At 37.3% G+C, this 1097616-nt stretch overlaps 3 protein-coding genes and 1 long non-coding RNA gene across 6 annotated transcripts; 2 read left to right on the forward strand and 2 right to left on the reverse strand.

The window, feature by feature from the left end:
* The first annotated feature begins 18115 nt into the window (after positions 1-18115).
* SPAG16 (sperm associated antigen 16) lies at positions 18116-733344 on the forward strand. Its single transcript, XM_024564300.4, has 16 exons — positions 18116-18337; positions 27622-27671; positions 28845-28940; positions 37837-37955; positions 44794-44928; positions 57033-57140; positions 60020-60137; positions 65895-65964; positions 74432-74544; positions 130815-130942; positions 340068-340211; positions 379908-380093; positions 433911-434037; positions 498527-498592; positions 516015-516141; positions 733098-733344. The coding sequence occupies exons 1-16, from the start codon at positions 18211-18213 to the stop codon at positions 733271-733273; spliced, it is 1890 nt and encodes a 629-aa protein (XP_024420068.2). The 5' UTR covers positions 18116-18210; the 3' UTR covers positions 733274-733344.
* On the reverse strand, positions 504319-508659 carry LOC123480168 (uncharacterized). Its single transcript, XR_006656068.3, has 3 exons — positions 508463-508659; positions 506876-506973; positions 504319-504715 (listed from the first exon to the last, which is right to left on the reverse strand). It is a non-coding gene; the product is annotated as an uncharacterized lncRNA (long non-coding RNA).
* A 1331-nt stretch (positions 733345-734675) lies between the features above and the next one.
* On the forward strand, positions 734676-884287 carry VWC2L (von Willebrand factor C domain containing 2 like). Its single transcript, XM_024564214.2, has 4 exons — positions 734676-734742; positions 737017-737486; positions 758828-758957; positions 884024-884287. Exons 2-4 carry the CDS (start codon positions 737097-737099, stop codon positions 884170-884172), a joined length of 669 nt encoding a protein of 222 aa, XP_024419982.1. The 5' UTR covers positions 734676-734742; positions 737017-737096; the 3' UTR covers positions 884173-884287.
* Positions 884288-980622: 96335 nt separating this feature from the next.
* BARD1 (BRCA1 associated RING domain 1) lies at positions 980623-1045005 on the reverse strand. Of its 3 annotated transcripts, XM_024564135.3 has the most exons (11): positions 1044726-1045005; positions 1033991-1034047; positions 1028433-1028581; positions 1016920-1017881; positions 1008187-1008267; positions 1006405-1006577; positions 999107-999215; positions 992473-992605; positions 991853-991945; positions 983902-983999; positions 980623-982909 (listed from the first exon to the last, which is right to left on the reverse strand). In XM_024564135.3, the coding sequence occupies exons 1-11, from the start codon at positions 1044866-1044868 to the stop codon at positions 982577-982579; spliced, it is 2331 nt and encodes a 776-aa protein (XP_024419903.2). In that variant the 5' UTR covers positions 1044869-1045005; the 3' UTR covers positions 980623-982576. The 3 variants fall into 3 exon arrangements, with proteins under 3 accessions (XP_024419903.2, XP_053775028.1, XP_071076806.1); XM_053919053.1 differs by lacking the exons at positions 1028433-1028581; positions 1033991-1034047 and having other exon boundaries at positions 1044726-1044863; XM_071220705.1 differs by lacking the exons at positions 1028433-1028581; positions 1044726-1045005 and having other exon boundaries at positions 1033991-1034020.
* Between the last annotated feature and the right edge of the window lie 52611 nt (positions 1045006-1097616).

Below are 1097616 nucleotides of genomic sequence, written 5' to 3' on the forward strand. Positions count from 1 at the left end.
TTATTGGCTTCCAGTTTTGTTTTTTTTTTCCTCCACCATTAACTTACACATTGATCTGTACATCAGGGTGACATCTGTAAAAGGAAGGAAAAGAATCACTTTTAATATTCTATGTCTAAATTTCTGAGATTAAACACACTTACATGAAAATTACTGGAACAATTTTTTTTGTGTGTTCATTCTTGATCTCTCTTACAAGGAAGTATACAAATTATAATTTAAATATAATTAATCTATGGTTCTTATGTATAATAAGTGTCTTTTAAAACACTAGTATAATTTATCCTTTAAATTAGAGGGGTTTTTGTTATAGATATTTTGTTATAGGTATAAAATTTTTTGTTATAGGTATACTATTTAGTCAGGGTACTGACCTGTTTTCCCTTAGATTGTCAAATAAAAAAAAATGACAACAGCCAACAAACAGTAGCTGCTTGGTGTGTGTGAATCAAAATTATACCTAATTTTTTGTCAGATTGGCAAAACATGTATTTTTTAGCATGCCACAGAATTTTAGTAATTAGTTTATATGTGCCATGAGATGAAAAAGATTGAAAATCATTGCTTTACGTATTAGGGGGAAAAAAACCCCAAAACGAACTCTAGAGCAATGCTATATTTAGGCATGTTAACAGCATGTAGAAGAAGCGAGAGGATTTTGTCTGCAAAGGAAAAAACCACATAATTATTCAAAGCAGCTATATGACTATAAAGTACAAAATCTACCGACATTTAAAATGGGTCAAACAGTTTTGCATACCTTTGATTTATGGATAGTGAAATAGCAGATGTTCATAATAATGGTGCTCCATCATCTGGAAGCCAACTTAGAGGTTCAGCAAAATTATTTAAGGATTCAGAGAAATGCATAATACCTTTTAAATAATACCTGCATAAATCATACTAAAATTTTGCTTTTTAACCTTCAAAGAAAATATAATGTGCCTGTACAACCTGACCACTCATATTGACAACTTATTCAAAGAGTTCCTGATAGCTGGGACTTTACAATACTTTGCTTTTAGAAATGTTATCTCATATTTCCTGGTTTTCTGCCTCTAAGTCTTATACCAATCTCATTGATTCAAAATTTTATTTATGGTATATAACCCTTTAAAACTCATTATTTCAAATATATCAGGAGGATCTTATGTGATTTACTGAGCAAAGGTTACCTCTAAACAGGAAACATTACACTTTTGATTTAATCTGTTTTTGCTGTGGAGGTAAATTCAATTGACAGAGATTTTTTCTTCTAAATCTAAACCTTTCATTTCTTATGAGTGAGATACAGATTAATTATACTTTATGCTTCAGCTGGAATGATTTCATACCTTCAGCAGCACAGAGTCTAGCCTCTGGGTGTGGGGGGTCACTTTAGAAAGACACTTTCAAGTCAGGTGTTGCCTGCTGGCAATATTTTTGTCAGCTTAACTACAGTCTCATTCATATGTGAAACAATTAGGGTGTTTATACAGCTCATCAGAGGCTTAAAGGGTGAGCATTGGCATTTTTTACTGCTTAACTTGGCACCAAGAAGATGGATATAGAAATGAATGAAAGAATAAGTAAAGGAAAAATTGATACTTTCAAACAGAAGTATGATAGTTGAGATGAATGAGAAAAAAGTTGTACTTCAGAATTTACAAATGGAAATTTCCTACCATAGTAATAATAGCTATGTCAAAAGGAAAAATCCATCAATCAAAAAAGCATTGATATATCATGACCTAATGTTGATTTTTTTAACTTATTTCAATTGACAATGGTTTGGGCAATTGATTTAGTTTTTGAATTCTCTACAGTTCAATTTTTGACAGGTTGAATAATAACCTTGTAAGCCCCAGTTCTGTAGCTCTACAGGTATGTTGTTAAATTAGAGCGAATGTATTTTAAAATATGTAAAACAGTATACTAACTTCTACAAAATCAACTACTGATGCCCATTTCTAGAGGGTGCCATACTATATATTTTCCTTATATAAATATATTTTGTTCTTTTTATACAAAATATTGTTTGAGTGTACATGTTTATTTACATATCAGATGGAGATGAAGTTGAACTAATTCTGTTTTTAGAATTTGACTATGAGAAAGAAAAGTGGATGCTTCCTGTGGTCTGAGAAAACGAAGACTATGACTTGGCCAATCACAACATTCCAATTCCAATTTCTAATTTTGTGAGAAGATAATCAAGTGTTTTCACATATGAATATAATGAAAACCATATTAAACTCAGCATATTTGCTATTTCACTGTCCATTTCACTAAATGTTGAGATGTTTATATGAGAAGTGCTAGGACTCTCACTTCCCTGGATGACTTACTGTTAGAATATTTTCTCACTAAGATTTTAGCTCTATTGGGGAGAACTATCTTCTACTTTAAAATAGATATAAATAGAAATTAAAAATCCTTTCAGTGAAATTTACTTTATTGGTGGCTGAAACACACTTTGAGAATCGGTGCCCTTGGGCTTCCTGTTCTTGCTCGCTCACAACCCGAAAGGGGTGAAAGAGAAGCACTAGGACAACGACGTCCAGAGAGCGGCATCCAGAAGTGCTTCAGCGGCAACTGGGCCACCCTCGTTATCACACCAGCAGTCGAAATGTGGAACATCTGCTGAGCCCCAGTGGGCATCCTGGTCTTGGATTAGTAGTTAAGATTGATTGTACTCTTATGATGTTCCACGAACTTTGCTACCGCTATGTAGATGTTATTTTATAGCTCCATGGTATGAATGCGTAATTGAGGCCCACAGGGTTAAGTAACTTTTAATATCACCCTGCTGATAAATGGTTTTTCCAGACTTGCACTATTTATGACTATGCTGTATTGCCTCTAGTCACTAATATTCTCTTCTTGCTCTTGGATTTTTTCCTCACTTTCTTGTGCATCATGACTCTGACGGGCATCGAATGACTGCTCAAAAGTTGTTTCTACGGTTCTACTGTATATCATGTGTATATCGTGTTGGGTGTTCACCACCCCAAGTCAAGTCTCTTTCCATCACCATTGATTCCCTCTTTATCCTCTTCTACCTCCCCCAGCCCCCTTTCCTTCTGGTAATCATCCTACTGTTGTCTCTACACCTGAAACCTATATAGTTTTATTAACTCATGTCACCCCAAAAATTTTAATAAAAATTTTTTAAAAAGTTGTTTCTGGATCTTCATCTGCTTTTGTCCCACTTCACTTCACCTGACAGGTGATGACTATGAGGCTCTAGCACAGATGATGAAGCTATAGTTTGGTTAAGAGGAGTGTTGTGGCCCCGGCCAGAGGGGCTCAGTTGGTTGGGCATCACCCCGCAAACTGAAAGGTAGCAGGTTCAGTTCCAGGTCAGGGTATGTGCCCAGGCTGTGGGTTCAGACCCTGTCAGGGCATGTGCAGGAGGCACCCAATCAGTGTTTCTCTCTCACACTGATGTTTCTCTTCCTCTCTTTCTCCCTCCCTTCCCCTCTCTCTGGAATCAATACAAAGAAAAAAAATTAAAAAGGAGGCATATTGCGACCATGATATTTTATTAAGAATCAGTAAAACTACATATAAAATTTATTATTCATTTATTTATTAGCCTAAAGGTTTTATTTCTTTACTTAATATATCTACAAACTTCACCTGGATGAAATCCATTCAAATAACTCACTATGCACTCCTGTGTGTCCTTCTTTCAGTGGCAAAAGCATGGTTTGAATTTCTTTAGTTCTCTTCTTTGTCTTGCTGTGGTTCCCAGCTTTAGGATGTGATATGAGGCTGTTGAAATGCATTTTGTATGTGTAGTTTGTGTGTGTATGTGTGTTTCTTTTGGACTATTCATTCTTATTTGTCTCTTTTACAGATACACCCCCAGGGCACTATAAATAATAACCATTTTGGAGGTGGAATTAATGTCATTGTCTCACCGTAGGCATTGTCATCTGACCCTTTTTGAGTGGTAATTAGAGTAACAATGGGCATAGTTATGTACTGCAAAAAGCTTTTGTGATTAGGAAATAAAGATGGGGTGGACTATCCAGAGATCAAATTTAGCTAAGGAGCGAACTGGCACATGCTGGCGACTCCACCAATTATTTAATGAGTGACCAGAGACAACACCAAAGCACACTACCAAACATCTGCTTAGGTGCACTTTATTTATCTTTTTACACAGGTACACCTGTTGGAGACTAGGAAGGAAAAGGTGTTCAGACAATGGTTCTTAAACTTGCGTATATCAGAATCACCAGGACCATTAAAATATAGATTACCGTGCTAGAGATTCTGACTTAATAAGTCTTAGTTGGACGTTAATATACATTTCTAATGAGTGTCCCAGTGCTAGGCTGCTGCGGGATTGAGTGCTACACTTTGAGAACGACTTGGGAGAAAGGTGTTTGTTTTGTCCCTTGAAATTGTAAGATCAGTTAACAGTTTTAAATAGAAAATTAATGATGATATAAAAAAATTTAAACTTGCTTTCCAAATGTATTCTGTATGGTTACACATCACCATATATTATGGAATCCTCTTTTCCTCTTGATTTTTTGAATGTTTTTTCTTCTAGGTAGAAAAACCCAAGCTGTGTGTTTTCTTCTCTCTCATTGTTTGGGTAAGATTTTAAAATATTACAGTAGTATATATTGCTGGAATGGTTATTATTTCTTGAATAATTTTTCAAATTAGAATTATCTATTAGGTTATAAGCTTCTTGGAACAAGGAACCATGTGTTAATTTATTTTCAAATATCTATTCCCATGTTAGTACTGAGCATTGTACATAGAAATCAATAAATATATATTGTATTGAATATTTCTGAATTGGCCAAAAAGTTCTTTTTTGTGTGTGTGTAAGATGGCTCTAGTAGCACTTAGTTGTCTTTGAAACAATTTTGTTAGATTGTATTGTGACAGTTGTCATATCAGCATGCATTAAAAAACTTATTAAAACTGGTGAATTTTGTGTAGCTATTTTAATATTGAAGGTGGAAGAAAATAAACAACATTTTTGGCATATTATGATGTATTATTTCAAAAAAGGTAAAAATAGAACTGAAACATAAAAAAATGATTCGTGTAGTATATGCTGTGATTGATCAAACATGTGAAAAGCAGTTTGTGAAATTTTGTGCTGGAGATTTCTCACTGGACGATGCTCCACAATTGGGTAGACCATTTGAAGTTGATAGCCCTCAAATCAAGACATTAATTGAGAACAATCAGTCATATGACCCAGGAGATAGCCAACATGCTCAAAATATCCAAATCAATACAGGTATTGGTGAGAATGAAAATTGTTTTTTTATTTAATGCAAAAAACTAAATGGACTTTTTGGCCAACCCAATACATTCTTTTACTCTTCTTTCTCCTGAAGACCAAAAAAAGTCATGTATACAGTTTTTGATATTCTGAAATTTTCATGGGAATAAAGCAAAAAAAAAAAGGAGAAAGGGAAGACTAAAAGGCCAATAGTGTTAGCATAGTTAGCTAGTTATTACTAAAAGAAGGGAACAAGCGGAATCAGACATTAAGCCTAATGAACTAGGGAGCTAAATTGGACATTAAGCTTGATTTACTAGGAAGCTATAGCATTCACAGGCGCCCCAGGGGACTGCCTTATCCTCCTGCCAAAGGAACCTAATCTACCAATCCCCCAGTGGGCAGGGAGAATCTCCCGGAGGTATAACCAGCTGGGTAGTGGGATTACTTGAGAAAGAGCAGAGAAAATTCCTTTCCTAGGGGCATGCAAAGTAGAAACCAAGACGGTGCAGTGGGAGGTAAGTATATGTGCTCCAGAAACCGATGACACAACAGAACTTTGGGGCATGCTCGGTAAGAGCCCAAATGGTAACATAGAGGGACAGAATTTAGCCTGGGAAAAGAATCAGATTGGATAAGATGCAGAACCCTGAATTTCAGGAAATGGATTGGTTAAGGGGAGGGCCTAGCCCCTGAAAAACCAGGAAGTAGGTTGGATAGTTCAAAAGAAAACCTGCTGGTTCTGAAAACCAAGAAAATGTATGGAGGATTATCAGAAATCTCTGAGCACTTGGTGCTAGAGTCTGCCCACCCTCTATTTCCTCAAGGGTGTATTAGTTCCTTCGCCCCAGTAAATCTTGCCACTACTTTTAAACTTCTCCCCCTTGTGTGCCATTTGAAATTTTGCTTACAACACCACAAAAACCCATTTTTACCAGTAACAGTAGAAGTCTGTAGGAAGAGAAAGTAGTATGCAATAATTAAAACTGAATCAATTCAGATCTTAACTTATTAAATCCTTTATTTGAATGTACCATGTTTCTTTATTATTTACTTGGTGTTTTATAGTGCAATAAACCAAGAGGAAGCAATCAATGCAGATATATTGATCAAAAATGAGTTACAGTAAAACACAAAACTAAATAGTATTTCACCTGAAAATAGTTTTTAGAGGACACTGATTAAATTCAATAACTATTAAATAAGTCAAATGAAATGCAGTCATAGAGAATACTTCACAAGACAAAATGAAGGGCTTTAATTCAAGGAAGTCATCACAATGGGGAGTTGTTATATGTAAAATATTTTCTCAAGTGCAAGAATCTAATCTCTGTAAAAGGTACAGAGTAAATGATTTGCCATACTTTTATGTATGTTTGAAATATTTCATGATATAAAAAATAAAATGTAATTGAAAGACATAAAACAAAATTGAACAAGTGGAAAGGCCTACTATGTCCTTGGACAGGAAAACTTATTAGGAAGTTGATTCTTCTAAAAATATGTGTGTGTGTGTGTGTATTTAACCCAATGCTAGCTAGAATTCCCGTGTTATTTTTTAGGAGGAGAGGACTGACTTAAAATAATATTGATATTTATTGCCTAAAATGATTTAAAAATAAAAGAGGAAAAGGGTCTTGATATTTCAGATATCAGAACATCAAAACTGAAAATCCAATTAGCACAAATCAATATTGTATTGGTATAGAAGTAGACAAAAAAGTTATAGGAATATAGTATTTCATAATATTTTTTGGCAAAATATTCTTAATCAAGACTGCAAACCTAGAAAACATAAAAGAAAATGTAGTCATATTTACTGTAGAAAAATTAGATTTAAACAATTTTAAAATATGGTATAAATTGTGCAAATAATACAGTGAAAAATGTAAACAAATATTTGTGACAGAATTGATTTGCTAAGGCCTAGTATCAGTTATATACAGACAACCTCACAAATTGGCAAAAAATGTTAAAAGAGGAAAAAGATAATGGACACTATAGTATTGCAAATGGAAATGGCAGCAAACGTAAAAAGACACTATAGCTCACTAGTTGTCAGGGAATAAACATTCACGTGATATTGAGATGCCATATTGCCCCCAGCAGAGTCTGAATTTAAAGAGAAAGCTATACATGCATGCGTTGCAGATGTGTGAGGGTTCCCAGTTTCTTGGAGAACGCAATCTGACAACAACTATTGAAATTAACAACAAATGTATCCTTCAATTCAGATCTTCTTTCATGCTACAGAATCTATAGAAATCAAAGCCCCATTAACTATGTTTATATGTACATGGATTTATTCTATTATTGCTTATGGTAGAAAGGTAAGTAAATAGCACTATATATACATTAAAGAATAAAATGCAGACACTAAAAACAATGAACTTTCTTTATACAAATAAGCCAGTCTCCCTCCCCCTGGTGAGCAAGTTACTGCCAGGTAGGTAGTCCAGTTTTAGGAGGTAGTTAAGTTGTAGTCTCCTTTACCTTTTTCCTTGATCTACTTAGTTCCATACGCAACCAGAGTCTGCTCAGTATCAGGAGAATGACAAACCATGTAACCTGGCACATTCAACAAGAACATGAAGTGATGCTTAGAGGCTATGGTGAGCTACAAATGAGCATGGAGAAAATCTAGAAGGACATTACATTTTAAATATGGATAACATTGCCAGGAGTGAGCTGATGTGGAAAAAAGTGTTAGGAGAAAGGAAAGAGTGAGGCAAACAGAAATGAGTGCATTTAGTAAACACACAGGTGGTCATGTGTGTGTGTGTGTGTATATGTACATATATACATTTATTTATAATTATATATGTTACTAAAGTGTAAGTTACAAATAGTTTTTTTTAAAAGTTAAGAGCCTAACAATTTGGCCATTTTACTCTCTTATTTAAGTCCTTTAGTGGTCTCTGATGAATTTTAGGATGAGGTCCAAATACCTCTAGAAGGCCTCTAGTTGCTTCTGTGTCGAATTCCTGCTTGACTCTTCATCCTCATCTTTGGTTGCCTCCATTGATCTACTCCAGGCATTTTGCATATTGTGGCTTTTCCAAGGATCATGAAGCAAGAAAAGTCACATGTCTATTTATTGATTTGCTAACCTTTAGTGATATTATAGTTGATTTAGAAAGATGTGATTTTGAGAAGATATACATCTTCCCTTATGATAATTTTGGAGTTTCATATTGTTCTAAAGAATGGTACAAAAAGAGCTCTGGTGAATATGCAAATATTTTAGCACTTCTGTTTATTAAAATTGACCAATAACCATAACCTAAGCGTTAGCTTTAAAAAGGTAATGGTTCTTTTTTACTTTGAGGAAGTAGATCTGTGAATATGAGTATAAGGACTGTCCAGTAGATCTGTGAATATGAGTATACTGTCCAGAAAGTATCTACCATGTAATATGAAATATAAAGATATTTCCTGAAGAAGATACAAGATACAGACACAACTGGGACTTTGTTTCTGGATCACAGCCATAGACCCACATTAATTTCTGGATGTTCTTAAGGAAATCTGGTTCATTGGTAGCAGTTTGAATCAAGTCAATAGCAACTGCAGCACGATGTTCCTTCTGCTCTGGTAGCAGAAGCTGTGGAACGAATTTTGCCATGACACGTTTCATGCCAAGATCCTGCATCAAAATCTCAGACACAGTAGTTTTTGGAATCCCCAGATCAGCTTCTAGTCCTCACACTGTTTGTCTCCGATCTTTGTAGATTGCAGCCTGTACACATTCAACATTCTCAGGTGTTCTGCTTGTTGCAGGCCTTCCAGAATGTGGACCACTTTCAACAGATTCTTGACCATCTTTGAAGAGTTTGTGCCACACTGTCATTTGTGCTGCATTCATTGCATTGTCCCCAAAAGCCTTTTGAATCATCTGAATAGTTTCCGTGGAGGAATGTTCAAGCTTAATGCAAAATTTGATGCAGATCTGTTGCTCTACTCACTCAGTGTTTTGCATACAACTGCCATGCAATACACATGCTCACTCAGCGGTGTCTACCGCCACCAGTGGCTAGTACGGTGAGGTCATCATTGCTCACACATGCACATTCCAGTCCACACTCCTTGGCTGCCAGGTTGCATCGATGTTGTACAAACCATTCTTGTTATGTTAACAAGAGTGGACTTTTTCCAGACAGACCTCATACTATCTACTAGTAAGAAAACCATCGGGAAATTTCGCCAGAATGATTTTAGAATTCTACCTGAACCTTTAATTGGTTGCATTTATTTTAAAAAATAAACATTTTAATATATAAACTAATTACAAAAACTTTAAATGTTATACGTTTTATTATATGTAGAAAAAATTTCCATACAATACTTCAGTAATGAATTGGCTAAAGGCATTCCAGAGATAGAAATGAGAGGAGGAACATTTCCCAAAGAGTATATGGTACATTCCTGTGCCTTCTTCCACTGTGGTCAGATTTGCTTAGAAAGAGGGGAAGATAATTGTTCTCATTCCTGGTTCGGTAAAGTGCCGAGGCTTGATATAAAACCGGGACACTGGCCTGCAGTCTGCTTAGACAAATTATGATATAGTAACACAGAGGATTACTAGGTAGCCACCAAAAAGAACGCACTACAACTCTACAAACTGACATGGATTGATGTCTGAAGTACCCTATTCAGGAAATCTGCATTATTTGTTTAGAATTTAGTAAAATTTGCTGTATATCCTGACTCTGAATGAGCATGTTAACTCCCAGGGAAGGGTTTTCATTACTGCTGCTCCAAGTTGGAAAGAGGGGACATTGGTGAGCCTCATCTCCAGGCTAATCCTCCCCTATCAGGGACAACGGGTGCCTTAGGGATGAAGCTTTCATTCAGCAAGCACTGCCTAGATGAGAGAGTTTGTGCAAGTTCCTGATTGTCTCTGCATCACAGTTCCCTCATCGCTCCCGCCCCCAACTGTTCAAAAGGATCGTCGTGGGGTCCAGTGAAGTATTCCAGATAGAGCATTTAGCCACTCGGGAAGTGTTTGCTATCACTATTCTCATTTTTACCACTGGAAAGCCAGCAACAATCATTTAAGGCTCTGTACTGTGCCAGCTCTCTACTTCAAGAAGTAGACACTGTTATGTGGGTGGTGTCACGTGGCCTCAGAGATCAGGGTGTGGTGGCTGAGAGGGCTTCAGTGGCAGTGGGCAGTAAGCTCAGTGGTTTTCACAGTCATAAAGCCATGTGGAAAGACATAGTTTTAGAAATATTTTTCAGATTACTTCTTACCCCCGGAAGCCCAAACTGTGAATCATATTGAAAAGAGTCTGTTTTTCATGACTGAAGCTCTCTTAGAACAAAATATATTTCTTTCTTCCTAAATTAAAGTATACAATCCAGTAGCCATGGACATTCTGGTATGTTATTTAAACATTCTTGATCATCCAGCAATAATTCTCCCCCTCCTCATTCTCTGAGAATGATGGTCCCTATTCAAATGTTTTCTGGCTGCTAAGTTCATTCATATGAATATTTTATGTTCTGTTTTTTTAGTATGTCAAGTGTTTCTATGTAAAACAAATTATTCAAAGCATTGGCTGTTTAAAGTATGTAAATATAAAAATAGCAAAGAAAGAGTACATTTACATAAGTAAACTTTGTCTGGATTTGGGGGTTATTAAAAATTTAAAAATAATATTCTGCCAGAAATGCAAGACTAATGTTAGAAAATATTGGTAAGATGTCAGTTTTCATAGATTTCTGCTAAAGTAGAAAAAATCAGAGCCGTTGTTACTGTTAGTTTAGTGTGCCATCCTTGCCCCTGGTCCCCTTTCTTCTGCTCTAGTTTGTCATCACCAAAGTCCCTCTGAAATTCTCATAAATCACAGATTATTTTTCTCCCTGAACATTTTATCAAAGCTTTAGAAGCATCTGCTTTTGTCCAATTAATTCATAAAAGTATCGATAAATGCAAAATGTGTTAAGTCCTCAAAATCAGAGTGTGTCTATGTCAGGTTGGAAGAAGATGCCTCTGGAACTTAAGTAAATTTATTAACATCAAAAGATCTAATCAAAGTAGGTTATAAAGCAAGATTGGATATTGAACTGAAGAATTTGCTTATAACAAATACAAGGTTTTTTAAATTGCAATAATTGAATATGACTAACTTTTTAAATTCACATGTATCTTGGGTTTTTACTTACTATTTAATCCATTGACTCATTTTTCCTGAATATGTGACTTTTGTGGCTCTGTGCTTTGCCTCTGGATGCTCAGTTTATACTCAGCCCTCTTTCTTGGATCTCAACATTAAATTCCAACATTACCAGGAAGTGATCACTCTGGATACAATGTGCTAGCTGATATATCTCCTACCTATTTTCCCACTGAAAGAACAGAAGAAAAAAGATTATCTTTTTTAAAAAAGGAAAAATTTGAACTTGTTTTTCTAACATCTCCAAAGAATTGAGCATTGCAGGTATATGTTTTAGAGCAGGGGTGTTAAACTCATTTTTACTGGGGGCCACATCAGCCTCGTGGTTGCCTTCAAAGGGCTGAAGGTAATTTTAGGACTGTATACATGTAACTAGTCCTAACAGTTAAGCGAGAACCCAGTGCTATTGCCTGGTAGAAACAAGGTACCAGGCCAGATGAAACAAGGTAGAGGGCTGGATTTAGCCTGCGGGCCTTGTGTTTACCACCTGTGTCTTAGAGGAAAGGAGGAACTATTTTCTTTTCTCCTTTTCTTTCTTTTCGCTTTTCTTTCCTTTTCTTCCCTTGCTTTCTTTGTCCTCTTTTATTTCTAGTGGTATAAGTAACTGTAGACATGCTAAGAAACATTATAGTCAATCAGGGATTATAAAATGCTTTAGATAAATCTGGTCTGCTGCTTCTAGTTATGGGAATGGAGCAATTGAACCTGCAACCCTGGAAGAAAGCTCCATCTAAAAATGGCTAAAAGGCTGTGTTGGAAATTGCTGTACACCCCACTGAACATGAACAGTGGAATTTCCATAGCAAGCCTCCACTGTTTAAAGTGATCACTAGATGTGCATTAGATGTTCATTGCCAGGGACTGTTGTGACGGTCTTCCAAGTCTACTGCCTTTTCTACTTACCCCTACCCCAACTCCTGCCTCCAATCTGTCACTGGTCTCTGCACAGTTCCTCTCTCCTTCCAATTGCTGCCCTTGCCGTGCCTTCACCAATCTTTATCTTTCTCTTTTCAAGTTGAATGGGCCAACGTTGACATGTTATTATCAGCTAAAGTCCCTAATTTATTAGATATCCTGAATTTTTACCTAATGCCCATTGTTTTTCTGTTCCAGGATCCCGTATTACATTTCGGCATCATGTCTCCTCAGGTGCCTCTTGACTGTGGTGAGGCTCACTGTTTTGAGGTGTACCAGTAAGGTGTGTTGTAGAATGTCCCTCACTTAAGATTCGTCTCATGTTTTTCTCGTGATCACTCCGGGGATGGGTTTTTAAGGTAGTGTTCATCAGGTCTCTCTACTGCAAAGTTACTCTCCGCCCCGCCCCAGCCCGCTGCTTCCCATGCTGTGCTCTTCAGAAGGAAGTCGTCACGTACCGTCCACACTTAAGGAGTGGAGCATGATGCTCTACTCCCACATTGTGGGGCATCTGCATATATTATTTGAAATACATAACAGAAGATGTGTCCACTCTCCTTATTTATGTATTTATATGATCATTTATTTATATCAGCATGGACTTAGAGATCTTTGTTTTATATTTTGGGTTATGCTTCAATGCTACTTTATTAATTTTGTTGCTTACACACATTTTAGCTTTATACATTTTTTGGAGCTTTTTCACTTGGCTCCAGTGTATTTTCGATACATCACCATATTTGTGAGTTTTTAAAATGTGGGGTATTTTTTAATTTTCTGGCACTATAAGGATCTCCATGCTCATCTTGTATATTTTTGTCTCAGCCCTAGATTTGGCCATTTTCCCAATGGCTTTTCTTGGAAAATGGCCTGAGAGACCAAGATATGGGTGCTAGGTGTGCTCATTGCTATGAGAGTATTGTTACTTCTGGGCTCTCTCAGCTGACAGAGCAAGGAAATACATGTATATACACATACACTCACACATAAAAACTAGAAGTTCAAGTGGTTTTTTTCTGGACTGAGGTTTTCTCTTTCTTTCATCCAGGTCCTGCATATTCATTCAATTCTTGGACAGAAATTTTCTTCATACTTGCAAGGTAGCTATGGCAACTCCAGAAGTTAAGTTGGAAGGAACAGAATAAGAGCCCCTTGTGGAGAGCAAGACCAATGAAATGGCATTGGTCTGGTCAAGACAGCATAAAGTATATAAAAGAAAGTGGAGTCACTCCTGTCAACCAAGATGGCTGCCAGTCAGCCATGACACTTTGGTTCAAGAAGAAAACTACCTAAGTAATGCTAGATACATCTGGCAAGGAGACACACCTAAGATATCTCTGCACATGTAACCAGAAGAGCCCTGTCTGCAGAGCGGGACCACTCATAGATAGGTTTCTGGGGAAATTCCCCGTTTGCCATCAGGGGTGCCAAGACTCTTACCAAGAGACCCAGAAGGATGGAGTACACCTCTTTCAAGGCCTAAGTGAGGCAGGCTCCAGGCCATTGCTGAGATGGCCGAGCTCCACACACCAAGAAGCTGCTCCACACCACGCTGATCTCCCTTGGCATTGGCTGCAGGAGGCTCTGTCCTGCTGGACTGAGGACTTCATCTGTTCTGCTGTCCACCTGGCTCCAGAAATTGTTCCTTGCAGGACACTGATGGCTCCCCTGCTCACATGCTGTCTCCAGGACCTGCAGACTGAGACTCTGGGACTTGAGTTAGTTAGCCCCCAGTGCCTTCATGTGATGTTATTAATGATTGTTTCTAAGCAATTAGTATTGTTCTAGGTTAGTATGGATTTAGATTAAGCCTGCATTAATAAAACCTGAGTGAACCTTCATTAATAAAATCTGAGTGAATAGCACAGTCACCTGTGTTGGCTCCCTGTTATTTCTCCGTGCCAGTGTCACCTATAGGATGGGTGGTCATACAGGTGACTTGGTGCTTTCAGTTCTTAAGGCCTGGATCAGATGACCTGAGCAGGGACCAATGTCTGGCTAATTTAGCAATTCACGCTCACGACACCTCTTTTCCAGAATTCCCAACAAATTCCCATCGAGTCTAATTGGCTCCTTTTACATCACATGCCATCTTAGGAACTGGTCACTGTAGCCAAGCAAAATGAGATATTTATGTTAGCTCGTACAATACTCACAGTCAGAGTAATGAGAGTGTGTGACCTACATGGGCTAAAAACATAGCAGACGTGGGTTTTCAAGTTGGTTAGTACTAAAAAAAAGGGAAAATATAGCTGTATGTTTGAAAATGATCATTTCCACCACAGTCAATTACCACTACTTATATGAATTCAGAAATTTTAAAACTGGCTACCACTTACTGTGAGGTTTTGAGAGAAAATAAGGTAGTTACTTTTTAAAAAATAAGGCATCAGTAAATGGTTTGGGCTCTATTGAAAGCAAATGAACACTCCTAACTTCTAAAAATTGGATGGTACTTTACTATAGTTTTGCATATGAGTATTCCCTGCTTTGAAACTACAAATGTGAAGAATAAATCTATTGTCAGATTACTTTCTGGTTTTGCATTCAAAAATAACTTCACTTTTACAAAAGTGGAACATTTAGGTTGGAGGAAATAAAAATCTGTTGTCCTTTGTTATTATTGCTTCATTTTGTCTGTCTCCATCAGTTTTCTTTATTTACTTCTTTCAGGAATATATTCAAAGGTAAATAGGTAGCTTGCTTTTCATTCATCAAAATGTTAAGACTCTTTTTATCCACTTCAAGGATGTTTGTAAAATATTTTTATTTTTATTTTTAAAGATTTTATTTATTTTTAGACAGAGGGGAAGGGAGGGAGAAAGAGTGGGAGAGAAACATCAATATGTAGTTGCCTCTTGCATGCCCCCTACTGGGGACCAGGCCCACAACCCAGGAATGTGCCTTGACTGGGAATTGAACTGGCGATCCTTTGGTTTGCAGGTCCGCACTCAGTCCACTGAGCTACACCAGCCAGGGCAACAATGGGAAAGGATTATTTTTAGATTCATCTCTTGCAAAGATTTACTAGATATAAGATACTAGCAGTCACCACACAAGATCGCATTGTTTTTTTTCTTTTTTTTATGTGAAGGCAATTTATTGGTTCTGTTTATATTTAAGATTAGTTTTGTTTTTATTTTATTGTTTTAAAACTATCACCCACCCTTTGTAGCAGTCTAACGGTTTACAAAATATAATAATAAAGATGCTCTTAATTTGAATTTTTAAATGCACCGCTGCTTAGGTTCCTGTGATGTGTTCAAACTGTAGATGAGCCACAAATATCTTAGGTGACTTCTAAATTTAAAATCCATGAAATGACATTAAATTGAAAACTGTGAATTTAAACTTTGGTTATTTGAAGCCCTTAGAGAAAAAGACTTCCAGAATTTAAAAAAATTTTTTTTTTGAGGAGAGCAGTAATGATACATATTAGAGTTAGCAAACTCTTTATCTTATTTTTTAAGACAAGAATCTTTCCCATCTCTTCTCCACTTTAAGTAGTAGATACTTGCCATCATTTGTTCGTATTTTCTTATGACTCTATTAACATCTTTTCCTTTTTTGAGTGCTGGAAATGTCTAAAAATATTTGAGTTTTGTCTTAAAATATTCTTATATATGTAAGTTCCTGACAAGTATAATATCCAATTTTGAACCAGCTCATCACTTAATATTTTAAGTCCATTTTATTAACAATTATTTATTGAAAGTATTTTAGATACGAAACATGATAATAGGTGCTTTTTACATATTTTATTTACCCTTTATAGTTCAGTAAGGTATGTATTAAAATCTCAGTTTTAGAGAAGAGGAAACTAAGGCTCAGAGAGCTTAAGTTGATTGAGGTCATACAGAAGAGCCAGGATTTAAACCTATTGGTAGAACATTACACACTATTGGGTCACCCAAAAAGGTTTTCATATGATGTCTCTAGTAGTACTTACTTGTCTTCTATTTCATTTGAAACAATTTTGTTAGATTGTATTGTGATAGCTATAATATCAGAATGCATTAAAAAATCAAAATTGGTAAATTTTTATGCAGCAATTTTAATATTGAAATGGAAAAAAGCAACATTTTCAAGATATTATGCTTTATTATTTTTAGAAAGGTAAAAATGCAACCAAAATGCAAAAAATAAAAAAATTTGTGTAGGTTGTGGAGAAGGTGACTAGTTGAACATATCAAAAGCGGTTTGTGAAGTTTTGTGTTGGACATTTCTCACTGGACGATGCTCCACAGTTGTGTAGACCAGTAGAAACTGACAGTGATCAAATTTAGATACTAATTGATAACAATCCATATTATACCACCCGGAAGATAGCCAACATACTCAAAACACCCAAATCAATAAAGTTATTGGTGAAAATGAAAAATGTCTTTTATTTTATGGAAAAAAACACATGAACTTTTTGGCCAACCCAACGCATTTGAAAATTGAGACATTGTAACAGACAAAAGAAAACATTAACTGTTCAGAGAGACTTCCTCCATGGTTTCTCATACACCCACATTCTTTACTCTGCAGGCAAGGCCCTGACCACTCCTTACCCAGGCCATTTCTCCGCCTTGTGTTCACAGAAAACAATCTGGCAGGATGGGGTATGTCTCCCTTTGGAACAAAGAGCAGGCTTTCCATGAAAGCAGTGGATCACCCAATTTTAGAGTTCCTTTCCTGTTTTTGCAGCCTCTTATAATTGTTCCTTGCATTTAATGCACATTCAGGATGCGTTTGATGTAAGGAGTAAAGGACAAAGAGCAGATGATTAAAAAAATACCTACCAGGAATGATTTCTCCAAATATTATATCTGTGACCCTTGATTATTAAAAAACAATTAACTTTAATAGAAATAACATTCATTTCTCAGTGTCTACTATGTGCTTGGCGAATTCTTTATTCCTTATGTTGTTTTACCACTTGCAACAACGCTTTAAGATATGTAATCATTTTTCATCAAGAAATGTAGAATAAAAAAGAATCTTCAAAGGAAAGGGCCCAGCAGATGCTTGCTTCTGATATATACACAATGTAAATCTCAGGAGGATTCTGTCATAGCAAAAGGACTGCACAGGATTGGGCAAATATCATTTATTATACATTATGCTAGGGCTATTTGTACCTCATAATTCTTGTGCAAGTGGCTTTACCTTGGAAAGAATCAACGCTCCAAATACTATTCCAAGTCCCAGTGTATGAAATCAAAGTCAAGACAGATGTCCAGATAAAAGTTTTAAAGTAGCACAAGCATGGATTTGACTAAGCTAAGCACCCTATTTCTTTATTGCTAAGCGTCTGAAGAAGGTAGTTCCCCGGTGTCAGGCTCTCAATCATGACTTCTAGCACTTTTTCCCCTCCAGGCATCTAGAAACTTCCTCTTTTCCAGTTTTTCCTGGGGATCATTGGGACTCTACATACATCTGAAATCTGAGGACTGCTGATCAGCCTGTAAAAACCAAGGGAGGAAGGCAATGTAGGGAAGACAATGAAGTGAGAAAAAAAATGCTAGGGTCAAAACTAAAGAAAACCAAGCTGTCTCGGTAAGAAAATCAAGCTGTCTCGGTAAGAAAATGTGTGTAATCCAAGCCTACAGTTTCTTGCATTTTACCTTGTCCACTCCAGGAGCTGCGTCCCAACGAACTCCCAGGGTAACTAGGCAACGACGTTGCCGTGGTAACCCAAGAACCTCAGAGGGCGCCGGCCAGTATCCTGGGGCAGCCTTTCCTGGTCTCGAGCTGGACTGGAGGGTGGGGGAGAGGGAGTGTCAGGCTCTCGCGAGAGCTGCGTGGGGGTGGGGGTCCTTGGCAGGCGTCTTCGACGTTGCTCCTAAGGACGCCTTGGACCTGCCCGGGGCGGGGGCCCAGAGCGCCTCGATGGCTACTCAGCGAGAGGGGACCACCCCTCCCCTGCGGGTTCTGGAAGAAGCACTGGGCTTGGGCTCGACGGCTGCCGGGGACGTCGAGGACGCGGTGGCCGCCGAGGGCACCTACTACCTGGAGCGTATCCTTCCCGTGTGGGCGCGGCCGCCGGTGTCCGCCGCGGTAACGGGTGTTAGCGGCGAGGGCCGGGGCTTCCCGCTGGGGGGACGCCTTCTGAGGCTGGGGACCGCCGAGCGGCCGAGGCACCTGTTGCACCGCAGGGTGGCGTCTCTGCCACCGCAGCCCCCCAGTTTTCGACCGACTGTTAGATGGTTAGGCTGCCGCGTGGCTGTTGGAAGTGAAGTTATAAGTCCTTCAGGAGTTTCGTGCTTAGTAAACAATCAGTACACTTTGGATAAAAGTTTCGTGTGAAGTCACACAAGTGGATCCAACCCTCCTTTTGGCTTAGTGGTTTTCCTAAATAAGTCCCCAAACTTTCAGATATTCTGAACAAATGCAGTCGAGAAAGTTAGCAGATTAGGGAAGGACCTCTGCCTTTGGGCTTTTAACGAGCCGAGGCTCAGAATATCCAACCCGTGTCCAATGCTTCAGTGATTTATTTTGGTAGCATTAACTTCCTGGGTAGTATCACTTTTGGCTATTTAATAATAATGATTACTTTTTTCCCCCTTTAGCAACTAAATGATAGCCTGGTGAGCTGACAGGGCTCAGGCAGACGTATCGGCGAAAAGCCAGAAAGTGATGAGCAATTATCAGTGGAAATAGCAGAAAAAAATCAAATAGCCATATGTGGACAATTAAATTCATTATTGTGTAAAACTTTGGAGCTCCCCTCTTCCAGGCAGAGAGGGGGACGGTTCATGAGAAAAAGATACCTATTCCTTTCTTCAGGCAGGAAGGAAGGAGAGGTGGTTTCTGTGTTTTATTCTTAAAGTAACAAGGAAACTCCAAATCTACCTTGTTATTTGTTAATCTATTTATTGAGTCCCGCTGCAGTCGCTGCAGCTCTGATTCCAGACTCCCGGACCCAGGGGTGTCCGTTTGGTGAACTTTGGCAGGCTGATTGACCTGCGTTGCCTCCCTTTCAGTACACGCCTCTGCTGCAGGGCGCTTTGAGGAGCCGCGTTGAAGAGATCAAAGAAAATGTGTAGTATTTCACTCCAGGTGAACATGGTTTTTCCAGGAAGTTGGAATCGTTAGAAATTGATTAGAATGGAATATATGGGTGCTCTAGTGTCTTAAATGAAGTTCTATGCTCTGTTTTTAGAGCTCTAACAAGTTTTTTTTTTTAAATTTTAGTAATAGTCCTTTTTAAATTAAATAAAAACCAACATTTCTTTCAGAGCTATCTATATCAACTATGAAGTTACCCAGTGTCCTTGCTAGTGAATGACAACCAGATATCTTAACATTTTTGCGTGTATTAAAATGATTTCTAGAACACGTAGTATAGTTGTAGTAGTATAGTATAACACAAGACAAACACAATGAGGTAACTCATCGCAAACATTTTTGTGAGATAAATGGTGGGATTCAATGTAGCACAGCTGTCAGCAATGAAAATCATGTTCACTTGATTGACAGGGAGCTCGCTGAGTCACAAGTGCCAACACATGGCATTTTGCACAAAACCCTTCTTATGAAGGCTTCTCTTGAAAACCACGTTTGCGAATATAAGCAGCTTCCACTTTTCAGAATTTTGTTGTCTAGTTTGTGAATTATTTAGGCCCTTTGCTTTTCTTTCATCCCTCTTTGCCTGACTGACTGACTACTGTTTTGGGTTTCAACCAGAGTAGTCAGGGAATAACAAAGCTAAACATTTAACCAGTCAATTTTCTTATATTCAATGCAAGTAAGAGCTATAGTCATGGGAGAGACTTTAACTCTTAGTTAAAATGAGGTTGGAGGATTACTACTGAATGCCAATTATCCCTGTATCCCTGGGCTCTCTTAACATGCGTAATTAAGAGTTGACTGTATAATGTTATTTGACATTGTTTCCTAAGGCAATTATGATAGTTGCTGAAGTGAGACTTTCTTGGGTTTAAAGTCCTTAGCTCTCAGGTAATTTAATTGAGCTATTGCAGCGGATAAAGAAAAGTTATAATATGCACAGTGAATTAGAAATCTGATGTTCTCTACCTTGCGCATACACCTTATCACTTCTAATCTCCTGCATTTGGTGTTGGACTTCCATATTTATGACTGAACAGATGCTGCTGGAACACTAGACAACAAGCTATCAATATTGAGCAAAGCTTTGAAAGATGTTGACTCAAATTCCCCAGGAACTCACCCTTTTTGCTTTTAAACATTTAGACATAAAGAACATGTACAGACTAATGTGGCCCAAACCAGAAACATGGGCAGGATCCATCATGGGGGGAATGTAGTACTGAAGTCCCCACATTCTTTACAGCAGTTTAGAGAATGTGTTCACGGAGAAGATTTCTTACCGCTGCAACACCACTCCCTTTCTACCTCGTAGCTGTGATGGGGCCACTTGTTTCTCTTCTGACACACTTCACAAAAGCATTGCTTTTATGTTGTAAACTTCCAAAAGATGAGGTACAACCTTGTATGAAGTAGTCCTTATTTCATTATCACCAAAGCTTTAAGAAATCTGGTCATGGAGTGCGTAAGTCCTCTGCAGAGCCCTTCATAAGAAAGACATTGGCAGCATGTGGAATGTAAGGCTGGATTTTAACTAAGCGATCTGTAAGGGGCCAAATAGGTGTCTAGAATTTGTAAAGAAGGTTGGTGGTTGTCTTTTGTGAATGAATCCTCAGGTAGGAATCAGTACAGTCTGGGTGATGTTTTCAATTGTAGTTGTGGCCATGGGCTGCCTATTAATGTGTGGCTGTCGACCTTTGGGAGACGCAGGCTGGAATGAATGTACTAAAAAAGCTAACGCTTCATTGATTTTGTCGCTCCCCGTCTAGAGGAAGACCTTGGTCAAAGAAAAGCCATGGAGTACGTGACTCTAAGACGCAGTGGAGGCCGCAGTGTCGTTTTTGTTATCTCGTCCTTTCGCTCCGATTCTCTGCTCCCCCAACTAGATTTTGATTATTATATCACCTTTCTTGTCATTCTAACTCTAAAAATTTGGCTCTTTAGCTTATGGACATACGTTTTCTGGCCCCTGAAGAGGTGTCCTCTGGCCCCAAGACAAATCTCTGAACAGCACTGGCTGAGAATTGAGTGAGTTAAGCCAGTCCTTTGAGTGAGCTCCAAAATTAGATTTTTCTGAAAATTCAAAATTAAGGTTTCCAGACCCTGAAACATGGTGATCACGTTAAACTGATGCCCATCTAAAAGGCCTGGTTGTTTTTTTTAAGTGACATCCTAGCCAATCTTTCCTTGCAGTAGTATAATATTCACCAATAACTTTGTTTAATTAAAATTGAACTTTCATCATTTAAGAATATTTTATTCCTTTTAACATTAAAAAATATTCCCTCTGTTATGTTATTTCCCTGGAATATTTACAGGAGTAAGTGAGAAGATATTCATAAAGTCCTTAATAATCTCATGTATTCAAGCTATGCATTTCTTATCATCATGGAAAACTGAATTTGCCCATGGGGGCTTAGGTGCACCCTACACATAGTCAAATAAAATGATAGGCCACCTGAATGTGAAATCTAGACCAAGAGGTATGTTACTAAACTCATGGGCTGAATTTTACATGCAGGAAAATCATAGGCTATTTGGAGAGAAAAAGTGGGTTTGTTCTGTGTCCTCTAGTTCAGGCAGACTTTAATGGGCATATGAATCAAAGATACAGATTTTTTCTTTTTATTGTTTTTATTGGGGTGGCACTGGTTAATAAAACTATACATTTCAGGCACACAATTCTGCAGAACCTCATCTGTACACTGTATTGTGTTCCCCACACTTAGTCTCTGTCCTTCGCCATTTATCTCCTCTGTACCCTCCTCCGCCACCCTCCGCGCCACCCCCCAGTAATCACCACACTGATGTTGACGTCTGTGAGTTCGTTCTCTCTCGTTCTCTCTCGTTCTCTCTCTTTCTCTCTCTTTTTCCTTTTTGCAACAGAATGGATGGACCTAAAGATATGATCTTTAAATGAAGGTTCTAATTCAATGAGTCTTGGTCAGGGCTGAGATTCTGCATTGCTAACAAGCTCCCAGGTGCAGCTGGCAAAAACTGAAATAGGAATAGCAAGCCTGCATATAAATATTTTAACCTTTAGCCTTTATATTTTCAGATAGAGGTTACAGTGTGTGGAGTTGATATCTTTGGCTCTCCTGGATTACAAGTTGGAAAATGTACACCACTACCTACTGTGAGAACTGCGAGTCTTATATGTTGAAAGAAACTTATTTTCCAGTTTCTGAGGCCGAAAATGTGCAGGAGCTGTCTGGGGCAAGGGTGGCCACTACGTTTCCATTCTTGGCAATGCTATTAAAATGCTAGTGGCCTCCTGGTATGTGGCGCTAATAAGAATTCTGAGACCCAACGAAGTCGTGGTGAGAAAGACTGCAGGAAGCAAACACCGGGGAAATTGGCAGCAAACGTGCCAGTTACTTCCTGTCTTTGGTTTATATTATTCAGTTAACTTACTCTATCTAAACTGGAATTCCTGAGAAAGAGAACATGACTGTGGTGTTTGCTATTTACAGTGCTTTTTTACAAATTTCAATTTAGTGAGTAAAATGTTGATTATAGAGGATCCAGCCTGGATTTTAGATTGCCTCTGTATACATTGGCTCTGCAGTGATGGCAAAGATTACAAAGCAATTTCTGGCTATAGCAGCTTTGGGAAATCATGTAAAATATAATTAGCTATATGTTTCACTTCAGTTCTTTATGAAGATGCCTGCTGGCAGGGATCACTACCTATAAATGCAATAGTGGAAGAGAGAGTGTGTGAGGGACTGTGTATGCTGCTTATATCTGAAAATTGTTGCTTTGTGGCCATAGTCCATTTCCTGAACGTCGTGACAGCGTCATACCAACTGGCACCTCCAGCTCAGCTGAAACACTTCTCTGAGGCTTCTTGCAGTTGTGCGTCCTGCAGTACTGTGATGGGTTTAGGGCTCCCTGACACTTTCTGTGGGCGTGTATATTGGCCTGCTTTCTGATTGTATCTAGGAGGTCAGGATCTGGTGAAGATTCGGCTAGTACAAAAGGTCCCAATCAGTTCACCCGTGGCGACTGAGTACCGGGATGCTGATTCGTACTGTGCAAACTCACAAATACTATTAAATTCCTTCCAGGGCAAGTGGAGATGTGGAGGAGTGGGACCCTCGGTCTGAGTCCGGACTGTGACTCTAGGGCACAGAACCTGGCTAGGAAGTAGGTGGCCTTGTGCACTGTGGCTGCAGACCGGGGAGGAAAGGGGAGCCCCAGGCAGCGCCTGGGTGAAAGCAGACTATGGAACCAGGCACGGTATTAAGTGTCAAGTTAAGGTCCAATAGGCAGAAAGGGAAGAACCAGATCTGAGGGGAACAGAGTGGGAAAAAGTGAATTTCAATAGTGGAGTTCTGTGATGTTCTCTGAAGGAATACTAGGTAGATAAAGGGAAGGGAGTTTTGTAAGGGCTCAGAGTCAGTCTGGCATTAAGAAACTGATTTTAAGCCAGATGCCAGTTTATTATTCTGCAGTGGAAAAAGAACTGGGCTAGAATTGTGACCAGTTTATATGTAGGGACATTTCCTGGAGAATAGGATCACCTAAGAGATTAGATTACAGATGAGAAAGTTTCCTAGTAAAAGTATTATAGAACCACAGTAAAGGTTTCAGCTTTCAAGCAATTCTGATGAATTATCTATTTCCACTCTGGCAATTCTGCTTCTAAAGTAGTGCTTTTCACACACGGTATTCTGTCAGATTCTGTTTCCTGCTGTTGTTCTGGCTGTCCCAAGGGCCAAGGGGATCAATATCTGTACAATCCCCAATGTTCTCTTCATGAGAAACTGGAGGTGTAATTTATTCATGCTTTGAAACCAGAATTTGCTATGTATCTGCTGAGTAACTCATCTGTTTTCATTGGATGGATGTTGAATTGGTGTCTGATTACATCTCCCTTTTCACCCTGGCTGCTGGGAAGCTTAGAGTCAAATCTGTGGCTCAGGTTTAACAACATTTATGAGACCTATGGCATGTACTACATCTTTACCTTTATCCTATTTCTGCTATTTCCCTTTTTCTTCTAATTTATATATTCATTTATTTTTACATTTTGTAGTGCATACATATTTGTAAACTACCAGGGAATCATTTTGGGATTTGTTCATGCATTTGTCCATGTATCTCAGCATCTCACCATCTACTCAGATAGACAGGTGCATACCAACATACAAAGTGCTTTTATTTCTTCAGTAACACTGCAGCATCACCTTTCAACTGAGTTGCTTCTGGGAAAATTTTCTGTGCAAGTCCTATTGTGGATACGAAAAATACCCATTAGGAGGATACCAGTTCCTATTTTGGGTATTTGTCCTTTTCCTGGTCTTTTGTATCATTAATCTCTAGCCCTTGGTTAATTTAATTTTGGGGTCTGCAGCCTTTTTACACTTCTCCTTCCTTTAAGGTCTTCACATTGATCTATTTAAGTGATTTGATTTAGCTGTTGATATTATAATTCTTAAGAGTTTGGAAAACAAATAGGTGAGAGTTTATATTACTTAGGATATTGGCAAAAATTGCATATTCCTGTTGTTCCACTGTAGAAATAGTATGGTGTACTAGAAAATTCTTGGCATTTATATTGAAGAAGCTTGTCTTTGTTACTCATAGCTGTGTGATTTTAGGCTAATCTTTTTGATTCTATTTTTTTTCATTTTAGAGATGACTGTATCTGCGCCATTCAATCTCACAAGGTTGTTATGAGAATAAATATGGCAATGTTCCACATGACAGTACTTGTTAAGCTTTACAAAATGGTAGTTATTTTTTCTTATTCTCCTTTGTGTGGAAACAGAATCTCTTACCAGTGATAAAATCCCTTGCTTAGAATATTTTGTGGTAGAGTATACAGGTGGTGTTAGATATTTCCAAAGCTTTCCGAACAGTTCACTTTTCCCCTCGACATATCGCTATGTTTAGTAACCTTCACTTTCATGTTCCCTCTTCACAATCTGGTCAGCAGTTGGTTAGTTTACAATTATAAATCTATCCAGATCATTACAGAATATTTACTTTTTTGTGGCATTTTTTATGGTATGAACAGTGATGAAGGATGACCTTGCTCTTCTGAGATCCAATGACAGATAATTGCTTACAAAATCAGTTTCTGGTAGTTGCCTCTCAGAAGGAAACATACTTTTCCATACAAAGAGAGGCTGGCTTCCTGTATCTGATAATCAGGCACTTTTATCTCATTAAGTGAAAATGTGTCAGATAAACATAAATGTAGAAAAGGAGGAAAATTGAGACTTATCTTTTATCCATTCAGCTTAACCTACGGGGGAACTGAGCCACGGGAGACTTCTGAGACTTTTCCCACAGATACTCCTCTCTTTCCAGAACATGGAAAATATAGCCAACACTGCATAGCCTTTTCTGTAAGCCATGCACTTTTCTAAATAATTTACATACATTAACTCTTTTAAAACTCTTGGAACCCTATAAGGTAGTGTGGGAGCCAGCCTGCAAAATGACGCCCAGGGAGCCCCGCCTCCTGGTGTAAATGCTCCTGTAGAGCCCCCCCCACAGTGAGCAGCGTCGGCCCGGGTGACCGATGAGTGATGGCCTGTGGCCTGTGAGGCTGTTGATAAAATAAATTGAGGCTTCCACGTCGTTGTCTTGGATTACTCATGCTGCAGGCGGCTAGCCGCCATGGCTAGAGGAGGCTTCAGAAGCCTGTGGGGAGGATCTGAGCTTTCGGGAAGTGGATCCTGTTGTCTCAGTTAAGCCTTCAGGTGACTATAGCCCTTCCTGTCATCTCGACTGAGACCTCCTGCGGGATCACATCAAAATCCGCCACTTAAGCCACTACTGAAGTCTTGATCACAGAAGCTATGAGATAATGGATGCTTATTGTTGTTTTTTTTTAATCCCAAAGATTTGGGGAGTTGGTTATGCAGCAGCCATAAGTAAACAACATACCGATTTTGGTACCTAGAAAGGTTCCAACATAGAAAGTACCTTAAAGTTTCAGAGTGGTTTTGCGGTAGTGCATTGGGTAGATTTGGAAGTACTTTAAGTAGGATGTCAGTAAAAGGTAGGTCCTCCGTAAGGGTGAGTTTACAGTTACGGGATGTACTGCAGGCATGCAACTATTTTTGTGGTTGTTTACTTTACTTTTAATGTTATTTTATAGCCTAAATTACTTTTCACCATATTTTTGGGAGAGACGCTCATGTTTGACAATAAAATACTGGCCATTTGACCAGTAGCTGGTTCCCAAGAGTTGGTCATAACTGAATTAGGCTTAAGTGTCTGTCTCCTTAAATAATAAGGCAAACACTGAAGAGTTATTGCTTATGGTGCGGCTTGGCAACAAGAATGTATCGCCTGTCTTCAGAGGTATAGAACTATGTGGAAAATAATTGGCAAACACCTCAAGTATTTACATGCACAGAAAACACGTAGAAAACAATAAGAGAGGTAGTGTAGCATAGCGAAACCTGCACTTCTGGGGTGTATTCCCAGCTTTGTTAGGGCCTAGCTGTGCAGTCTTGTGCCTTTGAGTCCTGTTCTGTAAAATGGAGATAATGGTGGTTCCAGCCTCATACACAGGATGAGGATGAAATGAGTTGATACACGTAGAACCCTTAGGACAGCATCTGGCTTCTATTAAATACTATGTATTATCAGTTCATATTACAAACAACATAAGTTGTTAAATACACTTTCAGCTAACTCTTGGAAGGCAGAATCACAGAAACAATTTCTTATAACCAGCAGCAAAATGCAAACTAGGCTAATCTCATCTTTGATTTTCATAACCATTACTGTGTATTAAAGTGTTTAATTTCATGCTTTTTAAACTTGGCACAACCAAGTCTGTACATTTGAAGAAAAAAGTAAACCTACCACCCAACAAAATAACTGTTGAAGTTTTCGCTTATAACTAGAACAACTTTTATAATTTTAGAAGTCTTACAGTAATATTGTAGAATTTTTATTAGAATCACTTCTGATATTTAAATGCTTTTTCTTGATAATTTATGAACTACTGCATTAGGACTACTATATAGTTTGTATTTGCTTAAAAAATAGGCTGCCTTTCTTGAGGAGCATTACAATTTAGAAATACAGATAAGAAAAAAGTGGAGATTAAAGTAACTTTCATTGATGAAAACTTTGAAATGTATTAGCCCACCAAGTTGGTAAGATAATGGGAGCTAATACTGTATTTTGATATCAAATTGATTTTAAATAGACTCATTTTATTCCATATATTTTGAGATTAAGACTTGACAAGATGTTCAGAGGTTACCATAACCGAAGCATCTGAAGATGATGATTTCGACTATGAAGAGGTAATTTGTTCATTTTGGGTATTCTGTAAATTCATTATGGTTGTTCTTAAGAAATATTTATTTATTTATTCCTTAAGAATTGCTAGGTTTTCAACTGATTTTAGCTAATCTCAGCTGGTTAAGAGTGAGGTGTGAAAATTCTATTCATGATTTAAAAATTTAGATTGGTTAATGTATGTGGCTTTTGGGGGTTTCCTGTTAACTGTCCTTCAGAGTCAGCCCCTTGTCCCCTGCCTTGGGGATCCACACTGCTGCCTGTCATGGCCGTCTAACAGGCGTTGGCCATCGCCCAGCCTGCTCTTGGCTGCGTCTCCCAAACGGCTACTGCACAGCTGGAGCGCAGGTCCTGTGCTTCTGCCAGCTTAACTACACTTCCGTGAGAGTGTGGTTACTGTCCCAGACCTTCCATTTACTGGACCATTCCAGTGGAACTTAGCATTACTTCTGAGACTTGGAGGATAGAGAGACTTCTAAGAGGCAGGGGCTGTGAATGAAACTGTGTGGATGCAAGCCTGGCAATTCCTGGCCTGGGCAAGCCAGAGACAGGACAAGCACAGAACATGGGCTTTTTATTACTGCTGGAACAATAGAGATGGTATGGATACGTACCGTGTGAAATTACTGAATGAGTTAAATAATTGCAAAGGGCTTAAAACTGTGATCAGCATGTAAGAAGCGTGCAATAAGTGTTAACTATTATTAACACTTATAATTGAAATTGATTACATTCTTCCAAGGGCTTAACATTCAGGCAGGGAGTTTTGTTTATTTATTTTTTAATAAACCAGAGATTTGCAGTTGCTAGTAGTAGTTATGAAGAAGTAATGGGCAAGAAAAATCTGGGATGAGGAGGGAATGGTGGCATTTACATTGCCTGACGTTTTTTTCAGCACAGATGTTGGTCTACATTTGTCATTATAGATAAAAGCAGTTAGTTGCCCATAAGCCAATACTGAGTTTACTAAAAGTGACACTGAATAATGTTTAAGAGAAAATCAGAAAGCTTCCCGCTTCTTATTTATTCATTTTCATAGATCTTCAAAATGATATGGTGTTTGACATAAAATATATTTCTCTGATCCTTTGTTTTGTGAGAAAAAAACTGAAGTGAAATAATGTATGTTTACATTCTTGCTAATCCTTCTTCCTGTCCTCTCTTTCTCTGTGATTTAGATTCCAGATGACAATTTTAGCATTCCAGAAGGTGAAGAAGATCTGATGAAAGCAATGCATATGTTTCAGGAACAGGTTACAGATAGTCAAATTTTGGTGAGAGTTTTGAACACAATGTAGCCTATAGTTTAGCAGTGATAACTTTTTACGGGAAGTTTTGAAAGTTGTTTATATTTCAAATACTTCACTTTACTTAACTAAATGCAGCCCTATCACCTGTCAGGTGTTTTTCATTTCTATTTCTCTATCATCAAACCTCCACCTGAAGTAAGTAGTTGTATTCACTCTTTTTTGTTTTGTCATTTTCTACATGGTGGTCACTTTGGTGTGACTTTGCAATAAATGACACTTTCCAGTAGAACTCTACCTGCTTACTATCACTGGAGATTTAACCAAGGATTAGCAACACTCATGTACAGAATTTGATATTTTATATATACTCTATAATCTGTTTTGTAAGCATTCTCTGTTTTTTGTTTTTTTTTTATGGAAGCATTTAGCTCACAGGGAATGTTTAATATATCACGGTATGTTTTTCTTATGAGGTTTATGCACTAATTTTACTAAAGAATATAGTGGGGGATGCTTTCTGATTAAAATACCACCTGTTAAAAGTATATAAAATGATGGCTTTCCTATAAAATTGAATATTCATTTAAAAGTTGGGAATAATTTAATGATGATAGCAGAAATATTTTTAAAGTGCTTAATATTTCATACCAACACTAATTGAGCAGGATATTTTTTAAAAATGATCTAACCTTTTTCTACTGAGAAATGTGAAGGAAATTGTGATACTCTTATTTAGTTGCAGGTTTGACAGCTTTAGTGCAAAATGGTACGTATAGACTTCTCTCCATATGCTGACCTGTGTCAGTCTTCTCATATTTTGTAGACTTTCTCTGTCTAGAAATCTAGTAACTCCTTTCCAAAATATCTGTCCCCTCAAAAAACCAAAAAACAAAAAACACCTCAAGAGGAGGAGTTCTTGAATCTGGAATTGATTATATTCTGTTATAAATGGAGGGCTCTAGTTCACAGTATTCTCTAATGTATCTTATAGACATAGTCCCTTCTAGGTAGACATAAAGTGAAGTCTACTATATAGACTTATTAGTCTTTTGGATATCTCAATGCAATAAATTATAGGAATAGTTTTAAATACAGCATTTTGAATGATATGCAACTATATAAACATATCAGTTGCATGATTGTTTATTTGCTGCTCATCATCTTCCCTCTTGCTTTACATCATTAGGTAAAGGAAGATTTAAAAAAATACACTATGTACCACTCGCTTGTACTGGTTCTTGGTAAGGTAGATACGCCTAACACAGTGCTTGTTACGCAGGAGGTACTAGACGAACAGCAGCTGAGTAAGTGAATAGATAAATGAATCCTTGAATGAAGTTATTATGACCCAAATGTAACTGATTTTTAGTGTTTGATATCATGCTGGAATGTGTTTGTAAACCCAAGGCTGAGTCCAAGGAGCACAGTTGGAGAAGAAATACAATGGAGTAGCTGTCATATCTATTGAACCAAATATCAATAATTCTTTTGTCAATTTCTCAGAAGCCTTCTTTTATCAAAACCTTGCAAGAGTTAACTTTCTAGATTTCTGGCACGTTTATAGCTGGTTGACTTTCATTTAAGTTCAGTGTACTAGCTTTTTGAGTACTTTGGAGGAACAGTGCTCTGCAGAAAATTCACAGAAATTGCCCTTCAGCTTTAAAAATTAAATATGGGTTCATTTTATGATAATACTCAATTATATATTTCTTATTTGTTATTTATATAGTATTTTATCTTCAAAAACTAACTTTGAGCTGTGCCATGGGCTTTCTATTTCAAAGAGTATCCATTGCCTGTGAAACCAACTTCCTTTTTTTGTGATCTAGTTACATCCGTTTATAAATAGGGTATATTGTCTTCTACATTAGAGGATGCAGTGTCCCTTATTCAATGAGGACTTTTAACATTTTCATTAAAGATTGAAAGGTCACTATGTTAGGAAAGTTTAAATATAGTTTGTTGGGAACTGCCCTGCCTGGTTTCAGAGACCGTAACCCCCTGTGGCTAATGCTGAGTGAGAGATCTTGAGACTGTAAGCCACTAAGGAGACAAAGCTTATCTCCCTGGCAGAAGCACCACCTCTGACCACTTTACTTCACCCTGCCTGGCCCCCAGTGCATGAGCGGGTAAGATTCCTCAAGGGAGGGATGACCTAAGACAGGCACAGTCATGAGGGGCCCCTCAGGGAAGGACTTGGAGGGCTATGGAGAAAGGGAGTGATGGATCCTCTTCCCTCGGCTTTGACATGGCCTGAGTCCTCATTCTGTCCGCAAGAAGTGTCCTAATTTCCTGGCTGCCTTACTTCCTCTGCTCAACCTAAGCCTGAAACAATGCCGGAGGTGGGTGCGGCCCTGTGCTGGAAAGGGCAGGGTCCCTGGGGTGACTAGGCCTAAGAAAGAATGCATGAAATCCTGTGAAACCTGCTTTGCTAATATCCTCAATTTAGGTGATAAGGGTCCAAGCATGAAATGAGTTTGTTTCCCCCAAATTTTATGGTCCTTAGCTATCTGACCCAGACTCAAAATAAGCCCTTAGAGTTCTTTGAATGTTTCTATTTGATTATTACTGCCTGACAATGATTGATCAGCTTTCCATATACGCCCTGTATTCCACTGGAGATTAAGCCAATAAAAGCCTGTCAAGGCAAGGGTTAGGGTGCTCTCCGCTTGAGAGAGTGGCCATGCCGTCCCTTTTCCTCCACAGGACTCGGTAGTCCATGTGAATTTGTCTCGTCTCAGCCACAACACTGCTTGCCGGCGACTGCATCAATAGTTAAAATAGTGAAAAAGAATTGAAGTCATTGGAATAATTGAAAGTTGGAAACAATTAAATAGTCTTTTGTTAAATAAATTTACACAGCTGTTTATTGAATAGTTGATATTTAAATAAATTGTTATGATTATCTTAATACATTGTTAATATAGATGAAAAATTTGAGGATTGCATGTTTTATTTCATAAACTTTAAATTGTGTGTGATACAACATCATTTTCCTTAATAGGTGCAATGTTTCTGAACTCTGAAATAAAATATACTTAAAGTGATTATTGAAAAAAATTAAGGTGGTAGGAAATGTTATTAATTTGTAAGAAATGTGTGGTTTGGTTATACTGCCAGGTATTTCTTGAAACTAAAGTCTTTTTTCTAAGCATGAATGTAAGTAGAGATAGAATACACACATTTATATGCCTTGGAGATATTTGTATGTATTTATGAAAAAGAATCTAGTTACATTCACGCTGGGTTTTCCCCTCTAAACTGTGATCCTTCTTATTAATACTATTATTGCCATTTTGGGAGTTATAATCTTTAATCCCTTTGGTTCTTGGTTTTTTGTTTTGGTAACGTTGGAGGTGCATTCTGGAAGGTACTTTGTATTGCTATACTTCTTTAATAACTTAAACTTTTTATAAAGTTTGAACTTTGATCTGTAAAGATCACAGTAGCAAGGCACACAATTCTTAAGTTTCTTGACATCTCCTCTCCTCCTTCTCAGTCTGCCTCATCTTCCTCTGTGAATAGAAGGCGTTTCATTGAAATGTCAAGTGTTTTTGTAGAAGACAAGTTGGTGACTGAACAAAACCATTACGTTGTTTTACATGTTATCAGTAGTTCTGAAAGTATAGTTGGCATCCTGCTGAGGGTTTGTGTTTTCCCCCGTTGTCTAACTACGTATGTCTATGTTGACTTTTCTTCACATGGCTCAACCAAGGTAACATTACAGTACATTGATGCAGAAGCAAATATTGGGATCCAGCTATCTCCTCTACATATTAAAGAGATTTGCAAAACTTTGTAACAGTGCTACTCTTCATACTAATTTATTTTGTTTTTGCAAAATATAGTTCTGTTTTATAAAACTATGTTAATTTATGTTACTGGGTAAAAGATTTCTTTTTTTTTTCTTTTTTTTAAATATATTTATTGATTATGCTATTACAGTTGTCCCATTCCCCCCCCCAACTCCACTCCATCCTGCCCACCCCCTCCCTCCCACATTCCCCCCCTATAGTTCATGTCCATGGGTCATGTATATAAGTTCTTTGGCTTCTACATTTCCTACACTATTCTTACCCTCCCCCTGTCTATTTTCCACCTACCATTTATGCTACTTATTCTCTGTACCTTTCCCCCCTCTCCCCCTCCCACTCCCCTATTGACAACCCTCCATGTGATCTCCATTTCTGTGGTTCTGTTCCTGTTCTAGTTGTTTGCTTAGTTTTCTTTTGTTTTGGTTTTAGGTGTGGTCGTTAATAACTGTGAGTTTGCTGTCATTTTTACTGTTCCTATTTTTTATCTTCTTTTTCTTAGGTAACTCCCTTTAACATTTCATATAATAAGGGCTTGGTGATGATGAACTTCTTTAACTTGACCTGATCTGAGAAGCACTTTATGTTCCCTTCCATTCTAAATGATAGCTTTCCTGGATACAGTAATCTTGGATGTAGGTCCTTGTGTTTAATCTTGGGTGATGTAATTATGATGTGCCTTGGTGTGTTCCTCCTTGGGTCCAGCTTCTTTGGGACTCTCTGAGCTTCCTGGACTTCCTGGAAGTCTGTTTCCTTTGCCAGATTAGGGAAGTTCTCCTTCATTATTTGTTCAAATAAGTTTTCAATTTTTTGTTCTTCCTCTTCTCCTGGCACCCCTATAATTCGGATGTTGGAACGTTTCAAGATGTCCTGGAGGTTCCTAAGCCTCTCCTCATTTTTCCAAATTCTTGTTTCTTCATTCTTTTCTGGTTGGATGTTTGTTTCTTCCTTCTGGTCCTCACCATTGATTTGAGTCCCAGTTTCCTTCACATCACTATTGGTTCCCTGTACATTTTCCTTTGTTTCTCTTAGCATAGGCTTCATTTTTTCATCTACTTTTCGAACAAATTCAACCAACTCTGTGAGCATATTGATAACCAGTGCTTTGAACTGTGCATCCGATAGGTTAGCTATCTCTTCCTCGCTTAGTTGTATTTTTTCTGGAGCATTGGAGTGTTCTGTGATTTGGGCCATTTTTTTTTTCTTTTTTTTTTTTTGTCTTGGCGCGTCTGTTACTGTAAGGGGCGGAGTTTTAGGTGTTCACAGGGCGGGGTAACGCTGGTTGCTGTGCTGTGACGCTGTACGTGGGGGAGGGGCCCAGAGGGAGCAATGGCGCCTGCCTCACTCTCCTCCGGATTTCAATCTTTCACTCCGATACCCACAATCAAACTGGGCCCCTCTGGTGCTGGTTCCCCAGTGGGTGGGCTTGTGCACACTCTAGGCCCCTGTGGGTCTCTCCAAAGACCTCTCCTGTGAGGCTGGGAGTCTCTCCTGCTGCCGCCCCAACCCCCAGGGGCATTTTCAATCAAAGGTTTGAGGCTTTATTTCCCCCGAGCTGTAGCCCTGGGTTGCGTGGTCTGCTTCGCTCCCCGCTGTTCGTCCGGTTTATCTATGTTCGAATGTGGGGCTGCGGTGTGCTACCCGCACTCTGCCTGCCCCGCTCTCCGCCACTCTGAGTCCGGCCCTCTCGGTTTATCTGCGCGAATGTGTGGCCGCAGGGTCTGCCAGTGCTCGGACTGCCTGCCCCGTTCGTCCCACACTCCGCCAGTCTCCGTCCTGCCACAGTTACGCGAGTCCTCTCCACCCCGGTGCCCGTCTCTGCCCCTCCTACCGGTCTGGATGAATGTTTATTTTGTATTTCCTTGGTGTTGGACCCCCTTGCCGTTGATTCTCTGTCAGTTCTGGTTGTGCAAGGAGGCGCAGTGTGTCTACCTACGCCGCCATCTTGGTTCTCCGAGGAGGCAATCGTAAAAGATTTCTTATAGTTACTTAAAAATAAAAATTTAAAAGTTTAATTTCTAATACAGTAACTATTGATAGATACAATCCATTTAAACAAAAGCCCTCTGTAGTCCTTGAGTATAAAAATCTACTGAGAACATAGAGTTTGAGAAGTTTTATAGGATTTTATGCTAAAATTTTCTGATATATTTATTAAGATTTTTTTATCAAATTTTTTTTTGCTAAGAATTATGTTATAACAAAAGAGTCTAGGCTTAGCAAATTTGTATTCCTTTTATTTAGGCCCTCTTCATCCACTGAACTTCCTATTTATTTATTTGTTTATTTATTGTTGTTTCTGAAAGCTTATTTTTTCCATTACCATTTAGTTCCCTTATGCCCCCTCTGAACTCCAACCCAAGAGGCTCCCTAACAAAGCCTTTATTCACCTACTCCTTTATCGTTTTACAGAGCAGCTCTCTATTGTTGCCCTCATTACACTATCTAGAAACCTCTCCAGTTAGGAAAATTCAAATTTATAACTCTAATAGATAAAACTTAGCTATATGCTAGAGTCACCTGTGTCACCAACAGACTATTGGGTCACATGTGGGTGGAATATATTTTTGTAATTCAGCAATCTTCAAAGAGGGGCATATTTGCTAAATAGTACCCCGAGTACTTGCTCTTTTTGTGCTTATTCTGAGGTACTTTATTAACATCATCATCAAATTAGTTATAAAGCCATAGGAGAATTGTGTAGAATGTGTAATTGAGATAAAAGTGCAGTGGAAGCCTGTGTAGAATTGTTAGTATGTGTATCAGATGTGTTTAGGAAGGGAGAGAAAGAAAACATCTATTGAGGACCACAGGGACCTACCAGCTGTGTTGCAAGCACACATGCCAACATGTATACAAACAGCAGCAGCCCACAGGCCTGGTGAGAAACTGAAGTAGCTGCATTCTCTCTGTTTTATCCTCCTGTGTTCCTGATTCTTTCAACTGTCATTCATCTCATCCTATGAAATATCATATTCAAATTTAGTGTCCCCAAATTCCAAGGTAGTACTTACTACCATATAACGAATGTTTGCATCCTACTGTGTTAGGCCCGCCCCAAACAGTTCTGTGTAATCATCCACTGGAATGCGAGGACTTGAGGACGAGCATGAGAAACTGTATTTTGCGCTGTATAATGTGCACCCATGTTTTTGGCCCAAACTTTCAGGAAGAAATCTTCCATTTTAATTCAATTTTTTAAATTTATTTATATTTAGAAACAAAACTGATGATCGTATTTCAGGTTATTATTTTGCATGCGGATATCATTATTTCTTTCTAGAGTTACACTTTTAATGCATAAGCATAAATAAAAGAAAAGCATTTTTATAGATGTGGAATTAGTACTACCCATGTATAATGTACATCCTTATTTTTTCCTCAACTATTTGGGCAGAAAATTGTGCATTATACGAGGCAAAAAATGGTACTCTGCTACCGTGGCATCGCTCATGGTGTTTTATATAGGGTCCTGAATGTAATCAACATGCTATATACCACCTTTTAACAGTCATTTTAGAAAAGGGATTCTAAGTTATTCTGCTCAAGTTTTCTTAAAAAATATTTAAAACCCCTAGTCATTTTAGGAATTTTCTGTAACCCCCAAGTTTGCTTCAACTCTCTACCATTTTGAATGTTATAGCACCTACAAGTAATTCACATCAGCATCAAATTGTGTAGTACTTTTTTTTTTCAAATATTTTATTTATTTATTTTTAGAGAGAGGGGAAGGGAAGGAGAAAGAGAGGGAGAGATATATCAATGTGTGGTTGCCTCTTGAGCATCCCCTACTGGGGATCTGGCCTGCAACCCAGGCATGTGCCCTAGAGTGGGAATTGAACCGGCTGGCAACCCTTTGGTTCACAGGCTGGCGTTCAATCCACTGAACTATACCAGCCAGGGCTGTATTTATTACTTTTGAAAAGAACTCTTTAGGGCAACAGAGATTATTTTTCCTCACTATATTTCTATGTAATCATGCTGTGTATTCTGTATAACCTGGTCTGTAACCACTAGCAGGGTGGGGAGGAGAAGAAGGAAGGGAAAGTCCGCTGCTGAGTTTCTGTGTGAGCAACTAGATCTGTCTATCCAAATGACTGACAGTTAAATTAGGAAGTTCCTGCTAATGAAAAGAAAATGAACGCAGGCTAACGACAATGATGCTGTTGATATTTTCCAAGAATCTACTGATTATTTGATTTATTTTAGACAGTGAATTATGTGATATATAGTAGTTTGTATGGCTGTCTTAATTTTATATCTCACTTGCTGAAATATCACCGTTTTTCTAATTGAGGGCCATAGGGTAGATCTCTGTTGCAGCTACTCAGCCCTATCACACAGAGTAACAGCAGCTGTAAACAAATAGGGGTGGCTGTGTTCTAATTAGCTTTATTTCCAAGAAGAGTTAGCTGACCTCTCCTCTAGTTGATAGAATTTACTTACTCTCATCGTGCAATAGTAGTGCAAGCCTCTTTCATTGCACATTATTTCTTCCTTATTTTTTCTATAATAAAAATCAAGGCACCAAAATCATTATGCAGTATTTCTTTTTATACTGATAAAAATTAAAATAATTTAAAGGTCCATAGATTTCTTTTTTTGAATGTATTTTGTGATATTGAAAGGACAAGCTGACTGTATTTGTCTTCAGACAATCCAGTTGAGCTCTCGCCTCAGGGCCTTTGTGCTTGCTAGTGCTATGTCTGGAACCTCTTCTGTAGATTTCTGCCCAGATGCTGGATACCAATGAAATCTTCCTTCATCGGGTTACGTACAGAGCAGCCAGACTTCACACACAGTTTTGCCCTTCTCTTGACTCCCTCTCGTTTTAATCCTCTGCTTTTTTAATGTAGACACACTACCATCTTCCATACTGTGTATTTTTAAAGTAGTTATTTACTTTCTCTCTCCGTCTACTTGGTTGTTAGCTATGAGGACTGAGTCTTGCCTGTTTTTATCACTGCTTTATCCCTAGTGATTATCCTTCAGTTATCATCCATCTCGACAAATATAGATGAAAAAATGAACAAATGAGTGAGTGAATCAATGCCATTAATCAAAGATTTGATGTTTTCAAAATAATTAATTGCACATTTAAATTTCAGGAGCAGAAAACAGTCCTTCCTTCAAAGCGTGAAGTCCCTGAAGTAATAGAAGACTTTCTCTGCAACTTCCTGATCAAGATGGGAATGACCAGAACCCTTGATTGCTTTCAGTCTGAATGGTAAATAATTATTTAAATAAAGAGTTCTCTAGAAATGCTAACAGTGTTTCATATGTACACTTTTAACCCTCTTAAAAACCGAAGTCACTCCGTGTATGCAAAATGGATGGAAACCTTTCGCATCCCCACAACTGAAACCATAGCACCCCCCCCCCCCGCCCAAACACATCCGTGTAAACGCACAAATGCACATAATCAGGATATCAGTTTCAAATAAATTTATATTAAGCATCTTTGTGAAATACAGTTATATGATATAATACAAAGCGACTTTATGAAATGCTTTTCCTAATATTTTCTGCAAAATTGGTAAGGATGGTATTTCCTGCATTAAGAAATCCTACTAACAGTACTGCTTTGCTTGTTTTATGTGTAGTGTAGTGGCTTGCCTTTCTCTGCTCACACAAATGATTGATTCTCTTTTTCTATAAATTTTTCTTCGTGTCAAGGAACACGTATAAAGGACCCATGGACAAAGCCAAAGGAGGGTAGGATTGAGGGTGGGGCAGGGGCGAGTGGTGGGGGAGAAATGGAGACAACTGTACTGGAACAACAATAAAAATAAATATATAAATTAAAATTTCTTTTCTTCATGTAGAAGTAGAAGTGGAAACATTTCAAATGATAACTAAAGACAAGATTTTTTTGTTATAATTGAAAAATTTACGAACTCATTGGCTATAAGCTTCAGCAGATATGCTGTTTATTCCTTTGCTACAGCAGCGATGTCACCAGGCATGTTTTCAGAGTCCTAATATTCTTTAATATTGTTAAGTAATCAGATATGAAAATATGTTTGGTCTTTAAAAACCATTGCATATTATAGTATATGAAGATGTTTATAATGTTTTTTGGATAATCCTTATTTTAAATATAGGGGCAAGTTTTAATTTTTACTAATCCATCTATGGTGTGATTTTTATCTTTTGCTTTTTTTTGGTTCTCATCTACTTGCACCACGCACATAGAAGAGATATGTTTTAATACTTTAAATTACATATCTAATGTTAATACATTAAAGGAAGAGAACCATTTTTTATTATAGTTTAGGAAAAAGAGTAAGTTTGATGGCAGTAAAATAATACTGTTCCTACTAAATCTGGAAATTGTGTAAATGATTTTTATGAAAATGCCCCTAAAATATTTACAAGTGCATTATAAGTGTGTTTTTGTAAAAGTAGATGATTAACTTGTAGTACTAATGAGATGAAAGATTAATATGGTTCAGTTACCTTTTCTTCTGAGAATATGTGTTGGGACATACAGTGCTCACGTGATTGGTCAGTGTAAATTGTTAAATGATTCCCTTGGAGAAATGTGGAACCAGTATACTCTTAACAAATATCGTCATATTATCTTTTCACATTTAGCAATTTGAATTGAGAGGAAATTTTCAGAACTACAATTGTGGTAGGAATTTTAGAACACTAAGTAAGCATGCCACTTAGCATAATATTATAATCATAAAGTAAAATTTGTACAAAATATCTTAATATATGGGTTTAATAATACTGTGGTTCAAATAATTTTATCCTTATCCCTGGCAGCCAGTTTGTAGTGAGATTGCAAATTGTTTGCACTGTGATTACACTGTATCAGCTACTGTACTCACAAAGAACATTTTGCCTTTGATCAGAGACCTTTATGTATTCTGCATAGTAGGATTATAGGAATATTAAATACATTACTTATATCACTTTTATTGTGGAGGAAAAGACATGTCATTGCTATGAATTCTTTAAAACAAGGTTTTTCCATTGTTAAATTGTAAAACAAACAAACAAACAAAAACCCAAACCAAAAAACCTGGGTACTGAAATTTGACTTATGTCCTTTCAATCCTCAAACAGTAATTGAAGTAAATCCTTTATATCTGGGGTCAACAAACCAAGACCCCTGGGCCTACTGTGGCCTGCCTTTTGTTTTGTAAATGAAATTTTCTTAGAGCCATGACATTTTTTTAAGTTATTGTCCGTGGTTGCTTTCATGCTATAACAGCAAAGTTAAGTAGTCACAGCAGAGACTGTATGGCCAAGAAAGCTTTTTTTTTTTCATTTGCTGTTTACAAAAAAAAAAAAGATTTTTTATATATGTATGCATATGTAATCTATATCTCTTTAAAAGAACTCTGTGGACAATGATAATTTCCCTGGAGGCAAAATAAAGACGGGGTTAAAATGGACAAATGTTCAGTGTGCTTTAAGCGCCCTCCCCTGAGCATACGTTAGTCAGCACTGGACTCCACTGGACCGTTTTGCTGTTTGTTAATGCAGTCAGAAGTCATTCACCAGAAACATACGTTCTTGCTCTTCTTGGCCTTTCCCTCTTATTATTCCTCCCATCCTCTCTAACTCTTCTTCCCTGTATAGCCAAATGTTTTGAAAACAAGGTCTTTTTCTTTCTTTACTCTTTCACTTCCTATTTAATCCTTGCTTATCTCCAATTTGGCTTCTGCTGAAGGTTGGGTGGTAATAAAAATGCCATCACAGGTACTAGTAAAGTTATTTATGATATTTTATTGCTAATTTAAAATTTTTTATTAATTATAGAAGAAATTATAAATTTTGTAGTAGTATAGTCCTGTAATTTTCTAAAAAGATAAATATTGCTGCTTTTAGCTGATAAAATTTGGCATAATTTATAGAATTACTCAAACGTGGGCAGTATAGTTAAAACTTTCTGGGAATGGTTAGGTTTAAAGCCAGAGCCTAGAACTGAAATTACACCTCATGTTGCACTGTGTATGTGGGAAGTATACGTCGTGCTGTGTGTACATTACTGTCTCTTAGCGAGTACCACACAACTACTTTCCGTTCCGTCATCACAGACCTGTTGCTGTTTTTTCAGTTGATTACGATTTGACTTCTGGTTATGGGTAATGTTGTAATAATTATTTTCTCCAGCCTGGATTAAGTTAAACACAGGGATGTTGTGACTCTTCTATCCTGCTAACTTTTACTGTGCTACAATATGTGAAATTTGAGCCCTGTAAATATATGTGCAGAGATTTATTTATGTACTGTATTTTTAACAAGGCAGGCTTGTAAGTGAACATGTTAGCGTAGTTAACATGTGCTTTGTAACCAAAATTAATATAGTCTTCATTAAATATGAGACATTTAAAAATATTTAAGAAGATGAAGCCTAAGGTTTATCACTCAGGAATGCACTTTGTTGTCATTTTCCTTAGTTCAGTATGTATTCATGCCATTTAAAAAATTTTTTTTTCATTATTTTTTGTTGTTCAAGTACAGTTGTCTCCATTTTTCATGCTTTTTCTCATTTACTTCTCCCAACAACTGTATATAGCAGGGAGCTACTATCATATCTCCATTATATGGATAAGGAAGCTGAGAGAGGTTGGGAAATTGGGGTACGTGGTAGCCAGTCACAGCCAATCAGCGGCAGTCAACACCTCTCCTACCCACCATGCTGAATTGTGGAATTGTACAGGGGATCTTGAAAAAATAAAGGAATATTTTGATTTAGAGTCCAAATTTGTACCTGTTTTCCATATTGGCTTGAAGAATCATAGGACCAGTACTAAACTTGTTCAGCCGTTCTCTATCTTTCTCGTGAAGGGCTCTTGCTTCTCAGTGATGTCGTGACAGTGCTGGGGATTCCAACATCCTTAGTTTGGCCAGTAGCGAAAGGAATTTTGTCTTCACCGGTGAAATATTTCCATAATTCTCTCTGTAAATATGGAGGAACAATTTTTATTTGATGCTTATTACCTAGTTGATTGTTTTTATGGCTTTTACATCCTATGCCTTAAGTTCCATCTTGAAGGAAAAATAATGCTTCCTCTTATTGCATCATTTATATGTTCACCAAAATTCTATCATAGTAGTCATCATTCGTGGCAGTGCGTGTTAAACTCTTGGTGTGTGCACACGTCTTATGAAAGCCTAAGCATTTTCTCCATGAAATATGTGTATTTCTTTCTGTGTCGTTGTCATTAATTTATGGACCTTGTGGTGAATATGAAGAACATTAATGTAAATTCATTGGCGGTAATTCCCTGGCGGTTCTATTGGTAGTGCTTTATTTTCAGTTCCTAATGCGTAGATGACCATCTTTTCCCCCATATGAACAGTTTCATTCCTACTTTAAGGGTAAGTGACTAAGGAGGAAGGAGTAGAGACCAGGGTATTTCTTTAAAATTCACACACACACACACCTGAGACAAAACTAAAAAATCTTACATAGGAAAATGTAGATTTGACTGAGAATATATTTCCAGAGTTTGTATATTGAAATTTCTAATTCACCGATAGTATTATAATAGTTTTAGTGAGTTTAAAGTCATGTTTGGTATTTTTACATACATGGCATAATTTTGGCTTGGTAAGTGACTTCTGAATATTCTAAGATATATATGTTGTAATGTGTTATTTGTGTTATGTTTTATTTTTATTTTACCACATGTTTATTTGCATAGCATTTAATTTAGAGAAGGACTCTGTATCACTATTTTTCTTATTGAAATAATTTCTATAGTGATTTTTTTCCTGCATTAAATAAAGCAAGTTGCTGCAAACCAATTTTATGCTCAGAAAAACTTTATGGTCCAGTTCTTCTGTCAATCCGTATGTCTTTTCTTCTGACATAAGTATAAATTACATTTCAAATATGGATAAAATAGTGAATTTATGATTAAATGGTTATCTGTTTGCTGTTTTAGAAATTGTGGCAAATATTACTTAATATTGATTCAATTATCTTAACCTTGTGGATATTCTACAGGGCTTCTCTTGATTTTTTCTTAATTTCAAATAACATGTATAACAAAAACATATGACTATGAATGTGCAATAAAAATAAAAATTTGTAATATGAAAATATGGATAATTAAACATTTTAAAACTAATGTTTAGTCCATCCATAGAAGATTTGTTTATTTGTAACAAAATAGAGATTTGTTTACTAATAACTTTATTACTTGAAATGATTTTATGCTATTTTATATTCAGCTTTGTTAATTTCTACATACAATGATTCAAATTATAATATTTACAAATGTAAATGATTCTCTGATGTTCCTTCTTATTTCACTGAGACAGTAGAAGTGCCACAACTCCTGCCTGCCCCTCTACGAGCCTGCTGCCTCTGTCCTCAGAGTTACCCTTTGACATGTCACAGGGGCTGCTCCATACACCTTGTCATCGAAGGCCACGCCTACTGTTCCCTGCTGGATCCCAGCTCCTCCGGCCTACTCAAGGACATTGCTCGTGCACCTGTCCCCCTTCTATCCTGCACTGTAAACTTTCCCCCTTTCTGCTAGATCATTCTCATGAACATACAGATGTGCAGTAATATGTCATATATTAAATGAAAGAAGAAATCAAAAAATACCCTGAACTCTATATCCTTTTCTAGGTTCATCTTGATTTCTTGGCTCTGCTTAAAGCATATCTCCTTGGAAAAGTTTGTTACCACGAATCCTTTTCAATTCTCTGATACCTCTAGGTACACTTTCTTTTCCATGACTCTCCTGAAACCTTTTCCGGTGACTTCACCTTGCCCACCCTCCATGCAGCGTTTATCACTGTCACTCATTTCTTCTCACCGTGCGTTTTTCACCTGGCCCCTGAGGCACTGCTCTCATATTTGCCCAGTACCTCACTGCTTCCTCTGTTTTCAGTCTCTGTTCAGCGGCATTCCTTTTCTCCTCATTCTTAAAACAGTCCCTGGACTCTTCCCTTCTCTCTTTACATACTGCAGTGAACATGAATAGGAAAAATTCCTTGATTTCTTTAACCACCCAATGTCTACCGTGTTTGTCCTCCTGTCAGTAAATGGCTCTGTTGCTCACCCAAAAAACTCGGAGTCATCCTTGACTTTTCTTTTTAATCAACACCTGACAGCTGATATATAATAAAATCCTGTTGGCTCCACCTTTATAAGTATATCCAGAAGGGACCCATTTTTCATAATCTCTACTGCTGCCGGTTTTGTTCATGCCACCGTTCTCTCTCTCCTGGACTATCGCAGCAGCCTCCAAACTAGTCTCTCTGATTCTATTCTCACTACTCTAGAGTTAGTTTCTTTAAACAGATGCCAGACAAGTCTTTTAAAAGCATAAATCAGATCAGTGTCACTTATCTCTCACAACTTGCCCGTGACTTCAGTCCTTTTCGGAGTCTAATGACATCCCTCCCTCTGGCTCCCTGCAGTTTTCTTGACCCATCTCTCACCGCTCTCCCTCTTGCTCAGTTAGTTGGCTCCATCTCTGGATACTCTAGATATACTGGCCTTTAGCTCTTTATTTTACATGCCAAGCACTTCCTTGTCTCAGGACCTTTACATTTGCTTTTCTATCAGCTGAGAACACTCCTCTCCCACATATCCACATGGCTTATTCCCTCGTTTCCTTCAGTTCTCTGCTCAAACGTCACTTTGTTGGTCATACTTTCTCTGGACACCCTATACAGAATAGTGCCAACAACCCCATCACTCTCCACTTCAGTGTCTCTGTCTCTCTTACCCTGCTTTATTTTATTCATATAGAGCATGGCACTGTCCACACTAGAGTGAAAACTCCATAAACTCCATGAGACAGAGACTGGAACCATTTTGTTCATTTCACCAGTGTCTAGATGAGTGCATGAAACCTAGCAGATGTTCAGTTATATTGTATACACCATGATGATACTAGTACCTAACAATTCATTAATTCTTTACAAAGAATTCATGAATGTTGACATTTTAATTTATACAAGTAATATTGCAAACTAATTTCTGTAAACATTCCCTAAGACTTAAGTTTTTGAGTTGTACATAAGTTCAGCAAATTAAGAAGAAACAACATAAAGCTTTTTGTTTCATTTTATTCTAGGTACGAATTAATACAGAAGGGTGTAACTGAAGTTCGTGTTGGGAATGTCCCGGATGTGTATACCCAGAATATGCTTCTAGAAAATGAAAACAAAAATTTGAAGAAAGACTTGAAGCACTACAAACAGGCAGCTGAGTATGTTAGTTTTTAATTGATTTTTTTCTTTATTTTTGGACTAAGTAAAAATAAAGAGTTAAATGAGGCTAATATGTGGGTGGTGGTTAATGTACCAGAACTTTAATTCTGGGGAACTGAATTATATTTAAGTTCTAGTTGGAAAGAATGTGAAAGGCTTCACTAGCAAGTTAATTGGACATAGGACCAGAACATCCACAATTGTAACTCATCAACTAGAGTGGAATGCAGGGGGTGGTGTAAGAGAGGGTTAGTTTGTTGTATAACTTTCACCTCCATATGCATTTTGACAATCTTTTCATGGTTTGTCAAATCTTCCCCTGTGAGGATAAGCTGACTGCTGAAATAATAATAAAATTACAGAAATCAGAGAGGACCGAAGAAGCTGGTGTATTTCTGGTAGAAGAATTTCAGTATCTGAAAATTTCCCAAAGGAAACTGTTATTTAGGAATTTTCTAGAATAAATTTATACATAGAGGAGAAACTTAACAAAAGTCAAATCTCTCCGCATCTTTCTTTTTTCTAAAATTAGTGGAAGGCATGCAGTTTTGGGTGCATAAACTTAAATAAACAGCGTTATTCTGGAAAGACAAATACGTGACTGTGTCGATCTGTGTAAATCTACCCATTTAAGACAGTGCTAGATGGAAACTCAGTTCTTACATATTGAGTAAAGACGGTTCAAGGTTTGTTCATTAATTTTTATTAAACATTTAAACAAGATCTTTCTTTGTTAAAGAATCTATATTAAAACAAAAATAAATAAAAATACCATATAGGAACATAATATTTTTAAGATCTTTGTAAAAACGTTTACCTTAATTAAATAAGACTTTGTATTGCATACTGACAGAAACATTTAACATAAGCTACTTTTAGAAGGTGGTGGTAAATAAAAGATAATTTGTAGGGTTGTTTATTCAGTTACAGAAATATTTTCAAGGTACGTGAATTTCACATTACTGTGGATGTGCTGTCTGGCGGTTTCCGTGTTAGGTAGAGGCGTGTGATGATCCACCGAACAGTGGGCTGCGAGGACCAGCGCTCTGTCCGTTCTAGGCTCCAGTTCTCAGAAGTGGCTCGTGCTCTTGGCCCTGATGCTCACTGGGGTCTTGTACAGACACCTGATGGCAGCACTGGGCATTTGACACAGCAGACTTTTCAGAGTGCTGCCTGGCATACTGTTTCTGTTCCAGAATCCTTTGAATTATTGCTTGAGTTGGCTCATTTTCTGTTGAATAAAGCCTCTTTGTGAAATGAGTTTTGCCCCAGTGGTATTAAATAATCCCTGTTGATTATTGGTTGTTGTTAATGATTATAATCAACACCATATAAACTATTAGCAAATGAAATTGTTAATGTAGTGTTAAAAGAAACCATGATTAAAACAGGTATCACTCAAATCGGTCCCTTGTTTATGTTTACTAAAATGTTAGATTACTAAATGTTTATGAAATATACTATATTTACTAAAATGTAGTGTTAGTTTCAATGACTTATGGTAATCTGTCAAGTCTATCTTATTTGATATAATTAAACTTGAACAAATTAGAAAAGGCAAATGTTTATTTGCTCTAATCAACCTGACATAGAAAATTTGAAGGAAAGGTGACCGGCCCTTGGTAGATGCTTACTATTTATATCGTGAGCGAGTGTTAAGCTCATCACCCTTCCACAGCACACTTTGGTGAGGTGTGTCCCTGCAGCCTAATTCTGCAGGGGACCTTCTCAGAAGATGGAGAGTGAAATTTTATAAAGAAAGTCCTTAAACTGTATCTGTTATGTCACAAGTTTGCCCAAGTAGTTATATTTCATCACACGGGTTTTTAAATTTGACTTGCAAGGCTATTTTCCAGTAGGAATCAGTGATAAACATGGGATTTCCATTATGGAATTTGCCCTAAAGGTTTTCTTTTTAGGATTAAGGCCATTTATTTCTTAAAGCAAGATTTGTTTTCTATTGTCTTGATTATACTGGTAGTATTCAATGATATATCTAGAAAAAGAGAGATCATAAAGCTATATGCTTAATATTTATCTAGGGGAGAGTTGGCTTGGAAAGAGTATAGAACTTAAAGTTCAAATACCTAGCTGCTAATATTCTGCTACTTATTAACAGCTTCCTTATTGTTAAACTGGGGGTAATTATACATAACATTATTAACTCCTAGGGAGCGATGCGATAATTGAAAGAGGCAGTCTGTATTAGAGAGCTGTGCAGATCACAGAGTGCTTTGAGAACGGCAGCCATTACTATCAGTATCTGTAAAGGCTGTCATCCCTGGACTTCTTTTAGTCCTCGCATTGTCCACATTTAAAAAATTCAGCAGCAATGAATCATGAAGGAAGAAATGAAAAGGGAAAATATTTCACTCTGAAATATCATTTGACTTGCTATAACTAAAAATGAAATTGGTTTTCTGTTGTAAGCAATGCTAATTTCGGAACAGAGGATTTTCCTATACTTGCTACAAATGTAGACTATGTCCTAAAATAAAAAAAATTGGTGTATGGTATATATGTATATATGGTGACAGATGTTAATTACACTTATTTAATAAACATAAAGTCATTATGTTTACACCTGAAACTAACACATTATTTGTGTCAATTATACCTGGATATAAAAAATTGGGGAAATAACTTTCTGGAAGTTTTCCTTATAGATGTTTTTAAGGTGAAAATATATTACTAAAAAAGACTTATACTTACATTGAAGGTAAAAGTGTATTAGTACTGGTTACCGGAGAGGAATGATACATGTAGCAGTCTGACATTCTTTTTTTGGAAAAGGAGAATACAACTGTACTTTTATTTTGAAATGTATATCAATTATTATTTTAAATGCAGAGGTGTAAAATCTAAGAGGCTTGCCATACTTTTGTGAAGAATTGGTTTGTTTAATAAAGAGTAGAAAGCATCACTGGAGTTATAAAATCTTCCACAGTTAAGACACCATTCTATAAACCTTGTTTTATTTGGTAGCTTGCATGACACAGTATTCACCTCAGTTTAAGGCCTAAAAAACTATTGCAAGTTTTGTTAATTAGGAATCTGTTTGTTTGATGATGTTTCTTATCTTGGCTAGCTTTTTTCCGTCTCATTTTCATAATGTGGATTTTGTACGTCATAGTCTCCATTTGATGGTTTACTCCTGAAAACATCACCGTACTTGAACTTTCACACCCTGTAGTCTGGCTTTCACCCCTCCTCTTCTCCTAGTTTCTGTTGTTCCTCTCCCTCAGCTCTGTGACAGCATTCTCTTCTGCCTTTCCCTCTGCCTCGTCGGCAGGCTTCCTTTTCTCTTCTCACCGCCATCCTGTTTACTCCCTGAGACGCTGCTGTCCGACAAGAGAGCTGTTGACTACACGTGGATGGCGGCAGATACAGCATATGTCGGGTGGTGGTAAGTGTGGGGAAGGAACGTAATGTGGGCAAAGGACACAGAGATAAATGGGGTGTCATTGTAGGTAGGCTGGGGAGAGAAGTCCTCTCACTATTTGAAGATACTCAGAGAGAAGGAAGCGTGTGAACTTGGGAAAGGGAATTCCAGGCCGAGGGAAAAGGAAATACAGAGTTTATGGTGGGGACAGCTTGGCTTGTTCGGGGCTTAGCAAAGGAGAACATAGAGACTGGAACCAGGGGCTAAGTGGTAGAGTCCTTTTTAAGAATTTTTCTTTTTTCCACTGAGTGGAATGTGAGGCTAATGGACAGTTTTGAGGAGTTGGCTCTTATGTAGGAAATGACTGGATGGAGGGACGATAGAAACAGGGAGAACATTATTATATTCTGCATAACCTTCTTATAGATGGACTTAGCTGGCTATGACACAGTGATAATGAAGTCAGACCAGCTCCTTATGGGTCAGTTAAGTCCCCGCATCTGCTGTTCTCAAACTCTTCATTACTGATCCCACTCAAGCTTTGGTTCAGAACAGATCAGGTGTTAACGATAGAGCAACACAAATGCATGATGCTCTGCCATACATCAGATGGGAGAATATAATTTTCACTCACTTCCCTCATGTGTAAGTGGGGTAATATTACTTGTCCTTGATGGGATCATTTAGAAGTGTTTAGCGCAGTATCTGGCACATGGTAAGTGCCAAATCAGTATTCTGTATTACAAAACCTTTTTAAAATAACGGTCACTACAGTTTACAGTTATATAACATATTCTATTTCCTTACTCATTTTTCTCTATACTTCTGCAACATGATGGAGGCAAAGAATGTGCTTGTCTCATCCATCACAGCGTAATGAGCACAGTATCTAATGTACAGTGTATGTTAAGTGGGTAAAATAGCATCATCATCATCTTCATCAACCTTATTGTTAGCATCAGCAGCAACACTTGAATAAACAACCAAGAGTGGTATTTCTTCTAGAAGGCAGGTAGATAGCAATTTATTTGTCTACTTTTGTTACCTTTTTAATTCTTAAAAAATAATGATGGGACTGGAAAGCATTATGCTAAGTGAAACAAGCCAGGTGGTGAAAGAGAAATACCATATGATCTCACCTATAAGTGGAACCTAATCAGCAAAACAGACAAGCAAGCAGAGTATAGCCAGAAACATTGAAATAAAGAACAATCTGACAGTAACCAGAGAGGAGGGGGGAGAGGGATAATAGGGAATAACATGGGGTGCCATCAGAGAACATGTATAACGGACACATGGACAAAGCCAAAGGGGGTGGGTTTGAGGGCAGGAAGTGGGGATGGGTGGGGCAGGGGAGCGTGGTGGGGTGAAAATGGAGACAATTGTACCTGAACAACAATAAAAAAAAAGCACATAGAAAGTAAACAAAATAGAATAATAAACCTCGTGGGCCTATTAACACATCAGTTTACTGCCAATATTTAATTGCTACCCCCAGTTATGTTCTACCCCACAAATAATGTACTTTTAGAGTTGTTTTTACAGTTAATATGCGTGAGTTGAAATGTACAAGTTAGAGCTATATAATTTGGGTGAACAGATGATGTCTTGTAACTTCATAACCATCTTGATGCCTAGAATATTTCTGTTTGTTCAGACGCCGCCCTTGCCTGCTTTCTTAGGCATTTCCTGCCCTAGCAGTTGGTGCTTTGATTTTTCACCTTAGATTAGTTTTACCTGTTTGAGAACTTTATAAATAGAATCACGAAATGTTTAGTCTTTGTGTTTGGCATCTAACACTCAGCGTCAAGTCTGTAAAATTTATGTATAATTTTTGCATTTATCACAAATTTATTCTCCTTTAGTGCTATGTACTGTTCTGTTGTATGGTATATACCACAGTTTGTTAATCCCTTTTCTGTTGGTTTGTTTCTAACTGTGGTTATTATGAATAATACTGTTATGAACATTTGTGTACATGTATTTTTGTGGGAATATGTTTTCTTTATTCTGTATAAAAAGTTAGGAGTGGGATTCCTGGATCGAAGGGTAGATGTATGTTTAACTGTGTAAGAAATTGCCAGTCTATTTTCAACATAAAAGTTGGGCCATTTTTCACTCGCAATAGCAGCGTACGTGCGAGGTCCTCTTGCTTCACATCGTCACCACGGTGCTGGTAGTCTTTTTAATTTTAGCGTTTAGAGTGGCAGCTTGTCGTGGCTTAAATATGCATTTTCCTGATAGTTCATGATATTTAACCCATTTTTGAGTGCTTATTTGCTGTCCATTTCACCTGCTTTTGTGTAAATCTTTTGCCCATTTTTATTTGGATTGTAGTGTTTGTTATATTGTTGAGTTGTAAGAGTTTTTATATATTCTGGATACATGTTTTTTTCAGAATGCACCATTCTTCTTTGTTTGTATTGTTCAATTGTACTTGTCCCCATTTCCCCCCATTACTCTCCCAGCACCATTTTTGAAAAGAATTTTCATTTGTCATTGAATACCTTTGGCATTTTTTTGAAAATCAGTTTATGCTGTAGTTGTGAGGGTATTTCTAGACTCTATTCTGTTTCCATTCATATGTTTGTTTATCCTCATGCTAATACCATACTCTTGATTGTTATACTTTAAATTCTTTTTTAAAAGCTTAATTTATTGGGGTGACATTGGTTAATGACATATGAGTTCCAAGTGTTTAATTCTAAAATACATCATCCATCTATTGCATTGTGTGCTCACCACCCAAAGTTGAGTCTCCCTCCCTCCCCATATGTTTGACCCTCTTTACCCTCCCTCTACCTGTAAATTCCTTTTAAAAATTAATTAATTAATTAATTTTTAGAGAGAAGTGAAGGGAGGGAGAAAGAGAGGGAAATATCAGTGTGTGGTTGCCTCTCACGCACCTTCCACTGGGGATGGCCTGCAACCCAGGCGTGTGCCCTGACCGGGAATTGAACCAGCGACCCTTTGTTTCACAGGCCAGTGTGCAATCCACTGAGTCACAGCAGCCAGGGCATACTTAAGTAAGTTCTTAAAGTCAGATGGTATTAGTTATTCAGTTTTGTTCTTTTTAAAGGAAATTTTGATGATTATAAGTCCTTTGTATTTGCATATAAATTTTAGAGTCACTTCATCTATTTTTATAGGAAGGCAGGTGTGTGATTAGCATAGGAATTTACTTGAATTTATAACTTAATTTGGGAAGAGTGTGTGTGTGTGTATGTGTATTTACACATACACTTTGGGGGAGAAAGGATTGATGTATTTATAAGTTTTAGTATTCTATTCATGTAGTATATCTCTTTTTTCCTACAGAACACAGGTAGGAAACTCTGCTTTAATATTTTCAATGGAAATAGAAAATACGTAGATGTGCATACACTATACATGTACAGCTGGAGGAATTCTTGTGAAGTATGTAACCAGCACCTAGATCAAGAAATAGCATTATCACCATTCCAGCCACCCCTTTGTAGCTCCTTCCACTCACTACTCCCCTATAAGGATAGTTTTTCTTCAGACCGACATAGATTTGTTTTGTGTTTTTGAGCTTTTTAGAAACAGACTCTTTTTGTGTCTGTTTTCCTTTACTCGGTGTTATGTTTGTGAGATTTATATGTATTCGGCATGTACCTTTAGTTTTTATTCTCCTTGCTGAAATCCCTTGTATATGTTTCTAGTTTTTTATTATTATGATCAGTTGTAAGTGATTGTAATTTTTTACAAACTGCGTTTTGGTCTCTTTGCACAGCCAACTCTTTATTGGAGTATTCCTTCCAACTCTAATTGGAAATCTGAGGTAGAGTTTTTTTATGTTACCTCTCTTTGTTGTTCTTTATTCCTTTCTTTTATTTGTTTACCTACCCCTCCAGCCCTCTAGTTCTCTAAAAGGAACACACCAGTTCCATATCTGCTCTCTTTCTTCCACTCCAACTTGCAAGTCTAAAGCCAAAGAGACAGTTTCTTGAGTCTCACGAGAAGCCTGATGCAAAAATACCTTCCAGACTATCCTATGGCCCCTGAGGTTGTCTATAAATAACTGATTTGAAAATGCAACATGTGTGCTTTATATTTTCCCAAAATTTCACTCTGGGATTTCACTTCTACCTTTTGAAGGTCTTAATTTCACTTGCTATGTCACAGATAGATGAGGCTCTGCTTAGTTTGGTTCCGGAGCTGGTACTTAACCCAGGGTCTCTTATACCCAGTAATACTGATAAATGGTGTGGCATGTCTAGGAATGAGCATCTGACTGTGGGCCCCCCATCCTTTCCCAGTGAGCTCAAAAACTCACTTACTTCTTGTTTGCACTTGGCCTGTGTATAGATTGGATTCCTGCACGTCTCAATGTTTCTTCTGTCAGTCTCAAGCTCCCAGGTTTTAACATTGGGTATCTTTTCTTTTTTGTGTGTATTTTTAATTGACATTTTTTAAATTGTTGTTCTAGTACAGTTGTCTCCATTTCCGCCCCCCACTTCTCCCCACCCCAGCCATCCCCACCGTCCCACTCTCTATCCTACCCCCTTTTGGCTTTGTCCATGTGTCCTTTATACATGTTCCTTGACAACCTTTCCCCCTAGTCCCCCAATCCCCTCCACTCTCCCCTCTGGTTACTCTCAGTTTGTTCTTAATTTCAATGTCTCTGGTTATATTTTGCTTGTTTGTTTGTTTTGTTGATTAGTTTCCACTTATAGGTGAGTTCATATGGTATTTGTCATTCACCACCTGGCTTATTTCACTAAGCATAATGCTCTCCAGATCCATCCAAACTTTAGAGAGGGTAGGAGCTACTTATCTTTAATGAGCTTGAAATTTATGCCTTTTACATCTGATTATCCAGTGTGAGCTCCATGTAATAGGGATTGTGTCTTGTGGTCAGCATATCCCCAGGACCTGTCTATAGCTGTTTCCGGCAAACAGGTGGGGGGGGCATAAATGAACGCGTGCTTTTAACATGTTAGCTCTTTAGTTAGGCAGTTAAGCTTTTAATAATTTTCAGAGTAGTTAATTTATGATTTTGGCCCCTGTCATGGAGTTCTTTTGGAATAAGAATCATTTCCCCTTCGTGGTGGAAATTGGAACAATTTCTATAAAGTTAAGTCTTGCCCCATTTATAGTACTATCTTCCTTTGCTAGACTGTTGTGTTAAGGAAATACAATGCAGACCAGAAAAAGTTTTATTGAGAGGCCAGAAGATTGGGCAGAAAAATGATACTGATTGGTATTATTAATTAAATAAAATGTATCATTAAAATACTGAAATAGTTTCTTTTACCTTCTCCCAGAAAATATAAAGAAATTATAATTAAATTGCAATTAATTCTGAGGAAAAATTAAGTGCTTTCCTATGGGGTCCTAATTGCACTTACAAAATTCACTTCTATAAAAGGTCAAAGAGTACCCAGCTTTTCCAAAGACCCATTTAATGAAATGACTTTCAGAAACAAACACTGTGGAAATAAAGATAATGATGAGGCCCATAAAATTTTATGCTCTAGTGTTTAGGTAATTGCTTGTTAAATTAAGACAGTATTTTTTCCGGACATGGGTATAGCCCTTTCTTTTTTGGTTAAGAATATAATGAAAGTTTTCTTGTAGTCTGGTTGAATTCAATTTTGTCTATTTAAAAATTACTCCAATATTAATTTTACTGGGTTAAACTAACTCATTTATAACCGATTCTAGACAATAATATAATCGGTTATCATATAGTATTGCTATCAGAAAATACATCGATTCATGTTTGCACATACGAAAAAACTGAAGGTTTGCTTTGACTAGTGCAGGTGAACAAGAACATGTTTATAGACTCCCTTTCGCCAATTATTATAACAATAGCTCAATAAACCTATTATTAAATACTAACTCTAATATACTTAGATAAAACTATTCAGCTAATAAAATCATTTTACTGGGCATCCACTTAAAAATAATTTTCAGAGCACAATATTAAATCACATTCATGTATGGAAACATGGAGTTTTGGGGAGAATGTTTTTATAATGTGATAAAAATATGAGTATCATGATATTTTATACTTTAACTGTATATTTTGATATGCTGGTTTCCTGAAATGGGGATGTTATATAATGATGTGATCCTGCCATTTCCTTAAGAGAAAAAGCATGTAAAAGTGTGTTCTTTATGATTTGCAAATCTAAATACATTGTTTCACAGCATAACTCTCAATTCATTATACTTGAAATAGAATCTCTATGGTTTCTGTCTTAATAAAAGTTTATTCTTTAACACAACATGCTTTGCCAATATAATGAGAAAACACCCTATAGCTTAAATATTAATTGCTTATGAATATTTTAAACTTTATTTTTTAGTACTTCTTTTATGTTCCTTTTATTAAGCAGATGGGCAGCTGGAAGGTCATAATAGGAAAAGCATCACCATGAAATGAATTTAAATTGTTCTACTGAGCAGACTTCATTTGTGCAAACAGAAAGCAAGTCCCAGAAAACCAATTTAATGGTCAGAAAAACTTTAAGGTCTAATACTTCAATCAATTCCTATGCTTTCTTTTCTTGGATGAGTACAAATGGGCCTTTAAATGTGTACTTAAAAAGTGAGTTGATGCAATGCTGCGCATTTGCGGTTCTGCTTAAGAAGCTTTCCTGCATCATTTTTCTACGTGCAGGGTGAGGCAAAAGTAGCATACAGTTGTGAGTATGTGAAACTCATTTTTGTGTTGTTATTTATTCATCATTTCATTATTTTCCATATGAACAACTGTAAACCTGGTTTTGCCCAACCCTGTATTTTTTAACCTATTTTGGCTTTACATTTCAGATAAGATAAATGAGACATAAGTTTATTTATATAATTCAAGTTGTTTAAAGTAAGCAGTCTTATTAGATGTAAAATAGATGTTCATAAAAGTTTGAATTATTTATAAATGTAGTTTTAGTAGTGATTGTGAATTTTGATATTTTTGGTTCATTCCAGGATACCTATCTATTGGCATGCCCCCTATTGTAGGTAGATAAATTTAGTTGTTAGAGAACTTAAATATATCTTTCCTACTGTACGAAATAGTAATAGTAATATGATGATGATGACGATTACATTAACATTTACTGAATGTTTTCTATGTACCAGACAGTATATAAACCAATTTACGTGGTTTCTTCTAAGTGAATGAGAATTCAGGTGTTCTTGCGTTTTCACAACTAAATGTCAACTCAGCCATTTGCTTTCTCCATTCACTCTACTTAAATTCTCTCCTCTTCATGTACTACTCATTAGCCACATGGTGGTGGCCGGCAGGGGGAGGGGTCTCTATTAGTCCCTCTTCCTTCACACACACAGAGGGTTAAAAATGGAAAGAATGAATTATTTGTTTGTCTGGTAATTGACACATTTAACAGATGATTTTTCCAGACAGTATTTTAATGAGCATTTTCCTGCACCTTCAATATGTTAGCATGGAAATGAAGTTGAGGGTTAGATGGTGGGAGTAGACCATGAGTATTGTGACAAGTCGTTTATTTCCATGTAATAAACACTGCAACAGTGGTAGTCAAATAAAGAGTGATACAGGTCATCCTCACTAAAAAGGGGAGGGATGGGGGAAAAAAGAAGGAAACTTGGAAAAATAGACAGGCCCCTGTCATCGTATGCCACATGTGACTTGATCTTGCAGCAAGAAAGCTCACTGATCATAATATACTCCATCAGGAGCCTGAACACTTCACCTTGTCCCACTTTTTGGCTGCATGCCAGGCACTGCTCCTCAGTGACTACTCTGATGCAGCTCCTAGAGCAGAAATCCTTAATCTTTCTGCCTGCATTTGTTTTATGTGAGTCTGAATTTTGAAATACTGTGAAACGGAGGAGCAGATTTACTCCATTCTGATCATCTGGTGAGTGATGTCAGCACTCTGATTCAGTCCCTCCGTTTCCAGAATGGGGGAGTGTGCGTGCAGCGGTACTTTGTCATTTAACTACCACTGTTGGATAACCACTTTTTCATTTTAAATTACATTTTACATTTTTATATTGAAACTAACATGGGGTGAGCGAAATATTTCCATTAATTTTTCACATACAGCTTGGACTTAAAATTAATATTCTTGCTTTAAACCAGGCATTTGTGGAAGATATATCTACTTGAAGAATGCTTCTGTATTTCAATACTGAATTTGGAGACCTTTCTCATCAAATAACCAACTATTTTAGTAATATGATCTGCTGGTGGTGTGTGTTTCTCATATGCATTAACAGAACAAAATCTTGGTTTTTCAGAACTTATATGCTTACTTTTTCACAGTTATCAGAACCAAGTAACTCAGTGCATTCTCTTTTAATTATGTATTCAAGCAAGTTCAGAATTAACTTTTGTAAAGTCTTTTCCTTGTAGTTGTTTTGAATTATCCTATTTTATATGTATTTCAATTTTGTAAACAAATTCTTTTTGTAAGTAGATGGATTATAAGTTATTTTGGCAGCATATATTTAATTTTTCTTTACTTAAATAAAATGTGAGTGAATGCTATTCTTGAAATTGCAGGTAGGTTTAGGCCCACTCACCTCACCACATCCTAATATACATTAGGTTCGTTGGGATCCTTCGATGAGAATTTTAATGGAATCTTGTTTTTTGATTTTCTTTTGAATTGCTCAATACTGGATTTTAACTGATGAGTAAATAATTATTTTAGAAATGAATTAGCAGTGATGTTTAAAGTTGTTATTTTTACTTTTCAGCAAGGCTAGAGAAGATCTTCTGAAAACTCAGAAAGAACGAGATTTTCATCGAATGCATCACAAGCGAATAGTTCAAGAAAAAAACAAACTAATTAATGACCTTAAAGGGTAAGCTGCTAATATTTGTTGGCATATTTGCTTGCTTGGTTATTTATTTATTTATTTATTTATTTATTTATTTTATTCCCTTCCAGTTGTCCTGCCTTTTTCCCAATTGCTCTCCCCTACCCTGTCCCCTCCAACTCCCACATTTGTTAAAAAACTATTTAGTTAGTGTTTTAGCAACTTGGTTATGGCAGAAGGTTTCAGGTAAATTTCCTTATTCAATATTTATTGAGCATATACCATGTGCCAAAGTCTACACTATACATCTGACATACAAAGATGAGTTAGTTTAGGCTCTTGCTGTCCTATACTCTCCTCTCTTCCAAGGCAGCTCGGGCATTTCCACCTTGCCGAGGGTTGACTCTCACTCTTTCTAAGTTTCTAAGAGGCACTCCAGGAGTGAGTTCACCTCGTTCACTGGAGTTCTTGCTCCAAGACATGTAAAATTCAGTGTTTTAAGGAAGCAGTTCAAGGTCAATTAATTATTATTTATCCAGTCTTAGTATACAGCCCTCTTTATCAAGTACCTCAAAATTCATTTTTGGGTTACTCTGCTGGTTCCTGTTAGTGTATGCTGATTACTTCTTGGAGCAGTTTGGATATATAGTCTCTTTCTCCCCTTGTCAGACCATTAGCTTGGCAGTCAGGAGAAGAGGAAGCAGGAGTAACTCCAGGAGTAGATCTGCCATCTTGTGGTAAAGAGATCTCTAAAACAGCATTTTCTAGGGAAGGAGGGCCACCCTGGCAAGCCCACAGGGCCTCAGGAGAGAGGCTACAGAACTAATATCCTCAGAAGCATCCTGAGAACCAGAGAAAAAGGGGTATTTTCCTATTGATAAAAGAGTCAGTTGATCAGGAAGACAAATGCATGAATCTCATACAGGTATAGGAGTTTCAAAATATATGGAGCAAATCCTGATAAAATGGAAAGAAAAAAATAAATATTTCCACATTTACAACTGGAGATTTTAACACTCCCTTTTTAGCAATTGGTAGAAAAATAGGCAAAAAATTCTCTAAGCCTATAGGACAAGATGTACTAATTGGGCATAATTGACCTTTCTTGAATTCTACTTTGGACTTTGCAAGTGCACATGGAACGTCCACCAAAATAGGTCTGATGCTGAGCCATAAAATAAGTCTATTAATTTCAAAGAATTCATGTCATGTAAAATATGTTCTCTGATTAAACATAATTAAATTAAAATTTAATGATACAGAGATCTCTGGAAAATTTCCAGTTACCTGGACATTTAAGTAGCACATTTCTGAGTAACCTGTGAGTCAAAAGGAAGACATAAGAAAATATTTTGAACTGCCTGATTGAAAATGCAGCATTTTAAAATTTGTCAGATGAAGCCAAAGCAGTACTTAAAGTGAAATTGATAACTTTAAATGCTGATATTAGAAATGAAGAAAATTTTAAACCAGCAATTTAATCTTGTACCTTAGAAGCTCAAAAAAAAAAAACCCAGAAAACAAATTAAATACAAAGAAAGAGAAAGAAGTGAAATTATAAAAATAATATCTGTAACAAATAAACTAACAAAGGGACAAGCATAAGAAAAAAGTTAACAAACTCTTATATTAGTTGTTTTACAATATAATAAAACTGAAAAAAATTGATAATGGAATTGAGAAACTTTCAATAGACTAACCATTAAAAAATGTTGGCAAGTTGTAGTATAAATTACAACCCAGGAATTCATCTATGTATTTTTTTCTAAAAGAAATGAAGATCTATAACCAAACATATCTTATGTGACTGGTATAAGAATGTTCGTATAAATTTTAATAGCCCCAAACTGAAAACAGTCTGTTCTTCATCAGCAGAATATTGCATTAACACATTTTGGATTATACATACAAGGAAATACTACTCAAAATAAAAATATGAATGAATCAATGATATACACAACAATATGGAAGAATCTGAAAAACATTATACTGAGTGAAAGAAGCCAGTTTCAAAAGAGAACATGTTCTATGATTCCATAATATAATATATGAAGTTCTAGAATCTCCTGAGATATATTAGAAATGCTCTATATTTTAGTAACAATGTGGACTATCTGGGCATGCATATTTTAAAAAAGATTTTATTTTTAGGGAGGGGAGAAGGGAAGGAAAATGAGAGGGAGAGAAACATTAATGTGTGGTTGCCTCCTGTATGCCCCTTATTGGGGACCTGGTCCACAACCCAGGCTTATGCCCTGACTGGGAATGGAACCTGTGACCCTTTGCTTCACCAGCCCACATTCAACCCACTGAGCTATATCAACCAGGGCTCTGGGCATGCATATTTATGCCAACTCTAAACTGTGACATTTAAGGTCTATACATTTTATTCCATGTAAATTACACTTCAATAAAAAAGTAAAAACTATTTTAAAACATTTGAAATAAAACACATTCTAAAAGGTGTTTATATCATAAGTTTAGTCAATTATTTCTTCTATGAGATGACAAAATATTTTTTTACCTTATTTTCTTAATATGAGGTTAATCAAACTTGCTTTCAAGAACATCCTGTAGTTTATTTTGATGTGAATGACACTTTTGGTTTAATCATCTTTTGTTTGTAATCCTTGTCTATTTAAAAGTTATTTCTGAATTGATTAAAGGATTCAATTTTTCCTCTTTCAGTGATCTTTTGAGTGCATATTTAAATACAGAGCAATATGACTTTTTAACTCCCACCTAGGTTGCAGGGAAGTTGTATACCGGATAATACTTCTTGGCTCTGTTGGGTTGACCTTTATATGGTTATTATTTTTTATTCTAATGCAAAAAAAAGCCAAAAGAAATAAAATGTTCAGATGTTAAATAGAAATCACTGATTTAACTGAATTACCCTTTAAGGTGCCCTTTATTTTTCATAGGTTGAAGTTACATTATGCGTCTTATGAACCAACTATAAGGGTGTTACTTGAGAAGCACCAAACTTTACTGAAGCAGAAAATGATGACCTCCTTGGAAAGAGACAAAGCCGCCAAGAAGGTAAAAAATCAGATACCTCACAATTATTTTTAACCTTTTTTAGAAATACTGGTTTTGTTCCTGAGATAAATTTAAAAAGTTTTCACCACTTTTCATGTTGTAAAAAATATGTATTTGGAAACATGCAGGAAAATGGTTTTATCAGTTTTAAATATTTTATCCATTTTATTTTATTAAGACATGCTTTAACCAAGTGTATTTGGTCTTTTATTGAATGTGAGCTTTAGCTAACTAAAATGGAAAACACCATTTGTGAGTCTTTGTGCTTGAATTTTAATTTTGTACTCTTGAGTGTTTGAATTGTATTAGTAATATTGCATAAAATGAGTTTAACAATAATTTACATTTTTATGGCATTTTAGGTCACACCTTCAGAGATTCATCTCCTTTCTCCTTTTTATCTAACCTGTTCCCCAGCCTTCCAGTAAGAGCCACCACTCTACATCTTGGCTTCCTGCGAGCTAGATTCAGTTTGTTCCTGCTTCTTGCCCTGTGGCCAGCTGAAAGTTTTGCTGCCCATCTTATTCTCCTTCTCCTCCTGGTCTCATGCTTCTTTTCCTGCTGTCCTTCTGCAAGAAGGAATCCATCAGTGACCTGGCTGTACATTCCCAAATGACCATGTGTACTTTGGCATCTCTGACAGACCACTTGGACTGAGTTTCACAATTCAAGACTATCAGGGCCTCCCAGGCATCCATGCTGGCAAGTGCCTGCAATCCCCTGCAGATTGTTGATTTCCACACCTGCAACCTGTCCAACTCTGGATCTGCCGCTCGGTTCTCCTGTCTCCAGTGGGAGGGGAATTTCTGTGGTTAGATCAAAGGCCATATTGAGAACACATTTAGGGCACATACAGTCTTTGCATCTCAAATTGCTCCTCACTGGTCTAGGTAAAGGAGCTAAGGACTGGGAGTGGAAGGTAGCCATGTGAACCTTCAGGTCAATTTACACGTAAGTCTGTTTTCTCACCTATTAAACAGACAAATAACTTGCCTTGTAGTTGACATTTATCTAAAATGAAAACGTTTAAAAAATTAACATCACTGTATGAGGCAGGGTTGAATTTTACACACTGCCATTAAGATGTTCAAAGAATTTTGTTTTTAGTATCTGCAACGTATTTTGTCCTTGAAGCACTACCTCTGCTGAAGGCAGAAGAAAACACAGCCTGTTATTAAAGACTGTTCAGATCTTTCTGGGTTACAACAGTCTCCGAGTGTAACGATGCAGCATGTTATAATAACTGACTGTTTAGCTATCAGTGTTAATTTTCTATTTTCAAGTAGCATCCTCTTCTCCACATCCTTTCCAAGATGAGTCCTAATACAAGGGGCACTTATGTGTCCATGTGACTTGAAGTTTACATGCTGTCCTTTCAGCCTTCCCTTTCTTTCTAGAGATGTGTGACTGGTTTGGCCATATTCCTGGTGTTAAGGTACATGGCTCTGGGTAGTTATTTTGACTGTGAACTTAATGTACCTTGTGAAATCCAAGACCTCTCTGCTGCAGCACCTGTGAGGTCCTTAACATCTGTGGCCTCATTGTCCTGACTCTCATTCTTGTTCTGGTTCAGTGCTTCAGATGTTAACATTTTCCTGTACACTATTGAGACATTGTGTGACTTCCGATTTCCCTACACTGCAAATATAATCATGGGCAATTTAGAAACCACCTAACATATATCTACATAGATACCTCCTTTAGTCAATTTTCACATTCCACCTGGAGATTATTATGTTTATCCAACACAGTGCAAAATATGAAGGTCTCTTTAAGGAGATGTCAATTTTCCTAGACGATTCCATGAAAAGCTAAGAGCAAGTATTGTCTTCCTGAACTACCTGGCTTTATGTGCCCTTTGCTTCCAGCTAGCCCCATTTAGATTTTTAGCTTGAGAGGTGAATCAGATCACTCATATCTGACCTCATGCTTTTTCTCCCTCTCAGGCTCAGAACCCTGTGTATTTCTTTGTTCTGTTGAATTGGATATCTTCCTGTCCTCTTCTACATCATTGGTCATCGCTCGACATCCTCACTTGTCCCAGACAGTTGTGATTTATACCTGTTATCTCAGGGCCATTATTAAATCTTCCATTTTTATCCTAAAAAATCTATTTGGAAAATCCTATTGAGGAAAATTTAAGAGTTTATTATCTAAAAAGGTGCTGTTAGGATTTATAAATATCTTTTCTCTCTTTATCAATTCTGCTGTTCAAGATGGTAGATTCATTATAATTCTACAAAGTCAGATTTGAGTGGAGATGCCATTTCTGCCACCACAGGTTTCACTGTGGACAATGCTAAGACTAGGCGCTTGGGTGCTCTTCTAGATCTGCTTTATGGCTGTTGATGGAGACTGGATGTAGCTGCTGCCATTCTCAGGGTGAATTCTGTCTTGTGTATAGTTCCTCACATCACCAGATTTTTTGTTGACTATGCAAAATGTATACACATTATCGATGGAGCCTATGGAATATTCGTAGAATCCTAGTTACAAGAAGGGATTGTAGCGTCTTAACGTATACAGTGAAAGATGGAAGACTCACAATTCACTAAATCCAGGGTTCTGAGTGGCCAAAGTGACTGTTAGATATTCCGTACACCAGTCTAACCCTAGGATCAGTTAGCATATTCTCCAAATTAGGACAGAGAATATAGCCTCAGGCGTATCAGGTCCATCTTTGGAGAACACGCTGAAGCTACCATATAATAAGCTGAACAAACCCAATCCTATTTTTTTTCTGTTGAGTCATTTTTATCAGGTACACCCTAGGTATGCAGCCATGGATTAGCCTCTTAACTTGACTCTATTAGTGTGTTGTAAATTTGTGGAATAAATTTACCATGAAAATATATTGAAATGTAAATGAAAATATATTAAAGTATTTGAAAAGTTTCTCTATGATTGAAAATGGAAGATACCAATTTTTATGCTTATTTTTTATTATGTCTCAGTGTTTTGATGTAGTTATGCTCTGAGAATTCATTCACTTCTAACAAAACTTTTATGATATGAATTAAAACAGTATGAAGTACATTGTGTTTTCTATCTGAATCCTCAGCATTGCTTCCTTAAAAACCTTATTTTAATGAACATTGAGTTTATTATGTTTTTCTTTAAACATATACACCTCTCAAATATCTTGCATGAAGAAGGATTAGAATTTTTAAATTTTAAATGCTATTTAGTTTGTATATAAAAGACTGAAAGTATGCTGTGAGATCACAGAAATCTGTGTTTTCAGATTATTTTGATAGATAATAAACAGTGTAGCAACTTTGAAATATATTTAAATCTTTTAGGAAAATCTGTAATTTATTTATTTTAAGTTTGACAGATGTCCAACATTCTGATTTAGAGCCCCATATTTGAAATAAACATTTTTATTTGTTAACATGTATGTTTAATAAATTGTATTTTACCATTTTGGGGCCACAGGCCTCTAATTCAGGAGATACTCTAAAATATACATAAATATATATTCTTAGGTGTGTTTTCTGAGAAGATGTAGAAGCAATTACACTCCAACAACAAGTAAACCCTATTATCAGGTATTGGTTTCCAACAACCTTCTTTAATAAAATGAAATAGGGCTTCTTTCAGAAGTGGCTGATTGTAGACTGGGCAGGAAAAAACAAGATAAGTCTGGAGCATTTAGAGCATCTAGTTATGCTAGGAAGTTGGGAAATGTTCACATTGTAAGAAAAAGAAGAAAGAAGGGGTGGGGGTAGGGAGGAAAAAAGAAAAGAAAACAAAAAGTGAGGCATGTGAAGGGTTTGTTTTGGGCGACTACAGAGTTAGATGGAACCAACCAAATTTGTTTTGAGTGTGGAGCCTGACGATGCCATAGACACACCAAGAGGGTGAGAATACAGCTTTTACTTAGAAATTTGGGTTCTCTGGGGAAAACAGCACACACCTATCATGCAGGTCTGAAATGGCTGAGAGACCGAGGAAAGGAGACTGGCTTGGGGGTTTTATCGTGGTTAGGATTTGAGGCCGGGGTGAGAGTTCTCCTGTGCAAAGAGGGGCTTGTGAGGTTTAAATTGTCCACCAGCACTGAAGGAGGGAGCACTGAGGCCTTCTTACCAGCTTGCCCAGTTGTGGGACACACAGGGAAGTGGGAGTGTGAGCTCTAAAAGCTGGTAGCAGTCAGACATAAACAAATGGAGTCAGATAGGAATCAGCCTGAAAGAGCTTGCCATGGTCAAATTTGGAACAATTTGAGCAAGAAAACAAATAATACAGTATTGAATTATAACTCACAGTATAAAATAAATGTTCATAATGATATAAATAAATAGGGGATAAAAGAATAAAAGGGAGATGGAAATATCTCCTCAAAGAATTCCGGTAACGTATGTAGATAATCATTCTCTTGAGGAGGTGGAGCTTAATCCTTAAACTGTTAAATGTGGCTACACTTACTAACTTGCTTCCAAATACAGTGGAAATGGGGAAAAAAGTAACTACACTGGTGAAACCTGGCAAATAGTACTGCAGTAAGGTGATCAAAGTTAGTACCATCAGTGCTTAGTCACGTTGATAGCATGTGCCCTTGATGTGATGTGCTAATAATAATGGCACCTCTCCTCTGGGGAGTTCCTCCCCCAAACCCACAACTGCAGTCGAACTGTGAGAAAGCATTAGAGAAACCCAAATTCATGGACATCCTTTGAAATATTACCTGGCCAGTATTCATGGGATCCTGGAACAGAAAAAAGGATATTGGAAAACATTAATGAAATTAGAATAAAATATGGACTTATGTTAATAATAATGTTCCAATATCATTTCATTACTGGTGACAGAAGCCACGGTAATGCACGATGTGAGTGAGGGAACAGGGTGCAGAGTATACAGGAACTCTGTACTCTGTTTTTACCTTTCATGTAAATTTTATACTACTTTAAATGAGGTGTATTTAAAATTTTTATAATGCATTTGGCATCCAAGAATAGATATGAATTTTTCACTCTTTTTTTAAACCCAAACATTTCATGAGCACCAATCTATACATTTCAATTTATTATCTGCTCTTTTCTGTTAATAAAGAAATGCTGCTGCTCGGTGAAAGAAAGATTTGTGTATCTGCACATAATTAAACACATGGTATTTCTGTTGCATAATCAGATGCAGTGAGGGATGAGACAACTTTTAAGGCTGAATTGTAAATTTAAATCTATTGTTCAGAAAATACAGGGAATGATATGCTACCAAACTAACAAGTGTTCTTAATTACAATATGTGTTTAATAAAACAAGGAGTCTCTGTGGGTGGGAAATGAGCTAACAGTTTTAGGAATAACAGTAGTCTCTTCATATTTTACTTCCTAACTAATAACTACCTCATCTTTTATGGACATAAAGATCAATTAAGTTGTGAAGCAATTTGAACAGAGGAGAAACCTCTCTCAAAGTAAAGATCTGAATAATTATCATTCAAAATGTGCAGTGAGTATTCTTGATTTGGGAAACAATGCTGTGAAATAAATGTTTCAAATGCTTGCCCATATTAGGTAATACTTGCCTGTGGAATTTAGTTTAAAGCTAATAGTTACCCTTTTTTTGCCATTTATGTTTAAAATTTTTAAATACATAGGACTTAAAGAGATATTAATATTTTTTATATTTTGCAATCAATACTTAAAATACTGCATTTTAAAACTTTTTTGAGTCACTTAAAAAAGTTTGTAGCTTATAAACTTTTATAAAAGTTATAGTTTATAACTTTGTATCTTTGGATTTTATTTTTTAGGGTTCTGGACCTGGAACAAAATTAAAGCATATGGAACCAGGGCATAGTTACCAAGCTTCTAAAATTAGAGGTAAAAGAAATTGTGATAAAACTATAATTTAATACTGGCTGGTGATTTCACAACCTTGTCAGAGCTCAAACTTCTAGAGCTATTTAAAAGGGAATAAATGGTGTAGCTATTTTACAAATTAAAATGTTAATGAAAAGATCAAGGGGAAGTATAGATGTGATACTATATAGGTTAATTTTAGCGAAAAATCTAAGTAAATCATAACGGGAAGATTTCTGGCTGGGTAGAGTACCTGGTGTCAGACTAGTCTTCTCCCCACAAAAAAAAACCCCTCTAAAACTAGACTATATATATGTATATATATATGATGCAATGGAATATATGTATATGTGTGTGGGTATGTTAGTGTGTGTGCGTGTGTGTATAATGTTGGACAGTGGAAAATAGCACAAGTCACAGGAGGCAAGTGACAAGAAAAATGTATAAGTTGAGCTCCATCATCCCCATGACTTTGTGCCTTGGGAATTTTCCAATCTAAGCTTCACAGAGGTGAAGATTAAGAAGATTGTGGCACTCCTGCAAGAACTGAAAAGGCAAGCTGTGGAAGCAATTAGAATGTCGGAAAGAGCACCAGATGAGAGTCCTTCAAAGAGCAATGGTCCAGTTTGTGAAGGAGTTTACTGTGAGTCCTTAATTGATGGCTGGGCTACATATGCAAGACTACCTGAGACCTATCAGAGAGAAGAGATTCTATAGGAGTAAGAGGACACCAGAGATTCTAGAGGTCAAGTGGTGATGGAAGCCATTGGAGTTCTAGCCCCGCCTGGATGGAGAGACCTCTTTAACACCCCGGTAACAGTGTATTGACATTCAGTATCCTGTGTCCACCCTGTAAAGCCAAAAACAAAGCTTATTCCAAATTCCTAGAAGAAATAGAGTTTAGAGTTTGAATCTTGGCAAGTTAGAGAGCTTTGGGAAATACTTAGAGATTTCCATGGATTCACCATAACAAAGCATAAAATTAAGCCTTGAAATTCAGGGTGATCAAACACTTAAACTGCATGATACAAAAAGGCAGGCTGCCATGTGGAATGGGATCAATGGGGGTCAATGGGGCCATGCGAGAAGAAATGGGGTAAAAGGACTCTTGCCGGCCAGTTCTGAGGAAGTGCCATGCAGTTTTGGATTAAGAACTGGAGATCGTGGTGACACAGCTGACGGTGCTGGGAACTGCAGGAGACCTGCCAGCCGAGCACGGAGGACTGGGATTACTGGGAGGAGACAGAAGTGAGCTGTGGACTCCTGTTTTTTCCTTCCGGAGAGCAGTACTTCGGACTGGCATGCTCTGAGGCTGGCCTGACTGGGTGTGGGACTGGGGGGGTGGTGGGGGTGGCAGGCCTGTGTGTTTGTGGGTGTATCTTCGTGTCTAAAGGGAGTGAGATTTAACAATAGAATTCTATCATTTTTCTAAACCTGTATAACTTCTAATTAAATACTTCCTTTCCTTTTTACAAAAAAATTAAACTATGTGCTAGAACAAACATTAATACACTTCAGAGGAAGAGAGTTGTCTGTATGCTTTATCAGCTCTCAACTATATTGTCTTGTAAGTAATTAAAATTTTCTAGATATGTTATAGAAATGTGAAAATATGACCAACAATGAAGACAAAAAGCAATAAATGGAAACCTACACTGATATGGCTCAGATGTTAGATTTAGCAAATAAAAATATTAGGAAGGCTATTTTTAATATGATCAAGGACTTACAGGAAAAAATGACATCAGTAAGTGAAGAGATAGGGAATCATGGCAGACAAATGGAAACAAAAAGGAAATAGAAATTCTAGTACTGAAAAATACAGTGACTACAACAAAAGTTTATACTTCTCAACAGATTGCATGTGACAAAAATATCAGTGAATTTTATGAGATTAATAAAAATAATGTCATAAAGAGAAATAGGAGAAAACAAAGTAACATATATGTAATGAGAGTCCCAAAGGAGAAAAGAATGAGAATGGGACATAAAAATACTTAAATAAAAGATGACCGAAAATTCTCCAAGCTTGATGTACAACATCAACTTACATATAAGGAGAAAAAGCATCTAACTATAAACATAAAGAAAATCACACCTGGATGTGTCATATTTAAACTGCTGAAAATTTAAATGAGAAAATCTTTTTTTGTTTTGAATTCTATCTTATTTATTCATTTACTTATTGCTCTTCACTTAGAGTTGTCCTGCCTTTTTCCCATTGCTCTCCCGAGAAAATCTTGAAAGCAGCAAGGGAGAAAAGAAGTTACCTAAGGGGAACAATACAAACCCAAGGCTGATCTCACATGAGAAATAGTGAAAACTAGGAACAATGGAATGATAGCTTTAAAATGTGGCAAAATTTTAAATCGGAAATTTATATACAGTAAAAATATTCTTCAAATATTAGGGTGCAATGCAAATGTTAGGGCTGAGAGATTTTGTTGCAAGCTATTGTGACGTGCAGAAAATACTAGAGGGTTTTCTTTGCTCTGAAAGAAAAGAACGCCAGAAGGGAACTCAGACTTACAGAATGGAATACAGAGATTAGAAATGCTAAGTTCTAGTTAATATAAAGATTAAGTTTTTCGCTTCTTAATATCCTTAAAAGAAAATGACTGACCTCTACACTTTAAAAGTATGCCTTTTGTTGTTTGTAAATTATACCTTAATAAAATTGATTTAAAAAAAAAGAGTGATGGAAAATTCTAAATGATAGAAAGACTTTGAAATGGTAAATTTTCTTAATAAACATACTCTTGTGTTATTTCCAGATGACTATTCACTGTTTCTCTAATTAATTAAGGCTTACAAGAAATATGTAGCATTGTTATATTTAAAATGTTTTCCTTAGCTTTGGTTCAGTAGTTTCTTTCCTAACATTTTATGTTAAAGAAACATCAGTTATGCTCAGTGATGCCTAAAGAGACTATGCACATGGATGTTTACTGCAGTTATATCTATAGTAACAAATGATACAAGCAATATTAACCTCTAACCACAAGTGTTTAAATATAATTGATCATACAGTACTAGAAAGTCTTTAAAAGTCATGTGTAAGAAAGTACTCATCTTACTATGTTAATATAATTTTAAGGAATAAAAACATTTATGTAGTATGAGGGTTGTCTGTTAAATATGTGTGTGGAAGAATGATTGGAGGATGAACAAAATGTTTACATAATTTTCTTTGTGCGATGTGATTATTTTCTACATTTTTTGCTTACTGCATTTGCTTATATGTCTGTTTACATTAAAAATTATGTTTCATATGGTATTTGTCCCTCACCGCATGGCTTATTTCACTTAGCATAATGCTCTCCAGTTCCATCCATGCCATTGCAAAGGGTATAAGCTCCTTTCTCTCTGCTGCGTAGAATTCCATTGTGTAAATGTACCATAGTTTTTGGATCTACTCATTTGCTGATGGGCACTTAGGTTGCTTCCAGTACTTGGCTATTGTAAATTATGCTGCTATGAACATTGGGGTGTATAGGTTCTTTTGGATTGGCAGACAATTGTAACTGAATAAAAAAAATTGTTTCATATGTAGATAACCTTTAAGTATATAATCAGATATAAATAATGAGAAGATAATATGAAATTATCATAATCTTAGAAACTCTAGCTTCCAAAGTGACTAAAGATTGTGAGTGAAAAATAATATAAAAAGGCCTAAAGCTGGAGTGTCATTCATTTTCAGCAGGGGCCACATCAGCCTTGAGGTTGCCTTCAAAGGGCCAAATGTAACTTTAGGACTGTGTAAATGTAACTACTCCTTAACTAGGGGCAAAGAGCTCAGCACTGCCGCCGGGTAGAAACAAGGTGGAGGGCCAGATTCGGCCCCTGGGCTTTGTGTTTGCCACTTGTGGCTTAAAGGTTGAGGAACTTTGTACATTTGGTTGATGCTCCATCAGTTAATTTCTAATGCTACATTTTACTCTAATAGTTTGATTATATACATTTATTCTTGACATCTCTATTAATATAAACTAATGGTTTAGATGACTCCTTTGTGAAATCATCTCCTGGTATTTAATGTAATTAAAAAATGAACACATTACATGTTTTTCTAAGATGACATTTATAAGTTACTTTGAATATCAAGTTTGTAATTATATTTTGATTGATGATATTTTGAAGTGGCTTTTGATCAAAGGGAATACATTCCTATCCAACATGAAGAAATAGCTTCTTTTAGTTGAACAATTCTAGTGATGTGAATAAAATTAATTTCTTAAATCCTGTACTGAATAATTTTTGTGCTCCTCATGGAACGCACTCCAGTGCTAGATGTAGGACTTGCAGTACCTTTTCCTGTGCTTCTGGTGTCAGCATTTGACTGTGTGATCTCAGTGTCTGTCGTCACTCTGTCTGCCGGATCAGCCTGGGTCCTTGCTTCGCCAGGGATTGTAATTTGAGAAGCAGTTGGCTTTATTGGTTAAGTGGTCATCCCTCATGAAGACTGCGGTCCTTCACAATAATTTTCATATATTTAACACCTCCCCTCTTCCTTTGCTCATTTTAGTTTAATTTTTAAAATATTTTATCTATTTTCTTTCTGTCACTCATCTATCCATTTACTTCCAGCAGTAGAAATTTTTAAGATTAAAATTGTGTTCCCTCTGTAGTTAGGGGAAAATGAATTGATTGTCAACTGAACTTTGTGAAAAGGAAAGGTTAATTGTTATTTAATTCAAATTTAAGGAATAAGACAAATATTGGACTCATTTGGAGTACAATTATTAAAGAAACTTAAACATGTCATATTTTTGGACTAATCAGAGTGGGATACTAATTTTAAAATGGTGAAATATACTCAAAATGTTATCCATTTAATTGCTACCACCAGAAAGAATATTACTAATACTTTAGCACTTAACTATCTCACCTGAAAGCATTTTCAATTCTATATTTATTATATGGCATGTAGAATAATAGAAAAATTCCTAGGAGAAATAGTGAATTATCATTTACTAGATATTTGAAGTCACAATTTTATACTATTTTTTATTGTTATGAAAAATAAAATGTATCAAATATTTACAAGAAACCACACAAAAAGCACTTAAGTATGCATATTATAAAATAAAACTTTTTGTGCAGATTATTACTTTCAAAAAGTTTATGAATATGCTGGTTTTGATTGCTATATTTGTGTTAGTTAATTTATATGACTTTGATTTCCTATAAGGTTGCAATTTGAATGCAATTTTTCCTATTTCAAAAGCAGGTTGTAAAGATACATATCATTGTATTTTAATATAACCTGTAATTTATGATGGGGAATTGTGAATTCAAAATAAACAGCTAGCAACTGGAAATGTTTGGCGAGGTTTAAAGCTGGAAGTGCACTTCAGAGCTTCACAGAGGAAATAGGTGTCATGCGTGGAGAAGTATTCCTGAAGGTTTTTAGTTTAATTTTGAAGTTGGGTATCTTGCTGCTGCTCAAAATTGAATTACTAGATGCTAATTTTGAATAACTATATAGAGTTTATGGTCTACTTTAGAAAGATTTACTAATATTTCAAATATAACCTCTTCTGCTTTACCTTTATTACAGTTTTGAATTCCAGTTAGATTTCCTCATGCTAGCTTACATCTGTCCTAATCTTAGATATTTTCTAGTTATCTTTCTGGGCTGGTTATGGATAATTGCTTTAAAACCCCTTTTTCAGTAAAATAATTCTCCTTTCAGCTGTGTATAATCTACAGGGAAGTTAGGGAATGGCATATTGGAGATACTTAAGTATTTATGTGTTACATGAACATATGAGGTCTGTCCAGAAGGTATCCGGCCATGTAATATGTAAAATTGTGACATTTATTGAAGAAAGATATAAGAAACATTGTACATAGGACAATGGCGCCTCAGTCCCCTTCAAAGTAGGCACCTTGGGACCTCACACAGTTTTTCCAGTCACCATCAGCTGCCTTGTCTTATTTTCCAGAATCTCATCAATGATCTGAAATCTCTTCCCATTCAAAGGTGATTTTGGTTTTGGGAAAAGCCAGAAGTCACATGGCACCAAATCTGGGATGTAAGGGGGTCGAGTCGCCTGGGTGATTTGATGTTTTGCCAAAAATCTCTGCATAGGACGTCAAGCATTAGTGGGCACATTGTGGTGATAAAGCTGCCAGTCACCAGTTGCCCACAGCTGTGGCCTTCTGAATTATCTGAACAGTTTCTGCAGAAGAATGTTCAAGCTTAATGCAAAATCTGATGCAGCTCTACTCAGTCATTTTGAATGTGACGGTCACACAGACCACGTGCTCACTCAACCGTGCCTATCACCCCCGCAGACTAGTACAGTGAAGTGGTCACTGTTCACAGGTGCACATTTCCAGTTTCCTTGGCTAGGGGGTTACATTGATGTCACTCAAACCTTTCTTGTTATATTAACAATGGCCGGTCTTTTTCTGGACAGACTTTATATTCATATATTTTTCATATTTAACTAGGGACCTGAACGTGTTTGGTTAATGTTGGTTGAATATGTGTATCCATGAAGGAATAGTCGAATGGGTGAAATTTATCACTGGAGTTACAATAAATAAAATTTTGGTAAGCAAAAATGTGTGTATTTGTCTATTAAACATTTGCTTTATTTCTCTTAAGGATTCGTACCTTCCTTAAGATGTTGATTGTGTCCAAGTAGCTTAGGAAATTGCGTAGCCCCAGTTAATACTATAGGCCTTGTTATTAATAAGCATTAGATGATTAACATGAGGCTTTCATGATGGAGACATGAGCTTTGCTAGTATATTACTAAACAGGAGGAGGTGCTGTCTGGACTATGAAATTTATATGCAGTTAACTATGAATGTGACACAGACTTTAATGTCTGAGACTTTCATTTTTTCTACAAACCTTTGTGTAAAAGTAATGTTTACCTGATGGAGAGTGGAAATTATGTTTATTCTTGCTACACTGATAAATAAGAAATGTTATTTTTCTGCCAATTCCACATACATTCTGCAGTTGATTCTTATTTTTTGGTTCCAAATGTTGACATTTCCCCTAAAATATTATTAAAGTATGAATCTTTGTAATTTGCATGTGGAACAACTTCATATAATCATGAACCAAATTCTTGGGTTTTGACTTTCATTTTTTATCCTTACCATTTTTTGTTTGTTTGTTACTTTTTATTTTATTTTGCTTATGAAGTGGTGCTTAGTAATATTTTGCATACTACCTGAGATCTGCTTGTACTCCTAGAATTATCTGCTGAAATCTTGAGTTTCTCTTCCCTGTAGTTATTACTGTACAAATTCTCCTAGTTTCTAACGGAAATAAAAGTAGTAAACATCACAGGACTGTTGACAGGATTTCAAAACACACGGAGGGTGTATTCTGGTGGCTGTGATAAAGGTCAATTAGGCATAAATGGTAATTATTATCATTATTAGGTTGTCACCCTTGGTCATTGAGGAGGAAAACAATATTTTTTTAACCTCAACAGCTGTAGTTGCCTTTTCCCCGCATTTGGACTTCCCTGATGCTGAGGGGCTGTAACTAGCAGCACCATTGAGGGAGGACAGGCTATTTGGATGGATAGCCAAGTGTTTGAAGTCTTTCAGGAACTTTCCTGTAAAGCTAAGTTATACAATACTCTGTTTGTATTTACTGTGGGGGGTATTTTGAGGATTTTCTCCTTTTTTGTCTGGAACAGGTAGTGAGTAGGAAAAATTAATTGGGTAAAGAGAGAAACTAAATACCATCCGTGTGTCCCCCTGCCCTTGTAGCCTCTGGGCTCTTTGAGAGCTTTCACAGTGAAACCATCCCAGTATTTTTGTGTTCATTGTCTTTTCTTTATTATAAATCTAGAATTAGAACATTGAGTTATTTCTTTTATTTACTAAGGGTTATGACCTTATTTTTTAATTTGAAATCAGCTTCCTGTTTAGACATACAGGAGAAAATTATGTATATTAAAACATGTATATGTATATGGAAGATGGAAAAAAGGAAATATTTTTCCTATCACTTTTATTTTTCCCTCAGATGATTCCATTAGGACTGTTCTTTATGTCCAAGAGAGTGTGGAGACCAATTTTACAACTACATTGCAATATTACCCTGTGTTTCTCTTTTTGTTTTCCTCAATGTTTCAAAGCATAGAGAATAATATTTTATTAATGCAATATTCTTTTAAAAATCTCGTATTTCTTATCCAGCTCCACTTGGGAGATTTCGTTATTGCTTACCATGCTGTCCTTTGACTCTCTTCTACTTTGTTTATAAATACAAGTAACTTCATGATAACGCGAATTTGGATATAATGTAATTGCAGATTGGCTTCTGTGCCTTCTAACTGCCTTGCCAAGCTATTTCACTAACCTTGCAGTAATGCCACCTGCATTTTTGGGTAATGAATTTGAGACTTCACTCATGACATTTTGGTATGGCTTTAATATTATTAGGTAAAAATAAAGGTATCGTGACTTTGGCTCCCATAATAAGAATAAATGTATTATCTTGTAGTTGTTTCTGACTCTGAAACTGACTATGAACCAGAAGATCCTACTCAGAAAGGCCTTGTTCGTGAAGCCAGGGAACAAATCAAATGTAAGACAAGGATGAAGGATAATACAAAGGTATGATATTTGTTTTCGCTGCCATTAATTTATACTTAACTCTCAGATCTTCAGATCCATGGACACACAGGGTGTCATTATTTTACTGTGAAAGTTGTTGAGGGCTTATATGCTTCGAGCCCCTTGCTGTAGAGGTAGAAAGTGGATGTCCTCAGATGTTACATAGCTACTGGAGGGACGCACACTGTGTGGTGGTGGAGACAGCTCTATGAATCCCTCCGCCATGTGGCCCAACTTAAACGTGGCTATGTCTGCTCGCCTGCTTGCTTTTCTGCTTCAGATACCTCTGTCCAAAAGAAACAACTCCCAGATGATTTCTTACTTATTCATTTGTTTTTTATTTTTATTTTTTATTGACTTTCAAGTGCAGTTGTCTGCATTTTCCTCCCACCACTCCCTCCACCCCAGCTGTCCCCTCCTCTCTCCCTCTCCCATGATCCCACCCCCTCTTGGTTTTGTCCACGTGTCCTTTATAGTTGTTCCTGAAAGCACTTTTTATTTATTTTTTCATAGTATAATTTCACACTATTTTTAGTCTTCTTTAAAAGTAGAATGGAAAGAATTAAGTCCCATTTAAGAATCTCCTTACATCTGATCTGAGTGCCTTTGCTTTGCAATCAAGCTGATAGTTAAAATCTTCTATAATGATTAAAGAAAATTTTGGATTACAAATGACTGGCCAGGCCCTGGCTGTTGTGGCTCAGTTGGTTGGCGCGTTGTCCAGGATACCAAAAATAGAGGTGGGGTAGGGAGGGAAAGACATCGATGTGAGGGAGACACATTCATTCATTGTCTCCTGTCTGGGGGCGGATCCCGCAACCTTTTGGTGAACAGGATGATGCTCCAGCCAACTGAGCCACCAGGCCCGGGCTGGTAATTCTTTTTTTTTTTTTTTTTTTTTTTTTGTGGTATTCGGATTAATATTTTACTGTTACTTCATTATCACTATCAATTTATGGATTTATGGTATTTGTGGTAGACCCACTTTTCTAGTCAGACTGCTTCCAGCTTCCCCCCATGCCGGCAATCCCCTATCAGGGCAGACCTGCTCCTTTTGCCACCATAACGCTTCCCCACTCCTTTACCTGCCTTCAGTCTGAGTCTCCGCCAAATAAACGGTGGTGGTGGGTGACTGTGGCTGTCAGTACGTAGTGCTTGTTCTGATTTGGGTAATGCTTGTTTATCTGCACAGAGGTTACCAGCTCGGGGAGCAAAGAAAGCATTCCGAACAGTAAAGGAAATAATAAGAGTGAAGGATACGGGTGTGATGATGGTGATTGTCATCAGGGACGTTTTCATCTTCTAATGGCCTAGGCATTCTCTTTCAGGTGGAAAGTCATTCTTAGAAATGGGTTTTTGATTCACTCCCTAAGTGCTTATGACTTGTGAGACTTTATGTTAGTAAGGCAATGTGATAAAAAGCTACTAAAATATAGGCCAAGTATATTATATATTTCTGCACAGAATATTATTTTTGGTGTTGCATTAAAATATTTAATATAATAATAACTGCAACATGATAGAGAAATTCAGGCCTTACAAAAGAAATAAAGTGAAGAAATAGGGAACTCTTCCTCTTTACACTGATTAATCATTGTTACTAGTACTTTAAAACGATTTTTTCTTTTCCAGCAAGTTTGTACATTTTGACCAGTACCTCCCCAATTTCCCCACACCTGTGCCCCTGGGAACCACCACTCTCCTCTCTCTTTATAAGTGTGGTATTTTTAGGCTCCTCATATAAGTGATGTCATACACTATTCTTTATCTGTCTGACTTCACTTCACTTAGCAGAATGCCGTACAGGCCCATTTGTGTTGTCTCAAATGGCAGGATGTCTTTTCTCATGGCTGACTAGTATTCCATCCCACTGGGTGTGTGCGTCCCACATCCTGTTTATGCACGCAGTGAGCATCCATTGACAGATACTTAGGTTGTTTCCAGAGCTTGGATACTGTGACTAATCTTGCAGTGAAACTTAAGAGTGCAGATATTTCTTCAAGATCCTGTTTTTCTTTCCTTTTGAAATATATCTGGAAGTGGGATTGCTGGGTCATATAGTAGCTTATGTGGAGCATTCTTTCATGCACCTGTTGGCCATTCATGTGTCTTATTTTTGGGGGCAAATATTCAGTTTCTCTGCCTGTATTTTACTTAGATTGTTTATTTTTTGTTATTGAGCTTATGAGGATATATATATATTCAGATATTTACCCCTTATCAAATATGTGGTTTGCAAATATTTTCTCCCATTCCATTCATTTTGTTGACTCTTTTGCTATGCAGATTTTTAGTTTAATGTAGTCCCAATTGTTGATTTTTTTTCTTTTGTTATGCTTTTGGAGTCATATTAAAAAATATCATTGATAAGACCAGTGATATGGGGCTTTTCCCCTATTTTCTCTAGAGGTTTTATAGTTTCAGGTCTTATGTTTAAGACTTTAATCCATTTCTAGTTTATTTTTTGAAGATGGTATGAGATAGGGATTCAATTTCACTTTCCTGCATGTGGTCATACAATTTCTCCATTATCATTTATTGACCCATAGAGTATTCTTGACTCTTGTCAAATATCTGTTCACTGTTTATGTGGAAGTTTATTTCCAGTTTGTCTGTTCTGTTTGTCTGTGTGCCTATTTTTATGTTCCTACTGTTTTGGTTACTATAGCTCTGTAGTATAGTTTGAAACCAGTAAAGTGGTGCCTCCACCTTTATTCTTCTTTCTCAGGATGGCTTAGGCTATTTAGAGTGTTTTGTGGTTCAGTATAGATTTTAGGATTTTTTGCTTTTTCTGTGAAAAATGTCATTGGAATTTTCATAGGGATTGCACTGAGTCTGTGTATGGTGTTGTGTAACATTTCACTGGGCCAGGAGACTATAGAAAGGGGCTGACAACTCCATCATTATGTTAAGAGCGTATTAAGGGAACTTATGGGGTGTGTCTCGGGCAGCAGCAAGATGGCACGGATCTCCTCCTCCGTGCTTCATGGTGGGTGCGAAGGTGTTACACAGGACAGGGTGGGACGGATAGAGGTACTGGGGCACGGCCTGCCTCAGAGAAGGGGAAGATGCCTTTCCTGCTTTCCCAGGGAAGGGCAACAGCCCGTTCCAGGAACCAGCACACCGCGTGCTGTGGGGCGTAAGGGAGGGGTGGACCAGACAATCTCTGAGGGGCTTTCAGGGAAGCAGTCTCTGGTCCGGCCAGAATCTAGCTGGCAAGGCTTGCAGAGGTCAGGCAGTGGTCACATCATGGAATAGTTTCTCCTCCACACAGCTTTTGGCCGTATGGACATTTTAACAGAATTAATTCTTCTGATTCATGAGAATGGGAATATCTTTCCATTTGTGTCTTCTTCACTGTCTTTCATCAATGTCTTGTCGTTCTCATTATACAGATTTTTCACTTTTGGTTAAATTTATTTCTAACTAATTTATTGTTTTTGATGCTGTTGTGAATAGGATTGCCTTTTACTTTTTCAGATATTTTGTTGTTAGTGCATAGAAACAACTGATTTCTTTATGTTGATTTCTTATCCTGCAAATTTACTGGATTAGTTGATTAAGTCCCAACAGGTTTTTCATTGAATCGTTAGCATTTTCTATATGTAAGATTATAAAGCCTGTGGATAAAGACAGTTTTACTTTTTCCTTTCTGATTTAGATGCCTCTTATTTCTCATCTTGCCTGCGTTCTCTGGCGGGACTTCAGTGCTGTCCTGCACAAGTGCTGTGAACTTGTCTTGTTCCTGAGCTGAGAGGAAAAGTTACCAACCTCTTACTGTTTATAGTATAATGTTATCTGTGGGCATCTTGTATATGGCCTTTATTATATTAGGATTTGTTTCTTAAATATGCAATTTGTTGAAGGTTTTTATCATGAAAGGATGATGAAATTTGTTGAATCATTTCTTGCATTTATTGAGATGGTCATATGACTTATATTTCACTTTATTACTGTGATACCACATTTACTGATTAGCTTACGTTGAACCATCCTTACAACCCAGGGGTAAATCCCATTTGATCATGGTACGTGATTTTAGTGTATTGTTGAATTCAGTTTGCTAATATTTTGTTGAGAATATTTGAATTTATGTACGTCAGGGATCTATCGGTCCATAGTTTTTTTGTAGTGCCCCATTATGATTTTTGTATTAGGGTGATGCTGGGCTTGTAAAATGAATTTGGGAGTGTTCCATCCTCTTCAATTTTTTGGAAGATTTTGAGACGGATTGGTGTTAAATGTATAAATATAAGATAGAAATCACCAGTGAAACCATCTGGTCCTGACCTTTTCTGTATTGGGAAGTTTCTGATTACTTATTTATTCTGCTTCTGTTAGTTTGTTCAGATTTTCTGTTTCTTCATGATTCTTGGAATCTACCCATTACTTCCATATTATCCAAGTTGCTGGCATGTAATCAATCATTCATAGTAGTCTCCTGTGACCCTGTGGATTTCTGTACTGTAAGTTGTAATATCTATATCTTCTCTTTCATGTTAGATTACCATATTTTGCTGTGTATAATGTGCACTTTCTTGCCCAAATTTTTGAGGAAAAAGTAAGGATGTGCATTATATATGGGTAGTACTAATTCCATATCTATATAAATGTTTTTAATTCTTTTATTTATGCTTATGCATTAAAAGTATAACTCTAGAAAGCTATAACAATATCTGTATGCAAAATAATACCCTGGAATATGATAATTGGTTTTGTTTCTAAATAAAATAAATAAAAAATTGAATTAAAAAATTAAAAAGATTTTTTTTCCTGAAAGTTTGGGCCAAAAACATGCACAGTTTACATGGGACATGGCAAAATATGATATATTTATTTGAGTCTTTTATATTTAGTCTTGCTAAAGGTTTGTCAATTTTATTTATCTTTAAAAACATTGCTTAGTTTTGATCTTTTTTATTGCTTTTCTGGGCTTCTAAGGCCATGAGGAACTCGTCTTGAAGTTTCATTTGCAGAACATACTTACTTAAGCTAAATATTATTTCGGTTGTATTTAGGAAATCTGGTGGAGGTTATGGGGGTTTTCTAAAACTCATTTCCACGGACTACTTTAGGAGCATTCTAGACTGTCTTTAATGGTCCACCTGCGTGGCATTGAATATGTCTTCCTGAAACGCGCCCCTACAAACTGGTCTTCTTTAGACAGCTGTGTATCTTTACTTCTCAAGTCTGTGAGCCATCTGGCTTTCTGATATGTAACAGTAATTCCTCTATGTATTTCTGTAACGTTGTAAATCCCTTCTATAAGGTTGAGTCAATGTGAGACTATACTTTAAAGTTAATTCTTGTGTTTTAAATTATTTTATCTTGAATTAAGGTAAACAATTTGTGTAAACCCTGGGAAAGCAGTTTTCTTCTGTCTTTAAGCTAATCATTAGGTTACTAGTCAGTATTATTAGTTTTGTAAAGATAACTCTGTATTATAACACAACTTCCTCTACCTGTGAAATATATTTTACTCTAAGGGAAGTAATTGCACAATTAACTGACTACTTTTATAATCACATTAGTCACAGTTAGGAGAAAAAAAATTGTTGCTTTAGTGAGACACTGAATGGTGATTATACATATGAAACTTTCAATGTGCCAGTGTATTAAAGAGAGACAGAATGGAAGAATTCAACATATCGTGAATCTGAATAGTTTTAAAAGGTAATATTTATGTGTAGAATTTATTTTTCACTATAGAGGGGGAAATCATCAGCATTAACTATAGTTCAAAGCTGTTGTTTTAATGACTCCTTCAAGACTTAAATTTGGAGCTTATAGCAATCATAGTTCCTATGTATTCCAACTTACATATATTAAAAATCTACCCCTCACCTTGTGTCCTGACCTGTGTACTCAGTAATTATGCAGGAAAAGTGAAAAATGGACCACTATTGAAAGTAAGTCAAGAAAGTGAGGAGAAAATTAAGAAAGATAAGGGATTGCTAACTTGTTCTTTCCAGCCTTTCACTACTAAATTTAATTCTTAGCATCTGTCTGGTTAGAGTATAGACATGCCCTTCTAAATGAAACTCCCTATCTAGGCTGTTATGCTTCTGCACGCAACAGATTTATGTTCTTACTACCCCTTTCATACTTCTGCTAGAAGGCATGTTTTAAAGCATTGTAGAGATATTATCAATGAGGCATAGGTATGTCTTCTCCAAAAGGGTGGTAACAGAGGACACATGGGCAAGGCTATATAAACATTACAATGCACACAATGAAGCTGTAACAACAGCTCATAACTTAAATATTTAAATGTTGTTAAAGGATAAAAGAACAAATACCTGTTATATTTTGGGAAATATTTATATTTTCATACTTAAATAAAATTAAAAAATCTTACTAAAAGAATAGTTACAAAGCTTATGCATACTAAAATGTTTAGATTGCTTACCTAGGCTTAACCTGATTTAGCAACAATTATTCGGAACCTATTTTAAGAAAAAAATTTAGCTGAAGTTGAAATGTTTTCCTTAAAGCAGCTTTTAAGTTCAATGAATAATTTAAGTTACATTATTTTTAGTGAATTACTTCTGTTTATTAATCAATAACACATGTTATCTAAGAATGGCCTTTCAAAATTTATAGCTTATACTACCAATATACAATAGCTATTAAAATAACTGCTTTCTAATAAGCTATGAATGAGTTTTCATATATTTTCCCATTTATCTTAACGTCTTTTAGGCCTTTAGAAATTATATAATTATCTTTTGATAAGTGAGGAAGAGAATATTTTTTAGCTTCGATGTAGAGTTTTCATAATATATCTTTGCATAAGTTAACTATCATAACCGTTTTCCCTTCAACATAGCACCTGTTAACTACTGTGGCATGTTCTTTGGTTGAAGCTGTTTATTAGAGTATGAATTACTTTGAACCCTAATCTGTATTTGAAACCCAAGTCTGCCACTTATTACTTGTACAAACCTGGGCAAATACTAAACTTCTATGCTTCCAACAGTATAAGCTGGGAAGAATAGTACGTGCATGTAAGGGCTTTTGTCACAATTTAATGAAATAATATATGTAATATATTTAGCATAGTGCCTATTTAGAACTGATACTGATGAGATGATTGAGATGATGGTGTTTCTATGGGAGAGATTATTTACCTGAATATAAATAATACTTAGTTGTTAATACTATTTCATTTTTGTGTGTGAAATATGATATAGGTGACTCTTGATAGAAGTCTATTAAAACTTCTAGACTCATTCCTTTTAACCATCTTTGTCACTTTATTACATATTCTATGACTTGAATAATTAGGCAGTGGCTTTCTGTGATTGTAGGTGTGGTTTCCCTAATTCAGACTGCATGCAAACTGAGATAAGGAAAGTAGAGCATAAGGGAGGCTAGTTTGATGTTCTAACATCTGCATTTTTCTGTATTGTGTTAGAAAATGCTGTTAGGTTTATAAACATGGTATATACCTCTCAACTTCTTTAGGAGCTATTCTATACTTTGAGTCACTTCACAATTTACATCTTATTTAATATCTATGCTATGACATCCATCAGTGATTATATAAAACAGATTACAGTTTACATATAATGGAAATAGGATGTGCAGATAAAGGGTTTCTTCAGCTCTGACACGACAGTGTGCAACATCGTGACGGGTGTCCACACTGGTGATGGTAACGGTACCCTTCAAGAGCAGCTACACGCTCTTACTTGCTGATACTTTGCATTTATTAGAGGAAGTTTAGTTACATTTTTGCATAGTATTCTTGAATATTGCTGTGTATTTATTTATTTCTTTGCCTTAAGTACCACTGTGAGTTTGGCATCCAACTCTAGATCTGGCTGATATTTTGCCAGTAATTGTGAATATTACATTAGGATGTTAAGTCATTCTATTTATCAGATACAAAGTTGCTAAAATGGAGATTAGTTTTCTATTTGTTCAGAGTTTAGAAATGTGGGAGGCATTAAAAAGTCTGTAACCATGTGCAAATGGGAGTTTTAGTGCCTATAATTTGGTGATAATGTTGAATGTCTTCCACAGTTGAAATAATTCATTAAAAATCCCTGAGGGGACATATTAATAAAAATACTTATTAATAAAATCCTGCCATACTAAATACATAAGGATTAGCCAATGTGTTTATAAGTCTGTTCTGAGTAGAAAATCAAATATATAGAAATATGTTATTATACTAAATATAAAGAATAAGTAAATGTGAATCAGAATAAATGCAATTAAGAAATACAAATTATTCTCAGGTTTATAATTCTATTTATTTTGAATTATGCATATGCATAGATTATTTAGAAAATACAAAAATGAGATTATGATAAAAATGCTCAGGGTTTTAAAAATTAAAGTTAATATTAGTTTCTACATGACATTTCAGAATAACAACTTTATGGAATATGGATTTGTCCATTAAATATACAAAAATTTAAAAAGTAAATATTTTCAAGTAAATCTTAATTTAAATATATATAATTATAATATATATTATATATAAATAACAAAGTAATATATAATGTATGGAGTTTTCTGTGGCTTGCTTTTTTCATTTGGTGTTTTGTTTCTGTGATTGTTCATGTTACTACCTATGGCTATAGAGTTTGTTTCAAAATACTTCCCGATTCTGTGCTAATACATGCTCGGGTTGTTTTCAAAGTCGTGGTCTAATAAACAATGCTGGCATGAGCGATCTTCTGTGTGTCCGCGTGTACACATACAAGGTTTTCTGTAGGACACTAATCTGGGAGTGCAATGGCTGGATCACTGCGGATGAGGATTTGACGAGATAGTGGCATATGCTTTTCCAAATTAATTAAACATGCTTACAAATCCACAGTTTCTATTACTCTAAACCCATCTAGCAGTTAGTATTACCAGGGCTCTTGATTTCTGCCAATCTAGTAAGTAAAATATGTTACCTATTGTGTCTTAATTTTCATTTTTCTGATTAATAATTAAATGAAACGTGTTCTTTGTTTATAGGGAATTCATATGTTAGCTTCAATGAAATATCAGTTAATAAATTTTGCCCATTTTTCTATTAGGTTATTGATCTTTTATTTGCAGTGCATCTTAGATACTAATTTTTGATCAATTAAATGAATGTAGATATATTGCCCCAGATGGTGACTTATATTTTCTGTTTTTACAATGTCTTTTAATGAATAGAAGTTTTTTATTTTGTCATGTTTTACTACCAAAATAAAGTTTTTATTTTTAAAAAAATAATTCAGAAAAAAGTTTTTCATTTTAATGTAGACAAATTTGTCAATACTTTTTTATATAGTAAAATTTATTGATACTTCCTTGAGATTCTATCCTATCCCAAGGCCAGAATGCTTTGCTTGTATATTTTCTTTTAGTGTTTTTGTTTATGATTTATTTTTCCCATCATCAAATATTGCAGTATGTAATTCCTAAAAAGATAGACATTACCTTACATAATAACAATACATATAATTATTTAAATCAAGAAATAAACATTTTTACTACTATATTCAATCTACAGAATTTACTAAATTTTGCTCTGTTCTGCTATTGTCTGCAATTTTTAAAAAAAATTTGTATTTTGAGACTTCCAATAAAGATGGACGCGTAGGTAGACACACTTCACCTCCTCATGCAACCATAGAATTGCAACCAGATCTCCAAACTAACACCCATAACTGTCAGAAAATCGAGCTGAATGGAAGTCCAACAACCAAGGGTTTGTAGAAGACACATTCATCTAGATGTGCAGGAGGGGTGAAGTCACCGAGATAGGTGGAGAGGCAGTGTGGTGGAGAGGCGACAGCAGAACAGATGGGAGGGATACATTCGGTGCAGGTGATCCCAGCCTCAGGCCTCACAGCCCAGGGTGCCAGCACTGGGAAGATAGATCCCCGTTACTTCTGACACTAAAAACCGGTGGGGGTTAGGGTGGCAGAAGAAACTGCTGGATTTTCGCCACTAAAAGGACCAGCACAGTCTTAGGTATGCAAACCCACCCACTCCAGGATTCCCCACTGGGGCAGCAGCTGGAAGGGTACCTGTTGTATATGGGAAGGGGGTGAAAAGACTGGAAACAGAATGAGCACCAGGTGAACTGCCAGAAACCAGGTGGTGGCATCGTTCCTCTCTAGCCCCTCCCCACACAGACACAAAGCAAGTGGTGAAGCGGGTGCCCTACCCTAGCAATTACTTAAGGCTCCGCCCCACACAATTTACAGGTGCTTTTTTTTGAGATAGGCCATGCTACTAAGATAGGGAATAGAAGCAGCTCTACCTAATACACAGAACCAAACACAGGGAGGCTGCTAAAATGAGGAGACAAAGAAAGATGGCCCATGTGAAAGAACAGAACAAAACCCCACAAAAAGAACTAAGAGAAATGGAGATAGTCAATCTATCAGGTGCAGAGTTCAAAACACTGGTTGTCAGGATGCCCAGAGCACTCCTTGAGTATGGCAAAAAAATAAAGGAAGAAATGAAGGTCACACTAAGTGATGTAAAGAATAATCCACAGGAAACCAACAGAGAAGGGAGGGAAGCTGGGATTCAAACCAACGATTTGGAACATAAGGAAGAGATAAATGTTCAACCAGAATAAAAAGAAGAAACAATTAAAAAAAAATGAGGATAGGCTTAGGAACCTCTGGGACATCTCCAAATGAGCCATATCTGAATCATAGGGATGCTAGAAGGAGAAGAGGAAGAGCAAGAGCAAGAAATTGAAAACTTATTTGAAAAAATAATGAAATAAAACTTCCCTAATGTGGTGAAAGAAATAGACATACAAGTCCAGGAAGCACAGAGAGTCTCAAACAAATTGGACCCAAAGAGGAACATACCAAGATACATCATTATTAAAATGCCAAAGGTTAAAGATAAGAGAGAATCTTAAAAGCAGAGAGTTACCTACAAAGGAGTTCCCATAAGACTATCAGCAGATTTATCAAAAGAAACTTTGCAGGCAAGAAGTATTCAAAGTCATGAAAAACAAGGACCTACAACCTAGATTACTCTATCCAGCAAAGCTATCAATTAGAATGGAAGGGCAGATAAAGTGCTTCCCAGATAAGGTCAAGTTAAAGGAGTTCATCATCACTAAACCATTATTATATAAAATGTTAAAGGGAATTATTTTTTTAAAAAAGAAGATCAAAACCATGAACATTACAAAGGCAACAAATTCACAACTGTCAACAACTGAATCTAAAACAAACAAACAAAGCAAACAAGCAGAACAGGAACAGAATCATAGGTATGGAGATCATTTGGAGGGTTATCAGCTGGGAGGGGGAAGTGAGAGAATGAGGAAATGGTGAAGGGATTAAGACGCATAAATTTTAGGTACAAAAGAGCCAGAGGGATATTAAGAATAGTATAGGAAATGGAGAAGCCAAAGAACTTACACATGTGACTCACGGACATGAACTAAGTTGGAGATTGCTGGAGGGAATGGGGGTACCAAGCACAGGAGGGCAAAGGAGGAAAAATTGGGAAAACTGTAATAGCATAATAAATAAAATACAATAAAAAATACCTTTGTGTTTTGAAGTAGTTGCAGATTCACATGCGGTTATAAGAAATACTACAGAGAGATGTTACATACTTTTTATCTGTTTTCCTCCAATGGTAGCATCTTGAAAAACTGCAATACAATATCACAATCCAGAAATTGACATTGATGCAATCGAGGTATGGGATAGTTTCATCACCCCAGCTCTAGGCTCCCAGCTCTAGCCCTTTTATACTCATACCTACTTGCTTCCACCCCACGCTGCCAATTCCTAGTCTTAGACAACTACTAACCTGTTCTACATCTTCATAATTTGTCATTTTAATATTGCTATATAAATGGAAATCATTGGTATTTAACACTTGAGTGTTTACTTTCACACTCATCATAATTTGTTGAGATTCATCTAAACTATTGCACGGATCAATAGTTTTTTCTTGTTGAGTAGTTGCTAATTCCTTTAAAAATATTTGGTAGAATTCTCAAATGAAACCATCTGGGCCTGAAGATTTCTTTTTTGGGAACTTTTTAGTTACAAATTTAATTTCTTTAATGGTTTAGGGCTACTCAGACTATATCTTTTTAATTGAGTTTCAGTAGTTTGTGGCTTTTGAGGAATTGGTCTTTTCTAAATTGTTAAATTTGTGAGCATGAAGTTGTTTATAATATTTCTTTATTATACCTTTAATGACTGCAGAATCTGCAGTGATATTTTCTGTCCCATTCATGACATGTGTGTCTGCCTCCCTTTTCTTTTGGCGGTATTACTTTATAGAGTTTTATCAGTTTTGCAGACATTTTTTGAAGAAGAGCATTTTGTTTCATGATTTTCTGAATTGCTTTTCTATTTTCAATTTTCTTGATTTCTGCTTTTATCCTTATTATTTACTTTTTTCATCTTGTAGTTTTGGGTTTCTTGTGTTATCTTTCTACTTTGTTGAGGTAGAAACTTAGATCAGTGATTCAACACATTTTCTCTTTTGTAATGTAAGCATATAGTGCTATAAAATATCCTCTCGACACTGCCTTAGCTGCATCTCACACATTTTAATATGTTGTATTTTCATTTTTAATTTATTTCTATACTTTTAAACTTTTTTGAGAATTTCTCTTTTATCCATGGATTATTTAGAAGTGTGTTGTTTAATTTTAATATATTTAAGAAATTGTCCTGTTGTCCTTTTGTTTTCTCTAGTTTGATTTGCTTATGTTTAGAGCACATTGCCTTTTTTACTAGATTAGGGGTCAGACCTGAGTCACCTTCTTCCATTGGATAGGGGGAGGCAAAATATTTGTCTCTATGCTATTCTTCAGTTCTGGCATCTCTAAGCAGTTTGCCTTCCTATTTCCACTTTTCAGAGTTCTGCTTTGGTTGTGTCTTGCAGTATTTCTAGGGTTTATAGGGGTATTTATCAAGCAAGAATAGGAAGAGGTATAGTCCCCATCTTGTCTGGACTGGATCTCTCTTCATAAAATTTGCTTTCCAATTTTAAATATTTAATGACATTGGAAATTTTGTTTTTTTAATGTGGATTATAGTAGGAATCCAATTTCACTTGGTTTCATTCAGATAATTGCTGTCTCAGATAATTTATTTTTATGGTTCTTTTTTTTACCCCCAAAGGTCTGTAGTGGCAGCTCTGTCATTTAATAACTAGTTTCCATGGGTTTGCTTCTGGGCTTTTAAAATGTTCCATCAGTGGGGGTTTTTTTCCCTCTCGTGGCACTGTGATACTTTTTAATTATTATAGTTTTAAATAAAGTTTGTATAATAGGACAATTTCCTCAACCTTATTCTTGTTCTTCAGAAGTATTTTAGCTATTTTGTAATTGTTTACATATTTTAAAATAGGGTTGCTGAAATCTTAAAGAATGTATTTCTTGATCCTTTTATTGGAATAGCTTTGGTTTTATGGGCCATTGTCGAGATAAGTGGCATCTTTGTGATAGTGCAGGTTTCAGTGCATGGATGAGCATACATTCTCTTCCCATATATTTAGATTTGTAAAATATATTTCAATACCATTTTTATACTTTTTTCCATACAGATCTTCTACATGCTTTTGTTAAGTGTAATTCTGAATACCTGATAAGTTTTGCTATTATAAATGATATTTACAAGTAGTTAAAATAAATACTTTGTCCTTTTGTCGGCTTTGAGGCCTCCAACAGAAGTCGCGAGGAAGCCCATGAGCTCAGTGCAAGATCGACCCTCTGTCCAACTCGATGCCTCCATCAGCAGTTCAGAGGGAACTCTCAAACTTGGAATAAGACCACACCTCTGCAGGACACCACTGGCAGTAGACAACAGAGTGCCCGAACACTCAGAGAAAGGCCGCCCATATACAGCAGGAACCAAACGGGAGATTCTGAGCAACACATGTCCCTGGCCGGTCTTCCCCCGATTCCCTCTTCAACATCTGTACCCTCTATCCATGTTCTTTTTACTCTTCAGAAGGAGTCTAGGCCTGCCAGTTCATCATGTGCTGCAGAATCCTAATTCCCTCTAAGGCTCCTTATATCAGTTTTTCTGACCCAGTTTCTCCTTCCCCTTTTCTGACTCCCGAAACATTTTCTCTGTCCTCTCTGGAACTCAAGATTTTTGATCAGAAAAAGCCTCTATATTTTCCACTTATGTGAATGTTCCCTTCAGCTTATGTGCTAGTGGAAATCTAGCTTTTCCTTACTTACAGTTTTTCCAGTAGCCAGTATAATTCTGGTAAATGTTCAGCAATCAGCCTTTTGGGAGGAAAAGCCTTAATTTTTCGTGTTTTCCAGTTTCTGTGCAATGAATACTCATATCAGAGCTTTTGAGTTACCATCTTACTTCAAAAAAAAGTGGAATTGGGAAGGATGTCCACAGCCAGCTCTCCTAAGACAGTTCCAGCTCACCGTGTGGTACAGTACTGTTGAAGCTATCTGCTCCCTACGCAGCCCAGCTTTGGACCTGGGCAGGAGATAACTGTGCCCTTGGCTGCTCATTGCTGACTTCAGTGTCCTCTCCTGCTCTCTCTGCTCTGAACACATCCTGCCTTGAATCTCCTATAATCAGATTATCCCACTGACTAATTTTTTATTACAGGAACTTTTTTCAGGTTACTTTTCTTGGTAAATGAAAAAAATTGAGGCCTATGACATTGTCACTTTCTTAAACACCAGTCCTTCATAATTCTTTGTTATTTAAGTATTCACGTGCACGATCCTTGTAACAGGCTGGACTTCCAGTCCCTCAACAGCCTATTTTTTTTGTGCCTGTTCTCCATCCACTCATTGAGAAATGACCAGCCGCTCACTCTCTGGTTATTTACCAGGGCTTGTTATTGACAATAAATGCCACAATTTTCCGCTTTCTTTACTGCTTGCTTCTCATCTCCCCAACCTCAGCACGTTGAGATGTTGTGGAGCTTAGTTTGGGGACCTGTTTTTGCTGCCATCTCTATGTGGGTGTTTCAACAAGCCTCATTACTTTAAATTACGTACATTAATGACTCCTTTTACATCTTCAACTGAGGTCTCTTTCCTGAACTCTCGTTTTATATGTTTAACTGCATACTTGCTCCTTCAATTAGATGTCGATTCCTCACTAAAGCTCTGTCTCCTGGAATTTTCTCCATCTTAATTAATGGAAACTCCACCCTTCCAGTTACCTAGCCAAAAAGCTAGAGTTGTCCTTGAGTCATTTCTCAACATTTCACATCAGATATGAAAAACAAATCCTTTGTCTATCTTTATAAAATATTCACATTTCTGTATTTTGTTACCTGTTTGTTTTTCCCATTATCTGTAGCTTGCATTTTTGCAATAGCCTCCTCACTGGTCTCTTTGACTTTTCTTTGTTTTCCTTCTGGCACCTTTGAACGCGGAACCAGAGTGATTCTCTTATAACATACATCTGTCCATAATATTCCTCTGTCGAAAACTTTGTTTGGCTTCTTATCTTTCTCAGTTACAAGTAAAGTCATTATAGCCTCTGAGACCTGACGTGATCTTGTCCATTTTTACCTCTCTGACCTTATATGTGGTTAGTCTCCCATCTTTTATTCAATTGCAGCCACTGTAGCTGCCTACCTGTTTGTAGAAGTCTCTAGATGTGCTCCTGCCTACAGGCTTTCACACTTGAGGTTTCCTCTGCCTGGTATTCTTCCCTCATGTCTCCTAATGGCTTGTCCCCTCACTTCCTTCAGATTTACTTGAATGTCCTCTTTTAGATATACCTTCCATAGCCAACCAGTCTTAATTTTCATGTGGCCTCTCACTCCCCAAGCCTTCCTAGGCCTCCTTGCTGTCTTGCTTTTTCTTCTTACATGTCTACATGTATTTCTCTTACACATCTCTGTTGTACTTAATGATTTGTTTATTGTGTCTCTTCCCCAGTAGGATGTAAGCTCCAGGAGAGGAGGATGCTTATCTGTTTTATTCACTGATGCATTTTCCATGACTAAAATATGACTGGCAAATTGTAATTATGCCATAAATATTTATATTTGAATGAATGTGAAAATGAAAAAATATGTTTTGTTTGTTGTTGTTATGTAGATATGAATTTGATTACTCTAAGTTGATCTTATATAGATATATAAATTCTAAACTATTTCAATAGTTTGTAGTTTTTAAAAAATTTTTTGTGAATGCTGTCATCCATGAACAATGATAGTTGTGATTTTCCTTTTCCAGTTCTGGAAGATTTTATGTATATTTCATATCTGTGCATTGTCTGAGACCTCTAAAAAGTGATTCAAAGGAATTGGTTGGAGTAAGCCTTCTTACATTGTTTTTCATTTTAAAGGAAATGCTTCTCATGCTTCAGCATAAGAAATGATATTTATTGTCTTTGGTAGATATTCTTTTTTTTAAGTAAAGAAAGTTCTTTATGCTTCCACATTTGCTTGGTCTATTTGTTTGTGTTTTATCATGAGTTAGTTTTAATTTTTTAAATCACAAATGAATGGGATTTTTTCTCATGAATGAATACTGAACTTTTGCTTCTGGGATAATTTTCTCCATTATTATTTTAGTGTAGTAAATGACAAAATCAATTTTCTAATGTAAACATTCTCTTTTTTTATTGAGCTAAATTTACCATATTTATGTGTTATCTGATTTATATATCACTGGATCTAGCTTAGTATTTTTTCTTACAATGGTTACTTCTAATTTATGAAGAAAATTGGCCTATACCTTTCTTTTTTAGTAACTGTCTTTTTCTAATTTTGGTATCATTGTCTCTTCTTTGAAAGAGCTTTTATATTATGGAAGACTTATTCCATAAATATATGGTAGAAATCTTAAAACTAATAGGAGCTGTTATATATTTATGGGAATATTTTATTCTATGGATTCAGACTTTTTAATGCAATACAACTATAGAGGTTTTTCTTCTTGAATCAATTTTTATAAGTTAAGTAATATTTACATGAATATGACCATTTTGTTTTAAGTTTCAAATTTAATAGCATAAAGGTATTTGTCTTTTTTATCTTTTAAATCTCTAATGGATCCATAGTTGTATTTTCTTTTTATTTTAATGTCTATTTCTCTCCCTCTCTTTTTACAGTTTCCCCCTCTTCCCATTCTTATATGTCTTCCTGGAGACACATGAATTTATAGGTATTTTTGAAGATTCAACTTAAGAGTTTTATGATTCTCTATTATGTCTATTTTTCTTACATTACTTATATGTAACATTCAAAATTTTGTTCAGTTTCAAGTATTTTAAGATTTCTATTATGATTTCTTCTTTGTCCCATGGTTTATTTAGAAGGCATTTTTAATTTTAATGTGTGCATGGGTTTGGGGGTATTTTTCATTGCTTATTATATATTTCTATTTGAAATAAATCATGCAGCACCTGATCCATATGAAATAAATTCTTGAAAAATGTTGGGAGTTACTGTGGCAGAGATTGCTAGTTCACTAGTAAAACACATACTTTTATTCCATAGTTTTCTTGATATAATTAGGCACATAGTTAGTACTATATTTCTCAGTCTCCTTTATATTTAGATACAACCATGATACTAAATTTTACCAGTGTGATATGCACTTAGTTGGTGATGTCTATGGAAGTATTTTTCAGAAATGTTTACTCTTTCCCCTCATTTCCAAAGAAAGATACTGCTTCCCTGATCATTGATACAGAGCTTTGTCATGTGCTTATTTTGGCCAGTGATAACTTAAGAAACCAGACACAACAGAGGATTGAGATGTGCTTGTACACTTGGGTTTGCTCTCTTGTACCTTTGCCATTGACATAAGAAGAATATGTCTCCTACCCTCTGGTCCAGGGAAAGCCATGAGCCTCAGTGCTGCTTGGGGCCCACTCCACATCAATGACCTTTAGCTGACGCCCAGTGCATAAGCCAAATGAATGCTTCTGTTGTACAACACTGAGATACACGATGGCTTGCTATATGATAGTAACTGCTACAATGCCACTTCCATATTCTGGTCCTTAAAGGGGCATTGGGCTAGAACTCTTTTATACTCATTCCCTCCACTTTGCACGGAACAATGATGTACCTGTAACCCACTTTGGAGCATCAGACCATGTATTACCTTAATACAATAATAAGATAAATTATATCTATTATAAGACAAATTATATCTATTATAAAATAAATTATGTCTTAGTAGCATATTACATAAGTAAAACACCAAATTTAATGTTAAGGTGACATCTGCTCAGAAGATAGAAAATTAAGTTATAAATTAGCATATTAACTAAGAAAACTTGGCATTTAATGGTTCTGAGGCAGTTTTTCAATACTAAATATTTGTTTAAGACTTTGTAGAGCCATTTTAGATTCACAGCAAAGTCGAGAGGAAGGTGCATAGATTTCCCACATGACCCCGGACCCCAGTGATTTCATTGCTTTCCTCATTATAATCATCCCCTGCCTGAGTGGTACATTTGTTATAGTTAAAGAATCTACATTGTCAGATCGTAATCACCAAAGTCCACAGTTCACATAACAGTTCACTCTTGGTCCTGTATATTAATAGGTTGCACAAATGTATAATGACATATATCCATCATTATAGTACCCTACCAAGTATTTTCACTGCCCTAAAAGTACTCTTGTGTTCCACCCATTCTTCTTTCCCCACCCCCAACCTCTGGCAACCACTGATCTTTTTATTGTCTCTATAGTTTTGCCTTGTTCAGAATGTAATCATATCATATGTTGTAATCATCATATGTAGCCTTTTCAGATGGGATTTTTTGACTTAATAATGTACATTTAAGGTTCTTCCATGTGTTTTAATGGCTTGATAACTCATTTCTTTTTATTACTGTATATTATTCCATTATCTGGGTGTACTACAGTTTATTCATTCACCTATTGAAGAACATTTTGCTTGCTTCCAAGTTTGGGCAATTATCAATAAAGTGGCTATAAATATTCATGTGCAGCTTTTGTGTGAACATAAGTGTTCATCTCCTTTAGGTAAATACCAAAGAGCATGATTACTGGATTGAATGGTAAGAGTACATTATGTTAGTTAAGAAGCTGCCAAAATATCTTGCAAGGCAGCTATGCCATATTGTATCTCCACCAGCAGTGATGAGGGTTTCTGTTGTTCCACATCCCTGCCAACATTTAGTGTTGTCATTATACTGAATTTTGGCCATCCTAATTGGTATTATTTTGATAGCTCATTGATGTTTTTGTTTGCATTTCCCTGATGACATATGATTGGAGCATCTTTTCATATGCATACTTGCCTTTTGTGAGGGGTCTGTTTATTCCTTTGGTTTATTTGGTCCATTTTTAACTTTTTTGTTCCTTATTGCTTAGATTTAAGAGTTTTTAAAAAGATTTTTTAGAACAGTCTTTATCAGATGTTTGTTTTGCAAATGTTTTCCAGCCCATGACTCCCATGCTCTTCACATTGTCTTTTGCAGAGCAGAGTGTTTTCCATTTTAATGAGCTCTAGCTTATCAATTATTTTTTCCATGGGCCATGTCTTTGATGTTGTATGTAAAAAGGCATTACCGTTCCCAGGGTTTCTCCTATGTTACCACTGGGAGTTTTATGGTTTTGCATCTTCCTTTGGAGTCTCTGATCCATTTTTATATTAACTTTTATGTAGAATGTAATGTGCCTACATTCATTTTTTTTTTGCATGTGGATATTTAGTTGTCCTAGCACCATTATTGAAAAGACTATTATTGCTCCATGGTATTGACTTTGCAATGGGATCATATTATGCAATATTTGGAAACTTACATTTTTTTACTTACGCATATTCATAAATATTTACTTGATTCATCATTTCAATCAAAGATTATTATCTCCTATTTTTCTTTTCTTTAAAAAACATTTTATTTATTTATTTTTAGAGAGCAGGGAAGGGAAGGAGAACGAGAGGGAGAGAAACATCAATGTGTGGTTGCCTCTCATGTGCCCCCTACTGGGAACCTGGCCTGCAACCCAGGTGTGTGCTGACTGGGAATCAAACTGGTGATCCTTTGGTTCACAGGCTGGCACTCGGTCCACTGAGCCACACCAGCCAGGGCCTATTTTTCTTTTTAACAAAGACAGAACATTGTAATTTATTGCCTTTTAACTTTTAAGTAGTTAGGAATTAGTAAAAGCAATGTAAATGCAGTGAAAATTCCTTTTACTTATTAAAATTTTTTATTGATTTTAGAGAGAGAGGAAGAAAACCAGAGAGAGAGAGAGAGACCAGTTTGTTACCCCACTTATTTGTGCATTCATTGGTTGATTCTTGTGTGTGCCCTGACCATGAATTAAGCCCTCAACCCTGGCATATCAGGAGGATGCTCTTACCAGCTGAGCTACCTGGCCAGGGCCAAAATTTTTATTTATTAAAGAATGCAGAAAGCATTTTAATTCTGATTTTTAGTGCTTGATTTGACTGTTTTGGAAAGACGCATTGATAAATCAGACATGATATCATTCTTCAACTTAAAATTTAATTTCTTGGATTTCCTATAGTGGTCATCTCTATCCTAAATTATTAAAATAATTGGAGTAAATAATTAGAGTGGGAATTTAAATTCTTACAGACATTGTGTTATGAAATCTACGTTCAAATAACATTTTTGTGGTAATATTAACAGAAGGATATAGTACAGTAACCTACAGGTGGTACATTATGTTTTTACTATAAAATAAAGCTGTTTGGTAACGCAGGGCTGTTCTGTGGACTGCTACCAAGCACAAATAAGAAGAAAGTAACTGAAATGTTAGTAGTGTGTACTGTGTTCCAGGAACTGAATTGCATGCTTAACTTACATTGTCTCATTTTAATATTGCCAACAATTTATGCTTTAGAAATAAGTTCCTTTATAAGGAATATATACTTAGTTGGAAATACACACTTACATAAGTAATAGCCCCATAAGTATGTGATTATTTTATCTAACTATATACTGTATTCTGTAATACACATATCATAAGTGCATATTTAGTTGCCTTCATAGGCACAATAAATATAAATATTGCATAATTATACTGTAAAATATGTATTTATACATTGTAATACCCTATTAAACATGCATACACATATATTTATACATGTAATTTTTATCTGTAGATATATATTTTGTTTTCTCTGTGCCTCTTTACATACACCACACGTACACACACACTCTTACTAAGACAAGAGCATCCTCTTTGCTTGCCAAAACTGGGGTCCCCACAGTGCATTCCCAACTCACTCTAGGGGACTTCCAGAGTGTGGCCTGAAGGGTTTTCAGAGAGGCCCAGTCAATTTTTCTAAATTCTTTTATTACGCCTGTTCTTTCATGTTTGCTGTTCTGATGCACATAGTGATCATCAGCTGTTAAAGATTTTTAAATTGAATTTATTGGAGTGACATTGGTTCACAAAACCATATAGGTTTCAAGTGTACAACTCAATAAAAAACATCACCCAGCCCTGACTAGTGTGGCTCAGCAGACTGACTGCCTGTCTGTGAACCAAAGAGTCACTGATTCAATTCGCAGTCTGGGCGCATGCCTGGGTTGTGAGCCAGGTCCCCAGTGAGGAGTGGGTGAGAGGCGACCACACACTGATGTTTCTCTTCCTCTCTCCCTCTCTTCATTTCTGTAAAAAAATAAATAAAATCCTTAAAAACAAAACCATCATCTTCACACTGTTCTGTACCCATAGCCGCAAGCCAAGTCTCTTCCCGTCCCCATTACCCACCCACCTCGTGCCCACCTGCTGTTAAATATTTCTGAATGTTGTGCTTGCTCGTGGATTTAAAAAAATCAAATCGTACAGAGCAGCTTACAACAGTCCTACGCCGCTCTTAGCTACCTCAAATTATCCTTGAAGAGACACCTATCTTTAAAAGATTTGTATTTGTAGTAAACTTTTTGTAGTAACTTCCATACTCTGTCTATAGGTTGTTCGTAAAAAGTGAATACTAGTAAACTCTTTTTCATTACTACAATGGTGAAAACATTGTTCCTATAGAGCCACATAATGTTCTGTGAATATGTATACTTTTCTTAATGTGAAAGCTTTGGGGCCACTCGAAAGAGAGTGTCCACGCATAGTGTCCTGTTTTCACACCCCCATCGAATACTCAAATTTGGGCCAGATAATAGTTTTCTTTATTTGGAGCATGTTTTTTGTGTGTACAGAGTTTTCACTTAAACTCGTAATTTCCAGTAGGAAGAAGAAATGCGTGTTTATTTCTGTACCTGTAATAGTTATTAAGTCTATTGTCTGGCATCTGTAACACTCTTCTTTTGAAGCCCACTGATTACCTGCTCTAATAAAGGTTGGCTGCTGATGCTGACTTTTCTATGCAGATTTAATTTTCTCTACCTTTCCCTCTGCCATTGTGTTTCCTCGAGTTCTGTTCCTCTAGCATGTCCGAAAGCTCTTTCAAACTCCGAATCATATCGTATTACCCATTTAATGAATCCTACCCGCTGCCTTGCTTCTGACTGTCCCATTTTCCTGGAGATCAGCTTCCCTTTATCTGTGTTAGGGAGTGGTGAATCTCTAGGTCTGCTCCCCAAATATCATCCTGACACTTCCATTTGCTGCCCCCCAGGTGGGTATTTTGTTTGCTTTTTAGTGGGTTTCACTTTCATTTTGCTAATGTATTTTCTTAAGTAACTTCCTAAGAAAATGTGCAATCCGTACTAACTTTTGGTTCCTGATCATTCCCTGCTGTAGGAGCAGTGTGGTGAGAGAGGGGATAGCGAGGAGAAGCGGGACACAAGCGGAGGCAGCTGTCCTGTGTAGATCGCTGAGCCCTCCACTTTTAACGCCTGTTTCTTATTGCTGTTCTAAACCTGTGTTTTTGTGAGTCCCTTCTCTCTGTGAATGTGTAAATCAAATTTGTTGTCCCTGAAATGTACCCCCTCCATCAAAATTCTGGGCTACAGTTCCCTCTTCTTGCTTTCTCAGTATTTTCCAGTCACTTTTTCTCCCTTATTAATACCCCATTTTGGTATTTTTAACCTTGTGGGATTATATCTTTCTATTTTCCTTCATATTAAAGGTGTTAGCCATTACCGTTTCCACTTGCCTTCTCATTCTACCACCATTTTCTCCTTCATATGCTTACAGAGAAGATTCTTTTAGTAGCATTAACTGAGGTCAAATAAAAATTTGGGTGAGAAGGAACATCATTTATAAGAAAGGAGCATATTCTAGCCTATGTAATACTTGTATGGGACTATGACCTGGTAGGCCTTTAAGAAATAATGAAGTCCAATAACATTTAAAGGGTGCACATGTTAAAAAATGAATATTTTTTCTCTTTAAAAATAATGTGCATTAAAAATACGCACTATTTTCTTCCTCAAAAAGAACTATTAATGTTACACACATGCCACTTATTGTTTTATGAACTACATTGTGGTTTGGCATATTAGATTATAGGCTTTGAATTGAAAGCATGATTTAAAAGAACATGAATATGAGCATGCGGATGGTTTAACAATATAAGATATCACTGTGAGTGGGTCATTGTAAGGACACAGCCTGTTGCAATATTGCAGTAGCTTGGTCTCTGGGTCAGACTTTTCCACGCGAACACCTGACATAAGGGACCTAGTTATACGTAGTTTTCTTCCTGCTGTGAAAGCAGATGAACAAATGACAGGTTGCACTTATTGTAATTTCTGTGAACAATATTGCTTTCTCAGTTAACACAAGATAAAATGAAATTATACATTTATTTTATCAAACATTGAACAATAGGAAAAGCAAGATACATCGGTTTACCATTTTCATTCATACTGTATTTCAGTTGCATTGCTGCCTGCCATACGACATATCTCCCACTGATATTCGCAAGGCGTGTCAAAGTGGCAGCGATGTTTATTGCTTTTTTTTGGAACTTAACGGTCATGGAGAATAAACCCTGGATAAATGATACATTTGATCTGATGAAGGATAAGAACAGTGATATGTATTTTTTGGGATAATCTGTCATAAGACACAGTTAGATGATCCCTAGAGTGTGTGCTCATGCTTTATAAGCCTTATTTTTCTTCAGAGACTGATATTACCCATTTTTGAGATGACAAAAAGAGAACAGAAGAAAATGGGTTGCTCTACGAAGCAAAAATGAGCGCATTATCACTCACAAAATGTGTTACTGTAAACTGGAAGGCATATCTACACATTTTTATTTTAAAAGACAAAGTCCAAGAAGGCATTTTACAATTTACACAGCAGTGAAGATGTGAAAATAGGAATCATGTGCGTTGCCGTAATACTTTTGATGAAATTAAATGTTTCCCAAGGTGATTTTTTGCAGCCATATATTGGATTATTCTGTGTTACATAAGGTTCTTGCAGTTCTTTTATTAACCTAATATATTTACAGAGTTTCTAGAAACATTACATGTTGGATATAGAATGGCTTCTGGGTTAATTTTCAAAACTCTTTTTTTAGCTTAATAATTTTTTTGAAAGGTTTATCATGGTTTTCCATAGACAATTAAGAAAATAAAACAACACCCCTACGCATGCATGTTGACTCACATAAATACAGAACCGCCGGGCTGTGCATTTGTACATGCATGGGAAAGCCAGAAATGGTACCAGATACCATGGAGCTGCTTCACAGTTACGTCATTTTCCAATTTCTGGCCCCCAAATAGAAGATTCCTGTAGGCAGTGCATTTTACTCTTTGGTTGTCATAACTTTAATGATTCCTCTAGGTTAAAGCTCAACCCTCTGGGTACCATCTTTTCCACCTTGGTGCATGCCTGAGGGGTAGCACAAGATTTCAGAGCCTTAGCCTCCAGAGGTAGATACAATATCAACAACAGAAGCCTGTCTGTGACGGCAGTTCAAGCTTCTGTGTACTTCTCCTGGACCCAGCTCTGATCTCTTAGAGCAAGGCTCTCTTCTTACCAGTACTTCCTCGCCCTGATGCTGCTTCCAACACTGGAGGCTTGTATTTACTGACTGACCTTCTGAGGCAGAGGAATAATGGTTTGGCTGTTACTGGTTTAATGTCTTTATCTCATTTAGGGGGATAGAACCTTCCTCTCTCAGGGTTGTGTTGACCAGAACAAAAATTATCTCTTACTTTATGCTACATTTAAGCCAAAAAAACCCTCTTGCTACCTAAAATCTGAATGTTTATCTGGCCTTACCATTTCTTTCTCCAGGGGTAGAATCAAATATGCTGGAGAAAATACCCATTCACAGATCATAACTTACCTCTTTATGTTCAACTCCCAGTATTAGACATAAATAAATGAATATTTAAGAAGTGTTTCAATGCAGGGTTAGGTTACCTTAAAATGAATGGCATAGTATCACAGAGTTGCGAAGAAGAGACACTCAGGAGCGAGGGACAGTGACTGTGCTCAGCTGCTAGGTCGGTCACTTCCTACGTGTGCGGCCTTGATGCAGTTAGGTGGATTGTCTGTTTCAGTGTCTCCATCTGTGAAAAGGGTGGGGCTAGCTACCACATTTGGTGGTTTTGAAGTTTGCAGTGTTTAAAACAGTTCCTGTCTCACCTGGTAGCTACCGTCACTAGTATTTTAATGACAATATGGCACTATTAAATCTGTACACTTTAAATATGTTATTTCATTTTTTATTATTTCAACAATCCTGAAAGAGGAGATGTTATTCCCATTTTATAGGTAAGAATACTAAAGGCCAGGGAATTTTATTTATTTGTACCAGATTATATAATCAATATGGGGCAAAAATAAGCTTATATTCAAAGACTGCTTTCTCCTTCATTACAGTCTTTTTTCATTTGCTTTGTTAAAATGAAGGTCCTTAGTGAGAACAAATACTATCAAAGATGCTTTATTTTCAGAGGGAATTTCAGCAGTGCGCGTATTCTATATTCTGAGCTGGTCTTAAACGTCCTGGGACTCTCAGATACGATGTGGGAACCCACAGGGCACTTTCCATGGAAAACTTAATTTACCTATTCTAGAGGGAGAGAAAAGGGTTCAGAGAGAAGGATTATTTTACAGGAAATTCAATCCAGTCAGCATGCTGTAGTGGATGCTGTGAGCCTTAAAGGGGCAGCTTGAGAAAGGGGTTTGGAAGAAAGAAACAAAGGGTGGGCAGGAACATAAGAAGGGAAGAGTTCTCACACTTCACTGTTTCACGATGCAGTTTAGGCCAGATCCTTGTTATCAGCATGGACAGCAGAAGATGAAATGACTTTTAGAAATGAAATAATGTCTGTGCAAGTATTTTATTTTGCCCATTACAGACCCAACAATTTCAATCTACATTTAATCATACTCATTTTTAAAGCCTGACTTTATGACCTAATATGAAAAGATGGGCACAATTGTTCTTTGCATTACCAGAGTCATATTAAAATACATTACCGAAACTCTATTAGGAAGATGAGTGGCCTTCTCATTATAACTGATTTATTGAAGGAGTTATCTTTTTTAGATACTACTTTTAAGTGTACTCATTTATTCTTTACTTAAAAACCCATCTTTAACTTTGAAAATGTTGATTTCCTGATACCTAAATGATGCCACTGACATGAGAAAACATGCTACATTTATGTTCCAGTATGAGCTGGGTGGTGTCTGTTTCATACAGGTGGGGACCCATGTCAGGGTTGCCACATTCCCCCCACTCTTTCAAAGCTGTCCTTAGAGAATTTGGGATGTTAAATCTCCTGTTCAGGAGTTTATTCTCCTCCTTGGCTCTGGGCATAGGAGGGAAACTTTGGTGGGCTGAAAATTCTGCCTCTGAGTTTCATTTATTTCCTTGCCATGGGCTGGGGGGAGCCTTTACAGTTCGGAGAGTTTTAGAAAACAAGAAAGATGCGTGTCCTTCAATGTCAGTGATGTATCTAGTGTTGTTTTTTTTTTTTTTTGTCAAGATTGAGGGATGTACCGAAACGTGAAGGAGAATCTGTGGTTGATATGTAACCTTGTTGCAGCAAAAGTTCTGCATCTCCACTTCCTCTGTAATGACCTTTTATATACTACTCTGTTAACATTCTATGTGCTGTTCTATTAACATCCTGTACAATTTCTCAGTAATTAGTGAATTTTACAAATCCAAAATCTTATTTTCTATGCTGATATGGTATTTTACTGTGTTAATATGGTGGTATTCATTCTCCAATTAAAGGAAACAGGGCTCTCTGGTGAGATAGTTGATGGTAGGGCTGGAGCAGGGAACATATATGATGAGCCTGGAGTATGTTGCAGTGTCAGGAAGCAGAGGACAAAAACATGCGAGCATACCAAAGGGGCATAGGACATAGGAGTTCACCTGAAGAAGCTGCCAATGCCCAGAGCTGTAACAATTAGAAAAAAATAACATGGTATTGTATTATGACTCTGAGTGTAAAATATATAGACACAAATTAATACTGACATAAATTTAAACAAATGAAATAACTAAAGGAGAAGGAACAAATCTTCATTATAGAAGGATTCCAAAATACGAACATTTTCCATGTCATTCAATGTTGTTCCACAATATCATTTTTCGTAATTATCGGGCACAGCGTTATTTGGCTGTAGCACAATTTACTTAGAACATATATTTTGGCATTTGTGCTTTCTTTTCCCATAATGTAGTAAACAAGCGTCACTCAAACCCTTGCATATATACCCTTAGTCAGTTACCGTGTTCTGTCTTCAGGTATTTGTGAGAGTAGCAGTAGAAACTTTGGCAACTTTGAAAGTGTGACTTTATTGGAAGGTAATGAGAAAATTCACACAAATAAGGAAAATGTTAAGCTCTAGGTCTTGGAGAGGAGAGAAGCCACACTATTTTACTCTTGGGATGAATAAGTTGTGTTGTTCCTCAGTATTTAGGTCAATTGGCTCAATGTTAAATTGTTGCTAGCTTCTCTTGGGTTATCCGTTGGAGGTCAAGGTACCATGGACGACTCCAACGAAGACGGCATGCTGATGCAGGAGTAATTCCTCCAAGCACAATATGACTGCTGAAACCAGAATAAGGGAGAAGCGACTTGAATTGCAAAAATGAAAGCCCTTGCTTCTTTACCACAATGTAACCTCCTCTACGTGAAATTTTTATGTGCAGCAGGAGATACATGTAAAACTTTTATATTCACTGTACATTTAACCTCAGGAAAAGATAAAGCAATTATACTTCCAACCATATGATTTCATTCATGTGTGATATAAAACTGAGAGCAACAAATGAACAAACAAGAAAAATGAAAAAAAACCCACGTAGACAAAAGACCATACAAAAGTATGGTGGTCACTGGAAGGAAGTGGGGTGGGGTAGAAAAGGGTGAACAAGGCCAAGTATATGGTGAGGGAAGATTTGCCTTTGGGTGGTAGGCACACAATACAACATACAGATGATGTATCATAGAATTGTACATTTGAAACCTATATAATCTTATTAGCCAATGTTAGTTAATTAACCCCAAAATTAATTAAAAATAAAATTAAAATGAGGTACTCATTTTCTCATATTCTGACCAATGTGTTTAGCATATTTGCCAATAGGACAAAAGGAAAACATTTTCTATTACTATTTATTAGCATTTTTGGTTATTAGTCAATTAAACATTGTATTATGTTTATTGGACATTTGCAGTTCTCATTTAATGAAATAAATGAACATGTCCTTTATTTATTTTCTACCTTTGTGATTTATACATGTTTAAATAAGGATACTAACCCCCTATCTTACATTTACATTGCAAATTATTTTGGTACTTTTCTACTATTGTTTTAAATTGGTTTATGATAATGTTCACCAAAGAAATTTTTTAAATTTTCTTATATCAAAATCACCACTTTTCTTATTGTACTGGGTCTTTTTTATTTTTCAATCACTGTTGACAGTCAAAATTATATCACCTAGTGATTATGCATTATATAATTTATGAAGAAATCCCCCTGATAAGTCTAGTACCCACCTGGCACCATACATAGTTACTACAGTATTGTTGACTATATTCCCTGTTCTGTGCTTCGCATCCCCATGACTGTTTTGTAACTACCAATTTGTAATCCCTTCACCTTTTCCACCCAGCCCCCAACCTACCTACCCTGCTGGCAACCGTCAGCGTGTTCTCTGTTCCTATGAGTGTCTGTTTCAGTTTTGTTTATTTGTTCATTTTGTTCTTTAGATTCCACAGATATCTGTTTTTCTCTGACTTATTTTACTTAGCATAATACCCTCTAGGTCTCTGTGTACTGTCACATATGGTAAGATTTTATTCTTTTTTATGGCCAAAAGATATTCCAGTATATATGTGAACTCTTTAGGTTCGGTGTTGTATATCTTTCTTAATATTTTCATAAAAATTATTCTTCACCCCAAAGGTTATAAAAACAACCAAAGTTTTCTTCTAGTACTTTTATATCTTTATATTTTGCATTTATACATAATTTATCTGGAGTTTATTTGGGCATAGCTGGTGTGAGGATAAAATCCAGCTCTCATTTTCCTATAGCTGGCAATGGTTAATTTTTCTTTAATCTGCACAGACCAAAAATGTTCTCAAGATATGTATATATGTATAAAATATAAATACTACTATTTTCTATAATTATTTTGTTTTTATCCATACATTGACTTCTTTGGTGGGAAGGCAGATTATAACCTTCTCTTTTAATACCATCATCCCTATAATTTTTTTCCCTGAATTGTTCTTCAAAAGGTTAGAACTGGCATATATACATCCTACTTTAAAAGGCCACATTCATGCCCTGCCCGGTAGCTCAGTTGGTGAGAGCGTTGTCCAGATATGCTAAGGTTACAGGTTTGACTTCTGGTCAGGGCACATGCAGGAAGCAACCAATGAATGCATAAATAAGTGGAACAATAAATCAATGTTTCTCTCCCTCTCTCTCTCTCTCTCTCTCTCTCTCAAAAATCAATTAAAATAATAATAAAAAAGGCCACACTCATTGAGATCATTCTTTTGAGATTTTGCTCCTTGAATGAATAGCCATTTTTCTAATGTAAATGGAGTTAAAGAATGAATTTCAAATAGTTCTTTTTGGATTTGTGTCCCTAATGCAATGGAAGCAAGGGCAATGTTGGTACTCTCTAGAAATAATTGCTGTATTAAATTATAGGGATATAGTTCATGGTATCTCAACTCTAGTTGTTATAACTGAACATCTTGTCTGCTTTATAATGATTGTTTAGGAAAGATTGCTCTGGCAAATGGCTGTCACTAAAATATACAGTGCAAATTTAATTTCCTTTACTGAATACAAAATTCACCTAAGAAATAGTACATCTTATTTTCTTCATAGTGATTTTAAGGGAAATTGTGTTGAATGGAGAATAACAAGTTTGTCTCTTATTATGTAGTTAAATCAAACAAATAATTAAATGCTGATAGGGAAAAGCAATAAGGTAAAATGAATTGAAGGATAACATTTATTTCATTTAGCAATTTGGGCATTTTTCATTCATATGGAGCTCAATTATACCACATTGCACCAAATGTTCAGGACAGAAAACAAATCTAAACTCACTTGACTGCATCAGATTATCTGTTTTAATATGTTTCATCAAGTAACAAGGTCATACAGTGTATATTTAGGCCAGAGCTGGCAGTCGAGACGTGTATCCAGGCTCTCTTTACAATGCTACTACCTGCTAACTATATAAACTTGGACAAATCATTTAACCTTTGTCTTTTTAAATCAGCTCATCTTTCACTTAGTTATCCTCTCTCCTCTTTAGAAAAGGCAGGTATGCCCTTCATTCCCTTTACCCTCTATATCTTTTAATTCACATGTGCTGGTAAACTTAGATGTGTGAGAACTAACTTAATCATTATCAAATTTCCAGTCAGATGTAGCTGCTATTTACCAGCTGTTTAGTGTTAAGTACATTCCTTAATCATGTTTGCTGTGGCTTTTTTATCAGTAACACGTAGGATGTGAATAGGACTAACTTGGATAATTGAAAACAATTTTAAGGGTTTTTCAAACTTGAGGGTGTAAGAAGAAATGTCTGTGGCTAGTGGAATATTGGATGGGGAGGGAGATAGCACAAAAATAAACATCATTTTCTTCTGAAAGCATTCATATCTATTTCAGACCTATATATAAAGAAATATAGATATTGGGCATTTAGAAAAGTGCATGGTGCTATAAACTTCTGATGCTGTATACGCAATCTATAGTTAACAAATAAAATTGTTCTTAATATAATTGTAATATTGGATTATTTTATTCTTATCATGCCATTCAACTTGAGTTAATGTCTTATCCATCAGATAGCTTATAAGTTATTTGAGGGTCAGAAATACTGATTGTATTGAATTATGTATTGTATTTTTTCACATTACCACAGCTAGCAAAGCTTTATCTAAAATGATGTTTCTTTCCTCACACCATTTAATTCCTTTTCAAATACCATTCAGTTCCTTTCTTTTTCTGGGAACATTTGCATTGCCTCTCACTAGTGGTACCCCTGAGCTAAATCTTCTTTATTCCTAGGTTTGTAGTCTTTCCATTCTCAGTACAGTGTGTAATACTACGCAAAAATGAAAACCCTCTTACTTTAAACATTTTGATGGAAAGTATGAGGCTTAGAGTTACATATCCCATGCCTTGTCTCTTACTAACTTCGAGACCTTGGGCAAATTAATTTCTCTGACCTTCAATTTTATCATCTGTAAAATCAGAATTATAACATCCCCCCTTTCAACAACTCTCGTTCGAGTTAAATAATAAAATGCCTAGCATTTAGTCAGGTGCCAGCACACAGCAAGCCTTCATACTGTTACTATTAATAAGAATCTTTCTATATTTTTAAATTGTTTCTTAAAAATATTGTTTAAGCTTTCTGTTCTTACTGCCACCTAATTTGTTCCACCACAAATTCTGACAAAATAAAGGCGACTTCAATATTCCCATAAATGCCTCAGTATTATGGGTGTTGACTTTTTCTGCTTCAGTGAGCTTTCCTTTTTGTACCCCGATCTCGCAATAATACCCCAGTATTTTATTTTACATGTTCTGTGAAATTGGAGTGCTTGAGTTAGGGAAATCCTCATTAAATCTTGATTTACCTTGGATATCAAAATGCCGTCCTTGCCTATTACTTTATCGTATTCCTCATGCTGTCTCTCTGTCCACTTTGGGATTAAGCAGAATATGTAAGTAGCTGTCATTAGTTAATGCAGTAAGAAGCTTGGGCCCCTCTGTCACTTGTCAGTTGAGATTCTTTTGCTTGCTAGTGACAGAAGCCCATCTCAAACTGCATTAAGTCAACACTCATCTCAAAGTAGCTTAATTTTCCCTAAAAGAGGTGAACTCATAGGCTGGTATAATTAAGAAGCCCAGGTGCCAGTCTGAATTTAGGAATGTCTCGACCCGAAAGGTTGAAGCAGCACTCTCCTATTTTCTCTTGTCTCTCTTCAATTCTTTATGTTTCTCTCTCTGTGTCTCCCTTTCTCTCTTTGCCTTTCAATCTACCTCAGCCCTTTGGCTCTTTGACTCAGTTAGGTTTTTTTGTAGACACGTGCTAGTAACAAGTTCTGTCCTCTGCCATTGCTCACTAAATCTTGCATCAAATTCGCGTTGGCTTTCTGGGGCGTTCTTTTGGGTGCTCTGCTGCATCATTACACCTCCAGTGACTGGGCCTTTGCCGTGGGCCAACTTAAAATCGCCTGCCTTTGAAACACAGGTACTGTATCAATTACACTAGTAGAAGTCATTCTTCAGTTAATGATTTTTCTATTATTAACATAACATAAAAAATACAAAGAAGGCATATGTGTTCTAGACTTATCAGGACGGTAGTTTTGTAAAGTATGTAAATATCTAATCACTATGTTGGACGCCTAAAACTGTTGTGATGTTGCATGTCATCTGTAATTGAAATACAAATGTAAAGCATACACCACAGAGGCTTCCGGGTTGGTGGACTAGAAGGCATCCATGTGCCAGGCCTCAAACGCTGTGGGCACCCAAGCTCCTATGTTCGGGACCTCGCCCTGTGTATCTCCTCATCTGGCAGTCTGTTCATATCCTTTACTGTCCTTTGTAATAAACCAGTACTCTAGTTAGTTAAAAAAAAAGAAGAAGAAGAACAAGAATAAGAAGAAAGGAAGGAAGGAAAGAAGAAAGAAAAGGGAAAATACACCATATAAAATACTGGAATTTTCATTTCTTTTGGGGAGGTCTTTCTATATTAACATCTTTTAAGGCTCTATCTAATTCCTGTTTCCTTTGGACATAAGCACAAGCATCGTTTCCCCAGGAACATTTTTCCAGGTTCTTTGTGATTCTCTACCTTATAGTGCCCAGACCCTTGTCTTTTTTCTTCTTAGAACATTACCTCAGTTTATAATTCTACACTGATCAGTACCATTCTTGATTAACATCCCTTTCATTGCCAGCTTTGAGAGAGCAGGGGCACTATCTCTTTATGTACCTCCAACCTATCATGGTGTCTGGCTCATAATAACAACTGATGTTTGAGTGTATGGATATAAACAGCCATTAACCGAGAGAGCTGGGATTTAAAAATCAGGTCTGACTCTAAAACCACTATTCTGCAATGGCAGAATATATATAGCATATTGTAATAATAAATTGCCATACTGGATGTTCAGTACTTGTCCTGGACGTTCTCAAAAGCAATATATGAATCCTTAGCTTTTCCAGCTTAATCAGGCTATTTACATAATTTGTAATATTAATGAATGGGGAGCCTTTGTGAGTGAGATGATGGGTGCACATGAAGCATTTGGGAGGATGAGATCCTTAAGGGCAGAAGCAGTGCATGTCTGCCTGTCAGGGCCATCATTGGGAAGCTAGAGGGCAGAAAAAGGCCCCTGACTCTGGTACCACTATGAGGGACTCAGGTCCTAGGCAAGGAGTGTGGCACTGAGAGCTCACCTGGCTTCTCTCCTGGCTAAGAATCATAGTGGAGTGAGCAGTGAGTCAGTGACAGTAAAGCGGTTCCAGGGGAAGAGTAAAGCCTATCAGGGAAAACCCGCAAGTGGATTGAATGTGGTTTGAAGTTGCGTCCAAAAACATCTTTGATGGAAACAGAGATTCTACATTAAGAAGGGAGTTGATTGTAGACAGTTTAAAAGTTGTCCTCATTCTTTCTTTACCTGTTTCTCTTTCTTTCTCTTTCTGTGCCTTCATTCTTCCTCTTACTCTCCCTGTTGCTATTGTGTCTTTTAATACTTTATTAATACTTTAATGATCTCTGGCCTGTATACCTTTTCCTAATGGCATGGGGAGAATGGGTAACCACAGCCCTCCAGTGAAATTGAGGTCATGGCTGTATTATCTGCTGCTTTCTCTCTCTTTGCCATGTAGATAATTGTTTTAGGTAACAGTAAATACAAGAGAGTTTTGCTTTATTAATTTCAATGCTTCATTCTTCATGTTAACAAAATTTTGATCTATTTTTTAAGAAAGCAGTGAATATTTAATTCTAAAAGTCTAACACTTAAACATTTTTAATTGTTTTTCAGTTACAGTTGTCCCTCCCCCGCCATTGCCCTCCCTGCCCTGCCCTGCCCCCTGCTCCCACAGTGAATTCCCACCCCACTGTCCATGTCCATGAATCCTCTATTCATTTTCCCTAACTCATCCCTCCCTCTTCTTTCTCCTGTTATTTCCCTTTCCCCTCCCCTCTGATCACTGTCAGTTTGTTCTTTTATTTCCAAGTCTCTGGTTCTATTTTGCTCATTTGTTTGTTTTGTTGATGAGGATCCACTTATAGTTGAGATCATATGGCAATTGTCTTTTACCACCTGGCTTATTTCACTCAGCATAATCTCTCCAGTTCCATCCATGCTGTTGTGAAGGGCAGGAGCTCCTTCTTTCGCTCTGCTGTATAGAATTCCATTGTGTAAATGTACCACAGTTTTTTAATCCACTCATTTACTGATTGGTACTTAGGCTGTTTCCAGCACTTGGCTATTGTAAATAACGGTGCTATACTTAAACATTTTAATATTATATATTTCCCTCAGTTATTACTATACTTATATTTTAGTCTATAGAATAATATTAAGATTATGTTTTCTCTATATTTATCTTGAAATTTATAACTTTGTTATTTTATGTGTTTAAAACATAGTTAATAGGATTGAAGTTGGCACTTTATTAGTATTCTAGATCCACTGTCTTCAGAATTGCTTTGGAAATATGATCCCAAATTCATATTGTAGGTTAGATTTACTTCTTAATCTCTGGACTTACTCAGAAGTTTCCCACAATTAAAAATATTTGGTTGCCAAGGTGGATAAGTGTATTGCTTAGGAGTGACCTCCTGAGTAGCCTGAGGTTGATTATTAACTAGAGATATGGGCTAGGCCAAAAGATCTTTTGCTGCCAACATGTAAGGTAGTTTTTTTCATAAGCATGAGTATAGGGCTGAGTAATGCACGCACAAACCTAAAACTGGAGGGGTCAGATTCTGTGGGCCCCTGGGTTTAAATCATGTATCTTAACTTTTTTCTTTCTTGTCTGATTAAGATGGATGAAATTTATAACCCAGGCATGTGTTGCTACACAAGATTTCCTTCAACTAATCAAGTTATAGTTTTACTCAATTATGAAATCTACATATTTTTCCCATCTGTTGGGCACACCTCTTTTAGAGGTTTAATTATATTCAGTCGATCTCCAATGGTTTTGTCTGATTCTGTGCTGTAAATTTATAAAGTCAGTTTCTAAATACTTTGAAAACATCTAGATTAATTCTAATTTAGTGGGGAAAAAACACTTTAATATCTTTTTTGAAATCTAGATTTCAAAACCACCTATTTAGAAATGCCAGATAATAAAATCTGTCCAAAATAGGAACTCTTATTCATTTTTCTTATCTGATGAACTAGAGAGAGCCTAAGAGTTCTCTCATCAGTAATTACATTTATTAAAGATGTGATAAAATTTATTATTGTAATCTACAGTTTTAACTGAGGAAAAATAAAAGCTCAAATGTTTTTATTTTTGCTTAAGACACATATAAATGTTGTATATATTCATTTAAAAAATTTATTGTATTTTTCCATTACCATTTTAAATGGTATATGTTATATTATTATTCATAATAAATTATTGTTAAGTAAGATTTTTCATGTTAGTATTTCTAGCAGTAAGTTTAGAACAGTTTGATTTATATAATTATATACTTTCTTAATCATGCTCTTCTTGTAAATTCAAGTGCTCCCAAGAGTCTCCACCTCATCCCTCATTTGTGATGTACAACCTGGAAGACCACACATAATTAGTGGCATACACTTTAACCCGCAGCTCTACTGGGAGGGGGCTCCTTTCAGTTTGTATGGCTGGGGAAACAGTATTAATAACTAGGGAGTGGACTTAGTACAGGTGAAAGCATTGCTTTTGTCTGAACGCTTGCGGTTGAGGCAGGGAGGGAGTGTGGGTTCCCAAATTAAAATCAGATATAAGATGAAACCAAGTAATTATTTTAAAAGTGTATAATGCTTCAGTCACACCCCACAATGTCTGAAATAGCATGTGGGTTCAATACCATAAAGAAAGATTAAAATCACACCACTATTAGTAGATTAAGATTATTTCCAGAAAATTGTAGATTAAAAAATTTTTTCTCTTCAAACTCAGCGATACTGATTAAGCCTGAAATGGAAAACAGGAAGTCCTTCTTTGGTGTCTCTTCCAACCTGCAACACACACACACACACACACACACACAGACCAAGGTCTTGGTTGGTAGGACCATGGGAGACCATTCTTATAATCAGTATGGGTGGGTTTAAAGTCTTAGATTCTTTGAGTACAAAATTTTATGTCACTAACATTGTATTTTTAACTCTAAGCAAATTTTCCATGGGTAGTTTTGTAATCAAAGTCTCTGACATTTTAGCTAAGACCCTATGTAAAAGCAGAAAACTACTCTCTGCTTTAGAAACTAAAGGAGACATGTTGTGAAAAGACAATTGTGGCTGTATATGCAGATAAGCAACTTTAGAGAAAAGTCTCAATTGAAGAAGCAGGAAAGAATGAGTTTAAAAGATTCCATGGGTTAGAAAGGGGAATAATTAATTTCCAAAAGTAGGAGACTGAGCAAATGCAAGTGTTTCTACTACTACTTATCCACTCTTAAACATTTCAGTCACTGGATTTTTTTAAACATACTTTTTCCTTTAGAATAGTAGAACACAAAGTTATAGCTAATCTCTCATTGTCCCTCCTCATTTCTCTCCTTTCCTTCCTCCCTAACAACTAACAAGTATCCTTCCAACAAACACTAGTCATGTTTGCCTGTGTTTGAAATGAAAGTAAGTGCATCCACTATGCATGCCTTGTGCCTGGCTCCTGTAACTCAAAAATACGTTTGAAAGTTTCCTCTATGTTGTATGCAATTACAGTATGTCTATTTCTATTGTTGCTTAGTATTTTAATATAGGAACATATAAGAGTTTGTTTTTTATTCCACTACTAACGGACATTTTAAGGTATTTTATTTGGGGGGCTGTAACATAATGCTGCTACAAGCATTAAATATGCCTTTTGATTCTATCTCTGTCTCCTTGTATGTTCTAGAGTTTTTCTACATAAAAGTAGTTGCTATGTTAATTTGTGCATCAGTAGTAATCTTTGTTGTGAATTATGGGTTTTAGCATTAACAAGTTCCTTTCTTTGTCACATATAATTCTTTTTGATTATATTTTACTTTGATAACAGGGTCATTGTCCCTGGTCTCTTGCTTTTTCATTTGCCTATTAATCTTTTGTACATCTCTTTATTTTTAGTTTTCCTAAAACACCTTGTGGTAGATGTGTTAATTGAATATAGAATGTAGTCGCATCTGCATTGTGATCCAGAAAGAAAAATATATTCTTAAACATGGAAACATGGGAGTTAAGCCCATTTATATTTATTGAAATGTGTGTTGTGTTTGGTCTCAACCCTTTCATGATATGTTAAAATCATGTGTATTCTGTTATATATACTATGCTTTCTTTAGGAGATGTGATTTTTTTTTGGTCTTTCATGAAAAATATTCTACCCACCTCACCCCAGCAATCTCCACACCATTGTCCATGTTCATAAGTCTTTTTTTTCCCATTTTGCTCAATCCCTCCACCGCCTAACTTTCCCCTGCCACTAGCTGTCATCCTGCTCTCCATCTATGAGCCTGTCCCTGTTTTCCCTGTTAGCTCAGTTTGTTCATTGGATTCCACGTATGAGTGATCATATGGTACTTGTCTTTCTCTGACTGGCTTATTTCACTTTGCATAATGTTCTCCAGGTCCAGCCATACTGTTGCAAGGGGTAAAATTTTCTTTTTATGTCTAAGTAGAATTCCATTGTGTGAATGCCCCATAGTGGTTTTATCCACTCATCTATTGATTGACACTTGGGCTGCTTCCATATCTTGTTGATTATAAATAACGTTGCAATGAACATAAAGGTGCTTGTGTTCTTTAAAATTAGTGTTTTGGGTTCCTTCAGATATATTCCCAGAAGTGGGATCACTGGGTCAAAAGGCAGATCCATTTTTACTTTTTGGAGCTATCTTCATACTGCTTTCCACAGAGGCTGCACCAATCTGCATTCCCACCAACAGTGTGGAAGGGTTCCCTTTTCCCACATCCTTGCCAGCCCTTCTTGTTTGTCGATTTATTGATTTTAGCCATTCTGACAAGTGTGAGATGGTATCTCATTGTGGTTTTAATTTGCAATTCTGCGATGATTAGTGACATTGAGCATCTTTTTGTAAGTCTATTGGCCCTCTGTATGTCCTCTTTGGAGAAGTGTCTATTCAGGTCCTTTGCCCATTTTTTATTGGGTTGTTTGGTTTTTTGGTGTTGAGTTGTGTAAGTACTTTATAAATTTTGGATATTAACCCTCATTGGATGTATCAGTGAATATGTTCTCTCATTCTGTGGGTTGTCTTCTATTTGATGATTTCCTTTCCTGTGCAAAAGCTTTTTAATTTGATGTAGTCCCATTTGTTTATTTTTTCTTTTGTTTCCCTTGCCAGGGGAGATATATCCAATAAAAAATTTCTGTGGACAGTATCTGAGATTTCGCTGTCTATGTTTTCTTTTAGGATTTTAATGGTTTTGGATCTAACATTTAAGTCTTTGACCAATTTTGAATTTGTTCTTGTGTGTAGTGTGAAGAGGTGGTTTAGTTTCATTTTTTTCATGTATCTGTTCAATTTTCCCAACACCTTTTTTTTCTATCCATGTTGTCACAAATGGCAATATTTATTTCATTTTTTATGACTGAGTAGTATCCCATTGTATATATGTATCACATCTGTTTTTATTTCTAATTTTTATTGTATTTTTCCCATTACAATTTAAGTCCTCTAATACTCCCCCCCCCAAATTACCCCACTGTTGTCCATGTCCATGAGTCCTTTTTCTTTTTTGCTTAATTCCTCCATCCCCAATCTTAGCTGTCTCTTCCCCTTAGCTGTCATCCTGCTCTCTATATATGAATCTGCCTCTATTTCACCTGTTAGTTCAGTTTGCTCATTAGATTCCTAATTGCTTAATAAACAAACTTTAAGTTACTTCTTCTAGCCTACGGCTGCCTGGAAAAAATATTGAGACACTAAGGGAGACATGAACTGAGAAACTTTGGGAACCTCTGGCCTATTGAACAACCAGTGTACTTACTCCGTTATCCTCTTTCTTTCCCTTTCCTCCATTTTGTGGTGGTGGTTGTTTCTACTTCGTCACCACACATTCTGTTTATGCATCAATCATCTTCTCTTGACCCACTTTTATTTTAGTCTTAGATTTATAATTACAATCCATATATCAGTGTGATCACCCTCAGTCCTTTTGCTGAAGCATTTCTAATCACTGTTGGTTGAATGACTGACCCTCGAATAGATTGCTCAGCAAAGGCATACTGGTGTAGACTTCCCTAAATCCTTCTCCGTGTTTAAAATTGTTTTTCCAAAGCCATAATATTTTTGGAGGGTAGTTTAGCCACATCTTAAATTCTTAGTTTATACTTAACTTTTATTGAATTTATCATTATATTTCAACATGCTGCTTCACTGATACCTGTCTTTTAATTATTTTTAAAGGGTAATGCTATATAATTTTTCCCTTGTAAGTTATTTGATCTTTTTCCTAGAGATCTTAAAGATTTTATTTTATTTTTTAAAGTCTAATAGTTTTACTGGGATATGTCTCAGAGTTGATATTCTACGTTAATATTTCCCAATTTTCATGGACTTCTTTTAATATGTAGTTTTAAGTCTTTTTAATTTAATTTAATTTTTAAAAATTATTTTATTGTTGTTCAATTACAATTGTATGCATTTACCCCCACAGTCCTCCCCCAGCCATCCCCACATCCCTCCCCTGATCCCACCCCCCCCCCTTGGTTTTGTCCATGTGTCCTTTATAGTTGTTCCCAAAAACCCTTCCCCCTTCCCCCCATTCCCCCTCCTAGTTACTGTCAGATTATTCTTAATTTCAATGTCTCTGGTTATATTTTACTTGCTTGTTTGTTTTGTTGATTAGGTTTCACTTAAAGGTGAGATGGTTTAAGTCTTGCAAATTTATGGAAAGTTATCATGAATTTTAGTTTTACATATTATTTCTGTTCCATTGTTTCATTTTACTTCTCTAGAGACTATTATGCAGATGCTATTTTTTATATCTGTCTTCCATTTCTCTAACATTGTTTCAAAATTTTTACCATAGATGACCCTTGAACACAGGTATAAACTGTGTGAGTCCATTTATGTGAGCATTTTAAAAATAAATACTGTGAATGTATTTTGTTTTCCTCGTGATTTTCTTAATAACATTTTCTTTTCTCTACTTTATTGAAACAGTATAGCATATAATACATATAACATACGAAATGTATGTTAATCCACTATTTATGTTATTAGTAAGTCAACAGTGGGCTATTAAGTTTTTGTGGAGTCAAAAGTTATACTGGGATTCACGATGGTTGGCATTCTTATTCCCCTCGTTATTCAAGGGTCAACTGTACTTTCTCACTTTCATTACCTTGATTGTTTTTACCTGTCTTCAGGGCTCCATAATATATTTTAATTTGAATGTTTCCCTTAGGTATTTTGAGATTTATTTTTTATTTCTCAGATAATTTTGTCTTTTCTTTCATTTCTGTCTTGAGTTCACAAGTCTTTCTGTTTCTTCCTGTTTTTTGTCTATTCTATTTTTAATTTTTGAATTTCCAATCCAATATGTTTTTCCCTCAAATGCTTCTTTGAGTGTATTTAGTTTAGTATTGACTTATATTTATAGTTTTCTTCTTCTTGACTCTTTTTGCTGGGAAATTTTTATCAGTTCAGATGAGACCAATGTTTTTCTTTCTTTTTTCTTTTTTGTAATAGCCCTGGGTGGAGTTTTTCTTCTATTCATTTTTATTGATTTGTGGTTGTTTCCAAGATTTTAATTCACAAATGTCCTTTTATGTCTATATATCAAATCTGGTTTCTTTAGAATTTTTTTTTCCTGATTGTGGGTAGGTTTGTACATTGTTTGATATTTTAGTTCTCTTCATTTGTAGGACCCTAAATTTTGCACCTTGCATTTTTTTTTCCTTTACACTGTTTGTCTGCCAGAGGCCACAGCTCCCTCTCTTTTTGGCTCTTTTTTTTCCCAACCCTCCCTCCCTCCTCTCAGAAACTGTGCCTTTTGAAAACTACCACTTAAAGTTTCACATTTTTCTAATACCCTTCTCTGGAATCCCAATCCTCTTCCAGGAAACAATTTTCTTATAGAGGATGGACTTTTCACTCTTTCTGTAGATGGTTGGTCTTGCCTTACCAGCACTCCTTCCCTCTCCGATGTTTTTATCTTGCTCTTGCTCTCTATGAAGGCTTGCAGCAGGGGGGAAGCTTGAGCGATTGTTGGTTGGAATTTGGCATTTTCGATGCTATTATAAGTATTTTTAAGCTTGGGCAGATGATGTTGAAGGTTTGACTTCTGTGGTTTCTTATTTTTTGTGCCCTTCTCTATTATTTTTGGAGGAAATATTGTGAGATGCTGTCATGAGCATCATTGTTCTTTAAACTTTTGAGTTTAATATTTTGAAGCAATGTGCAGAAATCTTAGAATTGTATTCCCCCAATGGATTAAATTTATTAATACCATTGATATTTCTTTAACAGGCTTTAGACTTTTTTTTATTAAAGTCTTCTTATATTATTCTCACCAGATCAGATTTCTTTTAGGTGCTTGCTTGGTAAAATTTTTTTTTTTACTATCACCGTTTTTGTTTCTAAATGTTTTAGTTTTGTATTTTAAACAGCATATGCTTGACTTCTGCTTTTGCTTTCTGACAGTCCGTTTATTTTGAATATGGCATTTAGTCTATTGATAGTCAATGTAATTAGATAATATATTGAGATAAATTTTACTCTCTGATTTTATTTCTATTTTTCTTCTTGTTTTATATTCCTTTTTTCTTCTTTATGCCCCCCCCTTTTACTAATCTATAATTATTGTTCAAGGTTTTCCTCTCTGTTTGCTTGGTAATGTTTGCCAGACATGCTAGAGATTGCTACCTGCACCCTTTGCTCATCAGATGTCAGTGCATATTCAGATTTTTCCCATGATGTTACAATTTCATTGATTCCCTTTACATTTTACTGTTCTACTGTTGGCAGATATCTTCACTTGCATATATTCTAATCTATGTAAAACTTTATTTTATTGGTAATCCGGTCACTTTCTTTAGATATACTAAATATTTACCTACTACATTTCTAATCATTACTTCATATATCACTGAGCTTCCATCTGAGATCAATTGCCTTCGAACTAAAGAGGGCAACATTTTTTTTAAATGTTGGCCACTCGTGAGAATTTCTCTCAGTTGATTTATTCTAAAAAGGCTTTTATTTCACCCCCAGTTTTGAAAGATTATTTCACTGGGCAGACAATTCCAGGGTGACAAATATTTTTTCATCACTTTGAGATACTGTTCAATCATCACCTACCTTCCCTTGTTTTTTTGGAAGTTGGCTGTAATTCTTATTCTTCCTCCTTTGAATATAATATGACTCTATTTTCTTCTGGCTTCTTTAAAGATTGTATCTTATTCTTTGATTTTCATCCACTATACCATGAAATGATTATGGTTTCATTTTTATTTATGTTGCATGTTGTTTGTCATGCTTTTTGAATTTGTGGCTTGATATCATTTATCAGTTTGGGAAATTCTCAGCCATGGTCTGCCCGAATATTGATCCTTCACCACTTTCTATTCCCATTTGGGACTCCAATTTACATTTTTATAGATTTCCCCCCTTTTATTACATCTATACCTATCTATCTATCTATCTATCTGTCTATCTATCTATCTATCTATCATCTATCCATACATCTGTCTATCATCTTTCTAGTCTTTTTACTCTTCCTATGTCGGCCAGGTTGTCTGCCAGGGTGTTGTTTCCTTTGGGTCAGTCTTCCAGTTCATGGATTAACATCTGTGACTCATCCCTTCATCATCTCCATTCCATGTGGCTAAGTTTCTAGTGCTCATCATTTCTCTTGGGTTTTGATGACATTGTCTTGAATTTCATATGCTTGCTTTTGTTTATTTGTTTTGTTTTTGTTTTTTGAGTACTAATTTTTAAATAGAAGTCTAATTTGAGGCCCAAGAATGATATATATTATCTTCTTCCAAAGGGGGTTTATGCTGACCTTCTGCAGGTAGCTGCACTAGAAGCATTATCCATTGCATATCATTTTATTGTCTTTGGAAGGTCAAGTCTATTTCTAGTTCCCGCGTATTTTTCAATCCAGAGGCTGGCGTGTTTACCAGACCCCATACTTTGGCTGGGCCCTGTGCTCTAATTTAAGTCCTTCTGTTGTTCAGTGTCCTAGCCTCCTCTATCAGGATTTCTGACCGCTGCCAAAGCTGCAGGAGAATGACTCCAAATCAGGTGTGCCTCCGTGTGTGTCTCTTTTCAATTGGACCTTGACCCATTATTACCCACTACGTTGTTAAGTTCTCTGACACTTTCAAACACGTTTTTAAAATATATATCTTGACTATATTTTTCCAATTGTTTTCAGCTGAAGGCTTGTTTCACATAATCTCATTCATCATTACTGAAACTCTCTTTTCTTTGAAGATAAATATATATGTTTATATTTTTATGTATATTTAGCATGTATCACCTATTGAATAATTTAAAATAGTATATTTTGTTGAAATGTGATATATTACTTTAAATCCCATTTTGCCAGAAACTTCAGTGCCTCCATTGTCTTAAAAAGTCCAGTTGTTTTGTCTGGTCTTCCTGTTCCTTCCTGGCCTTCTACCGTTCACCTTTCCAGCGTACCCAGCCTCACCTGCTACTTATGCCCTCTGTTATCTGTTTTCACTTGCGTTTGGGTTTCTCATTCACATACTCTGTCTGCCTCTAAAAATACCTGCAATACCAGGTTTTGATTTTCCTAGAGTCCAAATTCTTATTTTAGATTAATGCATGTTATTTGTTTCTATCTTGTTCAAATGTCCTTATCTGTCTACAAGGCTGTGGTTCCCTAGATCTGGAGATTAGTTGGTCTCTATTCCTAGAACAAGCCTAATTGTTATGTCATGACAGATCCCTACCGGGGAACCTGCTCCTTCCCAGTTGTCACACTCTGCCCCAAATTATCTGCCTGTAGATAAAATGTGCTTTACTCCCTCATCTGTGCTTGCTGATGTTGCAGGGACACTCAAGCAGGAATGAAGCAAATTTTGGCAAAGTGATTAAGCTAATTTTGACCAGAAGACCAATGTTTGAACCTGAAACACAGATTATTTTGAATTATTGCTGCATAATCTTTGATTTTGTTACAAATGCACAGTAAGTTTGGCATATGTGTACATAACTGGAAGTCAAAAGACAGAATTGGAATCAGAATCTCTGAAAGCTTTTTACTAAAATATAAATGTATAATGGCTTAAAATTCACATTTACATAGTGTTACTGTTAGTCATTGTAAATCAGTAGTTGCATTTTTAGAGTCACTAAATCTTTAACACTCATTATCATTCCATAGTGCACAATAAATAGTGCTTCCTGCCAGTCTCATGTAGGATTTACCACCTAGGGATTGAATTAGTGAAATAAAATTCCTAGGTAAGTCCATGTACAACAATATATTTATAGTTATTTTTAGACCATTTCTACCTCAGAAGAATTTATCAGCTCTGTTCCATGGATAAGATATGGAGAACACACTGACTTTGGGGAAGGCTATTTGTTTACTAACTAGGCATTTATAGAGTGTCTATTATGTGTGAGACGCTATGCTAGAGAGACAAAAGTGATTAGCATGCTATATTTGTCTTCTAGCTTATATAAGAATGGAAGGACTATGCAATGACACTGCTGTGATATTCTGTAATATGTACAGTTCTCATTAATAGCAGGGGTTGCTCAACAAAAGGGATAATGTGGCATGGCTTTGTATTTAGAGAAGCAGTGGAAGGTGAAGTTAGAGGGGGAGGCTGGGGTCAACCCCATGAGTGATCTAGTATCATAGGAGTTTAAACTTGACCTTGTGAAAACTAGGGAGTCATTTGACGGCAATACATAAAGGAATGACATATGAATATAAATACAGATATCTATTTATCTGTATCTATATCATCTATCTATATCCATATCTATATCTATATCTTAGTAATGTCATATTGTGTGTGGGATTCCTTAAGCAAGGAGACATGCTGGCGGCTACAGCAACCTTTTATGGAAAATGATGGAAACCTGTATTAAGAGATGAACAAGTAAATACACAGGGAAAATGAACTTTTTAAAATGTGGTTCAACAAATATTAGAGTGATGCCAAATTTCAGGCTTGTAAGCAAAAAGTAGTGCCATTAAGATTATGAATTCAAAAAGTGAAATTGATTTGGGTGAAAGATAAGAAAGAGATGTTTAGAATTAGATAGTGAGGCACTTTAGAAATGGAACATCTAAGTAGAGTTAGACAAAGACAGCATGAGACCTGTACGGAAAAAAGTCCAGCTGTTGTTAATATAATGAGAACAATTTGTGCCATCGACGTAACCTGGCAGCCAAGGAGAGTGGACTGGAATGCACACGTGTGAACAATGATGACTTCACTGTACTAGTCAGTGGGCATGGTAGACACCGTTGAGTCAGTGAGTGTACCGTGTGGCTGTTGCATTTAAAATGACTGAGCGAGTAGAACAGCGAATCTGCATCAAATTTTGTGTTAAGCTTGAACATTCCTCTGCAGAAACTTTTCATATGATTCAGAAGGCCAAAACTATGGGCAACTGGTGATTAGTGGCTTCAGCACGACAATGCACCTGGTCATGCATCACATCTCTTGCATAGTTTTTTGGTGAAACATCAAATCACCTAGGTGCCTCTGCCCCCATATAGCCCCAAGTCAGCACCTTGCAACTTCTGACATTTCCCAAAACTAAAATCACATTTGAAAGGGAAGAGATTTCAGACTGTTGATGAGATTCAGGAAAATACAATGGAGCACCTGATGGTGATTGGGAGAACTGTGTGAAGTCTCCAGGTGCCTACTTTGAAGGGGACTGAGGTGTCATTGTTTTACATACAGTGTTTCTTATATCTTGTATCTTCTTCAGTAAATGTCTCTATTTTTCATATTACGTGGCTGGATACCTTCTCAAGAGACTTCATATACTTGCAGGGGTATCCAACCTTTTGGCATCTCTGTGCCACATTGGGAGGAAAAGAGTTGTCTTGGGCCACACATTCAATACATTGTAACATGTAATCACACACAAAAAAATCTCATCATGTTTTAAGTAAATTTATGATTTTGTGTTGGGCCACATTCACAGCCATCCTGGGCTGCATGTGGCCCACAGACCACGAGTTGGACAGCCCTTTAGGGTAAACCTTAGACATGGACAAAAAATGCTACAGGCTTAGGTGTGGAACAGTGAAAAGAAGGGTGATTATAGACTCTGGATAAGTTCAATTTTTAAGGGGCAAGTCTGTGTATGTAGACTTCTGATGACTAAATTCAATTCAGCGACAATGCCCAGAAAGGCCAGAGAAATTGATGGCTAACATAAGATCATCTTGTTATAAATTAGACTTGGTAAATGCTGAAAAAGTATTAAAAACTTTGGATTCTTATTCATACATAAAGTTGATAGTGAAATCTACAACAAATGAATAAGAGGCAAAAGCATCCTGTTGTGCAGACTTGAAGATATTGACCTGTTATCCCCCCCCCCATGCTGCTCAGGGCCACTTTTAAAGAATCGATAGACTTTTGGGATGGGTTGTGACAACATTTTACATTAAATAGAGTGCACGTAGCTGTGCGGATAATATACGATATAAAATGTAGTTCAGCTGGACAGGTTGTATTCAGTCGTTGCTCATTGACACCCACACCCACCTGCACTGGAACTCATCTTCATATGTCCTCTCTCGTTTTTCTTACAGTAGAGTTAAGGTAAAAGTTCATTATATATTGTACTCACATCTTTACCAAAAGGGGAAACATGGAATGAAGAGGGAGCAAAAAAGTTACATGCTTAATAAAAAAAAGAGATAAGCTGATTTCTATGTATCTGTGAAGTGATGAATTTATCTATATATTAAATGTATAAATATATATATACCTTTCAGTGCCACCTAATTGATTCATTTGTGTTATATTCTTGATACTTTGCTTTTGAATGTCTGACCCTGCTGCACGTAGTTGCAACTGCCTCCTTTAAAATTCCAAGATAAGAAGGATCACTGAAGCATGTATTAACAAGAAGATAAATATTGCAGAAGATAGTATTAATAGCAAGTACCTTGAGTAACTCAAAGTAGAAGTTAGTTATTTTATTGTGAATCTTCATGACATCATAAGTCACCAAGCCACAAACGGATCATCCTCGTGAATATCCACAGACAGGGAACTTCAGTTAGCTAAGATGTTATCACTTTAGGCCCAAGCTTGCATTTGTATCTGGACATGTAAAGCAAGCAGATGCCAATCGGATGGGGCAGAACTATTAGGCCTGACCCCTTAGCCACTAATGCAAATAACGTATCCTTACTACCACAAAGTTTTGTATTGTCATTGAGGAATGGGTGCAGATAAAACCAGTGAGGACAGGTATCAATAATGACCCATACTGTCTACCCACAAGACCAATTAGAAAATCTTTGACATTTCCTGAGTAATGCCATAATTCAAGTTGATGAAAGTAGGAATTGCTGATTTAGTAAATCTGTTGAAAACAGGGCCACCAGTTGGAAAAGCTGCTCCATTATCGACTCTCACATAAAGCATTGTCTAGCGCTGCCTCAGCACCTGCCCCCGACAGAAGTGGTCCCTTGTGTCATCATTATAGTGTGATTTTCAGAGCTTTCACGTGCCTGCAGCTCTCAGTCTTGTCATTGCATCCACCCTCTCTTTGAATATTTTTGAGTTTGCCACACTTTTATGTGATTATAATAGTGTTAAACAAAAGTTGTAATTTATTGTATAGCATTATTTTATATGTAATATATAATTGATACTTTTTAGATATTTTTATTATTACATAACAAGCTTTATCAAAATGAGTAATTGGATGACTTAAGTTTTTATTAAATTATACTTATTAATTTAACAGCATTAAACTCAGGATAAATAGCTGAGCTAAATGTTGCAATTGCAATTACAAAAATGCATGCTTTTTCTTAATTTTGGAAGCTCACCAGCCAGAGAATATATTAGGCAGGGAGTACAACCAGACAAGTTATCAATTCAGCAATTTCCAGCCAGTCAGATATATCCGCAGGCAAATTTAAACTTTGTAAGATTTACTCTTGGTTTCTACTTCATAGAGTTTACACGATTGTCTATTCTAAGTAAAAGCCATTGTGTAAGAGATAATAATCCAAAAGTCATTGAAATTCCCATGTCTATCAATTTTAGTTTATATATTGCTAAGTGAAATTAATTAATACAGACTAGAAAGCAGTCATTTTTAAATAAAACTGCTAGTGGAGAAATGCCTTACTTAACAAACCTAGATTGATTTTACTGGCAAATGTCCCATTCTTGGACATTTGTCATATTTCAATTAATTGTTTATATTTTTGCATCCAATAGAATTTAAAAAGATGTTATAACCATTTCCTGCCAATAGTCAGCTGACCTGTTTTAAAACCGTTAGGGAAATAAGCAGCAGTATTTTAACAGCTACACATACAATAGCTAGATGCTGTGTGAGTGATCCCACGACCTCCCTTCTTCCTGCTTGGGTTCTGATTAGCATCTGTTTAGGCTCCTGGGTACCGTGGGAGCCACCAGAGGATGGCCTCCAGAGAAACTGGAGGGTACGCAACCCAGCTGTGTTTGAAAATGCAGAAACAAATACAAAATAAGATAAAAAGCATACAGTGAGTTATTGTTAGTATTCTCACACTTCCTTCTAGTTGCACATTTATATGTGTGTTTGTGTGTAGATATGTCACACATGTGAACTCTATATTATGTGTATACATTTGTCTGTGAGTATTCTTTGTGAATATAATAATTATCAGCCAAACAGTGTCTCATCGCCTGGATGCCTGGTGTTCTAAAATTAAATTAATCCTTTTTTATTGGAATTTAGGAGTTTTAAGTACCTCACTATAATAAGTAATTGTCCACAGATATATCCTATCTGATATAGTGATACATCCTAACACATTGGTCTGAGTGTTTTCTTAGAACACATTTTTAGAAATAGACTTGCTAATAGAAGGTATTTACTCATTTTTTAATATGAGTGGTACATAAGACCAAATTTATTTAAAGTTTGTATCAATTCATATTACCACTCACAGCGTATGAGAGTACCTGTATTAATGCCCTTCACCAATTTCCTCATTGAAAAATGTAGTTTACCAATTTTCAAATAAATAACATGTCAGCTGTTATTTTTGTATTCATTAATTACTAGTGAGATTGTATGTTTTTACCTGTTTACTGACTATTTTATGGGTAAATTATGTATCCATAACCTCTGTACCTTTTCTTCTGAAGAGTTGATTTTTTATGATTTATTTTAAAATCTCTTTATATATAATTATATTATTATTTTAACATTTTCCTTGAAAATTTTTATTTTATAAGTTTAAAAGTATATAATCAAATATTACTTTCTTTTACTTATATGTATTTTCTGTTTATTTTATGATTTCCTTTTTTTTTGTAAAACATGGAATTCAACTCTATTTGGAATCAAATTAGGAGCAGAATAAGATGCAATAGTCTACTTTTCCTCCCAAGTAGTTAAACCACTTTTCACAGCTTTCACTGAATAATCCATGTTGAGTCTTCTGGAGACTTCAGTCATCAAAAATGTGGATGGAAACCTCCAAAGAGGCTGACAACATGGGGCTGGCAGCAGAGACAGAGGCAGGCATTAGAAATCTACTGAGAGAGGTTATAAATCTATTTTTCATTCCCTATGTTTTTAAATCAAGCAAATTTTATGTCTGTTCTATTAGTTTGTGGAACAAATAAGCAGATTAGTCTAGAAATGTACTTTAAAAATATAATGAACTAGAGGATTTCCCAGTGATAGTTTATGGAGTGTACATTTTATTTTGTTAGTCTTTTTGCTTTAGCCTAATATGATATAGGTCAAAGAATCACTCAGCGATACCTTAAAATGCATTAAAACTCCTTTGCTTGATATAATCATATAGAGTAGAAACTTTAAAGAATAATTAGATACTTTAGGTGTATTATATCAAAAACTTTTTGTCTCTTTTTAACATTTTTTAAAATTTATTTTTATTGTATCTTTCCATTAATACAAGTGAAAATAACATTTTCAGGTACAATTCTTCTCATGGCAATCCAAGGCCACGATGATGTAAACAAACATAAGGTCAAGAAATTGAACAGAAACATAAGGAAGACTTTCCGTGACTCACTCTCATGTTCATACTTAGACTATAAATGTCAGTTAGCACAATCAAGTCTTGTTGATAATGTCAGCTGTCTGTCATTCCTACGTAGTGATTGATGCATGCCGTTTGTCAGTAGGCAGTGGCCCACTGGAGTGAGGAATGAGGTAATGAGGGTACAGAAGGCCAAACAAAACTTTTCCGTTTCTGGTGATTTCCTCTTCACATGGGGACTTAAGACAAGGAGAGAACAACCGCATTAAAATTTGTTTTAATGTAGCCATTTAATTCAATGTCTATCTGAAAACATTTATCTTTACCCTCGTATTTTTTAAAGAAAGGGCCAATGATTAATCATCGTCATTTCCCAACTGTACTGGTCAGTATAAACAGTATTAGCTGCTGCAAGAGATAAGCCCCCAAACCTCAAGTGCTTTTGCAGCAAAGGTTCATTCTTAACTTGGTGGTGGTGTGACTCCTCTGTGTGGCTCTTCTCCATTGAGTGGCTCAGGAATATGGGCAGCCACTTTATAGTGACACCATCCAGGACAGAGCTCTTTAAAGTCACTGTGGCGGAGGAAGAGAGATGGTGAACAATGTTGGGGCATTTAATGGTTAAGACTGGAGGTGGCTTACATTATTTCTATTCACATTCTGCTTTTAGAACCCAATCACTTTAACTTAGTTTAACTGCAAGGAAGGCTGGGAAATGTAGAAGAGGTCTTATCAGTCTCTGTTACACATACCAAACTTGTTTTATTTTGAATTGTCATTTGAATCTAGCTTTTAACTATATCATATCTAATTAAACCATGGTTTGAAAATATTAGCTCTATAAAAATTGATGGCATTTAATATGTGCAGGGTTAGTTTCCTTACATACATTACTTTACTTGAAAACAAGTAAAAATAATGCATACATATAGTAAAATATTCAGATGGTAAAGGAAGGTATAATATAAAAAGTAATTAATTCTCTTTCATTTGGTCAGATAATTTACTACATCCATTGGTGACCACTGTAAAGATCTTCTGTCTTTTTCTAAAAATGTTTTTTAAAAGTATATACACATAAAATGCAGACAACTGTAATAACAATTTTTATTGAATAACAATAAAAATTTTAAAAAGTATATACATATATATAAACATTTACATGTGTAGATCCTTTTTATTTTATAAAAATGGAATAATTTTTTATATGCTATTCTGTATATTTCTTTTTAAAGTTAATAATATTTATAGAGGTAATTCTCTATAAGTAAATATACATTCAGAGTGATACTCAAAATATTTAACAACCATTACAGTATGGTCACTGACCAATACGTGACGGATGTAATCAGAGTGTGTGCTGAATATATGGAGGGAGAAAGGCCCTGGAGGCCCAGGTGTGCCAGGAACTCCCTTAATTATGGCACAGTGGTGAACAAATCAGGGCCAGGGGTGGATGCCCAAAGAAAGGACTGAGTAGTGGGAGTCAGTGGGGCACAGAGAGTGTGCTCAGGATATTGGCTGTTTTCCGAGTAGTATGAATATCTTTTGTATTTTAGTAACAAAAAGAGCATGCTGGTACACTAGGGTTATGTCAGCCCTGCATACATCTCATTCTATTTAATGTAGTGTATAAGAATAGTATTATAATTTAAAAAATCAACATATGGCTGCACTGTTAGATTGTTTTTAATATCTAATATTATAAAATGCTGCAGATTTGGAAATTATTGGTACTTTTATCTACTCCATTTTAATAGTTTTATTGCTCATTAAAATAAAATATCTACCTTAATATCTTCTACATATTTCTACTCCAGCATTTATCACTGATGTGTTTTTTTATTTATGCTATTTCTTTCACAAGACTGAGTCCTTGGAATGGAAGGGGGGTATTCTAATTAGACTCGTGGTCTGTGGTCCAGTACTAACATCATGCCTGACACAGAGTAGACATACAAGTGTTCAGTGAATGCTTCGGTGAATAATTTTGAACTTCAGGTTCTAAATTGGTCTGGGTAATTCCCACGAATGTTAGCTCAATGGAAAGCAAGGAACAAGATAGAGAAGCAGACATGAGTTGAATGGCATGGATAGAGGGTCTGGGAGAAACCTGGTTACCCGAGAAACTTAGGGGGAAGGAGGCCAAATAGATAGTTTCTCAATCAGGATAACACAGGAGATGCCTACGTGGTGTATCCCTGAAGTGGAGAGAAAGGTACCCCTCAGGCCTTTCATTCTTTTAATATAAACGTCAAGACTATATTTAATCCCAACTGGCCAGTGAAGCCAGAGTTCTTTTCATTACTGATCCTGGGACAAACAGAGATGGCTATCAGTTAACTAGATTTAGGACTTCTGACCTGTGAGACCATACTCAGGTCTGCTTTAATCAAGATCCCAGGAGAATATGAAGTCTGGAATTTGATGAAGATAGAATATGTTATAATAAATAAATAAGGTATAAAATAACAATAAATTTACTAAGTGTTTGAAATTAACATGTGTCACTAATTGAAGCGATAATAAAGATATCCTTAGAAATAGCTAATGTTTATTAAAGGTTTATTAGGTGCCAAGCACGAGATGAGGGCTTTACAGAGATTATCTCACTTCATTCTCCACAACCACCTATGGATCAGGTATGATTTGGGTCATAATTTATAGATAGGAAAATACAGCTCAGAAAGTTTGTTAAAACGGCTTGAGTAAATTTGCATACTGGGATGCAGTAGAGCTGAGTCACTGGGGAAAGCCAGGATTTTCAGTCTTGACTTTTATTTCACATGTGAAGCTATAAAATAAATGTCAGTGCCTCACCCTCATAAATTATTACTTAATTGGTCTGTGGGTAGGAACCGAGTGATACTGGTATTTTTTTAAAAAACTGCCCAGTGATTTCAATGTGTAGTCATAGTTGCAAAACACTGACCTATCACAGCATATTATTGAGAGCTTAGCTTTGTGCTGATTGTACCTTGTCAGCACAAAGAAATGGTAATGATTATGTAGTCTGGAAGAATTGTTTAAGACTCGCTGCACTCCCTCTATTCACTATGCATTTCCTTACTTATGCACACCGTGTTTACCTTACTGATGCTGCCTGCCCAGTTACTGGCTTTTGTCTCCTGGAATGTTTCAGTACAGAGGCTGGGTGATGTAAGAGGTCTTCTGTTTTCCCTCTGCCAGTACATTTATGTTTAGATAGGATTGCTATTAGTAGGCCTTTGCTGATCTTGTATATCATCTTTTAAATAGTTGTTCAGTTATTATTATATTTCCTATATTTTATCACCTATACTATAATAAGTTTAGTTGATTAGGTTTTATCAAACCTGGTTGATTAGATTTTATTAAATGCCTATTGTATTCATTATATATAATGATTAGTTTAATGGTGCTTGTAGAAGTTGCTGTAGAAAGTAAGTTTATGGTTCTAGGTATTTTCATTAGTCAAAAATTGTATGCTAGATTCTGATCCACCTTGCTATATTTATCAACATTATAATTTAGCATCCCTCCATTTCCAACCCAAACCACATTATTAAAATGAAGTATCATCACAACAATAAAAATTGGGCAAAAGGCATACATATGCAGAAAAATGAAGCACAAAAAGAAAAGAAATACAGAAAAAGTTTAACTTAAGAAACATAAATGCATATAGTTTTATATATGAATTAGCAACAATTTTGCCACTGAGCTCTTACCTTATAGATGCAATTTATGTGTATTAAATTTATTGTCTATGGTATTTTCAAACTAATATGCAAGGTCCACAGGGAGGGAATTTTATCTGTATTTTTTTTTCCAGTGGTATTTTGTAAGAGCTGAAACCAGTTCCTGGTGTGAAATAGGCACTCAATAATAAATATTAGTCAAATAATTACTGAATGGATGATTTTAAATATGAGTGTGTGTGCGTGCATGCCCATGTGCACACTTAACAAAGATGTGGTGAAATGCACACAGTAATAAATGACTGGCAGGAGTCTAAATTTGTGAAATATTTCTGAAGAGCAATCTGTGTTTGTTAAATATTTATTTATTTGAATTATTTATTTATATTTCTAGAACTATGCTCTTAGGGTATAATCAGTGAAGTGCAGATTTATAGAGAGAAAATTGTTTGTAGCATTGATATAAGGGAATTATAAGGGAAACAAAAATACTGACTGTCAAATAAAGTATGACATTTAGCATTTTCTCAGAGCAGAGTAAGTAGTGTGAAAATGCAGTAGTACAATGCGATGTGACAACTGGAGGTTGGTTAAGAGCATGATCTCAATTTGGTAAAAATTGAGAAAAAGGGGCAGATAAATTATTAAACCAAAGTGTTATTAATAATTACATCTGGGTGGTGAGAATAAGATTGCTTTTAATTTTTTCTTTGTAATGTTATGAAAAGCATGAAATTTATATATGAATATCTATTACTTTGTTAATTGGAAAAATAATTTATTTATACATTTTTCCAGCTCTGAGGATTTATTAAAGAATCTATTGCAATTCAGTCTCCATGAGGGCAAGACTTTTTATCTGCTTGGTTGATTGGTAGATTTCCCATGCCTAGAGCAATGTTTGGATAAAGTACCACTTATAAATCTTTTTTTTATTGTTGTTCAACTACAGTTGTTCCAATATTTCCCCCATTGCTCTCCCCTGCCCAATGCTCCCCGGTTTTTGGATGTGCCTCACTCTCTAAAAGTGATTTTAAAGCATTAAATGTAAGAGGATTGAGTACTTCCTTTTTTTGTAGAGTTGAGCAATTAAGTCATCCATCGTTAAGTGTTAATTAAGTGCCCGTTTATAGTATATCATCTTTCCACTGAGGAGAAATTACTTTCTCATGGACTGAACATGATCTTTGTTCCCTACAGTTAGAGTTTGCTTGGTGGTGAGGGAGGCGGCCAGCACACAGCACACACAGATACTAATGAATGTGAGATTTAAAATGATTATGACAGAAATCTTTTACTTTCAGTAAATGCCTTTAAGGTAGCCCTGTGTCCTCAGATTTAAAAGAAGAAAATCATAATTAACCAGTTAGCAATTGCCATTATCTGGTTAACCAATGAAAGTGGTTTTTGTTTGCCATTTGTGGAGTACAAATGGAGTATAAGAATAATCACAGGTGTTGTCACCATTACTGTCGGTGTCAGAAACATATTGTAAAAGGACAGTTGCATAGTGAGACAGCACCGTGGTGTGCCTCATTGTAATTTACTATGGGAATGTTCTCAAATAACTTTTATCATGTAGTGTTCAGTTTACACTTGTGCAAATAAATGTGCGCCTTATTTAAAATGTTATCTCTTCTGCATATTTTCTCGAAAATAAACTAGGAAATGAAGGACCTAAGGTAAGTCCTGAAGTAATATAATAATAATGTTTATGTTGTAATGTAATATTAAATAAGATACTATTAATGTATACAGTGATATGGCCGTTTTACATGGAGCTCTTGTTTGCTTTATTTTTTTTCTCTAGGACTCAGAATTTCCTACAGACATGCAACCAAATCCAAATATGTATTCACGTAAAGAAAATAATTTTCCAGAAAAACTTGGCTACAGGCTGAAGACCATATTTAAACTTCATGAACTTCCAGTGAGCTGGTAGGATTCTTGATGCTTTATTAATGCCTTTGAGACTTCATTGCCACGTCTAAATTGCGGAGCTGCTACAGCCATTTATGGTTGAAGTGGTTAGCTCTTAGCCTGTTTCCAAATTGCTTATCAGAACAGTGAAAGAATCTGATTATAGCTGTTGCAAACTCTTAAGACTAATTGGTTTAGGTACTTGGTGGCTGTACACACTTAAGTACCCTGTTGTGCATATTTATTGTAGAGGTTGCAGTTCTGGCGTAAAGCGCAAATTGTTTTTAGAGAGACTTGTAGGATTTATTTTAAAGATAAGATCTCAGCAACTATGCAACTCATTTGTTTATTTTACTTACATTTTAGCAATATGTGTATATTTTTATCTTTAACAAATCATTAGTTTTATTCGTTTTGAGGACCATAGTTTCATAACCCATAATTGCATTGGCTTAAAGACAAAACTTAATACTTGGTATTTATTACAAAGCATTATTTTATGAACCTGCATATTTATATTCATAGAAAACATTTTAAATTTTGTAAAATCCTTACTATTATCCAGAATTTTTGAGAAAATGTTTTTGTGGAGAATCTATAAATATACATTGTATCATATAGGTCTGTGGTACATTGAAATATTAGTAAGTAGTCAGGTTTCTTAGATTATCAAGGATATATAATTTTGATTATGGTTTAGGTAAGTAATATGATTTTCTTACATTCGTTCATATAATCCCAAGTTTATGTCATTAATTTTCATTAGTGTAAGATTTGTACAAAAATGCATGCAAACATTATGTAATTGCTTCTGTTATGCTTAATGAGGACAAATATCTCAGGATAAGATGTTAACCAACTCTAATACCTAACATATATTAATTTACCTATGGTAGTTTTTTTCATTTCCAAAGATTTATCTGTGCTTGATGACTATGTATAATCTACTTTCTGTTTCATGCATCAAGAATATTGTCTATGATACTTTACTTCAGAGCATGGTAGATATAATGGTAACTGCCATGATCAAAACTGGTAGGTTAATGAATTGAAAATTCTGTCAGTAAAGGGAACCACAAAAATGGATACATTCACGCCTTCAGTATTCTATTGCGACTTCGTACATTCGCATTCACATGCCAGTCTTTTGATATAAGGCCATGGCATTTTCAGTAAGTGTTGATTGGAATTCTACACCATATTACTTGCACAAACTATACCAGTAATGCATCACCTACAATTTCAACTTTGTGGATTTTTTAATCAGAAACAAGAACCTCAAGTAACTTGGCAGATGATCTCCCTACCTTTCCATAGCATTAATTTTTACGGACATAATTTTACACTTCACACTAATATTACATCTCCTTGATCAATCTTTGATTACCTTACAACAGCAAACACATCTGCCTTTAAGGAGATTTAGGAACAAACTCCTTTGATTCTTTGTGTTCCTGGACTCTGGCTGGATTGGGGAGCAGCCAGTGCTGGTCTGCTTGGTGTCTGCTGAGAGCTCAGGGCCGTGAGCTCAGCTAGTGTGTCTTACAGACAGAATGAGAAAAGTTGGTCAGCCCAACAATTAAGTTATGGGAAAAGCTCATATTAAATGAAAGTGTGGAGGACAGAAGAAGGAACCATGTAACTGTTAGTTAAAGACAAAATCTGGATTTTAGATCAGTTTATTTACAGCCTTTGAAAAGACAGCCACCCTGATAACCTCTGCTGCAACCCAGGGAGGCATCTCTCTGCCCCAGTCTTTATTAGTGAGGCCATTAGGAGAGAAGACTCTATTATTATGAGTTAGGCAGAAAAAAAATCACTACCAGGAAGAGTAAACACTAATCTTCTAGAGTAATGTACCTTCGAGGAAGATTAAGCTGTGACTTTGGGACAAATCATTTACTTTGTCCTTTTTTTTTTAACCTGTGTTTATTTCCAGTTGTTCTATGTTTCTACTTTCTTACTATACTGCTATTTTTTTTGGGGGGGGGAAGGGCTGTTTTTGTTTTTCCTTAACTTAGTTTATCCTATTTCTTTCTCTTATCTCTTGTTCTATACTACCAACCATTAAGTAGTCATTATATAAAATTTAATTGTAAATTTTTAGTGTTTTTCAAATAATTTAAAAAAATTATTGTTGTTCAGTTAGTTATCATGCCTTTTTCCCCATTACTCACCCCTACCCCACCCCCACTCCACAGTCAGCCCCCGCTATTGTCCCTCCCTGTGAGTCCTTTATTCATGTTCCTTTGCTTGCCCCTTCTCCTTCATTCCCCCGTTATATCCTTCACCCCTCCTCTCTGGTCACTGTCAGTTTGTTCTTTATTTCCAAGTCTCTGGGTCTATTTTGCTCATTTGTTTGTTTTGTTAATTAGGTACCACTTACAGGTGAGATCACATGGTATTTGTCTTTCACCACCTGGCTTATTTCACTCAACATAATGCTCTCCAGTTCCATCCATGCTGTCATGAAGGCTAGGAGCTCCTTCTTTCTTTCTGCTGCACAGTATTCCATTATGAAGATGTACCACAGTTTTTTGATGCACTCATTTACTGATGGGCACTTAGGCTGTTTCTTGCACTTGGCTATTGTAAATTGTGCTGCTATAAACGTTGGGGTGTATAGGTTCTTTTGAATTGATGATTCAGGATTCTTAGGGTATAGTCCCAGCAGTGGGATTACTAGATCAAAAGGTAGTTCCGTCTTTTGTTTTTTGAGGAAATTCCACACTGTTTTCCACAGTGGCTGCACCAGTCTGCATTCCCACCAACAATGTACTAGGGTTCCCTTTTCTCCACGACCTTGCCAGCACTTGTTATTTGTTGTTTTATTAATGATGGCCATTCTGACTGGTATGAAGTGGTATCTCATTGTGGTTTTAATTTGTATCTCTCTGATGGCTAGTGATGCTGAGCACTTTTTCATGTGTCTGTGGGCCCTCTGTATGTCCTATTTGGAGAAGTGTCTGTTCAGGTCCTTTGACCATTTTTAAAATGGATTGCTTATCTTCCTGGTGAGGAGTTGTGTGAGTTCTTTATATATTTTGGAGATCAAACCCTTGCCCAAAGTATCATTGGCAAATATGCTTTCCCATGTGGTTTGTTTCCTTTCCATTTTGTTGATGTTTTCTTTAGCCATGCAGAAGCTTTTTATTTTGATGTAGTCCCATTTGTTTATTCCTTTTTTTATATCCCTTACCCTAGGGGATGTATCGGTGAAAATATTGCTGTGTGGGATATCTGAAATTTTCCTGCCTGTGTTTTCCTCTAGGACTTTTATGGTATCATTCTCTATTCTTTTCTTTTTTCCAAACCAATTATTTGCCTTTACTACATTATATATATTTTTTCTTTTTGTTTTTCTCCATTTTTTAAAAAAAATTATTGTTGTTCAAGTACAGTTGTCTGCCTTTCCCCCATACCACTCCCCCTGGCCCCAGTCATCCTCACCTCCCTCCCCTGATTCCATGCCCCCCTTGGTGTTGTCCATGTGTCCTTTATAGTTGTTCTTAAAAACAGAAACATAGTTGTTCCTTTTCCCCTAATTCTTTATTCTTAATTAAAAACCCAAATCACTCACTTCCCCCATCCCACATACATGCACAGAAGCTTGGTTGTTTATAGGTCTTTAATATAATGCTTATGGACTCGATTATGCTTCTTTAAGGATATTTTTTTAAGTTTTTGTTTTATAATGACTTGAATTTATTGGTTTATTTTTGTTTCTCTTACCATCAGTAGACATAAAGTTCTTCTCCTATGCTATATAGGTTCATTAATTTTGTCAATGCAACAGTAATACTAATGACAATGATAATGAAAGAATGTCAGCAATAATAATGAACTATGTTTTACTAAGTGTCTATACATTTTAGGGTTTAGCCGCTTTGACACTATCTTTGACCTTTGTATTTCTGTTAAGCAATTATTATTTTCCCCATTCTCTCTCTCTCTCTCTCTCTCTCTCTCTCTCTCTCTCTCTCCCACACACACACACACACACAGGCCCTCTCACACACACAAAAAGCTCAGAATTATAGAGAAAGAATTTGCATCAGGTCCGGTTAACTCAAAAGCAAACTATAAGACAATTACTAACCCACACAATATTTTTTTAAAAATACCAAATAATTTCTATTTTTACATTGAGTATATAATTTAACCAGTAATGTACAACTATATGACCTATGCATTTGGCTAAATTACTTTTTTCCCCCCTGATAAACATGGCCTAGAAAAATTGCTTTAAACTTAAATATTAAAGTAATTAATTATATTTGTTTAAGTGCAGAATTTATGAATTATATGAACATAAATTTTCCCTGGAAAACCCAATTTATTAAAATTTATTTTTGCTATGTTTTTCTAACATGTTTATAATAAAATATATGAATATTAAATATCAGATAATTAAACAATTTCTAATGTCTTACTAATTTACATTTTTATAATGTACAAGTTTATAGGTCAAACAACCAGAAGAATTTTAAATGAAATTAGTTAAAGATAGGCTTAAGTTCTGCTTCCTGTAGATGGTCTCCTAATTTTACAGGATTGTTCCCCTCAGCCTAGAAAATGTTCTCCAGTAACTCCCATTACTTAAAAAAAAAGAGTCTTTCTTAACCAGACAACCCCCACCAAACCTCTGCTGGTTCCTCAGAAGCTGCTCTGCTCATTTTCGCTAAAAGCGTTGCCAGACATGCTGAGTTGGCAGCTTCCACTCTTCCTTCCCATTCCCCTCTCCAGTGGAGTCACCTCTCTTCCTCTGCCCTGAAACTAGTCTTCTCTATCAGTTGCCACTTCTGTGCCTGCCACCCACTGGGATAAAGAAAAAGTGGCTACGTAGATTTTATTTTTATTTTCTAAATATTTTATTTATTTATTTTTAGAGAGGGGAAGGGAGGGAGAAAGAAAGGGAGAGGACCATCAGTGTGTGGTTGCCTCTTGCATGTCCCCTACTGGGGACCCGGCCTGCAAACTAGGCATGTGCCCTGACTGAGAATCCAACTAGCAACCCTTTGGTTTGCAGGCTGGTGTTCAATCCACTGAGCCACACCAGCCAGGCCTAAGTAGATTTAAATGTAAAACAAATTAAACATTATTGAAGTGTATTTTTTTTACTATAGGTGAATGTAATGATACTTTTTTGGCTGTGAATTTTATATTTTCAAGAAACCAGTAGTTACATTTTAAAATGTGAGTTTTCAAATTAAATACTTAATTCTTTCCATGTAATTTATAAAATTCAACTGGTATTTTACAGTGAATATTTGTAGTCAGCTTGAGTTATATTGTAATATTATGATATTTATGTGCCCCAAATAAATAAGCAACTACGGGCAAAGTATACATTTAACTTTTGAATTATCAAAGGTAAAGGACTTATACTTTCTTGAATGAAGCTTTCAGAAAATTCTCTATAGGATGATAATAATTTCATGCAGATAAAAATATTTGTAATAATTATTTATCAGTGGTGAACAGAATAATTTAAAACATATTCTACAACATAAAGATATTAGTTTTATTTTTTAATTTACTATCTACTTATTTGGTTGTTTACTATCAAAGTACTAATGTATATAATTAGCTTCCATTAAATAATGATAATATTTATAGCATTAACTTTTAAAAAGGAAGATGTACATGAATTTACAGTAAATGTAATCATACATATTAATGACCTGTTTATCATTTTGGGAGTATTTCATGGGTAAATAGATCATCTAATTAGGAGAGTATATCTTTAATATATTTCAGATTGTCTTTAGTGCCCTTGCATGTATCTGTCTTGAGCTTTAAATTAAATTTGTTTAGACTTTTTGGGTTTGTTAAGCAGCTCTCATCCTCTAGGTGTTCTGATTTGTTTTTTGGGTCAACTTACAGCTAAAATTATGGAAAGGTCTCTTCATTGGGCACAGATAATGCAGAGAACGTTTTCAATTCCAGTATTTCATAGACCCAGAGAGAGACCTATAGTTGCCCTTCCGGGTTATAACGGTTTTTCATTCTGTTTTAATTATCTAGATCCATAGTAATAACTGCAGTGACCTACAAGAAGGCATGTTGGACATATTAAAATTATATATAGAATTATGTGCAGTGCCAACAAAAGGAAACTATACTTGTCTCTCTTAGGACATAGTTTCAATTTTTGAAAAAAACAAGTCTTTCAGTTTTTGCATAAAACTTTTTCTGGAGTATATTATTATGATAAGGCAAGTCAAATTTCCATGGAATGGCAATACAATAATAATATTCCAGTAAATATAGAAGGCATCTCTCACTCTACCTTGTTGCTAAGCTACATATTATTTCCTATTACCTACTGTGTAATAGAAAAGGAGATGCAAGTTAAAGGCACAGGTTAAACTTTATAATGCAGAATGTCAATGAGGATGGATTAGGACCATTACCAACCTACCTCTTTTTGCTCTTTAACAATTTATTTAGTATTTCAGGCTACATTATATTCGCACATGTACTTACAATTCAGTTTAAATACATAGAGACAAAGACTTGAAAGACTTGATGAAGTACTAGTAATCAGTGGTTCTAGCAATTTTTGCCATTACTTGGGCATCTGGCTCACCTAATTTTGCTGAGACCTTGTCTTTAAACCATGGTAAAGTTGATGCATGTAGAATTGTATCTCATAATTTTTTTCCCTGTTGTTCACTATTATATGGTGAATGGGTTGTAAACATCAGTACTTGTGCTCATACATTGAGATCTTAAAACAATTTTTGCATTTTTTTTCATATGGCCATGACTAAGATGATGTTATCATGTTTATTTTATATCAATAGTGTTTTACAATCAAAGAGTAAGTAATACAATTTTTATTAAACTTACACACCCAACATACATAACAATATGCTTCAAATTCAACTTTAATTTAAAACTACTGACATTATTTTAAAGTAATGACTATACACTCAGCGTACCTCATAAGACAGGACATTTTAACGTGCATGTCTTGTGACCCCTCAAACTTAGCAGATCTCAAAGCCAATTAATTCCCTCTTTCCATCATCCCTTTCTTCTCCACCCTCACCTTCTCCCATTTTTTTTAGTGTTATTATCATACAGATAGTCACCTAAGATGATCTGTGAATCTTAAGTCCTCCTTATGGCCTACTCTCACATTTAGCCAATCACTTAAGTCTGTATATTCTACATCCAAAATGAGTTGTACAGCCATTTGTTTGGTCAAAGTTGATCATTTGCCATTGAGGCTTCCCCAACAACTCCCCAACTGGTCTCTCTGCCTCCAGTTTCTCCAACTCAAATGTATCTTCTCTCCTACCATTGTAGTAATCTTGTTAGAATGCCCTATCTTTTCTTTCACTTTAAAATTTTTAATTATACATCAAACCCTCAAGACATACTTGGATCTTCCCAATCTACCTTGAACCTCTTTCTAGCTCTGTTGCATGCCCTTGCCTCTATATTGCTATGTTCTAGACTCAGGGAAATCTTTTCCCATGTTCACTTCTCGCCTCTTATTCTTTTGGCTTGAATGCATTTACCTCCATTTTCTATTTGCAAATACTCAAGTAACCTATACAAATCCCATCTATAAACCGAACCTCCTTTCTGTTCTCTTGGTACTAGGTGTAAGTACCAAGATATACATAAAATGGGGGCACATAAATAAATTGAATCCCAATTTATTTATATGTTGATGACTCCCAACCCTCAAGGACTCTTGAGGGCATATATCATGTCTCATTATGAATAGCCCCTGACATACAGGAAGTGCCTGTTGTGTGCTGAAGGGATGAGTGCACAGAGTGAAAATATTGTGTGCAGTTGCACTTCTATAGGTATCTTTTAATCTAGGATAAAATTCAAATTTAAATTTTAATTTAAAAATATATTATCCACTTCAAATCTAGGTATTGCCTGATGCTACCCTGTTCTTAAAATTTAGTTTAGCTGAAATGTCCAATGAGTTCTGTGAATATCTGTGATCTGATTTTTCTGCTCACAGTCATAATCATATGTAGCATACTCTGTGCAAATACGGTAGCGGTAAACCCTACACTAATAGTAACTAGAGTTACCTCTGGCATACAGTCAAGGCCAAGTTCTCTCATATTTGGCAACAAGTATAAAATAAGCCACTTATATGCCTAAATTTTTGGCATGTAAGTCATTTTATGACTCTTGCTTGTCTTCCCTTCTATAGGGATTTTCTCCCCCCAGTTCCTAGTCATAGGAATTTTTTAAAGCATTCCTAGGACTGTCACTGGATTCCTGATTTTTCTTTTTTCTCTCACCCATTTAGTCTCCCTTTGTTTTTGAATTCTGACAGCTGAGTAACTTGTAACCCTGACCTTCATGCCCCAGATCCTGGGTTTTTGTGCAGTCATCTCCCAGATCCATTCCTATCCCTGTGTTATCCCATTTTCTTGGGATATCTTGGCTATCTTCTCTATGTACATCACCATCTAATCTTTACAGTCCTTCCTTTTAGTCCTCTCCATTCCAATATAAAAATGTTGTCCTGGCTGGTGTGGCTCAGTGGATTGAGTGCTGGCCTGTGAACCAAAGGGTCCCTGGTTCTATTCCCAGTCAGGGCACATGCCTGAGTTTTGGGCCAGGTTCCCAGTCGGGGGGCACACAAGAGGCAACCACGCATTGATGTTTCTCTCACTCTCTTTCTCCCTCCCTTCCCCTCTTTCTCCATTGTCCTCTGTCTAAAAATAAAATAAATAAAATCTTTTAAAAAATAGTAAAAAAAATGTCATGTTAACATTACCTTAAAGTGTTCTGAAAGACCAGGTGGAAGAATGTTTGACAATGAAGCAACCATTCCCATTGCTCCTTGTCATCCCTCATCCCCTTCAGGTACGATTCAGGCGATAATGCTGCCTAATATTCTGGGATGAGATTGCATTTTTCATTTGGGAGAAGGCTTGCGAAAAAACTGAGAACCCATTTATGGAAGCCAGGGGAATGTTGCAGGGAAGTTGAGGGAAAAAGGCTCCAATATCCCTTGTTTAGAGGAGATTTTCCAGTAGCTTAGTGCTGCTCTTAAAAATCAATCATGAACTAAGAATACTTTTGTGACAAAAAATAAAAGGAAAATTTTAAATGCAAGTGAATTAGTAAATTCTTTAGGTTTAAGAGTTTAAAAAAGTAAAATGTGGTAATAGAACATAAAACATCTTTAAGTTCCAGTCAAGGAAAATTTTTAAGAAATAAAATTGAGAGATATTAAATAAAATAAATCAATAGATTAAACAGTTAAAAGAAGAAACCAGAAAATAGAAAAGTTAATCTAGAAGGTTAAAAATAAGAGTGGATTTTAGTGTAAAAAATGATGACAGTTAGAGGTGTTTTCTTCCTGTACCTTATAAACAAATATATTTGTTAGAAAAAGATAGGACAGGTGGAAATAGGGAGACTAAAGATAAGAGATACAGTGAACTAGTTGAAGTTGAAAAAGGAGTAATTTACAACCACCAGCTCAAATCAAAGCAATCGAAAATACCCTCTTGCCCCCCCAAAAAGATAAGGTGCTGCTGGGTGATAAAATAGTACATTCTACAAAGATGTAAGAAAACAAGTTAGAAAAATGGGCAGGGGCATGCAATAGAGTGTATGAAAACTGGAAGTATAGGTGAGGTGGAATCCTGGCTAAATGCCCCTACGGAGGTGTCCAAGATGCGCATCCTCATAAAAGCCTGTGAGCAAACCATGCTTCTCTTTCACCCTGGCCTGTCACTGACACATAGACTTGCCCCTGCCAGCCCTCTGTAGACAGGAATGTGCTCATCGTCCCACAATCTTTCATCTCAGGCTCGCTCCACAAGTAAACGCTTATTTTCATGCAGGGAAGAGCATTCAAGGACTGGAATGCATTCCAAATATCATTTGTATCACGGACATTTTAGAAATCCTTACTATATATAGAAACAAATGTTTTGTATAATCATATCTTTCTATTTGACAGCTGTGACCTTTAATTTTACCTGGATTGTGCAGGTTATATATAATATCAATTTAGATTTAAAGAGTGATGTTATAGAAATAAATGGAAGGGAGGTATCAGTTTCAAATGTACAATGTCCTGACTACTAAGTGCAGTGGAAATGAGATTGACATGTCGTCAACATACTTTCTTTTTATAGTTATACACTTGTATAGCCTTTTATTTTTGCAATTATTTGGAGATATGGAGTAAAATTTTGCTGTACTATGTTCTGATCATATCACTCTGCAAGACTTACTCCACCACACAGATATATTTTATTAGCCTTTCTTGTATTTCAAAAGGTTGTATGGTTAGAATGTTGGTATTGACAATATAGATTTATCAACAACATTGTATCTGTTATGTAAAACATAATGTCTTGCTTGTTTGGATAGGGTGAAGGACTTAAGGATAATGAGGACAGTTTTGAATTGCAGGAGAAATAACTAAATATTACATAATCATGTACAACTTTTGGCAACTTTGTAAGTTTAGGGATGACTTTTAATTAGGCATATTATTATTATTTTTGACTTTTTTATTGTTGTTCAAGTGCACTTATCTCCATTTCCCCTCCCCCCCGCCACTCCCTGCCACCTCACCCATCCCCACCTCATACCCTCCATCCCTTTGGCTCTGTCTATAAGTCATTTACCCATGTTCCTTCACGGCCCTTTCCCTTTCCCCCATTATCCCCCCTCCCCTCTGGTTACTGTCAGTTTGTTCTTTATTCAGTGTCTCTGGTTATATTATTTTCTCAAAAATGGAAATACTTTTATTCTTTTGTTTTCTTATTATAAGAAAGAAATGCCCCTTCTTGTTCCCCCCTCAAATACCAAAACAGATAAACACTGTCACCACTTTAGGTAACTATTTTCCTTTCAGAAAGTTTTTGAAAGTCCCATCCCCTACCCACTCTCCCCAAACCTATTTAGAATCATATTATAATGACTTTTTAAAATTTGCTTTATGCAGCTAACACATTGTAGATATCCCTATATGTAAACTATTCCATCCTTTTTCAAACATCTGACTAGTATTAACATAACTTTATCATTATATAAATAGCACAGCTGTAATTACATTTTACATAGTACTATGTGTACTTATTTGTTTAATTTGAATTCCTTTATTATTGCCACCTTGCATTTTCTCTGTTTGTATTAGATATTTATGAATACAATATATTTCTGGGGTTAGATTAACATATAAAGCTAACTACAACCTATTACTATGAATTTTACTTTACCACTCATGCTTAATTTAAGCCAATAAGAACACTAGACAAGAAATTATTTATTGATGCAATAATAAATGTTTTTATCCCAAATGTATGAAGATTACATTTTCATGATCTTAATGTGAATATATATTACTTCCTACCTAATTTTCTCCTCTGCCTTTTCCACATATGGCCCCCCTGGATCTCCCTGCAAGGCCACTCAAACTGATGGTGACTGGAACTCTCCCCGTGTTACCTCCTGCCCTTATCTCAGATCTCCCTGCACTCTGGCTCATTTTGTAACTTTCTTGATGGCCATTTTAGAGACTATTTATCTCCTGGGCCATGCTGAGATCCCATCTGCTACCAGCATAAGATGGGACACTTTATATTGAGAATGGCTGGAAATACAACATAAATTGGTTAAAAAGTGAAAGGGAATTATTGGATCAATTAACTGAAAAGATCAGAAGCAGGAGTTGCTTCAGATCCAGCTTGACTTCACTATTTTTCTGTTACGCCATTTGTATAAGCATGGTCCGCAGGCTCCAGGCTCTCCTGTCACAGTAGCAAAGTGATGGAAACAGTTCTAGGTGTTCCAGTCTTTCCCAGAGCCGTCCAGTGATCAGAGAGGGTCTCTGTCCCTGGATCCTCACAGGAACAGGAAAGATGCTCTCTTTCCTGCAAGCTTAGGCAAATGCCTGCCCGTGTTTCATTGTCTGATTGCGTGGACAGCCATCCCTGAGTTGAAAACCGTGACCTTGGAGAATGACTGCTGTCTTGACAGAAAAGAGTCAAGACTTACCCTTAAGGTGGGGATGGTGTCAGTCCGCATGGCTGAGAATAGAAAGGGGTATCTCCTTTAAAAAAAAAAAAGGCCTGGCTGTTGTTTCCAGAGAGAAAAGGAATGGATGCCAAACAAGTATCAGCCTTACTATGCAGGTTTCTGTCTCTGCCAGGCTTCCCTGATAATCGGCAGCAGCCGCTTCCTGTTCCCCAAGTTGTGTGTTCCCAGGTGTCCTAACTGGTGTCTCTGGGTGTTGGCTCTGTTATTTGTTTTAAAGGTTCTGTTTATGGAATATATATCATCGTGTAATAAAAAGAAAATTACCACAGGCTGTTAGCCATTTGTCTGGCAGCATTTATCCAGTGCACTCCAGACATTGTGCTATGTGCTGGACAGAGCAGCCGAGAAAACACTGCAGACCGGTTGTAAGGGTTAGTGAAATGGTCTGCGTATCAGTACCTGCCAGGATTCCTGGAGCATGTGTGTTAGGCAGCTGCTAGTCTTTCACTTCGGCCTGTGTGCTGTCTTCATCCTCTTCCTCTGACAGGTCTCCTGCTCCTCCTGCTGGTCCTCCTCTCATTGAAGTAGTGACCTGAGATGGGGCTTTTATTACCTGTGAACATATCTTCAAGACGTTTATTTTGCCTACTGAGCTGCACCTGTATTACTACCTCTGTTGACACCTTTGATTTCTGGTGCATAAACTTTGCAGAACTGTATGTGGATTAAGTGATAAGCATATATGTCATATAGAAAGTGTTTAATACAATATGCTTATGTCTAGATATAGTTAATATATAATGTTATTTATATTCCTAATGGTTGAATATATTTCTGATACAAAGAGCTCATGTATTGTTCATTTTATTGAAGCTAATGATTAAATATTTGATGTATCATTTGGTGATGTTAGGTTGCCATTCAAATAATTCTGGTTTACAAGAATTTCATAGTGATAATAATAGAATTTTAACTTTAATTATGGAAGTCTTGAAAAAATTACTTTTGATTATTAAGTATAAAAATACTAAATGGTGTATTGGGTATAGGAACATGTGAGTGTAAGGACTGATATAAGAAGCTCAACTTTATTCCCAATTCCTACCCATCACTCAAGGTTAACATTAAGAGTCACGACCTCAGAGAGAGCTTCCCGGATCCACGGGGGAATAATTCACATTATTCCCTTTACCACACTGTTTCTTTTCTTCATCGTTTAAACCTCAAAGCTCAAGTTACTTTTAACAATTTGTCTCCTTCACACGAAACAGTCCTATTTGGAATTCAGATGTTTCCACATTGACTTACATTCAGAATGACAGGAGAGAACATTTTTAGATGATGCTATTAGCTTTTTATATCAACTAAACAAAGGTAGACAGCTCAGGTGGGGGCCAGACTTCTTCAGCAGGAATGAATTTCAAATGCCACCACTTTTGAAATATCAGTGGAAAAGATAACACGGTTTGAAGGCCAGTGTGACACTAAATACCATTGTTTCCAGATCTGGAAAATATATATATAGTTAATTAAATCACAAAGCATCTTCTTGAACTGTAATTCTGCATTTTTGGTAGTATTGTTTTAAATTAAATTGGTTATAAAACAAAATTTGATTAAAAAATGTTAAATTATCCTACTACATAATTATTTTTTACTTTATTTATTTTTCTTTAACCCCAAAGCATATTGGAAGGAATTGTTGCTACTTAGAAACAGCCTTTGTATCAGATTAGTTTTCCTCTGGAAATTTTAATCTTGATAAAATGAAGCCATTGTAGCATTATATTTTAAATTAAAAATTTTCTACTATCAAGTTTAAATTATTCTGGTGATGCCTTTTTCACTTTCGAAGAGTACAAATTATGTTTCCTTTAGGGTCTCATGTTCATTCCAGTCGCATGTGTAATAGACATAGAGTAGGAGATTAGGGTTATGTAAACCCGAGGGACTAATCTATAAATAATAAAATATAAAATTATATATTTCCTAAATTGTTATTTTTAATTAAAGTATTTATAGTCACAATAATTTGATTCTAAGCTGCGTATTATTTATGAAACACAGCAAAACGTTATGGATGTGTAATATTTCCCCTTTGGAAGAAAAGGGAAGTAAAATATCACATTATAGTTATAGATAAGTGCAGATTCTATTAGCTAGATTAGGGAAAACTGCAAGAATCATGGTTGTTAATGTGCAAACCTCATACTGAAGACTCTGTTACTGCACCGATGAAACAATTTTTGGTGGCACTGCAAAGCCAATGATCGTAGACATGCACATAAGAGGGCGGTAAACAACAAACTAACTTTTAGACAATGTGGTATATAAACTTACTGATTCTACTCCAGATATGTAGCATGTCATGTGATAAATAAAATTAGAGAGAGAGAGACTTGAAACACAGTAAACCTCAGTTACTAAATTATATTGAAGAATAAGTTGTTCTCTGCACTCAAGCTTCAGAGCTCTAAACCTATCAGAGAATTGCTTTCTATATAATTACTGAAGAAAAATAGATAGAAGACGGAGAGCTGTTGAATAACACCACCTGGCATGAAGTTAATCTGTATGCACTGACATTTAAATCTGTAGTCTAGCAATTCGGGGGGAAGGAGGAGCTGCCCTTGGGTGTGAGTACAGGAAGGATGGGGCCTGGACGCATGAGCCGCGGGGAAACAGCCCCGTGTTGTGCAGGCCAGGCTGACTCCAACCTGCTATCCCTGGCTGCTCTACCAAACACTATGATAATTACCCAGAAGTTCAGCATCCTCCATCACGTATCAATCCCTCATGCCGAACAAAACATAAACGTGGCTTATGGTGGAGTTCATGGTTGCTGAGAAATGTGCCCACGGTGTCATTCATAATGTTGCCTTCCTTGCAGTTGGCTTTCTTCCCAAATGAATATTTTAGTGAAAGTGTAGGCTCAATACAATGAACACTGAACTGTAAAGATAATATAAAAATACTATGATACTCACAGTTTACTTCATTAAAAAGTCAGTTCTATTTATATTTAGCCTAATGTCAGTATGTTATTTATAGTTTTTAACTTTTTAAATTCTCATAAATCTAAAGTGAAATATGTAATTTATAAAACTGAAATTACTTATGATAGTGCAGATACAAGCCTATGCTAATTGCTCTAATAACCCAGATAATTAATTAGTATGCATTCCTAAAATGGAATGCCATTAAGTTATTTTACTATGATGGATATAATTATTTTGATAATGTAAGTAATCTACTCATTTTTCTAGATTAATTACAGATGCTGTTCTAAAGCTGTTTTAAAATGATGAGTTATATTAGTTTACTTATCAGCATCAAGAGTCTTTAAATGCTCTTAATCATATTCAAATTTTATAACTTAGGAGTAAATTTATTTTTTATTCAAAATAACATATCTGATTTATTTTCTACAAAACAGATAACTTGTATGTAATCATGAGATGAACTAAATAAATATTCAAATTATTAAGTAAATTGTTTATATTTATAAAAACCCATGCTATCTTTGTAAAAGTTTAGGTCTTCTTGATTTCCTAATTAGATTCACAGCCTCCTACTAATTTCTCCTAACTCCAATTCATCTTCCAAAGTCACTGGATTCCTCTTTCAAAAGTGGAAAACCTGCCGTGAGACATCCCTGTTTTTAACATAACGTTCATGGCTTCTTATTACCAAGTGATGAAAATCAAATTCCTCTATACTTTAACCCCGGCTTCATGTCCCACTGTTCTCAAATGGAGTGTTTCCCGAGCCTTGCTTGTGCATCTGCCGTGTCCCCTGAAACAACCAAAATGCGAATCAAAAGTATTCTTGAAATATTAACTGATTGTTTTTACCATGGCAATTCCTTTTTCCTGTTACCTTTATACCAGTTGAAGTAGTGTGGTTCTGTGCTTCTGCCGAGGGGGAAAATGTGACAGAACAAATACGTAGAAGAGAAATGAGAATCTTTCTCACTGAGGAGAGCTTGGGCTCTCAGAGGGATGGAAAAGGCTCACAGCCTAGTTAAGACAGACTGGAAACGTGGTGAGTTAAGAGCAGAGACCCGCCCTTTGCCTGTGCATCCAGACAGCTTCGCGGTGTCCAAGAACACAAGACATCTGGCCCTGTTTCCTGGGGACAGCCCTAGGCTAGGACTAGGACAGACCACGGAAGAGAAATGGCTGCCTGGTGTCCCTAGACAGGCAGCAGTGGGGTTTGAGAGGTTATCACTGTCACAGTAGGGGAGTGACGGGGGAAGGTAGGCCCCGCAGCAAACGGACCTTAGAAGGACGGACAGGAGGTATGGCAGTTAGTGACGAAGTTTGCCTGGGCGTGGTGCTGACTGCTAGTCTCCCTTGCTGCGAGGAGTCATGAGTCGATCTGTGATGAGACTCCTGGGGAGGGGATTTATGACAACCGAGTTCCTTTTGGAGAATCGGGCTTAGTCAGATAAGGGGAGTTCAGAGAAAGCCCCTCCATGCTTTTGTTGTTGTTCAAGTGCCAACAGCTCAAAATAATCCTAATCTAAAGAGGTATAGTTTAAGGTGGCAAGTATTGCCACCTTCCAACATTGGCTTTATGAGAATATAGCCACAGAAGAAGGTTTGAGAACGTGAAACTCTGAAAGTGGCTTTATTCTTTATATTTGATTGAACAAATTCCTACATCAAAAATAACTTCCTCACAATGTTGAAGTATTATTAGTACAATGTCTTGAAGTTTAGGAATGTGTGTGGGTCTTGTCAAAAAGAGCTCATTTTAAGGGTGGGGAACCTCAAAAGGTCAGAATCCACATGTGTTTTCTCTAGGCTGATTTGTATTTTCTAGAGAAGTGTCCAGTGCCCTGCTTTGGCTGCAGGGGAGACTAACTTATCTTATTATTCAAAATTTAATTTCAGTTAATCCGTCTGTTGTGAGTGTAGCCTCTTCCCCTTCCTCAGCTGTGCCGGGGGTCCTGGAGGCCATGCCCACCATGGTTCACTGTCTTCCAAGGGTCAGTGTTTGCCTTCTGCCAAGGAGGTGGCATCGGCGGGGGCGGGCATCAGGGAGTCTGATGTTGGTGTGAAGTTTCAACAACTCTGCCAGTTCCCAGCTTTACCCAGTGCCTCGTATCCGCATGTTGTTGAGGTCTGGGAGAAGAACTGGCTTGCTTCTTGTGTGTGTTACCCCGGCAAGCTCTTTGCTTTCGGCCTTCTCTGGACTGCTGGTTTGATTAACATTCATACGCTTTGCAGTTTCCAAAAGTTCACCTTTTCTCCACTGCCATTGCTCTTATGTTTTCTATGACTTTGTGAGATTTTTAATCAATTTATTCCCTGTTGTCATTTTAGTTGAGTTTTATGGGGAGGAATTAAACATGTACAGTCAATATGTCATTTAAATTTCAATTTCTATTCAACTTCAGTGCTGTTTCTGCCTTTTTGTCTCTCTATTAAAATATTTCTCTTCTTGATATTGTGAATATCAATAATAGTACAAAAATTCTGATCACATATGGTAGAGTCAATGTTTTGATTTCATTTTCTATTCTAAAAGCAGTTTTAAAAATTAGAAATGAGACACCCAAAAACCATAAACAGAGAAAATAAGACACCGATTTGAGTGAAATTGAAATCAGCCCCAACCCCCAAAAGAATACTGTAAAGCCTATCTCAGGAAAGAATACAGGAAAAATGTAACAGATTGGGAAAGTAAGCATGCTAAGAGCATGAATTTACTGCAGTCTGCAGAATTTTTCAAAAGTAAACCCAGTACAGAAGAAAAGTCAAACTAGATGCAGCAAAATGTATCATAAACTCTGTTGAAATAAATTCATATATATGGGTGAAAGGCTTGAAAAAACCCAATAAAATGCAGAATAAATGAAGCTGGTTAGACAAATGAAAGAAGAGCCACGATATAAATAGCAGCGAAGGCGGGCACTGATAGACTGTAGACATTCAAAATATAACGAAAGACGTGCAGTCTATATGACAGTTTAATTCCTAACAAACCCAAGCTTTTAATGAGCCGAACACCATTTAATCTCCTTCACAGTCAGAGGGTATTCTATATTGTCAGCCAGTAATTTTCAGTTGGAGCGAAGCTCCAATATTATCTAGGATATTCAGAGGAAAATAAGATTTGTTTTCTAAAATATTAATACCTAGAAAGCTCATTGTTTGGAGGGAAAGGTAAGGTTTGCGTCACATTTAATGTTCCAGATAAAACTATAAAGTATTTTAAAGTATCATACTTCAGAGTGGAAAAACTGTTTTGATTTTACAAGAGTAATAAGCATTAAGTTTTTAATTTATATATGTATGTATAATTTATACAAGATGATAGCATGTATGTTTAATTTGCATACGTAACTACACTTGAGTTCATACTTTTTCCATTTAATTACTTTCTCTATACAAAAAAAATTTCTGCTTTCATTTCCCCAGAAAGGTTTGAAATCTCTCATCCACCAAGATTCATTCTTGTATTCTCATTTTTATGGATTTATTTCATTTTTTTCTGCAAATAATATGAGTATGCATTGGAACTTGGAATGAAAACTTCATCATCACTGGGTTTATTGAACAATAAGCCCATTTGGAGTCTTGGCATTGAGGAACTATCTCAATGCCCTCCTTGGCTGCTATCGACGTTCTGTGTGGTATAGGTATATAGTTATAATGTTTTGATTTTAAATTTTTTTAAAGATTTTATTCATTTATTTTTAGAGAGAGAGAAAGGGAAGGAGAGAGAGAAACATCAATGTGTGGTTGCCTCTAGCGCCCCCTACTGGGGACCTGGCCTGAAAGCCAGACATGTGCCCTGACTGGGAATCAAACTGGTGACCTTTTGTTTTGCAGCCTGTGCTCAATCCACTGAGCTACATCAGCCAGGGCTAATGTTTTGATTTTGATCTGAGCTTTAGCTAAATAGTGAGCAATATCATTAGGTTTTGTTTTATTTTATTTAGGAAAATATCAATTTTAGAAAATGATTTTCCTCTAAAAGTATATGTATTTGTAAAATCCTTGTTCCAAATTCTGCTTTATAAAATTATAAGCATTATATTTAAAGTTTGGAATACATTTAGGAAGATCCCTTCAATTGGAAGAACAAAATAAAATCTTATAAATTATTAAAATGTTGTATCCATAGATCTCATTTCTATTTTTATCACTATCAGAATATAAATTTGTATTCCTTAATGCTTCCTTTAGTAAATAATTTTAGAAAACATTTATAGTCAATTGAGCCTTAACTATAAAAATTTATTTTTTTATTCCCTAATTTAATTACTATGTATTCTTATTTCAAAAAATAATTTGATTTGTTGAGAGGATTGGAGACCCAAGAAAATCAACATTATGAAGATGGATTCAATTTATTGACTAAAAATTTCACTTTATATGGGCTCAATTGATTTTATGAAACTTGAATATTATTTCATACTAAGCTATAATTTTATTTTCTAAATATTTTAAATCTGATAATGCAACTCTTACTTTACTGTCTTCTAACAATCCATAGTTATTTGATTGGAACATTATTCAAACAATAAACCTATGTTTTAATATTAAGTAATTTATATACAAAATATGTGTTCATATTTTCCCACAAATTATAGAACTAATACAACTGGAGAAGGATATAAATACCATTTGTCTCATTCATTTCCATGTGTATTGCTATGAATGTAAGTAATTATTCTTAGAAATTTGATTTTCTGTGTCATGTAATAAATACCCATATGTATGAATATAGCTTTAATATATGTGTACATAGTACTAAATATGAAAATATATACATGAGTTCCTGTCTGGTGTGGCTCAGTGGATTGAGCACCAGCCTATGAACCAAAGGGTCGCTAGCTCGATTCCCAGTCAGAGCGCATGCCTGGGTTACAGGCCAGGTCCCCAGTGGGGAGTGCATGAGAGGCAACAACACATTGATGTTTCTCTCCCTCTCCTCTCCCTCCTTCCCCTCTGTCTAAAAATAAATAAATAAAATCTTTTTTAAGAAAGAAAATATATACATGAGTTTTAAGTCAAATATAGTCACCTATGTTTTGTATGTACACAGAACATAACTCATATATGGGTGTCGGTAATGTGTCCACACACTCTCTCTGTGTATATATATAGAATAGATGTGTGTTTTCAAGGCCAGAGTAAGCAGAATGCTTCAAGTCCTGCCCTTCCTCCCATGCCTTGTTCTTCTGCAGAGCACATTCACTGTTATTATTGAGTGGTTAGGGTTAGGCTGACACTTCTCAGGCTGAAAGGCAGAAGCATTTATCTTTACTGACAAACAATTTGGAAGTATTTTCCTTGGGTTTCAAGACACTTGCTCTAACACAATTCTCATTCTTTTCTAATATTAGGAAGCACCAGCAACATTTGGCATCTTCTTACTGGATTTGCATATAATGAACCAAAAGACACTACAGGTTTATTGCAATATATGTTTAAAAGTTCATGCAACAAATTATTTTTGAAATTCAAAAAATAAAGTGAGGATTGTTTTACATACAGTTAAAAGGAAGAAATATGATTACATTTATCTTGAGTATAAATGTAATATATGCTTCTATTAGAAACTATGAAAACATAAGAAAATGCCAATAAAAATAATATATGTAATCTAAGATAATTCTTATTAATATTTTACATATGTCCTTTAATCATATTTGTGCCTAACATGCATTGCATATATTTGGTGATTATGTTTAGAATCCTGTAGTTTATATTTGTAGGCTTTTTGCTTAATTATGAATGGCATTTTATGTCATTAAAATACACTAAATATCTTGATAGCTTGGTGTTTAATAGATGCATAGTATTCTTTTCTATGTGCATTCTAACATGTAATCACCCTCTGCTGTTGGATACAGATGTTATTTTTATTTTTCTATTATAAATTACGCCATTATTAACATCCATTCTCAGCATTCCCTGGTACTCCTCAGCTTCAGAACTTGTCAAAAACTGTACTTGTATCATTTCGATGAGAAGAAAATGCTTCAGCACTCAGCGCTTGCTCAGGGCTCGTTGCACTTGCTAGAACTTGTGTGAGTCATGACGTCACCCAACAAGACAAAGTGCCTCATTGTTTGCTACTTGTTGGTTTTGACACGGTTCACAAGAACCAATGGACAACGAGTACCGAGGTACCATTAGATACATTTTCATTCACATATACAATGGCCAGGACTATTTTATTCTTTGTGTGCAATGTAATCATGTCTTTTGTCTTTAACAAACTTTTGATATCTCAATATGTGTGTTTTCTTTCTACTGATTCAGAAGAGTAATTGTTTCTATTTTGGAAGAGTAAACTTTTCTCCTAGGAATTTACCCCAAATAATATAGAATATATGCCCAAAAATACTTGTGCAAAAGTGTCATTGTAACACTCAGCATAATAACAATTAACTGGAAGCAACTTAAATTTACACCAAAAAATAGATTAAAAAATGGTGAGTGTTTATAACATTATAAATGTTCATAATGATGAATATTGTAAAATGTCATCATTAAAGTAAATGACCTACAGACTTGCACCTAACATAGAAGAATCCTAAAACCATGCTCATTACAGGAAGTAAGACACTTGTATTATAACTGCATTCCATATGTTCAGGAACCTAAAAGTTTAAGCATATTAAGTAGAGACAAAACACATAAAAAAGGCACAAATGCAACTTCCGGTGGTGACAATTACAATGCCTGAGATGAAAAATGTCAATTATGTCTATTTTTTCTTTGCATTTTTGCTAAATTCATGTCCCATTCTGACATAAAATATTCACCCAACTTTCTTGTAATTTCTTTGAATTTTCAATTCTATATTGAAATATCACCTGGTGTGTATTTTACATGGTGTAAAGTAGGATCTAATTTATTTTTCTATATTATTAATAACATTCAGAACATTAATTATATTGTCCAACATTGTAGCATTTATTTGAAATGTCAGTTTTTAACATTCATGAGGGCAAATATATACTAGTGTCAGTTTTTTTCTTATACTTCTAGTTGGCAGAGCCACGTTTGTTCAAGACATTTTTCTGTATCTTGATTTCATTTTTGCTTAGGTTACAATCTGTATGCTCACTGTGCTTATACTTGTTCACTTCTCGGTGTTACAATTTATTCCATCAAAGAAAAGACTGTCAGCATCATAATGTCTAAGTGTCTGCTGCTCTGATACTTGGTTTGGTTGTATCCGTGGGAGGCTCTCAGGGCAGCTGTTTCGTTGCCTAGTTCCCGTACATGGCAGCAGGTTTTTTTCAGCTCATTCTGTTACCCAACCATCCCTTCTTTAGTGCAGGACGTATCAGTGGGATTTATCCACTCAGCCTTTTCTCTTTCATTCACTCATGAATTAGTTCAGTACTGAACTAAGTTAGTTAGTGCTGACCTAGGTACTGGTGATATCAAAGAGATGCTATCTCTAGGTTTTTGTATGTGAAATTAGGCTAATAATCACAAAATAAAATGATATTTAATTACAGTTGATGATGAGTGGGAAATCTCACAAATGTAATCCGTCTTTCACAGAAATGGTTACCTCACAAGGAGTCCAAGTTCCCCTTCAGTGTGGCCCACTGCCCTTCATACAGCATATACATAGTTCAACACACTCTTCAGTGGCGGTAAAATCATGTCTTGAGATTTGTTGGTTTAAGTAATAGCTGTGAATATAAAATCTATTAACTATTTTTTTCTTGTGGAGCTGGGATAAGGACCCTTAAGGCCACCTTCCAAATCTCCAATATGCATTTTATCTGAAATTACAGCATGTGACTACAATGATAGAATGCTTATTAAACACACTGGCTGAACATCACAAAGCTCAAAGTAAAATTTAGCTGGTTTAAAACATCGCACTTGAGTCACCTTTCAACTTGTACTGCTGTCACTAGATGTTTATGGAAAAGTCCAAACGAGTTTTCACTATAGAAATATTTGTTTCTCTGAACCTCACAGGCCTATTTGGGTGTGTAGCAAACATAGTAAGCGATTGTAATTTTCTGACTTAAAAATGCATAAACGAATGACTTCCCACTATGAGAATAATTTAGTGCTTCACTGAGTTGTAACCTAAGCCAAAATGAAATCAAGATACAGAAAAATGTCTTGAATAAACGTGGCTCTGCCAACTAGAAGTATAAGAAAAAAACTGACACTAGTATACACTTGCCCTCATGAATGTTAAAAACTGACATTTCAAATAAATGCTACAATGTTGGACAATATAATTAATGTTCTGAATGTTATTAATAATATAGAAAAATAAATTAGATCCTACTTTACACCATGTAAAATACACACCAGGTGATATTTCAATATAGAATTGAAAATTCAAAGAAATTACAAGAAAGTTGGGTGAATATTTTATGTCAGAATGGGACATGAATTTAGCAAAAATGCAAAGAAAAAATAGACATAATTGACATTTTTCATCTCAGGCATTGTAATTGTCACCACTGGAAGTTGCATTTGTGCCTTTTTTATGTGTTTTGTCTCTACTTAATATGCTTAAGCTTTTAGGTTCTTGAACATATGGACTATGTTCAACATAAACTTCCATGTAACACAGATGGATGATGCATTTTTGTGCTCACCAGAGGGTTTCAGAGTATCTGTGTTTCAGATTTCTTTGGTCATTTCAATTAGGAATGGTAGGATGTAGCGGGTGTCATATCAAATTTCTTATATGTATCCTTAAGAAATTAGGGTACAGTTTAATGAAAATCTTCCTGTGCCCCAGGAATGAGTAAATTTTATGACTTCCTATGAGTAGCTTTCTCTGTATCTTAAAAGGTTAAAAATTTATTCGTAATGACCCATTTTTTAATACAATAAAATTGACCAATTCATAGATCACCTGGAGAATGTCAGCCATTGTACATGGTTACTAAGGGACTATATTAAAATAATCACTTTTTTAATGAAGAAAACTTTGGCATCAAAAGATTCTGTAAAATGTATAGATGATGTATTAGAATTATACACTTGAAACTATATAATTTTATTAACCAAGGTCACCTCAATAAATTTAATAATAAAAATATTTTTAAAGGATTCTACAATAAGTTTTTTGTAGAATTCATCTTTTTCCATCCTATCTTGGTTTTTTCCCTTTCAACAAATAGTTTTAACATTGATTTCTTTAGTATAAGGCATTTTACACTTTTTGTGTTCAATTCCTTCACAAAGCCTACTATTTACTCCTCACAAGGTCAGAAATGTGTTGTGACAGCAAACCTCTGTTTAAAGCCTATCTATCATCTATCCACAAACATGCACGCACAGCAGTCGTTAATGTTTAGGAGAGACCATTTCCTTTTTGTAGCCTTCTTTAGTTAGCGCTACCCTCTTAACATTTTATCAACTGAACTATTTGGTACAAATGTGACAGTGATCTATGAAATCTGTTTACTTCATTCAAACTTAAAAGTATATGTGTATACTGGGTATCTTCTTAGAGAGCTGATTCGCTTCTTTTGATAAGGCCTGACTTCTGGTACTTTCAGGCAGGGTTTGGACAATGAGAGTTACCTGACTGAATTTGCAGTGAGGAGGCAGAAGTGCTCTTAAACGCTGAAATTTCACAAATGCATAGTTCAACATACTCTTCAGTGGTGGTAAAATCGTGTCTTGAGAGTTGCTGGTTTTAGTAATAGCTGTGAATATAAAATCTATTAAGTATTTTTTCTTGTGGAGTTGGGATAAGGTCCCTGATGGCCACCTTCTAAATCCCCAATATGCATTTTATCTGAAATTACAGCATGTGACTACAATGTTAAAATGCTTATTAAACACACTGACTGAACATTGCAAAGCTCAAAGTAAAATTTGGCTGGTTTAAAACATCGCACTTGAGTCACCTTTCAACTTGTACTGCTGTCACTAGATGTTTATGAAAAAGTCCAAACGAGTTTTCACTATAGAAATATTTGTTTCTCTGAACCTCACAGGCCTATTTTGGTGTCTAGCAAACACAGTAAGCAATTGTAATTTTCTGACTTAAAAATGCATAAACGAATGACTTCCCACTATGAGAATAATTTAGTGCTTCACTGAGTTGTAACCTAACAAAAGTGTGAGCCAGCGTAGTCTTTGTTGACAAACCATACTCTTTAACTAATTTTGTTAAAAGCGTGATTAAACAAATAATAATAATGTACACCATTAATTAACCTTATTATTAGATCACCGCTGATTTTCAAAACTTAAAGAGATTGTAATTCTAAACAATTTGTCAGAGGACAAAAGTTAAAATACTAAGTTTGGCATCATGGGTTTTTAAAATTTTATCTTCGTCACCATTACTTTAACGCTCTGCCGTGTTTTGCATGCCACAGTCACCGTCACATGACTCAGAGAATGAAGTGCAGTAAGCAGAACTTTCCGCTGGCACAGCGGTACTGTAGTGTTGAAAGCCTAATGACGTGAGTCATTAATGGAGTTCAAATCACAGCCATCAAGCAACTTTAGGCCATTTCTTTTTTTTATTTGCTCTTTTAGTTTCTATTACCTAAACAATAGCTACATTAAAAACTTATTCTATTTTTAACTGAATTCTTATGTTGCACAAAGTCTGCAGTGATCCAAAAGACACTATATTTCTTTAGTTTGGGAATACATGTGTGTGTATATATGTAAGTATATGTACATGTACACATATGTACATATACACATATATACATAAATATATTATATAAATGTATATATATTTAGTTCTATATAGTACAAATTATATTGTATATTTAATTATATATTAACATATTATATTAATTTTCAGAAATGTGAACACTAACCCCCCTGAAATGGTTGAGTAGATGCACTTTTTATAAATCAATGAACATTTTACATTTTCTTCTATTATGTTTGCTGTTGATATCGAAGCCTTAAATTAGTAGAGTTTTCTTGGCCTTGAGTTAATTGCTCTGTTAATGATTCTTTAATAAAACAAAGACATTGGAGGACCCTAATAGTTAAAAGAATATTTATGGATGAAATATAATACTTTATGTCTTAAATTGTTATATTTATAGTTTTTCACAATTTTGAAAAGTTGTAGAATGTCCAATGAGCTGACATATTTTTGTATTGACTAGAGTATTTAATTCTGCAATTTAAAAAAATGGAATATTATCTCATTTCTTTTATTATTACAAAATTAACTTTCTGAAACCAACTTCCCAAAATAAAATATATTCATCATTTAAACTCAGAAATACCTTTTCAAAATTTATATATGCATGTATATCAACAACTTAATAACATATTTTTATTTATTACTTTCATTGACAAAGACTGAAGTCATATTAATCTAAACCTGGCTGACCCAGTTAAAAATCAATTTAAAATGTTAATTACCCCAAATTAATACTCAAATGGTCATGTGGATAAGTATTTGATATTTTGAAGTTTGTGGTTGTTCGTACATGCTGGGTGCTGGTGGCGTTAAACATTATTTATCCATTCATGTTTACTCCTTAAATAGAAGTCATGTTCCAGAACCTCCCCCCAAACTTCCAGCCTAGTATGACTGAGGGCAATGGTCACATTTGTAGTGATGTTATCAGTGGGAGAGAAGTTTCTGCAGTATCACAAGGAAATGAATTTCCCGAGAGGTGCACGGTGCGGAGGATTGGGGTCGGTGGTGAACTTTACTAATGATGTAAAATGCAGGGGTTTCCGCTCTTGACTTTCCAACGTCCCACCTTTGCTCCGTCTGCCATGGAAAAAGTCCAATCTTGTCTTCAGTAGGGCCAGAATAAGGGCCACTACCGAGAGTTTCAACTCCGTATTAAAGTCCAGTCCCATCGAGCTTCTGGCTAGCTTGGCGTGCAGTCCATTGTTGTGTTGTGGTATTGAGGATCCTTTCTGAAGCCTGCATGTACAGTCCGCATCACCGGGAACATGACAGCTAGGGCCACATGGCCGTGGAGAGAACAAGCGCGTGCACTGGGCGAGTATTCGTTATTGGGCGAGAAAGAGCTTTGTTCCCCTGGGTTTGGGACACACTGGGTGCATTTTCAAATTGACCAATCAACTTCCCGGACTTTGGTGGGCTTTGGGTGGGTTCACACCCCCTAGTTGGTTGGGCATGTTCCCCCGTGCCTCCCACGATCCAGTAGGGGAGGGTGGGTAAGGGAAGAGAGTTAATGTCCTGCGCTGTGATCCCCTGGCGTGGCGTGTGAAGCTGTCGCTTCCTGGCTAAGCAGGCTTATGCTCACCAGTTTATTAAGCTCAATGTCTAGGTCCCTTTGCTCCCCTTTTAAAGTTAATAATCAGTTAAATACTGATGTTAACAGAGATAGCGATATTTGATTTTGGAAAGTCACTTTTATAATTAGAATAAAAAATTATCAAGAAAGCCTAAGATTTATAGTGTGAGGACCTATAATCACTTATATTGTCTTCTCTGTGGGACCAAAGTAATTGAAGTGTTTAAATCACAGATGTTAATCTCTTACAGTCATCCTTTCTTTTAGCTCAACTTGACAACTCTGTATTCTCTCACCTGCAAATGTCTTCTGGTGTGCTAAAAAAAAAGGCATGAGTCTCCTGTTTGCATGCTGGTTTTCCCAGCACTACCCAGGAATCAAGAGGCTGAGGGAGACAGCAGTCCTAAAATGAAAATGAAATCAGACTTCACCACTTATTACAACCATTTGATGACCCAACATGTATGCAAATGAATATAGTGTTACCTATAATATTTTTTCCTATTAAGTATGGAAGTGCAAAGTAGAAAATTGGAAGACCAAAATTGAAGGGGTAGATTCTGGGACTTTAATTTGAAATAGTGTGAAATGCGTCAGCAAATAACTTCCATATCCCTCCCTAACTCTGTATACTCATTTTTTTGGCACATGTGTTTTTATAGAGTTTACAAGTAAAGACTGGAGGTTCTTACCTCTGTTGTTAATTTGTTACATGCTAACATTTGTTATGTGCAGTATTAGCCAATATTGTTACGTGCTGTTCCTGCTACTGATTAGTTTAGTGCTCTAGGTTCCACAGTCTTTCTCTTCTCCTGACATTCTGTGGTTGTTTCATTTCCAGTGAAAAGTAAAGGCCAGGATTGGGGGACACCAGAAACAGAATTCTGAGTAGTGACAGGCAGAGGGCTGTTTGAAGTTGTTTCTTGGGGAGACAGTTCCCAATCTTCAGAGAAAAAAAATCTCTCAAAAACTTACATGTACTCAGGTGTAGGGAAAGCACATGAACATATGAAAACATAAATAACAAAAAATATAGCATGCAAAGGCTTTCTTACAAATTGCACAGTTAATTGCCAGATATGTGGTAGAGATCAACAATTTTCAACCTTTTCCAACTTGTAGCACACCTAATTAATTACTAAAATTCCATGGCACACCAAAAATATATTTTTCCAATATGACAAAAGTGGTTAAAAATTTTAAATGATTTTCAACAAAAATAGTAATTACCTACACTTTTTTTTTTGATCCAAAGTGACTTTTTTAAAATTCAGGTGCCTGTACTTGTATATAAGGAATTCTGGTACCAAGAATTAACCAATCAGATACAACCTTATTATGCATCACTGATTAGAGAAATGCAAATTAAAACCACAATGAGATATCACCTCACACCTGTCACAATGGCAATTACCAATAAACCAACCAGCAGTGTGGTTCGGTTGGTTGGAGCGTCATCCTGTATACTGGAAGGTGGAGGGTTTGATTCCTGGTCAGGGCAAATGTCTAGGTTGTAGGTCTGGTCCCTGGTTGTGGCACGGACATGAGGCAACCTATCAATGTTTCTCTCTTGCATCGATGTTTCTCTCCCTCTCTCTCTCCCTCCCTTCCCTGCTCTCTCAAATCATTAAGCATGTCCTTGGATGAGGATAAAAAATATAAATAAAAATAACTAAATCAACAAACGAGTTGTTGGCGAGGATGTGGGGAAAAGGGAACACTTACTTGTGCACTGTTTGTGGAAATGCAGATTGATGTAGTCACTGTCGTAAGCAGTATGGATTGCCTCCAAAATATTAAAAATGGAACTACCTTATGACTCAGCAAACCCACTTCTGGGAATACATCTGAAGAAACCTGAAGTACTGATTCAAAAAATATATATGTACCCCTATGTTCATTGCAGCACTATTTACAATAGCCAAAATTTGGAAGCAGCCCAAGTGTCCTTCAGTAGATGAGTGGATAAAAAGTGGTGGTGCATTTACACAATGGAATACTACTTGACCATAAAGAAAGAAGGAAATTTTACCTTTTGTGACAGCATGGATGGACCTGGAGAGTAACATGCTAAGTGAAATAAGCCAGAGAAAGCCAAGTACAATATTATTTTACTTATACGTGGAATGTAATGAACAAAACAAACAAAGTGGAGACAGACTCATGGATACAGAGAACAGACTGACCCCTATCAAAAGGGTGGGGGTTGGGCGATGGGTGAGAAGAGCGAGGGTATTAGCAAAGGAAAAAAAGAAAGACTCATGGACACAGACGACAGTATGGTGATTGCCAGGAGGAAAGCAGGGGGAGGTAGAAGAGGGTGAGGGAGGGTAAATGGCGATGGAAGGACACTTGACTTGGAAGTGGTAAATGCACAATATACCGACGATATATTGTAGAACTATATAACTGAACCCTATATAGTTTTATCAACTGATATCCCCCCAATAAATTCAAATTTTTTTTTAAAAGAATGGATATTAGTCAAATGTTAAACCTATTGAACTGGCTTTCTGAATTTTTTCCTATTTAATCATTTGCCCCATATTTTTCCACTCAATAATTTCTTTGACTTTATTCTGAGTCGCTTTTTATTTGTTCATTTGTTCTGGTCCCTGTTTTTCCTATCCTTCGATGTCTGATGGTGACCAATTATATTTAAGAAAGAGGTACTTCATGGGACGAGGCATTTAGTAGTCAACCACCACCATTTTAACTGAGGCTTCCCAAATGTTAATATCTCTAGGTCTTTTATCTCTGCAGAGAGTGAGCTTCCTTATATAAATTTCCAGGGATATAGGCCTGATTTCTGTTGTCCCAGAGCTGATTTGAAGTAAACAGCTTGTGGGGCCCATGCTGTATAATTTGTAGAGATCACTCAGTTCCTTTGTTTATAGTCCCTGAGCTTAGAGCCTTTACTGTGGAATTTCTTTAGGCATTATATCTTGCAACTTTTCTATGCATGAACAGAGGGTGAGGCCAAGACTGTCAGAACTAACTGCTCCATAAACAGCCTGAGTCAGCTCCTCTGCATAGAGGCTCCCGCCTTTACTTGAATCTTCCTTCTTTTTGTTTTCTTCCGTGATCACTGTCATCACTAGGTTTGATCTCTTCTCTGCTGAGTCATTGCCATGTCTCCATGTTTCCTGGTTCTTACCTTACAGTTTAGAAGTGCGGATGCTTCCTGCTTTGATCAAGCGTAGCGAGTGTGTTATTGCTGCGCTTGTTTTTGCTCTATCGCTACCTTGCTGTGCTGAAACCAGGAGTCAGAAACATACATATTTTATCATCCATTTGTTCATAGTGGTCATAGTAGTCTCTGCATTTGAAAAGAATTCCACAAATGTGGATCTATGATAACATATATAAAGGTTTAGTAAAATATAATTTAACAAATATTTTACCAAGTATGCTAGGCAGCAGGGAACAACTTTCTTGTGGGTAAGAAATAATAAATAAAAACTGTACAACAACTGAAGATAATGTTCAGTTCCATGAAAAAAAACAACACAGCAGATAAGGGCATAGTAACAGATCAGAAGGATAAGTAAGTTCAAGGAAGTCTCTTTCTATTACTTAACATTTCCCTTTTTGAATAACATTTCTTAACACAAGGATCACATGAATCACTCAAAAATTCATTTAGAAATAAAAATTATACTTGTACTGGTTAGTAAGGGTTATAATTACTTTACAAGAAGTATACCTATCCTTTTTATTTTCCTTGCCTTTGGAGAATTGGAAAAATAAAGCTATTTAATGAATGTATGATTTAAATACCCTTTGGAAATCTAAGTTGCTATTGAAAAAGATGTATAATGGAGTTAGATTCCTTTGTTTATGGAGCTGGAGGAGAGAGAGAAAGAAACCTGAGGCTAATAGAAATAGATTGCATCTCACTTATGGGGCATAGATTAAAATAATGTATTTCATTGTGGATCTCCCTTCAGAATTCAAACTAAATATCATTTACTTTTTCCATTTAAGTAATAGCCTCAGGGCTTTAAAAAATCATTATCAGAAGATAACCTAATATATCACTGATACAGTTTCTTCCTATAGCAGTATCATTGATTGACAAAGCATCATGTTAGCAATATCACCTTTTATAGTCTTGAAGTGATAAAATAGAAAAAGGCTCTCCAAATGCAACTTTTGCAGTAAAATAATCCTGGAATATTCTCTATTGCCCTGCTTTGTTTTGTTGAAAGAGAAATAATTTCTAATACTTTCCCATGCATTGCTTCAAAAATAATGATTTATTTGGTATATTTAAATTTATAATTTATTATCTTTTGAAGATTTTGCAGATATTTATTATATAATATTCATTTAATTTAAAAGTTGTTCAATATCAGTACTTTACTAAAAATCACTAAAAATATTTAAAATATTTTAACCTCATTTGTAATACTTATTATTAAAGAATTGTATTTGACATACAGGAATGTTCTTAAAGTTTTAAAGCTTTTTTCCTATCTTTTACTACTATAATCAATGACATATACTTATGATGTTTTGCATATATAAATATGTAAGAAATAGTCCCAGAAGTGGAATTACAGAATACAAAGGCCCAGCCTTTTGTAATTAAATCATGTGGTTTCATAATTGACTATATAAAACTAAGTACCAGTGACATTATCCCTCCTACCAGGGTCCTGCCTCTCCTCCCAGTCTCCTTCCACATTTGGAAGTAAACGTTTACTGTGTCTTGTGTATCAAAGCAACCCACAGATGATGCATTCCCTACCTTTTCTCGGTGTCAGGCGGTCCCCAGACTTACCGTTGGTCACTTCGTTAGATTTGTAAGTGTTGGGTAACTATGCTCTACACCCGAAACTAATGTTACGTGGTACATTGACTATATTTTAATAAAAATGTAAAATATATTTTTCTCCTCAAGAGGTTTAAAAATCTACTTAAGAATATTAACAAGACGATATGGTTCTGTCATAAAAATATATGTCATAGGTATAATACCATTAGTTCTTTGAGCTATTTGTAAATGTTCAGAATTTCTCTTTTAGTGAGTTTGCTACATTTTTTATTACAGAAAATGTCCACCACCCATTAAAGTAAAACGGTGCACTGTACCTCCATGTACCATTACTTAGCTTCAAAAAACATCACCTTTATATCACATAAATTTTTTGTCCTTTCTCTTCTTCCTTCCTGAAACCTTTTAAAGAAAATCTTGACATTGTGTAACTTCACTTATAAATACTCAATATGTACCTCTAATAGATAAAAACTTTAGAAACATAATTCTATTAGCATTATTAAATTAACAATATTGACAGTAATTCCTTAATAACATCTAAGAGGTCGTCCTCATTCAATTGATTACCTTCAGTTTTATAGAGTTCATTTTATCCATACAAACAGTGAACAAAGTATTTAAGAAATAAGACTATTAATTTTAACCTTTCATAAAAATAATAAGAAAATTACGGAACTAGTTTACTGTGCCTTTATTTTCTAAAGCAAAATAACTGATGTCCTAAAGAGGTCACCTCTCAATTGCCCACACAATATCGAAATGGAATGGCTCTGTTTATTCTGGTTTCCACTTAGAAGGTCAGCAAGGACATAAACTCCTTGATTTGTCATGGCGATGTGATGACGCCACACGTTTGCAGGGAAGGGATGTAATTAGCGTCAGGTGCGGCAAAGCGCTGCAGGTAACTGCAATCGTTTCTGAGGACAAACAACAGCACCGGGAAATCTCACAGACCAAAACAAAGACTTACCAGGTGTGTGACACATGTGGTCTCTGTTACTCAGCAACCAAATTACAGTGGAAATAAGGATCCAGATAAACACAAATTACATTGCAGATCTAAAAAACACATTTCAATTTTCTAAGAAATGTTTGTTCGCCCGAATACGTACATATTTAAATAACAAATTACATGTGAGGCTTTGAGTGTTGGTATATTTTTTTAAAGTTTTCTGAGTATATTTGTAAAGTTATAGTGCACTTTTTAATTTTTATTATTCTCAGTGAGACATGTGGAATATGATGAAAAATGCCCAAAACCTTGTAAAAATTTTAATGGCTTTTTCTTACCTAAAAATATAATTTCTTAGTGGACTATAACTTAAAGATTCATACAGATGATCATTTTCCAATTATAAGTATATAAACACATATTTAGTTAATGTGAACACCAAAAACTGGCTAGTGACCAACAAGGGAACACTTAGAATTATTCTTACCTTGCTTTATGAGTGATAATTAGTATTTTAAAGACATTATTCTGCTAGATGTTTATAATTTATATAGGTATTTTCTTGCATTTTTATTAGGCCATAAATCCTCCATACATGAACAGCAACCATAAAAGTCAAGTGAGACTCAGAGGTGAAAATGCAGCTGTTACTGCTCCACACGGCCTGAATGTAGACACATACTGCTCATGCCTCTTGTGTATTTATTATAAATGTTGGATTGTGCACCCAGTGTTCACATAGGAAATGCAAATATGAGAAATTATATTATCACATCTGCTCTAATTACCCTCTTGTTCACCTTTTCTTATGAAACCTCCGTGGAATAAAAGGAACGCTTAGTAGGTTTCTGGATCACAGGAGAAGAGTCTAGAACATAGAGACGTGTTAGGATATGGAGGGTCACAAACAATAGTGGCACGTTTATTATTTAAAAATAAAGCTAGAAACCATAGTTAGAAAGTTTCTAACTGCTTAGTCTACCAAAACCAATAATGTACGTACAGACTTTCCTTCATAGGAAAAAACTACACATATTTCAAGCAATTTTAGCATGAGGAAGAGAATCTACATAGGTATACAAATAATATTAGTGGAATAAATTTCAGCAAACCTCAAAAACATAATTTTATAATTTTAATATATGACATGGAAATAAAAATGTGAACAGCATTGAGGAAGAAAAATAATTGTAAAAGACTCCCTCTTAATCCATGTTCTCTGTGCCTTGTCTTAAATATATAGTTGTTACAGCTCTCTTTACTCCTTGTACTTCCTATGGCTTAAAAATTTAGGTTTTGCTTTTGTTTTATCAGTTGGATATCTTTGTAAATTTAATTAATACAAGTTAACCTTTATTTCTGTATTCATATATTTTAAGTTATCTTTCACTTCACATGATAAATTATGAGCAATTTAGTATGTATTAACTTTCTTCCAATTTCCGTCACATCTCAAATTATGTCAGATGCTCTAGTACTCTAATAATTTCAGATATTGAAATATATATCAACTATAATTGTCTTCAATATTTTTATAGTAGATTCATTCTGAAATAGATTTTAATAAATATAATGTAGAGTATTGTGATTATGTAGTTAACATTAACTAGGTGATGTGTTGGGCTTCTGCATAAAATAAGTATAATTTTTTACCTCTAACAAAACTTATGTCTGCGGAGTATATGTATACATGTGGAACAATAGATTCTCTTTTATTTTAAAAACTTTCTGTATTTTTCAATTACAGTTGGCATATAATATATTAGTTTCAGGTGTACAACCCAATGATTAGACATTTATATAACTTACGAAGTGATTGCCCTGATAAATCTGGTACCCATCAACACCAGCATAGTTATTACAGTATTATTGACTATCTTTCCTATGCTGTATTTTACATCCCATGACTATTCTGTAACTACCAATTAGTGCTTCTCGATGTCTTTCTTTTTTCACCCAGTCCCCAAACCACTACCATCTGGCAACTGTCAAAATGTTTTCGGTATCTCTGAGTCTGTTTCTATTCTGCTTGCTCATTTATTTTGTTTTTTAGATTCCACATAAAGTGAAACCATTTGGCATTTGTCTTTGTCTGACTTATTTCACCCAGCACAATACCCTCTAAGTCCACCCATGTTATTTTAGATGGCAAGATTTTATTCTTTTTTTATGGCTGAGTCATATTCTGTTGTGTATATGCACCATTTCCTCTTTATTCATTCATCTATTGATGGACATTTAGGTTGCTTCCATATCTTGGCTACTGTAAATAATGCTGCAATAAAAATATGAATTGTCTTTTTAATTTATTGTTTTGGGTTTCTTTGTATAAATACCCAGAAGTGGAATTGTTGGGTGCTACTTTGTCTCTTGTTTATAGCTTTTGCTTTAAAGTTTCTTTTGTCTGTTATCAGTATTGCTATCCTAGCTTTTGTTGTTTTATTTTGTTTCCATTTTCATGAAATATCTTTTTTCATCCCTTTACTTTCAATCTGTGTGTGTCCTTCAATCTGAAGGGAGTCTCTTGTAGACAGCAGAGTAAGGAAGTCTTGTTTTGTTATCCAGCCACTGTATATCTTTTGATTGGAGCAAGTAATCTATTTGCATTTAAAGAAATTATTGATAAATATGTATTTATTAACATTTTATTGTTCATATTTTAAATTGGTTTCTTCCTCTTAAAGAAGACCCTTTAATATTTTTTGTTACATTGCTTTAGTGGTGATGAACTCTAGTGTTTTCTTGTCTGGGATGCTCTTTATCAATTATAAATGATAGTTTTGCTTGGTAGAGTAATCTTGGTTATAGGCCCTTGCTTTTCTTTTCTTTTTTTTTTAATTTTCTTTTTAATTTTCTTTTATTTTATTTTTATTGTTGTTCAATTACAGTTGTCTGCATTTTCTCTCCACCCCTCCACCCCACCCCAGCCAAACCCACCTCCCTTCCCCACCTCCACCCTCCCCCTTGGTTTTTGTCCATGTGTCCTTTATAGTAGTTCCTGAAAACCCCTCTCCCCACTATCCCCTCCCCACTCCTCTCTGGCTATTGTCAGATTGCTCTTAACTTCAATGTCTCTGGTTATATTTTGTTTGCTTTTTTCTTTTGTTGATTATGTTCCAGTTAAAGGTGAGATCATATGGTATTTGTCCCTTTTCATCACTTTGAAAATTTCACTCCAATCTCTTATGGCCTGCAAAGTTTCTGTTGAGAAATCAGCTGTCAGTATTATTAGAACTGGAATCTGTTTTCATATATATATATATATATATATATATGAAACAGTTGTCTTCGTTTTCCCACCACTTCTCCCCACCCCACTCTCAATCCTATCTACCTTTAGCTTTGTCCATGGGTCTTTTATACATGTTCCTTGATGTCCTTTCCCTGTCTTTACCCCATTATACCCTGCCCACCTCCTCTTTGGTTACTTTAGTCTTCATTTCAATGTCTCTGATTATATTTAGTCTTTAGTCTTTATTTCAATGTCTCTGATTATATTTTGCTTGCTTGTCTGTTTGTTGATTAGGTTCCATTTATAGGTGAGATCATATGGTATTTGTCTTTCACCACCTGGCTTATTTCACTTAGCATAATGTTCTTCAGTTCCATCCATGGTGTCACGAAGGGTAGGAGTTCCTTCTTTCTTTCTGCTATGTAGTATTGCAGTGTGTAAATGTACCATGGTTTCTTGATCCACTTATTTACTGATGGACACAAGTGCTTCCAGCACTTGGCTATTATAAATTGTGCTGCTATGAACATTGGGTGCACAGGTTCTTTTGAATTGGTGTTTCAGGTTTCTTAGGGTATAACCCCAGCAGTGGAACTGCCGGGTCAAAAGGCAGTTCCATTTTTAGTTTTCTGAGGAAATCCCATACTGTTTTCCACAGTGGCTGCACCAGTCTGCATTCCCACCAACAGTATACTAGGGTTCCCTTTTCTCCACAACCTTGTCAGCGCTTGTTGTTTGTTGATTTGTTTATGACGGCCATTCTGACTGGTGTGAGGTTCTATCCCATTGTGGTTTTAATTTGCATCTGTCTGATGGTTTGTGATGCTGAACATCCTTTCATATGTCTCTGGGCCCTCTGTATGTCCTCCTTGGAGAAGTGTCTGTTCAGGTCCTTTGCCCATTTTTTAGATGGATTGTTTGTCTTCCTGGAGTGGAGTCATGTGAGTTCTTTATATATTTTGGAGATCAAACCCTTGTCCAAGGTATCATTAGCAAAAATATTTTCCCATATGTTTGGTTCCCTTTTCATTTCACTGATGTTTTCTTTAGCCTTTTAGAAGCTCTTTAGTTTGATGAAGTCCCATTTGTTTATTCTTTCCTTGCTCTAGGAAAGAATAACTTATGATTCTTGCTCTAGGGAACCATAGTTAGGCCCCCTGATATCTGCTTCATCCTTCCTGTATTTGCTCCAGTCTCCTAGAAGAGGAAGGGGCTTCCTCTGCTTATATTAGAGTCTTTTCTTTGCAATAACTAAAACTCTTATGTAATATTGATTATCATAGCACAACTCTGTAACAAATTATAGAAATGATCCCTGAAAGTCCAGTCTTCATAATACAATTCTGTATGGTCAAATATTCATTTCCACTCCAACTGTGATAAAAAATAAAAGATGCATGACATACACAATTCAAGGAGCCAATGAACAATTCATACATAAGAGGCTGCTTGTCGACAAGTTTCCCAAACATGACCACCACTGTAACCTGCTGTTGATCTATGTCTTAGCAGTGTAGTAGTTATTCACAAGTAATGTTTTCTTTAATGAAGACCATAGGATCTTAAAGGTCCTGTGTAATTTCAATGTTGATGATTTAAATTTTAGGCATAATAGCAATTATCAGTAAAAGGCATTCGGCAGGAAATTATTAAAACTGTGAGACAACTACTTTGTAAATTAATATCAAATGACAAAAGATAAGGTGTTGTTTTAGTTCAGGCTGCTATAACAAAATGCCATGGGCTGGGTAGCTTAAAATTAAAGGAAATTTATTTCTCACAGTTCTGGAGGCTGGAAGTCTGAGATCAGGGTCCCAGCATGGTCAAGTCCTGTGAAGTCCCACTTGAGTTGCAGACTTGTCAGCTTCTCATTTTATCCTCAGATGACAAAGAACAGAGAGAGGAGGCAAGCTGTCTAGTGACACTTATAAGGGCACTAATCTTACTCATGAAGGCTCCACCCTTAGGAACTCTTTAATCAGAATTATGTCCCAGAGGTTCCACTTCCTGACACCATCACGTTGGGTAATAGGGTTCCAACATATCAATTTTGGGGGGACACAAACATTCAGTCCATAATAGGTGCTGAGCTATTTGTACTTAGCTGCTGAAATTATGTGAGCTATGTGAAAATAGGTTTTATAATATTATTTCTTATTTTTCTTATATTTTACATATTCTTTATAGAGTTTAAAACATAAATTCTTAAAAGTTTTAAAATGCCCCAAACACCTTATGAAAAATATGCATAGTAAGCCCTTATTTTATGGTGCTACAAATAAAACCTAGGTTTTCTTACACTATTTTAGGGGAAAATTGCCACTTCAATGAAATGAGAGTAGCTCTTATGTCAAGAAAAAAAAACAACTAGTTTTAATTTTTAATATGGAGACAGAACAAAAAGATATTTTATCTGGTGATATTTTTATAGAGACTTTATTATTTGAAAACAATTTACAATACTATTTATCAGCTTTTGTTTTCCTGGAAAATTTGTTCTTTTTTCATAGATGACCAGAGATCCGTCCCATTTCTTTAATATGTACTATTAACATAGCTCAGGAAAATCTAACAATAGTTGCCTAGGTGACTTGTGTGTGGTATTGTAAAAATTTATTGAAATGTTCCCCAGTGTAAATATAATATTAGGAACCTGCATTGTTGTACATTAAAAAAACAACTGAGTTCGCTCTCTGTTGTGCCCATTTTAGAGGACTGTCTTCAAAGAGTTTCACTGTCTGTATTGCGTTCTCTATTTGCCATTGTAGTTCTTTCTTCTACAATACCTTCTCTAGATCATTTTCATCTGAGCAAAGATTGTGTTTACTTTATAGTACCAATTCATTTTTTATTATTATTGTTCCATAAGAAGAAATTTTGGGGTTCTATGAGAAACTCTTCCAAATAAGAACAGGGCCAGGGCAGGGTGCAGGGTTCTGTTCCAGAGAGTGATGGAGGCCAAGCTGCTTCCCCCAGGTTACACTAGGTACCCAGAGACTTGTATGTGCATCTCTCAGTCTCAACATCTTGCTCGCATGACATTTTCTATTCTGTCATATAACAATTATTTCTAATCCATACTTTGGTTTTGGCTTTATTAATTTTTTAAAAAGAAAACCTATCTAAATAGTGGTGATTCTCATTAATTTGCATGCCATCAGGAATAAATGTACTCTTTTGTTATTTTATGCTGAAAAAGCAAAATAACTTACAGGTAAAAAAACTATAAAAGTATTCTCTCTATATAGCTATCTAGATAAAGAAGGAGTAATTTTATTGTGTTTTCCTTTAGAAATGATTTCTCTTTACTGTTCTTTCTTATGATCAATTTCTATGTGTATTTAATTGATTTGACTATATTACATTGAATGCACTTGAATTGATCAAATCTATAACTTTATGTGCAACTTTTCAATAACATGTCTATATTGTTAGTCAAAGTAGTAAGATTAGTGGTAAAGTCATTGCTTTCCATCCTTCTGGCTCTCCTTATCAACAACTTTTTATCTGTGACCTAATGTTAATTGACATTGGTCATGTGTGATATGAAGATAAAAAGCACAGTTGTGCTGATGATGGTTGTACATAAATATAGGGAAATTGATGTTGTATATCTGAATATCATTATCTATCTCATGAAATGACTCCATGGGAAAGTGTATCTAAGATCTAATTGCACTTTTTGTTGCTAGGTTATTTCCCCAAAGATTGGAGTGATTCAGACCCACCAACAATGCATAGAGTGCCCTTTTTTACTCCTTGCCAGCATCCACATTATTGTTCTTTATAACCTTTTCCACTTAAAATGAAAAAGTTACCCATTGCTGTTTTACCTGCTTTTCCTCTGATAGCAGTGAGCTAGGCCATCTTTTGACAAGTGTATCGATGATGTACATTTCCTTTTCTGTGAAAGTCCTATTTGTATTCTTGCTTAATTTTTTATTAGTTTTCTGTTTTCATATAAATTATGGGTACTTATTGCCACTCCATTATTTATATGCAGAGGTTTTACATCTGTATCTCCCAGCTTATCATTGTTCTGTTTTTGTCTTTTAAACAATAAGCTTTATATAATAGTTTATTTTTCCTTTATGGATATCTTCCTGTTCAGCTTAAGAATATTCCTTCTAATTCAAGCTAACTTTTTTCCATTTTTTACATTTAAATAAGGGTATCATCCAGTTTTACAAATGAAGACATAGGGATTAAAAAAGTTCAACATTTTCGTTGAGTAACTATAGCTCTTTTCAATTCCTAAACACCTTTACTATATTGTAACTATTGTCATAATGTATGGCATCTGCTCTATTGAACATCTGTTATCAGTTGCCTGGCAACCTTTTTCCCCTCTTGCAATTTAAAGATGCTAAATATTGTTTATAACAAACCACACTTTTCAACTATGTACTGTTTGATCTTGCTCCCAATTTCAAGTTGATCTTGATTGGAAAAGCTAATTACATCTCATTCTAGTTCAGTTAGAGCCAGTGATCTCTATGTGATGTTGGGGTAGGAGTGGGGGGAGGGGATAGCAAAAAAAAATCCAAAACACAGAAAACAACTTTCACTCTTCCTCTTAATTTAGTGCTGTTAATATGTAAAACGTAGAATATTTGCAGTCATCTTGCTACAGTAATGAAAGCCAGCTAAAGAACTAATTTAGGCATTAGAACTAATGCCTAAAAGGAGCAAAATTCAAGTATAGATACTGTGCTATGTGAAGTATGAACCAAGCCCCACCTGAAGCTAGCCCTATCAATGGAACTTTCATTAAAAAAGCCACAAAGTTCCTCTGTACATGAAGCCACACTCAGACGGGTCCTCTCCCCTCCCATGTACATCATAATGAGTCATCAAAGACATTCCCTAATTATGAAATGTGAACTATGGAGTTGGGGGGGAGAATCTCAAACCTTTTGAGCTTTTTTAATCTAAATATTATTATATTTAATATATAATATAAAACTGTACCTTTTATTCTTAAAATACTCTTTTGTTTTATAAAAATTGAGTACTTTTTAGAGAAGTTTGGGGTTCACAGCAAAATTACGCAGAAGATACAGAGATTTCTCGATTTCCCCAGCCCCCACACATGCACAGCTTCTCCCCCATCACCAACATCTCACACCAGAGTGGTACATTTGTCATAGCTGCTCTACCCACATGGACACGTCATTGTCACCCGGAGTCCACAGTTTACACTAATGTTCACGCTTGGTTTTACACATCCTGTGGGTGTAGGCAAATGTGTAATGACACATACCTCCTTTTGTAGAGTCACATAGAGCTGTTTCACTGCCCTGAAACCCTCTGTGCTCCTCCTAGTCCTCCCACCCTTTCTCCTCTAACCCCTGCCAACCAACCACTCATCTTTTCACTGTCTCCATACTTGTGCCTTTCCAGGACGTCATGTAGCAGACTCATACAATATGTAGCCTTTTCCGATTGGCCTCTTGCACATAGTAATATGCATTTACGTTTCCTCCATATCTCTTCATGGGTAAATTGCTTATTTCTTTTCAGCGCTGACTGATATTCCACTGTCAGGACGGACCGCAGCTTGGCTACCCATTCACCTACTGAAACATGACTTGGTTAGGATGGACTTCGATGCGTGCATCGTGTTGACTGTATAGCTAAGGCTCTACTACTCCTGCTCTTTCTCCTGGGAAGAGAGGTCATGGAGATGAGAGTGACAAGGGGCATGTTCCCGTGTCGAGTCCCTACCATCTGAGTGTTGGAAGTCGGTGGTGCAGCTGCGGCAGCAGCAGCAGCATCACTGTGGTGTCACAGTCACTGGGCTGGCTCCTCTGTATGTCCTGTGGGGGCCCTTGATGTCCACTCCACCAGTCTAACCAACAGTCCTCCAGGCCCTTAATTTTAGTCATTAAACCCCTTCTTGCTTAAAATATCTAAAGTGGTTTCTGTTTCCTATGTTGAATTCTGAATGATACAGTTTATTATTAAACAAAATAATTGTCTTATTTTAGTTTGGAGATGTTTTTCTCTGCATCTTTGTTTTCATCTTCTTTCCTTATTGTTACTCTATTACAGTTGTCCCAATTTTTCCCCCTTTGCCCTCTCTGCCCAGCCCGCCCAGCCCTCCGCTCCCACAGGCAATCTCCACACCATTGTCCATATCCACGGGCTATTCATATATGTTGTTTGACTAGTCCTTTCTTCTTCCTTCTGCCATTACCCCCCCACCCCCCGTCTCCTCTGGCCGCTGTCATTGTGTTTCATGTTTTGAAATACTTTAAAAGAGAGAATAGCTACTGTGTAGACCATGGTACCTTCTATACTATTCAGAACCTTCTCTAAGTGTCTCACCTTTATAATTAGATGAATTTTCACCCTATATTGTATCCTACTTAAATTATTTTTAACATCACCATAGATCAGATATCTTTTAGCATAGCCTTTCATTTTTAACAGCCAAGTATGCTAGGGAGAAAAAAAATAGTTATTTTTAACATTTGGCCCCCAATTTTTTTATACAAAAGCATTCTCTAATTGGAAGGTACCTGAGTGTACGATGTCAGTCATGAAACACCAGACCCTGAGGTCAGGATGAAAGGGACAGAGAAACATGGTTGAAACGGTGCTGTATCAGAAGTTAACAGGGATTAGAGATTAGGGTAAGAACTAAGAGTGGAGTAGAAAATAGGGCTTTACAAAAACGGAAGTTTTGATCTTCACTTTTAAGTTGTGTTCTGTGCTAGAGAAATTTGTTTTAGAAAGGTCATTGTGTACATGGGCTGACATGCTGCTTGATGTATTCAAGCAAATTCAGCTGCAAGAGGTTATAGTTGGTTTCTCATGATCACTAGAAGTATTTTATTATTGCTATTATTAACTTGTGGAAGAGCAGGAACTTAGCTTTACTCTTTTGGTTCAATCTGTTTACATTTTGGTATAAAGCAAATCACAAAAGAACAGATGTTGTTTTTTGGGGGGGTGGTAAATAACATTAAAAAACACACCATCTTGTCTGAGGTTTCAGTAACTAAATATTAAAACACCTTATCACACTATTTTTTGTAGTATTTTCTGTCCAAGATAAAGTATCAGAAACCAGACTGAAAAAGAGAGACAGAGACAGAGAGAAAAGGAAAGAAGGAGAGAGAAGGAAAGAAGGAAAGAAAGAAAAGAAAAAGAAAAAATACCAGATGTGTTCAGGGTAGGCCTCGGAAGGGAGGATTGGGACAATCTAGGTGGTATATTCCTGGACGAAAGGAATTTAGCCATTTCAACAAGTCATTCATCAGCATTGTTCACTGATGTCTTCACATTAAGGATTACTGGCAGCTAAAAAATAATGTTTTAATAGTAATGGGTCCAACGAGCATGTGTTCTGGTGTGTTGGAGGAAGTATGGATAAAGGAAGCTCTTTTCTCTCTCTGTTTTTAAAATTAACAATAGCCTTTAAAGGGCTCTTAAAATAAAATATCCTGACTCTTATTTGTGAATGATGAAAGATTTTTTAGAAGTATAAAAACTTGTTTCAAGACAACCAAATATTTTCATATACTTCTTGCTAAACATATTAATTTTATCTCTGCAATTTATAGCAAGTTTTTTTCCTTTAATTTCACTTTTTAAAAATATAGCAATGTTTTTCCTTCTTGGAGAGCTAAAATACAGGCTGTGTCAAATAAAAAAATTAATTTGTAAACATTTATATTTGCATAAGTTTAACCTTAACAAATGACTTTTGGAAGTGAAAAAATTGCCAGAAACAGTTTAAGTTATGACTGTTGCTCGTGACAAAAAAGTAGTGTCAAAGAAGATTAAAAGGGACTGCTTTTAAAACATTTATTACCTGCCTGCCTTTTTTTTTCAAATGAAAGCATTGAACACAATCATTTCCATAACATATTATGGTATATATAGTAATGAATGCACTGAAGTATACCATGCATTTAGGTTCCTCTTTTCAGGGTTTACATAGGAGTCTTTCAAGAAGTAAAGACAACTCAGATGCTTCTTAGAGCAATCTCTGTTATTTGAAAGCTTTTAAGATAATTTTAGTAGACATTTGGCCGATATTTGAAATAAGTTTATATTTTAAACAGCCAACATGCGATCACAGTCCTGCAGCACATAGTAAAGTCTGTGGCAATGCCGGTGTGCACAAGTCCACTCTGCAGCCAGTTGTGTAAAAGTGCAGCACGCAGAATTGCAAACGTAGTCCGTACCATCTAGGCTTGTGTAAGTACCGCGTAGTGTTTGCACAATGACAGAACCACCTACCTGCACGTTTCTCAGAGTGTCTCCCCATCACATGGCTGTAAGTCTAATGTTTTTGGATAAAATTCTCTATTGAATAAACTCATATGCTTCTTAAAAATCTTTAGAGGGTTATGCAGGGTTAACCCTTTAGAGGGTTATGGAAAGGTTAGAAAACTGACTGATGAAGAGGACCCTCGATCACCGTAAGATAAATGCAAATTATTTCACTAACGATATTGTAAAATTTATTCAGTTTTATTAATGACTTGTTGCTCAAGCTCAAAATGATCTTTTGAAAAATGTTGATATGTAAAGTGAAGTGTAGCATTCAGTTTGAGTCTTGTGTAACCTATAATCAACAGTTATCTGAGAGTTTTTGTTTCTGATTAAAAAATCCTCGCCCACTCAAGATCTGAATAGTCCCCTTTTGTGGTTGAAGAAGGTGAGTCTTGCAGGTTATCTGCCCAGCTAGTGTGAAGTCACTCTAGTTCATGAAGTGTGCTCGAACTGGTGACCTTCACAGTGGCACTCTGTCTGTGCAGAACTGCTACAGCACGCATACGTAGAATTACAAAGAGTAATCAGACTTTGTACAAAAATACAAATATAGTAAATTGCTTATTAGATGCAATTATACTATTTTGTGAACAACAGAAAAAAAGAATACCATAGAATACTTACTCAATGATGGTCATGTATAAAGTCTCCTCAGTTCTGTTGGGCTAATGTAGGTTGTCTATATTCTTCAAATTAACAGAAAATTAGATCACAATGTGGATAAGCAGACAGAAATATCTTTGCATTATGACTTTATATGACCTTTATGTACCCACATAAATATATCCTCACATTTGAAATATTTTGTCTACAACTTACTTTGCTGTATCTCAATCTCAATATATATATATATATATATATATTGATGAATAAATGGATAGGGCTAATTTTTCAAGTCAGTTAAAAGATTTCTCAATCTTAACGAACTATCAGAGTTGACTCCTAATTCTTCTCAATATTGCACCTTGGAAACTGTTCCAGATTTTATAACAGAAAGTGGAGCAGGTGAGACTGCAGCTATGACTGGTAGGTTGGATTTCTTTAGGCACTTCCTTTGGCAAGGTAGCCCCACTTCGCCTCTCTCCTCCCCCAAACCACCACAGCTTCACTTTCCTTGAGAATAATTTTCCTTTAATATTAGGGACTCTGGGTGCTCTGTTGGGTTTAAAAATTTGTCATCTATACTTCAGGAATGGTAGCATTCCCTGCCATTCTCTTTAAGATTTGCCTAGTGATGAAACTTTGAAAGAAATAATATTGCTATACAACTTGATGTTCCTCAACCAACTGATAGTGAAAAAAGACACATTAACCTGTAGAAGTTCACAGCATTTGCCATGAAAAACATGCTAGAAAATGGCTGTCCTACAAACACTGTAACACCTAAATTTCAACAGTTTTTACATAGGACTATATTATGTTTTTGTTCCACAGTCTTGCCATCTTTATCTTCCAGGCTGTAGGAAGCACTGAGATCTGTCACTTAAGCTGTATTGCATTCTGAAGTACATGTTTCATTTATTTACTTTTGTGTGTGTGTGTAATTTTATTTAATTTTTTTATCGGAGTACATCTTCTAGACGAGATCAGGCGCAATTGGGTGGTATGGCCATAGGCTGGAGTTTTACATTCAAGTCATTATCTGCTTATGCTGAGGAAAGATCATTTAATTCTGGTCTTTAAAAATAATACCATTTTGAAAAATTTCAGTCATTCATACTCCTGGGAAGACTTCTGCAAAGCTCTAATATCTGTATTTGCCCATATCAATGAATACTAACTTTTAGCAATGTGTTTCCAGGGAAGACAGTGCCTCATATAGATAGGCCATGAGCCTGTAATTCAGGGAAGATATTCCAGTATACATTACAAAATTGAATAGTAGTTCAATTATAGTAGTTTCACATCTACTATGACATTTCATAGGATCACTACATTTAAAGTCCATTGACTTACATATATCATTTGTGTTTGAAATGTTATTTATATTATAAAGTATGCAAACTAGAAGCTTTCACCATTGCAAATTTAGGATTTAAGCATATTAAATAATTTTAAACAGATCTCTACTTCCAGACATATAAAAGTAAAACTGCTTTTCTCTGGGTAGTAAAGTATGACTGTAAAATCTGTAAAGAATGGCATTCACACACGTACACATATGCAAAAGTGGGTCTACCTGCTTTACTCATGTTTGAAATTAATCATTTTAACAGGGGCCTCTGATTGAATTTCTCTAGTGTTTTATCTGTTATTCAGCCTGATATTTTAGTTTTCTATTAGAAAATTAAATCAAGGATTTACAATTATATATTAATATTTTTTCTAAAGTGTTTGCTTAAAAAGTTAAAACTTTATAAAAGTTACAGAGTCAAGAGGTCAAACTACTGGTTGAAAATGCAAATACACTTAACAAATTAAATATCTATGCCCTACATCCTGTACCCCACTCCTGAGGTTCAGTGTTCTGTGAAGGACCTGTCAATCTTAACAATCAGGGTAGGAGACTAGATGACTCTTTTAAAGTCCTGGTGGGACCCATGGGAAGACCTTCATAAGGCAGATCTTACAGCTGCGGATAAGAACTCTTTTCCATGTCTGTTCTTCACTAAAGGGAGAAAGGTCAGCACCACTGAATGGTGCTAATGAAGCTTCTTGCTGTGCAACACAGAGCAAGCAGTTCGAGCAGGTTGATGTGAATGAATCTCTAAAGTGGAATAACCGCTTTGTCAAGCTGCATGTACTGTTCTTATAGAAGGTTGCACTCACAGAGGCCATTTCTGCCTTTTCTTTTTCTATTTGAAGGTAACACTTCTAACAGACAAGCATAATATATGGTAATGTATTTTAATAGTTTTTAAAACTACATCAGTCTCCACTTGAACAGATATAACCCTCGCCCAATCACCACCACCGAGTTTTCCTTATTCCTGCTTTTATCTGATTAGGGTAAACAGCATAAATCCATTTTTTTCCCTTCTTGGAGGAAAGCACTGAATTTATCTATTTCCTATTCAAAGATTAGCCAATGTCTTTTCCTGGAAGCTACTTTAGAAGTTAAAAAACAAAAACAGAAAATCTGACATAGTTCATTGGTAGTTCTGCTCCATGGTATGCATGCTTCCTTCTGTGTTCACATGTCACTTGTGATACTCCCGCAGATCCAACACTGAGTTTTCCCATGGGTCCACGCCCTGTCCTGCCACCTGACCAGATGCTGCATACTACAGTGCTCTACTGACCTTGGTCAAATTCGAGGAATGATAATCACAATTTTGAACATCTGGAAAATGCCTTTTTTTCCTTCCCCACTTATTTCCCATCACATCATTTATGTCTCGTTCATGCTCATGACTCTTAATATGACAATATACTTTTAAAGGTATTTCTACTTGTGAAATTTAAGATATTTTTACTTTTGAAATTGAAATAATCTGAAGTTTGTACTATTTATATTTGGATATTTTGTGAAGATTTGCTTCAATATTGTAAGCTGTCTCGTTTGCTAGTTTAATTATTAATATTTTCTCTGGAATTCTTCAAAATGATTTCCCTCTTTCTAGATCAGATTCTTATTCTATAACCCTACTTGTTAATGACTGTACCCCACCCAGAGAATCAAGTTAGACTCCTCCGACTCCATGTCTTTCCCCATACCCTATCAAACACTAATTCTTGTGGCTTCGACTCACAAACATTTTTAATGTCTCTCATTCTTTCCATCTCTACGGGCCCTGCCGTAGGTCAGATCCACATCATGTCTCACGCACATTACTCCAGGAACCTTTTATCTCTCCGACTTCAACCCTTCTCCTTCCTCCTCCGTGTAATCTCTGCTCTCCACCCAGTAACATTGCTCTCAAAGATCTTTCTTCTAAATCTCTTGGAGCTCCCCATCATCTACAGGTTTCAGTCCAAACTGCTCAGGATCACACATGACACCCTCTGTGACGTGCAGTTGGGCTGATAGGAGATAGCTTCTCCCCATACTTTGTGTCTCTTTACATATCTCATGCTTTGTTACAAGAAAATTCCTGGTCTTTCCTATGACTGTGTTGTTTCATGCTTCTGTGCCTTTTTTCTTTCTTTCTTCTCTGCCTATGCCACTCTTTCCCCCTCCTTCTGTCCCTGAAAAGTCCATATCCATCTTGAATATCTCAAGTATCATTGTTACCTGAAAAATTTGCCATTTCTTCTTTGGGTTCACTGAATGTTCCCTCTTCTTGGCTCACAATACATATTATTTCAACTAATCATTTTACATTTATTTCTAACTCCTTCAGTCTTTGAAGAACAGCCTTGGAATATGTATATCTGGGACCTGATAGAGGGTCAAACACATAAGATACAATCAACAAATGGGTATTGAACTGAACCAAACTAAACTTTTCCATCTATTTAAAACTTTCTCTTTTTTTAATTTTTAAAATTTATTTTATTTTTTTATTCAGTTACAATTGTCTGCATTTTTCCCCATCCCTCCCATATTTAAAACTTTTATCTTAAACATATATACTGTTTTAAAAATATCTCTAATGTTTTATTGTAGTTTTTAATAACTGAATAACAGAAAGATTATAATGATTTTGGAATTCACTTAATATTATAATATACATATCCATGTGTGTCTTTCTGTCTGTCTGTCTATCTATCTATCTATACTAAATTAACCCAAGGTTTAAGAGGGCTTCTTTGACTTTTGACTGTCAATGTTAGCTACATTACAAATGTAACTGTACTGTTAAGGAATTATACTAGATGAGTTTCCTAGGGGGGAGAAATTATACTTATATTTTAGATTACAATTTAGAAGCATGATAGAATTTAATTTTTGAAGTGTGCAAATTATAGGTTGCTATCCCATCAAAAATAAGAGTAACAAACTCAAAAGAATTCACATCCTCACCTATGAATTCTTCTTACCTCCAACATAATGCTTATGCAATTAATTACAACTCATTTGGATACTGTGGTGAAAAATTTAACATCACGTGTTTACTTTCATTAATAATATCATTGATTTTGTCAAGCTACTGAACAACTGAATTTATCCAGCTGGAAAAAGTTAGACAAAGACAGATTGACAGTAACTCTTTATTGTCAAGTAGTTTAGGAAGAAATGCACTTTTTCGTTTAATATATATCAACCTTGACACATTTTGCACTTTGTAGGATTACTTTAAGATGTTTTATGGAGTTAACTATCAGCAGTTTAGGTAATTTATGTTTAAGATAGTTATAGAGCTAATAGTTTTAGAATTTTCTTGTTATACCACATAAAGATTTTTGTACCACCTACAAAGACATCTAACACTAGAGCAGAAATATTTATTTCTAGACAGTGAAAAAATTATATTGCTATTTTAAGTAACATACTGAAATTTCAACTTCAACTTGGTCCCAAGCCAACAAATATTAGAATTTAAACACTCTGAGGCTTGTTTTACTATATGCCTTGAAAATATTAATCAACTAATCTTTGTATGTAAATGACAGAAATCACTGTTGAATCAATTAGATGGCAGTTTTTATTAAATTTGAATGTATTCTACAAGTTATTACATTAATTATCAATAATATATTAAAATATATTACAATCAACACTATGTACTACATCAATGTGCTTCTGTGCTTTATTAATTACTAACTGGAAGTTAATATTCATCTTGTGTCTCCTCAAGATAGATCAGTTTGCTCTTCAATGCTGAGTCACAAATGCTGAATTACCGGCAGCATCTTTGTTTTTCTTCTTATTTTAGGAAACTCAAAGATCATACTGATAATATATCAGATAATTAGAATAATACATTTTAATTTAATAAACAAAAGGCCAGACACATTTGTCTGTGGGGAATAATAAGTCCTTGAGTGAAAGCAGAAGGAGGTTGTAAGCTGTTGGGTAATGGTACAGAGCTTCTATATTCTGATTTGAACCCTGAATAATTGTGTAGTACCCTTGTTTCTCTTAAAATATGATTTATTTTAAATGTTTGGTTTCCTTAGGACACTTAACAGTTAAGTCTTATTAAAATAACATTTTAGATGTGCATTTAAACCACCTTGAGTTGCTTGTAACCTTCACTTTAGATCACACTAGCATCATTTCAGAACATAACTTACTTTTGAGTGTACAGCCTGAAAGCATGAGACCGAAATCCTCCCAGTCTGAGGACTTTCTCCGACACAAAAGTGTGTGGTATTGGAGGCCAAGGAAAAGGAGATTTTTAAAAGTCAAAGGCACGGAGTGCTGAGGTCTCGGGTTGTGTGTGCCCACCATGAACACAGTGCAGCTGGCCCTCCTACTTGTTAATGTTACTAGAATTTGGGAATTAAACACACCTTTGTAAATCCAGCTCCACGGGCACCAACGCAGACCTCTGATTGTTTGATCTCCCCTCTGTTTCCGTCCTTGCAGAGCCGACGTCTGGTCAGTTGAACAATAGTCAGCCAGTCACTCCCCTATTTACGACAGGGCTGGAGGTGACAAAGACATTTTGCTGAGACTTGTCCAAATAGAATGGCCAGAATGCAAATATAAGATATTCTACTTCCAGATACTAAAAACTGACTTTCTAGAGCAGGCACAAACTGAAATAAAACTGATGTGAGAATCTGCCTCAGTCAGTGATGTTGCCCAAGGTTTTCCAAATGGGAGATAGCAATTCAGTCAAGCCTTACGTGCTGTAGAAAAGTTTGGCGCTTGCACTCTGATTTATTGAGAAAGATATTCATTTATTTATTCATTCATTTATGTCTTTCTTTATTTGTTAATTCAGTACATAATTACTGCCTGCATTTTTGATCAAAGCACTTTGCTGGTCCCTGGAGACACAGTGTCAGCCCTACATTCCAGGTGTCTGCCCTCCTGGAGCTTCTAGTCTTCCTACTGCGTATGTGACATATATGAGTGTATATTTTTATGACTTTCTCTCCACTCTTGATTTACGTGGTAGAGCCACAGTTCTACAAATATCAGACTTTTTAAATAACTTTTTCATACGGTAATTAACAGTATACTGAATCACATGTACTAAAATCACACATGCAGTAATTTCAAAATTTTAGAAATTTGCTAGAAGTTAGCATTTCAATTAAAATTTTATTTTGTTCTTGTTATTTGATAGAATTAATTTTTTTCTAAGGTTAATTTATTTTGGTATCACTTTTGGCTAATTATACATAGTAACTAAAGTCCATGAACTTTGTTTTCCCAAAATCTTGACAAATGCTACTATTGTATTTAATAAACAGAAAGATACCACTACACATTATGCAATTATTTTCCTCAAGTAGTATGCACATTACAGAATTAATAACAATATTTTATGTATGTATTGAGTGGTTTAAGTGTCTTTTGAGGTAATCAATTAATCTTAATGAATAATGTGTCAAGCAATACGGAATTGTTTACAGAGGCAGGACTGCCAGGTGCCAGCTTCACTGGGATGTAGAATTCAGAGTACTCAGCACTGGTGTCATGTGATCCCTGGAAGAACTCCAGATGATTGAAGACTGGGGGCCCAGTTGACTGTTGAGACTTAAATGAGGTGTTATAAGAACAATCTGAATTATTCTTATAAATTGCTTCTGATATGTTCTATATTGTAATTTCTGTTCAAAGGGAAATTTTCAGACTAAAGTTAGTCAAGATCCCCCATGAAATAAGAAAATCAGAATTACACATGTTATTTTTGTTGTGGGAGAATAGACACGTTTCGGTAACGGGCTCTAAAGAGGAATCAGCTACATTTTAGGACAAGTCACCCTGGTACCTAAACTTTGGTGGGAAACGAACTGTAGACAACCTAGTTACTTTTGGCTTTTGCATGTGAAAAATTTGACACAGAAAGTTGACCTTTAGGAAGTATTAGCTTTATGTCATCCAAATTGAGCAAATGTGTATTAGAAAAGGTTATATTTCTTCAGTGTCATTGTGTTATATTGTCAAATGCTTATCATCTGCTTGTTTTCTAAGAAGAGTCATTCAGGTATGCCTGTACTTATATTTTTCTCTGGAGAAAGTTGGTAATTTGTCAGTGTTCCTGCCTTTGGTTTCAGGAAGTTATTTAAATAATTTTTGTTCCATTAAGTCCAATAAGCATGTTTCACATTTGTTCAATTTTGTACTTTCTATTACAATCCATTTTTTATATTTTCCAAATTACCAAACTGAACTATAGTCCTGAATATATATATATATATATGCATATGTATCTATATATATGTACACACACACACATATACTGTGAAGTATAATACTTTTTCTTTTAATGAGAAGTTGTCTCTACTAATTCTTGAGACCACAGATTCAAATCTATGCCCATCAACTCTAATTTTGTTTTCCCTTCATGTGTGTGACAGGAGGTGAGCAAAGAAGTATAGTTTGCAATTGTGGTAGATATTATACTTTCAGGAAGAAAACAAATCTACCAGTGAATAAAAAGCAGGCAAATTTTTTAAAGAGCTCCTTTTTAAAAAATTACATATTGTGACATTTTGTAGAACTGATTAAAAAAAACATTGGTTCATTGGTCTCAGAGGCTTGACTTTATAGCAAAAGTCAAGTAAGGGCCTGAACATTATCCAGTGAATTTGGCCAATTTTGAAAAGAAAAGTCAAAAACCCCAGACCCACATCCTTTTTTGCAGCTATCAGCTCAATTCCCTACATTTGTTCTAAATTACTGGAACAGTAGTTTATATTGACCATTTGAACACATTCCCTTACTTTTGACTAAATTCACTTTACTTTAGAGAAATAGTAACCTGTTTCTCTCAAAACTTATAAATTTTGTATGTACCATTTCTTTTGTCCCACTGTGGCCATCTTAGTTTTCCAGGCGTTTGCTCTCTTCCCTGGATGTTTTTAGTACAGCCCTCTCTGTTCTCCTATGTGTAAGTGTATTCAGTTGCTAGGTTCGCGCTCTCACACAGTGTAGTGACCTAGTTCTCCTTTAGGACTCATCTCATCCATGGCTCTCTATTTCCCTATATCACTAAACATGCTTCCAAGTTCTGTTCCAATCAAATTTGGTTACATGGCCTCTCCTATTATTTTGGACCCTGTCTTCTCAGGCCAGATTCTCCTGCCTATTCTCCCATCATTTCCTTTCCAGTCCAATTGTCCTTACAAGATTCTCATTGTGTAAAGTGCAGATCAATCCTATGTGCTCTCAGACTTTCTGGACTAAAAGCTTTTAAAGATAGTAGTGATGGTTGTGTTCTGGTGGCGTGTGTGCATGCGTGTTTTTATTCATAGTCTTTACAGATTCCAGTCCTCTAAACAAAATTTAATATGCCTATTCAAAGTGCATTTCAATGTCAGCACCAAAGTTGTAGGCCGGGTCCCAGTCGGCTGAGCGTCCTGGCTGGAGCTCCTCCCAGCCCCTCTCTCCTTGATACAGTGTTGTGTTTCCGGGAACTTTCATTTCACTACTCCTGCCACTTTTATTTCAGAGTTTATGGGCTGACCTGTTTTGTCCTTATTTTCCTATGTTAATCGTAACATTCTTGAATATTTTACTATTAAGTATATTTTTGGTTGGAATAAAAAATTTGAGGACTTTTATTGCTCAATGAGTATATATTAATATCATATCTTTTACTGTATGATTTTATAATTAGGAACCTGTACTAATGCTCTACTACTGAAAAATAAATCTAGTGGTTAGCTTACTGAAGAATAAAAAAAATCTTGAATATTTTGAGTAGCTTTTTAGATGCAGTGTGAAGGAAGATTCAGTCCATTCTTATTGGTTTTAACTGTAGTGCTCAGTTAATATTATGAATTACACCTTCTATTTTATTTACTTCACGGATATAACATGAACCACCCACTTTTTAGGAGATTTGCTATGTAGATTAGTAATAGAATTCCCACAAGAAATAGAATTTTTCACTAAGAAACATAATTTGCATTCACAGATATCTTATTATTACATTTGGTGATGACATGGGATAACATATGCAAGTGTGTGCATGGGGAAACACTGAGATTCATTTTAGAGATGGAGAGAGAGATTTTATTTCATATTCTTAACATTTTACAGTTCAAACCAGGGATTTCTTTAATTATTTTTTTAACATTTAAAAACAAGGCTTCCTACTTTGGTTCACAGAAAGCTTCCCATTTTTAATACTGCTCTTCAGGATGTTTTCCACAAGCTATATTTTGTATGAATGGAACTCTGAAGGCAAAGAGGCGATAGCTTGATGATGTAATAACAATGACAGCAGTCATGGAAGCTGCCGTACTATATATAAGTATAGTGGAATATGTTTTTAACCTCAAAGTTTGTGTGTGTAGGTTATAATTTTGGCTGATTCATCCATATTTAATAACTATAGCAAAATAGAGTGAAGATTTCAAGCAATTGATGAGTATTTCTGAAATGTTATAGCTCTCATCTTGAGTTTAGATATGGATACTTTGCTTTTATTTTTATTACTTAACACACATATTAACTAACTAAGTAACATATGTTTGAATAATGTTCAGAAGTGGATTATCAAGATTATATATTTTGTACATAAGATATAAACAGGTAACATTTTAGATATCTTAAGATCAGTCATTGAAATTTTTCTTTTTTCCCCTCTTAGAATTATATCTAGTCCTAATTTATTGATTTCCAAATACTTATCTTCAACCAGGACAACTCCTCTGAACTCCAACTGCCACTTTCCATCATCCCTCAGATATTTAAAAGGCATCTCAAACTCGGTATGACAGATATAACCCTCCAAACCTGCTTCTTTCTTATTTCAGTAAGTTTACTAACTCCATTTTCTCATTTACTTCATTCACAATCTTGGAATCATTCTTGAATGTCTTCTTTCTCCTATACCAAATATTTCTTTAGGAAACCTGTTGGTTTCCTACAGATTACATCCACCATCTGACCACTATTCACCATCCCCATGTTAATGGCTTACAGTTCAAACTACCATTTGATATCACCTAGAAAAGATTATTGCTACAGCCTACACACTGGTCTCTCTGTTTATGCGTTTGATGCCCGTTCAACCCCAGCCAGGTCTATTCTCAAAACAGTGGCCAGAGTGATTCATTAAATGTTACCCTTCTGCTAACAAAACCCATTGGCCCTTTATTTAACTTAAAACAAAAGTCAAAGTCTTAATGACCAACAAGACCTTACTTGTTACTCTCTGACCTCATCTCCTGACCTCATCTGCTGAAACTCTACCCCTTGCTCACTCTACCGCAGTCATACAGGGCTCCTTAACTTGCTTTGACTACACCAGGGAATTCCTTTCTCAGGGCCTTTGCACATTGCTATTTCTGCTGCCTGGAACCATCTTCCTTCAAATGTCTACATGGCTTTTTCTATCACTTCCTTTAGGCCCTAAGCATATGACATCTTCTCAATGAGGCCTTTTCTCTATAAATAGTATAAACATCCTCTGACACTCTCCAGTTATCTTTTCCACTTTTGTTTTCTCAACATGTATTTCAATTTAGGTATTTATTCTCTGCCTCTCCTCTAGAATACACCTCCTATGAAGGCAGTAATTTTTACCTTTTTATTTTCATTGCTTTATCTCCAGTGTTTCATATATAACAGATGCTCAGTAACATCTGCATGACTAGTTCTTCCTGTTCTTCCTCTTATAGGGAGCAACGTTGGGATCAGGCAAGAGAGCTTCACTTAGTATAAACGAAGAATTCAAGTATTCAGCTCAAAGTTTCCAAATAGAAACTTAGAAGTATGATGAGTCCCACCTCTCAATCTCTTCCTCATATGGTGTGGTCAGGGACTAAGAACTCCTCGAGCTTTGCGAACAGGATAGCAACCCGCTGTACAATCCCATCCTCAGGTTTTGTTGAAAGAATATTCTGAATTGAAGGTATGGGTAATAATGTTTGCAAAACAACTTAGATATTGAAATCTTGTTGTCTGAGATATACCTATGGGGTAGGAGAATGGGGGTTATGGAATTGTACAAAGTTGGGTATGTTTTGCTAATATAAAATGACAGTTCTCAGCATTCAATAGAATTTTAATGCCTTGCAAGAGGTTGATTAAATTAACCTCTCATGAATTTCCATTTTTATAACAAATTTCATTTAGAAGCAATGGAAAATTCATAATAAGATACGGGACGTCTGTCTTTCTTTCCCATCTTACCCCGCACTTCTCAGTGCTAGCGCCAGAAGACAATCGCTGATGGGAATCAATAGGCCCCAGGCAATCTGGAGCAGAAAGAGTGGATGTGAGCTACTTTACATTCTTCTCAATTCACCCTTCGATGCCCGGCCTGTTGTGGATAGCTTGCCCTTTCTGCCCTCCGTCCTCTAGAGGTATTTGGGGGCAAAAAGCCATCACAACAGCCCTGTTATTTTCCCTGGAAACTGGACGCCCGTTGCTTGATCACAAAGGCTGGGAATAGTCCCAGGCAGGTCTTCATATAAATTTGTAATTTATGTTGTTAAAAGCTTAACTGTTCTTCCAGTTTGCCCATGGAACTCCCTCATTGTGCTTTCATAAGACATTTTAGGACATTAAAATAGGAAGATTTGTTAATATGGCACTATCAGTATGTAATTATGCTTATAGCAAAGAGAATTTATGATTGAAATTATGTGTGAAAACACCGATACAGAATTATGGGCAGCGAGTTTCATAACATTTTACCCCATGGTGGTGCAGGTGATGAGGGCTCAATCTTTCCTTTCAACATCTTGTTGCAAAGGACTATGTTCAGTGCTTTTATAAATTTAATTTAATTCTTAAAATAATTCTTCAACATTGATATTATTAGAACCATTTACTGATGAATAACCTGAGACTCAGAGTCATTAAGTGAATTCCCCAAGTTCAAGTTGATAGACTCAATCTGCAAATATGTACTGAACACTTACTATGGGCAGTTATTCCAGTGAGACAGTACAGGTAATAAACATAGTTGCAATCCTTGTGGATGACCAGGTAAGAAAAACCCAACAATGAAAATATCAAAATTGTTGTCAGGAGTAAATAGTGCATTTGGATTCTGCAGATTTTGGAGCACTTATTGGAGCTATGTTTTAAAACAAACTTTATTTTGCAAGTATAGAGATGATACTCCACTAAAACATAAAATAATCTTACAATTTTAGCCAAGAGATTTATTGTATTCTTATTTAACATTACAGAATATTTGTTTGGGTTGTGTAAATAGCTGCAGTTATGCACTAACGGGTACACAATTAGAATAGAACCGTAGACAATAAACAGTGTATTGTGTTATATGGTATACAAAATGACAGTTACTGTGTGCAGTTATCACAATAACTATGAACTTACAGTATTCCCATTTGTCCATGGTTTCATCTTCCACAGTTTTGGTTACCCATGGTCAACCTTTGTCCATAAATATTAAATGGAAGATTCAAGAAATAAATAATTCCTAAGGTATACTGTGCGCTGTTCTAAGTAGTGTGATGAAATCTCACATCACCCTGCTCTGTTCCACCCAGGACGTGAATCATGGCCGTGTCAGGGTATCCAGATATGTCCACTACCAGGAGCCATCTTGCTATCAGATCAACTGTGGCAGTATCTAACTAACCTTTACTTTACAATGGCCCCAAAGCACAAGAGTAGTGATGCTAGCCATTCAGCTTTGCCAAAGAGAAGTCATAAAATGCTTCCTTTAAGTGAAAACATATGTATGGGGGGAAAATATAGTGTTTGGTGCTGTCCGCGGTTTCAGGCATCTATGGGGGCTCTTGAACTATCCCTAACAGATAAGGGCAGACTGCTGCAGTCCCTTTTGCCTGTGAGGAAACCTGAGAACAACCTGGGTTAATGGATGCTCAGATGCAGGAGTAGTAGTGGCAGAGGATCCCAACCCACTTCTATAGTGCCATTTTCAGAGCTCTTTCAAGACACCCAGAAAGTATATAAACTCACTTCCTGCTTCTCTGCTTGTGGAAAGAAATATCCTCCAGCAAATTGTTCTGTCTAATTTAATTGCATAATGATGCAGATTATGGTATAAATTAATGTGTTGGCACAGTTAACTATTTCTTATTTACTTTTGTTTCCTTATGGAATCTGCTATCTGCAGGAGGCTTTTTAAGTGGAAACATCCCATTAAGTTTCCTAACAGCAGAGGTGGGCAAACAAACCTAGCAGTGAGTATAGCCCTGAGGCACCCTGAAAAGATGTCACCTCAAACGTAGGAGAGCAGTAATCATACAAGGAGCGTGACAGAAGGGGGGAAATAGAAGATAGTCTTATTTACTTGTCCTCAAAACGTGCTCTGCTTCAGAATTATTGAACATGCAAATTACGGGGTTTCAGCCCAAATTACTAATCTGGGAGTCACATGTGCCATTTTTGTGTGTGGTTTTGTTTTTCATTCAGCCACATTAATATTAGGACTCTGAGAATCTAGTTCATTCTGAATCAATATACTTTTGTTAGGGTACTTTGTCTGCACTAACATGCTCTTGGTAAATCAAACAAATTGGATTTTACTGAGAGCTCTCGAAATTTCATTGCGGTAGAAAAAGCAGCATTGGGAACAGGAAGGGACCCAATTGATCCTCGGAGTCTAGGAAGCCCAAACTACATGAACAATTTGTCCAGGACATTGTAGCTCAAACTGGATGGACCTCAACCACCTTTAGTGTCTTTGCTTCCCTAAGTGTAGCACACGTCAGGACTGGCCTCTGGTCCAAAGGGTAGCTGGGCCTCTGTGGAGCAGGCAGGTCCAATAGGGAAAAGGTAATTCAAGTATGGAATCTGGATACCATTAGAAAAGGGACTCGATGCTGAGCAGTTCAAAGGCAACTGTGCTCTCTACAGTACATAGGAGTTTAGTTTCATTATTGACAGAAGCATAATATTGCATTCCGGAGGCAACCCTGATAAGATCTAGCCTGGAAGGGGCCTCCACAGATAGAAATACACAACAAGCATTGTGAAGCCATCAAGTGACAGTGGGTACCAGAGCTTTGAAAGGCCCAGGTCAGCTTACCTGAGCCCTTGTGGTACTTCGTGTCACCCAAGTTTCCCTTGTGGACACCTGATTATTTCCCTACCTCAACCACAAGAGAGCCTGCCAAGTGTTAAGCTGTAGCCCCCTAGCTTGATTAATTCAGTAATGTTTTGTTGTAAAAAGATAGCAGAGATAAATTACTTGTTTTATGGAATAGTGCCCCACTGTAGTTATTGATTGCAGTTTAATGATTCATGTAGCTATCGTCTCTCTGCTACTAGGTTTCCATTGTCCGCCGTCTGCCTTTACATTCCTTCTACCTAGAACACTCCTCCAGATCATCACATTTTGGGCTCTTTATTGTCATTAGTAGCTCGGCGCAAATGAGATTTTCTCAAAGAGCCATTTCCAATAATCAGATCGTCATAATCTTTCTCATCCCGGCCCCTGCCTTTCACCCTCCCCTCGCTCCTGATCACTGCCTGGTTTATTACCATGTTTCCTTCGGAGCAGTCTTCATTATCTGAGATCATTTCCTGGTGCATAGGTTTCCTTGTCTAATATGTTCACCTATTAATCCTCTGCCCCCTCCACACACACCCAAATAAACTGGAAAGGGTAGGATTTCTTCAACTTGGTATGCCTAAGACTCACCTGTTTAGAGGGGGACTTAGTGAATTTATATTTGTCTGGAACACATAGACCTCATAATGCCACTCCTTGGCAGGGCCATAGAAGACCCTTCTTCTCCATCCTGTCTTCAACCACATCTCATCATTCACCCCACGTCTTAAACACCCATGCTGCTATAGACTGTGCTGAATGTGCTATGTATGCTCTTCTGTTCTCTATGAGGAGCTCTGTTTTCTTTGCCTCCACAAAAAATTAAGAGAGAGAGAGAGAGAGAGAGAGATAGAGACCTAGAGAGAAAAAGTTCACAGGGTGGACTGAGTTATTAGACCTTTTTACGTCCCATAATTTCTTTGTCTCTTTGGTTAATTTTTATTTTATTTGTTGTTAAGTTTCTTCTTCAGATTTCTTTGCCTTTAACAGTGCCTTGTACAAATTGGTAATTTAAAGACAATTATTTTCTTAGTTACTAGTTCTAATAATGATAGTGGGCTCACATAACAGTTAAGCATTTTATTTTAAAACAAGCATTTTGTTTCTGAATGTAACCATCTTAAAATAACTTAAATTTACCTTTAAACTATAAGTGGAAAATTATTACAACTTTAATCAAAGTGTAAGTTACTTTTACCACAATTCAAGAGTGTTTAAATTTTAGCCAATGATTAGAAAAGATGAGAGATGTTATCCTGGAAGCATTATAAGTCGTGTTGATTAGGGTATTACTTACACTTCTATTGTCAAATATAATTACATAACTATACACACATATGTAATATTAAATTCTTATGTAAAAGTTATTCAAATAACTACATTATATATTTAATTAAATATTATTTTATTTTATTTTTGCTTACGGTAGTACCATTAGACCCTGCAGATAAATTCCAGTGCCTACGAAATTCAAACACAACAAGGCTTATACATTTAAAGCTTGGGTCTCCTTCAGAGACTCTGTAGACCCGTTTTAGCCATTTGGATGATTGAAAAATGTCAGTTTCTATTGATTTATACCAAGTTTGATTTGTCTTTTTTTTAATTAAAAGCTGGTTTAATTATTTACTTTTAGTTTTATAAGGGAAGCTAGTGAGCTTGTTATGGCTAACTTTACTAAAGTATAATTTGATATATAATTAGGATATTGATAACAAAAGTGGAGGAACTTAGATTTCATTATTTAATTTAAAAAATTAAATTAATGATAAATATTTAAATTGGTCTTCATTTGTGAGTGTATGAACTCTAACCATGCATAATCATGGTTTTCCAGTGGAGATACTATGAAAATTTTAGTGGGATTTTTAAAAGATTTATGCTACAATTCTTTTATCACTCTTTGCATTTATAGAATTTGGGAGAGAGATCAATGAGAACATAGTCTGAATAGGTTAAGTTTAGATTTCTGGTTATTAACAGTATATTTAAACTCAATTTATCAAATTTGAAAGATAATCTCATCAAATGTTTAGTATAATTAGTGCTTTTCTCAAAGAAAAATACATAGTACATATCATTTATCTTCTAAATATATTAATGTAAAATTCTTGGAAATGAAACAATTAGTGTAGAAATTTCACACTTCAGTTCACGGATTTGAAATTCTATGGTGAAAATAAGTACTGTGATGTATCCTACTATTTTAAAGATTATGCATATTAAAATTCAGGTAATTACTATAACCAGGAAAAATAAGGTTGAGGACATTTTTGGCTAATTATGAGTCAGAAAATAACCAAATGTGTTAACTTTATTATTTAAAACACAAGTTTTATTACTCAGGTATAATATATGAGTGTGTATATTAGTGTATTTGACTTATTATACTGTGTTAATTAGTACTCCAGTATTTGAAGAAGAGCTTTATTTTAATGCTGAAGTCATTCAGGTTACAGAAGGACACTGTGTGAACATAAGCCCTCAGAGTTGACTATCTGTTTGGGGAACCGCAATGCCTGCTTGAAAGATAAATAACAATGCAAGCAATGTCCTTCATTAGTAAGGCAAATATTGCATAATATATAAATACCGGTCTATTTTTAGAAGGGAAAGGCTGTGTTATTAGAAAAGGCTACTGTGAGTTTGGCTATTGTGAAAAACTTCATAACAGATGGAAGATTTTTAAGGGGCATAGAAGATTGTTCAATATCAGAAGGCAGAACACTGATAGAGGAGATGAAAGAGGAAATGGGAACAGTCCAGGAGACAGAGGGGTGTGAGTACGTACGACCAGAGAGAGCCACCTGTGTATGGAATAGTGAGATGTATTTGAAAGGCAGTTTAGAATGTATCAGAGGGAATTCTGAAGCATTTAAGTGTTATAATTGTGTAATTTAGCAACGGTAGGTCATTTAAAGTGTTTTGAATCTTTGGAAGACTTTTTTGGAGAGAAGACTGGATATGTTTATTTTCAAAGTGTGTCCACAGATGGACCTCCTCATAAACTTATCTGGGGAGTTGCTAAAAAAATGCACATTGAAGGTTGCTAAACCCTGGCCCTCTGATTCAGTAAGTTTCGGAAGGACCCAGGAGTCAGCCTTGTAGCAAGGTCTCCTATTTCTTGGTGTACAGTGAAGTCCCAGAGCCGCTGGCAGAGAGACCAGAGCCAGTGGAGCTTTCCTTTGGGGTCGCTGGAGCCCCAGGATCTCAGGCCCCACTCCAGGGCTTATCTTCAAATGTGGAGCCTCTCAAACGTGTGACTTAGTGACACACCGGGACCACTGAAGATTTCATTTCTGTAAGCTAAATTTGCAATTGGAAACTGTGATTCTCTCCTAACCTGTGTTCAGAGCCTAGGCCCTCAAAGAACATCACTGGCCACCTTCATGTAATTGTCATTGTATTAATCGGGAACACCGGTAGCATGAAATATAATCCATGGAATATACAAACTCAGCATTTCCATTTCTGTACTACAGAAGAAATGTTACATTTTTTTTATGAACAAGTGAGGAGTTTTACCTGGGATTTTGTTCTCAGGGTATTTTTATTTTTTTAATTTTCATTTTACTAAAGCATAGGTCCAAAACAAAACAAAACAACACTTAAGAAATGAAATATGACCCCCATATTTTTAACTATTGATGCGTCAGTTTGAATCATTTATATAATGTCATGTGTTAATTAGTCAGGCACATGTGGAATGCATGTGACAAATGATGAAGGCCTTAATTTGTTGTTCAAGAATCTGTAAATGTTTCTCCTTTAATATTTGCCCTTTGTAAAATCAAATCAGTGATCCTTGGTAGTTACCCAAAGGCGCTGAATACTTATGTCCACACAAAAACCAACACGTGGATGTTTTCATAACTGCCACCACATGGAAGAAAACAAGATGTCCTTCTTGGGGTGAATGGACTGATGAAATGTGGTCCATCCAGACGATGGAATATTATTCAGTATTAAGTGAGCTATCAGACATGAAAAGTCATGGAAGTCTTAAATGTATATTGCTGAAAAGGCTACATACAGTATGATTTCAACTTTATGGCATTCTAGAAAAGGCTCATCTGTGGAGACAGTAAAAAGATCAGTGGTTGCTAGGGCTTGCGTGAAGGATGGATAACCACAGAGGGTGTTTAGGGCAATGAAAACACTCTGTATGATACCATAATGATGGTATATGTCATTATACATTTATCTAAATCCATAGAATATACACCACCAACCGTAATGGTGATTATGCTGTGTCACTGTAGGTTAATCAACAGCAACAAATGTACCACTCCGATGGGGGTGTTGGCCATGGGGAAGGCTATGCAAATGGGAGGGGAGCAGGGGACCTATGGGAAATCTCTGTACTCTTAATTGCAGTGTGAACCTAAAGCTGGTCTAAAAAACAGTCTTAAACAAACAAATCATTTTGTTTTTCACTAGCTCAGCGTTGATATTCAATATGCAGAGTCTGTACCATTTGACTGTTGAGTGTAAGGCTGTCATGAAGATGCCACGTAAAATTAAAGGCTGAATTGGTTTTCCCCATGAATGGATCGCTCCTATAAAATAGTTCTAATGCTGCTGATGTTTAAGATAGAAACCTATCTGAACTGTTTTTACTCACAATGCTTCTGACACCAAACACGTGAGGGGTTTTTTTGTTTTTGTTTTTTTATACCAACCAGTTTTTAAACTCTCTGGACACCACTGATTGGCCTACAAATCAATTCAGTTCCAGCACTGACTACCCAGAGTGAGCACAAGGGCTAAGTCTCAAGACAGCCCACACTTCAGGTGCCAGGCACACGCTCCATGGTTCCACCTATAGTTCAGACCAACAGGCTATAAATTCAGAGGGTTCCTACAATTCCCTTCTCGGGTTTCATGATTTGCTGGAGCAACTCACAGAATTCATGAAGGTACTTTACTTGCTATCACTGTTGTGGTTTATTGTAAAGGATAATAAAAGAGACACGTAAGGCATGGTATGGGGAAAGGGATATGACTTTCCAAACCCTTTTCAGGCTTGCCACCCTCCTACAACCTTGATGTGTTATGAACCAAGAAGCTCTCTGAACCACATCGTTTAGAGGTTTTTATGAAGGTTTCATTATGTGGGCATAACTGATTAAATCATTAGGCAGTGGTGATTAATTCAATCTCCAAGCTCCCCCACCCCCCGCAGAGATCAGGTGTGGAGCTCTAAGTTCCAATCCTCTAATCGTGCCTCGGTCTGTCTGGTGACCAGCACCTACGTAGGGCGCCCCAGCCACCAGTCATCTCATTGGTGAGCAAAGAACACTCCGCAGTCTGGAGATGGCCAGGTGATTTAGGGGCGTGAGCCGGCTCGCTGGGACAAAGACCAAATCTATATTTCTTATTGCATCACTACCCAGCACTCACTTTTCTTTTAAAAAATGGAACAATTACTGGTATATCCTGTATATAAAGCTTTTTTCACTATGCTGTCACTAAATTGAAGGTAAAATTTTGTGATTTTGCCTCAACTATGAATTCTAGCTTCTGTTGTAATAGATAAAAAACAGACAAGTAACGTATTAGAGGACTACGGGAAATATTCATGAAGCATCCACTTTAGTGAATGTGAAGTAGGCAAGGTTTTCTTATTAGTATTCTGCTTTTATGCCGCATGCTCGTTTTATAGCATGCTCTTTTGTTCCACCGTCTAAATCTAAAGAAATAGTAGCTTTCTACCCAGCGATTAAACTAGTCTCCCTTTTTATGGAGAATGTGCATATTTTTTATCTACTTTGATAAATAATTTAAATGGATGAAAAGGCAGATTGTTCTGGTAATAAATTTTTAACCAGGTGTAGGCTAGGTACTTTGAAAACCTACAGTAATACATATAAGCCATATTGGTTAACATTTAACAATTGACATAAAAATCATACAAGATGTGTTAATCACAATCTAAGACATACCAGAGTAAACACCTACCCTTCTTTCAACCCTAACTCTCTCAATGTGCAACTTCTGCAACAAAAAATATGCTCTCAAGTGTGACTCTTAGACATGTATCAGCCTATTACCAGTAGATTATCTAGCTTCATGCTTTCATGGTACATATTGAGCAATGAAATAAAATTAAAAGACATTTTATTAGCTTAATTACATGAGGCTTAATTAGTAGTTAAGTGAACTATGATATAACATATTTACACCAATTTAAGGAAAATGCTTTTTCTGATCTTTGAATATTTTATAATATCTGTAAACCTTGTAGAAGTTAAGATAGAGGAAAAATATCTGCATTCTGGGTTTTGATTATCAGTATTCTAAATTACAAATGCTTGTACTTGAACAAATTATATTATGGTAATTTTTTCCTTTAAAGGGAGAATATCAATGGTGGAAGAATAATGCCGGCTATTTATCATCATCTTTGAAAAAGTAGAATAACAATAAAGCCCATTTAGGAGATGCATTAATCTCCCATGTGACTCCAGAAGCAAGCTGAATTTTTAAAAGCATCTTCAAGAATTATTTGAGACATACCTCCTCTGTTCTCCAAGAATATATCTCTAACCTTCCTTTAAAAAGTTAAGACGTTTTGGCTAAGGTGATGCTGGATGTTTATGTGCTAGGGAGGGAGGGACAAAGCAGAAAAGTTTGGAGGAAGTTTCCTTCCTGGGGCCTTGAAAAAAAAAGACTGAAAAATATCAGTGGGGGGCAGTGGTAAAAACACCTTATTTTCCTTTTGCACGTTGTTGTGTTAGAACACTGACTGCTAAGTGACAGAGCTGGGATTTGAACCCAGGTGTGTCTGAATCAAGCCCCCACACATTTGACAACTATACCTTGATGTAGTGTTTAAGAAGGTATCTTGTTGAGTCAGATACCCAGAGTTTAACCCCCCACTCTATAGTTACCAGCTGCATGATCCTGGACAAGCTACTTAAACCCTGGGTCTCAGTTTTTCAGCTCTACATTGAGGTGATAATAATAACAATCGTACTTTCCTCATAAGGTTGTCATGAGGATTAAAAGGATTAGGACATTTAAAGCTCTCAGAATGATTGATGGGACATAGTAAGCATCCAAGTAATTTAGCAAGTAGACTAAAGTAGTTACCTAGGGGTATGTTTCTCATGAATCTTAAAAGTGTTTTATGGGAATTTATATTGTTGATGGTTACATATTCCTTTTTTTAATGAATCTATTGCCACTTGAGTATAGATTCAAGTGTTTTGTGGGGAGGTTTTTTTGTATTTTTTTTCTGCCTGTGTTGCCACTTGAGAAACTAGTACATACAAATTTCCGATTCAGAAATAAGGATGTCCTTCTAGTTCTCAACAGAGACCAGATTTGTTCCACATTGAGCCTTGGCACTTGCTCTTGCTTTGCCAAGAATATTCTGCCTGGATTTTCACACGGTCTTCATTCAGGTCTCCCCTTCCTGGCGCCTCTGCAGAGAGCAGCCTTTCCTGACTGTGCAAACTAACGTTTCCCACCACCACAGCGACCCCTCTCATCATTCTCTGCCCCATCGCTGTGTATTACTTTCTTCTTTCATTTACGCTAAATGTCATTCTCATTCATAATAAATGAATGTCTATTACTTGTTTATTATCGAATTTCCCTGCTTGAAAGTAAGCTACTTGAGGGCAGAGGGAATTCCCTGAGTAAGCCATTCATTGCTCATTTTACCTCCAATTTAGCTGACTCTTGAGGAGTAGGATGGTGATGCTCATGGTGATCTAGGCGCAGGTTAGAAACATGTGCTCCTCTGTGCCTTATTACTTACCTAAAACTTAGTTATGGGGGAAAATATAGTTATTGGAGGTCTCTGAATCATTTGTAGTTCCACTTTTTCTTGTAGATATTCTTTGTTTTACTCCAAATTTTTAACCAGCCATTATCAAGATAGGTATCTGGCATCATCTTGCTTCTCAGAAAATTGTAGAGTTACTTCTATAGGACCGTGTTTTCACAGTATGCCCTAGCCCACACCGAGGAACATTATAAGAAACAGACTTGTAAAACTTACTGTTATTACTTCAGAATCTACGTAATTGAGGATTTGACTCGGGTCCTCAATATAAGTAGTCTGCGGAAACAGAAACAACTTTAAGTAGTTAGAGGGGAAGGCATTTAAGGCAGGGCAGTGGTTATATGGGAGATGAAAACACTGAGAAGACAAACAAGACAGGCAAATGAGAAAATAGTGGCAGACTGGCTACTGTTGTCAGGCTGCAGGGACACAGTGAGTAGGTGAGATTCCTAAATCCAGAAGGTCAGTGCCCCTGGAAGGAGGGAAGCGTATCTGTGCAATGTCATCCAGAACAGGGCCCTGCAGGCAGCACAGCAGCCTTTAGAGACTTCATGTTATAAGTTGGGAAGGAAATATCCTGGCTGCTCCCTTTCTGTCCCCCTCCAGTCTCTGGCCAGTGCTTGCCATTGGCTGAAGCCCGTTGCAGTCAGCTGGTAGGGGGCGCTGGGGAAAAGTGACTTTCACGTCATGTAGCATTGGGCAGAGGCGGAGAGGACTGAGGGATAGGTCTAAAGGCAACCTGGCTCGGGACTGGCACAGCCCTCCATGAGGTATCGTAGTTCAAATTGCCCTCAGTCCTCAGCATGAGAAATAGGGGTGGTCCTTCATGGTAATTGAGTTGTTGGTATATAATAGGCACTAAAATATGCCACCCATCATGATTCTCTCCATGTGCTGGTTTCTGAAGAACATAAAGTCAAATTTATGGCTCTCTTTTGACATCGTGCACAGGAGTCTTCTGGAATATATTTTGAGTCCCATACTTATTCCCAGATTTATTCCCTGAATGTTGTCAGTCACTTGGCTAGGTCCTGCAGCTGCAACTGTGGGTTAGCAACACATACAGTCCTTGTTGGCAGTGGCTCTGAGAGAGGCGCTGTGGTTCTTGCTGCTAACCATCCCGGCCAGTCTGTCCATTGCCTTTATAGGTAAGGCTGATGAAAGGACAAGGTCAGCAATTATGACATACTGAGTTTCTCCTAGAAGCCTGGGCCTCTGACTCCAAAACTAATGCTCTTTCAATTATGATGATATTTTAATATTTCTTTCTAATTCTTCTCCAATCCTTAGCTTATGTGTTACTTCCTCCGAGAAGGTTATTCCCTCATTGCCTCTGTCCCAGAACTTAGAATGCTCTACGGATGTGCACCTTGCTCTTTCTCTTAGATTCTTCAAGGGGAAGGGCTTTTTGTTGTTTTAAACCATAAACAGTATTTATTTCCGTGTTTACGTACTAAGGAACTAGCTTTGAGAACACGGAGTCACGTTGGCCGATTTTAATTTAATCCCCTTTGGTTCCATCGCAACCATCTCTCCAGCCACGTGAAGAAGATCCGTCAGGCGTGACCTAGCATCACTTGCGATCCCCTCAATAGTGCAGCTCTCATAGCTTGTGTCACAGTTACTTCTGTGCTGGCGTTCTATTGCACAGCGCCCAGTACGTGGTAGTTGGCGGAGTAAGACGGTTTGGCTGTAACTTCATAGGAAGTGTGGGAGTGTGGGAGAATTGGAAAACAGAAACTAGTGTAATATTTGTGTCATTATCTATGGTACTTCAGTCTGAAGGGAAAAAATGAGTCTAATAATATATGTACCTAGTATTTGATACAGTTTTATAGTTGTCAAAGCACATAGATTAACACAGCAATAATTCTATAGCAAGATTGTCTAAATTTAAATTTGTAAACATTTATCAATTTCAACTTGAACATAAAAGAAAACTATATTTCCTTAGAAGATACAGAACTTATATTAGTATTCAGATATATGCAGTTTTTAATGCCTCTTTACTTATATACTTGCTTAAAAGAGACACCATTAGTTCAATGATATCAATTATGACACTGAAATATTTTGTAAGTAGATTAACCCATTTCACCTTTGCAACATTTTATTGAGAAAGGAAGAAATACAGATATGTATATTTTAATTTCTAGTATTATTATTTCTGGAATAGAGAATAGCTAAGTTTTTTATTTTTGATACACCTACCTTCTGGGGAAGAATATCATAAAATAAGTGTATTCTGTTAATTCTAGTAGTTATTCTAGTAGTAAAATTATATTAGGACAAAACGTTTTATATTTGCTCAGAATTTCAATATTAAATAATAATGTTGATAGTTATCTCCATAAGCTTCCTGATTTTAATTGAAGTGATTTAAAAATTTTGTTGTTTATGATATTTTGTTTATTATGGTAATAATTATTTATGATATTTAAGTGATTTTTGCCTATTCCTATTTTTATAATATTTATACAATGAATGCATCTATTAACATGAGTGTTAATATTTTCTTGGGTGTTTAAATTTTTTTTTGCTTGACTTTCCTCTTATCTGTTCTGTGGAAAGCTTCTGAATTTTTCTTTATTTTAGATTTTTGTTTTTGGTAACACTTGAACTTCAGGAATTTGGTAAGAATATACCTGATGTTAAAATTTTTTCTCATTCTTTACACCTCCACTGCTGATCATTTCGATCTAGAAACCTCATTTTTTAAAAACAAGTTAAATGCTTTTTTGTTTTTTAATAATTGCCTTTCCTGCAACAATTCTTCTTCCTTTTTTTCTGCAAATGCAGTTATTCAGTTTAGTCTCTCTGGATTTAACCCTTGAGCCTCATATTTTCTTCTCTCACAGTCTCCATCTCTTAGTGTCTTAGCTTTACGCTTTCAGGTATTCTTTCCATATAGTCTCCCAGATACCTAATATGGTTCTTGCTTATGATCAGCTTGCTGAACTGATCATTTTCTGAACCTTTTTGCTTCTGATTATTTTTTTTAGTTCCACAAACACTTCTCTTTTGTATGGGACACTGTCTCCCTAGTAGAGACTCAGACATGGTTATCCACATGGACAATGACAACAAAAGATAAAACTTGACTTCTGCCTACTCCATTCACACAGACCAGTTCCAAGTAGTCCTCAGAATAAAATGTCAAATAAAATTTTAAAACCTTTTGTAGAGTTTTAAAGGCAAATTATATTTTAAAATGAGAGGGGTGTAGGAATTTCTTAAATTAGACATGAAAACAACTATAAAAATAGATTTGTAAATTTGATTATGTTGAGATTAGGAACTTTTGATCTACAAAAGACACTTTAAAGAAATTAAAATATAAATTATAGACTGAGAGAAGGCATTGTGTTACAGACAACTAACAGAGTATTAAATATCAAGTATATATAAATAAATCCTACAAGTCAATAAAAAATCACAAATAATCCAATTTAAAAATGGGCATAAATCATGAAGGAATGGCACTTTATGGAAGAGGAAATATCTTACCAGTAAACATATGAAGACATTTTTGGGCTCCATAGTGATCAAAGAACTATATACTCTACCATAATGAGCTCTTTTTTACATCCATTTGATTGGGGGAAAAATAAAAAGCTCAATTATACCAAGTGATTAAGAGGATGTGAGTCCTCAGGGTCTCTTATACTTTGTTTCTCTAAGTATAAATTGGTACAAATGGTTTGGAAAGCAGTTTTGTATAGTTTTTCTTATCAAATATAGTTTTTCTTACCTAATGGTGAGGGAATTCGGGCCATAAATCCAGGAGAAGATCTTCCCTGTGTACACTGGCAGCATGCACAAGGGTGTTCAGGGCAGCCGTCTTCACAAGAGCAAAGGTGTGGAAGCAAATCAAATGCTTCTACAGCAGGAGGGTTGCTGAATATAGTGGAATAGACTGTTATAAAGTAGTAAAATAAGTAAACTGCAATGGCTGGATGGTTAATTTCATGTATCAGTTTGATGGAGCTAAAGGATGCCCAGATAGCTAGTAAAACATTATTTCTGGATTGATTGTGAGGGTGTTTCAGAAAGAGATTAGCACTGAATCAGTAGACTGAGTAAAGAAAATTGCCTTAACCTATGCAGGTGGACATCATCCAATCCACTGAGGGCCTGAATAGAACAAAAAGGTGAAAGAAGGGTGAATCCATCTCTCTGCTTGATCTGGAACATCAGTCTCCTGCCTTCTGACATCAGTGATCCTAGGTCTCCAGCCTTCAGAATCAGACAGGGACTTAACCATCATCCCCCACCCCCTTATCCCTGTTCTCAGGCCTTTGAACTTGGACTGACTTGCACCATCAGATAGATCCCTTGGTCCTCAGGCCTTTGTACTCAGACTGAATTACACACCGAGCTTTTCTGGTTCTCCAACTTACAGATGACAGACTGTTGGGACCCCATGGCCTCCCTAATTGCATGAGCCAATTCCTATAATAAATCTCTACATTTATTGGCTCTGTTCTCTGGAGGACCCTGGCTAATATAACTGGTATGCAACAGTGTGTCTGAATCCTAGCAACATAAACTGGACAATTTCAACATAATGCAATTTAAGTGAAAATAAATTTTTATTAAGAAGTGTAGATGAGGTAAAACTATATGGAAAGAAATGAAAGAGAATGACAAACACAAGCCTCCAAAGGGTTATTCTCTTGGAGGAGTTGAGGGGGAATGGGATGATGTGAGACAACATAAATAGCTATGAATGGTTGGTAACATCCTACATTTTCATTGCATATGGTGGACTCTCAGTTGCGTCCAACTATTCAAAAAACAAATAAAAGATGGCCATGCAGGAACCATTTATGAAATGTCACACACCAAGACTTACGATTGATTGAATTCTACATACCTTGGTGTAGAACAAAGTTACTATTTGTTTACTCCAGAGTATTATTTTTCTAGAGATCAGCTCTTTTTCCTTTGTTTTGAGCCCTTGTTAGCAGTATGCTATCACTTCATCCATTTACTTGGGACTCAGGTAGAGATGCTGGTGTACCTTTTATGGCGCTGATCCCTAGAGTGGTGAGTGGTTTATTTGCTCTGCTCCTTTGGGTCTTTGATTTAGCAACAGGCAGATTGGGAGTTCCTTGTTGAGGCCCCAGAGAGAAAGCTTCTGGGCCCATGAGTCACCTTGTGGTCTCCTAGCCTCAGTCATGTAGAGAACCTTGGAGCTCCTCTTCAAGCTCTGAAGGTCAGCCAGACTAGACACACTAATGGCACACTGAGCATCTCTGGAGACAAAGCTCTTGCCAGGATCTGTCTTAGCCCATTCTAAACCATGTGGCTCTGTCTACCCTGAGGGGTCAAGTCATGCCCCAAGTATCAGGACCAAGGGAGGCTCATTTGCCTCCTCTAATTTGTTCCTCCCTTCTATCCATAGCAGCTTGGCTCTTAGGAAGTAGACGAGTTAGACTTGAGAGTAAAGGGGACCAGGAAATTAAAAAATTACTTTCCCAGAAATGTCTACTTTCTGAAAAAATTCCTTTAGTTTAGCTACAGTTTTCATTTTCATAGGATTATCAGCTCAAAATTACAGAAATTTACTATTTTCCCCATCTATTTATCTGTCTACTCTTCAATCATTTGTTAATAGTCTTTATTATACTTCTGTTGCCAGTCTTGAATAGTTTTCAATTTAAACTTTGTGAAGTAAAGGGAAAAAAAAGTTCCAGGAATAGCAAGCAACATTTTAACATCTATAGCTGGCGGAGCAGATTTAAGAATAATCTAAGTTTGTGAATGACTACAAAGGGTGTTAATTAAGCAGCAGGTGTTTCATCACCTATATCTATTTGAAAAAAAAAAACGCAGCTCAGATGTAGATATCTATAGTTTGTATAACAAAACTCTATATTTATTGGGTTCCATCTGCCACAATAACCTCAAACCACATTTAGTGCCAGCCAATTAACACCTTGATTAATTTATACACCACCTGCAGCTTCAGCGATGTAGTGAATTCACTAACTTGTATATAAAAACTCATTGTGATTCCTGGAGTAGCAGCGCATAGTGACACGGGAAAAGAATTCACCCATCGGCCTTAGCGTGTCCACAAACACACACATACACTAAGGCATGCGCACTACTTGTCTCATCTCTGCTTCTCTATTTCTTCACTATCTTGTGTCCGAGATATTTAGTGAAAGGTCTTCCGGGCCCATAAAGCCACAGGCTACAAGTGCAGAGGAACTCTATTCTAGTCCCTTAAATGAGATTTGAAAAATCCCAGGCAAGTATTTTGATTTGCTGAGCTCATGTCACAAGCTCTTCTGAATAGGATTAGGTACCCGGTTGGCCCGGTTTAGATTAGCTACCTAATCCTCTTGCCACAGTGACAGGGGCCACTGGGCAGAATCTAGGGACCAAATACTTTGGGTTGGAAAAATAACCTGCATGAACAAACGAACCCCGTAGGACAATTGATGTGCATGTGTAATGTTAAATGTACAGTATAAATTCCTATTTTGTGTTTAAAATAAAATCTTCATTGTTCACTTATAAATTTTGAAGTGGATTTTATTTTTATACCGGGAAAAAAAACAGTGATTTGCCATCACAGAAAACAGAAATACCAGTTAAAATATTTTTAAGCAGAAAAACAACATTTCGATTAGTGAATTTCATGGCACCTTACCTACTAGCAGCCTGCAGGATTTATTGGGGGAGAGCTGGAAAAATAAGAGACTGTTATGATCATCCAGATGTAACGATGTAAAGGGAGGAGAGTTAGAATTGAAGGATAGGTCTGTGTTTCCCAAGGGAAGTTCACAATGAGGGGGTAGGTGGGTGACTAATGCGGGAACGAGTCCATTCATTCTGTCTTAATGATTGCAATAGCTGTGGATGAATTTTTTTCTCAACTGATCAAGGAAATCATGCCCCATTGCGATTTAAAAAATCAAGTAGAATACTGGAAGATAGGAAATGCAAGAATAGCAAAATAAACTAGAGTAAAAATAGATTTTATTTTGCACAACTCATTTTATTAAGAAGCTCATTGCAAAGTTAGCTATTCAGGACTCCAAGAAGAGATTCATCCACTTATTCAGGACTCACTATCAGAGTGCATTCTTAATAACAGGGCCCAGAGACTGCTATGACCTTAAGCATTATCATTTCATACCGATCCTTCTGTAAAAAGAAAGAAAAAGAAGTTCCTGCATTTCATTCTATTCTACTCTCAAGAAGGAGAAAAGCAGTTTTTAGTTTAATTTATTTAATGTCTACTAAAACTTAATTTAAAAGACCTTTACTTATGCTGAAATTGAATGTGGATAAATGTAAAAGCCCAATAAACAGTCCCTGAAATGTAATGAAATAAAGGATTTGTAGCAGGGATTTGACCATATGTAATTTGTGGCACTGGTTAAGTAATCTCCATAAGTCTGTTGTCTTAGTATCTGATGCTGGAAATTGAAGTTTTCAGAGAAGACATTTGAGAGAGGAGGAGGGATGTAAATTTAGAGAGAGCAATGACAAGATGCAACCCACAGGCAGGAGCTGGAACCCGTAAGGATGGACTGGGCATGTGTCAGTTCTCATTGCTCCCGGCCTTGAGGATGTGGATGTCCTGCAAGAAAAGCTAGCACCCTTTGCGTCAGAGCTAAACGCACACCTGACCCAGACACTGCAGCAGGATCCAAGGGGGGGTGCAGCCATAGTTTGCCTGGCTGCCACCTGTGTCAAAGAGATGAGCAGGCAGATTGATGGCTATGCACATGACCTACAAGAGCACCTGCTAACCCTGCCTTGACATTCTGGGATTAACAATTACTATGACTACTGCTTTACTTCTGTATTCAAAATGTAATGGGAAAATATACATCTTTTGGTCTACCCCGATGAAAAGATACAGAGAAGGGAATTCTGGCAGGCAGTCCCACTGAGCCCAGCTGACACATTATACAACCACTACAGTTTACAGATTTTAGCCTATAAACTCCACATGTATTTTTAAGCCATAGTTAATCTACAAGTAAACCAAGTCTTGCTTCTGTCTAATGTGAAAATATGACACAAATACCCTTCCTTATTACTGAACATATGTTCATTCTTTTCCCCTAAATGGTATACAAAGTTTCATTAAAGAATGTAGTATTCTTTTAGCTGATTCACACTCTCCATTTGATATCCTATAATTTAAATAGTGAGATATATTTTTAAGCTAATATTTACACATTGCATGTGATATAATTGGGGAATGGGAAGAAATAATATTTATTTTATATACACACACTCACATATTTGCACACTTGCATGTGTACACACAACATTCATTCAGATGCAAATAACAAAAAAACTCAATAATTATAGCCTTGCAGTTACAGTTTCTGCTGTTGGTCCTGTGGTTGTAGCGAGATATTTCTATCTACCTTCTTCTCCATTTCCATTTTCTCAGCTCTCCCTTATAAGGTAACTACCACAGGTAAGACAATTATAGGTTTTTAAGGCAAGGGGAGACCAGCTTCCTCAGGCAGGAATGGAAAGGATGCCTCTTCTGGGCAAGAAGGCTTGAGAATGTTCCCTTGTCTGTAAAATGGGGGATACAGTACTGTCCACTCTGCGGGTCTTAAATGAGGTAATGCATTTGAAATCTTTGCACAATGCTTGGTACATAGTAAGTACTCATTGGCATTAACTATATTCTTATTTTGTGAAGATATTATACATTTGAATGTATATGATAGCTTTTAAAATATTTTTAATAAACAGAAAATTACAATTATCACAATTGTTGTAAGTAAATTACAATAGTTGCCCTGTTCAATTTTTATGACTTTATGAACGTGTTGGGTACTTTCAGCAACTCCCTTAGTCCCCTCAGCAATGTGTTTCTACGGAGTCGCTGGTTTCAGGGTGTGAAATCGCTTCCCTGGAAAAAGTCATTACAGAAAGGAAGACAAATGATCATAGGAAATTTGCAGTCCTAACTCTAACTTTTTTCTTAAAATCAAAGTTCCCCTTGTTACTAGTTTGCTGTCATAATCCAACCCTTGCAAAGAATCTTTGTAATCATACCAGCTCCTCTTTAAATATTTTAGAAGGAGAAAGAAACAGAGGAAGAGTTATTAAAGTTTCAGTATTGTATTGATGAAGATCAAGAATGAGTTTTCACCTGGCATTTCTCCTATGATTTTTAAGTAAACAATAATGTGGTATACTGTGTGAATTAGCTACTCAGAATTCATTCACAATTCTTTTATCAGTCATCCTCCATTGCTTAAATTGTTCTCCAGATTGCTTACATTCAGGGTTACTCATGTAGCAAGATTCTGGTCATGAGGAGCGTTTCTTCCTGGTGAAAAAGGCCCCCATTCACCAGGAGAAAATCTTTTGCCTTTTCTCCTTCCCCTGATGTAAGACCTTACGAGACTGCTTTTCCCATCCCATCTTGAGCCATCTCTTCTCTCTGGTCACATGCTGCTATTTCCACTTTCTTAAGGTGCACCCTGGGCCCAGAGCGCCCTGCTCAGTCATCGCCTTTTGGTATCAATTTACTAGTTTCTTCTTCATGAAGCACCCTCTCTCCAAAATTCCTCCAGAATGGGTCGGGCTCCCTCTTTCCTGTATTTCTATATAGCCCTCATCACACCTTTACAGATGTGATGGAATTAGCTGGCTAGAAGCCACAAGCAGCAGGCACACCTGTCTTGTTTATCCGTGTGCCATGAAGAGCCAGGCATCATGGGACAAGCCCTGTTCTAACCACTGTGTGTTTACTAACATGCTACGCTCATTGCCATACTCTATTTCTCAGGTGGGGCGACTGCGGTAGGATAAAGTTAAGTAGTGGATGAGTGGCAGAGCCGGCTCCAGAGCCTCTGTACTTACCCTTTCTAGAAACGTGCTAAAGAATGAGAGTGCCGCACCTCTTTGTATGAAAAGCCACACCAAGAGCCATTATGTTGTGTAATTAGAACACATTTTAAATGTTTAAAGTATTTTCTGTATTCTATTCAGTATAACTAATGTCTAAATATATATTGATTTTTAAAAGTTCTTTTGCTTTGTTTTGAGCATTTTCTTTGTTGTGTTTGAAATTAATTCCCAAGTATTAAAGTGGATGAGGAATACTACCAAAAACTTTAGAAAGAACATGTTCTCAGGCCTTCCTCTCAGATATTCTGATTCAGCAGTATTAAGGAAGGAGCCCTAGAGTCTTAAAAAATATTCCTAGTGACGGACTGTTAGAGTGGGCTTCCTGATAAAAATTTAGATAAGACAATTGTAACTGAATAAAAATAAATTAAAAAAAGAAATATTGCCTTAATGAACATGCAAAAGGTAAAACAGATTTTGTGTTAAAATTCTGTAATTAAAAAGTTATTGTAAGATACTCACACGATAAAAATTTCAAAATATAGAGCCCTCTTTTAAAACATCCCAGTGGGTGGGGTTATTGTTTTTACTTTTAGATTCCCTCTGGATCATGTAACTAAAAATGATACTGTGAGTGCTAGTCAGGGCTCCAAGGAAGTGATTTTTGATTTACAAAACAACCTGCTGGGCTGTTTATGCACAGTTAAGTACAGTAAACAATGCCATCTCAAAATGGGTCAGATGGACGTTTTTCTATTTTAATAGTATGTTACAGCTGTTTGCATCCATTATGTATATATTGCACTTATTTTCTCGAGGTACTGTTAATTACATTTAATTTTAAAGCAAAATTGAACAAAACTACTTTTTCTTGCTATTTATGTGTGCATGCATTCATGCGTGTACATAGGTCTGGATGTATGTAAGGCAGCATGTGTTCACTTACATATGTGTGTATGTATTTAAGTGGTCTTAGTCCACCCAGTGCCCGGTCACTGGTTGATGAGGCACCATTGTGTCTGTGTGCTATACACCACTTCCTATTTTAAACATGCTTGGTGTTCATAGATGTTAATAAACACTTCCCTTGATTCTCAATGGTAGATTACGTTCTCAGTGAATAGAAGTTTTTTTCAGAGTGGGTAAAAACTGAAAAGAAATCTATCTATCTATATATAGATATATATATATACACACACATATATATACACATACACACATACATATTCTAATAATTATTGTAATGTACATATTTTAATTAAGACCAACATTTAATTTGATAATCAGATTGTATTCAGTATTTATCTTTCTTTAGAATAAATGTAATTATAGAAATAAACTCATTCGGCTTCTCTATCATATCTTAATTTATTCTCAATTTTAAATAGATGGATCAATATTTATGTGCCTTGATATGTGAAAATAGGATATTTTGACTTGTTCTTTTGGATTAAAAAAAAGGATTTTGAAGACCTAATGCCTAATGTAGGCGTAAGGTTATACTGCCACTTTAATCCAAAAATATCCTTTATCACTCAATTTTGTCTTTTGTTTAAAAGATCATTTTGAAAAGCAATGACATGTTAATGACAATGTAATTATTTTTCCTTGAAAGATAATTCCGACTAATTGAAATCTTTAAAATAGTTTGTGTTATTTATGTTTAGTTGTCAGTGAATAAAATGTATACAATAATTTCTGAATTAATCCATATTGTAATTATTCAGGAGACCTTTGTTTCCGTACAAGGAATATATATAAAATTATTTTCCCCTAGCAGCTGTTTCAGCCTGTAACCTGCAATAACAATAAACCTTATTTTAAAACTTTTTCTGGTGGGAGACACTAGTGTAGGTGCTAAGATTCAACAGTGAACCAGTCAAAGAGTCGGTTACTCTTTGGCCTTACAGAATCACAGGGCAGGCGTGGGAGGATAGACACCAATCATTAAAAGAGTAAATATAGAACTAAAATCTGAAGCATGAGTAGCAACTACTAGTTCGGGGAAGGTGTAATATTTCCCAAACAAAAGGATTAGCCTGTGACAGACCCGAAAGATCTTTGGAGAGCGAGCAGAGATTATTCTAGGATCTGAAACAAAGCCGGCATGAAAAGAGTCAAATACCAAGAGGGAAGGGGTGAGAGCTGAGGCTGGAGTGGTTGGCGGAGGCCACACTGTGTGGTTTCAAGTACACTGCATTAAGGATTTGGGTTGCTGTCTCAGCAGCAAAAGAAAGCCAGTAGTGTTAGGTGGAAGACTAAAGTCTTTTCAGTATCAAATAGGAGGTTAATGATTGCAGATGTATTTACCTGCATATCAAATGCTAAATAAGGAGGCTTCATGTAAAGTATAAAGACAACAATTAGGGCAAATAATTAATAATTTAATCATTTTATCTTCTTTTCATGGCACTTAATAATATTCCTTTTCTTAAGGATCTTACAGTTTTGTTAAGTTGCATAAACAACATACAATTAAATCTTACTTAATTTCAGAATATTTTAAATATTAAAAATTAGCATCAAATAATTGTGGCAGATTATGAGTCCTCTCAGCAAAGTTTGGAGATAAAGAATAAAGTAATATAATTGAATATTTCAAGAGGTTATACAACCTCCATTATTGATTTATTATTGGTTCAAGCTTGAATAAGACAGGATGATTCTGGGAAGGCAGTGGAACAGGAAACCTCAGGAATCTGTCTCCCCATTCAGACAACAATTACTCTGGCAGAAACTGTCTGATGTAAGTATTTGGGAACTCTAAAGTCTATTGAAGACTTGTCACTTGGCGGGGAGTGCTTGGAAGATAAATGGTCGTTAATTTAGGTGGATTTCAGCTCTTAGCGTCATAGAGGATGCCCATCCCTGACTCCCCAGCCCACGGCAGACAGGACTGCAGAAATTATTTTTATAATGGATTAAAAAAAAAGAAAGGGTAGTTTATAGTGAGCTCTTAAACCCTCCTGAGTACTATGGCTCTGGCTCCTGTAATTTTTAAAAAATCAACTGTGGTCTTAAATATGTATTCATTGTTTCAATTTAGCTACATAAAACATATAAAAATTTTGTTAATATGATAGCATTCAGCAGTGTATGTTTTCCAAATGATTTAAACAGTAAGTGATCTTTAAAGATACCAAATAAAGTCAATGAAATCGATGCATTTCATATATAAAATTAGCCAACATTTAAAAAATGAGATCAAGGCTTTTTATCATTTTAAACCAGTGTAATGGTTGCTCTCAAACACACTCAGGTATATTGTGATTGCTAAAGCTTTTCTGGAAAGCAATTTGGTAATGTATAGCAAAGACCGTAAAAACGTCCATTCCATTGACCCAATACTGTGAAATTGTGACAATATTTCACAAGAAACAGTGAAACATTCCTATAAGAATGTTTCAATGAAAATGTATTATGAATTATTTTTATTTCTCAAAGTAAATCTAAAAACAACCTAAATGTCTAAAAGTACAGAGTGGGGTAAGACAATAATGGTTCATACATTGATGAGCTGTTACTGAAGCCATAAAAACAGTGTATACAAAGACTTTAGTGGCATTAAAAGAGGTTCATGATGTTATGTTAATTGAAGAAAGTAAGATGTTAAACTCTATGGTATACAGAGTGTATCAGTTTTCTATTGTTACTGTAAGAAATCGACTCAAATGTAGTAGCGTAAAACAAAACAAATGTATACTTTTGTATTTCTAGAAGTAAGCAGTCTAAAGTCAATCCCGGTGGACTAGTAACATCAAGAGGTTGGCAGGGTCAGCTTCTTCTGCAGGCTCTAAATGAGAGTGTTTTCTTTCCTGCCAGTTGTTAGAGCCTGTCCTCACTTCTTTACTCATCTGCCTCTTCACAGCCTTTCTCCCTCCGCTGCCACTTCGCATCCTCTATCGCTGACTCTTCACCTCATTTTTTATAGGACCCTCGTGATGACAATTGGGCTCACCCAGATAATTCGGGATTAAAATACTCTTAATCTGATCACATTTGTAAATTGCTTTTGCCAGGTAGGGTAATGTATTTACAACTTCTTCAAATTAGAATGTGGACATCTTTGAGGGGGTTTAATTCTGCCCACCACAGATAGGATGTCCATGCTTATCGCTGAAACTGGGGTACTCCTAAAAGTGAAAGAAGACACTATGAATAATTGCTCCAGGGCAACAGAAGTACCACAGGAGCTGTTCTTGAAAAACCTGGGTAAGGGTTCAGCTAAGCATACACCTGGAGTGATAAGAAATGACAGGCTGGCTGAGTTCAGTCAGAGTTCCAGTTTTGAAAGGGACCCCTGCTTTTGTTATTTTGGGAAAGTTTAAATTTCCCCCATTTCCTTATAGCGTAACCTGTCTAGATGTAGACCTTTTTATTCATTATACTCAAGAATTTTGGGGGGGGCTTTAATCTCAAGATAAATACTTTTCTTAGATACAGGAAAATTACCTTTTATTATTACTCTGATTTTTACCTTCAATATTTTTTCTCTTTCCTCTTTATGGAACCATGTCTCTTAAACTCTTCCATATTTTCCACTCTGTCTTTTTGAAACTCCAATATTTATTTCATTTTCTCTTCTTATTTACTAACTTACTCAGGTCACCTTGGCCGCCATCTCAATCTGTGGACTCCAATTTTGCAGCATCTCACCTGTTTCAAATAGTACTTCCTCTGCTCTGTCTTCCCATTCAGTGTTTCAGGGTTTCCCTTTCCACAGTTCAGCTTCCTAAAATTTGTAAAAGTCGCTGGTTCCTTAATGATACCATTTCTATTTTTAATGCTGATATGAATTAAATTTCAAACCTTTCTACTGTGATTTAAATGGCCTTTGAAGAGCATATGTTATATTTCCATTAGCTTCTAATTTGAAGCTAAATTATGGCAGCTTATATTTCACTGCATGAGGAGATATGGTTAATTTACCCATGCACTATTTATAAACTATTGCTACTTTCTTAGCTGTTATAAGTATTCCATGTTGGATCATGGATATATATTGGGTACTCTTATTTTAAGAGTCAAAGACATATTGACTTCGGTCCTTTCTTTTCACAAGAAAGGTTGTACATTTTCAGTTTCTATTAGCTTGGTATGAGAATGCCTATAGAATCAATTCTCCTTATTCCTGGTGGTTATGTTCCATAAAGTTGCTTCGGATACTGAATACTGAACCACTGTTTTTAGAGGAAATACAGGGTTATGTCCCTGAGAGCTCTGGTCACCTCATTTTCATAAACTGATCAACACCTAACCTTGTTTATATGTATTGCTGTGTAACGATATTTAATATATATGTTCACTCACTTTTGAACTCATCAGCAGCAGCACTATAACTCATGCCTGAACAAAATTTATAGAACACACATATTTTCCCCATAAGGCTCATCGCAGACTTTTTTTGCACTCAGGAACACTAGCCAGTCCGTCATCACTATGCCGGGGGCTGACACCAAACTATTTTAAACAGAGACATCATCAGCGAAAAACAAAACAATGCAAACAGTGCCACTAAAAACACTATGGGAGGAACACTGTTCACAGTATTATAACTGAACGAAAAGGCAGACCGTTTACTTGTTAAACTTTACCTAGGAACGTGGGGGCTGGTGACTCTAATTTTTCCTGCTTTGAGAATTCCCGTGATTACCCATGAATTCTAAGAGACTGTAGATTTAGAGGTTACAAAAACAATTTAGTGAATAATCAAATTTGCACATATAGAATCACTCATAATAAGGGTAGATTGTGCTTCATTTCTACATATTCCATAACTCGACAAAATAAACGAACCCCCAAATTCCTACCTTTTTCAGGAGGTATATTACTTTGTTTATTTCAGGGAGATCTCGAGTTTCTTGCTGCTAAATTCACCAAATATTGAATATCCTTTTCTTTTGTTCAACCCCATAAAATTTGGAGTTCATATGACACTATCGTCTTCCTATTTGTAATAAAATTGTGTAATACTTTTTTCCAGGAAGCATATTTAGTTAGGTACAAAACACTATTTTCTACCTATTTTTATCAGTAAATATAATGTTACTGTTTGATGAGTGCTTTCTACAGTTCTCATATGTATATCAGAAGAGGAAATTAATTCCTTTTTCGGATGTGGAAACTGAGGACTAGATGTACTAACCACTTGTTCAGCTCACCCAGTTGGTATGTCGTGAACTGGAAACCTAATCCAAGTAGTTCAATTCCACAGTACAGTCTTCTTGAAGTGCTGCTGTTCTCCTCCCATCTGGATCCAATTGAATGATTATTTTGTGTTTAAAAGGTGTCTATGTTTTTGTCTTGCTTTTCAGAGGAAAACTTTATCTTTTAAGTAATCAGGTTCCTTTGTTGTCTTGCTGAATATTTTAAAGCATATATTAAAAAAAACCCATAAATACCTGCTTCATAGTCTTATTAAGACATCTACTTGTTTTTTCTATTTACTATTTATTCTTATAGTAAAGGCAGCCTGGGCACTAAAAAGACAATGGGAAGAAAAGGGAGTATGAGAACAAAATTACTCACATTTTATTTTGTAGTAGACACCTTGGATGAGGACTTCATGGTGTTATTTCACTTAATCCTCATGATAAATTTGTGAGATTGATACAGTGATTCCCAACTCTGAAGGAAGATACTGAGGCCCTGGGAAAGATGATGAGACCTCAGTTCACTCAGAGAAAAAGTGCAGGTTCCCATTTGCGCTCAGCTTCCTCTGGGTGAAGAACCCAGGAGTTTATGTGCACACTCATTGTTACTTGCCCAGGCCCCTCAGGATTCAGCCACTGTAAAGTACAAAGGAAATATCAGGAAAGGCTCATTTGTTTAGTAGCTGTTTGAAAGCCAAATTAACTTTTGAGCTGGAAGGGATTTTAGAAGCAGGTTCGATTCCTTTATTTTGCAGATGACTTGATTGTGCCAGAGAGGTTAAGTGTTTTGTCCAAGTTCACACAACAGAGGAGTGTCAGAGGCAGGCCTCGAATTAAAGCTTCTTTTTTCTTTTACTATTTCATTGCTCCTCTCTATACCTTATTGCCATATATAAAAACTGGAGTACTTTAATTAGCAAAATCCTAAAAACCCAATCTAATGAAGGAGAGTAATTTGTGAAAAAGTTATACAAAATGACTCTTACTCAGATTTTAATTCTTCCTCCCCTCCCCTCCTTTCCCTTCCTCTCACTCTCTCTCCCTCTCCTTTCCATGCTTTCTCTAATCTTACAAGGGGACATCGGGGAGGTTAAATGCAGTTCTGCTTATTGACAGTGATAGGGAAAGAGGGAATTCTTGACACAGAGGATAAAAGAATAACAGAGTATTGCATGGACACTTCATGGGATGGAAAAGCAATCTCTCAGATTGAGATGAAGCTCAGAATCAGAGACTCTGAAAATTAAGATACTTATTTTGCGGGTGCAAAAGTAGCACTTACTCTGCTCAAAGCACCAACAATTTTCTTTCTGTGATAACTGCTCTGTAATTTACATTTCTTCCCACACATACAATTTAATTTTATTAAAATAAAAATAAATATATTGTATTAAAAATAAGAATTTGTATTGGAAGAAGATAAGAATTTATTGATGTGGTTGAATTTATCTAAACTTGTAAACTTTACCTTTTCTATCGTATAAAAATAGTTGGGTGATTAGGATTCTTCCACTAATTACTTTTAGCTGTAGTTTCAAATATTATAGAAACTTTTAGTACAATTACTCAAACTGATACCAAATTGGAGAATCTGATTATTCTCAAAAAATAAAAAGACGCAGACACATCGTCATTGTGATTTAAAAGAGAGTGCAGACAGTGGCATTGGTTGCTGATTAGGAGACTGCGTGCCCTGTTAGGTGGGGCTGTTAGGTGGGGCCTGGAGCTCCGAGGGGGGCAGAACGAGTGGACAGTAACTCCTCCAGGGGAGGCGGCTGGAGGCAGGACCTACATGAACCAAGGTTCCAAGCATCTTACACATACTTTGTCCCACCAGACTTCGCTACAAAATAAAAACTGAAAGATAGCATTGTAGAGGATTTCAGAAGGCAACCACAGAGCATTAATCCCAGTATTAGGCTCTCCTGACTTCAGGATGCCATGGGGTGTGCTAGTGTGATGCTTTTGAAGCCAGCCCTGAGTAATAGGTGCTGCCTTTTTTGACTTCTCTTAACTGGAAGAAATTTTTTTAAATTATATTTTTATTGATTATGTTACTATAGTTGTCCCAATTTTTCCCCTTTGCCCCCTCCACCCAGCAACCCCCACTCCCTCAGGCAATCCCCACACCATTCTTTATGTCCATTGGTTGTGCATGTAAGTTCTTTGGCTACTCCATTTCCTATACTGTACTTTACATCCCCCTGGCTATTCCATAACTACCTATTTATACTTCTTAATCCCCTCACCACTTAACCCATTCCCCTACATCCCCAAGTGGTGTATTAAGTGCTCGGTATACAACCATAAGAAAAGACAAATTCTGTAATATATTGACTTTGAAAAACATTAATAAAACAAATATATAGTTGGCCCTTGAATAATACAGGTTTGAACTGCCTGGGTTCACTTAGACATGGATTATTTTAAATACATACTGTAAATATATTTTTCTCTTTCTTATGATTATCTTAGTATTTTTTCTCTAGCTTACTGTATTATAAGAATACTGTATATGATACATACAATCCATAAAATATGTGTTATGTTACTGCTAGGCTTCTGGTCAACAGTAGGCTTTTAGTAGCTCAGTTTGGGGAGCGTCAAGAGGAATACGTGAATATTCTATTACACGGGGGCTGTTGCCCCTGACCCCCACGTTGTTCGTGGGTCAACTGCACAGATAAATGTGCACTCTAACCTCACATTGCTCTGGAAGAGAAAACAGTTGCTGCATATAATGAAATATGGGATAATGACTTGAGTTTTGTTGGTAGGAGGACTCTTTGAGAAAATAGTATTTTAGTAGAAAGAGTAAGAAGTCTCTAGCCAAAGCAAGAGTTAAGGTGGGGGGAAGGTATACCAGTCACAAAACAGATAGTGGTAAAATCCTGAGATGAAAAGGAACTCCAGTTTGTTCAAGACATTGACAGACAAGCCAAGTTTAGATGGCCCATAATGACCAATGGGGAAAGAGTGGACAAATGTTGCAAAGTAGAGATGGGTCTGCACAGCTGGCCCGTGTTAGGGAAATGCGATTCATTCAGAGTTAAATAGAATGGTGAGTGTCATATTGTTTGATTTTCACTTCTTGATGCTGGTCTGGACAGTGTGTGTAGATTAGATAAAAAGAGGCCAATGGGGGAAGCAGGGAGACGGATTTTAAGCCTAAGTAAGGACAGTGAGAGGTGCGTGGATAGATTTGTTTTAAGAAGTAGAATAATGGGATTAATGAAATTTAGCAGTGCTGATTTTTGTTTCTGAAGAAGGGAGGTTCTAACTTGCCCAACCTGGGGAGTGCCATTTACTGATATCATGACAAGCAGTTTCAGGGAAGGATGTGTTATATGCGAGAGCGAGATCTCTTGTTCCAGGAACTGACGGACTCAGACTCTTAAGAGATTTATAGATGGTTTATTGGCCAAACAAAGTTTTTACCTGCACAGGGGCGAACTCTCCGATGAGAGCCGCCCCAAACGCTCACAGGCTAGCTCTTTTATAGGGTGAGAAGCAAGCAAGAAAGTTACAAAAGCGGGAGTTGCTGTTACCTCTGCATAGCTCTTGGCTCGGGAGGAACATTAACCAGATGTTAAAATTTTCTTTTGAAACCCTGTCTCCTGTCGATAAGAACCACCTGTCCCACTTAATTTGTACCCTCAGTTTAAAGATAAGGGTCCAGACCCGAGATGAGTCTGGCACCCAAAGTTTTATGGCCCTCTAACTAATTGGCTGTAACTCAGAATGAGCCCTCTGCAAATCACATATTGTTTACCTTTACTTTGGCCGACAATGTTGTTTCTCTCCCCTATCTATTCTGGTGACCATCAAGAGGTTTTCTGCTTAGCAATGCCTATAATTGCCTAGCTCTCTTGCCTAGCTCTCAACAGATGCAGAAAACCAAGGACTCAGGCTGGGCGAGTGCAATTTAAAATTACTGTAGCCTTTGAGTTGGCTAGTATCGCCTCCGCTCCCCTGCTCTCTGAAATTCCTTCCATCCCGACAAGCCCCCACTTCATCCCCATCCAGTGCGGACTGCACTTTTCCTCCCTGGGAGTGCTCGTGCACATACATTCTTTTACCCCAATTAATTGTTTTTTTGAGTCGTGTTTTATAGGGAGCTGCTTACAAACCTGGGTTAACCATGACGGAGAACTTTGAACGTAGGAATACATTTTTATATGTCCCGAGGACTTGCATTGTCTTTGCAGATAGGAATTTTTATTGCTTTTATTTATTTATTTATACTATTTATTTATTATTTTTAATTAATTAGATTTATTGTGGTGGCATTGGTTAATAAGATTATATAGAGTTCAAGTGCGCATTTCAGGATACGTGATCTTTGTACTGCATTGTGTGCCCACCACCCAAAGTCAAATCATCTTCTCTCGCCATATATTTGGCCCCCTCTACTCTTCACTACCCCCTTCACTCTTCACTCTGCTCCCCTCTGGTAACCACCACACTGTTGTCTGTGCCTATGAGCTTCTGTTTTATATTCCACGTATGAATGAACTCATACGGTTCTTAGCTTTTTCTGACTGACTTATTTTATTTAATACTCACAAGGTCCATCCATGTTGTCAAGAATGGCAGTACTTGATCTTTTCTTACGTGTAAGTAGTATCCCATTGTATACATGCACCATATCTTCTTTATCCAGTCATCTATCAGAGGACACTTTGGTTGTTTCTATGTTTTGGCCACCCATGAATAATGCTGTAATGGACATAAGGGTGCATAAACCTTTACAAATAAATGTTTTCAAAATTTTCAGGTAGATACCAAGGAAAGGGATTGTTGGGTCATATGGTAACTCTCTTCTTAATTTTTCAAGGAACCTCCATGCTGTTTTCCATAGTGGCTGTACCAGTTTATATTCCCACCAGCAGTGAACGAGGGTTCCTTTTCCTCCACAACCTCTCCGACCCTTGATTTTATGTGTCTCCCTGAAAATAGCCCTTCTGACAGGTATGTGGTGGTCTCACTGTAGTTTTGATTTGCACTTCCCTAATGGCTAGTGACGTTGAGCATCTTTTCATGTATCTGTGGTCATTTGTATATCTTACTGTGGGAAGTAGCTGTTCAGATCCTCTGCCCATTTTTAAATTAGATTGTTCGTTGTTGAGTTGTGTGAGTTCTTTACATATTTTGTATACTAACCCCTCATGGGAGCTGTTGTTTGCAAATGTCTTTTCCTGTCTGATTAGTTGACTTTTAATTTGTTGGAAGCTTCCTTCATTGTGAAGAAGTTTTTCAGTTTGATATAGTCCTATTTTTTTGTTTTTGCCTTTACTTCCCTTGCCTTTGGAATCAAGTTCATAAAATGTTCTTTAATACCAAGGCCCATAAGTTTAGTACCTATGTTTTCTTCTATATAATTTATTGTCTCAGATCTTATATTTAGGTCTTTGATCCATTTTGAATTAATTTTTGTACATGGGGACAAACTGTGGTCTAGTTTCATTCTTTTGCATGTGGCTTTCCAATTTCCCCAGCACCATTTATTGAAAAGGCTTTCTTTCCTGCATTGTATGTTTTTGGCTCCTTTTTCAAAAATCATTTGCCCATATACATGTGGTTGTAATTCCGGGTTCTTAGTTCTGTTTCATGGATGTGTGGCTGTTACTCTGCCAGTACCATGCTGTTTTGATTATGTAGTGTAATGTGAAGTCAGGGAGTGCGATACCTCCGCCACCTTCTTTTTTCTCAGGGTTGCTTTGGCTATTCAGGGTCCTTCGTGGTTCCGTTCAAATCTGTTGATTTTTTGTTTTATTTCTTTAAAAAGTGGCATTGGAATTTTGATGGGGATTGCATTAAATCTGTGTGCTGCTTTGAGTAATATGGCCATTTTTAACTATTTTTATGTTTTTCAATCCATGAACATGCAGCATCCATTTCACTGGAGGAAGTGGCTGGGTTTGTTTTTGTTTTTTGTTTTTGATACAGTCTGCTACTCTGCCTTTTTATTGGTGAAATCAGTCCATTTACATTTAGGGTAATTATTGATGTATGAGGATTCCGTATAGCCATTTTATCTTTTGTTTTCTGATAGTTCTTTGCCTCCATTGTTTTTTTTTTCCTTTTGTGTTTCTGTGTGTTGTTTTTGTTTGATAGAATTCCATACATTTTTTCCTTTGTTTTCTCTTTTTTTAAGTTAATGAGTTTCAGTTTCGAGTTTTATATGTGTGGTTACCCTTAGGTTTATGAAAAAAAAGTTTCTTATATACAGTAGTCTTTTTTTCTTTTGAATGCATTGAATCTCTCTCTTTTTTGCAAACTTAGACCTTTACCCTCTCCTCTTCTATGTTTTTGCTGTCACAAATTATCCTTGTTAATCCTGTGTTCTTGGTGATCTTATCCATAGTTTCATGACCTCTTGTTCTTTGTTTCAGATAGAATAACTCCCTTGAGTGTTTCCTGCAATGGAGGTTTTTTGGTGATAAATTCCCTCAGCTTCTGGAAAAGTCTTTATTTCTCCCTTATAGCTAAAGGATAACTTTGCTGAACATATTATTCTTGGATGGTTATTTTTCTCAGTAGTTTGAATATTTGGTTCCACTCTCTTCTTGCTTGTAGGGTTTCTGCTGAGAAGTTCGATGATAGCCTAATTGAATTTTCTTTGTGGGCTACTTTCTTTTTTTCCCTGGCTGCCTTGAGAATTCTTCATTTTCAATTTTTTGGATAGTTTTATTACAATGTGCCTTGGAGAAGGATTGAGGTAATTAGGTATTCTGTTTGTTTCTTGGATTCAAGGATCTAGCTCTTCCCATAGGTTTTTGGAAGTTCTCATCAACTATTTGAATAGACTCTCTGTTACCTTCTCCTCTTCTTTTGCTGTGCTTATTTTTCTTATATTGTTCTCTCTGAGGGAACCAGATAATTCTTATAGAATTCTGTCATTTTTTTATGCTCAAGTCTCTCTTTTTGCCTCTGCATTATTTCTAGATTTTTAGCTTCAATATCACTAATTTCTTTCTCCATCTGGTCTGCTGTATTTTCTAGACTAGCTAGTTTATTCTTGATCTCTTTTACTGAATTCTTCATCTCCAGAATTCCTATTTGGTTTTTTTTTTTTAGAGTTTCAGTCTCTTTGTTAAAGTACTAATTTTGTTCATTGATTTTGTTTCTGAGGTCATTAAACTACCTGTGTTTTCTTGCATCTTGTTTTTTCAGAGTTGTAATCTTGAATTCTCTGTCATTTAAATCACATATTTTCATGTCTAAGTTTATTTTCTGGAAATTTTACATTTTCTTTCTTTGCTGCCATGTTACCTTGGTTATTAATGGTGTTTGACAGGCTCCATTTTTGTCTAGAAATCTGTGTATGAGTGGCACTTTTCTAGTAGATTGATAAGAAGTCTTTCTATGGTTTTCTAGTAAATGGCACAAACTCACATGTTTTTAGCTCTCTTGCACGCCTTCAGCTTTCTAGATCTCTGCGGGGTGGTAGAAAATGGCCTGTTTTCCCTAGGAAGGTGGGTGCCTCTCCTGTGACCCTGCCATTCTGGTCCCAGGGGACCCGCCCTGCAGGGGCACTTGGAGGGCAATGGGGCTCCAAATCCATAAAATCCCAGTGATGCCCCCATAGCCAGACACCACCAGCAGTGCAGCTGGGATATGCAGTGAGTTGGGGGAACCCGCCACCTTCTTTGTTGCCTTGCCCTCCCAGTAGTGGTGACCTCAGGCCTTGGCAGAGTGACCCTGCATCTACACAGGGCTCAGGGATTGGTTACAAGTGTTCTAGAAATGCATGGATTGTGTTTGTAAAGATATTTCAATCTTTGACTAACATCAGTATCCCAATTGGGAGTCTATTTTTATTTTTACATTTACTTAACCCTTATCAATGTCTAGTTGATTAGTTTAATAATCAACTTTGAGCTTTTTCCACACCGACTTTAAACTATACACTTAATTCAGAAGGGAGAAAACAAGGCCCACTGCCATTCATTTCATGGAAATTCAAGTATTCTGTATTTATAAATATAACAGAAGGTTTGATGTAGTTAGTGGAACAGGAAGAAAGGACTTTAGGAGTCACAGTGAGGCTTGGCTGCATGGATCTGTAGCTGGGGAAATAAAATGAGGGAAAAGTGAAATGCAGGAGTCTAGATGTGAAGAGACACATCCATGGCCTAGTAGAGCTGACGATCCTGATGGAGTAGAAAACTGGATACAGCGGGGCACCGTAATCTTGTTGCCTAATGCTTTTCTGTGTAAAGCGCAAAGATGCATTCACACACCACAGAGGCCTTGCCTGTTCGGATGAGGCTGGTGATTGAGAGAGTTGATGGAGAAGGGTTTATTGCTCTCTCATGGTCATACTCTTCTCATTTGTCAGCATCTAGTTTTGAAGTTCTTATAAAAACAATATTTAAAAATAATAATAAAGCATAGCCCTGTCTGGTGTGGCTCAGTTGGCTGGACATCATCCCACAAAGTGAAGGATTGCTGGTTCAATTCCAGGTCAGGGCACATGCTTGGGTAGCCGGCCAGGTCCCCAGCTGGGGTCGTGCAAGAGGCAACTGATCGATATTTCTCTCACATTGATGTTTTCTTCCCCCTCTTTCTCCCTCCTCTTCCCTCTCTGTAAGAATAAACAAATAAATCTTTTTAAAAAAGAATAAAATGTAGACATGAATCTGGATAGAGAGTAATATTTTTGTGTCAGTGACAGAGATGAACCATAGGGACCCGTGATGTAAGCCAGATGCTGGGGATAAACTTTTTTTTCTCCCCAGAGAGTGATGAGGTACATAGATTGGGCAGGATACTTAATTAATTTTATATAATTATAATTGATCATAATTAAAAAATTCTATTTTAAAAAAGTACATCTTATCTGTATTTAGATAATGTTTCATGTTTTAGTATTGATATGGGTCCTTTTAAAAAAATCCATATACTATTAGCCTTAAAGATATAAGGACACACAATAAATTCTATTACAATAATTCAGGAACTCATCCATGCATGCAATAATTATGATTATGAGCAACTGAGGAAAATTAGTGTGTAATGTCTTAATTAAAGCTGGGCAACACAATTTTATTTATAGATTGAATTCTATTAAATTTTCAGAGTGGTATATATTTTTTACTTTCATGTAATTAATATTTAGCATAACTCTTTGGGTAACACATTGCATTATTAATGCACATTTTGTGAGAAATATAACTGTGTAAAAAAAGTCTTTTTGGAAAATAGCCCATAAATTTTGCTATTATATTAAAATGCAAATTTTGCCTCTGGCTTAACAATTTAAAATACTTATGAGTTGCATTTTTGCTTGTTTAGAGATATTAGCTGAGAAAAAATTGTTAAAATCTGTTTGATTTTTGCATGGTGTTCTGTTTTCACATTTTTAAACCTGTGTTGGTAATCTTTCCCAGCGGCATTCTTAACTCATAGATATTATGTGACTATTGTTTTTGCTTTAATCCTGCTCTTGTTTCCTTTAGAAAAACTGTGACTTGTATCAGTAGCATATTACCAAAGCTACATGGCTATTAAAGTTTGAGCCTTGGGATAAAAGAGTAAAAATTTCGAATTCTTATCATTGGTTTTGTCAAAGGACATTGTTATTTTGGGTTGTGGCATCCCCTCTAAAGCAGCCTCTAAGAAAAACACCATTTATCTCAGTTTAGCTATAAGAAGTCCACAGAAATCCTTTCTTCATTTTTTAAAATAAGCTTTCAAAATATCCCACAAGTAGAAAACTGTAGTTAAGCACAAAACTGTGTAATGTTTGGTAACACCAAATAAATCTTCTGAGCCTTTTGTATTGACAAAATTAATGAAGAAGGAGTGAATAAAAACTCCCCAAACTTTTTATTCCTTAATGCTAAAATAGGGCTACATAGTATGTCTCAGATCAGAAGTGAAAATCCCCTGAATACAATAAGGGGTATTCTGTGGGGTTGAAAAGAAAGTGGATTTCCTAACTCTAGGTTGTAGCCTATTAACACACTATTGTTCCCCATGAAACGCCATTGCTCCCATCTCTCATTTGCTTCCACTCACGCATTCTCACTCCCTGCAACAGAAGCTGTGCCTCTCAGTGGCTGTGTGTTCCTGAGCATACCCAGAGAAAACCAGCCTTTACTGAGCAACCCCTCACTTGTACTGCGTCCCTCCTGGAGGGTTAGATTTAGAAATATGTGAATATAGGACTCTACTATTTTTTATTTGGCAAACATGTTATATCCAATTCTTAAAATTCATGGGAAAATTATTGTTGAACAGGTAATCATATTTTGCATAGCATTATTTCATTTTTATTAAGCACTTTTTAAAAACTGATACTAGTAATTAGCTTCATATCACAAAATGAATGCTTTCGTAAACTTGTGTTACTCTTATAGAATTTGAGGAGAGGGTTATTTTATTTTGTTTTCAAAGGATAATTTTCCAATGAGTTTTAGCTCTTTCAAAATCAATGTTTTTCTCCTTGAGTTTAAATATTTAGTAATGCCTTATGTGTCCTAGGAAATAGGAGAGACTTTTTCACATTCTGATAATATACACATTAATATTCCAAAGCTAACTAACCACTGCAGACCATTCATGTGTTCACCCCATGCATACAAATACTAAACTTCTCTGTTGTGTGTTACTTCTAGTTTTTAAATGTTTGTAATATCTTGGAATTTGAGGTTAATTTTGGAATGTCTCAAATCAACAAACAAAATATAGTCCATTAGAAAATTAAAACAACATTGGAATTTCAAGACAGAAAGATAGGTAATTCTCACATGATAAGCTAAACAACATCAGTTGTTTCTCCAATTATTTTTTAAAGCCTCCCCTACAAACCAAGAACCACCACGTGTTTACTACAAAGTGTCCTTTGCTGTGGCAGCAACTATGAAAAGAATTCACTATTGTCATTCATGATTAACTCCTAGATTATTTTCAAATTGAAAGAAGCCTAAAATTATACAAGTTAATTTTAAGAGGGTATATGGAATAGTCTTCATTTTTATTATTGTATTTTAATACTAAAAATATGACTGCTATATTAAAATAGAACTTTGAGTAATATTGTTTAATATACAGCTAACACTGTTTATAAGTGAAAAGGCAAATCACAGTAAAGAAAACATTAAGGAGAACATAGGGCAGTTAGAGCTTGGCTACGGCAGCCATTCTGAAGGTGGGACCTGACTCTCGGGGGTCCAGGACATGGCAGTCCAATGCAGTCCTTTTGTATCCATAGGTATTAATTATTTGCAGAGATCCAAGATTTCTCGAAGGCTTCTTGGATCCAGAGGCCTTGTGATGGGGAAGAAACACATTACTGGGGTGTCAATTTTAACAGTAACCAGGACAGCACTTTGGAGCTGCTGTTTTCACCCCCTCCCTCCTGGAGACCTGGTTTCTTCCCTCTGGTGCAGCTGCTGCCTCCCATTTATTTTTGTCTCTTCCACAAGACTCTTTCTTTATCCACCGTTCATGAATGTGATGAGAGATTGGCTAATGTGATTCTGGAGGCCGAGAGTCCCATCACCTTCTCTCTGGAAGCTGGAGACTCAGGGAACCCGGTAGTATAGTTCAGTCCAAGTTTTGAGGCCTGCAAACCAGGGAAGCTAATGGTTGAAGTCTCGATCTGAGGGTGGGAGACCGATGTCCCAGCTCAAGTACTCGGGCAAAAGAAGTGAATTCTCTCTTTCTGTGCTTTTTGATCTCTTCACCTGTCAGTGGATTTAGATGATGTCCACCCACAATGGGGACAATGCTCTGTTTGGTTGAGTCAGTTGATTTAAATGTTAATCTTGTCCAGGATCACCCACATACACACAAGGCAAAATAGTGTTTAGACTGATCTGGACACCCAGTGAGCCACTCAAGTGGACACATACAATTAACCATCACAACCTCTAAGTTTGAGTGTCCTTGGCTTAGGAGCCCATTCTTGTTATACTCAGATACGGCCAGAGCACTGCAGAGATTCCAGATCCAAAAGGGCTATGAGCAGGGCACATTCATTTAGACAGCCTCTGAGCTGAAAATAAGGCCATCATTCGTGTCAGTGGTGGGGACATTGAAGCCTAAGAGTAATCGTACAGCAAGTGAGGACAGATTCAAGACTAGAGCCCAGCTTGGTTAGACTAATTGCTAATCAAGTATTATCACCATTTATCCAAAAGTATTTACTATAGACCAGTGGCACATAAGATATTATTATGTGACTAAAAATGATTTAGACATATGAGGTTTTTTTCCTTTAGGAAACTAATATATAAAATAGACCAAAGTAATGTGGTGGGGCAGTTAAAGGGCTGTGAGAAGGAGTGGCATATTAGAGAGTTGTGAGATGTTCAAGATCAATTTCTGAATCTGCTAAGTCACTTTGACTCTTTTTCATTTTTCTTTGTGGTTTTCCTTTCCATTCTAGGAGCCTATTAATGCCATGCTTTGCTTTGGCCTAGAATCCCCTTCTTTCCCCACTCAGTCCTTATCAGAATTTTAAATATATTTATTCCTAATAGAACAAATACTTCTCTCATTTCTCTCCCTCTTTTTTTTGACATTTTTTAACATTACTGTTTGACACAACTCTTTCTGGTTAGGACTTATTTTTTCTTAAACTCTCATAGGGGTGTGCAACCTGCGTGTGGCCCAGGATGGCTATGAATGCGGCCCAACACAAAATCGTAAATTTACTTAAAACCTTTGTTTTGCTCACCAGTTTTTGTCAGTGTTTGTGTATTTAATCCATGGCCCAGGACAACCCTTCTTCTTCCAGTATGGCCCAGAGACGCCGGAAGCTCGGACACCCCTGCCTAGCACTATGTTTACTTTGATTACATTATCGCTGTAGGCGGGGAGGCTGTTACGGCCAATTTCAACTTTAGTTTTCTTGTTCATTTCAACATGCAGTTGTTTTGATTTAGATATTATAATAGAATGGAAATCCAAGTGTCCATTAAAAAAGTGACTGGAAAAATAAATTATGAGACTTCTGTGTAGTGAAATATTACATAGTTTTGAAGATGAAAGATGTACCCATACTGACATATGTCTTGCAATACTGCTCAGTGGGCAAAAAAAGCACATAACAGAAGAGGCAGTACAATTTAACAAAGCTGTGCTCATACACAGATTAGCACACACATTTTATATAGATATATATGTGTATATGTGTGTATATATATACACACACACAGAGACACACATACATACACAGAGAAGATCTTAAAAATTATGCCAAAAAAATTGTCAACAGTGCTTCCTACCAAGGAGTATAATAGTTACTTTTGAAATTTTGCAATAAGCCTGATTTTATATTATAATAAAATTAATTTATTACAAAACAATAAAATAAGAAAAGAACAGTTGAAAAATACCTATAATTTTAAAGGAAATACTCATTCCACCCCTAGTTTTTGAATTACTGTGATGAAAAAATGTCTCATATGTTATAGTGCATTGCATATAAAATGTCAACAATTTAATATGTAACAGTTACCAGTGTCATTTGTAAATAGATACATTTTTTAATTATTTTATTATCTAAGCTTTGTTTTTTAATGTTTCTAAAGTTTTTCATACTAATTGAGAAGAATATATTACATATCTTTACCTGGGAATTAACAATTTTAAACAAATTTAATTTACTATATGTATTTTAGTTGAATAGAGAACTAAGCAATAATAATAACTCTACCAGTCAAAATGACAAGCTATTATAACTTTGTAGTTATAATATTTTATAGTTTGAAATTTCATCGCATTCTCTAATACAACATACTTTATTATTTGTGATTAGGTTTTGGAGCAAATAAGATGTGATAATTAGATAATTACTCTTTTAAGACACTGTAATCTAAAATTGCCCGGGCCCCACGAATCTTGCTGCTTGTAGCTTCTACCCTCGTTCCTTCAGATTGACTGTCTCTCGTTTCACGCTGGAGACTCTCCCTTGTTTAAGGCTGTGGTTCCCTTTGTTGTCTCACCTTCGCCCGTCATCAGTTCTTTCTGGCTTTTCTCTCCTCGCCTCCAGCTGCCCAGTCACTGCTCCCAAAGCCACTCTGGGAGAATGCTCTTTCTGCCCAAGTTGCTCTCTTCTGAGATTCCAAAGCTGCAAAACAAGGATTGTAAATGAGCAACGTTTCCTTGCAGTTTTATCTCACCAGAGCCCTGCTGTTCCTAACACAGAAATGGGCTTAATTGAGTTCATTAAGTTTAATAAGCAATAAACTTAGCTCTGTAATCCAGATAGACTTGGAAGGGTAAGGAAAATATGGAACTCAGTGAACTGCAGCGAGAGCGTGAAGATTATAGAACATTCCAAGCAGATGAGGGTGAAGGAGTGCTGTCCTGAGCTACAGAGGGAATGGTCTGCTGGTTAAGATAAAACACAAGTCTAATTTATGAGAATGTCTGCAGTCGGCAGTGGTGATCTTGCTGGTCTTGCCATTCCTGGACCCACAGCGCTTCGTGGCTGTCACAACATCCAGGCCATCTTTCACCTGGCGGAAGACCGCGTGCTTGCCATCCAGCCACTCGGTCTTGGCCGTGCAGATGAAAGCCTGGGAACCGTCTGTGTTGGGCCCATTTGCCGTGGACAAGATGCCAGGACCCTTTTGCTTCAGGATGAAACTCTCATCATCAAATTTCTCCCTATAGATGGACTTGTGTCTTGTGCCATTATGGTGTGTGAAGTCACCAGCCTGCAATAAATCTCGGAATAATTCTGTGAGAGCAAGAACATTTGTAACCGAATCCTTTCTCCCCACTGCACAGAGCATGAGAGTTTTCTTCTGTCTTCGGAACTTTGTCTGCAAACAGCTCCAAGGAGATGTGACTCAAGGGCTCACTGTCTACAGCAATACTGAAGAACACAGAGCGGTTGACCACTACTGGGCCTGGGTATCTCCGGACCGGTTGCGTCTGCAAGGCCTTTACTGGAAACTTTAGAGGAAACATTATTTACTTACAATTTTTCTTTTGTTTTGTCTCATAATTTGAATAGCTATTTCCAAGAACCAGATAATTAAAAATGTCTATTCTTTTTCAGTCTTGCAAATCTGATACACCCAGAAAGTAGATCTAGCCAAATAAGTAGTGTAATTTGATTTAAAATTGCACTGCTGGTGCTGATACTAAGGACAATTGTTAATTTTTCTTTAAGTCCTTTTTTTTTATACTTGCCAGACAGCATGGAAACTGCAAATATATTTTAAAAGCATCTGTGGATAACCTTTCTTTTTTTCTCTTTCTAAATCATTCTCCTAACTGTATTTCACAATTCACTGTTGTTCCAACTGTTAGAGCAGGCAGTTAGTTAGATAATTAACAAAAGAGGAGGGAGCAAAAGGAGCAGAAACCCTGGAGAGTAACTGGTGTTGTTCAGCTAAGTGAAGCATACCCTCCTGCTTACTCAACTAGGCAGAAAAGATGGATTTACAGCCACCTTCAGGGTAACTGGCATCCTCTTGCCTGATTAACGGGGGAGGAGGAAAACACGAAGGGAATTCCTTTTACTAAGTGCATTCTCAATAAAAGCCAAATGATGAAGCAGAACTATGAAGCATGCATAGTTGGAACCAAAATGGTGACCATAAAAGGGGGAGGAGACTAGCCTGGGAAAGTCTGGGGGTAAAGATCAGATTAGCAGAAGGGCACAGGCCCCAGGAAAACCAGGAAAGGGATTGGATAGTTTGAAAGAAAGATTGCACTTTCCCAAACACAAGGAAATATTTTAAAAAACTGAAAACCTGACAAAGAACCAGTGCACGCCCTCCTTAGAGCACACCTGTGCCCTTCCTTCTCTTGGACAGGTAGGTTTTGCCTTCTCCTCCTAAACTCTAAGGGTCCCCACAAGACTTGCCACCAGGGCAGCAATGAGCAGCAGTGGAGGACTCCTGTTTTTGCCTCTGCAACTCCCTTCCCTGAGTCCACACAGCCCCTGCCCTATAGCCTGGCCGCTCTCTGCCTCTCCAAGAGTGTACTGTTTCTTTACACTCTAGTAAGTCTTGCCCCTATCTCTTAAAACTCCTCCTATGTGAGTATCCCTGAGGATTCTTTTCCTGTGTGGGATACCACTGAAGAACCTGATTCCTTTGATTTATGTATTGGCCATTTTATGATAAAAATATTGGTAAAGTTACATTGGGTAAGAGGTATCCATTGATTTTATGGTTGCATGATATTTAGGACTGACATTTTAAAGTAAATGTGAAAAGGATATTATTTTAGAGACATACAGACTATTTAAAAAAATGTTTTGTTTGTTTTTCCACAAGCAAGTGAGATACTGAGGATGGGGTGTCTGGAATAGGAGTCTAGACAGTAGTGCGCTCACAGAAAGCACCCGTGGTCTTCTCATACACAAATAAAAGGGGTTAATCACCTGCTGTTCACACCACTGGAGAGGAAGGGATTTTTATTAGGATTATGAGGATGACCAAATACATGGCATCCACCAGACACCAGAGAGGTGAGTTCCACAGATTCTCACATGAACCCCAGCCACAGCGAGCAGGACACAGTTCACGCTCTGGGCCACGTGGGGGTTGAATTCAGGAACAGGGTGAACAAGGACAGGCTGGGGAAGGTAGGCTTTGTAGTATTAAGACCCTTGACTCCCAAGAGATGATGTGGGTGACTTCTTTCAACAATACCAATGCTAGCAGGGAATTAGACCTGCACCTCAAGAATAAGCAGGAACTACACACAGTCTTTTTGCTAAGGAGACCTGTTTGGCTAGGGGAGCTTATTCGTGGGAGCAGCTTTAGGAGGGGAGCTTGCGATTAGGCCATTCAAGGCCTTCCCTCTTCCACCAGATGTTGAGGCAGCACAGAATATCAGGCCTGAGGTTCAGGCCTTTCAACACAACATGACTTCTATGTTGTTTTTGGTTTATAAGGAACAAATGTCATTTCTGATAGTTTTAAAAATATGCTTAATTATAAAGGCAAAACAAAGACTCTTAAGGAAATTCCAAGCCCAGAATTACGAGAAGACATCAGGAACCAAACCTGTGTTCTGTGGCTTCTTGAAGTGGGGTCTGTCTTTCCCCCTTCATGGATGATCTGCTCAGCTATGTGTTTCTGATCCTTGTTCTGTGTATTGACTCTCCTGCTACCGATAACCTTGAATGCCTCTCATAAACACCACTTTCCTAAGCTGCAGTGGTACTTCATTTTGTAGCTCTGGTGCCTGTTAACAGCTGGCAACCATTCTATGCATATAAGTTCAAATTCTCAAGACAAAATCTGATTATCTTAGACTTTTGCATTCTCATGGATGCAGCAATGCCAGGCCAAGTTATGTGCTTATGGCAAGCTTACTACTGAGAAAGACGTCCACTCTTACATAGTTGATATTAGCTGATGTGGGGGTTATGTCAAAACATGGCTAAATAATGGAGCAAATAATGGGGGCATTGTCTTCCTCAGGGAGGAAAGGTGTGGGACGCAAGGCCTTCTGAAAGGTCCGTAGCAGAATACCTCAGCGCATCAAATCAGTCTCTCCCTCAGCAGTTTCTCTTTCAGAAATTAAAACTATAATTTCTCAGCCACCAAGTCAAATGAGGGAATTAGCCTGTCTTCGTGTTCTTTTTGCTGCCCACCTCTTCATCTTCTCTAATTTTGATGCACTAATATGTTGTTTCTTTCTTTCTTGTTTCTCTCTTACTTTGAAATATACAGCCATTACCTTGACCCAGGCCCCTTTTCCTCCAACTTGGGGCTGTTAAAGTTGTCCCCTGGCACCTCCAGACTTTCTCTCTGCCAGCCCCACGTTACACCCAGCCCAGCAGGTTCTAATCAAACACTACTTGCAATAAGTTACTTTCCATGTCTCTTTGTCCCTCCAGAATTGTCTTCAAAGCAATACCTTGAATTCATTTCTGTGTTTTTATGTATCTGCTCTACTTCTTGTCAAAAGGAGAGTGTTTTTTCCGGAAGTTTACATCTATATAAAAGACTGGAATTATTGGGAAGGAAATAAAGATAAAAAAATTATTATAACCCTCCATATTTTTATAGGTTTTGTTTTATTTGTCTATTTCCCAAACCAGATTATAAGCCCCTAGTGGAGAGGAATTAATCTCGTGGTTCTTTCTGCCCCAGTACCCAGTTAATGATATATGCTTCTGATGATGGTGACACTGTTGATAACCTTATGCTTTGAAAGAATTCATAGTGAGTTATTTGCAGTATGTATTGTTTATCTGATACAACTGTTTATAAGAAATTAAGTACGGCTATTGCGTCTTATTTAGTGAGATGACAGAGTGGGAAATAAACTGGCTTAAATATGACATATATCATCTTAAAAGCCACAAACTTAATGGTGAATCCCAATAAGGAATTTGTGATCTTACAAAAAACTTAGTGATATTACAGAAAACTCCCTTGTTGATTAAAAGACAGGCAAAACTTTTTATTATGGTGGAAACATAGCTTTTGATCCTTTTAAAAAATAGGTAAAAGTCATAGAATTAAAACAATGAAGTATGAGTATTTTCTTAGCAGAAAAATCATGTAATAATGAGATGAGATCTGCTATAAATACAAGTTTGAATTAAATAAGAATTACTATTTCAAATGCAAAGTATGCACTAAAAGATACATATATACCATTAACCACGTAATTTATTGAAATCAATGATTTATTATTGTTTACTTTTTACTTTGAAATGTATTTTATTCTTGTATCACCCTATTTTCAATTCAAGGGGAAAGGCCACACATATGGAAATCAAATCTCAGCTGTAGGATCTAGTGCATTTTAGCATTTTTATGCCATATTACTGATTCTCTATGTGTATGTGTATGTGATATGATGGATATTTAGAAATGATACATTTTGAGAAACTAGGGCAATGCATTATGATCAGCTGTGGAAAAGTTTTCATTTAAAATTTCTCTTGAAATTTGAACAAACGATCCTTAAATACTTTACTTATCTTCTATTTATATAAGAATTCACATTTTGCTTATCAAAGTTTTGGAGTATTCTGATCTTAAGCCTACGGAAGGACTCTTCCTCCATTTCCTGGCTGTGTAAGTGCCCACAAAGGGTTCACCCTGACTCTGCACGGAGGACGTTGACGGACAGCTGATAAAGTTATCAGAAGCGCCCGTCATACTGAAGCTAAGTAGTGCAAAAAGGCTCGAAAAAGCTTCAAGTCAGCCTGTCAATATCGGCATTTCATTAAGGATTAATTGGGCCAAATTTCTTGTTAATAAATCTCAAAATATCTGTCTGTCACTAAAATGTGTGACTCGCACGTTATATTGTAGGTGTGCATATCCATGGTAAAGAAATGAGGTATTTTATCTTTGTTTGTTTTTAGTTTATACTTAATGCATGCAATGTCAAACATTTTTAATTAAGATCAGATCAGAGCATACACAGAGCCAAGATTAATTTTAATATTTTCCATAATCAGAAAAATAGGAGACAATATTTTTTTTCTTTGGAGACCATTCCAGAATTGATTTTACACTTATTCATAAATCAGAACAAAATTACTTTCATTTACAAAGTGAAAATAGATCACTTTGCATGTCCAATTTAGTATGACAGTGAAAAGCTTGTTAAAGTTTTACTTAACTAATTAATTAACCAGACCCTCATGACTCCTCCCTGTATTTGCTAGTAATAATAAAAATATCATTTGTGTATAGTAAATATAAAAATATCTGTGTTACTTGCAGTCATTAATAAGCATCTTATTTAGGTAAAAATAAGCTTATTCATTACATAACAAATATTTATTGATAATGTACTTGGTTCAAAGTACTGGGGGAAAATGCTCAGCAAAGCAGACAGAGTGCCTACACCCATGGAGCTAACAGTTTATTGAAGAGAAATAGTGGACATACAATTTGAATTGTTTTACCATGCAGCATTACAGCTCTGGCAACACTGTGAAGGGGAGGTTGACAGGACTGTGCGAGTCTGCGATGAGGAGGTCTGACGTAATGGAGCAGCAGCTCAAGGAAGTGTTAAAGAGGTGACATGAGGTAGGACCTGGAAATTGATAGGAATTATTGATGGGAAGAGTCAGTGAAGGGTCTGCTCAGGCAAAACGGCTGCATAAACACCCATTGGCTAGATGCAGTTCAACAAATTCAGGACCTGTTGTGTGTTAAATTGTGTCACCCCAACAAAGATATGCAGGTTCAGTCCCCGGTCAGGGCACTCAAGAATGAACCAACGAACGCATAGATAAGTGGAACAACAAATTGATGTTTCTCTCTCTTTCTAAAATCAATATTTAAAAAAAAAAATTAATGATATCTTCCTCACTGCCAGGTTTTCTGTCTTAGTGTCTATATTTGCTTTTATTTTGTCATTATTATTTATAGTAAGTATGGGAAGGGAATGGCCAGAAGCAGGCCTGTAGGCCTCCGTTAACTGAGGACATTCTTGGAAAAGAAGTTTTCTTGAACTATGTTGGTGACGGCCGCGTGGCCAACACAACGGTGTGTGCTAGCGGGAGAGTCGTTGTCCAGGGACTGCTGCAGCCGTCCAGGGTGCTTGTGGAAGAAAAACCTCGAATCTGTGGGTTTACGTGGCACGGCCCCCCGGGAACATCGTGTACACAATGTCACACTCCTAGTATGAAAAGGAAACGTCCCAGGCCCAAACAGCTCCCTTTGTTTAAGCCATGTAACTATACATATACTTCACTTGTCAATCTGGGCCAGTGTGTCCTGATTCATAGTAAAGGCAAGTTGTGTTAATAATTCTGGACATTTCCCTGCTCTGTATGTACACCATTTGATTGCATGAATCCTTAAAATCATTAGTAAGGCTTGATACTGGGTAAGTCTTATTTTTGAGTCTCATTTGACAACTGAAACCTTTGTGTTTTATCGGCGGATGTGGTGGCATTCCAGATGACTGAAGTTGCCAGCAATCTCTGTAGATATGAGTCAATACTGGACTGTGGTCCCAGCACAATTATCTGTGACATCTCTGTTCCCTTCGAGGCAACGCATCATCATATACAGTGCAGGGAAGAAACGTGTGTCCGTGCGTAAAATGCAGCAGCGCTTCATTAGCACCTGCATCCCTGGGTTTGCGCAGTGACATGAGAACGAGCCGGTCTGGGCAGTTTGCTATTATAGAGCCTCTAGAAACTTAACAGTTAACAAATAAATAATTTATTCATTTGGAGTTGAACTGTTTTTAAAATTTTGGAAATACATACATTTCTTTACTGAATTCCATATGAACCAAATTTACAAATGGGAAATAATGTTAGCTCATTTTCAAACATTCTGTCTTCTTTTGAAATTTGTAGCCTAGAAAATGTAGGTATTATTTATGAGAAGTAGAAATATAACATACTATATTTGTGTCTTTCTTTTGTTTTTGCTGCTACAATGAATATTACATATTTCTTGAGCATGTTATTTTCCAGATAAATGTGTATTCCATCATATTGTAATTAGGACCATAACATTTCCTAGGATGTTGCTTACATCTTAAAGAAAGAATAATCATGCTACAAAGCTTTATATTTTGGACCTTATATTTACTTCTTAGTGTTTTTTTTCACTTTGTAGAAACAATTTTCATTGTTGTGAATTTCTAATGCATCATGTACAAAATGGAAAACAGAGATATTCTTAGAGAATGGGAATGAGTATTGCCTGATGATAAGAATTCAAATATCTACCTGGATCCCCTTTTCGCCCTACCTGTTACAGATTTTTAAAATCCTTTGTTCCTTCTTATTAAGGGCTCTTTTGATATTTCTTAACATTGCTTTTGTTTCTGCCTCTTTTCAAAGACCATCTATATGTAGAGAGGATTCTGGCTTACAGGGACTTGGGAATCTAAAATGCCATCTGGATTCAAGAGAAATGGAGTCAATATCAATTGCAGTGTAATAAAAATATAACCAGAGACATTGAAATTAAGAACATTGTAACAATAGCCAGAGGGGAGTGGGGAGGGGAGAGTGGGGAGAGGGGTCTATAGGAGCTACTATAAAGGACACAAGGACAAAATCAAGGGGGAGGGTAGAGGTGGGGGAGGGAGGTGGGACTGGCTGGGGTGGGGTGGAGGGATGGGGAGAAAATGCAGACAATTGTAACTTAATAAAAATAAATAAATAAATCAAAAAAATTGAAACTACAAGAAAAAAAATAAAAATAAAAATAATAGTCCCCCTTTGTGTAGTCCCTTTAACTTTTCAAAATTTTTGTATCATATAATGATATTTCTAGTATATAAATATTATCATCTATAGCACACAGAAGTGGAGATTTCAACTTGTTTTTGTTGACTGGATTATAATTGACAAATGTAAAATCTCAAAGTGGATTTTCTTTTGACTTTTCCTTGGAAGGGGCTGTTTCCTTAGTTGATGTAAATCAATATGATTTAAGCTTGGCCCCAAACCAACCATCTCCTTGTGGGCAGTGAAGCCCGACAGTAGTGCTGGCACCTCAGACCCACTGTGGTGGGCTCTTCCCTGGGATTTGTCATCTGTGTTCTTGTTCGCCTCTGGGCTCTGCCCTTCTCTGGAAGGATTATAACTGTCCACAAGGTGAACTGAGGTATACGCATTGGATGTGCTTTAGTCAATGCAATGTGAACAGACGTGAAGGAGGTTACTTCCGGGCAGAAACTTTAAGACTTGGTACACTCTTTGCCAATCTCTTTTTTCCCTCTCTTATGATGATAGATATATCTGACATGACAAAACTGCAGTCAGCCAGAAATGGACACGCATGACAAATGAGAAACAAACCTTTGTGTTCTGAGCGACTGATATTTTGGAGTTGTTTGTTACTGAAGCACAACGTAGATTGGCTTGCCTGAGGCAGGTTTGTTGAAATTATTACGGACTTTAAAATCCTGTTCTCTAATACTGCTACTCAATTTTTAATATTCTGGCCTAAATGTGGTCAAGACATTTCCTTGATTCTCCATTGCTAAGAGAGCACTATTTAAAGGACTACCAGAACCAGATGTCAGGAAACTGAAACAAACCCAGAATCTAGCCTATGTTTACTGATTCCCCGATTCTGTATGGAACCCAGGGTAAAACATCAGGAAAGGAGTGTGGTCTTTTGTTCCTGCTCTTGGATAGCCATCGAGTGGCTCTCACCACTTGTGGCAGACACTACAGAGCTGCACAGATCAGCTCTCCCTTCAGTGAAGGACTCATGGCCCAGCTGTGAAGACCATCTGTTAACTCCTTCAGGTCCACCTCAGCTTAGTCAACGACTGAGGCAGAAGGTGGGGAAAACACCTCGCCATTCCCTTTCCGCAGGGACGTCTCTGGTGGTAATCTGTACTCCGCAGCTCTCCGTCAGGCTGGCACAGTCTGTCAGGTCTGCAGTGTCACCTGCCAGTTCCTCCTGCTCAATCCTGTTTCTTCAAAGGTTCTACTTTCCAAGATTTATAATCTTGACTTCAGTTTGATTGGCATCTGTTGCCCGGAGGAAGAAATCCACATAATATTTAGCTTCTCTTTGGGAGTACCTTCTTAGATAAAGGAAAAAATGAATGAATGGATGGATGAATGAATGAACGAATTGAAGGCTTGCCCTGTTCTCATCTTCCTATGGCTATTTTTCTCAGTGCCTGTCTCCTGTCTGTGTTTGTTCACTGGGCAGCTTTACCATCAGCAGGATAATTATACCTTGTCATAGAACAGTCATTTATAACAGCTATATAACAATATATCTAAGTGTGTATTCTTGGTTCTGTTGAAATTTTGAAATAAAATATTTTTGATAATTTTCTCAAGTGTAAAGTCAAGATATTAAAAGTAACTTCCCCGCAGAGTTGTAGGAAGAATCAAGAGCTAATGTTCTTTGAGGGCTCAGCTTTGCTCAGGTTTTGCATAAACTAAGTTGTTTCCCTCCCTCAGCAGGTGAGGGTAGGTACCAGGACATAGAGAAGATAACTAACATACGGCTAGTAGTAATAGGCTGAGCTGAGACTGGAGCCAGACAGAGTGATTCACGGCTCATTCACTTAACAGGCTGCTCTATCCCCTCTCTCAGTCAGCTCTGTAAACAACTTAGCAACATGTTTACCATCGATTTAAGCTCACTGTTTGTTGGAGTAGGTGTTCAATACACGTTAACCACTAGGACTATCTATTGATTGTCAAAGTTAAAGAAAACACTGAGTATTTTCGATATAAAGAAATTTTTTAAGTCAATTTAATGAATTTGGACTTGACTCTGAGGGCAGTGAGGATTATTGAAGAGTATTAAGAAGGGACTGACATTCACACACATTAAAAAGGAGGCTCTATTTGTAGTACAATCAGTGAATTGGACTTTGCCATGAATGCAGGTAAGGAAATGGTGGAAAATATCCTGAAAAATGATGAGGGCTGCCTGAACTATGGTAGTAGCAACAAGCATTGGAATAACAAGATTTGAAAAAAAAAATAGGAAACGCTAATTATAGACTTAGCCTTGCAGCTAATTTGTGTCACATTAGTCTGGGCATTTAATCCATGTGGACTTCAGTTTACTCACTTGTGGACAGGAGTCCTTTGAATGAGGAAGCTGCTGAAGGTTTTTCAGGTGCATGGAATCTATTCAGACACAGTGAGAAGAGGAAGAAAGGGGAGGGGGAGGGGAGGGGGGAAATAGGGGAGGTGGATTTGTAGGTACAAATATAATAGAAAAGATTTGGAATAACTTTAGAAGCTTTGTGCATTTGTAACATTAGTAAGAAAGTGGGGGGTTTTTTTCAGGCAGAAATCTAAATGAAGTGCATTGTGCTCTTGTTGTTGTATGTGTCTGTGGGTTTTTTGTTTTTGGTTTTTGTTTTTGCCTCATCCCTTCACCTTTTTCACCCGGCCCTGCAACCCTCCTCCCCTCTGACAGCTGTCTGTCTGTTTTCGGAGTCTGTTTCTATTTTATTTTGTTCATTCAATTCCATATATGAATGAAATCATATGGTACTTGTCTTTGTCTGACTGGCTTAACATCCTGCTTTCTGTTGTAGCCCTCTCAATTTACTTTTAAACTCCCTTACCCAATAAACCTGTATTTATGTAGTCCCTTGAAAGAGAATTTATGACATCTTAGAACTGTCCCTTAAATTTGAATAGAGAGCATCAATCATAGTTGGGGTGTTTTGTAAGTTCGTGAAAAACATTAAGCAAGTTCCCAATAAAAACCAATTTTCCTTTAAGAGAACTCTAGGATTCATGCAAATCCCATTGACTTTAGCAGTCAGGGAAAATAGATATTTGCCATAAAGAGTAGTGACTGGAATCTATATCTCAAGCAATGCAGATAATTGTAGGGAAAGTAAGGAAACATGCTCCACTTTATTCTCTTGTGCTTTGGCAAATTGTGTTGCATCTGCCACAGGCCTGGCAAAGTAAAGTGTATCATTCTGAAAATTGCTGCTGAGCGTGGTTATTGCGCACTGCCACAGCAGAGATTCCCAGTCACTGCAGAGCTGAGCTGGCAGGGTCACTAAGTGTGAGCGCTTTCATGGCTCCTTGTCAGTCTGCTGAATAGCTGACATCAATTTCAGGAGACAGGAAAGTGCCAGACTATTTGCACTTGGCAAAGCTTCCAGAGATAATGGTTGAATGAATAAAACTTCTACTAACTTACTTGTACTTCAAGAACTCCACGATGTTTCTTGAATTGTTGAAGTAACTGGGGAGGCTAAATGTTCACTCGCTATCTATCATTCTAAAAATGTTTCAGAAAGGATCTGTATTTTATTTTAAAATATCAGTAAATGTAAATTTATCAATGGAAATTAATACAATACTAAATATCCTAGTTTGGGTAAATATGAAACAGTCTTCATTTTGCCTTTCTGAAGTCTTTCTACACAATGTAGCCAAAGAGATTTTTCTGAAACGAGAATCTTATTATGGCATGCCCTGTTTGAATATTTCATTGTCTTACCTCCTATTTCAACAACTTTAGTAGGTTAATTCATTAACTAATGTTATATAAGAAATTATACCAAACATATTTGCTTTAAACATCAAAAATTACTTTCTTTTCCTCAATTTCTGTGAGTCCATGATCAGGAGTACTTTGGATGGCTGGTTCTGGCCTGAGGTCTCCCCACTTTGTGGTGACTTGTCCCCTGACACTGGTTGTATGAAGGCTTGTCCTCACGATTCGGTGGCTCATTTATCCCAGACTGTGTGATTCAAGGAAGCAAGGCAGAACTCTTCACTGATTTTTATGAGCTAATCTCAGAATTTATCTGCTTGCCTCTGCCATATTGTATTGGTCACATGGCCGGCCAGCACCGATTCATTATGGGAAGAGTCTACCCAGGATGTAAACAATAGAAGGCAGAGATGATTGGGTACCGTCTTGGAGGCCAGCTATCATAGCTGGTGTTCATTTGTTCACTTCGGAATAAAGTCCCAGCTCTAAGACGTTGCTTATAAAACCTCGCATGATATAACCATTTTTATCTTTAATTCCATCCTGCCACTCCCTGGATCATGCTGAAGCCATAAGAAAATTCTTACCAGTTCTTCTAGTTCATTATACTGTCCTTACTTCCCTCTGAGTTTTCATATTCCTACTCATTTAATTGACTCACACCTACTCTCTTTAAAGTTAAGTTATTAGATATTACTCTTCTCTGAAAGTTTCCCTTGACTTTCCTTACCCATCATGGATTGGTGGCATGACTCTGTGCTCCATAATATCTTGCCTTTTAAAAATAATAATACCTATCGCCTATTATTTTGTATGATTACTTGTTCATATTGTCTATATATTAGTAGACTTTGAGATTTATAAAGGAAGGGGCATTTCATATTGTGTTCATCATTCTGCCTCCTTGCCTTTCCTGTGCCTAAGATGCAGAAATATTTGCTGAGCGAATGAATGATTATACAAATGAACATAATAATGATTATGCAAATGAATATATAAGGATATCTTGATCTCAGTAAGTGACATTTAATTTACTTTTGATACTCTAAGAAAACGGACATGATCTAATAGTTGAACTCACCTACTCATCGTTTTTATTTAACTTATCTCTTTTCAACATTATAAACAGAAAAGAAAACTCTAGTGCAACATGTCGAGATGAAGGTTTAGTTTTCTATAGAATAACCCTGCTAGTTTGTTGGCTCCATAAATATACACCCCATATTTTTCTTTCAATCATCAGTAATAAACTAATGAACATTATTTTGTCTTTCTAAGTTATACATCAATACTCTTATATCTGAGAATTAGTGGAAATCAATTAAGATTTTCTACCAAATTAAAAAATATATTTTTTTAAAGCTGTGAAATTACAATGTTGTGGTTAAACAGACTAAGTCAAATTGTTCATATCTTTAAATTTATTGTCACCCTTATATAATTTATAAAACTTTTGTTAGTATTGTTTTATTGTATTTTTTCCATTGCTATTTATTTCCCTTTGCTCCCCTCCCCCCTGCAATCACCACACTGTTGTCTATGTCCATGGGTCCTTTTTCCTCAATCTCTTCACCCCCTAACCACCACACTTAGCGGTTATCCTGCTCTCTATCTATGAGTCTGTCTCTATTTTGCTTGTTAGTTCAGTTGGTTCATTATATTCCACATATAAGTGAAATGATATGGTATTTGTCTTTCACTGCCTGGCTTATTTCACTTAGCATAATGTTCTCCAGGTCCATCCATGCTGCCTCAAAGGGTAAAATTTTCTTTTTTTTTTTCTCCAGTCAAGTAATAAAACAAAACTTCCATTGTGTTAATGTCCCATAGTTTTATCCACTCATCTACGGATGGACCCTCGGGCTGCTTTCATATATTAGCGATTGTAAATAATGCTGCAATGAACATAGGGGTGCTTATGTCCTTTTGAATTAGTGTTTTGGGGTTCTTTGGATAAATTCCCATAAGTGGAATCACTGGATAATAAGGCAGTTCTATTTTTAATTTTTGAGGTATAAATTCATAAGCAATAATTTTATATTTTTAATTTAGTTTTCTGTACTTAAACCTAAGATCTCTTAGGTATGTAGCACCAAAATGTAAATATATGCATATATGTATTAAGTAATAATTGACATTTGTCATAAAAGTTATAGTACAGTATTCAGAAAGGTACTTTGGGAAGTGGGTCCCATCATATGGATGTGTTGTGTTCAGGTGCTGTAGTGAGGAGCCTGAAGAACTGCTATTGTAGCCCCGGCTTGTATGGCTCAGTTGGTTGGGCATTTTCCCACAAAGCAAAAGGCTGCCGGTGCAGTTCCCTGCCAGGCACATTGCTTTTTTCTCTCCCTCCCTCTCTCCCTCCCTTCTCCTCTCTTTAAAAATAAATAAATAAATAAAACATGGTTTTTTTAAAGAAAAATTGCTACTGCAGTTTTCATTACGAAATTCATGCATGTTTATGTAAGGAAAAATTTAACAGCACACATAAAATTGAAAACCCATTTCCAGTTAACCTAGCAAAACAATTATTAGCATTTAAATATAATTCTAATCACTTTTTACATTTATATTTAGACATTTTTGCATACAATCACATTTTTGTTTTCTATTTCTCTATTTTGTTTTATTTTCTTCTGTAGACATCTAACACCAGCTGTAACGTCTAACATCATGCCTAATGCATGGTAGACTTTTAATAAATGTAATAAGTTGACTACATGAAATATATCCAGATTCCAGAGGAGTGCCTTGCACATTCCTGTAGAAGTCCAAGGATTTTCATAATTTCACGACACACCATTCTCAGCATTCTCTATTTCAATAACATTCTCAAGAGTATAACTCTACGTATGTAGACTTCAAGGTGAGAGGTGTCTCTCAGAGACGTGCAACACTGTGGCCATGTACATGTATTTAGGTGTAAAACGTGCACTTACATATAAATAATGCGCAAGCACGCAAACGGACAAATGTAGAATGCTTGGCAGCTCCGCGACCGCAGACGTAGTGCGGAAGTATCCTTACATTGCGAACCGGGTCTGCGCTACTGATGCCGTGATTGTAAAATGTGGCCAGAAACCTGGTTCTGCTGGTATCTCCCGTCCTCCACACTTCATAGGAAAAGGCTGAGAATTCATTTCAACCTGAAGCTCAGAAGGGAGGACTTTTTGGGAAAAGTCAGTCCTGTGCATGTTACCTCTTTTCCCTCTGGGTAAGGAGAAGGCCTCTTCCCCCTTCCTTCTAGGTCAAGTGAGAGTGTTTCCAAGAAAACCACTCTGAAAATTGGCTCGAGTCCCCTGGAGTGGAGGAATATCAAAACTGGTTCATGATTAACTAAAAAATTACAAATAAAATAAAATAAAAGTGTCTTAAGGCAAGAGACTAACTAGCTGCCTGTTTCCCTGATGGTAAGGCAAGGAGATCCTGTCCTAATCATGCGGGGCACTTATACTGGCAGGGGAAGCATCAGTGTCCTTGCAGATTGGATGTGGGTACCAGACAGGAGAGACTACTGTGAGAAGCCTTGACAATGTTTGGTCCAAGATGGCCTTGAAGGTTGTATAGTGACCACAGCACAAAGAGCCTGAAGGCAGAGTGCTAAGGGACATTATAAGTCACTTCCATGGGGAGGAATCACAGTCTTAGGAATAACAAATGGCAGTCACCAGTGGAGGACTCTCTGAAGAAGGCACAAGTACCAGAAAGAAGAAAAAAACCCTAGGTTTCAGACCAGCCACTACAGAGGAGGTCAGTGCACGTAATTTATCGTATTTAGCCATTCCAGTTGTTGAAGCTCTCCTCTGCTCCTCATCACTCCTCCACAGCACCTGAGGAGTGAGAGGCGGTATGCAGTACAACCTCAAGGTGGGGACAAGCCCGAACTCCCCTCCCTGGCCACTTCAGTCCAAGCTGAAAGAGAAAAGATTTAATGTGGATGACGTATCATGGTTTTTATACTAGACTAGGTTCGACTAGGCATGGTGTTTTTAATATTTAATACCATATAGTAACTTGAAAAGCAATGAAACTTGACTGAAATTTCATCCATTATAAGGAAAAATGTATTTAAAGTGGAAATTGTGAAAAAGTAGCCATGTTATTCTTGTACCTTATCCAACCTAGTTCATTCTAGTAAATGGTCACAAAAATCAATGACAACAAAGTATCACAAGTTCAATAATATAGGAAATAAAGAATGTTATGGGGGGACAGAAACAGCTGTGCTTCTTGAACTCCAGTACTAACAAGTGTCCATGACAGTAGATGTGGAGAGAGAGTGCCCTTGGATACACGGAAAGCCTTTGACGGTAGAGGTCAGGTTCTCCAAGTGGTGGGTAGAAATGCAGAAAGCAGGGGTTGAGTGGAGTCAAAAAACCCCCACAAACCTAGAAGAAAATCTATTTCTTGTACTTCAGGGTGGCTGTGGAATATTTTCAATGTGCTCAACTTTCTCTTATGGTGTCAAGAACTCACAAAAGCATCCCATAAAGGGGAAGAAAGCTCTAAAAACCTGTCAGGTTCAAAAATTGCTAAGCCATTTTGCAGTAATTCCGGTCAAGTAAGAACTTTTATGCTCTTCTTACGTTTCCACCCTCTGTTTGATCCTGGAGGGGGATAGAAACAACAGCTAGCCAGTGATAGGGAAGGGCGGTAAAAGATCTTACAGTTGAACAAAATCTGAAGCCTAGAATAATCACATGGGGTAGGTCTTTCAAAATCACTAAATTGAATTGTGTTTTTGACTTTAAAGTTACATGGAGTTTCCTATTCCCTAGTAATAGGACTAAGACATACAGTCTTATCTGTACCTATTATGTGCCAAGCGTAGTTCTAAGAGCTTTGACCTCTATCTACTCTTTAATTTCCAGAACAACCCCAGCATGTGGGAATTGATAATATTCTGCATTTTATAGGGGATAAGACTGAGGCACAGTTAAATGACTACCAAAGTTACAATTCATAAGTGATACGTACGTTTGGGATTTAAACTGGGCATTTCGGTTCCAGAGCACATGATCCTAACCACCACTTTATGTACTAAAAGTAGAGATAAGTATCATGGATCTGCTCTGGTTTTCATCAAGTACCAGATATAGGGAATCCACCCTCCATTAGGCACATTTGAGTATGGAGGGAAACAATAACAAAGTTACTTCTATCTCAGTCCCCCTTATCCACAGCTTCAATTTTTACAGTTTCAGTACCCACGGTCAACTGCGGTCAGAAAATGTTAAATGGAGAATTCCATAAATATACAGTTCCATAAATATACATGTTTTAACGTGTGCACCTTCCTGAATAGAGTAGTGAAATCTTGCGCCCTCCCGCGTTATCCACCCGGGATGTGAATCATCCCTTTGTCCAGTATCTCCACGCTGAACAAACTACCTGCCTGCTAGTCACTCAGCGGCTGTCTGTTATCAGATGGACTGTCACAGTACACAGCACTCGTGTCCACGTAATCTTTATTTTACCCAATAACGTCTTCCTCATCCCACTTCATCTCATCACAGAGGCATGTCTTCATCTCGCACCGTCACAGGAAGGGTGAGTCCTGTACAATAAGATCTTTTGAGAGAGAGAGAGAGAGACAGACAGACAGACAGAGAGACAGAGAAGAGAGAGAGAGAGCATATTCACATTACTTTTAGTACACTACAGTGCTATAATTTTTCTGCTTCATTATTAGGCATTGTGAATCTCTTGCTGTGCCTAATGTATAAATTACACTTTATCACAGATATGTATGTGTAGGAAAAAGCAATATGTAGAGTTCAGTCTTGGAAAGTGTCCCTGATAAGGAAGAGGGGCTATCGCGCAACTTCAATCCCTTGTCCGATGTACTGATTGCTTACATGTGCTTCAGCTTAATACCTCCGCTACCTTGACTGTGAGGCACCTCTGCCTTCCTTATGGCGTGTAGAGGGGATTGCCTGAAAGTGTCCTTGGGAAGGAGATTGACACAGTTCCCGGCACACAGAAGTTCTCAGTTAACACCACCTATCTTTGACCCTTTCATTTTCTTGTCCTGCACCTGAGTGCCGGACACGGCTCCTTGACGTCACTAAGGACACACGGTTGCTCTCAGAAGAAAATGAAGTTTCGTGAAGACAGCTCATTGCTCTGGTGTAAATAGTGAAAGTCCTTTTGACCTTGTTACCTTCTGACAAAACAACTCTGTTTTAGCATGATTCAAGTACAGAGGGTACTGGGATGTCATCCACTCCACATACGTAATCGATGAGACAGTTTGGTAGGAGGGAAAATAATTGCAGACCAGCTACAAAGGGCCATGTTTTGTCAAGCAGGAGGTGATAAAGCCCTGCCAAGGGTTAAAATTTCCCTCGTCTATCTGTTTAGGCCTCTGACAAAGCTGTCACACTCTGGGATGTTTTGATTTTTTATTTTCTGTATTCCACATACGTTCTCTGATTTGATTCTCTTTCCTTTATATTTAAATGTACAGTAAATCTGCTGAAGCCAAATCAACTATTTTAGTTCTGTTTCATTTTCTGTCAAATGCATTACATTTTGGGGACATACTTATTATTGACAAAACTTTTATTTTTTTCTAATTATATAAAGACATAAGATGCAATAAAATATTCACTTTATCGCAGATCTGCTATGTATGTCAACATGGTGGCAAAGATAAAGTGATTTATAATTTTATATGTAGCGGCTGCATGTCATGGCTTGAAATGTTAATTAGCCAAATGTTAAATTTAGCATTTAATTTAGTTAATTAAATGTTAATATACAACATAATTTGGGGTATCAGTGAATACTATACAGAAGTGTAGCCTGTAACCAAGTCAAACAGGTCTAAGTTGAAATGTGTTTACATCTAAAAGCAAATGCAAGTGCTGGATTCAAGGAAAAATTGTGAGGAGGAAGAGAGTGACAAAGATGTTTTCTTTAACCAAGTGGGGAATAAGAATCTGCCCAACGCGGAAGTTGATATCTTAAATTGCTATTGTTTTGGCATTATTTATAATAATTTACCAACTGGCTTTTGAGGGTAATCAGATTATCTTTTGTTTATAATGCTTTTGAGGGCAATTTAATGTCTTGTCTTTAATCTATCATTTCTAATTATCTTCAACATTAACTCTGTACAAGTTAAATCACATTTTGCTACACTTTAGGGATCCTGGGATTGTCTCGTCACTACTTTGTCATCAGTTTAATTCTAAAAGTTCTATTTACAATCTGTAGAACCTGGAGTGGCAAACACAGCCAGAATCAAAAATATATCGGCAGGTGAAAATACTGAAGGAACGTTCTTTGATCTCAGTGGCACAAAGAGAAATGTAGTCATACAGCCCTGACTTCCACCGCCTTCATATTCTAAGCCTTTGAAGTTTTTCTTTCCTTGGCTGTACATCCTTTGGCTCATAGTTTGAGCTTTATTTTTTTATTGGTAGTGTTAATCAATATGCCTGGAGTTGAAAGGACAGGGGCATTATTTAATTAATGTAGAGCAATAAAGGTAAATAAGTGTTCAATTGTTTCTATTAGGCTGAATGCAAAGGCCATGCAGAGCTCCATCTGTTCTACCCACTGTCCACGCGCTCCCACTGTACAGAGAAGCATTTTCGGAACTTCCATGTGCATAACAACCACCTGACAATCTTCCGAATAGGCAGAATCTGACACCGTAGGTCTGGGGAGACCTTCAGTTCTGCACTTCTGACACGATTCCAGGTGGTGCTCTGCGGACCACACTTTGAGCTGTAAAGATAAATAAGACAAAGGGATGGGAAGGATATCCTAAATATTTTACTTTAATGCTTTCACTGTGTTAGACGTATAACATCCATTCTTTGCTATTAACACCCAAAATAGCTCCAGAAAGTAATATTATTCCTAAAATGTGGGAAAATAAACAGACTGACACAGCCACAGCAAATCAGAGTAACAAACTTCTCTCCACTCAATAAGCACCATATGCACTGTGAAATTACCTACCTTCTGAGGGTCTTAGTTTCCATTTTGTAAAAAGTAGAAGATCTACCTCCCAGGGAGGTTAGAAGGGTTTGAGATGTAGGTAAAAACATCTACACAGGGCCTGACCCAAGTAATCTCATAGCAAGTTATCTGTTGTTGTTATTATAACTCCAATTTTAAAGTATAATTTGCCAATCAACCAAGAAGGAAACGGAAGTGCTGATATTTAGTATTGGCCATTAAGAGAAGATATAATTTGAATTATTGATGTAATTGACAGATTTGTACTTCCATTGACCTAATTGGTTAAGGTACTTAATCATATAAGTATGATTTAAATAATTAATCTTGGTAATAACCATTCACTGCAAATTATGAATGTACTGAACTTCTTGTAGTTTTCATTAGTCAGCACGGAGGCATACCGCGTGTGTGTTTTTTTCTCAGCATGGAAAAGAAGAAGTCAAGTAGTGAACCCTAGTATGCCAATCATTTAGTAATTTCAACATTGCTAATTAGCATCATGTTGAAGTGTTAAGATTATCAGGGCATAATGCATTCATTTATGCTAATGACTACTTATTTTATCTTCTACAAGAATCACACATTTCCCCTAGAAGGAAAAAGAATTAAAGAACCAACTGGAAGTTTTTAATCAAATGTTTATGCATTTAAATGTGTGATTAAATTATAACCACATCAAAATCTTTTATTTTCAAGGAAATAATACAATAAAATGAAAAGGCACATTATTATATAAAAGGAAATGGTTTTATTTTTAAACGTAATTGATATTTCAGTAACTGAAAGGGGCATAACTATTAGAAATAGTATAGGAAATGTCCTTCGCCTTCAAGGAGAAAAAGATGTTACACACAAATAATTAGAGACAAGCTATAGTCTAAATGCTGTGAAAGTAGCTATATACAAAGTAAGAACTAAAAAACAGGGTAAGGTGAGTAATTATAGATGTGATGAGTGAGATGTGCTTAAGTGTGAATAACAGACAGATGGATGGTGGAGAGAAATGAAAAACTACAACCTAAGAGGTAGCATCTCCTCTTTTTTTTTTGGAAAAGCAGGGGAATAAAGATCAGAAAACCCGAATTTAAAGTTGGTACTAGTTTGAGCAAGTGACTACATTTCTTGAACTATGTTCTCTCATTTGTGAGAGATTTACTAAACATATTTCCCTAACTATAGTTCTTGAATTCTAAAATTCTATGCCTAGCTATCCAGGACTAGAAAGAGAAGGGAGTGTGCAGGCCATGTATGTTAGGAGCTAGTAAGAAATGAGATTTTGCATAGAGCAAGGGCCTACCTATGGCAGCCTTCACCACTTAGTACTGGAGTCACTACCAGCTGCTGAGATAGCATGTGAGAAGACCTCTCAAAAAGGTCACGATTAAGATGTAATTTCGAACAAGGGAGCCCATGAATATCAAAAGACAAGGAGGGAATTCAAATACAAGGCAATACTGAAAGAGCTATGTGAGTAACATGCAGGCTGACTCAGACAGTCAGGTCAAAATCATGTGTCATGAACATTCAAACAGTTGAACTGGGCTCTCAGTGTACAGGAGTCAGAAATTTACAGGAAAAATTAGATGTCTAGAGTTCAGTCCAAGAAACTCAACACAAGTTAGTACTAATGAGGAAGGGAGCATAAACTAAGGGCTTAAGTTAAACAATGGGGTTGAGAAATGTGGGAATCCAGGCATCAGACCAATGACCAAGGTGCTGAAGCAGTGTTAATCTACTAAAAAACTGGTGACAGGACCAGCAGTAAAACTAACCTCAATTTGGACTAAATTCTTCTGCCTTAGCATACCTTCTTTTTTTAATTATATTTTATTGATTATGATATTACAGTTGTCCCAAGTTTTCCCCTTCCACTCAGCACCACCCACTCTCTGAGGCAATCCCCACATCTTTGTTTGCCCATGGGTCACGAATATAAGTTCTTTGGTTTCTCCATTTCCTATACTGTACATCCCCATAACTATTCTGTAACTGACAATTTGTGCTTCAGCTTCTCAGCTTCTCCCCTCATCTCCGCTCCCACCTGGTTGCCATCAAACCATTCTCCATACCTGTGATTCTGTTTCTATTCTGCTTCTTTGTTTAGTTTGTTTTTTAGCTTCAATTGTTGATAAGTATACATTTGTTGCTATTTTATTGTTCATAGTTTTGATTTTTTTTAAAAAATATGTCCCTGTAATATTTCATGATGATGAACTCCTTTTGCTTTTTCTTGTCTGGGAAGCTCTTTTTCTGCCCTTTGATTCCAAATGATAGCTTTGCTGGATAGAGTAATCCTGGTTGTTGGTTCTCACTTTTCATAACTTTAATATTCCTTGCCAAGCCCTTCTAGCCAGCAAGCTTTATTTTAAGAAATCACCTGAAAGTTTTATGGGAATGCCCTTCTAGGTAACTACCTGTTTTTCTCTTGCTGCTTTTAAGGTTCTCTCTTTATTTTTAATGGCATTCAATTATGATGTGTCTTGAAGTTGGTCTCTTTGTGTCCATCTTGTCTGGGATTCTCTGTTTCCTGGGCTTGCATGCCTATTTCCTTCACCAAATTAGAGAAGGTTTTTTCATTATTTTTTTCAAACAGATTTCCTATTTCTTGCCCTTTCTCTTCTCCTCTGGCATCCCTATGATGTAAATGTTGGTATACTTGACGTTGTCCCAGAGTCTCCTTATACAATCCTCATTTCTTTGGGCTCTTTTTTCTTCTTGCTGTTCTGGTTGGTGGTTTTTTGCTTCCTTATGTTCCAAATCACTGATTTGATTCTTGGCTTCATCCACTCTACTGTTGATTTCCTATAATTGGTTCTTTATTTCAATTAGAGTATCCTTCATTTCTGACTGGATCTTTTTTATTCTGCTGAGGTACTCACTAAGTTCCTTGAGCATCCTTATAACCAGTGCTTTGAACTCCAGATCTGAAAGATTGCTTATCTCCATTTAGTGTAGTTCTTTTTCTGGAGTTTTGTTCTCTTCTTTCATTTGGGCCATATTTCTTTTTCCCTTATTATCGCAGCCTTCTTGTTTTTGTTTCTATGTATCAGGTAGAGCTTCTATGACTCCTTATCTTGGTAGCATGGCCTAATGTAGTAAGTGTCCTGTGAGGTCCAGTAGCACTGTCTCTCCTATCACCCAGTCTGGGTACTTGAGGTGCACTGTCCCTGTGGGCTAACTACATCCTCCTCTTGTAGTTGAGCCTTGATTGCTATTGGCAGATCAATGGGAGGGATTTACCCAGGCCTATCAGCTGCAAGGATTGGCTCTGACCACTGACCACCAACCTCCACCCTCCATGGAAAATCAGCTCTTCAGGGGCCCACTCCGCAGACAAGGGCCTACATCAGCAGGGCTCTGGTATCCCCTTGTGTTCTGTCTGAGGCCACTTGGCGTAAGCTATAAAGCAAAAAGTAGCTGGATGCTTCTTGTGCTGGGCTTGGAGGTGCTCTAGTGAGGCCAGGCTGTGAACCAAGGCCAGCTGCTATTCGTGCCTTTCCTGAGGCCACTTAGCAAGGTATGGGGGGCGGGAGGCTCACTGAAGCCAGCTGCTGCTTGTTTGAGAAGACTTAGATCAGAAGCACATGCCAAGGCAAGTCATTTGTTTGTAAAAACCACTGTTAATCACTTGGGAGAGCTGCTTGGGTGGGGCAGAGTCTCAGGGAATCACCAGGGCAGGGTAAACAGTATGAGCCAAGTTGATGGAGTCTCAGGTATAGTGTCCACTGTGCTCTGTGGCTCTGTGTGTATGTGTGTGGGGGGCGGTGCGGGGAGTGGAGCTCAGAAGAGGAGCAATGGCCTCTGCCAGAAGTTCTGTCTTGGAGGAAGCTGTCCTCCAGCTCTTGCCCTGATGCCAGACACTTCAGTTCCTCCCTGTGTACCAGTGGTGCCTTTCAAGCTGCTGCCCCAGTGCTGGAGCTCAGCAGGAGTGAGTCTGGTAAGTCCAAATGTTGTCCTGTTAACAGGAACTGCCTAGAAACCCAGCATTTTCTTCCACTGACTCAATCTCCACTAGTTTTTACAGCCAGAAGCCCCTGGGACCTATATTCCTGGTACTAGAAACCTGGACTGGGGGGCCTGGTGTGGGGCTGGGACCCCTCACTCCTGAGATATCCCTCTTGATTTTTATGTGCTGCACTTGGGTGTGGGACCAGCCCATTCAGTGCCTTCGAGTCTCCTACCAGTCTGAATGGATGTGGTTTCTTCTTTAATTCCATGGTTGCAGGACCTTCATTCAACTCAGTTTCTGCCAGTTCTGAGTGATGGTTGTTCTATATTTTAGTTGAAATTTTGATGTTGTTGTGTGAGGATGTGAGCTGTGTTTACCTAGGCCACAATCTTGGAGATCTCTTATGTCATTCTTTATTAACTTCAATTTGGAGAAATTTCACACTATGGTAGTAGCATCCAAGCTTCCATAACTAGTAGATTATGACACTAAGATTTAAACCTCTATCTGCAGTCTGGTTCCAGGGTACCAGCAGTTAAAAATGAGCAGAGCAAGGGCAATGGGCCAGGTATAGAAGGTCATCAGGGTGGAAAGCCCCACGCACCTAGCAATGAGCAAAAATGGGGAAACAAGCACCTCACCCCTTGTGTAACCTTTCCTCCCCTAACAAATCCACTCAGGGTGCCTTCTGTAAGCTTTTCTCAGGTCTTGAACTTGGTGTGGGGAGTTTTCAAATTAACCAATATAGCCAACTCTTTTGGGAAGGTGTCAGTCACCATTTGATGAGATTTTCAAAAGACTAAATTCTTGGTCTTTTCACTTTTTCTTATTTTATGGACTAAAAGTGACTTACCTGATTGGTAAGTTGAGCTCCTTTCTTGCCTTTCATTTTATAATCAGATAAGCTTTCTGGACTCCTCTCCCTCATCCAGCAAGGATCCTGCCTCTGTGGGATGGATGGCCTATGGCTGTCCAGCTTAGCCATTCAGTGAGATTTAGATACAGACTCCAAGGTAAGGTTCCAGGAAGTCCTGTTTCTGCATATCAAAGTCATGTTCTACAACCCAGGCTTCTTTTTCTATCATATTCTTCTGTCCATATCTCATTTGCTTCAAAAATCTGAGGGAAATGGGTGTGATTATTGCACCTGAACTAGCACAAAGAATCAGATTGTCAAATTAGATGCATAAAATCAGACAGCTACCTAGTGTCAAATTTTACCAATCATTTCAAGGGTATAAGCAACAACATAGACAAAAAAGGGAGAAGTCTAGGACCTTCTATGTGACTCCTTAGGTCTTTCTTTGCTTTATCAGATACCCATTCCAACCAGTAACAGATGAGGTTTGTGGACAGGTTTGCAAATCACCTCATCTAGCAGACAGTTTTAGGTTATGAATCATCTGTATTTTATAGCCAGATTGTTATAGGGCTTCTGTACATGTTAAAGGGATCTGTGCTTCAAAAATCCAAGACTTTTGGTTTGTCTACTATAAACAAACCAAACCAGGGTCATCCTGCTAAAATAATTCTATAGATAAGAACTGTGCTTAAGTCATCAGTTTATTTGCCAGGAAGTACTTTATTAGCATGTTTACTAGAAGGAAAATCCAGGTCTCATCCCTAGGCATGCCTTCTAATTTTAATTAATTAATTAATTTATTTTAGCGAGAGAGAAAGAAGAAGGGAGAAAGTGAGAGAGAAACATCAGTCTGTTGTTCTACTTATTTATGCATCCATTGGTTGCTTCTTATATGCTCTGACCAGGGATCAAACCCACAGCATTGGCATATTGGGGTGATGCTCTAACTGATTGAGCTACCCAGTGGGGGCTGGGTTGTACGTGACTCTTAATAATCAAGGAGAGAGTGAGAGATAGATGAATGAAAGGAAGGAAGGAAGGGAGGAAAGAAGGAAGGGAGGAAGGAAGGAAGGAAAAGAAAGACAAGCCACTACTTCAATACCTTCTTCCACAAAACCACTAAATTACTCAGATTGAGATAAAGAATATAGGAGGGGAGATAGATATAGTGCACTTCTGGCATTAAGCCCAACGACTATTTTTGCTTGTTATTAGCAGAAGTATTATTTTTAAAAAAACAAAAACAAAAACTTCTTGTCAGGGGTAGGACTGCCTAGCCAGACATTGTACAAGAGCTTAGCAGTGAGTACATGGAGGTAGATTGACCTGGCAGGAAATGCGAGATGGTGAGTTTGAGCATTACAATAATAACAATACCAATGGGGAGGAAGGAGTGAAACCCAAAGGTTTTTCAAGAAAGAAATGGCAGAAACTGGTAACTTTAACATTAAGGATAGAATAACATAAGAGCAAAAGGTTTACATACAACTTCCAGTGAAGGAGGTAAAACTGAAAGTGGTAAAATTAAAATAAAGGACAATTTGCAGAACAGTTCAAAGTCATGAAAGAAAAAGTAAATCTGAATATAATTGATGAGTGAGAACATATGGCAGTCATTTAAAAGGAAGTAAGCCAGACATATTGGAAAAAAGCAAGAGTAGGGAATATGTGAGAATTTGGGAATTAGAAAAATCTAATAGTTGATATATTCAGTTAGCAAATATATATTGAATATAATACTGGGTTATTTCTAGATATGGGGAATGTAGATGTAAATAAAAGAATTATAAAACAAACAAAAACAAACACAAATCCCTGCCCTTCATTATTTAATTCCTGTTGCCTCTCCGGTCTAATCTCCTACCACCCTCAGACTCTGACCGAAGTGGCGCAACCACGTTCTGAATTTATCTTAGAGTGCACCTCCGTCCTCCTCCCGCACCAAGAGAAATCATGGCAAGTGACATCTCTCCTTGAATGCTTTCATGCTCTATAGCACGTAGGTCAGAGCTCTGCCCATATTCCCTGTCTCACCCGACCAGTGCATACCAGTCTGATTGCCACTGCCAGCGTAATGGACAAAGAAATCCCCAGGGCCTTCTCTTCATGGGGGAAGTTCATTTTTCCTGCCCCTGTGGCAGTGAAGAAGTGATGGGGCATTAAGGCCTGCTGGGAGAAATGCTTAATCAGTGCTGGCAGTAGTCAGTGTATAAATACTCCACTCCGCTTACCCTTGACGTTAGATATCTCTGAGGAATGTCTCCTATCCTAAAGAAGTTCCCCAGCAGGGTTTAGGATCCAGCCCCCACAGTGGTATATGGCTTACTAAGTATCCTTCATTAGCCACCTTTTCTTTCTTAGTTAGAATTATTATAGGCAAGGCTAACTGTATACACCCTTTCCTATCCCTTATTGAATGTGTTTAGCTGTGGGACTAGAGTTAAAAGTTGCCCATTTTTGCTTTGAAAAGAAAAAGCTAAGAATTGAAGCTGCTAAAAAGCTATGGCCATCAATTATTGGGCAATATGCAAATAGGCTGAGAAATCTTGGCAGTTTCTACTAGAGATATGGCCCTGTAGGCACATCACTACCCTGGTTACTAATTGGCATTTGGCTTTCACTTTGAAAATTTCAGGGCTAGAGCAGCAACGGCAGCGATGTCAAGGGGGTCAAGCAGACATGGTACGACGCGGCTCATGTCAAGATGAGTAGTGAAACTCCTTGCTTCCTCTAGTGCGATCACACTCATCTGGGTTGTGTGAAGACATCAAATGCTGCTGGAGGAGCGAGGAGTCTGACAGGGGTAGAGCTTCTTACGGGGAAATTAGGTGTGTGAGTGTCACAGGCAAATGTCAGGTTGTTTTGTTCTGATCCACTCCTTTTAATTTAAAGGTTCTCAAAAGGTGGTTAACAATGTATACACGCTCTAGACATTTTGTTCTGCAAGTTTAATTTTGAGCATATAATCAAGATAGAGTTTTATCTCTGGAATAGCTTATGGGCATTTTTATGCATTCCATCTTGCTATGAATGATAGTCTTTATGGTTGTTTTGGTGTGACTTTAACATTATCAAATCACGATCTAAACTTTTCAGGACATAACAAACATACACTAAAATTGAAAATAAATTTGCTTGCCTGATATGCCTAGAGGAAATACGTTATTAGATTTTATACTGTGTAGAAATATCCGTTTTCTAGCCAATTTTATTCACTGACTCATTCAGTCAGTCATTTACACTGGGCACTAGAAATTGAGCAGTGACTGAAATATACAGTAGAAAAACACCTGCCTTCACAGAGAATAATTCTAGAGGAGAAATTGGCAGTTAAAACGATGTTAAAGAAAATAATATACATGGTGATAAGTGCAATGGAAAAAATATATATAAATCAAGGGAATATAATGGGACATGGTAAGGTAGGTTTGGGGAGGACTTGAATAGCATTTTAAAGAAGGTGGTCAGGGAAACACTCACTGAGAAGGTGATTGAGCAAAAGCAGGAAGCAGTGAGAGTGAGTCAAGCCAATATTTGCTGCAAGATCATATCTAGCAGATGTACTGAGAAGCAGTATATACAGTATTGTTTTCAATAGCCAGAACTCGATCACATGGCTGAGCCCAACAGCAACGGAGGCAAGGAAATGGTGTCTAAATCTGTGTGTGGGCGGGTGGGGAGGGGGAAAAGTGATTTTTTGAGAACAAATTATAGTCTCTGCCAAAGGGAACAAAGGAGAAACAAAGACATGAGTTAGGAAGTTGTTGCTTTTGACTAGTAGAGAGATGATGATCGCCGAACCGCAGTGGTGGCAATGCATGTAGTGAGGATGGTGCACCAAAGAATATCCCCAGCTCTTCTTCTTTCTCTTGGCAGAGGGGAGTCAACACTAATAGATACCATATGAAATTAACATCCATCCCCTTCCCCAAACTGGGTGCTTGAGACTTTTCCTTTAGCTGAGCCACTAACAAAACATAGGTAGGATAAAGATAAATTGTAGAAATTAAATAGTTTCCTTCAAAAAATAAATGGAAACTAATATAAAATAGTATAAAATATGCACATTTTTTTGAAAAAATAGTAATCATATGCTTGCAATATAAATCTTTAACTTTAGAGATTGTATAGTATCATAAATTTTCAGGGTTACAAGGGATCTTAAAGGTCAATTTCTTTTCTAAATTTAAACCATTGGTTTTATCCAAGTTGTAAGGAAGGGTTTATTTTATTTTTAAATAATCATTGTTACTACATAGAAGAATCATTCTTCTTTTCCACTCTTGCACTTTGAGGATTTAGACATGCCTTTATAATGTGAATATGCATTTCTTCAGTTTTCAATGTCACTATGAGCCAGACAATGTGCTATTGATTTGTTCAAGTACTTTTAAATCTCTGGAAAAGTAGCCTTTAATCCAATAAATTCTATGGTGATTAAATTAGATCAGATAAAGTGATTGACTTGTGTAACATATGATGTTAAAATTGTGAATCTCCATACTCTATTTCAGCACGTCTTAACCTTTTTTTTCATTATTCTCCCAGGTCACACCTCTCAAGGTATTTTTTCCTTATCGCTACATGTCCCATGATGTTTATTACTACTACAGGGTATACTCTGTACCTCCCTATGCATTGCAGTGCTTGGGAGATCAAAAACCATTGTGATATCTAAGAGTTTTGCTGCCTCCCCACGACCCCATTTTTATCTCCTATCCTAGGAGATCATGCGCTGTTGATCTAGTTGAGGGTGCATCCGTGCCCTCTTTGACTAATTGTAACAGTTTTCTGATCAAGCACCGAACAACATGTGTGAGTGCGGAATCCAGAGTCGGGATGTTTGGGTCAGTATCCTAGCTCAGTGATTTGGCAGATGTGTGATCATGAAAGATTAACTCAATATTCCTGTTTTCTCAATTTAAAACAAAATTAATAGCACCTAAAATTTGTTAAAGTAACACTGACTGCTGTAACAAAACCTCTGAATGCATGATGTTTCAAATGTGAAAGAGTGTATTTCTCACTAAAGTGAATCCCAAAAGGAGTTTTTCCTGGGTGTCAGGTTAGCTTTGTGCCAGGTATTGACTCCTTCCATAATGGCCCCACGAACTTTAAGCCCAGACATAGCTTTCAAGATTACATTGAGGTTGATCTCCAGCTATTCATTAAGACAAGATAATTTAGAATTGCCCCCAAAGTCTTTATGGGCCAGTGTGGAAATGGTACCTGTTACTTCTGTCCACATTCTGTGGGTGAGAAATCGGTCTTATAACCACACCTAACTGCAACGGAGTGGGCGATATGCCCCGCCTCTGTTTTCAAGGAAGAGACGAAGTTGATTAACGCTTTGCCACGGCAGCTATTTTACAGCATTGTGGGAATTGTTAAGCTATTTGAATGATATACAATTTTTTAGAAGAGTCTAACACTGCAACTAGATTTTTATAGGAATGTTTTAAGGGTGGGGTACAGAAAATAAGTTTAAATGCTATCTTATGCAGATGAAGGAATTGAAACTTATAGAAATTAAGTAACTTGCTCAGTGTTACTAAAGTGGAATTGGAATGATGGTCAATCAAAATGTAAAATCTATTTTTTTTACCTCATTACACTGTGCTTTCTTCAGTAAATTTAATGTCACTTTTGTTTTCTAAAAGACACTCATTCTTTTATTTTCACTGGCAAATCAAGGATTACTCAATAAAGTGACATAGTTAGACCATTTTCTGAAGTGCTTTGGATTATTATAAAGATAATGCTATGACTCTAATTCTTGAGTTTGTAATTGCTGTGGGTAGAGTTTTTAATAATATGACAGTTATAGAATTTTTCAGAGAGATGATAAATAAAAATTAGTCATTTTTTAAAACGGAGATCTTAATACCAAAATGAGAAATAAATTTCTCTGAGAATATAGAAAATACTCTAAGTGAATAAACAGATCTTTAAAAATTCTTTGATCTTTTTAATAGCTGGAACTATATAGAACTCTATAAAAATAGCCAACATTTTATCACTTTCCAATTTATTGCTGTCATCGAGATGATGTCTTTGTATACATTTGTTTTTATTCATTATTTGTCTATAGACATTCTCTGAGGTGTAACAACAATTTCATAGCTGGTGACTTTTTAGAAAGACTATTACATAATAAAACTTAAAAAACACATGAAAGTACCAAAAAATTCTGTACCTCTGCCCCTAACACTAATCTATTCATGTTCGCTTTTTCTTCTACTAGTTTTCCTCATGTATGTTTTTCGTGCCAGTGATTATAGTATACTTGCCAGTTTATAGTCTTTGCTGTTTCCTAATACAATTTTGTATTTCTGTGGAGTCTTTAAAATGGTCATTTTAAAAATAATGATTTTGTTTAATAATAGCTTTATATTTTTTAAAGATTATTTATTTACTTTTTAAAGAGAGGAGAAGGGAGGGAAAAAGAGGAGAGAAATATCAATGTGTGGTTGCCTCTTGCACGCCCCTAACTGGGGACCTGGCCCACAACCCAGGCATGTGCCCTGACTGGGAATCAAACCAGCAACCCTTTGGTTCACAGGCCAGTGCTCAATACACTGAGCCACACCAGCCAGGGCTTGTTTAAGAACTTTTTAAAAATATCACATTATTTAATTTTTGAAATTAATTTTTATTATATTTCTTCCATTATCATTTATCCCCCTTGTACTTCCCTCCTTCCCTCAATCACCACACTGTTGTCCATCTCTGAGTCCTTTCTCCTTCTTGCTCCATCCCCGCACCCCCTAATCACTACACCCCCAGAGCTGTCATCTGCTCTCTATCTATGAGTCTGTCTCTATTTTTCTGTTCATTCAGTTGGTTCATTAGATTCCACATAGGAGTGAAATCATACGGTATTTGTCTTTCCCTGACTGGCCTATTTCACTCAGCTTAGTGCTCTCTAGGTCCATCCATGCTTTTGCAAAGGGTAAAATTATCTTCTTTATTACAGTTGAGTAATATTCCATTGTGTAAATGTCCCATAGTTGTTTTACCAACTCATCTACTGATCGACACTTGGGCTGCTTCCATAGCTTGGTGACTGTAAGCAATGCTGCAATTAACATAGGGGTGCTTATGTTCTCTCAAGTTAGTGTTTTGGGTTTCTTCAGTTAAATTCCCAGAATTGGAATTGCTGGGTCAAAAGGCGGGTCCATTTTTAATTTTTGGAGGTATCTCCATACTGCTTTCCACAGGGCTGTACCAGTCTTCATTCCCACAAACAGTACAAAAGGGTTCCCCTTTCTCCACATCCTGGCCGGGACTTGTTTGTTGATTTATCGATGACAGCCATTCTGACAGGTGTGAGGTGATAGCTCACTGTGATTTTTTTTTTTTTTTTTTTTTTTTTGGCCATCTGTATGTCCACCTTGGAGAAGTGTCTATTTAGGTTCTTTGCCCATTTTTGAGTTTGATTGTTTGTTTTTTTGGTGTTTCAACATTTTTATCAGAACATTCTCTTATGCTGTTGTATCATTGGTCACATTTAACCAATGTCATTTTTTTCTTCTCATTACTAATTCTCATATGTAGACTTTCTTTTTAGCATTACTAGTAAACATAGGTTGAGAAGTTACTTTTTCTTTGCATTAGCATGAAATTTTGGCTTAATTCCAGCTCTATTCCTCCTCGGATTTCTTCCTATCTTTTTAAAATTTTAATTTCTGCTTCTGTCTCTTTCTAGCTACAGTTTTCACTCATTCACTTTCTTGAGTGATCTTCATTGTAGTTTTAAGTAAGTCTGTTCTCTTTCTAGAAATCCTCCATCAACTTTAGCATTCTAATGAAATCCTGTTTTTATCCATATAGTACAAGATCATCTGGATTGCACTATTTATGATTTCTTTGCTTATAAATTGATTATATTCCAGAATTCCAGAATTCAATATTTTGTGGAGCTCTATAGGTATAATGTGCTGGATTACTGATAAAAGTCATCCAGAAGATAAATGATGAATAATGATAACTGATACAACTATAAAAGATTTTTCACATTCCTTCAAATACAATGCATATAGAGACAAAATTAATTCACTTTACATTTAATTATATTTAAAACAGTGTTGGAATTAATATTCTTGGGATGAGAAAATCTAATTTTAGGAATTACCACTATAGAGTTTTAAAAATTAAAAGCATGGGACATATATCAGAAGTTTAGTTCTTATTTCAACATAAAGATCTTGTAAAACATTGATCTTAAAGCTTTCAAAGTTTTATCATTACTTTCTGATATTGGTTTACTATTATTGTTGTTATTATTAGTTTGACACAGTTAAAAATTTACTCTATGAAAAATATGATAGTTATAATGCCATTCACCAATTATATCCAAGTCTTCATTTTCTGGGCACATGAGAGGATTATGCTTTTGTCCTTCTTGTTGCTGTGTTAGAGCTATACGATTGAGTTAACCAGTACATTTTGGACAGAAGTCGCATATGCCACTTCCAGGCAGATTTCACTGGCAGTGAAAGACTGGAATTCATTTTCTCCCTGATACCACACCTAGCCATTCTGACAGAGAGCAACTGCTCACTCAACAACGTTGGTCTCAGTGCACATATAGGACGAGCGAGAAGTAAACCGTTTCTATTTAAATCAACACTGTGATTTTGGGATTGTTTGTTATTGCAGCATAACCAATCATATTCTGTTCATTACAGGAAATTCAGTTTTTGCTTGATTTGACTATATACCATTTGCTGATCTAATTAGTCCTAGCTGGAATTTATGCCAAATGATAAATGAAGAATTCTGATTTCAAATTATTTTTTTTCAGTTGTAATCTCAGTGGGAAAAGGTGGTTTGGTTAATTTGCCCCTATGATTGATTCTCTGACAAGTTAATTTTATAGCTTCTTATTTTGTAATGTAGATTACATTGCTTTCATACATTTCAGAATTAATATGTGTCTTCTGCATAGCAATATTTCATTTGCAGAATAAATGTTGGTTGGATAAATTAATGACTGCACACCTGTTACTTTTATTTTTTAGTTTATTTGTGTAGATATCCACACATTTATCAGGAATTCTCTATAAACAATTCTCTAATTGATTCCTGTATGAGAATATCCCTGGCATGTATTATTTTAGGGAGGATATGCTGACATAATATTTATAGGAAAACTTGTTTTGACACCGTGTTGCAGCGTGTACTCATTTGATATATCTACATATTCCTTAAAACATTAAATATAATTGGAATATATACTAGTATATTTTTATTTCAAACCCATTGGGAGGAACTTTCTTAAAAAAAAGATTTTATTTATTTATTTTTAGAGAGAAGGGAAAGGAGAGAGAAAGAGGGCAAGAAACATCAATGTGTGGCTGCCTCTCAGGCACCCTTCAATGGGGACCTGGCCTGCAACCCAGGCATGTGCCCTGACTAAGAATCAAACTGGCGACTCTTTGGTTCACAGGCTGGCACTCAATCCACTGAGCCACACCAGCCAGGGCTGGAAGATCATAGTAATCTTTCACATTACTATGAATTCTTTTGGAGGGTCAAGATTAATTTTATCCTTATTAAGAATTAAGATTTTTTAAAATACTTAGAGTAAAAAATCAGCATCATATTTATACCAGAATTAAACTTATGATTGCATTGAATGTAATATATTGTTGAACCAGAGTTGTTGCTCTAATATAATTTATCATTACAAAATATTTCCAATAATTTTTACTGAATAAGGGTTCAGAGTGGTAAAATAATACAATCTTTATTTTGAGATTTAAACACTCGATTCCGGGAACATAAAACCTAAGGTAGAGGCCATATTAGTTGAGTGAAGGTTCTGTAACAAAGAACCTATAAACAGAGATTAATATCTTGTGAAGTTTGAAGACTCTGTCCTGGAAAAAAATAAGTGAAAGAAATAGCCTCTGCCAAAAAGAGGCAAGTCAGGGCTGTACCTGTGGATAGGGCCAAGTTTCTTTCAAGAAGTTCATGTTAAGTCTTTTGGAAAAGTTGGTGTAAGAATAAGGCTTCAGTATATGTGTCCTTCTCATCATACTGGCTGAAATGATAAAATGAAAATTAATGAGGACAAGGGGAAAAACCCATATCAGCCTGGACTAATATGCCACAGTCTTTTATTGTATATAGAACACATAGACTTTTTGAAATAAAGTAATAAGAGTAACTTACTAATCTCCTCAATGAGAAAGCTCTCATTCAGTTAGTAAGCCAAAAGAAAGAATACTGTTGGCCGAATACCATAGAGTGTGGAATGAGAGGTGGGACCTAAAGGTGAGAATGGGCTGTGGTCTAAATGAGGACCAATCCTTTGGAACCCATTTTACTATCATGTATTTGCAACATTTTAATCATAACCACAATTTGCGGAGGGAATAAAAAACATTTTCAAAAAAAAGTGAGACAGAAGTACCTGCTCTTTTGTTTGCCTACAGAAAAGTTCCTCAAATGTTTACCATACCATAATATGAGGTTAAAAAGGTTGGAAAAGTTTACATGTAAAACAGCAAGTACTGAGTGTTAAGCCATTTAAACATTCATTTAATATCCCATCGCATTAATTAATATAGTCAAAAGAAGTGAAAATAGAATACATTAAGGAAAAAGTTTATTAATGGTTATTAAAGATGAGGAAGTCATAAGAATACAGTAAAAATCTGAACAAAATAAATATAAGTGCTTATCTACAGTATTATTGTAAACATTTTATATGTATAAGCTTATTTAATCATCAGAATGTTTCTATTTGTTATAATTTCCATTTTGAAAACCAAGAAAAATGTCTACCAGAAACCCACTTTAAATATAAAGATATGTGTATGTTAAAAGTAAGTAGATGTACATTAAAAACACGCTATTCTAATACTAATCAAATGAAAGCAGGAGTAGCTATATTAATTTCAGGCAGAGCGGACTTCAAAGTATAGAAACTTGTAAAGGATAAAATAGGATCTTGCATATTATAAAGGAGTCAATTCTCCAAGAAGACATACAATCCTTAACATGTATTTGCCTAATAATAAAGCATCAAACTAGATGAGGAAAAATTAATAGAACTTCAAGGATAATTACATGAATTCACTATAATGATGGGAAATATTGGTACCCCTCTATCAGAAATGGAAATATTCAACAGCAGTGTATCAGTAAGGATGTGGCTGAACTCAACAACACAATCAATAAACAGAATATAATTCACATCTATAGACTATTTTATCCAATAACAGCAAAACTCACATTTTTCTCCAGCTCACATGAAACATGCACCAAGATAGACCACATTTGGGGTTATTAAACACATTTTAAATTTAAAAGAATAGAAATTATACAATGTCTGCTCTTAGACTGTGATGGAATTAAACTGGAAATCAATAACAGAAAGACTGTTTGAAAATTAAAAAAATATATGGCTATTAAATAATTCACTTCTAAATAACTCATGAATCAAAGAAGAAATCTCAAGAAAAATTTAAAAATAGTTTGAACTGCCCTGGCTGGTGTGGCTCAGTGGATTAAGCACTGGCCTGCGAACCAAAGGGTCGCTGGTTGATTCCCAGTCATGCCACATGCCTGGTTGTGGACCAGGTTCCCAGTAGGGGGTGCACGAGAGGCAACCGCACATTGATGTTTCTCTCCCTCCTTTTCTTGCCCTTCTGCTCTCTCTAAAAATAAATAAATAAAAATCTTTTAAAAAAATAGTTTAAACGAAAATAATATGACATCAACTATTGTGATGGCAAGTGTGTATTGCTAAGTTTAAAAAGCTAATGTGAAAAGACTACATACTGCATGATTACAACAATGCGGCACCCCACAAGGGCAAACCTATGGAGACACACACAAAAAATCAGTGGTTGAAATGAACCAATCAACATTTAAGTGACTCAGTTGCTCATAATATATGCTGCTTTGACCTGTGAATGTTGGACTTGGAGAAACAAATCTCCTGAAGTTCAAAGACTGGTAATTTCCCTCATATACTTACAGGCATTACTTGAAAGAAAATATGCATTTTTCATTGCAATGTATCCATTAACTTACTGATGTCTTCCCAGTATTACTGCTGTTATGTAAATGCCATATATATAAATCCATTTCAAATTGAGGATAATACTACCTCCTAGCTATCTTATTAATTTTGTAATAAGGATCTTTCATCTATAGTATTTGAGTCATCTTATTTGATGTTCTAAATTCTTACCACAATAAAACACTATCGTTCAGGATTATACTATCCTTGAAATGGCTGTATTTTGAATTTGCTGTTTATATAAATCTCAACTCTATATAGCAGCTAACTTATGCAAGTTAGCAAATTATTCTTAGTAATTACCAATGGATTTTTTAGAAAGTTTTAAAAATTATTTTAGATCATTTTAAAATTTATCAAATTATTATGTTTTCTTCCAGTACCCATCATAAATTTATAACATGGTGCATAAACATCAGGTTACAAAAAAAAAAGACATATGAGGACTACATGTTTTACCCAAAGATATTTTATAAATATACATAAAAAAGAGAACATATTGCTAAATAAAAAACACTTTCTGTTGCATGTTTCAGAAGCACTTTTATTCAAGTCTCCTTAATGAGTAAAACTTGAGTGAACATCTGCTTAAGACTCATTTAAAACACAAATGGGTTTTACTTCCTTGGGAACATAACCATGTCTTTAAAATAATCTAAATACAATTGCATTGTAATGAGTTTATAGTTCTTTTCCTTCTTAAACTTTTTTTATTTTTAAATCGAATTTGAAAAAATATGAGGTAATCATTAACATGGTTATTGGCTATTTTATATTTTTAAATACAGCCAGGAGGTATAAAATATGCTTCATGCCGCTGAAAGTTAGTTACTGCTTGGTTTTTACCAGTATTCTCTATTAACGCATAACACATTAAAATGTAATCTATAAGTAATTATAAATCTTGTTATACACAATTTTGTTTCATTTTCCATATCCAGATGTCCACATAGATGCAAAAATTACAGACTGATACATAGATAATTTATTTTCTTTTATTTTTAGATTTATAATATATATATTGCAAATATCTTTCTCAGGGTTTAAGAAAACAGAATTCTAGTATCTTTTGTGTGTAAAATTCATTTATTTGATTTATTCTGTGTTTGTTAAAAATATAACCAGAGACATTGAAATTAAGAACATTGTAACAATAGCCACAGGGGAGTAGGGAGGGGATAGTGGGGAGAGGGGTCTATAGGAGCTACTATAAAGGACACAAGGACAAAATCAAAGGGAAGGGTAGAGGTGGGGGAGGGAGGTGGGACTGGCTGGGGTGGGGTGGAGGGAAGGGGAGAAAATGCAGACAATTGTTACTGAATAAAAATAAATTAATTAATTTTTAAAAATCTATTCAAAAAAACTTGAATTACAGCCGCTTACTTTTGACTTTGTCTCTTTGTCTTTCCCTTATACCATGTTACTTGATATTTTTTGTATGTTTTCAGTTAGTGTACTCTGGCAGCATAAGTGGAGGTTGATCGTCTCCTTGTAGGTTATACCCAAATTTTCCTATCCTCACCATATGAGTCTGTGCTTGGCATGGTAAAGGCTATTGGATCCAGGTTAGGGTTGGTTGATGAGGGTGGGAAAATGATAGCGCCCAAGTAAAAGCAGCATTAAAAAGGAGTTCTAGTTTTAATCTTTTTCTTAAATAAGAGAGCATTTCTTAAAACAGAGAGCATTTCGATGATTGTCAGATAGGAGGGGCTGTGGGGCAATGGGCGAAGAGGTGAGGGGATTAAGAAGTACAAATAGGTAGTTACACAATAGCCATGGGGATGTAAAGTACAGTATAGGAAAGGGAGTAGCCAAAGAACTTATACACTTGACTCATGGACATGAGCAAATGTGGAGATTGCCTAAGGGAGTGGGTGGTGCTGTGTGGAGGGGGCACAGGAGGAAAATCAGGACAACTGCAACAGCATAATCAATAAAATGCAATTTTAAAAAGCTCTAGAATTATCATAGGGATCATTGTGTAATATTTTTCAAATCACTATGAAATATACCGGAAACTAAAATATTATATGTCAATTTAAAAAATGAAGTTCTCTCTATATATCTAAGCTAGTTTCCAGTTATCAGTTTATGATTATTTTTTCTTAAAATAAAAATAAAATGATTGTTTTACATTTTATTATTTAAGTAGAACAACTTAGTAGATTTAAGCTGCTTAATTTTAACATCTTGGCTGCTAACATCTTAGCCTGTGAAAACATTATAATTTATTGAATATTAAATGGATGTTGTTTTACAAATTCTATTTAATTTTGTTCTCCTGCTTTCCATTTTTACAATCTCTTTACTTAGCCTACAAGGATTATTTCTTTTTCCATCAACCTGTTTTTTTTTTTTACTACAGTTTACACTCAATATTACTTTATATTAGTTTCGGGTATACAACAGAGTGGTTGGATGATCATATACTTTACAAAGTGTCCCCCCGATATTTCCAGTACCCACTGGCACCGTACATAATTATTACATATTATTGACTCTATTGCCTATGCTGTACTTCACATCCCTGTGACTGTCTTGTGACTACCAATGAGTCCTTCTTAATCTCTTCACCTTTCCCCCCAGTCCTCCAACCCTCCTCCCCTCCGGCAACCACCAGTCTGTCCTCTGTATCTGTGAGTCTGTTACAGTTTACAAGGGTTATTTTAAACCTGAGTTTTCTCTTGGTCAAGTCACATCCTGACTAATTTTACTGATTTTTCTATATATTGAGATATGGAAATCTATGCAGATATTCAATGAAAGTGTTATTCTGCAGCATAATACAGCACTTATCATCAGTGGAACCCTGGCTACGATACTTTTAGTCTTATTTTATAGTCATCAACCTTTCAGACCCTCTTGGATTGCATCCTGAGACCTGGCATTCTTCTATATTCTGTAATGTTCACAGTGAGTCAAGGAGATACTCTATTGTATCCTAGAAACAGTAATTATGTTGACTAACAGGGAAAAAGAATTATTAATTTGTACTTTGTTGTATATTGGCAGGAAAGTTACACCAACAAGTCTGAGTGAGCACAGAAAGTGCGCTAACACAAAGATTTTGTAGAGGCTGACATTGCTACAGTTACTTAAGCACACTTTCCCTGACTTTAGAGTTGCCAGCTCTCTGAATTCAAAGTGACATTTTAACTTCAATTTCAATGCTATATGAAACACTGACTGAAACGACAATAATAGGTAAAATTGAAAAATGAATCATAATTAAAAATGAAATTTAAGCATACTTTCATGGTATCTGCTGTGATTGTTATAAATGAACAAAATGGAATATTTGAATTTCTGGTTTGTAGAGTTATTTGAAAAAACTTAAAATATACTTTATCATAATGTAAAGTTTTAAAAGATATAGTTATTTTAACCTGTTTTTGGTATTTTCTCTTGTAAATCCCAAGAGACTAAAAATTCATGTTTCTATGTTTAAGTGGTGGCTATAGTGGATTGACACTCACCTCCCATTATCCAAGCTTTTCATGTACCTCAGAGGTGTGGAAGTTAAACAACTACATTTCCCAGAACCTCTTGAAGCTTGAGTTCTGTGTGTAATTTGGGCTCTGCCAATTGGATCTGCTTAAGTGAATCTTGGAAGGTGGGAGGGTTCTTAGGCTCTGTATCTGAGGTTTTTCCTACAATGACTACCTGGTGGAATTACCTAATATCTCTAGGGGAACATTCCAGAAGCACTGTTTCCTTGATCAGAGCTGTATCCTCATCACAACATGCTCACCCCCCTCATCATGGCTATCTTCTAGATTCCAGAAGATGCATTGACTCCTTGGGTTGTCTGGTTCTGTGGCAAAGCATTCATCATTTTTCTCTTAGATGCAGAAGGCAGCAAATGAACAAACGAGAAAAACAAAAACTCATAGACACAGACTAGAGTATGGGGGTTAGCTTAGGGAAGGGAGGAGGTTGGGAGAGATAGAAAAGCAAAAAGGGGGACAAATATAAGGTGATGAAAGATTTCACTTTGGGGAGTGGGCACACAATGTAATATACAGATGATACATTATAGATTTGTACACCTGAAACCTATATAATTTTATTAACCAATGTCACCCCAATAAATTTAATTAAAAAATAAACATGTGCAATCTATCATTTTTTTTCAGACTTCATATGATTCTGACAGTCATTTAAGGTTTCATAATGTATTTTTTCTACTTATATAGTAACAGAGTATGTCCTCTGCACTTGAACCAATCGACATTTTTAACAATATTTTAAATTTTATTATTTCAATTGTTAAATATTTCATGAGAGAAACATACTCATGTGCTAATATAAACTAAACATAGAGGTGATCCTATAGCAAACAGTAGAACTTCCCTGGCTCCAGCACCCCTACCACTAATCCTATAGCTAGAGACGATCACTTGTAAATATTTTGAAGTTTGATTCTTTGGCTGGTTACTTCATTCTCTGAAAAATGTGAGAATTGTAACAATCTTGATTTGCTCATGCCCCACATGTTCTATTGATTTTCTCCTAGACTGTATTTATACTCCTCCCTATGTCCCCATGACCAGCCAATATAGTTATATCACTGTTTTTATTCTGTTATTATGTTTGAAACTTAAATAATACATCTATACTTTTATCCCCTGCCCATAAACTCTAGAAATGATATTTTGACTCTTCTTTTTGTAAAATTAACATACCATCTCTACTCTCATCACTTATCACCACCCCAGCCCAGCTCTTCCCTGATCCCTTTCTGCTCTATTACTCTGCTCTCCCTTCTGTACTTTTTCTGTAGTAATAAGTATAATGACTGTAGTAAATAGCACATTTTATTTCTCTTAAAACTTTCTATTGAACTCCAAAGTGTTTTAAGCTTTCTTTAAACATCTATTGATTTGATAATGATGGTTTTTTTCCTCCTATCAGATTGTTGCTGATTTTGTTAGCTCTGCTCAGGGTCATTTAGTGCCTGATCTTTCAAATCAGAAGTTCCATTTTAGTTTGTTCTCGTGCTGAAATTCCTCTCCCGCCTCGGTGTGGTATTTGCTGTTCTCTTAATCTTTTCCTCTGCTTTGTATTTTGTGAAGCACCGGGAACTACAAAGTACACTACAACATAACTAATTATATTTGGCAAAAAAAGAGAAAAAAGAGTAAGGAAATGCTTTATTTTGGGTTTCTAAATCCTAGGAAGTCACTACTTTGTTAACTTTATTTAATTTTCAGTAGGATAACTTCAGGGAAAAATTCACAGAAACATCTTGTTCCCTGTTGTGTCCAATAATCGAAAGTTTACAAGCCATAATTTTATGTTCACAGATCACTTCTTCAAAATACTTTCCTGTGTACTTGTTTGAAGCTTATCGGCCAATTCTATGCTAACTTGCAAAGTTATGTTTTCCCCATCTTACATCATTTAGTTTAGCATTCTCTTTCTCTTAAGTGCTTAAGGCAGTTTGACACTTGGTATTTCACTGGATTTTTTTCATCATTCCTCCAGATCATTTATAATCATACATGCTGTTTCCCAGATAATATTTATATATTTGTACATGAATTATATACATATTAGTATAACAAATATTAGAGTATAAAATTAAATAAAGGGTATTAGTTTCTTGCAGTATGAGCTTTCATGCATGCTGAAGTCCCAGCAAGTTCAGGTATGGAGGGAACAGAAAACTAGGTGCAGATGGATCCAGAGTCAGGTACTTCCCCTCACGCTGGAACTAGCTCTATAGGTAGTGACAGCAATACAGATGACAGTGTTCAGCGTGGATGTAATGTGGCAGCAGGTTTCTCTAGGGCAAGTGAGGATACTTGTAGATGGAGCGGTGCTGTCATTGTCATCGTAGATGGTGTGAGTGATTTGCACTTGACTAAGACAGAAAGATGCATGTGGTCTTAGGGAGAAAGGGATGTCAAGATATGGTCAGACAATTGGGAATCAGGAAGATGTTTCACCTTTTAAGGGGAGATAGACTACAGTCAAGAAACAAAGGGAACAACTATTCTAGTTGCACATTCTAGCCATAGTGTAGTTAAGAAAAGATGCAGCACAGAGGTATCTTGGGAGTTTATCTAACCTAATATTTATCAGAATGTAACCTATCATGTTTCCCTGGAGTTCTAACTAAAGATTCAGATCCTTAGTTCTATTCCAGTTGTTAAGCCACACATAGGATTCAGTAATCTATATTGAACTCCCTGTGAGATTCTTACGAATCTTAAAATTTGGGAACTTTCATCTCTAAGCAAACAAGATACTGAGTTTAGGACAGGACAATGAATTCCCCTTGATGCAAGGATTAAGGCCAGTCTTCGTAATCCACTGTCAGCCTTTCAGGTATGGGCAAGGAGTGAAATGGTGGTGCCTGTGGTTTGAAAGCATTCACACTGTCTGTGGAGGGAGCTGGAACGGGGTGGGGCTGAGAAGGGATTACACGGTTGCTTTGTTTTCTGCACTAGGTGAAGATGTAAACAGAATATGAAAATACGTGTTAGCTCCACCATATTCTACTTTGCTTTCCATAACAAGTACTTAAAATTATATCAACAGGCGTAGCTTCATAATCAATGCAAGACAATGTGTGTATGAACATATTAAACATATTACAGTTTATGAGGCCTAACGTCCCTTTGTAAACTATACGGACATGAACATTTATTTTTCATTAATAAATATGAGCACTAGACTAGTCTTCAATTAGTCAAAAATAAGTTTTAAATAGAATGTTGAGATAAAATAAGGTTTCACAGCTAAATCACTATCTGGTGAGTAAAAGCAAGCACGCCAGCTGGATTAAATCACCTGGAGTATGCTCAGCTGCATTGAACTGCAGGGGCCGAGGAGATGTGAAGACATGGGGTTCTGAGTTCACCTGCAGACTTTCTGAAGGCAACTCATAAACAGTTGATAGTGATATCATGCTGGCGGCACTTGAGCTTTCTGCTGGAGGTTGTAATCCAGTCTTGCAAACCTGCAATTACTATTTCAGATTCCAGGTTTTCATTCTCGACTCTGGATATGGCTAAAAGGCACTGAGAAATAATACACAAACCAGACATAGCAATGCAATGATAATAGCAAGTTTTATTTCAATAGTATTAAATTTTGATCTTTCTAATGATATCATGATATGGTATAAGAACACGTAGTATGATTGGCAGTTTGTTTTGTTTGTTGATGTTCTTGTTTTTATTGTTTTTATAGTTATAATATCTGCTAATCTTTCAAGTAGAAAAATGTTTTATTCCATTATTATGAATTATATATCACAGCTTGATTAAGAAGTGAAAAATAGTGGAATTTTTAAATTAAAATGTAAATATCTGTATCTAGTTATTCAAGGTAAATATTTTAACATAGTTTTCTATTAATATTACATTGCATAAAAATGTGAATTGCACAGGTATTTGTATAATGGAATGTAAAAATACAATTTTGATTGTTAATTTTGAAAATAAAGCCTGGTGGAGCCATCATTTCTACTCTGAAATACATAGATAACAAAGTTCAGTTTGGCACGTGAGAATATATTGTACCTAGTGCCATTTTTGGTGAAAGAAATGAAACTTTTCCTTTTTTTAATCATTTCATTTTTTTAAAGATTTTATTTATGTATTTTAGACAGAGGGGAAGGGAGGGAGGAAGAGAGGGAGGGAAACATCAATGTGTGCTTGCCTCTCACGTGCCCCCTACTGGGGACCTGACCTGGCCCTCAACCCTTACTGGGAATTGATCCTGTGACCCTTCGGTTCGCAGGTCACTGCTCAATCCACTGAGTCACTCCAGCCAAGACCTGATTATTTCATCTTAATGTGTCCCAGGAACTGTCCTAGGCATAGGGAACAGAGTTGTGAAGAAGACAAAGGGTTCGCTCTTGTAGACTGTGCATTCAGATGGAGGAGATAAAATAAACAAGTCAGTAACAATCCCAGACTGATCGGATGGTGATTCAGATGACAGTTGTCACAGTGGCGATAATGATGGTGGGCTTTCATAGATGTAAGGACACGTTCAATGTCATTGAATAGACAGGGACTTATAATAACTGAATCCAAATGTTAAGGCTGTGAATTCATTTCTCTCCAAGGTCTCAAGTACATCTCTATAATACCGTGAAAGACGCAGTGCTGGTGCTCTTATGTGTCACGGAAATGTTAGGTAGCCTGTGAGTTAATGAAGTCAATCAGTAGGATGATATGTTTACAAAACGCTGACTTTATTAAATGAGAAAATACTAACAGATTTTAAAATAGAGACAAGGATGTCTTTCCCCCTTTTACCTCATTTCTCCACCCCTTTGCCAATAAGGGGTATTTTTTCTATTTTGGTTTTGAGACAGGTGATTGCTTGGAATAGTCTCTCTTTACTGTTTTGTTGCCTCACACTACTTTGCAGTGCTTATTATAACACTATGTGTAACACTGCGCACATTCAGGGAAGGAAAAAGAACTGAATAAATTCAAGTTGTCAGTTACTGGATGTGAGAATAATCTGCAAAAGACAATAAATTGACAGCGAGCTATAATGTAGCCTTAGTTTACGTCTTGTAACCTGGTAGATTACATACTGTATTCCAAATACTGTTTTCAAACTCTCTGAAGAATAGAAAAACTAGGGTAGAAGTAACTTCTAGGAACTTCTTTTATTTAGGTAGCAAAATTGTTTCATTTTTACGGTTGGCCTCTCTCTGAATTCAGGTCTGGTGTTATAACCTTGAAAAAAAGCAAAATATTTGAAACTGCTGGGAGGAAATTGGATTACTCCCCCAAAAGCCAACATCTACCAAAAGAATATAGACACAATTGTAAAATTATAAAATATAGAATTATAAATGATATTTAAAATCATAGACATTACATATGAGTTAATAGTTTAATAAATTTACTGCCATCTGAAACATTTCTTTATAACTTGAAACTTAATGTTTCATTTCTAAAAGAATACTCATTGTGGGAAGAAGAAATATTTTCAGAATGGAAGTCTGGGTGGCCATCGTGACAGTTATAAATGCTCACCGTGGGCAAAGGTCCCTGCTCCCTCACTGTGTTTGAAATGCCCCTTTCTTACCTTTCCCAGGCCTTTTCTTTTACTGTCATTGAAGCAGATGGAAAGCAAACAACAAAGAGCAAGCCAACAAAATACAAAAATCAAAAAGCGAACCAGAACAGTCAGTGGCTCTTTGATCAGGTTTAGGAGAATGGAGGTAGAGAACGTAAGCAGATTTGCAGTTGGAGAATGCCCTCATGTCCTCTAGAGATTTTCTATACCGAGGGTATATGGGCATTATTTTTTACTTGGCTGAGCCTTCTCGAGTCTCTCCAGTACACAGGCATACCTCTTTGTATTGTGCTTCGCTTTATTGCACTTCACAGGTGTTGTGGGTTGGTTTTCTTTTTAATATACTGAAGGCAAGACCTTCCTCCAATAAAAAGATTATGACTCGCTGTATTGCGATATTTGCTTCATTCTGGTGATCTGGAACTGAACTTGCAATATCTCTGAGGTATGCCTGTACACTCCTTTTTTCCCTTCCTCCAAAAGTCTTATCTCAAAAATGCAAGCCTCTTTGAAACTAAGACTAAGAGAGTCATGATAGCTTTCAGTTGATTCAGAAGGATTGCTCCATTTCTAACAGGGAAGGGTAGCGCGGTTCTAATTTTGGTGGTGACGGAGGTCTGATGGTCTTGATGTTAAGGCTTTTGTGATTGGAAGTGTTATGGAGAAAGAAGAAACTTGAATGAGGAGCTATATAGGTATAGCTTTAGGACAGAGAGGTCAGGGACAGAGAGATGCCAAGAAATGGGGAAGTGTTGTTCAGTAAATGTGAATGACTCAAAGTCAAATGAGAGGGATTATAACATGTGCCTTGAACTGACCTTGGACTGAAATTCTTTGGCCTTAACGCTACATTTAAGCTCCCTTAGGGATCACGTGCGCGGAGGTCTGTGATCAGGGCTCTGAAAAACAAAATGACTCACACATGGACTTTTACACTAGGCCGCTTATCACATGATTCCATTTACAAAAAATGTCTAGCACTGGCAGATTCACAGATACAGAAAGTAGTTTGGCGGGTGGCAGTAGTAGATTGTTGGGCATGCTTGGGGAGGGGGCAGAGGGCATGGGGAATGGGGACTGACTGCTAACATCAAGGGTTTTTCTTTTTTGAGTGATAAAAAGTTCTAGAATTAGATAGTGGTGATATTTGCAACCTTGTGAATGTACTGAAAACAACTGCATGCACTTTAAATGGTAAGTTTAATTATATATCAATAAAAAAGAAATCAAGTCATTGGTTGGAAACTGTCAGTGGCTCAGCTGAGCTGCAGAGAGCACTCTGAGCTGTCAGGTCCAGGCTATTAAAGCAATAAACCAAACTGAAAGAGTTAAGCCTTTAATCTCTTACTATGATAGTATAAGCAAGAGGCTAAACGAGAGAAAGTGTGAACTATCCCTGTTCCATTTGCCCCATGGTTGAAGGCTAGGTGGATCAGGGCAGACTTGGGGTGTCATCTCACTGTTGAAGGAGCCCCAAACAAAAGCTTCACCAATGTTTTGAACCTTGGGATGGGGTTATAGAGGGCAAGGGGGAAGCGCTAAGAGTAGAAAAGTTCAAGTACAAGATACTGAGTCACTTGGGGAAGTATGTCCTTAAGGTTCCCTTCCTTATCCGCCCCCTCTCCTTCCACCCAATAAGGAGGCGTCATCAGAGAGGCTTGAAGAAGACCTCAGACTAAGGACTCAGATAGAGACACCTAGGAATGAAGATACCTGGCTAGAAATGCAAGTATGCAAAAAACATTGCCCACCAGGCCAGGGGTCCCTGACTCCTAGACTGCAGCTGTCTTCAGAGACAGCAGTGCACTGACCCTGCTCCAAGTCTGGTGTGCGGAGGGCAGCTTTTCTCTCCGAGGGCTCCCAGGTAAAGCCTTGGTAATTCTCTGAAAAGTCACCCACAGGTTTTTAATTGGGAGCCAGACTTCTTAATCTCCGTATCACCAGTTGTTTTGTGGATGTAGGCAAACCTATTTCTATCATCCATTACATTCTTTGCATTAGAATGCCAAGTAGTAGGTTATTGTTGCATTTTACTTAAAAAGAAAAAAAACCCTTCATTATCTTCTAGGTGTTAAATTAATTCATACATTGTCAGGCTTTGCTTAACCAATAATTTAAGTTGTTTGAGCATGCATTATATGTTCTATAATCATATAATAAACAACTGATGTTTAAGCCACACCCATATGGTGCACTAGGGCATTAGGTAGTAAGTGGTCTCCTCTTTAGAATGAGAGACAAAAATCAGTAGTATAGATGGGTGTGTTAAAAAGAAATTTAATAAAAAACCTGTGCAAAAATTCAGACGAGAGATAAGGATTTATGAATCTTTCAGTTAAGGGAGAACTTTGTGAATATAGACATTTGCCTACTTTTTTCCATTGGAATAACTAAAATTACTGTAAATCAAGTTGATGCAATCTATTAATATATTGAGTGATTTACTGTGATCATACAGTAAGATGGCTAAGAGAAAATGGTGAAGAAGTAAACAAAATCTCTGCCAGCTCCAAGCTTATAGACTATTAGGGGCTACATACAAATAGAGATTTACTATTGGATTGGCCAAAAAGTGTGTTTAGTTTTTCCGTAAAGTAAAAGACATTTTTCATTTTCACCAATAACTTCATTGATTGGGATATTTTGAGTATGTCAGCTAATTCTCTTGTGATATGATGATTGTTCTCCACCTCGTCACTATCAACTTCAACTGGTCTACCCAACTATGGAGCATCGTCCAGCGAGAAATGTCCAGCAAAACCTTCGCAGACCGCTTTTGACACATTTCATTGGTCACAGCACCTTCTCCACACAGTGCACAAATCTTTTTTGTGTTTCAGTTGGTGTTTTTAAGCTTTCTTGAAATAATAAAAAGCGTTCTGGCTGTTGAGGCTCAGAGGAGTGAGTGTCAGCCTGTGAACCAAAGGGTCACCATTTTGATTCCTGGTTGGGGCACATGCTGGGGTTGTGGGCCAGGTCCCCAGTGGGGGATGTGGGAGAGGCAATCACACATTGATGTTTCTTTCCCTCTCTCCTTCCCTTCTCTCTCTAAAAATAAGTGAATAAAATCTTTAATAAAAAAGAAATAAAAAGCATAATATGCCAAAAATGTTGTTTATTTTCTCCTATCTTCGATATTAAAATGGCTACCCCAAAATTCACCATATTTGATAAGTTCTTAAATGCACATTGATATGACAGCTGTCAAAATACAATCTAACAAAATTGTTTCTAATGAAGTTAAGGACAACTAAGAGCTACTAGAGCCATCTTATGGAAAACACACACACACACACTTTTTGGCCTACCTGATGTATAGTGTAAGAAATGCTCTGACAAGGGAAATTCAATGTGCTCAAGGGCTGCATTGAAATAGCCCTTAACTCGATTTTGCAAGGGCAGGGGAGTTGGGCTGGCTTTTAAGGGATGGCTACCTGGGTAAAGTAAGATCTTATCCTGGGCTTAAATAATGAAAATAAAAAAGAAAGCAAAACAAAAGGAGAGAATATGTACCAATAGCAACAGGTTAAGGTGCCGTCAGGGACCCGAGTGGAGTGTAATGTGGCCTCAACATGGAGTACTCGGTTAAACACTGTGAGAGCCGAAGCTGGAAAAAGAGGTGAGGACTGAATAAGGAAGACTCTCTAAAACAGATTAGAGGGGACCATTGAATGTCATTAAGCAAGGTGATGACATAATCAGATTTACAGAGTCTTCCTGATGTCATTGCCAAGAATGGATTAGAAATGGGCAAACTGCAAAGACAGGAAAGTTCTTCTGAAAGCTTTGGAATTAATCCAGGCAATATTATGATGTTCTAATTTAGGACAGTAGCCATCACAATAGAGAATGGTATATGGTACAAAAAAATAATCTTTAGGATTTAAAATGCATAGGTGTTAGTGATTAGATATGAAAAGCATGGGAATGAATCTAAATTTCTACTTGTGGACAGAGGCACAATTTACTCAAAAAGGAACAAAGAAAGAGAAATAGGTCTGAGAAGATGGCAATAAATTTTAGATATGTTGAATTTATAATGTCTATGAGCAAATAAGTGGAAATGTCCAGCAACCAATCATATATATGCTGGGTGTGTGGCTCATAAAAAAGATCTGAATTGTGGATATCTGAATTGTGGATATATGATACATTTAGAAATTGTCAAACTCTTGCATGTTAATGTTAATGGTAAGAGATGTACAACGATGGATGTGGTTATTCAGGATAAGTATGCATTGGATAGAAACGCCTGGAAGAGCAACCAAATGAACAGAAACATTAACAAAAGGCAAGTGAAGAGGAGGCAATAAAGGAGAGAGTGAGTAAGAAAAGGTCAGAGAGGTATGAAGAAAACCAGAAAATGGGTGTAATGAAATCCAGGAAAGAGATTGTTATGAGAAGGAAATAGTTAATGATATTACAATCAGGTCAGAGGAAAGGAGTGGGAAAAGAACCAGTTTGCTTAGCATCAAGGTTGTTGGTGGCTTGGCAAGAGCACTTTGAGTGAAGTACTAGGACTAAATCCAAACATCAGTGAATTGAAGGAGGAGTTAGAGTGAATAAAGTCAACTCTTAAGAAGTTAAATAGTAAAAGGTTTGGGGCTACATTTGTCAAGCTTGTATGGCCAATTCTACCTAGAGAAATTGTGCCACCTTTTACATTTCAGTGGGATGTGCAGTTTTTCCCCGCTGTAGTGAAGATGTCTACAGAAGCCGAAAGTGTCCTCTTCTTTGTTCATTTGCAATGTGCAATGACATAGGCTCTCGTAGACCTTTTTCATTGATTGCTGCTAATAAAAGAAGCAAGACCAACAGAGTATCTTTTCAGGCAGTGGCCTTGGCAGCAGCATTTCAGATTGGGGGTGCACCAGAGAGAGGACTGGAAGCTGCGGCACCCCTTCTCTGCACCAGTTGCAGAGATTATGGCATTAGAGCCTTCATCTGAGTTACCTGGTGTGATTTTAAATACAGTTTTGAATTCATAACCTCTCTTGGTTTCTTCTGATTTCCTTACCTGGCACTCTAGGCTTTTTAGAAATTACTAACCATCCAATATCTTTTAAATATATCTTTATCTGCTTAACTGAGTCAGTTTCTGTTTCTTCCACTTAAAGAATTCTTACTGATAGGCAATTTTTCTTGAGACATAATTTAGATAAAGTAAAGTGCACAGTATTCTGTCTTTTTATTGGTGAGTTTTATTTCAATATATGAAAATAGCACAGTTTATTAATTCATGAATACCTAATACCATATCCATATTTGATTGTTTTGTTGTTTTAATTTTTATAGATGTATCATTTCCACTGGCTACATATGGAATAGAAGATGCATTTCTGGTATCAGGGTAGATGTATTTTAAATTTCTTAACAAACGGAGAAGCATTTTTTAAATAAACCATCCAAAAGGATTTTTATCTCCATTATCATATTTTGTTTCTAACATTTCCTTTTAGTTTGTATAGTTCCCACTGCTCTATTATTATAAAATCATCTACCCATTCATTCTTATTCACTTTTTCTACTGACATACACTTTAAATAGCATCATATATTTTTATAGTTATTTTAATGCCTTTGTCAGGTAATTCTGAAACCTGGGGTTTCTTTTGGCTTCCTTCTCTTTATTTTCTATTTGGTCATTGGTTACCCTGTTAGCTGCCTAAAGCTGCTGTAACAAACTATGATAAACTAGGTGGCTTAAAACAACAGAAAGGTAGTGTTTTTGCAGCTCTGGAGGATAGAAGGCTGAAAACAAGGTGTCAGCAGGGTGATAACTTATCAATACTTTGAGGCTGATAGAGGATTTCTCTGCCTGATGCATCACTCCCACTCTCTGTCTTCACATGGCACTTCCTGTTTCCTTGTCTTCATGTGGCCATCTTCATTCATATAAGGACACCAGTCATACTGAGTTAGGGGACTGTCTTAACCAATGACGGTTGTGTTTTCTTGTTTCTTCTCCTGCACCATCATTTTAAAATCAAATACCAGATATTTGTTTAAAAGAGCAGTAGATACTGAAGTAAATAAAATGTATGTCCAGGACAGAACATGGCCCATCTTCTCTGAGGCCACGAGAGTGGTAGGCTGAGTCCATCGGTCTGTATTTGGTGGGGGTCTGGTTTTGTTGAGACGTTAAATTCTCTCCTCCTCAGACTTCACATTATTTGAGAGAAGAATTCCAGGGGCATTTGTCATGTCCCCTGCTCATCTCCCAATCCTCAGCAGTATGCCTCTCGGTACTCCTGTCTTGTCTCCAGATTTCTGCATGAAGGCTTGTAGAAAAGAATTTGAGGGTTCAGATTCTCTTTGTTCAACTCTTTCACTCTTGTCCACATTTTTAACATTTTCTTCTTTGTGCTGTTCTGCCAAAGATGAAAACATCTTGTCCCTTCTCTTCTAGATTGGGCTTCTTACATTTTAGACTCCAGGTTCTTTTTTTCTTTCTTTGCATCCTCATTTCTCTGGTGGGTGTTATAAATCCTGAGTTGTACATTATCTTGTATTTTTTATTATCAGTAGGGTAGAATTGGAGTGTTCTTGCAGCCTTCCACAATCTTGGATGTAGAAGTTACTGATACTCTTTGTAAAGACCCTTTGAAAATTTCTCTTTTGCCTGAAATTATTAAGGAGAAACTACAATTTTTTGTTCATATCTGGGCACACCATCATAACTAGGAAACACCAACTACAAACCCTCATTCAGATTTCCCTAGCTGAAGATTATTAGTAAACCTCCAATAAATTAACCCAAAATATCTGTGATGAGTGCTTTCTTCCCAGGAACTGTGCATTTACCACTTTGGCATAAATGTAAGCTAGATAAGCAAAGTATTATAAATAACATAGATAAAGTTACATGCAACTCAAGGCCTGTTGTAGGTAGAAAAATCCCTTCCCCTACAACAAAGATGTAGCTGTCCTAATTCCTAGAACCTGTGAATATGTTACATAGCAAGAGAGTCTTCACTAATGTGATGAAACTTAAGGTCCTTAAGTTGAAGAGATCAGTCTGATGGGCCCAATCTTATCATATGAGTCTCCATTAAAAGTGGAGAAATTTTCCTGGCTGTTGTTAGAGAAAACTGGTGCTAAACCAGAATGATCAGAGAGATGCAATACTGCTTGCTTTGAACATGGAGGTCACTAGCTGAGGAATGGAGTAACTGATAGAAGCTGGAAAAGGCAAGAAAATGGATTCTACTCTAGACCCTCCAGAAAGAAATGCAGCTCTCCTGGGCCCCTTGACTTCAGTCCATGAGACTCAGGTGAGATTTCTAATGTACAGAAGTATAAGGTAATTAACTTATGTTGTTTTAAACCACTAGGTTTGTGGTAATATGCTATAGCAGCAATACAAAAACTAATACAAGGCCAGAACAAAAGTATATATGTATTTCTGCATATCTAGTTTTGAAAATTTTGCAAGCAAAATGACAAAAAGAATTTTTTTTCTCTTATTCTCCTCAATCTTTGGTTTGCCAGAAGAGTAATATAAGAAAGAAATTAGAACACTGGAAAAAATATGAACATTTTTATAAACAAAACTTGAAGACTAAGAAATCTGTATGTTTTAAATCCAAAGACCCCCAAGGAAAGGAGATCTCATAACAAATTCACTCTCTCTCCGACGTTCCATACCCCAGTATCCGAGCATTGTTCCTCATATGATATTTACAAGTGTTCCCAATAGCATCTTTAACATATACTTAGTGAATCATAAGCATTTCATAATGAGATCTTTTTAATGGATCTATAATAGTGAAAACCAGATAAATTTGCAATTGAGGATGATTTGGAGAAAGAGCCAAACAAAAGCAACTGGTTTATTTGTAGAAAGACATTGAACTTAATAAAACTTCATAGGTTTGTTAGTTGCTTCACAGTTGAGAACATCATACCATATTTTTCTGTTTTCATTGATACTATTTGAAAAATATTTCCCGAAGACAGTGCTACTGTTCCTCCTGAAATACAACTTTTCTAACCCTGTGCTAATGCCCAAAATTCCCATGGCTCTCTAGCGAGTGGCCAGTTTTGAAGTACAATTTAATTGCGCTCCAGTTTCCCTAATCCAGTTGCACTCCAGGGTTTCTAAAACCAGCCCCATTGTACTCTAAAAAGCCATCTTCCCCAAGAGCAAAGCATAAGACTCCTGGAAAATCTGGCATTTTAGTTTTGCTCTTGAGATTATGTATTTTCTGGCAAAGGGACTGGCTACATTCTTTCTGGCGATATCTAAACACTCTATCTATGAACTCTACAGTTCATTATAAATGAGTGTGAGAAAAAATCTCAATAAATAAGATGGTTGTTGTAATCTTTGATATTAAAGTTTTGTACTCTTTTAAATACCCTGCTATTAGATGAGAATTATATAAATACATGTATTATCAACTTAATGATCACAGCCATTTCCAGAGAGTGTTTAATGTTTTGAACCTGAGTCTATCAGATTTTGTAGCTTATAGTATTGGTTTGGCCAAAAAGTTTGTTTAGTTTTTTTCTGTACGATGGCTGTAGTAGCACTTAGTTGTCTTTAACTTCACTTGAACCAATTTTGTTAGATTGTACTGTGACAGCTGTCATATCAGTGTGCACTTAAAAACAACTTATCAAAATTGGTGAATTTTTTGTAGCTATTTTAATATTGAAAATGGAAGAAGATATGCAACATATTTGGCATATATGCTTTATTATTTCAAGGAAGATAAAAACACAGTTGAAATGATTTGTACAGTATATGGAGAAGGTGCTGTGACTGATTGAAAGTGTCAAAAGTGGTTTGCCAAGTTTCTTGGTACTATTGACATTTTGGCCAAATAATTCTTTGCTGTGGGGCTATCTCATGCATTGGAATATGTTTAGCAGCACCCCTGGTCTCTACTCAGTAGAAGCCAATAGCAGGAGATAGACAACATGCTCAAAATAGCCAAGTCAATAATGTTATTGGTGAAACTGAAAAATGTGTCTTATTTTATGGGGGGGGGACACATGGAATCATTGGCCAACCCAATATGTAATCAGCTACAGTTAAAATAAGAAAGTCATTGCTAGATTTTTTTTGAGACTTACTATTTTGAGAAGTGATGAATGGAATCCTGACAGTGAGAATAGATTAACAGAGAAATAACTTTTAAAATATACTCAACACAGTCAAATGATCTTCAATTCTTTATGATGGAAGCTATCTTTATACCCTTCACTTCCCAAGGGCAGTGTGCAGTATGCTTTGTTACTGATTGCCCCAGCCTTAGTCCCTAGTCCTTACATCTGTATTGTATCTTTATCCAAACACTGACTATACGCTAGGATTTGTCATACTGTTAATACCCAACCGTCTGATCATAGACCAAGAGCTTTCTAACTCTGATTAGTATGCACTTTTCCCTCTCAATTTTTTTTATCTTTCCCTACCTTTTCTACCTGAATCCATGGCTCATCATTGCAACCACCCTCAGACTCTGTCCTTAGTGTCTGCCCCCATGGATCCAACTGCATTAACCTAGCTGTCTACCAAGTAACTTTCTTATGAAACTGGAAAGGTGAGAATTAATATTAATTAGTGGTCTCCAGTGTCATATCTACAGTGTTTCTCAGCAAGCCTTTTAAGTCCTCTTAGTCACTGCCTTTCTTCTCTGTCCAATAACATTAAAATTTGTCATCTCTTCAAAACTAATTACGTAGTCACCACATGTCATTTTCCTCACAACCCATCAATTCACCTACTTTCCAAATAACATAAAAATCACTGACTAAATGTAATCAACTGTCCACCAGACCTGCAGTAAATGTCTTCATCCACTTCCACTGTTCCAACTTCTCTTTTTTTTTTTCAGAATAATGTTTCTCAAGGACTTTGCTCATCATTTTTTTTCTTTTTAAAGTTGTATCTCTAACTTCTCTTTCTCCATGAGGTCTTTTACTGAATTCTTAAATATGTTTTCATTTCTTCCATATTATTAGTCAATAATATACAAGTAAACCAAATCTTTCCTCAGCTCCACATTTCATACGCAGGTCTGTTGCATTTAGTATAGTTTAAGCTGCAAATTATAGTAACCCTGATGTAAAATTGACTGAACAATAAGAAAAGCTTAGCTTTCATAAGAAAATTTCTAGGCAATCAGGATTTCATTCCATTCTTCTGGGATTTGTTCAGTTCTGCCTTTTTTATATGTTGGTTTTGTTCTTTGTGGTCAAAAGACGGTAACTATCCATGAGTAAGGCAACATACTGTATAGCTCGTTGATATGCAAAGAGAGAAGAGGAAATATCTCCTGCAATTAAGAAATAAAAATTATTCCCTGACTGGATCATCTGTCTTATGCCCGGATAAGTGAACCAACCATTCAGTGTCAAAGGGTGATGTGGATCCCGGCCAGCGGGATCCCTGTGCTGTGGCAGCTATAGATAAATTCACACAGACTACAAAAATCCTGTGGAGAAAAAGGGACAGCATGGCCACTCTCTAAGTGAGAGACAGTGAGAAGTCTAGAGAGAGCCCAAGAGAGCCCAACCCCTGCTGGACAGGCTTTTATTGCTTTTCTGGGCACATTATGTCTAGGATGGCCCTCATTTACTATGCACAGGTTCACTGTAGGTGATTACCTTTTATAGACAACAAAGGACAGAATGCTGCTAATTACGTCAAAGAGAAGGATGTTACAGATCAAGGGGGAAAGTGGTTGAACTAGTTACACTCCATACTTGGGAGGTTTAGCAGGGATTTTAGGAAGTGAAAGATACTCAGTAAACATTTGCTGCCTCAATTCAGGGTGAGGGAGTTTTAGCAAGAACAAGCCTCATAGCAGTCTAGGTACAATGAAGGCCTGATTCCCCACGGGAGAACCTATCCATGGGCGTGGGTCCTGCATGCTGGACCTTACTCCCCACAGGCTGTTCCAAGTGGGGGCTGGGCTACATTTCCCACACATGGAACGGTTCCCTATAAAAGGGAATGGGTTTGCCATGATTGGCTTAGTCTAGTCAGGTTCCTTGTCTGGAGCTCAAAGGTTAACATCTTGGGTCCTAAGAACTAAGGAAGCTTTATGGGGTTTTTTTTGTTTTTTTTTTTCTCCCTCTCAAGGAAAGGGTGGTACTGGATAAGCCACTAATAGTGTCTATTACACAATGAAACAGAAAGAATACAGTGGATCCAAACGCATAAAAGTGATTGCACAGAAAGGTGCAGACCTAGGATCCTATGAATATTCAAATTAAATTCCTAATTTAATGTTTGAAGCTGTATTCTAGAAGTGATGGCTCCGGTTCTTGTCCTCACCCTGTCTCAGGAATGCTGCCTGTGGTGGCTTTGGGTCCCTGATCCTGGGAGTTAATGCTGAACCTCCTGCCCTGAGAGCAATGTCTAGCTGTGGAACTGCTTTGGCTGCTTTTCAGCCAGCACGGGGGCCTTTCCCCACCCAGACCCCAACTAACACAAACTTTGATGAGAGGTTCTTTTATATGTGTCACATGATCTCCCTAAAAAATCCAAATTATCCTACCCTTAGGGATATCCTTTCAACTCTCTTTGGTCTTTCTAGTTCCAAACTCTGACTTTTATAACATATATATTCTTCTTTGGTATTTAGTGTGTCCTCTCAAGCAATTATACCTTTTTCTTTTACTATCCTTGATTATTTTCTAGACCTAATAGTTATTCAACCATGTGAAGTCAGATGTCTGGTTCAAATAGGACCTTCCCACATCTGCTCCTTTGCCAAAGCTGACACAAACTATTTTCTTGTTCTTTGGAAAATCCCAAATGTCTTGGGAAATTCCTATTGACTTTGGATTTCAGAACTGGAAGAAATCATTTACTTCTTTATACGTTTGCAAAGTAGAATAATTTATTACTTCATTTCTTTTCTAACATATTCTCAAGGCTGAGAACTCTATTTAGTTCCCCTAAAAATGAACATATTATTTTTCTCTCAGAGAAAATGTCTTATGAATACCTAACCATTTACAGTTTGGCAGTTGTGGAGCCTCAAACATAACAATTACACACATAAAACTAAGGGTGGTTTGTCTATAGTCAGTGCCTCCTACCTAGTACACACTACTAAAAGTTACACCTCATGTACAAGCGGATACTTGCTGTAATCCACACAAAGGTAGGCCTTTTGGCTCTTAGCAGAAAAGCCATCTCAGGACATCATCATGCTAAAAAGTCCCCCAAAATGATGTAGGCTTCTACAGAATTCCTTCCTGAGGGGGTGGCAACAAGAGTGAGATTCTATGTAGTGCATAACACTAGGCAAAACCTAAAGACCTCTTTTGGATACAACTTCCCTTTGATTCTTTCATTCCTGAAGCCCTCTATCCTCAGAGTTCATATTTTTCTTCTTTAGTGACTCCCATTTTCTTAGTCTTTGTTTAAGACGTCCCTCTCCTGGAGTGAGAAAAGAAATAGTGAGGACTTACATGTTTTGTTCTTGTCACTCATTAAGAAATAATCTGTTTCAAATAAATGGAATTAATGCTTATAAAACATTGCCTTACTTTAATTTTTAAAAAGTAACAAAAACGTTGATGCTACAGAACCTTCAGCACTCTTCTGCCCATTTCTATAATCTAGAGCTTTCATTTTCCTAGCTCCTCCCCTGTCCATACTTTCTTCCCATGGGAGAAACCAGTCCATACCTTTATACCTTATAAATGACTAAACATCTCAACTTGACTTCTGTGCACAGATGTATTTGAATCCAATCAGAAGCAATATTTGAAATTCAGGGGGAAAATTCTTTACTTTTGGAGTTTCAGGCATCAGCCTTGTAAGTGGGGTGGGTTTCTCTGAGCTAAAAAAAAATTCCTGGAAGTTCTGAAATCATATCATGTGTTTAGTTTTCTATTTGCAGTTTGCTCATGAAGAAAATTATTCTTGAATTTTGTTATCGAAGAGTTTTTCCTCCTGTGATTTTCTCTTGTAGTATTAAGGTCAAAATATACCAAAGAATAATAAAATTTAGTAAAAATTTAGATTATAGTTTAAAATGTACAAAACCCTTTTGGTAAATAATTCCATAGTGAATTTTATAACTAGAGAAAAAGAGAGCTAAGAGGAATATTTTCTATAGCAATAACTACCTCCTCTCTGTTTCACCTCTTCAGAAGCTAATAAGACTGTCCAATTGATGGAAAGCTTCCTGCTTTACTAAATTATAGCACCTTGATTTACATTAGTGTAACATGTGCCAGAAATGAAATACTATCTCATTTCAAAGTTTGTGTATTTATTTTCTTACTTGTAGTTGATTTTCCTAGTACTCTAAGCTATGATAGTCCCTTATAGGTCCTTGTTTTTTAACAAACAAAAGAAGGAAGGAAAGAAGGAAAGAAGGAAGGGTAGGAGGGAGGGAGGGAGGGGACCTAGAGAGGGAAGATGGGAAGAGGCATGAGGAAGGGGAAAGAAGACAGAGGGAAGGAGATAGAGAGGGAAATCAAAGATACAAAGAAGAAACTGAATATTAGTGTTTTCCTCTCTCACTATGTTACAGGACTATCAAGTACGATTTTTTTTTCTAACCTTACCTTAATTTGGTTTGAGTTATCTCTCTTCTTTTATTTTTGCTTTGTTTGTGATGTTGTAGTGGTTATCTTGACAAAAACATTAATGCTTATCTTACCTCCCAAATAATCTCATTTCTTTGAGAGGGTCTGTTGTGTGCTGTGATTTAATTTTGATAAGTGAAAGTGTCTGAGTAATAAATAAAATTTACTGTGGATGGCAAACATTAAGAAGTAGAGAGACCTTATTCAAAACAGAGGCTCTCATCTAAGAGCATAGAGAAATGTCCTCAAAGGAAACTGAGCATTTTATACAGTGAAATATGATACCTAATAGCAGAGCACCTAAGAGAAATCGTATAGATTCAAATGTAACAGCTCAAATGTGATTCCATCACTGACTTTAGAAGAACTCTTTGTATTATGCTGATCTGTAATCCTTGTCAAAAAGAAATTGCAAAGTATTTCATCAATAAAAAGATAATGAAGTTAGGTAGAATTAAAGGTTGAAAATATGAATATTTATACTGGTTGTAATACAGAACTTTTGAAAGCCTCACAACACTAAGAAAGAGGTAGAATGGATTACTCTATTTTACAGATGAGGAAACTGAAGCTCAGGGTTGATTCAAGGATAAAAGTAAGTTTGAGAGAATTGGCAGTGGGACATTGAAGCTAATATTCTAAATTTAGTGAAATTTTCACAACAACATACTAGTTTTACATTTTCCTAGTGGATCATCTTCTAGTAAGAATTAAATTCATTTATGATCATGGGGTTTTTTTGTTTTTTTTTTTTTATAAAGGGGCTTTTCATTTTCTCATTTAACCCAGCAGTGTCTCTGCCATAACAGAGTGCTGAGCATGCAGGAGCTCTGTGATGGAATGTAATATGTGATCCCTGATCCCAGAGAGATTCCAATTCAATGTAAAGAGAAAGGAAGCAAATAGCCTAAAGTTCTTACACTTCCTTTTTACTGGAAGCTTGGGCTGGTATTTTTTTTGACAATTCTTTAATATTTAATATGTAAGAGCTCATTTCCCTACTTCGGTGTTCTCCCCAAATTCTGTGTGTAATGCTATTCATGGTGTCTACATGTATTGTAATTATTTGTAAATATATTTCACAATTTTTTAAATTATATCTTTGTCTTGTTGAGTATAACGATGAGGTTCTACTCATCCTAATTTTACAAGACCAAGCCCAGTGCTGGGTATACAGTAAGTGCTCAGTAGATGCATGGATTTATTATATGTTTATTATTAGAAGGGTACACACACCTTGTATAAAATTCAAGCCATACAGAAGGGCATAATGTAAAAGTATAATGTAAAATGCTAACATGTAATGTAAAAAGGGCTAACATATATATAAACAGGTACTGAAACAGATGAGGATTATTTGCAAGTAAAAGTGACTATCCTTTTTCGGTGGAAGATACAAGTTTTCCATCTCTTTCACTGCTTCTCCTGCTCTCTACTAATCACTCAGCATTTTGACTCAGAACCTCCTAGGCATTTTTTACATGTATAAGTGTAATGTGACTTTTAATAAATAAGTTAAATACATAAGATACTTCCATAATATGAAAATGGCCCTTTAAAATATAGAAACTTTATGTGTGATTAATGACAATATTATTTATATTAAACTATTTTCTTACCTCTTGTAAAAAGTAAACAATTGGATTTGATGATGACCTTGAAACTTTGAGGTTGTACAGACTATTAATAGTGTGTTACATGTCACACCAGCAACATTAATTTCAGGTTAACATTTTAATTTCTCAGGACAAGAGGTTGAATATTTGCTTTTCTCATCGATCATTATTATATTTTTATTTGCATTGTAATATTATTGGTCAAACTCTTAGTTTAATAAAAGCTGATTTATTTCTATTTGTTAGGTTCTAAACAAGCAATTTAAAAGGAATTTCTACTTTGCAGTTCTCATTTAGTAACAGGAATTATTTCTAATACCTTGAGTAGATATCTGGATAGTACATATTTAATGAATGAATATTAAGAACTTTACACTATGTTTCCTATTGTTCAAAAATATTTTTCTTTACAGACATTAGTTTAAATATCTTTCCTAGTTTCCTTTTGTCTTACTGATTCATGACTATTGCTTGTCTTGACTGCTGATGTATATTTGTACTTTTTTGCTGACTTAAAGATGGAGCAAATGTATGCTCTTTAGACTCCATGCTACCTATAATACAGCTTCTCAGTATTTTCATAGTTGAACTACTGCCCTTGACATAAAGGCTGTGTGCGTGGAAATTATAAAATGTTTCAGTGAGATTTAAATTAAATAAATAATAGTTCATTATAAAGAATAAACAATTTATGCTTAAACTAAACAGATATTTAGCTAGCCATATAGAAACTGGTTGACTAAATAAATCATAATTTTCTGTTTTCTAAAACAAGTTATAGTTAATTAGTTGATATTTTTTATTTTGGAATATAAATAAGTAAATTATATAACAGATTACTATGTAATTGAATTATACTTGGTATGGAACAAACATTATGTAACCTCAGATGGGGAAAATTTACTAGGCAAAGAGTATATCAAAATAAGATATTGCAGAAAAGCTCTAAGAATCATAACAGACTAAAAGCTTGATATGTGTCCAATAACATGGTTCAACATAGATGAACAGAAAACAAACAACAGAGTAAATTATATCCTGAAAATTGACTTGATTTAGGTCTTAATCATCTCAGTGTGCATTAATTTAATGGTGTATAAAAACTTGGAATAACTGAAATTTAAATTGAGAGAGGGATTTGAGATTTGAAATAGTTAAGATAGTTAAAATAATTCTGATTAATTTCATGTGGGAAGGGCTAAAATATATATAAACTTGTATGAAACAGATAAGGCATATTCATAAGTAAAATTGATTACTCTCTTTTTTTGGGTGAAACATCTAAGGAAAGTTATAGAACCAATATTAAATGTGATGTTTGTTCTATGCAAATTGAGTATAACTAGATAAATTAGAAAGTTAAAAAATCTATTAGAAGTTTCCACACTCTTTCTAGGATGTGATGAGTGATAATATTGACACTTCTTGTTTGCTATTGGGAATATGAAATAGAAATGAATCAAGAGCTATTCTTTCCTGAATTTTCATCTCATTCTAGGTCATTCTAGTACATTGTTTTCTTTTAGGCCTTGAGTTGAAGAGTGCGTGAGGAACCGAATGAAGTGTAATTCAAGTGTAACACAGGGTTCCAGGGAAACACGATGAGGCGACCCTGGAGATAGGAAGGCTGTACTTTTCGGACAGCCATGTAAGTCATGTGCCCTTTATCCTGTGGGCAGTGGGAAAGCACTGAGAGTGACAAGCTGTCAAATTATAGTACAGGATGAAGATATGATCACATGTGATTTTCCACCACGTTCCAAAATAAAATATAGGTTTATTTCATGTTTATATTGGAAGACATCTGCAAGTTTTAGTATAAACTCGTGTTAGTGAGGTGGTAAAGAAATACATACTCATTGTTTTTAGCAGTACAAGTTGATAAGCCATTTTAGGGTTGTGACGCTATGTTATGAAATGGAATTTAATAACCACCTACACTTTGACTCAGGAGCACGCGGGTAGAATTTACACTGTAGATTCTCCTCACATAAACCCAATGATACAGCCCTGCCTGGTGTGGCTCAGCTGGTACGAGTAGCACCCTGTAACCTGAAAGGTCACTGGTTCGATTTCTGGTGAGGACACATGCCTGGGTTGCAGGTTCAGTCCCTGTTGGGGCCTGCACCAGAGGCAACCAATGGATGTTTCTCTCTCACATCGATGTTTCTCTCCATTTCTCTTTCCCTCCCTTCCCCTCTCTCTAAAATCAATAAGCACATCCTTGGGTGAGAATAAAAAAAATTCAATGATTCATATAAATTTGAGGATATCCATATATCCTAGAAGATCCTGCCACTACTTGAGAAAGGCAGACCTGTCATATGACCAAATAATGAGAAAGAACCGTAACAGCTAGTACTGTTGATAGGGAAATCGGCATGCTTACACACCGATGCATGTAACCATCATGTTCCTGCAGGGTAATTTGACGTTTCAGAGGGATTAAGACAGACTTAGAAATTAAACTTTTAGTTACCTACCCTAATGAATGTATTGGATTTATATTCAAAGATTTAAGTACAAATGTGCCATTATAATATCATTTATAATAGTTAGAATCTAAAACCCCAAAAAAGACAGTTACATGAATTATGATAGATTACACAGACTTTATGTAGTCATTAATAATAAATACTCATAGAAATGAAAAGAAAGTGATAATTCTTTGTAAAAAGGGGAAAATGTTACAGAATCATGTCTATACAAATCCCATATAAAATCCTATGTTCATATATGGTAAAGCATATATATAGGGTACAGATATAGAAATATATATTGAAAATGTATTTATAGATATAGTTAACACCTATACCAAGTTCTTGATAGTAGTAAACACATGATGATGAATTTTAGGTGGTGTTTGTTTCCGTGGTAGTGTTTATCTACACTTCCTCATTTTTCTACAGGAATTATCTGTTATTTATTGAGTCAAAAACACACAAAATAATGTTTTGTGTGAATTCTAGATCTCATCACCAACATCCAAAAAGCCTTTGTCCTGTCAGGGCTCTCACAAATGCTTCACCTGGGGGACTTACCTGTATGTCATATTCCGCAGGAGGGCCTCGGAATAGGCTCGGTCACTGGGGCCCTCGGTGTCATTCTTCCCATGCGTTGGACTTAATCTGTTTGTCTAGAAATCGCTTCATATGTTACCTAGAATCTATTCGATTATCCAGAAATGCTGAAAGAATGAGACAAACTTCTAAACCAACCTTTCGGCTTGTGTTACTGGTTTGGGTCCTCGCTTAGTAGGTGTGACAGACTGACCGTTTACTTGTGTGGCTTCTCCATGATAGGGTGTTGCATGTGACTCTGGCACGCGGCATAACTCTGTCCAGGGTGACGTCACTGTCAAACCTTACTTTGCTTTAATATTTAAAAAAAAAACCTTGCATGCAACATTGAAATTTATCAAAAATTTTAACAATAATTTGAAGTGTGACAGACTTACATTTACCAGCCCCATTGGCCATCAGACTCTCTTGCTGCTTAACTGATATTCAGTTTGTTCTGGGTTTTCATAGATATAACTTGTATCTGTAAGCTTTATAAAGGATGTATAAAAAGTTGCTTTTATATTACAAAATTACAACAAATCCTTGATCACCACGCCAGGTATCAATATTATTGATTTTGTAGATGAATACTAACATAATAGCTCTCAAATCATTTCTCAGTTTCCGTAGATAGAATCTTTCCATTTACATTAATTCTAAGTAATATAATTTCTTCTCTCTCCTCTTTTAGTATCATGTTTGTTTAATAAAGATAGATGGAAAACAGAGGTCTGAATATTTGTCCTGTCCTGTCACTGAAAGAAAAATATTGGTGTACTTAATGATAAGCAATTGAATGCTAATACTTTGGAAGGGCCATTTTAATCATTATGCTTGTAGATAAGCACTTAAAAATGCATGTAATGGAATTTAAAAATAGATAAAAAATTACTTCAAGAAACGCACTCACTCATTTGATTACTTTGTAGTTGGAAATAAAACCATTCTTTCTGTAGACTATGGTACTTCATTTTAGGTTAATCGCTGAATAAGATGAATTCAGTTTTTGACATTTAGTGTGAGTCTTAATGCTTTATCAAGCATTTTGATAAATTTGACTTCAGTGCTTTATATGATTTCTCACTGAGATCTTCCCATGGTCTTATTCATCAATAAGAGTAACTAAGCAGTAGCTATGCTTTTTTAATAAGTAAAACCACAACGCTAAGAACTATCATTGTGCCCTAGCTGGTGTGGCTCAGTGGATTGAGTGCCAGCCTGCAAATCAGAGGGTCACCTGTTCAGTTCCCAGTCAGGGCACACGCCTGGGTTGCGGGCCAGGGTCCCAGTGGGGGGGGGGGGCGGTGAGAGGCAACTGCCCATTGATGTTTCTCTCCCTCTCTTTCTCCCTCCCTTCCCCTCTCTAAAATAAATAAATAAAATCTTTCTTTTAAAAAAGAGCTATCATTGTTTCTATGTTGTGTCTGAGACATTGTTTAACACCTTTCCTGATAAATACACGTGAGATACTATTGTTATTTTGTTTGAAACACTGTTCGCAGAACTTCAATTTGTTGGTCATTCTATCTTTTGTTTCACTAGCATCTTTAAAAAGGCATCCTGTTTTATTTATTTAGTAAACTGCATTCAGCACTTGACAGTTCTGCTGGGCGATAGCCTTATTTATCACAGGGTGTACTGATGGCTGTTGTTCCTAAAGGACTTCCCCTGGTCTTCTCGTGTTACCACTGTATTACACCCGTAGGCTCGATGGTTCTTGAAATTCCACTACGTTCATTTTTCTACAAAACTGAACCTAGCATATCTACCTACCACTTTTAACCCCCAAATATACTAATCTATTTTCCTTTAAAGTTAAAAATAATGCAAATCCTTTAAGTTCCCAGTTTTTGAAAATGACATTGTAACCATCCACTCTATTTTGCATCAGAATCTTGCTTTTATCTTTGCTCTTTACTTTTGTGGATCTTTGTTAACCATTCATATTTAAATCTGCCCTCCGCAAATGACCTTTAGCCTTGCCTGACTCCTGTGCTCCACCACTTGTTGCTGCCTCTCAATGTCATTTAATTTGATTTTTGCTTTTGCACTTAACTTCCAACCCCCAGACTCCATTCGCTCCTGTGTTCTTTCTCAGAACAGTTATTTTTCCTTATGGCCAAGATGGTGCTCAAAAATTATGCGTTTAATTATTTTAATTTAATTCTTAAACACCATTGATGACACATTACTGCCTATAAAACAAGATACCTTTTTTCTTTTGGTATCCAAGACTCGAATATAATTCCCCAAACTATCTTTTGAGCTCTATAATTCACTTCTATTACTTTTCAACTTGCCAACTCTCGGTTCTCAATATTTCATCTTGGGCTCAACCCCAGGGGATCATTTACCATTCTCTGAACATTTCCTTTTCAAAGCCCTCTTGTCACCAGCTAAAATGCTCTCCACAGCTCTGATCATTATAATCAACAGTATATTTTTTTCGTTTTTTAATTTTAATCCTATTTTTTCCATGAAGGTTTTATGGGTTATTTCTGAAATGTGTGTTAATTTGTATGTCTTTTATACTTGTATTTTATTAATTTATTCATAAATTAATGTTCTGTAGTGTATAGTATTTGTATAACTCTGTTTTATGTTATAGGTGAAAAAACACCTCACTGCATGCCATGCATACAGACTAGGCATGTGTGTATATGTGCTCTTGCACCCACAGGCGTGTGTGTTTGCGTGTGTTCACTGAGGTGGAAGAATGAAGGGTCCCTACCTTAGAAAAGGTAACCTTTGTCTATGTCACATTTTGTCACGGTCCAGTGCTGGCTACTCCGCCTCACTGCAAGTTGCACATTAAGATATCTTAAATAACTTTCTCTGACTATTCTGACCTTTATTGTCTTACTTTAACACATCATCCAGCAGCTGCCTGAGTATTTTGCTTTAATCTATTCACTACTCATCTAATTTAGAAATACTATTTTAGATGAAAATAGCGTATAAGTATCCACTGAGAAATCGCTGGAGGTTTAATTATCACTGATTTTTTTAGAAGCATCTTAAAATGCTCTACCATTGTGGTTAATTTAGCAATAAGTTTTCACTAGTGTGGACATGGCACTAAGTGTTAAAATATTAAACAAGCCTCCTTGGGCTCAGGGCGGTTTGGATTGTCAAGTTCCCTCCACAGCAAAGCTGCTGTAGGAGTCCCTATAGTCAAGGCTTCTTTACAAACCCAAGCCTTCATTGAGTGTGTGTGTGTTTGTTTAAGCTCAGGATGGAAACATAAAAGTCTCTTTGGGGAAAAGCAAAGTTTGAAAACAACTTAAATCCTTTCTCTGTACCCTTCACTTTTGAATCATGAGACACGTTCAGTGAAAGTGCTAAGCAAATACTATTGGTGATCTTTAATACAACTCCCGTTTGTTTAGACAAAGAGAGCAGATCTGTGGAATAAACTGACTGGTACATTGAGTTCAGCTGCTGAGCAGATAATCATAATTTCTGTGGAAGACTATTTGACGACAGCTTAAGGGATACACAGAGTAAGAGCATTAAACCATATAAAAAGATTAGGCGGTGTTCTCTCAGTAACGGGGCGAGTTGCATAAATCTAGAACTTGAATGGGAAACAAAATGTGTGCATTTTAATCCCAAACATGAAAACCATGTCCATTCTTTAGTATGCATTCAATATTTTAAATACTACACATTTTTGTAATAGCCATATAGATGTTCTGAACTCCATTATTTTGAAATATAAGTCAAGCATGGTAACACAAGTCCTTATCACTTAATGGAAGGGATTAGGCAAACATTTGTTTTATGGAAAAGAAGTCCTGTAAGATGTTTAATGACAAATACATGTTTGTGAATGAATGTTTTAAAAATATTGTGCATGTTATATCATACTATATTGAAGCTGGGTCACTCACCAACATAATGAAGACTGTGGGCATTTTGCAACACATTGGAAGCCAACTTTCCTCAAAATTATTTCAGTACAAGATACTTTCCTAAGCCACACATATTTTTTTTCCCTCAAACCACCATATGAGTATTCATCAAGACAAATGCTCTGGTGTATTGTTTTAAAATGTTATCCATTTAAAAATTGAGGTAAGAATTGCTTGCAATAGCTCAGAGTCTTTGGCACATAAAGTGGGACTGTGGAGGCATCTCGTGGCTGGTGTTAGGCGGAAGCTAGGGGCACCTTTCACGGCACTGACTGTGGTATGTTACATTTGACCTCACGGGATTTTCCTTTTATCATCCATAAAAAAGCAGCAATTGAAACTCCTCCTGTGTTGTTGTGAGGATTGTATACAGAGGTTTATTTTATCAGCCTTAAATTGCTACAAAAATCCCCATGCTTTGCAGCTTAATTTTGTCGGGCAACCTCAATTTTTCAAGTCAGCCAGGATTCACGTCCAACTGCAGTGACTGTTTTGGACACGTTCCACTCCCCTCCCCATCGCCGAGGACACTCCTCCAGCTGCGGTGCTCATTAAATGAGTATGCTTCTTACTCCTCAGTGAAAATGTAAATCTTAGGAGATGTCCTCGGTGTCCTGCTGCAGACCTATAAACTGACCTGCTTTTGCCAGTGCTTTCCTTCCTGTTAACATAGTGGTGCGCTTCCCTCCCTCACAGGATGTCTGACTCCAACCTTCCTTTTCTCAGAGCGCCAGGTAAATTTTCCTCCTTTATCTCAAATTCTTGCTGAGTTTGTCTCCTTTAGATTTTTCTCATTAATATTTTAAAACAGGTTTTGTTCCTATCAAAGAAAGAATAACAGCACCCAAAACATACAAAAGAAAATAAAACAACAGCAAAACATGCAAACCTTCATTCTATATATGCCCTTCAACTATATTCATTATTTTTCCTCCCCTCTGGAGTCAATTTTTTTGAAAGAATTGTCTATACTGGGCCCTTTCTGGTCACCTTGAATAAATAAGCCATCAGTCCGCCTCCTGCACATATACATTTCTCTCAAATTTACTTTAAATAACTAGCAACTAGTTGTGTCTAACAACTTTACTATTCTTTTAAAAATACTTCAAAAGGAATGATTTCAAATTTCTAAATTTCTGTGATTTACATAAGAGTTATAGTTTACCTGCACAAACCATCACTGTCTTACTGATAATTCAAGAAGGAAACCTCTAAAACATGTTAAATAGATAAAGCAAGATTTTATATCCAAAATCAGAAATAAAGAGATAAGATGATGTTCGTGTTGCTTTTTTAAAATGCTAGTTTCTTCTCCCTCTGGTACCATTTGAATATCCCAGAAATCAAAAAGCATCACAACTTAACACCTTCAAGTATCTCTTCTATACCTACATTATTTATTGATGGGCCATAAATAAATTAGGCATTGCTCAGTAGTTATGAATATGCATTACTTCTCAAATGGCTTAGGTTGTTTTCTTCTTTAAATGACTAATACCTTTGAATTTAAGTCTTTTGTTTATAAATATCATTCATTAAATTCTTAGCCCCTGTGGCCATGTCCAAATTTAAGAAATTCTTTAACCTTTACAAAGTATAATTAAGACTTCTCAGAATATCAGCGAGGTGTGCTTAAAAGGCCTGAATGTTTTGAATTATGGTTCAAACTTTATTCTTACCCGTTCATTTTATTCCTATTCAGAACATTCTTAATATCAGGAAATTACTTTGATAATTTTCCTATTGTATGTTAAAATGGCTCATGAATTTGAAATGAAAATTATTTTAATTACAGTGACAGCAAAGTTAATACAACATTCCTTTCTGGCAGTTTGTTCCATATGAGTTCATTCAGGAAGTGAAAATGGATTGGATGTAACTAATACACACATTAGGTAATTTGGGTATATAAATGGTAGCTCAAATCATAATGGTAGCCCATTTTTATAAGCAGTATTTTAAAACAAAGTACCTAGGTTCTCTGCTAATAGATAGGCTACTAAAAATGGAGTATTGGTTTTCTTCATGTTCTCTTTTCTATTCTTTTTGCTATTTCTCTTTGTCTTTTTCCATTTCCTTATGCTGATTATATCATTTCCTTTCAAAGTTTTCTTTCCAAAATACTTATCTCTAAGAACAGTTGTTGAGATAGGGGCAAAACTTTTATTTTAAGAATATACCTGATATCTCACAAGTTAAATGGGTAAATTTTATTTTGTACCATTTAAAAAAAATTTATTGTTGTTCAGTTACAATTGTCCCTCCTTTTCCCCTATTGCTCACACCTACTCCCGCCCCTCTGCCCCCCTGTTGTCAGTGCCCATGAGTCCTCTATTTGAGTTCCTTGGCTTGCACCTTCCCCTTCTTCCCCTGTTACCCCCCTGACCCCACCCTGGTCACTGTCATTTTGTTCTTTATTTCCAAGTCTTTGGTTCTATCTTGCTTGCTTGCTTGTTTTGTTGATAAGGTTCCACTTATAGGTGAGATCACATGGTATTTGTCTTTCACCACCTGGCTTATTTCACTTAGCATAATGCCCCTCAGCTCCATCCACGCTGTCACAAAGGCTAGGAGCTCCTTTCTTTCTGCTGCGTAGTATTCCACCGTGTAAATGTACCAGTTTTTTGATCCATGCATTTGCTGATGGGCACTTAGGATGTTTCTTGTACTTGGCTATTATAAATTGTGCTGCTAGGAACATTGGGGTACATAGGTTCTTTTAAATTGGTGATTGAGGATTCTTAGGGTATAATCCCTGCAGGGTGATCACTGGATTGAAAGGCAGTTCCATCTTTTGTTTTCTGAGGAAATTCCATACTGTTTTCCACAGTGGCTGCAGCAGTCTGCATTCCCACCAACAGTGCACTCGGGTTCCCTTTTCTCCACAACCTCGACAGCACTTGTTCTTTGTTGATTTGTTTATGATGGCCATTCTAACGAGTGTAAAGTGGTATCTCATGGTGGTTTTAATTTGCATCTCTCTAATGGCTAGTGATGTTGAGCATTTTTTCATGTGTCTATGGGCCCTTTGTATGTCCTCCTTGGAGATGTGTCTATTCAGGTACCTTGCCCATTTTTTAAGTGGACTGCTTGTCTTCCTGGTGTGGAGTTGTGTGATTTCTTTGTATATTTGGGAGATCAAGCCCTTGTTTCAGATATCATTGACAAGTATGTTTCCCATATAGTTGGTTCCCTTTTCATTTTGTTGATGTTTTCTGTAGCAGTGCAGAAGCTTTTTAGTTTGGTGAAGTCCCATTTGTTTATTCTTTCCTTTATGTCCTTTGCCCCAGGGGATGTATCAGGGAAAATATTGCTGCATGGAATATCTGAGATTTTCCTGCCTATGTTTTTCTCTAGGACTTTTATGGTATTATTTTGTATCTTTCAAAGTATTTTCTCATTTAATCCTAACAGCATCCCTTTGAAACATGCAATAAAATTATGCCATGAATTTGGCAAATGAAGAAACTGGAAAGCTCTTTCCAAAGTGCCTACCCACAATTTTTGAATGTTCCAATTTCTCTTATCATCACCATCATTTGTTATTTTCTGTCTTTTGATTATGTCCTGGTGAATGTGAAATCATATATTATTGTAATCTTTATTTACACTTCCCTAATGACTAATACTCTTGAGAAAAAGTATTGGCCATTTTTTATCCTCTTTGAAAAAAATGGCTACTCAATTTCTTTGCCCATTTTTAAAATTTATCCTTTATTATTGAGTCATATTTTTTATAAATTCTGGCTATAAATCCCTTAGCAGATATATGACTTGCAAATTCTTTCACCCATTACGTGGTATCTTTTGAAGCATAAAAGTTTTTAATTTTCATGATGTGCAATTTATCAATTTTTTAATCATTTGTTCTTTGGTACAATCTAAGAACTCACTAATTAACCCAAGATCTTGAAGATTTTTACTCCTAGGTGTTTTTTTCTAAGAGTGTTACAGTTTTAACTCTTACAATTAGCTGTATAATCCAGTACTAGTTAATTTTTGTGTATGATGTAGGGATCAAAATTCATATTTTTGCATTCAGATGTCTATACCATTTGTTTAGAAGACTGTTTTTCTCCATTTAATCTTACAGGCATCCTTGTTACAAACCAAATGACTGTAAATGTAAGGGTTTATTTCGGGGTTCTCAGTCATACTACCTTCAGACACATCACACAGCCCATGGTAGGTTCTTCACATGCATGCACTTACACGCTCTTCTATATACTGTACTAGAGACCTTCTCCATAGCTTTCATTTCTTCCATTAGACCAGAAGTCAGAAATCCCTTCCTTAAAGGGCCAGACAGAAAATATTTTAAACTTGTGGCCCTTCAGTCTCTGATGCAGCCACTCCGCTCTGATGCTGTAGCACAAAAGCATTCATTGACAATGTATGAAAGAATGAGTCTGGCTGATCCAATAGAGCCTTATTACTAAGACAGGAAGGGAGCCCATGGCTCATGATTTTCTGAACCCTTTACTAGATTCAATCTTCTAAGCAGCCATGGGGACTTAAACTTTTATGGAATTAATGACAAAATATTCTTTATATCCCACACCATTTATGTTATATCCTCTCTTAGAAACTCTTTAGTTCATCTATGGCTCTCTTAAATTATGATGTGGACGGAATGCTTTGGCGTATCCAAAGTGTGGTGTGCTTGCTGACCCCTTCCTTCTGGATGGCCATTATTTCCGTTAATGCCCCTTAGTTTTTAGGCAGCAATATTGCACTTTTGGCTTATACCAGTGTGTGATCACCTAGTCTCCCAGTTCTTTCTGATCATTAAATTTTGTTGAATTATGCTTCTTTCAAGTTACTCTTGTACATTTATTTATTCTTTCTATATGGCATCATATTGGTTTTATCCGCTAGTATTACAGTGTTAAACCAGATCTTCTGACTTTATCTAGAACTAGAACTAAATTGTGAAAAGTTTTTGTTTTTGTTTTTGAAGCCAAGCCAGGCTTCCAGATATATTCCATCCCTATAATTCCAAACAGCCCTGGCTGGTATGGCTCGGTGAATTAAGGGCCAGCCTGTGAACCAAAGGGTCACTGGTTCAATTCCTAGTCAGAGCACATGCCTGGGTTGCAGGCCAGGTCCCCAGTGAGGAGCGTGCTAGAAGCAACCACACACTGATGTTTCTCTCTCTCTAAGTTAAAAAGAAAAAAGATTAAAAATGTCCAAACCTTATGTCAAATTTGCAGTGATGCTTTATATAAGTGTAACACCCTAATCCTGCTTGAACTGACCTTACTCTACCACATAACACAGCAAGTGAGCTCTGACAGTGTCTATCTATGATTTCAATCAAATATAAGTTTTGCAACTCAAGAAGACATTTTAGTCAATTCAGGAAGCAGTGAACCTCAAGAATTTTACCATTATATTTCTAATCCTAGTTTTCCACTGACTCTATATATTTAGAGTTTTTATGTCCCACCATTATTATCCGTAGTATAAAAGCCATAAAGCCAACTGTTGTGAATGCTAAATTAGGCACTTCAGATTTTCTGTGATTTGTGAGAAAAACTTCCTAAGTATAGAATAGCCCATTGCGGGGCTAAAAGGCCAAAGCTCCCCAGCTGGTAAATTGAATGCATATGGATTAAAGTAGGCAGGCGATACTTAAAAGTCCTTGTGTATGTGTTTTCAGATCTGGTCTGGCATACTTTGGAAACAGTTATTGTCAAGACAACTATAAAAGAATATTGAACTATAAAATAGAGGAGTGAGGAAGAATTTGTGCTTGGTTTTCTTTTCTTTTTTTGTAAGGTAATAACTTTCTATGGTTTCTAATTTACGATTCTAGGAATTAGCTGTCTTCAAGATGATAATGCATTTCTGGGCAACACAAATATGAAAGCTGTCAGTAAACTCTGTCACTTGTTTCCATTGTTTCCACCCTGCAGTAAAAGATAAGAAGTACAAAGCTGTATTGTAGAGGAATGACAGATTGCCCAACCATATGCCATATTAGCTCCACAGTCAAATATATGTTTTGCAGAACACAGTATGTTTCAAAGCTACCAATTGAGATGCAAATCTTTCCACACTATCCAAACAACCTTATTATAAGCCAGTAAGACAGAAAAACTAAGGATATATCCCACGAGAGTATAGGAAATGAGGCCAGGTATGAGATGCCAGGAGAAAATGGGAATTGAAAGGTAGGGGGAGTTGGTAGGCACAGAGAGTCTGAAATAGAACCTTGAGAATGGTGAATTGCCAATCTTAGACTCATTTCCTTATGGTCATTGTCTCCGAATTTAGGAAGAAATTTGGGAGGAGATGAAAGTATACTAATCTTGGGAATAATTGAGGGGCTGACAGTATTGTAGGAACCATATCTTTAATGTGAATAATAATTAGTTTATTTGAAAGATTTGATTTGGCTTATTCATTTATTTATTTACTCTATTTCATTTATAAGAATGAAATATTTTATAAATTACAAGTCACATTGTTATAAATTCCATGTAAAGTATAAGCATTTACTTAAACATTGTGTCATGTGTAGTGAATTACCTCTAATCTTTTCAAGTTATCAACGCACAGATAATGATTGAAAAGAACATGAGAAGAGGCCATATATTTTGGTTTGCATTGTTCTTGTAGTGTAAGGGAATGCTTGCAGTATCTCCCCACTCCTTTTCTCACACACTTGCATTTATCTTGCAATGGTTTTGAGGAAATGGACTCGTTGATGAGAGGTGATAAAGGTGGAATGATTTAGACCTGGACGTACCTCTGATTGGTTCCTCAGTAATGAGTAGACACAGATGGGAAGAATAAGAGGTCAGTCAGGCACCATGGGCGGAGCAAAGGCATTAGAGACTCATCAGCATTCATAACCATTTGCCTATGACCATCCCTCATCTGAGTTGCAGAATTTCTAAGAAGCCAAAAGTTCTACTGAAAATACTCTTAAATGATTCATGTCTTCTTAAGTATATGAGCTTGGACTTCAAGCTAGTATCATAACTTTATCTTACAATTCAGTAGTTTTCTGAGTTAGCCAAGTATTGTATTTTTTCCAAGCACAGTGTGAAAAAGAAACAAAACTTTTTGTTTAACTTTTATTTTGCGAAAAGTTAAAACAAAACCTACCTTGATTTTGGAGACAAAGACAGTAGTAAGTACTTTTAATATTGGGTAAAAGAACCAACATCTAATATCTGATTCTCAAAGAGAAATAATCTTGATAATACTAATGATTTTACAAAAATAGCAAAGGTGTTAAGAGGAATAAAATATGTAAACTGTCTGTGATTATTCAGAGTTTAATTTGTATGCTTTTCATTTGGCAAATTACTCAGACTCACTCTCTCTCTCTCTCTCCCTCTCTCTTCCCTCTCTTTTACTGAACACTTTCTTTCACCACTTATCACTTCCAGAAAAAAAAAATGGACTACACAGAAAGAAGCCCTGAAATCATAGCTATTTCCATTTTCTCTCTACTATTCAGAATGTTTTTTTAGAACTGCAACTTTTTAAAAACTAGTACAATGGAAACTGAATCTGAAATTACTGTACAAGAAGATGAAAGAGTTCTGAGCAGCTATTTTAAAAGAATCGGTAGTCTTTTGTATCAAATGGATCATACTCCAGTGTACTAATACATAGGAATATTTTTCTGTATTCAACATATGTCTATAAAGTAGTTATATCTGTGCAATGTCTATGTTAGCAGAAATAAGTAACAGAAAATTTGAGTAAGCCAGATAATTACAGAAAAGTAGGTACCCTACAAGTAAGAAAATAGATCACAATTAATAGTTACCTATAGTAATAACGCCAGAGAAATGAGGTCTCCTAGAATATGACAAGATGATGGATTGAAAAGAATGGTAAATCCCAGGCAGAGTAGCTCCTCCCTCTCCTGAGAGTCAATCATTTAAAACGATCCTACTATAACGTGATGAGATATGAACAAATGGACAAGTGCAACAAGATGCCTTAAGAAAAAGACTTGATGGTCTTGTGTACTAAGGGGGAAGGTGCAGAGGTGAGAGAGGAGCAGAGAAGCAGATTTTACCTTTAGATTGTGTTATAAGCCAGACTTTTCATTCTTTCAGTCTCCTCCAAGAGATGGGAACGAGCTTCAAGAGGCAAAACCTCCAGAGAGACAGGAAAAGCCCTAATTCCGGAGGTCCCAGCTGATAGCCTTGATGCTCACTAGGTTGCTATCTCCAACTCTTTGTCCCAGCACCACAGGACTTACTAAAAATCCTCGTCTGTTTTTCAGTGGCTCTCCGGAACTCCTGACCATCTTAGAATCAGAAAATTCCTTGAGAGAAAAACCACTGCCAAAGACTGAGCTCTCATGCCTGCACCTTTCTTCTTTCCAGAATCTCCGCCTCTCCATTTTTGGTTGCTTTGGCAGTCCTGAACTCCAATTTACTCTATATAAATATTTATCGATTACCTATTGTAGACCAAGTAGAGAGCTAAGAACTAAGGGAAAAATGAGTACAAAAACAGATGTGGTCTTGCCCTCATACAATTTAAAATCTATTCTATGACTTAGAAATAATCAAGTAATTACACACACACAAGCCAACCTGAAATTGAGATGAGTGGAAGGAAGAACAAAGTGCTGCAAAACCGTGTGACAGGTGAACTTACTGCGGAGGTTGGGAGATGGTGCTTCATCTCTGATTAGGGGACCATAAGGGGCAATTAAGGGAGATGGAGAGTGAAGAGCATTCCTGAAACACGGAGCACAAAGGTGACAGTCTGTGCAGCCTTGTGAGCATAGAAGATGCAAAGACTGATGTGCCTGAATGAGAGAGTGACTCATGAAAAGACCATGTATGATGCTGGAGGACCGTTCATGCAGTGTCCTTTAGGACAAGCCTTATCTTTATTCTCAGAGCAATGATAGGTCATTGAACGATTTTAAGCAAGGGAATATCACAGTGGGAAGTGCTTATTGGAAGTATTAGCTGGCTGCATTGTAGCTAATGGCTCATGCTTCATTAAATATTACAATAACAATTTTACCGTTGAGGAGACTAAAATGCAAAGAGATGATCAGACATATTCATGGCCTTAGGGATAATAAGTGATGCAGATGAGACTGAAGCTCAGAATTATTTCCTGGCCTGGCGCTCCTCCCTCTAATCAGGCTGCCTTATGTGAAAAGGCAGGAGCACGCGTAGACCTGACGGCACACAAACGCCCAGTGTGGTTTGGCTGCCGACGGCACCTGGAGAGGAGACATCCAGCCTGGGCATTTTTTTCCACTGCTGTAGCTGTGTCCCACAAAGTTCAGTGCACAGTGTTTTCATTACCCCTTAGTCCTAAATACGTTCTAACATCAATTAGGAATTATTCTTTGACTCATAGGCAGTCTAGAAGTGATTTTTAAACTTCTAAACATGAAATTTAACAATTAACTCTTAAAAGTTTAAATTAAGTTATGCTGTGGCTGGATAACATACTTTAAATAGAATGCTGACTCTCTGACTAGACTAGTAAGCGGTCAGTTTTCACCACCGTTCCCTATGCGCTGGAAGACCGTGTGCATTGTTTCCTCCGTCCACTAGCTCGAACTTGCAAACTCTCCCGTCCAGATCTTGCACATCCACCTGACGTGGCCTGCCTGCTGCATCGATTCCTAACAGATATTAAGTATCTCCCTTTTTGTTGTGAATTATTGATCTCTCCTTGTAGCTATGTCAGTTTTTGAAGCTGTGTCGCTGGAGTGCATATTAGAACTGTTCTATCTTCTGGGTCAACTGAGCCCCTTTTCAATCCGTGGTGGTAATCTCTATCGTTAGCAGTGCTTTTTATATTAAAGTCTATGTTGTCTAATAACACAGCCATACCAGCTTCCTGTTGGTTATAATTGCTGTCTTTAAACTGGAATTCAGTCCAAATAATTTTTATTAATGCTTAATTAAAATACAACTCACATACCATGAAATTCATCTGAGTTTTGTCAATTTGTATTCATTTTGATTGCCTATATTTTCAAGTTGGATGAGAAAAGAGGGGGAAAAAAAAGAGAATTTCTTTCCAGGCTGGTAGAGAAATTGATGTTATATGAGGAATATCTGAAGTAACTAGGTATGTTTATCCTAAAGTAGACCAAAGGTGGATAATGGGAGCGTGTTACTGTATTTTTTGGACTGTAAGACGCACCAGCCCATAAGAGGCACCTAGATTTTAGAGGAAAATAGGAAAAAAAAAAACCCGCTCCACCACCGCTCCCCCCACCCAGCAAGCCAGATAAGCTGCATTTGGACTATAAGATGCACCCCCATTTTCCTCCCAAATTTGGAGCGGGGGAAAGTGCATCTTATAGTCCAAAAAATACAGTAACTGTCTTCAAATATTGCAAAGTATGACTTTCTTCTGCAGGATTCTGGAGAGCTAACCAAGGCCAATGGGGTTAATATACAAGGAAACACACCTGAGGTGCTTAGAATTCTCTGGGGATGGGTGTTGCCACAACTGCCGTGGAGTTTTCCTAGCACTGAAAGTACATAAGCAGAGCTGAAGAGCTACATGTTAATGATACTGTAGAAAACGTTTTTGGGTGGATAGATGGACCTGACAATGTCTCAGAGTTCTTCCTACTCTTTAAGTCTATGATTACCTGATACAGAATTACATGTAACACTTCACATTTATTAAATGATAGAAGAATCCAAATATAAAAGTAAATTTAAAGTACCTACAATGCAAATAAACTTGCTCCTAGTTCAAACTATTTTTTAATTTTAAAAATATCCTTATAATACAATGGTTGTAATGTCTAAGACACAGTTAGAAGCCAGGTTCTAGGTAGTGTGGCAAGTTAGAAATGCCCAGTTATATAATAAAACATCAATCCCTTTAAAAGCTTTCTTCAGATGTATTGATCATTAATAAAAAAGAAATTTAGACGGGCTATAAATTTCTGTATATATAAAATAAATGGAGAATTATGATCAGGTTTTCTATCTAACTTGATTGTTAATACAAAATTGATGGTGCCTTTGTTAGCCTGAGGCATTATTAATGTGCTCAGCTTGCAGCTAGCAATGTTCCCAGCAACCACGGAGAGCGTTTTCCTATTAACAAACAAAAACAAAAGCAAAGCTGTAAATGTTGTAGTTTTTTCAAGTAAAGGATGATACCTGTACTCTGGGAGATTAATTTATGATTGCTCAGTGAGGCCTGTGCAATAGCAGCCTTGCTACCAATGGTGAATATGCCTTTTGCTTTGCCACCAGATGGCAGAAGTAGGCATTACTTAAATAGAGGTTATGGTGAAAGTGCTTTAACTTTTGGGTTTTTTTACCTAATTAGATTAAATCAGGACAGACTATTCGAATATTTTTAATAGCTCTTATAACAAGTTCAGTCATGGTAAAGATGGGGAATATTAGCTATAATTAAATTTTTGATTTAAATTCCCTACAATTTTTAAAGTATTTCCGTAGAACAATATTTTTCTTTATTTAAAAAAAAGTCTCACAAAGAATTCCCACTGACATGTTTTAATTCATGAGATAAATATTTCCATTATTTCTTTATAGATTAATAATAGCTGTATCTTCCTAAAATTGATTGGTGAACACAACATCAGTAAGGGATAAAATACAAACCAAAGAAGAAATGTATAACATAGTTACTAAGTTAAGACAGATGATTTTAAATAGAATTAGAAGTGTTAAAAATAGAATATGAATGATCACATACACATTTATATAAAATAGTCTGGCTGTCTTTAAAAAAGTTAAAAAATAATAGAAATTCATTCAGATAGATCATAGGCATTTAAAAAAAAGTCATTCCAAAGGAATACATATGTTTCTTTATTAAATAGTAAATGCTAATGCTAACCAATAAATGTTTTAAAGAACAAAAATTCATTAGCGGTTTTTCCTATGAATTAACATTTTTGTTTAGTCCTTTAAAAATTTCACTTTCTTGTATCCTATTTAATCTTTTTTTTTTTGCCTGTTTAACTTTATTTATTTTTTTGATTCAGTTTCAGGGTTTTTTTTTTCCTTTTTTTATTGATGTTCAAATACAGTTGTCTCCATTTTCCCACCACCACTTTCCCCTGCCCCACCCACCCCCACCTCCTACTGACTCTTCAACCCTCTACGTCTCACTTTTGGCAGAGGGAATATCCACATTTGCTAAGGTTGTCTAGTAAGCATTCGGATGGACACCCTCTTTGCCAAACCAACAGACTATTTTGATGATAATTGCTCAGTAGCATCTGACAAAGCTGCTTTCCTTCTTAAAACATGAGCTTCCCTTGATGTCTGTGATACCACACTCCTCCACATTGCCCTTTGTGTTCCCTTTTAGTCTATTTGTGGGTGGGGTTCTTGTCTTCTAACCCACCTGCAGATGTCAGAGGTCATAGGGCCATTTGTTTTCCCCCTTGACAACATTCCCCCATGCTATGTCATTCATTCTCTTACTTCAAGTGTTATCCATAAGAAGAAGTCCCCTGATGCCCATCCCAGCCCATTTCTGTTCATTGGCCTCCAGATTGTTTCTCCAATGCCTATATCCACCTGCCTTCTTGAACTAAATTTATTTTATTCTAGCATATTCTCTTTTTTGGTGGCACTGGCTTTATGAGTGGGCTAAGCTGGTTTTCCTGCATAATGTTCCACCTTCCAGTAAAAATGTCAAAAACATGCCAAAGTAAAAACCACATGACCTGCATACTTAACATAAGAAAGTCTCACTGTACAACAGAGGGTGGTAATAGGTATACAATGCAGTATGATTTAATTTACAGAATACACATCTAAATATAAACTAAGTATAAACGAGTCAGTGTGTATTATTTCATAAATGTGTTAATTTATAAATTTGTTTGAGTTAAGATTCTTGGTTTGTATAGTTTGTCTGATATTGCAAGGTCTGTGAACTCGAATATGCCTATGATGTACATTTTATTTTTAGTGTTTGCACCTGGCTTGGAGTGTGAAACTGCCCAAGAGCCAGTCTCCCACAAGGCCAGCTACTGGCCTATGACATATCTTGGTGCCAAATACTCTGTGCAAATGAAAACAAGCTACGGCACACATTCACTTTGCATTTGAATCAAGAAGCATGGGAAGAATGAGATATTGGGCACTGGGATCTGCAGTTGTAAAGTCAAGGATTAATTTGCTGAATAGGCCGTGACTGAGGCCAGGCATGAATGAGGTTGACCTTATGAATAAGAATAGTGCTAAAGTGAGCCCCCACTATGTGCTAAGCACTGTCCTGAGCTCTTGAATTATAGCAGGAAACAAGACAGACAAATGGAAGGAGGGCAGCCTAGTGAGAAACCAGGGTGACTGAGAGATTTTTGTTTGAAGTGCCCAAATAGGGCAAAGAAGAGAGCTTAAAAGTAACTAGAGGGCACGGCAGGGCCCAAGTAATGCTGTTTTGCCTTTGGTTTTATATTTTTAGGAAATCTTATGTATATATACATAGGCTTGAATAAAGGAGAATGAAAAGTAGGAGAGGTTAAAGAAACAGGTCGAGAAAAGTGAGTAACGGTGTAAGTCCTAGCTGAGGTTGGGAGTCTTAATTCAAAAAGAGTCGGCTCTTATTGTGCCAGATGGATCCCATCAGAGTTCTTTCAAGTTATGCAAGAAATCAGGAAAAGTTTCACAACACCAGGAGTTAATGGAACAACCTGTACTGGAGAAAGGAAGATCTTACACGCTGGAGTTGGCAAGACTGAGGTGTAAAAGTGCCCCGACTCTCATTATCACCCCACGGAGAGGCACAGCCGCAGTGCAGCATCTGTCAGACGTGCAATAGTTTCATTTTAGTGGAAGAGCCGCTCAATTCCGTGTGTCTCGCCGTTACTACAGCAAGCATGAGAAATGCCCTTGTAGGCAGGAGCATACATTGGTTTGGGGCACCAGGCAATCTGGACTGGGTGCCAGCCAATTATGAGGAATTCTCTGGGAAAGCACATGTTTGACTCCTTGGGAAACAGGGATGTAGGGGCCTAAGAAATTCTTTAGTCCAGTCTGGTCTGAGGAGGAAGGCATCGGTTCTGTTGGTTCATTGGCTCTATGGGAGCTGCCCTTGGGGGTGTACCTTGAGCTGGAGAAAGTAGAGCCCATCCAGGTCCTGGCAAGCTGCCTGTCCCTGCAACCCAGAGTAAGCATTTGAGGTCATTTGTGAATCTTTCTGCTAATAGTTTAACAGTCTTGATAAAGAGAAGAGATGCTCCACCCAAAACTAGAGAAAAGAAGTGATTGGTGGAGGTATTTGAGGTCAGAAGAGGACAAAGAAACAGGAATTTAAGCAACTGATGCTCCCAATTTTCTCAGTGAGCTATGTTGGGGAACCTGAGGGGCACAGAAAGAGTTTAAATATGGAAATGAGAGAAGCTAAGAAAAAGTGAAAAGACTGATAACAGTGCTAAGGGCCCAGGTGATTTGTTGTTTTGGGGGGAGGGGCTATGAATCTTAATGCTACTGACATGCATGTGTTTGTGTGAGCATGTGCTGGTGTGTATGATAGAATGATGGCCATTGAAGAAGCCGGCGAGACATTAGTCCATAGGGTAAACCACACGTCAAGCCATCCACATGGGATGGAGAAAGGATTCAGCAGAAGACCAATATTCTCTCTATTTCAGAAGCCCCATGTATTATAAGAGTGAACATATGAGAGACTAGGATAATTAGAGGCTCTTTGCAGACTGCGGAGTGCTCGTGTTTACCTAGCTTTAGTAGAGCCATTTGAAGTGAAAGCTAGAATGTAACACTAGGATTTTGTTGCCAGTGTGGACTGAGAATAGCACTGGAATTAAGCAGATCCAAAATTTTTGAGTTCAGGAGTATTAAATAGCTCATATACGTGAATTCCGAAGTCTTTTGGTATTATAATGGGGATTCTTAGGAAAGAAAGAATCTGAGACCTCCCAATTTTTGGCAAATTGGAAGAATTTATTGGAAATTCAGTTGATGTAAGTGACAAGGAAAAAGTACAGCCTTGCTTAGTTTGGTGGTTAAAGATTGCTGGGATAGGGGCATAGCTAACTATATTTATTTTTTATTTTTATTTATTTTATTTGTGTTCAAGTACAGTTGTCTCCATTTTCCTGCCACCACTTCCCCCACCCCACTCACCCCAGCCTCCCATCCTCAATCCTCCCCCACTTTGGCTTTGTCCATGGGTCCTTTATACATGATCCTTGACAGCCCTTTCCCTGCTTTCCCCTGTTATTGCCCTCCCCACCCTCTGGTTACTGTCAGTTTGTTCTTTATTCCAAGTCTTTGGTTCTATTTTGCTTGATTGTTTTGTTGATTAGGTTCCACTCATAGGTGAGATCATGTGGTATTCATCTTTCACCGCCTGGCTTATTTCACTTAGCATAATGTTCTCCAGTTCCATCCATGCTGTCACGAAGGGTAGGAGCTCCTTCCTTCTTTCTTTCTGCTGTGTACTATTCCATTGTGTAAATATACCACAGTTTATTGATCTACACATTTACTGATGGGCACTTAGGTTGCTTCCAGCACTTAACTATTGTAAATTGTGCTGCTAAGAACATTGGGGTGCATAGGTTCTTTTAAATTGGTGATTCAGGATTCTGAGGGTATAATTCCAGCAGTGGAATTGCTGGGTCAAAATGCAGTTCCATTTTTAGTTTTCTGAGGAATTAATCCCATACTGTTTTCCACAGTGGCTGCACCAGTCTGCATTCCCACCAACAGTGCACTAGGGTTCCCTTTTCTCCACAACCTTGTCAGCGTTTGTTGTTTGTTGATTTGTTTATGACGGCCATTCTGACTGGTGTGAAGTGGTATCCCATTGTGGTTTTAATATGCATCTCTCTGATGGCTTGTGATGCTGAACATCCTTTCATGTGCCTCTGGGCCCTCTGTATATCCTCCTTGGAGAAGTGTCTGTTCAGGTCCTTTGCCCATTTTTTAATTGGGTTGTTTGTCTTCCTGGAGTGGAGTTGTATGAGTTCTTTATATATTTTGGAGATCAAACCCTTTTCCAAGGTATCATTGGCAAATACGATTTTCCATACAGTTGGTTCCCTTTTCATTTTGCTGATGCTTTCTTTAGCCATGCAGAAGCTTTTTAATTAGATGAAGTCCATTTTTTTATTATTTTCTTTATGGCCCTTGCTCTAGGGACATATCAGTGAAAACATTGTTATGTGTAATATTCTGATATTAATTTTAGATGTTTGGGTTGCAGAACTGGCTAGGGGTCCAAGGTGATGATGATATTTCTAAGTCACAGACAGAGATCTGTCTTGCAGAGGGACAATTCTGATCTGGAGCAGTGACCAGGACCCTGGTGAAGCAGAGACCAGTGTGAGGATTGGGGAGCAATTGTTCGGTTCTCCTTCTGGGCCTAGCAAATGTTTAATGTGGACAACAAGGGAGAATTAGGGATGAAGCTAGGCCATGCTAGAAATCTTGTTTTCATATTTATTTTATTAGATGTGAAAGATAAGCAATTGTTAATATATACACTTTTAAGAATAAAGAAAGCATGTGTTAATATTCAATTATTACAGTTCTGCTTACTTTTAAACAAAAACTTGTTTCCTGGTTTAATAGAGTAAATGTTAAAGCTTGTCACTCAGCATATATCTCGGAAATGCAAAAATCTCTTTTATTTATTAATGACTATTATTAAGGCACACGTTGTCTAAAAGACCTATAACTAGGTTCCTTAACAAACATACTGTAGTAACCGTTGGCTTTGACAGAGAAACCATGGCAAGACAAGGGTTTGCTTCCATTTTTCTTCCCCTCTAGTTTATACTCCCTCTGACAAACCCTTCAATACCACTTGTGTGAGCATGTGTGTGCCTGTGTGCTCTCTGCACATAATATGGTCATGGCAGCAAGAGAGCCTTGGGCTTTCAGGATGGTGAGGAGCAGGGCAATAGTCTGTTTGACAACATGCTGGGAGATTTCCTCTTCCTATGTCACTCGTCTCCTTTCTCTCCCATCCTTCTTCTCTGCCCCTGCACTCTTCTCTGCCAGCAGGCAAGGGGATGAGATGGAAAGTGTGAAAGAGAGCAAGGGGCAGATGTCCCAATGGTCTGCTGAGGAGGAAAGGCAGCCTCCCCAGCTATGGCATTTAGTCAGGCGGGTAGTTGAGAACCGAGATGATTTTACACTGATCATTTGTACAGTTTCTTTACTATCCTAACAAAATCAGCTGCAACTATCAACATGACTACTGAGCCATAGCTTTCATGCAGTAGGCCATGGAGAAAATCAAGCAGTAAGGGGCCAATCTCGGAAACTGTACGGTAGCTGGACATCATGGGTTGACTGGACTGCAGGCTACTAGAAGAATTTTGGGCAAGCAGAGAGTGTGGAAATCTAGCGTACATAATCATTTTTGCAGGGTTAGGGGAAGTCAACAAGAGCTATGAAGTGGGCATAACAGCAAGAGTCAGCAGCACAGTGAAGGGGAGTGGGAATCGAGATGAGGAGATTAAGGGTAATAGAGTAAGAGGAACTAGGGTCCTTGGTACTTAATCAAGGCCAAGCACAGGGAAGAGGAGGGGAACCGAGTTACTGGAACGGGGGGTGCAGTAACTTGAGAGGATGCCACTTGGGTAGAACTGCAAAGCTGTGAGGTCAGTGCTACACTGAGTTGTCTGTTCCGATGGAACCAGGGCTTGGCTAGGGACACTGTTTGTCTCTGACCTGATATAGAACTGAGTCTGCCCCTGGGAGCTGAGACCCAGCTTTAGGTGATGGATAAAAATACGGACAGGCAGTCTAGTAGGTTGTTATGACCAGAGGATCTTTTAAAAATAATTGAGTAAGAGAGGAAAGTGATTCTTTCAGCTATTGAATAACTACCTGGTAGCAGAAGGGTGTTTTTGTTTTTTTCAGGGAAGGGGTGCCGAACAGTGCAGAGAATTGTTTCTGGGAAGAAGAGACTTGCATTTTTATCTCAGAACATGTTAGGAGATTTTTTGTGTCCTGACATCTGTAATATCTAATGCTGCTTAACCTAGTAGAGAACTTTTGGTTTGTTCCTTCCTGCCTTCATTCATTCACTCATTCATTCATTCATATAGCAGCTATTTATTGTGTTGCCTTTAAACTATATATAGCAAGGCAAGTACTATATAATCTCAGGAAACTGGGATGGGTATTTAAAAGGAAAATATGTTTTTTCTCTTTGCTCTGATACATTATTTCTTATGTTGTAAATTCTTGTACATTTCAAAATACATGAAAGAAGGTCATGAGATTAATTTAAAGAACAAGATTAGGATTTTTAAATTTTGAAAAACTACCTTCAAATTATAGTTTCAGATTTGATAAGCAAAAAAAATCAAAGGTTGTAAAAATTTACTCCATTTCATGACAAAATTTATTTTGAGAAGTTCCGATTCATCTTAAAAATTGCAGTTAAGTGGGTGGTGTGAATTTGTCAAAACTCATTAAACTGTACATCTGTAAAGTATGAATTTTATTACAGGTAAATTATACCTAAATAACCTGATTTTAAAAATATTCCCATGAGTCAAAATTTTTCAATTTTGGAAATTTTATACAGGCTGGCTCCCATGAGATTTTCAAAAAAGAGAAACAGCAATGGGTTATCTGGTACCTCGCTGGTTCCAAGGACCAGAAAGCTTCCCTTTAGGCTCCTTTTTTTGAGAACCTTGTTCTTCTCTTCTTCATACAACTGCCTACATGCATAAATGAGCACATATGAATGAATGAATGAATGAATGTGTGTATCCATCCTTCCATGTATTTATGTTTTTAAAAATACTGGTTATGTTTTATGTTTTAGTAAAGTTAGTTTGTAGTGAATGTGGTAAATTTATTAATAAAATTGAGTTCCAAGATGTACAGAGACATTAAATAGCATTGTTTTTTACTCTCATGGTCTTTAGTAAAGTCGACCCTATAGTGGAATAGTATCTGAACTCTCTATATGGTAGTTTTGCATTTCTTTCTATTTTTATGAGGAAGTCTATTCAGAGTATATCATGAAAAAATGTTTGTTTGGAAGTTAGAAAGACTTCCCTGATAAACTGCCTCGACTTTAACCATAATGTGGAACCACTTACTAGCCAATATTTTATTATATATCGATTTGTTTGTTTATTGTCTGTTTTCCTTCTCAGAAGGTAAATGGAGACTGTTCCCTGTGTACCTTTGTATTCTCAGTTACTGGCACAGGTGTTCAATTAATATTTCTAATATGAACAAATAAAGGAATGAATGAGTAAGCCATTTTTTGAAACTAATTTTGAAAATGAAAACTGACCTATTTAGGTTTCTACTTATTCTTTGTTGTTTTTGGTAACATATTTTTTTCAGGAAATATTTTTATTTCAACAAAGTTTACAAATTCCTTTGGTGATAGAGCAGACATATGAATTGGCACCTAGGTGACTTTTTAACAGTTTTCATAAGAATGTGTGTTCGAAAGATCATCATTTTAGTGTCCATAGTCATTTGAAAAAAAGTGTAATCTTGTTTACTGAGTATATAGTATGAGAAACTTCTTTAGGCTATTACATTATCTAGATTATTTTATGTATCTCTTTTCTGTCTAATCTGTTAATGACTGAGAGAGATATAATAAAGTCCCCTAAATAGTTGACATACATATAGGTGATATCCTGACAGATCTATATATGTTTATGTCTTTATATCATCATTATGGATTATATCTTTTATCAATATTAAATGACCTATGTTACCAATCCTATTTTCTTAATGTAATTGCTAATTATGTAAAATTAGTGCTACCAACTTTATTTTGTTTGATTTTCATATGTATAATGTTTTTGTTTATATTTCATATATAAGTAATTATTAAATATGTCCTAAGCCTGTCTGCTGTGCAAGAATCTGGGCATAGAGCAGTAAACAAATACAGGAATTTCTTTCTGAATTCTGATAAATATTTACCCATCTTTTTTATTCTTAACATCTCTCTACTGAGTTTCTTAAAAATAGAAAATGCATAATTTTCTTGTGTGCCGGCTTTCTTTAACCCAGTCTGTAAAGTCTTGTTTCTGAATAAGCTGTTCAAATCCCTTAAGTCCATTCTTCTGTGGTACTGGTTTCTCTTTTTACACAGTCATACAAAGTGTTGACTTTAGTTTCTAACTTCTGCTTTTTGAAGTGTTTTCTTGCTTATTTTATTCTCTGATAAATTGGGGAGCTTACAGCTTCTTTCTCATTCTACTGGGAGTTACCCTGATAGCTGTAAAACATTATTTAACCTATTTTTTCGTCAAATAAAAATGATATAGTTTATGCATTCCATCTTTCATTATAAAAGATATTGTACTTTATTAGTAGTAAATTGCTCTTTTATCAGTAAATTCATATCCATTGTAAAATATGCATCCTCATTTTCAAAAATTGTAATTTAATTATTGTATTTCACTGCAAATGCACATTTACAGCAATTATTTGATTTTATCTTATATTTAATTTTATTCAGTACTCAACTGTAATCTGTTTTACTTTTACCAAAGCTCACTGCCTTGAAATTCTCCAAATCTGGGTTCTTAATTTTGATTCATATTTTGTTGAGACTGCCAAATATTTTTCAATATATCTTTTCAAGACATTTACTATAAATGCTGAGTTTTCTGAGATGTTGAGTAGCTTTGACTGTCTTTTTTTGACCTTTATATGTGAATGATATTTGGCAGAATAAGGGTCTAATGTATAAGTCTTTCCTCTCACAGTGCTTTAGTTGGTACTTCACTTTATTCAAATTTATTATTGGAAAAGAAGGCATGGCCTCTTGTCTTTGATTACAACTGATATTTTCCCCTGCCAAAGTTTTTTTTTAGATTGTTGGTTTAGCTTAGCTCTGTTGTGTTTGAAACTTACTTTCAGAGAATCCCTTTGTTGCACATTTCCATTGAATTAGATACCGCCCGTTAGCCAACTTGCAGTCCATGTAGAGTTTGTAGTTGTCTTTGTTGTGGTGATAATTTTTGCTGTACTTTATATTTGTTTATTTGCTTGTTTGTTTTTGGTTCAGAAAAAAGTTCCTTAATCTGTGTCTTTGATTTTTATTTTACTTCACCTATACATTTCTTCTATGGGACTAATAATCTTTACGTCTGATTACCGCCACGCCTCCATTTTCTTGACCTTGCTCTGCATTCTGGGAGTGCTCATGCATGCCACATGCCACGTCACCAGTTTGGTTTTATTGATAGTTAACATTTATTGGTTTAAAACTTTACAACTATTAATTATTGAATCCTCCTAATAATTCTATACTGAGGGTATTATTATTATTTCTCCATTGTATAGATGAGGAAACAGAGACTAAATGTCTTTTATAATCTGTCCAATACCACACAACTAGTAAGAGTTGAGAGAAGCTCCCAAGTCCATGTTCTTGGACCCGGCCTGTATTACGTCTGAAGTGCAAGTCTGGCTTTTCACCATCTACAATGCAAAGTTTAATTCTGCTACGAAAGTTGATTGTATAAGTTTTATATGATCCTTTCTTTGTCCAAGTCTCTCTGAATTTCAGTCTTTACATCATTAGGCTGCCTTATTTTTTCCCCCATCTTGATATATTCTTTCTCCATAGCATTTTAATTCTTCTTCCTGGAAATCACATTTCAACCTTCTTGTATCCTGATTATTACTTTACTTCCTATAACATATCCTCCCTCTCTGTCCCCCAGAGATGGCCTTTCTCACCTCAGATAGTTTCCTTTCTGTTGTAGTATTTCTGAGCAACCTTAGGCTAGTGTTTCTCTTATTGCAATTGATGTTTCCTGTTTATTTTCTGAAGGTGAGAGATCCACCAGATTACTTTCTAACATACCGAGTATGTGAATTGTATGAACTAAATTCTCCTGCTCCCTGTGCACTGGTATAACCTGATTTTCACACTTACTGTTGGAGGGCAGGGGTGTGTGTGTAAACAGTTCCTGGACCTGCTTCCTTCAGACGTCATTTAATGTGTCTGCTGGACCAATATGGGATCTTCTACCCACATGGCTTCTTTCTGAGAAATTCAAACCAATAGATGACAAGAAAAACTATAGACTTTTCTCTTGTCTCCTAATCTAAATGTCCTTACCCCCCCCTCTCTCTCTATATATATATATAATCTCCAGTGATAAACCTATCACAGGTATTTTACTTTCTCCCCCTTCTTGTATTTCAGACTTATTAGTTACAGAATCTAAACTAATGTAGAAGAGACTTATATTTATACAAAGAATTCATCATATTCTATTTGCCTTCAGAAACTGTGCTTTTCAGAAAGGAACACAGATAAGTTTTGCAGTTTATTTATATTCTTTTGTCTGATTCAGGGGGCAAATGTTCAGGTAGACTGCAATGTACTCCCCGCTTCTTTTGGTCCTGGATTCTCTTCCTGGCTACAGTTTCACATTGCAGAAGTCATTTGAACCACCCCCCGCCTCCAATCCAGACTCTCCCAGTTATAGGTTGTTGTTAGATTTATACTACAATGTTTTGGGGCAGTTTCTATTTCTCTGATTTTATAGACTCAAATTTAGGGGGAGCTTTAGAAAACCGAGCTCAAAGAAATTTTATCTAGACACAAAAACAAAGCTTAGAGATATTAAATAAATTGTAGGTCTGAGTGTTGAGCCAGGGTTGGAACCCAGAAATGTCTGATTCCAGTGCCAGGTTGTGTCCATGTCTGTTTTTGCATTTATAGTATGAAAATGATTTTTTCTCTATGAAAGACAAAGATCCAAGTAATTCACATAAAATTATTTCTTATAATCCAATAATGTTAAATTACAGCCGCACACTGCTGGCTTGTCTCATAGTTGTTCTGAGTAGGATAGATGTTAGAGAACCCCATGAACTACTCAAACCATTGCTTCTCATTCTAAAGATTATTGTAAAATTTACCTCTCAAATATGTTTTCTAGGATCTATGCTGCCATGTTATGGTGTCCACAAGTTGGGTATCCCAACTTTTATCTTATTTTTTCAAAGATTTTATTGCACACTGAAAATGTTTTTTCTTTACAATTGTGATTGCATAAGGAGACATATTATAATGGGAGCTCTAGCCCCTAAAATTTTAACCTCTGAAGATTATACAACGTGCTAATTTGGCATGTCAATATTTTACACTCTAATTGGAAGAACACTGATCAATTTGGAGTTTTTAGAATAGCAACTGCAACCAGGTGAATCCACCCATTTTGTACTTTATTTTAATATTAGAAGGTTACAATTTCTCATTTGAAGCAGAGTGAAAATGGGTGGGTGGAAGTGTTCCACAGCATCCTGGCAGATTCCATTTATTCCGTGGTGTAAATAAAGCAACATTGAACCTATAGCCATTTTTACTACATGCTCTGAAAATAATTGTTTGTGTATTTTGATAAATAGATTTTTCTATGAGGACTGAGTTCAGTGGAAATGGAGTTACTAATGATAACATTATCTGTTAGTTATCTGAGACCAACAACATCTAAAAGTTTAAGTGGATGCGATGAATTAGTAGTACTTGTTTTATCTCTAAGAGCAAATGCAAACTAAATACTTAATGTGTTTTTCCTTTTCCCACGTCTGAGAGAATAAAAAACTGCCGTGAAGCCATTGGGTATTATAATTACTTCTTGCATTTTCTTCTTTTTAGAAACATATCCAAGGAATATATTAGCCAAAGGGAAAACTAATTTTCCCAAAATTGTCTTAACTAAACATGAGACGTATGGGTTAGTGGAAATCCTTGGTCTGTCTAAATTAGAAAATTATTACTGAATTTTTAATGAATATATTTTTATCTAACTTGACAATTATAATAGAAAATGTAAAAGCTTGCTGTTATTATTTTGCATTTATATTAGGTATTGTATTGCTTCAGAATTACATTTTATTAGTCCTTTATGATGGCAAACAGCTCTTTTTAAAATTTCTCTGTGCCTTCCAGCAACTCTGGTTTTATTATAAGGCTTTGTCTGAATATTAATATTTTTATTTCCTCACAGTGCTTTGTCTCTGTGAAATGAAGAAGTTGATATTAACTCCCCCTAGAAAAATTATTTATTTTCTGCGAATCAGCCACAGGATCTCCCCAATCCTTTTATCTTTATCACAGGCTCCTCATTTTCCTTTGTCTTGCTCTTCTTGCCACCATCAATTCCTCTCTTTTGTCATCTTGTCGATTCTTAGTGGCTTGCCTGCTTTGTGAATACCGTATTAAAGGGATGTACCATGAAATATATTTATGTGCTCATACAATGTTCTTTATTATCTACCCGGAGGATCACTGTTGTAGGTAATAATTTAGTATTGTGCTAGGGAACTAAACTAGAGAAAATTTGAATATATTTACTATAGAAGCCTCAGATCAAGAATAAAAAGAGTTATTTTTGTTATGTTCTAATACATGTAAAAATAAATTTCATTTCTATAGCCTGACAACTTCTGTGCTGTTCCTAAATGAAAATCGCAGCTGAGTCCCCGTTATGCCAAACTGTATCTGTTTCGTTCAAGGGTCACTTCTAAACATGCAAAAGTCACCTCTATCTCTTAGCATGTTTTATAGATTTTAAAATGTACTTTCCCTTACAGTGCCCATATAATGCCACTACTTGCATCTAAGAACATTGGGTTATTTTCATGGCAATGTTTAAGTCACCAGCATTCTCATCTTTGTTTTTGCTGCACATAAAAAAGAATAGAGGTAAACAGAATGATGTCCCCTTAAAGATGTTCCTGTGCACCTCTTGTTGGTGTGGTTCAGTGGATTGAGCACTGGCCTGTGAACCAAAAGTTCATCTGTTCTATTCCCAGTCAGGGCACACGCCTGTGTTGCAGTCCAGGTCCCCAGTTGGGAGCATGCGAGTGGCAACCAATCTATGTTTCTCTCACACATAAATGTTTCTCTCCCTCTCTTTCTCCCTTTCTCCCTTATTTATTTGATAAATAAATCAAATCTTAGGGAAAAAGAAAAGATGCTCATGTGCTAGTCACTGGGACTTGGGAAGTTTATTCATATGGCAAAAGGGATTTTGCAGATATGATTAAGGATCTTGAGATGGGGAGATTATTCTGGATTATCTGAGCAAGCCCAAGTGAGAAAGAGGGAGGCAGGAGGGTCTCAGGAGATGTGATGATATAAAGCCTCAGAGTCAGAGAGAAGTTTGAAGGTGCCGTGCTGCTGGCCTTGGAGGTGGAGGAAGAGGTCATGAACCAAGGAATACAGGCGGCCTCTAAAGCCGGAAAGGGCAAGGAAATAGAATCCCCTGCACCCTCCAGAAGGAGCCAGTCCTGGGAACACTTTAAGTTTAGCTCAGTGAAACCGTTTCAAATTTCTGACCTCCAGAACCATGAGAATATTTGTTAAGTCACGGAGTTCGTGGCAATTTGTTACACCAGCAATAGGAAATAACACAGATATCTACAACCCTTGAATAGTAACTGTAGTCTGAGCCCCCGTTAGTGATTGGTTGTGAGCAGTTTTTGCTTCTCTGAAAGGAGCTCTGTCCAAGGGCACTGAAGAAGCCTCAGCTCCTAGAAGAAGGAAGAACGCCAGTGGCCCAAAGGCTAAGTCCATTTAATTGGCTGGTTTGAGAATATATGGCAACCTGGAAGTAGCATCTTCCATCCTCCTTACCTGATAGGGTTAACTGTCTGTATAAAGGTGGTGGAAATGTGAATACTGAGTATCCAACCACTCTGGACTTGAAAGTTAGTAATTTTAAAAAATATAACAGGGACACAAGTATGTACCCATTGATGTGTTCTGTTGACAAGCATGTGGTCTGCGTATAGCCTATTTTTCAGCTTGAACAAATGTTTTGCCAACATATTACCAAAATTTAAAATTATTGTGTCATTAAATTGTGTCTTATTCACTAGGGCAGTTCCACATTTCAGGTTTTGACGCTATAGCAATGCAGTTTTCAGGTGGCAAATTGAACTTAGGATGTGTTCAGCTGACAGAAGACACAATAACTACCATTCATTTAAAAACATAGGAATTTCGGTGCCATTGGTTAGCATGTGGTACTTATAAAAACACAGGAATTTCTTTACGTCATGCAGTGTAGGGTTAGCGGACTCTCTTAACAAAATCATTATACAATCTGACTTCTTTTTCTCTCCTTACCTGATCTGTTATCCTTCATGTGTTGCTGTATTTTCAGGCGTCATATCCATAACAGGTAAGAAAATAAAAAGGCAAAGGGCAAAGAGCTTCGGCCTTGTCCCTGCCTTTAGGAAAATTGTCATTCCCAACAACTTCACCCTATTTCTGAGTGAGCATCAGAACTATGTCACACGGTTACTGTTACTATCAATATCGTGTAGGAAAGATTGTAGCTTTCTAGGACAAATAGTGGAAAAGGAAAGAGAAATGACATTGGGAATGATTAGGGGAGCCAATCCTCAGAAATAGAGAAGTACGAATTTTAGTAATGATATCTGTAAGACGGATTGGTTAAATCCACTCTAGGGAACAGGATTCTTCAACTGCCATCCTACTTAAAACACTGAGCTGCCTAGTGCTTCTGTAGGAAGACTTGGAGAATGGTTACCAGACTCACTATTAGTTTAGTCTTTTGCTCTTATTCTTCATTTCAAAAAAGAAAATACTTGCCATGTAGAATTTTAATGGTTATTAATGTATTCTTTTCCTTTCCATATATATATGATGAAACATTTTTCACGATCTTTCTTTTTCCCACTCATAATTCCTAAAGAAATGTCCACTGTCTTAATAGAATTTCCTCACCAAGATCTTAGACATAAAAATGGTTTAAAATAAATGATCCTTAACACTTATTGTTGCAAAATCCTAAAACATTCTGCGAGTTCTCTCACATATAGGATCTAGCCAAAACCAACAATTCTAAAATGAGATCTTTTTTTTTGTTATGTATTGCAAGTTTCCTTAAGAGAGAACATATTTCACAACCTAGAATGTAACATTATTGTTGCTGAGCAGTAAAGTTGATGTGTACAGTATGTGGCGTGCATCCAACCATTATCATCCATCACCAAAATTTCAGGGATTGATTATATTACAGTACAATCCCATAGTAGAAAATTACCCACTTTCTCATGAGCTACCATTTAAAACATCTTTTTCGAAATGAAATTTGTGACTCCTTGCTAACAGCTATAGAAAGGAGAAGAGGAGGGGGGCTTGGGGGAGGCTCTTCCTATAATTAAAAGGAAGAGAGAAAGAGAAAATGTAGGGGGAAGAAACACTTAAATTGGCTATGTCTCTAAAGAGAAATCCGCATGCTCCACAAGCCTCCAATATTATAATGGCTCTGGGGTTTCCTGAGAGCTTCTAAACAAGCCATTTATGGGAGACCACATATTTTCGTTGTTTTGAATTTGGATAATCTTAACATTTAGAAATTATAAATGTAGATTAAAATATTGATAGGAAATTTAGTAGAGAAGGAATTTATATTTTAATCAATAACCATTAATAACAACCATATTAGACAGACATCTATCACTCAGTGAAGAAAAGAATTGAAGCAATTACCTTGACCATTGAGACAAAACCATCCGGAGGATGTCCAGTTTAGATAGCTGAACACTGGACAAGAGGCCCGAAAATGATAGTGCTTGTTAAGGAGGCACTGGGCTACTCAAATTGAAATGGAAATTTTTTTTCCAGTCTGTGACAAACTCTTGGATTGTCTTTCTTTTGGGGAAGAAGTCATTTAAAAGGTAAATGAGAAATAAAACCGTGACTGTTTGACTTTGGAATAGTACCTCAATTTTTAGAAAGTTTGGTTAGTGTTCCCTAATTTGGGAATGTAAACTCATCAACTTAAGGCAGAGTAAGATAAATTCCACCCATGTCTACAATAAACACCCTGGAGGTTCCAATGAGGAAGAGGAAAACCAGTCAGAGGAAAGCAAGAACATAATCTTTGGGAAGGGTATCTAAGTCTCAAACAGAGCTGCGATTGGTCAGTGGGACATGGGACACAGTGTTGTGTGTCTTAAGGCTTCGTGAGAGCAGAAGCAAAACAATAAGGTTGAAAGGTACACTGTCTATATTACTGAGCATGTTAGTAAGTCAGAGAATAGTGAAGTTCCATAGAAAAACCCTGGAAACTAAGACCAGACACTGTGTAATAGTCATTACAAATGAATAAAGATGTGCTGAGGCCCAAGCACATAGTAGGTCCTCAAAAGTTTCTCAGTCTGAAAGCATACTCTTTGCTAAGGTATCAAATAGACTTTATGGCTCCAGTGAAATTCATTTACCGCCAACTAATTTGCCTACGTATGGAACATTTCTATTCATTCCTTCAGTGAAAAGAGTTTTCTCATTCACGTGCTGGGTTTTGTTTTTTTTTTGATTGATTGTCCTAAAAAAGATGAGAGAGAGAAAGACAGAGAGACAAAGAGAGAGAGAGACACTTTTTGTTGTGTTCCACCCCGCCCTAAAAAATTGCTTGAGTGTGACAGTTGTGCGTAAGAGGGTAAGAGCAATGGGCAGGTGACGGCGGGCTTGGGTTGGCAAGACTGTCTGTTCTCTTCTCTTAGTGGGAAGCTGATGGGCATAAGACCATTCTAGATCTTTGGTCTGCTTGACTGCTTTCTATTTGCCTTATGAATATATGAATGCCATTTTTTCCTGAAGAAATTTCTGTAATAAAATGAGTGAAATAATCACTTTAATGGAAATAGACTTAAAATTTTTAAATCATTTAATTGTAATAATAATTTGCATGGTGTAACATTAGTCTTCTCATGCCTGCAGCTTTGACTTAATTCTTGATGTGTTTTTAAGGTTTCATTACTTCTCAAGTTTAAAGTAAAGTTACATTTTTAAGTTAATGAAATATAATGCAGCTTATTTGGTAATTGAAGACTACTTTTTTACGTACAGAAAATACCCTTTCTTGGGGACTGTAATTAGCTATGTTCATTGTATCACATTAAACAGGCATTATTAGTCCTTCAAACCCTATAATAAATTCTGTACATTACTGTTTGGGGGCTTTTGCTTAGTGTCACAAATATTTATATAACCAAAATCTAAAGTATAAGAAAATCACTTCTCTCAATCTTTACATTCTTTAAGATATACTTTTTCATAACAAAAGAAACAATGAATATTTTAATCGAGAAAATGGGATGAGATACTCTTAGTAAATGATTTTTAAATTTATAATGAAGCACTGATGTTCATGTTTATAATCTTGTAAAATAGGTCTATATCATATAACCTTTTTGTTAAGGCTAATGAAATATGAAAGCATCATAGTACTCCATATAATACATGAATTAATCATTCCAGATTTTGAATAATTTTGTTCTGAAGATTCTAAATGTATTTCTTTTCTGAATTTATAAAGTTTTAGAATATTATGAAATATAACTCTTTCATATGGAGAAGTATCTGCTGGGTTTAGTAATACAGGCAAGAGACTAAGAACTTAATAACATTATTATTGTGGTACATGTATTTTGTATAATTTGAAAGTATTTTCTTGGCAATAGTCTCAGAACTTTTTGTGTTGATTGGTCTTTTGTTTTCTTGCTTTTTGTTTTGCTTTTTTTTCATGATTCATTTAATAGTAAGAAACAAAATGTCTGTATTTTTTAACCAAAAGAAATCATGTATACAATTTGTATATAAGCATTCAATTCCATTTCATATATCTTACCACCTAGATAAGTTTACTAAGAAGTAAATTGTTAAAAATAAGAGGTGAGTATATTAGGTATATGGCATTGTTTGCCAAAAATTTATTTTGTTAACACATATTGCTAGATATTGTGGAACTTCAGTGCATTAAAAAATGAGTTGTTAGTGTAGTATGTTATCTCCTTTTATATTGAATTTTCATTGAATAAGTAGACATTACCCTGATTTTAACATAATCATTTTCTGTGTTTCCAGAGAAAGTTGAAAGGCAAACTAATTTCCTGAAAAATAGTTCTTAAGCAACTTTAATATTACTAGAAATGACTATATAGAAGAACATCACCAATTTTGACCATCGTCCTGCTCAAATCAGTAATCCTATGATTAGCTGTGACAGAGATAGATGATATATTATTGTTGGGATAAGGAGTAGAAAACCAACAATTCTGTGTTACATGCAGAAAGAAAAGTACTGATAAATTGTTTTGGGTCTTTTATAGCCTTTGCCTATAACCCAACTTAGGAAATCCATAGAGATAGTTCTTTCAGTAGTTTAGTGTGAAGAAAGGGTCCATCAATCACTTCTTTCCATTAGAGTTTATATTTCCAATGATACAAAGAGACTGAACACCAGGAGATAACCACCTGAGGTTTGGGGTTTTTTTTAGTCCCTGTTAAACAGTGTATCTAGAATAACACCGTTTAATGATTTTAAAGGATTTGGATATTAAAGAAATCAAAGAGATGTTTAAACCCAGTTATGTGGTTTAAAAGTAGAAAGATAATTTTTTCCTAAAATTTAAAATTTTCAAATTGATTTATAAATGTAGAAATAATGATAAAATAATAACTGACATTTAATTGAGCACCTAATAAGTGACAGGTGCTTTCCTAAGTGCTTGTTATGTGATTTAATTTAAATTAGATTTCATTTCCCAACATCGATTTTCTATAAATGAGGAAATAAGGTACTTATCGGTAACCCAGGTGATTTGTTCAAAGTAGGAGATATTATTTTAAAGTCTTAAGAAAATTATGAAAGGAAAAGCATTGTTTCTTATATATCTAACGAAACCTTATGTTTGTAAGCAATTTCTAGGGGAAATATGATTTTAGAGTTTAATGTTGTACATTGTTTGAGAAATTGATTCAGGAAGCTCGTCACTTAGAACCCCGCGATCTGGGCTTACCAGTCCATGCCCTTGGCCCACATGAGACCATCCACAGGTCTGCAAAACTGCAGTAAACCTCAAAGTTCAAGGAATATTAGGAGCTCACCAAAGCTGCTAGGATCAAATTCAGAATGCCCCAACATCATGTAAACCACGGTATTTTAGTCTTCCAAACACTACTGCTTGTCGCTTTCTCAAGACCTGGAATCCAGAGAGCTTAAATAAATACTTTCGTTCCTTGATCAAGTCAAGTATCCATTGGGAGCTAAACATTGAACTCGGAAAGATGGAGATGAACTATTAGCTTTTACTGATAACAGCTGTATTAGTAGGATATTTTTAAATATGTTGCCACAAGGGGCTTTCCACTAGTCCAGTCTTGCACATATTCTAACATTGTAGAGCACGGATTCGCTAAATAATCGTCAGCCTGTCACACCGGAGCTGATCGCTGCAATGCACAACACAGAAAACCGGAAAATGTGCTCACTGCAGGCAGGCTGAACCAGAGAGGAGATAGAAGGCAGAAGTAGCTGAGCATTGAGAGTCCCTGGCTTTACTCCAAAGATGAAGTACAGCCATGCAGATAAGTTTTTTCCTGCATCCTCAGGAGTGAGTGATGGGGTGGAAGGAGGCCAGGGTTGCAACCTTTAAAGGAAATTCCTCAGTAAAAAAACACAAGGCCTTGTGAGAGGCTCTCCTCTAACAGTCTTTTATAATCATAATCATTATAATATATGAAAATTACAATAATTTTAATTATTTTAGAGCCATTTGTTAAAGTTGTAGATTGTTCATAGTTCAGAACAGCAGGTTGTGTATGTGGCAGTGATATTGGATCTAAGAAAGCTAAAACCTAAAGGTCAAGGAGCTAGTTGCCTTCTAATTGCTGTCAGAGAACAGAGGATCAGAACAGGGAACACTCACTTTGCATAAAGATTTCCTACTTCTCTTGACATTTCCAACAACTCAATAGCATGACCCAATGAACCTGAATTAATGGATGGGAAAAGTTAGGTGAGAGGACTGTCTAATGCAAGAGGTCTGTCTCAGCTTAATTAATCTTGAAGGAGCTGATGGAAAAGTTGAAGTCAAAGAGAAAAAACAAAATTAGAGAGAAGTTATTATCATTGATAAAGAGGAACTATACTTGATAGAAGGAATAAAACTAGTGATTTTAGTCATCTTTCTAACCCTGTCAGGACTTACAGCAAAATGTTTTGAAATTTCTAACAGGTAAAATATTATTAGGTCTGAGAAAATAAAATTTTAAAAATGTATCATTTTATATGATATTCATAGTATTTATCTGTTTTCAGAAGACAAAATTAAAAGCCTCTGCTTAGAAGTTCAATAACACGGACAAGATTTTATAGTATCCTTGTTTTATGATTAGTGAAATCTTAATATTAAATAGTCAAAAAATACTAAATGATTATGGATCAAATTGAGGTTTTAAGAAACATAGTTTTAAAAAATTATTTTTAACTATTCAAAGCTATAGCAGGTTTTTTTATTATCTTTACTAATGAAAGGATACTAATGTAATGTCATAAATAGTGAATATTTTTGAAAAGATTAAGGTTACCATAGGATAATAAAATAATTTCACCTACAAAGCAACGAAGCTCCAAAATATAAAGTAGCATTGGAAAGTGAATCTGGAGATAAATGTTTTTCACAGTGCATGTGTAACATGGTACATAGCCCATGGTACATGCATGGGCAGTCCCTCCGGTTGCAAACAATGAGTGTGCCTCAAATGCTGAGTTATACAATAGCCTATAAACACTTTCTCTTGTGCAAATCATCTTAAAAACAAGTGCATGTGGAAAAATGTTTTAAAATTCGTAATATTTTATTTTATTCTTGGTACCTAATAGATTCCAAACATAGGGGCATAAAATTTAATGATAATTTCAAAGTAATATATAACAAGAGCATTTTATTTAAATAGCGGTAAATGGGGAAAATGTGAACAGAACATTTTCCTGATTCTGAAAAAGGAATATCTCAAAGGATACAAAGTGTTATAAAATAATGTGTGTGTGTCAGTTAGCTTTTTAAAATCTTTCTTATGTGTAAAAATCTACAAGCCCTTACTACTACGTAACAATAAGTATTTAATGCTCAGCCACCGGAGGTAGTTACATAGGCAAGTCTGCTGTTTGAAGCTGGGCTGGAGGGGGGTTCCTCTGGTCTTGACTGAACTCACACTGTGTGTGTGAGCTCATTTTGGTGTGTGGCGAAACTCAGGACAGCGCTGGCACTGGTCCATGCGTCTCTCCTGTCCCGCCAGGATAGGGAAGGCACATCCATCTCGTGACGATGACAGAGGTCAAAAGAGAGGGAAAACCTAAACAAGAAAACACTCGTCCAGCCTCTGAAGTGTGCCATATTTCCTAGCATCTCCTGGCTGATGCAATTCACAGGGCACGTTCAGAGCTGGGAAAGCTGCTACAAAGTTACCCTGCATAGGGGCTGAAACGGCAGTGGTCTCAGAAGCTGACATTTTTCTACTATACAGAATTAAACACATTTCAGAAGGGAAATAAATGAAAAATTGGCGAAAGGGGTGAAGGATTAGGAAATACAAATTGGTAATTACAAAATACTAATAGGGCTAGTGACAGAATACCGATTGGGGATGTAAAGTACAGCCTAAGGAACACAGTCAATAATATTGCAATAACTCTGTATGGTGCCGGGTTAGTACTAGAAATGCGGGGGAGAACACGTGGTAAGTGTTAGCATGTGTGTATGTGTGTACGTGTGTGTGTATGATCATGACATCTGAAATCTTTTCTATTTTTGTCAGACTAACAACGTATTTATGTTATAACAAAATAATTTCCTTTTGGCAAAAGATGTTCTAGAATAAGAGTGATTTTTATTCACACATCTGCAACATTGTGTTCAGAATTGTCAGTGCTTAAGTTTACCCAAAATGAACTAAAGAAGTAGTTCCCACGATTATCGGCGGTATCACTCTTTTTTCCCCAGTTTGAACGTTGCCGTAATGCACCAGCAATATTGATAAAGGTGTGGGTGAGGGCCCCGGGGGGAGCAGCTGATCTGTTGAATAAGAAGGTGGGAAAATACCAAGTAGAGTTTAAATGAAGTAAATGAAGTTATTAAATCAGATGAAGGTGTACAGGTCATTGGAACCGTATATTGACAAGAGATAAAACCGAATACACGAGCTCCGAGAACCAGAGATTCCTGCACGTTCCCACCCCTACACCAGCGGAGTGAACGGAGGACAACAGCGCATGGCGGTGTTTGAACGAACAGGGGGAGACGCTGGTAAACACTGCAGTTCACACCGCCTCCTGGTCGCCCTTGCAGGGAAACGGCCTCTGCGTGCCAAGGACAACAAAATGTTAAATCATGAATGCACATGCACGTACTGCAAAGAGTAACTGGAGGCAGAGCCATGTGGTACAGCGGAAGCCTTGAGTGATTTCCGGAGGGGTGTGCGCTGCAGGTATTAAACGCTGCCACACAGGAGAGTAATGTGAGTTATTTATAAAAGGACGGTTGATTAAGCTCTGTGCTTGAAAGTGTTGGGAATGGTGCTTTTATTTCTCCCACTGAACTTCGCAGAACTCAGGGTAGATAATAAAGCACCAAATTAAATGTATGTGCTCCTGTTGTGACTGTATTGTACAACTGGGGCGCGGTGATGTGAACTCATCGTCTTAGCACATTTTAATGTAGAAATTGAGACTCGAAATGACTTCGATAACATGGTGATTTCAATATGCTTCTCTTAGATTCCAAAACTTCGTTTTTAAGAAGGAAATCTTACCTTTTATGACAGCATGGAGAGAACATTAGGCTAAGTGAAATAAGCCTGTCAGAGAAAGACAAGTAACATGATTTCACTAATATGTGGAATCTAATGAACAAAATGAACTAACGAACAAAACAGAGACAGACTCGCAGATAAAGAACAGGCTGACAGCTCCCTGGTGGGGGAGGGGGCTGGGTGTGTGGAGGGATGGAGCAAAAAATAAAAAAGAGAACAAACTCAAGGACACAGACAACAGTGTGGGGGTGGAGGGAGGGTATAATGGGGGGATAAATGGTGATGGAGGGGGACTTGACTTTGGGTGGTGAACACACAACAGAGAGGACAGATGATGTGTTGTAGAATTGTGCACCCAAACCTGTATAATTTGGTTAATCAGTATCACACCAATAAGTTCAATAAAAAGGACAAAGCTGCCTTTTACAAAGTGTTGAACTTATAATTAATTTTGGTTTTCCAATTGATCTATCAAATAGGTACCAAAAATAGTTGTCGGAAGTTAAACGTTATCACAGTCATTGCATTGGCTTAGCGGCTCTCTCAGACCGAATTCTGTACTGCGCCATGCCAGTGGACCTCAATGCCATGTCTTAAATGTCAGCCCTTGCAGCTATCCCAAGATTCTGTCTTGGTTATATTTCTAAATACCCTCCTGGAAAGAGGTTTTTGCGATGGAGTTCTTACCGGGGGTGGTTGGACTTAAGCCTAAAACAGTGCCCACTCTGGGTGGGTCACAGATACACAGAGGGGATGTGAAATGGAGCATTTTTATATGCATAACTACACAGAATTCCTGTAAATTGCTGAAACATGAAATAACCAAATAAACTTTTTTATTGAAGTGGGTTTCTTAAGAATATAAATGTGTAATGTAACTTTCCAAACTTGTTAAACCGTAAAGAACTACAGCAATTTCCTAACATGAAGCTCAATCTGTGTAAAACTATGTAGCACAAAACGTTCAGCTGCTAAGGAAGCAGGAAAGTTCCAGGAGATATTTTCATAAATCCGAAAGTAGTTAACCTGTTTGGTTGATCTTCCTCATTCCACTTACCGCAATAGTGGGGCTTGCCTTGTCCAGTCTTTGGAGTTTAAAATTTTATTATAATACCATAATAAAATTACAGTAATAAAATTACAAACTGAATCTGTATCTTGAATAGTCTTTCACATGTTAGAAAGTTCAACAACTTCAGGAGAGATGATGATAATGTTCAGACTAGGAATATCCTTTTCTAATTGTTTTAATTTAGTAAATAACACAAGAATGAAGTAAAGGATACAAAATAAGTGATGTCACACTTTTTTTAATGTGAGGAAACAGAAATGTAATAGTTAAATGGCTTTTACTCAAGGCGACTGGTCCCCCACTCTTAAGAATTGTCATTTAAAGATAACTGGGAAGTGTCCTGGCTTGCGCTTTCACAGAGGTGGAACTTTCCCCGCCTCATGAAACAGATACCCAGCTATGTAGCTGAGGTGATGCTGCATTTGGGAGATTATTAGGCTGCATATTTGCATATGTGTTAATGTCTCATCACTGACATTTGAGTTGAGTGTTGGTAGACAATCTCTATGTTTGTATGTGTAGTTGAGGATTTTTCTATATTAAAAACACAAATTTCAATGGAGCATTTACACTAGTATATAGAAGAGGTAAAAATAAATGCCATTACCCTTACTTATAAATAGCTGACTTAATTAACAATAGCTAAAATTTGACTTTATCCAACCTGAAGACTTTTCCTAGAGAACTGGTTACCTTTGGAATTAAGCTAAAACTTTAGTTTAAAAGTGTAAGTTTGTGCTACCTACTTCGAGAAGAAATCATAGATTTTTGGAAAGTTGTGTGGATCCGCTTCTTTACATGGTGCAAGAAAGACCAAACAATTTATATCTTGTTAAGAAGGATTTGGTTGGAGTCTGTAAAATGATAATATGGATGATTGTGGTGATGTTACCTAGTGTGTGTGAATTTGCTCTTTTAATAAATGGTCATTTTCGATTCACAGTACCTAATATCTAAGTCACCGCTTGAGGCCTCTCCCCACGGAAGAGCTGGAGCAGGGACCCAGTTTTGGCTGCTTCCTGCCTCACTGATCACTGGGATTAGCACCACCAGGGAGGTAGAAAGGCGGGGGGGGTGGTTATTATACATCCAAGGTTGGAAGAACATTAGTTTGGACCAGAAAAATGAGGAGAAATTAGCCTTTCTGACTACACTCCAGGGTATTATTAATAAATACACCACAAAGGGGTGAAAATATCCTACCTATTCAGTCAAAATGAAAGGAAGGCTCCATTTTTTCAGATCTGGACAATATAAATCCTACTTAAAATCTACAGTATCACAGTTTTTTAACTAAGAGTACCAGGAAGTATTAAAATGTCATATTTTCACATTTTCTTAGCTGACTTCTGAAAACAAATGAAACCCGATATCTTATTTTGATGATTTCTAATTATTTAATTTTGTGCACACACTTGCTTCTGACTTTTATCCCAGTTGTGTACTTCTATTTTTTAAAGCACACTTAATTATTCAATATTTTTTATTGGAGAGAACAACTGTGAGTTGACTCTTCCTGAAAGTAATGGTGAAAATGCTAATAAGCTAAAATGATCTGTTATACCTAATGAGGAGCTATATGTTAAATGGATCTGAAAACCATTATTCTTAGCTAAGTAAGTACTGTTTACTCCTAATTAATGTCCTTTTTTTTTCTCTTGCCTCCAATTTTCTCATTTTCCACACAGCAGCTAGAGAGAGCTTTTAAATAATTATCAATCGTATAGCATTCTCCTACGTAAAACCATCCAGTGGTCTCAGGATAAATTCCAGTCTTCTTTTCTCAGCCTAGGAGGCTCTACGTGGTCTGGTCCTTGGCTTCCTTTGGCTCCTCATTCATCCTAAAAGCAGCCCTCCCTGCCTGCTCTCTGCAGGCACCCTGGCCTCTTCTGCCCCTTGACTACACCAAGTCCTCTCAGCCTTAGCACTTTGGCAAGCGCAGTCATGTGCACTTGACCATCCATCCTTAAATCGTCCTCAAGATGCTTCTTTCTTCTTGCCGTTCTGATCTCAGCTAGAAAGCCACATCCTCAGTGAGGACTCCCCTGGCTCTTCACTGAATATAACACTCTCCTCAAAGCATTGTCATATCACCTTATGGTTTTCATACAGCTGGGTTATTTTGTTTATTTTAATGTTACTGGTTGTTTCTGCCATTTACATGGAAGCTTCCTGAGAGGGACGCCTCTGTCCATTTTGCAAAGTGCATCCCAGGCTCCATATACGCATTTGTTGAAACAAATCCTGACGCGTATCCAAATATAACACGGAATTATTAGCTGAGCAACGACATGAGTGTATTTGTCCTGGTAAACCGGAGATGTACAGGGCACACATTTTGATAGTGATATATTCTCAGCTCACTGTGCATCTTCTGTGCTGGAAATAACTAGAGCCTGTGAAGCGAAGTGAAGGAAACAGTCACAATGCCGAATAACCTGAAGTGAAGGCAGGAGTATCTAATTAGTCTTTCTTGTGACAATCTTTTTTTGGATTAATATTCTTCTCTTTGAAAAGTCTAACGGTGGTGCTTATGTCTTCGACTTTACTGATAATTAATAGTGTTCTCCACACACCTACACACCTTCTCTCCAGAATCTCCTCGTGTAATGCCACCACTGGAAAGAACGACTTCAAGTACAGAGGAGCTTCTGAAGCATAGATCAGGTGGTCTGGGGCAGGGGATGTGCCTAATTATAAAGGAGAGAAAACCTCTGCTGGGACATAATACTTTATGTAACACACCTGGTATATTGTTTAACACAACATTTTATGGATACTTCATCAGGATATGACTTGATTAAGAAGCAGAACTAGCGTTCACCCACATTTTCTTTCTTTGAATCCTTAAGATGTTTTCTGTACTATTTTCACCCTAGTCACAAGCTTATTAACTTGGGAACAAGGTGACAGGGCCTTTGTCTCTGAACCTTGTAATTATAATTAATAGTAAGTTAAAGGGAAGCGGAAAGCTTATATTCAAAGTTTAAAAGAAAATGACTCTGTGGCACTTAGGGCAGGTGCCAGGGAGATATTAAGTAAGAGCTCATTATTCTGATTAATTAAAACTTCAGGGAGACATCTCTGAGAGTGAAAGTCATTCTGTGGTTACAAGAGATGTAACCACAGAAAGTCACTCTGTGGAAAGTCATCCTGTGGCCTGTTTGAGGACCAAGCTTGAGGAGAGGCACTGTGCTGTCTTCATTTCAGCGGCCCGGGGCCTGCCGAGCAGTGGCCTTGCCCGTGGCTGGCAGCTCCTTCGGACCAGCTGTGTATGTGAAGGCAGGGGTAGGGGTCAGTGTGCACACACTGTCCCCTGTCCCTCCAAATGCATTCCTGAACACTCTATCATGAAAAAAAACCCACACAAATTCTTTATGTTAACTTGTGAAAGTATTATACCTGAGGGCAACAATTTAGTCAAAGGATTTAACATCAAATCAAGGCTGGCAGTCTGGGATTTATCAAAACCACATGGGAACGTAATTTACCTCTAAGTATCTACAGTTTTAAGTGCTGAACTTAATGCCCATGATCTCTAAAAGAGGCATGTGTGGATTATAGAGGTTAACTATTTGAAGGGCCAGTTACAATGAAGTACAATAATGCTGATTAATGTTAATAGCTACTACCTTTTATGGAGAGCTCACCACGTTCAGATATTGCTCTAACTACTTAATGTACATTAACTTATTTTATCCTTACCACAACCCAATGGGTCAGTTTTATTATTCCCTCCTTTTCACAAATAAGGAAACTGAGGCTGCAAGGTTGTGTAATGTAATCAGCTAATAAGTCTAAGTGGGAAGCTAGGATTCAAATCTCGGCAGGCTAGCGTCGGAGGCCTTGTCTCTCTGTACGATGCCAACGTGCGTTGAGTTTTCACTATGCGTACAACTCTGTTCCAAGTCCTTTTATGTATTAAGGCATTTAATTCTCGGAACAAATCTATGAGATCAATACTTATAGTCTTCCCATTTTTCAGATGAGGACCTCTGGCAAAGGATGCCCAGCAAGTAAACACTCGAGCCCACACTCTTAAAATACTAGCCTATTCCATGTGGTGCACAGGATTTAAAACAAGCTGTAGGAAAAGTAGAACCCAAAAGCCAAACCTGGCCCACCACCTGCTTTTGTAAATGAAGTCGCACCAGAAGTCTCGTGCATTTCAGTTCTGTTTTGTCTATTGCTGCTTTCAGGATATGATGGCAGATTCGAGTTGTCACAACAGAGACCACATGACCCATAATTTTACTGTCCAGCCCTTTACAGAAAATATTTGCCAACCTCTGCTTTAGAACATAATACTCCTTTCTTAGTCATCTTTGATCCATCCCTCCAGCACTCTGAAACTAGCCAGTGCCTACCTAATCGAAACCAACAAGTGACAATAGTTATAACCTTTCATACATCATTAGAAAATGATAGAAGAAAAAGTTCAGTTTTTTTAGAATCCTCAAGATGCATCTCAGTAAATCCCCTAGACAGAAATAAGACAATATTTGGCTTAGCTTTTGCTCCTCATGTCATCTTGAAAAGATAAGACATCTGAGGGTCTGAACTCACTCTACAGAGAGACATGGACCCTAGGCTCAGTCCACTGGAACTTAGCCCTGGGTCTGCCACTTCCTAAATTCATGACCTTGAGCTGATCACTTAACCTCTATGTGCCCCAGTTCTACCATCTGCTAAGTGGGGATAACAATAGACTTAACTCATAGGGTGTTATGGCCATTAAATACACAATTTATTTGTGCAATTATATATGTAGTTTTAGGAGTTAATGTATGCAATTTTAGGATAAAGAACTGACTCCTATGGAGTGGTGGTTATTTCTCTTTTTCTTCAGCTTATTCAAAAGACTGATTCAGAAATAAATAGAATAGTAAGAGTTGAGAACTCAGTTTTCTAGGAAAATTATGACTCCTTATTAAATATTCTCCACAACTATTATTTATAGCATGCTCTATAAAATAGATGGATAAAAAGGCAATGCTCTCTGACAACTTGAAGTACAAAGCAAGGCTCATAATTTTAGCACAAGAAAACAAATTAAACACCTTATCAGGTGCAGAATGTCGTTCATCCGCACAGAAGCCTGACGCAGACAGGAACGTGGGAGGGTGCTGTTACCCAGTTTCTCCCACAACCCTAAGAGCTCCTGCCAGGGAAGGGCAGGGTCCTCTAATCTCTCGGAGACTATTACGTCAGGTGGTGCACAGCTCCAGTCTGTACACTGACAATTCCCAGATGGCTTCTTTAACTTGGGGTTTAAGTTAAAGAGGAATCTAACCCATGGCCCATGGGCCACCTGTGGCCCAGGACGGCTATCAGTGTGGCCCAACACAAAATCATAAATTTACTTAAAACCTTTTGTTTGTTCATCAGATTTTGTTAGTGTTTGTGTATTTAGTGTGTGGCTCAAGACAACTCTTCTTCTTCCAGTGTGGCCCAGAGACACCAAAAGGTTGGACACCTCTAAATGACATAAGCAGTTACTGGCAATGATGATAATGATCTCTATAATAATCTCTATAATAATAATTACTGATGTTTATAATACACATATAAATAACAAACGGTGAAAGATTGATACTAAGTAGAAGTAACTAAAATCAAGAGCCTCAAAATCAAACTGTCCTGAATTCAGTCAGCCTCTATCCATTACCAAGTGTGAACTCGAGCAATTTGCATATCTCAACCTCTGTTCACTTTTTCGTAACATCACAAAACTAATAGTACCAAAGACCATCCCTCGATCAGATATTGGATGAGCATTTGTTGAGTAGCTCTGTGCCAGCATAGTTGGGGGTGAGTATACAGAAAGTACACAGCAAACGAAACAGCCATAAGCCCTCCTCTCACAAGCTTTCATTCACTTGTGAAAATTAAAAGAACTTAGGACAGGTTCTGGTGCACATTAAGTTTTCAAACAATATTAGATATCATCACCATGAATTGCCGATGATGGAGGACGAAGACTTCAGACACCAGTACCACATTATGAGTTGATAATGATGTTGAACTTCTGTATCTGGGGAACCATTTCTGGCCCCTGTTCCCTCCTCCCTCCGTCTTGATCATCTCCCACAGGGACTGATCTGAGTTGGGAGTTTAATCTTGATGGAGGGTCTTCATCACTGTGACCCAGCCTCTGCCAACACACTTATTTAGTGAACAAGCCAATAACAAGAGTGTGTCAGCTGATTGTTGTGAAGCATTAAGCACCTTCTGATACATGCTGGAAATATTTCTGTTCACTTAAAGACCATTTGGTGGATGAAGTAAAACACATTCTTTAAAAAATAGAGTATCAGCATTTGGCTGAAATTTGTGCAGAATGATTAGAAAAAAACATTTATGAGAGACATGTATAAAGTGAATCCACGTTAGAAGAGGAAGGTGTGGGCAAAGACACAAGAGAGTGTGATCAGTGTGCGGAGTGGAAGTAGGAGGTACATTTGGGGTAGAGGAGGCTCCAGAGCAGAAGAGATAAGGAGAGTCTGGAAAAACACTTCCAAAATTGATTAGCCACCAATGGGTTTATATTTTTATTTTTCCTTAACTTCTACAAGTAGCTCCCCTCACAAGAGTCATTTGGGAAACTTATCTTTCAAAGTTCGTAAAGACATCAATGATTTAGTTATCTCACTTAAAGAGGGTAATTTATCATCTACTCAAGTGTGCATGTGTCTGCCAGGAAAGCTGTGAGCCCATATACATCATATTCAGTAGCTTCAAGGATTTGGTCTGCCTTCTTATGTGTATTTGAATGTAGAATTCATTTCAGCCTGACATTTTGTTTACCTCTCATCATATTTTTCTTCTAATTAAGTTCTATAAATGTAACCTCTACCTGGTTTGAGCTGTAATAAATTCCTTTCCTGAACTGGCCTTCTGAAAGTCACAAACCAACATTATGATGAATTGCAAAATGAAAAATTTCCCTTCTACAGTGTTTATTTTGAGCATGGAAGTGCTGGAGAAAAATGAAACATTGTTTCACTAGAAAGAAGGCCCCGCTCACAGTGGTACATGCCTGCGAGTTGAATGTTTGCAACACTGATCGACCTCAGCAGATTTCCAAAATTGTACAGGTCTAATGCAAGGAAAGGAAGTTTCCGTTCCAGACATTGAGGTTAAATGGTATTCATGGGAGAGACCCATGGTAAAAAGTTTTAATCTCATGTAAACCCTGGAGCTACCCATGCAGGGGTGGACTAAGACCACTATTTCTTTGGGAATTGAATTTCCTCAAGTCTATATTGAGGAAGAAAGGAACAAGGTCATTCAGAGAAAGTACTTTGAGAGAAATGAATGTATAGTTTTTATTTTTAAGTCATTGTTTCACTTCACTGTTTGGGCAAGTAAAAGCATTATGCCTTGGCTTTGAGATGGCTGTGTTGAAATCAATTTGTTGCTCATATTTAGACTGATATTTTGATAGGTGCTTAACATTGGGTTCCATTACATTGTAAGGCATAGCTGAAACTCTGTATAAATAAGATTAAAACACTGCCATAGATAAAATATCGGGCATGAACCTTCTAGACTCTTGATTTTGGAATGAGTTAGCTTCAATATTTAAATAGCCCCAATGATCATAGCCCAGTTCAAATAATACTGCTTAATGCATTAATCGTTAATTTTGCATACTTCTCTCTGATTTCCCTCTATGTCTTTATAGAGTGGGAATTGCCTTGTGCATCCTGAATTCATTACTGTAATTTGTGTACTGTGCATTGACTGAAGCCAATTTAAGTGGCATATTAGCACCGAATTTGTTTTGTGTAGATAGTAGGCCATGGAGTTAATCTTTCATTTATAGTATTTGTTAAAGGACTATGATAGTGGCTATGATTCATGATCTTTTCCTTGATAATGCCTGATTTAAGATATACTATAATCTGAAAAGAATTTTGCTCTTCTTACTAATAAACATGGTTATTGGTCCAACTATCCTAATGCCAAATTATCATTGGCATCGCTTTTTCCTCCTAAAAAAAAAAAAAAAAGACTTACTGTTTTCAAATTAGAATTAAATACAAGCAGTTACCTAAACCAAATGTCTCACTTGACACATAGGGAACCTGCAATCCAATGAAGTTAATTAGATTGACAGTGATTAGGGTTGGAGCCGTAGCCAGGACAGACAGTCCGCTCCCTCTGAGCTCCAGCACCCTGTGAATGGCCCTGCCTTGCCAAAGTGGGATAGCCACTGCCATTTCATCTATCCAAAGTGTGGAAGCATTCTCTATTGTCCCCCATCACTCCCTCTCTTCTCTCTCTCTGTGCAGCATCCTCATGCACCCCCACAAAGACATCCTAGTCTCCTGTAGTGAGGACCGCCTCTGGAAGGCCATGGGACTCTCCCGAGGCAAAGTGCTTGTCACAGGAACTGGCCATACTGACTGGCTTTCCAACTGCTGCTTGCATCCCAGGTGAGTGCTCATGAACCCCTGAACCAGCCTATTCTCTCTAAGGAATGCACTTGTGAATTCTGCTTCTTCACTGTCCTGCCCTTTTAAAATTGAAATAGGAATAATGGACAAAAACTGTGCATTTTTAATATATGCGACTCGATGAGTTGGGAGATAAGTATACATCTTTGAAAACACCAGCACCATCTATGCTATAAATGTTTCTATCATCTTCAATGGTTCCCTGCCATCCACTTTATTTGTTATTATTATCACCATCACTAAAATACTTAACATAAGATCTACCCTCTTAGCAAATTTTCAAACACACAATCCAATAGAGCTCTAGTACTTAACTTTATATGTTAAACTTTGTGCTTTGCTGGTTTTGATGACACTTTTTTTTTTCTCTGCAACATCACACCCTTACTGAATTCAGAAAAGTGTACATTAATGCTCCTTTGGCTTTCATTATATTGAATTTAGATTGATTGCTTTTGATATTTGGGGCCTGTAAAACTTAGTCCACATGCTGATGCATTTAACAAGAGTAAAAGGCTTCCCAGAAGAAGTGTTATTAATGCTTCTTGTACTCACAAACTCTGACAAGACATCCGGATTTCTAGCCCATAATGTATGCTAGTGTTTACTTTGCCTCAGCTACTCTCGTAGGTTTTTCATTTAGAATTAAGTTATTTGGCAAAAAAGGATCAGAAGGCATTGATCAATTTTGTTACAGATTCAGTGACACTCAAAATATTAAAGAGAACAAAGTACAACTGAAAGCATAGAGTTCTGTAATTTTCAGAATTCATTGAATTTTTGTACCACAAAAGCCAAGGACACAAAAGGAAAAATATTGCTAAACACACAGATGCACTGAAAAGTTCTGCCCACAGTTGCTTGTAGTCAATTCCTACCCAATCCCATGCCTTCTCTTGTCCATCGTTACACTCAGCGTTTGTAAACACGCTTGCATCTGGCTCTTTCCAGCATTCTCTGGTCTCACTACTCCTGGAGACTCACAGTTCTGGTGCAATTTCTAAACCAGTCCATTAGGAAATTTTATTCTGAGAAAGACCCTCAATTTATTTTTGTGTTTCCACCAAACTCTTTTTCAAAAACATTTTTTCTTGGTATGATGTCAATGAAATTAGATATATATGAAGAAGCTAAGATTTTCCATAAATTTGTAAGTGAACTCATTTTTTGAAAATTGTCTCAAAGTGTAATTTACCTTTAGTGCTAGATGTTTGAATTTGATTTTTGAATACATAGTGCATTCCATATCAGGTATATAGAGAAACAGAGCCACACCACCTGTCATCTTTTAGGAACATAAAGCCCATCTTGCAAGCAGAGACAACACAATTAGAAGTATAGCCTATCACTTATGTAGCTGCTGGGCATGCTAATCAGATTTCCATAATGTGTGGTTACCATGGCAGCCAGCGACTCAGATATTTCCTCATTAGTGCTTGACCAGCACAGGGTTCTTTTAATAGGTCTTCCTGTTTCCCCACTCAATTACTGAGGTGAAATATATCATTATTCACTTATAGTATAGATTTACATTCAGTACTGTCTTTGGCAGAATTTTAGTAAAATGAAGTTACACTGCTGTCTTCTCGTACATGAGAGAAAATACGCTTAACCATAAGTGTTTTTGAGTAAGTAGTATTCAACAGCAAATATTCTTTTGTAGAATTAATGAGTAAGAATGATTATCAAAATAATAAAAAACTCTTTTTTAAAAATTTTAGGTAGAGATCATCTCTTTAAATTTTTATTTTTTAAATTACAGTTTACATTCATTATTATTTTGTTTGGTTTCAGTTGTATAGCATAGTGTTTAGACAATCATATACGAGGTCTGGCCAGAGGTGTCTAGCCATGTGATATGAAAAACAGAGACATCTATTGAAAAAGATACCAGATACAAGAAACATTGTACATGGGACAAGGACACCTCAGTCTCCTTCAAAGTAGCCACCTTGGGATCTCACACAGTTCTCCCAATTGCCATCAGTGGCCCCTTTGTATTTTCCTGAATCTCACTGATGGTGTGATATCTCTTCCCTTTCAAAGGTTATTTTAGTTTTGGGAAGAGCCAGAAGTCACTGGGCACCAAACACGGACTTTAGGGGGTGGAGTCCCCTGTGTGATTTGATGTTTCACCAAAAAACTCTGTATGAGATGTGATGCATGAGTGGGCATATTGTCGTGATGAAGCTGCCAATCACCAGCTGTCCATAGCTGTGGCCATATTCATCATATCGCATCTCTCAACCAGTGAAGAACATTGAGGTAGTACTCCTTAATAATCGTTTGGCCTGGAGGGGTGTACTCGTGATGGATCACACTTTCCCATTCAAAAAACACAGTTAATATGGTCTTGATCTTGCTAGAACTTTGCTGCACCTTCTTTGGGCATGGAGAACTAGGTGACTTTCATTGGGACAACTGGGCCTTCATTCCTGCATTATAACTGTAGACTCACCGTTCACCTCTAGTTATGACCTTCTTGAGGAAATCTGGTTCATTGGTAGTAGTCTGAATGAAGTCATTAGCAACTGCAGCACAATGTTCCTTCTGCTCTAGTGGCAGAAACAGTGGAACAAATTTTGCCACAACACGTTTCATGCCAAAACCTAGCATCAAAATCTTGGACACAGTATTTTTTGGAATCCCCAGATCAGCTTCTCGTTCTTGCACTGTCAGTCTCTGATCTTGGTTGATTGGAGTCCATACATGTTCAACATTCTCAGGTGTTCTGCTTGTTGAGAAGGATCACTTTCAACAGATTCTTGACCATCTTTGAAGCATTTGTGCCACACTCTTCCTTGTGCTGCACTCATTGCTTCATCCCCAAATACCTACTGAGTCATCTGAATAGATTCTGCAGAGGCATGTTCAAGCTTAACACAAAATTTGATGCAGATTCATTGCTCTTCTCACTCAGTCATTTTTTTAGATCATTTCTTTTTTTTTAATTTTAAAAATTTTTATTCAGTTACAATTGTCTGCATTTTCTCCCCTTCCCTCCGCCCCACCCGAGCCAGTCCCACCTCCCTCCCCCACTTCTACCTTCCCCATTGATTTTTGTCCTTGAGTCCTTTATAGTAGCTCCTATAGATCTCTCTCCCCACTGTCCCCTCCCCACTCCCCTCTGGCTATTGTTACATTGTTTGTAATTTCAATGTCTCTGGTTATATTTTGCTTGCTTTTTTCTTTTGTTGATTATGTTCCAATTAAAGGTGAGATCATATGGTATTTGTCCCTCACCACTTGGCTTATTTCACTTAGCATAATGCTCTCCAGTTCCATCCATGCCATTGCAAAAGGTATAAGCTCCTTCTTTCTCTCTGTCATTTTGAAAGTGACAGCCACACAGTACACATGCTCACTCAATGGCATCTAGGGCCCCCATTGACTAGTACAGTGAAGTTGTCATTGTTCACGAATGCACATTCCAGTCCACTTTCCTTGCCTGACAGGTTATGCTAATGTTGAGCAAACCACTCTTGTTATGCTAACAATGGCTGGACTTTTTCCAGACAGACCTTGTATTTACAAGGTTACCCCCCTGATATTTCCAGTACCCACCTGATACCATACAGAATTAATACAGTATTATTGACATATTCCCTATGTTGTAACTTTACATCCCTGTAACCTTTTTGTACTACCATTTTTTACTTCTTTAATCCCTTAGCCTTTTAACCCAGTCCCCTAACCCCTTCCCCTCTGACAACCATCAGTCTGAGATCAATTCTGAAAAAGTTTAAAAATCAGACCTGATTTTATATTTAATGTATGCAGATCAACACTGAAGACCATATACATGCAACATAATTTATATAATATATGCATATAGTATTTATTTATATAATGCTTATGTCTTAAAACTTCTTGAAATTCTTGCTTTCTTAAGCTTGAAATTATGTAATTTGATTTTTATTTTGGCTTACATAATTAAGTCAGTAAAAAATAGTTTATTTTTGAAGATTATTTTTTTCCGATTTCTCTATGTGCTTTACCTATGGTATAATTTTTAAAATCAAACAAAATAGATTTGATTCAAATATTATCATTTCATATGTAGTTGTTTCTTTAGTTAATGAATGCAATGATAGTCCTCCTCAGAGTCCATCTTTGTGATCTGCTTGATTCTGCTCCCTTGGAAGCAGAATGGATACACTACATACTAACGTACAGGACCTGGCACAAATAACGCCCCTATTTTATTACAAAATCTCTTATTACAAAATCATAAGCATATAACTTAGTAACATAACACTATTGCACTCAAGCATACCATATGACATTTTAAGTGAAATGTTCAAATTAAAACTATAAATTATTACACCTACGTTATTACCCTACCAACCACACTCAAGCAGGCCTTACTTCTGCTGGATCCTGTCTGTGATGCTCTTCACACAGAAAAATAAATTTGTACATTTTCTTTATTTTATTTTTAATTGTAATTGTTCCCAGTTGAATGTTTTCTGTAACTTTCAATTAGAATAATTCTTAATCACTACGACATTTGAGACACTGTCTCTTCTGCCACAGTGATATAGCCCATACTTCTATCTGGGGTCAGTTGTACTTCATATGACAGTGGTCCACCTTGACTGACCAACTCTATCTCCATGGTCCTGTTTCCCTTGCCATGCTGGTTTTGTCAGGGCACAAACAAATACAGCACTCATAGCAATTTAATATGGGCAAAGGAGGGCCAACATGTAAAAACTAAATGATAGGATAACTATCACCTGAAGATTCAAACAACATGACCTTAAAATATGTAGAATAACAGGTCTGATAAATATATGTATTATACAAGAAGATTCTGACAAAGCCACCATGTTCATCAAAGATTTCAAAGTGTCCTTCCCAGTTTTTAATCTCTCAAGTGAATAAAATTATAATGGAATTAGAGGAATTAATAAACTAGTAGGTGTATTTAATAGTAAATATGTTGAATTTTGTACTTTAAGAAGAGAGAATACAGATTCTTTGAATTCATTCATTGTTCGATTTTTAAAATATATAAATCTTACACCAAAAATTCAGCATAAGTGAATTCTTCAGAATAGTAATTATAATACCAGTATTTGTGAGCAATATTAATAATAAAAGAAAATGATAATATATAATTATTAAAATATAATAAGTCCTGAACTATTAAAAAACAACTAAATAAATATTGGTCAAAGAGAAACTACACACTGTCATTACCTAGTTGGTAAACAATTGAAACCACAATATTAATCAAACTTGAGATGTAACCAAAGCTGTACTCAGAGTAAAATTGAAAGCTTTAAATGCTGTATTATTAAGCAAAAAAATAAAAATAATTGAATCATGAATTCAAATTAAAAAGTACAACTGTTCAATGAAGTACAGAAAAGCAAAAGAATGAATAAATAAAAACTAGCAATTAACAAATTAGAATGAAAATATTAAATATAGATTAATTCAAGTTTGTTTTTGAAAGAAAAAATGATAAAATGAATAATTACAATAAAATAAGTAGATACTGCAGAAGTAAAAGTAAGAAATGTTAATATAAACTTAGCAGTTTGGAATGAGTTAAAGCCAAATATGCAGAGACTAAAATATATATGTGTATATATGTGTATGTGTGTGTGTATACATATATATTATATATAATATATATATATATTTGGATTTCTTCATAAAACAATAGATGTATATTAAAATAAACATTACCAATATTGAATTAAGATGAAACAGAAACCCAGAAAAGATTATTATTTTTCAGAATAACTGAATTTTGGAACTTCTACCTTGTAGTCCCATCTTGAACAGTTTTATGACTGAGTTTTAAAATTTTTATTAAAAATATAAATCAGTTAATTTTTAACCTATTGAATTTTGAGGGAGAAGGGAAATAAAAAGGAAATTTTAGTACTGGTTTTACAAATATAGGGTAAACATAATTCTAAACTAAACAAATGTAGTACCTCCCTCCACAGCTGTAGGCTCATCTCACAATCATAGATTCAGAGCCTTTTAAAACAATATAGAAAATGTAATTTACTTGTATGTTTAAAGGCAACTTGCAATGATCAAGTAAAATTTATATTTGAAAAGCATGGAGTACATAAGTGATCTAATTATGAGAATATCATATTATAAATTATATCAATAGACAGATAGTGAAAGTTACCTTAAGGTAGGGTGGTTAAGCCCCATGTTTTGAAGTTTACAAGAAGAATGGATTTTGTAGAGCTGGGAACCAAGAAGACTCGGGAGGTAAATGTAGAATCTGGATGTCGTGGATTAAGATGGGTCAGAAGAGAAATACACGGTTAAAGGTAATAGGGTAAAGTGGGGAACACAAAACCAAACAGGCAAAAATACCTCCAATACCTAAAGCCAAAATAGCAGGAGGGCCCATTGTCCAAACTCTCACATACCTATTCGAGCCTAGTTACTTGTCTAATTGGCGGATATTCTCAATAAATGTTAGCCACATTTTTTACTTTCCTTAATGATAATGATTAGTTTTTATTAAAATATTTTCAACACTTACATTTCAAACATATTTATACTCCAAATATAAAATGAATGTGGAAAACTTTTAACTATAAAAATTATGGAAATATACAGCCTACACATACTAAAGGCATTTAAAAACTCTTATTACAAAGGGTGTATTGTTCCAGAATCACATTATACACATGACTGATCATCACCATGTATTGTTTACAATATAATTGGTTTTGTTTATACCTAAGTTTGTAGGGTCCTTCGTAGGATTTGTGTATAAGGACTCTTCTTAGGAATGACATGGGTAACCCAATCACTGTAGAACTGGCTGTTACTACGTAGTTACCCAGAGAGGGCAATCACACATTGGTAAGGTAGAACACCCTGTGCATGTATGTACTTGGTAGACTGATGAACTAGCTGTTGAGAGTTATTCGCGGTCACTGAATGATGGCTGAGTGGAGCAGAGCAGAGGATGTGCGTTGGCACTGTCTTTGCACAGTTTAAAGAGCAAATGTACTAAGTGCCAAAAAGAGCACACTCCAGTGGAAGGGAGAGGTGCACGAGCGTGCTCCAGTGCAAGCTAGATCAAAACACGTAGCACACGGAGTCTGAGTTTCAGGTTCCCTTGATGGAATCCCAGCTTTAAGTTTGCTAGTCCTGTCAGTTTTCTCACCTGCGAAATTGGTATAATATAATAATACCTACTTTGTAGGGCGATTATGAAGGCTATAATATATGAAAAATAAAAATAGTATTATTGCCTGGCACATGTAGGCTCAATACATGTCACCCATTATTATTTTGTATTCATTCATAGGAATTTAGAGAACTTAGAGAACTCATAGCTCAAAAATTGCTATAAAACAGGTAACCTTAAATACAAGGGGCTAAGAAGGAAAAGAGGCTTTTGCGATGTCAGGGTTACACCAAGCTCCATTAAAAGAACACTACTCATGAAATATTAACTGGGAACATCACGCCTCAAGGTCTGACCAAGTTAAACATGGAAACAGGTATACACTAAAAAAGAAATATCATTACTGGGAAAATACTTGCTATCTGTTGGTTTTTAGCCCTTAAAATATATATTTAAAAACCATGCCAATGAAGTCTTTGTATTCTGTTTTTACAGAAGAGAGAAAGAATTCTGTACATTTCATATGTATATGATTTAGATTATGTTTTAGAAGAAAAACATTTTTGGCCAGAAAACCAAAAGTACTTTTTAAAATAGTTTTTTTTTTTCATTTGGTTTCTTTTTTTGAATAATGTAAAGCATATAGTATTTGACCTCATATGACCGCGGGCGTGTTTTATTATTGGTGGTCCATTTAGATGAGCTCTGAGCTCCTGAAATAGAGTTGCATATCAGTCTACAGGTCAATATTAATAGATCAATAAAATACATACTACACTAACTTAATAACATGTTATTTGATCTTTACCTCTACCAAGTAAATGACAATAGCGTGGTTTGAATGTAAACACAATGTCCACTTTTCTGATGCTTATGGCTGCATTTTCTTATGTATGACCGCAGCTTATTATGCGCAACAGCATATATCTTCCCAGATATCTCTACAAAATAAAAGCAGTTGGGATTAGTGGTTTAAACAATTTCACAGTGCTGCATGTTTTACTGAGTTCACTGCCTGAGGCAGAAAAAGAACTGATAGTATCCTGTTAAACATAACTTCTCCCCTGATAAGGTGATTTGTGAATTGTGAATAAATGACCCTCTCCAAAATCCCTCATACTTTCTCTTCCCTGTACAAGCTACCTGTTCATGTATTTATATTGTGCCTAAAACCTGTTCATATGAAAGGTCCTTGACAAGTATGTCATTTAGTTATGTAAAAGAACTGAAATATGGATGATCTTTGTATTTGCTAGAAACAAGGTCAAGAGTTCAAATTTCAAAGCACGATAAAGAGATTGATGTACCATTTCCCTAAGATTGTGATGTTCTGTGCCTTCCTGAGTTTCAGAGGTAGATGCTTTCATAATCAAAAACCTCATTAGATTTTTACCAAGATGGTTTTTTAAAATTTATTCATTTTACAGAGAGAGAGATGCAGAAAGAGAGAGAGAGAGAGAAACACCAATTTGTTGTTCCATTTATTCATGCATTCATTGGTTGATTCTTATAGATGCCCTGACTGGAAATCAAACCCACAACTTTGGCATATTGGGACAATGCTCTAAACAACTGAGCTCCCTGGCCAGAGCTTTAGCAAGATAGTTTTTAGACATACCTGTTAAATAAAAATATTCTACTTCCTATTTTCTGAAGAGGTGTGTGTTGTGCTTCTGTCCTTAGCATAGTTTGTCACTTTTCCGTGAAGGACATGAAGAGGCTGAGCATTGAGAGTAACAGCATACTTCTTTGAATGCATCTCTTGTCTCACTCTAAGAGTGATACCTGATCACCATAGAGAAGCGTGTTAAGAATGTATTTTGCCTGGTCTCACAGCTCAGTGAAAACTTGGAGTGACTGCCCAAGGGCCCTCCTCAGGCAAGTGGCAGGATCTCATTGTACATTAGAAGCACCTTCTAAAGTCAGAATTCTTTTCAAGTGTGGAAATGATGAAGCAGCAGCTCTGTCATTTTATGTAACCTCTGACAGCCTCAGTTGGTCATTTTAAAATGGGGATAACACACTTCATAAGGTTTGCATGACAACCGCATGAGGAAAATCTATTCACTACACAGTAACCATTTGCTAAGAGAACCATTATTGGTACTTTTTTTTTTTTTGGCAGATTCCAGCCTAGATGCATTTTGCTTTGAAACCAATATTGTCTCCAGATCTATTGGCTTAGCCCCTTCTTTCTAGGAAAACAAACAAACAAAACCGAGGAATACTGTAAGTGCATTAAAGGCAGCATCTGTGTCTTACTCATCTTTGTGTTCTTGTGACACAGCAGATCAGTTGAAATATTGTAGGGAATCAATAAATATTTCTTTAATGGAAATCAACAGAATTGAAGATGCTAGACCAGGAATTTGGCCACCTCCTCTAATACTCCTGGTAGCTGTCGTGTGATCATAGAACTATCCTCACATATGTACATATACATGCTTGTTCGGGCACGCCACATGTTACTACTGAGATCACTGTATGAGGAACCCAAAACTAATGGAAGCCTTTCATTTGTCATAAAAACCCTAAAATATAAAATTTTCTCTGAATAATATTATAATGAGACTAAATTTCAGTGAAAACCTATCATAAAGAGAAGTAGTTCCAGAATTACAGAATAAAGACCTTCAAAAATCTCCTCCATAAAAGCAAAAATTGCCAAAATTTTTTCAGAACTCTAGATCTTAACCAACAGTCGGCATCAATCCAGAGAGCATTTATTCAAGAAAAGCTGCAGAATTCGTATAAGAAGTGGTTTTTCATGTTCTGACTGGTCTCATTCCCAAGCCCCTCTTCTCCACTCTGCGGTAACCTTGTAAACCACGGCCTCGCAGCATGGCAGCCGTGCACACCAGTGCCAGCGAGCAGAGCGGCCCCGCAAAGACCCGTGCTCTGAGAAATGCGACTGTGTGAACTTTCTGGAAGCCCCCTGGAAGTTTACATTTGCAGGGCTTGTTTTTATTTGACCTGAGTCAGGGCTTATTCGGTTTAAATGGACTATTTGCTAGAACATTTGTAGAAAACAATCATGTAAGAGCAAGTGTTTAAAATCGCAACTGCCTGAAGACAAATTCCATATGATCTCACTTATATGTGGAATTTAATGAACAAAATAAACCGATGAACAAAATAGACACAGAAGCATGGATATGTGAAGCAGACTGACAGCTGTCAGAGGTGAGGCAGGAAGGGGGCTGGATGAGAGAAAGTAAAGGGATTAAGCAAAAAAGAAAAAATACACACACACACACATACATATGTATAACACATAGACACAGACAACAGTGTGGTGATAGCCAGAGGGAAAGGGAGGTGGGGGAAAGGTAGAGGTGGGCAAACAGGTGAAAAAGGGGATGGAAAGAGACTGCCTGGGGCGATGGGCACACCAAACAGTGTGCAGATGATGTTTTGTTGAGTTGTATACTTGAAATATGATTTTTGCGAACCAATGCCACCCCAATAAATTCAATTTAAAAATTGCACCTGCCTGAGGCAGCAACCAACAGTTGAGTAAACAAGTGGTTGACCAAATTCTTAAGCAGAAAAACTGGAGAATTAAATGTCCATAGGGGGTTTTAAAACACTCTGCCATATGCCACTGAATAACCAATACATTTAGAGAACTGTGTGAATATCCAATAAAAAATTAAGAAGGGTCTAATCCCTTACCTCTTGGCTGACCTGGAGGGATTCTGCAAGTAAAAAGGAAAAGCTGAGGCAGAGTTGTAAACTCCCAGAGCGTTGAAAGTGTGCCCCGTTATGCACACAGAGCCACTGGCCAAAGACCATGGATGACTTATTTGTTCAAGGCATTTAATCCTTACGTGTTCAGTTTTCAGTTGACCACTGAGCTAAACAAGCTGATTTCTGTGGCTACACACAACAAAGGATACAGACTTTACTGAATTACTTCAAGAAAGATACTAAAAAATAATTAAAAAATTCAAAAACTAACAGCAGCAAGAAACCCTGGAGAGAAGGAAATCTGATTTCTAGAGTTTCTACATAATATTTTTTTAAATATCAGGTTTTCAACAATAACAAAACATAGAAAACATTAAAATAAGCAGAACAATGTACAGAACTTGTAAATATGTTGTGTTATATAATATAACAGGATATATTAGAATTGCAAATGTTTAAGATTCTAATCAGCTGACCTGAAAATAAGGTTATCCTGGACTATCCAAGTGGGCCCGATGCAATCACAAAGCTGCTTTCAATGTGGAGGAAGACAAAGGGGTCAGAGTAAGAGCCACATGATGTGCCAAAGAGATTCTCCCTTAGAGACACAGGCAGGACCCGTTCTTTTGACATCATGCCTTCAGCCCAGTGACACTTACTTCAGAGTTGTGGCCTCCAGAATTGGAAAAAAATAAATGTGTGTCATTTTAACTCTGCTAAATTTGTAGTAATGTGTTACCACAGCAACATAAAACTAACATATGTCTTGCACTTCTATTGCTGTATTTATTCTAAGCATTCTATTCTTTTTGATGCTAATATAAATGAAATATTCTCAATTTAATTTTCCCTATTCAATATTAGGGTATAGAAAGGAACTGATGTTTGTGTCTTAATCTGATATCAATATATAACCTCATCTATTAATTTTAATATTTGTAATACATTTTTTAGAAATTCCACATACAAGATCATATTATCTGTGAAGATAATTTTCCTTTTCTCATATCAATGCCTTTCATTCATTCATTCATTTTTTCCTAAAAAATTTGGCTAAAACCTCCAGAACAATGTTGAATGGATGTGGCATGGACAGACACCCTTAGGGGAAAACATTCAGTCTTTCATTACTAAGGACGATGATAGCTGTCAGTTTTTTGTAGATGGCTTTGTCAGAGTGAGGAAGCTCCCTTCTATCCCCAGTTTGAGTGTGTTTATCATGAGAAGGTATTGAATATTGTTAAATGTTGTTTCTGCAACTATTAAAGTGATCCTGTAGTTTTAATTCTTTATTCTATCAATATGGTGATTTTCTTTTTTACATTAAACATCTTTGCATTCCTGGCATACATGTTAGTTGGTAATGATCTATAACTCTTTTTATTGAGGATGTTTGCATGTATATTCATAAGAGATATAGGTCTATAATCTCCTTGTGATGTCTTCGTCTGATCTGGGCATCAGAGCAACACTGTCCCCAAGGGGTGAATTGGGAAGCGCTCCCTTCTCTTGTCAGTTTGGGAATATTTTGTGAGGGATTAGTGTTAATTCTCCTATAAAGGTTTGGCAAGATTCATCAGTGAAACAATAAATGTTTGAATACTATCTCCCCAAAATAGATATTCAGTTTAATTTCTATAGTAGAAAATAAAAAGTAAAAAATAAATTAAAAATATTATAAAGTTCTACTTTAAGTGTGTGCGAATCCATGCTCCCTCTCATAACAAGAATGCCTATTCTTGCCAACTCTGAATTTCAGTATTTTTTGTCCAAAGTCTTGAATGTGTAATGAGTATGCCATTGGCATTTAAAGCTGCAATTATTAGTGAAACTGATCTTTTCTTATATGTTAGCTATTTGCATTTTTCCTTGGTGAATCAACTACTCAACATTTTTTCTATTTTTTCAAATTTATTTATTTGTAAATGTCCTTTATTTGTTAAATAAAACCATTTCATATTATGTTATTTATAAAGATCTTCAGGACTTACATTCAAATAACTTTTTTGATAAAGATCTTTGATTATGATTTTTGTAGCTGTCATTCTGTAGTTTGATATTAAATCTTTTGAAAAGTTTATATAGTATTATCTAACATACAATTATTTTTATGGTTCTTTCTTTGCCCTAATACAAATAAAAGTTTTACCTAACCTTTTATTTTTCTCTTTTATGGTTCAGTATTTTTAAAATTTTATTATTTAATCAATTTATTTTGTTTTGAATGTAATAAAGGAATATAACTATCTTTCTGTTAAATACAACATTAAATTTAGGTTTAAATTAAACTTTTAATCATTTATATTTATTTTCAGTATTTATTTTGATATTAGATGCTTAAATAACTCTAAGGTTAGCTGGTGATATCATTTACCAGTGGTGTTTTTATAGCAATATCTTCCTTTTCTTAAGTACTTTTTTGTTGTTTCCTTCAAGCATAGATCCATAATATTTCTTAATGCAATGATTCTTGATAACTCATTTTCTCATTTATGAATGAAAAATACTGAATCTAAACATTGTATCTAATTAAAACCATTTAAATTCATATTTTAATAATTAATGTTTTGATTCATCTTTTTGTTCTTTCTTCCTGCATTATTCAACATGAATTTGATTTCCCAAGTCTATAATCTATTTATATCAATCTCTTATTATGTCTAATTCATCTCTTTATCCTCTCCCAGGGGCCAAGTTAAAAAATTAAATTTTGTTTTACTAATTACCATTTATAAAATAACTTATTTATGTTTACAGCTCCCTTGCAGATTTACTTTGATAATTATGTTTTCTTCAATTAATTGGAGAGAGATAGGGAGAGAGAAAGACAGAAGGCATTGATTTGTTGTTCCACTTATTTATGTATTCATTGGTTGATTTTTGTCTGTGCCCTGACTGGGGATCAAACCTGCAACTTGGCATATCAGGATGATGCTCTAACCAACTGAGCTACCCACTCAGAGTAATACTTATTATTATTTTTCCTTTCTTTTTAATTTTCTTTTTATTGTATTTTTCCAGTACCAGTTAGTCCCTCCCCCATGCAGTCACCACACTGTTATCCATGTCCATGAGTCCTTTTTCCTTTTTGTTCAATCCCTCTGACCCCTACTCCCTCCCACCCCCTTGGCTGTCATCCTGCTATCTATAAGTCTGTCTCTATTTCACTTGTTACTTCACCTTCTTCATTAGAGTCCACATAGGAGTGAAATCATATGGTATTTGTCTTTCTCTGACTGGCTTATTTCACTTAGCATAGTGTCCTCCAGGTCCATCCATACTGTCACAAAGGGTAGAATTTTCTTCTTTTTTACATCTGAGTAATATTCCATTGTGTAAATGTCCCATAGTTGTTTTGTCCACTCATCTACTGATGGACACTTGGGCTGCTTCCACATCTTGGCAATTGTACACAATGCTGCAATGAATGTAGGGATGCTTATGTTCTTTCAAATTAGTGTTTTGGGATCCAGAAGTAGGATCACTAGGTCAAAAGGCAGGTCCATTTTTAATTTTTGGAGGTATTCCCATACTACTTCAACACTGGCTACAACCAATCTGCATTCCCACCAACAGGGCAAAAGGGTTCCCCTTTCTCCACATCCTCACCAACACTTGCTTGTTGATTTATTGATGATAGCCATTCTAACAGGTATGAGATGATCTCTCATTGTAGTTTCATTTGTATTTTTCTGATTAGTGACATTGAACATCTTTTCATACATCTATTGGCTATCTGTATGTGCTGTTTGGAGAAGTGTCTGTTCAGGTCCTTTGTCCATTTTTTAATCATGTTGCTTGTTTTTTTGGTGGTGAGTTTTGTAAGTTCATTATAAATTTTGGATATTAACTCCTTATCAGATGTATCGCCATTCTGTGGGTTGTCTTTTTATTTTCTTTTCCTTTGTTGTGCAAAAAAGTTTTAGTTTGATGTAGTCCCATTTGTTTATTTTTTTTCTTTTGTTTCCCTTGTCTGGGGAGATATATCTGAAAAAATACTGCTATGAGCAATATTCAAGATTTTGCTGCCTATGTTTTCTTCTATGATTTTTTTTAGTTTGGAGTCTAAATTTAAGTCTTTAATCCATTTGAATCCATTCTTGTGTGTGGTGTAAGAAAGTGGTCTAGTTTCATTTTTCTACATGTATCTGTCCAATATTCCCCAAACCATTTATTGAATAGACTATATTTAGCCCATTGTATGTGCTTGCTTCTTCTGTCAAATATTAATTGACTATAAAGGTGTGGGTTTATTTTCTGGGCTTTCTATTACGTTCCATTGATCTATGTATCTGTCTTTATGCCAGTACTATACTGTTTTGATTACTATAGCCTTATAGTATAATTTGACATTAGGTAATGTGATTCCACCATTTTTGTCTCCTTTCTTAAGATAACTGTTGCTATGTGTGTCCTTTTGTGGTTCCATGTGAATTTTTGAAATATTTGTTCTAGTTCTGTTCAATACATCATTGGAGTGTTGATAGGAATTGCATTGAATCTATAGATTGCTTTGGGTAGTATGGACATTACTGTCCATACATTAATGATGTTAATTCTTCCTATCCATGAATATGTTAGGTGCTTCCACTTATTTGTATCTTCTTCACCTTCTTTGTACAATGTCTTATAATTTTCTGCATACAGGTCTTTTACATCCTTGATTAGGTATTCCTAATCAAGTATTAGGAAGTAAGTATTTTATTCTTTTTGAAGCAATCATGAATGGGATTGTTTTCTTAATTTCCCTTTCTGTTAGTTCTTTATTGGTATATAAAAATGCAATTGATTTCTAGATATTAATTTTGTGTCCTACTACTCTGGTGAATTCATTTATCAGTTCTAGTAGTTTCTTGGGGTTTCTAGCAATCTTTGGGGCTGTCTATGTACAGTATCATGTCACCTACAAATAAAGAAAGTTTTTCTTCTCCCTTCTAATTTGGATGCCTTTTATTTCTTCATCTTATCTGATTGCTGAGGCTAGGACTTCCACTACTAGAGGTGAAAGTAGACATAAAAGAGGTGAAAGTCGACATCCCTATCTTGTCACCAATCTTAAGGGGAATGCTTGTAAATTTTGCCCTTTAAGCATGATGCTGGCAGTGGGTTTGTCAAACATTCTGGGGAGAACTAACGCCTCTCCTTCTCAAACTATTTCAAAAAGCTCAAGAGGAGGGAAGGCTCTCAAGCTCATTTTATGATGCCAGCATTATTTTAATTCCAAAACCAGATAAAGACACTACCAAAAAAGAAAATTACAGGCCAATATCCCTGATGAACTTAGATGCTAAAATCCTCAACACAATATTAGCAAACCAAATATAGCAATACATCAAATAAGATCATACACTATGACCAAGTGGGGTTTATTCTGGGAATGCAAGGTTGTTACAACATTCACAAATTGATAAATGTGATTCACCACATAAACAAAATGAAGGACAAAAATCACATGATCATATCAATAGATGCAGAAAAAACATTTGATAAAATCAATCACCTACTTATGATAAAAACTCCCAGCAAAGTGGAAATAGAAGAAACATACCCAAACATAATAAAGGCCATCTTTGATAATTATCTTTTTTATTGCTACAAGAGACCTGTACTTAGGATTCTTTTAATTGTCTGTAAACACTTAAGCAACCACATATGTTTCTGGGTTTGGCATTGCTCTTCCATTTCCCCTGGAAAGTTGGGAAGCAGTATCCTCTCTTCTCTCTTTCTTCAGTTCCCTAATTCACACTCATGTCCGCCATCTGTCCCAGCCAGTGTTGGGCCCACCCTCAGGAGCTCTAATTGGACCTGTATAAAACAGCTTATTTCACTTCCTTAGGAATGTCTTTGTATGCAGTCCTGTTGTTCTGCCAAATAATCAAGGTTTGATTTCAGTCTGAGTTACTGGCAGGGCAGGCAGCTCTTTAGTTTCTGCTTACATAACATATCTATGTCATGGATTCATACTCGACAGACTTGACAGAATACAATAGTTCACATCACATTTTTCTTTTGGAAGGGATGCTCTTGGTGCAGCCATCTGGAGCATCCTGAGGCTTCAGCTTCTGCTGATGCATGTTTAGGAACTGTGACATTCTCCTTACCTGACCAACTAAGAAGCTCCCCATGGCCTCCCTTTACAAAATACTTCTGCAAGGGTGAGCCACCTGTGGTACTTGTTGAATTAGCAGAAAACATCTGAACACAAATGAAATTGCTTCTTTCAACTTAACAAAATACGTATTCAACATATACAGAAACTATTTATAGTCTTCAGTGCCTTCTCTGAGTGGGGTTTATCATCTGGTATTCCATCTTTATAACCCCCTCCCCAATGTAACACATTATCTTCATCTCGTATTCTTCTTACCTCACCATTGCTTACTGTAACTTCATACATACTAAATTGTTTGATGCTGAGTTGTCTTGACCTTTTGGATATGATTCAGCAGTTTTCTTTTTCTTTTTTTCTCCTTCCTTTGTTCGTGAAGACTTCAAAGAAAGATATTTTCTCTGGTTCTTTGAAACTGTCCCCTTTTTCTGACCTTCAGTATTATTTCAAAGATCTTATAGTTTAAGGGAAATTCAAGATGAAGAAGAAACAGTGCAATTGGGAACTGGTCAGTATGCTGACTTTCCACTTACTTTATCTGCCCTTTCAGAAAGAAGCCTGACTTCGTGCACCTTCTGATTCTTTTTATCCTTTACCCAAAAGAAAGATCTGCTTCTGAGGTTTTGTGACCCATTCAAATCTAGAATGATCTTCCCCTGGGTATTCTGCTTATATCTTAGACACTTGTTTCAGAAATACACCCCTTGCTGCTATGTCCCCTTGTGTATTATACCGACTCATCTCATAAATTTCCTCCCTTCTCTGAGAAGGAATTAGTGGGGTTTCCAGGCTCTTTCCTGAATTGTTCTTAGTGCTTTTATGGAAGGGAGGCTGCAAATAAGACCTGTGTGCTTCCTTAGAACTGATTTGATGTACAGTCTATTTGGCAGACTTTCCTTGAAATCTTTGGCTGAGAGCATGTTGTTCCTTGTTTTCATCTTTTCCTGGTCATTCTTATAAACTCCGGGTAGGGGAAGTTAGAAGTCTGGGTCCATGTTATCATCTTACTCAGAAGCCCATATTTATTTTTAATAGATGATTAAACTGACCTTTAAGGTCATTTTTATTCTTGAGTTTTCACATAAGCAAATTTTGCCCTACAGCTATTTCTGTAGGCAAGAAGTTTCTCAGGTCAAATAGATGCTGTCAAAATAATGACTCCTGGAACTGTTAAATGTCATGAGGAACTAACATTTTGCCTCTAGTTCAACCAAAAATCACTCAACTGTATCTAAGCTCTAAAGAAATATTAGCTTGTATGACCTAACCTTGCTGATTGATGGCCTGATTAAATTACAGAGTTACTTGGCAAGTTACTGCAGTTTTTAGAAAATTTTATTGCTGCACAAATAGCGGGAGAGCTCACAGTTCTCATCTTGGAAAGACATTGTAATATATGCACAAGCATTGTAATTGAGAGGATGTAAAACCCTGAAAGACAGCATCAAGCCCTCAGGTCAAGTGTTGTCATTCTGGACCCACCATGTGCTTTGATGGAAAAGTACACCAGGGCCACAGCCATTGGGCCAGCTAGTTCATGGCCTGGCTCTTCCATTTGTTTTCAGCTCTCTCCAAAGTCTTTATCATATGCTCAGCACAGTCCATCAAGGAGAGATAAAGGCAGAGACATGGCAGCAGCAAGTTTTCATACTTAAGTATTGTTACTGATGCATAGCCAGGTAAGCAATGTAACGGTATTAGTGATATATTAAATATACCATCGTTTACATTTTGTTAGCACCCTTGTCAGAGAGGATCTTTTTCTTTGTATGCAGTTCATTCACAGATGAGAAACAATGGCAAAGGCTAGAGCACATCATAACTTGTGGAGGAGCAATCAGAGGTGAGGCTTTCTAGGTAGAGCAACCATGTAGACCATTGCAACGGTGCCCTAACAAATGAGCAAAGCCTCCTTAAATCTGGATTCTTCAAGGGAATTAAACCCTAGAGAAAATGATTTGAGTGAACACCTTTTCAATTCTCCAATTGTGAATGTATAGGAGATAAATAAAGGTGTTCGTTCAATGGGTGCATTAGAACATTAGGGATTCTCTTGCAAGAACCCTGACTGAGAAGGCTGAATCAAGGCCTTCTCAAGGAAACAATGTTTATAAGGAAACATAAAAGATAGACTCTGTAGGAATAGCTCTCCTGTTGAAGTTGGGAGTGAGAATTTAATATGATCCCAGATTTTCCACTTGGAAAACTGGATTCTGAGATTAAGGCATATAGGTAAAGGGACATATTTGTGGAAAATTCTATAACTTTATTTTCAGTTCCTTGAATTTGGACTGTCTGTGGGTGATTCAGGTAAAGATATTTAGTATGTGATTCTGCAACTCTGGGAGAGATTGGAACTAGTGTATGGGTTATCTACTGCCACACTATCATTGCATAATAAACCACCTCAAATATTTTTAGCTTAATATAGGAATTCAACTCTGAAATTTGTGAGATAGCAGTAAAAAATCAGGCCTGTCTGGGAAGATCTGATCTCAGCTGGGCTCCTTCATATATCCATTTTCAAGCTAAGTCAGCTGGATAGCCCAGGTTCTGGTGGTATCAGCTGGCATGCCTTCAAAATCTTCCACAGGTTTGATGCTCTGCATGCTTCTTGCATCCCTCCCACAGGCTAGGCTGGTGTGTTCTCCCAGAGAAGCTTAGGGGCAAACACAAGCAAGCCCAACTATGCAAGACAACCAACAGAAGGGTGGACATTCTCTTGATGACTAGGCTTGAACTAGAATGACCTAATGTCCTTTTCATTCTATTGGGCAAAATCCAGAGTGAGAGAGGGTGGGGACAACAAAGTGGCAGGGTCAGGGGCTTGCACAGAGGAAGAGGTAGAAATTAAAATTATTTTTGCATTCGATCATTTCATATGGGTGGATGACCATGCATCCAGGTTAATCCAGAAAAGTCTCAGCTTATTCCTGCTGCCCTTATAGAACTACTGACGACATCCCCTTCTTACTGTAAAAATTGTTCCAGTTTGAGTGTCAAATTATACAGGAGCCCTATATGCAGGAGGGTGTGACTAGGAATCGATGAACTCATTGAAACAATATGTGAAGTGAGTAAAAGAGTTAAAGATTAGAGTCCATGAAGGCAGTGCCTCAGAGATGACCCAGGATGGAATGAGTATTAGGAAACCAGTAGGAGAGACATGCATAAAGGGGGAATAAATGACAAGGTTAACACCACCAACATGTGAAATAAAATGTGGAATGAATATGTCTAATGCATTTAACAACGAGAAGTCTTTGATGAACACAGTGAGAAGTTTCAGAAGAGTGGTGGCAGTGAATTAAAGAGTTGACCCCAGTTCTTGCTCTCAGACTGATTTAACATTGGAATTTTCATTTGACTATTCTTGGTTTCATATTTAAAACAAAAAGGACTGTACTTTGAGGAATGAGGTCCTTCAAGTCTAACAACATTCTCAGGGTTTGAACACTAAATACCAACTCCAGACTGAACCCAAATGTACAAGAACCCAAGCCTATAGCTCCCACTTCTTCCCTTTTCTTGATTTTTAGCACTAAAGGAAAATGGTCTGTTGTGTATTCATTGGGAATTATTCTAACTTTATTTTATTATGTCTGTAAGTTCCTTTTTCTCTGTGTAGTGATGCCTTTGATTGACACAAATCTCAGTAAGATCAACTGTAGTTATGTTAAATATTAATTAGGACATTATTTGAAACATTTGGGAAGCTGTGAAAGCTCAGTTCAATTTGAAACCTTACTGAACATATTAAATATGACATTTTTAAGGCTTGCCGAGATATTTTTGACAATTGTCCTAAGAGACGATGAAGCAAATAAGATCAACTACACCATTAGAGAGTTTACTTTAAAAGCTTTCTAGATTTCACATATTGTAACAGTTTCCAACTATAAGCAGATACAGCCTTAATGGCAGTAAATGACATTAATTTTTTTAAATAACAAAACCTGCATTTGAATTAGGAACATAGCTTTTGTAATTTGAAACTTCAAGGGTAACTAAATGGGCTAATACATAAAAGGACGGAAAATGTGACTAGTATTGACTTTGCAACAAACAAGAAAAAAAATGGAAGAGAAGAAACCCACAACCCTCATGTAGTTAAATCCTTTCCTTGGCTGCTACTTACACTTTACAAACCTGTTTTGTGTGAGTGGACATCAAATTCCCTTTGGGATTCTCAATTTTATTTATTTTATCAATATAAAAGCATTCTTGTAGAGAAAGGAATAAATCACATGTAAGTGAAATATAAGAGATTACACCAGGAGCTGAGCTTTTACCTTGACTAATCCGATAGCTGTAGCCAAATACCTCAACGTCAAAAGCATTATAAGTATTCTGGAAGGTGTGTCTGGCAAAGAGAAATCAATAACAGAGTATTAGATTTGATTAAAATGTTTACTTCTTCCCTCCACCTTTCCACTTCCCAAGCTATATAGCTCTTTCCCTTGCTTACCTGATCTTTGTTACTGTTATTGTCTGGTTTTGTTTCTTGTCATAATGCCATATGCTTTAGGACTCATTTCTGAATCATATACTGCTCTGCTTCTCCATAATTTCAATATCAGTGTTTCTGCTCTGACGTCATGCTATGTGCCTCTGAACTTGTTAACACCTTCAAAGAAATAACAGAAACGCATTTATACAAATTATTTTTATTCCAACGACTTCATAAATTCAAATGACTTTATAATTTGTACAGAAGAGAAAAACATGCTTAGCAAGATAATTCTGCCCAAGTTTGCTCAGCTCAGCTCCGCTCCGCTATGAATCCTTTCAATTATTTTGCTCATCAGAGGTTCTTGAACATCATAGAAAAGTCCAAAAAACTGCTTATGATACTTATCTAGTACCTCAGGACCTTTACATATACTAGTTTCTGCTTAGAATTATTTTCAAACTCTCCCCTCCTTTTGTCCCTTACATAGCTCCCACCTGATGTGTCTTCAGGGCTAAGTGTTTTGGTCAGCTTCGTTCTCAGTTTGGTTCTGCTATAACAGGTTATCATAGATTGGGTGGCTTTTTTACAGTTCTGAAGGCTTGGAAGGGCCAGATTAGGGTGCATGGTGGGGGCTCTCTTCCTGGTTGGCAGGTGGCCATGTTTTCATTGCATCCTCAGCATCCTCATGGTGGAGAGAGGTCTCTGTGTCTCTTCTTGCAAAGGTGCTCTTCACAGCAAGACAGTTCCAACTTCACGAGCTAGTTACCTCCCAAAGGCCTCATCTCAAATGTATTCACACAGTGGTTTCATTTATTTACTCTTGTACAGAAAGGAGAAAAAGAGAGGGAAAGAAACGTCAGTGTGTGGTTGCACTTGTGTGACCCTTACTGGGGACCTGGCCCACAACCAAGGCATGTGCCCTGACTGGGATTTGAACCGGTGACCCTTTGGTTCTCAGACCTGCGCTCAGTCCATTGAGCCACACCAACCCAGGGCTAAAGTGCTGAGCTTTTAAAGTCACCTTTCAAGGACATTTTCCCTTGATCCTCTAAGAATAAAAAAACTCCCCAGATATACTTTTATATCTTACCAGCATTTATCACAGAAGAAATGATTTTTTAAAGAATATTTTCTCAACTGATGTGAGAACTCTGGGATAACAGGACTGGGAACCATAATGTTTGCTTCTATATTCCCAACATCTTGTGGCACTGAAAATATTTGTCAACATACTAATGGTCTATTTGCCATTTTAAGACTTTGTGGTCTCATCGATGAATTATGGCACAAACTGCCTTACTTTTCCGCTTGCCTCTCTCAAGTCCATATTGTCCAGCCCTGACTGATTTGTTTTCCTAAAACACTTTTTTATCATGTTACATTCCAGTGCAACCACTCTATCACCATGTTATTTATGGAGGAAAAAGAGATGCTCCTTAGAGTAACATTCAAGACCCTCTGCAATATTTTTGATCTTTTTCTTGTTCTGGAGAAATAAATTAGATCTACTACTGTTCTCATGGACTGCAAACCTGAATCCCCAGATGGCAGCCAGTACTCTCACGTGACAGGCTTCCGTTGCTTAGCAGATTGTTGGTTTCTTCCCTATATGGTGATATTCTTGAGAGAAAGGGAAGTTGGTATCCTATTTACATTGAGCTTTAGGTGGCTAGCACAGTATAGGTGTTATTAAATATTGATGGAATTGAATTGATAGCCTGTGATAAACTCTGTACTTTGAAGGACCCACCGTGGCTTCATTTAGTCACACATAAATAATATCTTTTTCTTTTAGGAGATTTTGATGTTCACATGTAAAATGTAAGGCCTTAAAACCTCTTATTTCAGTATATCCCATATTTGAGAATTGCTGTGAAATGTCTTGATATGTAAACAGAATTATCTTGTTAAAAAAACCAACTACCACAAACTGGGCCAACACATCATTTTAGACCAAAACATAGGGCTTTTAACTTAAATAAATCTATTAGTTTGAATCTGCTGATGCAGATTTGAGAAAGGTTTGTCTGGAAAGTGATTAATGTAAAAAAGTGTCTCTAAAACAGGTGTATCAAGTTCATTGTAACTTGTCTGGAGAAAGTATATGTTAGCAGGAAAAAAACATCTTCTTCGTGGAAACAGTGGAACCAAAGGTGAGAGTTTGTCAGGCACCTTTGTGTAGGGAGGGCGATTGCTTCCGCATCATAGACGTTAAAACAACCCAGTGCTTTTTGTCTAATTTTATGATCGACAAATGATCGTTTAACCACCAATTGGCGTCCATTTCAGACTCTTAAGGTTCGGTGAGAGAATATAAAGATTTGAGTATTCTACTATAGAACTACTAGCTATATTTCATACTAAGAATCACCATTATGCTTTCTTTACATTTATCTGTGCTTTGTGAATTTGTACAGAACGAATAAGACTTTTCTGCCTGTTCCGCCCTTGGTCCACCACAGCATTTTCCCTGTCCAGTCTCTAAGCCCAAGAGATGCTGGGTGGACAAGCTCTTGAGTAGCCTATCAGGCTGGCTCCCACTTTACATGTTTTCCTTTTTAGTAGATACAACAGATTTGTGCTTGTCAGAGTCAGCCTGTGCCTGAACTTTAACCTTCAGAGCAGGCTGACAGCTCCGCAGGGCAGGGGGGGGGACGGGGGGGGGGGGTTGGCCGGTGGAGGGATTGTGGAAAAAGGAAAAACAACTCATGGACGTGGTCAGTGGGGTGGTGATTGTGGAGTTGTGGGGCACATGAGGGGGATTAATAGCAATGGAAGAAATTTTTTTAAAAAAACCCTTTAACCTATCACACAACCATTGCCTTTTAATATCTAACTTCTGAAGCATCTATTTTTCTGTCTTATATAAAATTTTCTAGTTAATTGATACCAAAGCCGGAAGCAAGGTTCTTTTGTGTATCTTCAGGTATGTCTCTCTGACCCACGAATAAAACGTGGGGATTCTCCAGTCATTTTCAGCTCATCGAAATGCAAACTGAGAAGAACATCATGTTCTTCTTCAAGTCCTACCATTCTGTCCACAACATCTCCCCCTGGGGAAACTCAGCATAATCTGTGGCTTTATAAAGATTTTTCCATGGGGGTCATTTTAACAGCACTTTTATTTTCTGTCAAAGCTCCTGTTGAGAATGCTGTTTTAAAACAAATTCTTTCCCATGAATTTAGATGTCTTCAGGGCACTTACTTAAATTTTAGTGATTTAAGTAATTAAATATATATTGCAATTATGTATTTATTTAATTGTGAGATATTAATGGTAATATTTTATTCTTTTACCTCAGGAACTATATTAGGTACTATATTATTGATTTGTTTCTAGTTATATGTTAGAGCTTTCTGATATTCGGTTAGGACTATCCCTAACTTAGCCATTTCTTTATGCTTTTCAGAAATGTTATGCATGTGATTGTCACAATAGGAAAAATTAAATTAGATTTTCAGGGGGAAAAGGGGACAACTGTAATTGTACAACAATAAAAACAAATTAGATTAAAAAGTAGTTTTAAAATTGTACTCTGTTGGGGCTATTTTTTGATGACTGGCTGTACAGGAGAATTGTCTTAATCTTAGTTGTTAGTTCTTTAGACAAATAAATCAATAAATATTTAATGCCTATTATATATTATGTACAGTATGTATTTTTTAATTTTTACTCAGTTATTAGTTAACATATATTCACAAGAAATATAAATTAAACAATAAATTTATGAATGTATATATGTATATATAAATTATTAATGATATTTATGTTAAATTATATAAAGAGAAGGTTTACTCTGAATTCTATATTAGAGAAATAGTTCATTTCAGATAAACAATTTAAGATGTATTCAAATAATCTATAAACCATAAAAAAATCTAAAAGTTAAATACATTACTTTTAATGGAAGTCATGATACATTATGGATAGACAAGAGAGAAGATTGCTATGACTGGGTCCAATTCATTCTTTATTCTTTATTAATTTATTTTCATTGTGTTTTTTCCTTTACCATTTACCCCCTTATACCCTCCACCCTCACCCCCACAATCTCCAAACTATTGTCCATGTCCACGAGTCCTTTTTCCTTTTCCCTCTATCCCTCTACCCCCTAACCAGTACACCCCACCAGAGCTGTCAGCCTGCTCTTCATCTATGAGCCTGTGTCTATTTGGCTTGTTGGTTCAGTTTGTTCATTAGATTCCACATAGGAGTGAAATCATATGGTATTTGTCTTTCTCTGACTGGCTTATTTCACTTAGCATAATGTTCTCCAGGTCCATCCCGACTGTCATAAAGGGTAAAATTGTCTTCTTTTTTATGGTTGAGTAATATTCCATTGTGTAAATAGCCCATAGTTGTTTTATCTACTCATCTATTGATGGACACTTGGGCTGCTTGCATATCTTGTCCTTTATAAATAATGCTGCAATGGACATAGGGGTGTTTATGCTCTTTTGCATTAGTGTTTCAGGTTTCCTTGGATAAATTCCCAGAAGTGGAATTGCTGGGTCTTAAGGCAGTTCCATTTTTACCTTTTTGAGGTATCTCCAACTGCTTTCCACAGTACCTGCACCAACCTGCATTCCCACCAACAGTGCAAAAATGGTCCCCTTTCTTCACATCCTCACCAGCACTTGTTGTTTGTTGACTTACTGATGATAGCCATTCCAACCAGTGTGTAAACTTGAACACCACAAAAACAATCCAATTAAAACATGGGCAAAGGAGCTGAACAGACACTTCTCCAAAGAAGACATACAGATGGCCAATAGACATGTGAGAAGACGTTTGACATCACTAATCACCAGGGAAATGCAAATTAAAACCACAATGAGATATCATGAACTCATTCTTAATGATTCTAGTGAGATGCTCACTAGATTGATTATATTATGAAAAAAGATTTGAAGGAAAATGTTTTCTTCCTTCACTCTTACAAGGGGAAAACCTTTATTGAATGTACAGAACAAAATTAAATCTGCTTTGTAGTATTGAAAGACTGTTAACATGAATAACCTATGATAATATACACTATATTTCTGCTTTAACATTTGTTCTTAACTAAAATTAAAGTATCATAAAATAGAAAGGACTACAAGGGATTTAAAGAAGACCACACCTTAACTGTATTTAAATTATAAATTTCCCAAGCAATATTTCCAATTCTTGAACAGTTTTGCAGTTTTATTACAATGTCAATACATTGCAGTGTGCACAGATAAACCATTTGCATCCAAAATATAAATTAAAATTACCTCTGAAAATAAACAAACCATTTTAACTTTATGTATAAAGCAACAACTTAAATCATCTCTGTATAGAATGTATCATCTAAAAGATATCTACCTTCCATGTAAACTGTTTACTCTGCACATTTTATCACTCTGAGGAAACCTCAGAAGTATTATTCAGATATGTAGTTATTACATTAAACTACCAAGGAAAACTTATATTTATGGTTATGGTATTTCCTTGAGCAGTGAAATAGATATTTTTCTGAAATAAGTATCATTCAGGGTAGGGAAAAGAGTAGTGCTGAGAAAAAATGTTGTCTCTTGAAACATAACTTATTTTTTTTGAACATTTAACATTTACTTATGTAAAGTACTCCACCAAATCTGAAAGTTGGAGAAAAATTAGGAACCTTTTCATGGCAAGCTTCTGATCTGTGAAATGTTGGGTTTTGTATTCAAATATTTAGACTTTGTACCCAAATATAAAACTTCATGGTTGTAAATTATTTCATATTCTCTGAATGTAAAAACCCATATGCTATTATTTGAATAATGGAGTTGTCATGGAGTAATGTGATAGTATGATAGGTAGTATATGCAAATGAAATAATTGCAATATGAAAACACTGAGATCAGTAGGTAATTTTCTTTGTAATTATCTTCCTGAAATTAGTATAATTTGGTTTTGAATTCAGCAGACCAACATCAGCCATAAATTGGCAACCTTCAAGCCACTTACACAGTTTCAAGCCTTATAAATATTGGCAATTTTAGCGAGAGGGACACTTTTTAGAAAATTTCTAAGCTAATGACTTCAGTGGCATTGTTAAAAATTCACAGGTTATGTGAAGGAAACCCTAAATATAGAAATGTGAAAATTAAATAGAAAAACTACCACATTAAATATGGAAGATCATAGTAGTAAATGATAATCTCCTTTCAGTAATCTTGTATTTCTCAATGACCTCAATTATGTATTTGCACCAAGAACATGAGTAAATGTGTAGGAGCTAAAAAAAAAACCATTTAATTATTAGAAATCAGTCTATTGTAATACTGAGAAATCTCTAAAGTAGATAGTGAAGAAAAAGTATTTCCATTGTTTTCTTTCCAAATTTCAATATCTTCACAAAAATGTAACAATTTAATCATGAATAATATTTAAACTGACTTTCATTTGTTATTTTGGCAGACAGAAAAGATTGTTTTACTTTTATCTATATTTCTTTAATTACTTCTTTGACCATTATTTTGTATGTAAACAAGTTATATTTTCTCCTTTGCTAATTACCTGTTTGTTAATTTTTCATGTGGAATTATTTTTAATTTGAATCAACCATTTATAATTCCAATATGTTTCACTTTTTATGAAGTTTTTGTAACCTTTTGTTTTACTTGTCTACTTTTTCCCCTTTGGATAAATTTTAGAATATTTAACTTTAGAGTTTGCAGTGTTTGTCAACATTTAGAGGTATTTTTTTTTCTGTGAACATATAGCTCAAAATGTCATCCTTCACAGTTGGTTAATATTTGCTTGCATTTCTTCTAGTTTCCTGGTAACTTTATTTCTTTATAGCTGTTTTGAGTTTACAATATTGAGAGGGATGTACAGAGATTTCCAATATGCCCTGTGCCCCTACACATGCATACCCTCTCCCATTATTACTGACCAGAATGTTACAATTGTTTTTATTAGGGATTAACCTACACTGGCCTATCGTAACTTTCAAAGTCCACAGTGGACAAACTTCAATGACTTATCCACCATTGCAGTGTCATACAGCGTATTTTCACTGCCCTAAACAAGCTCTGCTCTGTCTATTAATATCTCACCACCTCCCAACCCCTGGCAGCCTCTGAACAAAATTGCCTCCATATTTTTCCTTTTGCAGAATATCATATAGTTGGGGTAATACAGTATATAGCTTTTCAGACCGGCTTCTTCCAGTTAGCAATGTACATTTAAGATCCTCCAAGTCTTTTCATGACAGATCATTTATTTTAACATTGAATAATATTTTACTGTCTGGATGCAACAGAGTTGATTTCTCCATTCACTACTGAAGACCATCTTGGTTGCTTCTACGTTTTGGCAAATATGAATAAAGCTGCTAGAAATATTCATGTGCCAGTTCTTGTGTGGATGTATGTTTTCAACTCCCTTGAGTAAATGATACCAAGGAGCTCAACTGCTGAATTGTACGGTAACAGTGTGTATAGCTTTGTAAGAATCCACTACACTGTCCTCCGAAGTGGCCGTACCATTTTGCATTTCTGCCGTCAACGTGGGAGAGTCCCTGCTGCGTGTGCATCTTTGCCAGGATTTGTTGTTTTCAGTGTTCTGGATTTGGATCATTCTGACTAGATGCGGAGTGATAGCTCATCGTTGTTATAATGTATGTTTGCCTAATGACATACGATGTGGATCATTTTTTCATATGCTTATTTGACATCTTTATAAAGTTGTTTTCTTCTTGAGTTTTAAGAGTTCTTTGTATATTTCAGATCACAGTCTTTTGTCAGATGCATTTTTTGCCAATGTTTTCCCCCTCTGCATCTTCACTCAACATTATCTTTTGCAGGGCAGAAGTGTTTAATTTTAATGATATGTAGGTTATCTCTGATTTCTTTCATGGATCTTTCTGGTGTTTTCTCTACAAAGGCATCACCATGCCCAAGGCCATCTAGGTTTTCTTCTATATGCTATTTTCTAGGAGTTTTATTGTTTTGCATTTTCATTTAGGTCTATAGTCCATTTTGAGTTATTTGTGAAGGGTAGAAAATCTGTAGCTAGATCCATTTTTGGTACATGGATGTCCACTTCATCTAGCGGCATTCCTTGAAGAGACTGGGTGTTTAAAAAAATCTATCTATCTATGTATTTATTTAAAGCAGCATGCTTCATGCAAGTGGCAACCCTTTAAAGACCATTATTATAAATATACACAAATTTCACTTCTATTGTCCACAGCTGCTTTGTGGATTCTGTTTTGGCAAACATCCTTAGTTTGATAACACACTAAGGAGTCACAGTAGAGAGCTGTCTTTTCTTTTTTTTTTTATGCCTGAGAACACTAATCTCCAAAAAGACTGTTCCACAAGCCACAAAGTTTTTAAGTGGCCATGATATTACTAGAACCTCAGTTCTACCTTCTGCTAGTATTCTAGTTTACCTTGTTTCCAGAGCAATTCAGAGCTATCGAGTACTAAATCTGGCACACATGAAGGATCCAATTTAGTTACACTTGCAAAGCTTGAGGTGTAGAATTCACATTTGTTAGAAATACATGAATACTCACCTGGGCTTCTATCAATTCCTTGGTGAATGGCACAGCCTGGTAAAGGATATCTAGTCTAGGAAGACTTAGAAAATTAAGTGAAATCTGTGTTGTTTTTCTAGAGTTTATTAGAAATGTGATGAGAATCTGCTGAGATTACATTTATTATTACCCTCTCCACTCCACTGATTTAGGGTGAGACAGATGACACTCTCAGAAGGACCAACAAACATTTTAGTGATTAGGGAATCTTTGACAGGAAATTAGAAGGCTTGGGGGTACACGTGCTGTTACCATTACTCCTTCCTCTTATCTACACTTGGCAGGGGTGGAGGAAGAGGAAAGGTAAACAGCTGACTTTAAACATTATTTAAACTAAAAGAGTTTAGATTTCTGAAAAGTGACTTCATACACTGAAATGCTCATTTGGGTTCCTGGGTAGAAATACAATGTAGCTCAGCATATTAGAAACAGCTTTGTTTGTCCTGAAACAAGCTGATCTTATCAAAAGAACTTCAACCTGACGGTCCTTGGAATAAGTAGGTCTGCTTTGGAAAGGAAAATAACAATGTGAAAATGAAACACCAGAAAGTAATTACTGGAAGAATACAAAAGACTACTGCCTCAGAGAATGGAAATTAAGCAAAGTGAATCTCATTTTAATATTAGAAGTACATGTGCTTTTATATTTATTACCAAGATTTGAAAATAATAGGATAAAAAATTGGAATATACTAATGGAAATATATACCCTGTTCAATAGAAATAGACCAGTTATGAGTCAAGGTAGAGGGGATGTACAGATTCTTAGATCTCTGTAAACCGCAAAAGCGGAAGTAGCGTGGAGAATACTTGGGTGATAACGGAGATGAACAGATGTCATTTGTAGGACATGATGGTGTTCCTCCTCTACTCTAAAGGCTACTGGACAAGAGGGATAACTTGAACTCTGAGTGATGCCAAGGATTGTAACTAACTTTAATGAGGGGAAGTTTTGTATACAAGAAAATCAACTCAATAAAAAGAAGGCTTTCAAACAGAGCTACTCAAAACCAAAACTGGGTTTTCTGTTACTAGAAGTTTTAAATAGAGGAATGGGCAATGAAATAACAGAGTATCAGTAGAAATAATTAAAGTGGGGGATGTATGATTAGATTAGATGAATTTAAGGGCCCTTCTATCCTATAGATTCTAGAATTCTGATACATGAATTTACTTTTACCAAGCTAGTTTCAAATGTATCCTTATTGTCATTATGATACTTCCAGTTATTTAAAAAAAAAAAAAAAACCCACCAACCTCTTGTTTTACCAGAATCAGAAACACTGCTTGCTATGGAACCATAGAAATATTCTGCTAAGTCCATTCTGAGGCCTGCGGACAGTGCTGGTTTAGCAGGTGTGGACGATGAAAAATATGAGCCTAAGACTGAATGTTCCTTCCCAGACACACAAGGAGAAAATTTTCTAATTGCACTTTCCAGACTGAATGGAGAGAATAATCATTTGGAAAATATTGTCCCAAGTGCCCTTAGAAGTTTCACAAGTCTGTGAAAAGCAGTCCTCTTCACGACACTTCTGGTTTTTTTGAAACTTTGCCCAACAACCCTTAGTGCCAAAGAAGCAGCTGCTAAAAAGGTATTCCATTCTACTTAGTCACTGGCTACAGGCGATAAAATATGTATCCTGCCTCTATCGATCTTGAGTATTTTGTCAAATCAGTCCTGCTAGGACTTGAACTCTGCATCACACTTGTGTATTTTGGTTACCATGTACTCCCGGAAGTCAGAATACAGTACACTGAAAAATTCTGAAATTCAGGATTTTTACCAAGTCACATCAGAGATTGAAAGAAGGTAAAAAGGCAGCAAGCCTAACAGTTGGGGGGTTGGATTTCTTCCAGAATAACGGCATTTCCCCACACTTTGTAATTTAGACTAGGAAAGATTCTTTAGCTAAGTGAAAAAGACAAATGCTAGAATGAGATTTAGACTTGAGAATCATTCACCAAAATCTGGGAATGAGTGTGATTGTACAAAGCATAGATCTCAAAATAATTAGGTTCAATTATTAAGCACAAGCCTACAACAGACATCGCTCTCAGTTCCCTAACATTCTGCCTGCTCTTTCTCTAACAGTCTGGCCTTTGTGATGTTCCCAGAGTTATCACCCTAAAATTAATAGGTGATTGCTTTTCCAGCTCCTCCTAAAACTCTTCAATCTCTCCTCCTAGCCTATAGATTGGAAGTCTTTAGTACTATAGGAAAGCCTGTTAGCATTTGACTGGTGTTTATCTGTGTAGACTAATTTTCCGTTATTTTATCATTTTGAATGTAAAATGCTTAAATATCTCTGAATATGCCACAATATCCGCATGTTGAACACTCATCCTTTTCCTTTCCTGTTTTCACATTGCAGACATCTGCTTATACACGTAGATTTTGGTCAGATATTTCTACCCTTGTAAAGCCTTCATAACTGCCTTCCAAGCTTGGAACATTGATTACACCCTTCTCTGTCCTCTCACCACATCCCGTGTGCCATCTATTAAAACACTTAGGAAAACATCGTTATTAATTGGTTATATATCTGTGAAACCTGTTAGACAGTGGGATCCTTGAGGACGGAGTTTATATCCCCAGCACATGGTGCCTTTCAAGGGTTGTAAACTATGTTTTATATCATTTATTTTCTAAAGGAATTTAGATAACTTAGATATAAGTGTGTTTAGATATAAGAGGACAAATTTTTGAGAAGTAATTAAGGTGAAGGATAACTTTTCTTATTATAGGAAAGTGGAACAATACCACGGGTAACTCAGTAAAAGCAATTCAAAAGTAAGAGTAAGAGGAAATGGAAAAGTGATCTTGGAATATACAAACTTCTAAATCTCATAGTGTAATCCAAAGAGAAATGTAAAGAGTTTGAGCAATATGCGTACTTTAGATCCTGTAGGTCCTTTGTATCCCTGGTAAATAGTGGATACACAGGAGGAATTGAATAAATAAAAATTGGGCTTAAAAAACACAATAATCTAATTATAGCATAGAACCGATTGGAAGATACCCAAAGCACTAGAGAAGAAGTTGGGATGTATAAATGTCCTCAGTATGTAAACAGACTCGGTGACGTGTAAGACCAAGTTGAAACTGTACGTGAGAAAAATGTCATTCTCAATAAAGAGTGGCTTCACTGTCCAGTGGACCACGTGGCCAAGAGCACAGGTTTGGAAGTGGAGAGGTCCTGTGTCTGGTGCCGTGAGAAGAGGCCTGGGTCCTGTTCTGAAGGAAAATGAAGAACTTTGTGAGAAAAGGGGCAAAAGCCGGGTCCTCACATTCTACACACAGAGATGATCATTTTAAACTTTGCAAGATGGTGAGATTGAGGCTGTTCGTAAATAATGTTTCTGTAAGAACTAGATTAAGGTAAGGTATGGAATCTACCTAAAAAGCATTCCTTATCTATATACCAAAGATTAAAGAACTGGGTAAAGCAGAGGCCCACAAACCTGTGAGAGCTTGAGAACAGATAGTAAGCAAGAGAATTCAGTAATGTATATAGTAAGTTAATAGTGGTAAACGCTACCAAAAAAAAAAAATGTATAGGACAGGAGCCTCATGTGTCTCCAGTGACACGGCATGAGTGGGTTCTGGGAAGGCCTCCCTGATGTGTCTTCCTGTAAAGTGCTGAAGAAAGGGAGCAAACCAGTCGTTCGTTACTTTTCTGGGAAGAGCATTCTCAGGAGAAAGGAGGGCAAGTTCAAAGGCTTTGTATAGCTAGAGTAGAGAGGAGGTAGGGGTAGGAGTAGGAGGACAAGTCCAAGTAATGATGAGATAGGTTGTGGGAAGACCATGAAGGTCCTCGTTTCATCGTCAGGATTTTACTTTTTCCTCTGGGAAATGAGAAACCATTGGAGGGTTTTGAGCAGAGGAACAGCATGAACAGGAATCTTCAAGCTTCTGTATTGGAAAAGAGACTATAGCATGATTAGGACAGAAGCAGTTAGGAGGCTACGGGTATAATTCAGGGAGAACATTGTGGCTGATAAGCCTTTTATAAATTCAGATAGTCCTGTTGAGTATTTAGGCACAGACAGATGGGCCTACAATCTAATGGGAGTAATGATTCTGTTCCACTATTTAGAGAAATATGGATATAATCAATTCCATATAAAAACTGAACTAGAGATCACAAGATAATCTTTCTTAAAAATAAACTTAAATTTGAGTAGTACCTAGAACTAAAATGTGCTGGTATGTGAATTCTCATATTTGATCTTCAGAACAACACTTTAAGTGATACTGAGCATAACTATTTTCAAATAAAGACCATGAATGTCAGAGATGTTAAATATAAATGTTAAATGGTCTGTCCAAGGTCACGTGGGTTGTCTAACACAGCAGAAGAAGGCAAGCAGGTCTCCTTGCTTTTGCCCTCTCCACTTCCTATTTTGTGACACAAGAGGCTCTGAGCCTTCCTGTCCTGCCCCTCTGTCCTGAAACACGTTTAGCACGTCTCCTTAAAAACAAGTAATTAGAGTCAATCTGAAACCTGTATTATATTTAGTTCTCAAACTGGAGTCATTTCAAAAGGAACAAGCTCAAAGACTTCTGGAGTTATGTGCTAAAGTCTGAAAAAGGTCAATTTGCATAAAAACATGAAAAATATGAAATTAAGCAATTACAGGATATATAAAGTATTTCTAAATATAATCGATACTTACTGCTTACTGTTCGTAAAGTATAAATTACTCAACCCAAATTTGCTATGATTTACTTGTAGATTGTTCATAATCTGCAAAAAACCTCATGTTAATATAAATAACATTTTTATGAAAATAAATGTAATTCTCAAACAAAAAAATTATAAAGAATGACACTATACTTTTGTAAAATCTCTTTAGTATCTGGCTTAATAGATTGCCATTTGAAAGGACCTTTTTATTTTTCTTGTTTTTCCAGCCTTGCAAAGATTTATTTATTTTGTAAGTGTCTTCATTCACCTTTGGTCTTTATTGATCTTCCATTTTATTATTTTATAGTATATGTTTTTAAACCTAAAGTCTTGTGTTTAGCAAAAGAAAAGTTTACAGCTGTCTTTTTTCATTATAAAGAGATTAAAAAATTAATTTGCCTTCAAAATATTATTTTGATATTAGTTCATAGTTTTGATGTGTGTGTTTTTAGTCAGTTCTAGTTATGTGAAAATATCTAGTAATATTTCTTTTTTAATATATAGGTTATTTAAAACTTTTATAGTTAACACAGGTTTTAAAAATATAGAATTTAGTTATTCATTCATGCCAATTGAATCGCGATGAGAAAATATAATCTTTAAAGCAATTATGTTAAATTTGTTAAGACTTGTTTTGTGGCTTATTATATTATCTGTTTTTATAAATGTTCCATATATGTTTCAGTTAACTGTATAGTCACTAGTTATTTGGTGAAGGATTTTATCAGTGGCCTTTAAAATTTGTAATTTTAATTCCTTAAATGTTCTATATCTTTATATTTTGAATTGGAAAACTGAATTGAGAGAGGTGTGTAAATCATTCTGTGAATAGATTGGTCATTTTTATTTTTGTGGTTCTAATTTTTACTTTTTATCAGCTAAGATACATTTAGCATTTCTGTGAAATTAGTTTTTCATGAAAATCATTCCTATTTTTACAAATGAAACATTTTATCATTACATAGGAATTCTCTTTATCTCTAATAACACACTTTTGCCCTATGGTCTATTTTGTCTGATATTAATATGTCTATTTCATCTTTATTTTCATTTCCTTTACCTAGGTATCTTTTAAAAAATCTTTTCTTACTTTCAATCTTTGTATATCTTTAAAAGTTTAGTGTGCTTCATGTAAACAAGATATAGCTGAATTGTTTTCTTTTTAGTCAAACTGAAAAATATTTGTCTTTTACCTTCCAGTTTAGCCCATCTTTTTGTTTATTGGTATTATTATGTTCAAATTTATTTCTGCTGTATTTTTTGTTTGTTTTCTATTTGTACCACTCATCCTAATGCTTCCCCCCTTCCTTTCTTGCTTTATGTTGGACATATGTTTGTAATTTGGATGGATATTTATAATTGTTAGCTTTCCTTACCCATTTCTTTTTTTCTTATACAAGGCTAGAAGGTATGCACTTCATTTCTGTTATTATAAGTTACCTTGACATTTTGCTGTCCAGTCATAACTTCAAAAAATCTAAAGAGTATCAGTGTATTACCTTCCCCTGTAAACAACACAGGACCATCATTGTCCATATTACTGTTGTTGTTTTACTTTTATTTTTTCAGGGACTATTTGTAGACACAAATCTTTGGATATACTGACATGTTTACCACATTCGCTGCTCACCGTGACTTCATTTCCGATCTTCCTTCTAGGTTTCAGATCTTCCTGCTAGGATATTTTCTCCCCTGAAACATGTGTTCTTAGTATTAAGAGTTCCTGCAAGGGAGGACTGCTTTGTTTAGCTGAAGATATTTTTATTTGCCTTTGTTTTGAGAGGAAGTTTTGATAGTTTTAGAGTAACATTATTTTCTCTTAGGTCTTTGAAGAAATTCTAGATCTGCCACTTACTATCTCTGTGATGTTGTTCAAGTGTTTTGAAGATAATATTGGTGCCCATCCTATATAGGATGCTTGTGAAGATCCAATGTATAAAATGTGCTAAGTAGGATTCTATCACATATTATGCATTATAATATACCTTTACTATTGTTTCCTCTTCTCCTTATTCTTCTAATTATTATTGCTGCCTGTGGTGCTTGAACTTGACTAAAATTTACCTAAGTGAACATTTCTTTCTGTTTACACTGTTTATCCTGATTGGCACACACTTTTCTCCCTGAATATATAATTCTATTCTTAAATTTTCTAGTTTTTGTAAATTTTCAACCTTTCATTCTTTGAGTGTTGCACCTATCCTTTTACATTCTCTTTTGAGATTTTAATTAGGAAAATATATATTTTTTATTTCATCATCCTTATTCCTTAACTTATACACTGTTATCACCTGGATGTCTGCGTCCTCCCTAAATTCAGTTGTTGAAGCCATAACCCCTGATGTGCTGGTATAAGGAGGTGGCAGCTTTGTGAGGTAATTATATTTTGATGAGGTCATCAGGATGGAGCCCCTTGAGGAGATTAATGTCCCTATAAAAAGAGGAAGAGGTACCAGAGTGTCCTCTCTCTCTGCCACATAAAGATATAGAAAGAGCACAGTTATGTGTGAGCCAGGAAGGGAGCCCTTACTATGAACTATGGACTAAATTATCCAGCACCTTGATCTTTGACTCTCCAGCCTCCAGAACTGTAAAAAATAAATTTCTGTTGTTTAAGACTTCTAGCCTATGGTATTTTGTTATATCAGCCCAGACCGACTCAGACACTTTCATTCTCTGGTCTATCTATACTCTAGTGGGGGTAATTTATTTTTCAGATTTATATTCCAATTCATTTATTATGTCTTTTGCTATTTCTAAAATGCTATTAACCCACCCATGAGTTTGTTAATTTCCATAAATTTATTTTTGTTGCTAAATGCTATTTTTGTTTCAGATCTGATCATTTTTATAATATTTTGTTGCTTGATAATCTTTATTTCCCCTTTATTTTAGCTTTATACACTTCATGTATAGTTATATTCTCTACCCTGTAATTAAAACAACTAGGGTCCTTTAGGGTGTATGTCTGTTAGTTTTATCTCTTCACCCTCATTTGTGGCTTTTTTTTTCTCATTGTTTGGTGATTTTTTTTTTGTAAACTTGTATTTGTTTGACTTTTATCTATGCAATGCTGGGAGCCTAAAATCAGAGTGATCAAGTCTATACGCTAATAATCTGGATTAGCTTTTGCTCTTTTTGAGGGTTTGGTGTCTCCTATTTGTGTGGAAAGGAGAGAAACCCTGACCCTTGCACGGCTTAAAGCAACTTTTGAATTTTAGTTCACCATTTTTCCCCTCTCTCAGCCCTCAGATATGCCTTTGTTTTCTTATGAATCCAAAGCATATAGTTTTCCATATTTCAAATCATGCCTTTTGAAAATAACATTTTAGAAATTCATATTCTATATATTTTGCATTTGGTTGAGTTCATACACATAAACCATAATCACAGTATATTATGAGAATATTGTTTATATCTATTGTTGGCTAAAATCCGTTTATGGCACTTATAAAAGGTAATTGCAATGGCTATATTCCACTTGTAATTTTTTTTTATTGTGATTTTTGTTTCACACATAGTTTAAAACAGGAGAGAAGTATATAAAACTTATCTGAAAGGATTTTCAGCCACAGGCAGAAATATACCATAGCAATTTTTATTCTGGGGCAAGATTTATGTCCATAATAGCTTGCTAGGCCACCAGAAAGATTTGAGAAAGAGGCATGGTTAAATTACTTTTTATTTCTATATTTGTTGTGATATTTTTGCAAAAATGTATGTTTAGTCTTTAATACTAAAACATAAAATTTTGAATGGGAAATACACGTACAAATAAAACAAAACAGCTACAAAGCAAAGGACAGTTTTTAATTTCTATCTATTAGTAAAAACTACCTGTAATACAGCATTTTTTTCAACTCTACTAATTTGAAAAATAAAATATTGTCTGATAACTTTACTGAGAACTTCTTCACTCTGTAATTCACCTTTTCCTGATACCTTTATTAAGCTCCCTCTCCAGTGGCTGTTTCTCTTCTGCACATAAACATTTAATTCTCTCAGCACAAAAATAAGCATCCCCTTAAAAAAAAAAAAGGAAGCAAGCAAAACCCTTCTCTTGATCCTGCCATTTCTTCTCTTAGGAAGACCTGGCATTTTTTCTTCTTTACTCATGGTATAACTGCATTCATTCATCCATTCATTCATTCAATTTTTTTTCTGGAAACATTTACTTAGCACTTCAGTTGGTCAGTCATAATGCTTGATACTGTAGAAACAGGGAGAAAAACAGTTCTGCATCAAAAGCACAGGGAAGGAGAGAAAATAAGCATTTTATTATGTTCAGTGAGAGAGAAGTTACTAAGAGAACACATAGATAATGCAATGCTGGACAATATGGAGGAGATAATGGAATAGAAATCTTCTTGCATCTGATATTTTACCAAAAAAACACATATTTCCACTTATGTTATTGACACCCACTCATTTCTTAAATTAGCTTCTGTGTCCAGCACTTGAAAGGCGCAACTTTTTTTTTTAATGTCTGCTAATGATCTAAATGGAAAACCCAGTGACTCATCCCAACTACCCAACACTTCAAATCTTTCATCTCTCAAGATCTAGCTCAAACGCCCCTCATTCCTGATTCACTTCTTCCTCTTCATCATCCGAACTGTACTCCTTATGTTAATTAATATAAACATAAGTGACGCTGACCTACTGTTTTGTATTATGTTTTTGAAACTGTCTTAGCCTATGTCTAAACTTTCATCATTCTGAGGCTACATCATCCACAGAGCCTAACACATAACCCTGAACCTGACACATGCTAAAAAAATTACAGGATTAGTGAATTAATCTAGAGAATATAGAAGAATTAAACTAGAAAATGTGCAATGGTGGTTTCATCAACTTGAATTACTAAGCAATACAAGCAAGCATCTAATTTATGTAAACTTAAGATAATAAGATTTAGGCATTTAGATATGCCATTATGAGTAAAATTAACAAACACACCCAAATAACTCACAGAATAAAACCATTTATAAAAGTAAATCAACTGTCAATCGATTTTTTAACAAATCACTTTTTTATGTCTTTGTAAATAGTGGCAACAAGTTGGCTACATCCAGTGGTGACACTACAGTTAAATTATGGGACCTGTCCAAAGGCAATTGCATTTTGACCTTCGAAGGACACAAACACGCAGTGTGGTCCTGCACGTGGCATTCCTGTGGTGACTTTGTGGCTTCTTCTTCACTGGACACCACCAGTAAAATCTGGGATGTTAATAGGTAAGAAGTACTTTAAACATTATTAATCCTGTACTTGGAAAAATATACATTGGTAATGTTTTTTGTTTCTCCTCAATGCTACCATGGGAAAGCATTTTTTGAAAAAATCTGTTAGCTGATAAAATTATAGAGAGCTACTCAAAATCTCTGTGAAACCCACTTTTAACTCCATTAGTCTATACTGATAATGAGTCCTTTCCAAATGTAGGTATTGAGATCAAGCCTATGTAATAAGATTAGAATTGCTTCATTGGACAGCTGTTTGTTTTAAGCAATGTAGAAACAAATAAATTTATTTTAAAGAGTTAGCTTGTGTTAGTTCTCCCATTTACAAGATTATTATCTCTGTATCATCAAACTAACAACTTAATAGACATAGATATGACAGAAATAATTACTTGCTTTGTGCTTAATTTTAGTGTAAGATTTTCCCAAATTAAGTGCTTGACAATTCACAAATTATAAGAACTTATACAATTCATTGTATACAAAGTCCTATACAATATCTCATGAAAAAAGAGGTTTTTCATTTTGTTCATCATTCAAGAGAGACAAATCTGTTATGTTTGCAGTGTCAGAATACATGTGATTCATGTATATTTGGATGACTGTTACTTCCTGTTAAGTATACACATAGGATATAAAGAGTTACTCTTAAATATCATGATTGCTTCAGCTAGCTAAGGTGTTCTAACTCATCAGTCAGACTTTTGATCACTTTAATTATTGAACAGTACCCAGATTCTAAATATAGCTTATAACAATCCTAAAAATGTAGGTAAACAGTTGTCACTGAACCATTGTAATTTTTTTTTTGTAAGAGGAAAATGGGCTCATTTTATAGGTGGACACTGTTGCTTTGAAGTCATGTGTACAGCCTTGAACAAACTTTCTCCATTCTTCCTTGAACCGTGGGTAACCTATCTAGAAGAAGGACAAGTAAGGTAGTTGCAAGAAGCCTGAAGATTTTCTGGGAGGATTCATTGAGAGTATGGGCTCTCTCCTACATGTAACTTGATTACCTCCTAATGCCATGTGCCAAGTATTATGCTAGTTCTTTTCTTAGTACCAAACTCACCCTTCTACATATGTTTTAGTGATGCGGGGAATTGGATATTTGCAAACCACATTCTTGCTTTGCCAGGAGACTGTCTGTTAGGCTTTAGCAATAGGGGTTACTTGTAAGACTGCAAGGCTGGAGAAGGAAGAGGGGGCTTGCTTTTTCCTGTCTCCTTTCTATGGGCTTCTTCTGGGCTTACAGTTCCAGTGAGCATCAACCTAGCACTGCTTCACCTCAACCAGAGCAGGTCATCCTCATCAGAGCAGCTGAATCCAGTTGGAGATTTGTTTAGCACTTGCACATACAAGTGCATTGTGCCATCATCAAAGACATTAGCCTTAGCACATAGGTGCCCTCTTTTTTTATTGTTGTTCAATTACAGTTGTCCCCATTTCCCCCTGTTACTCTTCTCTGCCCTACCCACCCTCACCTCCCACATTCAATCTTCCCCCCTACGTTGTCCTTGTCCATGGGTCTTTTATACGTGTTCCTTGACGACCTTTCCCCTTCCTTCCCCCGTTACCCCTCTCCTGCCTCCCCTCTGGTCACTGTCAATTTGTTCATTATTTCCATGTCTCTGGTTCTATTTTCCTCCCTTGTTTGTTTTGTTGATTATGTTCCACTTATAGGTGAGATCATATAGTATTTGTCTTTTACCACCAGGCTTATTTCACTTAGCATAGTGCTTTCCAATTCTGCCCATGCTGAAGGGTAGGAATTCCTTCTTTTTTTCTGCTGTGCAGTATTCCATCGCATAAATGTACCACAGTTTTTTGATCCATCCACTTACTGATGGGCATTTAGACTGTTTCCAGCACTTGGCTATTGTAAATTGTTCTTCTATGAACATTGGGGAACAAAGGTTCTTTTGAATTGGTGTTTCAGGATTCTTAGGGTATAATCCCAGCAGTGGAATTGCTGGGTCAAAAGGCAGTTCCATTTTTAGTTTTCTGAGGAAATCCCATACTGATTTCCACAGTGGCGGCACCAGTCTGCATTCCCACCAACAGTGCACTACGGTTCCCTTTTCTCCACATCCTCTCCAGCACTTGCTGTTTGCTGATTTGTTTATGATGGCCATTCTGACTGGTGTGAAGGTGCCCTCTTTGCAGAAGTATGTGTTCCCAGCTCTGCACGATCCCTCCTCGGGGTTGCAGAACACCCACATTAGCACAAAAGTAAGTGCCCACACACAGGGCTGAGTTTCAGCTCCATGGAACCTTTTCAAGGTTCTAAGTTTTAATAATTCCACTCTATCCCCTCTGTCCGCTCAGTCCTACAAGGTAGGACTGCAATTGATTTTCCATGATACCTTAATGTTTTATTTTTCTCTTTTGGGTTACCTAGTTAAAAACTTATACATAGTTAACAATCTCATGTATTAATATTAAATCCTTACTGTTAAAATGATAGAGGAAAGTTCTGTATCCTGACTAGATCTTGACAGATAAAGGGCATTAATTAATGGACAAATGACATAATCCACCTGAGTTATAAAGATACAATAAGTAATGTTGGAATATACTTTATGAGGAAACATGGCTATGAATAATCAGTTTTAGACCTTTTGTATTTAAAATAGTGACAGTTTAAGATATGTTTTAATTTTCAAATGGGTACATTTGATTATTTGGAATAATTACTCATATATAATTCTTAATGTTATATTTTTAATTATGTGACCAGGTTTAATAAATATTTCTTATAATAGATTACTGGAACTTTTAAAAACCACTTTACTGAGGTATGATTGACATGTAAAAAGCTGTATTTCATGTAGACAACTTATAAGTATAATCATGAAATCATCACTAATCTATGTCATATATATATATACATATATATCACCTCCAAAAGTTTCCTCCAGCCCTCTTTATTTATTATTTTTAAGATAAAAAATACTTAGTATGAGATTTAGCCTCTTAGAAAAATTTTAAATATACAATTCAGTATTATTAACTATAGATACTATGTTGTATGTAAATCTTTAGGATTTAATCATCTTATATAACTGAAACTAACAGTAGTATATAATTTTAATTTTTATTGCCTTTGGCTTAGCTGAAGACCATAATTGAAGATTGTGGTCCATTCTAAAATACAACATACCTTTAAGTGTCTTATACAGTCAGTGTTTAAAGCAAACTATGGCTAAAAATGAATTCCCAATATACTCAGCCCTTCTTAGTATGATTTCAAACACTTTAACTTGACAGCTTTCCTCCATGACCCTGATATCCAAATACTGTCTTTCAACTGATACTCAGTAGATATTGATGTAACAGATTAAAATTTCTTCTGACTGATGCCAAAAATTCTTTACATTTCAAAATTCCCATCAATGTCAAGAGCTCACTTTCATCATCAAAGACTAGAAACTTACACTAATTTTGAAGCTGAGGGAATAGAAAAATTTTGACAGGAAAGGGAGAAATTGATTATTTATATAGTGGTTATGGATATATCTTTCAGATATATTATAAGCACTGAACTGTAAGTTATGATTCCTCATGAATCATGCTGTATAGATATGTCTGAAACCAGTGTCTGACTTCAAAATATCAAAGGTTATTGGCACCAGCTTAGTGACTTAAGGGGGGAGGTGGTTTGCCTTGGCCAGTCTGTGGTGGTCGCAGCTGTACGGTGCTGGGCCATATCGTCTTATCCTGATGCTACATCGTTCTTGATAAGAAAAATTATACTGACAGACTCTACTGTTCGTAACAGTGGGAAGAGTTTAGAGTGTGTTTTTCTTACTCACACTCACTCTGCCCTTCCCCTGGAGCCCGTGGCCCTTGCGCTGCAACTGGACATTGTCTACTAAGACCATCTAATTAGCTCCTCACCACAAAGTTGGGTAATTGCTAATTAGAATTAATGTAAGAAATCCAGATCAAAAGCCACTTTTACTAAGTGCTAATAAGAACAATATTTGTGGCACCCTTAGTCTGGATGCATCAACACTCTACAAGGTTCCTACAAATAATTAACAATGGTATTGTACTTTGAGGATCTTCTGAATGATTATTTATATAAAGTGGAAATTTGTATATGTTTCAATTTGTAATAATTTATTTTACCCTAATTTTCAAATATATTCATTAAAAATCCATCTTAAAACACACCTGCACACATTATTGTATCCTGAGCACAGTGCTTGGCAAATGGTATTTTGGTTGCATTAATGATAAACAAAAAAAATCAGCATTTGTATTAAAGGGAATGTTCTCCTTGCTCCCATCAACATTCAGACTATAATTTAATTGTTTTTCTTTTTCTTTCTTATTAACTGCATTGGGGTGATATTGGTTAATACAATTATGTAGGATTCAGATGCACAGTTCTCTAAGACATCACCTGTGTATTGTATTGTGTTTCACCACCCCAAGTCCAATCCACTTCCTATCACCATTTATCCCCCCTTTACCCTCTTCTGCCTCTCGCCATCCTCCTTTCCCTCTGGTAATCACCATGCTGTGGTCTACACCTGAGTTTTTTTCCCCTTAATCCCTTCACCTTTCTCACCCAGCCCCACAATCCCCCTCCCCTCTGACTGATGTCATTTTGTCTGTTTGTGGGTCTGTTTCTATTTGGTTATTTTATTTTGTTGCCTTATTCTATATGAATCTACAAAGTGATGAAAATGGGATAGGAAAATCAGAAAATATGTCAGCCAGCTACCGAAATAATTTGTGTTTCTTTAACTCATAAGATTATCAATAAGTATTCATGAAGTGAATTACTAGTGTCTGGCTATATTATAGATATCAGAAAATTCAAAGACTCCGTTATTTCCCTCAATGAGATTAAAGGAATTTTAATATGGAGCAATTTGGAAGAAGTGGAGAATACGCATTGCATGTACAATTTATAATTCAGACAGGGTGTTCTGATTGACTTCTGGCTGCTTTCCTTTCAAGGTATCTGGATACTTAGCTGAGTAACTACGCTGCACAGTCGCTGCGATATTTGGAAGGCAGGCCACGTGCCTGCTCTGTAGCTGGAGTGGAAGGGACTGGAGCCAGAGCTACTGAGCGCAGCTGCCCTCACTTCTCTTAACGAGACACTGCGCGGGCACAAGCTGCTGTGGTTGTCACTGAGGATGGGAGGGAAAGGGAGTTTTGTAAAATTCAACAGCTCTGTGCTCCCAATGGTGGGAAATAAATCTGTTGCCCTTATACCCAAATGTTTATTTTCAGATGACTTCAAGATTAAGTAGAGAGAGAAAAATGAAGCAGGTTTAAAAACTTTGCTTAGAAAAGTAATTTGTGATTATTGCTGTATTGCATTGACTGTAAGCAAATATATCAGAAACCTATTAAGTCTTTGAGAGAATTATATTGGCAAAGAAACCATGAATCTATCCTTTGTATCCACATGACTCTTCAAAAAATCACCCTCAGGGCCCTTAACTTACATCCAAAAAAAGGGAACTTCAGTGTTTTATGATCCACAAAGAAGGCCCAGACCAGAGCGCCCTCCCCCAGCATGGCCGTACAAGATAATGGACAAGGAGACGTGTGGCTGTGGGACAAAGCCAGAGGCCACAGAGACCTATGCACAAAGGATCTCCTCTTAGGGAGAGAAGCATGATCCAATCAAAGAACTTACTTCAGTGCCGTGGCCAAGTTCCTCACGACGCCTGCCCAGGGTCCCACCACTGTTGGGACTAGTGACTCTCGTGTGTTCCCCTTTTTCTATATCCTGTACTGGAGCGTGCTTTGCAGTTATTCTGTCTTTGCTTCACCCTCTACACTGTGTTTGTGGTGGCGGGGGTGGGGGGCGGCAGAAAGCTCAGCCTTTATTTTGTGGGACACCAGAGCCCAAGCGACACCTCTGAACCCAGCAGAGCAGAATGTGCATCATGCAGGATCACGGACTGTGAAAGCCATGCAGTAAATCAGTGGCACTTTGTGTCGTCTCCTTTTGGGGGGATGGAGGGTTTCGGTGACTACTGTCCAAGTGGAAGGAAGGGTGGCACAGATATTTGGTGAGCAAAAGGGCCAACTGTGGCAGATATTATTAGCTATTTGTCAGAATCCACTCTCTCCTTCTTCCATGTTAGTCGGGCACCTGGCCGTCTTGTCCATCTAACTGTACTTCTCAGCCTCCCGTGCAGTTAAGTGTGGTTACGTCACTTCATTATCTACAATAGAATATCAGTTGAAGTGACATATACCATTTGTATGTTTCCCCCCCTTATGGTGGGCTGCAATATCGAGGACAATGACCAGAGTAATCTTAGAAGCCAGTTATAGAAAATGACAGAGCGATCGTCAGCCCGTTTAAAGTAAGGCTGCTCCACATCCCCCATTCCTTACCTCCAATTAGCCTGTAACATCCTCTAGTCCAGATTCCTTAGCAATAAGAAAATAAATTTTATTTTTTATTTAAGAAACTATATTTCTAGTCTATTTGTCATAGCACTCAAGCCTGTCCAGTCCAATATAGGAAGCTGGTGAATATTTTTAGGTGATGTTTTCCCCTCATGACATGTTAATACAGCAACAAAGACAAGCCCTGCAATATTCTCACAATTATTTGGATAGGTAGTAATAGACGTTCTGCGCTGATAACAGGTAGCTATACAACTCCCTCTAACTTTTTCCTTTCCCCTTCTGATTTTCCTTGATGTTGGCTTGCAATGCTCTTGGAGCCTCTGAAGTCCTACTTGCTAGTAATAGAGCCTTTAAGTTGAGTAACTGGCTTACATGCAAGTTAATGTCTATAAAAGTAGCTATAAATTATAAGAAAATATTCAACGATAATATATTACTATCTCCATTAGTGGAAATCTGATTTGGAATAATTATTTCATTTAAACAATAAAAAGCTCTAAGAATCTCAGTTTTATAGTAGCTTCGACTATATTTACCGATGAGAATCAGTTTTGCAGATTGCAGTCAAGCTGATGGAATACAAGTAGTGCCTTCCATGTGGCTGCCCTAACAAGTTTTTAACATTTATCCATAGATCCACTAAATCTACATTTACTACTTACTCTGTTATGTACATTGTTTTAGTCACTAACTTATTATAGCAATGAACAAAATAGGAAAAAAAAAACAATAAAAACTACTGCCCTCATGCAGACAGCATTCTATTGAGAGTCAGGAAATAAGCCAAATGAAAAATAATAACTACATGTTCAGTAATTATATGGGTGATAAGCTTTGTAGAGAAAAAATATATGGAAGGGTAGAAAGGAATGGTGAGCACCGGAAAGATTTCCAATTTTAAACAGGATAGTCAGGCTTGTTTTCTCTCACGCGCTCTCTCTCTCTCCTTGCTCCAAGGGCCCTTCTTTTGCTCTGTAACTCATTTCCTGAGACCACGCAGCCCAGCCGAGTCACTTCTTTCTGCCTCTGGGACTTTCTAAATTAGAAATGAGATAACAGAAGGAAGGGAGGGAGAAAGGAAAAGGAAGGAAGGGGGATAGAGAGAGGGTGGGGGAAGAAAGAGAGAGAGAAAGAGAAAGAAAGAAAGAGAGAGAAAGAAAGAGAGAGAGAGAGAGAGAGGAAGAGACAAAGGAAGGAAGGAAGGAAGGAAGGAAGGAAGGAAGGAAGGAAGGAAGGAAGGAAGGAAGGAAGGAAGGAAGGAAGAAAAAAAGAAAGAAAAGAAAGGATGGTCAAGGAAATTCTCAGTATAAACTGACATTCGGACAATTGGAAGTAGGTGTGACAAGACAAGAACACGTCCAGGAGAGAACATTACAAGCTCCTTTGAGTAGGGAACTCCCTCATGGTGGTAGCAGGACTTAAGTGACTTGGAAACAGCAAGGAGGTCAGTGAGCCTGGAATAGAATGAGCAGAGGAGTGAATGGTAGAGGTAAGCCAGTTAGTTACCTGGATATGCACATATAACACAGAGCCTCATAGCACATGTGAGTGACTTTGACCGTAATTCCCAATGAGGTGGGGAATCACTGGAGGTTTTGAACAGTAGAGTCAGTTTTTATTTTCTGGTTTAACAGACTGACTCTAGTTACTGAGTTGAGCCTAGACTGTGCAGAAAAGGGGTGGGGGCACAAGGGTAAAGGCAGGAAGACCAGCTGGGAAGCACTGCAATAAGCCAGGCAAAAGGACAGTGAAGGCTTGAGGCATAATGGGAACAGAAAAGGTAATAAGAATTTGTTTGAATTCTGGATAGATTTGGTAGGTAAAGCCACTAGGAATTGCTGACTTATTGTGGGTTGTGAGAAAAAGAAAAAACAAATCACCTGTTACATTTTGAGACACCTGAAAAGCAAAAGGTTTGTTCGCTTTATGCTGGAACACTAATGTAAACTTTCTAAAAGGCTTTTCCAACCAGACTCATCAATCGGAATGTCAGAAACAGCTGTGAATGAGGAATGCTTTCACACTGTTCATCTAACGCGTGATTTCCACTGAAGATATTTCAGTGTTCCTGCCTGCCCAATAGCATTGCTTTCTTTGTAATTTAATAACTCATTTTTCTAATTATAACTTCTGGGCTGAGATGAAGGAAACAGAAGGCTATGATAACAAACAGTTCAAATGTAGAAAAAAAATGTAAAATATTAATATTCTCTTATGCCATTATCTTCTTTTAATAATATATTCTATAAATTTCTTTTGGGCAAATAATGCACCAAGTGGACTCTAAAATGGAAGTAATTTATATTTTTATTATAAAATTAGTAATCATAAGATAACACCAAATAAGCTATAAAATAGAGTTTAGTATTTATAAAATGAAGTGTTTCATCAATAATACATTTCATGTTCTTCCTGATTCATTTGCAAAGTTGGATATTTTAGAGATGAAGAACATATTGTACAATATTAATGGTTTTGAAACAATGTAAGAAGTATGAAGACTCAAGGGCATAGATTATTAGTACATTAATACCTGTCTTGTAAAGACCCCCCAGTTTCCCTTTTTATACTTAAAAAGGCACCTCAGGTATATATTAATGCACTGCCGCGCAGTTCTTGAAACATAATTATGTCACATTAAAAGAAATGGTAACGTTCTGAAATTGACCTCTTGTGATTAATTTATCCTCTTCTAAGAATAATAAATCAGTTCTTACATCTTCTTGGATTTTCATTTATATTCAAGTTAATAGTTTCCCCTTGAAATATAGACTTTAAATTATATGTAAGTATTCTTGAGTATAAATATATAGATAAGCACAAAAATGAATAAAAACAAAATATGATATACATTTTTACTGCCATCTTTCCCCCCAAACAATGCATAATTAATAAGCACTATTCAAGGAGTGCTTATTTTAAGGAGGAAATATATACTAAACCTAAGTTCAGATTTCACTTAGCAATTATGCTATGATTAAAAAATTGAGAAGCTCTCTCAAAACCAATATGACTTTGTGTGTTTGTGAAAAATGCTTTGAACAACAGTGTCCACCACAATAATTTGATGTGAACATCCTTTTATATCAGTGTGCATGGATTGATCAATATGAGATACACGTCTTTAAGATTTTAAATTCAGCTCTATACATTTTATTTTATGTAAATGAGTTATATAATTTGTATCTAACTTACATAAAATAAGTTACACTCTTACATCACAAAACAGCAAAACTGTATATTAGAAAGATTTTGGATAGTATTGTTGGAGCTAAAGATATTCCAAAAAGACTTAATATAGCTGATTTGTAACATGTTATATCATTACTCTATTACATCCAATTAAACAAGCAATTTAACATAAATATGCAACACCCCCTTTCCACCCCAATGTGGAAATCTGGTCCTCAGATGCCTTAGTCTACCCCAGGGGTGGCAAACTCATTTTCCCCGGGGCCACATCAGCCTTGCAGTTGCCTTCAAAGGGCCGAATGTAACTTAGGGCTGTGTACATGTAGCTACTCCTTCACAGTTAAGTGAGATCTTGGTGTTGCCACCGGGTAGAAACAAGGTGCCAGGCTGGATAAAACAAGGCGGAGGGCCAGACTCAGCCCGTGGGCCTTGTGTTTGCCACCTGTGGTCTACCTTATTGTTAGTAACTAAAAAGGTTTAGTGCATTTCTTCATTAATATATGTTAAAAATAATATATGGCATAGTCCATATGAGGTAAACAACTAAAATGTATAATGTATTTTTATATTTAAGGTTTAATCAGATATGGGTGTGCACACGTGCATATACTAACTTGGTATTGTAAATGTTAGTATTAATGCAGTGAGTTTAAATATTCAGATCTAATTTTAGAGTGATGTAAATATTTGACTGTCAAGTATGTTAAATATTGTTTAATCAAAAGGATATTTTATGTATTTATTTATGCTTTATGTATGACTTTCAAAACCCAACTTGTTTTAAACCATTTACATGAGACAGCAAAATCCAAGTATTGTCATGCCCCTGAAACATGGTTTTGGAATTACCGAAATGGTTTTCATGTAAAGAAGACTCTAAGATTTGATTTAATTGTTTTTTAAATGGTTTGAATATCCAAGTGCATCCAAACAAAATAGAAGATGTAAACTAGTTGATATAAAAATAGCAAGTAATAAAGTTTTAGGTGGAATGAAACTACTTTCTTATATAAAACCATGTTGTTAAATACAAAATACTTCTACTTAGAGAGTAAAGGTGAATTTGTTCTGCTCCGTAAACCACTGCAGGGGTGTCCAACCTTTTGTTCTTTGGGCCTCAGTGGAAGAAGAGTTGTCTTGGGCCATATGTTAAATCCACAAACACTAATGAAAACTAATGAAAAAAAAAAGGTTTTACGTAAATTTATAATTTTGTGTTGGGCCGCATTCATAGCCGTCCTGGGCCGCATGCAGCTGTGGGCCACGGGTTGGACACTCCTGCAACAAGGGAATAAAATTTCCATAGAAATTTTAAATACCGTTTCATACTGTCTGACGTGTTTGTGCAGAATCCTAACATGTATCACTAAGAGCAGAACTTGTTAACGTGTCCTGGGTAGGAAGTGAAACGGACTGTCTTCGTCGAGGAGTGTGGAGTGAGCAATCCGTGGCTCTGGCCTTTGGTCACCTCACAACCTAGAACATGTCCCGCGGGCGGAAATGCCTCCTGCAGGATCTCACCTTCTAGAAACGCCATGCCTTCTGGTTTGGTCTATAATTTCCTGAATCACTTACCAGGTCTGACCATAGAATTACTGAAATGGCTTTTTACTTAGAAATTGATTATTCATGTCCTCAGTGTATATCAACTACACACCATGTCAGCCGCTGGTCATCCACCCCTTTTAAGTTATGTAAAATACAAATTTTATGAGTTATCCAAACCACTCAGTTAAGATATTTTAATGCAGTTTTCACATGAAGAGTGAGATTTCCTGTGATGATTCTACTTTAGTTTGGTTTGGGGTTATGTCAGTTTGTTTTTGTTTTGAGTAAGAAAGAAAATGAAGAATTTATAATAATATACATTAGCAAAAAAATCTAAAGTGCTATTCAGTAGTTACAATTAGAAACAATTACACGAGGAGGTGTTATATCCCACCCTGCTTCTGTTTAAGTTCTCTGCCACCGGCTAGTAAGAATGCATGCCTAAACTATGTGTTTCCCAAATGCGTAGGCGCATGCAGAGGGGCCTACAAATTGTTTTTTCTTACTTAAACTAAGTAATGCAGACATTTAAAAATTGTTCTTGAAGATGTAGAATGCATTAATTATAGTCATTTTATGAATTATTGTATGAATACATGTTTAACTACAACTTCTTAACCATGAATTTAAGATTTAAAGTTGCTGTTGGAAATTTATGGGGATTATCTCAATTGGCATTGTAAGAGGTGAAATGTTTTAGCCTAGAAACACAAAATATGTATTTTATGAAAGCCATAACTACTATAAAAAGAGGTAGGTATTTAATATTTTTCTTGATTATCTTTGTCCAGATTTTTGACAAGTTTATAAAAGCTCTTTTTAGAGAATATTAATGTATCTCCAGAATAAATGTAACTTTACTATTTTACACATAAATATTAGTATAGTATAAGTATATGCAAAACTATAATAATAAATTATATGTCTGCACCCAAAGGTATTGCCTACTTGCTTAATACTCATTACAAATATAAATCTCTTATACAAATAACATTTACTAATAAATATGTGGCAATTATCTATGCAGTCACCTCTACTTCTTGCTCTCATTTCCTGCTACTCATTTCTAAGCAGGCTATTGCTTCCTAGACTTGAGGTTTTGATGATGTATCTAACAGTGAATTCATTCCTAATTATCTAAATTGTCAGGGCTCTTATTATCTACGTTCATGTTCTACCTAAGAACTCAGTGCCCAAACTGGGACTGATTGTTTGCCATCCCTTAAGAGGTCATTGCTATTAATACCATAAGACTGCCAGTTGTTGTGTTTATTTGGAGAACCACAGTAAAACCAATCATTGCGTTCTAGATATTGTCTATATATCCACCAATCAGAATTGTTCCCCCACTCTCCTCTGATAGCCTTTCCATTGTATGCATTGGAATTCAGTGCCTGTCATCAGCTAAATATTCCATATCCTCCGTCTCTTCAATGTGCACTTTTATCTTCTTGCTTAAACTAGCTGTCCCTTGAGGAAATTGAGTCCCCTTTCTAATGGAGCTTGAAATTTCCTCCCCTTAATTCTTTCTGAATTAACAGCTCACAGTGAATACTAAGCATGGAGACCCTGTCCTGGAGGTGCACACATAACATTTATTTTCAAGTTTCGTGCACATCTGTCATATATTCATTCATACCTATGAAATGGAAAAGTCAAGTTTGTTTGGGGTTACTGACATAAACTCCACCTGCCCCTGGGCCTGGAGGTTGTTTTCATTAATGTGTTCCCAGTGCCCAAAAGACCTTGAAAACATACATGGGGTGTAGTAAATATTTGTTTAGTTAATATATAAATTAATGACGTCTATTTCCTCTATGTTCTTTATCACTTCTCGACCACATTTCCTTCCTCCTAGTTTCCTCCAAACCACAGCTTCTTAGAAGCAAATGCTTTGAAATGTACCAGTAGCCACTCTTCCCGTAGTCATATGCTAACCTCCCAGTTAGCAAACAATAAAAGACAGTGTATGTGAAAGCCCGTCAGAATTGGGATTTTTTCCATGAACCCCCCCTTAGATACTATTCTTTTTATGTATACTTTGGAATATACAATTATTTTTAAAATCCTTCCATTTTTTTTTTCTTTTTACTGTTACCCTTCTCCCAGTTTGGTGCAGCTGCTTCTCTGGTGCCCTAGGCACATGCTTCATCTTTCCATTGGATGATCCAACACAGGCTTTTGTGAATTTGTTCTGTGTCATGAAGCATGTTTCTGCTCTAGTTCTCTATGTCTTGGTTGACCTTGTGCTGCATCACAATCTCCTGTTTTTGTTTACCTTTTAAAATACCCTGTGTGGCCCCCTAATAGTGAACCAGTGTCAGGCAAGCTCATGTTCTGTCCTACATTTCACTTGGGATTTTTTCTTAAGTCTTTACCCTTTTAGAAAATAAACTTACTTTTATATTCTCATATATATTTGTTAGAGTTGTTTCATAGATTGTAAATAGGTAAATTGCCCCCCCCACGACTCCTCTCTCTTTAGAAAGATGTAGATACATAGATAGATAGATAGATAGATAGATAGATAGATAGATAGATAGATAGATAGACAGACATATCCTGCAGTGTCTGGGCTTGAATAAATAGCTCCATATAGCCTTTCATCCATTGTCTTTTGCAGTAGGGTCTCTTTGGCCTTGTCTTCACATAGCCATTATTGAATGTGAACTAAGGAGTCTTAACACCTGTTGAAACTTTCTTCAGATGCATTACTAACATTGCAAGATAAAGTGATGAGAGAAAACGAAGTAGAAGGAAATCGTGCATATATGACTGTATATATACATGTATGTGCATATATATATATATAAACATACACTCACACACATATATATTCTCCTCTGGAGGCTGCATCACCACTCAGCTATAATACTTCTTTTTAACCTTTACTCATCCGACACTGAAAAACTAAATTCTCTAATGAATCAAAAGCATTTTGCCAAAATGACTCACATTTCTTACTTTTAAATATGTATTTATTTGCACTATGTGGCATTTGGTATTCAGTCTTTCTCATTAAAGTAAATAATTTTTAACTTTAGGTTTGAAAGAATATTCTCACTGAATATTTAACTCCAAAAATTATTTCCCTTCTCTACATGTGCCCATTTTTTTATTGTATAATCAAGCATATGAAAAAGCAGGTTTGAATCAAACAAAATTAAAGGCACACAAAACAACTATGTAGAATTTATTTTCTAAAACTAATATTAATATTAAGTAAATGATTTTGTTCTTTCTTCCTCTTTCTTTTGCAAACCTGTGCTCTATAACTCTACTTCACTGAGTACAAGCCTTACATGCGTGAACAAAATGTAGCCCTTATTCGGATGACACAAAATATATAATATCTATCGTATCAGAAGTAACTGAAGCTTCTCTCACTGCATATATCTGTAGTTAGGTGACATGCACGGGCACATATTTCTTATTCATGAGTTCTACTGCATGAGAAGGAAGACTCACCTGAATCTTAAAACCGTTATCAGCCACTAGTATATTCTAGCTTGGAGTTAAATAAGCTGATCATATTACATCAAAAGAAAAGGTTCACGCAATGGCTGCTTCACACACCAGTGCTTCTCATTGGAATTCCAGTTCCTGTGACCTATGACAATCTTTGCAAACCATCTTTGTTTCCCTTTCCTCTTCTAAAAATTAAGATAAAAAATGAGATTTGGAAAAAATAATTCTCACCCTCCAGTGACAGTTTTCTGTTCTTGTGGCCGTAGTCATTTTTTTGTCCTGGCACGTGTGTGGACAAAAGGATGGGCACACACGTGTGAGCACACACTCATCTCACCCTGAAGCTCTGCCCCTCATCTCTGGTCTGTTTTCGTTTGATACAAACACAGGTCACACACCCTTCAACAGGGGCTTCTCCTGTTCACACGGTTTCCAGAGCACCGCAGTCACATCCACAGGTTCTAAATTGCCTTTGTATCCTCTCAAGGCATTTAAAAACTATTATTCTGGATGCCTCTCTTTTGCTTGAGAAATAAGTTGTTTCTTTCTTCCCCTTTCACATAGTTTCTTTATAATATGGTTGGCACAAGTTGATTAATATTTTTTCTCAGGAATACTTTTAGTTTGATAACTAAAATTCTTAGAGTCCCCATATTCAAACATGCAAGGTATGTAGCACAAATCCTGCTTGAAATTCAAGAATTCATAATTTGGGGATGACAAACTCTCAATAAGTAAGAAAATTGAATATTTCAGAAAATATAAAATTTACTTTCCTTTATATGTACAGACACCTGTAGTATTTAAATTTGGGCTGCTATGATGACACAGAACAAACATTTGAATAGCAATGTTAGTTACAATAAACTAAATTTAAAAATTATTCTAAATAGAGAGTGTGCATGGCTTAAAGGCCACAATAGTAACGTGTTCCTTTAAGGAAGAGAAATGGTCAGAATCAAGGCAGCAACACAGCGGGCCTGCCGTGACTTCTCTAGTTCTGAGTGTGCGTAGGTGTCCGACACACAAAAGACCTGAGTTCCTAAATCAGAGAAAAATGAACATGAAGCAAAAGCATGCTGGAGCCAGGTTCAATTTCCACACTTGGTTTGATTTATTTACATTGTTATTTTTCCAGAAAATACTTAAACCACTGTATAAGGATAAACAAAATAAGACAGGAGAAGAGTACAAATTAAACTTGAAAGAAAGGACAGGATAAACACTGAGGAGTGAAAATGGAAGCAGGAATATACCAAACGCATGCTATCACGATTCCCTTCCTAATGCTGAGTAACGCTTTTGCTTTAAGCTTTCATATAGCCATGCAAGGACATTTTATTTGTGTAATTGAAAGTATTTGAGATGCATTCAGACCTGGTAGTTGAGAAAAAAATTTGTAGTTAGTGGTAGTAAGGGGAAATTTTCATCAGAGGATGTAGGCAGCTGTGTGAAGTAATCTCAACAACATCTGACTCACGCTACAACACAGCCGAGATTGCAGATGTGCGTCCCATATTCAGACGCAGCACACAGAATCAGCCGTCACCCCTTATTCCTGGAAGCTTTAACCCCGTGACTCTTTTTGTAATTTGGTAAAACAAAGTGCATTTTAACAATTACCTGACAAAATAAGACACGAGACAAATGACAAGAAGAACTCCATCATGGAAAGTAATAGAGTAGAAATTGACACATTACATATTCAATATACAATGTACTGAGCATATAAAAATGTATATAAAGCTATTATCATTAAAATAGCATCTTAGACAATTAGTGAATATTTGGGGAAAACCCTCAAATTTAAATCCTAATTTTCTTCTATAAACCAAGAACTTCAATGAACTAAATAGATAAAATATATATCACTTTGTGATATACATGAGTTCTGTCCAGAAAAAGTCCAGCCATTGTTAATATAACAAGAACATTTTGAGTGACATTGATATAACCTGGCAACCAAGGAGAGTGGACTGGAATGCGCACGTGTGAACAATGAGGACTTCACTGTACCAGTCAGTGGGGGCAGCAGATGCCGCTGAGTGAGCATGTGTGCTGTGTGGTTGTCACATTCAAAATGACTGAGTGAGCAGAGCAGTGAATCTGCATCAACGTTTGCATAAGGCTTGAACATTCTTTTGGGGAAACTATTCAGCTGATTCAAAAGGTCACAGATACGGGCAGCTGGGGACTGGCAGCTTCAACACAACAGTGGGCCCAGCCCACTGTCTCATGCATCAATGTCTCATGCAGAGTGTTTTGGAGAAACATCAAATCACCCAGGTGACTCAAACCCCTAAAGTCCAGATTTTGCACCCTGCAACTTCTGGCTTTTCCCAAAACTAAAATGCCCTTTGAAAGGGAAAGGATTTCAAACCATCACTGAGATTCAGGAAAATATGATGGGGCAGCTGATGGTGATTGGGAGAACTGTGTGAGGTCCCAATGTTGAAGGGGACCGAGGCTTTGTTGTCCTGTGTACAATGTTTCTTGTATCTTGTATCTTCTTCAATAAATGTCTCTATTTTTCATGTGACATGGCTGGATACCTTCTTGGGCAGATCTCATATGTATAACAAAACTATTTTTAACAAGTGCCCCAATATTATATTAGGTATAAAAGCAGAAACACAACATTATATACTATGAGCCTTTCAATATTGATATAAACATAGCTGAGAGTAAAAGAAATAATTTTCTTAAATATACCAAAATGTTACAAATAATTTTTTTTCTCAGCTATGTGATTAAGTCATTTTCTTTGACACACCTTTACATATTTCCAATTCTTCTACAATATATTTATTTAGTTAATAATTAGAAAGAAAAGCGTTACTAAAAGTAATAATGCTTTTCTTAGACCCTGGACAATGTTTGAACGAATTTCATTAAGGGCTTCTTGGCTCCTGCCTTCATCATTCTTCCCGGCTTCTGACTGCACTCTGTGTACTCCGTCTCAGCATTGTGTCTTGACTGATACGGTATGCACCCTACGATGGCCACCTCTGTTCCCATACTCACTAAAGGAAGCAGGAGGCGAAGATGAAGTTCACACCCGACAGTCGTTCCCTTTGCTTTCCTCCGGCTCCAAGCTGCTTAGGTCACCTGCAGCTCTGGGAGACTCGGAGAGCTCACCTTTTGAGCTGGAGGCTGAAGTGTACTCAGCAGGAGGTTCTCAGACGGTTTCAACTTTGAATAGCTTAGTTCAATCCAGTTCTATTTTTTCTACCTACAAATTCAAGTAGTCATCACTATTCTTGTGATGTTTTTATTAGAACCTGTTATATCATTCTATTGTAGCTATTCTCTTTCACTTGGTCGTCATTATTCTTGTTATTTTTACATCAGAGCCTGCTATGTCGTTCAACATGCGTAATGAAGCTGTTCTTTCTTATAGTCCACTGCTAAGGACATAAATACCGTCCTAAATCCCGCCACGTTTTTCTCTTTTTAACCTCAGACAGTGTTCTGACGAAGTCCCCCTCATCAGCACCTTCTTTATGTGGGGCTCATAAAATATGGCAGTCACCAGATCTATTTATCTCACCTTTGGTTTTCATTAGGGAATTGGTTTTGTCTCGTTTTGCATTTTACCCAATGAAACCCCTTAAGTCTAACAAAGCCAAATCTCAAAGGTGAATAAAAACATTAAAAGAGAGAATGAGAGACATAGTAACATCATGGATGAAATAATTTATAATATTTTTAAATATTCAGATATTACCATAGCTATTTGGGGGGGATCATGTTCATTTGTGATCATAAGGTCAATTTTAAATGTATATTTTAATCCAAAACATGTAAATACACAATGAAATACTTAAACTAAGCTTTTTTGAAAAGACTGAATATGTAAATGTACTCTAACCTCTGCTATGATTGCTAAAAAGTAAAGTAAGATAATTATAAATTAAATTGTCATACTTTATGTTGATTATAGCTAGCATCTTAGTTTTAAGTTAAGTATATATTGTAGGATTGTACTGTTTTATGGGCTTTATGCACATTTTATTATACTCTGAAGACTGCATAATCTCTATGCATACTACATTTAGGCCAATTTTATGGGACTTGAAGGACCATAGATTACTTTAAATGAAGAGAGGGGTTTACAGTAGCTGTGCTTCCTTTTATGACATATCTGATTGGTTTATTGAATGGCCAATTATTAATGTATTTCTATGTGTAAAGGTAGTCTACTTCTATAATGCACAACGTATTATATGAAGCTGTCTCCATAGCTGCCTCAATCCACTGATTTATCTACAATTTCAAAATATCAGCTGCTTTCTTTAACTATAGCGTTAGGCTTCTGCTGATAGAATGGGAAATTTACTGGGCTTAGAGTCAGAGCTGAATTCAAATCCTATATCCTTGGGCAATAATTTAACTCTCTTTTTTATTTCACTTCTCTTCTCTAAGTTATATAAAACTACCAATTTGAAATTGATGGTCTCTGCTTAAATCCTGGCTCCATCAAGTGCTACTAGATATTTGACATTGGATGTATTTCCTGATTTCTGTGAACATTAGATCCATTTTGTAAAATGGAAATCGTCTATCACCGTAGGAGAAACAAATGAAATAATAAACATAAGAATGTTTTGCAAATTGCGAAGCGTCACTCTAACTTTTGCATGTAGCACGTATATATTTAGTACCTATATTTAGGCTGAGTTCCCTTTCACTGGAAGGGGGCAAATACAAGTGACATTCACTCAGAGTCATAATAAGCAGATGTGCAGAGCGACAGGAGGCTGGCAGAGGAGCAACTCTAAATAAGCACGGGACACTTGACCGAAGTGGTGGTAGGTGAGGTGGGCTTAAAAAGAGAAGGAAACAAAGCTGCAGAAAGAGGTGAAAGCATGATTTTTGAACAGGACCAAGAACTACCTATGTCGTGAGTGGTACAGTGTAGGCTAGAGAGCAGGATGTAGGACCTAGGAGGAAATGTGGTGGGAACTGAGGTTTGCAATGCATTTTCATACAAGAGGGCAGAGTCATGGAGGCCAAGGGAGGAGTATGGACCTTCTTGTTGGTTCAGTGTGGAGCCATAGGAGCTTTTTAATGATTCTTCCTGTGGGTTATGGCCAACTGATTCCTATGCCTTATACATTTTTAACTTAAAATCTGCTGGCAGAAGGTGCCAGGTGATAAATTCCTAACACCTGAAACCCTGAACTCAAGGGACATAGTTTAATGAACTGAGTGTGGGTAACATTTGGAAGGAAAAAACACAATGTAATCAGTTTGCTTATAATCATTTAACAGCAAAAACAATGGCACAGTAGTAAACTGTTGACAGTCAGGTAATGCTCAATTTGTATAAAAGCACACACTGCTGATGAAAGTGCTGGGTAACTTCTGGTCAATGGGATCTGCACGCAGAGTGCCCTAGAAAAAATGCATGCTGGCCTCAGACATATTTGATAGATGCCCTTCTTCCAGGCATATACACAAACCTAGGTAGTTTACATAGTGCGTGCATACATATGTTTATCATACATGGCAAATGCTTAAAAGGATGTGTGCTGAGTGAATATGTGGTAGCTACTATATTTCCCCATTCAGTTTACATAATTACCCCATTTGCTCCTAACACTGACAGAACTGGTCTAATTTTCATTAAGCATGACTACAGTTTTCCTACACTAATCATATTAATGCCATACTTGTTTTGATACCCAAGAAAGTAATTAGGTTGTTTTGATGAGAGTGAATATAATATGTATATTAACAAATCGATATGTTTCATTTCATTTTTCATTTCAATTAAATATAATCAACAGACAATAATCCCAGGCTGATAGTGAACAATGAAAATAAACATTCTTTTCCCAAAACTTTTTTAGTTTATTGTTTGAAAATGTGATTTTAGTAAATTTTCAAAGATTACTTAAAAATTTTTAAGAAAAAAGTTAGGTTGGTGGTATCATAAATCTCAGTACATTAAGAAGTACCTTTTTCATCATAACTATTGCATCATTACAAAACTTTCTATTACTAATTGAATTAAGTACTTTCTTTATCTTCACATTGAATAAATATGTTAAAACCCTTTTTAAAAATACTGATGATTAGATTCAATATGGCAGAGGAGTAAATGGAAGCTACACTAACCTTCTCCCAGGACCAAACTGGAATTACAACTAAACTGTAGAGAAATCATCCTGAATAACTCACTGAACACTAGCTGGAGAGAAGCCTTGCAACCAGAGACAGACAAAAGAAACCACCCCACCACAAAGCGACTGGTAGGGAGTGCAGAGGAGGTGCGAGAGGGCTGCCTGAGCTCCCACAGGTGGCAGCTGAAGTGCAGGAGGGATATTCAGAAGCCAGAGTCTCCCCCCAAGACATGTGGGGTCTAAACCCCAAGCTGGGCTCCCCAGGCTAGAACACCAGGGCCAGGAAAGGAACCCAGATAACCTTCAGCTGTGTAAAGCAGCAGGGTTTCTGTCTACCAGAGAGATACTCCTGGAGATGCACAACCACTTAAAGGGCTAACACACAAAACTTAATTTGCAGCCACCTACCCTGGGCTCTGTCAGAAGAGGGGAAGAGTGAACTGAGGGGAGAGACCTGAAGAAACAGCCACCAGGATCCATGTGCTGAGTCATTCCCCATACTGCAGAGGTCATCTTTCTCAGACAGAGCACTTCCCTCCAAGTGGCATCAGCCTGAGTGGGAGCAATAGCCCCACCTGCAGGAATTATACACACACACACACGCACGCACACACACATGTACATATTTATTCATATATGTGTATATATATTTATGTGTGTATATATTTATTTATATATAAAATGACATTGCCATATCAATTATATTTAAGTGTGCAGTTTGCAGTGGCATGAACTCCTGTGATGCACAACTGTCCTCACACTCTATTTCAAAATTTGTTGTCATCCCAAACAAAAAATATACCTCAAACTATTAAAACATAGATTTACTAGATGATCCAAAAAACATACTTCTAGATACGTATCCAAAAGAATCGAGAGCAGGAACTCAGAGAGATACTGGTACATGTTATTATGTTTAACTTTTTGAGAAGCTACCAAACTGTTTTCCACAATGCCTACACTGTTTTATATCTCTGCCAACAGGGCACAAGGACTCCGTTTCTCACATCCTTACTATCATGTGTAATTTTCCTGTTTCTTTGTTTACGGCCAATCTAGTAGGTATATCTCCTGGCTTTGATTTTTATTTTTCCTAATGACTAATAATGTTAATCACTTTTTTATGTGCTATTTGGCCATTTATATCCTTTGACGAGATATCTATTTAAGACCTTTTCCCATTTATAAATTGAGTTGTCTTTTTGTTGTTGCATTTTGAAAGTTCTTAATTAGTGTACTCAGTCCTTTGGGTAGTTCCCAGGCAGGTTAGAACAAACACAGACATGTGGTCACGAGGCCCACGCTGCTGGGCTCCCTCTGAAACTGGGGATGACGGCCCCACACTGGGAACGGAGGCTTCTGTCCACAGCCAAGCTCAGGTGGAGTTGGATGTAAGATTGCTACAACTTATTCCTACCATTTTTAAGTTGCCTTTTTCTTGATTCAGCATTTGCTTAGTTGCTGTATTCCTTTGATTATTTATTACAGCATTCTGAACAGTTGGATCTGACAGTTTCTGCTGGTTTTTCAGTGTTTTTGTGAAGAGACAGTCTTTTGAAGCTGCCTGTTCTACCATTTTGCTGATATCACACTCCTGTACTAAAGTTTTATATTCTAACTAGAGCCAGTGGAATTAATAAGTAACCTGAGAATTAGAAGACAGGCATAGTGCTAAGTACTACAGGAGATGTACAGGTGAAAGACTGGCCCTCAAGGAATGTAGAGACTCCTGTCCTGCATATAAATTTCTGTAACGCGAGGTCGTTTATGACCTGCTATAAACCAAAGGAGATGGGAAAGGATTAATAATGGTAACTTTTAAGGTGGACTTGAGGGTTAAGTAGGATTTTTATAGTTGGTGATAATGGGGAGAAAAGGTTCAGCTGTGACAGCGTAAGTATAATACAAGGAATGAGAAATAAAACAGAAGAGTCCGGTTTTGTAGGTAGGCTATCTGCAGGGTTTCGGTGGAAGACAGAGAGATGATCATTCTTTCCAAATTCAGAAGGCGATGAAGATAAAAATGTCTAAGCAAAGAAATTCTGTGATTAAAGCTCTTGCTTCCGAAGTTCAGTTTGTCAGTGATGTATAAAGTGAACGAGAACACAAAAGTATGTGTTAGTTTGAGATGGGTGTATTTTTCTTGGTAGCTTAATTCTTATATTACATCTAATTTGAAAAATTTAAATAAATTAATAGCTTAAAAGTATACCATATTTTATAAAACAAATGAAAGCCATTCTGCAGTGTTTTTATCAATTTATCATAAATTTTGTATTTACATTTAACACAATACAATATATAAAGATTATATTTTGCAAAGAAATGTAGACTATCTATTAATCAATAAAGATTGTCCATAAGAGCTGATATTTTTTATTATGGAATCATCTTTCACCTAGTAAGCGTCCGTTATACTGACTTTAAAGGCCAACACTGAAGTTTGTACAGAATCTTCAGTGCCTCCTACTTATACTATTTTGGCTCCCTATTTAGAAATAGCTAGTATTTTCTATTAAAAATATTTTCATATATTAACTAATCCTATTACATCAGTCTATGTCATTAACAACATGCTTTATTTATCAAATGACTTCTAATTTGTAACGCCCTGTCATGTTTTACCTACGTTATACACTTAATAAATGTTGTTTTCTGACAATAAAATATTAAGCCACTTTGTTACAAAAAAATGCCCCATAGTTGCAGTAAAAATAATTTTCTGTGCTTTGATTCTTTAATATTAATTAATCCAAACTACTCTCTAAATCATCTCTGCCTCTGTCCTTCATGCACCAGAGTACAACTACAATGACAAAAATACTAAGTATCTCTTTCATGACCAGGGTATTTTTTTTGTCTGTATTCTGTGGCCGCCTCCTATCTGCAGTAGTTTGATGTAATACCTAATGAAGATTAAAATAGATTAATCTGTTCTAGAACCTATTTAAAGATAATTTTCCAGTAGTAGAGAGAGTCAGCAAGGCCCACTTTAGACATTCGAAACTGGAAGAAGGCCGGTCTGCTGTTGTACATCCCCCACAGTTCATACAACTGAAATGCCTTCTGCGGAGTGACACTTAGCCCTGACTGGAGACAACAATTATCAGTGTGTGGCAACAAGGTATCAGGATCTTACCTAGTAGAACCTCAGAAATTACATGTTTGTTACTTCCAGTCCAAGATAGTGATCAGGCCTGTGAATTTTACTCTCGCTTAAAATTTATCAATACAATATCAAAGGAAGAGGAAAATAGAAAATACATATGCCCAGCAAAAGCCAGGAAAATGCATCATTCAAATGCTAGAAACATTGAGGATTATGTAAAACATAGCTCACCTAAAACAAAAGTGGAAGAGACATGACTAAATGAGGCCATACAACATTATATACATACATGCATATACACATTCATTCATACATATACACATACACACATACACATACATGTACATACATACAATGACAACGAAAGAAAGAGATTGGGTCTCAGAAATTCCACACCCAGTCTGCCAGTGACTAAAAGTTACCTATTCTTCCTGCAAACATCTCTAAAAATATTCCCGCCCCCTTAGTAATTAATTAAAATTAAGAATTCAAGAAACATGTGAGTGAAGCAGTGAGTGATAGAAACAAGATAATATAGTAGTAAGTTCATATTAATTATTAATATGGATATTAACTTTTAAGGAAATAGTAAGTACTTTATAAGAAAATAAAAAATTAAAATAATAATATAGACAAAATATCCAAGATTATTGCCATAAAAACCTGTAAGAGTTTAAGGGGCTTGGAGATAAAAATGTAAAACAGAAAGTTATCACATTCCATAAAGAGAAATCAATATATACCACTTTATTCTTTACCACTAGTCAAAGAAAAGTATAATTTAGAAATTTTAATTATTGAAGAAAAATAAACAAAAATAGAATCAATAGAGTAAAAGAAAGAAATGTTTTTAAAGAGATAAAGGATGATAATAAAAGTAAAATTACAAAATGAAATGATAGCATTAGCTATTATAGTAAATGTGGTTATTTTAAGCCTTTTTAAAATTGAGAGACTCTCAGTTTATATCAATAAATAACTAAATTTGCTTATTTTAAAACCCAACTTAAACATCATGACACCTAGGATTTCAAAATAATAGTCAAATGTGATTAAAAATCAAATTATGTTTAAATATCAGTATCAATCAATATATATATCAAGGAAAAATAATAAATAGTATAAGAAAGATACTTATATAAATACCATTTAAAATGTATGATACAGATGATACTACTATGAGCCAGTGTTTATTGGGTGCATCGCGTATGTCCAGCATTATTCTAAATGCTCAAGTAACACAGTAGCCTATCAGTTAGGGACCATTTTCGCCATCATACTCACTTTATGAATGACAGACCTGAGACAGATAAGTGAAGAAACTTGCCTTGCCACATAAACAACAATTGGGAGAGGTGGGATTTGAATCAATTCACTCAGGCTCTTAAGACTTTAATGGCTTCCTGACATTGTCTTTGTTGTAACAGACATCAAGCATCAGGAATCTGAGTAAAATATTATTAAAGCAAAAAAGTATCTGTACAAAGAGACATTGAGAAAACTATCATCATCATAATGATGTTCAAATAACAATGTTCTGTTTTCTAAACCTTTACCAGATCAAAAAGATAAATAAAAATCCAGACATTAAATATGATACAAAATAACAAATATGTGTGTGTGTGTATATATATGTATATATATACACATACATATGTGTATACACATATATATGTATATACACATACATATATAGAGACAGATAAATATATAGACATATGGAGAGACATATATGCATATATATCTCTATGTTTAGATAGATACATATATGTATAGATATGTATATCTCTATAGATAGATATACAAATAGAGATAGATAAAAATAACACTTTCTAAAATCTAATAGTTTCTAAAATCAAATAGTTTCTATACAACAGTTACAAAGGTGATAAAGTGATAATGTCCTAGGGTAAAAAGTTAATATCAAAATTTTTCAAACATTAGAAATATGCATGCCACATTCTCAGGTCCTGCTGATACAAAATTTAAAATTAATAATAATATTAACCAAAATATTTAATCATATGTCAATTTAATAACATATTTCTAAAATAGATCTAAGAGAATTTAAAATATAATTATAGAATTATTGATTAATGCAGGGAAATGACAGTATTATATACCAAATGATGATAAAAAAACAGGTCAGAGAAAAACCTAAAGACAGAATAAAGTAAGATAGAATACAAACAAACAAATAAAACTATCATAGTCAACAATCTAGAGGAGGAAAAACCCACAAAAGTTACCTATTAATTCATTAGAAAAGAAAATTTGATAAATCCCAGGATGGAATTTTTCTGGGGAGAGGAAAAATTCCACCACAGCAGGCTAGGAAGAAATTGGAATGTCTAATAAAGAAGGAGAAAGAGAGAGCTTACCAGTGGGATGGTGGTCGGGGCAGAGGGTGGAGGCAGAAAAAAACTAAAGATGGCAACTTTAGTATCTTTTCTAAAAAATATTATTTTTCAATTACAGCTTTCATTCATTTTGTGTTGTTTCAGGTGTTAACACAATGGTTAGACAATTGTACTTTGTAAAGTGTTTCCCTGATATTTTCAATACCCACCTGGCACCATATGTAATTGTTACATATTATTGTTACAGTATTATTATATTATATTACTATACATATGTAAAATATATAATATACTACAATATATAATATATTATTATATTATGTTACAATATTATGTAATTGCTACATATTATTGTTACAATATTATTGACTGTATTCCTTACACTGTATTTTACATCCCTATGACTATTTTGTAACCTCCAACTTGTACTTCTCAATCTATTTACCGTTTTCACCCAGTCCTCCAACTCCCCTCCCCTTGGGCAACCATCAGTCTGTTCTCTGCATGAGTCTTTTATAAATTAATCTCAGAAGTGACATACCACCACTTTTCACATGCTCTGTGGTCATAGGTACCAACTGTGGTACAATGTGAGAGGGGAACACCAGGAGATCATCGGGGGCCTCTTAGAGGTTGGCTACCACAACGCACCCTCTGTTACCCAATGAATCATGTCTCTTTTTTTGTTTTTAGTTTTGTAAGGGATTATATTTTACACTGTAAGAAAGTTTGTCTCAGAGAAGCTAGAAATCTCATCCAAGATAGTACTTCAAGACAATTGAAATTTAACCCAGGCCTCTGACCTAAAACCTCTAGGATTTTCTCCTGCAATAAACATAGGATGCCCTCGAGGTCTACTGTTGTATTTAGCACGGCTTCCCAGTGTCCATTATGTTTCTACACCCCTGAGTTTTTTAAATTCTCGTGGCTATCTTCTCCTTTCTCCTCTAGCCTTCAGTTCACCCTCTGCCATAGCTCACTCATAAGACTACTCCGGACTGACAAAGTCTTTCTCTGCTTTCCCAGGTGTTCCTGTTTGCAATAGGCATGTGCTATACATGATCAAGCAGACTTGCTAGAATTGTATAACATGTTAAGTATTAATACATTCGAAGTGAAAATAGGTGGATATTTCCACGTTAGTCTGCTCGGGCTGCCATAACAAAATACCATAGCGTGGAGGGGCTTAAACACCATAGTGTATTTCCCACAGACCTGTAGGGAGACGGTCCAAGGTACAGGTTCCAACACATCTTTGGTGATGGCTGTCTTCTTTGCTCGCAGAAGGCTACCCTCTCTCTCTATTCTCACATAGTGGGGAGAGCAACCAAGATCTTTCTCGTATCATATAAAAAACTAATCCTCTTAATCGTAGACCCACCCTTATGACCTCATTTTACCTCCACCACTTCCTCACTCCAAAGGGTCACATTGTGGGTTAGGGCTGCAGCATGCAGATTTTCAGGACACACAATTCATCAAGTCAAGTCCTCCGCATTCCCTATGAGGAGAAAATGTTGTGCTTGGTTTTTGTGATATTATAGCTTTCAAGGCCCTTTTATCTTGTCCCTAGAGGGACTTGTCTTTATTTACATTATTTTTCTCATTAGTAGTCCAGACAGTAAGCTTTCACTACATCTGTGTTCCCAATCAGTAAGTTGCTCACAATATATGAAGTTCCATTATTACTGTTATTTTAGAAAAAAAATATTATCTGCTGAATTTCAAGTTCTAAAACATTTCTTGTTGAAGTTGAATATTGTAAATTGTAGTTTAAAACACTTATTTTTTTTTAGAAGATTTTATTTATTTATTTTTAGAGAGGGAAGGGAAGAAGAGAGGGAGAGAAACATCAGTGTGTGGTTGCCTCTGGTACACCCCCTACTGGGAACCTGGCCTGCAACCCAGGCATGTGCTCTAGACTAGGAATCGAACTGGTGACCCTTTGGTTCACAGGCCAGCACTCAGTCCACTGAGCCACACCACCCAGGGCTAAAACACTTTTCTAAAAAAAAAGAGAGAAAATTGTCAAAATTTGCCTGCATAAGTAACTAGTAGTAAGAAAGTAAAATTTTTAAAAATAAAAATAGCATTACCTGAAGGTGGACTTGAATTTGTTTTGCTCACCTAAGTTTCTCCTTATTAGAAGGTCATATTGAACTTATATTAATATAAAGAGTATAATAATTCCATTATATACAGTAATCTCATTTTTATACAAAGCCTGTGATAACTGCAGTAGATTGTTTTAAGTTTTTCTCAGCATTCCCCTTCCAAACATACATGCAAACATGTTCACGAAAATAGTTATTTGACAACCATTTTTAAGTAAACCAGTTTAATTTGTGGAAGAATACATTTTTTGAATTACTGTATTTTTTCGGATCATAAGACACACCTAGGTTTTAGAGGAGGAAAACAGGAAAAAAATTTTTGAAGCAAAAAATGTGGTAAAATATTTAATAACATCCTTTAAAGCAGAAATCCTATAGCAAGCCAGGTAAGCTACATTCAGACTATAAGACACACCCCTATTCCCTTCAAATTTGGGAGGAAAATGGGGGTGCATCTTATAGTCCAAAAATACAGTAATATTTGAGTTTCCAATTATATTACATTTTAAAGATACTTTATATTTTTACTATTTTAAGGAAAATGTGAAGCTTACAAGAGACACAAACTATTGAATACATTAAAATTAGTAACTCATATGCTGTATTTTAAGTATAAGAAACAAATTCTTAGTAAAATATAAAATGTTATTATAGTGACATAAGAGCTCAAGCTAGTATTATATTCAGTTTCTACCAACTTATGTTAAATTAAAAAAAAAATTATTGTTGTTCAAGTACAATTGTCTCCATTTTCCTGCCACCACTTCCCCCACCCCACCCACCCCCACTTCCCACCCTCAATCCTTCCCCACTTTGGCTTCGTCCGTGGGACCTTTATACATGTTCCTTGACAACCCTTTCCCTTCTTTCCCCCATTATCCGCCCCCCTCCCCTTTGGTTACTGTCAGTTTGTTCTTTATTTATCAACCTGTCTTTCTGAAGTCAGCAAAAGAAGAAATTACTTTAAAGGTGATTTTAAGAATGGCCAAACGCTAACTTCAAATGCAAACGTGAAGTCAGCATTTGGCCATGTTTTCATCCATTAGTCTGCCCTCATTTTTTATTACAATTAAAAACTGCATAAATTCTCTTTGTCAAAACAACTCCGAGAAGTCAATTGTTCAAGTATCTTAATTACATTTCAATTTTATCATTTTCATTAATGAATTAAAATATCATGATATATTGTCTTAGCAATTGCAACAAGTTGGAAGATGCTTTTGTATTTCAGACTTATTTACAACAAAGTTTTGAAGCACTATTTAGCCCTGGACAGGAATTTATAAAAATGACTGGGAATAAAATAAAATATATCTTTAATTTAATAAAACAAACACAAATAAACAAGTGAATCCTATCAAGAAGACATAGTTTCTGGAGTGTGTGTGTGTGTGTGTGTGTGTGAGAGAGAGAGAGACAGAGACAGAGAGAGGGGGGAGGGAGTGTGTGCATGGTGATGTTCATTTGAGATTTCAAAATAAAGTAGTTGCTCAACACTCGTGACAATATAAGAGGACAAGATGATTGAGCGAATGACCTTGTGAAGTTTGGAAGAATCGCAAATGCTTTGTTTTGCTTTTAATTGTTAATTAAAGCCAATAATAATTCTTCTATGAGTCAGTCATAGAAAATTTGTAAAAATGTATTTTAATAGTATTATTATTTTAATAATTTCTATTTCTTACTATACTTTTAAATAGTTATCTGGAATTCTTATAGTCCAAAATACAACTCCCAAAAAATTTGCTATCTTAAACATTTTAAATTATATTGTTCTCTATAAATTATTTCTGTGAGCAATGCTGTAGAATGTTTAATGAATATTAGTTGTTGTAATTGAAAATTTTGAACATACAAAAATAATTTTCAATAAAGGCTTAAGCTTATAATTTTTGCCTGTGATTTTAAAGTAAGAGCTGTAATATTTGCTTTGTGGACTTAGGGTTGGTAAAATTAGTTAGAAATGTTAATATATCAATCATTTAAAGGTTACTTGAAGGTTTGACATTTTGCCTTGAAGATCAAGTAACAAGTCTAGAATAAGCCAGTTCAGGCTCCATTACAGCAAAGTTCGAGGTAGTTTGTTTTCCCTTAATAACAATAATAATGTAATAGTAACCCATTACAGTTCCAGGTGCTACTTTATGTGAACTGTTGTTAGTTCTCCTTGGTTTCTAGGTAATATTTTACGTATGACTTAGGTGGCCTGTTTCAAAGGACCTGCTTAGCATCCTAAAAATCTAATGACACCTCTTATAGACTGTATCTTAGAATTAAATTTTAGTTGAAAAGGTACTTTGAAAGGCCTGTGATATTCCATGACAGAAGAATCTGTGGGTGCCATTTATCCCACCATGTAGAAACAGAATGAGTTTTGAATCAATATTTTCAAACATTCCCCAAAGAAAATGCATTTGGCTTGAGTACCAACAAAGCTTTATTATATCATTCATTCAGCTTATTTGTCATTAGGAGACAGTATTTATTGTGTGCCAGGACAATAGAGGGAGTTAAGGAAGTCCTTGACAAACAGTAGTTCCCCCTTATTTGTGGTTTTGCTTTCCATGGATTCAGTTAAGATATTAAAAATGGAAAATTACAGAAATAAAAACTCCTAAGTTTGAAATAGCACACCATCTTGAGTAGTGTGGTGGATATCTCACCATCCTGCTCCATCTTGGCCAGATGTGAGTCACCCTTTTGTCCAGTGTCTCCACACAGTATGTGCTCCCTGCCCATTGTCTCTTAGTAGCCCCTCAGCCATCACATTGCCCATGTGATATATCACAGTGCGTGTATCCAAGGAGTCCTTAGTTCACATAATAATGGCCCCAAAGCACAGGGGTGGTGGTGCTGGCAGTTTGGATATGCCAACAAGAAGCTCTGAGGTGCTTCCTTTATGTATGAGCCTGTGTATGTATGCAGAGGAAAAATGTATTGTATCAAGGTGCAGGGTTTGTTATTAGGTGCAATTTTAAGCATCCACTGGGGGTCTTGGAATGTTTCCCTCAGATTAGAGGGGACTTACCCTCCAGTGTTTAGAACATACTATAGAATAAATATGTACAAAGATATGACCTTAGTTTCCTAAGCATAAGAATCAGTAATATCATTGTAGTGGCGTTGGAACAAATATAAAACTTGTTATAAACTCCTGCCCATATTACATCAAAATATAAGAGGATGTGAAGTAAAAGGAATAAGTGGAACTGAGTGAGACTGACCTCACTCAGGACTGGGAGAATTTTGGGACTGGCATAGCACTCTCTTCCTCTTCCAGCCGGAATCCCCAATGGTGAAGTGAATGAGGCTTATATCATTGTACACATGAATGAATATGATTGAAATAATGGATGTGTTATTCTATCAAATCCAATTACAAGAATATTATCAACTGACTAAAAAATCTAATTGCTGATTGCACAACCATTATTGAAACTCTCATGTCTCCAATTCACATCGTATATAGGACTGTACCTCAGTTATGATTTATGAGAACAAAATGTTTGGCTATATATATGTGTTATGTATATATATATATACATGTATGTATATACATACATGTATATATATATATTTATAATTTATATATATAGAACTTTGCAAGACAGTTCACATAAACCTTAATCTTGATGTGAATCACTTTCTCCCAATAATCACCCCCACCCCCCACGGAGCTGTGCACGAAAGCACCAGAAGGAAGTGTACAGACTCTAGAAGCTGGGAGGGTGCAGAGTTCTGGCTGGATAGCATCTGGAACAAGAAGCAGCCCTCTCTTTGGTGTGTAAGCAAAGAGGGAGTGCATAAAAGGGCAGAGTACCCAAACAATACTCTCAGTAGAAACCGTTCTACTAATCAGTGTTAACATTGCGAAGGAGCCCAGAGAACCAGGCAGGGAAATGGCCGAGACTGCCGAGGGTAGGCCATATCTTCCCCTCTTCAAGGGCTCAGGACTTAGGGAAAGAGGAGAGGTACACACGGCTGTGACCCTCCAGCAGGCAGTGGCCTACCCACCAGTGAATTTGCTGTGCTTGAGGTCACGAATGCTGAAAAGTCAAATTGGTAACTTCTCTTTCTATGAGGAGAAGTGAGGGAAAGGAATTGCCTTTCTTCACTGAAAGAAATGAGAGCACAATATGTTAATAAACTGTGACAATACAAGGCAGGAAGTAGTAAGCACTAAAAGAAAATAGTGAGGCTTTATAGACCTGTGGGAATACAGAGAAAAGGACCTTACCTTTTCTGGGCTGATAAGAGAAGACTTCACAGAGAAGGTAGGACTAGAGGTGGGCCTTGAAGGTTGGGTGGAATTTGGCTTGCCCAGGAGCTAGAGAAGCACTGTAAGATGAGCAAATATTATGAGCTCTGGAGCATAAATATGCAAAGAATTAAGGAGTAGATGAAGCCAGCTGGATTATATTGTTCTCACTATTTATTTTAGGGTTTTCTCTGACATGTTTTATATTAATTCATTTAACAATAAATGACTCAATTCCATCTTGAATATTGTCAAGGGAAATACTTATTTAACAAACATTTAAATTAATGCTTTTAAAAGGCCATATTTTAAATTTTGTTTATCTTTATATCTTAGCTTGGAAGTAAACTGAAATCTGTGGAAAAAAGCTATAATATATTTTAGGTGAAGAATGAAATTAAAATTTTATAAAGTGCCTTATTTTTAGATCTATAAAACACTAGAGTGGTTACAAAAGAAACAACATGATTTGTTAGAATGCCTCATAGAAATAATTCACACAGTTGGAGAGAAACCCTGCATCCAAACAGCTATTTTCAATACTCTTAAATTAAAAAAATGCTCAGGTTTTCATATTTCTTTAGGACATAGAACAGATTTTAAACCATGCCTTATTACAACTTGTGAAATTGGGAAAAAAGAAATTGGAGTATGTATAAAACTATAGCAGTTTAATAAAACATAGTATAAGCTTTTTTTCTTTTTTAATAATGCCAGTTAAATGAAAACAGTTTCTAGTCAATTTTCTCCCCCTAGATTTTACCAAAAAAATCTAAGGAAGCCTCAAAAGTATTTAAGTTTATTTTAAGATAAAAGGGTAAGAAAACAAAATGCCACAATGTATGTTTTAAATTACTCCTGAGATCTTATCATGCCTACCCTGGATAGAAATCCCAGTGGGAGGAAATAGAAGAACACCTAAAGTTCATTTGTTCAAGGTCATGATGATCTTGTCAATTGGTCATAGATTATAATCCTTCTATCTAATTACAATCTAATCCTCCTATAACCCTTCTATCCTTCTTTCCTTCCTTCCTTTCCTTCCTTCTTCTCCTACCATATGCTAGGTAGACATTTCAGCTAGATACTGACTCCTTTCACCCCGCCCTGGACCCTGACCTTATTTCTATGGAGGAGGCACTGATACTTTCAAACTTCTCTACCACGCCCACTGCCTGCCTACTTCATCCTTAACTGAACAGGATCTGTATTAGGACCTCAGGGGCTCACCAGCCTGCAGGAGAAGGAGAGGCTACATTTTGGATCCTGTAGTATATTTAATGGTTCATGTTGTTTTCAGTCTTATCCTAATTTTTGGATAAATCAAGTTAACTTTAAAGCAAATATGTTTGATAAGTCAAGTTTGGCTGTGACTTCCACTTCTGGTTTGAGTTCTCTAAATACTCATTCATAGACTAATATATCATATCTCCATATTTAACTCTCTGGCTTCTGTCTGAGGCTACAACAGTAATTCTGGACAATTCTAGTTACACCCACTTGGCTTATATTTAATTTCCTAATTAAGCCTATATTTGACACTGTGAAAAAGGAAAAAATATTGAGCTATGTGCCTATTAGAAATATATGTACATTCTTTAATAACAAACCCCTTAAATTCTGATAAATTATGTTAACAACAATGCACAAGCAAGGAAGACTATGCTCATGCTGTAAGAGAGGAACTGCTTCTACTTTGAGCAGACCACAAAGTTTTCTAGGGTAAGAGGAACACTTTTAAGTAAATACATTTACACTGTCAAGAAATAGCCAACTGAAATGGGAGAAGGAAGGGATTCTAAACCTAGGGAGTCGCGATGGTTATATAAGGTACAAATAGATAATTCACTCTTTAAGTGCCTAAACTTTTCCAAAAGTATGTTCTAACCCATTTATATAAGTCAAGATCATCCATACAAATACATGCTAGGAGTACCTGACAGAACAAATACACAGAAAATCAGTAAAGATACAGAAAACTTGAACATCATCAACCATATGTTCCTAATTGAGATTCATAGGCACTCCACCCAACAAAGGCAAAACACATCCTTTTTTAATGTGCATGGAATATCACCAAGATAGACTGTATGTTGGGCCATAAAACAAGATCAATACATTTTAAATGATTTAAATCATACAGAGCATTTCCTGTACAAAGCTGAATTAAATTAAAAATCAATAACAGAAAGATATCTGGAATATCTCCAAGTATTTTGAAAATTTTAAAAAAACACATTTTAAGCAACTCAAAGGTCAAAGAAAAAAATCACAAGGAAATTAGAAACAGTCTGACCACATAAAAGCACAGCATATTAAAATTGGTGGGATGAAGTCTAGTGAGGTTGAAGAATACAAGGTCAATGAACAAAAACAATCTTATTTCTTCTATACACTAAAATGTGCAATTGTACCAAAATTATATATATATATATATATATATATATATATCTCCACAGTAGTTACAAAAATGGAAAAACTTAGGCATGAGTAAAAAAGTATAAAATCTGTATGCTAAAATGATGAAATACTACAGAAAGAAATCTGAGAAGACTTTGATAAGTAAGAAACATACTGTTTATGGTTTAGAGGACTCAGTATAGTAAAGATAGCAATTCTCCATAAATATATGTACAATTTAATGCAATTCCTATCAAAACCCCAGATATACTTTTTTGTAAATGTAGACAAATAATTCAGTTGTGTAAAATGTGTGGTCCTATGATTGCAGTTATTGGAATAGCTAGGGCAAGGCTGTGCAGCTTATGTGCTAGAAATTGCAGGAGTTTGAATGTTGTGTTCAAATTTGTTCTGGGTACAAAGATGATTCTGGATTTTATAATGGGCTGAAACTACTAGGGCAGTGAGAGTAATTGTCCAGTCAGTTCTTGTTTTGTGGGTCCAACATCCTCTATAGATTGGGCCTGGGAAAACTGAGGACACAGTAACCCTCCGGTTATCTTCTCATTTCCCAAGACAGAGTTTCCTAATATTGACTTACCTATCTTCACCCTTTCCTCTATATCCTCTCAGGCCACCATACCAAAGATAGGACCTTTATCCAACCCAGTTTTCAGGAAGCAAGAGCAAATGCCAATTGCATTATATCCATATTTGCTTTTCACATGGTGTGTTACCATGTGTTTTTTTTTTTATTTTTAAAAAATTAACTCTAATTTCCAAAGTTCCAATTAAATAAGTTTATTTGAGCATGCCTTTAGTAGAAGTACCTACTCCACATGACCCAACTCATTCTCCTGTCTTCATAGTTGACCACAGCCAAGAGGAGTTACACTTGGGTCCCTTTGACCAAGTAAGATATGACTTCTGGCAGAAATCCTTTCTGACGGAAATAATCACAAGTCATATCGTGTTAACAGACCGATAAGGGGTGTTAATGATATTGCTTAACATTTAGCCAGCCTTTTATAATTTTCAAATTGTTCCGGCATTTTTTACTTTACACTGATTATATGGAAATATAGAGAGTCTATGTGATTTGCCTACTGTTGTGCATGGCAGAACTGATTCATAATCCCAAACCCACAGTCTAGTAAATACTTTTTCTATGAAACCTGTAGGAATCGGTTTTATTAAACAGTCCTGTGAGCATTATATTATGTCAGTAAATTTAAAAATACCTTGGATTTTAGAAGAGCCATTTATTTTGCATGGTTCTTCTTTATTCCAATGGTTAATAAGTGGTTTTTTGCCTTATTTAAAAAATGATTTGATGTAATGTAATCTTTATGTTTACTAGAAAAGTGTCAGATCTAAACTCAGTTTTTTCCCCATTTACATTTCTATATCTTCATCTCTTGCTTTGTCATAAGGGTAATTAGAAATATATATGGCCCCAAATTGAAGATTGCATAAAAATAATATACCTAGCAATGTGATTTGTATTTGAATATTATTATATCTGAATATGGGTGATAAATTGTCTGTAGCCAAAACATTAGAACTATACTCTGGGGAAAGACCATATCAGAAGCTATGAGGTTATTCATATTTTGTACTCTATCCATTAATAAATTGTCTGGAAAGCCACTCAAAAAGACACTCTATGGAATTTTAAAACCAGCTGTGGAGTTTTGTCAGATGACCCATTTTCTTCAAAATGAGTTTGAATGATGGAAAGAACAGAAGTAGTACCTTAAGGTTGGCAGCAGGTGGGGAGTTTTCCTGGCTTCATTCTTCTCTCAATCCTCCTGCTCCCACCTGTCTTTGGTTTGGCATCTTCACATTCCATTTCTTCTTCTGACGCCACGTATTTCCAACATCCTGGGCCTCCTCATCCTCCTCACTTATGTTACTTCACCCACTTCTTCTCCTGGCACTCCAACTGCTGGAGGGAGCCAGGATAGCCACAGGTCACACACCCAACTGCATCCAGGTCATATTTTAGATGGGTTTAAAGAAGAGGAGTAATAAATACAAAACTTGCTTTCCTGGAACCTTCAATGGGCGAGTTTCAAAGTCTTCTTTTTGGAGCAATGCATTGATTGGTAAGAATAAATAGCTAAGTCATGTAATCAGTAAGTCAGCGGTTCCCCAGAACAGTGGGCAGTACCACTCCCAAAGGGAGGTTTGAATACTTCAGAAAGTGTTTTTATTGTTTCAATGATTCATGAGCCCTGCTGGCATGAAGTGGTGGGGGCTAGGCATGCCATACATCTTGCTGAGTAGGGTGGTCCTGTGTGAAGGAAACATTTTTTGTATACCACGTGACTCCCAAGTACCCCTATGTATATTCGTGAAATTGAAAGAACAATCCTGTTGATAATTCTTTTAAATGTTTTTATTGGCTAGAACTCCACTCTACAATAAAAATAAACACAAAGCATTGTTTACTAAGTTTTAGTTATATACTGTTTTTCAGGAATGCAAATGCTGTGTAAATTTTTATCAGAACTTTACCAAGAGTTGTTTACTGTTGCAGAAAATTACCTCAGTGGCAGGAAGACAACTTGAATTTGAGTCTCTGAGACAGCACACCTTAACAGATTGCGTTTATGGCATCGCAACCCCATCTGTCCTATACGTGTGAGCCTCTGGCTCCATCACTATGTCTCCTAGTGATGGGCCTGATCGGTTATATATTGAAAGACGCATTATTTTGTTACAAAGTACTTTATTTCTATTTCTTTTTATAGTACCGTCAGGCCAATATATTGATTTTTCTAGATTATTATTTACTACTAGTTTCATTTTTATATATAGAGCTACACATATATGTAATTATACATGTATGTATTTGTTTTTCAGAGGGACCATTTGAGCTCATAGAATTAAGAATTACTGTCTGCAGTAATTAAGCAGACTAGTAACAACTAATAGGTGCAAAAATTGTGTAAGTTATTTAGGTGAACCTATGAAGTGCTAATTATATAAGCCTGAAAAAAAATGTGTTGGGAGTCATGGACATATGCATTGATTGATGCTCCCATTGTGTATAAGTGTTGCTGTACACAAATGATAGGACAAAGTCATATGAAAGTTGGCCTTATAATACAGATGTCGAATCGGCATATGAGTCATCCTCATCAACTCTCAGCCACGCTGACCAGTCATGTAATGAAAATGGATGGCACCTGAATGAGAAAACAATTATGTGACTACCTGAAGGAGGCTGGCCATACCCAAAGGATAAACGGAATACTTCAAGCAAAACTAACAGCAACATAATGAGCTAAGAAGTGACAGGCACAAGCACAAGCAGATCGTGTTGGCTTGAAGCAAGCAGAGTTTGAGCTGCTTCACTGCCTCGTTTAAACAGAAGAGTCTGCTCAGCATGGGGCTGCGAGACAGCTTAGGAGAATGACGCCCTGCAGGTAACAGCTGCTCCTCACACTCAAAGGACAGAATATGGAGACGGTGTATTTATTTATTTTTGCAATTTGTGAGAAGCAATTGCCTGACATGAATCCGTCCTTTCAAACCCACTCCTATGAACAAGCAACCTCAAGGTCAATAGCCCAATCACACAGTGCAGAAGATATTGCCATATTTATGTGATTCAGCAGAATGGCTGAAGTCGTTTTAACAGGACTATTGAGAATGTGTCATTTGCATAAATATAAATAATGTGCTGATTATTGTTTCTTAAGAAAAATAATCATTCAAAACTAAGCACCCTGAAGCATAATTCAACGGCACTGCCATATACTGTATTAGGTCTCTGTTCTGGAAATCATACTCACATTGCGTACAGTTCCGGGTCCAGGCCAGAAAGCAGGAGAAATCCAACTTTAAGTGGAGGAAATACTCTAGAAATATCTACTGCTTCTCAAGAAAGATATGCTTAATAGGAAAACAGTGTTTTCACACATAAAATCTCAGTTTTGTTTAAGAAAATATTGAATCAAAGTTACAATATAGTAAACAAAAGATGTCTTTCTTTATTGAAATGCTGGTAGTTTTCTTGACATGAGTAATTGGGTATGTCTTATGAGCATCTACCAAGGAATAAAATAGAGGTCATAAAACGTAAAGACATGATGGGACATATTTATAACCTCATAAAACAAACTGGCATGTTAATGTCTTAATCTGGCCACTTTACTGTGTTTGCGTATGGGTGCTCACTACAAAGTCCTGTCCCCGCTTTGAACACATCACATGTGAAAGATAAAAAGCACATGGTAGACGGGCAATACAAACGTAATTTTCTTTATGATCTTTATCTTTAGGTTGGTAACAACCTGCCAACATGACCAAGGTAATAATATATCTTTATAATAATTTGTAAGATCCTGCATAACTTTTCTAACAATATATTCAGATCCTAACAAATCAATTTGTGAAGCAAACACAGCAGGTGGAAGCTAAGAAAAGTTAGTGCAATATGATGTTATAAATATAAAGAAAAGCCTGTGTGTCTTTTTCAAACTTGTTTTAATATATTTTTTTACAGATGGCGGTTTCCTTTAAAAGATTAATTAGTTCAGTGTTTGTGTGATTTTATGGAAAGGAGGTGTGAGTAGCCGGCACGACAGCAGTAAAATGCAGTGAGCCCTAATACATAATTCATTGTAATAACGGTGAGGGACACACACTAGGTGACATATTTTAATGGACTGGTAAATGAGTGACCAAGAAAATAGAGAACGTCAGTTTCCATATAGAAAGTAGAGGTCATTGAGCAAATAAAATGGAGACATGAAAGCACATTCTTAAGCAAATGTGTCTTTAAAAGGTGCGATATCCAATTATTCCTTTCTGATCAACAGAATGATAAAAGTTTTTATTAGTTGCAGATCAAAAATAAGATTCTTTAAGAAGTCGTCTCTTATAGTCCAGCTATTATTTAGATAGATAGTTCAAAGAGAGAAAATAATTTTCCTTAAGTTGTTTAGAGCAGCGGCCCCTAACTTTTGGCACCAGGGACCAGTTTGTACATGGATGGGGCCAGGGGCTGGGGGTGGGGGAAGGGGTGGGGAGGCAGGGGGTACCCGGAGGGCAGAGACAGGAGGTGAAGCTCAGGTGAGCTTCCCTTGCAGCCTGGTTGTGACCCATACAGGTCCACGGCCTGGGGGCTGGGGACCTCTGGTTTAGAAAACTAAGATGCAGGTAGAAAATAATTACTATTATTATTACTAAAGTGTCTGCTTCCATTCACTGAATCTGAGACAGATCTGGCTGATTTGCCTACACATTCATGGCTGCTTTTGTTAAGCAACCTCTATTTTAAGTTTTGTTCTCCACATTACAGTTACAATTTAAAGGAGATAAAGTGGATATACTTTGTTTAAAGATATCAGTGGAGCAAAATTATTTCCATACTCAAGAACAGATCCGAACACAGACAATTGACTCACTCATGCAATTTAAGGGTTATTACAAGGTCCTTTGTGACCCAAAATATCTATTTTCCTACCAGCATACTACTTTGTTTGTTTCTTTTCTTATATGAAGTATCATTATTGCAATTAGAATGACTTTTCTTGGAAGAAGAATCAATAAATAGGTTTATTATGATTTTTACACAGTATTTATTATGATATTCAGAAGGTAACTATTAAAAATATTCTCTGGTGGCACTGACCCGAGAGAAAAGGGAGGGTGGCTGACAGATTAAAGCAAGCCTTCCCATGCACCCTTTTCATTTCATTAGCATTAGGATTAATTTATTAAATTAGCTAGAGCTCACCAAAGCCTGACATGAGAATTATGAGGTGGGAAAGCTACTAAGTGTAAATACGTGTTAGAAACAGCAGCAAAAACCCTTAGGGAATTGGTGAGCTGCTACAGGGGTATCCGAACCATGGCCCGTGGGCCACTAGTGGCTCAGGATGGCTATGAATGCGGCCCAACACAATATCATAAATTTACAACATTAGGAGATCTTTTTGTGACTACGTGTCACAATGTATTTAATGTGTGGCCCAAGACAAGTCTTTGTCTTCCAGTGTGGCCCAGAGATACCAAGAGATTGGACACCCCTGGACACTTCAACATGGGGGAAGAGCTCAGGGTCTGAGAGGAATCCAGCGTTTGAGAGGACCGTGGCAGTGCTCAAGCGGTAGCACAGAAAAGACTGGTTTCACCCCTCCCAACTTTTCTGTGTCCCTGCCATGAATAACATACACGGACTTACTTTAATTGTGTGATGGATATATTTATAACCACTGAGTATGTGTCTCCGCTACAAATCAGTGTGGAAGAAATACCTTATTTCCTTAATTTCCAGAAGTCAAGATGATTTAGACTGAGTCTCTTTCTCATAAGCCTAGCTGGAAATTCTAACTTAGGCATTCTTAGTATGTCCGTTCCCTAAACTTGTGCCAATGATCTAGGACCTTATTCACCATCAATAATCAGGAACCGTCTCTAGTCATTTGTTTTCAACTTACTGCTCAGTGTCCCAGCTTCATGGTGGTGTCTGATACTTTGGTGTCATGCACAGAGTATTTCTGAACAAACGCTGAGCCTTGGGTCTGGGACTCCACCCCTCACAAGCACCACGTGGCCTTTCTCTCCAAGATCCATCTTCTTCTCTGGGCATTGCCATGAGTGATAACACAATTCCTTCTCACCAAATCTGACAAGCATCCATTCACCCTTCCCACTTTGAAGAAATCCCTCCCACTCTCTCCTCCCCTATAAAAGGTTCCCAGCAACTTTCCCTTCCTTCAGAGATAACTTGCTTGAGATTACAGTTTTAGAAAAGATGAGAAATACATTTGCCTCCACATAGTTTCTGCTATTTGTCCATCCAACATTCCAGAGGCAAACAATTACAAAGGCTCTCTCCCTGCTTCAGCTGAGGGATTGGGGGAAAACACCAGGAAAATAATGCAGGTTAATATTTCAATAGATTATATTATCATAGAGGAATAGCTTCACCCATTGATGTCACTAAGAAAACTGATTATTAAAGAAACTCACTCCAAAATACAAATTTAAAACAAATACATAATGGGTAAATTATGACAAGGAGTTTAGTCCTGTGTATCATTCATGGAATATTTTGGAGACATAGAAATTAAATCATATTTAAGGCATATTTCATGTAACACACTTATTGAAAATAATGAAATTTTACAAAATAAAATGGTCAGGAAAATCTGGAATGTATGGTTACTCTACTCAGTATAAAGAGATATTGAATAAAGACAGACATAAAGCCACTGAATCTGTAACTTAAAATGATTGAAAGTAATGAGAAAGCTCTTCTACCAAAGCTATTAGCAAGCTATTTGCCCTCTCTGTTTCTGTCTTTTTAAAAATGTTTTTATGTATTTTATATTCAGGTTTGGTGGGCAGAAAGCTCTGGGCTCTGGGAAGAAGGAGAGCATCCTTCGGGTAAACAGTAACATTGAACTTATTGAGAAAGATATGTATCTAAATTGTGTTTACCATTTCCAGTATTTTCATTTCTAGGGAGGGCATTCACAAAGAAATGTATCCTGACTTAGGAAGTTCAAGCAGGGTTTAATTATATTTCATCTAGTTGCATGTAACCTCTGCCAAAGATCCTCATCTTTTATTCTTGTTTTCAGGTGTTATAGGATTTATTAAAGAGTAAGCAGAGAAGGAAATAGTAAGACACCCCAGGAACAGACAAATGAGAGGCTAAGGACAGTTCCATATAATTTGTCTTCAGATGATAAAAATGACTCTATCTGAAGTATTACTATAAGACTGTTTTTTTCCCCTCAACTCAGAAGGGTATTAGATGCATATAGCAGAAGGAGAAAGAAAATGAGGAGCTAAGATTCCAAATAGAAATTTTTCATTTCACCATTTTGCATCAAGTGACTGTTGGCAGATGATGGCAGCAACCATGGGATAATTAAGATGCAAGGACCATTGTACACTAGACATGCTGTGACAAAACCGGAGGTCCCCTGAAAGGCTCATAATATTTCCTAACATTTTCCTCACCAGTGTTTCTCTTTCCATTCTAACATTTTAAAGTGTTCATTTTTATTCACATTTTAAAGTAGAAGTAGAAAAATGGGACCGCCTATTGATACCATCAAGGATGATGACATAGGATTTATCAATTTAATACTTTTAGGAAGATTTTAGTCCTAAAGCTAAGCTTGTGAATTACTATATGAAGAAATTAGTTCTTGGATCATTTGTGTGAATCATGCAATTCTTTCTTTTTTAAGCTAATTGAAATCCACATAAGACTCAGTTTATTTTTAAACAACACTTTCAGTATTTCAATATAAAATGCAAAGGGAAGGAGATCCGATTGAGGGTTAATTTAAGTATTGGGAATAATGGTCTCCTACTGGAGCATATAATGCTAAGCAGGGCTGATGGTTGGGAGAGGTCACAAGGACAAAGATAATCAAGCTGCTTTCACCTGGTGATTGGTGAAATGAAGGAAACAAACAGGATGATGTGACAGATGGGTGTTGTGGGTCCATTCCGTTTTCCATCTCTTTATGGTCAGAAAACGCCACACTGAGCTTTGAATGAAAACTCTGAGCTGAGGAAAACCCAGATTGAAATCCTTTTCTCTCCCAACAGTCCAGTCCCCGAATATCTAAGGATTTCCCCCATCATTTTAGCCCTGCTTCCTCTCCTTCCTGCTATGCTGGCCGGGTTCCCTACTCACCTAGAGACTGGCCACTATGGCTCGATATCTTGCCTCTTTTCATTAAACTTGGCCCCATTCCTCATATTTGGTTTCTAACTAAAACTCTCTTTCAAGGGGTTGACATGGAAAGGAAAAGAGGTATAATATTCAAATGTATTAATTTGTCTATTTTGAGCATATTATATTAAAATATTTTGTAAAAAAAATTGAATAGAAGATTTTAGAAGAGTATTTTGGATTTAAACTACTTGTCACAGCTATTGATCAATTTACAGTTTACAATGAAGTTGATTATAATTATCTTTAAAGCTAATTTAGTTCCTGTTTTGTTTAAAGCTTTATTTTTTGAGAAAGATGTTTCAAAACAACCCTGTTGATCTGTTGTGTATGTAAAAAACAAGATATTAAATGATTGGCTGATAGCTTTAAATCATAGAATTTTTAGAATCAAAAGTTCTTTAAAAACTCATCTAACTGCAGAACATAAAAAGCAGCCATGTATGACTGAGGCATATGAGCATTCACTCTTTCTTACTCAGGTCTGAGGTTCAGGCATATGAAGGATTGGCTTTCACAGTTCCACATCATAAGACACAGGTTCTAAAGCATAAGTAACCATTTTATTTAGTCTATTAACTTTAGACACCCAGACCATGAGTCAACTCAGCAATGTGACATTTCACTTCTAGCTCTTTCTGTCCTTTATAATAATATTCAGGGAAAATCATATTTTACATTTGTTTAGTAGGTACAAAATTACCCAGAAGATATAAATGGGAGATAATGAACCTATGCTCTGAAATTAAAGGATGGGTTAGGAAATTACTAAAGAAATAGTTTGGTGTTGTGTTCTTAAGAACCGAGGTGCTTACATTTATTCTCACCATATCAGATAGGCTGAATTAAAAAATAAAATAAAGAAAGAAAATAAAAGAAATGCTTCTCAATACATGCAAGGTGTAATCAGATAATAAATGGTATTTTAAAAGAAATCTTTAATTAATTTAACCAAGGATGTAAAAGACCTGTACTTGGAAAATTATAAGACACTGAAGAAAGAAATCGAAGAAGATGCAAATAATGAAAGCAAATACCAGGTGCATATGTAGGAAGAATTAACATCATTAAAATGCCCATTCTACCCAAAGCAATGTATAGATTCATTGCAATTCCTATCAAGATACCAATGACATATTTCACAGAACTAGGATAAATATCCCCCAAAAATTGTATGGAAGCACAAAAGATCCCAAATAGCAACAGCATCCTTGAGAAAGCAGAGCAAAGTTGGAGGAATCACACTACCTGATATCAAACTATACAACAAGGACATAGTAATCAAAATAGCATGATATGGGCCTAAAAACATATATAGATCAATGGAACAGAATAGAGATCCCAGAAATAAACCCACAGGTTTAGACAATTAGGCAAAAACATACAATGGAGTAAGGATAGTCTATTCAATAAGTGGTGTTGGGAATATTGGACAGATATATGCAAAAAATGAAAGTAGACCATCTTCTTCCAGCACACACAAGAGTAAATTCAAAGTGGATTAAAGACTTAAATGTTGCCCTGACCAGTGTGGCTCAGTTGGTTGGGCATTATATCCTGCAAAGCCAAATGCCACAGATTCGATTGCTAGTCAGGGCACATGCCTGGGTTGTAGATTTGGTCCTTGGTTGAGTGCAAATGAGAAGCAACCGATCTATGGTTCTTTCTCTCATTGATGTTTCTCTCCCCCTCTTTCTCCCTTCCTTCCCTTCTCTCTAAAAATAAATAAATAAAATCTTTTTTAAAAAAGACTTAAATGTTAGTCTTGAAACCATAAAAGTCCTAGAAGAAAACATAGGCAGTAAAATCTTGGACATTTCTCATATCAATATTTTTTCTGATATGCTTCCTCAGATGAGGGGAAAAAAGAAAAAGTAAACAAATGGGATTGCATCAAACTAAAAACTTTTTGCACAGCAAAGGAAACTAACAAAATGAAAAGATTACCCACTCAATGGGAGAACATATTTGCCAATCATGCAGCTGATAATGCATTAATATCCAAAATTTATGAACAACTTATATCTCAACACCAAAAACAAACAGTCCCATTAAAAATTGGCAAAGGACATGAATAGATGTCATACAGATGGCCAGTAGATATAGGACAAGATGGTCAACATCACCAATCATCAGAGAAATACAAATTAAGACCACATTGAGATGTCACATCATACCCGTCAGGGTATCTATCATCAATAAATCAACAAACAAGTGTTGGTGAAGATGTGGAGAAAGGGGATCCCTTCTGCGCTGTTGGTGGGAATGCAGACTAGTGCAGCCACCATGGAAAGTAGTATGAAGTTACCTCAAAAAATTAAAAATGGAACTGATTTATGACCCAGTAATGCCACTTCTGGGAATTTATCTGAAGAAATTTAAAAGATGCATGCACCCCTATGTTCATTGCAGCATTATTTACAATAGTCAAGATTTGCAAGCAGCCTGAGTATGTGTCCAGATGGGTGGAATAAAAAAGCTGCGGTACATTTACACTACGCAGCCATAAAAAAGAAGGAAATGTTACCCTATGTGACATCATGGATGGAACTGGAGAACATTATGCTAAGTGAAATGAGCCAGTCACAGAAAGACAAGTACCATATGATTTCACTCCTAGGTGGAATCTAATGAATGAAATGAGCTAAAAACAAAATAGAGATAGACTCATAGATTGAGAGCTGGCTGACAGCTCTCAGCAGTAGGGGGTGGGAGCCAGGTGATGTGGTGGAGGAATTGCGCAAAAAAGAATGAAAAAGAGAACTCATGGGCACTGACAACAACAGTGTGGTGCTTGCTGGGGGTCACTGGTGGGGAAGTTGGGGGACTAGAAGGGGGTAAACGGTGATGGAAGGAGTCTTGACCTGGGATGACGGACACACAACACAGTGTACAGATGATGCATCATGGAACTGTGCACCTGAAACCCATATAATTTTGTCAACCAGTGTCACCCCAATAAATTCAATAAAAAGGAAAAAAAGGAAATCTTTAATTAAAATAAATTTGCAACATAAATAACTTCTGGCTAAGCTAAGGGTATTAGGATCAGGCAGAGGTATGCTTGTAAACCCACTCTCAGGAAAAGAAAACCCTGGCGTGCAGCACTTGTCAGTTTCCATGGTCTAAATACCCCACCATGACAAACTGCATGCCGCCCGGGTAAACTTCCTAAGTGTGGAGTTGGGGAGAGATGGGTACCGCTGTCCTGTAAACCAGTACAAATTGACCGTAGGGCACCACTGTGTCAGACTGGATGACGGTCATTACCTAAATTGAAAAATGTTTCTAACTCATAAAAGTTGATCTGTCTGGCATTGTGGAAGGATAGCCTAACAGAAATTAATGTTCTAGATAATGAATACTTCATTTTGAGCACTGAAATATTTCAAATAGTAACTATTTCTTTTAAAAAAGTCTATGAAATGTATGGTATATTGTTCTGCTTGCAGAGCTTAATTTTCTCAGGGGCTGATGACCCAAGGTCCACAGTTGACGTTGTGTTGTGCTGTGCAATGAGGAAGGTGGTATAGAGAGTGGTTAAAAGTACATGGTCTTAAGACAACTGTTTGGGGGGAAGAGGTGCCTCCATCACTAACCACCTGTGTAATACCAGTTACCTAGATTGTATACATTTTAGCTTTCTTATCTGTAAACTGGAAAACTTATCAGCACAGTTGGTTCTTGTTATTTAAGGTAGTTATGTTTTATAGAGTTATCACAGACACACTGAATTGGTAAATACAAAACCATTGCTCCTAAGAGAAACACAGGGTTACTTTCCTGCGAGCTGGTTCATCAATCAATCAATATATAAACTTGTTTTATGAGTGTTTCTGCTTAAAGACACCTTATTTAAAATATATTGTTGACTCACTAACCTTGAACTCACAGCCAACAGCACTATATAGCTCATACATGAACAAAGCTTACCTGACACACATTTTCTCCCTCAGTCACACCATGGCCTCCTTGCTCTTAGGAACACGGGATAACACTGCACTTGAGGGTCATTTTAAGCAGCAAAATCACCAAAACTACCATAAAAAGCACAAAAATGTGAAAATGGTGGCACTAAATAGACTGCAAAAGGACTGGCTGATAGTATGAGACCTGAAGCAAGAAAGTGGAGCTTCACCTAGTTTGAACTCACCAGGGAATATGTGCATCATGCGAGTAATTTTTTGCCATTCTGTGCATGCCCAAATGTAGGAATGCCTGCAAAAGCATCGCTCTGGGGGCTGAAATGACTATTAGCAATTAGGCAACTCACAAATACGAAATCTGCCAGTAATGATGCCAACTGTACTATAGGGTGTTACCATACATAAATTACAACAGTAGGCACACAATATATAACAGCTTAAACTACAGTGTTAAGTGTAGGAACTGTTATAGTATACAGTTATTCTCTTTTGCCTGGGGCATTAATTTGCTCCAGCTTGCCATTCCAGTATTTGGTCTTTTTATTTTATTTTGTCCATTTCCCAGTTTACTGACATTTACAGCTGAGCTTCCACTTTTTCTCACTGTCACTGGTGTGCACGGCTGCAGCCTTCGAGCCCCTCCCTGCAAGCACACCCTTGGCAAAAACAGTTCAGTTGACTATTTAACAAGTCTGAGTGAGGACTTGGTACTTGAGTCTTCAGCTCTGTTACAGTTATTTTATTTATTCACCTTTTGCTTTTATTCTCAACATGCTGGCTGCATTCCAGGTGTTTGAGGTTTCCCCAAATCTCCTTGTTAAATATGTGGAGTTTTAGTACCCCTTCACAGTGATGCTCAGACTGTATGTTTATTAAGGGTTTTGGACAGGAACTTTCTTTTGTCCGGGAGCTGTGACCTATTCGTGAGCTTTCCTAGGGGAGACACTCAAACACAGCACAGATTATTATTTCATGATGGATTATAGTGATCTTAAAGGTAGAGCTTGTGGCGCACTCCGTGGCAGATTGTATTTAAATATCACTTCCTCCACTCAGTGTTTAACGGAATTCCATGGTCACAGAAAAAGGAACTATTGCATAATGAAGGATTTTATATTTTTGTGATAACAGAAAACACACAAAAGACTCCCATTGTTTACCTTTTATTAACTTCTGAAGGCAAAACTTGGATGTCACCTGAGGACTTTGCCTTGCTGAGATGAAAATTTGGGTGGGCTTTAACACTAGCACACACACATATATATATATATATATATATATATATATATATATATATATATATACACACACACACACATATATATATATACACATATATATATATATATAAACTTTAAAAAAATAGATCAGGGGATGGGAGGAATCCCTCACTGAACTTGGATATTATGAATCGCAGTAGAAGGTTTTAAATAACTTTCACTTGTGTTTATTTTAGATTCTTAGATTTAGGTATTTCATAAGGAATTTTTATTTCAGATAAACCCCACAATAAATCTTATCATTTTATGTTGGCTCAATTATATAAATACTATTTAAAATCCAGGTCTTACAAAGGGTTAATAAAAATGAATTCCAATTCACTTTTTCAAAAAAAAGGATAGCTATATCAGGCCATTTTCTTCATGTTTACTAAAAATATATTCCTGCTGCCTTTTCATAAATGCTCCATAATTCCATTAGCCACATTTTGTTGATCTCTCAATTCACACAAGCCTGAAGTTTAAAGGTATAATTTCATATTCAATATTAATAGTGTTAAAACAACCACACCAAAAAATAAAGTAAAATAAAATAAAATAAAATAAAACACCTCACAAAGGAAAACTATGTGTTAAAATTGGTGTCCTTTTATGAGTTAACATAGGTATGGGAAATACATTGTAAATGAAAATGTAACTGCTGTAGAAGAATAGATAGCTTTGCTTTTGCTTTGTTTTACAATGAGTTGGAAGTTCAGAAAACTATCCATCATTCAGTTACTAGAAGGGTAAATTAAATCAGGGGGCAGGAAAGAGAATAGAGGAGACAAAAGGAAATAAAGGAAAAGCAGGAGGTGAGTTAAGAATGAGCTGTTGCTTGTGAACTACCTTCTGCCTACAGAAATGATAGGAAAACAGCAGACAGGGCAACAGAGAGAAAATTGCATCAGGCTTCAGTGTTTATGTTTTTGATGGAAACGTACAAATGATTGCCATCCCTTACAGTGCTGTCATGCTCCATCACTTCAGTCCATTTTCACCTTGCAAAGGAAGTCGGAGTGGGACTTCCTTCTCTGGCAGCTAATTAATCTCTCACAGGCCTGCTCTTGTAGTGCCCCTCACCTGAAGCTAGTGGCTCCTGAGCAGAGTTCTTTCCCCCTGGAGCAGTCCTTTCTTCCCTTGAGGAATAGGAAGACCCATCTTTTCCTTTTCATTTGGGAAGCTATGTGAGCTTTAATATAGCATCGAGAAATAGCTCCCTCTTACCCACCACTGTAAAAGAATATAAACTCCCAAATAATGGAATTGGGTTTTAATGACAACAGACAAAGCCTGAATGTAAATTTTTAATGTGCACCATTTTTCCCATAGTGCATATAATAGATAAGGACACATGTAACTTAAATTATACACTTTCTGTGTATATGTATTTCTTAGATCTTTACTGTGATGAAACAAATTCACTCATAATACTGATGCATTTGCTTTAAAACTACTACCAAATTTTGCAAGTAGGAGAACGCTTTTAGTTTAACTATGTTTTAGCTAACTATGTATGTAAAAAAATTAAGAGCATAATTTCATATATGTTGAAATGCTCCAATTAAAAATAATAAAAATCCTACTCAGTTTTATTCTATTAAATCACTACGGTCTTTTACTAAGTTACCACAAACCGAACACTTACAAAGTATATTTCCTAATTTTGTCACAGGTGGAAATTTTATTTCAATAATGGCTCATAGAAGGTTAGAAACATGAACCATACATTAATATTTTTCTGATGCTGTCCACATATGTCTTTCTTTTTATTGAAGTTATCTTTTATATTCTCTTGCTTGTTTTTGTTAAATTTTTGTGCAATTTTATGTTCCCTTTACTTTTTATTTCCCTTTAATTAAACACAAAATGCCTCTGGTCAGACATATAATTTGTGCCTTTAGAAAGCAGAAGACATATATTAATGGAATAGCTATTCCAAATATTAAAGATTCTTTGTCCATCTGTGAAGATATAATTTGACCCATGCATGTATGGAAAACATACTGGACAAGAGAATAGGATTATTATAAATATTCAATTAGTTACAGAAATAAATATGGTTCACATTTTCAACATCTTCACATGTGTAGTGTTAACACCGAACAAGGTCCATTGTGTGTCAAAGCCCAATAAATGGGAACAGGAGACTTCAGCAAAGAAAGTAGAGGTTTATTAGTTGAGGAAATGGTGCCACACCTGGAGTCAAAAATGACCTAATGCTCAGAGGCCAAGCTCCCCAATAGCTTCTAGGAGATAGGTTATACTAGGGAAAATTATAATCATCGTGACTAAGGGAGTTAGGCTTGTGGTCAAGGTTGTGGTTTCTACTGACTGGTCAACACGAGGATAGAGGGTAGTAGATGAGTTCATCTGTTCCTGATGTCAGCCAGGGTGTGTGTGGCTTTGTCTGCTTTCACAAGTATGTGGTCAGTGGGGTGGTTCTGGAGCTGAAACACAATTGAAGCCTAAATGTTATGTCTAGTTTTACTAAAATTCTGGCTCTGTGGTCAACAGACCCAAGGCTCTGTTCCTAAGATTATTCGATACTAATCAGAATCTCATTATCCTGAGAGCTTGATAAGTGAGGGAGTGGATGCACAAGGGAGAAGGAGGCAGATGAGTCAGGGTGCTAGATGAGACCACTTTTAATCAAAAGGGAAGAAAGGAGAAAATTCACATGAAACAAATGAAGTTTCAGAGCAGTTACAGTAGTAGTTATTTAAAAATGATACGCAGGGTGTTGTTAATGGCACATTGTAGGGAGTCTGTATTAGGCAGTCTTTCTGTAAAAGGGTAGTGAATTCTGTTTTAGCAACAGTTTAATTTGAGGCAAATTATTTTTGCCCTTTAGGCTTTGTTTTCTTCTTTGGTAAGACAAGTCTACTTTGGTCTTGAACTTAATTCATAAATTTAACCCTTACTTCCATGGTGGAACCTTTCTGCAGTCTCAGCTGAAAGTCTGAGGTGCCCAGTAAGTTCTCTCTTCTCTGGCTGGCATCAACGTCCAGTGCCTGGCCTCTGGTATCACTGTTCAGCTCTCAGCCACAGAGCAGGAGATCTCTTCTAGGCCTTCTGGAATATTACTCTGTAGAAATGCCATCTAGACCTAAGCCAAGAATTCATAATAAACCCTCACACAGACTACTGCCCTTCCCAGTGTAGCTCCCTTTTCTCCGGGGCCCTACACTGTAAATTCAGGCATATTAGCAACCCAGACTGTCCTCCCTGCCCCTCGGCTCAGTGAGATTTTAATTCTCCTGGGGTTCTACCATTGTAGTTGAGAGCAGGGTAATGCTTCCAAGCAGAAAGACACAGCAGTTAAGAAGCTTGTGTGGAGTTTTCCCCTTCATTCAGGGACTTCCAAACTGCACTGTGTTTAGTTCAATGCCAGCAACAGTTGCCTGATACAATTTGTGTAATTTTATAGCTGTTTATGGTGATAGGAGAAGCACAGTACTGGTTACTGTGTTATGGTTAGAAATGTAAATCCTAGCAAGACATTTTTATTGTTAGATAAAGGAGATAAAGAGGCTTTCTGTAGGTGAGGCAAGTGGAGGGTGGTAGGGGGGTCAGGGGCATTCACAATTGATATAGAGCCTGTGATTCAGGGGCTTTGCAACAGCTATCTCTATACTTAAAAATATACTTGAAAATGGAGGAGAGATTAACTTCAGAGAATAAGTCAGTAACACACTTGGTGCTATGTCTGTGGAAGACAATAAGTATGTTTAGAAATTAGTGATAACCTAAGTTCAATTTCCCTTCCTCTGCCATTAATCTTTAGCAGATAGCTGTCCCCGTACAAAGATAAGTCATAATAAAAAGGAACCAGAACTTATGAAGAATTGCAAAAATTGAAGAGTAAATAAATAAGTATAAACCAAAATTCCACTGAAGGACATACATTGCATAAGAAATAATCTAATTAAAGTTATCAATAATTCAAACAAAAACTACTGATCAGAGCTTAACTGACTGATTATGATATTAAAAATATACTGAATCGTCTGTTGACAGCATTATTAACTACCTTCCACTCTTTATTTTTAAAGTAGATTTATAAATAAAGTTAATTAAAAGCAATCAAACATTACAAATGAAGAGTGATACTACCGTACGCGTATGTGCTGTTTCATTAAGAAACAGTCCTTTTGTAAAATGGAGAAAAGGCAAAACTGCAGTTGTCTTTTCAGTTATTTCCTATTTGTTTGCATCAGCCATTCGCACACTGTAGCCTATATCAGAATCACCTGAGAGTTTTTTAAAGCACAGGTTGCTGAGTCCCAACCCCAGAGGATGAGTCTCGAGAATTTGCATTTTAATATGCTCCCAAGTGATGCTGATGCTGCTGGTCCGGGTAAAACCCTTTGAAAATCACTGGTTTAGATTCTCATCCCTAAAGGCAAATTATAATCACCATGAGGAGATGTTAATTCGCACTAATACTCAGGCTCCATTCCAGACCAATTGAAATAGAATGTCTGGGGCTTGAGGCTAAGTATCTTAGGCGATTTTAATATACAGCCAAGCTGGGAGGAAAAAAAAAAGAAGTGGAATGACTTAAAGTTTATCTGGTCTTAACCCATTAGTGGGATGTTTTCTTTTCTCGGCACATTCCTTTATTAAATGGGTACAAATTTATGTTGCCATTCACCATAAGGAATGGGTGGGATAGTATTAAGATGGCTTTATCGATGCCTTTATAAATTAAAGGCAATTTATACTTAGCCTCATGCTATTAATTTATATAGTGCTTAGAACCTAAAGTAATTTTAGAATTTTTCACAATTGTTGTTCTGGTACACTTTGCCATTTATAAAACTATGCCTTAGATAGTTAAATTATCTTTATTAGCATTGTTCTATACAGTTAGACCCCGAAAGAAGCACAGAGGTGCTAACTCCTGAGACTTTAGCTCTGGGCTTCTCTCTCCACAGTGAAAGATGCAGATGCACTCTGTATGGACACACGGACTCTGTGAACAGCATCGAGTTCTTCCTTTGCTCCAACACTCTCCTCACGGGCTCGGCGGATAAGTCCCTGTCTGTGTGGGATGCAAGAACAGTAAGCAAACCCATAACAGTTTTTCCACGTTTCAATAAGTTTAGTCACTCTTAGTCACTCTTTAGGTAATGCGTACGACTTCTAAAGTAATTGTGCAAGTGCGGGTGAAGTGAAAGAACCGCAGTATGTTTCTATTTAAAGGTCCTGTCAATGCACTCTTATCTACCCTGCCTCTTAAATGTAGGGACTATACAAACAATGTCATTAGTTCATTAAACACTGTTTCAGTTATTTATTGAAATAGAAACTCTGCTGGGTCAGCACGTAGGAGAAACAGGTAGTGCCTCTCCTTAACTGCAATTAGGTAAGGAAGGAGGAACAAGGAGATCGTGAGTCATGTGTTAAAGTGGAAGAGTGTACACAGTGTGGCAGAAAAGCAAGAACGAGATCCCTCATTTGCTCGGAAGAGTGTGGATGGCTTCCAAGGGGAGGCTGTGCCATCGTGAGCTCAGATTTGGAGGGGAAGTACAATAATACATTAGGTAGTTTCGAGAAAGGTGGATTCCGGGAAAGGGCAGTGTATGTACAAAGCCATGAAGGGTGAGGCGACAACGGCATATTTTGGGAGCAATAATATGTTTGAATAGAGCTGAGAGAGAAAAAAAGAAATGATAGGCAAGAGATACAGATGGCCAAGGACAGGATAATAAGTATCTGATTGAAGTTTTATACTGCTTTGGAGGATAAGATAATCGGATTTGCCTTTTCCAAAGATCGACGGTAAGATGAAGGAAGGAATCAGTCTCACTGAGGAGGCTAATACATCAGGCTAGGGGCAGAAGAGAATTTGAACTAGGAGTTTGTGAAAATAGGGAGGATTGATGGATGAGAGACAGGAGGTTTCACTATCAGAACTTAAAGTGACTGTAGATGGAGACTGGTAGAGGAGGAGGAGGGATTCAGGGCAGGGCGAACAGCTGTCGAGTTTGTCTAGGATTGCGCATTTTCCTGGGTCATGGGATTTTCAGTGCTAAAACTGGACAGCCCGCCACTGGGGCTTCTAGAGTGATTTAGAAGTGAAGAAATGGCGATAAAATCTTGGGACTACATACTGAAACAGTTTAGCTGTGAAGATGAAGACATGAAAAGGCTCAAGCTTTAGAGTCAGATAAACGCTCCTCTTTTGTTTAGAGAGGAGACAACATGTTTGTCTGATTATGGGTAAGAGCAGGGGAAAAGGAAGGGGTTGAAGATGCAGAAAAGAGAAAAGATAATAGAGAGGCTTATTGAACACTGATTTTAGCAATTCGAAGAAGGCCTAGATGTGCAAAACAAGATCTCCATATTCATTCTTAGCAACATTTGATGAAGATAACGAAGAAAACTAAGACCCCAGGAGACTCTATGAAAAGGAATGAAATATCCATAGTATCTGGTTCCTGGGTCAGTAAAGAAATACAACTATAATTTCTCCCATTTACCTGCCCTTATGTAACACATGATCAAAAGGGAATATGAAAATGACATGCAGGTGGTGTGCACAGTGACTCAAGTTTGGTATGAGGAGGCTCTATTTAGTCCTGTAAGGCAAATTTATTTAAGCTAAGAACAGGACGTCCTCAGGTGCAGCTGAAAAGTGCCTCAGAGACCAACTTCACACGTTGCAGAGAGTTAGACTTCTGAGCAGGCTAAGCCAAGGGGCACGGTGGGGAAAGTGACTAAAGAATAAAATCTCAGTGATTTGCTGTGGGGTACCAAGGTCCCACAACCTGCACCTTGCTTTACGATGGCTTAGACCCTGATGCAGTGGAGTTCGCTTTTGCTCACAGAACATCAGTGGAAAAGCAAGGTTTTCAATGAATTTAGTCCAAATACTTAGATGTGAAGTGTGTATAAAAGCAATCAGGAAAGGAAAACCCATAGAGAAAATATTCATTTAGCAGTGACCTAAATTTTATGTTCATTTTCTCTTGCTATCAGTTTTTTTTTTCTTTTCTGTCTCTCAAAGTGCTTTAACTGAATGTTCTCAGAAATTGGGTCTCTCATTTACTTTCTCTCATGTGAGGAACTGAAGCACTAATGCCTGGAAGTACAACTGTTCTTATTATGAGGAGTTGCCTCTCATAAATCTGCCTTAAATGCATGGAGTTGTTTATTGGCGGTGACCTCCCTACCTGATGCCGCAAGCTGCCCGTACTGTTTCCGTCCCCGCAGTAGCTCTGAAAGCAGGAGAGGGCGGAGTCGGCGCAGCGCAGGGCCGGGAGCGTGAGCAGCATGCGCGTTGAATGTATGTGCGTAGAAAGGTGGTGAATCCCAAGAACATTACTTTAATCAATATAAATATGTACATTTTAATTGGTTTAATCACTAATTAAAATGTATATTATTAAGATTATTTTTGTAATTTTATTATCAAATGCATGCTAGCCCTTTTATTCATTAATACTAGGAAAAGGGCTATTTGGTATAAATGAAGTGTTACAAATAATTGTAAATGCATCAATGATTAGAAAGAAAATCCACTGAATGTGTGTATTTTCTGAAAATATTTTCAAACCATATAGTGAAAAATACACATTTAAACTGATACCTGCAATGTAGACTTATCATGTAAAACAAAGGGAAAAATCACTCTATTTAGGTTACTAGTAACTTAGCCAATGAAAGGTGATAGCTAAAATATTGATACACAAATCTACAGATAAGGTATGAAAACAAGTCTAGAATTAAACAGCCTCATCTCACTAAAATTGCATGCACTGCTAGGGATTTTGTCTCAAATGTACCTCATTTTTTTAAAGCACAAAACAGAAAACCTTGAAATAACCAGATTTTTAAAAATTCATTTTGTAGCCATAGTATTAAAAAGCTACATGTTATATGTTGTTTATAAAATATGTAATTATTATATAAACAATAAAGTCCTTAAATGTAAATTAACTTTTATACTTGAATATTGTGAGATATTGAAAGGATAACCAGGATAGTTATCTTTCCTTCTGTGTAATAATAAAAACTGCAAAACACAGTAATATAGATGATGTTATTTGACTTGTAACTTCAGCTGAATACATAGTATGCTAATCTTTTTGATAACTTTCAGATTATGTTAATTCTCTGAGAAATGATAAACTCTCAGGTTATACTAAAAGTCTGAACCTAAAAGGAGATGGATGACTTTCTTCTCGGTAAAGGAAAAACAGTACATTTTGTCACCTTAATGTGATCAACTGGTATTGAGACATCCTCTAAAATATTTTTGATTAAACATGAAAATGACCAGTGGGTTATATTCCTATAAATTAGTTTTAAACCTCTTTCTCTCATTTCCAAATACATACTAGTCTTAAATCATTAACCTAACCTAACAGCTTATTGTCAAAGATGATGTATGTGCTGACCTCTAAGTCAGTCTCTAAGTCAGCTGGACAGATCAGCTCTGAACGTTGGGGGAGATGAGAACAGGGATATAAATCTCTGTAATTACCAAAGAGCAGCTATTAAATAGCTTGCAGGTTGGAAACTCATGAAACTGCTCTGTTTTACAGGACTACACACAGAGTATTTTTCCTCAAAGTTAGGAAACAATAAAATTATGTTATTAAAATTGAAAAATAAGAATAAGATTTAAAATGGCCAGAATATGATGTGTGATATAGTGCATTTAATGAAAACTTGCAATGCCCTCTCAAAAAGCAATGTGAAAGATCCCAACATACACCAGTGACTTGGAAGCCATTTTAAAATAAATGCAATGAGATTATTAGCCATTCACACGTTCAATTAAAATATCAAGGCTTTTGCCCTGGCTGGTGTGACTCAGTGGATTGAGCACTGGCCTGCAAACCAAAGGGTCACCGGTTCGATTCCCAGTCAGGGCACATGCCTGGGTTGTGGGCTAGGTTCCCAGTCAGGGCACATGCCTGGGGTGTGAAAGAGGCAAACACACATTGATGTTTCTCTCCCTCTCTTTCTCCCACCCTTCCCCTCCGTCTAAAATTAAATAAATAAAATCTTTAAAAAAAAAGAAAATATCAAGGTATTTGATATTTTTTTTTAAAGGATGTTCTCATAATATAGCAAAAAATAGACTAGGATGAGTAATACACCTGCGAGTTATTCAGAGCTGGTTTGGCAATGGTCAGAGTTGCTGACATTTCATCTCTTACGATGAATCAGACAGAGTTCATGGTCTGGACTGCCTTTGGTGGCCATGCCTTGCTCCCTGGACTAACTGCAGGCTCTTGTCCAATAGATGGTGTTGTTCTGACTTAACTTTAGCCCAAAGATCCAGTAACTGATCGCTGTGAGTTTCTGTAAAGCGGAACTAAGAACTCACCAATGAAGTTAAAACTCTTGAGTCCTGTCTGGTACCTCGAGCACTGTCGATGCCATAGTTCAACCTGCACCCTATGTAGGCCTGTGGGTTTCCTGAGAGTGATCTGCTGAACTCTCAGAGGAGCCTAGCGTTATTCATAAGCCAGAATGTGGAAACAAAGGCAAAGTGTGTGCTTTCTCCCTCTAGGTTTTATTCCTAAACCACATTTAATTGAGTAATATTTATTGAAGATCTTTGTGTCAGGCAACATTCTGGCTTCTGCATTGTTGACTCTGATAGAGCCCCTGCCCTCAATGAACACATAGTCTATCAATGAGCAGACATAAAGGTGAGTTATCCTGAAATAATGTAGTGATTGTTACATACTCAACATAACTATATCTTTGGCTTCTTTTGCCAATGCTCACTGTTACAAGAGGTGATCTTATGATTAACACTTATTTAATGCCTACTATGTGCCGTCACTTTACCTATAACATCTATTTAATGCTTACTGGTATTACCATTACCTGTGTTAGGAATTGGAAAAACAAAGGCTTAGAAGAGTAAAATAAGTCGCCCATAATCAGCCAACTGGCAGATAGCAAAGGCAGGAAGCAGGCTGACTCTCCAATCTCAATTTTATATTGTTATTTTTTGACCCCCAGTTTTTTGTTGGTCCTTCACTGAAAAACTAGAAGTATTAAAATGGCATTTCAGTGAAAAAAGATGATGTGCTTATATTTACAAAAATAGTGTTTTAACACTACAATTAAATGTTTCACAAGTCAGATCTCTGCTTGTCTGTAGCAACTATTAGAGCTACAAATGACTCCTGGCAAAGACATAAAACTCTAAGGGGAAAAAGACCATCACGGTCTGTAACTATCAATTAGATACCAGATTGTCAGATTCATCCACCAATTATGCAAAGGCATTTTTGTTAAAGTTTTCCTAGGCATTTTCCTTATTCTGAAGTCAATCAGTTGGTTTTATAAACCAATCAGAAGTTTTCAAATATTTTAAAACAAAGTAGAAAATTCTGTTCCTATATTGTTAAAAGAGTTTGATTCAAAAGCTTTCAACAGTGATTGCCCTTACATAGATCTGGCAGAGGCAACACTTTCAAACAACTGTTATCAAATGTTCTGCAGAGCAAGCTTCTTTTGAAAATGGTTCTTTTTTTGTTCACTGTCAAAATGCTACCTTTACTTTGATTATTGGTTTCAAAAATATCTGCTCATAGCACATGGTTGACAAATGTTTGTGATCACATAAAATGTGAACAAATTATGTATGTTTTGTGGAAAAAAGCATAACTCATCTTTAAGGTCAACTTTTTTTTAATGTTTTGCTGAAACATTACATGAAATTCTGTGGGAATGTGAAACATTTTCTTGGTTATTCCCTGATTCATTACAAAAGATTGTGAAGGGTATAATCATCAAAAGACTAGTTTGAATAAAATTAAACTGCTTAAAAATATTCAAAGTGCTCCAAATTGCAATAATACATTGCAGTACTTGAAGAGTGCCTCACTGCATTGTTATCCATATATTGTGATGCAGCTTGCTTTGGGGACCTTGGTTCAATGACCTTGACGTTGTGCAAATCTTAGGCGAAAACTTACTCCTCCTGCGCTAAATAAATGTCAGCCACCATCAGTCATTAAACACCTTATGCCCTATGTGAAATTAACCAATATATACAAAAATCTTTTTTAAAGGCTTTCCCTTTGTTAGTTCCTTTGCCTAACATACCTTTTTACCCTTCAACTGGTGAGTTTAGTTTACTTTTATTCTTAAAGTCCTACTTCACCTTTTCTAAAAAGCTCTCCCAAATTTGCCATTCTGGATTAGATGTCCCAAGGGGCCACGAAGAAAATAGGTGCTACACAGAATTTACTAATGTTTTAGTAAAATACTTAAAATATTGAACTTTACAAATGAGGCTTTTTTTTTCACAAAAAAAGAAGGCTTACCAATTTGCTTGCTTTTTGGGTATTAACTAATAGCTTCAGTAATGTGGTACAAGCAGATATGTTTGAAAGATAAATGTGCTTAATTGTTTCTATAGAATCCTGGGCTTACATCTTATATTATTTTGCATTTTTGTCAGATTACAGCACAGTAATAGTACACAGCCATTCTGTCTAAATTCAGACTCAAAATCTGGTGCATATTAAGCAGTGTGGCATTGGCATTCATTGTCTGAAATCTTTCTGTTCCCATTTCCTCATTTGTAAGATGTGGATAGTAGTATATTACATAGGGGTGCAGTGGGCTTAAATGATTAACCATGTAAATTGCTGTCAAGATTGATGGATAGATATAAGAACTTGATGTATGTTAGATATTCCATGGCAGCCGGTACATCATACCATAGTTGTTTGCTGCTAATGTTTGTCTATTCTGAAACTCTCACCTTTCTTCTCTGATTTCTCAATGATTGGCATAACAGGCATTCAACAGATGTAGAAGAAAGAAAGGGAAAATTAGGAGGGACCATAAATCAGATTTTTGGTTTTTATGAAGGATAATCTTTTATATGAAAAATTTGCTGTTCTTCAGAATTGAAAATGAGTATTTTAATACATATTAAAATGATCATGAATTGAATGAATTTCATGTAAGGGCTCAAACAATTATTTTTTAACTCAAAATGCATTTTTATATATCTCACATACTACATAAAATGTATGCTTGGTAGTCTAGCAAAGTGGTTTGTCATTATATTAATACTTTCAAAAAACAGATCTTGTATTAATTTATATCATCTTTTTGTTGTCTGTTTCATCAATTTTGCTCTAACTTTTATTATTTTCTTTTTTATGATATATTTGGGCTACTTTTGTTCTTCTTTGTCTAGTTCTTTAAGATATAATGTTCTGTTGTTTATTTCAGATTTTTCTTGTTTCTTGAGACAGGCCTGTAATAATATAAACTTCCCTTTTATTACTACATACTGTCTCTATTTTTAATTTTATTTATTTATTATCAGAGAGAGGGGAAGGGAGGGAGAAGCAGAGAGGGAGACATGGATGTACAAGAGAAATATCAGTTGGTTGCCTCTCACATGCCCTCAATCAGGGGCCCAGCCATCAACCAAAGCATCTGCCCTGACCTGGAATTGAACCAATGAACCTTCGATTCAAAGGCCAGCATTCAATCCTCTGAGCCACATCAGCCAGGGTGTACTGTGTGATAGGTTACCATGCTGATAGGTTAATTCTATTAGATTATTTAAAATTTTAAGAGTTAAAAATAATGTATTCATACTTCATGCAGTTCAATCAAATCTCACAAATCAAGATGTAAAGATGTGTTTTGTTTTAAAGATTTTATTTATTTACTTTTTAGAGAGGGAAAGGGAGGGAGAAAGAGAAGGAGAAAAACATCAGTGTGCGGTGGCCTCTCATGCACCCCTACTGGGGACCTGACCCACACCCCAGCCATGTGCCCTGGACTAGGAATTGAACCGGCAACCCTTTGGTTTGCAGGCCAGCACTCAATCCACTGAGCCACACCAGCCAGGGCAAGATGCAGTTTTAAGAGGGCATAATAATAAATGAAATTCCTAACCAATTGTTTAGATTAACAAACATTTTTAATGTAATCTTTATTGTACTTTTTCCATTACCATTCAGTCCCCTTATTCTCCCCCTGCAATCACCGCACTGTTGTCCATGCCCATGAGTCCTTTTACATTGTTGTTCAATCCCTCCACCCTCTAAACTCCCCCCACCAACTAGCTGTCATCTGTTCTCCATCCATGAGTCTGTCTTGGTTTTGCTTGTTAGTTCAGTTTGTTCAGTAGACTCCACATATGAGTGAGATCATATCGTATTTGTCTTTCTCTGACTGCCTTTAAACTTAGCATAATGTTCCCCAGGTCCAGCCATACAGTTGCAAAGGGTAAAATTTTCTTCTTGTTTAGTAATATTCCATTGTGTAAATGTCCCATAGTTGTTTTATCTGCTCATCTATTGATGGACACTTGGGCTGCTTCCATATCCTGGCGATTGTAAATAACACTGAAATGAACATAGGGCTGCGTATGTTCTTTCGAATTTTGAGTTCCTTTGGATATAATCCTGGAAGTGGGATAGCTGGGTCAAATGGCAGATCCATTTTTAATGTTTTGAGGTATCTCCATACCGCTTTCCACAGTGGCTGCACCAGTCTGCATTCCCACCAACAGTGCAAAAGGGTTCCCCTTTCTCTACATCCTCACCAGCACTTGATGTTTTTTAATATATTAATGACAGCCATTCTGGCAGGTATGAGGGGGTTATCTCATTGTGGTTTTTGTTTGCATTTCTCTCATGATTAGTGGTGTTGAGCATCTTTTCATACGCCTATTGGCCATCTGTACGTCCTCTTTGAAGAAGTGTCTATTCAGGTCCTTTGCCTTTTTTTTAATTGGTTTGTTTTTTTGGTGTTGAATTTTGTAAGTACTTTATACATTTTGGATATTAACTCCTTTGTCAGACGTATCAGTGAATATGTTCTCCCATTCTGTGGGTTAGAATAGCAAACATTTTTGACAACACTTTATTCTTATCTTAAATAAGATACTCCATTGCACTATCTTTTATACTGAATTGTATGGATTGAATTGAATTTTAGGATTGAAGGGAACAATCCAAAATAAAGTATTAGGATTAAAACTTTGTTTTTTGAATAAAAATAACATGGGCTAAATATTCTCAAAAACTTTCCCCATATGCATACCCAATTTTCATTTCCTTGGTGAAATGGGTTATTTGTATCATCTTGAGAGTATTTGTATTATTAGGAAATAAATGCTGATCTAAAAGGGTATTAAATCTAGATGCAGTAGATATAGACATTTCAGTTCTCTTATGGCGTATACTGCTAGTTGTAATAAAAAAGCTAGTATTTACTCTGTCAAGCACTTTAGACACATGATTATATTTAATTATCACAAACAGCATTTTAAGTTAGAGAATATTTTCACCATTTTTTAGAAAATGCTATACATGTTCACCATAACATTTCTGAAAAGATGATGAATGACTGTCTTAAAGGCCTATAGCTATAAGAAGTGGTCTTGAGACTACAATCCTGTTCCTTCCACCCTCAGAGTCCAAGTCCCTTTACTGCTCCATGCTGTCTCTATTTTTTTTTATTGTTGTTCAGTTACAGTTGTCTGCATTTTCTCCCCACCCCTCCGTCCCACCCCAGCTAAACCCACCTCCCTCCCCCACCTCCACCCTCCCCCTTGGTTTTGTCCATGTGTCCTTTATAGTAGTACCTGAAAACCCCTCTCCCCACTCTCCCCTCCCCACTCCCCTCTGGCTATTGTCAGATTGTTCTTAACTTCAGTGTCTCTGGTTATATTTTGTTTGCTTTTTTTCTTCTGTTGACTATGTTCCAGTTAAAGGTGAGATCATATGGTATTTGTCCCTCACCACCTGGCTTATTTCACTTAGCATAATGCTCTCCAGTTCCATCCATGCTGTTGCAAAGGGTATAAGCTCCTTCTTTCTCCCTGCTGCGTAGAATTCCATTGTGTAAATGTACCATCGTTTTCTGATCCACTCAATTGCTGATGGGCACTTAGGTTGCTCCCAGTACTTGGCTATTGTAAATTGTGCTGCTATGAACATTGGGGTGCATAGGAACCCTAGTACATTGTTGGTGGGAATGCAGACTGGTGCGGCCACTGTGGAAAACAGAATGGGATTTCCTCAAAAACCTAAAAATGGAACTGCCCTTTGACCCAGCAATTCCACTGCTGGGATTATACCCTAAGAACCCAGAAACACCAGTCCAAAAAAACCTATGCATGCTTTCTCTATTTTAACATGACATTAGATAAATCTGATTCTCAAAAGGCATTTGTACACATCTGTTTATGTCACTGGGTCTGATAGTATTTCAAATAAAATAAAAACCCTCCATGTCTAGCTCAACTTCATCACCTTGCCTTCTTTGTCGGATGTTCTTAGGGAAAACTAAAGATTATTGTATGGTTAAACATAATTATTAAGTTTAATATCTACAGATATCACCTTTGTAGATGTGGTTGGCCCTTAGTCTGGTCTCTTGGCAAAAATATATTTTTGGACCTATTTGAATTGAACATAGTATAAGATTATTGCATAAGAATATTGAGTCTGCCTTATCATAGAATGCTTTTGACCCAAAGGAAACCTTAGCACATTGCTTCCAGCCCTTTCTGCCTTGAGTATAATGTAGATTATAGACTTTGAAATTAGATAGAATGATTTTGAATACAGGTTTTGTGATTTCCTGATTGTGTGTAATAAGGCATGATATTTAATATCTGTGAAGTTCAGCATTTTCTTTTAAAATGGAAACAATAATTAAACCACAGTGTTAACAATGGGAGTATGTATTTGGAAGTCAAAAAAGAAGTTATTTTTACCTTAACTGGTAGCTGAGAATGCTAGCGTCAAGTCTTTTAATGATTTATAGTTCTTTTTCTTTTGTTGATGGGTTAAATATGTAATAAAATTGAACAATTCCATAGCAGATTGCTTCACCCAGTGTTTTGGCTGTTGCTGTCACTTTCAAGAACTCACTTACTATAAATCATTGCATCAATTTGCAATTCTACTGCCCATATAAGTGTTTATTTGACCTATTTTGCTTGTAGTCCCCTAATTTCAGTCTAACATATAGAAATTACTGTGGAATAATCTTGTCACTTGTTATTTATTCTTTTATGCATTCAACTCATTAATGCTTCAATTGTGATAACTTGGCTATGCTTCAAGATAGTCTTCACTTTGAGTCCATTGTAGCACTATGTATTAATTATAATTTTTAGGTACCGTTGTTGAAACTGGAAATTAAGCGCAGCATTTTTAGCAAGGGTTTCTGGTATCCTATGGTGGTTTTTATCAGTGTAAGATAAAAAGCCACCTCTTTTTATGTAGATCCCCAGCACCAGAAAATTATTAACAATTAATCAAAGTGCATTTCTGATGGATAATCATGAATGCTCCGTAGGCTCACTTTTGAGGTTTTCTGTTATTTGTTTGTTTGTTTACTTATTGTACTCAAACCTTCATTCAGTAAATGAAACCAGACAAGCTGCCTTGTCTGTACTCCTCTACTTGTGACAACAGATTCCCTGATTTTTAAGTAAACTGAGTAAAATGAGACACATCAGTTTGTGGCAGTTTGTTTGCAGTTTTGCAAAACTGCAAATGTAAATACAGTTTTACATTTAAAGGCAAAAATTTCAAATTCAGTCATACAACAAAATGAAATTACAAGCTGCTATAAAAGATATAAGGAAATGGCCATTTGTTGTCTGACTACCAAACATTTAAGAAATATTCTTATTGGGGGGAAAACCAACATGTACACATGAAACTTGGAGGAAGGTGGGGCTACGAGAGTCCGACGCTTTTCATTTGCTTGTTTTTGTTAAGTTTGTTTGGTTACGTGTGTTTGTTTGGTTAAGTTTGTCTGTTTTTGTGGTTTCCGGGAAGATAGCACACAGGCCTGTCCACGTAAAACTAAGCATCTGGGGGGGAGTAATGCAAACCCGGAAGATAAGGTAGTAAGTTATTTGAAGTTAAAGTCTTATTGACCCAAATTTACCAAAGTCATTTTCCTGGACAGATTCTTCCTAGTGGGAATGTGACATCATTTAGTTAGTTTGCTTCAGTTCTTGCATTTTCCCCAAACCTTCTAAAATTCGTCTCTATTTTTTGAGGGGGTGGTAGTTATCAAATATATTATTATATGACGATTCTCATTTCATCATCAGTGGATACATTAGAATTAATTACATAGCTGAATCACTGTTTGCTTGCACAGTCTCTTACTAATGGATATTCAGATCGCTGTGTATACTCTACTCTAAACTAGACGGCGCAAACACCCTGGCCGGAGCTTTTCCACACCTATCAACTCATTTCACTGAGATACGTGTATAAATGGTTGTAACCGACATTTTTAAAAAGCACTTTAATCACATTGACAATGGCTCTGTAAAATGTTGGTCATAGTACATAGTACTCACGTACGGCCTCGAGCAATACAGTAGTGTGCCCGCTTCCCCACAGTCTTGTCACTTTAATTTTGGCATTGTATTAAATTTATCTTAATGTTTTAATTTATAATGATTAAGATTTTCAGAATGTTTTGTATAGTCATTAAGCATATGTTTGATATGCAAGCTGCAATTAACAATTTCTATGTAACTTGTAACTGATGTTTAAGTTATTTAATGTAGAATTTTGGACAGTTTTTAAAAATTTAGTTTGGTTAATGGTTTCTTTACTTTAAATTTAAACTAGTTGATTATTATATTATTTTTTCTCTCTTTGTCTTGGGTAATGAGTTTTTCTTGAAATATATTGTGCTTCTCTTAATGGCACAATTCGTGACTGGCCTCTCTTAGTTCTCTCTCTCTCTCTCTCTATCTATACCTACATATAACTGTGTATGTAGATATATATATAGATAGATAGATATATAACCCCAAGTTTTTATTACTTGATGTAATTAATCAATCAACATGTAAGTATTGAATGCCTAATATGCAGAAGGCACAATTCTAAATTCTATAGATTCAATAATAATTTTTTTAAAAATAGACAAAAACCAAAAATCTCTGCCTTGGGAAGATTCTTGTGCAGAGAGGCAGATAAAGAAATAAGAATAGTATTTGAGATGGTGATATATGTTATAGAGAAAACAATTAGGGAAAGAAGATAAAAAGGGTCCTTGGCTGGTGGGAAAGAAGGATTATTGCAATTATAATTAAGATACAATATGAACAAAAAGGCTTAAAGAGGATTTGGCAGGGAATGCTGTGGATATTTTGTGGGGAAGTATTGCAGAGAATAAAAGACAACTATAAGATTCATAGGGTGGCAGCGTGACTAGTGTGTGTTTGAGAAAGAAGCGAGGAGTAACTAGTGAGTGAAGAGAAGAGTGGCTGGAAAATATAAAAAGAGGTTAGATGTGTTGGTGGAGTATAGGGGTATTTTTCATAGTCTGTAGGTCATTTGATGACTTTGGTCTTTACTTGTGGTGATAATGGAAAATAATGGAGAGTTTTGAACAAAACAATGACTTCACCTTTTACCATATAAACTGGGTCTGCCACCAAAGCAAAGTTAGCAGACCGTAGCGGATGCTGTCGATGCCTTGTCCCGCAACCTTGCATCCGCCTGCAGCTGTGCCAGACAGGTCCTGGTGCCATTTTCAACGTTCTACCTCAAGAGCTCACATCTGCCTCTCTCTGAGGGCTTCTCTCCCTGAGGGCTTTTCTCAGATGCCACAGTTTACTAGGCTCAACTGGAGAAAGTTAATGCCCTTGGGGACAGATGAAAGTCAGTGGATGAGAAGCTCTGCATCCCTGTGCCCCAGTGGATCAATTGTGAAATGTATTTTTTATCGTACCTCACAGGGTCCTTGGTGGGTCCTAGTCCTAGCTGCTCATAGTGTGTCATGGCACACCCTTTGTCCGTATTCTACCTTCTTTGTTTCACCTCCCGCTCCCTTGCATGGACTTCCCCGGTTTATCTCAAAAAAAATGCCCTTCAAATGATTCATTTACACTGTATTTAGGGGTGTCTCACTCAAAGCCAGGTGAAAACCCTTGAATCAAGTTGCTCATGTCTAGTTCACAGAGCAAAAAATCCAGGAATGTTCCACAGGAATTAAGCAAAGATGATGAGTGGCTTTTTGGCTCTACCCTTCTGTGCCCTTACTGCCCCCACTTTATACAGCATTACAGAAACAAAGGATCTTAGAAAGCTGTGGAGTTCTTTATGTTGCCCTACCAAATGCACTGTTAGTGTAAGCATGGTGAATCTGGTGCTACTTCTGCAATTAATCATTTTTGTCAATAGCCACAAACACAGCCATGAAATGAGGAATGACTGATAGGGAGCTGAAAATTTATGAGCATACTGAAGAGATACAATGATCACTTGTATCTGTAATGGAGAAACAGGAATACAGCTGCTTGGAGCTTGCGCCAGTTTAGAGGAAAAGGGGAGACTGTGCCAGAGGACTCTGTGTTTCTACCATCTAGAGTCAAGCCAGGGAGAATTTAAGTGCCACAGTCACCTGGAAGGCACCAGGAAATTCACAGTTTGAATAAATTCTCGGGAAATTACATGCCGTAAGCCCTTGGTAAAGATGAGCTTCTGAGACGATAAGAAAATGAAGAATTTAGAAATGCAAAAATAAAATAAATCCCCTAATTCTATATTTATTTTTATGGTAATGTCCTTTGTGGGTATAACAAGGGTTTCTGGTTTGAAAGTTGGTTATAAGGACTGAGAATGAGTAAATAGTCAACAGTCCCTTTCTTTACCTCTCCAGCTACAATTGAAGGCTCAGTAACAGAAATACCCAGGCTGCAGGACACTTTGTTATTGTCGTTACATGAAGAATCAGAAAGGCACCAGCTGTTTAGAGATCTGAAAAAGTCTTAACAGAGAGCACATTCTTGTGCCGCAAAAACGTTTTCAGATAAACTAGGCAGCAGAGAAAGACAGGAAATAGGAATTCAAGTCCGAGGCCCTGTATCATTTTCCTGCAATGATAGAAAAAGTGAAATGTTTTTAATCAAAATAGCATGAACCACATTAAGGTATTATTATGTAACAACTAGTGAACTTATATAATAGGTGAAAATACAGGAAGTGTACGATCATATGTTTTCCCCATGATTGGTGCTAAATAGGTTAATTTCACAAAATGAACATTTATAGAACGTCAGCACTCTAAAGGGTGTATAGGTGTCGGCCAGAGGAAATGAGGCAAGACACATAAATAAAGTGCAGTTTTTTTCCTCGAGGAATTTACAGGCTAGTGGTTGAAAGCATATGTAAAGAAGTCATCTCAACATGGTGTGAAAAAGGCGTGGGCCCTCCCCAGAGTTGGATGCAAAGCACAGACATCATCTGGTTTGCAGTTCCAAGCACTTAGCCTGGCTGTCTGAGAGGAGGCAGGATGACACAGTCCAGGGAGAGGACTTTGGGGGGCTTGGAGCAGGAGGGAGCCTGGAGGGGACAGAAAGTTGATAAGAAATGGTTTATTTGTGTATTCATTTGTTTACGTATTCAGTCATCTGTTTATTTAGGCATAGGTTCAGTCCTCCTGAAAAGTGATAAGAATAACACAATATACACTTTATCAAGGTTCTCCAAGTGTTGCATTTTACTGTATTTGCTTTATCCTTTTCTCTTTCTGAATATATGCATGCATATATGTTTTTGCAAAACATTTGAGAGTACATTGTAGGCACATGTCTTAACCCATGTAGTTCATTGTGTAATATCTAAAAACAAGTACATGCTTTTAAACAACCACAGGAAAAATTACCCACATCAGTAAATTGACATTGATGCAATTATCTAATTTACAGACCTTATTCAATTGTGTCCAACTGTCTCAATAATGCCTTTTAACAAAAGAAAATTGAGGATCATGTATTACATTCAGTTGTTCCTTTTTTAATGCTATTTTTCAATTAAGGTTTACACTCAACATTCGTTTGTATTAGTTTCAGGTGTACAGAATAGCTGAGAGACAATCATGTACTTTATAAAGTGGCCCCCCACCTGGCACCATACAGAGTTATTACAATATTGTCGACTACATTTTTTATACTGTCCTTTATGTCCCCGTGACTATTTTGTAACTGCCAGTTGGTACTTCTTCATCCGTTCAATTGTTTCTTTAGTTCCCTTTAATCTGGAAGAGTTCTCCAGTCTTTCTTTGTGTTTTGTTCCGTTGACTTTTGGAAGAGTACAGGCCAGTTATTTATAGAATGTCTCTCATTTGGGTTTGTCTGATGTTTGCTTTTGATTGGATTCAGCTTAGGCAACAGAATACCTCAGAAGTGATGATCGTTTCCGGGAATTATGTCAGGAGACACATGTTGATCTATCTCATTACTGGCGATAACTTTGATCACTTGGTAGATTCTGCTAAGTGTTTCCACTGTGGAGCTGACTATTTCACTTTAATTAATAAATATCTTGTTGCTTTGAGACTATTAAACATCATGTCTCTTCTCTAAATGTCACCCACTCATTTTAGCATCCATTGATCATTCACACCTGTATTGGCATTGCTGTTGTCCACTGTGATTTTTTACTTCCTTCATTTCTTCTTCATTTATTGGTTGGTTTTCTACTGAAAAGAAGGGCTTTCCCATCTCTCTCATTTGGTATTGATATCAAAATGGATTAATGCATTTCTATTCAGTTGGTTATAATGCATTATGTTATTATTTTAATACTCAAACTGTTCCTTTCTTGGCCATGGTGTCCTTTTGACATGTTCTCATAATTCTGTGAGTACTTTTCTTCTAACACAAGGTGTTTCAGATGCACCTTACGTTTTCCCGACCTGACACTGACGTCAGCCATTTCTCCAAGAAGCCCGTGTTCATGTTAGTGGAGAATGTTCTTAAAGGTCAAGATCCAGGTTCAACATGTCCTCATCAACTGCAGGGAAGTCACTGCTTCTAGATCTCCATAAACACAGCTAGAAACATGTATAAAGATAAATATATTCACACACACATTCACTTCTATACCTATCCTTACAGATAACTAGCTATAATAAAAACTGGATTCACACTGATACTTCTAATTCTCTTCCAGTGAGAGAATTCATTCTATTTTCTTCCTTTCCATCCTTAAAACTCTCTTCTCTGCCAATGACAATCATAGCTCCTATTACCCACAATATATTTACTTATATGTTCAATCTTATAATGCACAGAAAGTAGTTTCACTATTACTCACTAGGCCTCTAAGAAAGGAAGTCTACGAATTAGCATTTAATATCTGTTTGGAGATTTTTGTCTTTTTAGCCTGAAGGCATAGGCCAACCGTACTGTGTTCAACAGTTACTTGGGTAAGATCTCTCCTGTCTCTTTGTTAGTTAATGTTATTTATTCAAATGTTATTTATTTGAAATATGTTGGGTCTTTTGTTTCCATTTTTGTTCAATTTTAGGATTTGCCATCCTTCCTTTTTTTGTTTTATTTATTTCTGTTTCCTTTTTTATTGAGGCTATGAAACATTAGCATTCTAAAAATCAGAACTACAATGGATTCTACTTACATCTATATTATTTCCTTCCTTGTGTTTACTTTTGATTTAGTTTCTTTTTTATAGTTCTAGATTTTTAAGTATATAATTTAATTCATTTAAATAATTATTTATTTTAAATTTTAAAACTATAGAATTTCCTGCAATCACTGCTTTGTGTCCCACAAATTCTGATATATATATATATATACATACTATATATGTGTATAATTTTGATACATATATATGTTGTTTTCATCTTTATTCTTTTTAAATGTTCTTAATTTTTTTGTGTTTCCATATTCACTCAAGAATTATTTAACAAAAGCCTTTTTGATATGTTATTTCTAGTCAAATTTCCCTTTTATCTACCTTCTTAATTTTTAATAATTTCTGTTTTTATGTTATTAGAACTTTAATTGTAATATGTATAGTTATGAAACATTTTTGTGACTTAACATGATTAAATTTTATGACTGTCCCATGAGTGCCTGAGAATATATATTCATTATTATCAGGGTATATTATATATATATAATATCTACTTTATTAATTAGGTTTTTAGGACTTCTATATCCTGCCCTTGAGTCCACTTGATTTATCTCCTACTAATTCTAATGCATTAAATCCCTGTGGTCATTACCACTCTCTGTCCCCGTGCATACCTTATAGCTTTTGCTTACAAAGGTGTTCGCTGTATTATTTTGATGCATCAATATTCACACTTGTTATATCTTTATTGAGAATTGAAGTTTTTAGCGTTAAAAAGAGTAATTCTTTCCCTATTTAATGCATCTTAGTTTGAAGTTTATTTATTTTTATCTATTTTTAGAATAATAAATACCTTTAGTACATGAGCTGAGATAGGCGGGAAGATGGTTTATTTGCCTTTTGAGCCTTGACTTTCCTCAGCCAGCGCTCCAGCTCCCGGCCCTGTGGCACATCGCCATCCATCTGCTCGGCCACATTGGCCTGGTCTCGGGGTGATGCGTGCAAGTGTCTTACCTGTTGAAACTGCTCCTCTAGAAGACTGCTGAGTTTGGTATTCTTTTTCCTATCCTCATATTTCTTCTGAGTTTTCTTTTGTTATTTTTTGTTTAAAAGCTCTTCCTCCTCAAGAGTCAGCTTGGCCTCAGTCTTGCAGCCCAGAGACAGTGCCCAGTGGGACTCCTACTGTCCCTTTGATGCCATGTCAATGGTACGGTGCAGTTATTTACCAGGCTCTTAGTGTGGAACAGTTTGATGCTGGGTGCATTGTAGACAACATCAATAATCCTTGTTTTGCGTGTACAACACACGGAGCCCCAGGAGAAGTTGTTCACACTGAACCTCAAGGCTCAGGGCTTTTTGCTGCCTCCCCTAGCGCGGACTATGTGTGTGCGCGGCAGGACCAATCTTAGTGTTGGCTGTAAGGCATCCCAGCCCCCATTTTTGCGTTTTGCAGTGGGCTTCCTCTTCCCCCAAGTCGTGCAGCACTTCTTCCAGTGTCCCACGAGATACTCACGGCTCAGCACCAACTGGAAAGAGTTGAGGTTTGTTGTTTTTTGATATCAGGGTTGCTTGGTATGTCTTTGCCCATCTCTTTATATCATCTGAACCATTTTCTGAGCCAATTTGTCAGTCAAATTAAAAATTATTTTCTCTTAACAGATGAGTTAAATCATTCATTCACATTTATTGATAAGTGTGAAATGTTTGATTGCAACTCTGTCAGTATTTTATGTAATAATTGCCATATATTTGTTATAATGACTTTATTTTTCTATATGACATGGGTTTTGGCTCCTTTAAAAATTTATCTTTTGGTGTTTAGGAAAGACTAGTTTTGTTCTACGTACTATTTTTTTATTTATTTCTTTTTTAATTATCTTATTTTCCTGATTTCTTTTTTTAACCCATTACTACATGGTTTGCAGTTTTAAATTGTAACTTTTAATTTGAACCTCCTGCCTACAAAACAATAACTTCCCTTTTTCCTCTCCCTCCTCCAAATTTTAGTTGCATTATTTCTATTTTGTAGAACATGTAACAAATACTATATAGAGGATATCATAAAACATGTTCCACACTTAACCTCATTTTTGTTTGAGTCTTAAACCTACAATTAAATGTATTAAAAGCTCACCATCAGTCTTATTGCTGAACTTTCCCAGTTCACCTCTTGGTTGGGTTCTGTGGCACTTAACACTGTTTTCCAATAGCAGTGATCCCTGACTGACAGAGCAGCCAACGATGAAATCCTTAGTTAAATGTTTTATCCTTAACTTATTTTAAAATGCTGTTTCACTGGTATGCTATTTTGTATGTTGTTTTTTAGAAGTCTGAGGCCAATTAATTATCTAACCCTCATTATCTATCTATTCACTGGAGACTACATAATCTTCTTTTGGGGGCAGTTTAGTAATTTTAGCATGATATCACTTTAATTGACCATTACTGGTCAATTTTCTCTGTTCGGCAGTAAGCCCTTTCACTATGTAGATTTAGAACTTCTTTTAGTGCTGGAAGGTTATCTTGGATTATCCTTTAAAAATTAGTTCTTTTTAATTGCCTTAATTATCTTTTTTAGGGACTCCAATTGTACTAAATCGAATCTCATTTGCCTATCTTCCATTTTAACTACTTTGTGTCAGACCCTGTTTATATCTTTCCTTATTTCATTTTCATTTTCTTAGTTGTCTTCCTCTTATTTTTAAATGAACTTTATTATGTGTTCATTTGAATCCATTCTTCCTTGGGTATCTTGTCTTTCATTTCCACATTTTTTATGATTTTTATCTTTAAAAAAACTTCCTGTTATCTTTCTCAGTTTTCTAATTTATAGCCCAAGCTTTTTTTTTTTTCTCTGCGCATCCCAAAAGCTCATCATCGGTCTTGCTTGATAGAAGATCATTTTGTTTAGAGTGTTATGGTTTTCTTCTTTTTCAGTTGGTTTCGTTTGGTTATAGAGCAGCAGAGTTGTATTCTTATTTTCTAATTTATTTTATAGCAGTTTTTAATAAATAAAGACTGTACTTCTGCAATTTTGTTTTCTTGGACTGGTGATTAATTATCAATGTGAAAAAAGAAACACAGCGTTGGCAAAGCTAGAGTGCTTTAAAGAAATTATTGATAGGAATGTGGGTGTGGAAGGTGAGGCTGATGAGGCCTCAGACAAAACGAAGAACACGTTTTTGCAAACTGAAGGAAAGTTAATTCTGCTGTAAAGCAGCAAATAGCTTGACTGAGTTGTTTTCTAGTGTTTTGTTAAAATTAATAAGTGAGGGCTGGATATTCAGCCGAGGAGATATCTAAGCACAGTGTTGAGGGCATATAGTCAGTGTTTCTCCGTGCTGCTTATAGTAAATTGTAAGGGAGAGATGAATTGATGGAATTACACCACAACCTGAAGATTTATAAAGTTCTCAGCCTTTCCATATTGTAAAAAAAAAAGTGAGAAAATATATGTGAGGACACCAAGGGTGGGGCTAGACAGTAAACAGAAGGAATTCTGGGTGCCACTCCCGCATCTGTCTCAGCCACCACAGCAGAATCCTGGAGCGGACACAGGGTTATCCCAGCGTTATCATTGCTGGCTTGGACTAAAGGGGACAGAGATGGAGCAAAACCATAAAAGGCTGTTGGACATCTGGGATTCCTCATGATGGGACAATAGAGCTATCTGGCAGGGCTATTTCCTCCTCAGTTCCAGAGGGTGGGGCCAGCTCCTAAGTTATTACTGCAATAATGCCTTGATTAATTTATTCATACATAGTGTAATCAATACCCATCTTTTCTTTTTGTTGTGGCCATAGTTATTTTCCAAACTGTACTCTGATCTGTGTATTCATACTTCCCTCTAGTCCCATCTCTGCCACTTTGAGAACCATAAGTTGCTTTCCTTTGCTCCTAGGAAAAATCAAAACCTCTTAATAGGACCTTTCCCATTTCAAATGACCTGGCCTCTACCTGCCTGGCCTCTCCAACCTATTACCCTCTTCCTCGCTCTCTGGCCCAATCCAACTGATTTTCCATGGTCCTCGTACTTACCACATACATACTCTGCAGGGCCTTCGTATAAGTTGTTCTCTCTACTTTTAATGGTCTTCCTACCTTTCTTTGCCCAGTTAACACCTACCAATCCTTTGGATCTCAGCACTAAAATTATTGCCTTAGAAGAGTCCATGTAAAATTTCACTGTTATGGCCACTCATAGAACTGCAAATTCTTCTTCACATAATACTGTAAGCTACACAAAGGGAGGGAACAAATGTGTGCTCACATTTGTATCTTCACTGCTGGTCACTTAACTCCAAGTAGAAACCTGAAAAATATCTTTGAACTTATGCAAGCATGCATGAACGAATGAATGAAATTTGAATCTCAAAGAGAATCTCGCTTCATTATTGTCTGCTTTAATTCTATCTAGCTTCGTTTAATAATAGTTATTAAAAACCTATATAAATGTTATGAGTGAATTGGTTAATTTTAAATGTTTTATCATCATAATAAATCTGTAAAAATACACTTATTTATCTAAAATAAATCAACTAATATCAAAGTCATTTCCTAGAAATGCAAGAGGCCCCGTCAGCCCTCGATACTCAAAGTGTGAGGGTCCGCGCTGCCAAACATCTTTTCCCCTCTCCTCCCATCGTTTTTTTCTCTCTCTGAGCCACATTATTTCTTCTCCAAGTTATTCAACAAAATTCATCCACAGAAAAATTATCATGGGCTTTAAAAACAATCTAACCTACAAAAGAGATTGTAAGGTGTGAACCAAACTGTGACAGTCACTGGTAGAACACTATTACTCATTTTTACTCTGAAACATTCTTGTTCAGCACGCAGAGTGCAGAAGGGTGAGCCACGCCAGAGAAGTGGGGTCGCTTGGTTTTCTGAGGACCAGTTATGACTGCGCTTTTGGAAAACATGATCACAGCACTTCAATGTGGATGATACAATGGTGTGTGATGGTTTAATTTAGCTGTAAGAAGGGCTCTGGCCTGGAGCATTACTTCTTCTGTGGCCTCCACCCAGAAGGGCCCCTTTCAAGGACAGTGTGCAATACTGTTTTGCTAATGCTAGTGTTTTATATGCCAGTCTCTTAGCTCATTGTGTTTCTTTTCTCTCTGAAAATAGTTTATAGCAAAGGAATACTATCTCAAAAAGAAAAGACATTTATTAAACTAAGGTAAAAAAAATAAAAAAGGCGACCAGGAAGAATTGCCGAGAAAGAAAACCTCTTACTGATGCTCCTTGTAGGAGTAGCTGTGGGAGCATGTTCCCAGAATGCTGAGATGGCCAGACTTGGAGAGCTCTGCACCCTTTAGAGGGTAAAGTTAGATCAAGGTCATTTGCTTTTTATGTGCTATTTTCTTCCTCACCTCATTCCCTTTAAAGTTTGTATTTCCTCTTCCCTCATGGCTGCTACCTTCCCTTTTCTTTTCCTAAGTGATCACTATATCTGTTGCAACATTCCAACTAGGTCCTTTCCAGTTGCCTATAAAATAGTGTAAAATCTCAGCATAAACTATTCTTGCACCTAAAGAGTAGATGACCCATGATAGGGAAGTTCAGGTAGATGTAGTTTAGCAGAGTCAGCAAGAATACCACATAGCCGCTCCCAGGGCTCTGCCTTCCAGGGTCTGACAGATGACTTTCCTGCAGACCATCAGCCTGCAGGGCTGGTGCACATCGCTGTCACTTTCCTTGGTAATCTGTTTTCGGGCTCTAAGCAGCTGCATATCATAGGGTTTTTATCCTGTCGTTAGCAGTACTTGATAAATATTGCCCAAGAGGCAGACTTAGTTTTTACATATTCATATTTAATGAATAATAGGTTTCCTTTGTTTTCCTATAAGATTTGTAATACGTGCCATATGGATATTGGATGGAATACTTGTATACTGTTTTCAAAAATGTGAATGTGGTACATATGCCCTATTCGTGCCCATTGAAATAATAATTTTCAATTATTTTATTATTGTGACATGATTTTATTGGTGGAACCATTTTTACATGGAGTAGAAAGCCAATTTACAAAGCTCCTTAAAGTGTAAACGTTAGCATCATTCCCTACCTAGTACCTTCTGTAGTCCTTCATAAATATTTGGTTGACTACATTGAAATAGCTGGTCCAGCTCACTAGACTGACTGGACAAGGAGCTTCGTGACCAGTGTCAACCACCAGGTAACCTTCTTTGAAGCAGAGTGGACCCTCCAGAAGGCTTGTGACCTTTGTTGTTATTACACTGCTTTCGACTTTTTCTGGCTTAACTCAGTGTGTGGCAGAGAATTATGAAGCTAAAAAGATACCTTGCCCCTGGGGCACAGCCAATTCATTTCCATCTAATTCATGTCTGGTACACTCTGACCTGCCGGGACAGCCCCGGCCTCCGACGCGGACTGCGGATCGCGCTGCTGCTCACAAACTACCGGGGGTTGAGGGCCAGTGCGTTTCCTCCAGACTTCGTTTGGGAGAAGATTTTCCTCTTTGCATCATACATTATAATACCAAGAGTATGGATTCAATTCAGAAGAGTTGTTATTTTTTGAACAGTAAACTAAACAATCTTCTCTGCCAAGTTTAGTTATACTTCCACGCAAGACTGATTTCTTTTTCTTGTACCTCCCCTCTCCTTACAGCAGAGTTCCACTAAAACACAAAATCAAAACCCCACACACATGCACACGCAAATACAAAATGAACTAAAAAAGGAATGGAAAGGGAGAATGTCATAACGTAGTTGATTTTCCATAATTTGATCATGGGTAGGGTTACCACAGTAAATTTGGAAGACAGCTATTCCATTTATGCCAGGGATTCAAATTTCATTTGATCGGAACTAAAATTAAATTTAGTTTTAATTAATGCCAGGAAGAATTTGCAATTCATATTAAATCTTCTTAATGGACCACAACAAAGCAAAGTGAAAAGTAAATATTCTTTAGTTGTAAGTAAGAACTGACCAAAATGATCTCAGATTAATGCCGCTTTAAAGCCAAGGTGTGTTGTGCATGAGAACAGTTATACTACGTGTTCCGCACTTGCTGCATGTCAGACCCTGTGAAGCAAGAGTGGGTCTTCCAGAAGCACTTGACCTCTGAGTAGTCACATTGTTTTCTGACTTTCTATTGATATGAGCCAGGGGATGGTGGAGAAGCACAAACAAGAAACCTTATCCCTGGGACTTAGTGGGCTTACTTCTAGATAGCTCATTCCTGGAAAACCGACTTGGGGCACCAGCCATAGACCACAGTGCTGATTGCAGTATTGCACATAAATTATCAGACGTCACAGTCCATACAGAGACAGGTTTGCTTTTGTAATGATCACAACGGCACAAGCGATGAAACAGAAACCCAGGGATGTAACTTACCAGACGTACACAGTTAGAAACAGCAAGCTTAGTGAGAATCTCAGTCGATCAGTGCCAAAACTTATGTTTTCCTCATCATTCCGCACTGTGTACCTAGGTGAAGTTTAGACAACATTTTTAAACTTTGGATTGTATTAGTGTATGTCACTAGAGATAAAGCTGAATCTTTTATATTAAGATGCTAAATGGAATTCAAAGCTTAATAAAAAAATAATGAAAAAACTTCTCTTTCCTTCCCCTTATTTGATTCTAAAACCCTTTATCTCTTTGTTGCAAAATACAAGCTATTAATTAGAAAATCCATAGGAAATTCTTAGCTCAAGGATTTATTTACATAATTGTCTCTGTCAGAAATGTTACAAGTGTTTCATAGAGGGTTAAAGAGCATAAGAGGGAAAAAAGTAAAAATAACAGATTTCCTTTGGAAAGCTTATTATATAATGATGTCTGTCCAGGAGGTATCCAGCCACATAATATAAAAAATAGAGGCATTTATGGAAGAAGATATAAGATACAAGAAACAAGAAACATTGTACATAGGACAGTCACACCTCAGTCCCCTTCAAAGTAGACACCTTGGGACCTCACACAGTTCTCCCAATCACCATCAGCTGCCCCGTCATATTTTCCTGAATCTCACTGATGGTCTGAAATCTCTTCCCTTTCAAAGATGATTTAGTTTTGGGAAAAGCCAGAAGTCACATGGCGCCTAATCTGGGCTGTAGTGAGTCTGCGTCACTTGGGTGATTTGATGTTTCCCCAAAGAACTCTGAAGGAGACGTGATGCATGAGCAGGCACATTGTGGTGATGAAGCCACCAATCACCAGTTGCCCATAGCTGTGGCCTTCTGAATCAACTGAATAGGTTCCCCAAAGGAATGTGCAAGCTTAACGCAAAATCTGATGCAGATTTACTGCTCTACTCGCTCAGTCATTTTGAATGTGACAACCACACAGTACACACGCTCACTCAACGCATCTACTGCCCCAAAGACTAGTGAAGTCGTCATTGTTCACGCATGCACCACTCTCTCTAGCTGCCAGGTTACCTCAGTGTTGTGCAAACCGTTCTTGTTATGTTAACAATGGCTAGGCTTTTTCTGGACAGACCTCATATTTTTAAAGTCTAATGGATCCTATCATTAATTATTTAATTAATTAACCATCAACTAAAACCATGGTTGTGAAAGCTGAAGAGTCTACTCCAGTATTTCAATAACTTTGAGCTGGATGTGACCTGCTTTGATGAACAGTAGCCTTGGACACCACACGAACAATCCTTGTCTCTAATCAGAATGCATCTGTGCTCCTCTCTGCTCATCTATAGCTACGCATGTCATTTCAGGCCAGAGAGATTTTTTGTTGTTGCAAATTTAAGGTGATTAAAATGTTTTTTAATGGTAGTAATTTTGCAATTCTAATTACAGTGTTTATTGTCATGAAGAATTTAATATAAATATATGGCAATTAGCAGTGTTCTATTGGGGAAGGCTGAAAATAATTTGTCCTAATCTAGAGAGTTTTCTGAGTTCCATAATATGTGTACAGGAGCCCCTCTGCCCCAACAATACCACTGTATAAAATAACTCTAGGGATTTATGAAGGTTAAAAAGATATTCGCAGCAGGAGAGTGACAGAGCGTACACAGCAAACTTAAATTCTGCAGCCATTTAGCAGGATTTCCCCCCATTAAATCACGATAGCATAAAATTAAATATATAAAGTCACTTCATTACATTTATTTTTCAACTAGAGTTTATATTTATAAATTATAGAGTAATTTTCAAAGTGCCAGGGAAAACTCCCTAAATTTCTCTTCTTGTATTTTACAATACAAAGTCCTATGAGAATTTCCAATTACATTTTGGTGATTTCCATTTTGATGGATACAGAATTTTAAAAAACATCACTCCTATAAAGTAATTCTACTGAATGACCAGGGCTACTCTATCCATTAGCCATCCTGTATTACTAAATGGATTACTCTTCTTAATTAACTTGGCACTTCTCAGTATATAAAGAAGCAAAAAATAATGATTTTTTAAAAATGTTTCTGATTTTCAAGACTTTATTTCACTCTCTTAATTTTAACCTGCCAAAAATGAAACAAATGCTTATGGAAGGTAATTACTTTTCCCCTTCTTTAACTTATTTTTAATTAACTTTTAATCTATGCTGTTACACAGTGAGCATCTCTTAATACAAAATGTGTCTAAAATGTAGGAGACAGATTTCAATGATTTAGACAAACATCTGCCTAGCACAGAGGCATAAAAATTACAAAATTAGGAGATGGGTGGCTAAGTGCCAATTGTAGCTGCCAATGAAAGAAAGATATTGCCTTCATTTTTAAAATCTTTTACTTATAAACAAACCAACTTAATAAATGGCTTCTAACCATGCATACTTATTATAGGGCATATTTTTGGTTTATCCTACATAAAATTCTAAAAAGTCTCTTGGATGCAATATTGCAGAAAAACAACAATGCAATCATTTATGAAATACATGTTTTAATAGAGAAAAATCAATAAATTTTAAAGTTTAACCATGAAGGGAAGCACTATATTGTTTAGTTGGAGTGCATTCTGTCAACAGTAATTTAAAATAATCAGTTCAGTGATATGGCTCCTGGTTGGTGTTCAGATAATTACTATACTTATGTCTAGCAATTTTCATCTATTAAATGGATCACAGAGGGGCAAGTAAAGACAGTAAGCTTTGACTCTGAACACCTCCTTTACTATACATGTATAATTTGTCTTCTAGTAACTAAAAGAATATGACAATAAACTCCTTATGTACAAAATAGAAGCCATCCTACATTCTTTATGCATGCCCAGTTAACCAAAATGTCTTGAATGCTTTTGTACAACATAAACATGATAGAAACACATGCATGTACATATACATGTACAGCACAGGAGGCTGGGTGGGGGGGGGGGGGGAGAGGTGCAAACATTTATCTTCCCTTTGCGTACAAGTCCCATTCAAGTAAAGAAAGAAAAATAAACACATGAATACAATTATGGAAACACTGAGAAGAGTGGATGGGAACATCACAGATCAGAGATTTCCATGAAATCTCATAGCTCTGGATCAAATTTCCACTATTTTTTTTTCCCTTATGATTGTCATTTTCTTGTACTTCTTCTCTCTCTTCTAAGTTATTTCTTGCACTTCATCTTATCATTACAAATAGCATTTTGTGCTGTATATGGCCTTTGATTTCCTTCACTCCTTACCAATTTCACTTTGGGGAAATATTTATAGAATTTTCACTCTCTCGCCAGAATAACCTTTAAGTATTTTTTTTCTTTGCCTGTAGGTTCTTGTACATGCTCTTGGCCTTCAGACACATGGGGATATTCTGGGGTTTTGAGCAGTGGCTTACTTTTAGTGGGGTGGGAGATGGAATAGAATGAAAGGTACAAGCATTTTGCTCTTGCAGTTAGGCTGCATTATCTGTCAAATGGGCTGTATTCTCATAAAGCGTGAAGTACAGCTTCCTAATTCTCATTTTACCCAGAAACCTGTGACAGTGGGTTTTCTCCAAGTCTAAGAGAGTGACTTGGATCAGGAAGACCTTCAAACAATCACATGTGGCAAGTATATACACTTATCAAGGGAATTTGTAGGATTTGCAGGCTTCTTTTAATTGATTTTTCTTAAGGGGAATTCCTCAACCACCCCCACCCCCTCCTGTCTCCAGAATATCAGAGGCATCCTTCAAGATCTCCCAGCTTGTATGCCCTGGCTTCTCAATTACTCCAGGCCAAGTTGGGAGGGAGAAGATGCCAGGAATGGGAGATTAAGGTTCCATTCTTTATTTTGAAAAGAAGGAGGCAAAAATATTGTTAAATGTGAAAAAGTGTGATTGTATATTTCTAAAACTCAAGAGAATAAACTGAAATGCATTTTGAAAGTAATAAGAGAATTCAATAAGATGACAGGTTACTGCATGTCCAAAAATCAAACAGAAAACAATAAGAAAAGTATAACAAAAGAAAAAGAGCCATTTATAATTATAACAAAACCATAAAACTCTTGGAATGGAGTCATTAAGCAATGTTAACAAAACTGTAACATTTTCTTGAAGAACAAAACACCACTTGTGTTAAAAGATAGGTCATCCTTTTTCTGGATTGAAATATTTGTATTGCAAAAAGTTCAGATCTCCCCAAATATCTATATGAAATCAGAAAAACTGTTCAAAATCCCAACAAGATTCATTTTTTGAGGGATGGGGGTGGGACAGAGAGTTAGAATAGTATAATGCAAAATGCATCTCATGTATGTCATAATTCCATATGAGAAGAATCAGAACATTCTTTCCAAATATTAAATATACTACAAAACTATCAATTAAAATGTGATATAAGTAAAATAATATGTGACAAAAACAATGGTTTTCAAGTCACTGGGCCTCATGCAGTGAAGTACTGTGATACCTGAATGATGGGAAGGAAGCCCTGCTTAGCTTGCTTTCTTGGGAAAGTTTTCAGGCAGTGACACGAGGCAAACATCGTGAACTAAAAAAGAATTGAAAGGCAAAAAAAAGGGAAACCACGGTGGCTGGAGTTTGCAGGACCAGAGTACTGGAGAGATGAGTGTCTCACAGAAAACTTTGAAGATTTCAAAGGGATCCCCTCAAGCATTTAGCAGAATACTAATCGGCACTTCTGTGTGAGGAAAGTACCTAAGCTGGGGGAGCTGTACAGAAATATTAGAGGAAGCAGTATCTAAAAAGCACGTGTGGTCCTAGGAATTGTGCCTTCTCCAACCAGAAAAATTGGGAAAACTCATAATTCATGGAGCACTGAGCTGAGTGGTCAGGAAGGTCTTACTATTTTATTCAGTATAGTAATCAGGATTCTCCAGAGGAATGGAACTAATACTGGAAAGAAATATGATTCAGTACAAAGGCATAAAGAGCATTGGAAATGATAACTACAAGGGTAAGTATACAAGGAGGGGCAAAAGTAGGTTTACAGTTGTGAGTATGCAAAACACAGTTTATTCTTGTATTATGACTTGTTATTATATCATTTTCCATGTGAGCATCTGTAAACCTACTTTTGCTCACTCTGTATATTTTAACTGACAAATATTTTTAAAAGGATAATTGTTTAAACAAAAACAAGACAACATGTTGTGAGGTTCATGACATGAGTAGGAACTCAATGTATAGCACCAATAGCAGAAGGGCAAAGAAGAGAGAAAGGAGAGTACACTACTATAAAGTTTTTTAGTACATCAGAAGTGTATAATATCATTAAATGATCACCTGTAAAAAGATGCACACTATACATCCCTAAGCGAACATTAAAAAATAGTTATAGTTAATAGGTCAAAAAAGATTAAGTGGAATCATAAGCCCTACTTAATCTAAATGAAGAGTAAAGGGGAGGAAAAAACTGAACAAAGCAAAGATAGGGGAAGTAGAAAACAAATAGCAAGATGACAGATGTAAGATAACCACCTCAATAGGCACATTTCATGCAAGTAGTCTACATACCCCAATTAGCAGGCAGGGATTTGCAGACTGGATAGAAATCAAGACCCAACTATAGGCTGTCTTCATAAAACTCAATTGAAATATAAAGACACAAATGAGTTAAAAATAAAAGAATGAAAAAGGAAGCATTTGAAAACGAACTTAAAGAAATCTAGAGTCACCATGTTCATATCAAAGTAGATTTTATATCAAAGAACCATACTAAGAATAGTGTTCATAATGATAAAATGGTCAATTAAATAAGAAAACATAATCCCAAATACGCCTACACCTAATAACAAAGTTCAAGTAAGCACCTACTATCTTCCTTTGAAAAGTAATCCAGTGTGCTAAGATTCTTTTCTTCGGGGTCACCATTGCACACCCCTGCAGGTATTTCTCCAGAAATATTCCAGGACTTTCATGTCATACAGATATTATGTTGCCACCCTGTTGATGGTATATGCAGAGCCAGCAGAGCTTTATTATTTAATTCATAGGAGTGATTTGATAAGCCATTACCCAGATCATAGTCTTTGCAAGTAAATTGTAAGTCGATGCACTAACTGAATTACAGCAATCAGATACAAACACATGAACACATTTCTGCTGTCCATTTGCTATGATGATTTGAATTAGTTTAAATGGGCCCCATGGCAATTTTCTAGCCCGCAACTTCTATTAAACAGGATTCGGTAAATTCACTGAAGATATTTAAATACTCCATACAGTAATACAACAAATTAGGGTTTCACACAAATAATAGGGTTTGAATTAAAAAGAATAAATGCCCCAAAGAAAAGAGGGGGTATTTAATGCCATTATTATTCTATTACTTTGGAAGGTGTACATTTCAAATTTTCTTTAGAAAAAATATGAAAATAGTATTAGTATTCTTGTAGTACCTATACTTGCCACTATGCTGAGTTTTAAATATTTCATATGATTCTTACCATAAGCCTATAAATTTTTACCAGTATTATTTATATTTTTATAGATGAGAAAGTTGAGGTTTAAAGAGTTGAGGTAACTTGCCCATGTCCACACAGCCAGTAAGATTAGAATCAACATCTAAATATCATATTTGATTTTATTCCAAAACCATGTTTTAGGTCCTATGTCAACTCTGATTATCTGTAAATAATTATATTTACAAGGGTAAAATAATTCCAAAATTCTAAAATTAAAAATAATTTTAATTCCAAAATTACAAGGGTACTTTCATCTACAATATTATAAGTCAATATTATAAACTGAAGTATAATGTTGTATCATAGCACTTAGAACTAAAAGATAGTAGATACTCAATGATATTGAACTAATGAAAATCAGGGAGAATTTTGTCATTCTGCATCTTAATAATGATGAAAAATAACTTATAAAGAGGAAAAGACAGATTGGCATGGATAACTGTTAACACTTAAGAAGAAAATTAATTAAAATTTACTAGACTGATTGGAGAGGAACAACTGGTGAAAAAGGAAGGTAGATGGTGCCCAAATTATCCACAATATGCCTATTTGAGGTGTCACTATATAGAGATATGTTTTTGAATACTTTACATATATAATAATACAGCTATTATTTAAAAAATAGACCTTTGAAGTTTATATAACTGATAGAAAATCTTTATTTTCTCAGGTAATTTTATGCATCTTGAAGTATTTGAGGGCCTAGTTAAAATACGAAATCCTCTCTGAAGACCATATATAATGAGTCACTGATTCTTCTCCATTAACTTAGGAGACTTTGTCTTAGCCTTTGAAATATCATCACTCTGGCCTAGTCCAGCAAGTTCTCTCTCTTTGCCCCGCTTCTCCCTCCAGACCTTGTCACCCACTCACAAAATACCGTGTCATGTAGGATTCTATGTACATAGGATATACATAGTTAAGAAAATGTTCATAGATTTGTCTAGTAAAGGCATTGGGCATTTTAAGGAGAATAAAGCAAACACTGAATTTTGTTTAGTCCAATTAAAAAAAATTAACCATAAAGGGAAAAAATGACATAATATTAACCTATAGTAGAAAGATAATATGCAGCTTCTGAAAATGGTTATTTTTTGAAAATAATTTTTTATTACTTATTATTAAGAATAAATAATACCTTTATTATTTCATAAATGAAATAATCCAGTTTGCATATATTACTCTAGTTGACCTCATCTACTTATTCTTTCTACCACTTTTAGTTCATCATCTGTTGAACTAATGAAATTTCTTTCAAAACACTCTCCCTGTGCTAGAGGTCCATTTTACTGCTCCCCTCTTCCCAGGGTCACCAGATTTATCATCCTGGAACCAGGATCTGTTCTTGTCTGGTTAATTCCATGTCACTGAAGTTCAAAGCTTCCTCATGAAAATAAAAATTCCCAGAATCTTACTGCAGCAACCCTTCCTGGCTCACCTTCTCCACAGCCCTATAATATACCTGAACTACAATCATAAAGACCAAAACACAACAAAAACAACTTATGACTGCCCTACATTATTACCAAGCACCATCTGACACTAAATCCTGTTTCTAAAACATTGTAGCTCTTTGGTCGTCAAAATCCTCAAGCGTCAAGGCCCAGAAAAAAAAAGCCATGTTCTTCATGATGCTGTCCCCAGTCTCCCCCATTCACTCCCCATTTATAATCAGTCATTCCCATCCACCTTTACTCATACCTCTATTTGCTGCACAGCAACTCCCCGTCATTATTATACTGGGTCCCGCATAAATAGCACCCCTTTTTATTTCATGAAAATCTTTTATTACAAAATCATAAGCATGTAATTCTGTAACATAACATTATCACACTCAAGCACACCATATGACATTTTAAGTGACATGTTCAAATTGCTGTCCATCTCATATGGGACTTTCACGTGCCCTCCAACCACACTCAAAGGCATTACTTCTGCTGGACCCTGTTGTTTTCATCATGTATTTGCTTATTGAGCTTGAACTCTGTAGTCAACTACATTGCATTACTTAAGTGCTTCTCCTTTAGCACCTATGATAAGGCAGTATTTACTGAAAAAACTCCAACGCAAAAAAATATATGTTGTTTCCTGAAATATCAAATAAACTCAAAACCTACAATAAAATATTTTTAAATCTTTAGAATTAAATCTTTTAGAATAAAAAATAGCCCAGGGGAGAAAATGCAATCTCTATATTATAGAAATGGAACATGATAAAACTTGCATTGATAACTGGGTACATTTAGATGGATGTCTTATTGGAAATGAGAAATAGAAAAGCTGAAAGGAAAATAAGTCAGAATTATTCTTTGATTTCAAGTTTTCACAGAGAAATTATTTCCAGGCACTAAGTTTGTCTGCTTTGGGAAGGAGTGATTTTTGTCATTTCCAGAACTGTCATCCTTTGTTAGTGTTGTCCTTCACCGACTATGCTCTCTGGGGGGTTTTCAGCACATCTTACACCAGAAGCTTTGGACGCAATGGTGCGGAAGTCTTGCAGCATAGCAAGGCTTGGTAATCAATTCCCCACTTCCAGGGGTGCTGTTTGGCTCCATTCACACTAAGTTCTCAGTGCTTTGTGCGAAGAAAGCCTCCAGATAGTGGAGAGGAAGGAAGAGCAATAAGACCAATGCTTACACATCAATCACATTTATTGCTGCCAGAGCCAGCAGCAGAACACAGATGACAGACAAAGCAATGGTTTTGTTCAATAATTGAGTTGTTTCTTAGGGGAGAAAAGGAAGGCTTTCAATATTGCACTCTTTTAGAAAATATGTATATTGTTTCAAACGTTAGGTGGCACACGATAGAAATATAAGTTTTAGTAGTGGGTCTTAAAGTGAACATTGAATGCTGTAAGGCAGATTCGATTAGATTTGAGAGAGCAGCTCTGCCACAGGTGTACCACCAAAAAAAATCCGTAACACCTGTACACATGAAAAAAAAACACGCATTTCCTAAGTGGGGGGTGATTCAGGTAAGACAATAATATTGGGTAAATTTAGAAAATACACTCAAAACTTGGGCAATGATAAGAAAGTGGAATTTTGTGCATAGGCCTGTGTGTATATTTACTTCTGTAAAAAAACTAAAGTTATAGCAGTACTATCATAATAATATGAGTCATATATCTATTTGGATTTAAATGTAGCAGAGTCTCTTCAAGATGGGCCTTGCCAGGACTTTGTTGAAATAACTTTTTAAATTATCAGACGTTTTAATTAAGTGCCATTCTGGTGTTTTTGTTTCTTTCATGTGCCCCCGAGTTTCTTTCTCATTCTCTTACATCATTACCGCCAAGTGTAAACCGCATTACCTGTAAGTGGGACAAAGAAAGAGCATAAAATATGCCCTAGTGGCTAGACAGTACTTGGTTGAAGAGGATGCACGACTATAAAAATAAAGTAATTTTTGTAAATGGAATTCTAATTACAGGCTACCTGTCACTTTGTGCGGGAGCGGGGAAGTAATGAGGGAATATTCAATCTGTACAGAAGCCGTGTGGTAGAACAGAAAACGTCCTATCGCACAACACTGGAGTTTATTCCCACAGCCACCCTTGGCTTCTGCAATCTGACAGTAAAGCCAGTCACTTAATTCCTGGAGTCTCCCAATCATATTGTTAAAGGCAGAAACAATGGCAGGTTTTTAGTAAGAGAACATGAAAATATGGGGATACCATGTGACTATACTTTAGTTGCTCAATATGCCATGTTTGTTAGTTTCCTGAAAAGATCCACTCCCAGAAGGAAATTACAGAAAATGAACACTATTGGTGTGCACCGTGCTCTTAGGTATTTTCACACAAACCATTACGCTGAACTCTCAGAAAGAGCATATTTAACCAGATGTAGAGCCTTTATTTGTTCTAATAAAACCCTAATTTGTCCAAGTTCTACCAGTAACCATGGTTTCCACACAGAGCTCAGGGAGGCGGCCTTAGTTTTTGTTTCCTAATCAGACTCACTGCGACACAAGGCCTGACTCAGAGCTTTTCCTAGGGATACAAGAAGAATAAATAAAAACATAGAAGAAAAATTACTCAACTATCCCTTGATAACTAAATGGTTCATCATAAACTGGAGTGTCTATGCAAATGAAGTAAATAATTAAAAACTCCAAGAACAGCACGGACTAGGTGGTTGATGACTGGCAATGATAAAAGCTGCATTTTTAATACGCATACATCTAAGGAGCCAGTAAAAATTAGCTCCCAGACTAATGGACTTGCCTTTCTTCTGAGGCAGAATTTTAATGAGAGCATTATTTATAACAGAGAGCCCAAGAATCAGGGTATTCTTGCTCTATATCATTTCTTTTACTCCCTGACACCTTATCCATTAAACTATGAATTTCTTTACAGAAGAATAATACTTTATGCACTAGAAAGTAAAGGTCAAAATTACATCGGAATTTAGTTACACTATATATACTCTAAAGAAGTGCCACTTAGGAGAAAAGTAGTTACAAAGTTTTTGTTTCTAAATACCCAAGTAGTAGGTATGTATGTGTGTATGCATGTGTATGTGTGTATATATATATATCACATTAAATTGCATTTCATGTAATTTTATTGTTGATGATATATACATTGTTATTCTTCCACAAACTTTCTGTGTGATGAAATTATTTCCTCTAAAGAAGACTGGCGATTAAAAATCCTTGATACTAGTACATCATTTAACTGTTGAATTCTTTAAGACCACTGAAAGTGTTACATTTTCCCTTTGACACAGCATTTTATTACTGGCAGCCTGTATTATAAGAGTCACAGAATCATTCAGTGCTCTTAACGTTAGATTACCCTTTCTAGTCCTAGGATTTTCATCAGCGATATCTCCGGTCTTGCTTATGTGATCCCTTCCCACATAGTTGTGACTAAGCAAGCAATGTTCGGCATACAGCATCCTTGGGGATTTTATTGGCTGTGTGACATCCCACCCAAAAGTATGAGTCAGGCAAAAGCCAAGTCCAAAGATGAGTCAGAAGAATGGTTTATTCAGAGCGACTTTAAACAGAAATTCACCAGGCTCCTTCCACTCCTCTCCCTTCACCCTCGGGCCAGCACTAACCTAAAACCAGATGACCCCGGGCCAGGGACAGAGGAAGCACACCAGGGAAGTACGATAAACTGGCTCTCATTTGTCCAACTGTTTCCCCTTCTATGTTCTTTTTTAAGCCCTTTAGCATTTTATAAACATTTGAATATTCTCACAAATACTGAAGAATTTGGGCTTTCTAAAAAAATCTCCAGTTTTATTAAAATTCTCAGGATTGTAGGTCCCTCCCTCTCTAATGTTCAACATCATCAGCAGGCAAATGCCTGGGATAGCCTAGGTTCTTTGTATCAGCTAGAGCAAAGCCAGGATGTTCTCACTGGGAATTTCTGTTTAATAAGCTGGATTGGTAGCACTGGTTAATACTATTGGATTGTGAATGCAGTTAAGTTCTCTTATATATGTTTTGGCAATTTTTAAAAAATTGTTTTTTCCTTTGCACGTTTTCCTACTGGAAATTTTTCAAATTGATTTAAAACTATTCTTCATATATTGAGACTATTACTCTTTCCTTTCTGAAAATATTTTTCAGCTTATCATTTGCCTTTAATTTTTAAATTCTTAATGCATAGGTGGTTTGTTCTCCTGTATGATGAAATATATCCATATTTTCCTTAATGTTTTCTTTCTTATTTTTATATTTAGAAAATCTATGACTATTCTAATATCAGACAAATATTTACTTATATTTTTCTATAGTTCTGGTTTGTGTTTTTTTAAAACAAAGGTAATTCATTTGGTATATAGTATGGAGATTTGTATTTATTATTCATTATTTGCCAAATACTTAACCACTTGTCCAAAGACCATTTATTAAATAAAATTAATATTCTAATGCTTTGATAGTAATATATAATATACTAATATATTATAAATATATACTATACTTACATGTTATAAATAAATGTATCTTATTTATAACCTAGTAAAATAAGTAAAATACACTATATATGAATTTATTACTAGGCTTCTTAGTCTGTTCAAGTCATTTATTTTCAGTCTAACATTAGGAAATCTTTTATTCTCAGAATGCTATAAAATTTATCAGAGAGTAAGTATCCTATTTTTTCAATTGTCTTTTTAGCATCAATTGAGCTAATAGTATTGTTTCTCTCTTTTAACATATTACTATAATGATGTGATTTTTATTAATAGGATTTCTAGTATTTATTCTTGCTTTACTAAAATAAATCCTACCTGTTATGGTTTTATTATATTAACATACTATTAACATTCTTTGGGTTTCTACATACATAGTATAACTGAGAATATTCTATAATGTTTAATCTGTCACTGCCCAGGGTTTTATAAGTTTTTTCTTCTTAATTTATGAAATAAATTGGAAAATAGAGTAGAAAAAGTTCTGAGGATGTGGCTGAGTCACTGAAGGCATTTGGTGCTTCCCTTTTGTCTTCCCTACTCAGAATCTGCAGAAATAACCAAGGAATTATAAAGATAGGGAGATGCTAAAAGCCTGCGCCAGTACTGGAAGGAAGACAAGGAGCCTATCCACATAGCAGAGAATGTTGAGTAATTTCGGCCATAAGCGGTGCGAATAGGAACACATGAAAGTATATCGTGACAGGTGACTCACAACTCTATGTCGGGACAAAAGTAAGGAAAACCTAGGCAGATCTCTGATGAACCCCCTCATCTGAATGGCTGTGGCCTGAAAGCAAGAACAGGGCTGTAATAGATGACATTGGAAATTCCAACCACCACTGCAAAAGTGTGTCTGTGCCTAGCACATTAAATAGGAATGTAGCCACATTAGACCAAAGCCTTCAGACAGCTGAACTCACCCCAGGTGTGGCATTAAAAGCTATAAAGAATAAATCAATACAGTAAATGATATAAGGGATGTGGAGGAGAAGCTGTAGATGATCATTGGGGATGCAGGGGTGAAAGGAAATGTAATGAGAACCACCAAAGGAAAACCATACGCCTGGGTAACGAACCATGGAAAGCTAAGACATTGATTCTTCTATAATGTCCAAATGGGACACCAACAGGAAGTGGGCAGATGTCAAGGGGTGTCTCCATGTTTACTGTACTTACTACACAAGACATGGAGCTGCCAGTCAGTTGTCCCTATTTCCCTTTAATTGCCAATATGGATTGTAAAAATTCCGTAAGATTTTTGTAAGTAAATGGTACCTCACCCTCACTGTCAGCTCCCCTTTTTATATGTAAGATGGAGAACCCAATCGCTGCATTTGCACATAATATTCTGTTATTTATATTTGCCTATATTTTAAGGCAGGAACACTGCCATTTTGTTAAAATTCAACTCCTTAACTTAAAGAGAAATTATAATTAACAGTACAATCCTTTAGCGTGGGCTTTAAAAGTTAGTGAGATTTTTTTCTTTCCTGTTTGGTTTGACAGTCAATTTATCCTACAATTGTGTGAAAAAAAATTTTGAGGAACAAATTCTTAACCACAGTTACAAACTGAGTTTTCAGAAAAGTAGTATGAGCAAGATGCTACTTTTTATCCGTACTGTACTTTTCTAAACAGACATATATTATTTTTAACATTTCTAGATTTCCAGTTGTCACACCTCCTCAAAATGGCAAGTGCAAAATAGGCAACTTTTCTGTGAGAGAAGTAAGTGTCCCTTGAAATACTTGACTGACAGATAATTATAACTAAGTGAAGAGCAAAAGTTCTCATCTTATGTAAAAAAGACAATAGAAATATCTAATGAAGGATATGAAGAAAGTTGTTGGCTATTTCTGATCTTATAGAAATAATGTTCCATTGTCTCCAAGTCTCAAATTCTATTAACAAAAACTACTGGAAAATACGTCATTGTGAACCATCTCCCATCTCCCCACAGATGCACCCACAGCAGTCCCACTCCCCTCCCTGCAAGTCTGCCTCAGAATATTCTTTGTCAGGACTTGTTCCCTCAGTTCCATGCCATTTACGACTGACATTAAAGAGAGACCAGGGAATCTGTTTAGTGAAATCTGCCATTCAACAAAATTGCCCTAATTTAGTAACATTGGTAACTGAAGATAGGAAAGTGGGTGTTTGATAGAAATAGGTGACTGAAATAAAAATATTTGAACATCGACATTTAAGGTATTTAAAAATGGAATCCAAGATGTTTTGGTAAAAATCGTCATGCTCAGAAACAGTTTTTTTAAGTATTTTAATTAGGAAAGCAAGGAGTCTTTTTAATTTTTTAAAAATTCAAAGATAATGCATTCCAACAATAAGAGAGGGGAAAGCCAATTTTTAGTAATCAATAAATTTGGATTTAGTTCCTATAGCATTTTAATATTTATATTTCGAATACAGTCATTATATATAACCTTTCAGCATATATGTAAATATGAACATATACAAATATTTGACCATTCTTATTTTTTATCACAAAGTTAAAAATTATAGTGATAATCATTGCCCCTTTTATACACTTTACAAAAGTTACTAAATATATAAGGTCAATGTGTAAAATTAAATATTAGTCTATAAACGTGCAACAAATTATATTAAAATTAAATTTAAAGTAAGCTATCTCTAAATGTAATGCTACTTTAAATTTAAAGTAGCATTAAAATACACCCAAGTGCCTAACAACTATTTTAATGAAGGATGTAAATGTCCTATACACCAAAACTACAATATCATAACCAAATGATATCCTATACCAAAACTACAATATATTGGAAGACATTTTAAAACAACTAAATATAGGTAGGGACTTGCCATGTATATGCAGTGGAAGAACTCAATATCATAAAGATATGAATTCTTCCCAAACTGATTTATAAATTCAGTGCAATAGCAATAAAATAAATTCATCAGTTTCCTTTATGGAAAGAAGCTGGTTCTAAAATTCATATGGAAATTCAGTGGGCACAGACATTCAGTTATATGATGAAGAATTGGGGGATCTAAGGTAGAGCATGGTGACTATAGTTAGTAGCACGGTATTTATACTTGAAATTTGTTAAGAGATTGGATCTTAGTATTATCACCAAAAAATAGTAACTGAGCTGATGGATGTGTTAATTAGCTGATTTGTGATCATCATTTCACAGTACGTATGCATATCAAATCATCACATTGTACAACTTAAATATACGCAGTTTTGTTTATTGATTATATCTTAATAAACTGGGAGAATAAGTGACATTGAAATACAGTGGGAGAAAGAGTGTTTTTATAAGAGGTGCAGGGCCAATTTTATATCTGCATAGAAAATAATGAATTATTACTCCAAACTTTACAATATACAGAAATTAATTACAGGAAAATTATAGACCTGAAATAAAATGTACGGCAATACATTTTCTAGGTTTAAACAAAAGGATATTCTAATCATCTTTGACTTTTTGCTGAGTGAGGATTTCGTAAACAGACCACAAAATATACTACTAACAGAAAAGATTGATAAATTGGATATTATAAGAAACAAGAAATTCCGTTCATTAAACTCACCACTATGAAGACAAGACAACCAGACTATGAGGGAATATCTGAAAAGAAAAAAACCTAGCATACAGAAAAATAAAGTACTATAGATTATAAGAAGAAGACAATTTCCAATTTAAAGAAGATATTTACAAAAGAAGGTATTTGTGAATGTATATTTAAAGTACTTAACATCTTTAGTCAGGAGGAAATGCAAATTACAAGCACAATGAGATACATATCACTGTACAACCTCTACAGTGCCTGAAACTAAAAAGATGGAAAATAACCACCTTTGGCAAGAATGCAGACTAAGTGGAAAAATATTCATAGAGCATTATTTGTTTTAGCCATTACTGAAAAAACTTCTACTGTCCATACACAGTAGAATCTATAAATAAATGGGGTAGCTTCATACACTGGAATACCATAAAACCTTGAAAAATAATGAAATACTGCTATCTACAAATTTAAAACCAAAAAAATAAGCACACTAATCTGCATTGATAAAAAATCAAAATAGTAGTGACATTGCAGGGAGACGGTGATGAGGAGGGGCAAGCAAAAGGCTTTGGGCGCCAGAAATAATCCATAAGTTTATCCACATGTTTCCACTTGGCATAAACTCACCAATTTAAACACTTATAATTCAGTACCTTTATGTATGTATGTTATACTTCAATAAAAATGTTTTCTTACAAAATAAAATAGAAATATTTTGTGTGCAGAAACTGCACATCCTCAACAGAAAAATAAAGCATACATCCTTAGGACAGAAGCAAAATTCAAATGCATCTCCACTCATTAAGTCCAAAACAAGAAAATACAAACCTATGATAACTAAGTGAAACTGATTTATTTTTATCTCAATATACATTATCATAACTCTTTATTTCTTTATGTGTGATGCTAAGGAAAAATGCATTCTGATGTCTGCAGTGAGAAAGAACATATTGTAAATGCAAGATCGGTGCTTGAGTCAAGACTTTTCAAAAGTAATCGTTCATTTTCTTAGGTACAGATTTGTGCCTTGATTGCAACTGATTAGTCAAATTTCTTTCAGTTGCATTTCCTTATATGGAATCAAAACTTATTAAAATAAGTTAAGTATACCCTATATTTTTATATATATTAAATATATATTTTTTATATAGGAACGTATATATTTAAATACAGAGTCACACAAAAACATATATATTCAGTCTTAACTGAATGCAAAAGAGTGGTATGAATAATCTAAGAATCATATCAATATTTGAATGTAGAATATCTTACATGCTCTTAAGGCATATTTATCATTTTGTTTAAAATTTGTTTAGCCCAATATTAAAATTAGTCTGCACTAATTGAAGACACAACACCTGGTCTTGAAGAATGATATATACAGCATATTGGTGAACAGAAATAAGCTACCTGGGGATTAAGTATTTTATACTAATATATATCCAAAAATACCAGCAACATACTAATAAATGAGAATTTGCTGTAAATTAAAATCTATCACTAAAATAAGGACATGCCTAAAGTTAAATGCAATTAAGAAATTAGCCTAAGGTGCAAATTAGGATATCTCAATTACTTTTAATTCTTCTTAGTTCTATTTGTGTGTGTGTATATGTATATTGAGAAAGAGAGTATGCTATAAAAAAAAAGATCAGAGGCTTCAGATTCTGGCAAACAAAGGGTTTTAACACTGAGTGTGTTACTTTTAAGATGTGTTAGCAAGTTACTAGGCTTCCAGGTTTTGTAATAGCACATGCCTTGGACTGCAATTGTGGGGATTTAACCACAGTGGCATGTAAATTAATAGTTTGCTTTTGGTGGGGCACACTTAGTAAGTGAGCAGCGGTCAGGTCATGAGTTGGAAAGGGATGTGCTGGAAGGTGAGGAATTCAGTGTTTGATGTAGTCAGTGAAGTGGCGCCGCGTGATTGTACTGTAATCAATAGCAAGTTGAATTTGGAGAGCTCTGGCTGGAACTGTAAGTTAAAGTGTTATCATACCTACATGGTGGAGGAAGTTATGGGCCTGAGCCAAGGCCGCCAGGGTGAGGGTGTATTGTGAGCAAAGAGGAGAGCCTAGAATCTAGAAATCTAATAGCATTTAAGGGAGGCCAAGATGAGAGTTCTTTTGGGTCTTATAATCTGATGGTATGGATATCCCATCTCTACCACTTGGTTCCACATGCAAATAAACAAAAACAAATTTGAACAAGTAGAGGAAAATTATGTAATAAAAATAACAAGACCCAAAAGTTTCTGGTACCTAAAGTCTGGGTACCTAACTAAAGGCAAGAGTAGCACTGTACTTTGTCAGGAACTGGAATAAGGAAGCCTCCAGGGATCCTGAGAGTATGAGATCTTACTCTTTTCTCTGCCTCTTCCTTTTTGTTAAATTTAACTTTTCAAGTACAGTTTACATTTCATATAATTTTGTATTAGTTTCAGGTATACAGTGCAGTGCAGTGGTTAGGCAATCATAGCATCCCCCTGATATTTCTGATACCCACCTGGCTCCATGCATAGTTACTACAGTACTATTGACTGTAGCCCCAATGCTGTTCTTTACATCCCCGTGACTATTTCGTAACCACCAATCTGTACTTCTCAATCCCGTCACATTTGCACCCATCCCTCTTAATGTCTGATTTATTCTTCTACATACAGACTTTATTTTTCTCTCTGAACATGTGTTGAAAAATGTTACGCCACAGATTCTGGGTTTTATCTGTCACCCATCCAAGAAGCCAATTTAACATGGAAGTAGAATTTAAGTTCTTGTTGTGAGTTTTGTAAAAATAGTATTATTTCAGATATGTCTTACGCAGTCTCCCTGATTGCCCCAGCCACCCTGCACTCCTGCGCCAGAGCCATTTAATCCCTTGTCTTGGCAAAGCGGAGCTCTCCCCTCTTCCTGGCCGCCCCATGCAGGCAGGCGGACCAGCCACGTGCCAAGAAGTCTGGCTCCACTGAGCGCTTTCAGTCTTCAATGAAAAACCCGCGCTGGAGGGCGTGGAATCCGGCCTGCAGCACAGCTCCCAGAGTACGCAGATGATGCTCCCCTGAAGTGGAGGCCGCTTTGATTTCCAAGAAGCAAACTTGAGCTGGATCCCACTCCTTCCTCCGTCCCATGAATTATTCGGAGTCCTAGTTTTGCCTTGATCCGGTCCACAGAAATCCTGAATGCCAAAGGGTTCGACTGCTGCGCAGCCTGCTGTTTGCTTTCCTGTAGTCGCCGATGCAGTAAATGCCTAATTTCTACCGGTCCCTGCCTCACTTCTCTTTTCTCACCTTAGCTGCCTGACGGTTGCGCCTTCCGAATAAAGCATGACCGCATTAATCCTTGCTTCAAGCTTTGGTTTCTAGGGAACTCAAACTGAGAGAGGCAGCTTATTGCTTAGATGTGCTCCAGTAATCCCACGACTCCATCTCCATGGGGAAGAAAGGCAAAGTACTCCCAACAGGTCTGCTAGGGACCCACGCATGCGATTCTGTGGCTTACACTGTACGGGCAGCTTGTTCCCAGAGGAGAAAGAACCACTGCCGTCAAGTCAGGCACCCCACAAGGTATCTGACAGAGGATAAAGGTGTCATCACCGAAGATTATCCTGTTACTTCTTCCCTGTGGGTCTGATCATTGCAAATGCTTCCAATTTACCTTTTCCCCTTTTAAACAGTTAAAGGAATCTACAACAGAAGTGTTACTTGAAATATGGTATAATTCTATGAAAAAATTATTATAATTGGAAAATGTATTATAACTGATATTTTTGTAGATTGAGGTAATGACATTATATATATAAGGATATTTCTCTATGAAATAAAAAATGTAATTATTTTCAATGTGCTTTTAGTGTACACATAAGTACTTTCAGATGTATTATATGCCCTTATCAAATTTTTTTTTTTTTGCAAAGCTTATCTTTTGGATTTCCAGAAACCATACAATCACTGATTCAGTTCAGTCTGCGGAGGTAAGGCCGGACGACGCTGGTGTGATTGCTCTTTCTACCATGGAGGAGAGCAGTAGCAACCAGTGAGGATCTGGGTCAGGGCTTGAGGATCGATCTTTGTGTGACCTGTGACATCGGTGTTCAGATGTTGCAGGGCCCCTCAAATCTTCGCCCTTCCAGCGATTCTTACCGACGCTAAGACAGATCTAAGCATTGTCAAGAATAAAGATAGTCATTCGAGAGGAAGCAATATTAAATAATAAAACAAGGATATGCTTCAAAATTAGATCTTTCAACCAGTGGGAAAAATAAATAAATCACTAACTTTTCTTCACATGTCACCTCAACATCAGCAGGCACTATTAACTTTGTTCCTTTCCCTTTAATGTGCTCAGTGAATTGTATGTAGCGTGTGATAGGCAGAGCACCATAGAAGGGCATAAATATTAACCAAATTATATATCGCTGCTCTTGGCAACAATCACCTCACAATCTGGTGGGGAAATCTTTTTGTTTAAATAATTTCTTACATTCTGTATTCATGGCATTTAAAATGCTAAATCTTACTATGGTTATCATGCTCTCTTACTCATAGTAATGCTTAAATGAACAAGTTAAAAAGAATTCCAGAGAAAGCATTAATGCAAAAACGTAATCATTGGGTTTAAATATTAAATAAAATTCAAGCAATACCTAGAATCGGGCAATCCCTGTTGAAAGGGAATGCTTAGGCAAATGGGAAAAATAGCTACGAAGTTTCCTGCTAACAAGATGAAAGGCAATATGGGGTCTCAGGTAAATCACAGGCTTTTGTCACCTGTTTCCTTACTGCACTCCTTCAGCAGTCATACTTCAGACGGAAGGATCCAGGAGCTGGAAACCAAAGGGAGGGTGCTCATTCTTCCAGCCCCAACCAGAGAGTCTGAACGTTTGTTTTGTTTCAGAATAGAAAAGAGAGTTTAGAAAAGCAAACTAATTCTTAGTTCAAGCAGTTATTTAGGTCTCTAAATTGAAGCAAAGTAGTGTAGTTGCAGGGAGATGGGCTTTGCAGGCAGTCAAATTGGATTTGAAATCTATTTTTTTGTTACTCCTTGCTGTGTAAATGTGGGCAATTTACTTAACCTCTTGGTGTCCCTGCTTTTTCATTCCTAAAAGGCTGATAATATATATCTATGACAAGGTTTTTTTGTAAGAAATCAAATATATCAGCTAATATATGACACAGGTAGGGCACCTGGCACATGGTAAACAAATGTGAGGCCAGGGACTTATTGGCAACAGAAGCATCTGAAGACTTGGAGCATTAGAACCACCAGCAGGCTTTAGTAAGAGATCCTAGCCCGAGAACTTTATAAAATAGCTTCTATAGAACTAATGTAACCTTTAAAAGAATGCTAACCACATAAAAGATTTAAAATATTTATGAATAACAGTAGCATCATTTTGCCGATCCTATTTATTAATCAAACTCTGCAAGACACAAGTTCTTCAGGTCAAAATACTGCAGCTAAAACTCATGCAACCCTCACCAAACAGCTATGTTCCCTAATTGCAGGCAGGTTTCTCTAAGTAGAATCACTCAGTTCTAGAACCAGACTCTCCAGGGAAGGCTTAGAAAACCACACATGACTGGCCACGCTCCCCGGAGTTGTAACACAATGGGTTTGGAGGTTTCAAATAAATTTCCAGGCAATGCTGCTGCACCTGGTCTGTGGACCACACTTTGAGAACTACTATATAAGTACTTGTGAATGATCCTGGGTAATAGTCCTTGCAGATGTAATTAGTTAAGATGAGGTCATACGGGGGTAGGGTGGGCCCTCATTCAACATGGCTGGTGTCCGTGTAAGAAGAGGAGACTGAGACACAGAGCGAGAATTGCACGTGAAGGTGGAGGAGGGGACTGGAAAGTTGCATCTACAAACCGGTATCAGTGGAAGTGGAGTCATTTTGGTGTCATGAGGAAACGAATTTCCTGAGATACACAAGGGAGGATGGGGTTTTGTGGTAAACTTCATTGAAAATGTAAAATTTAGAGGATTCCTTTCCCAACTTTCCAATATCCCATCTCTGTCTGTCTCAGCACGGAAAAGGCCCAATCCTGTCTTCAGTAGGGCCAGAATAAAGGCCGCTACCCGGAATTTCTGCTCCATGTTAAAGTCCAGTCCAGTCTAGCATCCAACTCACTTAGCGTGTGTTTCCAGCTGCAGTGCATCACTGTGCTGGGGTGTTCAGACTTCCTCCCAGAGCCTGTGCGTGGAGTCTGCACGGCCATGAACCATACAGTTGCTAGGACCACATGGCTATGGAGAAAGGACACACAAGTACACAGCGAGAGCGAGGGTCACCAGAGAGACAGGGATGTGGCGTTGGGGGCGGGGAGAGAGAATGAGAGAGAGAGAGAGAGAGAGAGAATATGCTTCTTTGTTTCCCTGGGATTAGCTCGAGTTTGGAAAAGACCAAAAGTTTTTTCAAAAGTACCAATCAACTTCCCAAGCCTTCGTGAGTTTTGGATAGGCTCATCTCCTCAGTCAACAGACAGGCCTCTTTGGTCAGCACCTCCCCCTGTGCCTCTGCCCAACCCCAGCCATCTCGTACCAGAGGGGAGAAGAGAGGAGCGCAAATCCCCTTGGAGCAATGCTGTAATCCCCTGGGGAATGATGCTGTAGCTTCCTCACTAAGCAAGCAGGCTCCTGTTCCCATTTTATTAAGCTCAATGTCTAAGGCCCTTTGTTCCCCTTCCTTTCATTAATAATTAGCTAAACACTGATGCTAACCAGACCCAGTAATGTCAGTGATTGCCAGCCATCATCATAAGCATTGTGACATGAAACGGATTCTCCGTCCAAGCTGTGGAAGAGCGCCAACACTGCTGACATCTCGATTTCAGACTTCTAGACCCCAGGAGTGTGAGAGGGAATTTCTGTGGGTTGACGCCACCCAGTTTGTGGTACCCCAGTACCTACAGGACTCTCAGCCTACCTCTCAAATTCACTTCACATCTCAAACATTTTAGTGAATTTTCTCCCCCACTAATGTAGTTTCTCATCAGTATGAGAGCAGCATTAAGGGGGTGGGCAAGTGCCACCATCTCGTCCTGCAAAGACTAGAGATCAAGGAAGATGTACCACCCTGGAAATGCTCTTCTGACCCTTTCCCTCAGGCTCCACATCAGGCTTCTCAATCTCTGGGCCCTTTTTATTTGTCCTCCACCCTTAGCTTCAAGACCCAGGCTCCATTATGTAATTCTGGCTCTGATCCTTCTCATTCCCCCCTGCTCTTCTTGCCCCTGGCTCTTGACTATGACAACCCTGAAGTGTCCTGCAACTGGACTGGTAAAACCTTCCACTTGCCCTTCGGTTTTGGCTCTTGCTGCTTGAATTTATTTAGTTCTTCCTTGCCTCTCCCTGAGGCTACTCGTAACAATACAACCATCTCCTCCTCTAACAGGTCCACTTGACCTTTTTTTCCTACATATAAATTTCTCTTCATCAATCTTTCATTAAAGAAATGTGTCTGTACCCTGAAGATACCAGACCTTTTATATCCTTCTCTACTACTTTTTCCCTTCTCCATGTCCCCTAACTTTGGGGACTCTGATAGGGTGACTCCTCTCCTTCAGTTCTTCCATTTTCAAGCTGTTGTCCACTGTCTCCACTCAGGCATCTCTCCTACGTTTGTTTCTGTTTTTGCCCTTTTCTCTTCCTTATGGCCTTTGCTCTTTCTCGTCCTGTCGTCTGTCTTTAGGACACCACCCCACATTTATCACTGCCTTCAATACCTGACTTTTCATGTTCTTCCTGTTCTTATTTTCTGATATAATGGTTCTCAGCCCTGATTTCACATTAAAATCACCTGAGAAGCTTCAGACACCTGAGTCTCTAACAGCTTTTCCCCAGAGATTCTAATTTAATTGAAGAGTGCCCAAGCATTATATTTCTTAAATTTGCTTCCCAGGTATATTCAGCTGTTCATCCGCAGTTGAAAACCAGTGGCTCAGCAGTTTCAGCATCTATGATGAAGTTCTTTCTCACGTCCTAGCCTCACAGTGCCCCAGTCCCAATTCTAAGCGTTGTCACTTCGTTTCACCTACCCCGTCACTCAGACATGCCTTACCACTCAGCGTAACTTAAAATAACTCTGCCATCATGCAGCATAGTCTCAAAATTCTTACATTGAACTAATGGCAACCTTTCTCTCAACCTTTTTCACTTCCAGTGAATAAACTTTAAATTCTTGTTATGACCCTATATGATCCTTGACTTGTTCCAATTTATCCTACCTAAAGACTTTACTTTCAAATCTACACAACCAGAAATTCAGGCAGCCACTTTAATAGTGCTACCAACTATTGGGAAGAGATACCTTTTCTGTATTCATCACTTCTCCACAGAAGGAAGGGAACTTCTGTTCCCTAGGAGAAACGTATTGGAAGAATACTTGAGTTCTTTTCTCCAGAGCCCTTCATAGACACACCCCAGAGGAAAATGTGATGCATAAGCATCTCTTTGGTAAACATGGACAAAGAACCTGTGCATGTATAGCTCAGTCTCTGCATCCCTCTATCGAGTTGAGGATGCAATTTTTTCTTCTCTACGAAGCATTAAGTTTAGTTTTGCAGCTCCTTCTTGTGACTATCTGAATAAGTTTGATTCAGTGGAGGAAATATTTAGATATGGGTCTCCAATCTGTATTCTTCAATTCAGCTATAACAGTAACAAATCTTGTGTTCAGATCCCTATAAACAGACTCAACTAATTAAATCCCTTTCATTCTCCTTTTGTTGAGGAGCTGGTCTGGGAACTCAAACAATATGATTTGTGTTCCTTAAACCCTCTTGTTGCTGCTTACTTAGAGAAACGCACAAAATCATACTTACTGGGTCCGCTGTAATTCCTTACTTCTAACCTTAGCCAGAGCTCACTGGTGCATTATTTTTTAAAATTATTTTAAATTACAGTTTACATTCAATATTATTTTGTATTAGTTTCAGGTATAAAGCATAGTAGTTAGATAATCATGTCTTTGAAAGATAGCCATTGCTATCTTTCCTATCCTACTGAAGCTCTGATACTAAATCCATGCCCTCCCATTTTTCAGTGAATAAACTCAGCATACAGTTTTGAGACCATACAGCTGTTACAGACTTCCCTCGCTTCGTCTTCACTTTAAATTTTTTCCAATCTATCATTGATTCCTTTGTGCTTCTCAACAATCTCAAAATCTCCCCTCTCTGAAACATTCCATAATATCCTACCATTGGTTTATATCTTTAACTTCCCCTCCCTCCAAATAATTTCTCTCCGCCTGCCAACATGGACACAGCCAACAATGTAGCTGAAAACGAACTCCTCAACCCTGTCACCCCTGGAAATGACTTTTTTGTTTCCTCCCTTCAGCTCATAATTCTTGAAAGAATCATCCAGATTTGCTGATTCCATTCTTTAATTTCTTTTTCATACTTTACAACAATATTCAGCCCCCCTTAAATTAATAGAAATGTCTCATTTGTAATTCATTAATAAAATGATAAGCATCATATTGAAAATTTGTTTTCAGTTCTTCCATTGTCTCTCTCCTCTGTTTCCCTTCTTCCAATCCATGCAAATCCCGGGATCCAGCTCCTCATGTTAGGTAATGATATAAAGTGGCTGTCACTGCCCCCACTGCATATTCATGTTTACATTTATTCACTCGGGCCTGAACTCAACAGGATTTTACCCCAATTTCTCCAGTTACTGTTCATTTCAATAAATTGCAATTTTATTTGCTAATGAGTCAGTGTCATTTTCTACATTTTATTTATTAATTTCTCCATTATTCACTGTGAACCTGCTCCTTGCCAAGGACTATATATATGTCCTAAAGATTAAAAGGAGAATAAAACGATATCTCTTCTCCGTGATTTTATGCTGTTTTGGGGGAAAAGACTGATAAGTAAACAAAGTATGTGCTTGGTGCTATTGTAGAGGTACCGCTGACAGTTTGTCTTAACATGGAGTCACTGTTCACGTCGTGTGGGGGAGTCGGGAGGAATGCTTCACATGAGGTGGGTAGTTCAGTTGAGTCTAATAAAAACTAGGCATTAAAAAGTAAATACACTTCCAAGAGGATACTAGGGCAGCATTTATAAAGTCAATGATGCATAAAGCCATATGCAATTTGGTTGGACTAGAGCATAGAATTTTTAAAGAAGGATAGGACAAAGAGGAGTGAGTTTGAAGAGTTATTGTGAAGGTCTGCATATAGTGGTCTACCAAACCCACGACCCCATTTGTTTTTAGGGCAATTGTCCTTCAACTAGGAGGAGTGGGGAAAATAGTCACCTTTGCTTTTACTTCTCCAGGTTCCCAAGCATTTAATCGTTTGTTAAATCTGCAACTGTGCTCTTTACATTGCCCTTTAGATTTTCCCTAATGTCTCCCTCCCACTGCCCCACCCCAGGGCAGGAGCTCAGTGCATATCCGCTGGCTGTCCAGACTACTGACCCTTGCCTCCAGTCTCTACTTTCCCTATAAAATGGGACTTGACGAGATCTTCAAAGAGAAAAATTCTAAGCACATCATTCACACAATCACAGACTTTTTAGGAAATCCCACTACCACCCATTGAAAGCAACTTTTTCATCCTAACATCTAAAACTCCCCTCAATGACCTGTCCATTTAATTATCTGCTAGTATGAAGTGGACATGTCAGTGTCACCGCCAAGCACCCTGTTGCCTGACTTCTGTACGGACAGCAGCTTTCTCTCCCTGTGCCTTTGCTTTTCTGTTCCTTTTACACCTCTGCCTTTGAAATTCTGTCCACCCTTAAACATTTATCTTAAAACGAACCTTCTTCCAAGATCAAAGTTTTAAACTATTCTAAACATACGATAGTATTTTTTTGTCTTTATGACATTCTACCTTTTTTAAATGTGACTTAAAGATGTAAATGATTCAGCCATTCCCCATTCATTACCATCGAAGGTAAACTTTGCCGAGTGACACTAGCTTACCATTTCCCATGTTATTTCATGTCAACACATGGCTCTACTCAAATGGATGTTAGTTAGGGTCGTTACTTTCGACATAATTTAAGAGGTCATATTTTTTTCTTTCATTAACCTTCATAGTTCAAGATGGCTAGGTGTTCCGTCATGATAATTTCTTGTATGCTAAACAGGAAGTAATGGCATAAAAACTAGCTTTACTTACCTCTAGTTCTGATGTCTCTTTCCTACTCTACTAGAGGGTGAAAACCAACCAACCAACAAAAAAACAACAAGTGGCTTCAGTCATGTTTTCATGTTTCAAACTGAATGGTCAGAAAATGCCTTCAAGCAATATTGTAGAAGAATAAAGAAAAATTAAAATTTGCAATGTCAAGTAAATAATATTACAGAATAACAATATTGCTTCTTAGTAGGAAATATATTAATGTGCCCTATACCCTTTCTATTCCCATCTTCTCAAACACTTCCACTGTAAATTCCTTATGGCAGAGCGGGGCAGGGTCACCTCCGTACCCCTATGTCCATCCCAATACCTTGCCAAAATGATAGATAGATCTCTCCCAATATGTAGAAAATGGATTGGAGAGGTTGTCGGAAAGTGACAGGAGACATTAGCAATATGTACAAATAAAATTTGATGGCTAAAACCAAATGAGTCCATTATTAACCGGGAGGAGGGAAACATAAGAAAATAAACCTAACTTTGATATATCATGCAGTGGCCACTATGTACATAATCCTAGTAATGTAAATACAGAGTATTAATTTAACTACAAATGTTATAGTAGGAGCATGTGGTGAGGGGAAATGGCATGCTATTTTAAGAGTTTAATAATTATCCATAATAAATAGGAAATCAAAGCATAGCATCTAATATGTATGCATCAGTTAATAGCAGTTTAACATTTCGTTCCGGATATGGAAGTGAATACTAAGAGTATGCAAACTAAACCAAGTAGAGGAGCGCCAGTTTGATTGTCTCTGGAGAGTGAAATCACTGACGATTGGTCAGGTGACTACTGGTTTCAGCATTGTCATCATCCTTTGGCATTATAAATACAATCCCAGATGCTTAAATGACTTTAAAAGTATTGCTAGAAATTTTTAAACTTCGATCATGTATTTGACAATATGAGAACTTATGAATAAATTAAATCTGGGTGTAACGACATCCATTTAAAAATGATAACATCTAGTTGAGACGGGGTAGAAGACTGGCCTTTAAATAAACTTGCTGTGGGCTTCCACCTGATGAATTTGATCAACAGGGCGTTCTTACATTATGCATTAAAAGCATTAGGAGTCTATCATTTCTAATCTAATATCTTCTACTCTTAGAATTTATTTTCAAGAAATGGCCAAGATTATATACAACCATTTTTATCATTTGCCTTATTTGTGGTTTCTTTTGCCATTGAAAAGATTTTCTTTTTCAGTTTTGGTAATTAGCTTATTCCCACTCTATACTTATGCCAATTACTAACTTGTCACTTCTCAGCTCCAAACCCACTCTTCTCAGTTCACGTTTTGATCTTGGAGCTGAAGCCCACATACCACGTTTTTGTCTGCCAGCTGCCTGCATGTTGAGCTCTGCCCACGGTGGGAGCAAAGACTGTGAGGCTGGAGAGGCCTGTGGGAACGTGGCCTCCCCTGCATACTGCCTGAGGGGTTCCTGTGGCCCTCGCCGCTGGCCTCTTCCTCCCAGCAGCTTCCGGCCCCTCCTGAGACAGCAGCAGCTGAATACAGTTGTCAGTTTTTCAGGAACTCCTAGAATCAGCCTCATTGCACCATCTTCAGAGACACTAACCCCAGCCAAGCAGCCCCCTCTCAGAGGTCTGAAAGGAAACCCTTAAGACTGGATAATGCAAACCTTTTCTCATGGTCCCTTAGCCCTAGGGATTATAGCTGCTTTCTATAGTTACTCTCTCTAGGATTCTTTAGGGTTGTTTTCTAACCTGGTTAGCAAATATATACTTAAAACATTTTTCCTCTTAAATTCTTTTTTTGGAATAAATGATATGCTTTCTCTCTCCTGGCTTTATCTTGATAAATACAATAAAGATAAATCTCATATGTGTTTCTTTGTATTTTTACCACAATAACATATATATATATTTTATAGATGTAGATATGGCTATGACTGTAGATAAAGATATATAGACACCTCCTCTCAGAAACTTTGATTAAAGCACCAGTTTTTTGCTGGAAAAATTCTTTATTACAAATAACAGTAAACCCTTATCGGTAAAAAATCAAAAATAAAGCAAGTCAATTTTGTGAACTTTGGAAACTTGAATTGTGCAATGGGTACAATGGTGAGACAAATAACACAAAGAAATTTGTGAAAATTTAAAATCTATTGGCCCTCAAATGTGATTTCTTTTTCCCTTTTTTGCTTATCAGGAAAGAGCCAGTGAGATTGACTCAACTTTAATAGCTGTGTTTCCCCCCTGACCCTTACACTAGATTTCCTTTGCATTGTTTCCAATAACTATGTTTCGTGTAAATGCCTCACTTAATATTTTCCACATGAACTCCATGAGAAGTTAGATGTTTTGTCAATTCAAAGCATTTCCCTGGACGAGTTTGTGGTGCATTCGATGCTGCCTGCTCCACCCAGTGTGCGCGTCCGACCTCATCCCTGTGCGGGACGCACTGAGACAAAATGCTCGCCTTCAAACCTCGTTCCCAGAGGTGTTGCCACTTTGATGAAATTGAATTAATTAGAAATAATCGAAAGGAAGGTAGTAGAAAATATATATAACAATTTAGTGAGTTTTTATGTTCCCGGGAGCATTTATTAAAACCCTTCTTTCTAAATGACACCCAGATGCCATGTAAAAGTTTTTCTCCACCTGAAGAAAAAAAGGCTTGTTTCTTTGGCACTTCGGACTAGAACAAAGAAATAAAAAATTCCACGTGCTGAAAAAATTCACAGCAGAAATTTTGTAAAGGCAAGGCAAACTAACATTAATAAATGAAGCTAATTAGGCTTGATTTGCATATTTAACTCATCTTAATTACATATGAATTCAGCAAACATTTCAAAAAGCTGCAATCAATCTTTCACAGACATGGTTAGTTATTTACATGAAATTAAAAAAAGCCAGGAGGCTTGTTAATGAGTATGTTTTCAATTTATATGGCATTGGAATTATTTCAGTAAGAGCAGCAGAGTATATTTTTCTTAAACAATATGTAAAAAAATGTTAGATTAAAATTCTTTGGTCTCTCAAAGTTATTTTTTTAAAAGATTTGCATCAACTATAAATGTTACATAAATTATTATGTTAAATATTTGACCCTGGTCAATGAAAAAATGATCTTCATAAAGTTCTTTGACATTAACATTTAAACTTGCTAACTGAGATAATGTCAATAATAGAAATAAGCTACAGATAGCTGGTAATAAGTAGGAGAATGTTTTTCTCATGGCTGGTGTAAACTTTAATTCTGCTCACCCTTGGGCATGGTTTGCTTTTTTCCTTCAAGAAAAGAATTCTTTTCTTTTGCTTTCTTTTCATTGATCATAAATTTTGAAGTAAAAATGCATAGGGCACAATTTCACAATATAATCGTCTCTAATAAGCTTTATTTAGAGATACTTTAAGAAGTTTTTAAAATAAGTAATTATTTTATTTTTACTAGAAACAGTTATTTTCTGGGAACGTACACAGGAACAATGCTGTGTGCTGCCGTGTGAGCAGCGGGCAGGGTTCCTGAGGCGGGAAGTGCAGGGGAGCTGGGCACAGGGAAAAACAGGGCAACTTTTTCTTTATTCTGTGCCACTGTCAAGTAGGTGTGAAATTCAATTATTAGGGTTCCATTTCTTAGAGTTCATCTTCTTGAGGATTCTTTTATGAAATAAAAAATCCTGAAAGGTTAAGGCATTTGCCTGAATTGCCTTGAAGAAGCAGAGATCACATGGTGGGAAAAAAAAAAGTTGGTGAAGGGCAAACTTATAAACCTTACATAGTAACTTTCCTAGGAAGGCCCTAGGAGGGCGTGTGTGTGTGTGTGTGTGTGTATTTACTACTTTAAAACTATTTATAAAATACCTCTCATGAGCCAGCTCATCTCTGCTATTATAATTATGAAGTGATGGAGATAATAGAAGTCACCCCTCCTATGCGGAGCTTGCAATCTACATGTTACTAATAACTACACTTCTTGGGCACTTGCTATGACCCAGGCCCCACCCTGGGGGCTTTCTGTGAATTACTTAGATCCTCACAATGACGCCATCATGTAGATACTCTGTTGTCCCTATTTTAGAGATGATAAAACTGAGCTCAGAGTGTTCCAAGGATGAGGCAAAGTCCAAATTCAAATGCAAGCAGTATTACTTCAGACCCTGTGCTCTTAATCTGTCTATTTAAGCATAGGATTAAATATGCCATAAAAATGAACTTTTTATTGGGTTGGCAAAAAAAATTTGTTTAGTTTTTTCCATACAATGTCTCTAGTAGTGCTTAGTTGTCTTTAAATTCATTTGAAACAACTTGGTTAGATTGTATATCAGCTGTCATATCAGCATATATTTTTTAAAAACTTATCAAAATTGGTGAATTTTTGTACAGCCATTTTAATATTGAAAATGGAAGAAAATATGCAACATTTTCAGTGTATTATGCTTTATTATTTTGAGACAGGTAAAAACTCTGCTGAAAGACAAAAAAAGATTTGTGCAATTATAGAGAAGGTGCTGTGACTGATCAAATGTATCAAAAGTGATTTGTGAAGTGTCTGGGTACTATTGACATTTTGGCCAAATAATTCTTTGCTGTGGGGCTGTCTTATGCATTGGAAGATGTTTAGCAGCACCTCTGGCTTCTACACACTAGAAGCCAATAGCAGGAGATAGCCGACATGCTCAAAGTATCCAAATCAATGAAGTTATTGGTGAAAATAAAAATGTATCTTTTATTTTTATGAAAAAAAAGTAAACGGACTTTTTAACCAATCCAATATTTTGAGATCGCATATTAGCTCAAAGTGTATTAATGTAATATATGTAAATTCTATGTATAATACAATGAATACTGTAAGATAATAGCACAGTTTAACTCTTACAACTAGCTAATGGCTATTGCACTCTCAGATATTTTATGAGCAGTGGAATAAAGGTCCCTCCAGCCCTTTGTTAGGGGCTGAATTTTGTCCTCTCAATTCATGTGTTGAAGACTTAACCCCCAGTACCCCAGAATGTGACTATATTTGGAGGTAGGGTCTTTAAGGAGGTAATTAATGTTAAAAGAGGTCCTTGGAATGGGCCCTATCCAATCTGACCAGTAAGTGTCCTTACAAGAAGAGGACGCTAGAACACAGATACACAGAGAGGAAGGACCATGTGAAGATATAGGAAGAACATCGCCTAACAAACCAAGGAGAGGGCTCAGAATGAAACCAACCCTGCCAATATCTCGGTCTTGGACTTGTAGCCTCCAGAACAGTGAGAAACTAAATTTCTGTTGCGTAAGCCTGTGGTACTTTGTTATGGTTACGGCAGCCCCAAACTGACACACCCTTAATCCTCTCTGCAGTGTCAAAAGGATGAGACCACCACTCAGTATCTGAAACAAACAAAAAGCCCTGTGTTTGTCACACACTTAAGTGAGGAAGAGTTACACTACTCAGAGTTGTACTCGTTGAGCAAACCCAATCGCTGCTGTTCTATTCAGTTTCTATGAAGAGTTACTTTGGGTGGTGATGGTTATCGAGGCAGGAGTGGGTTAGGTCAGGCTTGGAAGAGCAGTTGCCGTGGGTCACTGAGGCTTGTTGTTCGTCTCTTACAGAAGTGGGAGAAGGTTGATATCAGACTTAGAAACATGTTCACTATATTGAATCTTCTGCCAATTGGCTGACTTTCAAATCCTGAGTCTGATGCCATTTGACTTTTCAAGGAGTGTTCACTAAAATTAGTTGTCATTGATTAATTATATAGGTTTAAAATAAGTTCTGGTTGTTTACTTCTAAGCAGGGCTATGGAATTGTTACTAATGGATTTGACAAATTAAAACTAGTTCTAGTATTTGTTACCATGGCTATAGAACAAGGAGTCTTTCTGGGAGTGTGGTTATTTTTTATTCTCAGTAGCCAGCAAAAATTGAAAAGTAGAACAAGTAATAGAAAAGAAGACTACCAATTAATCTATAAATGGTAATATCTTTTACTGGTGTAGGCACTATGCTAATTACTTTTCACAAAGTTCTCCAGCTCTGAGTAAGGACTTAAAATATTACCAATTTTGTATGGTACAAATTAAGAGTTACTTACTGTATGTAAAGTCCTTAGCATAGTATTTATACAAATGAGGAATATTACTAATAACTTTCCAGGGAGCTGGGTTCTAAACCCTGTCATTCCACTACAGTATCACATTTTTCATCACCACAATACACTGCCTCTCATAATAAAACCCACACAGAGTATGGCTTAATTTACGTGACACTAGGTGAACGGCAGGGCACAGTGAAGGAAAGCTGGTGTGTGCGCACAGGCTGTACCATGAAATGCACAAAAGACACCGTTCACCGCAGCTGTGTTTAGGGACGACCTCGACTGGGTGACTAGCTGTTTACCGGATAGTCTTCTGTGATATTTGCTGTTTCAACCACATACCTATATTTCTTTTCTCTAATAAAATATAGTTAATAAAAAATATGTGGGGATATTTTTACTGAGAAAGTCACAAAGAAACTTTCTGGAGTAATGGAAATGTTCTATATCTTAATAGCAGTTATATAGATAATAGGTAGATAAAAATTCATTAAGATAAGTCCCCAAGATTTGGGCATTTTACTGTAAATTATATGTTATACGTCGCTAAAGGTACTTTAGCATATCACAAAGGCATTTTGAAAAATAACCTTACTCAAAAAAAAAAAAAAAACGCCTGAGTTGGGGAGTCTCACTTTCTATTTTGAAGTCTTTACATTTTTTCCAAAAGAATATTGAATCCGTTGGTTAAATAAATAAGTCATTACAACGAAAGTGAACCTTGTGAACATTAGCTCTATAGTGGTTTCGATGATGGCATGTTTGGTTATGTGTTTCATGATTATTTATAATTTTGTATTTTATGATTATTTTACGGTTTTATATTAGGCTTAATGTTAAGAGTTTTTAAATTTTTGTCTTGAGTATTAGTTAGGCTTATGATACATACTATTTTACTATTTTTCAACCTTCCACATTGGACTACTGGTAGTAGAAAAGCTTTTAATATTTGACAGTATTGATCTTCCCGCACAGGGTTTATGTCAACCAGGCCAGGTTGTGGTATGGCAGCACACCACCTCCAAATCTCAGAAACGTTTGCATCGTGCTCCTCTCTCCGTTGGAGGGGAGGGCTCTGCTCATCATACTCACCTAGGATCCAGGGTGGTCCAGCAGCCATCTTGCGTGCTGCTGGTCTTTGCCAAGCAGCAGGGGTATTCCTGGGGGCGTGCCGGGGGCGGGGGGTATTGCACTTCTGATTAAATGCTAGAAAGGTGGGTTTGCAAAGAGCATGTGTGGATATCGCTGTGCACAAGGCTTAGTGGCATGGTAAACACTCAGGGCCTGTAAAGCTGCCTTCTCCACCCAGGGTCATCAGTTGTCTCCATGAAGTTGTCTCCATGTACTTATTTAGGAGGCAATGACAACGTCAATGGTTAAATATGCTACTGGTTACAATCAAGTCATAGTAAAGGAGCTGAGAGAATATGACGGTGTACATTGCATGTCCGCACTGATTAAGGTGGAAATAAACATTGGGAAGAAGACCAAGCTATTTTTCAAAAATTAACATATCCAAGGGTGGATTTTTAATAATTTTTAGTTGTGGTCTCCATGTACCTGTTTAGATTTTTGCTCAACTGTTTATCACATCCCATTAGACCTGTCTTGGGTTTGGGCTATGACAGAGTGGTGGACGAGACCAAAGTTTTCAACGAACTTCCTCTGGTGGGACTTAATTCTAGCAGAAGGAAACTAACAATAAACCAGAAAACAAATCCATTAAATAAATTTCACTGATGAGGAATGATATGAAAGAGACAAAACAGGGTGACCTGTTTGTTGGGCGTCAACCCCTGTTGAAATAGTGAGACCCTGATTCTCAGGGGTTTGACACAGTGACGGCTTAGTTCTGGTTCATGGAACGCCCAGCCGGAAGGTCCTGATTGGTGGCTCTTCCCCTTCTGGAACAAACTCAGGCTTGTTCCAGGGCTACTTTGCCGACAGCCTGAATAGAGGCAAAAATAAAGAGCTCAGAGGATTGTGTGGGATGTTTTAAGGGCCAGGCCTACATGGGACTTATTTCACTGGGCAGAGCTCAGCCACCTGGGTACACCTGACCTCAAGTCTGGCTGAGTGCCCAAGAGGAAAAGGAAAGGGCTTGAGTGCAAAGCAGAATAAGAAGGACAAGGACATGTCTATAGTTACAGGAAAAATTTGCAAAGTAGAGAAAACAGAAATATAAAGGCAGGAATATGCTCGGCCTGTTATAAGAAGAGGGAGACCAATATGATAGTGTTATGTTTTTATGTTTATATTTACTTATTTATCCTGACAGGAAAATCAGGAGGTGGCTGGCTCAAAGGTCAGGCAGTTTATTTACTCTCCGAGCAGTTTGTGTTAATTTGTCGCCCCCCACTTTCTCACGGGGAGAAGCAGTAAGAGCCAGGTGCACCCTGTGGGTGCAGTGGAGCTGTGCACAAAAGGAAACCCCCGAATTAGGAAAGTCAGGGTCTGTCTGCCGTTTCTCTGATGGGGTGTGAGTGTGTGGGGGAGAGAGAGAGAGAGAGGTCATTTGTTTTGAAATAAAAATAAAAATAAATCCTTTTTGGAAGGAGGAGAGGAAGGCTTCTAGGCTTGTAACTTCTGGAAGGTAAACAACAACAAAAAAATGCCTCAGAGAGAGTTGCCCCTAAATCTCTCCAAAGTTCTCTATCCTTACGGTCGGTATTTAATCATCCTTCAAACCAGGTATAGCACTCTCTGCTCAGAAAGCCCTGACCACGTAGAAATATGAAAATCCTTGTGGAACACTGTGCATGAGAAGTGAGAATGGAGAAGGGTGAGGTCTGAGAGCCAGACAGGTGACAAGCAACATAGAGCCTTTGGACCTGAGTAAAGTGTTTCGAATTTACCCTGAGTACAGTGGTAATTGTTGGAATGGCTGTACCCTGGAGCATGACATGATCTGATTCAAGTTGTATTGATCATTCTGGTGGCCTGAGAGAAATGGATGGGGAGAGGAGCGAGGCGGGGAGCAAGCAGATCAATAAGGCTGCTCCTGCTGTCATCGTGCTCCATATGATGGTGTCCGGTGTTAGAGTGGCCACGATGGACAGTGACCGAGCAAGGCGCAGTAGAGCTGATATACTGGATGATGTGTGGGGTGGGGGTGGGGGAAGAGGAGAGATATTCTAATTTTCAGGTGTTGGATGGCCTAGGCTTTTGGTTTGAACCATCATGATGCCATTTACTCAGAGGGAACAGTTTGGCAAGAACCAAGATAGGTGATTGGGAAGTAGCAAGTTAAAAAGGCTGCTTGAGCATTTTATGTCGGACATGCTATATCAGACAAGTCACCAGCAGGAAACAGATGACACATGAGGAAAACTCCAGTTGAATATTTATAGAAATGTGAACAGGGTTAATGGACCAAACCCTGCACTCAAGGACTAGCGACAATGGGAGGCCAGCACTGCCCCTAGGTCTGAAGGGTGGGTGAAGGAGAGCATTACTGGAGACACGTGAGCTGTAGCTACGGGAGAGGATCCGCACCATGGGAGGTGTGGGATTAGGCAGAGGACAGAGTCACTGACAAAATCACAGCTGAACAAGAAGTTGTTTATCTGTCCTCTCCATGATTCTGCTCTTCCATGTCCTGCTGGTGCTGTCCTGTGGCAGAGGACAGAGGCCTGAGAGCCCAAGGTCAAGTGCTTAGTAGACAGCAGGGCACAAAGCAGGGCAGTGCCACAAGGGGAATGGCCAAGGGACAAACGGAAGAAACAGCCCTGATGTGTCTAAGACTCCTTCCTTCCTTTAGAGGGGCAGAAAGATGGCTAAGGGTAGAGAAGGCGATTTGGAAGTCTTCACACTTTCAATGGTTTATGTCTCAAGTTGAGAGCTAGTAGTTGTCAAGCTCTACTTTGCCTAAGCACTCCACCAACATTTCACACACATGACCTCATTTACTTTGCAAGACAAAACCATGGGTTAACTGTCACCTCATTGGACACGGGTAATGCTGCTTAACTTTAGGGATTTTTTTTTTGAGAATTAAATGAGACAACTGAAGCGCAGTGGAGTGAAGGAATTTGTTTCACATGTAACATGGCTGTTAGGAAGGGGTTCCGAGGATTAAGTCCCAGACGTTTCTATCCCCAGGGCCAATGATAGAAACCCTTACAGCATTATCGCACACAGATCCTCTGAGAGAATCAAATGCTGGAGCCCTGCCATGTTAGGTCACATGATTACTTTTATTAAGAGTCTTCCCCCTTTTTCATTTTTTTCACTTTTTTGAAGTACAACCATTCTGACAAGATTTCATCAAAGAAGTTATTTCAAATTTCAACGTCCCGGTTTGGGTATTGCTTTTGATTAAAGTTGTTTGCAGACTAGCATATTAGTAACCCACATATTCCCTATACTCCTAAAAGAGTAGATTCACTTTTATCTTGGGAACAAAGCTGGATAGAAAAAGCTTTTTTAACTTTTCTTAATTCATGAAACATTTATCTTCCAGTCAGGTTTTGTTATAGCAGCACAAATGTGGTCCGTCAGCATTTCCATTATTTTCCCATATTTCCAGGGCTTTTCAAGAGCGCCTTAGAGATTCTACTTTAAATTAAAACTTGGCATTCAGGATTTGAATCAGAAAACTCCATTTTCCTTACTAATTAATCAAATAGGTTAGAGACTTGCAATTTAGAAAAGGACCAAATGTAAAACTTTTATTAATACATGAAATATTTTGAGGCAAATTTGCTCATTTAAATATTTAAAAAATATTAACACTCATTATACAAGCATAATGTTATATAACTTTTATACATGATACTAGTTCTGAAATAAAATTAACCATTCAAGTTCCTACAATAATAATATGTGAAAACCAAGTATAACATTTTATACTTCACCTTTTTGGCCTTCTAAGTAATTTATTTCCACTTTAAAGAATTTGGATGATTTGAAGTTCTCAGCAAAATTGACGATGCCATAAAAGTATCAAGTTACTGAACCAGGATAACGTGGGCAAGGGGGCTTCTGAGAGCATGCCAAAGTGTTTCTACATATTTTTTATGGAGTTTAAATTCATGTGGGTAAATCCTTGAGAAAAGGGAGTAATAGCATGCGTTAATTCTGTAAATAGCCTTTTGGAATTTAATTTGCTGAATGCAATGGTGAGTGCCAATTACAGCCTAGTAGTAAAGCCTTCCCAAGTTTGCGTAATTCCAGAATATTCCATGAATGTCGTATAGCATTAAGGGACACAATGAGGACACTCTATCTTGAGTGTCTCTTTTTAGTAGTCTTTTCTGTAATTTGTCTTCCAGTCTTAACTGTTTCAGGACTAAGCAAATACCAGGTAGTGAATGAGAGTAGATGAAGCCTTTTGAGTAAACCTACTCTTTTTCGGACTGACTTCTCACCAGCCATATTGGCTCCTTGCTCTTCTAGATACATGCCTGGCAAACTCCCACCTTGAGGCATTTGTTTTCGTTTTTCCTTCTTTCTGGAATGCTTGTTCTCCAGATGTCTGGTTGATTAACTCCCTTACTGACGTCAGTCATTGTTCAAAACATACTCTCTGAATGGGATCAAACTACATCACTCCACTTGATTTGCCCTTAGCGCCTCAGTCCCAAAACTCAGGATACCCCTTACTCTGTCTGACTTTCCTCATTTTCACCATGCTTATTATCTTCTAACGTCCTGTGTACCTTTTTGAAATGTGTTTCCTCCCTTCCTCCCTACAATGTAAGGTTAGTGGGGACAAGGTTCTTTGTTTTATTCATTGACATATCCTAAGCCCCTAGGATTGTGCCTGACATATGTTAATTGCTCAGAAGTAACTTGTTGGATGAATACATTGTCTAATTAAATCTGAATTTCAGACCACAACAAGAATCTATCAACAATATCCCAGATATATTTGCCCCTGGTTCTTCCATAGAATTTGAACAATTTTTCTCAGATAGTAAAGAATGCCCTTTCAACACTGGTGTTAAAATGAAAACTACCCCCCCCCCCGCCTCCCCAATTTAAATTCACTCTGTAATGTGTTAAGGGCCATTTTTCCTGGAATCATACAAACTGAAGCTTGGAAATTTTTGTAGTTAATTTTAGCTTTGTTTAGAAGAGGCGAACTGAATAGGTAGATGTGAAGTATAGTTTTCACAAAACAAATGCTTATTTTGTGTTAAAAATACTACTCTACGTGTTTTATAATGTGTTTTATACTGTAATGATTTTAATGCCAAACTCTGAAAATTCAGGAATTAAAAAATGATCTTAAAGCTAAAAAAAAAGAAAAGAAAAAAGGACCCCACACCCCCAACAGTAGCAGAAATCACGGGGCTTCCCTACTTGGCCCCTGGGCCAAACAAAACTAGCCAAACTAGCCGCAACCAAACTAGCCGCAAAATGAAGTCCCCTGGCGAGACCAGCCGGGGCTGCAAGAGCAGGGGCACAGGAATTTCAGCGCGGCCGCCAGCCCGGGTGGCACGCTCACTAGCACGGTCCTGTCTGCTTCTGAATGTAGCTGACATCAAAAGCTAACATTTTCTATCATGAGAATGTATTAATTTTATTATTGGACTGAAGCATAAAATTAATTATCCTTCAATTGCTTTACACACGTGGAATGGAATTTATTTGGCTTCATTTCTCCTTTGTCTTCCCAGGGTCAATGTGAGCAGTCACTTTATGGTCACATACATTCCATCAATGATGCCACCTTCAATCCTAGGGTGAGTTCAGTTCTCTCAACAATTTTTTTTAACTCTTCATATGCACAAGTTCATTTTAATGAAATAAAATCCCAGGGGGAAAGGTAAGTTAACAGATTGAGTAAGAGAATAAATCTGGGAATTAATTATGACAGTGGAAAAAACACAGAGATAGTATAGGGTTGCAGAAGTCTAAAACACAAACGCATACAACACACAGTGGTAGAAACAATGAAGAATTCACCTATTGTACTTAACTCCACTGAAGCACATTTTTTAAAGCTTCTTGTCTAGTTTGGGCTTCAGGAAAGTAAGTGTGGTATAGAATGGTAAATATTAGTACAGAAGCATGAAAATAACAAAAGTGCTTGAAAGGAAACCCAAGAATAAAAACCGTTAAAGAAATAGGGACTTTTTCTGGTTAGAGCACAGCAAGCTTGAACGGACAGCTTTTCAATTCCTCATGGAAAGGTTTGAAGTATTTCTTTCTTCATCTAAACTGATGGCATACCAAAAGTGCTTTCCCACAGCTGGAGACATTGAGATATCAGGACTATTTCTCAAACGATGCAAATTGTCAAAACATTGCTTTGTGTGGCTGAGCTAATTGGGGTTATCTTTAAAAGGGTTCAGATAGTAATCACGGAAGGATGATTTAAGTTTGTTTCTTTTCAGATGAAAGTGATTTGACAGGATAGATGACCTCTCAAGTCCTTTCAAACTCTATGATTTAATTATATCTAACATTTTAATTTGTCTCTAAGTTCCCAATAGAGTGTGGATCTTAATTCCATATCCCTCTTCCAATTAGCTAAAGAAGAAATCTGATAGATTCCCTTTACTTAATTTCAAAATGAGAGCATAGTCAAAATTCTATTACTCTCATGCTATTATTATTTTTTAAGAAAGAGGGAAAACACTCACATTTTTTTCTACTAAGGGAAGGTCGTTGGTTCCACCTGAAATTATGCCGGCGTCTCTGTCAACCCTGAAATGTTAATGATGAGCTCACCCACAATTCTCTTCTAACAAAGACATCTTAGGGGATTTCCGTGTGACTGACTCTACTGAGCCAATATATTATGGGTTAGCTCTAGATACCAAGCAAGATTATAAAGCCATTTAAGCACTATAGACCCATATAATTTGGACATTTATGCAAAAAATCTGTTCAGTGGCTTACAACTTTAAGTACCCTAGGAAAACTAAATGGGAGCTAAAATGAAGTAAACTAATTTTTTTAAGTTAGGCATTTGAGTTGGGTAAGCAATATCATAGCTGAAAGACACACCATTTAACATCCCAAATAGTAAAATTTAATAAATATGGAAATAGCCAAATTAGATTGATTGAATCAGCAATCAAGGGAGACTTACATTAATTATACATACTTCAAAGGCAAGATGATGAGTATGAGGTCCAGGTGTCCAGCATCAAAGTGGCTAAAATGCTTTCATTTACACACTTCGTTCCCACCAAAATGACGATTGCAGCACAATTCTAAATCAACCGAGCAGGGCGGCTCTGCATTTCCCACCAGTGTCTCTCTTCTGTGCTGTAAATATTTAATAACTATCAAGGAAATGATATTTCGTTATGTAACTGGCACTCCTAACTGAAATTTACGCTCACTGTGTCTGTTGATTTGAAAACATTTATTTCACAAACCTGCTGAGGAATTATCAAGAGATTGGGAGGCAGCAGTTACTGAAAGAACAAAAAGACTTCCAGGGATTTCTTGAGGACACAGCATTGTGACACTTTTCACATTCAAACAAAGTTTTGATAATGAATGCGTTATAAGGTACATATATAGCAGGCAGCAATTTGAATTACTTAGCATTAGACTTGCTAATTTTTAGATGTCTTTGGGTTTTACATTTAGGTTACATTATATAAAAATGCATTTAACTATATAAACACAATTTCAGGAAAATTCTACAATTTTAGATTTGTAATCAGAAATCACAAATGTCAAATTCAGTGTTATCTAGCTAGCAACCAAGAATCACAGATACACATGTACAATATACAACATTTTATGGATGGTCCTGAAAAGCTATGTAAATTTAATTTAATTTTTATGTTATATAGTATCTGAGCTCTGATGTCTTTATTTCTTACTGATATTTCTAATAGAAGTAGATAACTATTTAAAACCTCTTTTTAAAGTAATCTGTTAATGAAACAGTGTTTAGTTATTTTAAATTGTTATTGTTGTTCCACTGCAGTTGTCCCCATTGTCCCCCCATTACTCTCCCCTGCCCTGCCCAGCCCCACCTCCCACACTCAATCCTCCCCCCAATGTCTTTTTCTGTGGGTCCTTTATACATGTTCCTTGACCTGGCCCTTCTTTTTCTTTCCCCCATTTCCCCCCTCCCCCTCCCCTTTTTAAGGAACCATGCATGCTTTTTACTAAGTCCATTTTGTAAAGCAAAACAAAAAATAAGGTCGACAATAACTGATGGAAATATGTTTACAGATATAGACAATTTAATGTAAGTTAAAAGAAAAAAAACTGTAAAAATGCATGGCATGAAAATGAGCAGGGTATACCTATCAGAGAGAGCCTCCCCATTTTCAGTTTCCCAGGAAGCTGACCCTTAGTCCGACCAGGGTGGAGATTCCATTAGACCTTCTGGGAGCTGTTGTTGGGTTTCTCCTAGGGGGGTGGCATGGTGGGGTGGGTGTTCTTATCTCTCTGCGGACATTCACAACCGTGCTAAGAGTCGCATAGCCAGAATGGCTCTGCTGTGCATGCCTGGTGGAATCGGGTGCAAACTGTCAATCAGCTCTTAGAGTGTCACTTGACCTATTCGTGAGGTTATTTACTTCTGTCACACATATTTCAGCTAGGAATTTATTCTCAACTCATTAATTGTTGAATAAAATTAGAAGATTGTGTAAGATAATTCTGGAAGTTCTAGGGTTCTGATCAGCTCATGAACAAGGATGCTTTAGAATTACCTCAAGTCCTAGTCTCACTTCATCTAGTTGACCTGTTATATTAATTCAAATATTGCCATATTAATTTTTAAATGTAGAGGTATGTATATCTTTATTGCAACTAGTCATATAAAATATGGATATTCTGATTCTAAAATGGATAACCAATCTATATTCTCTGGCCTGTGCCAGAAGAGATTAAAAAATGCTAGAATAAAGTATACAATCAAATTGTTATTTAATTTAATTGACTTTAAATTTATGATTCTGAAATACAAATGGCAGTCACTACTATTACTTGAGATTTAAACTGTATTTCTCTAGTGTATTCATTTTTCTATTCACTCACATTGGTTTAATACCTTCTCCTCAAATACTCTAACTTCCCTTTCATCCACAAACTCTCATCCTACATCTTCCATTTAGTCTTTAAGGAGAAACCTGAAGCCATCAGAGGAGAAATCTCATCTCTTTCTGCAACATATCTAAATGCCCAGGCATCTCCAAGGTCTTCTGTGTGACCCTCCAGTCATCACCAGAGCAGTGTTACCAGCTCCTAAGGGGCTGGAGCATTTCAGGTTGCACTGTAAATCCCATTTTTCTTTCACAGTCTTCATTGCATTTGCAGTTACTCCTTGTTCTTACCCTTCTACAGGATTATTTCCATCTGTCTATAAACATGCTCCAAAGTTCTCTGTATTTGAATGTTTGACATTCCATCTCTCAATCAAAGGTGAAGGGTCAGGGGAAAGGCCTGGGGCAGTCCTGAGAGAGAGTGCATGCCTAATTTACTAAATTTTATTTGGCTATATCTGGTTTCCTACTTAATCTTTCTAATAAGTTTTATATTTCTAGTACTACATCCATTATTTATAGCATTTCTATTGACTCTTTTTAAGTTTGCCTGCCCTTGTTTTATTATGTTTTGTTTGAGTTCAGATACATATTATTTTTTTTTTCATTTATTGACTGGTGACTTCTTTTTTTAAAATTAATTAATTTATTTTTATTCAGTTATAATTGTCTGCATTTTCTCCCCATCCCTCCACCCCACCCCAGCCAGTCCCACCTCCCTCCCCCACCTCTACCCTCCGCCTTGATTTTGTCCTTGTGTCTTTTATAGTAGCTCCTATAGACCCCTCTCCCCACTATCCCCTCCCCACTCCCCTGTGGCTATTGTTACAATGTTCTTAATTTCAATGTTTCTGGTTATATTTTGTTTGCTTTTTTCTTCATATTAATTTTTTTAAACTTTTAATCTATACTCTGAGTTTTGAGGGGTAGTGTTATTTCTGTAGTATCTTATTCTAGAAATCTCCAATATCACTTTCTTCTCAACCATTCCTATGGAACTCCAAGTCAACACCACCACTGAAATTGCTCTGGGTTTTCAGGTTGTGGCAGTCAGTGACCCTTCCTCCATTACTATTACACTTTATATTCATAATCACTTAAAACAACCTTCTTGAATGCTGAGAAGTAAAATCTCCACGGCCACTGTTTCTCGAACTACCGTGCTGGATTCTTCTGTACCACTTGACAGCTAAATATTAACCAGTATCAAGACTCAGTCTGAAATCCTGTTCTCTAGCAGACTTTCTTCTTATGTCATCTCATTCAACCTGTCACTTTTAACTCCGTCTGCACGTGATGATGTCAAAGTAAACCCCGCTCTGACCTTCAGATGCCCGTTAGCTATTTTGCATCTTAGCCTAAATTTGTATATCTCATTTTAATATGCTGAATATAGAACTCTGGCTTTTCTTTCATGCTAACGGGTTATTTTCTCCACCTTGTCATCTTAGTCAGTGTTGCCCACTTTACTGCAATGCAGAACTAGGTTGATGATTGTTTTGTGACTTCTTGTTTGCTTAGTTTACTAAAAAATATCTCCTCACATTGGAATGCTGAGAAAAATAATGAGAAAAGGGATATTTTAAGTCTTGGGTACTCAATACCTTCAGCATGCACTATAGTCTGATTTATATATTGACTGTTCAGAAAAGGTGATGGATGAATGCAAAGTTCTGAACAAATGAAAACATACAGATTTCATTACACTCTTGTATCATCACATCTTATAACACCTTGACTGACCTTCCAAATTCCGTGCATATTGAACTGCAAGCTAGCATCATTTACTTCCCCGGATACATTAGTTGCTCCTTAGAAAGCTTTATAGCATCAGAGTGTGCCCTGACTTTGGAGCACTGGAAAATTACCCAGTTTCAGTTATACTTGTCTCCTCCCAGCACCCTTTGGATCCTGTCTTTGCCATTTACAAGATGTGTTTTCTCGAGGAAATCATTCAGTCCTTCTGTAACAGTGAGTGAGAAACAGGCAGCGAGCACTAGATAACACCTGTCCTGTGTTTAACTTCCTGCCTGGCAGCTAGATAATACTACTCCCACCATGGCTAGGACTCCCATTCCTATTGCTGTTGTTATCAGTATCACTATTATTAGGAGGCTTTAAAAAAAGGACATTTGTATTCTAACAAGTAGAAGTTAATAAAATAACACACACACAAATGAATGCTTTATTCCCATGTCATTTCGTGTAATATCAATTTTATAAACAGTTGCAGAACATACTTTGCACTGTCACAAAGATTAGAAAATGAAATTCTAAAACTATATTAAATTAGAAATTATGTAATTGCATTAAACTTGAGCTAAATCCTACGAAAAATGGATATAAGTGCCACAGTTGGAGTGTTTTGTCCTTTTTACATTAGAATATACCATTTAATAATTAGGTAATTTAGAGTTTTAAATTTGATCGGGATAGGTTAATTGCTTTTTCTAGGTTGCTAGTATATGAACATGAATTAATACATGTTATCTTTTCTTAAAATCACAAATAAACAAGTACCTACGATTGCCTACCTAGAAAATTCATCCTTAGTCTATTTTATCAAAGGAAGCCAAATTTCTGATTGTTTTGAATTTTGTTTGTGAGTCAGTCTCAAACAGGAAGTACTTAATATTACTGTCTGGCCACTTTGTGCAGAGCAATACGAACGACACTGAGGTCACACAGCCATTGATCCTCCGAAGGACAAATGATGTCAGGCGGTGCTTATACGCCGAAAAAATTTCAATTTTGTTGACTTCTTCATCAATCCCACTGGATGTCAGCTACCATTCTGCTGGGCCAGTATTGATATTTGATGTCAGTTCTTATTCATTATTGCACCTAGGTAATGCGTAAGTCAAAACTTTTAAGTACATGGAAAAAAAAAAACGCCAAAGCAGGTTCTATTTGAGGAAATTGGAAATGACAGCAGAATAAAAAAATTAAGGGGCATGTAGCATGCTGATTTTACTTTACATACTTTTTGAATTATCTCAATACTCCTACATATCTAAAAATCAATTACAGCTTTTAAACTAATCTAATACTACAATACCATTAACCTAATCTTTTATGAAATAACCTTGCCTTAACATAACAAAACAATTCCTGAGAGAAAAATTAAAGAGAAGTAAAAGAAAAAAGAATTTGTACAAACAAAAAATAAATGATTAATTAGAAATTTTTTAGATGTAATAAATTGATAAAGCCTTTTCCCTTTGTTTCTACTTTGTTTCATTCTTGTAAATTCAACACTGTAAATGAAAAGGAATAGTACATTTAAGATTTTATCACTCTGTCCCCAAAGTTTCACCTTCAGTCATTTCTACTGTTACATAAAGATAAATTCAATCATTTGTAATTTTCTTGATAGTTCCAGGAAAAATGAGAAGCAACATGATTATGTCATATTTCTTGATACTCCCTCTTTGACTATAAAACTAATCATTTGTTTTTGTATATATATACCCTTTGAATGACAATCTTTTGGTCATACATGAAAAATTCAGTAATGGCCTTTAACTTAGAAATTTTTTAAAGATTCTATTTCTTCATTTCTAGATAGAGGGAAAGGGAACGAGAAAGAGAGGGAGAGAAATACTGATTTGATCAATTAGTTGCCTCTCTCACCCGCCCCCCAACAGGGACTGTGGCTGCAACCCAGGCGTGTGCCCCGACAGGGAATCGACTGGTGATCTTTCAGTTCCCAGACGGCACTCAACTCAACACCAGCCAGGGATAATTTAGCAAATCTTTCCTGAGCCCTACTATGTCTCAGGACCTGTTCTAAATCTTGAGAGTACAGCAATGCATAATATCAAGTCCTGTCCATAAGGACTTTATATTCTGATAAGAACCAGAGACGATAAACAAGTAAATAAAAGAATAGTCTCAAGAATAAATATCATATAACCAGATAAATTAAGGTAAAAAGAGTAATGAGGTAAAAACTGGGGCTTATAATAGAATGGTCAGGGAGGAACTTTGAGAGAAAGATATTCAAAAACACCATGCAATGATCTTAAGGAAAAATTCAAGTGGAGGCAGTGGCAAAGACCAAGTTCCTGGGGTGGTAGAAGTGATGGAGTGACAGGATCGGGTTTAGATTAAGCAGGTGAAATACTTTCCACGTAGAGATAACTGTTAACCTAGATTGTTAGTGGTTAAAACGTGGGATGGTAGGGATCAGGTTAGAGTAACTCCATAGCATTATCTGTGGCTTCACAAATGTTTATTTGTTAAAAAAAATAAATGCCCCACTATGAGCAGTATAATAGATTCTTTTGGCTGACTAATACCTTAATTTTTTTTAATCCCATAGCTCTTGGCATAGTTCTTGGTACCGAAAGTAATCGATTGATTAGGAAATATCAGGAAGTCACTGTAGATCAGAATGCAAGGGCAACTTAAAAGAAGACATAATTAAAATTAAGACAATGTTTGCTGTGACAGGATTACATTTATTTTATACTATTGATCTTAGAATATTATTTTAAAGTTTAGTACACTTTGCAGACTTCCCATGTTTATTCTGAGCATATAGCTGCCAAAAATAGTTCAAAATATATTTACTAATTTTATGGAAAACAACGTTACTGTTACAATTATTTAGCCATTTAGGCAAGTGGTCCAATACAACTGTCTCATTCGAACAGTTTACATAGGACAGAACATGTTCTAAATATCATAACATCAGTATAAAATTACACATTTTCCTCCAGTCCTGATTAGTTGTGGTCAGCCTAGACTTGCACATGCTTTAAAAAGTTTGGAAAACCACATGTATGATAACAGCACGAGTTTGTAAGAGATTGTTTTACACGTAGGTAATAAGTATAACGTACCATCCATTATCCCAGAGCCACATAATTAGAGCACAAAGAATCGTCACACCAATTTACTCAAAAGCATAATTACAAGGTAACTTGATTATCCCCTTTAATGTAATTTTCCCCACTTAATTGCGTGTTCCTGGGTGAATGTGACCCTGTGAATCCTTACCTCAAGAAGTGACTGCTCATTAACATGCAAAACTACAGGCGGGGCCAAAGAACCTGCCCTTCCTCTTCAGAAGTTTAATTTGTATACGCAGAGCGGCCCTGCAGGGAAAATGTTTGAGAAGTTACGTCTCCCCACAGATAGTGGGGGATTTCCTGTGGCAGATTTAACAATGGTCTTGGGGCCCAGTATGTCCATCACCACCATGCTCCGCCTCTCATCCCACCCCAATTTAATAGCAATTATCAAAAAACTCAAGTTTTCTAAGAAAGGAAATTTAAGCTGCTATATTTAGATTGCATTCAGAAAACCTTATTCATTTTTCTTAAAGTATTCAAGTTTTCATGTTATTTATTTTAAGAATTTCAGATATCCCTTGACTTGACTTGGGTGGTAGGGAAGCAAAAGAACCTTTTGCTTCTAACTTTAAACACTGGTCGCATCTACATCTGCTGCTGCGCATGCGCTAGGGAACATTCAGACCACAAAGATGGGGATCGGTATCAGCATTGAACAAAGATGTTCACAATTTGTCTCTTTAGGCTGAGGGGTAGAATTTTTTCTTAGAAGTAGATGGTTATCAATTTACATACCCAAATACAATATTACAAAAGAAACCAAATCATTAAATTATGGAAGGCTTCCCTATTTTGTTATGTTTACCGTAGCTAAAACTGGCAAAAATAGACTGTGCCCTTTGGGGATTGTAACTTTTCGTTCTCCACAGAGATTTCTGTGGCTACAATTAATGTCTTCAAGAAAATATGATTGTTTCTCTATTGAAAAAAATCGTTTTTTAAAAATTCTGTGCCAATAGAAGCACAGCCTAGTAAAGCAGTAGTTCTTTAAAAAGCTATGAATTTTAGTTAAATATATATAGCTTAATCCTTTAATCTATTCTTATGAATCAAACTATAAATTGAGAACATTTCATCTAATCACTTCAATATAGCTACAGCCAAATAGAGCCTGTCGTCATAAACTTGTCCCTCAGTCATGTAAACACTGGGATGATACAGCCTATGCATGAATTACCAATGTTATGTATATCAGACTGCCCTGGCTTTATGCAACTGCCCTTATGGACATATTAAAAGAAAATAAATTTATTGCAGGTTATCCCAGCAAAGTTATTCCAGTGAACACTATATTAATCAATAATAATTGGCCGCTTTAAAAAAGACTTCCGTCAAATAGAGCAATACCTTAGGTTGCTATCATAATAAATAAAATAGATTTAACAGAATCTGTGTGGGTCTACATGTAAGATCTTCTGCAAAGACTGGAGAGCAGAAAGACAAAGAAAAACAGGACTGTAATTAAAAATAGTCATTAAGGTGTTGTTGCTATCTTTGCTAGATGATTTGGTTTATTTCACCCTAAAACGTAAAAATAGATACATATTTTTAAAGCTCTAGCTAAGCACTATAGAAATGATTATTTTGAAATTACTAGCAATATGAATTTATACCTTGTTCATAATGAGCACCCCATAAATATTTGTGGAACTGATTTAGATAATTTTTTTTTAATCATAACTTTTTCAACCAGGAAAGAAACAGATTTGACTGGATATTTTGGGACACATACCTGTGTCAGCTGCTAAGGTGGACTTTCAGGTTCCAAGCCCCTCACTGACCTCTAGTCACTGGCTCAGAAGACTAGTGCTTCTGGAATTTTCATTCCCTGCCCTGTCCCCTTCATGGCTCTGGGAATACAGAAGGGCTGATTCTCTCCCCTGGTAAAGGACGACAGATTAGTGAATGTCACTGTCTGCGTCATTAAAATCTTCACCCTGGTGTACCGTCTAAAGTGCGTAGCAACTGTGGCTAGCTTCTCCTCTTCAGGGAGTCTTGTGATCTCCAGGTCTTTAATGTAAATGAATGCAAAAGCTGCTCCAACAGTATCACAAGCTGTTTACTTCAAACACCAAACAGAATGTTCTGTTCCTTGATTTGGTAAATGGAAAGAGCAGAGCAGCCGTGTGCTGGGTTCCAAGTTACCAAACAGAATATTGGTCCAGCCAGGGGAAGAAAATGCTCTGTGTATTTATTTTCAAGTGTGTTGAAAAGGAGATTCACCTATATCTGTTTTATTCTCATTTATAAATATTTCCAAAATGTAAAGTTACAGGACAATTCCTTTCATTTCACGTAGATTTACAAATTAGTTTGAACAAGGTGATGCTATCGTGCATCAAGGTCTAGGATCATATCTTATTCATTTCCGAATTGCATCTTTCCTGTCCTCTCTACCCCTCCCCACATCCCAGGCAGTAGGCCATTCTAACAGGGAATGCTTGTCTGGTCAGTATTTAATGAATGACAAATAATTTTATAGAGTCCCTAAAAAACGCAGTTTCATCACCTTTTAAAATCACGTACAAATGTTTTTGTTCCTCTCACCATAACGAAAGGAAGTAGACCAGTGGAGGGATAGAGATGTCCTATTCTGGAAGACAGATGAGTTACAGCAGCTTCATGAAATGGACCAAAGAGAAGTTTAGCAGTAGAAAAACTAGTTTTTAAAGAATTTGAATGTCCTTTAATTCTCAAGTTGGATTGTCCATTATTGTGGGTTGTTTTAGGAAGTGAGATCATCAGTGCAGACCGGCTGATGTGGCTCAGTGGATTGAGTGCCAGCCTGCAAATCAAAGGGTTGCCAGTTCAATTCCCAGTCAGGGCACATGCCTGGTTTTCGGGCCAGGTCTCCGGTGGGGGGACACAAGAGGCAACTACCCATTGATGTTTCTCTCTCTCTCTCTCTCCCTTCTTTCCCCTCTCTCTAAAAATAAATAAATCAATAAAAACCTTTTAAAAATATCATCATTTCAGGTTTCACTCAAATGTAAATACATAAAACTTGCATGCTTTATTTAAAAGTGACTGTTTAGGAAAAATAAGTTGATGTGCAGAGGCAAAGGTCTCAAGTGATAAACATTTTAGGAAAATACCTGCTCTGTGTGTCTGTGTGTGTGTGTGTGTATGAATTATTCAGTTGGGTGACTACTTTAATTGTGTACTTGTGTCATTATAATTGCTTGAAGACTGGTGGGAAGTCTCTTGGCATGTTTTACTTAAATCTGGTATTTCCCAGTTTAACAGGGAAAGTGACAAAAACATTACAAAACTGCAAGCTGTACTTAGATTGTTGTCTGGCCATGCTCACTAACGAGCTGCATCTCCCCCTCCCTCTCCCTACCATCCATTACATTCACCCTCAACTTCTGCTAGTTCCAAGGTCACTATGCCAACATCAAATAATAATGTGCACAGAAATTAAATCTGAAAACCTTGACTGAAAACCTTCCACTTTATTTACGCGTGAGTTTATTTGTATCTCTTTTTTCATCTGATGGATTTGAAGCCAGGTTGAGTTCCAGGCGCCTTTGATCTTGGCCTTCCTCTTCCTCACCCGGCTTCTTCCCCTGCAGGACAGTGGTCCCCACAAACCTGGCGGCTCTTAACTCAAAGGCCGTCTGCCTAGTGAGACCCTCCCTGGCCAGGCTGTCTGCATTTCAGCGTTCCTCCTGCCAGATATTCCTTCTCTACACTTCATTTATTCTTTGTACCCGATGTCACATGTTTTACCGATTTACTTTATTTATTGTATGATTCGTCCCACCGGTGCACAGGTTCCATGTTGCCAGGACTTCCGTTTTGTTCATGCCCATATCCTCACCCCTTAAATCAGTGCCTACTACTAGGTAGTAGTCTCAATCAGTATTTCTTGGGGGAATGAAGGAAAAGATTTTCTATTGGTCCAATTTGACTGGTTTCTAACTCTTGGTTAGTCTCATGGCACTAAGTAGAAAACCACAGGAAAGGAACGTTCACTTGTTTTTCAGGGCCTCAGACACAATTTTGCGCTCAACAGTACCTGCTTAACTCACTGAGATGACTGGCCTTCAAACATTCTTTTTAATATATCAATATTTACGTTCAAGATGCGTACAAGTGTTTATATCATATATAAAATTCACATTTCTCAGTGTGAGCTCCAGAAACTCCAAATCTTTACACATTGTTAACCTCATCATGAATTCACCATATTCCCCACAGTGAGATATGTTAGTTTCTACTTTTGTGCTCTACCATCATGCCATTTTTTAAATTCTCACCAGAGGGCATGTGTTTTTTATTGCTTTTAGAGAGGGAGGAAGGAGAGAGAGACAGAGAGAAACATTGATGTGAGAGAGAAACATTGATTGGTTGCTGCCCCTATGCACCCCAACTGGGGGATCAAACCCACAACCTAGGTATGTGCCTTGACCAGGAATTGAACCCGCAACCATTTGGTGTATGGAACTATGCTCCAACCAAGTGAGCCACCCAGCCAGGGCTCATTGTGCCATTTTTTAATACCAATGATGCCTTCCTGCCTTCTTTTCACTGATATCTGTTTATAATCTTAATCTATTTAAAGGTTATTTCTAGAAAGCTGCTTACCTTTGATGGACATATCCTAGGGCTGCATTCCTAAAAAAAACCTCTGATCTCCAGACTTAAGTTAGGTGTTCCACTTTTAATGTGAACAATGCTGTATCTACTTCCAGCATTTAACTTTGTAGTAATTGCTTGATTATGGCTCTGTCTTGAGTTTATGTCCATTATATCTCTTGCATTTGGTCCCAAGCCAGGGACATAGTACAGCCCAGTAAATATTTGTTCCTTTATACACATTAATTTTCTTCATCTATTTCTAATTATTCTTCGGCCTTATGAATTTAAATACCTGCTTGTTCAAATCGTTCGTTGCTAATACATATTTGTTGATATTTTGTTAAAATACTATTAGTTCTTTCAGGGTGTTCTGCCTCGATAACAGAGCATGCCACTCAAGCACTTAAGTGCTCCTTCATTGGCTTCCACTCTCCAAAGCATCTAAGTCAGGGCATGTAAAATATTTTCCTTGTTAAGAGCTTAAGGGCTTGGATGCTTAATTCTGTTCGACTGGGTTTGGATCCTGGATCTGTTTGCCTAACAAAATGACTTTGGGCAAGCTTTATAACATTACAAGTCTTGTTTTTCTCATCTGAATAGTAATGCACTATAATGTAGCCATAAGATGAGGGTTAAATGAGATAATAAATATAAATCACTGTGAACAAGTTACTGTGACTATGTAGTATAGTGTTGTATTCTACGGAAGATAAGTAATTATTTTTGAGATGTCCAGCTTCCACATACTTGGGGCGTGACTCGGATATAAATTGTTAATGCCTAACAGATTGGCAATGGCATCCGGAAGAAGTGTGTGCTGACATTAGCAATTTGATCTGCAACTTTCCAATGCTTGGTGTTCCCTTCTTCTTTAGCCCTGAGCACTCCCAAATTTTACCTTCTATTTCCACTCTAATTCCATAATTTCTTTGCCTTGTTTGTGCCATTAGAGTACTGAGGAAATGGTGTAATGAGCTCATGCTTAATGCTGCACAGGCCTGTCCTAAGAGACACACTAATGTATCAGTGTACTAAAAATGTTTGAAATACTAATTTTTTTCCTAATGAGCCTAAACATTTTTATTATAGTTATACCTTAATACCAAGTTGCAGGTCATTACCTTCACATATTGAAAGCAGCTGATATTTTAGGGCTTAATGTTTCTGCCATTTTCTTGATGAACCCTCTTCCTTGCCCATTTTACACAGTAGAATTTTAAGTTATGAAAATTAGATCACTTGACAGGTAGTGTGTATGATGTTTTGATTTCATTATTTATTTATTAAAATGTCTTTGCTGATTATATAACAATTAATATGTGCTAATCCCATTAAATTTGAATTTTGAAAATGCTAAATGGGGCAAATGAAAAAAAAAAAAGATTTATCCTACCTCCTAAAGATAATCATTCTGATTTAGTTCCTACCACTCTTATTTTCAACATGTTTTCTGTGTGTGCATCAGACAGTATAAACAATCGTTTGCTCCTTCTTTCATTGGACCACGTGTGTGTGGTTACCCTTGTATTACCAATTTTTGGAAATGCCATTATAATAGTTAAAATAGTAGTTTAGTTACATGTCTATTTATCCATTCATTGAGAATTATTTTCTTATATTTCTATTGCTCCATCTTTAAAATAATATTGTGAGAACCATCTTTGTGACAAATATTGATCTGAGTTACTGACTTACTTAAATGTATCCTAATGGGGAAATATATTTAATATAGTTAAACATTTGTGATATATCATACTATATGTTTCTAAAATAGAATATGTTTGTTAAAATCCCAGACTATGAAGTCAGCCAGGCTTATGCATTAATTCTTATTCCAAATCGACCTGCCCAGGTAACTTTAGGAAAGTCCCTTGACCTCCTTAAATCTCATTTTCCTCATCAGTGAAATGGGATGATTGCACATAAAGAAATATCTCTAAAAAACCATTTTCTTTAAAATCTATCTTTCTTCATTTAGGTTTAGCACCTAATTATCACTAACCAGTGTTTTTCTTAACAAGTTTTAGACAAATAATTTGTTTTCCCCAGGTGGTCAGGGAATGCCTTTCCCACACCTCTCCATCTCCGGATTCCTCCCAACTCACACAATGCTGTTCACACGAGCAGGATTCTAACATCTTCTCATGCCCTGTGGGAGGAAATCCACAGGCAGACGGGCTTCCATTTTGCATGAGGAGGGAGGAGGAGGGATATTGGGTCCTGAGGATATTCCAGGTTTTTGGTCTTGTATTCTCTGCACCTTCTATCTCTTCCTTTTTATTCTAAATGATTCAGAAACCATCAGGGTTAGAACTAATATTTACCTCAAGACTGCTATGGAAAGACATGGACTAAAGTAAAATTTCTAGGTAAGCTCCATCAAGGCTTTCCTCCTGTGTTGGTTTAACAAGTGTTTTTGAAGTCTCCTCTGGTCCAGACACTGCCGTAGGCACTGCATGGGCCTCGTGGGCTAACTGGAGGTGGAGCGAAGTTGTTCTTTCGCTACCAGAAAGTCTCTTGGTTATCAAATCTGAACACAAACATTTCGGTATCACTTACTAAGTTATTATATTTATTTTATCTAATTCATACTTTGCCACAGCTTCTAACTATCTTGGGAAATGGAAAAAAATTCTGGCTGAATGATGCTATTCAAAATTATTCAAAATAATATCTACTTTTACTAATAAGACATTTAGCATAGTAGTTGGTTCATTGAAAGTACTTCATAAATATTGACTATTATTTTAGTATTACTAAACAGTTATACATTGGTCATTTGACAGCAGTAAAAGTTAAATATAAAAATATTAAAAGTATTTAAATATATTTTTATACCCTGAAAGTGATTGAACTATTTTTATTTTAAGTATATTTCCTAAAATTTTAATATTCAGTGGTATAAAATATGCTTTAAGGTTACATTTAGTTTTTATTATTCAGACAACAAAAGTACATCAAGTTCACAAACTGCCTTTGGTATAAAGTGCATCCAAATTAAATTCTGATTATATTTATTCTGTTCTCAGAACAGACAAAAAATTCTTTTTTTTTTACTTTTGAAAGATGTTTGAAAGCCCTTATATCTGTAAAGACTTCTAATTTCTAACATTAATATTTCCTGCTAATCCTGAGAACTTTTCTTTTCTGAAATTTAAATTCACTGATTCTTCCCAATTCTTACAATGCATGTTTACATATTTGAAAACATTCCAAGTTCTCCGTGTTCCTTTTAAGTCATAAAGAAGATTAAACATCCCATTTATCAAATTGGGGACAAGGGTGTTGTATTTCTTTGCCTGTGGCTAAGTTACAGAATTTTACTACTAATGGCATTTGTTGCATTACTGGTGTGTTTAGGGAAAAACAAAGTCCACTAGGAGTGCAATACAAGATGCACATTTTTGAAAGAAGGGGTAGAAATCAAGGAGTCAATGAGAAAATATGCATGACCTAGTTGAAAATGATAAGAAGGAAAATTGTACAATAATCAAGTTATTATCTTTAACATTTTAGAATATTTAAGAATACAAGTATGATTTTTAATTTGACATTAAAAAGTTAAGCTAGCACTGAAAGAGATACTATATATTGAGTAGAAGCAGTATAATGACTTATCATAAACTTTATTTATGGGCTTGATGTGGCCAATACTCATATTTGATTGGTTAGTGGACTCAGAAATTAAGTGACAGAATGAGTATAGCTTATGAGTTGCTGGAGAACAGAAACCCATCTGGCTCATCACTACATCCCGGTCCCAGATGTGAAGTGGATGCTCACTGCCCATACGAGAAGCCAGCCCGAGGGGTGTAGACAGACCTTGAGCTAGGAACTGATGCTCCAGTGCTGATACTTCCATATTGGGAAAATAGCCATTCCTGTTTCCCTAACACTTGAGTCCACTCACTCTTCCTTTCATTTTCCATCTCCTGTATTCAGTCCCCTTTGTCCTTATCCTATTACAGATGACCCAAAAGCCCCAAAGACTCCCAGTGATTTTTGTCTCACAGACCACAGGAGACACTGTTTCCTTGCCATCGGTGTCACCTGGCCCAAGAAATTCTATCTTCTGTGATTAAAAACTCTTCTTGCCTTATGTTCATTTGTTTTCCAGCCTGTGTTTTTGTGTTTAAATGATCAGTATTCACTAATTAGAGCATGTAAAGTGAGATGCCCCCTTAGTGCAATGTTTCCCTGTATATAGTTCTTCTGCGTAGATGACTTTCATCATACGGAGTAGGGCACAAGTAGGTTTTCAGCTGTGAGTATGTGAAACATAGAGTTTATTCTTGTATTATTATTTATTAACTATTGTGTTATTTCTCACATGGACAACTGTGAACCTACTTTTGCCCCATCCTGTGCACATGATACATGTATGTGTACATAAATAAGTTACAACGGTGTATGAATTTTAGTTTTATTACATCTTCCAATATAATTAATCAAAAGGATGATTTTCTGAAAAATAATTATTCCAAAATTTACCATAGACTTTCATATATTTAAATTATCATTTTGTAACAACTTTATGTTTAAAACAAAGGTATAATAAATAACTTTTAGTTTAGAGAAGAGTATTCCCATGGATTTAATAAAACTGTAACACAAATCTCTGTTGTGTGTGAGTTACTACATATTGTTGTATATATGTAATGTATATGTACACACATTTCTTTTTTTTATACACTTTAAAGGATCACATAATAGCGTCCTGTGATTCCTGTGGAGTTACAAAGCTGTGGGACTTCCGCAAACTCTTACCGATCGTGTCCATTGATGTAGGTCCAAGTCCTGGCAATGAAGTGAACTTTGATTCATCAGGTAGGATTTTGTTGAATATTTGTGACCAGTCGAACAACTTTAATATTTGTTCTGAAACTATTTTCTGTCTCCACTTTAGTTTACTGGTGTTTTCTCCTATGTAAATTTCTGTTCATACTATTATATTAGAAAATATTACATTATATTTTATTATATTTTGTATCATATGTTATATTATGAAAGCATTATATTCATTATACAAGTAAAGGAAGAAGAATAGAGGAGGTAAGTGTGTGTTAATGTATTTAACACAAGTTCCCAGCAGCACCATGAAAACCTTGGAGCCTATATTCCTTTGAATCATCATCCAAGGTAAGTAAATTATTTTTTCTGAGGGCAAAAGGGCTGAGAGTAAAGAACAAAAGTTTGGCAAAATCAAATTAAAACATTTTTAATGGAATAATTTAGTCTTATAAAAATTTCCTAAACTACCACAGATTTTCTAGATTTTATAATTTATTTGAAATGTATTCATCATATTGTTGCAATTATGTACTCTGCCTTCTATATTATTGATTGTGTTTAGCGTTTTTACAAAATAATGTAAACATTATCAATCTGATAAAATAGTTCATTCTTGTTGATGATAAATAGTATAACAATTGATATTAACAACTACACAACAATTCTAATCATCTATTTAGAAAGTTAAAATTAGTTACATCTTTATTTTTAATGATAGTCTTTTCTAAGTTAAAAATATGTCTGTTATGGGATGATATAACTGTCCTTTGCTAGCATGACATATGTTCTAAACTTTAAAATTTGAGAATTTTTAAATTCTTTGATAATAGTTCGTGGTAGATAGATCAAGTTATAGAAATATCTAGTTTAGGTGAGGAAATATATATAATGTCTTATTTAAAAAATAGTCCATATTAATTCTGCAGCCTAGAAAGTTCATAGTAGTTATAGAGACATAGGACAAGTGTGTGTTTTGTGAGACTGGTTTCATGATATTTCCATCATGTAACTGAAATGTAGAATACGGTCAGTCTGTTCCTGTGATAGATTACTATATGAACCAAACCAATAACAATGGCTTCTTTTAAAATGCTTTAGTAATGTTGTTGACATGAAGACACTTATGGTTCAATAGAATTCAAAAATATTTTTTTTAATTCTGTACAGAATAAAAGATCCCAACTATAAGAATTTCATTTTATAATGTGAGAGCCTATTAATTTCAATTTGTACTTTTTAATGTAGAAAATTTGCCTTGACATCATACTGCTAAAGGTATTTCATTTTGGTTTTCATAAATATTTTCACATCCTTAAGTCACTTTTTATGTTCAAGAACTAGCATCTAAATATTTATGTCCTTGAATTTCAAAATACTGTATACCTAATAAGTGATATATATTTTATTGTCATTATTAAATATGCTGCCACTTGCTTTTTATTGTCTTTGTCATATAGCCCAAAATGTCTTCTCTCTGCTTAGTCAGGCAAACCTGATTTTAAATAAACATACTAGCTATCTTATTGTCATACAAGTCAATATCATCTTAAAGCCCTTGCTACATCAGGTCTATTTTTCTTTCCATGACTGTTATAGTCTTGGTAACCCACTAATATTAAAGCGTGAGACTCAAGGGCGGAAGAATAGGAAACATAAAAGACAAAGAGTATAAACCAGAGGCCCTGTTAATGAAACCACTTTATCAATTTGAGGGCATATAATTCTTTGTGTTTATTTAAATCAAATTTATTGGGATGACATTGGTTAGTAAGATTATTTAGGTTTATTCATTCATTCATTCATTTGATTAAATTTATTGGGGGGACATGGGTCAGTAAGATCACATAGGGTTCAAGTGCACATACTGTGACACGGGACCTGCTATTGCATGTGTGCCACCACCCAAGTCAAATCCTCTTCCATCACCACATATTGACCCCCTTCCTCTTTGGTAACTCCTGTACTGTTTTCTGTCTGTGCCTCTGGGTTTCAGTTTTATATCCCATATATATGTGAAATCATGTGGTTCTTTGCTTTTTCTGACTGATTTATTTCATGTAGCGTAATATTCTCAAGGTCCACCCGTGTTGTCGCAAATGGCAGTATTTCATCTTTTCTTACAGTTGCGTAGTATTCCACAGTATACAGGGACCACATCTTCTTCATCCAGTCCTCTATTGAAGGACAGTTTGGTTGTCTCGTGTCTTGGCCACCATGAACACTGCTACAATGGACATAGGGGTGCACATTCGAAACATTGAAAACTTGAGGGAATATAGTTCCAACCTGACCTTTCCCTCCTTGTGATCATTTCTTTAAAAAACATACTATAATTAATTTTCATTTTATCTGTTTGAGAAATTAATGTCATAAGCCTTTTTCTCATTTAATAATGAGAAATTTGTGCCTCTGTAGAAGAGAAGTGATTTAAATGAAGAGTCATTTAAAGGGGTTGAACTATATCAAAAGTTGAAGGGATGAGGGAGAGCAAACACAAGGTCCAGTGAGAGCAGGAACAGAGCTGTGAAAATCACAAAGGCAAACGCCAGAAATTACGTTCGTCTTAACCCAGTAAAGAAGTTCAAGTCTAGAGCAAAACAAAATCAAAATAAGAATAGAGATGCATAAATCTCTTTTAATCTGTATTTATTCAGGAAAAGATTCTTTAAAAGTACAATAAAATTATATCGTGAAAAGATTTAGACTATGAGGGTAAAATCAAATCTAACTTAATAAGCTCAACGTATACATTAATTTGACATACTTTTATTTATTCCCAGTAGCAAGCCAATATAAGCATTTTCAAAAAAACAGGAGTGTATGGACACTATTAACAATAATTAAGATTTATGGAGGGCTCACATTAGTTCAGTAGTGCCACCTCATGTTTCCAGGTTGAAATTCTACAACAGAATTAAACTGTGCAGTTATGTATATCTAGGAATTATTTGCTCAACTTAACTGTGAGACAAGTTCTGTTCTGCTGCTCAGCTATGTCCTTGGACCTGAGCAAAAGTTATTGAAAACATTTGTGTAATATCCCCATAATATTATAAAGTACAAATGTAAATACTATCAGCATTTTGAAATATTTAATATCAGGAGTATTGTTCAATATTCTAAATTAACATTCAAACAAAAATTATAATCATATTTTATGTTTCTGGATCAATTTAATTGAAGAGCCTCTTGAGATTATGAGGTGTTTTGTTTAAAAGAACGTTTTCCATATACCATGATTTATCTTTGTAAGTAAGGGATTTATTGTCACTGCAAATTCAACACAGTATAGAAATAAATTGGGGTGGGGCTTATTAAGAGTCTGAAACTGTTGTCCATAACATTTGATTCAAATGTGTACGTATATCAGAATTGCCTCATTGTTTATTAACCTCATAAGTAAATATTTTCATTTTGAAATTATAAAAGTAAATATGTCCTAATAAAAATACTACTTTACCTGTTTTAAAATTGCAATTTCTTATAGTATATCATTTTAAAAGTGTATCTTTGATAAAAATATTTGAAAACCAGTGGTGTGGTAAAAGAATATACATTATAATCCAGAACCTTAGGTATTCAGCATCTTTTACACTTTAAGCAAATCATTTAATTTCCCCAAACTAAGGTTCTTCATGGAAGAGATCATTTCGTATGGTGTTCTAATATGTTTCAAAGGGGTAATGTATATCCCGTAATATGGAAATCCTAGTATAGTAACCTACTATGTTATATTCTAGCTAGAAGGGGTCTTAGAAAACACTCTACTCATTTCAGGGATGAGAGAAAAATGTATGTATACTTTGGTGTGCAAATAAGATGCCTAAGATTGTGTGCTAGTGTATGTTTCTAGTGAAAATGTAAACATCAATGAATAATAAGCAATAGAAGGAAAAAGCAAACAAAATATAACCAGAGACATTGAAGTTAAGAACAATCTAACAATAGCCAGGGCAGGGGTGGGGGGTGGGGGCGGGGACAGTGGGTAGAGGGGATTACAGGAACTACTATAAAGGACACATGGACAAAACAAAGGGGGAGGGTGGAGAGGGGGGAGGGAGGTGGGTTCACCTGGGGTGGGGTGGAGGGATGGGGAGAAAAGGCATACAACTGTAATTGAATAACAATAAAAAAAAATTCTATAAAAAAAAAAAAAAAAAAACCATCAATGAATAAATACAATTCAAACAAGAGTCAAACCTCACTTTCATGAAATATTAGAAATAATTTAAATGGTTAACTAAGAAGTAAAGTTGTATACAACATTATATGTAGAATGTAATTGAAATTAAAAGATTTAAAGATGTATGGATCACCATCTAGAGTTCAGTTTTTCGGTTGCTGTAAGAAACCTGCTTTTCACACATTTAAAAGAGGAGATGCACATGGCATAGTGTTATTTACACAATGTTTTATTTGCAAATACATTGCTTGTAACAAACATATTATCAGTGTTTACAGATATATACATATATTAGTATACATTTGTAACTCGTGTATTTGTAAAAGGATAAGTGTTCCTTTCTCATTAAACAGACAGCCTCCTGGTAATATAATGCTACACATTTCGGCAAATATTTACTATCTAAATAATATCTCTCACTTGGAATACTCAGATGCCATATGTTTTATCATTCAATAATTTATTACAATTTCAGAGAATGTGAAACAGAATTGCATAAAGTAATAAAAATGAAATGTGAGAATTTATACTTATACGTCCACATGCCTCACTTCCTCGGGTGCATGTAGTCTAGCAGTGCATGCACGTCTCTCCTTTGTCAAACGGTAATTCCAGGACGCTGGCGCAGTCACATTCCTAGATAAGTGAAGAGCTAAGGCTTGAGCCAGATGAGGACTTTCCAGTAGAGAACTGAACAGCCTCAGATCATCAAAATGGGCAAGGTTTCCCTCTATTTGAAGAAAAAAACTAAACGTTCTCCACAAGTAGAACCACAGTGAAGATGCTAAAATTGGGGTGGGGGGCATCATCTCATTGGAAAATATGAAAAGTATAAGATCCCTCCAAAATTTTTCAAAATACAGTGAAATACCCACAGAAATCTTTTGTTCAAATTAGATTTATTGTTTTTTGTTAGTAAAGGCTTCAGTTCATTGTTTCGTGTTTAAAAGACAGACTATAATTAATTCTTTCTTATAGAAGCAGTGTGCCATAAGGGGGAAGCACTCATTACAAAGTTAGAGAAGCCCTGGTTTTGATTTGTGTCTCCAATACTTACTAGCCGAATGGTCTTGGTGAAATTTCTAAATATTTCTGAGCCTTGTATATGAAATAATAAAAACCTATTGGGATTTCCACTTCCAAGATAACGAAACAGGGGCCAGATTTACCTTACTACCTGAAACAACTAAAAATAATTTTTTTAAAAAGACAAAATATATAAGACTGTTTCTTCAAACATCAAATATTGGGCAATAAAAGACAGTTATACCTGAGAGAGGGACAGCAAATAAGACAAACCCTATGAGAGCCCCAGAATACTGCTTGGAGAAGTTTCTAGGTCACAATTCAGGATGCACAGAAACCAAAGGGATACCGGGCAGTCCCCTGGAGTTGAGGAGACAGAGTGGGCAGTCCAGAGAGGCCAAGGCAGCTGGAATTTACAGGGCAGACTACAGGACGGGAGAAAGCCGCAGAGAGAGTGAGCTCTAGAGATGTGTGGAAGATCCCCGCGGGTCTGTAGCTGAATAGGAATCAGTATCTGCTAACCTAAGGCCAGGGAGAAATCTGTCTGCACAGCTAAAAGGAAAATTCCCCCAGGGCTCGTCCAAATCTAGGAACAGTTTGTGTCCCCACCAACCAGGGTGAAGAAAGTCTTGCAATTCAAGGACAGCTGCTAGAGCAAGGATTGCCACACTACTGCCCGTGGGCCAGCTTGACCTGTGTTCAGACATAGTTTTAAGGGAGCACGGCTACCCCCATTCACTTACATATTGTCTGAGGCTGCTTTCACAGGACAGCAGCAGAACTGAGCATTTGCAACAGGGACCATATGGCCTGTGAAGCCTAAAATATTTAATATCTTACTCTTTACAGGAGAAAAAAAATATTGCTGAAGTAGAGACTCAGAAGGGTATTAACTATCTCGGTGGTATGACAACCTCCACCCACACTCCGGATCTGGTCCCTTGGATAGGGCCTACTGAACCACCTGAGTTGGCTCATGTGAAAACCTATTTATTCTTTACTCCAGCTCAATGAGGTTTTTAGTTTGTCCCCTTTCCATAGATGAGGAAACTGGGACAAAAAGTTAACAAGCCCAGTGACAGCTAGCTGATCAAATGTGATGACATCAGAATTAAAAGCCAGGTCGTCTAATTCCAGAGACTAGACTTTAAACTTTATGTTATACTGCCTCTTATTTCACAAATAGTATTCAGTTTCATACTGATATATGATCTGTTAGGAGAAATGATTCATTTTCTATGAATATTTAAATAACCCCTTTAATGGCCACTTGACAGTGTTTGACTCGAAGCTCACTAAGACGCAGGGTCCTGTCATTAGTTGTCAATTTGTTGTCTCTGGGAGAAGGAAGGAAAAGAGGATGACCCTACTGTTGTATTACCTGCCAGGTTTTGGGGTTGTTTTGTGTACAAGGGGGTATCCTAAGTGCCTAACGGGATCTGGAACTCCAACCCTACACCTTGATATAAATTCTTATCAGAGTAATCAGGGCTGGGTTACAAGAGGACTTACAGGGTCCCTCTCTGCCATTTGTTTTAAGTCCCAGACTGATTAGAAACTGAAATAAGAATAGAAGAAAGAAAGCTCGCCTAACCTCTTTTATCATCTAAGGAGTATAGTGAAGACAATCTAAGTTGCTTCTGCTAAAAACAAGCCCTTCCTATCACATCAATTTCCTAAAAAAGAAAGCCACAAAGAAAGAAGATAAAATGTAAGAGAGAAAAAGTGACCAGATAACCCTACTCAAGTATTTATAATCCCATTATTTATTCCCTTTTTGAGAGGCTGTATTGTGGTTGCAAAGCTATTTTGTTCTAGAGTAGGATGTGGGCTCCTCTGCAACTGGAGAAAGGAACTGGAGGAGGGAAGGAAATCAGACGATGTGTCTCCCTTGCAGACCTGAGTCTATGACCGATACCTGGAACAAAGCCCCAGGTATATTATACTCTAGAAACCGGGCAAGGTGCTTTCCTTTTCAGTCATCACAGAAGTGAGTTTGGTTCCATTTTTTCCATTCTAAAGAGTTTTGAGAGCTTCAATTATATATATATAAATGTACACATTCATACACACATATATTAAATGTATATATAATTTATATATTTTATATATTTAATTTCTACATATATATATATAATTTCTCCCCCACCTTTGGTTTTATCCTGCTATCCCTGGTGTTAGAAACAATTTTGTTTACCTGATGACAAGTATGAAAAATAACATTCAAATAATAGCAGGGACACCTTGAAAACTTTAATTAAAAGTATATTGACCAAAGATATTTTAATTCAAGGATAATATTCATAATTGTACAAAGTGTTATGGCTATAAATCAGTTTTGATTATTCATTCCAATTTGTTGATGAAAATGCATTATCTGTTGTTAAATATTTAGACCATTATTTCAACAATGGATCATCAATTCTGAGAACCGAAATGCATTTGAATTGCATAAATTGACAGGTTAATATAAATAAAAGCTACCGACTTTCAAAAACAGTAGAGTGTATACGTGTAACAAAGTGTTGTTCCCTTCAGCTATTGTTTGAAAGGTCGTGTATACTTAGAGTAACGACAACATCCCTGCACAAACTCTGAAGCCTCCCTTCTGGAACTGTCTTTGCAGTTTGAAGGATAATTATTTACTACCCCTGCTACTTACAAACACCTTACCTGGCTCTGGCCTGAAGCAGCAGAGACATCATAAATTCCTCTCGTTTCATGAGTCAGCAAAGGACGTCTGAGTTGATCACGAAGTGAGGCTCCGAACGGCAGAGACTGCTGTTCATTCCTGATTTGTAACAAGAACTTGAGCGGGACGCTTCATCACCATCGACTTCAACGTCATCATCTCTAAAACGAGAGGTTTGAATCAGGTGACTTCATCCACTCAGTTTACAACCTAAATCGTCCATTTTATCTTTTTGTGACCGTTAGGACATGGTATTCTGAGAAAAAAAACTAAAATAAAACTTAAATGCTTTTTATACTAGTTAGAAGTGGAAAATAAAATGTCAAAATGTAAGTAAAACATTTAACTTTGACCCAAAAGGAAATAAAATTTGATATAAAAATCAAGGCTATTAAAAAAATGAGCCTCAAATTTAAACAAGAGCTGTATTGCTCAGCCACACGTAACATTTATTCTTGCATTCAGTTTGTTTCAACAGGAGTTTGACCAAAAAAGGCACACGTTCCAACATTTTAATAAATTAATGACCTGATCAAACTCTTCTCATAGCAGTGTAAGAGATAGTAAGAATTTGACCCATTCTGGTTAAATCAGAGTGGGAAACAACTTTTAATGTACAAAGTACAGCATCACGCAGCTGCAATCCACTGCACAGCTGCGGTTACCTGGATGGTAGGAAGAGGCTGCACTTGTGGCGTTAATTTCTCAACTTTGTGTAGCATTTTTTTAAACAAGGGTAGTTTTAATGTTGCTTAGCTCTCTAATGTAGTACTATGTAGAATAATATTTGTAACATAGGCATAGATGAGCAAAAGGTGCTTAAAAGTACTTTTGTATATAAGTAAATATCTCCTTGGAAGTCCATTCAAAGTTAATGCCATCATATTTAATGAAAATTTACTTTAGAGTATTAATGAAATAAATGTTTTTCAAATGCATTTACATTAGTCATATGCATATAACAACATGCTAATACCAAATTCTTTTTTAACATTAAAAAATTCAAAAAAATGTATCTATATATCAAGTGTGAGAAATAAATTGCATGACTATCTATATCTTAATATTATCTAGGCAATAAAATATTCCAGTGCACACAATCAGCTGAAAACATACCTGCATGTTTTCAGAAACCACAAAAATTACATGTACATGTTATCATAGCTCATTTTGAAATATGACAAATGATATTTTTATACATTTATTAATCAAGAAAAACTGAATTTATATAAAGAAATAAGAGATAATCAGATCTTTGCATTTTTCTAAGGTACATAAAGTAATGGTATGAAGAGGAATGCATTATTTTAACCTAGTACCATATAATAGTTTATTAGATTTAAATTTAATATGGTTAAAATTGGCAGTCCACACACACTTCATTGTCCAAAGACAAGTAGCCCAAGCATTTGTCTTCATTTTAGTAGACAGTTATATACAAAAGTAAATAGATTATCATCCCTAATCTGCCAAACTGATACTTTCTAATGGAATGATCCTTTAAGGGGAATTGCTGTTTAACACATGTACAAATCAACCCAGAAAAATAGCATGCCGCCGTCGGAGACGCAGCCTGAGCAGCCAGCACTTACGATAACTTGCAGTTGTACTGGTCTAAAACCAATGTCAAACAATATTCAAACATGATTTACTCAAATATGAGTGAACCCAGATGTCTTTTCACGCTTGTAAGATTATAAATAAAAATAGTTGAAAATCGTCTTCACACAAGATCCCTTATATGCACTCCACTACCAAAAGAGAAAAAAACTGAAAGAAGAAATAATGTGGTATTGGTATAATAAAAATGAACACTCCGTAAATGTTTTCAAATACTGAGTTTGATAAACATCTCTAAATAATAGGCATGAACTTCAGGCCGTGCCTTCTATCCAAGAATTTTATCATTCTTTCTTTTGTCTTTTTGTTTGTCTGATGGTGGAAATTATGTTAATTCAGTTGACAAGTATTTCATGTAACAATACTATCTTCTGAGTACAGTTCTAGATTCTGGGATTTAATGATGAAGGATAGAAAAAAATTATTTACAAAGTAAATTGAAGCGATAGACATGAACCTGCAGATAATACCTGGGAAAACTGTAAATTAAACTGTTCCGCATGTAATATGTTCTCTGTGCCATCAAAAACTAATTTGTGAGGAGCACCTTGTAGTGTATAAGGAGGGGGAGGAAGAAGGCTGCACCCCTATGTTAGCTGTATATTCCACCCACGCCTGTCCTCATGTACTCAGTGTTATTCGAAGTTTTGATGGCTCTGCTTCACTCTATTATCCTTTCACAATGCCTTTCATAGTGTTGCATTAGGAACCACTTACCCTTATCAAAATTTAATTGTAACAATGACGTTTCTTGTGCTTCTGTTCTTTCCCTTTGTCTGCTTCTTTCCACATCTTCTCACTTAGCTCCCTTCCTCTTCACCTTATTCTTTTCCTTCTTTTTGCTCGTCTTCCTAAGGTATGAAGAACTCAGTCAATCGTACTTCTCAGCATATAATAGACAGTAATCATCAGATTTTTCCTATTATTCGCCTTTCATGTTCCATCCCTACACTTATTTCTTCCCATCCTCCATAAATGTTTTTAAAATGCTTTTGATATGTTTCCTTAGGTTTGCAGATATCTTTGAAGAATGTCTAGAATTATTTTGTGTATGCATGTATCTAAGACTTCTAAAAACTGTATTTTGTTATACATTCCATTCAGTTTCTTACTTTTTATTCTATACTATGTTCTTAAGTTTTACCCATATCAATATTTATGTCTATCATGTTTATCAGTTCTGTCTTCTGGGTAGTATTCCATTTTGCTCATCTTAGCATTTTATTTATCCACTGTACCTAGTGATGGGCACCTAAGTCCCTTGCGAGCTCCTGCTATTCCCGAAAGGCTGCACTCAGCACCTTCATACATGGCATCTGTGAGAGTTTCCCTGTGCTGTGTAACCAGCCGTAGACTGGCTATGCCGTAGAGTGTACGTTATTTGATCTCACTAAGCATTGTCACATTGCCCTTCAGAATCACTCTACTAGTTTGCAGTCCTTGTAGAAATCCCATTCTCAACATTTAATTGTGCTATGCATTTAACTGTGCCCCCTCCAAATTCGGATACTTATACAGAGACATTTGACATGGATAATAGCTATGTCCTATGATTGAATTAGTTTGATTTTTTTCTAAGAATTTCCCTGGTGATATTTGCATCCGTATTAGCTTACACGAGGACAGTGTTGTCATGTTAGGGGGGAAACGTATCAGTGGGAATTTGGGAGTGTTTGCTAAGCATCCAGGGGTGGGGCAGCAGTGGAGAAGAGTGCTCAGAGATCTCCTCTCAGCATGGGAGGCCTGTTGTGATAACACCCTTTATCTGTGTAATAATGTATTGATTTTAATATAATTTATTTCACCAGCATATTTTCTAATGCTCATTCCTGCAGGGTTTTCATGATCAAAACCGACTTTTCTTTTAAAATGTTTTACACTATCATTTAGCTGGCATTCAATTTTGAGGTGGTTGAACTAGGTCACAGTTCTACATTTGTTACCTCCAGTCTTCTGCTTAGACCCAGAGTAAAAATTGTATTTTCCCCGCTTCCTGAATCTGTAGGCTCGATGAAACATTCTCCTGCTAAGAAAGCCTTGATGCAACACTGGAGTTTGAAGCAGTCAGCTGATTATAACGCAGTGAATATTGTGTTGGTGCTAGTACTCCAGAGCCCCATCATATCTCAGTCCACTGGATTAAAACACCTCTCCACTCTGGTCAGTAGTGAAGGGAGAGCTTGTGTTAACGAAGCCATGTTTGCTTCAATTCAAAGTCGATTAGCTTTCTCGTGTGACAAAATCATTGGAGATTCTCATGTTGTGTTGAATGATAGTATAAAGAGAGCATTATTTGTACTAACTATAAAATCATCCTCAAAAATAATTCAAAAGGGCATCTTTGACGATCAGTCATGAGCAGGTAATAACTGAAAACAATGTGAAAATAAATTAGCTGTGTAAGCATAAGGCTTGCTCAGGTATCTCCTATCCTGGAATACCACGTGGCCATAAAAATGCCATAAATGTGTATGTAATTAAGTACAAAGATTCTGTATGATACCTTGTGAAGATAATGGTAGTGACCAATATAAGACATTGTTTTAAAATGAATAGATAGATGATAGACAGACAGATAGATGGACAAATTGACAGATCAGCAGATACGTGTTTCTCCACTGGCTCTATCACTCCACTCATCCATTTCTGTTCTTCTCTGCCCTCCCCCCTTCCCTGGACAAGCTGACAGACAGGTCCATTCACTTATGTTTGTAACCGACCAGTACGAGGCACTGACAGGAGAGGAGAGGACAGGAGAAGAGGTGGGAGCATTTATTCCTCGGCTCCCACCTTGGATGCGTTTGCGGTGACGGCTGCATAGCTGACAGCGCTGGCTCCTGTGGGCAGCCCCACCGCTGGGCTCCAGTTCTCAGCCAGGATCCACTCGGGTCATTTCCACTCTTTGCCTGTGTAAGCCTAGTATTGGTTAGCTTCCCACTGCTCCTGATTAATGTTTTTTTTTTTAATTTTCCCTCTCCTTTTCCCCCTCTGTAAATAGTCCCTTCATTAATAAGTTCTTTAAAGTGTCCCCCTGGGTGTATGCTCCTTGCTTCCTGCAGGACCCTGGCTGATAGCTGCACATAAAAAGTCGGGCATTACAGCCGCCCAAATGTGTGTTCACAGGCATTCTCCGTGAGGTGTTTTCCCTGTGTTCTGAATTTTCCATAGTAAATATATAATTTTAACTGTAAATAAAATAAAAACAATCCTATACATGAAGGAGAAAAAATGACATGAAAATCAGTCACGCTGCTACAAAACAATGAAATGGTAGAAAATTTAAACTTCTTATTTCAGTTGGCTAAAGTAATCCTAATGATTGCCTACATCCAACCTAAAGTCCTACCCATCACCTCCCAAAATGATCTGTAAAGGAAGGAGGAGAAGGACAGATAAAGATTAATGTGAAGCCAAGTGAAAGGTGGTGTTTACATGTATGAGAGGTTAACACTTAATCCCTCTATTTTTCACTTTTGCATGGAGGAACGGGACCTGGAATATTTCTAGCCCCTCCCTCCTCCCTCTCTCTGTGAAAGGAGTATTTTGCTTAATTGAAGAGTTCAGAAAGAACCAAGCAAGTCCCACTGAGTAAGTTCTGCAGCAACACTCTCCTTGGGAAAATCTGTCCTCTGATCACGTAGGTTCTCTCATCCATTGCTTTCAGCACACACACTACCTCATTTTTTTAACTCTGCCAGTACTCGGCAGGGCAGGGTTAATTAATTATGGCAACATTAGGACACTGAGGAGGCTGCATATTCTCATCATCTTTTTTAATTCACCCTTATAACATCACAGGTGGCAATCTGATCTCTATCCCGGTGGTTCCTGTGTCTACTTCTTGGGATGTTCCCAACTGGAGCAGGAACATTTGACTGATGCTGTCAAAGCACAGTGACGTTCAGTTTCCTTGCTATGCCCATAGGAGGCGTTATTTTTAATATGTGCATTTTTTGTTATTCTAAATGTTTTGTGTGATTATTCATGACATTTTCTAAAAAAGCAATATGGAACATGTATAAAAGAAAAATAAATCATATGAAGTCACACAAAGTAGAAATTAAAAATCTTATATTTATTATGAAACTATAAAATTATAATATAGAATTATATATAATTTAAATATTGTATGTTATTATAATAAAATACTAAGATATTCCTAAAAAAGTAAATATGTATAAATAGTGTTTTACACTTTATATTTATATCCTAATGATCTTCCACATCCAACCTTATATCCTATAGTATTCTAATAATATATTATTTTGTACTTTCTATTGGACTTTCTTTTCATGTTAATTAATTTCAGAGGCAAAAGAGCAGTTAAGAGATACAGCCTCCGGAATGACAGTGTGGTTGGTTTTGCACCCAGATTCTACTCCTTGTTAGTTGTCTAGCTCTGGGCATGCGTCTCAGTGTCTCTGTGCCTAAATGTCCGCCTCCACGATGTGATGATAGCGAGAGGGTGCCTGTTCCGTTTTCCGTATAGACATGGTGAAAAGGATTAAGTCTCTGACCTCCTGTGTTTACATTCTAATTAAATACTTTTCCCAATTTTTTATTATTTTAATTTTAAATATTAAAAATGTTTCTGTTACAGTTGACACACAATATTTTATTAGTTTCAGGTGTATAACCCAATGATTGGATATTGGGTTATAACTTACTTACTAAGTGATCACCCTGATAAATCCAGTACCCATCTGACACCATATAGAGTGCTCACAGTATTATTCACTGTATTCCTATCTCTCTGTCTCTGCCTGTTTCTCTCTCTCTTTTTCTCTCTCTTTCTCTTCATTTCTCTCTCTCTGTGTCTCTCATACATGCACTCACGCACACAAATGGATTAGATAAATAAAGCCATAATAGGTGTGATAGAGTGAAAGGGTGAGGAGTTGATATTTGGGATAAAAACTTCCCTGTTCAGGGAAGACCTCTGAAAAAAGAGCAGCCTGCCTGCATGCAGTGAGGATGTTAAGTCATGCCTAGGTCTTGGAAAAGGACACTCTAGGAAGATGGCTCAAGTAGACAAAACTTGACTCAGAATAGGTTGAGAGATGCCTGGGACAAGAGCAGAGTGAAGAAGGCAGAGACTGGCATGGTGTGACTCTGACGGGGGAAGCAGGAGCTACTCTATGAATGGCCTCAGTAAACATGGTAGAGAGATCGAATTTTATCTGAGTATGACATGGGGACATTGGACAGTTTTAGGCAGTGAGGGAATAAAGTTTTATTGATATTAGATCAACCCAAACGAGTTGACAACTCTGTCGACCAACACTTCCCAGGGCAAGAGCAGAAGCAGACAGAACCGTGAGGATGTCCCTGTCACAACCCAGAAATAAAGAGCTCGGGCCGAGGAAGTGACATGCCAAGGGTGGGCTTTCAGAGATCCATAGAGGGTACACTCTCTGCAGCAAATTTAAAGCAATAATAAAGCCATCGTAAAGAAAGTCTGCTTTTTATTATCCCCATACTTTCCGCAGTTTTAAACTTCAGCCATCAAATACTTGTCCCCAGAGGCGTCAGTTGTGCCTCCCCACCCTGTTTATGCCAGTGCACAGAGTTGACGGCTGAGGACCTGTTAAAATGCCGTCAAATATTTGAAGACAGTCAGCAGAATTTGCTGATGAATGGGGCCTAATATGTGGGAAAATGCAATCTCACACGTACTTCCTGCAGCATTTAGGTGAAATATGACACTGTGATAAGCTCTTCATGCTCTCTAATGTGTATATAACAAACTTCACATATGGTCTAGGATTTGTTAGTGGATTATGTACCTCACTCCACTGATTTTTCTTTCCACTAGTTTGCCGGTTCTACACCACGTGAATTGTGTTTCTTTGTCATATGCTTCACTGTTAGGTAAATTAAGTTCCATTTAATTAATATTATTTCCCCAAGAGTTCTTGAGTATTCCTGTTTATTGACTAATGTATTGGTGAAGATGCTTTTGGCTACACGTATCAGGAACCCTGACTGGAACTGAAGGAAGGAACCTTTTTATCTCACATAAGAGAAAGTGTACAGGTAGGGCCAACTTCATATTTGGTTGGTTCCGCAAATGTAAGATGTTTTCAAGGTGTCAGGTTCTTTTCTATTTCTCCCTGTTCTGCCCTCCTCAGTGATGGCACCCCCGCAGACTACACTGCAACAAGGCACCATCCAGGGCAGAGATGAGACTGCCTCTCGCCGTGGCTCCCCGAAGAGAGGAGTTCAGTCACATGCACATTTCAGAATGGGGCCCAGAGAGGGGAATGGTTGCTTTCATACCCAGTAGCAGTAGCAGCTTCCCCTTGGGTATTTGTGTGTTTGGGGGGGGAGGAGATAGGGGAGAAAAAGGAAGGCACAGAGAAGGGAAGGGAACTAGGCAGTCAGAAAAGGTTTAACTGCAAGAGCAGTATAAATTACTCAGAAGTCAGAGGGAATCTACCTCTGAAATTATTTTGAAGGAGACTAGAGGAACATTGCTTTGGATAGGAAAGAGAACCAAAACATCAGAAAAAAAACTGAACTAAAGCAAGGACTTTAGAATTTTATTACAGGACAACCCATAGTAGGAGATTCATTTTATATCATAACCCTAAAACAATCTTATGCATTATGAGTGTGGGTATGTGTGGGTCTCTGTGTATACTTACACACACAGTATATATACAATTATATGTAACATATATAAATATACACATTTGTATTCAAAGGAGGTAAACTAAATTTTTTAAGTGTTGAGCTTAGATGTGAGTCGGTGAATGTTTATTGTAACTCTCTTCTGAGAATTTCTGTCTCAAAGCTAGGCAGCGTTTTGCATTTCGGTCCTTTTTCTTTTGTGGAGATAATGAGGGTGGGGACTCTACAACTGCAGGCAATTGCTTTGAGCTCTGAGCACTTTGAAGAGATTAGCCCCATTGATATTCTCCTCGTTTTTGGAGAGAAAGGCTGCCTTCCCCAGGGTCTAAGAAGATGGGCAGCTATTGAATAGAAACTGTTTTTGTCTAGCAGAGAGTATGGTATTAAATATTCTCTTCTCAAAGATGTATATGCAACATTAGGAAGTTCTGTAAGATGACCCGGAACCTCATTACACTGCCTTGTTAATTTCATCTGAATGTGCAAAGTTAAGTTTAGTATCATTTGCCTGGAAAATATCCTTAAAGGAGTTGGAGCCTGGATTGTATTGTTGTTAACCCAGGCAACTGGTGATGAACAAGTTAATTATCCTGGGGATAAGAACAGGAAATGATAGTATGATTTCTGCCAGCAAAACAATGAAAAATATACAAATGAACTATTTGGAGGTCTGTCCACACAGTAGGACTTTACTAGATGGTGACCTATCTCTCCTGTGTTAGTTCAATCCAAGAAGACTTTTTTAAAAATTTATTTAATAATGTTACACTTTGCTAGGATTCAGATAAAGCCACGTAAATATAAGTTTTATGCCAGGTGATTTCACATGCATTATATTATTGTTGTTTCAGAGATGTTCAATTAGCAAAAATCTCAATTCAAAAGACTTTCTGTCCTTAAAAAAGTCTTCCATGTGAGAAGGATATAAATATATACAAGAATATGACAAAGATGATAGATAGATTAGATAGATAGATAGATAGATAGATAGATAGATAGATAGATAGATAGATGATAGATAGATAGATTTTTTCCTTAGTGCTGCATTTCTATCCAGTGTCTGGCTTAAATACAAGAGCTTCATCTACTGATTAGCTTGCTCTGTCAAGCAATCAGTTAGATACTGAAACCTTTTGAAGGTCATCATATCCTTCCCTTTCTGAAAGCATCCCTTGAAGTTTAATTGCGTAGCTCATTTCTGTTGCCTTTGTGTTCCTTGCTCTGCTATACATACATTAAAGGGAATATTACTTTTATTCAAAGAAGGTAATAAAAATCTGTGATTTAGGAAACAAGGTTATCATCAAATAAGCCTTTTATTTATGCTATTCACACTATCTTCAGGATATCACAACTATTGACCAATTTAGGGTCAACTGAACACGTGAAGTAGAAGTGGCATGTTGTCAGTTTGTGGTTGTATGCTATGATTTGCAACAGAATATGATGACATATTGCTGTATGCTCTTTGGTCTTACTGCCAGTGCATTTGAGAGACTCTCCCTGTGCCAATGTCAAGAGCCAACTTACCAGGACAGCGCCTGTGATACAATTTTATACATTCCTTCAGGGTGTTAGACATTAAAAACTTCTATCATCTCCACCCCTACAATGTCATAATTCCAGTCCCAATATCATGATCGGAGACCCTTGGCATGCACCGTGTGGCCCTGGGCTGGAGTAATGTGAATGGATGTGGGATTTCCCGAAGGACGTCTAGGGTCAGAAAATTGCGATTCTGCCTTTATCTCCAAGAAACTTCACAGGATCCTAAAAGTCTGTGATTCCTTAGACCTTGACACTAGAGTCAATGAGATTTTTCCAAGATCAATATAACTTTCAAGGAAATAAGATAAATTAAGACAATTCTAATCCATAAGTCTCATCACTTTTGCCTTAGTTATGTTGGACCTTACTTATGATGATAAAAACTTGGAAGACCAGCTTCTGGCTCCTTCACGTTGAGACTGATTGTTGATGGGCACTTCGAATGTTAAAGCGCTTCTTTGCCAGTGTGTTTTTCTCTAATTTACAAAATGTTTTGTTCTTTTGTTGCACTTTGCTGAGTTATTTGCATTCCCCTTCTCCTATTATTTAAATAAACATGTGTTGATTGATAAGTACAAAGAAAATACTTATTGAAGGTCTTTAATCCTAGTCATTATCAGTGACTGGAATTTTTCCCTGAGCTTTTTAGGTGATTTTAAAAAAGGATCCATTTAAACTCTTTTATGTTTAAATTCGAGCATATTTTCAGTAATTCTGCCTGGCTTTGAAAGGAGAACGTTGACTCCTTGCACCAGTAAAGTGTACCAGGACATTTCCTCTGCTTCTATATGGTAACAAGATTTTATCTTGTTCCCTAGATTTAGTGGGTCCATAAATTACTAGTGGAAGAATCGCATTTGAAAATATTGATTTGTAACTCACTTCAGTGTTACTGAAGTTTTTAAGAACAATAAATAGATATTGTATATTATAAGCGAAAACTTAATATTGAAAAGGTTCAGTTTTTGTTACCTGTGTGGATTAATTAGTATAATAATAGGTGATGAAAAAAAATCAATCCAAGAGTGCTAACTTCTCCCTCTCATTAGTCCAATGTGAGGAGAGTTCAGCCTGGGCGGGAGTGACAAAGCCTCTTCTGTTTTCAGCATCCAGTTTCAAAGGTCACTCTGGGTCAACAGCTAGCCAGTAGGTAAGAAAAGGAAGGGAAAAACAAAAAGCTCGCTCCGTATCCACCTTGCACAGATGCACAAATAAATCTTTCCTACTACCAGAGACAGTTGCTATAGATAGTTATTCTTTAAACACGAATGCAAGGTTGAAAATTATAGGATAGCCCTGTGGGAAATTGTAAAAATTACAATGGAAAAATTCTCCAAGCAGATCTTAACATGCCCCTCTTATCAGTTCACTCCGTCCTGCAGTTGCGGTTTTTCCAGCAGGCTACCGAGTTGTCTTTCAGAGGTTTACTTTACCTAACGGCTGGTCTGTCTACACATAAAGAAAGTGAAATAGCCCTATAATTTTGTGGAGTTTTAAAAGTAAGCTAAGAAAAAGACTGTTCTCCTTTTCCTTTGATTCCAAAGAATGTACAGTTGTACATACTTTTCCTTTGGGAGCTCAATAAAACAATCTTCCCCCGAATCTTTCGAGTGTCTCATACAACAATAGAAGTATAGTAATGGTCATTTTTTTTAAAAAAAGCTTCCCAGGCTTGCTTGCCCAAGAGAGACTTTAATGGATTTATTGTGTGCATGCATTTGCGTGTGTTTATACACATTTTTAAAAACTAGTTCCTTAAAAAAAAACCACATCTTTTTCTTTGAAGTTACAGGGACTTTTCTAGACATTATTAGCTGAGATCTGGGGTTAAAATTGTATGCTAGATTATTTTTAACTTCTATTTTTAGAATGTCTCATTTATGTATAATTAGTGTGAAACCATAACTCCAGGAATGCTCATAAATATGGAATGCTTATTAAAAAATTAATTAAGATCTAATTTTAAGGGTAATGTTCAGAATACCAGTCTGTTAATGACAACTCTCAGTATGTATTACATTTATATAAAAACTAAAACCACTTTTCTTGTTAAGAGATACAAAATTGTGGTTCTGTTGGTCATGTGTACCCTCCTTTTATTTAAGCTCAAAGACCCTGAATTTTCTTTAACTTATTTTTCTTAACGTATGAACTATCATCAAGTGCTGTTTTGTCTGAGAAATAGCTGCAAAATCTGCCCCCTCTCCCCAGAACTGTCTTTAAAGAGACTGACCAGGTCATGGCAGTTCCCTTCTGTAAGATCCTTGGTAGGAGCTACTGTTCTACCGGCCACTCCTTCAGCGCCGTCAGGGTTCTGCATCTCTGCTCTTTGGATTCCTATCTTCTCCTTCGCTGAGTGAAAAAATCCTTCTTCATTCTTTAATGTTATATTCACATAGCACTTTTTCTAATATCACTCTCTCCCTTCTACTCAACTCCATTCCCTGGAGCAGAATAAATTCCTTTCTCATCTATGCTCTTATTGCACTTTGAACGGATCTCTATTACTTATCAAACTGCATTAGCATTAATTTGAGTTTCATGTGTCATCTCCCTTGCAGGATTGAATCCCTGGAGAAAGGCACAGTTATTCACTCTTCTGTTCCACATCTTTGCCATTGCATGTGGCTTAGTGTCAGTGATCACTGCTTATGGAATTACATTGAAGTTAATTTTATGCTGCAGTAGATGAGGTTAAGGCAGAAAAAAATCTGGAAATATCTTTGGCCCAAGACACTTGTGTATAACAGTTAAGTTTACATATCATAATCAGATTATAAAATTTATAATCAGAATTACAGAATATAACACATGAAGACACTGATCCTTCAATTTTAGAACTTCTTACTTAGCCTTTCCTTAAAAAGAAATGGAAGTTTTGGGATCTGAGAAAATCAGATTATTGGGAACGCAGTAAGAATTATACCAAAGGCATTTTATTAGGAAGGAAGGAAGGAAGGAAGGAAGGAAGGAAGGAAGGAAGGAAGGAAGGAAGGAAGGAAGGAAGGAAAGAAGAGAAAAAATGGGCCTTTTGTGATAGTCATTGAATTTACTTTCCATCTCAAGTTAATGTGTTTATAATATGACTCAATATCAGTATTAGGGTTTATTGAGTATTGATAATACTTCTGGTAGAGTCAAATGAAGTTTCATAATAGTTGATAAAAACCATGAGCTTCTTCCTATAAGCAGAAATTTAATGTGATTTAACAGTAATTTCCTAATTGTAGAGAAGTGTTCCAGATGTATTTTTAAATGAAGAAACAGGATATCTATCCCTATATATATGTCTATCTATATATCTATATATATCCCAATTTTGTAAAATATATGTGTGTGTTTATATATAACCTAATATATATGAAGCATATATATATAAAATATATACTTAGGTATGTATATCTAAGTATGTATATTTGCTTATACACACATAGAGAAGAAACAGAGAAAACATAGCTAGTTATCTTTTTTAAATTTCCTACAATGGTCACATTTAATTTGTATTACCAAAAGTCTTATTTAAAAAAATTATTAAATCTAATATAATTAGATGTAATTAGGATATTTTTGGAATAAAAAAGACTTGTTTAACTGAATTATCTATCTTTAGACAGGAGATGCTAAATTTCTGAAAACACTGTGGTATATTTTTATAGTAAACTAATCTAGGAAATTGGAATGTAGGAGTCTTGAGGCTGCTACATTATGTAGTTTGTAAAAAATAATGAAAGTGATGGTAATCAATGTAGAAAACTGCATATATAAAATTGAAAACAGATGCTAATACACAGGTGGTTGAACAAAAAATAATATAGCCTTGGTTCAGCAGTCTTGTGCTAAAGGAACATCTGGATGTGGGTTTTATCCTAAGCTAGAACTAGCTACCAAGAAATAAAATCAAGAAAATTCTTCAGCGCATAGAGTTGAAACAGAAAGTGAATTTTGCAGCAACTTTAAGTCTGTATTTCTTTTGAATGCCTATAAGGTAATGAGGCTGATTCATCTGAGCCATGCATGAAGATATGTTGATAACAGATATCTCATAGATATGTCACATGTGTGCATAAAACTAAGTTTGTTTTATAGCACACAGTTTTTTAATATTAAAGTAAAATCAGCATCATTAAATATGAACATGCTAACAAATATCTCATATATATATATCATGTGTACATATAACTAAGTTTATCTTATAGCACATAGTTTGTTTTTTTTTTAATTTTTATTGTTATTCAATTACAGTTGTCTGCATTTTCTCCCCATCCCTCCACCCCACCCCAGCCAATCTCACCTCCCTCTCCCACCTCTACCCTCCCCCTTGATTTTATCCATGTGTCCTTTATAGTAGCTGCTATAGACCCCTCTCCCCACTATCCCCTCCCCACTCCCCTCTGGCTATTATTACATTGCTCTTAATTTCAATGTCTCTGGTTATATTTTGTTTGCTTTTTTCTTTTGTTGATTATGTTCCAGTTAAAGGTGAGATCATATGGTATTTGTCCCTCACTGCCTGGCTTATTTCACTTAGCATAATGCTCTCCAGTTCCATCCATGCTGTTGCAAAGGGTATAAGCTCCTTCTTTCTCTCTGCTGCATAGAATTCCATTGTGTAAATGTACCATAGTTTTTGGATCCACTCATTTGCTGCTGGGCACTTAGGTTGCTTCCAGTACTTGACTATCACACTGGTCAGAGTGGCCAAAATAAACAAATCAACAAACAAATGTTGGAGAGGATGCAGAGAAAAGGGAACCCTAGTGCACTGTTGGTGGGAATACAGACTGGTGAGGCCACTGTGGAAAACAGTATGGAATTTCCTCAGAAAACTAAAAATGGAACTGCCCTTTGACCCAGCAATTCCACTGCTGGGATTATGCCCTAAGAACCCTGAAACACCAATCCAAAAGAACCTATGCATCCCAATGTTCATAGCAGCACAATTTACAATAGCACATAGTTTTTTAATATTAAAGCAAAATCAGCTTCACTAAATATGAGCATATGCATTATAAAAGCACCAGAGACTACAGTACCCACATTGCCTGCAGTTGGAGAGTAATTTGGGAGAACTTTAGAAATTTACCCAGCAGTCTGTGCTCAAGTTTACGTTTTGTACACATATCGGGGGAAGAATAATACAGGGTTGATATTTCTGCATATTTCTTGTCATTTATGAGACTTTTCCAGAGCAGAGTGTGTATTTTTTTTTTTGTTCTAATCCTCTTTTCTCGTATGATGCTGGACTGGTCTGCTCTGAGTGAACAGGTAATGGCTGCAGTATTTCAGTATAAAAGGACAGTTGACTGTGAAAATTATCCAGAGTTTGGAATTAGTATGGAGTTTCATTATACTCTCTGGAATAGCACTCAGAGTTCAGGTATTTCCAAAATAAATTTTAACTAACTTAAATAGATTATAATATCCATCCAATTTAATTACCCACAAACTTTGTCTAAGAAGTCAGCATTCGTCCTCCCTCTCAATGACCAGTTAGGTCAGTAAGAACAAGTTAGCACTCAGGCAACCAACATACACTGTAGTATTATAGAATCTGCACAAAGGGAAGGGGAAAAGTGTCTGGATACTCAGAAGCCGGCCAAACAACCACCACCTGCTACTGTAACAAGGTACAAATGGTGAAGAGCGTCTTTGTAGTGTAGGCTCTGATGATGGTCTAGGCTTCAATTTTTCTTTACTTAAAGAAATTTTCTGGAATAATTAATAACTCAGGCTGAATGTGAAAGGTCTAATATTAGACTGGTGCAAAATGACCTTTGATCTTTGCCTAGTCTATAAGTCAAGCCAAACCTACCTGGGGCCACTTTTGGTTTTGAATGGATTGCATTTAAAATCTGTGTTCTCTCCATCACCTCTCATTGGTTTCATTATCAGTTTTTTTGAAGATACAAGTATCCTGTGCTATCCAAAGTAAAGAAGATTTCTTGATAATTTTTCTTACTTAGTTTGTTTTCCAACTAAATTTAGAAATAATTTTATAAAACATGACAGAAATGTTGTTTGAGAGGCATTAAATCAACACTAATCAGAATGTAGATTTACAGAGAGCATCTGGGAAGGAGGAAAAGCAATAAATGTGAGCAGATATAACAAAGGACTATCCACAATGAGAAATCTGATTTTGTATTTGAAATTGTTGTTTTTATAACACATCTCTCTCCTTAATACTAAGCTGACAGAGCATGTCAGCCTAACATGATATAATAAGCAGAGAAAAGGGAAGCCATACTTCTTGGTTAAATGCAATGGCACAAAGTAGAGACCTCTGTCTTTACAGGGCAGAAAATACCACGTGCTTGTCTCTATCGAGGGGATTCAGTGTCGTGGGGCGGGTGGGGAGAGGGTTAATATAGCTTCCTGTTTTTCAACCAGTTTTTCTCCTTGCCCAACTCTGCTGGCTACCAGCACTGCTATATGAACACAGTGATGAAGCACAAAGGAGGGGCGTGTAAAACTCTCTGGTCGGGACATTCTCTGTAAAGGGCGCACAGGTTGCAGAAGCATAGCTCTAGCTCCACATGCTTTTGCATCTTTCCTTCCCTTCACTTTTTCTTCCTTCTGTACACACCTAGGTTTAAATCTTATCAAACAAAAAATGTTATAATTCTTTGCCGTTGTCACTTTAATAAGATGTAAAATTGTCTGTTTCATCCAGGCAAGTATCCAGTAGTCAGGCAGATGGATTTAATATTTGTATTACTATATAAACAATAGGAAATGTCTAAAAGAGGGTTCAGATCTAGTGAAGGCTGTGATTGGCAGCTTCTCTAACTGCTGTCCCTCTTGCATCACAGTGATTGAAGTACATTTTAGATAGTCCCTAAAATCACAACTACACGCTATTAAATTGCATCCGCCACCAGCACACCCTCCTCGTACACACGCACAGTCATTGAGAACAGGAAATGCAACGATGACTTAAAACCCTATGTTATCTGAAAAGTTTTGTGGTCTTTAAATTTCTATGTGTTTTTCACTAGATTGAGCATGGAGTAAAATGAACTGACAGTTTATCTCTTTCTCTCTTGCACCTTTTGCTGGAATGAAAAAACCTACAACAAAAGAAAGAGGAAAAACAAACTTAAGAATCTAGACAAATTTTACACTGGTCAATGTCTTACAATTCTTCTGTTCAATGCCAGTGCTACAAGATGACAAATGTGCATCTTAGGGAGATATATTTCATCATATGGATGAAAAAGGCTATTTTTTCTACTTTCAATCTTTTCACTGCTACCACATAATTGTGTAAGCTATTCAGGTGCAAATTTATAAGATATAAGTGTTAATGTGATCCAGGGGGGCCAAGACTGATTCAAGTGCTCCAGTTGATTCTGGAATTTTCCCACTTGCCTTACATTTTACCCATTTTAAGGAACTGATCTCTTTATAACGTGCCATTCCAATTTATTGTGCATAAATATCACATCCATTAACCAGATCCGTTCCAAACTTCCTGACAAAAATTTTGAAAAATGAATAAAATATATACTTTAAAAATTATTTTATCACTGTGGTCATTGGTTGTATATTTCTTATATCCCATATTACCAGAACCTGAATAAGAAACCATAGCAAAGAAGTGCTTTGCATGTAGTAAATATGCAAATACTTAGAGAAATGAATGACTCTAACCTTTGGGTATTTTTTCTAATAGAGCTGGTTGGTGGTAATCTTCAATTTCATTATTTTTTGTCTTTCAAAAACACTACTTGGGGTTTCAGGATGGCCCATCCTGTTTGAATTGTTGCCTGTTTCTCTCGATTTGAAAATGTAAACATCTACTACACATTTTTCAAGGGTGGTTCTCTGAGCTCAGGTTTAATCATAAACAGATCCATTTCTGTCTTGATATGTTGCCTAAATTTTCTTCTTGAGATTACTGTGCCCTATTATCAGAAAGAAATTCACTCAGGAGTAAATAGTAGACTGTCTGGTGAGGGAAAGTATAAACAAATAGGAGCTATTTTTCTCCAGTAGCAGGAATTATGGAGACAAATAGTTGCCAGTGGTGGTGTAGAGGCTCTCCGTCGGCAGAGCGTGCACTTCTACAAGGCCTTTCTTCCCTTGCTTCCCTTCCCCTTCTTCCCTCTGCAAGGCCTTTCTCTCTTGCCCGTGTAGGGGAGGAAAGTGATTCCCTTCTTCTTTTCTAGGTTCTTTGGCTGGTCCTATAATTAAATTGACACAAAACAGATTAACAGGAGAAAAACAAATTTAACTTCATACTTATGGGAGCCCATAAAAATATGAAACTCAGGGAAATGACCAAAGAAGGCAGCTTTTATACCTTTTAGACAAGGAAAGAATACATTTGTGAAAAATTGACAAGACAAAGGAAGTGGGCTTGGGGTAGCAAATTAGCAAAGAAGAACAAAAGTTTCCTGATTCGGCCTTCCTAGCCCTAAATTCCCTGTCTCTGGCGATAAGGATGCCTCTACCCTTCTGGTACAGGAAGGGTAACTTGGGATCGGAGATTTATTTTCTGCTTTCAGGGGACAAAGCCAGGTCAGAGTGTTCTTCTTGTGCTGGCTATTTCTTAAGTAAATTTAATTTAAAATAATATGCCAAAGTGCCTTATTTTGTTCCCCTTCAGCAAAAGGGGGCCACTGCAGCTCTTGTCTTGGTCAAGTCACAAAGAAGGCAAAGGGGAGGCATGAGCAGCAACTTTCCCTCAATAAAGAAAACAGTAACCTAACAGACTTCTGATGATTCTTTATTGGCTTGAGCCTTGTTGCACAGAAAGCCCTTGCTGAAAGGAAAGCAGAGAAAGGGCTGAAGGGCTAGGTCAGTCCTTCCCTCTTTCCATGTTCCTGCTCGGAGCTGGCCTGGCTCTTTGTATTCTCTCCTTCCATGCAGTCAGAGGTAATAGTGTCAGCGCTTAACACCCAACTGATTTTTATTCTCAGGAATAGAGCCTCCTTGTCATTTTCCCAAATGTACTTTCTTGAAGCCCAAGAGTTTCATTGACCCTCCGTGGATCAGATATGCCACCTGAGATTATAAAGAAACAATCACAAGGGGCCGAGGTGTGTTTAAACCACGTGAGAAGTACATCTCTTCAAACGCTTGAGGGTTTCAACAAGAAAGCGACCACGTTATCTCAATATAGTCTCAGTCTAATTTCCTATTCTAATTTCCTATTTACTGTACATTTATTTATTGGACAAATTTTTAAATGCTTACTTTCAATTTCTTATCTTATATGGACCAGTAATAACAACAATAACAAAAACATATCAGCACCAGTTTTCCAAGCACACATCACCTGAAATGAATATACTTGTACTGCAGGCCCTTTTGTTTGTGGGGGATATGGTCCAAGACCCCCAGTGGATTCCTGAGATGTCAGATATTACCAAACCCAATATATACGAGGTCATTTCCTATACATATATACCTCTGATAAAGTTCAATCTATAAATCAGGCACAGTTAAGAGAATAACAATAATAATAAAACAACAATTAAAACAATATGCTGTAATGATAGTTTGATGAATGTGGTATTATTAAGTAAAATAAGGGCTACTTAAACTCAACCAATGCCGCTGCATGAGATGCTGTGAGAGCCGGTCTATTAACTGGGCCAGCTTAGTGACTAATGGGAGAGTGGTGTATACAGCAGGGACACACTGGACATCCAGTGATTCATGCCCCAGGGAGGATGAAGCTGGATGGAGTGAGATTTTTATCATGCTACTCAAAACTATGTGCAACTTCAGAGTTATAAATTGTTTAGTTCTCGAATTTTCCATTTAATATTGTCAGACTGCAATTGATGGTAAGTAGCTGAAAGTGCAGATGAGGAAGACTACTGTACTCTGATATTTTGCTCCTCACTTTACTTTCACATATAAATATCTCTTTCCGTTTCTCCCATCTCGATGACAAAATACATGATTCCTGATATACCATTTAAATATGATTTGATCATAATCATCTAATATTAAAAGCCATAAGACTTATTTATGTTACATAAATATACAGTTACTTAAACCTTTTAAGCTTATTAATAATTATAACAAACACTCATCTCAAAATATTCTCTCTGTAATTGCTAATCTTCACGAGCTTACGGTGAACAGAATTGGGATAGCTGGGCTAACCCATAACAGATTAATGTTTAGACTTCTTTTGCCTTCCATAACAGCAAAAATGAAAGCATTTCTTTTTAACCTACAATGTGCTCTGGAAAAACTGCAGTGTATTATAAATAAGCTATCGGTGACTATTACCTTACATTTCTTAAAGGTGAATTTGCAAACAGTTTCAAAGGCAAAAAACAAAAGGGCATTATTTGATAAAAAATCTTATTGCCAGATAGCTCACAGAAATCTGTCAGCAGTTTTGGTTTCTTTTAAAGGGCAGCACATGGCTGACTAATCTCATAGAAGAATTTATATGTGTGATTATTGCCATATAATTCAATAAATCACTTTTATCACTTAAAACCTAAAGTTTTCAAATTTTTGCATTTTAGTCATTGAGGTCTTAGAGAGATGGGCTTCTATAAAATGAATTTTAATTCCCTTAGAAAGCCTTCATTAAAACTTAAGTGACAAATTTAATGACAAAAATTTTAATGACAAAATAGATATAATTATTTCAAGCCTTTAAGAGATATCTAGCTTTTGCTTTAGAATTTAGAATATTTTTATGGATATTTTTAAAAAGGCAGCCAGACCTTTCAGGATCAAATTACTTATTAACATCAAGAATTAGTTGTATTGACTTCCAGTCAAGATGATGGTATAGGAAGACATGGCTCACCTCTTCACACAACCACATCAAAATTACAACTAAAATATAGAACAACCATCACTCAGAACCATCAGAAATCAAGTTGCATGGAAGTCTAACAACTATGGAATTAAAGAAACCACAGCCATCTGGACTGGTAAGAGGGGCACGGACATCGAACAGGCTAGTCCCAACACACATGCGGTGGATAAAAATCTGGGAGGGATACCTCAGGAGCAAGGAATCCCAGCCCCACACCAGGCCCCCAACCCCAGGATTCCAGTGCCAGGAAGATAAGTCCCCACAACTTCTGGCTGCAAAAACCAGCTGGGATTGAGCCAATGGAGGAAACCTCTGAAGCCCCAAGCAATTCCTCTTGGATAACCCACACATCGGCTCACCTACTCAGACTCACTCCCTCTGAGCTCCAGTGCCAGGGTGGTGCTTGAAGGGCACCAGTGGCATATTGGGAGAGGCTGACCTGTCTGGAATCAAGGTAAGCAGACGCCATTGTCTCTTTTCTGAACCCTCCCCATGCAGAGCCACGGGCATGGCAGACTGGTGCCATATCTGAGACCCATCAATCTAGCTAACACTGTTTGACCCACCTTGGAGATCCCCAGAGACTCTGCTCCACATGACTTACAGAGCCACACAAGCTGCTTTTCCATATGAATTGCTGGTCTTGGGTTATACTGCACAACTTCTTAAATTCTCTCAAACAAGCAACAGCTGGCCTCAGTGAGCCCCACGCCTAGCACTAGCAGCAGCCAGCCTATGTTCACAGCTTGGCTTTGCTTGGGAATCTCCAAGCCCAGCACAAGTAGCAGCCATCTCAGATTGCTTTATAGCTCAGACAGGGTGGCCTGAAGAAAAACACAAGTGGGGGTGATCTTGCCCTGCACCACTTGGGAAATCCCAGGGCATGTGCACCCAGTGGACAGGTACAGATCATGTTGGAGTACCACCACCCTGCCCCTGCACAGCTCATCCTCCATGGAGGGCGGAGGTTGGTGGTAACTGGTCACATCCAGTCTTTGCAGCTGTCTGGCCTGGGTAAATCCCTCCCATTGATCTGCCAACAGCAACCAAGGCTCAACTACAAGAGGAGAGTGTACTCAACCCACATAAAGGGCACACCTCTAGTACCCACCTTGGGTGATAGGGGAGGCTGTGCCACTGAACCCTACAGGACACCTACTATATTAGGCCACACTACCTAGACACAGAGTCAAAGCAGCTCTACCTAATACATAGAAACAAACACAGGGAGGCTGCCAAAACAAGGAGACAAAGAAACATGGCACAACTGAAAGACCAGATCAAAATTCCAGAAAAATAACTAAACAAAATGGGGATAAGCAATCCATCAGATGCAGAGGTCAAAACATTGGTTATAAGAATGCTCAAGGAAATTAGTGAAGACCTCAACAGTATATAAAAGATCCAGTCAGAAATGAAAGATACACTAATTGAAATAAAGAACAACTTATAGGGAAACAACAGTAGAGTGGATGAAGCTGAGAATCAGATCAATGATTTGGAACATAAGGAAGCAAAAAACAACCAATCAAAACAAGAAGAAGAGAAAATTAAAAAAAAAAAAAAAAAAACAAGGATACTGTAAGGAGCCTCTGAGACAACTTCAAGCATTCCAACATTTACATCATAGGGGTGCTAGAAGGAAAAGAGAAAAAACAAGATATTGGAGATCTATTTGAAAAAAAAAATGAAAGAAAACTTCCCTAATTTGGTGAACGAAATAGACATGCAGGTCCAAGAAGCACAGAGAGACCCAAATAAGATGGATGCAAAGAGGCCTGGTCCAAGACATAATTAAAATGCCAAAGGTTAAAGATAAAGAGAGGATCTTAAAAGCACCAAGAGAGAAGTTAGTTATCTACAGGGGAGTTCCCTTAAGTCTGTCAGCTGATTTCTCAAAAGAAACTTTGCAGGCTAGAAGGGATTGGCAAGAAATATATAAAGTCATGAAAAAGAGGATTTCCTAAGGGAGTGGGAGCTGCTGGATGGAGGGGGCAAAGGAGGAAAAATCAGGACAACCATAATAGCATAATCGATAATATAAAATTTAAAAAAAAAGAAATCAAATCAAATCACAACTTAACCACTCAGTAGTTCTACGTATGGCCTTTGGTGAATCACATAAGCATTTTAAACCTCTGTTTCTGATTTGTAAAGTGGGATGATGCTTCTTCATCTGTAAAATATGAATTTAAAGTATGTCCACCACGTAGGATTGTTTTGTGAATTAATAAATTAATTACTGGTGCTTTGTGCAATAAAAGAATGATTATTATAGATTTAATAGCACTTTGCAAATTAGAAAACCCTCTGAGTAATTTATTTTCTCTAAATGAAATAATAAGCAGGAGCTATTGCTTTGTTAGGAAGACAGAGGTTACTTCATCTCACCAGAAAAAGCAGAGGACTTATTTATGGTGGTGTTTCTATTTTATTAGCACAGGACATGATTTTAGACAATAAACTCTTATGGTTCCTGAAAAAAGAAAAAGTTATTAGTTGTGCTTATTAACATCAAAAAATTAACATGCATGCTGATTGACAATTAAGGGGGATTTACACACAAAATAATTGACACGAAGAGGTTGAAAAATGCTTCAAAAAGTGCTCATTTTAGAGGCAAGACTGCTTTCTAAGCACATTACATTGTAATCCAGTATGTACAGACAGTTCAAGGAAGTAACCTTCTGAGCCTGGGTCTGCCTCTCTTATAAGGTTATTATATGCATAAAATGAGACGCTTTATGTAAATTAGTGAGTACAATTCCTGCCACATAATGTGCACCTAATAACTTCTGGTTATTGTAGAGAAGCTTATTTCTTAGTTACTGGGTGGAAGCATTTTATGTGTAAAAATGTGAATGCTAACTCAGAGCAAAATAACAAAAAGAACAAAGCATACTAGCATAAATAGATATACTTGTATTAAAGGTCCCCTAATTAATTCCTATCTAATAAGAGTTGTTTACAGAATGATAATGATATGAATTACATATGGAGACAAGAACAAGAGAAATTACTAAGAGGTATTTCCTTAAACATGAAACATATATAAAAAGCACGTGTATTATCTTATTCCAAAGAATGAAGAGCTGTACATGAACTGGATTTGCTTGAGAAGTTTTCAAGGAGCAGGGAAACGCTCAGAATGAGGGGAAAGCAAATTGGTGGAGACCTGACTCTGTGTCTATGTACTCCAGGACAAAGAGGCAAAAGGCTGAATGGGCCACATGTAGAGTTATATGGACATCAGAGCACAGAGCGACCTGACCACTACCTGTAGAGTGGCCCTACAACACACACAACATCACCCCTTTATCTCCTCATTCTGTTTATCCCTTCATGTCATCTTCCACAGTCTGTGACTCTGTTTTCTGCACTTCCTCGATTTACAACCTCTCTCCCCCACAGCAGTGTAAATTCTATTAAGGTAGAGTCTTTCTGTCTTCTTCAGCACTCATATTGACATACCTAGCACCAAACTGGGCATGAAATAAAATAGTCACTATTCTAAAAATAAATTAATAAATTCACCAACATGAGCTTAAAATGAAAGGATTAATTTTTTTGGTGGACTGTATCGGGTAAATTGTGGATGATGTCGTCAGGTAGGAATCACAGAATCCCATGCCTGCTTTGCCCCACCACGCTGCCTTTCACCGCAGAACTGTTCTCAGTGAGCTCCCATGGCCCCAGGAAGGAGATTCCATAACCCATAGAGAAGCCAGAGTATAAGCGTTAAATTCTGACCATTCAAGTTTAAATTCATGTGCTGAGGATAAGAAAGAAATATTTGTAAGAATCTAATTATTTGGAGTTTTTCCCTCTTCTAAGCTAAATAAAAAAATCTCTGGGCTGGGGTGGAGAGGAAGGAGTTAAAAAAGAAAGAAAAGTCACTGGGGGTTGAGATCAATAGGGAATGATGATGATTAAATGATTTCATTGACTCTGTTGCAAAGCATATGGCAAGGAATGAAGGGATTTACAGGTGCATCAGTAGATGTTAGGATGGAGGAATGACAGTGACCTAGAACTGTACAGTTTCCATTCCCCCCATTGGCAAACCTTAGGTTAGCGCTCTGGAACATATGGGGCACATGGAACAGAAGGGATGAATGGAAGGAACAAATACGAAGCTCATTATTATACTAGGCATTGTCAAAAGGAAGTTCTCCCTTATGGAATGGGGAAGAGCTCAATACGGAAACTTACATGCAACACATGCAAATAGTTTCAGAGGAGGAGCCAGTGGAAGTATTTCAAAGTTTATTCTTTCAGGAGGAACTCTGTATAGCCATAAAATAGTTATATCTTAAATATACATGCATTCACCAATGTACACAGCCCCTCCCCCCAAAATTTCATTATATTTATGTTGTAATTCATAAAATTCTTCTCTTGTTTTAAATGCCTGTCAATTATCCCTTAACCTTGATCAAGCCGTTTAGCAGGTGAGAGACATCAAGGTGTTATCTATCAGTATTTCATAGTAGTATGTTAATGATTTAAATCACTACAAAGTGGCAAAATGAAGTTTTGGCAACCCAATTTTATCATTTCTTCTCATTCAGAAAAATAAGCACTCATCCATCTACCCATCATTTACTCAATAAATATTGGTCACTTTTTATCAGAAAGTAAGAGCTTTTCCAGGAAATACCAGCAATTTAAGTTTACCTCTCACGGTTCAGATGGGACCAATACGCCTTCCCCGGCAGCAAGGGAAACTGGGAACAAGGGTCTTTCATGGTCTGTGGGAGAAGGCAGCCCTCCCTTTAGGAGGGTTGGAGATTGTCATGTAAACAACATCTACTATAATAAATAATGGAAAGAACCTCAGGTTAAGATAAATCTGCCTGACCAAATACTAGCTTTCTAGGTCTTTGTGATTACTCTTAAGATACTGTATTTCTTAGCCCCTCCAATTTCCTCCTGGACAGAGGAAAAAAAGTAAAGAGAAAATAAAATGAGGAGAACGATATGGTTTCCAAATTTTTGTACAGTCATGCATTGAGCTATTTCCTCTACCCTCAACTCCTCTAATTTATTATCAAAGTGCATTGTTCTCTAAGAGAGTTTCAGGTTGGAGAGACCTTTAGGATATATGACTTTTAAAAACAAGGGCTCCACTCCAGTAACTGCATCTGCAACCACGAGAACCCCACGTTTTGAGGAACCGAATAGGTCAGAATGTATGCTTCACCGCCTCTGCACAGATCACGCCCTTCTATTGTGTCTCCACTTCTCCCTGAATGTCTGCTTCTCACAGGGCTCAATCTCTGACCCGACCGTGTGCAACTGGTTCACTGAAGCTAGGGAATAAAAGTTTGCAATTGAAATTTGAGGGACACTGCCATTAAAGCATTAATTAGACATGCCATTAACTATATTTGAAAGTATAATGAGGATCTATAAGGAGACTTACTTTTGTCCTACACTATCTTTCAGAAACCTTGTGTATTCAGTCGTTCGACACATGCTTACAAAGCAAGTACTGTTTGTCAAGTACTACACGACAAAGTGTGTGTCCCCTGCACTTGGTCTTTGTTTCAGCACAACCACAATGTGTATGAAAATTACGTCTAGATGCAGTTGTTTTTAATTGCATGTGTTTCTTCAAGTCATAAATTAAAACAATTGAAGTTCCAAATTTTAGAATGAATCGGGCTCATTAAACTAGATATATGTATTTTATTTTCTTTATATTTCAAAAACAAAACATTCTTTGGTACCTAATCCACATAGAATATTTCTTCACACTCATAAAAATGCAAACTCTTTGCAAATGTAACTACTTCATCGTCAGAGGCAAGAAAGCTTTACTTCTAAGCCTCTCCTTGGCCTTACGTTTACCTGCCGTGGCCCTGAATAGTAATCTTAGGAGTACTGAACTCTTGTTAGTTAACAACGTCCCAATATGAAAATCTGTTAATGCGATGAACTCCAGACTTCTTAAATAGCATATCTGTCTCCGTAGCCTGTCTTTTACCTATTTCAGAGTCATAAAATAATTTCATGATAATCACCCATTGATTCAACTGTGGGATTCCTCAATTCTCTCTGTGCTTCGTTCACAGCAGGCTGTGCAAGTCCAAGTGTGATTTAGGGAAAAATGAGTAGGATTTTATACTCAGCAGCATCACTTGACCAGGAAAGAGCTCAAGTTTTTACACAAGAATCATGGTTATTTTAATTTTAGTCATATAAATTTTCACTTTCAGAACTAACAAGTCAATGCATATAATTACCTTCTATCGCTCAGATTTGTGCAGTGCCTCTCACAATGAGTTCCCCGACCCCTCTGAGCTTTTGGCTGGGAAATGACAGACTCACAGATATTCTGCTTGTTAGATTAACACGAGAAAACAGAATTTGCATCTGGCTACTAGGCTTTTACTCATCAAATCAGCAAATGGAACTAATGTGGAATAATAATGGGAGAGCTGGCTTTTGAGAACAGAAGACTAAAAGGGATATTTATAAAAAACATGCAGTTCACATTTTAAAAAATCACAAAAGCCATTAAACACCGAGCACATCTTATTTTTCATGTCAGCTAAGGTTGTCACTGTCTCTTCTAGGACATACGTGATTTTCATGCTGCAAATAATGCTGCTGAGATTTTTTTGTTAACTGTTTCAGATGCCAGTCTTGTAAACAGTGTTCCTTGTCTTTGGGTAAAACCCTATACTATACCTGTGTGTTTTGCACATTTTAAAACATGGGCTTAAATTGAAGAATTTTCTAAGACTACAGTAAAACGTGATCCTAGGAGACTATCACAACACCAGCAAATGCTAAATATAATTTTTCTCTATTGAGTACATAAACACCTTTTCTATATTTTTCTCCATGACATTTTGATGGAGTGATTGAAAATACTCCAGGGAAGTGAGAGGTTTTTAAGAGGTTCTTTTAAAAAATCAACTTAATTATAGAGCTAGCTCCTTTACATGAAAATTAACTTATGTGGCTATTAAAAGTAGACTCGTACCCTCCTCTTCCTATCAAAAACTGAGCTAACTTATGCTCCAAAGTATCAAAACTACCAGCAATCCTCTTTAAAAACTGGCTAACGCCTCTTAAAATTTCCGCATAAATTTTGATTTTATAGTTGGAATAATAAAATGATTGAGAATTTTAGTTGAGTGAACTTATCTTCAAAATGATCCTCATAGCCTAAAATTGTCTTCCATTTCCCTGTCCCATGCATGCAGACGCATGTTACCAGGCGTTCTCCAAACACTCGTACTACAATGTCCCTGGGTTTTCTCCAGGTCTTTCCTCTGTGTTTTTCTCAATCCCAACACTCTGACACTCCTCTTGGACTAAATGGCAGGTGACAAAAATTAAAAGGGCATATAAGCGGGCCCTTTGTGGGCTTCCTCTCTTCCTCGCTTGCCAGATTGCATTGTTTGCTTTGGAATTTATCTGAGAGTTGGTTTGAAAATTTTAGAGCGGGGTGCTTCTTTTCCCTCATGTATTCCTGAAAAATTTTGTAAAAAAGCATGGTTTCTCATACAAAGTTGATGCCTAAAATTATTTTATAAATTTAAATGATCACACAGGATGTTATCGCCAGAATTTTATGTGTTATATAAGTGCTATCAATGTACTTTTTTTAAAAGCTTGTAACTAGAGATTTAAATTAATTATTTTATGATAAATGATAAAAGGCTAGTCCTTATTATCAAACCAATCAGCCAAATCAGGCTTACTCCATTATCAACTCAAATAAAAACATTTACATATGTTCTCAAAATGGCCATCTTTTTGGAATTCTAGATAGATGATTAAACAGTAGAATAATAGATAAGATAGATAGACAGACAGACAGACAGGTATATAGATAAGAAAGCGATGGTCTCACAGAATCATCGGCCTTGCCCTGATTTGCTGGGGGAGAAGCACAGCCACCTCTAATATCTGTTGTCAAAGCTCTTTTTGCTTCCTGTGTGAGACTCTTCCATTAGGACCCAAGCATTTTTCTCATTGCCCCTTGGTTTAGCAGGGCTCACCTGGTTCTACCCAGGGTAGGAATATACTTCTCTTTAACAAAGTAGGAAAAGATGAGAAAAGGAATTTTGAAAGGAAAAGCCAGAATGTGCTGTGAACCAGAATGATGTGAAACAGTTTTAGGAAAAGATTCCTGTATAAACTGAGGTTCTAGAACATGGTTACCCTATAGCTCTGCGGTCTTGTACCCATACGACATTCTTTGTGACTCCCCAGGGTGCCTTACACTGATTTAAAGGCCATTGATACCAACTCAGGAAAGATATAATTGATATATAACATTGTGCAAGGCAAAGGGTTTAAAATGCTTTTAATGTGCAGTGCAGATTCCTGAGCTTCCATTCCAATAGGTTCTTATTCAAACACTCTGAATGAATCCCTGGATTTGACTTTGAGAAAACAGGACAAGGGCAAAAGAATGAACAGGTGAGGGAGAAAATAAATACTACTCCAAGAGAAACTAAAGTGAAAAATTGACAACAGAGGTTGAAACTGTGTGAAGGCATGGGAGTCCATGATTTTTTTTTTCTAAGCAGAAATTTATGGAAATTTGGATAAAAAATTAGAGGCCTTCAAAAAACCTAGCAATTCTACCTTCCCAGTGGTGATGTTCATTTGGTGATAAATTCACAAAATATTATAAAGGACACATATAAATGATTGATGTGGAACCAAATGGTCACTTTTCCCCTCATGCTCTACTTTCCTTAATGTTTTTTCCTGGTGCTTAAAGAAAATGCCTGTGTGAAATAATTAATGAATATGTTCAATTTGCTACTGAATAACTTTACAATCTGGTAAAGCACTCTATTTCCTAGCTTGCAAGGAGAAAAAGAGATTTGTTTTCTCTATTAAAGAAGCTCTCACCATCTCCAGAAGTGAAAAACAAGGGGAAAATGGTATTGTGTTTACAGTTTATTTAGCTATATTTTAATGGTATTATACAGTCCTTTTTATCTTTATTATTTTAATTTTCTGGTATTTTATGCCATTTTAGAAAGATTTTATTTATTTTTAGAGAGAGAGGAAGGTAGGGAGAAAGAGAAGGAGAGAGACATTGATGTGATGTGAGAGAGAAACATTTATAGGTTGCCTCTTGCACACCCCCAGCTGGAGACCTGGCCCCCAACCCAGGCATGTACCCTGACTGGGAATCGAACTGGGCAACATTTCACTCCGCGGGATGACGCCCAACCCACTGAGCCAAGGCAGTTGGGGCTATTTTATGCCATTTTAGCTGATTATGTTTTCCTTAAGTGTTTTTTCATGTAAAATTTCTCTGGTTAACAAGGACCATTGGTAAGCAAAATATTCCATTTGCCAAATTATACCTAAATAAAATGGTTGCTCTATTGCCAAAATACATTTTTAAAAATAAGTAGTAAAACTGCAGTAAACCTCTGTCTTCTATCAGATTCCTCTAGAAGAAGGGCTTGACCCCTTGAGACAGGAAATCTTGTGCGGGGGAAGCGCCATTAGGCAAAACTGATAGTGGCGTGACAAAAGAGGACGGGGAACAGGCAGAAGCCACACAGGGACGAGGCTTCTGCTCGAGTCCAGCATCAGCCTGACACCGGGGAGCCCTGCAACGGGATTAACAATGTGGAGTTGTTCCACCTTCAGGCAAAATCACCACGCTTTGTGTCCCTCTATCAGCCAGTGAGTGGCTGTAGAGGGCCACCTGGGGGTAGGGAGAGAGAGCCATAATTTCACAGACATTTCCAGGCAATATGACATTTAGCAAAAGATTATTTTTTTAAAAAGAAAATTGTACCTATGACCATTTAACAGCTAGCACTCCCAGCAGCTGGAGATGGATACTTCACTGGCTACAGACAGGGGTCCTGGCTGAAGCCCCAGCAGCCCGCTAAGCCAGTCAAATGTATTTGTGTAATTAAAATGTTAAGAGCTCTCATTAAAATTCATTAACATTCAATCCAAAGTCATCCTTCTTCTGTGGGCCTGCAGAGGGGCAGGGTATCATTGGGTTGATTTGGTAAAAGCTCAGGATGACTACTGCCAAGGTTTAAGGCAGAGTGGCTCAGTTAAAAAATAAAGTTCTCTGGCAGTAATAGATTTTTTTTTATGATTTATTTGCTCTGTGACCTTGAGTAGTGGCTTAGCTCTTCTGGATCCAGTTCATTATCTCTGCATTCTCAGTCCTAATACCTGTCTGAGGATTATTATGAGAATAGGTGAGCAAAGTTGCTGACCAGGGGGCGATACTTCACGGCCTCAGACACTTCCTTTGAAAACCAAAAATATACCCGGTGAGAAAGGGTTGCTGTGTCAGTACACATGGCATCTTACTGGGGGAAAAATCTACTCAACACTGGGTATCACTTCTAGGTAAAAATTCAAATCATTTAGTTTTATGTTTTTATTTTAAATAATAAATTTTTCGACACTACTGAGGTGAAAAGTAATGCACTGTTCAAATTCATTGGTGCGTCAGCAAAATTGGTTGGCATTCCATAGAGATTTCTAAAGAAAGTTGCTCTTTACATAATACTCAAATATTATAGTCAGCAGAGAGTAAATACAGCTTGGGCAGGCAAGCTATTTAAGACAGGCACTGAAATTAAGAACACTCTAACAAGAGCCAGAGGGGACGGGGGAGGGGACAGTGGGGGGAAGGGTTTTCAGGAAATACTATAAAGGACAGATGGACAAAACCAAGGGGGAGCGTAGAATTTAAAATTTTTTTTAAAAAAAGACAGGCACCAATACACTCGACAGGGGTGTTATATAACCCACGGATACAAATGGGCTTTTGCTTTTTCTGCTGGTCACCACTAGATGGGGGTATGTGAAACGTTCACTTCAGTCTTGTTTAAAGAGAAAAGTACTGACTTGGATCTCGAAAATCAGCTACACAGGCAAATCTGACCACCTGGATCACAAGTGGTTGCCAAGCACGTGCACTAGTGCACATGTACTTACTCCTATGTTACTGGAACACTTCATAGACCCCCTTCCTCATTGTCTTTCACGACTCCATACTCCTACTTTGCATATGGTCATAGTAACCTTTGCATATTTGGTGTCTGAAACTACAGGTGCATTAGAAGCAGGAAAGTGAGAAAGGGAACCAACAATAAACCTACACACTCTTTTTCAAATTGACATCTAGCAGCGCCGGGGCCGTAATTCTTCAAATTTGTGTACATTTTACTAGCACCAAATACATTTCTGCACATTATCACTCTAGATACTTACACTACACTACAGGGTTTGCTGGTCAAGTAAGTGTTCCCATTTTGCATGTGGAGAATGACCTAGCATGTTTTTGACTTTTGTAAAGTCAAAAATGAGTAAACGGCAATAATTTGAGACCCATATATTAAGATCCACAAGCTTACAATACCGTATTACGAGATTTTAACAGAGAAGTTTTGTTTTTTTTCATAACTCAGCCATCTTTGGAATTCACTGGATAAAGGGAAGAAAGTTCTACACATTTGCTGCAAGGACTGAAATACAAGACCATCTATTTTCCTCAATACGTATTGATTGACACAGCATCTCCATGTGGTAGCCACTGTACTAGACTGTGGGGATTGAGTGCTGAGTGAAGCAAACATACCCCGATCCTCATAAAACTTACAGTCTAATGTAGCAGGCAGATATAAAGCAAGTAGATACAAAAACAAGTACAACATATTTTGATTGCCGTAAAACAAAAGGACAGAGAATAGAAGAGAATAGCTGGCAGAACCTACAGGGATGGCTTCTTGAAGGAATAGCATTTAAGATGTGACCTAAAATATGAGGAAGAGTAACCCAGATCCACAGGTAACATTCCCATCCAATGAATGACTTGCAGAAAGGCACTGAGACCAGAACATACTTTGCAAGTTTGAAGAAGAGTCTGAAATGAAGTGTAAAAGGAGAGTGACCAGTGATGGATGCTAATTTGGAGAGATGAAATATGAATATAGAAAGGTGTTGCATTAAACAGTTTGAATTGTATTCCGCATTCAAATGAATGCTTGATAGATTTCCAGCAAAGGGGAATGTTATGATCTAATTTGCATTTTTTTTAAAGATGACTCTACCAGCTGTGCAGGAAAAAAATTGGAGGGGGCTAGGCGTGAAGTGGAGAGACCCCTGATAGGGCTACTATAGAAGAGTTCAAGACTGGGCTACAAAGGAGGCAGTAGAGGTGGAGAGAAGTGAATAATTTATATTGGAACAAAATGTGAGGTAAAATAGACAGAACGTGGTTATTGATTGCAGATGGGAATGTGGGATGGGAGTGAGTAAGGAATATGACTGGAGCCCAAGGTTTCTGTCTTTTCCCAGTCACTGAAGGGTGTGCTGTGCCATCCCCAAGGTGAAGAAGATGAGGGGAAGGCAGAAGACAGGTTCAAGAGAGAAATCAGCAGTTCATGTCCACATTTGATAAGTCTGAGATTCTTACAAGCACAAATGAAGATTCAAAATGAAGTAGAAAAGTAACTATGTACGTCAATTCTGAAGGGCAGTTTCATGCTGTGGTTATGAATTTGAAGTCACCAACATTACCATTTTATTGCAAATCAAGTAAACAGTATCTACTGTGGGGGAAAGAGAGAGAGAGAGAGGAATTAACAAAAATGCCCAGGATGGAGGCTGAAGAACAACACCTAATGGTCTTCCGCTATTCATCTCTCATACTGCTTTTCTACAAATATTTTAGAAGTATAAAATGTTACCAGGGCCAGAATCACCCCCAATTTAGTAACGATGATACCAGTAGGCTCCGAAAGAAAGACTTCCACTGTTTTCCTGATTTTAATTCCTAATTGCATGTCATGATCGAGCATTATACACCCAGGGGAGGTCCAGTTGTGGGACAGAGGGAAGGAACTGTATTCAAGGAGGCAAATGACACACCCCTGCACTTTCCCTTTCCCCTTTGTCCTTCAAACTCCTCCACCCTTTCTCCTTGTGAGACCCTGCCATCTTAACAATCTTTAGCATCAAAACTTAAGCACGAAAGGATTTGACATCTTGATGCCGTTTTTCTGCCCCATTTAGATAAGCTTTGTGATGGTTTGGAGACTAGTTTAGTGGGATAAAGAAAATAACTTTCCTGAGATAGTAGGCAAAACATCTACTGCTAGGTGACAATTTAATAGTTAAGGAAATACAGAATAGAGACAAATGTCATTGCCTAATTCAGAATGGTAGGGTGCTAAAATATCACCTAGCACCAGAATATTCTAATTTCAACTGAAGGGACCCTACACACCAAAGCAAATGCAGAAGATGCTCAGAAATTGTATATCAAACCTTTGGAGAAGAAAGATGAAAACACAAAACCAATTTACAATGCCTGCTACATTATTAAGAGTTGAATAAAAACAAAACACTTATTCAAACTAGGTAAATTCCTTAGTTTAATTGAATTTAAGATTTAAGTATCAAAACCAGACACTAATTTAGGCTTCAGCTAAAAATAATGTAAGGGAGAGCTGAAGGATAGTATAATGCAGTGAATCATATAGCATAACATAATCCATCAAAACCACAGGGCCTGCAATTTTCTTCCCTTATATTAGATTGAAAAATGACTTCAGAGTATATGCTTACAAGGATAAGTGATGAGAAACCTAAGTTGAGGGAAAACGACTTGATACCAGCTTCATATGGCAATGTATAACTCGAACAGCTACAATTAATAATAGAAGCTTAAATGGCCCTGGGAAATATAGTTAACAGAAGACAGGTACACCTGTCAATATGAAGCCTTGGAACATTACTCACACAAACTTAAGGCAATTAACCTGACAGCACATTCCACTGAATTGCGGAGCACAAATAGATGTTATAAAAATAATGTATGTCAGAAATTGGCTTACGAGAGTTCGGACACATATTTAAATTAATCATTATTCAATCATAACAGAAATCAATGACTAAATCTGAATGTGGAATTTATGTGGACAAAATAAATGGGAACAGTCCTTACTGAATTTGTAATTTTATTTTGACATAAATATTACTTTAAAAGGCTGTTAATTCTATCTAGAAATTGGAAAATTTCTGAATCAATAATGTTCAATTTAAATAAACCATCATTCTCCTGGGCACATTCTACAATATAAATAAACTAAACAGTAAATACCTATAATGAATAATCCCAAATCTCCTACATGTTTTACTGAAAAGTTAAAATACTGTCACTGCAAATAAAACGTCGATGGCATTGATGATAAAATTGTTCTAGCGCTCTACATAACATAGTTCACAAAACCGTTTTCAGATTTTTATGCCCCTAGAACTCTGCCTCTGTTTACACTCCAGTCCTTTCCATTTACATTCACGTGGCAGCTATGTGAGGCAACACCAGTATGTGACAGTCATCTGCTCTTTGTGCATTTTTCTTCTGTTGATTCAACCCATGAATTCACAAACTGTTTTGAAAATATTAAAAACCCCAATTAAAAAATAATAATAATATTATGAAATAAGCATTATCATATTTATTTTCACTTATTTGGTCAGTAAAATATTTGGGCCACTTTTGCTTTTGAGTTTTACCTGGTCATTAGTTGAAATGGCCAAGGTTTTTAATATTTTGTGATTCCATGTGTAAATCACATGTGATCTAATACATAACTCACTTCCATTTCATTTCTAATTTGATACCAAATTGACATATTATTTAATTACTTAAAGTGTAGAATATGACGATAAGCCAATTGTACAAGTGAAAATCTAGACAAATATGATAGCTAAAAACTTTTTAAACGAAAATCAATTTCTAATTCATTCAAATCTTTTATTTTTCTAATTCATTCAAATCTTTTATTTTCAAAGTATGAAATTTTTGTGTTGTTTTGGTTTAAGGCACAAGTGGAATAAAAATTAAATGGATTGAAAGAGAGTTAATTATGTATTTCTTCCATAATGGGATTCATTCTGAGAAATGTGTCATAAGGCGGTTCCACGCTTGTGTCAGTTTCATTTACACGACTTTAGATGGCACACTCCACCACACACCTCGACACCGTGCATATCATTGGGACCACCATCGTGGCAGTCTGTCATTATCCGGAATGTCACCATGGGCACATAGCTGTAGTTCTTTGAAAGATCTCATAAGAATATAAATTTAAAGGGTGTAAAGGGAAGAAAAAAATAGGACAATTGTAAGAGCATAATCAATAAAATATCCTTAAAAAACCAATTGCTAAAACATGCTCATTACCCTATTCTGTGGTTTCTACTTTCACTCATTAATAAACATTTACCAAATATTTACTAAAAATATAATCTTACAGAGACATGCAGTTTCTTCAAGTTTTTTGAGAAGAACGAATTCCTAAGTTTCTAAAAACAAATATAGAACATGGGTCCACAGTCAATATTATTTGACTCCAATGCCTTTCCTTCTATCCACCAGCCCTTTAGCATTTCTAATCATTTATTGTGATAAAATACCCATAATAAAATTTACTATCTTAATCATTTTAAGTGTACATTTTAGCGATATTAATTACACTCACACTGTTGTGCAACAGACACCACCATCCATCTCAAAAACTTTTTTCATCTTGAAAAATTGAAACTTTATACTGAAAATATTACATCTCCTTTCCTCTCGCCCCTGACTCCCAGAGACCACCATTCTACCTTCTGTGTCTATGAGCTTGACCACTTTAGATATTTCAGTAAGTGGAATTATACAGTATTTATATTTTTATGATTGGTTTATTTCACTTGGCATTATGTTCCTAAGGTTCATCCATGCTATAGTATAATAACAGAATTTCCTTCATTTTTAAAGGTGAGTAATATTTGATTGTATATGAGTATTCTATTTTGTTTATCCATTCATCTGTCCAGGGACAATTGGGCTGCTTCCATATTTTAGCTCTTATAAATAATGCTGCTATGAATGTGGGTGTGTAAATACCTCTTTGAGACCCTGCTTTCAATTATTTCGGATTTACTGGACCATATGGTAACTCTATTTTTAATTTTTTTGAGGAAAAGCCATATCATTTTCCAAAGTAACTGCACCATTTTAATTTTCCATTCCCACCAAAAATGCACAGGTTTCCAATTTCTCCTCATCCTGGGCAACATTTGCTATTTTATTTTTTATATTAGTCATCCTAACAGGTGTGAAGTGGTTTATCATGAGGGTTTTGATTTATATTTCCCTAGTGATTAATGATGTTGAGCATCTTTTCATAGGCTTATTGGTCATTCAAATACCTTCAAAATGTCTATTCAGGTCCTTTGCTCATTTTGGAATTAGGTCATTGGCTCTTTGTAGTTGAGTTTTAGGAGTTTGGTATATTTTGTATACTAATCCTTTATCAAACATATGATTTGCAAACACTTCCACCATTCTGTAGGTTGTCTTTATTTTTGTCACCCTTGTCTTTGGTGTCAATCCAACAAATCATTACCAAATCCAGTGTCATAAAGATTTAGACCTAGGTTCTTATCTCAGGATTTTACACGTTGCTCTTATATTTAGGTCTTTGATTCATTTGAGTTAATTATTATATATACAGTGCTAGGTAAGGGTCCACCTTCATTCTTTCATATGTAGATATCCAGTTTTCTAAGTGCCTTTTGTTGAAAAGTCTGGCCTTTCCCACTGAGTGGTCATGGCACCCTTGTTAAAAATACTTGGCCATAAATACAAGGGTTAATATTTTGGCTTTTTATTCTAGTCCATTGGTGAATGTGCCCATCCTTATGCCAGTGCCACACTGATTACTACAGCTTTCTAGCAGTTTTGAAAGTATGGTTTTCAACTTTGTTTTTTTTCCAAAATCATTTTGGTTACTAGGGATTTCTTGAGATTCCTTATGAATTTTAGGATGCATTTTTCTATTTCTGTGAAAAATGTCATTGAGTTTCCATAAGTGATTCATTGAATGTGTAGATTGTTTGGGTTGTTTTGATATCTTAAAAGTATTAAATCTTTCAGCTAATGAACATGGGGTGTCTTTTCATTTCTCTATCATTTTCTTAATTTCTTTCGTCAATATATTGTAGTTTTCATTATACATTTCTTTAACTTCCTTGGTTAAGTTAATTCCTAAATATTTTATTCATTTTGATGCCATTGTAAATGGTTTTACCTTAATTTCTTTCTCAGGTTATTCATTGTTAGTGTATAGAGATGGAGCAGACATTTGTGTTGACTTTGTGTACTGCTACTCTGATGAATGTATTAGTTCTAATCATGTTTTTTGGTCAAATCTTTATCTCTTACCAGGGATAATTTTGTTCTTCCTTTTAAATGTGGATATCTTTTATCTCTTTTTCTAACCTTATTGTTTCAATGCTGTGTTGAATAGATGTGGTAGTAGTCAGTAACAATTATTTTAGAGAAAATGCTTTCAGTCTCATACCACTGAGTGTGATGAGTGCTGTGGGTATTGCATATATGGCTTCTATTATGTGGAGAAAATTTCCTTCTATTCCTACTTTGTTGAGTGTTTTTGTCATAAAGGGGTGTTGGATTTTTCAAAATGTATTTTTCCCTATCAATTGAGGTAATCATTTGGATTCATTTTATCCTGTGAAAGGGATATATTTCCTTGATCTAGTTTTATTTATTGAACTATCCTTGTATTCCAGGAATAAAACTCACTTGGTCATAATAATCATGTATTTTTTTTTAAATACTGTTGACATCAGTTTGCTAGTATTTTGTTGCATATTTTGTGTTAATGTTCATAAGAGATATTGGTCTAGAGTTTTGGGGGTTTTTTTCGCTAGTAATGTGTTTGTCTGTTTTTTGTATTATGGCAAATCTGTCCTCATAGAATGAGTTAGTATATGTTCCCTCTTCTTTAATTTTTTTGAAAAAGTTTGAGGATTGGTGTTAGTTCTTTTTTAAATGTTTGTGAGAACTCACCAGTGAAAACATAAGCTACAGGACTTTGTTTTCAGAACTTTTTGATTATTGATGTACTCTCTCTAATAGTTTAAAACTTTTCAGATTTTCTCTTTCTTCATGATTTCATTTTAGTAGGTTTTATAGTTCTAGGAATTTTTACACTTCACCACATCATGCAATGTGATAACATCCAGTTGTTCACAATACTTCTTTACAATTCTTTTATTTCTGTTTCTGATTTTTGAAATTTGAGTCTTCCCTCTCTTTTCATATCAGTCTAGCTCTCTGTGAATTTTATTGATATATTTTTAAAAACCTCTTTTTCTATATTTTTATTATTTATCTATATCTGATCTTTATTATTTTCTTCTTTCCTCTGGCATTGGGTTTAGTTCTTGTTTTTCTATTCTAGTTTCTTAAATTAAAAAAGTTTTTAATTTGATCACTCTTATTTTTAATGTAAACATTCATAATTATAAATTTTTCTCTTAACCCTACTTTCACTGCATTCCATAAATTTTGGAAGGTTGTGCTTTCAATTTCATTTGTCTCTTAAGTATTTTGTGATTTTTCTTGTGATTTCATTTTTGATCCATTGTTTTTTTAATATGCTTTTTAGTTTCTAAAAATTTGTGAATTCTCCAGTTTTTTCCCCTCATTGATTTCTCACTTCATCTTGTTGTGATCAGAAAGATTTTTTATGTAATACCTGTTTTTAAATAATCTACTAGGACAATTTGGTGACTAACATGTGGTCTGTTTTAGGAAATATTCCATGTATATTTGAAAAAATATATATTTTTGTTGGCTAAAATATTCTATATATGTCTGTTTGACCTAATTAGTTTATTTTGTTATTCAAGACCTCTGTTTTCTCACTTACCTTTTCTCATTGTTCTGTCCACTATTGAAAGTGGGCATTGAAGTTTCCCACTATTACTATAGAATTTTCCATTCCTCCCTTAAATTCTGGCAAGTTTTGCTTCATGTATTTTAATGGTCTCTTATTAGGTGCATAAATATTTCTCATTCTGTTATCTTCTTGTTGTATTGAACCTTTTATTAATATGTCTTTTCTGAGTCCCTTAATCTTTTTTAAGTCTACTTTGTCTGATATTAGTCTGATTTCTTTTTGTTCCTGTTTGCATAAAATGTATTTTCTGTTCTCTTGCTTTTATTTGTAACTTTGGACCTAATATGAGTCTCTTGTAATTGGATTATGTTTTTAACCTATTACACCAATCTCTGTCTTGATTTTAGAGCTAAATCAATTTTTATTTAAATTTACATTACATTTATGTTACATATAAGGAGTAAATGTCATTTTGCTCTTTGTTTTCTATATGACTGACACCTATTTATCTCTCATCTTATGCATCATTATCTCTTTAATTTATTTTTGTATAGAAACATTTTAATTTCCTTCTTATTTATTTTTGTATATTATATTACTATTTTCTTTGTGGTTGCCATAGAAATTACATAGAACATCCCAAAGTTGTAACTTCTAATTTGAGTATACTAACTTTCAATTGCTACACAAAAACTGCTCACTTACAGTTCCATTCCCACTCCTTTCAATTGTCTCAAAATTATAATTTGTATATGTCTAAAAACATACAGTAATAATGGCTTTTTAATGCATTAGTCTCTTTTTCTTTAAGTTTAATTCAAGACACAGATTTTTTTTAATTGTTGTTCAAGCACAGTTTCCACTTTTCCCCCTCACTCTTCCCCCCACCACCCACCCTCAATCCTACCCTCCTTTGGCTTTGTCAATGGGTCCTTTATGCATGTTGCTTGATGATCCTTCCCCTTCTTTCCCCCTTTATCACCCTCCACCCCTCCCCTCTGGTTACTGTCAGTTTGTTCTTTATTTCAGTGTCTCTGGATATATTTTGCTTGCTTGGTTGTTTTGTTGATTAGGTTCCACTTATAGGTGAGATCATATGGTATGTGTCTTTCACTGCATGACTTATTTCACTTAGCATAATACTCTCCGGTTCCATCTGTGCTGTCAAGAAGGGTAGGAGCTCCTTCTTTCTTTCTGCTGCATAGCATTCCATTGTGTAAATGTACCACAGTTTCTTGACCCACTCATTTACTTATAGGTGCTTAGTTTACTTTCAATACTTGGCTATTGTAAATTGTGGTGCTATGAACATTGGGGTGCATAGGTTCTTTTGAATTGGTATTTCAGGATTCTTAGGGTATAATCCTAGCAGTGGAATTGCCAGGTGAAAATGCAGTTCCATTTTTAGTTTTTTGAGGAAATTCCATACTGTTTTCCACAGTGGCTGCACCAGTCTGCATTCTGACCAACAGTGTACAAGGGTTCCCTTTTCTCCAACCTCACCAGCACTTGTTGTTTGTTGACTTGTTTATGATGGCCATTCTTGACAAGTATGAAGTGTTATCTCCTTGTGGTTTTAATTTGCATCTCTCTGATGGCTAGTGATGCTGAGCATCCTTTCATATGTCACCGGGTCCTCTGTATGTCCTCCTTGGAGAAGTGTCTGTTCAGGTCCTTTGCCCATTTTTTAATAGGACTGTTTGTCTTACTGGAGCAGAATCATGTGAGTTCTTTACATATTTTGAAGATCAAACCCTTGTCTGGGGTATCATTGACAAATATATTTTCCCATACGATTGGTTCCCTTTTCATTTTGCTGATGTTTTCTCTAGCTGTGCAGAAGCTTTTTATTTTGATGAAGTCCATTTGTTTATTCTTTCTTTTGTGTCCCTTGCTCTAGGGGACATTTCAGTGAAAACATTGCTTCATGAAATATCTGAGATTTTCCTGCCTATGTTCTCTTCTCCTATAAGACTTTTATGGTATCATGAGTTATATTTAAGACTTTTATGTTATCTTGAGTTATATTTAAGTCTTTTATCCATCTTGAGTTTATTTTTTTGTATGGTGTAAGTTGGTGGTCAAGTTTCTTTTGTGTGTGTGTGTGTGTGTGTGTGTGTAGCTGTACAGATCTCCCAATACCATTTGTTGAAGAGGCTAATTTTTACTCCATTTTATGTTTCTGCCACTGCTGTTGAATATTAATTGACTATAGAGATTGGGTTTATTTCTGGGGTCTCTATTCTGTTCCATTGATCTATGTGTTTGTTCTTATGCCAGTACCAGACTGTTTTGATGACTGTGGTCTTGTAATATAGTTTGATGTCAGGTATTGTGATCTCTGCTACTTTGTTCTTCTTTCTCAAAATTGCTGAGGCTATTTGGGGTCATTTATGGTTCCATATAAATTTTTGAAATGTTTGTTCTATATCTGTGAAGTATGTTTTTGGTATTTTAATAGGGATTGTGTTGAATCTATAAATTGCTTTAGCTAGTATGGACGTTTTGATGATGGTTAATTCTTCCAATCCATGAACACAGTATATGCTTCCATTTATTTGTGTCTTCCTTAATTTCTTTCTTCAGTGTTGTGTAGTTTTCTTAGTACAGGTCTTTTACCTCCTTGGTTAGGTTTATTCCTAAGTACTTTATTTTTCTTGTTGCTGTATCAAATGGGATTTTTTTCCTGATTTCTGTTTCTGATATTTCATTCTTGGTATACAAAAAATGCCTTCAATTTCTGCATATTGACTTTGTATCCCACTGTTTTGCCAGTCACTGATTAGGTTGAGTGGTTTTTTGATGGAGTCTGTAGGGTTTTCTATGCACACTATCATGTCATCTGCAAACAATGACAGATTAGTCTCTTAACTTATGTATAAAAACAAAAGTGGTGTTACAGACCATCGTTACAATAATAGTAGTTTTTATAAGTGCCTGTATATTTGCTTTTATGGGATTTCTTTTGTTTTTAAGTTACTGCCTAGTATTCCTTCATTTTACCCTGTAGGACTCCTTACGCATTTCTTGCAGTGTTAGTCTAGCGGTAATAAATTCCTTCAGTTTTCTTTATCTGTGAAATCATAATTTTCCCCTCACTTTGCAAAGATAGTTTTGCTGGATATAGAATTCTTGGTTGACAGGTTTTCCTTTTTCCTTTTAGTACATTTGAAAGTCTAAGCTCACTACTTTTTGGTCTATAAATTTTCTGATGAAATATCTGCCAGTAATCTTATTGATGATCCTTTATGTGTAATAAGTCATATGTCTCTTGCTGCTTTTGTTTCTTTCTTTGTCTCTGTCTTTTAACAGTTTAATTATAATGCTTTCTCAATGGTTCATCCAAATTGAAGTCTGTCAATTTTCTTGGATGTTTATATTCATATCTTTCAAAAAATTTAGAAGTTTTCAACAAATTTGATTTAAATAATCTCTCTGCCCTGTTTCTCTCTCTTCTTATTCTGGGATTTTCACAAGGTGTATGTTGGCACACTTGATGGTTTCTCACAGGTTCCTTAGGGTTTGTTCACTTTTCTTCAATCTTTTTTCCTTCTGTTTCTCAGACTTGATGATATTATTTGCCTCATCTTTAAATTTGCTGATTCATCCTAAATCCTTGTTCAAATCTGACTTTGAATCTCTCTAGTGAATTTTTCATTCTAGTTATTGTACTTTTCAGCTTCTGGAATTTATTTTTGTTTTATATTTTGGATTTTTATCTTTTGATATTTTCATTGTGTTTGTACATTTCTTACTTTCTCTATGTATCTTTTTTTTAACAGCATTTCACCTTTTCTGGCAGTGACACACTCCTAAAGATGCTCAACTAAATATTCTTCCATCATCACAGAAATATAAACAGGATAAATGAAACCTTTCCTCTCTGCCTCCTCCCCTTTTCTTCTCTCCTCTCCATGCCTTTATTTTTTTTATGGCAGTTGTGTTAAAGTCTTTGTCCTTTATGTCTGCCTTCTGATCTTTCTATTCATTTTTTTTTCATTTGAAGAGACCATATATCCCTATCTCTTTTATGTGTTATGATATTTTTATTGAAAATTGTTAATGTGAATCTAACAATGTGTTAAATCTGGAAATTAGATTATCCTTGTTTCCAAGGATTTGTCACTCTTTGTTTTTTGTTTAGTTTTGATTTAATTGTTGTAGGCTTTTTCCATAGCTGAGGTGGAAATCTTAGGCATTTTCAGATCTTTTCTGAGCTTGTACCTTTCCCAGGGAATACATAATAACTCCCTAATTTTCTCGTATATGCAGTTATTTTTAATGTTCTAGTCTTTAGTATTCATCTCCCAAAATGGGAAAGAAGAAAAAGTAAAGGGAAAAGGGAAACAGGACTAACTTTTTAAATCCCCTGGAAGTCCCTTCATCTGGATGGGGAGGGACTTTCAACAATCGAGGGTAACTGCATCAGTTACATCAGTTACTGCCTCTGTGTCTGTACCTCCATGATATGAAGCACCAATTAGTTGTTAGAAATCAGATTCTCAATATTTGTCTTCTCCGGCTCTTTCGAGCTCTGTGCAGGCTGCTCCAGGATCACATGCATGGCTGCCTTACATGGGGCTAGAGAGTTGGTGATGGATAGCTACTGCTGAGCAACATGCTTAACTAAAGTTAAACTTTAATTTACCTGACCAAGACTTTTGCTGGAAGTTGCAAGCCTTCCAAAAATGTTACATCTTATAAATTCTGCCTGTGCTACCATTGTTTCGGAGAGACGCCATTTTCCTGGTGGTTCCTAGTGCAGCATCTTCTCAGAATATTTCCTATTAGCTGTTTATTTAAGAAAGTAAATCAAGTTAAAAATAGTTGAATCAAATGATAGAGCACAAGGAAAGACATTGCCTGAAACACAGAGTAACCCTGAGATATTTGCTTCTTTCAGCCAATTAGTAATCCATTCAATTAAGTCATCTTTTGTTTTTGAGCAGAAACTAGAAAAAATATATAGACATTTTTATAATGGTGTCAATATCACAAGATTAGAGATTGGCACTTTTTTGAAAATTAATTAGAACAGTAACTGAAAAAATATTTTTCTAAAGATGAAGCTAAATTTATCTATAGGCAATAATTAAGTGCAACAAATTGCTGTTTCAGAGATTGTTGCTTCAGCATCAGTATATTAGTAAAATCTGAAAAAAATGCTTCTGATACAGCTATGCCTCATTTTTAATTACTTTTGGAAAAATTTAGCTTTGAACTAAAAATTCTTAAATAAAAAATTGTTTTTCTCTTAATTGGAAAATTTATGTGCTTTATTCCAACTTGTCACATCCTAAATATTGATGCTTGCATCCACCTCTGGGCTTTTATATAAATAAATTCAGATGCCATTCATTCATAGTATGTAACAAGGGGATCATACTTATGGTTTAGAATTGGTGTTTATTTAAAAATCCATTGGATAGAGTAGATTAATACTATAAAGAGAATGTTTAAAGCTCCTAAAATAGCAAACTTTTCATATTTTTTAGAAATATCTATTCCCATACAATTAGCCAACAAGCTACTTAGGTCATGTACTAGTCAGTCACTTTAGCATGTCCTCTACAATGTCTAATAGACTGAGTGTTACTGACGTAATACCAATCAAAACTCTACAATAGTTCATATAATATTCTCTGACAAGCAACTTCGGGGTAAAGTAAATGGAAGAACATGCTGTTGCTTGAACTGTCATGTCAAAACGCCTCATTTGTTTAGAACATATTTATTAAGTCAGAGTTTTTTTGGGGGGGAGGTCATACCCACAAAAGCAGTCATTTAGAAAGAAGTTTAACTTTTTATTAGGACCAAAAAATGTTAACTTGACATTGCTGGAGGGTATGTCTATACATAGAGAGAAGATGAAATTATCTGGGGAAGGTGAGATGGGAACGGAAAGACAGTTAAACAGCATGATAGGGTGCTAAATAATTTTTAAGAACATAAATTACTAATATTTAATTTCAATTTTTCTGCATTCTTACAATAACATTATTAAAACCTTCAGTAAGGGAAGATTTGTTAGTGTCTAAAAAGGCCTTGGATAAGTGTTTAACAAAAATCATAGAGATGGGATGAATTCTCACTCTGGTCAATATCAGGGCAGAAGTAAAGAAACTCTGACGGAGAACGACTGAAGCACAAGAGTGCTGTAGAGGCAGAGAGGAGGAGCCATACGCACCAGTGGAAATTTGAATGAGTTTTTTTTTTTAAGACATTGTAGTGTACTCAAAACATGAAAGTTGGGTTTGAGCTAATCTTGTCTACATCATTAAGGACCAAGAGACAGAATGGCATCTGGGATACACAAATATATTTAAAGCACCAATATCCAAACATATTCAAATGGAAAAGCAAACATTTTTTTTTAATTTTTGTCTTTGTATCATCACAGAAACCATCACAAGTGTACTTTTTTTTTCCTGCTACCTGCTAAGCTCTTACAGAATATGATCTTGAGAAACAAACTTAAGAGAATTACCTTTTCTTTTGGTACTAAAAATATCTTCCTGAAGTTCTATTTTTTGAAATATCCCACCAGGTAAATTCTGTGTAGAAATTCAAAACTTGAGATTTTTAGCTGTAGCAATTTAAATTATTCTTTTTTATGCTGGCCCCCCAAAAATGACTTAAACTAAATGAAAAAGCCATTATTTTATATGAGATTTATTATATGAGATTTATTATTGATGAGATTTATTATTTAGTATATATGAGATTTATTATTGATGATGGAGTATATCATGACGAAGACAAGTAAATAATGTCCAATTTTAAAATAGATTCCAATATTATTGTTAATGATGTGTTTTATTTAATTTGCTTATTCTGGGATATTTCTAAGAGTTCTTTTAACAGTCTAAGTTGATAACATATTACTTTGGATGGCTAGTTTTTTAATTAATGGAAGGATGAAAAACCATAAGTTTCTTACAAATATAATGATCTCATCTTTTTATCTTAGGATTTATAAATTACAAATTTTAAGTGTAATTTTTATTCATGAAATATTTCTTTACATAGCTAGTACAGAAGCACCCACTGCAAATCAACCTGGCTGTATTAAAAAACACTTCTGAAGCACATCTTACCTAAAAGACTTTTACCTTAGTGGAGGATACAAAACGTACAGTCATCTAATAACTCGTTATACCTAAAAATAAAAATCATACATTAAGCTATGCACAGGATTTAAAATATGCTAAATATGTTATCATTTTTAGGGGACATTGAGAGACTGCCCTTATAAAACTGAGTCTCAGAAAATGTCTAGAGGTCTAAGTCTGAGAAGCCATTCCCAAAGGCTTACTCTCAGTCTCATTGAAGTTGATTCAAATAATAGAATGTGAGAGTCTTAAAGAGGTACCTTCTTTAGAACTGCTGGAAAACTTAAACTCGTGAGAACTCAATCCTGCCTGAAGGACTTGTATCATTACCCTGTACACCCTCGCGTTCTGAAAAGATGGCTCTTAACCTATGACATTTGAAGATTAGAACAGTTTTATTAGCCCTTGTTCTTCAAAATTGAGATATCTTTGTTTCTTAGCATGCTGATTAAAAAAAAAACCTTAATTGCTTTAGAGCCTTATCAGAAAAAGATGATTTTCCTTGAAATGTTTCTTATTAACTTCTATGACATTTGAAGTTCAGCCTGTCTAGAGAGATGAGTCATTCTGCTTCTTAGATCTATTCTGTAGTGTGATGTGTCCACAGGCCAAATATTACCTTGGAATTAGAATTTTGTAAGGGTATTATTTTGTCTATTTCTGCCCGCAGTGGCTGTTAGAATTCTGATTCTGAACCTCAGATAGGGTCCACGTAACCCACATGCTTGTTCTTAAACAATTTCTGACCAGAGTGTTCTTGTGGACTCACCAAAGCAGCAAAGGGCATTTTGTAATTGCCTCTCCCCTCCTTCCTGTCTGTCCTATTTCTCTTCCCATATAAATACATCCTCTACCAATAAAGATGATACTTTACTCGATTATGTATTCACTGAAGATATACAGTGATTTCTGATTCCAAGTTTCAGCACTTTCTAATTAAGAAATGGGCTTTATCCTTTCATCAGTGGGTCTGATCAGCATATGTTTCTAGTTGCTCTTATCAAATACCAGCTCCCAAAAGGTGGCTTTATTTTTCCTCAAGATCCTAGCTTTTCTTTATAAACATTCTCAAAGTAAGGTTTTAAGTGCTGAGTTTTTTAAAACTATTTCAGTTGACGGCTTTATTTTATATAATGGACCCGTCAAAATATTGGTTATATTGGAATAATATAATGGTTAAGAACTTCGGTTCCAGAGCCAAAAAGCCTAAATCTGAATTTCAACTTCTTCAGTTATTAGCTGGATTGAGAGCTATGTGCTCACGGACAAGGTACTTAATCTTCTTGTACCTCAGTGTCTTATTTTATAAAATGGGAATTATAATGGTACCTACTTCATAAGTTTGTAGATAGGAAGAAATATGACAAGCGATTACATTGCCTGACACATAGTAAACGTTCTGTAAGTCAGTATTGGTTGTTTATGTTTTATGGTTATGGAATAATGTTTTCTATGTGTTGAACCCAACTGCTTTGCTTTTTTTTATCATTTTTATTCTGGTTTTTTGGCTGCTACAATACCTATATAGAATGTTCTTTTTCCAAAAGCTATGATAAAATTTTAAATCCCATTAGTTGAGAGGATGGTTTCCTACCTAGCGTCCAGACTCAGAATAGATGTCCATGCTGGATACAGTCTTCTATAGCCACACTGTAACTTAGGTTGTTGCTCTTTCACCTGTTTATGCCAAATATTCTGGGGACACAACTCTGAAGAAGGTCAAAGAGCAGAAACTTTCAGCCTAACTGTAGAGAAACCCACAGCAACTTATCAGAAATAGGGATTTCATTTGTGCTTTATACCCTACCTCGTCTGTCTCCTGTCAATAAAATAACAGTATACAAGGCTCTGATTTATTTGAAATTTTGAAAATGTGCATTACCCAAGAGCTGTTTAAATAATCTCATAAAACTGTACAAACAACACACCCACCGGTGAAATAAGTCACGGAGAGATGTTCTCTATTTTCTCTCTTTCATTTCAACAACTTGTAAGAGGATTATGAGCCGTAGAAACAGGTATGTTTTTATAGCTAGCTGACCTAGATTTGCCACAATAGGAGGGAATCCTGACCCTTGATTTCAGGTATCATCAATATGATCAGTGCCCCCAGTTGATTCATTACTGGTACTAATGCCCATAGCAAAAATGTCTTGGCTTTCCCCGGAAATGTTAGCACTTCCACCTTGTATTAAGCCTAATTGAGGTTATTAACCTGCAGCCTTCCACAGTCAATAATGTTATATGATATTAATTTGACATCAAGAGCCATGCACCAGTAAAGTACTTGTATTGTTGTTTAAATGGATATAACCTCAAGGAAGTTCCTAAAATCCATCTACTGTGTTTGCCACTTCACTTTTATAAACTCCACTATTTCACTATTCTCCTTGTCCAGGAAAATGGAGAATTTAATGTTTGCAATGAATACCAGATGTCAAACAAGTTCCCCATATGCAATCAATGCTTCCTCCTACCTTTTCCTTGACCTGTTTGATCAGCTTAAGTGAGTGTGATTTGTAAAACCTGAAACTCAGGATCGGGCTAGAAGGCAAAGAAGGAGAGAGAAGGGCCACGTCTCCAGTCACCATTGTAAAGTATTCATTAATGACCGTGTTTTCAGGTCCTCATGGTAATGTTTAATATTGCTGCATAAAATACTGGTCCTGTTTTAACCTGGCCTAACATTGTTTCTAGGCTCTAATTAGAACACTACATAACCATATGTTTAAATAGAGGTTAACATATTCATGTTACCCTGAAACAATATATCTCCTAAGCATCATAAATAATTGGGAAAAGAAAGAATTATTCAATAAATGATTTGGAGACATTCGGTTACCCCACTAGGATGGAAATGATGTTGGTGGTAGTAGCAATGAATTCCTACCTTATGCCATTTACCAGTAGAATTACAAATGGAATACAGACCTAAAGTTAAATAAAGTCTTCAGAGATTTAAAAGAAATAAGGGTGAATACTCATATTGCCTTTGGTTGGTTATTCTAAAAAAAATAAAATTAAAATTAAAAAGTAGCAGATATATCTACATAAATTAAAATAAATGGGCCTCAAACAAAATAATATAAATAAAATTGAAAACAAAATATACTTTGATTTTAAAAAGTATATATTTGTAACATAACAGAAAAGTAACAAACCTTAATATATAAAGAAGTGAATATTCTTAACCTATAAAGTGTCTTATGAGCCCTGGCTGGTGTGGCTGAGGGGATTGAGCACCAGCCTGTGAACCAAAGGGTCGCCACTTTGATTCCCAGTCAGGACACATGCCTGGGTTGTGGTCCAGGTCCTCGGTAGGAGGTGCATGAGAGGCAACCACACAGTAATGTTTCTCTCCCTCTCACTCTCCCTCCCTTCCCTTCTGTCTAAAAATAAGCAAATAAAATCTTTTAAAAAAAGAATCTTTATGATTCAATAAGAAAGAAATACATAATAGAAAAACAGGGCAATAGACAAATACATCACAGAGAACATAATTGAGCAGCGTATACACATGTAAAAATTCAACTTTGGTATTAAAAAGTTGTCCCAATTAAAAGTTTTTTGAAGAGTAATGACCCTCTATTCCTATGAAAAAAAAAAAAGCACTTTTGTCCACTACTACTGAGTATTTTCAGAGAATCTTTCATTGGTGGGTGCAAACAAGTATATATCAAAAATCTTAGAAATATGTATGCTTTTGACCCCGAAATTCTATTCCTAGAATTTTTTCCAAAGATTATAATTAAGCTTAATACAAAGTTATATGTAAGATGGCCACTATTTGTAATAAGGAAATAACAGAAAGAGCCACAATTTGGAATTTGTAAATATATTTGTATGTGTCTGTATACATAAATGTAGATATGACAGTCGAATGACTACGTGACTGTCTAAAATCACCTCAATGTAGTATATTTGACAAAAAAGGGACGATGTCACAATACATTTAAGTGATTAACAAAGGCACTGTATGTTCTAGCATAATGACCTTAAAGTTGATGATGACTGTATGGATGATCCTGTTGCAAGATATTTTTAAAACTTTGTTTTTTGATTCTCATGTATACTCCATTTCCCCATAATTATCATTTAATCAGGAAAAAAATATTTCCAGTGAGGAGGGAGTACACCTACATTACAAGTTATCAGCCTAGATCATTTTGTATATTAGAATCACCAAGGGAACTTTTTAAAAAAATCCTGACACTTACCTTGACTTGCTGAAATAAAATGTGTTTTTGTGTTTGGTTCTGTTGTTGATGTTTTTAACATGGTTTTGAAGGGATTCTTAAGTGGCCAGGCCAGTATCAATCCACAATGGCATTTGAGTACTTCTCAGGATTTTGTGCGAACTAAGTGAAACGATGTCAGTGATCCAAGGATGATAGGTGAGACTACCATAGCTATAGCCTGTCTCCCAGGAAACGTACCTCTGTAAGGCTTTACCTCTTTTGGAAGAATCTCCTGTAGGCTGTGTGGTAGCAACAGTTATATCCCTCCTACACCTCCCTTCCTTCTTGTGCTAACAAACCCCAGCTCTCTAAACAAGCACTGAATTAAATCCCCACTGCGTGGAGAACGTCAGGCTGCTGGGGGACAGACTGCAGTCTGCAAGCCGAGGGTGTAGCACAGAGTGAGAACTGGTAGTTTTACTTCCAGAATCATCCCAGCTAGAACTACCCTTGCCCTTTTCCATCCTTTGCTTAGGTGAACCAAAAAAAAAAAAAGTCCTCCTATTCTTTTTAACTTGATTATCATATCTTTCACCTGAAACTGAAAGATTTCTAACTAATAGCCAATTGAACATTCAATTTCAGGACGCCAGGCATTTTGGGGGGAAATAATAAAACACAACAATTCTGTGCATGGAACATTGTAATGCAGAACTCCACACAGACAAACTTTCCGTTTCCCAGGTTAACCTCTGGATGCACTACGGGCTGCAAATACTGTCCACGTAGTCAAAGCCTTTTCCCTTCCCCATTGCGTACTTTGTAATTTGTGTGATTGTGTATTCCCTTCATCTACTGCCTGACCAACTCAGCCTGAGCTGCTTCTTACCCTTACTAACCTTTCCTTTATTCTTCCAAATTTGAAGATAATTTCGGAGTTGGTAAGGAAATGTATAATCTTTCAAAATTGGGTCCACCTGGCTTCTAGTTACCTCCTATGGACTCAGCCAATAATACATGAGCCATATTCTGTAATACTTTCCACCATATCCAATTTTAAAGCAGACTGGTCATCATCTATCCACACCCCTGGTTTCGTTTATACAAAAGCTGCCACTTATTCCTGCATTTCAGACAGAGGATGTCACAGAACTCCATGTACCTTGAGCAAACTGACACCACCCCTGGAGCAGTCTTGATAGGCAGGGAGTCATGTCAAAGCAGAGCCAGAGCCCAGCTGCCAGAATTCTGCCTCCATCCCAAGGGAGCAAGTGCACGTGTATGGCAGGTTTCTCAACCATAGCACTGTTATTGGCACTTGGGGCTGGATATTAAATGTGGAGGAGCTGTACAACCAGTGGCACCACTTTTGTGACAACCAAAAGTGTCTCCAGCCTTTGACAACTGTCCCCTGCTGTATGTGTGTGTGTTGGGGGAAGGATTGTGCCCAGTAGCAAATGACTTCTATACAAAGAACTGGCCTGGTAACTAAAAGTGATCAGTTCCATCCATTGAATGTAATATTATCTCCTCAAAATAATAGGTGAGGGCCTCCCTCGTCTTCAGAGAGCTGAACCAGTCTTAACAGGTGCTGACCTGACCTTCATAACCCAGTAAGAATCTATTAGAAGTGAAGCTGGTAGGTTACTGTGATCTATTTATAGGTTTGAATTTTTAAAAGGGTCTTATTTTCTTCAGAGCCCTATTATTTTCATAGTCAGCGTTAAAACCTTTTCCACTTATGATGTCTTTGATGAGAAAGCGCAGGTTCACTTTTCAAGCCTAAATCCCTGCTATTGCCTTGCATGTGTCCTCTGCCTGGACATGTCATGTTTTTAATTGTATGGAAATAAACGCTTTCTAATATTTCCATACATGCTGGTGCCTCTGCTGAAAATACCATTCCAAGTCTTACACATTTTCTCTGGCATATTAATTCCTGTAACATTAAAAAACTTCCTTCAACTACTGTTCCTTGCTGATTCTTCCCCTGATAGGCCTGTAGGCTTCTCTCCTTTCTGATTGGAGGCGTAGTGGTTATTCTGTCTTGTAAATGCCAGTTGGTTCTTTTAACCTATCTCCCATGGGACACTTGCGAGCTATATCTTATCTACATGCATATTTATTTGGAATTAAAAAAGAAATTATAATACATGACTGGAATTTTAAAGATTCAGAATCCTTCTTCCCTAAGATTTCTTCTGTCAATTAACCAGAAAGACTTCCATGGAAGTAGCAACCTGGCTTTCCCTGCCATTTAGAATGCTCTGCAGCTCACAGCATCTCACAAAATTTCCTTGTAATTGAGGGACCCAGAGCTTAAGATTTATTACCTTTATGGTAAATCTATCACTTCAAAACTAACCTTCGTGTCTCTAATGCCCAATACAATAGTTGGACCATAGGTGGCATTTAATAAATGTTTGTGGTAACAATATTGAACTTTATTTGAATGTTCAGAAATTGCCTCACCATTTTGGTGTTCTAGAAAAATAGAGGTCCTTCAAAGAATCGCCTTCCCAACATTACTTGGTGAAGACAAATGGGCGCCCTGCGTGCTTACGTAAGATAAAGCCAGAGGCAGATCCTCTAGTTTCATTCCTGGCCTCAGAAAGGATCGGCTGAACTTGTCTCCACTGACCAGTTAGAACAAAATGATTGTTAACCAAACTTTGGTTAAGTTTATGTCCTTCCTCCAAGACCCATAACTTTGGGTCGTTTTCAGCCTCAGCCACCATATTGCCTTTCCTAAGAGAAGAGTGGCCCCGGGGTAGAACATTCTTTGACCTACTATTGTACCATGCCAGCCTTTTGTCCCTCTTGCCCATATCTGGTTCTTTCTAGCTTTGTTTCCTCCTCTATAGAGAAGAATCTCTTTGTCTAACTCTTGAGAAGCTTGCAGTTCTGTCTTTTTTTTAATTTTATTTTTCAAACAAAGTTGTCATTCAACATTATTTTGATTAGTTTCAGGTGTATAGCATAGTGATTGGACAATTATATAATTTACATCCCCCTGCTAATTAAAGCATCTACCTGGCACCATACATAGTTTCACAGTATTATTCTCTATATTTCCTATGCTGAATTTTACATCCCCATGACGATTTTATGAATACCAATTTGTATTTCTTAATCCCTTCACCTTTTTCACCCAGTCTTCCCATCCCCCCTCCCCTCTGGTGACCATCAGTCCATTCTTTGTATCTATTTGTCTGTTTCTGTTTTATTTGTTCATTCATTTTGTTCATTACATGAGGTCTTTCCAGAATAAGTCTAGCCATTGTTAATATGATGAGAATGGTTTGTTCCACGTGGATGTATCCTGGCATCTGAGGGGAGTGGACTGGCATGAGCATGCACAATGATGACTCCACTGTACTAGTCAGTGGGGGCAGTAGACGCCCTTGAGTGAGCATGTGTGCTCTGTGGCCATCACATTCAAAATGAGTAAGTAGAGCAACAGATTTGCATCAAATTTTGTGTTAAGCTTGAACATTCCTCCATGGAAACTGTTCAGATGAATCAAAAGGCCGCAGCTATGGGCAACTGGTGATTGGTGGCTTCATCATGACAACACTCCTGCTCATGCATCATGTCTCATGCAGAGTTTTTTGACAAAACATCAAATCACCCAGGTGACTCAGCCTCCCTACAGCCCAGATTTGGCACTCCATGACTTCTGGCTTTTCCCAAAACTAAAATAACCTTTTAAAGGGAAGAGACTTCAGACCATCCATGAGTCAGAAAAATACAATGGGTCGGCTGATGGCTATTAGGAGAACTGTGTGAGGTCCCAAGGTGCCTACTTTGAAGGGGACTGAGGCGTCCTTGCCCTATGTACAATGTTTCTTGTATCTTGTATCTTCTTCAATAAATGCCTTCATTTTTCATATTACATGTCTGGATACCTTTTGGACAGACCTCATATTCCACATGTAAGAAAAATCATATGGTATTTTTCTTTCTCCAACTGATTTATTTCACTTAGCATGATAAACTCTAAGTCCATCCATGTTGCTACAAATGGTAAGATTTCATCTTTTTATGGCTGAGGAATATTCCATTATATTTGTGTGCCCCCACTTTTTTATTGACTCATCTATTGATGGGCTTTTGAGTTGAAGGAACGTATAGTTCTTAAGGTCACGAAGGTCCCCCAATTTCATTAGTCCCTTTCCTGAGCCTTAGAGGAAATTGCTTTCCCCTAGATTTTGCACAGTCTCTCCCTACTAAGTCTGGATTTGCTTTTTATTTGACAGTCGAATTACTAAAAAAATTAAAATAAAAAAGAATGAATAAAGGTGAAATTCTATCAAAGTGACCAGCTTCCTTTGTAACTCTTTCCTGTGTGGGTGCAATGATAGCTTTGCCACTTGCCTCCTGATCCCATGTGACAACTGTTCTATCTGTTACCATCTGCTTCTCTGTCACCCATAACTATAACTTAATTTGTCACTATTTTCAAAGAGTTCTAACCTCTACCTTTATTTTGTCTTAAATCTCACCTTTGACACCACTCAGTGTAGATCCTAATCCATTCAGACTTTTTCCTGGCTTAGTTCCCAAAGGGACCTGACCTTTTTCAGCAATTTTGAGGAGATGAGTTTGGTTTGAAAGGCCTAATAGGTACTAATTCCAAAAAGTTAGGCAAAGATCATTCCAGATGCAAACAATGATATGTAAAATTTTGGAGGTTGGAATTGTGAATTCATGCCTGAGGATGGTAAAATTAAAAAATAATTTTTAAAAGATCTTTTACTTATTTATTTCTAGACAGAGGGGAAGGGAGAGAGAAAGAGAGGGAGAGAAGCATCAATGTGTGGTTGCCTTTTGTGCGCCCCCTTCTAGGGACCTGGCCCGCAGCCCAGGCATGTGCCCTGAGTGGGAATTGAGCCAGCGACCCTTTGGTTTGCAGGCCGGCACTCACTTCACTGAGCCACACCAACCGGGGCAACTTAATTTTAATTAATTTGGTAGAATAATGAGAGAAGTTTCGTGGTATTCAGGTGATGGCCTTAATTGCTAGAGAGAAGTGATTGAACTTGATACAAAAGACCAAACTAGTGAATGCTTGACTATGATGGGGACATGATAAAACTGTTCCTGAACAGTTTTAAATGGATATTAGTTTTAGTGGAGGTAGGAAGAAATTGGAAAGCAGGAAAAATCGATCAATAAATAAAAGACTGAAGAAATAATGCACCGGGAGGTGATCAGGATTCTGACTGAGAGGGCTGCTGTAAAGAAAGAAGCATGTTCAGAATAGATATTGATTGGGGTCAAGATTGTGAGCTGTTTTTTATGTGTGAAATTTCAGATACTTGCAAAATACACACATGGTCCTATTCTATAGTGAATGCAAAAGTGCTGGAACTGTAATTTGGGAGACATTAGAATTCTATCACTTAAATATTTTGAAAGAATCTATGATTGTTAAAAAAAATTCTAGAGCACAAAACACCTTTGCAGCACTAATGTATTTCTCAAATTTGGGGTAAAATTTTAGTATTTGTTTCATCTTTAACAAAATATGTTAACTGAATTCTTAACTGATTTTACAACTTCATGTTAATTATAAGATTTAGAAAGGCTTATTTAGTACCGAATGTTTTGAACATTTAAGTACAGTTAACATTTGAGTAAGCTTCAGAACTTTAGGTACAGTTTTGAAATTATTGTTTCATTGGTTGAAGTTATTGTGATGAAGAGATATGGATAATAAAACTCTACAAAGGCACCCTGCACAGACACAGGTGTATAAAAATGTGATTAAGATAGTGTTAAATTATAGGGTCATTTTAATAATCATTATTTTATAGATTAAAAAATACAAACTTCCTCAGACATTAAAATCCATTATTTCATATAAGGAACAATGTTCCATAAGAGCCTAGTGGCAGATTTAATACAACCTCACATTTTAATAAAAGTGTTACCAAGTTTTAGTTATTAAAAATTCAAAAAGATTAACATTTTAGATATAAAAAGAGCAAAGTACCAATCGATTTAATGGGAGATAAAGGGTAAAACATGCGATGCTCAGGCTGTAAAAATCCAATTATTCCTATTACTTACTCTGCATACATTAGGCCATCATATTTTAGTGCTATCCCGTGCCTCACTTGTCTTGCTGCCTCTTATCAGACCTCCTGTTTGCATTTTAATTGACTTGGGGAAAAGCAAAGGAAAAGAGAAAAAGAAGTTGTAAAATTAAAGAAGAGGCTCTCCATGTTTGCCCCTCTCTGACTATATTACTCTGATGCTTTAAGTACTGTTGTGCTCCCTATCAGACTGTTTTTAAATGATCCCTTCCAAGCCTAAATACATTTTATGAAAGCTTATGTCGTCGCTCTTAAGACTGCTCAATACATATAAGAACCTTATGAGACTTAATTGAATCAACTCCCTCTAGGCTATATACATTTTTCACATGGTAAAATAATGGACCACTGATTTGTTGGGTTATATTTTGCAATAATTGAATGTCTGTATACTTCAGTTTTCTCATCTGAAACTGGGAATGATGAGGGCTACTTTGTAAGACAGTCATGAGAATAAAGAGGTTAATGTCTGGACATGCCTAAGGAAGGGCCCTGTGGGCTCTCTGGAGTTGATTCATGGTGTTTCCTTATCATTCCGAAGTGGTTTTGAAGTTACTTCAGGGGCAGTGGTGCTCGAACATCTTGATCTTAAAACCACTCTTAAAAATTGTCAAGGATCTTAAGAACTCTTTACTTATTTAGATATTTTAAATAATATATTTAAGTTAAAATTTAAATGTATGCATATTTTTAAAATAACTTTATTAATTAAAATAACTATAGTAAACTCCATCCTAACATTTAAAAATTTACAAAAATCTGTATTTTCCAAAACAAATAAACAAACATGAAGATTGGCATTATTTTACAGTTTTCAAATCTTTTTTAATGTCTAGTATAAGAGACACAGATTCTAATATCTGCTTCTGCAATCAGTCTTTTGTGACATGTTGTTTTGGTTGAAGCATAGAATGAAAATCAGGTCTCCCACAGATCTTTGCTTGTAAAAGGGGAGACCTCAAGGACCTGGGGACCCCAGAAGTCTTGAAACCACACTTTGAGAATTACCCACTGCCCTAAGGAATAGAAGAAAAGGAGGAGGGAAGACCGTTTTCAACGTTAGGTTCAAACCTGGGGAAATTGGATGAGAGAATACTGGAGACCCAGCGACCGAACTTTTGCCTTCAAGCTGCCTTTCACCCAGTTATCTGTCCATGGTTCACTGCCCACCCAACCTGGCTTCTGCCGAGATGATCACAGCTCCATTCGTATGAGCTGCACTCATATGACCAAAAAGACTGGGAAGACAAGAGCTACTTGTGTAAAAACACATTCACATCAAGGAAGTTTTACTAAAGTTTTGCTTAAATGTGGTTAGATTTTTTATTAAATACTGTGTATTATTGATCAAGGGAGATTTAACATTTGCTGTTTCACAAGCGGTCATGGAGTTGCATGGCACTTACTCACTTGTAACTTTGCTGAGGCGTGAGTTGGGAACAGTCCTCAAGAATGATATGCAAGGGTGAGCGAGTTGTGGAGTCGTGTGACAAGTGTGCTTAGTGGATTGAATTTACTGATGGCCACTCCTTCTGGGGGAACTGCTCCTAGAATATTTAAAGTAATTGTGGGACGTCTTGAGATTTGGGAGAATATTGCCGTTTTGTGAAAAATGACTTTGGGAAATTCAAAAGCCAACTACCAGTCTTGGTAATAGAAACAAAGAGAAAGTAAAACTATCTAGTGTACGGTACTTGTTAAAAAATTATGCCACATTTCACTTTGGTTGAATATTTATAAAATAATTAATTACCTAAAGATATAACTAAATTTAAGCTTTATAATATTCTATTACGATAATTAGATATAATTTTGGTATTCAGAAATTTGGGCATTTGACACTGTCAGAAGTCTACTATATTAAATCAATTTTTAAATTTAGAATGTTAGAATAATAAGTGTTGTGTTTTTTTTCTCAATTTGGTGTGGTTTGGAAATCTTTGATTAAAATCTAATTTTTAAGAGAAGCTGGAAAGTTTTTGTTATTAGTTATATTGGACCTTATCTATAAAAACATTTATAAAGTAAGACAAACAATTTTTCAAGTGGAGATATTACCAGCTTAAATATATAATGTTTTGCTCATATTAAATTTTCTGTACTATCTCTAATTTAAAGTAATCTATTAAGGACTAAATTTAAAAGGCTTGGAACAATTGCTTGGCATAGTATAAAGTGCTACATAAAATTTGCTATTTTTGTACTTTCATACAAATACCAATAAAAAATGACAAGAAAAAAAAAACAATCTAATTTATTGAGTGCCTGTTCTTGTGCCAGTTACTATTTCAGGCATTGGGGATGGAGAGCCCAGAATAGAACTCGATGGCATATGTTACACGGCACTAAATTGTGTTCCATACATAAAATTTCCCAAATTCTTAGAAAAAATTCTTACTAGTTTCCCTCTCGCTGTGTGTTTAATATAATATACATGAATTTACTCTCACTAAAAGTAACTGTGTTATATGGCAAGTTGACAGATGATTTCTTCCATCTCAGATAGGCCAACTCTTCCTTTCGATGCCATTAGCTGATGATACAGCTTAAAGAGTATAACCTTGCTAATAAACTTAATAGGTTTGAAAAGCCTATTGATAGAGTCATCCTCCAGAGAAACACATTTTAGTCATTACATTCGTTTATACTCCATTTCTGATTGTTTATTTTATAAGGAAATTTTACATCTAGGTGAAGACACTTAATACATTAACATAATTCACTTGAAAAGAACACAAGAATGAGATATTTAAAAATAGAATACTTTAATGATTTTATATCAAGTTGAGTTTAAATGCTATTACCAGTAACTATTTAAACTTCATAATGAGAAAGTTTACATATTTTTTAAAAGCCTTAAGTCCTTGATCCAGATGGTCTTTTACCTAATAGTCTAGAACCTTCACCAAAAAATCAGCCTTTCTCTCAGCCTGCCAACATCCATAGAAAACTTGCTTGATTCTTCTGACTGGTTCAAAATTGTTTCAGATGTTGGAGATTACCTAAGTACTGTCTGCTTGACGTGTGAAAACAATGTTTGACTGATTTCAATTGCATTTGAGCTTGTTAATCTTTAAGCAATAATATTCTTTGCATCCTCAATCTGGAAAGACTCGTTACATGACCTGAATGTTCGACACTACCATCCTCACCCTCACCAAAGCCCTCTCAGACCCTCCCCTTACACCTCTCACATCCAAGCAGATTTCAACACTCCTTCTTTGTTATGCCTACTATGATTAGGGAATTTGTATCACAGCTAAATATGCTAGGTTGTAAATTCCAGAGGTAATCAAAGGCTTCTGTTGGGGTTCTCTAATGCTCAGGTGAGTGCCAGGGAAATAATAACCCCTCAACAAGTGTTTATAGGAATTAACTGATTAATTAATTAAGGTTTGTTTTTTAACTTAAAAGCAAAACAAAATTCACATGGTAAAAAGGGTTCTGCCATGTGGTGGATGTATTTTATTTCCTAGCTATTTCTTATTTTATCTCTGTGTTTGGGGAATACACCTACCACATTTTTTCCCCATGTGGTTGAAAAAGAATGACACCATTTCCATACCACAGGGTGGTCATATGATCAGGGCTTTTGGAGCTGCTTCTGCATCTCAATTCCTTAATTATGAGAACCAATGTATTCCTTTATTTTGCTTTAGATCGTTCCAGTTGGAGGTCAAACACACTCAACAGCGTACTGGTTAAAACACTGCATTTTAGAACTCCCCCATCAGAAATATTCGTCAAGTTCACATGCTTCAGCTCTTTCGTGCTTTCTTAACTACAGCTTATATGCAGATGCAATGCTTTGTTTTCCTGCCTCATCCTACAAAAACTTTGCAACTCCCACAGCTAGTTTTTATTTATTTTTCCTTTCACAATGTTTCAAGTATTTTGAGCAAAGCCAAACTACTTTTAAACACAGATTTACAGAATGGTATTTTCTTCGTAGCTTGTCTGGTTTCTTTCTTGAGTGTCTAATCTCTGAGGATATTTTCCCCTCCATTTCTCTTTCTCACACTTGACATTTGTCTCTATTTTCTCCAGTGATTTACTTTTCAGCCCAATTTCCTCACTCCAGATAAAGACAAAAGTATCAGGCTTCAGCAATATTCACCTTTAAAGGAAGCCCACACTATGGTCAAAGTAAAATGTCTCACTGTACGTCGTGGATAGTGATAATGGCTTATTTTTTAACTCTGTTTATTAAAAGAGGGAAACTGCTACAGAACATATATTTGTTCCTTTTGAATATATTTATTTTGCTCCTGATTCCTGCCCACTTATACCTCAAAAATAAGATAAAATAATATTTTTGCATTTCAAAGTCTATGTACACCCCAACCTGGCTTTAGAACTCTATGCAGCAGAGTAATGATAAAGAAAGCAAGAAAAATCCCATCCTATCTTTACTATTTTCACTTTAGAATTTCAATTACATGCTTATTAGTATACATGCATCTGATGTTTGGAGTTTTGTTTTTAGAACTGTCATAGGTTCAGAGAAACACTGAGAAGAAGGCACAGATATTTCCATACACCCACTGCTCCCACACATGCACAGCTCCCTTCATTATCATCATCCCCCACCAGAGTGGTACATTTGTTACAATAGATGGACCTACATTAAATCATCATTGTCACCCACAGTCCAGTTTACCTTGGACTTTAGTCCATTCTGTGGGTTTGAACAAATACATAGTAACACACATCCATCATTGTAAAACAACACAGCATTTTCACTAACCAAAAAATACTGTGTGCTCAGTGGCCCCCTAACCACAACCCTGGGTAATCCTGCTTTCTAAAATTGTCTCTATAGTTTTCCCTCTTTCAGGCTGTTATATGTTTGGAATCATATGATATGAAGCCTATTCACATCAGCTTCTTTCACTAACTAATATGCATTTAAGCTTCCTCCATGTATTTGCATGGCTTGATAGCTCATTTCCTTTTAGTGATGAATAATATTCCAGTGTCTGGATGCACCACAGTTTACCAATTTGTTCTCCTATGGAAGGAAATCTTGCTTGCTTTCAAGTTTTTGCAATTTTTAATAAAGCTGCTATAAACAACTGTGTGCAAATTTTTGTATGGACATAAGTTTTTCTACTTTGAGTAAATACCGAAGAGTATGACTACTGGATTGTATGGTAAGAGTATATTGGATTTTTTAAGAAACCCTAAAGTATCTTCCAAAGTGGTTGTACCATTTCCCATTCCCACCAGCATAGAATGAGAGTTCCCACTGCTCCATGTCCTCGCCAGCCTGTGATGTTGTCGGTGTTCCTTACGTTGGCCCTTCTAATAGATGTGTAGTGTATCTTGTTTTGATTTTCATTTCCTTAATGACACATGGCATGAGCAATCTTTCATATGATTTTTTGCTGTCTCTGTATTTTCTTTGGTGAGGAGTCTGTTAAAGTCTCTGGCCCATTTTTAAAATGAGATTATTTGTTTTCTTATAGCTGAGTTTTAAGTCCTTGTATATTTTGGGTAATAGTCCTTTATTAAATCTGTGTTTTGCAAATATTTTCTCTCAATCTGTGACTGTCTTCTCATTCACTTGACATTGTCTTTTGCAAAGAAGTATTTTATTTTTAATGACGCCCAGCTTATTATTTCTTTCATGGATTGTGCCTTTGGTGTTTTATCTAAAAATTCATTGCTTTGTTTCATTTTTAATGAGTGTAGCACTATTTTTAGAGTGTTAGTTTGATTAAACAATCAGCCAACACTAAGAATTATTTTAGAATTAGTCAAGTGTCAGTTGCCATACATATGATATATATCTTTAAAAAATTGGAAAAGACTGAATATTCATTTAAATAAAAATATTTGTGCTTTTTTTTTTTTAATCCTCACCTGAAGACATTTTTTTATTGCTTTTAAGAAAGAGAGGAAAGGGGAGAGGCAGGGGCTGGAGAGAGAGAGAGAGACATTGACGTGAGAGAGGAACTACGGTTGCCTTCTCATATGCACCCTGACCAGGGATCAAACCCGCAACCTGGGTATGTGTCCTGACTGGAAATTAAATCTGTGACCTTTCCATTTACGGGACAGCACTCCAACTGGACCCTACTAGCCAGGGACGTTTGTGCTTTTTGACATTTAGTGTGCTATTCAGTGATACTGAATGTGACATTCATCTCTCATAGCTAATAGCTTTGATTATTTACCAAATAACTAAGATTAACACATATTAAGAATTTAGCCTTCTTTCTGTAATGAACTGAATGTTTATGTCCCCCCCTAAATTCATATGGTGAAATTCTGACCCCCAATGTGATGCTATTAGGATTGGCCTTTTGAAGGAAATTAGGTCATGAGAGTGGAGCTCTCATGAATGGAATCAGTGTCCTTGCAAAAGAGACCCCAGCGAGCACCTTACCCTCTTATGTCATGTGAGGTTACAGAAAGAAAGACATCTGTGAGCAAGGAGATGGGTTTTCATAGGACACTGAATTTTCCAGTGTGTTGATCTTGGAGTCCCCAGCTCCAACCCTACGAGAAGTAAAGTTCTGTGGTTTACAAGCCACTCAGTGTATGGTATTCGATTACGGAAGCATGAACTAAGACACTTGGTGTTATTACGTGATATGGAAGATGACTTATGTTCAGCCAAAAATAATCTTGCCACCCATACAAACTCATTAACTCTTTTTTGGTCAAATTATAATTTGACCTTTTGCCCTGGAAGGTGTGGCTCAGTTGGTTGGGCATCATCCTGCAAACCAAAAGGTCTCGGGTTTGATTCTCTGTCAGGGCACATGCCTGGGTTGCGGGTTTGGTCCTTGGTTGGTGCACATGCAAGAGGCAATCAATCAATGTTTCTCTCTCACATTGATAGTTCTTTCCCTCTCTTTCTACCCCCCTTCTCCTCTCTCTAAAATCAACAAAAGAAAAATAATTAAAATTTATAATTTTACATTTTTCTCTCAGAAGAAAATTTTTATCATTCAGTCAATGAAAGAAATACAGAACCCAAGTAAATGCTTTTTGTTTAAAATAAGTATTTATTTTGTTTCACATGTCATGACATAGTTGTTTACCATGTAGGATACTCACTGCTATTCATATAATTATCAGAAACAGTGTCAGAAACATCTACTTTCAAGGCAGTACTGTGACTAACCCAGCTATAACATGTATTTTCAAGATATTCACCTCAGGAAGCATCTATACTGGGATTTCCTAACTTACTGCACTTGAAAGTGACCCAGAACTTCTACAAAATGCCCACTGGACAGGTTAAATAACAATTAAATAACAGTCTTTGTAGATGGGCCTTGGATTACACTTCTGAAAACTCCCCAGAATCAAGGTGAAACACCATTTATTAGGGTCAAATGGATGTTCATAATCTTATTGTTAAATTTTTGGTCATTTGTTGAGAAATATTTTTTTTATAAAAAGACATTCACTTAGTATTGATGGAAATGACAGATTTTTTCTTTTATTTTAAAACATGAAATATGTTATAGAAACCCTTGACAATCACAAATATGTACATTTTAAGATTTCCATTGTTCTGAACTATTTTTGCTCATTTAGATTTTCCTTGGCAGACTTTGTTTCATTCGGAGATAATCTATGTTTAGCCTTAACTCAAAAAAAAATGAAAGCTTTTTTTCAGAAAGGCTTGTGGCATACAGGTCATTACCAAAGAGCTGAAATTGAAGCATTCACCAATGTACCCCTTATAATAATGAATAGTACATTATTATGAGAATTATTTTCCTAAAATAGTAATTCTGCCATGTAGGTACTCTGCAATATTTTATTTTATAGTAGGTTCACTTTTAAACTTATTACTGAATACATATAGTATATAAATGAAATCAAATAGGTAATAATGGACATAGAACAAGAAAGGAATTTAAAAAAAAAAAAAAACAAAAAGAAACAGGCTTTGCTTCAGAACAAAAAAAAAAGCAAACTAATGGAATAGAATGTTCTATTAATTTAAGAGGCAGTTTGTCAGTAGTAAAAATCAAAGTAATAAAAATAATTTTGGTACTATTTAAAAATAATTTTAAGTTATCTGTACAGAATATAGTATACATTTTATAACCCCCCCCATAGAAAACATAATAAAACAGCTATTCCAAATTATAAATTTTGAAGTATTTGCTAATGCCAAGTTAATGCTCCCACTGTACAGCAGACACAAACATGAGACAGAGGTGACTTCTGCCTTGAGGTAATGAAGTATCTCGTGGATGACGTAGATATATGCACACGAATTGCACACAGCCAGCGCTGAGGCACTGAGCAAGGCTGCCCGAAGAAAGAGGCATTTGAAATGGGTTTAAAATGACGGGGAAAATTCTTCCACAAGGAGAAGAATGAGTAAATTGAAATCAATAAAAATTTGCAGAAAGGCAAGCTGTTGAGCGAGTCCAGGACTAAAGAGTCCAAGCGCAGAGCACAGCTGTCAGTGGGGCTGGGGTCACTTTGGTGCCCGATCATGAAAACCCCTAGCCGTCCTGCTAAGGACTCTGACCTCCTTCCCAGGGACAATGAAATGCCATCCACAAAATGTAATTTTGAGCTGTTTAAGGCTTCTGATTTTTTAGCTACTTGCCTTGGCCTAACACCACGCTGTCTCCCTATCGCCATACTTGAGCTTTTTCTTTCATCAGTCAACTTGCTAAATTACTAGTTATTTTTACAAAAAAATAAATCTATTTCTCTAAAATTAAAACAAAACCATGAATTTCCCACAGAGAGATATGTATAGTAGAACATATTTGTTATTCATATGAAGGATAAGTCAGTATGACCCAGGTCTATGTTTCATCCATATGTTTAAGTACTTTAATTTGCTGTGTCTAAAATGTAATTGTTTTTCAAACATGATGTTATTTTATAATAACAGAGACTTTCAAAAAGCCTTGTGAGTTACTAACCAATAAAGAACACATACATCGTATGAAAAGCTTGAGAGTTTATTCGGAGGAAGTACCAGTATTTGTAAAACTAAGGATTTGGGGAGGAGAGGCTGCACAAATCATCACCCTGAGAACAGAGCTCTGTTCATTTCTTGTTTGCCAGAGAGAAAAAGCAGCTTTAGTCTTAAGGTTTATTTTACAATCCTGGGAAATTTTAAGTTTTTAAGTGTTCTAATTGTTGAAAATGAACAAATACATATTAAACACAAACATTCATTCATTTAACCAATATTTATAAAGCAGCCAACATCACCAGGCACCTAACACGCAGCAGGGGATCAGGGTAGAAGGGCCCCTGGCCTCGTGGGGCTCACATGCTGATGGCAGTTGTCATCGTACGGGCAGAGAGACAGTCAAACAGCAATTAATGACCGCGTGCTTGTAGTGTAATATCTGATGTTTAAAAAAAAACAGTGAGGATAAATGTGTGATGTTTATTTTGTTCTAATCATTTAAATTGACTATATTACTGAAAGCAAATTTGCCAACTAAATGCCTATGTAGATACTCAGAAGCCATTACACATAAGCTGATAACATCATTCCTCACATTCTGGCCCTTCGCAGCCTAGACATTGTAGGCTTTGTGCCCGGAGAGGTAGTGATCGTGAACCGAGGAGTCTGACTGACTGCTTGTGGAAGAAAGCCAACCGTGAGACTTCAGTCCTCACCTAAATGTAGGCTGGACACAGAATCTGGAAGGGATTTTATTTGCAAATCACTGAGTAAGAAATCATGTTAAATTAATTGGCTTAAATGTGTTTATTATTTCCCACAAGACTCAGTGGGTCTCAGCTGTCCTTACTTGTGCAGTTTGCTGGTGGGGTAGCAGGGGCCAGCTGGTCTAAGACAGCCTTAGCTGCGATGTTCAGCTCTGCCTTGCGGTCTCTCATCTTATGAAAAGTCTGCCTAGGATTCTTCCATGGTGATGGTAGCTAAGTTCAGGAGAAAAGTGAAAAATGTGCAAGTACTTTTTGAAGCCTCTGTTTGGATCAAGTTTCATAACATTCTATTGGCTTTGGTCAAGCAAGTCGCAGAGCCAAGCCCAGATAAGGCTTAGGAAGCAAGGCTCTGACCATTTAGAAAGAACTAGTAGAACAGCTTAAAGTCATAGGTAAAGAACAAACAAAACAAATGACACTAACCATAAACACAGAAAGCATTATAGCAACAATTTCTTTTTCAAGTGTCAGGTCTAGAAGACAAGCAACTTTCATTAAGGCCTTATTCCCAAAATTGACCCTGCGCTGCTCACTGAAATTTGATTGCTATGCCCAGAGCAGCCAAATAATTTGCAGGCTATTTAATGCACACATTCTCTCTGAATCTTACCCTGGTCAACGCATTAGGAGAATCACATAAGGTCATATTTTTAGCACTTAGTTGAAAAAGAAGAGATCAAAACATGAAATGCAAGGAGTATTCACATAGCAGTTCCATCTTTGAGAAATGAAAGGTGCTTTCCGGCTGAGACTGATTTCCTGGCTTTCAAAATGTACTTGGTTTCTTAAATTTCAATAATCAGATCATTGAAAGTTTTATTTTGTGCATTTGTGTATCTTAGGCTTTTATACTTATCTATTATTGATATCAGGCAATAGCTAAATTGGCAATAAAGTATGAATAAAAAAAATGCAAAGATAATGAAAATCTTAAGGGCACCTCAAAGGCACAACAATGCACCAGTCCAGAGAACGAACCCAGAAAATGTAAATAAATCCAATAAAGTGTTTTTCAGAAAGAGATTTTAACACAAATTATTATTTTTAATTGAGCAATAAAACCATGTAAACTTCATGTCTAAAACATGTTAAACTCTGTCTTTCTCCTGATAATTATTTTATTAATTTGTGGTCAGATGGTAATCATTGGCATTTTAGAGATTCTGCATCTTCTTTGTAACTTATTCGCTGTGAACCGTAATCTGAGTAAGTTGCTTTCTCAATAATGTCAAAATTAATAAGCTGAAGTCAGTATTGGGAGCTGCTTCAACATCTGCTGCCAAATAGCCATGAAATACTGTTCAAAACAAGATAGGACTAAACAAATAAAAGCCAATGATATTAATATTTTATTTCATTATTCCGAATCACCACATATATTTCATCTACTGTCGCTCTTACTTAAACTCCTGTCCCAGTCAGGGCTGCGATGTGCACTCACCCGCCTCCCAGAGACAAGCATGTTGACTTTGCATCGTCCCACCTTTTCTATAACATGATACATCTTCCTCTTCGGTCCCTGGTTAATTCTAATAGTTGGTGTAGCTGCTATCTGTAATAGTTCTCTTCTTTCTGCCATACATGGCAGCCGTTTTGAAGATTCCAACTTCCCAACGGGTAGCTAAAAGTTTGTGTTATTACTAAGATTTTTCTTTCTGGAAACTAATTGTATCGGTCTGCATGCATGTAGGTATGTGTATACCCTAAAACCTTTACTTTCCCTACCTTACTCTCTTTTTCCCCTTACAGATCAGTTGTGGGCTGTCATTATTTAATCCAGGTCAGGAACTAAGAAGAGCAACTAGCTGAGAGATGAAAGTCTGGCAAATTCCTTTATTTAAGCAGATAACCTGGAATATTTTTTTCCTACGTGCCTTTTGCTGAGATTCTGTGCTGTGTCTGTTTGTACATATAAAAGCTGCTCCTGGAGACAGATGATTATTTACAGTGTTTTCTCTATTATGCAGGATAAATTATTAACAAGAAAATAATTGAATATTGAATATGCCCTGGAAAAGAAATAATCTTTCACCGAGTCTGTCACATAGTACACTGCAAGCATGCATTCCAATTAGTAGAGTGGGCCAACTAGATTAATGTACCAAATTGTTTAAATTCATTATGCAAACTTACATTTCCTAAGAACTTAATACAATTGAGAAAGATCTTGCGAGCCTGGCCGCGAGCGGAGTTCGGAACCCGGATGGCAAATAAAGTCTTAGCCTCTCATCTGGGTGCCTCCTCTGAAAAAAAAAAAAAAAAAAAAAAAAAAGAACTTAATACAATTGTGAGTTAATTGTTATTCAAGTATGTTACCTTTCTGCAAGTTGAACTATATTTTATGACCCATGAATTTAAATGATAATTCAATATACATACCATTGAAAAGTTTTCTTGAAAGCATTTTTTTCATTTTGATAGCATTATATCACAGCTGATCAAATAATTTGTCATTTTCATATATAAAAATATATGGGTAAAAAATATATTACCTCATTTTTTAATAAGTAAGTTTCCAAACTGCTAAGAATTGACATAGAAAAAGATTATGATCAGCCAGGACAGTAGTATAACTAGAATAGTTGAATGTTGAAGGATTTTAATATCAATACAGGAGCAAACAAAACTGTTTAATCATTATATAATAACAATCCACTATATCAGTGGTTCTCAAAGTGTGGTCCTTGCCTTGGCAGCATCCGCAGTACCTGGGAACTTGTGAGAAATAAAAACTTCAAATCCCCAAATTTCTTTATCGGAAACTCTGGGGGCAGGGCCCTTACATCAGCTATTTACAGTGACCTCAACGTGGGACTGATGACCGCGGAAGTTGGACAGCCGCTCTTCCCTGGGCTCATGTATTCTTTCCAAGCACCCTGACAATCGCTATGTTATTTAATCTGTATTTAGAAAGTCAGGGTATTATTATCCACCTTCAACAGTTGAGGAAACTGAAACTCATCGAGGCTAGAATTAACTTCTTCAGAGTCCTATGGCTGAACTGATGAAATAACAGCACCTGATTTGACTTTCACTAACACTTGTCTCCGTGAACAAACTCATAACTCTCACCTTAATAGACAAAAATAAATAAATAAATAAAGGAAAAGGAAAGTCTAAGTCAGGCAAGGCATTGACTTTGGCATGTTGTTGAATTAGGGGGACAACAATCAATACACTAATACTTATTAAATATTATATACACTGCAGGGAAAGAATTCCCTGGTTGAATGAAGACTACAAAGAATTATGTTGTTCCTGCTATGAAACATTTCTTTTTTAAAATTTTTTATTGTTATTCAATTATGGTTATCCGCATTTTCTCCCCATCCCTCCACCCCACCCCATGAAACATTTCTTTTTATATATTTTTTAAACAAATCATTTCATAGTAACTCTATTAGGCATAGAGAGTACAGCCAGCAGCAAGACTCAGTATTTGCCCTCAAGGGTCTTGCAGTCTGCTGGGAGAAACACGCCAAAAAATCAGTAATTTCAATGTAGAACAAAATACGCTACAGTATATAAAGAATGTCACAGTGAGCACATAGGAAAAACACTTCTCTCTCTGAGATTGAGGGGATTGGCAAGGGACTCAAAGACTGCTTCCCGAAATATTATAAAGTCTTAGAGTAGAGGAGAAAAGATCTTAACCCATAAAAATAGCAAACAGTATGAGAAAGAACAGATGGGCATTAATTCTTATTGTCTCACCAATTTTTATCTAAAGAAGAATGCACACATTCTCAAGTGTCATCATTCTGAAGGACTTTTGTCCACAGATACATTTAAAATCCAGAGAAAAGTTTGGAATTGAGTTTCTTTATTGGAATACATTTAACAAAACTTATAGCATAAAAAATAAGTAAACATTCTGCTAGAAATACTTTATAATTTCAAATTTTAAACACAAAATTAACAGTACTTAGCTCATATTTTGGTGGAGTCAGATACAAAAAATGGAGTAATGACATTAGACAATATTTACCTAGAGCAAAAGTGGGAGTAGCATTGAACATATTGTGGAAGAGTAATAAAAGAGCTATAATCTATATAACCTTCTGCTCCGCTACAGAGTTCTTATACTGTTAATCAATGCATTTCCTTTTCATAACAGTATCAGCTAACTTCAGCACAGTAATGATGAACCATTCCATTTTTTTCCTGATTTAACCTTATCATGAATTTTCTCCTATCTTCCAATATTATACATGATAAATATAGAAAAAACAAGTGAATACTTCATATATTGGTGAAGATGCAGTAAAATGTAGATAGCTAAATCAAAATAATTTCTCTACATTTCCAGTGTGTGAGACAGTTGAAATGAAGATTGAGTATGCAACAGTCTTTTCATTTCAATTATTCTACAACAATGAACTCATGGTGATTAGAATATTTCATGTATTAAATTATACTGTTTGGCATTATTACTACCTGATTCTGGATGATATTTGTATCAGCTAGCTAATTGCTACATTAACCAAAATGAGAAACTAATAGACCAAAACATGTGACAAAAGAAAGGAGGTGACCTTAACCCTTCGTTAGCCCACAAAAATACTGAGTTCTAGAATATCTGAAGAATACAGTAACTTCACTATCAGTAAGGTAATGTCAATATACTGCTCTGACTACGCGCAAATTCTTTTTGCGGCATGAGATACAAATGTGTCGATATTAAATATTTTTTACATTGAACTTTTAAGTGTTGAAAACAACAGTTTATCTCAGGAAGAAATATAATGATAGTTTAAAAATTAGTTCATAAATAATTGTACATTTATAAATTCAGTAATGTGCTCCAGCAGGGAATTAAAATTCACCTCTATGCACATGCTGGTTTGGATGGAATGTAGATTAGGAATTCTCCAGAGAACACCAGAATTCTGAGAGTAGGTCCTGACAGAGGCTGGAAAATACAGTCCAGTTCTAATCTGGTGTCTGACATCCACGGGGAAGTCCACTGTTGTGATGTTGGATGAGAGGCATTGCAGGGGCATATCTCAGAAACAGGATTTGGCAATTGTTGTGGGTACAGTATTACAAAGAATGTTTTGAAAGCAAGATGGGTCAAGCAAACCCAAACCCTCTCACTACCATCCTGTGAATCAATGCCATTAGGGGAGAGATAGTTATTGAGAAACTCTTCACCCAAGAGGCCTTAACAGGAAGTATAGTCACAGGGTTCTAATACCATCTTTGACTGGCTGGCTCTAAGTCCTCTCAGCCTATTAAATCTTCTGGGCTCTCTGTAATAATTCTTGATGTCCTGCCTCATTGGCTCTAGACAAGGTTGAAACAGCCAGCCATGTCCTAGAGCTGTGGTCAATGGAAACAATGGAGATGAGTGCAGGATTAGGCCAAGACTCAATATAGTTTATGTTATATATAGATAGATGGATTTCAGATGTAATCTAACCAACAATGAAAAAGTGGGCAAATCAATCTAGAATAGATGTTAAAAATATCACAATTAACTTTATAAGTGAATATTTCACATGCAACACTATGTTAGAACATTTGATTTCTATATATCTTAGATATGAAGTCATTATTTATTGAACTTCAGAATGGACTAAGGAAACTCATGATTTAGAAATAAGACAAAAATAGTATCGACTGAGAAAAGAGTGTGGTCAAATAAACATTTATGTCTTTAAGTTTACAAACAGTATAAAAAGACATAGTATTCTTTCATTTATAATTCTAAAATTTCTATTAAAATAAGACTATTGGTATTATTTAATTCTGATTTCTTCTATTGAAATAAAAAATACATGACGTAGGACAACACGTAGCCAGGGGCATTACTGAAATATGGAGCCTCGAAAGGAAAAAGAGAGGTAATGAGAAGGGAGAAAGGGAACAAAGTGACCCACGCCCATGTGGCACTTCCAGTGATGTCACAAATTTTTAAACTCATCGTCAGCTTTCATCAGGGCATGTGACAATGTGCTCGTGTATTTTGATTGCTAAACTAAAAGTTAATAATTCAATGTGCTCTTTATTTTTTTCATTGAGTGAGAGTAAAATTTAAAAATGGTTTATGTTGTAAAAGAAATCTGGATACTTTCACTCAAATAATTTTTACATCCGTTTATTATTGTGTAACTGACTAGACACGTCACATAATTCATTTTTGTGCATTAGTACTATATATATTTTTGAAAATAAAACTGATATAGTTTTGCATGAATAGAAGGGACATGTAATATCGCATAAGACTGACCTTAGAGTATACTCATCTGCAGTAACACCTACTTTCTGTTACATACATTCTTAAATACACTCGCTCGTTCTCACAGTCATAACTAAGAAGCTGTAGGGAAAAGCAAACATATGGTAGATGCTATTTATTCTTTCTGGAAATAAGGAAAGTCAAATTTAGAATTTTAATCTAAAATTACCTCAGATTGTAATATCTTTACCTCAACTGTATTCTAAACTGGTATGGAATATTTTCCTATTTCATCTAAAATTGAAATAAATTTCACTTTTATTATTTTCATTTTCCTGTTTAATATTTTCTTTTGATAACTGCAACATTGGTGGTAAATTTGATTTAGAGTTTCAGTGGCTGTGGAAAGTCCAGTTAGTCATGGGATTGATAGCTATAGAAGAAATTTTAAGAATATTTTAGGTCCTTAAACTATATTAAGAAGCATAAATTAGAGGAGGGATTGCACTCAAATATTAACTAAATCACCCTTGACCTATTAATTTAGAGAAGGAGTTATTTCTTACTATATTACATTTCCTCAATATATTTTTAAAGTGCTAAATGAAGATTTGAACCATAATTCTTCTTAAACTGTAAATATAATTATTGTCATATATAAAATAAATAAAATGTACATTCAATAATACTTTGTAATATATCCTGCATTTTCTTCTTTGGTAATTTTAAAAGATCACCTCAAATACGAATGACATCACTAAATTCTGAAGTGCTATGTTTTTCTCTATTGAATAGATATATGAGAAGCCAAGGTCATTAGTTAAGAACAGAACTAAGAAAACAACCCAAACATCAATCAATAGTAGAATGAATTAATAAAATATAATATATTCTTTCAACGGAATACATGCAATGATGCAAATGAGCATGCAGGAGAATATAATTTTGAGGAGAGAAATCAAGCAAGAAGAATACATAATCTACGATTCATTTTATAAAAAATTCAACATCAGGCAAAACTATTCTTCGTCATTTAAAGAGGGATACTTTACAGAACTCCACAGCAAGACGAGAAAAAGATGACCCTAAATTAGCACAAAGGTCAGAGAAGGGAGAGCGGGGGTTGGGAACAGAAGGCGGCACAAGCGGGGGAGCGGTGCTGCAGTTCTGGCAAGGTTCTCTTTCCTGACCTGGGGAGCAGTGACGCGGGTGTATGCTTTACAACAGTTCCTGAATCTATATTACTTTATTAGCCTCTGTGTATGAATAGATCAGGTGATCGATTGATGTAAAAAAAGAGAATGAATTAAAATTAAAATCAAGAAAGCCAGAATGTTTGGCCCTGACTTGTGTAATCTGCAAAGCGAAAGGCCCCTGGTTTGATTCCCTGCCAGGGCACATGCCTGGATTGCAGGTTAGGTCTCCAGCCAGGGCGTGTGCGAGAGGCAACCAATGGGTGTTTCTCTCTCACATCAGTGTTTCTCGCCTCTCTTTCTCCCTCCCTCCCCCTCTCTCTAAAAATACATACAACATTAACGACAACAGAAAAACAGGGTATCTGGTGTGCTGTCTGCTTCATCCAAGGTGCACTGTTGGGCCGCCTTAGAAGGCATGTCACAAAGGGTAGTGGGCGATACTCTGCAGAGAAGACTAAGAATGAGACGGAGAATTTGGGTTCAGAATCCGGATCCATACTCACACTTACATTCTGTTCATCATGCAAATCCACTTCAATTCTCTGAGGCTTGGAGTTCTTATCTGTCGATGGGGAGTACAGAAAGCGCGAGATCATTTCAATGAGATTATGCAAATCGTTTACATAATTAACTCCTCATCTCAGCACAAACCCTCAGTCCTCTGCTTAAAGGTGTGAAACAGTGTCGGAGTTGTACTCGCCAAAAGGTCTGAAGTACTTTCATATGATTCAGACATTCACTCAGTTTTTTGTTTAACAAAACTTTATTAAACAGACGTTGTGGTCATGAATAGAAAAAGGAAGTTGTTGTTTTTATTACACACACACACACACACACTGCCTCTGCCCTTCGTCAGAGCTAAGCATACTGGAGAAAAAAGCCATCAAGGAGTCAGAGAGCAAAGTGGTTCTTAACAGGGATGCATCTAAGGTCACCCTGTTCATAGGACATAGAAAAGGAATACCTGATCATAAGCATGAACCTGACTGAAACACGCATGTTAGAGTGAGGAAAAAGGAGTAATATTTATTGAGCATCTCTTCCTCTTTCATGCCAGGTACTTTACTGGCCATGTTTTCTTATAACACTACATTTAACCTCACAGAAATATTGCAGATAAAATCAAATTCCAACAGGTCAAGTGATATTCCCAGGACTCATAGAAACAAATGCCAGAGTCAAGATTTCACCTGAGATTTGCCTGATTCTATCTATTGTATGGTAGGACATCTCCCCCCACTCATCTCCCACTCTCAAACAAACTCCCATATGCACACAGAGGCAATTTTTATATTCTTTTTTACTTTTTTTTATTGGTGGTTATCTTTAACATGCCAAGGGGAGAAAAGAACCAGCTAATGACTCAACCAGGTTTCAGAAATTATTTAGGCCATAGTCCCAAAAATTATAAAAATTCTTTCAGATAATGATTCTTTAGAGTAATTTAGAAATAAATTTATTTTACATTTTAATGACATTGATGGACTAATAAATTATTATACACCTGGATACTGTGATATTGGTAAAAAGCCTGCACCTGAATGTTTATGCGGCATTGACTGCACGCATGGCTTCAATTGATGGCCAGCTAAGAGTTGAACAGCACATGTGTTCGAAAGCAACTTCCTACAGCTAGCAAAAATGTACACTAATTTGATTAAGTGAAAGTCTACATTTAACATTTCTCTGATATAAAAATGTTTGTCAAGTAAATATTGCACTGTACTTTTCTCAAACACACATTCTTCAAGTAGTTACTGCAGCGTACCTTTCTCAAATAAATACTGACACGTGCCTGTCCTTTGAGAATTCAAATATCTTGCATCAAATACCTAAAGCTCTAAAGACCTCACCCCATGCCCTGAATAGAAACAATTCAATAAATATACATTGAATGAAATTGAAAAATGGGTATCTACCTCTCTTTTTAAATAATTGTTAGGAATTCACTTTTCTTTCATACTTGTGCCCATTGACAAAGTGATACAAATTGCAATATTTCACCTCTTAAGGTTTTGTTTAGTTTTCTTGTGATTATACTAGTAATACTAGTGATTCATTAAATTGTTTATTTGTTATCTTAATGTATTATAGCTATCATAGCAGCACAATATATACCCAAATCTATCATTACATTCTATAAATACTAGTATAATTTAGAATGTTTGTCTATTTTTAGCATTTTTATTTTGCATTAATTTTAAGGACATAGCAGTACAATGTGTTGAGTGAAGTGGGATGAATCATTTGTTGTTTTGAAGAAGAAAATGCACATGTTCTACTAAAGGAATATTGTGGGAGTATAAATATACTTATTTCATCCCAACTTTGATAAACAGAGTCTAACCATCTTCTAGATTATATTATTGAGTAAATAATCACCATAAGGTGCCCTACTAGCTGACTCAGATCAATTAGTGCTTGTAACTGAAGCTCAGTAATAATTCCAACCACATCCAGTGAGCATTTATTTCCTGTGTGCCAATCATGGTGATAGATTCCATTTAAGCTGTTCAAGTTTAATACAATGATACTTACATTAATATTGTAGGTGATTATAACAAGTTACTACTAAAAAAACTAAATATTAATAAAGTCTTCAAAGATATACTTTCAATCACTTCCTATATTTTGATCACCCAAGCACTTATCATCGTGACTTGCCAAGTAAGGGCGAGAGATTTTGCAAGAGATCTCTATGCAAAAACTCATGCATAGAGATTTTTGGAACAAAGCTCCAGGTGTCCTCTGATTCACCTGAGTCCCCTGAATATGTTCTGCATCCTAAAACTGACTGTGGAATAAGAATTAACCACAAGGCTTATGGCTACGCTGAGAGTGACACAGAGTTCATACCACCTTCCTTAGAAACAGGGCACGATTTCCATTTTAAACCCTATACATGGCATTTCCCCATTTTATTCCGGGACTTTATTCTCCTCATAGCGACTCCTTCTTTCCATATCCATAATGTGTGCTTTCAATCCTTGAACCTCATCATGAAAGGACAGGTAGGGCTTTATTTTAAGAACTAGAATATTTTTTAATGAATATCAAGATTTAGAATATTGTGAGTCCTTATGTTATCAGCATTAACATAGCAACAGGGAAGCGCAATTTCATCACTTTGCAACCAAATCATTACTCTTCTCTTTATAGAGGGTCTGTTCTGACGTGAGGAAGTGTCTCTAAACAATACACTTCTTAAGAGCACTTTTTGAGTTAATAGTTTTTGATGAGCTTGCTATCAAACATTAACAAAACATGGATTTTACTTCATGAATTGCCGTTAGTATTTTATTCATAAGATAAATAGCATCGTGTAATCACTAATGATCTACTCTCATGAGGAATGTCTACAGGATGGTATGTCTAAGATGTTTTCACACTGCATTTCTAGGTTTCTGAAAACAACTCTGAATTTCATATGTTTATTAACCCTAATATTTAAATTATTGTTTATCTGGGCATAGAACATAGAATTTCATTTAAAATGTTAAGAATAGGTTTACTAAAATATATAACACATACAATTCCCCTGGAAAACTGGAAAAAATAAATCGCATTTTGTACTTATCTCTTACATCATTGTAAAATGTGGTACCAACCTGGGGACCAACATTTTGTTGATTCATCTTTTGTCACTTACCAAATCAAATATAGTGTGCATAATATAATTCTGTTTCTATGACTTTATATTTTCCTTCCTGGAAGTAATTTTTTCTTTACTTCATCTAATTTTTCTTATAAAAAGTCATCTGGGATTAAAAAACATATAAAAGTTTTTGAATGAATATGGAGAAAGAAAAAATGTAATACAGGTTCTATATATACAGATTAAAAGTAACAGTTACAGTAGTTTTAATTGCTGTTTTTCACATTTAGAAACTATAGCATCATCCTTCTAAATCTACAAGCTTGTTGCTATACATTTAGAGACTAGAGCATTATATCTAATTCTAAAACAAACATTTAAGTGATGAACAAGATCTTATGCTGCAGAAATCTATTCTAATTTAGATTGTCAATAACATGAAGATTTCTTATTGCATTGTAACAACTTTTAATTTAGTGAATCACATAATTTATTTTGATAAAATGCAACATTTCCATATGCATTAGCAACTGAAATATACTATTTCTAGCTTTTTCAATGTTACCTCAAGTTCAAGTCGTCCGTGGTAGGACTCTGTCATCTGGACAGATATAACATAAAATACTTTACGTCTAACTTTCCACCTGCTTGAGTTAGCCCTCTTTCACCAGTCCTCATTTCATGCTGTCCAGTTTCCTTGACTTTGCCCCTCTAAGCTTGTCAATCCCTTGAAATCAAACTATCTTTTATTTAGAATTATCTTTATGCCCAGGATCATCTCGTGAATTATTTTATATCAGCATAAATAGTCCTACTGTTACTTTTTCAGTTACATAAAAATTTGATTTTCCTGTGCTAATACGTTCCATCAGGAAGAGTGCCAAGTTCAGATGGCAAAACCGTAATTACATTTTAATCAGAAAACTTAATTTAATGTATACTGCAGATATTTTGTTAAATTAACATTATAGCTGTTATTAACGAAGCACTGTTAACTGAGTGTTGTATGAATTGAATTAACTACTAGATCACTTGAATAGGTTAGGATTTCACATGCTGCTACCTGTAACCACAAATTCATGGCCTTATGTGTTTGACTTGCAAAAACTTAACTCAGGAGGTTTATAGCCATTTTATATGATTACTTTCTCTGATGAAAATACCTTGGTTCCTAAAAAGAAACATATCTGCAGCTAACATTTATCTAGTGTAAATGGCATTTGTTACTTGAAAACTGGCATTCAGCCCTGGCTGGTGTGGCTCAGTGGATTGAGTGCTGACCTCCCAAATGAAAGGTGGCCAGTTTGATTCCCTATCAGGGCACATGCCTGGGTTATAGGCCAGGCCCCCCTGCTGGGGCCTGCAAAAGGCAACTTATTGATGTCTCTTTCCCTTCTTTCTCCCTCCCTTTCCCTCTCTCTAAAAATATATATAATCTTTAAAAAAAAAGAAAAAATTGGCATTCAATTGCTGTACCTGACTGTTCATCATAAACATTATTTAGAAATTTGATTTTGAGGTGTTTGAAGCTACTAACATCATAGTTCTGATGTAGTTACTCATTAAAGTGCCTTTTGCTTATTAATTTACTTACTTAATTATTTTAAAAAACATAAAGTTTTCCACCTTAGCTACTTATAAATGTACAGTGTAGCACTGTTAACTATATTCACACCACTGTCCAGCTCCCTGGCACTTTTCCATCTTGCAAAACTGAAACTCCACACCCACTGAATAATGAACCACCATTTTTAAAAGCTAGGTAGCCTTTCTAGCTTTGGAAAAGCTCTTTGCTCATTCATTATTTCCCTTTTCCTCCATGAAGGTGGGCTTTCAATTGAAACAATTCTGTAAGCACTCATTTTAATGGCCGTGCATTAAGACTAGTTTAATAATGAAAGCAAACCTGAATTTATCTAGCTGTTTTCAGTTTTCACAGCAGCTTGACAGACATTATTTCATTGTTTGTCCCTGCAATTGCTGTGGTACAGACGGAGCAGTATGAGTGTCAACCTGGAGATTCGGGTAGAAGACACTCAGGTTGCCCTATCCCAGCTCAGAATCCATGATTGAGGAAAGTCATTATTGTTAGAAACATAATGGATATAATTATGACTAAATACCTTAAATCACCTACAGAAACCGGGAGGTATAGGCACACTTCTGTTTTACTGTGTCAGTTTAAAACATTTTAAAATTCATAAAATTCTCACTGAGAGAAAATTAAAAAACAAAAAATAGTAAGAACTGCTACCCATCGGTGTACTCTTTACCACCCAGACTGAGTAGCTGATACCCGGCCCAGAGAAGTACGGTATGCCCATGTTGGGGGTGGGGGTAATTAAAGAAAGATGAGGAAACTGAACCCCTGGAATCAATTAGTGTTGTCCCAAACTCACGTGACACTGAGGGACACACCTGGGGCTAATATTCAGCTCTCGTCCCTCGATGCTCTTTCCACCTCGAGATTTGGGGAGGCTTTTCCTTCTCACCCGGTCCAGGGATCTGAAAGCAAAATCGCCCTCAGGTGACTGAATTATTGTTTCTGATTTCCCTCATATTAATTCCATGGGAAAAAAATACAAAGTCAACTAACCCAAATGCTCAGTTGCATTTGACTATGTCATTTCATTTGTTTTTATGCACATTCCTGACCTATTTATCATTATATCCTTCCGGCTTTCTCAGTACATGGCTTATTGAAGATATATAAAAAAGCTTGATAAATGAATGAATGATCAGCTTCCAGGTGAAATACCTGAAAAACTCTCTGATTTCTGTTCCAACCACACAAATTCCATGCCTCACACACACCACCCCCAGAGCAATGTTTAGTAAGGGTGTCTCAGAATGGAAAGGCAAACTAGAAGTCTTACAGTAAGAAATATGAACTTTTTCTTTTTTGTTTTGCCTGCAAATTCTCTAAGGATTTATAACATTTACCTTACAGTCTATCTCAGGTAATGACTTCTAGACACTATTTAGAAATTAGCCAGTTGTGCCAGATGAAAATCATCTCAGATTATAATGCAAATCAGACATCATCAAAGATGTATAATAGAGACCTAGAATTTATACAAATTCTACTAAGCTTTTATTTTATGTGAAAGAGGAATACATTCCACAGCACATACATAATTAAATGTAAATGCATGCTGAAAAAGCTCATAATCATGAAAAATACATATCCTGATGGACTACTTTTATTTGGCAACCTTTTCCTTCCAATATCTGTCTTAATATTCAACTGTAGATTAGAAATGATATCTACAGCCAACTCTTTCTATGAAATATGTATAAGAGTAGGTATAGATAATTTATTTTCCTTCAGCTGTACAGAGAGATGGATAATTACATCTTTCTGAAAACTTAGTGAAGCCATTAGAGTTCTTCTAACCTTTTATTTTGTCTTTATAGACTTTAATATTGTCAGCTAGTATTATTTAGTTATGCACTATTATTTGAAGGTGACCATCCATTTTTCTAGCTTATTTTATGTAGTTGTAACATTTATACACAGTATCAGTGTATATGGTTTGACTGTGTGACTTAAAGTAAAATTCTTTAGTGACAACATTTCCAAGAGTAAGTTTTTACTGTGTAGTTAAATCAAAATAAATTGGTGGAAACTCTTTATACCCTCTTAGAAGTATGGAGAGTTCTAAAACTGCTCTATAAATCTAAAACCTCCCTAAGAAATAAATTAATTAAAAATAAATTGATATCAAAAAGTTTTTGAAAGTATTACTTCTTTTTCAATAATAAACAATGTTAAAGTTTTACTTAAACTGGAAGAGAAGAGGGAGGAGAATAGTTTGATAATCTTGCAGTTGATTATTTTACAGGGCATGCTAACTCCCCTTCATCCTCCATTAAGTAGAGGACAAGGAAACAGACTTAAACTGTCATAACAGAGATGTAAGTTGTATAAAAGAAACACGCTAATGATTAGCATTTATTCATAGTACTGAAACAGATTCTTAGCTGAAACTTCCAGAATTTCCTGTCCTAAAAAGTTGAAGAAACATACACGTGTTCAATTGTCTGATGTGGCTTAACTTTCTCTTGCCCAGAAGCAAGAAGATAAATTAGTCAAAACTAGGAAAACAAACAACCTCTTGTGGCTATGAACCTTTATTCCTGGACTAGATTGCTCAGCCCATTAAAAAATGTGGGCTTTATGAATTTAAGGTCACAGGTCTATTGCCTATTCCAACCTTTTAACTTCCCCTTCTTCTGAGGTCATAGACTCTACTCCTGAACTTGGGAAATTATCCTGTAACTATCCATTCACAAGTCAAGATACTTTAAGTGGCCAGGAACCCAATTATCCCCACAAGTTTCTGGAAGATCCTGGACTCTCAACACTGTAGGAAAATACACACAAAAGGAGAGGTGGCTCATTAAAGATTTTGCTTGTTGAAAACATATAAAGGCTAGCAAATTGTGGGTCACTTATCTATCGAGAAAAGGTGGAACTTCAGGGAGTTGTTCTATATTCTCCTTCAGAAACTTATATTTAATGATTTTGAATTTTGCTTCTCCTTAAATTTCTTCATTCCTGATGAGTAACCTCTCAACTGTATTCAATGAATCCAAAATGTTTCATTTTGAGAAATAAAGTCAAGAAAAAAAGAAGGCATTTCCTATATATTTGAATAATAAAATCTCCTTAATCACTGGCTATAAGAGATTTGAAAACAACTCATGGACTAGATAATATTATAAACATAGAATAAAGCCCTATTGTGTAAAATAATACAAAATCCATATTTCACAAAGTCACCATATAAAATATTATATGTAAATATTTTGTCCTGTAAATACAAAAGTATTTTATAGTTAAAAAGAAATTGTAAAATGTATGATGACTTCTGTCAACACATATTGGGCATTTTCTGCTTAAATGCTAAATGTGACCTATTAACTATTATCTGGGTAGATGTGGCCATACACCAATTGTTTCATCCTTTTTATAAAATAAAAATGTACCGCAGGAATGACTTGCTGACTTGGAAAACTGAATTTTTTTAAGCTTAGGACTTGGGAAATCAATAATTGGGAAGATAAGTGTTTGGGCACCTAATGAAAAGCAAGTATAATGAAATCCTCTCCAAGATCCTGGGCATGATCCACATTTACTGGAGTGGCAACTAAGTGTTCAGAGCCTGAGGAGCCTGGAGAAAGAGCCTGAAACCTGGTTCCACATCTTGAAATATTTGTCGCTTTGTAGTGATTAATGAGTTTTAATCAACTTGACTGTAGAAATAGAACCAGAAGGATCATTTTTCTAAGTGGCACCAATAATTATGGAAACAAATCCAGATACTGTGTTCGCCATCTTTTTCAGTATTCCCTTGACAAGAATTTAAGATAACATACAAATTTTGCCATACTTATTTACAAAATAGTCTCAAAGTATAATTTCTTAATAAACTTGTATCCTTTGTGTAAGGGTTCCTAAAATTCATCTACAAAAACTGGCCTAATGTTTTATGAAACTGTATGTTCATTATGTTAATGTGAACAACTAATTAATTAGTCTCGTGTTATGAGTATAACAAATCATCTTTTTATGATATCTTTCATATGCAGATAATAACATAAAGGGCTGTAATGTATTATAAACCATGAATTTCAGTCTATAGTTTATATGCCACCAGCCCTAATTTCACAATATATATTTATACCTATCACTTCTTGTTTGAGAGTTTAAATTTAATTGTTTATATTTAGTTTCAAGTGATCGCCAATCACATATAATCGATGTTTATGGGCAAATAATTTCCTGAGAATTTAGATTAAAAAGGTATTTTGAATTGTGCCATGAAATACTGCACCATGTGGAGTTTGGACTGGCACCAGTAAATAGTGCAGAGGACGTTGCTGTTCCAACAGCCTTTCCCCGCAGCTCTTCTCATCAGACTCCCAGTCTCAGGCCAGATATGCCGCATACTGACTGCGTTTGGGCAGTGCGTGAGTAAGAATGGAGAAAATCTCAAATCTGCACGCAGGCCCTGAGTTAAGGTTTGCCCCCAAGTCACATATCAGATAGAAACAAAAATATAACGTAATTATCAGTTGTGTTTCTGAAGTTCAAATTTAGCTCTTTTACATCCATGTACAAATTCTTTCGTAAGTATGACTTTAATCATAATGCACTGTGTATCACATGAGCTCGTTGTATGATGGCTTTCTTAGGAAGCCACTCCATCGGTTACATGTATAAGAAATTTTTAACAAGACTTCAGACTCTAAGTATTGAAATAAATAAATATTGAAAATAAACATTTAATTTGAACATATTTGAAATAATTACTTTTTTATATATATTTCCATGGGTCAGAATCCATATGAAAATTGGAGACATGCCCTATAGTAATCAGCTTACAATGCAATTATGAAAACATTTAATTGACATTGGGATTTAAAGCTTACTTACTAGTGTGTAACAAATTAATAGAATTTTCAGCTCACTCAGCATGTGACTTCTTCAATGATAAGCTGAAATTATGAAAATAAAGACAAACTGACTATGCATATGATTTTTAAATTACCCTCCACATTCTTTGAGAAATTAGGAGAGTAAGTATAGTACCTGATTATAGGTTAAAATATTGGTAGAAAAAACAATTGTTACAAGTAAATTTTTATACTACTAAAACTTTTTAGAATGCAACTAAAAATTAATTTTGAGAAAGCTTTTCAAAATAGTTACATACAAATCTATTGCTATTTTATAGTTTATCATGACTATCAGGCTCTGTTGTTTTTTTATGAATAATGACATTGAAATTCTGTTTTTATCATAATGCTCTTTTCTTCTGACTAATATAGGTAATTTGTATCATTATACTTTAATCAATTTCCATTTTCAGCATAAGTTTGTGTTACTTGTGCTCTATACAAGAAGTTGGTTATACTTAGAAATTTCTGTAGTCTTCTCAACCTCCTCTAAAAAAATGACTTTATTACAAATATCTCTTTCTAACTAAACTTTCTTATCTACCTTCACAAACTGTAAACTATACCTAGACATCGTTCAGTTTCCTCACACCACTGGTTAATTCACTTGTGTTTCAATGTCCTTAAACTGCTATTGCCTAAATTATCCTTTCTGACTATAATTGTCCATGTTCCTCAGACACCACCTATAAAGCCCTACTTCTCCACGCTGTTCCAAACTGCCAAATTACTGCACAAGGATATTATTGCAACTATATAGCAACATTCCAAAACCATCGATAGAGGATTAACGTAGATTTGTTTAATACCTACCTTATCCTCAGCACAGTTGTCCTACCTATCACCCTACAGTTCCCTGATTACCTTGCCTTTCTCCACCAACAGCTCTTCCAGATAACTCAGTTATCTTCAGCAAAAATGACTTGGGCACCCCTTTTTCCATGGCCTAATATAGCTTCATGATCCATTTTTATATTTTTAATACTTTGATGTTTAAAAGAGGCATTAAAGAAAGTAGAAGTCATTGAGCATTTTCCCTCTTAATAATAATAATAATAATAATAATAATAATAATGTTGGCTGAAATCTTTACAGAGAAATTTGGGCCATAGTCTGAAGCATTCCTTTTGTCATTAAAAATAAAACCATTTAGGATTTAAAAAGAACTTATGTCTCACAAAGAGGATATCCTTTTGTTTTATAGATTATACTGAATATAAGTTCTAGTGTGTATGTGTATAAAGCATCACCTGAACATCTACCGGTAAAATATAAGGATATTTCAGGTCAACTCAAGCACAGTTTTTAGTTTTTCAAATGATGGATTCATGTCAAAATTATATTATATTTGACATTTGCACTTTTTTATTGGATTAGACTTCTAAGGAGAGAAAATTTCTCTAATGTACTTGACATGTGTTAAAATATCCCCCAGCACACTTCAAAGGGCCTAAAATGACTTTCGAATGAGTGTGTAATGAAATGCATGCATTTGCAGTGTAGAATTGATAAGTTCATTTAAGACATTACATGTGTAGACAGATTTCCAGTATATGTTCCTATTGCATGTGCATTTTAGTTCTTTTTCTGCTCAGTAGTCATTTGGTATGCTTTAGAAATTCCCAAGGAAGTCACATCAACTATGTGTTCCTAGGTCCTGATTTTCCTTTTGCTGCCCTCTAAGAAGCACTGTGCTGAAAAAAAGAAAAAAAATGAGACTGGAGGTCAGGAGGTATATGTTCTATTTCTGGCTCTCTCACTAACAGAGGGACTTTGGACAAATCATCGGACTCCATAGTCTACAAACATGTAAATTAAGAGGAAAAAATGCTCTTTAGCTCTTATTGGCTGTAGCAGATTGTTTTCCAGAAATAGTTCCAACAATCTTTGTCATCAACCTACTTTTCTACAATGTGATTTTCACACTCCTCCCAGTGGTGAGATACAGGATTCCTCCTATTTAATTGGGTGGACTTGAGATTCACTTGTTACAGAAGGTGACAACAGGTTGCCTATTCAAACACTGGGTGACCTTTGAGGCTTGGTCAGAAAAGGCAGTGTAACTTGGGACTGGCTCCCTGAAACTCTTGCACTGGAGCCCTGTGCTATCCTATAAGCCCTGGGCTATCCTACAAGCCTTGCCTGCCCTGGGTCCACCGTGCTTTGAAGAAGCCCAAACTAGATCACACAGAAAGATCACTAGAGACAACCAGGCAAGCTCTAGCTGCTCCAGACTCTTTCAGCTTTCACCAGTCTCTGATTGCAGCCACAGGAGAGACAGTGAGCTAAAACCATCCAGCGAAGACCTTCCTGAATTCCAGAGCCACAGAAAATGTGAAATATGGTAGAATAATTTTGTTTTTAAGCAGCTATCTTTTGGAGTGGTTTCTTATGCAGCATACAGTGACAGTTGTGAGGTACAGAAAGCTATTTCATGCCACAAACTGCTTCTTCATTTTATGAAAAAAATAAAACAAAATCCTGCCTTTTTAGTTGACTACATAAAAATTTTTTGGCACAGATATATTAGCTAAGTGCCTTGAATTGTTTCAGGGTAACATGCTGTAACAATAATTTTATTTATTAGATCATGGGCTTATTAAGAAATCGATTTTTCTTTTAGTTGAATTAGGTACAATTCCCAATACATGCCAGAGTAGAACCACAGGTAAACTATTACTGAAAATGGCATTTCCAAAATCCACTCACTGGATGCCTGCAATCTGCTTCCCACTTCTTTGTTGCTTTCAGTCCTGGCCTCCCCACATCTCCACAGGTGAACTCTGTTAAGAATATCATCATATATGTCAGAAGAGTTATGTGTTGAGTGTAACTAAGATGATATATTCCATCATGCCACCATCCAACCTTCACTCCCCCCCCCTGCAAAATACTTAAGATTCATTAGAGTCCTCTGAGGTCCAGTAGTTTTGGGGGTTTTTTTCCTGTTTTTATACATTGAATTAGTGTGGCTCTCTCATACATGGTCTCTTGAGGGATATAACTGTCACATTTACCAAATACCTTCCCAATATATTTGATGATTGAATAAAAACTTGTAAGAAACAACATTTAACTAGAGTATTACTTTGACAATTAATCACACAGAGTATATAGTTATTACCCTTTGGTCAAGAGAATACAGTATGTTTATAATTTGAGACACCCCTACTGCAACTAATGTCAACATACTGACTGCAGCTGGAGCTTTATGCCAATCCCTGGACTAGGAAGGATGGACACGTTTCACAAATGAGGAGTGAAAGAAGACAGCATCTATAAAAGACAATATTATCTCAGGTCAACTGTTCCATAATGCCACTTAAAGGCCTAGCTTCAGGGAGGGCTCCGAGGACCAGGCAACTGCAAACAACTAGAATGGAAGAAAAAGAGAAAGGGTGGGTGAGGGAATCCTATTTAAAATAAATCTAAAAACCAAAATTCCAGAATATTTTAGCATGCTAGTATTAAAGAAGATAGCCAGCAACAACATAAAATATTAAATAAGAACAGGCTGGTATAAAAAAGATCAGTAATAAATTATAGAATTAAAATTCATAGTCATCAAAATAAAAAAAATTAAACAGAATAAGTGCTGAACTAGGCTTAAGATGGCATTGAGGAATTTATTCAGCACACAGGAAAAAGGGTAACAAGATATAAAGATATCAATAGGAATAATATGAATCTACCAGTAGTGCCAGAACTAAGAAGTAAGAGAAAATTTCATTGACTCTGAAAATATTTATTGAGTATCTATTACCTACTATGTGCCAGGAACTATTTTAAATACTTGATATTGCAATGAACAAGCAAACTAAAAAAAACCTGATTGGATTTAAAATTTAGAAGGATGATATGACAAATACACAAATAAATATATAAGGTATAGAAGTGATTAATACTACAAAGAAAATTAAAGAAGAGTGAGAGAATAGAAAGTGTTGGAGAAGAGAGTAATATCTGAGATAAGATGGTCAGGGAAGGACTCTAATTCAGCAAAATTTATGGAAACACTGGAGCAACTTGATGATGTAAGCCTTATAAATATCTGGGACAAGACTGTTTCCAAAACAGAGGACCACAAAAGGTCAAAACTTTGAGGCAAGGCTAGTTTTGTTATGCTTAAAGAACAATAAAAGAACCAGTGTGGCAGAGAAACAACATATGAAGAAATGACAGGTAAGAATTTCCAAAACTGAAGAAAAACCATGAGACTGCAGCTTTCCTTGCCCTCTCAATGCAAGGAAATATAAATTTAGATCTAGACACATTCTGTGAAACTGAAGAACTTGACCAATAAAAATGAACAGTCCTCAAAGTTACCAGAGTGAAAATTCAGACTGATTATCCTCAACGAAATATTCAATAAAGGCCAGGACACAGAGCAGACTTATTTTGAAAGTGATGATGGAAAAACTGTAACCTAGATTTTTTATAAAAGTAAAAATAGATTTTTATTCAATGGTGAGGACAAATTAAAGACATTTTTCAGCATAAAAGTTAGGATTATTTACCATTGCAGCTGTACAATAAAAGAAAGAAAGAGGAGGAGTGGGGGTGGAGGCAGGATATCAAAAACAACAATACATGCAAAATTGATAATGTGTCAGTAAATTCAATTAACTAATTACTGAAAAATAGGTTTATATGGAAAAAGATTAACATCTTGACTATAAGTTCTGGCCAAGATGGAGGCATAGGTAGATATGCTCTGCTTCCTTGCACAATCAAAAGAAGGATAACAACCAACATAAAAACAAAAACCAACCAGAACTTTCAGAAAATCAAACTGTATGGAAGTCCAAAAACCAAGGAGTTAAAGAAATACTCATCCAGACTGATGGGAGGGGCAGAGATGGGCAGCCATAGTGGAGAGAATGTTTGACAAGGTGATGGTTGTCATACCGGGGGTTGGAGGGTGAGGTGGCAGCTGGTGGGGACCAGGTGGTCCCACATTCACATCTAGATAAGCCCAGAGGAACAACTGGAGAGCAAGACAGACTATACAACCCAGAGTTCTGGTGTAGGGAAACTAAAGCCTCAAAACCTCTGGCTGTAAAAATCTGTGGGGGTTGTGGCTGCGGGAGAAACTCCCAGTCTCACAGGAGAGCCCATTGGAGAGACCCACAAGATCCTGGAACATACCCAAGCCCACCCACCCAGGAATCAGTACATGAAAGGGCACAACCCACTGGTAGGAAATGAAGGAAGTGACAGAAAGTGGGGCGAGAGCCACTAGCAAGCCTAGCAAGCAACCTAGCAAGCCGGATCCCTCTTGTTCCCTCTCTGATCCCTCCCCCACATACAGCTGCACAATACAGCAATGTGGGTTGCCCTACCCTGGCATATGCCTAAAGCTCTGCCCCTCACAATGTAACAGGTGCACCATGACAAAGAAATATATGGCCCAAATGAAAGAACAGATCAAAACTCCAAAAAAAGAACTTAGCAGCAAGGAGATAGCCAACGTATCAGATGCACAATTCAAAACACCGGTAAGCAGGATGCTCACACAAATGACTGAGTACAGATGCAAAATACAGGAAGAAGTGAAATGTATGGGGAAGCAACAGTGAAAGGAAGGAAACTGGGACTCAAATCAAAAATTTGGAACAGAAGGAAGAAAACATTCAACCAGAACAGAATGAAGAAACAAGAACCCCAAAAAATGAGTAGAGGTTTAGGAAACTCTGGGACAACTTTAAATGTTCTAACATCCAAATCATAGGGATTCCAGAAGGAGAACAGGAAGAGCAAGAAATTGAAAACTTATTTGAAAAATAATGAAGGAAAACTTCCCCAATCTGGCAAAGGAAATACACATGCAAGTCCAGGAAGCTCCAAGAGTCCCAAGGAAGCTGGATCCAAGAAAACACACACCAAGGCACATCATAATAAAATTACCCAAGATTAAAGTTAAGGAGAGAATCTTAAAAGCAGCAAGAAAAAAGGAGAGAGTTACCTACAAAGGTATTACCATAAGACTATCAGCTGATTTCTCAAAGAAATCTTATAGGCAAGAAGGGGCAGGAAAGAAGTATTCAAAGTTATGAAAGGTAAGGACCTACATCCAAGATCACTCTATCCAGCAAAGCTATCATTTAGAATGGATGGGCAGATAAAATGCTTCCCAGATAAGGTAAAATTAAAAGAGTTCATCATCACCAAGCCCTTATTATATGAAATGTTAAAGGGACTTATCTAAGAAATAGAAGATCAAAAACTATGAAGAGTAAAATGATAACAAAATCACAACTATCAACAACTGAACCTAAAAAACAAAAACTAAGCAAGCAACTAGAACAGGAACAGAATCACAGAAATGAAGATCACATGGAGGGTTATCAGTAGGGAGGGAGAGGGGGAGAATGGGGGAAAGGTACAGGGATTAAGAAACATAATTGGTACATACAAAATAAACAGGGGGAGGCTAAGAATAGTATAGGAAATGGAGAAGCCAAAGAACTTACAAGTACAACCCATGACAATGAACTAAGGGGGGAGAATGCTGAGGGAGGAGTGGTGCAGGGCAGAGGGGGAGAAAGGGGAGAAAAAAATGGGACAACTATAATAGCATAATCAATAAAATATACTTTAAAAAGCCTCTTGACTAAAACATGATGGAAAGTTAAATCGCATTCTGATTTGCATTATATTTAGCATGAAAATAAAGATGGTGAAAAAAGTGCTTAAACATATTTTAAAAGTTTGAACTGATACACATGAAGTATATGAGTACTTTCTAGTAGTAGTAGTAAAAATTCTGATTAAAATATTTAAATTATTATGAATATTGTTTCGAAGCCTCCTAAATACACTTTTATTCAAATTATATATACTCATTTCAATTTTTTAATTTTTATTGTTATTCAATTACAGTTGTCTGCATTTTCTCCCCATCCCTCCACCCCACCCCAGCCAAACCCACCTCCCTCCCCCGCCTTCACCCTCCTCCTTGATTTTGTCCATGTGTCCTTTATAGTAGCTCCTGTAAACCCCTCTCCCCACTATCCCCTCCCTACTCCCCTCTGGATATTGTTAGATTGTTCTTAACTACAATGTCTCTGGTTAAATTTTGTTTGCTTTTTTCTTTTGTTGATTATGTCCCAGTTAAAGGTGAGATCAAATGGTATTTGTCCCTCACCGCCTGGCTTATTTCACTTAGCATAATGCTCTCCAGTTCCATCCATGCTGTTGCAAAGGGTATAAGCTCCTTCTTTCTTTCTGCTGCATAGAATTCCACTAAATATACATTTTATATAGGGAGAGGTAGCTTTAGGTAATAAATTATTTGGGAAACAAACTAGCTTTGTTACAGTAACAACTAAACTCTAATTTCTGTGGTTTAGCCCAATGAAAGTTTATTTTTCACTCATGAAATGTGTCATGTGATTAAGTGGCTCTTCTGGATGGTTTTCCTTCCATGATGATCGATTTAGTCTACATTCATTTTGCAACTCAGTCATCTTGAAATTTGCTTCCAGCCACAGGTTAGGAGAGTTCGAGGTCAAGAAAAGTCAACCCTCCCTTTAGTATTTCAGAACAACAATCATATATCACTTCCACTCACATTCTCATTGACAAGAATTATTTACATGGGCATAACATAAATATTTGGTAAGCACTAACTCTGCCACATTTATTGACAGTCATTTATCATTTTACATAAAAAGTTGTATATGTTTTTAACAAATAAGTTTCAAAACAAGTTAAAAGGAAATAAGTATCTTCAATGTAGAACAAGGTAGAAAACATTCAGAGGAGGAATATTGTTCATTACTAGAACCTGAAAGTACCAAGGATGACCTATGTGACTTTCTAAGTCTAATTATGTCCAATAACAATAGATATCAAGTTTTATTTACACTAAAGTAAACAGAAATTCCATTTTTAATGTATTTTATGTTAGATATTTACATAAAAATAGTAAAATGATTGAGTTTACAAAGTCTTTGGTTAATTGCTTAGTTTTCTAATCTTAATAACATTGAAATAAATTTAGCATTTTAATATCTGTAAAAGGAAGAAATTAAAAGCTATATTATTATTCACACCAGCCTTGTATAAATTTTAAAAATGTCATTTCATTTTACAATATAACCAATATTTAAAGTTCCTTTGAAAATAATTGTATCTAAATGGCTAAATATTAAAGTTTATAGAGATGAACAGATTTTAAACCAAAGGAATTTTTGCCATATTTTCTTTCAAATAGACTGATTCTCCCAGATGTTTTTCATAATTTTTCATGGTATACTCCAGTTTATTGGGTTGAAAAAAGAGTTATTAAAATACTTACTTTTAATTTTTATTAAAAATTAGAAGTTTGTCTTCAAACTATTTTTACCATTAAAAAATAAAGTTTTTTTTGTCCAGTGAGTACAGAAAACAGTATTATTTTAACACACCAAATGCATACAATTTAAGAGAAATATTTAAATATCTCATCCCTAAACTGGAACATGTTTTATTTTAAATGCATATTCATATGACAAGTTGCAATGTACAAGGGGGGACCCAAAAAACCAGAATTTATCTATAAAAAATATGCCTTTGTGCTTACATGTTTAAACTTCTGTCACCTTCATAGACTCTCCTTTTGATGCAATGCACCTATTGAGATTTTTTTCCACTTCTCAAAACAGTTTTTGAACTCATCCATTTTGATGCCTTCAGCACTTCTGCCATTTTTGGTTTCACCTCTTCCATATCAGCAAAACATTGCCTTATGAGGACCCCCATTTTTTCTTCTGGGAAAACAAAAAATCACTCAGGGTGAGATCAGGTGAATAGGGAGGTTGGGGCATGGGGGTCATGGTATTTTTGGTTGAAAACTGCTGAACACTCAGTGCGGAGTGGGCAGGTGCGCTCTAAATCACCCATCATGAAATGGGCAAATGCATTGAGTCTTCAAAAAAAAATTCACTGAAGCCGAACACAACCTCTCACAACAATGCCAGCTGGTACGCTGATACAGATGGATTCCTAGAACACTCAGCCTAGTGGGGGAAGCCTACACTCTGCCCCCTGAAAGAAAAAAAGATATGTAAAACTCAATTTCAGCAGTTAAAAGAAATAATAAGCAAAAGGGAACAAAGACTAGGAGAATTTAGTTATTTTACTTTCACTTTTATTTCCACAGTATAAAAAGTAAATTTATCCTGAAAATCTTAGGCAACCATAAGACTAAGTACTAATCATGACTACAGAAGAAATACACAACCTGAACAGACACAATGAAGATACTGGAATTGTTAAAAGTTTTACTTACCTCAATTCAGTCATCAATTCAAATGAAAACTGCAGCCAAGAAGTTAAAGGAAGGCTGAGACTTGGAAAGGGAGTGATGAAAGAATTAGGGAAGATCACTAAGAACAAAGGTATGTCCTTAGAGACCAAGGCTCAGACCATCCAGACCCTCATATTCCCAATTCTGCTTGAACATTGCCAGAGGTAAAAATGACAAAATAGTCCTGCTTCGAGAGCATCATGAGAAGGCAGGGGTCTTTGGAAAAGACCGTAATGCTGAGAAAAGTAGAAGGCAGCATGAAAGGAGGAAAAGACCATGAATCTACAGATGCTGAGTGGGGCTGCTGAGGACAGGACACTGTGGACGTCACTCATTCACAAATATGAAACAGATGCACTATTGGTAAAGGATATTGATAAATGTGTGGTTTTATTCTATTGTGTCAAAAGTTTACATATGTAAAAATTAACTTACAAAATTACTAATCAACAAATTCATTTCGCATAGTTTGTCTGCAGATGCACATTACTGAATGTTGCGGCTTTCCAATCGGATATAACAGTGTCATCCCATGAGCTCGTTCACCTTCCAACAGATGTACTTCCTAATCTTCGTGCTTGCTTCGCTTGACTCATTGCTCTGGCATATTCCAGTGTTTCTGTTTGGATGTGTTTTTCAGTTCAAGGTTAAACTATTCATTCCTGAAAGACAGCACAGATTGATAAAAAGTAGGGACTAAGTAGCCAAAGAGATGTTTATTTCTGCCTGATAAAATTTTAGGAGTGAAACACTGGAAAATAGCATAGTACCTTCAGTTTGTGTATTGTTTCCCTTTAAATTCTGAGGAATTACATCCAAATAACAATAATCTAAATTATTTGATGTTTTAAATCTTATCATTTTTATTTACATGGGTGATTTTAAAGGATTTCTACTCTGTAAGTGAAATTTTACTATGCCAAGTTATAAAAATATTCTCAGAGGAATGTTTTCCATTTTATAGGCAAAGTCTATTAAAAATTAAATTTTTTATAACTTTCAGAACCCCATCTATTTCTAAAGGGCAGTGTGGGAAGATAATACAAAGAGCGCTGGATTTATAGCTGAAAACCTAACTCAATGCAGGTTTTGACACTTGTGAGCCTGGAGAATAATCACTTAGTCTTCCATATCTATTAAATAAGAGGAAAATACATTGTAACACATTTAATAACTGAGTATATTCTTTCATTACCAGTATTATTATTGCTTTAACATGAGGTAGTATTTATTACATGAAAGTTGCTAGTGTGAAATAAATAATCAGTGAATCACTTCAATATGATCAATGACTGTCTGGCATTTTTGTCTCTTCCACATGTCCATTTCCTTCTTTTAGAAATAATGCTAGCCTAGTCACTCTGGCCCCAGTGTATTTCCAAGAGAAGGATACTTAGAGATTTAACCCTGAATACCCATAAATCCATAACATTCATTTCATAATTAACATTTTATTATTTTATCCACCCATCTATCCTACCTATCCTTGCAGCAATGCATCTTATTTTTGATGCACTTAAAATCAAGCTGCACATATCAATAGAGTTTCTCCAAATACTTCAACATGTATATTATTTGAACTATGGTTCAGTGTTTGTTTTGCACAAATCTTAAATTTGCCATCTATGCCGACCTCTATGCTGACCTCTATGACATGTGAAATGTTATCTCAGAAAATTGTTCTCTCATGCACCTTCCCACTCCATCTCCACCCACATTCTTCAGCAGCGTCCACTGCCTGGGTACTTTTCAACCACAGATTAGATTTTGACTATTGTAGAACTGCAAATAAATGAACTATTTCATGTAAGTTTCTTTCACTCAGCATAATATTTAGGAAATTCATTTCTGTTATTTTGTGTATCAGTGATCCATTCCATTTTTTTCAGAATAACATTTTATTGTATAAGTATATCAGTTCATTTATCATTTCCCCTACTGATGGGCATGAGCTTCTCTGACTTTTTGGATATTATGAATAAAGCTGCAGTCAACATTCTCATACATAGTGTCTGTAGGACGTGTTTTTATTTCATATTCTACAGTACTTAGAAGTGGAATAGCTAACTCACAGAGCTGGTATAGGCTTAAAAAATCCCACTTCTTCCATGAGAATATAAGTTTATACTCTTGCTAGTAGTATGTGAAAGTCCACACCCTCACCATCATTTGATGCTGTGAATCTTTAAATTTAGCTACTCTGAAGCTGTATACTACTTTCAAATAGTAGTTTAGTTTGCATCTCCCTGATGTCTAATGATGTTGAGTATCTTTTCATGTGCTTATTAACATTTGTATATCTTCTTTAGTAACATATTGTTCAAAAAGATTCCCTATTTTTGATTGGGTTGGTTGTCTTTTTATTGCTAAATTGTAGAATTATATTATATATTCTAGATATCAGTTCTTTGCCAGGTGCATGCTTTGAAAATATTTATTTCCAGCATATGGCTTGCTCATTCATTTTCTAAACATATTTTATAAGCTGAAGTTTTTACTTGATATGAAGCCTAAATTATCATTTATATCTTTTATGGTTAGTGCCTTCTAAGACCTGTCCTAAAAACTTCTGTTTACACCTAATTTATAAAAGTATTTTTCTTTGATTTCGTCTAAACACTTTGTGGTTTTAATGTATAAATCTAGTAGTATCCATCTCAAATAAAGTTTTCAGTACAAAATGCATGTGGGTGAAAGAATTTTTTGTCATTAAAAACCTTTCTTTTTGCCATTTATTTCTTGGTGCTTTTATACAAAAAAAATAGTTGTAATAGTGTGTTCCTATTTTTTTATCTCTCTACTTCATTATAATACTTTGATCTATTTGTCAATTCTTATGGCAGTACTACACTGTGTACTCATTAATCTAGTATTAGGAAGTCTTGAAGTCAGGTAGGATAAACACTCCAAAGCTGATATTCTTTTTAAGAATGTTTTGACTATTCCGAGTTTTTTACATTTCTATACAAATTTCATTTTCATTTTTATTTTGGAAATGCAAAAGACACCTCTAATTGGTTAAAAAACAGAAAGGCATAGATATTTATGAAAATATTCTCATTCAAATTTATGATTTTAATTACATATTTACTTTTTTTGGTTTTTAAATTGGAAAAAAGTAAAGAGGCATATAGGGACAATTAAGATATGCATTTCGATATATATCAGAAAACTTTCCCCACAAATTCTCATTATAAACTTTTACATATGCTATATTCAGTTTTTCTTCCCTAGAAGATTAGAATTTCTATTTTGTTCCCTGTTAAAATCTCTTCTTTTACAAAATTTCTGTTTCTGCTGATACATTAAAAAATCTTGAGGGAACTTATTTTATCCACATAAAATATTCATATTGTGGCTTCACAGTTACTCGCCTGGAGTTCCGTTCTGGGGGGCTGTATAGACGAAACACCTTATGAAGACAGCAGTGTGGTGGCTACCAGGGGAGGGGAGTCTAAGGGGACTAAATGGTAGGGAAAATACAGTAAAGATTAAATAAATAAATGATCAAATGAAACAAAAAGAAATATTTAAAAAGAAGTTCTTTAAAATCACATTGCCATTACAATTAAGTGAAATATCCATTGTTCAATGACCTAGAAATACTCTGCTGTAGAATTCAGTCGGAACTGACCCCATCTTGAACACACAAGGAGAGTTCACTTACTAAAATGCCTAATCCATATAAATTTTAAAATGATCTTGTTAATTTTTACCAAAAAATGTTTCAGACAACTGATTGCTATGTGATGAATCTTTAATTAATTTGAAGATAATTGACAAATTAACTATATTGGATTTTGCAATCCATGGGCATAGTACATCTCATAATTTATTTGTGTTCATTAATTTGTTTCGCCAGTTTTGTATTTTCACTGCAGAGGTCTAATGCTTATTTTTTTGTAATGTATTCTTTAGCATGTACTTTCATAGTTTTGTAAAGAGATTTTTCTTAATTATACCTTTTTTACTACTTGCTGCTAGTATAGAAAATACACCTGATTTTTGCACATTTAGCTTATTCCTGTGACATTTGTAATATAATATTCCTTATTAGTTGTAATGGTTGTTTTGTAGAGTTCTTAGGATTTTCTATATAAATAATCATGGTATCTCTAAAGAGAATTTTACTTTTCCCCCCAATCTTTATGCCCTTATTTTTCTTGCCTTACTCCACTGAGAAAATCTTCCAGTAACATATAAAATAAAAGTAATGTGAATATTCTTGCTCTGTCCCCAATGTTATATTAATACATTCAATGTTTCACTATAAAATGTGACATTAGTTATAGTATTTTAATAGATTCTGTAGTTTGCATCATGACTCGGCATTAAATTTTATGAAAAGTTTTTCTGTATCCATTGAAATACTCACAATTTTTCTTATTTAGTCTCTTCATATGATGAATGATAATGATTAACTTATAAATGTTAAACCAATCTTGAATTTGTGTAAATGAGGCAACAAAACAACATGATCATAATGTATTGTTCTTTTTATGTATTACAGGATAATTTTAATAACATGTTTAAAGAATGTGGAGGACACTAATTTATAGCTTTATGTTTTGCTCATTCTGTACTGTGGTTATGCTGCCATCATCAAATCAGCCAGGAGTGTTCTCTCCTCTTCTGTTTAATGAAAGACTTTGCATAGGATTGATATTATTCCTTCCCTACATGTTTACTAGCATTCACTGCTGAGATCATATGGTCCTACAGTTTTCTTTGTGGAAAAGTTTTTAATAACAAATGTATACATGATAGATGTAGAGCTACTCAGATATTATGATTCATTTTGTGTCGACTTTTGTTAAGTTTTCTTTTTCAAGGAATTTGTCCATTTCATCAATGTTGTAGAATTTGTTGTCATATTTTGTATCTTTTAATGTTGTACCACAGGTTCTTGTGACCTGGTTTATTATTTTTTAATCTTTTTAGTATTTGTTCTTTAGATTGGGTTATTTATATTGGTCTATCTTCATCACCTTCCTTCTTTTGGTTTTCTTTTGCTTTGATCATCGCCATTTTGATATTTACTTCGATTTAGTGAATTTTATACTTCGAGTATTATATTTTTCCATTAAACAATTTCCATTGGGTCTTTTTAAATAGTTTCTATCTCTTTACTGAGCTTTAAAATGGTCATTTTATATGAGCATATTCTTAATGTCTTCGAGCACAATTTTCAAAGCTATTTTAGATTCCTTTGCCAATTCGGACATCTGTATCATCTTGAGGTTATAGTCTATTGATGAATTTTTATCTTAAAAATAGGTCACATGTTTCTTTTTCTTTGTATGTTATTTTGGATGTATCTTGTTATTGCTTAGTAATAGGATATAGCTACTCTAAATTATGTTAATTTTTTTCCCTCAAGAGTGTTGATTGCTCGTCATAGGCATTTTACTTGGATGGACTGAAACTACAAAGTCTCTCTGTCCTGAAAGTGGTCAGCAACTCAAATCTCAGTTCACTTGTTTCACTGTAGCTCAATTGCTTGGTGTCGGCCTTCCGCACGCTTGATCCAGGGGTCAGCCAGATATGTGAGCGGCATTTATATACATGACGTCTTCTCTTCCACTTTCTGGTTCTATTCTTTCCTGGATCAACACACACACTTTTCAGTAGATATATTTCCACCCCAATGCTACACTTCGGTTCTTTGACAACACTGCAGGATTTTTGTATTAGTGTTTTACCCATCCCTGTCTTGCAGACTGGGGTCCCCTCTTGCCAAAAGCCAAAAAATGCCGATAATAACAGGAGCCATGTCTTTCTTCCCAGTTCGCCACCCTTCATTGTCTGACTGCTTGTTTGTTTTGTTTTGCTTTTTGCACTTGCCGGTCTTTGAGTAATTTTGTGTGTGTGTGTGTTTAAAATTTGGCTTTTTAATAGGAAAAATCACAATTACAAATCCCATACTGTGTGTTTGGATTTATTTTCTAAGTGAACTTCTTAATTACCCAGATGAGTTATCTGCACAGAGAACCAGAGAGTGTGTCTGCAGCAGTTCTTGTTTGGACCAAAACTTTCTTCTAAAGGTCAGGGACAATATGGTGGTTTTAAAATCCCATCGTTGAAGAATTCTGCCATTTTAAAAAGATTACATAATTTTTAATGTTTTCACACGAAGGATTAAAACAAATTATTTGGTAAAAGTTTCAACCACAGTAAGTTCTCATTAAACCGGGATAAATTCTACAACTTTAAGTGAAATCACTTATTAATGAAACCAATTTCACCAGAGGCTAGTTGATATAAACAAGAGCTAAGTTCCTGTGGCATCTCATCAACTTTTTAATGAAATATCATTGAACAAAATGATGTTATTCAAGGATCTGCTATACTCTGTTATGATTTAGTAACTAACAAAGCAAACAAATAAATACTCATGATAAAAATTTTATTCTTATCATCGAACAGTTATTTTTTATATAAAACACAGATAAAATCTCAGCTCATAACCCCAGGAGTGAAGGAATATAATTTTGAAAAAAATTTAAAATCTACTCAGTTTCTATTATAAGCCTCTGCCACCAGGTGGGAAAGCTAATTTCAGTCATTCAGCAACTTCTCCACACTTTTCCAAGGCTAATTTTTACATTATAAGTGCTTACAGGTACCAAAAGAGAAAGAAAATTATTTAGTCCTTGGACTAATGGGAGAAGCAAGACCTAGTCTGTATGATTGTAGGATGGATATAAATTAGAGGTAAATAGGTAGAATATACCAGTTAATATTTTGGAACACTACCTCACCACATATATTTGGTATTTCTATATTTACTATATTGTTTTCATTTAGGTGCTTACTAATTAACATTTTTCCTAATGACTTATAAATGAAAATCAGAGTACAAATGTATATGTATACATATGTATAATTACAGGCAAGAATTTAACAGATTATGTTCTAGCTATCTCATTTCTAAAAAGTTATGCCAAATAATGTTCTATGCAATTTTGATATAAATTTCAAACAAAAAATGTTGGTAACATAGTCCATCTTTCTAATTCAAGACATAATGCTGAATTGTGAGACAGGCATCTCCAGAAGTAGGAAATTGATTTTTTTTCCATCACGAAGAAATAAACATTTTCAAATACTTTTATCATACTATTTCTTAGGTTCTATATGTTAAGAGCTAAATATTAGACACATATACTAGATATCCAATTACTTTACACATGTAATATTTATTAGACAGCCTAATGAATTTATTATTATACTTTTGTAAATTTTCTTATTTCTAACTATTTTCTGTTTTTAAAATTTGCCTTTCTTTATTTCAGTATCCTATTATTTTATTCAATAAAGACTTCTCCAAACTGCCCTTCATGAGAAAATGGTAGCGGAGGGAATTTTTGGAATGGGGATAGATAAATAGAAAATTTTGAATCAACTTCTTGCATGAATTATTATTTTTAAAAATGTGCAATATCTGGAAAGTCTCTGAATTACTTAACTTTTATAATGCAATTGATTTCAACTTGATGTGCAGTTGTTACTATTTTGGGGTGCAATCAGAAACTATCCCCTTCATATGGAGCACAGGGAGAAACCAAAGAAAAGGGCAGACCACTCCAGACTGGTGGGTGGCAGGTTAATAAGCAAGGGAACTTACCAGGTTTATCTTGAGTGACCTCAAAGACCTCAAATGGGTAGTTTTCTGCACCCACTTGCTAGAACCCTAACAGCTTATATAGAAGCCCCAAATCAGACATGTATACAAGACGGTCTACAAGGTATACAAGGGTTCTGTTATATACCCAACGCAGGCTGTCTCAACCCCACATTTCTGTCTCAAGATTGTACCCTGGAGAAGTTTCTGGGAGCAGGAAAGGCAATCTAAACACACAGTGTAAGTGTGAGGAGGCAGTGAGGAGCAGAGGCGCCTCCGTTATCAGGGCCCAGCTCGCAAGTCAACTGGCAGGCCTGTTTTTGATGACCTCCTCCAACAATACAGTATTCCCATTTCCATGACCATGCAACAGCAGCCAGAACAGACTAAGGTCCATTGTTCATGGCTTCTGTGCTGTATACAAATGAGTCATTAAAACTTCGCTTAGAGGGATGAAATTTTGGAAGAGCTTTGTTGAATTAACTAAAATTTTAACACTGTATATTGTCAGAGTAGCTGTTTTATTTTTCTTTGCTCTCAGTCCCCTTACCTACAAAATGGGGGCCAAGTTAACTATGTCATCCCAACATCTTCTCCGGCTGCAAAGTATTTGATTCTAACAAATAATTAAATAATAACAGTATTAAGTGCAGTTAATAAATATCAAATGACATGCTGTGTGTATTGCACTATCCAAAGAATCTTTGTTTGTAGCAGTCATGTCTGACTTGCCATTGTGAATCATCTGCGTTTTGATGTTAAACTGTGCTTGTTCGCTGAATGATTCATTGAGGGCGCAGGTGCAATGGCCCCATACGTGCGTGAATTTCACATTTGCATTTCGGATCCTTGACTCAGCATAAGCCTCCTATCCGTCCTCTCCAGTGAATTATTAATTACTGATTATTTATGTCTTTACCTGCTTTGTATTGTTTGCAAGGTTTGCAATAAATTCTGCATATCCTTATAACTCATATATGAGTAAATGGGTGGGAATGTAGTAATGAAATCATTTATGTTCCAAACACTGGATAGAACATCTGTTTTTATATCAGCCTCACAATTCCAGGGCACTTTTGCATACATGGGAGACCCTGCTTTACTTTGTTGCATCACATTGCACAATAACCTTAGCTGTTATCCTTCAAGGACTCAGGTGCTGAGTCATTAGCAGCTATGCAATAGATCAGAATTGCATTACAGCTGCACAGCTACAAACCAAGGGTAATCCAAGATCTTTCAGGCTTAACATCAGCATATGGACAATTCCTCAGCACTTGCCTGAAAAGAGAGTTAATTTGAGAATTTTGAGCTAAATTCCCTCAGGATGACTTCTCCAGATGATTTTTGACTTTTATAATGCAAATAGAAAGGCATGTGAAAATAAGCAGTGTTCAATTAAAACAGAGAACAAACATTTGTGCCTACGTCTTCCAAAATTGGCCATTTTATAACGAAATGCACTTAGGGAATATTTAGGTCACTGACAACCTGGATATAATTACAATAGTAATAGCAACTGTTCTATAAAAATTAAACACAAAGCAGCATCTATCAGAATTAGAAACAAGAAACTGAGTTGCATAACATTTAAACTACAAAAGTGTGCCTGGCTGTCCAGACTCTTGAAACCACCTCCTAACTGTCCTGCCTGCTTACTATTCACCCTCTCCCTGATGGTACCCCTAGCCATATCCCTGAAACCCATGTCCATCCTAGTAGTCCAGTGGATTTGGGGGAAATCAGATCAAGTACGTCATAGAAACCCCAGAATGGTTTCCCATTGCATTTTGAATGAGTTAAAAAATGTCTTCATGGCCTGTGAGAACGACCCTGTCTCCATCCATTCCTCTCTCCTCCACATTTCAACCTCGCTGGCTTGCACATGCCACATGTATTTCTTCTGTGCTTGCTAACCTTTTTGCCTAGGGTGCCCTGCCCCTGACCATGGATCTTCTACTGACTTTTCCTTTAAATTAATACTTTATTTTACAGCAGTATTTGGTTTACATGAGCAGACCCAACCAATCAGCAGAGCACAGGACCCCAAATCCATTAGTTACCATGACTAATGATTTTCCCCTACACACCTCATCCCCTAGGAGCCATCAGGGAGATGGGTCTTGGAATGCTAGCTCACCTGTGTCTTCAGGCTTGGCACCATTCCTAAACTTTAAAAAGACAATGAGAAGAAAGCTTAGAGAGTTCTCATATACCCCCTCTCCCTCCACTCTTGCCTGGCACCTCCATACTTCTTACCCAATTTCCCCTATTATTAACTGAAGTCTATAGTTTGCATTGGAATTCATTCTAGTGTTGTACCGTTCTATGCTTTTTTTATGACAGATACATGATGTCAGGTATTTGTCATTACAGTGTTATACAGAATAGCTTCATTGCTCTAAAATTCCCCTGTGTTCCACCTACTCAGTTCTCCCTTCTTCCTTCTCAAACCCATGGCAACTACTGATTTTTTTACTGTCTCCATAGTTTTAACTTTTCTATAGTGTCATCTAGTTAGAATCATACAGTATATGGCTTTTCAGAGTAGCTTCTTTCATTTAGTAACATGCATTTAAGGTTTCTCCATATCTTTTCATGGTTTGATGGTTCATTTCTTTTTATTGCTGAATAACATTTCATTGTCTGGGTGTACAACAGTTCTTTCATCCATTCACCTATTGAAGGACATCTTGGCAGCTTCCATGTTTTGGCAATTATGAGTAAAGATGCTATAAACACCTGTGTGCAGGATTTTATATAGACATAAATTTTCATCTCACTTGGGTAAATACCAGGGAAAATGGTTGCTGGATCATATGGTAAGGGTAGGTTTAGTTTTGTAAGAAATGCCAACACATCTCCTAAAGTGTCTGTACCCTTCTGCATTTTCACGAGCATGGAATGAGAATTCCTTTTGCTCCACAGCCTCACCAGCATTATCTGTTGTCAGTGTAATAAATTTTCACCATTTTAGTAGGTATGTAACAGTATTTCTTTTTTGCTTTAGTTTACAACACCATTATGACATATTATAATGAACATTTTTATATAGTACTTATTTCCCATCTGTATATCTTCTTTGAGTGTCTGTGTAGACCTTTTGCATGTTTTTAAAATCAGGTTTTGTGCTCTTACTGTTGAGGTTCCAGAGTTCTTTGTATATTTTAGATACAAGTTCTTTATCTGATATATAGTTTGCAAATATTTTCTCTTGGTGGCTTATCTTCTTATTCTCTTTTTTAAAATTTAATCTTTATTGCCTTTGTACTCTCTTAAAATGTCATTCACAAAGCAGAAGTTTTTTTTATTTTAATAAAGTCCAACCTGTCAATTTTTCCTTTCATGTACAGCACTTTTGATGTCATCGCCAAACTCAAAGTCAGCTAGATTGTCTCCTATGTTATATTATAGAAATTTTACACTTTCTCATTTTACATTTAGGTCTATGACCCATTTTGAGTTAACTTTTGTGCAAGTTCTAGTGGCTTTTTATAGCTCCTTCTCCTCATTTGTATTCTCATTTTAATGTCACCCCCTCACGGAGGCCTTTCCTAAAACATTTCCTCAGAACCCATCGCTGACTGACCCATCATCCTGCTTTTCGCCTAACATAATCACTGTCCAAAATCATAGTGTCCTTTACTTACTGGCGTGTTTACTTTCTCTTTGTCTAGGATCCAAGTTGCATGGGTACCGAGACTCAGTCCTTCTGTCCCTAGTGCCTAACGTAATGCTTGGTACATAGTGAGGACTTGGCAAATATTAGGTGACTAAATAAAAGATCAAGAAATACACTTAACCAGACTCTTAATTACATCATGAAATATGAAAGACCTTGGCGGTCTCTACAGTGAACAATAGTAGGAAATTTCCAATGAAAACAGAAGAGTACAGAAGAGGAATCAAGATGAGGAGAAAAGCACAGCCATTTTGGGTTTTTTCTGCCTGTAACATAAATTAAACCCAGGAGAATCTAGAATATGGTGCTCAATGAAGAATGTGACTCTTAGGGAAGTTAGATGTTTGCATGGAAGTATTTAGAGTCCCTGGTCAATTGCCAATGGATTTTATTTTTAGAGCAGTTCTATTTAATCACTGAACAGTCAATAGAAGACTCAGATAGATTGCTCTTCCTTTCCACAAAATGTGCATTAGCTCTGACTAATTTCAGCTAACTTTCTATTAAGAAAATAAAGGAAAAGAATGTATGTATAATCTGGATTAGATTAAATGATAAAGTATATTTTTCTCCTATATAGGAAAATAATTATGTGATCCAATCTTCTTATAGTCCCTACTGAATCTCACATCAAGCCAAAAGCCAAAGAAGATTTGTAATTGTTTCCTTGGCTGCTGGTGGGCCACTATGAAGAGATTTCTTGAGTTTTAAAAGTATCATAGTTAGGTTTGCCTGCCATAGACCAGAGATAAGTGCTTGGTTTATACTCTAGTCATTATAACCAAGGTATTAATGTATCTGTTGGGACCAGTTAGTCATAAGCCACTTGAATATTTCTGGTTATTTTTTATAGTACATGACCTATAAAAATTGAATTTATTTTTGTCTTCCCTACTGAGCTAATAATCCATCTTTCTGCACATGTTTATGAAGGAAGTGAGGGAGAAATATTTACCTTTCTATTGTTTAATAAAGAACATTAATTCAACAATACTTATAGGGCAAACTACTACGTGACTAAAATGGCTCAAAGCACCGTGTGAGATACCAACAAATATGTGATATATTTTCTCCATTTAAGAAGTTACTGTCTTTCAGGAGAAATAAGATTCAGTTAATTAGAAATTAGAAAAAAAATGATCATCAAAAATGATACAAAATACCTGCTAATTTTTTAGCCCTTCAAAATGGACTAGTTTTATGTCCATTATTTTATTTAATTTTCATAGTAAATTTTGAAGATGTTATTAATGTGATTTTTAAATGGGCAAAAATATTATTTACTAGAATTTCAAGTAGGTTTTCTACTGGAACAAAAAATACTGTAATGGAGCTTTAGGGAGTGGATGGGGGATGGCAAAGTGGGGAAGGAGATTCTGGTGGAAAATAATGTAGAAATAATCATATCATTCCAAGAAGAAAGAAGAACCAATGTGACTAAAAATAAATGAATGGCATTTGCATTTATTCTAAGAGTAACCAATGGAGAAGTTATGGCTTAAGAAATAGTCTGGAGACACACACACACAGAGTAAGAGAGAGAGAAAGAGAATATTCATTGTATATTTATGTGCCATTATATATATACCATTAGCTTCTGGACTTCTTTACTGACACATGCCATGCATGGCAGAACAGTAAGGAACATTTCTTATTCTATTCAGCAGTCATATTTTTTTAAAAAACAAGAGAGCACTATGTGAAAATATTACTGATTGCTTTGGTTGAAATATGCGACTCAACAAACTATCTACTCTGATTATCTTTCAAGGGTGTCCAACCCATGGCCCGTGGGCCACATGCAGCCCAGGATGTCTGTGAATGTGGCCCAACACAAAATCATAAATTTACTTAAAACATGATGAGATTTTTTGTGTGTGTGATTACGTGTTGCAATGTATTTAATATGTGGCCCAAGACAACTCTTCTTCCAGTGTGGTGCAGAGATGCCAAAAATTTGGACACCCTGGCATCCCTAAAGTTTGGTGTACTGGCATTAAAATGATAAAACCAATTCCTCAAAGTTAGTGACATTTTTCCAGAGTTTTAATTTATAGAAAAGAGTGATTTACAAACACAGCCATTAAGCATGTGCCTGTTCAATAATTTTTTTGCTGAGAACAACTTGGAAATACTTAAAACTCACTTTAAATTTGAATTATAAAGGTGGACATTCATGTTTTTATGGTTTCCATTCAATATACAAAGAGTAAAATGTATATGTTTTCTGTTTAAGCATGAAAATTCTGAGTAAGCTAGCATGCCATTATAAAAGGAACTGCCTAATATGGTCTTCCTGAAGAGAAATGACATATTAAAACATGTTTATTATAAAATATTATAGCATTAAGATTTTGTAGAGAAGAAAAGAAACCATGCTGTCTCATTCCACTACCCATATATGGTAACTGATTTCTGTTTTAGGTATTTCCTTCTGCTATTTAGATATGTGTCTGTTCTTTGCATGGTTATACCGGCTGGAATTAGTGAACATAGAATTGTGTGTTTTTTCACTAACACATGTATGTGTGTTGCTTAAATAAATTACATTACTATTGAATTAGTTAAATGTCTATATTTTCTTAATCTTGCATTTTTATTTACTGCAGTAAGTTTCATATACATTTGTGTTTGCCAAACTACTTCAACTCACTCTACACCAAACTATGAATTGTAACGCCATAGGAATTATATGGCATGCACTTTATTGATCTGACCTATTTATTGGAGTGGGAGGGGTGGTAAAACATAGGTGATACAACCATTAGAGGAGATTTTCTACAGGTTCTTCAAAAGGTGTTCATTCAGGAAAAAGTAATTGCAGCAAAGAGAGTCTGTGAGAAGAATCTGCCTCAAGCCCTTAAGCTGAAACCAGAAGTCCAAATATTGACCTCAGAATCATGAGGGGATCTCTTCTCCACTGGTGACTTTAAAATTAACATTTGGTCAAGAAGCTTATCCTGATATGTTTGTTTAAGGGCAAATGTCATTTTCCGATCTAGCTCCTCTGATAAATTAGTGCTAGAGACAGAACTTGGAAAAGAGAGATAAAATGTCATTTGACATTCAGGGCCACTATACCGGTATGTTTAGTCTCATAGCTTTTTCCTCATGTTGAGCTTGAAGGATCTTTAAGGTGAGAACTCTGTTATGTTTATTGTAGTGTCCCTCAGAGCAGCAGGTACAATGTCATGCATTGAAAAATGTATTGAATTGAATAACGTTCCAGTGGCGTTTACTTACCAACATAAATATTCAATTGGCAAATTAGACTTGCAATGATAGTGTTATTGAACGTCGGCTGCATCTTAACAACTGCTCTGTTAATTCATTTGCACAGTCTTTGTTCAAGTGTTTTACAGTTCATAGCTTCCTTTTCAACCATAATCCAGACATATTTAAAAAGTAAGAAATGAAGTCCTTCATGGGCATTTTTACTCTCATAAAAACTGAGATATTAAATTTGTTGGTTGATAACATGGAAGAAGTGTCTTCAGATATGAGTTATCCATCTGGATGAGGACCCTGTCACTCTCTGCTTCCAACATATGACACTTATTATAAAACCAAACTCCTCAAAATGACACACAGGAGCCGCTGTGATATGGCACCAGACTCCCTGTCTTGGTTTTAATCTCCAATCTACCTACCTCTTTCAACAATATCAGCTGTCTTTCTAATCCTAGAATCTCTCAACTCTGTGACATCCTAGAACTTCTCATTTGCTTTCCTATCTGCCAAAAAACGCTCATCCTTTGATTCGTCCTGGGGCTGACTCCCTGGTCCTGCAGTAAGTATCTCCATCTTATCTAAAGTAGCTCCTCACCAGAACTGTTTACTGTCTGAGAACTGTCACAGCACCGTTTTATATCTTTTATAGGACTTATCATGATGATAATCATCTTCGTCAGCTATCTTCTCCAACAAAATCTAAATTCATGGGTACAGGAACTTTTTTTACCATTTTCTCTGATGTAACACTGCCTGGTAGAACTTAATCTACCATTTCCTCTGACATAATAGTGCCCGAATAAACAAGTAAAATGCAGAAATGTAACATTTAATAACTTAATATAAGCAACAAATTAACTTGAAGAAGAGACATGATTCTGAAGCTCTTTCACATTTTTTTGTTTGTCTTGAACCAATTACTAGTGTTTTCCATGCTGTGAGCCAGCCAAGCTGTATTATTATTAACAATTGAGACTCTGAGATATATGAAATTAGATTTTCGAAAGCTAATGATAGAGATAAAAAAGATTGTTGCACTTTGTTTTTATTAAGAGAAAAAACCTAAATTTATTTTTAAATTTTTTGAATGTAGTTGGTGCCTTATAATATCAAGTATTTTAAATTTCACATTTACATCAATTTTACCAATTAGCTTGGGAAGTATTTCATAAATTTGGAAGGTTTTTGAGAAGCTATTACTTCTAATGAGTCAAAAGAAAACAATAACTCCAAACAATATATTAAAACCTTATTAAAATAAATCCTAGGAGACCAAAACAGTAACAGCCACATTTAGTTTCATATGAATTTTGGTGAGCTTAACAAGTCTAATGGTTGAACCTCGAAAAGCTTTTGCTGCCTACATGATTCTAATAGCATCTACCACACTTCAAAGGAAATCAGTGAACATAATTTTGAATTAAATAAGGAAATCTGTGATTTTAATACACAATTCTATAGTGTTGACAATATATCATAGACATGCTGAATTTTTCTTGCTTTTCTTTGAAAATTTTATGTCATACTGTATCGTTGCTATCTGTATACATTGTTAAATCATAATTAATATTTATCAATTTGCTTTTTTAAACATGGTACAGGGTAAGGAATAGTGTTAGCCTTCCTTGGCTTGATACAAGCTCAGAATCCAAGTTTTAGAGCTGCAAAGGATCACAGAAATCTTGAAGTCTAACCCTTTGTTATATAAAGGCCACCTCTGAGGCCAATTTAAATAACTAGCTTAGGATCTGGAGAATAATTAGTGGCAGAGCTAAACCAAAATTCAAGTCTCATAATATCCACTCCAAAACTCTGAGACATTACATGGGTCACTTCAACTTGGTACATGCGTGGTAGCATAATGGATTCTCTACATAGGTTGAGCAAGCCTTTACTTTGCACTGACAGATTGGTTGAGAGAAGACAAAAAGGATCACACAGGTGCAGATAAAAAATTGATAGGAGCCACCATCTAAATCTGATTCTGACTCAGAATGAGATGAATAGATGACAGCAACCAATAAATACTCTAAGATATTTGTATGTGGGGGGAAAAGATACAGCCTAGCAAAAGCATAGAAGTATAGAAAGGGTAATTGTTAAAAAGTATTAAATATTCCAGTGTGCACTAGTCTTCTGTCAGTAAATTGATTTTACTCTGCTTTCCTGGCTGGATAATTTGTTTGTCTTGCCTACATCAGTTCTTTTGTTGAATTATTATCATAATTAAATGTGTGAAGCCGTTTTCTTGAGAGTCTAAGGACTTGAGTTAATTCTTGTTAACTTTTGGCTTAATAATAATAGTAAAACAACAAATATAGCAAATAGCTCTAGGATGCTAAATATAGCCTGCTACAAATTAGCACTATATAACATTTTATATATTTTCACTCCTTTAAATGCTTTAGATATCTCTAAATACATTACATATTTGAATTCCTTTATTTGCCATGAAATTTACAAATTTGGTGCTTTTATTATCTCCATTTTACAGATGAGAAAACCGAGGAAGGTATACTAAGTTGTCAGAGCAGGATAAACTCGGGAGATAATATTCTCGACCATTTTTAAAATGTGTAAACTTAGCTTTTTAAGAAGGGGTTTGACACGTTAGCCAAAACTGAAAGGAAAGGTTGCTTTCCAAACTGATCCTTTCTGCTGATATTGGCAGGATTTTTGCTGCTCTAATAGTTTCCACTTAATGAACAAATTCCTTTAAGTACACATATACCGCTATGGCAATAAGGATAAAGATATTTAGCCAATTTATTTCTCATCTGCATAATTCCAACGCTGCCTATTTGCACAAAAGCATTCTGAATTTAACCTGAAAAAATATAGCACTTAAGAAATTAACATTATAAACTTTGAAAATTACTAATGCATAAAGGGGAACAATAAAATCAGTAATTTATTAAATAAAGCACAGTGGAAGCATTCATTATAATGTTGTTATAAAAACAATGAATAATCAAAATGTGTCCTATTGATTTGAGAGCTCTTCAGTAAGGATACTACCACTTTCAGCAATAAATACCATGCACACATACATACTTATATATGGATTTTAATGAATGGTCTATAGCTTCATACAGCACTCCCCCTTTTTCAAGGGGGGTTATACCTAGTAGTGAATGTTCTGTAAAAGAATCTGCTCCATAAGAAAAAACACAAAATAAAGATGCCCTTCTAAGATATTAAAAAGCCTCATTATTTTATGTCATGTTGCTTTTTCTTCAACCCTTTGACTTGATAAATTTCATCAGCCCTCCAAAGCCAGTTTAATTATCTCATCTCTGAAATTCTCTTTTAGTTCGATCTCTTTCTCCTTTGACTTTTCCAAGTCCTGAACTCTATGCACCACATCGAGCACTCAGTTTTGTGGTATTTGTGCTGCTAATTATTGATTCCAGCTACTATTCTGTGTGTATTAAATAATACACACCTTGCAGGTGGCGTCTGTCTTAGGTTTATTTAACTCGACAGCACTTACTGCAGATCCATACGTGAGAGACTCCCAGGAGCACTCCAGTCTCTTTGTCCAATCAAAAGTAGTGCAAACTGAGTTTGATCCACAATAGCAACATAGGAGGCTCCCGAACTCACTAACTCCCACAGACACACCGAATCTACTGCTACACACAGAACAATTCTCTGTGAAAGACATTCAGAAACCAACTGGGCAACTCCTGAATGAGAAAATACCCACATCCGAACAGGTAGGGAAAGGCTGAAATGTCTCTCCCCATAAACCTCATCCCCAGGACAGAAACATAAAATAAGGAGGGAACTCACAACTCCAGCTTCTTCCTAAGAAGCAAAAGATGTGGGTCCTATATTTAGCACCTCAACTTTTAAGACTTGGCACCCTTTCCTCTCAAAGCCAACAGGACTTGTGTCCACGAAACCCACAAGGCAATAGCGTCTGGCTCACCAGGACTTTCTGTTCTCCCTCAGACCCTCTCCAGATAATCAGTGTCTCCCTGAAGGAGCTTGTAAACATGTCTAGCTAGACATACTAAGGAAAAAGGAGCAAGTACTCAAACAAATAAAATTAGCAATAAAAGAGGAGACATTACAACTGATACTACACAAATAAAAAAATCATGAGGCTACTGTGAAATATTATATTCCAATAAATTGTACAACCCAGAAGAGAATCATTTCCTAGAAACTTCCCGTTCCCAAGACTGGATCATGAAGAAGTAGAAAATCAAAGCATAATAAAGATCATGTGTGACAAGCCCACAGCTAACATTATATTTAATGGTGAAAAGCTGATCACTTTAGGGAGAAGTGACATCTTAACAAATATTGAGTCTTCTCAGCCATGGAAACATCATGTCACTGCATCTGTGTAGATCATCTTTAGTTTCTCACGGTAATATTCTGTAGTTTTTAATGTACAGTTCCTGTGCATCTTCCATAATTGTTTTGGATGCTATTTTAAAGGCATCATCTTGAATTTTAAATTCTGATTGATTGATGCTAATATATAAAAATACAACTGATATTTTAATATGACAATTTTGTATTCCATGACTTTGCTAAACATACTTGTTTGTACTAGTAGCTGTTTTATACATTCCATCAGATTTTCTATGTAGATGATCATGTCATCTGCAACAGTAGTTTTACTTCCTTTTTTTAAAAAAAAATTAAAGCTAAAAGCTTTTTCTCTAAGATGAAGAACAAGGCAAACAAGGATGCCCACTCTCACCACCTTATTCCAACATAGTACAGGTAGTCCTAGCCAGAGCAACTAGGCAAGATAAAGAAATAAGAGCACCCAAACTGAAAGGAGGAAGTAAAAATATCTCCAGGTACAGATTAAATGATATAACATAGAGAATAGAGAATATATGGAAAACTCTAACATCTCCACCAAAAAACACTATTAGAAGTAACAAACAAATTCAGTAAAGTTGCAGGATACAAAATCAATATAAAAAATGAGCTGTATTTTATCACTATTAGAAAGATAAATTAAGAAAATACCTCATTTACAGATGTATCAAAAATAATTAAATACCTAGGAATACATTTAACCAAGAAGGTGAAAGGTTTCTGAAACAGTAAGACATTGCTGAAAAAGAATTGAAGAAGACACAAGTACATGGAAAGATACTCCTTGTTCATGGATTGGAAAAATTAGTGTTGTTAAAATATCCATACTACTCAAAGCATTCTACAGATTTAATACAATCCCTATTAAAATTGTAATGATATTTTTACAGAAATGGAGAAAACAATACTAAAATCTGTACAGAACCACCAAGAACCCTGAATACGCAAAACAATTTTGAAAAAAACTAAACTGAAGACATCATGCTTCCTGATTTCAAACTACATTACAAAGCTATAGCCATCAGAACAATATGGCATTGTCATAAAATTACACACATAGATCAATGGAACAGAATAGAGAACCCAGAAAGAGCCCAGAAATAACCTCACATGTATATAGTCAATTTATTTATGGCAAAGGAATCAAGAATATACAACGGAGAAAGTACAGTCTCTTCCATAAATAATGTTGTAAAAATTGGACAGCCACATGCAAAAGCATGAAACTGGACCCCTATCTTACACTTTACATAAAAATCAACTCAAAATAGATTAAAGGCTTAAACAAAAGTCCTGAAACAATAAAACTCCTAGAAAAATATAAAAACATGGGGAGTAATTTCCTTGGCATTAGACTTGATGATGATTTTTTTGTATTAGAGACCAAAAACAAGTATAAACAAGTGAAACAATACCAAACTAAAAGCTACTTCACAAAAAAGAAGCACCCTACAGAATGGAAGAAAATATTTGCAAATTATATATCACATATATCCAAAATATATAAACAACTCATACAACTCAATAGCATAAAATAAACAACCTAACTTAAAACTGAGCAGAAAAGCAGAATAGTCATTTTTCCAAAGAAGATATACAATTGGCAAATAGGCATATGAAATGGTGCTAAATTTCATTAATCTTCAGGGAAATACAAATCAAAACCATAATGAGATTTCATCTAATACCTGGTAGAATGGCAGTCATCAAAACGACAAGAGACAGTGTTCAGGAGGATGTGGAAAAAAGGGACCCCTTGTGTACTCTTGTTAGTGGCAGTGTCAATTGGTGAGGCCATTATAGAAAACATTGTGGAGGTTCCTCAGAAATTAAAAACAGAACCACCATATGATCCAGAAGCCCCCTGTCGGTATAAATCTAAAGGAGATGGAAATAGTATCTTTAAGGGTACATGCAATCCCATGTTCAGTGCAGCATTATTCACAATATCCAAGGCATGGAAACAACCTAAGTATTTATCAATACATGAATGGAAAAAAACATTATAGATATACATGTACAGAGATATTTATACACAAACATGGAATATTCAATAATGAGGAAGAAGGAAATTCTGCCATTTGCAACAGCATGGATGGCCCTTGATAGCATTATGCTAAGTGAAATAAGCCAGAGAAAATCAAATACTGCATGGTATCACTTATTTGTGGAATCCAAAAAAAAAAAAAGTCAAACTCATAGAAACAGAGTAGAAAAGTGTTTGCCATAGCCAGGGATTGGGACAAATAGGGAGAGGTTGGCAAAAGAGGACAAATTTTTCAGCTATAAAATGAATTATGCCCAAGTATCTAATGTAAAACTGGTAACTATAGTTGACGACACTGTATTGTGTAAGGAAAATTTGCTAAGGGAGTAAAACTTACATGTTCTCACCAAAAACAAACAAGCAAAAAGGATAAAGATGTGAGGTGCTAATTAACTAGGTGGGGAAATCCCTTCACAGTGTGTACATATCAAATCACCATAATGTACAATTTAAATATCTTACAATTTCATCAGTTATTCCTTAATAATGCTGAATTTTTTAATGTGCATTTTTATTTGGAGGTGTGCATGGTACTAATTCACATAAGGAAGAATCAACTAATGATTTTCCCTCTTTGAAGGGATTTGGTTAGTGTTCTGTTGAGATATATAGAAACAGAAAGTTAAAAATCCAGTCAAATATTTACCAGATTAAACATAATTGATGCCGTCACTGTAAGAAAGTGTGTTGGTTCTTGCAACAACTCATCCAACTTCATCACCGAAGTATGCCTTGTCAAAAAATATCTAGTGATTTCCAAATCACTATCAATGCTTATAAATTTATTTTTTCAAAGTCCATGTGAAACCTCAAATAACACTATAGAACTAAGTAATATTTTTTTTAAATAATTATGGTAACTTGTTCTAATGTTCCTTGATGTAGTGCTTTAGAATTATTAAAAATGATTGATAGATCCATGAAAGTATCAATACTCCTCATAATAAGCTAATGGTGGACCATCTTAAATCCCATCTTCCTTGTTTCTTAAATTGAATTATAACTTCTTTGAATTATTGTGTTTTTTAATTATTTTAGAATTACTGAATTACCTGGGAATTAAGGCTAGAAAGATGAACCTAGTGATTAATAAATAAAGTGTTTTGGAAAGGATGTTCTAAATCACATATTCATTTTGATATAAGATTTCCTACATCTCCTGATTATATCCACAAAAATCCAAATCTTAGTTATCCTACTCATCTTTTCTCCTTACATGTCTAGTAATGCCAGTACCTTGCATGATCTGCTGTTACTTTTTTAAGTATATTTTGTTGATTATGCTATTACAGTTGTCCCAATTTTTTTCTCCCTTTTATCCCCCCTCCACCCTCCACCCCCTCTCCCACCCTCCAGTATTCCCCCTCACCCTTAGTTCATGTCCATAGGTTATACATACAAATTCTTTGGCTTCTCTGTTTTCTACACTATTCATAAGCTTCCCCTGTCTATTTTATGCCTACCAGTAATGCTTCTTATTTCCTGTACATTTCCCCCTTTCTTCTCCTGCCCCTTCCCACTGAAAACCCTCCATGTGATTTGCATTTCTCTGATTCTATTCCTGTTCTAGTTGTTTGCTTGGTTTTTGTTTTTGTTTTTTAGGTTCATTTGTTGATAGTTATAAGTTTGTTGTCATTTTATTGTTCATAGTTTTTGATCTTCTATTTCTTAGATAAGTCCCTTTAACATTTCATATAATAAGGGCTTGGTGATAATGGATTCCTTTAACTTTACCTTATGTGGGAAGCACTTTATCTGCCCTTCAATTCTAAATGATAGCTTTGCTGGATAGAGTAATTTTGGATGTAGGTCCTTGCCTTTTATGACTTCAAATACTTATTTCTGGTCCCTTCTTGCCTGCAAGCTTTCTTTTGAGAAATCAGCTGATAGTTTTATGGGCACTTCTTTTTAGATAACTCTCTCTTTTCCTCTTGCTGCTTTTAAGATTTTGTCTTTATCTTTAATCTTGGGTAGCTTAATGATGATTTGCCTTGGTGTGTTCCTCCTTGGGTACAATTTCTTTGGGACTCTCTGAGCTTTCTGGACTTCCTGGAAGTCTATTACTTTGCCAGATTGGGAAAGGTTTCCTTCATTTTTTGTTCAAATAAGTTTTTAATTTCTTGCTCTTGCTCTTCCTCCTCTCCTTCTGGTACCCCTATGATTTGGATGTTAGAACATTTAAAGTTGTCCCATAGTTTCCTAAGTCTCTCCTCAGTTTTTTTAATTCTTGTTTCTTCATTCTGTTCCAGTTGGATGTTTATTTCTTCCTTTTGCTCCAAATCATTGATTTGAGTCCCAGTTTCCTTCCCTTCATTGTTAGTTCCCTGTATATTTTGCTTTAATTCACTTTGGGTAGCCTTCATTTCTTCCTTCATTTTGCAACCAAGCTCAGTCACTTCTGTGAGCATCCTGATTTTGAGCTCTGCATCAGATAGGTTGTCTATCCCTTGTGGCTTACCTCTTTTTTTTTTTTGAGTTTTGATCTGTTCTTTCATTTGGGCCATATTTCTTTGTCTTGGTGCACCTGTTATGTTGTAAGGGGGCAGGGCCTTAGGTATTTGCCAGAGCAAGGCATCCACGTTCTGTTGTGATGCTATCTGCGGGGGAGGGGTCAGAGTGGGAACAATGCTGCTGGCTCACTCCACTCTAGCCCACCTTTCCAATGAACTCTCCTGTGAAACTGGGAGTTTTTCCCACTGTCGCAACCCCCACAGTATTTTACAGCTAGCTTTCACTTTTTAGTTTCCCAATCAGCCAGCCCCACCTTGCCTGCACGATCTGCTGTCTCGCCACTCATCCTTCTGCTTAGCTGCCCAGCTCCCTTCTCTACCCCTCCTACAGGTCTGGGTGAATGCTTCGTTTACTCCTCGGTTGTCAGAGTTCCATGCAGTTTGATTTTCTGGCACTTCTGGTTGTTTATTGTTTTAAAATTGATTGTTATCCTTTTGGGTTCTGCAAGGAAGAGAAGCATTTCTACCTACACCCTGGCTGGAACCCCTGCTGTTACATTTTAAACCTCTTTCTACTAATTGTATTAATCAAAATGTTGACTTTGAATGATTGCTAAGCTCTACCCATATAGGCACTCTGAACACCTAAAATTAGAAATAGCTCTACTCTTCACTTTTTGTTTCTTTTAACTTTTCACTATTATCAAACTTATCATTGACTTTTTTCAGTATTTCATTATAGGGGAAGCATCATGAAATAAAATATATGCTGACAGTTCTAAGATTTATTATTGTATTTCATATATTCACATTTTGAAGAGTGATGTTCCACAGTTAAATGAATACAAAGAGATTAAATCTCCTTACAAGGAATTAATCCTTTCAGAGTGGTATCTTTTTTCCAGCACAGCTTGATTGGACCATAATTGGGTGTGGACTCTCAGAAATTGTAACACTTTTCATCTACTTTAGGTAGAATTCTTTTGGTCTTAATATCTTAAAATATTGATTTTCTATCTAATCATTACAATTGAATGCATTCACATTACAGCATTTCAATAAAAGTATCAACATCAATAGAAAATTACATTTTGGAAGTCAATTTGATTCATGTACTTGGAAAATCAGTGTGTGTGAAAATGTAAAAGTCAAATTTTCATGCATATTAGCTTCAAGTGTTTCAACTCACATGCCAACTGAAGTTCTGGGAGAACCTGGCTCTATTTCTATCAGCGAGCATCTGTCCGCTCGAGTTCATAACTTGCCATTCATCAGCCATGACTACAGGTGCTCTCCAGCCTGAGTCAAGAGCAAATCATGGACTTAGTCACAGAGACTCCATTGAAGACCCAAAATTTGACTGTATATATTCCATTGTTATCTAGCTATATACAGCCTACTTTATATGTATATATGTCTCTCCTTTCTCCAAAGAAAGGGAATTTTATCAAACAAGGCATATAACGCCAATGTCTGATCTTACGGGCTTTTCCAAGGTGCTTGTCTGACACCAAATTACAAATATAATTGTATTGGATTCCTGAGTATGTAACCAGCATCAACTGCTCTAACACACATGTAATTATACTACCTCACAGAATAGAGAACACTTGGTTTATTTCAGAATAATGGTTGTGCCCACATTGCTGTGTGGGCAGTGGATCTAGTCATGGGCACAGCACTATTTGCACAGGTTTTGGTGAAATCAGGCCCATCAACTATGGTGAGGTTGAGGGTAGAAGAGGTGGCACCCGACTCAGCATTAGGAGTCCGTTCATGTGCATGATAGACAGGGTTCAAGTCCACCACTTCACTGCATTTGTGAAACCAGATCTCTGCATCCGTCACTGCTTTCTAACAAGCCATGCAGTGGACAGCCAGGGAAAGAAAGTGGGCAGGGCATTTTATGGCCCATGAATCTGAGTGGTAACTACTGACCAATGCATGCTTTATGACAAATTTTCTGTGCATATCCATGTGATGGGGAAATAAGTTTAATTTTAAACTTATTCCATACTCTAATGAAACACCTTTGTTTCTAACTAGCCTTTCTTAAGTATACGTATTTTTTGCACCTTACCCATAAAAAAAGATCCTAAGGGATTCTGAATACTCTCCCTTCTTTATCTCTCCTTAAATGGAAAATAAGGTACATGAAATCAGACCAAGCTGACCAATCTGTTACACATTCTCAAAGCATTTTCTTGCCCATGTTCAGTTAATTTATGTTTTTAAAGTTTCCCTTTAATTCAGCAACATTTTCCCCCCAGTTTGGCCACATTTGATTTTTTTAAATTTTGTATTGTTGTTCAACTACAGTTGTCCCCATTTTTTCTCCATTCCTCTCCTCTGCCCTGCCCACCCCCTACCTCCCACATCCAAATGCCCCCCCATGTTGTCTTTGTCCTTGGATCCTTTATACATGTCCCCTGACCCTTCCCCTCCTTCCCCCCATTATCCCTCCCCTGCCTCCCCCCTGGTCACTGCCAGTTTGTTCTTTATTTCCACGCCTCTGGTTCTATTTTGCTCACTTATTTGTTTTGTTGATTAGTTTCCACTTATAGGTGAGATCATAGGACATCTGTTTTTCACTGCCTGGCTTATTTCACTTAACATAATGCCCTCCAGCTCCATCCACGCTGTTGCAAAGGGTAGGGGCTCCTCCTTTCTTTCTGCTGCGTAGTATTCCATTGTGTAAAATTAGTCAACTTTAAAACGTGATGTTGTCCAAGAAATAATATACTCACTCTTTTTTGGTCATAATGCACAACCAAGCTTCTCAGTCTACACAGTATACTTAGTGACAATGTGACACCTATCCTCATGCCCCTCTCACTTTTTTAAATAGAAAGAATGAAAAAGAAATTGTTATTAGATGGAAGAGATTAATACTGTGTGCATTTAAAAATGAAGAATTGTAAACTTTCAAAGATGAAAGTGTTTCCACACTAATAAGTTGAATTATTCAAAGAAAAAACACAATATCTTATATGGGTTTTAGTGTGTGAATTATTTCCTTTGTGATGAAAATGATCATGTTTAATGATGTGAATCATAATTTTTAACAGTTATGATAAATCTCTTAAACCCAAACCGAAAATTATGTGTCAGAGCCTCTCAAATTAAAAACAAAAGAAATACCCTCCCAGGATGAGTTAGTAATTTTTAGAAATGCATTACCTCTCAGTGTATGCACTTGAATGCCACTTGGTAAATTCACCTGCTGCAATAATGTGGACTTTGGTTTCATGCAGAGGTAAACATAGCTCATTATATCCTTTTAATAATTTGAATCCAAATGGCTATGGAGGGAATAATTTTTATCCTGGATGAATTTGGTCGTTTCTCCATGGTGTGCCCGGGCCTGACTTTTAGCCCTTTGCCTAGGGCTCTCAGTACCACATTTATTTCATGTAGGGTTAGGACACACCAGATCAGATCAATCCTTCTGTACGTGCTCATGGATGGAAACCTATACATTGGCCTCTCTCCACGTGTTCTAACCTGCTAAGCTGCACTGATTCCTAGAATTTGACCACCCACATTAATGTTGTTTTATCACTTTATGTATATGGAGCCGAAGGCATTGTGTTATTATTTTACTTGAATAGCAATCTATGCTTAAAATATGAGTGATTTAGACTTATTTTTTAGGAGTATCATTCAGTTACTGTAACCAAAATGTATAATACAGTGTAATATAATTAGCATCCTCATTTCCGTGTGAACTTTCCATGTCTTGCTTTGAGGCAGATACCGAAGTTCATTTCTGTGGCAACAGATCCCGCTGACAAAGCATTCAAGTCAGGTGATCACTGTCAAAACGGAGTGGAAAATGAAAGCAACTCCTTTTTAAAGAAATTATAAGCCAAATAAATAACTTAGTTTAAAAAATATGACTACAAAATAAATAAATAAATAAAACTACTTGGACATATCTCACTACATCATTTTAAATGAACAAACTAGTTAAAATTATTTCAAGTTAAGAAAATACATAAATTTTTAAAAATCAGGTAACTCAAACCCAACATCCACTTTAATGAAATTTAATTTGTGATCTATGTACGTGCCATCTTCAAGAAAATAAAAATCACCACTAATATTGTAAATACACATTTATTGTGCCATATACACTTGTTGGTTTAGCTAACAGTAATATGTGCATTCCTGAAAGGGCCACTGTGAATTTAAAATCACTTCTTACTTAACTCGAAGGAAATTTTTCCTAAATCTTTCTTTTATCCTCTGCCAAACAATTCCCAAGGATTCAATTACATTTTACTTACTTAGATATTTTCATAAGGTATATTTTAGCAAATCTCTCTAAAATCTCTCTTTTTTGTGTGTAAACTTGAGATATGCTTCACCAATCATAAGCCCATTGTAAGACCTAAATATGCCTAATGTACACAGCATATTGGAGTTCCATAAATTAGCTATTGTAAAAAGTTTTTTTATTATTCTATTGATTATCTGTAATATTCACTAGTTTAAAAGATCCTTCAAAATTAAATCTTATTTTTTCTCTTTTATATTGTTTCTTTTTTGCTTTTTTTTATATTATTAGACCATGGCCTGTATCTTTATTAAGATACCTATCATTATTCTTAATTTAAATAGATTATTACTAATTCAAATATTTCTACGCACTAATAATTATTCAAATTGCATCTACTCCATGGTGGAACTATTGACTTATTTACTTGAGGCATTATGTTTGTATCTGGGCCTGATAACTCTTCATTTATAACAACGTTTCTGTAGTCTAGAGACTAACATTCTATTGTTACTGTGTCCTACACTTGGAATTTGAAATTTCCAAGTGTCTTACCTCACTTTTGAAAATAAGTACATAACTCTATTTTGCCTTGGATTATGCTTTCTTTGAAATGGAATCATTGCTATCCCATTAGTAACCTTTCACACATTTAAAGTACTTTTCTTCTTAAGTTAGTTCCATTTGTGTAATCATGGTTTAGTAGCATGATGTTAAAACTTATGGAGGACAGTTAATGTTAATATTTAGTTATACCTATTCATGTACAATTTTAAAAGTCATTTCAGGAAGCCTAAAATTTACACTAAGTGCTCACTGTATTGTCTCCAAATTCTAAAACATAAATAAAATCCCAAAGTTCCACTTTGAATTTCAGTTTTAATACTTCTAACAGTTAGGAGCACAGACTTTGCAGTCTGTCTGTCTCTCTCTGTCTCTGTCTCTCTCTCTTTCTCTCTCTCTCTCCCTTTGTCTCCTCTCTTGGATTTGAATCTCAGCTCTGCCACTTACCAGAGAAAACCTGAGAAAGTTACTTAATATCTTCTTGAATAAATTTTTGACTTTGGAAGGATGACTGCTTTTAGGATAAGTGGAGGTGGGAAGAGAGGAAATTTCAATAAAAGTGAAACAGCATAATGAAAGCATGAGCAAGAATTGGTCAGGAGACCCAGAGAAGTATTGAGCAAACCAGAGGGCGCACATGTGTGATGGGTTAGGTGATGTTAGGAATCAGTAGTTCGATTGGGTGGGTTCACATGACAAAAATCCTTGAACATCGAGAAAAAAGTAACAGTTGAGCAGAGGATGGGAGCTGTTTTCAGAGGTAATTCATTGATGTAGAAAGAAGAATAAACTGTGCTGTTAAAGCAACAAAATAGCTACTATTTTATCCTGATATGTAGTAAAGGTTTAACTATATACATATTTAGTTATATATATAAACTTGTATATGTGTGTGTATATATATATTTATACAAACTATATATATATATATATATATATATATATATATATATGGTTTGTTTATATATATATAAACAAACTGGAACATTGTGAGTGGCTTTGGATGGAAGAATTGCCAGAATGGAGGCTCCTGAGTCCATCGCTTCCCAGTGACCTCCTAGTTCCAGCTACTTTTTTTTTCCGTGTTTTGAGAGCAGGAAAGGGTTGACATCTCAGTGAGAGGAGCATCCATAAATGAGCAGGAGGCGTTAGGGGAGGAACAGTCAGTACTAGCTGTGCCATCCTGGGTGGCCTTTTTTGTGCAGGCACAAAAGAATAGAGGCCTATACCAACTATTTTCTTTTATACCTCTTAACAACATATCTGAAAAACCACACCTGCTGTTGAATTTACGATCAGGCAGTATTTATTATTAAACCCAGTAAGCTGATGAGGGGCTATTACTTCTTATTCTTGGTTCAGTTGTCACACCCTCAGTTTGAAAAAATTAAAAATGTTCTATTTCCCTCCAAACAGAACTAAAACCCTGAGTGATTTCATCTCAACTATGAGGTCATCTAGGGAGACAATGTGGCTACCTTGAGGTGAAGACATTTTTTTTCTTTGTATCAAATCATACACAAATATTTCTCTCATGGCTTTGGCCATGCATACTTAGTTTAATATGGAAATGCACTTTTCAAGGCAGTACAGACCTCTGGTCTCTAATCCAATGATAACGGCGAATGAAATGAGATTAGAATACATCTTGTCATTTATCTGCACTCGCTTGTTTTGTTCATGGAGCATTAATAATGGAAGAGGATATTGTACTGATATTTTAGTCTTCTGTGTGACCAGCTTCTTTATTATACAAGCCGCGGTCACCTTGGTGACCATGTTCCCGTCTGACCTTTCTTTTTAAAGGTTTTCTTTCCAGCTTATGAATCCCAGATGCCTTAATGAGTGCCTCTGTAGGTAGCCTATCATGCAACATTGTAATAAAGTAAAACGGTGCTCCAGAATGCAACAAAGCAGTAATCCTATTGAGAAAGGCATCCTCTATCAGAGATAACACAAAGAACAGTTTCAGTGGGGTGGGACAACATTGTGGCTCATCCATGGGATACTGAGCAAAAGACTCTCTTAACCCCATCAGCAGGTAGCGGACTATGGATTTCTAGTTTTCCTGTGTTTATCGTGCTACTGTTCAATGGCAAGCAGGTGCTCTTGCCTGTTTTGTTGCTAGCGCCTTTGGGGGGGGCTCTTTTAACAAGGACCCGTAATGAAAGTTGTAGTTAGTAACTGCGAAGAAATTTTCCGTCCTTCCCCTACCTCTGTAGGTCCTGAGGTTTGAATAAAATGTGTTTCTGTTTTTTAAGAAAATACTTCCTCCATTAACTTCTGTAACTCTAAACAAGATTTCTAGATTCTTCACCACATATAGTTTAATTTAATTTTTTTAACTTGTATATTTTGTCTCAAGAGTCTATTAGGGTTACATGGTATAAGTCCTCTTATGCTGACCCTCGTCCAATAACTTCAAAAGCACCTGATATATTGCCCACATCTTGGCCATTGTCGTGTTCTTACTTCATGCTTAAATCTGCTGTACTCAGCACTTCACCAAAGGGTCAGTAAGCCAGATACCGCCAGACCCTGCACAAAGAGCCCTGTGATCCAAACTAGTTAATTAAAAAGTTCTGTTATGAATCCAATAATAACAAAACTTTATGCCATAGTCAGTAATACATAATGAAACAGAAAGTATGTAAAGTACCCCCCCTTTGTTAGAAACACCCCAGGTTGTAGTGCCTGCCCCTAATTCCTGGATGCAAAGTGTGGGTATGTTTGCACTCCAGAAAATTAGAGCCAGAACCCCATTACAGATAGTAGGGTGCAGCCTCCTGACTTAGTGATTTAAAAGGTGCATCCCAGAGGAAATGTTCTACTCTCTGACCAAGGTCCCACAGAAATCGTGGGTCAACATAAAGATACGAATCCAAGTTTTCTGACTTCCAGCCCGATGTTCTTTCCACTTCATTTTACTGCCACAATGTACAAATCATTAACATTAGCATAAAAAGTAATTTGAGCACATGGTCCATTGAAAACAGTCTATGTTATAATATCAAAGATGATCCAAGTCCAGGAACATAACCATTATGATGTGAACTGAATGATAGGTCTCCCAAATGAAATGAGCGTAACTCTTAACTCAGTCTGCCTTTTGAGACATGCCTGTCATCCCCAAGATTCCCAAACCTCCATTAGTACCTTTTTAGAACAGTTTAGATTCTTTACATGCAGTCATCCCAAAGGTTACTTCTAAAAGTGATGTAGCCAACAAGGGGTTAATTAATTCACAAAACAAGCACACTAAAGTCAGGGAAGTTCTAGAATAAATTCATCAGTTCCACTATGTTTCCCAGCATTATATGTAGCCACAGGAAGGGGGGAAAAAAAGTGACTAATGTCTGTCTGTGACCCTTTTTCAGAGTAGAGGAAAACTTTTCCAGTCACTCTCCCCAGTAGATTTCCTCTTATGGCTTATTAGTCAGAATTACATCACATGTCCTTGTCTAAACCAATCACTGTCAAGAAAATGGAATTACCACAATTGGTTTAGAGTAACCAACCTTTATTTCCCCTGAAGCAAAAAGCCTCCAAGTATCTGGACAAAATCAGAGGTCTGTTGGAGGAAAAGAATTAGGAAATATTTGAGGGAGGATGACGATCAATTTGCATAATTTGGGTATAATTTTTTAATTACTAAGCATGTGTTTCTTATAGAAGATATTTAGGACATAAGGCATTGTCAGAACCCAGGGTTCATCAGCATCTGACAGGTTATACCACTTGCCACAAGTCTGGAAATATCTGTTGCATGCAATAACGCGGCACCTGGGAATATGTATTTCTGTGCCAATTATGACTGCATACCATATTGGAGGAATCATTATTCTACTCACAGGAAAGGCAAACTCAGCAAATGTTTGAGAACAAGACTTTTAACCTAAGCAATAATGGAAGTTTTCATTCATTTTCCCGCCCCTGCCCCTGAATAATCTCATTGACTCTCCCAGAAACTGTACTTGATGAAGGATGTTAAATTCTTTAACAGTCAGAAGCTAGGCCAGACCGAATGCAGCAGGATGGTATTTTAAAGTCTGCAAGTTGGGGGGGCAAAGGTGAGAACCAGCATCATGTCTTGAAAGCACCTTTGGCTCTCGCAGAGAGTTCCTGAGGAACCTAACCTGACGGCGAGCAAGCCAGGGGGGAGGAACTAGGCCAATTACGAGCAACTAAAAGGATGCCACTGCTTTTCGGCTTTCTCCATATTGCTTTCGTTTTCATTGCCTCTCCCAAAGCACTCTCCTTTTGTTGCTAGGAACCTGTAAGTGGCTATGGTACCTTAAATGCACTTTGGAAACAATGCCAGTCTTGAGCAATTTGTCCAGGAAGAGTAATCTTTTCTCCCCTTCTCCCAGTTATGCTTCAAAGTAGAGAAAAGATCACAATGGTTGTGCTGAGTTTGGTTCTGAAGGTCTCCTTAATGTTAGGCTAGATTATGTGGATTTTATACCAATGTGCTAAGAGATTCAGAGGCGGTGTTAAGCAGAGCAGTGAAAGAGTGAAACCAGGGCTTTAGGGAGACTAATGTGGTTTGGACTATAGAAGATAGGAGAATGAAACAGGCGTAGAGACTAAAGGCAGGGAGTCAGTGGGTGAAATACTGCACAATTCAAAAGGATAAAATCCCAAACCAAGGCAATGGTTCAGGCAGAAGGAGCCATGGCAAAAGAATAATAATAGCAATTAATGGAGGAGTGTATGTGGAAAACTGGGTGGAAGTGGGAAGTAGTATAGGTTGATCTAGTGACCAAGGCTGAGTGACAGAAACAATGATAGAAATTGATATTTTTTAGAAGAATCCATGGTTTTGTTTTTTGTAACCTCGATAAGTCCTCGAAGGAAGAGATAGCATTCTTCTCTCCCCATCTTTGTTGACATCAGAGTATCTAAAACAATGCCTGGAATATAGTAGGTGTCCATTAATATTACAGAATACATGGAAGGCTTAGTCATCAATAAACTGCCGTTAATATATCTCAGAAACTATCATATGACAATGATAAATTAACGGTGAAACTTAATTTTGTAAACCGTTTTTCAGAATAAACTTTTTAAAAAAGATATCTTTACATATAACATAGAACAGTAATTTCAACCCTTTTCATCTCATGGAGCACATAAACCAATCACTAAAATTCTATGGCACACCAAAAAATGTATTTTTTGCCAATTTGAGAAAAAATAGGTATATTTTTTATTCATTTACACCGGATGGCTATTGTTGTATTGGCCGTTGTCATTTCTTTTTTTAATCTGACAATGTAAGGGAAAAGAAGCCAGTGTCCCTGTCTAAATAGTCAGGTACTGCATGTTTTAAAAATTCTTGCGGCACATGGGTTGAAAATCGCTGACATAGAGTATAGTCTGTTGGCATACTCCTTAAAATATTTAACTAGTGCCGGAAAGTTGCACACAGATGCCAAGCCCAGGGGAGGCTGGCCTATCTATATTAATCGTCCAGGTCAACATTGCTTTAGAGACCTCGTACAACCCAGCCCCTCCAAACTCTCCAGCCTCCTCTCTGATATTTCATCCTGGTCCAAACCCCAACTGCCTCCGTCCAGCTGCAGTGACGCTTCTCATTTCACACCACCGTGCTCTTTCCTTTGGGTCTTTAGCCTGAACGTTTTTATTCCACTTCCACCTTCACCCAGTCCAGTCCTGCTCATGTTTACACTTCAGCTTAGTTACTTCCCTCCAGAACTCCGTGTACTCTCAGTCTGGGTTAGGGCCTTTACCTGGTCCCATGACACGCCAGCCTTTCTTCACACAGCGCGCATCACACTGTTTAATTGCCTGGTTGCTTGTCTACACTCCTTTCGTGTTAACCACACTCTTACAAGCCCATGGTACATAGCCTGGTACTTAGCTATTGCTCAGTAAACATTGCTAAATTAATCGATGCATTAATTAATGAAAAGACGTAATTTGAAGTGCCATGGTTGGCAAACTTCGAAATGTTTGCTAGAGAGGACATAATCCTCTTACAGAATCGCATAAGCCTGTCGATATGTTAGTGAATAAGTGTATTGTCTATAGATTGGAATACAACGAAAGTACTACAGTAAATAATATTTCGTCTAGTTTGTGCTTCAGCATTTCCTTAGCAGGACTAAAGAAAGAACAAGACAATGGCTGTTAGAGAAAGAATAATTGCAATGTCTTCATCAGAGATGGGTTTGTGGGACAAGAGTGTGATTGAAAGAATGCCACACATGGGGTTTAATAAAGCAACGACAAAGGAAGAATACGTGTCTTCATGTAGCCAAGGGGAAGAAGAAGTTTGCAAAAATCATGAATGGACACACTCATGGTTACAGTAGGCTTACACTTCTCTTCAAAAGGTCATGTTTCCTTTCTCTTCTTTTGCTGGTGCTGCCAGATCAGATACAATGGTGAACCCCACATAAATATAAACTTGAAATCTCTCGTCTTACACAAGTTTCTTTCCTTTTTTTAAATTCAAGTACAGTTGTCTCCATTTTCACCCCTCCACACCCCACCCTGTCCCACACATCCCCCCCGCCAGCCTCCCACCCTTGAACCTACCCCCTCTGGCAAGTTTTATAATCAAGCCAAATACTTCCTAAAAACCTAATATGTGGGAAATATAGCCCCTTATCTCAAGGAAATTAGGCGGGGGGGGGGGGGGGGGGGAGATAATACTAATAGCACTAGGAATAATCCTGAGTGCTGAAGATAAGCCTAATTAGTGCTGGTTTATAGCATATACAATATGTACGCGGTAGAACTCTAGATCATTAAAGGCTAAATTAGTCAGGGAAGGCCATCTGTGCACAGGATCATTTACTCCACTGCAAAGTTTTCATGGATTAAACATTTAACCATTTTGACCACTGGCAATAGTAGTTGACTTCTGGGAAGAGAGACACAAGCATACTTTGTTGATGTTAATGTTTGTATTTTCAAGTAATTATTCTTGGTACAATTCTATCTAGGGATACCACATACGGCTGCTCAAACCTACACAGTCCCAGGTGCTGACCCTGGTTCTACCCTATTCAGGAGGTTAAATTGCCTGATTGCTCAAATAGTTTTAACTTACTTAATCACTGTATATTGGAAATGTGAATGCATGAATTATAACTTTTATGCTAATTATTTTAGGTCATTTTTTAATTTACAAAAGTACCAGCAGATTCCAATAATAAAACTGGAACACAATTTTCTTTATTAAAATATAGTTGCTTACTACACTGGAATATATTAGAAACTCAATAAATGCTACAGATCTCTCTATGTTTACATAAATAATATTTTATTGATAAGAAAATTCAAAATAGTTTTCAAATTAATTAATAGATAAAGGGTCTAAATAGCTCCACTTCTCCTGAAGCTTAAACTTGTGTTTTTTGAGAAAGCCCTCTAGGGTCCCAGCCTGGATTAGCCTTTTAATTTTTTGGTGCTTCTATAATACTTTGTGCATACATTGTTGTTATTTCAACCTCCCTAATGTATTTCTGGATTATAAATTTAAAAAGTAACCTTTGTGCTTTTGAAGAAAATGAATCTATAGAGTTACACTGGGTTGGCCAAATAGCCCCTTTAGTTTTTCTCCTAAAATAAAAGACACATTTTTTCATTTTCACCAACTTTATTGATTTGGATATTGTGAGTGCATTGGCTATCTTCCACTATTGGCTTCTAGTGTGTGGAGGCCAGAGGGTCCCCTAAACATCTTCCAATGCATAAGACAGCCCCACAGCTGAGAATTATTTGTCCGAAATGTCAGTAGTACCAAAAAACTTCGCAAATCACTTTTGGCACTTTTGGTCAGTTATAGCACCTTCTCTGTACAATGCACAAAGAGTGTGTGTGTGTGTGTGTGTGTGTGTTTCAGTTGCATTTTTACCTTTCTTGAAATAATAAAAAGCATAAATATGCAAAAAATATTGCATAGCTTCTTTCATCTCCAATATTAAAGTGGCTGCACAAAATTTCACCAATTTTGATAAGTTTTTATTAAATACACGCTGATATGACAGCTGTTGCAATACAATCTAACAAAATTGTTTCAAATGAAGTTAAAGGCAACTAAGCACTACTAGACCCATCTATGGAAAACACTAAAGCTTTTCAGCCAACCCAATATAAAGAAAGACCTAGCAACCTCCTGCTTCCCTCTTCCAAACCCAGCTATCCTGAGTTAGAGGAAAAATTCTGTAGGTTTTCTTCCACATGTTCCCCTTTCTTATATATATTTTTATTAATGCTGTTACCACAGTGATTCATAATTATTTGATTTTGTTCTGTCTCTTATAGTCTTCCAATGATCCTCAGTTCTTGATACACATTAGAATTGCCTAGGGAAAGTTTTTAAGAAATTCAAATATACCTACATTCCCTCCCCCAAACCTGATTTTGTTGGTCGGACTCACTGAGGTGAAAACCAGGTGTGACTTTTTAGAAGCCATCCCAAGTGTTAATGACATCTAATATATCTGTGTAGCTCCCATCCCTTCTTCTTCCTAATCTTGAAGTTTCATTAAGGAAATGGGACCCAGAGTTGTTGAATAAATTGATTACTTTGTTTTTAAAGAGACGAGAGTGCCTTGATTAGCTGTAATGGAGAAAACAGAAATCTCACGTTTCTAATTTGCAGGCAGAAATGCCTCACTTTGTGGAAAAAATACATCTCAGAAAAATTGATGCCAAAGTGTATTTCCATAAAAGAAATTACATTTCCTGTAGTTGTATAGAAAGTTAGAATATATCTTGGAAAGAGGAACAGCTGGCTCTAAAAGTGTTTAACTTCTAAATTTTAGTGAACATTTCAGATATAATTATGGTAAAAATAGTCAAGCTCCCACTTCACCTACCATGAGAAAAGTGCTAGCCATTATTTGTAAAAATTAAAATTACAGAGTGATAGTTCCTTCTTCAGGGGAAGAAGGTGGGCTGGCGATCAGCCATACCTGACAGTAACCGTCTTATGCTACCGTCTTATGCTCGCGATCACACTGCAGATCCAGAGCCTGGAACCAGACTACTTCCTGGGACCCCTGGGTGATCCAGGTAGGGGCCAAGACCACAGCTCTAGATTTGTTTCCAACTGAAACATAGAGGGTCTCAACAAATCCAGCTACTGAGTGGGGGCAGAATCTCTTCTTCAAATAACTAAAAGCTGTGGAGTCTTTTGGGGGCATTCACTTCATTATTTTTAGTTCTTTCATCCAGAGGAATTTATTGTGTGCTTTGTTGCTTATTCCCGACCGCTAGTTCTTGATTATTGGTTGAAGTGTATCTGTCCTGTTGTGGGCAGCTGTTGACATTGTTTATTTAGAGTCCGTCCTATGGTTTTTATCCTAACATAAAAAGCCCGTTCTTTCTGCTGTGCCTTCCTCCTCTCCCCACCCCACTGAGTTTCAGATTGCTTTTACAGGGCGATCTGGCAACCTCGGTGGGTACTGGCATTACAAAATGTCCTTTCTTCATTTACTTGTGAACTGTTTTTAAAGAATATTACTTAAATGGTTACACTTGTATTTCAAAAAAGAAACCATCTATGTGAAAGGATAAGGGGATATCCAGACCAAGTATTAGGCCATATTTATCTCAGACAGGGAATTGGGGCGTATTTCAACAACTTGGATAAGCAGAGAAATAAGGAGATCAAACTACTGTTTTTTGAGCTCCCACCTGGCACCTTTAAATGTATTAAATCAAGGATTTTTCTCCCCGTGATAAGTTAAATAGCAGGTGTGGTACTTAATGAACTGCAGCAATTTGGGCTTATTGGTGTGGCAAATTGATTGTGATATTCATTTTCAATTAAAGTTCTTTTTCAGAGATCAATGAAGCACATTTTCACAAATTGAATTACACTAAACTAATAAACAAAATTCTCCCATCTCCATTGATGGCAAATTATTATTTCCTTAACATTTAAAAACCCATCACACTTAATTATAAGATGCAAGTGCTGGGAAAGATCAAATATTTATTTACCCATATGTTTGTGTTTCACCCCCAATTTTATAAGAAAGGTAAGGAACATTAAATATTTGTAAGGAAGCTGTGTGGGAATAATTTTTCAAACCTGAATTATTTTGGTCTTTGATCCATAAGCATTTTTTTCAATTTAGTAAATCACATGCTTGTCTTAATGATTAAAAGGTCTGCTATTTGGTAACTTAGAAAAGAATCTGTTATAGAGCAACCTTTAATTAATGAATGCACAGTATACATTCAAATCAGAAACAATGGGATTTATGCAAAAAGCAAAACAGTTTAGGACTTTGCCTTTAGAACCACTGAGTTGCTTCAGAAATATTAAAATGTTAATTTAGCAATCTTAAATGTCACTGGTTTGTTCAAAGAATGCATAAATGCTGTGACACTCGTTCTCAAGGACCTTCTCACCTTTCACCTCCCCTTAATATTTGTTTCAAAGTATACTTCTAAGGAAACCTTATACACTTGCATAGTTTTCATTTTAAAGCCGTTAATGTCTTGATATTAATGCAGGAGAACAGAAATGGAGCTACCTCTGAAGCCAAGGGTGGGGTTCGAACGTGCACTTCTATTTTCAAACAACAAAAAGGGATATTTGGTGGGTATACACATGCCGGGTTCCCCCTGAGAAAATCCTAGAACTTAAGAATACTTTCCACACCATGGTCTGCTACTTCTCAAGATGTTTTCCAGTAGCTCATGGGATAAACTGTATTTTGTGACATTACCGAAATGAGGAATGGCTCATTGGATAATACTTGCAAGCTGAGTGGTATTAAGGCAATTTGCCAAGCCTGTTCAGTGTGGCCTCTCCAAAGAAACCCACCCTAAAGGGAAAAATCGAGGCAAATGTTAAGAAAAAATGAAAAATGAAAAATATCTTTGATATTCCACTTCACTCCCTTCTTTTTCCTCTTCTACTAACTCCACCCTTCTCTGCAGTGAATCATCTTCTGGTGACACCACTTTTACATTTTATGGGTCAATAATTTAAAAGGAAAGAATACAGTGGGTGTTTGTCCAAAGCTTTTGCTAGAAGATTAAACACACATACACATGCGTGTTGCACATTACCACCTGCTATCATCATCATCATCATTTCGTAAAAGAAATGAAGAAATAGTAGGGAAGTCCCACTATCAGAATCAAAGGCATGTCTTTAAATTGAGTAAGTTCATCTTCACAAAACTCACGAAATAAACATATTTTCCTTATTTTGTCACATACTGGTGACCCATTTGAGAACTATTATACCAAATACCTTGTTTCAACTTGTTGTACTAGTTGGGGAAAATTTAGTTAACTTTTCAAAATGTAATACTCCTTCTAATTACTAGGAATCTTGTTAAAATGGACACGCCTGTTGGGTAGGTTGTGGTGTGGCCTGGGATTCTGCGTTTCTAACAAGCTAGCAGGTGCTGCTGCTCCTGCTAATTCGTGGGCCGCACTTGGAGTACCAAGGAACCAATCTGTTTTCTCCCAAAGTGTAGCGCATTATTCTTTCTGCAACTTTTAAGGTAGGGGAGGGGTGTGTATTATAATGAAAATTATTAAAGACTCAAAGAAATTAACCTGTAATGATGGTGTCACTGGGGCATCGTTGTGAAGAAATGTTAACCTAATCAAACTTAATTCACTCACAACTTGTTTTATCCTGGGGTCAAATGATGCCACATTAAATATTATTACTCTCATTTCATTTGGAAAACATCCTCATCTACATGTATTTCTGATTGATGCTTTTTTCAATTATTTGCAGGAAACTCCCTATTATCAATCAGACTCCTTTGACATGTAGTCTAGTCACAAATGAAAAGTTGCACTGGTGGGACATTTCATTCTTTTTCTCTGATTAGCACACTGAGGCAAAAAAGCAGGAAGAGAAATGAAGATATTAATTTTAAATGGATAATGATAACTGACAGTTTTACAGTACATTGATTTCCAAAGTTCTGTAACAATTAAACTTCCCCCCATAAAGTTGAAATTATGCCAGTTTCTCCAAAAGTTGTCCTGGCATCCAATCCTAATGCCTGGTAAATAATAATTCAGTGGGTTGGATGGTGGCCCCCTGAAAAACGTTACCTCCTGGAACCTGTGAATGTAACCTTCTTGGATAAAAGGGTCTTTGCCTGTGTAATTAAGTTAGAGATCTTGAGTTGAGATTATCCAAAGTTACACAGGTGGGCCCTAAATCCAATAACAAGAGTGTTTATAAGAGAAAGAGGAGCCAACCCTGGCAGGGGAGGAAGCAGCGGGAGGACAGGGGCAGAGACCAGAGTAGTACAGCCACCAGCAGTGGAAGGGGTCGGGACTATGGTCTCCCCTAGAGCATCGGGAGGAGGAACGGCTGCTGACACACACCTGCTTTCAAACTTCAGGCCTTCAGAACTGTAAGAGAATCGATCTCTGTTGTTTTAAGTCACTAGGTTCGTGGTAGTTTGCTATGGCAGCCACAGGTACTGTTACAGAACAGACCGGGTGGGCAGGGTGGGTAGTGAACGATATACAATTACCAAAAGGAACCCCCACTTTTTCCCTGGGGGTTCCCCCCCCACCTACTAGGTTCACTTTGCCCGCCGCCAGAGGGAAGACTTCTCTCAATGCCAGAGATTGGTGAAAAGGAAAGAAAGATTTAAGTTATACAGACTTAAGAGTAATGACTTAATGTCTTCATTAAAATACTAAAGTTCTTTACAATACCCACAAATGCACACAGTCCTTCCTTCTCCCCTTTGCCTAGTCCGGGGTACTATATCTCAGGAAAGAAGTAGAAGTCCGTGGTTCAGGCAGCCCCCCAGTTCCGACACTATCTGCTGTGTCACCCCTGAGATCTCCACTTAATCCAGAGCTATGTGGCACCTTCTCATGGCCCACCAGTAAGAGTCCTTTCTCCCCTTTTCTTCCAGTCAAAGTCTCTCCTGCTGCCTAAGCCATGTGGCAAAACGGAGCACCCCAAAGCCACATGGTCCTCCGTGGTATGGCTGCCACACCTGGGTTTAAATCCCAGTGCCCCTCTTCCTCTGCAGCCCCATTTCCGACTCCTCCCACAATCAGTTACACCTGCCAGCATTCCCGTGTTCTTCCAGCTTTACTGGGCTGCCCTAGTAAGTCCAGGCTGTCCTGGCCCCATGGCATGGAGCCAATTATCTCCAAGCTCTCACGCAGGTGCTGTAACCAGGGAGAGTTGCTTCCCAGTGACATCCTGGGTTGAAGCTACTCCCATCCCCCTGGCTCAAAGCTTGGCCACAGCTATTTAACATATCTATGAAACCAGTCAAATGTTATAGATATGTTAAATACCATGCCAGAGGTTAGCTGCACAGCAGTTGCTATACAAAACAGCTCTGAATGGCCCTGCTCCATGTGTCCCCTCCCCCAGCTCAGACTGGTGGGGGTGAGGACATCATATATATACTTTTTTCTCTAATATTTCCTGAACACCCTGAGTCTGGAACCCATTACAAATCCCTATTTGGGGACCCCCCCTTGGCTGCACGCTGTTACAGTACCAAATACAGTAAGCCCAACAAGCCAACATGCATGCCATGCCTGAATAACTGAAGGACAGGTATTAGAAAGGTAATCTTTAAGGAAAGAGAAGTCTAGAGTGGTGAAGTAACTTACCTAAGTTTGCTCAGCCCAGCCTGGTAGATGTGAACGTCAAATACCACATCACTGAATTTACTAGTGGTGTTGGTTTACTAAGCTTGTCATATTTGGCAACTCAAACTGTTACAAGCTGTCTGTAGAAGACAAAATTGTAGGTGAAAATATTGAATATTTTTGCAGCAATGACTTGATGAGCATGTTTCTCTGGAACAAGATTAAGTATTTTTATTAGTATCTTTGTGACATCTACTTTTTAAAAGTTTAAGAATTATAAAATGGCCATATTAGAATCAAACGAGACTGTGTTTGTGAGATATCAGTGCTCCGGGTCAATTCAATTAAACAACTGGTTACTCCGGTTACTTGTAAAAAGTGGATGCAATTAAGAATAACAGTTAAGCAGACAGTTTCCTTCTAAAGATAGACTAAGGTGTGAGTTGTGGTTCTACCTTCTAGGGCAGGAGTGTCAAACTCATTTTCACCGGGGGCCACATCAGCCTTGTGGTTGCCTTCAAAGGGCCGAAATGATTTTAGGACTGTATAAATGTAACTACTCCTTAACTGTTAAGGAGTTGAAATTACATTCAGCCCTTTGAAGGCAACCTCGAGGCTGATATGGCTCCCAGTGAAAATGAGTTTGACACCCCTGCTCTAGGGAGAGTGAAACTTTGGCCAATTTATTTAATCTGTCTGTGCCTTAGTTTTTCAAGGACAAAAATATTGTACTTTCCTTATGAAATGTGAGTGTTAAGTGAAAATACTTTAAGATCTAGAGCCCAGCTCCGGACACCTTGTGGTCACAGCTCTCTAGTGTCCAGCACACAGTAGGATTTCAGTGAGGATTTGTTGAATACATTCATTCAGGGCTGCATCTGTACTACATAAGATATTTTAAGTATATTTTATTAATTATGTTATTAGGGATGTCCCATTTTTTTCTCCCCTTTATTCCCCCCTGCCCTGCACCTCCCCTCCTACCAGCATTCCAGCCCCCTTAGTTCATGTCCATGGGTCATACATATAAGTTCGTTGGCTTCTCCATTTCCTATACTATTTATTCTTGACCTCCCCCTGTCTATTCTGTACCTACCATTTATGCTTATTTCCTGTACCTTTTCCCCACATAAGATATTTTAACTGTCTTAATTGTTCAAATAGTCCTATAGTCGTCATATACTTTTTAAGGTGCAGTTCAAGCTATGAACTTAGCTACTTGGTCATATAAAATACAGATTCTAGATATCGAAGAAACTCTTCCTTCTTTTATTCTCATGGGTTTAGAGACTTTCAAAGATCTGCTGTTGGGTGAGCTTGCATTTCCTTGAGAGTAAGACAGTAAGATGTGGTACAGACTCTTCTTCTTTTCTTTCCCCCCCCCCCCCAATGTTCATTTCTCTGAAATTGATTTCTCCTTCCTGATTGAGAAGCCTGGAATGTGTTGGCCTGCAGGGAACTTTGCAAAAGGCCCATCTGGCTCATCAGTCACTTGTCTGATTGATACTACGGCATCTGCAGGGTGAGCGATAGATCACGGAAGGAGTGAGCCGACAGTCAGTTAATTCAGTGTCATCTGTTTGTATGTTCCTGGAGACTCGCGGGTAGGAGCGGGCTTATAAATAAAAGATAAAAGGAAGCTATTTGTCTAGATTAAATGAGCTTTCCTTCTCAACTATGCCTTGCTCCCATAGTCCATGTGCAAGGCATAGTTGAGAGTGTATATACAGGATCCTTAAGACAAATTTGGTGGGAGGACAGTATTTTAGATCCCAGTGTACTTTGGAAACCCAGTTCCCACGATTCTCTTATATGAACTTACTAAAAGGTGAAAATTACACATTTGGGCTGTTCAGTTGGACACATATGTATTTAAGTCTGATATTTCAAGTGATGTGTTCAAATCTATTTCCTAAAATTCAGAAGTTCAAGTTTCACATGCTAAGTATCTATATTGATGGGAATTTTTAATTTCTCTTGATGGTGTCATAATTGTTCTGTTCTACTTTTGGTTGGTATTTTCTTCTATACCTTTTTACTTTATGAAAGTTTCAATTCATGTGGTTTTAACAATAGTAAATGCTAACATTCATTGACTATTTACTATGTTCCAAGTGCTTTTTAGGTAATAGCACTCTATATACATTCTCCTATGTACTGACTGTATGTGTGTGTATTAAACTTGAAGTGACTATTCAGGAAAGTAGCCTCATTCTTCATTACGTACACAAGAAAACTGAGGCACAGAGAAGCCAAATTACTTGCCCAACCGAGGGCACCATGGTGGTTAGAAAGTCATCACTGTAGCATCGTGTCTCTGTGACAAAAAGAACAATAGCAATTCTGTGATTCCAAAACAAAGGCTTCTCACTCCACACTGTGAGAAGCAGGGCTGCTGGGAGAACAAAGCTGCCCTTGAAGCAGAGGATCATTCCATCTCAAGTACACTCTGTGGGGGACAGAGTGTGACATGATGGGGCCAACACAGCAGAAAATAAAGTTCAGACACTCCAAAGTTATTTCCAGCCCTTTGGTGTCAGTCTTTAAAAGAATCATTATTTTATTTTATGTATGTTTTTAACTTCTCTTCTTTAGCTTCTCTTTATTTTTAGCAAATCAGTTCAACCTTCAATATTCACTTACTCTACTTGATTAAATCAAACAACCAAATAGATAAGATAAAAACAAATAGCAGTATTTTCTGTGCTGAGAAAGTGGCAAACTAAAAGGGTAAAAAAATGCAAATTGAGGTTAGTGGATGCTTATACAGGGTGGGGAAATAGTAGGTTTACAGTTCATATGGAGAATAACAATAATAAATAATAACACAGAATAAACTGTGTTTTGTGTACTTACAACTGCAAACCTATTTTTGCCCTACCTTGTATGTATTACTTTATAGAATTTCTAAAATCTTAGATGTGGATAGTGAGGGGAGAGATAAAATAGTTTCTAGAATAGACAGTCAAATATTTGACCAGCTGTGCATAGAAGGTTAAAAAAAATAACTACTTGGAAAAAGAATGAAAAGGAGGTTTTAGATTGTGGCACTTTTGTCTTGTTAGTTCCTGCTAAGAATCCCTTTAGGTAAGATTTTCTTCCAAATACTATCCCTAGAGTATATAAACCAATGCAACACTCCTCCGTAATGGCATCCTAACTGGTGAAATATAACAGGGCTATAAAAGACTGCTCTTAGCAAGTTCCCAACTTTATACCTACAAAATCAATGAGACGTCAGCTTGAAAGCCCAGGTATGTTGGGACCATTACAGAGAAAAGAAAGAGAAGATAGATTAAAGAGGACAGAAAGTGGACAATTTAAATGAAAAGTTTATGGGACAAACACAACTAGGTCTTTTAGCTCCATGGGAATAGGATTGAAGATAAATTAGGAAAATGGAAATGTTATGAGAAAATGAAAGGGCACTGCCTTATGTCAGGTTCCCCAAGAAATTGTGAGATGCAGGGTTATTGGAAAGGGCCCTTGGGAACACCTGTAAAAGAGTGAGAGGAGAAGCTGCAATGCATTGGCAAAGATGCCCTAGTCAGTCCTCCAAGAAGCTCTGGAGCTGAGATGGTCCTTCTGAGTTGTCCCAAATCAAAGCAAGTGGGTACGGCCTTTGACCCCTGCACCATTCAGTCATTCTGTACTGACTAGCCTTAGGAAGGGGGCAAAATCTTGGGCAAGACAGGTTGTTTAGCTAAGGGCTATGCCTGGAGCTGGACCCAACTGTGGGTCATAAGGAGCCAACACTCTCGACAACTAGGGGAATAAGTGTGTTAGCCCTGAATGGAGGATGGAGGATGGAGGGTTGGGGTGAGTTATCATGGATCTACTAGAGCTCAGCTCTGTGCTGATCAGATCTACTTGCTTCATACAGTTAATTGACTCCCTTGAGAACAGAACATCAAAGATTCTGGTTGGTCTGTTTCAGGGAGAAGCTTACAAGAGGAAGGTTCTTTGATATACAGGGCAACTTACACCAGTGTGGTTTTCCTGAAGCTGCAGCTGATACTCATTGATTCTCCTCTTTCCTACCATTCCAAATTTCCACCATCCTTGGTTAACATCTCTGTAGGTCTGGTAGGGTGATCCAGACCCTCATTCCTAACAGGTCTGAGCACCTGGTTGCCATGCCCTTTTCAAGCTGCGGTAGCTTTGCTTTGCCATTTTTAGTTCATATGGATTGAGGAAAAACTATGGAATACAGAAGTAGATCACCTGAGTCCCAAACTTACTCTTTGTTGATCTTCTTACATAACAGACCCCTACCTCTTCTGAATGATCAGGGCTTAGTTACTCCAGCTGCGATTGTGATTCCTCTAATTACCTGCTGGGCTTTTGGCACAAGGAGCATGAAGTGACTGGGTAGCAGTCAGAGCTTAAGATGTAATGGAACACTGACTGTGCCCCCTAATTGAAGGGGTTTCCTGTGGGAACTACAATGGCATTGCTTAAAGTTGCAGGGACAGTAAGCAAAAATTCTGCAATGGGTCCATGGGAGCAATGAGCTCCACCCTGCCCCCCGTTCATGTAGTGCATCTATGCTCTCCAAGCTGGCCTCTCTGCTGCAGTTTCAAAAGGGCATTCCAGAACTCTCAGGCTGACAGCTTTGGCATGGCAGACTTTATGATAGGTCCTATGGATCCTATTATCCTGTGCCCATTTTCACACCTGTCTTTCTGTGAAGAAAATCCCTGGGTCTGAACAATTTTTGTGTTCGACCATATCATTTGAACAAATACTCTATAAGTCCTCTCATAGTGGAGCTGGTCAAAGCCTTGTGGTCAGAAAAGGCAAACCCATACCCGGAAAAGGTATACATTCTAATCAAAAAGAAAGGCTACCTCTCCAGAGTACAAAGTGTCTGATGAAGACATCTGTCACTGTGTAACTTTGTGGGACTCTTTGAGGGATTTTGCTGTATAAATGACTTAAGATTGGATTCTTTCAATGGTGCAGTGTACATTCAGAATGATAGCAGCTCGATCAGCATGTGGGAATGGAATCCCAGGATGTTTGGTCCCCATGCGCCCCATCCCTGACACCACAGCTGCTGGGGTGTTGGATGACAGATACTGGCTGACATCAAATGGCCAAGTCAATCTGTTTACTTCATTTCTTTCTGTCTCTTAGGGTAGATGCTCTCTTGGGGGTGTTACTGTGCGATTTAAAGATGATGTTTTGTGCTTACCCTGATAGGTCTATCAACAGTGTATCTTCTCCATTCTGCTTGTCCTCAACCCCCCAGTCTTTCTCCTTCCAAGCACCTGAACAACCAAGTAAATCACATGCCACTGCCAAAGTTGTTGTGAATTCTTGCCTCAGGCTACTCTCCCTCTCTTTGTGAAACAGGTAATCAGGTACCCTGCCTGAATCTCTGCCCATCGGGAGGATTCCCCACACTGTTGACTTGCAGGACCACTTCTGGGTGGGACTGAAGCAGAGTCTATTTGGCTTGCACACACACACACTGAGTCATCTGACTGACTTCTGCACTTTTCCTATTTCTGCCATATGCTCACATGTGGCCACACGTGTAAGCTGAGGGAGAGTTGCTGGGATAAGAATGGACAATAGCATGATGATCTGGGCCACTCATGCAACTTACTTGTGTTTACTTGTGTCTTCTTCTGATCCCACTGACCACTGATCCCAGATGTATCGCTTCCATCTTATTACATACTGCTGCTGGGCACATCCAACCTTAGGGTCTAGTGGTTATGACAGAGACCAGCTTGCAATGGGCAGTTGGGGCCACCTGGTGACTTGATCTCCCACAGTCAGTGGTCTGTTTCCACCAGGGACGCAAGCATGTCAGCAGTTGTTTTGGAGTCGTATAGAGTTCTTTGAGGCAGATGGCATGATGTTGCTTCAGAAACCCAGCTAGCTGTCTATGTGGTGACTCTCCTATACAGGCTTGCCCTAAGTCCAAAAGGAGTTATTTTCCAACCACAGGTACCTGTTATTAGAAGGTCTTTCAGATGTGTGGACCTGCTACACAGCTCTTTCTTGCTCTGGAACCCACTGCAAGCTGTCAGCTTTCACATCACTCAGTAAATCTGTTCAAGTAGTTTTTATAAGCATAGAATATGCTATGTCTGGAGCCTAAAGTGGCTTACCGGGCATTATTTTCTTCCTCTTTGTGGTGGAAATTAGGAGATGCAATCATTTGTCCTTTATTTTGGGAGGGGATGCCCTGCCATGCCCCAGACCAATGGATCTCTAAAAACCTCACTAACATGGCAGACTCCTAAATATTCACAGGATTTCTCTCCCATTCTCTGGAATGTTTGTGTTTACCGAGGCCTCTAACATTCCTGCCACTTGTTTCTCAATTAGACAAACTAAATGAGTCATAAGTAGACCAAGTGTGTCCAAGTAGTCCCAGTCCCTGCAGACTATATCATGGCAAGGGCAGAAGAATTAATATAGCCTTGGGACAAGGCTGTAAGTGTGTAGTCTTTAAATCTTTAAGAGTGGCCCGAATCCCTGCAGATTTCCCCCATTATGATAGCTGTTACTCCACAGGCCAAGAAACCAATGTGAGATTCTGTCAACTACCACGGAAGTGCATTCTAATCATACATTCAGTGACCAGGGGAATGACCACCCACTGGGTTTGAGGACAAACCATGACCGAGGACTGGAGGAGGATTCCCTTAATTATCTACCTCTATCAGTTCATGTGTTTCACCAGCTCTAACGAGAGAGTCGTGCTGTGACGCTTTAGTCTGCAGGTATCAATGTCAACAGTCCTCAAATTGTCTAGCTATTTTCCTTTCTGATGTCATCTTAGGAAATGGCCACAGGTCCCTTTGGAGAAGGACCACATGAGGTTTACCATATACCCTTTCCATGATGTTGCAAGATATTTCTTCAATCTGATTATTTCTTTCCTTCAGTCAGCAGGTCCTAGGTCTGAACAGATCTCATAACTCAGATCAAGCAATTTGACTTTTTATTGCAACAGCCAAGTTCAGCTTCTTGATCATGCTCACATGATTTCTTCAGATTATATAGATTGATCAATACTCTAGTTGGCCGCCTATTTATCCTACACCTAGGAACTCATGTTCCCGTAATTAGCTCCATAGTTCTCTGCATGTCAGACCACCCTGGTCGCCACTCTAATTTTCTCTCTTTAGCCTTTTACTGTAATATTTTACTTGAAGAAATGTACTGTAATAGTTACCAGTCAGATTAGAAGCAAGAGGAAATGTTTATGAATAACCTAAAAAGATCAATATTGAATTTCAATTTGCCGACAGTAAAGATTTTGGGACATAGGAATTCTTCTCTACTGCTGAATGAATCTCCTAGGCTACCTCACTTCTTTCGATACAACTGAACACGGACAAATCTAGAGAGACAGAAATTCAGGCAGTTCAGACACCTGCCTGTAAGTTCGTGACCCTAGTTCCCATTCATGAAAGAAAGTCATAGTGTTGGGACCCCACTGGGACTTCTAAGAAATTGTGGTATTGATCTAATCTATACAAGTCCTTTGGGGTTGCTGGGGTTATTCCTGTGTCTAAATCAATGTTTTCTTTTTTATAGTAAATTTTCCTCACTCCAAATGGGTAAAAAGTATATAACAAAGCAAAACAATGTTTAGAAAGCATGTAATAAAAATACTGAACTTATTGACTTATTAAGAAATCCATTTCTACAATCTTAGCCCTGAGCAGGGAGCTCAGTTGGTTAGTGTTGTCCAGATACACCGAGGCTGCAGGTTGGATCCCCGGTCAGGGCACATACAAGATGCAACCAAGGAATGCATAAATAAAATCGATATTTCTCTCTCTCTCATAAATAAATACATACATGCATACATACATACATACATACATACACAGTCTTAAACCTGAGTAAGTGATTTGACCCATCTTGGATACAGTTTTCTTATCTGTCACAAGGAAATCACAAAGTATATATGACTTTGAAGACCTCCACAACTAAGTGTTATTATTTTCCTGTGCAGATACCAGGCTCATTCATGGCTTTCCATCTCTGATTCGCACTGCAGGAGAGTAGCCAGGCCATGGTGACAGTCAAGCCCTATTACATCTAAAATTAACGTAGGAGTACCTTTAGGAAATAGTGTTGCCTGGCTCTTCTTACACTAGCTCTACTGTTCTGATATTCTAGGAAAAACAAGACAAAAGAAAAGAGATCTCCTGTGGGTATTTTTAACAAAGAAATGCAGAGCTCTGGAGAATGATCTAGTTGTGGTTCTGACCGTCTCGTGAGTCAACTGTGTGCATCTCCCCCAAATTCTGCATTCATCGATGTTACATTGTAGCATGATTTGGGGGCCATGGTGGAACTCTTTTACACTTTGGAGTCAATAAACACTATAATCCCGGGGTTATTTTATTTTATTTATTTCATTTTTAAGCTGAATGCTAAACTTGATACAAGAGGTAAAATTAGGTAATTAAAGAATTATTTGAGGCCTTAAGATACTTTTTTATTCAAACTAAGAACTTTGATGTCTTCTAGAAATTAAAAGGTTATTTTTTTAAGAACAAGACTAGTGCTAGGGATTGTGAGAGTTTTATCTAAACTGGTGCAAAGAGGATATCCATATATTGATTTTATACTATAAAGGTACCATCCACTTAAGAACCATATGCATATGTAGGTGAAACCCAAAGTTACATTATTCTCTCTGCAAGTTTCACTTCAGCTTGTGCACTAAAGAAATAGCAGCAACAGAGTTGAGAATTATCTATAAAATTAACTGAACCTGCTTGGACCAATAATACATCGATTTCCTGCAACCCCCAAGGGGGGAAATATCCTCCACTGGAATCCCCATAGTTAAGAGATCAGGTCGCTCCTTCTATCTTTCTTTTAAATTTTTTATTGTTATTCAATTACAGTTGTATGCCTTTTCTATCTTTTGATTCTCTCTCTCCTTCTGTTGCTTGTCTTTATTATCAACTTAGCTTCTAATAAGGATAGACAGGGAAAGAACGAAAAGGCAACCCTCAATTCTATCAGCTTTTTCTATTTTTAAAGGGCTTCTAAAATGGTTTGGTAAAAATAAAGGAAAATTTTGAATTTTGTCTGTAGTTATTAGAAATACCAACTGTTTATGATCCTCCTCTGCCCCCAGTCCCAGTATACAAAACTGCCACAAAAGAGTAGTCGGTGTTGTTAATGATTTCCTTGGGCAACTATTAAATATAACAGTTGTGTGGACCGTACATTTTGACATATTATAATATCTAATCCAGTGCTTTATTAATAGCATGGGTTTAGCATGGGTTTCATTTTTTTGATGAGCATAAATGATGTTTTTGCCAACAGAATTTTTTTAAGTGTAACGTACAGTATTGCGCCCTGTGGGCACCATGCTGTGTGATGGATCTCCAGGACTGACTTCTCTTGCCTACCTGAAACTGTGTACCTTTGACTAATGCCTCCCTGCGCCCGCCCCACCCCAGCCCTTCGCAACCACCATGCTACTCTCTGCTTGTATCACTATTTTGGTACACCTCTCTTCAAAAATTTTAATGTACTCTCAAAGCATCAGGATAATAAGAAAGGGTATTGTAAGAAAAATAATCCTTCTTTTGCAATATGGAGGAATTAATAGATATTGACTCAAGAAATAGGGTTATATGCTATTAACTAGAATTGCCAAACTAAGTGTAAAACTAAAAAACTAAGTGTAAAATCTTCATCAGGTATCTGGAGGCGAGGTGTCAGGAGACATACTTTTTATCATAGATTATCCTATATTATTTGATTTTTTTCATAAGCATGAGTGACTTTGGTAAAGCATATTAAGCTTCATTGTATTGGGCCATTAGGGACTAATAGAAAATTAAATTTAAAAGCCAAAGTATAAAATGCTTGGTCAAACTCTACCAAGCATGACATGTTTGTACATGTTTTTATAAATAAAACTTTGTGAAATGTACTTTATTTCCAGCTTTATTGAGATATTATTGACATAACATGTAAGGTTAATGTGTACAATATGATGATTTGATATATGTATATATTATGAAATGATTACCAAAATAAGGTTAATTCGTACCTCCATCCCCTCACATAATTACCGTATGTCTGTTGGTGATGGAAATTGTTAAGGGGGTAGATCTTAAATGGCAACATATAATACAGTTCTGTTCATTATAGTGACTATGCTTTCCATTAGATACTCATAACTGATGCGTCTTATAGCTGCAAGACTGTGATCCCCCATTTCCCCACTTCCCCAGATCTTGGAAACCAATATATGTGGGTTTTTTTTTTAAATCTATCACTGGATACTTAAGTTGTTTCCATGTCTTGGCTATTGCAAATAACACTGCAATGAACTTGGGGATGTAATTATCTCTTTGAGAGAGTGATTTCACTTCCTGTGGATATGTACCCAGAAGTGAGATTGTTGGATCGTATGGTAGTTCTGTTCTTAATTTTTTGAGGCAACTTTGTACTGTTTTCCACAGCAGCTGTATCAATTTGCATTCCCACCCGGAGTGCACAAGCTTTCCCTTCTCTCCACAGCCTCCCCAACACTCCTTGTCCGTTATCTTTTTGGTAACAGCCATTGTAACTGGAGTGAGGTCATAGCCCACTGTGGTTCTGGTTTTTATTTCTGTAGTAATCAGCTATGTTGACCACCTTCTCGCGTATCTGTTGGCCATTTGGATGTCTTCTTGGGGTTACGTTTTCGCTATTGAGTATATTCGGTCCTTATCAGATAGACGACTTGCTGATACTCTCCCACTTCATTCTATAGGTTGCTCTTTTATTTTTTTATTTGTTTTTGTGCAGAATCTTCTTAGTTTGACCTAGTCCCACTTGTTGACATTTATGTTTGTTCCTTGCATTTAGGTGTGATATCCAAAAAACGTTATCGCCAGTACTCAGGTCAAGGAGCTTTCTTTCCCCTTATGTTTTCTTTTATTAGTTTTACAGTTTGGGGTCTTTAAGTCTTTAATCCATTTTGCGTTACTTTTTGTGAGTGGTATAGGATAGTTCATTTCGTTCTTTTTCATGTGAATATCCATTTTTCCCAACACTATTTGGTAAAGAGGCTCTCCTTTCCCCGTTGAGTAGTCTTAGACCTTTTGTCAGATATTAACTGATCATATACGTGTGGGTTTATTTCTGTTCCCTTTTCCATGTGTCAATTTTTATTCCAGTACCACAGTTTTGAAAATCATAGATTTATAATAAACTTTGAAATTGGGAAATGTGGTGTCTCCAGGTTTGTTCTTTTTCAGGTTTGCTTTGGTTCTTCAGAATTTTGTGGTTCCATATAAATTTCAGGATTTTTTTTCTATTTCTGTGAAAAATGCCACTGGGATTTTGACTAGGATTGCATTGTATCTATTGATGGCTTTGAGTACTATAAGCATTTTAACAGTATTATTACTTCTAATTTATGGTCATGTGGTATCTTTCCACATGACCATAAATTAGAAGTAATAATATTCTATTTTTTTCATCAATGTCATCTCACCTTTAGTATACAGATATGTTACCTCCTTGCTTATATTTGTTCCTAAGTATTTTATTGTTTTTGATGCTATTGTAAGATTTTTAATTTCTTTTTCTGATAGTTTTGTAAGAGTATAGAAATGTAATTGATTTTTGTATATTGATTATGTAGGCAATGTTTTAATATTAAGTGTTGTATGTCAGTAATTTATACAGTTATTCCTAGTAGGTTATGGAACTGACACACATTTAAACCAACCCAATGAACTTAAGATACAATTGGGTATTAAAATTTAAATAATTAAAAGCTCTTGCTATTAATTTGATCTAGTTTCTACTTCAGAATGCCCTGTAAGTTAACTTCTAAATTTCAAATAAGCCATAACTGACCTGACTAACTCTCAATATAGTAAATAATCTTACTGAGCATAATTCATAAAATTGGCTCTCTGGCTTACTGGGCATAAACACAGGAGAACGAACAATGAGACAGAACCCAGCGACGTCAGGAGGTGACAGTATTCAGAACGCAGTTCTGTCTCAAGTTCAACCATATGCAAACGACTCGTGAAGAACCAGTGGGTTTTTAGTCACTTACCTTAATAATTGTGGATCTCCCTTCCCACCATAGAAGTTTTTCCTCAACACATATACTTTCAGTAAAACCACATTTATCATCAAGTACCATTTATTGAAAATACTCCTCTACATTCCGGAGAGTATCAGTATATTGAAAAAAAGGAGATAAGTGTAGATGCTATGCATTTGAATGACCTTTCAAAACCTGGCTTTTCCTGCGTAGAGGTGATAACACTTAATAAACTCAAAGTCTTCTCAATTGTTTAACTTTTAAAAATCAGAATGTCATAGCTTTGAGGTTCTTGAAATAAAAATGGGCTTTGCTAGTATTATGGAAATTTCACCATGACTCTGCTTTTAAAGCTTTAAACAAACCGAAAGATTTAGTTTCAGTACAGAATTTCTTGCTTTTTACAGATATAAATTACTTGAAGAAATTATTATTTTTACTGCTATAATAAGAACTTTGGACAGGTTCTTTTGAAGATCTGCTTTAACCAACATGATTCTATGCCTTTCTTTAATGTTAGCCAGAAGCAAGTTCAATATTTTTCAAATGTAATGTTTCCCTTATTTTTAATAAATAACAGAAGTCAAAGTAAAACTTAAATCTTTTTTTGACATCATATGTAAAGTGTCATGCAAATTACAGGTCACGTATGGTTGGTAACATGGGAATTTAATTCAAGCCACTTCTGTATGCATGACTCTGTTCTTGAAGCCGAACTACAGCTGGAACTATTGAAAATTTTCTTGCAGTTTCACCCCTGACTGTCCTCTAATATCATCCCTCTCAACAAAGAGAGAGACACAATCCTGAACTACCAGCCCCAGATGTTCTTGTTCCTCATCTGATATAAATTGCTTCCTTTCCTTCTCATAACTGGGATGTTAATTTATGCACATTCAACTAAGGCCTTCCCTTAAAGCTCGAGTCAAGTGAAAGAGGTTTGACTAGTGAACTGAGTATCCCAGTTCCGCTTCCAGTTACTGGCTTTTTAGTGTATTCTTCTGGGACTGGAGTCCTAGAAGCCCCATTCTCTCACAGCTGGATTTCCACAGTTTTCCAGCAGACTTTGTTGAAGTTGACTTGCCGTTTTCATGGGTCACAGGTTGTTATCTGCTATTGGTTCCTGTCTTGACTGCAGATATAGACCCTATAAGTATTTCTGATTTCTTGGATATGATCATTCCCATTCTGTCTTAGTGATAAACAATTAAAGCAGTTTCCCTCAGACTCTCATCTCTGCCTTTGCCTCCTTTCCTACTTCTATTTGCCTTAACTCATACCATTTGTATCTCTGGCCAGGACAAAATTTCTCCTACACAATCTTGTTGTCTTTTCTTACATTCCAATCTATAACCTGTTATATTTAAGAATTAATATAAATGCATCAAAAATGCAAAAATCATAAGTGTGATGTACTATGAATTATTATAAGGTGGACATACCCCTGAAACCACTACTCAGGTCCAAGAATGGAACAATAACAGCACCTCAAAAGCAACCCATAAGCCCTTTTCTGATCACTTTTTGCTCCCTCATCCCCAGTGGTAATCATTATTTTGATCGCTAAGCCTCTTAGGGCTCCGAAAGAAGTAGAATTTTCAAACTTCCCTGGGATCTATAGATTTCCTGAACACCAACGTCCTCCATCAGATTTGTTGTCCTTGAGCTTCCCTGTTGGGCCCCAATGCCCTCTCCAGTAGATGGCTCCTCTCATGGCAAAGGAATGTGCTTTCACTCTCTCCCAAGATAACGCAATAGTGACTTCAGACTCATCTGCGACCAGGCCCTCCTATAACACCCTATTATTGAACTGCAAACAAATACAAGCACATAGAATGTATCTGTACTCAGCTTCTCATGCTCAACTTCACATCTGAGAAGTTTATCCTTTTTTCTTTTTTTTTTTTTTTTTTTTTTACAGTTAGCCATAGGTAATTCAGTGCCTTATTATGACAGGATTTCATTTTATGAATATAACACAAAGTATCTATTTATTGTATCATTGATTAACATTTGAATTGTTTCCAGCTCAGTCTTTTACACATAATGGCTGCTATAAACGTCCATGTAGAAATTGTCAGTATTCATGTGTATACATCTCTGGTAGGTTATGCTTAGGTGTGAAAGATTTTGTCATGGCATGTATGTGTTCCACTATGACAATTGACACCAAACAATTGCACAAATGGTTGTGCCGAATGTACCCCCACAGGAAGTATATGAGAATTACCATGTGCTCTCAAACACTTGGTCTTGTCAGTCTTTTAAGTTTTAGCCATTATAGTGGGCATAGAGTAGTAGTGTTTCGTTATGATTTTAATTTTCATTTCTCTGTTGACTAGTGAGGCTGAGTAGTTTTTAAAATGTTAATTGGTCATCTTCATTGGAATCTTCTTTTATGAAGAAAATCTGGCTTAAGTCTCTTGTTTATTTTTCTTTTGGGTCTTGTAACAGTTTTAAATCATGGCCACAGATTCTTTGGTAATCCTCCTATTGGAAGATGTCCTCTCTTGAATCTGTACAGGCTGGTAATTTCTTAATAATAGAATAGTGAAGGAGTAATGCTATGTGGTTTCTGAAGCTCGATCATAAAAGGTCCTTCACCTCCCACATCATTCACTGGAAAACCTGCTTTCGGCATCCTAAGCCACAAAGTATGCTGTTACCAGACTAAAGGGCTGCGTCAAAGCCCAATATGACATGAACAAGAACTTGCAGCAAAGAAAGGGTTTATTTCAAGAAGTGGCCCCCACCCAAAGACAGGTGAGCTAATAACACTCAAAGACCAGGCTCCGCTATAGCTCCGAGGGGATGAGCTATGTAGGGGAAAAGTCATTAATCGTGGTGACTAAGGGAGTTGGGGCCGTGGTCTCTACTGACTGCTCGGTGCTGGGGTAGGGGTAGTTGATCGGTGCATCTGGTCCTGATGTCAGCCATGGTTTGGCTTCGTCTGGTCGCTGAAGTCATTTTGGAGCTGAAACACAACTGAGGCCTCGATGTTAATACTTCTAGTTTAACTAAAACTCTCTTTCTGTGGTAACAGACCCAAGGCTTGGTTCCTAAAATGATTTGATGCTCACCAGAACCTCATTGTCCTTAGAGCTTAATGATTAAGATAAGTGGTCCTATAAGAGAAGAAGGTAAACCCGGGTGCTAGATGAAGCCCTTCTGAATCAAAAGGAAAGAAAGGAGAAAAGGTGATGTTAAAGAAATGCTGTTTCTATGCAGTTACAGCAATGCCTAACGACCCTGAGATGACAGTTCTAAGGAGGCCACATGTAAACACTGCGGTCAACCACTAAGCCCACTCTTGCAGTCATTCCCAGCAAGGCACCAGAAGTGCCAGTGAAGCTGTTCTCAAGACCCCACCCCCTTCTCCAGCTGACACCATTGAATGCCTTCCATTGACACCACTTGAAACAGAGGAATCATCTAGCCAAGGCCTGCCTAAATTCCTGATTCATGAAAGCATGATGTGTAATAAAGTGGTTATTATTTTAGTCCATTAAGTTTAATGTTCATTTTTCATGCAGCAATAGAAAACTGAAACAGAATTTGTCACGTGAATGTGGGATGCTGTCAGAATAAAACCAAACATGTGGCTTTGGATTTGGAAATAGCCAGCTGCCTGAACAGGCTATTGGTAAAGCCTTAAAAGAAAATGAGGAAACTGTTATTGGAGGTAAAAGAAGGGGGACCCTGGTTCTGTGCAAAGTGTGGCAATACTGTTGCTTGTGATGACATGAAAAATAGGAAAAGCACCTAATCAACTAAATGATCAAGCTGAGGAGCCTTCTGGGCAGAGTGTTGAACATGCTGCCTGGCTTCTTGCCTCTTGTAACAAAAAGAATGATGAGACAGATATAGATGAACAAACTAAAGAATGAACTGTTACATTTTTTTAGTAGAATTTGAAGGAAATATAAAAGCCAGAATAGTCTTTACATTCAGCAAAATAACTAAAAAGACAGCTTCCACACAAAGATCAAATCCTGGGCGTGGCCAATGAACCATTGCCTCAGGGGAATCCAGGTGTTACTTGTCTTTGTTAAAGCCTCCGCAAGGTTTAAGCTAGAGCCTCAAATACCTTCTCATTTAAACAAACAAAAAAGCCTGTCAGAATATTCAGGGTGTGCTTAAAACCCTCCCTGCTGGACTATAGTGCTTCTACAGGTATTGTTCTAAAGATACTGTCACAATAAGCCCTGGGTAAAAAGGGTTTCATTGTGAGCAAAACTTCTGTCTAAAAATGAGTTTATAAATTGATGTGTTAGCAACTCAAAGGAAATGTAATAGCTTGGACTGGAGGGGATTGACACAGTACACAATAAAAGAGGAATTTGAACCCCAAACTTTTCGGACTGGGAGCAGGCTGAGAACTACTCAGCTGAGATACTCTCTATAGAAAAAGGATGGCTCAGAATGAAGAATCCAGAGCCCAGAGGACAGAGCCAAAAGCTGTGGAGAATCCTTCTCAGGGGGGGACTCTGGGCCCTGAGCAAGAAACTGGCAATGGCGATATATGGGGTGGGAAAAAGTAGCTTTACTGTTGTTCATATGGAAAATAGTACAATAATTAATCAATAATACACGAATAAACTCTGCTTTGCGCACTCACAACTGTACATACATCGATTAGAGAGAGGTTGGCAGTAGTGTTAGACAGATCTCAGACTCCCTCAGACTCTTTCTCACCTGCCTGCAGACCCCCTAGTACTTTATATTGTTTCTGCTACCTACATGGGGACAGGCTTCCAGGATGTCAAATCTGAGGACCACTGGGCAAATGCCTAGAATTTCTGGGTTCTCCTACTGTTTCCCGACAAGAAAAATGAACAACTTGTAGGAGAATTGGAATGGAAGAAATAAAACTGTCATTGTGTGCGATAAACATGATTAGGTATCTGTGGAAAATCTACAGATTCATTTCACCTAACACGGAATTTTGTAGAAATGGCATCATGCAGTGTGTAAACGCTTGTGTAGGATTTTTACCCACAATGATGGTTTTGAGATTAATTCATGTTGTTGCATGTACCAGTGGTTTATTTCTTCTTGTTTCTCAGTTTGTTGTATGAATATATATTATGGTCTGTTTATCATTTTGCTATTGATGAACATCAGGGCTGTTTCTAACTTCCGGCCGTTATGAATAAAGTTGTTGTGGACATTGTCACAGAACACTTTGTGTGAGCAAATAGTTTTATTTAATTGAAGTAAATGGCACAGAAGTGGAATTCTGGGCAATAGTATAGATATAGTTTAGTTTTATAAGCCAGACCTTTTTTGAAATTGTATATATCATCTGATATTCCCACAAGCAGTGTATGAAGTTTCAGTTGATGTCAATATTTAATGCCGGTCTGCCTACTTTAGCAATTCTAATGGGCATGTATAACATCTCGTTGTGACTTCAACTTGCATTTATTTTATGATTAATGCTGATAGCACTCTTCATATGTTTTCATATATCCAGTGAGAATTTGTGTTTCTTTGTAAAATGTCTGTATCTTATTGTCTTCTTTGTCTTACTATTACATTGTAGGGGTGCTTTATTATAATCTGAAAATCAATTCTTTGTCAGAGTCTTTGGCTTGCTTATTCATTTCTTAGCAAGTCTAATTTGTCAATGTTTTCATTTATGATTATTGTCTAAGAAAACTTTGCCTGTCCCAAATACATGATGGTCTCCTTGTTTTCCTCTAAAAACGTTGTGGAATTATTTCCCTATATGTAATTTATTATTGTTTTTCCTGGCTACTTTCAGGATTTCTGTCACTAAATTTGGGTGTCCATATTTTGACTATAATGTCACTGAGGTTTCCTTTTTATGTGTCCTGCTTGGTGCTTACTAGGTTCCTTGATTTTATAACTTACAATTTACAATAGAGAAAATTTCAAACATTATTTATTCGAATACTTTTTTCTTCTCCTTTCTCATTTTCCTCTCTTCTTAGACTCTGATTACTCATATAATAGACCCTTTGATGTTGTTCTGTAGGTCTCTACAGCTCTGATATTATGTTCTGGTATCTTTTCTCTATCTTTGTGCTTCAGATTGGATAGTTTCTGTTTTCTCTTCACATCTCCCACCTCTTTCCTCTGTTATCTCCATTCCGCTGTTACGTGCATCCCATGAATTTATATTCCAGATATTGCACCTTTCAGTTCTATAATTTTCCTCCCTACTAAAGCTTTGTAGGCAGGTTTCAGAGAACCTCCCTGAGGGGATATGTCCTTTGCCATGTGAGAAAGCCAAGAACTATCTGACTCTCACTCGGAGAAATCTGAAGCTGAGAAGTTATATGCAGACAGCCACACTGGGAGCACACTCCAGTCCCGTAAACAGAGAGGCTGTGGCACATTATTTCCCTTGGTCTAGGTAATGTCTCCCTGTAAGGCTCAGATTCACCTTAAGAAAGATTCTAAGAGAATCTTACTGAAGCCATGTAATCCCAATTCAGTAACAAACGCATGGGAGCCCAGAGGGTAACGGGGAAGTTGTTGACAGCCAGCAGGAGTGAAGGCAATGTCAGGTCAATGGAACTGGGGTGGGCCTCTGACCTCAGCAGGGAATCTCTAAGAAATCTCCAAAGGGGACCCATGAAAGACAGAGATCTACCTCTGAGCTCAGTCTGGAATCGCCCCAAACATCTGCTCAAACCAGAATTGGAATAAGAAAAGAAATAGAATTAAACCGGATCCTCCTCCTCCGTAAGCATCCAGCAGGGTGTCAGTCAGAGCTGGAAGGAAGGAGAGCATCATTGGATCAGAGTGGGGATTTTCGTACTGTATGGGAATGGGGACATGTGATGAATAGACAGGAAGAGACTTCATTGGAATCTAACAATGATCGGAAGTGCTCATCTAGTATTTCTTTCATCTAATAGGGTTCATTTAATATTTCATTTAAGAGCTGGGGAAAGAAAAATGAATGGCACGAAGCAGATATAAAAATACAAAAATAGAAAGACTATGGTTGGTGTCAGCCTGCATATATACTTATACACATGCATGCATGCATTCCATAGCATTGTAGGGTTACTTCTACCATTTCAATCAAATTGTGTCCATATATAGTTACCTATCAATTACGTATCTTCATGTTATGTTTCTGCACACATGCATAGAATATAATTTATATACTATAGAACACTGACATATTGGCAGTGACACATAAGATAATTTTTTTTGTTTTTCTAATATTCTACAATTTAAATGTTTTCTTTACATCAGGACAAAAGCAATAGAAAAAAATTAAATGGTATATTGCTAGTATTTTTTTGTTAATCAAGTATCCTAGATATTCTAATTGGACCCCCAGAGATATCATCATTTTCAAAGTTTTAATTTTCATGATTTGAGACTTTGGAGAGACCAAGTATTTTATCATTTGATGTTTGAAACAAATCACAGTTTAGTTCCCTTCATTAAGTAACGTACTTGAGAACTGACAGATGCTTTCACAGAATTCTCCTTAGAGACTTCATCTTCATTCCCGCTTTCTGGTCTTCAGATCCTGTCCTGAGGTTCAGACCTCAGAGCTGTAACATTTGTCACACAAGAGAAGCAATGCTTTTTTTCCTGACGCCCTCTGCGTGCGAGCTTGTCCCTGGGTCGTGTGCAGCGCTTTTTTCTTCTCTCCTCCTCTCTGGATATCGCTTACAGCACGTTAGTGCTCTTTTAAATTCTTACTGTTTTGAAATTGACACTTTGAAGTATACTTTTCAAATCCCGGTAAACCCATGTGCTTTGTTTCTTCCTCTTTATTTGTCTTTTGGCCTTTTCCTGCTGGCTATGTGGGCTGTTTTTTTCCCTTAGATTTTATGCTGCCTTCAAGATAATTATTTAACTTGAACATGTATGTTATTTTGTCACTGAATTTTCTTTCAAGTATTTTCTCATACCTTTTACAGAAAACCTTTAAAGATACAAGTAGTTACTGTACTACCTCACTCATGGTAATAGCTCTCGCATGATTCTAGATCTAAATCTAAATGGCGGCATGGGGATCTTCCACTTTTTTTTCCCTTACAAATTCTTTAATACACTTAATATGTGCGTCACTGCCCTTTTCTACTTGTATCTTTCCTGGATTTTTGTTTGTTATGATTGACATTCAAGAAGCTATAATATTTAATGCACAGGTGGCAAACACAAGGCCCGTGGGCCGAATCTGGCCCTCCACCTTGTTTTATCTGGCCCGGGACCTTGTTTCTACCCAGTGGCAGCGCCAAGCTCCTTGCCCCTAGTGAAGGAGTAGTTAGATTTATACAGTCCTGCAATTACATTCAGCCCTTTGAAGGCAACTCGAGGCTGATGTGGCCCCCTGTGAAAATGAGTTTGACACCCCCGATTTAATGTATACAACTTGACGAGTTTGGAGATAATTATACAGGAGTGGAGCCATCACCAGAATCTATGCTATAAACATATCCATTTCCTGCAAAAGTTTCCACTCACGCTTCGTGCTGCTACTATTACTGTTCATTCTTTTCTTTTTCCTCCTCTACCTCCCCTTCCTCCTCCCTATTATTATTACTATTAGAACACTAAATATAAGAATTATCATCTTAGAACAATTTTAAGCACATGACACAAAATTATTAGCCACAGTCTCTGTGCTGTACAAGAGATCTCTGGGACACACTCATCTTGCACAACTGAAACTTTGGCCAATGCCTCCCTATTCTCCCTCACTCCAGCCCCTGGGAACCGTCGCTCTGCTCTCTTCTTCCATGACTTTGAATATTTCATGTTCTCCATAAAAATGGTGTCACATAATGTTTGTCTTTTTTGTCTGGTTTGTTACACTTAGCATAATGTCCTATAGGTTCATTCATGTTGTCACAAATGCTAAGACGTCTGGTTCTTTATTTGAAGTGTGCTGTAGAATTCTTTTATATTATACTATTACAAACTGGGCTTAATGTAAATATTGACTTGATCCAACCACCCTTGTTGCTTTGTTACATAAAATTCATACTAAACCCTAGAAAACTGCAGGCAAAAAAGAGGGAAGTATCTTTACCAAAACAATAAAAATCAAGCTGGTTGCTCTGGCTGGTGTAGCTCAGTTGGCTCAGTGTCATCCTGCAAATCTAAAGGTCTTTGGTTCGATTCCCCATCAGGGTACATGCCTGGGTTGTTGGTGCGGTCCCTGGTCAGGGCACGTACGAGAGACAACCAATTGATGTTTCTCTCTCACACTGATGTTTCTTTCCCTTTCTTCTTCCCTTCTCCTCCGTCTAAGAATAAATAAATAAATCCAGTCGGTCAATTTGACATGACTTAAATTTAGTACTGATTAGACATGAAATGCTGAGGGGGAAAGTTCAACTCTTGATTTCTTTTTCTAAATCCTGTGGTGACACTGTGAAGAGAGATCTGTATAGTAAATGTCCTAGCCCTACCCACCATACTCGAAAAATAATTAAGGATTTTTTTTTAAAGTCACATTTCAGACCTACGATTTAGGGCTTAACTTGTAGAATATTCCAGTTCCCAGTATCTATCTGCAAGAGAGATGGGGATTCCTTGATGAAGGTTTCGGTTAATTTATTCCTTCCTTCTGGAGAGAGGTCCAGAGATCAGATACTCTCTTTACAAATTAAGTCCTGCGCTTCGTTGATAAAATACCCAGTCAGTCAAGGATCAAATGCTAATCGGCAGAGCCGGATCACCCAGGAATGAAAGATTTACACGCATAAAGACACAACACCTCCCTTAGAATGCTCAGATATTTAAACTACCCCTGAATCTCAATTCCCCTTTAGCTATGTGAAAATCAATGTTATTTATAGAATTAGAGATAACCTGTAATTGCAGTTATTATCATATAAAACATAGGAAAGCCACTAATTTGTAATCGGCTTCTATTATGTTTTAAGCATAATAACATGTCTTTTATCTGATTGACTTATATTAGTGAGGAAATTTACATCTGGAAGTATAGGATAGATAAAATAATCATTTCCATTGATGTCAGTCTCTTGCTGTTCATGTTATTCAAAAAAGATATACATTTCTCCCCTGGATAAACAGATGCAGTAAACATATCTCCTGTCCTTTCAAACAGAGTCAAAAACTAGGGGAAAACTGCTCTGCAGGTAGGACTGCATATATGAGTTCCCGAAACATATAAAGTGGAAGAAAGTATATAAATAACTAAGACTTCCATAATTTGTCAACCTTTTCCATAAAAGGCATTTAGTGTATATCAGAGAACAGAACAGTTCTTTTTAAAAATGCAGTGTTTTCAAATGCATTTTTAAGGTCTTTTCCTGTCCTTTTGGATGTACTAAAAGGCCCTTCCTTTTAGTACATCCTCACCTCAGTAATTTCTGTTCCATTTTCAGAAGTTGAAGACTTTATCTCTGTTCTTTTAGTGTTTACTCCAGAATTCTCAACGTAAATACTTTCCATAAAGGTAATCTGTTAACCCTCCTCCAGAACAATGCAAGGACCTTGAAACAATTGCACACAAGCCACAGTGTCCTTTCTCACCTAATCTTTTATAAGGTAGTACTTTAATTGTATCTTAATTTGTTAACACTAAGTGTTAAAATTTTAAGAATTTAATATTATCAACATGATTAGTTTCTCCTTAGCTCAAGTTTTCTTCTTCCATCTCATACCTTCTTTTGTGGTCATTTTCCTCATGGAAATGAGTTGGTGCTCATTTAGCCTAAGTGTGCTCAGTGGTTGTCTGTAACGCTCTCATTGGTTTACGGTCTTGAAAGCTCGTTGGTGTAGATGCTTAGATCAACCACTTTCTTTCAGCACTTTGAAGCCCGTCTTCTCTTCTGGTTCTCACTGCTGTTACAGAGATAACTCTTCCAGTCCAATCGTCCTCCCTTGAAAAGTGTCCGTCTTTTTCCTGGCTGCCCTAGAATCGCCTTTGTGTTTTGGTCCCTGTCTTTTCACTATGATGTGCCTGCGTGAATTTCTTCCATTTATTATCCTTAGGGTTGATGCTTTTCATCAAATTATGGTTGTCTTTTATAATACTGTCTTCCCATCCTCTCTACTATCTCTTACTGGCATAGTAAGAGATACATGTCATATCTTTTCACTCTATTTTTCTTTTCTTACCACTTCTCTTTTGTATTTCCATCTGGTTTTCTCTCTATGCTGCATTCTGCTTAATTTTTGTTTGATCTTTCTACTAGTTCATTTAGTTTCCTTTTGGCTGTGTCTAATCTGTTCTTTATCCTACCTACTGAGTTTCAAATTTCAGTTATTCACCTTTTTTATTTATGAAAATTTTCTTTGGTCTTTTAAAAATATGCTTAGCTATTTATACTGTCTCTTGTTTCTTTATCATGTTTAGATACTGTCTTTTAGTTTCTTAAATATATTTAATATGCTTAGTTTATATCCTCTTTAATATCATTATCTGCAATCTTTGTGGGTCTGATTTGCTGTCTGTTATTTTTGCTAACTCTCCCTACTGTGGCTTGTTACCTGGCTTACTCTGTGATTTTTCTTTACGGTGATTCTGTTTCACAGGAATTCTTTGAAGATTGGATTTAACAGATTCTGGTAGGGAGGATCTAGTTGTGCTTCTGGCAACTGTCTGAAGATGCTACTTTCCAGGAAAACATCAAAGAATTGAGTTCAGGAATTTTCAGGTCATACGGATAATGTGAATTTGGGGCCCAAATTCTCAGAAGTGTGAGTTTATGATTAGCAATTTTCAGGGAATTTAAAAAATTCTTTTCTTCTGTACTGAGAGCCATGACTGGACATGCACAATCCTTGATGTCCTTGTGAAGAACAGGTTTTTCTCTAACTCACTCAGTGTTGGTGCTCCCCAGACAGCCACGGATAGCTTCAGAGGGCCACCTCACGTCATGCCCACGCAGAGAGCCTTCCCCAGGGCTGTGCAGTGCACAGTGTTTGCAGTCGTGTGTGACGGTCCTGGCACCACCATTTGTCTGTCTCAACTTTAAATGAGTCTGTGACCTGACAACAGCTCACCTTGCTTGAGCCAAGCTTGGTTTTCTTTCTTTGTTTATATTTTTCCTCCGATCATTTGGTCTATTAAAGAACAAGTTCTACTAAGTCACCAGGAATGACCAGATAGTTCTCTATAACAAACTGTAGCTTTAGTTTTAGTAGTGATCTGTATTTCAGAACTTTTGCTTATTATTGTTTTTTAACTATAGCCCACTCTCCCCTGCAAGCCAAGCAGTACGTTGTAAAAGATTTTTAAGAATAGTCTATATGGGCCCTGCCTGGGGTGGGTCAGTGCATTGAGTGCTGGCCTGCAAACCAATAGGTCACCAGTTCAATTCCTAGTTAGGGCACATGCCTGGATTGTGTGCCAGGTCCCCAGTAGGGGGCGCACAAGAGGCAACCCACACATTGATGTTTCTCTACCTCTCTCACCCCTTCCCCTCTCTAAAAATCATAGGACACCAGACTTGATGTCCTTTCTCTGTGAGGCAAATAAGCTACTCTCCTAAAATCATATTGGACATTGGGGGAGCTACCATCTTGTTTAATAAAACAACAAGCAAGCATCTCAGTGATGCTAACTAGTTAATACAACTTAAGAGAACAAGATAGAATGTTTTTAACAACTGAAAAAAATCTAAAGCTTTGGACTTTCACAGAGCATTTAATTCCAGTGGCCTTGCCTGTCCTGTATTTCTACATCAATTGCAGATGAACTAATAACTTTCAAATTAGTCGCTCCAGGGTTCTATTTACATTTTTAATAGAGAAAATATCAGAAGATCATAAGGCCTAAGTTAAATTCAAAAGAATTTTCTGGAGAAATAAGTGATCAGAGCAACAGAATATATCCCAATGCCCTATCATTAAAGAGTTAATTAAATGTATTAAGCAGAATGTCGTGTCAATTTGCTCTAATTAAGAAAAATTTTTGAGAGAAATTATTAAGACCAGACTTAAATGAAGAAGGCTTGGTTGGCATAATCTGCAGGATACTTGTTTGGCCACCAAGGACTCCTTGCTAATAAACTCTGACTTGTTTAAAGTCCCTCTGAGAGGGAGTATTTAGTCTACAATTGACTTGCTAATGAGCACTGTCGAAATGTAGATTGGTCTCAGGTGCTGTACTCTAAAACAAGCAGAAAGTTTTCCTCCCAAGTCAACTTCTTGAACAGAACTTGGTATGAAATGGTACCCTGTTACCTTCCTTCAGCCAAAACTCACAACATTTCTGTCATTTCTCAGGGCAAGGCACAAAGAATATTTATCGTGAGATGGGATGATGTGTGATCCTGAGGGCATCAGCCATTTCCCCTTAATGGCTCTCCCTATCAAATGGATTATAAATTGTTAAAAATTAATATGATATTTTAATAGAGTTAAAGTATATGGGAATATTCTTTTGGACAAGAGAAACAAATATTTTAGACATTCAACCATGTGTGTTTAACTCTTAAACTGCTACAGACAGAAAAAGTCACAGAATAAACTCGCTCTAGGATGTCATACAGTCATTCTAACCATACAAACAAATTGAAAAGCCTGGGTGCTCTATAGTTGTTCACCAACATCCTCTTTATAAACAAGTTCTGAGAGAATTTAGAACAATTTTTGAAAGCTCTAACACTTTCATAGAAGCATAACTCTATAGCCACTTTATTATATTGTTAAACAAAATTTCTATTGTCATTTACAGGATATTCCAAGGTAGATGCAAATCAATTTATCCTGAAAGACCATCTCCACAGTGTTATATCCTTAGGTTAGGCTGCTAGGGCCTGAGTTTTTTCAAACTGAATGACACCCTTTAGTATAATAGAGTTGTCAACAATTTAAAATTGTGTTTTGCCTTGTGCTAATCAGAAGCTGCTTAAAATCCTTTATCTCTGTAGGGTGCTTTCTTGATTTGCTGAAACCTTACTATTTGTTCAAGTGTTTGGGGCACCAATAATATTTTTAAAAACAGGTACAAGTAAATTAGAATACTTAGACTATACACCCACATATACATGCACACACATATACTAATTTATGTTTTGGCTTCTATTATTATGGAGTCACATTGGATGTGAATTCCTGGTTGACTATAACATCATTCCTTAATCTGATCTTTAGTATTTTTGTTTTGTTTAAGTAGAGAACCAGTTTGAAAGATTATCTTAGTCGAGATGATTGGATGTGCAAAACTAGAAAATTTAGAGGCTCTGGAGATGAATTTCGGTATGTCTGAGCAATGTCCTCATTCTTCTCTTTAGCTCCTGCCCATTGTCTTTTAACTCAACTCCAGATTCGCTTTTTTCTGTTAGGTCTTTACTTATTTATCCCACCTGCTTCCAATCTCCACACACAGCTCTCACAAATCCACTATATTATATTCTACTTAGAGATAATTACTTTATATTATTTGTAAATTATTCATTTGTGGATATCTTCTCTGCAGCAAGGTTGAATGTGTACCGGACAATAGATCCCTTATCTTCATGATTCAGGCTATCTCCGATGACTTCTCAAGAAGAGGTCCTGAGTAGGAGAATATATAAGGCTGGATTATTTCCTGTGGTGACAAATGGTCCCAAAATTTCAGGCACTTACTGGAACAGTTTTATTTCTCAGTCACATAATGTCCATGGCGGGGGCAGCACTAGGTGCAGGGTGAGGAATAGCCACCAACCCGTGATATTGCCAGTCTCATGGCAGAGGAAGAAAAATAACCTTGTCAAAACATATCACTTCTACACTTTATCGGTCAAAGCAAGTTATACAGCCATTCCTGAGTTCACCTGAATGTGGACATCTGCTTTCCCCACATGGAAGAGCCAAAGCAAGTCTTAGGGCCAGCCCAAATTCGGTGGGGAGGGGCGTATAACCCTTTCTCAGGGAGAGGTAACAGCTCCTTTGAAAAACAATGCAGCCTGTCATATGGAAAGAGAATCAAACATATCGGCATAACTTCCACTGGTTGTGCTGTATGGATGTATCTACTTAATACCCCATTTTCACAATTTTTTTCCGAATGTGGAGTCCTAACAACCTCTCCCCCTTCTCAGCCTCATAGCCTAGTGTTACTTCCATGGTTTCTTCTTCACTGGGACTAGTCAGAAAAGGATTGTATAATGAATACATGTTTAACTATTATTATTTAATAAGATAGCTACAAAAATATGCTCCATCAGCTCCCCCTAAATTGAAATTTACCAAGCACCACCCTAAGTTCATGGAGGAAACACAAGAAAACTGGACTTGGTACCTGACCTTAGCAGCTTATAATCTTATAGGGAAGTTAAAATGCAAATAACTATAATTTGGAACAGAATATGGCTCCTGCTTTAAAAGAAATACAAAATGCCATAATGGGGAGGAATCACTCATGCACACACATAAAACTGGAACCTTGAATTTCACCAATGTTCTTAATTGCCAGCTCTAAAGTCAATTGAACTGCCATCCATCTTTATTTGTTCTCCTGCTATCCTAGGCCACTCTTTCCACCAAGACTCTTCATGCCATTCCTTCCTTCCTCTCCAGAGTCAAACCCATAAATTTTCCCTTCACTTGTCCACTACTGTGTTTTCTTGAACTTACCACTTTTACCTGTTTTCTCCCCCATCAAAAATAACCTCTTTGTCTGAACATATCTATATTTTCCTTTTAGTTCTAAAGCTTTTGGAGATGGAAATCTCAACTTACTACCCGTGCTTTCTCGTTTCCCATTCACGTCTCAAACCACTGCAGTCTGCCTCTGCCACCAGCCTTCCATGGCTGTGCCTCTCAATAGCTGAACCTGATGATTTACATGACCCCTCTTCACCATCTAAAGCTCCTGACCACTCCCTGTATCCTTAGGCAATCTTTTCTCTTAGTTTCTGAGACATTTCCTCTAGCTGCAGTGAACATCTTCTCTTTAAAAAATTCCTATGCCTTCAAATATTATTTTCATATTGATGAGTCTTATGGACCCATATTTCTATTCAACACACAGACATCTTGTACAGAAGTAAAACATAACAGGTTGAAAAATTACCCAAACATATTCCTTCTCTGGTATTGTCTAATTTGACCAATGGGCTTATCATGCCTTCCAATCAAGAAACCCAAAAGTCTTAGCAGACTTTTCTAACTTCCTGCCCTCATATAACTAAAGAGCAATCATTCTCTTTTTGTTTTACTTAAACATGGCTCTTAGTTCTTCCTGGTCTTCTTGGTTCCTTCCACTATAACATCCATAGTAATTAGTAACAGCTGACATATAGTAGATCCTATATAAATATTTGTTGACTAGCTTTTAGATGTGGTTTCCTTCACATGGAATGTTTTTTCTTTGTTCTTGTAGAAATGGCTCAAATCACACTACCTTATAAAATGTTCCTTGCCTCTCTGACGAGATGGTCCTCTGTGTTCCCCCAGTGCTTTGTTAATAGCTGTATTATAGGGAAGAATGGAAAACCATTTATGTTCTATTGGTGGTGTTCTCAGTTTTAATATTTTTTTCTCCAGTAGACATTTCACATCTTGAGGATAGGCATCAAGTGCTATTTATTGTGGGTACCCTCGCCATCTTTACAACACTTAGATGAATCAGTGCATGGTTGGATGTCTGAAATAGGTGTGAGTTTACTAAAAGCTTCACATGGAAAACAGCATTTAAACAGGGACTTAGGAGTGAATTCTATTTGGGTACGATGAGAATAGCATTCTGATTAAACTGAAGGTACAGCTTATTCTCTAAGATTACCCAGTAGGTCAACTCAGCTAAAATACAATGGCATTTTGGAGGAAGGAGTCATAGCATGTATTTTGGAGGGCAGATCAGAGATGAATATGGGGAACCTTGATAACAGAAGTATATTTATCCTATTTTTTTCTCTCTGGGCCAAGGAGACAGTTATTCAACTTTATAACTTAGGAAGATTATTCTGATGTCAGTATATATTATGGAATGGAATGTAGGGTACAAAAACTATTAGAAAGATACTGTAACAGTCCAGAAAGAATAAATGTGTAAATGAGAACTATAAATAAAACAGAAAATGGAAGCAGACACATTGTAAAGTTACCATCCAAATGTGGCTACTAGAGTTGAAGGAAAAGAGAAGAACTGAGGTTTCAAGCCTCAGTGACAGAAGGGACCCTCTGGCTTTCAACGAGAAGTAGGAAATACAAGAGGAAGCAGAAGTTTGTAGGGGAAGGTTATGAGTTCAATTTTAGACATTGTAAGTTTAAAGAGCAAATATGAATTTGAAATGGAATGTCAGCACTTACTTAAACTCTTCATAAAAGAATTGCTTTCCTTTTCCTATTAAGTGACTTAGGGAACTGCCACTTAGTAAGATGTTCAGGACCAAATTCTCCCCTTAGCAGCAGCCTTCAATGAATGACTGCCATTTTGACTGGCTGCATGTTGTCATCCAAATGTAACCTAACAGTTGAATCGCTGCCAATGAAGGGAATAGCAAACTTAAAACAAGACATAAAAAAATGTAACCTTAAGAATTTTAAATAGAAGAAAATCCATGCTTCAGGAGTATTCCTTATATAACAGGCAGTAATGTTAAGGAGTGAGTAAATTTTAAAAACTTAATTCCAAAAAATAGATTAAAATTGTGATCTTTTTCATGGTGTTTCCTTTAAAAACATGAAGTTGACTGATGCCCATTTCTTACATTTTATATATTTTGAAATATCTTATTTTTCCCTTCTGTGAAAAATGAAATGCAAAAATAAAGGATTGTAGAGAAAATGACATCTTTATTATTCTGGCATATAAAACTAGTTCTTCTCTCCCTTCAAGATCTGTTTCTTCCTAAAAGTGACAGTCTGAAACACTCTATTATCAAATTCTAAGTAACCTTGATAAAGCAACCATACATTTATCCTTATAAGTGAAAATAAAAAGAAATTCTATAAATATGTACTTAGGAAAAATGTGAGAGGCTGGTCACCAGAACAACTACATTTGTGGGATACCTCCAAAAAAGACTTTATTCTGTGTCTCCTGTGAATTACTGAAATTGTGACTATGGTCAGATGGTAGGCAGTTAGCTTCTAAATTATGCAGCCTAACAAAAATGTTAAGTGTATGTGTATTACATGTGTACCTAGTACATATATATCTAGTATGTGTATATGTACACGTATACATATATGTAGTGATTTCTTATATTCCTATGACAAAATTCAAGTCACTTTTGAAACTAATTCATGCGACCATACCAGGAACTTTTGTTTTAGCTAAAGTCCTGATAACTCTTAGAAATTCTGAAATTCCCATCCCTGCCTATAATATCCCAGCTTTCCAATTCTCCATCACCCTACTGTCCATAACCTGTTCTTCATCAGAAATTTTACCAGAAGTCCTCAGTGCTCACACAGTTCACCTTCTTCTTTTTTGTATCTTCTACAGCAGAACCTGTGGTCAATTATTCCATCTACTGTTGCCAAGACCATGAATCCTGATGTTTTCCTTTCCTTTCTGTCGCCCCTCTTGTCAACCTCCAACCCTGTGTCATCCTAAGAAGTGTCTGGAGTTAAGGACTGTATGGAAAGAAAAAGAACAGGTTTTGTGACATAACTTGGACCAGAATCTTGTTCAACTAACTACCCACTAGAGGAGTGATGTTGAAAGCTTCAGTTTTCTCATCCATAAAATGAAGACAACTCTTATTATCATATTATGGGGTTTTTATGAAAGCTACGTGATACAAATATGCTGGCTCAGAGCCAACCATAGGTGGTAATTCTGCCCCCTTCCCACTGAGAGAGACTATGACCTCTTCACTGTTCAACAATATTGATCCTTGCTTAAATCTTTTATTTCATTTTTCCCCTAAGACATATGATCCATGTTGGTTCCTGCTTCTCAACAGATGACATAATTTTTTTAAATCCTTCAAATATAAATCATGAGGTTGTGAACTCCCTCAATTTTTCTTCCAAACATATCTAAAATTTCACTATGCTGTCTCAGGGGAAGGAAGAGCTCCTTTTCAAGGTCAACCTCTGTGGCAGCAGCATTGATCTCACCATTTGTGCCTCTTCTGAGATGATATTCTCTCAATTATTTCTCCTCTGGTCTCATTAATCTCTCATCTCTGGGTGTTTTTCCCACTCTGCTCATCCATTTCACTCTTTAAAAAATTTCAAATAAATTTCCACTCTCACCTCAGTATTGAAATTCTTTTTCCAAAGGTCAAAAATGACCTGGTGGCTGGCAAGCCATAACAATTTACTTGGTTTTTACAGCTGCAGCTCTTGACATTATTGCCTAGAACCTGCTTTTTGATAATATACTACCTTCCTGTGATGTCTACAGTTCTTCCCCTCTAATTTTTTTTCCTCCTAGTTTTCTGACTAATCATGCATATCCATCTTTGTCAGTGGCTCTTCTAAAAATTCCGCCATAAAAATCTCTCCAAATTGACTGACATTATGTAAAGATATGATAGGGTTCTGTTCATTTTAAGTAGAGTGGGTTTTTTTTTTAAAAAAAGAAGTCACAGCAGAATTTGTAGGCTATCTCTATTTGACTACTTCCATCTGTGCTTGAACCACAGTCTGCAACATGGCTCTCACACCAACTGCTGTGCTTCATATTACAAAGGCTGTGTCACTCAGCCTAATGTGCACTGACCTTTACTGAAGGGTTCTTCAGTTTTACTGCTAAGTCTGACCTGCTGCATTTCTCAAGAACATGTGTAAGAACAGACAGCTATAACAAGGCTATGTGGTGGGGATGAGTAAATGAAGTCACACTTCAACCAAGGTTTCTACACAAGTCCCAAACTCCTTGACACCCCCAGCCCTCTTCGTAGCTGAAGGCTTAATTTCCAGGACTTTAGTGCCCATCCACTATGGTTGTTCCAGGACATTTTAGAGCTCTGAAGGGATCTTCATGCCAGTTGAGTCATTGTCAGGTTCACAGATGAAGGTGGACTGTGAGTGGGGTAATTTGCTATATCTGACTGGAGACCTCCCAAATGTAGGATACCTCTAAGGATATTCTTTAATGAGATTGTGCTAATGTAAGTACTCTGTGGGGAAAATCTGTTGCGCTATATAACAGCAGCCTACTCAGTTATTCAACAAGTGTACGTTGACATTGGCACTTATGCTTCTGTACCAGGGTCCGTGCTAGAGGTTGTCTATAAAGCCAGTCAAACTTGAAAACATAGAAATTAATAGTGTTGGCTTGTGTGAATATATTTTCCTGCAGATATTAGAAGATTCTGATATGTGTATGTATGTGTATATCTTGCATAGTTTTTTTAATTTTTATTGTTATTCAATTATAGGTGTTTGCCTTTTCTCCCCATCCCTCCACCCCACCTTGCATATAGTTTATTACTAGACCTTCCACTGTCTTCTCCGAGCTTTGAGATATACCATGGTCTCATGTCTCTTCTATCAGGTCTTTTCTATTTTGAATAAAATTGAAATACCATGTAGCTGATTTCTTCAGAAGTCAGTGAAGGAATTAGTGATTCTTCACAAACTGGGTTTGAAGTTAGAAAATCATATATAAAGCTCATTAGGGACCCAAATTCCATGCTGTTTGATGCTTCATCTCTATAATAGAATTTGGATAAATTGCCTGTAGCATGTTCTGTTTTCTTTTCATGGCCAAATGGGACAAATAGTGATCTCAGCTTTCCTTGAAGCATCATAACAGCTAACTAGTCTCTATCAGTTAAGTTTCAAAATTAAACAAAATCAGACTCCCTTTCCTAAAACAAACAAAAAATCAAACTGCATGTAGTCAAGGATACCACAAGTGTTTGAAGGAAAAAGAGAAAAAATTCAAGTAACTTTTCTGTTTGATGTCATTTGAAATCTATCTTGGGAATTGTTTCAAACAGAAGAAAGGAAGCGGTATTTTGGTGAGGGTGAAAGGTGGGCATCAGAGCTTGCATACAAACTCTTTCTCTGTCTTGTTTATTCATTGTCCGGGGAGGGTTTTGTGGATTTCAGAGACTTGGTCTCAAGAAGACTTGGTCCCAATTTAAGGCATAAGAATATGTCACTCTATTTGTAATCTCTTTGAATGACAAATTCCTAGGCCAAAAAAGTAAGGGAAATAAAATTTTTCGCCAGCCTCTAGCAAAAAAATCTCATCCCTTTCTCTGTTAATCACTGTGCCCCCTCCAAAAAAAAATAAGTGCCATGAAATTCTATTACCTATCTTGCCATTTTTTAAGATTAGAAGTGAAATTTGTATTTAAGTTGACTCTTCAAATATGTGTTACCACCGAATGGGGCTACATACATTTACTGATGCTCTGGAGTGACAAGGCAATATTCAAGAGGGAAGAAAGATCATGATGAATATTTTAAGTAACTCCAAATCTATGAGGCAGAGAGTATATCAAAGAATGTAGTCGAATTCTATGCTTTTCTTATTTATGAAATCCTGGTGAGTTTAAATATGCCTGCAGAGTGGCACTTTCTTAATAAAGAGAAATAATTGCTTCAGAAAAATTGCTTTCAGAATCAACTAATAATACTGAGGAATTTTTGCGTGCAATTTTACAATACCTTTAATAAAATGTCACTTTCATACCACCAACAGATACTATGAAGAGGGTAGGTAGGTGCTATATGCCAAAGCCAAGGTAAAGGATTACATTTTCCTCTCCTGATACCATTGATTTCATGAGACATGGCTATAAAATAGTGAAACTGATTATGGGAGCCCACATTGTACGTGGTTAAACCTTGGGATGCAGTACATCCTCTCAGAACAATAGCAAGTCAAGTACATTAGTATGGGGTAAAAGTGAATAAGTTATATATTCATTTTCAAAATTGAAATAAAGTATACAGGCGATTTGTGATTTTTCAATGCTCAACTCACTACCAATGAATGGAACACAGAAATGTCAAAGCTCCCCTCCACAGGAACAGTGGCCCTAACTTTCCAACCCAGAAGTTCTGGTAGTTCATCCAAAAAGAGAGATCACTTGGCTTATGTAAGTGCAAACTTTAAGGGAGGGGCCTTCTTTCATAAAGAGGCAGAGGTCAAGAAAGTAATTTACTTTTGATGCACAGTTTTTTTAATCTCATGCCAATAATACCCAACTAAAAGTAATTCAGATTTCACTTTATCATAGCAATCGTTTCATAAATCATAGTAGTAATCAAAATAAGTTCAACCTGTTCCTTCATTTAGCAAATAATCCTTGAACACCAACTATGTGACCAAAATTTACTGTGTTCCAGGGATTTGGAAGCAAGTAAAACAGATATGGTTTTTACCCTTGGGTGTGTCAGTTTAGCAAGAGCCCAAAACAAGTAAGATTCGAATATAGTAGGATAAAATGCTAAAACTGAACTATGCAAAGTCAGGAAGAAGCAGTGGCTGCGAATGGGGCTAGAGACTTGGAGGCCAGTTTACAAAAACCCCACCTGAAACCATAAGTGCTTTGTATTTTATCTTATGGGCAACTTGCAAACACTGCCTTTATGCTAATTATTTTAAATGAACATCCAAAAGCGTCTGCTTGGCAGCGAATGATAAGCCAGAAAGGGAATCTGGAAATGACTCTAAAAATATCCAGAAAGATTTTCTTCAGGTCAAATTCCCATGCAAGCAAATTTGTCCCAAATCTACTTGGCAGATGTTAAAGTTAATCTGTACAATGAAATATATTTGCGTATACATTAAACAGGACAGGAAATCTGAGGGGCTACCAGTGTCAGAACATCAACCCCTCTGGATATTTAGCAGATCTAAAATAAATGTCTGCTCACATTTAAATCCCTTACTGGCTTATTTCTCTAGCTCCTGTTGCCTGAAAAACTTTCTCCTTTAAAATATTTGGTATCATAAACTCTTTTATCAAATAGAATGGAGCCAAGCAGAACATCAAAATCTCCAAATTTCTCAAAATATACAAAACGCTGGAGAGGCAGGCTGCACCTGCAGCCCCAAAAGCAAATGTGTTGAATAATCAGGGATCCCAAACAGAGCTGCACTAGAGTAATTTACTCAGCTAATCATTATATGAAATAGAACATTTGATTTCTGCACCAGAGTTACATCAAAGTAGATGCATACTTCATTTGATTAAATAAAGCACCACAAACAAAATCATTTAGCGCAGTGCATGGTTCTTCATAAGCACTCAATAAATCTAAGTTCCCTCCGCAGGGAGGGCGCTGTGTGCTTCACTCTTGGGTGTGTGCACCCCCTGGCCCAGGAAGACAAGATATGCATGATGCAGAACCCTATGAGATGACTGCTGGGTGCCACCTAAGTCCTTAGTATGTTGCGAAAGGGTACACTGTGCTTTAAGATATTTAATGTCAAAATGCCCTTAAGATAGCATGGTGTCTTGGGGCTCACATAGCAGAATGGAGCTTCTCACCTTTAATCGGCCATAGAACTAACATCTACAGCCACTGAGTGCTAAAGATTGGGAGGAAGAGGAGAGAAGCCTCAGTTTGCTCCCTTTCTCTAGCACTTGCTCTTCTAGACCTCAGCTAACTTTGAAACTGAACTTTAATTTAAATGTTTTCCAGTGTAAATGAAGGGTTTGTGGTTCCAAGAAGAAATGGGGAATTATTAGAAATTGTAAAAGTTGAAGTAGCTCAAAGTTATTTTGGTTTTCGAGAAACTTGTTAGGGGACAGTTGCAAAACTCCAGTTTACGAAGTGGGGCAGAGAGATTTCTATTTGATTCCTTTGTTTTCTTACCTTGTCTTTCGTATTCTCTATTCAGCACTGAAGAGTAGAATGTAGCTTTTCATGACATATTACCTCTAACACTGAGTAGACTCTATACCAGCCTATGAATGCAGGCCGGCACTTAGATCCTCCCTCAGTTAACACACACACACACACACACACACACACCACACCGCTCACTTTGCACTCACAGCACACTACACACAGCATACTGCACACGGTGCACAGACAGAGCACGTTGCACTCGCAGCACACTGTGCACCACACACCAGACGGCACACCTCACACACAATGCATACGTACAACACGTGCACTGCACACTGCGCAGAGCACACACTTTGCACTCACAGCACACTACGCACCACTTCCCATACACCATGTACCCATCACATGCACACACCAGATACACTCCACACACATACACTGCACACACCACAGTCGTACACTCATACAATGCACACATTGCACATATGACAGGGGTTGTGCACCACACACACTGCGAAGACCGCACACACTACATGCTGCACGCACACTGCACACAGGAAAAACACTGTTCTACAGCATCATTCCTGAAACGTTGCAGATACGTATGTGGAAACGGTGAGGAAAGGAAAGGTTTGCAGAATCTTAACCACGGATGACTGGGAACTATACCACGTCATACCTGCTGTGGGTCTCTTCCACGTGTCTGTAGTTGGTATTGAACTATGCACAGTGGTTACCTCTGAAATCAGAGATAGGAGAGGGAAGATTTTCCTAATTTCACAAGTTAACGTCTCTACAATTGGAAATCGTTTTAAAATTGATAGTGTGTTGGCTTAATTGGAAGTGTGTGTTTCTTTCCAGTGGCATAGAAATAGCAGTGCATGTTACAATCTGTGTGCCTTAGATTCTGTAAGATACGTTCCTGTTAAAGCAGCAGCATCACGGCTGATTGTTGCTTTTCAGTGACCTTCGGTGTTTTCAAATTTTTAAATAACAAAGAGGAAGGAATAAAAAATAAAAATAAATGAGAGCAAATGCACAAAAACAAAATAGAAGCTGATAATGACATAATTTGTGGCTAATTAAATGCTCTAAGATATAGTAAATGTGTTGTAGTTATTAAATGTATACCTGTCCGATCTCTAATTGGAGCACAAGAGACCGTGGTACCTCAATCACCTGTGAACTCCCTCTGGGATGCAGTGTACTTCTGGGAACTTAGTAACTCAGCAAACACTGTTTAAGTAAATAGATTACGAAGTGAATTAGCCTTTAAACATGTTGTCCAAAATCATCTGGACCACATGTGTCACACTCCTTAGGCATTTTCTGCTTGACTGATGAAAACCTGACCTGTAGAAATCTAAAAAAACATAATTCAAAATAACAGGCTCAGAATGGAAATTGATTAGCTTAAGACTATTTTTCTTGATGATAATCTTGTGGTGTAGTGATATTATAATCTATAGCTGTGATTAAAAAGACCTTATTATCACCAAATGGCCTAAACTGGCAATTAGAGTGAGGGTTCTTCTCTGCGCACAGAGCTTCCACTAAAGCACTAAACACTTGCTAATAAGGCCTCTTGACTGCTTGCCTATCTTTCCCTTTTAGAAAGGGACAAGGACCTATTCACCTTTGCAAATGAGATGCTTAGTGCAATGTCTAGCAGGCAGTGTTCTATCAATGTTGATTAAATGACATGACTAAATTATAAATTTTTAAAATGTAAAACTTAATATTAGTAATGTCTGTGGGTAGAAGACCGCCAAGATCCCTGTCAGGAATGTAGCCACATGGCTCTGTTGAGCACAGGTGCCAAGCAGAAGGCTGGGCCCCAGAAGGTATCACATCCTAATCCCCAACGAGATTTTGGGCAAACAAGATTTTGTGCAGATGTGCTTAACTTAGGGCTCATCTGCACAAAATGAGATAGGGGACCATCATGGGCTTATCCAGTGGGCCCAATATGATCATAAAGGTCCTGGTCCTCGGGGGGCAGGAGAATCGGTGTCAGAGGAGATGTGACGACAGAAGTTGAGGTACAAGTGATGAGAGCCACAGCCGAGGAATGGGAGCAGCCTCTGGGAGCTGGCAGAGGCAAGACCAGGGAGTCTTCCCAAGAGCTCCAGAAAGGATAGAGACATTTCCAACTTCTGACCTCTAGAACCGTGAAACAGCCACTTTGTGTATTTGAAGCTGCTAAGCTTGTGGGCATGTGTAATAGGAAACTAATGCCATAGGTCAGTCTGTTAGGGATCATTTGTGTTCAAGTAGTAGTAGGCTCCACCCAAACTCGCTTAAACGGTAAGAAAGTGCGTGGGTTTACGTACTTGGAAGTCTGACACGAGGCAGAGTGGGTCACTTCGTTGTCTCTGTGATATCATCAGCAAGCTATTTAATTCCTTTCTCTACCTCTCCTCTGTATTCTGTTCTATTGGCTTTATTGTAAGACCAGTTCCCTTGCAAGTTTGGAAAGGTTGCCAGTAACAATTGAAGTTAAATGCTTCCTTGTTCATTGTTAGCAGGAAAGAGCCAGGCTTCTCATAATTATCAACTTTGATAGAGTTGGACAAATCAGGGCCCATCCCTGGAGCTTTCCTCAAAGACTACCCTCAGGGCAGATGCCCAAACAAATAAGAGCTCTGCTAGGAGGGAAAGAGGAGAACGCACCCAGACGGGTCACTAGCCATGCTGGACCAAGTACAACACAAAATCCCGTGACTGGGAGCGTGTGGGGATCAAAGTGATTCAACAAGTTCCAGGGCCACTGCGCCCTGGTTCCCAGGTCTAGGGAACAAGTTCCAGCTTCTACTTGGCCATGTTGCCCTTGCTCTGTAAGGACAGTTGTGTAATAGAAGGAGCAGCAGCAGTTATTAAAAACTCACATCTCGTTCTGCCAGGCTGAGCCTGGCAGTTACTCTGGACTTTTTTCCACCTGAGAAATGGCAACAAGCCCAGCACCTGGGCTCATCAGACCACCGTCTGGCATGCCTGCTGCAGGTTGCTGAACTCTGGGCTAGATTGACACCGGATAGCCCCTTGTGAATCATCCCCCAAATGGTGCCTTCCCTTCCAAAGCTGACATGTTCTTTTGTGTACATTATTGTATCAAAATCTGCTTTGTTATATGTTTTACAAGTGTCTGATGAGATAGGATAGTCTGATGAGATGGGATTTCCTACCCCCCCCACCCACTCTGTAGCCAGACAAAGTAATACAAGGAGGAAAAAAGGAGGACAGAGGGGAGACTCAGTAGATAGTTACAAGGTATGGTATATATTTTATTTATAAAATATTTAATCTCTAACTTTCAATGCATTATGTTCTTTAACTTCACAGAGGATGAAATTTGAGAACTAATTTGTAAAACATAACATGTGAGAGCTGTTATTATCCTCCAGGCAGCATGGTTCCCAAGCCCAGATTCTTCCTTTTGAACTTGTAGGGACCACTCACAGTTGGGTATCTGAATAGACTTGACATGTGAGAGTTGCCCTATCCCAACACTACCTCTGTGATTTAAGGCTCATCCCAGAACTGGTCCTGATGTTCTGTGGGGAGACTGAGAAAATCCAAGGAGTACTAAACCTTCCCCACGTTTGTTAGAATCAGAGATACAGGGGAAGAGAGGTTCCTCTAGACAAGTTTCAGAAGAAAACTAGAATGGAACTAGTGGCTCAGCGCCCCCCTTAGGTCTGCTCTCCCCCCAGCTCACTTGAAGGTGAACTGCGAGTGCAGTGACATGGATCATCAGCTCTGGTGTATAATTCGACTTGCCAGGTGGGCCTATCCTTCCTCCATCACAGTCCTAAGTATTTGCAGAGGATTAACATCAAAGAGAAGAAGTATCCCTTCATTTCCTGGTTTCCAGGGACCCTTTTAGAAACAGCACACAATTGCCCCAGCCCTATCTACAGCTCAGGGGAGCCCAGGCTTCCAGGAGACAGGGAGGAATGGGCCAGGCCAGCTCCACGAGGGCAGAGAGTGCTTGTTACAAGTGCTGCCTCTCCCGTCCCAAGCACAACACCTAGCCCCCGGTAAATCACTACTGTTATATGAAGGACTAAATGAATGAAAAAATGGACACCTTAGTAAACACTTTGTCCGCAAAGAGGAAGGCAAGGATAGAGCAAGATGGGAAGCTGGTGGCGAACAGGGATAGATTTGTGTCATTATCCAACAAAATTTATGGGACATCATGCCCTAAGGCAGATCCTTAAATCCTAATCCTATAGTGATGACCTTTGAACTAGTGCAAATTCCACCAATGGCATTCATGGGGTAGAAATCAAAGATCTTTTTACCCAGTGAGCATCACATGAGTTTTCAGGCTTTGCAAAATGATAGTGTTTGAAAAGCCTTTCTAGTTACTGGAAATCTTCAAAAAAAAAAATGCCTAAGATGACTTCCAGAAACGCTTTTATGGGACTCTACTGAAATTATATTTTATATTGTCCTATGTGATTGCTTCTGCTTTATTGTTCAAGAACTGTTAATAATGAGTGAGGATTTTAATATGCAGAAAACGAGCAACAGAACAGGACCTAAGTTTCTTGTATTGTATTTTTTTAATAAAAAAGTAAAGATCCTGTTAGAGTGAGTTTCCAGAGATAATTTACTGGCATATAATTGTTTAATTGGTTTCTAATTTAGAGATAAACCAATGTATGTATTAAGAAGTTAAAACATAGCACACCTTCAGAGTAAAATGGCTCAGAGATGCTCAGGATCCACCACATATTTTTTTCAAGGCAGCTGTGACTTGAAATCATAGGATGGAAGCAGCACAGCATCCATCAGGTCCCAGCGGTGAGGCGAACGTGGTCGCCACTTTCCCATCACCATTTCCAGGGGATGTTTTCCACAATGGGAAGTCAATTACTGCTTCCACTCCCACATTAGTGTAATTGGTTCTTGCTCTCCAGAGGAGAATTTATTAAGGCAATTTCAGTAAATAAGGGAAAAGGGGTCCCGATTTGCTACTGAATCCACTGGGTGTGGATAATCACTCTTATCTTCCTCCAGATCCTAACGGAATTCTTGTATCTGTAAAGCCTTTTTCTCCATGCAAGAGCAAGCAGAAGACACTATTTTTTTTCCCGAGAAAATCGGTATACTTAGTGACAGCAATTCTAAGAAGCAGTACCTTTCAAAGTATTGGTGATGGCATGTCTGAAAGGACACTCAGAATGTGTGCAAAGGTAGTTCAAAGGAATATATGTACAGGTATATGCCACTTCTAAAGCTTTAAATTTCCAGTTGCTATTAAGAAAATGGCTGCCAAAGCCAAGTTTCCAACACTTCCTGCCTGAAAACAGATTTTTGTTAACTTAGCAAAATCAGGGGGAGTTTTACTTTGGGGAAAGTTATTCCACGTGTGAAAGAGCAATGGTGTCTTCTCATGTGGGCAAGTTCTTGCTGCATAGACTGTGAGAGATGGGGAGGCACATCCCCAAGACGGTTGCCTCTTTTCTGCCAACGTTTTTCATTTTTAGTAGAATATTTTCAGAATGCCCAAGAGATTTCATTATTTGAATAGGGAGCTGGAATATCACATGTACAGCATCTTTGGCAAACTTCGTAATGCAATGTCAACATCAGAACCATCTACAAAATTGTTAATGTATTCTCCCCATGCTGGAGTGTTGAGAGCAGCCAGATTCTAGGGGGAATCTACAATAGGGGTCTCAGTGAGGGAGAGCATTAGCCTGTGTGCCATCTCTGGGGAGATGGAGGTGACTGTAGATTTCCTGGCCTTGGAGAACCCCAATTCAAAGCAGTAGACAATTTGTTGCTTTATACAAGCTAAACAGAGCAAAGCAAACAAACAGAAACATTTTATTAGATGTCTACATAAATATTCTAGTGACTGAAACAATCATTTAATTCAGGGGAGGACAAGCAGTTCTGCCTCTGTTAACTAGATTGTTGCCTTAATCCTCAGCTTTGCTTTGAAAACCAGACCTCGGTTCACATCCTCAGAGTGATATTAACCCAGCACTGCCTTGGATTTGTTCCCTGGGCAAAAGGTTAAGTGATCCATAAATTTATTTCCCTGTAGATTTGGAAAAAGTAAATATCACAGCGATTTGTTAGCCAGCTTTTTTGCAACAACAGAATCATCAAATGCCCCTCTTGTCACCAGAGTCAATGCCATGTCGTGAGCAGAAAAATATTTTTTAAATGTTTGGCTTATTCACACGAATGATGCCAATAAACAGAAAGATGAAGTCCTCAGAGAAATCTGATTAATAAGGAATCGCTCTAACCTGCTGCACGTTTGACTAAGAACTAAATTCCATTACAAATGTGCAAAAAAGCATAATCTATCCCTGCAAAATAGCTTTTGTTAACACAACCTCACTGTGAAGAAATGCTCGATACCTCTAAACCACAACATATTTGTTGCAAAACAGATCCTACATCTGTTAGGATGAATCTTAGGTTTTCATGGTTCCCTATCCAGAGACTCAACATTGGTGTAATATACGAGGTATGTCCAGAAAATATCCAGCCACACAGTATGAGAAATACAGACATTTATTGAAAAAGATACAACATACAAGAAACATTATACACAGGACAATGATGCCTCAGTCCCCTTCAAAGTAAGCACCTTGGGACCTCACACAGTTCTCCTAGTGCCTCCTCCACTATTCAAAAACACTCAGAAAAATCAGTTGGAATTGCCGTCAGCTGCCTGACTGTATTTTCCTGAATCTCACTGATGGTCTAAAATCTCTTCCCTTTCAAAAGTGATTTTAGTTTGGGGAAAAGCCAGAAATTTCAGGGCACCAAATCTGGGCTGTAGGGGGGTGGATTCACCTGGTTATTTGATGTTTCACCAAAAAATTCTACATGAGACAGGATGCTTGAGCAGGCACATTGTTGTGATAAAGCTGCCAATCACTCATTGCATCATCCTGAAAGCCTTCTGAATCATTCTAATAATTTCTTCAGGGGAATGTTCAAGATGAACGCAAAATTTGATGCAGATTTGTTGCAGTCATTTTGAATGCAACAACCACACAGTACACATGCTCAGTCAATGGTGTCTATTGCCCCTACTGACTAGTGCAGTGAAATCATCATTGTTCACCCATGCACATTCTAGGCCACTCTCCTTGGCTGCCAGGTTACACTGATGCCACACAAACTGTTCTAGTTATATTAAAAACACCAGACAGACACTATATACCTTTATAACGCATGACAGGTGCTGCTCTGGGCTGTGGACTTTGTGATTGCAGCTAATAGCCTTCAGACATGAACACTCTCATGGAGGAGCGTGTGCTTGAAAAGATAATAGTGGTGGAGAGATGGCACTATCCTCTCTCAGCAACAATAGCTCAGTTACTGAGCACCAGGCAAATGGCATTGGCCTATGCTCAGTGCAAGTTTCCACATTGAATCTGAGCCTCTTTTTCTGAATGATGAGCATCACCATCATGGCCCTTTGTGTCTCCAAATAATTGTTCAGTACACAGCCAGAGACAAGGCTTTTCTCCTCAGAGAGTTGTTTACAGATGTGCCAGATACGGAAAATCGTACAGTAGAAAGGATCCCATGAGATCAGCTTGCTTGGCCCTTTGCCTCTCCAAGCATGACTTGCTAAGGCTTTCCATAAAGAAGCCCCAAACGCCACGAGCGCGAAGGCTTGCCATGGGTTGCACCTCTGTGCCTGTGCTCATGGTGGAGCCCCACCCTCCCTCAGTGCCCTTTCCCAAGCTCCTGTCCCATAAGAACCAATTTCATTCAGTCAGCAAACTTCTGACTGAGCATAACACACAGTGCTTGTCCCTGGCCTAGAAAGGTGAACCAAGCAGACATGTTCCCAGCCTGCACCGAACTTACAATCTAGTGGGGAAGACAGGCGTCAGGTAAGATTATCACAAATAATCATTTAGGTAACTACATGCCACATAGTCTGAAAACAGGTTTAGGTGCCTTGGTGGCATAAAATAAGGGGTCCTAGTTTAGTCTGAGAGATTGAAGGTAGTTTCCCAAAAGGAAGGATATGCAGACTAGAACTTGAAAGTGCTCGGAGGGAAGAACATTCCAGCCAGAAAGAATGTGACTTGTCAAGACCCAGAGGAGGAAGTGGGTGGGGCAAGTGGTGTAAAAGTAAGTGCAAGGGAGATTCTATAAACCATACAGCAAGTGGGAAGCCACCCAAGGACAGGCATTGACATAATCAGATTCAGAGGTCTTAAAACTCACTATTGTGTGGGTATTCATCTACGCAGAGATAAGAGAAGATGCTGGGAGATCCAAAGGGAGGTTGTAACAATTCATGCCCGTGGCAACCCTTGATAAATCTCTGCTGATAAAACAACTTTGCCCATTAGCCTGTTATCACTGACACATTTCTTCTATCCTCCAGGTAATTAATGCCCATTTACTGCAGAGCGTCTAGAACTCCTAACATAGCCTTATTGCTCTCAGTAAGAGCTTCCAACTTGCCCAGGACCATGTGAAAACATTTCAGTTTAAAACCAAGTCTCTGCTCTTTAATGAATATGTCAAGTGGAACACAATTAAAAGCATTATTAAAACGTACTAGATTTTGCCTCCTTTTGATCTCAGACAGATATTTGAGTTGTCTGGAAAGACTTGTTCTTCACCAAGGCCTGACAGCTACTACGTGAACTGTATTTGTTACTATTTTCCCCCCCAATAATTTTCATTTTATATATGGGATTCCTTTTTCTACTTAAATAATAGCGATACTTGTTAGCACTCATACTTTCTCTAGAGATAATCCTGTGACACAGCAAGTTAGGAAGTTACATAGGGCCACTGATATGAATCTGTATCTAATTATGCCTCTGTTTCTCCAATGTGACTGTCACTCGGGAAACTGCAGAGTTTCAGAGTGGTGCCGTATTTCACATAAAGAAGGAAGATTTAACTAATTTTTCTCCTCACAAGTACTGTCTCTGCATTCCACCTCCCTGGCCCACTTCTAATATATATAAATGTCTTAAGTATCTTGGATGCCCTCCTGATAAACACTGCATCCCTCTCCAGGTGGAAGATTAGATACTTACATGCCAATGGCAGAACATGTTTTCCAGGCAGGAAAACTTTTTCAAATTTCTTCAATTTATGCAATAGGTCGCCAAACATGCCATCTGCTGACCTGGTTTCCAAAGCATATGGCTGCTTCTTCAGTCAGCAGTGCAGGAGACAAACTAAAACAAGTCCTATTTAGGAGAGTGTGACTGAAGCACATACAGTTGAGTCACTCTTCTAAGTATTTAGAGTCTATCCCTGGGTCAAGCTGGAATTCCTAAAATCCTTACACTTGCAACAGAATCGCTGACAATGAGCTCCATTTTCATATCATACTTTTAACAGAGACACTAATAGTCATTAGATGTAAAGCCCTCACAACGTTCCAGGCACATGGCTTTTATTGTTTCCAGTGGGCAGCAGAGCCCCTAGTTCCAAGCCAGGCTCTGGAGCCCAGATTGTGGGTCAATCACTCACTATTATATACTCTTGAGTGACTTAACTTCTCGATGCCTCATTTGTAAACTGGGGCAGGAGATAAGAGCTCCCACCTTTGGAGTTATTATGATGATTAAATGGCTTAATATACAAAAAGTACTTAGATCAGTTCTCAACATACAAGGTTTGTCCAGAAAAAGTCCAGCCATTGTTAATATAACAAGAATGGTTTGCACGACATTGATATAACGTGGCAGCCAAGGAGAGTGGGATGGAATGTGCATGGTGAACAAGGACAACTTCACTGTACCAGTCAGTGAGGGTGGTGGTGTGTGCCGTGTGGCCACTGCATTCAAAATGACTGAGCGAGTAGAGCAACAAATCTGAATCCAATTTTGTGTAAAGCTTGAACATTCCTCCACGGAAACTATTGGGATGAGTCAGAAGGCTCCTGGGGATGATGTAATGAGTGCAGCACAAATAAAAATGTGGCACAAATGCTTCAAAGATGGTAGAGAATCTGTTGGGTGATCTATGTTCTGGAAGGCCTGCGACAAGCAGAACACCAGAGAATGTCGGACATGGACCGGCTGCAATCAACAAAGATCAACAACTGACAGTGTGAGAACCAGAAGCTGATCTGGGGATTCCAAAAACTATTGTGTCCGAGATTTTGACACAGGATCTTGGCATGAAACATGTTGTGGCAAAATTTGTACCAGAGCAGAAGGAACATTGTGCTGCAGTTGCTGATGGCTTAATTCAAAACATCACCAATGAACCAGATTTCCTCAAGAAGGTCATAACTTTGAAGGGGGCTGAGATGTCATTGTCCTATGTACAATGTTTCTTGTATCTTCTTCAATACATGCCTTTTCAGTGCGTGGCTGGATATTTTCTGGACAGACTCAACACTAGGCAAATCTTACTTATTAGCATCTCAGTTAAGCCACACATAATCTCCATTTTATGTATGAAGAAAAAGAGAGCTTAAATAATTACCACTAAAACATTCTGACTCTAGAGTCCATGATCTCAACACTTTCTTTTATATATATATTTATATATACACACACATGCACACATTTTAATTTAGAGGGAGAGAGGGAGATAAAAAGAGAGGCAAATAAACATTGATTTTGTTGTCCCTCTATCCATGCACTCATTGGTTGCTTCTTGTGTGTGCCCTGACTGGGGATTGAACCTCTAACCTTGGTGTATTGGAATGATGCACTAACCAACTGAGCTCCCTGGCCAGGGCTAACACCTTTTTCTTTAAGTAAAAACTCAAGAAAGGACATTTTTAGTTTTAGAGTGATATGTCTTTATTAAAATTATGAACACATTTTTTGACTCAGCTACCAGCAAACACATATCAAATCTGAAGCTCAGTAATGAGGGCATCATGTTGAATTTGCTGGTTGCCATTTTTGTGTTCTATTTTTCATGATCCTGATTTTCTATTAATGTTTCAATTTGACTCCTGCACTGTATATACCTTTGGTAATAACCACCTCATAAAATGCTCCATAAAGGAAAAAGATATGAATGTTGTTTTTTTTAAAGAACATTGCAGTCTATAGAGGGAAAACTCAGCTAAATATGAATAACGAAGTTCATCCAATAGGGAAAATTTGTTCTACCAGGGACTACTGAGGAATGAAAATAAGGACACAGTATAAGAGCATAAAAATGGGGAGGATTACTTGCCTTTGGCAGCTGCCTAACTTTTCATTCCCAGCACTAATCAGTCATCTGCACAAACCCTGCACTCCAAACCCAATCAATTTAACTTCTCTGAACGAGTCAAATCCTTCACACATCTATATCTTTTTATATACTACTTCCTTCTACCCCAAATGTTCTCCGGTTCACTCTATTTTTCATTCAACCTTTTTTTATCTTTAAAGATAAAGCTCAAACATCATATCCTCTGTGAAGCAAGCATTGTCTGACACCTTTAGGCAATTAATATCTTCCCCTGTTTGAGCTCTTACAATGCTAGATACATAATACTATTATGGCATTTTATTGATTCACTTGCTCACTCTTTGAACAAATATTCATTAAGGGCCTGCTGTCCACACTCCACATTAACATGGGATTATGATGCAAATGTTATTTCCACTTTTTAAAATGGGGCACTGCTTTATCCATCAGGGTACCTGAAACAAAGTGGGTTCTTAATGCATGCCTACTGAAGGAAGAAGTTGGCCAAATAAAATAATCCCACGACTCTGCAATCACAGCTTGGTTTTTACCCAAAGGTAATACTATTCCAATCGCTCCTCGCCTTTCCACCAGACTTTGAATATCTTTTGATGTCTTCCAAAAGTCAATTTCATCCTAAGAAACCAACAGTTTACCATCACTTAGAAAATGCAAAAACAAAGACAAATGCCATATGATCTCACCTTTAAATGGAACCTAATCAACAAAATAAACAAGCAAGCAAAATATAACCAGAGACATGGAAATTAAGAACAATCTGATAGTAACCAGAGGGGAGATGGGGGGGCTAAATGGGGGGGTAAAGGGTGAAGGGTTTTTAGGAACAACTATAAAGGACACATGGACAAAACCAAGGAGGGGGTGGAATCAGGGAAGTGTGGTAGGGATGCCTGGGGTCGGGGGGAGAGGCAGGGGGAAAAGATAGACAACTGTATTTGAACAACAACAAAATTTTTTTAAATGGGGGAAAAAAAAAAGAAACTGCAAAAACATATGCTATCTTCCAAAGTGTGGTTGGACCATAAATGTAACTTCTCCCAAGCAATGAAGTCAAGTTGTTGTCATGCATTTAATATCTTAAAATTGCTACAATAACCCTTGCATATATTTATTAGTATATTTGGCAATTCTTTCCTGTTGGAGGTTCACATCTGTGAGAATGCTAGAACAAAAAGGACATGAATATTCCAGACCTGCTGGCCATGAACAGTCAGGAGCCCTCTTTCAGAAAAAAAAAACAGAATTATGAATAAAAAATTGCCAGAACCCCCGCCAGGGTCCTGAAAAGTGCCTGTTCAAGGGAGGCTCCCTGCAGTTTGGGGGCCATTCATTTCATGGCAAACATTGTCCGTGTCCATGATACATCATCCAGGGGAAAAGAACAAATTAAAGAATATGTATGATCTGCACAGTCTTCTAAAACATGAAAGCCACTATACATGTGTATGTGTTTTCATGAGGAGATGAAAACTATGCAGTTATATAAAACAAGTTATAAAAATCAGCCTCATCAAGGAGACGTTTAGCCAGAGGTTAAGGGAAGGTGTGTGGGGAGAGTTGTCACCATTTTCATTTTAGACATCTTTGTGTATTTGCATTACTACAGTGATGATGAGCAACTGCTTAATTTTAAAAAGGAAAATCCACTTTACTGAGGATACAACATGAGCTACTGTACACTCTGAAGGCATTACGAAGTAGGGATTCTGCCCTTGTTTCGGGGATACATCGACATCTTCCCAAGGCAACCACAGGAAGGTAGCACGTATACTGGTTTCAGACGTTCTGTTGTACAATCTCTGTTACAAAATCAGCCACGTTCTTTTATGACAACATGCCTTATATTAGTAGACTGCTCCCCAGGCCTCCCATAAAAACATGTCATGGAAGAACCAGAGAAGAAGAGAGAGCACAAGAACTGAATGACCTACAAATGGGGTGCCAGAAAAGCCATCTTTAGTAAATAAAAGACTTTCCAGTATATCTACGTGAAACCACTTAAACCCATCACCATTTGAAACCAAGAGGCACGTTCCTGCTTGAAGACAAACTTGGGATGAATGCAGCCACATATACAGCCCACGAGAGCAGACTATAATCAAAACAAGTCAGGGTGCCATTGATGGTGGTAAAGAAACATCCAATACACATTTCAAAACAACTTATCATAAAAAGACATTAAAGGAGATTCACACCTGGAAAAAAAATGTTTTCCAAAACAGCTAGTTCCACCAATATACGTACAATCTAGCTTGCATGACATATTTAAGCCGACAGTATTTCCCCCGCAAGAGACTCTACGGTTCCAAACGGCAGAATTTCATAGCAGGGCAAGGCCGGTGATTACAGCGTGTGTGATGGTCACCCCAGCCTCAGCTCCACGCGTGAAAGCAGGTGCCTCTCTCTCAGGGGTTCTGACAGGCTGACATTAAACAGCAGCATGTGTCAGAGGATGTAGGAAGCCAAGTGGCCCCTCTGACAGATTTTACAGTGGAATGTTTGTACTGTCAGGGCAGTGGGTATTTCAGACCTGAGAGATGACAGTAATAGGCGTGTTTAGGTAAAAGAACAAGCTTAATAGAGACGCCACTCTTGACAATAACATGCTTATGTTAAAAGAAGAATCCTTGCTTTCATTTTCTACGGGAAATCCCAAAGCCCATTTTTTAATCTATTTTTTACTAAATCTTACAAAACTACCTTTTAGTTCTTTGCACAGGCAGGAGACTAAACTGCCAGTCATGTTTTCTCATCTGTTTTTAAAGATACCTCGGTCCATCGTGTCATTGACATTTTTCAGTCAGGGCATTCGTCAGGGCCGAAGCCGAACTTCTGTGGAATTCTGAAGTGACCGTGAAATGACTGCTCGTTTTTCTGCGACGCACTTCAGATTCACCTCGGAGCCTAAGCTCGGGGAAGGTTACTACCCAGCATTCATGCTGAAGTCCAACACTGTGTGCAGGGGACCGTGCAATCATTCTAAATCAACTATCTCATCATTCTGCACCACAAATAATGTGTATGAAACAATATAATCTTCCTCTCCACAAACTCATATACATTTTATATTTCTTACATTTCTATGGGTATTCAAGTAATTACAGTGTCTATGTCGCATCTCCAGCAATAACCTACTTCCAAGTTATTTGAACTCCTCCGGAAATATTTTACTCTAACCCCGTGTGCATGCTGAGTGATAGAGCATTTGGGAGAATGAACTGCCAGTTGTGAATGATGCTAAATGAATTGGTATGCTGTAGAAAAGGGTCCTTTTCACTTGTGGGCTTTAATACTCATCTAATTATAATGATTTCAAATTCTCTCAAGGCTAAAATTAAACTTGGCTTCCTGCACAGCCAAACAACCGACTATTCTTCTACACCACCCAGCTCCCATTTTATCTCAGGCTCCCTTTGAGTACAAATTGGTTAAAAACAGTCATATTCTGAATGCTGAGTTAAATATCACTAAAAATATAATTTGAAGGGGCAGTTAAAATGTGACACCACCCAGTTAGAATGAGAGTGCTGTCGTCCCCTCTCCATGAAAGGGGAGAGGCAGGTGGTGGCCAAGGACCAAAACACTGGTTCTAGAGGAGAGTGTTGGTCACGGTGCTCGTGTCCAACTGGATGGAATATGTGGAGCCAAGGGGAACGTTTCCGGAAGCACAGTTCTGGTGAGAGCCAGATCAGACTGAGAACAAGGATCTAAAACTGAGCTGCCAGTCTATAGGAGGCTTGACGGAAAAGACAAGCCCACACGTGACACTACTTGGCATGGACGAAGAACGCCTCACGAGAAAGGAGACACGAAACAAGGGCAGAGCGAAGCCCAGAGATATTTCTGAGGCAGTGATCGGTCAGCTGAGGAAGGTACTTGATGAGATATCTGTGGCTTTAGACATGGGGGCTCTTGAGAGCTCTGAAGACCTGTACAAGACACCAACATCACAGCAACAAAAGCATGACCTGAGCATAGATAAACAGGCAGTGAGCATATGGTTAGAAGCAGAGATTTCAGACCAAAATACTTTTTGTCTGACCCAGGAATTTCTGTTTTATTTATTTAAATTGTATTTTCCCCCAGTTTTATGGAGAGTCCATTGATGTATAACATTGCGTTAGTTGAAGTTATACAACATAATGATTCGATATATGTATGGATTTCTAAATGATTACCACATAATTTTAGTAAACATCTATCACCTCACATAATTACACATTTTTATGTGTCATGAGAACTTTTCAGAACTATTCTCTTAGCAACTTTCCAATATACAATGTAGTGTTGTAAACTGTAATCACCATGCTGCACATTACATCCCCCCAAATTTATTACACCTGTAACTAGAAATGTATACCTTTGAATACCTTTACCCATTGTCCCCAAGCCCCACCTATGGCAATCACCAAGGTATTCTCTCTGTTTTGTTGTTGTTGTTGTTTTAAGGTTCTACATGTAAGTGAGATCATACTGTATTTGTTTTTCTCTTATTTCACCCAGCATAATATCTTCAAGGCCTGCTCATTTTGTCACAAGTGACAAGATTTCATTCTTTTTCATGACTGCATAATTCCATTGTATATATATGCCACACCTTTATCCATTCATCTGTCGGTAGACACGTAGTTTGCTTCTAGGTCTTGTCTATTGTAACTAATGCCACAGCAAACGTGGGCGTACGGAAATCTTTTTGAACTAGTGTTTCCATTTCCTTTGATCAGATACACAGAAGTGGAAATGCTGGATTATATGGTAGTTCTATTTTTAATTTTTTGAGGAGCCTCAATACTGTTTTCCATAGTGACCACACAAATTTACATACCTACCAACAGTGCCCAAGCATTCCCTTTTCTCCACATCCTTGTCCACACTTGTTTTTTTGTTGGTAGCCATTCTAACAGGTGAGAGGTGGTATCTGATTGTGGTTTTGATTTGCATTTCCCTGATGATCAGTGATGTTGAGCATCTTTTCATATACCAGCTGGCCATGTCTATGTCTTTGTTGGCAAAATATCTATTCAGATCATCTGCTCATTTTTAAATTGGATTGTCTGTTTTTTAGTTTTTGAATTATATGAGTTCTTTAAATATTTTGGTTATTAACCCCTTATCAGATATGTAATTTGCAAATATTTGTCTTCCACTCTAAAGGCTGCATTTTCGTTGTGTTGATGGTTTCCTTTGTGGTGCCCTTGTAGTTTGATGTGGACCCACTGGTTTATTTACTTTTGTTGCCTTGGCTTTTGGTATCAAATCTAAAAAATCCTTGCCAAGACTGATTTCAAGGAGCTTACTTCTATGCTTTGCTTTGCTAAAGCTATGCTTTCTTCTAGGAGTTTTAGGGTTACAGGTCTTATGTTCAAGTCTTTAATTAATTTTTAGTCAATTTTTGTCTTTGGGGAAAAATAATGATCCAGTCTCATTCTTTTGCATGTGGATGTCCAGTTTGCACAACACCATTTATTAGAGACATTCCTTTTCCCATTGTATATTCTTAGCTTCTTTGTCATATATTAATTGACCACATATGTATGGTCTTATTTCTGCATTCTCTATTCTGTTCCATTGATTTACGTGTCTCTATATGCCAATGTCATAATGCTTTGATTATTATAGTTTTGTAATGTAGTTTAAAATCAGGAAGCGTGATGCCTCCAGCTTTGTTCATCTTTCTTCATTGCTTTGGCTATCTAGGGTATTTTATGGTTTCTTACAAGGATACAGTCAGGATTAATTGTTGGAGAAATTAAATAGGAACCCAAAATGACTACATATACTGGTACTTGATGATCACACAATGAAAATATCAGTTTGCCTCCCACTCCCAGAAAATTATCACCATACACACCCTTTCTCAGGAACCCCAGAGGATGTAGTTTTTCTCTGAGACCTACAGAACTTGTTGATTTTTTAACTACATTATATGTTTCCTCAATAAAAAGTCGAAGTACATGTATGAAAGACCCATGGACATGGACAGCAGTGTAGGGTTTGACTGTGGGTGTGGGGGCTGGGCTGGGTGAAGGAGGGCAATGGGGGAAAATTTGGGACAACTGTAATAGAGTAACAATAACAATTAAAATTAGTTTTAAATGCAAATATCTCACATGGACACAGTCTTCTAATCTCTCGTAAAATTAGATTAAGGACATTGTCATGAATGTCAGATGGCTTGTAGCTTGCTTATCACTGTCTTGAATGAATGTTATAAATGCAGTTTTTCTACAATTACGCCCTACTCTTTAGTGGCAGCCACTGAAGGAAATATGCAAGATTTGGCTTTTGTCTTGCCTTGTCCTTTCTATCACAGGGTGGAAAATCCTGGTTCAAGAATATCCAAAATTGGGTTAAAAATGTTATTTTTTTCATTTTTACTAGTTCATTGAATAATCAAAGGTAAGCTATTGATTGGATTAAATATGTGATAGATGAGAATTAGTATACTCAGGTCTAGCAGAAGGATGAAATATTTGTATAAATATCTTGCCAAAATTAATTATAGAATAGTTCTCCATTAAAATAAGTTGTCATTCATATCAATTAGGATCATTTAAGTCCATTATATGCAGAATTAAACAAGACTCTATATATGTTCAGAGGGATGTTTGCACTTGATTGAAACTAAGAATATTTTAGACCCCTCATGTTTTACAAAACTTTTAACATGAAGCTAAAACAAAGAACAGCAACATATTATAGATGAAAAATATTTACTATATTGACTAAGTCCCAGAAAAGGAAACAAATCAAGTGTTTATATTTACACTTAAAAAAAGTTTTAAAGGGCTCATAGTGTGCTATATCAAAGAGATTTCTACTTTAGAAAGACCAAATTATGTTTAATTTTTTAATGTAATGTCTCCTCAGTCAGAGGAAATGTGCCACTAGGACTATGTAATCAATGTGAAGCAGATGGTGGAACAATTATCCGGTGTATTTGGACACTAATATTGGCCAATTCATAGAGTGTGGGCCAGGAAATTCATTCTGTGTTTTCAATCTGTTTTCTGGTTATGATGGATAATGTTCCTTCAATAAAAAGCTTCGTATTATTTTAGTTTCTATAGTACAAGCTACATGTACATAGGCAACTGTTCCTTTTTCCTTTTCCCCTTTCCCTTTCTCCTTTTCTTTCCCGTCCTGTCCTGTCCTGTCCAGTCCAGTCCAGTGGAGCTCTACAGTGATAATTCTAGGAATCTAATTTTGAGTTTGAACTGTCATTATTTTTTAGTATCAGCACGGCTTATTATTGTCAATTCTTTGGGTAAATAACTGCTCCCTATACCAGTGTACAAATTTTAGTATGTTATTTGAGTTAAATATTAAAAAATCATATGGTGTCGTTCACACAGAATTCTGTACAAGAGTTAAAGACTTTAAGAAGAGATTTAAGGTGCCTGCTTCTTAGCACTTACTAACCTCATCTTAAATGATACATATTTTATTTTTTAATTATAATTGAAAATGTTCCACTAACCTTATCTAAGTTTCAAGTCTTTTTTTCTAACACATTATTCTCTTTAGCATCTTTATTTATTACTACTGACTCTATGGCTGCTAACACAATTACTTAGACACATTTTATATATACCTAGTTCTAAAACAAATCATACATCTCCTTAACAATAATCAAATATTTTAGTTCTAAAAATAAGAAATGACTGCATAGTGATGACGCAGATTTTATTATATGAATAATATTTTTACAACTTTTAATATAATTTTATAAACACATGTAATAGTAGAGAAAGTAGTATAATGAACCCCATATACCTATCACCCAGGTCCAACAACTATCAAGATGTTGTCAATTTTGTTTCATCAATACCCTCCCATCATGTTTTCACATATTTTATTCTGGGGCAATTTTGAAAGAATATTTTTAAAGTTTAAACACTGTCTACAGCAAAAATAGTATGGTTTTTTTCAAGATAATGACTTCATAAAATAGCCTTTATCTATTAGATTGTGTTTTATATCTTATTTCTGAAAAAAATGGTCCCTTTATTTCAGAAATAACTGGAATAATGTTATTTTAGTATGCAGAACTATTTTCAGAACCACATCAAGGGTGTCACTGAAACTTAAAATATATTGACCTGATAGAAGAGCCCTTAAAAACCAGTTTTCTTAACTAACTTTTTCTGAAAATACTGAGATAATTAAGAAGACTTATAAAAACTATGATATGTTTCTAACTTTAGAGATTATAACCATTTTATTCTCTAACAAAGGAAAGTCAATGTGACTTGCTGGAATGGTGTTCCTTTTGGGGACACATATGAATGCCATTCGGATATGAATGATCGTGGTATCTAGTTAATGCAAAATAGGCCTGATTTTATGGAATATTTTTTATTTCCTAATATAGATTGCTTAGGAATCTGGTGCTTTCAGTTTCTCTGCAACTGTGACTCCCTCCCTGAAGTTTCCCTTGAAATTTTTCTGCATTTTTTAGTCTCACTGTAAATCAAGAGACCCACACTGGCTTCTATTTACTAAGAAATCAGCACAATCACTTTGTTAAAGCCAAATGAAGTTTATTTGCATAGGAGTCTTTTAGGAGGCAAGAGTACACAATAAAATGAATTGTAAAATGGAAAAAAACAGGAAAGTAAAGCATTGTTTCAATGGTCTAGAATGTGGCTTATTTCAAAAATCGGCTCTGGTTTTGCACACCAGCAATGACTATCTGAAGGAGAGTTGGTTTGTTTTCATGCAAAGTGTCTGTTCCTCTTCAGTAACAGCATCTTGATCTCCCTCTGGGTCTCTGTGTACTCCCAGTTGTTGTAGTGGGTACTCAGCCCTGGCCTGGGCCATCATACCCTTCCACATACCAACCATAGTAATTGGTTCAGGGAAAAGCACGTGATTCAAGATAGCCAGTGAGGGACAATTTTTACCCAATATAAAACTGCTGGGCCATAGAGGTAATCTCTCATAGATGCTGAATTTTGGAGGCTATGAACCTGAACCTGCTATGACCACCATATGAAGAGAAACCACCTGAGAGTGAATTCACACTGCAGAAAGCAGAGCTGAGGGACAAGGAGATGGTGCTCTTGTAATATCATTCCAACTCATTGGTCCAACTATTTCTGGTTTCAGTGTACATGGATTTCTGGGTTATAAACATATATTCTTAAGCTATTTTTTCTCTTTGCCATTTTGAGTTGATTTTTCTTTCTTTTGCAACTGAAAAATGTCCTCCTATTTCATCTATTCAGATAAAACTGTGTTCCTTAAAAAAATTAATTGTAATGTCAGCTTTGCCATTTTTATGTCTCATGTACAAGTCAAAATAATTTGTGTCTCATCTTAACCCCAATCATCAGTGTCCTTAATCTCAAACTGTCTCCTAGCTTTTAGCAAGTGCCCATTCGATACAAGTGGAATATCGAAGTAAGAGGGTAAGAGCAAGAAAATGTGATGGAGGGAGACTGAGTAAAGCACAAACTAATCGCATCTTGCTTTACATTTTCTGTGAGGTACAAAGCCAGGTCATCAGAATACAATATAGTAGAATATTACTTTAGATTTCATAAAGATGCTTCCACAGAACTATGAGTTGATATAAATTTATTTAGCACTTCATGTAGCAGCCAAATTAGCTTAGCCTTCTGGCATAACTTCTTTACTTTGTCCCCAGGCTGTAGGATAGAAGGGGATTAGAGGCAGTCTTGGGTTGGCATTCTTGCTCTAACTAGGTCTGTTATCTTGAAGAAGTTACCTAACTTCTCTGATTCAATAGCTCATCTATAAAATGAAAATAATGTTTTCTTCATTGAAAGGATGACATAATGTAATAGAAAATATTCAGGAAAAAAGGTAGGTACTCAATAAATGGAAACTAGTGCTTTTCTCTTTTATCAACCACTCGAAATCATTCTCAAGATAAAGTATCAAGAAAGTATTAGGTCTTTGTATTTCCTCAGGTAAAAGATTTATAATTTAGGCTAATTTCTCTATAATTTCAGAGAATTTGATGATTTTCTAAACATCAGCACATAATATCCTTTGAACTAATTTAATTAGCTACTTCAAACTCATATAAGACTTTTACAGTTGATATTCCAGCCATTCTTTTCCTCTTTGGGTGAGTGGTCGGTATTACCTCGGCTATAATTCTTTTCTCACATGTTTTCATCTTTCTTACTATAACTATTAATGGTTTAGTTGTGCTGATTTATCATTTAACCATCCTTATCCAATGGTCTGTGTTGCCCTGGAGTGGGAAAGAATGAAGTTCTAAAAATAAGGATACAATTATAATAATTCACCACCTCAACATTAACAAAAGCTGACACTATTTTATTCTCCACTGACAAAACTCCACACTCAGGAAGGGGGATTCCTCTATAATGAAGTTAGTGTTGATATGACTGTTCCCGAAGCAAAAAACTCCTAACATTTTAGAATTCTAAGTCTTTAAGTCTTAAAATGTAGTAAATGTTATGGTTTAAAAAGTGAAAAATGAGAAGTGCTAAATAAAGATGGTTTTATTACTTTATAATAAGGTTAAAAAATTAAAGTCCTGATAAAATTTTTGGTTTAAAATAGAAGCCTTCAGGGCTTCTCTACTCAGGAATAATGGGGAAGAAGACATCACAGTCTCTGAAGTGCACTTTACCTCAGCCTATCTGATCCCCAGAACTGAACGGAAACTAAATTTTCCTCCAGGAGCAGCAAAAGCTTTTCCGCAATGTTTGTGAAGCTCCAGGTGCATGGGGTCCCTGAATAAATATTATTTCAACACTGATCAGCTGCATAGGTGAGGACCAAGAAGCATGTGTACAAGGATTTTTTTTTTTTAATGAAAGCAGGTGGCTTTTGATATTCTAAATAGATTTGATAATTAGAACATTTTTAGGACTTTAGGTGCATCTCACAAGGGATTTCTATAATATTCAGAAAGCAGCTCATGGAGGAAAGGACCTGCTTAAGGAAATATTCATTCATGCTCTCCAAGTGGGAGGAAAATATTTTCAAAACTACATATGGTAAGACCAAAAATTATGTTCCTAGCAAGGAAAGAAAATATTTGGATGTATATTTACCTGCTGAATTTTAGGAATTTCTGCAGTACCAAAAGACTGCCTTTCTAAACCAGAGTGGACTTCCTGTGAAAGACAAAAGACAATGAATGTATTTGAAAAACCTTAATTTAGGGCAAACATATAAAACAGTGGCTAACTCAATAAATAACATTTCATATCAACTTTAAGTAATGGTAGATTTTTATATTCAAGCTCTGTTTGTTGTACCCATTAAACAGATTATCTATTCTATGTAATGTAAACATATCTGCTTGACTCCAATCCTAGATTAAGACACTGATGCTCACTCTATGGTCATATTTATGACATGAGTTTTCTACCCACATCGATTTGAGTGCATTTATCTTTTAACCTATATTTATACTTTGACACCATTAATCTTTGTTCAAGCAGTACTACCTACAATAGAAAAGACCCTTTAGCAAGTGTATACATAGTAAAAATACTGAAAAAGTTTATAAATTGTTACTAGCACTTATGCCCTTAAGCAAGTGAAATTCCCAAGTAATGTATTTCTTTTTTCTGAAATGTATTGATCTGTAATAGGATGCAAAATAAACTAAATCAAATTTCACATCTCTTTCAGTGGTATTTTTGAAACTCTGAGTAATGATTCAGGTTGAGCCATTAATGCAAATCCTCAAAACTTAAATAGTTTGATACTTTTCATTTTGAGGCATCTTTTAAAGAAACAACAGATGCCTCTCCACTTGCATTCTAAAAATCAATACAACTAATCGATAATGCTCTCCACAGGTAATAAATGCTGAGAAGCATTTCTGCCTATCTATATTGATCGAGAGAATTGCTTCAAATTGCTTCTGATGTGTATAAAAATCATTTCCTTATTGATCAAAGACTCTTCCTCTCTGATATGTTATTTCATATAGGGCACAAAATTGTTCTAGACCTTATTCTCGTATATATGTGATAAAAATTTTCCTGTGATCTGTATATAAGACTAATTTGAATGAAACGTAAAATGGGTGGTTTTGCTTTGTTGGAGGCATGCACTGCTTAAGACAAATACCATATGATCTCACCCATAAGTGGAACCTAATGAACAAATCAAACAAATGAGCAAAACAGAACCAAAGACATGGAAATAAGGAACAAACTAAGAATGACCATAGAGAAGAGGGGAGGAGATAATGGGGGAAGAAAGGGGAAGGGTCTAGTCAAGAAACTGTATAAAGGGCCCCTGGTAATGAACAACAGGGTGAGGATTGACTGAGGGAGTGGGGGTGGGGCAACGGGGGAAAAATTGGGACAGCTGTAACTGAACAATAATAAAAAAATCAAAGCATGCATAATCATAAAAATTACTGAAGTTATTTTAATGAGAAATGCCAGATTATTTCATTCACATTTTCATTTAGAATTAAGCTTATTTAGAATAAGCTTAAGTTTTGAGTCTGCTTCTATTTCTTATGAAAATCCCATTTAATCCAGAATGATGCTATTCCTGAAAGTATGAATGGTAAAAAAAAAACCAACATAGTTTTAGTCAAGTGTTGTTTCATAATGTTGCTGGAAAATTATATTTTTGAAACACGAGCTAACATGTAAGTGAATTTTGTGACCTTTTTGTTAATGTATTATATATGTTGTGTATAGACATAGAGTAGTAAGAAAAGTATATCTTCCTAAATAATTTTCTAAACAATAAGTTTGCAATCTCATTCCATACAGCATTTAATGAGTCTGATTAAATAGGACTTCATTCATCTTTGGCACAATCAATATATGTATCTACAGTTGCTTGGTAAGCGGTGATAGTAACTGATGGCTCATTGGATGAATGTTACTAGACCAATTAAGAAGCTTTCCAAGAAAGCTCGACTTCTAACTCTTGACACATTAATTAACATTGTGAATTATCCCTCCAATAACAAAAAAAGTCAAAGATCCATATCAACATGATTTAACAAATTTCATAACCTACACTACCTATTTTGCTTCTCTAACTGTGCCATTACAAAATGACATTATTTTGTCCACTGAATACACTACCATGGAATGTGTTGCTGAACCAGTATTTTCTTAAAACTTGACTGCCAGTTTTCTTTCTTAAAAGGTTTCATTCATCTCATAATTTTTATTTTGAATATCAAGGAATATAAATTGTCATACTGACAACTGAAATCCCAATATCTCTATCTTAGATCATTGATTTTACTTTATCAATCTAACAATTTAATTTTGTTCTTTTTTAAATTCTGAAGGAATCTTTAATGCGATACAAATTAAGTTGAAATCTTTTAACCAAACGAGAACTATTTCTTTTTTTTTTCATTAACAATTAGAGCATTCCCAGAGGGCTAATCGCACAGTAAGATTCTCAGAATCAATAAGTGCTATCAGGGTAAGCACAGAAGTGAAATTTTTGAAATATTTCTTGTACTTAAGTAGGAATTAATTTTAAAGTATTCCAAGGAGCAAGCAAAGATTCAGCTGGTAACTGGAGCTGCACACGCAAGAGGTGTTTGCTCTGACTCATGCTGTATTTTAAGTAAGGGCAGCTTAATCATAGTGGGAGAAACGACACCGAGCCAATCAATAACAATTCATCCAGAGGTACTGAGAGATGACACAGAGGATAAGAGCATGACTTTTTGGAGTCATACAGGCTCCAATCCAGACTCGGCTACTTAAAAGCTGGGTGGCCTTACCGAAGTTGCTTTTTCTCTCTCTAAGCCTCATCTTCCTCCTCTATGAAGCGGGATGTGTGCTAGCACTGCCCAGCTGAAATATAACTGAACTATGTATTTAATCTCAAATGTTTATTAGGTATGTTTTCAAAGAACAGGGACATTAATTCTAAAATACATATTACTTAGTAAAACATATCCAAAATAGTATCACACGTGTGATCAATGTAAAAATTACTACTGAATTTTTTCATATCAAGTCTTTGAAATCTGGTGAGCATTTTACAACTATAACACATTTCAGTTTGCACTAGCTGCATCTCAAGTTCTCAAGAGCCACAAGTGGGTTGTGACTGCTATAATGGGCCGTGCAGGTACTCATTACATAGCTACCCCATAAGAATGTTGAAGGAATAAAGTGAGACAATGTGTGTAGAGGGCTTATGATAGTATTTGGCAAATAACAATCACTAAAAAAGATAATTGAGTATTGACTTCAGCAGCATGAGTGCTAAGCTGGGGGCAAAGCAACAATATGACGCGACCCCTGGGGTTCCTGAGTAATTACCAATTTAAGAAGGTGGGACTAATACATAGTTAAGTATTATTTATGGCATCGTATTATCACAGGAATGGTATGAATAAAATGCAAATAAATGTTCAAAAGAGGAAGATCATGTGGGAGGCTTTGTAATGACTTGGTGAAGAAAGTCATTTTGAACTGGGGTTTAATAAATAGGTAAAATTTTATTATGAAGATATATGATCAGGGACCATGGAGACAGCTAAGGAAAATATTCCAAAAGAAATAATAGAAGTAACAGCCCAAACCTGGGGAAGTGAGAAATGCATTCAGAGGAAGTAATGGCAAATCATTTGATGAACACAGGGTTCATGTAAGAGTGTACTTGGGTGAGTAAATGCAGACTTGGTTTAGAGTGTAGAGATCTGAAAAGCTGTACTGAGACACTGGGACTGTTATTCAGTGTCAGAGGGAAATAGTGAAAAGAGCACTGATTTGGGAGTCAAAGATCCCATTCACCCAGGTTCTACCACTGTCATTAGTATGTTTTCTCACCTTAAGCACTTCAGTTTATCACACCGCTTTTGTTTGGGTCTGAAAACGTTTGTTGTCATCACTGCTGCTTTTGGTTTTCTATTCATATTTATGGTGTTTCAGGATGGGAGTGACATAATTGAATAAACACCTTAGGAATTAACGTAGGTAGATTTGAAAGTAAAGACATTGTAACAGAAAGATCATTTGGGTTATCATTTCAATGGTGCTGACATTTAAATTTAAGGTCTTTAAGCCCTGGCTGGGTAGCTAAGTTGGTTAGTTTGTAGGTTCGATCTCTGGTCAGGGCACATACAAGAAGCAGCCAATGAATACATAAAAGTAGAACAACAAATTGATGTCTCTCTTTCTTTCTCTCAAATCATTTTTTAAAAAGGTGATATTAATATTAAAATTTAATATTGTACACCTAACAGTTGGAAATGGGAAAATTATAGAAAATTAGTAAAGACAAATGGGACAGTACTTGGGCTAAGGATGGAGAGGAGAAAAGGTGAGAAATGAACACTACTGCCCTTTGAATCTGGGAAAAAGAAAATATAGTAGTTGAAATAGAAATGGAAGAACTAGTGAAACAATTTTGCAGGTAGGGGAAGTGATGTAACATGAGTTTTTTAAGTTATCAGTTAGGTATGATTTTTAGTATGTACAATACACTAAAAAGTGTGTATTCAAGGATTAATGGCTATATATGAAGAATGACACTTGCAAGAACATGAATGTTTTAGGTTCATAGTTTCACAAAGTAGTAAAATCAACATGGAATAAAAGAATTATGTAATTAACATGAACATTCAATTAGAAGTCCTATTTACCTAATAAATGTAGTTGCATTCATAGAAAAGCTCCAAAGTGTCACACTTATCTGAGTCTTAATTTGTGAAAAAGCTTTCAACCCAATAAATGAAGACTTTTGAATATAAAAGATTTTCATACAAATCCCAGCATAACCTTCTTCATTAGCCAAAAAGAAGGATATCTGTCTCTTGGGGTTGGGTGCAGAACATCTGAGGTAACATGTGAAGCGTTAACACTCAGAAAATGATGGTTACTATAAATATAAACTTATTCTGGTAGACTTAAAGACAAAGGCATGCGTTCATATTCTTATTGTTTTTAAAAAATCATAAGAGTCTCTGTGCTCCTGTTTGTATCTCACTACAACTCCTCGTGCAACAAGCGTGAGGACACTCACGAGGCCGAGCTCTATGATTGGTGTAAAAATATTGCATGTTAAGCAGATGCGGAATCCCTAAATTTAAGAAGAAAAATTGTCTAGGTTAGAAAGCTAGTAAGTGTTGAAAAGTTTGAGATGACTCTCAGCTATTCTAGTTATATACTCTCAAAATCAAATTGAATTATCACATATGTGTATATTTAAAATTAATTTAAAATTCTGTAACTTGAAAAAGTGCCAATATTTTTTACCTTTGATTTTATGAAATAACAGCTTCCAGTTTACATTGGTTTGTCCAAAGTAATTACATGCACCCAGATAAAATTTTACCACTTGATTTTCATGGGCTAACTTATTCTATAAACTTCTTTAATAGTTCTGTTGCTAATGATGCTTAAATTAGTAAGTACATTGAAATATTTGAGTTTTCATATCAAATCTCATTAAGTCTGTTTTACTAAAGATATTACAAGATTTTTTTTCAAAAAATTGCCTTTTAAAGCAAACTATAAAGGAACTATATCATCTTAAGAAATTTATAGGTTTATTTGGAATTAAAATTTGAAAGAACTACTAATTTTTAAATGTTGATTGGTTCATTTAGTGGCAGAGCAATACTTTGAGGGTAGGTGAAATTTAGTGCTTTTTGTAACCAAAGTTAGCAAATTTAGCCAATAGATTAAAATGGATAGCAACACATTATCCTTAAGAAAACCCAATTGGTCAACAAAAGAAGATACTAATTTGACCAACAAGAAAATATTCTGAAGTCTTGGTAAATAAAAGTAAGCATTAGGTTTTTCAGAGATGTGAGAATGGGGAGATAGTCATAAATACTTACTATTGATATATACTAAGTTATTTATACAAAATAATACCAATTATAAATATTATCATGTAAAAAAACTATGTCAAATTTCTCCCCTGACTGCTTATTTTTTCCCGTTCTGTAAAAAGTTTGGGCATGCTAATAAATATTAACTAAAGAAAAGAACCAAGTCATTTTTCTATATAATTGATGTTCAAATGTTTATTTACATCTTATTTTAAAATACTTTTATGAATCAACTTGGCTATCTTTATTTTTAATCAATGTTGATAAACTATCCTACCCTTTGTTTTTTAATCATATACTCTCACTGGATGTGATATTTGTGGAAAATGTATAGTCATAATTTGGTATAACTATTCTCATTAAAATACTATGCTAAATGATATTTTTAACTTATCTATTCAGGAATTGCAAGTTATCAGACAATTATTTTGGTTAATCTTTGTTTTATAACTTTTTAATAAAATTAATGTAACTTATTATATATTTCTAGTTTACATTTTAATAGGCATATTTATTTTAGCATTATTGATGCAATATTTCATACATTTTATGGTACTATTACAAATTTTCTTTACATTATATTTAATTCTATTGACCAAGTTTTGATGTTGCTAAATCTATGGTACTCCCTAAAATTGTCATTAAGGCTCTGACACTGGGAAGACAAATAATTTGTATTGTGTTTTATTTTTCATTGACAATCATTAGGATATTTAAAAAAATACCCACGTAGATATTTGTAAACACTCTACTTTCTAGAAATGTACCAATAATCAGACCATGATATTTTTTGAGAGTGCCATCTCTCTCACACACCAACTAGATACTATTGTAGTAATTGGCACATCCTGGTATACTATTTTGAAAATCTTCAAACTTTGAAAAAACATAGGCAGAAAAATTTCAGATATCCCATGCAGCAATATTTTTACCAATGTAGCTCCTAGGGCAAGGGAAATAAAGGAAAAAATAAACAAATTGGACTATATCAAAATAAAATGCTCCTGCACAACTAAAGAAACCATCGCCAAAATGACAAGGGAACTGTATGGGAGAACATAGTTGCCAATGACATATTGGACACGGGTTTGATCTCCCAAGTATATAAAGAACTCATAAGACTCAACACCAGGAAGACCAACAATGCATTTAAAAAATGGGCAAAGGACCTGAACAGACACTTCTCCAACGGGGGCATACAGATGGCCCATAAACATATGAAACGATGCTCAACATCACTAGTCATCAGAGAAATGCAATTAAAACCACAGTGACATACCACCTCACACCTGTCAGAATGCCATCATAACCAAATCAACTAACAACAAGTGCTGATGAGGTTGTGGAGAAAAGGGAACCCTTCTAGACTGTTGGTCAGAACAGACTGGTTCAGCCACTGTGGAAAACAGTATGGAATTTCCTCAAAAAACTAAACATGGAACTGCATTTTTACCTGGTAATTCCACTGCTGGGATTATACCCTAAGAATCCTGAAACACCAATTCAAAAGAACCTATGCATCCCAATGTTCATAACAGCACAATTTACAATAGCAAAGTGATGGAAGCAACCAAGTGCCCATCAGTAAATGCATGGATCAAGAAACTGTGGTACATTTACATAATGGAATGCTATGCAGCAGAGAGAAAGAAGGAGCTCCTGCCCTCCATGACAGCATGGATGGAACTGGAGAGCAATATGCTAAGTGAAGTAAGCCAGGCAGTGAAAGGCAAATACCATATGATCTTACTTATAAGTGGAACCTACTCAACAAAACAAACAAGCAAGCAAAATGTAATCAGAGACATTGAAATTAAGAACAAATGGACAGTAACCAGAAGGGAGTGGGGAGAGGGATAATAGGGGGAAAAAAGGGGAAGGGCCATCCAAGAACATGTATAAAGGACATATGGTCAATTATTCTTAGTAAATTTTTATTAAAGTATACTTGGCATATATTATACTAGTTTCAAGGGTACAACATAGTGATTTTACATTTACATACCTTACTGTGTGATTAGACCACAAGTCTAATAACCATCTGTCAAGATATGAAGTTATTACATATTTATTGGCTATATCCCCTGTGCCTTACCATAGCCAGGAGTTACTTATTTTATAACTGGGAATTTATGCCTAATTGTTTGCCTTCAGTTTTTTCTCCCATCCTCCCACATCCCTCCTCTTTGGCAATCTGATCAAATACTATATGACTCCATTTTTACTAAGTGTCTTTCTCTGTCGTTTAGTAATACCCTCTAGGCCTATTTATGTTGTTGCAAATGGCAAGATTATATTCTTTTTTATTGCTGAATCCTATTCCATTATATACACCACATCTTTATTTGTTGATACACTGTTAGACACTTGGGTTGCTTCCATATCTTGGCTACTGTAAATAATGCTGCAGTTAACATAGGAATGCATATATCTTTTTGAATTAGTGTTTTCATTGTCTTCAGATAAGTATGCAGACATGGAATTCTTGCATCATGTGATAGTTCTATATTTTATTTTACTTTTTTATGGGGAGCCTCCATACTGTTTTCTATAGTGACTGTACCAATTTAGAATCCTATCAACAGTACATGAGGGTTCCTATTCCTCTACATCCTTTCCAGCACTTGTTATTTGTTGAGATTTTGATCTAAGCTGTGTGAGGTGATATTTCACTGTGATTTTAATTTGATTTCCCTGATGATTAGTGATGTTGAACATCTTTTCATATGTCTCTTGCCCACCTGTATGTCCCCTTTGGAGAAATAACTATTTAGGTCCTCTGCTCATTTTTTAATTAGATATATTTTTGATGTTGATTGCCTAAGTTTTTTATATATAAGGTATGGCAAAAGTAGGTTTATAGTTGTCCATGTGGAAAATAATATAATAAATAATAAATAAGAATATAAGAATAAATGCTATGTTCCTTGTACTCACAACTACAAACCTACTTTTCCACACCCCGTATTTTGGTTATTAACCCCTTTTTGGGCATGTCATTTGAAAATATATTCTCCCTATCAGTGGGTTGTCTTTTCATTTTGATGATGGTTTCCTTTACTGTGCAAAAGTTTTCAGCTCCATCTAGTCCATTTTTGTTTATGTTTTTTAGTTGCCCATGCACAAGGAGATATATCCAAAAAGATATCACTGAAATGGAAGTCAGCATTTACTGCCTATGTTTTCTTTTAGTTTTATGGCTTCAGGTGTTGAATTTAAGCCTTTAATCCAGTTTGAGTTTATTTTTGTATATGGTGTATAATGAACAAACTGAACTAACAAGCAAAATAGAGATAGACTCATAGATGGAGAGTAGATGACAGCTAAGGGTGGGGGAAGTTAAGGGGTGAAGGGATTGAGCAAAAAGGGAAAAGGACTCACGGACATGGACAACAGTGTGGTGATTGTTGGGGGATAGGGAATAAGGGGACTAAATGGTAATGAGAAGAAAAAATACAGTAAAGTTTTTTTTTAATTTTAAAAAATAAAGTGGTACAAATTCATTTTAATTTGCATGTATCTGTCCTTTTATTCCAACACCATTTATTGAAGACATTTTATGTTCTTACCTGTCGTCATAGTAGACTAACTGACCTTAGAAGCAAGGGTTTACTTCTGGGCTTTCAATTCTGTTCCATTGATCTATGCGTCTGCTTTTGTGATGACTTTATACTGTTTTAGTTACTGTAGCTTTGCAATATGGTTTGAAATCAGAAAACATGATTCCTTCAGTTTTGTTCTTTTCACTCCAAATTGCTTTGGCCTGTAATTGTTTTTGTAGTGTCCATATCAAGGTAATTCTGGCATCATGGAATAATTTTGGAAGGTTACCTTCTCCTTGAAATTTTTGGAATAGTTCAAGGAATACAGGTGTTAGTTCTTCTTTAAATGTTTAGTAGAATTCATCTGTGAAGCTGCCTGATTCTGAACTTTTGACTTTTTGGAGTTTCTTGATTACTGATTCAGTTTAATTACTAGTAATCAATATGTACAGATTTTGTTTATTCCTGGGTCATTCTTGGAAGAGTGTATGTTTCTAGAAATTTATCCATTTATTTCTTGATTGTCCAATTTGTTGGTATATGATTTTAAAATATATTTCTGTGGTGTTAGTTGTCACTTCACCACTTTCATTTCTGATTTTATTTACTTGGGCCCTCTCTCTTATTTCCTTGAGTATGGCTAAAGTTTTATTGGGTTGACCAAAAAGTTTGTTTAGTTTTTTTCTGTACAGTGGCTCTAGTTGTGCTTAGTTGTCTTTAACTTCGTTTGCAACAATTTTGTTAGATTTTCTCATGACAGCTGTCACAGTGTGCATTTAAAAAAATCAAAATTGGTGAATTTTTGTGCAGCCATTTTTAAAACTGAAGATGGGAGAGGATATACAATATTTTTGGCATATTATGCTTTATTATTTCAAGAAAGGTAAAAATGCAACTGAAACAAAAAAGATTTGTGCAGCATATGGAGAAGGTTCTATGACTGACTGAATGTGTCAAAAGTGGTTTGCAAAGTTTCTTGGTACTTTTGACATTTTGGCCAAATAATTTTTTGCTGTGGGGCTGTCTTATGCATTGGAAGATGTTTAGAAGCACCCCTGGCCTCTACCCACTAGAAGCCAATATCAGGACATGGCTGACATACTTATACTATCCAAATCAATAAAGTTATTGGTGAAAATGAAAATATATGCTTTTATTTTAGAGAAAAAACTAAATGTACTTTTTGGCCAAACAATATTAATTTTGTTTATGTTTTCAAATGACCAGCTCTTAGTTTTATTGATCTTTTCTATTGTTGTTGGTCTCTATTTCATTTGTTTATTCTGACCTATATTATTTACCTCCTTCTACTAACTTTGGGTTTCTTCATTCTTCTTATTCTAGTTCCTTTAGATATATGTGTAGATTGTTTATTTCAACTTCAGTTTTGAGGAAGGCCTGTAATGTTATAAACTGCTCTCTTAGAACTGCTTTTGCTGCATCCCCTTAGTTTTATAGAGTTGTGTTTCCATTTTCATTTGTCTCGAGACATGCTTTGAGTTCCTCTCTGATTTTTACTTCGACCTTCTGGTTGTTTAGTAGTATGTTCTTAAGTGTACATGTGTCTGTGCTTTTCCATGTTTTTTCTTGTAATTAATTTCAACTTTCATTTTGCTGTGACTGGAAAAGATACTTGCTATGATTTTACTTTGTTAAATTTATTGAGACTTGTTTTATAACCTAATAAGTGATCTGTCCTGCAGAATGTTCCATGTGCACTTAAAAAGAAAGTGTATTCTGCAGTTTTAGGAAAAAATGTTCTGTACATATGTATTAAGTCCATGTGATCTAATGTGTTATGGCCAATGTTTCCTTTTTGATTTTTTTTCTATTATTATCTACACTTTGATGTAAATGGGGTATTGTCCCCTACTATTATTGCATTATTCTCAAGTTCTATATGTTTGTTAATATCTTCTTAATATATTTAGCTGCATCCATATTGGGTCCATAAATATTTACAAATGTTCTTTACATTTAAAGTAATTATTTATAGATATGTATTTATTGCAATTTTCTTAATTTTTTGTACTTTTTCTGTTTCTTTTTCAGTTTTTTATTGTGGTATGCTGGTTTTATTTAGTTACATTTCAGTTTCTTTCTCTTTATTGTGTATGTTTTGTAGGTTTGGGTTTATGGTTACCATGAGGATGGTATATGGAGAGAAATGTGTATTTATATCTATCTAGATATCTATTTATATTTAGAGAGATATCTAGATATATGCACACACACACATATAGCAGTCTATTTTAGGCTAATGGCATTTAATGTTGGAAAGCATTCTGAGAATGCTATATTTTTACTCCCTCTTCCACACTTTCTTTTATCATCTTTTTGTTCATTTTGTTTTGAGTTCCCCCTATCTACTTATTGTACTTGTATAGATTTTGTGAATTTGTATTTTAACCTCTATAGTGGCTTTTTAAGTGACTGATTCACTGCTTTACAAATTTCCATTTACTCGTGAGATTATTTTTTCATGTATATGTTTTTCTATATTTCTGGTTATTGCCCCTTTTCCCACTTAAAGAAAATTCTTTAACATTTATTGTAAGGTAGGTTCAATAGTGATGAACTTTGGTTTGTGCTTTTCTGGAAAACATTCTTTCTCCTTAGTTTCAGAATAATAACTTATCAGGTACTGTACTTGAGATTATGGATTTTTTTTTTAATTTCAGCAATTTAAATATATCCTGCCATTCCTTTCTGGCTTGCAAAGTCTCTACTGAGAAATCAACTTATAGCCTTATGGGGTTACCCTTGTATGTGACTAGTTTTTCTCTTGCTGCCTTCAAGATTCTCTCTTTAATCACAATATGTCTTGGTGTGTATCTCTTTGTTTCATGTTGCTTGTAACTCTCTGTACCTCCCAAACCTGGAGCCTGCTTCCTTCCCCAGTTTAGAAAAGTTTTCAGTCATTATTTCTTCAAGTAAGTTTTCTTCCCTTTTTTTTATCTTCTCCTCTGGAATCTCTAGAATGTGAATGTTAGTGTACTTGATGTTGTCCCAGAGGTCCCTTAAATGACCCTCATATTTTAAATTCCTTTCTTCTTTTTACTTTTATGATTGAGTGATTTCCACTATTCTGTCATCCAGGTCACAAATCTATTCTTCTGTACTATCTAATCTGCTGTTGGTTCCCTCTAGTGATTGTATTCTTCAACTCTGATTGGCTCTGTATTATATATTCTAACTCTATTGATGTTCTCACTGAGTTTCTCTATTCTTCCCCCAAGTTTAGTGACCAGCCTTGAGACAATTACTTCATATTCTTTATCTGGCAAATAACATATCTCCATTTCGTTAAGGGTTTTTATTCTGAGTTTTTTCTTATTCTTTAATTTGGAACATATTGCTTTGTCTTTTCATTTCATTCTACTTTCTGTGTTTGTGCCTATGTAGTAAATAAAACAGCTATCTCTTCCAATCTTGAAAAAGTGGACTTGAGTAGGAACAACCATTTTGTAGACAGTGTATGCCAAGCGGTTTTGGCTGCCAACTGGAGATTAAATGGGTTATGTGGTGCACCAGCTGGCTGGGACACAGCAGCACTGGCTGAGGTGGCCAGCAAATGTTGTGAGGGCCTCATAGGGTGGCGAGAGTGCTTGGTCCAAGCTCCTGCCCACACTATCAAGATGTATGGGGAATGTAAACAATGGTGCTCATAAATACCTCTGATCCCAGACAGTTTCCCACACACTCTGAAAGTTCCTGAAGTTCTCCACTCATTTGACAGGCCCCTGAGGTCAGTAAATGAATTTTGTTCATGTAGAGTCTAGGAGCCCTTTAAATTGCTGTTTTATTGTTATGCCCCAGAACAGGTGAGTTTGTCTGCAAAGGCCCCTCAGTAATATTACTCCCTACTACTGAGTACAAGGCACATGTCGGGGTTTGGCTCCTCAAGATTACCATGTCTCCATCTCCTTAGGTGGCTCCTTTCTTGTTTCTTGTACATAAGCTGTTAAATCAGCCCTCATTTCTTCAGGAATGTTTTGTTTTATATGTAGGTGTATATTTGGTGTGTTCCTGGGAGAAGGTGAGTTCTGGATCTTCTTATACCTTAAATTCTGGGCCATCTTCATCTTAATCCAATATAGTTTTAATAAGCTTAAATATTATTATAAATTTATGCCCCAGAGTTCAAGTAAACCTAAAAAACCTTACCATAAACTTGGTGACTCAAGTCTCTTCTGGCAAAGACAATGTTTTTTAGAACATCTGAGGCGTGATGCTGCTGAATTATATAATTATATCATTAAGTTTGTCAATGTAAGAAATATCCAAACCTGTAGAGAATTTTTGTGAGTTTATTTGAGCTGAAATGACAATTGCCAGGAAGCAAAAATCTCAATGGATTGAGAAATGTTTTCAGAGAATAGCAGTTTAACACCTTATCTTATACATTACAATCAAAAGAGGAGGCATTGAGGATTACAAGAAATCCACTGGTGATAGGATAGGGAGATGGGAGAAAGCAAAGTGGGGAAACCTCTGGGATTGGATAAACAGTGAAATGATACACTTTTACACAGGTGGGTAGAGGAGAGTTAATAGGCAACAATTAACGTATAACAATAACAATGAGTGTATTTGTGGTCTCCCCCTGGTGTGGTACCTGTGCTTCAGGGGTCCAGATAAAGGAAATTAGACATTCCAAAGGTATGTTATTACAGGTGCAATAAGACAACAGATAGGCTCAGTTAAGGTAAGAATTGACCTTTGTTAGGAAAAAATACCGGCCTATCGCATGACTACTGGCCACGAACTGCTTTCAGTTAGTAAGTTTTAAATTCCAACATTCCTTTGTCTCTGAAGTTGTAAGGCAGCCACACATGCCTCCCCTGAGGGGTCAGATTTTGCATGTGTCTCCTTTTCTTCCACAAGTTCCAATATTATTATTTTCTCCATTTTATTAAACAAACTTTCAGAAATTACCAAGAACCTGTATAATTATTTGTAATAGTAATTTTTACAGATTCAACTTTAATAAAAGATGATGATTTAATGCTAATACTTTCATTTTCCTTATAGGCTTTGATGTTTGGTTTCAAAAATAGTAAATAATATTGACCCCCTTCCTAGCTATTATGTGAAGACTATAAGAAAAAAGTTATCTGTTTGATTCTTAGAAAAGTCATGAGTAGCAATTGCCTGTAGGGGCAGGAAGTGAGATCCGTATGTAATGCCTCTGTCAGCAAAGACTTTGTAGAAGAAGGTTTGTAATAAATATTCACATCTGCTGCTTTGGACACTTTAATCCATCCTAAGGATCTTTGCTGTGTCAGGCTTTGTTCTGGATGAAGAAGCCCAGTAGTTATAAAGGTTTGCAAATAAGCTATATTTATCATGGTTAACTTTACTTTGATAACTTTCCTGTGTTTTAGAGATTTTTCAGAACTATTTTTAGTATAATTTGTGATTAAATATTTGACTGTGACTTTTACGGTGATACACAGAATTTTCATGATGGAATGGACGAATTCTAATTTCACAATGTATCACTTACTTAAAATGTGTCAAGACGTCATTGTTGATAACAATTCTATCTGGATGTGGAAAACAACTCAAAGTGCTTCTGATTAGATGCTAGCTCCCTCTATATGTATGTTGTCATCTTAAGCAAGTTTCTTAGTTTTTCCAAGTCTCTCTGCACCAATATAATGAACATACTATTATTTCCTTTATTAGATTATTATAAGGATTATATGAAATTACCCATGTTATATAACTAAATCTAGTATCTAGCATGTTAAGAGTTTAATGAATTTTAAATGTTGTTGCTAAAATGATACTATATGCCTTCTAAATTGTATTAGATAATCTCATGAGTAGTATTAATGCTATATTTATTTACCTCACATACTGAATTTATGTAAACATAAGCTATTGTTTTTACTTACTGTATTTTTCAGACTATATAAGATACACTCCACCCCCCAAATTTGGGAGGAAAATGGGGGTGTGTCTTATAGTCCAAGTGTAGCTTACCTGGCTCATGGGTTTGGGGGGAGTGGCAATGGAGCAGGGGGGTTTTCCCCTACTTTCCTCCTCTAAAACCTAGGTGCATCTTATGGTCTGGTGCATCTTATAGTCTGAAAAATATGGTACCTCCAAATTTCCTGATAGTTTGCTATTGAACTTTTAAATAAATAAAAAATATTGGTTAGGATTGGATTGCTGATATGTTTTTCACTTTAACAAAACTATTCACTCAAAAGTATATGGAAAATTATGAGAACACTCAGTGTTGCATTCAGTTCTCTTATATAAAAAAATTTAACAGAATTTTGACTTTTAAATTAGAGTAAAAACACCTTAGTCATCTTTAAAATGGAGGTATTTTTCACCACAACTCCAAAGAAATTTGCTGAGTTAATGAATGTCACAACTTTTAAAGCATCAATCTGTTATTATACTTGTAAGTAACAATTTGGGATAATCATGATTAAAATTTTAAACATAATACAAATTGGAAAATATAAAGTATATCCTATATGTGTGCATGTTTTTGCCATATGTACATCTGAAGCCTGTGTTTTGAAACAGTTTTTCACAGATAACTCACTTGAAAAAGAAAGCAGCATTGCTTACTGCTTTCAATCTCATCTCCTCAAAATTATTTATTAATCCTGAATATAAGGAGGCTAGCAGAGCGCTTGATGACCTCTGCATATAAAGTAGGTAAATCATTAGGTTTTACTTTGTCATTTTAAACTTTTATAATCTAATCAATGACATGCCTTAATTTTGACTGGAGTTATTTTCTATTCAGACAGGAGTTAGTTCATATTTAATGACTGATATCTAATATAAAATGAGCCTGTTGAATTAAAATGGAAACAAAACTATATATTTCATTGCTGAGAACTTGAAATTAAATTTTGATATTTCCCTCCTGCCCCCCCTCCTCTCTCTTCCTCTCTCTCTCCCTCTCAGGTCAATTATTAGCTCAGGCGAGTGGCAGTGGGGTCATTCATTTGCTGGACCTTAAATCAGGGCAGATTCACAAGTTGATGGGCCATGAGGATGAAGTTCATGCAGTCGTGTTTTCTCAGGATGCAGAGAGCCTGTTCTCTGGAGGCTCTGAGGGCACTGTTCGAATGTGGTCTTGATGGCCCCCATGTCCCACTGCAGAGGGCACTCCCCTAAGGCTTGAATATGCTTCATATAGTCCCAAACCAGTGGCAACCAGGTTAAGTATGCCAGCAGGTAACATTTACCACTTGCTTTAAAACATCCTTTGAACATGTATTTTAATGCTCATACTGTTAACAATAAAAAAAAAAAACTTTCTGCTCATTTGTTTGTGCCTGGGTGTTTTTTGTTATTTTAGTAAGATTTTTAGAGACAGAGCATTTTTTGCTAGGAGTTTGGAAGAAACAGCTTAACAATGACGCCTAATGACAGACTAGATGAATTACAGGAGATTGATTTTGAATGTTAGAGAACAAACTGCAGGAGAATAAGGCTACTTTTTTAAAAAATCAAATTCAAGCTGCAGGACGACTTAAAGTTTAACCATGTAGCACAGGGAAAGTGTTTCTTCAACCAGAATCAATTAGAATGGCAGAGCATACATTTTACAGATTATCTGACAGCGATTATGCTTTATCTATAAATAATAATCAGAGACTGCAGCTGGTTTAAATCTAAATGCAAGGCTCTTCCGGAACTTTCACCTCTGCAGCCCATCCAAGAATGCATTAAGTATAATTGCAATGCGTTTTTTGAAAAAAAGGTTTAATTGTAAAATTTCAATGCAAATAAGTATCTCGCACGTAAAATGCGCCCCCCACGCCCGCCCCATGCATGCATCAGCTGTATAAAGTGCGACTGCTTGGAGAACACTAGCCTGGTCTAAAGCAAGCAGCTCGGGATTTCGGCCGAGATGGGCTCAGAAGCCAGTTGGCGCTGTCCGTGGTGCTGAGGAATTCCCGGCTGCCGGCAGAATGAGCTCCAAATCAGCAGTCTGCAAACTGCTCTCAGTGATGCAGAAACCCAGCTAAAGTTGCTCCTTTCCTTCACGTCCACAGTTAGTATTTTCTGGTGTGTGAGAGGGGATTCAAGCAACATATTGTGGATGATGCTGATGTTATTGCCAGCAGAGCGGGCTTTAAGCTACAGCATGCTGTTGCTGTTTGTGATCCACAGAGCCTAGCCAAATCACCTCTGCTGCCGTAGCAAACACTGTGTAAGTGAACTCATGTGTGGAAGAGGCGTAATCAGCCGGGAAATTTCATAGAAGGATCTGAGAAAACGCTAAAAATAAGTTCAACATGATTCTGCTACCGGGGTCTGGATTTCTACAGGACCAGCATTGCTTCTTGCATTGAATTTTGAAGACAGGTCCAAAGCATATTTCTTATGTGTGTCTGCTGTATTTCTCTCTGGAAGGGCGGGAGACTGCTTCTTGACTGTGGTTTGAAATGGGAGGTAGAGAGAATGGATTGCCTTTAATTCAAGCCTGAAAATGTATTCTTTGGATAATTAAAGAGGAACTGCTTTCCTAAAACATTCCTAATCTTTTAGTTCATATTGGTCTATGACCCCTATCACCACCATTAACCTCCAGAGTGATTAGGTAAGTGTGTCTTATGACATGAGTTATGTTTGTTTTCTCAAAGAAAAAGATGCAGTCATTTTAAATCATATGTAGCAGTGTGGGAGGGGGGAAAGTTTGGCTCGAAAGTGGTCTTCCATTTAGTAATGTTTACTTATTAAAAATCTTCATATAAACATTATATTGGATTTCTCTAATGTTTTTTTTCTCTTAAATAGTGTCTCAAACTGCACTAGAGCAGCACAATTATAAACTGGAATTTTCAAAAATAGCCTAAGAACTTTATTATATTAAACAGAAAACCTTGTTTTCTTCATGCAGATTTTAAATGTATTTCATATGAGTATGTTTAATGTTTAAATAAAGTGGGTATTACACCCCTTTTTACCTTTTCAGTTTACATTTACCATAACCTGATATTAATGCCTACCTGTAGCTTGCAGAGAGATCATCTCTGTCTATGTCCTTTTGAAGCAGAATGATATGGGTATTTTATGTGGCTTATCTTGCATGTATTGACCGGTGCTACTGAAATACTATAAGGAAGCACACTAGCTTTTTTTTCCTTTCAAATAAACTTTCTTAATATGTGAGAGATGTATAAAATGCATGCCTTAATTAGTAAAAAATACATATGCTTTTTTGGAAGCTTCTGTTATGTTTGCAGCCTCTGTAGTAATTTAAGAGAAAAAAAATGCTTTGTCAAAGGGAGCTTCCAGCTTCTCAAGTAGAATTATAGGTTTGCATTTTTTTGTTCTGTCATGACTCATTATTTTTGACATATTTCAAAAGAAATCCATCTCAGTTATCATTACCTACCAAAAAGGGATTCTAATATCAGAGAGCAGTTTTCTCCTGAAGGGAGGGCATGGATATACTACCTTATATTTTACTATTACTAGAATTTGCATATCTAACTTAAAATGCAAATATTATAGTTCATAAAGTTTCCTAATGCCATCTTTATCTTATTTAAAAGTGTCATCTCTATGTTAGGCTGAAAACACATAATTTATCATTGCTCTTATTATAATCTGAAAATAAACCAATAAATTTCAGATCATAAATGATCTGAAAATGTCCTATATACAATTTTAGTGATATTTGGCATAAAGCCAAAACATTTAACTAGACAAATGAATTATTTGACAATACTTCTGTTTATCTATGACTCCCTAAAGTCAGTTTCCTCAGAGTTTTCATATGAGTTAGTCATTCTAAACATTTGTATGAGAACCCACTAGCAACACTCCACACCAAGCACTATGTGAAGTATACAAGAGTCAATGCCACCACACTAACAAGGCGTGCTTTCCATGAATGGCAACGCCTCATTACTATTCTATGAAACCAATAAATAGTTCGACACTGGCATTTTTGTGGAAAATATCTTTGGCATGTCAAAAGAGATGTATATTTTCAAGACTGTTGAATGGCATTTATTATATATTGAAGTAATTCATTCTAGTAGTATTACATGAATACTAGATTTGATTTGTTGAAAACAAATTCTCAGATACCTCTTTCCTGCCCACCAGAAGCTTACTCTCTGAGTAAAATAAAGGTGTGGACAATAATACAATAGAAATCAATTTAAGTACTGAGAGTTCTCTTGTATTATTTATTATTTTAAATGTTTTATCTTATTCACTGTGGAACAGTTATGCTATTTTTCTTCTTAGCTAAATTTCAAAATCCAGATTTATGTTGACTGAAACAAGCAACCCACAGTGAGACCTTTGTTGTTCTTCAATTATAAGCATAAAAAAGTAGGAAGGCCTTTGTACTAGCTCCATTCCAATTACAATGCACATTCAATTATTGGTTTCTTCCCTTTCTCTTAGAAGTAGAATTTTACTCACTAATCTCTTGAATTTCCTTACAGATTATTGTAACATACATTCATTCTATCACTAGTATGGTTTAAAGAATAATAGAAAATGTAAATTCAATTATTCTTGGGTTATTTGTAAGTAACCACTTGTAACATCACCTTTTGAGGGTCAGTAACATCATTTCCTACAATTTAGACAAAGTCATACCTTTGAAATTCAGAAGGTAAATTCAAGCTAAAGATTCCTATGTGAGATAACTCCATAAAAGACAAATTTTAATGTATATGTTACCAAGGACCAACTCTCCAGACTTCACAATAAAGTGTAGATAGTTGCATGGACCTCTATTTGAAGTCCATCTTCCAAGCAGATCCCAAGTAAACAGGTTAAGAGCATAGGCTTAAATAAATCTACATTTTCTTTATATATGTCAAATTATTTTTTTAATATTTATTTTCAGCCTACCCCTCTTATGTTCCCATGGAAGGAGCTGAGTATATTTAATATTAGGAGCACATCCAGAAGCCTTTGAGGAGGGGGATGGCTCTTCATATTCATGAAGCTTGCATACTTCTGTTGGTCATCCCTGGATTGGTCACCTCTGCTGCCATCAGTCATGAAGACTACCCTGCTGATGAAGGTGACCAGACCTCCAGTAATGACAATTTGATCTTTGATGATTATCGAGGGAAAGGGTGTGTGGATGACAGCGGCTTTGTATACAAGCTGGGAGAACGATTTTTCCCAGGGCATTCCAACTGTCCGTGCGTCTGTGCTCTGGATGGGCCTGTTTGCGACCAGCCAGAATGCCCTAAAATTCACCCAAAGTGTACTAAAGTGGAACACAATGGATGCTGTCCTGAGTGCAAAGAAGTGAAAAACTTTTGTGAATATCATGGGAAAAATTACAAAATCTTGGAGGAATTTAAGGTATGAGTTACCATCCATATTTATTGAATACTAACTTTTCACACCACATACTTAGTAGATTACTACATTAAAATAAAGCTAGAAAAACATTTTAATTTCTCTTTAATTTACAATGCCGTTCCAATTAGCGTAAGAACCACTGTAGTCAACAAAGGCCATTGGCTTATGGATCAATACCTAAAGGGTTTCACAACAGTCCTTTGCTTCAGAAGTTTTTGTGGTATGCTAACATCTATTTTTTGCCCTTAATCATTTTTATGTGTTATTACAAAATATGTTTTCTGATAGGAACACTTTAAACTGTATGAGATTTTTTCGTGTGTCTTAGTAGCCTGTATTTAGTTCAATCTATTGCCTAGAACTATCTGTTCAGTGTGTGGAAATGCAAGTGCTATAGAGACACAGTTCTGAGCTGTGGTCTTCATATTAAGAACATGCATTGGACCTACTTGTTGTAGAGCTTGGTTCCCATTCTCTTCTCTGATCATTAGCTTTTTTATTTTTTATTTTATTTTTTTACTTATGAGACCCCAGAAAGAACTGAAATTTTATCATAGTCCATTGTAAAAGCAGTAAAAAATATTTTTTTCAGCTCTATGCTATTTCTTGACCTTTATTTTATGCTTGTATCTTATTTTCAAGTAACTTGGAGCTCATTTTTATCTCTTTTTAGCGTCTCTTTTCTCCAATGGCCAGTTTTAATTAGTTTTTTTATAAGCCAGATCTGAGCCCTGAGGTGTAGATTAATATATCAAATTAACCCCCTTAAATGTAATGGCAGTTTGTGCCTTGGAGTGTCTGTCATACTGATGACTTGATATAGAAGATTTTAATTTCATCCAACCAAGTTCAGTGACAAAGCATTCAGAACCTTATAGGCAAAAGAAGATATAGCTATTTTTCAGTGTGACTGTTCATGTTTGAGAGAAGAATGTTCAGTTATTAGCACTGACCAAACGCCTCCACAAGAGCCAAATGGTGGAAGAAGTCAATGTGTGGAAAAAAGATTTTAATTGATAATAATCAGAGCATTCTGTATATCAGCATTTTATTGCATTCACTCCATTCCAGATTATGGGTACAAACCAGTTTTAATCTACCCAAGGATACCCAGTCATTCTACCTAGATCCCCAAAGACCTGAGGGGAGTTTTAAGGATGATTATCATATTTAACTATCTTACACATAAGTGTTATTCTAGACTTTTGTCTTTTATGTATTATAATACTTTGTTGCACAATGTTTAGAAGAGGCCTGAAAGTCTAGTAAAATTACAATTATTGACATCCAATAGTTTAGGGTGTAGTACATTTATTAATGACTTAATTGTCTCTAAAATAATGGATACACTTTAACATTGGCAAAAGTAGGTTTACAATTGTGTATATGAGAAAGTTTATTCCTGTATTATTAATTAATTAATGTATTATTATTAACCCACTTTTGCCCACTCTGTATGTTCCTGCTATAGTCATTATATAACTAACTAATGTGCCCTTTTCCACCTGACTCTCTATGCCATGAAATTTTCAACTGTAATTTAAAAATAAATGCCACTTTTCCACAACAACTTGAAGATTATCTAGGGCAAACTCTTAAGAATGAGGATCTGAGACCAAGAAAGTTTGTTAGTTGTCAAAAATCATCAAGTTATTTAACCTATTTCTAAATACTGCCATTCTAACAATACAGTCTACATAACCTCTCAAAGTACTTTGGCTCGAGAGCCAGATAGACCTGGATTCCAGTCCCAAATACATCACTCAGAAGTAAGACTTTGGAAAGAATACTTAAACTTCTTTTTAAGCCAGAGTGGCATTGGCTATAAAAATGATCATCATAATAATTACTTCTCTTGGGAGGAGATATTGGAAAGATTTAGTGAGATAATTTATGTGAAGTTAGCAGACTTGTGATGACCAGTACAAAATAGATATTGAATAAACGATGTTCCCAGTCTTCTACACTCTAATATCCAGGGACTTACTCTGAAGTTGTAAATTCCTCTGTCTTCACCTATGTTTTATCAAGGAAGATGAACTTTAAAAGTCATTCAACTGGAAGAATTCCAATACTTTTTAAAAATTTTTTCTACTTATCAATGTGAAGTATATACACCTAAGTAAATAACAGCCATAATCTGTCATCTTGATTTTCTTTCAATTCAACTTGTAAGAGGCAAGTAACTAATTTTTAAACATGTATGGAACTTTCACATAATGATCTTGGCATCTTATTAAAGAGGTCATATTATGAGATATGTTCACATATAATATATTCATCTAACAAGCATTTACTGGACTGTTTAGTATATAGGATACTGTAGATGGGCTTACACTGGAAAGTAAGATATCTAGGAGACAAAGTCTGCACTCACTGGGAAAGCTTGGACAATGTGAAGACAGATGGAGTGGGGGTGGGGTGTAGGGAGAAGTAGCCTAAAGTACATGAGTGTGAAGCTCAGCACCAAGAAATGTGGTGTCAGAAGCTTATCAACATGCTGTGAGGTTTGGTCAGCAAACTTTCTTTTTCTTCAGGATGGTCAAATTTCAGCCTGTTTTTAAAGAAGTAATTGAAATTGATCTGGGAGATTAAAATTCCAAAGAGGAAAATACTTGAGCAAAATCAGACTGGGGTGAATAAAACCTACAAAGAGAGGAAGGAGATAGGGATAACAAGCAGCTGGATCTTACAAAAATCCTACTATAACAAGAGAGGTAAATTTGTACATGTTTTGGACAGTGGAAAGACAAACCTGAATACTGGGCCAAAATGTTTAGCTTCAGTCTAAACAATACCAAGGAATAAAATACACGTTTGTGTGCATAGAAATGACCTAGTTAAATATGTTTTTCTAAACAAGATTACCTTGTAGCCAAAAATAGAACTGAGTAAGGAGTGAAGATAAATTAAGGGCTGGGGAGGTAAGGCCGTTGCATAAAACAAAGAATGAGCTGACCAGCATGCATAAGGACACAAACATTCATGAGAGTGTTTAGGATAAGAATCTAAATTCCCTAGTATCGTCTAGATTCAACTCATCAACCTCTCCAAGTATCTCTATTTCTCGGTGACTTCTCTTCCCTGTTTGCTTGCACATGCTGTCCCACACTTTTTTCACCATTGCACCCTTGCATAAACCCTACCAGACTACTTCAAAACTCCATTTAAATCTCATCTCCCTGGTTGGTGTGGCTCAGTGGATTGAATACTGGCTTGCAAAGCAAAGGGTCACTGGTTCAATTCCCAGTCAGGGCACATGCCTGGGAGCCAGGCAATGTCTCCAGTAGGGGGTGCACAAGAGGCAACCATACATTGATGTTTCTCTCCCTCTCTCCCTCCCTGCCCCTCTCTCTGAAAATAAATAAATAAAATCTTAAAGAAAAAAATCTCAACTGGAAAGCCCTCTCTGATTGTCCTACTGCAGTACCTTGTGCTGGGTCTCACTCTTCTATATCATCTCACTGCAAGCTGTGCACACCAAGAACTACATTCATAGCTAGGCACTGTTAAGACCTTTATATGTATTAAAATGCATTTCATTTCATAATATCAGTATGAGGATTATACTTTCATTAGCACTGTTTTACAGATAAAACTGAAGCATCAAAGTGTAAGTAGCTTGCCCAACACCATAGAGCTCCAAAATACATGAACTAGGATCCAAACCCAAGCAGCTGGACTGCAGAATCGAGGCTCTTCACCACCTCTGCTGCCTTTATCACACTACAGTAATATAATCTGACACCATCTGTCTTTCCTGCTAGACAGTGAACCCATTAAGCCTAGGGACAGTATTTTCTTTCTTCTCACAACCCCGGCACTACATGGATTCAATACATTTTTGGTGAACGTCATAATGATTCAGATGATAAGTGAACCCACTGAATAAAGCAGTTAATTAGAGTCTCTTTAAAATGTGTTAACACAACACATAAACAGAAATAAACTATTTTAATTAGCTAAAAAAGCACTCAAAGTTCAGATAATCAGTACTCTTTGGGCCCCTAAAGATGACACACCCTTTTCACGGAGCACCTGTTTCTGTCCTGTGACTTTCTACTCATGTCCCCACCCCTTCCTAACCAAGGCTCGTCTTGGATTCTGCCCCCTCCCAGTGCTATCTTGACCACCCAGTGTTTTAGTTGGGCTGTCTGCTGTCTCACTCTATACAGTTGCATAGCATATGTCCGTCCTTCAATCTCTTCTGATCGCCAAACTCAAATGTGAATTGAGCCACATGTCTCACTTGATAAGAAGAATAATGCTATGTATAAAGGCTGAATTTTTTTCAATGTGACTGATGCAAGCTTTGAAAATGAATTTCTCTCTACTCTTTTTGAAAACTCTAAATTTCCCAGTGTTCTAGTGACGTTGTATTAAGATAAAGGTCATTGTATAGTAGGTTCTCTCATCTTTCTTTAATGTGTGCCCAGGTAAAAAGACACTGGCTCTACCTTTGAAGAAAGAAGGAGTATAAACAATAACTTACAATAGCATTTTCTACAAAATGTTGATTGGAAATGTAGGCTCTTTCAGCTTTGGCTCTGTGCTTAACTATCTTCTGCTGAGTTTCCCAAAGGCAGAAATAATTGCTTATTTTGCTCAGTATTTTTATAACTCTCACTCAGCTAGAATTAGCCATTTTGGATGTTTTTTATACTTTAAAACTTGTACTGATTCAGCTTTAGGTCAGACACTGAAGGTTATACTATATGCAGCTGGAAGAGAGAGTTCAGGTTTGCACATCCTGCCTCAGTTCAATGTGATTTTCTCAAGTCAAAACCTTGTGCTTGTAATTCAGGATTTGGATTTGCCAAAGATCTTTCTTTTTCTCCAGGCATTGACCTTTGCCCTTTTCCCAATGCAGGCCAAAGACAGTAAATCAGGTTTTTGATTTTTATTTTTAAAAGGTTCAGTGTGATTTTCTTTTCTCTTTCCTCACACTATATGTACATGTTTTGTTTGAAGTAAACGTATTTTCATGTTGTAGTAAACTGACTAGTTTGGGCCCTGAATTTTGCATTTAATATTTACATTTTGAGGAATGAAGAGAAGAGGACAGAATTAATCACTTGGAGTATTGTCCCGAGTCATCACGCCCATAAAACTCTTGATGTCCATTAAGGTTTAGAACTGGCTTGCTCTTGGATGGGTACTTTTGCAGGAAGACAGGTTCTCCAGCTTTCTCATTAATCTGTGCTCCATCATTAATGTCCAGTATTTTAACATTAAATCTGTAAAAGTATTTAAGCAGAAAGGATTTGTGCATTTTGGTTTGAGAAATTTGATGTCTCTTTTAGTGTTATTATGGTGAAAGAATGGAAGGCAACATGTTCTGGTAGCTAAGGACCAAATATGTGAAAGAACAGAGGAAAACGAAGGCTGTAAAGAAATCTCAGTTGAGGATACAAACAGTTAACACCTCACAGAAACACAATTTACTGCACCCCACCTACCCACCCACCCATCACTGTGCTAGCCTATGAAAGGCGCAGAAAGTACGGTATCTGCACTAGGTAAAGGGGTACAGTGCATCTTTCTAGAGGCGTGAAGGTTGTATTTATTTTAATAACAAAAGAAATGGGTGGATCCTGAGTACATAGGTGATATTTTTAAATTTTTTAAATATTTTTTCCTAAGAGGGGGTTCACAAGTTATGGACAAATGGTTAATGGAGTTACCAGAGACATCTGTAAGATTACATCTACAGAAAGTCCTGAAAACATCATAGTTTTTTACGATAAGAATCATTTAGGATCTTTGCTGAGCGATTGAGGAAACTAAATCTAGAGTTGCTGACTCTGCAAAATAGGTTTCTGAATTGCAGAGCCTGTTGTGGTTGTCAACATTTAAATTGCCTTGAGGAAATTCAGGATGGATTCTCCTTTCAAATTTCTACAAAATAGCGTAGATTAAGTAATTTTAATCAGTGATGACTGCTGCTCACCTGAGGCTTAGCCCCAGCATGCAAAATAAACAGGCTCAGGGTCAATATTCTCAATGGGACATTCCCATCTTTGTAAATAACTAGGGAAGTTCTACTTAATATGTATACTCTCTAACCAATAGCAGAGATAAGAAGTCAATTTTGTTAAAACTTAAATTTAGAAAGTTCCTTGAGCCCTTTCTCAATGTTTTTATATTGTGCTCACTTGGCATTTTTAATTCCATAAAATGACCCTAAATCTAGGAAACAGATCAGATTTTTACAATAATTTTTTTTTCAAACACTCCAGTGACAATTTAGGTTTTCTTCATCTAACACTTTTTCAAATGAGGGAGTAAGTGTAAGTGGCTTCCAAGATAATCCTGGAAGTGGTGAAATTGTCTGTTTCCAGTTTAAAAAAAAGGTCTCTTGCTGTAAATTTTAGGAGAATTGATGGTCAGCCAGCCCTTTGGTTAGTTACACATAGAAAGAGTTTTTCATTCTCACCCACTGATATTTATTGCTGTCCTCAGTCCTGCAAACTGCTGCTGCTAATGATGGCAACTGTGTGATAAGAATGACGACAAGGATTTGTGACTGGGCTTCTGTGCCCTGTGCACATGGGGCAAATCGGTGTTTGATTTGCAGCCACAGCTGAGATTTGTGGGGCTTGTCACTGTTAGTGACTATCTCAGACTTGATGCCAGCCTTCAGCCATTCACAGACTCTGCTGCCCATCCCGTACTGACTTCCAATGGTATAAGACAGTGAAACCGGAAATGGAAGGACCCAGTAGTCCGCCTTCCAAACTTTAACTCCACTTGTACAAGGCTTTGCATATTTTAGAAATTTGCCTATTTTTATTTGTGGCTTTAATCTCCAAAATACATAATTGGTCAATAGTATGATATTAACAAACATAATTGTTTCTATTCCCTATTTATTATTTCATAAACCTGGTCTACATATTTTATGCAAATTTTGTAGATAAATCTATATCATCTAAATTGAGATTGTTGTATACATGCATTGAAGCATGTGTGTGTATTAAATTTGAGGAAACTGGAATGTTTTTATTTCACAAAAATCTTACTTTAAGATTAGATGAATCTTTTGTGTCTACTTCTCCTTATCTGCCCTGATCGTATTTTTGTTTTGTTTTGTTTTCCTACAGCTTGATTTATACATCAGGCAGTGTTTTATAAAGGACAGCACAGGAAAAACTTACTGGTTTATTTTTAGTTGTACTCTGCCAAGCTTTTGAGGAAGAGCTTGAAAGAAATTACTAAGAGGCGATTTGAAGTGATCAATGAGTTTGCTTATCCAGGAGATCTTTCTCAAACAATAGCCATTGTTAATTGGGAACTGGCTTATTTTACAGCCTATAATTTGTACTTTTATCATCACTATTGATTAACATCAGTAATTTCAGCCTAACACACCTCCATTGTTGATTTCCTTGCCTCCAGCCTGCTGTGTAGCACGTCACTATAAAGCCATCTTTGCAAGGACTTAATGACACCATGAAAAGAGTGAATGAAGTACTAAAGTGACAAGCAAAATCATTTATCTCCTGAAAAAGTTTCCAGATGATATTTTATGGCTGTATAAATTTTTCTAAAGTGGATAAAAGTCCACTGAACACAACTCTTATCTTTTCCCCTATTATGTCACATGATCATGAACAAAAGTTTAATCTCTCTAGCTATAGGATAGACACTACAATGTCATCATATATGGTGATGAAGAATAAGTATATTGGGAATTTTTAAATGATAGTATTGCACCTTGATTTATAATGAAATTCTAACTGCTTAAAGAGTTTTAATTAAACATTACACAGATGGGTTTTTAAAATCCTTTTGTCATAATACTGATGTTTGACTACCATTGTTAGTTCTTAGAACAGGATGGGGTTTCTAGTGTCGAGTTTATAAAAATTCTATATATAAAAGGCAAGTATCATGGTCTGTTTTTCATAGTCTAGGTCCTTCATATTTGTAAAAGTAGACTACAGGATTTTAGGTATGGAAAGGAACTTTAAAATTATTTTGTCTAATTCCCTTGTTTTACAAATGAAAAAGACAAGGCCAAGAGAAACAGTGAATGCACTACCATGATACAGCTCATAATTGGCAAAGGTAATGCTAATACATTGCTTTCCTGTGGCCTTTTTTTCTACATCTACTACCTTTAGGTATAACAGAAAAATGGTACTTTTTTGCATCTTTCTTTCTAATAAGTATGTTGGAGGCAAAGATTTATTTCAGCCAATTGTCTATAGAAATGTGATATCAGGACCTGTCACCATGACAACGCAGTTACAAGTACACAAGAACAATAAAATATTGGCATGTCTAAAATCGATCTGACACAGTCTCCTTTTGCAAACTCTACTCGAAGTTTGCAAAGGCTCTGATAAAAAGGGAGTTTTGTCTAAAAATTAAAAATTCTGTAATTAAACAAACAGTATAGGCCAAAACAAAACAAAAATAGATTAGATTAAACACTACCTATTTGTTTTCACTGAGGCTGTACTAGGAAGTAACAAAGGAACTAAATTAGCTATACATCTGTAAGGAACTAAATTGCCATGCGTTGGGTGATTTTTAGGAGCAGAGGACTGAAATCTCCCACCCCTCACTTCATGGCAAGAATGGAGTATGCAAAATGGATGGGGTAGGCGAAAACGTCTAGTTACAAGGCATTGGAACAGAGGCATATGCTTAAATTGGCATATTGTCAGTATCAACTGAGGCAGGAATATTGCAAAAACTCATAGGCCTTGATCTCTCCCTTTTTAATTGCAATCAAAATGATTTAAATGTGTACTTTCCTAAAATTTCCCAAATTAGCCTAATGGTCAGCTGGGTTTGGGAATGGCTGCTGAAATGTAACCTTTTTCAGACTGTCTTCTAGGGAGCACCAGCACCCTGTGAGATTCTTAGGAAGGATTTTGATTTTTTTTTTTGTCATGGTCAAGTAAATTTGAGAAATGATGATCCCTTTAACATCTATTGGAAATGTGCAGAGTACATTAGTATGCTGACGGTGCTTGAATGATTTTAAAAGGTTTGTCTGAGAGTCAGTATGTATAGTTCAACAGCAAAGGGCTCAACTGTGTGATTGAAACTGGAGTACAGAGTGGGCTCTACCACTTACTTACCAGCCAAGTGACCGAGGCAAATGTTACTTTTCCTCTAAAATAGAGATAATAGGAAAACTTGGCATGCAAAAAGAGATTCATAAAAGCTAAGTGACATTTTTACTATTATTACTACTAAACTGAATTTAATCCAGTATTTCACAAATTTAGTAAAATACTTTTTTTTGCAGAATTTCTATTAACATTTTTAAATTAATAATATTTCAATGAAACACAGTTTATCTTAAATCATTAGCAAGATATTTCTTAATCTTTTATTTCCTTTACTCTTCTGGGCAGTTAATAAAAAATCTTTATGTCTCAGTTTATCCTCTATTGTCTGATTATTTTTAAAGTTCTCAAAATTGCATTTAATATGATTATTTATGGTAATTTATTAGTTTTTGTTACATAAAACAATTGGAAAATTACTTACTTAAAATTATAATGACAATGATGCCAGTCACATATAATCAAAATGCTAAGACAGGGGTCAGCATATTATGAGCCATTAGCCAAATCCACCTCACTGTCTGTTTTGGTAGGTAGAGTTTTACTGGAAAACAGTGATGCTTATTCATTTCTGTCTATGGTGTCTTTTAGGGTAGAATGCAGAATTCAGGAGTTGCTCAAGTGACTATATGACCCACATGGGTCAAAAATATTTACTATCTGACCCTCTATAGAAAAAGGTAGTTGACTTCCGATCTGTGATCCAATTCTTCTTCCCTTCAGCATCCCTCAAATTGTTCTGTCATCAGATCTTTCTAACCTGCATTCTTGAAGGTTACAAAGTCTTTGTGTATTGACAAATACAGGACTGACTTCACTCATGGAAGGGATCTCCTTTCAGACATGTAAATTTTAAAAGGCGTCTAGATTTCCCTATTTTAAATGTGTTCTGCACATACTTAACAGCTCATGTGCTTAGTCATATCTCTTTACATGCTTGTTTCCAAGGAGTACAATTTTACTCTTGGATATATAATAATTGGCATAGATATATAATAATTCATATATTTAGGAAATTATAAGTATACTTCATTATATATAAATTATTATATAATAATAACTTTCTACTTACTGAGAATCCTCAAATGATATAGATAAGCAAAGATTAGTAAATTTCTATTATTTTGATATCCCTTGTGCTCTCTTTTAATGGTGTGACAAGTTGAGTAGGTATTTTTAATATCACATAGTAGATTTCCTAATTACATCAGTGAGTGAAAATATATACACTATCTGCTGACTTAGATACTCAGTCCATTACTACATCTTTTAAAGTCACCTTACCTAATTCATAGTCCAATTTTATTGCATCTCATTTTACTAAATATCTCTTATGTGTGGAGAAGTGGTAGGTCTTGTGGGGGTGCACCAAAATACGCGACAAAAATCTGAGCCTCCAGATGCTCCCAGTCTATCAAAAGGAGTAACACAAATACCACCAATAACAGGTGTCCTGTAATGACTGCTGTAGGAACTCCTCCGAAGAAAGGAGTAATTCAGTCTGAAGGATGGTCTCTTAAGAGCGAATTTGAGTGCACTGAAAGCATTTTGCACAAAAATAGGAAATTTTGCAAAAGTAAATGCAAAGCACATGCAGAGAAAAGTGAATTCACCTGAGTGGCCAGAACATAGGGTATAGACTAGACAAAAAGTGGAAGATAAGAGTGAGCATGTGAATGCCCGACTGAGGAGCTTAGGCCAAAGTCTGGAATGAGTAGAGAGTCAACGAAGGGCTTGGACCACGGAAGTAACACAAGATCAAAACAAGCCATTGCTGACAAGTTTATAATATATTTTGCGCCAGTGTTTATTCATTGAATTATTTAGTTCTAAGACATATTTATTCTCATTTTATAAGTGAGAAGGAAGGGCTTCTTACTCTAACTCTAGTACTCTCTCCATTACACCTGCTTAGCTTCCATAAGTTCACTGGATATTATGTAAGATGTGGGAAAGATGACTTATTTTCCATTTCAGCATGTACATGTCCTATATTCTGGAATACCTGTTCGACTATAACTCGTCTTTTACATTAAGTGCCAGATCTTTCTGATGGAATTATAGTACATTGCTAACATGAGGAAAATTCTTTCCCTGCTCCACATTTTACAGGGCTCAACTTGTCTCATTTAAAAAACTCCCATGGCCATAAAGAAGTAAGCCCCTAAAGAAGCACAATCAATCAGAACAAACAAAACCCGCCTTCTGAAGGCAGTGAGAATTGACTAGGAATATTTTCTGTGATTTTAGATTTTTTTCAATTCCTATATTAGTGAAATACAAATTTAAAACAACAAGCATGTACCTTCATAATAATTTTTGAGACTTGGAAATTCCATACTCAACTGTAAAATCTTCCAGTAGTTAAAAATTAAGTCATTTTTCTTTATAATGGTACCCAATGTCATTTTCAGTCTGTGATCTGGTGCAAACAATGCTCCATTTTAGAGATGAAACCCAGATTGTTTTCAAAACTCGAACAACATATTCTTTACAAATTCAATACTTCAAATTATCCATAAGAAAATGATTAGGCCATTCATTTAATAAAAATGCCATCTTTTCCCATGTGTAATGCACACTTTTTTGCCCAAATTTTTGAGGGAAAAATAAGGATGCGCATTATACCTGGATAGTACTAGTGTGAATTATATACAAGAATTAGTACTAAAATGTGGGTGTGCATTATACATGGCGAAATATGGTAATTTATGACAAATCTAAAACTTCCTTGAGAAATACATGACCATTGATAATATACAAAGAGAAATAAAAGAAACCCTGGTCAAGTTGAAAGCTATGACAAAGATAATAGTCATTTAACCAATGGGACATAGTTTAAAAATTCCTTTTAGTCTCATAAGAATCAAGTGAGAAAATGAGTGCCCTATTACTATCGTGTTATGCTTACCTCCATTGAACAAATGACAAAACCCAGGTTCCAAGTGCTCTGTCCAAGGTAAAACAACAGTGTCTGACAGCAGGACTGGAGATGTGAATGCACTTACTCCCCATAGCCACATGCTGCTGGGCAACAGCACCACCAACTCTCCTACGTGGTTTGAACGTTGTGATTGATCTGCTGTACCTCGCGTACCAGTGCCCACTAAAGTTGAAAGGTCTACCAAGAAATTATTCAGTCAAGATTTTTAACATTAAAATACACTTTTATCTTATTGCCCATAAGCCATCTCAATATATTTTGTGGAATGGGGTAAGCTATCAGTTAAGTAAGCATCAAATAATGAAGCCTAAAATTTGGTAGAAAATTGCTGTTTGGACTTAAAGTTGAATATTAATACATTTTCATATTACCAGTTATAAATCACTTAATTTTATTAACTTTTAATTACTCCCTCTTTGAAACATATAAAAGAACATTACCAGCAAATGGAAAATGAAGAAAAGATTTCAGCTTTTAGAAAATTTTTGCTCAGAGAAATACCGAGATAGTGTCTTAAGTGAAGAGGGTCTTAAGTAACAATCGGATTGGCACTCCCAGTACCAATGGTTTGGTTTTCCCAGTCCTATAACTGCTATCTCTCCTAGCCAATGAAAAACCCTGAATTTGGTGTCACCACATAAGGCTAGCGCGCTGAGTTATGGCCTTCTCTCTTTTCTATCATCTCCTCCTTCTAATGTTTCCAATAGAATAGGACTGGCATATTTGTCTCTTACATAATTCTGTCAGGTTGTAGAATTCTAATTGGTGATGTATTCCGCTCCCCCCCCCAACACATACACACACACATGGACTTGTTTTAAAAGGTGACTAGCTTTTTAGGTGATATCAACAATCTGTCCTTTCCAGCGTCAACAGTAAAGTTTTGAAGTTACGCCATTACTCAGTTTTCCACTTTGGGGCATCCCTCCAATGGAGACATACAGGCCCTACTGAAAACACTCAGTTCATTGTCCCCAAAGTCAACTGTCAATCCAGCTTATCAGTGAAGGACTAAGGGCTGCCGCGTTTCTGAGCTATTTCACAAACATAGGTGTGGTACTTCGTACGCATCTTTATCTTGAACCCTTTAGCCTTTTTCTATTCCATTGGGTTCTCCTAAGATCCTAGAGACTGAAACACATCCTTTTTTTCCCCTGTTAAATGCAAACTGATGTTTCCTTGATAAGTGCACTTGCCTACTTTAAAAAATACATGTGATTGTAACTAAGGAAAGATAGTCTTGCCAACATTCTCCTTATCTATGTTTTCTGAATGCTATTCTTCATATTTCAGAAAAAAGCTGCATTTTATCGTCATGAGACTCCTTGAAAACATTCAGAAAATAAATTGGTTCAATAGGCCATCAGTTTATCAGAATAGTCAGTATATAATTATACAGTTTTCTGCCCATAAAAGATATGTCAAAGTTTATAAATACATTTTTCAGAAAAATACTGCTAGGAAAACAAAATAAGCCATTAATATAATGTCAGTGCTGTGTTACAACTATAATGAAGAATTTTCAAGAACACGGGGACTTTTTTTGTACTTTGTAATTAATCATTTTATATTGGGCATTTTATCAACTGTTTTGCAATATTCTTGAGTTTTACATTAGCTTGGAGTAATTGCAGACAAAAATAGAAAGATTAACTCCAATAATCCTGTCTTCCATTGTAATAGTACCATCAATTATTTTTATTAAAAAATCATTTGTTTTAAAACATTAAAACTTATTTTCTCAGATATCTAGATTTCATTATTGTCTTTTGGATTGTCATTTCTTGAGAGCAAGCTAGACATGCTGTTCATCTTGGTTTACCTTATACACATTATCATACATATAATATATACCTAATAAATACGCTGAATAAATAACGTTAAAAATTTACTTTATTTCTGAATTTTGGTTTATTACTTACCTAATTTATCACATCTACATAGGCAAAGCTGTGTGTATGTTTTACAATCACTTGGCAAAGTGTTTGTATTTATAACAAACATGAAGTGCTTTTTGACAGACACCTAAAAATAATATTCCAGAATGTATTATCAAAAAAAAAACTTCTCATGGGGAGAAAAGGCATACAACTGTAATTGAATAACAATTTTAAAAAAAAGAAAAAGAGAAGAAAAAAAAACTTCTCAGAAAAGGTCAGAACAGTCACTACTTAACTTGTTACTCAAATGATAACCAGCATATACATTTGCTGACCAGCTGAGATGGTTACTAAAAAAAAATTCATATATCTAATTTTGTATTTGCTTCTGCAGTATTAAAATTATTAAAGAAGTTCCATCTCTGTGTTCATAATTTCATGACTTACAACCTCAGTATTTCAAATATACCCCAATCAATAGGGCAGGTTACTGGAGAGGTCACCACAATCCCATCAGACATAGGACACTGAGGAGAATTTTAATCAGTAATGTGATTGGTCTTCTTTCACACGATGGTGAATTTTGGTTGAAGCCCATCAGATGCATTGATTATTAGATGACACCAGTCGCATGCGAATTACCGGCTACAAGAGTGGCAGCGGATGCTAAATACCCTTGTACTCTGTCATTTAATGTATATTTTAATGAAGTGAACAGCGAGATTCCTGACAGGCATCAGCAACTTTGAAATAGTGTCTTCCAAATTTCTCATACGGTTTGGAAGTAATGAGATTTGTTTCATAAAGTGATGAAATTTATGCCATAAATTATCTCTAAAAGAAGAGTGCTTCTTAAAGCAGTATATTTTCCCTGGTAGAAATCAGAATTTAAAGAGTTATTTAATGGGAAGCTTTTGCAAAAGCAATCAGAGCTATCTTCTTTTTGATAATTTTTGCCAATTATCAAAGAAATAGAGCACATGACATCCAAAATATAGTATCACATGGTTAGAAGGAAAGTCATGGAAACTTTTAGTGTGCTAACTTGGAACTTAAAATATGTCCTGTCCATTTAGGTCTGCCTCCCCCCAGACTTCAACAATATGAGGGGGACCCAAAAAACCTGGAATTCACTTACAAAAATTATGCATTTATGTTCACATGTTTACACTTCAGTCACCTTCAAAGTACTCTTCATTTGATATAATACACCTATCAAGACTTTTTCCACTGCTCAAAAGCAGTTTTTGAACTTGTCCATTTTGATTTGATGACTTTTAGTGTTTTTGTTATTTATTTTTGTTTTGTTTTGATTTGTTTCACCTCTTCCACATGGGGAAAAATATTTCCTTTTTGAGGACTTTTTTCATCTGGGGAAACAAAAATAAGTTGCTGGGGGCAAGATAAGGTGAATAGGGAGGATGGGGCATGGGGGTCATGCCGTTTTCTTGGTCAAAAACTGTGGAACATTCAGCATGGAGTGGGCAAGTATGCTTGCTCATAAATCACCCATCATGAAATGGGCAAACACGTTGAAAGAGTCTTCAAAAAAAATTCACTGAAGCTGGATGCAACCTCTCACAACAATGCCAGCTGGTACAGTGATACAGATGAGTTCCTAGAATGCTCATTTAGTAGGGGAAGCCTATATCATAAGCATCTTGCCCTCCAGAAGATAATTCCAGTATTTTGGGTGTCTCCCCTCCTATTCACAGAAGGCTTTCTAGAAATCAAGTTTCATTTCTCAGAATATTCAGAATGTGTTTTGTTAAGCTTTGTATACTAACCTGTCCTTTAGGAAAGTGGACTTGTTTAAAATCAGGGCTTTTTCCTAAAATAAAATAATATCCTGAAATAATTTTAATAATCAACCATTAAATTTGATACACATTATGAAATAAGACTAGCTTTTGTCAGACTCTCTAGCAATTCCTCTGTATGCTTGCCCTAAATGTAGTTTTCATGGCATTTTCTAGTGCAGTAAAAGCCTGCAATCATCTGCTAGATAGTCTAGTCAATGGAGTGCTTGAAGATTGACTTACCTTGTGATCCACACAATAGATATTATGAATTTCAAATTACCTTTAGAGAGTGAGTTTATGTTCATTGTCATAATAGTGAAACTGAAATAGTTATTCCTGTCTCATAGTCAGAAACCTGTTCCTCTAATGTGCCCTTGAACACAGATGAGGCTACCCAGAGGTGTGGCTTAACAAATAAGAAAACACAAACACTGCAAAAATTATCATGCATATGTTAACTATTTTTTGAGTATCATGTGCTAAGATATCTTCTTGGTGCTGAGAATATAGCAATGACCACCATACTATAGAAGTTTATAATTTCTAGAGAAAGCATATGAGAATAAACAAAGATGAGAGTAAACAAATTCATAAGATAATTTCCTGAACTGATTAGGGCTCTGAATGGACAACGAGATGGAAGGAGATGACGGAAGGATAATCAGACAGACCTCCCCAGAGAGCGGGCATCTGAGCTGACATCTAAATGATGAGACTTCAGGAAAGTAAAATAGTTTTGCTGCTTTGCTTTTCCTGAGTGAATTTTAATGATCATTTCAACCATTCACAATTATTCTTTATATAGAGGCCTCTAATAATTTTTAATGTGCTTCTATCATGATTAATTCCATTAGTTCACAAATCCCCTCCCACCAAACCAGGTCCTGTAAAACTCCTTCACAAACTTTATCTGCAATCAGATGACACTTTGAACAAGAGAAATAACTTATTCTTTTGAACAGTCTTATGGTTCCAGTTTTATACTTTTTGAATTTTTTTAGAAAGCCATCACTAAGTACACAATAATGATGATGGCTATAATATTCCTTACATATTTTTATGTACTTCGTGATAACTCTGTGAAGTTGGTAATACTATTATTCTCATTGTATAGATTAAGAAACTAAAGCACAGGAAGGTTATGCGATTTCCCCAAGATTTCCAGCTAGTAAGTAAAGTCTCGTGGTTATCGAGAACTTCCTTTTACCCAGGACACCACAACCACCCAAATAAAACCCAATAAGTGAAATATTTGTTCTCTCTTTTTTAATTAGGGTTCCTAAACTTGTATGAATATTGTTATCTTAAAATTCACCAAATTAAAAAAGTAAGCTGAACGCTAATATGACCCTTGCCATTTGGAGGTTTGAATTTATATAACGAATCTTAGAGACTGATAGTACTTTCTCCTGGGCATTCTATGAACAATGCCAGTAACAGTTACCACATAAATATTGATGTAGGGACGAAACATCCAGCCTTTCCTCAGGTATGGGTACAGAATACAAAATACATGTGCATTTCTATAAACATCTGGAAAATTATATGTAACCAATCTATAAAATATGTTCTAATAATCTTGTGTTGACTGTTGGCTTCCAAATCTCACAAGGAACATGTCTGACAATTTTTCAGGAATTAATCAGTTATTCCATAAAAAAGTAGAATTCTCATTCTACTTTTCCAATTTCACAATATCATAGAGCATTCTTTTGTTTCCAGGATTCTGGTACCTCTCCTCCAATTCTCCAAAAATCTTCAAAAATATTTAAAAATCACAGACAGGGACATTGGGATTTCAGTTTCAAGGTCTTTAAAAGTTAACCAGTTGGAAAATAAAATGAATTGCTGTGTTTCCATTCTAATACTGAGGAAGGAAATTTGGATTCTAGTCACCTAAACCAATATGTCAGAAAGATTCTCCTTCTACTCAAATATCTATGAGAAAACCCCTCTTTGGAATTCGGGGACTGCTGGGACAACGTTTGGATTTGCTGTGTGAATATATTCAGTGATAGCAGGAACAACAGATAAAGTGCAAGGCTTCTGCTTAAGCTGGATCCCACATTAGATATTCAAAACACTAAGTTGGAGGGGTAGGGATTCATAACAGACATGTGCTCAATCATTGAGTACATATAGTAACAAATTAACCTCTAAACCTAATTTCAATCAAGATTTATCTAAAGGTATATTTATAGTGAATGTTACTTTATTTTCCAAAGCTTCCAAAGAAGTAAAATATTCTTTGACATTTCTTAGAAAAAGGTTTTCCAGGTATAAAATTTTAGGATGGCATCATTTAATCATCTTACCAAATCTCTAGCTGACTAAAGCCATGTACTAGACATAATTCACATGTTCCTCCACAAAAAGCTAGTCAGAGTGATTTTTTCCCAAGTCCTTATTTCACTGTCTTCTGTTCCTCTAAGGAGAATCTTAATGCTTAATCTTAGGTTTTACAGGGTCATTTTCAGATCTAATCTTCAGTTTTCATATTGAAGAGCCTGATAAGAGGAAATCTGTAAGCAACTCAATGCTTAAGATGTAAAGATTAATTCAAAGCACCAAACTTTTCACCATTTTATGCTGTTTGGTGGGAAGTTTTTTTAAACTCTGAACCTAATGTCAAAGTAGCACCCTGCTCACTCCTAGGAATCTTCTCAACGTTTACTCAATGTGTTTTCAGAAGTGCAGGGAAGATGAGGGCAGTGAGGGAAGTCACACTGAGCAAGAAAACAATGGTGTTCACACTGGTGAGCTTATGAAAGGGGATGGCAAGAGAAAGCAGGGGCCATAATGGGAGACCAATGGGTTAAATAAAATAGCTATAAAAGGGAAAGGAGAGGAGCACATGGAGGCTGAAACAGAGACATTACTTGGGAAATAATGAATGAAAAGAGGAAATAACATTTCAGACAAGAGATTGTGGGCCAGGAAGGGACATGGAATGTGGCATATGAATAAAGCTGATGGCTGTGGTGATATTTTTATTTTTCTAATTTATGTTTCTTATTATTCAAAATCCCTTAAAAATAGGCATAAAAATATAAACGGACATACTTTTCCCAGGAAGCCTTGCAGCCTTAGTTCTTAGAGTATTTCTCAGGATTCCAGTACACACACATCCAGCCTCCACTGACTTCAGTCAGAAGCGCCCCAGTCTTTACTGGACCAGTATCTGTCAGTGCTTTTCCCAGATATACCCACATGTAGCTGCCAGGCTCCAAGGCTTGAACAGGCCAGGCTCCTAGAATGTGAGCCTCATGCAACCTAACTTCAGCCTACTACAATTTTCTACCAACTCGCATTAGCAGAAGGTCAAAAATCTCTGGCTCCATAATAATCTATGTACTTACTACCCCAGTTAGTGAAATCTCCTTCTTAGTAGGAAATATCTACCATCTATAAAACAATTATTTAGTTGCTAATGGCTATTCCTGAGGATCTTGTCTGTATGAAGAAGTATACAAATCACTGAAAAATAAAACACTCAGATGGGAGCACACAGAATAGCGATTCTTGCTATCACGTGGCAACACAGTATCGGGGTTAGGCCACTGAGATCAGAATCCTGCCTCTGCCCCTTACTGTGGTGCCTGGGGAAGCCACCAGACCTCTCTCAGCCTATATCCTCAGCTGTGAGATGGAGAAATAACAAGTCTTCCTTCAAACAGTGTAATTACCCAGTATTTAATAATGTTCAAAAACATTGGAATTAGAATAGTATTCTTCATCTCTCTGTGCTGGGGATCTAATTGCCCAACGAACCTTTCTCAAAGACCACAATTACTTTGAGGTCCACATTTCGCATGGGAACATTTAGGGGAGCCTTTGGGATTTTTAATGCCAGAAGCAGTCCATTGGAGTTGCCCAGATCAGCACCATCCCCCACCTTCAGCAAGAAGGGAACCAGCCAGAAAAAAAGCAGCCACAGGGCAGGGTGTGGAAGCCATAACAGCAGCTGCTTTTTCTCTCATATTAGCTGGAAATGCAAGTCCTAGCTACACTTTTAGAAGGCTGTGCAAAAACTAATGCTTCGCTCTTAACCAAGGAAATGGGGACACCTCCTGGCAGTTTTTCTTGGGGATGTAAGATACCACAAGGGAACAGCACAGCAGCGAGAATTTCCATCCCTCTCAAGGCTTCCTCATTAAACATTCCCTCTGTCAAATAATGCGCTGTGGTGTCAAAGCTTTCCCTTCATGTACTGAGATTATTTAGTAGAGGAGCTTTAGGAAAATCCCTGTACTTGGGACAATACAATAAATTCTGAAATACTTAACACAACTCGCCACATGGTAAAGAGCTTAACTCTACCCTACAACAAACTTATTAGCCATGTTAAAAAAAAAATAACAATACTTTTTCCCACAGATTCTATGGCTACTTCTCTTCTTCCTACCAAATGTGACAGTAAAATAATTAATTGAAAGCTAGATTACCATTCTTCAAGCACAAGCCAAATATAAAATTAAAAATAATTAGTTGAAAGATTTCCACCCCCACAGGGGACCTGAGTCCAGGAGCACTGATATTACCCAAATTTTCAGATTCTGGAAGAAACAGGATAGTGGTTATGGAGAGTAGCCACTAAGACAAAGGCAGAGGGCTTTCACTAACACAATCTGGAAGGGAGCAAGACAGAATTTTCTGGAAACAAATGGCTTGATTTGAGAAGTATAGACCTGCGTAACTTCCTAGACCTCCAAGTTGTCACTCCAGAATTCTAAACCTCTGGATCACGGAAAAGGAGGGCTAGGGCCTGTAAAGAATATGAAAGTTACAGACTGGCCAAGCTTGCAATTATTTGTGGTATAGGCAGTTTCTAAAAGGAAACAAAATCCCAAACTCACTTTTGGTCGGTAAGTACTTGGAAGACAAAAATTGCTTTCTGATTCCTTTCTTTTTTCTTTTTCAATTACAATTTACATTCAATTTATTTTTTCCTTTAAATTACTTTTCAGTTCTATTTTCAGAGTCTTTGACTTTTAAAGGGGACTTTTTAAGTCGATGGATGTTCAATCATTCATAAAAGCAAGCAGGCAAGATGCAAGGTATTCCCGAAATCTTTCAAGAGGCAGTACCTGGATGTTTGGATGCCAAATGCAATCTCCTCTAAAATTCACATTGAAAACATGCCATTTAAAGTCTAGGTTAGCTTGAAAAAGAAAGAGTTCATACAAAGGCTAAGACTGTCCACTTACCATTTTCTTGTCTCTCAGTAATTTTCTTAGGAAGAAAAATGACAAATGGTACAAACTTATTTCCTATGTTCCAGGCTCTTTCCTCTTTACCAGAGGAAAGCAGAGCCATCAGCACACCTGGAAACCAACCTAGGAGGTGACATATTAGTTATCCAAAAATTTCTTTGGAAAGTAGGAACATAGACAGGGCAAGTCATATGTGAGGGCCCAGTTGCTCATGGCAACCTGAGCCGCACAGGGCAACCTACTGTGGCTTGAATGCCAAGGTTGCCTTCTGTTGGGGAGGAATTATCCTACACATGGTACCTGGAGTTCATACAGTAAAGCCAATATAAACACTGATGTTTTGTCTTCTGACAGCATATGAATGTGCAAGCGTTGAGTTATAGGAGAAAAGGGGCTAATTTTAGATTTGTTCCTAGCCCTCTCCATGTGAATGGTGTCGCTGTGAGCCCAGCAATGAAGTTCACTGTGTTGTAGCAGACTGCGCAGTTCCTGAGTGTGTCAACCCAGTCTATGAACCAGAACAGTGTTGTCCTGTCTGCAAAAATGGTAAGACCATATTGCATTAGCTTTCCAAGAGGGGTTTAGTGCAAAATACAACTATTTCACCACTGCACACCATTCAGTACAAGAGCCTTCTCATAAGATCTGCCTGTGGTTTTTCAAGTTGGGCATGGCCAATTTATATTTTTACCCCACCCTAAAGTGAAAATAAACCAGCAATGGGGGAATCATGGAGCTTTCCCATGGGGAACTAAATCTCTTGTAAGTTCACTTTGTTGTGATGCCTATTATTTATTGTTGATTTATAAGAAGTATATTGGAGAGAGTAAGTACCATCTTCTCATAGTGACTGAATTCCTCTCTTGTGGGGGCTATGAAGCAGTTCATATCATTTCTAGTGCACAACCCAGAATCAAGAGGATAAATGCCAAGTATTTTGCTTTTGGCATAGATAAGACTTTAGGTTGAAAGTTATCAAATAAATACAAAATTCAATTATTAATGCACTTGAGTTCAAGTAAGAAAAACTAGAAAGTTTAGGACTTTTATTCTAGGTTCTTACAGTGGAATCGTGCTCTCATAATAATTTTGCTGTAGAGGGGGATTTGTTTTATAAGATTATGGCTTTCTCTTTGGCTCTCATGGAACAGAGAGGTAGAAATGACTACAGTATGCTAATCACCCAAAGTCAAGGTGAGGCTGCAGCAAAGACAATGGAATGCCACAAATCCAGAACAGCATATCTACAAAGCCAATGTTATACTCTTCCTATGGGTCATATACTACCAGGAAATGAAGCTTTGCTAGGTAACTCCACCAATGTCCTGTCTTTGCATGAATATCTGCTTGAAAAAGTGGTTCTAGCTCTTCATTAAGCTGAGGCCACTCTAATGTTAAATCCCTATGCCCTTTTTTGAAAGAGCACTCCTCATCTGCATCTATTACATTTTGGGGAGGCCTAAATTTGGCATGGTGTTAGTTCACATATTAATCTTCTACTTTGCAGAACTATAATTAGTGAAGAGAGTTATCAAGTTATTTAGTTAAAGAAAACTCAAAAGCAGCTTGGATTGTTTTAATAATTTTGCAGTTTGGTATCTTCCCAAAGGACTTATAAAGAATCCTACGACATTTTTCCCAGCACAGTTTTTACTCCTTCCGATTACATAAACCCATGGAGATGAATATTAGCCTGCTCACCTGGCTCCTCCTTTCCTTCTCCCTCTCACCCCACCAACCTGTGTCATGCTGGCCATCGCTCCGACTCAGAATGAGGATGCAAATATCCTCCCAATGTTCTAATCTAACTAATACAAGCAAAGAAGTAAAATTTAAGACTTTACATTTTTTAAATGATTCTGAGGAAACCGGAAAAGATACAGGGAGAACCAAAGGATGATTTAGTGGCTGAAGAATAGGACCTATGAGGACAGACTGAAGGAGTTAGCGTAATTTGTCCTGCAGACGAGAAGGCTCAAGGGAAACCTAACTGTCATGAAGTATATGAATGGTTAGTCTAACGTGGAAGGGGACCCGTTATTTTTCATTTTCTCCAAGGACAGAAGGAAGAAAAAATCAGCTACCTAATCAATCTTTAAAATTAGGATTGACATGTCTTTGACTGAAGACTGTTATTTTTTTTCCTAGAAGCAACTGTCTAAATAGGTCCTTGAGGATCTTCTCTTCCCTAAGTGGCCCTGCTTGGCTTTGTTTCATGTTTAGGGAAAACAAATTTAAGCCCTCGGTCAAAAACTCTTGTCTGGGCATACTCAGGATACTCAGAGAATGAAAGCATTCAAGACCATATATGTAAAATAGAGGTTTACACATGCATGTGCCATATCACCCTAACTACCCCACACCAAAGCCTGTAATATATCCAGAGTTAATTTCTGTGTCAAATGGTAAATCGGCCACTACAAGCTAGTCACGCTTAATTTGGTATCTCCCAAGGTTATCTATTTTTCTCCATCATGTGCCAAAGTAGGAATCTGTCTTCAAATGAAACCCTCTTTGTACAAAAACATATAATGAGTGGACTTCATTGTTCAATTAATTAGTTAACTAATTAGTGACACATTGGTATTCCTGAAGAACATACAGAGTCCAGCAAAAGTAATACCCGCTTGAGTGTGGTTGGTGAGGTAATACTATGGTTGTAATAATTTATAGTTTTAATTTGAACATTTTACCTAAAATGCCATATGGTGTTCTTGAGTGTGATGTTATGTTACAGAATTGCATGCTTAATGATTTTGTAATTTAAAAAGGGGTGTTATTTGTGCTGGACCCTGTATGTTGATAGAACAAGATGTATTAGTAAAGTTTTGCAAATTTTTGTTCATGAAGCAGTGCAAAATGACCACTTCTGCTCCCTTTTGCCCTTTCCAAGGAATTTTTTTCTCTAAGAGACACGAACCTAAATTAAAATTAGGAGGAATATTAACTCTTACTGTACTATAACATTGACATTATTTTTTATTATTATGTACCAGCAATTAGTCACTTGTGCTCAAAAGTAGAGTATAATCACTGTCCGAGAAGCACATGTTAAGGACCGTTAGAGAACCCTTACAACCACCAGTGTTACCAGGATTTTTATTGAGACAACAGACTGAGCCCAAGTCTTGCTCGCCTCACTGGACGCCGAGCCCAGTGAACAGAAGCAGGTGACCCGTGTATAGAAAAGGTGGGGAGAAATGCACGTTTATCATGATAAGACATAACCAGAACAATTTCCTAATTCCCAGCCCATGATAAGCCTGTCTCATTCTGGATGACAAGATCAATTTGCCCATTATAATGTAAACTATTTTCAAAGTATGCTACTATATTCTTATATTTTAAAATAAGGTAAAAATCTACCCTGTGGGTTCCAGGTAGAAGCACTAGATCTTAATTTATAAACAGTCCTGTAACATTTTCTACATTTTAAAAATCTTCATAAATATTGAAAATTTTCAGTTTGCATAAATGCTGATTATCTTGGCTGCCAAATACTTTCCTTTTGCATACTAAGATTGTTCCGCCTTCCTGAATTATAATTTACCAAGAGCAAGAGGCATTAAAGATATAAAATAAAACTTTAAAGCAATAGAATCTACCACGCCTAACATTAAATCTCACTATTCAACTAGTATCAAAATCTTTCTTCTCAGATTATTTAAGAGCAAATAAAGCAAAGAAGTATAATGACATGTGTAGTTTTCCAGAAAAAAAAGTAGATTTCAAATGCAAATGTGATGATTATCTTTAGATACAAGTATTTTTTAAAAATATTATAAAGTGTAAGCTAATATGCTCCCTAGCTAAACAGAAGTAGCTCACCTTTATTATCCATAATATAATTTTAAGAATGCATTTAAAGTCATATACTTCTAAAATTTTTCTCTAAGTATGTTAAAAAAAAAGAAAGGAATGAAAAATTTTAATTTCCTCGTCTCAATGATTACCTCAAGTAAGATTTTCAATGGTTATCGGTGAATATAGCTAAGCCATAAAACATACTCCATTAAACTTGTTAGTTTAGCACCAAATAAAGACTCTCAATTTAGTCTGAATAAAACAGACACAGTAAGGAAAGATGTGAATGGCTGGGCACACACAAACCAGGAGAAACAAGAGGACAGTAATGATTTATTTAGGGAGAATTGGCAGTTTAATATAGGAATTTATTTTTTAAAATATTTTTAAAATATTATTAAACACTTGCTTCTCTCTCTTGTATGTATCTGCAAGAGCTAGTAATTCAAATGCCTCTTGAATGATATGACATTTCCAGACTGTTGTTAGTAATACCACCAGGGTATTGCTTTGACCTATCTTTTGGCCCCAGTACTTTCCATGTGCATTAATGATTACTCTTTATGGGGTTTTCTTGTTGTTGTTATTGTTGTTTTTATAACATGAAAAAATAGGGTAGCACAGCATCTGCTTGAGGAAAACATTCTACAGTGGAGAGTCTCATAAATATTTCAAATATCTGGTGACTTATCATACCTTTGACTAGTGAAATATATGATCATTAGGGCATCTAAATGACTAACTGTGTTTTTCTATGTTTCATCAGCCAGTATGTCAGTGAGCTCTATGTTTTCGCTGGCATATATAGTCAGTCAGTTTTCATGGTTCTGAAGGAAAAGTCACTTCATGAAAAATTGGAATAGACAGGAAACACTGAGAAAAACCTCTATACACATGAAGTGAGGCATTTTCATATCCTTTCTAACTAAACTAACGTTGTCATAAGCCCTGTTTAAATATTTAATTCCATATCCCTACTCTCTTCTAGTTTGGTAGTGAAACAAATAAAGCAGGAAGCAGACTAGCCAAAAGGGCAAATGGAAAGAAGACCATAAGGGGGTGGGCAGTGCACAAATAAGAGATGCACTTAGTGGCATCTAGCGCCTTCTAGAGGTCCTTGGGAGAAAATGTTTGACACATATAATTGTTAACATCCATAATATACAAATTGTTCCTTGAAACAAGAGAAAAAGAATTCCACAGGGAGGAAGGAAATGAGCAAAGGGCATATCAAGGAAATTCATAAATACATGACAATTGGCTTCACCTCACAAGGGATCAAGAAGATAGAAATTAAAGAGATAACAATATCATATTGATAATAATTTGCAATTGATGATACCTCAAATTAGCAAAAGCATTAAGGGCAGAGAATGTTTAAACAACTTTTAAGAAGGTTATTGCTACCACAATTTTCATGTAACTTAAAGTCAGAAATTCCATCTCTTGTACTTTGTCCCACACTCATGTCCTAAATTTTCACTGCATTTTAAGAGTGAAATGGTGAGAGAAAATGAAAGATTCCTTCAATAGAGTAATGAAATATATCCCATCCTTTGAAAAGATCTGACTGATATTTTTTATTGCTGTGTAAAATAAGCAAGGAGAATGTAGTAAACTACTCATTACTTCATCCATAATATAATAATGTATCCTATCTATAGTACATACATTTTAAGTGCTATATTTAAAATATTTTTATTGTTAACTGATATAATTTTAAATAAATATTAAATTTATATATACATAAGAAAAGAGCTAAATGGATACACAATGGAAAATTAACAATGATTCAGTGATTACTTGCAAGAAGTAGAAATAGGAAGTAAAAGGGAAGAGAGACAAGAGATAATCTCTTTAAAACATTAAATCCTTACAAATTACTGTTAATAAAAACAACGGAAAACTATACAACTGGGGGGAGGAGTTCACAAACAAAATTCAAATGTTTAAAAGATATGAAACTGTAAGCCTCATTAATAAATTAGATTTTTATTTTTAAACACTTTTTTTGTTATTTTTATATGTGGCATAAAGGTTTTGAAGAGCACACACCAAGTTTTTAACTGGTCCAGTGAGCAGAAGAGTAATTGAAGAGTAGAAGTGAGCAGATGAAAGCAGAGAACCTTGACTTTTTATTTCATGGGCCTCTTTATTGCATGAATTTTCAAGAAACTGTTCTATTTCATAATTTAATAGGTTATATCAATCCTTTAAAGAAAATATAATTATAATGTTATCATTTAAACTCTTCCAGAGGAGACAAAACAATTTTCCATTTCTTTTTCTTTCCTGGAGTATAATATTGATACAAGCCACAGATTACACACTAAGTAAAAGAAAGAAGGGGGCAACCTTTTTTATGATGAGTAATGAAGAACTATTAAAATACTAAATCCCCAAACTAAAGCCTTCGGGGTGCGAGTTTTACAGAGGGTATGCAGTTCTTACATTATGTAAAGTACCATATCGCCAATGGGTCTAGTGCAGCATTCCTCAATCAATTGCACGAACATTTCTGTAACAAAACAGAGGATAATTATACTATGGAGTAAATATAGAGTCTCACATCATCTCAAGTGAGGGTTTCATCCCAACTGAGTTTTGATATAAAGGTTATGAAAAAATATTGCCATTTCAGAGATTGTAGGAAAGGTTTGTATATTTGTGTTAGCAAACAGAATATAGCAGTGGGTTAAAATAATTATTTATCCTGACCAAGTGGAATGTACCAAAATAGTTTAAAATTAGGAACTGTCTAAATATAATTTATTCTATTACTAAATTGAGGAGAAAGAGCATATTATTATTTCTCTATATACATGAAGACATTAGGCAAAAACTATTGACAAAAACTCTTCATCAAATAAGACAAAGTGGATAATTTTTATATAATAAAATTCATCTCCCTCAGGCCAAAAAGAGAAAATAATGTTTAAGGTAAACTCTGATGCATTCTCAATAAAGTCACAAAGAGGCCAGGATGCCCACTATTTAAAATTTCAGACAGACAGTAGACACAAAGTAGCTAATGAGCCATATTTTTCGGGCTATAAAACACACTTTTCCCCCCCAAATTTGGGAGGAAAATGGGGGTGCATCTTATAGTCCGAATGTAGCTTGCATTTACATTGGTGAAACATTGTTATTTATGTTATTAAATATTTTACCACATTTTTTGCTTCAAAATTTTTTTCCTATTTTCCTCCTCTAAAACCTAGGTGCATCTTATGGTCTGAAAAATATGATAACTAGAAAAAAGAAGAGGAGAAAAAAATGGAAAGAAGGAGATAAAACTGTTATATTGTCATATGACAGGGTTGTATACTTGAAAAACACTGGATAATAGACTAAAACTACTGTAAACATAGGGTACAAAATGAATGTACAGGCGTTCTTATGTATGTGTATGTGTATATATGTTATTAAAATAAAATTGTGGCACTGATACATGGTACAGAGATATTTAACAGAATATAATAGAAAGTTCATAAACAGACCTAACAACAGGGAAATTTGGTACATCACAGAAAAAATAGTACTTTAAATCAATGGCAGAAAAATAATTTGTATAAGACAAACAGGATAAGTTGTCTGAAAAATATTTTAAATTTCCTACCTTATCTCACACTTCATTAAAAAAGTCACTTAAAGACAGATTTAAATATAAACTATTTTCCAAAACAGTACAAGAATATACCCCAGATAATTCGATTTTGTAATCTTGAAGTGGATAGATTTTTAGTATAATCAATAAAATATATTAAAAAATAAACACATAAGAATAAATACATACTTTTTTATAAATAAATTCCAGAGTTTTTTGGTCTGACCTCATATATGGGAAACAAAAATTCTGATTTAATATCATTAGGCTGGACAATAGAATAAATTATAAAAGGGTCTTCCTTTCTTTGTGTTTAGCTTACAAGATGTTGCCACAGAGTAAGCACTCTAAAACTCACTGGCTTAGAGTTAGTACATTCTAAGAATCCAAATTTCATAATGGCTAATAATTGTTCAAGTTGCCTTCAATGTGATGCCTGCCTCCCCTTCTTATCACTCCAAGGCATAGTAGTCAATTACCTGGTAAAATTATCTATTCTTCCCCTTTCTTTAATGCCATATTTGTAATTGTTAATTATCTTAAAGCCTAATATTATAATAATTTCCATTCGAATATCATAAAATCTTCTGTACATGATAAAAAAAATCACCAGTACGTAAGAGCCCCTTTGGAAAAGTTTCCATCTGCATCAGTCTGCTTGGGCTGCCATGCAAAATACCACTGACTGGGTGGTTTAAACAACACTCATTTTTCTCACATTTCTGGAGGCTGGAAGTCCAAGATGGAGGTGCTGGCAGATTCAGTTCCTGGCAAAGGGCACTCTTGCCAGCTGGCTGACAGCATCTTCTCGCTGTGTCCTCACATGACCTTTTCTCTGTGCATGTATGGGGAGAGTCTCTGGTGTCTCTTCCTCTTCTTTTTAAGTGCATTTTATTGATTATCCTATTACAGTTCCAATTTTCTTCTCCCCTTTATCCCCCTACTCCTTGTACTCCCCCACCCTCCAGCATTTTTACCCACTTAGTTCATGTCATGGGTCATATATATAAGTTCTTTGGCTTCTCCATTTCCTATACTATTCTTAACCTCACCCTGTCTATTTTGTGCCTACCTGTTACACTTCTCAGTCCTTGTACATTTCCCCCCCATTCTCCCCCTCCGGCTCCCCACTGGAAACCCTCCATGTGATCTCCATCTCTGTGATTCTGTTCCTGTTCTAGTTGTTTGCTTAGTTTTGTTTTTTAGGTTCAGGTGTTGATAGTTGTGTGTTTGTTGTCATTTTACTGTTCATAGGTTTTGATCTTCTATTTCTTAGATAAGTAACTTTAACATTTCATATAATAAGGGCTTGCTGATGATGAACTCCTTTAACTTTACCTTATCTGGGAAGCACTTTATCTGCCCATCCATTCTACATGATAGCTTTGCTGGATAGAATAATCTTGGATGTAGGTCCTTGACTTTCGATATGTTGAATAGTGCTTTCCAGCCCCTTCTTGCCTGCAAGGTTTCTTTTGAGAAATCAGCTGATAGTCTAATGGGCACTGCTTTGTAGGTAACTGTCTCCTTTCCTCTTGCTGCTTTTAAGATTCACTCCTTATCTTTAATCTTGGGTAGCTTAATGATGATGTGTCTTGGTGTGTTCCTCCTTGGGTCCAATTTCTTTGGGACTCTCTAGGCTTCCTGGAAGTCTATTTCCTTAGCCAGATTGGGGGAGTTTTCCTTCATTATTTGTTCAAATAAGTTTTCAATTTCTTGCTCTTCCTCTTCTTCTGGCACCTATGATTCAAATGTTGGAGAATTTGAAGTTGGCCCAGAGGTTCCTAAGCCTGTCCTCATTTTTTTGAATTCTTGTTTCTTCATTCTGTTCTGGTTGAATGTTTATTTCTTCCTTTTGTCCCAAATCTTTGATTTGAGTCCCATTTCCTTCCCTTCACTGTTGGTTCCCTGCATATTTTTTTTTCCACTTTGTGTAGCCTTCATTTCTTCCTTCATTTTGCACTGAGCTCAATCAATTCTGTGAGCATCCTGATTACCAGTGTTTTGAATTCTGCATCAGATAGGTTGGCTATCTCCTCATCACTTAGTTCTTTTTCTGGAGTTTTTATCTGTTCTTTCATTTGGGCCATATTTCTTTGTCTCGGTGCAGCTGTTACGGGGTAAGGGGTGGGTTGAACTGGCTAGATTTTAAAAACATACAAAAATCCCCACATAGCAAAACAAAATTAAACATCACTGTAAAAAATTAAAAACTGAGTGAAAAAATTAATCTTATATCCCAAAGGTTTAATCTCTCACATCTATACAGAGCTCTTAGAAATTTAGAAGGAAATTGGCCAACTCTATTTTTTACTGTTGTTCAATTACAATTGTCCCCATTTCCCCCCATTACTCTCCCTTCAAAAGTCTTTATTCAAGGAATAAAATGAAAAGTTCCTAAAACATAAGAAAACTTGCTCAAAGGAGAGCAACAGGGGAAAAACTGAGATAACTGTAATTGAACAACAATAAAATGAATAAAAATAAAAATTAATACCAGTTTTTACTTACAGACTGTCAAAATTAATAAAATTTAATAAAACAGGCAATCTTTCATATTTCCAGTGCATGTATAAATTGGGACAACCCCTCCTGGAAGAAATTTGATAATATATGTCAAAATCAAAGTGCATGTACCTTTTACCTCAGCAATAGCACTTCTATTTACAGATGTGTGAAATGACAAGTGAGCAATGTTATCCATTTTCTATGTTGTACCTCTGATTTTTTGATTAATGAAATATCAGAGAATTTATATAAATAACTATAGATTTAAGTTTTTAAATGTGCTATTAGTTGATAGGAGGAACTAATTTATTTTTTTAGATAACCAATGAAATATTTTATTGCATTAGCTTTCATTTACCTTCCTTTTATTTCTTCATCTCATAATACATTTGTAAACTTTAATTGCACATTGCTCACAATTGTGTAATAGAAATCTACTTAGAAATCTAGCATCAACAGATAGTTGGCTACTTCTTTAAAATTGTTTTTCTGTCCTCACCTAAGACATTTTATCAATGCTTAGAGAGAGAGAGAGAAACACTGATGTGAGAGAGAGACATTGGTTGATTGCCTCCAGAACCTACAACCTAGGTATCTGCCCTGATGGGGAATTGAACCTGCAGCCTTTCAGTGTGCAGGACAATGCTTCAACCCACTGAGTCATACTGGCCAGGGCAATTGGCTAGTTTAAAAAGAAAAATAAAAAATTGTAATGTTTGGTGAATATATATATATATATACCATTTAAAAATTATAAAAACTTACTAACATCTATTTTTAAAATAATAACTAAGACATACAAGATTTTCAAATGTGAAGACTCAAATTTGTTAGGTTGCTATTTATCTGGTGATAAATTACATGGAAACCCTATCAAATTTTCAAAAGTGATGTAATTTTGTAAGTTGATAAAAATTGGAAAATTTGAGTGCATGAATGAAAAGGAATGCACTTGATAAGGTTGAGAAATTCAATCTACCAGATAGTAAAAATATATAAAGATATAATACTTTAGTATGATACTGAAACAAAAATAGATTTATAAAAAAAAATTACAAAGTACCATTTGTATTATAATTTAATACACAATGAAAGTGACATCAAAGTATCTGATAATAGAATTATGCTAAAAATACATTTTAAAGGTTAATCATTTTAAAAGTGAAATTACATTTCTGCCTTACTCATTGTATAAAAATGAATTTCAGTTGGATTAAATATCTAAATCTAGAAAATGAAATCACAGAGAAAATTTTTAAATAATGTGAACATCAATTTATTCTCAGAATACAGTTGGCCTTCCTGAATGTAAAAGTAAATAAAGACTTTATGAAAGGAAAAATTAAAATGTAAATTAAGTAACATAATTTTATCCATAAATTTCTTCATAAGTTAAAAGGAGTCAATGTCTATTTTGTAAAGGTAAGATACAGCTGGCAATCTCAGGCACTATGGGCAAAAATATGAACTGACGTATTCTCTCTAAAGGGCCATTAAAGTGCGCAGACCTCTGATCCAGCAATGTCACTTCTAGAAGTTGATCAAAAAGAAACAATTGGGTAAATATATAAATATGTGTGTAGACAGTTGTTTACAGTAGCAAAAAAGTTAGAAAACCTAATACCTAGATATTCAACAATAAGGTGTTACTTAAGAAAAACTATAGAATATCTACATGAACCGACTGCTAAGAAAACATGACAAGTAATATTATAGCAAAAAATTAAGAACATCCTCCAAAAAATCCATTTTCAGAGTATATTATTAAAATAAATTATTAATGCCCCAGGCAGTGTGGCTCAGTTTGTTGAGCATCATCCCCCAAACCAAAAGGTCCCCAGTTCAATTCCCAGTCAGGATACTTGCCTGAGTTGCAGGTTTGGTCCCAGGTGGGCACCTGTGGAAGGCAACTGATCGATCTTTTGCATCGATGTTTCTCTCCCTCTCCTTCCCCTCCCTTCCCCTCCCTCTAAAATAAAAACATTCATTAATTAATTAAATTTTAAAAACTGATTTAAAAAATAAATAAGTAAAAATAAAATAAACTAGTTGGTCAGAACACTATATATATGATGTAATTTTTGTTAAAAGGGTATATATATCATATGTACAGAAAACAACAGGAAGAAGATACTTCAAAATGTTAATGGCACTTAACTCTTTTACTTTCTTCCCTTTGCTAGCTCATATTTTCTAAATTTTCTACAACAGATATGTACTAGTCTTGTGATTTAAAAGAGAAAATAGAAAAAAATCATTTAAAAGATTATGTAATATTTTCTATTTTATAATTTAATAACCAAATAATCAAGGATGTGTTACTTATTAGAAATTGTATTATAATTCCTTGTTACAATTTATGCTCTATAAGTTAATTAACCAACTAACAATTCTACCACTTGACTTTCAGCTTCTTAATTTGAGATTTTTTAATAAAACCTTTGGACAAACCTCATTGCCCATTTTATGTACCTATTAGGACAATTGCTAAAATATTCACTTAAGTAAATCCATTTATATTTTCATAAAGCCATTGTGCAAAATCAGCCTTTGAAATATGAATTTGGGGTATAAGTGCGGTACCTTAATTTGATATTTCCTCACCTCCTCAAAGGTAGACAATTAGTAACAAGTGAAACAGACACTGAAAACAAATACACTGAAGAGGAAGACATTTCTGATAACTGCACATATTCATTTGCTACACAGCCTCTGAAAATAGTTCGTGATGAAAGCACACCCTATGAAAGGCAGTTTCAAAGTCTGCATTTCATTGACTCCATAACCAAAGGTCAGAATTATCATATCCGTATAAAGTAGATATCAAAACAGAGTGATTATAGATAGCTATTTTAATGAGCCACAAACAATAATTTCCCATTGCTTTCATGGAGGTTCCTTCAAAGTATGAAAGAAAATATTGATATTTATGTTGTCTTAAACCATCAGGATTCCCTCTTCATTCATCAGCAAATTAGACTTCAAAAACATTATTGTGCCGTGTTGACACAATTAAAATTAAGGCCATATTCATTTCCTGCTAATTACATCTCCTTTGTAAGTACCAGGACTACCTGGTCCTTCAGAAAATGAAAGAAGGCCAGCATGTGCAAATGTGTGAGCTTCTTCTGTTTCCTCTTCCCTGTGTAGGAAAAGCTTAGGGACTCTACTTCCCCTACAGAAACGTTTCAAATGTCGAGTCCAGTCCTCCCACAAAGCACACACTTACCCTATGGGAAGAGACGCTTCAGGAACTTGCACTCGGCCCTTCAAGTGCCGTGTAGTGCTTTAGTGTTCAGAGTATCACCCCCCACAGGGCACCTGAGAGATCAGAGGAGCAGTAACAAGTACACGCATACTATTTACTTTTCCTAAATGTTCATGTAGCTCAAGGCAACCTGGCTTAAAACTAGTAGTTTAGCAAAGTATTGACTACACCTCCCAGAACTAACCATGCATTTCTATTCTTCTCTGTTACACTCGAGCCTCTCTTCAATTACGTTTCTATAGAAGAGTGCTGACATTTAGGATTGTATTCGGTAATCTCTCATAAAACAGCTCTGTGAACTGCGGATGGCAGGAGCAGGTCCCTTGGGAGCTGGATTGGATTCTGAGAGTAACTAAGTGGGGTGAGGGCTGACTGGGAAGCCAAGGCATCCAATCTAGCCACGATTTGTGAACTCCATGATGCAATCTCATCTCTCTAAGGGAGGTTTAAGTCTTCACCATGGGGGAGCTGCGGAAGTGCAGAGCCACCAGTCTGTAGTGACCCCCAAGCTCTTCCTCACCTGCTCAGACAACCATGTTAAATCTCAGAGGCACGCAAAGAGTAATGGGTCACTGCTGACAATGAAGGCACAGATTAAGTCTCAGAGTCTCGCTTCATCCAAATCTCCTTTCTGATGCAGACACAAGGAAGTTGTCCTCTCTCCACCTCACATGAGCCTTGCCAAGTAGAGCTGAGCTTTTCAGAAATGGAGGTCTAGAGCAGGCTGTGTCCCACCCCCTCACTTTCCACCCCCCACTAATTCATGTCAACTTTGTGCAGCCAGATAAGACAGAACCTCTTGGTCCTATACCTCCCATGCCATTAGTAAAGAAAGGACCCAGATACTCAGTGTTCCTGAAAACATCCTAACACCTCCTCGGCCAACAGCCACAGCTTTACCCTCACTGTTGGACTTAAGACACTTTGGACTGATTTTTCCCTGCTTATCTCAAATCCACCAGGAGCCTAGGAACTCAGCCCCTGGACTCTGATCCCCATACGGGCCTGTGAGCCATGAGGTAACACCCAAAACTGCCACTTTCCATTCGTATCCCCTTGTTTTTTCATTCTCCATCACGTCCAAGGCCACCTGAATAATAGATTTTACACATTTAGTTGCTCATCTCCCCTCTGCACAAAAGCATGAGCTCCATATAGGCAAGGATTTTTGTCTTGTTTTGTTCACTGTTGTATCCCCACAACCTATAATGCTTTGTAGGTGTAAAGATACATTTTTGAATAAATGAATGAATTAACAAATATCCATAATGTTCCTTTGGAAGAGAAAAAAGTTAAATAAGAAATTTGATTCTTTGAGTTACGTTAAATTCTCTCTTGAAAAGTCCTCTTCTTCTATTTCATAGAGAAGAGCTGTCATGTGGACAGTGTAGGATTCATTGTGCGATGGGAAGGGGATGCTTATTAGATTCCTTTCCCAATTTTAGTTTGCCACTAAGATTTGTGGTACCTATGCTGATGGAAGTTGTATCGAGGTGATTTAGAAGAGATGGGCCGATTGCCAGGGGTAACCGAATCCAGCTTGATGTTTTACTGCTTCATAATCTTGCCATGAACTCTTAAAGCTTCTGTTTCTTAAGAACCGATTTAACTATGTAATGTAATGGGTCACTTTAGTGCAAAATTAATGTCACGCTTTAGCCAGTATTATCCTTAGTGATATATTTTATCCAAAAATAGGGATTAGACCTTTTAAATTTAAAGAAGCCACGGACATTGACTGAATATGTGATCTGTCAGGGTTTGGTGATATCAACTGAACTTAATATGAAACAAATTCAGAAAATGAGACTTGATAATGGGGCAGAGGGAGAAAAAACTGATTTCAGGGGATAATGTTTAATTCTAGAAATCAAATGACGCCACTGGGAAAGCAATCAGAAATATGGCATAAAACAGGGGCAAAGAAAACTTGCTCAGCGATATTTTTCCCGGCACACAGTGACTGGGGAACTCTCCAAGGATCGCTGCAGCTGAGGCAGGAGGCTGTCGCAGTCACACCTCTGATATTTAATGTAGCTCTGAGCTGCCTCAGATCAATCCATCAGAAATGTTAAGCCTCCTTTTGAACATTTTTATGGTTGGATACCTCTCAACTGAGAAAAGGGAAATGGGAAGTTCCTGTGTACACACTTATTTTGCTTCCATGAGCTTCCATGTGCACAAAGGGATGGCAAGGAGCAGCCGTAAATGCTGCTGCCTGTCAGGGGGCATAACACCGAGTCCTCCCTTCCTCTCGTCCTCCTCACTTTTATGGGTTCCGCAGAAGGGCCCATAAAGCAACACGCCTGCCTTCTGCAGGGCTGAGCCCAGTTGGTTTCAAGCATTGTTAAATAACAAAATAGTCGGCAGTGTTGTATCCAAGTCTTTTCATATAGGAACAATGCAAACAGCACTAGGGGCTGATGTCCCCTGTTTAAGGCGTGTGGTTCATGGTATCTGCATCCTTTGTCCAGCCTGCTTTGCTTTGACCATTTCTTTAGTGAAATAAGTCAGGCAACAGAAAGACAAGTAGCATATAGTTTCACTTACATGTGGAATCTAAAAACAAAATAAAAATATACAAAAAACAGAGACCAAAGGGATGGTTACCACAGGAAATGGAAGGGGGGAATAAGTTAAAAGGGCAAGGGGAATTGAATCAACTGTATCGTGATGTTTACATGGTGCCAGATGATGACTAGAATTAGTGGTGTGATCACACTGTAAGGTATAAAAATGTTGAATCACTATATTGTGCACCTGAAACTAATCAATACAAGATTGTATACCAGCTATACTTAAATAAAAATAAATTTTAAAAAAAGAATGGAGATAAGGACAAAGAAAAGCAATATAGGAAGAAAGCTGCAGGGCAGAGGAGAGCATAGGAGCCTTTCAAGCCAGAATTCCTGCGGGTTGATGGTAAAAAAAAAAAACAAAAGCTTAATTGGATTCTGTTTTAACCCCCAACAAAGTCAACAGTCCAGTCCCTGAGCTGAGAGAAGTAATTAGCCTCCTCTACAACATCCTCTGAGGTATACTAAAAACTTTTCATCCCATCAAAAACAGTGCTCCTTTGTGTAAATGTACCATAGTTTTTTGATCCACTCATTTGCTGAGGGGCACTTAGGTTGCTTCCAGTACTTGGCTATTATAAATTGTGCTGCTATGAACATTGGGGTACATAGGTTCTTTTGGATGGATGTTTCAGGGTTCTTAGGGTATAATCCCAGCAGTGGAATTGCTGGGTCAAAGGTCAGTTCCATTTTTAGTTTTCTGAGGAAATTCCATACTGTTTTCCACAGTGGCCGCACCAGTCTGCATTCCCTCCAACAATGTACTAGGGTTCCCTTTTCTCTGCATCCTCTCCAACACTTGTTTGTTGATTTGTTTATGTTGGCCACTCTGACCTGTGTGAGATGGTACCTCATTGTGGTTCTAATTTCCATCTCTCTGATGGCTAGTGATGCTGAGCATCTTTTCATATGTCTCTGGGCCCTCTGTATGTCTTCCTTGGAGAAGTGTCTACAGCATGGATGGAACTGAAGAGCATTATGCTCAGTGAAATAAGCCAGGCGGTGAGGGACAAATACCATATGATCTCACCTTTAACTGGAACATAATCAACAAAAGAAAAAAGGAAACAAAATATAACCAGAGACATTGAAGTTAAGAACAATCTAACAATAGCCAGAGGGGAGTGGGGAGGGAAGAGTGGGGAGAGGGGTTTACAGGAACTACTATAAAGGACACATGGACAAAATCAAGGGGGAGGATGGAGGCAGGGGAGGAAGGTGGGTTTAGCTGGGGTGTGGTGGAGGGATGGGGAGAAAATGCAGACAACTGTAATTGAATAACAATAAAAAAATTTTAAAAACCCAAAAAACAAAAAAAAACAAAAGCAGTGCCCCTTCTAGTCTGCCAACATACATGTCCACATACACACATTTATACAGATTTTCATGCTCACAATGACTTTCAAATCTAAAATGTTCATAATTGATGTCACTAAAAATTGGACAACAATAGCTAGGACATGAGGTATTATATGACACCAGTGAAGTCACACATTTTGTGGGGGCTTATCAGATGGCTAGGTCATCAAATATAGGCCCAGTTAGTTTAAATAAGGGGAAGAGTAAACCCAGGCTAAAGGGAGACAGTAGGAAGGTCCTGGACCACAGAAAGAGGGAACACCTGGAACAGTTGACAGTTGGATGGGTAAGGGAACAGTGAATGCTGGGAGATTGACATGGAAAGGGATTTCTGCTGATGGCACACATTCTGAGAGAAATAGTTTCCTTCTTATATTTTCTAAATAACTGGCCTATTAATGGTAATCAAACTACTAAGAATAACACTAGGTTTCATTTATTAAGTCCTCATATGTTCTACGTGCTTTGAAGATATTAATGTATTTAATCTTTACAATATTCCTATAAAGTGGAAACAATAATTGACAGTTTTCAGGGGAAGAAACTGAGATTAAAGTTAATAAATCACCCTCAAATACACAGCTAGGATTTGAACCCTGTTCTCCCAAATGTTAATGTCATCAGTGTTTAACCAGTAGTTTTCCATGTAGCCCCATGCCAACAATATCCTCATTATCAGGGAACTAGTTAGAAATGCAAATGTTGGAACCCATCCTGAATCGACAAAATCAGAAATTCTGGGACTGGGACCTGGCATTCTGTGTCTTAATGAGCCTTCCACGAGATTTGGATGCTCAAAGTGGGAGAACCGTATATGCCGTTCTCAGGTGTCTGTGAGGGAGTCTGTTCTCTTTCAAATGAAGGACACGTGTGTGTGTTGGTGTTGGGGGGTGGAAAGTAAAAGCTGAAATAATCACCAAAGGCATCTGAGATCATATTATACCGGGATAACAAGTAAGACAAGGCCGGAAAGAAGTGTTGAAGTACAAAATGCCCTAGCGTCAGAGCAGACCCCTTACATTGGAGAGGATCTAGGAGTGGCAAATTCCAGTGGGGGCAAAGGCAAGTCCCCCAGGGCCTAGAAGCAGCAATACAGGTGGTACCTACCAGGCAGATGATACTCGGGTTAAGTTGTCAAGTGGTTAGACCTAAAGGTATTTCCTAAGACCAAAGCCATGATCTCCGAAAGCTAATCTCAACTGATTTCTAAGGGCAGCAAAAGTCACTTGAGAAGGCATAATGATAAAAGGAAAGGCAATATGAGATGAACATAATTATTACTGATTTATCTGTCATATTCCTGTTTACTGCTCTACTAGGAAGAAGTGATGGTTTCAAGTGAATTATTCTCTCTGGACTTAAGTTATGCTAACTGTTAATATTCTCTAAGTCATACTTATAGTTAAGAATACATAATTTTTAAACAGTTATATTGAGGTCTCATTGACACAAAATTAGCTCTACATTTTTAAAGTGTACAATTTTATGTTTTGACATATGTATACCTGTAAAACCATTACTACGGTTAAGAAATTGCTCATAATCTATCATTTTCAAAACTTTCCTTCTGTCCCTTTGTAATGCTTCCCTCTGCTCTTCTCTGCACCCATCCCATCCTAGGCAACGTTTGTTCTGCCTTCTACAATTGTACCTAACTTTGCATTTCTTAGATCTTTGTATAAATGGAATTATTCAGCGTGTACTCTCTTTTGTATCTGTTCTTTCATTCAGCACAATTATTTTAAAATTCACCCATGTCGTAGCATGTATCAATATTCATTCCTTTTTTACTGCTGAATAGTACTCCCCTGGACAGTAGAATTCATCCATTCACTAGCTGATGAGTATTTGAGTTGCCTCCAGTTCTGACTATCATAAATAAAGCTACTTTAAACATTCTTTCCCAGTCTTTGTATGGGCATATGCTTTATTTTCTTGTGAAAATGCCTAGAGGTAGAATACTAGATCATATGGTGGATGTATTCTAGATCACATGGTAGCATATATCATTATTTTTTTAATGCCAGAAATTTCCAAGTGGCTGTACTATTTCAAATTGTCAAAAAAGTGTCTGAGAGTGCCAGTTCCTCTGCATTCTCACCAGTTTGTGGGATCGTCAGTCCTATTTAATTTTAGCTTCTCTAATAGAAGTGTGTAATTATTTTATTGTGGTGTTAAATTGCATTTTCCTAATGAATACTAATGTTGAGTATCATTCCATATGCTAATTTTCCATCTGTATATCTTCTTTAGAAAAATGGCTATTCAAATCATTTGCCCATTTTTTATTGGGATGTTTGTTTTAGTATCATTAACTTTGGAGAGAGTTCTTTATAAGAGATATACTTTGCAAATATTTTCTCCAAGTCTGACTATCTTTTCATCTTCTTAAGGTGTCATTTGAAGAATAAAAATTTTTAATGATGATGAACTTCAATTTATTAATGTTTTCTTTTACAAGTCACGCTTTGGTGTTAAAACTAAGAAATCTTGGCCCAACCTAAGGTCAAGATTTTTCCTCTCTTTTCTTCTAGATATTTTTTTAATTTTATGTTTATGTTATTTATTTGAGCTATTTTTTGAATACGATGCAGAAAATTAACTAAAAGTTTTAGCACCATTCGTTGAATAGACTCTTCTTTCTCACTGAACTGTATTTGTACCTTTGATAAAAATCAGTCATCCATATATGCCTATATATTTTTCCATCTACTTATGAACTATCCATTCTGTTCCACTGAAGTGTTTTTGGCTATTCTAGGTCCTTTGCACATCTGTCTGAATTTTGGAATCTGTTTATAAGATTCTACCCCAAAAAGTTTATTTTCATGGGCATTGAATTGATTATATTCATCAATTTGAGGTGAACTGACATCTCAACAATATTGAGTCTTCCAGTTCGTGAACGTGGTGTGTCTCTCTGTTTGTTCTTTAATTTCTGTCAGCACTGTTTTGTAGTTTTCGGTGTACAAACCTATCACATCTATGGTTGGTTTATTCCAGAGTATTTTATTTTTTCATGCTATTTTAGTTAGTATGAATTTTTGAAATTCTATTTGCTGCTAGCATATAGAAATAAAATGATATTTATCATTTATCAAATGATATTGATCTTGGATCCTGAAACATTGGTACACTCAATTAGTAGACCTAGTTGCCTTGTTTGTAGATTCCATTTGACCTTCTACATAGACGATCATGTTCCCTGTAAATAAAGGCAGTTCTGTTTCTTACTCACCAATTTGGATGCCTGCTAGTTTTTCTTATTGTACTTGCTAGAACATTGCATACAGTGTTGACTAGAAGTACTGAAACCACAGATCTTTCTGTTTTCAGATATGGAAGGAAAATAATTTAGTTTTTTCTGACTACATAGGATTTTCCTGTAGGTTTTTCATAGATGCCCATATCAGGCTGAGAAATATCCCTTCTATTATTACTTTGCAAAGATATTTGATCAGGGATGGATATTGGGTTTTTTACAAAGGCTTTTCAGTATCAATGGAGATGATCATGTGATTATTTCTTTTATAGTTTTTAATATATGATTTACATTGATTGATTTTCAAATATTAAGCCAACCTTGCATTCCTAGAATAAACTACAGTATACATGGAGTGCTATCCTTTTAATATACTGCTGGATTTCATTTGCTAAAATGTGTATGCATTTTTTAAATAATATTGAGTCTTCTGATCTAAATTTATGAGGCATTTTGGTCTGTAGTTTTCTTTCTCTGCAATATCTGTGTTAGGTTTGCCTATCAAGTTATTGCTGACCAAAGAATGAGTTTAAAATATTCCCTCTTTTTTTCAATATTATGGAAGAGTTTGAGTAGAATTAGTATTAATTTTCCCTCATATGTGTGGCAGAACTCACCAATAACCTATGAAGTTATCTGAGCTGCAGTTTTCTCAGTGAAAAACATTTTTAAAACAAATGTATTTAATAGCTATTGTGGTATATGGGTTATTACATGGTATGTGCTTCCAATTATTTGTATCTTCGATTTCTTTCATCAGTATCTTACAATTTTCCAAGTGAAGGTCTTTTACATCCTTGGTCCGATTTATTCCCAGGTATTTTAATCTTTTTTGTAGCAATTGTGAATGGGATTGTTTTCTTAATTTCCATTTCTGTTAATTCACTATTGGCATATAAAAATGCAACTATTTCTAGATATTTCACCTCTTATTCCACATAGTACTGGAAGTCCTAGCCACAACTATCAGAAAAGAAGAAGAAATAAAAGGCATCTGAAATGGAAAGGAAGAAGTAAAACTATCATTATATGCAGATGACATGTTTTTGTACTTAGAGAACCCAAAGATTCCACCAGAAAACTACTAGAACTGATAAGTGAATTCAGCAAAGTAGCAGGATACAAAATTAATATTTAGAAATCAGTTGCATTTTCATTTTTTCTAATTGTCCCTTTTTTCTTCATTTCCTCTTTGCCTTTCTATCTTTTCTGCATTCTTTTGGATTGAGTTATTATGGTTCAATTTTATCTTTTGTTGGCCATTTAAGCTATAATTGTTTAGGTGTTGTTTGTTGGCTCTTTGGGGTTTACAGTATACATCTTTAACTCATCACACCAGATATTCATGTAATATTATACCGTGTCATGTACAGTATAAGAATCTTACAATAGTAGACTTGAATTTCAACCCTTCAGACCTTTGTACAATTGTTGTCGTACATTTTACCTTTACATGAAACAATATTTTGTTTTATTTTATTTAAATAGTAAAAGGAGATTTAAACAACAATTTTAAAAATTATATATGCCCATAGGTAAACTTTCAATGCTTTCTATTTCCTTTCTGTAGATCAGTATTTCCATATAGCATAGTTTTCAGTCTGAATGACTTTCTTCATTATTTCTTGTAGTGCAAGTGTGTTGGTGAATTCTTTAAGTATTTCCATGTCTAAAAAATATGTAATCTCTATTTTTTAAATATATTTTTTGATGCAGAACTCTTGGTTCACATTTTTCTTTCACTAATTTGAAAATATTGCTTTACTATCTTCTTCCTTGAATTTTTTTCTGACAAAATATTAGCTGTTATTTTTATTCCTATGACTGTAAGATGTTACACTCATTGCCACACCCAGTTGCTTTTCCAATTTTCTTTTTATCACTGTTTTTATGCAATATAATATTGTGCATTTTGATTAGTGTTCTTAGCATTTCTTAAGCTTCTGCTTCTTTAAGCTTCTTGAACCTGTGGATTTATAGTTTCTATCAAATCTGGGAGTTTTCCAGCCTCTTCAGATACTTTTGTCTCTCCCCACTTTTGGGTACAACAATCATACATGTATTAGGCTGCCAAAGATTGTCCAACACCGCATGCTCTGTTTGTCATTTCAGATTATCCTTTGTTTTTCATTGTGCATACTTTCTACTATTATGTCTTAATGTTACTGATCTTTTCTTCTGCAGCATCTAATCTGCCAATAACGACAAACAGTATATTCACGCTTTGTCATTTTCATCTCTAAAGTTCAGACTTGTTGTTCCTGTCATTGTTTGCTTTGCTTTTCCTGGCTTCTACTTAAGATTTTTGAATATATGGATCAAGTTATAACTGCAATGTTTTCATGCTTCCTATAATGTCTATGAAACTTTAAATTTTTTATTGATTGCTTTACCTTCTTACTATGGGTCATATTTCATGCCACATTGCATACCTGGGTAATTTTTTTATTGAATATCAGACTTTGTAAATTTTACCTTGTTGGGTGCTGCTGGACATTTGTTTTTTCTATGAATATTTTTGAGTTTTGCTATAGTACAAAGTTAAGCTACTTGGAAATCTTCAAAGGTTCCTTTTATGTCTTCTTTTAAGAATTGTTCAGCAAGACTAGCATAGTGTTCATTCTAAGGCTAATAGTTTACCTACGAAGGCAAGAAATTTTGAACACTATAGCCAATGCCCTATAATCATAAACTTTTACAGTCCAGCTGGTGGTGACTGGCACTTTTTCCATCCCTTTTCCCTAGTGGTTCTTTCCCTGGCTTGGAGTAGTTTCATCACATGTGTTTACCGATATGTGCTCATAACAATACTCAGCTGAATACTAGAGGAAACTGATCAGTACTCAGCTGAATGATAGAGGAAAACCACCCATAGGCCTCCAGAATATGTCTCTGGTCAGCTCTCTTTTCGCCAAACCTCTGTCCAGCAAACTCAAGCTGTCTTGGTCTCCCCAAAGCCTTAGCTCTGTTTCCTCAACTTCTTCAACTCTGGGAGTCACTTGGGTTTCACTACACTGCCAAGCACTAGAAACTCTCAACGCAGAAGCATAGGGCCCTCACAGAGATAGAGATTTCTCAGGGATCCCTATGCTTCCTTGACTTACTCATAGATCTAGTGTCTTGAGAACACTGTTTCATATATTGTATTTGTTTTTTTTATGATTTCTACTGAGGTTATAAATCTGATCAGTTACTCTACCTTGAAGAAACTGGAAGAGCATAGTTACATTGTGTAACTTTTTTTTTCCAATAGAAGCCCAGGCTCATTCAGTCTCTACCTGTCACAACAATGCTGAGCAATTCATAGCTAACCAGACTAGAACAGTCATGTTCATTGCCTCCACAATAGCTGCCAGGGGCTGTCACTCAGTAAATATTGAGTACCTATGTCTTAGCCATTTTGCTAGATGATTTCTAGTCTTAATAACACATTATGAGGCTTTTCCCCTTTTTATTGTACCCTTTACATATGTCAGGGAAAGTAAGTTTAGGGATATGAAATAATGTGACAAATACCTCGTAAATGATATATTTAGTTTTTAAATCTGTATCTTTTCTGATTCCAAAGACTTTGCACTTTCCTTAGTGCTGTGGTTATTATTCACCATAACATAGAAATAGGACATTTAATCATGGATTTTCTAATCATGCTTTCCATCTAAGTACCTTAAAACATTTCTAACTTACCACCTTAAAAGATTTAGCTGACTAGTGGAATTTTAATAGAGATTTTCTGTAAACCAGCAGGGAAAGAAAATTTATACTGCAAGAACAAAAGGAATAAAATACAAAGACTATAAACTGGTTAATTTTATTACTCGGTTTAATGCCATATACTGAGAACAAGAGTTTGCAGTCGAAGCGAAGGGGGCTAGAGGGGCAGAAATCCAATGCAAGACTCAGGAGGAAATTGGTTCATTTGTAAAAGCACCAAACACAGCACATGATTGCTGACTTAAAAAACAAAACTTTTGGACTTTTTTGGTGACTTACAAACCCTTTCTCAGATGTTGACAATATGAGCTTTTTAAAATTTAATATTATTAATTTGATCTTCTGCAGTGTCTAATCTGCCAATAACCATAAACAGTATATTCATTAAAGGTATTAAATATTTTTGACTTGAAAATATTAGCAAAATTTTATATTCTTTTGATTTAGAGACACTCTCAGATCTTGGTTTAAATATTTTAAATACATAAACATTAAATAAATATTTTCAGTATGAAAATAATCATTTAAAAATTTCTAAATATATTATAGTGACTGCCACAAAACATCAAATAATTGCATTTTACTACTGAATTCAACTAACGATGAAAAATACACAAAGTATAATAAAGCTAAAAGGACATTCCATAGGTATTGTGCAAATAACTCTTATCAAATAGTCAGGAACAGCTAATAGCTCCAGTATAACCTATGTAGTCCACTGTATCCTGACGTGAGAAGTGGGCCCACTTTAGTTCATACTTTCTCACCAGAAGCTCTTTAAAGTATCATGGGTATACTGTATGGTATTTGAGAAGATGAAAAGAAAATCTATATAGCATTTGAGATCTCTATATTCCCTTAGGGACAACTGGAAGTAAAATATCACCTTGAAAGGTATGAGAACAAAATAACAAATTATCCAGAACTGCTCTGCATTCATTTCAGCTATTTAAAATTTCCTACATTGAAACATTTAAATTTCATTTTGTTCCTGTTGAAGAACAAAGAATTTGGCCGCACAAATGAAAACTCAGGATATGATTATTTTCCTTTATAGTGTGGTTGTAAAGAATAGAAATGGAACTGATTTTCCCTATGTCTCAACATTTTTCAAGCATCTCAGGAAATTACAACCAATTCCTTTAGAGGGAGAAGAGACTCTGATACCTTTAAACAAGTTTGACTTTTTAAAAAAAAAGGCAAAAGGAAAAATTATGTTACATATAAGTCATCAAATGAACTATTAATATATGCAAAACAGTATGGAGATAATATCAATATAGGCATGGACCCATTCATTACAGAATAGATACAGTTCTAAGAAGAAGGCTGAACTGCAGACTCTGTAAATGAATTTTTTCCAAAATTACTTTCTAGATAAAATTGGAAATCATAGAAGACTAGAATTTTAAAACTGAAAGAGGCCTTGGAAAAGATTAGATATAAATCTCTTATTTTATACTTGAAGAAAACACAAGGTTGGAAGGTGAATTGTTCAAAATACTACAGCAGAAAGAGCTAGGACTAGCACCCAGTTCTGCTCCCTCTCAGGGGACCTATGTTTTATACTCAATAAATACATATTCTGTGTTGTCCCAAATGTATTCATTGGTTTGTTTTCATTTAACAGAAATGCTTGTACATTTTTATGACAAGTATTTTATAGAATTTAATTTGTTTTTATATGCCGCTGGGTGTTGAGTGCCAATCAAATGGTTCTTAAGGTTATTTTTGATTTTGCAAGCACTTGTGAACCTACAAGTAAAAATGTGCGGTTAGAATGTTAATGGCAATATTTACTCAAGAATACTGTGAACTGTGATTTTAATAAGTTTGGGAAACACCATGCCCCTGGCCAACTTTGAAAAACTTAAAAAAGAAAATCCATTTCAAATTACTTCTTTGGAAAAGAAATCCCAAAACTGTTTAGTAAAGTGTTGAAATATGGCTGATGAGAGTTCCTTTTCAGCATCTATGTGCTGAAATCATCTTTCCGGTGGCATGTTTTGTTACTATCATGATGAATATATTCACAACACAATAAAATTAAAATAACACTTTGATGTTCAATTCAGTTTAGCAAGTACTTATTGCCCTTCTTCACTCAGTCAACACGTATTTATTGAGTACCCATCATTTGCCAGACATTGTGCCAATGCTAGAAATACAATGGTGACTAAGATTAGGCCCTGTCTTCAAAGAACTCCCAGCTTGAAGGGAAATCTGGGCGCGAAAACAAGCAAAGAAGTAATTAATTGTCATTGCAATGTGCTCAAAGAAAATTACAGGAAGAATCTGCTAAAGAATCTGCTTGGGGGGGGTGGGGAGTAAACAGAAATTTAAGTCACTTTGGCCATATTAGGAAGAATTAATTGTAATATGGGACAATTTATTGGTCCTTATGCTCTTTCTTGTACAGAATATTTGAAACATTATGCCCACTAGTTGAACACAGCTGAAAAGATTTCATGTACTTGTAATTTAATATATGTTTAATATCTTTTTATTGGTGTTTGGTTATATAGAGAATTGATAGAGTGTTAGAAATTGGCAGGTTGAAGAGATTTTTGTACTACTTCCTGTTCTCTACTCCCACAATAAGAAACAAAAACCTGATAAATTAGTATTTAGGGAAATAATAAAAATAAGTTAAAGAGTAGAGCCAAGGAAATCCAGAAGACACAGAATGGAAAGTTTATTTGAGAATCTCTGGGTTTCTTTGTTTCCTTCTCTTCCCTCCCATACCACTTGATATTTCTTAGTCATCTTCCCTCTCTATTCCCCAGACAGTCCTAGCTCCTTAAATTGTCTATAATCTCACTTAAAACACCAGCAGGTAGAGAATAATCTAATTCCAAGTGATCGCATCTATGACTTGTTCCTTTAGTTCTTAGAAGTTGAAAATATTACCTTCCACTGTTGTTTCAGGTATTTCAACAGCAAATGCCTAAGCAGGGGTGTCCAACCTTTTGGCATCTCTGGGCCACACTGGAAGAAGAGTTGTCATGGGCCACACATTAAATACACAAACACTAACAAAAACTGATGAGTGAAAAGGGGTTTTAAGTAAGTTTACAATGTTTTGTCAGGCCACATTCATAGCCACCCTGGGCCACATGCAGCCCGCGGGCCATGTGTTAGACACCCCTGGCCTAGAGTATTTTGAAAGACTCCCTATAGGAAAATAAAGTTCTTGTTTCTCAATGAGTAAGTAAGCTGAAATAACAGAAGTTCAGTTTGTAGCCCCCAAATGAAACAGGTGATCATGTCACAGGAAGATTAAGACCAGGTTAAAAATTAGGCTTACAGTCTTATTTTAATGAAATGTATCCTCTTGATTGCAAAGCATTTTTCCCCACAAGGATTTTCAAAGGCTATCTTAACAATTTTTCAGTAATTTTTATTGTGTGCAAGGATATCTCAGGAATCTTTCCAACATGGGGGAATGAATGGCACTATCCAGACTGGCCATGTTCTTACTGCATTATATTTCCGGAAAACTGTCGGAAGAAGTTTCAAAGCCTAAACCATGTCCCATACAGAGCTTTCAGACTCCTTACTTTGCATCTCATGGGTATATGATTATGTGTAATTTATATAGAAGACAAGGTTACCCACAGAAACTCGCTGGGGACTAAAATTGATGAGTAAATGAATGAGCTAAGGCCATGTGGTTATAGTAGGCATTGTTTTATGCACTGCAAGATAAATTAGATGAAAGTATAGCTGTAGAAGGTAAATTCGTCCATAAAACAGGCATTTATTAAACAGCTAGGTTAGGTAATACACATGTAATACGCATGCAATCTCATTTAACTTTTTACAACAACCATTTTACAGATGAGACTAAGGCTTAGCAACTTATCATTGGATCACTTGTCTGAAAAGTTATATACACATCTATATTCACCACCATTTCTTATCCAAACTGCTCTTTCCACCAAACCCTACAGCCAATGTGTGCTCTATAAGCAGATGACCACGATGCAACACTTTCATTTAAATATACTCTATTAACTACAAAGGGCAGATTTGAATGGGGGCTTGAGGCTCTAGAACAAACTCGTAAGACTCTATAGCCTTTCCTACAAAAGGTGTGCTTTGCACTCTAACTTTAATTTCTTATTTTCTCTGGTTGCATTTGTGAGGACCAGCTCAGTTGTAAATGACCAAAAAACTCATCTTTACCTGACTTAGCCAAAAAGTTTTACATATTTGAAAAAATCCATTCGGCTGGGGTGGGGTGGAGGGATGGAGAGAAAATGCAGACAACTGTAATTGAATAACAATAAAAATTTTTTAAAAAGAATGCATTATCTCTGAAGTGCAAATAAGCAAAGCACAATAAAACTAGGTATACCTGTGGGGGAAAAAAAAAAGAAAAAATCCTAGTGTACCTAGTTCTATGCCTAAATGAATCAAAGGACTTAGACAATATGAGAACTTGTCATTTCTCTTGTTGGTTGTATTGGTTCATGGTGACAAGCAGCTGTCAAAATGTTCAGGCTTTATTCTTCATATGTCTTTATCTAGTGGAGGACAAAGGAATGGATAGATTGTTTATCTACCATAAGTATTTGGTGTGACTCAAACCAGCCTGAATTGAGAATAAAAAGACTCCTGAACCAACACCCTTGGACAGAAGAATGTGGTTCTTCATTGGTTGGGCAACAGCCACATTCCCATTCCTGAAGGAGGAAATGGAGACAATGCCACTGGAGTCACGTGGTGGTGAGGGTGGGTATTTGTCCAAGGAAAATAGGAGTGGTGTTCTCAGAAAAAAAAAAGTTAATGTTTCCTAAATGTCAAAAGCATGTTATTTTCACTATAGTTCAGAATTAGGAAGAAATTAGAAATAGTTGCTATAAAAAGTCTGTGTGTACATGCACCAAAGCTATAGGTGTCTGCCAATAACAATGACAAACAGATCATAGATAATCTAAGACCAAGCAAACTTTGATACAAAATATAATATGCTCATGCTTCTGCATGTTCACCTTATACCTGATGAGTGACAACCACCTTTCCATACAAGGAATCCTACTGCAGAACAGGACCCCCAAACAGGCAATAGATTAAAGAGACCTAGAACACCAGGCCTTTCTGCAATACACTGGTGTTCCATGTCACCACGGTGGCACTAATCTCCTCATTTTTTCAGAACATCTATTAGCACTTCATGGAACAGTTTGAGAAAGGGTGCATTTTTGTGCCAGTTCCTCCGTGAATGTTCATGTAGAAATACATATAGAGAGATACAGCTAGCTCGTGCAAAGATTTCTGGTGGCCTGAGTTTGAGAAAAAGAGAGATACATTTTACAATTTTGGTGGTATCAATAAATTCAATCTTTCCTATGACCTTTTGGAAATGTGTCAAGGCCAGGGGGGCAATTTGTATCTATGGGCATGAGCAAAGCTAAAGGATTATCTTGGTCTTATTAACACATGTCTAGGGGGGCTGATCATTACAAACAGGTTCACTGAAATTTTGAGGATAGAACATAATCATCACAAACACCTCGCAAAGATGTCATGTCAGTCTGAAAATGTTATCCATGAAAGATAGGAGAGTCTGTGGGTTTAAATGAACAGATTACTCTTACCAGTATGACACAATTTCCTATAGCTTTTTTGTTTTGTTATTACCCATTCGGCAAAACTGAAATAAAATGAGAGGAAAATTTTTTTACTGCTTACATGGAAGGAAGATCACTTTTTCTCACTCTGTAAGACAGGAGTGTCAAACTCATTTTCACTGGGGACCCCATCAGCCTCATGGTTGTCTTCAAAGGGTCGAATGTAATTTTAGGACTGTATAAATGTAACTACTCCTTAACTGTTAAGTGAGAGCTCGGTGCTGCCGCCAGGTAGAAACAAGGTGCTGGGCCAGATAAAACAAGGTGGAGGGCCTGATTCGGCCTGTGGGCCTTGTGTTTGCCACCTGTGCTATAAGAGAAGAGGTGCTTGCATTCATACTTAGAAGCTTACCAAACATTTAGCCTCAAAGAAGGGAGGCAGCATGGTACAGTAAGAAGTGATGAGGATGTGGCACGTGAATACTGTAGTTCCGTTCCATTAGAAGTATGACCTTGAGGAAGTCATTTCATCTCTACAGGACTTGGTTTTTGCACTCGCAAAATGAAGTTGGTAAGACCTTCACTGCCTACTTCCTGAGTCTGTTGTGAGAGTTAAGTGTGTGAGGAAGTATTTTGTCAAATATCAGTTATAGGAAGAAAAACACGTGTTTGTAGAAAATATTACAACATTTGAGAGGAAAAATAATTTCTATTATTGCATGAGTAAGGCATTTATTTTGTTCCCTTATCTTTGTCAAAACCATTAAGGCCATTGTACGATATAGTGAAGTGGTTTTGAGCAAAGCCTGTGACAATAGAGAGACTAATTCTCCAATGCAACTTGTGTGACCTTGCACCAGCTATTTAACCTTCTACCATCTTAGACTCCTCATGCGAATTGGGAAAAATAATACACTCCTCATGAAGTAATTATGAGGATAAAATGAGATAACATATGTAAAATGCTTTGCATAGCACCTGGCACATAAATGCCGGCAATTTATTCTGCCTCTTATAAGTAAGGGGATGAGGTGTTATTTATCTCAGGTTTGCTTCTTCTGCTTGCTTCCCACCCTTCCTGGGTCTCTGTTATTGGGGGGAGGGGGGACCCCAAGCAACTCAGTGCAGTGCCAAACAGGACAGAAATCTTTGGGTCATTGTGGAAATGAAAGAATATGGTGAGAAATGAAAATCTGGTTTGGGAAAACCATTCTCTTTAGCACACACTGGCCTCACCAAGGCCTCTGAATCCATGCCAGTTGTTTATAATTATTCATCAAGCTGCCTGCCCAGCCCCCAGAGCCCTTCTTTTGAAAACTTTCCATGGCATGTGTAAAAGCCCTTCTTCTGGCTGTGAGACCCACACATCTTCCCAAAGAACTCTCTCTTTGGTGGACATCAATGGGACATTCAAAAGAAGGCATCGCGTGAGAAGTTTCTACATGAAGTTATAGAACTGTAGCATTTTATGCCCAAGTAGACCAGGGATGGAAAATGTGAATGGCCAGAGAGACCAGGTAAGTGATATCAATAAGTGAAGTGAGGCTTGTGTTTTTTCAACATGGACTCTCTTTGTTAGCATATTAAAACCAAAGAGACATTCACTTAAAAAAAAAAAAAAGTACTCTTCCCATACAGTTTTTAAAGCCCAGGTGTCTAGCACTTTTGTTTTTTCTACTTTAGGTAGGGATACAGAGACTGACAAATATAGCCACGCTGTAAGAATGTCAACACTAAGCATAGTAAATGGAATGAACATTCAGTCCCAGTCTGGGAAGAGCATAGGGAGTGGTGGAGACGGACCCAACGGGAGAAAGCACGTGCCCTGCTGAGTGAGTCTCTGTTCTGCTCTGGTCAACGGTTGCCGTGCCAGCATGTGGGACTGGTACTTAGTCTAACAATTTTGTAATGGAAGCCAGTGTTCTGCTGTTGTTTTTTTTAAGTGAAATTTCCAAATTTTTAGTGATGGTTCAGAAAAATGTAAAAATATAACGCAGGTAAATAAAAGGTATCTATGGACCAAGTATGCTGACCATTAGAAGAGTCTCTTTTGCAGAGAAGTAACTAAATGACCTGCTGAAGGTCACATCGATATTGGCAGAGCAAGAAGTTGAACCTAATCTTCTGACTCTCCAGCCCAGGAAAATCAGTCTGTTGCTATCTCACAACTAAACCGGACAGAATATCGTGGGAACAGAATGCATGGAAACAGAACAGAGCAGTTAAATGCACTAGTTCTTATTATTTCTTTCTCTCTTTTTTTTCCTCAAGAGATTTCTCCATTTTTTTTTCATGTATTATCCAGGCCATGATGAGACCCCTTTTCTCCTTTCTTAGTAGGATAATCATTCCCACGCTCACAGAAATCAATCTTTGGTTTGATAGCTAACATCTTTGTAGACTTAAGGAAATATACTGCACCCAATATGCAGAGAAGCCTGGTACAAGAAGCACATACTGCATCATTTAAATCAATACTTTCAATGATATGTATTCAGAACAAAATCATGCACATTCCAACTGCTAGCTTGCATAGCTTTTAACATCCAGTTTACAGACCACATACTGACATTCTGGTCAAAAATCATAGTTTCCATACAGCACAGGAAATGTAGAAGCACTCATTTGGTTATAGATCAGGGCATCAAATGCCAAATACTAATGAAAACAGGATGTTTGTTTTGTTTTGGTTTTTTGACATTGTGCATCTAATTTGTCCAGCCTCTCACGTTCTGCTGCACCACAGGCTTAAACTAAAGATGTGACCTGGGGTTACCTGGTGAGCTAATGCCACCCAACCCAAAAGCTATATGACAGCAGGTGCTGAATAGAACATTATTAGGTAGTAGGGAAACAGTGATTATAACTTGAAGCTGGCCTCATTACATCCATAGATATTTATTCAGCAGATTTGGAGGAGAAACCACATTTTCACCTGCCTTTCTCGTGCTTTCTTTCTCTTTTGCCTTTTGAAGTATTGAAGTGTTTTTATATTTTATCTACTTATTAACAGTGTGGAAACTCAATAAGGAAAGCTGAACTTCAAACATTTATATTGTCAGTCGGTAATGTAGCTGGAACTAAGGTGTTGTCTCCACGTCCAAGAGCACTGATTAACTTTTCTTAGGAGTCTAGGCCCCTGTGAGAACTCTGTACCCAGACAGACTAGCTTTTATGCTATGATAAAGTAAAAAGTTCTAAAGAGGCAGAGGCAGAGGGAGAGAGAGAGAAGTGTTGTCAATGTTAACTTTTCTTCCAACTGCTAACGCTCTATGACACCTCCAGCTAATACCACCCCTTTAGAAGAACTGAAGCATCAGGAATACACACACACATGTAAGGGGAAAATAAGCTAAACCTCAATCAGAAAATGCATCTGTGTGAACACTCCACTCCCTAATGAGGCTGTGAATTGAGTTCTTATCACCCTGTAACAATGTTGGAAAATTCCCCAAGGAATGCAGGGGGCCTTGATATTTTCTCCTTCAACCCATTAAGTTCCTGGAAGCTAGAGCCATGCGTTCATATTGCAGACAAGCCTTGAGAGGTACACAGAGGTCCTTCCTGGTTCGACTCTAACAGGGAGGGACTTGCTTCTCTGGCACAAATCTCTGTTAGGAGATTTGCAACACCCACTTCATTTGTAAGATATATATACCCTTAGCTCCTTTGACCACAACCTCAGGAAAGGGGCAGTCCTGCTTTGCTTCACGGCTGCCCCTGGGACCCTAACAGAAACAACAGCTAACCTGTGTGGAGCCCTTAATAATGGGCACACTGAGTCCTCACAACAAGTTAACGAGACAGCTATGATTCTTTATCCCCCATTTTACAGCTGAGGACACAAAGGCTGAAACACTACATGTCTCACCTGAAATCACACAGCTGATAATCGATGTGGCAGGTTTTGCGCCCAGCAGGCTGACTTTGAATCCCTGTGTTATGCTGAACGTACAGTGAAAGGCCTCGTCTTTCCATGGGTTTCAGTCATTCTTAGATAATAACCTTGTAATTTAAAGGAACTATTAGGCTATTTCCTAGTTGTGATTTATTTTAGGGTTTTCATTTGCTTGTTTTTTTCACTTTTCTTATACATATATTTTACTGTGATAAGAACACTTAACACGTAATCTACTCTCACCAAATTTTTGAATGTGGGTGCATGATTGTGAACTATAGATACAACGCCACACGACTGGTCTCTGGAGCTTTTTCATCTTGCCTGACTGAACCTTTGTCCCTTGATTAGTAACTTCTCAGTCCCCCTCCAGAACCACCAACATACTCTTTGATTCTACGAATTTGACTATTTTAGGTATATACGTGGAATCATGCAGAATCTGCATTTCCACAGCTGGTTTGTTTCATTTAGTATATGTCCTCAAGGTTAGTCTATTGCATATTGAGGAATTGCCTTCTTTTTTAAGGCTGATTAGTATTCCATTCTATGTATATACCTCTTTTTTCCCCCAACTCATCCGTTGAAAGACATTTAGGTTGTTTGCCCATTCTGGCTATTGTCAATAGCGTTGCAATGAACACAGGAGTGCTAACATCATTTCAGATCCTGATTTCAATTCTCCTGGGTAAATATCCAGAGTAGGATTGCTGGATCATATGACAGCTCTATTTTTAATTTGTGAGGAAGCTTTATATTATTTCCCCACAGCAGCTGTACCACTTAGCATCTTCACCAACAGCGTGCAAAGGTTCCAGTGTTGCCACAGCTTTCTTAGCTCTTGTCTTTTTTTTTTTAATTATAGCCATCCTGACAGGTATGAGGTGAGATCTCATCATTTTGATTTAATTTCCCTGGTGATTAGTGACATTGAGCTTTTTTTCATAACTGACTTGATATTTGTACATCTTCTTTCGAAAAATATCTACTCAAGTCCTTAAACCATTTTTAAATTAGGTTACTAGATTTTTTTACTATTGAGCTTTTGAAGTTCCTTATATTTTGAATGTTAACCCCTTATTAGATATACAATTTACAAATATTTTCTCTCAATCCACAGATTGCCTTTTTACTCTGTTGATTTTTGTTCTTTCTGTGCAGAAGCTTTTCAGTTTGATGTAGTCCCTCTTATTACCTATTATTTTGGCGTCACATTGATACAATATTGCCAGGATAAATGTTATGAAGCTGTTTTCCTGTTTTCCTATAGGAGGTTTGCAGTTTGGCATCCTGTGTTTAAGTCTTAATCCAACTTGAGTTAATTTTTGTGAATAGTGTGAGAGAAGTGTCCAGTTTTATTGCATGTGGATATTAAGTGTTCCCAAGACCATTTGGTGGAGAGACTATCCTGTTCTCAATGTGTTTCTTGGTGCCCTTGAAGATTAATGGATTGTACATGCATGGATTCATTCCTGGGATCCCTAAGCCATTCTATTGGTCTAGTATATTTCTGTCTTTGTGCCAATACCATACTTTTTAAATTACTGTTGCTTTGCAATATAGTTTGAAATCAGGAAGTGTTATGCCTCTAGCTTTGTTCTTTCTGAAGTCTGAGTTATGGTCTTTGAAGCTCCATATGAATTTTAGAATTTTTTCTATTTCTATTGAAAAATGTTCTTTGGATTTTGATAGGGATAGCAATGAATCCTATCAAAAAATATTGTTTGGGGCAATATGAACATTTTAGCAATATTACATCTTCTAATTCATGAACACTGGGGGCTGTCATTGCATTTGTTTGTGTCTTGTTTAATTTCTTTCATTGATGTTTTATAGTTTTCAATATACAAGTCTTTCATCTCTGTAGTTAAGTTTATTCTTAAGTATTTTATTCTTTTGGTACTACTGTAAATGAGATTGTTTTCCCTAATTTCCTTTTAAGATAGTTTGATGCAAGCGTACAGAAATGTAAATGAATTTTTATGCTGATTTTGTATCCTACCACTTCACTGAATTTATTAGTCCTAACAACTTTTTAATGGGATCTTTAGGGTTTCATATTTATATTTATATTCATGTCATCCATAAGCAAAGGCAATTTTACTTCTTTCATTTTTATTTGGATGCCTTTTGTTTCTTCTTCTTGACTAATTGCTCTTGGGAGGACTCATAATAGTCTGAGAGTGTCCCTGATTTTAAAGGAAAAGTTTTTGGTTTTTATTAAGTATGTTAGCTGTAGGTTTTTTTATATATGGTCTTTAATATGTTAAACAATTTCTTTCTCTTTCTAGTTTGTTGAAAGTTTTTATCATGAAACAGTGTTGAATTTTGCCAAACATTTTTTTTGCATCTGTTGCCATAATCGTGTGATTTTTATCTTTTATTCTGTGAATATGTTGTAGCACATTAATTGATTTTTATATGTTGAACCATTCTTGCATCCCAGGGATAAATCAGTTAGCCATGACATATGATATTTTTATTATGCTAGTATTTTGTTAAGAATTTTTGCATCTATATTTTGAATGTCTATTCATCAGGGATATTGGTCTGTAGTTTTCTTCCCTTGTGGTGCTTTTGTCGAGCTTTGGTATCAGGGTAGTGCTGGCCTCACAAAATGAGTTTGGCAGTGTTCCCAACCTCTTTAATATTTTGGAAGAGTTTGAGCAGGATTGTGTTAATTCTTTTTTATATGTTTGGTAGAATTCTCCAGTGACACCATCTGGCATTGGGATTTTCTTTGTTGGGAGGCTTAGGAAAGAGCTGTTTTAAAATGACACTTTTGTTCAGCTAATGTTCTTCATGTACTTAGTTTATTGATCATCACTAATATAGATTATGAACAAATGCAACATTATTTTTGACTGTTACCTTTTTTAAAAAAAAACTTCTTTGGTGGAAGTTACCTTTCCCAGATCTTAGATGAAAACTCAGCCAGGGTGTTGAGTATTTAAAGTCATAAACAATCTCAATTCATTGCTTAGAATATCTAGTCCAAGATACTAATCAAAACTCCAAACCATATTTAAGTCAAATCTCCACTTCTCTAGCTTCAGTTGGAACTGAGGTTTGGGTAAGAAGGTGTGGTCCTACTGCTCTGTGCTTTTCCTCATGCTTACCTCCTCCAACCACTCCCAAACTTCTGTTTCCACTGAGGTCTCCTTGCCCAGGCAACCCAACATGGGTTCACTTTCTTATGTAGCCCACAGTGTGCAGTACATAATACTCAAGCCCATCTTCCTTTGAAAAATATGAGTGGTGCTCTTCTGGTTCTGCCACAAAAGGAATAGGCCAGCCATTCACTTGCCTTCATTATTTCCCAGTTCCTAATCTCTAAGCCACTGTAACTTTCCTAGGTGTAAATCAGACATTAGTCTTCTGTACCCCTCCAAACACAGGAACCATATTCCAAAGCTCCCTATGAGGCCTCCTCATTAGATTCAGAGTCAGAAACTAGTATGACCACATGTCCCTCTTCCAAAGTGAGGGGTGAGGGCTCAGGAAGAACCGCTATGTTTGCAAAAGTCTTTAGGAATATTGATCTCACACCCTCTAATATCTTTGATCTTGTAGAGGAGCCCTAAATCATGAAGCAGGTTACTCTCTTTGTAAACTGTGCATATGGGTGATGTCATTGCAAACCCATCTTGTTCATACAATAGCATGTCATTTAAAAGCAAACAAAATACAACCAGAGACATTGAAATTAAGAACATTGTAAAAATAGCCACAGGGGAGTGGGGAGGGGATAGTAGGGAGAGGGGTCTATAGAAGCTACTATAAAGGACACAAGGACAAAATCAAGGGGGAGGGTAGAGGTGGGAGAGGGAGGTGGGACTGGCTGGGGTGGGGTGGAGGGAAGGGGAGAAAATACAGACAACTGTAACTGAATAAAAATAAATAAATAAATTTAAAAAATAAAAATAAAACTGATGGAGCAAATTTCCCTTTCTTTTACTGGTATATTCACAGTATACCAACAATATTATATTTTACTATACATTCTCTATACATTTTTTCTTTGCTGTTACAGTCACTGTGTTTATCATATTTCCTTTTGCAACCCCCAAAAAGAAGTAATCAAAAATATAAAACCTATTAAAGGGTTTACTTTCTCAAGAAATTGGCTGTTCTTAAATTTTTATTATATTGAAGTAGGGAAAACAGTGGGAATATTAGATCCAATTAAATTTTATTAGTTTCCATGTTCCAGTATTTTTAAAAATAATGACTAGCTCCTGATTTTCTATGTTAATAAAAGAGAAAAATAACCTGAGTTAACACAACTAGAAAAATCCAAAAGTCACTGATTTTTGGTGATGTTTTAAAGTTGTGGTTGACTAAATGCGAGAAAGAAGATAATTAAGTTTCCATCTCTGTATGGTATCAAAAGAGGAATAAACAACGTGATAATAAGTTTAGTACATTAGGAATGGCTCTCTAATTATAAAGCAAAGGGAGACATGTTAGCATTCAGGTTTAAAAGTGAAAATTGGAGAAACTCAAGGAATAATGCTCAGACAACTTAGGAATGTTTTTCTCTTTGACATTCAAGAACTCTGGAAGAAATCAGTCCAGGGCTGGTGTAGCATTTCTTGGGGTTGAAGACCCAGAGGTTTATGTACCCAGTCAAAAAAACAAACAAGCAGAAAACAAAACAACAAGGAATTTATTTTTGATGAAGAAGGGAAGACTGGATTTTGTAGGACAACTAGAAGTCTTTGCCACAGGAGGATAAAGTGATGTATTTACTCATAACCTAAAACCAAACACAGAGTACTCGACCAAGTGGGAAGAGGACTACAGGGACAGAGATGCAAACTGCCACAGAAGGAGCCAGTTTAGAGAATGATGTTAGGGTGCACATTAATAACCCCAATGTCCTTCCTTTGTGCAAATCCCTTTTCAGCTTGACACTCATCCTCCCACCAAGCAGGGGTAGAGTCTATTTCTCTATCCCTTGAATCTGAGTTGACCTTAGGAATTGCTTTGACCATGAAAATGCAACAAAAATGATGTGAGACTTCTGAAGCTAAACGTTCAGAGACCTTGCAGCTTCTGATTTCATCTTCTTGCAAAACTCTCACCATTGTGAGGAAGCTAGCTAATCTACTGAATTTCAGAGACCACATAGAGGAAAAGGTCCAGCTGACAGCCAGCACCAGGATCTCAGACTTGTGAATGAGGCTATTTTTAGAGCTTCCAGCACCATCTGAGCTGACAGCTGCCTGGAGCCTTGTGAGCAAGCTCAGGAGAAGAGGCCCACTGCCCACTCAGCCCACAGAATATGAGAAACAATCAATCATTGATCTTTGAAGCTACTGAGCCTTGGGGTGGTGTGTTATGTAGCAATATACAACTGATGCAATGTTATATTTGAAAATCATCACATAGATGTCATGTTATCAAATAATAGTTTGATATCTGACATACCTCAAGATGCTGACTTTTAAATTTTAACAAACTATATAGTCCTGGTGTTAAACAAACTCTATTGCAAATACCAAAAATACTGACTTGAATTCTAATTCTGGAATACAATATCACTGGTACTACCAAATTTACCTTTGAAAGGCATCACAAAGTCCTTATTGAATTCTCAAAACTACAAGTAACACAAAGCCTCATTACTATGTTTGTGCAAGATGAAACTCTTCCCAGATACCAGTGCCTAGTATAACTTCAAAAAAAATGATCTTGGTTAACAAGGCAAATAACTGTTTAATACAAGAAAGATAACACAATAAATGGGGGAGGAGGACGTAGCTAAAAGAAAACCAACTTCTTAACTTATAACACATATTCCAAAGTGGACAAGTAATACCCCCTTGAGATCCTCTGGGACAATCTAGGATATGGATACTGAAAACATTGGGAAAAATATAAGGAACCTTACATAGGCATACAAAACATGGCAGAATAACCCACACAGACCATCAAGGAGGGCCAAAAACATAAAGGGCAGTCTGTGTACTCATCACCTTAAGAAAAGTGTAGGTTGGCCTTAAACCTTCATCCCCCTCATGCTCATCAACACCATTCGATACCCTATATGTAATAGATTTTTTAAAGTTCTATTGAAGCTAAATAAAGGACTCAAAGGAGAGTAAAGCAGACCAGCTTCTTCATATAAATAAACAGTGCTCCATACTGAGGATGTGAACCAACCCTCTCTCACTGAGCCCATTACCAGCTTAAAGAAAATTTTCTTTATCTCTCTCCTACTCTCTAACACTGGAGCAATAACTATGTCTGTGTATTGTTCCACAATGGTAGAAAAATAAGAATTTTCATTTAACATTGATTTTAGCCTACCTGATGGCCAAATTGATTTTTTTTTTCTCTCTGTTTCCCTAAAACCTGTTGTCCTGGATTCTGAGCACTTGCCCATTCTGGGGGTGAGTAGATGTACCAAAAGACCATTTGCACTGAAAGTACTTGTGTTCAGTCTCTCAGCCTACTCCGGGCAGCAAAGCTTCTACCCTTCCTCCCTCTCTCCTTTGTTTGCAAACAGCACTACACAAGCAGGGAGTTTGAAATCAATATACTCTCTCTTTGCTTCCCTCCCCATTATAAGCATGAGGGGGGATTGAAATGTGAAGTTCTAATTGCTGGTTCTCTGTGTGTCGTGTAAACAATACCTAAGTGCTTTGGTCTAAAATGGCATTTCTGGTCTCAGAGCCTGAGCTTTCAACCTAGCCTTACTCCTGTGCGGCTGTAGATTGAGCGCCAAGAGTAACCAGCTATAGTAGCTGCAATGTCCGAGAAGGCAAATCAATGGAGAGCTGGAGATGAGTTTAGACTCTGATAAACCATAATACAATAATCTGAGCTAATGACTTTACCTTTTTTTTCCTGTTAGACTTTCAACTTCAGTGAGCATGATAAAAATCAGAAAGATCTATCTGGCAAAAAAAAAAAATAGGATTTTGAAAATTGCAATGTGCCAGTCAATTCTGTGGGAATATACTGCTCAAATATCAATATTTCTCTTGTACTGACTTCCAATAATCCATGCTGTTTTAACAATTCTAGATCTCAAGACCCACGATACCTAGGAAGTAATTTCTCCACATTGTACTTCTCTTTGGTATAAAAGCAAGCAGCAATGCATTTGCATTCAATTTAAATAGATCACTGCTTCCTGTGATGAGATCTAAAGTGACTTACAGCTAATTGGAACAAAAACAGCACTAAGTGTGTTTGTCAGGTGTGAGTGAGAGAGGTGTTCAGTTTACAGATTAAAATGCTGTCCTTCATTCTTGAGGGTAGGACTTAATCCACTGGCTGTGGCGGCCCACTTTGGGGTCTTTATCTAGAAAGAAGGATGCCCAGCTTGAGCCATGGGTAAGCAGAAGAGATTGTGAGCATTTCCTTGTACTGCTATGACAAAGAACCAGAAACTGTGTGGCTTAAAACAACAGAAATGTATTCTCCTAGGTCTGGAGACTGGAAGTCCGAATTAGAGACAGACTCATAGATAGAAAGCAGGCTGACAGCTGTCGGGGTGGGGGAAAGGGCTGGGGCTTTTGGAGGGATTGAGAAAAAGAGAGAGAAAACCCTTGGATATGGACAACAATATGATTGTGGGAGGGAGTGGGGAGATGGAGGAGAGTACAGAGGGGATAAATGGTGATGGGCAGAGACTTGACTTGGGGCAGTGAACACAATACAGTGTACAGATGATGTGTTGGAGGACTGTGTGCCTGAAACCTATATAACTATAACCAGAGTCACCCCAATAAATTCAATAAAAAGAAAAGGAAACCTGCTGCCTCCGGAGGCTCTGGAAGAACTCTTGCTTGCTCTTCCAGTTTCCGGTAGGCACGGGCAGTCATTAGTCTTACAAGGCTCCAGAGGTGCATCACGTCAACTTCTGCCTCCACAGCCTTCTCCCCTATGTCTGTGTTTTCAGTTTTCATAAGGACACCAATCATTGGATTCGGACCCACACTAATTCAGTATGACCTCACCTTAAATTACATCTGCAAAGACCTTATTTCCAAATAAGGTCACGTTCCAAGGCCCTGGTGGACATGAATTCTGGGGAGACATTATTCAATCCCACACAGATATGCTAATGAGGGATTCAGGTGCTCTGAACTCATGCCTGAGATTCGCCGCCGACTACCTGTGGGACACTGGGCAACTCACCTGGCCATTCCCGGCCTCAGCACCTTGTCTTACAATGAAGAGGTTTGAACTGGATGTTCTCTCAGAGCCCTCCAAACTCAAGCCATTTTGTGATGCTCCTATACCCTCAATTTCAGCTACCCCATGGGCCCCTTCAAAAAAATGACATACATTTACCAGCTGGCTGGCCAGCCAGGCAAGAAACCATTCCTGGGCCACAGAACAAGGGTAAATGGTCTCCTGTCAGGTAGCTCGGTCAGCTTCAATTAGGCCTTTATGTGGGGTCTATCTTCAGATGCGGAATCAAGAAGAAATCCGTGATGCTTTAGCAGCCCAAAGGTGTGACCTAGTTTTCACATGCTGGAAGTCCTTTGAAAAGCCTAAGACGTGGTAGAAAAAAAAAAGACACAGTTGTGTTAGTTCTTTCATAATTAACTTTGATCTTTGCAAGTTACATGTTCTCACAAATTCTTAGCATCGGGGTTATGTCAATGCCGGACATTTCATACTTTTATGCAGTACTTTTCCTGGATCGCCTATGTTTTATTCACAGAAAAATATAGCATTTTGAAAATTATAAAGGGGCTGCTTGAAGCTCAGACCCGAAGAACAAACATTTCCTACCTTTCAAACTCAGTATGCTAAACACAGCTTGTTGAGGAAGAAATAGCATAGTTTTAAAGAGAGAAACCTAGATTTGACATCTAGCCCTGCCATTCATTCACTGTGTGGCATTTGGCAAGTTATAAAACCTCTCTGAGTCTATTTTTCCTCGTCTGAAAAATGAGGCTAAATAAAAATATTTTCTTCATCAGGTATCATGAGACATGAAAAATAATGTATGAAAATCACGTAGGTCAGTGCCTGGCAGAGAGGAGGAAAGAAGGAGAATCTTAGTGAAAAAGTTGGTAGGAGGCTGAAATTTACACATTCGCCTCATTCACACAGGAAATGTGCTTCGTCTTCCCGTGTGCCAGCACTGCCTTTCATGTATCTCCACCTACACCCAGAGCTTCTAACTGTTCTCCTGTTTCTTCTCCTTAAAGACAACAACCACATCTCCTTCACCTTTTTCTCTCCAGGTCCCAGCAAGGTCAACACTGTGAAATGAATGAACAAGTGAATTACAAAGACATAAATACTAGGGAGTTTGTCCAAAGATGTAAATAACTGGAGGTATAGTTAGCATAGTCCCTGACCTCTATATGTGATCACTTCATCTCAGAAGTCTTTTTCTTCCCACGCAATGTAATGTGTGTGTGTAGATCCTTGTTTGCGTGCAAAGAGAAAATAACCATTGCTATATTAAGCTGTAATTATATACTCAGAGCTTATTTTATTGCTTATTTGTCACAACAATCTGATAAAGAATGTCACTGATACCATCATTTTTCACAGCGAAGACCCTGAGCCTTAGCAAGGTTAAGTGGAGTGGCTTAGTGGGTGCAGGAATCAGTGCCAAAGCAGGAGTTAGAGCTTGCGGCCCTGGAGTCCCCTGTTCATCGCTTAGCACTACTGCACAGGACTTAGCACCCTTTGTAATAGTATGTTCTTACAAGATGTCTTAGGAGCCTGGAGGTTGGACACTGATCTGCCGCCTTCCCCCAATTCTTTCTATGCCCCAGGGAGACTATCTTATTCATCTGGGAGCTTCATAGAGCTGATCAGAACAGCACCCTTGCACTCTGGTAATGACATATCCCTATATCATTGTGTAGAAATCAGCTATTGATGAGGGAGGCAGGGCTCAGAACCCTACTGTCCCCATGTGCTGGAAGACTGGAGGAGACCATTTTATATGTTTCTCAAGGACTTGGCTAGCTGGGCCTTTGTTTTGTTTTTGTATAAAGACTTATTTTTTTGGAACAGGTTTAGGTTTACCACAAAATTGGAAAGAAGGTACAGAGATTCCCACATACCTTCTACCCCCACACATGCACACCCTTCCCATTGTCACTATCACTGACCAGAAGAGCACGGCTTCACCAAGCATCAGCCTACATTGACACATCATAGTCACCCATGTCCACAGTTCACCTTGGAGTTCACTCTTGGTGTATACATTCTGTAGATTTGGACAAATGTACAGTAACATGTAGCCATCATTATACTATCATGCAGAATATTTTCACTGCCTTAACAGTCCTCTGTGATCTGTCTATTCCCCCCTTTCCTCCTCCCTAACCCCTGGCAACCACTGATCTTTGCTACTTTCTCCACTGATCTTCTATTGCCTCCAGACCTTTTCCAGAATGTCCTATAGTTGGGATCGTACAGTATGCAGCCTTCTAAGATTGGTTTCTTTTACTTAGAAATATGTGTTTAAGGCTGCATGACTTCATAGCTCATTTCCTTTTAATGCTGAATAATATTGCATTGTCTGGATGGACCACAGTTTTTTATCCATTCCCCTACTGAGGGGCATCTTTGTTGCTTCCAAGTTTTGTCAATCATGAATAAAACTGCTATAAATATCTATGTGCAGGGTTTTTTCTTAAGATGTTATTTATCCATTTTTAGACAAAGGGGAAGGGAGGGAGGAAGAGTGGGAGAGAAACATCAATGTGTGGTTGCCTCTTGTGCACACCCTACTGAGGACCTGGCCCACAACATACACATGTGCCCTGACTGGGAATCGAACCAGCAACCCTTTGGTTCACAGGCCAGCACTCAGTGCACTGAGCCACACCAGCCAGGGCCTATGTGCAGATTTTTATTTTGGCAAATATTTTGAACTCCTTTGGGTAAATACCAAGGATCACTGGATCATATGGTAAGAGAATATTTAGTTTTGTAAAATAAACAAAGAAACATAAAACCCACCAAGCTGTTTTCCAGAGCGGCTGTAACCATTTTGCAATTCCACCAGCAGAGAGTAAGAGTTCCTGTTGCTCCACATCCTCACCACAATGCAGTGTTGTCAGTGTTTTGGATTTTAGCCATTCTAATAGGTGTGTAGTGGTATCTCATTATTATTTTAATTGTTATTTGGCTGATAACACGCATTGTGGAACATCATTTCATTTGCTTATTTTCCATTTGTATATCTTTGGTGTCTATTAAAGTATTCAGCACATTTTTTAAATTGAGTTGTCTATTTTCTTACTACTGAATTTAAAGAGTTCTTATATATTTTACATGAGTTCTTTATCAGATGTGTTTTGCAAATATTCTCTCCTAGTCTGTGGCCTATTCTCTAATTTTCTTGATACTGTCTTTCACAGAGAAGTTTTTTTTTACTTCAATGAAGTCTAGCTTATCAATTATTTCTTTCATTATCACATCTTTGGTGTTTTATCTAAAAAGGTGTCACCATACCAAGGTTATCTAGGTTTTCTCCTATATAATCTGCTAGGAGATTTATAGTTTTGTATTCAAAATCTAGGCCTATGGTCCATTTTGAGATAATTTTTGTGAAGGGTATAAGTTCTGTGTCTTAGATTCATTTTTCTGTAACAGTGTGAATGTACAGCCTGGGCCTTTGTTTTTTATTTATTTTCCCCATTGTCAGCTGCAACTTCCCTGTGTAATCACTGGGTCTGCTTTCAGTTGCCTTTACTTCACTTTTAACCTGCTTTGCACTTTATCTTAAAGCAGAAGTCAGAGCTTCCAAGGAAACAACTTACCAAAAATTTGTCACCTTAGTGTACAGGCTGAACTGTGTCCTCATAGATAGCATCCTAACCTCCAATACCTTACACTGTGACTGCATTTGGAGACATTATTTAAATAAGTGATTAATTTAAAACGAGGTTATGAGGGTAGACAATAATCCAGTATGACTGGCATCCCTGTAAGAGGAGATTAGGGAAGACCCTGTAAGGACTAAAGGAGAAGCCCACCACCTGCAGGTCAAGGACAAAGGCCTCAGAAAAAAAGAAAAAGAAAAAAAAAACCTACTAACACTTTGATCTCAGACTTCCAGACTCCAGAATTATGAGAAAATAAATTTCTGTTCCTTAAGCTGTTCAGTCTCTGATACTTTGTGATAGCTGCTCAAGAAAACTAATACATTTAGCCATTTTAATTTACATTCACTACTAATGAGCACGCATTGGCTTGAAGAATTGGAGGTATTCACTCCATTACTTAGTGGACACATACTGTGTGCCAGGCTCCGTCCACTTGCTGGGCATACAATGATGAGTAGTGGCTGCACTTAGGAGGCTTGCAAGCTTTTACAAAGAGATCATAGAAGGAAGACTTGATTATCACAAAGTGGGGAAGTTAGCAATAAAACAGAGATATGCACAATGTGCTGTGAGGACCCAGAGGAGAGACATACAATCCAAAGCATGCTGGAGAAAGTAAGGTGTCAGGTAAGGCATCCAAGAGATGTTTGTAACAGAATTATGTTTTGAAGAATGAGTAGAATCAGCCAATGACCAAAGAGCTCACTGTGAAACAAGGAGCCACGTTTGAAAACGCTAGAAGAGCTGAGCCCAGTGCACTCAGGAAGACTGCACCTACAGCATGGGTGGAGCATCGGGTGGGAGTGGGCACTAGGATCGGAAGCTGCCCACTTCCACTCTAGGGAGAAGCAGAGGGCAAGTCATGGTGCCTTGTGGATCATGCCTTTTGGTTACAAGCAACAAAGCTGTAATATTCAGTATAATTCCAAGATATGGGGCTTTACTAAATTAGGCGGGAGAATGAAGGAACACAGAAAACATCTCATAATCCAAACAGTCAGGTCTCACTGGAAAAGCAGAAGGTGGATCAGCCTCCCACAACAGCTCTAGGTTTATTGATATTTCAGTTACTTCACAAAACTCATCTCTTCTGAAATGCATATGTTACTGTTACTCCAGGGAACCACCGCACCTTAGAGTTTTGCTTTTTTTGGCTTTGAATGCTACTGTGACTAAATCTGCATCTTATTCCCCACACATCTGGTGTCAGAAGTGTTGTGAGCATCAGAGTAGTGTGGGAGAAAAGGAGAGACACAGCAGGAAAGACTGGATTTTCCCCTTTTCCCCAGCTCAGAACTAGTCACTCAGATAAGGGGCACTGGAGAGAAAGGGAAGTTAATGAACGTGTTTTGGGGCATGTGAAGTTTGATATGGTTGTGAGACAGTGCGTTAGCCAGGCTAAGTAATGGAGCTTTAACTTTTATAGCTCAACCTCCCAAATCTCAGGGCCTTAACACCATAAAAGATTATTTCTTGGTCAGTGGTATCGAAATGGACGGTGACCTGCTCCATACAATCACTTAGGGCCTTATATGTTCAACATGTGCCTTCAAGGTCAACTTGGCAGTGTCCCCCACTACATGGAGGAGGAGAGAGACAGAAGAAAGCACACCTACTCCTAAGCACCCAAACCCAGAAGTAACACATCACCTTCAGTCACATTCTTTTGACAAGAACTAGTCGCTGAATGCAAGGGGACTGGGATTATGAGAGGAGGCTGGGAATAGGGTGACTGTGTCTCTGAGGGGAAGACACAGCTGTTACCCAGCCAGTCCCTGCCATGAATAGCGCAGTGGAGTTTTCAAAGGCACATAAACATCCAGAGCAGATTTTAGGCTGATGATATATTTGGGAATGGATCAACTGGATCCCAAGGGAAGGGATGCAGCCAAACTCCAGGAACAGATTGAGACCTGGACTTTTAGGGCGCACTCTATACTCTTTTCCTTGGTTTCTCAGACCACGTGGTAAAAACATGACCTCTGATAGCTACCAGCCTCATGTGCTTTAGGTAGGCACATATAAAACAAAAGACTAAATCTAAATATCTTTTTTGGTTCCAATTATAACATTTCTATGTTTCTGATTAGTCACATGCCTATCCCCGACCATTCAATTGGCAGAATCATGTAACAGGAGTCTGGCCTGTAAGAGTCTCATTAAACCATATGGCTGGGGAGGGACAGGAGGACCATGCCCAACAGATGTGGAGAGGGTGGGGAGGTAAGAAAGGGGGCAGGACAACCCAATAAGTAACCACTATAAAAATTGATTGGAATAAGTATGGCAGCTGAAGCCTTGCAAAGAGGCAAATGATCAAAAAAAGACTAAAATTGAAAATGCGCCCTAGCTAGAACCCTAGAAAATATCAATACCTAAGTACCAGGGAGAGAAAGATAAGCCTGCCAAGAGGTTTACAAAAGAAGAACCTCAGGTGCGTGTGATGCCTAAATAGGAGAGAGGCTGAGGAAAAGGAGGGGCTTTTGCACAGAAGGCAAGCCAAACATGAACAGAGAGAATGAGGACAAGGGTCAGAATCAATGTCAAGAGACCACAAGCTTTCCAAAGCTACGTTATAGCTACAACAAGGATGAATCTTGGAAACATTACGCTAAGTGAAGGAGACAAATACAAAAGACCACAAACTGTATGACTTCATTTCTATGAAATTACCAGAATGGGTAAATCCGTAGGGACAACTGCTACTAGAGGTTGCCAGGTGCTGTGCTGAAGAAGGGGGAATGGAGAGGAACTGTTTAAGAGGGATGGAGTTTGTTGTAGGTGGAGGGTGGTGATAATAATGTTATGTAATTAGATCGTGGTGATGGTGCCCAAGCTCGTGAGCCACTGAATTGTATACTTTAAAGTGACAATGAACTCACAACTATCAACAACTGAACCTAAAGAAACAAAAACAAAAACAAACTAAGCAAACAACTAGAACAGGGACAGAATCACAGAAATGGAGATCACATGGAGGATTATCAGCAGGGAGAGGGGGGAGAGGGGTAAGAATGGGGGAAAAGGCACAGGGAATAAGCATAAATGGTAGGTACAAAATAGACAGGGGGAGGTTAAGAATAGTATAGGAAATGGAGAAGCCAAATAACTTGCATGTACAACCCATGAACATGAACTATTGGGGGGGGGGAATTGCTGGAGGCAGGGGGTGCAGGGTGGAGGCAAATAAAGGGGAGAAAAAAATGGACAACTGTAATAGCATAATCAATAAAATATACTTAAAAATATTTTTAAATGGTTAAAACAATGAATTTTATGTTATCTGAATTTTCCCTCAATTAAAAAAAGTGAAGCTACACACGCAAGGCAAGTGATATGGCTGTGAATTGGGGCGGGGGGTTCTTTTCTACGGGGAGAATCATGTGTTATGTGTGGATGCAAAGACACAATAAGGAGAGAGAAGTTAAATACTTAGAAGAAGAAGGGGATAATGCTAGGGTTTTGTCCCGACTGAAGGGGGATAGTTAGGATGCATAGCATAAGTATCAGGTTACACTTGGACTGAAGAGAAAAGACGCCTTTTCCATCAGGAACCACCAAGGAAAGAGTGAATCCTGGAGCCACAATGTTGGTAGGAGAAGGACGGTGAACAGAAGAAACCTCTCCACTTTTCTCCAGAAAAGTATCGGGCTTTGGGGCAACCATTGTAGATCCATAGAATGTTATGATACTTTAGAGTCTATTTTTCTCAACTCTGTCATTAACTAGGAAGCTTAAATTACTTTCCCCAAATCATGGTTTCCCTTCACCCCCTGAGAACTTTTTCACTTAACTCTAAGAATCAGAAGGGAAAAAAGAGAGAGAGGAACTTTGGAGACAGTTGGAAATAACTGAGTCCCAGCTCCATTACTTGCGGCACCTCGATCGTGTGACTTCACTTCTTCATTTTATTCTCACATACACAGACCAGGAAAATTATCTACTTTTCAGTCCCTACAGTTTCTAGCCCAAGAATAAGCAGATATTAAGCTTTCTTCTCCCCCTTTTCCTCCTGCATTCCAACCTCACGACAGCTGAAATTTGTAGAAATCTGGCAGCTGATAAGGGAGACAGCACTATATTTTTGTTTGACACATCTTTGTTTGGACAAAGATATAAAGGGTAAAGTAGCACAGCTCACAATACTGTAGGGCCTCAGGAATATAATGTCAGAGAGACAAAGCAAGCACGATGACAGCTGATCTTAGAGAATTACGCGTGCCAAACAAATCAAAGAGGGGAGAAGTCCAAGACTGATTTTCCGTGCGCAGTTATGGGACATGCAATGTGACATGCAGTGACCCACTAAGCAGCACAAAGCCTCTTAGAAGCAAGAGGGCATGTGATGACTATCCCCAGAGGCAGGGGTTGGTATCAGGGAAGCACAGCCCTCACAGTGCCACATGTGACAGTGGGGGACAGCTGTTCAAAGAACTCCACAGTCCATCGACATGACCACAAAAGGCCGTTACAAAGGAGGAGGTGCTGCTATGACAAGTGCCTTCTCTTGTGACATTTGTTGGCAGAGCAACTGAAGAGTTGTCAGCTTAGAACAACAATGCAGCAAGAGATCTGCAGAATCAATAGCGTGATCCCAGGGCACTGTATGTGTGAGATGCACACAGCAACCAGAGCCCGGGGGGAGATAACCCAGAAAGACAATGCAGCTGTGTTACATTCGGGGCTGGGAGGACTTTGCAATGAATGTGTTCCTTTATCTCGTGTAAATTTGTTTTTTGGTAAATTTAATATTATAGGTGCCCCCGAGGAACCTATAATTTAGATACCCATTGATACTGTGAACCATTAACTGAAAATAATCAATTTTTTTTAATTTTGGGTTTTGCTATGCCTGATGTGTCAATCAGTGTTTGTTGGGTTTTGTGATGTAACAAACAAACCCCCAATCTCAGGAGCTTACCGTGAGGTACCATTCCTTGTTTACATCATGTGTTGGGTGTGAGTTGACTATGACTCTGCTCCCCCATAATTTGTGCACCCTGGAGCCCAGGCTGAAGGAGCAGTGCCTATCTAGTACCGTACCTTCCTTGGCAGGGGAGGGGAAAAGTAATGGCAGAACAATGTCATGCCTCTTACCGGTTCTGCTCACATACAAGGGCCACTACTTCTATTCAAACTGCACTGGTCAAAGCAAGTCACCTGGCTAAACCTGTGTCAACTGGGCAGGGAAATAGAATTGTTTTTAGAAGGAGAGGCAGATAAATAATTCAGAACAATATTAAAATGTATCATGACATATTCCTAATGCGGGATACGCCTGCTTACATGTTTCTGTTACACTTTTTGAAATTGCACAAGCCTTGGTCAGATGACACTCTCCCTCGCTAGTTAGAATGTAATAATACCTTGCAATTTCAGAAGAATATCTCAAGGAAGACTTTTATGGCTTCTGAGGGACAGGGTTAAATGACTAGTTCAATAAGTATTATTCCTATTAACCCATACATTATTTGATTAGGCAACCTTCTTCGTACAAATAAGAAAACCTAACACCGTGTTAACAGAATCCAAAGGAAAACTATTATACACAGAATTGAGAATCCTAAGAACAGTACCATTTTATGCATGTCTAGGCTCACAGGCCCAGAAATATCTTAAGGATCCTGTCTCTTTGCCTCTCGGTGTTCTGGCACTTCTATCCAACCTATTCCCTTCGTTCTTAGGCACATTTCCTACCTTCATCAATTTTTGTGGTAAAGACATCACTGACAGTTTTTCATTCCACCAATCTAGCAGCTACAGTGAAAAAGGGGAATATCTTTCTAAAAGCTCTAGCAAAATTTCCAAGGAGGAGCTGTTTGGTTCATCTTTAGCATTGTGTCAACTGCTGAAATCAGAACACAAAGTATTCTGTGATCAGCCTGAGTCACCTGTCCATCTAAGCTGCTGGAGGCAGCGGGTGGGAGGGCCACCTGAACCTCACAGACTGAGTAGAATTGTCACAGAGATGACAAAGAGGTTGCTGACCAAGGAGATGCTGGGCAGAAAAACAAGCATGCAAGGTACATCTGATACTCTACCTGCAAATGTTTCTGGGGAGAAGTTATGTCTTATCCTATTCACCACATGTCACTTATTTCTTTTACTCTGTCTGCACAATGAATCAGTCCAATGCCCCCGGCTCCTGCTAAGCCAAAGAACTAACATATAGCCAAATAATTCTATAATTCTACTCTTAATTTCCTAAAGTTCAAAAGGAAATCAGTGGAAAAATACGATCTACTGTGCTATAGTTATTAACGTTTTACGTAAATGCATCTTGCATACCCTCATCGGTACAGGATGAAACCACAGTTGTCTTATTTAACATAACCTCATTCCCATGTGAAAAGGCAACAATGTAAATTATGCAAGGTTTTGTTTCTTGCTACAATACCTTCAATTATTTATTCAGTCCTAGATGTAACAAAATATTATAATTCACTGGCATAGACAAGAAATAAAGTATTTCTCTACTTCTCAATTATTCTGATTTAGATTTTTTTTTCTTTTTTTCTTTTCTTCTTTTTTTTTTTTTTTGGCAAACTGCTTTCCCCTGCAGAGTGAGCACAAGGCTATTTGAATGACTTAACATAGATACATTTTGCCAAAAGCTTTTTAGCAAACCAAACAATAAAACCCCATTCCGCATGGTGCTGAAGTTTCTCAGTTGAGGACTGAGAATGAGTTTGACCTTCACCCTCTTCAGAGCCTCTCCCATTTGTGAGTCTTCTCCCTTTTCGGAGGAAGTCTCTCAGCTCATTTTTGAGTCTCAAAGTCTCTTCCCATCAGCTTTGTTTACCCCTTCCTCACAGAGGTTCTTCAAGTGAAATCAGAAATCAAGGTGTATCAGAATTAGGCAGGTGTTGCTACCTCGAGACTTGAATGTGCTTAAAATTCATCCTTGAGATGTTATACAACTATTTTTTTATAGCACTGGGTGCTTTTTTTTTTAAGTTTCTAATTTGGTGTCTTGGGTGTTTTCTTCTTGTTTTTCCTTTCAAGGGCACATTTCAAGTAGAAAAAGTTTCTGGAAAAGTTACAAATATACTGCTGCTCTGATTTGCCCATTAAAGTTTCCACCTAGAACAATTCTTGGATTTCTAACACCTTTGATTGTTTCTGGGCTATCTTCTAATTCATCACTGTCTTTAGCTGGTGCTTTCGAAGTGGCCTGCTCTATCTAGAATTTTCACAAACAACTAAGTATTTCATACCTCAGCGATGATGAGTAATGTAATGGTTTTTATTGTGTTTTACTTTATTTTACATTAATCTGACATTATGTTTCTCTGGATTGGAAAATATTCTGCTGATACCTTTTTTTAAAAGAAAAACCAGAGCCTGACAGTAGTATAGTGATAAGAATAGAGTTTATGCAGGAACTATTGCAATAAGAGAAGAAAAATCTCAGTATAGAACTGGCCTCAGATCTGAATACAATATGGACAAGTGAGGATTTCCAGCTAAGCGGGTGGAGGTGTCAAGGAATGAAAAATTATTCTAAAGGGGTATTTCTGGCTAAGCAGGCTTGACAGGATTTTTGCTGAAGGCAGACCAAACATTATCTAGGGGGTGTTGGGGAATGAGGAATTTAATCAGATGTAGAGAATCATTAGTCATCAAAGGTGGGGGATGCTCGCTAAACTGGTTTAGCAACACTGTGCTAAATTTGGGCTCCGCAAAGATGGACACAATAGTCCCAATGGTAGGGCCTAGTTGGCAAGGGAGTTCATAGGAGCCTGACTAAGGTTTGGTCAAGGGGGAGTGTTTGTCAACAGTCCCCTCCCACTGTCAACCGCCAAGAATTGCAGAAATTGAATTCCCAAGGCTGCTGAGCCAGTCCCTGCTCCCCATAATTCGCTTCCCCCTCATTGCTGCCTTGCTACCCACCATTCTCCGGGGTGGAACTGGCTGTGACGCCGAGTGCCTGTTCTGTAAGTTTTGTTTTATTCCCCTTAGGGAACTCTGAGCCTCTTGGTGTCAGGGAATGTGCTTTGTCATCTTTGTTTCACCTGAAATGCCAGAGTGGCTTCTCAACAAATGTTCATTTGAATGATTTCATTTTCCAGTAACTTGTTCAGAGAATAAATCAAGGGCCCCTTTCAAACGTCAGTTTTCCTTAGTCAGCTGACCAGTGTTCAGGAACCACCACCAGACAACCTCACTGTCCCGCTAGTACGGTGGTGCAATGTTTCAGCAAGTGGCTTGATGTCTTTTTGCTTCAGTTCCCTCACCTGTAAGTGAGAACCAGTGCATTCCGATCAATATATTTCCACCAGCCACTGCACGGGGCTGTTGTAAATGTCAAAGAAATTAACTTGGTCAAAGGATTTGGTAACCTTGAAAATGCTATGACCGTCTTTCCTGAAGGAACACAAGCGCCTAAAACATCTACCCTCAAATTACATCATTTTACACATAAGAGCTATAAGCTAGAAAAGCAGCATGACCTCCTTCTGGAATCCTCATGACCAGCTTCATAGCATGTACACTGCAAGGAATACTATTTCAAAAAAGGCAACACGTCAGATCAGATATTTTGTGAGCTGATTATCTCATACTTACGAAAAGAAAGATGCACTAGACGAGTTGCAACCATATGAAACATCTTCCTCTCCATGACTTGGTGATAATTTACTCAAGATATCGGGCGTATTCTCACAGACATGACACCTGTGTGCTGGACTGAATCATTTTACAAATATCAGCCATGCTTAGGTCTCCAGGCCTGTCAATCTACCAGAGCACCAGCTTTCAGAGGATTGATGGGCCCCTAATTGATCTGCTATTTCTAAGAACATGTCCACCAATGTGCTCAGTCCACATTGGGGTTTGATTTCACTAGTACAGAGCAAAGACGTTTGGAACTAGCTCACCTTACTTCCCAAAGCACAATCAAAGGGAAATCCTGTATAGTTCTATACTGTTACTTAAAGCTGTGGATGACCGATTAAATGGTCAACAATTAAACAAATCAATGATTAATTTAATCGAGGCTCTAATTTTATCTAACATTTATTCTACAAGTGCACTTCTTTCAGATCCTCTTCTCACCAGATACTTGGTTTTCAATATCAACTTGGTAGTGATAACACCTATAGTATTTATAATTTGGCCTCTAGTTCACCAGGAATAAGGGCACATTTTTCATATTCCTTAATATTATATGTGTCAATTGGTATATTCTGATCCTTTCACTTCCACAGAACTGAAAGACTGTAACTTTTTGAGGGGAAAAGATGATGTATTCCATGTTAAGGTGAAATTCAGATTCCCCTTTAAAAAGCAAATTCTACCTTTCAGATGGCTGAATAGATTGGTGCTCGCAAAATCGCAGCTGGTTAAATTTAGAGCATTGGAAAAGATCCAATCCAAGAATAGTCTTTGGATTTAGGCCTGTAACATTTTTATTTGATAGTATATTAGAAAGGAAAAGGGAAAAAAGCAGTCATTTTAGGCTCTTGCCTCTTCACATGTTCTTCTCCTATGATAGGCAAATGATAGGTGTTGATAGCAGTATTGCCTCCAAACCATCACTTCCCTTAAGTGATCTATTTTAACTGAATTATGCCAGGCTAAAGGGGCTTCTGCTTTTAAATATTTACACTGAAACTGTCCTCTCTTGGCTTTCTAAATATCAATCGCTTCTTTTTTTGGCTTTGCCCATTTTTGCAACACCATCTTTGAGCGTTTATCCTCCTTGAAATGTGGCAGGGCACGGGTGTCCGAGCATCAGTACTCATTGCTGCAGTATGGAACTTGTCTTTGACCATTTTCCTACTTACTTTCTGAGTTCTAATTCATTCAGCTCACACGCTGGCTCAGGATATAGGCTGCTGTCCATTTCCAACCCCAGACTCCTAGTTGCCATTTCTGCAAATCCACTCTTTATCAGTATTCCTCCAAATGTGCATCTAAATCACCTAGAATGGTGATGAAAATGCCTATTTCTGGGCCCCATCCCAGAGTTAATGAATCAGAATCTGGGAGTGAGGCCTAGAGATTTGTATTCATAAACAACTTTCTCCCAAAATACTCTGAAGTTTGGGAACTGCTCTCTGCCCAGCCAGCTTCCTCTAATGATGGTGACTTCATAACCTCTGTGAAAGCTACAGCAAATGTGCCCTGGCTCTGAGGCAGTGGTAGGAGCTATACCACTAACAGGGTGGGGGGAGATGCTCTCTTCTAGATGCTCTGTTTATGAGACTGAGCCTGACAGAGGTTCCACCTCCTTCAACACATGTTCCCCTAGGTCACCCTGCACATAAAAATCTAAGCAGTCACCCAGGGAAAAGGGGGTAGAGGATCACCTAGGCTATGCTTATTGGCCTGGAAGTGGCCTCCATCACTTCTGCCCATAGTCCTATGGCAAGAACTTGAGATTCTACCTTGATGCCTGGCAAGTGCTGGGAAAGGCAAGCTCCAGGCAGCTGTTTCCCAGCAACCACCACGCACTGTGGATGTAGAGCACACCTCAGCCGGACCCCTGGCGTCTCTGCCACTAAGTGCCAGCAGTGTAAAGAAATAAATTGCATGGTTCCATCACATACACTGGAACATCAAGGGCCTATTACTCAAAGATTCTCAGTTCTAGAACTTCCTACCCAGTGAGGTAAGCCAGGATCCCCTCAAGATTATCTCTAGAACAATGTGAATCCTCAATATATTTTTTTCTTAACATTTCTGCCTGGCTATCTTGAAACACAAGCAGAATTTGTTAAATTTTGCAGATGAGCTTTATGAATACTATAACACATAAAAATTAGTGGGTGGATCTTTCAATATGTTCCTAATATTGAAAAGCAAGAAAGTTGTGTGTATGTATAGATATTGGGCTGGCCAAAAATTTTGCTTGTTTTTTTCTGTATGATGGCTCTAGTAGCACTTAGTTGTCTTTAACTTCATTTGAAATAATTATGTTAGATTGTATTGTGACAGCTGTCATATCAGTGTGCATTAAAAAAAAATCGAAATTGGTGAATTTTTGTGCAGCCATTCTTATATTGAAGATGGAAGAAGATATGCAACATTTTTGGTGTATTATGCTTTTTATTATTTCAAGAAAGGTAAAAATGTGACTGCAATTCCAAAAACAATTGGGCAGTGAATACAGAAGGTGCTGTGACTGATCAAACATGTCAAAAGTGGTCTGCGAAGTTTCGTGCTGGAGATTACTCTCTGGATGATGCTCCATGGTTGGGTAGACCAGTTGAAGTTGATAGAAATCAAATAAAGACATTAACTGAGGGCAGTCGACATTATACCATGTGTGAGATAGCTAACATACTCAAAATACCAAATTGATAAAGCTATTGGTGAAAATGAAAAGTGTGTCTTTTATTTTACAGAAAAAAACCCTATGAAATTTTTGGCCAACCCAATATATATTTGTGTAAGTGTATATACATATAGTTGTGTATGTGTATATATATATGTATGTATAGATATATGTCTATACACAAACACACACACACACACACACACACAGGGGTAGGCAGAAGTAGGTTTACAGTTGTAAGTACGTGAAACGGTTTGTTCTTGTATTATTTATTAATTATTGTATTATTTATTTGTATTGCAACTGTAAACCTACTTTTGCCCATGCCTGTATATATACATACCAATCTATATTGATTATATACTATTCTATATTATATAATCACATATAGCATGAGAGTATGCATTCATATATGTACATTACATATGTATCTGCAACTGAGTTTCGGGGGGTGTATGTTTGTGCATGTGCTGACTTACAACATATTACAGTGGCAGATATATTTTTCATGAATGTAAAACATTGCTTTGTGTCTATTTTATTACTAAGGAGACATAGGTTGTATCAGCCCAAGAAAAATTAGGGGCTCTGTGTCCAAGTCAGCATAAAGGTCATATGAATTCTTTCCTGAGAGAATTCATATGAATTCTCTCCTTTGAGGCTTATATCTCACTTATATCTCAAGTTTTATTTCTCTCAGATAAAACTCAAAGGAGGAGGTCAGCAAAGTTTGAAAAGTGGCCCTCTAGCTTAAACACTACCTGTTATACTCAACAATTTCGAAGACCATCTTATTTTAACAGGCCCAGGACTACTCTGAAGTGTGACAATGTATTTGAAGTTTTCAACCTGAAATGAGCCATGAGTCATAACTTTATACTTGCATTGGTTTGTCGGTGGTTTTCTCCGAAATCTTTCAGAGTCAAAATGCACTAGTTTTGCTTTTCTTCATTTATTAATCAACTTTTTAACAAATATTCATTGAGCAACTACCAAGTGAAAGACAGCAGTAAGCACTGAGGAGACAGTAAGGAACAATAACAAAGTGGAGAGTAGGGTGTAAGTAGAGTGAGGTTATGGAGAGTGGCAGGACTATTATTGCAGGGCAGGATCGGGAACGGCCTTCTGAGCTGGGGACATTGGAGCAGAGACTCCAGTGAAGGGCAGGGAGGTGCCACGTGGAAGTTCATAAGAAGAGTTTATCGGGCAGAGGTAAGACAAAGTGCTAATGCTCTTATGGAAGAGTGTAGCTCAGATGAGAAATCTCTAACATGTGCACATATTCAAAAATTTCCCCAGATGACCTTGAATAACTGTTTTACCAAATGGCATCATCTTTCTTAGAAAAAGGATCAACTACATACTTGCATTTGTCTGCTCTAATAAAATGGTCTATTAGAAATGTGTTCAACTGCAAAGTAAGAGAAACATAAAAAATGGGATCTTAAACAAAACAGGGCATTTTGGTTTTCTCATGACAATGAAGTCAGGGAGTGGATAATGGAGGGACCAGCACACGGACTCCATCATACATCAAGGTTGCAGTTTCCTATCTTTTTTGCCTTTCTGTTCTTCATGCATGGGTTTCACCTTCAAGTTTACCTCTTGGTCACAATATGGCCACTGCAGCTCTAGGCATTATATGTTGGGAACCGCCCTGCCTGGTTTCAGAGGCTGTAACCCCTCATGGTTAAGGCTGAGTCAGAGTTGGGACCATAAGCCACTAAGGAGACAAAGCTTGTCTCCCTGGCAGAAGTGCCACTTCTGCCCACTTCACCCTGCTTGGCCCTGAGCTTGGCCAGTTAGCCAATGACGGGTAAGAATCCTCAAGGGAGGATCAACCTAAGACAGGTTCTGGTCACGAAAGAGGCCTGCAGGGAAGGACTCAGGGGGCTGTGGAAAAAGGGGGTGATGGACCCTCGCCCCTCGGCTATGAAATAGCCTGAGTCCTCATTCTGTCTGCAAGAAGTCTCCTAATCTCTTGGCTGCCTTACTTCCCTTGCCTGTCTTAAGCCTGAAGCAATAACAGAGGGCAGTGCAGTCCTGTGCTGGGAGGGGCGGATTCCCTGGGGAATCAGGCCTAAGAAAAATACATACATTCCTGTGAAACCTACTTAATTTGTACCCTCAGTTTAAGAGATAAGGGTCCAGACCTGAGATGAGTCTGGCGCCTAAAGTTTTATGGCCCTCTAACTAATTGGCTGTAACTCAGAATAAGCCCTCAAAGTTCTCTGTAAATCTTGTATTGTTTAACCCTTACTGACTGACAGTGATTGATGAGCTTTATCTGTATTCCTATGCGAATGAACCTAATAAAAGCCCCTGGAGAGAGAGGCTCGGGGCCCTTCTCCCCTTGAGAGAAACGGCCACCTTTCCTCCCCAAGCAGATCATGTCTTGGTAGTCTTTTCCTCCGGCCGTGGCGGAACCTGGGGGGCTGCGTTAAAGCCCCCCGACATCTGGCGCCCGAACAGGGACTTTCAGGACCTGCACGGACCAGAGGCTTCGAGCCACCATCGCCACGGCTTCATCCATGGCGGATCCGGGGGGCTGGGTTAAAGCCCCCCAACATCTGGAGCCCAGAAGAGGGGACAGGGGCACCGGCCAGGGACCTGAGGATTTTCAGGACCTGCACATGGACCAGAGGCTTCGAGCCATCATCGCCATGGACAGCACGCCTAAGAGGACAGGAGTTAGCGCTTCATCCCCCTAGGGACAGGGGCACCGCATGGTAAGGCCCCCAGGCGTGTTACAGATCAGAGGAAAGGTTTCTGTCAGGCCTCCCCTTGAGCGGTTTTCTTCTCATTTCTCTCCCCTGCACCCTCCTCCAAGAATAGGAGTCTTGCTTTCTCCCCCCAAGCATATGCTGCAAATCTGCGGGCACGGGTCAAGCATTTAAAAGCCATTTAGGGCGCTTGCCGCGGAAAGACTCCCGTGTTAGGATAAGCTGGACGTGGAACAGGACAGTGGGAATCTCTTCTGCCAGGGAGACAAGCTTTGTCTCCTTAGTGGCTTATGGTCCCAACTCTGACTCAGCCTTAACCATGAGGGGTTACAGCCTCTGAAACCAGGCAGGGCGGTTCCCAACAATTATATCTGCATTCCAGGTAGGAAAGAAAGGAAAATGAGCCCTTTGTATCTGAATCTGCTCCCCAGGTCCCTACCTTTACTGCTGACTTCTAAGGAACTTCCCCACAAGTCTTACCTAACAGCTTCTGTTTACCTGTCACTAGTCAGTTGGGGCATATGGCCCCTTTATCCTCGAGGAAGCTTAGGAAATATGTTTTTACCTGAAGTCACTGCAGTCCTCAATAAGATTAGAGGTTTACGAGGATGAAGGGGGGAATCAATATCAGTAGATCACTAAACCAACAAACCATGGCTTCAGTTACAAGAGGAGGACATAGAACCTCCATTCTATAGCCAAATGGGAGCCTGAAGTCCTATTATTCTGTCAATTATCTGTCCTCCCTAGGTTACACAATACCTCTCTCAGGATGTGTATTCATTCATCACTTACTCTTTATCTCTTTTTTTCTTTCAGTCTCTGCACACATCTCATCATTTGTAATCTCTTCAGGCTGTTGTAATCCCTGAGGAGGCCTATAAATAGCATCCCTCTTTCCTGAATTGAGAAATATAATAACACAGTAGCAGATGGAAGCCAGTATCATTTTGTTACTTGTAGATACCAAGTTAGAGGGCATCGTTTCAGGTTCATCAGCCAGTAACTAATACTGAACCCCAAAATAGTACAGACTTTCCTATTCGCAAGGCTAGACTCCCCCTACAGAAACCACTCACTCCCAATAGTCAAACACGCTCAGCTGTTTTTCACACATATGACAATCCAACAAGCCACCCTGTCGCTCAATAACAGAGTATTTCAATGTCACCTCCATCTGGAAAGAAACCTGAGGTGTGGGGAAGAAGTTCTTCCAACACTCATGGTCTCTGGCACACTGGTGTCCCCGGCAATCATGCCTCTCAGAATTCATACTCTGTCTATACCCTCCCCCTAGACTCTGCTTCAACCAAAGGAATGCTTGAGCCCTAAGCCTAACTCTTAAAAAGGTCACTTGCTGCTTAGATTGTTCTTTTGAGACCTGTGAGCCAGCTACCCAGCCAGAAAGGCCACATGGAAAGGCCGCTTAGAGAGGAAGAGGCCCTGAGATGATGGAATCAGAAGGAGGAGTCCCCCAGCCCCAGGGCCCAGCTAAGCCCAGCTCCTCACTGATTCACCTGCTTCACCACAGCCACAGGGGTGGCCGCCAGCACAGCACGATGGACAGAACTGTCTGGGCAAGTGAGCTCAGACGGCAAGACGGGAGCAAATAAAATCATGGTTGTTTTAAATCACTACGTTCTGGGGTGATTTGTTACAGAACAATCAATAATCAAAGCAATTAAATACTGCTATTTCTTCTTCTACAGTTATTTTTCACAGTTTCCTTCCTATCTCGTCTCAGCTTCAGTATATTTTACTGAACTCAAAAATATTGGCAAGTTCTCAATAAATATTAACCATTATTATGGAAGTCCTTTGTAAATGGCAAGTGTAGGCATAAATATTCAGAGTATTAACCGTTTCCAGCATTGGTTGGTGCTAGCTGCTTTTTTGAAACTCTGAAATGATACCTAGTCTTGCTAGTGATCTAAAGTTGGCATCGTCACATATGGTTTTCTGTCAGTTTCGGGCCTCCTCTATTTTGGTGCAACACCAGGCTGCTCTTTCTTGTTTGCTTCCTCTTAGAAGTTCTTGTGAGTGCTGTTCCTGCTCCATACTATGAACTGTCTTCTTTTTTAAAAAACATTTTTTATTATTGTTCAAATACAGTTGTCTCCATTTTCCCCCTACCACTCCCCCCAACCCCAGCCATCCCCGCTTCCCACCCTTGATCCTACCCCTCTTTGGTTTTGTCCATGTGTCCTTTATACATGTCCCTGAAAACTCTTCAATGAGGGGGAAAAGGGGGAAGGATTTTCATGACTGCCTTCTTATCAACAGTTTTTCTTTCTTTTTTACCTTTAAAACATTTTTATTGTTTGGTTGATTTCATTTTTTAGATATACTTTATTGATTATGCCATTACAGTTGTCCCATTTTTTCTCCCCTTTATTCCCCTCCACCCTGTGCACCCCCTCCCAGGAGCATCCCCCCTCCCCCCACTTAGTTCATGTCCTTGGGTCATACATATAAGTTCTTTGGCTTTTCCATTTCCTGTACTGTTCTTACCCTCCCCCTGTCTATTTTGTACCTACCATTTATGCTTCTTATTCCCTGTACCTTTTCCCCATTCTCTCCTCTCCCCCTCCCATCTGATAACCCTCCATGTGATCTCCATATCTATGATTCTGTTCCTGTTCTAGTTGTTTGCTTAGTTTGTTTTTGTTTTTGTTTTTGTTTTAGGTGTGGTTGTTAATAACTGTGAGTTTGTTGTCATTTTACTGTTCATATTTTTGATATTCTTTTTCTTAGATAAGTTCCTTAATATTTCATATAATAAGTTCTTGGTGATGATGAAATCCTTTAACTTGACCTTATCTGGGAAGCACTTTATCTGCCCTTCCATTCTAAATGATAACTTTGCTGGACAGAGTACTCTTGGATATAGGTGCTTGCTTTTCATGACTTGGAATACTTCTTTCCAGCCCCTTCTTGCCTGTAAGGTTTCTTTTGAGAGATCAGAGGTTAGTCTTATGGGAACTCCTTTGTAGGTAACTGTCCCCTTTTCTCTTACTGCTTTTTAAATTCTCTCCTTATCTTTAATCTTGCATGATGTAATTATGATGTGCCTTGGTGTGTGCTTCCTTGGGTCCAGCTTCTTTGGGACTCTCTGGGCTTCCTGGACTTCCTGGAAGTCTATTTCCTTTGCCAGACTGGGGAAGTTCTCCTTCATTGTTTGTTCAAATAAGTTTTCAATTTCTTGGTCTTCCTCTTCTCCTCCTGGCACCCCTATGATTCAGACATTGGAACGTTTAAAGTTATCCTGGTAGTTCCCAAGCTTCTCATTTTTTTGAATTCTTGTTTCTTTATTCTATTCTGGTTGAATCTTTATTTTCTCCTTCTGCTGCAAATTATTGATTTGAGTCCCGGTTTCCTTCCCTTCACTGTTGGTTCCCTGTATATTTTTCTTTATTTCATTTTGCATAGCCTTCATCTCTCCCTTTATTTTGCTACCATACTCAACCATTTCTGTGAGCATCCTGATTACCAGTGTTTTGAACTGTGTATCTGATAGGTTGGCTATCTCTTCGTCACTTAGTTCTTTTTCTGGAGTTTTGATCTGTTCTTTTATTTGGGTCATATTTCTTTGTCTCTGAACATCTGTTACTTTGTAAGGGGTGGAGCCTTAGGTATTCACCAGGGCAGGTCAATCCATGTCACTGAGTTGAGTTGCTGTATGTGGGGGAGGGAACAATGCCACTTGCTCCACTCTCTCTCCGCTTTCAGTCATTTCCCCCAATACTCATAAGGTTTTGCATATTCTGATTCTCTTTCTTCCCATTCTCCTGTTTCTAAATGCCAGACTCTAACAACTGATCCCTAAGTGCTGGCATTCCTATGGCCTAATATTTCCTAGACATGTATTTGTATGCAGCGGTCATAGGCATTTGTTAGTGTATCACATGAACAGGGTGGTAATATGCAAAGGCGAAAGCCAGGGTTTCCCCCACCTTTGCAGTTGCTGGTATTCATACTCAGACACCCAGCTTCAAGCACAAGAACCACCTGCAATTGTCTTCACGCAAGTCGTAGCCTCTGAACCCCAGTCAATTTTCACACAATGGCATGTCAAAGATAGGATGTGTTTAGGATCTATAATAAATGTTCAGAAGATTAGATTTCCCATTTTCTAGGTTGATTAGTCCTGGATTCATTCTGGGCTGTGAGAGAAACAGGAGGCCCAGTGCCTAAAGCCCACAGTAATTTTATGGGCCCATGGAAAAGTTTTATTATTATTTCTCCCATTAAGAAGAACTGAGGTTGAAGAAAAATAATATAATATTAAAATATTCATCTATATGCCAAGGCAATAGTCAAATATAATTTTAAATATTTTTTATGGAGTTACAAACCCACAAAGGTAAAAGTGCCTAGAGCCCATGAAAGTCATAGTATGGTCCAGGATTTTTTAGGCTAATTGTTTTCAAAATTTAGAAAGCATTAGACTTTCCAGTGCTTTATTTTTTTTTTTTAAATGGATTCTCATCCACAATAGCAGTGATTCTGCTAAGCAAGGCTAGAATAAATCGCAGGAATCTGCATTCTTAATAAGCAATTTAGGTAATTCTACTACAGACTGAATTAGAGAAAAACTAATGTGAAACCAGAATAATGAATGTTTTTGCATCTAAGGAGTAGAAGGGTGGGACAAATAAGGCCTGAGTATGTTGCTTTTTATTATAACTTTCCTGATGGTTTGTTCTCACTACATGGACGTGGCAAGTATTGAACTGTTGGCTCCACCATCAGCAGCATGCCTGTGCTCCCTCAAAATTCTCCTATCTGTGTGGAGATGATTCTGCAGGGAGAAGCACGATTTGGTGACTACAAGAAAATCACTGACAAACAAAACACGTCAGGTTAACTCTGAAAACAGTTGAGATTCCTGTACATTATACAAATTGTAGCTGGTGTAAAAATGGAACCAGTTGGGGAGATGATTGAAATACTAAAAAAAAAAAATCAGGTTTCAAAATCAGACATTAGAAAGGTTTCTTAACATTACGTTTGAATCACTTTAGATGCTTTTGTTTCCCTAAAACAATAGTGAAATTAAGATGTTCAAGGCAAAGAGAAAATAAGAAATAGTTGAGTTGGAATGACTGATGTTCAAGATAGCCACCTGTGACCCATGCAGCCATTGGGTGAGTCAAAAGCACCTTAAGGCTGGACTATTCTCCTTATGAAAGTACTTGGAATCTCCCTTTGATGGCTAGTTTGTGGTAAGATGTGGAACAGCAGCACATGTATCATATGTTTTGGGGAGCTAACACTTCCTAAGTTCAGCCAGATTGCCCAGCAAAAGTAGGTTCTGGCCAAGCTGATTATACACAGGCCAGTAAATTATTCTTTAATTTAGATGAATTGAATAGTCATGGCTGGCTAGCTCAGATGGTTAGAGCATTGTCCCAATATGCCAAGGTTGTAGGTTCAATTCCTGGTCAGGGCACATGCAAGAAGCAACCAATGAATACAAAAATAAGTAGAACAATGAAGTGATGTTTCTCTCTCTTTCCTTTCCTCTCTCTCTCTCTAAAATCAATCGACACATTTTTCTTTAAAAAGATAAATTGAATAGCTGCAAAAGAATTTGTTCAGGAGATGGGGCCTGAACAAAACCAGAAATCTGACCCCATTCTAAGTAGCAACATCTTCCCTCGGAGAGGACTGAGATGTGTTCTCCAGCATGAACTGGAGTTATTGGTTATTCCCTCCAAGTCCTAGGAAATACAATTGTGTTTCATGATTGCAAAGTGCCTCATAACACTCATTATTTTATCTTCACAACAAGCGTATTGGGCAGCCTGGGGATGTGATTCCCATTTTACACAGGAGGAAACAATCAGAGGGAGATTAAGTAATTCACCCAATGTTCCAGAATGAAAGAGGGTAGACAAGTCCAATTTTAAGCTGTGAATTTCCAGCACATCATTTAGCTCATTGCCTTGCTTGCTTAAAATCCCAAAATACATTTGACTGGTTTGAACATTTAAAAAGATATCATAATTAGTTAAATTAAAGATGTCTTGATGGACTTGGATGCTATTTCTTGTCTGCCCCCATCCCCCTGGACATGTTCTGTGAAATTTCTTTTCTCAAGGACAGTGTTGATTTAATTGGAAAGAATCATGCTCTCATTTCCTATTTTGGCTACCGCAGTACCCCAGCCGTATGCACAGTGGCCATCTGGAAAAATCCGCTCCTAACTTCAGGGAGTATTACATCAGTTTGCCCTAAAACTGTTTACCCACTGGCTCTGCTCTTCATTTTTCAGAAGCGGTGTGACTTCTACTTGGGTTTTCTTGAGATTCTGCCTAATAACCACAACAAACAGTGGTACATAAGCCTCCACGGAGAATCTGAGCAATATGTAGACAATGCTCTCCCAGTGCTGCCCTATAATTTATTCCTTTCTTGCCAGTTTTTGTTTTTTCATAAAGAGTTGTTTAATTCAGCTTTTATTCTATGTGTTCATGACTACAAGGCTTAGGGGTTTTTTTTTTTCCTTTCCCTTTTTTCAGACTAAGAAATACTCAAAGGTATAATCAGGTCCTTCCACAGTATTTAATTAGCCATAATTAAAAGACATCTACACAAAGCACAGTGTTTTCAAAGTCTTTTCTTCTGTTACATTGCTAATGAATTAAGAAATTAACTGGCATTGTGAGTAACAATAGGAAATGTCAATGAGAAAAACTTAACTGTCTTATAAAATTATCCTTTTTTGTAGATCATGCTCTGTCGCTGTACTAAATTCAATGTCATTCCCAATCACTAAAAGAAGGGGGAAAAAAGGCAAGGCATAAGAATTGGGAGAGAAAGCAGAGAAAGAATAAGGAATTTCCTATTGATCTATATTCTAGTAAGACTAGTTTAAATGATCAACAAGATATGATATTAGATTTGGGAGTTTTTAAATCTCCAAATCTCTTACAGATGGTGGGTAGAGGGTGGCAGGCAGGGGATAGCAAGGAGTATCGGGAAGAAAATGAACTTATTTTCATACCTAACTATCTGACTTTATTGCTTAATAATATCTGTGGAAATATTATACCTATGATTAACCCTAACAGCAATAACAAGGTCTCATAAAGGACAGTTAAATAAAAATTTGGAAAATATTACCTCATGGAAATCTTTAGTCTTTGAGAAGGCTATTTTCCATGGACATATGTAAGCTTTATTCTTGCACTTCAAATAGTTTTAAATGATTTTTGTTTGGGTAAAAAAAAGAATGAAATATAACAAATTTCTATTATTTAGAAATAATGTAGAACATGTATGAAGGACCCATGGGCAAAGACAAAGGGGGGAAGGATGGAGGGTAGGAGGTGGGGGTGGGTGGGACAGGGGAAAGTGGTGGTGGGAAAATGGAGACAACTGTATTCAAACAACAATTAAAAAAAAGAAAAAATAAATAATGTAGATTCCACAACAGTAAAGTTTAAAATACATTAATTATTCATTTAGTTGACTATTATGCTAATAAAAATATTTTTGAAGAATATATAATGACAGAGAAGGACTTATGAAACAATCTTTTGTGGAAACAAAATATAAAACTATATTATCCAAATTTTTATAATGTATATATAAGTGTATAAAAAGAATAGAAATACATTAAAATATGAATGTTTATATTGAGTAATTGTATTGAGTAATTGAAGTAACAGAAACTTTCTCCACTAACTTTTATAAAATGCTCTACAAAGAACCTGTGCTATTTTATGACTAAAGAAATATAACGTTGACCTTATAAAATAAGGTCAAGATCAATATGCTTCTTTGAAAGAACAAGCACTCAAGCAGAAGCATAATTGTAAATTTAGACTTCTGTCATAATTAAATGTAACTACAAATATTTATAAATTCAATCAGTGTATCTGAAAGGCCTTAATGACTCTATAGTCATATCATAGACACTTTAGCATTGTTAAGGAATTCTCTAATAAATCTGTAAAGACAAATGCCATTAGCTACCCAACATCATTGAAGAGAGTTTAATTTCAATTTGAACTTCATCTGGAGTCCTTAATTCTATGCTAAACAACTTGGACATCCAATAGTTATTGAATCAGGTAGAATAATGATTTCAGGAATAAAGATTAATGATCATTAGTAATCATTTTCACATATATTACTATATTTGACCTTGATGTTTGTAAGCAGGAATAATGCTTCTGATCAGAGGTACAGAGAAATTTATTAGAGCTAAAGTAATGGAGCTTCCCACGTCTCTTGGCGAGTCAGAGATGGAACCAGGTCTTTGACCTTGTACCTCTGATTTCTAATCCTGGACCAAAATTCAGAAGTTTGTGACAATGTTCGATTTTAGGGTGCTGGCACCCTAAAATAATCACTCTTTCTCTCATCCATTGATGTGATTCTGCCAAAAATATTTGCTCTTAAAGTGAACTCTAACATTGTCTGTAAGGGGGGAGTTGGATGACAATGCACACTTCCAGGGAACCGCCTTGGAGACACAGTCGTGAGCCTGAAGTGGGCTCAGATTTCCACTAGACAGCATGTAGCCTGCTTCTTCTCTGGTGAATGGGTTGCAGAAAATTTGCCACTACTTGTGACATTTTTCAGTGTAATTTAAAGAAAATCATAGACATTATATTCACACTGCTTAAAAAGCTAATTAATGTAGGGGTTTCAGTTATGAATGATAGAGTTACTTCATTCTTATTAAAACTATAGGAATAACCTCTGAATTCCCCAGTTTGGAAGATGAAGATAATACTGTCTCCCCCTCTTCTTTCACCCCACCTTTCCCTTTCCATTTTTCATAACTGCCATCAGCACTTGTACATGATCAAAGTTGGTAATATTTACAGTCTGTCAATCAAACTTTGTTTACAGAATGATTCTAAATGATGGGACTATAAATAGAGTATCATTACGAATGACAACATAATTTTTTTTCACTAAACCAAGTAGTTTACTCTAATCCCATTCCCCTTACTATTTAACTAGTGTACGTTTGTTTTAATATGAAGTTTCCTATCTCCTTTTCCTCATAAAATTCTTTGACTTTTCTTCTAATACTTCCATGGATTTCTTTTTAAACTTGTAATCATTTTTAACTTCCAAGAGATCTTTCAAGTTTTCTGATTTTACTTTTTATATAATATACTGTTCTTTTACTGAGGAATATTATTTTTTCTCAACTCTACTTGAGAATTTAATATGATTTTGGAAGTTCTAACCTGTTTCCTGAAAGAGTACTATTTTCTCAATGATTTTTTTTCTTTCCTTTCTTCTTTTCTTCCTTTCTTTTTTTCCTTCCTCCCTCCCTCCCTTCCTGGCCTTGCTCTTTCATTTCCTGTGCACAGCCACTCACAGGATCCCTGCCCACTGTTTGAATCACTCTGTGGCAAATTTTCACAGTGTCCCAGAATTTCCCAGTGAGACTGAGCCCTGGCTGTGCAGGTTTCTATTGGCTCCTCCCCTTCCTGGTTTCACTTCCTCACTTTCCCACTAGGATTTGTAGAGATTACCTCCCAAATAAACTACTTGCCTCTAAATGAAGACAGTGAATTTTCTGAAGTGTGTTGGGTTTTTGGCTGCCCATTCATACTAAATGTGAAGCAACTAAATCAATGGTGATACAGCATTCATTTTCTTGGAAGATTCCTGCTTAACCAAGTTTGAATATTTTGCTCTTCTGCAGTAATACCATTACTATCTGTCAGCCTCTAGTTTCTAAAACACTTACCATTTCCTCCCAAGACAGTGAACACAAATATCTTAACTCCCAGATGCTGCAGAGTCAGATAGGAGAAGGAAGGTAGTAAAGTAAAGGGGGATACAACTGATTTGAAGACAGCCTGGTTGTTATCCTCACCTTCACTGTCTCCTCTACTGGTTTACCAGAGACCACAGACACTCTGCTTGGCCGTGCCCCCTTATTGCAAAATTTTAGCAATAACTTTCTCTTCTCCACTTCATAGCTCATATTTTCCAAAGAGTTCTTGAAGGTTTCTGCTGATGATGGCTCCCCTCCAATTCTCTTCTTGATGTAGATAGAACTTAGACATTTTTGAATCAATCACTTTATGATCGATTTAAGGATGGCCTCTTGAAATAAAGGAAACAACGGCATGTGATCAGAGTGCCGTATTAAAAAGGAAGCCAGCTGTTATCTTTCTGAAGTGAAGAATAAGCTGACAGTAACCAGAGGGGAGGGGGGAGAGGGATAAAGGGGGAAAATAGGGGAGAGGCCATCAAAGAACATGTATAACGGACATATGGACAAAGCCAAACAAGGTAGGTTTGAGGTTTGCAAGTGGGGATGGGTGGGGTGGGGAGTGAAAATGGAGACAGCTGTACTTGAACAATAATAAAAAAAAAAGATAATAAAAATAAAAAATAAAGTAAAGCTGCCAGCAAAATATACTTTATACCTTATGTAACTATGAACTATTAAAATAACATCCCATTTGCAACTAGAGGATTATAAAATGTACACAATTTTGGTGCAGAAGGCACCTGACTCAATTTTAATAGGCCTTACTTTTTAATTAAAACTCTATTATATCCCAAGCTTCATTATAATTTGATTTTGTCTCTTTTCAAAGTCAGAAAGTCAAGCAATACTTTTTCTAGAACCTTTCGAATCCTAGTAACTCACGAATGGGAACCAGATGTAAGCAGAGTTGACTATCAGAGGTTGTGATGATCATTTAGGTTTGTACTTGTGGGTTCTGTGTGGCTCTGCTGAAATGTTTAGACTATCATTTATTCTACTTACATTTTAGGTTTTTTGAATTAAGTATTTAATTCATTCACATGTTACCTAATTTCTCTTTTTGGAGCTGCTTTCTGTTAGTTCTAGAAAGTCTCCTAAGAAAACTACATTATTTCCAGTTTCCCCTCCACATTCTATCCTTCAATTTTCTCCTCTACCTAGAAAGAGACCTTATGTAATAAATAAACTTACTCCTAGTTTTCCTTCCCACAGTTCCGGGAGGACTTGCATAATGTAATGTAATGTAAGACACTGAAGGAGAGGTTAATCTTACTCGGGACCATTACTGACGCTTGTATACACATTCTAATGGCTCCTGTAGTCAGCTAGAGTCACATCTTCAACATTTAACAATGGACCCACAGAAGGCATTCCCTGTCATGTTCTCATTTCCTAACAGATAATTACTGAATAAATAAATGAATCCTAGACAAGCTCTACACCTTGACTCATTCAAGGTAAGAAGAATAATGACTCCTCTACAGATGTCCCCATCCTAACCCCCAGAACCTATGAATATGTTACTTCCATGACAAACTGTTCTCTACAAATGTTATTAAGGTCATCAGTCTTGAGATGAGATGAAAATCCTGGATCATTCAGGTAGTCCCAATCTAAACACATCAGTCCTTAAAGGCAGAGAACCTTTCCAAGCTAAGGTCCTAGAGGTGGGAGAAATCCTGCCAGCTTTGAAATGGAGGAAGAGGGCATGACCCTAGGAAATCAGGTGATGTCTAGAAAGCAGAAAAGGCAAAGAAATGAATTCTCCCCTAGATCCTCCAGAAGGAAATGCAGCCCTGCTCACTTAGATTTTAGCCTAGTGTGACAGACTTGTAACCTACAGACTTGTAATATATTTGGGTTGTTGTAAGTCACGATATCAGCGGTAATTTGTTATGCAACAACAGAAAATAATATGGCCTCTATGCCTAAAATATCCTCACTTTTGTTTCTGCTTGTTAAGAAATCTATCCATCTTCCAGCACCCACCTGAAATTCCACCTTCACATGAACCCTTTCATCCCCCCCCAAATGAATTGATCTTCCCTTTCTGTAAATGTTCATGGCCTATTATGATGGGTTAGTGTGTGTATGTAAAGTGATAAGGAAATAAAAACTTACAACCACACTTCTATGAACTGAATTCTGTCCCCCTCAAATTCATATGTTAAAGACTTAATCCCCAGGGTGACTGTATTTGGAGGTAAGGCCATTAGAGGGTATTTAATGTTAAACGTGGTCATAACAGTGGAGCTTTAATCTGATTGAAGGAGAAGGAGGATGAGAAAAAGAACAAGAAGGAGAAGAAGGGGGGAGAGAGAGAAAGGAAGGGAGGGAAAAAGAAAGGGGTAGGGAGGGAGAGAAGAGACAGAGAGAGAAAGGAAGGGAGAGAGAATCCGCCTGCAATGGGAGGACACTGCTAGAAGCTAGGAAGAGAACCCTCACCAGAAACCTAATCAGCCAGCACTTTGATCTCAGACTTCCCAGCTCTAAAATTGTGAGAAATAAATTTCTGTTGTTTAAAACACCCCATCTATGGTATTTTGTCAAGGCAGCCCAAACAGACCAATACACACATCTGAAAAAGAAATTACAATGCATTTCTCCATAAGAGATATATAATCTCATGAAATCCTACGTTATTTAAACTTAATGTATATATTTATGTGCATTGGTCTTGCTCCCAAGGGGTAATGAACTTAATCTTTGCCCTCTGTGTTTCTCTTTTGGAGCCATGGTACTTCTAAACTCTCTCTCTCTCACAATGAAGATCAAAGGGACCATCCATTTCATTTGATGTCATTTGATTATAGTCTTGATTTCATTTGATTATGGTTGTAGGTAATGTATATGAGAGGGATTAAAATTTTTTTCTTTTCCCAACAAATTAGTTGGGAAACAACCATACAGCTACCTGCTCAGACAAAAATAGGTCAGCGAGTCTTTTGTTTGCTATGCTTACCCTACCTTCAGTTACTACTGTGATGTGATAAAAATCATCTACATGCATGTGAAATTGATCACTATTACTTCCTAAGTATTATTTTGTCAATGTGACAGGTGTCTGCTGATGAATTATAGGATTTATACTACTAACCAAAGACCAGTGCTATCAGGTCAAAATAAAAAAATTCATGATGCAATGTATTAAATTCAGCATCCAAGAATTGCAAATCTAAGGGCTGTCAAAAGGAGTAGTCTCCCCATATAAACAGTGATAGACCACAAGAAGAATGTATAATGTGAATGTAACTGGAAACCAAATCATTTATGACTTTATATATTATGGTTGGCATGATGAATTATAGGTAGAAGTAACATGATCACATAAACTACATTGTCTAAGTGAACTATGTGCTAGAAGATTCCCCCTGAAACATCAGTGGTTTTCAAGACTGACTCCTTACAGATCCCACTGAAACTCTGGTCATGATCAAACTGAATGCTTATAGAAGTCCCTGTAGTGGTAATCCAACTATAATGAGTAACCAAAGGAAGAAAAACTCAAACTTTCCTTCCCTTTTCAAACTGCCTATTGAAAAAAGAAGGCTGCATCTTGGTCATTAATATCAACTAGATAAAAAAATATATTATTGCACGGCTACAAACAAGGGAAGCCTTACAACTGCCATAGTACTGATGGTAACATTTTAGAAATGAATGTTACTTCAGTCAGACTGGTGATTCCTTTGAGGTCAAGGAGAACCAGCAGTGGCTCCCCAATCATTATGTACACTAGACCTTTTACTTGACCTTCAAGCTTTACTTCTGTTATTTTGAAATTCAATCAACCTTCCAAATCGGGATTGTCCAACAATCTGCAAGCCAGGCTAAGGGCTTTGAGAACTGATTATTAAATGACACCTAAGATAACAGTCCTGAGTAACGTTTCTGAAAATTACAACATGTGATTCATTTTTCCATTAAGCCAATATCAGAGGGACCAGGGTCCTCATCACCTGACATTTCACCTGCAGTGCAAGAATTATATTTGAGCACTCATAATGTGGCAGACAAGAGTCTCACTATTGTTGCTCCTGAGTGAAATGGGGTTCATTATGCTATCTGGACAGATCTATTATTTATTCATTCATTCACTCACTTATTATTCAAATATTCGACATACAATCTTGGAGAGCTACTCAGTGCCAAACAAAGGTTCCTAATGATGGTTCTACTGAGCCACAAGCTCTTTTTCATGGAATAAAGAACCAAGTTTGGGGAAACAGAACCCTCTATTCAATGCAATAGTATCATCTTCAGCACCCCTAGAGCAAGAAGTCACCCAGTCTCTGGTAAAACCTTCCAGAAAGCTCTAAAGACCAATTGTCAGATGTATGAAATCTGCCCCTAACATGATTACTGGCAGCCGTAGTGCTGTCTGCCTGTCACATGGCATACTCCGATCAGTCAGCCACTTGACGGGCTGCCACCCTGCCAGAAGGGGTCTGCAGGACGGCAGGGGGTGGTCCAGCAAGTGTCTTTGGCTCTGGGTTCCATTTATCAGTGAGAAGTGATTGATGGTTCAGCCCATCTACGCACACTCATGCTAATGGCTTCATCTTCACAGCTCTAAATGTAATGCCATGTTAATTTGGCTACACAGTTGTTAAAGTTCATAGCAAAGGTTTATCTGGTTTTGTAGTAATTTACTCAACATTTTAATTTTTCCCTCTCAAGCCTTTCATTTTAAATTGTTCACAGATCATCTCTGTGTTGGTACTAGATCTGGACAGAAAGCATCTGCATTGTGTCAAGTACAGACAAGAGAAACAGAAAAGCCTCAATTTCTGATCTTTAGTTACTAGTCTTTGTCTTTTTTGGCTCCATTTAATGTAACACAGTGAAATATGATATCAGAATTTCAGGGCAAAATTTCGTATTTTGAAGTCTTCCTTTCTGTTCATTTTGATCTTTGTCAAGATAGATGAAAGATGATAGATAGACGATGATAGATAGATAGATAGATAGATAGATAGATAGGCAGGCAGGCAGATAGATGGACCAATCTATCTACAAATATACTAGAATGGTATTATTTTTACAAATAATCCCACCCCTGCCTTCTGAATACTCAGTAGCTATGCGGCAACGTTTTGCCAATCAGATAGTGTTGTAAGAGGAAACCATTATTACTTTTTTTGCAATCCTGTTTCTACAACAACACATTATTAAATGCCTGTAGCCCTTTCCCTAGAAATCTTTTATTACATCAGCAGCACACGATCTAGTGATGGGAGAGGAGGACCGGATCCTCCAATACATGCACATGTCTGAAAACTAGCAGTTGCTTTTTTGGTGGAGACGTGTTATTCCAAAATTGGTATAATCACAGTTTCCACCTCGTTTATGACCAGCATAAAAAAATGCATAAAATATCATGCACAGCTGTAGTCAGAAGGAAGATTCAATTTAGGCTTTGTGTGGACTTGACTTGCTGCCAGGGCAATTACATACATCATCTAGAGCTGTATTTAAAAGGATAAAATACAATTTTAATTCTCATGGCACATTTAATTTTTTTAAAGAGAGATAAAATTGTTAAAATCAATTATAAAGGGCATTAAGTCCCTCCCTTCCCCCCTCAACCTATCTCTTGTTAATATAATGGTAAAGGGTTAGCAAAAGATGAGAAAGCCACACAATTAAAGGTTAAGGCTGCAGTTGTGTCTGTGCTCAGAACGAGAAGTTATCTGGTGTGATTGCATACTCCTTTTCATTATTTAGACGGCCCCATAGGGAATAGTGTACGTGGACAACCTCAAACGTCCCTGCTGATTTCTTGGAGAAATCTCAAAGGCCAGAGTGGTAGAGAACAGCAGGGGAAAGCCGCTGAGGAAAAGACCACATTTTCATCTGAAACCCAAAAGTACACTGTAGCATACAGTTTTACAAGGAGATTTCCGCCACCCCTGCGGAGAAGAGGGCTGACTGGCTCCCCTGTGCCACTGCATCCCAGCATCTGCCAACTCTCGAGAGCCTTAAAGGGCCAGCTGCTCCATTTCCCAATCAGGGTATCCAAAGACAGTAAGTCCCATGGCTAATCATGGACTGAATCAGAACCAGAACAACATTCTCTGGAGTTTGAATCCAATGGTCTTTCAACCTCTTTAGACCACTTCACATTATGCTGCTTCAGAAAGTGCTTGGCACCTCAAGGAATAAGTATGTCTACTTAGAGATACAGAAAAACCATGTTTTTATTTCTCATCCAAAGGTGTGCTTGGCTGGTTTGAACACTCTTTTATTCCTTTTTTTGCACTGAGCACATTTTTATTAAGCACCTACTATGTACACCAGACACTGATCTAGGTACCACCTTTACAGCAGAATACAAAACCCACAAAAATCCCTGCCCTTACAGAGTTCCTGGAGCTCACGTTATAGTGAAATGAAATACCTCATAGAGAAAATGACCAAGTTATGAACCGAACAATAACTCCTCTGAGCAATAACAAAAGGGATTCCTTACTGTTTAAGTCAGAAAGAAGCAACAAAGTCCCTCCTGAGAGTCAAATGGTTTCATCTCTTCCTGACCGACATTTGACGACTTAACATTGATAGCTTGAAATCAGTCTCAGTGGGAGTATTACAATGCAGACGTGGGCAAACACCACAGATCGGGATTCTCCTTCCCCTTGGGCTGGCTGTTAAGGCATTTAGCAGCAAGCTACTCCTCGTATGGCCCCACCCCGGGAGTTCACTCTTCAAAGATTAGGTGTAATGCCGCTCTCACCTACCAACACCCCGCCCCTGCCTCACCATCTGTGGTTAGCAGCGCTCAGTCATTCACAGCACAGCTTGTGAGGGGCTGCTGTGAGGTTCCTTCAGAATTACCTGTCTCTGGGGGTTAGGGCTCTACCAGGACACCTGAAGGCAGGAGATAGCACAGCAGGAAGTCTTGTCACTGACTCACAAAAAGCTAATATATGCTCGAGAGTTTTATCAGAGCTTCCGGTTCCCAAGATTTATTTCTTTTAATCTAAAGAGTGTGTTGGTATCTTTAGCGTTTATAGATTATGTGTAACTTGTCATTAAGCAGAATTTTGCTGCAGGAGAAACAGGTTCTTGAAATTAAGAGAAGAAGCTGAGGAAGAAATTTTGAAATATGAAATTATTTCATAATTTCTTAATATAGAATCATAAGAAAGTATAATGTATATAAAGCCAATTTAGCTGCAACTAAAAGGAAACTTCTTACCCACAAGAGGCAAGGGACTATAATTGCTCAGGGCTTCGTAGGCAGTTAGACTTATGTTTGATCCAGCTCTGAAAACTGTGAGCTCTAGGACCTTGAACGAGTTGGTAATCTCTCTAAGCCTTTCCTGATACATAAAATAGAAGTAAAAATAATACCTGTTGCTTAGGGTTATTGCAAGGATTAAATGAGGCAAAGTGCACTAGACCCTGTCCACTTTTGCCTATCCAAGAATTTTGTTCTAGCAATTTTGTTCCTTTCTCTTCTGCATCTTCAATTCTTTGTTCTCTACTCAGTGTTCTATTTCTACTCCACTGACCTCTGTTAATCTTGTCAAGATTACCAGTGACCTCCATGTTGCTATACCCATTGGCCAAGTATTTGCTCTTATCTTACCTGACTTACCATGTGACACAGAGACTCAAGCCCTCCTTCCCATTACAGTTTCTTCACTTGGCTTTCAGTTCACCAGACTCTAGGACTTTCCCCCTCCCTATGGGCACCAGCAGTTCCGGTGGTCTAAGGCCTATAAAGGAGAGCTGCATTGTATTATGACAGGTAGTAACAGGGACATGGAAACCTAGTGAAGGAGGTTGAGATGCTGCAGGTAACATACGAAAAATAAGTAGATGTTTAGACCAGTGTTTTTCAATTTTGGCTGCACATTTGAATCTCTTGGGGAATTCTTGGAAATCAGGATGTTCTGGCCATGGCAAGTAAATCAGAGTCTGGGGATGAAAATCAGGCCTCAGGATTATTTGAAGCTCACAGGCTTATTACGATGTACAGCCAGCATTGGAAAAACTGATTTAGGCAAAGAAGAAGAAATAAAGGCAGCTCCCAAGGGGAAGAAGAAGGCAGTTGAGTACCAAAGTCTGAGAAAGGTGAGTTGTGCTAGAGCAAAGGAAGTAAGGACACTATAACATTTGTATACTAATGACTAGAATACAAGACAATATTGTTTAAAAGATGCCATAAAATGCATACTTATGAAGCACTATTTAAGAAATTCAGAGTGAATAGAGATGACTTGGGCTTGTGATAAAGTATACAAAAATGAAAATTAAGAGAAGTAGTCCTGTGTATCAATGGATAGGAAGAGTGAAATCAGATTGGCTGGATTTGAAGTTCCAATTCACAACTTTTTTTGACCTTGTACAAGGTCCCTCAGTTTGCTCATCTGTAATAGGTATATAACAAATTTATAATCCATATACAGCTCTTAGAACTGCATTTGACATGTAGGAGACACACCTTAAATGTTTATGTTTATGTTGATTACGATGATGCAGGCCTTTACAAAAGTTGAGGGAATTAAGTTGGAATGTTGGCCCATTTTAGGCTTTCAATTTTAAGAGAACCATAATAGATGTTAAATTGTACTGTGTCACTCCCACCATCCCTATCACAGGGAACACTGTGAACCACGAAAACCTTATCTCCGATTGGTATGTCCATTCTCATTAAGGCATTTCTTCCTCCCTTGTCCTTCAAGACCAGGATTTTTCAACATGCAAATACCTCCCAGGAGAATATGAGCTGAAAGCAGTACCATTACTGGGATTACTTTTTTCAGTAGGACTATATCTTTAAGTTTTGTCTGCAGCTGTGGAATGAACAACTTTATACTCAAAGGAATGTTAGCAATCAGCAAATTAAAATAATGTAGATGAAATCACTTTTCATTTATAAGTTGCAATATAAACATTAACCTTCACATTGGATAACTTACTTCTACAAAGCCCGTGAGTTACTCAGGGGAGTATCCCATTTACTAGCCACACATTCGGCAAAGAGGTGATTAGATCTTACAAAAAGGCCAGCATTCCTCACTAGCAGCACTATAATCCAGGCTTACAGAAAAAAAAAAAACTTGAGTGCAATAAGCTAAAATGAGGACTGTGGCAAAAAGCAAGTTTTCAGATTGCTGGTAAAATTTCTGTTCTTTAGAAATAACATAAAAATCATGTAGATTTATTCATAATCATTGTGATTAGGGAGCAAAGGGAAAAGACAAAACACAGAGACATGAGAGTCCCTAGACTCACAACCCTGTCACTGTCAGATCTTGTCCTTTCATTTGGAATTCCCACTTCTTGCCAATAAATGTCTGGTCCCAAAAAACATTTGTGAAGCACCCAGTATGTGCCAAGCAGCTTTCATTGTACTGGAGCTATAAACGCGAGTGAGTAAGACATAGTCTCTGTCCCTGAGAAGCTTTCAAAAGAGTATTCAGATCACGTAAGTAAATATTGACCAATGAGACTTAATATGCAAATTTGGAAGCAGGCTCGTGGTGCTGTGGGCACACTGCTCTAAGCCCACATTGGAAACCATTACACCACAAGTGTGTCTTGACAGATAATAATGTAGCCAGGAAAAGACATCTGCAAAGAACATTCAAGATAAAAGAAGAAACAAAGCAAAACCATGACATGGTCACAGCAGCATACTGGTTAAATCCTCTCTCAAGCAGCAGGTAATCCTCAGAATACCCTGGTTGCCAATTAGAATATATGTTCTCTTCCTTCCCAGAGATGCCACATCATTTCTTTCCACTCTCTGAAGAAAAGGCATCCCTTTCTCCCTCCAGACCCTGGAGGTGCCCGTCCAGGTGTGTGTACGCATGCACCCAAACAGTCCCCCGGGCCTGCTTTGCACCACAGAGGGCAGGCTCCAGAAGTGCAAGCAAAGATATTTATGTGCAAAGACATATTTTGCAATCATCTACATATCTTTAAAAACACCAAAAAGGGTTAAGATGATTATAGTATATCCATAAAATAAAACATCCTAACACTCTAAAGCTATTAAAAATACATAGTTCTGAAATGGTAAGACAATTTAATGGCATGAGCAAATTCGCAAGAGGCAATGTCTGCATCTGTTTCATATAGGTGTGCACACAGGTACGTGTGCATGTGTAGAGGGATGGGTATGCATGGATGGACTCGTAATTCGCAGTTTTCTGCCTTGAGCATTAGCTTATATAAACATAAAAGTTGAATATGTAAATGTGTATGTGTGCATGGATGTATATGTATGTGTGTATGTGTGTGTGTATTTGTACAAGTATGTACTTACATACATATGCCTTTTTTATGTTTATATAAGCCTATGCACAAAGTAGAAACTTTGTGAAATAGAAATAAATTAATTAATAAACAAGCAAATGCTTAAATGAATATCATACATAATCCCTACAGCCAGAGATAATCATTACTAACATTTAGATGTATATATTTTTTAGGCCATTACCTATAATGCCTCTATTTTAAAATAGTAAATCGCAATACTGAGGCTTTGCATGATGCATTGCGCTCATTCCATATAGCATCATGTCAAGAGCCCTTTTTAAATTATCCTTTGTAAATTTTATTTTAACATCTGTACAATATTCCATCTTTGGAATGGAGTATAATTTATTTACCAGTTTCCTTAGAGTGGACAGTGATAATTTTTTTATTTCCTTGTTGTTATAAATGACTCCTCAGTGAACTACCTTGACCATAAGTCATTGTTCATATGTTCACTTTTTTCCTGACTAGCTGTATAGAAGTAAAATCACTGGGCTGAAATGTAAGATGATGTTTAATGCTCCTGAAATACAGGGACTGGTACAAATGACGCCCCTTTTTAGTACAAAATCATAAGCATGTAATTCTGTAACATAACAATCAAGCACACCATATGACATTTTAGGTGACACGTTCAAATTGCTGCCCATCTCGTGCAAGACATTCACGTACCCTACCGACCACACTCAAGCAGGCGTTACTGTGCCGGGCCTTGTATGCTTCCTAAACTGCTTTCAAGAAACATTACACTGGCTGATACCCTCACCAATGGTGTGCGACGGCACTCGTAATTCTGAGTCTCCAGTGTTCTCTTGTATCACTGTTGCCAATTTGATACCTGAGAAACAGTTTCTCTCTTTGATGCTATATTATGTTAAATAAAACAAAGCCTACGAAACCGCACATGCAGTGTTATCTCAACAATGGAGAAGTAAGATTAGAAAGACATGAAAGAAAAGAAATATATGAAAATGTCAAAATATTTAGTAACTGGCGGTAGAACAATAGATTATGCCTATTTTATATAACAACATTAATAACAATTTGACTATTCAAAAGCTGTTATGTTTCTGGAAACATGCTAGGTAATTCACATGCAGTATCTAGTTTAGTCCTCAAACCCTGCAGCATTTCATTATGCCACTTACTGAAGAGCATGACTGTGCCAAGAAAAGTAAGTAGAGGCCAGGCCAGGACTTAAACCCAAACTTAACTAATGCCACAGTTCATCCTTTTACTTCTTCTTTCTCTTATGTTCCCTTATATTTTTTTTGTCAATGAGTATTTGTCTTTTTTAAACCATAAAAAGCAATTAAAATTATATTTACAGTCATTCCCAAATAAAAGGGTCCCTTACAATGGCTGTCAGTAAAATTTGACCAGCTTCCCAGGAAAAGAAGCTCACTTTCCAGCTGGAGAAGGCGGGAGCGTGAGATACTTTGGGCGGCACTCAGCCTGCATGTAAGGAGGCGTCAGGGTCACTACTTAAAGCATCACTTCCCGGCACTGCTGAAGCCTTGCCACACGGTGGCTGCTGACCCCAGGAGATGTCCGCTGGGCTCTGCCTTGCAGTGTGCCGCTGTGTGTGAGAAAGGATGCCTCCGTGAGCAAGGTGGCTACACTGGGAGACAAACAAAGTCGGAAACCTGATTGTTGCCCTTCTCGCATTAATAGGATGATTGTACTTTTTTGTATTAGTATGAATTTGAATAATTTGAAAGAAGATAGTAACCAGGAAGTGATGGTGTAGGTATGTCATATATATGACAAGTTTGGTTTGTTTAATTAAAGTCCACATAATGGCGAGACAATTTTAATGGTAGTCTTTAAACACGCACACAGTATTTTAAATATATACTACCTATCCCCCATTCCCCCAAAACTAACATATTTGTAGAGGAGTCATTCTAACTTATCTTTTAAAGATACATATGAGTAATTTTCTTATTAATCATTATGAGTTATGAAAATACATATTTGTACACAGATGGATACAATAGCGATTTTATAGAATAAAAAAAGCAACTTTTCAAACTCATATTTCTGTTTTAGGTTTTATTAAATCTTCATATGTTAAATATTTACATTGAAAACACAATACACAGAACAATAAGGAAGAAATAAGAAGTATTTGTACATGAGTAAAAAGTCCCAAAGCTAACTTTCTTAATATTCAACAAACATGTTGACTGTATATGTAATATAATTCAGACACATTGTTAGACATTGTCTCAATATAGAAAAAAGCATTAACAAACCAGACCTTGTCAGGAAACTTGCACGCAAAAGGAACCAGGTCAACATTTTCTATTGACTTTTATCAGAAGAGAAATAATTTTCATGATGATTCTATCGTTTAGCAGTGACTTCTGTTTCTAAGGCTACAATATCAACCTCCAGGCCCTATTCCCTGGACCCCAGGCCATCGCCTCATTTTACTTGAACTCATTCATCCGCTGATGGATTGACCTCTGCGACAACATGAATCAATGCACAGAAGCCTTTGGGCACTTACACTCTCGAGGAAGGAGCAAATCAGTTCCCCATTTCTTCTTTTCCAAGAGCCAGTGAAAGCATGGGAATCTGATAAGGTTGTGCATTTCTCTTAAGATGTACCAAACACTTTCTCGATAGTTCACAAGCTTCTATTTTGCTGGTGGTTCTTTGCATTTTAAATGTGAGGATTCCTCATTAGAAAGGAAGAGTATTTAGAAATCCTAAACCCACTTTTTTAAAATGAAAACTTGAGAATTTTTTTTCAAAGATGAAAAGAAATGATTTGAGATGCTAAAGAGAAATTAATGTGAAATTAGGTCTTAAAAGATCCAAGTTTTGCCAAATTCTCTCTTTTTACTGGAGGTAGTGACTTCCCGGGTTTGCTATCACTCTGAAGGGAAGCACGGTGGGTGGCATGATTTAAGGTTACTTTGTGCAGAAAAATCAAGAAAGTCATGTTTCATATAGCCATAAGCTTATTTTTAAAAAATCATTGATTACTCATTACAGAACAACAAACATAAAAGAGAATATTTCAAATAAAATAGAACCATAGAATTTCCTTTCCTTTAGAGTAATTTTTAAAAAGCAAATTATCACCACGGCCAGGTGGCTCAGTTGGTGGGAGCATCGCTTCATAGGACCAAAGGTTGCAGGCTCAATACCCCATCGGGGCACAAACCTACATTGTGGGTTTGATCATTGGTAGGGGCACATACAGGAGGCAACCAGCCAATGTTTCCCTCTCACATCAGTGTTTCTCTCTCCCTCTTTCTAAAACTAATAAATGTATCCTCCAGTGAGGATTAAAAATAATAATAATAATTTGAAAAGCAAATTATCATAATATAGACTTTGTCACTTAACTGCAATAAAACTCATGTTATATTTACCTCTTGTTTGTCTGATTTGTATCTTGCCAACCTCTCAGTTTCCTGGTTCTATCCAAGTTATTCTCAACTGTTGAATGTTGAAGTTCAAGCACATAATGTCACTTTAATTCTAAAAGGAACAATATCTTCATTTTCTAAACTTGACCCAGCCTGGCTCTTGTAATTCTTTTTCAGAGAGTTTCTACCTTCTCTAAAATTCCTTGTCTCGGCCAAGGTCTGAGAATTCCCCTATGTTAGTCTGCGGTGGAGCCTAGGTTTTCTTATATACAAAAATGAAAAGATCAAGCCAGCAGGACTCTCTGAACTTTTTCAGCAATAAAATGAAAATCAACTTGATTCTGATTCTAACCAACTTTTTATTCACACCACAAATATTGGGCAAGCACTGCCCTGTGCTAGGCACTCTGTTAGGGACCAAGGATTGGATGGTGAGGGAGCGGCACAGGGTGCCTGCCCACCCCTAACTTACCCACTCCTGACGGAGACTCCGGTGTTGCATCCCTGCCCCCTTTACTGCTCGCTCTCTTGCATCTAGTCTCTTCAAGTGAAAAATTCCTCTTTTCACAGCTTATTTAAAAGAATCAGATCATTTGACCATCAAACTAAATATATCATAGACAGTTATCATATAATCTTGGCTCAAACAAAGGTTAGAGGAACACAAAAAGATTTTATTTTCATTTCTTTGCTGACGACTCTAGAGCCAGGGGCACTTTGGCTGACTTTATTCTTTTTCGAAATGCCACGTACAAGACAGGTCCACACACTTACTGAGTTCTCTGCGTTTAGAAAAGCCTGAAGGCAGGACAGGGAGGTAGGCATGCTTGCCGTTACTTTTCAAATTTTAAATTAATAATGAGCTCATTAGTTTCTCATAAATTCTTTTTACACTAGCTAGGAAAAAAAATGATTTCACTCTGTTTGGTCTGTTTTTCTGCAGGGAAGATCCCTGCTCAGGATTCTTCACCTACCTCCTCCATGCCATTGTTGTGAGAACTAAACGAGTTAACATGTGTAAAGCACTTTGGTTAGAGCCCAGCATATACAGGGCCTCAGGAAATTGCCCATATGTGTTTCTAGATCAAAATCACAATGAGAGATCACCTTATAGCTGTTAGAATGGCCATCATTAAAAAACAAGAGATAAATGCTGGTGAAGATATAGAAAAAAGGAGCCCTTGTGTACTGTTGATGAGAATGTAAGTTGGTGCAGCCACTATGGAAAACAACAAGGAGATTCCTCAAAATAACTAAAATAAAACTACCACGCGGTCCAGTAATTCCACTTCTAGGTATATATCCAAGAATGAAAAGCAAATCTCCCAGAGATACCTGCCCTCACGTGTATTGCAGCACCAGCCCAAACACCAAGCTAGAGAACCACCTAAGCGTCTGTCGACAGATGAGTGGATGAAGCTGGCAGTTATCGTGAATATTATTTAGCCACGAGAAAGAAGGAGACCCTGCCATTTGTGACGACAGAGACTGACCATGAAGGCATTAAGCTAAGTGAAATAAGTCAGGCAGGGAAGGAAAAATACTGCACGATATCATTTATATGTGGGATCTAAAAAAGCCAAACTCGGAAGGAGACCAGATGTTGGATGCTAGGAACTGGGGATGGGAAGTGGGGGAGAGTAATGGGGAGATATTGTTCAAAGGGTACAAACTTTTAGTCATAAGGTAAATAACTTTTGGGGATCAAAGGTAAAGCATGTAGATATAGTCAACAATACTATGATATATTCTTGAAAGTTGCTAAGAGTGTAGATCCTTAATATTCTCAACATGAAAAAGAAATAGTAATTATGTGAAGGGAAGAAAGTGTTGGCTAACACTATAGTGCTAATAATTTTGCAATACATAAGTGTACCAAATCAACCCATTTTACCCCTAAACTTACATGATGTTTTTTTAGTTAATTTATTTATTTTTATTCAGTTACAATTGTCTGCATTTTCTCCCCTTCCCTCCACCCCACCCCAGCCAGTCCCACTTCCCTCCCCCACCTCCACCCTCCCCCTTGATTTTGTCCTTGTGTCCTTTATAGTAGCTCCTATAGACCCCTCTCCCCACTATCCCCTCCCCACTCCCCTGTGGCTATTGTTACAATGTTCTTAATATCAATGTCTCTGGTTATATTTTGCTTGCTTTTTTCTTTTGTTGATTATGTTCCAGTTAAAGGTGAGATCATATGGTATTTGTCCCTCACCGCCTGGCTTATTTCACTTAGCATAGTGCTCTCCAGTTCCATCCATGCCATTGCAAAGGGTATAAGCTCCTTCTTTCTCTCTGCTGCGTAGAATTCCATTGTGTAAATGTACCATAATTTTTTGATCCACTCATTTGCTGATGGGCACATGATGTTTTATGTCAATTGTATCTCAATAAAGTTGGGGAAAAAAGCAATTTCTTAGGGCCTGACCCAATGTATCAGGCATGTATAAACAAAATACACTTCCACCATGGTTCAGGTGAGGAACAAATCAGTTAATAGAGAGTCAGGAACTTGCCTGAGATCACAGGCTGGCTACAGGAATGAGAAAACTAGGCTCCCCTCAGAAGCCAGACTCCTGATCTAAGGCTCTCGTCACATATCATGTGACCTCTACCCAAGGCCACCCTTTCAGATTCCTAGAGAGGAAGAAAATGTGTTACACCACAAGGCTGATTCGATCATCTTCTCCATGTTAAAAATGTAGAAATGGAATTTCAGAGTTTACTAACTTGGCCAAAATCACAAATCAGGGAGCTGGGAATTTGAACATGGGGCCCTGACTTCAGGGCAAGGTACCCTTAGCCAGTGTGATGCCTTCAGTATTCCCCTGCCACTATTTGCTTTTACTAATAGCTCCTGGTTTTCTGGGATTTTTTGATATTTTTTTTTATTTTGTAAATGTTAATAGAAACTAAATACTCAAAATCTGTTTTCTCACTTAATGTATTTTTGTAAGCCATTTCTTCTTACAAATACACAAAATACTTTTTTCACATCTATAGGCAGTAAAAACCATACAGACAATTTGGAAAAGCTTGAGAAGCAAAAAGCACTTGTACCAAAGCCATCGCCAGGTCCAGGTTTTGTGCCATTGCTGTGTCATATCTAAATTATGAAGCTTTTCTACAAATTGGGCCCACAGGAAAAGTGCTGAGTCATTTCCAGTTTGCACTGATTCTGCACAGGGGCAGCACCATAATGTCTGAGGGAGTCGAACAGTTACTGTGTTGGGTTTTTTTTTTTCAATTTATATCTCAGATTTGCAAAATTATCAAATTATAGATGTACCTCTGTAAAAGTGATTGATGCTTAAGCTCTTATATTTGATAGCTTCATCTTTCATCTTGTATCAGGTGAGAGACTAGCCATTCCAGAAGCCTCCATCATACAGTCCTATAATTCAGTGGATTCAGTAGCATCCTAAGTTTAAAATCACAAGCCTCATCCAAATGGGAGGTTCTTTGGATCCCACAGCAGCAGCAGCCGAAAGAGCAATAACCATGTCAGAGTCACGAGAATTATAGTAGTTCAGAGAATAACTTACCAGGCAGAGAAAGAATAAAATTACTCTCTACTTAGATCTCCATTTTCTTTGCAAAGTACTTTTAAAGTGAATCTGTGCCAAGTGGGGTTAATGCCAAACCTTCTCTCCTTCGCAGCTCACCTTGCCTTAGTTAAAATGTAGACATCAGGACACCGCCATGCCCGTGGCATGGTGCTGAGTGGGTAACAAAGACAACCAGCAATTATTCCTTGAGGAGGGAGAGCTCACACCGGAAGCAGAGGGGCTCAAGTTCTGCTGTGAGGGATGGCAGAGTTCTCCTTTCTACTATGAACTATTGATCCCCATTTAGTCATTTGTTTACAATCCACATGAGATAACATTTATCTCTGCTCCAGTGCCATAGCATCCGGGCCTTTAGTACAAAACATTCTTTGCCCTGATAAAGCTGGAAAGATAAGCAGGCCTGGACAACCCCTCTTGACTCGTGGACTCACAACTACCTGGGGGAGTAAATACCAAGTTCAATCACTACTTGGGAAATCAGGAGATGGAGCATTCTTGTAGTGAGAAGATAAAGAGAGACATTAGTGATTGAAACCAATTTCAGTGAATTATACATAACTTGTGCTCGTTCTGAAAATAAACTGGTGTCACAAGTACCTGGTTATATCTGTTTCAATCCCATAGAAAGTTAATGAGGTAGATGTATGTAAAATTTATGCACACATGTGAGTAAAACTCATTACTAAAACAACATTAACATGGCAACCATACAAAAAGGAGACCTCGAAATCTCTAAGCCATTGCTTAAACTGCCATAGTAACTTGGTATGTGTTTTAGTTAGTGGTCTTGGTAATCATGTTAGGTTGAGTAAGTAGAAATGAAAAATATGGTAACGTCTACAATAGGGGTGATTTAATATTGCTACCAACTCAGTGATTTTGATGTTTCCCAAATCTAGGATATTTCCATGTTCATTCTTAAGTGAACTTGACTGTGCTTTGGCATTGATCTTGCTTCTGTCGCATAGACTCAGTAAGGTTGGAGAAGAAAATGGTTACTCCCCAGCAACCCTCCAATCAGCACTTCCACAAATCCAGCACCTCCACAAATCTTGCATTGTGTTAGGATCACAGAAAACACAAAAAATGCAAGCAATGAAGGAGAACAGGCAGAACAGCTAGCAGGCCGACCTAACCAGCACCTATGCATAGGATTTCCATATGTAAACACATTCTGATCTGATCGTGTGTGGACTGTGTTAGTCTGGACACATTTTTCTGCTGAGAATGTGAGGAAGCACTGCCAAAACATAACTACTGGGACATAACCAATGCCTTTTAGATCAAGTTATTTTTTCCTTCCTATGCCATTCCTTTTTCCGAATGTAGAGTTGAACAGGTAATTTGTTTTGGCACAGTGGAAAACTGTGAAAATAAAAGAAGCAATTTTGCATTTTCTCTGCATTGAAATATTAGGTCTATTCTGCAGGAAATCAACTTTCCTGAGAGTAAAGAGTTCTGTTTTTCAGGGAGGGTGAAGTTTTCAGTAGGGAGATGTCAAAGCCATTTCTTAAGTGAGCACTCTGCAGAAGTGGTTGGCTTCACATTAAGGCAGAGTCAGAGCTATGAGTGACTCACAGAACACTACAACGAAAGGAATTTCTCATGTGACTGGCTGTCCACAAAGAAGACCCCACCCAAAAACATGACTGTCAATGGAAGCTACCAATGTCTTACTTTCTTACTGAAACAGAACAGGTTTGAATGCCAGGGGTTCAGGTTCCCAGAGTTATCTTAGCTATCAGATTTTAAAGGGTGAGTAGAAATGAAAACCATGGTAACATCCAAGTGCAGCGCTATAGTAATTCCACTTATGCACTAATTTTATACTCCTGTAATCCACAGTCTCAACTTCCATCCAAATGGAGCTACCCCATACTACTTGCTATTTTTCTGTAAGCTCAGTAAGACTAGGGGAAAAAAAAGAAGTCTACTTCCCTGAAAATTGCCAGAAAGCAGGGTTATAGACCTTAAGATCACAAAATACAAAAGTAGCCTTAGAGAAAGGAAACATAGACCAGGGACTGACAAAACCCTTCTCTGTGATTTGACAGAATCCACCTGTGATCACAATGAGATGTCTGTTGCACTCAGTGCAGAGTAGGGAAGCAACAAAAAGCTGGAAGTCACAGTGCAGGCGGCAATAACATTAGGAGTATCATCGTCTTTACTTTGGGTTCTAGATGTAAACAGTGGTAATAAACCCTGATTTCTTGCTTTGCTCACATGGATATTGTTGAGGCAAGAGTGTGCTTTTTTGATAAATGTACTACAAAAAGAATGACAACTCTATTAGAGCCACACTAAGAAACAGACAGCACATAAGCTCCTTGAGTAGCCTTTTCACTGACATGAGGGACTAAATTCCCTCCCTTTAACAGTCTAATATCGTTCTTATTACTGTGTCGAAACATCTTTTTAAATTCATTTCCACTCTGTACCAAAATTAGGAGATAAGGGGAAAGGCTGATATCTCTTCATACTTAATACCAAGTAATTTTGCAGGCTTTTATAAAACTATCAAGTATTTTTTGTGTGTTCATGTATATTTTGTTTTTAAGTCACATATTTATGAACATAAAAAAGGGACAATAGCAACTTTATCTCTTTGGTGGTTTCAACTGATTGGGAATAGGAGGTGGAGTGGGAAGGACAGGGCAGAACTCATTTCCCCTGGCGGCACACTGGACAGGAAAAGCCAGAGGCAACCCCATTGAATCCTGGGGCTGGACTGGAGAGACAGACAGATGCCAGAGCCAGTGGTGCTAGGGGGTGGGCCTCTGGTAGGCTGACTTTTGCATGCATTTTCATGACCCCCTCCTCTCAATGAAAATACCTCCCAACTTCCAAAGATGCGGCTCCTTTCATAGAAAAAAATCCAGGAAAGCCTGCGACCTCTCCAAATGAGCCGAATCAAATCTGCCTCTGTCAATGCATCTGATTCACAGCTCTGCTCACAATTACCTGACAAACCACTTAACCCCGCCCTGCTCCAGTGTCTTTTCTAACCCAGAAACACTGCAATGTACAAATCTACCTCATGGGATTGTGCTGAGCAGTAATTACACACACACACACACACACACACACACGTATGAACGCCCTTCAGCTCTATAAGATGCTCTAGCCATACTGGAAGGTAAAGTCAGAATAACTGAACGAGCCTGCAGCTGTGGCAAGTCTGCTACCTCCACAAGGCTGCTAGTATTAAACAGCAAGACTTCGAGCAGGTCTTCTCAGGTCTCTACCCTCGGGCTCTGCTGCTGACTTTTGATTCTTTCTCCCTCAACATTCATCCTTAAAACAATTTAAAGTGATGCAAGGGTGCAGGTCTAAGGAGGAGGGAAAAAAGTCAAGGGATTTAATAAGTATAATTGAAAAAAACAAATAACAGACCAGATACATCCCGCAAATACTTGCTAATTCTATTCATGTAACTGTCAATTCAGCCTAAGAGAAAAATCACAAGAAATTCCCTGATTTAAGGCATTTGCCTAGTAATAGTCACAGACATTTTTCTGCCTTTAGCCAGCAAGTGAAGAACAGGAGGCTTTAGGGAATGCCTCTAACCTTGCCCTGAATGATTTGTATGTGGCTTCTATACATTAAATTGTTGGGCTTATCTACGGATAACGGCAGGCAGGGTGTAGCCATAAACCTTCCAAGTAACTGTGACTTCTTAAGCCCCTCTGCTAACAAATATTTTCTGAACTGTTTTCCTTGACTCGCTGCCAATAAAATGGATGGAACGCTTTCAATTGTCTCTTTTTCTTTCTTGGTCATAGCTTCAGAACCCTAGCGCTGCTTTGATTCCCTTCAGTTGCAGCTATTGGTGGCTGGAAGCAAGGGCCCGGCCCCAGAAAAGTTTCACAGAGGGGACATACGGAGGGCCAAATTGGACCCTCCGATTCACACCGTGTATCTCTGAGACGTGTGGTAAGTGTCTGAGGTACTGGAAACGCTGCAGCCGAGATGGTGCACTAGAGCCAACACACCTCTCGCTGTGCTGAAAGCCGGTTTGCGTCCTCACACCAATTGGGCTGCCCTGCATATCGCTCCGGCCATCGCTCTCCTGGGCTCTATGCATTTTAATTGCATACGCTGCAATTAAGTTTTAGGATTCAAAAGAAATGATCGTGTCCATTGTGTTTCCAGGTCATTGTCTAGTATCTCTGCATTCTTTGACAAAAAAGTATTTAAAAACTGGAGTTGTAAAATAGGCGGAGTCTTAGGGGCTGTTTTTACGCACCTTCCACTGCAACCGGAGGAAATACATTACCACCAATGAGAAAGCAGTAGTGGAGTACAGTTGCTGCATAATTCTAAAGGGGCCCCATTTACTCAGATCATAATGTGAACAGTGCCCCCTGGAGTTGTGCAATGAAGAATTCCTTCAGGATCCCAGATATCCCTGGGGAAATCTTCCAAGAGGAAAAGTGACTCAAATAAATTGGAACTGTCCGGCTAGAAGAGGTAGGCTCCAGTTCTTCTTCCCTTAGGGTCTGACGTTTCTCCCTGTAAACAAGGTTACATGAGATGATCTCTAGTATCAACATCAGCTCTTAAACTCTCTAGTTCTGAGTCAAGTCCAATTAATAAGTAACAAGTGAAGTAGTTATAAACCTTCCAAGTTTTCCAAAACTTTTGGGAATGGCTCCCTCTTTCAAGCAGTAACTTGTAACTAGTGTCCTAATAGTGAAAACAGGAAGAAATTCCAAATATATAATCCCTCGTTTTAAAGGAGGCCTTAGGCAAGAATTTCAATCCCTAGACTGCCTGACTAGTTTAGTTTCTTTCCTAACTAATGAAAACATCACTTGAAAATTAAAGACAACACAGGATCATAGAGGAAGGGGAAGTTCCATTGAATCCATAGAGGCCGTATTTCAAAAGTGAGTTTAGGAGCTTTATTTTTCCCAAGCTGAAAACATACTCTTTGAGCTAAATAATGAAGTGTGCTTTAAACCAAAGACCAACTAAGCAACACCCTTGATTTGGGGCTGTGTTAGAGACATACGTGTTTAGAAAATATGCTCCCTACAATGTGTTCTCAAACTATCTTTTGCCTTTCACCAGCCAAATTCTTTATTGAGCTTTACATTCTACTGTTGGGTTTATAAACACAGTAACTATACTGAGGATAACTTTTTTTTTTTTTTGACATTTCCCCTGTTGCTCTCTCCTCCCCGGGTCCAAGATTTTCGTGCTGCATGGTGAATCCCCTGTATCCACATTGGCCTGGTGAAATGTGAGCCAGGCCTGGCTTCCTCATAGGAAACACCAGATTTATTACATGCAAACAGACCTAGCAATCACTGTAAAGACTGTAATCCAAGTGGCGCAATGATTACTTATAAACCATGAGCTTTTGTTTTAGGTATATAAACAGAAGGGTGATTCTTAAAATCGTGTAAGTTATCCCAATTGCAAACATTAAGCACTGGACCTGGCTCAGCCTGGGTACAGCCACACTGTATTGAACTCAGTTAGTTGTATGGCATTTTACACTAGAAATTAACAAACATCATGATAGAAATTTAAACACAAGTTGCAGAACTGAAAACACATAATACATACAATATTCTATCCCTGGGGACATCTGAGACAGAAGGGAAGACACAGAACCCTGACTTTACAAAGGGAATAACAAACAATTTTTCCTAAAAAGGGATGATCGTACATTGTTTCAGTCTCTCCGGCTTTCTCTCCAAGGCCAAACTTCACCTTGGGCAGTTCTCCTGGGCATACTTATTTTTCCCAATATCCGTTATCAGTGCATGAAAGATGTGTTTCTCCTATCTTTATTCTCATCTATCCATTATCACACTGCACTGTAAGTCCCATGAGGACCGATTCTTTTTCACTTTGGAGTCCCAAGGGCAGTTATATTGCAAGACACAAATATTGGTTGAATTACTAAATAAAAGATAGAAGAGTTCTTTTATTTGTCTCTCCTTCATTAAGTACCTGTGAAACCACCTGTATTAAGTACCTGTCATAAGTCCTTCCTAGCATTTTGCAATGCTCCATTAATGTATATGTAAACTACGGTGCAGTATCAATTCAAGGTCAGCTTCTAGAATAAGAAAAAGCTGAGATGGACTTGAACTAGTTCCTCAATCAGTGGTCTCTTCTATATTCCCTGCAATAACCATGAGGAGTGAACTTCACAGCCTTGGCTGCTTCCCAGTTCTGTGTACTTTTCAGTCAGCCAAGAGACTACCTCCCCTGCCAGTGCCCACTTAATCCATGTTGGACAATTTGATACTCTCATGACATCCAATTGAAGCTAAACTTTATCCCTTTATCCCTTTTGTAGGAACATATATAGAGAGAGGAATATATATATAAAGATATATATATATATATATATCTTTACTTCTAGAACAAAAAATTATTAGCATTGTTCTTATGATTCTACAAAAGTATTTTACCTCCCCTGCCTCTACAGAGTTTTCTAAAAATATGTATCTGATCTCTTCACCCCAGGCTTAAAACGTCCCCAAATCCCTTCAGCATACAGTCCCGATTCACAATGTGACTTACCAAAAGCTTGATGATCTAGCCTTTGCTTATTCTGAAAGCTCATGCCCTAGCAGTCCTCTCAACAGTAAACCAGTAACCTCCACCACTCCCAAATAAATCGGTAATACTGGACGTTTCCAAATATACATCTGCTTTTCTCTGCCTCTCCCAGCTCCACGAACTCATGTTTATCTGCCTGGCTGTCTCTCTCTCTCTCTCTCTCTCTCTCTCTCTCTCTCTCTCTCTCTCACACACACACACACACACACACACACACACTCCACCAGGCTAACCTCTATTCAACTTTCTAATTAGCTTAGGAACCATTCTTCCAACAAGACTCTGTCCTCCCCCATCACTCCCTCCCATAATCTGGGTAGGTGGTCCTCATTGATAAAATCTGTACTACCTTAACTCTCCTATCTTCAAGCCCCTTCCCCAATGGTCTGTAAGTGTGGGAAGGGAGGGTCTGAGACAATGTCTTTGGATCCTTAGCAACCAAACTCATGCTTATTATTATAGTCAAAACCAATAAAAATTAATGAAATAAAGAAACAAATAAAGCCAATGCTTTTTTTTATTTCTTTATACTCCCTCTCAAAAGAGTCTGCAAGGATTTCTTATTGAACCTATTAAGTCAATGCATAAAACCAAACAAAGCAACCAGGGACAAGCAGATTGCTTCCAAATGGGACTGGATTGGCTTTGGCAGGCTTGCTAGGGATAAGATTCTGAACTGGCACTGAGTAAATACGTACCTCCTCATGCATGCTAATCGCCTCGCCACCATCCCCCAAGCAGCTCTCTTCTCCCGTCTCTTCTTTGGGGCATGTGTATTCTCACTGCCATTTTTCCTTGAGGACTGTAGACAATGGGATGGTTTTGTCACAGGTGGGCACAGTTAACCAGGCTCTTGGTGATCGAAGACAAAGAATTGAACTGAACCCAGGAAAAGTTTATAGCAGAAAGAGAGAGAACAGATTTATTACGCGATACTACACTCCACAGAACATGGGAAACCGGCCAACTCCAAGCAGAGACTGACCTCAGGGGCTGGAGGGATTCTATTCTTATAGGGCGGATATATCCGGGCTAGTTTTGGTGGGCTTCTATTGTGCATGTACGAGTAGTTATATTACTTTAAAGCTACTGTGCATGTGGTCTCCCATGATTTTCCTTGACTGGCCACCAGGGAAGAGGGTCTCACAATGTTAATTTATTATAATGCTATTGTAATGAAGCAGGGGCCGTGTAGCATCTTCTGCGCAGGTGCATTCATGAGTCACCATGATTCAGCACTTTTCCACAAAGCCGAAGCAACCAGTCTTAGAACAGGGTGTCTGTCCTGTATGGCTGTCCTTTATCTCAGCCCTGGGGCACCTCCAGAGTTTCCTCCTTCCCGACTATCTCCTGCCTCGGTTTTGCTCAGAACTAGATTGTGAGAAGACGCAGAAAACAATGTGTGGAGCATGCAAAGTCTGTGTGGCTGTGACAGACAAAATAAGAGCTGGGGAGACAGACTGAGCATTATTCACTGACAACTGCTGAATGGCTCTTCATGAACTATTCATTTGCTCTCATCCTTGGGAGCTGTTATCACTCTAGAAAATTATCACTTTAGTTAGACATACCCAGAGACAGCCTCCTACACCCTGTAGGTGAGTAAAGTTAGCTTCTTGCATGAGTAGAGAGTGAGATGCTCAGCCTATTTTATGCAGGTTAAATGAATACTATCATGTTACAAATGTCTCTGATTCACTCAATTCAGCAAAAATGTGTCAAACAAATCACTCTGTGGCTGCAAGTGCTGTGGGTGAGGACATATTCCAAATACAAATGCAAACAGATCCTTAGAGTTTATTGTCAGTATACTTTTAGTATCATTTAATATATACTAATTGGCATTTATAATTTAGTATAATAGTATACTGTCCTTTAAAGAAAGGTGTCCTAATAGAGTGTTTTCTCTACCTTCTCCCAAGTACATTTATAAAATAGTGTATTTTCTGCTACCTTGATTTTGATATTCTGCTCTGTCAACTTTAAGTTACTTAAGAGCCAGATGTGGTGAAGTGAGTAAATACTGGGTCACTTCTGTCAAAATCCTCAGTTCCCAGTTAGATGAAAGAGGAATTAGCCGTCTGGCCTATTTGCAAAATTTGCATTAAAATTTCAATTGGGGAAAAACCCTCACAATTTCTAAACTGAGCACTTTTAAACTGAATCTATAGATCTTCTTGGTGTGGATGGATATCTATCTGGCTACATATCTAGCAATGCCTCCTCACAAAATTAAGCAACTGTACGATCAATTAAATGTTTTCCCAGGCAGTGTGATGGTGCTCTCCTTGGATGCCACACTGTGTCTGATTTGTTTGGGGACTACTGTGCTTGACGAAGAGTGATAACAAATGCTTGATAACATTGCAAAAGAGATGGAAATCAACTCAGAGGAGCAACAAAGCATAACCCACTTGGCAACCAGAGAAACTATGTATTCCCTAAATGTGTTCCGCTCCATGGCAGAAAAGTTTATGAAATTATTTTGGTAGCCCCAAACAAAACTTCATTCCTGTCTCCAAAATGTGCCACAATTAAAATGCAAATGCAAAATTAAGCGTTGTGATTAGTTCACTGTTAGTAAAGTCGTCACTGCTAGCTGAAATCTTTGTGTGTACCTTGTACCAATTAGGAAAGAAGATCAATGAGAATGAAAGGGACCTTTTAGTTCCATTACCGTCTGACTACTTATTATTCTGAATCATTACACCAAGGACATAAAATTTCAATACGTATTCTCAGACTCTGTTAGTGAATAACGAAGTTGTGCTGACCTTGCTGAGCAGCTAATCTAGGCTCCGGGTTCTGTGTTGTGTTCTTTATTCCCTTGATGTACTGAGGCTGTTCGATAGGCGACCTGTAATTAGATTGCATAAACTTTTTACAGTTAATACTTTAACAAAGATACTGTCTTCCCTAAAGCAGACTGTCTTCCTCAGAAATAAATTACAACTTTGAAGCATCCCTGATATTGGAAAATAAAATACATTACCAAATTTAATTAATCGGGTTAGATTTCACCTCTAAAATGGTTTTTAAAGGTAAAAAGATTAATTTTGATCTCGGGTGTATTTTTTTAATGTTGCATAGGATTTATTTGTGTTTTTCATTTGCTTATTTCACAAAAAAAAACTTTAAAATATCAGATATATTAGCTAAAAGGAATGAGGTGTAAAATTTAGAAACTGTCACATTTATTTATCCTTCTCAAGAAAACCCCCTTGGAATTGAGTGTACATGGAAACATTGATACCTGTTCAGTGAGAAGACCATGGAAAGCAGTGGATAATCTCATGTTTATTGAATGTTTATTTATTGAATAGAAGCTAGATTTGCTAAAGATACCACATAAGTCCTCTGTACGGGAAAACTTGGTTGAAAAAAAACATTAGAAAGAATATTATAGATTATACCATCAAAAACAATACTTACCTTTCACTGGGCATAGATTATCTTCATGATAATCTATGAGCAGAGCAGCCCGTTTTGCAGCTGAGGACACTGATACTCCAAGAAGTGAGAGGACTGCCCTGGCTGGTGTGGCTCAGTGGATTCAGCGTGGGCCTATGAACCAAAGGGTCGCTGGTTCGATTCCCAGTCAGGGCAGATGCCTCGGCCATGAGCCAGGTCCCCAGTAGGGGGCACACAAGGTACAACCACACACTGATATTTCTCTCCCTTTTTTTCTCCCTCCCTCCCCGCTCTGTCTAAAAACAAATAAAATCTTTAAAAAAAAAAAAAGTGAGGAGAGTCAGGCAAGGTCCTCAGGTAGCAAATTCTGGACCAAGATCCAGATGCAAGCAATGTGGCTCCAGGGCCCCATGGGGACCCACAGCGTCTGAAGGCAAAATACTCCTTTCCCAGAAAAGATGGTTTCTCCCTACGTATGTTGGAAAGTAGGTGTCTTCAACTCACATATAACCGACATCTGTACTTGAGGAGGAGACACTTATTTCAGAGTTTGATTTTCAATGCTAATGAACGTTAAATTCTCACTAAGATTTACATGAGAAAAATGCAGACCTCATGTGAATTAGAGGAATCCCGGGGAAATTAATTTGCTTCTGGAGCACTGTGTGGTAAATAGCAGACAGCTTTTCTTCTAAAATGCTTTGCATCTGTAAACAATACATTAAAAGGCAAGGCAAGAGACTGGGGATGGATTTTTTTTTCCAAGCTGACTTTTTTACTGATGCTTAAAGCACTTCCAGTGAATAAGTGGATACATTTCTGATGGATATTATGATGATGTAACATATTCACAGCAGTGTCAGAGTGCCCTCTCCTTCACCAGACGGGGATTAGAGTGCCACACAAGCCTTTCTTTAGACAACATGTGAGAAGAAACCAAGAAAGCCCCCCATCCATGTATTTCACTCCCTTTTACCCCCAAATGTCCCTAAATTCGGCTTTTCCATTTCATCGCCGCACTCCCCTGCCCCAGGAACACACTAGTTAGAGGGTAATACTTGGAAGGGATAAAAGTCACAGGAGACCAGTACTTTAACTACTAAAATCCAGGGTGTTTTATTTATACAAACTTCAGAAAGGCCTGGCTCAACGCGGCGGGGTGCTGTGCAAGAAGACACCCAGGCTGGGGTGGCGAGCAGCACAACCTCTGTTCTGTCATCCCCTGTCAAGGGCATTTGGGTCCTTACGGAGTTTATCTTGGTGCCACCCACAAGGAAAACAGACAGACACACCAACCAGCCTGTCCCTTCTTTGACTTCTCCTTGTTCGTGGCTCTGAGTGGCACTCAGCCATCTCCCTGTCAGGCCGAACCACGCAGGCCTATGCCCTTCTGCTCATCTGAGAGCTCCTTATCCCATCCGCATTAAAGCTGCCTGATCGCTCCATGTGGTCTTGATTCATTGATTTAGCATGCTCCCCGGCACAGAATAGGAACTCAAACAACATCTGTCAAAGAAATGTTTGAATAAACTTGCAATTTATAATGAAGGATGAGCTCGGGAAGAATTTTCTGGGTAACGCATGGATAAAAAAGGCAGCGTGCACAGTGGTGAAGAACTTGAGCTTTGGAGTAGGGCAGGCTTCATTTTGCTCCCTTGCTCTCTCACACTTCAGCAAGGGCCTTGAGCTAGTCACTCAACCCCACCAAACCTTGGTTTCCCCATCTCCAAAAATGGGACAATTAGCTTGGACCATGCTCAGCTCTGTGCCTGACACCAAGCAAATACAAAATAATAGCACTCTTAATTTTTAATTTTTTTTGGTGGTAAGCAGTTAATGCATTTACAATTATAATGTGGAGGTTTTAATATGTCACTGAATCTGATATATTCTAGGCAAATTTTAGAATAGCTTTAGAGTTCTGGGGAAATGTAAACACTGTTTATTCTGTATATTTTCCCCTCCTGAATTAAAGGTGTTAAATTCAAAGTAATAATAAGCAACCACCAGAAGGGAATTCAGCTACGAAAGCGTTGCATAGTCATTTTGCTCAGGTGGGAGAGGTCACGCATTATGGGACAGGGTTGGCTGGCTCCCTGGGTAAACGTAATGCCAATGAGAGTGCGCCTGGCATTAATGGCTTCCGCTCAGTTTAGGTGGCTCTCACAGGAGGATTATTAAGAGTCCATTCAGCTTGTTCTTAGGTGCAGTGTGGTTAAATTTGGGGAAAACAAGCTGTGACCACTGGGGAGGATTGACATCTGATTCATTTATACACAACCTTCCAGGCACCAAGCTTCCAGGCAGCTTGGAAAATTGCAAAAACGCCTCCCAAACCGACCAGGCTTGCGGTCCCCCTCTGGTGTCCGATACCAGCAGCTGGCATGCCTGTCTGGAGACCAGCACTGCCAATTACCTTCCTGCCGTCCACGCTTGCCGCATCGGTGAGCAATCACTGCTGCTGACAGTGGTCCTAGCGCAGAGGTGGGAGCAAAGTTGAAGTGACGGGAAACTTCTCTTGCTGCTGCCTGGCTCCGATCGACCCTGACATCGTTCAGAAACATGCAGTTAATGTAAGATGCAGATGGCTGGTGTTAGGGCTGCCAGGGCTGACGGAGTCCCATTTTTAGCTACTGTCCACCAGGCAGGTGGCAGGGGTGCCCTAGGCAAGTGAACATCGCTGCAGGCACCAGTCAAAACAAGCTCCCTGCATCTTGAATCCCCCAAGTGTGCCTCTCCTATGCCCTTTCCAATCTTTCCACCTCTATCCTCTGACTTTCCTACTCCAGGAATGGATGTGTCCTAGGCATGATTACAGCTAATAGCTGTACAATTTCCATGCACTTTCATCCAAGACATACTTATATAAACCTTCCCATCACTGAAATGTCTGCACAATTTAGAAACAATGTGTCAACTTCAGGGTCGTTCCCTCAGCAAACATTTATTGCACACCCACCCTGAGTTAGGTTGTCACTGTATCACACCGATGCCTTTCCTTTGCAAGGTTCTGATAAATTCTCATGGAAGAATCTAAACTGTACTCATCAAAGGACTTGCACCTGAAAGAGTGTCGTGCTCAGTTTGCATTGGTCTTTCTGGCAGATATTCAGTAGCAACAGCGACCTCGGGACAGCAGCTCTTTTAGGTTGATATGAAAAGTTGACTTCCATATTAGAATTCCAGAGACCCCTCCCATTCAAACACAGTCCCCTACCTTTCCTCCAGGATTCTTAAAAAGGTTGAGTAGGAATGACTCCATTCAGATGTGTGCAAACAGAACTTTCAACCTAGCCAGACTTTAATTCATTCTTGAGGCCTCTCGATTCTCTGGGGAGTGTTTGCCTTTAAATGCATTTGGTTTAACTACATTAAACCTGCCTGTACTAACAGTAATTTCTAATGGATGTGGTTCAACTTAAATAGTAAGTATAAAGGAAAAGCTAATTCCATTTTACAACTTTAAAAATGTTAATCAAGCTAACCTAGTTAATATCTTCAGATCACTCCCTTCACATTTTATAAACAGGGTTTTTTTGAAGATTGTTATCAAATATAATAGTCAACAAAAAGTATTTGTCTTATCCAGAGTACTTTTCAGAAATGCAAACCTGCTCCCAGAAAATTTATAGATTAGTTATCCTCTAGCTGAATATGCTGACCAAAGAAAGCAAGAGAAATACAAGACAGAGAGAAAAGTGAAAATGGTTGCCAAGGTCTTTCAGTGTGATTGAATAAACCAGGGAATTCTAAGTAGAGGCCTACATGCCCTTTCAAAGCCAGACCTGTTTGGCTGACGCTAAAGCGCTAAGTGGTTCCTACAGGGCGTTAACAAGTCCTGGCTTTTGTCCAGATCTGCCAAATGGCTTCACTGCCACTGTGCCGCTGGGTAAGGGGAAAACCTGAAGTCTTTACGGTGTGCCCAGAAGTGTGGTTGTTGGCCAATACCGTGGTGACGGAACTGAGAAGTATACCTTGGTGCTCTGCAAATTCCGGGATTGATTTCTCACCTACTGTTTTAGTTGGCAATCCTGCAACCCTATGAGGATAAAAATGCAGGTATAATATGGCTACCCCTGCCTAAAAGTGAGGATTTAAGATGTAGAAAGATCAAACAGCCAGAAAGACACCAAAACCAAACTAGAACACTTGGCTTGTGATTCCAAGGCCTTTGCTTTGTACTTGTCAAAGGGGACAAGGGGACTCCAGGCCTGGACACCCAAAACCTAGAATTCAAAATAATCTGGCACATGTATTGTACAGGCACAGAAGTATAGCTCAGAGTTGCTGAGCCATTCTCTAGCTGGAATCCAAGGCTGTGAGGAAATCCAGTCTGTAAAGCCTCAAGAAGATAGTATTTGACCACCAGCAAGCAGCCATTTGGAGCTACTGACCCAAAATGGCCAACATAGCCCCTCTGTGACTTGGAAATTCCTGAGGCCTGGTAGTCTTCCAGGAAACTCTCCATCCAGCTGGCCCAGGACATTCCAGCGTAAAACTGGTGTACTTGGTACTTCCTGGTACTGCACTCCTTCCTCATGGTAGGATGAAGAATCTCAAGCCAAAACTTGGTAACCAAACAGGTGCTGGAATAATGGTGAATGGTGTATGGGATTTGGAACTGACCTTCAGTAATTCTCTTAAACTCTCTGAGTTCCATTTTTTTTTAAATCTGTAATGGGGAACACTACTACCTTTTCAAATTTGCTGAGATTACAAAAGGTAAATGGATTAATCTCTTATATTCTGCCATGGATTAGGCACTGTTCAATGCCCTTTAGAAACCCTATGAGGTGAGTATTATAGAGAAAACGACAGCAGAGAGGATTGGAGTAACTGGCCAAGGACATATATCTAGTAAGTAGCAAAAATGAGATTTGAACCCAGGCTCCCAAGGTCATCACAATGCTGCTTCCCAATTGTCCTGAATTTTCACTTACTCCATACCACTTAAACTGCAAAGTCTTTTATGTTGGTTCATTGGGAGAGCAGGGCCTCAAATGCCCAGTCTCCAGGAGTCGATTGCTAACCGCTTCTTCCAATAATTATAGGATAACTGCTGTGAAGAGTCCATGATGCCATAGAACTTTGACTATTTTACTCGTCTGCTTGTCTCTTCTATTCCACGATTCCTCAAAGTCATTCTGGAAAGTTGAATTATAACTAGAAAGGTATTTGTAGAGATTAGTTAAATGGAAGAAGAGTCTACTGGGTACTTTAGCAGCTCTGGCGTGCACTGGCCCGTGTACACTTGCCCGCGAAAGCCACTGTCACTAACTGCCCACCTCTAAGTAGCCTCACGGCCGGCACACTGACGAGCGGACCCAACCAACTTGTTGTACAGAATACAGAATGGCCCATGGTGGTTGCCACTTGGGTTAATGACATAAATTATTTTTAACCAAGTGTCACAGTAGCACGAGATCCCTGTTTTAAGTAAGTTATCATTTTGCTCAAGACACAAAAGGTATCTGTGACACTAAGTCTAAAAAATATATAGCATCTTAACACAAAACAAACTGTTTTGTAAAAACTATGGTGTTTCTGAGGTTTCGGAGCTGACAGAAACCTAAGGAAAGGTATTGATGTCTCTCCTGAAAATAAATTTCTCTCTGTGTTAATTTTATAAAGTGTTTTATTGATTTCAATCAAATTTAAAATACGATTTAACAACACTTTCCTGACGGGACTAACAAGGAAATCAAGAAATTCTATAAACATTCCTGATGACCACGTTCCAAGAATCCGACCACAAGGACAACTGTGATGTCCCATTGGTCGCCACTACTCGACTTGAGGGAATGCCTGAGTTTCCTTACTCCCACGCCCTCAAGGAAAAAATCCATGAAATTATTTAGTATTTCAGCATCAACTGATATAATGTTTTATGTTGGAGCTAGCAAAAACAACTGAGGGATATTCACCAAAAATAACCTATTTCCTTCCTGAAAGGCTGTATTATGCCCACTCTCCTATCACCTCCATCTCCATCCCTGCTCATTAACTTCTGGGTTTGACTTGCACCCCCATGCTATACAGCATAAATATTAGCATGCTTGGGTTTGAGTGGGGCAGTAATTTGTATAAACAAGGGGGGTGGGTAACAACCTCGCATAGATCTAGGAAATTAACTGCCCCTAAATCTGTCTAGTGAGCGGAGCCTGAAAGATTTCTGCTTCCTCCTCAGGTTGAGTCTTTGATTTCCTCTGATGCTTAAGCCCATTTACTAAGCAGTGAGAAAGAATTGCTGTGGCATTTGGCACAAAGCTGCCAAGATGTACAAAATTTCAGTTTGATTACCATATGTTCATTGTGTTAATTTTCTTTCAGCCAAATGCTCCCTAGATCTTGTTTGCTGTCTCTTTTAGCTTCTGCTAGATTCTCCTGAAGTCTGATGTTTCTCTTCCTTGCTCACTAATGCTCTAGTGGGGAGCATGCAGAAGCTTTGTTTTGTTCTGGAAATGGCCACAGTAGGAGTAATATTGCACTTCTATGCGGCAGTTGTCCTCATTGCCAGTGGCTGTTAGTTTTATAAAAATGAAGTGTAATGTCCACAGGCAGGCCAAGTAATTATTGCAAATATCAGATTTTTAACAACCGAAAATCGCATGCATTGTTCATGAACCTTTTCGTACAATTTCTGCTACAACGTTCGCATATTTGAAATCTATGCCATTCTGCCATCCCTGAAGTCCCACTTTTAACAAACATCATTTTTAGCAAACACTGAGAACACTGAATGTCACAAACGTGCAAGTGTTGGTACAGCTGTCATGTTCGTGTGATTCTGTGCCCAAACCACCTGTCACAGGGGGAATCCCAAGGAGGATGGGGACTTATACCAGAGGCAAACCTACTTCCACGAGTTCTCTCGAATAAGTGCTACATCATTCACTGAACTTCTGCACACTGTGCTAAGTGCCTTTGTGCTCGCCAAAGTCCAGCATGAAAACGGGCTTGTGCGTACGCTTTCTTCTGCCAGATTCCATAGCAGGGCTACAGAGCACAGTGCAGGAAAGGCCCTGAGGGGAGGACGGTCCCCTCGAATGTTTGATCTTACACCCTCCTGAAATCCTTGAATCAATCCTAGAACTAAGGCAAGGATATTTAGAAGCCAGAGTAGAACAGAACAATAGATATAGATGTACACAGCCTGCCATTGGCTGGGAAACATTTTACACATACAATCTGGGGCAAGGTAAACTTTACTAGGGCTGAAAGCATAAGGAATATTCAAACACTTTTTCCCAGGGGCACTGCGATTGTTAACATCTGTGTTTCTAGTGCTCATTAAAAATAAATGTCCCAATTAATTTGTTAATGATAAGTACTGGCCTCAGCATGAAAGGTACTAGGATATATACAAGAGATTGAGCAGCACTTACTGAAGACCATCGCAGAGCAAAATGCAGCAAAATTCTATCTAGCTCTCTTCTCTCGTAACAGGACTCAATCATTAAAGTGTTCTAGGTGCATTCATGCCCCAGAAAGTACAGAGATTTCATGGGAAGCAACATGTGAAAGTTCATTCTCCTCGCACCTGGGTTTCAGTGGAAAACAGTCTTGCCAACACTTCATTAGTTCTCAGCTTACTATGACCATTCTCCCATACTAGTAGTTGGAAGCCAATCATTTCCCTGAAAACATGTACTACATAGTATACTGTAGGCACTGAGCAGAGCTTGTTGGGTAAATCCATAAACACACGATTTTTCTCTTCTGTATGCATGAGAGTTTTTATTCCTTCTGCCAGCTTTTCCCCTTGATTTAGGTTTCACACCGAGTTACACCCATTAGTGTAAATTTTGCTTTCTTCACCTGTCTTCTCAATTTCGAGGCAATGCTGATATAATTCTAGGGTTGTCATTAAATCTACAAAAATCTTATGACTCATGGCTGTTTTCCTGTCTGGGGATCTTCACCAGTAGTACAACTAGCAGAACAATTAGTCACTCACACTACTCAGAACTGTTGTTTGCTCTGAGCCACGTGACTCCCTGTCTCTCCTCGTGTCACGGGGGTTCCGTGACTGCTTGACAACTCGAGGGGTACAATTTACAGCTTCAAACGTTTGCACAGTTTTTTAAAAATATGCCAGTGTTCTCTAGGATCTGCATGAGCATTTTTTTTTAAACTGCATGTTCGCAGAGATGATGTACTTTCGATTTCTGAAAAATCAACAGTAGAAGCCAGGACTTACAATTTATAAATAAATTTCCATGTTTTCCCTGCAGGATATAAACACTTAAAAAACAGTGCCTGCAAATTCACATATGAGCAGGGAATTCGACCAAATCCAGTGGATGATGGTACTGTTCTAAGGACATTCAGAATTCTTGATTTTTATTTTTTTTATTTATTTTTTTTTAGTACATAAGGCAGCTAAGGGTAGACCACAAACCCTTTGGTTAAATCCAATCAAGTTGTTAACACAGACAATTTGTCAAGTGGCTATTGTGATAGGTATTTTAACCTTCTGGGTTTAAGCTTGTTAGTCTTCTATATTTGCACCAAATCCTTACCCCTCCAGAGATTCTTTTTAAGAGCACTAGTAACAGCATTAGTAATCAATATGCAGTTTGAAATTCTTTTAAAATCCATTGGGAAATTCTGCTTATGTCTAAACTTACCCATCTGCTTCAGTATTATCTACAAATTGACTCAAGATTATAGCTTCTGCAACAAACCACCACAAGCTTACTGTCTTGAAACAACACAGATGTATTCTTTTAGAGTTCTGCAGGTCAGAGTCTAAAATGCAGGAGTAGGCTGGGCTGCTGCATTCCTTCCAGGGGCTTCAGGGGAGAATCAATTTCCTTGCATTTCCAAGCTTCTAAAGGCCACTGGTCTTGCTTGGTTCCTGACTCCTTTCCCTCATCACTCCAATCTCTTGCTTTCTTCCTCTCATTTCCTACTACTGACTCTTATCGTCCTGCCTCCCTCTCAGAAAGAACCCTTGTGATTACACTGGACTCCCTGGATAACCCACAGTAACCTCCCCACCTCGTTCTCTTTCACTTAATCACATGTGTACACTTCTCTCTGACCACATAAGGTTAACACATTCACTGGCTCCAGGGACTAGCATATAAACAGCCTGGGGACGCCATGGGCAGCATACAGCAGGTAGGTGTACCAAAGAGGACACAAAAATAGCAGCTCCATTTATTCAGGACAGTATTTCCCCTTGAAACCAATGAAGAATCATGGAGGAAAGTAAGCAAGCAGGAGAACATTGTTATGCAACTGCAAACAGACTGTATTAATAAGTTGGCCTAACCGTATAGTTATAAAAATTGAGATCTGAGTAGAATTAAAGGGTATGTTCTCGGATCTCCCTTCTCGATTCCTAAGCATACCATCCTCGCTGCCTTTGTTACTGCCCTGTCTTGATGCCTCTGCTAAGTAAGGCTCAGAGGCAAACACTGAGCTGCAGCAAAGGCTTGACTTCCTAACATCTTGCACAGTCACTCTACAAACTCCCTAATGCAGAGAAGAGACAAACTCAGAGGTGTTTAAAAAGTGCCTAGCTCAGTGTTTGGAACCAAGCTTCTGGCTTGAAAGATTTTGGCTTGGAAATCTGCATATGAAATGCAAATGCTGCACAAATCCTCTTTATTGCTCAAATGCTCCAGAAAGTACAATCCCTAGTGCTGCGCGGTGCCATTTGGAATGAAAACGAGCATCATATGAAAACTTGGGTATATGTAAAGGTCAGTGGAATTTCAACCAGATGCTTTGCTTCCCCACCACGGTGTTGGCAGTAGGAGTGGCTTATAAATTTCACCTTGGGGAAATAAGTGTAAATATTTTTAATAACATTTTCCATTTCAACCTTGGCTCTTTAAAGTTCAAAATACAGTCTCACATTCATTTTTTGCTAATGTATTCAACCAACATTTATAACATAAGTAAAATATTTTTAAATGTCTAAAATTGAACTCAGCACTCCCCACCCTCCACATACTATCACGAGTCCCTCCCTCTGCCCCAAACCCGTTTCTCTGTCTGTCTCAGTGAGTAGCCCACCTGTGTCACCTCAGCCAGAAACCAGGGACAAGCTACGGGCTTCTTCCCCTGCCTCATCCCCTACCTCCAATGTCATGGCCATGTATGAAAGGAGAATTTTCCTGTGCAAACTCATGTCCCTCAGATAGACAACCATAATGGTGTTGCTACTCATACCCTTGTCTCTCATTTTGCACACCTCTGTTTGTAGTCTTCTACACTCTAGACAGAGCGAGCCTTCAGGAATGTTAATAGCATGTCACTTCCCTACTTTAAACTTTTCAGTGGATCCTCATTTCAGGTTAAAATCCAGACATCTAATTTTGGTACAAAAGGCCTTTCATTATCTTCAGCAGCCCTCTCTCTGGCATCATCTACCCCATTCCTGAGACCTGTAATTCAGCTATCAAACCTCCTCTTTCTGTCCAGCATCACAAGAAAAATTACCTAGACAGCTCCTGCTATTTAAGATTTTACAATATCTTAGAATGGATAAAACTGTGTGTGTGTGTACACACATATGTATATATATACACACACACATATGTATGTGTATATACATATATATATACAGTTTTTCATATATATATATATACATACACACATAGAAATGGCGTCATAAGGGAAGAAAAAAGTGGTTTGAGTTTTGAAAGTTAAACAAAGAAGATTTGGGGAGATCAGTGTAGGATTCATAACATACTTCTAGTGTAAATTTTACAAATGGTTATAAAGAAAATAAAGGGCATTTAGGAAAATAAAGAACATCATTCTGACATCACTTAAATTTTATAAGTCTTCTCATGCCCATTGAAAGAACTGAGAAGCTGTAGGTTTCATAGGGAAGCCACCTGGGTGGGCAGTTTCATTGTCTGAAGCAGCCCAGACCCTCGTTGGATGGGTGACTGGGGAAAGGAAGACAATAGTGAATATTTTAGGTGTGTTATTTGTAAAACATAAACAAAGAGACTGTTCAGTGGGGAGGAACAGCTCTTTTTTGGACAAGCAGCCCCTGTTGCTGGCAGTATGATATTTCTCATAGCTTTTCATGACTATGATTGACCCCTATTTCCTTCCTAGCTTCAGTTCTCATTGGTTTTCATTGATTCCCTTTTCAACCCAGACCCTATGGTTCATTAATTCACCCTCTTTTTCTCCAATCCCATTTGCATAGCAAAACCCCAAACCTACATCAATCTAAGTGCCTGCTACCTCCAATACCAGCCCTAGGCTGTTGGAGACATCTACACAAACACTCAGCTGCATGCGACAGTAAACCCCAGGGCTTCTCTCCCAGCCAAGCTCTCCACCGCCCATTCCAACCTCCAGCGCTGGCTCTCTTACCGTGTGCACTCACTCCCCGTCCCTCCCAGGAGATCCCTTTATTCCTTCACAGCAGAAGGAGATAGCATCATTTTTAACCCCCATCCTTGCCAACATCAAGAAAGGCGTGTGTCCTTATGGTTGTAACTTCATATCTTTGTATGGCAAGGGCATTTTTCTCTCTTGTTAAAAGATTCCAATGTAGTAAATCTGGGTGGGGCGTGTCACTGCTCATTTCCAACAAGCTCCCTGGTGATGCCAAGGCTGCTGGCCCTGAGATCATGGCACTTTGGTTAGCAAGTCCTAGAACTCATTCAGTGCACGAACACCCAGAACTCTCTCTTCTCCAAACCTGCAATCCTTCCTTCACCTTCACCACGGGTTCTGTCCTCTTAGTAAATAGATAGGGATGGCTCTCTGATCTTAAAAAGGAGAATAAGGGCCTCGGAAGTTCAAGGACTACATTCTAGCCCACTAACCATTCTCGTCATTTAGCCCCAGAGTTCATCTTCTCTTCTAAACAAGGGTTCTTTTCTTTCTTTTCTTTCTTTTTCTAACACAATTTACATTCAATATTATTTTGTATAAGTTTCAGATGTACAGTATAGTGGCTAAATACTGATGTACTTTACACAGTGCTCCCCCGATATTTCTAGTACCCAACTGGCACCGTTCGTAGTTCTTACAGTAGTACTGATTATACTCCCTATGCTGTAATTTACATCCCTGTGACCATTTTGTACTTCTCACGCCCTTCACCTTTCTCACCCAGTCCCCCAACCTCCCTCTCCTCTAGCAACCATCAGTGTGTTCTCTGTATCTATGAGTCTAAAAGAAGGTTTCTTGAATGTGTAGCTTACATTTTTCTTTCCACACATCACTTGAAACATCACTGAAGTCAAGCTTCATCCCCGCCATGACAAGAAAGTTGCTCTTGCCTTTCGCCTGCTGGATCCTAAACTCAATGGATATGTTCAGCTATTTATTCCCTATCCTGCAGCATTTGACTGCTTACTGAAGTCTTCTCCATTGGCTTCTATCACATCTTACTCCCATCTCCACAACCCACTTATTTACAACCGCCTTTTCAGGGGTCCATTCCTCTACTCATGATTTAAATGTTAGTTCCTTAGGGTTCCATCAACAGTAACCTTCCCATTATTTATTTTCTCTTTTTCTAGGAAGCCACTTTCATGGATTCAATAACCATCTATACCTGGAAGACTTCTAAATTGATGCTTCCTGTGCAGATACCTCCCTGGAGGTCTCAACTGTTCTAACTACTTAGTTTAAGCTTTCTACTGGTTACAAGTCAAAGACATTTAAAACTCACTCTGGACCTTTCCCTAAACTTGCCAATCCTGTATTTCTCCTCTCCATGAAAGAAACTACCTGCTTCCCATTAAAAAAGCAAGAAATACAGACATCGTTTTATTTCCTCCCTCTTTCCATACCACTTACGTCAACTCTACTCCCTTCCACATTGCCCCAGCTTGTCCCCTCCTCTCCATGCCTACTGCCACTATTTCTATGTGGGCCTTTCCCATTTATTTTCTGGAGCAATTACTGTTCTTGCTCTCTCCAGGCTAGGGGCCTTCCCTCCCCACACAGAAGCAGTAGTGATCTGGCTAAAGCACAGATATAATTGTACCACTCCCACCATTTAAAGGCCTTTAATTTCCCTCCCAAATGCTGTAACAGTCAAGTCTATTCTATTTAGTATAACTGACAAGGTCTTTCAGAACCTGGTTACTGCCCCTCCTCCACTTCCAGCTTCAGCTCCCTATACTTCTCTTAGGACCCTAAGATCCAGCCACATAAAATTCCTTATATTTTTTCCAATGGGACATAACCCCTCCTTTGCTCATGCCACTAACTTTCCATGCACCACTATCACCAAAATAGTTCCTGTTCACCCCACAAGATCCACTCAGTCTTCATGTGTTCCAGCAAGATTTCCTCTTCTCAGTTTTGATCGGATGACCTCCTACAGTCTCCGATCAAATCCTATTTCTAACTTTGGACTTGCCTCCTTCTGCCAGAGGATAAGCCCATTGAGCGCTGAAAATATGTCTTGTTATCGCGGTATTCCTAGTGATTTGCATGGTCCCTGGTACATAGGAAGTCTTCGATAAATGCTTTAAAATAAATGAATAAAGAAGTTATGCTTACTAAATGACATCTGTCCACTGGCAATTCCTGGGAAGGCAGCAGATTTGGGAATATCTTTGAGATAAGAGTGGCAGTATTTGCACCTAAGATGAATTGCCCTGGTCTCCCTTTTCTCCACCCTGCCCACCTCTAGGTGTTTCCTCTACTTTTAAGGAAAAATCACTTGCCACAGGCAAGAATAAACTCCAGATTTCCAGACTCCCACGGGACTAGGCCCTAGTCTATAATTGTACTTTATTTACTTGCTTGTTAGTGCATGAAACTATTTTCCTATTTTCAGAGATCTCAATGTCATATTTTCACCATATAAAACTTCCATCTGAACGACCACATAAAATGTATCCCCAGAAACAAAATAGCACCTCTGAGTGTCTCAGCACATCAGCAATGCAGAAAGTTCCCTTTAAAGTTCAGTTTTGGAGGTTGTTTATTCTACAGCAATTCAAGCCTGGGCCAAACTGATTGTTTTTCTGGTTTAAATGGCATCTAGCACCTCAAGGAAAAGAACATAAACAGTTGGCAAATTTACAGCCTTTAAGTAAAATTGCCTTAACTTGAGGGGATTCCCTTAATATTGCTTGTTATAATTTTTTTCTCGTTTTAGAACTCTCCCATTTCATAAGAATTCAGAACATGAGGTGTCACACACAGGATCTGCTTCCAGCTAAAGTTAACACACACACACACACACACACACACCCCACAGCATCTTTTTAAAGTAAATTCCTTATGTATTGGGTACCACAACCAAAGGACAGAATAAGAACTAGAGTGAGAGAATTCAGATAATATTAATTATTTTTCATCAACACTTTAATTTTGTCAATAAAACTAGCATATTGCAGTCTTAGGCCAGGAATCCATACCAGGAGGATTTCTGGTAAATAAAAAATTATCTAGTGACTTCCAAACTCAAGGACTTCACTTCCCTTTTTCTCCAGTTTAACTCCTCAGTCTACAGTTTCAACCACTCTCTTCTTAATATCTCCCATCCCTTTGCTCCTATCACTCCATGCCTGCCAAAACCCCAAAGCTAATTCTTGCAGAGCATATCCCATATGTTAATTGTTCTCAGAACTGTCCTGCGTATTAACTCCATTAATAATCTCAACAATCATGTCGGGTGGGCACTCTTATTGTTCCCAGTTGACGTGTGAGCAACTGGAGATAGAGAGAACAAGTGACTTGCCTGAGGTCACACTGCTATTAAATGATGACTGCCTTGGCACTCATAATATTGCTGAGCTCCAATGGGAAGGATCACACGTGCAATCAAATTGGTACCACCACAAACTATAATCACCATCCTTACCCAGACCTTTACCCTGTTCAACGATTTTATCGCGTTTCCCCGGTCATCTGTCTTGTTCATTCTTTTGAATGACTTCATCTTCTCCCTTCCCTCTCAGCCTATTAGTGTCCCTCCTTCTTCCCAGAGATACTAGAATTATCAGACAAAAGCCCCTTTAGCTTCTTATTGTCTATGACAATAGAGAATATTCCCCATCTTCTATCTTAGAACACAGATTTCCATTCTGTTTTGCTTTCTCAGGGACTCTATTCTCTCTGTTGTTCCTCCCCATCCAACCTCTCTTTCCCCCTTCTTTCCCACCAGCACTTAAATATATTAATCTCTCTCCCATCCTAAATTTCCTCCCTCAGCCCTCACCTTGTACAGCTACCAACTGGGCTTTCTTCATGTCTACATCCTCTTACTACCCACCCATTCTTCCAACTTCTTTAACCTTGCTCTTGTGAATCATCAATGAACTTATCTCAGCGCACACCTCATAAGCCATCTCAGCTTCATTGGACATTGCTGTGCCTGCTCCTACCCAAAATGTTTCCTTTGCTTGGCTTCTCTGATAGCATGCACTGCTGTTTTTCCTCCTTCCTTTTTGGGGACATCCTTTTAGTCACCTTAGTTGGATCCAACTCTGCTGTGTGCTGTCCTAGGCCCTCTTTCTTCTTGCACTACACCAAATGCTCAGTGTAACTTCATCCACTCCCCCGGCTTCAGTCACCATTCATTTGGCAGGGACTCCCAGCTCTCTCTCTGCACTCAGTCACTTCTGTTCCTCTATTCAGCTCCACTGAGATGACTCGTGGTTGCACAAATCCAACATTTCTCACCTCAGCCTCAGACTCTTTCCCGCAAATCCTGCTGCATTACCAGTGTCCTATATACTTGCTCAAATCAGAAACTTGATGGGCATCTTCTTATTCCACACATTCCATCTACTACCAAATCACATTGATTCTATCTCCTAAGTAATGCTCACATCCATTCACTTCTCTCGATTCCCATGGCCACCACCCTAGACTAGCCCACCATTTTCTTGGCCTGGACTAATGCAAGAACCGATTAAATTGGTCAGCTTTCTGCAACACAGCCCTCACCTATGATTCAACTCATTATCTACAGTAAAGTCTGTGTAATCTGCTTACAAAGTAAAGCTGATGATGTCATGGTTTCAATTGCTCTTTAGATGGAATCAAAAATCCCAAATACATTTTTTAAAGATTTTATTTATTTTTTAGAGAGAGGGGAAAGGAGGGAGAAAGAAAGGGAGAGAAACATCAAAGTGTGAGAAAAACATTGATCGGTTGTTGCTTCTAGGAATCGAACTGGCGACCTTGTGGTTCACAGGCCAGCACTCAGCCCACTGAACCAAACCAGCCGGGGCCTAAATAGAGTTTTTACAAAGCACCAAGCACTAACTTCTATTTATGTTCACATACTTTTATTTTGGTCCCCCTTCCACTGGCTTTCTACTCTGCAGTATCTCAAATGCTGTCCCACACCCCAAGCTTTTATTGCGTGTAGGAGTGGCTCGCATGTGGCTTCTTTGCCCCCTCTCTCCCATTATCACCCATCACTTTCTCAAGGTGACCTTCTGTGACTTCTAATCTAGATTAAGTCACCTTAATCTGTGTGATTTATCTTATTTTTCATAAATTTTATCCCATTATTATTTATATTTGATATCAACTTTTGCCATATCTACACAGGAAGGAAATGTGACAGACTGGCCAACATTATATTTCTAGACTAAAAATATTTCTAGACTAGATTTATTACACAGTTTGTGGACTATTTTTACTAATTTTGTCATCATTTCTGTGTCATAGTTATTAACTATAGGCATTGTTAGATGGACATTAAAGAAAACATCATTTTGTGACTTAATTTACCCATGGCATGTCTAATAATACAGGGTGAGGCAAAAATTGGTTTATACTTTTGAGTATGTGAAACACAGAGCTCATTCTTGTATTATTATTTATTAATTATTATGTATTTTTCATATGAACAACTACAAACCTACTTTTGCCCCACCCTGTACATTACTATGAAAATCCTGGAAATGTCAGTAAGGTAGCTTTGGTTATATGTTCCAAAGATAAAATAAAATGTTCCAGTAATAAAACAATGAAATAATCTTCCCATCATTTTTTTCCAGTTGCAAAGCATTTTGTGTCTTTGAATATAGAGAGTAAAATTGGAAAGTTTCCTGGTTCATCTCCATTATGAAATGTGTTATGTGTGTGGCGGTGGGCATGCTGTCTACTCCGTTGACAAGCAGACCTCACATCCCATGCCCCTCTCCCCCAGTGAGGATGTCAATTGGATTCCAGTGTGTTCAATCAAGCATATTGTTTTCAGGAAATACAATAGATTGGTAATTTTTGCATCGATGATAGGCAGTTTTCAAAGATGATACTAAATTAGTTTCAGAAGTAGAAAACTTGTTGCTTAAAATCATTTTATTTTTCATATGAAATGTAGATAAAACTGAGTCATGCTCTCTTTTCTAACAGGAATCTATCCAAAATGTAAATATATACTTTTTTCTTTCCAGTGACAACCAACTTGTTTTTGGAAAGTGAGGTCACGAAAGCATCCAAAATGGTTCCAAATGCCAACTTTCACACATGACTCTTTGATTCTCAAAGCTGTCATGTAAGTAAAATCACACTTATCAAAGAAACACAATAATGACAGCTCAGAGCTTGATACTGGAACTCGAAAGTTACTGAACCGTTTAACCGCCACTTACTAGCTCGGAATTTCTCCTCAGGAACCACCCATTGCTAAAAGCCTATGTTCTTGTAGCATGTTGAATTCATTGCCTTTTAGGATAAGCTCACTGTATTTTGAGAAGCTCACTGCATCTTCCAAAACTCAGACTATACTATCTTCCTAGTTTCCAATGATATGGTTTCTATCCAAGTTGCCTTATCCTAGAGCAGGGGTTCTTCTATCTTAGCCTGTGTCAGAATCACCTGAATGTTTGTTAAACCAGATCGCTGGGCTCATACCCAGAGTTTCTGGTTCAGTAGGTGTTTGATGGGGATGAAGAATTTGCATGTCACAGATGTTCCCAGTGATGCTGATAATGTTGATCAAGGGCCTACACTCTGAGAATCCCTATCCTAAAGACATTCCCTTTTAACGGCACTTAGTATTTCTTCCTGCCGAATTATGTAAAACTTAGTTTCTTCTTGATCCCTCCAAATGCCTCTTTATTCTTTCATTAATTCCTCCAGGCCAGCACTGTCTGATAGAAATATCATGTGAGCCATGATATTTTCTACATTTTCTAAAATAAAATTTTCTAAATTAGCCCCATTAAAAAAAGTAAAAAGGAAAGAGATGGAATTAATTTTAAGAATATATTTGATTTCCCCCAATCTGTCAAAAATATTTTTGTCTAACATGTAATTGATAGAAAAAATTATCAGTGAGCGATTTTACATGCTTTATGGTCAAGGCCTACCAAGGCTTTGCAATCTGAGGCGTATTCCTCACACTTACAGCACACCTCACTTGGGACGAGCCACATTTAAAGCACTCCACAGCCACCTATGGCTAGTGGCCGCCGCAAAGGCCAGCACAGCCCTGGAACTTTAGAGTCTAGGAACCTGGAGAACCGATGGCTCTGCTTGGTCTGTCTCTCTGATTTTCACTACATTTCCTCTGTTGAAAATGTGTTTTCAGATGCATTATCAATTTAAAAACACATTTGAAGGGCAAAAACAAAACCATTACATCATTAAATGCACACATTGATTTTAAAATGTGTGCCAATATAAGAATTTTCTCCATGTTTATGCAGAGAACCAAATATAAAATGTGGCGATGCACCTGTTTTTCTCCTGTCATTTTGTTCTACTCAAATCCTCCCCCATCAAAAACCTTTCCTTCCAGCCAGATAATCTGTGTTAACAACATAGTTTTTGTGCTGTATTTTTCCTTCTTCCTCATGTTATCCTATACAAATGCACACACAGAAGTTTGTATTTGTTTTATAAAAATAGGACCATCTTATACCTACACTTCTCTGCATAATTCCTTTCTTATTCAATAATAACTCACAAAAAGATCCGTGCAAGTCAGCAGGAGGTTGTAATTCATTCTTTTTTAATAGCTACTGTAGAGTCCATGCAGTGGGGAACCATAATTTATTCAGCATGTCTGTTATTGGCAGGCATTCAGATTTCATCCTACATTTTCAAGCAGGGAGAAAATGCTGGGGGAAAAAATCCCTTTAGATAGATATTTTGATATATAGATATATATCTTGTCTACTCTCTCTTATTTAGCTTGCCATCTCTTTGTTAGCCTCTAAATTAGACTTTCTCCCGCCATATCTGAGCCTTTTCTTTCCAACAAACAAAAGCGGTTATCATTAGTAGTCCAAGCAAACCATTTTAAGTTGTCTCCCTAATGAGTGCTTCCACTGTCAACAACTGGCTCAGACCAGCACAGCTCCCTTGAACCCGCCTCCTGTGAACAGAGACCCTGTCTCTGTTCACAGGAGACATCCCCGTAGAAAAGATTTTACTGGTATAGGCTCACTCACTTCGTAAAAAAAAAAATAAAAAATAAAAAAAAAATTAGTTGACATCAGCAAGATTAATTGCTTCACTGATGTTTTAAAATTAACAAAATCAAGCTTAGACTAGAAATCAAAGTACCTGGACTCTATAACCTACCCAAAGTAGCACAGATTGTAACTCAGCTAATAACTATAATCAGAATGATAAATAGCAACAACTAACATTTATTGAATGTTAGGATGTGACAGGCACTGTCCTAATTGCTTTACATATGCTAATTCATTTGCTCCTTCAAAACTTCCATAAGTAGGTACTCTTATTATTTTAATATAATTCCTACTTTACACCTAGGGACATTGAGATCACACCTCCAGTAAATGGCAGAGTCAGGACTGAAATGTGGATGTCAGAGTCCTAATCTCCTCACCTAGAAGTAAATTGACTCAACTACTCAATAAGGAAGTAGTAAATCACCTCGGTTCCCCCTCTTTGAACCTCAGTTCCTGGTATTACTGGTGCAATAATGCCAGTTCTCCCAACCTTAACGATTGCTGAGAAAAAAATAGGAAAGTGATTTAAAAAACACTGCAAGCTCTAACAACGGAGGCCGTCTCCGTTTCAGCTTGGAAAATTTGGCTGGGACTGTTTGCTCACTCGTAGCAAAAACTTAGCAGAAGAATGGTGTTATGCAACAGCAAACCAAGACATATGCTGATGGCACACGCCCTTCTGAAGGGGCGGCCAGACAAGAAAGGCCAGCGAACACAGAGTGTGAGTTATGCCAGATCCTCGCAGCCTCCTCATTTGCCTGAAATTACAAAAAGAGCAGCCAGCCTTTCCCTCTATTGTGTAGCCTGACTGCATCCTGCCTCCCTGCTCCAGCCCTTGCATTACTTAATTGGAGCACCGGGTTATAAATCTTACATACTTAAGGTCCAGGAGACTCTCTGGAGCCCTCACACTGAAATTTGTGTGGGAGTTCAGCAATATTGAATTTTCAAATAAAATGATTAACAGGAACCTTTAGGGCAGTCTCAGAGAAAACAATTCTTGCTGAATCTTGCCACCTTCATCTGAGGAAGCTTTTTGTTCTGTGGTTTAATAAAATGGTTGGAGAGGAACAGAGAGACAGTGACTCAGCGCAGAAAGAAAGGGGCGCTCCATGTCCACTCTGGAAACTCCCTTTGGCAGTCAACACCTTGTCACTGCTCTCTGGCCAGGCCTAATACGGCCATTGGAACATGCTACCGGGGAGGTTTCAGTCGCTTAGTTCAATTTTAACTGCAATCAGTTCTAATTACTGATTTTTTAAAAAACATCTTCTCCAAGATGTTAATAGTCAGAAATGGGTATACCTGATCAGAAAGCTAATTTCCTTTTCCACAGCAAAATAATGTCTATTGGACTTCATGACTCAGATAATTAAAATCAGGTAAAAGGAAGAACATAATCCAGCCTGATTCAACCCCAGACTGAGGCCTACATGCCTACTATTTGCTGAGACAATGATTTAGGTGCTCTGCCAAATCAATATGGGATGTTTATGGTCTTACTCAATAGGAATCTACCTCATTTGTGCAACAGGAAGATCATTTACAACCAGTTTCTAAAAGACACCACATGTCAGTGATAAATATTCAAATCAAGGCCAGGAACTGCAGTGCCCAAAGAGGGACCATTTAGCAGTACGAAGTTGTTATCAGAAGAGGATTTTCAGGGATGCCGTACCAATTTATAATTTGGAAGCATCTGTAAAGTGATCGTGACTGGCCCAGCTGTCCTAGTGTCTGGGAAGGAGGAGGCTCGGCGGGAGAGAGGATCTGGGTCAACAAGCAACAAGGACAGGGCATCCCCTACTGAGAGATCTCAGTGCCAGTCCGCCTGCCTTCTGAGGTGATCACCGGAATCACACTGTTTTCTCAGCCATATCTGCTTCTGGGGAGCAATTCTGCTGTGCAGTTACGGAGAAGAGCTTGGATAAAGCTGTTTCAGGGACCCACTTCTCTGCTCCACGTGGGAGTTTGGGAGTCAGACCTGCCCCTTTCCATTCACTACTATTTGCCTATTCATCCTTTACTCTCCCTCCCCCCCCCCCCCCCCCCCCCCCGTCTTCCTCCCTCCCTCCCTCCCTTTCTCCAGGACTTTAAATATTCTACCCTTTTTCCTCCAACCCATCCCAGGTGCCATTAAAATATGCAGCAAATGAAAAGTAGCTTCTACTCACAGAAAGACTGACTTCTGGAATGAAGCACAGAAAAGCGGCTGGGCATCCTGGAGCTCAGCCACTTACTAGCTATGTGGTTTGGAGAAAGTTACTTGACATTTCTATGTCTCATTGCCTCACCTATAAAACAAAGAAAATAGTAGCTCATGCGAGGAGGAAAAAAGGTCATGCATGAAAATTCTTAAAAATACTCAAAAAGTATTTGTTGAATTCAGTGTTATCAACGGGATCTGGGTTTCAGGTTAGCTTCCTGCAGGGGAAAGCTGAGTGGTCAGGAGGAGGGGAATGCATGATGATGACCACGGAAGGACGTTCACAGCAAATGGCAGTACGTATAAACAAAGAGTCTCCTTAAGAAAAGCAGTCAACCAGGGATCTGAATAAAGGGTTGAGATTCAAGCTCTCCTATAAGAGAAGTTGTTTACTGCTCTGCCCTGTATCAGTCCTTTAATCTCTCTCAGCATTACTTTCCTCATTTGTGCAAGAGGGTTCATGGTAAACACTTCATAGCATGATGGGGAATGAGAAACAAGAAAACATATATGAACGTGATCTGTAAACTATGAAGAATTTTTCCATTCTGGGTCTAAGCATTCGACCCAGAATGCTTATTTTCTTGTTTATTTTCTTCATAGCACATAATGATTTGAAATAGCCCTATTTAATTTATTTTTTTCAGATTTACCCCTAGAATGTCAATGCCCCAAAGGCAGAATCTGTCTCTTTTTTACTGAATTTATTGGCATGACATTGGTTAATTAAATTACCATATTTTGCCATGTATAATGCACACCCAACACTTTTGTGTGCATTGTGTGTGCATCCGTGTGTGTACATGGATTATACACTTTGTTTTCTTTGTATTTACATTTTTTATTGTTATTCAAGTACAGTTGTCTTAATTTTCTCCCCTCTACTCCCCCACCCATCCATCCCCACCTCCCACCCTAAATCCTACACCACTTAGCTTTGTCCAGGTGTCCTTTATACATGCTCTTGATGACATTTCCCCTATTTTCCCCTCATTACCCCCCTCCCACCTCCCCTTTGGTCACTGTCAGTTTGTTCTTTATTTCAATGTCTCTGGTTCTATTTTGCTTGCTTGTTTGTTTTGTTAATTAGTTTCCACTTACAGGTGAGATCGTATGGTATTTGTCTTTCACTGCCTGGCTTATTTCACTTAGTATAGTGCCCTCCAGTTCCATCCACGCTGTAGTGAAAGATAGGAGCTCCTTCTTTCTTTCTGCTGAGTAGTATTCCATTGTGTAAATGTACCATAGGTTTTTGATCCACTCATTTACCGATGGGCACTTAGGTTGCTTCCAGCACTTGGCTATACACATTGTTATACCCATGACATGTAATCATTATACCCATGTATAATACACATCCTTATTTTTCCCTCAGAAATTTTGGGGGGAAAGTGCACATTATACACAGCAAACTATGGATAGGTTTCAGATATTTAATTCTATAACACATCATCTGTATACTGTACTGTGTGTTCACCACCCCAAGTCAAGTCTCCTTCCATCACCATTTATCCCCCCTTTACCCTCTTCTACCTCACCCTACACCCCTTCCCTCTGGTAATCACCATGTTGTTGTTTGTGTCTACATGATTTTCTCTGTCATTAATAGCTGTATCGCTCATGCTTAGAGAAGTCTTGTGACTTCTAAATGAATAAATATTCAAGACAAGCATGCTGGCAGTCTGCCCCAGGGGGAAAAATAATGGAAACAGGTAAAGTTTCCCACATTGATCCCTCTCCCCCTCCCTCTTAGAATCAGAAATGAATTGTTCTCTTCCTATGATTGGGGAATTCTCCACATATAAAGAAAGCCCATCTCTCCCTAGAGAAGCTGAAAATGCCAGATATTCATGTCCCAGCCTCCCTTGCAGCTAAGGTGCAGATATTTAACTAGGCTTTGTCCTCAGGCTTACCTGCTGCACACTTTAAATTGAAAGGTAGTAATTTCAGAAAGCACAGGCCAACACACTCTTTATTCTAGTAAGACTGGTAAGAAAGAGAGCTGTGCCTGCAGTTCTGGCAGCAGCATCCAGGGTCCTGGGTTGATGATGTTGAAGGGGCAAGCTGCTATATCTGCACCCAAGGTGTGCTTTCGCTGGGTCAAATCTGTGGCATTATTTTGGTTCTTGCTCTTGATTGTATTATGTTCCAAGTGTGGTTCTCTTGGCTATTCTGTATAATCTCTAGATAGAACTTCCTCTAATATGTGCCTTTTGTCCAGGACTGTTGTGTTGCTTGACTGGTAAAATCCTCCTCTTCCTCAACATGCCCAGTAGAATCTCCATCAGATTGCACACAATCCTGGTTCCCTAGTGGGCTCCAAATAAGTCTTTCTTCTTTTACAAATGACCTTCCCCCTCCAGTGCTTTTCCTTCCCCTTCACTCAGATCAAATCATATATTTCCTGGGCCTTGTTTCCTCTAGGACTTTACTTTCTATAGGCATAATATTATCAATTAATTCAAGCCAATGTATTAATAATTGACACTAATCTAGAATTACCCCAGCACCTTAGCAGATATTTTTAATACCTCAAAGCAAAGGAGGAAGAAATGTGGTTTTACTACCAAACAGCACCAGGGCCTGTGAAGGCTCTTGTCTATGTCTGAAATCTCCAAGGACCTTTGTCCATCAAGATGCCATATCTAGTCTGACCTTGGGTGCTCTGTGGACTAATCACATAGTGACGTGGTGCACTTCGTGTAATCAATGCCTTTACTTTGCAATTGCACACACACACTGACCTGCCTCAATACTTCAATAGCTTCCCATGGCTTTAAGAATAATGATAGCAATCTTTAACACAGCCCAAATCTTTCCATTTACCCACAGCCCAGATCAAATTCTCTGTTACAACCTTCCACAGCTCTCTGACCCTGCCCTTCAGAGCACTGATTCCATGTTACATACTTGCTTCTTCATGCAACTGATATGATGTTTAACATCGTAAGCAAGCACACATCTATAGGATGTGAGATCAGATTAGCTATAGACTTCCTTTTTCATATAGTTTCTGCGAACCCATTTACACAGGAAATGTTAGGGTTTATCAAAAAAGACAATTTTAGTGGGTGAGTTTAATCTGCTCAGTTCTTACAATCACAAATATGACAGACTCCTTTCTATTGTCTCCTGTTTTCCTAGGTTCTTGAAGCTGGAGGAGATCATTCCAAATGCCTTTTCTCTGATCACTAGATATTCTGTGTAGATGTTTTATGGGCTGCTTTTGTGAGGTTGAGGTGGGAAGACAAGAAAAAATATTGCTGATAAGCAGTGCTCCAGGCTCCCACAGCTACCTGGCCAGATTGGTCTTCCTTATAAGATTTTGAATGATTTCTATTGTGGAAAAATGTCTGCAAACCAGTTTTTATTTTATAGGTGTGCAAAGTAAGTGCTCTGATAACAGGGAAAATTATTCATGTTTCATAGAAAAAGATTTTGTATGTATGAGAATTCCTAGACTGTTTTTCCCTCTTTCCTCTCTTGCTCCAACTCCCAGTACAGATTTAAGCTGCAGTTCCCATTGTAATGCATTTTCAAAACTATGAATCCTTTCTGAGACTAGACAATATGGTCCCCCATTTGTATTCAGGTTACAGAGTGCTTGCCTAAAGTCACATTTATAATTAATTGTAGAACCACAACCTATACCAGGTCTCCCGAGTAGCAGTTTCCTTTCATTCATAACCAGAGAGAACCGCTGCCCGCAGAAGGCCGAAGTCCCTCACTGCAAGCATCTTCTCCACTGTAACTCCCTTTTCATTGTTAGATAAATTATGTTTTCTGGATACACAATCTAAAACCAGTAAATCTGATAAAGATCCACAGAAAAACAGTCTCACGTCTTCCTGGCCATCCCATTTCTTACCTCAGTATGCATCCTCAAACGAATACCAAGTGGACTTCCAGATTCTAAATAGAAACCCAGGATCTGGGCAAAGAAGGCACTGCATGGACTCCAATAGGTCAGGGAGATTTGACTTCATATCCCATTGATGTCACTTACTAGATATGTGATTTCACACGAGTCGTTTTCCATCTCTGAGGCTCAGTGTGCTAAGGATGAAAATGTGGACCTTATATGGTTTATTGGAAAGATCAAATGAAACAAACTCCTGGCATGAAGCAAGTGCTCAAGAAATTATCACTCTGTGTTTCCTTTAATTAATAAATGTCTATACCTATATTACTAGGGCTAGGTCTGACATCTGTATGTGTGAGGCCTGATCTAGAAGATCTCAAAATTTTGCCTCTAACATATAGCTAGTTTGTTCATCCTATGTCATTCAGTTAAACAAACATATACTGAGTTTTTAATATTTGCTGGACACAGTGTTAGGTCTGGACCATAAGAAATAATAGATATTCAGTCCCTGTTTTCAAGAAGCTAATGATTTCAATCATACCTGACAGATGAGACATCCTGTGTTCCTAATGATCTCTAAGAGAGATCTCCCACACCATTGGGAGATCTGCCACACTCAATTCTCTGTTCTCTGAGCAATTTGGACGTGTTTACAATTCCTTGGCAATCTATGTGTCTCCATTTTCTCTTATGCTAGCCGTCAGAAGAAAGAAAGAACAGTTGGTCACCATTTTTCACCTAATAAGCCTTCATTCCCCGAGAGTTATTGAGTTATTCCTCTGTCTTCTCCTTCTAGATTAAATAATTCCAATCCCTTTAACCTTTTCTCAGAGGTCCTATTTGCCAGCCTTCAGTTTAATCATTTTCACTGCTCCCCTCTGGAGTCTCTCCAAGTCTTCTGCATTAAAACACGTTGCTTTTGCTATTGAGTTCACTCTTCAAAATATCTTATTCTTTCACATAAACCAAGACAAAAGACAAGCAGCTTCCAAGCAAAAGGAAGAGAACAGACAGAAGGGTAGATTTCTTGTGTAAGGAATTCATGTAGAATTCTCACATGCTCAGAGAAAATTAGCATTTACTGCCACCACTATTAAGAAGGGACAGGCCAAAACCAAAACAGTTTCTACATTGTGCCAACCATTACATCTGAGAATTATCTAAATTACTTCTAAGCAGATCAGACTACTAACAGAAAACTTTAGGCTTGCTTGAGCTATACCTGAAATTTTCAGAAGGATGCTAAATAAAAATCACTGTTAATGAGATCAAACAAGATTTTTTGATTCTGTAGAACACCTCTCTGACTGCCAAGGAGACCATAGACAAGTCACTGTGTTATTCATAGGCAGTAGCTTTGACTGGTCAGTCCTAGCAAAGTGCAAAGAACCTTTCTTTGCATTCTGTCAATCAATATAAATTAATATTTCCTGAGCTGAGTGCAGCAAATTCTAAATGACTCTTAAGAAATGATGTATTGAGGCTGATCAAATACATACTGATCAGAGTATGGCACTGACATAGGTCAAAAGGGCCTAGGAAAACCAGAACCCTAGCAAAAATAACTCCTCAAGACATGCGTGATGACTCGTCAGAGTTCTTTTTTCACCAATGAGATGAGCCTGACCCCTGTAAGCCAGCAACATTGCAGTTAAGATTCTTGCAGTTAAGAATCTTACACTCACATGCAGTTAAGATTCTTCTGACAAATTTCCAAATCCTCTCAAGGAGCTGGGAGAACATTTACTGAATAATATTCTGCCTTTTTAAGGGACGTCTTTCATTTGAAACCACTGTTTAGAAATGTTGTTTTCATCCCCCACCTAGAAAAATTAAAAAGTATATAATCGGGGTAAAAAAGATTGGTTGGAAGTAGAGAGGTGGAGAGACAGAAACGGCTACCCTGTCTGGATGATTCCAGAATACCAGGTGGTAGTCATCACCCAGTGTGATTTCCGAGTTTGGCTCTGGCCAGGTTTGACCTAGAACTGGTTACTCTGAGAGAGGTCTGTCAAGAACAGCCATGGGAGAAGCAGCTACCTTCTGGAAATGCCTCTTTGCCAAGTCCTCCGAAGAATCCCTCAGTTCTGGTAACAGAACATCTTCATAATTTGGTGTGGACTTCTCCCAGGGAGGTGTAGTCCCAAAGCTAGTTGAATCTCTCAAACAACGTCGAAATCCTAAGACTTATGAAATTGCTATAGTGATCCTTAAATAACCAACAATTCAGATGGCCAAGGGCCTATAACCACAGCATCATAAGAAGTGGCCTCCTGGGTAAAAGTAGAAGTTCACTAGCTGTTTAATTGTCAACCTTGAACTATTATATCTTCCCTACTTTTACAAGTTCTCCATGTCCGGGCAAATGTGTAAGGTGTTTGGCTAGCAGAGTAAGGGAAAGTCATAGGTACGTGAACACCCCTGCAAAGTGTATGCACAGCTGAGGTCTGGGAGCCCTAAAACAATGGGTGGTGAAAGCCGTAACATATTAAGTTTCATGTTTGATAAGTAGACCTTGTTAATTAGTAGTTATCATGTTTATAAAAGTGAGATTCCAGTTAGGAAGTGGACTACAAATTGCCCATTTTATTTATTTGAGAGTAAATACAATCCTGTAAACTCTTACCAAGTGGTAGGACAGGGAAGGTGGGGCACCGATACCGATGTATGTCGCCGTGCTACTTCCCAGTGGTTGCGGCAAGTGGCCAGTAATGCTGGGTCAGTAAATCACTGCCAGACACGACTCTGTGTTCCCTCTCTTTATCCTAGTATGTACTTCAGAGACATATAAAATTATTTCAAACAAACAGCGATTTGCACTGCCCCGCTATCATCCACTGCGCCCTCGGAAGCAATTTTTATTCCATTTGAATCTGAGAAACAGTATCACCCACACAGAACACTGGCATTTGTACACAGGAAGGGTTAGAAAAAACAAGTAAAGGGAAATTCAGAGAAAGGAGAGAAAGACAAGACGTGAAAAACTGAGACTGGTGAATTTTAAAAACATCCATCTACAGTGAGCAAGTGACATTTTCAGTAAAGAGTTTCTGAATCTGAAAAAGTAAAATAAAATTCCGGTCGACTTTCAAAAGCCAATCATTTGGGTCATTCTTTAAAAAAAATAGATAGCCAACAGATTAAAGGAACTCCATTTATAAAAATCAAATGAACCTCTAACAAAGCTTGTTTGGGACATGAATAAATCATCTGGCCATGAATTATTCATTATTATCAAGAAACAAGCTGGGGATTCCAGGAACCAGGCTTAGGGAGGTGCTGAAACTGGGGAGTAAGTGAGTTCATCATCTCATACCCACCACGGGAAGCCAGAGAAGAGCCCACGGGGCACCATCATCTGAGGCAGACCTCGCTAGACCCCCACTAAAGTTTCAGAGGATACTTTGGCAGCCTTCACACCCCAAAGCCAAAAGCAAATAGCATTTAACCCATAAAAGCTTACTTTAGAAAACCGTGTGTACTCAGTAACAGACAATAATATTTTCTGAGCATGGAATCTTTTTTTTTTAATGCATACTATACACAGGGAATACTGGCTGTAGGCAAAAGACAGTAGCAGTTGGAAGTTTTTATTTAAAAAAGATGGCTAGAAAATCCTTTCATGATAAACTGTTAAGCGTAGTCTGACTTCCATACTTATGGCATGGGGGTTGGATTTTTTTTTTAACTGGGGTGGGGTAGGGAAGAGAGAGCGGGCGCCTCTCAGATTCAATCAAATAATCAACGTATGTGTGTGTTCCAGGTCCAAACTGCTTTGCAGGAACGACAATAATTCCGGCTGGCATTGAAGTGAAAGTGGATGAATGTAACATCTGTCACTGTCACAACGGGGACTGGTGGAAGCCGGCTCAGTGTTCAAAACGCGAGTGCCAAGGCAAGCAGATTGTGTAGAACAAATTCCCCACCGAGGACACGCTCTTAGAGGAGAGGACGCTATGGCTTCGACTCTGCACACGTTTAAAACAAAACAGGACAAACAAACTAACTCCTGCCAGCTACAACGGGGTCACCAGCAAAACCTTTTAGGGTTGACAAAAGTGAATATTTTACTAAGAGGAAATTTTTCTCTTTCTCTCTTGCTATATAAAATATATATAGTATATAGCTACTGAAACCGCTTTTATAATTTCCGTGCTTGATGGTGACTTGACGACTGGATTTCTGGAACAAAAACAAAGATATAGCCTTGTCCAGGCTCCTTCTCCAGTGACACCTCTAGCCTGCCAGCTCACCATCCGCCAGTTCATTCATTTTTACTCTCCTGTTCGTCACACATGGCGTTTTTTTCTTGTAGCATTTCTTTCTTCCCATTTAGAGTCTAAGGGGCCAGATGTCACCACACGGTAAGGTTTTGAGTTGTGTCAAACAAGCGTTGGTAAAGAAATGTCAGGGTGAAGACCCTGCCTGACCAGGAAGACCAAAAGCATCCAACCAACCAATCGCTCCCCTCCAGTGACTCATGCCCTGCAGGCGGAGAAAAGAGAAGCGCACACAAGTGGACCCTCTGCTGGGCAAGGCAGGGACCTGGTGCTCAGTGCATTGTTTGGGGGCTCCCAATTTCATTCTTACAAACCATAGATTTCATCTGCAAAACCTTGAAACTGCCAATCAGAAACTAGTATGTGAAGTACACCATGAACAGGACTAATGAATCCAAAGGAGACAGGTATTCAAAATTGTAGCATTAATCACTAAACTTTCTCATGATGCTGACTGAATTTGAGTTCAGCTCGTAACTAAACACACTCTAAACCCACTGTCAGCTGGCACTATACATACCAGAACCAGGGTGAGTAGCCCCACTGTGAATCTGAATCCTTCTGAACACTACTGGCTTTTGAGTTCAAAGCCAGTAGGACACACAGGCAGTTTTTATGGTTCAGGACCGCGATTGCCATGTCAGAGTAACGACCACTCAGCCCTATCTCTAAAACACAGATTCAGGACACTCTTTCCACCTCAAGTGCTGACTTAAATCAAAAATTAGGGTAGAGTGAGTCTTGCACAATACAATTCCATTTGTTGAACACTTTTAAAAATGTATATATTAGATATTGACCAATTAAAGTGAACCTTTGAAGAGTCTCAAGGTTGCCCTGGTAATGCTGCTAGTATAGTAACAGAAAAAAAATAAAGTACACAGGGTATCTGTTGCCACCTCGAGTCAAGTGCAAATTTAGCAATTCTGAAACCACATGGCATAGTTAGTTGCTTATTCTGCTTTCCTGTCAAGATCTGGTAAGGTCCTTGAGGAAACTTTAAGGTTGTCTTCATTATCATTGTTCTTTCCTTTCCTGCTCCCACCCAACCTGAGCATTGCCATAGCTCCTGTGAAGTGCCGCATTCTAGAACCAGGTTTCTCAACCTCAGTGCTATTGACACTTGGGGCCAGACAATTCATTGTTGGAGAGCTGTTCTATGTATTTTTAGGATGTTTAGCAGGATTCTTGACCTCTGTTCATTAAATGCCAATAGCAACACCCTGGTTGTAAACACGGAATGTCTCCAGACATTCCAAATGTCCCTGAGAGACGGGAGAGTGGACAAAATATCACCTGGTTGAGAAGCACTGGTCTGGAATAATCAGTCTAGAACGGTTTCTGCCAGGGGACACACCAGGAAGCTCTGGCTGAGCCTGTGGTGGGGGGAGCCTCTGAGCCCTTTGGGACATGCACAATCAGCAGCTCAGAGGGGAAGGGCTCGGTCTCCTCCAAAAAGAGCGATGCCTCTATGCCATAAGTCCACCCTCAGGACACATAGTTCTTGGGTCTCATCAACTGGATTTTCATTTTGAATTGTCAATCTCTCGTCCCTGGAAGCACCTCTTTCTTCGAGAAAGGGTTTTCATCCCAAATTAACACGTTGACGAGTTGGACCTGACACTTCTCATGCACACTGTGCTTGTGTTACGATACAAACAGCCACGCCGGTGCCATGCAAGGAAGAACACCAAGCCACCTTCCCTTAGAACACCGATTTGCAGTAAGGTTGGTGCCTTTCAGTTGCCACCATGGCTATGTCATATGGACAGTCATGAATCATTCATGAAAGCTCTGCATGATTTATTCCTGCACTCCACAGTCAAGGCATCCCATACTTCAGCTGGTGTCTAGACAGAGATGTATTACAGAGCTTGCTTTGCCCCGAGGTTGTCTGCTTCCAGCTTCAAAAAGCCACACTCTTGGAAAGAAATAGTAAAAATTTAAAAATGACAGGAATAAGGTTGGAAACCCAGAAAGCACCATTAATGGAGCCATGTAGCATAGTACCCTATGTATTATTAAGGAGCTACTGTGTCCTTTTTAGAAAACAGAAAGAGGTGCACAGGGAAGCCAGAGTGCGGGAATTCTGCATCAGAGTCTCGGCACTACGGTAGTCGTGGTGAGAATTAACTATGAGAATGAAGTACAGTGTCCACCCAGAGCCTCTCTTCGGAGAGCCTGCAGTGTGAAGGCTGCTCGGCGGCCTCTGTGACCAGCCAGAGAAAGGGATTTGCTGTTTATTGTTGTTGTTGGATTGGTTTTCTTTCTCTCAGTTTCACTGTCAGCTGCTTCCTTTAAGACTCCGTGGCACTGACATCTTTCCCCATTTAGGGAGAGATGAACCTATACTGTGACAATTTCTCATAAACCATAAAAACTGGCAACTTCTTTCTACCTGGGTCATTGAGGAATCCTTTCCAAACTCTGAATGACAGAGTTGTGGTCTCATCTATTGTCTTTTTTTTCCTTTGAAGGCTTTGTCTGCCACCACACTGTCACCTCTGTCCTTATACTCCTCCTCCATGCCACCTTTGGTTCTCTGCTTTAACGACAGCTAAGCTTAAATAAGGGATCAACAGCCTGTTTGTCAGCTGATGCCTGTTTAGAAAAAAAAAAAAAGATTCAGTTTCTAAAATCTTTGAAAAATGGTGTGCCTGAAAACTAGTGAGAAAAACTAAAAACCTAAACACTAAACTGTAAAAAGGGGATTCTAGCAACAATATTTGATGTGTAAAGAATATATTATTAAAAAATTATTTTGTTAAATATAAAGTGTGTTAACCAGCAAGCATTGTTCGTGGTCTATTTTCCTTCCTGAATCTCTCCCTTCTCCCTCCCCTCATCTTTTAATGACTAATTCTCAGTGATTTCTGTCATCTGAAAGTACATGTATCATTAGCATTATATTCCATTAGAATGAAGTGTTAGCTTTAGCATTTGCCTGTGTGCGTTTTCATTTTTCATAATGTAAGGCAAGGCTGCCTTGGTGGTCAGAGAGGATGCTCAAATAAAGCAGCAGGGAGACTGAGACAGGAAAATACTTTTCCTGACCCGAGTCCATACACAATGCTGATGATAGTCTGTAATTATGGAGTGCTTGCTCTGTGGCAGGCCCGGCGCTGTGCCCTGAACCCACAGGGTCTTGGTCACGCCACGCAGCACTCCTAACAGGGAGGGGCTCTTTCTCGCGATCTCTGCTTTGCTGTTGAGGAAAGCAAAACACAAACAGGTTACTGTGTGCAAGGCCCTAGGGTAGGCAGTGGCAAAGCAGGAACTTTGTATTGTAAAAGGTTCCAACACACACAAGAATCAAGAAAAGAGGATAAGGACCCTCCATTTACCCATTGCTCAGACTTAATAGTTACCGAGATTTTGCATAATACTTCATCTATTCTTCTTTTCCTTTGAAGATTTGAAGTCAAATATCAACAAGCATTATGTAGTTTCATCCCTATATCTTGCTGTAATCATCTCTTTAAAAAGAAGGGATAGTTTCTTACCAAGCCATATGCTATAGTAGCAAAACCTAAAATAATTAATAAGATTCCTTAATAGCATCTCCTGTCCAATCCATATTCAAATTTCTTCAACTTTCTAAAATATGAGAAGAAGGGGTATGTGCATGATCCAAAACCACCCACAACACTGCATTTGGTTGTAGAGCCTCCTAAGCCCAAAGTAGGGTTCGAACTCTGCTCACTGGCAGCTGTGAATTCTGCCAGACCCCTGGCTTTGTGGTTATTGGAGGGTTTGTGTTGGGATAATGGCTCTTTTTAGAGCTCCAAGTTAAACTCCCTTCCAGACGCTGAACAAGGCAAGCAGCAGGGCAAGAAGTGTTCTACCAATTTACCTTCAAGGGGCAAAAAAGAGCCCAGAGCAGGAACCCTTGCAGACAACCAGCCTCCAGGGGGCGCTGCTTTTTATGTGTATGTCAGCTTGCCTCTGGGAGTAACAGCAAACCGTTATTTTTCTTCTCTTTGAGACACGTATGTACTGCCTCAAACAGAGTAAAACAGAACAATAGTTTATAAATTACCATCATTTTCTGCACTATTGGAGGAAGAAAGAAAAAAGCCAGCCACTGAGGAAACATCAGCGTGGAGTCCCCACACACGTATCCACACCCCACTCCACCAACATTTTCTTAAAACAAGATTACACATTTTTCCTTTCTAATTTCCCATGTGTCCAATTCTCTGCTCCCTGTGTCCCCTGAAAAGGATTGTTTACAGTTCATTTCTAATTCAAGTTTCATGGGAGAGCACTTTAAAGCATAGGAGAGAAAGCTATGAACTATGATAGCCCTGGACTTGTGGTTATTTGAGGGTTTATGGTGGCACTATTACTCTTTTGGAAAGACAAATGTTGTCTCTGAGCAACCTCACCTATACTTTCTTCCCACATTTGTAAGGGATTTGTACCTTGAATCGAGGTGATAGTCTTATCAGTGAGCCCACTTGGTCCTCCCTGACCAACCACCCACATCTGGAAGGCATGTTGTTCTTTGGACTAACAAGACATATCCAGAGCCTTCATGCCTTTCACAGAGTAAAGTTAAATGAACTGAGTTAAAGGGATTCCTTTTATTTAATTTTAAGGAGTTAACATTTGTTTTAGATTCCAAATATGTTCCATTGTGGTAATAATTTGACGGCTGTTTTTCTAAGTCAGGAAAATGAATAAATATTTTATGTATTAAAGAACCAGGGAGTGATGGGGAAGAAGACAAGTTAGACATGTTTTTGATTTTTTTGATTACTAAAGCATGTTAGTAGAAAGGAATCTAGAGTTCATAAAAACTAATTTACAATTTTGATTTTAAAAACTCCAGAGAATGACAAGAGAGTCTACTTTGCAGAGGAAATAACTTCCCAGGAAAATCACCTAAGGGTGTCTCCAGGTCTAGTTTCTTACTTAAGTCATTTATCTATTTTGTAAAATGTAAATACCATATTTTGTCATGTATAATGTGCACTTCTTTTACTCAAATTTTTGAGGGACAAATAAGGATGAGCATTATACATGGGTAGTACTAATTCCATATCTATATAAATGCTTCTCATTCTTTTATTGATGCTTACGCATTAAAAGTGTAACTCTAGAAAGCAATAACGATATCCATATACAAAATAATACCCCAGAATACTATAATTGGTTTTGTTTCTAAATATAAATAAATACACATAATTGAATTAAAAAATTAAAACAGAAGACTTTTTCCTGAAAGTTTGGGCCAAAACCATGGGTGTGTTTTGTACTTGGAGTACATTATACACGGCAAATACGGTAAACAAATGTGATTCCACAACTTTCTTTAAGTGCTAGGTCAGTGCTGAACATCTTTTTTCTGTCAAGATTGTTTATTAGGTCTTATAAGGGAGCCCCAAACCAAGATATATACATACATATATACCAATATCAGGCAACCCCTGGTATAAACCTCATTTTATATGGTACAATGTAAACCCTGTAAACTTTGTACAATGTAAACTTTTTTTAAAGAATAGTACAATGAACCCAATATAATATAACTCAGCCTCAATAATTAATTCATGGCTAATCTTGTTTCATGCATTACTTCTTGTCTCCCCAGAAATTTTTTAAAGGATGATGGGTGGGAGAAATGAATGAATGGGAGTCAAGCAATAGCTTTGTTTTTAACAAAAATCTTGACCTTGTAGTTCTTTGAAGCCCAAATTCCAATTTAATTAATCCCAGTACTTACATTGCTATTTTGCTTTTAGTAGGGGCACTTTTTAAAAGCTGTGCTTTTAGAATTAAGTTTGAGTTTTAAAGCTTTCCAAATAAATAGTTATTGAGGTGGGTGGAGTTGGGGAAGAACGTGGACATAAACCCTGGCTACCATTTCTTAAGCCCCTTCTGTGTGCCAGACACTGTATTGGCTACTTTGCATGAGACAGTAATATATGTTTATTAGTTCAACCATCTTCATAACCACTATGAAATTATAAATTGGCATTCCCATTTTACAGACTGGAGCACTGAGATTCCTATTTTATGATTTTTCCCAGTAGAAACAGGCAAAACCAGATTTTTATTATTGAGAAATTTTAAGTCTTAAACAGAATACTACCCCAAAAATAGCTTAGAATTGAACCTGGAATATAAAAATACCTTGTTTTATGTTAGCTCTTCTTAAGAACAGTGGTATTATAAGAGACCTCATGGATAAGATAACCGTATATTTAGACTTTGTAGATTGGGAACCCATTGGGCAGGTAGTTAGGGAATAAGACCGTATTACAGAGAAAAATGAACAGTGTGTCTGCGGTGTGACCAGCAGTCCGGTGTTGTGTGGGTGTGAGCTGGGAGATGGGGGTTAGACATAGTAAAAGGTGAGTCCAAGAAGAAACCCAATAGTTAGGCCCTGGAAGATCATGCTGAGAAAATTGGGTGTGGTTTTTATTGATACTGTGAATTAATTAACATTAAAAAAGGGTGATATGGCCATGTTTGTGTCTTGGAATAGCAATTCTGATACCAGAGTGAATGGTGGATTGGGGTCTGGGATACAGAGGTGAGGATACTAATGAGAGGCAATTACAAGAGTTCTGGGAAAAATGATACGGACCTGATCCTGTACTGGTGAGACCCAAAACAACCAGTTGGGGCAACAGGACTTCAGGGGAAATCAAATGGGAATTCAAAAATTAAAGGAGCCAACATTTCTAGTTCAGGTGATTAGAAGGATGTTGATGCTAAGAGCAACCCATTACTTTCCTTGGGGTTGGCACATAATCTCATCTGAGACTATGCTGGAGATGCTGGCATAAATCAGGGATTTAGGATCAACCTCAAATATGCGTGTGTCCAGGGTAGCTCAGTCTGTTTGTATTTGCCAATTCTATTTTCACCTTGGTTTGAATAATTGCCATTTGAGTAACTGAAGTTCTCTACTGGTCATACATTTGTTTGTAGTATTCTTGAAATGAAAGTCAAAGTTTGGAATGACAAGAATACAACATTTTTCACTAATTTGTGGCAAATGTTAATTTCACACCAGAGTAAAATAAAAGTGATTGGTATATTGTGATACTCACTGCTTATGCATTTCCAACACCTTTTCCTGCCCGTGCCCCATCAGAATATAACATGTCAATTGTATTTTTATATTGCTGTTGATCAGGTTCCTGGAAATTCTAAAAAAGTTATTTAGCCACCCACTGTGACCCTCTCTCATTTTCCCTCAGGACATACAGAAAAAAATGGCAAATTAAGTCCTGGGAGAGCCTTTTGATTTGAAATTGCCAAAGATGCCCACACTGCTCCCATTACATTTTTCTTCACCTTTGTTTGTTTTTTGGTTTCATTCTCTTCTTAATTAATCACAACATTGGGTCAGCCAGACCCATTAACTGCATTTCTCATTTAGACCTTTCAGAGATGCAGCTGCAGATGCAATTTAATTTGTTGACCCGTGATCGATAGCAATTAATAGCATCTCTTTAATCTTGTTGAAAGGTCTGGCTTTGGGTTCTAGTCACCACCATCTCAAAGAAAGGTATCCACACATGCACACACACGAAAACAGGTTGCTTAGCTTCCAGGCAACAGCTGCCCTCAACCACCTACTTTTCTCACGACTCAGCAGCCACTTCCGAAGTCATTATTTTCTAGGGTATTTTCAATGATTACAAAAAGGAAGTTCATCTGCACTCTGTTACAAGGTTCCTCCCTGAAAGTTCATTATGCCAATGGTATGGGCCAGGAACTCTGAGAAAAATACTATAAAGTACTTTTTTAATTCAGAAAAAAACAGATTGGACATTTTAAAGTGCATTATGTTGATAACATAAGTGCTCAATCTTTTGGAGACTTCTCCATGTTGTCTTGCGGGTCACCCAGTCACTACAATCCAGTCTTTTCCTTTTGCCTGACAAAGTAATTAAAGAGTCTACTCATTTCCATGAATAAATGGTGACAGAAGATTGGACTTTAGGTGGTAAGAACACAATGCAATATACAGATGATATATTATAGACTTATACACTTGAAACCCATATAATTTTATTAACAAATGTCACCCCAATAAATTTAATAGTTTTTTTTAAAGATGGCATACAAAAGAGTAAACTATAGTATACCAAAAACAAAGAGTTTATTCAATTAATAAATAATTTTCCAGCTGGGAAATTAGGCACTGTGGTTAAATCTCAATGAGGCATTTTTTCCCTGCTCTCAAGGAGCTTTCGGCCTGAGGGGGCCAACAGCAAGGCAAGTCCACAGTAACAGCAGGAGGTGCTGGGCTCTAGGCATAAACAGGTGCATCCGGAATATTTGCAAAAGACAGTGCATCACCCTGGGCCTGTCAGAAGGCTTGTTGGGAGATGGAACTTGTAATATGAGTTTCGAAAGAGGAATAGATAAAGAATGAGGGAAGTAGTCAATGCCCTCTTATAGTTAATAAGGTTACCATGTAACTGGCCCATTTTGCTAATAATGAAATCCGTCCCTATCAGTAAACACGAGCCTGGAACCAAGCCAAGAACTTTGAGAAAATTAAAAAATAGAAAGAAAGATGAGTCACTCCATATTGTGAAGGAATCACTTATCTGTCTGGGTGCCATGGGCCCTTCTTCTCTATACAGGCAGACCTTGGAGATATTGGGGGTCCCGTTCTAGACTACCACAATAAAGTGAAATACCACAATAAAGTGGGTTACACAAGATTTTTGGTTTCCCAGTGTACGTAGTGTATACTGTACTGTAGTCTATGAAGTGAGCAATGACATTATGTCTAAAAATAAAATGTACATACATAATTTAAAAGACTTTATCGCTAAAAAATGCTAGCCATCATCTGAGCCTTTAATGAGTCCTAATCTTTTTGCTGGTGGAGGCGCATTGTCAATGAGAAGTAACATTGTGAAAGGAACCTTTTTTTCTGAACAGTAGGCCTCAACAGTGGGCTTCAAATATGTAGTAAACCGTGTTGTAAACAAATGTGCTATCGTCAGGGCGCCGTTGTTCCATTTATGGAGCACAGGCAGAGTAGATTTAGCATAACTCTAAGGGCCTAGGGTTTTCAGAATGGTAAATGAGCACTGACTTCAACCTCAAGTCACCAGCTGCACTTGCCCCTAACAAGAGAGTCAGCCTGTCTTTTGAAGCTTTGATGCCAGGCATTGACGTCCCCTCCCTAGCTATGGAATTCCTTGACAGTGTCTTTTTCAAGGCTGCTTTATCTACATTGAACATCTGTTGTTTAATGTAGCCACCTTCCTTAATTATCTTAGCTACATCTTCTGGACAATTTGCTGTAGCTTTTACATCAGCACTGGCAGCTTCAGCTTGCACTTTTACATTATTGTTTCTTTCCTTCAACCTCGTGAATCAACCTCTGTTAGCTTCAAACTTTTCTTCTGCAGCTTCCTCGTCAATCTCAGCCTTGACAGAATAGGAGAGAGTTAGAGGCTTGCTCTGGATTAGGCTTTGGCTTAAGGGAATGTTGTGGCTGCTTTGATATTCTATCCAGCCCAGTAGAACTTGCTCCATATCAGTAATAAGACTGCCTTACCTTCTTATCATTTCATTCGTGTGTTCACTGGAGTAGCACTTTTAATTTCCTTCAAGAACTTCTTCTTTGCATTCACAACTTGGCTGGCAGTTTGGCATAAGAGGCCTAGTTTATTGCCTGTCTCGACTTTTGACACGCCCTCCTTATTATGTTTAATCATTTCTAGCTTCTGATTTAAAGAGAGAGATGACTATTCCTTTCATCTGAACACTCGGAGACAATTGTAGGGTTATTAATTGGCCTAATTGAATATTTTCCAGGGAATGCAAAGGCCTGAGGAGAGGGAGATGGACGGGGGTCAACAGGGCAGCCAGTACCTTTATAGATGAAATCCACTATCTTATATGGACAGGACTCACGGCACCCCAAAACAATTTATAATGGTAACGTCACACCTCACTTGTCACAGATCACTATAACAAATAAAATGATTGTTAAAAGCCTTTGAAACACTGGGAGAATGACCAGAACGTGACACAGAGACATCAAGTGAGCAAATGCTGTGGGAAGCATGTCGCTGATAGACTTGCTGGATGCGTGGTTTCCACAAACCTTCAATTTGTTAAAAAAAAAAAAAACAAAAAACGGGACATCTGTAAAGTGCAGTAAAGCAAAAGCAATAAAATGAGGTATCTCCATAGTCAATTCACTGACTAGCAGAGTTCCCTCTACTCTACCCATCTGCGGGGACCCGGCACACCACATTTTACCAAAATGTGCCCCTGCATCTCTGTAGGAATTTCTATTTGCATTACATCGACTCTTCCTACTTGGTACCAGGCTCAAGGGTGGAATGGAAGGCTGCTGCCCCTGACAAAGCATCAGGAAACAAGCAAGAGATGCATTTCTGAGCAAAACTCCCTTTTTAAATTTTAGGAAGTGACAGTATGAGGATGGCCACGTGTTCTGTAAATTCACAGGGCTAGTCTTACAACCAATTGTCAAAAAGATCCCTGTATTACAACTTACAGACAATAAAAAGATGCCAGGCAACATCTTATAGGTAAGCTTTGAGAATATTGGATATATAAATATAAGGCTTACGACTTGTAAATTATATGTATTAAATGTCTAAGGTACACAGGTGCATATATTTGTATCTACATGTCAATGGTAGGGTCTATATGACTATAGAAATGTAACATGCAAAGACATCACGGTGGCCTGATAGCTATGCCATCAAGCTCACCTGTGGGCTGCAGCTCCATAGGGCTGGTTCACACTTCTCCCGCTTTTGCACCTGACAGCTGCAGGCTTGTTGAGTCTCCGGTAATTCTGATCCCACCTTAGGCTTGTTGTAGGGCACTTCCTTAGTTCTGCTCCTTCATAGATTTCATTTCCCACCTAATCATTTGTGGCTCATGTGGTCCATTGATTTCAGAGGGAGGCGGAACATGATAAGCAAAGGAGAGTTCCAGAGGGGAATAAACATCAACTATGGAACCTAAAGTTATCATAATGACAATAAGATCTATGTATTTAAAGAAGAAAACAGTATTTCTTATTAAATGTGCAAAATATTAACATGAACATATGGTTGGGGTTGGGGTTTGTTTTTGTTTTTGCAACTAAAGAATCATATCTGCTTGACAGGGCTTATCTTCCATTTACCTGCTCTGTTTCCTATCGGAGGTGGCGCTTCAGGGCATCACTCCTGTGAGATGAACAGAGAGTGACTTCCCTGGTGTCTGGATATACATGAGGATACTTGCAGGCAGTTAGAGGAGAATGTTCTCCAAGCCACTTCCCTTGTTGCATGAGGCAGGCCCCCGTCCTGTTAGTTGGGTGGGGTGCTGCTTTCAGTTCTCCAGAGAACCCAGAAATGTCTCAGGAAATTCTAATCACTCACTTGCCTATGTCTCAGCCTGACAAGTATTCTTCTCTCAGGAATGTCGACTTTAATTGCCTGGTGTGCTTTAGAGATCCACTCGGACCTTCCTGCTTGTGAGTTATTGAGCAGCTCTACCTGGCAAGGCACACTTTGGACATAAATAGCAGGAGGGGAGGCTCAGCACCACTCATGAATGAGGGCAGAGACAGCCAGGTTCCATGTCCCTCTCCCTTTCTGCCAGCACAGTGCCTGTCATCAAGCCAGGCCACTGGCTACCAAGACTCCAGAGAGAGCCGCCTGTAACAACATCGTTAGTACACTGTGATGGGGCCTGTTTTTTTTTAAATATGCAGCTATCCTCCAAAGAGTAGGGAGGCCAGGGTCCAGCAGAGAAGCTATAAAATAATATCCCTGAAAATCACAAAGGAAATTTAAAAATAGGGGAGGTGCACAGAATTTAGATATTTCACAACACCAACATAGCATGCAATGACACACTTCCCTTCCTTGCACTTGCAAAAGTAAAATCAGAATATACATCTGCAATCACATATTCCATCCCATTGATTTGCTCTCACAGGAAATGGAAGGCTAGTCATCAAACTCATACGCCTATTGAGATGATGTCAACTCAGAAAAATATTCTTTGTTTACCATAAAATCTATTATTCAGTACATATAAATTCACAGTATGTAGAGTGGGTATGCAACAGCATGCAGTTCTCTTTAACTATCTCCTAGAGAAGTAGAAGGGCATATTGGAAATGCATCGTGCACTCAATGAAATACAACCTAGAAACCTGTTATCGAACCCTTGGCTGTGATACACAATGAAAGGCAGATTTTTTAAAACTGCTTGGTTAGTTTGAGCACTTGTATACTTAGCATCAACAGACCTGGGGTTGAACGAACTAATTTGGTTCAAAGTAATTTTTTTGAGACCTGATTTTTGTCTACTGAGCAGAATCAAAGAAACTGGATCACTGTAAAGGCTCCTTGTTAATGGTTCCGTAGATATTGCCAGAATCACAAGGCCAACTGCTTTCTTCCTTTATTCAAGGAATTCATTTTAAGTTGAACATCGTTTTAAAAAACTTTTTATTGACCTACACTATGTATACATAAAAGTGCACATATTACAAGAATACTGATAACATGGGATATATAGGATGTATCACTAGTAACCTAGAAATGCCCAGATGCCCCCTTCTGGTCACTACCCTCACCACCACCAAGGATCACATCTACCAGCAATGGCTAAACTTCCAGATAGCAAAGCTCACTTTTGTGTGTTTTGAAACTCTAAGTAAATAGAAGCATACAACATGTGTCTTTTGAACCTGCCATCTTTCATTCAACATTTTCTGTGTGTGGAATTCACCCATATTGCGCACCTCTTTATTTTATCAAGAAGGAGATTATTTCATTAGCAAAGCTACATCCCTTTATTTCCTGGGGAAAATATAATTATTAATACTAAAAATCTAAAATCCCACCCCAAAATTAGGGATGATAAAGAAATTGGAGCATCTCTATTAACTTACCTTTTTTTTTCCTCTTCTAGGGATTTAGAAATTAATTTAGGAATTACTGGACTCCTAACATTGGAACTGCCTCTAAAAAGAAGTAAAGTATACCAGTAGGGAAGCAAAGTTTCTATTTTTGAAGGAGATGGTTTGTCCTTCACTGCAGTATTTCATCACTTCCAGCTGAATTTGTCATTCATTATCACCTCTCTCTCCACTCTGTAATCAAGTCTTATACCTGCCTAGAAAGAGAAGCAGGACTCCCTGGCCAGTGAGGTCAGCAAGGTCAGATCTGGAATAGAGAAAGTAAAAGAATCATAACATCCAGGGTGGAGCCAGTGGAGACCAGAGGGCCTGTCAAAGTATTTCCCAAGGAGGAGAGCTCATCCTAGCAGGAATTGTGAGCTCTGTAATCTTTGCCTGGAACACGTGGACCAACCCCACCCCTACTCCTTCCCCTGGCTCTCTCTTTTCCACCCCTCAGTTCTCAGCCTAAACTCTACGTCTCAGGTAGCACTAGCCTCACACTGCGACAGGGCCAGGTCACTCAGGATGTTCTCCCGTAGCCTCTGGAGTTCTCATTTGGGACAATTTATGACTCCATAAGTAAACTATTCTTTGGTTCTTTCCTCCACCAGGCTATAAGCTGATGAGGCACTCAAAAGTGTGCCTGACACACAGCAGATGTTTATCTAATATTTGGGGAATGGGTGAATTAATAAAGGAATAAAATTAAATAAATATTGCAATCATCCTCAAGATACAAAGTGAATTTTACCCCTGAACCTTCTGATTTGTTTTTCTTCTTAGAGTTCTTATATCAGCAGGGATATAACAAACATAAAATTATTGTGTCACATAAATCCACTTCTTTCTGAAAACAAAATATTTCTTATTTCCAGGAATATGTGCAACATAGGTTCCTTAAATTAGAGGTCCAGCAGCTCAGCATTTTGGTGCTAAAACCCACCAAGAGAATGGCAGGTCAGTACAGCAAAGACAATTGCTTTGAAAGAAGTATACATTGCCCTGGCTGGTGTAGCTCAGTGGATTGAGCACAGGCCTGTGAACAGAAAGAAGTATATGATACCATCTCAGACAAATGGATCAATGTACACTATCAAAATGACATCTATAAAAAGCCTGGTGACTTGTGTACTTCTCGCATCTAGTGCATCCACGTAGGAGGACTTCTTTGGCAGATGGAAGAAACGGTAAACGTGTGTTTTTCTGTTTTTATGTTAACCTCCTGTTTCTTCAAAAAAAATTAGAACTTTTGGCCTCTTCTTTTCGTTCAAGATTCTTAGGCTATAAGGAAACTTAATAAAATGACCGAGAGAGCATGTTAACAAAAGTGTATGGGTTTTCTTCAAAAGTGATACAGATGGTCACGCGATGGGTCCAGTCTTTGCGGTTATAGGGAACCAACAGGACCAAGTGAGGGGCTGATCTGGCATTATAATGAGGTTGAAACGGTGATTATTTTGAAGGTTCTCTGGGGGAAGGAATTCCTAAAATTCCAAAACAGGAAAGCACTCAGAGTTTGTGAATTACTTAATCTGATGGGAACTAATTATTAACAATTTACATATAAGGGTATTTACATTTCTCATAATTAAAATGAATTTATAGCACATGCCATTATATGTGATAGCATCAATCCTATAACCCTAGTCATGCAACCAGTTCCAGAAACTTCTAGCCAACATCTTAACAAGCTGAACTGAAACTTTGGTGTGCTATATCCTTTAGGACATTTTCAAATGCAATGCTTACTACTAAAACCTGTTTTCAACCTATAAGTGACACAGGGAGCATCTAAATTAAGAATTCTTCCAAGCCTTCTTTCAATAATCTACCCAATTATTCAAAACTCTCAGCCAAAGTAAAGGAAATCTCATGTAAAACTATTAACTGTATTAACTTAATTCAAAGATGTTTTAATGAGCATTTTTAATCATTTACCAAGTGGGAGGCATTGGGCTTCATGTTGAGGATACTAAAATAAATACAAAATAGTCTTTTTCTCAAAAACCTTATAGCCTAGTGAAGTAGAGACACAAACAAAACTGTTAATAAAATTTCAATGTATGGAGATTTGCATAGAATGTGATGAAGCATAAAAGAGGATTAATCATTTCAAATTGGATTTCAGAAAAGGCTTTCTGGAGAAAAACCAACGCTGCAGCTGATTCTTGAAAGGTGAACACGAGCTGACTGGAAGTGGAGAGAGGAGCAAGCTGCGGCAGCCACGAGTTCACCACGAATAAAGACATGCAATGCGAGCTACGTTGCAAATGTGGAAAGTTACGAACAAATCCATGGTGCACTCGGATGGAGAGATGAAGCTAATAAGGCAGGTGTAGGTCAAGTCAGGAAGGATTTTGTGAGCCTTATTTAGAAGTTAAACTTTAGTCTGTAGGTGCTAGGAAATCATCAGGGGAGCTACATAGTCCAATGTGCATGTTGGAGATAGAGTTCTGGTTCTGGCTACACCATGAAAATGCATCTGGGAAAAGTGACACTCTTCTGGAAGCAGGATTAGATGGCAGCAGGGCTCAAAACAAGAGATGGCAGAGTCTATACCAGAACACTGTTTATAGGGATAAAAAGAGGTGGGTCATTATGAGCTAAATTTTGGCGATAAAGTAATGAGGACTTCAGAACTAAATATGAGAGTTGAGAGGAGAGAGCAGGATAGCCTGACTGAGAGCTGAAGTATATGAGAAAACTAGGTTGGGTTTATGAGAATACGACTTTAAACTTTGGGCATTTTGAGTTAGAAGCGACAGGGAAATTTCTAAGTAGCTCTCCCCAGCAGCCCATTGGATATATGAGTTAGAAGTTTAAGGCCAAGCTCAAGATAGGGATACAGGTTCCATAGTTCAAAGAATATAGAAGACAGTTAATCTTGCACAAGTAATGACTGGGCTGGAAAAACATCCATTATAACATAGAATCAAGCCAAATAAAAATACACATGACTGTGATCAGATCACAAATCTGTGTGGCCACACATTTTTCTGGATTCTGTTTATGCTAAGTTTCTTTCTCAGTGTTTCCAATGGACAAAATATTTACTAAATCTTGTTCACGTTTATTTTCGAGAAGCAAAGTCAAGAGCTAATGCTGGATTAATGTTAAGCAAAATTTAAGTGGCCTGATGAAAACTGATTCTCAGTGATCTCAGAGAAATCCAGCAGAATGTGTTGGTGTTACCTGCCCATGTAGATAAATACATATGTCACTGGATAAAGGAAATGCAAGTCATTTATTCTCATTCGAATAGTTCTTACATATACAAACTGAATTGCTCAGTTTTTCAGTCCATTAGGTTCAATGTAATGCATATAGAACATGTCTAGAATCGATAGTACTTTGAAGGTTTCATTTTTAATTTTGTTCTGATGAAAAATTCTGAGTGCTGCTTGATAATTCTAGCACTTACGCAGCATCAGTAACAGGCCCCACAAGAAGCCTGAGGCCAAGGTTAAAGCCCTTCTAAGTCAAGACACTGCAATACCCAGAGAACCAATTTTCACAGGACTGCATGTCTTCTGGTGTTTTATTGGCATTTCCAGAATCTGAGAGCAGGAGGGGTGCACTGGGACTCATTTCAGCTGCAGATGTATAATTCTCAGCATTAAATTTTCCTTAACTTTCAATAAATTCAAGGTTACTGCTTTAGCTTATTAGTCTTTAGCTAATTTTATACCATGCACAAGAAAACAAAAGTAGGAATGCTGTTTTCTTCAAAATACAAGACAACCACGTAACGGGAGATGTGGGTCCCAGTTTCTGCTGAATTAGCAAGTACATGCCGAAGAATGAACAGCTCACATCACCTTCCTCATGTCTACCGTGGTGGTTGTCTGTATTCAAGGAAGATGCCCTTCTGGCCAAGACATTGGTTCTTTATTATTAGAGAGGAGTCTGTATATCCCTAGTTATATTCATGCTCTCATATGAAAAATGCTAGATTAGAAGTAGGACTGGGGTTGGGATCATATATGCATAATGTATGAGCACACTTCCGGGCAGCAGCTCAAACGCAGTACAAAACATATCTTCGGGGCAAAAAAAATCTCTGCTACCACTCTACTAGCTTATGTGCCTTAAACTCAGTCTTCACTGACACATCACTCCTGGAGATCCCTGCATTATTCTGACCCAATAATACTAAAAAATACTTCATACCGAAGTTTATGTTTGACTAGTATTCTGCAGTTTTAATGTATCTTCAAATATTCTATTTTATAACCAAGAATTAGCTGTAGTGACACAGCAGCAGTTATCATTGCATTATCTTCTTGGGGAAACTGCAGCTCCAAGAGGTGAAATTATTTGCACAAATTGCATGATTAAAAAATGGTAGATCTGGTCTAAGCAAGCTTTTTGCTGGTGGGTTGGTTGGTTGGTTGTCTAGTTTGAGAGAGAGAGAGAGAGAGACATTGATCAGTTCTCCCACTGATGTATGCATTCATTGGTTGATCCTTGTATGTGTGCTGAGAGGGGATGGAGTCTCTAATCCTGGTATATCTAGATGACATTCTAACCAACTGAGGTGCCCAGCCAAAGAGGAGATCTAGGCAAGCTTGAACTTCACTCTACCCCAGGCACCCTGCAAAAGTAAATAAATAAAATCCCAGAGGTCTTACTCAGGCTAGGAATAGTGCCTAGTGTCATGGGGTAAAGGATTTTTCTTATGTTTCTTAACTGTCTGGAGCAGAGGACAGCACAATCAAGAAATAAACTTTGTCTTGACATTCCTACCCCTTTTCCTAGACATCCATTTCTTTCCCCATCTTTCAACCTTCAGGATGCTGAGGATAATCATTCCCATTTCTTCCTAATGAGCATTTCTCCTATTTTTTCACAAGACATAAATGTGGCCTCCTCTCTGAAAATTTGCCTTATTTCTTCTGGAACCATTGATGGCCCCCTCCTCTGAGCCACCAGAGAATAGCTGTCTTCATATATGTTAATATCACTCATTGTATTATGCCTTAATATTTCTTATTATCCACTCAGGAAGAGTTGGGTTTATGGATCTGAAAACTTTTAGCTTAAACTGTCAGTGACGAAGTGCTTGCTCCCTGACAACAACAGATGGATATAAATGTTGAGAAATGTGTTCAGAGAGAGGTCAATACTTAGCACAAAGTAATGAATCTCTCATTGTGAAGTATCAGATAGCATGACAGTAAGAGAAGATTCTAGGAACAGTATAGTCTTTCTATTATTTCTCAAATCATGTCACATAGGCAACTTCTAAGACCAATTCAAGTTATTTTGATCAGCAAATATTTACAGTGGACATAGTTCTCTATATATCCTTAAATTTATGATTTCAGAACGTTTTGCCATAGATCTGGGTTTTCTCCACAACTACATTCTGTTGAAATTTATCTGTTTACTTTCCATTTCCTAGCAATAGTTATGTACTTTTTAAAATTCTCGTTAAATCATGTCTCTTATTTGACCTCTATTTTACACATTAAAAAGATCACTTGTGAGCCCTTGTTGACGGAATTCGATAAAGATCACTTAGCAAGAACAGAGACGCATAGTCGTGTTGAGAAGCACGCGCTGTGAGCACCAAACTTCTAGGGCCCTTGGGAGGTCACTCGGGAAAATTCAAAACCTCAAATGTTAAATCTGCAAATGCCAGGGGTTTAATATATAATGAGTTCCTATTACAGGCAAGACACTGTGGTGAGTGCTGCAGAAAATTCAATATGCATAATTGTCCTCATCTTAAACAGTCTGCTAATTAATCCAATGCCTCTATCTCTGTTGTATTACCATTCGAGCTTACATTTTTAATAGAACTCTCTAAAGAAATAGCCTAAAGGCTTCCAGTAAAGATGGTGCCTTGAATTAAGGCTTCAACCTTCTCTGTGACTACTCACACACATAGTGTTGATAGATGAGATACTTTAAAACTATGAAAACCAGAGACATTTTAAAATACAGAAATATGAACAAGAGTTGGAAATAGAACAAAAACAGAGGTACGTAGGAGCTATGTTCATTAGATCAAAGAGATTCCAGAATTATTCACAATGCATGTCTTAGCTCAGGCTGCCGTAACAGCAGCAGAAGCCAACACAATGAAAATGACAAGTAGGCACAAAGCGCCATGTTGCACATGGACGTACACAGGTAATCCTGGGGAACTGCTCTGGTTTGTTTGATTTGTGAAGTGAATTACCACTTTTTCCATGAAATACCATGTTTACTCAAAAGAATAACTGATAGACAAACTATAGCTATCAATTTTTGGTTATTGGCATATATTTTCTCAAAAAAATTTAGTAAGTGTCACTTTAAGGAAAACTGACAAATGACAATATCTATTGCCCATTGATAAAATTTGAGCTTTCAAGCAAAAATTGTAATTTTGGAAAACCTGTATTCATGACCATGAACTTGATAGAATCTCAATATTTAACAGCTATTCTGATGAGACAGGTGGTTTTATTAAATAAACATGGTTTTTGATGCTTTTATATTAAAATTTGTCCTTTGGAATATCTTATTGAATCAATACTTTCCAAGTGGTAATATACAAATCTAGCACAGGCAAAACATCTATTCAATGTGCGAAATAATCCAGTGGATATTAGTGTAACAGTATATGGTGATGGGGTCAGATTTCACCTTGCCACTGTTCGTTTTGGTGCACTACCAAAGGAAAATGTCCACAATTATCTCCTACCACTCCTCCTGCTTAATATTTCATTAGACTTCCTAACGAATAAAAATGATAAGAAATGACATGAGTTATACAAAGAAAGAGACACAGTTGTCACTTGCAGATATGGTGGCCTACATAGAAAATCCAAGAATGTATTGGACAAACTGTAAAAACTAATAATGGCATCAATGAGACCAATGTGCACACATGAATAGGACCTACCTGCAGTCACACCCAAATAGAAAGTGTAATAAAAAGGAGGTTGTTCATAACGATAACAAAAACTGTAATGTACCCAAGCACAACACTAACATTCTTGTGTGGTTTTATCAAGAACTTTACAAATTTTGAAATAAATGAGGAGATATATAATGTTCACAAAGGGAATATTAAAGAAAAACCTGTTCCCAAAATGTATCTGCAAATTCAATTGTTATTATCAAAATCCATAGAAATTATATAAAGCTTAAACTGAGTCAAAAACATGTATCAGAAAGTGTCTAAAAATGTAAGGCACAATTTATAATATTAAAGGTACCTTATATGAGATGTAACAAACTACATAAATATTATGAAGGAAAGTTTTTAAATTAACTAAGAAGTAAAAAATAAATATAAATAAATACGCTATTTGCATGAAAATCAACTAAATGTCATAAAGGTGTCAATTTTACCCCAAAGTGATATATAAACTCAATGAAATTCCTAAGAAATTTCTGGTAGAATATTTTAGGAAATCCGATGAGCTGATTCTACATCTATTTATGGAAGAATAACAGATACTTAATAGCATATTTTGTAAATCAGACATTTTCTAAGAACTTCATGTACAACTCTTTAAGGCCAATAATAGCTATATTTATCAGGTAGGTACTATTGTGTTGGCCAAGAAGTCCATTTAGTGTTTTCCACAAAATAAAAGACACATTTTCCATTTTCACAAATAACTTTATTGATTTGAATATTTTGAGTAGGTTGGTTATGTCCCACTATTGGCTTCTACTGGGTAGAGGACACAGGTGCTGCTAAACATCTTCCAGTGAATAAGACAGCCCCACAGCAAAGAGTTATTTGGCCAAAATGTCAATAGTACCAAGAAACTTCACAAACAACCTTCCACACGTTCGATCAGTCACAGCACCTTCTCCATACACTGCTCAAATCTTTTTTCACATTTCAGTTGTGTTTTTACCTTTCTTGAAATAATTAAAGCATAAAACACTGAAAATGTTGCATATCTTCTTCCATCGTCAATGTTAAAAAATGGCTGCACAAAAATTCCCCAATTTTGATGTTACTTTTAATGCACACTGATATGACTGCTGTCACAATACAACTAACAAAATCGTTGCAAATGAAGTTAAAGGCAACTAAGCGCTACTAGAGCCATCGTACAGAAAAAAACATAAACTTTTTGGCCAATCCAATATTTCATCCCCATTTTACCTAAGAGAAAACGGAGGCACAGAGAGATTAAAACGTATGCAAGGTCAGACAGAGAGTAATAGAAGAATCAAGATTCTTCCCTAGTTTGTTGACTGTGTCCTTAACCACCACTATGCATTACTGCCAAGGGTACAAAATTACTTTGGAAGAACAAAGTGCGGCACGGGAAGGTATCTCTATCCCTACAGCTTGAAAGAGTGTTACATGAATGCGTAATAGAGCGATGAAACAAACTGAAGAACCTGTCAACGGCTTACACATTATGAGAAAGATGGCAATTTAGATCAATGAAAAATTAATGATATATTAAACAAATGTTACTAGGGCACTCAAGATAAGATCCCTACTTTAAGCCATAAACAAAGTCAAATCCAAATCAATTAAGTATGTTAAAATAGATCAAAAACTTTAAAGTAGTTGCAATCCAATTTATGAAAACATACTTATAAGCCTGGTATAGAAAATAATTTTAAACACACAAATGGAGCACCAACTGTAAACTAAGAATTATAAACCTGACTACATTAATATTAAAAACTTATGTGAAAAAAATGCACCCAAAAAGACAGGGCAAGATGGGAGAAGATATTTCTTATACATAAGTAACAAATAAGTAGTATCCAAAATAAAGTTGGACAACATTAAAGATATAGGGAAGCACTGATTCTCACATGCTACAGGTGAGAATATGACCTGCTATGACCCACTTGAAGACCAACTTGGTCACAGTTAGTGAAAATGGAGAAGTGCCTACTTATGACTCATCAGTTTGGTTTCTGGGTATATTAGCCTGAAGAAAACTCTTGTATACATACACAAAGACTGCTACAATGATTTCCATTGTTGCTACCTGGTGTAGAATTATTTTTACTGGAGAATAAATATGAAAATATTGAGATATATGAACTAAACAAAACCCAAATTAATGGTTGTATTGCCTTTGGGGAGGAGAAAAAGGAATGATTTATAAACTAAAACATAAGAGAAATATATGTCATGATACATTTAAGAGAAAATCTGAAGGAAATATGTTAACATTTGTTAAGTTTGGATAGTAGTTACGTGGGTGTTTATTAACATTACTATTATTTATACCCTTTCAAAATTTGCATATTTTCCTTTTATAAAAGAAGTGCTATATTTTCCTTAGCTTCCCACTACACTTGAAATCAAACACCTGGATTATAATCCAGGCTCTTCTACTAGATACCTGTGTGTCCACGGACAAGGCTTCTGAGTTTTACATGGAAATGTAACAACTACCTTGAAGAAGGTGATAAAATGGGATATCCTGAGTTACAGAGCTTCAGGTAGCAGCCAACTGTGCAAGTTAGCTAGGGACTGCCAAACAACATACCACAAATTGCATAGCTTCAACCACAGAAATTTCTTGTCTCAGTTCTGAGGACAAAAGTCCAAATGCAAGGTGTCTGCAGGATTGGTTCCTTCCAAGGACTATAAAGGAAAGGTCTGGTCTAGACCCTCTTCTTGGCTTGTAGATGATTTCCCCATGTCTCTTCACATCATCTTCTTGCGATGTATGTCTGGGTCCATGCTCCCCTCTCTTAAGAGCACACCAGTCCTATTGGGTAGGGCCCACCCTCCTTGCCTTGTTGTAACTGTTATCTCTGTAAAGACCCTATGTCCCAATAAGGTCTCATTCTGAAATACTGGGTTTTATGTCTTCAACGTATGAACTTGGGGAGGGCACAATTCAACCTGTAACACCTACCACACATAGCAGATACTTAAAATATATAGAAAGAAAAAAGTTTTCTTCAAGAATGTTAAATTCCTTCCCTAAAAGTGAATTTAATTTAATGATACCCATTCATGAGCCAAATGTTAGGAGGCAAGACTGAGGAGTGGGGAATGAGGTTTTGGATCTCGGCTCCTTCCTTTTCAGGTGTGTTATGACACCTGTGTTGGTGAGCCCAGCGGCCAAAGAAGAGTGGACCTGCCAGCTCCTCCCTTGTCACTGTCTACCTAGTGTGCTGGGGGGGCGGAGGGTAGTACTAGCAATGCCAAGATCATATGTTTAATTCCCCTCAGAGCTAATTAGCTTCACTCATCTTTGCTCATATCGGCCACTCAGCTGTTGCCCACTGACCCACAGAACAACTGAGGCCAATAAAAACATCAGGGAACTGGCTGTTTAAAAAGCCCTGATTCTATTCTGAGTCCCAGAATGTATTACTTAAAAGCAGGAAAGAGGCAGTGGGAGGTTATCGTTATCCCTATTCAAACCACCACTGTCATATTATTTTAAATCTCCATGACCAGGTAATTAACACTATGCAAAAACAAAAAAATCTTCACAGAATGGAACAGCTTACACACACCAATGAATGGGAGCAGCAAACTCAGATAAAAGGACTTGAAGACACCATAGCCTGGGGTTAACAACACTCTTCTGGCCATTTCTTTCTACCTAATTAAATATATTTTCATACTGAAATAAGTACAAGCTTAAACTGAATAATCATCACTTATAAATATTTTACCCCCACTTATCAACTATTCCACCTTTTTCCTCTGTAAAAAATTGGGCATTCTACAGAATAAGCTTTTTAAAAATGTTACCAAAGAATGTTACCTCTCTCTTGTTTTTTTATTTTGGTCAAATCTTTGTTATAAATAAAGACAAGAGTTTTTACATTTAGATGCAGAAGTCAGCAATCCCATTCCCAATTTCTTATAAATGCATTCCAAATTTCCAAGTTTTTTTTCTTTATTAAATGCAGCTCCTTACTGCCTCAGAAATCTGAGCCTTGGAATTGATGTGGATTATAATTCAGAGACGTCAGCTAGGAGCACAATTCACTGAACTCTTCAATATACAGATGTAATGGGGGAGGGGGCCCTAGACCTGCACTTTTCTCTTTGTCGATACCCTAGCAATGATGACTGGAGAGCATGTCTAAGAGTGTTCTTGGTTACACGCAACAGAAACTCAATTCAATCCAACAAAAAAAGAAATTTTCTTAAGGTTTTTTGTAAAGATTTTATTTATTTATTTCTAGAGAGAAGGGAAGGGAAGGAGAAAGAGAAGGAGAGAAACATCAACGTGTGGTTGCCTCTCACGTGACCCCCACCCAGGAACCTGTTCTACCTGGGCCCACAACCCAGGCCTGTGCCCTGTGCTGGGAATCAAACTGGTGACTCTTTGGGTCACAGGACGGTGTTCAATCCACTGAGCCACACCAGACAGGGCCAAAAAGAGAAATTTTTGACACTTATTATTCAGAAGTCCTGTAGTCTCCTTCAGGTACAAGCAGATCCAGGTGCTCAAATTCCAGGCATCCATACCTTTTCATCTCTCAGGTCTGTCTCATCCTATAGGATCAACTCAAATAATGACACAGAGGGCCAGCAGGAGCTCTCAAATCACACCCTACTAGTTTAACTATACCGGAAGAAAAGTATAAAACCTCTCTTTTCGGAAATTTCCAGGAAGAATCTCAGATTTCATTTGACGGCATGCCCATTCCTTAACAAAAACAGTGTATCTAAGCGGCTGCTGGGCTCTCTTAGGTACCAGGCCTGGTCCCTGAACCTGCCGGCAGAGCATAGCTGAGGGCTCAGACTCCGCCTCAGCCATATGGATTGAAACAGGCAAGGGCTGGTTCCCCAAAGAAAAATTGGGATGCTGTTATCAGAAGGGGAAATGGCAGGCAAGAACAATAGATATTCATTTTCAAAGGCCTCAGCTGTTAGCACAGAAAAAATACTGTTCCTCACAAGAAGGTGGAGTTGGAAAACACAGCAACAAACTTATCGTCGTAACCGGAAAAAAAATTAATTAAAAATTCATATGGGCAACTAATTATAAGTTGTAGTTATTATTTGAAAGCTGCTCTGGAGGTAAGAGAAAGAGCCAACGAAGAGTCACACAGGAAGGTTGTTTAACTCATCCCCAGCCACGAATAAAATCACACCTAGCCTTCAATATTTGACGACCCACAAAAACCAGGAGCTATCATTATCACGCCATTATTATTAAGTTAATAAGAAAATTGATACATGCTGCCTTTCAAGCCCTCTCCATGCAAGGAACTAAGTCCTTTTGTACATGTCATTAATTAATTTTTTGTAACAATTAGTTTCAATGCTCCTGTGAGGCAAGCTAATTTCTCACCAGAGTAAAATGAGCCACTTGGATAAAACTTGTGCTTCTGAAAGTCATGGATGTCCAGCCCTGATAATGGTTTTGGATCAAAATATGTTGCCCCACTCCACAGATGATTCACATGGAATTCAAAAAGCTATGAAAGAGAAGGTGACCTCACTAGGTGTGCTCTTTCAACTGCCAAGTACCACTCCCCTGGTTGACAGTTGGCCTCTGGGATTATCTGTCCAGCGGCAGAGTCAGCCGTAGGGATCAGGCTTTTTTTTGCTGCTGTCGTATAATACTGCATCATAATTAATGACAGTGTCATCCAGGGCTTAATGTAAATTAATTCTGCATTTGTCCAAATAACCCAACATAATTTGTTTAAGTTTCACGGGTAGCCAGATTTTTGAATGCATTATGTGGAAGAGAGAAAAGACAGTCCTCTACAGAGGGTTTGGGGCTTATTTTTTTAAGTCAGGAATTAAATAAATAAAGGACTCAACATATGCGCAGCCTGGGACGCTGCTTGCAGCATTTAGCAGGGTCAGATTATCAAGTTTCATTATTTGATACATTTTTCAGGCTGGCAACAGACTCGCAAAGAATTGATGGGAGCAGCAAATTCATTTTAAAATGGGTTTATCGCTTCATCAGGTATTCATTTAAGCAGAATCCACAGCATAACTGGATCTCTCTGGCCCTCTGTGACATGTTTTCCCAAATGGAATGATAATAAGTACGGAGATGTAATACGTAGTTAAAGAGTACCCATCTCCATGAGGCACCCAGCAGTCAAAGGAAGAAATTACACGCATTCTCCAGCCACTGCTCACTGGAGGATCCAGGGCCAGCTGTTTAGGGGCCCTGCTAAAGAGAAACCTAGAGATGCCACACCCTTCTGGTTTTTAATGAATGAGGCTAACAGCTATGTTACAGGAAACCATCATAAGGGCTTTTGTTTCTGGTTAGAAAAATTATAAATTAAGCATTAAATAACGTATTATAATACATTTTCTTAGACCTACTAAGCCAGATCAAATAGGAAAAGGCATTAAATTAGTTAAGAATATAAAAATACAATTCAAAAAATATTATTAAGAAACCTCAAGCTATTTTGGATTTCTAAAGCATGTGAGTTTGCATGTAATATTCACACCAAACCAAAATCTGCAAAATGCAAACTCTAGTCTGAGATAAAGAATGCTAATTTGCTGAGTTCTTATAGAATATCTTGCACTTAGTGAATCCTCTCATGGCCTTCTCAAAACATTCACTTCAAAATATAAATTGCTGATTTTCCAAATGCATATTGACATTATATTTTGAAAACGTACGCAGCTATAGGCAGTGTAATGGTATACCCACCACCAATAGACCATACGTACCGCGGTGGTCCCAGGTGGAGCTGAAAAATTCCTATCGCCTAGCGACATCCTGGCTGTCATAATATAGTAGCGCAACGCGTCGCTCACCTGTTTGCAGGGCTGCTCGTGTAAACAAAGCGACTCCACTGCCGGCCGTATAAAAGAATACACAGGTAGTTTCAGAAGTCGGCTACAGCATCTGGGTTTGTGTAAGTACGCTCTGCAATACTGACACGACACAAAGACAAAGTTGCCTAATGACGCATTTCTTGGAAGGTGTCCCCGCTAAGTGGCCAATGCCTGCATGGGAGGGCACAGCTGAGGTCTCTGCCTAAATGGACTAAGAATCCTACCATGGTCTAGACCACTGGTTCTCAATCTTGGCTCCATATTGGGATGACCCAGAGAACTCATAAGATACCCCATGTCCAGGCCAAGGATATCAGAAGACTCACTAAGGATTTGCCCGAGCCATCAATATTAATAAAAAAAAAAAAAAAAAAACCTCCCCAGGTGCTTCCATGTGCAGCAAAACTGAGAACCATTGGTTTAGAGAGATTCTCAAAGTCGAGCACCTTGAGCAGCAGCCTCAGTTCCAAGATCCTGGGATTTTGTTAGAAATGCAAAGAAGGTCCCAACGCAAACCAACTGCATCAGAACACTAGGCAACGGTGGGCAGGGAAAGAGTCAATCCAGGTGATTCTGATGGACGCTGAAGTGTGAGGACCACTGGTCGAAAACTTGGAATGGCCCATCCAGAGAAAGCTTGGACCTGCAGAGCAGACACACTTACCTTGGACCTTCACTGCTCACTGGTCTACAGCAAAAGCACAGAAAGCCAGGGGTAGATCCAGGCTCTGAGGTGCTTGAAGTTACTACAGTTTCAAGACCTTTTTAAGAAAAACAAAAGAATACAAAATTCAGTACAAAGTAAATATTTATTTAGAATCAGAGAAATCTCATTTTTTTTAATTTCATGCTAAAAAGTATCACAAACTACAAGATAACAGTACTTTTATTAATTTATTTTCTGGGTCTCCTCTCTAACACTCTTTTCTTACTTTGTTTTTCCATTGAATACTCTTTGATTGCCATTTCATGGAATACGAAATTTGTAATATTTTCTGTACAGATAAAAATGATAATTCATTCTTTCCTCTACCATGTTTTTTTTGTGTGTGTTTATTTTATTGAAAGTTAAGGAAAGGTGTCTTTGGGGTTATTGTTGAATTTGGGAAAACCTCTATTATGTTTTACTCGAATATAAGCTATAGGATGTTATGGCATTTTAAGTATTTTATTGTAGCAACTAACCTTAAACCCTCTCTGGACTGAAATCTCTAACCAGGGCCTTGGAAGTGGTCTTTGCAAACGAGAAGCCTAATGCTTTATTCTTTTCATGCTAAACCTGCCTTGTGCAGACTTCTGATAAATTAACTTCCCCAATCAACCCACCACCTAGGTAACTCATTCTACACCCACAGGGAGGAGGAGGAGGAGATAGTACAGACAGCTATGAATGTTCAGGAAAAATCCCACCTGATGGAAGCTAAATGAAAAGAATCCTTTTTCCCCTGAAAGAGAAGGGCAGCTTTGGGGGTTATTTACGTGTGTAGAAATAGCCAGATTCCTTTCTCTCTACTGCTCTAAAAAGTGTGATGCTTCAGCTTTTAAAGCTAGAAAGTCCCAGTGGGGTCTAGTGTAATTTTGTAGATAAATGGAAAAAGACCAAATGTGCACTGTGCTGTTGAGTGCCAGAGCCCGCTCCCTATCTTTGTGGGAGTTGACTGTTCAAAATAGAATGCTGCGGAAGACCCTCATTAGATAAATTCGGGAAGGGAATTATCATTTGGACACCGTTCAGAATGGGATTTTTTTTTACTTGATTTACTCCCAAATCAGCAAATAAGTAGAACAGAGAATACCCAGGGGGCAGCATGGCCTCCCTCCCCATCTCCAGGGGTGCAGCTGAGGCACAGCGCGAACCAACCACCACCTGAGAAGAGCCTGAACTGAGTGTCATTAACCCCAGCCACTTCGGCACTCAGACACACCTTATTTAACATTTAAAAACAATAACGCTGCCGCGTAGGGAACACTTGTCCAGGTTCCAGTTCTCCGATTCCTTCCAGGATCAGCACTGAGACACTCCCTCCATATGTGCACCTGCTTCATGGACTCGGGAGCTTTCTATTTTTACCCACTCACATGCAGACGCCTGGAACACAGCAGGTGCCCAACAGATATTTGTAAGATGAGTGAATGGATGAGCTGAAAGTTTATAGGATTGTAAGATAGAATGTGATAAGTACATACATGAGAAATAAAAAATGGTACCTGGTGCAGTGTTTTCTTTTAACTTCTTGGTTTAATAAAATAGCAGCTTAAATGAACATCTCTTTACAAGCTGTCCTTTATTAGTATTTTTCTGCTGACAGGCTAAAAAAGACAGAACCTATCTTGTTAAGGAATTCAAGAATGTCTTAACGAAGTAGATGGCATTTTGGATGTGTTTGGAAAGATGGAATTAGACAGATGACATATTTCAGGAAAATATTCCAAATGGAGGGAACCTAATTAGCAAATGACATAAAAGTAAGAAAGCATGAGGTGTGTTTGGAGAAAAACAATGATACAGTTGAACTGAATTGCAGGATGCCTAAAGAGGAGAACACTGTACTGCAAGTTTGAGTCTGGAGTGTCAACCTAAAGAGTTAGGATTTCTGCAGAAATGTGGGCAGCATGGAAAGATTTGAGGAGGAGAGTGACATAACAAAACTGTACTTGGAGAAGATGTACCTGCCATCAAACATGCAGTGAGGCCTAGAGAAGAGAATGAGTGCAGAGAGACAAGATCAGTAGGATATTAAAGCAACCATCCCAGTACTAAGGAGCCAATCTTAACTAGGATGGTTGCTCTGGAAATAGAAAGGAGGGATGAATGTGATGAGTCGGCAGGATGAGCTTTGCCAAATGCATCAAGTGGGACACTATGTGAGTACGGGGGGAAAGGAGGCATCCAAGAAAGCTCTGAAGTTTGAAATCTGGAATAATCATAGTAAACGTGATGGGATTATACTGTATAGTCTTCAGGTGTTGACTCTGAAGACAGAGCCTACAGGCCACCGAATGAACAGGCTGTCTGGACCTTTGGAAATTACCTCCGGACCTAACGCAAGCTGCATGAAGACAGAGAGAAACTGTGTCTTTTTTCATCACGAAATACTCAGCATATGACCTAGTACCTACTAGGAGTAGTTAAGAAATGTTTACTAGATAAAAGAATAAAGATTATCATTGAATTAATGGAAAAGATTTGGATGGCAAGTATAATGAATGTAGAACTTGGAGAAATGGATCAATCACAAAATCTTTTTTTTGTTACTAAGTTTTTTTTAAATTTATTTATTTATTTTTATTCAGTTACAATTGTCTGCATTTTCTCCCCTTCCCTCCACCCCACCCCAGCCAGTCCCACCTCCCTTCCCCACCTACTATAAAGGACAAAAAATCTTAAATAATACCTACAAAACATACATTGCAAGAGGAAGAAAACCATCTAAAACCTGCCACTGTACTAGGCAGTGTTGAGATATAATAAGCAGGTTAGATTAAGCAGGTTATAATTCATATGCTTAGAGTTCATTGGAAGATAGGAAAATATTTGTTCCTGGGATACTTATGGACCCTGGAGCAAAAATTGCATCTCTAGAAGTTGATGCCGTTTTTTAAAGTTATGGTCAGAAAGAGATGGGAAGGTTGAGTCTCCCACGGTACCCCATTCTGAGTGATCACACTTTCTGGGGGACCTATGGAGGGGTCCCAGTTGGGGTCTGTGAACATCCTAATGTCAGAATGATCTTTTATGTCAAGCCTCTTTCTCCTCTATTTAAAACCCTTGAATGACTTCCCATTACACTTGGGAAAAATCGAAACTCCCTAACATGGCCCACATAATCCTACAATATCTACTCCCCGCCAACCCCTCCCATCCCATCTTGTGCCTCCAACTCTTGCAGCCGGGACACTGCAAACTACCATTCTCAGCTTCCCCGATGGGCCCTTCTCCCTCCTGCTTCCCTTTCTGATTGAATACTGTACTTTCAGCCACCGCTCTGCTCCCTACCCTCCACTTCATCTAGTTAATGTCTACTACGCTTCAGTCTCAGTTTAAACACCAATTCTTTGTGGAAGCGATTCCCTTCTCCTTAGTTTAGGTCAGATTTCCCTATTATATACTATTAGAGTTCTGTGTATCTTCACTTTATAGCCTTTATTATATTTTATAATTAGACACTTATTTGTTTCCTTTTTAAAATATAATTCTTTGCCAATCAGCCGCCATCTCCATGGTGACAGTTGGCTTCAGCTCACTTTTATACTCCCAACACCTAGCAGAGTGACTGGCATGTAATGGTACTCTACAAAACTCTTGATAATAACGGCTAACTTTCTCATATATTAAGCATCTCCTTAGATATTATTCTAAGTGCTAACATGAAGTGAGAGTAGTAGAATGTGATATAAAAAGCACGGATTTGAAAACTGACAGCCTGGGTTCAAACCTCAGCTTCCCCACTTGTTAAAGGTGTGAACTCAGGAACATTATTATTAAGTTCTCTGTACCTGAGCTTTCCCATCAATAAAATGGAGATAAATGTAAATCCGTGTGATGATTAGGTAACAAAGAACCAAAGACACTGATTAAGCTGCCCAAGGTCTTCAAGGTGTCAGCAGCGGGACTTGCAATCTGAAGTTGCTGTTAAACTGTTGGCTACGTAAAGGAATGATACTACACATTATATATAACACATACATATATGATTCCATTTCTAAAATTCTTTAAAGATAAGCAAGGACATCAATAAGTGCCTGCCCTTGTCCCTCCCGCCCTACCCTGCTCCATCCTTTCCTTAGAGCTGCAAGTAGACTGTTAGGCCTGGACCATGAGCAAATGCCCCAACAAGTGAGATCAGGCCAGGGCTATCTTTCCCAACAACGCCAGAATCAAACCTAGAAGAACAACAACAACAGGATCCCTGGAGTAGACAGGTGACAAACATGGTGCACTTGTGCCTTGTCTGTCAGTGGAATGTGGCTTCACAAACAGATTTCAACTGTCATTCCTTTGCCCGTACATACCAATATGCTTTAATATTTATCACTTACTAAACACATGAAAGATTGCACAGAATCTGTGTCCAATGATCCTTGATGATAAAACATTAGTGACCCAATCCTTTTCCAGACCTAATGACACTTTGCTTCAGTGGCCTAGTGCTATATCTCATATGAAACAAATAAGACACTCATGCATAAAATTAATACAGTAAGCTCTCTAGGCAGTGATAAATCTGGAAAAGAAACAGGTCCACACAATCATTTCCTCTCTCATGAAGGCACATTTCCTATAAAACCTTGAGTCATCTTCATCTCAACTTGTAAGGCTCTTTGGGAAATTATGCCATCATGTCCCACAAAACCCTCCAGGACATGTGCAGTCAAGGTGGAATAAAGGGTGCACCCTTCATAAAAAGGAAGCTATTGAGGAGATGCTTAGAAATACGACCACTTCAGTTTACATGGAAAAGCTGTTGATCGCTATGCACTGAGAACTCTCAGCTTGCCCATTGCTCTTGAGTTATCCTCACCACTCTGCTCCTTTCAGTTCATCTGTATACAAATGGGTCCTGAATTCTCTTGTTTTATGTAGGGACAATTGAAGGTGATTGTATGCCTGGGAAACCTTCGAGAAGTAGCTGTATCAAGAGTATAATCATGGAAAAGCGGAGGTGCCTTGATTTCTTCATTAATCACTAGGAAGAACCTCTCCTTCTGAACAGGTGAATCTCATGAAGATGCTCACCAGTGAAACCCAGGTGTCCTCAGACACATGTGATAGTCACCCACACGGTGAACCACGAAAGTTTGAAACAGAAACACTTGAAAGCAGGTTTTCAAATCTAAAAACTAAACAATATTGTATTCAAAAATTCCCATATATAGCTTTTGGAGAGCAGCGGAGGTGAACATCACTGCATGGATGCCGTTAGACATCCCTGAGAAGGGAGGAATGAAGGATCTGCTATATTTACGGAGCACACTGTTAACTGGCAGCACGGGTCATGTTACAGAGGGTAGCAGCTGCGAAAAACAAGGGATTCTCATGGAAACAATATTGAGAATGCAGTTGTTGGGTTGACTTTGCCAGGCTCACAACAGCCTCTCTTCTGAACTTCAGATGCCTGCTATGGCTTTTTTCATTCTTATTGCAGCTCCAGTTGCAAAAAGTGAGGGTTCAGAATGTGTCTCGTACAATCAGGAAATAATATATGTGGGTGTGTTTGATGGATTCCTTTTGACCTTGTTGGTGTTTGTCTTTTGTTGTGTCACTTTGAAGAAGGAAATGAAAAACAAACATTGTCTTCTAACGGTTCTCTTTTTAACAAAAGGAGAACTTGCTAACATTCCCTTTTACCTCTTCAGGTGGGGGTCCTGAACCACAACACAGTAGTTTACATATTAAATTGATTAGCAGAAGTCTCTATGGAAAATGAAAGGCAAGCTAAACACACCCCGAGGGGATTCTAAGGTGTAGAAATGTGATCTCCTTTCTGTATAATCACGGCATTAATATTAATAGTGAGTTAGGTGAACTTGCTTAGCAAGCAACACGTCTCCCCTGGGTGTTCTCACAGCACCGATGATGCTCCCTGGTTCTCATTCTGTTTCCTGACTTTGAAATCCAGGAACCAGGATGTTAGCACTTGTTTGCATATTCTTCCTTTTCCTTTCAGGTCCAAAGTCCCAACTCATCCTCCAAATGTAATATTGGGTTGGCCCAAAAGTTCATTTAGTTTTTTAGGTAAGATGGCTCTAGTAGTGCACAGTTGTCTTTAACTTCATTTGAAACAATTTTGTTAGACTATTGTGACAGCTGTCATATCAGTGTGCACTTAAAAAAAAGTTATCAAAATTGGTGAATTTTTGTGCCGCCATTTTTAACACTGAAGATGGAAGAAAGTATGAAAGTGTGTTAAGCTTTGTTATTTCAAAAAAGGTGAAAACATGACAAACATTAAAAAAAAATTTGAGCAGGGTGGGGAGAAGGTGCTGTGACTGACCAAATGTGTCAAAAGTGATTTGCGAAGTTTCTTGGTACGATTGACATTTTGGCCGAATAACTCTTTGCTGTGGGGCTGTCTTATGCATTGGAAGATGTTTAGCAGCACCCCTGGCCTCTACCCACTAGAAGTCAATAGTGGGACATAGCCAACATACTCAAAATATCCAAATCAGTAAAGTTATTGGTGAAAATGAAAGCTGTGTCTTTTTATTTATGAAAAATACTAAACAGGCCAACCCAAAATACATACTTCATCCCATAGTTATACAGGACTTCCCTTCCTCCACCCTCCCTTTATGAAAAGTTCCTTTTCCTCTATTTCCCCCATCCACTTATAATGCTGCATTATAGCATTTCTAATAGTGACAGTACTGGATCCCTGAATTATGGGAGCTTAGGTTTAATTAAATATTAACTAGAAAAACTAATAATTTAAGTGCACATGTAAGTTCCCACAGAAACACAACCCACATGAAGAGAAACTGCATTTTACCTGTCGTGATCAGAGCGCCTCTCAAGTGAGCGTAATTTTCCCCATTTCTTTTTTCGTGGTACCTGTCTTTGGTAATTTAGAGAAAATGGGTGAGTAAAGGTAATTACTGATAAATAACATGGGACACAATGTTCAGGGTGATAGGTTTTTATGCGTTACTACTTGTGTTTATTTATAAGCATTTTCATGAACAACAGTTACAATGACCCTATTTTGTACACTGTAAATAAGTCATTCTTAAAAAGCTATTTATTCATACATGTTAGAGCCACCACGGCACCTATTGGGTCATTTTGGAATAAGAGAGACATTCAGACAAGAAGCTTCTTAGCTTCTTGAAAGAAGATCAGATCTCTGTGCAAAATAAACACAACAATTTTATATGTAAAAAGGCAAGATATCCTATCTCATTCAAAAGCTACTAATAGGGCTCATTACTAGAGTATACGGAAGCTTACTTAAATCTGCATCACTCTTACGGAGAACAGACTGATGTTTGCCAGAAGGGCAGGGGCTTGGCGGGCTGGATGGAAAAGGTAAAGGGATTCAGATGTGCTAATTGATAGTTTAAAAAAATAGTCATGAGGATATAGTCAATAATATTGTGATGACTATGTGTGGTGCCAGGTGAGCACTTGAAATATCGGAGGGGACACTGTGTAAAGCCTATGTCTGTCTAACCACTATGCTGTACCCCTGAAACTAATACTAGGTGATGTCGAATGCAAACTGCAGTTGAAAAGTAAAATGTATAAAAACCTTCATCATTCTCTCTCCCTAATAATTTCATGTTATGGTAGGTGTGCACAAATAATTCTCACTATTGGAAAAATACGTCTTTGTCGGCTTAGAACCCCAATGCACTAGACTGTTAAACCTGAAATAAGATTTCAATGCACTAGAATGTTAGACCTCAAATAATATTTTCAAGTTCATCTTGTCCACCCCAATCATCTTAGAGGTAAGCAAGAAAAGCCCCAAAGAGACAAGTGGTTTTCAAAAATAACACAGTAACAAAACATATTGTGTAACTGTACAGAATTGCAATACCTGGTATATTATACTGAACTTTCTATTAAAAGTAATGGATTTAACTCATATTTATCTCCTCTCTTTATATGACTAAAATATTAGTATATAAAATTTTTAAAATATGAACTCATAACAGCAAAGAAAATGAGAAAGGAGGCAGCCTGTAGACGAGAGGTGTGTGAACAAAGGATAATTAGTGGAACAAGGCAGAGGGGGGCAGCCTTCTCAGTGTTAACGTGTGTGGCAGATGGCAGGAGGGATAGGAAGTCCCCAAATAGCCAAGGTCCAGCAAACCCGAAATAAACCAGCCCAGCATATACCAGGGAGACATACAGTTTTACTAAAGTTTCTGGAACTAAAAGGGAGTGCCAATAAAATAAAGCTTTTGAGAAGAGTGGATGGGGATATATATGACAAGAAAGTCACATGACAAGATGAAAACAAAGCTAATTTGAAATGCCAGGAAAAACAATTGCTATACAAAAGCAGAATATAATAATTAGCTATCAACCTTATCCTAAATCCATGTATTTTAAACAAGATTTTATCTATTCATTTCCAGAGAGAGGGGAAGGGAGGGAGAAAGAGAGGGAGAGAAACATCAATGTGTGGTTGCCTCTCATATGCCCCCTACTGGGGACCTGGCCCACAACCCTGGCATGTGCCCTGACTGGGAATCGAACTGAAGACCCTTTTGGTTCACAGGCCGGCACTCAATCCACTGAGCCACACCAGCCAGGGCCTAAAGCCATATATTTTTTAATTGTTGAGATTTTAATTTAACAAACATCTACTGAGCATTTACTACAGACAAGGAGCTGTTGGAATTACAAGTTGAACAAGAAAAACTTCTGGTGCTCCAGGACATTAGGTCTGGTGAGGGAGACATTTACACATCTAATTAAGACATAAGGCATACCAATATGCATTCCATCGTAATGGTCCAAGCAACTTATAATAGCTCGAAAAGAGAAAAATAAGTCAGACTATGGAATCCAGGAAGATTAGCCTGGTAAGCATGAACACAGGACGAATTAGGCATTGCCATGGAGAATGCATTTGCCAGATCATGGAGAGCCTAGAATCCCAGGGAAAAGAATTTGGACATACTTAAAATTTTTAAGAAGCATGGAGCCATCAAAGACATATGGTGATATTTTTAAAAATCAAACTAATAAAAGTATGCTTTACATTCAATAAAATGCATCAATTTTAAGGGAACAGTTTGATGAGTCTTGACAAATGTAGATTCTTTCATAACCACCTTCCTAATCAAGATATAGAACATTTTCATCATTCAAAAATTTCCCATGACTTTCACAGTCAATCCTTCCATTCTCTACCCAGCCAACTACTGATCTGACTGCTATCACTATAAATTTTATCTGTTCTGCAAATTCATATAAATGGAATTCTATAGTGTTCACTCTTTGGTGTCTCACTCAATTCACTCAGCATAATGTTTCTTGATCTTTACCGTACCGTGCTGCTCCCGACCCATGCACCTCGAAGGCAAACTCCTCCTTCAGCAGGACTTGCCCACTTTCAGACTCTGCCCCCAGCCTCTGTTCCAGTTATCTGTTGCTGTACAACCCCCCAAACTTAGAGAATAGACAGCAATAAGCCTTTGTTTTCCTTACGAATTAGCCATTAGGGCAAGATTGATGGGAGTAGCTCATCTGTGCTCCACATGACATCAGTTGAAGGGGCTAAAGTATTCTCTTCCAAGAGGGTGCACTCACATCGCTGGCCCCTTAGTGCTGGCTTCTGGCCAAGCGTTGGCCCTGGGCTGTCAGTCAAGGGCCTTAATTCCTCTCTGTGGGGTGTTTGGGCTTCCTCTCAGCAGGGTGCATAGATCCAAGAACTAGTTTTTTCAAGAGACAAGATATGGAAGTAGAAGTTGATCTTTTAAGGCCTGGTCTCAGAAACTGGCCCCTCACTTCCTCTGTATACGAATACTAAAGCAGTAACAGAATTTATCCAGAATCAGTGGGCAGAGACATGGACGTTCCCCTCTCGTCCTGCTCCCTGGACGAGGATGCAGGGAGCACCAAACACTGCAGCCGTATTTAATCTAGCACAACTTCCTATTCAAGGAGCAGGCCTTTTAAAGAAAAGATTTCTTCAATAGCAAGGAAAGCCCACACAGGGCATCTACACAAATCCACCTCATCTTCTTGTCAAATGTGCTGAACAAACAGAATGGTGGGGAAAACAAAACTGATACAAATAATTGGAAATAACTTGTTTCCATTCTCATTTTAATTCCATTCTAATTTGTAATTGTCACCAAGATAATGGAGAGGATATTATTACATCCATAAAACACACACAGGCAGATTGTAATTTGAAAAAATCTGAGAAGAATGCATTACTGGCATTACTGGAAATTATATATATTTACCAAAATATAAAATTCACTAGAGAGATTGAATCTTAGAATAGATGTGGCTGAAGACCAAGTTAGACATCTGAAAGATAACCAAAAATAAATCAGTCAGAATTTAAAGCTAAAAGACAAAATGATGAAGCAGAGAAAAGTTAAAGCTCAGAGAAACTTGATCCAAAAGGCACAACATCTGTCTGCTAGGCACTCCCTGAAGATGATACAGAGAAAATTAAAGAGACGAGCAAAGAAGGAGAAATTACCTTAAAAATTGCATTTTCAGATGAAAAGTCACCTAACGTCAAGAAGAGTGAATGACAAAAAGTTCACACGTAGGTGTTTGGAGGTGAAAGTTGTAAAGTTTAAGATGAAAAAGAAAGCTCTGTAAGTTGGCACAGATGGTAGAATCTGATAGTAAAAGGAGGAATCCTCAGACTGACATCAACATTAACACTGAATTCTAAAAGAGAGTAATTAGTCCCTTCAAATGTCTGAGGAAAACATTATCTGAATTTAGAATTTTATGACTAGCCCAACTATCAAGCAAATGTGCAGACAAAATAATCACATTTTCAAACGTGTGAGGACTCAGTACGCTTATCTCCCAAGACCCTTTCTGAAATAGTACTTAAAGTTATGTTCCAGCAAAGTGAGAAAAGAAATCCAAGAAAAATAAATGGGATCTAATAGTGAAACAAACCCAATACTGCAGAGACGATATCCCAGGATTGTATCAGTAAAGCAGGTCAGATTATGATAACAAGTTACAAGTCCCCAGGAAAAATGATTCAATCACATTTCTTTTAAAAATGTAAAAAATATTCACAAGGGTTCCGTAAAACTAAAACACGGCATTTCAAAATTCCGAGGATAAATAAAAAAGCTCTATGAGAAAGTCACAGTCTAAATATAAAGCCTACTATTGAATAAATGAAGGGAGAATCAATTTATCTTAATGCTGAGAATATTCTCCTTTAAATAGTACAGGTTTAGTGACATGGCATTATATTTCCTTCTCTCTGGATCTAATTATGTATTTTTTGGTTTAGTGTTATAATGAGTAAAATTTTCATAATTATTAAATATTATGTTACGTTCAATGTTTTAATTTTATATGTAACCTATGGGCAGACCCAAAATCCTATGTACACATATATATTAAAAAAGAGAAAATATGTTTATATGTATCTGTGCATCTATGCACATGCATATGGTACATGTACATATACGTGTGTATATATCCTTACATACATCTCCTCTGTAAAATTAATGGAATAACTGACCAGAAGGGGTGAAGAAGAGTGGCAGAGAGCATGGGTATGCAATTTCCTAATTTTACTGGAATAGATACTACTTAAAATTAATGGTTCACAAAAACAACTTTAGATATGTGATTTACAACTCTAGAGTAATAATTAGAAGATCTCAAAAGAATAACAAAACTTAAAAAATCCAGAAGTGAGTGATGGGTAGCATATTTCCACTAAATTCCTCAGCTATTCTAGCAGTTAGTATGTACATGTTACGTAAAGCCACTACATCAAGAAATAAGTTTACAAGTATGCCATTTAGTACTATTGGGGTCATCAACTTTTTGAGAATGTAGGAATGGGAAGGGAACCCAAGACACATCCGATCGCCCCCAAGGAAGGGACATGAGTCTTTGAAGCAGCTCTCTTGAGCAAAAGGCAAATCCTTCTTGCTGAGCGGCTGGGCTCTGAGGACGGCAGTCCTGCAGGGGAGGGTGGGCGCTGACGGTACCATCTGCAACAGCGCGGCGGGAGCCGCCTATCCCTCCGTGTTCACATAAAGGGGACTTGATATTGGGGTTTGCTGACCAGAGATGTCCTATGTTACTCGGGAATTATGAGGTGGTTCTTTCTCACTTATAGTAAAAATACTATTAGTGTTAGAAATAGCGTAAAAGTAGGCCTGGCCAGGTGGTTTAGTTGGTTGAAGTGTCTTTCCCATGCACCAAGGTTTCAGGTTTGATTCCTGGTCAGGGTACATGCAGGAAGCAGCCAGTGAATGCATGGGTGGGTGGACTGGTGGATCAATTTCTCTCTCTCTTTCTCTCTCTCAAAAATCTATCCATAAAAATTTATTTTTAATAGCATAAAAATAATTCAAAATAATTATTTCTGACATGAGTACTTTTTTGTAATAGACTCTCTGTAAAACCATATGCAATTAGGACATTTTTACTTGAACCCTCCAGAATATAAGGCATCTTCCTCTTCCTATGCAAAATGAGGCTTTAAAAATGTGTGAAAATATGATCGGTCTTAATTATAAGTTCTGTTAAATTTATTCTCCTTCTACTCTGTGTCATGAAAACATAGTAGTACATATTCGATTGTGTCACTTCCTTACCTATAGGTTACAGATACAACAAAATTTCATTAATTATGTTTTCACAAAATTAGATGTATAGATATTGTAACAGAGGATGGGTTGAGATTTAAATACCTTTATGGTTTTTACAAAATATTACATTCATAAAATATTCAACAATGAAATGAAAGTATAAGGAATAAGACAACTGATAACTTAAATTATACCACTCAAAAATAGCCAGCATTAAAATCCCTCTAGACAGCTCTCTCTACAGATGAACAAGTGGGTGGATGGATGGCTTGGTAGAGGGAGACAGACAGACAATAGAAAAAAAATTGTATAATTGGGATTACACGTACCTACTGTTTTATAAAATCTTTACAAGTAATGATGATATGTCACATTCTTAAAATATTTGTGACAATGACCTTCTAGCCCCTTAAAGCTTCTCATTAAAAAATCATTGTGCTCTGTGACCTAGCCTTTCTCCTAGACTAATTTTAACACACTCAAGTTATTCTAAGTTTACATAGTTTTTGTTTACATAGTAATAAAAACACTGCCAACATGTATTAAGCATTTACAATGTGTCAGGCACTATTTTAAGTACCCTTACAAGGATCACCTCATTTCTTTCAGTGCCCCCAATATGCCCATAAATAATTGAGTCCAAGTAGAGAGGTAAAGCCACATGTCCCTGGCCAGACAGCTAAGTATTGGACTGGATCTAAACCCAGGCTTTTGGACTCCAGAGCCTGTGCTTGTAAGCACTAGTCTGGACAAAATTCATAAACCCCTGATTAAAATAACCCGGTACATGGGCAAGAAATTAATACCATTTTCCTCCTTTAAATTTTTTAATATATTTTATTGATTATGCTATTATAGTTGTCCCATTTTCCCCCCTTCACTCCTCTCCGCCCTGCACACCCCCTCCCACCCACATCCTCCACCCTTCACTTCATGTCCGCAGGTCCTACATATGAGTTCTTTGGCTTCTACATTTCCTACACTATTCTTACCCTCCCCCTGTCTATTTTCTACCTACCATTTGTGCTACTTACTCTCTGTACCTTTCCCCCCTCTCTCCCCTCCCACTCCCCTGTTGATAACCCTCCATGTGATCTCCATTTCTGTGGTTCTGTTCCTGTTCTAGTTGTTTGCTTAGCTTGCTTTTGGTTTTGTTTTAGGTGTAGTTGTTAATAACTGTGAGTTTGCTGTCATTTTATTGTTCATATTTTTAATCTTCTTCTTCTTAGATAAATCCCTTTAACATTTCATATAATAAGGGCTTGGTGATGATGAACTCCTTTAATTTGACCTTATCTGAGAAGCACTTTATCTTCCCTTCCATTCTAAATGAAAGCTTTGCTGGATAGAGCAATCTTGGATGTAGGTCCTTGCCTTTCATGACTTGGAATACTTCTTTCCAGCCCCTTCTTGCCTATAAGGTCTCTTTTGAGAAATCAGCTGACAGTCTTATGGGCACTCCTTTGTAGGTAACTGTCTCCTTTTCTCTTGCTGCTTCTAAGATTCTCTCCTTCTGTTTAATCTTGGGTAGTGTAATTATGATGTGCCTTGGTGTGTTCCTCCTTGGATCCAACTTCTTGGGGACTCTCCGGGCTTCCTGGACTTCCTGGAAGTCTATTTCCTTTGCCAGACTGGGGAAGTTCTCCTTCATTATTTGTCCAAATAAATTTTCAGTTTCTTGCTCTTCTTTTTCTCCTTCCCTATAATTCAGGTGTTGAAACATTTAAAGATGTCCTGGAGGTTCCTAAGCCTCTCCTCATGTTTTTGAACTCTTGTTTCTTCATTCTTTTCTAGTTGGATGTTTCTTTCTTCCTTCTGGTCCACATTGTTGATTTGAGTCCCAGTTTCCTTCTCATCACTATTGGTTCCCTATACATTTTCCTTTATTTCATTTAGTGTAGCCTTCATTTTTTCATCTAATTTGTGACCAAATTCAACCAATTCTGTGAGCATCCTGATTACCAGTGTTTTGAACTGTGCATCTGATAGGTTGGCTATCTCTTCATCACTTAGTTGTATTTTTTCTGGGGCTTTGATCTTTTCTTTCATTTGGGCCTCTTTTTTTGGTCTCGGTGTGCCTGTTATGTAGTAAGGGGTGGAGCCTTAGGTGTTCACCAGGGTGGGGCAACTCACATCACTACATTGTGACACCGTATGTGGGGAAGGGATGCGAGAGGGAACAATGGCACTTGCTCTGCTCTCTGCCAGCTTTCAGTCACTTTCCCCAATACCCACAAGCAAACCAGGCCCTTCTGGTGTTGATTCCTGGGTGGGTGGTTTGTGTACATTCTGGGACCCTGTGGGTCTCTCCAACAAGCTCTCCTGTGATGCTGGGAGTTTCTCCTGCTGCCTCAGCCCCTACAGGTGTTTTCAATCAGTGGCTTAAGACTTTATTTCCCCACGCTGGAACTCTGGGTTTCATGGTCTGTCTCACTCCCCAGTTGTTCCTCCTGGTTTATCTGCACATGAATGTGGGACCGCCCACTCCGCCAGCTGCCACCTCGCCAGGTCCGCCAGTTGCAGCCTTGCCCGCCCCATTCCACAACCCGCCACCTCTCGAGTCCTCTCTACCCGTCTGCCTGTCTCTGCCCCTCCTACCAGTCTGGATGAATGTTTCTTCTTTATCTCCTTGGTTGTCAGACTTCCATACAGTTTGATTTTGTCATTTCTGGTTGTTTTTTGTTTTTAAATTGTTGTTGTCCTTCTTTTGGTTGTGTGAGGAGGCACAGTGTGTCTACCTAGGCCTCCATCTTGGCCAGAAGCCAGCTTCCTCATTTAAATTTATGCTGTCTTAAATTCATGACAATACATTGCCAAGTTCAGTAAATAGTTAATCTACTAGACAACAGGTACTACTGTGGTATGGGCATGGAATTAAGGGAGAAAAAGGAAAAGGAAAGAAACATTGTATAAAGGTTTTTATCACAAAAGAACAAAGTAATGAGCAGAGGACACAGCTAGTCCATTTTTATAATGTCTGTATTTACCAATTGAGAAAGGAATTGTGGTTTTTTTCCTTGACTGTTCTTTTTCTATATGTAAATATGCATTTTCTTATAAAACTGTGAATATATTCCCTATATTTCCTACTCCATTCTGTAGTCTCCTGAGCATTTCCCAGATCATTAACTATTTTTTTTGAAATAATTCTTACCAGCTCTTTGGATGTAATTTTAATGGGCACATTTTAGCATATGGCTGAGCTATAAAATATTTTAATTACTCCCCAATTGTTTAATGTTTATGCTGTTAACTTTTTTCTAATGTAAAACAATATATTTAATAAACCTTAGGAAGGTCCCAGAGCAGAAATAAAATGATGCTTCAACTTTTTCAAGTATTCAAAACAAGAGGACGACATTTATTCAAGAGATTCTCTGATCCTTAGAATCCCAAATTCATCTCCTAAGTAGTGTTCTCTCTACTTTTTATCCTTGTATAAAGTGATAATTTTATTTTCTTCTTTAAATCCTTTCTCTGTTCAAAGTATTGTTTTCTTCATTTCTTTTCTTTTTCCTTGCTTATTTTTCTTATGAAAGAGTCACCTTTAACACTGAAAATAGCCAATATGCAACTATCTAAATTTCTGGGGAAAGCAACTGTTGTTCTTTCTCATTATTTTCCTCTCTTATTTTCCAATAAACACAGGAAGACTCATATGGCACCAATCTGTATCCAGTTGCCCAGTCTGAGTTCACCATCACCACTGAGTAAACACTCAAGCTTGGCTTTAGGAAATTCAAGCACTTCGAGCTGAGGTCCATTTGGGTTAAAGTGATGTGCTATATTAATGGCTGTGGAAACTTCTTTCCCTTAGCAGAGGGAAATAGTTCAGTGGCTTAATTTTTATGCTCTCATGAATTCCAAAATAAATAAATAAATAAATAACTCCAAAGGCAATAAATTATTCATCGTGTTGCTTAGTCTTAAATCCCAGGTTAATTTTTTCCTTCGTTTTCACATATACTCTTTCCTGTTCCATAATACTTCAGATACCAGTTATTAAATACGTGTGCTTGCGTGCTGATCACTGGGTTTAATCACATGAATGCTGATCAAATCCAAGGGACTAATTATTTTAAGCTTTCTACTGCATCAAGGAGCATTTTACTGGGAATTGAATATTAAAAATGCAAAAGGTCTATGTAAAATATTAACTGATTTATTCTCATAAGGAAAGACAGTATAAGCTGAAAGAAAATTGCCCCCACAAAGTAAAATATATTCTAATTGGCTTCCTTGAATCCATCTTGATTTTCTTGCTTAATAAGTAGTTGAAGAAGTCATTTAGTTTACACCAAAAGACTAGAAACCAACCATTATATATGGTACTAAAAATGTTTCTGTAATTCCATCTATTACATTTTGGGGTTAGTCATTGTAGCTATAACTGGTTGGGTAAGAAGTGGTATCCAATGTTTAAATATGGACTATGACTTCTTGTGTATGAAAATGCATCTCTCATGGGTCAGTTAACCCAGAACATTTGTCCCATGGCTTTTACCAGCATGAATACAAAGCTAATCATGGGACAAACACCAGTATCATCAGTTTTGTTAAATGTGTCAGGTGTTTAAAGGATGCAAGACTGACTCGTGGCCTAACAAGGGGATGGATAAAAGCAGTCACACGTTGAGAGAATACTAGTATTTAACCACATAGGACCATTTCTGAGAACACCTGTATGCACTGTGGCCAACTATTAGTACTGGGAAGAGGTCCAGGAGGCCATGGGTGTCCAGCAGACTTTAAACTGTCCTTCTCTGAGCCTTGAGTCTCTTCCACAGAGGGGGCACCAGTGGCATGGAGAAAAAGGGGAAGGCTAAGCAGGTCTCCCCACTTTTTAATCAAAGATGCTCAGCTTTGATCTGTCTTACAAAGTAGATGAAAAACCTAAAAACTCATTTAAAAAATTCTTTGGTCCACTCCCTCATCTCACGGTGAGAAAACTGAGTACTCAACAGGTCATGTTATTCACCCACTCAGCGGTTACCCAGGGGTGACCTCAGATGTACCGTCCAGCCCTTTTACCTAGCTTGGCAGCCTTTTTTTTTTTTTTAAGGATGCTACATTCATATTCTCAAAAGTCTACTTTGAATTGATATTTTCCAAAAGCCAGATTATTTTTGGTCAACTGCCTTTTCTTAATTTGCTGACTACATCTGGAAAGTCATACTTGAGAGAATTATCAAAAGGGAAAGATTTTATTTCCGTGAACTTTTCCTTGTTTTATGACCCAAGAATCTCTGCTAGGTCTATGACTTCAAGTTGTTAAATTTTGTTTTACTTTAATGTCTTCATTTTTTAAGTGAGTATCATGTGATAACATTAAAACAGCAATAAGATACCATTTCACATAAAAATGATGATATCAGGTGTTTCTGAAAAAATGGGGCAATAGCACTCAAGCACAGCTCCTGAGAGTGTAATCTGGTTAAACCTCTGAAACAGTTTGGTACAATCTAATAGAGTTGACAACATAGTATTTTATAAGCCAGAGGTACTACTTCTAGTTATATGTACCTACGTATTGTCTGGGAGACCTACATGAGGGTGCTCATTGCTACATTATTTCTTAAAGTGGAAAGATGTAAACCAAAGTCCACCAACAAAGGACTAGGAAGGGTGGGCTTCCAGATGACCACCTAAGGAGCTTAGAAGTCGCTGCTTTGCCCAAACAAGTAAAAAGATGAACAGACTGAAAAATCAACAACTCTTCTTGGATCCATAAGGGAGGGGAGGACACACCAAACCGCAGCCCCCAGGTAGGAGAGACAAACAGGCAAATGAACTCAGGCAGTCGAATGACCACAGGGAGCCATGGCTTAGCAGAGCAGACATGGTCAAGAAGGGGAACCCGGGAAGCAGCTCCCAGAAGGAAACCTTGAACTGGAATTGACGGATGCTGGAGGTGCAGTGCAGACCAGTCCTGGGGATGGGTGTGGGGGTGGGAGCTCCCATAACATTGTGAGATTTACCTTAAGGAGTTTGAACTCATCTTCACAGTGAATATCCACTGTTAAAAATCCCCTCAGGCGTCCAGCAAGTGAAGCAAACAAGAAACCACTTTGAAATCCAGCAGAACACTGAGGCCTTCTTAATAAAACCTGTCCTCAGGAGAAACTAGTTAATGGAAACTTACCCCCTAGAGTATTGTTGGAGTCTAATTGACCTGGGGGAAGGGAAATACCCAACTCCAGGGCCTCTAGCCACCCTGAGGTTAGGGCCCGTGTCACCAAATGTGAACTAATTCCCTTTGTTTCTAAGGAAAATGTCTCATCTGCTTCACAATGAACTATAATTTATGACAAATATTTAACCATTGGAAAATGTCAACGAACATTATTGGACAGGATTCAAATAATGTAATGTTTGACTCTCCTGGCATCGTTAACGCACAGAATCATGTGCCAAGATCATCAATTAAAGGGCTGAGTCTGCTTCCAAAACTTGTTATTTCTTGGAACACTACTCTTAAGATTTGTCTAAAGTATACTATTTGTATAAATATAAATATTTATTTCATTTGCAAGAATGACTCACCCTTAGCAGCAGACAGAACCATGTGCCCACTCAAAATATGACCAGGGTCCCAAGAGAGACAATCTGGTCGAACGGTGACCGAGCGCCCTACCCGCAGGGATCAACAAACATGACCTACAACTCCGCTTGCCCAGGTTTTCTGCCTTCCACTTGGTGGGAATTGATTCCTTCCAACTAGTAACATCACTGAATCGATCACTGAGCTTTAATTCCTGCAAGAGGATATTTTACCATTTTCTCAATGGGTATTTTCTTTCAAGATTTGGAATTTGAAAAAATACAGGGTCCATCAGAAGTAAGGCCTGCTTGAGTGTGGTTGGAGGGTACGTGAATGTCCTGCACGAGATGGGCAGCAATTTGAACGTCACCTAAAATGTCATATGGTGTGCTTGAGTGTTATGTTACAGAATTACATGCTTATGATTTTGTACTAGAACATCGTGTAATAAAAAGGGGTGTTATTTGTGCCAGACCCTATATTTAAGTTTCCCAAGGAATGCTAAGAAGGAAATCCCATGTGGAAACCAGCACACGGACTTGAGACATACCCACCATATTCCTGACTGCGATCACAGCTAAGAAGGGGGAGGGGATGAGTACAGACAGAGAAATAACATGAGCTTAAATCGTGTCTGCACGGTGGTCTTTTATGAAAAATTCAAAACAAAAATGATAACATTATATCTGTTAGTTCTTTTGCAGGGAATACATGTATGTTTGATAAATTATTTTACTTCCCTGGATTTTAAATTTTTTTTCCAAAAAAATCAGGACCTCTGCCACTGCTGACTCCTGGGTCTCACTACCAGAGGTCCTGATTTTGTGGGTCTGGGGAGGAGACTGAGAATCTCCGTTTTTATAAGCACTGCAAAGGAGAGTAGGGCAGATGGCACGAGACCCAACTTGGGTGAGTGCTGGCCATGTTCAGGGAAATCCAGATGCAAACCAGAGGTACCAGCAAAGAATCCTAAATCATGGCTACACGGGATTTGCAAATCACATCCCAAGGCCCGAGGACCAACCTCCAGCAGCAGGAGTAGCTGGCGGCCTTTGCCCTGCCCGTGTGTGGCAGGCATGGCCACCAGAGGCTCATGACATAGCACCATGTGGATGCCTCTTGCACCTCAGGTAGGCACGATGCTCTGACTGCCTGCTGCCACCCCACCTGCCTCTGTTCACTCCTTTCAATAATAACTCAGCTGGGTGGGGAGCTGAGGGGAGGCAGACAACGGAGCTCTGGATTGACAGAGAAGAACTTTAAGAGTTTCCCAAGTCCTTCCTTTATTAAAAGAAAATTCCAGGCCACGTTTGCACATTTGCTTTCTTAATGATGTGCTTAAATGACACTGCCTGACCTCATTGTGTTACTTCTACAGCCTTTTCATAGTCCTTTATGCTTTCTGATTGCTTAGAAATCATGAACTAGTTAATAGTTAAATTACTAGTTTCAAACCCTCATTATAAAGCAATAATGTCAAAATCCTTGTTTCTCTTGATTGCTTGATTTTAAAATTTTTAACCCAGTACCATTAATTAGCCCATATGATAATATTTGAAAATATTTATGCCATGAGAAATTTATGTATGTTTTATGGCACTAACAAGTGCAGCAAGAAGCAAGTTTTAGGGCTTATGGTAATTAAGACAATGTAAATCCAGACTCCTGAATTCTAAATTACTGTGTGTCCTCTCTTCATCCTCTCTGTGTAGAAAAATGCAGATCTGATTTTTTTTTTAAAGAAGAAGCATAGCTCCCTGTACTTCTATGTCTGAGTGCTCAGAAAAATCCCAATTTCTGCATTAATCTTTTGACTTCCAAAATCAGAGCTTCTGAAAGCTTGGTGAACTTGACCTAAGATTCTGACTTTTGAGCTTGAAACTCTCTCTCTCTCCTTTCATCTCCTACTAGCTTTTGCTATCTGATGGCCAAACTGAAGGGGACTCCCACTCCAAAATGCAACTAACAAGGCTCGTTTTCATTGCAATCAAAGCTACACCATGTGGAAATTATTTGGATATTTTTCCAAATGCCGTGGAGTAAGTGGGATGCCATCTGCACAGGGAGTTGCACAGGCTGTTGCTCTGACTTTGGCCTTTAAACGGTGCTATGAGCTGTGATTGCAGTATAATGGTCTAAAGCAGCTAATACATGGACTTTCCATTATAAAAAAAAATTAAAACCGTCTAATTGTTCTCCATAACTTCTAGTTGACAAAGGCATCTGCCTGGCAGCACCTGAAATGCCCTTCCCACTTCCCACTGAAACTTAGTGTTCACAAGTAACAGTGACGATTAAGATGATTGGATAGCCCGGTGCCAGAATCTGGGTGGTCTCTGCCCTGACTCTGAGGCAGGTGCACTGAGATACTGATGATCATGCAGGACCGAGGAAAATCAATCCAGGCTTTGCCTCATGAAACACAGGCAGCATGAATTAAGGCAAAAAGACACGTCAATTTCCTTTGCTGTCTGCTCCCTGACCTTAGAGGTCTGTAGTTGGTGACAACCAAAACCTTGGGCAACCACCCTTCGGCTGCATGAGACTAAGGTTCTTCAATACAAATGAACCACCAGACTCATGAATCTGTCCTCACGCTCACCTTTTACTATGCACTGACAGATATTCCAGAAAGCAGCCAGATAGCAGCCACTGTGATAGTAAAAGAGAAATGAGGAAAGCCAAGGAAATAGCCACTGCACCTATTTATAAGAAAAGTGCTCTCTCTACGTGGAGGCAGAGGAAGGGAAAACGCTGTTAGCCATCCTCTTGGAAAAGACTGGGATTTTTAATCCATTGGCAAAGAGTATTCGAGAAAAAAATAGTGGGCGTAGAAAAGATGACTTCATATAATGCAGAACTAAATTCAGTAAAAGTGCTTTGCATGTGTAATTGCATAATACCATCGCCACGTGAGTTAAACACGGTGGGTGGGAAAGGTTAGTTTTCTTCTGAAGTACGGTGGGATCCAGTCCCCAAACGCTTTAGAAGCCGTTTGTTAATTCAGCACAAATTCATCGCTTGCCTACAAAGGTGTGCTTCTGCAGCGAGTACCAAGCCTGATCAGAGACGGGTGGCACGCCTGTCACTCATTACCTGCTGAACTGCTCAGAGTCACACTCAGAATCACAAATAACCAAAATGTAACAAAAAACCCTAAGTGACCAAAGAGAAGGAAAGATAAATTGTTACAAGCATTCAGAGAAAGGAAGAGGGAACTTTGAGAGGAATTACCAACATTGAGCTTCCTAGAAGTGTGTGTGTGTGGTGTGTTCACCACCCCAAGTCTCCTTCTGTCTCCGCTGATGCCCCTTCACACGCTTCCACCTCCCCTCACCTGCTTTCCCTCTGGTAATCCCCATACTGTTGTCTGTGTCTGAGGGATTTTTTTGTTTTGGGGGGCTTTTTGCTTAATCCCTTCACATTTTTTATCCGGCCTTTCCACCCACCTCCCCTCGGACAGTTCGGCAGTCTGTTCTCTGTATCTATGAGTCTGTTCCTATTTTGTTAATTATCATATTTTGCCCTGTATAGTCATTCCCATGCATAATGTGCACCCACATTTTTTGGCTCAAACTTTCAGGAAAAAAATATTTTGTTTTAATTTTTTAATTCAATTTTTTATTTATTTATATTTCAAAACAATACTGATTATCATATTCCAGGGTATTGTTTTGCATTGCAGACATCAGTATTGCTTTCTAGAGTTACACTTTTGATGCATAAGCATAAAAAAAGAATGAAGAACATTTATATAGATACAGAATTAGTACTACCCATGTATAATGCACATTCTTATTTTTCCCTCAAAATTGTGGGCAAAAAGTGTGCATTATACATGGCAAAATATGGTAGTTTGTTTTTCTATGTATTAGATTCTACATATGAGTAAAATCTCATGGTGCTTGTCTTTGTCTGAATGGCTTATTTCACTTAACATAATACTCTCCAGGTCCATCCATGCTGTCACAAAGGTGGGATTTCCTTCTTTTTTATGGCCAAATAGTATGGCATCATGTGAATGTACCACAGCTTTTTTATTCTCTCATCTACTAATGGGCACTTGGGCTGCTTCCAAATCTTGGCGTTATTATAAATAACGCTGCAGTGAACATGGAAGTGGGACCAGTGGGTCATAAGGCAGTTCCTTGTTTAATATGTTGAGGTAACTCTATACTGCTTTCCCCAGTGGTGGCACCAATCTGCATTCTCATTCCTGGAACTTTGAGCTGAGTCCTTAACTGTAAGGATGCAGACGAGTGGAAGTAAGGAAGTGCAGGCCAAGCCAAGACACTGACAAGAGCCAAGGTAAAGAGCAAAAGAAAGGACCAAGACTAAAACTGCAGAGGTAGAGGGGAGCATAGAGGTGGACAGCCCTGAAGACTCAGCTGAGGGGCCTGCAGAGTTTTTCCACCCTGGTGATTCTTGAACAATACAGTGAAAATACTAGCGCTGTGCTCCGAGAGTCAACAGAAAAGAGGCTGTAAATTGTATTGAGAGGGTTGAAGGAGAGCAGGAAAAAGATTCTGTTGAAATGGTCTGGGTGAGAATTACAGAATGCCTGATTTCCCACTAGGTGACCTTTTAAAGATAAGGACACGAAAGCACCCAGAAGTTGCCATATTCAAAGTCACATGACTGATCTGGGATGGAGTCCTGATCCCATTTGGAAATCTGGTCACAGAGTTCGTGCTCTTCCCCACTCTGCCACTGAACTTCTCCATCCAAAAGCTAGGAGCACGCCACACCACGCCACTTAACACACAAACACTTCAGGTATAAATGACAGTTGGAATAAAAATACGAGCAGTCTAAAATTTCCGTGATAGGCAAGAATGCCTCAATTATGAAACATGCATACCATGGGCGTTAAAATAGTGCTTGAAAGAATATTTAATGGCATAGGAATAGTTTCATAATATGCTAAGTGAAAAAATCAGATTATCAACATCTATTTATATTTATATATGTATGTAGAATAAACAGGAGAAAGATTTATACAAAAATACTTATTCACAATTCTTGTTTATCTTAAAGGGAAGCCTTGGAGTGGTTTTCGTTATCTTCATTTTTCTGCATTTTATTATTTTTCTACTTGACTCCTGTAATGAAACTGCATGATTTTTTAGTGCCAAATAACCAGTTTGCTCAGGGTTGCCACCTCTCGTACATCTTTCTCGTGTAGACTAAGCTCATGGCTTCACGTTTAGTTTCTATCATGCATTGAGCAGGAAGCAGGTACCAGACCCTGGGCAAAGCATTGGAATTACAACTGTGAAATAAGACAAATAGAATCATGAGCCTTATAGCCTAGTGAAGAACAAGATATTGAAGAAATAAATTTAAATGTGATAGTTGTGGCCAAAAGGAAATCATGGGATGCTATGAGAGTACCCACAAGTACCAAGAAGGACTGACTGAGGAAGGAGGTTTAAGATAGAAGTAGACTTGAAAAAAAAGTGTGGGGTGAGAGTATTCCAGCACTCATGCTGTCCTCAAGGGAGGCGTGTGGAAGAGGAGTAAAGGACAAGGATTCTGGAAAGACAATGGAGATCCCAGCTTGTGTGGAAAGGGGAGCGTCTTAAAGAGACATTGATTTCCATGGACTTTGTCCTGAAAGTAATGGAGAGCCACTGTCTCCTGTGTAGACTTGTCCAGAGAAGGAAAAGAGACATAGCAGGGAAACAAGTCCTTCTAGCAAGAGTGGTAGCTCGCACCAGGACAGTGGCAATTTTTTAGGAAAAAAAAGCAAATGAGTCAAGAGTATTTAAGGGGTAGAGTCAGCAGGATTGGATGTGGTTGGTGGGGGTAAGAAAACCGTAGAGGATGACTTCCTGGCATCTGACTTGAACAACTGAATAGATGGATGTAACTTCCTGAGCTAGAAGGCACTGGAGATGGAGAAGGGCAGCAACGACTGAAAGAGAACCTTCACCTCTAAAATCTAAATGAGTCTAAGAAACTTCTGAAGTCATGTCTACACTTCCTCATGAAAAGTTAAACTGGCAGAATAAGCAGCTGATGGCGTTGTAATTTTCAGAGACCTGGGAGTGAGGGATTAGCTTTCATTAAGTCCTTATAAAGATAAATGGTCCTCCTGACAGGTGGGATTTGAAAAGAAATACAGAATTTCAACAACTTAAATAAGCAATGACTTAAGTAGAGCTTAGCATCATTTGTCATCCAGACAAACAGGCAGGTGCCTCTTTCTGCGTGGGTTCTAACTAGAATCTGGAGGTACACATCTTTGCTCAGTTGCAGCAGTGTGGAAAGCCACTTGCTTTCAGGGCTCGCCAACAGTGTTATTGCTTCAATATGGAGTCTGTCTTTGTTTTATTAGTAAGAAGCTTTAAATGTACTTGTTGTACTTCTTATTTTCAAATCATTTTCTGATACTGTCACAAGTGTATGTTCGTGACACAGTCTCTCCTGTAAGTCAGCTGGGCTATTGCTCAGCTCGCTGCCTGCTGAGCAGCCTGGCACCAAGGAATAGACCAGAGTCACACGCAGTAACTATGCTATTCACTCAGCTTTTATTGAATGCAGGGCCACTCAGAGTGGAACGTCTACACACACTGATATCCTACTCCCTCCCACTCTAACAATCTAAGAGAAACATAACACGCACACACACAGCAATCAGCTGGGGCTAAGAAACCCCAGTCCCAGAGTCTCAGTCTGCAGATCTGGGAGACAGCACGGTGGGCAAGGGCGTTGTCAATGTCTTGCAAGGAAGGATCTCTAGAGCCAAGCGGGCAGCTGGGCAGACAAAGTCCTCAGTCCAGCAGGGCAGATGCCAAGGGAGATCAGCGTGGTGTAGAGCAGCACTCTGGCATGTGGGGCTCAGCTGCCTCAGCAGTGGCCTGAAGCCTGTCTCACTTACACCATGAGAGTGGTGTGCTCCACCTTTCTGGGTCTCTTGATAAGTGTCTTGGCACCCCTGCAGGCAGGTGTGGACGTTCCCCAGGAGCCTATCTATGGGTGGTCCCGCTCTGCAGACACAGCTGTTCTGATCACATGTGCAGATATCTTAGGTGTCTCTCCTTGACAAAAGTGTCTGCTCTGACTTAAGTAGTTTCCCACTTGAACCAAAGTGTCATGGCTGACTGACAGCCATTTTAGTTGACATGAGTGACTCCACTTTGCTTCATATGCTTTATGCTGTCTTGATCAGACCAATGCCATTTTATTGGTCCAGCTCTCCACAGACACTTCTTTGAAAATAAACTCTTGTGATCTCATTGTGTTAAGGGTTCACAAGCAGCATCATGCCAATGACTGATTAGATACCTGGAATGGCACCTCATAATTACCCAATGGCAGATCGAGAAGACTACATGGGTCAAAACAGGGCCTGGGAAATTAAAATGTTTACAGGGGCAAAGCAAGTTATTTGAATTATTGCAATAGACTGTGTATAGGAAAAAAAACACAAGCAATTTCAAATGATGAATAACATATTGCCCCAGGGTTGGTAACACATTAGGGAGTGGTGGAGACTATGGAATGTACACTCCCTAGCCAAAAGCAAAATAACTACTCAGCTGATTGGCGCCATGAAGGAATATGGGCCTTTCATTGCCCGCTCTTTTATTTTATCTTAAATCTTTCTCCTGATTTTGTCAGTTAATTCAACTTTGTAAAAATGTGGAAACCAACTAAAACAAGCTTATCATAGGCTGTCAACTTGAAACTGTGATTAGCCAATATTTCTCAGTAACACCTTAGTTGAAACAGTGATCCCTTCTGATTATAAATATTTTTAATATCTGGCATTTTCATTTACAAAGTGTCATGAATCCTTTGCCCACATTCCCCTGATGGGAGGAGATGCCGAAAATTTTTAAACTTTGGAGCATATTATCTTTGCAAGACACAAAGCTGAAAAACACTTCTGTGGCTTTGTCAGTCATACTAGATGAATCCTAACTAAGTGTATCAAATCCACTTCTTAAATTATTCTGCAGTGTTTGTTAGGCAATATCACAAAACAAGACAAAATGGAAAATGTGGCCCCTGCATGAAGTCTACACAAGGAAAACAAAACAACCCAGAAATAAAAACACCAGCTGGAAAAGACATAATTAATGAAAGAGTGCCACAATTATTGTCTTGCTACAATTACCAGGTGTTTCTGACACTTCAGCAGAGACTGATGACTCGCGGTGAAGCGGACAGACCAGGGACTCACATGCCCCGAGTTCTGCGTGGGGCTGAAATGGAGTGTAAAGCTTTCATATGCTGCAGTGCCTCCCTCCTGTCGACAAAATGCGGCAAGCAAAGCTAACTGACTTGCCAAGCCCTGTAATGGTCCTTAATGACAGTCATTCTACAGTTACACAGCTGCCTTGACCTTTGCAGGAAATTAATAGCGTTAAATTGCTTTACCGCTTCCAGACTCACCCCAATTTATTTCTTAAAGGATTTTGCTATTTGTTGTCTGAGTTTTTTAAAGGACTTTAGGAGAGAATTAGGGAAAATAGATGGGAAACATACACTGTAACCAACATAATATGACCCCAATTTTGTTTTTAAAAAATATATGTCTGCAAAGACAAAAAAAAAAAAAACAGAAAGAAACAAACCAACATGAACTGGTTCCTGTGAGGGGTTGTTATCTCAGGTGATTGTTATTATAACAGCAAGCAGAAACCAACCATGGTTTTGTTTTATTTTGGGTTTTTTCAGCATTTCTTCTACAAATCCACTCTATGAATTTGCCTCTTGGATGAAATTTCACAGAATTCCACAAATTTTTCCTGGTGTCCCTTAAGTAATAAAGGAATAGCCTCTCTGGATAAGAAAAAGTCCAATTTGATTTAAGAATCCAACAGCTCCCATCAGGTATAATATTAAAGCTCCCAATTCTTACCCAGTGTAAGTATTTTGTTACCCACTAAGGAGCAGAAATGCTTGTTTAGACCAAACATTGAACAGCGGAAAAGAGATGACAGCTCAGCTTCTCTCTTCGTATCCTCCACATCCTTGCTAACTGAAACACCGGGCCTCTTCAGGGTTGGCTGACAGTGGAGGGTATCGAGAGGTAAAGGGGCAGGGAAGGTTTTTCTTGAATGACTCACCTGTAATCTGCTGTTAGTGCTCTCAGGAAATGCCTTTGGAAATGACCGTTTCTTTCACAAGGATCTTTTGTAAGGTCCTCGGAGATTTATCTCCGGGCATCTCTGATTATCGTTCCCTCTCACACCCTCAGCGCCTCTGTTCTAACATACTTCTGACATTCTGGACTTTCAACACTCCACATCCAGGTTGCAGTCATGCTGCCCCTCATATATACTATTTTGACAAAGCCTATTTTGATACTAATCCCAGACTGCTCCTTTCAATGGGGTCAGCATCTGGTCCACAACAAAGAAACACCTTTGTCCCACCTTCAACTAAACACAGCTCCCTCCCGGCATCCTTGGTCATTCTCTTAGGACTTCTCCTGGAAGGAATCAGCCCCCAGTTTTGAGTTCACCAAACTCCTGGGGACAAATGTCAAGCCTTCCAAATAGATCTTCTGATGCCTCGTGTCATACCTGGCCAGGGTGAGGAAGAGCAACTCAATCTCCCGTGCCCTTCCTGTGGAAGGTCACCCTGGATTAACGCTGCTGACGGATTTCTCCATCTCACGATGCATCCTGCTTAAGTGGTCCACATCTCACTTTAGATTAAGTGGTCCACATCTCACTTTAGAACGTGGGGTACATGAAACCTACTGTATTATTCGTTTTTCTACTTTCTACTAGTTTTTCAAGTTTCTACTGAAACTTAGTGATAAAGGGAATAACACTAACATATTGCTGAAGTATTTTCTTTTGTGTATTTTTCTCTATGTTTTCTAATTTTTTACAGTTACATGATTGTTGATTATGAGAGGAAAAAATCAGTGTTTTTTCCTGAGTATCCAGTGTTAATTGTTTGAAAACAATTTGACATCAGTTGCATATATTTGTTCAAAAATTTTTAAAATATTATTTTAATGAAATCAATCACAGAATAATTCCCTTGAAATTTGTAATTATAAATATTTACAAGCATATCTTAGAAATTTGCCACCTGTATAACCAGAACAAACCACCTTATACCATGACACCATGCCCACATAATGCCACTTCTCTCCCTATTAACATTTGCTGTTGTAATTTAAAGTTGTCATGGTGATAAGATCAAAGGCTTATTAAGGAAAGACTACCAGGCTGTCCAGAAAAGGTATTCAAGAATAGTGCAGTTCTGGCTCAGTCACCATTATCCAGAGACTTCATTACAGCTCTTCAGTTTATAAATTCAACTTGATTAGGAACACCAGAATGTATCGGACTAAGGATAATTAAACAAAATCATCTAAGAGTGAAATATGTCACATACTATATGTACTGGGTCCAAATCTCAGATTATAAACCTTGCTGTTCAAGAGATGTTACGTTATGATCCCTGAGTGTTCCTTCTGTTTTGAAACTTCATGCTGCCTAGTGGAGAAATGTAATGTTGGTCATTTCATGGTCACCTGTTGTTTGAGGTTACCTTCATCAGCTCAGGGTAACCACACAGGATGGGGTTGAATGGCTTACGTTATTCTGGGGGAAGGCAATCTGGTTTCCTCTCGTCTTGGTAAAACACCATTTCCTCAGGAAAAAAAAGTCTCCCCTGCCTCTTTCTCACAAACTCCCACCCAGCTGCTCAAGCACTCGCAGGTTGTCATTAACAGAAGTTGGCAGCTACCCCAATGGGATCACTCTGAAAAATAGCCTTGAGCCATCCTGTATGAGAAAGAAAAGTATAAACAAATAAATCAGAAGGGCAAAAGACAGAGCAGAGCCCTGGCTGGCGTGGCTCAGTGGATTGAGTGCCAGCCCATGAACCAAAGGGTCGTCAGTTCAATTCCCAGTCAGGGCTCATGCCTGCGATGCAGGCCAGGTCCCCAGTTGGGGGCGTGCAAGAGGCAACTGATTGATGTATCTCTCCCACGTGATGTTTCTCTCCCTCTCTTTCTCCCTTCCATCCCCTCTCTCTAAAAATAAATAAATAAATAAATTTTAAAAAGGAAACAAGAGACAAAGTAGGAAAAGGAGGCCAAATAGGATAAGAAGGTTAAAATTTATCCATTGTCTGCAATTTCAAAAGCCATGATAAACTACTCTACCATTTTCCAGTTTCAGAGACATCCATGTGGATTGAGGGGCTAGTACCAAGAAGAGCTCCCAATCCCCCCAAAAGACAGTGTAGTGTTAAATATGGACAACTCATCTTCAAGAAAATAGCTGAGTCTGGTAGAGGATCATTTAATAAGTTGTAGCCCTCATGCACTAAATGGTGCTTCTGTGGCCTGGAGAAGTTAATTTATTTTTTTCAAAGACTCACTAGGTGTCCACTGAATAGCTACCGTGGTGGGGTCTAACCCAGAAACCATGTTGGATCCAATTCTTCAATAACATATTTATTCCAAGCCTACCATGGAGAATACTAAGTGAGATCAGAGACAGGGAGACTTTCATGGCTGAGCTCCCAGAGAGTGCATGGAACCACACGCACTGTGGAAGGCACCCAAGAAAAAAAGAGACCAAGTATTACAGGAGCTGAGAGGAAGGTATAGAGCTTTTCAGGGAAGGGAATTGGGACAGCTTTCCAGAGGTTTAAGCTGAGTCCTAAATGACAAGGATGTGGGTATGTGGAGGCAATGAAGAAGGGCAGTCCAAGGAACTGGCCTGGGCGGAGGCAAAGAGCAAGAAAGAAAGGGCCTGTAGAAGGAAGAGAAGGAATAGGTTGCAAAAACAAGTTGGGGCACAGGCAAGGAAGGCCTAGGAAGTGTACATCCAGACTTGGAAGACTTTTTAGTGTCTCTTATTTTCCTATACTAGGGATGCACTTATGATTAATGAGCAAGGGAGTATAAACGTCAGACCTGTGCTTCCGAACACAGTGGGAAGGAGACTGTAACATGCATTAGGGGGCAGGACAGAGGACAGTGAGAAAGGGAGTCTACTGAAATAGTCCCGGTGACATTGGTGACATCGGCATAAAGCCTCATCTGGGACTGTGTCAACCTGCACCCCTTCCCACTCAACAGGAGAGGGTTAAGTGATAGCTGAATGAAGATGAGGGAGAGAGTGAATGAGTCAAGTTCTTCACCTAGTAAAAGATGGGGAAATATAACCTGAGGAAGACAAGTGAGTTTTTCGAGAAGGATAACATTGATTCCTACAGATAAATCTAAAACTAGGCGTGAAGGTTAAGGTCACCGACACGTGAGAAGTGAGGGTCATGAACGACTCCGAGGATCTTGGAACTCACTGGCTCTCTCTCTCTCTCTCTCTCTCTCTCTCTCTCTCTCTCAGGAAGAATAGTTTAACAGGTATATTTTCTTTCTTCCCTTGTTATTCCACCCACCTGCTTCAGCCTCACAATATACGTAGCTAAGTACCACTTTCATTAAAATGTAAATTCAAAACAAAAACCTTTATTGTAGTTTTTCTAGATATAAAAATATCATCTGCTCACTAGAGATAAATAATTTAACTTAATAACTTGGAAAATTCAGAAAATCACTTGTAATTCCATCCCCAGAGACATACACATTTAATTTGTATAAAGCTTTCTAAATATATGGAGATACATGGAATATAAGCCACTAGATTAATAGATTTACAGATAGAGTAATATATATTGCTGGATAAACTTTTTATTTGGAGTAGTCATGTAATCCATTCATTATGTGAACGAAATTCCTGTGCTCTTTTGTTATCTTAAAATTTTGTCATCGTTGCTTTTACATCTCCCAGAGTGAACTCAAGATGAAAATCTACGATGAAATTCAAGAACTCCGTTCAGCTATCTCTTGTAGCACATTGCCATTCTTACTGTAATTAGTTATAATGTGTATATAGGACGTTTGCTGTGAGGGAGCTGGCAGCCCTCGTCAAACTCCAGGAAGTAAATAGGAACTACTTTAATCTCGCTGCTCAGACTCAAAAAAACAGACATCCAGCGGTTCAAGGTCACCTTGCCCAGGAAAAACAGGCCTGGAAATGAAAGCCAGGGTTCTGCAGACGGAATCTTTCACCTAAAGATGGAAATGTCTTCATAGAATGTTCAGTCTCACAGATCTGGGCCCAAGAAAGAGTCTAGTTTAACCTCTTCCCTCTACAGATGAGGAAACAAAGGTGCTGAGAGGTTTGGTATCTGGTGTGGGTCACGTGGATTGACATGGGTCCTCTTAAAGACGGATCTAGATGGTTCTTTCCATCGTTTTAAACCCAGACAGTGTGCAGACTTTCTGGACTACATTTACAGAAAAGATATTAAGAAAGGTGTTCTTCAAAAAAATTTTAAGTAGTTAATTAAAAACAAATCTTGAGTAGGAAATTAGAGTTCAAGAAAAATGAAGAAAAGGTCATGACTATTTTTGACTTGATGAATGTGATTTAAAAGTTAATTTCATTTTTAAACTCAGCGTCTGCTACTTCAATGAGTTTGTTAAATTAAGTTATTAAGTCAATACGTGTTTTATGATTTTTAATTAACTCTACTTTTTAAACATTGTATAAAGCTTTGCTACACATTCAAAACAGATTTTGTTGATATGTGATATAATCTAATTTTTTTTGAGTGCGTATGGGGGGCTTGGGTGTGGAGGTGTTTGAAAGGTTATAAAAATATTAACTTTGGATGGTGAGACTTCAGATGATTTTTATTTATCTTTTCCTTATCTGTGCTTGCTTATTTTCTCATGTTTCTATAATATAAATGTATATTTATTATATAATGCAAGAAAGGATTTCACCAGCAAATTAATGATCTTTCCAGCCTTTGTGGGAAAAGAGCCATTGACTGTATTTGAAAGCAGTGTGCAATTGTTCATTGCGGCAGATACTGTGCCTGGCTCGCCTGCTCGAAATCTATTCCAGCCTCCTTCCAGGACATCTTCCTGTCCTGCTGTGTTTAGAAAATTGAAAATGATATTGTTAGACTCCTTTGCAGCTAGGGTTTCAGATGAGACTTGGGTTGTGCCAATGAGAAGCCCTCACGCCCAGCTGGAATTTGAAAGGAAGGCAGGCTGTGCAGTGCAAGTCAGGGCGGATCATAGCAGAAGCTGTATGTTTCTGCAGCCCCTGGCCTCAGCCTGCTGACTCTGCAGCTCCTGGCAGCATAGTGGCAATGTCCTGATCGCAACCGAGGCATTGTAATCCTAGGGCCAAGAGTCGTTTATGGAAACTCTTCCTACCACCTGCTTCTTCGGCTTTTCCAATGAAAACATAAGCCCTCTTGTGCACAGTAAAATCCCACTCTGCTTAAAACCAACTATGATGGTTCTGTTACCCATGACGTCATGTTCAGAATGTTCTTGTACACCCTTCTTCAAGTCTTTAAGAGCTACCATTAATTTTTCTCCTTTTGTAGTTACAGCAATAATACTTACCTATTGTAAAAATAATAATAATAAAATTAGGCCCTACAAAAGGTGTACATTAAAAAATAAAAATCAGTCCTCATGGTCTCCACCCCTCATCCTATATCCCAAAGGAATTCACTATTACTAGTTTGTTTCCTATCCTTCCATATTTTTTATGCCTATGAAGTATGAAAACATGGAGAGGGTTTGGGGGTTTTTTTTTGCATTTTTACAAAAATGACATGACACTACATATACATAAATCTTGCAACTTGATTTCTTTTATCTTTTTACATTTGTGTGTACCGAGCCACCCGGTTCTTCTGAAATATTATATGTTATTCTATACTTTGGAGAAACTAACTCATTCTCCTATGGATGGAAAAGCTAACATTTACAAACAATGTTGTAATAGTCATCCTTTATCATAGACCTTTGTGTGTACATTTCAGTATTTCTTGAGATATATTCTAAAATCTAAATGCAAAAAATATTAAGTGTTAGCAGGTTGTATTTAGCAGTGTTTTTAAAGGATAATGTCTGTTTTGCTTATTGCTGTATTACTGGTGCTCAGAACAGCATCTTCCAAGTAGAAGGAACTGAATAAATATGTGTGAAATGAATGCCAAATTAACGATTAAAAATAGATTAGGAACTGCATTAATGCAATTCACCACATGAGCAAATTAAAGTAGAAAAAAATAAATATATATACAACCATGATAATGGATGTCCCCACAAATCAGGTAAAACTCTACATTCATTCCTAACTTGTTAGAAAAAATATTCATCAAAAAATAGAAGAAATATCATTAGCCTGATAAAAGGACTTATCAAAAACCAACAGCACAATGTATTTGTAAATATTTATAAAAGAAAGAATAATTACCTCCTTCAAGAATTAACTATGAATAAAAATAAACTTGCAGGCCAGAGATAGAAGGCAAAAATATTAAAATAAGATATAAAATATTAAAGACCTAGAGATTTCCACAAAGAAATGCAAAGCAGATATAATCAAAAAGCAAAACTGTCAGCCACACAGGTGCATTGAATTTACTCTAAAGAAGTTCATCATATTGGAGGCAGGCTCGGTGGTCCATTTTTAATATCCGGAACACCGTGGGTGAGATAAGGAAAGATAAGGGAGCAGTGACTGGGCTGCTGCTGTCCTCTGCCCTTTCCGGTTCTCCCAGCCTCATCCGCAGAAACAAAACACACTCACCTCTTTTCCCTCGTGTTCTGCTCTATCAGTTCTAAATGCTTCCCACCCCCTAATTGTGCTCATTTGTAGGATATGGACAGGCCATGAACCAAGCTCTTTCTCACGTCAGGAAACTCTGTGATATAAATTCAAATTACAGGAAACAATCAAGTAACCCATAATTTGGATATTACATAACTATTTTAAAACATAGGCAGCTTTGTATGTTCTCACACAGGGAAAAAAGAAAACACCCTAAGCTGTGTTAACTGAAAAAGATGGCAGCGTATATATAGTGTCATTGTGTGTTCATCGCTTTTGTCTCCAACAACTTTTTTCAGAGGCCATTTATATAACATAAGCTTACCTATTTAAAGTGTACAATTTCGTGATTTTAAGCATACTTACAGAGTTGTACCTCTACCACCAAAATCTAATTATAGAATATTTTCATTATACTTCCCCCAAAAAATCTCTGACCCATTATCAGTCACTCACCATTCCCCCTCCCTCCACTCCCAGGTAACCACTAAAGTACTTTCTGTTTCTATGGAGTTGCCTACCTGAACATCAGATATAGGTGAAATCATACAGTCAGTGGTCTTTTGTAACCAGCTTCTTTCACTTAGCATGTTTTCAAGGTTCGTCCGTATTGTAGTGTATGTCGGTACTGCATTCCTTTGTATGACCCGGTGGTATTCTGTTGTATGGATTTATCACAGTTTATTTATCCACCTGTCACTAGGTGGACATTTCGGTTATTTCTACTTTTTAGCTATTATGAATAATGCTTCTATGAACATTCGTGTAGACTTTTTTTTGTAGACATACGTTTTCATTTCCCTTGAGTATATACCTAGGAATGCAATTGCCATGTCATATGGTGACTCTATGTTTAACATTTTGAGGAACTATCAGACTGTTTTTCAAAGTGGCCACATGTTACATTCCCACCAGCAACATGTGAGGATTCCAATTTCTCTACATTCTCACCAACATTTGTTATTGTCCAGGTTTTTTATTATAGCCGTACTACTGGGTGTAAAATGGCGTCTCATCTTGGTTTTGATTTGCATTTTCCAAATGACTAATGATGTTGAGCATCTTTTCATGTGCTTATTAGCTATTCATAGATTTTCTTTGGAGAAATGTCTATTCAGATCCTTTGCCCATTTTTCAATTGGGTTATTTGTCTTTTATTATTGAGTTAAAAGAACTATTCATATATTTTGAATACTAATCCCTACTCAAATACATGACACGCAAAGATTTTTTTCCACTCTGTGAGTTGTCTTTTCACTATCTTGATGATGTCTTTTGAAGTAAAAAGGGTTTTAATGTTTTTTAAGATTTTATTTATTTAGTTTTTAGAGAGAAGGGAAGGGAGGGAGCAAGAGAGGGAGAGAAACATCGATGTTAGAGAGAAACATTGATCAGTTGCCTCTTGTCAACTCCCTGACTGGGGACTGAACCTGCAACCCAGGCATGTGCCCTGACCGGGAATTGAACTGGCAACCTTTCATTTTGTGGGATGATGCTCAGCCAAAAGTTAGCCATACCAGTCAGGGCAAGAAAAAAAAGTTTTTATTTTTGAAGTACAACTCTTCAATATTTTCTTTAATTACGTCATGTCTACAATTATTTTGCCTAATCCCAAGTGTTGTATACATTTTCTAAAGCCCATAAAGTCCTATGTAAGTGTATGTGCTTTTTCTCTGAAAAGTCATAGAAATGTTAATAGTGGGTAACTTTGTGAGGAAGGACAAGGGGAAGGAAAGAGAAATTTACATTTTACTTTATTCATCTGTATGGCTTGAATTTTTTCTCATCGGAATGTATCACATCTATTTTGAGGATTTCTTCAAAATCATCTTTGAATAACAAATAGCAATTGACTATTGTTGGCATTTTAAAAAGGCCTGATAAATGACAATTCTATTTTCTGCCTGAATTCAAAACCAGTTGAGATACAGACACAGGAATCAGATAGGTAGAAACTGTATGTCAACCTGATTTCTGATACAGCCATCTTAAAGGAAATACCTTACGGTAAGAGCCAAATTGACCTGCTCAATCCTTGGCCAGCCCTCTCCAACCCTGGTTTATTTCTTGAAACAGTCTACCCAAGAAAAAGTTCGAGTCTGAGTGTGCACACCACCGGAGGATCAGTGCCAAGCCCTGTAAGGGGGGACGAGAACAAGAGACAGGACCCTCCAAGGCCTAAGAACTTTTATTGGGCTGGCCAAAAAGTCCATTTCATTTTTTTCATAAAATAAAAGGCACATTTTTCATTTTCACCAAAAATTTTATTGATTTGAATATTTTGAGTATGTCAGCTATGTCCCACAATTGGCTTCTAGTGGATAGAGGCCAGGGGTGCTGCTAAACATCTTCCAATGTATAAGACAACCTCACAGCAAAGAATTATTTGGCCAAAATGTCAATAGTACCAAGAAACTTAGCAAACCATTTTTGACATGTTCGATCAGTTACAGCACCTTCTCCATATATGGCACAAATCTCTTTTTTTGCATTTCAGTTGCATTTTTACCTTTCTTGAAATAATAAAGCATAAAACACTGAAAGTGTTGCATATCTTCTTCCATCTTTAGTGTTAAAAATGGCTGCACAAAATTGCAACAATTTTGATGTTTTTTTTTAAATGCACCTTGATGTGACAGCTTTTACAATACAATCTAACAAAATTATTTCGAATGAAGTTAAAGATAACTAAGCACTGCTAGAGCCATCTTAGGGAAAAAAACATAATGGACTTTTTGGTCAACCCAATGCTACATTGGATCCGCCCAAAAGAAAGTTGTAAATCAATGCTTATCACCCACCAAGCAATCAGCTCTCTCTACCTCCCTGACAACAACCAATTGTGGAGGGAAGAGGCTTAAAAGATTTAAGAAAAACCCCTCTCCATGGGCTACAGAGGAGTAGGCAAAATAAGTATATCCCCCTGACAATTATCATGAAATTTTAAGCCAGAGTAAATAGAAATGGGTACCTAGATATTGTATATTCTTATATCTTGTTCCTGATGATATATTATAAAATTGGTGTGTACATGACAGTAATTGGTAATTAAGTAGCAAATTAGGACCTAATCCACCTTGGAAATTCCAAGGCATCTGGATAGGTATCACATTTCCCAGGAAGGATATTTTGGGGGAAAACTCAAGATTTTAGGATAAAGTATTTACATTCAAAAAGCAGATAGTAGAATAAAATTCTAAAGCACATGAATGGAACTGGGAATTAAAAGTCTTTTCAATATAGAAAAAGGAAAACACCAAAATACTTACTAAACTATTTCTCTCTTACCACTGTGACAGGCACTTAATGAGGCCAGAGCTTTCAAACCCGGCTGCTACAGCACCTCGTGCCCCAAGAGACTGATGCTCTTAGCCCTCAGGAAAGACGGGCAGAGCCTCGAGTCATTGGAGCCTGCAGGTTGGTCACCTCCAGCCAAATCAGCTTTTTTCATTTCCCTGGTGGGTCACTAAAGATGAGTATTTGTCAGTGTTTGTCTTCATATGAATGACATTGGAAAGCACTGTGACATTAAGATATAGTGAAGACTAAGGTACAGTCATGGCTTTTAGAAATCTCTAATTCAGTGAGAAACAGACATGAAACAAACAACAAGAGTTATTAAAATGCCATGCAATAAGTGCTAATGTAGAAATAAGCCCAGATGAGAGCCTCATTCATGGTCCTACAATAACACCTGATTTTTGTTGAGTAATTACTGTGGGTAAAGCCCCGTGGTAAGCAGTTTCAAACATTACTTCTGTTGTGCATTAGGACCCTCATAGGTGGGTTCTATTATAACTCCCTTTTCCAGATGAAAATATCAGGACACAGAAGAATCGAGTAGCCGAGGTTCACAGTTCACAAGCAGAGGAAACAGGATTTGAACTTTGCTGTCTGAAGCTGGAGGTCTTGCCCTTAAGCACGGACCATAGTCAAGTTTTAACATCCAGTGGTGGTCAAGAAGAAAGTATTTAAATATGGCACTGAATGGTATCTCTCAAATACCTTCTCATTTAATTCTTCAGGCATTAAGTTCACCCTTGCTTGGAATATATCAGATTAAATGGGTAACACTATATTTTAAGGGCCTAAACAACCAATAGAAATCTAAAACCATCACACACATTTAAAAGTAAAGCTCCAAATTTGGTAGCCACTGAGGAGAGACTCACATCTTCATAAGGACAAGGCAGGTGTAGTGTCTTTGTCATCTTTGGGTCCTTGGCACAGGACCTAGTATGGATGAGAATCTCGATAATATTTATTGGATAAATGATTAATGAAGAAATAGCAAGTAGAAGAACAAATTAAATTGTTTTTTTTCTGGACACAAAAAATAACAACAGTCACAGAGGAAAAACATTATACGAAGAAAAATTAGTAGTGCCTTGACTATCTGCAATGATACAAAAAATCTTTGTATGAAAATCATAGTTCACAGTCTTGACATTGAGCTTAGTGTATTGTTTGAATTCTACAATATGACACTTCCAAGGGCCATAGAAGATATCTAGTCTGACTCAGTTGTGAAAGCCTCTATTGTGACCTAAGAGGATGTCACTAGGTCTCCATTTGAATGCATCCCATGCTAAAAAGCTGCTTGTGACTAGCTTAAATTTTTCAGTATATGGCAGTCTTCCCTGTCTTGACCCCTTATCTGCTTTCTGGTCCTGGTTCTTCTACTGAAAACCACCTTTCATCTTTCGAGCTCATCACAGTCCGTTAAAAATGTGAAGACATTTATCATGTTTTCTTGTTTGTACTCCCATATCTTTTCTGTTTTCCTAGAGTACTATTTCTTCCTATTGATTTCATATGACGTGTGCACATGTGTTTCAACATATATGTGATTCATGGAAAGTGGTGATCATCGCAGTTGGAGGCTCAAGAAGTCCTTTCACAAAACATAGTCAGGATTTCATAGAGACGGAAATTACGTGCTCCTGGATGGAGATAGAGCTGTCCAGGTCTCCCAAGTTCCCTAGGGGAGTAAGAGGCACAAACACCACCTACTCCTATTCCCAGAGCAAGAATTCTACCAGGCATAAAAACTCAGTTTTGCATTTTCTTGGGGCAATTTTTACATCCTCATGGCCTCCTCTCCCACCTGCCTGTTCTAGAGTCTGTGTTTATGTACTCATCATATGTAAAGGAATAATGCAACTTGACCCTAACCCTAAGAATTTACTGTGAGACTGTGAAACGTCAGATTTTCAGGAACATCCCTCAGCAAGCCTAGGAGCCTGGCCTGGCTAAGTTTCATTCCTACATACCCAGAGTTCTCTTATCCAACCTTTCCTCCTTGTTGTTGCTTAACTTTTTCAATATCCAGATTTCCATCCCAGGAGAACGAAGGGCCCCACATTGGATAGGCTGAATCAGTACTGTTGTAGAAAGATCAATCCAGGCTCAGAATATAAAAACAGGACTTTGCTATTTATTTATAAGCACCTCCCTGCAGGAGGTAAGAGGAACTGAAAGAAGGGACCACGGCATCCAGTTCCCTAACACATCTACATACCAGTCTTTGGTTGGTACATGAACATTGCCGAAAACCCTCCAAGATTTGCTTGTAGTCAGCAGGACAGGTGGGTGACGTATTTATTTGTATTGTTTATGCTATTCCAGTTGTCCCAATTTTTCTCCCTTTGCCACCCTGGCACTGTAGATTTGTAAAGGTGCCCCAATATCTGTCCAGGAGGATAAAATATTAAGGATCTCTGTTAGTTGAGAATTTTACCATTTTGGAACTATGACACAGAGTTTTTTGGCTTATGAACCCTGTTTTCCTCTTCTGTACAGAATAGGCTGTGAGTCTCATTTCTAAAGGGTGACTTGTCCCTTCACCCTCCCTAGAGGAGAAGGTGTCCCGCTGCTCAGCATGGTGGAAGCCGCTTTGCTTATCGTGTGTCATGCTCCCCATCACCCTTCAGCCAAGGGGGGCTTTTAAAATTTTAATGGGGGCAGAGAGTAGTTGCAAACTGTCATTACTGAGTGAAAGCCCCATGTAAAAAGGGAAACTTTTTATATATTTATCTGGCCTTCTAAACTGAAATTGTGCTAAGGAATTATATCTGCCTTTTAAGAAGTCATATTTTGCCATTTAGTAATGACACATTATTGCACAAATTGATGTTAATTTATGACAATGAAACAATAAAATATTGATGAAATAAAAGTCCCTAGACTTCAGCAATGAGAACAGGCATTTAAATTAATTCTCTACACCGGCACCAAAACACTAACTAGTTTGTATTTCTTGCTTATAACACTTCACTGCCTTCCCACCGTTTATAAAGTCTAAACACATCAGTAAGATAAAATATTTCCTTCTTGGTTGACTCTTGCTTGTTGCTTATATTCCAGCACTGGGATCTGCTCTTTTGTTTTATACGACAGCCATGTTAAGCTACTCACAGTTCCCAAATATACCCTGCTATTTTATGCCTCATCATTTTAATAGAATTCCTTTCTCCAATGTCACCCAAGAAGACCCATGCATCTTTCAAAATCTAGCCCAGATTTTACCTACTCCAGGAAATCTTCTTTGTGCTAAGGATTCTCTGAATGAATTCATCACTCTTTCATTTTTCTTCCACCTCTGGACCTCATCCTCACTTCTATATTTCAATAGTTTCATTTAACTGCAATATCTTGTAATCTCTTCGAAAACAAATTTCCGTGTCAAACTACATAAAACACTCTATAAATGAAGCACTCTATAAAAATATTTAAATTATATAATACAGACTAGATTATTTGATACACAAATAATTTATATTTTTATAGACTCTGGAAAAATGAATGCAAATATTAGTACTTTCATGTAATATAGCTTAGACACACGCTCAGACAAATATTTCTCTATCATTAATACAGAACGGTTAGTAAGTAAAAATGCAGGAATCAGAACCTCAGACCTTGACACGCACATTATCGAATATTCTCTTTATTACCTACTTTGACAATAAAACATTCACTCTCAGGGTTTTTTCTCATCAGCCTGGTGAGAAGGTTCTCTATGGGATGAGTCTCAAAATAATCATGCGGAGGGAATGAGGCCAGACCAGAAAGAATGTACAGCATACGACTCTATTTATATAAAACTATAGAACAGCGGTTCTCAGCAAGAGCCAATTCTGCTCCCTAGGGGACATTTGGCAATGTCTGGTGACATTCTGGGTTGTTCCCTGGGGTCAGGGGTGTGGTGCGGATCTGGAGGGCAGAGACCAGTGTTACTGATAAACCTCCCGCAAAGCGCGTGACGGAAGTCTACAACAAAGAATTATCTGGTCCTAAATGTCGATCATGCTGAGGTTGAGAAACTCGGGGGCAGAAAACGTAAACTAATCTATAGTGACAGGAGGAAAATCAGTGGTTGCTTAGGGATGGAGAGTGCTGGCAAGGGAGGATGTGAGAGAGGGATTACAAAAGACCTCTCGGAAACTTTCAGGGGTGGTGGATACATTCACTATCATGATTTTGGCAATCATTTCATAGGTAGGAACACATGTCAAAACGGACACATGTGTACATTTAAATAGGTACAGATTATTATTTGTCTGTTGTGCCTTATTAAAGTTGTTCTTACAAAAGGTTTAAAAACTGATAGAACAACAACAAGAAAAGTCCCTATGGTATGAGTTCAAGTTCTCAACAATCCTCTGTTACTCAAAAATATCATGCTCTTTAGAGAGACCAAAGCCTGGCTTCAGGATGTCATCCCTATCTCTCGGATAATCAGTAAGTTTCCTTTCCAAGCATAATCCCTGGCAAGTTATGATCCACTTCAGAGGGTAGATTACAGTTGAAAATAGTATAGTAGAATTATAAGGAAGATTCAGAAGCCAAGAGGTAGGTAACAGTTTAATACAAAGCATAAAGTGTTTATTTATATTTCAAACAAACCAAAACAGAAAGAGGTGATGAACATGAAACATTGTCCACTGATCACTGAGGAAAAGTCTGCTGCTGAAACTAAGCACCTTGTGTGCTTCTACCAAAGTGGATGGGTTCTTTGGATACCGGAGAGCCACCGAGAAATGCCCGGTCGTGAGAGCAGTGACTGGCACCTGCATGCTGTAGTTGGTTGGGACTGGGACAATTCCACACCGGGGTAGACTGCTCAATGGGAATAGGTGTTAAATCCAAAGTGCCAAGCCTCTTTGACCCCCAGACACTGAGTGTGATAATAATAAATGCTTGTATTTTCAGTGGCTGAGTCGTAGGATAATTTGTTATGCAGCAGTAGTAACTACTATACCAGCCTACTCCTGAAATGCAGGAGATAGACCTAAATCTACATTCAGTATGTAGATTGTCTTAGGATGCCCATGTTCCGGCCTAATAGCTTCTCCTAGGATGGCATGCCAGCAACACAAATGATCACATATGCTCTTTAGATGCTGGAGAAAACAGGAAAGAAGGGAGTCGATGTAACCCAGTCTGGGCTCTGGGCCTGTGGAACGGAGCTGGGCAAAGAAAGGACATCCCTGCGGTCAGGACCAAGTGCCTGAAGCTGCTCGGGAAGCACAGCAGGGAGACCTTCACAGAGGTCCTTTCATGTACCTGCTCCAGGCAAACAGACTATGTACTGGAAAGGGATTCACAAGCTAAGTAGAGATTTATTGTGAAACATTTCACTTAAAATAGGCACCATTCGAGCCACAGCTTTGGATATGGGATAAGGTGTTATCTCTAGAAGACTCCAGTTAAAATGCACATGCCACATGAGAGAGGAGCAAAAAACCCCTTCCACTGATACTTCCAGCAGAAGAGAGATTGCTTAATAAGGTTAATTGTTTTTATAGCACAAAGAAGAAAGAGGAAAAATGGGAATAAGGACCAAGTTTGTTTCAAATGTAGGGCTACCAAGAGCAATTGATTAAAAAGTAAAAAATGACATCAAAACAACAACAAAGTCAACACAGTGGTTCACAACCTCAGCTGCATAGAATACTTGGGGAGCTTTTAAACATCCTAACATCTAGCTCCATTACTTCAGTGTCTTTGAAGGTGAGAACAGACAGCAGTGTTATTTTTTTTTTAAGCTTCCTGGATAATTCCAATATATAGCCCAGTTTGAGAAACACTAAGCTGCGGGGATATGAGATATCCAAGAAGAATGCTGAGAGAGTGAAGACGGAAAAAAAAATGCACTGAATTTAGCACATTTGTCTTGTCTCTTTCACAAAGACCCTAAATGCTCTGGCTGCCGCCTTTTACTGGACAACATGCTACCTCAGTATCATATTCCTCGTTTTTCACAGCACCAAGCGTGCTGTTGACATTCTACAAATGTTCAATAATAACAATGGTCTGCTGTCAGTTTTTCGTTGTAGTTGTCACCGTTGTACAGCTGTCTATCAGGCAGGAGGTTGTTCAGCACATTCCAAGTATTTGGACAACACAGCTGTTGGTCAAATCAGCCTAGCACAAACCCCAGGGCAATGTAAGTGCAAGTGGAATGTCAACACAAGCAGCTCCTGGACTGTCACTTTGTTGTCCCACAGCCCCGCGGCTCCATTGGCTTCCCAGAAAATCTGGGTCTCTATCTGTCCTCTCTCCTGTTGGCAGCCATCCTATATTCCTCTCCATTGCTGTGATTTGCTGTGGCCTCAGCTCAGAATCCAGATTATCTCCCAGAGAAATGGTCCTCTGCCTCCTCTTCCTCTTAACAAAACATTTCTAAGATCACCTGGTATAAACCTGCTGGGTGGTTGTGGGAAACCCTCCAGGGGTTGATAAGGAATAACCAATTAAAGATCAAAGCCTTAAGAAAACCACATTTCCAATGTCATACATAAGGACCTTGCATTGTGAGTAGCCTAGAATTACTGCACGTCCAGGCTCTCAGGTATCGCTGTAGAACCTTTACTTTACAAAATGCAAGATTTTGCTTTGCTTTAATAATGTCTTTAGGCTTCCAGTGGGAATTCCTTCAATATGCAAAGATGTCAATTGGCGAATAAGAAAAGTATTTGTAGGACTTTGTGACCTACAGGCATTCTTTGGTAGAGTTAGATAATTTTTAAACATACGAAAAAATATTCGTGCCTCACCTTCTCCAGGAAAGCTTGATGCCATAATTCTAACACGAGGCTGTTGTGTAGTTTAGGATTGCGAGCAAAAGTTTCCTCTGTCAGCTGTAGCATGCCAAGACAACTTAGTGAGAAAATAAAACAAGAGAAGTGTAATTCTCTGTGAATGCAAACAGCTCATTTAATGAGTTACACAGTAGACAAAAAAAAAAGAGGAAAATGCAAACAAGATCCTGGCTCTTTATTTGTGTGAGCCGCCCTCCTTTTTTTGTACACACACACCCCAAAAAGGCTCCAAGTTTCAAGTTTTCTTCTTTATAATCCAGAGACCAAAGAAGTGCAAAGACATAATTTCTTTTTTAATTAAAAGGACTTTTACCATAGTAACACCACATAGTATTACACACAGCCCATTGAGAAGAAGCAGGGGTGTATGACAAAGCAGGGTTAAAGCCTGGGCATAATTTGTGTGCCTGAAATTCCTTATTATAATAATATGAACTGGAAAGGTGCAATTATTATGCAGCAATAAAGGGCTGTTGTATTGAAGGCTTACTCGTTCATTGCCGGTTTCAGGCATGTTTTCATTGCTGCTTTGTGCAACTGTACCACAGAGCCTGTGCCATTGTAGTGCAATGGCACCGACGCACTGACATACACGGCATGTGTGGCACGTAGGGCTCTGGGTTATAGCTCTATTTGTCACTGCAAACAACTGCAGTGAGCTTCATATTCATCAATAGGAAATATTTTAAATAAATTATGATAGATCTATTCATTGAAGTACAAAGCAAGTTTTAAAACAATGAGGTGATTTTTGAAACTCTCCTTAACAGATACAGTTACCATATTTTCCCATGTATAGTGCTCACTTTGGGGGCCCAATTTTTTTAGGGAAAAGAAGGACGCACGTCATATGTGGGTAGTGCCTGGAATACCTTGTATCTGTTCTTGTGTTTTGTAATTATCTATTACATAAAATTTTTTATACCATAATATGTCCAAGAATAAATGCCAAAATTCCTTTATAATACAAAAAAGTATCTAAATATAAATAAATAATTGAATTGAAAAATTAAAACAAAAGATTTTTTTCCTAAAAGTTTGGGCCAAAAACATGGGTGTGCATTACACATGGCAAAATACAGGAATATAAAATTAGAAAGATGCATTTTAGTGTATATAATATGTAATCGCTTGTGGGACAAAAGGAGGTTTAGACATGCATATATAATTTGCATATGCACGGGCTGACAAAGAAAAAGTAACGATAATTATGGAGAAGAGGATGAAGAGAATAAGCATTAGGGTTCAGAGGGATAATTTTAAACCTTTCTGTGTTGTATGTTGTCTGTACTTTTCTTTAAAATACTTTACCTTGGGAACCTCTCCTGCATGTGCGGTCTCTGACTCTCATTTTTGTGGGGTTCCCATACATACGTATGTGTTAAATTTGGTGACTTCCTCTTGTTAAAAATACATAAAATAAAATACTTCAACAAAGATAGTATGGCATGTATGTGTATGTTCATTATTCCTAACACATTTCTGTACCCCAGGGGATTAATATTTGAAATACCTTAATCAGGAATACACACTTAAATATTAGTAATTAGCACATTAAACTGTTGATCAAAAGTTGGAATTTTACAAACAGGCTAATATAATCATATTATCAGTCTTGCTTTCTAATCAATAGCAAAGTTCATGTTAGTTTTAAAAAATAGATTTTATTGATTTACTCAGATATTTAAGAAATATTTATTTAGCAACTACATATGTATGCATATGTAGAAATGTGTATATATACATGCATGTATATACATACATGTGTACATGCGTGTTGATGTTTCAAAAATAAAAACTAAATCTGCTATTGAGGATTTTCTTAAAAATAACTTGATCATCATTTCAGATACGCAGTGTCTTTGGAAATCATTTAAGATGTGCTTTTAGTATCACTTTTTACTCAAAAGTTACAGATACTCAAGGACAAAAGAAGGGACTATTTTTAGGCAGAATAATTCTGTTACTTGTGTAATTTTTCTTTACGGAACCCAGATCTCCGTTACGAGGCGCAGTGAGAAAACTACGGGCCTCAGTGCTTTCTCAGAATCCCATCCAGACAGAGGTGAGAGTGGGGAGTAGGAAGGTACTAACAGGGCTCTGAAAGCAGGAACTAACTACCTTACGTGTTTCCGGATGTCTTCTCTCTGTGCATGTGGTCCTCAGCCCCCTCTTTATGTGGAGCTATCCCAAAACGGAGTCCAATTCAGAAGCTGGATGCAGTTTCCTTCATTATAATGCCATGATATCAGTAAATATGACTAGGATTCTCACAATCTTCTATTTTGGTATGATTTTCTTGGACTCAAAAATCACAAACCAAACAATTGTCATTAAAAATTATCAGATTTGGCATGTAGTTTTAAATTTTTTGAAACTCTCAAATATTAATGACAGATTCTCTGTGTTTATTTCCTAGTTGGAAATAAACCTATCACCTCATCGTTCCCAAAACAGTTGTGTGCCAATGGGCTTTCATCAGAAGAGGTTCTGGGCACATGTTTTAGTCAACACCCAAGTTTCCAAATGCAAGGTGACGGCGGTGTTGTCAGGAGAAAATACAGACTAGGTGTGACTGCACACTTGAGCGGCTCTTCGATTCCTGTCTGACACTATGCTAAAGGCAGTGAAGGTGTGCAGGCCAGAGAAAACAACATTGCCTGGTCTTTAGTGTCCATGATTAGATCAACATTTTTATTAAGAACAGTTTTTAGAAAATAGACTCTTCTGTCAATGACTACAATGCAAAACCATAAAACCAGAAACACAGATCAATGGAGTGGAACAGGGAGCCCAGACCTATATGGCCAACTAATGTGTGACAAAGGCAGCAAGAATATACAATGGGGTAAAGACAGTCACTTTAATAAACAGTGTTGCGGAAACTGGACAGATACATGCAAAAAAAAAAACTAGACTGCTTTATGAAACAATATACAAGAATAAACTCAAAATGGATTAAAGACTGAAATGCAAGAACTAAAATCATAAAGCTCCTAGAAGAAAACATATGTAGTAAACTCTTTGGCATCACCCTTAACAATATTTTTTGGATATGTCTCCCCAGGCAAGAGAAGCAAAAGAAAAAGTAAACAAATGGGACTATATCAAACTAAAAAGTTTTTACACAGCAAAGGAAACCATCAACAAAATGAGAGGACAACGTACTGAATAATTTGCTAGTGATACATCTGATAAGGGGCTAATATCCAAAATACACAAGTAACTCATACAACTTCACACACACACACACACACACACACACACACAACCAATCTGATTAAAAACTAGGCAGAGGACCTGAATAGACATTTCTCCAAAGAGGACATACAGACAGTATGAGGGTTCTGCACTGTTGGATTGTAAATTGGTATAGCCACTGTGGGAGAGCATGGTGGTTCCTCAAAAAATTAAAACTAAACTCCATATGACCCAGCAATTCCACTTCTGGGTATTATTCTGAAGAAAACTAAAACACTAATTCAAAAAGATGTATGTGCCCCTATGTTCATTGCAGCATTGTTTACAGTAGCCAAGACATGGAAGTGACCAAAGTGTCCATCAATAGAGAAATGAATAAAGATGTGGTGCATATATACAATGGAATAATACTCAGCCATAAAAAATAAAACCTTACCATTTGCAACAACATGAATGGACATAGAGGGTATTATGCTAAGTGAAATAAGTCAGACAGAGAAAGACACATACGAAGTGGTTTTACAGTGGTTTGTGGAATCTAACAAATAAATGAACAAACAAAACAGAAACAAACTCACATATACAGAATACACATTGTTACTCGCCAGTCAGGAGGAGGATTTGGGAGATGGGTGAAAAAGGTGAAAGAAATTAAGTACAAATTGTCAGTTATTAAAATAGGTATGGAGATGTAAAGTACAGCCTGGGGAATAGAGTGAATAACCTTGTACTAACCACGTATGGTGTCAGATAGGCACTAGCCTTATTGGGATGATCACTTTGTAAGGGCTATAAATGTCAATTCACTATGCTGTACACCTAAAATTAATATAATATTAATTTGTCACCTGTAATTGAATTTTTTTTAAAGTAAAAGATTCCTCAATTTTTGTTCTTAAAAAGTTTATGTTTATCCATGGGCTTTTATTTTTCCATATACATTTCAGAAAGCCAGTTTCTCAAATTTCATAAAAACATCCTTAAAATTCTAACCGGAATGGCACTAAATGTAAGATTAATTTGTGGGAGAAATTAAGACTTTACCATGTCACACAATCTCATCCTAGAATACACTGTACCTTTTGATGTAAAATCTACTTTTATTAACTTAGTTTTTAAAAATCTTTCTACTTAAAAATCTTGTGCATTCTGTTAAGTTTATTCCTGAAAATTTTATCGCTTCTTTTCCTGTTATTGTTGTTGTAAAAGGTATTTTATTTTCTTGTGTTTTCTACTTAGTTTTATTATGTTTTGCAGAACTACTGACTTTTATATATGGAACTTGTACCCATGATTGTCTATTTAGCTTTTTTTCTCCCTTCTGTTATCTCTTTTTCTTCTCTGTTTAGGACTAATGTTAATTAAATCAGCTTGACATTTTTATCTCTAGTCTTATCTCTTAGTTTTTCATGTTTTCCATTTTTTTTACCTTTTTCTGATGCCTTCATGGGGAATACCTCCATCCGATCTTCCAACTTGCTAATTATTTCAATTCATTCTTCACTCCAAACCATCCATTGAGTCATTTCATCTGCCCAAATGCTAATAAAGACCACTGAGCAACCCTAATGATACCTCATTGTGTAAAAGAAAGACTCAAGTAAGTTCTGCCCATATTCTTGACCCAAAAACCTGTGAGATATAACATTTATTTCCTTAAAGATGACACTAAGCTTGGCGCAGCTTTCTAGACAACCCTTGATAACCAGATCATCGGGAGACGGCAGTAAACAACGTTGTTACTTTCAGAGACAGATGAATCAAACCCCAGTCTAGATCTTGAAAAAATAAAAATAACATAAAACTATCCAGACTTCAAAAACAAAATAAAAGCCACCCAGACTGGTCCCAGTGCAGTCAATCTTGTCCCTGTTCTTACCTCTCAATGCTGTCATAGGAGCCATGGCATCATAGAGATGTCACACTCCCAAGAGCCTTCCATGTCCCTGGACTCATCTGTGTGGATCACCCGGGGGACGCTTCAGTTCTCGGTGCTGTCTCCTGCTCATTACCTGAAGCAGCTAGACTCATTATGAATACATCGAAATGTGCTTGTGTTTGCTCTCTGGATTCTCCGAGTGATTTTTAAAACACCTTTTTAATAAGCTAAGAGCCTCTAATGAGGACAGAAACCATCAATTCAAAATAACATTAGGCTGCAAAAAGAATAGCTATCTTGTTGGCCGTTAGCTGACAATCCACACATAGGGGTCAACAGCAGATTGTCATTCATCAGCAGGCCTCACTAAAGATGACAACCTGCCACTGCCCTTGAAGAAAACAAACATGTATTTGTCTCTAATTTGTCACAATTATGTAAAATTCCAAACCCAGTTGCCCAGGAGAGAGCACTGAGCCTTGATGTGAGGGGAAGAAGGGCCTGAAGTCGTTAGATACCCTAAACCCAGTATACCATGTGGAAAGAGTAGAAAGATCCTTGGGAAAGTTGGGTATTTTTTTCTTTTCCTACTTAAACTCAGTTTCCTCATCCATACAGGAAAAATAACAATACCAAAGGGAGAAGTTATGTCTAAATTGCCTGAGAAGCACTCAATAAATGCTAGCTCTTGCTTTTATCTTTAATACAGGAAGAATGAGTCTCAGTAATTCAAAACCAGGTTAAAGCTAGAGAGATCAAGGAGAGGAAGCATTCTGTGAAGAGGTTACTCCCAAACTAGTGATGCTACAGATTCACTAGGAAAACACCGGACACACCACAGCTAAGTTACTTGGAGGTGCCGGATCAGAATTCAGGAATTCAGTGCAGGCAACATATTCAAAAGAAATCAAGAGCATGCAGAGCTCCTGTGGACAGCCAGGGTTGGACCTGTCTAGCCCTTCCCACTTTCTGACGTTTTTAAAGGGCAGTTTGCCTTGATTAATTCTGGTTAGAATACTCAGGAACAGGAAATCTTTAGGTGGAGGGCAATACAAATAAAATAGGAGGTAGAGATGTTGTTATCAAGAATTCCTTTTACAGAGAGCTCTCACTGTTTGGAAGGACTACTGTGATAAGGGCAGCAGACACTGTCAGTGTTCAGCCATCCAAAACTACCTTTCCCGGTGCTCCAAGAGGTAATACAGGTTTTTCATGCTCTCCACCAACACCCAAATGGAAGGAGACAGAGGAAATCAACTCATCCATTTAACCAAGTTCCCCAGTCCTCCCTACTCTATTTATTCTCCTCCTCCTCAGGTTCATCAGCCCCATGCAAATTAATTGGATGCCATAACAAAATTTCTGTCAGCCCACCAAGTCTAACCAACAAGCATAAACAGTTTAAGTGTTTTATTCTGTTTTTATGTGCCGATGGTAATTATTCTACAGCCATTTTACAAACATATTTTTCCAAAGATGTGTGCCAGATCAAGTCATGGTGTTCTACAATAAACTGTTTTGAACCACTGAGCAAGGAGAAATTTCATTTAGAAAAAGCAAGTAATCATCTACATAATGGCAGAATCTGAAACAATGTTTAGGATGCCATAATACTTTCACCAAACATGGAGACATCCTCCCCCATCCCCCTGTCAGGCTGTAAATTCTTCAGTCCTTCCTTCCACTGTGAAGTGGCTCCATTTCCCCTCCCTGGACCTGGGCTGGCCCTGTGATATGCTTCACTCATTAGAAGGCAACACAATGACAGTGTACAACTTCTGAAGCTGTCTCAAAACATTTGCAGTTTCTTTCTTCACTGCTTGAAATACTGCGCTCTCTCTCTTTTTACAACACATCATCTGTACACTGTACTGTGTGTTCACTGCCCCGAGTCGTCTCCTTCCATCACCATTTACCCCCTCTCGATCCTCCTCCACCGCCCCCACCCCCTACCCTGACAATCACCACTCTAGTGTCCTCTTCCATGAGTTTTCTCCCTCTCTTTCTCTCTCATTTTTGCTCTCTTTTTGAAGCAAGTTGGCATATTCTTAGAAGTCTAAGGCAAGTCCAAGTTGAGAAGCCATGTGAAGAACCAAGATACAAAGGGGGTCGTGGAGCCAATACTGACTGCTGGACATGTGAGTGAGACATAATGAATGACCCAACCAGTCCAATCTAGACGCCTGCAGTCCCAGCTAATACCATACAGACAACCATCCGGTAAATCCAATCAAGCCACAGGTTCATAAAATATGATACGTTTAAGCCACTAAAATTTGTTATGTGGTAATATGTAACTTACACACACACACACATACTCATGTTAGATCAGTTGATAAATTATCAGTTTTCATTTGACCTAGATTTAGAAGGGTTCTTAAACTTGGTAAACCATCAGGAAAAGCTAGTTTATCCTCATGAATCCAAGACTATGCTTCCTCACCTTTAAATCTACACACCCATGACTAGTAGTATACCTGGCTGTCATATAAATGTTTATTTAAGAAATGATGCTTTTCAAGAGATAGATATTTATAATGTCAAAAGTAAATGGAGTGTAAAGAGTGGAGACGCTTTGATAAGCAGTGTAAAAATCTCAGTAAGACTTGGAAAATATTTTGAGCATTTTAAGGAGAATGACATTTACTGATGAAATGCTTTCTTTCAATAATAAGCAAGAAAAAAGGATGGAAAAAAGAAAATGCTTTTAGTAATGTCATTTTATTGTCATATTAAATTGACCTTTGATTTCTGATATGTTTCAGAAAATATTTCCTGTACTTTCATGTAGCATTTAGCAAGTTTTTAAGTTCAGAGGCAAATTTCAATTTCACTTATTTTTACAACACTGTAAAGTACAAGTTTTGGGCTACCTACAGCTTTTAGTTTCCTCTCATGTGTTACTTTGAGAATTTAATAGTCTGGACCACTAAAGCCCCCCTTTCTAATTCTTGAAGATGACACTGAATCTATGCATGACTGAGAATCTAATGTAAAGATTAATCTTGACTGCAATTTATGATTCTCCTACACCACTGAAGGTAATTATGAGGAATAGCTCAGAGAAATATTTTTTATATATTGTGAGGCTAAAAAAATTACAAGTCTCAGAAATAAAACATTTTCTTCTAAGAATATATTCTTAAGAATGTAAATAACCTCCTTTAAGAAATAATTCTCTACCTTAAAGTCATATGAAGGAAGGATAATCAACAAAACTAAGCAAACAACTAGAACAGGAACAGAATCAGAGAAATGGACATCACATGGAGGGTTTTCAGTGGGGAGGGAGAAGGGAGGAATAGGGTGGGAAAGGTACAGGGAAGAAGAAGCATAATTAGTAAGAAGAGAATAGATGAGGAGAGATAAAAATGGTATAGGAAACAGAGAACTCAAAGAACTTATATGTACAACCCATGGACATGAACTAAGAGGGGGACGCTGGAGGGTCGGGGGGTGCTGGGCTTAGGGGGGATAAAGGGGGGGAATTGGGAAAACTGTAATAGCATAATCAATAAAATACACTTAAAAATGCAAAAAAAAAATAAATAAATAAATAATCTGAATTGTTATCCAAACTACATAGTAGTTTAATCTTGGTATATAATAAAAGTATTCCATAATGTTAAGCATTTAAGGTATTTATTAAAGATATCAGTAATTTTATTTACCTTTGACTAGAAAACATATAAAAGAGTTCAAATTTAGATAGGTTGTTAATATTTTGACAATATTACAATTATTGCAAATCTCTTTCTTGGAACCAGAGAGCTTCTGGAGATGCTACCCATCTCTAAAATATTAAACCTATTTCAGGTAACTCCTCCCATTTCTCCTGACAGCCAATAACTTTGTCAGCCTTGGTCAAGTACATATACTGGCTGGGGTTTTTTTTCCTTGATAAGCCCTAAGTTTAGAGAGGCTAGTTTGGTGTCATAATCCTCCTAAATTATAATTCCTTATACCAATGGAGGACTTAATTTACACATGCCTTATTACTCGATGTTCAAAGCAACCTGCTGGGTTAGTCAAAAATTATTGTTTTTCTGATACAGGCTAAGAAAACAAGACTCTGAAAGGCCTCCTCCAGGTGGACAGTCAACGGTCCGGTGGGACCTCTTCTTCGGTGCAGAACCTCAACTCCTCCTCTCATGGGCCGGCTGCTCTATCAGGCTGCTGCAGACCACAAATACAGTTTCACTTGAGAGATTGATTGCAGAACCTACAACTGCTGACTTAAACAGGAAAGTGTAAATTTATTTTATGTTGTATTAGAAATTACAGAACATTGTGAAGGACAGGGACATAAAGTATGGTTATTGTCAAAAAAAGCCTTTGCAAAACAGCACATCCAAAGAACATATATTTCCTTGCTGTGTGTCCTCTGACTCACATCTGCCTAGTTTACTCAGAGAAAACAAGCACGTTACTGACACCTCTTCTGAAAAACCAACACTGCTACAAAAGAGTGAGATGCAAGCTATACTGCCTCGTGAACCAAAAGTATTGCTGACTAAATCCTGATTTCAGAGTCACCATTGTTGGTGATAAGCCAAAGGAAATGTTATTTAAAAAGAAAATTAGGGGAATTCTGGCCAAGATGGAGGCATAGGTAGACACACTGTGCCTCCCCGCACAACCAAAAGAAGGACAACAAATTTAAAAACAAAAAACAACCAGAACTGATGGAAAATCAAACTGTATGGAAGTCCAACAACCAAGGAGTTAAAGAAGAAACATTCATCCAGACTGGTAGGAGGGACAGAGACAGGCAGCCAGGCGGAGAGGATGTGAGACAAGGCAGCAGCTGTTGGAGTGGATGGTCCCACATACGTGTGCAGACAAACTGGGAGGAACAACTGGGGAGCGAGACAGACCATGCAACCCAGAGTTCCAGCACGGGGAAATAAAGCCTCAAACCTCTGACTGAAAACACCTGGGGGGTTGAGGCGGCAGCAGGACAAACTCCCAGACTCACAGGAGAGTTCATTGAAGAACCCAGAATGGGTCCTAGAATGTACACAAGCCCACCCACCCAGGAACCAGCACCAGAAGGGCCTGGTTTGCTTGTGGGTAGCGGGGGAAGTGACTGAAAGCTGGCCAAGAGCGGAGAAAGCAACACTGTTCCCTCTCGGACCCCTCCCCCACATACAGCATCACACCACAGCCCTGTGGGTTGCCCCACCCTGGTGAACACCTAAAGCTCTGCCCCTTACTACGTAACAGGCATGCAGAGACAAAAAAAAAAAATAAAGGCCCAAATGAAAGAAAAGATCAAAGCTCCAGAAAATATACAACTAAGCAACGAAGAGATAGCCAACCTATCAGATACACAGTTCAAAACACTGGTTATCAGGATGCTCCAGGAACTCACCGGGTACTTCAACAGCATAAAAATGACACAGGCAGCAGTGAAGGTTGCATTATGTGAAATAAAGAAAAATCTACAGGGAACCTTCCTATTGAGTGACAGGAAGGAAACCAGGACTCAAATCAACTGCATGGACCAGTAGAAAGAAAGAAACATTCAACCAGAACAGAATGAAAAAACAAAAGTTCAAAAAAATAAGGAGAGGCTTAGGAACCTCCAGGACAACTTTAAACATCCCAACATCCGAATCATAGGGATGCCAGAAGGAGAAGAGAAAGAGCGAGAAATTGAAAACTTATTTGAAAAAATAATGAAGGAGAACTTCCCCAATCTGTCAAAGGAAATAGACTTTCATAAAGTTGAAGAAGCTCAGAGAGTCCCAAAGAAGTTGGACCCAAGGAGGAACACACCGAGGCACATCATAATTACATTACCCAAGATTAAAGAGAAGGAGAGAATCTTAGAAGCAGCAAGAGAAAAGGAGAGAGTTACCTGCAAAGGAGTTCTCATTAGACTATCAGCTGATTTCTCAAAAGAAACCTTGTAGGTAAGAAGGGGCTGGAAAGCAATATTCCAAGTCATGAAAGGCAAGGACCTACATCCAAGATTACTCTATCCAGTAAAGCTATCATTTAGAATGGAAGCGCAGATAAAGTGCTTCCCAGATAAGGTCAACTTAAAGGAGTCCATCATCACCCAGCCATTATTATATGAAACGTTAAAGGGACTTATCTAAGAAAAAGAAGATTAAAAATATGAACAGTAAAATGAAAACAAACTCACAGCTATTAACAACCAAACCTTAAAATTAAAAAATAAAAATTAATCAAAGAACTAAAACAGGAACAGAATCACAAAAATGGAGATCCTGTGGAAGGTTATCAGTGGGGGAGTGGGAGGGGGAGAGAGGGGGAAAAGGTACAGAGAATAAGTAACATAAATGGTAAGTAGAAAATAGACAGGGGGAGGATAAGAATAGTATAGGAAATGGGAAGCCAAAGATCTTATATGTACAACCCACGGACATGAACTAAAGGGGGGGAATGCAGGTGGGAGGGGGTGTGCAGGGTGGCAGGGAATAAAGGGAGGAAATGGGACAACTGTAATAGCATAATCAATAAAATATGTTTTAAAAATTAATGGTTTCAATACTGTTCTTAATATATAAAATAAAATATTATTTAGCAAAATGTTATATTGAACCCTGTTTCAGAAACACTTGAATTTGCTCTGATAGAGACAGAAATGCTTGACGTCTTAAGTCTTGGATATGAGCAGGTGCTCTGATATGAGTTGCAGTCACATTTCTTATTATCAGAAGATGGTGATTTAATTTAATAAAACCTTGACTTTTATGTGGCAGAAATATGTAGCAAAGCTCCAAGAAATTGAGAAACCTTGTACTGGCCTAATCATGCCTAGCAGTGATTTGAAATTAGTTGGGTAAAGCAGAATCCTTCAAGCCACAGAGAGTACATCTACATAAATATCAGAAGCTTCAGTATGATTGCATCAGCTCTTATCATTATAATAGCAGAAACCCAGCCGCTGAAGCCAGCAAACTCCATCAGCGCCACAATGAGACTGGCTCCACTTACAAGTGCAGGACAGAAATATGCCCGACTTCCCCCGAGGGCTGTGACAGCTCCAACCTGCAACACGACAGGCTCAAGGCTTCCTTTTTGGTGCCAAAGGCAGTTCAGCACTCAAATGCATCTCCAAAGTTTTTATGTTCCCTTCGTGCTGGATGGGACAGAATTTGCCTCTTTTCTGCCTTCTTTGGTTACTAGTACATTTTACCTAAAAATGCAAGAATCTTCTCTGAGGTGGCCTACTATAGGAAAGGGTGAAAATAAATTTTATCAGATCAAAGGCAAAAGAAACATGCACAGGCCACTTTCCTCCCTCAAATGCAGGCATATTAGGATCATAGTACCTTCATGGTTTAAGGCAGATAGGGAAAATCACAGATATCTTCTTCAGGTAGACCATTTCCCAACATTGTAAGAAATTCACCATTGGCAGTGAACCTGGACATTGTTCTTCATTGGGCTGTCTTTTTATCGGTTTCATTCATCTTGCATTGAAACTTGTGAAGATTCTTTTATCTAATCCATTAATAATATGGCTGAGAAAAAGTATGTATTTATTTTGCTTTGCTTTGCTTTGCTTTGCTTTGCTTTGCTTTGCTTTGCTTTGGGAGGTGGCAAAGTTATACTCAGGACTGATTTTGTCTTTGCCAGCCATTTATTTGACACAGGTTTGCTGTGGGAATTATAATGATTTCATAAGCCAATAGCATACAGGATAGTATCTCTTAATAAGCCAAATTAAAAAATAGCGTACTCCAAACAAATGACAGATTAATCACACTATTGTTGCAGGCAAGGGGAGATGAAAGAAATAAAGTCAAAATATAATTTGAGGTGTGTCTTTTAGGAGTCTGGTTTCTCCATGGAGAGGTGGCTTAACTACCCGGGAGGTGACTTCCAGCTGCCAGAGCAGAAACACAAAGTCCCTTGTCACCTGAACACTTTGCCAGGAACGGAGGCACCTGCGCTGTTACCATCCAGGGGCCGCTGCACATTTTAGGCTCACTGCTGACCAGTCTCCTTGACCACCTCAAGAGCAAACGTTTCAACAACCTCGAAGAGCTATTTAGGTCAGCAACGTGTGCCTCTCCCAGACAGAAACTCTGGAACAGTCCTCACAGACTCTCAGTAGTTATAGTCGGAGGGTCCCCTGGCCAGTTTCTTCCCCACCTGTTCTTATCAGTCAGACCCTGGGGCCCCTCTGCACCTGGGCTGCTGACTGTCAAGGACAACAGATGAGACTACCATCCCCACGCAGTTTACTTCACTCTCAGAGCAAGACGACTTTCCTTCTAAAAGCGACTTGATTTGTCTTTGTTATCAACAAGTGGATTTGAAATCAGATTAAATCCAGACACTACAAGTCCCCTGAGACAGCCAGAGTGCCCCAAGCCCACCCTGAGAAGCTTATCATTGTCCTAGACCTCTTGTCTTTTGGAGCAAAAACAATGCTATCAGCCCTTTATCTCCTAAGGAAATGTTTTGTGGTTTTGGTTTGCATTGCCCCTGGGAGTGGGGATAGGCTGAGGAAGAAATCCACATTCATTATTGTGTGGACAACAATCATTTATGAGAAGGCTGGCCAAGGACAGAGGATAAGGGAGCAGGTACTTCATCCCTGTGGAGTTCAAGCCCAGTATAGAGACTTGATCCAATTAAGGTAACTTCCTAACTTCTTAAGCCCTGAATGTGAATATATATGTGTATATACAGATTTGCAGGCCATTCCTTTGCAAAGGTCAAGCTCATTCATTCTGCCTAGCAGGAACATCTCATTCCCTCCCACCCTAGTCCCTGCAGCTTCAGGAGGCTGCTCCTGCTCAGGTGTGCTGCAGGCCACAGCTGCTGCTTCTCCAGGTCCTCCCTAGTTTCATGATAGTTTGTGCTTTCTGCTGCTCTTCTGGAACACACTACACATGTGGAGTCACCATGGACAAGCGCACGTGCACACACATACGTGGTAGCCTCTTCTTCCTCACCAGTAGTTTCATTTTTGTTGTTAGAGTCGACACTTTGCAGATGGGCGGATCCTGTGGCTTTCTGGCCAGTAAGACAGAAAAAGCAGATTTGGGGTGTGGCTGATGGATCAGGGACTCTTTTGCTCTCTCCTTCTTTTAATTCAAAATGCAGACATGATGGCCAGAACTTTAGTGAACACCTTATAACAGTCCTGCAAGGTGCAGAAAGGGGCCCACTGTTCCAGTCTTGGACCGCTTGCCTCGAAATTCCATGTACAGTAGAGAAACGTAATTCCCTACCCACTGTAGGCCACGGCCTTTCAGGTCTGTGTGACTGATCTATTGCTCATCCTGGCCCCATGTATGTTACTCGATGTATACCAAGCACGTTACATGTTCTCATTTCATCTTAATGAGCCATCGATATATCATTGTCCCCATTTTACAGAGGAGGAAAGCAATGCCAGACACGAAGCTACCTGCCCCAATCATTCTTCCCTTTCATAACTTCAAGTTAGCCCATTATTAACCAGTACGGCACATTGCCTCCTTCACACTGTGTCTCAGAGGTCATTCTCTTTAGACTTGTTGCTTCAGGCAGCTCTGGGGCTGATTCTTGACACCAAAGCTTTTCTGGAGTTATATCTGGGTTCAGAAATGGTGTGGGCTCTTGAATCACACTGTCTGAACTCAACTCTCAGCAGGACTAAAACTAACTTTTCGATTTTGGTCCAGCTACTTAAACTCTCAGAGCCTAGTACTGAGGAAATGAGGCTGAGAATTATGAAACATGTATTATTAACCAATGAAAACTGTGTCTGATCATGGTGGGCATGCAACAAGAAAGCATTCACTGCTGTGATCACTATACAGCCCTAGCTTTAAGGAGCTTGCACAATTAGATTACAGGGTTTTTTGGTTTTGGTTTTGTTTGTTTGTTTTTTAAATAATAACAACCAGACTGGCTGGTGTGGCTTAGTGGATTGAACACCGGCCTGGGACCAAAGAGCTGCTAGTTCGATTCCCAGTTAGGGCACATGCCTGGGTTGTGGACCAGGTCCCCAGTAGGGGGCGTGCAAGAGGCAACCACACATTGATATTTCTCTCCCTCTCTTTCTGCTTCCCTTCCTCTCTCTAAAAATAAATAAATAAATAGTAACAGCTAAAGGACCATTGGCTTTCACCAGTAACTGAGAATGAACATTTTAGTAACTTTTTGATAGTTACACTGAGTAAAGATTGAAGTAAAAGCCCAATTTGTGTGTTTAGGGTTGAGGGGGTGGAGGGCAGGGAGAGAAGAAAAGCAAATAATTTAAAGGCAAATGAAAAAAATTAGTGTTCCATTCACTGAAGTGGGTGAACTTCTGATGGTTTTATAAAAGTAGACCATTCCAAGAATCTTGTATAACAGGATTTTTTCCTCTTGGATGACAAAGCTAGAAAAAAACTGGAGAGCATCTAAGCTCAGAACTTCTGAGACTGACTGCCACTGAACAACCAAGGAGGAGCAGAAACACAGAGCAAAGCAGGAGAATGGTGATAGCTATGTGAATGGAAGTTTAGCAAAACCTAAAAAAAAAAAAAAAAAAAAAAGGTACATCAAAGGCAATGCAATCGGTCTTCTGTTCAAGACATAGGACAGCGATGGAGACAGAAGTCTTTGTATTAAGGGAGCACCTATTGAAAATATCTGGTGACAGAACTGGCAAGAAGAAAACGCCCAAGTATAAAATGGAGAATAAAGGAAAATGTAAGAATCGAGACAGGAAAGCTCTGAGCTCCAATTCCGTAGCCTTTTAGCCAGTGTGTGATGTAACATTTTTAAACAAGCAGTAAGCTGCTTATAGTGATCCTGATACTCACCTACAAATGGAAGAGGTTTATGAGGGAATAAAACTTGGGAAAAGGTTCAAAACAAGAGAAGGGAAGGGCTCAGGATCAAGACTCTACTTCAGCTTCCTGCCACTCAGCACAGGCTGACACCTTCAGCACCTTATGGACTTGTCCAGTTCTTCGATTCCTTTTTTGTTTTACTAACTCGTGTTCTTCAAAAGTTACCACCTGGATACATTTCTATAGACTATTTACCACCCAAATCAAGCTCAGTGGTTTACTGCCCCAAACTCCCACAATGGAGAAGTAAATTGAAAACGAGATGACTATTTTCTTATAGATGAAAAGTGACAAAACCTGAAAGCTTATCTTTCAGGGAAGAGGCTTGGCTTACCTGCCAATTCTTAAGAAATGTTATGTGACATAAAAAGACATAAAACAATTATTATACATACTTCAATGTGTTTGCTCTTTCTCCCCCTTTCCTCAACGATAGGAAATTGACTGGCTTTCTACTTGACCTTCCACCCCAAGAATATCTGATTGGTCTTCGTCAGGTGCCCTTATCTTTTTGTATCATCAGGAACTGAGAGTTCTTTCTTAATGATGGCTCTTTGACATCCCATCTCCCCCCCTCCACACCAGAAGACTTTCATTTGCACCTTTGCAGATCTCCCCTGAGTACTGCCTTTACTTCTATAAATCTCAACAGTACTACCTGAAGAAAAAAGGGCCCGCTAAAAAAAAAATCACTGTGAATGTACTGATATTTTATACGAAGAATACTACAAATCGACTCAGTGGGCTTTTTCTGGGTAGGCAAGGATTCAGTCATTTGAAGGCATCAGGCAGCCCCGACTGGTGTGGCTCAGTTGGTCGGGTGTTGTTCTGCAAAGCGAAAGGTCGCCAGATCAATCCCTGGTCAGGGCACATGCCTGGGTTGTGAGTTCCATCCAGTCAGGGCACGCGGATTGACTGATGCTTGTCTCTCATGTTGGCGTTTCTCTCCCTCTCTTCTTCCCTCCCTCCCTCCCTCTCTCTCTAAAAAATAAATAAATACATAAAATCTTTTAAAAAATAAAAAATAATGAAATCCTCATTCAAGGGTCCAAATCACATTTAGAAAAGAAACTGTTTACTAAGTTTGGTTAGCAGTTGCCCAAAGCCCCACATGAGTAACCTGCCTTACTTTGTCCAACTTTATTACTCTCAAAGGATCACGCTACATGATTTTAGACAAGAGTATGCCCAATTAATTCTAAGTGGCAGGAATAATGCGAGGCACCAGATGTTTTATTGACTATGTACAGAAGGTAAGAATTTCTGGTTTCAGAAGAATGAGTACCTATGTTTAAGGCAATGCTTCACTGCCTGCCCCTTTCTCTGCCTGAAAACTACATTGAATAACCAGACGTAACCCTCAACACAATATATAACGGGTGAACATGGCTTCATAGAGAGGAGGAAGGTCAAAACCAAGTGCCTACAGAGGGGACACAGACAGGGAGGAAGCCAACTGATTCCTCTGAACCCCACTTTGAGGGAAAACCCCACTTTGCTAACTAGGAAGTATTTACTGAGCCAGTCAGGGGTGATGGCAGAATGAAAACGTTTTTCAGACATAACGTTTCCAGATTGTATGGTTTCTCCTCAGGCTCCTGAAGGATATGGTCCATCAAAACATAGCTGTAAAGCAGACAACAGGGACTCTGGCAGCAAAGAAGAGCAAAGGGGTCTGCCAGGACCTGGGAGAGAACGGGGGTCGCAGGGCACACTGGCACACAGTCCACGCTGCAGCGGGGAGGCAGAGGGCCGCAGGGGGGGCGGCTTCCAGAAGAACTGAAGCTAGTCTGTTACCCAAACAGATCTGTCTTGGAGAAAAATGAGATTGTGAGACCTTCTCCAGAGATGTCTGAGAGGAGTGGAAGATGTAGACATAGGTTCAAAAGTGTAGATATAGATTTTTTTTAAACTAATAAAAATTCAAGAAAAATGAAAAGGTGTACAAAAAAGAAATTGCAATCATTCGAATAACTCTGAAGGACACTATTTCCATAGTCCTCATAGTGAAAAGCCTGAAAAAACATTTAAATTACCTATTGGGAAGAAGGGCAGAGGAAAGAAGGGATCTCAGAGTGCCAAAATGATCAATTATCATAACAGGAAGTCAACAGATGTCTAAAACGGATGAATGGAAAGAACACCGCACACACATACCTACTTACGTAGAAGGCAAATAGAGTAAACTGCTAACAGAGTACAAAGTGATTGGTTTTGAGTAGAGATTGGGAAAGAGGTATGGGAGACTGATGCTTTCCAGTCTAAATCCTTTAGCACCATTTGACTTTTTTTCCCATTGTGATTGAATATTGGGGGCACATTGGTTAATAAAATTATATAGGTTTAAGTATACAATTCTGTAACACATCATCTGTATATTGCATTGTGTGTTCACCACCCCAAGTCAAGTCTCCCTCCACACCATTTATTTGACTTTTTAAACTAGGTACACAAGTTACTTTGCTACAATAAGGAAAATTTTTAAATGCCAACAAGTCATTTAAAAAAAGTTTCTTACATTAAAATACCTCTCCCTTCTAATGACTACATCTGAATTTTTTTTAAATACAGCATGAAGATTAAAAAGATGCATTTTTAAAAACAGTAGGTAAAATTAAATTTGCTAACTAAGCAAATTAAACACCGAGAGCAAAAAAAACCCTCATTTCTTATTCATGGCTTAAGCAAGTTGCATTTCCTATTTCTGACTTGACTTCCTAATTAAAGAAAAACCTTCTAATAAACTATTAATAAAATGTCATTCTTGTCCACACACACAAACACACACATGCACACGCACGCACACACACACAAACCCGTAAAGTATCACTCAAGATGAATCAGAAAATGTTTAGTGAATATCACGGTAAACATTAACTCATCTGGTCCTAAGAATGAGTCCTAGATACCATTTCAAAAATAACCTGATTGTGTCCAGAGCAAACACTGCTTGATTCTTCTGCCAAGTGTGTCCTGTGTGGGAGGCCGTCTTCTGAAGGATGCCCTTACCCGGTATCAGGTGCCTGCCTTGCCCAAAACAGTACTTGTGCAGTCCCCTGCTTGTTTGTTTGGCTCTCCTAGCAGAGTGTGAGCGTCTCGCAGGCCGTGGCCATGAGTTATCCACCTTAGTTGCTCCACGTGAACACCATCACCTGACAGCCAGTAGCTTCCCAATAAATATTAACGAACCGATGGACAAATCAGTGAGCGGATCACAGCAGACTCTTGTTCAACCTCCTTTGAAAATGTAAATCTAGGTAAGTACTTTTTTTAAAGAAAAGGGTAAAATGCCTATGTATAATTGCTAGGGAATCTCTGCATAGCCCTTTATAAATATGAGGATACTTACTGGAAAAGCCCACTGCCTTTTTCACAGGAAGATTTGGTTCTTCTGTCATGTATCTGGAAAAGAAAGGCCAATACAATTCTTCAGACCACACTTTCCAGAATCTCTTAACTCCCTTTTAAAGTAAACTCAACATCGTACTTGTTAACCACCACATCCACAGCCCAGAAAAATAATCGGAATTTACCACCAGGACTTCAGCAGAAAAAGGAAATGGTTATCACAGTGAGAATAGTAATGGTACGTCAACCACTATATTCTACAGCAAACACCACATGCCTTAGCTTTAGAGATGTGTGTCTGGGGTAACCAGATTCGGTACGCACATCATAGACAGTTAACGTTTAGTCAAACACACACACACTGCATTGCAGCGGGCGCCTAAATCAGAAACACAATTTCTACCTGGTACGGCCAGGTCACACGTGAATTTTCAACAATAAACGGCACCAAAGCAGTGCCTTGCAGTGGGGGGAAGTGCAGGCATAAAAGTCACCTAGAGAACTTGTTCAAATTATGTCCCTCCATCCTATTCCTTCTCCCTCTCTTCGAGCTTTTTGTTTTTGTTTTTTAACCCTTCAGCTCCCAAGGTAGGCATGTCCCCACAGTTCAGAACCATTCTGTACTGAGCTGCAATCATTGACTGAAATGTGTCCTATACCTCTGGTAAACGTCTATGCTCTGGGCCAGCAACAAACGTAAAGATTACGTCGGGTTTTAAGCGTGGCTCAGTTAATGAGAGCAAACTCACCCACCTGCTCTATCAACGTGACCACTTGGCTGTGGCTACTGGGAACAAGGGTTGAGACAATAAAAAAAACATAAGACCCATTTGGGTCTCAAACGCAGGTGAAGGAATGAGTGAAGTCTGCTGAAGTAGAGGTGGGGGTTCCGGCACAGGTGGGATCGATGCCATCTCCCTTCTAGATGTCCAGGGCAGCCCTGTCAGTCCATTCAAGTGGAAGTCAGGTCCCCATCTCTGGAATGGCAAGCACTTCAACTTACTTAGAGATGCAACGTCCCACGAGGGGCGGCGAGGCACAAAGAGAACACATGCGTTTAGTCTGGGCCCGGCCAGTAAGAAGCTGTGTGATCTAGAGCTCTCTGGGCCGGTTTCCCCATCTTAGCACGGTGTCTCCCCACAGGCAAAGTCATCTCTGAGCTCTCCACCAAAAGGCTTAGGATTCCTTCCACCCACACCCCTCCCCGACTTTTTCTGGTTAGTTTCTAACCCCTAAGAGCTGGAATGTTTTAAACCTTATATGTAGTCTCATCAACTCATGAAAATCATAGCAATCAATTAAGGCTCATCTTGTAATTTTTATATTTTAAGCATAACTATGTCTTAATTTAAATGTCTATGCTGTGCACTGCATTTTACCAAAATGTTAATGATGGTGACATAGCTTTACATTTTAAGGAAAATCTCCCACTCAAAATTTATTATAACTATGCTTTTTGCTTGTATTTTTATTGTATTTTTCATTAGCATTTAGTCCCCTTATACTCCACCTACAATTACTACACTGTTGTCTGTGTCCACGAGACCTTTTTCCTTTTTGCTCCATCCCTCCAACCCCAACTCCCTACCCTACTCCTGTAGTTGTCACTCTACTCTCCATCTGAGGCTGTCTCTATTTTGCTTGTTAATTCAGTTTGTTCATTAGATTCCACATATGAGTGGAATCATATGGTATTTGTCTTTCTCTGGCTGGCTTATTGCACTTAGCTTAATATTCTCCAGGTCCATCCATGCTGTTGCAAAGGGTAAAATCTTCTTCTTTTTTAAGGCCAAGTTGTATTCCATTGTGTAAATGTCTCATATCCAATCATTTACTGATGGACACTTGGGCTGCTTCCCTATCTTGGCAATTGTAAATAATGCTGCAACGAACTATTTTTATATAGCTTTATCTATAAGAGAAATAACCCAAATATTCACTAGCAGGGATTTGGTTAAATAAACTATAACACATGTTGATAGGATGCAACTATTGAAAATTATGGATGAAAATATTTAATTACATGAGAAATTATACAGTAAGTTTATTCAGGGTTTACTTAAGTTATAAAAGCTGTGTGTGTTTGAATAGAAAAAAAGTAAGAATGTTAATAGTTGTTTTTGCAATATTAATACTTTTGCAATTGTTGTGGGTTAACTATTTCCAAGGCCCAAGTAAATGAAGTGGAAGGGGCTAGACAGTAAGGAGTAGTGGGGACTGTGGAGAACTGAAGCACACATGCCCTTCAGTAGGATTCAATAAATGTGTTTAACACTCTTAAGGCCAAAGCAATTGGTCACTTTATGATTCCTGTACTTGGGGGGTTATTTTCTTCCATGTGTTTCTGTACTCTTCAAATTTTCTACAGTAATTATGTGATACTTCTGTAAGCAGTTATTTAAAAATTTGAAGATGGCTATATTGGTAAAATCCAGGAAAAGGCTTTTATATTTCACTGATGGCAAAATCAGTTTTGGTATTATTTTTCTAGCAGAAAAATAGGAATTATGTTGGCATAATTGTAGTATTAATAATGAAAATAAGTCTCACAAATTATGGACTAAAAGTAGAAAAGATCAGCCTCCATTTTTTAAATAAATATGAGAAGTCAGGTTATCCCATGGTTATACAGAAGGGCTGAGGGGGCCAAAGGGCTTGTGACACAGTGCTGAGAGAAGTCCGGCCCGTGCTTTCTACCGTAGACCTCTAAGCAGTCTCGGAATCCAGAGTAAGCGCATTCAGGAGATGAAAGCTAAACAAAATCGTAGCTGAATGGGCAGGCCAGCTCCATAGATGGGGCACCTTCACTCACAGATGGAGAAAAAAGGCGGAGGTGAGAATCAGCCAGAAAGGCCAGCTCCTGGTTGCTGTCAAGTCTATCAAGGGAGAACCAAAGGACGGCCAGCAATCAGACAGGACAGTTCAGCACCAAGATGGGCTCTGCTACCAAAAGTCTTCCTCCCTTCCCCCTCTCTAAAAATAAATAAATAACCTTTTTCTTTTAAAAAAGTGTGTTACAAACACTTCAAAAGTGGTCAAGAAACTGTTGAAAGTGGTCCACGTTCTGGAAGGCCTGCAACAAGCAGAACACCTGAGAATGTTGAACGTGAACAGGCTGCAATCCACGATGACCAGCAACTGACAGTGTGAGAACTAGAAGCTGGCCAGAGAATTCCAAACACTGAGATTTTGATGCAGGGCCTTGGCATGAAACCTGTCATGGCAAAATTCCTTCCGTGGCTTCTGCTACCAGAGCAGAAGGCACATCGTGCTGCTGTTGCTAATGACTCTGGGAGAACTGTGTGAGGTCTGAAGGTACTTACTTTGAAGAGGACTGAGGTGTCTATGTCCTATGATCATTGTTTCTTGTATCTTGTATCTTCTTCAATACATCTTTTTCATAGTACATGGGTAGATACTTTCTGGAAAGGACTTGGACAAGGGGATTGGACAAGGGGAAGACCCAAAAAAACCCAGAACTTATTTATAAAGTATTGTGTATTTATTCTTATATGTTTAAACTTCAGACACCTTCAAAGTACTCTCCATCTGACACAATACACCTATTGAGACATTTTTCCCACTGCTCAAAAGTTTTTGAACTCATCGGTTTTGATGCCTTTTAGTGCTTCTGCCTTTTTGTGTTTCAGCTCTTCCATACTGGCAGAATGTTCCCCTTTGAGGACATTTTTTCATCTGGGGAAACAAAAGAGTTGCTGGGGGCGAGATTAGGTGAACAGGGAGGATGGGAAACAGGGGTCATGCCGTTTTTAACTGAGTGCGCTGTGGGCAGGTGCACTCGTCAATCACCCATCACGAACTGGGCAAACGCACTCAGTCTCCAAAAAAAGTTCACTGAAGCCTAATGCAGCCTCTCACACCACCACCAGCTGCTACACTGACGAGTTCCTAGCACACTTTCTCACCTAGGGGGGAAGGGCTCTACTACAAGGGGTCCGCCCTCCAGAAGATAATTCCTTTTTTTTAGGGTCACTCCTCATACATTAAGTTTACAATGTATAGTTTGGTCCATCTTCAAACAAAATAGTGGCTTTGGGTTATTAAATAAGCATTATTTCCCGCCATTTTAATGTGTTTTGATTAGAGAATAGCATAGACATTTGTGACTGTGATGAGGTCCATGAACCTTTACAACAAAATGGACTTTTTCTGCACCAACCCAGAGGCAGTGATATCTACTGTGTAATGTGACCCACCCCACCCCCATCCCACACTGCAGCTTTTTTCCTACAGGCAACTCCAAACCTCCCAAAACATAACCAACATCTTGTAGAAGTCACTTAATTCCAACATTCACAAAGCAGGCTCAAAAGAAAGAAAGACATAAAATAAATTGTGAACCTTACCTACAAAACTTAGTATTAATAAATTGTGAACCTTACCTACAATATTTAATGATGATTCCAAACTATCAAGGTTACATGGTATTCAGATAAAATATTATTTAAGGTAATAATGTACCTAATATACGTTAGAAATAGTTCTATCCAAAAGTAATTAAAAAGCATTAGCACTAAAAAAGATAAGTTTTTATTAGCTGAAAGATGTCCTCCAAGTCTGGGTCTCATTCTTCAGAAGTATAGAATAAAACACTTCTATAGAAGACACAGAAACACAAATAACTTTTAATGGTTTAATAAAAGCAAGCTTGAATCTATGATTGAAAAATGAAAATAATTACAAGTATATACATGCAGAAAGTACAAGTTTCAAGAGCTTAACATCAATCAACTGCTGCCAAAATACATACTTAAAATAACCCAAAATAAAGCTGCTTCTAGTGGGGGACAAAATATGACGAAGAGGGAGGGGACAGACCAAGAAAAGGAGTAAGTGAAAGCGAGCAACCTCCCCAAAGGTGTTCTCACAAACAGGCACTCGAAGCGGAGGAACAGACACAACCCTGTGTAGGAATGTGACCAATGAGCTCATAGAAAGTGATGAAAAGTCAGGTATAAATCAAAAATGACAACCCAAACCCCAGAGAGTCTTACATTTCGTCCAGGCATGAGCTAACCCCACAGATTTGTCTGGTGCTATGGCGTTCATCATTCTCCACTAGAATGAAATGTGGGACAAACACATGACTGGCTGGAGAGAGTGTGTCAGAGCTAATTCACCCCTGAAGGTCAGGGTCAGCAGTATATTACTGTAATCACATAATATATTTCTTGATATGGAAAAGTAACATGTCTAAGGAGAAATTAAAGTAAAATTTATTTTGAACAATCAGCAGAATCTCAAACTTTCAAATGAATGGGTGTTGAAGTGTCCACTAACTTTAGAGTCTCTGTACTCTCTGCCAGTGGTTACCCCACTGCGCTCTTTGGCCCAGGAGTGACCAAACTGACAGGTCTCACAGTCTTCCTGCCTGTGTCCTTACTATCAGAAGAACATTCCATTTCTAAGACTTCTTTAAAAATGTTTTTAAATAATGTAATCCGGCGATCACAGGCAGACTAAGTGGCCGCCCCGGGGCTCCCCGCCCTCAGGCAGCTCCCGGTCCACTCGTCTGCACGCTCGGCTGCCTTGCTGTTCCGAGCAAGTTCTTCCCCCTCCTCCCTCTATAGACTTACTGCTATGGCCTTTTGGATCATCTGGAGACAATCTGTTCTAAATCAAGTAACCCCCAACTTCTGCCTCCAGAGAAATCTACAAATTAAAAACAAAACAAAAAAGCCTTTATGAAGGAAGACATTAAAACCTTTAGAAAGTTATTTTAGCAATAGGTAGCAAAGTCTACCAGAAAAGACTGCATCCTAATTTATTAACATTTTATTGATAATTTGCTAGTCTGATGAGATCTTTAAGAAATACAGACACTAAAATATGTAAGAGAAAATGCTTGAAGTGTGTATTCATATATGGAAGCACAGCAGCACACTGACAGTTCGCAATAAGCAGCCATACACAACAAAAACATGTGATGAACCGATGATGTTTACAACCAAAAAACAATGTTACAGTTCAAATCATGATTTCCTGATAAAGACGCAAGGTGAAAATAAGAGATAAAAATGTAGGTACAGGCATCCGAGTAAATAATAAAAACTAAATAAACACAATGTAAAATGAAATACAACTGTAGACAAAAGAAGAATTTAACACCGATGGTAACACATATAGGCCAGGTACTCTATTTTCGTTACAATAAACCCACAGTAAGTTATGTGATAATATTCTCTGTTTACTAAAGGATGGGCAAGTATTTCTGCTGGTGGCAGGTATGGATTATTTCATCAAAAAACATTACAAGGCTGAGGCATTAATGATACTACTTGTATATCAACCAATAGTTCCACTACGCTCTCATTAATCTTTGATAGCTGATAATTTGAGTAGAAAGACATGATGAATCAAAATATATGTCAGATTTAAAAAGAAAACCCTTCAATGCAAACTCAGCATCTAAATGGTAAACACAGAATAAATTCCTAATCTGACATAAGATTTTTTTAATTCAAGGGGAAAAATACATGAACGAGTCTCTATCTACTTACAAAAATGCAAATGATCAGAACAGTAAACAGCAAGTTCAATTTGACATGCTCGTCTGGTGCAGTATTTAACTGCCAAGAGGGAGCAGTTCAAAGGACATCACACAATCTATAAACCAGCTGGAAGGAGCCATCCAGACTTTGCCCTGCCGGACCCTCTCCGGGCGATGAGTAGACAAATCCTCGTAGATGATATACTGTGTGCAGAAGCGCTGATCGGAATCTGGGCTGGCGTGGTACGCGACTGTGTTGACGGTCTGAGTCACGTCACTGTCGGGTTTGGGCTTCCTGTTGAGGATCTGGCCCCCAGCTGCAGTGACGAGCTTAACGAGGTTGTCCTTCGGATGGTGCTTGAAGATTCCTCCCAAATAGAAGTAGCACCCATCAAACAGCTTTGGCAACTGAAATACAATTAAAAAAAATAATAAAAAAAGATTTTAAAAAAGCTGTGAAAAGCAGATGAAAATATTTTAAAACACTGCATAAAAATGAGGGAACTAAAATATACTCATGCGCAGTTACTTATGGAGGTCCAGGAACAAAGTGTACTAAACTTCCCTAGGTAAACTTCTGACTCACCTCAGATTTTAGGTATGTTTTGTGTAAAACAAAATAAAACTAACAAACAAACAAAAAAAACCCACAACTGTTCATCAAACTTCTTTTATCAGAAACTGTATTCATATTTAGTAGGACTTAAAGGCCAAGGATTCCTGGGTATCTGATATAAGCATCAGGGAGATGGGCTTGGATGGTAGGAGTAACATCTTCCCCATGGACCGTCACCTAGTTCTGCGAGTCCCCATTCAGAACCCTGGACAGTGGCACCCAAAGGTCTCCAGGGCAGCTAGCTGGCCGTGTGGCCGTAGGGGTCAGGGGTCAGAGGTGTATTCCTTGGGGCACAATACATTATGAAGCCAAGGCTAAGGGTCCAATTAGCTATGAAACGCACTTCTGTGCGCTTTATGAAAGAAAAGTTTCAGACTCCCCCTGTGTGAAGATTTGTCATTTCTAATGTACATCAGCAAGATAATGGAGTGTTATCCATCACGACTGCAATCTATGGCAATAAAGACATATGGTAACTAAATCCGAGCAGCAGCTGTAAGTCTTCTTTCAAGTTACTTCCTGCATCTGCAACTCACCTCAGATTCTGAAAGGTTTATGGGAATGTTCAAGATGCCAAAAACCCATTAACAGTATGAAATTATTACCTTCTGGATTTTACTGCTCATCGTGATCATCTCTCAGAATCAAGTGCTTGAAATAAGTACAATTAAAATTTTAATCAGTCACCTGTACTTGCTGAAAGGGCAGGCAAAGTTTTTCCTGATGGTGATAATAATATTCAGACAGAACAAGAACAATGAAAGTAGCGGCAAAAGAGAAATACCAGCTGTTCTCTGTTGATCCTGCTTCTCTGGGGTCCTCCAGGAACCTCAAACTTCTCTTCCTGCTCCCATTCTCTGCTTTGTAGACAAGCGTTCACCCCTGACAAAAAGGAAGAAAAGCAAAATAAATGTCAAGTGAGCATTACTTCTTTCTCATTGAAAGTAAGCAATTTACCTAAGTGTTTTTTCTTCTTCATAAGTAGTGTTTCTAAACAGAAACTTTATGCCAAAACAAATGCAATAAAATGAGCTTTCCATATATAAGAAAATATAAGAAATCTCTCCTTCAGAGTACTGAGTAATGAAGTAGTACTGAACACTAACAAATGTGTTTCCTTGCTGAAAACCAAAATCAATACAGTATTTCACAAATAGGAACCTAAATTACCAAAATGAAGGTGAGTAGTTCAGCCCACAGTGATCTATCTGACCTTGAATGTTTGTCATCTGCATGCTCGTTTTCACGGTCACGTCTAATCTCCTGTTAGACTACAAGCAATCTGACGTGAAGCAAAGTGTTTTGGTCCCGAGCCCCGAGCTCAGCTGGCCACACAACAGGGGCTCCACAGCACTGGTTAAAATCACCGATGAGCAGAGCCTAAGGCGTGTTTGGGGTTTGACAGGTACACAGTGAAGTCACCACTGCAGCGACGACTTGGTGAGTACCTCCAGTGCTTTACAGCTGCTTCAGCTGAGATGTTCACAGGTGCTGCTGAACACACACAGTCAGCAGATTTTAGTAACTCAATGCTCCATCTCTCCGAAAGCAGACCTTTGTCAGGAGACTAATTTTTTTCTTGACCTGGGGCTGTTAATGCATATTCATATTCCACACTAAACCTTGGCCCGCCTTTAACTCCCTATCACATGACAATTAATTTCTTAGTACAAGAATCATAGTTGGCCAAGTTTGCTATGCTGAATCCTATTCTTCTAAATCCTATTCTTCTCATTAATTTATCATAAACATCATGGTTCTATGAAAATTATTGGGGTTTTTGTGTAGTAAAGATTATATTTTACAAATATTATGATTTTTAATAACCACTCACAAAACTTTTGACTAGGTCAAAGTACCCTACTAGAAACACCGCCAGTGTGTTCACATCATATACTGTTTCCATATTAAACACCACCTCCAAAAGCATTAGCAGTCTAGCTTACTTCCAAGTTACACCAACTTACATCAAACTCATTATTTTATATGTAACCTATTACTTCTCCTTTTTACCATCCAGCATGGAGCCCCCTGTCTAAACCTCCTTTCCTAACAATATTTGCAGAGCACTCATAACAGAATCTTTAGACAATGAATAGGTCACCTAATAAAGCCAAGGACTTAACGCTGAAGACTCCTACGGTATTTACTGAGGAGGGTGAACAGCTGTCGTCCGTCTAACTACAGAAGTGGATAACGGACTTGTTGCTTAGCCATTATGGTTTTATTTACTGTCAAAAAAGCGTATGTATTAAAATGGTATCTGTTCATCCCGGTAATGTGCTGACTTTAGTCACTCAACAGGAAGCAGCCTTAACAGATACTAGCACGAGGTAGGCATGGCCCTTCCCCAGGATGATGCCAGTGCCTTTAGGTGTGAATACGCGTCAGGTCATAAAACTGTCGGCTGTACAGCCGTTGTGCAGTGAACTTCAGTGAAGTAAGGAAGAAAATCCATGCTTAATTACTTAGCTGAATGAAGAATGCCTTCCTCTGACACTCTCTTATTCTAAATAACAATGTGCCAACTCTCTAGGCCACCTAATATCAACTACATAAGCAAATATAGCGTGTTTCCCCCCTGAAAACAAAGTGCTCCATTAGAATTGCTGTCATAACATAGGAAATATCAAGAATTTCTTAAAGGTTAGGGGTGACAGCCAGTCCAAGGGTTGCAAGTATAACGTCTGCAAGGGTCAGATTCCACACAGCTGGGCGGAGCCTGGTGTACACTGGTAGGCAGTTATGGAGACGGCAACGAATGGGAAAATGCAAATCATATTTAAAGACAAAAATAAAGTGGGTATGCGGGACATAACCACACAAGTTATCTTCTTTGGTCCTTTGCCACACTGAAACTCCTTGATGCTGCATCTAATCAGCCTCTTCCTTTCTTAGGAAAGGAAATTTAAGTCCTAAGAGATTTAAGCAACTTTCTCCGTGACTACTGAAACGAGAACTCACATATCCACAACTTAAAAACATTTATTCTTCTTTAATCTTTATTCTTTATTATTATTTTAAAAAACCATCTTAGTAAATGCAAGGCATTCTCTACTCAGATTTAATATATTGTGACTCTTACAACAAATCACATAATCAGTTAATATATGAGTAATAGGAGGACCCTAATTTTCAAGAGATTAGCCAGAGTATACGAAATGGCAAAAACCAAAACTGCTGGCGACCTCAGAGAAGGTGTAGGAGAATATGCATTTGGCTCTGTCGTCAGTGGACCAATGAAATGAGTTTATTTACCTAACTATCGTCAAAGTCGCCACTCCATTTTGACCTCTAGGAGTTTCGGAATGAAGATGTACTGCACAGTAGACTTTTACGATAATTACAAATTCATATCAACTTCCCAATGAACATCCTGAGATAAACTGTACTGGTGACTAAACAAGTAGATAAACAAGAATGAAATACTTTAAAATAAACTTTCAGCAATTTAAGTGTTGATACATTAACATCATCAAGGAAATGGAAGAATCTCCTAGCCAAAACATTATCTAATGAACCTGCCTAAATAACAGATTAATATTTTAAGGTTTTATTTACTCAATAAAAGTTAACCTGCAACAAGAATACTTAAGCCGAATTTCCATGTTAAATACCAGACCTTTCCCAACATTCCTACAAAGAAACTCATCTAAAGGATGATATATACTATAACATACATCAATATCTTAAAATAGGTCATTGTTCAATAGGTACTTTTTAAAATTTAACCAAAATATATTTTATAGTCATCATATGTACGTAACAAAGTCCTTATTCTTCCATTATCTGCCACTAAAATAGTTGAGCACAAAGATAAACTCTTACTCTTTTTGGAAGAAGGAAGCATATGCAAGACCACCTGTTAGCTTTCTCAGCCATTAATTTCCAAACTGAAATGACTTTACATGAGTAAGTTATGCTACTTATGTAAACACAGATTTCTGCATATGCCAGAATGTATACACTTTAAAATGTGTCACTATCCTTATAAAAATATGCTTTATATCCTTTCTTACTTTTTACGTTTCATTGTATTTTAAGATTTTGACTGAAGCTATCATTGTGCAGAAATAGAGGAATTACTTATCCTATTAAAGTAAGAGAATCTTTAGCCCAGATGTATTCCTGATCATGTCTACCATTTCAGGTAAGCTCTCCTTTGGCCTGATTGCATTACTTTTTTTATATATGGGTAAGTAGCCCCATTCCCAAAATGCTGCTTAACTTGAAGTTATTAACTCAAAGTCATTAAGGTAGCTCTGGCTACTTTAGCAAAGCCTGGAATCTTTGCATACTAAAGCAGCTTATGAATTCTGGGTTACAATAATTTTTTTCAAAAAAGAAGTTTGTACTATACCAAAAGGCATTCCTTTATTCTAAATCTCTAGTAGCTACTCTTACCTCCTACCTCACAAACGCATATATTAACTACAGGTGTGTATTTTTTCATTTCAGCTGCATGAACGAGTGATGACCTCCATGGATCTGTATTAAGCTTGGGAACTTTTTGTCATTCTAGAAGAGAAAAAGAATCTTACAAATGGGAAGGAGCAGGGAAAAGGGGGTTCCTGAGCCTACTGCTACACACAAATGGTTACAGAACACAGTGAAGCCAGAACAAAGCTTCGGCATGAAGATCTGTTAAATGTACCATGGGGGAAACTACCCCGCCATGGTGGGCCACAGAATTTGCTCACTTCTTTCAAAAGCTACAGCAGTAAATAAATCCGTATTTTAAAGAATTGTTATTGTTCTGCATCTGCTGTAAAAAGTAAAATGAAGGCTAAATTCTCCATTGACACCATCATAAACATCTAGTTTTGGAACTGAAATAGCACTGAAAATCACAATTAAGTGCCACTCCTGGTTAACACTAAATGTCCTAAAAAACAATTAAAATAGAATCAAACATCACTCTAGGTCAAAAGGAAAAGTCTTAATAAGTGTCATTAGATCTACACTGGGCACTTACGCAACTTAAGACAACAGCATCAGAAAAAAGTTGAAGAATTTCCCTCTATTAAAATACAACACTCGTATTATAAAAACAAAAGAATTTATTTTTAAATGCCTTACTTTTAAGCTTTTTAGTTAAACAGGATGTGATATCACTGAACTTTAGAAAAAAGAAAATCACTAGAGGAAACATTCTAAACCCATGACAAAAGAAAATGGAAAAAAAACCAACTTATACTCACATCAATTTCTGAAAAACTGAGTGGCAAGAAAAAGAGGAAATAAACACATTATTATGAAATTCCACAGTAAAGAGTGAAAGAACAATGAAATAAAGGCTAAAAGGGAAAATAAAAGCTAAATGCTCTAATCACACCAGCATAAACATCTAGATTTGGGACATCACAGAAAACTGTCACAGACCATTAGATTCTGTGATTCTACATAAACACCATTTAACAACTGGTTATTTCTGGATATGTTTAAGCCAGCATTCTAATTATAAACATACTGATATGTAAAAACATATTTCTTCATATGATAGTATACTGTACTGATTTTACTTAATGCATATTAAGAAGCAAGTCGAAGTCTATCACAAAATATATTACTGTATCATAGAATTTTCTTAGGAAAAACTTGGATAGCAATTCTAAAAATTTTTGTTATGAGTAATAATATAAAAATCATTTTCTTTACAGATGTGGTTAAAGACCAAACTCAATCTAATGTCCAAAAATTTTCTTATCTTAATAAAACAATTTAAAAATTCAGGTAAGATGACTGCAGGGGGTAGGGGGTGGGTGGAAGTGGAAGAGGTATGTATAGGGAGGATAAATGGTGAAGGGAAAAAATAAAACAAAAAAAATAATTTAAAACACTCATACATGGTATTCTTTTTCAGTCCTATCTTTACAGTTCAAATATTTGGGTACGAATATCTTTTGGTCAGGATAACCACGTATGGAAATGCATTTGCTAGGTCTGTGTAACGGGTTCCACAGATCTGGTTGTCAGACGAAAGAAACACACACGCAGGGTCTAAGTTCCCCGACCGAGATGGGTAACTGACCTACCCAGTTAGTGTCTGGGAAAGACTATGAAGGAGATACCATGTCTAGAACTTGAGAACTTGAATTTCCTCCTAGAGAACTTGAACTTCATTTAACAGGCACAGTCTCTTCCACTGTTATAAATAAACAGGAACCTAGTTATTAATCCACCACTGTTTCTTTTGATTATTTCTTTGCTGTATGCATTCACACATTTATATATTTTTAAAGTAAAGATATAATTGTTCTATATATTTTAAACTAAAACAATTGTTTTTATAATACTACACTCTTAATAATCATACAAAAATGTAAGTTTTTTCAGAGAATATCTTTAAGCATTTCAAATTTTTCTTAAATCTCTCATATTTAGGTTATTCTCCCTACTTCTTGCTATTAAGAAATAACAGAAATAGTCTTTTTCTTTCTTTTATCTGTTTTACTTGCTTAGGGTAAATTCTCAGAAGGGAAATTATTAGATCAAAGGATGTTAATTTCTCTTTGGATTCTCTATTAGAAAATACGGGGATATGAACTTCAATAAGAGATTCTATCCATCCTTTACCCAAAAGAACCACTGATACTAGAATACATTATTCACTACTGTGAGAATCACCAAATAGCATACTATTAAGTCAGCTTGAGTCCTTCAGTGATTCTATAAAAGTGACATGACCAAACCATTAAATTGACAAAAATGTCCATTTCTTAAAGAAGGCAGATGTTATGTACATGAATCATGTAGCCTGTATATGTATCCAAATGCAAGTTCAGCATATTCACAAGAGCTATATACTCAAAGTTAAGTGGTAAATGCCATAACATTCAAAATCTCACATGGTTTCTTTATTACTGAGATCCTATTATTAGGAAAATCCATTCCTTCCTATAACCACTGGCAAAATTTCTGGCACAGATTCAGTACAAAAGCATCTATAATCATGAACCAATTTTAAATCAATTTTTTAAACATTGAGACACAGTAAGACCTGCCACAGATTTGAAAGGGAAAAGCTGCAAAAATAAGAGTGAGACAGAAAGGAAAACTTTTTTCTGACATAAGCGGTTATCATACTTGCTTATCAAATTGCTTATCATACTTTTTGAACTCATCATGACCGGGAGAGACTAACAACAGAGCCCAATGAGAAGACGGGAAGTGCCTTGCTGGTCACAGCCACCTGGCCGGATACGAACACATAGTGGGCACCAGCGTCACAAGACAGGACAGCTGCATTTAAAAAGGAAACGAACACCAACTGCTAAAAGGAAACAATTTTACAACCCAAGTCAACTTCAAAAGACACATTAAATTAAGAATATCTTAATAAATCAAGCATTTCTACCATAAACCCTCAAAGCACAAAGCCATAAAACAAAGTTTTTTTAAAACTAATTCTGATCCATTATTTGCTTCTTAAAAAGTTTCATCAGAAATATACACTCTTCTTTTCTCTTAAACTGTTTAATTTGAAATAATTATAGGTTCTCAGGAAGTTGCAAAGAAATATACAGGGAAGTCCTATGCACCTTTCTCCAGGGACCCATGTTAACATCTTACACAATTACAGCACAACACCCAAAGCAAGAACTTCACCTTGATGCAATCCATACCGCATATTCAGTTATATGTGTACTCGTGTATGTGTGTGTGTTATGTGTGGTGTGTGTACGTAGATTTATCATTTAACTACATGTGCAGCCTTGTAAAAGGTAAACAAACACTAGTAGGATCAAGATACTAAACTGTATCATCATAAGACTCCTCCTGTGACACCTTTACCATCACTATTCTCATTATTTTTCACTGTATTTTTTCCATTACCACTTGTCCCCCTTATACTTCCCTCCCCCACAGTTAACACACCGCTGTCCATGAGTCCTTTTTCCTTTTTGCTCGATCTCCCCACCCCCTAACTCCCACCACCCTACCCCAAGAGCTGTCAGCCTCCTCTCTGTCTCTACACTCACTCTTTTTTAAACCATTAGTTAACGAAAAAAGATCAATCCATTGTCCTATTTTAACCACTGTAACAAAAGTAGATGCTTTTGCTACTGAAAAGTAGAAAATAACCCTGTATGAGTTTTCTTTTTATTTGTCTTTAAGCCCTAGGTAAATCAAGGCTAAGAAAGCAAACGAGAGCAGGGAAGGTAGAAGGTAGCTCCGATGGTGGTGGTGGCTGACCACCACCGAGAAGCAGTTACGGGGATACATTTTCAACGGAGATTTAGATAACAGCGGTACAACTGCCCCCAGCCAGGTAATACAAGCTGTCAGGCTTTCCCAGCAGCTTCCTAAAATATACCAGATTAGCCAGGAAAGCAAAAGGGTGTTTACATAAGTTTTTAGAAATCGTAGAGGGAAAGCAATAAACTACTTTCATTTCATAGCATATTTAAAATACGCATTTATTAAGTTAAACCTCTCATTTAATACCAGTATGGATTGCTTGGGCTTAAAAGTTTACAACATAATCCATTTATGCTTTATTAAAATAGTTGGTATTATAGAAAAAGACTTTAAAACCAGAACATGTATGTGGCCATTTACCAAGAACATCAAAATGACACCATTAATATGACAAGCTTTGCAAAATGAAGTGGCTAACTACAGTTAAGAAAATTGGTATAAATTCTTGGAATAATTATTGGCAATAGAGAACTATAAAAATGGAAATTAGTTTACTTAATCCATTTTGTAACTTTCTCTAATCCAACACTTACACGCAAATTTTAGGATCCAGCACCCACTGAGAACCCCGAGCATACATTTTAGGGTGCTCTGAACTTTGTCACCAGGAACAATGACGTGAGTTACTAGAAGACAAAAAAAGCAGTAAAAGAAACAGAGATATGAACCAAAATAATTCTGTAACTAGTCTGTTATTTTATAACCAGTCTACACGTTATAAACTTTTATCTGAATTTTCTTCAAAAACAATTATTATACTTAGGTATTAAAACTTCTTTTAATATCATTCTCTAGCCTAGCTACCACTATAAAAAATCAGACCATAAAACAAATATCTTAAAACCACATTAGCATAAATCATTTTTTCCTTTATTTTCAAATTAAAACTGGGGAGGTAAAGCATTACATGCACTACAATTTATTTGTCATTAGCAAAGTCATAAATTTGCGCTTCTACAGTACTGTTCTGTCCTAAACTAAGGGTAAAACTTTACGTGTTAAATTTCCTAACCAAATTAAGCCTATAAGTAGTTTATAACTATAGAAATACTTTAGATTACAAGATTTAAAGTACACAGCCACTTCCAAATGGAGTTCGGCAAAGGAATTACCTATTTAAAATTTTTTCCTGCCAAAAATAAATAATCCTCACCTGTACTGTCAAACTCAGCACATTTTTTAACCTTAAGAATTGTTGCAAGGTCACTAAGCTTCTTCTGTTGTTCTGAAGAAAGTCCACTGCCTATGAGTACAAAGGGTCCATCCCTACGCTGACCAGCATTCACCTGTTAACAAAAGAGGAAATGCCAGTGTTAAAACATTTAAAGACCAGAGAAAGATATTAAACTGACCCTTGCTTGATGTAAGCTTGAATTTCATTACCTAGCTTACTCTATCTACTAATTCCCAACAATTTCCACTGAATCATCACTCAAAACCTTAATGTTCAATTTATTTAAGTAATTATTTTTCTATTTCTTTACTGCTCCCCCCCAATTAAAACGTTACTTGGGATAGCTCCTTATACCCAAGGCATCTTGTTTCCTTGATTCTAAATTGGGTCTCTTTAGGGTTTCACAACTTCATTCTGTCTTTAATAAGGCTTTTTTTTTTTTAAGTAACCCAAAATACCCACTTAAAATGATCAATTCCCTATCTCCCATCCACTAACTTATTTTAGTACAGTTGAGCTTGAACTTGGTCAATTTAAACTGAGATTATGTGAAAAATCAAAAAACACTAAGATTTCCTGAACGGCAGTGATCTCAAAGACAGAAACAAATTTTTAACATTGAAGCAGTTACCTTTCAAAACCAAGAAAATGAAAATAGACAAGAGAATACAAAAGTTAGATCAGATTCTCCACAATAGTAAGTCGACACAGCTCATGAAAAGGAAGGAAGTGCTCTATGAACAAAGACTAGTATTTTCACTTCAACAGACTTAGAACTGTATCACAGGAGACAAAAGAGACAAAAATAAAGAGAAGTCACCAAGAGGTAGCACTAGAGGTGGAAGATTCAAAAGAAAAAATGGGACAGTGTATCCAGTAGTAGCCAATAGATATTTAATAAACGGGACAGGAATAAGAGTTAGCTGAAAGCTCCTGATAAAAACAAACAACAAAAAAACCACAAAGACTGAGCAAAGAAGAAAGGGAAGGTAAATCAACACGGCTGTACTAAAGAACAGAAAGTCAAACACTGTAATGTAATTTTCAAATACAAGACATAACAGCCCTCCCTCCGTGTGTGAGCATGTAAGTGTACTGGACACCTGAGACCTCAAAGCTCCAGAGAACAGGAGTGAAACACTGACAGTGGAGTGTGACCTCCAGTACAGTTCAGCAACTAGATGGGAGAGAGTGGGCACTTATCTATTCACTTCACCTGTCAGAGTGGTGACCATCCATCTGGTCCGATGCCCTAAAATATTACATCCAAGTTCTTACATCCATACACAGATTGACCTCAATAATTCATTCACTCAAAATGCATTAAATGAGAGTCTACTATGTGTTAAGTATATATACATGACATTTTTTAAAAAGGTTTCCACATTTTTATTGCTCTAAGCTCGAGTTATAAGGATGTCTTCATCGGATGTGCCGTGCACATCACACATTTACATCACATCTCTGCCTATGTATCTTTCCTATTCACTAAATAACACGATGTAACTGTGTCTATACTAAACATTGTTAAAACTCCATAACAAGAAAATAGTTCAGTGTACTTTATAGATTGTTCAATTACTACATGATGGTAATACTTAAAAAAACAGTATTTCAATAATTCTTGCCAGTTATACAAATAAACGCCATAAGATAGCTTTAACTGGAACATATTACTTTTCAAGTTATATAACTCCACTTCAGCTAAATTAGTTCTCTACACAAAATACAAGAGTGAAAATATATCAATTCTAAATGCAGGATGATACTATTTCTACCAACCCAAGGAAAACACCAACGTGAGTCAAGCCTTTTCCTATCTATCAGTCTTTAAATTTGAATTAAAAAAATAGAAACTGGCACTAATTTTCCACAGTTAAGAAATGCTATTTAAAAAAAAAAACCAAACAACAGAAATCAAAGTGCTACCAAGGCCCCATGTCTGACAAAGGTCAGGGGTGAGGTGAGGGGAGTGAGGGACATTTGGTTGAATGAGCAGAAAAGTCTCAGAACCATGAGGTTCAAAAGACATTTAAAAACCATCCGAAGTGGTTCAATACCCTGATTTTACAGCAATTAGATACTATGTACACTAGCATTGAAGTCTTATTTAAAGGATAATTCGATATGGAATGATTTCTTAGATAAATTAGTTATTCTTAATGAGTATCAAAAATAGGGTTTAAAAACCATGAAAGAACCACGGGCAGAGAAGTCACAGAGAACACAGCGAGCAGCTTTTTAAGACTTCAGCGTAAAGACTGCTTCTCTAATTCAAAAAGTGCTTCAAAATTTCTAAATGGGAAGTAGAGGAACTCAAACCCCACCCACTTATCACCCCTTCCCTTCTGCGTGACGCCTCCTGAAGCGGCTGGCTTGCAGTATAGCTTAAAAGTCAGATGTGAAGGACAGCAGACTCAGCCACCGAGCAGTTGTGCTCGTTTCAGGGGCAAGCACAGGTTACAAAGGACCCTCCAGTAGTCAGTCATTCATGCATTCAGCATACACTTCTGAGCAGCTGCTCTTTGTCAGGCACTGTTCTCAGTGCTGGGGCTGCTGAGAAGGGGCTACTGTATATAGAAGAGGCAAGTGCCTACCCTCAGATAGTTTATATTCTTGTCGGGGAAGAAAAAAATCAACGAAATAAAAATAATGTCAGGTAAGCAGCACTGGCAGGATGCTAGTCAGTGTACTGTAGTGCAGAGATCTCTTTGGTGGGACTAAAATGGAATCAGATCTGAAGAGAGTAGTGGGCCATGTGGACATCTGCTTCCTTACATTTGTTCCTGGCAGAGCCAAGAGCTGGTGCTAAGGACCTGAAGTGGGGTATGTTTGGTGGATTCAAAAAACAGCAAGACAGCCCTTGTGGCTGAAAAAGAATGAGTGGAGTCTGGTAGTGACTAGAGGAAGGCAAAGCCCAGAGCTTCGATTTTAAGAAAGCACACAGAGAAAAGCCCCTTTCAACTTAGAATTTGCTATCATTTGTTTTCTTTTCCTTTGTGAAGTATCTACTGTGAAGATAATAAATAATGACATCCACTGGTTATGCCCATGTGACATGCAACAGGTGTAGGTTTCCTACATTGAATAAAAACACAACAGTACCTGGAGAGTTGAATTGGGAGGACAATCACTCTGCTCTTTTCTGAATGGCATTAATATCCTCAGATTCCAAGAATACCATAAAGATATCTTTATTTTTGACACATTTAAAATAATCTTTCTCCAGCTTTTACATAAAAGGGACATTGGCAAATGACAACTTCGTTATGCTATGTTCTGCCAGAAGAGTTCAAGTTCAAATGAATAAAATAAGTGCCAATTTATAGTTGTTAAGTATGCTTAGAATGAATGAATACTGACCTAAGATTTCAATAATTTGTGTTCTAACTGATCCATTAAAAAAAAATGTTTTTATGGCTGATTAACCCTGAGTAAATCACAATCTTTCTAGGCCTCAACTTTCTCATTTCTAAAATGAGGAAATTAACCTGATTTCTAGGGTCTCTTCCAGCTCATTTCCACTGCCCTTACTAGACAAGAACTTTCTCTAATGGTCCTAGGTGTCCACATACCCCTTTCTCTCATTTCTCCCATCTGAGCAGTTGCTAAATAAAGTAAATCCACCATCCATCTCTCCCTAAAACCCTCTTATCCTCCCCATCGCACACCACAACCCCCATTGTAGTTCCCACCTGGCCACCGCACACCTGGGCTGCACCACAACGGCCTCGTGGCAACCAGTCTCAGTCTCGTCCCAGTCCATTAAGAAGGCACTAAGAGTGCCCCGTTAACCAGGGAAATCAAGTCTAAACTCCTCATCTGGGAATTCGGGGCCTTTCACAACCTGATCCCAACCTAGATCTCCACTGTCGATTCCTCTTTAACACCCCATATGCTCCTCTCTCACTGAACTCTAGTTTCTCAAATTTCCAAGGGCCTTTATGCTTCCTTGTCTCTCTGAGCTGCTGTTCTTTATATTGGGGCTGCCATCCTCACTTTGTATACCTGACTGCAGTGCTGGTTGTCCACTCAAAATCCATTCCTCACTTCCTACACATTCTAAGCATCCCGATCTTCAACGATGATGTGTGTCAAAACCAACTGTGTGGCCCAATGAGACACAAGGGAAATTCACCAGAAGGCTCTGGGAGAGGTTTCCGCCCTTCCTTGAGCGTTGCAATCACTCTATGACCACTAGGGGGAGATCGGTGGGAACAAGGCCGAGGATGGCAAAGTATAAAGGCGGTAAGAATTTGGGTTCTGGGTGCATGGGTGCAGCCACTTAATTGCTGAACTAACCAAGTGAAAAGCTATCCTATATTGGGATTATCTTTAAGCATTTGAGTGAAAGTTTTCTGCTATTTACAGCTAATAACATTTTTTTTAATTAAGATATGACTGACATATAACATTGTACTAGCTTCAGGTGTACAACATAATGGTTCGACATTATGTGTACGTTGTAAAATCACCGCAATAAGTGTAGTTAACATCCATCACAATACACAGCTACAAATCTTCTTTTCTTGTGATGGGAACGTCTACGATCTCTCTGAACCACTTTCAACCTTTTCTCTCTATCCTGGAGCTCATGTTTTGGGGGGATTTTTGTATGCTGCTCTTAGATTCCACATTAAGTGAGATCATACAGTATTAGTACTGTCTTTCTCTGTCTATTTCATGTAGCATAATGCCCTCAATGTCCAGCCACATTGTCAAAAATGACAAGGTTCCTTTTGTTTTTATGGCTGAAGATTATTCCATTCTGTGTGTGTGTGTATGTGTGTGTATTTCTCTTAATCCATTTGTCCAACAATGAGCATTTAGGTTGCTTCCATATCTTGGATACCATAAATAATGCTGCAATGAATGCAGGGTGTGGATATAGCTTTTCAAGTTAGTGTTTTCATTTTCTCCAGATAAACACCCAGAAGCAGAATTGCTGGATCATATGATAGTTCTATTTTTAATTTTTGAGAAACCTCCATACTATTTTCCATAGTGGCTGTACCAATTTACATTCCTACTAATACTGAATAAGGTGTTCCCTTTTCTCCACATCCTCACCAACACTTATTTCTTGTCTTCTTGATAATATCCATTCTAACAGGTATGATTCTCACTGTAGTTTTGATTTGCATTTCCTCAATGATTAGTGACACTGAGCATCTTCTCATATGCCTGTGGGTCATGTGTATTACTCTTTGGAGAACTGTCTATTCAGATTCCCTGCCCATTTTTTAATCAAATTGTTTTTGTTATTGAGTTGTAAAAATTCTTTACACCAGCAGAATTCTATTAGATACCTCATAAAGCCTTTACCTTTAAAGGCTTCACAGAGAAGGCCTTAGACATGTTCTGTGCCACGTTCTCTGTGAAACAACCCCTGATTGCTCCTGAAGTTAGCTTCTTTCTTCCGCCTGGTTCTACCATACACTGCAATGGCTTCTATTATGAATTTACTACATGTGTAATAAATATTTCTACATCTGTATTCCCCGCTAAACTACAGGTTCCCAAGGAACAGGCATTCTTTGCACTTTATCTCTAGCTTTTACCTCTCTAGGCTCAGGCTCACATATCCAACTGCCTATTCAACATCTTCATTTGATGGCATATAGACATAAAATTGACAAAGAGAACTATTAATTTCCTTCTCCACAGCAGCAAATGGTACCACTCCATTGCTACAGTCATACCAATACTACTCTTTTCCCCATACCTGATCGATAATCCATCAGAAAATTTTTCTGGCATTCACTCAAAAATATATACCAGACCTCATTACTTCTCATAATCTCCAATGTTACCTTAACCCAAGTCATCGTGGTATCTCTATCCTGCATAATAAAAGTCCTCAGTAATCTCCGTTCTTGCACCCACGTCACAGTTTCTCTTACAAAGCAGTTAGAGTGACCTTTCTAAAGCATAAATTAAATCATGTCACTTCTTTGCTTTAAAGCCTTTCAGTGTTTTTTCATTACTCCTAGACACTCACTGCTTGCCAGTAATAATGACCTCTCTAACCTTCAACTATGACAAGCTCATCCACGGAGGGGCCTATTCACTTGCTGCCCCTTCTGCTTGGAACACTTGTCCTCTCGATATCCACTCGGCTGCCTCCTCTCATCATGCAGGTGTCAAATCAAACATCAGTTCTTTAGAAGCACTCCTCGATGACCTTAATAAAAAGCAGTGCCTCTTCTGGAGCCCACCACTTCTACTGAATTACACTCTACAAAGTCTCCGTCACAGCACTCATCTGTAAGTTCCTGGAATTATTTATATTAGCTTACAAATTCACAGTCTGTTTCCTCTCTCTCACTAGCATGTAACCTCTTTGAGAATAAGAGTTGCTATCCTTCATATTTTTCATATTTATTGTGCATGAATGCTGCCTAATATATGGGGGGTACGGGGGACTCAATAAATACTTGTTGATACATTTATTCCGATTGTCTTCAAATTCAATAACTAATACACAGGAAGTGCTCAACAATTGTTTAGTGAATAAAAGCAATTTGCTAACTGGAAATTTTTCCATTATGCTCCTTTCATAACCAATTTCAATAAAAAGCTATAAATTTCACAATGGTAAATCCATACTTACTACGGAGCAATGGCTAGTTGATGATGATTCATTCTTCTCCGGCAGCAGCAACAGTGATTTTATAACTTCACTCTCTGTACAGTCCACAGGTCGCAGACCAAATATGTTACTGGCAGGATAAGTACAGATGGGTTTAAGTAAATAAAATATGTGACTTGGTTCCTAATTAAATAGATGCACTAGCAAAATAATTTTTTCAACTTCCTTAACATTATTTTACTAAAATAAATGACTCAGAATTCACACAAAGCATAAGGATCAAGTAAGTATCACAAGCTGCTGAATTCAAAGGGAAAAAAGAGGTGAAATTTTGACACTGGACCATTACAAGGTGTATTTTCAATGGAATATATTGTTATTTAAACATGAATTTTTTTCAAAACCGTATTCCTGTGTTCATATTCACATTTTACAATATAGCTTTATAAAGCACTAATCACTATATGTGAGATGTGTTTAAATGCAAATAAAAGTCGTTTACTGCGCAATTATAGGCTCTATCATCTATATAAACAAATACAGAATTAGATAAATTGACAAGACAGGTACTTGGATCCACTAGAAGGAAAGTTAATGTCACATGACAATTTAATAAAGTAGCAAACAGGACATTTTTTAAATTAATTTTGATATGTATGTACATTGCAACCTGTAGTAATCACAGCCCTCACAGAACAAACTGGAATGGTTCAGAGAACAAGCTGATGCAAATTTCTCACCCTATGCTAATTCACAAGTCATAGAATATTACACTGGAGGAGACTTTACAGACAGCACAACTCTGCTATCTCATCCATGAGAAAACAAAGAGAGAAGGTTCCACGGACTTGGCTTACTCTTGTGTCTTCCTTGTTCAATACAGTGGTATTCGTTATAGCCTATCATTAGTCTTTCATTCATCAGTAAAACATAAAAGCTACACAACTCTTGTCTACTATTCCACTTCCTTACATATGGTTTCAAAATTATTTTAATATACTACACAATGGCAGAAAGTTTTCTAAAATGGGCATTTCTTTTAAAATCTTTCATGGTTTTTAAGATTATGTATATCCCTGAAATGGCCACTAAAGTTCACGTGAAAATGCAATGTGTGAAAACGGATACAAAATGATAAACCTGGGATAATACCACTTTTTACAATTGTCCTGAATACATAAAAAAAAGATCTGGAAGGAAACAGTGAAGGGAGGAGGAAGGTGTCACCTCTGATGCTGCATGCAGGGCACACAGATGAGACACCTGAATAAGAGACAGAGCATCTACTGAATGAAGGGACAAGGTCATTAATGACCTTGGAGAAAAGCTGTTTTGATGACACAGAGGAGCACTAGTGGAGTAAAAAAAATGACCCACAGCAAATGTTTCTCTAATGACTGCCATTCACAACAATCAGGTTCTGTCTCCATGTCTTCCTGGGACAGCACTGGGTAAACACCGATAAATTTGTGTCCTCAGATTCCCCGCTATGCCCAGGTCCAGTAACGCGTAACCTCTCTCTGGCAACAGTCTGTTTCCAGACAAGGCATACTACAATCGGTTGTATTTCAGCTGTCTGATTTACGGCCTTGGCCCGAGCCATCATCCTGGAACCTGGGTCTCGTAAATTCCCACTTAGAGCCGACAATCTCAGCTTACTTCAGACCTAGCTGATCTCATCACTGTACTTAATACTTCTCGATTTCATTCCCTAAATGATTATGCCCACATACCAAATATGCAATCTCTTCACAGACATACTCTAAGTATGACAATCCAAAAATAGAAATCAGAGTTAAAAAACCAACATTCTATGTCTTAACCCACCATGTGCAAAAATGAATTAAAAAATGAAGAAAAAAATAGTTGCACTATATGCCATCAAAAAAAACCCACTGCATATGTAAGGAATTTTTAACAAAGAGAAATATGTAATTTACACATCAAAGAAAATATAAGAGCCCAATCACGTGCACTTCAAGGCATAGTAACTGTAGCATACTTACTTTACATGAATGCAAATCAAGTCCACTATAACAGGAAAAAAATGTTAATGAAAGTACTTCCCAGTACTTACCATGAGCATCAGCTAGAGAGGACTTTAAAGTAAAACAATGGTCTTATAAGGTGCTTTTAGTGTTTGAAGAACTGCTTCATAAAATGACTAGCAGGATTCTAATTTACATTTACTGTCCTTACTACACAAGCTTACTATCTCATCGGGCCTTCAAACGCGTGGCTTCTCTACTTAGATTATGGACGGCTTCTGCTCACACGCAATGCACTAGACCCTACCCCCCCTGTGCTGTTAATGAACTGGAGGATGACACATTCCAGATGCTACAAACTGAAAGACGACGAGTTAAACCTCAGCCCTGCACCATGGGAGATGGAGCCTATGAAATCTCGTCATGTTTCTGCTGTGTCATAGACCACTAAAATTTGGAATTAGACACAAGACTTAAAGTGGCACCTCCAGAAACCCAAAGCAAGGGAAGACAAGGCATATGTAGGATTTATCCTTTATTATGGGGACACAGAAAGTCATAAAACTTTCATCCCATAATGGTATATTTGAATGGACTAACACTTTGCTTACAGATTTTGTGCGAAAAAACAGTTTAAAAAGTACATAAATTTATTTTTCAAAAAAATATGGCTAATACTTGGCGGAAAAGTCACACGTCACACACACAAGGAACTATCAATGTGATTGCTTATTAATTGAAGGCAGAGATGAATCAGTTATTCTTCATTACTGCATAAGGAAGACATTTTTTTTTTTAGATCTGCCACAGCACCATGGACTCAGGGTAAACATCAATAATCTCATCAGAATGGGTTACCAAGGGACCCTGAACACTGTTTGTTTGTTTTTTATGTTCTTAAACGTGCAGCATCGTCTCTATTTTCTGGCATACCTTAACCTAAAGCCTTCCCATGTACACTAGATATTTCGGGGAGATATACAACACTTAGAAAACACTGTCCTTGCCTATAATCATACTGCAGACAAACACTCATTCAACACGTAAGTACAAAATTGGTCAAGTTTAAACCAAAGGACAAGTAATGAGATGAAACATGAGATAAGATTCCAAAAAGGTAAAGAATACACATTAGCAAACAAAATGGCCTTGAACCCTAAAGTAGAAACTGGAATTTGGTGGATGAATGTGAAGAGCCTGTGGAGGGAATAACCAATAGGACTGTTGAAATGAATGGAACTGGTGGAAGAAAGCCTTCTGTCAAGGCTGAAGGGTCTAATCACTGCCTGCTCCTGTGCAGGACCCGAACGCGATGTGGAAAACTGCTGGAATAATCAGGCACGAAGCAATGGACGCTGGAGACAAAAGCAGCAGGCAGCTGTGAACATGGAAGGCACAGCGTTTGTCAAACTCTACGGGCCAGTGTAACACCCATATAACGAAGACTGTGCTCAGCGTCTTCACTGTGGAATTCACCTGTAGTGCATGACAGTGTATTAACACCTGTCCCGTGCACCACTTTTTACAACTCAGTTCCCCTAATGCCCTATCAAAGAAAGCCTCTTACAATTCAGTGAATTCCAAGTGATTACATGGAAAATGTGCTTTATCTATATGAACTCCAAAAAATTGTGTTTTTCTGGTTATTGAAATAATTTACACAATCACTAACCAAAAAGATACCTTTTTGATTCTCATTTTTTTTTCCTGCTCCTTCACAATATAGCACACTGGCAAATTTTACCAGTTTTTTCCCACTAATGTGTTCCTGTTCTATTTCTTTAGCTGTGATTTTCCATCATAACTTGAAAACATATTTCATATAAAACTTTTAATGATATGATTGAAGAATTTAAACTTACTTTAAAATCTTGGCAGAAGACCTACGTGTTCCTAAGTTACTGTTTTTTGCTGTCAAATGCTACTATGAAGTATTGAAGAATCATCCCCACTGACAGAGGTTAACAGATTCTATGTAAAAGTGGCTGTACATATTAATATGCATAACAAACATATACCTGAACTATCAATAATCATTTAATTAGTATTGATTTAAAACACACAGAATGAGTACATGTATATACACATGGGGGGGATTACAAATACCATTTGGTAATCAGCTTGGCAAATATTTACTCTACAAGTACCTGTAAGAACTCTTCTAGTCACTAAAGAACCAATGAGATGAAAGGCAGTTTGTCCTCACAGAGCTCAGTGAGACAGAGCAGGGGGAAGCAGATAGGAAGGACTTAAAAAGTCTAGTGAAACTTCCAAGGCACGAAAGGAGAATGACAAGAAGAGGGGAGAGAAGTGGAATACAAGTATCCCAGGAGAGAAGAAAGTGTGTGCAAAGGCCTTGAAGCGTGCTAATATGGCGAATTAGAAAAAGAGAACAGCAAGAAAGACAGAAAAAGAAAAGAGACGGAAGAGAGTGACAGAGAGAGAGAGAGACAGAGAAGGAGAGAGACAGAGAGAGAGAGGCAGAAGGCACAGGGGAAAGGGGTGTTCTGGAAATGTAAACTGTAGCCAGATTAAGTAAGAACAAAAGGGTGGTGTTAGAGTTGAACTTTATCCGAAGGGCAAAAAGAAACCCTGAACACCTAGCTCTCTACCTGGTCGTAAGCAGGGGGGATGGCATCAATCAAGCACAGTAGTTACAAGCTGGGGTCACAGAATCAGATGGCCTGAATTTAGATTCCAGCTCTGCCACTCACTACTTGCATGACTTCTGAAGAGTTACTTAACCTACTGTGCCTGTTTCTTCATCTGTAAAATGGGAACGATAATACGACCTACTTTATAGGACTGTTGTGAGGACCAAATGAATTTATACCCCAAAAAGCATGTAAACCAGCGCCTAGCAGAGAGTGAAAGCTGGAGGCTCAGTAATTGCTAGTCATTAACACGATCAGGTTAGCATTTTTGAAAGACAGACAAGTTACATGTGTAGTGTTGTCCCTCACCTCCACTTTCCCCAACTTTTTAATATACTTCACGGGTGCTTTATAATTTGTATAGTACAAGTATAAAGACAAAGAGTATGTACTAGATGTCCCTGGAAAACTTTTCTTCACTAGGGTTCTTTTCGATCACTAAGACTGAGGAAAAAGAAATACTTATTGGAGGTCAGAATATAGTGTAACCCTTTAATGGCCTTTCCTCTCAAGAATGACATACTAGGTACCTGCCTATAACTGTGCCTGTGATGAGTTGCATCACTGCTTAAAGGCGGAAGGGAAAGATGGACACATTTAAACTTGCACTTGGCACAAACACACCACTCAATCCCAAACACACATAAGCAAAAAGGCATGTTCATTAACGTTAAATCTATCACAACTGGCAGGAGACCATCCATAAGTGAAATCCTTTATGAACAACCATGAAATTGCAAGCACATGGATTTTAATTTTTCAAGTCACTTGGCTTGCTGTGGAGCAGGAAAAAGCATAGAAATTCAAAACAGCAACAAGTTTTTTTAAAGCTATGAAACAACATATCTCTGCTGTAGCAGATTAAATTTTTTTTAAATTAGGTAAGGCAACTGAAAGGACCAATGGTCCATATAACATTTCCTAATTAAGAATTCTACATCCTTCTAAGGAAAACTGTGCTAATGGCAGACCAAAGAACCAAATCATAAACCACATATCTGTTCAAAAAAAAAACATCTGATACTCTCTGTTCCCTCGGCATGGCTCTGATGGACTGGGAGCTCTTGCTCAGGTTCACTGTGGCCACCGGGGCTTGCTGAAAAGAGGCAGTGGGGGAAAGGACAGCCAGTGACGTTTTGAACAGGTATCAACAGAAATATCCCCAGCAGTATGTGAACAAAGTACAGAAGACCAGAATCTTTCTTCTCATTATCTGCCACTTCACCAGGTAAACCTACTTAAACCAACACATCCACCTGAGAGGGCACCTGCGAAGGCAGATTCCCTAACTGTCTCCTGTCCACACCTTGTATATTAACAAGCTTCACGGTGTCGTGAAGACTCCTGGCGTATGAGCCTCAAGACAGGGTCTGTGTTTTGGCTCATTAATCCTCACTGTGCTCTGAAGAAACAGAACAGTAACAGACAGCACCCATGTTTTATAGGTGAGGACACAAAGGCACAGAAATTAACCTGCCTGAGGCTATTAAGTCAGTAACAGAGTCACAAATAAAAGCTCGATTCCCTAATGCCCTGACCAGTGCCCCATTCATTAAAGTAGTCATGGCTGATTTAACAACCCAAGAATAGAAACTATTCCACTTCACCCGACCCAAGTAACCATTTGTTTTGTCAAATCGCTTGCTACACCCACAGGAGGCTCTTATCTGGTAGATCCATATCTGTATATGGATCTAATGTAACGTGTGCGCAAAGCAAATAGAACATTTTTTAAAGAATATTTATGTCCTGAGTTTGCCCCAATTATCTTTTCACGTATGACATGAATATTAGACCCACTTACGGAAACTAACAGCACCAAGGTATAATACAGCCCTGCATTATTCCTCTGTGTTCTATGGTCACCTATAAAAATTACAGCCTAGAAGCTCTGCGTTTTATATTTCTTATTTGCCTCTGTAACCACAGCAAGCCTGACCTTTGGTGTCTTCCTCCCAAGCCTACAGAAGCAATGGGGACACAGAGACAATCCTTGCATTTTCATTTCAACTACCTCATTAACTGAAAAGAGTAAAATAATATGTAAGGAGACATGAACCAAGTTACAGATTAAAGATATAAAATCCACATACAGCATTTGCTTGACAATTTTTACAGTAACAACTTTAAAACGCAGCAGCCAAAACCCACTAATGCATCTCTGCCCTGACACTGCAAAGCAATTTCCCCAACGCTTCATTTGAATGATGTGAAAAATCTAAAAAATAATTTGACTGCCCTTGCCTAACATCTGAATTCTTACATATTTTAACTGTTGTTATTCTAAATATGCAGAAAAAGCAGGACAGGAATGGAATATTTAAAACTCAGAAGTATTAGGAAAAATATAAAATAGTTATTTCTATGCTCCTGATTCTTATTAAAAAGTACTAATCAATCTAAAGAATATAAAAACTAAATTTGTACAGGAAGTCAAAGCTTCCAAAATAAACTGTGTAACTATTTCTGAATTAAAAGAGCGTATTTCCCTCAAATACGTATCACGAAGGAAAAGGGCATGAATGCTGGTTTTAAATCCAGAATTTAAAGGTCACATCTAACTTTAGTTGGGAAAGAGAAGTGAGCCATCCACTGGATAATAAAGTCTTTGCTTCATCACAGACCTTGATTTAGGAATTTACGTCAGTGAAAAAAGTCTCCACGGTGAACTACTCACACAGCATTCCTGGAAGCTCCACAGGACAGTAACAGCTTGACTACATCCACATGCCCGTTCTTAACTGCATCGTGGAGCGGTGAATCATTCTGATACCCAGTGGTGTTCACCAGGGCCTTGTGCTGGAGTAACAATTCCACCACCTTCAGGTGCCCATGACTGCAGGCTTCATGCTAATTTTTCAAAAAGAAAAAACTGATGAGGAAGAGCAATAGACATCATCATAATAAAACCACACTTGGTAAAAACGAATATGAACCGCGGTCAGTAAATTGGCTCTTACCTAAACACTCGTACAGACCATAAGTTGCTGACAAAGTAAAAGCCGCTATTAATAATCTTTGTGATAAGATATATAGTGATTAAGATCTATGCAATTCATGGAAAAAGATGTCTTTCATTTGAGCCTTAGGTCAAGAGCTCTTTTTTTAGAAGAAAATGTAGCTTTAAACCAATTATAGCTCCTAAATTATTCTACAATAAGAAATTTAAAACAAGAAAAAAAAAACCTTAGAAAGTATTTAAACACCAAATCATGCATAAAATCTGAAATTCTCCAAGGCTGAACAGAATTGCTAAATCAGGTGCTTGGCCATAAGCTAGGTGGTGTTCCCGCACATACACAGATTACGGTATGCCTGGTGTCAATGAAAACAGAAATAACACGGAGGAGACCTTCAAAAGGGCTTGCTGAATGAATGGCATGGCTGGTGATAATGGAATGTTCAAGGAAATCTCATGTGCAAATCTTTCCCTGTCTAATGAACGCAAGAACGCTCCTCTGTTGTAATCTGACAAGTCTCTGTCATGCTGTGCTATTCACTTCCCAATAGGTGATGCGTAATAAACTTCCATAGGTTTATTTCTAGGAGAAAAGAATCCAAATTAGATATCAGGCCCTCTAAATCACTCGCCAACTTTTTACTACATTTTGCCTTAGTAGCTTAAAAAAAAAACCTTTTCTTTGAAAAGGTTAGCCAGTCCATAGAGTCCAAACAACAAAGACTGATCCAGACTAAACCCTCCCAGCTTAAACTTGGCAAAGAGAAGTCATTATGTACCACTTTAAACCTTTTCTGTGCCTGGCCTAATGAGGATCCCCCAATTCTTGTGAATTCGCAATTCCCAGGGCAAGGGCATACACTTATCTGTTGACACGTCTAAGGCGGTATCCAAGTTGCATGCTCACTGTCCTAATATAATTAACCCATATAGCACTGTTCCCGTATTTGTGCCATTCTTTTCCCAGACTATTCTTCACGCTGCATTTTAGTAATAATAAGCAGAGGCTTCTAAACACGATTAATGAAGCAAAGTGTTACTGTCTCTATATATTTGGAATTGGATAGGGTGTATGAGTGAGGCTGAGGCAGATCCTCAGTACGAATCACTGCCTTGTGATACATTCCTAACCCACCCAGTTCCTCTGACCTCTCTGTTCCACGAAATGTTTCCGGTTACAGGCAACGCTGCAGAATGGAGCCTGATGTTGGCTGCAGCAGCGACCTCTCCACACCTTTGCTAAATTCAGCGATGTGGTGTGGTATAATGGGTTTCCTAAATCTAAAGGTAGTCAGTCAAAAGGTAGTTCATTTCATGCCCATCACAACTGATGAGCTAGATGAAAAATAATTATTTTCTCTTACTTGGAGAAAATACAAGTTTTCAGATTAAAAAGAGTGTATATATGGCAGAGAATGGTATATAGACAACTGCATAACTATATAACAACTATAAAACACAAACAGAACGGGAATAAAGCACAAACAAACAGAAAGCTACCAATGGCGTCCATCCAGCATGGTCTTTAACATTGGGGTCGCTGCCATGTTGTAAGAGGTACGCAGCAGAAGGTACGTCGCCCTAGTGTAAGAACACAAAAAAAAGGGAAAAAAAAGAAATTGAAAAACATAATGGAGAATAGTAACAGAATGACTTTTTTTTAAAGATTCTGCTTCTTTAAGATAAACAAACCTTTTTCTCTTATGCTTACTGTTCGTGAGTTAATAACTGGTAAGTTTTGTATGAATTAACTGCTTTGAGGTACCAAGTCCTGGAACTCAGATGGTTCATTCTTGGATACAAAGTACAAAATCTCTGCAATGAGCAACCCTTATTGAAATTCATCTCCAAATACCAAATAAAGGACAACACTAGCCACAGATCATCTGATCATAATACAGTTTTTAAAGTCCTTTCATTTGTAAAATACATCCTTTTTGAGCATACATGAAAATGGTTTCTGAGTATTGTTTAAAACAAAATTAAAGCCAAGAAGACTGCTCGGTAAAAGTAATGTTAAAATTGCCAAAACTGTTGTCTTACGGGCTGTTACTCTAATCCTTAATACACTAATTTAGCTCTTATTCACCTTATTTATTCTAAGATATATTTCTAGGTAGAAGCAAGGCTTATTTTCTCCAAAAGTAACTAATACAGATATCTCTGAAAAATAAATGTTAAAAGTTCCATTTGATAAAAGTTACTTATGACAATGTTGTGCCTTGTGAAGCACTTCCTTAGGGAGAATGAAATCTCTCCTCTCCTACTCCTAGCCCCGATACTCTTCGAAATCAGTTTTTATCCGCTATAGGTTGATAATGTTGAAGCCATTAAGACCTCTTAATACAGTATTATTAGTTTCTAACTTTTTAAAAAATCCTCACCCGAGGATATGTTTACTGATTTTAGAGAAAGAGGAAGGGAGAGGCAGCGAGAGAGAGAAACAGAATGTGAGCAACATCAACTGCTTGCCTCCTGTTCACTCCCCAACAGGGGATCGAACCAGCAACCTAGGTAAGTGCCCTAACCAGGGACTAAACCCACAACCTTCTGGTGTATGGAATGACACTCCAACCAACTGAGCCACCTGGCCAGGGCTCAAATACAGAGTATGTTAAAACAGTAGCTTACTTAGTTTTCTAAAAAACAAATCCACTTGCAACATACATTTTTCTATGTTCCTAAATTAACAAAATGACCTTAAATATCCAATGCACCTAAAAAATAAACATGGTATGCTTCCAATCAAATGCTCCAGTTCGAATAAAAAGCATTTTCCACAGTTCTTGAGGGGTGCAAATTCTGTATTTCTTGTGCCAGTTACCACGTATTTAGCAACTTTAGCTTTAATATTCAAGACATTTCTAAATGAGCTCAGAAAAATCTGTCAAGATACAAATATGATTTTTTTTTTTAAACAATTAGGGGCAGATCAACAGCCACAACCATACACATTCCCAAACTTTGACATGAAAGTAAACACAAGAAGTGGACAAAAATCCTTCTAAAAGAAGTTCTCATTCTAATTACATGGTAATCATTAAACCATATTCATCTAAAGAAGCCTATAAAATAATATAAACACAACTGTGGAATGGAAGATCACATGGGAATAGTCACATAGGAACGGAGTGACAATTTAGAGACTCAAAGAAGAATATCCGGTAAGGCTGCTAGACAGCAGCATCGTTACCTCCTTACCTCTTTCCTGTTACCTCCGTACAGTATCAGAGATGTCTTTTGTTAACAGTGCAGCCCTGGACTCCCCTGAACTGTACAGCTGACTCGCAAACGGCTTGCTTTTAATACCCAACCTGCTTTCTCTTCCCTAATACTTAAAAGTTTGTCATATTTTCATCCTTCTCCTTTATGTAAATTTAATATCATGCACATAAATAAAATTATGATAATTATATAGGGTCCACAGTAACTGGGTAAGCTTGAACCAATATGAAGTTTCCAGGAAATAAATTAACTTCTGCTTCTGATTTCTTTAAATTACTTTCTTCTGTAATGGAATATTTTCTAAGTAATAAGCACTCACTTTTACGCTCCTCACAACTTATAAAAAATAATTGAGATTTTTTTTGAACCATAGCAAGAAAAATAAAATCTGACGAAAGTATTTACCAAGGCTTATAAGAAATTTTACATGGATTTGATATTTTGAAGTAACACCTTAAAGGCTGAAAATAAGGAAGCATGTGTGACTCCTTGAATTTTCCTACTGCTAACCTTTCATTGAAAGTACTCTTCACACATTCCTGCATATGATTAACAACATAAATTAACATTCTAAAAACAAACACAAACAAAACTTTGTCCTTATTATAAAGGTTAGCTATTACTATTCCAAAATACTACTAATAAACATCTTTATAAAGTAGTACAGGACATTATGGTTAAGTATAATAATAATAATAATAATAATGAGTTACCCAAAATGGTTAAGCTTTCCACATATATGAACTGACCAAGTACCTAAAACTTCTTTTAGCAACTAGATGTCATTAAAAGCAAAATCTTGTCATCTGGAATGGAACTCTGAAATATATTAAACACTTCCCTGATTTCCAAACCAGAGTTTACTGAATAAAATAATCCCACAGATGATTCTGACAACCAGTCTTCGAAATGTGAATTCCTGGGATTACAAAGGTGGAGGGTGACAGACAGAGGGGAAAATGGGTACTGACTCCGGAAGTGTTTGAGAAATTAAAATCTTGACAATACCACAGATGCCAGTTTGCTTTTGAGTCCTTAGCTACTGTCTCAGGAAGCTAGTATGAAGGACCTGCACTAATGCGACTTTACACACAATGTAACATGACTGCCTTGAAGTGTAATGCATGACAAAGTCGAACCCTGGAGGAGGCTCCTCACCAGGGCTTTTCTCTCCGCCCAGGAGAGCCGCTTCGCCTTGGTTATGTTAAGCACATCATGCCTTGTAAGTTGCCTTCAAAATATTACCTGTTATGTCTGCATAATAAATACATCATATGCCATGCCAACCTCAAGCCATTCTTGTATTTCATAATACATTCACTGCTGTGACACGAATTATGAGCAATCTTTACCATTTGAAGTGTCTATACTGGAGAACTTTGGGAGGTTTTTCCCAGCATCTACAAATTCTCCAGCAAAGATGACATAGTAGACTAACAAATCAAAATTGTCTTTATGTGTAGAGAAATGTCAAATACTGAGGTATTTTTTTCATTAAATCAGAAGAATAAACAATATGAGTGAGTATATATCTTAGTTTCTACTTAGGCATAATGCTTTCTCATAAAATCTCTCATTTATAACATATTCTTACTGGCATTTTAACCATAGGTAACATGCCCATTCCAAGAGAAACATAGGGAGTAAGAGCCTAATGGTTCTCAACTTTTGTTCTGGTTAAAGGAGAATGTTCACAACACCCCTACAGCTAACAAAATAAAAGTACAATCGAAGGTATTCAAGAATAGTCCTGTGCAGGTGTCATTCAAGTGATGCTGAATATACCCCAACCTAAAAACTAACTAGCTGGCCTGTACGCCCATGACCCTGAGGGGAAAGGGATGTGAGAACGGACAGTCCAGACAGCATCTGCTGAAGATCTTTCTACGTTCCAGCAGCCTGAATATTTAGGCAATTTGGATGTTTCATAAGATCCTTCTGTTGCCAAGATAAATGAGATAACAGGTGTTTTACATTAATCCATAAGTCCCACTTCCAGGAATGTATCCTGAAGATATACCTGCTCACATATGAAACAAAGATTGCTTACTACTGTACTGTTCAGAAAAGCAAAGAAAGAAAAACAGGCACCCATCAGTAAGGAACTAGGTTAAATAATGAAAACTCATGGAAAGCTGCGCTACCATGAGTGTGGACAACAGTGGGTACTAATATGGAGACCATCTGCTTATTTGCATAAATTCACAAAAGACACACAAGAAAATAAGAACAGTGCTCAGCAGGAAGGACTTGTCGGCCACAGGGGCTGGGACAGAAATGGAAGTGAGGCTTTCCACTATAAATACTTCACTTTTTATTTTTCAAACATGAAGTTGTTCGTATTTTGAAATTAAATTTTAAATGAGAAACATATACTGGAAAACCACAAAATTTAATTGAGGAGTCATATAATAAACAGAAAGCTAAGTGAATGTAAGTGCACCCAAAATAGTGTCCCCGCAGAGAAGAAACTAATGCTGGGAATTCTGGAGGGGGAAGAGAACTTACTAAGAAGGTAGGATGTGAGCTAAACTTTGAGGTTAGGTACAAGAGACCAGGACAAAAAAAGAGAAGGATGCAGAGGAAAGGCTTTAAGAGACAGAGAAAAGAACACATAAAAGTGTCAGTAGTATTAATGAATGCTTCTGAATAATTGAGAAGGTTAAAGTTCAGCGTGACAGCAGAATGGGGCTCGGATCATGGAAAATTCACTCATTTATTCAACAAATACCATCCTATTATGTGCCAGGCAATGTTCTAGATATTGAAGATACAAAAATGAACAAGAGAATTCCTGTTCTCTAAAGAGAGAAAACAAAGATATCTGTAATAATACTATCAGGAAATAGTAATTATAGGAAGAAAGACAAAACAAGCTAGGGGCACGGCAAGGGCTGCTATTTCAGAGAAGGTAGAAAAGGTCTCTCTGAAGGAGTGGCAGTTGAGCAGAAACCTGAAGAAGGAGGGCGCACAGTGCCACGTAGACATGGAAAGGCCCGCGGATTTCATTTCAAGTGGGCCAGGGAGTTACTGGTAGGCAGCAGAGAAACAACAAGTTCTAACTTAGGTAGATTACCATGTCTGTCAAACAGAGATGTGAATGCAAAAAAGCGGGGCAAGAAAATGCTCCAGGGTCTGGTTGGAATAACGACCACCACCTCCCCCCACAAAAAACTGTCTATGCCCCAATCCCCAGAGCTTGCGTGTCATCTTACATGACCGAAGGGACTCTGCAATAAGATGAAGGGTCCCGACCCTGGAGGGGAGAGAGTCTCCTGCACTGTCAGGGTGGCCCGGTTTCATCATGGGAGTCTGCAGAGGCAGTGTGCATCTCCTGGCTAGGTCAGGGAGATGATGCCAGGACTCCACTCTCTGTCGCTGGCTTTGAAGACAGAGGAAGAGAGGCACAAACTAAGGAACTGTGAGTCTCCAGAACCTAAGAAAAGTCCTTACCTGACAGCCAGCAAGAAAATAGGATCTCAATCTTACAACCACAGGGGACATGCAGTTCCTTGGGACAAATCAAATAATCAAACAATGGATTCTCTCAAGGAGCCTCCAGAAAGTAACACAACTGACCAACTGACTTTAGCCTGGTGAGACCCGTATCAGACCTCTGACCTGAGAAAACAAATCTGCCCGGTTTAAGTCACTAAGTTTGCAGGAATCTGTTGTGACAGCCAACGGGAAACTAACACGGGTGGTGCAGGCAAGAAAAGACAAGCAGCTTCTACTGCGGTCATAGCTATGAAAAGGTTGTGGCCAACAAAGATGCCTGGAGGTAGATTTGGAACAAAACATTGATGAATTTGGTTAACAATGTTACCAAGTTCAGAGAGCATTCTGGAAAGTGTCACTGCGGCAAGGGGAGATACCTAGCCCGAGAGAAGATGCAGACTGCTGCAGGGTCCCCTCGGTGTGCGCACCAAGCATGCATCATGCGACTGTGACTCTTCCAATCTGAGGGGACAATGGAAATGTGGAAAATGCCAGCCTGCCAAGACACTTTAAGGAAAAACAGCAACTATAAACAACAATGACAAAAGTCTATCTTTGACAGCAAAAAACCTGGTACTTCCCCTTATTTGCTTTGGCTGTCTGAAAGGTCATCAAATCTATATTCATTATTCAGCTGCGGAAGCTCTTTCTCCTTTCCCTGTTCATTTTATAGTAGTTTTAACTTTAGAGTCCCCTCTAATCCTTTTCTCAAGTAGATAGGTACAAACCATAAATTAAGATAGCAGAATTGTATAGGGAACTGTTCCACACGTGGGAAATGTAGCCCAGCCCCCAATTTGAAAAGCCAGTGGTTGTGAGGTTCGGCAGGCAGGACCCACGCCCACGGACAGGTTCTCCCATGGGGAATCAGGCCTGCATTGTACCTAGGCTGCTATGAGATATGAGACTTGCCTTTGCTAAAACTCCCTCACCCTGGATTGAGGCAGCACATGTTTACTGAGTATCTTTAACTTCCTAAAGTCTGTGCTAAACCACCCACGTATGGAGTGTAACCAGTTCAACCCTTGAGCTGTAACATCCTTCTCTTTGAATTAGCAGCATTCTGTCCTTTGTTGTCTGTAAAAGCTAATCACCTACAGTGAACTTGTGCATAGTAAATGAGGACCATCCTCAATGTAATGTGCCCAGAAAAGCAATAAAAGCCTGTCCAGGCAGGGGTCGGCTCTGTCTTGGGCTCTCTCTAGCCCTCTAGCCCTCTCGCCCTCTCTCACTTAAGAGAGTGGCCATGCCGTCCCTTTTCCTCCACGGGATTCCTGTAGTCCATGTGTATTTGTATATTGCTGCCACAACACAGGATCCCACTGGCCGGGATTGCATCAGAATTACAATATTCAGTTTCCTAGTACAAATTATTCATATTCAGCTGCAAATTAAAAAATTAGGTTAAAAAGTGAAATAAATATTATTTATAAAAAGAAAAATATACAAATAAATCCACTGAGTTTCTTTCAAGTATCTGTTCTATTAAAATCAATCTAGCTAGGGAGTGTACATTCAACTCATAACAAATTTTTAAAAGAGACACTGTTGTTAAATAGTGATTTAAAACAATAGAAATCAATTAAGTTTTTCATAAGTGTACTGTATCAGAATCCGCCAACTAATGACAATAAGAGCATGTGATAAGCTCAAGAGAAGCAAAACGGGCAACTCTAATGCTGGTAGGACTCTCAGTAAACAGATGATCCGATAACACTTGCATGAATCAATCTTCTGTGGAGAAAATTCACAAGCAGCCTCGGACCACCATTTTTTCCTGTTTTAAGATTCTATTGTTGCTTGTTTCCATGACCTCGGCCAAGGCAAGGCAAATGGTGGCTTGCAGGCCAGGCACTTGATTTTGTACATAAAGTTTTATCGGTTTACATTGAGTGGGTGGCTGCTTTTGCGCTACCACAGCAGAGTTTAATAGTCGTTACAGTTGACCTGCAAAGCTGGAAATATTTACTCTAATTGCCCTTTTAGGAAATAGTTTGCCAAACCATGGCCCAGGCTCTAGGTCCTAGAGATCCTCATTAATAAATTATTCTTACAGTTAAAAGAAAATTCTCTACCAGTGTTAAGTGGATGCTTACCTGGTGGTCTGAAAATAATTCCCAGAAAGCAAAATGTAAAAACTAAAGCAGACACATTCTTATGTATTATTCAGAAAAATGAACAGAAAATAATTATTATTATGCCAGCTACTTATGTCTATGAAGCATTAATAACATTATAATGTTAAGATTTATAACAACTTATGTGTATATATTATGTATATAAATATTATAACAAAGACAAAAATATACATAGCCTGATTTTTTTTAAACATGCGTTGCAAAAATCAAACTAAAATGTAACCAGAGCTAACTCTGAAAATTCAAGTTGTTCAAAGGACATGTAATTCTGAACATGTGGTCCTATCTCAGGTTCTCCCCCTACTTGCATCAGATACAGAGTATTCTACATCCATCATTTACTGGCAGATAAAGCAAGGAAAATAATAAAACACTAACGGTTGGGAGAAATACAACCTTCTGTGCTTTTCTCCTTCTCCACACAAAAACACCGGGTTCCCTGGACGCAATGTCCACTCCACGTCCTTCCTAGAGGTCTTGTGTCCCCAACCTCATGAAGGGGCTGGTTCCTTCCAGACTTCCCAAGTTCCCTACCCCTGCAAAAGGCCCAAGGATTGCCCAAAGAATGTAGAAGAAGATCACAAAACCTATCTTAATTTAGTACTAAACTCTCCCATGTCATATTTTCTAACAAAGTCTGTAAAGCGATGGTACTAACTGCTCCTCTAACTGTGCAGTACCTGTGTCGATTTCAAAGACCTACCGCCTCATGCTCCAAAAACCAGCCAGTTTCCACAAAACAAACACTGCCACACCCCAGGAGTTGAGGCAATCAATAAAGAGAATGAACTTCAATGACCAGGCCAGTAAAAGGAACTGCTGGCCGCAGGGCACAGAGAAGGTCCTTTGTGGCGAACCACAGGAGCCATTTCTCACAGCCCAGTGCCCCGGTCACTCGAGAAACACACGGCTCACATCTTTCAACCTCGCAAATTCCACCAGTGCGCCCCGGGAGTGTCAAATACACAGAAGCCTGCCACCTCTCACAATGGCCCTAAGCTCTTTTGCTAGAAAAGACATGTTGCCAGCAGTACCTTGGCAATTATCTACATTCATAAAACAAAATGGTGAAAACTGAACAAAACCATTATTGGAACAGGCAAAAATGAAAGCACTTGCCAGAGTAGCAGCTAAAATATTGCAACCCGGGTTTTCTCCTGCAAGATCATGTTCCTCCGGCCCAGGGGCCATTGCTGTTACCGAGATGGGCACACAGTCCCTATGAATTTTACTTCTCGTTCAGTCTTTAAGGGTATCACACCTGTGGTAGATTAATTATCCTAGTAAACTGGTCTCATTTTTCACAAATGCCAAAGGAATTGTTTAATACTTGGTCTCTTTCTGAAATTGTACTTCAAAGTAAGCTTCCTACCTTAATTGAAGCAATATGGAGCAAAGTCTCTCCCTTATGATTTCTTTTCACAGCCGCAGGGTTACTGGGGAGCAGCTTCATGGCTGAGGGGCTGGACAGCATTCGTCTGTAACTTGCACTATTCAGTGCAGAAGGTGGTGTGCCTGGTGAAGAGCTGACGGACTCATCTAACACATTACTGTTTTTCCTCCTTGCTGTGTCACCAACTCTACCTTTCCTTGAAGGTGGCAAGGAAGAGCCAGGCATCGGGACGTTCTCGGAGAGCACCGTTTGCTTAACATCATTTCCGCTGGTGCTGGCGGTGCTGCTCCTACATCTCTTAGACATGGGACTGGACAGTCTCCTGCGACACCCACGTTTTCCTTTACGACCTCTGGGCACGGATTTCTTAGCTGTAAGGTCATTCTCACAGGGATTCTTCTCAGGAGTCACTCCTTCATCCCTGCTCGCAATTTCTGGAGACTCTATTTGCTCAGCCAATGGTAAAGAGACTTCAGTTAAGTTTCCAAAACATTCATCTTCTGCTACAGAGCCACTGGCTAGTAAGTCTATTTCGCCATTTCTCTGAGGACTGGAAATAATAGTTGGTTGGATGCAGAAAGATACCAGCTTTTCCTTAGATTCCTCTTTGGAGTCAAGTTCACCATCTTTTTTGTCTGCCTCTACATTCCATTCTTTGTTGATTCTGGTTAAGGTTTTCTTTTTCTGTCTTTTTCCAGATCTTGTAGAAGACTTTTTAGCCCTCACAGAAACATCCATTGGAGGACTTGTAGAAACATATTCATATGCTGAGGCCTGCTGAGCATTTTCATCATTTATCTTTTGAGGCTCAGTTTGCACGGAAACTTTACTTACAACATATCTGACCTTCTTACTTCGTGGACTAAACCACATTTTTATTGAATTCTTCTTACTTTCTGCATCATTAAATAAACTTTTCCTGGATGTATCTTCTTTTAAATCTGGTAGAAAAAAGGAAAAGAAATCTGTCACATGAACTTAATCTCTCCCATCTTGAGCTCCCAAAGCATTTTGTTTACAGTTTTCCTAAAATGTACCACACCTTTTATTTGTGTTCTTTCTCCACTCCTACACTATGAACTCCATTAAGCACAGATATTCGGTCATTCAACAAGTGTTTACAGAACCGTACTTTGGTCCCTACAGTTAGTTCTAGGGTCCGGGTGTACACGGAAAACAAAACAGGGGACTCGGGTTCCACTGGGGATGACCAGATCACACACATAAGGAAGTAGGGCATACAGTATGCTGGTTGTAAGAGCCATGGAGAAAAGATATATTAAACTAATAAATACGCAGATACAGAATAAGCAGCAGTCAAAAAATTGAGATGTTAACTGATGGTTATTTTTTTAAAAAAGGTTTTGAAAATCCATTAATGTAACTCATAGTATCAACAAACTAAATGAAAACCATGTGATTTTCTTTATAAATAATGAAAACAAAATACAATAGCCATTCATGGTTTTTAAAAAGAACAAATTAGGGAAAGAAGAGAACTTCAGCCTGATGAAGAGCCATCTACAAAAATACACACATCCAGCCCTGGCTGATGTGGCGCAGTAGATTGAGTGCCCGCTTGTGAACCAAAGGGTTGCCAGTTCTATTCCCAGTCAGGGCACATGCCTGGGTTGCAGCCCAGGACCCCAGCTGGGGACCCAGGAGAAGCAACCATACATTGATGTTTCTCCCTGTTTCTCTCTCCTTTCCCCTCTCTCTAAAAATAAATGAATAAAATCTTTAAAAAAATATGTACACAGCCAGTGTCATGCTAATTCTGGAAGACTAAATGTACTATTTTGTTCCCATTATCTTCCTATTATCAAGAACAAGGCAAAGATGGCTGCTCTCACTACTCCTAATGGTACATCCCTCAGTCTAGTTGCCTAGGACAGACACCTGAGAATCAAATTTGCTTCTGCTGTCTCTCTCATTATCCCTTGATGTAAAATGCAAGTTCTATCAGTTCTACCTGCTAAATATATCCAAAACCTGACGGCTTCTTACCACCCTCCTGGTACCCTGGTGTAACACACCGTCATCTCACTAGATTATTACAATAGCCTCCTAGGTCACTTCCCTAATTACGTCTTTGCTTCATTCCCCATACGTCTATTCTCAGCATGCAGCCAGTGATCCTTTTATAACTGGTCAGACCCTGTCACTAAAACCTTCCAGCCACTAAACCCTTCCAATCTGACTGAATAAAAACTAAAATCCTAGTAGTTGAGCACAAGCCCAGAAACACCCAGGTGCTCCTTACCTTCCTTTTCTTATTTCCTCTTCTCTCCTTACTCACCATGCCAGGCACTCAGCCTCCCTGCTGCTCCTCAAATATACCACGCCCGCTTCTGCCTCAGAGCCTCCACCCTGGCTGACCCTTTCCTAGAAAACTCTTCCCCAAATAACTGCATGGCTCATTCTCTCACCAACTTTTGGTCATTGCTCAAATGTCACTTTTTTGGTAAGACTATCCTTTATGCCTAGCATCCCAATTAAACTTACAAATCCTCCCTTCCTACTTATTTTACTCATACTTATGTTTTTTGTGTCTTGTCTCTCTCTTCCCATCAGACTATAAGCTCTCTAAAGGCAAATATTTACATCTCTACTCTGCCAAAGCCCCAGTGTGTATAGTGTCCAGCACATATGCTCAGCAGCTATGTTGAATAAGTGATTGAGATCTTACAATTCATGTAAAGCAAGCTGCATCTCACTGAGCCTCAATTCAGGGAAGGGAAATAACACTTTACACTTTAGAATGAATGATCACTCTGGCTGCTGTGCAGAGAAGGAACTCTAGAAAGGAAAGGGGGAGGGGACACAGTGACCATTACCCACTACCACCCAAGATTAAGAGCACAGTGGCTGTAGCAAGGATTGTAGCAGTAGATAATGGTAAAAAGGATCAGATACAAAATCCGAAAGACTACTAACTAAACTAAGAGGCAGGGAAAGATGATAAAATGTTTAAAGATGCAGCAGAGCATATAATGCATTTATATATTTAAGGAACTAATGACAGCCAGTATACCTGCCTTGCAGAGACCAAGGAAGAGAGTGGTATAATGATGAGACTATAAAAATGGGCAATAACCAGGCCATGAAAAGTTTTGCTGGCAATATTGAAGACTTTGATACCTATGCTAAGAGCAATGGAAAACCAATAAAATGTTTTACATTAAGTCAGGCGGCAAGACTACCTCTGTTTTTAAAAGATCACTCTTGGCTTGAGTGTAGGAACACAGATTGGAAGAAGGCAAGAGCAGATGCAAGAATAAAAGAGGCCGAAGTGGGAGTGTAAGTAGAAGATAAGAGACTAGGGAGGTGGTGATAGAAAAAGAAAACAAGTAGATATCTGAAAACTATTTAGGAGCTAAAATTCACAGGATTTGGTGATAAAAGAACTCAGGGGGAAGAAGGTGACAAGGATGATTACCACGTGTCTGGCTTACACCACAGAATGCACCTAGAGAACATCAACCCCAGGGACAGGAGAGATGATCTGCCCGGGTCCCTGAGCACCCCCACACGTCCTCACATGGTGCACCACGGAGGCAGGGCCCCGGCTGCTCCTATCCGGGCCATTTCTCAGGACTGTCTGCAGCAAGCAACTCTGACTGATGTGGTAGTATCTCCTTGTGGGGGGGGAGGTGGGGAAGCAGGCCAAATTCTGCTTATTACAAAAACGTTCAATTTCCCAAGCTCGCTGCATGTGAAAGAATCCACGATGGGCTCTTTGCCAATTATCATTATATAATTAACGAACATGCAAAGACTTTGAAGACACGTCTAAGTGTGGCAAAATCCCATTTATATTTTAAAAATTCTATTACATTTCAGAAAATAAAAATGAGACGGTTAAACAACGAAGAGTCTTTCTGAAAAAGAAAGGAATTTATGCTTTCTAGTTGAGGGAAAAGAGTAGAGGAAAATTTTTTCATGTTTTACCCTACACACTTTATACCACTTATACCAACTGCAAAAAAAGAATGTTCTCTTATATATTTATTACATAAATTAAACAAATGAAAACAAAACTGGTGTAAGAGAAAGCAACCATGATTAGAGGGCAGGAACCAAGTCCCACCCCCTGACCTCCAAGAGGGGAGAGCAGCTAGAGGTTGAATCAATCACCAATGGCCAATGTTTTAATCAATCACACCGATGTATGAAAGCCTCTACAAAAACCCACAGGACTGTGCTCAGAGAACTTCCGAGCTGGTGAAGAGGTGAAGGTGCTGGGACAGTAATGTGCCCAGAGAGGGCATGGAAGCGCCACACCCCTTCCCACAAACCTTGCCCGTGCACCTCTTCCATCTGGCTCTTCCTAAATCGCATCCTTTCGTAATGAGCCAGTTATGGAGGAAGTACAATGTTTTCCTGAGCTCTGTGAGTTACTTTAGCAAATTAATCAGCCCGAAAAGGTTGTGGGGCCAGGGGGAGGACAGGCTGTGGGACTGAGCTCCTAAGCTGTGAGATCTGAGGCCATCTCCAGGGAGACAGGGTCAGAATTGAGTTAAAGTGCAGGACGCCCAGCTGGTGTCACAGAATGGCTTTTTGCGCGGAAAAGCGCCACACCTGGCGTCCGAAGTGAAGTGGTACTGTGGTAGGGCGGTGCGAGAGTCAGGAGACACACAGGAGAAGCGAGTTCTCCCTGCACTACGTGTTAAAATCTTGTATGTATTGTATTTTTAGACCTACCAATCCTGCCCATTAAGAGATGCTCAAGAAACAGCCAGTGAATGAATTGTACAACCAGCTGTCCACTTTCATTCCAAGTGACCCCTTCTAGTTCTTTTACTTTGTTTTTGCCTCTAAGCTCATACATTTTGCTTTTAAAAATATTCCATCAAATTCTCCCCTTGCACCCCAAACAGGTAAAACCAACCCAGGCCACCAGCACAGTGGTGAACATATACTCAATATTCAGAGAATTAATGAATAAATTATTTTATATCCTTCCTTAAATCTTGATGAGTTATTTATATGAGGGAAGTTAGAATTCATTTTGAGGGCTAATAGTTATCTTGAGGATCACTCATCCAAGCCTGTCAGTTTACAGGTGAGGAATTAAAGTTAAAACGGGAGGTAGAGGGGAACTCCTAACTCACAACCCAGCGCTCTTCTCTCCACAGTAGCTGCATTATCAAAATGCTGTTTCAGGGGCAGAAACAAAGACGGGAAAGGCGGGGGACCACCGCCTCAGCCACCTTGCAGGCTGCGCAGTGACTGGCTGGTACTTACATAGGGCCTGACATTCGCTCTCCAAATTAACACTGACATAACAATCTCCTCTAACTGGGACACACAGGACAAGTTTTCTTTGCTCTATACTTTTTAAAAAAAGAAAAGAAATAAAAACAAGAAAGAAAGAAAAAGAAAACCACCCGTATTTTGCCATGTATAATGCACACTTTTTGCCCACATTTTTGAAGGAAAACTAAGGATGCGCATTATACCTTATATCTGTTCTTGTGTTTTGTATTTGTTACACAAAATTCCTTGTACCCTAACATGTACCTGTTCTTGTGTTTTGTAATTATGTTACATAAAATTTCTCGTACCATAATATGTACCTGTTCCTGTGTTTTGTAATTATTGTTACACAAAATTCCTTGTACCATAATATGTATCTGTTCTTGTGTTTTGTAATTATGTTACATAAAATTTCTCGTACCATAATATGTTCAAAAATAAATGCTAACATTCCTTTGTAATGCAAAAAACAAGTATCTAAATATAAGTCAATAAAGAACTGAATTAAAAAATTAAAGTTTCTTCCTGAAAGTTTGGGCCAAAATCGTGGGTGTGCGTAATACATGGGAGCACATTACACACGGCTAAATTCGGTGCCTGAGTTATGTTTGTTCTTCTCCTCAGAGGTCACTCCCTATTCAAGCTGAAAAGAACTCTGTGTGAAACTTTTCTTACATTACAGGATCGAAAGATAAATTTTAATGAATCAAGTTCTAAAACTAAGTCACTGGAAGAAGAAAGCCAACGTGTCTTGCTCCTAAGGACTGGTAACACCCACTGTTCAGGAGATAAGCATGTCCTACGTGACCGAGGTGTTACACAGATTTTTTTCTTCACACAAAACACTGCTTTATTATTTTATCCATTCGAAGTTAACAATACACTAGAAAATTAGTAAACTAAAATCTCAAAACTTCTCTAAAGCTCAAAATCGAGTCTTCTGTCTATTCTTCTACTTCATGTTTCTTGAGTATAAAAGTACTATGTTTATAAATAGATCTGCCAAGTAAAAGACAGTACTTTAGACAGGTTAAAAAAAGAAAAGAAAAAATTGTGCATTTTGAAAAACAAATAATTAGTATTTAACTCAGTAAAAATTACAAAGACACGACCCTGCCTAGCAAAGGAATCTGATCAAACTCCACTCCACTCCAAAGAAGCCATCCCTTACTCCCGGTAGAAAAATGGAAGAAGTACACTGGAAAGACAGTAACTCTAAACCCAGCTGAAAGCAAGGGTGTGTGTCTGAAGAAGGGCAGACCCTCCGACATCCTTTCTAATGCCCTCGCTGAACTGCACCTGGTTCCCAAAGTGTTATTATTAGGTCAGGATCTTAGAAATCATAGCGAACAGAATGAGGCACATCCACTCAGAGACTTAATGTCTAAATTCGACAAGGTCTTCCTCTGCGGTGGTAAGTAGATTTCAAACCCAGTCATTTCTGATATAATCTCAAGTCTAGAGGAAAGGTCAAAATGAAATGTTGCCAGAATTACCTTTTAAGAAAGACCAAGGGTTACAAAGACTAAAGGTTTATCCTCTGGTAGTCTGTAAAAACTTGTATTTATTTTTTTAATTTATTTTAAATATAGATAATGACATTTTCAACTAAAAGTCAAATCCGGAAGTCCCTGATGCTTAGAAAACTTACAAAACATAGAATTAGGCATTTAACAAAAATTTAAGGCTTGTAAGTAGCAGCAACACATTCAATCTAAAAAGACAACGGATTTCACTCAGGTGTACATCTTTCTTAACTTATAAAGCAGTTGACAGTATATATCCATGTAATTTATAGGTACACAGTAATTTCACTAGTCATCCAATAATACATTTAGTCAAGAATATTTTAATTGTGCGTATTGTCCTAACTAAGCAAGGGCCACGACAACAAACATGTTGTAAATTCTGGATTTTACACAGCACATCTCAGTTAAGACTATAAAAAGCAAAACCACCACCACTGTTGGAATTAAACCACACTATTAACAGCTACAACAGTTTTTACGGGTGAATGCTTCTAAGCATGAAAAATTACCATATTCATTTCATGAAGAAAAATACTGGTCCGTCCTCTACAGAGTAAATTTCACAATGATGACATTTACGAGGACTCGGCTCTCCGAGTTTAAACATTTTTGAGTACTCCACAAACTCTCCAGGAACAGAGGCGCACATGTTGCCAAGGAGCTGCTTAGCCAAGTTTATTCTTAAAATCCAATAATAAACTATAGAAAAGGGAGGCAATTAGAAATGTGATTTAGCTATCATTAATCTACATCAAAGGATTATAATGATGTACATTGTGTGCCTTTCAAATTATCCTCTATTATAGGTTTCACAACAGAAGTTGAGAAATCTCTTTGACAAACTAGCCCCTTATTAAAAAAATCAAAGGAAAGTACTTTGCTACCATCTGTGCAACATTAACGCCTTCACTGAAGAATGATTATTTGTAAGTTAAGAAGTATTCAGTTCTATCTAAAAAAATAATAATAAAAGCCAAACAGCCATTCAAATGCTCACCTTCACCTATTATAAAAAAGTCACAGCATATATGAAACACTACATAATTCACCACAGAAAAGACCAGCTTCTCTCCTCAAACCACAAAATAAAACTGTGATTCTATGAAAGCATAATCACAATTTTTTTTAATGTCAGCAACACCAACATATATTTCACAGAACCTGACCAGCACCTGCAAGGTCTGATTTAATATGATGGAGCCAAGAGAAAATAAAAACTTAAATTTAACTCTAATAGTAGAAAGCAGATTATGTTATAAAGAATAAGGCAAAATTATCCATAAATGGTTGTCAGGAAAATTTATGGCTGTCTCTTCGCTTTAAAACACACTGAACAGAGAAAAATCTGTGCAAGTATTTAGAAGCTCATTCTAGAAAGTATTACTGTAAATCAGGCTTCTTTGTCTCCTGTACATACCATATACTATGTCCATGACTCGACAAGTTCTCCTAATTATCCACCTTCATTACAGTAATTATATATTTTACAGTAAATGCAAACAACAAGGTTCATTTGGAAGATAAATCGTGAACTACAGGTTTAAAAAAAAATACAGAAAAATGTGGGAGACGTCCAATCATTCCTTTCAATTCACCTTCAACACTTGACTATTTAATCATATGATTCTGGAGCTAGACCTTGGGAATCACTTAATATAATTCCTTTATTTCATGAGATCATTTCCAATTTCCTCATTATAAAGGAGATCAACCATTATCTGATCCAGCTATTATTTCTCTCTACTCATTCCCCTTATATCACTTTAGTTTTGTAAGTACTTGCTGGATAAACTAACAGGAAGGTTCCACATAAAACATATTGAATAGGTAAACTACATAGAAATACTCTCAAAAAAACTCAAATGCCCTTCAAGGCTAGTTTGTTTTAAGGGAGAAAACGCTGATGACAATGCAATTCACAATAAGTAGAAAAAGCTTTGCATCATGGAAATTAGGTCTGGATTAAAAACTCATATTGCAGATAGAACTTATATTTACCAACTTCTATAAAAGTAGCAAAGGAGGATCTTACCATTATAAAATGAACTGTCAAAACCCAAACCTAAGAATCTGTTTTAAAATTGTTTTGTTTTAATTAAATTTAGTCTCTGGGGTATGAATGAAATCTTAGCACTGCCAATTTTTCTCCAACTCAATTCAACCAACATAATGAACACCTATACTTCTCACAAAAGCAATGTGCTGAAAGACAGAACAAAAAGCAAGACACTTACCCACTTGTACCATAGGACTTCCTTGCTTAACCTAGGTCCTCAACTTCCTCAGCTACAGAATAAAGGGATTAAAGATAACCTCCCAGCTCCTAAAATTCTGATTGTATATTATCCAAACTGTGACATTTCAATTCATCTTAAAATAAGTAATGTTAAAATAAAGCCAGCACTACTCAAGTCTCCTAAGGGCTAAAGTAATTACTCATTATATAATAAGGAAAACAAATACAAAATAGCCTTCAGAAAATGAATCACTGTAATTCTCTCCCCAAACACCACCTCTACTCTTAGATGAGAAAGATGGCATTCTAAAGGGCCTCAGATCCCATACAAAAACTTGTTCTAAACTCAGCAATTTTCCTAAAAATCTTTTTTTGATGGTGAAGTATTAAGGCATTTCAACACCATAATGATGACTCAAACCTCACTGACCATGCTAAAATTTCTGGAGAAGTCATCCCTCTCACTCTTCCTTGCACCCCATGGCACCTACCAGGTACCCCAATCTGCCATAATTTAACTCATCAAGGACTACTCTTCTCCCCTTCTTTCACCATTGTAAATGTCACATGACTTGTTATGGGTTAAACTGTGTCCTTCCTAAAATTCATACATAGGAGTCCCACCCACAGCACCTCAGGATGTGACCTTATTTGGAAACAGGGTCATTGCCGATGTAATCAGTGAAAATGAGCAGGGTGGAATTCTGATGCAGGACGAAGGGTATCCTTTGTAGAAGCGGAAATCTGACCCAAACAAGCGGACAGGGAGAACTCCAGGGGAACAGGAACACCACCATCCACAAGGCAGGGGGAGAGGCCTGGAACACGCCCAGCCCTCACAGACCCGGAAGGCACCAACCTCACCAACATCTTGATTAGGGACTACTAGCCTGCAGAACTGCGAGATAGGACTTTTCTGTTGTTTCAGCCACCCTGTTTATGGTGTGCTCTTTGTTGTGGCAGCCCTAGCAAGCTAATATCACTGTATTAGCACTAATAATCACTACACAGCAACTGGAGAAGAATCAAATCAAAACATCCTGACAGGACACAAGTCTCGCAGTAGCACCCCAAACCCCAACGCTTGGCCGACATTCCTAACAGGTCTCAGGAAAACCCCTTTCACAGAGGCGTGAACGTCTGTCACACTGTACAACTAACTCGAGAGGCTCACTGATCCTCCCCCCAACCCCCATCACTGCCAAAGGTGCAGGGGCTCTTGATTAAGAACTCGAGCTTCAATCCATGTGGTGGAGAGGGGGCGGGGACCAGAGCACACACTAATCTCTCATTAGGAAATAAACACTATTAGCACGGTCTCTGAGTAAGAAGGAAAGAACACAGATGAACTTAATAATGAAACTCTTCCTCACTGTGCTCTAATGAGATTTACAAAACAATATTTTTTCAAAAATAAGTACTTTTAAAAATGTGTATGTGTATAATTCCATCTGAAAATCAGTAAAACTTTTAGCACTATAGCAGTTGTATCATAACAGAATGGAGTCCAATATTATAATTAGATAACTAGATAAAGAAAACTTTTTGTAGGTAACTATGATTTTAATTCTTCTTAAAAATATGGACGTGGTCAATAAGACAAAGTGTTTGTCTTATCTCTTCATTTTCTCCAATCACTTAATCCTTTAATAGTTGATAGCACGTTGGAAAACTAAGATCAAAAGATTTTAAAGCAGAAGTCCAGCCCTTTTACCTGAGCGGTATCAATCATTAGTGGCTTCCTTCTAGTCCAGAAATGGTTCTCCTACATAGACACACAAGCTAAACTGACATGATGTGGTCAGTAAAAGGACAATTCCAAAATCTAATTATGAAGCTTAAAAACACTTTATGTTCCACAGCTAATTAGTTCCCAGCAGAGAGCACAGTAGGAAGATACATAGTTAATACGCAGAGTCTAAGAACAATTTGGAAAAAATTAACCCCCATTTAAAGAGAAAAAAGATGAATATTAGATTTTTGCTCTTTCAAAATGCACTCGTCTAATTTAATTCAGTCTGGAAAAGTGCTCCATGGAAGAAGATTGTATTCTATCTTGTAAAAGTGCATTTAAGTGAATTTAAGGACAAAATCGCTAATATTAAGGACAAAATCATTATTCCCTGTATATATTACACAGAAATTGTCATAACTGAAAAAGCAGGCAGGGAAGGGGGTGAAAAAGTCTCTGGACTATCAGAAGAAATGGCTGTTTCTCCTGCATCTGGTACTAACTACGTGTGACTTTAGCAAGATCATTTAACCTCTGAACCTTGGTTTCTCATCTGTGAAAATGGGAATCAGACTTAATTGTATCTAAGGTATGTGTCACTCAAAATGATTCCAAACACTATAAATCTGAAAATCTGAAATATGCCATTCAGAATTCCTGATGGATCTTTACACACTTTACATGACCAACATGAATTCATCAGTTACTTAACTAAGAGACAGTTGATATTTCTCACCTGAAAGCTCATTCCCATGTAGCAAATTGCGAAGCTTACTACAAAGCTGGATCATGTTGTCCAACTGTCTATTTATCTTCACATCTTGTATCCAGGCTGGGGTATTACACACTGGACACGTGGTTCCAATGCAGTCACTCACACAGTTACTTAAAAAAAAAAGGATTAAAAATACACAGGTGTAATTATCAATGCAATCAGCAGAATCTGAATTTCAAAAAATAAATATAAAGTGTTTGAAGCAGAAGCAACTGAGGAAAAGGTTATCCTAACAATGGGCAATTATAAATATTTTTTCAAATAGTGTTTTTTAGAGTGTGATGCACACACAAAATCTAAAGTTGCTCAGGTTATTGGCAATGAAGAGACTATGTAGCCAGACATTATTAGTCCGTATAACTTTTCCCTACAAATAAATCTATAATTCTAAGGAGCAAGAGCACAGAGGAAGACATAAAAAACATATTTAGGACTTAATACATAACAGCCATGCATCTGGACCTCCCTGACCTTAACCTTAACACTGTGCTTCATGAAATACCTACAACTGCCGCAGGGAAAGGTATTTTTTTGTTTTGTTTTTGGACAAGCGTCTAAAAGCTTAGTAGTTTTTGAGAAAAGATCTTTGGTTCTTTCAAGTACTTGTATAACTGTAGATTCAACTAAATTCCCTTGGATTATCTACCCAGGAGTTACAGTCTCATAATTAGAAAGGTTTTTCCTAACTATGCAGGTTAAAACCCTTTCAAGTCTGATGAAGACATACACAACTCTTGTTAAAAAAAAAAGCAGGGGCAAGGGGCGTGGGGGGGGGGGCCGTGTCACAACCTCCTCTGAAGCCCATCTGTGAATCCCAAAATAAGGAACCTACAGATCCACTCCTTCCTTAGCCTCACCAGACAGGCTCTAGCAGGACTGGTTACTGTAATGGTCATAAAAGCCTCATTTCCCCAAACACTCTGTTCCTTTTCACGTGCCCTACTCATTTAGTGCAGAGGATTCTTACAATAGGAGCTCCCTTTAGAAACAGCCTGTGGCATGCCTGGTCTTTGTATCCCTAGATCCTAGCATGATTTCTGAATCAAAGTAACTCAACAGATGTTGTAAAATGAATCTATAAACTATAATGGGGCTGGAAGAGGTGGCCCAGATCACTGGATACAATAAATGTAAAATTCCTTTCTTTAAAGGAACTTCTTTGAGTTTATTTGTTCAGAGTTAAGAACTCTTCACCTGGAACCTGAATGTATAAAGTATGTAAACTGATTCCTCAGAAGATTTAAGTCAAATGTTGTACAGTGTTTAATTATTTGAGGAACACTAGTGAAAAACAGTCAAATCCACTCATTAAAAACCATGACCACCCTAGCCGGAGAGGTCAGTTGGTTGGTGTCATCCTGATAAACCAAGGATGCAGATTCGATCCCTGGTCAGAGCACAGCAAGAACAGACCAATGGCACCAGCCAGGATGGCTCATTTGGTTGGGTGTCGTCCCGCAAACCAAAAGGTTGCAGGTTTGATTCCTGGTCGGGGCGCCTGCCTGGGTAGTGAGTTCAGCCCCCAATCAGGGTGTGCACAGAAGGCAACCAAGTGATGTTCCTCTCACATCAATGCTTCTCTCCCTCTTCCTCCCTCCCTACCCTTCTTTCTAAAGTAAAATACAAATAAAAAAAGAATTAACCAATAAATGCATCTAAATGGAACAACAAAATCGATGTCTCTCCCTCTCTCTAAAAAAAAAAAATCAATAATTAAAAATAAAAAGTTATCTCATTTTCAGCTGAAGAAAATGAGACCCAGTAAGGGTCACTCACCCAGCAAACACTGACTACGCCAGTACTCAGATGTGTTTTACCTATTCTATAATGTAACATCCGTCTTATAGCTGTTCTCAAATGTTTTATATACACTAACCCAGAGTTCTGGGGAAATGTGTCATTTCTCAGTAAATCTGTGTAACTGGGTGAGCCAATATTTCCCAAATGACCAATGTATGATATCATAAAATAATGCTTGGATAAAAGAATCATTCCAACTACAGCATTAAACCAATGGAATTTAACAGAGTAAGAAACCCATTGACATGGTTTTAGATTCTACACTGTTACAAATTTCAGAAACTCTCACTTCCCAAGAAGTGATGTAAGTACCAAAGGAGAACATTCAAATTATCTAATTATACTTTTTCCATAAACAGATACATGTGAAATCAGATTTTCTTCATATTTCAATCAAAACTAGGTATCACAACAGACTAAACATATAAGCAGATATGAGAATCTACAAAAATGTAAAATAGTGCCATTCCTTTCACTATTTTTTTCTTTGGGTTGTTTTGTAAAAGTTATTTTTACTTTAAAAGTGTTATTTGTGTTAGTATGCAATGGGCTTATTATTGTTGTTTTTAAATGAATTAGTATAGGAGACCGTTCTTGGCATGGGCCCTGCTCCCATTGGGAGAGGCCAGTGGAAATTCGAGGTCTGGCACACAGGACCCACGCCCACGGACAGGTTCTCCCATGGGGAATCAGGCCTGCATTGTAGTAGGCTGCTTTGAGACTTGCTTTCTGCTAAAACTCCTGGAGGCGAGGCAACATTATCTTTAAAGTAACTTCCCAAAATGTATGCTAAACCTTCCAAGGAGGAGTGTAACCAGTTCAACCACTTTTCCCTTTACATTTGCAAATATCCTTCTTTTTTGATGTAATTTGCAACATTCTCTCCTTTGTTTTCTGTAAAAGGTAACAGCCTAAAGCCAATCTGTGCATATTAAATGAGGACAATCCTCAAGGTCATGAGCCTGGGAAATAAAAGGCTGTCAAGGCAAGGGTCCGGGAGTGGCGGTGCTGTCCCTTTTCCTCCACAGGACTCTGTAGTCCATGTGAATTTGTCTTGTCTCAGCCACAACGTCAGGGACATTGCAGGCCAGTGTCCGCGTCAAGTTAGTATTTTTAAAACCTCTATTTTATATAGTAAATATACACACACACACAAGCTCTTGGGGGTCCTTAATTTTTAAGAGTATAAAGTGGTCTGAGACCAAAATGTTTGAATCCCCCCCGCTATGTCTTAAATGACTTATTTCTTAAAGTAAGTATGTGTACTACTTTTATAAGGAGTTGCCATAAAGTACTTTGAACCTACACAACACTTTGAATAATACAAAAATCTGTGCCTCTCCAACCTTCCCCCACTTGTATGTTTCAGCTGGACTGAAATATATCAAAACACCTTTTAAACTGCAAGGTATTTATGACATAGCTCACCACTTTCATACGACTCCAAATCTGCAAAGAATACAAACAGCTACCTAATTCTTAGCATCAAAGAATCAAAATGAACCAAAACTGTACTGAATTGTTTTTCCTGTTTATTAGATGACCAATTTTCTCTTTTAAGATGTTCTCCTGTCTCTCTTAATTTTTCATTGGCTGTTTTAAGTCTCAGACCCCTTTAGAATCCAGTTAAACATTGGTATGGATCTCTCTCTCTCCCCCCCCACTCACATACACACTTTATATATAATTTCCTAACAGTTTGTTATGTTTCAGCAGTTTTGTCACTAATCTAATATTAGGCACAGTGAGTGCATCAGCTGAAACAATGAAATCTGCTTGCGACGGAGTGGAAACGGAGCAGGTATCGTTTCATAAGGGGATCACAGGAGGCCTTTTGGAAAAGGTGACATTGTAACTGATGAAGTTAGCCTCGCACTAATTTAACGAAAGTACATTCCTGATAAAAGAAGTAGCACACGCAAAAGTCCTGGGGCAAGAGTGAGTTTGCTATTGCACGAACTTAAAGGACACGGCTGGAACAGGTGAGCTGGAGTAAGTGCAGTCCAAAAGGCAGGCAGAAACTAGGTCTTGTCCAGGGTCTTGTGGACCTTAGTGCAGAGCTTGGATTTTATTCTAATCACAATAGGAAGCAGCTGAGAGATCTTAAGGAGGGCAGTGGCATGGATGTGATTTACATTTTTAAAAGATCACTGACAAGTATGAGGAAAGTGGGGAAGAGAACCAGTTATGAACTTACAACAATAGTCTGTGGAGAGATAATATGATGATGGCTTGGACCAAAGTATAAACAGTAGAAAATAGAGAGAGAGAAGTGAGAAATTCAAGATTTTGAGGTGAAACTGACAGAACGTGCAGGTGTGGGAAAGGTAGAAAAGGGCAATCGGACGTGACTCACGGTTTCTGGTTTGAGCAACTCTGCAGTCAGAGTACACTCATTTCTACGAAGATCGCTGAGACAAGAGCGGGCTACAGCGATAAGGATCAACAGACCTGCTCTGAATGAACCAAATCTGAAATCCCTTTTATCATTCAAATGGAGGGACCAGGTAGGTGATAGGTACTATTCCCTACCTCATCCTCCTGCCAGAGATTCCCCATGCAACAGAACCATGTTTCTAGAAACAAAATTGGGACCCCGAGTATAGCTGCCTCCCACACCCTCCCCCAGCGCACTGAGGTCACACATAAATTGTTTTCTTATGTGCTTAAACTTCATACTGCAGTTTGCTCGTGCCAGAGAGTTTCAGTCATAACTTGAACGAATTAAAAGACTGATTGAAAGGAGGTTATATTAATCCTGCTCAAAGACAATCAAACTAAGACGTTCAGTCCTTAAATTGATTTCTGCTGAGTAAGAAATAGGATGAAATGAAAATCTAATGTTCTAGTCTATGAGCCACAGCTCTCATATTATTACATGGATATAATTTCACAATAACTGTTGTGGCTTCCATTGTGTCCCCCAAAACATTTTACTTCTAGCACCTACGAGTGTGATCTTATTTGAGAATAGGGTCTTTGCAGGTAGTCATGTGTAGATGAAATCATCAGAGTGAGCCCTAATCCAATATAACTGGTACACTTATAAAGAGGGAAAATGTAGAGACAAAGAGCAACATGCACACGAGGGAGAATGCCACGTAAACATGAAGGCTAAGCCCACAGTGATGTATGCACAAGCCAAGGAATGCCAGAGGCTGCCAGAAGCCAGCTTCTACACCACAATGCAGGAAAGAAGCATCGAGCAGTCTCCCCCACAGCCCTCAGAAGAACGAACCCTGCTGACACCTTGCTCTCAGATTTCTAGCCTCCAGGAGGGACAGACAATAAATTTTTGTTGTTCTAAACCAGCCAGCTTTTGATGCTTTGTTATGGCAGCCCTAGGAAACTAATACAGTAACTATAAGAACTAGACTTTCATAATTTGCAAAGTCTACAGTCAAAACTAACTGGATGAAAAAAAAGAGACATATCTGAATTATATAATAGATAGTGATTTTTCCCGAGTTTTGCAAAGTTGCTTACTAAACTTTGTAACTTTGATCAACTCATCCTCTTTAAGCTTCTTCTTATTTGTAAATTAAGACAGTTATAAAGGTCAAAATGACATAATGTATAGTAAGTCACTTCACAGTCTAAGACAATTATACAAATATAAGAAACATTATCATCAATATGATTACATGACTTTTACTAGTAAGAAAACATTGCTGCTACATATATATCAATATAATATATATCAAGCCATAACTACTCACCTACAGAAGATGTGCTCACATCCTCCTAAACACACAGGCTCTCTCAGAATATTATTGCTGTTTGAAGAAAGGAAAACAGCCAAGACTTAGTCACTGATAGATGAACGGTTATACCCAACATTTCATAAATCCAAGGCCTAACACTACCATATTTCTTTCTTTTCTCAAAGTAGAAGATATTAAGGATGTACCCATCCTGGTTAAATATTGTATCATAACATATCAACTGAATTCAAATACCAACTACCAAATTCTGTACAAATTGTAACACTTTTTATAACATTATACAGGGAAGTCACAGAAAGCAGTAGCTTTATTCAACCATCTCTAAACTTTTACAATAGGCAAAACTAACCACAGGTTGCTTCTTACTAAGATACATCTCCACCTAATGATTCAAAATGTAAATCCTAAATCTCAAAATGAGACCCACAGCTGAGACCATATAATGTATCTTCCAAATGACAAGATTTCTGAGAGTGAAGAAGAGTGATAACTGGATAGGAAGCTGGAGCAGGTCTAATCAGGCCTGTCCCAGGAAAATAAGGGCATCTGATCACCTTGTCTGTAAGAATTCAATGTTCCCATAACAAAACACTGGTTCTGGCTATTGTTAAGTAGCCCCTACTTTTATAGGCACCTTGTCAAAAATACAGCCATTCTTTCAGTTCACAGAAGTCAACTCTTGTTCTTAAGCAAGAGCAAACAGGAATCATCAGGCTGACAATCACTATGCAGATGAGTGAGACCCGTAGCATTGTGGGAAGTGAGATAGAAACACAATTATTCCCCGCGCTGTCCATTGAAAGACTGGGTATAAATGATAATCCTAAAAAGGCAATGGTACTTACTAATAAACACACACCAAGTCATTATATTCAGAGGGCACAACGTAGCAAGGGCAAACAGAAGATTTTAAAGGATGAACGGGTTTTTTGTACTTGGTTTATTACACTAATCCTAGGATCTTTAGGTATTTACACCATTATTATCCAAATACTTCTTTAGACATACCACATATCAATAAAAACAATTGTAACACACTTCTTGTAAGATCAAATGTATCACACTGAACATTTTAATAGACTGAAACTTAAAAGTGAAATTCGGCTTTCAGAAAGAGTGCTAAAAACAGAGTATGCACAGCCCTGGACCGTGTGGCTCAGTTAGTTGGAGTGTTGTACCATAAACAAAAAGGCTGTAGGTTTAATTCCCAGTCAGGGCATATACAGAGGTTGAGGGTTCGATCCCCGGTCAGGGCATGTACAAGAAAGCAACCAATAGATGTTTCTCTCTCACACTGATGTTTCTTTCTCTTTAAAAAAAAAAAAAAAAGCAATGGAAAAGTGTTACTGGGTAAGGACAAAAAATTTAAAAAACAAAACAGAACAGTACAATGTTATTCTCAAGTTACCAAAAATGGTGCTTAGCGACATTATAAAACCCATTACTTTTTAAAAACTCACAAGATCTGATTTTTCTATCATGCTACATGGAGTATAGTGATAATGACTTGTGAGGTGCCAGCCAATTTTGTAATTCTGGCAATTAAGATGATTTCTGGTACGATTGTTAGCATAGGTAATTAGATAATTATTAATAAGGGAGAGAGCAGAGGGAATCAGATATTAAACTTAATAAACTGGGAAGCTGAATCAGATATTAGGACGGCATTCCATCAAGCTTATTTGGATGCTACTGCATTTAGAGACTCCTTCACACATTCCTGGGGACTGCTGAGGACAAGGGGATTTAATCAAGAAGGGAATTTAATCCACAGAGCAATCAGGAAATCTCCCCAAGGGTGCTGCTGGCCAGGCGTGGTACTGGGTAGCGGAGAGGGAGGAGGGGAGTTTCCTCTGCTGGCACATGCGCAGTAGAAAACAGATGACGTAACAGAAATTGACGTGTGACAGAAGTCAAGATGGCGCAGGGGGAGGTGTTTCTACTTTTGGACGGGGCAGTAAAAATCAAAATGGCAACACAAAGGGGCGGAGCCTAGCCTGGGAAAAACTAGAAAAGTAACCAGATTGGATAGAGGGCACGGAACCCAGGGACAATCAGGAAGTTGGGTTGGATAGTCTGAATGGCACCATAATCATTACCAAAAACCAAGAAAATATATGGGGGATTAAGGAAAGCTTCAGGGCCGTTGCTGTTAGAGCCTGCCCAACCTCTGCATCCCCAAGAGTGTATTATTTCCCTTAACCCCAATAAAATCTTGCCACCACCTTTAAACTTTTCCTTGCGTGTCGTTTGAAATTCCTTTCTCTTGGAACCACAAAAGAACCCATTTTCACCAATAACATGTACACAATGTTCATGCTGCCTCTATAATTTTTGTTCATTTTGACCTAACAAACCTAATCCATCTCCCTATCAAGTGTGTTGAATTCTACTTCCTTACATTCTTAATTCTTCCTTAATTCTGCCTCTGTGACCTCACATCCTCCCAGGAGAGAATCCTCTGGCTCTTCTGCTCCATCACCCTGACCAAATCCCCACCTTCAGGTTGCTCTGCACCATGAAAGAGCTCCATTCAGCTCTTTAGCTTCCTGAACTCAACAGCCAGCCTAGACCACAGAGTAAACTACAAGGTTGGCCAAAAAGTCTGTATGTGTTTTCCATAAAATAAAAGATACATTTTTCATTTTCACCAGTAACTTTACTGATTTGAATATTTTGAGTATGTTGGCTATCTCCCACGTGGTATGACATTGACTGTTCTCAATTAATGTATCAATTTGATCACCATCCACTTCAAATGGTCTACCCCTCTGCGAAGGAAGCACTGTCCAGAGAGATTGTCCAGCAAGAAATCTCCGGCAGGAAATTTCTCAAACCACTTTTGACTGGTTCAGTCGAGGCCCCCTCTTCACACACTGCATATACCTTTTTATTGTGTTTCAGTTGCATTTTTACCTTTCTTGAAATAATAAAGCATAATATGCTCAAAATGTTGCATATTTTCTTCCATCTTCAATGTTTTTAAAATGGCTACACAAAAATTCACCAATTTTGATAAGTTTCTTTTTTTAAATGCACACTGATATGACAGCTGTCACAAAACACTCTAACAAGATTATTCCAAATGAAGTTCAAGAAAACTAAGTGCTACTACAGCCATCTTACCAAAAAAATTAAACGAAGTTTTTGGCCAACCCAATACTTCAGAGGCATCTTTGCCACCACCCTACTTCCACAGCTCCTTGGACACTCAGGGATGCAAATCTATAATGCTACATAGGCCCCGCATTCCACTCCCTCCTCACCAGCTCTCAGGCTATGTGAATAATGATCATAGACAGAACGATACAAATTATCTCTGTAAATTTATGTGGTAGCTTCTTTACCTTTGTACCTCTATCAAAGTGATGTATTAATCTTCTGTGAGTAAACAAACAAATGGATAGATATTCAAAAAGCTTTTTACCACCTAGACTCACTTCTACCTCTTCACCCATAATCTTACCCCTCCTTCCAGGCACAGATGAAAAGATCTCCTTCAGTCATTTCCCTCCTCTAGGGCTGTTCTATTTGTCCCTAGAGCCCATAATTTCTCTGCCTCCTAAAGTATTCTGTTCTCATTATAGTCACCTTCTCCCATCTGCATCTAAACATGCACAGATAATCTCTCCTTCATCCTAAAAAAAAATATTTTTTTGATCACGCCTCCCACTCTACCTTCTGCCCCAGCTCTCCACTTCCCTGAACAGATAATTCTTTAAAAAGGGCGCTCTACCAGCTAAATTCCTCTCCTTACTTTGCTAGCCCTAACTTCACACTGCTGAAACCACTCTCCATAGCATTTCTGATCCTCCTTCTCCATCATCTCTGTGAAAAAACATTTACATCCCGTTCTTTCCTGAAACCTTTCCTTCCATTGAGTTTTAGTTTTCTTATTTATCTGCCTATTTCAGCACTTCTTAAGCTTCTTCTTTTCCTATCTATCAATGTCAGCCTACCCCCAGAATGCAGTCCACAGCATTCTGGCTTTCTCTGACAATATTTGACTCAATGCATTAATTCTTCTGTTTCTAAACTTAAATTTCCTTCCTAAGATGACTTTGGACCACTTATCTATATAGCTCATACCCTATACCCTAATAATAACATGCTATAGTGTAATTAGCAATAAATCTAAATGTCTATGAAAAATTGATCAGTTGCACCTATTATTCTAGAGTACAATGAACTAGAACATATTTTTTGTTGCTGTTAAAAGGTGCGAAGACATTGAGAGAATGACTGAAAAGTACTTGACTGTGTATTGGGGGAAGGAGCAGGGAGAAGTGTTATAGCCAAAGCTGGAGAGAGTACAGCCATCTTCAAAGGCATGAAAGAGATTGAGGGGAACCAGTTTTGCTACCCAAAATATGCCTCTTGGGATATTGATTTTAAGCTGGTTATTAAGAAACAAAAGACTCAGAACCTTTGACCCGCCTCCTTACTTGCTTAAAGGAATTCAGATAGAAAAACCCACTTAAAGAAAGGAAGCATCACCTTACCATCATAATATAAATTAAATGTGGCAGACAGACAGAAAGCTAGCAGAGCCTCTTTTGTTTAACTTCCTCCTGTTACCCATTTTTTTCTGGGTGGACCAGAAGAATTTGTTTTACTTGTTTGCTCCTTCTCATCTCCCTGTGAATTGCCTACTTCCCCTTGGAAGTCCCAGACTATTTTGCATTTTATCTGCCTGATTCCCCCTGTTTTTCAGTCTCAAGACAGACTGCAGTCCTCCATACAAGATATCTTGACTTTCATTTTTTCTGAGGTTCCTCAACACACTTACCTACTTAGCATAGAGCTATGAGAACAGCAGGATTTCAATAAAGTGAAAGAACCAAATGGAAGACTATACTCAGAAACACATATATAGGAGTGGGCAAAAGGAGGTTGACTGTTGTTCATAAGGAAAAAGACATGCAAGTTATCATTACAACAGCTTTTTAACTAACTCAAAAGAAAGTCACTCATGACAATGCCCACCCCTGTATATTAACAATTCTATTTGATCCTTTACCTATATTTTGCTTGATATACATATATATTAGAAAGAAAAAAATCCAGAAAAATAAGAAAATGCATTTGCATGGTAACAGGATTTCTGTACCTTGAAAATTCCCATCTGCAGTCATACTTCTGTTACTTCATAGGTCGTCGGTTTGGAAAGATGAATGAAGTGAGAGGATTATAACTCAGGGATGAACTAATAGTAAGAATAAACAATTTATTTTTTTTTCCAAAGGTCCTATTAGATATAAAATTTTCTTTGCAAAGAAAAACAGGAAAGTCAATTCAGTTGCAATTACAAGGCAGACTTATTTCTCAACTGAATGGCTCCCTAAGCTTCCATAAAATATCAACTGCTATTTAATACTGGGCCAGATAGCAACCACAGTGCTCTTATATTTTAGGAAATCTCCAAGGCATTTTTAACGTGGAACAACATATTTAACACCAAAATGAACAGGTTCTCCAAGCCTCTTAAACAATTTGCTGGGTTTATGTTTACGAGAATAAACAAAATTATTAACGAGAAAGGATGATGACATGGAAGCATCTTATTTTGTATAGCTATAACACGCCACGCGCAAGCAAATCACATGGAGAAAATAGGAAAACATGCCTAACTGTTCAGCGTCAATAACTACCAAATAAATCAATGTGTGGGATATCCCAAAAGTCAAATAGACAATAGAATTCTCTCTATTGACTATATTCTACCACGTGAGACAGATAGATAGGCCACAGAGAATATTATGTATACCCAAGCTCAAATAGTTTTGGTTATTCTGTTTTCTATTCCCTTTTCTTCCAAGCAAAACAGTACATAAGTAACTGTTGGACTTCACCCCTACCACCTGATGTTCAAATGTTGAGCTTCAAGGCTCAGACCTAGGTATCTGTCTTTATACTCTCTGTCCTGCTCACTTCCAAACGAATGCCTTCCATTACCATCTATATGCAGATGACTCAACTTTCTACTTCTGGCCTAAAAGCTCTCCTCTGAGCATCAGACCTGTAGACCAATAACTCCATTTGTAAGACCACCACTGTGCTATGGGGGACAGTATGAATGGGTGCTCAGTGTGGCAATCAGAAGCCCTATGGAACACCTGGTATGTGCAGGACGGTAACGGGACTCTTTATGTTGTGGTTCTAGCTCTAAGTCCCAGTGGGAAAGTCCTGCACCTTCTATATCTGCCTGGACTTCAGTCTTGTTTATTGTGGTTAATTAACCCCAGGAGCCAAGTGGGGTTTCCTGGTGATTCAAGTGAATTAACCAGGACTTTTTAGTATTTCCACTTTCAGAGACCCTTAAATGGAGTCCTCAATTCTTTCATGCATTAATTTAACAAACACTAAGAAACTATGTGTCCAGGACTGTGGCTACCAGTGTGACCTGTCTTTATGAAATGTGTAGTATAACTGAAGACAGGCATCAATCAAAAATACAGTAAATAAATCCCACAATTTGAAGGGCTATATGATACATATTCAACACCAATGACTTGTGCCCTTTTCTGTATATATGTTAAATGCTAATAAAAATTTTTAAACAGCATGCAATGGACCTAATAATTCTGGAATCCGTGAACTGGAGGGAGCCTCAAAAATCAATTCACCCGCTTTCCTCATTTTATAGATAAGGACACTAAGTCTCAGGAAGGCTACACAAAATGCTCTCCTTGGAAGCTGCAACAGGCATACCTCCAAAATATTGCAGGTTTGGTTCCAGACCACCTCAATAAACTGAGCATCACAATAAAGCAAGTTGTAATCTTTTTGCTGATATTGGGGTGGGGGGCAGGGGCTGTCTTGTCTTGCCTTCAATTTGTAAAAAAATGCAGGCTGTGAAGCGAAAGTATGCCTGCATCCGAACCAAATGAATAGTCCACTAGGCCACTAATCACTCCGTGCTTTGACCCTGCCTTAATTCTCTCCCTACCTGACTCACTCCACTTTTATTCTACAATACTTTTTAGCACATTATTTGCTAATAATCCCCCACTTGACCCCATTTATAAAAATCTACCCAAGAACCAATTCAAAAGCCCATGAAGCTTCCCTCCACTGTCTCTATCCAAGTCCTCTTCTTGGCATCCCGTTGGCCTCCATCATAATTTACCCTAAACTGTGTAAACATTTTGTCCCTTAGTATTATTAAGCATATGTTCCTTAAGAGTAGAAAACGTCTCACCATATTCTCATTATGCAGTGCTTCAGTGATTGCTTCTTGCCCTCATAAGAAACCAGCGCCAGAGCAAACCGAAAGGAGTAACCACCTCATTTAAGGATCAGCAGCCTGTAGAAATGCCTGCGGACCAAAGCCGACTGCTGGAGTCAGGGACTCTACCCTGTATTTTACATATTCATAGAGCACTTAGAACCTACTGGCATTGTTCTAAGTACGTCACAGATATTAACTCATTTAATTCCCACAACCGCCTTATGCAGTACACTACTAATTCATTTTGGAGATGATAAAAAGTAGCAAACAAAGAACTAATTTGTCCGACATCACTAAGGATTTGAAGTCAAGGTCTAAAACCCATGCCCTTACTAACTAAGCTGTACTGCCTCAAAACCTGATCGCCTAGTAAATGACAAGAGATAATTCAGAAAAATAAAATCACATATCCTGAAAATTACAAGATTACTTTTTGACTTTCTACTAAAAGTTGACTTAAAAGGTGCTAGAACTGCAAGTTAAAATTATCTTAAGTGCCAACCTGTGCCACCAATAAATGTCAAGGTACCTATTTTAATTCATGAAACAGTATCATATGACACCTGAGCTTTTGCACTGCAGCTCCTATTATCATTTCCTGCTTCCTTTAGGAACATATTACTATGCTTTCTGCCAGGCTCTCAAAAGATACAGACTTCCTGTCTCATTTTTCCAAATCTTTAAATAGCTTCTTCCGTCTGGGTTGTGAGGCTTGGACCTAACACAAATGTCACATCTGAACAATTTAATCAGCTTCACCTTGAAGCCATACTTATGCTAAAGGTCAAGGAACGATGTCCTGTAATGTAGCCAATCTACTCTCACCAGCAAATGATGCTTGCTGCCAGCTGAATGTGAGGGTAATGGGGTAAAGCACTAGCCCACAGGGCAGAGCTTTGAAACTCTGTAGAAGGACACACTGACATGCAATTTCTAATAATATAACATTGCTTTGAATGGTGGGTAGCAAAAGTAAGATGCAGACCATCCTGAGTTGCTCCTTTTGAGTAAACGATGTCACGCAGTTACTAGGCAAAGGCATAGGTGAAAAGAATGTGTTTTTTCCCTATGGGTAAGGAGCAACCGATCAGGCTTTCTTCACTATAGGCAGTGCCAAGCATGCAGAGATACCAAGGGAGGAACACAGAATCATTTCTTAATAGCAAACCCACGTGATAGGAAATTTTACACCAACCACTATTTTTTAACTTGTCTGTTAAAACAGAGATTGACAAACTATTGCTGAAGTGCCAAATCAACCCAGCAGGCTGTTTTCGTACAGCCCCTGAGCTAAAAAAATTTTTTTTTCATTCTTTGGAGTTGTAAAAAATAAATAAAAGAATAAGAGACTGCTTGTTGCCAGCAAAACCTAACATATTTACTACATGACCCTTTACAGAAAAAGTTTGAAGAGCCCCATGTTAAAATATGCATTCAAACAAATTGTTGAGATTTAGTCAATCCATCAGTGGTTCACATCTTAACTTTTTTTTTAAATCACTGGAGTTCAGCATCATTCTCCAATCAAGGGATGAGTTGTACTGAACGTCCAGACCTAGCTACTGATGTCTACTTTCAGTTCTGCGGTTCCTATTGTCTGCTCACTTCTGTTAGAAACTGGAAAAATATTTGCTAGGGGATAAAAAGTGAAACTGGCTTTATTAGATTTCAGGACAACCTATAGATTATTCATATAAATCGCCTCTCTTATTTCCCCCAAACCATTCAGCAAGCAGACTATGCTTTAAGACACTTACTATTTATCACTTATTCTCTGACAACCACCACACTTAACACTTTATATGTGGAATTTCATTTAGGTGCTTCCCTCTCATAGAATTTTAGTTTCATAAAGGCTGGAGTTATTCTCCCACTTTGTTACTAATGAATACCAAATGCCTGGAACATGCCTGGCCCTTTGTAGGTGCTCAGTAAGTTTTTAAAAACTTATTAATATATTATTAATGAGCACTATCATCGCTCAGATGGGGAACCTGAGGCACAGACAGGCTGAATGACTTGGGCCAATTCCACAGTGTGAAAACTGGAACCTGAAACCAGGCAGCCTGACTGTACAGTCCAAGTGAAGCACCACGCTGCTGCCCTGGTGCCTTCCATACAGAAACGTCCCATCTGAACGTCTACCTTCTCTTAAACTGACGATTTGGGTTTGACTAAAATTGTTCCTTTTATAGCAACCAGCAGAGGCCAGCTCTAAACTTCTTATTCTCAAACCGATAACCCCTGTGCGAGGGGAAAACACATACAACTCAGAATGTCTTCATATACTCATTGTAGCAGAAGTGCCACTTTTCCAAGAAGTGCAACCATGTCATGCTTGTCATAGGTCTTAACGTTTTTGTAAAACAAAATATAAGTGCAAAACTCAGTGACAATTAAGTGCTTTTCATGTTTAAAGAAAAAACTGCTACGTTATTTATACTTTATGTACAACTAAGTTCTGCAAGTTGGAAGTCAGAGGCAAAAAAAAAAAAAAAAAAAATCGAAACAGTCCAAAAAGGCAACATGGCCGGGACAACTACAAAGAGAGAAAACCTGCCACAGCAACACTGATGCCGAAATCCTGGACTGTGCACATAGCAGGTGCTCAATAAATGCTTTTGGAGAAATGAAAAGTGAGACAAGCCCTTCTTGGGTTTTATAGGCCTTCTTGGTTTCTATACCAGGAAGACCTACTGGAAAAGCAGAAGCAAGCAGTAGCAGTCATGAAAATCATGTCTTCAGATGGAATGAAAACCTTGGACTAAGAGGACTCACATGGTGTAACAGCGTGAAGGAAAATAAAAAGCACAAAAGGATAGTAAGTAGCATCTCTAAGAGCTGGAACCCCAAGCCAGTCTTTTGACCAAATCAAGAAAATTTGAAATTGAAGGAGAAATAGAATGTCAGTATTCATCACACTGCCATCTTCAACCCACCTTCAGCAAGGGTCCCCAAAATTCACCCTCTCCCCGCCCCCCCCCCAAAAAAAAGCTGCTAGCTATAGAGAAAAGGTCAAAGAGGCCAGCTCGGCAAAGAGTGACAACGGCTTCAAACTTAGCGCCAGATTCCGGAATTAGCTTGTCCGGAAGATCCTGTCAAAAGTGCAGATGTCTTAGCCCCGCCTTAGCCCCACCCTAGCCCCACAGATTCAAACTCTGGAGGCGGGGCCGGGGAGAAGCAGTTCTAACTACACCTTAAGGCGATCCTTTTGGCCGCTAAAGTTCGAGAACAACCATCTTTGTTGGGTCTGCTGCCAAAAAAAAAAAAAAAAAAAAAAGGCCGGAAAGCCACCCAGAAATGTGAATGGGAGCCAGGGAGTGGAACTCAAACCAGATGGCTCGGCAGGTACTAACTCCGCTCGTCTGCCCGACTGCGGGACGGGAACAGAAGTAGGAAACCGGAGGTTTGGAAAGATTCACCCGCCCCCTCCAACACTGGAGGGGCCCTAGCCCCGCCGTTGCCCTCGCGGCAGCCCCCTCGAGGATCCGTCCTTACCAACGCGAACAGCGCAGCAGCTTCTCCAGACGGTGGAGCGCGGCGCGGCTGTGGGCCCACTCCCCGCCGGCCGCCGGCTCCATGGTGGACGCGGGGCGAGGCTGGTTCCCAGAGCGGACCCTCAGTTGCCGGTTCTCTGGCATCACCCCGCCTTCACAGGAAAACCTCCTCTGACAGTGGGAGACAGAGCGGACCAGGACAACGACAAAGACGCCACTGGCCTGTGACCCCGACCCCTGACACCAGCGATTCCCGCGTCCGAGTCCGCAAGACGGCTGGGGGCGGGGCGTGCGGTGTGGGCGGAGCAGGGGCAGGAAACCCGCCAAAATCCCCGCGCGCGGGACGGGAGGGGCGGGGCCGCGACTGCAACTCCCTCGGTTCGGTGGGCGGGGCCTCTGGGACGGAAAAGGGGGCGGTCTCAGGGGACGCCCTTTTTCTCCGGGAGGGATAAAGACAAAAGTAAATAAATGAATAAAACTGATTAAATGAAAAAAACCCTTGCTTTCCTGCGTCCCCGGCACAATGTTGGCACCCTCAACGGAACTTCACCGATGAAAATTACAAACTTGGAAACGTTTAGCTGAACGTTACCTATAAGGAATGCTGTTTCAGCTACTGTTGAGCTTGGGAAAGTTTTGCTCGTAACACTGCAAGTGCCACTCTCTTTACTCCTAAGAAAGTAACCTTTTTCCCCACCCTTCCCTTGCATTTTGTCTGTTAAAGAGTGTGTCTACCCTCTTGAGGATCTTTCACTGATAGCCATACAGGTAACAACTAATGAGTTCCCCTTCACCCTTCACACCCAATTCATTGCCAAAGTCCTTGCAATTTTTCCCCCCTTAATTTACGTCAAATCTACCACTTCTCTCCGTCTTCTCTCTACAACAGGCCCAATTGTATCATCTTCACCTGGCTTGTTCCCATAGCCTACCTGTGTCCACACAAGTCCCTTCCAAGCTTCAGGCTACACTGTAACCATCTAAAATATTTGCAAATAAATACTTGGTTCATAGAAGCAGAATAAGTCAAACTAAATAAAATCTTACAGGGTATTTTGACTGACCAATGATAACACCTTAAACTAACCAAAAAAATTTTTCAACTCAGATGTAGCCAAGAAGTTAATCCTTGATTGTGAAACTTGTTAAGCCGTTGTCTTGCAGAGCCTCAGTGAAATCAAACTCTAGAAAACATAAAATGTTAATCTTGAAGAGATGCCATGATGTGTAATGGTGTAAATGGGAGATTTCAAGAGCCAGATAGTCCCACTTCTAATCCCGTTTCCTCCACTAGATAATTGTGTGATTTCAGGGTTGATACTTGGCTTTAATAGAGATGTATGTGTGTTTTTGAACCAACTCTTCCCCTCAGCCAGGTATCCTGAATTTGTAAAGCCATTTCTTTTTCCCATGTCCTTACATATGTGCAGGTAAAAGATGGACAAACTGTTCAGAGTGAAGCACAGCAACAATGTGTAAAATCCTGGAACTCTGGTTCAAGAAAAATGTCCCGAGGGAAATCCAGTCCAGCTGCCGGGTCTTGGTTAAGCCTTGGCTTAGGGCATTAACAATATCCTCTCTGCACTTTAAAAAGGGCTTAATGGTATTTATTTGCCTTTCGTTTCCCTGCAAGGACCTCCTGACTACATCAAAGTTTAGCTTTTTTGCTCCATTTCACTCCTCCTATAGTCTCTTCTTCCAATTAAGCAGTATTGCTCAGTACCTTAGACTCTTTCAAAATTATTCATTCCACCCCAGTGTAAACACTCCAGTCCTCGGGGAATTCTGAAGCAGACAAATTGACTTGCTTTAGCCTGTTTACACATCCTTCTCTCTCCATGCCCTCTACCTCATTGCTTTGATTACAACACTCCAAAGGCATCTCTGGCCTGGATCTCTTTCCTGATCTTCGGGCTCAATGTAATGGTTTGTTGAAAACAGTCTAAATGCTAATTTTTTGTCTTCTGTTGTGAAGTGTTGTACAAAGTAGTAAATCTTCCTCATATTCACTTGGATAAACATATATAACAAGCAAAATGGAACACACATAATACTCAGACTCTCCTCCCATGGAATGTGAAGCTCTCTCACAAATTCAACATGTACACTAATTCTCCTCCTCTGGCATTTAATTATGGTGTAATACACTGGGATTGACCACTTTGACTCATTTAAGTACATTCTCTTTGTCAGATATAAATTTTCTTTGCAAGAAACCAAGAGTTCCTCACCTCCCCCCCAAAAAAATTCAACTTGAGAATAATTGGCAAAGATCAATCAAGAGTAATTGATAGAGTGGAACAGCTTTCCACATCATCTAGGAACGTGATATCTGCTCTCCCCATTTGACGGAGCTAGCCATTCTATGTGAAAAGGCCATTAACCAAAGTTAGAGTCAAAAGCTCTGTGCTGTTTTTTCTGGAATCCAGTGTGGCATAATGATTAAGTGTACAGAGCTCTGGAGTCGAGCACAACTGAGTTCCAAAGCAAGCCTTGCTATTTCCTAGGATTGCATCCAAAGGTCCATTGTTTAAACTGTCACGGGATTTAGTCTCATCTTTTGTAAATTTAGGATTAATGTATACAACCTCATACTGGTAGGGGTGCTGTGAAAGCAACAACAAATCATGAAACTGTTCTAAACCAAATAGTGCAGCACAACCCGTGGAAATCCCTTTACAATGGACTTTACTGAACTTTAATACATATGTCAGAGCTTGACTCACAATAAACACTCAATACATTTTTCCATCTTTAGTATTGGTTTTGGCACTGACTTACACTAACCCAGTTATATTTGCTTTAAAATTCTTTTGTGAATAAGCACATAGTCTGAGCAAGAAGGACCACTTATTCTGTGACTACTGGAGCAGAGATGCTTGCTGTAGCCATGCCTTTGCAAATATGATGCAATAACTCAAAGGAAGCTTGAATCCTGTTTAATGATCATAATCAGTTTTAGCATCGTCTCAAATAAAGTATCCACCGTACTCCTAACGCCATCTTTGGCATGATTTTAGGAGCTGATAATGAAAGCCTTTATAGTATTTGTTCAATTAATTTGGAGAGTTTTTATTTACATTTTGTTCTTCCTTTAAGAGACAAAAAAAGAAAAAAGCTTCAGCAATTAGAAACAGTGATTTTGTCCTGTCTCCTATAGACAGCTTCTATGAAGCAAACAAAACGGTAGAACCAAAACTAATCGAACCCAGCACCCATGGATGCCCTGTGAATCCCTCCCTGATGGCTCCTGTTGTACACATATGCATTGACCAAGTGATCGGCTGCCATGGACTGTACCGAAATGTTTTAACAGGCTGCAGTCTCTTTAACTTGTACATATAGAAAGAGTCTCAATGTCATGTAGACCTTGGCATTTACTGACAAACTACTCAAGTTCTAGAAGGAAGCATCTGGATCTTTTGAGAAGGTTTTTGAAAGGATGTTAACTTGATTCCTGTGGGAACCTGCCAAATTGCTGTCACAGGACCAAAAGTAACCAGTCTAAGGATAATAGTTACATTAATACGTCCTTGCAGCAGTGGCTTTAAAGGTTTTGGTACCTTCTGTATTTCCTGATCATTCATCACATTCAGTCTGACACAGATATTTCACTGGTCATTGTTTTTGTTCAATAGACTTCAGAGTTCAGCCCATTCCGCTGCCTTTTATGGCTTGCTATTTTTAAGAAGACACCTCTGTAGAAACCCCCTTTTTCGGTGCAGTGTAATTACTGAAGCACATTAAGTGGTTATAGCAGGAATTTATCACTTTCAGGTGGAAATACTCCGAGCCAAATAAAAGATAGAGTAGGAATGCCAGAAGCAATTTATAACAGGATCACTGACATTTTATGTTGAGAAACTCTACCACTGAATAAGCATCAAGTCATAAATCTCTGTAAACGTGATTAAAGCAAGCAAGTTATTCTTTGAGGGGACACTGTAATAAAAGAATGCTGTAATGCAAAGCAGGAAAATTCTGTTGACAAAAATCACCAAAAACAGCTGTCAGTAAAATTTACAAACAGCTTGCTTAAAATTCTGTTGAATTCCAGCAGCTGTTTGTTTGCACATAAAACGTTCATTTAGGAAATGAGCATTGGCCCTAGTTTGAGTTCCATTGTGTTTCAAAATTCTGTAATCATTTTAATCAAAATTTGTGCCATAATTTAAATTTTTTTCAAAGGGCAAGTGAGAGGTAACCAGTCTACACTAATACACAGCATAGTGACATCTCAGTGAAGGATGGAGCATATATTTAAGGTGGTCCCGAAAGATTATAGTGGAGCTGAAGCATTCCCATTGACTAATACGTTGTGACTATTGTAACATCACAGTGTGACACATTACTAGTGTGTGGGTGGTGATGATGGTGTAAAATCTGCGTTGCCAATCATACAAAAGTATGGCACGTGCAATGATGTATATATAATACAGGATACTTGATAATGATGATAAACTATGTTACTGGTTTATGTATTTACTATACTATTCTTTTTATCATTATTTTTATCATGATTTTAGAGTGTACTCTTTCTACGCATTAAAAAAAAATGTGCTACCCTGGCTGGGTAGTTCAGTTGGTTAAAGCATTGTCCTGATACACCAAGGTTGCAGGTTTAATTCCTGGTCAGGACGCCTACAAGAAGCAGCCAATGAATGCATAAATACGTGGAACAACAAATAGATGTTTCTCTCTTTCTCTAAAATAAATAAATTTTTAAAAAAAGAAAGAAAGAAATGTACTGTGAAACAGAATGCTGTGTTATGCTGGCAACAGCCTCATATATCTCGTATTTACTCCATCCCTTAATTGCATCATTTTATTTTGTGCTTGATTCAGTTTCACGTTATTTTATAAATTCAGTGTAGCCTAAATATGCAGTGTTTAGAAAGGCTACAACAGTGTACAGTAATGTCCTAGGCCTTCGCATTCACTCACCACTCAGTCACTGACTTACCCAGGGCAACTTCCACTCCTACAAGCTCCATTTGTGGTAGGTCCTATACAGGTGTATTATTTTGTGTCTTTTATACCATATTTTTACTGTACCATTTCTATATTTATAGATGTTTAGATATACAAATGCTTACCATTGTGATACAATTGGCTACACTATTCAGCAGAGCAACGTGCTGTGCTGATGTGTGGTCTAGGAGCAATAGGCTACATCCTGCAGCCCAGGTATGTAGTAGGCTATACCATCCAAGTTTGTGTAAGTGCCCTCTATGTTCACACAAGGACAAAATTGCCTAATGAAGCATTTCTCAGAACGTATTCCCACCGTGAAGCAGTTCATGACGGTATTTAATATGCCATATACATCATATGTGTTCAATAAATAGGGGCATCAATGAGAAAAATATATCCCATTGGTTTTAAATTTCCAGGAGACAGTCTACACTCCATATTTGTCAAAAATGCTTAATCAAAAATGGTATAGAAGAGGAAAATGGGCTTTCTCTTGTTTAATAGCTGTCCCAAGGGCATCCAGCTCTTACGTGCAGAGCAAAGAAATAGATCCACTTCTGCCTGAGTTCAAAACCCAAATTTTAAACACCTACATCAGCTAAGATGTAAGTAAATTCAACTTCAAAGGACAGTGGTTAGGGCCAAATCAGTCAAAATGCCAGAGAGTAGAGCGATTTTCAGCACAATTACGAATGGTAAGATTACAGAAGAAGTTTAAGTTAAGGTCTCTCCCCACAGAGAATTTACTGTCTAGTAATAGACAAGACTAATGCCAGAAACAATACAAATAATATGAAGCACACTGTAATCAAGTGTTCAATTGTGTCTCGCATGTATAAGTATCGCAAAGGCCAGGGGGGAAAATGCTTAAAACTGCAGAATAAAGAATAGAGTGATCATGGATATGCTTGTGGAAGTCAGAGAAGTTGGAAGGGAGTAGGAAGATTACTTCAGATGAGCAAAATCACATAAACACAGAGACACGGTTTGATTAGAACACACTGAATTGAAGATATTAGATATTAGATTGAAATTACAGCTTTTATATGTAAAAAATGGTGGCTGGATAACAGCAGTTTCATCTGACTCAACCGGACACATATTACACAGTAATGGTTATAGATAGTGCACAGCTGCATGCATTAAAGAACTCCTAGAATTTGGGGAAGAACCAGTGAGAAGTCACTTTCCGAGAGGAAAGCTAGCAGAAATCAACAAATAATGGCTGAAATGATTATCTGCTCATTTATGTACCCTAAGGGAAATTTGGAAATATGTTGCTTAGATATTCAAAGAAAAGCCCCAGATGAATCAAAGCAAAGTAAATTAAAGGAGTAAAGTATGTTATTAAACACACCCTTTTCAGGGCAATTTAAGCCTAAGCACAAAAACTAAGTCCCATTATTAATAGTAACAACGCATTTATATAGCTTTGGCATCCACCAGCGGTATGTGGTGGGGGGCTTGTACAGACTCACAAGAACCAATATTAAATTTGTAGGAATTTTACTAGCTGGTTGTTAAACATAGCCATTATTAGAAACCATATTATTCAAATCTAGAAGTTAATTATTTCTTAAAGCAAAGGTAATTAATACTCAAAACTCATAACTTCCTAAATATTTTACTACATGTTTTATCTATCCTCACCATGTTGTGTGTGTGTGTGTACACACAGATACATATATATATACAGATACATATATATATTTTTTTTAATGTGGTGGAAATGCTATAGCATACACTGGTGTACTCTTAAATATTTCTTTCCAACTCCATGTTCGGCAACATTACCCAGGTAGCTTGAAATCAGCATGTAAGAATATTTACACAATGGATACTAGCCAAAGCTACCAGTTAAGGATCGATATATTGTTTTATCGACTGTTGTTCTCTAGACTTAGACAATGATGTTAATAATGCAGATAGACATGTCACATCCATAGCTCTCATGTTGTGAATAGGCACAAAAAGGTGATGATTTATTCTTCCAATATTTAAAACTAACTCGGCAAACAATTCACTCATGTGATTAACAGATAATTTTCACTTTTGTCTTACTCATTGACATGATTATCAGTCAACATATGTCGGAATTGCACTCAGAGAACCAGCTAGCCCCTCAGTGCATCTACGCCTTGAGTCAGACAGGGGTCTCTCCCGCCTGCCCCACTGCGGAATCTTCAGGCTGTATTTCACATTCCTTACAAACGCAGGGCTTGGCCGCCGCTTCTGATCGGAATCCCACGCTCAGCAGCCGGCCAAGGCCAGACTCCTGAGATCTGCAGCCTTCTGGGCCCCACAACCCCGCCCATCCAAAAGCGACCGCAGCTGCTGCCTTCGGAGGGTAGTCCTGTGCCAACACGGCTCTACTCCTACTCATGCAAGAACTCCTTTCCTCCAATTCTGCACCTACTCAACTAATTGGGTGCCTTTGGTGTCTCTCAGAAATGATGTATTAAATTGGCTCCTTTGGTTTTGTTGTGATTTTACATTCACATCACAAGTCCATGAGGAGCTGGTTAGGAGAAACTCTCCCTACCCCACTTTACCTTCTTTATGTTTTTCTAGCAGGTATCACTAACCATTTTATGTTTAACTTACTCATGTAATTTATTAGATATATTTATTAGATATATTTATGTAAAGCATGCTCCAACACAGCAAAGATTTTTGTTGTTCATTGCTATGTCTCCAGCACCCAGAATAACACCAGAGATGTAGTAGTTATTCACATGAATGAATGAATGAGTGAATGAATGAATGAATGAACGAAAAGAAAAATGACAGACATTATACTCTAATCAAAATCACTTTGGCCATTTGATGCTAGGGACATTGTCTCTGGACTACACTTGCTCTGCATTCTCTTTACTTAGGGTAAGTCACTTTCCCGGAGACTTGTAAATCATTTGCAACTTACAAGTTCTCTATGATCAAGTCTTTTCCTTGGTGAGTGCTGCTGAGATGTCCCTCCCCACACCATCTGCCAAAGCTATGTCAGCTGAGTGTAAAGGTGATGATATTTCATGTCTGAACAGGTAGGCCTCTTTCGTGCAACTGAAGTAGCTGTACATATTATTGCTTACTGATCGGGACCAGAGCACATCACTGTCTGGCAAAAAAGTAAAAAATAAAAGGCAGGGTGGGCCTGGCAGTCCAGAACCTTGAACTGATTGGGAAAGTGTGAAACTGTTGGCAAGGATGGTAAGGGCTCAGGCTGGTGACAGTATGGTTTGAAGCCTGATCTTTTGTTGTGCCTCAGTAGGGCTGGGTAAGAAAGGCTTCTGATTTGGGTTTGTTTTCATGTCAGATACTTCCTGCCCCCAGAGGGAAACATTTTTGCCACCAGATAAAAAGATGGGCCAAGGCTGTCATGCTTGAAAGTTTGGCAGGTTTATACTGCCTCACTCTCAAACTGTCCAAACAGCCCCTGAAATGTTGGATTATCCTCTCAAAGGCAAGAAACAACAGTCCTTGTGGGTAAAATATATCACCTGAAATTGTTGCTGATCATATTAGCTTCTCAATAGAGTTCTATTTTCACGTTCAGTGACTTGGTGTCAAAGATTTTCACATCTGTCTGGTTATTGCTTTAGGTGAGTGTGGATGCTGGAATAGCAGTAATTACTAAAACCTAGAAGGAACCGGAAAAGGAAAAATACCCTTTGTTTTCTAGCTATTTTTAATGGTGAAGAGTATTTAAAACTAAAAGGAGAAATATACTTTATTTTTATTGAATGTATTGGGGTGATATTGGTTAATAAAATTACATAGTTTCAGGGGAAAATTCTATAATGCATCATCTGTATATTGTATTATGTGTTCACCACCCCAAGTCAAGTCTCCTTTCACCACCATTTATGAGAAATATACCTAAAAATATACATATTTTTAAAAGGATTCACTAGCATTTTGGGAAGGGATAAAGGAGGAGGAAATAGGGAGGGCGTGATAACTATTAATAACAAGAACAACGAACAAAAGACCCCCCAAAACAGAGGGCAGTATTCTCAGAGCTGTAAGGTTTCAGGTTCAAGCCCTGGAATGCCCATTTGCTAGTTTTTTTGACACTTGTTGAGTCACTAACATGTCCTTCCTGTTATCCTCAGGTAGCAAGTGGTTCTTGAGAGCTTGTGATATACCAGTCACTATGTTTGGTGCTGGAAGTACAAGGGTGACGAAGGCCAGACAAACCTTTTCTCATAGACTTCACAATCTGTGCTTCCCTTTTATTAAATTTAAAATGAGGGAAGTAATCATTGGCTTCTCATGGCATTTCTGTGAGAAACAAGTGAGAATGCCTTAAGTAAAAGCAGTTTGCAAACCACGTATGTGAAGGATTATTATTATACTTCTCTTTGTCTAAATTCAAAATAAGAGGAATTCAGTCATCCCCACGTTTGTTAAAATTAAAACAAAATTATTAACTTCCATTGTCCATGCACAATTGCCTCTGTAGAAGAAAAAACCTCCTGTAAAACAACCTATCAAGGTTTCGTGCAACTCCCATTATGATCAATAGACAATGTGGCTCGATTTGAAATTTCTCCTTTGCATTTCATTTCCAAGTAGGAATTAAATTTCCTTTCTTGGATTATAGGGTGCCAGGATAAAGGTTTGACACGTTGGGCGAGAATCACAAAATCTAACTCTTTTCTTTCACAATACCTGAACCAAGACCAAAAAAAAAAAAAAAAAAACCGCAAACCCTCTGTAATTTAAATAGAGATATCCTGAGACTTAGGTAATTTTTTATTATACAACACAGTAAAAAGAAAATCCATACCTAAAGATAATTTTTAAAAATATTGAATTAAAATAACTATTTAATCTGCTCACTCAGAGAATAACTTTAATATCAAATCAAACAGAGCCATGGCCCTATATTTCCTTTTATTCTTATTTATATACTGTATCTCTGTAAACAAACTCACAGAACTAACATGCTCACAGATCAAGCCATCTTGGCAAGGTCGGTTCTGCTAAATGTTTTATAATCACTCAAATATTGTTAAGTATTACTTGACATGCGTATTTCTTGTATGTCAAGCATTACTGGCTGACAAGCACATCATTTTAGAAATAGGGGCAATCCCAATTTTAAACAATATTTTACCCATTGATCTTCTAAATATAATTGCCATCAACCTTTGAAAACAAAGGATACCAATATAGATCTCATGACACAATAAAATGGAAAAACACGACATTTTCTTTTCCATAAACTGAAATATGTGTGCAATCTTCTTCGATAAATCAGTCCATGCGGGCATTTCTCTGCTGTGCTTCACTGACATTTACAGCAAAGTGAGCACTAGATAAACCACTACAGATTACAATTAAGACCAAATGTATATGAATGCAATATACATATACACAAATATATTACTGTAGTAGGATATAAGATTACATTGACTCATTCTCAAATCCACAAGGTTAAAGAGTTACAGATTCTGGAAATATAGAAGAGTTTTTCTGCAGTAAATTTTTGCAGACAATTGGACATTCTGAAGTGCAAACAATTTGGTTCATGAAAGTGTGAAGAATGAACAGATCACTAAATTTGGTTTATGTAGTAGTTAAGCACAGGCATTGCTGTTGTTGCCTTTATAAGGTAAATGTATTTTAAAATCAATTTGTAATGTGACAGAAAGCCAGTAAAATGGTTTCGGTAGTGGTGTGATATACTGTGATAGTTTAGTTCCATGCAAACGTGAATCAAGGTTTCCATATCCTGTCAAAGCAACAAAGACTCCAGCCTTGCTAAGAGAGTAATATGAATTCCAAACAATGCACTTTTTAGAAGAAAAACTTCAGGTGAAAAATAGCACCAAGCTTTACAAAAGGGAAGTACAATTATATTCCAAGTAGATTGTACTGCAGCCTCTATATTTTAAGTAGCTTCCCGTGTATGTTGTTTATGTACTACTTAGTCCTAATGGCTTACTTATTAAAATGACAGGAAGAAAATTTGAGTAAAAATATATACTCATTGTTTTATAAAGCTTGGTATGGTTTTTAATATAGTAAAAGTTAAAAATGTTCATGTTTGAGAAAATCAATATTTGAACTCACTAAATTAAGTATAGGAAGAACAATTTTAAATTAAGAATTTGTTTTTAATATAATAAACCTTTTTGATTGCTTTCCACCATAATTTTAGATGGCAAAATAGCTCCTTTCAACAAGATATTGCTAATATTCTGCATAAACAAAATAAACAATATCATGAAAACAGTTGACTTCATAATTTTATCAATAAAGCACATTTTACTTACCTCTCTGTAAGTATAAAGTATGTTTTTGTAAGAGATAATCATTTCAATTTTTATATTTAGAACTCCAACACTGACAAAAATTTCTTTAAAATAATCTATTAAGGCCAATTGTACAGTATCTGAAGAATACAATTTGCAAGTATAGATAGCCCCTAATATAACTCAACCTAAAATGCATGCCTAGTACGCACTTCTGTTACGCACCTACACTGAAACTAGGGGTGATCAAAGATCAAGAACAAGTTACCTACAGTTCCTCAGGATGTACTTGGATGGTGGGCACCTATATCTCCTAATCCTCACGCGTATGGATGGTCACGGCTAAATTATAATGAGCGAGGTAGTTCAGTCACAACCGCCATATTCAAGCCGGGAGGAGATTGAAATTTTATTTTGGCAATGATATTCTCTGAAAATTAGAATCAACAACAGCAACAAAAAAAAATACATTGAATAAGAAGAGAATGAAAGGGAAGCATCCAGAATGAAAAGGAAGAATATGAGAGATATGTTTCCACCCACTGCAAAGTAGTGATAGAATAGTCCTCCTTCTGAGATTTTGCATATTGCACCTGTTCATTTGTTCAAACTTGATTTTCATTTAGAAAAATATTTGGGGAATGTCGAAGAGTATTTAGAAAGGTCTCTAAAGTGTACCCATTTAGCAGGTAATACATAAAGCAATCCACAAACATGACCCCTGATTTCCAGGACTTTCAAGGAGAAAGCATTGAGGAAAAGAAGGACAAGCACCTTAAGGAATGAGAGCATTTAGGTGGAAGGAGAAGCAAGATGATTCAAGAGATTAAAAGAAAAAAAGGCATAGAAGAGATATTATTTAAGCTTTAAGAAAATTATTTTGAAGAAGAGTTTGGGATTATAAATGAGTAAGGTGGGCACAGAGACGAAGAGACTGAAAAATACCACTGATCACTTCTCCTGTTGAAAAGACTCCTCCCTTGCTAGGGATGGTCAAGAGTTGATAACTGGAGAAAACCCATAGAATTTGGATATTCCACCCCCCAAAGATGGTGGCATTCCAGAACAAGTGTTACAGCCTCTATTCCAAAGGTGGCTGCTCTTTCACCTTTTGCATAATACTGATATTGAAATCACTTGAGTTCATTACTTTTTTTACTTTTCCCCAGAGGGTTCTCATGATCAGACACTATTTGGTCCTGGGGAGAACCCACTTAAGGTGGATGCTCTTAACCCTGAGGTCCAAATTTCACAATATTTACTGAAGAAAGAGAATGAAAAACAAGAGAAGAGAAGGAGTAGGAGGAAGAAGAAGATGAAAGATATTCAATGGGCATGTACTTTAAAACTGAAATAAAACTGTGAAAATAAATATCATACTTAACATTTGGGTAATAATTGCAATTATGTATTCACTTAAGAACGAAGAAAAAGATGGCAATTGAACCCCAATGTTCGAGTTTGTCTGCCTGTGCACACTGGCAGAAAGAAGTGCAGGAGTTTGCAGTACAGAAGGGGCGTTTATTGGAATTGGCCAATCCCAAGCGCAGACAAGCTCAGGCTTTGAAGACCCTTCTCCCCAGTGGTGCATAGGTTACAAATCACATTGGGCAAAATCGCAGCACATCATGGTTAAGGGTTCAGGGTTGTGTTGGGAGCTGATTGGTCAGAGGTGGGGTTAGAGTACTACATCATTTCATCAGGTCTTGAGGACAGTTCTGAGGTGTGCTCTGGCATCCCTCTGTCTGGTTTCATGGAAAAGGAGCCAGAGGGTCATTCTACTAAAGGGCTGAGGAGCTAAAACATAATTTAGGTCAAGATATCTTTAGCCTGCCGGAGGTCCAGACCATTTGACCATTAGTCACACCTGGACTATTGCCTTCTGTGGCCTCAGAGGGTAGCTAATTACCCAGGGAAAAGGCTCTGTCTTTGAGAGGTGGTGGTTGTGGGGTTGTGGTGGGGGGAGACACAGAGAAAGAGAGAGAGAAAATTTCTAGAGCTAGGATTCAAAGCTAAATTTAAATCAAAGTCATAAGGACCCTCAGTTTCAGAATGAGCCAAAGATAAGTTGGTTTACAGTATAACATGGCAAAGAAATAATTTTGACAGTAAGACTTGATATCCTCAATCCCCATTTTCCTAAGGATCTCTCCTAATTCTTTGATATTGAAATAATTCTCTTTTGAAGCTTCGATCTTGTCATCACACCTGCTGCTTTTCTCCTCTACAGTGGTTGAATGGTTTCATTTTCATTCTCCTGTGTTCCCAGCAGTTCTCCATGATGACATTTGGTAACTTTAAGAAAGTTTACATCTTGTGCAAAATTTGCATTTTGACTTGAAATTTTATTTGTGTTGTATTTTATCATTATTTTCCAGATACTTTAAGAAAAGGGAGTATAGAAGCCAGGCTAGCTTCAGACGTAGAGAATTTTATGTTATGTGAATGGAGACTAATTTTATAAGCAGACAGTTTGGTATTATATATTTGCAAGTATTTTTTTTTGCTTTCCTATACAATCTTCTATAAATCCAGGAATTTGATTATGAAAACTCAAAAGAAACCCTTTCTGATTTCTAATAATCAAGAATGGCTTGTCTTTCCAAACCTTCTAGAAGTGACTAAAGTTTAATATAAGAGAAATATAATCATTAAGAAGTATGTTCTTACTTTACCCTCAGAAATCTTGTTTTGCTATTCTTAAATTATAATAATAGTCTCCAGCAAGTCAGTTGTTCATCTCAAAACTTAACTACAAAAAATATAGCAGAATAAGAAACAATTGCTTACTCACTGTTTTAAGTATGGCTGGTGAGCTGTCAACAAAAATTCTCAATTTTAATTGCTTTATGGTCATTCAAATTGGTAAAAATCATTAGTCAGTTTTAGATTTGATTTATCTGTGTTGTTTGTGTATGTAGGAAAAAATATAAATTATAAAAATTTGAAATGCAATTATAATCTTATAATACAATGCATAGTCACAGTCAGAAAAATGAAGTTATCTCTACCAGTTAGCATTTCTGTCAATTTTCTATCAAAGGAGTGTTTTGAATCATTTTGAAACTTTTCCTGAATTAATTTGAATTTTAAAATCATGTTGATACAATTAATTAAGTTGATAAAAGATATAAATCAAACTTAATTCTATCCAATGATTGTCAAAAATAATTAAGAATGGGCAGTCTGGAAAAATGCCCATTTATGATTTTAAATGTCCACATTCTTTTTTATGCTTATTTTATTTTATTATTGTTGTTCAAGTACAATTGTCTCCATTTTCCCACCACCACTTTCCCCAGCCCCACCTACCCTCACCCTCCCACCCTCAATCCTTCCCCTCTTTGGCTTTGTCCATGGTTCCTTTATACATGATCCTTGATGACCCTTTCCCTTCTTTCTCTCCTTATCCCCTTCCCCCCTCCCCCTGGTTACTGTAGTTTGTTCTTTATTTCAATACTATATTTACTATTGGTATAGAAAAATCATTATAATGCAGTATAAAATTCATTTGTTCTCCTTTACACAAATATATTTGCTTTGGAAGAAGTATTTTGATTGCCCAAATTGCTTTGCATTGGGTTGCATTAGAAGCCAAGCCATTGTCAGCCAACAGCTAATCGGTAAAGGAAGAGATGCACTTCCCTTTGGCCGTCTTTAATGCTTTTCTATTTCTGTAATTTGGCCCATGTCATGCCATCATTTTTTAAAAAATCATTTCTTTATTTAGAATTCTGTGAACCTTCTCATTGCTTTGAACAGTGGGGATTACTTCTGACAAGAGACTTGTTGATTCCACTTTTCCCTTATTCAGCCACAAACATGCTCTAGCGATGCTTACTGGAAGTGGACAACCAATTTCCCTAGGACAGTGGCTGTAAGATCATTTTAGGTCTTCATCCATGGCAGAGACCAAATACTCTATGTCTCAGATATACTATTCAAGTCACATTTCAACTAATGAGTAACAAAGAAGTGTCCTTGTATAAGAACAGGTTATGGAAATAAGATAAACAATATTGTTGTCTTACGATGATTCTCAATTACTAGTCTTGCTTTGAATTACTATAAGTTAAGTTCTTCAATAAACTTAATTGCATAACAATTTTAATTTATGTATATCAAAATGTAAGTTCTTAAAACTTAATAGTACAAAAATTGCATAAAAAGTTAAAGTTTCCCAAGAAGGATTAAAAATTCCATATTGCTGTGAGAGGTGCAAAGAAGAATATGAAAATGCTGAGACATTGTAACTGCTATGTCTTTCTTCCAAACAATATCTAGGGAAACTGCAACATCGTCTGTTGGTTTGCTCTACCTCTCTGAAGCTTTCAAAGTCATGACAATATAAAGCACAGACACCAAATTCTGGTGGAAGAAGCCTGAGTGATAAATCTAGATGCCAGGGATTTTAACCGGGCTCCCGCTCACTAGAGCAGTCCCAGTACTCAGACATTTAAGTTCCTGTCACGTCACCTCATCTGCTTTGCTTCAACTTAATTTGTCTGCTGTTGTCAGACAAATTGTAGCTTGGTCTTTCCCGTGCGGTTCTCTCACTTTTACTTGCTTTTGCATTCATTTCTATAACCAAAGTATTTCTCCTTTCTTTCTTCTAAAGAGAAGTACCTTTCCTCATGCACAAAATCAATGAAGATTTTCCCTGGCCTGGTAGTTAAGTTGGTCAGAGCGTTGCCTGGATTTGTCAAGCTTGTGTTCAATCCCTGCTGAAGGTACATGTGAGAATCAGCCAATGAATACACAAATAAGTAGAACAACAAATCAATCTCTCTTTCTCTGTCTCAAATCAATAAATAAAAAAATTCTGAAAAACAAACTTTAAAATAACTTAAAAAATTTAATGAAGATTTACCAACAACTATGGACAGTTTTCTCAAATTCAACCCATCTTCCTCTTTACCCTAAGCACTCAGAATTTTTTTTAGTCTTGTATACAGCTGTAACTGATAGTGAAAAAGACTGAATGCACTTGGGTATTATCCCTTGAATTTATCATATCTCCTCAATTGTAGTTATTTACTAAGCCTTATTATTCTATAGGTCATGAAATCATGGAGAGGAATAACCAACAAGAAGAAAAGCATAGGAGAAAAGAGAGATGTGAGGACTAACTCCAGCTCACAGTGATTCCTTTTTAAAAAGAAATTATACAATTGAACTCTTTACAATGAATTTACCAACTGAGTGAGTTAAACGTAGGTTTTAGAATAGCTACTACATATCCAGTAGTAGTTTGCATATGCAAAATTTTAGTTACAGGGATATTGGTCCTTAGATGACAGTTTACAAATATAAACTTAATAAGTAAGAAACAGTGGGCAGTTAGTAGATGGTGGTGATAAACGTCAGAAATGTAAACTTCTTAATCTTACCCATCTCTGAAAACTCAGCTTCTTTGTCATTTCCTCCGGGAAGGTTTTATACCCCACCCCCTTCTGGAGTCACTAGGGGGCATGGTGGTCTTCCTTTCCATACTCACGGTACCTGTCCTGACTGTTCTGTGTTCCCTGCCAAAGAGGCAGGTGCGGCCAAAGGGTAGATGTTTGTTTTTATTTAGTCTCTGTATCTCTACTGTCTCAAAGCCAGAGACTCCCCTTCTCCCATATCATTAGGCCCACTGTATAGAGAGCACTCAATCAATGTTTGCTGAATGAGTCTAGCTCCTTTAAATGCTATGTTCCAGGAGGAAGTGCACTTTTAATAAGAGGATTCTTTCTCAGGGGCTACTCAGCAAATGTCAAGCCTTTTAAACTGTTGCCTAGAAAAATCTGACACCGGCAACATTAACCTTTAGAAGCCATATTAGCATTTCTTTGAAGGCTATGTGTTGCAATGAGTAACAGGCTACATCTAATGTCTGGTAACTTGTACTCTAATAGCACAGGTTTGATAAAAAAATGCAAAATGGGTTGAAAAATCATCAAAACCCTAGCTTTAAATGCCACAGTAGTAAACTCCAGTAGTAAAATTTATCAAAATCCCCAGCAGTAAACTTCCAGCTTACTACTATATAGCACAGAACATATTCTCTAGTTAATCTTCCATTTCTCAGTGACCTATGGCCGCTTAATCATCCCTAGAATCCAGGAAAATCAGTTACGGCATTAGTTCTTACAGCTTCCGAACAGGAATATCCTTCATCCGCCCAAATCCTCCTGTTTCCCTGAGGACCCAGGTTTCATTTCATCACCAGGTGAAAGCTGATTTTAAAAATGACATGTTCTTTGAGTGATTTGCCCTATTTGAAAGAAGTGGAAAAATAGGGGCTTTGAAATCAGCAGCAGTACAATCGAACTTTGTGTCTACTAAGCCTTTATCTAGGCTCGCCACTCTGACAAATGCTGAGGCGCTTATAGAAACAGGGGCATAACACCAAACTCTATGTGACGCTATGGCACAGTCATGTGAAACATTTAATAGCATTATAGAGCGGGTTATGATTGTCAAGAGGAGATAGACAGGAAGTGCTTTAGAAGTTCTGCTGAAAGAGAAAGACATCAGCAGGGGGCTCAGAGGGTCCACCCAAAGCAGATTGAGGACATAGATTTCTGCGATGGACAACAGGCTTGGGTTAGGGACAACTGTGAAGAACTCTGAGCACCACTGTGACATAAAAAACACAGTCAGGATGAGAGGGAAGGAATAACCAATCAGGAGAAAAGAAAGGTGTGAGGATTGTCACCAGCTCACAGCAGCATTTACTTTTTTACCTGATATGTGCAAATTAGTATTATTCGTGTTGCAATAAACTATTGTTATTAATTTATTTCTCAAAAATATTAAATAGATTTCAAAAAGGCTGGCAATAAAATAGAAACTTAAAATATAAATAAAGAATCCATAATTTCAAAAAGTAGAAGAAAATTTAGAAGGTCAGGATGAAGCAGAAAAACCAAACAGAAAAGTAGACCTGAGAAGCTTTTACATAGTTATTCCATCTGAGCCACAGATCTGGGTCTGAGCTTTCTGTCAGTTAAAGAAGAAAGAGACGTCATTATGACATTTTAACTTTTGCATTTGTTCAAGGAAGGGTTCTTGCACGAGGTCTGTGGCGTCCTTAATAGTCTATAATCTTCAGGGGATTCACAAACATCCTGAAATTTTATGCAAAACATCATTTTACAGAGATTTTCCTGAGATAAGTATCCATAATTTCATCAGATTCTTAAAGGGGTTTGTGGTCTGAAATGTCAAGAACCACTGAAAAAATGATGCTTTTAAATTCAAGCTCAAATTTAAGAGTCCAAGAACCAAATTTGGCCTGTGGATATGTTTTGTTTGGCTTATGCCACATTTTCTTAAAAAATGGAATTGCCAATGTTTAAAGGTATTAAAAACCTGGAACGTCTGGCCTTATGGAACGCTCTCTTCGGCACCACAGTAACTGTCTGCTAGCGCTGAGAAATCCTGCCCCTGGGAACCGAGCAAGTGACCTCTTGCTTATTCCACGCTCACCATTTCCAGTAGGTCTGGATCCCTTTTTCACTGCGTTCCTTCTGAGCTTCTGTAGATGTTTGTGTTTGAGAGTCTTGAATTAAGTAATTTGTGCAGAAGCTGATAACTGGGTCTAATTTCGGCTCCTATGAAGAATGGGGTTTACTATCCCAGTAGTTCTCAAACTACCTGCCTGCCGGAACCCTGTTGCTATGTGTTCATCTATTTGTCTGTTTTTTGGTTTGTGCTACTATCTGCCTAATAAGAAAGTGTCCATAAACATACCTACACATAGTTTATGATGTTTTAGTTCGTCACTTTTTTCATGAGCATGTGCTCATAATTATTTTACATTTTATACGTATTTGCATTCATTCAATAAACATTTCTTGAATATATGCTTACATACTAGGAACTTTTCTAGTTTTATAATTTATGCATATTTCTGCTAGTAAAATATTTCCTAACTGATGTGATGAAATTAAATATATCAATATTTTACAATGTTCTCTAAACACTGCTGTGAATCTGTTTTCTGCACCTAAACACAATCACTGCCCTGCCCAAGCTACTGTCCATTGAACTACTTGTGCCTATTTGTTAGTCCTCTGTGCATCGAAAAGATGACTCTAGAAGAGCCATTTTTCTTTCCTCCTTAATTGCAGCCCAGCCCACATGGATTGATATTTTTTTCTCCAACCTGGTGGATATATTACTCTGGTAAGCTACTTTCTCCCACCTGGATTTCATGCTCTTCATAGAACCCTTGATTTTCCTACCTGAGAAAATGGCCCAGTCATTGACACAGTGCCTCAGATCAAAAATTTAGGAGACATCCTTGATTTTTTTTTCACGCATCACCTCCTCAATATCTAACCTAGTATTTTTAACTGTTCGTTTATCTTCATCTCCTCTGCTCTTACCCTGGTCCACACCATCTCTCACCTAGTCCGCTGCAAATAGCTTTGCTGTTAGTTTTCCTATTTCTACTCCGGCAATTCTACAATTCATTCTCCACACAGCAGCCAGAGTGATGTTGTAAGTGTGAACAGATGCTGTTACTTCATTGCTTAAAACTCTCTTATGGCTTTTTTTTCCACTCAGAATAAAACTCAAATATGACTCCGGTGTTCAGGAGCTTCATGATGTGCCCCCCCACCTTGAACTTCATGTCCTATCCCCCTCCCCTCTGCTCACTAAACTACAGCCACACTGGCTTCTTGCAGAAACACTGAGAAGGCCCAGTCTGTCTCTGCTTTAGGGCCTTTGCATTTCTGTTCCCTGGGCCAGGAACGTTCTTTCTTCCCTTAGTTTTCTGGGTCTTTGGATACCTCTTATTTTTAGATCTTCAAATAAATTTCATGTCTTCAGTGAGGTCTTCCTGGACATCCAGTGGAAATGAGTCACCCTCCCTTCCTATGCCAATCAGACTCCCTCATTACCTGGCTCTGCAATCTTGTTGCATATGTTTGCTTCTTGTCTGCTTCTACCTGCTTGATCATAATCTCAATGAGAGCAGAAAATTATTTCTCTCTTATTCATCTGAATGCCTGGATCAGACACTTGTTCACTAAATGACTGTCTGGCACAAATATGGCCAAAAATATTTGTTGAATGAATGAGTGAATAAATAAGTGGGTAAAAATAAATGAAAAAAATCAACACTCTCAGAGTCTAACTGTGCTGACTCATGACATGCTGACTTTCTGACACCCATGACGTAGAGGTTTAAATTGGAGGATGATGAATGGATGAACAAATGGATTTGTTGGTTGGTCGGTTGGTTGCATTTGAGGGACTGCATCGGTGTGAGAAAAGCTCAGTGTCTCATTGGTTTCGGCTGAGAGGGCATTTCCTCTGACCTAGCCACACAAGCAGACATACTCTTACCTAGTATATGTCACTTTAACAGAAAATAAACTAACAGATTTTTAAAATTTCCTTTTTTCCCAGCATAATTCACTGCCTGCTTTCTAAAACTATTTTTTGGCTGCAGGAAATAAACAGATGCACAAAGACCACTAAAAGGAACATTTAAACTGCTTGGAAATCTTTAAACAAATTTTCAATATGGGAAACAATGATCACTTTTAATCATGCAAATTCATAGTACTCCATCAAAGGAGCAATATAGTCCCTTAGTGTTATGCAGGAAATATGAAATACATGCTAATGTTTGAACTGTACACGTTGGGTATGACAAGAAAAAGTAGTTTTTAAAAGACAAGACTCTGTGTAAGTCACGTGTAAGAAATACTAAATAAAATATACTTTTCTTAACTAGGAGATAATGCAGGATCTAATTAATTAATTTTTATTAAAAGTGAAGAAATGAGTTTTTAAAAATAAACATCAACGTTTAGCTCTTGGATCAGACAGAAAGCAGTATTTCAAGTTATTACAGTAGACAGAGGCAGTTGGTCAGATATTGTATTAACAAAAGAGGAGGGAGCCAGACGGAGGACTGTAAAGGGGGAAGGAACTAGCCTCAGAAAAAGATCCCATAGGATAAGGGTATGAAACCACTGGAAGATCCAGCAAAGGTATTGAATAGAAGGATAGCACCCACACAAGGCCCAGGAACAGCCAGGAAGGAGGTTGGGTAGTCTGAAAGAAAACCTGTTCTCTTCCCCAAACCCAAGGAAATAAATATGTAAAAGTTGAACAAAGGCCTGTCTCCATGGCAGCCCCGTTGGGCCACAGCACAGCACCAATCACAGTCCGGGTGCCATCCAGCCTTGGCAGTGGACATGCAGATGGGGAAATGAGACACAGAGAAGATAAGTAATGTGCCCAAGCTCACACATAAGAATTTCGATGCCAGCTGGGAGCAGAGACTGAGTTGGAACTCTGGAGCCTAGGGTGCCGGGGGGATGGCACTGCAGCTCCCCGCTCTGACGCCCCTAGGCCTGGTGGGCACAAGTGTGAGGCTGCAGCCCCAGAAGCTGGACTTCTTCCACAGCAAAATGGAGCCGAACCACCTTGTGGTGAATGAGGCATCAGCCGTGGTGACCCGGGGGTGGTGAACATGTTTTACCAGGTGAGTGCTGGGAAGCATCTCGTCGAGTGTGGCAGCCTCTTCAAGGGCATCTGTGCCCTGCGTGCCCTCCCTGGAGCATGCCCATGCCCTTGTCTCGGGCACATACTTTTTGGCCTTCTTTCTCCTAAACTCTAAGGGTCCCCATGAGACTAGCAACCAAGGGAGCAGTGAGCAGCGGCAAAGCACTCCCCACTGCTTCTATTACTTCTCCCAAGTCCACACAGTTGTTACTATAACAACTACAGCTTGCCCACTATTGCTTAAAATCCTCATGTCTGTGTGTCCTTGAAATTCTTTCCCGCGACCAGAAGAACCTAGTTCCAGACCATGCCACGACAGACCCCCCTGGTTCCTGGTCCCCCTCTGGCAGCAAAGTCATGTAGTAACTGAAAGATAAAATACTCTTCTAGAACAGCAGTAAGACAGACTCAGAAGAATCCCACCGAGGCAATGAGAAAATTCAAAAAGATTGTTAAAAAATCATTGCAAGACACATATATCATTCTATTCTTAACGAAAAATGCTTTCTTGCTTCGTAAAAATATTCAGAACCTGTCCCTAAATCTATGTGGAATTCCAACCTCTGCTGAATACAGAATATTATACAGCAACTTTGAGAGATCTGGGAGTTATGAATAAGGAATCTCTAGATTTGCCTTTAAAGCCAATGAATGTGAAGTTTATAAAACTTACCAATCATAACGCTAACATTTGTGTAATACTTTATTGTTTGGGGGGACTTCCAAATACAGCCTCTCATTTGGTTTTCAAAGTAGCCCTTGAGAATATCAAAATCCGTGTTATTTCACTGATAGGGAGAGGTTAGGGCAGGCCCAAGTCCCTTAGTTCTGCACTGAAATAAATAAAATCGTCCCCTGTAGCTTCACATCAGTTCACTTGGGAATGTGTCTCATTCCACAGAGCATCTCGGTTTAACCTGCAAATGCTCTGGAAACTTAACACCTGAATTTACATTTCCACTGAGATGCAAATGAGTGATTACAGCTGCTTTTCTCTGGGAAGACGTCGGGAAGGGGTGAAGGAAAGGGTCACGGAGCAGCAGCTCTTAAAAAGGTATATTTCCTTGGGTGGGGCCGGTTTTAAAGGGAAACCTGGCTAGTCACAGGTCTTCTGAGGCCACCTCATCGTCACTTTCAGCTATGCTAGTGAATATCATGTACGAAAGTATGTTTATGTTCAGGAAATTCTTAGTCTGTGTTGGTAGTTTAAAATAATCAATCAAGGTAGTAAATAATTTTGCTGAGTGATTTGAAACTCGATGGGAAGGCTGGGTAGGAGGAAGGGAAAGCAACATATTCCAGACAAAGGAAGAGGCACGGGTGGAGGTCAGAGGCAGGAGATGGTGTGGCCCATCTTATTACTGTGTGCAGCAATAATTCATTGAGATATTTACTTTGCGTTTGATTGCACAGCTGTAGATGGATCAGAGACACAAGAACTGTTTTTTTCCTCTCTCTTCGTGCTCTTTCAGTCCCAGTAAGGCTTTTGGGTTGAGACCCAGAACTTGTTTTTCAGAGTTCAGAAAACTTTGCTTTGTAAAAGGTAGTCCAAGAAAGGGGATGGTCTCTGAAACTTTAAGATCAGGAGCTGGACATGACAACCACTGAGAGACTCCCAGGAGGGTTGGTGATAAGGGGATGTGGGAGTGACAAACCTGCACTCCACCTTCTCACTGCACCCCAAGAAGGTGTTAGCTCCAAGAAGAACGACTGGACCCTATCACTGAAGCTCCCAGTCTCTGCAAGGCTCTCAGTGTTTATGTTACCATCAAAGCCTCGTTACAAAGAAAATTCAGGCTTGGACAATGAGCAGTGAACTACATGGGCCACAGATAAGACCTGCCGAATCTAAGGTGAGGGGTAGGGCAGAGGAACATGTGTCCTGGTTTTCTTAGAAGTGTGCAATTACTGTAAATACTCATTTAAGGTATGACCATTGCTTATCCTAGACTCAGAGATCTCAAGACTAATCATGCCTTTGAAGCAAGAGCGACTCATGCTTACCTTTATCTCCAGAAACTGCAGGGTTTCTGGACGTCTCGGGATCATCATTTCCTGCATAGCCATACCTTTAACATTAGAAGTATTCATTGTCACAATGATTTGACAAGTTCTGTATTTTACAATTGTCATGGTCACAAGGAGCAGAAATGCATATACAGTTAAGCCATGTAAAGGGGGACCTTTATCACCTCCAGGTAAAAATAAGAGGTAACAGACACAAAGTACAAACTGTTTTCCAAGTGCTGTTCTAAGTGATTTAGCTAGTTTAATCACATCACCCTCTTAACAGCCCTATAGGTGGATACTATTTTTATCCCAAGTTGACCATTGCCAAGAGAAAGACGGTGGGTGAAGACGTGCAAACACCAAGATGACCTTGAACACTGGTGAAGTAAGCTATAGGTAATTCCTGGACCAAATTCAAATGATATCATAAGAGGGAAAAATGTATTGTTTGTACCAAAGTTAAAACAGGCACAGAATACCTTTTTTTTTACTACACAGAAAATAGATAAAATGATCACATGGGCTTATTTTGCCCCATACTTTTTGGGAGTCAGTTACTTTGTGCGGATAGGCTTTCTGGCATTATCTCACTTGGGTTCCTACTGAACAATTAAAGCTTGCTGCCAGATGACTTCCAGCATTATATTATCAGGCGGCTGTATCATCCTGAATCCAGCCGGTATTTTCAGGGCATTTAGGGACCACCCATTGACTGGAATAAGCCAAACACTCTGCAATCAGAAATTTGGGTTCTATTGTTCAGTAGAAGTTACTATCCCTTTTATTTTACAGCAAAATCTATCACAAAAGCATTCAGTAAATTAACCTGGCTTAACTGTCAGGAGATTTGGTGTTATTGCAAATCTCCCCCCAGGGCACCAGGGAGTTTGTTCATCTGCCATTTATATTATTCCCAATGTTTTACTGTCAACGACAAGGATAACCTGAGGCAAAATTTCTAGGTAGCCAGTTCATTTTACGAGTATTTCCTTTTTTTCATGCATACCCTCCCTATCTTTTTGAGAAAGCCCGGATTTTCTTTAGTCCTGGGAATACTCAGACATTCACTGAAACACTGGATTCACGAAGTGTTTTGGATACCCCAAATTTGTCATGGGGTTGGAATTGATCTTCCATTGCTAAATCCACTCACAAATCTGTCTTTATTTGACCTGACTTACCAGCAGCATTTGTTACAGCTAATCACTCCCTCCTCCTTGATACACTGTTTTGTTGCCCTGTTGGCCTCCCCAGCACCCCACTTCCTGGGGTTTCTCTCAGTGCCAGAGATAGGTAGCTTCTTTTTGATCTCTTTTGTTCCTTCTATTCTTTCCTTCTTCTTCCTAGCTTTTTAACACTGGAGGGATCCGATGCTCAGACCTTGGTCCTCTTCTCTTTGCCTCTAAATTCATTGTCTTAATGAGCTCATTGCTCAAAATGTCATCAGCAGACTGATGACTCTCATTATATCTCTTCCGTGGAACTTCCTTCTGAACTCTAGACACATGTGTCCAACCGCCTACTTGAAAGCCTCTCTTGAAAACTTACTAGGAATCTCAAAGTTAAGTTGACCAAAATTGAATGCCGTATCTTCCCCAGAAAATCTGCTTTTCTTGAAGTCATTTTCATCTCACTTGCAAGAAATTTGACCATTCCAGCAAGTCCCAGCAAAATCTTTGGTGACATCCCAGAGTCCTTCTTTATCTTGCATCATACATCCAACTCACGCATATAACTTCAAAATACATCTAAATTTCAACCTCTCCTGGTCACATCCAATTACCTCCAGTGCTACCACCCACTGTGGCTGTGCCATCATTATCTCTTGTAGGGACTACTGCAGTAATTCTGTAAAAACTTTCCCTGTTTCTATCCTTACGGACTGTCTTGGTTGAGGTGCCAAGAGCAGATCCGGAGCAAGGATTTCAGTGGACACTATTGAGGAGGTGATTAACCCTGGGGAACATTGCAGGGCATGGCTCAGAGAGAAGGGTAAGGGGAAAAGCCAGTAAGAGGTTTAGTGCTAATGAGTAGGTTACTATTGCTGACAACTGGGGCTCAGTCCTGCGGGGGCTGCGCTGAAAGACCTAGTGGAACCTGTGTCTGAGATTTGCCTGTGAGCAGCCAGAACATGAGATCATGAACACAACTGGTAGACCATCTCCTACACCCAAGGAGAGCTAAAGCACTATGTCTCTTAATTTGTTGAAGGTGACATTACTTGTCCTTCACATGAAAGGAATGTCCTGGCATTCCTCAAAACATGGGAGCACAAAAATATCACTGATGTACCATCAGTTTTTCTAGGTTTTACCTAATGTCCAGGGCCCTTACAACTTCCAGAGCATCGAGAGCATTTGCCACAGTAAATTTGAGACATGAGGCTGCTGCTGGGACGACATGGCATACTGCTTTACAGCAAAGATTTCTGTGTAACTTGAGAGAGTACACTCTAAAATAACAATAAAAAGTCAATGCATAAACCAGTAAATAGTCATTTATTATCATTATCAAGTATTTTGTGCTGCACATAATTGCATGTGCTATATCTTTCATGACTACCAGTGTAGTAGGTTTGTTTACACCAGCATCATCACAAACACAGGACTAATGTGTTGCTTTTCGACATTATATATGACATTATGATGGCTGTGACATCATTGTGTGACAGAAATTTTCCAGCCCCATTATAATCCATGGTACCACTATCATATCTGCGGCCCATCGTTGATGAATATGTCATTATGTGGCACACGAATGTACTGGGTCTATGCCAGCCCCTCCCTCGGGTCCCTTGTCTCAAGTAAAAAAAAAAAGAAAAAGTGTTGGGATGATAGGTGAACCTAACGAGGTAGAATACCTTCTTGCCTCCATGTTTGGAGAATCGGGGTAGAGTTTTCCTCACAGATATACTCTACTTCGAAATGTCTATTCCTCCTATAAAAGAAAAGAAAGCTGATTGTATCTCTCAACAGAGGGCCCAACACCCCCTTTTCCCTTGGAATAACAAAGGGTTGGTGCTCAGGTGGTCACCTCTATCCTGCCAGTGAATAGGCATCCTGCACAAGTGTATCAGTGAGCGAAGTCGAACCAGGGCCTGGAGCTTTTCTGTGGGGTCTGGGTTTCCTCTCTTTGGGAATTCTTCCTGTGGGGCATTAGACTGAAGCTGGGGAGCCGAATTATAACAAGTAACTCTCGGTGCCTGAGTTTCAACTGGTACTTTCCTTTGCAGATCCTCTTTGTGGTTTTCTTATAACCCGAAAGCAGCAAAATTGCTCCCTTTCTTTCTCCTTCTAAATTATCTTCATCAATAGTGACATTTTGGCAAGTTTGTTTGCCACTTTTCCCCTGTCTGTTGGCTATCTGAGCTTCTTCAGAAATATCTTACTGTGCATTGCTCCTGTAACTACCCAGAGCCACCAGGATAAACTTTATCCCAGAGTGAATCCATTTTGGCACAGTCTCTCCAGCCCTGGTCCATGGGCTGAGGCTTCGTCTCCCTGTAACTGTATGGTCAGAACTGATAGGCAAGCTCTGACAAATCCCTGTATTCCTGGATATCTATACTCCCAGGTACCTGTTTGTGTTTGAAGTGTGATGTTGACATTATTTTAATCCTCAAATCTTCCTTTTAATAGGTACCTGTTGCAGAGTCTTTTATTTTTTGTTTATATATTTCTAGGGAGAGGGTAAGGGAGAGAGAAAGAGAGGGAGAGAAATATTAATGTGTGGTTGGCTCTCACATGCTCCCCAGAGGGGACCTGGGCCACAACCCAGGCATGTGCCCTGACTGGGAATCGAACTGGCAACCGTTTGCTTTGCAGGCCTGCACTCAATCCACTGAGCTACACCAGCCAGGGCCTGTTGCAGAGTCTTATCCACTGAAGGACAGAAAAGGCCCTGAATTCTCCTGTTTCACTTTGCCTCAGACCTCTGATCTTCTTCTAGGAATACCCCCTCTTTCTAAAACAATGTCCATGCAGACTGGGTTAACCATCAATTTCTAAGCTACTACTTCACAAAAGCTTTTTCTTGGACTTAACCTTGACCCATTCCCTTGATGATGCATTTATCGGATTCTCAGTTGGACAGGTATGATCTTGAACCTTCGTTATTCCCCCAAAGACTAGATTGCCAAGCTCATTACAGTTTCCACAATCTTTTGCAGACTCTGGAAGAATGTTCCAAGAACTGACAGCCTTTTGAACTCTGCATTGAAGAGCTTAGAGTTTAGCTGCTGAGTGTATACTCCTGGCCCAGCTCCATGAAAATATCAAGATTCATGGAATAATCAGAGAAGAACTCCATTAACAGACACAGAAACATTTGGTGCCAGCCTTAGCTCTACCACTAATTAAATGATGTAACTAAAAACAAGTCGCTTAACCTTCTGATGCCTTATTTTCCTCATATATCAAAAGAGAAATAATAATAACTAGATTTGTTGTGAGGCTAAATTCAATAATAGGAAAGTGCTTTGAAAAATATGAAACTCTACCAGTGTAAAGTAATTTTATTATTATATAGCCTAAGTTGCTTTGGTCTTCCAATTTTAGTTCAAATTAAACAATTGAATGTGAAACATCAATTTTGTAAAGGGAATAGAGCACAATAAACAGTAGTAAATAGATCAATTTAATCTAGACTTCATAGTTTTACATGTAAAATCATTTTAAAAGAAATGGTATTTTTACCCAGATTTTTGGTTTAAGAAAGGAAATACATCGGAGCTATTGAAAAGAATTGGGTCATTAATTTTATTAGATTTTGACATCATTTAAAAAATGCTTCAAGTAAAGGTTGTTTGTTTGTTTCATGCTACTGACATGATAAACTCAAATGATAACAGCATAAAACCAAAATTAAAAGGGCCTTTATCTTATGTGTAAAAAACAAACAGGGGTCATTGTTTTAGAAAATATTAGTGCTGTAAATATACCTTAATTTTTGCCTGCGAACTATTGCAAGTAACAAGAACAGCAAGATGTAATTGTTCACTTATAATTCATTACAACTAAATATTTAAAATTCAACTTTGCATGTTTAGAAATTTCAAGCGTTTTTCACTTGTTGCCCCCCGTTACTGCTGCAGGTTTGCAAGCACGCAGAGTCCAGGTGACTCAGCGAATCCTCTGCTTGTTTAAAATGATTTGCATTCCATCCACAGTCACTAGGGTGAACAATCACTGTACGGAGAAATCCCCAATTTTGTTTTCAGGCAGCCTTCCCGTCTGAATGCCGTGTGTGAGAGGCAGGGGATCAGAACGCCGCCTTGGAGCATATTGCACTGTTGCTGGGCTTTTCTAGGCCAGTCTGTTTTTCCAAGTGGAATTTCAGATTGTTTCCAAATCTGGTGCTGAGAGCGCTGGTCTCTAGAATGAGGTGAATAAAAAAATTTTTATGATGTGTATGTTTATTTTGCATCTTAAAAATACAGAAGAAATTTAGTTTTATCAGTAATAAGACACCATTTGACATTGGTGTCCTTACATAATATTTACTACAACACTTCACATGTGTATTTACAAACTAAAAATACATGCATGAAGGGTGTGTGCTCATGTATTTTTACAGATAGGGCCATGTTTCCCGTATATTTGGAGTTCACGTGTTTAGAGCACCAGGAAACATTTACCTGACAACTGGCAAAGGTTCTGAGAGATCCATAATTCTAACTTCTTTCCTCGTCTTCCTGGTTCTCAAAATTGTGAACAATTCAGCTCTGTGTATAACATTCAGTAAAACAAACATCCTATAGAAAACTTACTCTACCCACACGGGGAAAGAGCTCAGGGGTCACCTCATTCTTGCATCTTTGGAATCCTATACTCAGCTCCATATGGCAAAGCCAACCACTTAGTCTCCTCTTACGGGTTAGGAGGTAGGTATTTGGCATCTCCCCATATATTTACACTTATAATTACTCTTGACTTATAAAAATATTTTGAATTTATACTGTTTTATTTTCAGGGAGGAAAACTTTTTCTCTATACTCTAAGACTCAGTTATGGGGGCCCGCAAACTTAACTGACACAAAAGAAAAACAGATTAATGGGGGAAAAGAAACAAATGGATTAATATTTTTATGTGCATGGGGGTTCACAGAAAAGGAGTGAAATTCAAAGAAGTGGTTGGACTGGGGAGCTTATATCCTTCTTCACAAAGGAGGGAGGGTTTGGTCTCCAAGGATGAAAAACTGTGGGGAAATCACTAGGAAATTTATGGGGAAATCACTAGGAAATAGAGGGGAAACTAATGACAAACAAAGGTTATTGTAGTGAGCTTTGTGTGTACAGTCTCGTCTTGGTGCTGGGTCTTTGTCTCTGGTGATAAAGGTCCTTCTTCTTGTCCTGGTATAAGGACAGGGGGAAAATCTGTCACTTTCACAGGGGGAAATTTATGTCTTGCTTTTAGGCACAAAGGGCAGAGATGTCTTCCTACTTTTGTTCTTTCTTAATTCTTTACAGCTCAGAATAATCCTTGTGCCAAAATAGCATATTTTGGGGCGGCATTTCCAGATCCCATTTACTATCAACATCTATAGTGAATCAGCATCTTTAGCCTCTGTTACAGGCATCCTGTTTGGATTGGATGATCCAACATCCTTCACAAACCCCTTCTCCTTTACCTTCTTTCACAAAGGGGAGGTAAAAGCTAAATTATTCTTTTTCCAGGTTCCTTTCTAGCCAGGATAGTCAAATCCTATGACTTATGGCCAATAAGACATACTAGAAATCTTCTCCAGCTTTCTTCATAGGAGAGACGATAATGACTTGCCATTGCTTTGCCTGTTACTGTGTACCATCAGAAGCTGCAGCAAGCATCCTTGTAACCATGAGAGGCTAAGCCTGAGAAAGGTGCTGAAGGAATCGTACAGGCAACTTGTCATCGAGCTTCTGGACCGACATCAAGCAGCTTCTTTTCTCCAGAATTATTATGAGAAAGAGATACCCCTCTGTGAGCCAGATTTCTCAATTATTTGAAGCCGAATGCATTTCTTAACCACCAGGCCTCCCGCTGAACAAGACAACAATAGCTTGCTTCAGTTCCCCCCTGCATTTCCTCCTCATCATTTCCCATGGTCAGATTAGCTTGTGTTAAATATTGTATGTCAGCCACTCAGATGTCTTTGCTTGCTTCTGTTAATTAGATTTTTTTCTTCTGCGGGAGTTTAGGAATTCTTTCAGAAAGGAGTTATACATGGACACCTTTCGAGCTTTGTATGTCTGAAACTGTCTTTATTTTGCTCTCACATTAAATTGACTGGACATAGAATTCTGCATTTGAGCTAACTTCCTCTCAGGACTTTGAAGTGATTACCTCCCATTTTCTAGCTTTTATCGCTAGCAATGACAAGTTTGACCAGGGCACTGTATTGAACACGTGCGGGAAGTACCATCTGTGTTTCAGTCTCAGAGAATTAGCTCCTCAGGAGCACAGTGTGAACTGCTCTCCCTGGGGATGTAAAATTACAGGGGTTCTGACTTGGACACCAGTCTGATTTGTAATACCTCCTAGGTACATGTTTGTTTGTTTTCTTTCTGAAAGTCTTTACAAATTTTCTCTGTATTCCTAGGCCCTGTACTAGCTGTAGGATACATCTATATGTTGGTCTTTTTACCTCAGACCTCATTTGTGTGGTGGGCCTTATACCTCCTTCTCCCTGTCCTTACTTTCCTCTCCGCCTCCTCCTCTCTTTTTCTTAAATGTAATTTCCCTCCTCTCATTCCCCCTGCTCTCTCTTTCTGGAATGCTTGTGGGAACATCTGACTGTATTCTCCAGTACTAATTTTCCGGATACTTTTTGCCTCTTTCTTTCTTGAACTAAATTCTCAGAGATCAGTTTAGTCCTGTTGGTCCTGTCATTCAGTCAGCCTGCCCATCTACTGAATGTTTTATTTTAGGGATCATAGTTTTGATTCCTGTGATCTCTATTTGTTCTTTGAATAGTCACTTTGTCTTCTTTTCTCTGTTAACTGTTCCTTTTAATCAGTTTTCTGTTGAGTTGGGTGCTTGTATTTCATAGTTTTTCTTAAGTGTTTAGATTTTTTCCTGTATGTAATATTTGAAAACTCTTATTTCTCTTGACCCATGTATCACCCACCACAGTATCACCAGCACCTTTTCTTCAGTTCACATCATACTTGTTCTTTTATGTTCAGCTGACAGAGGAAAAAACTCAATCGTGGTTCTTTGGTGGGTTGGGTTGGGATGCAGGTTCCAGCTGGTATGGATAGCAGCTACACTAGGGTCCCTGGGGGTACTTTGAAAGATAATAGTGAGGACAAATGTTCCTAATGAGTGGAAGTTTGGATGGTGCACTTAGGCCTTGTTTTGTGTGAAAAGAGATATATCTGGAAGCTAGAACATGTACAAGTGCATGGACAGTAGCAACTAAGTTGGCTAAGTGGACAGGGACCTGGCAGATCTGGGATAGAGGCATATGGGTAAATATATGCATGTGGGCACCAAGTATGGAAATACTTGTATCACATGTAATACACTTGGAAAGCATTCACCATGGAAAAGGCATTAAACAATCAGGTAGATCAAAAACTCATTCAGTTGACATCAGCCAGTCTCTTCCTCATCTAGACTAATGCTACCACAATGGGCAAATGAATGAGTAGCCATGACAACAAGGTGAGAAGCTACGCATGAACCCAACTGCACAGACTCTCACTTACCAAGACTGATTCAGCCACTGTTGCTACCAAATGCTCCATCATTCAGCAGAAGAAACTAATACTGAGCTCCTCAATATGGCATCATCCTTCAAAGAGAATAATCAGCTATTTGGTAGCCGGTTAATTACATTAAACCCCTTTTACTATGCAAGAAACAGCTATTTTTTGTTTCTTTGACAGAAGGAGATAGATATTTTAAGTATTGATTTACTTTTTTGTCTGTAGGGCTTCAGCCAGCCCCATTATCTGAGGGTTTATGAGATTGTTTGCTCTACTTATGTGGCATCCTATACACATTGTGTTAGACCAAAGGACCATTTGACAACAAAGAAAATGTGGGAGTCAGTGCATGACCAATGGGTCCATCCACTGGGCATGTCACATCCTGCGCCACCTAGAAAGCTGGTGACACAGGTGGAAAACCAGCCCAAAGTCAATACCTTGCAATGATGGAATGCCATCCTCCAAGGTTATACTGTAATCAATGCTTCTCCATCAGGGGCAGTTTTGGAGGACATTGATAAAGTCTGGAGACATTTTTGGTTTGGAAACACCACTTGGGGGTTGGTTCTGGCATCTAGTGGGTGGAAACCAGGAATACTGCTAAATATTTTGCATTACTCAGGATATCCTCCACAACACAGAATTATTCAGTGCAAAATGTCAGTAGTACCAAGGTTGAGAAATCTTGTTTTAAACTGATGAACTTTGGAGGGTACCACTACCCTGTAGTTAAAATACATTGGTCTGGGACCCATGAGTTAGAAGCAGAAGAGTCCACTTAACCATCACTACCATCTCTTTTCTCCAACATGTTGAAATTTCAAGAACACTCCCTAATAAATCTCTTGCATATAATCTCTACCTCAGTCTGCTTCCTGGGGAACTCCATCTGTGACAGATTATAAATTGAGCCAAGGCAGTAACAGTAGCAACAGAGCCTGCATTGAAATTTTAGAATATTTTAAGAAAAAATAGAGTTCATTATCAACTGGATATAAAAAGAAGAGAAGATGGAAGACTTAATTATAACTTCCAGGTTTACTTGGGCAACTGAGTAGTCAATGGTGCATTCATCAAGATAAGGAATAGAAATAGAAGTAAAGTTTGAGAGAGAAAATGACCAATTTTTTTCTTGTACATTTTTATCATGTGTATAAAGAAAAATGCACCCACTTAATATGTATAAAGTTATTAGCTTGAATCATATGGAATTGCCATTTTTATAGGTCAAAAACTGTCAAATGCTGGCAATTTCAAATGGATCAAACTAATAACTATGAGTTACTTTCTACATGGGAAAATTTACTATTTTTATTAAAACTTACATAAGCCACATAAGATTTTAGAAAGGTAATATCTGTCAGATGCAAAATATAATCCTTTGGGTAATGATATGTCATTTACATTTAAGTTCCTGAAGTAAGAATATAAGTCACGTATTATTGCTTTAGGGCACATTAAGGGATCTTGACGAGATTGGGAACTCTGTTTTATATCAATTTTCTTGTGCAAGTTGAGACATAATTGCCATAAGCAGAGCCAGGAAAGGTTACAGATAACGTGACTTTTATGCCAAAGCTTTCAAAAATATGCTATCATCTGTCATAAAAAGAGAATCTAAGACAAATATAGTATGCCATAGCATTTGTTGCCTACCAACAGGCTCATTTGCAGAATCCAAAATGACTGCATGTCGTTTTAGGTGAGACCGAAACTGCGAACACATAGACAATCTCACAGCATCTTTATGGACCGAAAAATACACTTTTAAAATACTATTTCCTACCGAGGTTGCAGCATGTAATGCTGATTGAATATGTGTGGCCAAATACTACCGACATAACACATTCAAAGTGACGATTGAGGGGCCAGAGTTAGAGAAAAACTCTGTGCTGCTTTTTCCTGCCCTGGGCCCGAGAATATGGAGGATTCTACCTTATGTAGAAAGTAATCCACTGGATCTATATTAATCTGATCAGAGAATGACAAGTAACATCACTAATATCATGTTCTACCACTGACCTGGAGAGATATCAAATTACAATGTGTACATGCAGAAAGAAAAACAACCACCTTCTTTTTAAAGTATAAGGCGTAGGTTCAAGGACAGAGGCAACAACATCACTCTTTTGGGTATAAATCAAAGATATGATTAAAAAACTGAAGACAATCAAGTGAGTAAAAAGTTACAAGCTCACATTTACTTTCTGTACCTGAGTCAGTTCCTGACCCTACACTTGTCACCTGAAGAAGAAGGGGCCCTGTAACACAATGGCGAGTCATTCCCCAACAGGAATGACAGCTATTGACTTATATAACCAGATTCTGGGGAAAGGGTAATGCACAAACATTTTGAGGAATGTGAAATGTCAGCGATGAGTTGACATTGATAACCAAACATAAGGCATCATCATCGTCCTTATGTTCAAGTGAAGGCATATGGAGGCCAGAGACTTAACGGAATTCTGGCATAGGTCCAGCTCACACTAGTTGGTTCACTGGGTTCACTGATGCATAAAGTTATTATTTCTTTGTCCTAGGACATAATTGGAATGGAGATACTTGGTAGTTAGTAGTTCATGAAGATGCAGAATAAGAGTTAATCCAGTGGGAAGGTCAAGTGGAAATTTCCAAAACTCCTTTCTAGCCCTATTCCTTCCTCCCAAATCTGTACAACATAGTAAGTAAAATATATAATACAAGGTGAGGCAAAAGTAGATTTGCAGTTGTGAGTATGTGAAACACAGTTTATTCTTGTACAATTATTTATTGGTCATTGCATTACTTTGCATATGAACAACTGTAAACCTACTTTTGCCCCACCCTGTATACATTATGTATACATCATCCTAGGGGGAAATCAAAGATGTAGGGGTCATGGACCCACTGTATCTCCATTTAATTCATTATTTTGTTCCCTGAACAACTGAGATAGGTCCTGGAAGATGAAAATAGATTACTAAAAATTTAACCAAGTAGTAGCACTAATTGCAGTTGGCATTCTAGAAGAAGTATCTTTGTTATGGAAGATTAATATAACTTCAGGTCCATGGCATGTGGTCATTAATTTGGCAAGTATATATAAGGAATGTGTATATATAAGTATACACACACACACAAACATATATTCCTTATCTTTATTATCACAAAAAGAAGATTCAGAAATGATTTGTATTCCAGGTCATAAACACCTATGATCTTGTCTCATTAGAAGGTTAATTCTGAAACCTGCTATCATGATATTGTCTGGAGGGTCCTAGACAACTTAAACATCTGCATAGTATCACATCAGTCCATTGCATTGATGACATACCAATTGGTCCATTGTATTGGTGACATCATATTAATGTGTCTTCACATTTTCCATCCACAATGCCTGGCAGACTTTGGGGGTTCTTAAGGTACTTTATTGTACACTTGGAATGGTGTTGTGCCAGCTTTAAGTGGAGCCCAGAGTAGGTAATGTCTGTACTGTAGGTCCACATGCAGCAGACCCTGTGGTACAGAGGTCCATGAGGTAGGGGAGCTATGAAGTTAATAATCATAGACGAATGACAATTCCAGAGCTCCTAGGGTTCTACAGCATGGGTGGGCCAAATATAGTGGAGAATTATACATCTTTTTAAAATGCTTTTTGTGTGCTACTAGCACTGGTAGATATGCAATGCCTGGCTATGGGACACTTAAATAGATGTATTAGTGATATGACTGCACAGCATTTTTAAAAGACTTAAAAAGACCAAAGGGTCAGAATTTTATTCAGTTGCACAATGTACTGTTTGAAGTGATTGAATGTACCCCAAAGACCTTTTTAATTATACGATAGTTTCTCCAGCAAGCTCAAAGGCTTTGCTTTTCAGCCACCTCAATAGAGGTCCAAGAAAAGAGCTTTTCTCAAAAGGATTTATGGGTGTGGCTTTTGTGTCATAAAGAAAATATCAATGAGACTCACTAAAAGCCCAAAAAAGTTTTTGAGAAAACTATTAGTGAAAATATTGCTGGCATGGACTGAAATGGACAGAGCAGTACACAATGTGTGTTCCTCATTTTCTCCCTTTCTGAGCAGGAATGTCTTTATCTGTTATCCTATGTCTCTCTCATCATGGCGTATGTGGTGAGTGCGGGGCAGATCATTCATCTTTCTAGTTTCACAAGTCCATGGCTATAAAAGAACTGGAGCTATATACTTAAGGAATTGCACTCAAGGAGACTCACCCACACTTGAACATAATTTAGATGAGGTGATACTAGACTTTAAGGTGATGGGTTGAGTTTTATAAGGATCTGAGAGATGATAGTATATTTTTCAAGTGGAATAGATAGAATAATTGGGGTCCAGAGAAAATACAGTAAAAGGCTGCCTAATAAGATTGCCTGTCATCCCCACCTTCTAGTATTCTCTCCCTTGTGTAATCCCTACCCCTTAATTAATCAATCACTGGATTGGACATAATTAACCACTTCTAGAGAAGAGTATATAGCAAAAGTTCTGGGATATCACTTCCACGATTAGGTTATAAGGACCATGACATCTATCTTGCTCATACACTCTCTTTCTTTGACTCTTATTGCTTTCTTATTTTGATAAAGCAAGTTGCCATATTATGGGATGCCTTATAAAGAAACTCATGTGGAAAGAAACCAAGGGCATCCTTTAACCAGTGGCCAACAAGGACCAAGACCCAGGAAGACCTGAATAGTACCAATAATCGTGTGAGCGAGCCTGGAAGCAAATCTTTCCTAAGCAGGTCCTTTGGATGACTGCGACCCAGATGACACCTTGATCGTAGCCTGTCAGAAATCCTGCAGCAGAGGACCCAGATAAACCATACCTATCTTTCGGGCTCACAGGAACTGTGAGATAATATGTTGTTTTAAGCCACTACGTTTTGGAATAGCTTGGTCTAAAATAATAGATAACTAATACAATTGCATGTCATTGTATAGCTGGAGGGTCATCTATCCAAGACTCTCCTTCACTTTACAGCAAACAAAAATCCCAGTGTTTGGATTTGTGTTGTCTTAAAAATAGCACCAAATCTTTCAAGATGTTTAAATAAATGAATAATTAAATCACAGAATGATAAAGCTCAGAGGGAATTTAGAGATCATCTAGTGGTATCCACTCATTTTACGAAAGAGAGAACTAAAAATCTTTCTTGAAAAATTCCCTCTTTAAATTGCCCCCTAGGTGTTTTATGAGCTACTTGAGAATATTAGGCTCATAACTTCAGCTCACCTTATTTTTGAAATCCCAAACAGTCTAATCAAATTTAATCAACTACTTTATTCATTGGTCTTGACTTTTGGCAATCTCTAAAAAATCAAATCCTCTGTCAAACAATGAAGATTTGCCACTACTGAGGACTGTAAAAAAAAAAAAAAAAAAAAAAATAGCTTCAGGCTCTGAAAGCAATTTCTAAAGGAGCTCTAAAACTGTCTTAAGCAATGGTAGTATGGCTGGAGTAAATGTATGTTCTGTCAGGGCAGCTACTTTGAATGGGACGTAGTAATTTAGATCTGCAATTTCGGCTTTGGTTTTTGAAGAGTAGAAACATTGCATATCAGTGTGCAGAGAGTATTAGCCATCCATTCTATAATGACTATAATCAATAATCAAACGAAAGGTTTCAAACAGTGCTTCAATCTTTGCTCAACAATCTACATCTATGATTCTGCATATAACCTCTTTGCATTTTGTTGTTTTCAGATATTTGTGTTTATGATACCCTTACCATGAGTTCTGTGATTATTGGTTTTTCTACCTCTTTCCTTCATTATCATACTCAACAGCAGGATTTATCCTCCCCTATAGTTCATAAGTTCTCCATATTCATATATCTTGACTAACATTTAAAATGTAACCAGTAGAGTTGTATGACATAGATCCTGAATTACAAATAAGTTTTATGTGCTTGTTCACTTTGTTGAGCTGCTTGTAGCTACCTTGAACAATGTTGAGAATGACTCTGTGGCCTTCTCTGGTCTCAGAGGGAGAGAATGTCATCTTTTATACATGCTGTGATCAAAGAGAAAACGTAGCTGTATATATATTGATGACCCTTCTTTGGATTACTGCTTTGATACCCATTGCAATGAAAATATCCATAGGATGAATTATGCTTTAGTAGATGTTCAACCAATTATACCTTAGAAGAAAGAAAAGCTTTCCCACGTGTGGCAGTAGAGAGCACATACAGCTGGGATGCAGTAGGAAGATGAGACGTTACCACAAGAGAAAATGAGACAGTTGTTTCCAAGGTGGTCTAGACTTCCATAGTTCACAGTTTTATCCCAATTCCGTCCTAATTCCTTTTAATTATTTCTTCAATGTGTTCTAATTCCCTCTTTCACCATTCCGAAATATTACAGGAACCCTGGAATATCATACTGTCACTTCTGTTTTCAGGACATTGATTTAATTTCAGCTCTATTGTGCTAAGGCAGGTTGACTTCCCCAAACTTCACTTTGCCTGGAGGTTGGGTACAACTTACCGTGATCAAACACATGCTGGAAAAACCCTTGGTGTAAGTACTTTGAGCTATTCCGGGATATTAAATCAGGACACAATCTTCTATGTAGGCTTTCATCTCACTCACATCACCTCTAGTGAAGGCTCAGTGTTGGGTACCTAATTGATGGCCAGTGTTTGAATGCCACATCCTTTCATCTGTGCCTAGAGTTCAGAGCTTGTGAACTTGACAATTTAAAACTTCTTTTTCTGCCTGCAGTAAAAACTAAGTATAAGAAGGTAAGCAATCAGAGAAGTTTGCGAGCAACTTACGCGGGTAATGGTGGGGAGGAAAAATAATTTTCCCTCTATCCTACCAAGTTCTTCTGGCTGGACTAATAATTTAATTGACATGAGACAGATTAACAGGGGAAATTGACCACATTTATGATGGATGTACACATGGGGTTCCATAAGAATATGAGACAAACTGGGGAGTTAAAACTTATATGCAATCTTGAGCTAAGTGGAAAGGGAGGTTGTGGTTTGGGACTTCGAATGGCAGGAAGGCAATGCGCCTGGAAATAGAAAAGCAAATGTTTGCTAAATAAATGTGTGCTGGGCCATCTTTAATAATGGGACCCAGAGAGGATTTTGGTCAAAGGGGGTCTTGCTAGCTTCCTTTCTGTCTATCACACCTAGTTCACAAAATTGTCTATGATGCTATCTCCTTCATGGAGCAGGTTCTCGAGCTTAAAATCATCAGTATCCCAAAAGGCACATTTTTGTGTGGCAAATTTTGCTTTCCCTCAAACTTTGACCCTAATGGCTTGAATCAGTTCATGTATTTCAGTTTTACCTGGTATCATCCCTATAGCTTCTCCTCAGCCAGGATCTCCTTCCCTCCTTCCTTTCACTGGTGTGTCTCTGTCTCTCTCTGTCTCTCTGTCTCTCCAGATCTCCTATTGATGCTTTTTTTCTTTTTCTTATTTTTCTACCACACTTTGCTATAGTCATTCAGATCTAAATAGAGCGCTAACCTCTGAACCAATCCATGGTATATTGCTGTGACCTGAATCCCATTTTCTCAGTAACCAAGAGATTGCAATTCATTTCTCACAGCTTCCTGACATAACCTCTGACTGGTTCACACTAATTCTTTCGTGTATCCCAGAAATCTAACCTGGTCTAGACTCTAGTTCACTTTTATGGTAACTCAATATGTCTTTCTGGGAGGACTTAGTCTAGTTAGCATGATCCAATTTTTTCTAAAGTTGGAGACAATATTATTAATTATGGATATCTTTTTTAAAAAATCTTTTAGTCTAATGTAATACTAGTTTAAAATAACACAATACTTTGTTACAGAATGGCTGAGCTTCACTTTATTTATTTCATTAAGAAAAAAACTTGAATAATACCAAAGTATGTCTATTTTTTTTTGAAGTCAAGCCTGCCTTTGGTGGGTTGGAAACTTTTCTGAATCCTTTCTATGAGAAGTAATTGAATGTGTGCATTAGATGAATTACAATTCAAGCCAGTCACCACAAGAATACCAATTACTTCCCCTGAAAATACAGCAAAATCCCCACTGGTAAATTCTCAGTTTGGCAAGCGATGTGGAAAAAAATAATTACAACTTCTCATACCACTGATAATTTAATTTATATTTTATATAATTGAGTATTTATCAGTGATTCAACTCAATTATGCTTTATTTAATAGATTGGAGATTTTATACCACTAACCACTACTTCTCTGCACCATGGCTGCTGCTCTGCTCCTGCCCATAAAGAACCCTTTCCAAATGGAGAGCTTACTCTTCATTTTTTACAATAATTTTGTCTCTAGAGTTCATTACGGGTCGCAGATATACTATGAATTTTGTAGATGGAGAATAAAAAAGAAAAACATATTATAAATAGTATTTTTGTATAATAGTGAAAGGGAATCTTTAGCCCCCTGTTAAAAGGAATGATGCTGGGTGGAGAAAAGCGAGTTGGTAGCCATGCATGTCTGTGCTTCCAGCGGAAGAGTCTTCATGAGTTTACCTGAGGGCTGCATAACTAACTCCACTGGAAACTCTTCCTTGTTAGCCAGCTACTTGTTTCTGGCTAGTTTCAGTGAACATGGATTTAAAAATAATTGCATGGTCAGCAAAAGTTTTCAAAAACCTCCAAAATGGCATTGGTAGTTTGGTAGTTTGGAGGTTTGGAAGTTTTCAAAATAGAACAAACTATTGTTCTATTGTCTGTCTCAAAATAGAACATCATTGATCAGGAGGATCCTGAAAAAGCAGGGCATGGAAGCTAGAAAGTGGGGTCTCTCTGAGCAAGTTGGTCTATTCCTGCCAAAGTGATCACAGTTCCCAGAGGACAGATGCATGACTCTTCCCATTGTATCAAGTGTTACAAGTCTTTGAAGAAAGAAACAAAGAAGAAAACACAAAAGTATAGCCTGAGGGCAAATATCAACACGATGTATTCAGGGAGAATCAGAAACAACACAGGGGATACAGACTACAGGAATTAAAATGAAAACAACCTGGAGCCAGAGAACTGATAGCACTAAGGAAATAAGTGGCATATTTTTTTTAAAAGGAAGAGAAACAGAAAAATAAAGCAAACTTGTAAGGATTTGCACTATAGGTAGCAAAGATCTAGTAAAAATGGTTATATCTAGACATTGAGATAGTTGCAGAAGGCGTATATATATTGATGGAAACTGTCCTTGAGATGATGGACAGACAGCTCAAGGGATAGAATGAAACTGGATGTTGTGAGAGGTAAGGAGAAAGTCGATCTATCAGACAGAAGAAAAAGACTTAACCTAGATCCTTGTGAAAATTTCCAGCTGAAGTCTGAGAACCTTGACTGATGTGTAACAGGACTTTTCTTTCTTTAGAGAATAGATAAAACTAACAGATATTCGCCTATTCTCATACCGAATCTCCTTTCTGAAATACGTGCTGATATTTGACCCAAGGAAGCATGAGTAAGAGTTCCATCTCTTATTCTTCAAGTGACTTTAGGTAGGGATTCTCTTTTTTTACTCTTACATGCATGCCTCATGGACGAGTTAGACATGTGTTCTTTTTTTATTTCCAAATACAACAGACAGCAGTTCTGACTGGATCTTACTAAAGCCACACCCCCCTCTGTGCTGGGATATCTCGGGGGACCTTGTGTAGGGACTTGGATGAAGCTTTTGAGTAGAAGCAGATTTACTGTGAGGTGGATGACGATGAAGCTTTAGGGACACCTCACTTTATGGTCCATAAATAGAAGTTAATGCTTTTGTTGTCATTTTCTTTTTGATGTTAGGATAACTTATCTTCATTTTATCATTCTTCAGTCATATTTTTCTTTTTTCACGTTTTTCTTATTCATTTTTATCTGACTTTTCTCAGTTCTTTAATATATAACCTTATGTATGACAAAGGTGGTACCATGTACATGTCCAAGTCAGTGTTAGTATGTCTCATTTGTTTAACTAAAACATCTTTAAAATGATTATATGATGTGCCTATGTACAACAGCCACTAGGTCATTTCTTTTGGTCTCTCATCACTGATTCTGTGTATGGCTTTAATTACGTCCTAATACAACCAGTCAACATCTCTGGAGGCCAAACCACCAACGATCCCTGGCTCCTATTTCCTGCTTTTGTAACTTGAGAGGGATAGAGGGATTGCCCCTTTTATCAGAGTTCTGATTTTTAAAAACATTTCAGGTAAGTTGACTGTAATGTCTACTTTTTAAAACATTTTGGGCATAAGTTTATCTTGGTAATTTTATGTTTTCTTTTTCTTAAGGGGCGCCCTCAAATTGTAAAAGCTTCAGGACCGCAAAGCCTACATCAGCTTCTGACTGGGTAAAACCTCTTATTGTCTATTCTTGAAGGCTGGCAGTGCCAGACTGGGGAATCAGAGCAGTTCAAATGATTCAAGGCCCTGGGGACTGAAAGCACCGTTGCATCATATGGACATATACTGATGTTGCAGTTGCTAGAGAATATAGTTATGCATTCTCATTGACCTGCACTTTTCACATCATTGTGGTCCAAAGACTCGAGGTACTGTCTGGATGAGATTAGGGGGTCCTCCCCAGTATTGACAGATCTTAGAACATTCTGTCATCCCAGTGTAAGGAATTACTGTCAGGAGACCTTGGGGAAAAGAGGTGGTAGAAATTCAATGCAAGAGTTATCAACTTATTACCGAAAACAACCAAAGTTTATGCTTATTTTATTTATTATACAGTAAATCTCATTTTTCATGAGATGTTCATCAAGTTACTGTCTGTTTAAAAATCCCATTTTCCAAGAGCCTTAACCAAGCACTGAAGCAGAAATACCTAGTAAAATAGGGACCAGTGGCTACCTGGTTAATACAATATTGGTTAAGAAAGGATGAAAAGAGGTATGGTTCCAGAATTAACATATCAGTAGTGAAGGTCTCATCTCTCAGCCATTAAAACTTTTGTGGAAAAAAGAACTGGCAAACACTCCTCTCTCTGGACTAGAGGGATATGAGTAAACTTTAGGAATTAATTATATCTGGGAATCACTCTTTGAAAAAAAAAGGGAGCCAATATTAAAGGCTCATGTAATTAATAATTCAGGTTGAGCTCTCCAGCCCGGCAATGTTCTAAATGTTACAATACAATTATGGAGCCCAGGGAGAGGTGTCTTGATAATTAAGAAAATTACTTTCTCAAAATTATTATTATCTGGTGCCTCAAATTCAGTGGATAGACATGCATTTTGTTTAACCTCAGTAAAAATTGGACATTTCACATGTAAATCCAGATCACTGAAGAGAGGCCGGAGAAGAGAGAGATGAGGAGAACAGAGGCAGTGTGACTTTCTATGCTCACTGGGTAAACTGTGGGGCAGGTTTCAAGTGGCCATTAGCATTAAGAAGGGACACTGTGGCACAGCTGGGAACTGAGGGGGAGGCTTCAAACACTGCAGGAGAACCCTGCTGGGGGAGCCACTCAGGGAGGCAGTAAGATCACATCGTTTAAACTGTTCCTCAGAGGAGAGAATGCTGTCATTGGAAAGGGGAATGGGGGAAACAAATCTTTTTTTGTGCACGTGTAAGACTGTTGAATAAAAAGCAAGGAATCAGTTGCAATAATATCAACATCTCACTTATTTTGATGACACTTAACTTATTATGGCAAACATATGATACAGTGCTGAAGAAACCTGAAAAGATTTTAGAGCAGCCAAAATTATAGTACAAAGGCAATCTAGATGTCAAAGTGTAGTTGCTTATTCATAAAAGGTCCATCCTAGGCTGGACTCAGAGAGCTCATTCTCTCTTTACACACAATTAGAGCAAATACAGTTTGGGGTATTTTAGCTGATGATAAATTCTAAGTGTCTTCATAGATTGGTGGGGACAGGGATGGGAGGTGCTGCTAAGGCTAAGCTGACTGACAGCAACAAGAAATAACTGAACTATTAAGCCTTAACAACTTCCTAATCCCAGTATTTCCCTTTCCCAAGCTCTATTCCCTACCATACAAAACCTGGGGCCAATTGGCCTTTTTTTTTTTTTTTTTTTTACAAACTCACCTTTATTCCCAATTCCCAAGGTAAATAGAAATTTAAACACTTGAATATCAACATTCAGAGGCTCTGTATTAAGCTAATCTGTGGTGTGAATCTGACCCTGAAGCTTTGTCTCTGTTCTAATAACAGGAATCCTCTTATTCCTGAGGCCCCCAATTCTCTGAATTCTTCTAACTTGGCTTCAGTGGAGGTCCTTGTTTTTCAGGGTGTTATTTTGATACCTGATGTTCAAATCTCTCCTGGATTGGGGCCCCACCCTCCCAAGGCCTACTGCCAACCCATGAATCCTTGTTTAGTCAACAGGGCAGTTTTACCGCATATAGGACATTTCTGATGCCAGCTTCCTGTCAGCTGAACTACTAAGGGACCCTAATCCAAGCCCCCAGTGTTAGCTTCTCATTTTGGGGTGCCCTGATGAAACTGTGAAACTCTATGGCTGTCTGTATAGGCCAAAGCTGAAGAACTGAGGGGGACCAAGTCTTGACTGTCATTTGGCTTCAGTATCTATTTTCAGCCTATCTGCTGTCTGAGTGTGCTTGTCACTCCCTTGTGCCAGGTCCTGTGCTACATGACAGAGATGTAGTTTCTCTCCCTGCCTGCCCCATCACATTCTAAATAGTTAACCAATGGTATGCTCTCTTGATGCCCTAGATAGGACCTTAACATCCCCCGAAATAAAGGAGCAGAAGGAAATAATGTGAGTGCCAGGCACCCTTCTAAGCCCTTACAGATGTGAGTTCAGTTTTATCTTCACAACTTGGTGAGGTACTAAGGTCTCAGATATGTCAACGTGTCCTAGTCTGGTATGATAACCCAAGGCCACAATGATGGCCTTGAGTCATCAAATCATAACTGGACCATTCAGTTGTGTTCCATAGGGTAGAAAATTGTGTAAGACACTTCAAAGAGTTCTCTCACAATCTATTAAAAATGATGGCACTTCAAAGGGTCGGCGTCTGTTCTCTGGAAAATTAACTTAGGGATCAGCATAAAAATAAATCGTTACTGTCCTGGCTGGTGTAGCTCAGTGGATTGAGCGCCAGTCTGTGAATCCAAAGGTTGTTGGTTCAATCCCCAGTCAGGGCACATGCCTGGGTTGTGGGCCAGGTCCCCGGTTGGGGGTGTGCAAGAGGCAACCACATATTCATGTTTCTCTCCCTCTCTTTCTCTCTCCCTTCCCCTCTCTCTAAAAATAAATAAACAAAATATTTTAAAAAATAAAAAATAAATTGTTACTGTCTCCTGGCCATTCACTTTTTTATCAGGTTTATTTAATGCTTGAGTCATACTACTTCTTTAATTTGGCCTAGTTCTTTATAGGACATAGTTATATATGCTAATATATTTCTACAGTTTCACCAGGAACAATTTTGTTTATGGGGTAACACATTTGGATGCTTCATAATTCTTTTGATTAAATAGATCTTTTCAAAGTTAAAATCAACAATAATCAAAAGTGGGGCTTTAAAAATATAATAAGCCCCAAATTGAAAATAAAGTAATTGTCTTCCCTCTGTAACATATTTGTAGAACTTTGATGAACATCAATTTCATTTTTCTAAAAGTTTGACAAAGTAACTAAATAAATTTTGTTCCCTACACAATATTTCTTAAAAAATAAACCCTACTAGAGAGATACATGCAAAAAAAAATGAAATTGGACCACTCTCCTATCCCATATTAAAATATAAACAAAATGGATTAAAAACTTGATTATAAGACCTGAAACCATAGAATTCCTAGGAGAAAAGACAGGCAGTAAACGCTTTGACATCAGTATTAGTATTATCTTTTTTAATATGTCTCCTCCAGAAGAAAATGAAAGCAAACATAAACAAATGGAATTACATCAAATTAAATACTGCACAGCGAAGGAAACCATCAGCAAAATAAAAAGGCAATCTATGGCATTTGAGAAGATATTCTCAAACAATAAATCTGATAAAGGAATTAATATCTAAAATATATAAGGTACTCATATAACTCAATAAAAATGGGCAGAGGACACGCAGAGACATTTCTCCAAAGAAGACATACAGATGGCCAAGAGGTGTTTGAAAAGTTACTCAGCATCACTAATCGTAAGGAAAATGCAAGTCAAAATATATCACCTCACAGCTGTCAGAATGGCTCTTATCAAGCAGTGAAGTGTTGGCGAGCACGTGGAGAAAAGGGAATCCTTGTGCACTGTTGGTAGAATTGTAAATTGGCACAGCTACTATGGAAAACAGTATGGCAATTCCTCAAAAAAAAAAACAGGACTACCATATGATCCAACAATTCTATTTCTGGGTATTTATCCAAAGAAAATGATGACAACAGTAATTCAAAAAGATATATGCATCTCTACGTTCATTACAACAATATTTATAACAGCCACCATATGGGAGCAGCTTGGAGTCCATCAATAGATGAATGGATAAAGAAGATGTGGTGTACATGTACAACGTAACGTTACTCAGCAATAAAAAGAACAAAATCTTACCATTTGCAATAACATGAATGGACCCAGAGGTTATTATGCTAAGTAAAATAAGTCAGACAGAGCAAGACAAATACCATGTGATTTTACTTACATGTAGAATCTAAAAGAAATGAACAAACAAAATATAACAACAAAAGGATTAGAGAAATAGGGAGCAAACTGATGGTTGCCAGAGGGGAGGAGTTTGGAAAAATAAGTGGAAAAGGTGAATGACAACATAGTCAATAATATTGTGATAGCTTTGCACGGTTATGAGACTCGATCACACTGTCAGGTATGTACGCATGGGCTGGCCAAAAAGTCCATTTAGTTTTTTCCAAAAAATAAAAGACACATTTTCATTTTCACCAATAACTTTATTGATTTGGATATTTTGAGTATGTCGGCTATCTCCCGCATGGTAGAACATGGATTGTTCTCAATTAATGGCTCAATATGATCGCTATCAATTTCAACTGGTTACCTGACTGTGGAGCATCATCCAGGAGAAATCTCCAGCACCAAACTTCTCAAACCACTTTTGACATGTTCCATCAGTCACAGCATCTTCTCCATGACCTGCACAAATCTTTTTGTGTGTGTGTTTCTGTTGCATTTTTACCTTTCTTGAAATGATAAAGCATAATATGTCAAAAATGCCTATTTTCTTCCATCTTCAATAGTAAAATGGCTACACAAAAATTCATCAATTTTGATAAGTTCTTTTTAAATACACCCTGATATGACAGCTGTCACAATCAATGTAACAAAATTGTTTCAAACTAAGTTAAAGACACCTAAGCACTACCAGAGCCTTTTACGGAAAAAATGAAAAGAACTTTTGGGCCAACCCAATAAATGTCGAATCACAAATGTTGTATACCTAAAACTGATCTAATAGTGCATGCCAACTACACTCTAATACAACATTTTTAAAAATGAATCCTAGTTACTTCAAAGTTAAGGCACTGTTTGTTACAGGTCATGGGTTAACAGCATCAATATAGAGTTGATTCTTCTATTATCTTGTTAGCATCCAGAGCCTTTAGGCCATTGAGAGTCTAACTTAAAAAAAATGCTATGACAAATATTTTTCTGAGAAAGGGCAGATAGAGGCACTAACAACACATAGAGAAAAAAACATCCATTACATTTAACTGTTTCTTCCTTAGAATATCTCGACATTGGTAAAGGTTGCAATGAAAAGCAGCTTAAGGTGGGTATTTCTCTACCCTGGCATCACATGAGAGTTATAACAAGAGCTGTGAACAAAAACCTGTGCTTCACCCCAGAATGATTAAATCAGGAGTTGAGGGAGTCGGCCCTGGATGTTGGTGGTGTATTTAAAATTTCCCCAGTTGAGAGGCTTCTGGTCAAGATGGTGACGTAGGCAGACATGGCTCACCTCTTTGCACAACCACATCAAAATTACAACTAAAATATAGAGCAACCATCAGTCAGGATCATCAGAAATCAAGTTGAATGGAAGTCTGACAACTATGGAATTGAAGAAACCATATCCATCCAGACTGGAAGAAGGGGTACAGATATGGAATGGGCTGGCTCCACACCCTTGTGGATAAAAATCAGGAGGGGTATCTTGGGAATGAGGAGTCCCAGACCCATACCAGGCCCCCCATACCAGTATTCCAGTGCTAGGAAGATAAGTTCCCACAACTTCTGGCTGTGAAAACCATCAGGGATTGATTCGGTGGAGGAGGCTGCTGGAGCTCTAAGCATTTCCTCTTGAGGAACCCACACATGGACTCACCTACTCAGAGTCACTCCCTCTGGGCTCCAGCACTGGGATGGCAGCTTGAAGGGCACCAGTGCTATACAGGGAGAGGTTGAAGTGTCTGGTATTGGGTAGAGCAGAGGCCATTGTCCCTCTGCTGAGCCCTTCAACCACAAAGCTGGTAGGCTGGTGCCATATCTGAGTTTCCATCAACCTGGCTAATACTGTGTGACCCACCTTGGAGATCCACAGAGGCTCTACCCCACCCAACTCATGGGCCTACCCAAGCTGCTTTTCCATAACAATGGCTGGTCTTGGCTCCTAAATCTGATTAAACATGCAACAGCTGGCTTCAGTGAGCCCTAGCAGCAGCCAGATTTAGAGTCACAGCTTGAATTCACCTGGGAATCTCCAAGCCCAGCACAACTAGCAGCCATCTGCAGATTGCTTTACTGCTCAGGCAGGGTGGCCCCCAGGCAAAACAGAGGTGGAGGCTGACCTTGGCCTGCACCCCCCAGGAAACCCCAGGGCCAACACACACAGTGGACAGCTACAGAACATATCGGAACACCACCACCCTGCCCCTGCACAGCTGATCCTCCACAGAGGGTGGAGATTGGTGATCAGTGGTCACAGCTAGTCCTTCCAGCTGACTGGCCTGGGTAAATCCCTCCCATTGACCTGCCAACATCAACCAAGACTCAAATACAAGAGGAGGGTATAATTGTCTACACAAAGGGTACACCTCAAGTACCCAGCTTGGGTGATAGGAAAGGCTGTGCCACTGGACCCTACAGGACATCTACTACATTAGGGCACACTACCAAGACACAGAGTCAAAGCAACTCTACCTAATGCATAGACACAAACACAGGGAGGCTGCCAAAATGAGGAAACAAAGAAACATGGCTCAAATGAAAGACCAGATCAAAACTCCAGAAAAAGAGCTAAACGAATTGGAGATAAGCAATCTATCAGATGCAGAGTTCAAAACACTGTTTATAAGGATGCTCAAGGAAATTAGTGAGGACCTCAGCAGCATAAAAAAGACCCAGTCATAAATGAAGGATACACAAATTGAAATAAAGAACAATTTACAGGGAAACAACAGTAGAATGGAGGAAGCCAAGAATGAAGTCAATGATTTGGAACATAAGGAAGAAAAAGGAACCATGCAGAACAAAAAGAAGAAAAAAGAATCCAAAAAAACGAGGATAGTATAAACAGCCTCTGGGACAACTTTAAGATGTCCAACATTTGTCTCATAGGGGCGCCAGCAGGAGAATAGGAAGAACAAGAAATTGGAAATGTATCTGAAAAAATAATGAAAGAAAACTTCCCTAATTTGGTGAAGGAAATAGGCATGCAAGTCCAGGAAGCACAGAGAGTCCCAATTATGATGCATGCAAAGAGGCCCACATAATTATTAAAAGGTCAAAAGTTAAAGATAAAGAGAGACTCTTAGAAGCAAGAGAAAATAAGTTAGTTACTGGAAGGTTGCCAGATGGGATGGGGAAGGCATAGAATGGGTAAAGAGGTGAGGGGATTAAGAAGTACAAATGCGTAGTAACAGAATAGCCATGGGGTTTTGAAATGCCATATAGGAAATGGAGTAGCCAAAGAACTTATATGCATGACCCATGGACATAAATAATGGTGGGGGCATTGCCTGAGGGAGCAGGGAGCACTTGGTGGAGGGGGGCAAAAGGGGAAAAATAAAGACAACTGTAATAGCATAATCAATAAAATACAATTTTTAAAAACTCAGTGGAAAAATAAAATAAATTTTATTATGGAAAAAAATTAAATTTCCCCAGTTGATTCTATAGTGAATCATGCTTGAGAACGCTGGTTGAAGTCAAGGCCTGGTAGCATACTTTGGCTGCTGGCCTGGCCAAATTGTAAAAAAAAAAAAAAAGTTTTTTGGAACACAGCCATACCTATTAATATATATATTGTCTATGGCTGCTTTGGGCTACAAAGGCAGAGTTGAGTAGTTGAGATAGAGACCATATGGCCCTGAAAGCCTGAAATATTTACTATCTGGCTCTTTCAGAAACATTTGCTTCCCCTATCCTAGGCTAGTGTAATATCAGGGTATTTGAGTGGTGGTATTTGAATGGTGGCATTTACATGTTTTAAACTTGCTCAAAAGAAGTATGAAAAATAAATTTCTTTCTTTTTTAAAATTTTTGTTGCTGACATCATTATAGACGTCCCCATTCCCCCACCTCGTCCACCTCCACCCAGCCCTGCACCCTGTTCCCTCTGCTCACCACCACACCGAGGTCTGTATCTATGGGCTGTGCATGTCTCTCATCTCTTAATTATTCTTCCAGGAAGTCGCACAAACCACTTTTCTTGTGTCTCATTGGCTACAACTTAGTCACATGGCCTTACCTAACAGCAAAAAAGCTGGGAAATGTAGTCTTTATTCAAATGGTCACTTGCCCATCTAAAATTCTATTAGTAAGGGAAAAGCGAACACAGATATCAGGTGACTACAAGAAATTTCTTCACATTAAACTGTCTTTATATTTAAATATTACTTCCTTGTGCTGCAACAGGACAGGAAGAAAACTTAAATCAGGAAACAACCAGAGACAGAGTAAGAATCCATTTGCTATCATCTCTTCTGTTAAAACAGTTATATGTTTTTCTTTTGCATGTGCTATGCTCACTGACTTAGTCTCTGTAGAGCTCAGAAAATGGTTTTGAAAAAATCTCTCCTTACAAAGAGAACCAACAGTATGGGAAAACATACTTGCTAATGATACCTCAGACAAGGGCCTGATCTCCAAAATACATAAAGAACTCACACGACTGCACTCCAGGAAGACAAACAACCCAATTAAAAAATGGGCAAAGGACATGAACAGACACTTCTCCAAGGAAGACATACAGAGGGCCCAAAGACATATGAAAAGATGCTCAGCATCACTAGCCATCAGAGAGATGCAGATTAAAACCACAATGAGGTGCCATCTCACACCAGTCAGAGTGGCCAACATAAACAAATCCACAAACAAATGTTGGAGAGGATGCAGAGAAAAGGGAACCCTAGTGCACTGTTGGTGGGAATGCAGACTGGTGAGGCCACTGTGGAAAACAGTATGGAATTTCCTCAGAAAAGTAAAAATGGAACTGCCCTTTGACCCAGCAATTCCGCTGCTGGGATTATACCCTAAGAACCCTGAAACACCAATCCAAAAGAACCTGTGCACCCCAATGTTCATAGCAGCACAATTTACAATAGCCAAGTACTGGAAACAACCTAAGTGCCCATCAGCAAATGAGTGGATCCAAAACTATGGTATATTTACACAATGGAATTCTACGCAGCAGAGAGAAAGAAGGAGCTTATACCCTTTGCAACAGCATGGATGGAACTGGAGAGCATTATGCTAAGTGAAATAAGCCAGGAGGTGAGGGACAAATACCATATGATCTCACCTTTAACTGGAACATAATCAATAGAAGAAAAAAGCAAACAAAATATAACCAGAGTCATTGTAGTTAAGAACAATCTAACAATAGCCAGGGGGGAGTGGGGTGGGGACAGTGGGAAGAGGGGATTACAGGAACTACTATAAAGGACACAGGGACAAAACCAAGGGGGAGGGTGGAGGTGGGGGGAGGGAGGTGGGTTCAGCTGGGGTGGGGTGGAGGGACAGGGAGAAAAGTCATACAACTGTAATTGAATAACAATAAAAATTTTAAAAAAATCTCTCTTTGCTGATAATGCTTGTGTTTAATGCAGATATCCAAACTAATGGACAGAGCCACCCAACATTTGTTGTCATACCTGATGGCCGGGGTGAACGTGTATTTATGGTCAAGCTACCCAGTGAGAGTGGAAAGGGTGCTATTAATCATTATACTTGGACAACAGGTATAATCTGGGAAAATGAGGCAATAGTTACCCTAATTTGATCTATAATTTGGAAGAGCATTTCTTACTGGTTAAGGGATAAGAGAAGTAAGACATCTCCCATATTCCTCTACTTCAGTCCTACAATTAATTCTGAACCAAAATATTCCTGAAACTAGTGAGTTTTGAAAAAACAAATGCCTAAAAAGGTGAATATGCGTTCAAAAACACAAGTTAGTGTATTAGCCACAGCTTGGTTTTCCCCAGGAATAGCAAAATTGGATGACTCAAAAAGTTTAATTAAGAGGTGGTATTGCTTCATGACTTCTAGTTTATTTCTGTCT

The sequence above is a fragment of the Desmodus rotundus genome, chromosome 2 (assembly GCF_022682495.2).
Source record: "Desmodus rotundus isolate HL8 chromosome 2, HLdesRot8A.1, whole genome shotgun sequence".
NCBI classification, from domain to species: domain Eukaryota; kingdom Metazoa; phylum Chordata; class Mammalia; order Chiroptera; family Phyllostomidae; genus Desmodus; species Desmodus rotundus.

Coding starts and splice junctions, on each gene's coding strand:
- SPAG16 (XM_024564300.4), top strand. CDS start 18,211: ATGGCTACTCAGCGAGAGGGGACCACCCCTCCCCTGCGGGTTCTGGAA. Junction 18,338..27,621: donor GGGCACCTACTACCTGGAGC/GTATCCTTCCCG, acceptor CAAGATGTTCAG/AGGTTACCATAACCGAAGCA. Junction 37,956..44,793: donor GATTGCTTTCAGTCTGAATG/GTAAATAATTAT, acceptor ATTTTATTCTAG/GTACGAATTAATACAGAAGG.
- VWC2L (XM_024564214.2), top strand. CDS start 737,097: ATGGCTCTTCATATTCATGAAGCTTGCATACTTCTGTTGGTCATCCCT. Junction 737,487..758,827: donor AAATCTTGGAGGAATTTAAG/GTATGAGTTACC, acceptor ATTTGTTCCTAG/CCCTCTCCATGTGAATGGTG. Junction 758,958..884,023: donor TTGTCCTGTCTGCAAAAATG/GTAAGACCATAT, acceptor TGTGTGTTCCAG/GTCCAAACTGCTTTGCAGGA.
- BARD1 (XM_024564135.3), bottom strand. CDS start 1,044,868: ATGCCAGAGAACCGGCAACTGAGGGTCCGCTCTGGGAACCAGCCTCGC. Junction 1,006,578..1,008,186: donor ATGCTGGATGGACGCCATTG/GTAGCTTTCTGT, acceptor TTGAAAAATTAG/CATGAAGCCTGCAGTCATGG. Junction 991,946..992,472: donor TGCTGAGTTTGACAGTACAG/GTGAGGATTATT, acceptor TTTGTCTTCTAG/TAACTCACGTCATTGTTCCT.